This window comes from Accipiter gentilis, chromosome 4 (genome assembly GCF_929443795.1).
Source record: "Accipiter gentilis chromosome 4, bAccGen1.1, whole genome shotgun sequence".
Classification (NCBI taxonomy): Eukaryota; Metazoa; Chordata; class Aves; order Accipitriformes; family Accipitridae; genus Astur; species Astur gentilis.
In genome coordinates, this window is record NC_064883.1 from 36,907,546 (window position 1) to 38,060,978 (window position 1,153,433).

General features: G+C 38.9%; 6 protein-coding genes across 14 annotated transcripts; 3 read left to right on the forward strand and 3 right to left on the reverse strand.

Moving 5' to 3' along the window:
• Positions 1–407: 407 nt before the first annotated feature.
• Positions 408–34,850, reverse strand: DYNC2I1 (dynein 2 intermediate chain 1). 2 transcript variants are annotated; one of them, XM_049798258.1, is made up of 24 exons: positions 34,742–34,850; positions 30,432–30,485; positions 28,394–28,862; positions 27,765–27,817; positions 26,818–27,144; positions 25,071–25,120; positions 23,185–23,242; positions 19,960–20,037; positions 18,581–18,776; positions 16,819–16,921; positions 13,850–13,979; positions 13,210–13,321; positions 12,751–12,845; positions 12,305–12,434; positions 11,242–11,414; positions 10,526–10,688; positions 7,671–7,784; positions 6,746–6,807; positions 5,638–5,689; positions 4,304–4,364; positions 3,915–4,011; positions 3,540–3,671; positions 1,781–2,004; positions 408–661 (listed from the first exon to the last, which is right to left on the reverse strand). In XM_049798258.1, the coding sequence occupies exons 1-24, from the start codon at positions 34,754–34,756 to the stop codon at positions 490–492; spliced, it is 3,120 nt and encodes a 1,039-aa protein (XP_049654215.1). In that variant the 5' UTR covers positions 34,757–34,850; the 3' UTR covers positions 408–489. The 2 variants fall into 2 exon arrangements, with proteins under 2 accessions (XP_049654215.1, XP_049654216.1); XM_049798259.1 differs by lacking the exons at positions 23,185–23,242; positions 25,071–25,120; positions 26,818–27,144; ... (2 more) ...; positions 30,432–30,485; positions 34,742–34,850 and adding an exon at positions 21,624–21,761.
• Positions 34,851–34,972: 122 nt separating this feature from the next.
• Positions 34,973–131,940, forward strand: ESYT2 (extended synaptotagmin 2). Of its 4 annotated transcripts, none has more exons than XM_049798263.1 (24): positions 34,973–35,248; positions 72,593–72,634; positions 73,568–73,702; positions 75,601–75,677; positions 81,456–81,528; positions 82,341–82,430; positions 98,955–99,010; positions 103,888–104,008; positions 104,608–104,784; positions 105,200–105,282; positions 106,651–106,699; positions 107,374–107,463; positions 108,040–108,135; positions 110,855–110,956; positions 115,370–115,432; positions 117,428–117,502; positions 119,365–119,451; positions 120,219–120,368; positions 121,436–121,824; positions 124,645–124,743; positions 125,364–125,495; positions 126,885–126,990; positions 128,542–128,591; positions 128,717–131,940. In XM_049798263.1, the coding sequence occupies exons 3-24, from the start codon at positions 73,580–73,582 to the stop codon at positions 128,760–128,762; spliced, it is 2,334 nt and encodes a 777-aa protein (XP_049654220.1). In that variant the 5' UTR covers positions 34,973–35,248; positions 72,593–72,634; positions 73,568–73,579; the 3' UTR covers positions 128,763–131,940. The 4 variants fall into 4 exon arrangements, with proteins under 4 accessions (XP_049654220.1, XP_049654217.1, XP_049654218.1 ...); XM_049798260.1 differs by lacking the exon at positions 34,973–35,248 and adding an exon at positions 41,610–42,161; XM_049798261.1 differs by lacking the exons at positions 34,973–35,248; positions 110,855–110,956 and adding an exon at positions 41,610–42,161.
• Positions 131,941–141,487: 9,547 nt separating this feature from the next.
• On the forward strand, positions 141,488–191,557 carry NCAPG2 (non-SMC condensin II complex subunit G2). 2 transcript variants are annotated; one of them, XM_049798254.1, is made up of 28 exons: positions 141,488–141,777; positions 142,499–142,593; positions 145,376–145,567; positions 146,587–146,701; positions 147,210–147,367; positions 148,252–148,386; positions 155,488–155,582; positions 156,438–156,507; positions 157,218–157,304; positions 160,463–160,558; positions 165,432–165,557; positions 166,457–166,636; positions 167,677–167,829; positions 170,107–170,329; positions 171,605–171,732; positions 172,216–172,389; positions 174,166–174,236; positions 174,515–174,668; positions 174,849–175,022; positions 175,514–175,630; positions 175,741–175,884; positions 178,514–178,613; positions 179,256–179,440; positions 180,231–180,374; positions 182,278–182,381; positions 185,375–185,472; positions 185,887–185,989; positions 190,961–191,557. In XM_049798254.1, exons 2-28 carry the CDS (start codon positions 142,519–142,521, stop codon positions 191,010–191,012), a joined length of 3,453 nt encoding a protein of 1,150 aa, XP_049654211.1. In that variant the 5' UTR covers positions 141,488–141,777; positions 142,499–142,518; the 3' UTR covers positions 191,013–191,557. The 2 variants fall into 2 exon arrangements, with proteins under 2 accessions (XP_049654211.1, XP_049654212.1); XM_049798255.1 differs by having other exon boundaries at positions 142,503–142,593.
• A 17,852-nt stretch (positions 191,558–209,409) lies between these two features.
• PTPRN2 (protein tyrosine phosphatase receptor type N2) lies at positions 209,410–874,614 on the forward strand. Its single transcript, XM_049798257.1, has 23 exons — positions 209,410–209,680; positions 278,848–278,898; positions 378,302–378,415; positions 442,506–442,623; positions 447,574–447,736; positions 461,558–462,029; positions 469,285–469,539; positions 471,474–471,514; positions 473,353–473,726; positions 494,806–494,892; positions 513,616–513,695; positions 633,959–634,023; positions 766,101–766,313; positions 786,974–787,168; positions 810,701–810,848; positions 818,357–818,430; positions 826,625–826,702; positions 838,766–838,885; positions 840,083–840,249; positions 845,866–845,919; positions 848,011–848,075; positions 864,358–864,431; positions 869,885–874,614. The coding sequence occupies exons 1-23, from the start codon at positions 209,563–209,565 to the stop codon at positions 869,954–869,956; spliced, it is 3,198 nt and encodes a 1,065-aa protein (XP_049654214.1). The 5' UTR covers positions 209,410–209,562; the 3' UTR covers positions 869,957–874,614.
• Positions 874,615–956,517: 81,903 nt separating this feature from the next.
• Positions 956,518–1,038,280, reverse strand: DNAJB6 (DnaJ heat shock protein family (Hsp40) member B6). Of its 4 annotated transcripts, XM_049798265.1 has the most exons (12): positions 1,038,179–1,038,280; positions 1,027,099–1,027,207; positions 1,025,548–1,025,657; positions 1,022,804–1,022,863; positions 1,022,320–1,022,430; positions 1,007,016–1,007,147; positions 1,005,968–1,006,109; positions 1,003,705–1,003,775; positions 981,612–981,638; positions 980,168–980,374; positions 961,174–961,258; positions 956,518–956,824 (listed from the first exon to the last, which is right to left on the reverse strand). In XM_049798265.1, the coding sequence occupies exons 2-12, from the start codon at positions 1,027,161–1,027,163 to the stop codon at positions 956,533–956,535; spliced, it is 1,302 nt and encodes a 433-aa protein (XP_049654222.1). In that variant the 5' UTR covers positions 1,027,164–1,027,207; positions 1,038,179–1,038,280; the 3' UTR covers positions 956,518–956,532. The 4 variants fall into 4 exon arrangements, with proteins under 4 accessions (XP_049654222.1, XP_049654224.1, XP_049654225.1 ...); XM_049798267.1 differs by lacking the exon at positions 981,612–981,638; XM_049798268.1 differs by lacking the exons at positions 956,518–956,824; positions 961,174–961,258 and adding an exon at positions 970,563–972,177.
• Positions 1,038,281–1,045,515: 7,235 nt separating this feature from the next.
• Positions 1,045,516–1,126,840, reverse strand: UBE3C (ubiquitin protein ligase E3C). Its single transcript, XM_049798256.1, has 23 exons — positions 1,126,527–1,126,840; positions 1,116,424–1,116,477; positions 1,113,006–1,113,080; positions 1,112,163–1,112,309; positions 1,111,271–1,111,386; positions 1,109,237–1,109,394; positions 1,106,975–1,107,128; positions 1,105,993–1,106,210; positions 1,105,558–1,105,712; positions 1,103,252–1,103,439; positions 1,095,749–1,095,835; positions 1,094,880–1,095,037; positions 1,094,073–1,094,305; positions 1,088,881–1,088,985; positions 1,087,702–1,087,789; positions 1,084,071–1,084,168; positions 1,080,680–1,080,812; positions 1,077,474–1,077,721; positions 1,064,531–1,064,743; positions 1,056,145–1,056,333; positions 1,055,981–1,056,047; positions 1,054,957–1,055,087; positions 1,045,516–1,049,439 (listed from the first exon to the last, which is right to left on the reverse strand). The coding sequence occupies exons 1-23, from the start codon at positions 1,126,590–1,126,592 to the stop codon at positions 1,049,269–1,049,271; spliced, it is 3,252 nt and encodes a 1,083-aa protein (XP_049654213.1). The 5' UTR covers positions 1,126,593–1,126,840; the 3' UTR covers positions 1,045,516–1,049,268.
• Between the last annotated feature and the right edge of the window lie 26,593 nt (positions 1,126,841–1,153,433).

The following is a 1,153,433-nucleotide window of genomic DNA, read 5'->3' on the forward strand; positions in this document are numbered from 1 at the left end:
ATGTGATGTAAATTTGTATTCTGATAAGTTTGCATCATTTTTTTAGGTAGATATATAAAAGTTTTACCAAGTGTTAGTGTGTAAAAGGCCCAGAGGTAGAAATCTCCATAAATTCGGGTTGCTTATACTGAGGGACAACTTTATGCTTACCAGACAAAGGACTGCTTTCATTTACTTCAGAGCAGAATAATGAGAAACAGCAGTGTAATTTATAGGAATATATTTTCAGTATTTTTTAAAAAATATATACATCCAGAGTACTTTCAATAATGAAATACACTTCATCTTTTTAAGTACAATAATGCTAAATTTGGTTCTGTCATTTTTATGATAAAATATATCATTTCAGCTGAAATATTGAATTGATATTCTTTAAAATATATACAAATTATATACAAATACAAAACCACATTACAAATCTTTTAATTGCAGTAAAAAATAATCTAAATATTTTGCAATAATTTGTACACCCAGACAGGTGTACTGTTTCTAAAAAGACTGCAATAAAATCAAATGCAGTTTTTCAGATTCCTCAGGCTGACGTAATGCCCACTTCTTCTTTACATATTGAATGTCTATCTGTCCAGATTCTTTGGCCAGTGCAATGCCTAACAATCCATTTGTTTTTTCTGGTTCTCCCAGCAGAGCCATAGTTACAACACTGAAATAAAAAGAATAGGGGAGTGTTTTTTAATTTAGGCAAAATTAATAGAAATAGGTGTTTTCAAACATGTTTTTAGCAGGTTACTTATAGTTAACTAAATGATTCCTTTTTGCTGCTCACCAGTGTAATATTCCTCACTATGTCAAGTCCCAGCATGTTCTTTAGCTTTTCACCAGTTGCAATCATTTAATGTAAATATAACAGGCAATTCTTCCCCTGTTCATGGATTCCATCATCAATTTCTAATCATGACTTAAAAATATTTCAAGCTTGTAAAAATGAACTATGTTTTATGGCATTTTTCCAGTAGAGTGTAACAACTTTAAAAATTATATTATTTTCTCCCAAAACTTGCAGTACTTTGCTATAGTTTACACAGCTACAAGGAAAACTTTTAGCTAGAGGGATATTCCAAGACTAACTTAAGCCTAGGAAAGACAGAGTCTCCCAAGTAGGGCCCCCATCAGGGAGGAAAGAGAATCCTCAAGACTATAATTCAGAAAGGCTAAATTAAACTGCTTTTCTGCATCAATCCACAGGATACCCAGGTCTCTACACTGACTAGAGAACAGTATGGTGAGACTACTCTGATGTTAGTCTTGGTGAATATGTGCCAGCCAAAACTATCCTTGTTTACTCTGTGACAATGAACGCAATGTATTTCTTTGTATTGGTAACCATACTATATATAGGGATTTTAAAATGTTGTCCAACATCTTGCCTATTTTAGGGTTGATCCTGATCCAGCAAAACTATCTTTGAACTTAAACAGTCTAGTTATTTTAGTGGGAACAAAATTTTTCTCTTCATATGAACAGCAACTGCTCCATGTACAGACATCTCTTCCAACTGGTAACACTACACCTGATTTTGATTTATACTAACATTATTTCTCCTTTATCAGACTATATAAAATAATAAGTAAATAAGGATAAACTAAACTATAGCTCGCTATAGTCTCTTTCAACACCTCCAACAGCTTAACAAATACAGTCAGAAAAGCAAATTCTAATGAACGTCTTATGTCAAGCCAAAAACCCATCCAAACTCTAATCAAAATGTAGATGATAATAATATTAATATTTTGCTAAAAAGAGATTAATGTAATGTACTTACTTCTCTGATGGAATAGTCTGCTTTGCCACAGGAACCAGATCATTTTCCAGAAGGTCCCAAATGTAAATATTAGAAGATGCATCCAGGACAAAAAACACAGAGGGTCTTGTTAAAGCCCACTGCAGGGCAATAATTGGCTGGCCATTTGTGCTGTCATTCCACTGCATGAGGGGATACTCTGATGTCATTTGGTGTAATCTAATACTTCCATCTGAACAGCCAGCCTGTATCATAGTCAAAAAGAAAATAATTCCTGGGAACAAAACAAACTAAGCAAGATAAAAACTGCAATTCAATTCTTGAGACTATAAAGCATATAAATAAAATCAGTTATCTAACTCAAGTGGCACATCTCTCTCATATGTCACTCTATGGACTATCTGGATTTCAACTTCTAATGTAATTTTGAGTTCAAAAGCAGTAACTCTGTACTGAGCATACTAGAGTAATCTATTCCACTAATCGTGGGTTGTAGTCCTAATTTCGTATTTTAACAAAAGTTCTCAAACTATCAACTTCACTAATACTATGATTCAGTGCAACTTGACAGTAGTCTGAATTGGGGCATGGTCAGATGGCTACTTAATGACACATGTAACCTGTAAAACCGAGAATAACTTTCAGTAGGACAGGCTGTGCTTAACAATATAATGATATTAAACTGACTCATAATGAACAACTAAATCCAAAGACGGGCAGATATCACTGCTTCCAGGTATTTTCTTATAACATTTGTCTTGCCTAGTATTACATTTACAAGTTTGCTCTAATCCAGGTACAAAAGAAAACAGAAAATGAAAACAGAAAATAACTTATTCTTGCTTCACTGGGCCACCTCTACATCAGGAAGACTTCCTAGAATTTTCAAATTATGATGACTTTTTACAGCGACTCTGCAAATTGTGCTTACATTTAAAAGGACTCTGCAGATATAAACTTGTAGAAGTTAGTATCACTCTAAACAAATACATTTGGTAAAAAGGTAAGAACATCCACACTGGTAAAAGAAAATTCTGACTGCGCAGAGGTGACACAAAATATGTACACTGTAGCCAAACAAATTCATTCTACACCTTGGGCAATCCCAATGAAGTCATGTAAATCATGGCAAATTTAGAAAGAAAGCATTTTTAACAGAGGATCAAGTACAAATATATGCAAAGATAAGCAGATGGAAAATCCTACCAAAGTTAGATTCAATTTGCGTTGAATAAACTTTCGCAAGGGAGACAAATAAAACCAGTGGGTGTGACAATATGAACTGCTGAGGGCAGATCTGAACACACCTGACCACAAGGCACACTGCCAGGCACACCCCAAGGGCACACCTGATGTGGAGTGGAAAGGAAAGCAGGGAATGCCCACAGCTGCCTCACAGACCTTAAATTTCACAGCAATACAGATTATTTTCTCTCCAACATGATTATGTCACTTAGAGATGTGTGATAAAAGTGAGAAACAGCTAAGGCTTCATTAACAGCAGAAAATCTGCTTGCAGTGCTGAATTTCAGTAGAAAGAAAGCAGAAGTTATAAGGCTGAAGCGAGATTGCCATTTCTGTCTGTGAGCCAGATGGTCCACCTTTTACATAAGCAAAGTTCAAACAGCAGGACACAAGATTTGTTGTCACCCTTCTTGGCAGATTGGAATTAGTGAGGTAAATCAACTATCACGTCTAGTTAAATACGTCAAATAAGAAATCCTCCCTCAGCAAATAATTAAAAAATTTAAACTTGTATTATGTTAAAATGTTTTCATACCAAAAATAGTGGCTTTCCAAAAGGGAAGAAATCAATTGCATTGATGCTTATTGACCTCAGCCCACTCTCCTGGGGTCTGAATAGCCTTGGAAAAACTTTTAAACCATGTCTTGTACCGTGGCCTACCAGCCCCTATGAACAATATAAAGAAAATTAATTAAACAAACCAAAACAAAATTTGCATTCTCAGTATTACAAGACAAAGTTAAATAATTCACAGAGCTGCTACCTTAAAAGATCCTTAATACCTAACAAATTTTAATAATAGCCTCAAATTATAAATTTTACATATAGTCTACTGGTAAAATTCCAAGTAAATGAGGCAGCTTGCAGAACAAAAAATAACAATGAGATGAATTTCAGCATATTACTCACAATGTTTGTTCCAACAACGAAATGATTAGGATTAGAAGACAGAAATTTAATACTCAGTGTCTGGGGCATTCTCTGGCGCACATCCTTTGGAAAAAGGCTAGGAGAAACATAATGGTAAAAGATGACATAAATAGAGGAAGTTGTCTCCTAAAGCTATGCAAGTACATACAGAAACTCTTGATCTAAAATGTCTATGACTAGCTCTAGGAAGAAGTGTATATTAAAGAAAACCCCAAACTACAAATGATAAAAATATACATTTATATCTATATAGTATAATATATATAAATATGTTAAATATATCTTATATAACAGCAAATTAATAAAGTATAGGAAAAACTAGCTTTGTGAGATACACATACAAATTCTAAATGCCCCTGTTTTCTTACCTGTTATTCAGGTCCATAGTAGAGCTATGTACTAACTTCACTTTCCCTCCAGGAATTAAACCTAAAATTATATAAAATAATTATTTAAACTGATTTAAGCACTTTGCATTAAATAAGTGCTATCATCAAATTAAAACCTAAGCTAATAAGTAAAAGGATATTTCATAATTAAATTGTTCATTGTAGGTATAGCTTTTGATGTGTAAGAATCTTACATCATTTAGGACTATTTACTTCAGAATTCAAATCTGAAAAATTGTAATCTTTGACAGAAATCAAAGAAAGAGGACAGAGGGAAACATGATTATATGTTTGTCTTGGTTTTACAGTATGCATAGAACATCCTGTAATATCACTCTATAAAACCCAATTCTATCAATTGTGAAAATGCACACTTAGGACACTTAGATTTTTGACAATGAATTATAGTAATGAGACTCTAATAATGCTTCCATAAAGTTGGTCTATGTTACTTATTATTAGAGAATAACATAAATAATTCAAATCCTTCAAACAAAAGAACTTTTTGAAGAGAAAAAAAATGAATGCTGGTGGCACTAAAACTGTGTCAACACATAACCGTAGCTTAAGAACATACCTCTCCAGAGACATAATACCCAGCTTTAGCAGCTTAATATAGCCAGACATTGTACATGAGCTTATAAATTAGAAAACTGATCAAAAATTCTAGTTTGGTAGCTTTACTTCATTGTTTTTATATGTATTTTAAAATGTATCAGGATTTTAATCACAGCCTTTTCCAGTTAGGTTAAGTGTGTAAGTCTAAATTTATTCAAAGAACAAAAAATTTAATTTTCTTCATTCACATAACTCAAAAAGGGCTGAATGGACTTTGTTCTTTACTTTTTTCATGGAAACTTTTTTCTCACACTAAATTAAGTATCATACCCAAAAAAGACATTTCAGGACAATTAGCAAAATGGAGATATGGGCAACAACAAAAGCATTTGTAATAGATTTGGTTAAAACTAAAGAAAGAACAGAAGGTCCAAGAAGGACATAAAATCTCATATTCTTTGGGAAAAAAAGCTGTTGCGAACACAGAAATCTGCTTTGAAATTATAAGAAATGTGGTTGTCTGGTGGCAATACAGAATTAGCAGATGAGTTTCAGATAGCAGTGAAAATAACTCTCATGATACCTAACCAATACCCCCAAATATCAGATATTTGTCCTATTCAGAATGAATCTTCTCCTCAGTGATTTTGCTCTCTTCTAAACAATTTTTTGTCATCACTGAGTTTCCTCTCTATTCTAACTTCATAATCTCAAAACTCAAGCACTTTATTCTACCTCTAATGTACAGTACTCACCTAAATCAGTTTGTGAACCAGCTAAATCCACTTTTTGTAATTCAACAACTACCTGAAAAGTCAATATTTAACATTAATAAGCAATAAATATTTACCAGACTAGTTGTAATAATGCATGACATAACTCTAAAGGAACGTTTAGATAAGTAGGTCTAACATTACAATGATTACAGGTAGATTCCCTATCTGCTGTCAATGCCTACAATGCTAAAAATAGCTTCACATGCCTGCTGGATGTTCCCTGCTGGAAAGCAGAACATGGGAAGTTACATTCTACACTTCATCGCTAGTTGGCATCTCGTTGGTTTGGTTGGTTACAAAAAATCCCACCTTAACCCCCCCAAATAAGAAATTGTAACACATTTCCTGTGCTTTTCACTGCTCATGAAATAGAAAGGGTATAGATCATTTGGCCTGAATCTGTTGCTACTATAGTCACTTAGAGCTTTAAGGGACTTAACTAGTGATACAGAAGGGAAATACTTTTATCCCCTTATTATTCACTGAGCCATTCAGTTCCTCAAGCAAGACCAATTCAGATGCAAACAACAGGTTCAGCAGCAGGGCCAAAGCTGCATCAGAAAAAGACTGAAAACATCCAATAGGAAGAAGAGTTGTCAGAACAGTAATTAAAAGCAACAGACCTGGTGCTTACCTGCCTGTCATATTTTAGGCAGGGTAATCTTATCCACAGATTTTCACATTTTGCCTCATGAACATTTGTTCTATATAAATTATGAGTGTCATTTCTCACATTTCTCAGTACAGTCTCTGTCACCACTGTGATTCAAATAAAATAAAGTAGGTGGGTGAAAGAGGACCGACATCTATTATTCAATTAATAGAAATATGTGAACATATTCCTATGAAGCAGAACTACTGATTGCCTGTTTTCATGAATTCATGTACCTGTTAATAGTTTTGCATCATGGCATTAGGGAGTCAGGTCAAAAATATTGAGGAGAATTCCAACAGAATGGCTAGTGTTGCTGTATTTTTCAATGAGGAAATTCTCAACAGAAATCCTGGATTAGGGTTGCTATATTTGAAGAAGCATTTTATTATTCTAACGCATGATACTCTCTGTTTTCATACATATATTACTCACCCACATATTGAGGATTCCATTTTCATCCATTGAAGCTATCTGAAATGGAGGGCCTGACATTTCTATGGAAGGAATAGTAACAATTTATATTCATACACTGATGTTCATCCTGAACAATATCAAAGGATTTGAAACATTTCCAGGTTAATACATTCTCTGAAACTTTTATGATCCTCTCAGCAGCACAAAAAGGGAAAGTGCCCTAATTCTACCAAAGAAGAAAAAAGCATGAAACTAGTATGTTCAGTTTGTTCTACCAGATAGGCAGCTGTTCTCTGTCTGCATCTTTTAAAATGTCTGGATTCTGCATGGACTTTGGAACAGAACACAAAGTACAATAGATGAGATCTTGTAAAACCTGCAATATGCAGCACATTTCTTTGAACTACTATGGATTTCAAAGTGAAAATCTGCAATGACAGTAATAATGTCTCCTCTAGGACACTGTCTGAGAATTTGGGGCATGAGGATTAAAGTTTCTTTGCAAAGGTTGGTCATAAAAAAATTAGGCAACAGGCAGAGGAAGAACCACCAAGTACAGTCACATATTTTAAGTGCTTTCAGATATAAGCAAGTAGCTCCACTTCTTTGATAAAGGTTTTTTGGATATTGTAGGAACACTAAGACTTCTCTAAAGGCAGTTTTTGAGTGATAACTTGTTTTATCATGGAAGAACAAAATATTGCTTTGAAAACAGACATCATAACAAGCATGCACCCACATCTGATGTGAAACTGCACTGAATGAACATTACATAAAAATGAGAGCAGAAAATAAACATGAATGTTGTACGCAATTGATACTGCAGACAACTTAAAAGGCAGAATAGAATAATAAACTGGATTTTGGCTATGACATATTTGTTTCACTAGATACCTAAAGAAAGACTCAGACATACTGATGCCTTGAAGAACAGCTTACATACCCTCCTGATAAGAGAGGCTTGAGAACCCACAATTCTGATCAGCGTAGAGAGAGGTTGAGACAGGTTCCACTCCTAGTATAGGAGACGTGTGGTTTACTGAGTTTAGAATACCGTCTATAATTAAGGATAATGAAAAGTAAACACTATATTATTTTCAACACAAACAACAAAAAAACCCTAATCGCTTTTCAGTTTATGGAAGAATGATGATTAAAAAGAAAGAATGGCAAATAATAACTTCATAAAGAATTACTTTATAAAAGTTTCAAATACAACACTGCAAACTGTTTCCTAAATTAACAAAATACTACTAGATAAATCAATGTTTCACACTGTGTATTTACTTCGCATTTTCCCAATGTCTGCTGCACCATTTATGCCACTATACCAGACATTTCATTAAAATCTGCCGTTTCAGGGTTATCATGAAAAGAATTATGTTAATTTCAAGCTCCATGAATAATAGAGGTAGAAATAAATCACTGCTTACTATAGAAAAGACAAAATTGAAGAAAAATTACTCCTACAGAATATTATTTAATAGACAGTAACTACGCTGGCTGAAACAAACAATTCACCACAAGAAAACATGTATATAACCTTTAATAACATGTTAAAATAAATGTATATTTACAGAAATTTCCATATGCATTCCTTGTCAGATACTCTTGATTTCTGGACTTGCTCTGTGCACTGAACTTAATCTCATTTAAGACTAAAGGCATAAAGCTTCCTAAGTATACAGCATTAAAAAATGCTTATATAAGCAACTACATGAAACTGTATACATACATTTGACTACCAGCGCATTGTGCAACACAAAACCAAGGATCTTTGATCTACTAAACAAAATTAAAGGTCTATCAACAACCAACTAATATTTACTGTAACATGGCTACTGCAATTAGATACATTTGTGAACAAGAAGACTTTGTGCATGTGTGGTGTTTTTTTTAGAAAAATAATAACAACTCAGTGTAAGTTAAACGGTAGCACCTGCCTGCACACAAAAAATAGGAAAAATACATACAGAAGGACTTTGCAATAATAAAATTATTAAAAAATACTGTTACGTGTTATTTTTTACTCTAGGGTACAATAGAATGCCAAGAAAAATGGCACCAATTTATAATTAAGATTGAGACAAATCAAGGGTCAAACTGCTGGTAGGTACACCTCATTCCCAATCTCTCAAAATACAACTATATACATTGAAAACTTCAGTAAGATTAATGACTTGCTCTTCTCTATTTAAATTTGCAATGACAAACATTGGTAATAGGCATAAAGAACCATTTATTTCCATCAGAATCACAAAATTGTAAGGATCCCATACACTAATTCAAATGCAGAGTGAAGTACTTTGGATTGTGTCTTCTAGTATGTCAGTTATATGCCCTAAATAAACTCCTGTAACTTTTGAATTTGTCATCCATGGATTATAAGAAAATTTACAAAAGCCTTTGTTATTCTGATCATATACTAAGGGATCAGAAGTGTAGAAAAAAAGAGAAACGCAATGACAAGAAAATGTTGAAGGATGAAAGGGGGTCATCCACTACCACTGTTGAAAAGTAAACTGTCTTCTGTCTTCCCAATATATATGCAAGACTAATTTAGGCTGTAGCTGTGCTTCTCTGCCATTAAGAACCTGGAAAGAGCATGCTATAGCTCTCCACTGGCCCCAGTGCTAGAGAATTTGCTCATGTGACAAGCTGGATAACAGAAAAATGCATGCCCAGGTTTTGCTCCAACATGCGATTGATACATTTCTAGGGATATCAAACCAGAGAGCTTTTGGGCTCCAAAGTTTAGTCACAGCTTCAGAATCCCTTCAACAAAAGACTAAAAGTAATTTGACTGCTGACTATGGAAGTTAGAATTCAACTTACTCCATTATATAGATCACCTCTGAAATTTAGCATTTACACACTTGTTTCCAATGATGTGATCCCCATATATGCTGAACCAATAGTATCAAAAAAAGACAGTTGTATATGTAATGAAAATATGCAATTCCTAGATCTTACATTGCTACAATAATTAATAATTTGGCAATAAAAACCCACAATCCTGACTCAACTTTTAGTGTAGCTAGATAGAATTCAGAAGTGATAAAGTTACATAAGTGGAATTTTAGAAATGTGTAAGGGTGAGATTCAGACCAAAGATTAAGACACTTAAAATGGTATCTACATATAAGACAGCAGTATAGTATCTGTAAGTGAACTAAATCTAATCAATACAATCAAACCAGCTAACAATATACAGATATCTACATTAGGATGAGATTAATAGCTCTCTAGATGCCCCAGAGTAGCACTGCACTGATTCTAACAGAGGTTATGCATGTATACACTTGGGTATGCATCTTGCATGCAACCTTATAGAAACATCAAGACTTAGGTGACAATTTGTACAGACTGCAACCTTTAAATGACATTTGAAAAACTGTGTTTTACAGTCTTATACTACTTTCATGTTTTTTTTTAAAATACATCTTAATATGTGTGTTTAGATGTAGATAAAAAAAAGAAATGTAGGTTATATTAAGGGAGATAATGATGAAAATTGACTAAGCTAATGATTTCAGATGAAGTAGTAGTTCAGTAGTCCATTTTAATGTTACAATGCCCCTTAGGTTCTACATCTGGTCCACCTCTATTCTCACAGCCTGATGCATATAGAGCTGGCTTACATTTCTTTACAGCTATTACTGATTGGCAGTTTTTACTAGACTAAATATAATCTCTGAACTGGCTAAACTAGGCTATTGAGAAAATGTGTTCTTAGAAAAACTAGTAGAATTGTTTCACCGGCCACAAAATGACTAACCAGAATGCATAGATACTAACCAGTGGAAAATGTTGGGACTCTAAATGTCCAGTCAGTTTCACTGATCACCATATGAGGGTGCATTCTTGAGTCTTCTCGAAGATCCCACACCAGCAATGAACCATCTATTGTTCCAGCAAAAACTAATGTTGTTTTATTGGGACTAAAGCAGCAACATATCACCTGTTAAGCCGTAAAAATACGCATGTTGATATTATGATAAAGGCCAATGATTTAATAAGCCTGAATATGTTTGTTCTTCCTAAGCATGTAAATCCAGAAAAGACAGATTACAAGTGTTTTCAGCAGAAGGACAATTTATTGAAAAGGGAAGTAGGATACAAGACTTTCAGTAGGCTTTCCCTTTTCAAGACAATTGTGTAATCTGCACCTACTGCCACAAAGCTTGAAGGAGGTGATTAAACTGTATGATAGTGATGGGTAGGGAGAAGTCCTGACAACATCTGAACTTGCTGTTTCACATTGTTCACTCTTCAACGATGAAATGGAGTAAAAATTAAAAAAAACAACAAACAACCAAACAAAACCCCAACAAACGAAACCACCATGACTATCACTACATTCTAGTACTGGAGCACAAAATGGAGTGAGAATAGTGTTTTGCTCACTACGCTCAAATGTGTTTCTTGAACAATAACATATCTTGCAGCAAGACAAGAAAACAAAATACACGTAATAAATAAATGGGCAAATATATAATGTTATGAAAACATACCTCTGAGTCACATATTAAAACTTTCTGAGGACTGGAGGGCTGCCAGATATTCCAAACACATATGATGCTCTTTCTGTTCAGTAAACCAACACCTGTCTTTTCAGGTAATCCATGAACAGAAAGTAGTGTCTGCCTCTGAACTTGAGAGATGTATAGGCAGGATATTTTTCGGTCTAAACCATTAAAAAAAAAATCAAGAAAAAAAAGCAATGAATAAAAAAGTAAACTCCCTGCAGATGAAAAAGCATATTTAGCAGCTATAGCAACAACCAAACAAGCTAAGGCGTAATTATGAAGAATATTTCTATTAACAGTGGGTTGCTTTTGATGCTATACAAGAAAAAAGGTGGGACTAGAGAAGGAATGTAAAAAATCAGAAGTAGAAGCAAAAAGGAATAGAACCAGGAAGTTAATAGAATAATTATATTGGGCATAAGCAAGTCAATCTGATCTGACATCAGTATGTATACTGAAAATTAAGCTAAGTCTCAAACAGGAAACAGCACAGGCCAGGCTTTTTCTCATTCATCTCATGTGTTCATATTAGAATATGTATGGTTTTCTGTTATAATAGGTCTTCCAAACACAATTACAGATGCTTTATTTTTCATTTTTCTTTTCATCTGAACATCTACTGTTTATATGGGGAAGATATAACTGCAGTTCAAATATACCAGGCTATATTCTCCCTGTTCAATAACCTTGCTTTATTTACAACTTGGGCCCTACTGTCAGCATAAAGAGCCTAAATGAAATTACACCCGGGATGCTCCTTCAACAACAGAGGCAAGAAATTACATCCAGATCAGCCCTTTATCATGCTACTCGCTGCCTATATTTCTGGTTTAAGAGCAGCTAGGGTCCTCTGATGTTCCCTATGTGAAACCAATCTGCACAGAGTTACAGGAAGATTAGCGTAATTAAAAGAAAATTGGGCTTTACATCATCCATATATCCTGACATGTGCTGTTTGCACTTCAGTCATGTCAAAGAGCATGGTATTTTGCATAAGGAAGAAGAGTTCACACTGTATACTAAAAAGTGTAGAATAAAGTTCCCTTACCATGAAGGAATGGCTGGTTAGTATTTAACTGGAAACAGCTATCACTAATAGACAGACTGGTTTGTCGAGATCTTAGTTTCCACCTGGGTTGTGCTGCAACTTGATCTTCCTCTAGCAAAACAGCAATCACCTTTCAAACATAATTACATTTATAGAAATAAAAGGGTTGTCTTATCTTTCAGCTTTGCTGTTTGTAGCTTTCTAAAGTACGGGGATTAATTTAATAAATCTTTATCAACTCTCTTAATTTTATATCTTTGCAAATACAGCTTTACAGACATGAAAGTTGCAGAGCTGTGGTTCCTTTGCAGAGAGATGAATCTCACTGATAATGAGTATTATTTAAGTAATTTATTTAAATTAGTCAGAACAAGTACTGTAAGTGATCTATCACACTGTATACTTATGCATACAACTCGTAAGGGATAATAAGTACAGAAGTATACCTGGCAAGCAGACCGGAGGAAATTTGCTAATTTTTGTGAATCAATTTTAGGTGTTAGAGCTCCATTCATTGGTACATTCTGACTGTTTATGGGACCTAAGAAAAAAACAAAACCAAACTTGAAGCTTCAAAAGGGAATCAATTAAGAAAAACATAAGAACAATGTAATTTTTAAGCAAGAGAGTGGCAGCAATCAACTTCTCTTCAGCAGAAATAACAGTAGTGAACAACAAGATCTGTTGGGGAATCATACCTGCTGCCAACCGAAACAGCAATCCAGAAGGAAGAAATTATTTTCTGCCACTTAAACTCCACCCCCTCCACAAGGGGATTCAGAGTGCCTACAGCAGTTTGCTATCGATGTAGCCTGCCACATTACAAATTCTGACAATTAATGGGTACAAAAGAGAATGTTTACATGCATACATCCATAAATGAATACGAGTAAAATGTTCTTCACCTCCAGATACAAGGGCACTTTCTCCTGGATGCTGGGTCCATTTCTCCAATGTCTCAACTTCCTCAGTCTGAATGTCTCTCTCCAGATTGTCCTCGTTACACTGAACATATGCCTAAAGTAGAGAGCTAAAGTGATCAATATATGGGTGGCACATCTAAGAATGACAGCACGTAACTGAATAGAACTTACACAGTCATTTTAAATCTGATGCGCCCAACCTCTTCTGTTTGTAAATTCAGATCTAAACATACCGACACAATGTCACTATTTTGTGCATGCACATTTTACTACATTTCACACAAGTGTGCTAGACCTGCTGCAAAAATACAGAAGGTCTTACATGATGCATAAACACTAAACCTGGCATACTTGGGACAGTGAGCCACAGACATAAAGTCCTTTAGAAAACAGGGAAGGAACATGAGAGAGTCCCCTTCTAACACAGAAAGGAAATGGCCTGTCTGGCCAAAAGTTTTGATATCATTGCTTTATAGTAATTAAGGTTTAGAGAGGAAAATTATTAATTTATTACTTTACTGTCCTATTAGCTTTAGTAACTTTCTTCTGTAAAGAAAATTATTTTCCAGAACAAGAATCAGTACTTTCAGGATTTAAGTATGACTACATATTTGTTACCCACCTGCTTAGTGTTCATTTTACCAAAATTCCTGATATACATGTCGTACTCATTTACAGGAGGCAAATCCAATAAAGAAAAACTAACTGAGAAGTCCAGATCAATTAGTGGAAGAAGTTCTGAACTCCGTTTTCTTTGGAATGAATTACAAGAGAGAAACACAAAAATGGTCAAGACCAAGTATTTGGTACTCCAAAAGAAAAACAACCTGATTTTGTACAGTTCCAGAGATCTAACAATCCATTGACCTATGTGAATGAAAGCTGTACCAAAATTAATTGGCAGATAAAAATATATGTCAATAGAAACACATATAATATTGTTATGAGTTCTCATTTAATGTTATGCTGAGACAATTATCACATTTGAAAATGCAATACTGAATATAAATGGCAAACTTATGTGGTTTATTATTAAACCCAAATGTCAAAGCCTAGCATGACCATCTTGCCTAATTATTCAAAAGCTGTTCTGTGAGGTAACAGGTGAATGTCTTTTTCTTCCTATAGTTACGATGGTGGCTAATTCTCCTAAACTCTTTTTATTAACTTACATCACCTATATGTGTACAAGCTTTATAAAGATCACCTATATGTGTACAAGCTTTATAAATATCACCTATAATGTCCTGGTTTTGTTAGACTTATGCAAATGTATTTTGAATCACCTCCATTGGTAAAAGACTGCCTGAATTTGTACCTCTTTACATCACTAGGGAAACAAATAACAACAGCAGCAATCCTAAAATATATTTTAAATATATATATGAAATTTATTTATTGCTGATTCATAACCTGTGGACATGAATACTGATGTCTTACCCCAAAAGTAGGCCTCCAAAACCAATCAGTTACTGGACTATTGGACTTGATCTAAACTGTATGAAAATGAGTACTTGAGATTGAGGTAGACTATGTATTTTTCCACTTGTATTTTTTTGAATAAGATTAGCACATTGTACAGTATTTGAGATACCCGAATCTCTTTGTCCTATGAAATGCCAAACCTTTCTATCTTCCTAAATGCCCTTGCTGGAATGATAAAGAAAACCCTTAACTGCCTTATCCAGCTTCCCTCAATCCTTTTACCTTCTGCCTACCTCAATTCTTACTTTTTTCACCTTTGCTCACAAATAAAACTATATTTTTATTCTTAATTGGAAAACAAGTCTACCTTCATATACTGTACCTTACTCTGACAAGTAAAAAACATTTGTGTGATATTACTTATTATCATCAACTACAAAGAGACTCCTACCACTCCACTTGTATGGATGTGTGGATAATGAAAAGACAGTCAATCTTTGCCACAATTCACATAACTATCTATCTATTTAATGTCATAAAACTGTTAAGATATTTTAAGAGTTAACTGCTTGAATTACATACAGATGTCTGTCTACAGATTAATTCCATGCTCTTGCTATAGTACAGATTCCTTGACAATGAGAAAATTTTTGTAGTCTCCCTTTCTCTCTCTTGCACTTTCAGGGGTTTTTTTTGTATACTTAATATAAATACAACCCAGATACAATTATGGGTCTGTAGCAGATCCATATCTAAACAGTCTTACAGATACATATTCTAGTTGCACTTTCTTCTCAGTAAGATAGTCTTTGAAAAGGGAAAAGCCTAGAGCAACATTAGGTGGAATCTCTCCTCCAATAGTTTAGGCTGGATTTTTCTTTATGCGTAAGGACAATTTTCACATCTCCTTTTTGCTACCTGATGACATCTATTGCATTTTCTTACCCACATTTTATTTTTACTTCTACTTCCACTTCCTAATACATCACCTCTTCACAAACACTGGGCACAGATTGCTGAGATCTAATTCAAACGTATCAAAGTTGCTTCCTAGTTATGAATCTTAATGATACATGCAGACAAATCCTTAAAATAAAATAATAAGCCTTGTATTAATACACAAAAATCCAAAGTGTCACAGCTCATTTATGGGATCCTTTCAGTCTATTTAATGGTAACAATGTATTATCACAGCATGAAATTCCACAAACCCTTTCTCTTTCCATTAAATGCTAATTATCTTCACAGGCTATGTATGTTGCTAGCATGTACACAAAGTTATATGTACATAGTCATAATCAGTCATAGTATATAATCAGTAGAGGCTGACAAACATTTCAGAAGGCAAATCTTCACAAAGATGCCTTCCTGAATTTCCTAATTTGTCTCCACTGTCTACAGAGGAAGCCTAGACAATGAACTCGCGTAAAATTTGGGCATGTAAATTTAGGTGAGTCAGACAGCCTAGACAATAAAATCTCCCTTATGTGAAGATTAGCCACTGATGTTCAGCCACAAAGCAGTGGAATCTAGTGTTATCAAGAAAATTTAATATTCTTGCTTTATGCGTCCAATTGCTGTAAAAGAAAATTGGAGATATATACAGCGCTTCAAGATAAATTTGGAGCTCCTGGCAAGTTCCACAAGAAACAGGCATCAATTTGTTTCTTTAATACAGAGCCGTCTTATATGTCTCAAATCTAGATCAATTTTAGATCAGTAATAACATGTTTTTACACCAACTGCTGTTATCCCTGAAAGCGAACATGCTATTTTGGCAACACTGTGTACCATAGATTCTTGATTATTTCAAGAAATTACAGTTCTGCAGAGCCCTAAGAGCAGCTAAAAGGCTTGCTCTTTAGTACTGCAAGTCAATATCTAATTAAGTGGCTGAAGAATTGTACAATGAAATGACAATCCTGGCAACTCATTCTGTAATAAAATTATACCCATAAACTGATATGTAGATAAATTTCTGTTATAGATGACATGTAGCAAAGCCTGTAAATTATTTACTTAAGAACTAATTACTGTTAGCTTACAAAATAATAGTTGACTCTAAAAGCCTGAAGTTTATAAACTTCACATATTTCAAATATAATGAAAAAAATTACATCTCTCAGTGAGTTGCCATTTTGTGTGGATTATTTAAAATACACTTACTTCTGCTTACTAGCCATACTTCGGCTACTCTGTCGTTGGTTTGCCATTTGAAAATCCATGAATATTCCACAAAAAGAGTTTCTGACAGAAGGGTATTGCCTTTCTGTGATATTATAAAACATTGTTAGTGTTATAATTCACACTTTACAGTGCATTAAAATGTAAAGCAGTAAGTCTAAAAAGCAACAGATTTATTACGACGCAGCTACTAAAAGTTACTAGTTTGCACATTACACAATGTGCTCTAGCACAGTTATCAGTACAATAAGCTTCTTAACTTCAGTAATAGGCCAGCATTTTTCCCTTATCATGGTCCTTTACCAATCAACTTAAAATGACTGACCATTATAATTTTTATTTTAGAAGACTATAATGCAGAAAGTGCCTCTTTCTTTCTCCTGCCATTAGCAGGTCCCTTATTCCCCTGTGTACAGTAAAATGCTCTGTGACTAATTCCAAAAACCATATCAAATTCACGCAGACTATACCATGTGCATGCTACACTTCTAAATAAGAATCCATCACTGCAGCCACTGAGATGGAGAACCTCATCAACACAAGCTTAACTGATGCCCTTAGTTGAATAAGCAAAACATTGAAAACTGTTGCTTTAAAAGCCATAGTTAATGGGGCAACTACAGTATCTGGTGTCATGTCGATTTTACTCCCTTTCCTGGCTAGGTGGTAGCTAATGGACCTTAATATCCAACTTCCCATCAGGACCAGTGGTGTTTCACTTCCACAGAGGAAGACTGCCTTTTTAGATAATACTTGTAAAATGCTTTTAAACTTCTAAAAGTCACTACCAAAATGATCAACAACCATTTTAACCAAACAAGGTCAAAACTTCATCAAAAAGAATGTTTATGTGCAATTTACAATAAAGTGCTACAATTCAGAACTGAAAAATCTAATTCTGTATTAGAATTCCATCCTGTTCATTAGATCTATAGTATTAATGGAATTCTTTTATTGATTCCATATTGTTTATCAGAAAAATAATAATAATTGCATAAATCTTCTGGAAGAAATTCATATTACAGTATACTGGTTCTGACTTGCAATGACTACTTAACAGACTGATACTGTAAAGACTTACAGAAACTCCATGCTCTTCTTCTGTGACTATACTAACTTTATATGAACAAGAATAAAAAGCTGTTTAAGATTCTTTTGCACAATGATTCTATACTGCCGTTCACATGAGTGGAGCGTGCTAAGGGGAACCACAGCCGTAGACAGTTAAATAAGTAGATCTGGCACTCACAGGTATCAGATCAACTGAACACAAGACAACAATTCCATAGTCACATTTCAGAAAAAAACCTGCATTTCAAAAGTGATATAGAACTGTATATTTAAGTAGTATCTGTATTTGTCTCTCTTTCCCATCCAGAGTAGTGGCTTCACCTCTGCTTAAAAGAAAAAGGTGAACTAATGTCACCGGAAGCCCCAAACTGTTCTAGCACTCCTCCAGTTTTCAAAATCCAGACTCTCATATCCTCCTCTTACCCAAAATAAGATATATTAAATGTCAGTCTGTAAATTTTTATACTTCACATTTTAAATGATTAGTAATGCCTCTGAATCATTCTTTAGCAATATGAAAGTTACAGTACTTACCAACAAACCTAGAGTGACTCATCCAGAGGACCAGATTTCTGCCTCTAGGCAGACTTCTAGAGAAAGTGGCCTGTTTACTCAGAAGTTGTATGTGTTATTCATACATTTAATAAAAAAAGACTGGTATCTAGTCACATACCCATGATTGTTTCCTTTTTTTCATTTTCAATTTTCTTTGGCAGTGAAGTACAAATTCTATCATTTTCTGCACTAATTGCTCTTTGAATTTCTTCAATTTCTGATATTCTCGAAAATGGAATCTCTCTTAGGTTTTCTTCTGCATCTCTTTCTTCACCACTTTTGTCTTCATCATTATCAAAATCATCTTCATAATCCTTTAAAAGTAACAGGACTTTCAATAACTAATAAACATGGATTATAGATGTATTTTTCAAGATCTTTTTAAGAAATTACAAAATGCTGTCAAAATAAAAATAAAATTCTCATACAGATGGCTATAAATCCTCTGACTGAAAGGCATTTTAAAATAACAGTTTGATAGAAAAAAAATGGCATGTCTTGATTGTGCAGTAATTTTAATCAAGAGAAGACAATCCCATGGTGTTGTTCTTCAGTGCCCCAAATAGATTAATTTTTTTTTAAATATCCTAAAGTAGGAATTATATTTCTAGGTGAATTATGTATTCTTTAAGGAAATAAAATGACAGCATTCAGTGGTGTAAATGCTTCATAGATGTATAAAGTTGTTTATTTGATAATTTTAATTCAGGCTGCCATTCAATTTACTAGACTACCACACTATCTGTTTGCAAGTCCATTCATAAGGCTCATACTTTCATAATTCTTTTAACTAAGATATTTCGTCTCATGCTAAAATAATCACCTAACACAAATGATATGAACAAGTCTTAAACATGCTCTTTTCTCTCCACTGAATGGTAAAGGGCTACTATAGTGAACAGCTCAACAGTGGACATCACTCCTAACATAAGCGGAGATGAATTCTAGCTTCGCTGAACAAAGATGTAGCTGGTTGTACTAGCAATGAAAGCGCATTCAACACACTCTTCTATCTTAATAACTTTAAAGTAAACAAAAGAGAGCTAAGAGTTCAATTAAACAAACTAGTAAAGGGACTGCTGTGTGTCGATATTTTTTTCAACGATATTTTTGCAATGAAAATCAATGAGGCTTTTTTTTCCCTCCTGAAATTGGTTATTTCCTCTCATTATTTAAAGAAATTTAGCATTTTTTTCACAGAAAACCGTTTAAATAATTGAAATCCAAGAAGACAGAAAGAGGATCTTGTGAAGACTTCAACTCAAAAGCAGAAGTTCATTCCCAACCCCTGATGAAAACTAAGTAAATATACAGCAGAGAGTTTCTACATAACATTTTAGTTACTTGTTACCTACTGTTAGCCAAGTTAAGGTCACTGTCACGAAAAAAAAGTAAGTAAAAACCATGTACTGTAATTTTTATTTCTGTGAATTAAGTTAATCACTATTTTGATACATGAGAATTACTTCAAAAGGACAATTGTATGCTTCTACTTACTTCAAAATCATCTTCATAATTTGCTGAAAAGTTATCAAAACCCATGTCTGAATTATACGTGCGTGTATCTTTCATTTCCTAAATGAGGAAAATAAATGAAATTATTAAATAATCTTACAAAAAAATTAAAAATTTATCTGCCAAATCTTAGCATAAAGATAAAATGAATAGTTGTTCTTCTCAGATATTTCTCCATTTTCAAGCAAACATACAACAAATTCAGTTTAGAAATATAAATAGAAGTATATTAACAAGTGATAATTACTGACTTAAAATAATAATACAGGAAGACAAAACAGAATTCAACCCCATCTTGGAAAGACCAACTGTTTTCCTACCAGTATTTTTACTGGGAAAGATGTAAAAACTGCTGCGTTGCCTATAATTTCAGTAGTATACAGTAGCTGTTATGATGGAGTAACAACAAGACAAGACTGTTCTACTTTTTCAAGGATTAGACAAAATTATCCCTGTACCGAAGTTATACTGGGGGACTCTATTCGTTAATAAAATAGTGCAGATGTTGGAATCAGGAAAACAGAGACATGGATACAACAGGAAAATAAGATATTTTTATACATAAATGATTCTGTTAACATTGAATCCTCTACTATATTTACATGGAATAAGATTTATGGCATCCCTGAAATAAATTCAAAGAAATTGCCTTTCTCTAGTTTACTGAACTTGATTAAAATAATGCCATTTAATTACCGCAACATATACCCCAAACAAACATAGAGCTTAAAATGACACACACTGATCTATCCAATCTTTAGTCAGCCTTTTCCCTCAACAGCCTCTTCAAAGTCAGGCTAAATTATCCACATGTAAGGGATTTCAAAAGATTTCAAAAAAGAAATAAATGTGAGGTTTTATGAAAATTATCTAGCGTAACAGCACACCTATTACCTGCTTCTACAGTTACAACCAAAGGATACCAGCTGTTTGTCAATCACCAAGTTAGGCACGCTTTTGATCCCTTCACAACTCTTCAAGAGCTAGAGTTACCTAGTCTTCACAGAATGTAGTACTTTCAAAAGTATTAAGGACATTATATAGCAGTAAACAGCTTCTATAGATACCTTACTTTTCAGTCATCAGACTTCTAGAACTAGGACTACAGTACTTCAGTCTTTCTGGTTGCTGCTTTTTGTCATTTCTCAGATCAATCTTTGGATCAAGAATAAATGATATTAGTAGGGTTGTCCATCCAGGCAAAACTGGCCGAAGCTGGGCAAAATTTCCGCACTTTGTTCTGCCTGCAAGGTTGCAGGTACCCAGCAGTAACTAATTCATATAGATTTTTTTTTTTATTTATTTCTTATTCCATTTAGTCAAAGACACATGTAGCAATACAGCCATAAAGATGGTTATAGTCTTTATTACCTTACTATAATCATCTCTGAACATGCCTGCAGAGCTGTCATTTTTATTAATAACACATAGATGTTTATAACATTGCATCTGTTACACACGTAGTTTTTACATACTAAAAACTTCCACCTGTCAGTAGTTGTGAAAATCTTACTGTCCTCATAAGAACCTCCTACATTCTCATAGGAAATCAGAATCATCCTTTCACAGCTAGGTTCCTACTTTAAGGAATATATGGAGAATATATTGTCAATACAAAGCAGGATTAGGAAGTCATGGTGGAATACCTGGATGACTGTGGTATTTGGAGTAACAAATATATATGAAGAAATTCAACAGTATAAAGTGCAAACCCATGGAATTTCATTTAATTATCCCTGTTGAATCAGTTCTTCAGTAGGGAACTCACCCTCTTAGGTTGCCTCCTATTGCCAATGAAGACAGAGAAGGTAGTGAAAAAGGAGACCAAATACAAAAGGACTGTACTGCCTATTTCTCTTCACAAACTACAAAGGAAATATAGGGAAATTTAGGTCCTCACCACAAACAATTCACACCTAAAGGTAAGCTGAGTCTGGGCCTTAAAGATTAGCATCAATGCCAGCTGCTACCTGGAACCTCAGCTGTCTCAAACAACAGAGGAAGAAAACAGTTTGAACATATTAGTTGATCCAGGATGACTGTTGGCCACAGCAGTAAGAGCTGTGCAGACTAAATTTAAGAATATGTCAGAAAGCTACTTCTTTCTGGAACAAATAAGTATTTATGTCATGTACAGTATTACAGAAGGCACTGATGAACATTCATATTCAGTACTGTGTTCAACTCTGGTCACCCATATTAAAGAAAAATTAATGCAAACTGAAACAGACAAAGAGACAGCTGCTAGAATGATGAGAGGAATGAAGAATTTGGCTTGCACACGTCACCAAAATTAAGTCAGAGAAGACACAAACATGCTTTCTATAAACTCATTAGGGGAAGAAAACCCTAAAAAAGTATTTGAGCTAAATGCTAGCATTAAAGGAACAATAATGGAAACGTACTGGAAATTAGAAGGAAAGAATAACAGAGGTCTTAGAACTTCCTTGAAAGAGAAGTGCTTGAAAAACAGACGGGTTTTATAGAAGTTAGTATGGTTTTGAAAGATACATGGCTGGAAGATATATGAAAGATACATGGCTGACCATAACATGAGAATATGGAAAAGAATGTCTTCATTAGGTACTACTACTTTTTCCTAGATCAGGACCATAATCCTACAACATTCCAAAACAGAATTTGGATTTTGGGGGATAGTTACAAAAGGTTGAAAAATATGACAAAATATTTTAAAGCTTTTAATGGTAAAGTTAGGCTGTATCTGCAAAGACTGGCCCAAATAAACTCAAGTCACCACAGCTTGCACTTCAGACTTGCTGAAAACTTGGTTCTTTCTGCACTTGTCCATTTAAACATATAAAAATACTTCTTTCTTATGGCAACTGCTTTAAGAGACATATATGAATTATATTGCTAGCTGCATTTCAGTTGGCTTACACTACATATTATTTGCCTATGTAGGTGATTTGTATTACACATCTAAACTCTTCCCACTTACTGAGAATTATTTTTTCAAGCACAGAAGATACTGAAATACAGTTGAATAGATGGCTACCTTCAATGCTTAGCAAATTTACACATAACAAATCAATTTTCTAATGCTGTATCCAGAAAGAGAGGTTAGGAGGTACCTGAAGACCAATATACATAAATCTTATAATGACATTATATTGAAATACATATTGTAATTGTTATTAATTCCAAGAAAAATGCAACATTCTAAGTTTCAAAACCAAATAGTTTTACCTCTTGTTTTGTGTCTCTTTCCTCTTTTTCAATGACTTTTCCTTTACCTTTTACAGTCCTATTGAAAAAGAGAACATCAATTTTATTGGTTAACTCAGAAGAAAGCACTAGATTTGTCTTGGTTCTGTTTTCCGGGGGTGGGGGGTTTGTTTGTTTTATAAAAAACAGGTCTTTTTTCCTGAAAAGTAAAAAATAGTTGAAAATTTCCAGTAAACTGAAATATTTCTACAAATACTTCTATAGATCTCTATTTATGATACAAAATGATAATGAAACAGCCAAGTGATTAATCAGCTAAAAACTGCAAAAACATTGTCCAAATTTAATGACTATAATTGCATCAAAATGGAAGAAAAAGTAAGGAGGAAAAAGCCTGTTAAACCCACATATCTATTAGTTGCATTAATATCTGCAGCAAACTGGAGATCAAGATCAGGTTGATGTAATGTGCTATAAAGCTATAAATCATAGACTGACATTCAAACCTGGTCTTTCATTCAGAGGTTTTACTTATGAGGACAATACAATGAAGGGCAGAGAGCAGGAGAAAATCAACAACCAGCTCTGCTCCTTAACAATCTATTAGATTATTTTACAAGTAGAGTATCAGATTTCAAGAAGAGAATGCTCTGACTTCTTAAGTAAGAAGGTATTCATATACACTGCTGTTGGGACTGACGAACGTAGGAAAAGGCAACAATAAAAATAAAAATTTGGCTGGATCCTCTCATAACAAATCAGAATCATTCAATGTGAAGTGCTCGAGGCTGACCCAGGGTTTTAGGACATCCCAATAAACTATATTGCCTTCCTTGCCATTCAGAAATGGCTAAGTCCTTTTTCCCAGTTATGCACAAGCAATGACTCCCCCACAATACCCCATCACCAACAGCTTCAAAATATAACCTGTATATTCTGCACTGCTTGACACAGTTGAGTGCTGCTGTTAGGAAGCATCCCAACATATGTGTTCTGAAATATTTCATTTTTTTTCCTTTTGTACAGGAATACATTTCCACAATGAGAAATTCACTACGACTGAAGTCATCTGTCCCTTGCTTAAGAAACAGTAATAATACTTAGCCTATATTGGTAGTGATTTCACTATCTCTGTCAGTGTCCCCGGAAGCCAGCATGTCAGTCTTCTATTTAGCTAGGAAGCTAAAGTAGGGTTAAAGAATGAGAACTGTGACTGACAACATACCCAGAGAGTCATACTTCAGAAAGTTGTATAGGAATTTCACACGGCTGAAGCATTAAAGAATGCAAAGAGAAGTAGAATACATAGAGAACTTCTGGAAAATTTTATATTTGCTAGTAATAAAACTTAGAAATATCATCCCAAAATTTTTCTGATCCTACTGAGGATGACCTGGACCTCTCCCTTTCACATGCAACAGTAAACTTGCTATACGTATCTAATGTTTTAGATACCATCCAGAGTAGGAACTAAGTAGAGATATTCAAATTAAAATAAACAATGTAAGAGAGTCCTATGTAGTTCATCATGAACAATACATGTGTCCATGTGACTGCACAGTGAATTTCCAGGTGGTACAATACAGCATATCTGTCTCCCGAACTAAGTGCCCAGATTAATATATATATAGTTTGCAAGGACTGCTAAATATCTCTTGCTATCCTGGGTAGAAAAAAAGAATAATATATAAATGGAATACAATCACATACATTTTTATATGAATCCTCTTAGAGGCAAAACACTGATTTTTTTTTTAAATTGCTATAGTATTGTACAAAGGGCCTATGAAAAAAATTATATTCAACCTAGGTATGTGGGATGAAGAATTCATGCTTATTGTTTTGGTGGTGACTGAATCTTAGTAAATACCATACAGTATATACTTATTTTAAATCTCTGAATTTACCTTACACACTGATGGCTCATTTCTTCTTGAATCCTCTCCTCTTTTTTGTTCTGCAAAAGAAGTTGGAATATTCATGTGTCAGAAATGCTCAGAGGAAATATGTATATGAACCTGTATTAGTAGTAGTGATACTAAACAGTAAGAAAGGTTTTTAATGAATTATTTAAACAACACATACTATTTTTTTATCACTCATTGCTTCTGAGAAGTGCTGTGTATGAACTAACATCAGAATAATCTCCTTACAAATATGGTAAGCAAAGAAAATAAACACCCATAAAAGATATGCTAAACACATAATATGAACTTCTCCTGAAAATATTAAATACTTCGGAGTGAAGTTTGGCTACATCCCCTTCTGCAATGCATTTCAGAAAGGAAACAAGAAGGGATCTTGAGTCTTCTTTGCTTAACAAAACCTTATAACGCTTTACCGGAGTAAATTCCAGCTCTTTTGTAGGATACCTTCACATTAGTATATTAGTAACAATGCTTAAAAAATGCTCTGGGCCCAGTGTATACTGCTTAAATTGTGAGCCCAGAGCACTTTCCTAAACACCCCTAGGTGTGGCTGAAAAACTGATAGGGACTAAAGGCTGACCTCAGTAGGCTGTGGCCAGCCTGTTTCAAAGAATGAGATTTTAACAGCATAGACTGCAACAATTCACACCAGTTGGACCCAGGGCCAGAGAACAGTCTCAGGCACTTTTAATCCCCAGTATAGGGACTTGACTCTTTAATTCTGTATTAGGAAGGTTTGTCTAAGTTTGGAAATGTATTCAATAGGTTGTTGAAGATAAAGGGGCTTTTCTCTATCCATGAACATCAGAAAAAGAAACATAACTCTGAGACAGAAGCATCAGCATCAGTGCATATATTCTGTAACAGCTACTTGAGTACATTTCCAAGGAAGTCAAACTTTGAGCAAGCCCCTGACAGACTTTTGAATTTTGCTGCAGAACGTTAGTCACAGGAATCACTTGTGGTGGGCTCCTACTGTGAAGATGCCTAGTGTTTTCACTAGAAAATACACTTCTGAACTTTTCTTTGAGAAGCTTGTACATCTTTACTCTTTAGGCAGCAGCAGAAACTACCCTAGACCATCTGAACGGTTCCACATTCCATAAAACTTACCTGATTGCAAGAGTTACAAATTACTATATATTCCGTCTCTCATTCCTGTAGAATGCATACTTGTATTATAAAAACCACTAAAAAATGACAAAGTTTTCATTAAGTCTCTAGGATATAGCATCATGCTCCATATTACAAACATAAAAGATATTCTATGGCTTCAGAAGTAGAGGCAAAAACCATAAATATAAGGGATCTATACTCATGTGCCTACTTGTGAGTTAGATAGCCACACTCACTTTATAAGCAACAAAGAAAATAGCTTCTATTAAAATCATATTTTGTTTCTATGAAGGCAGCCAATACATTTTAATGAACCTCCAGCCTAATCTCATCTCCACTTAAAAGTGTTGGTAAAAATTTCAAAAGTCATAGCAATAAAGACTTCTATGAATAAAAGAAGTTTATAACACATAGACAAGTTTCTAGTTTAAATTTCTGGGTTAGGATACTTAAATGCAGATGTAATATTTTAATCTACCACCTTAGCCTGAAATTTCAGAAAATGTTGACTTACAATCCTAGTGTGTTTATTATTCACCTTATCAATGATAATATATCAACAGTTAAACTAAGTTATAAGGTAATGTTTTAAAGTCTTAACAAAACTAACCTTTATATCACACTTCTTTCTTTCATCTTCTCTACTTTTTACTCTCTCATTAGCTTCTGCTGGTTGCCCTTCTCTGTCTCCATAGGAAGATCCCTCTTTAGATCTCTTTGATTTATGTTTTTCTTCCTCTTGCTTTTCATAACTTTTATGACTTCTCTCTTTTGAAAGCCTCTCTTTTCCTGACCTAACAGAACGTTCTTTTTTTTCTCTGTGCCTTCTTTCTCCCTCTTTATCCAACTCTTGATCTTTCTGTAACTTGTGTACACGTTCAGCTTCTTCAGGGTTGTAGGCTAAAAATTTGTCAATGGTCTTTTTGGTATCATTATCCTGGAAAGAGAAAAATAACATTAAAGAGTTAGAAAATTCTCCAAGACTGCTTTATCTTCACAAATCTATCCATTTTTGACCATTAGAATGATGGATTTGTAAGTACCTAATCTCTTTCTACCACATGGATCTTCCAGCCATTTTTTTAAAATCTCCTACAATGGCAAGTTTCAAATTATCATATCACTTAAGATTCTGATATTTCTTCTAGGACATCATGTACTTTGCTACAGAAAATTCTTTGGATTATGCACTCTTCACAGAAAAATTTAATCCTTTGTTTACGAGGTGGTCTACCATAAAATAGGATGTATAGTTACTAATATCCTTGTAATAAAGGCATAAATAGCAGATGGAAAATTTTGATGTAGCTGTACAAAAATAAAGCATTTTGCTATGCAAATTTTATTTTACTTTCACTTTAAAAAAAGAATCAAGTATGTCCTTAAAACAGAATGCCTCAGATATATTTTATTGTGTGTTTTGTAGACTTGTGAGGACCTTACTATCTATGCATCTCTTGGATTTCTTGGGAACTGGAGTCTGACACAGTTTCTTCATTATTCTACAGTTTAGTATTATTCTATTATGAAACACTTCATTCCTTTTCCTTCCTTTACCTTCTTTTCTGTATGTCTTCTTTCTCGCTCTTTACTTCTTGTTCTCTCCTCCTCTAGAAAATATATGTATAAATTAATGAACAAATGTTATTATATTCAAACTCTGTACATAATTAACTCTAGCATGTAGAAAATAGTATTTTAGTGACATGGGTTTTCTAAAACATAAAAGCTTTCTAAAAATAACTTAATATTCTGTTGAAATTCTCCCTCCAAAGTTGGTTACTCCTTTTTCTTTCGTAATGAATCCCTCTGTTCTCAATTGTCTTGTGTAACGGTAGAAGTAATGACACATGCTACTAACTTCAGAAATCACCCTGCAACTTGGGGATTCAAATGGATCACTCAGGAGAGATTGTCTAAGCAGGGAGGTACTTCTTCTCCTCAAGTCAACTGATCAACAAAACCAGTGACATTCACCCTCTCTTCAAAGGGAGGGAAATGAGCATCAAAATTTTTAAAAGCAAAATAACACTGGGTTACCACAAGATTCTGTAAAGATATACATTCTACTAGGTACTCACACATGCCTGTCTTTATTGTCTCTGTACAGATGGGGTATGGTTTCAGAGTATTTCTATCTAAATATCAAATATTTCAAAGTACGACAGCAACCCAAAGCAACTTACCCAAATGATGCCTGCTTTCTCTTCTTCTGTGATGTTCTTTATCCCCTCCTTCAAACGATTTCAGATTGTTTTGTGTATCTATTTGCCTTATCTCATGTCTTCTATGCTTTTTGTCTCGTTCTCTATCGCTCTCTCTGTCTTTATCTTTTGGTACACTGTATCTTTCCTTCTCCAAACTTGACTCTTGAAGTTTAGCTTTGTATCTCTCTCGGTCTGACTCTTGAAGTTTAGCTTTGTATCTCTCTCGGTCTCCTTCCCTCTGGCGCTCTTTTCCCTGTTCTCTCTCTCTCATTTTATCCCTGTCTCTTTCACCAGATTTAAACCTCTCTCTCTCTCTTGTTCTTTCCTTGCTCTTCCCTCTGTCTTTGCGTTCATGTTTATGAGTGTCTGTGTCATAAACAGACTTCTCTTTCTGCAGTTTCTTTTCTCTGTGCTTTTGGTCTTCATTTTGACTATCTGGTTGTGATGCCTGAAATAAATAAAAAATAATAAACAAATCCATTATTATAATTCAGCAAACTATTTTGATATAGTAAATTCATGTGAAAAAAAAAATAGTGGATTGCTAATTGTGAATTTAATTTCCCAAACTGTATTAAAATGCTAGGCTTACTTTGTAAAATCACTAACACTATTTCTGTACTTATTGTAAAAAGAACTAATAAATTAAATAAAAAATAAGCTGCATTTTCAATGTATTTGAAAAGAATTGCGTAAAAAAAAGAAAATTAACTGTGGAGCTGTGCATTCTGTTTAGAGCCAGGTTGAAAAATTAACTAAACATCTTAAAGCAGTTAGCTCACATAGACAGAAACTGTGCCATCTTGTAAAATATGTTACAGATATAAACGGCAATGATAGATAACTGGGCATCCTGCAGCTGACTTTAGAACAGAAGATTAGCTTTTTACTTGAACAGAAAGCAGCATGTAAGAACTATGAAAGAAAGTTTTTGGCCTAGATCCCTTGAGGATGCAATTATTCTTACATTTTTCTAAAGTCATAAGAGATTATATCTTAACCTTCCTGAAGCAAGTAGCGTAACTCCCACTGATTTCACCACATCCACAATTACAGCTATTTACTCAATGCAGAACAAACAGAACTTGCTTTGATTATAGTCAATGAGTAAAGTAAATTAAACTTTATCCATCTGTTTCACAGAAATGAAAGTTCAACCACACCACTTCTGTTGGAACTAAAGCACTTCAACTCAAATTTGTCTGCTTTAGCCTACATGGAAGTCTGAATGTCTAAAAAATACCAAGTACTTATACTGTAGCACTGGCACTGAAATAATGGAGAGCTTTGAAATGTTATTGATAGAAAGCTAGGTAACAGATTAACAAGTAAGATGCTTTCGTTTATCAAAGGACTAATGCAGATCTGGACACACCATAGAAAAGAAGATACATATTAGAAAACAGTTTTTTAAAAAATATAGCACAAAACTAATATGAACATCAGTGGTGTAACTGACTGGAGCCTGAATACCTATCTGACCAGCAGATAAAGTCATTAACCAGTTTAAAAGTGCATGACAAACATGATAAGAGGATGAAAACAAATACAATACATAATATACATGTAGGAAAGTGAATAACTATATATAAAGCAGAGCTGTAACTTGGATTTGGGTGGCCAGCAAATCAGACCCCATTGTGTGCTGGTGATTACCATAACAATGGTATTTTTTCCATTTACCTAATTAAGAAATCTGTAGAGTAATCTTATATGACTTGTGTAGCTAAAAACAGTTGAGTGGGCCAGCCTCTGGACACACTTGGACTAGACACATTCCAGAACAGTCAGTTGTGGCAAGGAAGTTAGCAACCACACATGAAAGATCTGTACTTTTTATATTCAGTGATGCAGATTTAAAGTGTCTGGTGTAGCAAAAAGCCTTAAAGAGCTATTATAGATACCAGATGGCAGAACGTCTAGTAGAACAGTCAACCCTCTATGTTTAGACCATGAATAAATTCCACTGCTGTAAGGTAACTTAACATCAAAACCAGTAGAAATAAAATAAAATCACCCTAAGATGTTTCCTAAGTTCTTCTGATTTCCAAGTATCTTCTTTGGTTCTTCTCTAGAACAGAAAACACAGCAAAGGACTGAGTAATCCATTTGCAGAGAGAAGTAAATCATTTAACAATGAATAGTTTTTCAAAGGAAAGGATCAAGGTATATATGGTAAGTCCACAGAATTTTGTAATGTAAACATTAATTTGATTTAACCCTAATATGTATACTTACAGCATACCCGATCTGACTGGACCTGGAAGAGGCTTGCAGGTCAGAGTTTTGCTGGGTTATCCAGCTCTGTACACACATCGTAACCAATTTTGAGGTCAATGCCTATGGTGGATAACAGTGCAGCCCTTCAAGAAAGACTTAAAATTGGTCTTCCAATTATAGACCAAATCGGTACACACAGTCAGGCCACTTTTGGAAATAAGTCAATTATCAATGTCATTAGGTTCAACCTGCTGCTCTATTAGATTTAACTTCAAAGTCCTGGTCGGGGAATTATTTAGGTGAGGTTTTAACATCTCTGAGGTTGAAGTTTTTCTGGGCAACCTGGTTCTTGGGTTTGACCGCTCTCAATTAAAAATGTTTTCCCTATAGAGAGTCATAATTTCCCTTGCTGACAGTTAGGGCCACTACCTTCTGTCCTCTCACTGTACATCTCAGAGAAGAATTTGGCTCCACCTTTTACACAGATCCTCTTTAGATATTTGAAGAGAGCAGTTAGATCCCCTCTTAGGTTTCTCTAGCCTGAACAGCTCCTTAGCCTCCCTCCCGCACACATCAGGGCTCCAGCTCCATAGCCATCTCAGTGCCTCACTCTAGAATCTTTTTAGTACCAGGGGCCTTAAAACCAGACATAGTACTGCAGACAGGGCCCCAACAAGAGCTGAGTAGAGGAGAATAGTCTTCCCTTCACCTGCTAGCTATGGCCTTCATGACACACATAACCAGGATGCAGTTAACCGTGACCACCTGAAGAGCACCCTGATGACTTACATTCAAGTTTCTGCCCACCACGACCCCCAGATCCTTTTTCTGCAGAATGACTCACAGAACCCATTCACATGGCAAACAGTAAATACAGTATTTTCCCCTTAGACATACAATTTGAGTCACCCCAAACCCAGCCGTAAGAACATTTCAGGGATTAAATAACAAGGGCAAGCAGGGAATCTAAAAATACCTTGACAAATGTAATATTATTTTTTTTTTTTTCATCAAAAGGGATCTGACATAGCCACAGCACATTTTTGTTACACTTTTAAATACTAACAGTTAAAAACAGGTAGATTACTATGCATTTCAAGCGAACCAAGGAAGCCTCTGGTTTAGTAATTACATGCATCTCAAATTTCAATCAACTGTCACTTAGTATTTTAAAATGGTTCAGACTTCATGTGTAAGCTCACTCATATATGAAATATTTGTATGTAGCACTGAAGAAAAAAGATAATGAAAATAATCAGAGTATACATGGAGATTCTTTCACTGGACTTCTCCCTAGTTAAATAGGTTCTATTTCTTCTATCCTCATTTGCAGAGTTACTGCCGTTAACTGCTTGGCTGCTGCTAAATAGATTGAACTAAAAAAATCATACTGTTTGAGATGACTAAAGCAAATGAAGAATTTTAATCTATTGATTATTTTTAACTATGTCACTGAAGAATGATGACTATATTCAAAGTGACATGACCAGGTTACACTTATTCTCAAATTTAGATTTGGTAAAAGTTACTAAAAATTAACAAAATAATCACTGATAAATATTTGAGTGACGACCATAACTGTGGAAGACAATAAACTTATGGTGCCCATTTTTTTTTTGCTAATTCATTATATGGAAGCAGAATTTTAGCAGTATATTTTAATTTTTTAATTATTCTACATGAAAAAATTCTTGTCTTTCCAAATTTAGATTTTACAGAAGATTGTAGTGGACTGGTAAACTTAATCTAAAGTTGATCAGAAGTACCAAGAAGGCAGCCTTTGTACAAAAAGAAAGTGCCCCTTAAGTTTTATTTTCTTCTGATCCTTAAAAAAGGCAAAAAAGTACAAATGTTTACTACTGCAGAAAGTCAGATGACAAAGTAAAACCAAAGATGATAATTTTCTTGAGTGAAGCTTTAACAAAGCCTAAGAAACACAACAGAACTTGTGTGAGGGTAAGCTGGAAGGAAGGATATGGATGGGAAGAGAACAGAATGCTGTATTATAGTTTCAGAAAGTAACCTATTTAAAATCCCTAATATATATGATTATGTTTTGGTTTTAGACAGTATTTAGGTACATATCAGCAAAGAAAGAAAGAATGCTAATGATGTTAATAGCCTAAACCCAGCATAACCAATAGACAATATCAGATAAGGTAGTTTGAGATTTATTTCACAGCTGAGGCAAAAAGCATGCAGCAAACATTTAGAGATGATTCTCTGGTGCCCCAAAAAGTGCATCTGCCAGTTTTCTGGGGTCTCCAGCTTTCATCTCACCACCACCACTACCATCCGTTGCTTTTATGTATGATGATTTTCCACTTAATTCTCTGCTTTTGCAGACTAACAAACAAACAAATAGAAAAATAGAGATCTTTTATAAAGCTTAAAGAAAGTTAATACCTTTGAGACCACTGTCCCTCTGTAAGTAGAGGAATAATTGTACACACAAAAAGAAATGTTTAAAACAAACTTTAAAAGGATTTATTGAAATTTCTCACTTTATATACTAACTTAAATCCAGATTAAGATTAGTTATTTAAACCACACTTGGGTTTAATTTAATTCATCCACCTGAAAGCATGGGGACCTCATCAGCTGACATAATATGCCACAGATTTACTGAACTCAAGAAGTGGTACAAAAGTTTTTAACATTTAAGAATCTGTTCTTTAAACAGTAAGTATGTAGCCTTACGAAGTAAGTGGAACAAGAAACCTTGCTACTTTAGATAAACTCTTTAAGAGAGATCAAGAGGGGTTTCTTCACTCACAACCCAGAAAGATTGGAGGTTTTCTGAACTTAATGTTAAGTTTTCAACTAAGTTTAGTACTCAGTTAACTATGACTCAAAAGAAAAACAGTAAAATGTCTGTAGTTTTTAAGCCAGAGAAAAGTACTTTATTTTTTACCCATAAATATTTGTCTATCTTATTTCCAATATGAGCTGCCTATTTGAGAGCCCTCAAATAGGTCAACAGCACGAGCGATAGGCTTGATTTGATACAATAGAAACAGCAAAAGGAGGCCTTCTCATACAGTGTGGCTGTTAGTATGACTGCCTCTGGGTCTTCAGCAGTCTTATACCAACAGACCTGAAAAATTTTAGATCAAAGTTTAACTTTTCATCACAATTCACTAACTCACCTTCCAGCAAAGATGTTATTGATGTACCACAGCTACTGCAATGATATCTGAATTAAAGTTTTTAGAGCGGTCCTAACATACTACTTCACATACCCTGCCCAGCCACTCTATCTCCTGCTCCATTTTCTATTCAGCATGACCGCAAATTAATTAGCTGTTAAATCCAGATTCACACAACAGTAATAAAAGTGATTTGATACTTCTGCTTTTTCAAGTGAATATGTAACACAGTAATTGATGTTAGCATGTCCATGTGGTTTCGTTTCCTTTATTTTGGAGCTCTCCAAACTATTCAGAATTTAACACCACCATGCAAGAGTTACGTGGGTTCCTAAAGAACTAAACCCCAACAATTAGCAGTTACAGGAGCATCAATAACTAAATATGCTTTGTCTACAATCGGAAACACGAACAGCTTTGGATATGTTCGTAAACGACCCATCCCCTTCTGCAGAAAGGTCCGTGGCTGACACAGCCTCATCCTTCTGCTAGAGGAGCAAGGACTTCCTTACTACCGCTACTTGGGTGAGAGTTTCACCGTCTCGCTCACAAACCAAGGAGACCCGAACTGTCCAAGGAATGCCACGGGGGTTCTCAGGGCCATCAGGACGAACGCCAGGGCCGTTTCTTGCCTTTGCCCCCCCCGATGCCCTGGCTTATTCGGCACCCCGGGACACGAGCGACGGCAGCGAGACGCGGCCGGGCGAAGAAGGCACGGCTTTGCCAAGGCATAACGGCCCAGGAGCAGGGGGAGGCCGGGCAAAAGAACAAGCCGGGCCAGGCGGCGGCCGTGCCCCGCTGCCACCGGCGCCTCCTCAGGGCCCTCCCGGAGCCGGGGGGGGGGGGGGGGGAAGGGGCGAGGCGGGGCGGCCCCTCGCGCGGTGTCCGCAGGAGCCGGGCCTGGACGGCGCCCCGCAGGCTCGCCCGGCTCCCCGGCCGGTCCGCAGCGGCCCCTCACCTTGTCACCCTCCATGGCGAGGGGTGGGGGGCGGGCGGGGCGCCGCGTCCCGCCGCCACCGGCCGCCTCCGAGCGGGCAGGAAACGGCGGCAGCTGCGTCCGGGCCTGCCTAGCAACAGGCGGCGAGGGGGACGCAGCCGATCGGCCGAGCGATGGATGAGCGCCGGGGCCCGCCTGCGAGAAGGGGGCGGCGGCTGCTGCCGCCGCAGAGGATTGTGGGAAAGGGAGAGGGCGGCCGGCGGTGGGCTGAGGGGGCGTTCGGTGCGAGGCGGGATGGCGCCTGCCCTTCTCCAGCCCCGTCCGAGCGAGAAGCGGCAGTTCGGGACACCTGCGCGGCTGCAGGTGGCTTTTCCTCCTGGAGCTGGTGCCCAGCTGGGTTTCCTCAGGTGGAGGGGCCCTGGGGAGGGCTGGGACCCGCCGAGCACCATCCTGTGAGGCGGGGACGGGGCGCTCCCCCCGGGCGGCCTTCAAAGCACCGTTGTTCTGTTCGCTGCCGACCTTTCCTAGGTTAAGTATGCCGTTAAACCGTTCCTAATTGTAGCCGATTCACTTTTCGTAAAGTCGCGCACGATTACCGTGGGAAAAAAAAAACCCAACACGTTCGGGTGACATGCTTTGCTTAATCTGCCATTTACCCAGATGTTAGGTAGAGGCAGGTACGAAGAATACCTGTAGAAATAAAAATGTTAACAGTATTCCTACAGTCATAAATACCGGAGCTGATCTCGGCAACAAAGAGTAAGTGGCAACTTACCAAACACACGTGGAACAGACTTGACGTAAACGATGATTGCCTGCAGGAAAGGTGTGTGTTATTCTCACAGCGGATATTTACAACCTATTAACGTGTGATTTAAAAGACGCGGTGAGAATTCCTCTAGGCACTTTTAACTTTGTTGTCTATTTTTTTCTTTTTAAGAGTAAAAAAAAAAATAAATAGGTAGCTGTTACTGCTGATACTAATTATTGTTTGTAGAAAACCGATTACTGGGGGGAAAAAAAGAAGAGGCATTTTGCTTTTGAGAAGCATTCTTGCCATAGTGCAACAGTTTTGTCACACTGACTTTAGAGATAAAATTTAACCCCTTATACTTGGCCTTAATAGTCAGTTGACAAATACATACAAAGCCTTGATGCAGTTGCCTCCTCTTCATGTTTCCAGAATAAATTAAAAATGCTGTAAAAGTTGCCTCACTGTCCGGACTATGAAATATTTTCCTTTATCATGTAACAGACAAGCAAAGGCAAATTAAGCAAGCAACTAGGAGGAAAAAAAACCCCACCAGCAACCAACCAATGCTTGATATTTTATTAAAAAAACCTAAAGCAACAAACTACCGTTAACTGTAAGTATGACCTTTAAGGGCTAAATTACATTCACTAAATACAAGCATCTATGGATACTAAGCTATTCATAAACATTCTTATGAATTATTTAGCTGCCTTTGGCAGAGCAATAATAATCTATAAGCATTTTGTGTCTTCTTCCTTGAACAAATAAAAATGCACTTACAAGCCATCTTGGATTAACGCGGAGAGCTTTTTAGCCAAAGTGGTGACAGTGTTACAAAACACATGGAACTAGGCATCTGCTTAGTAAAGGATACTCTACAGAAATGCTGTCCTACTTCCAGAGGCTGAAGGACAAAAACTATCTTCAAGTACTCTAATGGAATTTTGTTTTTAACAACAATATAACAAATACATATAACTAAAACTAGCAAATGTGACAGTGATACCAAAGACTGGACAGAAGAAAGCTTTTTTTCAAGTTCTGGTCCTACCATCTACTCTTTAGAATATACGTATGTATTTGTTACCAAAAAAAAAAAAAAAAAAAAAATCAGTTTTGGCTGCCAACAGCTTTTTCTTACTCACATTAGAGTATACTAGTCAGGCAGCTGTATGGCAAGCGAAAAGTTACAGATGTGGGAAGGCAGCACTAGAGGGTTTGGAAAGAGCTTTTGAAGCCTTAAAGCCAGGGATCAAACTGAAGTTTAACTGCTGCATGAGAACACAAGCTAGAATAACACCTTTGGAATAACTGAACTAAAATTTGTGCATGTTTAAGTGTTTCCACCATGTATTAAAATTAACTAGTTTCTCACCAATGCAGTGGAAAAAATGGAACATATCAGTAGTTTTACTGTTTTTATAAAAATGGGTGCTGGAATCATGTGAATACAGGCAATAAAATGGCACATACCTGCTGTATTACTAGAAAGCATAAAATGACGCCCTAGCTTTTCCTGGAAAGAAGTGTTGTAAACAAGGTTTTTGGTAGGGAATTTTAATACAATTTTAGCTTCTACATGCTTTTCTCTTATCGGGCTTGGTACACATATCTTCTTCTTCACCTGCACTGTTATCTGAAAACCAGGAATATAAAATAACTTAGCTTTTTACATTCTGTAGTAATCTATTTTGTCTTTGGATGTTCCTCTAATCCTGTGGAGCAATATTGCATTTTTCTTCACCTCTGTATGGAATGACGCACCACAGCATTACACCAAAAAATTACTGGAAATATCAACCCTCATAGGGACAACATGGCAACCCTCCACCATGCTTAAAAATGATGATTCTTTTATTATTAAAAAAAAAAGAAAATAATTCTTTTTTTGTATGAAGGAAGAGACTTGTTAGGATCTAGGCTTTATAGCTATATTTTTTTCCCTTTTTTAACCAATGTCTGCTGAGGCCTTATGTAGAAGAGAAGTGCATAAATAACCTCTTGCAAAGTGTTCAAAATGCTAACGTTGGTCAGTCCTCCAGGTTCATAATTAGAAACAGCGAAAATGTGGATCTCTGAAGTAAACTTTGTGCCTTTAGTTTTGAAATGTAACTTGTAAGAATCCCATTAGGGGAAAAAAAAGGAGACAATGATTATTGTGAAAACTTATAAGAAACACATTTTAGTGGAAAGTATGTCTGTCTTCAGGAACAACAAATATTTGAGGATCTTACAATGAGACTACAATTTATGCATTCAGTGAAACTGAAGCCAGATTGGGTGATACCAGGGATCAGACATCTATGGTTTTGTTCCAAACAACAGAAGCTCTGTATCCTGAACAGGTATGGTAGCGTCTTCTTTGTGGTATATATTAGATAATTTGAAGCAGGCAGAAAATATTTGTGTTATATTCTAGATAATCTGAAGCGGGTTGAGACAGCTGGATGAAATAAAACACAGAAGTAGTGAGTATTCCATCACGAGAATTTACCAAGATGAAACTTCATGTAAACTGTGTTTCCATTAATAATTCCAAAGTGCTTAGGAAAAAACTCCTGAGTGAACATTCTCAGATTTCTATTCAGTACAGATTTCTATTGAATAGTTAAACACCTGTAGAGAGAAGCATCATACTGAAGTAGTGCTGTTGGGTAAAATAAGGTATAGTATCAAATACTGTTCTTCAGGAGGATTAACTGTACTGAACATGGTCAAGAAGCAACAATTAAAATTGCTTTCAAAACATGTTTTTTTGTGTGAAATCCAAAGAAGTCAGGGAAACTTAGATTTTCCTTTTCACCATATAAACTGAATTTTGCCAATTTTTCTCATCCTCAAAACCCCAGATGTATAAATAAGATCTTTCAGGAAGTTGTTCTGAAGAATAGTGCCGGTACTTAATGGAAAAAAAGCATCGTGGCAAACTGATGTGATGCAAGGTAAAGATAAACATAGGATGACACTACTTTGACTCCAATGGAAGCTATTGAGTTTGATAAAGCAAAAAAGGAATCCAGTAAAAAGGAGGAACAAACACATACGGCTAAGAATGCTTATAAAGGAATACTGCAAACAAAAAATTAAAATTCTAAGAAGGCAACAGAACTACAAAGCAGGATATGAAAAGAATAAATATTATCTCAATGAGATAAATATAATCAGCTCTGTAGATGATACAATTCACTATTGGATACTTAAGCAAAAGCCAGAGTAATCTCTGTGCCATAAGTGAGTATCTGCAAGAGTTCCTGATGCATTGAAGACTGCTATCATAAGTATTAAAACTAGGAAATACGTGAATTGACAATTTGAAGATTCTCGAGCAAATTTATCAGCACCAAAAATATTAGAATAAACAAATAACTTGTGTTTATCCAGAACATTTTATGAAAAAACTTTATAATAGACTAACTGACCCTAATTTATCCCTTACCAGCAGAGTTTATATCTTGATTTTAATTTAACAGCTCTTTTGTCCCTATTATAATAATGGGTATGCTACTTTCATACAACGCAGTTTCTTCATCAAAATACTGTGTGGGGCCAAGTCAGTTATCTGCAGAAGTTCAGTAGAAGTCAGCAGTAGCCTCTGTAACAGAACTTTCTATTGATGTTACAGGTAAATGCTATCAAATTAATGCTATAAGATCTTGCTTCTGTTTTCCTGTTTGATTGGCACAGTATCACCCACCTTTAGTTCTGATTAATCAAACTTCCGTATCAACTATTGAATTACCTGCCCAGGATCAATGCTGGGCTGTCAGGCCTACAGTTATGTGTTTGTCATCCTAAATGCTGCTACAAGATAAATTTTTTTTCTGATGTGCTTCTCCAGTGTATTAATACTGACTGTACAGGGTACTCCTCTACAAATTCTGTATCCAGCTCATTTGCAGAACACACACCGAGACATAAAGGAGAGCAGAATAAGATGCAGCATATGGTAAAGTGTCGTTGGCAAACATCAAGTTAATTCTGTCACTTTTTTTTTTTTCTCATTTTGAATTTTCATTTTGGTTTGTTGTATTCTGCTTCAGATACTGTGAAGCCAGATAGGGAAGTAAAATGGAGCAATGGAGTCTGAGACTGAGAAAAAAGGGCTTGAAAAAATGAGAAAATATTAATAGCAATAGAGGAGCCAACATACAATATGGCCATTTGTACTAGGTGTTGCTGAAACTTGGGAGTGTGGAGTTCACAAGAAAGTCTATGTAAGCAAACTAATTAGAAGAGGAATACAATAAATGCAAAGAATCACCCCCACTTACGGGTGTTTGATACTACTGGTATCCAAAGGGGTCACAGAGTCATACTTGATACCCCCAGTTTAAGGTAACAAGTTTTTATAGGGTCTTACGCTGCCCTTCAGTCTCCTCACTGTTACAGCCTGTAGGTGTTTTGAGTTCTCTAAAGACCCAAAGTAAGTAAACTGTCATTTCAAAGCTTGGGTTACCATATAGTTGTAAATAGTTGATTTTGTTACTCCTTTTTGTATCATTTGGTAGTTCTGAATTTTCATCCGGACTAACGGGTGGAGAACACACAGTGTCAATGGTAAGGAGGGAGTAAAGAAGAGCAACATGAGTCTACGGCCAGAAATTGTTTTTGCTTACAGTGGCACATTGTGTCTGATTGCAGGCATGGAGGGAATTTGGAAAGACGATACAACAGAACACCACATTCAGTTGTCAAGATATGGATTCTTTTTCCAATTCCGCCCTGCAGCACTGAGCAAGCAACTTTTCTTTTTGTACTGTTGCCTTTCTGACTTTACATTTCTGTGGATAATTGAGGTAAGGTTGCTTTCCCTTTGTAAGGAAATGAAGCTTATGCATCTTTCCTTTTGTCCATTTGTATGTGTTTTCATAATTTTTCAGCCTATTGGCTAAATTCATTCTCCCCTCTTCCCTGCCAGCAAATACTAGCCTCATAAAGTCCTACAAATTTAGTGAAAACTGGCAGCTGAAGAAAAAGGACCCTCGTTCCCCCCCCCCCCCCCCCCCAAGTGAAAGGTTAGCTATTGAAAGCCAAAAGAAAAAAAAAAAAACCAAACAAAACCAAACTCCTGGTAAATGCTGAGTTTAATCAGCGAGTGCGTACCAGCAAACTGATTAGCATGCAGCTAAGGACAAGCAATAGCCACCCGTTATGAAACCGGTGGTTACATTAAAATTATTGAAAAGATGAAGGAATGGGAAGAGGAATGATGAGGGAACCAGGTGCTACTGTGATAAAGGGATACAGGACACAAGCCTGTAGAAAATCAGCTTTTCTCGCTGCGTGGGTTAGGGCTTGTGTAATCCCAAGATCGCGGGTGCCACCTGAGGTACTCCTGTGTTGACCATCTGACAGCGGAGCCCGCTTTATCCGAGGATGTGCGAGCAAAGCTTCATGAAACACCTGTTGTGACCACGGAGTGGAGCGACGGGCCTCTGGTTCCTCTGAGCCATTGATCAGTCGGCCCTTTAATAATGTCCCTCAGCTGAGAAAAATAGGAAGGTTGTTACTGGCGGGTGTAACAGGTAGAAGCCATCCGACCGCACGCACGACTGCAGAGAACGGGGAGACGGTGCGGTTTGCCCCCGAGGGAGCACGCCTTCGCGCTCCCTAGCGCCTTGGCAAGCGGGTTCCGCTTCGTGCCACGCACCGAGCGCCCGTTTCCTTCTTACGGCCCCCTGTTGCCCCCCTCGTTCCTGCGGGGCCAAGCAGCGGTGGCCGTTACGGGCGGGCCGTTGGGCTGGCTGCCCACAAGCGAACCGGGGGTGGGGGGGGGTGGGCGAGGAGAGCTCGGCGAGAGGCGGCGATGATCTCCTCCCGGCCCGGATCCTCACCGTGCTGGGCGAAGCCGCGCTTCCTGGGGCAGGCCTGGAAGGGAAGGAAGGGAAGGGTGAGAGAGGAGGAACGCCTGCTCGGGCCCGGCGGCGGGGAGGAGGGCCGCGGCACGGCCGGCTGCCCGCCCGGGCCGGCGGGAGGGCGTTGGTGCGCGGCGCCGGGCGCCAGCAGCGGCGGCTGGGGCCGAGGCGCCTCCTCGCGGTGGCAGAACCCGCCCCCTCACCCCCCGTCCCCTCCCCTCCGCCCACCGCCGGCGCTGCAGCACCCTCCCCGCGGCGGCCGTTTGGGCCGGGCCGCCCCGAACCCGGAAGCGGGCGGCGGTTGCTGTCGGTGCGCGGTGAGCGGGGCCGGGCGCGGGATGCGAGGCGCCGCCGCCGCCCTGCCCCCCTGCCCGCTCGCAGCCAGCGCCCGAGGAGGAGGAGCAGCAGCAGCAGCAGCAGCAGCGGGAGGAGCGGCAGCAGTAGTAGGAACCGCCGCTGCGATAGCATGAGCGGGGCCGCGGCTAAGCAGTCCCCCGGCGCGGGGTCTGCCACGGATCCCGCCGCCGCGGAGAGGGTGGCGGCGGCGGCTGGGGACTCGGTGCCGGAGCCGCCGCCGCCGCCGCTGCTGAGCGTGGACGTGACGGGTTTGGTGTCGCAGTTTGCGAGGAGCTTCGTACTGATCTTCCCCGTGTATGTGCTGGGCTACCTGGGGCTGAGCTTCAGCTGGGTCCTCATCGCCCTGTGCGGGCTCTTCTGGATCCGCAGGCACCGCGGCGGCAAGACCTCCCGCCTGGGCCGGGCGCTCGCCTTCCTGGAGGACGAGGAGGAGGCGGTGCGGCTCAGCGTCTCCTCCGCGGATCTGCCTGCGTGGGTGAGTGGCCAACACCCTTGGGCGCTTCCGAGGGAGCACCCGCGCCCGGCGGGCAGCGCAGCCGCCGGGCGCGCCGGGGCCTGTCACCTCGCCGGGAGCTGCGTGACGCCCACCCCCGCGGCGGCCCTCTCCTCCCGGGGCTCCGCGGGGGAAGAGCCTCGCTGCAGGCCGGAGCCCCTGAGCCGGCCTGGCGCGGGGCAGCGGGTGAGGAGGCGGCATCTCCCGCGCCCCTAGGCTGCCGGTCCCGGCTCGCCAGCCCCCTTCGAGACGCGGCGTCGCCGGACGCGGGCAGGCGGAGGGAACGTCCCTGTCCCCGCGGCCCGCCCGCCCCGGCGCGGCCAGCTGGTCCGTTAGCACTCGCGGCGGCCGTGAGGTGACAGCCCCGCGGCGCTGAACCTGTCGTGGCCGGGGTGTCCCTCGCAGAAATAAAGTTTGCCTCAGGGCTTGGGTTATTTTTTTTTTTTTTCCCCTCAGACGCCTGTGGCGCCCACGACTTGGATGTAGCCAGGTCTCTGCGGCGCACGGCTGGAACCTTCTCTTAAAAAGTTGAGATCGGAGGCAGGCAAAGTCGGGATCCTAACGGTTTTACAGTTTTCAGTAAAGCGTTACTTAATAGGGAGTGACATAAAAACGCGGCGGTGTATCCGGCTGCTCTCAGGGTCGTGACGCGAGGACTAAGGTGAAGAAGGGGCTGTGGTGGCCTTACTTGTGCATGGCTGTGAGTGGTTTTAAAAGGCTTTCTTCGAAAGTGGAGTCTTCCTTTTTAAGTTTCAGGCTTTCTAAGAAGTCTTCATCATTATTAATTTTTTTAGCTGAAACTCAGCTTCAAAGTTGAATACTTTTCCTTTGCAATTTTTTACTTTGGAGGACTAACGTTTTTTTACATGTGGCTGGCAGCCAGCCACCCGACAGTGTCGGTGCTCACCCAGGCCTCCGTATGTCCTGGTCTGCCCTGGTGATATGCTGTGCAGAGCTTGCTGCTTTCTTAAGTCTCCATACCTGAAGTTTGGAGGGTTTCTGCTAAATCTTTCTGTGTGATTTCTTTGTTGACTGCTCTCTGCTCAGTAATAGCCATCCACATCTCTGCTAGGTACTCTTTGCAGTGACTGTGCATCGAGCAGTGTTGCAATGATAAGTATCCAAATAGCTGTTTTCATGCGATGAAATTGCTGTACCTGATGTGACCAGTCCTAGCTCTGCTAAGGAAGTTATAGGAGTTCCAGACATCTGCAGAGAATATAGTGTGTAGGTGTTAGATGGGTCTTTTTTACTCCTGTTTCTAAATGTCTTTTACCCAGGTTCTAGTGGAAGATCATAGTAAAAGCAAGGACAGTGTTAAAGGGAGATGAAGTGGTTTTACTGCTTGAAGCTGAGGCATGAGTCTTAAATAATGTGGTTAGTAGCTCTTATGTTAGGTCTATGTTGTTTGGTTTTGGTTGGGCTTTTTTTTTCCTGTAATCATGCAGCATATAATGAAAGTGTTCTTATTTGATGCATTTACAGTTAATTAATTGAAGCTAGATTTGTTGTGGAGGATTGTATATAGTAACTGTCTGCTGGTAACTAAGCAGTAGATAGTCAAGCTTAGTGCTGTGTGTAAATTTTACTTTTAAGTCACAATTTGTTACCTTTGATGAAATGGCAATTAATTCCTGTGTGGAGTTGTCCAAATAACTAAAGATGGGGCCTCTTGACTGAAGTCAGAGGCAAAAAATCACAGAGAGGAATGAGTGCTGGCTGCAAACGCCTGCATATCCTATGGTATTACGAGAAAGCAACTGATCAATATGCAGGGTTTCCCCCAAAAGTGTGACCTTCGGATAACACCAGTTGGCAGCCGTATTGTAAACCACTGTTGGTTTTTTATGGGTTTTGTTTGTTTGTTTGTTTTTCCCACTTTAATAATGTTCTTAAATTTTAAAGGTCTTGATTCTTTTCTTTCTGCTGACACGTATGCTATATTCTGGAAGTATCATGCTTCCAAATAAATGTAGCTTCCGGATGAAAGGCAGTCTGGAAAACAGAAGTCTTTGGAGAACTGAAGGTGCACTTAAATCAAAAGTGGTCTTCAATGTCTGCTGTCGTAGTCATTAAGCTTTATAAGAGTCTTTTTGCTGCCTCCATAATGTGTCTTGGAAAACTGCTGTTCTCCTTACTTCTGCTTTATGTGTGTTGTCTTGGAGATTCATGGATTTCAGTCATATTTCAAATAAGAGCTACTGGATGGTATATGGAGCCTGGCATCTCTTTAATAGGTATCGAGTTTATCCTTCTCAATATGAATTCCAAACTAGAGTATGTTCCCTTGGTTTCTGCTCTGGGAAATAAACTTTAAATTACTTGAGTAAGATAGTGCTAATTTATTTAATAGTAAATTTATTTATTAGGAATAGGAAATTAATTTATTTAATAGGAAATTTAATAGAAAATTGTTTACTCTTCTGGCACTGAAACTGAGATGTAATAAGCCATTTTTCAACTAAAATTTTGTAACATCCCAAACATTTATCTGATGTGGTATCTTTCTGGGCTCTCGATTGGAAAAGACCTTCAGGTGAGCAGCAGTGTATGCATGGTTCCTCCCCCGACCCCCACCTGCCTTGGGATTGATTGCTGCTTTAGTGATTCATGTTAAGTATTCAGTAATACTGCATTGAGTTATTAATTTTTAAGAAAGTGGTTATTGCAGGAGTAATGAATTAAGATTTTTCTGCTGGCAGTATGCTCAGCTACTATTTGAAAGTGTTACTGTTGTGCTATCACACTAGAGTTCATAATGTTAATTATTAGTTTCCTAAATTAGATTTACTTCTTTTATAAGCAGGTGGTTATACAATAGGAATATTCTGCACTGTGCATGTAAGATGAATTAATTCAACATGAATACAAGTTATGTTATTTAAAATGTCAACACTGAATTATTTAAAATAAATATGTATATGCTAAAAAATATTTCGTTTACTGTCTTAAAAGAATAAGATCTGTACTCATAGACTTGCTAACATGTAGTTATAGCTCTGCTGTGTGTTTGGAAGATGTCACTGATTATATGGGGTGGGAGGGAGCAGAGGTGGGTGCTTTTCCAAGTCATTTAAAACTAGACAGTAGAATTTACAATGAGAGGATTTAAGATCAAAATGGTCTTCATTTAAAGTCGGCATTTCCCCTTTCTTAGCAACATTTTTATACACTAGATGTATTTTATACTGGAATAAACATCATTAAGATGCAAACATATATAAAGAAAGTGGCAATTTAAGTATCACTACTTAGAAGATAGAAGGTAGGAAACCAGGACTCTCAGTTTTTAAAGGCCAGGTATCATGTTGCCTTTTATGTTTAAAACAGTAATGGAATTTCATAATGTAAGTGGTATAACAAATTTACTTTGTTCTTTCTCAGAACAACCAAGAAAGTTCACCTAATTTTGCCATTGTAGGGGCTTTTGGTTGCTTAATGTGACACGTATAACGTGCCAACATATCATGTTTGACATATTTTTGGATAAGTGAAACTTTGACTCGTGTTTTCTTCAACATACAGATAAAAAGCCATGCTGATTTTTTTTTTTCCCCAGATTAATTGTAAATTTGGCCTGGTACCAGGAGCTGTATCTGTGTGCAGTCTGTCAGCAATCAGCAGGAGACCAAAATAGGAACAAATTTTAGCATTTTTAAATAATTGATTCTGAAAACAGATTTGGACAATTTTCTTTGTATCCCTAACCGTGTATTATACAGAAACTGAAATACTGTACATCACTGCAGTGAAAATAATGCCTTATTAAAACATTATTTACAAGTCTGCAGTAGCATTTTGGGTCCTACAGACTCGATTGAGTTCCTACTTTAGTTTGGAGTGACTTAGAGTTTTGTTTTTGTTGTTTTGTTTTCTCATCTACTTAAGGTAAAAGGAAAAATCTGCTTGAACCTAAATAGGTGTCTAGTCACCTTTTTAACTAAACTGTTTTACAAGTCCTGTTGTAAAGAAAAGTGGCAGATCCTTTCCCTTGAGAAGCTGTATGAAATTCTTGCAGACTGTGAGTATTCTGAATTGCCATTCAACTGCTATACCACTGCTGCACCTACAGGGAGGAGATAATGTCAGCATGTACCCTTTTTACTAGATGCTGATGTATAGCTACAATAATCAGTAAAATGATTATCAACCCATGTTTTGTTGAGTGTTTTTGCAATGGTGGTGTTCAGTAAAGCATAACTTCAGTGGTAGTTGCATATTTCTTAGTTGAATGTTGTGTGAATGTTGAACAAACTGCTAATGTTTAAGGGATGAAAAACCATTCTGAGTAAAAGCAGACTTCAGAACACATGTCTGAAAAAGGAAATTGTGATTTATAACTGTGAAATTATTTGTATTTAGCCTCATGTGTTATAGTAAAAGATGCATACGTACTTTTTTTTCCCCTAAGCCCTTGCATGACCTTCTTGACAAGTATTCCATTTATATGGTTAGAGCAACAAAGACTTTGGTTTTTACTGATATTGGGAAGGCAGACCCAGTGTTTGTAGAAGAAAAATGTTTGGGTAGCTCTTAACTGCAGGATCATGTCCTGTACTGTGTGATGTCTGCGGAGAAGGTTGAGGTGGTTGCTCTCTTATGTGTATTTGATATGAAGTTTTCTTAATGATGTAGAATCAAACTTGCTAAGTGGATCTTTGATAGTTCAGGACAGGAATCTCCAAAGAATCTCTGCTGAAGGGTGTTAAGTATGTACTCAGTAAACCTGATAAACAAGCAGACTTCTGCAAGACTGTGTGTTTTTAATTGCCATAGAACAAAAAGATCTTCCTCTTAACTTCTAATTATACCTTTGGTTAATGCTGTTATTACTGTAGCTGTAGGTGGGGTTTTATACAACATACTAAAATATGAAAAGGAAGACTGTGAGGTATTGTGACACATTCTTCTGATCCTTTCTCCAAATGTTAGTTGAGCATGTTAGATTGAATTTACTGAGGAGTGATTTATAAGAAAAATTACTTCCGTGTACAGCTACTTAATGCTAAGCTGGATCTAATCAGTTTATATGGTTAGTGCTGCAGATGGCTATATACTCTAGGCTGCCAGCCTGCATCTGGAAAGTATGAAAGAGTGTGAGTAAGAATAGAGTAATAACTTGTGAGTACTTAAAAACTGAAGTCCACGTACTACTTCTGCCTGATTATTTTCTTTCAAAACTGCCTTATGTTCTAGGTGCCTCATAGTGTATGTATACATACATACGTGTATTGTGGGTTGTGTGATTTTATTTTTTTTTTTGTGGTTAGGGTTTTTGTTTGTTTGTTTTTTAAAGAAGTTTAATTTGATTCAGTATTACTTGTAGTCAAGAAGGTAAGCTGGGTGACTTTCTAAGAGTACCCCATAGTTAAGGGATGCGAATGATGGTTTTAGGAATGGAGAACCAGAGGAAAAGAAAAGGTATTTGTGTTGGACAATTGATCATATCTTCCTGTCTCTCAAATAAAGTTTTCAAATTTATTGTGTTAAAACTATGCTGAGATGATGTCTGTCACATAACACATTCTCTCACGTAGTGATGTGGTAAGCATCACTATTGATTCATATGTAAAGATCCTTTTCCAGAATATTTATGGTAGAAAGCCACGTGATGAACTGACATTTATGAACATGGTATGAAACTACTGAAGAAAAATATTATCGTGAAAGTATTAGTATGCTTCTTGAACTGTTTTTAGGTCTTCTAAGTATGTATGTATAATACATTCTTTTTTCGTATAGCAAATGGATATTACATAACAGTTATTACTGACTTTCAGGACTACTGCTAATGTGTTCTTTAAATGTGCTGTTTTTCTGAATAGCTAAGGAAGATGTGTACAAGTCTCTTTAGTTTTGGTTTTCTTCTAATTTGCATTTTAGTCTGCTAGTGTTGTTTCCATGCCTAAATAGTTTTGCATATAAGGGCTGGCCCAGCTTTAGCCAGATTTGAAAACATGGGAGTCATAAAGATCTTGTCAGTAAAGACTGAGGTTTTAGGGAAGAAAAAAAAAGTCTAGAGTAGCAGTCGACCTTTTCTGCCTCTTCTACAAGATTGTTCTCATTTTAAATTACTCCTGCTTTTTGAGATTGTTGGCACATCACATCACAGACTGTGGTTGGATATGCATTCTAAGATTTCCCCCCCCGCCGATACACGAGAGCCTGCTGGGAAATAGGAAGATGAATCAGGGTTATTGTCAAAACATTTTGATTTTATCTTTTAGTAATAAAAACCTGTTCTAGAAATTTTAAGTATTCTAAACAGTTCTTTGGTGTCCTGTTCTTTTATTTTGTTTCTGGTAAGATAAAAATCTTTGACTTAAATAATTTGATTTATATTGCAGTTTGTCTCCTATTCTTCAAATCATCAAAGGTTCTCTAATTGGTGAAATTGCCTTTAGCATAACTTCTTTTGAGCTTGCAACAGTTTGGTGCTGACCATATGCCTTGTACTGAATCTGAGGTGTGGGTTTGTGGAAGTTGTTTTTAAAACTTATTTTAAAATATGAAGTTTAAAAACAATGCCATTTTTTAAATATCCTCTGTAGTGTCTGAAACCAGTTTGTCAGAGCCTTACAGTAGTATATCAGCTTCTGAAAGCAGCAGTTAATGATTATAAATTAACCTATGCTATTGATTTGATATGCTTCAACATGTAGGTACAAGGGAATCAATAAAAGTTTATGATCCTTCTGGAAGGATTACAGGAATAAGATATTTTTTATGAGACACTGGCAGTTGTGATACAAGAGTTTTTTGATCTTTGAAGTCTCATCTTTCTCTTTGTTTTTCCTTATTGTTGGATAATATAAATTAAATCTGATACTACCCTTTCCTAAGGAAGTTTAGAATGGACACTCCACCAGCAGCTTTGGAGCTTTTCTGTGGCCTAGCAGGGGCCAGCTTCTGAGTTAAATGTACCAAGCTTGACAGGCCAGCAGAATTTCAAATGTCATATATGTGGAGCTGCTTTTGTGTTTTCAGGGGAAATACTCCACCACTTCAAAGAATTAAATCCTTATCTTTGGCTGGTGTTTGTGAACACTTAATGAAAATAAAGGATATACAGAGATGGAGTAGTCAACACAGAATCAAATGTGAATAAGAACAGTGGAGAAACAGTATTTTTGAAAAGAAAAGTGGAGAGTGTTTTTATTTTAAACAGCTGTTTGAATTAAGTAAATTATGAAACGGAACTATTTAGGGAGGTCTGGCATTTTATCATTTGTATAACTTTTGGATCATATGGCACTTTGATATTTCTGGGTAAGATTTGTTTCAGTTGAATGAGGAGAGAGTTCTGCAAAGTTTAGAAAGAAAATGTTGGATGGGGAATAAGAGGGAAGAACCAATCAAGAATTTGCTAAAAGTGACTGCATGTGAAACAGTGGAAGGCAGTTGCCAGCTTGATATGTTTGACAGTTTGTAGTCGTCCAAGATGGCATGAACTGACCCAGGACCCTTCTTCAGTCCCATTTGCCATGCACAAAATGCTTTTCTCATTTTGCAGCAAAAGAAAGAGAGGATCTGGACAGCACTTGCATTTCTTAGACAGTCTTAGTACCTTTTTTGAGGAAGCCTTGGCTGCTTAGTGGATGAGACTAGTTCTGTTGGGGCAAGTAGGGAAAGATGATAGTGTAGTTAAAGATGTGTGTGTATTTTTTGAAAATAAAGAGCCAACTTAAATTTATTTTCTTTCTGGCACTTGCCACCTTCTCTTTGTTTTGGTTTCACAGATGTTGTTCCTCTTATTATGTTTTTAATGTAAATGTTGTGACTTTTCTTAGCTGGCAATCAAAGAATATCTCATAAAATGGATCATCGTCAGGCCTGGAAAGTGAGGTTATACAAGCTTGCCACATCAGCTAATGGAGTAACTGATAGCAATAGTAGGTTTCTTCTCCATTGGCTAGAATTAGTCCAGATTAAACTTGTTTTATAAGGAAGTTTCATTACAAAAGTGAGGTTCAAGAATCCTGAATCCTTTCCTGACTTTGGGGGCGTGTATTCAAAAAGTATGCTGGCCTTGCTAAATGCATTGCATTTACCTCAGCTTCTCAAGATACTTTGTTCTGATCCCTTGTTCTTTAACATAGCCCTGTATTTCCTTTGAGTCTCTGTCCTTATGGCAGGGTTCAGGTGAGGAGCAGTTTCCCATGTCCTCTTGAATCCCATTGATGTGGTGCCTGGGAGGAAGAGAGGCGCTCCTCAGCCTTCTTGCAGAGGCATTTGATCCCCATCCCCAAACTACTTCTAGTTTTTATGCCCAATAGCTTCTACCAAGCTTCGTGTACCAGTCTTTGTGAGACTGGTGGAGTTCTTATTTTCTTTGCCATTTAAACGGTGCAGACTTTTGTTTTGTTCTGTTTTGTTCTATGTGCTTCCTGTGATACTGTTAAAAGTTAGAGGAGCAGTGAGAATTTTAAAGCTTCTTCCTACTAACAGTTCCTTATTCATGAGAATATGTATAAACAGCATCCCTAAATTTTATTTGTAGGCTTTGTAGGCTTTTCTCTGCATTCACATATGCTTGTTGCAGTGTTTAATAGTTAAAGAGAACTATTCTGCAGTTTCAAAACAAAGTAAATATGTGCTCCTGACAAAAAGGGTTTTCTGCATACAGTTGCATTTTCCCACTGCCTTCTTGTGCCAGCATTAGAATTTACTTGGCCACCTAATTGTAAGTTTTTTGCCAGGTTTAGTGTTCAGCTGGATCAGTTCCTTGAGTTGGTTTACTGTGCAACCACGCAAGTGCTACAGCCTACAAAAAGAAGGTTATGGAAGCCCATGGTCAGGTTTAAAGTGAAACAGAACAATAGCCTGCATGAAGAGGACCTTAGGAAGAAGTGGCCAGTATCACTGCTGAGGTGTCTTTGTGGGGAAGCAAAGTTTGAACTTGAGCAGTTGATAAGATCAAGTTGTACATCCAAGTTCTTTTATAACATTTCAACAGACCTATTAACATACTTAATCATCAAACATACACACTCTCAGTACTTTGATCCAACTTAAATTTGGCCTTGTTTTTTGTGCATGGTTGGATCAGATGAGCTCCAGAGGTCCCTTCTTCCAACTGAATTATGCTGTGATTTTTGGTTTTGTTTTAAGCTGTAATTTAAATTAGCTTTCAGTCTCCAGTTGTGGCTTACAAATGGTAAGAAACCTTTTCTGCATAAAATACCAGTATTTGCTTAACTATTAAGTGTGCTAGCAGGAAGAAAAAAAAAAAAAAAAAAGATGGCTATACTGAGAGAGGTGTTTTGTGGGAGGTAGTGAGACTTTTTAAGTCATTCGGATGCCTGTCAACTAAATAGCTAGTATTAAAATTCTGTGCAGCAAATTGCTAAAACATACGATTTTTCAAATGGAACTCCTGTTATATAAATAACCTTTAGAAGACGGGTGTTCCTGTATGATGAGTCATTGCACAAAGTTTTGTCTGCTACAGCCTGATAGGACTACAAAATTCTTCTTAGGAGTTGAAAATTTGAGACAGGGCTAATGGTTTTCAGCTAAAGCAGTCTAGAATTATGTACCATGAAGTTGTTACTAGAAATAGGAAACTAGTTTTACTTGGCTGAAAATAACTGTCATATGACAGACAAGCATTACATTGTCATTTGGCTGTCCTTATCATATAGCAGCATGGGTCAAGTTTACATTAGTTCAGTTGCAAGCACTTTCACTTGAAATATTTATATTTGTTATGTAAATGGCATACCTTTTTGCATCTGTTTTAATGAAGACTTTAATTGAGAGGGTCTAGTACAGACTCTGGCACTGTTGTTTTCATAACCTTTGTTTTCATTCCTTTGGTAGATACTGGCTCAAGTGAATAATGCAAACCAACTGAAATAGTTTCCTTCAGGAAGATTTTGAAAGATGTTAACACCGAATGCGAAATTAAATGTATTGACAATCCATTGCCTTGTATCCCATCACTGTCTACCTTAAAAGGAAGGTGGGGAAAAAAGTGGGTGAATCTCTAAATATGCAGTATCTTCCTGTTTCATTTTTAAAAGTAATCACAAGATATGTTGAAGCATGAAGGTAGCTATAAAACCTTAATTGTTCTGATTTGAATTAATTGTGCAGTATTATGATCTGCACTTCTGCTCTTAAAGTTTGTGAGTGTTCATTTTTAAAATAGCTTACTGGAGAAAATGGATTGTTGAGAGGAAAACATTGTGGGGCGGGACTCAAATAGAATGTACCAGCTCAGGAAGCTCATAATTTAGTTTGCTTTATATTTAAGCATTATTACTGGTTCTTTGTAATACATGGTTCTTCATGCCTTACTTCAGATCTGCATAGCTTTATATAAAAAAACTGTATCTGTGCTTTCTCAGATGCCCTTCTTCACATAGCATATTCTGTAGACTGTTAACTTGATCAGCTTTGAAAAACAATAGTGAATAAGTTTACAACTTTATATCCAAAAACTCTTGTGACATTCTTCTGCAGGGAGGACTATTACAAGACATGCTCTGAGCTTTTGTGCAGGCTTATAGGGCAAACTTTCAGGACTTGTTGGTAGAAAATTTGATCTGTCTGCATGTTTCAAGCAGACTGTTAATGTAATGAACGTATGATACTTCAAATGAGGAAATGTCTTTTCTTAATCTGTTAATATTTCCTAGTACAGTAAGCTTGCTGGTCCAGAATTTTGAAAATTTGTAATTTCTGTTGAGGCAAGTCTCTTCCCTCCTCCCCCAGTCTATTGATTCATCTCGTTAATTGTTGAAACTAGAATGCTAAATTCTCTTGTATGTGTGGCTAGGAAGTTGTCTTAGTCTAGTAATCAATTTTATGATGTAGACTATATTTTCAAATGCTCTGTTCCTCACCCAAAGACTTTCTCCTAAAATACTTGAACTAGAAAAAGAACACTTTTCCACCCACCCACCCTCTGCCAGTTAAATGTCAAATAGCAGCCAGGAAATGATAAGAGTGTGTTTCATGGGGGAACAAAAAAAACCAGTGTTAAGTCATCTGACTTGTATGTGTTATAAGAATATTCAATAGCGATTAATACATTAGTTTGGGCCTTTGCAAGTGGTGGTTTTTTGTGTTGTTTTTTTTCTTTTTCTTTTTAGGGTGTGTTAGATACGAGTACTGTGTTGATGTGAGTGTGCCTAAACTGCCCATGTTCCTTTGTCCATGTTTTCTTACTTCTGTCTTGTTCATGTAAGTCTTTAAAATGAGAATTTTCTACTAAGTTTGGCTATTTATAAAGCTTTTTAACAAGTTGCATATAATATGTGCTTGTCTTGTTTTCAGGTCTTAGAGTAGATGTATGATAACAGAAAACGTATTTGCCAACAATTGGTGTTTTTTTTTTTTTCAGTTCCTTTGTGTTTTCAAAGTTTTGGAATTATAGTCTGAAGTTTCTTTCCCATATGTGTCCTATCCTTCATGAGTTCTCTAAAGTGAATAACAAAAATGTTACCAATCTGTTCACTTTGTTACTTTGATTTGTGGAAAAAAACCCAGAATGAAGTTAGGGGTTTTTTGGTTTTGGTTTTGGTTTTTTTTTTTTTCCTTTTTAGTTCATTAGAGTAATCCCTTACACACAGAGCTGTAGTGACAACTTGAAAATAGATTTGATTTGTAAATCCTTTTTTTTACAAATCAATTTCTCATATAAGAATACAAACTGTAATTTTACTATGTGAAAGATGAGGAACTACAAAAGTGTTCTTTTAAAACAGTAATTCAGGGCTAAGTGATTTGCTTTCAGCACACACATGTTGTTGTTGGTATATGTACTTCCTTTATACTGAATTTTTTGGTTTTCAGGCACTACTAGGAAGAAAGTCTGTTGTACTAGTAACACCATAACAATACTTCTGACAAAGCTATCAATGGAAGTGAAAGTGTATATGCCTGAAATTGGGTATTTTTCCTCTTTTTTAAAATTATTGGGATTTTTTTGCTAGTGCTTAAACCTCCGCTGGATTTGGGGAGAGGGTCTGCACCATGTTGTTCTGGATATTACAGAGGAGTGGGGGGAATTGTAGTGGGCAGTTCTTGTTTGGGAATAAGTGTACACGGGACCATTAAGGCCCAATGGACAATACTTGAAGATGTTCAAACATTTACCTCGGAAATGGGTAATAGGAAAACTCTAAGAGATACCGGGGACAGTCTGTGTTGTTTCTGGCTGAAGACATCCAAACTTTCACCTTCCCTTCAAGTGAGTTGGGTATTTGGGATGTAGAATATTTGGCAGATATTTTGTAAAACTTCTTTTAGAGTAAGAAGTGGAGGCATTTGTGCTTGAAGTGAAACTCTGCTAACAGGATGGAAGTGATTGTAGCTTTTACTTACAGTTGCTTTAAAGCATTTATCCTTGCTGTAATAACATTGATTCACATCTGTGTCCTCAGGGTACAAGCTGAAAAACTGTAGAATATCATTTAAGCTTCAATTTATTGAAAAGCAACAGAAATGTATCCAATTGCCAGAGTGAGGAGATTAGTTCATCAGTGTTCCTAAAATTAATGGGTTTTAAACTCTGACAAATCACTTTGGAATTTCCTCTGCTACGAAGTTATGATTCTTGATTCCCATGTAACACATAAGCTTCTAGTTTAGATGTAACCTGTAAGAACTTACAAGGTCATTTGCTTTCTTGCTTGAGACTTGCAGTGCTTGGGGAAATGTTTTTTCTTTTTGTCAACCTCAGTCATCTTACGGGTTTTCATTTGTTCTAGTTTCTTGTTCCAACAATCAAAGTGATGAACTCCAGCTCTGCTTTCTGCTGCAGTGATTGTTTGCATTGCCAGGCACATGGAAATAACATTGCTGTCTGTCATACTCTAGCGAAGAATGCAATGTATAAGTAAAGCTGTTACATTGCAATCTCCCATTGAGTAAGTGAAATGGAAAAAAATTCTGATTTGGAGCAGCTGAGATTAGTCAGTGACGTGGAATTTGAGATGTCACTGTTTTAACAGAAAGTAACTATATGAGCTCCTGTATATAAGAGAGAACATTGAGAATGAGACATTGAAATACATATCCTAAAGACTGTTTAAATTTTATCCAACATAGTTTAAAAATTACTTTTAATTGCAGACATTTCCATAGACAATTAGATGTTCAACTATTTACTTAAAACAAAAGTCTTCAATTTATTTAGTTTAAAAAAAAAAAAAAGTGTCATAGATGAATGTTAAGCTTGCTTACTATTTGATATCCTAATAATGTTTCAAATACATTGAGCAGTCAGGCCTGTATCAGATGCAGCAAATCATATATGGCAGCAAGAATGGTGGATTTGATTTCAACATCCCTTTGATACTGAAAAGAAATAAAATCCTTGCTTTTTTCCTCAGAGGCTAGTTGTACATGGAAAAGCCGTTATCAAATTCTTGAAAATACTTTTTTCAGCTGGAATGATATAGTTGGAAATTAACTGCTATTTATGCAGATCTCTGAAAATAACTGTGGCATTTTACTCAGGGGTTTAGTTTCATTTTAACTGTCATCACTGCATTCTTCTAAAGTCAAGTGATAACTTTTGCAAGAAAGCTATTACATGTGATTAAGAGCTGCGTACAGATCTTAGACTGCTGAAAATATCTGTTAGTTGTACTGGGCTGGGATTCAGGCCTAAACCAACACAATCAACTGTAAAAGCCATTAAAAAAAAAATCTATTGCCAATTAGCACACACAATGAAGTTCTCTGTAGCAAACTGAAATGTAGATTCAGCCTACTGAACTTGGGCACCTCATTGCAGAGATCTAAGTCTCTTTCTGCCAGCTGTCTTTAGTCTGTGAGAACGGATGAGCTGAATTTTTTGCAGGAGGTCCCTTTTCTCTGTATAATAAGAACCTAGAGTAATGAGGTCACAACTTCACTGCTACTTTTTACGTGCCTAAATTTAGCAAGGAATAATGTGGGCCACAGCTGTTAGATTTTAATTAATACACATAGTAAATATTCTGTTGTAGAGCTCCTAAAAAATTATTAGCGCTGTGCAGCAGCATCTGTTGCAAAATCTGCTGACAGTTTAGGAGCTAACAGTGACTTGGCTGCATATATTACTCCCTGCATGTGCACAACCATTAACCTCTCCTTCAAGAAAAGTGCAGGCTAAGGAAGGTTCTGCTTGGGAGCAATCAAATAAAGTGGCATAGTTATTCTGGCATTGCTGTGGGCAAGATTTCTTGAAGCTAGATTTTAGGGAACTGATCGACTAGGTGGTTGATTTTGCAGTTCAGGCAGTTGTCTTTAATTGACAGAAATTTCTTTCAACTTGTAGAATTAATATTCAGTTTATTTCTAGGCACAAGATGTTTGGTTTCCACTTAGAGCTAGCATTTGCTGAACCTAAATTTAGACATATAAGTCCAAATTAATTTGAGATTTTCTTTAATACAGGCACCTCCAGAGGACTCTATCTGACCATGGGAGAAAAGTTTCAAGATGTCAGATGAATCTCTCTCCAGAGGCCCTTATTCCTGTCTACTAATAATATAGCAGGTGTAGAGTGACTAGATTATTCTTGGACACGTAACAGATAGAATTTTGAAAATCAGAGAAGAATAATTCAGCAATTGCCTACTGATGACCAATATTTGAATCTTTAAAAAGGAAACCTTTGAAATTGCTGTGAAGCCGTATATAGGTAAAAGGGGTTGCTGAGATGTAAAAAGAGTTTTCCTGTTGTGAACTGCAACCAGGATCTAGTGGGTATGATCTGATAATCTCTGTTACGGCTATACACTGTGCAAATATCCAAAGTGGGGCGGTAGGTGTGGATTAAAATGCAGAAATGGTGAGCTTAAGTATCAGTTGTAAGCAACTTGGTCTTTAAAGACTCTATTGTGTGCTTAATGTTATGATTCAATTGTAGGCTGTATGTTTATAAAGTGACTTACTACTGCTGTCACTAATTAAAGTAGTATTGATTTATGATGGCTATTTTTACTGCTAAATTGGGAAGTGGAAGAACATAGACTGTTTATAATGGTTGAGACAAGAGGTGGCAGCTCTGTGCTGCGCTTATAAAAGGAAAAATGTATCCAACTCTTTTTTAATTTGCTCTTGCTACCTCTCCATCCTGTCAAACACCCAACAATTCCAGCAGTCTAATGCTGGAACGTTCCTCCTCTGCATCCAAGAAAATACCGAATCTTAATCACTCAGCTACTTGCTACCCATCATGTGTTTGAAGGGCAGTAGCTGCCTTTATACAAGGGCTAGTTTCACTTGTAGGCAAACATCTCCATGCAGGCACTTGCTGAGCATAACCAGTGGCTGTGTGTATAGAAAAAAGTTTTTGTTGTTCAGGTCAGCAACTGTGTACGCTTGATTGGGCATGCTACCTGGAAGTAAATTGATGGTATTATTGAAAATCTTTGGTATATACTCAAGGCAGTAGTTCTTCCACAGTTCACAGTGTTCTACGGAAGGGCTGGGTTTGTAACTGCTTGTGTAAAAACTAGAGTATATTCTTTCAGAAAATATAGGAATTACTCTCTAAACATATGCCAGTAAAATAAGTTAATTTGCATTAAAAGCAGAGAAATTTAAAATATAGTATCATTTAAGACATATATGGCCAAACGTTAAACTTCCCAAACAACTGGGGAAAGTACATTCTTTAGTTTCCAGTATTGTTTTAAAAAAGAGCTTAGCTTAGAAAGAGGATTTGTATTAGAGTTTCCCTGGTTTTTTGAGATGGAAAACCTCTTTAATAGAGGCTGGAGAATGTTTTGATGTAGAGCATTGTAAGACAACTATTTTGAAATTTAGTATCAGTGATGGTTTGCAGTCATAACATGAGAGAAAGTGCCTGTGTCTGCAGGAAACTGGAATCTCAGGGGATGTTTCCTGGAACCAGGGCCTGAGGAGTTTTGGTAGGGTGAAGGGGAGCATTGCAAGCTGATGACTGGGCTTTCTATTTCTATTTAGTCATTAGTATTTTTTTATTTACTTTGTATTTTGTGATCTCTTAAAAGATGTCATCTTCTTGAAACTGTCAATAATTAAAAAAAAAAAAGTCAAATGTTGGTTCTAAACTCCAGATTTCCTACTTTGAACAGTATTTTTTTTCCCTTGGCTTTGCTGATTTGTAAAGACTGGCATGGAAGGGTAAGTGACTGAACAAATATTGCTGTGTACTCAAGTCAAAGGATCAACAGGACTGTCAAATATCTAGGCATGTTTTAACTGAAATATTACAACAAGTAGTAGTGCATTGGAGAAAAGGTACTGCATGCCCTTTGGTACCCATTTACTCGTTTGCTTCAATTCTACTTGAAGGGCTTTATCTTCCTTTTTGTAAGCACGGACTTCATTATGTTGCAAACTCAGAGGTGCCTGCCAGGAAGTATTCATCTGTTTGCAGATGATCATAAATCTTGTAGTGCTGTGGGTGGTGTATTTTGGTATAGAATTCACTTTGTGATGAAGATTATTGTACAGCTCTAGACAGACACTGCAAGCATACTTTGTCCTCCTACTTGTTCTGTGTGTAGTCCTGAACAGCAACTTCTGTAAGCATGAAATTCTGTTTATTTCAATTTTTTTACTATTTTTAATGAAAATTGAGTTCATCAGTGTCAATGTTAAGTCTCAATGCTGGGCTGTTAATCTGTTTTTAATGTTGTATTTGTCTTAGGCACTGTATCCACATTCCAGGGCAAAATTGTGTATGTTTTGTCCACTTGCTGAAGAATTCTTCCTCTGAGCCTACTGAATTCATAGGAGTTTGGCAGCTGACTTTACTTGGACCAGCGTTTTACCCGCTTTTCTAATTCCAGAATATAAAAAAAACCAAAACAGCTTTGCATTTATATATGAAAACCTTCTTCTGACCTTCACACAATATTTTTCTGTTGGTGTGTGGCTGACAGAAAGTATTTGTCTTGTGGGAGATTTGCAACTTGCTGGATGTTATACTGTACAGATGCCATATGTGTCAATCCAGTAGCATAAGCATGCATGTTTTCCTCAGAGGATGTGGTTTCAGTAGCATCCTTTCCTTCTGTAGGTTTGATTTAAGTACACTTACTCTGCTTTTTCTAAAATGGCTTCTTGGGTAAGAGGTGCTAAGCTCAGTCATGGGACAGATATTCCAGCTGAAAGATTGGTTATTGAAACAGATCCACGATTTGTATGAATACAGGAATTACAAGCTGTGGGCATAGATTGAAAACATGCTTGTAAAACCTTTTCAGTATATGATGAAAATACCTTTTCTACTTCAAAACCAAGTGATATTGCCGGGTGCGTATTTGCTGGGGATTTTTATTTTGAACATTATCTTCTGTCAGTTGAAGAATTTTTCCCCTAAAGTATCTTTTATTGATAACACATAGAATCAAAATAGTAAGACTGATATTTAAGGATGAGGATAATACTTAATTTAGTTGGGAGGCAGTCTGGGTTTTGATTCCACCTTGTAACTCAAACATACAATGTAGCATACCTATGTTTAGAAACTTGGTTTAGCAGGGAGTGCTTCAGTGTCTTTCCTTAGCAACCCAGCCTACTGAAAACACACTGGAGTTGCCCTTCCTGGTCTGTACTGAGGAGTGGTAGCCAACTCTGGTTTTAAGGTGGAGTTTATAAACAGCAGTATGATAATGATGCCTGCAATTGCAGGGGATTGGAATTCAGTGGTCAGAGTGTTTTCCAGTTATGTATTTCATTGGTCTTGTATTTTCAGCATGATCCTGCGTGAGGATAAGGGCTGCCCTAAAAATCTAGAGCATCAGTTTTGCCTTAAGTAAACTTATCTGATGCAAGGGAATTCATAAAATGGATTTTTTAATTTTATTTTTTTTTTTTTCCCCAAGCATCGGAGCATTTTTGAGGTAGAAGGGGTGAAGGAGGATGACAACAGCTGCTGACAGTTACAGCCAGGCTTCACAGAAGCTGAGAGGATATTCAGGGAAGGATAACTCTGTAGTACTACTTAGTTTCCTCTTTTTCCTTAGACATCACTTCTGGTTACTGTGTTAGCTGGACCTTTGATCTCGCCTAATGCAGAAGTTCCTGTGCTATTGATGCAGAGACTGTTGCCAATGAAATGTGTGAATATATTTTGTGTATCTTTTTCTAACAGATAACACCATACTGTATTCTGTGCTGAAATACAATCCATTGAGGGGGACAAAATTGTTTTAGAGAGAATAGAGAACAAATGTCATAAATCTTAGAAATTTTAGTGTGCACCTGATTATTAGAAATATTGAGATTTGTAGAAGAACCCGGTATAAGAATCTGGTTAAATGCTTGAATTGAAGAACCAGAAAGAGTTACACATGTAAGCTGTTTGTAATCTGATGCCTGATGCTATCCCGTTAACTAGGGCTTTCCTCCCCACCATTTGTTGTCACTATGTTAACTGAGACCCAAATTAAACGTTAGGACTCTTTTTGGTTTCACATTATTAGAATGTTCTGCTTTCTGTTACTTTCTCAGCAGAGTTTTATAGTTTCAGAGAGAGTTTATCACTGAATTTTTACAGGTTCAACAAAACTGCCAGACAGTCTGTCTATACCCTTTATACTTTCTGGATTTTATATAGTAAGTTTCCAGTGTTTCAGCTAGAAATGATACAGGGGGATTTTAAAATGCTTGTTATACCTTGAATGATTTCTGATTATGTTTAAAAAAATGTTTTAATACTAAGAATAAACTCTGGCTGGGTAGTACTGGTGCAGTGCAGTATGTAGAAGTTTTTGATGGTGTTGGGAGTCAGATTCAGTCAAAACATGAGTGCGCATATATTTTCTTTTAGTGTAAGAACTAAATAAGAAGCACATAAGAACTAAATAATAAGTCTACAGACTTGTTTGACTTCTTAGGATGCAGGTTAACCGAGCTTGAATTTGCATGCTCTGATACTGTATTTTAGCTTGAATACCACAAAAAAATCAAGTTCTCTGTTTTGCTGTTTTGTATTTTCAAATACAAATTTGCAGTTTCCTCACCTGCAAACCAGTAAAAAGTGAATGATATTTGTCTTGTCAGAGTTCACACAGATTTGTTTCAAATGCATTGTGAGTTATAGGTTACATTTTAAAAAAAGAAAGAAAAGAAAAAGGTTAACTTATAAAGTTTGGGGTTCAGTATGTGGAGATGTTTCATGCTAAAAGGTGCACATTGAGTCACAGGAGATCATATTGCTCTTCAGTAATTAGCTGCTGGTAAGCCAGTTAAACACTGGAAAGGACACGTAATCTGGCTGAGAAAGAGGACAGGCAGTCTTGCAGAAGGTGGTCAGTACTTCTTGAACACTTATCTTTCCTGAAAGTTGATGTCCATTTTAGTCCTCACAGAACTCCTGCATGGTTCTGTTAGAGAGATTAGCTATGTAATCTAGCAAGTGTTAACAGGAATAAGATCTCCCTGGTGAAGGAACCTTTGTTTTAGTGAATCAGAGCTCCTGAATAGAGGGGTTAGTAAAGCGGGTAGTGGGTGAGTGGAGTAAAAGGAGAAGAAACCTTCAACGTTTCAGTCTAGATAGCAACAACAAGGATGACTGAGAATTTGGTGCAGAGCCCAGCACTTCTTTTCATAGCTGTAGACAATTCAAAGGATAGTTAAGTTGTGCTGTGATACTGGTTGTATAAGCTATTTTGAAAGCTAATATTTAGCAGTCCAGAGAGGAAGATTTTTTTCTTCTGTTGACCATCAAGAGAGCAAGACACTCTGGCATGCAGTTGAATGGGAACATGTCTGGATTTTCAAGGGAACTGAAAAGGAATTTGTTTTACAGGCTTAAAAGTACAAAAGATATCATGTTTTTGAAATGTGACAAGTTGAAAATAAGTTGCTAATGCCTTTATAAAGTTTTTAAAGCCTGAAAGCTCAAATTTCAAGGTATTAAGACTTTATCTGGGAAAGGAGGAGAAGGAATGAAATTACTTTGAGAATAAAAGGGTGAAGTCAATAACGTGTTAAAAAGTAGTGCTGTGTAACGTTTTTCAAGTGGCAAAATTCACTAAGCCCTTACAGCTATGGTTCATGCTATACCTTTCAGCAGTTTAAACATTTAAAATCTGGGTCTCTGCTTTCAGTAATGTTTGCAATGCTTGTGGGAATTTGGAAGTGTGCTGATGTGGGCTGCCATGAAATGTTTTATTTCATAAACATTTGTTGCACTAGGTGTCTATAACCTGGTGTGATGGCAAAACTTTAATCAGTATAAATCTAGTTCTTGATATTTTGCTTGTCTAGGGTGTTATGCTATTCAGTTTTTGACTTTTTAACTCTTGTTTGTCCTGGCCTTTCATTGGACATCAGCATTTAAAATACAATTGTTACCGCTCTGAATGCCCACTGAAGGTGAGATTAGAAAAGGGCATCCTGCTGTCACAGTTGATAGTGAATTCTGGTCTTCTGAATAAGGAAATAGTGTAGGTAAAAGCACTGTTGTAAATGTGGGTAGTACGGGATCAAAATGTTAAACCTAAGTTCTTATGTTGCCTTGCTTTAAGAAGTGCTCAACATCACGTCTGTTACAGCTGACTATTTAGAAGAATGGTAAACTGTTAGATGAAGAATGCCTTGAAATATTTTTGTTAGGAATGTTCCACTCCCTGTAAACTTGAAGATTGCTATCTTTCAGTGAATCTTTAATCTTGATGGGTTCTGAATGATGGATATGGACTTCAGTGGTGTAATTGAAGGATTGGCTTTTGGTAGGTCTGCCAGGCAGCAGACACCAGTCAGGTGTCGGGAAAATGTATATACAGGTGACTTATTAGGTCTTGGTGGACCTGCATGCTAAACATAATGATGGTTTTAGTCCTTGCGTTGCTAGTATATCCAGTGTTTTCATGAGTGCTTTTAAATTCAAATCTCTTTATATGAAATAGGCAGGATTTTTTGTTATTATATTAAGGAGATTTAAAAAAATCACAATAAAAAGCCTAGCCATCAAACTGAGAAGCATAACTTCATTTCTTCAGTCTATGTATTTATCATGATGGTATTTTTTTTTCTTGTAGAGAAAGATTAAGGCAAGATTAATCCTTTTGTTTAACAAATACAAGTCCTAAAGGCTCTATTTCTTGTTTGCAATAACTTGTTTTGAGTCTTAGGAACGCTTCCTGTCAAATTTGACATATTGTGTCACATTGCTGAAGTTAGTTGTTGGAAAACTCCCACCCCGGGAACCAGAGATCTTGTTTTAGACATGGTCCAGAAACCTTCATTAAATTCTAGAGAAAAATACTAGCTAGGTGTGAAAAATATGTCTCTTTCTGTGTCAGGATATCAGTCTTAGGTTGGAGATTCTGCATGTGGATCCTTCAGAAAGTGGAAACCATCAAAAGGTTCCTGTAACTTAATAACCTCATATACCTTCTAATTTTTTTTTATTTTTTTTTTGCTGTCCTGTCCCAGTCCAAACCTATCACTGAAAACTTACAATCCTTTTCCAGGTGGAAAGTAGAAAAGAAGTGTGAATGTGAATGCAATGATTCAGGAAAAAGAAGATCTTAAACTGCAGTGAGAATAAAGCAATTTGGTTAGAGTTGACTTCATCTCTATATTGAAGCCTGAGTTATGATATATACTATAAATGTATTGGTACTTGAAGGTAATTCTGAAATTAAGCTGCACTAGAAGATGAATCTGCAGTGGAGGACTGAAGGCTTAAAGTTTTCTGTTTAGAAAGAGGTAACAGATGAACAAAAGAAGGCTATGTGGTTTCCTCTAGCAGACATAGTATGCTGTGTTTAGGGTAAATTCTGCATCCAGATATGACAGAAACCCATGCCAATGTATTTCCAGATGTTTGGAAGGAAATTGTGTAACCACTAGTGGTAAAGCAAGGGATTTTTGTTTTATGTGGCGTTCTTCAGGTGATTAAGCCAGGATGCTTCTGGAAGTTAATTATGCTTGGGTTTTAATTTCTAGAATGAACAGCTTTCCTCGAGTTGGGGTTGCAAAGGCTGAGTGTCAGGCTAGAAGCAGGATTTCCCAGTTCCCTTACTTAGTAGCAGACTACTGTGCTGTCATTCTTCCAGAGCAGCTGCTTATAATGCCTATCCCGGAGGATTTTGTTATGGCAAGCTGCTGCTAAGTAGGAGGTTTTGGGTAACTTTGTGTTGCGGCATGCTTGCTCCATCTGCAAAAATAGCAGCACTTAGGCAAATTTTATCTAGTTTTTGTACTGGTGAGTCAAATTGCTGAAGAGTAATGCAGTTCTTGACAAGCCTCAGTGCCATTATAAGTGAGGCATATTTGATAGATGTTGAAGTGAAAGATGTGCATGGAGAGAATGAAACTGTTGTGCTTTGTAATCTCTGGGCATCCTTCAGTGCTGAATTGCATGACTTGCTTCTGGGCTGCCATTTTGATTGTATCAGAGCTCTGTAGCCTCTTTTAGGCAGGGCTTTTCTTTTGCAAATACAGCATTATTTTGCATTGCTGGAGACATTGTTTGCCATAGAAGTTAGGGGGAATGTTCAAGTGAGAATATTCTGGTGGTATTGCAGGGCAGCAGAGGGATGGATTCTGAATCCACAGATGCCAAAACTTTAAGATGATCAGATTTTTGCTAGGCTGCTAGCAAAAATTGGAAGATTGTTAATTTTATAAATGTTGTTCCAGTGAATTCTGTGCAGAGAAGGAAAACAGAAGGGCAACTTTCTCAATTAGTCTTATATGTATTTTATGTATAATATAATTAAAAAAAAATCTAAGCAAAGTAGCATCTCTATTATTCAAATGACAAACATAGGTACATTTATGGTCATTGGTAACATTTTAAAAAAGCATTAAATATTTTGAATTGAATTTTATGTTCTAATTCTAGCACAGCAGAAAGGGTGGATGTGAGATCCCTCTGTGTAGTTTGGGCTTCAGTGAAGTTCGACAGTGTGTGTAGGGGAAGCGGTGGCTCTCCTTACAGTGCTGCTACCATTTGCAGCATTTTTTGAAGACCTGTCTTATGCTAGTTTAGCCTGACTTTAGAATAAACAGCCGATGTGCTGCTAGTCATTTTCCTTGTCTCCCAGATATGGTATCTACAAATGTGTATGTTAGGAAATACGTCCTTCAGTGCATACAAGGATGCTGAAGTATCCTGTGTATGTGAGCTACTGTTTATTCCAGGTTTGAACTGGTCAGTATATTAGGCCTTTCTTTAGACCTTTAAGAAGAAGGGGAGAGGAACAGAGGTAACAGAAGGCTGCAATGAAATAAAACTTTCTATACCATATAAAGAATCTCAGTTTTATTACTTGGGGTATATAAATTTTATTATAGTAGCTTTCCTGTGTTAGTATTGAAACCCGGAGGTGTTGAAAAGCCATTTGTTTCAGACTTTTTACAAGTGCTAACTTGTTTTGTGTTTAATTGCCATGTTGTTGAAAGAATTATTTTTCACCTTGATGCTCATGCTGTCTCTGAAGCCGAGAGCTTGTGAGGCAGTGGAGAATATGGTAGAGATCACATTGGAAAACTTGTGGTGAACAGCTGTCTATAATTTGTTGTGGCAGCCCTTAGGACTTGCTGAACTGATAGTGGCAATTCATGTGGGATGACAATGTCTGTGCTCGTAGAGTGTTTTAGGAACATTTGGTGGGATACGAAGTAAGTGTTTCTAACACCACTCTCATCTTATAGGTCCAAATCTTACACAAAGGGCATGTAATTTCCCCACCTCCTTTTTTTTAAAAAAAAAAGGTTTATTTTGTTTTCCAGTGTGTTGTCCAAGCACTTAAATGGCTTACATTTCAGTTTATAAAAAAACACAATCGTTAACCTAGCTTGGCATACAACTGTTTCTTCCATTTAGATAAGTTTCTACTTTTTCCAATATTGCCATTTTACTTTCAGGTTTTATAGTGATCAGAGAGCAGTGACAATGACTCTAGGGCCCTTCCCCGCCTCCTTTATCTCTGTATCCTCCTTACTCTGTGTGTGTGGTATTTTTAATTTTTTTTTTGTTTTTTTTTCCCCTCCCCTTAATTTTCTGATCTTCAATTATTTTTTTAATTTTTTTTTGTTGTTTATGGGCAATTACTATAAAATCTGTACTGTTTATTTTATATAGCTTTTAATTTGAGGTTAGTTGTACTGATTTATCTGTGTCCTTCTAACTGCTGTTTTGTTAAGTACCCTGTGGGCTTTGACAGTGTGTTCAACACAACTGATTTTCTATATCCAGCCTGCTTCCGAATCTTCCAGGTGTTTCTGTTGAAAGACATTACATATACAAAACAACCCTAGTGATTCTCAGTGAAACTGTTTCAAGAGTCCTTGCTTAATCCCCAAACTAAAAACATACAGCATTTGTAATACTGAATATGAATTTTGCTCTGCAAAGGCTAATCATTTTAATATATTTAAGGCTGCAAGTATAAAATCGATGCTAAAGCATGCTAAACAGAAACAGAATCAGATTACCAAAAAATAATGGAAATGGCAGTTGTTTGTTAATTTAGTATCAAGGGCCCATGATTAATTGCAGCATTTTTGAGGAACCCTCATTATTAACAATATAACCACCTCTTTCAGGAATACTGAATCCTGCAGTTCTGCAACAGTAAATATTTAGTGTGTTTTTCCTTGTAATTCAGAAGATATGGGAGCTACAGTATTTCTGGGGTTGACAGAAGTTAGGAGAATTGCTGGGATAACCCTGGGGGTGGATTACTGGAGTAACAGGAGACAGCCTGGCTGCTCTGCTTTCCTTTCAGCCACCCCTTCTTTACCTCCTATTAGAAAGAGCGGTTGTCCACCCATTCTGTGTCTGAGGACAAGCCTCTTCAGGTTGTGTTGAGTAGCAGAAGACTCTGCGTTGATTCCCCTGTGGAAAGGAACAAATACTTCACCTACTGCTGCTCCTTGTTTCTCCAGTGAGAGAGAGGGGATTGGGATCGCTGGCTGGAATACATGGGATTAAGCCATTAGCCCTGCTCAGCATTGTTTTACCTAAAATGTCCTTAGGCCAGCCTGCTTTACCGACTGGAAAACACTGGAGTGAATAGCTGTTAAATTGAGCTTGAATATCACTGTATGACACTCTTTATTCTATTCATGCTGGGATTCTTCTTAATTCTTCTACTAAATTTCTTTGGCCTTTTTGAGTTGCAAGTGCAGTGAGTTTAGCCAAATTAATCTGGCAGTTCACATTCAAAGGATAATTTAGTGTGTTTCTTTTTTGCCACACCACCTAGTTTTAGGCTTAGTAGTTGAATAAGTGCTTATGCTGTGCATTCAGAAGGCAATTTAGAGCACCTAAATTGGACTTCTGTTCTGCATTTCCTTCTGTGGGATGCTCTCCCTCTCCACTGATGATGCATAAAGAGACTATGAAGACTAATTTTGATAACCTTTTATATTTTTACATTTAAGGTAGACAAATGTGCTTTTGATAGAGGGGAGGATTTTTTGGTATAGAATTTCAGATTTCCAAAGTAAGCAGAAAGGATTGGTGTCTAATGTAAGAGAGATTTGTGAAGTAATTGGAAAACTGCTCAAGGACACTTAGTTACATTGTAACTATATCAAGAATTGGTTATACTGCGGGACCTTGTAATTAATCAAAAAATTACTGGTATAGTTTCTTTTAAGATTTTCATCTGGAGCAGCAAGTAATTAAACAGTGGAAATGGAAGGAACTAAGCATAAGCTAAGTAATGTTGACTCGGGTAAGTATCTGTTAAACATAGCTATTATAACACATTATTTTTAACATAGTCTAAAATTGAATTCATATGTTTAATCCTTGGAGGGGAATAGAAGGGAAAAGCCAACATACAGTTGTGTGAGGTTTTTGTTTGGTTTTTTTTGTTTGTTGTTTTTTTTTAATCTAAACTGCTTTTATTGCTTCCTTCTCTTACTGTGCTGTAATACACAATTCATGAGAAAGTGATTGGTTTGGAGCAAAAAAAGTTTTCACTTTATGGAATACTCTGGTCAGTAGCAGTAGCTTTTTACTTTCAATGTAGGTGCCATTTTTGTTGTTTCAGTTTATGTAAATAATACTTAGGACCTATGTATTAATCAGAATCATTAAATAGAAGTTAAATATAACCAGGATTGGCTGATAAATAGCTTTAAGGGTGGAGAAGGCTACAAAGATAATTTTAAAAAGAGAGGTGTTTTACAGTGAGGGGATCAGTGAATAACAACTACTGTGCAATTTATGTTTTTGAAGTAGATTATTAATACCTGTAACTTGTGGTGAGAGCAATTCAGCATTACTTCCAGAAGGGTGTTGAAACTTCATTCTTTCTCCTTTTCTTGTCAATCTTTGCTTTTAGTGACATTTATGTAGATATGTGAAACCTCATTTATGTGGATGAAGAATTATAGTTAAGGCAGCAATATTATTATTTGCCCTTTGAAACTCATTTGATATCATTTGCTGATTGCTATTTGACTTTTCAAAATTTCATACCAATCCTTAGTCTGTGGGGTTTGAGTTTAATGGTAATTATTCTTTGTCTAGCCTTGTTTCCTTTGAAAGCTGCAGATGATCATCTGGGCAGAAAACTGAGTTAATTTAGCCAATATGAAGAGTGTATATAGAGAGTTTGAATAATAAAATAATTGTGGGTAAGAAACGTTTCTGCTGTTATTATGGAAATAGGAGCTTGTTAGTGGTTTTATTCTGTTCCTGTTTTGTTTTATTATCTTCCAGGACAGAACAAGTAAATATATTTTGGTTTATTATCTTCCAGGACAGAATAAGGAACTACATTCCTTGGACTCTTTCTGGTATTCTATTGATCATTACAAAAAAATAATGTGTTATGAATTGAGTTTTTGACAGCACAGGATATGAATGTATTAGAAATAGGAAGTAGACATGAGACTTGTTTAGAGCTGAGCACAAGCAGTTGTGTGAGAAAGCTGCCATGTATTTTTAATGTGCAAAAATGCATCTTTTGAGCACTTCCAAGTATTTTTGCAAATCTGTTAGTATTAGAATGTTCCTGGAACATGTATTAAAATAATGTTTTTGATGCTGAACATGGTCATTAGGGTATTTCTTGCAACTGTTCTCTCTAGTTACACTTCCCTTTGAATAATAACTACACCAAGTGGTTGAAATGAGACAGTAAATATCAAACCTGCATGAGCAATTTAATAACAGAAACCAAGTGGAGAATGCTTTTAGTCTTTTGAGTGTCTTTGCTGAAATCTTGACTTCTGTCTCTTTCTGTCATGCTTGTCTAATAGATTTTATACAGGAATTAACAGATTTTGCGTATCAGTTTGATTCTTGTTTCTGGCCATAAAATGTTTGTGCAGTTGCCTCCATGCTCGTGTCAGTCCTGACTGGTCCAGAGTGCCACCTTCCATCCCTCAGGCTTTCCGCAGTTGTCTTTTGTGTAAGATTGTGTTTGATACCAAAAACTCTTAACGCAAAATACAACATTGCCATTAATATTGCAGTCTCATATAGCAGACTAAAAACATATGGAATTAGTAGATTGATAAATGTTTATGCCTTGTTTTCAGCCTACCTGCTTGTGGAGCAACTAAAGATTAAATACAGCTCAACTTTTGATTCAAGGTTGGCTGGATTAAAAATTTCAGAGTCTTGAAGATGGAAGATTGTATACTCTACTCTGTTTTGGATGTCAAAATAGACGCTGTATACAACTGAGTTATGTTAAAAGTGGAGTGAGTAGGAAAGCAAGGTTGGAAGAGGGATAAGAAGCAGGAATGGAAGATGTAATTAATTGTATTGTTTGTTGCCTATTAATGTGTGCGACTGTAGAAGTAAACTAGGCTTATATAATTGAGGAGTTGACTTAGTACTAACTCAGATAATGGTAGGAGCATGGTAGGTGTGGCACACTAAAGGACAAGTAATTATTAAATCTGTGGAAAAAGTAAGAACTATGTCCTGTTAAGCAAGGTCATAATAAAGACTGTACAGCAGATAAACTTTAAAATTAATAAATTGGCATATATGGCTCAATACTAGTGTATGTGCCCCCTTGTTTTCCAACCTATCTCAAGTGATTCTGCATAATTTGGGACTGAATGAGGAGGGTGCTTGATAGGTGCAAGAGAGAGATGCTACCTGTTTTATTCCAGTCAGGTGAATTGAATGTCACCTGTGTGCATAGCGCAGGGAATGTGGCCTATGCTTTGGGGAGTTTATACCCTAAATCTGGGAAGTTGGGTCACTGTGAAGGAAGATTAATTTCATCCAGGCTGAGGTTATATTTAGGATGGGAAGTATTTCTCAGTCTAGTGTGGCTCTCCCATTGATGTCAACTGGATACCTGTACAAAAGACTAAAAATGAAGTGTGAACATGGTAACTCTGTTATATCTTGCATTACTTGCAGCAGACAGGTTTGCTTTTGGTATTTCTATGAATTTTCTTTTCCTTTCCTCATCTGTGTGTTCAACTTGTTTTTTCTTTTTAATTTATTTTATTGCTGTTCATTACAATGGCTGTAGTTCATGTTCTCTGTGTGGAACAGCTCTTGAGTTCCCACCCTGTGAACCTCATTGATCTCTCTCCTAAGAATATCAGAATGAAATATTCATGATGTTAGATCAATATGCTTAAGAGATAAGTAATTACTGAGAATCGGCACATTTTCTGTCTGCAGATTCAGAAAGCAAATATTTTAGCAGAAAGGTCAACATGGTACTTATTAGCATTATGGTTAACATAGTGTTCATTCTTTTGGTTCCTTTAACTTCTTGAGGACTGGAAGCAACTTGAGAACCCTGCAAGACAAAAATTGAGTGTAAGCCCTGTTCAGCTATAAATTTATGTACATGCAGTAACTGTTTGTGTTGTAAATGCAAAAAAAAAAAGTTAAGTATTTTGTTTTTAAGAAAGGAAAAAACCCCCACCCAGCCCTCTGAATACAGACTTTGACATTCTACCCACCATAATTTTGTAGGAAATTAATTCTAAATAAAAAAAAATAATATGATTCCAAAACTGCTCCATCCATTATTAATAATTCTATTCTTTGAACTCACCAAGTAAAATACATCCTATTCAATGTTTTTGTTACAGTCAAGCAGATCATTGGTCATTTTCGTGCCACTTGTAATGGTTTTGATAGATATGTGATATACTTGAAAAAAGTAATTTGGAAAAGATGCCAAGAGCCTCTCTCTTGACAGTGGAAGACAGCAGTATTTGTAATTCTTCAAGAATCTGTAAAATTGTACGGCTTACCTTAATTATGGGCCTGGGAATATTGAGAAAGAAACAGACCAGAGAAATAACTGACAATATTGATTATGCTGTAGGGGCCAATCCTCCAGCATAGCTAAAACATGGATGCTTAGATGAAATTGAGGACTACTCTGAAGGTAACCTGAGTGCATTCAAGGTTATGTTAGTGCTGACTGTTAATGCAAGAATTTAATAAAAACTAAACAAATCATTAATGGGGCTTGCTTTCAAATCCAACTTGTTGAAAATACAGTTTAAAAAGTATGTATTTAAATGACTGTTTGCATTTGGGGATATATGCATAATAAAAATAACCAGTAGGCACTGCTGTTAAAACCAGTGGTACAATCTGTTATGCTATGAAGAGATTAAGACTTGACAGTTCAGTTAGTAGAGACATAGCTTCATGAAAGTCAGTATATATAGGTCACAGGTTTTTAGTGTGTTCAAAGGCTCTTTGTGTTTCAGAAGTGTGATCTGCATCTTGTAGAAGCTGTTCAGTGCTAACTCTCCTTCTACTGAACTGCTTCAGGTTTTCATCTCTTTTTTTTTTTTTGTGTGTGTGTGTGTGTGTGATCTAAAGCTACTAACCATGCTTTCCTGTGTCTGGAAAAGTGTGTCTGTTCTAGCATTTAATGGGTGTTTTCATGTTGTGATGGGTACTTTCCATCCCATTTATATACTATCATACTTCCATGTCTTACTGTTTTCTGCAGTTAAGAAAAGAAATCACTAAAAATGTCTTTCGAAGGGCTTTCGGTGGAACTTATATCCATATTCCTGAGCTTCAGCTTCACTGATTAAATATTTCTAGGCATAATTTATTGGTATTGCAAAAGATGGGGCATGAATGAAAGGAAGTAGAAGTGCAGTCAGGACTCTGGCAGTTATGCGTGTCATGTTAAAAACCCCTGAAACATAGGAGGTAAATGTGGTTGACGCTAGCTGCGTCAACTGTGCTTTTTTTTTTTTTAGTTCATTTATGGTGTTAAAGCAATACTTTATCCCAGATGCCACTATTAAATATATGCTTGGACTTGTATCTGTGTAGTTCAGAAATGAGTTCATATTTTATCTGCTTGAATTCTAATATTCTTGTCAAGAATGTTAACTGCTTAGTATGTTGTTCACTGTACATACACATTGCTCAGAGGGAGATCCCTAAGCTTACCTGTATTATAAATGACTGGACATGATTAACTAAAAAGTGTTTTGTATTTGTATTAATTTTTTTGTTTGATGGTTTGGTGTTTTTTTTTTAGGTCCATTTTCCAGACACAGAGAGGGCAGAATGGCTCAACAAGGTAAGGGTAGTCATTAGCATTGCTTCCAGATGGGAAGGGGGAGAAGGGAAATCTGAGATTAAAAAAAACAGTGAGGCAAGAATCTGAGAGCAGAGTAGTTTTAACTTTGTGCTCTTTATACACTTGAAGGGTCTGGTCATTGATCCAGTTAGTCATGAGAAAGATTAAATCTATTTTCTTGGTCTTGAAATTGAGTTTTGGAGAATGACTTTTAAGTGGCATTAAAATAATGACAGCTATAATTGTGTGGAAGTCATAGCAGCTGTAAACACAGTCTTTTATGTTCTACTTGTCTGGGATACTTTCCAGTACTGTAGGTTCCTGACCTACAATCTAAAAATAGATCAATTTTCTCATTTGGATTTGTATGTGTGATAATCTAAAATACAGATCTATGTAGCTTGGGGTTTTTTGGTTTTTTTTCTGCACAAATATCTTTCATTCAAAGAGCATAGAAAAACAAGAGTTAATTAGAAAATAAAAAAAAAAACCCAAACAATCTAGACTTTTCAGATATGACAGTAAAATACTGTATTTTTGACATTTATAAACTTTATGCATGTATTTAAGAAATGCACTTGACCCATTTTTTCTTATTCCTCTCTTTACATGCAAAGAAACTTAACCCTTTTCACCCTTCTCCCCAACATTCAGCATCAGTGCTGAATGCATATACATTTGTGGGATAAAAGAAGAAAATTCTTAATATTGTTTTTCTCCTCTTCCAGTGCTTGAGATTTGTACAAACGTATAAAACACACAAATTGAGAGTTCCAGAAAACTTTCTTGTATGTAAAAAGGAACCAGTTCTTATGTCTGTGATGAACTGTATAGAAAACTTGTATGCTGTACAAAATTTCTTACATATGCCTTAAAGAATATTTGTAGTTGTGTGTAAATTTGTGTTCCATGTAGATTTTTTTTTTTCCTTAGACTGTAAAACAGATGTGGCCTTTTATTTGCCAATTTATTGAGAAACTCTTCCGAGAGACCATAGAACCAGCAGTAAGAGGAGCAAACAACCACCTCAGTACCTTCAGTTTTACAAAGATTGATATCGGTCATCAGGTCAGTGACTGGTGAAGTTTTTCTAAGAGGTTCTGTTTTACATACCATTTTCATGTAGCCTCTTTAAATCTACACAAAAATATTTCTTGGTGACACTTGGTGGTAAGCCTGATTCTGATTTCTGTTGTAACATTAAAATAAAAAAGTGTGTGGCTTTTTTAGCAGAGGCTTAATTTTTATTTATCTTTTTTTTTTTTCCCCCTGCCGTCTCTGCCTCAGAAATTTGCATGAGAATTGGGATAAGACTCTAACTCCTATGTGAAGAGCTCATAGCAACATGATTTTAATACTGTTCATCTAATGCTTTACATTAAGTGAGCAGGGACCATTATCTTTTTCTTGCCAGAGGATCCAAGTGCAATTACCTTTCTTAAAACAGATGAACTTTTAATCATGTTATGTACAGAGTTCAGTGACAAGGCTGCTGGCTCAGCTTTCCAAAGGACTGCACATAACAGAGTATCAAGGAGCAGATAGGTGTTTACCTTCTGTATGGTCCCATGAAAGAAGGGGTCATAATATATATCTCTGCAGAAGAGCCTGTTTGACTAGTCCAAGCTAAGAATAAGTTACCTCTGCTTGCAGTAAGTTCAGCACTACTTACTCTTACCTGCATCAACCAGAACTTTCCTTCTGTTGAGATGTGTCTTAATAGCTTTTGTGAAGTTGTCTGTTGTGTTCCTCTTTCTTGTCATAAATAGGATTTTAAGTAAGGATTTAAATATATTCCTCCCCCACCCCCCGCCTCCTCTGAATGTTAGGAAAACTGAAGTTAAGTTTCAGGTGTGATGGAGGGGAATTATTTTTCTCTCTTGGTGACTCTATTTCATGTATATTACAGTTCATCATACTTCACTGCACCATTTGTTTGGTGATTTTTTGTTTTGTTTGTTGTTTGTTTGTTGTTTCTTTTTATGTTGTAAATCCTTTTACACGGGGTCTCTGTCCTGCCATCAAAACACCTGTATTACAGACTGTAGAATAGCATTCTTTTTAAGCCATACTGATTTTAAGTAGGGTTTAAATTGGCTTCCACACCTCTGTATGCTTCTGCAGCTGGACTGAGTTATTTCAGACACAAGGAACAGCTATTCTTACTTTATATTGCAGCCTTAATTAAGTTGCATCCTGTGAGCTGCACAGCTCCAAACACAGTGGGAATCTGACAGCAGTGAGATTTCCATTTGACTTAAATTACTAAAAAGATGCACATAGAAATACAGCAATTTTTTCCAGAAAGGAAAACCTCAAACTGTAACAGGAGGTGGTGCTGAGTAAGGTCATTGGTCATCCTCTCCCACCTAGTATTTGATGGACATTTGAGTCTTGGGAATGTTTGACTGATAGGTTATTGTTTCTGTATGAGAGAAGGAGGGAGAGAGAGCGTGAGCACAGTGGTTTAGAGAGAGAGCACAGAGTGGTTGACACAACTTTTTGTGGTGATTATGGATTACTTTCCATTCATTCTGATTAAATTCTGCTTAAGGCAACTATATTTTTGTGAATTAAATTTAGCTTGTTGGTTTAGTTGCACAGAAAAGAGTGCTGTCTGGGACTGTTATATACTAGTACAGAGAAATGAGATGTTTATTGAGGGGAGAGGGAAAGCTTGATAGTAAATCTTTTGTAAATCTTGAAATCTAGTTGTCTAAACCCAGGGTAATTGCCAGAAGGACTGTGGTTGAGTGAATCGTAGCAAGGTAATTTTTACCCTTGAAGTAACATTTTGAGCTAAATTGATAGCTTTGCTTTGCACCTTTTAATAAGGCTTATAATAAATTCTTAACTTCAGGCATTAATGTGTGTATATTGTATATTAACCTTTATTTCGAAGTTAAGAGTTTAATATGGTATAGTTCAGTAAAAGGATCCAACTTTTACTTGTTTCATTGTTTCAGCCTCTGCGGATAAATGGTGTAAAAGTGTACACTGAAAATGTGGACAAAAGGCAGATAATTTTGGATCTTCAAATCAGGTAAACTTTATTATTGTATTACGATGGTGCCCTTGCTTTATAATATGTACTTTGTTTGATTTGGCAGTTATGTTGACCTGAAAGGAGAAGAATTGCCTCATTTTGCAAATGTAGTTAGTTCTAATTGTGTATGAACGGAGGAAGGAACTGCATCCTGTAAATAGTATTTATCTGAGGGAAATAGTATATCAACTCAGTGTGACTGCATCATTAAAATGTTGGTTAATAAAAAAAATACTTTCCAAAGCTAAAGCACTATCTTTGAATTTTTTTTTCTAAGTACTAAAACTTTGCCATGAAGTTTAGTCTACTCTAAAATTTAGGATATAAGATGTTTGGGGTTTTTTTATTTTTCTCAGTTACTTAGATTTTTTTTTTATAAACACAGTAATAGAAAATGATAGCTACCTAAGTACTTGTGCTCATACCACTAACTGAAGTAAATCTATGTATTATATAATGCCAGAGCGACTGTGCTCCACTGCTTCAGGTTTCTTTGCCCTTTCATCATGACCCCTTTTATATAGGTCTATAAATAGATCTACCCAACATTTGCCAGTCTTTCTCAACACAATCTGCAGTTACAGAGATTTTTGAAAGTTCAGTCAGTGAACCCAGCAATGTTTTTAAATCTGGCCATCACAGATATGTGTTACAGTAACTACTTTTGCCCATTCATAGGTTGTGGAAAGGCCAGATCTGTCAGTCACTGGCAATCCAGCAAAGAGCAGCCTCCTGTGTTTCTTGCTGCTTCCCTGGCAGTAACCAGAACGGTAATCAGGCCTCTCAGCTTCTCTTTTTCAGAGTCACTCCCAAAGTTTGAACTTGGTTATTCTTAATTTTTAATTATTTATCTAAATCTCAGCTGTGTTGAAAACTGTGCTGTTTTGTCAGAGCTGGGCCCCAGAGTAATAAGGGAAGATGCTGCTGCACCCTTTCCGGGGTCTCAGGGGGTGGGGGCTATGTCTGTGAGCAGGGCCCAGTCTTCTTTGAATTGAATCACTTCATTTTCTGTGGGAAGAAGACAGCTATCCAAATCAGGGTTTGGTGCTGCTGGACAAAATAAAAGGAGCTTGTTTCACTGGATGGATGCCGTTAGCCCCAATGGAGAAATTTCCTTCAGTTTCTCTTTGTTGCCACTTTTGATAGCAGCTGTGAGAACACCCTCATCTCTTCAGACTTAAGCCCTCAGGAAAAGAGACTTGTCTGACCACTATGGACACAGTGCAGAGAAATTGTTTTTGAGAAGCTATTTTTGAGACATTTGAGGGGTGAAGTCCCCCAAGACCATTTCTTCCCTTTAAAGCAGAATTATTCCCACAGGAGGAGAGGGTAAATCTAGTGTTTTGGTTTTTTTTTTCCTCCTACTCATCTTCATGAAGTAGGATGGGACAGGTAAACATAAAAAGGACAATAGGTTTGTACAAAAATTTCAGGAATAATGTCCTATTACCTAGACCTGAAGGAAATCTTTACCTGTATGTCTCATTGCATTACATTGCAACCTACTTACAGAAGTGATAAGAGCTGGTGTAGAATCCAGCCTAAAAGGCTGAAATAAATTTGTAGAAGTGGTTTAAATAATAATAGTGATGAGTCAGCTAGATGCCCATTTACCCCAACAGCCTGTCCGTACTGCCAGTGGCATAGGCTTCCAGGAAGAAAATGGAAATGAGAGCTATGGACTGACTATCACAGCTTCTAGCAATTAAGGCTTAGACAAAACCACCATCAAAGGAAGTCGTGTTTCATATTTAAGACTTGTCCTTGACACCTGCTCATTGGGAAAGGGCTCTTTTTCAAAGACTTTTACTTATGCAAGTTTAAGACAGGTGGCACCCTAGCATCAGTTGTTACTCTTTGGTTTATTTTTTGTGTGTGTGTGTGTGTATGTTCTCTAAGGGTCTATCACTCATCACTGGGATTGTTTCAGTAGTAACAGGAAGGAAGAATAAGAGTCTCTGTAATGAATATTCTTAGCATGTTTAGATACAGAGTTATGTACAGATACCAACCCTAACCTATTTCTTAGGGAATCAACTTCAGTTTTGCAAGATTTATAAAGAACAGTCTTACTGCTGGAGAAAAGTCTGTCCTTTGGAGTATTTATCCCTCTGGATTTTAATCTCCAGTTAAATTAGTTTGTTCTAATTTTAATTTATTTTGAAGTTTAAAGTTAGGAGCTTTCTAGAAACCCTTCATTCCCTAAATACAGTTGAGAAGGAAAACAATCTCTCTAAGCATTTGTAAGAATAGCAGTACCAAGCCAAACCCTGTGGGGGTGTGTGGCAGCGGGGAGGGAAGGAAAGATTTGATTTTATTTATATTTTTAATTTTTTAAAATGCGTTCATTCTTCTAATAATATCCTTTTATCCTGCTCTTTCACAATTGTGGCTTCCTTTAGCCCTTCCTACTGTCAGTTGTTTGTGACAGGGCATATGCATTTGCTTTGGACCTTCAATGTAGTACCTTTAAGTAGTTTCAGTGTGTCTCCAAAACACTACTTTAGTATTTTTTGTATCTTCCTTCAGTTTTTTTTGGTTTTACTTTTAAGTTCAATTGCAAAAGGAGTGTGTTTTCAGTTTAGTTTTTATTGTTTCTGCAAGGGTATCAAGTATATTATGATCATTGTTTCAGAGTGTTTTCAGAACCTTTTGAAATGGGTTTTATGCAGTGCTCAGGATCCAATTAAGAACTTTACTCTTGTAAGCAGCTTGACTAGCTAATCCACAAAGCAGTCATTGGAAAATGTATTTAAAGATTCAGTTTCAGGACCATGTTTGCAAAGGCAACACTTTACCTTTCTCTTACTGTGAGCTTTATGTTAAAAAACTGTCGTAACTCGCATTACAATTTAAAAGTCTAGTTTTTGGTGACAAAAATGTGTGAGAGGCAAAATTTTAACTACTTGAGCAAATTAAGATAAAGTCTAAATAAATTGTTAATAAATAGAAATCTTACGTTTGTTAAACTGCATGAATGTAGTAAACACTTGGGGAAAATTAAAGGTTATGGATCAACAGAAAACAAGATCAACTCTGTGAAATTAAATGTGAACTGTAGTAAAGAAAGCCAAAAAAGATAGAGAGATTGATTTTTTTATGTGGCATACTTGAGTGGAGAAACTTGCTACCATTGTACTGGCAGAAGACAGATGTAAAAATGGGATCTAAAGACCTTCTAAAAAGTAATGAAGATAGTCCAAAGTACAGAATCATGGATCATTGTAATCTGGGAAATATGTTTGTCCTATTCTTTCTTTGTTTTTCTTCTGGGTATCTTCTATGGGCTACAGTGATCACATACAGTAAGTATACGGTGCTTCTCATCTGATTCAGTACAGCTGCTGTTATATTCTTACAATACTGTCTTCATTAAACTCTAATCTATCTCAGTGATTTGTACATTACAGGGGTCATGAATATTTCTGGCATATTATGATCTGAATGTATAGAATTTGCTTACTAAATGAGCCTTCAAGTTGTATGTCATGTTACAGTGGAATTCTGTACGGCATCAACAGTTAATGGACCCAGTCAAATATTTTAGGGGATAAAACCGTGTTTAACTTTATTATAAGGTTCAAACTTGTTGACTTATTACCCTCAAATGCAGTTTGTTACTATTTTTACTTCAATTTGTCATCATGTTATTATGGATTTTCAAACGAGCATATTGCTTCCCAGTCTTCATAACACAAATAGTTCTGATGCTACAGAGTGCCAAGATTGAGGTTTCAGTTGCAGGTTTTAATTGACCTTGCTTCTCTGTGTCATGTTGTTATGCATTTATATGTGTGTGTATTTATATATTTACACACACGCGCACACACACACACACTATATCTAGTTAGATGAGTAAAAATAGGAATTACTTAATTTTAAATTGTGTATTAAAAATTAAATACCTATTTTTAAACTGTATGGTCCCAGTACATTCTTTCCAGGGAGAGCAGTGGTCACCTTCCTTTCATTTAGACCCCTGTCATGTTGTTGTCTTCTAGTTCCCCAAACTGCTCATTGTACCAAAATGATTCTGCATACCATTATTTTTCGAATAGGCCAAAATAAATTCCAATGTTGGATGTTTACCAGAATGTCTCGGTATTATTGTTTATTTCTCTTTAAGGGATTGATAAGATTTGCATTTGCTTGAAATCCTGTAGACAGCACCATCGCACACAGAGCATAGGAGGCTACAGATGGTTTGAATAATGGATATACCGAATGTAGCAACTCTCACCTTCCTTTTCTTTTGATAGGACCTTGTGGCCATCAGTTGTCGGGGGGAGGGGGCAGGGATCCTGCTGTTCTCCTCTTACTGTGAGAGTAATTTATTTTATCTTGACTTGATCCTAAAATGGCCCTGTGAGGAGAGTAACTCCATTTTGTTCATAATTCCCAGATGTTTCTGTAATAAGATTCCATCAGACTCCTAAACACAGCTGAACAGTTTTTCTCTGTCCAGACTAGGTCTGAGGAACCTAATGTGAGGAAACCAGGGCTCTACTGCAGAATCTGGAACAGGGTGCCCTGTAAGGGAAACAAATTTTCCCCCTTCCCTGTAGTGTCTGGCTTTAAGATACCTCATCTCCTCCCCACTTATTTCCTTCTTCCATTTTCTTTAACTGGGCATTCTGTTCAGATTTAATTTGTGCTTTTGGTATAACCCATATCTTCCTAGCCAGTCTCCTTGTCCTGCCAGTCTCTCCTTAGCTGTAGCTTGGTATTCAATCTGTTGGGTTTTGTTTGGTTTTTTGTTTGTTTTGTTTTGTTTTTTCTTTTTCTCTCTTTCTGTAAAATTGTTGACCAATTCCTTTGCTCAGTCTCAAGCTTTCTTCTAAATTCCTTATTGGGTCTTGGAATTAGTTTGTTTTCAGACCCAATGTGGCTCAAAGCAGCAGAAGTTCTTGGAAAAGGTCTGCTCAACTCTGCTGGTACATGCTTGACATGCATGGAGCTTCAGGAAAAGCAGCTGCTAAAATATGAGTCCGAGTTGTGTGCAAATAATCTTTTAGCCTGGTAGCATGGGCAAAACAGGTGGGGCTTTTTTTTTAACCATCTTCTACAAATCTATCTCTGAGATACTGGGCAGCATCTGCAAAATTTCAAGCCCTTGACCTTGCATCCCCCAAAAATGGGATGCAAGAACTGTTCAGGAAAAAACTTGCATCGTTTTTAATATATTATTTTCTAATTTGCTTCCTGCCTCCTCTCTCCCTTCAGAAAGGGCTCAACTGTTTTTGCCTTAAACCTTGCTTAGTGGATCATTCAGCTCAGCGTGCCCAGCTTATTGAATTTCTAAATGTGACTGTTCTTGCAAGTCCCTGAATATGTCAGGCAACTTTGATTTTTTTTTTTTAGCAAAATAACCATCTCTGTCTAGTGCTTCTTATGATTATATTAGGTGAGAGTGGATTTGTGTACATGTACTATCAATGAGACTGATGTAGAGCTTTCCTGAATTAGAGTATGAATTCTGTGTCTGTTATTTCCCAAAAGTGAGACTACTTGTGTGTTTTCTCTTACGTATGCTTCTGGAGGTGATAACATACCTATGTATTAATTGAGTGATTTTGATGACAATGGTGATGTTTTGAAGGGGATGTAATTTTTTTAACAATCTTGACTTTGTTATATGTTGTAATGTTTTAACATGCATTTTCTGTGTATAGACTGAGGTACAAAATACACTGTCATGACAGTGCAAAACAGAACTAACAGTGTATTGTAGTTTAGTCCATAAAAATGAAATGTATACTTTCTGTTTTGTTTTAGTTTTGCTGGAAACTGTGAAATTGATTTGGAGATCAAGAGATACTTCTGCAGAGCTGGTGTGAAAAGTATACAGGTGAAATTTGATTTTTTTCTTTTGATTTTGATACCGAGTCATTACTGAATCGTTATTTTCTGATTAAATAGTTTATAAGAAAGAACCAGTAATTGTGTAGTTTTGTTGCTTACTGGTTTTTTTTCTCAGTTGTATAATATTGATACTGCATAATAATTTTGGTAACATGACTTAGCTGAAAGGGTAAATTCCCTTCAGATGTAGAACTGTTTTAAATATAAAACATTTTATACTGGAAAAGATGGAAATAATTTCACATCAAGCCAATGTTCATGTGGTGTGTAGGTTTGTAAAGGGACCATCTATTTAACAATTTAGTGTTAGATGCAATTCTTAGTTTAGGTGCAATTATTATTAATAGCCTTCCCTTCTCATATTGTTTCTCAAATTTTTTTAACTTTCTGATAGCAGATCTGTCTCTCTAACAAGGAAAAATAGTATGCTTTTTGTATATGTGTGTCTTGATGTACCAAAAAGCATTTACTTACTTCTAGTATCTGTGGATGCCATTGTATTGGTTTGTGCCATATTTGTTTACATTGAGCTGTATAATAATCTACTTCATGTTTTTAGCAAAATTACCCCTAACATGACACAGCATTATTTAGATCAATGTAGTGAATTTGTAAGCCCAACTATTTAGTGCCTGTGTTAAATTTTGGGGGTTTAGATGACATGTAAAGCTATATATGAAATTCTTCCATAATCAAGAATTTAATGAATTAGAAGTGTGAGCCTTGCCAGTGAATACATTTTATTTAAAACTTGAACTAAAGTCAATTTCATTGCCTTTTTTTCCTGCCCTTCCACAGATCCATGGCACTATGAGGGTTATCCTGGAACCACTAATTGGAGACATGCCCCTAATTGGAGCACTGTCTCTTTTTTTCCTTAGGAAACCTGTAAGTACTTTTATCTCTGTTTCTACTCTTTTTAAAAGAGTGCTGATGACATTAGTCAGAAAATGATGGAGCAAGAATTGAGCAGGAAAAGGAAAGAATTTGGGAGATCACTACCATTTGGTTGAACTTTCCCAGAAAAATAATTTTTCAAACAAATTTTATGAATACTAGAGGAAACCAAGATGAATAATAATTACCTTGGAATTATGAAGTATGTTTTGTCAAAGCTGTCAAATTTTTCTTACAAGCCTTCTGAATAAGGGAAGGTCAATACATACCGTCTAGGTTGTTTGTAAAAAAGCTTTTGTTGCTGTTTCTCATGACAGTCTGCAGATGAGCATGGTCTAAGTTAAAAGTCCAGAAGATCTGTGCAAGGCTGTTTTGAAAACCATGCTGGTGTTACCACAAATTAAAAATCACAATGGGTTTTTTGAGATTGCCCACTACAATGATTGAAGTTTTTATCCTAGGTAGCAGGTGGGCAGTTTGCATTACATTTACCAATAACCTAAGTATAAGAATGGATGAAGTACAGAGTGAGATGGAATTGGAATTTAAAATGATAATGACAGTAGCAGAAGTTGGAGGGAGAGAGGGTGTCACGTAATTCAATTGGAATATGTGCTAGGCCAAAGTGCACATTTGGGCAGGAATAATAGAGAAGCAAAAGTAAGCCAACAAGGTCTTGCTGGAATGAAAATTCTATAGCTAGACTGAGACTGGCATGTGTAAACAAGAGGATTACCCACAAATGCTTTCAGTTTTAGTCACAGCACTTCCAACAAAGATACTGACCAGTTGGAGAGTGTCTAAAGCAGGGAGATGAGAATAAACTTGACCCTCAAGGACAGACCAGAAGATTGGGAATTGTTTAGTTTAGAGATGACTGAGGAGAACGTGTTCTTCAAAAATGCGAAAGGCTCTTACAGAAAAGAAACATGCAATCTATTCTGCGTATCAGTGGAAGATAGGTTAATAAATAATTGCAGCAAGGAAGATTCAGACTGGGTAAGGGGGATGAGGGGAGGCCTGAATGGTAGTGGTAGTGAAGAGCTGCAGTAGGCTGCCTGGAGACACTGTGAATATCTGTCACTGTTGTCTCTTAAGAACAGATTGGACCTGCATCCATTAGGATAGACATAAGTATAGCTCTTCCAGAACGATTGACACAGACGTGCTCTTGAGGTTGTATCCAACCTAATGAGTCTTGTAGAAGGTGAGTTCCTGGGCATTCTAACAGGCATTACCTAGAAGGGTTGACCATGACTTAATAAGAGTCAAAATACTTCTGAGTAATTAAAAAAGGCTTAAATTTTAAGTAATATAATTATGTACAAACTGAAATTACTTTCAAGGTAAAGTATAGTATTTGTATAGGATTCTGCTGTGTTCTACCATCTTTTTTGTATAATTAACTGATTTCTTTATCCAAATGAAACTGTGATACACTTTAGAAACCTTTCCTAGGTGTTGTGGTTTAATCCCTGCTGGCAACTAAGCACCATGCAGCTGCTTGCTCACTCGCACCCCGCCCCCAGTGGATGGGGGAGAGAATCGAAAAAAAAGTAGAAGTTGTGGGTTGAGATAAAGACAGTTTAGTAGAATAGAGAGGAAGAAACTAATAATAATAATGAAAATAATAATAAAAGAATTGGAATATGCAAAACAAGTGATGCACAATGCAATTGCTCACCACTTGCTGACCGATACCCAGTTAGTTCCTGAGCAGCGATCTGCCCCCCCCGCGGCCAACTATCCCCAGTTTGTACACTGGGCATAACGTCACGTGGTCTGGAATACCCCTTTGGCCAGTTTGGGTCAGGTGCCCTGGCTGTGTCCCCTCCCAACTTCTTGTGCCCCTCCAGCCTTCTTGCTGGCTCGGCATGAGAAGCTGAAAAATCCTTGACTTAGTATAAATACTACGCAGCAACAACTGAAAACGTCAGTGTGTTATCAATGTTCTTCTCATACTGAACACAAAACATAACACTATACCAGCTACTAGAAAGAAAATTAACTCTATCCCAGCTGAAACCAGGACAGTAGGGATCCCTGTTCTTTACTGTCCAAACAATAATGAAAGTGGCTGGGGATTTTTTGGCTCAGCTAATATTAATTTGTATCATGGTGTCTGGCATCAAAATGATGTGCATTCTTGCAGTATTCAATAACATTGTAGTCATTCCAGACATATTTAAATTCTCTTGACTTAAGAGAATTAGAGAATGATTCTTAGCTCACTGAAGAGAAGAAAAGTTCTGCATTTGAGTAATTAAAAGAAAATGAGTTAGGGGAAGTTTTCTGAGGCCACAAACTTTTCTGCATTCTGGCCTATCACAAAATACCTGATAGTTACTTTTCATAGAAGCTGTGTTTTATATGGCTGTCTTGCCTTTTTATGCTGAACTTAAATATGATCTTCTTAAAATAAAATAAGTGTGAAGTTTGACACTAATACAGTTTTTGAAAGCTGGGAACCTGGGTGGTGTAGTCATACAATTTCAGTTCAACACTTCCTTCTACATTAAAAGGAGAGATATATGTCTTTAAATTTTGCGCTATGACAATGCACTACAGGTAGTGGATTGCTGCACCTTGGAGTGATTGATTCACTTCAAAAGCTGTAGTCTGAGTCTCACAGGTGAGATTAGCTGACAAGCACCAGTATGTCTGTTGGTAACTTGGTGTAGCATTGGTAGAAGAACAGAGGATACATAGCAAATGTAATTTTCAGTGTCTGAAAACAAGTAACAAATACTCTACATTTTTTAATTGAATTAAATCTTACAAAATATGACAGTAATTTTAGTCTAGGTTTTACTATTTGCAGGAAATTTCTTTTTTTATCTACAGATGGATCAAGAAATGTTCACAGATGTTGCAAAGTCTATACAACAGTCTTACTTTAGAAAAATAAAAAGGATAGCATAATACACATTGCACACTTGCTGGTGGAAAATTCTTTGATGTTGCGTCTGTGTGTGTAAGGCAGTTTCAGTGATTTGAAGTTTGATACTGCTTTTAATAAGTATCAGTAAGAAAGCTTAATAGAAAATGTGAACATCATGGAAATTCTTATGCTACACAGACTTCTTTAAAGAAATTGTTTCCGTCTCTTACTTGGAAGTGTATCCCATTGGAAGCTTTTGTTTCTTGGATATGTTCTAATTAAACAGTAAAACTTGTGATGTCAAGATTTAACAGTTTCAGACTCTGCTAGGTCATAAATTACAAGAATGTGGGTTTAGGCACTTTGAAACAGTCTCGGATTGATCATCTTGGTTTCCTCCGCAATCTGCAACTCTAAAAAGTTGGTCTAGTTTTCAAGGTTTGGGGGGTGGGAGAGAATTCTTTACTTCAACAGCTTTAGAAGGTATGTTGTTATTTTCTTCAATGAAATCACATTCTTGTAACATAATTCTTTGGAACAAATGTCCTGTGATAAATTTTTGCTAACCTGTTGAAAAGGTAGGCTTCTATTGGTGTTTATGTATGGCCTAGGAAAAGCTTACGGTGTCACTTGTGTCATTTGTGTGGCTTGTTTCATCTGTCTAGAGAAACCATGTGTGCTTGGGTGGAAGGAATGTAGACTTAAATCTTAGTAAAACATGCAAGAATTTGGAAATGTTTTGTGGATAATTTAGTGAGCTTTTTTGTAAAAGTTAAATAGTTCATGCAAAACTGATAAAACTTCATTGCCCTTATTTGGAAAGGGTTGGGGAAGTACATTGGGATGAACTGAGTTTGGATTTCCACACATTTCTTTGAAGCGAGTCTAAACATTAGGAGATGTCTGCTTAAGTTTTGTCTCATTTTTACCCTCTGGCTGAGCAGTATGAGTGTAGGGCATCTGTTAATGTTCATGTTTATACTAACAAACTGAGCAGGGCCATGACAAGGATTGAACACTGCCTGATGGTAGTCTGCACTGTGTAATTGTTAACATACTCTGATATTATTTTGCTATTTAGTGCTATCCTACACAATTTCCAGACTCAGCACAATGCCCAGCTCATTACAGAGACCATCCAATAAACAAGTTAAATGCAAACACTCTATTTTAGAGGAGCAGGGAGAAGAGTTTAGCTGTGTTGGACACAGGCTTTACATTTTTTTTTCTACAGGACTGACTTTCTTCATGTTGTACATGTGTTTTGTGTTGTCTCTCAGTTCTGTTTTGTGTTCACTGAGAAAGAAACCAGTGTACAGTACTTCTGCAGAAGCCGTTCTGACACACTTGGTGGCAGAGCCGTGACCCGATGCAGTACGTCTGTGCTGCTTTCCTGAGGTACCTCCTGCAGCTACTGCTTCTTCGTTGCATTCTAGGGGAGAGGTAGGAAAGCTGGCAGGGGACAGGGAGGGAGAGATCAGCAGCAGACGTGCTTGTAAGCAGTTCCTGATGCTTCCTCTGTTTCCCCAGTATTGCACTCTGGTAGCGTTTGCCTGAAACTTTCATTTCTGGTACTCCCAGATACTTCTCCAGTCAGCTTTTAGCTCTGGTACCTGTGCCTAGTCCTTTCTGTCCCTGATCCACTCCAAGTGCCATGCGTTTGGAAAGTGTTTAACTTGGACAGCTTGCACCTGAGATAATAAACTGAAAATATATCAAATGAAACACCTCTCATTTGTGGTCAGTAGCTTTCTGAACCCTGGGAGAGACTTTGCCCAGAGTAATTTTGTCTTTACTCCTACCCCCATGTGCTTTATTAGAGGTCTGGTTGACTTAGTGGGGCAAAAAAGGATGGGAAGTAGTCTGGAGTACGAAAATTAAAAAGTCAACCCCTCCCCAAAAGTATTCAGTTACAAAAATATTAAAAATGTTTTTCACCTTTCCTTTCATTTAAAAATTAAGGTAGTGGTCAAGGTCCAAGCAAACTTAAGGGTGGATTGTTCAAATAAAGTAGCTTTGAATCAAGTTATTCCATAATTTTGGCAGTTATACATGGATATTTAGTTTTTTCCAAGCAGACTTCTCTCTCCACTGCAGTGTGTCTTCCTGGTGTTTATTTTTCTAACTTCTGTAGAAAAATGTAAAATAATGCTTATTATAGCAATACCCAAATTCTGTCCTCTTATTAGAGAGCAAGTGGCTGCAGCCAAGGAAAGCTTTTCTTCAATATTTTTGTTAGAAGAGAAGAGGAATTAGTTGGCAGCTAGCATTAGATTTTGTTCTCATATTTTCCAGTCTAAAGTAACTGGCAACAGTTCTTCTTGCTCTGTATCATCTGTTTGCTGGCCTTAATGTCTATAAAAGGCAACGCTGCCTAAATCAATAGTTCCGAACATACTTGTTTAATGAGTTTACCAGTCTCTTATTTCTGAGTAATGCATGAAGTTTCTGATGCTGCAAGAGTTCTTACTTTATATGAAACTTTAAAAATACTGTATTTTGCTGTTGTTATTGTGGAGAAGGTACTAAAAGTATCATCAGCTTATAAAATATGTCCAAATATGTAAGAGATTTTGAGAGAGAGAAATAATGTGCCTTCTAATGTTTTTAAGTAGTCTTAAATCTCTGAGCTTCAGTGCTAGAGAGAAGTTAGCACTGTGTAAATAGGCAGAATTTGTAAGTTTTTTCGCATTACTTCTCATTATGTTAACATTATCTATATTTGGCATATATTCTGCTTCTCTAAGTGTGGTTATCTTTTAGAACAAAATATCACATGGCTAATTATTTTGATTTTTGGTTCATTTATGAAAGTATGTATGGCTTATAGCTGTACTGCAGATTGGTAATTTTCAAAAGCTTGTTTAGTGGCATACTTAATACTGAAGACATGTCCTAACCCAACCCTTTTTTCTTTTTAAAAAGAAAATTACAAACAACAAAGTGGACACATGCAAATACCAATACTATTGTTCTCAAAAAATAATGGCTGGAAAACAGGATGCCTTCCCGGAAAAGTGGGCAACTCTTCCAAAGCTCTCATTTTTACATTCACAGTTTTGCCCTCCACTTGCTGACTTGAGTACTGCTCTCCCTCTACTCACTTTACAGATTGGTTCTGTTGTGTAGTTTTGATTTATTTACTATTGGTTTAATTTTGTTTAATATTGGCTGCCTTTGGAAAATTCAGTGCTGGATGTGGCTTTCAAAATTATCAGTATTGAGGAAAATTAGACTCAGAAGGAGTGCTTGCACCAAGAATGACTCCTAGTGAAATGGCTGGAAAAAAAACCAGAAAGTGGTTATGTTGCATGCAGAAGAATGTTACTTTGGTTTGCTTTTAGCTGATCAAAAATCAGAACGTATGACTGTCAGTATCTTTGCTTCAAAACTTCTTAACCTCTTTTAAAGGGGTTTGTGGAACACCTGGATAAATTCCAAAGCGTAGATACTGTTATAATAGTATTTGTTAAGAATTAGTCTTGTTTCTTCAAAGTGAGTGATTTGCACTGTTACTTTGTATACTTATAATTTGCTATAACTTACATTTTTTAAATTTTTAATTTTGATAGCTTATGGGATGTTCTAAACAATCACAGTTGGAGCTTCCACAGTACTGTATTCTCCTCTACCTGTGCCCTCCCTTTCAGTGTTACTGTCTCTTTTACAGAAGTGTTGAAACTTCTGCTCCTGAAGGAAGCTGGTTAAGGGACATAAGCTGGCAGAATATTAAACACAAGAAGTGACTAGTTTCCTGTCCTTCAGGTGTATTTTAGCATCTTGAGCTGGCTCACTAAGGAGTCAGGAGAGTGTCAGTACTAGTGTGAGGGTGTGAACCAAAATGCCGGACTGATAGAGGTGGGTATAAAGAAGAGGGAATTGGCTCGAACTGTAGCTTTGAGTAGTTAACACTATAGAGAATAGCAAGGTGCACTGGATTTTTTTAAGACCAGCTGTGATCCTTCTTCTGGTCACCTTAACTCAAAAACTTGCCCGCTATGTCTCTTACCCCCGCAACTATACATCTTGTTACTGTAGCAATTGTCTCACTGAAATCTTTAGACAGTTAAAACTGAAAAGATGTACTGTTAAACACAGTTCCTGTGCACAAATATGCTGTGTTTCCTATTGCAATGGTGAAAACCAGTGATATGTGCTTTCTATGGTATTTTATGGTCAAGCCTTGTTTGAAAGGCTGAGTTTATTTTATGTTTACCGGGGAAATACACTGGATAATGTTACCTATTTAAATTACTACAATAATGTTAGCACTTTAGTGTTGTAGTGGTAATGGGCTGCATTCTACTAACAGACAAATTGTGCTGTGTTTCTGCATGACCATTCACAAGTAACAGAAGAGGGCATGTTAGTCCCCTTCTTAGAATAAATTTCTGAGAAGAAATATAACTTATCCCATGGAATCATGTCATTCTGCTCTGTAGCAGAACTTAAATTTGTCCTGCAGAAATCTTATACTTCCATAACTTGATTAGTAGGAAGTTGTTCATCAGCATTTTAAAATAATTTGTGGCTTCTCTTCTGAGAATTAGTAGTGCTTATGGCAGCCAAATCAGGCCACAAGGTTGGCAGTGTTTTTTAGAGGCTGCCTTTTGTGCTGCAGTGAACTTTAGTTATGGCCCTGTGTATTCTGCATTCCAGTACATTCTTTTCCCTTTGTAAAGGCGTCTAGCGTATTGAGAACATCAAATATGTAAAAATGCTCATCAGTTTTTAGGCTATCTTTTCTTATAGGCTGCAGGGATATATATGTTTTTTTAAAACTCTTTCAGTGTATGTGTTGCATGAGTTCTCAGTGCAGAGCCTTGATAAGACACAAATTTATTGGTTTTCAGGGCGGACACATAATTTGTTTTCACTGCTCTGAGCAGAGGAAGAATTGAAACAGCTTTGAGTAACATGACGCACCTACTACTTCATCGGAAAGTGTAACTGGGGTCTGAAATCCCTCTCTAGGCCAGTGAGCTGGCTGGTAAGAGTCTCTGCAAGGTGTATCACCTCCCTCAGTTGCAATGTGTTGTGGAAAGACACCACATCATTTCTGGCTCCTGGCAGAGTTTCACTTGGTGACAAGTCCTGAACGCAGTCTTTCCAGTGCCCTGTTAGCTCTGCCACAGAGAACCAGTTGGCATTCCCTGAATTTAGCTAAACTAAGACAATTATGCATTGTTCAAAGCGGTGACAGAGAAGGAAATGATATTGTTAAGCCATTTTTGAGATTTGTAGGCCAAAACTTTTTTTTTTAAGTGGGGAATTTTTTTATATTCAGTGCTTCATAAAATGATTCATCAGCTGGCAGTCTTCTGCTTGCTTCCTTCGTCTCCATAGGGCTCTTCAGTTTGTTAGGGTGGTGACGTTGCTTTAACTTACTGTCAGAACCACAAGTTAGGAGGTCGTCTTTCTCTCCACTGAGTCATGGCATGCCACAATGTAGAATGAAAATCCTTGTTATTTGGCTGGACTATGACTGGAAGGGCTCCCTCTTGTGTATAAAGCAATACTGTAGATTTGACTACTTCTCTGTGGTGAGTTTGTCTGGTGTCAGTGCTATTTCCATGCTACTGTAGGTATAAGCTTTTTTTGCCTGAACTTGGTGTTGCTTTTTGGAAAAATCTTTTCTTACTTTACAAAAGGTGTATCTTATGCTGAAGTCTGATGATGTTTGGAAGCCAGAAGTGCAGACTTGAAACAACCTTATTGAGAGGAATGTGGGGGTAATGGTGGAGGGAGAACACCAAAACCGTTTGTCACTAATATTTGTAGACTAAGATTGCAGAGTGTGTGTTACTGCAGTGATAGCAGTGTGCTTCATACTGCTGCGCTTTGCTGGTAGAACTGGAAAGGAAGCACTGTGGTGGGCGAATGTAGCAAATCTTGTCTGCAAGGAGAACTTACCTTCAAAGCCCAAATAGTGAATGCTTGATTTATGCCAGGAGTTTGAAGGCTCATATTCCTTCCAAAACATTTAATGGCTTAAGATTTATTTGCAAAGCTTTTCTAATAATCCTTTAAAGTGCTTAGCCTTAGTAATGTTTTTTAATTTCTTAGCTCCAACTTTGAATGGAAGAGGATTTGTCTTTAATGTTTCTGCAGTTGACCTCTGTCTTTGTATTTATTCCTGTACAACAGAGTGGATGGATAGAAGTTTCTGATATTATATATACTAATTGCATTTCTTGTCTAAATGGCCACTCTTAGTAGCACTATTTTTTCAGTTTCTTTGTGTAATCATTTTTTACGTGCTTCATGGTCTAAGGACTGATGACAATGCCTTGCTTTTGAAAAGAGGTGTGGAATAAAGTATTGATAGTGAAGTTGTACCATAGGCACTTTATGTGTTTCATATGCTGTGTTGCAACCTTTTAAAATTATTTTTGGTCACATAAATTGAAAATCTTGCAGTTCTCAGTGGCATCTCATAGCTTGTTTTTTGTTTTGTTTTGGGTTGTGGCAGTTAATACAGAAACCACTATGATATGTGTTTCAGTCTAGTGTAGGAAATGTTTCTCAATGCTGAATTTCAACATGCATTATGTTGCTCAATTCATTTAATTTGGTTAAGTCTAGTTAGGAGACAGCACAGGACTTTGCTGTGTTAACTGCTGTATGCAATATACTAAACAAAGGATGAAAAAATCAAAAGGAAATGCAAATATTTTCTATTTTATTCTGAAAACATCAGTATGTAAAACTGTTAAATAGGGGATGCAGATATGAACACTTTAGGATAGGGACCACTTGTTTTCAGGTATTTATGGTGTGTAACTGCCTTCTAACACACCTACAAATAATGAAAAAGGGAATAAATCATGTAATAAACTGGGTTCTTTGTCTTAAAACAGTATAAAATTACTTCTTCCAGAGCCTTGGTAGCCTACATAGGTTTTTAAAGTGTGACATAATGTAGTGTCAAAACTTGTGATTAGAACATGAGAACCAGTCTGAAAACACAAGTTGTGATTAGTGTTATCAGCTACTACCAAGCTACTTGTATCTTATATTACTTCAACATTTGTGGGTTTGTAGGATTGAGGAAGTAGTACAAAACCGAAGTTATTCAGGCGAAGTTGGACTTTTCATCCTGGTTCAATTATTTATTTCTTAATTTTTTTTCAGAGTTAAGGTAAGCATGAGATTTGAGAATATATACTAATAATTTACACCATTAATTTTCAGAGGAGAATACAGTGAAATTACCTTCAGTTTCCTTAAATATAGATATTCTCTGTGTTCTAGCTCGTAGTTTGTTATTGTAGAACTATACAAGTAAAGCATACATACAAATGTAAAATAACCCATTTTACAACAAATTATTTCTAACAGTTTTTCTTTGCATTTGGAAATTAAAAAAACTGATGGCTTTAATATTCATGTAGAAAAGAAATCATAAAACCTTAAAAAAAAAAAAAAAAGACAATGGTGACTGTTCAGGGTACTGTATGAATTTTGGGCAAGATCTCCTCCACTTCTGGAAGGTATTACTGCCACTTAGCCTTGCTGGCATTCCACAGATAGATGTGCCCTAGCAAACTGAACCTCCCACCTACCTGCAGAGGATCTTTTCCAATGCAGTTGTTAACTATGTATTCCCTTGCTGAAATGTGAATTATAACACTGTATTCCTAATGTGTGTTCATCTCTTGCGCTCAACTTCTTGTAAGTGCTTGGCTGACAGCCTGATCTATAATTGATAGAGGCGTTGTATGCTAATGGCAGATAAATTTGAAAGAAGAAAGGCAGAATTTTTGTGTAAACACTGGCTCTTGAGCAAACTGGGAGAGTGGTTTTAACCTTCTTTTTGGATGGTAACCTAAGTCTCTCAAAAGCATTTTCTAAAAATCAGTGTTTTCAGAAGTATAGGAAACTTTCACATGTACTAGTTGAACTTTCAGTATGTTTATTAGAATGTGGATACATGGTCAAAAACGGTGTGGTAAGTGTTGATGTGAATTCCGCAGCCCATCAGTTCCTCCGTATTATGTGTTCAAGTACGTTCTTTTTTCTTGTAAAACATAGGTTGGCCTCTTCTCACTAAAAATAATCCTGCTAGCACTCTAATGGAAAGTGGGCAAAACTAGTTTTAAATGAGATATCTTTGTAAAGACACTGAATACAAAATGGTACTGGAGCCAATGATATCTTCATGATTTCACCTGAAGAAAGATGAAAGTCAGCAGTCTCTGTACCGGGCTCTGTACAGTCTCTCTACAACTACTAATGATAGTGTTTTTCACTTTAGATTGGGACAGTCTGCTTTCAGATACGACAAATGTATGTGAACAAGTAGATGGCTTAGGCTGAGTTTAGTTACTCTCACATGTGCATCGAGTGTGATTCACTGTAGAGAGGGGACATCTGAAACAGGACCTCTGACCTTCTGGAGACACTGCTGGACGGGATTCTCCCATGATGGGGAAAGCTGGAAATTTTCTGGCACAAGGAAGATGATCCCTACCCCACCTGCAGATTTGCAGCTGTGGAACAGATTCAGGGTCAGTGTAGCAGAGCAGGGCCTGGGAGCATCCGATCCAGCAGAACCTGAGCCACGCTGAAGCACCAGGAGGAAATTGCAAGTGATAGTACTGAGCGACTCCCTGCTGCAGGGGACAGAGGCCCCCGTCTGCCGTCCTGACCTGTTGTCTCAGGAGGTTTGCTGCTTGCCGGGGCCTCAGATTCAGGATGTTGTTGACTGTTAAAGCTTGTCGGGCCCTCAGACTACTACTCGCTGCTGCTCTGCCACGTGAGCACCAACACTATTTCCAGGGGAGATCTGGAAAACATCAAGTGTGACTGCATGGCTCTGGGGGCAATTCAAGGGCACAGGGGCCCAAGCGGTGATCTCAATCCTGCTGGTAAGGGAGAAGGGACAAGGAAGTGATTAGTAGTAGTCAGGATGGGTTTATGAATGGGAAATCGTGGTTAACCAAGCCAGTAGCCCTCTACGATAAGACGGGTGGATTGGTGCATGAGGGGAGCGCAACGGATGCTGTTTATCTTGACTTCAGTAAGCTTTTAATGCTATCTTCTGCAACATCCACATAGGCAAACTGATGAAGTACAGACCAGATAAGTGGACAATGGGCTTGATTGAAAAGTGTCTGAACTCTTGAGGCTCAGTGGATTGTGGTCAGTGACGTGAAGTCCAGCTAGAGGCTGGGGGCTGACTGGCTGGAAACCAGCTTTGCAGAAGATGATTTGGGGTGTCCTGGTGGACAGAAAGGTGAACAGAAGTCAGCAATGTGCCCTTACAGCAAAGAAAGCCAACAGCACCCTGGGCTGCATTGGGAAGAGCATTGCCAGCTGGTTGAGGGAGATGATCTTTCCTGTCTACACAGCACTGGTAAGACACACCTGGAGTCCTGAGTCCAGCGCGGGGCTCCCCAGTACAACAGAGACATGGACATGCTGGAGCGAGCCCGGTGAAGGGCCACAAAGATGATTAAGGAACTGGAACATCTTTCTTACGAGGAGAGGCTGCAAGAGCTGGGCTTGTTTAGCCTGGAGAAGAGAAGGCTTAAGGGCATCTTATCAATGTATATAAATACCTCACAGGGGATGTAAAGGTGATGGTAACGGACTTCTCAGTGGTGCCCAGTGATTTGACAAAAGGCAATGGGGACAAATTGAAATGCAAGAAATTCCTTTTAAATATAAGGAATTGTTACTATTTTTTATTTTTTAACCGTAATAGTGATGGAACACTGGAGCAGGTTGCTCGGAGAGGTTGTGGAGTCTCCATCCTTGGAGATAGTCAAAACCCAACTGGACACAGCCCTGAGCAGCCTGCTCTAGGTGACTCTGCTCTGAGCATCTGGACAGGATGATCTCCAGAGATGTTTTCCAACCCCAACTATTCTGTTTTGTATCCTAATGGATCTCGGATGGAACTAGCTGCTTGTGTATGGTCAGTTAAACCACTATGTTTACTCCCAGCATTCATCTCAATTCTGTTGACTTCAGAGCTTCCTAAAAAGTAATAAAAATTTTAAAAAAATAATAATCTTGAAATACCACTGTGTTTTAGAAGAAAAAAATGTGGATTGATATTGTATAACCATTTGCTGAAAGTAACGTGTACTCAGGATATAGGGGACTGTAATGGTTTTATGGGTGGTGAAGAAGAAAACTGCGTGAAATACTTTAGAGCCTCCCTTCAAACTGGCAAGGACAGTTCTTTGCATGTGTCTTCTAACAGAAGGGTCTATATTCCTGTCTCAAAACCAAAATCTTGTATTTCTTGGGCAGAGAATGAAAGTGCTTTGGATTATTGTATGTGATGGAAACCTAAGCCTGTCTGTAAAGTTTTCAATTTCCCAGTTGAGGGAAATCTCTACTTATGCAGAAGACAAGTGTGCTGTACATGGCATGAAGGGAAAAGTAAACTCAATTTGAAAAATTTTCTGAAGATGCTTATATATACAGCGTTGTGTCACATTTTACCATTGCATTCATCATTTAGTTGGTGTTGCATACAACTTATTCAGTTAATTTATTGCACATTCATCCAGTGTTTGTATTGTTTCATAAGTGGAAGACTAAATCCAAGTCTGTCAATATTTATTGCATATTTCAGAATGACTGTTGTTACAAGCAGCAAGAATATGATCTGTTTCATTATTGTGAAATGTACTTAAATTTCTGCCATGTTGTTCACTTAACGCTTTTTTGAGTGTTGTAAAAGCCCTTGTACATTTCAGAAAAAAAATCCCATTCTGAGATGATGATGACACATTCTATGTTTTGAAGTTACTTTATACTGAGAGCATATATCAACTTCACAGATAGATTGCAGAGTAGTCATCTAACATTAATTGTTGATATCATGTAAAAGAGCAAAGAGACCATAACTGTTTACCTTGTGTTTATAAAAGTTAGGGTTTTAGAGGTATTCTGACCTTTGGGTAAGGACACTTTTCATTAAGATTTCTGGAGTCTGAGAATCAATTATTTTATCACAGAACTTATTTTTGGAAAGCTATCTGTTTCCACTTGTTCATGCAGTTTGGTCATTAGAGCTACTATTAATGTTCAGAGAATATCTTCCTCATAATGTTATTTTGTTTACCTCCAGTGTGGTGTCTATCTGGAAACATGAACTTGGAAATTCAGTTTTATATTAAATAGTATCTGATGCTATGTTTTATTTTGTCCTGCAAGATAATTTTAATACACAGGATCAAGTAAATAAACAACTAAGAGGATGTCTTTGGAACATACTAGTTATAAAGACAAAATATCTTAATTGTGAAATGTAGTTACCAGCAGACAAATAAAACTTTATCCAGTGGTGCATTTCACCAATGATGTAAAGGCTAAAACAGAAGTGATGCCAGCAACAAATGCAAGAAGTATTTTACCTTTGTTTCTTTTTGCTCTAAACTGCAGAAATAAATTATTGCTATTTAGTAAAGAGTTCAAAGTTCTGTTATTTTTTTTCCTCCTCCAACATATTATTTTCAGTGTCTGTTTGGGATATTGTGCTGAACAGTAAATCAAAAGGAAAAATTAATTTTCTGATGAAACTTGCAAAATACAGTTTTAGAAGTCTCTTAAAAATCAACCTAAGTTTTTACAGTAGTATCAATCCTGCAGTACCTTATTGGAAAGTTCCTGTTATTTCTAAAGCCACAGAATTAAGGTTGTAAGAAACATCTTACTCATAGTTCAGCAAAGTGTCTAAAGTGTTGTATTTTTCTGTACTGCTTCTACTTTATTGTGGATACTTTGAGGAACTGTTTTTCAGGGGTCACAGCAGAACAATAAAAATGTTGGTTTGTTGTGTGGGTTTTTTTTTTTCTCAGCTATCATAATTTCATCATTATTGTGTCTTTTGAGATATTGAATATAATTCCTGGGCAAAAATCAGTATATGAAGTGGGTGGATAAAGGAAATACTCTGTAATTGGCAAGGGGAAAAGGGTGGACCCAAAGGCCTAATTAAATATAATAAAATACTTACAACTGGCAGAAATTTGTTTACTGCATTTTAACCCACACAGTATAAAATTATGTAAAGTAAGAAAATGAACTAAACCATGAAGTTTAGCTGTCATTCTGAGAGCTCTTCTCTTCTGTCTGATGCTGTAATGACAGAATGAAAGATTGTTTTGACTTCCATTCATTCTTCTAGAGTCTGGGAAACATGTTTATCCTGAAGGGTTTAGCAAATTGGATTTAGAGGAAGCAAACAGATAAACTGTAATGATCTGTATACATTTGTAATTATTTTGTTCTAAGTGGGTTGGCTTCTAAATGCCGAAATATAGCAGATCTCCATGGAACTCCTTTTGGTTAATGGAGGTAGAGAGAAAGCTTCTTTCAGTCATCCACTGGAGTTTAAGTTAGATGCCTATATTAGAGGAGTCTCTCTTTCTGTTTCTCTCCTGCCCATACAGAGACACAGGAGTGTAATATGATAAAAGAAGGAGGCTAAGAAAAATCTTGCAGCAATTTTCTGAATGGTTATCAGCAGGGAAAGTGTTAAATTTTAAGCATTCAGTTGAAGGCTGTATGTTTATTCACCCATCTGAATAGCATAGTTAGGAAGACACTAATCTTATTCCCTGGATGGGACCAAATGTTTGTTTTCTGTTGTAATATGTTTGCAGAATAGTTGAGGTAGGCGGGGACCTCTGGAAGTCATCTAGTCCAACCCCTTTTCTCAAGCAGGGTCACCTAGAGCAGGGTGGCCAGGACCATGTCCAGGTGGCTTTTGACTATTTCCAAAGGTAGAGACTTCACAACCTCTCTGGGCAACCTGTGCCAGTGCTTAGTCACCCTCACAGTAAAAAAGTGTTTTGTAATGGTCAGAGAGAACCTCCTGTGTTTCAGTTTGTGCCCATTGCACCTTGTCCTGTCACTGGACACCACTGAGAACAGCCCATCTCCATCTTCTTTGCACCTTCCCTTCAGGTATTTATGGACATTAATAAGATCCCCCTGAGCCTTCTCTTCTCTGAGCTAAACAGTCCCAGCTCTCTCAGCCTTTCCTCATAGGAGATGCTCCAGTCCCTTCATCATCCTCATGGCCCTTTGTTGGACTGTCTCCAGTATGTCCATGTACTAAGGAGCCCAGAACTAGACACAGCAGTCAGGGTGCTGAGTAGAGGGAAGGATTACCTCCCTCAGCCTGCTAGCAGTGGTTTTCCTAATGCAGCCCAGGACAGCGTTAGCCTTCTTGTGGCAGTGGCATGTTACTGGCTCATGTGGATTCTTGCAGTACATCCCATGATATATCTTGCCTTTTGTTTTGGAATATTCCGTTATTAATTCTTACTACCTTTTCCGTTGAAAGGATAATGATTTTTTTTTTTTCTGCTTAATTGTTTGTTACAGTACACGTGTATATCAGGGTGTGTATTTGTATGTATGTGTGGAAGGGTGGATAAGAGGATGGTGAGTTGTTTTTATAACTCTCTTTTAAAAACCGTGGCTAAAAATTCTTTAGAATGGAAGAGGTTTTGGTTTTCTGCTTAAAAAAATCAAGGAAACTGGTTATTGACCCACTGATCAGAATCTATAGTGATCAGGTTTATTTCTTCAGTGTTGTGAATACTAAGTTGCTTTTCCTCCCCCCCCCCCCCCCCCCCCCCCCATCTTTTCTCTGTAATTCACAGCTTTTGGAAATTAACTGGACTGGACTGACCAATCTTCTGGATGTTCCAGGACTCAAGTGAGTATATGTAAAGCAGTTTAGATATTCCTTCACCCCAGTAAGCCCCAGAAAATCTGAAGACCGTCAGCTAAGTAATTTTAGGTTAAATGACTCTGAGCAGTTATCTCTTAATTTAGAATTCTATGAAATTGCTCAATATGCAGAAGGTAGCGATTTCATTACAAGTGAAAGTACATCAGAAGTGTATCTAGTATGTCTTGGTAAAAACATTTTGAAAAGATAATTTTTCAGTCTGCTTTTTTTGGTGTTCTCAACCTTTCCAGTTTTCCAGAATCTTGTGAATTTCCTATGTGCCCTCTCCTAGAACAGCAGAAAGATAAAGAACCTTATTTTTCACGCCAGTGGGTTCACAACATCTTGGCTCATGGCTTTGTATGCTGATACATCTCTAGTTGCTTGTGTAAAGGTAGTTAGAAGTACCTTAAAAGTTATCAAATTAAACTAATTTTCTAATCTCTTCAAGCACTTACTGTTAAAGCTCTCAGTTTATTATGTCAAGACCAAATGGAGTAGCAAAAATATTGACCATATATAGCTAGAAAAATTGCTTGGCTTACTCAGAGCTTTTCAAAACAGTACATGATAAAACCCCAAAGAAAAAAGTAGAAGTAGAGATGAAAACCAAGCTGCTTTGAATCACTGCAATCCTGGTAAGGTTAAATCCACAAATATATTCACAATTGTCAAGTCATAATACTTACCCAGGGGCTTCTTAATATTGAAACAATGGCTAAGGGGATAATGGCAGATCTGATACACACTCGGATTTTGTGACTAGTCCTTTTATTGGATCCCATGCTCTCAAGAGTTGGCTGACTCCAGAATTATTTTTTATTGTTTAAAAACAAGAGTTTGAATTGAGGTATTAAATTAATCCTTTAGTGCTCAATTGCGTGACTGAAATGGTTTTTGCTTTACTTAGGCATGCGAGGCCATTGTATGGAATCCCAGTTGAACAGTTTGAAATTAGAACTTGCATTAAGTAGGTTAATGGCTGCAAGATTTGCTTGTGTTTCAAGCCTGCTTATGACTGCCTCCAAGGAAAGAGGTTTTCTTGGTGGGTGAGAAAATGGCTTCGAAAATACAGCTCCTGAGTAATAATATGCTCTTTTTATATAACACTAATAAATTTACATTTAGTACTTAAGCTTACTAGGCTCCTGAGTTTCATATCATGCTGCATATTTGCCTGACTGCAAACACAAAACTTTAGATGTAAACAAAGGATTGCCAAGTGTCTCAAGTTTACGGTTTCCAGAGCAACCCAGCTTGGCCACATACACATAAAATGGTGCCATTTACATGTGGTATAGTTTCTATAGTAACTGTAACTGAGGTGAGTCATGCTGTGCCTTGCCAAGAGATTTCTTCAGTGTTGTATTTGTTTTTCTTATCTGTATAGATAGTGTATTTTGGTATGACAGCTTGATGTATTGTAGTTGTTAAAAACAACGATGAACAAGAGATTGCTGCTGCCACAGGTACCTTTTTCATCCTGTGACTGTTGGCTGCACATTAAACTACTTATTCGTACTCTACTAAATGAATTTCTGCATTTGCTGCTGGAAGCTTCCTTGTCAGCTGTTAACAACTTCCATTGCACTTTGTATATGACTCCACAAGGAGAAAGACACAAAAGTAATTCATATTCTATCATTAGGATAGCTTATGGAGGAGTAGAATTAAAACCTCCTATGTGAGGAGGAGCCAGGCTGTGAGAATAGTCAAGTGCTGTCAGGAGAGGATGTCAGTGATGGGAAGGTGAATTATGTCATGGTTGCTTGAGATGTAGTGAAAATACTCTATGCAGTCAGAGATGTGCTGTCTCTGCAGCATGAACAAAGATGACGCAGGAAAAATACATAGCTGCTTATTCTGTCACGAAAAATGAAGTAGAGCTAAATAGCAGTACAAAAGAGTAAGTAACTGTCAATTATATTTTTGCAATGAAATTGAGCTTTTGAAGACACTTACTATAATAAACTATATGAAGCATTTCACAGCCCTCATTTTTGTGAACTGAAAAAATAATTGTACTTAGAATCGATGACTTAAAGTTTTACAATCTTAAGAAGGTGTTTATCGATGATGTATCAACATAAGGGTTTAAATTGATTCATCTTTCTCTGTTGCTTGATCAGTGATTTGTCTCTGTTTTCCACAGATCAGACCTCTTAGTTTAAGTAATAAGATAGTTAAAAAGATTGTCATTTTTGCCTTGTATTCATGAAGAATACTTTCCACATGGGAGTATCCCATTTGGCTAATATTAGGTTAGATAAGTTTTAAACAGCTTGAAAGTGTCATGTTGTTTAGAATTCGTTTAATTCATTACTTAATTATGGTCTCTGGTATTCTTTTTCAGCTCCCTGTTTTTAAAGATGGAATATCTGTTTCCTCCTATGAGTCCAGTTTCTCTGTGTAAAATTCTGTGAAATTCCATTAATGCTAGTTCATTTTTCACATTCATTTCTCAGATGTTTTAGTGAAATTCAAGCATTTATGTTGGGATAAAATTGTGAGGCTCACCTTTGGAATCACAGAGTTGGGGTTTGGTCCGATCATAAAGGTTTGGGAATCGTCCCAGTGACTGGGCTGTGTTGGGCTTCAGGCTGTTTCTCTCTCTTATTCAAGGAGATCTGCTGTAGCTCCATTTGAACATTAGTCAATCTCAACCTTTTGCTAGTGTAGGATAGGGGTTTTTTTATGCCTATAGCTTATTTCATAGTGTATGTGATCTTCACTTAATACTAGAGAAAAGCACAATAACCTTTCTTTCAAGGCAGCTCTGGTACCATTGCCTCTCTTGTGCTGCTTTCTCTGACCTAGGTCAGTTAGTTTTCTTCATTAATCTTCTGTTCTTAAGGCATGCACTTTATTGAGCATAAAGGCAGAGCTTTCTCTTCTTGCCAGGTAGGGACAACAACAAAAGTGGGAACAAAAACTTATGTGATCTACTGGAAACTTGTATTTTGAAAAGCGTTTTTGTTGCTTGTGTAGTTACCATCACCTAAGCTTTTGGTATGGGGTTTTTTTCCCTTTTAATATTAAAACTAGTTGATATATTTATCTTAAATTTTTAAGCCAACTCTAACAAAATAATGGGTTCTCTTTTCTTGGTTCATTTAGAGAAAGTTTAGCATACATAAGTTGAAAACTGGATGTTTTGCAAGACAACTGAAAAAGTTTGAAAAGCAACGGGTTACAATGATGACTAAAGGAAGCTACTTATTTTTAAATAACATCATCTTCTTATAGTAGTTGTCTTTATAGGGTTCAGTGTTCATATAGAATGAAAATCTTTCTAAATATGATTGGATAGCCTCTGCAAGAAAGGAAGAGGAATGAAAACTTCTCTTTAGGACAGATGTGAATTAACTCATGGAAGTGGAGAGGAGACTTCCTCTGAGCAATATCTGAACGTTGTTCACTGTTGCTTCTTTCAGAGAATAAACAGAGGTCTGCATAGACCTGTCCATTGATCTTGATGCAGCCTTGAGTTTCTTCTGTTCCCGTGGTACTGGATGCCATTAAAAAGTCATCCATGTTCTGTCATGTATCATAATTAATTTAGATTCACAGTGGAACTGGGCAGCCAAGGGGATGTAGGCTGTACATGTTGCAAATCCCTGGCACGAAAGATCAGTGTGAATTTGAAATGGGCCAGATTGTACTTAATGGGTTAATTCTGTTACCTGTCTCTACCATAATATGTTTATTGCTCACCACACAATTTTCTGGCCAAATGAAAATGTAATATATATCCTAAATCTTACAGCAGCTTTTGTGTTTTCATAAATATGCTAGCTGCTGAGTCAGAGCTACTCCCAACTGCAGAGTCAGTCTTAGAAAAACTTACAAGGTGATGACACACAAGTGGTTCATCTGAAAAATGTTCTAAGTAATCAAACATTATCTGCATCTTAATTTTGTAAAGACTGTAAAAAGAGAATCATAAATTGTATTTAGGAGGAGAAATCATTCATCCTGAAGCGGCTCCACCAGTTTTAGTGAGAATGTACCTCCAGTTCAGAATATCTCGAGTATTTTTACAATTTTCTCTCTGAACCCTAAAATCTTCCTGGATACTTATCTTCCACGGTGAATTGTACCACTCCAGTTCTGCCTTTTTGCCAGTGTAGGCAATGTGTGTAACCAGTGGTGTTGGTCTGACAACGTACTGATTTGTTGTCAGCTCAGACCCAAACTGGGTGAACTTGTAGCTTAGGCAGTCTTCCTTTCTGTGTTTGTGGAGAAGTATGGGGTTGGGTTTTTTTAACGATTCATTACCAATGGGATTGTACTGCCACTCCCTTTTTGCCAGAACAAAACCTGTTTTGCCTTCCCTAGGCTATATTTTACTCGGCCACAAGCATGTTTTCTTTGTGTTTTTGTTTTAAATGATGGACCTCCCAGCTCAAGAGGACAACTTGTTTCGTAACAATACAGGAATGGTTAGCCAAACTTTCAGGGACAGTTAAGTCATTATTGAAATACAGAAGTAGATTAACAGTTAACATCTGCTTAGTTATAGGCAACGCAGGCAAGAAGACTTATGCAATAGCCTTTTTTACCCTGGGTGGCTCTAAAAGGCGGGGGCGAGGGGGGAACTTGGCAGTGGCAGGGAAATGAGAACTTTATATTAATCGCTGCGGTTTCTGCTATTCACTGTCAGATGCCTCCACCTGGTGGCCATTTTGGCAAGAATCCTTTATTTAAAAAAAAAAGTGTTTAAAACCCAGATGGGCCTTTTACCTCCCGCAAAAGGCAAATATTTTTTCCTTTTCGGTTGTTAAGCAGCAAAAGGAGTATGTTAGTGTGACATAACGTTCTTCAATTCTCATGAAGTAACTAAGATTTATTTTCTCCAACAGTGGCTTATCAGATACAATAATATTGGATATAATATCCAACTACCTGGTCCTTCCAAATAGAATTACAGTCCCCCTTGTCAGTGAAGTGCAGATTGCTCAGTTGCGGTTTCCTATACCAAAGGTAAGCATGTTTGTGTTAATACTAATAATTTGGCATGTAGTTTTTTTCTGTAGTAGTAACTGTTAAAGATAGGCACATCTGTGTGAATTTCTAAATACAGTTACTGCAGTAGTACAAGTTAACGTGAATCCAGTCACTTAAAATAATTGATTTAATTTAGAAATAATTTCTGTGGCGTTAATGTTTCATAATAATGCCAAGAAGGACTTTTTTCTTTTGCTAGAATCTTCAACATATTACTTGCTAAAATATAGTTCAACTGTATAGACTAAAAATTAAGTAGCATATTTTTTATATTATCACTGTAAATTATTGTTAGTGCTCTTCACTTGAAAGTTTCTACTGTTTCTTGCTACTCACTTTCTTGATACAACTGGCATGTTTCTGATTGTTGATGGCAGTTTTTCTTGTCAGGAATCTCTTGATTGCTAGGTGTGCTGTGTATGTGGATCATCATTGATACCTTCCATTTACAGTATGTCCAAACTAAGTTTCATGTTAAGGAAATTGCAGTGGAAATAATAAAACATATATTGCATAAATTGTGATGACGTGGAAGCTTTCAGATTACTACATAAACTCATCTTTTCCTTTTTCAGGGTGTTCTGAGGATACACTTTATTGAAGCTCAGGACCTGGAGGGGAAAGATACTTACCTAAAAGGGATTGTCAAAGGAAAGTCAGATCCTTATGGAATCATCCGTGTGGGCAACCAGATCTTCCAAAGCAAGGTCATCAAAGAAAATCTCAATCCAAAATGGAATGAAGTTTATGAGGTATAATCAATAAAAATACCTTGTTGTCCATTCTGTAAAGTTGTCTTTTAAAGTTTCTTTTGTTAAAGAAGATACTCTGGGGACTTCCTCGAGGAGCTTCTTGATGTCTCCCTCTAAAACCCCAAAGTTCTGTAACAAAACAGAAATTCTCCATTGATGTATATACTTTTTTTGTCTAGACTAAGCATCAGTAATTCTGAAAAGCAGTCTAGTCTCTTAAGCCAACATTAGCAAATTGCATCTGAAAGGCTCTTATACTTGCTCTACTCCTTAAATTGCATCTTTTTTAAAGCATTTGCTTATTGATATGTTTGAACTGCAGCACCTCTGTGTATTAAATGATTTACTGTTACTATGCCATTTATCAAAGCTAGTTAGTTTTACCATTGACAGTGTCATCTTGCTGTACCTCCAGGCCTTAGTATATGAACATCCAGGACAGGAGTTAGAGATTGAGCTCTTTGATGAAGATCCAGATAAAGATGACTTCCTGGGAAGGTAAATGTTATGGAGAATATGTTTGTAGGTATTGAAAAGAGTTTAAATATTTTGATGTAGTTTTTGTGTTTGGGTTTTTTTAATTTTTGCATTTTACTGCAGTCATAGTTCTGCTATATTACTGTATTTATAAATTAATTGTCTTTTCAAAATTATGGTAGGAAGTAGTTCCCTAATTACTTCATATATGTAAATATATGTATATGAAAATGTGCTTGTGTGTGTATATACACACCTATATGTTCACATATTTTTTTTAAAAGTAAGGTAAGTATTGCATGCACCCCAAAAAAAAAAGGGTTTGTTTGGTTTTTTTTTGGTTGTTTTGGTTTTTTTGTTTTGCCTTTTTTTTTTTTTTTTTTTTGAAGGAGTTGTACCCTACCTGCTTGAATGTTTGTAAGCTAACACTAAGTCTTAATTATTTATTCAGGCAAAGTTAATAGCTTTATAACGGTCTATCTTTTTCATTTTCATAGGTTTTTAAATGGCTATTTACAGATTATTTTTCTCTAAGAGCTGATCTTAACTATTTTATTAAAGAAAAAATTGCTGTAATGCTTTCGCAAACATTACGCACTTTTAGATTCCATAGGCCTACCTTTAGTGTTTACCCATAAACATTTCAGGGTTTTAGTCAGCTTCTTTCTCCAGTAATTTGTCACCTTTATTTCTTGCAGAGTTTTGGAGCTTCCCATTGTTGCTTTCCATACAGAGTAGAACTCCCTTATCTTTCCAGCTCCTTCTCTCTTAACAGGAGCAACAGTACCTACTTCTCTTCTCATTAAAATAAAGAAGTAGGTAGTACAAAGGCTTCTTTTCTTTGCACTTCCCTAATCTAACACTGAAGCGGTGGGGGGGGGAAGTGGCATAATGTGTACGTCAGTACAAATAAAATAAAAAGCCACAACAAATGTTCATGCACTGGCATGCAGTTGTCTGCCCCGTTTAATTTTTAGCAGATTCCCTGGTACATTTTTAGTTTGTGTGAACTAGCACTCTCCCAGACAATGCCAAAGCATGAATTCTGTCCTAGCATATGTCCAGGGGCTATTTCCAGTGGGTAGTTTGGATGTGGTCACTGTTTTGAGAGTTTGGTCATATGTATGTGAGCCATACTGTGCCAGTTGCCCTTGTAGCTACAAAATGGGCTCTAGTATAGGCGTATTTTCTGTTATCCTGCATTCATCTTCGTTCAGCCATTTCATTCCCTACTTCTTCCTCTCTTAGGGGCTAAAAGAATAGTATTCTGCTCTTTTGATCTCAGTGGAAGCCTGGATACTCAGCAAGCACAGGGTGGGGATTGAGTTTTATATTAGATTTTTTTGCCTCTTGGCTAAAATTCTGATTATTTTTTTTTCTTTTTTCTAGTTTGATGATAGATTTAATTGAAGTTGAAAAGGAGCGTCTTCTGGATGAGGTAAGCGTTCAGTAAGTTTTGGGTTAAAAAAACCCATATGTTGTATATGTAGTTGTTCTTGTATTATTTTTTTTTTTTTCCCCTGGGCATAGTTCCTGTATGTGCATGAATAACTTTAATGCCACAGAAATAGATTCCCTGATGATCAGTACAGAGGTTTAAGGGATAGCTGAATTTGTAAAATCTGAAGAGTAATGCCATTCTTCTTCTGTCTTGGGGTTTTAAGATTATTAGTACATAAATGCACAAAACAGTAACTTACATATTTGGTGAGAGTTTTTTCTTGCAGGAGAATAGTAAATTGCCTGGTTTATTATTAGACTGAGCAGACTAATTTTTGTCCTATATGTAAGACAGATTTTTTAGTAATGTTATGCAGAGTTTGTATTTCCAGAACATCTTTACAGAACTTAAAGAATTCTCTTGATATTTTATAAATGCTTTTACTGTATAACATAGAGGTTTGTATGGCTGTTTTTGTTATTCTGTGTTGTAATATTTAGTGTGAAATAGGACCTTTTAAACAATGGAACAGGTCTTTTCAGGTTAGGCAGACTTCAGCTCTGCAAGATTCCTAGTAGAGCTTAGCATTTCCTAAATACCCTGAAGAGCCAATTGCAATCATGTGTTTGTTTGGTGTCAGATTATTTCACGTTACTTTGCTTAACTTTTAGTGGTTTACTTTGGATGAAGTGTCCAAAGGAAAATTGCATTTAAAACTGGAATGGCTCACATTGATGCCAACTGCTGAAAATCTAGATAAGGTATTAAAGGAACACACTACTTTTATCCTAATCTTAATTGTTGTGGGTGGTTTTTTTTTTGTTGGGGGTTTGGGGGGTGGGGGGGGAAGATGGGACGGGACAGGGGAGGGGGTGTTAAGTATGTAAGTAATTTAATTCTGTCGCTGTTGTGAATTTGGATAAACCTGTAACTTTATTCCAAGCTGTTTGTCTTTAGAAAGCTCAAACCAGCCATAATTGTCCATGTACTCTTGTGGCATGGGATTTTAAAATGCTTTTGTTGTCCTCTTCTTTTCTCTTAATGTTATGGTTTGAGAATATCAGCTAACATTTCACTAGCATGGGAGATAAAGCTGGATATGATACTATAATCTGTCCAGCCTAAAACAAAATGTTCAGGAAGTGGGGTGGAAATTTCCATAAAAATGGGTTTGAAGTATCTATGTGAGTCTTGAAAGCTTACTTCTTGTTCTTCATAGTGTGCATTTGTGAATGTTTACATTTTGGGAGAGGTTTTTAAAATATTTTTCAGGAATGGGACAGAAATAAAGATATTATTTGATTTTCAGAAAGGCTTACAGTATTTTTTTGGTTTAGGTGCTAACAAGCATTAGAGCTGATAAGGACCAAGCCAATGATGGGCTTTCTTCTGCATTGCTTATTCTCTATTTGGACTCGGCAAGAAACCTGCCCGTAAGTTATATTCTAATGGATACCCTTTTCCTGTGGGTATCTCTTGTGTACTTCCAGCATGTCTTGCTTGGTAGTATGGCACACTGCTTTACTAACACACATTATGCCATGTTTTCTATACTTTGTCTCGTTTTAAAACGTGTAATGTAAGGTCCACATTTCTAGTACATTGCTCTTTAATCTGTGTGATTTTTCTTTAAAGAATGCTCCTTTCCTGGACTTGAAAGGCTGCATGTTTTTATTAGACAGTGTTTTCCGTAAATAGTATGGGATTAGCATGAGGTATTTTAAGGAACTAACTGGGAAAAGGCCCACTTCCTTGAGTTCAGGTAAACTTGCTTGCTTTGGCTTAGGGTATCTGTGGTAGATTTGAAGGTACTGAAGTCCTCATTATGAAACTAATACTGTGTAGTTGATGTTACAGTGGCAGAATACTTGTGTGAGACTTCTGTCAGGTTGTCATTTGGAGTGTTGTTTATTTGCTTGTGCAAAACATAAACCCCAAAAAACTAATAGTTCTGTCATTATATGGATTATACTACAGGACTGTGAAATAGCATGTTTATGACAATCACAGACTGTTTTGTAGTTTATTTCAGGATAGTAAAGTACTGTTCCTTATTGTAAATGATAGAAGTAAAAAAGTAAACCCTACCATAAATAGATATGTGAAGCATAACACTGAGTTTTGCTGGTTTTCAGCATTGCTATTAGATGACAAAATCTGGAAGTGGTGACTGAAGTACTAATCAGAGAACAAAGTTTTCAAGCCTCAGATTTTTTTGTATGCATTTTGCAAATTTGTCCACTGATCTCAAATTTAAGTTAAAATGCTGCATCAAACACAGTGGTAACAAATAAAACCTTAGTAGCCTAAACAGTTTACATCACTGACTAGTGATTTCATGTCTGTTTCAGGGTGTATAGAGGAGTATTTGGAAGTAGTATTTATAGGTTATTTTAAAAGCTAAAAAGTTGTAGCTCATTTGAAAGAGAGTCCTTTGTTATCTTTTTTTTTTTACTTCACTATATTGAATTCAGGGGATCTCTGGATTTTACTCAAATTGTTAAAGTTTAATATATTTGTTAAAATACACTAAAGCCTTTTACTTAAAATGAATAGTTTAAAGTTCTCCCATCCAGAATTTCCAATTTTTTTTCCCATGAAACTGCTTTTCTATATTAGATTAGCTTCTCCAGCAAATACTCGGAGGCTTTGTCCTAAGTGTAGTTTTTTTTTTCCCCCGTCCTGTTTTAAACATTCTGTAACATTGTGTCCCTCCTTCAGAAAGGTTAGGCTGCAAGTTTTGAGTTCTGCCTACTTTTGAGGACAGTATTTAATTTCAGTGTCTTATTCAGTACTTCCAGTCAGTAGATCTCTAAACTCTAGGGCTCAGAAAGGGGAAGTTCCTTGCACAAAGCTGACCAATTAGGAAATCTGGGAACAGGATCTCATATTTCTTATTGCTGTGTCTGCTGTTCTGTCTACAGTGCAAGATTGCCTGGGCGGGTTGGGAATAAGGATGGTCACAGTGTCGGACCCATTTAACCCTCTTTTTTTTTTTTTGTTTCTTGCTCTACCAGCCCAGAAAAGCAGTTGCTACAAATAACTCAGTATTTAACTTTAATTCATTTTCTTTCCAGAAATGTATTACAAAGAATATGATAGAAAGTAACATTGAACAGTTGCAAATTCCATTTACAAGTTTATGACAATAAAATAATACAATGCTGTGTTGAATTTAAGTTGTCCAAAACCAGATACAAAAAGGCTTCACAGTTAGGTGGGGGGAAAAAATATCATGGGAAGACTTCTTCATGTAGGAGAGCTGAAAAGATTCTTAATAGATTCTATAAAGACAACACTTAGATAATGTCATGGAGCTGCTAGCCAAACTGCAGTAAATTATAGTGAATACAGATTTTTTACGTCCATTTGATTCTAATATGGAACAACATTTACAAGACTAAACATGAAAGTCTGTTGGCTTCTCATGTTGTTTTCATATTCACTGGTAGGGGTCGTGTAGTGTAATAGCAAAATTAATTGCTCTTTTGGATTGCTCGTATTTATGGGGAACAAAAAGTTCAGAGAGAATGAAGTAATTTTAATACTTCTCAATAGTTTTGAAGACTTTTGTCCAAAACGTTAGTGTTACAGCTGAAATATTTTCTGGATGAATTAAGTACTTGTTATTACCTTCAGAATGGATTTCTTAAGTTAATGCTTATCACTGGTACATTTTAGATCTTGTCATCAGCCTTGTTTTTTTTGAGTTATAGTGGATAATCCCCACAGGTATTTCTTTTGCACAGATGCATCATAGTTGTGGGTTTCTGAGACACTGGGATGATTTATCTGAAACATGTTTCAAGTGAAACAGAAACAGTCTGGAAGGCTGCTCTCTAAATTTACTTAGTTGGATCTGCCATATAAATCTGAACTACCAAAAGTAAACTTGGAAAGTGGGTTAATATATTTGAATAATTAATAAAATATAAAAATAAAAAAAGTTTCACCTTGCTGCACTACAGAAAGTCACTTAACAAGTGAAACTATTTGTAATGACAAATATTTACTTACTTTTTGTTATCTGCTGTTTTCTCTGGAATCTTTTGACTGTTTTCCTTAACTTTTTTGTGTAGTAAAGCTGCTTATGCATTCATTCTGCCACAATCCCATCACTCTGCTTTCTCCTTCCATTTCCATCTTCCTAAGAGTATCTACGAGGGAAACTTTGGGTGTGGATACTTAAAAGAGAGGAGAGCATCGGGACTAGTCTTTTGTGAAAACACTACCTCACTCTATAGAGCACTATTTGTGAGTTCTCTGGTATTATTTGTATTGTACCTTTTATCTGCCAGAGTGTGGATTAGTGCTACTAAAGCCACTCACTCTAGTGGAATGAGAGCATGCAATTTGTTTTGCTGCATGGTTTCAACAAGTGTGCATTGTTTTTGTGCTATTTTTATTGCATTTTAAAGGCTATTTAAATTTCATTGATCAGCATATCATTGGGTAAGTAATTAACTTTTTATGATAAAAACCCAAAGTAAGTTTGTTGTAAAAGCTCTTACATTTAACTTAAATTGCTGATTCATTGAGAAGTAAAATGCATACTATACTAGCACACTGTGTGCTGGTGAACTGTTGGCTTTTATTGCAAAGAAATGAAACTAAGAGATATTACAACCAACATCCCTGTAGTTTCTTTAAAAGGTGATGTACTCAATGTTTAGAAGAACTTACAACCTCTCCACATTGGTTCAAGTATTGCTTTAAAAATGGTTGTGGTTCTTTGTGCTCCCCAAACTATAAATTCCCTTGTAAATTCTATTTCACTCCATGATGCTCCTTGTTTTGCAAATTCCCAAGCTCCTTTTCTTTTTTTCAAATTTGTCTGTAGTCAGGAAAATCTAGCCTAGGGAAAACCACCAATTAGTATTTTTTGCTTGAATTTAATGTTACAGTATTATTACAAATTAATGATCCTCTGAATATCTTACACTTAAATCTGCAAACACAACCGTGGTATTTTAAAAAAAAATGAGAATCTGCTCAGCATAAGACCTCTTTTGCCAAGGAGAGGTGGGTATGCCATTGTAGATTGTGCAGATAAATTTGTTGCTGGCTACTTGTGGCTCATATCCTAAACCTTGATTTAAAAACACCTTCCCCTCTGCTCCTTCCAAACCCCAACAAAACCCTTTTCTGTGGTTCTTTCAGTTAGTTCCTCTGTAGAAGTTAATTTTAAAGTATCAAAAAAGTTATGTCCATTACTGAATGAGTAAGAAATGCAGTTCATAAGCTGTGGTTCAGTTATCTTGGTTTTAAAACTGATAAGTAGTTTCAGTTTCTTTTAGTTATAAAAATACTAGATAAATCCTAAAAATAATAATAATTTTAAAAAAATATCAAAAAGCTTGATAAAGAGTGTAGCCCTGATGTTTTCATTGATCTTAGGTCTTTGCATTAGGACACATCGTCTACATGTAACAGCATCTATTTAGACATTGGAGAAATCTTTCCAAATCCCCGAAGTGAGTTGTGAGTCAGAGTGGAACACAACCATTTTAAGATAGCTAGGTCTGGATTTCCTTCACCAGCCCTGTTAACTGCCTTGTTCTGCAGTTGCATGCGTGCTAGTCTTGCAGCAAGCAAGAGGATGAGATTTATGGGTGGAGGCCAGGAGAGAGGAGAGGACTGAGTAGCCCAGAGATAACATCAGCTTCAGCAGTCATAAAACTGCATCTTGTTTTCAGGGCATCTTTAAATGCAAGGTATTATGCAAACATTCGCACCTGCAGGTTCAGATATCCAGTTGACATGTAACATGAGTTACTTGGCTGGGAGGGGTGGGGGGCTAAAAAGGGGGCTCACTTTATATAGGGAGAGGAAAAATCTAATGCCCGGAGTGCTTTCTATTCCTTTCTAGACAGTTTTCTTGACTGCTGGAACCTAGCTTCATGACACCTATTTCAGACATTTACCTATTTAAATCTGATTTACCTGAAGTTAAGGAGTGTGAATAGTGTTCTTAGTATGATTTCCGCAAGTGAGTAACACTAGTTTTATGGTATGTTATTATTAGTTCATAACAATTTTTCTTTTAATTTGTTGTTTATATTACATATAAATTATTCATATTTTGAATCAGCTCTTACAGATCAGTGACTGTCTTCTGGTAATCACTTGAGGATGCACTCACAGATTTAGAAACTTCTAAAGCCTCATTTTAACCCCAAGCAAGATTTAGTGAGTCAACAGAAGTAATGAGCTGTACTCCAAAGCATACTGAATTAGGATCTGGCTTAGTAACAAAACAGCTTGTTAGTTGTGGTATAATTTATGGGTTTGTTATTGGGATCTACTGAAATATCACTGGCTGTTACAGAATGCTAGCCTGAAATCTGATTTATTCTACTGGCTCAGTTATCAGTATAGTTCTTGGATACCTGGCCCCTTCTCCTATAACTGCAGAGACACTTAGAACCATAGCAAGACAATTTTGTCACCCAAGGCAAGACCTTTTCTTGGCTTTTTATATTGAATACTCCCTTTTCTTCTCCTAGTCTTCTCCCGCCCAGCCTTTCAGCCACCATCCTCATGGACCTGCAGCTCCTTCCCTTGAAACCTGAAGTCTGGCTTAAACATACTTGCCCCAGCTGATGTCCCTCTTGGCCTATCCTTGCTATGATTCCAGAGGAATTGAGACATGTTCAATATCCAGGAATCATTGGTTGCCTGCCTTTATAATTGATCACATAGGTTTGTTTTTGACTTTTAAAATTCTTTGAAATAATAATATAGGGGGAAAAAATGTGTACTGAATATGCAGGTGCAAATGTGAAGGAAAGATGGCCAGTAAGTTGAGGGGCAGTTAAGGACTCAAAATTATCTTGATGAATTCCAGATACAATCTGAAAAATCAAGGTACATTTCATAGAGGATGCTCATGGGACCCATATAAATATGGGATGGAAATAGTTGTCTGATGGATAGCACTACAGAAATAGATCTGTCATAGTGCTGTATCATATTGTTATGAAAGACAAACACCATACTGTATATAGAAAAGAAGAATGTAGCCTGTAAGATGTATGGACTAATCCTTCTGTTCTACTTAGCCATTACTAAGGCCCTGATTTTGGCCACAGCAGTTTAAGATCTGGAGGACAGCAGTGATGATGATGAGAAAGCCAGTAAAGGTGACTGCCAGCGGAAGAGAGTTTAGCCTTAGGAAGTAAAGATAGGGATGGAAATGCTGGAAGGTTGCTGCAAACGAAGTGTCTTTTTCATGTTTGTCAGAAAACAAGAAACAGTGCTTAAAGTCCAGAAAGGAACATACCTGTTGGGCATTAAAAAAATTTCTAATGGAAAGGATAGTTAAACATTAGGATTGATATGCCTAAGAATATTGTGCAGTATCCATCTTTGAAGGTCTTTAAGTGCAATAGTAAGTCCCTAATGTATCAGATAAATAGCTGTGGAAGATGCCTTATTTTTATTTTAAGAAAAAAAATTATTAAAAAAAATCCCACAAAACCAACCAAACCTTATTTCTGGTTTTCTCCAGTTTCATCGTATTGTGTGTTCATTCTGAAGTAGAAATTTTAAAGCCGAATGCCAGGAATCTTATCATTTATATTGGCCAGCATATCCTGATACGACATTCCAAAAGAAAACGTAAAAAAAGTATTTCTGCATAAAGGTTGAATCTCTCTTCAAATTTTAGTCACTTTTGGATTTGAATTTCAGGAAGGCATTTGTTTTGGCAGAGCATTAATAATGTTGGTTCCTGTTCATACACCAGCATGTTTAAAAAGGCTATGATGCAATTTTTTTGTTGCTACACACTACAGCTTTTAAAGCAGAATTCTCCCTTGAAACAAAAATTTGTGCTTAAAGAAAAAAAAAAGCCATAAGTACACTAATTTAAAGTCTGTTTTATTTCAAAATCATATTTCCTGAAATTATTTCTCAGGATTTGAATGCAAATTTTCTGTAACACTTTTCTACTTCACACGTCACTTGAAGAATAGTATATTATTCTTAAAATAAAATCTAAAGATTTGCTTAATTAGTGGAAAGTAGTCAGAGGTTTTGTCCTCCTAAATCAGTTCAAATTCCTATTAATGTATTTGAATGTCTTCATTCAACTGAGTAAAGTAGTAGACCTTCATTCTAGTTAGCATGCAGTGCTTGTATCGTTTATCTGCTGAGGAGGCTTAAACAACTTCCATTTTTATAATGATCTAAGTCTTATCAATACTTTTAGCATTGTAATTTCTCCCATAAAAGGACTCCTTCACATAATTACTCGACTTATCGACAGAGAAGCTTCTATGTTGTGAAAATATACTTAAGCAAGTTTAAAAAAGTTCATTCAGAAGGCAGTCCATAGACATCAGGCATTCAATAAAACCTATTTTTGAAGTTTCTTTATTATGGTAAAAAAAACTGGTGAGGGAAATATAAGTAGACTGAAAGTGAGTATACTAGTTTTAGAGCAGAATGCAAACATTAAGAGAGGACAAGAGGAAAAAAGGTTTTGTCAGATGTTGTGGTTCCTTCATTGTTTTGTTTGAAAGATTTTGGGTTTTTTTCTAGGTTGTTTTTTTTTTTTCCCCACTTTGTCCTATGTTGTCATGTCATAATTAATTAACCTAGTGAAATTGCTTCATTGCATGACTTATTAACCCTTCCTATGTTCATTCTCTCCTAACTTAAAAGCATAATCCATTAGAATTTAATCCTGATGGCTTGAAGAAGGCTGCTGTTCAGAAAGCCCTAAAGGTAAAACTAATGTAGTTGTCCATTTAAGGTCACAAAATTAATTGGAAACGCACAAACGCACTACACTTCCAACCTTGGGTGGATTTCTGTTGCCAGATATATATTTAGTGCAATTCCATTTTACTTAAATTTGGTTTCAACAATCAATCAAGCCATTGGTAAAATACTATGGTCTGTGGTACTTGGAATTTTAGATCAGCTGAGTGGAGTATAGACTGCTTTAGAAGACTAGGGGAAAAAAAAATAGTCCTGAGAACTAATTTGAAAGAGTAACTAAAGACCAAACCTGACATGAAAGCTAAGACATCTGTTACATACTGAGTGATACTTTATTGGTCAACTCTGAATGACTAACCAATAAAATCAATCTCTGACGTTTTGAAATAATCTTGTTTCTGCTAGATCTTTTTAGAAGTCTTTACATTTTTTATATAAATTCTAAATAAATTTAGCCCAGCTTTTTGATATGGAAGACATGGAGTTGAGAGGCAAACTTGGAAGGCATAAGCCAAGTTCTTAGCTGGTCGAACTTGGAGAAGAGGCAGTCTCTAATAGACTGTCAACAGCAAATCCGTCAGTAGCAGGTGTCAGAGGTGTGTTATATGTGTGTGTACATATTGCTACCTATTTAGCATGAATTAAAATTATTTATATTTACATATCAGCATAAGCAACAGGGTCTTTCTGTCACCTTCTGTAGTTTCATCATTTTATGAAGAAAAGAGAGTTTCAGGCACCTTTTCATGGACAAAGCAAAACCGAAACATATCACCTACCGTTTTTAAACACCATCAGTTGGAGTATAATCTGACTTTCTGTTCCTTAAACCTTTGTATTCTGTTGTCTTTGGTGAGAGCTAAATATTTTTGATTAGAAATCATGAAAAAAAGAAATGCTGCATTCATCCAAGAAAGGAGTGCTTACTTAACAGCTTTTTTCTAAAGAAAACTATGGTTATTAGCAGTGTGTCACATTAAAGTCAAGTAAGATTAGTGGAAATATGATGTCCAAAATGTAAGTTCAGATGCAAAAATATCTAAAATATGCACATTATTAATTTAAAACTATAAAATATTTGAATCACTTGGTTGTAATTGTGACCTTACATGCATTAAGTAGATTTTAACTAATTCTCTGTTTACATACCTGATCTGTACAATTTCCTACATGGTAGAATTCAAAGTCTGTTATTAACCATGTATACTATATTTTCTGGGCCTTTTAAACTGCATTAACAGCTGCTTGAGATGATTAACTTTCATGTCTAACTTCTTTCTGACTTAAATTTTTATTAGGTTAATTTAAAGTTTGTGAAAGAAACATGTAGTTGGGAATGTTCCTTTGTGTATATAATTTGTTTCTAAACTGATGTTTATTTTTGCAGTTTGATGTAGTGCTATACAGCTGGTAAGCAAGGCTCAGATATGGCAGATGGTTGATCTCTAATAAAGAGTATTTGGTAAACTGTAGAAATATACATCAGGTACTTTATAGTGCATCTTCTTTTTCCCCAGACTGAAAAGTGGGGAATATCAATGTTCTGGTATTACATCCAATTTAGTAATACTACTGCAATATGAATAAAGTAAGCTTCCTGAGTTTGTGCTTTCTCCATATTTCCCATCTGCATGCAATATTCATTTTGCAGTTTTAACTATGCTTCATGAGCTTTGGGGGTTGTAATGCTCATTAAAGGATAAAAATTTGCACCTTACCAATTTCATTCAAAGAAAACGGAAAGGAGTCTAAAACTCCAGCTTATTTGTAGCGTTTTGCTTCAGCGCATTTAGGGTAGTTGGATGCCTTCATGTTAGTGTGTTCACCAGTTACTAGGCAGTCTGCCATTCAACCCTGTTGAATAAAATACTGAGAATAAGAGATAAGCGTATAGTAGAATGCATATGGTGTGTACTTTTAAGATGCAAATGTTTAAGTTTCAGAGGAGAGAGGTTTTGCGTTGTTCTGAAGGCGAAGTTTTTGCTTTTTCTTTACCAGTCAGGAAAGAAAATAAACAGCAATCCCAACCCACTTGTTTTGCTGTCAGTTGGACACAAGGCACAGGAAAGTAAGGTAAGTTCCTACTTTTTATACTTGGCTCTGTCTACAAAAATTTGGTGGCTCTGTGGCTTGGCATCGGCTATCATGCCATTGGGTATATATACTGCACTAAAAGTTACCACCAGAACTGAAATTGCCAACAAGAAGCCAAGGAGTGAACATGTGCTTACTCAGTTTAAACTGTCTGTGAGACCAGATATTTAAGTATCTGTGGGTGTCCTTCCACAGTAGGTTCTGATCTGCAACTGGGATTCATACAGTAGTGATTATATAAAAAACAGCGTTGGCAAGCAGCAGGCTTTGAAATACTGATCAAGATTTGAAAATTTACAGAATTGCAGAGTTAGAGAAATGTCCAGGTCAAAAAGGACACTGAAGATCATCTGCTTGAACCTTCTGCTTAGAGTAGGGCCTTAGATTAGCCAACGTGTTGTAGCTCTCAGGAGTTCGTAGTTTAGCCAGGCTACTGTGTTATGTCTGCTGCTTTTTCTGCTTTGAGGTATGGACCACTTCTGTGCTTTGAGGGCTGTCCTCTAGCACTCGTGAGCTCCTTTGCCCTCCAAGATAGACACTCCTGGAATCCCTTCTAACAGTTTGGAATACCTTCTAACAGTTCCTAGAGCAAGTTGAAATCTGCTTTTATTCTGCTATTTGTTTTCCTCATGCCCCTTAAACTCTGTGATCTTAAGGTCTCTCTAGCCAAGGCTGCTGTTGACAGTTGCATCTGCAAAACAGTATTCCTCATTTGTAAGGGGTAGACTCAGAAGACCACTACTCCTAGTCAATACATTCAATGATTGAGAACAACCGTAAGACAACAGTATGTGTTTTCATAGCACAAACCCTTAAACTGGTTGTGTACAACTGTGCTACTTTCCCAGAAAACATTAGAATAGTTGAAGCTCTCAGTGAGAACCTGGTTCTGCAGATCTGAGACAGACTTGAATTGTCTGAAGAAGGTGTCATCCATCTCTTTTTCCTAATTGGGTGGTCTGTAACAGATGTCTGTCATGAGATCGATCTTGATGATGATCCCTCTGATTCTGACCCAAGGTATTCAACATACTTGTCACCCATAACTAACCTCCGTGTATTCAAATGGGTCTTTAAAATAAAATACCAACAGTGAAGTGATACCTAGATAGGTAGATACATGCAATATCAGTGTGGAGTTTGGGGGGTGGTGTGGTTGGTTTTTTGTTGGGGTTTTTTTTTTGTGGGTTTTTTTTTTTTTTTTAAGTAAAAATGTCAGTGAGCGAAAAGGAGAGGACATCTAATTTGGCTTCTTCGTACCCTGTCAAAAATTGTCACAAAGCATAAACTAGATCTTGTATACAATCTTAATTTTGATACCTATTAGAGAATGCAGGTAGAAATTCAAGTCCTTTGTTCCTGGAGATAGCTTTTTTTAATGAATGCTTTCTTCTCTCTCTGCATACACCCTCCCCATTAATGAGTTGCTGAAAGCAGTGAGATTTGGCATTGAAATCTTCCACATGGCTACTTGGGAGATTAGAAGGAAAAGTATTAGTTTCTAGGAGTTTCACTGAGTTAGGCCCTATAGAGAAGTATGAGAAGAGAGAGAATGTGCCAGTCTGAAGACCTTGCATTCGTTCGTAGACTGGTGTGAAAGTGTTTTACTTTACATACAGCAACTTCAATGCAAAATGTATTCTACTACATGTCCTGTGTATAATTTTATATGTGATACTATATATGCCTTGAGTAGATCCCACTTGGCCTTTGTTTAAATATGTGAGGTTTCAGACATAAATTTTGCAAAGCCAAAATGAAAAATGTAGTCAACTCTTGACACCAGCTTTATTAGACAAAAATGTTTTATAATTCATATGCTTTGTGTTGTCTAACTTTAGATTCGATACAAGACCAATGAACCAGTATGGGAGGAAAACTTTACTTTCTTTGTACACAATCCCAAAAGACAAGAACTTGAAGTTGAGGTATGTTGTCTCACTCTCTTTAGATACCTTTCTTTTCTAATACATTGCAGTAGTAACATTCAGATGTTACAGGCTGTTATGAAATGAGACTGAATATATTATAAACACCATTAAAACTATAGTTAAAGTGTTTTTTAAGACCAGTCTCTGAAATGTTTAATTGCATTTACTACTAAAAGGAAGAAAGACTATAACCAATCTCTCACCAGAAGAACATGGTGGTTGTCTTAGTTAAAAAAAAGTGAAAAAAGTAAATTTTTATACCTGTTTTGAACCTTAACAGTCTTAACTGCTAGCAGAAATTGCTGACTTGTTTCCTTTCTCATCCCAAGTCTTTGCTTTATCCAAATACCATATCCCTTTACACTGCTGACATGTCATTTCCGTAGTTCAAAGAGACTGAAGTGTAAATGAGGACTGTCCTAGTTACTATTCCTCAAACAGTTGTGGGAAGTAATTTTCACACAGACCATTTGGAAACTATGTAGTTATTTTGATCAAGAGTCAGGTAGATGTAGATGAGCTGGTTAGTCTTCTGTCTTGCTTTTGCTGTAGAAGATTGGGATGAAGAAACTAGGCATTGAGTATATTTGGCGTTTCCTTATTCAATGTAAAGTTATCTTATGATCAGGGAAATTTGGTTTAAGAACAAACTACATTTGATATTTGGATATTTTTTTTTTTAATAAAACTGTCATTTCCTTTTCCTTCTCTGAATTCTTACAAAGCAGATGCTACAAAATGACTTAGCTTCTGTGTTCCTTCAGGTGAGGGATGAACAACACCAGTGTTCTTTGGGGAACTTCAAACTGCCTCTAAGCCAGTTGCTAGAGAGTGAAGATTTAACTATGCATCAGCGGTTCCACCTGAGCAACTCCGGTCCAAACAGCACTATAAACATGAAGATTGCACTCAGGGTACTCTAAAACTTTTCCCATTGTAAATATCTGAAAGCATATTTAAGACTTGTGATTTCTGATCTTCTAGCTTTATGGAGAATATAGTACATTTCCTTGGGTGTCACAATGCCATGTGTCCTTAGTTGTGGTAGTGCTATTAAATACTATCACACAAAGATAACCTCTAATTGAAATACATTTGATTTCAAAACCAGAAAATTCTCTGAACAAAACGGTTATCAGCTGCATTAATTAAGACTGAGGTTCCTCATGGTTTTATGTTCCGAAATCATGTTTGGAATCTGAATTTCTTCAAGTCTTTTATGACTCAGTAGGCTACAGATCAGTGAAATCACCTTTGTCTTACAGAAATGGAACTGAGGTCGTGATGGTTTAAAAAGAATAAAGTTTATAGGGAATTAATTTTCATAGTATTAGAAAAATTCAGACCAACTTTCAAGTGCATTGGAGTTTTGAAGACAAAACTTGGATACCTGAAAGTTGGTTTTGTCTTTTTCGCCAGCTAAATTATTTGGTTTAGTAAGGTAATATACCTCTTTGCAAACACTGTCAAACTGCTGTTAATTTCTGTTATTTGTTCTTTTCTAAAACACTTTCTTGCTTACTTGTCATTAGTAAATGAAGGTAACCTATAACAGAGAAAGTAAAGACAATGAGTGAGAAGAACTTGTGATGTAGGATTAAATTTCAAAAGATTAGAAGAAAAAAAAATTATAGAATACCTTTCCAGGTGGTTAGAGCTGCAAAGTAAATAGCACTTGCACCAGAAGTGTGTAGAGTATGGAAAGGGAATAATGAGGAGAATAGTTCTAAATGAATGGAGAATTTCACATTGTTTTATAGTTACTGCAGTTGCCACAAAGAAGATGGAGCTCTGTTTTGCTGTGCAAAAGGTTTCCAGTGGTAGAGTGAATAAGTATAAGTGTGAATATTTTTAGTCCTGCTTTCATATCTGAACTTAACAACTTGTCACCAATCAGTACTCTTGTAGAAAGAAAAAAAAAATTGTTCCTGTTTTTTATACTGGAAAATAGTAATATTATATGTATTTCTACTGTATCTAGGTCCTTTCTCTTGAAAAGCAAGCAAGATCTCCAGATCATCAACATTCAGCCCAAGTAAAAAGGCCATCTCTTTCCAAAGATGCAAGAAAATCATCTTTTAAGCCTCAGGTTCCTGTCTCGCCACCACCTGATTCAAACAAACCTGTTCCAGCTTCCCCAGTGACTGATAGTGATAAAAAGACTGATACAGCTGAAAAAAGTCAGCCTTCTAATGCCAGCCCTCAGTGGCCAACAGATCTCAGCCGAAGTTCTTCCAGTCTTCATGCCTCTAACTTCTCTTATTCTCCCAGCCACCTCTCGGTCAAAGAACCCACTCCTAGCATAGCCTCAGACATATCTCTGCCTATTGCCACGCAGGAATTACGGCAAAGACTGCGACAGCTTGAAAAGTACGGTGTTAATTACTTGTTTTTGCAATACATCTAAGTTGATTTATAGAAAATGTCACAGTGCAGACAAAGAAACAGTGCTTAGATTGCATCTCAGTAATATTTTTTCCTGTTGCAGTTTGAGTCTGGCACCTGAAAATCAGTCATTATGATTTTCTGCTTTCTCCTGGTACCTCAGTTAGATTCTGCTATTAGAAGTTACCTTACCATTGCAATGATCTGCAAGATAAAGTCCACCTTGTTCTCATAGCTACACTGTGTAGTGCTAAAAAGAGTGGGATGGCAATAGGGAAGGATACTTTTTGATACAACTTTAATCACTTTCATGGCAGTAGTTGCCTGTTTCACCACTGAATCCTATTAGCATTAATATTAAGCTAATTAAGTGGAATATAGTTGGTCTTTTTAAATTACTCAGAGGGATAGTTGACTAGAAAGAATGCTAAATGAATAGTCAGTTACTATTCAATTAATGAGGATTACTGCAGCCATGCTTTCTTAAATTCTCTAATATTTTTTTACTTGCCTCAATGGGCAGCTATACTTACCAGTAAAGATAGCTGAGCAGCCATTGTGCTCTGAATAGGAGAATGGAAACCATTAATTCCCTATTCATGTAGCTTCTCTGTGAATCTAAGTAGAAAGATTCATCTTTTTCTCTATCAGAGTTCATAGGATCAATAAAGTAATATAGGTTAGAAGGAACCTCTGGATATCAGTCAGCCTTCTGCTCAAAGCACATCCCACTTCAAGTTAGATCAAGTTTCTTTGGCCTTGTCCAAACAAGTTTTGAATGTCCCCAAGGATGGAGATTCTATAAACTTTCTCAGCAACTCCAGTGCTTAACCACTCCACTGTGAAAATGTTTTTTTTCCGTACTTCCAATTGGAATTTACCTTGCTGCAACTTGACTGTGGCCTCTTGTTCTTTTACTGTGCACAGCCACGAGGAGTCTGACTCAGTCTTCTCTATAATGTCTGTTTTAAGTAGTGAAAGACTGCAGTTGAATCTGATCTTGGCTGTCTCTTCAATTTGTACAAACTAATTTCCTTCACCATCTGCTTATGTGCTCTAGTCCCCCATTTATCTGTATGGTCCTTTGCTGTCTTATCTTCAGTTTGTCAGTCTCTCTTCTGGCCCCAAACTGGGTTAGACTTTGTTAATTATGATAAATGTTGAAATACTACTTCTTATTTAATACACAGATTTCATACTTTCTTATTTGATGATAGTGGTAAAGATAAGGAGGTCCTTTATTGCATGCCCCATGTTTTTAGGTGCTCTGATTTTTTATTAATTTTATTTTGACTAAGAAAATTCTGAACCAAAATGCTTCATTCTAGTTTTTAAAGTGAAAGACTTGGGAATTTTAATGGAGCAATCACTTTGTAGTAGCTATTCACAAAAGAGGTATGCTTCTCCCTTGAAGTTAAGATACACTTCAGGTGGTTGAGAAATGCCAAGCAGGCCATATACTATCCTGTGTGAAATGGAAAATACAGTCAGTTCACAGAAACTAAAATAAGTATTTCATAGAGATAAGGGAACTCTGCGAATGTTTGCCAGTCTTTAAAACAGAAATTCTTAAACATGGTTGTTGTGGTTTAACCCCAGCCAGCAACTAAGTACCACGCAGCGGCTCACTCACTTCCTGCCCCCCCGCAGTGGGATGGGGAAGAAAATCGGGAAAACAAGTAAACTCATGGGTTGAGATAAGAACGATTTAACAGAATACAAAAAGAAAAAAAGAAACTAATGAAGGTAATGATAACACTAATAAAATGATAATAATCAGTAATAATAAACGGATTGGAATATACAAGTGATGCACAGTGCAATTGCTCACCACCTGCCAATCGATCGACACCCAGTTAGTCCCTGAGCCATGATCCCCCCGCCCCCACTCCCCCCAGTTCCTGTACTAGGTGGGACATCCCATGGTATGGAATACCCTGTTGGCCAGTTTGGGTCAGGTGCCCTGGTTGTGTCCTGTGCCAACTTCTTGTGCCCCTCCAGCTTTCTCGCTGGCTGGGCATGAGAAGCTGAAAAATCCTTGACTTTCGTCTAAACACTACTGAGCAACAACTGAAAACATCAGTGTGTTATCAACATTCTTCTCATACCTAGCTCAGAAACGTAGCACTGTACCAGCTACTAGGAAGACAATTAACTCTATCCCAGCTGAAACCAGGACAGTGGTGATTGCTCTTTATGTAAGCATGACCTGTATTTATAAGTGTAAATTAATTCTAAACTTTTTTCAGTGTGGCATGAGCTACAGAAAAGTGAAATGGCTGTGTTTATACTGTGATTTGAGCTTTTAAGATAATAAGTGGTTTTAAGTATCACTATTTTAATCCCAAGAATATATTTCTACATTAGAGAATTTAGAAAAGAATGAGCTGTTACTCTAATTTGTTCCTGACCATAGGTTAGAGTGGCCTATCACTGAGGTTTTCATTGCAGTTTGCACCATTATTCTATCCAATTTCCTAGATGCTGCTTTAATGTTTATTTTAGGGTAAGCAAGTTCTTTACTGATAATGGTTTTCAAAGTTCTGAAGAGCACCTGACCTCTAAAGTGACAAGAATATTTAGCTTATTTTGGACAGTAGAGCAACATGTTGCACAAGGAACTGAAGTACAAGAAACTAATGGAAGACATGCTAACGTGTGCTCTGTTCTTTCACATTGGTCTAGTGAAAAGTTAAATGCATAATACATGATTCCTGAGAACACTGCTCAGCATGTATTTCAGTTGGGTCTTACTTTAAATATGCATTTTAAAAACTAAGCGTAATGTTCTACTTTTTCCTGCAGTGGAACGACTCTGGGGCAGTCTCCGTTAGGACAGATTCAGCTAACAATTCGTCATAGTTCACAAAGAAACAAACTGATTGTGGTAGTGCATTCCTGCAGGTGAGCATAAAATACCAAATTTCATTTCTGTGCGTATTTCTTTGTAAACTTTGTCACATCTTGACTTATCCTCTTAAATTGATTGTCTGGATGATCTTTCTTATTTTTAAAATAACATACCGATTGTAATTATGTGTAAATACAAAAACATACAGAGTTATACTCAGAATCAGTAAAAACTTTGTTGAAGTTTTTGCTGTGATTTTGTATTTGTCTCTTGTGCCTCTGCCAGATTTTAAATGAAAATGGCATGTAGATTTTTGTCAGCAGTGTCTGAAAGCTATCTCTGAGAGAGTGAATTTTTCATGGAATGACAAAACCACATGACTGTTGGAAGCCATATCTAAACTTTGAATTGGAATTTGAGAAATACTGTATTCCCACCTCTGCTGTCTGCTCACCATTTATCTGATCTTGTACAAGTCACTACTCAGCATTTTTGTTAGTTTTTCTTTTGCACTGCTGTTATTGATGTGCTGTATCCTGTGCATCGTACTTTGTGCAGGATACCCCACAACTGATTCATGTACTAAATTAAGTGATAGCAGTGTAGACACTTATATTCAGCAATGTCTGATTTATTTTCTAAGTGTTTTTCCTTGTTTTTTCACTGGTCACAGGAATCTAATAGCGTTTTCAGAAGAAGGATCCGATCCATATGTGCGAATGTATTTATTGCCTGACAAGAGACGATCAGGAAGAAGAAAAACACATGTATCAAAGAAGACATTAAACCCAGTGTTTGATCAAATGTATGTTCTACACTATGTGTAGTAGTTTTATATCATGTAATTACAAAGCTGTCAAATCAAGGTTTCTCAGCTTACCTGAATGGATGAACCACTGAAGCTCCTAGTTGTCACCACCAGACTTGATCATACCTTTCTCTTCTGCTACGATAGCTCTTCCCATCTTTCTATTCCCTGTTATCACTATAGCCCTTCTTACTCTGGTACCAGCCACTTTTCTTTTCTGCCTTCTCCTGTGTCAGTTACATCCCCTTTGTGCTGGTAGCTAAGAAGCAGCGTGCACTCTTCTGGAGGGTTCAGAACATGAGTGCCTTTTAGCTGGCCAATGCTGTTGGTATCTCTTCTTGCCAGGAAGCGTGTTGACTCTGACTGGCCGATTGCCTGGCTGATTGATGCTGCCTCTGCATGGGACTGGCCAGCCAGTGTCTACGCATGATCAAATTGTTCAGTCAGTCAACTTGGTGGCACTTCTCAGCAGCCAGGGAGTCAGGAAATTTCCTTGTAGGTTTTATCCTGGGCCATAGGTTGGAAGTGTGCAAGCTTGTGCAATGTTATATTGTACAAAAATGCTTATCTTTGCACTCAGCTTTTTGATGGTAGTTTCCCTCACACGTGTACTCCTTACTCCCCCACCCATCACTTTTCAATAAAGACGACCTTTCTCTACAGACTGAAAGTTAATTTGGGGAAAACAACGCTTCATTCTGTCCAAGGGAAATCTGTAAATCATTAGTTAGAGGCCCTGGTACGTTTTCCTGGTCAAGCAGCTCTCTCCTGTTTATTCCAGGTAATAGATTAGTTTTACTGTGCCTTTCCAAGTAAAATGTATTGCAAAGCAGTAAAGCTGTTTAAGAACTGTAGTGACAAATAGATGTAGATTGTGGTACAAACTTGCCCTCACCTTCTGTAGGTTTCAGATCTAGCAAACAAAATGCGTTCTTCCTTAAAAGTTGGTAGGTTTCCTTGGTGTGCCAGGAAAGAAAAGGAGCTCTGGTTATCAAGGGTGGAGGATCAGTAAGACTGACCAGTCTTTCCCTTTGGGGAATAGTGATACTGGGCTGTCGGTACAGTCTGATTCCTCATTCTCTTCTCTGGAGAGTCGGTGGTTGACCTTTTCCTTCTTTGGTTTGGTTTGGGTTTTTGTTTTGTTTTACCAGTGGCTTTTAGAGACCAAAGGTAACAGAAGTCTCAAACATTTGATGTTGATATTGATCATAGTATTGAAGAAGAATTTTAGGGAAAACATTAGGAATTTTTTCTTTGTTTATCTCAGACCTTATTTTTTGTTTGGGGAGGTGGATGGTTTGGTTACGACTTGAATTGTTTAGCTGTAGGGAATCAACTTGCACTTCAGGTACAAAATTCTCACTAAAGCATCACTTTGCCCATCAGATTTGATTTCAGTGTTTCCCTGCCGGAAGTACAGAGAAGAACACTAGACGTGGCAGTGAAGAACAGCGGTGGTTTCTTGTCCAAAGATAAAGGGCTGCTTGGCAAAGTAAGTTGACAAGAAGCAAATTCTGTTAATACAGCATGTTGTTATACAAGACTAAGGTGGTCTTGTGATATGAGCTTGTTAGTGTTGATTGAAGCACCTGATTGAGGTACAAAGCTTTTAAAAATTATAGATGGCTTAGTTGTCAAGCTTCAGTAAGGGGTGGAACAAACTGCAGAACAGACATCAAATAATGTGTCAGTAATCTCTTCTAGAGGATGGTAAGTTCTGAGGATCGCAGTAACAAAAGAAACCTGCATGTCAGATTTACTAATCTGTTCTGGTTTAACCCCAGCCAGCAGCTAAGGACCACGCAGCCGCTCACTCACTCCCCACCACCCAGTGGGATGGGGGAGGAAATTGGGGGAAAAAAAGAAGTAAAACTCCTGGATTGAGATAAGAACGGTTTAATAGAACAGAAAAGAAGAAACTAATAATGATAATGATAACACTAATAAAATGACAACAGTAGTAATAAAAGGATTGGAATGTACAAATGATGCACAGGGCAATAGCTCACCACCCGCCGACCGACACCCCGCCAGTCCCCGAGCGGCGATTCCCTGCCCCCCCACTTCCCAGTTCCTAAACTAGATGGGACGTCCCATGGTATGGAATACACCGTTGGCCAGTTTGGGTCAGGTGCCCTGGCTGTGTCCTGTGCCAACTTCTTGTGCCCTGGCTGGGCATGAGAAGCTGAAAAATCCTTGACTTTAGTCTAAACACTACTGAGCAACAACTGAAAACATCAGTGTGTTATCAACATTCTTCGCATGCTGAACTCAAAACACAGCACTGTACCAGCTACTGGGAAGACAGATAACTCTATCCCAGCTGAAACCAGGACATAATCATAGAGTCAGAGAAAGAAAACAACCAGTAGAAAACAGATGATATCTCAGAAAATGTTCAGACAAAACTGGAAAGACAAGCAAGAGTACTTCAGGAAACACACAGAACAAATGTTTGTTTAGTAATTAAAATTCCAGATTGTAAATTCTCTGAGAAAGAACTGCTACTGGAGACGTTCCCAATGCCACAACCAGCTATTGTGTTTACAACTTCACTGTTCTATAGGCACTCATTAAATCACACTATTTCTTACATATGTGATTTGGAGCACGCAAAAAGGAATAGTAAATTACTACACCCTTACAAATTGCCATATTTGAGCTCTGTAAAGAGGATGAGAGATATCAGAATCGTGGTCAGTTCATGGTGAATGGTGTTCTTAATTTTCCTGTTTACCAGGAGGAGTGTTAGTGTAAACACATCGGCTGATTGCCATTGCCAAGATACGTCATGTTCAGAATTCAAGCCTTTGAGGTGCTCTGAGACCATATCACTAAATGGTATAGATTTTTTAGGTCAAAACCAGCAACTTGAAACTTTACTACAAGTTGAGCAGGTAGCTGTGATGACAAGGATGTAAAATATATTGTTTATGAATGGCATTACTTACACTGTAGTTTACAGGATTGTCAGATTTGATCTTTAAAAGACATAGAATGAAAGGCACACATAATGCATTGATTGCTAATTTAACTTCCACAGTTATTAATACCTCTGGCGTCGGAAGAACTTGCTAAAGGCTGGACCCAGTGGTAAGCATAATATTTCCTTTATTAATAATAATACTACATACTAATAATTACTGTGTTAATAATAGTTTTAATAATGGATGCTAAATGTAAAAAAAAAAAAAATCCTTTGTTTTTTTCATCTTCAGGTATGATTTAACAGAAGATGGTACAAGGCCGCATGGTGCAAGTTAGGCCCATGGATACTGGGAATTCCCCACGCATAATTTTGCCAACCTTTATATATTTTTAAAGCGTTGTTCTCACAGATGTACCAATATTATTTTTATAGCTTTACTGATTTAGTTCTTAGACACATACCCAGTAATTTTATAACACTTGGTCATTTTATGTAGACATAGCCTTTCTCATTGTTAAACTTTGTATTTTAATTTGCTAAACAATTTTAAGTGTTACTGTAATGTGCAATAGTACAGTAAGGTAACCTTTTGTGTTTAAATTGACCTTTATGATGGCTGTACCTATTAGAAAGTGAAAAGATTATGTTCTGCTGTTTTCCTGCCTTGTTTTATATCTCACGAAGGTATACTGTACCATGTAAATATATACTATTTTTTTATAATTCTTTCATGCTGGTTTGAATTCAGAAGAAAATTAGATAAAGGTTATAGATATTTTCCTCTAAATGCATGTTAATTTCTTCAGATGAATCTCTCTTGTCTTTGCAGCACAATGGTCTTACTCATTTTGTGATATTCTTCAAAAACAAACTGCAGAAAAACATTTTTACTTTGTTGTTTCTGGCCCAGTGTGGCTAGCTTAAAATGTACAAAACATTAACATTTTAATATTTATATAAAAATGTATTATTGGAAAATCAGCTATAGAATATTATAAATAAAAATGAGAGTTCTATAAATACTGTATAAATAGAGGATGAGGTCCATGAATCACAGTTTCTAAATCTGAGTTTTCATTTAATGGAGTAAACATAACAAACAGTACAGTTTTATTATACAGGTTCACTTGGATTTTGTTATTTATTCCTGTAATCTATAGTACTAGACATGTGACCTTTTGAAGGTATGAGGACATGGATTTTTCTGTATTATAAACAAAATCTCTAACCACTTAGAGCTGTCCTTACTGCCATGTTCCACTGATTTATAAGGTATACAAATCAGCTTGCAATGTAAGTTCATATAGTAGGCATACGTACGAGACATATGTTATTTTTATTATGCAATACTGTGCTAAATAGTATATTGTGCTATACCTTCTGTAATACTAAAATGGAACACCAGTAGGTAAGAAAGTGTGAAATTGACTTGAAACTGACTTGTCTTTACAGTTTCTTCATTGCTACTTAGTGTGTTCGGTGCATGAAAAAAATGCACTTCAGTGGTCCACACAGGTTTCTGGAGAAATAATGGCATTCTACTGAAGCATTGCCATAGTCTGCTGCAAGACTACAGCAGTGATACAATTAGCACAAACTGATAGAAGTAGACAGTTGAGAGTTGAAGGGAGAGTATCAGCCTGAATAGCTGAGCTCATAACTCTGATTTTATGAATTATGAGGAAACTTTTTTGTATTCAGAACTGATTTTTGTTTTTCTGGTAAGTTTTCTCAGACTGTTATAAAAATGTGCATTAAGAATCCAAGAGAACAGTTCAGCTCTTTCAGAGCCAACGCCCTCATTCTTGGATAAGTATGCAATTAGACAGACAAAGTATATTACTTAGCTAAGATTCTAGAATGATCTCTCAGCCAAGAAAGAATTTTAAAGCAGAATATAAACTCCTGAAATTAGCTTTATTGTAAGATTACTGACAGAACCTTAATTCTGGATGTAGAATATGCCTACACTACTAGATGTACCAAAGTGCCTACCATAGATGTAGCTTTTTGTCTTTTTCAAGTTTAAGAATTGACTCATTTCAGTTTGTCTAAATTCAGTTTAACATGAACTTTTGTCACGGATGTGTGTGACACACATGCATACACCTCTATACAGTGATGGCCTTCTTATTGCCGCATTTTATACAAGACAATTTTAGCAAACAAGCTTACACTGTAAATATTGCTGCTGTTACTTTCTGATGGACTGGGCAATAGAGAGAGGTTCTTTGGTATGAAAACATTTCCATTTGAAGGCTTCACTCTATATTGGAATGTATGAGTATCTCATATATACACTCATCTATTCATATAAAATGTAATATATTATGAAGTACGTATTTTCTTTGCTAGGTCTCCATTAAAATGTTAAGAATGGAAAGACAGAGAATTATTGTTAATGCAATGAAAATGCAGAAAGTGAAATCTGATCTAAATAAAGGAGGTCTAAGAGCCGTAGTTCAGCATGATTGTCTTCTGACTTGGTTCAGCCTGAGGTGGAAAGACTTTAGCTGTACATCTTGGCCAGTGACTCCCCAGAGTTTGATCCATAGCCAACAAATGGGCTGTTAAACTGATTTGGTGCTTCAGGTCTTAAGTGAAGTCTGGGGACAGATGTTAGAAGACTCTGCACCTAAATAAAAAAAAGTGCACATTCTGTCTTCTAAAGTCTCGAGGGGGAAAATAATGCTGTGTTTGGGTAAATGTGAGATGATAGCACAAAGTGAGTAACTGAATGAAGCATATAGGACAGCTTTGCAAAATGGCTCACAACCTAAAATTAGGGATAGGTTCTTAAAAGAGCCCAGTTCCCATTTAGGAATCTAAAATGAAGAGATTGAATTGTCATTGTAATTCAGCAGCAGTAATTCCCATTGACTGTAATCAGTCCTGGATGTCAACATTTAGAAATGTTCTCCTGAGTGAATCTGGATCAGAATATGACTGCCTAGATGAGATTGATTCTTTCGATGGTTGAAACAAACCTCTCTATCATAGTTACCAAATTCTGATTGTTCCGTTTATGTGGAAGGAGGAAGGACAAACGTTATTTTTCCTCTGGGCAAAAATTGCACCTCATTATCAAGTCAATGTATTCAGTATCAACTGATAGCTTTTCATGTAGTTCTTGTTTATCCTGTGCCTTAAAATATGAACATATGAAGATGTTTAAGAAACGGCTAAAAATAAGCTTTGTTACCTGTATGTACCAACAACACATGTTCTCTACTATTGAAACTGTTTTTAGAATTATTCTGCTTCACTGACAAGAAAACCAGCTTTCTTAATTATAGCAGTGGTATAACCCGAACTCAAATCAGCATGCATATCGCTTGGATTTGGATTAAAAGAGTTCTAATTTTCTGTCTTGAATCCTTTATCAGAGCTGCAGCAAATGATGAGAGTTGAAATGAGAACAAAGGGTAATCAATTTTGTACAGATTGCCTTTTTTGCTCATGTAATTCTACATTATGATGCATGTATTTATTCAATAAATGGTTCGTATGGAAGTCAGTGTGTTGCTTCCCTCTACACACACACACACTCCCTTTTCCTCCCTTTTGCATATCCCTGTCCTAATTGGTAATATGATGAGGTGAATTTTTAAAATAGTCATGTATGCTGACTACTCTAACCTAGGTAGCCGTGCTGTAAGATGTGTAGGCAGATTCTTGGGTTTCACGTGAGAGAAAGTGGAGCGAGAAGTACGGGATACTTAGCTGGGGAATTCCATGCTTGTTGGTCTGGAACAGATTCACATGTAAGAATTAGTAGGTCCTTTGTTCAACTTCAGTGTCTAAAATTTTTTCTCTTAAAATGATCAGTTGAACAAATTGTCATGATTCTAGTACTTAGTAATCAATTGTTATTACTTATGTTTTCAAAAGGACCTAGAACTGTGTATAATTGCCTTAGATTTAGAAACAGCAGATTTCTACATGTGGCATTCTTTCCTGTCCTTCCACCTGCTTGGTAAGGTAGATATTGATAGAGAATGCAGCTACATACTGCATAAATAAGAAGAGAGGCATTGGATCCTCTATCTATTAGGGAAAAACAACCATAGAAATTATGCTATTTGCATTAAACATTAGCTTATAATTAATTATAATACCATAATTAATTATGATACCTCTTCCCTTAAACAGCTACAACTTGTCTGAGTTCCTAGTAGTCAGTTTTCATCAGCCATAAATAAAAGCTGCGGAAGTTCATCACCCAGTCACTACTGCGTTTAGAAGGGACCCGACTGGATAATCTTTATCAATACTAACTACAAAAGTTTTGGGTTTCTTTTTCCTAGGGGAGGTATCTTCCTTTTTTAGCAGAATAAAGGGCTTCTGCTAATGAATGGGAAGGCAGCTAAAGCCAAGTAAAAGCATGCCCATCTTCCTAACTCCCTCACGGCAAGGTGTTTCTGGATGGCACGCTTCCTGGCAGTGCCAGTACCGATCAGGTGTCTGCATTTTCCAGACTTGGATCAAAATCAAACCGTCCATTCAGTCCCGCAGGACGGGCAGTAACTGGATCAGTGCCTGCAAAAGAATGCTGCCTATGTATCCACAAGACCTTGTTAAAAGAGCAGAAATAATTGTGCAAGACACTCTTGCAGATGGATTTGTTATTACTTTGATGGGCTCAGCCAAGCCTAGATTTTGTCTTCACGTTTGCTGTGCTGTTTAAACTGTTTTGGACCATCATTCAGTTCATCCTGTCTCCATCTAAGAGCAGTGTTTGCCAATACAGTTACCGATGTGGTTATTTTAGATATTTTCTCAGCGAAGAGTTGAATACAAAATTGGTTTCCTATGAGGCTTCTGTTTTAATCAGTTTAATTATTTATATTCTCCCCAAAAAACCTTTGAATGTTGGATGGTACCTTTGATATTTGGTAGAAAGAACCAAAACTTGAGACAGTCCCAGACCTATCTGTGGCTGTAGCTGGTTGCTGAAGGAGTCAGGCTATTTAATCACAAATGGTGTTTGAATACATCTTAACAAAGTGTCTAACTTTATTATTGTTATGTTCTCCTACTGATTTGTAAGGCTGTCAGGCTCTGAGCAATATTCTCAGCCACCTTCTGAAATACATTATTTGAAAAATGCAAAGCAGCTAAAGTAAAAAATCTGCTTGTGTTCCTTTCAGAGTTACGCAGTGAATTTATCTGCCGGATTAGATGGCAGCTCTGGGAGGAAAGTGCTCTAATCTGTATTCATGTGATAGAGGTGATGCAGGGAATATTGCTGGCCAGTCACCTACGGTGGAATGCAATTTGAGCAGACTACCGCATGTCTGTTTCCTCAGGTGCTACCAAAGTGATGCCAACCTCTCTTTCCCTTTCTTTGCGTCCTCAGTAGCTGTGAACTTTATTGGAAAGGAATTAAGGGCTAATAGTGATCATTCTTGCCTTTAAGATCTGTATAGAAACAGGTTCAGGGATAGACAAAGCTAGGCAAGATTCCAACCTTTCACACCCAGGTCGTGGTAGGGATGGTTCTTGGCTTGGGGTCAGCGGGGTCCATTCCTGCCAGGACTTGATAATCCAACTGCACTCGGCGCTGGGCATGTAGCACCTCAGCCTCAGTGCAAAAAACAACGTACAGAAGAAAGCTGTGACGTCCCAGCACCCCGTCTGTCCTGTGATTTCATTCATCAGGTGCGTGGCAAGAATCTGTTGTGTAACTGATGATCAATTTTATTTATTTATTAGCTAAGCAAAGTAGTTCTTTTCAGCAGAAGGTTGAACTGGCTGACCTGCTGAAGTCCTTTCCAACCTGAATTATGACTCTCAAGTATATTTTTTTAAATGTTAAAGATCAGTAAATGTACTGGAGCTCCCGAGCACTGTTGGGTCTGTGCAGTAGGTTCTTCCTGGGCGTTTTGCTGTCTGACCCCAAGCTCTCCAAGGCTGGCAGGCAGCAAGTCCAGCTGGGCAAAAAAAGGAGGCATGTAGCAGGAAATTGCAAGCTATAAGCCAGGATGTAAAAATTGTGTAGTAATTAGAAATACATTAATCTATGCATAGAACTTGAGTTGCAATGTAGATAATGCTAGCAAAGTGATAACTGCCTGTAGGTACTGAGTGAAGGTCATTAATTGTACTGGATAACCGGGATAAGATTCCCAAGACAAAAAATGTTGCACACATTTAATGGTGGTTGTTTCCAGCGTGGAATTTCAAATAAGGTTTTTTATTCCAGTTGGATTCGCAAGCTAATGTGTTATTCTACAAACTCTCAGTGACTGTCAAATGGAGCTTACCAAGCATTTCACAAAGATTAATAAAGAATATCCTGCAAGACAGTTCTATGCAGACTTCAACATGGGGGAAATATTTCAACTGATAGGCTGAAATCCCTAATATTTTGCATGTTTTTTCGGTGCTTTCTGGAAGTTTAGTTGAAGTTACTGTGTTGCAATGTTTTCAACCTAGGATTTATAGGAACCTTTACCTGGTTTTTCATGAATCGTGAAATGTTCTCTGAGCTAAAGTGAACATACATGATAACCACTGAAAGGGTGCTCTGTTGAAACTTTCAGCTCGAAGCCCAGCTGGATAAATTTGACAAACTGTGACAACAGCAGCCAAACGAGGAATTTGGATTGTCTCTAGGCTTGTCATTCATACAAGTGATGGAAATGGAATGAAAGGTAATGAAAATGGAAAGTTAATGGAAATGGCTGTTTGTTACTTGTAGAATGGTATTTGTAGTAATGCAGGTTCTTCGTGGTTTATTTGGTAAATCGTTAATCTGCATGTAAAATAAGTTGGAATTGAAGGTTTAAAATACTAAGGTGAGCTTTCTGAAAAGAGGTGTAAATCTTAGAGTTTTAGGCAACTTTTTCTAGGTAATTTTTTTATATGCTTTTTCAAGTTCAGATTATTGGAAATGTAAAAAAGAATTTAAAAAAAATTATAAAGCATTTTAGTTTTGCCTATCTTTTCTTTCACAACGAGACTTCAAAGTTTTTGGATTTATACTCATATTGCACAATTCTTGTTTTCTGAAGACACCATTATGTTCCACTAGATGGTAGTGCAGACTCTATTCTGAAAAGCGTTTTTGGTGCCTGTGCACTTCGGTTCTTGTACAATAACGAAGTGGTCTGATTCTAGGCATCTTTGGGGGTGTCATCCTAGCTTAAAAGCAGTGAAAACAGGCCTGGTCCCCACTGCACTCTGTTCTCCCCCTTTGCTCCGAGACACAGGTGATACTAAAAGAATTAAGTTTCATAAGGGGGGTTGTTAATATCTGGATTCAATTTGCCAAAATGTTTTTGTAAAAGCATTTAGTCGTGAGGCACTGGGAAATAAAACAACCGGTCCGTGATTTCAGGGAACATGTAACTTCTCCTGGAGGATTAAGGTTCTAAGTTGACCATAAATTTAGTATGCCTCTGTCAGCAATTTGGCATAGGTGTTTCATGCCTTAGATACCTGGCCTAGACAATTAGATTTGATTATAGAACTCCCTCAAGTTGCTGACACAACTTTAATAAGATTAAGTGCAAAAACTTGACGTTAATCAGAGGCAGACAGAAATTAAATTACAGTTTAAGACACGGAAAAGGGCCTTGACCACGAGATTTGAAACATCATCATACTTTTAAGTATTTATTTCTACTGTTCATTCAAGTATGAGGCTAGAAACGCAAGAAATCTTAACAAAAACAAAATCCATCATGGAGCAGTACAATAAACATGGGGGGGGGGGGGTGAGGGAAGGGCAAAGATCAAATTCTACTAAAACCAAAATCTCACAAAACAATTTTCCTTTGTTTAAGGACATGACCAGAAAATATTTGCCAAAACACATCGTCACAAGGTCTTGTGATACTAAAATTGTTGGATGCACGGAACAGGAATAATTGACAGGTATGTCTGAACTAGTGAAGGTGTGAGCACTTTCAAGTGCCTGACTCAGAATTATCTCCCCAGCCTGATATTGCACGGAGCAAGTACTGCGCTTGCTTGGTTCCCATTTGTTAGCGTTGCATGAGGGAAGCTGGACGTGCAGCCTGTAAGGAAAGCACGAAGGGCTTTGGTTAGGTTCCTGGTCTGGATCAGGAACGTGCAGAACACCCAGCTGCACGTGTCTCAGCTGTGACAAAGCTACCGTTGCTGGTATATTCTCCAAGCAACGTGAAGTAGTTTGTCATGTGTTTGTGTATGCGTGTACATACATATATATATATATTTAAAAAAACTAATATGGATGAACAAATCAGGTCTATTCTGATATTTATACAGTATTTTCATGTTTCATACCAAACAGATGGCAGAGATGGTGTCACTTCTAGATGATGCATGTCTATCACAATGAAACCTCTAAGAGCACTTGTAAGATTAATAATAGTATTTTTGTACTTCAGAAACAATTCTTCTCTTCAGCCACAAAGACTACAATAGAATGAGAGCTGAAAGGAGACAGAACACTTACAAGAGCTGTAAATCTCTAATAATTTAGAATGTTAAATTTAATAGGGTTGAAGTAATCTAGACATGGCAGATGTAAAACACTCCAGTTACATCTCAAACAAATTAACTGACAAACTAGTATTTTAAATTCACTCATTGATACATGATATTCTGAAAGATGTCAGTGACTTTATACTGGAAAATGTTTGCTGTAGTTATCACAAAAAGTGATACTCCTTTTGTTTACAGTGGGATGGATTTAGCTATGCAAATGTTGTTCTTGTAATTTCTTTTTTGTGAGCATTTTATAGCATATCAGAAATCTTTCCATTTTCAGGGTACTAATAGTGAGCACAGCAAAACTACAGTGATTTATAACACAGCCTATAAGGAAAGAAGGGTAACAGTGCGATCATAATAATAAAGCAAATAATAATAAATATTTTTAATTAAGCATAATAATAAAGCAAAATAAATAAAGCTGCACTGTTTTCACGCCTTAAGTTCACCTTGGTGTGAAGAACCTGCGAGACACCCAGCAGTACCGGTGAACTCCCACGGGGCGGCAGTTCAGTACTTTTATAGCACACCCACAGCTGCGCAAGGGAGTGGCTCTTCAGAAAAGCTTTTGCATTCCCTCTGCGTATTTTATTTCCTTATTTTTGTTCCCGTTAACAAGGATCATTTTTTTTCTCTTGTAGTGAAGGGGTTTTTTCCTACTTAATCTCTTAAACTCTAAAATGGTTTTGTGTTAATATTAATAATTTAAGGGAAATAAGCAGTTTCACGGTCTAATCACACCACCATTGAAAACTGACAGTTGCGTCTGAATAAAGGATGGCGTGATTGGCAGTATTACCTTCAGGCAAGGGGAGATCTGGAGAAGTGGAATAGTGTGAAACTTCATCTCTCTCCCATGCTGTTCGGATTATTTATCAAAGTATGTGAAGATCAAAAAAAAAAAAAATCAAGGGAAATGAATGCATGTAAATTATTAACAGCCTGCCTCAGAGGATGAGCAGATTTCGTGGATACCATATTAACTATAGAAAATTTTATTATACATACAGATGAAAAGAAATAGGAGTAACAATTCTAACCTGTTAGCAGATACTGTGTATAATAATCTCATCAGAAACTATTGTCTAGAAAATAACATTGTAAATATGAAAAAAAATGTGCTAAGAAAGCATCTGATATTCAGGGAACTACTTATTTTTTTACAAAGCATCTGACATTCAGGGAATTACTTGTTGGGTTTTTTTTACAAGTATTTATAATGTTCAGTCATATAGGTTAAAACAGAATACTTGCTATAGTCCAAACGATGATGTTCTTGTGAGAGACACTCGTAATTGAGATCTCTTATACAGGCCACCAACAAGAATAAAGACTAAAGAAGCGGTAGCACAAAAGCAAATCTTTTATTTGCTGTTGCTCAGCAACCATGTGTGGAAGGCCCATTTTTCATTTTTGCCTTAACTTGACTTGACAGGAAAATGATAATAAATATAAGATTATTATCACAGGGTATAGATTATTTTGAACAGATGAACAGATATGTCAAAAAGAGGCATATAATTTGGTACTCTTGAAAGGGAGAACATTAGAGAAACTGAAAATAGAGTTGTAGCTTTGTTATTAGCTTGCATTCCGTGCACAATTCTTGAGAAAAAAAAAAAAAAACCTAGAAAAAGCTATTCTGCCTCTCTGATTTCTCTATGTGGTCCTTTAAAATGAATCACTTGGTGTTACTCAGTCTGTTGTTATCTGTGTCAACTTCTAGTTTCAATACTATGAAAAAATCATTCTGTGGTTGCTATGCAACACAAATGATAAGCTAAAATATGTTTTAGTTCATTTGCTAAATGAATATGTGCCCAACTAAATAAACAGTAACCAGGTGACTAATGTAGCATCTAATTAAAAGACTCATCAAGGTATTAATGACACATTCAGTCCACACAAGACATGATAAATAAACCCATCCGTTTGGATCTAAAATGGCAAAGATTTTTAACATAGGCAGAAAGGATAGACATTAGCATAATGTATAAATGTCAGTTTTCATACTTTTTTATTTGCTTTTACTATTCTACAGGTATGATGCTTCATCATACAACTGCTTTCAAGCAAACTGTTTCACAGGCTTCTTGCGCTTAGCTCAATACGTAACTTGAGAAATACGTCAAGTCAAGTCCATAGGATCTGAAACAACCCTAATTCTTGGTCCTTCTTTACTATAGAGCAGAAAAATGTTCCATTCTTTTGGTAGTCTGCTTCTGGAAGTCAATGCCTGCCAGCTGTCACATTGCAGGGATTAGGGTTGGAGGACAGATGCCATTTCAGGTGATTGCCCAGGGATCTGTCTCTCCCAGGACCTTTCTCTGTGGTTGCTGGTAGGTAGATGTTCGTAATTTGCTGGATTGCCTTTCTCACATTTAACAGGAGACAGGCCTTTGTCTAGATGGAAATATGATGTGAGAAGGTACGTGTGTGTTTGGTTCTGGTGGAGACAAGGAGTGGCACTGAACTGCCAGTGCACAGTTAGTTAGTTTGCTACCAGTTATGGCTGCTAACTCCTTCTGCTGTATTGTCCCTGCCTTGGGTACGTGACCATCTCAATTACAGCTTGTAAGTAATGTAACCCATTCTCCTACAGGGCCTACAGCACTTTGTGTGGCACGTATTTGTTTTAAAATCCAGTTACTTCAGGAGTTTTATGTGGACTCAGTTGATGATTCAGGAATTGGAGCAGTTTTTCTCTTTTAGTAACAGCAGTCATCTGTTACGTACATTTTTTAAAGCAATACAGAATAGCATTATTTATATGGGGTAAGCTTATAATAAACTATTTTTAATCCTGTAGTCTTCAAACTGTATAAAAACCAGGTAAATAGTTTACTCAAAACTTTAAAAAATAAACCAGGAAAAGTCTGTAAGTCAGTCAAGTATATATGGCAGAAAACGTGGCAAGTCTTAATCCTGGACATAAACTGATACTCTAAGAGGTGGGATGGTTAAAGAAGATTCTATTTTAAAAATTAAAATATTAGCAGAAGACATAAATACTACTTTTAAAAGTAGTGAATTTTTACATATAATATTAAATAAAATCTGAATTACATCATCCTTTTAAAAATTACAATCCAGGAAAGTCCAGTCAGATGTGAGAACTTTTATGGAAATTACTGTTGCATTTCTGTTTGTTTCCACAGTAAATCAGCATATGGTGTACTGCTGTCACAGACTGAAAGTAAATTATTTCAGTCAAGCACCTACCTCTTCTGAACAGCCAACGACACTGAGAACTATTATGGTACTGCAAATGCAAAATTGAAAGATATAAATTAAGCCCTTAACAAGACATACTGACTGTTCATTTGCAAAGAGCCCAAACAAACGGAACGGGGAGTATTACAGAATTTGAAAGCTGATTATGCTTAATTCAAGGAACTGAGTCCACCTATTTCTGAACACTGCAAATTAAGTTTGAGAAGAAACAGAAAGCAGCATTTCCCGATACATTAAAAAAACCCTTAGTTATCAAGGTCTGAATATCATCTGGCCTACGTAAGTCTCCTATAAATTCTCGTGAGTAGCCTGCTTAGCTCTTCATCACTTTGGATGAAGACTGTGTAATACATGTACTGTTTGCCATGACTAAGATTAAATGCGTAGCTGTCAACAGTAGCAACAAAAACGTTCTTGGAGAAAGAAGTGTAATCAAATACAGGATGCGGGCTTTGTGAGCTAGCAGAAATGTTTTTGTAAGAGTAGTACCTCCACGTTACCGCAGATCCATGGAAGAAGGCGTACCGCATCTTAGGCCTCGACACGAATTTAACTAAACATTATCTTATCCCCGTTTAAAGGCATTGAGACTTAAGAGACAGCTACTTTTAGGAAAGTAACGGTAAGCTGGTATGTAGATTGACTCCCTGTCAGCCACCTCTGGGTAACTGATCCTCCGAGGAAAGATGCGTAAGCGAGCCAGCCTTTATTATGAAGTGAAAGCAGCAGAGCAGCATTTCAGCGTAGCCAAATTTAAGACGGAAAAGCACGGCCTGCGCTGAGCTCCTTACTGCTGCCTGGGCTGCAGCTGTCCAGGCGTGCCCCTTCCTGGGCCTGCCCTCCCCAGGGACGTACTACCTAGCGTGTCTCCTCTATCCCAGCCCCTCTGGGCCTGCTGCAGTCCCGGCAGCAGCAGCAGCGAGTTCTTCAGCCCCCTCCTTCGTAAAAGCGGGCCCGGGGCCTGGGGCCAGCGCTGGCCTCGGCTGGAGGCAGCCGCGAGGAACCAGACATCACCCCGCCCTACCGGCGGCATCTGACTGAAAACCTCTCTCCCCTTCCGATCGCCATACCGCCCCACCCCGGCAAGCGCCAAAACGACAAAGAAAAAAGGCGAAAAGGCGGATTTTGAACGCGGTCCCGTGCCGGGGCTGGAGGACGCGACGCCGCGTTCCCGCCTGCCAGGCCCCGCCTTCCAACGGCCGCGGCCACGCGCGGGATGGGGCGGGGCCCCGCCCTCAGCGGTGGGGGGAAGGAGCCCAGCTCTCGCGAGACGGGAGCTCCGCGGCGCCCGCCCGCGCCCGCCCGCTCAACGGCCGCCGCGGGAGAATTCGAAAGCGGCGGCGGGGCCGGGCCCGGGCCTGGCCTCCGCGGGGCGGGAGTGAGCCAGCGCGGGGAGCCAGGGGCGTCCCGTCGCGTTTCTGAGGGGCACCGGGGGCTGGTGCCTCTTCCGGCAGTGGGGCGTTCGTATGGACGGGCTCCTTCCCTGGGCAGCGCTGCCGAGAGGCGCAGGCGCTTCTCCTGCGTCTCAGTCCGTGCGATCGCCGTCTCCGTTTCCTTCCCGTGCAGGCAGCTCCGCGTTACTGGAACCGTAACCCGTCGATCTGTGAGGATTTCTTTCCGAGGCAGTGCTAGGTAAGCGGCCCGTCTGTCTTGCCGCTTCCTCTTCTAACGGCGGCGTAGGGCGGCCTGTGGGGCCGTGCCGTGGAGCGGGCGGTAGCCCGGCAGGCGACCGGCCCCTGGCTGATCCGGGTCAGTGCCCTGCGGTCGGCACCGGGCCCGTTCTGTCTGCCATACGGCTTCACACACCGCAAAAAGGCTGCGTAAGGCGGTCTCCCGGCTGGTAGGGGTGGGAAAAACACGTCAGGAATTACCTGGGGTGGAAGGAATGCCTAGGTGCGTAAATGGCGCTCTTGGTGCCAAAAAGCGGCCTTGGACGTTTGCCACGGTCTTCGCTTGACAAGAGAGGAAAGGAGAGAATATTTTGCTGCCTGCCCATCAGTACTTTTCTCACAAGTAAATGCTGTCGTCGGGAATGACAGGTAACTAAATAGGAGGCATGTGCTGGATACACTGTTCTTTCTAAAAATCGCAGCATCCATTAAAAAGCTCTTCTGTTTTAAGACTTATTTAGTAAAAAAAGAACTAAAAGGAGAGCGTGCAAATACTGCAGCCCAGTGCTGTTACGAATCTAAATACCGATTCAGGTATCTGTCGAGTACTTTGGAGAGGAAAACATCTTCTATTTATAACTCCATAAACGAAGAATCTAAGTTCATACATTCTTCGCTGAGACCAAAAATGGTCTTATTTGGAGATACAGTACTTGCTCTAACATTTTGTTTTGTTTTTAAAGCAAGAAAAACCAAGACCACAATGAGACACGAAGCATTTTTACGAGTTGTGTCTAAAGAGTCAGTTGAAGACTTCTTGCATTATACTCAGAATTCTGTAAGTAAGCCATGATAACACGTGCATGACTAATAAAATCTTAAGTCTGTTATTAGTGCAGAAATTTTGTGACAGAAGCTATTTCTCTGGTACCTGCATATGTGCTAGAATAATTGCTGTAAGGGAACATAGCTGAAAAATTTTGCTATTTATGATGGAAATAACTTGTTAATATTTGGCTGTTGCATTTACAGTTTACATTTTTAAAAGACAAATTATTAGGACCATGGTGATACTTTTAAAAAAAAAGTACTCATTTGACCTTAATGAACTATTGGTTTTTTTATCAGCCTATGAGAGAGTTCATTGCTGTGTGATGAATATGACCTAGTATACAAACATATCAAAGGCATGTTTCACTAGTATTTATTCGTTCATTTGGTAGTTTAGGCTGTCCACTTATTCTTTAGTCAGTGTGTAATTGTACTTGATAGTTCTTTTTGTCGCTGAATGTTTTTAGAGATGGGATAGATTGCTCTCTCTAAATGCAGTGTGGAGAGAAGCAGGACCAACAAAACAAATCCACTGAAATCTACTAGTTAAAAGTTCATTCTCACATTTTGTATATGATACTGCATAGTAATCAGAAATAATGATTTGCATTGTGGTGTTTTCCACTAAGCTTCAATCTGTCTGGTATTAAGATATACACGATTTCTCCTAAACATCTTTTGCTAGCCTTAATAAATGGTATTGTCAGGTTAATTTCTTAAGCTTTCTAATCAGTACTTTCCTAATATTAACCGGATCAGGATAAAGTAAGTGGATCAGTTGACCTCTATGTCCACAGAGGCACAAACTAATTTACTAATGTAGCAAATGTATTAAGCTTATGATTTCTATGATAGGCATCATGTTCTGTGTAATAAGATTAGAAATCTTTGTCTCCCAAACATAATTAAATCTCTTTTTTCCAAGAAATTTGCTAGTTTTTTCATTTGCAGTCCTGTGTGTAATTATAGATGACAACTTTATTACTAGATTGCCTTTGCTTGTAGCCTCCTTCCCATTTTTCCCCAAATCTAAACACATTAACAAGGTATTATTCTGTTTAAGATAATGTATGGTACTTGCAGTATTTCCTTTTCAATTAATTTGGTCATGTTGTTTCTGCCATCTTCGTCCAGTAATCTATGTTAATCTTGGTCTATTTGGATTAAAAATTGTTTTTTCATCCTTTTATTTTTCATCACGGATTCATAAGGGTTGTCTTACAACAGTTTTCAGCTGTTGCCAATATCTCTGGAAACTGTCACCAGCTATAATGAATATATTGATTAAAACTGTTTTCATGCCTTCACAGCATAAGGGAACATGAATATCCAGATTACTTTTTGATTGTCTAAAAGACCCGAGTTATTTTATTCATTTCCTTTTGAAACCTTCACTTTATCAGGTGCTGTTAAATTTTTCCACTAAATCCTGTTCCAATTCAAGAAAATACATTATTTCTTAGACAGGAAAACAGGAATCACAGATATGACTATCATTCAATGACAACCTTTTCCCTCATAGGTTTTGGAATAATTGTATCTCGTATCATCCCAAAGAAAGATCAGAAAGCTCTAGTCTTATTATGAATTCATTCTTTTTGTTCAAAACAGTACAATCTTAATATCCTGTCTTTTGGATTTGTTTGAAGTAGATGGCTGCAGAGCTCCCTGTGTGGCCTTTGTTTTATTGTATTTGTTTCCAGCTGTAGAATAGGATAGAAATTCTGTTATAAATATGTAACAGGATCTTTCTTCTCATACCCTTCTGGGAACCTTCTAATACTTACTGCTGCTTCTTTCATTATTTTCTTTTTTCCGTTTTCCCTTCAACTTTTTTTTTTATCTTTTTGATTCCTGTTTTTTAGTGTATCTGCAAAACAAAAATATTTTTATTTCAAGATCATGGATGTTCTCCCTCTTTCCTCTGAAGTGTTGCTGAACTGGTAAACCTTCACTTCAGTATTACAAATTACATCCCCCAAATTATCTGTACTTCTTCTTGGCTGTGTCTTGTTTTTTCTTCTCATCTTTTCTCTGCATATTCCCTTTCCTAGCAGGTTGCCCACCCTTCTTTGATGCTAACAGGCTCTTTGTGTCTCTGAGGTAAATTCTAGCAAGGCTCTTCTGAGGACTAGTTCAGATCAGTCTCATAGTGAAGTCTCTTATAAAGACTAACAGTGGCTTCCCATTCAGTAGAACTTAAGAGGGAAGTATGGGGTTAAAGTGCACGAGAGCTAGGTTTGATGTGGGGGGCATTTAACATAGTGAGGTATACAGAGCACTGTTATATACACGTTGTACTCCAAAATCTGTAGTGCTGTCCCTACAACTGTAACGTTTCTAGTCCTTGTATAAGGATTTTCTTTCAACAGCCATCATCTATCTATATTTAAGATAGCAAAGATATGATCAGGGACTTCAATTTCTGTGCAGTTGTGGGCTTCTTAACTAAGGGTATGGAATTGTCTCCATTGGGAATGAAGTATTTGGAACACGAGAGACAAGTTGATGTTACGGGTATGTGATTTACGTTCAGTAGTGTTGCTACCAAGGGCTAAAGACTTTAGTCTTAAAAGAACTCTTGTTTCATGATAAAGAGTTAAGCAGCAGGACTTTTCATACTTTTTTTAAAGAAATATAACTTCTAGAAGGTATTTTATCTCTACAACTGCAGAGGAATGGAAATGAATCCTTAATGTAAAAAAAGTGTTAATTTTAGGAAATATGATGATGAAATATAAGCCACACCACTGATGTGGAATTGTGTGATCTCTTCTGACCATTCACAGAAAAATATATTTGATCCTTTCAACTTGAATGAACTACTTCAAGAATTGCCAAAAAAGCAAAAAGAAGTACTATGGGAGAGACTGACACAGCTAATGACAGAGAGTTTGATGGAGAACCCTGTGGAAACATGGCAGAAGGTTGAAGATAATGAAAATAATGATCACATGGAAGTTGAGATAGTTCCAGAAATGGTAAAAATCTTGTAAAATAAGAATATGATGAGTATTTCATATTTTCTGGGAAATAAAATGGAGTATTTCCGTAGCACCTGAAAGCATGCGAGGGTTATCAAGCAAGGTCAGTTCCAAACATCACATCCCTGCCCCATTCTTAACTGACTTCTTAACTGTCGTGCTTGGGTTAAGCTGAACTTATGAGTGGCCTATACTATAAAAGATTAGATCTGCTGATAATTATAATTATGAAAGATATGGGACTTAGGTTTTTCATTAGAGTTGAGTGGGCTTTTTGTATATCTTATTTCAGTAAATAAATGTTGGTATCTCAGATGTTCCTTAAGTATCTGGCATATACTATAAGAAATTCACTAGCTGTTTTATTATGTCATTTTATTGAATGAAGGTCATGAAACCTAGATTTGAATGCCCCACCCACAAATTTAGCTTATACAGAATTTCTCTGACTCAGACCGTCATATACTGCCTTCTGCACTGTATTCCACATAGTCTTGAGAATATTGGGGGAAAGGTTATTTTGTTTCAGAAGGAAAAAAAAGAAATGCAGTGGGGAAATCATTAGGGCGACCTAGAGTCTTGTAGAAAATGCATCATATGTACAGACGCCTATAGAATCACATACCTGGATCTAAAGTCACCAGATCTACACATTTTTGAGTTGCACAAGACCCTGCTGGTTAGGGTCTTTTTAGCTCTGAAATGGATGTGTGTTTGAGTGGTTTTGTTGCAGTTGAAGGAGGAATGGGTACACATGTACAGTCACTGATTATCTATTAGCTGGAGCTGAAAGCCCTTTTCAAATTTTTTGAAATGGATATATGTTTCAAAAATCTAGGATTTTTTGCCTCTTCTTATTTGATAGGTTTTGGGTGCCAGTATACTTTTTCTTCAAAATGGAAGCATAATAACAATTCAGCTTTGGTCTCTATTGCTAAGGTTTATTTCTTGTTGTAATTATCTTCTGAGTATAAAATAAACTGCAGAATTGTTTCCTTAACGTTCCTTTCTTTCAGAAACAAACTGTAGCTGTGATCCAAGGAGTGACAGCTGTAGTTACTGCTTCCATACCTGCAGTGGATGAAACTGTAAACTACAAAGCTCTTCTAGAATGTGTTTTTATATTAAATGGTGCGTACTTACCTGTTATAGTATACAACATTATACCATTATACTGTTTTTTTAGCAGATGAGTATACTAGGTTTTTTTGTTTGACCTGACTAGCCTATGGAACAGAATTTACAGGAGAAAAGTTGGTACAGATTTGAACTCTTACTTATGAGACAAAACCAAGGGAGCATTTAAAAATCAGTTACACAATCTAGAAGTTGGAACTTAAATAGTTTTCTTTCTCCCAATCACTGTTCACCCAATGATAGGTAACTTCCCTTATTCTGTGGCTTATATTACGTTTAAGGCAAAACTTAAGATTCCATTCCACTGATCCAAAAACTTGGCCAAAACCTTAAGAGTTAACAAAGCTGCCTAAATGCCCACATTGAGAATAAGGCATCAAGCGGTGTAAATGTGTCAAGAGCTGGTTGACATTGTGAGCTTTAGTTAGTGTACTAACAGACTAGTGTTTTACAGGAATAACTTGATTTATTGCAGTAAATAATTGTTTTATTACTGTTGTAGGTGTTCTTCCTGCATTACCTGAATCTGAAAAAGTCCTAAAGGGCGCTATCCAACGTGTATGTGAAATGTGGTGGGAGAAAGGACTGGAAGGGAAGGAGCAGCTAGGGAAGACTTTATTTATCATTCTGCTAAAAAGAAGCCTGAATAAAGCTGCTACGGTATGCTGAAGCTATATTGACTTAGATTATTACTGAATATTCCAAGGAAGATTTTCCCTGTAAAATATCTTTTATTTCAAGTTAACTTGTTTTCCATGTCCTAGTGCTTCTCAATTAATAAAACCTAAGATACATGTTGGTTACAAAGAGTCTTTTTGGTGTTGATTGCATAAGCAGCATATGAGAATGTTGCCTTCTCTAGAACAAACTTTAAAGATTTTTGGCATCAGTTTCACATGAGAACTGGGTTGTTTACTGTTTTTATTATTATTATTTCTTCACTTATTTCTAAAGTTCAATGACCAAGATTTCAGTAGCAATAACTCTTTTAGTTAATTTTTTTAGAGTTTTAGGGGTTTAAGTACTATGTTCAGCTACTTATAGAGACTTCTTATGTGGGAAGCTTCATTTTCTGTTATTCTATCTCTCTGAAAATAATTTATCTTTTTGTTTATTAACAGGCTGAAATTCTTTTTTTAAATGTGAGCTACTTAGAATATTGCAGCATACGACTTTTGCCCTAACCCAATAAACATCTCCTTACTTATTTCGGGTTTTTTTCCCCCTGTTAATTGCATTCATTGTATAAAGTTTCAGAAGTGCCATGATACAGTTTTCATCTATTTTACATGAAACAGCAGCTTTCTTTCTGTACTTGAGCATGTCTTCAGTTGTTGGAAGTCAGTATTTCTGCAGTTACACATATTTTTGTAATTTTTCCCAGTGAAGTGGTGAAAGTCAATTAATTAGTGGTCATAATTTTACAATCTGAAAATCTTCTGTCTGTAACAATGCATTTCAAACTCATGTAAAATCCTTTGAACGCTTCTTCACATTAAAGCTATACCTACTTCACTATAATGTTGCCTTTTTTTTCCTGTCAGGGTGCAGATGTAGTTCGTATATGGAATCAACATCAGATATTACTTTGTTTTGATTATGACTCAGAGGAGAGTGATGAAGTCAAGGACTTGTTGCTTCAGTGTTTTATAAGTGTAAAACACATTAAAAAAGAAGAGGTAGGCAAACTTTTATCTTACTGTGATTTTATGTGACTGGGCTTTGGTTACTTTTAACATTTTGCATTAAGCTTTTTTTACAGTACAGTAAGTAGCAATACAAGACAAATCAGCTCTGACTCCAAGCTATAAATGGCTGATACTCTGTTTCATTTGGAAAACCCGTTATTCTATTCCAGACTAAAGTGTAAAAGTATATGTCTAAATCATCACTCAAGTCCTTGTATCCTGAGGTAATAAGAACCAACTGTTTTGCTTCCAGTGCATGTCCCTCAATACTTAAAACCATTCCCTGGTATAATTCTCTTCTTCAATAGCAGTTTTTCTTTTATTGGAGACAGATAACTGTAGCAAAATAATTTCCCTTCTTAGTGATTCCATTTAGAAGATTGCATTGCCATAGTCTGTTTTAAAAGTAGCAAAAGAACCCAACTTTACAGCAAAATGAGAATTATTTTATTTGACTACCTACATTTCTCTCAGTGAAGAATTGCTGTGTTGTAGTTTTTAGTTTATGCCTGTGCACCAAGATAGTAGTATCCAAGCTTTTTTTTTCTGTTTAGGTGACAAGACAACCTGACATTGGTTCTGAAGTTCTAACTCCTCCTTGCTTGTTTAAAATATATATATGCCCTTTCATGGGATATATGAACTTCTGTAATAAAATGAGCTCTGAGATTGCTGCATGATTGTGGCAGTATGGGGATATGGCATTTTAAAAATGGTGGTAGCAAATGAGTTAGGTTAAATGTTTGATAGACTAGGTTTTGGATACCTGACACTAAGGTGATTTTCTTTGTTACTTACACATTGTATTTTTGTTTTGACTAAAATTGGGATGTACTGAGGCAATGTGAGAGTTGGGAAAGGAAGGAGAGAAAGCAAGGGTAGAAAGAGGGAAGACAGGTAAGACTTTATTGACTGATTTTGCATTTAGTTTTATGTTGTTAGTGTATTTCATTTTAGGTCACTTTTTGTCCTGTTGAAAAAGTGTGTACCTGTATGTGTTCTTTGTCACAGTACTTAAAATGCCTTAGCTATATTTGATTCTGTATTAATTACTTTCTTCTGTTTTACTTGAATCCACTGCATCGCATTAATATTTTATAATCATATAGACACAGTAAATAATTGGGAATTATATATGTAAAATGAAGCTGCTATCTAGGTTTCAGAAGCAATGTCTTGTAGTTATGTTTTTTTTCCATATCTTGTGAGATTTTTATTATAATACATGTTAATTATTACAGAGATTTTCTAAAGAAAGTTGTACCTTGAATCTTGGGTGAAACACAGCCTTCAGTATAAAAGTTTGGGTTTGATTTTTTTTTTTTTTTTTATTTGGGGAAAAAAGCAGTGATAATCAGACTTGGTACTGAATCTTTTTTCTGGCATATCAAAACACATCCCCTTTGCTCCACAAGAATATGCAGATTTGGTCACACTTCACACATTTACTTCTCTGCCCAAGCTTTTGCTCTTCCCTCCTCCCAGTGATTTCTGGTCTCTTGACATTTTGTCATGTTTTCTTCTTCATATTCCTATCTCTTTCTAGATAGATATAGAGAGTGCCTTACTGCACTCTTTGCTCTGGCATATGTTTGTTAGTGGTTTAAATCCTTAATCCTGAATCTTTAGCTTTATGGCTAGAAGGATGGACTGAAAGTAGCAGCTCCCAGCTGGGAGTTGAATTTGCATTCTGTTAGACCATCCATTTCTTTCTGATAAAGGTGAAGGATCTAAACCACTGTTCACAAATATAGACTCTTATTGATTATGTCTAATCTTCTCATCAGTTCTTGCCCTTGAATTACTGGTATTGCCTGCCAGGCATCAATTCAGAGTGCTGAAAACTTTGGGTGGGCTTGGGGAGCTTTCTTAATTTCAGAGAATACCTTTTTAATATTATTCACATCTGTTTGTTAGCCTAAACCTCTTTACAAAAATCTACAAGGGCTGTCAGCACAGCTGACAGGTTCATAGTCATTGTTGCCAGATCCAGTTCTGGACCTGACCTGCTTATTAGATTATGATAGTGGGTAGAACTTGATAGGGTATCTCCCTTTTTAGGGCTTTCAGGCCTTGAAAAAGCTTCAGGCTCTTCATTTCCAAGCCTGATAAGTTCTGAAATATATTCAAGGATGCTTTGGCCATTCTCATACTTTTTACTGATTTTAATCTATACCTATTTAGGAATGTTCTGGGTTTGGTTTTGTTTTTTGAGGTGTTGGGTTCCGCCCCCCCAAAAAAAAGAGTTTAACATGGGAGGGAGGGGAAATAATAGTTGCTCCTCCTAATTCTTCTTCTGGTTATTCCTAAGTAAGTAATGTTGCTGAGCACTGATGTTAGAATTACAGAGTTTGAGGTTGGAAGGGATGTCTTGAGATCATCTAGTCCAACACTCTTGCTCAAAGCAGTCAGCTAGAGCAGGTTGCTCAGGGCTGTGGCTGGTTGGGTTTTGAATATCTCCAAGGATGGAGATTCCACAGCCTCTCTGGGCAAACTGCTCCAGTGTTCAGTCACCCTTTCAGTAAAAATATTTTTTTAAAAAAATAAAATAAAATATTCCTTATGTTTAAGGGGAATTTCTTGTATTTCAGTTTGTGCCCATTGCCTTTTGTCAAATCACTGGGCACCACTGAGAAGTCCGTTACCATCATCTTTACATCCCCTGTGAGATATTTATATACATTGATAAAGATGCCCTTGAGCCTTCTCTTCTCCAGGCTAAACAAGGCCAGCTCTTGCAGCCTCTCCTCATAAGAAAGACATTCCAGTCCCTTAATCATCTTTGTGGCCCTTCACTGGGCTCGCTCCAGCATGTCCATGTCTCTGTTGTACTGGGGACCCCCTCACTGGACTTAGGACTCCAGATTTGCCTCACCAGTGCTGAACAGAGGGGAAGGATCACCTCCCTCGACCTGCTGGTTAATGCTTTTCCTAGTGCAGCCCAGAATGCAGTTGACCTTCTTTGCTATAAGAGCACACTACTGATTTCTGTTCAAGTTGTCAAACCCAAGACCTTTTCTACAAAGCTGCCTTCCAGCTGGTTGGTCCCCAGCCTGTCCTGGAGCATGGAGTTATTCTTTTCCAGGTGCAGGACTTTGTATTTCCCTTTGTTGAACTGCATGAGATTCCTGTTGGCACATTTCTCCAGCTTGTCAAGGTGCCTCTGACCAGCACCCAGTCTTGTGTATCAACCACTCCTCCTGATGTGGCTGCAAAATTGCATGTACTCTTGTCTCATCATCTTGGTCATTAATGAAGATGTTAAGCAGTGTTGGCTCCAGTATTTATCTCTGGGGTATACCACTAGTGACCTGTTGCCAGCTGGGCTTCATGTTCTGACCTAAAGCTCAAATGTGCTAAATACATTTGTTAACTTCTGAAAATGCTTCTGTAAGTCATAGAGTTTTTTCTGTCGTCTTCTTCCATTTGGAAAATGCCTTGCTAACCTTAGTGCTATATTTGAGTATTGCTACAGTCGAGGAAGCTTTTTGTATCATCCAACAAGGCTTTTTCAGTCAGTGCATCATTCTGCTATCACTTAGTTTACCCTTACAATTTCTTCAGTGATCTGTTAATGGGAGTCTATTTTGGTAGGAAGTGAACTCTCTTATGCCTCTGTTTACCTGGCAAGTTGTGGTTGTTTGATTTTGGCTAACCACCAGGTGCCCACCAAGCTGTTCTATCACTCCCCCTCCTCAACTGGACAGGGGAGAGAAAATACGACAGAAGGCTTGTGGGTTGAGATAAGGACAGGGAGATCACAGAACATCTCAAGTTGGAAGGGACCCATAAGGATCATCAAGTCCAACTCCCTGCTCCTCAGAGGACTACCCCAAGATAGGGTCCAGTTAAATTATGTGTCTGAAACCAATTTAGTCGTCTACACAGGAACCTAATCAGGACAGGTCCTGAGAAGGATTTAATTGCTTAAGTAAAAGTGAATGACCTGTGCTACATTAAATGACCTAAGTTGCCTCAGACATCCACATGGGGCTGGCACATAAAACACTAGAACTGTCATAGATCTCTGCCTTCTGGAAAACCATCTGAGTGTTTAAAATTGCTCTGTTTAGGTAGTGGCACATTGCTCCGACTCAACAGAGTCAACAGAACAATTCAGCTTCATAAAACATTTACTAAATAGCTGGTCACTTGAATTACTCTCCAGGCAATTAACATTCTAGGGACTTAAAAATCCAAATTTAGATGTCTCGATTTGCAAGCTGAAATCCAACTTCAATATGTGAACTGCCAGTACAGATCCAGAATGGTAATTGTCTGGGATTTTTCTAGCTCTGCAGACAGGAGATTAAGTGTCTTGAAATTTAAAGTATTCAAACCATTTTCCAGTTGCTATAAAACTATTGTACTTCTGTTGCAAGTCCTTCTGTTGGGGATTTTGCATCCTGAAGGAGTTTAGTTTTAGTGACAACCCACCTCATGTGTGTTCTCTCATTTCTCTGCCTGGCTCATTTCACCAATGGTAGATTTCTTGTAGCAACATGTCAAACACGCCCAACATGCCCGCAGTATCTCTGCTAGACCTTTTTCTTACATTCTGTGTTTATTTCTAAAATGCTAATAGTCATACCAAATATCAACACGATTTATGAACTGCCTTGAGATGAAACTGAACTTCTGTATATCAGTGCTAATACTCCCTTTAGTGCCTGCAGGCTTGTTCTACAGTTCCTAAGGGAAGGATAACTAATTCTTTTTACTGTATGCATCCCAGAGTGTAGCTCCGTAGCAGCTTAAGCTAATATAACTCCATGTTGCAATGATCCTGTGTTGCCATGGGCTAGCATTCCTATTTTCCTCTCCACAATATGAATGCTCAAAGGTAGCTGATCAGTTTTATTTTCCAAGTAAGATTATTTTTCAGCCAGATTAACTGCCTGGACTGGTTCATCATATGCAAGGATGAAGGGAAGGGGAGGGTCAGAAATGCAGTATCCTGGTTCTAGATCAGATTAAACTGATGCAGAATTGCACATTTACACCTCATTGCAAGATCAGGGAATTCATTTTTGCTGTCTTCCCAGATAGTGCTATTCAACACAGAGTAATATTTCTCAGACACTTATTTGCAGGCTGTATTACTGGAGCAATTCTCTGAATTTATATCTGTGTTATTTATGAAAACATTCTTGTTCAGGTGGGGTTTCCAATCAAACAGCTGGAGAGGCCTGCAGAGCATATATTATTGTGTTTTAGAGGTAGGCCTTTCCTACTTTCTTCTTCCTTGTTAACCTTTAGTGTGTGTATACAACTGACAAAGTCACATGTACTGTGTCCACAAGCACAGCAGTACCAGATGCCCAACACTCTGTTAATGCATTAACCCCAAAGATGATAAGTTCACAATCTTATTCACCTATCACAAGTTTACCTGTCAGGATACTGAGATTGTTGACAACAGTAATCATTTCAGATCCATTGATCACAAGCAGCAGATTAAATTAGAGGCACTTACTATCATTTTCAGGATCAGGGTCAATCTGTTGAAATCTAAGGCAAAAAAGAATTGGTTGAAAGCTACTTTGTGACTTTTCTTCAACTGTCTTGCTGCTGGGATTGTAGAAGATGAGATGTGTTTGAGTTTGTCTTCATCTTTGTCTTGTTGAGGCAGGAGCTGTAGGTCAAGACTCCCTTGACCTTTTGGTTTGCCAGGGATGTTGATGGAAGAGTGTACTTTTGGGACTCCAGTATGTGTATTATATCACCAAGGCTGGAGATAAGTGGCTTTTTTTCATTCAATTTTTTTTCTTTCTTGGTAGAAGAAGCTCTCATTGACAACAGGAGGAATTCCATCAGACCTGTAGACAAGGATCTTGACATTGTATTTAGCCTTTAGATTTTTATTTTTATGATCTTCTGAATTACTTCTTGACCTGAAGGCATTTAAGCTATCAGTTCCAATAAAGGGCGGTTTCTACCTATATGCTTCCTTCCCTCTACCCCTACTCTATGATATTCCAGCTCAAAGTGTGTCTGGCATTCTCAGCCTTATTTTCCCTATTTGGTCCAGCTCTCAATGGAAGTGCCTTTGAACCTCTGCTAATTGTTCAGTGCACCTTTTGAACTTCTGCCAATGTGCTCTTTACTATTGCACTTCCTTATTAATTTTCCTGATTTATTTTTGGCTAGAAAAAACACAGGTACAAAGGACCTTTAGAGATGGCTGACTCACCCTTATGTATGATCAAACTTTTCAAAGTCTCAGAAGCTGTATGCCTTCACTTGATCTGTAAGATGAGCCCGAGTGAGGTTGGCTGTACAGATACTGTGTAAGGCTCTAATTCCATGGGCAGATCTTGCTGATTCCGGAAGAGCAAGGTCTTATTTCCTCCATCCACAACCTTCCACTGCCTTTTCATGCAAAAATTCTATTGCTCATCAGATTTGTCATCACCATTTCTGACTTGCTAAAATGGAGGAAAACTAATTCAGGAAAAAAAATGAATAGGTTTTCTGTTTTCATGAATTAAAGCAGCTCCAGGAGGTTTGCAATCTTACCTTTCATAAGGCAACAGGAAAGGAATTGTAACTGTCCTTGCTAATCAGAACATTTATTTTCCTTAGTGGTCCAGCTGTTGTCTGTGGCTTTGTTCAAAAATGTTTTTGTATCCAACGCTAGCAGAGTTGTCATGCTATTTTATTTGTACCTTCGCCATCATTACAGTGTCATCCTGGAATGATACTGCACTTGACAGAGCTCTGATGATGTGGCTTTGATGAGGGTCCTGAATTGCACAGTCCCTTATCATTATGGAATACTACTTGAAGTCACACCAAAACAGAATGGGCATTGAAAAAAATGCAGGCAGATATGTAATCCACATGTTCATTTATTTTGCATTTTCTCTATGGTATAAATGACAGTAATGCTTGAATTCTGTTTAAAGATTAAGAATCTTAATATTTTTTTTTCTGTAACAATCTCGTCTATGCTTTTTAAAATTAAAGGTGTCATTTCTATTCATCTTCAAGCTCTGTATTTACTGATTTTTGAGGTGGCTCTTAAATTGGGTATTCCTGTGGGGTTTGACTTCCCTTTTTTTTTTTTTTCTTCTTTTCCCCTGCCAACAGGGAAGAAGATTCTTGAGCTTTTTGTTCAGCTGGAATGTAAACTTCATTAAAATGATACATGGAACTGTTAAAAACCAATTACAATTCTTTCCAAGGTATGCATCACAGTTACAGTTCTTAATGATTGTTAAGAACTTGGCTAAAATCTTGTCTCACACTCTAAAATACCTAGTATATTGATAAAATATATCAGAATCCAGAGACCTTCAAATCTACTGAATATAACTACCATATTGTTTCAGCAACTTGATTGAATAGCTGCTCTGCACATGCCTATGTGTACAGTTATAGGTGTAGCAAAATGCTTATTTAGCATTAGCTAAAGCAAATGACTTCCGTTTAACTATGCTGCATTACTTGCAGTGTTTGTATGAGAATTGCAGGTCTGTTTCTCCTTCTGTAAGGTGTTTTTATTTTTTCTTATGTGCGACCTCTAATTTAATTTGGCAAGATTCCATATAGAGACGTTCTAGTAAGAAGTGACTTGCAAGATCATAGCCTGAGAACTGGACTGATGAATGAAAAATGCGGATTTTTTTTTCCTTTGATTATTCAGTGAAATATTACAGAAGTAATTCCTTAAAATCGGAGGCTTTCTAGTGCTTTCAGTTAGAATAATGTATACCTGTACATCTTTATAAATAATTTGAGGCATTCATTGTGAGATAATGATAAAACATCTGTGCTAATGTTTTCACTTTCCAACCATAAGACATATTTTCTGTGTTTTTTAATAGTGCTTGGGTTCTTTAATTAACAGGAAACTTTGTTTTTCCATAATTATCAGTGTAGACTTTCAAGATAATTTTTTTCTTCTAAAAATAACATTGATGCACAGAATTAAGAATATTATTGCTTCTTATCAAACGCTTCATGTTGTTACCTTTATGAATTGTACATAGATATGGTTGGGATGCTTGCTTGAGAGTGTTTCCCATATGTTAATACAGATCCTTGATGGAATACATTTCAGAAGTTTACTTCAGGGCCTGGAAGAAGGTGTCAGGAGAATTCATAGAGGTAATTAATACTAGGCTTGAAATTTCATTTGGATAGTTTTGAATTTCAAAGTGGAGAAGATACATGACTTTTCAACCTCAGAAAGGTTCCTAAGCAAGCCATAAGGCATTATTTCCCTAAGGAAAAAGCCTCTTCAGCATTGTCAAGGAATAACAGCATGTCATGCTTTGAATGTTTGCCCACTGTGATCAGCTTGGCTGCATTTAAACAGCTTTAATTCCTCTGCTGAAATACTGGTTCACACAACTATGCATATATACAATGTTGTTCATAAACATGCTAGTTTTCTCAGTTACTGAAGCTTTTATTCAGTATGTGCAAGTCTATATATTTGGTAGTTTAAATATTTATCTAGTTTTTGTGGATTGCCATGGAGATTATTAAAAGCATAATTATAGCATCACAACAATGCTACAGCCAAATTTCAGATACCAAATAATTCTTATTTACCATGTGGAGGTGCATTTGAATTCCAAACTTGGTTCTGAGAAGCAGATTAATTGTATATTCTGAAATTCTGAAGATCAGTTTAAGTGGACAGAGGCCCCTAGTGTGGAAAAATTTGGGCCAAGCAGAAGCCAAGTAAGACATAATATCAAAGACTATATTCTGTTGTTTGTTTTAGAGAAAAATATAAGTTGCTGCATAACCTACAATATTTATTGTTGTTTTCTTGTGTTAACAGTAGCATGTATGTGTTTTTACTGTAGATAGTTGAACATAACTGCATTCAGGATTTCATGCATCATGGAATTCATCTTCCCAGAAGTTCTTCTGTTCATTCTAAAGTTAGAGAGGTAAGTTCCTGTAGAGCATGACATGAATTAGTAGCATCAAAATCAGATCAGTAACAATAAAGTGGAAAATTTCCATTTCATACTAAAATACTACACTAGGTGTGGCTGGAATGGAGTTAGTTTTCTTCGTAGCAGCCTGTATGGTGCCATGTTTTGAATTTGTTGACTAAAACAGTGTTGATAACAAACCAGTGTTTTGGCTGTTGCTGAGCAGTGCTTGCATGGTGTGTTAAGGCTTTCTCTTCCCCACTCTGTTTCCCTAGGAAGTAGGCTGGGGATGAGCAAGAAGTTGGGAGGGTCACAGCTGAGACAGCTGACCCAAACTGACCAAAGGGATATTACATGCCATATAACATCATGTTCAGCAATACAAACTGAGGGAAAATGGATTTGGGGGAGGTAGCCATTGCTTGGAGACTGGCTGGCCATTGGTCTACTTGTGGGAGGTGGTGAGTGATTGCATTTGTGTCACTTGTTTTGGGGTTTTTTTTGTCCTCTTTCCTTCATTTATTAAACTGTCTTTACCTCAACCTGTGAGTTTTGTTGCTTCTCCCATTCTCCCCGCTACCCCACCGTGTGGGGAGTGAGTGAGTGAGTGGCTGTGTGGTGTTTGGCTGGTGACTAGGGCCAACCCACCACAAACACTTGCTTAAAAAATAGCATATTCTGAGAAACAATATTAGAACAAATTTTAGGAGGAACCTACTTATAATTTTGAACCAGATTTGGTTTTGGTGCTCAAAAGTAGAAATATATGGGGATTTTCCAGTGTGCCAGAAACAATTTTTGTTGTCTGTTTTATAAGCTTTTCCTTACCTAGATAATTGACCTTTCCATAGCCAAGGGACGAAGTCATAAGCTCCTTGAGGCAAATTTAGTAGTTGAGTCTGGAGCTAAAATTGTTTTTTCTTTTTGTTATATACAGGAGTTTTGTGTATATGTTTATAGGGACAAGCCTTGATTCAGTTACAAATTCTAGTTGTCTATCTGTGGCTTTTATTCACAAGCAAAACATATGTGTTGTGGTTTAACCCCAGCCAGCAACTAAGCACCATGCAGCCGCTCACTCACTCCCCCCCATCCAGTGGGATGGGGGAGGAAATCGGGAAAAAAAAGTAAAACTCCTGGGTTGACATAAGAACGGTTTAATAGAACAGAAAAGAAGAAACTAATAATGATAATGATAACACTAATAAAATGACAATAGTAGTAATAAAAGGATTGGAAAGTACAAATGATGCGCAGGGCAATTGCTCACCACCTGCTGACCAACACCCAGCTAGTCCCCGAGCGGCGATTTCCTGGCCCCCCACTTCCCAGTTCCTAAACTAGATGGGATGTCCCATGGTATGGAATACACCATTGGCCAGTTTGGGTCAGGTGCCCTGGTTGTGTCCTGTGCCAACTTCTTGTGCCCTGGCTGGGCATGAGAAGCTGAAAAATCCTTGACTTTAGTCTAAACACTACTGAGCAACAACTGAAAACATCAGTGTGTTATCAACATTCTTCGCATGCTGAACTCAAAACACAGCACTGTACCAGCTACTAGGAAGACAGTTAACTCTATCCCAGCTGAAACGAGGACAATGTGAAAAAATAAGAAGTGCACAAAGCTTTTTAAGACAAGGCATTTGTATTTTATCTATGCCCCTTCACTTCCCATGCTTTCCCCCAAATATATAGATGCTGGAGTGTATAGTATGTGCAATATATAGCTTGATACACCATTATACAATCCTATATTGTTTTTTTGTTTGTTTTGGTTTCTTTTTGGGGGTTTTGGTTTGGTTTGGTTTTAATCTAATGTAAATAGATTCTCCTATCTATAGTTTCACAAGTTTTCAATGGTCCTGTGATTCCTGATGGATGGAGTAGCCTTTTGACAGGGCATTTCATGTTTTTCAGATTCAGAAGCTTATGATCTTGAAAGAGGACAGTGATGTACATAAATCTGTCTTTGAGTTGTGAGGGAAGTGGATCTCAGAATAAATTTGAACGATGTGTTCTTTTTCAGTACGCAAGAATTTAATTTAAAATGGTCCTTTAGAACCCAGAAGTTCCTGTAGCAATTAAGAGAGTAACCAACCACAGTCATTCACTTGAGCAAAGTTTGGGCTATTTTACTGAAAGAGTGGGGAGGGAGGGGAAAGCAACACGTACAACTCTCCTTCTGAACTCAAAGTTCTTATTACAAAACCTATGTCCATTTTGCAAATATCTGATCCTCACTGTTTGAATGAAATCTATTACAATACAGTACTGATTTGCCATTAATCCTGGGTTAGATCCATCATTCTCATGTAGAAGTAAGAGCTACATAGTCTCTTATAGATTTTATCATGTCTTTATTTCAGTCTATTTCAAAACTAGAGAAAGGGGATTCTTCTACTGTAGCATTGTTTCTGTAGATGCTATTCACAGGCTTCCCTGTCTAGCTGTAGCTATGAATACCTGAAGTATTGACCACTAGAGGGTCAACTTTTCAAACTGACCAGTGTTTCAGGTGGAGGAATTACTTCATATCGAGTTACATGATGTCCTTTCTCATATTCTGCTCTGGTCTTCTACTTTCTTTTTTGTCTGCATTATTCAGATGCAAAAATAAAAGGGGCTTTAGCTAACTAAGCATAGTTCTGAGTCACAAGGAGTGCTGATACTTACTTTTCATCAATGCATACAAAATGTCTTAACATTTGTAGATTTTTTTATTTGGATAACTACAGTTACCAAGTAATATTCCTTTGTTCTTAACAGAGAAATGGCTTATTTATCTGTAGTTGATGATGATTACTAGGTTTCAAAGTATTTCTGCCAGTTACTTTAAAAATAGTTTTTTACTGTAACAAAAAAGGAGTGGTTGCTGTGAAACTGACTCTCTAGTCATGATTTTATTTCTCAGTTGTAGATCTTTATATAGACTTATTGAATCTATAAAGTTATAAAACATGGTATTTATTAGATCTGTTTCTTTTTTTATGATTTTTAAGACTTCTTAATAAATATGTTGTCAATTAATATGTCTAGTTTTGTCATTTTCCATAGTATGGAAAACTCTTTGCTCATACAAACGATGAAATGAGACAACTTTTGCACACTTCTTGAATGTAGAAAGTACTATTAAAAATGTTTTGGGGGATTGGTTTGTTTGTTTTTCTCAGATGCTGAGTTATTTTCATAAACAAAGTAAAGTTCGTCAAGGAGTTGAAGAAATGCTCTATAGATTGTATCAGCCTATCCTTTGGAGAGCACTGAAGGTAATTATCCTTTTCAGAAAATAGGACTGTCTTTCTCCAACTACTAAATTTTGGGTCCCTCCCCCATGGTCTGGTTTTAATAATTGCTTTTAAAATAAAATGGCTATGAAAGAAAAAAAAAAATCAGTGTGTTTAGCATCTCAGCTGTAGCAGAGTTACTTTGCAAGTTGTAATTAGACATATTTTCCACAACAATATTCTAATTTGTTATATAATAATATATAATATAATTTACTTCTATAATTCAGTTTTGCTTACAGGTACACAGAGTGCTTTCCAGGATTACAGTAGATAGTGGAACTAACATTAAGTTTGGGATTCTCATCTTCTTCTCAATTCGGGAATTTTGTGTAACTTTGTATTCTGTTTTCCAAGATCTTTAGGGAGTGATCAGTGCTTTAGTGATCAAAGCCACAAATGTTCAGAGGATTGTTTATTTTCACCTTCTGATTAATTACCAGCCTCAGAATACAGCTCAATTAATTTATTAGAGTATTATTCCAGAAAACCTTTTATTCTAGTTTGATTGTATGTACAGATATTCAGGCTATGGATGTGCTTTTAATCAAGCATTCAGAATGAAATTTCTGACTTCTAGTACTTTCAAGGTAAGTATGTATTCCTGTGAATTGCATGCACAGACTAAAGGGTACCAACTGCAGCTTACCTACTCAGATACACTCTATGGTTAAGGTGAGCCAAGCTTCCTTCTTTGTGAACAGCTTTTATTTTGTCTGAGTTTATGAAATTCCTTCAGTGAGAGCATATACATACTACTTGTTAGAGCCAAATTAAGTGCTGTTAAACATTTACTGAAGTTTCATTTACTGATTGGTCATATAGCATCTTCTCTAGCCATGACAGAAGTATTTAAAAACTCTTAAAGTATTTAAAAACGACTTTAAAAGTTGTTTAAAATGGATTTATGAGTTACAGGAAGGAGTTCGGAGATGTTTGGTTTCAGTAGAACCCTATGGTAGAAGTGGGAAGATGGACAGACTTGTCGCTAGACCAGTATCTTGTTTGGTCTTACATTAAGGGTTGGATCCCATCTCTTTAGAATTAATATAAACAAAGATCCTTCTGTATAACACATTTATGTTCTCAGTGCAGGAGAATAATAGCTACAAAGCATGGCTTTCTTTAATTTCTACATTTCTGTCTCTAAAAAGAATATTTTTTATAGCATAGCAAAATTCCCGACTAGTGTCTCAGAAACAATTTCACAGTGGTTAGCAAAACATGGTATTCCATTCTTAAGGGGATTGCCATCCGTAAATGGAGGCTAGTATTTCACTTTCTAAAGCCCAGGACTCAACTCTAAGTTTAGAGTACTTCAGAGGAACATTCTGTCAAACCTTATTAAATCTGCATAGATATGTTTGGAGAAATGTAACAGAAAGATTTGGCTTGAGGAAAAAAGGTTAATTATTGATTTGCAACAAAACAGTGGGAGAAATTCCTGATTCCAGAAGCGGTTCAGATTTTTAACAGCTGCTATTCATAATTTTCACATCACTAATGGTTCCATTGCTAGAACAATTTTAGGAATTTTGTGGGGTGTTTTTTTGTTTAGTTGGTTGGGGGTTTTTTTGTTGGTTTTTGGTTTTGGGTTTATTTTGTTTCATTTTTATCTTGACAACTTCCATATATGTAGTTAAGCACTTTAAGCTTAGACGTTAACAGATGTATCAAATAGGTCATGAAGAATTTGTTTTAATGCAGCAAAATGGTCCAACTGTTGTGAACATAGATTTCAGAATGATAAAGTGAGGATTGTAAAAAAATTAAATGCAGCAATTATATGAATCAGGTAATGATTCAGTGCAAGGAAAGATTCTGAATTTCAAATAATTCAGTACCATATTTGTAATTGGTGAAAGGAAATATGTGACTGAAGGTCAAAATTTAGCAATTTATTTTTGGATAGGCCACTGTCTTGCTGTGTGACTTCTGTGTAGTTAATTTTTCTTCTTCATACAGAACTGCTGAAGTATTTGGCATTTTTAAGATAACTGTTGCTGTGACTTAGAATCACCAGTAGTTTAAGATACAGAACTAAGAAGGGAAGCTTATAATTGTCCTTACTGGCATGGATTATGCTCCAAAGCTTGAAATGTCAGTTTAATTTTAGATAACCAGTTTGATGCTCCTATCTTAGCCAGGGTACAAATCACTAATTTAATACAGTGAAGAACAAATCTTGTTCTAGAATGCTGATTACAAAACAGAAAGGGAACTCATAGAAGGACCTCTTTACCCCTCCTTCTTGCAGAAAGGAAAAATACTTCAGTTGTAAGAATACAAAGGATTCCAGAACTATTCATGTTAGAATTACTTGATTTTATTTCTGAAATCTTAAAACTGAGAATGCATATTTGTAATGCCTAGTTCTCTGTTTCTTCTTAAATTGCTTGTTTTGCAAATACTTAGATCCCACAAGCTTCCTTTGTGGCTTTTACCTACACATATTTTATAAGCCTTTATGCAACTTTAAGTTTTTATAATATAAGCCTGTATGTAACTTCTTCATCTTTTTTCATGTCTTTATTATGAAAAGTAAGTCTCAAGCAAACATAGCAGAGATAGTTGTGCAGTGATTGGTTATTAGTATAAGAAGCTATATAAATATAAAAATATGGATATTTATTGTGAGATAAGTAGTGATTAAGCTATTTCTTATCAAGCTCAAAAAGTCAAGAACCACTCCTCCAGGAATTCAAGCTGTTGAAGGAAGTGATTCCTTTAAAGTGGTGTGTTTGGTTGGGCTTTTTTTAACACCCCACACTTTTAAAATAACTTTTCCTGGGGAAAAACAGTGTTTAAATTATTGGAACAGAATTTCAGGACCTGTAAGACCAGTTGAAACATAAAAGAAAGTGCTGAAAGTGAACTGAACAAAAACATTAAAATATTATTTTAAAAGGTTCTGAAAGTTCCTCAGAATAGTACAAGCATAAAGGTAAAGAAACATTAGTCATTTAAATAACTGCAGGTTCCTCTTGCATGGAAAAGTCAGTGTGGAATAAAATAGGATATGAATTTAAAGTCCTAGGTTCTACCTCTGTGAAGACATTTACTCTATTATGAGCTTGAATATGCAAATACATTCGGGATAAATTCCAATTAATTAAAGCCAGGAATTTAAACTGTGGGTACTCAGTTTAGAATTAAAGTGAGCTTAATGGAATTCAGTGTGCACTTAGAAAGTTTATGAAATTCAACTTTCTGGAATGGCCATGGCAGACAAGGTCTAGGTTATTGCACAAAACCATACTTGAATTAATTTTCACATGAAATATTAGTGCAGAAGAACTATTTCACCCTGAATTCACATATTAGCTTGTTATGCATTAATTCTTCAATATAGACAAGCTCAAAGTTAAAGGATTTTCTACAGCTTTATAGAATTGTATTAAGAATTATCATCTTTTCACTTTTAGTATGTTTGTATTATCTGTGTTAAATAAAGTAAAACAGAAGCTCCTAACTAGAGAGTGTATATATGGGCTTTATTTGCCTTCGTAGTATTAAATTTAGAATTGCTATTAATTTTGTTGGCTCAAAGTAGTTGGAATTTTTTTGTTCTTCACAGAGATGTGACCCACCATATGAGGATGAGTCTAGAAGGGAAATACGAAATAAATTGTAAATTAAGTAATTGTTGCTCATTTCTTTTGTGTTTTTTCTGTTTTTATTTGCCATTAGCTTATTTAGTTCTAAATATTGCATGGTTATCCGCATTTTTCTTTTCCCTGCCTTTGATCTGAATGTCTCTTATGACAAGGAAAGGAGAAAATTGGATGATTAGAATAGACAGGAGGTACCCTGAACTGTCTCTTATCTTGCTGTTAAAATTAAGCCAACTTTGCTTGTTTTATTACACTGTATATATATAGTCTCATGTATATATATACACATTTGTTTGTTCTAACTTGGAATGAAAATATAAGCAAAATTCTTCCTTCCCCCTTCCTTCCAAGAGAAGTCAGCACAGGCTCTTATCATTGCACTGCTGTCTTTGATAAATAAAATGTAGTCTGATGGTTAGATTTCAGTTTTCTACCTCAGATGCCTTGAGTTTCACCTTCATTTCATTGCCTGCTCTCTTTTTCTATCCTTTAAAAGTCCACAGGGCCAATTATTTTTCACTGACTGAGTCTCTAAATATACACTTTTTTCATTTTTCTTTATATTAGGGGCTCTACAACTAGCAAAATGTGTAGTGTAACACACTGAAAACTATTATAAATGTTAAAACGTCTGAGGGTTATGAGGCTTGCCTTAGATTTTTGATGAGCTGCCTGGAGCTCAGAACATGGTCCTATTACTTATGTGCATGGATGCAGAACTGAATATGTTTCTGTTGGATAAGATACTCTCCAGGCTTGCTTGGTAGTTAGTTTCTAGATACTGTTTTCTTGAAGAAATAGGCTTGAGCTTTTTAATTAAATCACCTGTCTCTTGACAGGTAATTTAATTAATTCAGTCTGCTTGAATTCAAGATTCTTGTATTATGAAGAGAAGCTTTAAGGTGACCAAGTGAAATCCCAACTGCTTTTAATTTATTCAGCATTACAGAAAGCAGAAGGGCTCTGACTGTGACTCTTCAGGGTCACTGAAGTTGATATGCTTTGAAAGCTGATTGTACTAATAACTCAGGTTTTACTGAATGGGCAGAAATGTAAGGTAAAAAAAAAATCATATGTTACTGTAAGTTCTTTCATACATTTAAAAATTCATCTCTTCCAACTACTTAATTAAAAACACTAACTTGCTAAAAGTGTTTGGAGAGCAGTATTTGACAGGATATGCCTTTTGATATTAACAGTCTATACTTATTGAAAAAATATTTTTTCCTTTATTGTAACAGGCCAGAAACTCAGAAGTTCGATCAAATGCAGCATTTTTGTTTGTTGATGCTTTTCCTGTTCGTGATCCCAGTTTTAACACTGAAGAGATGGACAATGAAATTCAGAAACAGTTTGACGAACTTTTTGTGAGTTATAATGAAACTAAAATGTTAAAAATGAAACTTTAATCAAAGCTAACTCAAAAATAAGCTGTTGATGCATGGAAACTTATGAAATTTCTGGATAGTGTTCATAGGTAAATACAGGCCTGTGATGCAGAAAATACAAAAATAAACTAATATTTTAAATTTCTGTAATATGTTGACAACAGATGAAATGCACCATTTTCAACTCTGAAAATGAAATATTTGGGATTGTTATTTATTAATCTGTGAATGAAGGATGCTTTTGAAAGGCTAGATGCATGAGTAATGGATCTTGATCCTTACATAACCTAGGATTGGTAAAGAAAGCTTTAATATGTATGCATTCAATGGAAGTTTAGTACTATATTATTAAATACTTCTGAAATGAATTATAATGGGGATAGCAACCTAAAAAGATCTTTACCAATCTAGATGGGTGAGAATAGACATAGTATTTTCATTAAGAAAATGCTTGGGAAATCCTGAGTATGGTCTTTAAAAATGTAAACATCAGATAATTGAATAAATTTCAAAGTTTTTATATTGTTGCATAGAAACAGTGGCCAGTGTAAACTCATATGTAAATAGAAGTCTAAATATTCTTAAGTCACAGATGCAAGACTTAATATGAGCTATTTTTAAAAAAACTATTTCACAAGTCCAATTAAAAAAAAAATTGGCCAATATTTGTCTTCATATTGCTTCAGATTTAAATTTCCTAGTTTGCTTCATAATAAAATGTTTTGAGGGAATATTATTGTTACAGTTCTTTTATAGTATGACAATTTGCATAATGATTAAAAGATAATGGAATGCTATTTGTTTATGATAGGTTAATGTCAAAGAGCAGTAAAGTCACAATAATACATATACTCACATTATTCTTCTGTTTGGTTTAGAGTCTCTTAGAAGACCCTCATCCAGTTGTCCGCTCTACAGGGATACTCGGAGTTACTCAGATAACTTCCAAATACTGGGAGATGATTCCTCCAACACTTCTTGCTGATTTTTTAAAAAAACTAATTGGAGAGCTGACATGTGATATAACATCTGCTGATGTTCGATGCTCTGTTTTTAAAGTAAATCTTTTTTTCTAAATTTTAAATCATGATTGCCATTTTTACATTTTACTTGATGCACAGGTTTCTAGTATAGGCCACTTTAAGTGAAGGAAATTACTTATTCTGCAAATGACTTAGGCAATAAAGTTCCTAACACATGCAAGTTTTGTACACGTTGTATAAAAGCCGTGCACTAGTGACTGTTTGGCTTTGTGACTCTCAACCACTTTGCATTTCCAGTCTTATATACATTGTTTGGACCTGATAATTTAGTTATTTTAACTGTTAGAAATTATGCTTAGACTTGAAAAGGTATGCAGGCAGGTTCCAGTATGTTTCTGTGTTACTGGTTTTACACCATCCCAAGACATGCACAATTATGTTATGATTTTGTACCCCATCTTGTGTTTCTGAGGTTTGGATGAATATAATTACATACTGTTTCTCTGGGAATGACAGCTTCCTGTGCATTTTTCAGTATGTTAGGATTAGTTCATCTGCATCTTTCTGGCATCTGGTAGATAACTGATAGTTTGGACAAAAATGAACTCCCTAAGATGTATTTTCACTTAAAAATTTTATGTATGTGTCAACTCAGCCTTAAGTTGGAGCTATCTTCATGTTGATACTCACTTGCTCCACTACAGCTCCATGTGGGTCTATACTGGATAAGCTAAAAGTGCTGATTTAAAAATAACTGATTTTAAAAAAGACTTATTTTTAATCTGAAATCAGCAGTTTAGGGAGCTAGTATTGCTACCACAAAGAAGTACTTGATGCTGTTCCCTCAGGTAGAAGGCAAGACTGTGGCCTCAGTGTAGATCTGAGGCTGCTTCAGCTGAAATGAGTTCACTGAACACAGTTCACTGGACATTTGAAATAACTGTAGCAATTTCCACTAAAGAGTATTACAAGAAAAATATGCATGCACAGTCTCTGTTCCTACGTAATTTCACCTTAGAAGTGTCATGGTCCTGTTCATCAATGTTTAGCTACATCTTTTTTCACATCTACTCTTTAATTATTTTTTTTTAGCATAAACTTTTTTTTTCTTGCAGTGTCTACCAATAATTTTGGATAACAAACTAAGTCATCCATTACTGGAACAGCTCCTGCCTGCAGTCAAACACAGTCTTCATGACAATTCAGAGAAAGTGCGAGTGGCTTTTGTTGATATGCTGCTGAAAATTAAGGCTACCAAGGCTGCTAAGGTAGGATAAGTGACATGATAAGTAGCAAGAAGGAGATAAAATCAAGGCATTTATTAAAAAAAAAAAAAAGTACATTTTGAAACTACTGCACTATTCCTAAAAGGAAAAAAATACATGCTTAATGTGGTAATACTCTTAATTTCAGGTTTTCCCTTCTTCATATACTTAAGCATATAAGTGAGTTTATTCTAAGACTTGTGGATTCTGTTGCTGTCAGTCACTTCTGTCCATTTTAAAGGTAGTAGTATAGAAGTACTTCTTTCCAGTGATTTTGTGAACTCTACTGAAATCATGGTGTCCATGAACAATCTTTAAAAATAGATAAAGAAAGAAATTGCGACTAGTCCTGGTGAGCTTTCAGCCTTTCCATAGCTGTTCTTCATGGAAAAATTAACCATAGGAGATAGCAAGTACTGTGTCTGGAGATTTTATAGGCATGCTGGAAAGTTTGCTTTTTAGTTGAGCCAAGTACAGTCTTCTCCTTTTCCCCCACATTTTTTACTAGTTTGGGATGATTAGTAGGTCTGGTGGCTGCTCTGTGCTCGCCAGCTTTTTCTCAGTGGCTGCTGGTATCACAAGCACTCAGCAGATATTTTTCTCAGCATGTTTCTGTCTTCCCTGCCCTCTCGTGGCCATGCTAGGGCAGAGCAGTAGGTAGAGCCACACTTCCTTCCAGCTGGCTAGCTCAAATCAGGACTCTCTTGCCTTCTAAATGCTTAATGCCTTTACCAAATTGCTTTTTTACTTTTATTCACCTATTTTTACAATTTCTATTTGTCTTTTGTGGGCACGTCCTTGGGATTTTGGTATTTTTTAATAGTGATTTTGAATGAACTTTGTGTTCTGCTGTGTACCCTTATTTAGGGTGATACTGTGCAGCCTTAGGCATTATAGCATCCTTGAGCTCTTTCTCCACTCTGTGCTGTTAATGGTTTACTAATTTCAACTTTATATTTTATTTTAATCATGTTTTTGTCTCTTGCTAAGCCTAATTATTAGGACATGCTTATCTTGTACTAGGCATGTACACTATGTGGAGTCAGAGGTATGTATCTCTGCTGTTCAGCAGAGAATTAAGTAAATACTTGGTTTGTCAGATTGTTAAGGCTTCAGTGCTCAAGGAACACATCTATCCCTAACATAAGAATTACCAACTTCCCAAATGTGTGCATTCCAGCTTTGATGACAGGACCTCAAAGACATATATTGATATTACACTGCCTAAGTACCTTCCAAATTCCCCAAAATATGCTCAGAAGACAAGCTAAATGGGAGGCATAATGATACCTTCACTCCACTCTGTGCTTTGATTTTATGTAGTAAAAGATTTTGATCTTCTAAAGGAACGATCAGGTTACATAAAAGAAAAAACATAATCTTAGTAAATGTTAGATGTTTTTGTCAGTAACTTCCTATTTATTTAAAAACTGTAATATGTATCTCTGGTAAATCCTCGGATTACTTTAATGCTTACTCCAAGGACCCTCTTTTTATGATAATTCTAGTAGGGATGCCCATAGTTTGAAATTACGGGGTAATTAGCTGCTGCAAATATTTCTACTCAAGAATAGAATAACATTTTTCAATGCCAAGAAACCCTATTTTTGGGGTTTTGGTTTGTTTTTTTTTTTAATCTGAAAGTGCATGGCATAATTAATTCAAGATCTTCTCACAAAAATTACTAATGTGAGTAGAATTACTGCTGGCATAACAAGCTGTTTGTTCTTTCTGAATAAAATAGCCTTCAATTACTGTGTTCAAATAAGCTAGAGCTCTGCTAATGATGGAATGCATTTATGGTTTGGGATGGTTTTGAAAGGATCTTGTTCTATACAAGTTTTTAGGATGTATACCATACTTGTAGGTAGCTTGGTCTTACTTTGTCCTATGATGAGAATATGAAACATAGCACAAAATGACAAATAATTGTTTTGTGGTGATAATCCTTGTAGAATAAATAATTCTTCCCTATATCTATGGAATTGCATTAGCATTGCAGGTATATTGAGCTGGAATTGCTTGAACTAGAATTTTAGCAATCTGTCAGAGATACTGGGAGATTTAGAGGTGTGTCAGAACAGTAAAGTAGCATTGTTGCAGCAATATGCATGCTCAAGTAAATGCTGGTATTTTGGTAAAAATTAAAAATGCTCATGCTTTGCTAGTAAATGCTATTTACATTTCTTGAGACTTTTGATATGGACAACAGTTAATAAAGATGATTGGTTTTCCCTCTTTTTCTTAACTCCTTTATTACCTTTTTCTTGCTTTAAAAAGTTCTGGAAAATCTGTCCCATGGAGCATCTTCTGAGTCGGCTTGAAGTTGATTCACGGCCTGTGTCACGACGCATAGTGAATCTCCTATTCAACTCTTTCATTCCCATTGACCAACCTGAGGATGTGTGGTGCGAGCGCTGTGTTACTCTAATCCAGATGAATTCAGCAGCAGCTAGAAAGTTCTATCAATATGCTTATGAATATACTGCCCCCACCAATATAGGTAAGGTACAAAACCTTATGAATCTTTGGAAATACTGATATCACACCATGTAACTGCTCTTTAAATTTTTTCTCTCACAGTGGTACTTTGTTGCTAGATCTTTTGTTTTTAGTATAACATTAGCTTGTAGTTTTTGAAATTCTTGACACCAGCAATGAACCCTGCTGACAAGAGTCATAAGCTTTTTCAGCAATGAAGAGACCAAAGCTTTTCATTTCTGCTTTTCAATGCTGTACTATACTTTCTAGCCAGTGTTGTTATCTGGTCTCTCTTTTCCGCTTTCTCCTCACATGTACCTTAAAACTATCTGAGTTGATATTTATTTATCATGCAGAAATAGTGAAATAAAATACCCTGGTACCTCAAGTGATTTGAGATCTTTATGTGGAAGATTCTATAGAAGGTGAAAAACATTTATGTCTGATAATCTGATTATCTGGGATTTGTGGATCAGTAGTATTTTCAAGTTGCTCAAAGAAAATCTAAAAAGCCTTCCTTCCTATTAAAAGCTTCAGAAACTTTCAGTGAAAAGGGTATGTGCTGCACAGAGTATAGCTGCTTTTTATAAATGTGCTACTGAACCAAGCTAAATCAGGAAAATTCTGTTTCAGGGGTGTTCTGATACTGTAAAAATGAAGTAGTTAGCATGGAGTGACTTGGGTAAAATGTCCAGGGTGTTGCCCTGTGACTGATTACCTTGGTAAGGTAGTTTTGAAATAACATGTGCTAGTGTATTTCATGCTTCCTGACTGTGCATTTCATACATACTGACTGTAGTCATACTTTCACCAGAGTGGACATAATCCTTTCACTTTTATCTAGAGATGAGCTCCTCATTAAGGAGTGCAATGGTTAGGCTACTACATCTTTTATAAATAATTGGAATTGACATTGTAGGGGATGTATTATTGAACATAGGTCATTAAATTAATAGCTATGCCAGATGAATGCAGGCATTGTGGGATCTTCCTCTGATCCTGATTTGATAAGGTGGTGGTTGTGGTTTGGTTTTTTTAGTAGACTTTTTTAACAATAGAATTATAGAGCCTGATGATAACGTTGCAGTTTCTTCTTCATACTTGAGAATATAAAACATTTTCACATTTTTTCCATTTCCTTTTACCAGGAAATTTTTTATTTTTTTCCTAGTTATTTCTGGTTCTGTTGCCTGCTTTCTCAGACTGGCTTTCCAGCATTACACTTAGAAGTATTTACTAGCAACATTCTTAAAAAATTAGTAAATGTCTAATTTATTCTTATTATATTTAAATGTAGCTAAATTGATGCTTACTATTCGGCGCTGCTTGAATGCCTGCATCCAGAAGGCAATGAAAGAGAGTCTTCATGATAGTGACGGTGATCATGATGACGATGATGATGAAAGTGAAAAGGAGAATACAAGTGTAAGAAAGTCCACTTTATGATAAGCTCTGCTAACTTTTTTTCTGTGGTGCTTAATTGGAGACATAGGCAGTTAATGATACGACAGAAATCTAAAGGAAAGCATTTGGGCATCTGTGGAATTAGAAGGGGAGAACTGCCATTACGGTGTTTTCATGCCCTGCAATAGCAGAAATTTAGTGAAGTAGCTAGAATAAGATAGAAGGAATATGAAACATATTTTAAATGAATACTTCCATAATTCTAGTACTAATTATAAATTGGTTTGGTTTTGCAATTAAATTATTCAAAAAATTAATGTCACAAGATGACTCAAGTTATATATGTAGAGTAAGACTGAATCATAGAATTCATGTCCTACAACAAACATTATGCCTTTGTGAAAAGAATAGAAGGATTTTTCTGGGGTTTTTTAAACCTTATTTTAACCTAAATTTATATTTGAGGATATAATAGGTAATATCATCTAAGTGTTTGTATTTCAGGTGTTGAATAATGTGTTGTCAATAAATGATGTAGCCAGCATGGCAAGTTTATTGGAGATTACTGTAATTCTCTGGAGAAGTATCCACAAAGCACTAGATCACAATGAAGATGCCAAAGATTATGCTATCAGAAAATTTGCTTCTGTACTTCCTGAATATTTTAAAGTATTTAAGGTAAAGAAAGCCTAGATTTTCCTGTAAGTGCCTAGTATTTCTTCAGATGCTTTCATGTGTTACGTCTTTTATCTATTTTCATGGCATTAAGTACTCCTTTTCATTGTTGCTATAAACCATGAACAATAGCAAGTTTCTTGGAATGCCACAAATGGGTAGAAGCTATTCTCCAACTGCAATATCTGACTGATGAACCGTTATCTAAATAGTCAACATAGAAATACTTATACAATAAATTGCTCTCCTAATGTTTTTGTGGGATTCTGTTCTTTTGCATGTTTTTGGAACTTCTGGAAATCAGTAACTGAAAATGTACCATTGCAGCATAAATACTCAGTGTATGTGACAGTCCACATGTTTTTCTACCTGCTCTCCCCAAACTCTACCACCACCACCACTTCTTATTGTCATCCAGCTGCTGGAACAGTCAGCTGAAGCAGCTGAAGCTCCTTTTTCACTTGTGATTGATTTCTGCTAGGTTGATTCTACTCTAACAATCTTTTGATACACTTATTTATTGTTTGGGTTTGATACAAACAATTAATTAAAATCAGTCATTTTCATGTTTTCAGTCTCCTTGATCTTTTTAATTGTTCTAGTGTTATTCTACAGGTTGTTATCTTTTGATAGTGGCTAATAGTATCTGCTGCACCCTGCAGTGCATTTGGAAAGATTATCTACTGGACGTCTTTTTGTTTATGGTTTTTATGCTGAGGTATACTGAGTTATGCTGGCTGTTATACTTAAGAACATTCAAGTTGCTTTAGATAATCAGGGAGTGGAAAGCAATTCATTGTTACATAATATTCTGCAGCACAGATAGACCAAATGGTCTTTCTACCCTGATAGCATTTGGAAGTTGTCAAAGACATTCCAAATCTTTTTTAGTAGAGGATGTAACATCCCTCCTGAAAGGTTCTGGTGAGCAAGCAAGGTATCCAGCTTTGACAGGTCTTTTTAGATCCAAGCTGCTTACTCACTGTAGGAATATCAGTGAGTAAGCAGCAGCTTGGATCTAAAAAGACCTGTCATCAGAGGCTTAGTTTCTAAAAGACTACAGATTGAAGCAGCATGTTTCTTTCCTGAAAAGCTACAAATATATTTTGAAATGTTCTTTTTAAAATCATCTTTAAAAGGTTTTAGATCTTCAAATGTCTTGGGTAATAATTTCATTTGATTGCATTCATGAAGCTTGGACATACAGATATACTATTTTTGAAGAGTCTTTCACATAGATTGGTTTCTGTATAACCCGAGTGAGACTATGTCATGGTCTAGACCTTGTATTATGATGTGTTGTAACGACTTCCAGTGCATTTTACATCACCATTGTTATATAAGCATCCTTTCCTTCAGAGTCTTTTTTATAAATTTATAATGTGAATGCACTAGTTACTTGAGAGGAGTTAGATGGTGTCATGATTATGCAATTAAATATTAGCCATTACTAGAAAAAAAAAAGTAAGCTAGAGCTGTATTTCTTTTGCAATGGTTATTAATCTAATGGAGCCATAATTATTCAAGATAGTTGTTCTGACAGTTTGTCAGAAAGCTGAATGATAAGATAATTGATAATTGACCTCTGAGAATAGAAATCAGGAGTTTCAGATTGCAAGCCACATGTTTTTATGAGCTTCTTCCATTCCATTTCTAGTGAAAAAAGGGAAATCCTTAATTGAGATAATTTAATCATACTTTTTCAGTACTCTCTTTAGTTTTGTGTGCATGTGTGTGCCTATACATGTACATCATATAGTGTACTGTTTTTTATCCTAGGATGAGCGTTGCATGACTCCATTGGTTATTCTGGCATCCTTTATGCCCCCTGCTGCTATTCCTACATTCAGGTACTATTTTTAAATCCAACATATGAATGACAAGAAATCTCTTGTTGACTGTATTTGTTAATTTTTCACAACTTGATGTATTAAATGCCCATTTGGATAAATTAATCCACTAAACAAATTCGATAAGTTAGTAAAATTTGTGAGGTGCAAATATGTCTTTGAGCCATTGGTGAATCTTTTTTTATATTATACTGGTTGCTTTTCTTTGAATTATTTCTGCACTTACGAATGTAAAGCTCATGCATCATTTTTTGTTTGTTTGTCTGTTTTCTTTTAAGCTGTGGTGTGATCTCCAGACTCAGAAATATTGACAATGGAGCTGACCAAAGCAAATATTCTCCCCTGATAGACTGCATGTGTCGCTGGGGTCAAGTAGGACATGTTTTGGAATTAGCCTGTGATTGGTTGTCTGACACGCTAACTGCAAGAAAGGTGTGCATATGCATATATGTCAAAGAATTAAGAAATTGCTAGGTTACATAAAGGCATCATGCTTTTTTTCTTTTTTTTTTACTAGAAGCAGCCTCTTTAATGCTATATTATTCTGCTTTGGAATTAGTTGTGAAGTAAGATACTAACAGTATTGTGCTGGTTTTGTGCTTTCTTATTTAGAGTATTAAAACATCTAAACGACGAGTACGTATCCATGTAACACATGAATCGAAGCCAGAATTAGCAATTGATTACATTGAATATTTATTGACTCATCCTGTTAATCGTAGTTGCCTACTCTCTGTTCCTGAAAAGAAACTGAAGAAGCTTTTGAAAATTCTCAGTGCTGCAAAGGTAATATTCTCCTTACCATAAACACTGTTTATAAAAGAGTGCTTAACATCATACATTGCCTGAGTCTAATTAAAGGCCTGCAAGAATAAATAAATAAGATTTATGATCCCCTCTTCCCCTCTATAAAAAGGTCTTCCTTTTGATTTGTACTTCAAACAAATATTCTAAACTAGAATTGTATTAGTTTAGAATTGTTTATAGATGGCAGATTTTAACCAGCTTGTCATTTTTAGGTATGTCAAAATTTTTGTGATCTAGTGTTGAGCATTTTTAAGGCACCTGACTCTTGGAATGTACATATAAGGGATAGTCTGAAAATCAGTTATGGCATTGCAAAATGAAAGTAAATGAAAGTGCGCCCGTTGTTTTTTGGGGGGTTGGGATTTTTTGTGTGTGTTTGGGTTTTCTTAAACTTTTGTTTAAAGCTGTTAAGAAAAGAAACATTTCAAAGGATTTTCTGGAAAATATAACTGTAAACCTTGATATTTTAGGAGGTTCTTGGCTCAATTCTGAAAGCAACTGATGCAGGTTCTGGTAGCTGCAATCAAGCAACTGGCCTAAGAGCCTTCAGCCTCTATTGCCGGTTGAGTATTCATTTTCAGAACAAGGTATGTTTATACCTTTTCGGTATAAGCTGGAGTTACAGTTGACAGTATAAGGAAATTCCAAAAGAACTGGAAGACAATTGGTAAACTTCTATTTTTTTTTTTTTCCCCAGTTTTCTGAAGAAGGAAAAGATTACCTCTCACTTCTGAAGGAGACAGGTGCTTGGATAGAAAGTCAAGTTGTACCTTTTATACTAGCAAGTGATCAAGAGGATGGCATTTCAAAACACAATATTGTTTCTGAATTAATTATCCAGGTTAGAGGTCTCTTATAACATAAATCAAACTGCTGCTAATCTTAAAAGCCATACATGTAGTAATCGTATACTGACAAACAGTGCACTGGTGTTTTTGGAGCCCAACAAGTGAATGAGCTAATGAAACACAGTCCTGATTGTTCTGAGGTTACAGTTTTGTTCTTTTGCTCTTCCTTTGATTGCTTAAAATCACACACTTTTTTTTTTTTAATTGCTTTGAGTTTAGTTATCACCTTTATATTATATAAATAAAAAATATATAAATATAATTGCACATACCCTAGCAATTAAATTAAATAGCTGGAGTCAACAATACCTTGTTCTTATCTAGACTTTTTTCACTTAACAGACCATATCATATATTCTCATCATATCTGTTGAAGTGAGGATGGAACATGTTTCATGTTTCACACTTGTGAAAATACCCACTCAAGAAATTTCTAGCACAGCAGGCAATGAAACCTGGGTGTCCCAAACTTTAGGTTTCTAACAAGTAATTCTTGTTCTCGGTCCCTCATCCCCTATATTAAGTAAAGGTAATGTTTATGCTGTTTTATGAAAAGTGCATTAACATAGAGTTAAGATTGTCACTGAATCTCAGTTCTGAAAAGGAGAAGAAAATTAGTTGCTGAAAACAAGGGTGTAGTTGCATGGTATGCTAGCACTTAATAGCCTGTTCTTCTGTAGCGTAGAAGGTCCTGGAAATGACAAAATCACTGCAGCTGCATATATTATTTTGAATAGCACAATAGAGGATGACTTAGAGGACCAGGAAGGTGGTGTGATTATGAGAGAGGATTTAGATCTAATCACGTTTGCTTGCTTCCTTCCTTCCTTCCTTTCTTTCTTTCATTCCTCCTTTCCCAAAAGAAAAAAAATTACGTTCTGAGGAATTCAGTATGCTTCATTCTAGCGCTAGGTCCCACCGAACGTATCTTTGGAAGTCAGCAGAGAGGTATGGTGTGAGTTACCTGGAAATTATTTTAATAAAGAGGAGATCAGTCTTGTATTAGATCCCACTGCTGCAGCCAAATGGCTTTTTGAAATATATAAAGGGATAGTAAACTCAAACAAGTGTTGTAGTTGTTCCTGGTACAGGTTTCTTGTGTGTTTTATATGCTACTGTCTCTTGTCTCCGAATGAAAAATTTAGTATCCATATCGTAACTCTTTTGTGGCTATTTTTCAAAAGTTTGGAGGCACAGAACTGAACCTTATAGAAAGACAAGACACAAAATAGGGAATCTTTACCAGCATTACCAGAATGTTTATGATCAATTTCCTAGGTTTGAATACAAAATGAAATTGAAACTTTACTGATAAGCAATGAGATAGGCAGTTGTCACTGTAAACCCATCTGACATATTACTTGAACTAGCCAATAATGAAACACAATGATTTTTACTAGTAGATCTTGAAGTCCATTTGCATCATTATTTCCAGAGAAGAAACTGAGGTGTAAAGACTGATGTGACTTGTCTGGAAGTCAAGAAGAGAACCCAGGCCTCTTGCATCTCCTGTAATAAGCCACATGCTTGTTAAGCAGCTCCTATCTGCTTCTCATCATGTATACTGTTTTTGATTGGAATGAGGTATTGATTGTGCTTTTTAATTGTTTGGAGTCTATATTTGGTAACAATGCTGGCATAAAAAGCAGACCTAGTTTGTCTCAAAATATCCATATAATATACAATAATTACAGCTGCTTCTTTAATACTGTTGTATATGAGAGGGGGCTGGGGTGTCTCTTCTTTTTCCACTTACATTTCTCTATCACTTTCACCATGACATATTGCATTCTTTCCCAATTCACCCTTCCTTCTCTGCTTGCTCTGTTACTCAATTTTCACTTACTGTTATGGACAGGGATTCACTGAGGGGCCGTTCTCTTTAGGCCACTGATTTGTTGAGTGGGGCTGATAGGCCCTCTGACACAAACCCTAGTGTCATCACTGACAGTGTCTGTAACCCCTTATCTTTATTTGCCCTTCACAGAAAGCATTTGATTACATAATGTGTGCAGTTCTTAGCTAGTTTTGAATTGTTTTCTGTTACATTCCCCTGACATATCACTTAAGCCAAGGTGGATTTTAGCACTGAGCTATGGGTCCTTTCAGATTTTGGTCAAGGGAAAGATTTGGACTAACTTTAGTCACAGTTGGTGTCCTTGAACAACCCAGCTCATTTATACATAGACTGGTTAAAAATTCTCAACACTACTCTGTCTATACATTAGTATTATAATCTGTTTAGTATGTAATGTGTGTGTCTCTGTAGGGAAAAGCTCTTTTTCTATGCTGCTTTTAATTTTGCTATTCAAGATAGGTAGAGATGTCATATTCTGCCTCTGTAAATGTCAAGTATCAATGCCTCTGCTCTAAGCCTGAGTAAAAAAGATAGAGGATTTACTGCCTTTTGAGCAACTGTGTTGACTGGAGGCAAGGGCAATGGAAGCATCTGGAGAACTGTATGGAACTCCTGCTTTTCAAAGATTGCAAACTGAGTAACTCCAAGTAGATGCTTTCAGAGCAACTTTGCTAAGATTGCATGGGTTTATTATTTTTAGGTTTTACAGAACAGTTACTTTATATAAATTTTGTTTCTCATATACTTTTTCATCTCTTTTCTAGGCCTACCTGACAGTATGTAAGGATGTCATAATGGTTAGCCTTGGAAATCTCACATTTCAAGCACACCTTTTAGATATTGCTCTTTCAGTTATACAAACAGGTATGATATTTTGTACTAACAACATCTCCATATATACTTAGCTGAATTTTCTTATATTAGCAGAACTGTTGCTTTTAGCATTTTGGAGTCTGTTTCTCAAAAAAAATATTGTTTACAGCTTATACTAGCTAGTACAAATAATATGGTCAAAAGTCATGGCAGCTCTTCAGAAAACTGAAAACAAGAAGAGAACCAACCCCGAACTGTGTCAGCGTTGATAACTAATGTTTCTTCCTTGCTCTTAGATTCCAGTTATTGCTATATAATTCAGGGGTTTATATATATATAGTGGGTTTAATATATCTGTAAAGTGATATATGTGTATTGATATATTTATATGTATCAGTATGGCTTAGGAGACAACATTGTAGCACTATTTAAATTTGGCTCACATTTGGAAAATATACAGTACAGACAGAACTAGAGCTCAATTCCTGAAGAAATCTGCAACAGGAACACTGGACTTAAAATATTGATTGAACTGTATGAAAATTTCAGCTAAGGATGTTCAGAAACTAAATATTTTGTCTACACTTGTAAACTATAGCTACTTAAGGTATATAACTGAGTTTCATTCTAAGCTTGTACCTGAAGAAAATCTCATTACAATTTTTATATTATGGTATTTATCTCTTTCTCTAGAGCGAGGCGGCTTTTGTGCTCCACTGTTACTGTATGCTCTAAAAGAAATTATTGAAGCTTCTTTATCTCAGAATACTGAGACAGATGAAGTGGCAAATCTTTTCCATGGCGTACAGACAGCCTTCCAGAAAGTTTTAGAATGTGTGGCACGTAGACTGAAGAAAGAGCAGGAAGAAGGGATTCAGGTATCATATTACACTTGAAATTACTACCTAATGTGTAGATGAATCTGTACTTTTTACGCAAACGTGTTCTACTTAGACACTTTGAGGTTGTTATTTGAGTCGACATCTGATTAAATTTTCAGTTGAATTTTCTAAGTTTCCTCGTTACCTTTTTTTTTTTACACATTGTTGGTCTTGTTTTTTTTTATTACATCGTTGGTCTCGTCATGACAGAAAAACTAGTAAATTGGAGAACAATACATTCTGTTACCAGTGATCCTGAACTACGCTAGTACTCATAGGTTATTAACCTTATCCACAATTAAATGAACTTTCTCAATCCAGAGCAAGGAATTCTATTTTATATATATATATATTATGACCTTGAGAGGGAGGAGGAATTGTCGTTATTTTACTTCTTTCTGCCTGAATTATATCAGTTTCAAAATATGTATGATGTGCTGAAGTTCTTCGAAACCTCCTGTCTTCACGGAAAAGTTCGCTTCTTGTATAGCAGAGACTAGACAGTAGTGAGATGGGTGGATCACTCTGGAAAATTTGATGGTCTGCTTTTCAGGACTTCTGAAAAACATTCAATTCTTTTTTGTTACAACTGTCATTTTGTTTGTTTCTTTCAAATTTATGAGACTTCCAAAACATGTTGCTGATTGCCCCTCTGATCCCAGGTGACTAGAATACCTCAATAGCTTTCAAGATGTGATCTGCACTTCTACACAGAGAAGCTTGCTGAAATATTTCAATTATACTCAAGCAATCTGAAAAAACTGATCTGTTTTTTCTTTGGTTTTAGTTGATTCACTCTATTCAAATGCCTCTTGAAGAATTCATACATGCAGTCCAGTGCTGGCGTTCATCTTGCCCAGTAGTTCACCAGGGTGTACTCTCTACTCTCCTTGGTGCAATAGTAGCAGAGATAATTTGTGTGCTACAGAAGGTAAAGTTAATGCTGACAACTTTTTTTTTTTTTTACACTTACTGCTTTTTAAACGTTATGTTGGAACAACAGAGCTATGTTCAGAAAGTGTGATCTTTGTACTGCGGGTGAAGATTTTCTGTCTGTTGGCATGGAACAAACAGGCAATTTTATTTGCCCTAATTTCATATTATGGTGCATCTCTCAGATTTATGCATACAGCCATGTAAGAAACAAGTTGTCCTGATAATTAGTTCACTATCTGCCTCTGACAGAAGAATTTAGAAATTAGTGTTGGAGATGAACATGGGTTTTGAGATATTCTCTCTATGTGTTTTTGTACTGGCTCTGGCTGGGAAGGAGTTAACTTTCTTCACAGCAGTCCCTATGGTGCTGTGGTTTGCATTTGTGGCTAAAACAGGGTTGAGGACACACCAGTTAGTTTTGGCTGTTGCTGAACAGTGCTTGCAGAGTGTCAAGGCTTTCTCTCTTCCCTTCACCCCCTGCCCTAAAAAAAAATAAGCAGGCTGCAGGTGGGCAAGAGGTTGAGAGGGAACAACACAGCTGAGGCAGTTGACCCAAACAGACCGAAGGCATGTTCCATACCATATGATGCTGTGCTCAGCAATAAAAGCTCAGGGAAAGGAGGAGGAAAATGTTGTTCTAAACCTACTTCACTTCATCTCACACAATATTAGGGAACTTAAGAAGTGAACCTCTGATCACTGAAAGATTCCAGTTCCCTGTTCTTGGAACTGTCCCTTAAGGTTCTGTAATCCTGTTCCAAAGCAGTTTGATGTCTTGCTTGGCACTGATCACTTATTCTTTCTCTGCTTCAATACAGATCCAGTTCTCATACTGCATCTTTATTTTTTGGTTCCTCTGTTTTTTGTCTAGAGGATTTCCAAATATCAGATCTGAGTTTCTTTGGAAAATAAAGAACGAAACTCTAATAATGAAGAGAATATATAGACAGGGGTTTTTATGTGCTAAAAGTCCAAGGAACCATTACTGTCCTTGAAGGAGAAGGGTAACATTCCCAATGCATGTTCCAAATGCATGTAGCGTTAGAAGCTAGTATGGCTAGTAAGATTGGAAGCTTTGAGAACTAATGAGGATGAGCAGAGGTTCTTTAACAGAGGCTGTACTCTTACTGTGGTTGCTGAATATGTTAGAAACAGAGCAATAAACAGTTGCCAGAAAGTACTGAGTACAGCAGAGCTGCTTCTAAGATTCTGTGTTACAGAAGGAACTGAAACAATACCAGAGATTCACCTGCAAATACTAATGTATCAGCTGAGGGGCTGTGGGATGAGAGCATTCTCTTTACAGATGCTGCAGAGTAAAAGTTTATAGACTTGAATGATACTGCAGATTCATGCTCATAGATTATGAATGTTCATTGCAGTAAGTCATCTGAGCTAGGGTTTTCCCTGCCCCCAGGTTATTGTACTAGTAAATCAAAATTCAGTTCTAACTAAATACTTGCCGTGCTATTCAGAACTTGATACCAAAAAGAACTGATACAGGAAATCAACTAATAACCTAAGTTATTTTTAGAAATTATGTATGCACACTTAAACTTGGAGACACAAAGGTTATTCATTTGTGTTTAGTAGGCTGTCCCTTTATAAATAATGACCAACAATGTAGTTAAATGAAACTACTATTCAGAACAATTGTGGAGAATATTTGCCTTGTTACAAATACTGTTTATTTGTTTTAGTTTTAGCCTTTCTAATTTAAATTTGGTTTGTTTATTGGACAATTGGATTAAGGCGGTTCAAAGAACACATGTGAATGTTTCTTGTAATTATTTAACGATAGGTCTTAGTGTAATTATTGAAATACAGGTTTGCTTTCATGTTTTCTGTATACGTATATTTCATGATTTACAACAGTTGTTGACCTTTTTCTGTTTTAGGCTTCCAGTGAAAAAGACTTAACTATACCAAAGACTATTTCAGACCTTCCTCCTCTTTCAAGCAGTTTAATGGCCACAATTATGAAGTCAGTTAATGTTGTCAGGTAAATGTTTCTACATTAATTTGTCCAAGGTTGTTGCTAAGATAGAACAGCTTATACATTGTCAATAAATTTTGAATTTCTAAATTTTGAGGAACTAAATGCTTACTAAATTTACCTGCACTACTTCATAATCCCTTTCTCTTGATATATTGCTTGTAGGTATTGATTGGCGGGGGTTGGTTCCATTTTTTTAACTGCTTCTAAGAGTGCTTCTTATTTACAAGGCTGTTCATCTAAATGAGTTCTTTAATCATACATCTTGGCTTACTTCTTTCAGAAGATACTTAAAAACATTGGTCCCCTCAATATAGAGGTATTTGGATGAGGTAAAATGTTTACCAGAAATAGCTTTAATCCTTTAATTTAAACGTCTGCAGTGAGGTGACATGTACTATAGCTGCATTAAAATTATAAAATTCAAAATAGTTTTAAAGTATCTGAGTCCTAAAAAGCCCCCAAAAGTAGGGTTAGGTCCTTTTTTTTAAGACTTAAACAGCTTTTTTTTTTTTATTTGCTATATTTAGTGGGTACCCTGAATATCTTCTAAAATTGTCACCAGCAAATTTCATTATCTTCCTTTGCTTAGTTTGTTCATATTCAATTTTTATTTACATGACTATCCACATCACAGTTATTTTGAATGATCGAGGGGCTAATGTGTATTCCTTAGAAGTCCTGTCATTCTCCATGACTTATCACAACTCTTAACTTCCTCATTTGACAAGCATTGAATATCCCTGTCTGTGCTGTCATGAGATTTTTTTCTTCTCAATCCTTCTCTAGTTCTAGTTGAACTTGCAAAACAAAGGACTCCAGAGCCTCCAGCAATAGGTTTCCTAATCCAAATCTTGTTCTCTTTACACACCTGTATTGAAAAGAGACACAGACACACCTCTTTTCAAAAGAGACACAGAAATTCTATTAATTCCTCTGAAACTTTTTCTTGTAGTGGTCAAGGAGAATCTTTTCCATTCTTGACAGAGAAAACTGCTAGTTTAAACCAGATTGTTTCTAAGAGTACTTTGACAAATGTCTATCTATCTTCTACTATTTATCTTTTTGGTGCAAAGAAGATCTAAGTCAGGAGATAATTTACATCTGGTTCTACTATTGCCCCAGGACTGAGACTACTTTTAAGGCTGTTTTCTGTTATTAATCTGTATTGGTAGGCCATAATCAGAGTCCAGTAGTAAATCATTCAATCTCAGAAATTATCATCTTTCCACGTCAATGTGAAAGCCTTTGACATTATAGAATCTGATGTGAGCTTCTGTTCTGTGAACACACGATCATCTTGCACCAGGTTCTGCAGGGTCTGTTATGTTTTCAGTTATTAATTAGTCAATCTCTGGCACTAAATTTCAGTCCCCATACCAGTGGCAATACTGAGTGGCCTGGCAATATCTGACCAATTGTGTGAGTATCATTTTCTTTAATAGGGAACTACCTGTGTAGGAACCAATTACTTATCTCTTTTACTTATATGTTTGTACATAGCTTATTGTTCTGTTCTATTTTATCTTTGCCTGCAGGCTCATGTGACCCTTGTTGAGAGGGAAGTGGGGAAAGGCAGCTGCATTGAGTCTGCAGAGAGTCTTATTACAGGTTAATAAAATTACAGTGTTCCTTCATGGAACTAAACAGTGTTCCTAAACACTCTTGACCTAAACTGTGATAACAATAAAGTCAAAACTCTGATCAGAATACTATCAGTTAGCAATTTAAGAGTAATATGAAATGGAATCAATACTTGGTCAGATTAGTCCACAATGATATAATAAAACTAATGCAATGCACGAGCAACTTCATAATACTTAAGAGCTTTCATCTTTCTCAGCTCCTTGAGGCAATATTTGAGCTTCTACAAAGCTTATTTACTGAATCACTAGTGGAGGTTGGTTCTTTTCTTAACTGCATATTTCATTTTGATATCTTAGCACAATAAAAGCCTGAAGAACAATTGAAGTTGGAACTGGGTATTTATGGTGTTCAGTTTTGGTAACAAATAATAATTATTACCAAAGGTATTTTGAAATATTTTAGGAAAAGGTATTGTACCATCTACTGTTCTCAGTTTCCCCTTTAATTCTTCACAGAGTATTTAGTTTTATGTTCTGAGGAGTATGAGGGTTACACTGTAATGACCAATTAGTGGTTTCATTCTGTAGTTGTGCCTTATTCCATATTGCAGAATAGTTTGGTGGCTAGACCTCCTCCATGACTCCCTTGTTTCATTTTTCTTAACTTGATATCACGTCCCAAAACATCTCCTAAGTTTGCTGGTAATACTATCATCTGTTGCTAAAAGTGTGTCTCTTAAGATACTTATTGAGTTAGTATTTATCTCAGACTTTACAATGAACAGTTGTTTTGGTTCTGTTGTCTGTCCATGTTTTCAATATTTAAATGTAGTTTGGAAGTGTTTTGGGGCTATATTTAGTTACAAACGTTCTTCACTGTTTTGTAATTGGAAGCCCATCTATTTTAATTTTTATGAGATAGCCATTTTAGACCAAAGTGTTAATTAAACTCCAGTTTCTAATCAGGCTACTAGTAGTAATAGTTTTAAGGGCATGAGTAGTTACTGCCAAACCGTTGGAGTCATATAATATGTTTTCTTTAAACTTCAGTAGAAATTGAAGTTGGAAATTTCAATACAAATTACGCAAGCTAAATTCCAGTAGAACCAGGAGTTTTTACATGGATTGACTTTCCTAAGTAGTCCACAAGCTCTTCATTTCTCTTAACAGCTGCTTGTTCTGTGTACAAACATTTTATTTTCTTTCCAAGAAATTTACCATTCTGCTAACTCAGATATTCTCAGTTCCAGAAGCAGCATGTAGTCTTCAATTACCCAGTAACCACTGCTTTGTCCTGCATGGTATCTTCGAAGCTACAGTGGCAGGGTAGCATAATCACAAACTTGTTCTGTTCAGTTCTGTTTTGAAAGAAACATGATTTAGAATGTATTTTTGCTTTCCTTTTTTCCTTAGGTCATTTTTAAATGAATTAATGGAATGCATTCTCTCTGAAGAAATTGAAGGAGTTTTTAGTCTAACAGCTACTGTTTGCATTGTGATTGTAATTAAAGGTCAGTCAATACATTTTTGCCCATCTTTTTTCTTTCTTTTTTTGTGATACATTTTGAAGCTGAGTTCTTATACAATTCGACAGGCACTTTTCCTCATCCTGTTAAGTTACCATTTTTCTACAAGATTTAAGGTTATATCACTTGTAAATTGTGTTGTTAAGCTTTGGACTTTCAATCTTTGTGTCATGAGTTTAAAAATACTACTGTCTGCTAACTTGCAGAGTTCATCTCTATGTTCTGATTTGATGAAATACACAGTAATTAATCCATGACAGTGCAACTCTAATCTACTATCTATTCTTTCATTAAACAATCTATCTTTTATGTTAAAAAATATTCTATGAAAATATGCAGGGGAGGGGTTGATAAATCATTATTTTTGTGAACTTTTCAACAGAATTTTATTTCAAACAGGTAAGCACAAAACTTCACTTCCAAAGGATATTGCACCTGCCATTCAAAGGAAACTGTTAACATGCAAGGATGCTGCCACAGAAGAATCTAGCAGTACTGAAAGGTAAATGTGGTGTGGGAAATGAACACTAACCTCTCCTATACCATCTCTGCAATAATTGGCTGTGGTTTGTACTTACATCATACAGGTAGAGCGTTCTGAATAATTGCAAGGTTTAAAATAGTGGGTAAAAAAATTGTGAGGTATTGAGCCCAGCTCAGTATTAAACTGCCGATACATTTGCTCTGAGTGAAGTCTTTACATATTTAGTTTGGTTTTTTGCGTTTAATTTGAATGTGTTATGACTTGATCCTGTATATTGCAGGATTCAGTTCTGAAATTCAGTTCTGTTAACAGCAGGTGTAGAATAAAGTAAGTAGTCTATTTGCTATTTCTTTTTACTAGAAGATTTTTCTCCCACATTTTGGTTATTAGGTGTATGAATCCATACCTATGTAGATGGTAAACATTCAACTGAACATAACAATGACTTTAAGACCTTTTCACAGGTGATTTTATTTTGCCATTTGTTGGGATTTCGGTGTCATATCTGGTTGACTTCTAGAGCTTTTGGAATAAGTTTCTTGAAAGTGATTGGCTACATTGTATTTGCAATCATTTATTTCAGACCTGCTTAAGATAGACAATCATGATGAATGCTTTAGCCCTAAGTGTCTCAAACTTGATTAAGTCTAAAAATTTATTAACATTTGATTTCTGCTTAGTTATTGAACTGTGCATGGAATTTGAAAACATGCAAAGTAGACATTAAAAAGCAAGCACTAACATAGAATATGAAGAAAACAGACTATGGTTATAGACATGCATCCAAAAATACTGAGAAAGTTAGTAATGCACCACAGTGGCCTGAACATGCAGAGGCTCTTTCAATCTTTAATTCTTCAAATTGATGATCCCTACTATTCAGTCAAACAATGGATGTAAAGTAGACAAATTAAAAAACAAAACAAATCAAACCCACTTCATTTTACTCAACAGTGTCTTGCGTGGCCCTTCAGACCTAAGCATACTTCCACAGCATGCTCTTCTAGTGGATCACTAGCCTGAGACATGTTGTTGTTCCCTGGCCTTGTAGTGACTAGACATAGACCTTTGGCGGCTGTGCTATAACTGAATTGGTGTCACTGATTTAAAGCCAACACTAAATTATGAGACGCTACTGTATGAAAAATAAGATAGTTTATCAATGAGGCCACATGGGCTATATCGCTTTCCGATTATACTTCAGATCCTTAGAGTTGGCACTTGAGTTGTATCAAGAAGCTCAACAGCTACACTAAGTGTTCTGGCAGTGGTAGAACTTTTAGCGGACTGCACAGTAAATATCCGTTTGGAATTGGTTCAGAAGTGCAAAAAGTAAATTGGATTTTTCCAGGAAAAAAACCCGCACCTGATATTCAGGACAATACAGTAGAGTAGCTGTGTTGCTGCTAACAAAATATGCATAGATTCATTTAAATCTGCTATTATATCAGACCCCAAAAGGTATTATGTAACTGTCTTTAAAGAAAGAGATATATAATCTTAAGAACTAGACCAGAAAGTTTTATGATATTATACGAGCCACATCAGTTATGTACTATCAAAAATGAAATTTATTTTTATAAAAAAAAGAAGGGGGGGAAAAAATCAAAACCAGGGCACTCTTCACTTCCATTTCCTTTCTGGCATAAGTAACTAGAAAACAGAAGTTTTGCTGTCAAGACTTTGAGTGGTTTCCACAGAGGACACTGTTCTCATGTAACATAAAATTGATAAAGAACCAAAAAATATCTTGTTTTTTAAAAAAAAGTCCCTACATAATTGAACTTCTAAAACTCAGAGTGACTCTGGTTTCTGAGTAAATCGTTTTAATTAGTTGCTCAGCTGTGAACAAATTTCTTTTGGTTGGGACCTAGCTTAAAACAAAATCAAACAAAACCCAGGTTTTTTCCATTAAATCATTTAACATTGTGTTGCCAAGTGTTCTACTAGAACATTTAAAAAAATAATAATAATGACCTGGAAAAGAAAGGTGAGCAGCAGAGTATCATGATTCCGTTGGCACTTCTTTTAATCAAGACAGTAGGAAAGGCTGAGAAATTAAAGCAAATCTTAACATGATTAAATAAATAGGCACATTAAAATGAATAATTGCTGCCACTTGAGTGCACTACTGACTATAAATTTCAGTATGAACACAGGTAATTGCTTTATGAATCTATATGATGATCTCTGCCCAGTGATCAGGGAAGAATCAACCTAGAAGTGGGAGCAGATGAAGAGCGTGAGATGATACATAGTGTTTTAATTTTGTGATATATGAATGGCTACCTTTGTATAATACAAAACTAAGAGATAGTTGCAGATAAAATTAAAAGATTAAGAATATGAACATGATGATGGGAAGTATTTTTAACAAGAATCAGAATTGCAATACGATAACAAAATTCAGAAGCTATCACACAGCTTTGCAGAATTTGGAACAATTCATATTTGTACAGGTATGTTGGGGTTTTTTTCTCTCTCCCCTGAAGGTTGAAAGAATTCATGCTGAAAAAAGGTTAGGAAGAAGTTCTTCAACAACTAGGTTTTTTGCCTGACTAATTTACAGCGTGTTTGCACTTTGTCTCAGACAGACAGAATGTTGGACCAGGCTGGGCCTCTAGTGTCTTCCGACATGCCATTTGTCATGCTCTGGTACTAGTGTGCTAATGTATAACTAAACTGTGATTATATACAATCTGAAATGTGCCGTTTTTTGTAAACCATTGTAAACCATCATCCTACTCTGCTTACCAAACCCCAAAATTTTAGTTATGGTATGCTGCAAGCTAGATCTCTGATCATTACTTTAAGCACAATCTTACAACAAACAGTGCTGCACTGATGCATGCTAAAATATATGACTGTGGTTTTTAACTCATACTTAATAGTATTATTACTTTTTGCTTCTGAATGCATTACCTCATAATAACTCCTTGAGGAGTTATTTTATTTAATGCCCAGGTATACCAGGAAATAGTGACATTCTTTAATTTCCCTAGAGACTTGGCATTCTGTGCCAGCATCTTAAATTTAGACTTAGAAGTAATCTATTACATATTAGCAAAGAAAGAAAAAAGTAAAAATGCTGTCTGGTGCAGTAATTAAAGTGCTGCCCTTAAACAAGGAATTGTTGCACTAATTTAGAAGCAAAACTTTTCACTGTAATTTAGTCTTCCCTCTTCAGCTGAGTTAGCAGTTTAAGATGGCCCTATGGGTCTATTATTTTAAAAATGCTGTTCAGTGCACTTAAAAATTCTGGACAACATATTGTACATTGAGAGAATTTCCTCAAGAGTAATGGCACACACATTAGTTTGGTTTATAAAATGCAATTATTTATGCCTAGCAAAACAATGTGAATAAAGCTGTCAATGCAGTGGGTTGGAGGCTAGAGAAGAATGTTCCATGCTCTATAAAAACAAATGTGCTATAGAATAATACCTTTTACTTAATATTTTGTATTTACTTTAATTAGCATTTTGATATATGGGTATTAGAGTTAAATGTAGCTAATGGCTGTGCTGAAAGAAATTCTTTAGTGTTATCATTTAGCTACCTGCCCAAACTCTTTATTCTACTCTCATTGTATCTGTAAGTAATGATTCTTGAATTGTTTTGTAAAGTAACTTTGTGTATGATTTGTCTGCCACCTATCTAGAAGTTCACTAGAAAGGTATCTGGTAAAACTGATTTAAATTTGTCTGTTTGGGAAGGCATGCAGTTACTGTGAGTGACAGCTCGTTGTCCAATATGGGGCAGGTAATATGGTCCCACATTACAGAACTATTGTTTTATTAGCCTTAAATTGTAACAAAATAAAATTTATACAAAGTAGCATTGTGTCTAAACCCACAGTACTTAACTAATTACATTAATTTCATAGTCCATTATAATACTAGCTTATTTTGAATGTTGAGTTCCATCATGTCTTAAATGATACAGCACTATAAAGAGGAGCATGTAACACACCCATGGCGGTGTGAATTCGAGGAGCCCTAACGTCCAATACAATGAAAATGCAGAGTTGCCTCTTGTATTTCAGGTCTTAGTGTCTCATGATGAATGCCCTAACTCATCATGATTAATGTCGGACTAACCTTGCTTATCTGGGGCATCGGTCTAGGACTATAATAATAAAAATATGGGGAAAAAAATGCTTGAGAAATACAGGTGACAGACTCTTTTACAAAAGTAATGTGAAGGATAAAGTTTATAGTGCTTAACAGTGAAATAAAGTTTTGACAGAAGACCAAAGTGCCCACTTTGGTCTTTTGAGAATATTTTACAGCAGTGTTAGAAGAAGTTGTGCAAGAATTCAACTACGAAGGCTAGGTGAGTGACTGTGTCAGGGAATGCAAAAAAATAAAAAGGACCTGCCAAATGGAAATTTCAGAGCTGACCTTTGAGATTGTTTAGGGAGTAATGTGAGGCAAAAGAGAGTCAGAAAGGTATTAAGATGGGTGGATATGTAGCTGAAGGAGGCAGCTGCTAATAAGGATAAGATAGAAAGCTGAGGCTTGGAAAAAATTTGCTGCAGGTAAGGAGAAAAATTATGAAGACTGAAGAATGGGGGAGAAAGGAAGAAAGTAAAAGAATGAAAAGTAGCCTTGCTATGAATTATCGGTACAGGATTTGACTATTTATGTTTGAAAAAAAGAGTAAGAATGCTGTGGAGAAAACAAGTGGGTTCTTTAAATAGATGATGAAATATTAGCAAATGTGCTTGAATTGACATAGTAATTTAAACTGGCTTGCTGTAGATTACACTATAGCTAGAGACGGTAAGCAGAAAAATGGAAAAGTTGAAAGAAAAAGCCCCAGCTATTTCAAAAGTAATTTATAAAGGCATATTTAATACTTAAACTAATATGGAATAACTGGTCAAAGAAATCATACGGTAGCTGTACTCTGAGAATCAAATAGTTGAGGATTGATTTAGCATTTAGCATATCTAATCCTATTATGCATTGGTTTATGCCATTTCAGAATCCTGTATGAATCATGTCGGAAAATTTTGGATGAATTTTTGAATCCTTGACCACGCAGAAGCTTTTGTCATGAAAATTAAAGGAAGGAAGATGTACTGTTTTTTAAAAAATATTCTCTCGTAAACTTTTTAATAGTTAAAGTTTGTTTTCAGTTATTCTGTGCTTTTAAAGCAGGGAAAATGTGTAAAAGTGTGTATAGAAATCATGTAATAGTAAAGATTTTTTAAACATCTGTAAAAAGGTTATTCTGTATTAAAATGTCATATTTAGGGGGGGATGTAAAATCAGTATCTTTGTTTTTCTAAAACAATAATTGTGTCTTATGTACTTTGAGAATGAGGTAGCACATAACCTCAGTCCCTGGGAATACTATAGAGCATAGTCCTAGAAGTTATGGAAGTTAATTTAATTTCAAGGCACGTGAAGGACAAAATGGTGATTGAGAATAGCCATCATGAATTCACCAGGGGCAAACTCTGCCTAACCAACCTGATTTCCCTCCTGTTTGTGGAAAAAGAGAGAGCAGAGAATTCCATCTTTCCTTTCCTTCGCAAAGACTTTTACACAGGCTTATATAAGTACCCTTACAGCCAAATTGGAGAGAGATGGACTGGGTGGGGGGGGACTTAGAAGGTGGGTGGGCAACTGGCTGGACTATCAGACTTGAAGGATAATGATGCTACACAGTCAGACTGAAAGCCGGTTACAAGTGGCATTCCTCAGGGCAGATAACTGTTGCCAATACTATTTAACATTTTTATTAAAAGCTTGAGTGATGGGATGAAATGCAACCTCAGTCTGTTGGCAGGTGACACCAACTTGGGAGCAATGATTGATACACCGAGGGTTAGGGTTGTCCCATTCAATGGGATCCTGACAAGGTGGACTTCAGGATCAACAAATCTCATGATGTTCAACAAAGACACATGCTCTTCTACCAGTAATGGTCTAATCCTGTACATCAGCATAGGCAAGTGCAGAAGGGCAATCTTGCTGCTGTCTTCACCTACCTGGACGAGGATTAAGAAAAGACTCCTCAGAGGTACGCTTGAAGAGAATATGAGGCAACAGAAATAACTTGCAGCAAGAGAAATTCTTGTTGTAGGTAAGAAAAAAAATTTTCATTATGAGAGTGAATTGAATCTGGAAATGGAACAGGGACAGGTTGCTCCGAAAGGCTGTGGAACATCCGTCCTTGGAGATGTGCAGAACTTGACTGACGAGGCCCTGACGATTGTGTCATAATTTTGAAGTTAGCCCTGCTTGAGCTGGGGGTTGGACCAGATGATCTCCTGAGCTTCCTCCCAACTTGAATATTCGTGTGATTCAGTGACAAGTGCACTGGAGGGGAAATGCCCTAGCTATTAAACATATACTTGATTAATAGGTAAGTTTAACTGTTTTATATTTAGCTGGTTTTTTAAATTAATACTAATGATGCAGGTAATGCAGACATGTAAGCCACTTATTTAATTTTCTTAATGCAACCAGATGCTTTCCTAAGACTAGTAATAGAATGCCGATTGCAGAATGTTATTTTGCCTTAACTGAGATATCTGTAAATTAGATGTCTAAGCTCATGGCATGGTTTAACCCCAGCCAGCAACTACGCACCTCACAGCTACTCACTCGCTCCCCTGCCCTTGGTGGGATGGGGAAAGAATTGTGAGGTTAAAAGCAAGAAAGAAACTCGTTGGTTGAAATAAAAGCAGTTTAATAATTAAAAAGAAATAGTAATATAAGGAAAAGAGAGAAAAAATAACAGAGAGAGGAAAATAAAACCCAAGAAAGACAAGTGATGCGTATGAAAACAATTGCTCAGCACCCACGGACCGATGCCCAGCCAGTCCCTGAGCAGCGGCCCCCACCAGCCTCCTCTCCAGTTTTATTGCTGAGCATGACGCCGTATGGTCTGGGGTATCCCTTTGGTCAGTGGGGGTCAGCTGTCCCGGCTGTGTCCCCTCCCAACTCCTTGTGCCCCCCCAGCCTCCTCGCTGGTGGGGTGGGGGGAGAAGCAGAAAAGGCCTTGGCTCTGGGTAAACGCTGCTCAGCAATAATGAAAACATCCCTGTATAATCAACACTGTTTTGGTCACAGATCCAAACCATAGCACCCTACCAGCTGTTATGAAGAAATGTAACTCTCTCCCAGTCAAACCCAGTACAGCTCATAATGCTACATTTTTGTCTGTTTTAGAAGGAGAACTAACAGGAATCCCCAGAAAATGATTCAGCCACAGACTAACAGTAGCATACAGCAACCAGCTTAGACTTGGGTATCTAACTCTTAGTTATCTACAATTAAGTGAAGTGATTCTCACTATGTGTCTGTGCACATGGCTTATTGCGGTCTCCAGTATTACTGAGTGGCACTGAAACAGAAATAAACCAGAAATTTAGCCAAATTAAGACAGGCTCTTAAGATTTGTGCACAGTCCTCTACCCCCATCTATCTTAACAGGCACCTACTGTGCTGTTTGTCTTTCTGTGGCAAGAGTTGGAAAGATTTTTTTCTAGTATCTGCTCTGTCAAGTGCAATGAACTACCTTCATCCTGCTTTACATCAAATTCATATTTGACCTTAGTGTAAAAAACTTCCCTACTGGATAAAAGCTTATTTAGCTGGAATGTTGATATTTAATAGCAGTCAAATTCTTAATAAACAACTGTTAGGCTTTGCAACAGGAAAGTCAGTACGTGTATGGATTCCTGAATTCCTGAAGATTTACCTTATCCACAACAGCAGCCTGACCAAAAAGACTAATGCTGCTGCAGCAGGTATCTGTAGATCTGCCAACTGTTTATCTATCAACATCTTTATAAAAACTGTGTTCTTTGGCCTTCATTCTTCTACATCTGTTAACAGGCAGGTGTTCCAGTAATGACCTTTTAAGTCTTCTGATTTTACAAATTACTTAATGAATATGTAAACCACGGTTTCTTTTTTCTGCTTCTCAGTCTTTCAGTATTTGCTCATATTATTAGATTGGAAGAGAATCCAAATTTACATCCTTGTTTTTCCTCAGTGTATAATACTCCTTTTTCAGTTTTCACTTTTCATGGAATACTTGTTACAGATGTAATATACCTGAGCCCGGAAGAAATGAAGGTAATACCAACATCAGAAATGGGTAGATTTCTTCTGAAGAACTCTGAGGTGATATTGCTAGGAAGGGTAAGAAAATGTAAAGATAAACCTTTGTCCTCCTGGTGGCTGCTACTCCAGTGGTTCTCAAGAGTGTTGAGATCGTTTTGGGTTACTCGTGCAGCTGGTGTATAGATTTCAGCTCAATTTCTAGTCCAGCTCAACTGCCCTGGCAGATGAAAAAAACATTAGCTTTCTGCAACACAAATAATGCTGTTCTTGGGGTTCCTTTAGCCAAGGTCTGTCAGTGTTTTCTCCTTGGGTCTTTGTGGCAAAAATCTCATGAGAGTTCTAGGTTTTACTTGCTGCTCTGATTGCAGACTAAGTCTTGCAAAAGACGTTAAATCCTTACATTTTCCTTCTGTTTTGAAGATATAAATAGTATGTTCCTTAAGCTGAGTTATCTTTTAGAAATCTGTAAACCAGATTTGTTTCATCTTACTAATTGAACGTGCTGTTGAAGTGCTATTGAGGGAGAAGGGTTGGTCTTTGGTTTTTGTTATGGAATAATCTTGGTATTCAGCCAGCTGCACTATCCTAACTGTGTGTCTGAGAACTTCCCATCATTTGAAGACAGAACCTTTGAGATCTGTTCAGCTTTTTCAAAAAGTTGAGCTTGACTTTGATTAATAAATTTGCTTGCAATATGAACAAGATAACAACATTCTAACATACTCCTTTAAGCAACTTTCATTGGCAGTCACTGTTAATGTACAACTGCCTGTAGCTGTAAGTGGCATGCCTATAGCTCTCCCCTTCACGCATATATATATTCACTATAAATATTACTGAAGAAAGCAATAGCTTAAAACTATGTGCAGTAATCTTCTATGTTTTCACTTTATTTCTAGGAACTTGGTCCCTTTTTTGATGACAATGTTCCTTTGCTCTGTTGTCTGACTGGGAAACAAAGTCTAGCAGTCTTCCATCTATTACAGCTTCAAATTATGAGCTAAAGAAAAACTAGGAGAAGCTCTCAAGCTTCTTCCTTAGCAAATAAATGTCTTCAGGTATGGATCCAAGCACACAGACTTTCAGACTTGCCAAGGAAAGAAAAAATCTGCCTTGCACATGCTGTTTACTCCCATGATAGCTGCAACTCACTTTGCATTTAAACTCACATGTGCTGCTGCTGTCAAGTGCTTTGAGGTCTTCTGACTTACAGAAGGAAATCAGAGAGACTAATTTTGATAAAAATCTTTCACCTCATTTGATAAATGCTTAGCGAAGAATACTTACGATAACAACTGCAGTGTGAAATCACGAGACACTCCCACTACCTTGTAGTTATTATTTGCTGATCTGCTCCAGTGTCTTGTGAACCAAGAGCATTGTCCAGTGTGCTGCCATGTCTGTGCTAGGAGTACCTATAGTGGTAGCTGCCCATTTCAGACAGAAGAGCATGGCTTAGTACTTACATCTTGACAATTAGCTGGTCAAGGGCAGCTTTCAGAAACAGCTGCAAAACTTTCTGCAGGCAGCCAGCAGTTCTTCAGTTTCATTAAGCCATTGCAAATAGGCACAGATCTTGCCTAATCTACTTCAGATAAGACTTCTTTGTCCTGGGCTCTGTGTAGCTGTATTGCTGCTTGTCTGAGCATGACCCTAGGCACAGCCCTTGGCTTCAAAAACCTATGTAATTTTAGCTTTAATTTACTCCGCAATCATTGGGATTTTTTTCAGTGGGTTAGGTTGTTTGGCATAGATGTATCCTTAGTCGTCTCTAATAACAGTGGGTCATTTGTCCAGTTCAACATCGTGGTTCTAGAAAAGCTGCAGAAATTACATGCATTAGTACTGAGGAAACTTTAGCAGTGGAAATTCACTTTCTGTTGTATCTGTTAGCATTTTTTTGAAAAGAGTATTGCAGTAGGGAGTTCTGTTACTATTATTTTCTTACTGCTTATGACTCTAGGAAATAGAAGCTGTTACCAACCTTTTCCTCCTGTGTCATTTTTTTTTTTTAACCTGAGGACCACCTTGTTTTCAGCAAAATACCTTGGTTCTGAAACACATGACTTCATATTTATTTATTTCATGGTGTGCTTCAGACTTCACTTTACTAAATTCTTCCTGTGTAAAATGCTAGTCCTTTGTTTCATATTGCTGTCAACTTTGTCCCAGTTTCAAACATGTTCAAATTTCATTAGTTTATGCTTATTTTCTGTACTGTCAGTAATGAAAATATTAAATAAGGTGCCGTTCCAAAACATCATTAGTAATTCCTTTTCAGCCTAATCTATTTCCCTCTTCCGTTCAATTAGTTCCTTACCTATCTTACAATTCCTATAATAAGCCTTGTCTTGGGTTAATAATTTTTTTATATGCTGCAGTAACAGATACTTTGCTGTAAAGCCTTACATTTTAAGTAGGTGCATTTTAGCAGTTCTTGCTGGAAAGGTATGTGAATCCTGTAGAGCTATATGCCTACATCAAAGAACATATAGGATAGAGCCAGCCCAGCCTCCTTTTGGGTTCTTTGCAATGCATAATGACACATGCTTCCTGCCTTTTGGGGTAATTATTAAATGCTTACCTAAACTGTGCTAGCTCAACTTTCATGCGAATAAAGAATATTAATTTGGCACGTTTTTTTCTTTTGTTTCTTAATGTAACATTCCTTACTTACCAATTTCCTAAAATGGTACCTGAGTACCAGCTTAATAGCAAGAAATGTAGGCTTTGTGCACTGACCTTTCTGAAATCTTGCCATGATTATTAAAAAAGGCAAGTATTAGCAACTTTATTTTCTCAGAATAGCATCTAAAGGAAAAATACAGCATCTGTAAGAGGCTACGAACCCAATTAGACCAATCTAAGAGGGTACTTTAAAAAACCCAAAACAAAACAAAAGGTGAACTTAGTTCCTGCTCTAGGCTATTTAATGACGGCGTGACTGGAGTTCTCCCACTGCTCCATTGAAAGAAAAGCTCCTTTTACTGAGGGAGCTCATTGTACTGATCATAATGGCAAAAGCTGTGTCCTTTCTTACAGTGTTCTCTAAGATTGAACACTACTAATACACAGTATAAAGAAAAAGATTTTATTCTCAGTATTTTCTCAGTTCCGCACAGGGTTCTAAGGCTTGTCCTTTATTGAAAAGTGGTCCTTTATTAAAAGTGACCATCCTTCATGACAAAAATAGAGTTACCTTTCTCTCATCCTCTGTCCCCAGATTCCCTCTCATGGACCGCTGCTTTTGATCTGCAGGATGGCTGTTTTCATGTGGTTGTCCACCCACTAAGTGTAAAACACTTGTTTTGCAGTGAAAGCTGTTTCTATCAAGTGCCTTAGCCAGTCAATGGGCTTAAGCAGATGAATTTGCCCGTGTACAGGAGCTGCCAGGGGAATGCACAGTTTGATGACCACAACAGACTGTCTTCTTCAGATGTTTCAATCCATACTGGATTCCTGCAACAACAATCAAACTCGAGGACAGTAGCAAAAATGTCTGAGACTTAAACTGCATGGTGTACTATCCAACTATGACCCAAGAATCTTATTTTTAAATGAAAAAATTAAAGGTGGTGTTACTAACTTCCAGTGTTTATCAGATTTATTATTTTTTTACTTTTTCAGATGTCTGCTATTGTCAGAATTTAACAAGCTAAGATTATGTTAAGACTGAAAAAGAAGAAACCTAAAACTAGTCCATCTGCAATGAAATTGAGAACTGTTTGATGCAAGAAAATGAGAGAACTTACCAAGGGATCTGATTACAGCCCCCCGATTCCCTGATTTGATCTACACTGGAATCGACAGCAATATTTTGACTCCTGAGCCATCCATCACAGGTCAGCCAGCCTCTAGGGAATGTTTATCTTTCCAGTTAAGATATAGAGCCTTAAATTGGCTGAGCAGCACATAGAGATCAGGGAATCTAGCTTGCAGTTTTTAATTTATCAGTGTATCATGATCCATTGATTGAATGCTTAAAAGCAGACTTGTTTCAATGTGATCTAATATTAGAAAGCGCTCTGTGCTATCTGATGAAAGACTCCTGTGCAATTAGCACATCCGAACAGGTGTGATGCTTTTGGCTCTGGAAATACATTGACTATGGAAAAAATTTATATATGGAAACAGGTTTGGGCTTTTTTTGAAGTTATGGTAAGGGGGAAGAGGAGGATTTTTTTTCACAAACCTACTGTGAAGACCATCTTCGTCCCTTTAGCTCTCAACCTTCCTGTTGCAGTTCCAGTTTAGGACAGCTCTTTCACCTCTACTTTCATTCAACTGCTAATGAAAGAAAATGCCAGTTATAAGTTTATTTTTTTCTTAGTATTCTTTCTAACTGTGTTAAATGTAATTCTTGCCAGCAGAATTTTGTGCCTTTGCCAATTTTTCACCATGATATTCCTTTTTTCATTTGTAATATAGGAGATTTAATGATAGAATACTAAATATCCATCATAAACCTCAAAGCAGGAACCTTGTTCATCTGTCCTACAAATCATCTGGAGAAGTTCCCCATTCACAGAGTGGAACTTCCACTCCTGCCAGTGGATTTCTTTTGAGCACAGCGGGGCCCAGGCCAGGCCCAAGCTCTAGACAGTTCCTAGTGATGCACGCAGGCGGCCTGTCAGGGAATGAACTCACCTTGACAATCCCAGGTCTGACTGCCCTCCCTAGTCCTCACCAGGCTACTGCTGTGTGGCTGCTGTTGCTCAGGCACCCTCATCCCTTCATTCAAAGGGTGGGACCCCGCCATAGTATCTTTGCTTTCCCTCGTTGCGTTTTTTTTAAATTTTAAATTGTAGCCTAGGGGCTGCCAACCTCATCATAATTTTCTCCCACTAAAGAGGCTAACTGTAGGTTAGGATGGCATAAGGAGATATGAATTTTTAAGTAGTAAGGTTTTTGCAATAGTAGCCTGCTCTTTCAAAGTTGGTAGTCACTCCTTGGCTTTACAAAGAGCAGTGCATCCACGTTTATTAACACTATTCCATAAGAAAATAATTCTGTATCACTCAAGTCACTTAGTCATATCCAGTAGAAGCTCTATTATAGAGAGCAGAAAAGTTCATGGAAAATGCTCAGCCTAGAAGGAAGATTCCCCTGAGAAGTCAAGTAAGTGTTTTTGTTTGGTCTTTGATGCCCTATTGCAACACTCTGAACTACAACAGAGAGCAAAGGGAAAGCTTTTAGAAGTAGTGATTCAGAACAGAAAAAGAGCATCTTGTCTCGTCCATTATTCAACTTTTAATAGTTTCACCAGAACCTATGACTATTCTTAACATAATCTTGTACTTACAAAGACACATAATGTAATTTCAGTGTAGTTCTGTGGTGGGCTGACCCTGGCTGGATGCCAGGTGCCCACCAAAGCCGTTCTATCACTCCCCCTGTTCAGCTGGACAGGGCAGAGAAAATATAACAAAGAGCTTGTGGGTCGAGATAAGGGCAGGAGACATCATTCACCAATTACTGTCATGGGCAAACCAGACTCAACTTAGGGAAAACTAACTCCATTTATTACCAGTCAACCAGAGTAGGGTAATGAGAAATAAAACCAAATCTCAGAACACCTTGCCTCCACCCCTCCCTCCTTCCCAGGCTCAACTTCACTCCTGGATTCTCTACCTATCCCCCCAGCAGCGCAGGGGGACGGGGAATGGGGTTTGGGGTCAGTTCATCACACATTGTCTCTGCTGCTTCATCCTTTTCAGGGCGAGGACTCATCACACTCTTCCCCTGCTCCAGCATGGGGTCCCTCCCATGGGACACAGTCCTCCACAAACTTCTCCAACCTGGGTCCTTCCCACAGGCTGCAGTTCTTCATGAACTGCTCCAGCATGGGTCCTTTCCATGGGGTGCAGTCTTTCAGGAGCACGGTGCTCCCGCGTGTGTCCCCCATGGGATCACAAGTCCTGCCAGAAAACCTGCTCCAGCGCAGGCTTCCCACAGGGTCACAGCCTCCTTTGGGCACCCACCTGCTCCGGCGTGGGGTCCTCTCTCTCCAGGCTGCAGGTGGAGACCTGCTCCCCCGTGGACCTCCCTGGGCTGCAGGGGGACAGCCTGCCTCACCGTGGTCTTCCCCACGGGCTGCAGGGGAATCTCTGCTCCGGCGCCTGGAGCATCTCCTCCCCCTCCTTCTGCACTGACCTGGGGGTCTGCAGGGCTGGTTCTCTCACGTTTTCTCACTCCTTTCTCCAGCTGCTGTTTCTGTCCCAACTTTTTTTTTCCTTCTTAAAAATGTTATCACAGAGGCATTACCACTATCGCTGATTGGCTCAGCCTTGGCCGGCGGTGGGTCCATCTTAGAGCCGGCTGGTATTGGCTGTCGGACATAGGGGAAGCTTCCAGCAGCTTCTTACAGAAGCCACCCCTGTAACCCCCCCGCTACCAAAACCTTGCCACACAAAGCCAATACAAGTCCAGACAATGTTCCTTTCCCCAGCTATCATTACCATGAACTTTCCCTCATTATTTTTTTTTTCTGGTCACAGCATACCCTCAGTAACCTTCCTTTAAAAGAAACACATCATAGGCAATGGTCCAAGGAGTCTTCTCCTCCAAGATATCAGAATGCCTTGAACAAGATTTTCTAATTTTTTTACACTAGAAACTATGTACTTAGTTTCTTTTTTTATTTTTTGCTATTCAAAATAACCCATGTCAATAAGCATTAAGCTATAAAACTGAAGATGGTCTGAGCTCAGTTGTTCTTGCTCCATTCTGAGTTGCTATCAAACATGTTGTTTAACTCTAGATTTCATCCCAGTATATTTCTTAACAATACTTCAATTTTATAGTCATACAACAGCTATAGCAAATATTCTAGCCTCTAGGTCACCACCAGGTTTGCTTCCATCTGTTACACTAAGCAGGACAATATTTCCCGGAGACAACATAGCGAGAGGATGAGCTTAACCCAAAAGCATATTATGTCTTCAACAATAAGCAGCTGAGGCAAGAAAGACATGCTGGAGGAAAAAAAATGGAGAGGAGCACAAGTGGCTTCTTGACTGTTTGCTGACCCACGTTTCTTGCCACCACCACAGCAATGGGCAGGAAAATGCAAGCATCCACACTTTGTGCCTTGTGAAACCAGATCCTTCCTTGTATGTAACACATGAAAGCATGGTTTAAGAACACTACTAGAGCTGAAAAGTCAGGCACTCGAAAGTCAGAAGGTATCAAAACGAAGATGTGCACAGCTTTAGCCTCACCTTTGGTTATGTGTTGAAAGACATGATATCTTTAATTACATTAAGACAAGTTACTTAGTCCACACAAACTGTTCCCTACTCAGTGCTCAGTCCATGTCTGCTCTATGGATGATTCAAAACCCTTGCTGTTGACAACACAGCAAATATTCAGTGCTTTTTGTCCACTCATTGTTCAACATATAGCTCTACACTTAATCTGCTGCACGCTATTCATACCCAGCTCTGAGGACAAAACCGTTAACTTCTGCTATGGCGTTACTATGGTACTATTCATTCCAGCCCCAGAATTTCACAATGATTCACGTATCTTTCCAACTCCCTGTAGGTTTACTTATTGCCGTTTTACAAATGTACAGTGAGACTAAGTTAAAAAATTTCTATGAATTTGGGGAACTCAGGGTGAGATGTCTCATTGTATAGCACTTGTCACCTCAGAGCACCTGTCTCCAGCTGCTGTTGTGGGCACTTAGCACTTGAATCAGACTTCAGGTTCCCAAGACAGACACAGAAAGTGAGTGCCACATAACCAGAGCTCTCCAGCAGCTTTAATCAACTACAGGCCTATTCTTTCAGAATGACAAAGTGCAGTAATCTCATTCATCCTTTAATTTAGCACAAGAGGAGTGGATACCTCAGGGGATTAGTTATCGGTTGTAAAATCCATTCACCAAGTATCAAATCTTACAGATTAGCAAAGATGGATAAAAATAGAAGGTTTTAACTGTTTCTGAACTCCCTCCCATTAAAAGCGCCTAATTAATTTAAAAATTTGGCTCCCTATTGACATTTCGAATCAACTTTGATCAATGGCAACCAAATCTAATTATTCATTGCACACCTAAGGGTTTTGACCTGCTTTTCAGAGAACAAGAACCCATTCGCAAAAAAACATGTACTAATGTCTATATAATTTAATCTGGATATACCACCTTGGTATGCTCAGACGGTAAGTTTTTCAGCTGTGGTGAGAATGCTAAACACCCATGAAAATCAGTAGGCATTCATGTGGGTTTGATTTTGAAATGTGTCTGCAGTGACTTCAAGATAGGCAAGTCACAGTTTAGCCTCTATGTTGATCTGAGATGATGGTGGGCATTAGCAAGAAAACAAGCCTTTCTCAGTTAAAAGCGGCCAGCTCTAGTGCATATCAGCAACCAGTGCTTGTTCTCATAGAGGCCATCCCTCTCCCAGTGAAGCCCAAATTACCTTTCATAGCCTCACGCTAGATATAAAGATGTCAGAAGTGGCCTCAGAGTTTGGATTCATCCATTATTGTATTGCTGTCTTGAGACACTAGAGATCTGTTCTTCATAGGTTCTGAACATCTATACGTTGTTACTTGCAGGTTGCTTCATGCCACCTTTTCCTTCTCTTCAACCAGGTTTATACCAAACACAGCTTCAGCACCCTGTTTGAAGTAGGTATGACCATAAGTGGTATTTGAACAAGTCAGCTAGAATTTTAAATGAACCTCAAATAAATTTGGGTTCAATCTAGCCCTGCAAATGTCTACCTTTACAGAAGCTGCTCTCTCTAGCATCCCTAGCAAAACAGCAGAAGAGATTATGGAAGTTTTCCTCACAAGCCCAAACTACCATGCACACTGAAGTGGCTGATCTGGTACCAAGGGTTTCTACAGCCTCAGAAGTCAGCTCAAAACACGCTACTCTGCGCACTCATATACACAGATGTTTAGGTCTTCAGTTAATGTAAGTCAAATTTATAGTTTTCAGTTAATGTAAGTCACATCTCCTGCTATTCTCACAGGCAATTTTCTCTAGCTGCATTTCATCTCTTAGGGCCTGAACACTCCATTTTAGGCTCCTTTCCAACTGTTCTTTCCAGCGACACATAAAAACCATTATCATTCAGTTACAGCACAGGGAATAAAAGACCAGCTCACAGCTTACCAGTCATAACTAAAATCAACCTACTTTTTTCTGCTTTCCTTTTTTAAACTCTATCAAACAGTCATACAGTTGCACAGTTCTCAAGGATTTTTCCTTTTGGGTCTGTGTTGAACTCCTGTTCCTCAGTGATGCAGAAATCATCTAGAGTAAAACTTTTAGCATGCTCCAGAGTAAAGACGTTTTCTAATACAATTTTGGAAACAAGAAGAAAAGCTTTAAAATAGCTGAAATCAACAGTACATTAAAACATTATTCCTAGATACAACTTAATTGCTGTCATATTCATAAAATTAATCCTACCACACTCTTCCATCAAGCAATCTGACATCTTCTAGACCCTGCAAATATTTATTTTCATGCTAAACTGAATTCAGTATGAATTCATTTTAAAATCTCAGAGGCTCTGCTAGTTTTATAGATATGAAATAACTAATATTGAAATTCAGTAATTTATGGATTGGATGGTAAAATCCTTTCAAGTACTTTTAGTTATACTAGGAAACATTCAATAATTGAGAAAGAAAGACCACAACCACTGCTGATATGACCTGGAGCTACATCTTTTTACACCAGTTAAAGATTTTTCCCTTTAGGAACTCTCTATTCCTTTAATAAACTTAGTCCCTGAATGTAAAATTCAGCCACTAAATTGAAATTTAAGTGAGTATTTGTACTGCTCTGGAGAGAGTTATATGACTTTAGCTCTCAGTAATCCAGGCTTCTGTATAGCCTCTCATATTCTAAACACTCTTAGTGTCTCAGGCACTGGATGGCTTTTTAGATATATTGCTTATCACTATTGCAGGATAAAGTCCTTCATTCTTAACTGCTTTAAAATATTAACTATTTTAATTCTATATTTTTAAAAATGTGTACATGGAATAAGTGATGTGTTTTCTCTTAATGAAAGAGTTGAATATACAGAGCTATATAACCATGCATGTAGTTTTTCAACATACATAAATAAAAGAAACTACTTCTAAGTTCATAGTGCAAAATTTCTGGGTTTTTTTTTTTTTTGATAGGTTTTAATCCCAAGAACTATTACAGCCTCTATAATACAGTTGAAATAGCCCCCCCACCCACCCACCCACTTAAAAAGAAATCTTGTCACTTTAAACTTTCCATCAACAACAGTGAATAAATATAGTCAGAATATTCCAGGATATGAATGTGTGAACAGTTCTGCAGTCACTGTTCAAACAGTGTCTTTGCCAGATCATCCAGTGCTCGTCAGCCTCCTAAACCAGAGTTTATGACTGCTCACACCACTATGCAAAGCAGCAATAACAGTACTGTTCCTTTTGTAACCATGGTACTCCAAGATGTGGCTCTAGAGATGTTTTTTCTAGCCTTATTTTTCCCAGTCTTCTGAAAGAAGTCCTCAAACCACAAGCAAGGTGCAGGAGGATTACTGCTGCTCAACCGGCTCCTTCTGCCCTCAAAAAAGAAGTGTGGTGAAGGTTTACACATGCAGCACTGAGCCTCCAGAAGAGTCCCTTTGTGTCTGTATATACATCTACAGGCTTTGAATATTTTACCTATGTCCTCTAGAGCCAGAAAATGTAAATAACAAATGTCTAAATTCTGCCTTGTCTGGGCATGGATATAGCACAAACCTCTCTATCTCTTTCTCTCCTCTTTCACCCCTACCGCCCCCCCAATAGATCTTAAAGCTCTGCCAAGATATCTAGGTTACTGAATCTTAGATAAACTGCCTGATAGATATTGTTCCCTGCGGATTTTGGACCCATTAACAGGACAAATGATCTGCAATTAACGTGCTCAGAAGCCTTGATTTGGGGAGGGGTGGGACAGGAAGACGAGAGAAAGAAAGAAAATGAAGAAGGTAATTCCAATGTCTTTTTTTTTTTTTTTTTTTCCTAAAGGCGTGTTTGCCTATGCAGGTCGACTGTACTCAGCATAGATGGACCTGACCTTTTGTTCAGACTCTTCTTTATACTTGGATAAACTGACAAATAGGTCTGTGATCCTTAGATGAAACATGCAGTTCTATGCTGTTCAAATATACCTATATAATTTCTACAATCCTGCAGGTGTACCTATGCTTGTATATATAATTCCCTTTTTTGTAATTAAAATCCAGACCTGCAATATGACAAGCCTAGGTACAAACATGACTTCAGTGGCTAAGTACACAGTAAATCTCAGATGCAACTTTTGTGTTTTATACTCCTTATACTTAGCCTTTAGCTATCATTTAACTATTATTTTAACCCTGTTTACAATATTTTACTCATATCACTTAATTAATTATAAGTATATAACTATTTATTAAGAGTATTTTCCCTTTGTGTATTTTTATGCCTAAATTATTCTCTGGCAGTGTTCTACTATAGCTGAATCCTGTGTTTATCTTCTTTTTTACCCCCACCCAATTTTTGGTTCATGTAGTTTTCGCATCTTTTTTTCTTACATCTCCAAAAATTCTATCATTAACTCAACCTCCCAGCTTATTAATTCCTTGCTTCTACTATTTCATTCTGAGCAGTATTAAATTTACAAAATTAACCTATACTCATCTTCTCTCCTCTTCCACTTCTGCCTTCATGTCTTTTCTAGCAGGGCTATTTGCTTGTAATATAATTTTGAATGGCCCGGTGAAATTGAGAGAGAGAGACTGACCTTATGTCCAATGTCCATGTTAGATCATGTCTTTGAATCAACCAGAGCAAAAATTTGAACCTATAAAATATCAGCCCAGACAGATGTCCTGGCTACCAGGCAATTAGCCATTCTGGGATAATTTCTGGCCCTTTCTGGATCTTATTCTGGCCCTTACTAACGGATTTTTGATTAAAACATGTATGTTTCTTATGAAAAAACTTAGTCAGACAACACAGGATTTTCAAACAGAAAAGTGTTTCCTTGAAAAACTCCTGTTCAGCTGTGGTTACCATGGATAAGAATGTAAATCTTTCAAACATAAAAAATCATATAGATTATCCAGCTCTTCTTTCACTTTGCCTAGCATGTTTTTCACACCCATATGGGTATCATATAGAGACTCAGCTCCAGCAATTAAGGACTTGCTAAACTTCAATATGTTATTCACTCTCCTAAAATTTTCCAATCTATAATTTCTGGTGTCATTCTCCATATAGCCTCACATTCACCTCCAGATACATTAGCAATGTAGAGCTGATATTCTACCCTCTCAGCCACCATTCAGTATCTTTATTAGTTTAGAATCCATTACCAAAAATATTTAAATATGCCCCTACATAAATAACCTACTGATACCATCTTCTATTCCTTTTCAAAACTATCAAGTCCTACAGTTTTCTTGGAGCCCCACAACTTCCCTGACTGCAAGAATGGAGTTTCATTTTTCTAGTCTTTCTAGTAGCTTTCACAAATGACTTATACCCTTTAGAATTTCTTTTTCCACAGTTCAGAAACTTACTGAAAACATGATAATAAAAACCACAATTGAAACAACCTCACAAGGTTGATAGACCTAAACATGGATGCTGAATTTATTATACAAACTATTAAAAACCTTGGCTCTGAGAAATGTCTTGAGAAAACGACTGTGAACCAGCAAGTAACCTGCATGTGTCATAACATGTTATTTACACTGTGATTCTGTTATTCACCTAATTTACACACAGACTCAAGTCTTGCAGTTTTTACACATCATTAACAAAATTCATTACACTTAATACCACTGGCTTCAATCTGTCTGTTCCTGGGGCTTTAAGATAGATCTGTGTATCTTTGCTAGGTGCAGGCTACTATAAAACTGTAAAATACAACCAGGTAGGGCATGCTTTACACTTTCCAGTCCTGAGAATTGCTACTTGAGTTACTTCCAAATGCCCAATTCACCTACCAATTGACTCTTTACTCTTTCCTTGACACCTTAGTCCTGTCTTTACTAACCTTGTGTACGCAAGGATTTCTTCCTGTCTTCGATGAATGCCCTTTCTCTCTTGATTTTTCACATTGCTTCACACGCATTTGAACAAATGTCATTATTTTGCTAATCCTCTGCACAGAGTGGCTATGAGAATTTTAATTTCCTTTTAAAATCTGCATAGTATTTGATCATAAATTCACAGGAGCTATGCAAATCATTCGTTGCAGAGCTGCAATGACTTCCAGTAATACCGCTGCTAGTTTGTATTTTGATGAACAACTCGTTCTCTCGCTATGCCTGCCATTTGCTCTTTCTTACCTTCAGTTGTTTTGCAGTTCTCTGCTAATTCAGATGACCTTTTTCCTTGTTCCTACTACTAGCTTTTAAAGCCAGATGGTTTGCATAACCCATGAGAATATACTAATTTATGTTTCAGCACTTTCATTTCTCATCTTGTCCTTGCCATGGAATGCTTTTCCCTCCTTTTTTGTTTCTCCCCTTTCAGTGCTCAGATTTCTTTCAGAGTCGTCAAAACTGATTTTCCTGAGGTAAAGGGACCTTCTGGGTTAGTGAAACCACTCTCTGCAAGATGTAAGCAACCATGTAACAGAGCTCAAGGACAGAAATGCTTGAGAAGGACCATCCAACCCTTTTGCAAACCCTGGGCCAGCAAACACCATCCAGTATCAATATATTTTTTGAAATTTCTGTTTTCTGAATCAAATATTGCCCTTTTTTGCATCTGAGTCCCAACCTGAACTACAAAGGACAGACAGTGACTACACCAGCACTAGAAGCCATGACTCCTTTTCCCCAGCACAGAGGCTCACTCATTTCCCATAGAGCAAAACGGAAAGAATGAGAGAAGTCCACAACTGTCTGTCAGGGAACCAGGAGCCCTAAGTGCCTTGCGTGGTCCCCTGAGCCACCCCTCAGGCCCCCTGCCCCGAGCCTGGGGCAAAGTTCCGACCTGGGCCCCCAGGCTTGGCTGACCACCCCACGGCAGGTCCCATCTGGTCCCTGTGTGGTGGCTGAGCTCCTTTGTGTCCACCCTGGTCTAGACGTGTTGGCGTTTTCTCTGCCACCTTCGAGGTGAGCAAGGAGGAACAGCCATGCTCTTCCAGGGTTAGTTTGTTCTGTGAGCTTTTGTTACTTTGTTTTCTGGTCTATGGCAAAGCCACTTCATGTATTACCATTTTTACTCCTCTTAAATACCCGGAGTGTGAGTCTGTTATGACTGTATGTGGTTAAGGCCAGGGATGAAGCATGTCGGGGAGTACAGTTAGAGCTGTTTCCCTCAAGTATGAAGAAGATCAGGATAATCTGAAACATCAGGGAGGAATAAAGCAGATGTCAGGGTGACAGAGGGGGCTGGGACCAGCTATCACTTGCCATGGATGGCATGGAGCTGGCTGTCCTGGTCAAAAATGCATCCCCTGCCAGGAGGCATGGCAGCTGCACTGTTTCACCCCGGTGACTGTGACTGCTGCGTTAAAAGGCTGAACATTATTACACCGAGTTTGTGAGAAAAATGAGAGCCTGTGAAGAAGGAGGGAGTCAATGGGTTCCTGCCTGGAGACTCCTGCTCCCTCCTGGAAGCCCAGACCGAGTGGTCCCACTCACATGGAGTGAATCGGGGACAGGAGGTGGAGGATAAACATGTCACCTGTGGGGACATCTCCCAGGAAAACATGCAAACCTCACCTGCGGGAGGTATTTACCTGAGGGCTTATAAAATCCTTCAGGATGGCAAGTCATTTTCTGTGGAAAAAACGGCGCTAAGTAAACCGCTACCGAGGAGGCCGCAGGGAGAATCCACCCAGGTAGCGCGTTTTTCAGGACAAAACTTTGACGGGGCCGAATTGTTTTTCTACATACAGGTGTGTGGAACAAGCACATTTAATGACTCCCTTCCCATTCTCAGCCATCTTTACGGGGGATTCAAGCGAAGAGCCGTTCTGGCAGGAAGGATCCCCCCCTGCCCCTCGCCCGCCGGCGCAAGGCTCGGGCAGTGCCCGGAGGCTCGCGGCCCGCCTCAGGCGGAGCCTCCCTCAGGGCCGGCGGCGGTCTGGGGGCCGGGGGACATCCCCCGCCCTCACCTTGCCGGAGGCGGGGGGCCGCTACCCGCCATCCCGGCAGGGAGGGCAGGGCCCTCCCCCGCCGCCGGCCGGGCGGGCAGCGGGGAGAAGCGGGGAGCGGGGAGAAGAAGCGGGGAGCGGGAAGGCGGCGCCGCCGAGCGGGAGCGAGCTGCCCCCCCCCAGCCGCGCCTGCCGGGCGGGCGGGCCGGGCCGGGCCGGGCCGGGGCGGGGCGGGGCCGGCTCGGGGGCGGGCAGGCGGCGCTGGTCGCTGTCCTGGGTGTTGAATCTGCTGCTGCTGCCGCTCGCCGGAGCCGGGGAGCGGCTGCGGGAGGCAAAGGGCGGGCGGGCGGCATGGAGTGAGGGCTGGCGGCGGCGGGCAGGGGAGCGGGACGGCCGACTGCGATGGGCCAGGCATGATGGGGGCGCTCGGCTCCGTCCTCCCGCTGCTGCTGCCGCCGCTGCTGCAGGTCCTCGCCGCCGCCCCGCGCAGCCAACCGCCCTCCGCCGGAGCCGCCGCCGAGGCGCGGATCGGTGAGTGGGGCGAGGGGCGGGAGGCGTGGGGCTGACGGGGAGCCGGGCCGCGCCGTCCCCTCGCTCCCTCCGCTGCTGCCCGAGGGCTTCCTCAGAGGCAGCTCGACAGGCCCCCGGCGGCCGCGCCCGCACGGCTGCCGGCGAGGAGCCCATCCTCCGGTCCCTCACGACCGGCTCCCGCTGAGGGGCCCCCGCCCTCCGGTCCCTCACGACCGGCTCCCGTGAGGGGCCCCGTCCTCTAGTCCCTCACGACCGGCTCCCGCTGAGGGGCCCCGTCCTCTAGTCCCTCACGACCGGCTCCCGCTCCTTACGGCGCGGCTGCCTGCTGAGGGTCCCTGTCCTCCGGCACCTCAAACCTCCGGGGTCCCGCCTCTCCCCGCCGGTCCCTGGTCACCCCGAGGCCGGCCCAGGGCGCCGGCTGCCCCTGCAGGGTGTCCCGGCGGGATCTCTGAGGAGCCGGTCTCACCGAGTGTCCCCACACGCTAAAAACTTCCGCCGAGACAATCACGAGGCCCCTAAAGTCGAGATGCACCAGTGGCGAGTCACCAAAAATGCATCCAGCCTCCGCGTATTTAACCCTCCTCCCAGTTTGGTGGATTCAGCCCATTAAACTGCCCTCATATTTGGATACCCCAGCAAATCCCCAGGCCACAGACCCCCAGGTGCAGCCCAGCCTTCGCCGGTGTCCACCCCTGACTCGTTCTGCTGGAGGTGGAAGCCACCACTGGCTCCTGGTTAAGGCTGGTTTAGAGGTGTCTAAAAATACCCAGCGCTGCCCAGGGAAAAACATTAAACAGCCTCTTTCTGTTGAGACATTCTCTGACCAACCCCTTCCTCTTTTAGAAAATACCATCTGCACTAAACATCCCCACATGCGAAAATGACCCACAATAACACGAAGGGATCCTGAAAACAAACTCTGTGTGTTTAAGATCAATGCTATTCTCCTCTGCCACTCTCCCTGGCAGTCCTCTCCTTGCACTTAGACACTCATGACTGTGGGCTCACCAGAATTATCTCCAATGATATCTACTAATTCAGTCCATCTCATTTCACTTACAGTGCCTTTCCAAAAGTCACTTTAAGTCAAGAAGGTCATAACTTGGAGAATTTTGCATTTTTTTTTTTCACAGTTTAATACCTACCTAGAGTGGTTATAGAGATTAGAGAGTGAAAGCTAAACTGGCTGTCCCTAAGAAATTTTTTCTTCTAAGACAAAAAATGAAATTACTGTAAGAAACAAAGGAAGCCTCTCAGAGGAGTATCAGTGCAGTCTTCCTCATGTACATTCTGTTTATTAAGAAGGACTTAAAATCAGCTGACCATGTTTTTAATGAGGCTTCAGACAAGTGGCAATAAAAATGAGCTATTAAATGCTTGCTATAGTGAAGATAGTGATGCAAGGTTTTAAGGAGAAACGGTTGCTATAGATATAGACTGTTTCTCCTAATCTGCTAAGGAGAAAGCTTGCATAAAAATATTGAAAGTAATAGCTGTAATTTTTACCTTTAATAATGCAATAGGCTATACATTGTGCTTTCAAACTAGTCAGATTTTGATTCTCTCTCCCTAAACATAAACTGCAAATCAGTCTGGGTGACAAAATATTTTTCAGCGTGTTGTAGCTACAAAGCAACGTTTGTGTGTTTGTCACTTTCCTGTAGCTTCTCTGTGCTTCTGCCTCAGCAAGGATGCCTGCCTGACATCAGGCTGTCCCTGCATGGAAGGGAATGGGGGAAGAGAAGGCTTGATTTTACATAGTGAATCCAGTAGTCTGAGCGGTATAATTCAGAGATATTTCAATAGCAGTAAACCAAGTTGAGCATTTCTACTTCTTGCTGGAATAGGAAACTAACTGATATCTCATGGATCTCTGTGAATGATGGGAAAGGATTTATTGTGTTTGACAAGATGCAGGAAAATGTTTGCACTGCTGGAAGTGAAACAGTTTTAGCTGTCTCTTCCCTTAGAGTTCCTTTATTTCTTTTATTGACCAGTGTTTCAGATCTCATTAATCTTGAGTTCAAACTATTAATTAGAATAGATTCTGTTCAATTTTAGACTACAATTTTTAGACACAGTCAGGAGTTGCAACTGTAATTTTACAAGGTATCTGAGTTTTGTGGTTATAGGTGGAAGATACTAATTTGGTTTCTTCTTGTGCACAGTCCCATCTTCTTTAATTGAAAATTGAACACAGATGCATTATGAAACCTCTATAATATGTGCTGGAAACTGCCTTAAAAGCCATGTAATTATAGAAACAGTTTTTTATTAATTTGTTCCTATTAAGTGTTTCAGAACTCTTCCTAAAAGCTGGTCCAGAAGTAGAAGTTCCTGACCTTCACCGTTTCATAGGATGTTTTAATCCAATTTCATTCTTTTCCTCTTTTTTTTTTGGTCAACTTTTGTCTATGCTTTCCAATATAGTAATCATCTCCAAATGGTGACCTATTTATTTTGTAACATACTTACAAACTTGTTTAAGAAATTGGAAGTTTTAAAGTACAGTTAAATAAGGTAAAAGATTTGGTTTGTGCTTCTTCTGCCTATGTAATTCATGACGCTTTGTAGATTTTTCCTGTGGGAAGGTGTTTTTATAAGATGCTATTATCAACAAAAGCACATATTCTTCCATTTCTTGACATTCACAGTATCATTTTAAATGTGAACAAATGAGGAGAAGTGTAGCCCTTCCCCTCTCAGTCTCTTGACCAGGTTTAGCCTAGGGGAGAGATTATTATCTTTTTTGAAGAAAAAAAAATCAGCTGACTACATTGTAGTGCTCATTAGTCTTTGATGACACACTGGGGCTGGGAGATTAATATTCTAAATAAATCTTTATTTGTTTATAAATGGACACAGTCCATTTAAGATTATGGAACTTCTTTTAAAGTGTTTTACAAAGTGAAAAATCTGTGAACAATATATCCTGATCATGTTTGCTAAATTCCACAGATTTGGGTTATTCTGCTCCTGTAGCGATGGTTGTATGGATTTTTTTCAATAAGACATTTTCTTATTAGCAAATAATTATGCTGAGGAAGCTGTTAAACTTCAAATGCCTTCCAATAAACACTAAGCAGTTACTTCAGTGAAAATTGAAGCTCCAACAATTAAAGTGTTTTCATGCAGTTGTACAGCTTTTTAAGTAGACTAATCTATTCAGAAAGTTGCAGTGTTATTTTATTTTCATATCAGATAGTCTGGGTGAGGTAGAAAACTTGGGAACAAAGTAAACTGTGAATATTCTTAATCACATTATTTCATTAGTCCTAAAATACCAATACTTTACAGCGGAAGTCATCCTTCTATGTTTTAGAAAAGAGAGTAAGTGTGTGCTTGCTGCAGTGCCTTCACATTGACCTCTAATGTGTAAAATGATGCCTATAACCTGCAGTGAATATGAGTATAATTTTGCAATATGATTTGATCTTTTGTGCTGCGTGCAATCCTATTTTTTGGTCTGCATTTTCTTCTTAAATGAGTACATTTATATGCTGTGGAAATTTCCAGAAACAGTTGTTCCATACGCCATGTGGAAGTTCCTTCAAAGCTGTATTCAAATCATCATATGCAACATTTTTGTGAGTCAAATGCCTGTGAATTTAGTTTTTAACTAACTAACAAAAAGACAAATCGGTCACATTTCAGCTTATAAACATGAAATATTCTTCTAAACCTGTAGCTGTGAGTTCCTAATGTGCAGTGAGCAAAGACAGTATCTTACATTTCACTAGGGTTCAAATGTAGTTGATAGAAACTTTACTCAAAGACTTGTAAAAAATGTTGCATGTTAATTGTAGGACTTTCACAAAGTATGATCTGCATGTTTAGCAGCTGAAAAAAAATATTTTGGACACGGGCTAGGAGTTTCAAGTGATTAAAGTTGATCAGAATTAAGAAATTACACATTTACCATTGGTGGAAGGCATTTCTCCATCGTTGATTCTTAAAATTACAAGAGAATGAAATAAAGAGTAGGACAGATGAAAAAATATGTATTTTTTGGCTTTTCAGTCAGTGCTTCAAATACAATCCAAAGGAATTAGTGACAGAGATCTTTTGTCTAGGGGTGTTCATGGGGAATAGCAAAAAAGTTTATCTTGGTTTAGTTCTTGTGGAATAGATGTTACCATAGCAAAATTAACATAACCATTGTTGTTCTCAGCCATCATTGCCAACTGTCTTGGAGATCCGTGAGGACTGAAATTTTGCTTCTTGCACCAAGTCTGAACTGAGCTGAAACTCACCGAAGTCAATGTCAACCTTCGCATTGACTTCAGTAGCATTTGGATCAAAATGCTGCTTAAGGCTTGCAGCAGATTGGCTGAGAAAGTAGGGGAATTACAGTGTTACCATCTGTTCAGTGGATAAAATTGCCTGACTTTCTAGTCACATTAATTTGGAACTTCTCATAGGCACTCAGGTATTTCGATATCATGTTGACTTGATGTAATTGTTGGTGATGGAGTGTAATTTATCATATAATGCCAGCAAATAAAAATATCAAAAAAATAATTTAATTAAGACAATGCAATGTGCTCAGAACATGAAGCTCTGTGCTTCCCTTCATCAAAAGTATTTTTGTATATCCTAGAAACGTTTCTTAAGTAATCAGTTATGTTAGAAAACAATTTGAAAGTAGCTTGATACCAAGGCATGTCTGTCTGTTAGTTCCATTGAATTAAAGGTAAGAATATGCATTAATGTTTTTGGCATCATGCCATAAATGTTCTACAATATCTTTTTACTATCTAATTTGTATTCATTGAAAGTTTTGGATGGACAGGAAGTGAATTATTTCTCTATCAGTAAAAGGAAGTCATTGCAGGGTGCTCTAAAGGTTGTTTGTAGGATGGGATTTCTAGGGAGAGTTTTCTTCTTTTTGTTTGGTTTACTGGTTGAGAGAAAACAGACAAGGTTTTGGAAATATAAGCTCATTTCTGCTTCCCACCTGAGTATACCCCAACATTTCTCTGAATTTGGTGAAAGAAAAGAGAATATTTCTACTTGTCTTCCTTTTTTTTTTGCTAATGATGACTAATACCAGTCCCCAAAATTTCATCATACCACATCGTCATCATACCATGCTGTCAGTCAGCCTACTGAAAGAAATCAGGTTACTCCTAGTTGTTAAATGCTGGAATATTTGGGCAGTTCTGCTAAAACAGCAAAGGGTGGTTAATGTTGACACGCTAATGATAAATAGGCAGTTGCCAGCGTACTTAGTTACAGTGAACAGCAATGCTTATAAACATCAGCGTGGAGAGACTGTCATTAGTGACAAAGGACAACCGCAGCCCCTGAAGGCAGTGGAGCCCACTGGTAAGCAGGGAGTTGAGGTCTTCCACGTCAATCAGGTTTCCGTTGGCTGGAAAGAGAGCATACAAACACGAGCTCAGAGGTAGGTGATTACCATCGGTCATATGTATCCAAATCCATAAGAAGACCTGTGGAAGCCAAAAGGCAGTGTATATTCCAACTTGCGGAAAATGATATATATTTTGGCCTCATCCCACTTACACCGTGGACTAAAATTTAGATAAAACTCTGTGAAGTTATTCTTACAAATCAGTAGATATAATGTCTTGCTAAAATCTGTGTCGGTGTTTACAGGCAAATTTAGGAGGGCATTCAGTAAAGATTGGAGGAAAGATTCAGTTGGTTTTGGTGATAAAATTGGCAAAGGAGGGAAAGTATCCAAGAGGGAAACCTCACTGCTAGTCTCTGTCAAAGACAGGATGCTAAGCTGGATATATATTTGGTTAGGCTCAGGATGGTCATGATTAATAAGTCTAGGAAGGCAATAAGTGATATTGTTGCTGGTCAAACAGTTTTATGTTTACAAATGAAGAATAAGCAGTTGAAGATGCAGATGAAGAAGAGCATGTTTGCAGGGAAACAGAAGACATGCCAAGGAATAGAGGCATGTTGGGAATGTGGATGATTAAAGGAGGGGATGAGGGATGAAATGTTTAGTAGAACTAAAATTATTGGCATTGTGTGTAGGCTATGAGAAACTGCTCTGGGAATAGAAAGGATTTATTTCTCTTAATGTAAGGGGTGGGAGTCATCTAATGAAATGTAATTATTTGAGCTAATCAATCTAGTTTCCTTTTAACCTATATCTAGTTTATAAATTTCAATTAATTTTACCCAACTGTACATATCTAGCACAGGTCAGATAAGTGTCTCCCTGAATGCAGCTATTACTTTCCACTTAGTACTGTCTTCATATGTTTCCCAGGCTAGCGTGAGTATCTGGCTGTAAATATATACGTGGTAGGTACTGCACCTTAGCTATTAAAAAATCAGATGCTCAGGTTAAACTTGGGGAGAGGTAAGCACATTTGAAGAGTGATTCACCTGTCTCTCCCCACTGAGGTGAGACTAATGAAGCAGCTTAAACTAAAGTGAGGTTGGTTGAGGATCACCTACTACATTACTTCAAAACCACAGGCATAACTTTGAGATATATGAGGACTTACAAGTAAGCTGTTTAGGAAGGTCCTGTGAGTAGTCAGGCAGGTTAGTCACATAAGGGACTGAAACAAGTGAGGTGGCTGAAGGATATTAGTAGTCCTGGAAAAAAATTTCTCAGAGAAAATCACTCTGGTAATTGCAAAAAAAAATGAAGGTGACTCTGAATGAGACAGAGAAGAAACGGGCACAATGGAATGACCAAGTGAAGGGAAAAAAGCAGGTAAACAAACAGGAGATCTGCAGGTAAGATAGACAAATGGTAGGGGAGTGTGGTATTGGAGAGCTGAAGGAAAGGGACACTGAAGACTTACTAGTCAAGAGAAAGCATGAAGGGCATGGAGGTTAATGTGTACATAGGATTACTGAGTTTTGTTATGTGAGTTTTAGGGGCTTTACTTGTGAGGGGGGTGGAAGGGCTCTATTTTTATCTCAACCATTTCATAGCATCAATATACTATAGCGTTCCCAATAACAGTATGCCATTCAGAACAGCTGTGCTCATCAAAAAATTAGGGAACTTTTTTCTGAAAAGATTAGAGGGGCTTAACTTTATAGAATTAATTCCTTTTGAGAAGGAATTTTTTGAGAAGTAGAGTAGCTTAGTAAATTAGAGCATCTGACTGCATTTTTTCCTATAGTTTCTTTCAGTGAAACATACTTAAATACTAACCATAGTTTGTTGATGCACAGTCTGTCTGAACGGAGAGCACTTAACATTGCATACCTATTTTGCTTCAAACTAATACGTTGATAAAACAAGCTATTTTAAGGCGTAAAAATCAGTAACTAGAAGTTTTATGGGAAGTACAGCTGGTTGTAGTGGGTGTAAGGTCTTTTCTTTCAGTCATAGTTTAACAGCATGCAATGATGGTTACATAAGCTTGAAATCATAGCCAAGAAGTACAAGGTAATGCACAGAGATATATGTGCCTCCCAAAATGTAATATACTTCCAGACGTCCTCATAGACAACAATGCAGCTGAGACCAAACACTCACTACATATTATAATACAAAGTTCAACAGAAGTCAGGAAATATCCAGATACATGTAAAAACCCCATTTTTACCCCCTCCCCCCAATTAATCTTTGATTTCTCAAGTCTGAACCTCAATAATTTCTACAAAAAACCCTACGCAAATCAATCTTGGATGCTGAAAAACTGATAGATTTTTTGGATTTCTGGCACACAGAAATATTCTGCTCTCATTATTCTGCAAGAGATAATTACCTGTCTGTCTGTTGCAGTCCTAAAAGGGCTAAAGATATTATAACCTATTCTCTTATTAATATTCTGCTCTGCACCAGGAGGGCTATCTTTTCTCTACAACATCTTTAGTTCATTAATACAATTCATTAAACTCAGGGCAGTTGTTTCAGACAACTGCTTTACTTCACCTAGAAGGTCATGTCTCATCTTTAGGCCTGAGGAAGAGTTTGTGTATTAAGAAATTGTCTGTGTTTTTTCAACTATTATCAGGCTGCAGCTTTGCAGTACAGAATGTTTGGCTATAACAAAAGGTTTTGGTATTCCTGCCAGTGACAGCTTGATCTGACCTTTGTAAAGGGTATTGGTTTGGGTGAAACAAACAAATAAAATGGATCTAAATCACAGCCATGTTCACAAACAGTGAAAACAGTGCTGGTATTAGTGCTGGTATCCATGAAATGGCAACAGGGAGGTAGGTTTGGGGATACAATTAATTTACGCCACTGGTGCCCCTGAGCTCTCCATGGCATGAAACATTGACTTGTGTTCTTATAAAAGATCGTCTCCTATTAACCTGACCTCTTTTACAGAATCGATTTGTAAGTTAGACTTTAAATTCTGTTTACTCTTCAGTGCTGAATTAAAAATGTGGTATCAAAGATTATAACCCTTGATTAATGCAGATAAATCACCACCAAAGGGTGTGAATGTTTCTTCTATTTTTTAGAGAATGTATACATTATGGTGCATTTCTCTTGGCAAAATGATTTGTTATAACTTTAGATTGTGGAATACTTTATATACTTGCTGTTTATATTTCAGCTCTATTTGATATTTGATATAATAGATGTTAGCTATCAAAATCTTCAGTGAGCTATTACTCATAAAATCTTCCTTCCTTTTCTAGATTTTCACAGAGCTCAGTACTCTTTCTCAGTATGTAGTCACTGCAATGCCTTACTTACACTAGCAAAATATTATACCAGACTTCTTCTGTGACCTGGCCTCACCTCATCCCAGCTTCTCAGCTAAACACTGTTTCTTACTTCCGTGGTGTCACCCTGTGGATTATAGCAACTCCTTCTCTTTGTTGGAGAAGGCTGTAGTCACTGGTGGCTATCCCACTTCTTACGTACAACCTAAAGGAAGAAAAAAAGGAGGGGAAAAGGGAAATTTGGGAATTATACATCTGTCATGACTTTCTGGAAATAGCTGGATGTTACTGAAGACAAAATACCAAGATAAATATCATCAAGCATTTAGGTAGGTGAACACATCTTGGAGTTAGTTACACAGCTGACAGAGGTACTGCCCCCCCCCCCCCCCCCCCCCCCAATTCTTCAGCACAGTGTATTCCTTTTAATTTTTTTATTTTTGTTTGATCTGCATTTCAGAAATGTTGGGGGGGGGCACCCTTGAAATCTGGGGTCAGATTCTGCAATTTTCCCTTTCCTCCTTTATGAAGTGAAATTTCAAAGTTGTTAAAATATTCTTGTTAGTACTACCTATCTGGAGGTTTATTTGCTTAACTAGGTCAGCTCATAATTACCATTTACTAACATATATTACAAGCAGGGGATGATTTCCAAGGACAAAGGGCAGCTATAAAATTTGCATAATCAAAATAAATGCAACAATAATGAAAACAGAAAATTTGAGGGAAAACCCAAAGTTAACTGATGCTATCTGGTGAATTTCCATCATAAGAGCTGCAGAAAAATAAAACAATCATGTTCTTTGGGAGCAATCACTCATACTTTTAGATGGTGTAAAATTTATAATGCTATAATCAAATAGCATTTAAAAAAGCAGAATGGGAAGGTTGGTTTAATATTATGTGTGTTTGGTTTTATGCTGCCCAACAAGACAAAGATCTACAATTGAGGGCTTTTTTTTTCCTGTCCATTTGCTTTTGTTTCTCTGAGTAACACCTGCTCTAACGAGTTTATAATCTGAAAGTAAATAACTGAGAAGGGAGGAGGAAATGGACACAGCACACAGGCTTGAGAATAAACAGCTGTCAAATGGCTGACATTTTAGAAAGTAGAACAAACACACAGCTTTTATGAAGGATCCGATTCAGCTTGAATGATGGAGCCGATCACACCTGCTTGTCAAACTTTCCTAATTAAAGGATTTCTTGAGAGAATTTTAGAACAATAATTTATCATCCTCACGTTATGGAACTATTTCATAGTTTAGCAGATAGGGAAGAACTCTGACACGATCAGCTGCCCAGTGGTGGGGTGGCTACACAGGTTGTTAAAAGGAGCATGGTTGTGCTTCTTTCTCTTGCAGTTTAGGGAGGTTCATGCCAGAAAGACTAAATAGTGGTGCATGTAAGGGGGGGATGAGCCTCACCTAAGCCTCTGCATGAAGCTGCCAGAATCTGAGTTTAGGTGTACAGCTGTCTGGCCACCTGATGCTCCTTTAACAGGGTGGGCTTCTTGTCATTCCTTATCTTTCTTTTTGTCCATCCAGTATTAGAATAATACTAACTTGCTTTCAGATGAAAGTTCATCCCTGCACAAGGAGCCTCTGTTATCAACAGAAGTATGTAAAATGCAGCATTTTATGAATAGCTTCACCAGTTTGCCTGAAGTTATTTTTATGTTTGGTGTAAATAAGAACAGTTGCAGGTTCAGTTCCTTCTGATGTCCCTGATATTAGTCCAGGGTTCCTGGTTTTAAGGTGATTCAAGGCATCAAATATTTGAATAAGGCTTGCCTAGAGCTGGTTTTATAGAATATGTTTAGCTCTATTTAAGTCAGAGTATTAGCAAATAAATATTTGAGCATTTTCTTTCTAGTCACTTTTCTGTTGTCTCTGTTGCAGTCTGGAAGACAGCCTTGGCTTGGGAGCACCCGTGTTTTCATGCTATTGACAAAGATACTCTGCTTAACTCTTCTCAGTTGAGAGAATTCTTCTTGCCGAAGGATGGGCTTTGGTGGTTTGGTGGTGTATCATCTCGCAAGCCTCATCCTGCAGAATGGGGTGTGAGCGTTCCTTTATTTGGGATTGTCACTCCCTGGAAAACAGAGGGTGTAGTGTTCTGTAGTTTGCCAGCCACACCTGAGTCACTTCTCAGCATTAGACAATGTTCATGTGAAAGACAATGTTCAAATGAAAAGAAAGCAAGTTATTCTATGTTATGCAAAGTTCAGTAAAACAACTATTATATAAAATAGGTGCAGAAAAAAATCACATAACATTCTTATACCTGTAATCCTGGTTTGGCTTCACCAGACTGTCAGATTAACCTGATTATCAGAATGCTTAATGAAATTTCCCAGAGACAGGTTATTCTTGGTCAGCTTTCATCCTCCAAAATGGGTAATGACTTAGGTGAAGAATCTACCTTTCTGCTGTGGTTTCTGTTGAGTGAAGACTTATTCATACCTGGGATTTTTTTTTTCCACCTTCCTGTCCCTTCAGCTCTTGTCATCCTTGCTAACATAATTCTGTTTGACCTGCTTCACCACTGCCATGTGACTTCTGGAAAGTCCTTCCCTGTTGTGCAGATGTCAACTAAATACCAGTTTGTAAAAAAAACAACCGAAACCATTACAGACTGCAGATATAACACTTCCTGAATACACAGTAGAAAAAAATACATAACTTTCTTATGTGTATAAATGAAAGCAATGAATGCTGGTAGAGACCAGATATGATGACAAACACAAAACCAGAAAAAAATGGGGAGAGAGAGTGTTAGGAATAAATAGCCTTTAAATGTGGCAAGCTGGAAGCTAGTGTACTATAATAATTTCTGTTATGGTGGAGTCAGCATACAACACCTCTTTTTCCTAGTCTTTGAAAGTAAAAAAATCAGTGAACTGGCAGTTTTGTTGGAAATAGGTTAATTTCATTATGTAGTTTAATAACACTAGCTCATTCCACAGTATTTTACATTATATTTATTCATAATCTATATTTAGTCACATTTCATTTGTGAATAACGTAGGTCAGGTACTAAGATGATAGTGTTTTCACGTCATAAATCACAGGAGAGCTGTTTCTATAATAGTTTATTACCTGAAAGCTATGATTAAGTCTGTTTAATATTGGTTCTGATTACCTATGCAAATACTTAGGCATGTGCCTAACTAGAGTTAAGTGCTATTGTGACTTAGTAAACGGGGACTCTTTACCCCTTTTGCTTTCAGAGGGGGGAAAATAGGTCAGAGCAGTTTTGGTTATACCTTGAATTTTTGTAAAATCAGGATTTTTTATTTCACTCATTTCTTTGGTATTTGATCACTTTAATGTCATCAAAATTTCACACACTAGGAAAGTCTGTAATAACAAGCTTCATAGTACAGTCACCTGTGTACATTTAGGGTTACTTGTGGCATTCCAAATAAGATAATTAGAACAGTTTTTTTAAAAATGAAGATAGATGGGAATTCCTCAAATTACTTTCAATCTGCTACTACTGTTTGGTGCCTTTTGCAATAATAATACTTCACGTGTTTCATTTACTTTTTAAAAATTGATATGGCACACCACTTTAGGATGAGTTAGAAGCTTTGGTTTTCATTTTCCTCTGATGAGTAGGTATCTGGTGACATCTGGGAAGGACTGTAAAAGCCTACATTTGAGAAGATGCAAATTAACTGAAAATTTCTCTGAAACCGGATTGGTGCCAAAAATCCACTAAATGATGCTTTACAACTGCATGAAAACTGAAAGAGGTTGTTCCTCCTTTTCCAAAGATGATCCCCAGTATGCATACTGTCAACTCTCCCCTAGAAGAATGACTTAAAATCTGGACCTTAAAGATCAGTGAGAAAACACCAGATATCATCTAGTTACAAAGCAAATAAATACAAATTCCTGTTATAATCCCCAGGTGCCTCATGAATGATTTTCGTATTCGCTCTGCAATTTCTCAGTTCATATATTATCTATGTGTAGTTATTCTCCATATGTGAGAAACTGGAAATAGCTTTTTATTCTTGGTCTTATCTCAGGAGGTGCAAACTTACATCTGCAAATATATCTTTTTGCAAATCTAAGCTTTTTTTTTTTTTTTTTTAATGAAGATGATATGTTGCTATAGGATAAAAAATTATTAGGAATTTTCCCTTAGAGGCAGTTGAGAATTGTCTCCTCGGAAGAGAGACTACTGTATGGCTAAGGAGAAAGAAAGTAGGACAGACCACAGCAAGTGAGAAGTCATTATGGAAATAGCTAAAACTTTAGTTCACCTTTTCTGTTGCCTTCTTACCCATGCTGAATATAAACTTTATTTCTCTGAAGAGCTTGTCTGTGCTTTTTAACTTGACCTAGAACTCTCTTAAGACAGTGTTTAAATTTAAAGGGCTTATTAGGGAGATGTTGCTGTAGCAACAGTAAAGTAATATTTTTCAGATTTGATAAAAAGCTTTAGTGTCCTTTTTGACTGAATCTTTTCCAGATTTCACAGTAAGAAATTTTTTTCAATGTCATATACGGTATTTGTGGAATGAATTATCAAAAAATAGTCAAGTGATGTAAGGAGGAAAAGGATGATTTCAGATAGTGACTTTCATTTTTAAGAATCTTACCTACCATAATATTTTGCCATTCATTTATATGACACTTTAAAGTATTAATAGAGTGATGATTCCCTTTTGCTGTCTATCTGCTGAGGGACACATCTCTGTCGGTGGATTGGGCTCTCCAGGCTGGTATGAGGCCTGATCTGAGGGTTGTCTGACACTGGCGGATGGTTGGCAAATGGGAAGGTCATACCAAGACCAAGTTGAGTGTCATGGTATATTTCCCCGTTCTTACCCTCTTTTCCTCAGCAACTGCTGGTGATCACTGTGGGAGACAGATTTTGGTCTAATCTGATATGGCACTTTGTATGGTTTGTTCCTATGAAACTTTTGACTAGAGCAAACTGAGTAAGCACAAATAGCATCCCCCTGAATAATGCTTGTATTCCCCTATAGACTGATGGGGACAAGAGACTCGCAGTCCTGAGGGTATTCTGACTAACGATAGAAAAATTCAGAAGCAGACAAATATTCTAGATGCAAATATACACAAACTTTCCTTAAAAGAAAAAACCTGTATAGCCGCAGTAATTGTGAATCAAAAATTATGCTAGTATTTGCTCATTAGGCCCTGAAACACTAGTATTTTGTAAGAAACGAAGTGGATTTTTGCTAGTAAACTGCTAATACAGTGTTAAGTATTTCTTGCCAGTGTGGGCAGAAAATACACTAGGTTAGATGGTTTTTTCTAAGAACTCCAGCCAGAAGTCTGTAGTCCATATTAAAGTGCTCCTACTGGGTTCCCATAGCCATGGAAAGTATATAACTAACTTTGGTGGCAGAAAAAACCCATCTCTTTGCATTATACTTTGGATTTCAGTACAGATGAGAAAGTGTGAATGGAAAGATACTACATCATGATAGAAAGCACATTTCAAGTATTATGGGCTGTTGAGCTGGATCATTCTACCCACCTAAGCAATACCATCACTTCAGCCTTCTGCCTGTTGCAGAAGGCAGCAATTTAAGACTGCCTGGCAGTTCTGTCTGGTAGCTTGTGAAAGCTATTGAAATCAAGTTACATGGACTTTTGAGTAAGTGAATGTAAGTGGGATTTAGGTATGGCCTTCAGCTAATTTCTTTGCTCTTGACATTAGGAAGGAACAGGACGAGGATTTGTTTTAATTCTTGTTTGAAAGACTTGTTTTTCAATAATCGGTTACCCTTCTGTCTCATTTTGGAACAATGGTCCAGTACTGCTCTAGACGGATGTGTGCCATTCGTAGAATTATGGTTTCTGCAACACTTGTGTAATGTGGAGGTTTTACATGAGTGCTGGTGAGATCCATTGCTATTCATTTTATGAGAATTTGTGAACTACTAATCTGGGGTACTGTATTTTGCACATAGAGAAAGATATATGTAGTTAACAGAAGAAAGTGGATTTTTTTCTTCCTCGGGTGTGAAATAATAACAGTGCACCATTGTGCATGACATCTGCATGAGAGGGAAGATTAAATTGCAAGCAAGATGAATTTAAAGAGAAAATCGGTCTGTAGTGCACTCAGAAAATATGTACTTGAATGAAGTAGAAAGAGGTACAGTAGGTGTATATTTTACTGATTTGTCATGATCTTATACCAGATTGGTGGATATTGTAACCTCAGCTGAACCCATTTTTTCATTGCCTTGGTTTACTTTCACAAATGAACAAAGTCTTAAAAAAATAGTCAAGTGTGGAGACAAGCAAACAGAAGATTATAATACTGATGAGAAAGGCAATACAGCTTCAGGAAGATCCATTAATATTTTGTAACCTTGAAGTCACACAGTTTAAAGAACTGTATCTTTTGAAGGCTTCTTTAAAGGAAGAAGGTGAGAGATTTTAATTAAAATGAAGCATCTTTGTTCCTTTTAATAATACTTCTAGTTATCTGAATCTGCAGTTTAAAACAGAACAGGTCCTTGAATCTTCTAGCTATCAGAACAGGTTTGTTCTTCTAAAATAAGCCTATGAATATATATTTATTACTTTTAAAAAAATAAAGATAATGCAGGAGAATAAATACATTTAACTCCACCAAAAATTACTAGTGACAGACAGTGGCTGTTGTTTTTCTCGTCTTTGGCTGTTCTATATAGGTTATTTGAGCAATGATTATGAGTTTTTGCTTGAAGAGCAAGAGGTCTCAAATTACTCCCAAGTGTAATATGGCTATTAGATACCATATAGCTGCTATTTTTAACTTCTTGAGCCATTAGTTTTGTGTGATCATTGGGTTAAAACTAAGTGCAGTACAGATACTAAAGTTATGTTTTATAGGAGCCTATAGAACAAGGAAATAAATGATATTTTGGGATGATTCTGCCTCTAGACCTTTAGGTTTTTTGCTTTCACTTCTTAATTGCAGCAGAGAGTGTTCCTTGAAGAGGTTTTAATTTTATCTGTTCAGCATTTGGAATTTTTTTCTTATGGGAGCTTCCTATATTTCAACATTTGTTTTTACTCCCTAACAGGACAAAAATGAAAAATGAGGATGTTTTAATGGAATAAAATATTTTTTAAAAGATTATTTTTGGAGAAGGCAAAATACTGAAACATTAAAAAAAAAATTTTAAGGTAACACTGAACTTTGTCAGCCTGGACTGCCAGGTTTGTCAGTCTGAGGACAGAGAGAAGGTTTTGCTACTCCTGATGCTAGAAGTTGTATCTTTAGATCCTCGTATGCCCATGATGAGCAGGAGGGAAATTGCTGAGCTACTGCTGTGCAACAGAGGCCCCAGTCTTGTCACTGGATCAGGCTTCCTTGTTCAATGCATCCATGAGGCATTGCCACACTTTAGAAGGGGGATTTGAAACACCTGAAATCAAAGGCCCACCATTCTTATCTGGCTCAGATGCATTGCAGTGTTAAATGGACCCCAAATTAAATATTTTGATTCAATTAACTGGAAGACTTTTTTATAGTTTATCCAGTGAAGTGTTTCATCAGAAGTATCCTGTAGGACCTTGATTTTCTGAAAACTACATTTTTAATTGAAAGACCTGTTGACAGTCTCCAAGCAAGTTTAGTTTATATAAAGATTAGAATGTTCAGAGAAATTAGTTGGTTTTGTTTTAAAAAAAAAAAAAAAAAAAAAAAAAAAGCCAATCTTTTATTTTTGCTTATGTAAGAGCAGAATGTAAATGGAATTGTCCTGGAAGTGATATTTCTAAGCTTTTACTTCTCCTTCTTGAGGTATCAGCTGCCTGGTTTGTTTTTTTTATAGCAGGAAAAAAAGCCTGTTTTCCAACTGTCTTCAAAGAATATGCTGGTTTCAGTAAAACTGGTGTGGTTTTATGTACTTTCAAAAGCTCCAGCTTTTTCAAAAGATCACAAAATGTATAGATATCTGTCCTCTAGAGGGAATCACAGCAAAAATGGGTTCTGCTCAATTTTTCAATTATTTCCTAATCCCAGACAGACTGGACATTATACCTATGGACAAACACTAAGAGAAATAATAACACGCAACAAATTCCTTTCAGCTCTAGAAATGTAGTACTTTCTCAGAAATAAGACTGTATTGGACTAGATATTTAAAATTCTGTCTTTATTTTCTTTTGTTTAAATATCCTTTTGATAAGAAACATTTCAACATTATTTTATTAAGAAAACTTATGCAGGATAGTTAGTTGTGGGGTGTGGGATTCATCTCACTTCAGATGTCTGTAGCTGAGTCAGTCACTCTGTGTCCCATTCATAGTCATTGAAGAGAAAGAGGTACTTATGGGACATAATTGATCTGACCTATTTTACGTGACTGCTTCAGGATGAGATGAATGACACTCCAGGAACATTTGGCTAAACTGACTAGATTTCCATCAACTGCAGAAGCAGCATTGTGTGAACAGAGGCTGCGTTGTAGACAGAGAAGTGTAGAGGAGTATAAACTTCCATCTAAACTTTCTAATGTATCTCCATGAAGTCTTTAAACTTGAGATCTGCATCTTACCTTCAAGTGGGAGAGTTTCCAAATCCTCTCTCCTAAGAGTACTTTTTAATGCTAAAGTATATCATCTTTAGCTGTGCCTTTGTTGTACCTAAAAACCTTATCACATAAGAGGCAAACATATCCTCTTGCAAAGTTTTTAAAACTTAGACAACCATAATAATAGGAACTCTGGAGAATGATAGCATGATCTTCCTTCTCTTGAAGTACATTTTAGCTTTACAGCAATGGAGTATATTATAGTTTGGGATTAAATGATATTTTTGAAAAAGAAATTCTTTTGAATTTTTAAAGTAATCTTCTTGATTTCTTTATAGATTAATTCTTTGTTTGAAAGAAGCAATTAAAATATAAGAACTTCCCAAGTAAATTCTAAGTAATCCTTAACTCTAAACTGAAAAGATGCAGTTAAATTCCAGTTTGTTTCTAATCTCAAAAAATTGTTGGCCATGAAATATAATCATGCAAATGTACCAGCACAGACACACTTGACTGAAAATACATTCCTTCCTTCTTGTTCTACAGTATAACAGACTTCATGATTTTTGATGATTATTTGCTTCATGATGCTTTGCTCATATTCAGCAGTCTTTTATTTCCTCAGAGTACTAACTTGTCTTGATAATGTGAAAAGTGCAGAGACACTTTTTAGGGATTTTTCTTTCACCTGTGTTCATTAGAAAACAAACCTTGTATTTACATCTGATGTAGAGTACTTTATATATAGAAAAACTGCTGGTTTTTTTCAAATTTCTATAATTAACTATATAGTGCTTATTTATTTTATGTTGCCACCAAGTGTGCTGGGAATTTTAAAGACCTTTGAAAAGATGCACTCCAGCCTGAAGGGGCTGATGAATTAGGTAGACAATATAATAAATGCAAGGATTTAGAACTTGCATAAATGAATAGTAATATAAAGATCGTTAACAACATGCTGTTTACATTAACTTATTTTGACAGTGAATGCTTTTCTGTAGTAAGAAGAAAAATCTTTTAGCTCATCAGAGTAAGAGCAATATGTAGTTATTGTGTGCTGGCAACCCAGTTGCACTAGGCTAGAGGAGCTGAAAAGTTGTCTGTAGATACGGGTAAAGACCAAGAATTGATTACATGCAGGGACATCTGGGATGATCCACGACAGTCAGGAAGGACTGTGTTTTAAGCTGAGCATTAATAAGTAAAGGAGAAGCTGTACCTTGGTTCAGAAAGGGAACTCCAAATGTATTAGCGGCATGAAAGGAAACAGGGAACCAGAATAGAAGAAGTTAGAGGACTCGAGTGTTGAAAGAGGGGGGGGTGACAGGGGAGGAGAGGAATATTAGGAAGCAGATTATGAAGGGCTTTGAATGTCAAGTGGTCATAGAACAGGATTTGATTTCTGTTTCCTGCTATGTGACATTAGGCAAATCATGACATTCCTCTATTTTTTATGAGCAGAAAATGTGGATAATGCTTGCATACCAAGTAGAGAACTGTGGTGACAGCTCTGGTCTTGGTGCAATGTAAATGAGATAGTTATACTAATTTTAAAAATTCTTGAATGAACATGCTGATGTAAAATCATTAGATTTACAGCTTCCTTGACCTCACACTTTATTTTTTAGTAGCACCCATTAACATATTTTGCTGCAATCAAGATTTCTGCAGAGCTTGATTTCTGTTTACAAAGCTTTTTATTTATGGAAAGCAAGTTTCTGCAAGGTGATTTTCTTTCTGATCTGTAGCCATATTGAATAGTTAATGAGGAAGAGTACTTCTTTTTTGGACTTCATCATCCCAAGCTTCTTCTTAAAATGCAAAGATAGGAGATTATACTGTATCACTAACTTAATTTTAGTGTCCCTATTCATTACATAAGAGAAACATGTGAAATAATATTGTCAACGGGAGCAATCCTTCCATCAACTGATGTGTTGATTTTATTTTCCAGATAAGATCTTGCCACATAAGATATGCTCATAGTGGTACATTTTGTAAAAGCAAAAAACAGTACAGCAGAGAAACTGCATTGTTCTGGAGGTAACACTTGGTTTTACGTAGACCATTTTTGTGTCAAATGAGGAATTTGTAATGATTCAGGTTTGCCAAAGGCAGGAGAAAATCAATGGCTTTCTTGATAAATTGCATAAAAACAATAGTTTACATATGGTTGGTCAACCTCCAGAATACAGTGTTGAAAGAGGAAAATATTTAAACAATTTAGGAAAACAATGAGTTCTACCAATGCCCTTCTTATCTCTTTCTCATGTGCCAGTTTGCAGTGCTCTTCGGTACACTTTTTGAATTTATATGGAAGATACGCTCACAGTTACATGAAATTCTAAATTGTACCACATATAGAGCCCATTAATAGAAGGTGCATTTAGGAGTTTTAGCAAGAGATTGTGGTTCCTTTTGTTGAAGGTGAAAAATAGCAAAGAATTAAATCCGTTTGAAGTTCAAGAGTAGTTGTGAGGTCCCTGATGATTTCACGCAGTATTATCTCTAAGGATTCCTGTTTACCATGTCCAGCTTGCTAAAGTACTATGTCTCATGCTGATTGATGGTGACCAGACCTGGATTTTACACACTTTCGCTGCCTCTGGTCTGGATTTCAGTGGTGTAATACACTGTGGTTTAAAGTTATTGTTTCTTAATAAAGAGTGGGTAATACAGAACATAGCCCTGTATGTGTTCAGCAACACAGTCAGAGGCAAGTGCATTTGAATTGTTTTGACACTGGTCTCCTACAGATCAAGCTCAAAGCCTATACCCTTGTTTAGAAGACACTCACTAGCCAAATTCCTGATTCTCTAATAGTCCAAGATATCCAGTGGTTCCACAACAGATGTAGGATGAGGACTGCTGATAAAACCTCTGCTTCTCAAAGACAAATCTTGTCTGCACAGTGGAGAGGGGCTTTTGAGTAGTTTGAGACTTACACAAAAAAACTGAAGCAAGACTGAGAACTGAGAGCTGGTGTTACATATACTCATTATGTATGAACTCTTTTCTATTCTGTCCCTTAATACAGATACACAGTACATATGCTTATAGTTTGTAAAAGACAAATAAGCAACTGTCCTCCAAAACAAATTCCACTGGAATTGAACAAGCAAGACTGGGAGAAAGTCACAAAGAAAGAGAGAAATAGAGAGAAAGGTATTTCCAAAAGTTACATATTAGTCGTGTTACTTGACATGCACTAGAAAACAGTTGGACATGACAGCAGTCCAAAACCATAATGATATGAAGTTCTTCACAAAAATAGGATGGAGTTCACGTTTGAAGATGGTGATAACTTTACTGACATTTGAAAATAATTTATCTTTTCTGAATATAACTTTTTATGCAGAATAAGTGAGAGATCTGGGGAAAACCTGTATCTGCATGAGTCAGTTTGTGGGTGTGTTGGTGGCTTAGGTAAATTAAAATGCAAATAATTTTTCTTTCTATTCATATTTTGTTTTTTCTCTCATCTGTAGTAAAATACTTGCTGTTAATATTCCTGGTATTTTTATTAAAATTTTACTTACTATTAATTATGACCCCAAACCTATTTATAAGATCCAATGCAATAAATGTCCTCTTTATACTTGTGCAAAAAGTAGATTTTGAAACATGGAGGTTTGGCCTGTGGAGAATTTGGAGACTTTCCTTGAGGGCAGCTTCAGATTTCCGGTAAAAGAAGGAAGTTGTTAAATTTGTCAAGAAAAAAGCCATAGTGAGTGCTGGAAAATGAAACCTGAAGCTGAATAAATGCATGCTAAAAGATGAGTATATTTTAATCACTGGCATAATAGGCCATTGAACTGATTCAAATGGGGCATATGATGCAACACTTTTACTCAAAAAGAAATTGTGGACTGATTGCAGTGACCACCTGATGATACTTGATGATATTCTCTGATGTTTTTAGTGCAGAATGCACTCACCATGGTCTTTTCTGACCTTGAAATCTATCTATCACACTTCTGTTTATGTCATACGTTAGAGTGCATTACATTACTGTGAAATGTATTCTGTATAGATTTTTCCTTCTTCAGTGTTCCTGTACTGTTCATGCAGTGTGAATGGTTGTACCCATTAATTCCAGAGTAAAATGATTTTATGGCAGTTTTATGATTAAAACAAAGCCATTTTTACTTACTCTAAATAATGGGGTCTAAGAAAATCTGGCCAATCTTACCAGCATACGAATACAAAAACGCTTATCACCTTCAGTTAAAATCTTACTTGATTGCAAAATGTCTTAATGTATTTTGTAATGGATTGACCTGTAGGAAGTTGGTACGGATGACTGTTTTGTATGCATAATTTTTACATTGACTGCATGTAGTCATATAAGTAAGTATATCTAAATGTTACATACTATTTCTGTACAAATTGCAGAAGAAAAGGATGGAGGTCCTTATTCTATAATAATGACTGGCTAAACAGAAAATATTTTTTCTTCCCCCCCCCCCCTTTATACTATTTTTAAATTGATGTTTGAGGACTTGCTCCTGAAGCACTCAAATCAATAGGAATAAGATCACATCCTGAAGTAGTAAAGCAGAGAAATAGTTTCTTAAATAAACTATCATTGGTCTTCTTCCTAGTTCTTGCTTTTCACCTGGACAAGTTGTGGAGAAGAGTGGATTCTTCCAAGGACAGTTTTTCCCTTGAGGACAGTGGTTTTCATCTCCACCAGAACTTTACAAACTTTGCTAAAATCTTCCGTTGTTCTGTCTTAGAAACGTAGGAGCATTTCAAGCTCAGTTTCAACATAACAAAGACTGTATGAGTTATTTACTATCAAGATAGTACTAAGATGAAAGCATGTAGTTGTTTTATGTTGAAAACCAGAAAGAATGAGCATTATTACCTTGTAGCACTCTCTTACCTGTCACTCATATCGCTCAGTCTAAATTGCTACATTTTGGGATAGACAGTGAAATCCTCAACATGTAACAATTTTCCACGTATGTGTGTGTACATATATATATACACGTATATGTTATTAATATTGAAATCAAGTCCAGGGTTCTCATGCATTCATGTACTAGTTCAGTAGCACTCACTACTACTCAGTGTTTTCTTAAATACTGTTACAGACACATGCACACTGAAGTCTTCAGAGTTTTCTGTTGCGATTCACCACCAGTATTAGAAAGCATTACAGCCGCCACTGGATTCTTCTGCACTTGTCTGTTTAGTTCCCTCTGCAGTGTTTGCAGTCAGATAAAACAAATATGGCTGGCTGATTTTATGATAACTGGGAATGAAGTTACACGTAGAAAAATCCGACTAATCTGAATTTAAAATATAGCAATAATATCTTTTGACCCCAAAGCACTAATGAATGTTTATTCTTTTGATGGAAAAGGGATCGTTATTCTTTTTGGCCTGGTGTTTTGCTGCAGTGCAGCTTTCTATGCCTTCTTCTGCAGCTTTTTCTGGTGTATTTCTCACTGAAGAAATAGAGTGAGCCCAGTGAATTCAGGTCAGTACAGAATCATGGCCCAGTGGGCACTATATCACTGGCTCATATAGACTCTTTAGTCTTCTTATTTATTGCCAAACTCTACATCAAAGAAAAGGAAGCCAACAGGTATTTCACATATAGCATGGAGAGAAATGTATTTGAGCTTCTGTTTTTTAGCATTCCACAACTGCTGCAGAGATTTTTAGGGAAGCAGAGACAGAAATATGGTCATCTCTAAAAAATGAACAGAAAGTTTATTCAGACAGTACTTTGTCCATTACCCCTCTACTATTTTTTATGATTAGACAATAGAATTTTCTTATTTTTAGAAATGGCTCCTAATGGCTCACCCCTCTGCTGTTGTGTTTAAGTATCATACAAATGACAAGAAAAATAAGTGGCAGACAATACGGTAATAGTAAAAAAAAAAAGCCATGGCCATAGAAACATGAAAGGATCCCACCTGCCCTTATTTTGTTTGAATTAGAATCTTATATGTAACAACAAAAGTATGCCTAGAAAAAAATTTGTGTTTTTTAAGAAATTTGCTTTGAAAAGATCTGTCCTGTCAAGACAAATGGCATATGAGTCATTAGGAGGCGTGGTCTAATTTACATGCAGCTAATGTCATGTTTTGCAAGAATAGATTAAATGATTTTCAGTAGCACTAAACTTTTCTTGTTGATAGCGGGAGCAGTTGTGGTTTACATAATAAAACAGGCAATATAAAATAATTTCATCGTATTTTGTGTCCATTTTACAATGTAGGAATTTGTGTAAATGAAAATGTTGATAAGGAGAAAAATTACTGGCTTTCACGGTGAAAAAGTAACAGTATGATTTTCTCATGGCAAAAGATACAGCAGATATCTATGAAAAAGTAAGACAAGAACAGGTGTTACTGAAGCAGCAGAGGTTTCTTCCATATTCTTGCACATATTTTTTCTAGCTATTGAAATGTTGCAGATTTTTTTTCCTAGCTGTTGAAGTAATGAAGCTACTGATATATTTCTGTCCTTTCAAAATTGTTAAGAGATAGCTGTGATAGGGGGTACTTCAAAATAGTGTGTTGTTCTAGCACTTTGTTCTAAAGAAAGGCATGTCCTTATAGACTGAGAGTCTTAACGTATGGCCAGCTTCAGCTTGTTTGGGATAATGGTGCAAAAGTGTCACAGCTGTTTTGCTAAATGACAAGAAACATTGAAAGTGAGCTGAAAAATGTTTAGACAGTGAAAGCAGCAAAGAAAGAATATGTTCAATGATCACTAAAGAAGGCTGTTAGCTGATATTTGTAAGTACATGACTGAAGCTACAGATAATGCTATTATATGTCTGGTGACATAGTATAGCTATAGGTGATGACCCACTTTGTAACTGTCATCCAAATAGTGACCTACCTCTGTTACTCTTGGTCAGACAACTTGCTTGTTGTTTTCTGGGAAGGATTTTTTATTTCAGCTAGTAAGACTGATTCTTTCTTTTCTTTTTAAATATTTCTTTCATTAATTTTTACCAGCAACATAAGAAATGACAATATTTAGAAATGATTGCATGCCTTTTAGAAGGTCTTATGTTTTAGAAACCTGATGGACACACTCAGTGTGTCACACACCTCAGAGTACTTTGTGCAATACAGACTTAATAAGGAGAGCTTCACTTGCAACTGTGTGTTGATTGTGGATCTGAGAATTACAGAAATAGTGAGGGAATTGTCTTGCTAGGAGTGAGGTGATTCAAGAGTTGGGAGATTTCCCCTCAGAATCATGGGGTAGTTTTACTGAAATTTTATCTGACATCGCATACTGTCACAGCTCAGCAAATGAAGGCTGGAAACATGATATAGGGCAGATTAGTGAAGGAAAAAAGAGAAAACAAGAACGTTTTTAAAATCTGAATTATGGAAAACCTAAATTATGGAGCATATGTGTATGGTTCTATTTATATAATAATGGACATTTGAAAGCTTTCCTTACCTAGCAGTTCTAGTCAACACTAGTGAATTAAATCCAAATTCTTACAAGATGTGCTTACCTAGATCCAGAACAGAACTACCCTGGTGATGCATCTACCCATGATAGAAAGCCCACATTCTTGATGACGGTGCCACTTATTTCTAGAGGAGAGGTTTCTGGTTCTGGTAGTCAAGAATTTGAGTAACTTAACATCATTCAAGGTTGTATCACCTTATGTAGAACACAAGGTTACTGAAGGTGCAAAAATAAGATTTAAAGGTGGGACATTGTTAGACTAGAATCCTCTACATAAATTTGAGATAAAGAGCTGCTCTAACTGAGGTATAGTAAAAGGTAGTGTGGCCAGAAAAACATAAATTTTTGGTGACCGAATTGTGACAAATTTATGTTGATCTGAAATTAAATTCTTTGATTTTTAAAGATGCTTTGTTAGATTAATTTTTAGGAACAAAGGCAAACATCTCATAAGTAAGAATAAAAGAAAGGTGGAAATGAAGAGCAGGACTACCACGGGGCTTTAGGTGTAATTTCCAAGATGGTAGAGGTGGTGCTTTCTGCCTCTCTCACCAGGCTACTCAGCTGGTCCATTGTATTCTGAGTTCTAAAGATACTCAAGGGCGAGTTGGTGCTGCTGTAAGTGTCCCATTCCGTATAAAACTAATTAGGTATTAAGCAGGCCATAGGAACAGTTGGTGGTTTGGGTAGTCCATGGAAACCAGGGTGCAGGTCTTTTGTCTCTATGAGGCTGCAAGGGCACTTTTGCTCAAATTCCTCACATTGTCTTTAATGAGGTGCAGCATAGCAGAAAACACCAACCACATTGTGCTTTCTCCATCAGGACTATTATAAAAATTCAGATCAAATTACTGAACTAGAGTTGTATTTACAGACAGTATTTCTGCCGTGCAGCACTAGGATGAGATTCTAGGATTATGGCCTAGAAGTACTACTCAGATAAGACAGTAACAGTTCATTTTGTCCAGGAGGGAGAATTACAAGCAGCTATCATTACTAGAAGCAGATATTTCCATTTGTCACAGTAGGAGTAACTATTTTTAATTGCTGACAGTTAACAATTCCCTGGAAAATGGAAACACCTATAGCCAGTAATTACAGCCTCTTCTTACCCTTCAGCCCTGGGGGATTCTAGCCCCTGCTAACAATTACGAAATCTGGGACTCCTGGACCATGCTGCATGTGAGGTTAAACCTAAGTAGCTGTCAGGAAGGGGAGATATCATGCCCAAGACAGGCAACCAAAGTACCGTTACATTTCCCAAAAGTTTGAGAATTGCTGCTTTATGCTGTCCTAGAGGCATAGATTGGAATGAGCTGTCAAATACAATTTTTCACAGACTATTGTTGAGTTTATATAATGAGGTGGAACCTACCTGCAGAACAGGATGAAGAAAGAGAAGATTAAAAGAGACATTGAGGTCCATTGGCTGAACTCTAGGAAAGCAAGAAAAAAGGTAAATGAGATTTTTATAAACTTAGCTGAAAACTTGTTTTGGGGTTGTGCAATGGGGTTTTGGTAGCAGGGGAGGGGGCTACAGAGGCGGCTTCTGTGAGAAGCTGCTAGAAGCTTCCCTGGCTCCAAGTTCGTCCCACCTCTGGCCAAGGCCGAGCGCATCAGTGACAGTGGTAGCGCGTCTGGGATAACGTATTTAAGAAGGGGAACCTGCAGCAGAGGAGGGGATTGGAATGTGAGAGGAACACCTATGCAGACACCGAGGTCAGTGCAGAAGGAGGGGGAGGAGGAGCAGGAGGAGGACGGGATGCCCCTGCAGCCCGTGGTGAGGCGGCAGGCTGTGCCCCCCAGCCCACGGAGGTGAGCAGGGGAGCAGATGCCCACTGCAGCCTGGGGAGGAGCCCACACCTGAGCAGGGGGATGGATGCCCCCCAAGATGGCCGGGACACCATAGGCAAGCCTGCGCTGGAGCAGTCTGTGCCTGAAGGACTGCAGCCTGTGCAAAGGACCCACGCTGGAGCAGTTCGTGAAGAACTGCAGCCCGTGGGAAGGACCCACGTTGGAGAAGTTCGTGGAGGACTGTATCCCGTGGGAGGGACCCCACGCTGGAGCAGGGGACGAGTGAGGAGTCCTGCCCCTGAGGAGGAAGGAGCGGCAAAGACAAGGTGTGAGGAACTGACCCCAAACCCCATTCCCTGTCCCCCTGCACCGCTGCGGGTGAGGAGGGAGAGAATTCAGGAATGGAGTTGAGCCTGGGAAGGAGGGAAGGAGAGGGGAAAAGGTGTTCTAAGGTTTGGGTTTACTTCCCATTATGCCTGTTTTGATTTGACTGGTAGTAAATTAAACTGATATTGTTTTTTCCCCAAGTTGAGTATGTTTTTTGCCTGTGACCATAAGTGGTGAGTGATCCCTCCCTGTCCTTGTCTCGACCCACAAGCTTTTCTTTATATTTTCTCCTCATCATCCCACTGGGGTGGGGGAGTGAGCGAGGGGCCTTGTGGTGATTTGTTGCTGGCTGAGCTTAAACCATAACAACTCCGTATCTAGTTATTTTAAAGGCAGGAATAGTAAATATCTGAGGTTTTGGGTTGGGTTTGGCTTTTTTTTTCTTTTTGCAAAGCTTTATATGATAAAGGCAGAAACTCAGTAATGGATTATTTGAGGTGGCCTTACAGAACAAATTCTGTCTTCTGCAGATACACACAGTTCTTTGATGAACTGATAGCATGGACATATCAATTTGAGTGTGATATCCAAGCTTGATGTTTAAGTAGATTTGCTTTTTAATATAAAGCAAGAATTAATTAGAATTTAATATAGAGCAAGAATTTAATTGTATGAAAGTAGTATATGCAATTTTTTCCTGTAAGAATGGCTCTTTTAGCTTCTGAGCAAGATTTTGCTACTCTTACAGATCTACACTTGTGCTTAGTTGCAATGCTAATAGTGATTTACCATCCCTGGAAAACAGATGTCAGTTTTCCAAGTGTAAACAGCGCAGAAAGAAATACAAATGAAGAAGACAAATAGATGTACACTGCCTGGCTAGAGGAGTTATATCAGGTTGACTGATTCATGAACATATACTGAAAGAATTTAATATGTGGCAGTCTGAATCAATGATTTGTAAGAGATGACAGATGTAGCCAGAAACACCTTACTAGCTGAGGACTGAACACAGTGTTTCTGACCATCTGAAAGTGTTATAAATGTCAACTACAGGCTATGTTTTCCCTCTGCTGCATATCTTTGTTCAGACAGTATGTACTTGTCAGTTATTCTGATTTGGATAAAATTGCAAGTATCCATGTGCAATGTGGTTTCCTCTGCCCTCCTCTTTCTACAGGAAACATGCTCTTAATTCAAATATTTCTTGTCTTCTTGGAATGAGGGACAGTGATAAGGTGTAGAAAGCCAGAATTAGCAATTTGGGCTTATCCATTCTCTTTTGCTCGAGGAAAGAATTTATTAGATGGATGTTGATATAGCTTTCACTTGATTTTTTGGTGTGCTTTTTTGGTTTTGGGTTTTTTTAAGAATAGAAAAAAATGCAAAATACAGTCTGTTGAGGTGTGAGACCTAATACAAAAGCAATGAGAGACAGACTGTTTTGCATAGATTTTAGATTCTTACTTGACTGGCTAAAATCCCAAAAAAGTCTCCTGTGATTTAGTTTTAACTAGTTGGCAGATGTTGAATGATCTCAGCAAGTGTCTTTGTTGCTGTACCATAGTAAATATGTAGCAGACTGACTGTTTATAATCTCTCTAACAGGGGATTTGTCAGTCTCTCTTTATTACCTGTAAAATGGATTAGGAGAATAGTAAGATTGCACTGGTTCTTTTAGGAACCTAAGAGAGTTAAATGCCCATCCTTATTGGGGATTTTAATGAAAAATATGTCTTCAGTGATTATATTAAAAATATCAAGGCTACTGGCTCTCTTCAGCCTTCTATATTTCTCCTCATCCAACTGGATCACAGTACTCTCACAGTTTCCACCCTTTCTAAAATTACTGGGAAATTACATTCATCTTTGGGCAGAAAGTGCTGAGCATCTTACTAGAGCCAATTTATGATATAAAGTCTGTTCTCGGTGATGCAGTAGTAATGAAGATGCAGATCTGGCTGGGCAGATAGAAAAGGTTTATTTTTCCACAGATGCATGTTTTTCCATCTCTTATCTTTATGTGTTTTTTTCTTTTCAGGCTTTATTAGAAATGAGTTGAAAAGATCAACTTTGACACACATGATGTGTCTGTGATTCCAAACTGGAAACTATTTCTAGCTTCCTTGCTGTGGAAGCACATTACTGTTCAGCTGAAAAAAATGTTCAAATAAGTCCAGTCAAATATAAAGCAGTTGCATGAGAAAATGTACATTTTAATGAATTGATTTTAAAACATCACATGGCAACTGGAAAAACCCACACAATTTAAAGTAAAAAAAGAAAACTTAACCCACAAAGAGCCAGTAGGCATATCTGATCAGTTGAAGTGTACACATGTTGTGTTGGACCTAAAGTGTATACATGTAAAAAAAGTGTATACAGTAAAAATAAAGAACCTGATAGACCAGTCTGGATAAGTCACATAGTTAGCGGTCAAAGAGACACTCAAGAATCAGGTTTTTATTTCATCAATGTGAATGAATCATCCTGTGGTTCTCTTTTGGAATCTAAACCAGTTTGTCTTTCTTATCCACTGCTGCTAATAGGAAAATCTTGTGTGTGTAAGTTCATTTATATGGTATAGCAAGAGAACATAAGACAGTCAAAATGATTTATTAGAATGAATGTAGTCTGTTTTGCTCAGGAAACAGGTAGTTCACAGTGAAACATCAGAGTAAAAACAGTGCTGTCACATGAGTAAGGACACCCTGATTAACTGTTTGTCTGAAGAAAGATTCACAGTTTCAGCTCTTCCAAAGTAACAGCTAAATATTATTGCGGATACATTGGTTCAGTGTTTTCTGGGAACATAGAAGATGGCTGACAGCCAATATGAAGTAGAAAGTAAAACTGTTTTATTTACTGAGGTATTAAGCAAACCTCAGCAATCATTGTTAATGCTTTGGATGATATCCAAGGCAGAAGACAGGAGTCCTGTTGGCTCAGGAGTATAAGGAAGCTTACTGGAAAATAAGGAGGTTAATGAAAAGACTACTTATCTTACATACCAGGACTTGAGCAAAAGGGTAGAGCATCAGAGAGAAGTTCAATGGTGATTTTTCAGAGAGGTTTGTTTTTTCTGAGAGGTTCTGACTTCTTTTGGAATAAGACAGCTTAGGATCAGGCCCATACCTATATATTTATACTTTAAAAATAGATGAGAACTTTTAAGGTTGTATAAAAATCAGTTCGAACTATACCTAAAAGGCAAATATATCACAGACATATCCCCAACTTGGTCAACTTTTTTATTATAGTTCAAGGTAAATAAGACTTGAGGAAAGGCAAGTAAAAGTTGTATCTGTAATAAAATGCGAGTGGCTAGAGGGTTTTGTCAGTAATTTTCCACTTAAAACCAAAACCTGAAAAAGTATTCAAGTTAGTGACCAAAACTCATGTGACAATCTTGGCAATCCCATACCTTTTCCAGGCAGCCTGGAATGCTTAGAGACTTTGAGGGAAAAGATAGGTTTTATAGCTTTTATATGCCCTAAAGTTGCACAGGTAACGTAAATGATTTGTGCAAAACAGTTATGTGTGAATGCTGGGTGGAATTTGTCTTGATGAATACTTCTCTGAAGTGCTTCTGTACCACAGGGAGGTCATATACCACTAATTTAACTTACAGATAATTCATGGTGGATGAAATGAGCCCCATCCCTCCAGTAAAACTGAACTGGTTTATAGTTTCATTTGGTTTTACCCAGCTGCCACAGAAATCTCTGGAATATATTTATATTCTATATAAATTAGTTGCCATCCATTACAGTAAACAGAGCTCTGCAAAATTCCTTTAGCTTACAGAGGTTCAAACCCAATAAATGTTACATGGTAAATTCTAAGATCTTTACAAAATAAATGTGTGTGAGGATTATGCTAGTACGAACACAGTAATACCTAAACTACAAATCCCCAAAGGAACATTCATCATACTCCTTTATTATTTTTAAGAACATTTTTGCTTGCTTTCCAGATGCTGTCATTCTGTTGCTTCTATTATATTACATTTGTTTTTCTGTTCAGGATTTTGGCAATGCTATCAGGTACAGATTTAGTTGAAGGCATGAAGGAGTCTATACCCTCTACTAAATCCAGCACTTAGATGTGATACCCATGTGCTGATATGCAGCTTCCTCATTCAGATGGGCTGCATTTATTCCTGAAGCTGAAAGGAATATTGTTCTCATATGTTGCTCTATTTCCTTTACAAGTTTAATTTATGATAAAAGAAAAAAAAGAAGTTTTTACCTGCAGTTTTTAATGTGGATATTAGCTGTGATTTAAAGTAATCTCCACATTTAGAGGTATTAGGTTAACTGGCAACTTTCTGCTAAGTTGCATGATATAGTTGCATACTATTGGCAGTTGGACTAGATGATCTGTGTTGGTCCCTTCCCACTAAAATAATATTCTATTCTATTCTATTCTATTCTATTCCATTCCATTCCATTCCATTCCATTCTACTATTATCGACTGCTGAGTGTCAATTTCCAGAATACTATAATCAACTTTAAGCAGTGCAAGTTTTGGAAGGACTGGTCAGAAAATGATGAGACAGGGCAAGCTCAGAACAGCAACAGTACAGTGAGGGGTGTGAAGGTAGAGGGAGAATAGGATTGAAAAGACTCTAGTAAAAAAAAAAAAAAAGATTATAACAATATTGGAAAACAAATAGAAAAATCTACAAGAATTTAAGAACAGAAATGTTGACTTATATTACCATATCTCATTAAAATTGATAAGGAATATTTTTGCCTGTGTGTTACCTCCTGAAAAGATTTTTCCTTTTTTAACAGTAGTAGTATTACTAGCACATTTCCTTCAGCTACATGAGATACCATTTATGCTTAGCTGAAGGGCATGGTCAATTCTTTGAGCATACTGCTCTATAGGCAAGCTATCTCCTGAGCAAAATAGACTATTCTTAATCCACTAAAAATTAGCAAGGTATTTAATATTAAAACAGTTGTGGAAGTGAAATAGGTGTCAAAAGAAGTGCCTTTCTATGACTGCAGTGAGAACAGAGGAGCAATATGGCAGAAAATGAGGGTTAGTGGTAATTATCTGCTAATGATGAAATCCTGTGCAAAACCTGCAAGGGAATGGAGTTACAGAATCATCAATACACATGAAAGGTCTTGTGTAGCTCATTAAATAAAAAACTAAAAATAAACTGAGAAACTGGTTCTCAAATATGCAGCAAAACATAGTGATTACAGTCTGCACTAATAAACCAAATGTCTGACCCATTGTCTGACCCACAGTGACAGACTATAGACAATTAAAACAGAATTTATTAACTTCTGCATTTCACACAAACTGCTGTTCTTGTTTTTGAAAGTAGCACAGATTGATCACTGCATTGTGGAACAAATCCAATACAAAATCAAACTGTGAATAATTTATGACAGTGCTTGTAAGCCTATATTAAAAAACTCCTCAAATATATAAGTCCTCCAAAGGCCAGAGAAAAGTAATGAGTTTATATTTTTCTTATTTCTGCAGTGTAGACAGGTTCTTCACTGTATAGTGAGAGACTATTCATGACTTGAAATCACAGAAGTGACTTTTTTAAAAACAAAATTGCTGAGCACCTATCTTTTTTGCAGCATTCTTGTGAATTTTTTTCCTGATTTTATCATAATGCTTGACTAAGACCAATGGTATTTCAGGTGGCTTCCTATTGTTACTGGCATATGTAGATTGAAAAATACTGTTTAAATGAAAACTTTACCACACCCTCAAAAAAAGCCCAATATAAGCAGAGGTACTTCCTCCTCCCACTAAATCTAGGGTATCTAGATCTCATTCTAGAATGGGGAGTCTAGCTATATGATAATTTTATAGTTATCTTACTGCCCAAATACAGCATAATGAAAAAAGGACATAATACTAATTGTACTGGTCAGATCAGCACTACAGTTCTGATTCAGAATCTGTTTCACCAGTCATGTTGTGCAGAAATGCACATCTGCCATTATGCTAATGAAATAAAACTATTTGAAGATGGCAGTATGAGCCATGAATCTCTTCATAATTGTCACCATATAGTTTGCAGGTGAGATGCATGGCTATTTATTTAAGACTCACCGAAAATATGACCGTTTTACCAATAGGTTTTATATTTTGCTTTGCCCTTGGGAAAAAATTACTCATTGTTCTGTCTTCTGTTCTCTCCCCCATCCCCCACCCAGAGACAGTACAATTCTCCCATATTAAAAAGTTCGAGAGGCTAATTTGTTGTAGTGATAAGGACACTAATTCTCATGATGAACACGGCTCTGCTCTTTGCTGTGAATTATTGACAAAATTAGGGGAATTTAGGAATGCTGCCTGGTTCTGCTCTGCTGAATTCTGAAGAACACAAAAAGCAATATGAATATTAACAGTAACCCTGTTCCACTCCCCCAGGCCTGCTCCTGCTAATGAGACCCTCAAAATTTTGGTGCTGGTCTATCAGAATTTCTCCCAGTTCCTTCTCCCCTTATTGTGTTCAGAAAACAATATATAATTTCTGCTTGGAGCTGAGAAAGATGAGGAAACCCTTTTGGTGGGGATATTAAGGTTTGCCCTCCCTCACTTTCCTTTGGCCTGTACTTAATATGGAGAACCCGGTAGAAAGTTGAAATATCAGAAGAAGGAGGGAGAAGGGTACAAGATGAAAAGAAGATACTTGCATCTTCTGTTACTTTTGGTCCCCAAGAAAACCTCTAGTTTATAACCAGGTTTATTCATTGCTTTGAGAAGCAGATGAAGGCTTTCAATTAACATTACCTTTGAATGTAATAATAACAATTCTGGTGTTAAGGATTAGAGTGCTGTGATCATAAGACTAACTTTTTCTAAACTGGATCCCAACTGATTTTGGGAACTTAAGAAAAACTTACATTTCTCATGTCATGTGTCACCCTATTGTTGAGTTCTGGAAGTTTGCTGCACTGCGCACATATATTTAAAGTCTATTTTATGGTAATACATCTTATAAGCCAAAATGTAATATAGGCTTCATAAATCCATTATTCAAAACTTACATTTATGTCACTGCAGTAGATTTGTGGTGAGTAATTCCAGTATTTTGGAAAGTAGCCATCTGCTGAATGACTCAGAGCAAAGGGTTTTACACAAATGCAGATCGTAATAGTATAAATTCTTTCATAAAAAGGTAGAATCATTGACAGTAAATGTTGTCAATAAAGACATATTTCACGGGCCCAATTAACAGGATCTTTTTTTTATGCAACTTTTGTGTTGTGAAAGAGAGAACTTGTATTACAAAAGAAAATTACATGTACTTTCTAGTTTAATCTCATTTTTGCCTAAGTATTCTGCGTTCTCCATAATAAACTTATGGGGAAGAATAATGTGTTACTGTACATGAAAGGTCAGGATGGGCTTTAGAGAAGCATTGAAGCTTTCAGGTGGAGTAAACAATTAGATGCTTGCATCTAATGTTTTCATTTTTAATTGTAATGTCTTTGATAAAAAATTAGATAAGAACAACAGAAGGATGTGACAGTGAAATAGCTTTTGCAACAAAACAAGTTGGTGCCTGTTCAGTCTTTTGAAGGGATGTTAAAAAGAGATGTTGAAATAGAACTGAAATGGTGAAAATACGGAAAAATGTAGAAAATAAGAGACAAAACAGTATTTCTAAAAGTATTAAAAGACCGAACAGTTCATACCAAGTCCAGACCTCATAGTACATCTTTACATTTGAAATATAAGAGGAGTGCAGGTGGATAAAGAGTAACTTTTATGTAGTAGTAAATAAAGGTGACAACCGAAGACGACTAGGATTTTCCTAGTTTATAGTTATGTTCGATTATTTGTCTCCATGGTGTCAATAGAACTAAACCAGGAAGAAGTAGTAAAGATACTGGAGAAAAACTAGAAAGGCGTGTTTTCAATTTAAGAATAGAAGCTGTAGCTTTGAAGAAGAAAAGTCTCTTTAGAAAAGGCATGTGAAAGAAGGAAAGCACTAGAAAGTGCTAAAAAGGAAATTGCTAGACTCTTGAGAGGTGCTTATTAATAAAGGAAAGCGATTATAATCTCCATATTTCCTGAAAGGTTGCTAAGAGAGAAAAGAGAGAAAAAAATATTTGATTATATGATTACAAAATCCAAACCTGCTTCTATCATAAAAGGTAAGATTGATACACACTATCTAAATAGTTATGAACAATAGTGAAAGAAGCAAGAGCTTTTTGAATGCATTTGTCTCTCAGATGGTAAAAGCCAAGTGCTATTTCAGCAGAAGTAAAAGTCTGAATGAAAAATGGCTCAGAAAGGATCTGCCAGGGAACAGCAAAGGCAGTCTGCTCCCTAAAAGAAAGTGAGCCAGAAGCTGAGGTTGGTAACAAGGCTGGCAGAGGCAGTTACCTCACTGACAAGGACCCAGTCCACTGCACCTGAACAAGGCAAGCAGGGCAGATCTGGTGACCTTAGCCAGGTTTAGCTGAGAGTCCAGGCCACTGAGCAAGCCCATAGTGATGAGACAGCCCTGAGATCAGGCTGGGATATTACATCTGAAGGTCTGGGTCAGGGTCTGGATCAATAGGGTGCATGCCCAGGCATCGATGTGGTGGTGACACAGCTGCAGCACAGTTCAGGCTAGCGCCCAGGGTCTCAGCTTAACAGCGGCTCCCAAGAGACGGAGTGGGGAGCCCCTACTTCCCGCATTTCTTTCATAACAGCCCCTATCAGTGAGCTGGCCTTCAACTGCCTTGCTTCTAGGAGCAGAGGAGGGAACTCAGAGCCCTGAGGGCATCACAGTAAACTGGTGGTTTGCATAAGGAAGAACTCACATATAAAATACATGATTTGGGTATCTAGAAGAGGATTGGGTGAAGGAAAAAAATCAGAATATAATAAGGCAACAGGTAATTTTTTTAATGTGTGGCAGAAGGGACAAATAACAGACCTAAGACAAGGAAGACCTTTCCACCAGAAAAGCTAACGAAAGAAAAGAGGTGAAAGGGAGGACATGAGATAAAGCAGCATGTTGTTTAAGGAACAACTGATGTTTTCAAAATGAGAGAACCAAAACCAGAGAAATATGAAGGGACGGAGAATGAGAATAGCGTAGGAAAAAGTGGAAATGATATCTGAATTAGGCAAGAGAAGGCAGCAAAAATGTTGACGACCAGATCCAAAGAAGAACTTGGTCAGTGTTAGGACAACCTGTACTAGCAAAGCATAGAAATTGTTTGGCTAAGCAATTTTGGTTTAGGCAACAGAGTTTTCCGATCAAGGAACAGGAAGAGCTAGGCACCTGAAAGAAATGGGGCTCTTAAGAGCATGCAGGGCTCCAAGGCTGGAAATACACAGCAGTAATTTGGAGTGAAGAAGAAGCAACAGTCTAAACTCTCTCTTGTCTGGATTTGGGCACCTGTCTCAAAGTTGTAGTTAAACTTCCACGTAGTTGAGACGGTAGGTCTTCACCTTTTTACTTTGACACTTATACTGTGAAGGTGAATTAAATAGACACCTCTCAAAATATTTTTGTTAAGGAGTTTGTTAAGACTGTCTTCTGAAATTCACACTGCCAACCCTCGGCAGAGAGAGACCGCCACACTGAAGAGATGACTAAGTGATTTTTGAGTGATTTCTCCATTTTCAGAGTATGTCATTACATCTTCAGGCTAAGAAAGGACAGGGAAAACTACATCCCCAGGGAAGAATATAATTGCTTTAGGAAAAAAAATCTTCAGTGAAATATACCCAGCAAGAGGTCTACTTCTCCTTACAGTTCCAGACTAAAAAAATTCAACTGTCACCCAAATTGCATCATACTCTAGGAGCATGAGTTTATGTCTTTGTTAATAAACTAATCATGCACAGAATTTGGGCCTGAGCACAGATATATGATCATCCATACTGCTGAATTGCTAGCATGGTCATGTCCATGGTGGAGTTTGGAGTGTTAAATAAGCACTTTTCCAGACAATACTCAGGCAAGGCCTGGGGATATATTATGGGCCAAAGACCACTTCAAAGAGGCAGGTAGGATGCAGCTGTTCTGTTTTGGAGGGCAAGGAGATAGGAGTAGAACAAGAGAAGTCAGCCAAATGGATGTGAGCCATGCTGTGCTAATCAATATCAGGGTCAGAGAACTGTTGCTGGCCCATTTAATTTATTTTTAGAAGCAGCCTGAAAGAACAAGTACCAGCATCCCAGAGTTATCTTGACATTTGAAGTTATGTGTTAAGGAATTATAAGACTGGCTAGCAAGCTTGTAATGGTACAGGCATCAGCTTTGGTTGTGGTCAGGTAAGTAGCTCCTCATTTTAAAAACAGTCCTTTAAACCATGCTTCGTGTCAGTGATTACCTGCTGTCTCTATTGAGTCAGAGTTGCAGAATGTGAACGGTTATAGGAGTAAGATAAGGAGTTTCAGAGAGTTAAAAGCCCAGTTCCCAGTGACTGCTAATGAGAGCTGAGAATTCTAATCCTTTACGTCTCTTTGAAAATCCTATCTGAATATAAAAATTGGATGAAGTGTGGGATTTATTGGTTCTGACTAAAAAAATGAATAGTAGCAGCAAGTTCTCAGACAAGCTGCAGACTGAAATAACAGAAGTGGTACGCATTTTCCAACAAGACTTGCAAGTTTTCCTGTCCTTATTAAGAAGAACAGAACATCTGCAAATGGGGAAGACATGGTCTTGAAAATAAGTCCTGAATCAATCAATTCAGCAAAGAACAATATGTACACATGATTTTGATTTTGGCAAATCATCAAACTATTAACTGGAAAGCTAGATGGGAGCAAAGCCTGGCTGAAAGATAATAAAATCATAAAAGCATTATAATAGACATTATTTAAATATGAGTACTTAAGGCACATTTGGATTATATGTGGCAGGATTCAGCTACAGATTAAGACACCTATGTTTAGATGTCTCCATGTAGGTGTCTATACATGAATTAGTTATCTAAGCTCCCATTATAGTCAACATAATCTGTCAAGCCCAGAGAGGTTTTCAGCTGATCAAATGTGGGTAGTTAAGTTCGAGTGAATGAATAGCTATTGGCTTTTGTGTCTACTGGTTACCTATCACAGCTACTTCATTCTTTGTGAAGAATATGCCTTTAGTCAAATCTGCCACAGGAAACTTCTGCAATGTTTGCTTTATAAACAAAGAATTTAGGTTTATTTCCAAAATGCCTTGGTCACCCTATTGACTGTTTCGTCAAATTGAAATATATATCCCTTCACTGCAATATCTGTATCCAGCTGAACATCCATACCCATATGCTACAGAGAAATAATACCTGGAACTGAATATCATGTGGAACTTCTGTATCTATTTCTGGTTTCTGTTTACTTTTGTGTAACCTTGGTCCTATTTTTAACTGTGGAACATCGCTACCTGCCAGTGAACCTGATAAGAGCTGTTACAGGCCACACTCAGGTTCCATACAGCCCCGTACACTCTGCCCATTGCCTATAGCATTTACCTAAAAGGGTACAAAAGAATAGGGCAAGCATAGAGTCACCCTTCTCTGATATACTTTGCCAGCCTTCAGAGATTTTCAGCTCAGGGAGTCCTAAATCAAAGATTATCACATTCTTGGGCACTATTTTCTAGAGTTTTATGAGTCTTTTTAAAAAAATTGTGCTTGCTGTGGTTGAAGGGATGGTCAACTTAGTTCTTCCTATTTACTTTTTCCATGCTACTTATGAATTTTTAAGCCTTCTGTCTTACCCCCTCCCTCAGCTGGGGAACATGCGGAATCCTTTCACTGTTTTTTCTGGATTTATTTATTTGATCATAACTAAGGACAGAGACAATGTTTTCATGGAACCTTGTATCATAAGTCTAAGATCTTGTTCCCTAGTCATAACAGTTAGTTAGATGGAGAAATGAGTTCCTATTCATCTAACCTCTATGTTGGCAAACACCATTTACATCCTAAGTGTTAATCTAATCTTCATTTGCACTAATGTCAAATAAACTTCATATGGAACAGGTTAATAAAAGCAATTTTTCACAATAATTGTAGTTCTACATTTTGGACTCTGCTTGCCCCTTTTCAAGGGGCAAGAAAATTAAGGATAACAAAGGTTTTCTAAATCAATAGGAAACAGATGTGGTTCCCTAGAAAACTCTTCCATTCAAGCTTCTTTACTATTTTGTTCAGAATGTTAATCAGCTCTAAAATAAATAGTACTGTGGGGCAGAGGATATCGATGAACTACCCGAGTTTGGAGGGCAGTTCTACCCAAGTACGATTTTACAGGCATCAAGAGGAGCGGAAAATTTCAACTTGTTTCAACAGTAGCAAGAAACCTGTGGTTTATTTGTCCTATAGCAATATATACTCCATTATATATTTTCCTTTTTAAGACTATTTATGCAAATTGAGAATGTTACTCTATGGTCTAGTTTTGGGTTTTGCTTAATTTCTATATTATAGTAATATAAAAGAGAAGTTGTTCATGGGATTACACATAGATAGTAATCCTAACTAAAAAGTGATGAATGGGATATACTTTGAAAAATTATATTAAAAATTAATGAAATTATAAGATGCTGTTGCCTGAACTAGTGTCATTCTAAATCTCCAAATTAAGCTGATAATTGGAAAAATTAGGAACCAGAAAGTGTGTGCTATTTGAGTAGAATTATATTAATTGCAGTAGCTGGAAGAAGCCTGACACAGACAGAATGGTTGAGGTAAAAAAGCTCATATAACTTGTGAGGCTTTTGGATGGAAGTGAATGGGAATATAGCTCTGGCAAAATTTTGATTGTAAATAAGCTAGCTTTTTAAGTGTAAAGAAACGATATCAGCATGAATGTTATATTTTGCTTTGGAGATGCTAATTTTCCATGTTTCATTATGCTTATGATTATAGTTATTAATGTGAACAATAAATCATCAATAATCTTAATTGAAATTTGGTTATAATTTTACATTTATTTTTAAAAAAGTGACAAAATCTAGAGAAGTTTTAGATTAAAAATGTCGATCCTTTCCTTTTTTGATTGATTTGCTAGAATTTTTTACTTCTCTTTCCACTGTATGTTAGGCTTAATTCATCTTATTTTTTTCTTCTTTTTGCCTAAGTAGCTAATTTTGCACGTAGCCTGGAGAATGGCTGGAAGCTTTGAAAATAAAGGTTTTAACTATGATGATATATATACCAGTTGCTTCTGAAGTGAGGTCATCTGGGATTTTTTTACCTATCATTTTGAGCTCCGGATGAAGTTCAATCACCCCAGAGAGCATCGCTATGGCAGGATACCAGATGCTCTCTGTCCTCCTTACCTTTCCCATCCCAAAGGATTCAGCTTTCTGCCTCCACACTGTTGCCTTTCATCATCACAGGGACTGAGTGACTACTTTGATTTTCATTCTGCATAAAGTATGTTGTGATAGAATTTGGCCAATAATATTTGTTTCTACTGCACTACAATAGTAACTCTGCATTAGAGCTTAAAGAAAAAACTGCATTAATTACGAAGTAGTATATATTTTTATTTAGAGACTTTTTTCAAAGTGGAGATACATCACAGTGACAAGTAAGAGCAGCTGAGGTGTAGTAGTGTGGAATAACTGATTACTTATTGGCAGACAGAGCGGTGATTTACTGGTGAGAAAAATTCTTCCTCTGTTCCTCTGACAATCACCAATAAATTACTGTGTCTTTTCCCAAACTTTAAATATTTACAAGCAGCCCAGGAGAAAAACGTATTCTTCATTCTCTGTACATATTTCTGTGTCTTGTATTATCCCTTACTAGAGGTATTACGACACAGTGCTATTTAGTATCTCTCAGAATCCACAGCTTTAACACATCTCTGTCTTCTGTTCAGCTATATCACAAATAAGGTGACATGTTTCTGTTTCCTTTTAAATATGTCCTGTGGATGTGTTAAATTTAGTTGTTGAATTTAATGGAAACCCAGAGATGAGTTACACCACTGACCTCCTGCAGCAAGCAGTTATCATTCATCTTGCAGTTTTGTGAATGTCACATTTGGTTACTGAACTGCTTTTAAAGCAAACTGCTTCAGACTCTTCACTGGTGTGAATCAGAGTGGACAAAAAATAATTTCTTCTATCTACACCTAGGAATTTTAGAGGTTTATAAACGTGCTAATACTGCCACTATAACTTGATTACTCACGTTTCTTTATTTGGAATAATGTTTAATTTTGGCAGAAACTATGTGACCATTTTAAAAATCAGTCTAGCACTTTTATTCATATTTTATGTATATAGGTATGCCCAGAAACTGAAAGAAGGCATAGATCACATTTCTACAACTTAAGAAAAGAAAATTAGAGAGAAAGCTTTTAATATTTTGGAACAGTTGTCTGGTTTATATCAAATTTGTGCATTCGCACAGGAGGGCTACAAGCTAGTCTAACTTAGAAGATCTTTATCTCTCAAAAAGCTTTCAGTTGTGAAACTTTTGACAAGTTACTATTTAGCCAGGGAGAGTGCAGGGAGTGCTAGGCAATCTTTTTAAGAAACTGGAAGCCAGATTTGTCCTCAGTTATTTGAAAGAGAAAAATTAATATTACTTTACAGAGTATATATATGTTTGCTTTAACGTGAACACCTATGTTCTTTATACACAGTAGCAAACTTGACAAAACTACACAGAGTAATGAAAATGTTTGGGATTAGGATTGTTTCATCATCCTTTTGGACTGTCACTGTCTTGAGGCAGCTAAACCTATTCTGGCCAAATATATCTGCTGCAAAGAATGACCTTGATTTGGAAATGATACTCATTCGGCATTGCTTGCTAGCAACAATTAAGCACAGGAACTGGTCTGGAATACGGGATCTTTCCATGGGAACTAAGATCAGTCTGTGGCAAGAAGCAGGAAGGCACAGGGCTTTCAGCAGAGATATGGGGATTTGGTAGGAGCTGAGCTGGGCTTCGGTTTAGGTTTGGCCACAATCTCCAGTCAAGGACTTGGAATAGTACATCTGAATACTCTTCCTGCAGAATTCCAAGATTTTTATAGGAAGTGGACTACAGAACAAAATAGTACTTTTCAGTTCTGGCAACAATATAGTAAGTCTTAACAGCGTAGTTCCATGCACATTTTACGCTAGCACAAAGTTACCCTGCTGCCAAACAAGCTGTCCTGCTCATCTGCCTTCTACTGAGCTGGCAATCGTTTCGTGCTCCCACTATGCTGCCCTCGTACTGCTCTTTTCCTCTGCAGGTTGGGAGAACTAATCCCAGCTAGAACTAGCCGGAGGTGAAAGAGGCAGGAATAAATAGTCAGGGCTGTGATCATGCCACTCTATGCCAGTGTTAAGTGCTCATGGAATTGTTATTTTCCAGAGTTTCTTTCCTTCTCTCTATCTCTGCGGATACTTAGGTCCTCTTCTTCCTGAGACAGAGCCACAGTAAAATCTCCTCAAGGCTACTCAACATCAAGGAGCTACTATATTCTAGTGTCACAGAAAGATTTGCTCCAGGACAAGTATTTTTTCTTAGAAAATGAAAGTAGCTGGAGCTGGTAATGGGTTGCAAATGACTCAATTAACTTGTCAGGTGTCAGAAGTTCAGGATGGTTGTCAGATCTAGTCACAATGAAATTTCTACCAGCTATGAGGATTTTCTGCCAGCAGTGTATTTTTAAAGTCCTTAATTACATATTCTTATTGTCTAAAACTGTCAGAATTATTTTTATTTTGCTCTCTGTCCTTTTATCTCTTTTTACTGCTCTATCCTCGTTAGGTTGCTGTGGTTTCTCACATCTACAAGACTGCCTTCAGTTATTTGTCAGATCAACAAATTGTCAGGTTTTGTTAAAATTAACTCATAAAATTCATAAAACTAATTCAAATACTCTTTTTGACTACAAGAAGGCAGAACGAAGAAAACAATATAGCATGCAGCACTACGATTTTAGCAGAGGCTTATTTTACTTTAGCCCAGTGCCTATACCTAAGGGGCTTTGACAAAATGGTACTTGACTTCAGAAGCAGGGATGCAGGGAAAATGGCAACACTACTCTGGCATGAGAAAACTAGGAAAACCAGTGTTGAAACAGCCTCCTAGTGAGAAACATTGAGTCAGTGAACTTGGATATCTCCTAAAAGCATTTTTGTGTTGAAAGTGGAGCCATATACTCCTGATGAATCGTGCTGCATCTGTAGTATATTCACGTCCCAATGTGTCACATCAATAGGGGATTCAAAGAGAATGACAAGTAAAAGCAAGGAGTAACAGTGTGATGGAATGTAAGTAACATTAGAGCGTCTCTTTTTTTCCAACATGCTATTTAAGAGGTCTGTGCTTTGATGTATAATACAAAAGGGCACTAGTGGAGTGAAATGTGAAGGATAGGTAGGCGTTAGTGATGTGCAAAATAGCAAGCTTGCTTTTAAATGGTTTGGCAAAGACCTAGCTGTGAAAAATAAGGCACTGTTGACAACTTGGAATCCCCCTAAGTGTGATGTCCCTTCTCCTTGAGTAGTCTTAAAATTGAAATAGTGATATGCTTTTAGTTTTGTGCATTTGCCTTCTCATTATTGAAAATAAGTTAGGAAAATTTTTATTAACTTATATAAGGAGAAGCAGAAGGAATGCTTTCAGCTTGAAATTTATGTTTCCATTTTTAAATAATGAAGGTATTTTACTTACATGTATACCCATTTTAAAGAAAAGACGATCACAAATAAGGTGTATTTACTGTGATTTTGTTTTATTCTTGTGACAAACCAGGTTAATGTCTTTGCTGATGATCTTGTGCACTTCCTGGCACATGCCTTCCATGTTGCTTTAGCTTAAATTATTTTATGTAGCTTATAACTTCAGGTAGAAAATGTTTTTAAGAAATATATACTATCATGTGCTACTTGTTATTTTTAAAATGAAAGTACTGAACTGCTTTGCTACCCCAATTTGTGGAATAAATATTCTGATGTAGTTAGAAGGCTGATTAAGCTTTTAGATAGAAGGAAATGTTTTGTTATGTTTTGATCTGAAAGTGTTCTTTGCGCTTTTATCTCCAAAATGGAATGACACAATGAACCACCCGAGTGTAACTGCACACCACCTTTGCAGAAATAAGTCCTTGCAGAAGGAAAGCCTGACATCTGTTGAAGTAGTATGAGGGGAAAGAATGGACTCCTGGAAATTAATTCCCAGCTCAAGGTCAGCTTGATGCAGTGCCAGCCTCGCAATCTTCTACTGCTTTTAGCAAAGGGTATACGCCTATAGGTTAAGTGCTAAAGGCCTATTCTACAGAGCAGACAGCTGCTGATGCACAGGTTTTGCTACAGTTGCAGATATTTCTGTTTCATTTAAGTTTATTGTGTTGTTTTTTTTTTTACTTTAAAACAAAAGAGTAAAGAAAACGCATTCCCAAATTATGAAAATATCGCTTCTTAGAGTTATTCTGCATGTGCCCACATAAAGAAGGTAACCTGAATTATTAAAAGTGTGAATTTAAAGGGGATTTGTTGTGCCACATTTGTTACACACCCACTCTGTGTGGGCACTCAGAAGTAAAGTGATTTTCTTTTAATTCAGCTTAACTGGTGAGTTAGCTTTTTCCACAGAATCACAGAATGGTTGAGGTTGACAAGGACATGTGGAGGTCATAATGTCTAACCCACCTGATCAAGCAGGGCCACCTGGAGCCCAGGACTGTGTCCAGACAGCTTTTGAGTACCTCTAAGAGAGGGAGACGCCATCACTTCTCTGCGCAACCTGTGGCAGCGCTGTCGTCCTCACAGTAAAAAAGCATTTCCTGATGTTCAGAGGGAACCTCCTGTGTTTCAGTTTGTGCCCATTGCCTCTGGTCCTGTCACTGGGCACCACTGAGAAGAGCCTGGCTCAATCTTCTTCGCACTCTTTCTTCAGATATTCACGCGTATTAACGAGCTTTTCCCCAAGCCTTCTCCAGGCTATACAGCCGCAGCTCTCTCAGCTTTCCTCATAGCAGAGAAGCTCCAGTCCTTTAATCATCTTTGTGACCCTTTGTTGGACTCTGTCCTGTCTGTCCATGTGCTGAGGAGCCCAGCACTGGACCCAGTACTGCCGATGTGGCCTCACCAGTGCTCAGTAGAGGGGAAGGAACACGCCTTCAACCTACTGGCAACACTCCTCGAATGTAGCTCAGTATACCATTAGCCTTTTTTTGTGGCAAGGTTATATTATATGTGGCCAAGTCTTTGGCTGTAGAATTTGGCACTTCAAGCTGGAAAACACCTGTTTTAAATTGCTCCCTTTGCACACCATACACTGTGATAGTTTTTTAATTATGTACTCAGATACCATTTTCCCACAGATCCCTCTCTCAGTCTCTATTCAGTGAATAAATCTTTATGTAAGGTTACATGGTCACATGTACTACTCTTTAGCTGGATTTAATAAATGCCTGGAACTTAAATTCCCAGAAATGCTGACGTATAATTAAGGTGTATATTCTGTGAAGCATGCTTGGAAGGGGGTCACTGTTACTGGGTTCTTCTCTGTATTGGAACTCCTATATGTTACTTTAATGGAAGTAATGACATGTTCTTCAAAAGGCTTCCTCATTCTTTTCTGGCTTTGGGATTAGCCATCTGGTCTTCAGTCAAGTGCTGACTTCAGCCAGGCTGTGAGAACAGTAGGAGAACCTGCCATCCATACCTGAACTGCAACGATAGCGTTTACCTGCATTGCTGATAGTTTGGTGCAATTTAGCTCTCTGGCTTTCCCAGATTGGTGTTCAGTAATAAAATGCTGAGGGCTGAGACCTATGGACTCTGTAGGGCCTATGATGATGTTTTGGGTTCATTCTGAGAGGAAGCACCATTTCAGGTACTTCTATTTATCCCTGTAACCACGAACATCTGAGGAGACTACCCTTTCCTGTATTGCAGATTAGCCCAACGGGATGAGCCTGGCTGCATTTTTCTTGTCAGTGGAGCAGAGGAGGTTATTTGTCAGAGCAAGGGATGCTGTCTCAAAACTGCCCTGGCCTGAAGCCTGGTGGTTACACAATTGTGGCAGCTGACTAGGAGATAGTGCTTTTTTTATTAATGTCTTAATTACTCTTCTTTTGTAAGAGAGTCACTAAGAAGAAAATTGTCCTTACTGCTGACTTGTACATATTTCTACAAATGTAGCTGGTTTCTTTCCTCAAAGAGGAATGGACACTCCTTGCAGAAGACATTGCTATACAGTCTACCATCATGTTATTGTCCGAGAAATGCAAGTGTAGGAGTTGCAGTTGATTGTTCTTGTTATTTTAAATGGTGCCATGACAACTCTGGGGCTTGCTGGTAGACAAAATTTCCTCCCTAAGGCAAGAGACTGTCTATAATGTATTCAGTCCATACCTACTCCATTTGCCTTGTGCTCCATCTTTTGGGGAGTTAATTTTCTGTGTTAATTTAAATATTTTGATTATCGTTCTCTACTCTTTGCAGTAAGCAGAGTGGGAACAGGAAATTCAGTTGAAGCGCATGGCAGCGGCGGACTCAGAAGGCCTCTCAAACTCTTGGATGTCCTGCTACCTCTTTCAGATGACATGTTGACCCTCCTCTTTATGGATAAAGAGTGCTATAATCAAATGCAGATATCATTGACCAGCTTGCCATTTGGGAGCAGTACACCTACATGCTAACAAAGTGCCCTGGCTGGGGTAATTTATTGGGTTTCCAGTACACAACCTAGCACCAAAGAACCCGTAAAGACATTCTTAGCAATTAAGATAGTGGTGTTAAATGGCATATGGCAAACATGCCCTCTACATCCTTTTTTCTAGAGGAAAAGGTGTGTGCAGCCAGATGCATTGCCACCTGGCAATTTAAGAACTTACTAGGGTGACTGGTGAAAGTTTATTTAGGGTGTAAATATTTTAAATACCTTTGGATTCATTAAGCATTTCTTTCTCTAGCAGAGCAGAGAACTTATCTCTTTATTTATTTATATATTAATTTTTGCTCTTGGTCTGCAAAAGTAATTGAATCTATGCTATCTAGCTTCTTGCACACTAGAAATCTATACAGATCAATTAATCAAGGTGAGCTTTAAACATTTCATTTACAAAAAAGTCAACATCAGGATATTTTTTTTTTTTCCAAAGTCTCCTTTTATGGCAAGATGACTAGAAAATGAATAGTGCAAATTCAGTTTAAACATAGAAGCCTATGATAAGACACTTTCTGACTTGTGCTCAAAGTATGTGTATCATTTATCATCCTCAATATTTTGTTTCTGCTAGTCTTAGCATGTGGCTTTGTTTCATTTAAGTACTATATTGTCTGGGAGGACTGTTTAGAAACAAACTGTACAAGGTAATGAAAATCTCTTTCAATTTTTATTTTAGAAATCAACCTTTCCATGAGAAAAATTATGAAGTGCAAGGAATGCCCAATACAAAATTCCTTGCATTTTGGTAATGCATTTATGAAGAAAAGAATTACTATAAATAAGAGTTTAGGTAAAATCTTCCATTTTTCTATTGTGTGTTTGCCTCTGTTAGCATAGGTGTTGTGTGCCATGAAATGCAACCAGTGTGCAGGAAATTCTGAAGGTAATATAGGTGTAGGATGGAGACAAGACCTTCAACAGAGTTTTTTAACTGATAGTAAACTGAGTTTTGTCTATTTTTTTTTTTCCTTCACTAAGAAGCAAAAGCAAATTCATTTTGTAAGCATTTCTTAAAAATCATAAAATAATCTCTGTAGCACTTGGGCTTCTTACACATTGACAGTTTGATTCTTGGTTTCAAATTTCTGGGTGCTTATGCTTTCTTCCAAAGCACTGAATAATACACTTGCTTTAATTTAGCACTCCTCCAGACTCCTTTTTTGATTTGCTAATTTTTACTTTAGTACAATCTTTTCTACTTTGGCTTCTGATCACTTGTACACAGTTATTACAGGGAAGTTAAACATCAAAAGTTTGTGTTCTGCTCTTTTTGTAAAGGAAGGTTCTCTCAGTCTGTTTTGTTTTCTGTATTATGGCTGTCACCTTTAGTTTGCTCACGCTGTGTTTTCTGTTCCATTTCTTGTTTGTCGAGTGTCAGGAACTTGGTCTTGTTATCCTAGTGGGGATCTGTGCTGCTGATTAATAGCACAAGGGGCTAAAAATAGGTGGAGTTCAAGTAGGCTGCATTTGCTGATAATAAAGTTTTATGCTTTTTATCCAGTGTTCTCAAACATAATTCTAATCAGGTGACAAAATGACCACTAATACTCACAAAATGAATGAAACGTTATATCATTTTGTTAAAGTAATCCTCTGCAGAATGAAAATTTCTTGTGTGTGTAATGGGGAAGGCACAAATGTGTTATTCAGTTTAAATGTTATCTACTGTTATTTTTCTGCCACTGGCAAAAGGCTTCTGCTGAGGGAGGCTGTTGTGAGTGTTGTGAAGAGCACCAGTTGCAAATGTCTTTCATTCCTTTCCAAAGTGGGAGACTTGCTTGCTTGTCTAATAAAATATAATGAGTTTTGGTTTCATTTGCAATTCTGAATTCTATTGAGCAAATGTATGTGTAATGAAGACACCAGTCATTATTTTATTGCTTAGCTGGAAATACATGTTCTGATACTTATTTATGTTTTTTCTAAATCCATATATAAGTTGTAATTATTCTTGCAATGAAGTTTACAGTTATGGTTGTCATTAACTTTCATGTGGAAAGCCAAATACAAGCAACTGCAGGGAACTATCATACCCTTCGGCATTTTTCTTCAGTACTGCTACAGTTAGGTGCACTGTGCTGTTTTGTAGGATAAATTGTCCTTCCAAAAAGTGATAGACCTCTAGTGCACAATTATAAATATTACAAGTTATGCTTTAGACGTAAACTGGCAGTATTAATTAATCCTCAGATGTATTGAAAAGATTATACTCACCTAAAACTTGTGAAGCAATGCATAAGAAAACTGAGCACTTTTATAGAAGAGCTGGTGGCACAGGTTATGCAGCAAGTATAAAAAGTTTCTGGTCTTGCCCCCTTTTATCACATGCTAATACATTTCCAAAAGTTCCATCTCTATTGCTTAGACTTTGCAAGTTTTGTTCTTCCCAGAAGATTTGTGTGCTTGGGAAAACTGTGGCAAGTCCTTTCAAATGTCTTAATTAGATGTATATGTTCATGTATTTGCCCACTGGAAAGGAAAAGTCAGAAATTTTAAAGTAGCTCAAAGAGCAGTAAAACTCTAATATATGAACCATAGATTTTGTGTTTTCCTTTCGATATACTTTACTGCTTGGATAAATGAAATAATGATTTTTATTTTTATTTTTTTTTTTAAATGCTCAAGTTGAAAATATTGTTTGGCGCATAAAGAAAGAAAATTTCATTAGCATGAAAAATGCTGTTAGTTGGATATAATCTGTGCATGTTTGCATAACTTTCCTCATATGAACACAAAATACTCTACCCTACCTAAATCTCCTTGGCATTTAGATCCCAGAAGTCTATCTCTGAATTTATTGAAAGTAAAAATTGCCGTTCAAAGGCAGAAAGATTAAATACACTGAAACCTGATTTCCAGCCTAGCCTAAATTCTAGTATTTGAATCTTTTATACCTTAGAACTTATTTTATGACTGAAGAATAGGAAAATAATATTATCTTCACTTTACTGATGGTCTAATTGGACTGTAATGAAGATGGTAATGCCTTCTGGCCTGTAAAGTAGTTTATCTTCTGCTGATGGCTTAAAAATGGTTTAACTATTGTATGTGGGAAAGGTGATATACTGAGAAAGTAAGAGAAAAACAGGGAAGCATTTTGGTCTAATAGTGTTGTATCAGATATTAGGAACCAGAAGGCCTAATGCATTAAAATAGAAGAAGAAAAAACCAGTCACCCACTCCCTATATTGAAAAATAATAATAATAATAACGTTACCAAGTGTCAGGCTAGACACTTTTTCTGTTCTGCTGCAGTATTTTATGCCATCTGTCTAGACTGTAAGATCTTTAAGGCAAAAAGAGATACACAAGTGGCACATAGACCACTGCTAGGACTGTTAATTGCCTACTTTTCAGAACATCTGGCACACATTATATAACACATTTTCTTCTGCCTGTTAAAAGTAGATAATATTTATTTACCTGCCCGTCACTAGGGCTTTGAAGAGTCTCATGGAAGCCAAAACAATAAATGAGCTCCGAAGGGGAATTGCTATTTCTCAGATATCACATTCCAGATACAGCCTCTAACTCTAGGTTTTTAAACAGTGCATTGCCTCTCACTGGAAAGTTTTTCTGATGCTCTCTCCCCAAACATCTGTTGATGGCCACTTTCAGAGCCAGAATCCAGGTCTGGACAGAGCTCCCCTGGTGCAAATGGCCAGCCTGATGTTCTTAAAATTTGCATGCTATTGTGGGACGCATTAAATTTCATGCTGGTGATTTTATAGTGCTATCGGTGCCACCTCAGTTGACCAAATGGCAGCTGTCATAAAAGGGGAAGAAAAACATTCCATCTTCTGTTGCCTGTGTTTCCTTCTGCTGAGCTGAGGAGACATAAAAGAGCCCTTGGAGTATGGAAATTGAAAAGGTCTCGGCTGGAAATGCTTGACAATGTTGCCTTCTACAGAGCAGAAGAACAGGAAACAAAATGGGAGGAAAAAGTTCGCTGCGCAGGAATAGCATATAAAGAGTTAAGTTTGAACTGGGTCACATAACAGGAATTTATTCTTTTTTCCTTTCTCATTATTTCTCCTGGCTTTGAATCATTTCCATTAAAAATGAAACTTCTTCAGTTAGTCATCATAAATTAGTCATCCACCAGTGTTTGAGGTATTGGCCCCAAGTGAACTAGCTTACTACAGTAAAGTACGATTCAGATCCTGTGGAGCCTTTCTCTGTGAACTGGGCAAATGAGCATGGATGCCGTCTCTGTTTCTTTGTGCTTGGATTCCAGCTGCTCTAACTAGTTATGGAGGGCTTATACATTGCTGTTCTCTATAAGGACCTTACTGTGGAAAGTAACCTGCTGGTGCTGTTTCTTACATCTTTCTGACTGCATGAAACATCCAGATCCTATCTAGCCATATTTATCTGCATGAAGCTGCAGAAGCTATAAAGTCATCCCACGGTGTTTTAGCATATGTTGAAAAATGATATACTGTCAAACTCCTACTTGAAATAGACTGGAAATAACCTTACATTTTTGCTCCTTCACACTTTTTCTGTAGAGATCATTCAGGGATTCAGATGCAGTGGGGCACAGAAATAGAGAATGAATCTCTCACTTGTCGAACTAAAAATTAACCTTCTGAACTAAGATAGTTTTAGATAACTAGAATCTAGTTTCATGCCTGCTTTCTGTGTTACACAGTATTAGCGCTTCTTATTGTTCTGTGCAGAATGCATAATTCAGTAAGTGATACCCAAGTTTATGTTTTGAACAGAGAAATGTCCAGAAATTTTGTATGAATGAGATCTCATCATTTTTTAAGCTTGATTACTACCAGCATAGACAATAGTCTAAACATGTGCTATTTGTTTTTCTATCAGACCAATTCAGTGTATCCAGCAATGAAATTTTATGTTCTGATCAGTAGTATAAATCTGCAAAATAACATTCTCAGAGCCTGTTGCAACAAGTGGGAGTTTGCCATTAATTTTAAGGTGGCAAAATTTCACTGCTATGTGTACAGTTAAAACAACTTCAGAGATGGGAGAAATACTGAATATCAATGCCTCATCATAAACAATTGTGAAGCCATCCATCCCAGTTTGAGGATGGTTGGTGCTGTGCTGCTTGAATTTTGTAGTTTAATTATTTTATCTTTGGTGTGTATATATACGTGTGTGTGCGTGTTTGATGGCAGTCTTCTTGACAGACTGGTTTCTTACCCCATGATTTTACAGTGATTAAATAGTAATGCAAGGAAGATTAAAGTGTTAATTTCCATTATCCTACTGTTCTTTAAGCAGCCAGCATAAAGTAGGGTAAACCCCGTTAAAACAATTTCAGCTCTAATATTGACTGCAGAAGTACAGAACGAGATTTTACTTTCCCATTGAGTTGAAAGGAGAAAAAAACCAAGCTAAAGTTTCTAAATCATTGCCTTACTTCCACAGATGAACATTTTTAAGTTGGCAGATGAATGTTTCTATAATCAAAAATCTTAATGCTTCCAGAGGCACTGTTTTGTTAGTTTTCTAAACTGCTTTTTAAATACTGTTTAGGTATACATAACACACACAACAAAAAATATAATCCCAAATACATCGGTTAGAGGCAGACCTGTGAAGAACGTTCTGGATTTTTTCACGTATGCAGTGATTATTTGAATCCACTCCTGGCTATGTTCAGTGGATGATTTTTGGGCTGCAGCTGTCTTGCTGAATATTCATTATGAAATGCTTGTATTTAAAAATAAACCCATTAGATTTGTTTTCATCACACAAACTTGTCTTTCACTATGCGCCAGTGACCTGGCATGGTGACTGCATCTCTGAGCCTTAGGTCTCCACGGAAAATCTTCATGTTTTAGACTTCTTTTTCTAAGAATATTCAGCAATATTTAGACAATTTCAAGTATTTTTGTGAATGGTTCCTAATAAATATAATGCAAAGTTATTTAGCTGTATTTTACCTTCTCCTTTAAAAGCCAAGGTGGGCCTACTTTCTTTTGTGCTAGGCCTCCATCTCTACCATAATACTTGCAGGCAAAATTGTGTGGTTTTCAGTGTGGAGTTATTTCTGATTCATAGAGTTGCTTACAAGTAGCAGAAGGCATTCTGTGCGACTAAAGCAAAATATAGGGAAGGGAAAGCATATTTCTCCTTTTTCAAGTAGAAAGAAAGGGTAATTCACTTTTCTGTTGCTAGTTAGTTGAGGAACAGTATCTCTTCTGTAATGAAGCAAGAGCACTTCTCCAGTCTGCTTTAAGTCCTGTTCCTACCCTGAACATTTAGGATCCAGACTTGTTATTTCAAAAATCAGTGAAGGCTTGTCAGTGCCTATACCAGGAACAAGATATTCCCTTGGCGAATGTTGCACTCTATATTGTGGAAATACAACCACCTGCAATACTGGAAAACGAGGCACATCATAGGAGCAGGCAAGCCAAGGTTACAAAGCCAACAGAACTAGTATCGGGTAGAGACATTCAGCAAACCTTAAAACCTCATGAAGAAGTTAAATACAACATACCGCACCTCCTTTTTAGTTCTTCCTTCCTCTTGAGTCCTTGTGTCCTCTGAATCTATATTTTTCAAAGGTATTCAGATGATTAAGTCTCGACATTTTTTGACATCTCAAAGACATTAGAGGGGTCTCATCTCAGGTAATTAGTAGTACTTAGACAGTTGACATTTACCTCTAAGATCACTAGAGGGAAACCTGCAAGACTAATTGACAGAAATAGGACTTCTATGTCATGGCTCACCTAAATTATTTTAGAAAACAAGGCTGGATTCAGTTACCTAAAGAAGGGCACCTTGTGTTTCAGGTGCTGTGGGTATTCTGCCTAACCTTCCTGACACTCCAGAAAGGACTGAATCTCCTACAAGTCCTGTACCGTAGGCCTCAGTGCTCTGTGGTTATCTTAGTCTGTGGTATCTCAGATGGCACTAGATGCTAATATTTTGACAACAAATCTCATCCTTATTTTAGCATGAGAATAATAATAATTAAAAAAATCCTACGTATAGAATACAGATATAATATATACATGTTTAATATATGTATATTCATACATGCGTAATACAGATATATACCTGTAGTTTTCAAAGACAAACATTGATTCTGTTTTGCAAAGTGGATGGCACTGACTGAAAGTGGGAGAGCTAACACGTACCAGTTAGTAAGATTAGCAGTCATCTTTGATCTGTAATTGCAACTGTTTGGTTAGTGCTTTTATCTGCCATGCCTCCTGCTGATATAGGTGGTATGCATTCAGGAGCTACTCAAGTAAAAACATAATGTACATTATTATTCTTATAAAAAGGGAAGCTAGAAACTAAGCAGAAAATAACAAGAAACAAAAGCAAAGTACTTTTAGCTTCCCTTCATCATAAAGGAAAAGACACACAGGAGGAAAATAGCTTCCATATTTTTAGGCATTTGTGAGTCACCTTAAATCTCTTAGGATATTTTAGTAAAAACTATATTAAAAATGCTTCTATGAAGTAATGAATTAGTAAGTTTTTCCTTCTGAGATATTTAACTTTTGTGTTTTCTTTTTTTAAAAAACTTCTTCAGGGTATAGAATCAGTTACCCACCTGGGAATGCAAATGTTGTGCAGTGAGCTATGTGGATTGTAAAAAGAAAGAAGACTGGGTAATGTTTTCTGAGGCTGGCTGTTAGAATTCTGCAGTTATGCACTAGACCAGTAGTAGCAATAAAGGTGTTCACACATCTGGAAAGGTAGTGGCTGGGGGGGGGGATAATCCATCGCCTAAATGCACTGTCCTGCCCATAAGGTCCTTATTGGTAAACTGTTAGGGTCCATGAGATTAGGCAGGAGATGGAGGTGTGGTGGAGATCTCAGAAGAGACCAGAGTAGAGCAAAGTAATAGTGTTGGCAAAGAACAACGACAAAGGAATCACATCCTGAGAGAAGGTTTTATCAACAGTGCATGTAAAGGCTTGGGAGCTCTGGAGTGATAAAAGGCTCTCGTACCCAGTCGTTGTTTTGAAAGTGTGCAGACACTTTCATATCTCCTTGTAAATAAAGCATTACAATGAAAAGCAAGAGTAAATGTGTAGTAATTATATTTTATATGTGTGTTCTACCTTTAACCCAGAATTACATAAATTGCATGCTATAATATCATTAGATGTCAATGGACAGAGCTGCTGAGTATAAGGAAAGTAAGGATTTTCTGGGAGGTAGGGAACATGCAGGTATGTTCACATACTGTCAGACATGAGCAGCCCTCTCCCATTCCATCACAGTTGTACCCTGTCCTCATGCTCTGTTTAAATTGGGAAGATGAAGAGCTGGGTTACTCTGATGTAATATTCCAGCAGACTTGGGCCACTCTGAGAACTATTTTTTCATTGAACCTACACATGTTAACTTCAAGTTTTTAGCTATCTAAAATTGTTAGAACTCTTTGTGGTGATTACACAGAAAGTGGTGCAAAGTATTTTTTGTTTTGGTTGTTCTGACATTACATTAATAGCTAAAGGGAAGTTCAGTTGACAGACAAAACCTTCTAGCTGTAAAAATCCCAAGGCTATCCTAACCAAGTTCCAGCCAAGAGTCTGCCAGTGCACGTTTTTCAACAGCAGAATAACAATACAGCTCATATTCTGTGAACTCCGATTTTTTTTTCCATGTGCCCCTCAGTGAAAACATTCCCAGAAATTATACAAAAGGAAGAGAACTGTAGATAAAGTGATTGTTGTTCTGGTCCTTGACCTGATACTCTTCAACTGTCTGCAGGAAACTGAAGCCACCTTCTCTAAAAGGCTAGTACTTGATGTGAATTTGATAGTAAGCTTTATTCTCCTCAAAGCTAAATGAAGAGAACTAGCTGTGTATTGTCTCCTTGTACAGACTAGTGTGTAATAACACATCACTCTTCTATGTTTTGCATTTTTTGACATACCATTAATGAAACAATTTCAGAGCTTTCAGACATTCTTGTAATCTCACGTTGGTTTGAAAGAACACTTCAAATGAGGTTGCATTGCAAAAAAAAATATCATTCATTTACACATTTGGGCATAGTTTTAATATTCTTGTTCCTGTACTTCTGCTGCATGATGTATAGTTTGTAGAACAGAGGATAAAGGTCACAAAGCTTTGTTTTGTTTGGGTGATTTATTGTTGTTTTTTGTGGGTTTTTTTAAGACTCTTATAATTGGGATTTTTTGTAAACACTGTATTGATGTACAAAACATTGCATACACATTGTTCTTTGCTGTCTGAAGAGTATTAAATTCAGAAACAACACAAATTTGTAAGATATTCATCAAATAGGAAGCCTCCAAGAATACTTTTAAAGATTATGGTTTAGTGTTTTGGCCGAAGTTCAAATCCTGAAGAAAAAAAATATTTTTTTGAATAATACTGGTTCATTAAAATAATTTAAGAATTCTTAAGAAGGCTCCCATATGAGGTGCCAGACTGATTCTAAACCTCATTGAATATTATGTCTCACAGAATTATGCAAATGCCAGTCAACTTACAATCAACTGTAGACTGAAGACTCATGTCTGGAACTTCATGAAATATTATCACCAAGCATTTTTAGAGGAAAAAAAATAAAATCCAGTCTTGAATTAATGAAACTCTGGAATAGGCTTGCAAACTATCAATGGGATTATTGTAAAACAACTTCTGTTCTCAGGGTGCCTGTAAGAAATGAGGCAGCACTCCTGTAAAGTCAGTGTAACATGCTATCATGAAAACTCAGGTCTGTTCTTATCTCTGCCACTGGCTTATCTCTGTACTTTGGACTTTTTATCACTTTTAACTTATCATGCATTACAGACATTTCTGTGAAGGTTATTCTCCACTTCCTTTCTCAGACTCTTATTTTCTCCTGTTTCCTCTTTTCTTGTACATTTTTTTCCTTCACTTATTGCATAGTGAAATGTTTACTATTTCCTCTGTAAAACCGTGGATCTCTCAGTGTTTTCTTTTAAATTTCTACCTCTTTCTAAGTTTCCTCATCCATCTTCATTCTCAAAAAAAAAAAAAAAAAAAAAAAAAGCCTCAGAAGTAAATTTTGGTAATCCCTTTATGAAGTTAACATGCCCCATTCTTTTTTCATTGCATAGGCTCTGGGCTAATTACCATTACTAGTGAGAGGCTGGATTCGGCAGGCACAGCCAGCTCTGGAGTTCAGGGCAGCTTTGTGGCAGTGGAGGAAGCTGGCAGGTAGTTTCCCATTGCTGAATAATGATGGAAAAATCCCCATTCCCTTCTCTTTTCTAGTATGTCCCTTCTACCTGGTAACTCTCAGGAGCAAAGAACATCCATGACGGGATAGGGAGTGAGCACAGAGGAGGCTGTAATGATGGGAATAAAGATTGCTGCATAAATGCAAGCGGTAAAAGTTATCTGGCTTTTTATAAGACATGCTGTTATGTCGAGATGTGTGGAAATTCAATGAAGTACCTGCATATTTTTGTGGGATATGTTGCCTTCTGTATGGAATTTATTTTCAGCAAACATGATTTGGAGACTTTGAGTGATGCTAAAGAAATGCAGACGTCCTTGACTTCCGTTTTCGACTTAAGTTTAGATGGAAGTATGAAAAACATGCAACACTAGCATTCATTTGTTCTCAGAAGTGGATTGTTATCCTCAGGTGGATCATGACAGTCTACAACTCCAGTATGCTACACATAACATGCATAGTACAGGCTTTATGAATTGTAACTGCAGTGTAATCATGCTGACTGCAGTTCCTGCTCATCCAAAAGGAATATGATAAGAGGATGGACACAAGATTCATACATACTTTTCCCTTCCTTTATATATGCCTTATTTTCCCTTTCATTAAAATCAAATTGTTCAATAAGTCAACCTCACAGTAGAAAGAAACAATCTGAGCTGAGACTTGAAGAACAATCTATCGCTTCATTACAAGTATCTGTATAACAAGCCAAGAAAGAATGACAGATACTGCTCCTGAAGTCATACAGAAATTTGTACAGCTTGTCACCTGAGGCTTGGAGGTCTCCTTGCCTGTCTCATACTTGGTGACTTCAGGGCCCTAGCTAGAAATCTTGTCCTCTGCCACACTTTTCAGTCCCCTGCCACCACCCCACCCCATCCCTCCCCACTTCGCAGGGAATATAAACTCTAAAGCTCATGCACTGTAGAGTTCAGTGGCAGGCGAGGAGCTGTTTCACATTCTCTGTTGAAATCCCTGCACTTTTTGAGAAGAGGTAGAGGGCATTGGCTTTACTTAAATCACCGTTAAAAAACATAGTCCTCAGGAAATGCTTGTCTGCTGTGTACTGGATGCTTCCTAGTATCTTTATGCAGCTACTTCTTTTTCTTTAAGGTTCTAAACATTTCTGTGAGATGTGGAGAAGTTAAATAAAGACATAAAAATGTTATTATTTGTATTACAATGATCATTAGCACTCCACACTTGACCAGATCTCTGTTTTGCCAACCACTTATAAACGCATGATAGCAATCATAAATTTTAGCATTTAACTAGACAAGACACACAAAATACAGAGGGGAAGCTGTGGTGTAGTGATTTGTCCAGGCGAGCAGCAAAAATCAGGACCAAGACTAGAATTCCACTCTGCTGGATTGTAGTCTGGTAACCTTGCCAGTAGGTTTGGCTTACAAGTAGCTTGGTATCTCCTCTTTATGATATTCAGATATTCAGGGGACCTGCAACATCAACTGTTTGTTAACATCTTTTTTCTTATCTGTTCAATAGAGTTTCTAAAATTTTTCCTCCTACTGCACAAGTTTCCCACCGACACTTTGGAGGTTATTATTTACAGAGGAAATATAACAAAGGTAATAAACATAAAAAAAAAAGTAGATATTTGGGCCCTAATTCACAAAGCTGCTCAGACACTTCAATTCCATCAAAATCAGTAGGTGTTAGAGGCTAAGTTAATGAGAGCTGGCGACTATATGGCTATAATATAGTAATGGCTTTTAGCTACTCTTAATAGTGAAAGGCACCTCAATAAACTCCTGAAGGCATCCAGGCTTCAGATTATTTTTCCTAAATAAATGAAATTTCTCATTTTCTCAAGGACAGTTTTTTCTTGTTGTTTAAACAGTTAGATGAACTTCTAGAATTTGGGAGGTTTAGTCGTCTAATGATCTTTTTTTTTCTAGAGAGAAAAACTGTCTTTTGTATACTTTTTAGGAAGGAACCAGAATATGAATTGTGGTGCTACTCCACATGCATCATATTTGTAATGTTTCAGAATTATCTCTAATTTTCTTGTCTTCCTCCCCGAATTGCTTTAATTATTAGTCTTTTTCTTAACTACTTCTCTGATATGTGTCATTATGGTGGCTGCCTCTCAACAGCTAGCCTGGGAAAAAACCATCTCACTGGTGTCACAGGGTAGGCAGAGCTACTTCACGGAGACAATGGCATAATGTATTCTGAGACAGCTGGCTCTAATGCCAGCCTCAGATAGATCAGGGTGAGTCAGAAGTAGTTAGGGCCCAATTACTGGTCAAAATCAGGACCATTCACTCGCAGTTCCAGATTTTCTTTGAAATTGGTGTAATTTCACAAAAGGAAGTAGAAGAGGATCATTTTACTCTATAATGAACTTAAACTACCACCTGGAATGAGTTTTGAATCAATACAGGATAGATTTAATCCTTTATCAGCATAAAAAAGTATTGTCCTAAGTCTGCCCCTTGTCATCGTGATGCCCATGTGCATGGTTACATATGCCACAAGTCCAACAGGACTTGAACAAAGGCACAAGGTGCTGCACATTGATTATATGTCAAGAGATAATTTGTATTGATTGGAACAGCTGAGTTCTTAGTAGCTTTAACAGAATTTCTGGTACATACACATTTATAAAATTCTTTCATTTTTCTGTGGAAAGGGAAAAGTTTTAGGCATCTTCACGAAGTACTGTTAACTTTGATGTGCTCTCAGTATCCTTGTATGACCTATTTCTCATAACTCTGTCCCATACTACAGAATGCTGGAGCTTCATTCACAATTCACACTCCCAGGGTGAATTATATAGATAAATCATGGTGCCACAGTCCATTGAATTTTACCTAATATTATTCTTTTTCCTTCAAGAACTTTAAGAGACTATGACTTTCTGCACTGACTTTCATTATTTTTCTCCAACGCATGAATAATTAATGTGGATTACTCTAGACTGTTTAAACTCTTTATTAAAGAAATTGCCAAGTGTATATAATAGTGTTGCTTTCATGAGATGAACTCAGATGATTTTGGTACTCTAAATAAACATTATAATGTGATTCAAAATTGCACAATAAAGGTATGAAGCTGTTTTTTTCCAAACACACTCCCAATAATAGCAATAATAGCAATTTAAAGTGTTTTCAATATCTGGCAGGCTTCAATATGGATACACAGAAATAGACAGTTTTCGAGTACTGTTTGGGTCCTGTCTCCCTGTTTGGAGCTCATCTGTTAAGTGTAGCTCCCAAACCCATGTGTGCTGTTGTCCAGATTAGAATTACTTCCCTGCAATAAATGACTGTAGACTATCTCCTTGCACTTCAGACTCCCCTGAGTTGTATGATTCTTTTTTTCCTTCCCAAGTTGTTTTTACCAAGTCCACATGATAGTTTACCCAGCTCAAAATAACTGTGAAATTGAGATGGAACAAAAAGGAGGGTGATTTTCTAAGAAGAATGAGGAAGGGAAAAGATGGGATCATATGTGACAGGTACTGGTCATACTGCAGCTGTTGGCACAGGCATCATCAGTTAAAAGATGCTGTACTGTTTTCTAAATAAAATGAAACAGAAAAGCCAATCATTCCAAAGAGGTCCTCTGCAAAACATTGTTTCTGCCTTTGAAGTCTGCTTGACAGTGTTGGGAGAGGCACGTTATCCCTAAATATTGGGTAATTACTTACTTTTAGAGGCAATATAACTAGATGAGAATTGCCGTGAATTCCGGTTATGTTTTTTAAGCACCAAGGAGATACACATTAAGAATCTCTGACAAATAATGAAAAGAAAATTTTGGTGCTTGTTAGAGGAAAATGATAAACATAGCTCTTTTCCTTCCTTTGATTATGTGAATAATGGGAGTTTTCCCAAAACATGAGCCACAACTTTAAAGAACTGTTTTAAAAAAATCCCTGTCACTGAATGTGGCTCTTGGAGACTGGTTAGCTTCAGATAATGGGACATAAGCTTCTTTACCGTAAGTGTTTTGGAAAATTTTATCTGAAAGAACTATCTTCCAAAGCACATAACCACCAGACACAGTACCTATTTCCTCTAGCTAGTAGTTCATTACTTCTTTGACCCAGTTTGTCTTAACCCTGACTGGAAGAAGGCTAGAATTATGTTATAATTAGGACTTGGAATTCACTCCCATTCTGCATTTTTGTAAAAGAAGTATACAGGAATAGACTGACAGTTGATGAGTAAAATGAGGTTGACAGATATAATGATGACAGTAGTTCTTTCACAGAAGAAATATGACTGAAGCCGCTGAACTGCAATGCTTGCTGGCCTATGTGTAATAATATTGAGGAAAGCTTTGCTGGTAACATCATACACTGCTGTATATAAGCCTCAGTGTTACCTTTTTAGTATCTTACAGCTACGAATAATAATAGAAGGCTTTGTGGGGAAGGATATTGTACAGGCAATAGCAGGCTGTTCGTTGATGTATTTAAACAGCAAAGTGGAATTATTCATTTAGAGTCAATGGTGTTCAGCCCTCAAATTCTCTGCTAAGTGCAAAAAAATTTTGCTTAGTCATAGTTGTGATTTCAGTGGGTGTTGGGTGATTTCAGTTTACTGCCCAGTAAGAAAATTAATTTTAGCAACTGGTGACCAGAAGAAGGTATTGAATCGCAGTTATTAAAGGCCTGGTCTGGGTCTTTATGGCATTTTGTATAGAGCTTATGAGCACTTCAATTAACATTTTCTAATTTTGAAGGAACAGAACATACATTTTATATTGTAGAGATGATAATTTTGTCTCAGTAAGGGCTACCGACACGGCAAAGGTCTTTTGTTTGGGGCTGCGTTACTTAAACAAAATCAGATTTGCCCCCTCCTGCCACTGTCAATGTGTGTGGGTAAAATATTTCAGTCTTGATCCCAAGAAATAATAATTTTAATGTTACTTTTTAAATGATGTTCTATTTGTTCTCCAATAATGGGTTTATCTGCAAATCTTTTATTTTTATTTTATCTCTGCTCCCCGTTTGCCGTGTGAGCTAGTGGTGATCTCTGCTAAAGAAACGGAGACGGAAAATGTAGCATTGAGAGAATTGTAATTTTTCAGGGGACACAATGCAAGCGCTTTTAATATTTACTGTGAAAAAATTACAAAAAGGCACAGCAAAACACATTGCCTGTATCAGCCATGTTCTTTCTGAGCCCTGGGCAGATGCAAATTCTGTTCTGGAGCTTTCCCAGTGATGGCCTTTCCCTGTCTCTTTGCCTCATGAACTATTATTATTGCTCACATCTTCAATTATTCTTAGCAGTGACCTTTCCTCAGTGCTCCCCAGAAGAAAAGCCTTACATCATTGCAATCATGGCATTAGTAATCAGATAAGTTAATAGTATTTTCACCACAAAGCAATTCCTTTCTTTAGTGGTGGACAGGCTCAGGACTAATTACATGCAAAAGAAAAGATGAAACCTTTTTTTTTTCTAAATGCAGAAAGGACAAAGTACAGCCCTTACGTAGTGAGAAATAGTATCATACATCACAGCATTTTTGTACTATTTTGCCTATTTAGTGCGTCAATCCATACAAGTTGAAGGGCAAGTCATATAAAGAAGGTAACTGAGGCACTAATATGTGCTGACATTGAGGCTTCAGGGGCAAATCTTGGCTATAAGTTTAGTACTGACATTTTCCCTTTTTGAATGAAAACTGTATTCTGTGGTGAATTGTTCTGACTAGGGTCATATTTCAATACACAAAATCAGTGCGTATGAAAAATGATTGAAAGAAGGAGTAATTCTGAGATGAGGAAGTGTTAACACCATATGGTAACACTTATGGGAAATCTTTCCTTACTTTAGTGAGGAAACTTTTCATGTAAGAAATTGCACAGTCCTCCAGTTAACCACTGCAGGGATTTCTTTTGTCATCTTTATGACTGTTAATTTGGATTACAATAAGGCCTGGATTCCTCACCAGGGATCAGTGCTTCATTGTATTAGGCTTTGTAAATGCACACAATTAAAAAAAAAAATAAAAAATATCTGCTCTCAAAAGTTTACAGTATTACAAAAACATCAGGCACCTATTACATTCAAAAAACATAAAAGGTGGAGTAAAGGAAGAAGATCAAAGCTGAGTGCTTATTATACTATCATGTATTTTTCTCAGCTTCTGTCTTGGGAGGAAGAGCCCCTTTAGTATTATGTGCTCCTTTAATATTATTTTTGACCATATTGATTTACTTTTCTTTCATAGTTAAACTACTATTCCAAGCGGTTGTTGATAAACCATCACAGGTTCTGATCTCCTGATAAAATGCCTTTCTCAATGAAGATTATTCTGGATATCCTGAGAACCCAAGGAGAAAGCGAGAACGTGGCTGAACCTACTCCACTCCTGAAAAGCTCTGAATAGAGGGAGCAAGCTGGAGCAAATTCTGCCCATCTCTTTCCTCCTGTCTCTTTACCTCTCTCCTAGTCAACACACCAGAAGGGAGGTAGATGAGGAATGGGTTGAGTGTGCTAGAAGAAGGGAAGTGGAGGGCACCTATGGGAAAGGGTGAGATTGGAGATCCAGAAATTGCCAGCAATCAATAATGACAAAAAGGTGACAGACATGCTGTTCACCTGCATGAGTAAAAGGGAGAGGGCGCGGGTAGGAAGGGCAGTGCCTGAGTATGGCACGCACATGCTTGGGAGGGACAGGAAGGGGCGACTGTATTCTGGTGGTGGAACAATGCTTTCTTGGAGAGTAGAAGAGAATGGGTAGGAGTTAGAAAAAATGCTTCTCAGAAAGAGAATGGAGGAGTTTGGAACAGAAAAAAAAGCAAAGAAAAAAGGGGATAAAAGTGAAAATTGAAAAATGGGGTCAGGGAATATCCAAATTTATTACCAAAGTGAATGCAAAAATAAAACTAAAGAAACAGTAGTTGATTTTTCACATGCAATTGATAGATTTTGAGTAATGCTTACATTACATGTCTATGTACACCTATGGCACCTATGCAACCACAGAGTTCGGGAAACTGAGTGGAACTCTGCTTAAAACTGTGATCAGCTTAAAGTACATTTTTCCCAGCCATTCTTGCATTTTTATGTAACTCTAGACTCGTTAGGAATACATGTACGGCAGACAGATGAGGATGTTTTGGAGAGATCACAGCTTTAGCAGACTGAGCAAAATTTTCTCTCACCTCTATTAATGAGAGGAATATGCCTCAATCAGATGACTTCTCCATTCAGTTTTCTGCTTGAAGACCATGTTTGACTCTTCCTACTGGTCAGTTCATGTTATCATTTCTTATTGTTGTTATATACTACCTTGATTTTTTTTTTAGTTAGAACTATCCCAGCAGCGTGAGCTGAGCACTTTAAAAATGTAATTCTTAAACCATATTTCTTAATCCTACTATTGGAAAACAAACATGTGTTCTTTATTTAGAGTCATTCACAGCTGGTGTTAAAGACCCAAGGAGGCCAATCAGGGATACCCAATGTTGGCATACCCAGGTGTTTCCTTTTTAGTTTCTCTCATTAGCAGTATTTAGTGGTACTTACCCTTCAAGGTCTCCTTACTAGATAGGAACTAGATCTGAAAGAAGCAGGTAAGTGTGGAGTGACCTTTCACTCTAGACTGTTAAAAATACTGATATTTAATCATTGACATATTTTGATTAAAGAAACACATACTGGCTAAAACCTTGTGATGAGGTGAGGTTGTTATTGTCTGCAAATGTGAAGAGACGTTAGGTGCTCACACTACTGTGTTGGGTGAAGAGTATGAAAGGAAGAGGTAGAGAACCCTCAACAACAGAAGGGATTTTGGGAGGTTTGTATTTTCCTAGTTTCTGACTGATAAGTATAGAGAAACCTAGCTGTTCCTGCCTATTGTTTGTTTTCTTGTTTCCATGATTATAAGACAATTTTTGACAAAGAGGGGCTATGGCCTAATTTTTATCTTGGTTAATAAAAATGCTTACAGATTTTGGGTATTCTTGAAAGAGATGTGTAATGTTAAAATCATCATGAGTTGGTTAACTGGGGGAAAGGATAGAGAAATTAACATAATCTATTTGATAAGTGGATTTTAAAAAAATATTTTCCTGATAAGTGGATTACTACAGCTTTTCTAGGTGAAGTTCAAGTGACTTCAGCTGGTGCCTTGACGGTGGTCACCTTCAGAGGCACTTCTTATAAATCCAAACAAGCAGTATATTCCAGTGTGATTTAAACTTTCCTATTTTGTCTTTAGGAAAGCAGAACTGCTGTATATCTGATGAAAGGAGGAAGGGAATAGTTTTATTAGTGTCTCATGAAAAGAATATCTCAAGAAAGAGATTTAAACTCGTATGTCCTGTACTTGCAACAGTATTTTGTGATTATGTTGTGCTGACTGTCTGAGAAACAGTAGTGAAGGTATAGGGTAGAGGGAGAGGAAAGGGAGATAGATAGAAGATCTCGCGAGGCCCTATGGAATCTCTTTTTCTGGCTAGTTAACAAAGAATGCACTATGAAAATGTACTGTAATATATAGCATGGATACCTACCCTTGTTTTAAGCAGTCATAAAGTTAAAGAACATTGAGAAAATGTGTGTATACATGAGTGGGTTGAATAGGAATGGTCCTCGTACCTGACGCAACTTAGTAGAATTGAAGACTACCAAAGTCTGTGTTTGGAAGCAAGGATAAAGTTAGGTATGTATTTATTTATTCTTCTTGTCTCCGAGCGACCTACTTACCTTCGCGTATGGATGTTCACTGTATTGGTTTATATTACGCAGTCAGCCTGGGCTTTTCTGACCTGTAGCAAGCTTTAGTCAGGTAAACTCTTAAGGAATTCACTGTGGTAAATTAGCAAAAAGAGAGTTTATAAGTGCATGATTTATGTCAGTAGAAGTTAATGGACATATACCACACCTTTGCAAACCCTTCTATTTAAGAATGTGAAAAAACATATAGTTATCCAAGTATATGGGATAATCCTTACTGCTGTGTTAAATGGATTTTAAATAGCTCCAAGATGTGTCAGAGAACTACTCTCCCTATATGACAAGATGTGCAGCGTAGGCTTGTGTGCAGTGGTTACATGGGGAGGGGATGATCAGCTGAACTTCTTGTGGGCGCTGGTGCACCTGTGTGCAAGTCATTGCTCCATTTGTCACTACTGGGATGTAAGGATCATACAAATGTTAGTGAAGAGGTGACTCTCTAATGTGAATTAAGTAAGAAACCTGTATTTAAATTCTAGATTAAGCAAACCAATATGTGTGTACCTGGTCAGTTTTCTTCTCCATCAGCTGGTTGAATAGTGATATGGAGAATTTATTACTTCAGGGCTGCTGTATGGAGTAAGATTGGGGGTTTGGTATTGGGTGGCTTGGGGTTTTTTGTGGGGTTTGAAGGTATTGCATCAACAGTTTATGTGTTTTAGGAGATGATCTTTGGTAGGAGGGTTGTTTGATAGAAAATTAAATGTAATTTTGATCCCATTAAGCATGAACCGAATTAAGTGCTTTTTGGAGACAATACCACTTCTCTCTGCAGTGGTGACTTATTATCAGCATTGCTATTAGTAGGTAGAGGATATTTAAAATGAAATATGATGTCTCTTAATGTCATAGCAACAAAAGATAAATTAGTAGTTAAATTAGCATATTGACTGGTTGGGTGACAAATGTATAACAATCAACTCTAGCAATAAGCAACTTCAAACAAAATATTTTTTCAAGGGGTTTTGGAGGTCCTTGTCTATTTTAGAGTAAACATAGTTTGCCATGCATTGCCTTTTATTAATTTGCTCTCCAAGACATAAATTTCCAAGGCTAATTGCATCAGATGCCTTGCTGTGGTGAGCATCAAATAACCAACTATTATTAAAAGAGAAACTAAAACATGATAAAATCAGTTTTCTTTTGTGCTTTTCAAGGAAAATATATGAGGTGATAAAGAAAAGCATATCAAGCAAAATCAGAGTGCATTTCAATCGGAGTTCTGTATGGAGGTAGCCTGGTTGTTTATTTCTGTGTACCTGAGCATATTCATTTTGTTCATCTTGTACCTGGATTTTTCTGCTTCTAAGAATACCAGTACATCTAGTGGGTGGCCATGGGCAGCATGTGGCTGTGATCCCAGCTCCCAGGTGCTTCAATCAGTAGGGTCTGGGTGAACCAGTCACTGTTGTAATGTGCCACTCCACTAGAAACATTCCTGGTTGTAACTTCTCATCTGACACCTTTTGGATCTACAGCACAGCTTCTGCAGGATGGGGAATCAACTACAAACCTGCCTGACTTTCCTCCATCATAGGACATCTTCTGCAGGCCTTCACTGGACATGGACATTTCAGGCTTCTGGTTTTAACTCTTTTGTGATCTCTCAGGAAAACAAGGCAGAGAGATTTAATGAGGGATTTTCTCCTAACCATAAAAACTTTTCTTTTAGAAGAGAACTTTAGATTTCTGAAAACAGGAATATTGAAGTATACCTTTCATTTGTCTAGTTTATATTAGCATTTGAAGTCTATTACCTTCTGGGTTTTTTTTCTGCAAGCATTTCTTTTTTTAAGTGGTTGTTACTATGCTTTTAATTAGAGCTCTTCTGCTGTATACTCTGTGCTGATGTGTTTTGGTCGCTGCCTGTCATCATTCTTGTCTTATGTTCTTTAGGAGTCAATATATAGTTAAGGCATCCTTCTGCTTTGCTGGGTCACTACCAAGGCTGCAAGCAGATATCTTCAGTGAGTTTTCCAACATCATTTCAGGTCAAACGGCTGTTACAGTAGACTTGTGTGGAGCACAATTATACACATCTCAAAAATGTCAGGAACTTGTTTGTGGATTGTGTAGATGCACGCTGTTCTGCCATACTCTGCTTGCAGAAGTTTTCATGGTCTGAAGCTTTTACCTTTCAAAAGCTACCAAATGTATATCCACAGTTTATTTGTGCACAGGTAAAAGGGTGAGAGAACACTTTTATTGGTGTGCATATTGTAGGCTTTCATTATCTTATTAAGGTTATGTATATGTGGTCTTTGCAGGCAGGTGTGGGAGAGATGTAAGGGACTCTGCTGGTGCTCCAATATGTCTCAAATTCATGTAAATGTGCTTACCTAGCTCAGACCTAGCACTGTTCTAATAAATCCTGCTGAGAGACACAGTATATTAGTTCAGGCTTAATGATGTGCTAATACAGTTACCTGCTGAAAAGCTATGCAGGCATGCATAAGTCACTCTATCCCCTTGAACTTTTCTTTTAGCAGGATTAGGACTCAGGTAATTCATAGGCAGAGAGTCTTGAGCCTTTTGGTTTTTTTTTTTAATAAGAACAGCCTACTTAATCCATTTGACTCTCTGATGAATAAAGATGCTTGTACTCTGTGCTTCTGTGGAGATAGGCACAGCTGGGGAGAGAGGATTTGCTCCTGTGTTTAGATGTGGTGAAGTTCCTGGCTGTTTTTTGATGCAGTGTGAAACTGTTCAAGATCGCTTAATTTCTATAACTCCCTGTGTCCATTTATAAAACTTAAAGGTACTTCCCAGAGAAGTTGAAAGGTTTAATTGTGAAAATGTGTTCTTTAGGGCAGTTTCTGTGTTCAAAATACAGCCTCATTCCTTGGATTTTATCCAGTCCTAGCTCTTTATCTTTGTCAGAAAACAAAGTAAAGAAACTACCTGTTCGTTTAACACAGTGCCTGCCCTTAACAGCAGCATGACATTTCACGCTGCTTCTGTACTTGGTCCTTGTGCCCGTCCCCCAGTGCGGAGCGACCAGAGCAGAGGTGCGTCTTGCCCACTGGTCTGCTGTCCTCACAAATATCAGCAGGAGTTCATTCTATTTGAAGATAAAGGGAATAGTAACTAGTGTCTCATTACCTGGCTAGGTGATGCTAGCAACAGGGGAAAAAAATACTTCATCTGTGACGATGTGTATAAGTGGATGAGCTGGGGTTGCCAACCTGGATGCAGTTTCTAGGGTGAGGTATGGGGCTGGCGTAGCAGGGCCCCATAAAGCAGCATGTTTTGCAGCAAATTTCCTACTGTAAATGGAAAAAAACCCCTGGGATATTTTTCCTAGACCTCTACCCATTTGTCAGCTGTCTGTGGAGGTATCATGGTGTTGGTATGGATGGCTTAATTTTTAAGCCTTTCTCCAAAGAGTTAGCTCTCTTGAGGATCTAGGTGTGGTCTATGGTTGCAGCTACTAAATCCAAGCCTGTTTTGAGCAATTTATACCTGATTCCTAGGCTTGTCTCATTGAAGTGGAAGTCTCTTTAGGGAACTCCTGATTTCTTGGTGTATACTTTTGTAGTGTATTGCCGCATTACTGTGCTCTGGTATAATAACATATTCAAAATTGAGAGAATGTACAGTTCTTCAAACTACTAAATGAGAGACATGCATGGAGAAAACTGAACCCTCACTAGAGGAATGAGGAAGAAGAAAAACATCGGAGGTTATTCTGGACATAACCACTTAGTAAGATGTACTGGCTAACCAGACCTCTTTGCATGTTCTTGACCTTCTGTACTGCCCAAGTTAGACTCCAAAGGCCAACCAAATATCTGACTCTTGCTGAGCATTTAATAGCCTGAGAGGTCTTCAGTCTGCACTAATTATCCACAGTTTGAAACCTGTATTAATTTTTGCATTTCTACTGTGTTTTTAGGCTGCCTGTTTGAAGATGACCTTTGCAAATCTTTTGAGATCTGTGTAAATGGTAAGTCTTCAATGTTTTGTTTGACTACTGTGTCCTCTGCTGTGTAATTGCTGTGTAGTTGATTCAATAAGCCAAATCTATATACGAATGAGAAGGAGAGCAAAAAGGGGGGAAAAAACCCAAACCAAAACAAACAAAAGAAAAACCCAAACCAAACTACCAGGTATGACTATTCTGGTCAGCAGTTAGGGGAAATCTAACAGATTTAAAAAATATATAAATATTCTCAACCTTGAACAACATAATCTCCTTTTATGAGAAATAGATTGTAATTAAATTAAACACTGAAATATGTTAACATTGAATTTGTCTTAATACAGGGTGCAAATAACTTTTGTTATCTTCAGGTTGTTCATCTTATTTCAGAGGAGGATGTTAAGTAATTATCAGTCTCCTTTTCTTCAAAAGGTTGTTATTTATTATAGTAAGAAAGGTCTCAAAGGAAGACTACCATTGCTCTTGATTATGCTGCTTCCTTTTTCTGTGATTTTACTTGAACTATGCAGAAGCAGCTTTCTTTGGCTCTCCTTCACAATTTCTTTTCAGTAAGTCAAAAAAGCCAACGCAAATGTATGAATGAGTCTAATGGAATAGTAGGAAAGACTTTTTCTGACAATAGTCAAAGATTGTTAATGTGCTAGATGAAATCATTTAAGTTCTGATGAAGGAAGGACCATGTTTAGAGATCGATCTTTTGAAGCAATTACTGTTGTAAAATACATAGATCAATAATTTGGCTTTTTTAAAATTAAGTATGAAATTAATATGAAATTTCTCTTCGTGAATGTATGGCATAAACTAGTTTTGTTTTCCATCAAACACAATATGGAGCCAATAATATGGGTCTATTAATTGATAAACTTTATTAATATCCTAATTAAGCATCTAAGATGAAATGAGATTAATTTTCCAGTATTGCTGAACATCAGACAAATGCACACAGGAGAGGAAATAAGACAGAACTATGGTTGAGGAGTTGGGAAGAATTAAAATAGGTAGACAGTTAGAAACAGTGCATTTGTTAACATCTCCAAAGGTAATTCTTGTGTGAAACTGTCATTTGAAGTTGTTCCAATAATTGCAAAAACTCTGCTTGACTTGACTTCCTTGACTGACACCAGGAATGTTAGTGGCACTTTTCTACAGTGGTACATTTTGCTGACTACCAATGATATTCAGTGCCTAGCTGTAGTCTTCCCCAATGCAAGTATATTTGATGGGGTTTTATAATAGGCCACTATTATATCTGGCAGACAGCATATAAAATGGGGAATTTATGCAACAGATGATAGTAAAGAAATGTATGTACTTTAAATGATAGCAAAAAGTCTTCAAGAGAGATGAAGTAACCTTTATAGGAACATAGCTTCTTGATTTACCTGTTTTCTTAATTGACGATGTGCTTTCTAAAAACTCAACATGACTTTCTTTAACATCAAAATTAAACTGTGGAAACTGTATCTTTGAATTCAGAATGGACCTTTTCTGTAGATCTACTCTTATTTCGGCATAACTAACTTGAAGGTCAATAATAAGCTAGTCAATCAGTGATATTGCCTAATGGATGATCTTAATTAAAAAAAAAAATACATGCAGGGAATCTGTTAATGTGTTTAAGGTCACCACAAAGTATTTCTTTTTTTGTCCATAACTGGACAAATGTTGTCTAGAGTGGGTTTTAAATGCTGGCCTTGAGGCAAGTAAAAATACATCATTCTTGAGAAAATTCACAGGATCTTTGGAAGATCATACTTTGAAGTACTAAAATACCATCAGAAGTTACTTTTTATATGTACCAGAAAAGTAGAGGGCCACTTCCTGTCCAAACTGCTTCTGGTTCAACTGTATCTCTGAAGTTCTTCAGAAATCCTGATATATTAAAATACGAGTGCTTTGCTGGACTGAAAGCTCAGGAACTTAAGTCTGTGTAGGTCGCCATGCTCAGGAGCAGAGCTTTCGTTGTGTGTTGCCAGGTCACGGAAAGGTTTGCCTCCCTTCTTGTCACACAAGTGCATATTTCTGAAGTACATTGTGAATGTGGGTAAGAAACAGCAGCTACTTTTGGGTAGCATCTTTGAAGCATCTGTGATCTGCAGATCTGAGTCTGACTCCTGCAGGAAGGCTGATAATTTTGATCTTTCTCTTGGCCTCCAGCAAAGGTAACTGAACTGACTGTTTTCAAAAATGAAACTGGGTTTGCCTATTGAAGACATAAGTCACAGTATTTGCTATCTCATGTTACGTCATCAACTGGAGACTTCAGGTACCTGTCATGCATCAGGCTTGTGAAAGGATAACCAAAACACCAATTACTGAGCTGTTTCACAACTTTCAAAGAAATACTGTTCTTATTTATTTTGAAGAAGAGATTAAGTGAGTGAAAGACTTTGATAAATGTTCATTTGTGTAAATAAAAGAGGAATGTTAAAAGAAATTTCTTTTATTGTTAAAAGCAATATAATTCATTTGTAAGATCTGATATAAACAGCATAACTGTATCAGTTACATTGCTTACATCTGTTTAGGTCATGTGCCATTTTCACAGGGCAAAGAACCTGCTGTAATAATGATTGTTGACTTTTCTGCCACTTTCCTTCATCATATAAATGTCTCTTGGCTTCAGTGATGGGTTCTCACTTATGTTTGTTTAATAGCTCCAGCAGCATTCATGCAATATTAATTTATTTCCATAAACCTTTTATCAGTTTCCTGAGCTGCACTGACTCATCAAGTGGTTAAAAAGGGACATATTTTGTCATGTTGTCATGTTTATTTTAATGGCATAAGGATAAGCCAGGCAAAAAGACTGAGTTTGTTTTCCTGGACTCTTCCTTAGCAAAGCTAGAACTTTGCAGGGTAAAGTGGCTTAAGGGTCATTTATTTCACTTCTGGTAGATCATTACTCCTATTCTACAGTTGGAGGAACTGATATTTTCACCCATCTAAAATGCTTGAAGCTTGCATCTAAAAAACTTGATATGAAAGGTGGATATGCTCATGAGCTGCAGACCCTAATAGAAAATAATCTGTCATGCTATAAGCTTGGAAATGCTTGCTCCTCAAGAAGTGCTGATAAACTGCTACAGATGCCAAAGGAAGCGAACATAATCTTAATTAAACAAGATATATAGAAGGAAAAAGAACAATATAAGAGAGGATTTGAAATGAGGGTATGGGTAGTGGCTCAGCTGTGGGTAAAGAAGGATATGGCATTCACATGTTCACATAAGTTTTGCTGTCTGGGTTAAAGCTTAAGAAAATGAAAATACACACACGTGCAAACTCATTTTCTTCACCATTATGCCTAGAATGTGTTTGTATGAAAAGGAAAGAAAAAGAAGTGTCAAGAAGGAATTTTTAGACAATCTCTGAGATGGAGGTCCTTCACTTATCCTTGAACACTCCTTGTATTTATATATGAAACCTAGTACAGTTAGATAAGTGGGTATATGTCATGTTCTGTTTTGCATTTTAAGTTATAAATAAAACGGTTCATGTAAAACATCAGCTCCTGTAGCTTCCTCATTGGAAGGCTTAAACAAACTGTCTCCTGAAAGCAGCAAAGCTAGTTCTTATCCTCTCTTACGAAACCATGCTATTGAATTCTGGTAGTGTCAGTGGGAAAGACACCATGTGGTAGAGATAAAAGCATTCATTTCAAAATAACCACCCTTTATTGTCCTCATTCCTCCCTTTATTAAACTGTTTGAACTGCTTGAACTGCTCATTTAGAAGGATGGCATTCTTTCCTTTAGGTTTAATCTCCAGATATTTTGCTTCAGAAAGAAGCTTTGTGCCGTGCTTTATCCATGAGTGGATACCATGATATCTTTGCTCCTTATCAACAGAGCCTTTATAAATCAGGGCAGTTTTATTTATGAAGGATGCTGTGGCTGCAAGCCTCCTTCCTGCCTGAAATCATAACAGGGTTCATGCGGACAAGATCAGATTGTAGAAAACAGCTCTGTGAGGCCGACCAAAAAAGTTAATTAAATACAGTCATCGGTGCAGTGTGCATCATTAAGTCAAGCCTCTGACAACCACTAAACTTCTAGGAAGACACGGTCTAATGTCTGCAGTAGTGTTTGAAGATGCTGTGCTCCTGAAAGGCTGTATAAACAGCTATGCACAGCTGAATCAATATTGCTTTATGTATGCAAGCTGCACTTGTTAGGAGGGACTTAGGTTAGCATGGTGTGTCAAACGTGTCCAAGCATTGCAGTACAAAGTCATAAGACTTTCCAAGTTTGGATGTCTCCAGATAGTTCAGAATATTAATGTACTTTCTTCCTCAGCTACAGAGCCCCTTGAACATTTGGAATATAAGTGATTGCATGTGCTGGTGATGAGCCATAAATGGTAAACGTGCTACAGATGATAAGGGAGAGGAGTCAGGATTCCTGAAATGGTTTCTTGAACTTAATGTGTTACACTTTGAGGTTTTCCAGATCATTGCCTAGTAGGATGGAATTACAGAGGGAGATGCACCTCAGCATTGTTTAGCTAACAGATGTCTGCAGCTACATCTGCATTTGCAACGCACTGCTCTTACAAAGGCTGTTGAATTTTTGTCACATGACACTATAAATCTGTGCCTGAGCTTTCTGAAGCTTTTCAGTAAGCATCAGCGCTTGTTATAACTAAATTCAGACTTCTGAGGAGTAATGCTAAGTGGTACCTCTACATACTGTTGCTTTATTGTGTGTACAGAGAATTTCTGTGCTTTCCAAGGATGTGGGAATTCTTCACAAATAACTGAAGTCCTAATACCACCCTAGGAGGTAAACCTGATCTTGTAATTTTGATTCACTTCCCTTTGTCTTATGAAGGTCTAAAGACACCTGTATTGGTAACAGTGTCAGAGCTCCTCGGGCTTAATGAGCGGAAGAGATGTTACAACAACTTCTATTACCAATGGTGATAACACAATGAAAGGGAGCAAGTCATTGCGACTGGAAGAATTTGAGGATCTCAGCTCTACTCTGCCCTGCCGTGCTGCTGCTTTGCAAATAAATTGTACCAGCTCAGCAGCTACACTGTGTTCACTAACACTAACACTGTCAACATTGGTAGTGAGTGTTTCTGAGTTGTATGAAGTAAAAACACTGTGAAAAAATAACATTTGAGTTTTACCATGAGGTTAAAAATACCAGTGCAGTGATGACTTCATCTGCTTTACCTTGCAATAGTGCGGTGATTTTTTTCTCCTTTCTGAAGAAAAGGCCTATCTGTGTCTTGTGTTTGTCTCAATGTGGTGCTAAACCAGCTACCTGTGTGATGGTAGGGTAGCACAAATGGCATTAAAACTGAAGTAGTGATGAAAGGTGAAGTTACAATCTCATTAGAAGAAGATGCTTAGCTTGATAATGCAAATATGGTTATCCACCATCCCAGCGGTCACTTATTGCGGGGTTTCTTGTGGAGAATCTCAAGTTGTAGCACTTGCAGGGAACAAAACCATCACTCGGCCTTCACTGATAGCCTGCTGTTCAGCACCAAGTGAGAGGCAAGTATGTACAACCATAAATCTACCACCAGCCATGGGTAATCCTTTATATTTCTGTGTTCTGTGCTAGGAAATAAGTCTTGGATTTGCTGAGTGTTGCACAATCTTATTTCCTGTGGACAGACCTCCTTTTTCTTACAGCTCAGGTGAGAATACTGCTGTGCTGTCACATGGAAACTTTCATTTCTGTCTTAGTGTTGTGACTTGTGGTAGTGTATATTCTTGTTCCAAATATCAGTATTGGGTTTCACAGAACCAGAGCAAGCACTGCAAGTAAAACTGCTTAACCAGTGTATGTGTGAGTGATTTTTTGGGGGGATTTCAGTGTTTGATTCAAGAAGTTTGGTTAAAAGACTCCACCTCCCCCTGTAGGCTGGGGGGGGGCGGGGAGTGGAGAGGCCTAGATCACCGGAGAGTAAACTTAATTATCTAGTATCTCTCTTTTACCCAAACTATGTATTTGCAGTGATAAGGTGGATGAGTCTCCAAAATTTAATGTAATGATCTGATACTAGGTAGGATTGAAGTTCTGGAATTTTTTTTGCCTGCCTTTTTTTTCTCTTCTTTTTAAATAGTATTTTTCCATTGAATATTTGAGTTGATATGAAGCCATCACTCTTACAAGACCTGTGTGTGCGTTTATTAGAAAAAAACAACGAAATCCTATTTGCTGCTTTTTGGAACTTGTACTAGGCAGGATACATACAATTTAGGGTAACTTTGAAAATTTATGTTACACAAGAATATCAAATGTTTCATTAAAATATATTCAGGTATTTGAGAGATTGTCTGTATTGTGTATCTTATTAGTGTGTGGTGGACCCTTTTGTTAACTCTTTCTGGGTAAGCTATGTAGCAGCTGTTGGTAGATTTGTTGGACATGTTCAGAGTTGTTCCCTATTTCAATATTTTATTGCACTCAAAAAATTAAAAAAACCCAACAACCTCAACCTGTAACATTTGGGAGGCCATGGAAAAGTACAGCCCATTTGAAAAAAGGCATTAGGGAGTCTCAGTAAAATTTGTGCCTGATGAATCATGAAACACAAGAGCCTGAAAAGGACAGCGTGGTCTGTGGAGAAGAAGAGAACACCAAGGGATCATGTTCTGGCAATGAGGTGGAAAGCAAATGAATCCTGGTTTGGAGTGACACTGCAGCAGTGTGTGTCTGCTGAAAATCCATCATGCTTTCTCCTCTTTTTGTGTCAAGGGGTGTTCAGAAGTGTTGTAGTTTACTTCATGTGTTTGTGTTGTGGCACTGGAAAAAAATAATATCCACATTTTTTCTTTAAATTGTTCACCTCTACTAAAAAAAACCCCAAACACACCACAACAAAAAACCTCCATAAACATATTTGTGAAAAAAGAATAGTAATAAAAATAGTAAAAACAAAGGAGATGTGAAATCGGTGAGTTGGCAGTGACAGCTACACAGCCATATTGTGATTATTGAGCAACTCCAGATTTGAATGAGATACATCGGGGGGGTGGGGGGGGAAATAATTTAAAAGAGTATCTTCTGCTTAGCATGTTGATTACTTACGAAGGTGTAATTCCAAAAATGAAGTGCATAAGTTGGATCTGCTTGCTTATTTTGGGCTTCACCTAATCTTTGTTAGATGTGAAACTGTGATATTTGCCTTTGTCTCTCTGAATATCAATAAGTGAATATTGTCTCAGTGCAGCAGTGGTTAACTGGGTCAATCAGATTAATTATTATCATTAATTATCAGGGTACTTTGGTAGTTAACAGAGGCATTAACAGGAGTGTCTAAAAGAGGATAGACTAGAAAACTTTGAACATGTTTCCCTGCCTGAGAAAAACTGTATGCTTTTTTAATAATCTTGCTGCTTGTATCTTTCTTTTTGAAAACTTCTGTCTAATAGTACATATGCTTAAAATATGGGATCATGAATCAGACTGTATATTTTCAAAATGTACCAATCTTTCAAGACCATTAATGAATGATGCTTGACTATTCACCCTGCATTTTCTTGTGTGTGTGGGAGGCAAAGCGGTAGATTTCTTAAACGTCTTCTGAATAACATCCTTTTGGATGTTTCTTTACACTTACAAGTTTCTCTGTGCTTACGATGCCATACCTCCCCATCCCTTTTTTTTTTCCTTCAAAAGTTCTGTCAAAAATCCTTCTCCCTGTTTGCTAGCCAGACTGTGCATCGGTTGACTGCTGTTGCATTGCAATAATCATTTAATGAACACCTTTTTCTTGCTGACTTTATAGCATTTAACAAGCACTAATAGGTTTTTGACTCTCAAATCTGCTTTTAGACAGTAAGCATAATGTGGGGAAAAAATTAGTTATGGCTTGCAGGAGGGAAATGCTGTGGTCCTGGCTAAGTAACTTCTCAAAGAATACGAGAGTGGTAAAACCTTATGACTTGGATCACCTGAAAGCATATCTGCCTCAGCAGAGCAAAACTCTGATTGCAGTTTCTGCAAGGCACAGTGACTTTTTTATTTGAAGATAACTTGTATGTGAAAACATATTCAATAATAATGAACATTCATGATGTCATGTAAGAAGCTAAGGAGGAGGGAATTACTTTATAATATTCTAAATGAGATGCAAATTAATATGCACAAGAAAAATGTAAATATATAATATATATGAAAATAACTTTCCATGACTATGACTGTTCTGAACAGATGAACTAAACAGATACAACATTTTCTTTTCTTTTATTTTTATTTTTAAATTAAGACTATCGAAGCCTTATCCCAAGCTGTGTACCTTAATTTGGACTGGATTGGTTCCAAAGTAGAACATTCATCTAAAGAGAGCTGGAAAATATATACCTCCTCTCTATTCTAATGCTTAGAATAAGTGCTCTGTAATAAAGAACAGTGAGAGGCTTTTTTGTTCTATGGCCTTACTTAATAAGTAAGAACAATCTGAATGTGAACTAATCATAGTACTGTTGATTAACAGGTAAAGAACTGTTAATGAGAAGTCATTCTCTATTATAAGCCATTCCAAGCCTTTAATTTAACAGTTTTTTCCATACCCTACAACTTCCATGGCAACAGCAAAAAAAGTTGCTCTAGAGGTAGACAGAACAATATATTTTTTTGTTCCCAAACTATTTATTGTAATTTGTCCTTTACTTAAATAGCTTTGGCTTCTGCTCTGCGTAAGTTGAGAAATATTTGGTTGCTTTTGCTGCTGTGTCAGAATGTTCCTCTGTTGGCCCCAAGGTAGGATTGGCATGATTTAAGAAGTTTGGCAACAGCGGTGGATGTAAGGGAGAGTAAGGGAATACAACATTTAATGTTTGGACTCTAAACTCTTCAAGGAAAGGAGTATGTTAAAAGGAAAATATTTGGGGTTTTAATGTAATGGAGCAGACGTTGTTAATATTGAATTCACAATATTATAAGGTTGAAAACATGTGACTAACTTACTCTATTTAATCTTAGTCCTTTTAGGATTGTATTTAGTCTTTCAGCTGCATTTTCTCACTGGCTCTTTTGGAGATTAGACTATACCATCATCATTTTTTCCTGGAAGTAACAGGGCAGGTATGACTGTGGATAGTTCCACACTATGCAATTTTTCAATGGCAAGAATGTCTTTTGTTAGCTTTCTCTACCTGGTATTGGGCTGTAATTGATTCTTTCTCTATAATGGATGAGAGAGAGATATTATCCAACCAGAAACTGTATAATGTGCTCATGGGGGGGGGGGGGGGGGGGGAAATGAGGGTAGAGTTGAAAACTAATGAGACCTTCCTTCAGATTTTTTCATTGTCCTGTCCTGACTTTTTTTCATTGTCTTCTCTCTTGACTCTGCATCATGCTGCTGTATCTCTATTCCTGTGAAATTCAGATAAAAGGGTATTATGGGTAGATTGACAGATGGATGGACATTTTGATGGTATGATTGCAATAGTTTCATAGTTTATTGGACAGTTGTAGAAGACAACTTGCAATACCCAATTACAGTGGAAGCAGTTAGATGGATTGTGTATTTCCAAAATTAAATCATTTCCTTTGGAGGTGGAGTGGTTTCTCGGGATGGTGGTGGTGTTTGTTTTGTTTTTAAATTTTAACTCATTTTCTACCTTTAAGTAATGAACTTGACTGCTTCTTGTGTTTATTTTGATGTAAAAAAACAAACCAAACCAAAACCAACCAAACACCCCCCCCCCCCCCCCCCCCCAACCAAACAACATAAACAAATCAACAACAAAAACAAACCCCCAAACCTTTCCAAGTTATGGTAGTCTCCTGTTAGTCTTCTGATCTCACCTCTTTCTAGGATGTTGTTTCATTTCCCTTCAATGTTTAACTTCCAAGTTTGAGATGTAAAGATTTACTAGACATCTACAATAATTAAGAGTTCCTACTTTACTGACAGCCTGCCTTCATTTTAATGCAATTTTGCTGATGGCTTATGCTCGGTAATTTAACAGAACAAACTGTCCTTTCACTGACAGTAGCTGTTAGAAAAGGTTCCTCTTGAATTTGTACCTATAATTTTGATCTCTTAAATGTGTTTGAATGATTGTGTTCTAAATATTTGATTCTTAAATGAGGTAATCTCTTTTTTGAAGTCTTCCATTTTATTTTTTTTTTACTTAGCTCAAAAATTTCTGTGAATAATGGTTGGATAAAAATGGATCAATATGTTCAACAAAACATACGATAATGTAATGCTGATACACAGTTGTATTCTATGTCTCAAAGTCTTTTTATTTGCTTCAATTTTGTTATGGTAAATTTAACTTTAGATGTCAAAGATCCACTCAATATTTTTGTTAAAAATATTTGAAATTGAGTCTAATACAAACATTTCCTTTTCTTTTAGTAGATCAGTCACTGTTTTAAATAGGGTCACTGCCTTTTCCTTGAAAGCCCAAGGGGTAGTCTTTCTGCTTCTTCAGTTAGAGCTCACCCATGCAAACATTTGAGTCAGAAATTATTATAACTGAAGAAATGGAAACATCTGAGAGGATTTTGGGTAGAAAAGAATCCCTTTTTTTAGCACTATTTCACTGGAGGGTGGAGTACTCAGTGGCAGAGGGTTGATGGACATGTTTAACATTGCAGTACAAATTATAAATCCATGTTCACTAAAAAGGTAATCATTCAGTTAGTGCCCATTTCATGTTTCTAGATCTAATGCATTGCTGATAAGAAGTCATGACTTCTTGCTGGGTTTTATTTCAAATTATCAAAAAACAGATTTATACTAGCCTCAAAAAGTCGTCGTCGTCCCCCCCAGCCCCAAGGAATTAGGTCATTGGGGGGTAAAATGATTTTGTTATTTCATGAAATATCACCTTCCACAAGTGATGCCAAAAAAAGTTTTTTGCAGCTTTCAATGTGTTTTGTTGGCATGGTAATGGAAAATAAGTTATGACTGGAATAGAGGTTAATAGCATATTTTAGAATGGAAGGCAGCTGCAGCTTCAAACAGGTTACTCCACCTCAAAAATCTGTAGAAAAAAATCAGTCTACCACAAAGAATTCTTTTTCTATACCCAAGCATCTCTTGGCCAACACACATTAACTAAAACTCTCAGTTCTGGAGATGCCATACTGTGCTGATTTTGGCTGGAGTAGAGTTAATTTTCTCCACAGTAGCTAGTGTGGGGCTAAGCTTTGGATACATTTGTGCTGACAGCACTGTTGATACCACAGGGATGTTTTCATCACTGCTCAGCGGTGCTTACCCAGAGCCAAGGCCTTTTCTGCTTCTCACCCCACCCTACCAGCGAGGAGGCTGGGGGGGCACAAGGAGTTGGGAGGGGACACGGCCGGGACAGCTGACCCTGCTGACCCAAGGGATACCCCAGAGCATATGGCGTCATGATCAGCAACAAACTAGGGGGAAAGTTGGCAGGGCGGCTGCTGCTTGGGGACTGGCTGGGTATCAATTGGCTGGTGGTGAGCAATTGTTTTCATTTGCATCAGTTGTCTGTCTTGGGTTTTATTTATCGTACTTTGGTTTTTTTTTTTAATTAGAATTCATTATTATTTTATTTCAATTATTAAACTGTTCTTAACCCATGAGTTTTCTCACTTTTCCCTTCCAATTCTCTTCCCCTCATCCTGCTGGCGGGGGAGGAGTGAGTGAGTAGCTGTGTAGTTCTTGGTTGCTGGCTGGGGTTAGACCATGATACATACTTTCCCAGGGCTGCAGCGGCTTGTGAAGTTAATGCAATGGTTCCTTCCCGCTTTGCTTAAACAAGTATCCATCCCACAAATGCAGATCAGCTTGCTCAAATAATACGTTATGATTTCTCTCCAGTTATGGGGGGAATGACTACATCACTTCATCACAGACCAAAGGAAATGATAGTTCAGAATTCTAGGGCTAGGGTTTTTTCATCATACGTTTCATTTGCATACAGTAGTACGTGAGTAAATATTTCCCTCTTTTAATCTGAATGTCTCTACATTAGATATAAACGGGAAACGGGTGTTTTTAATTAAGCTGCAGTAAGTGCAAATTTTGGTGCCATTACAAGCTGCCTTTTTAGAAACCATGACAATGACATTAAGCATTTGCTAAACAAAATCTGTTCCTGTATGTCATGCAGTTTGCATCCTGTTTACTATTAAGAAGTTGTTGGCACAGGCAGAAGACTTTTTGTTAAAAACAATAAATAAACAGAATTTTCTTGGTCTGAAATCAGCTGTTTTCAGAAGTATAGGTTTAGATGGGAAAGAGGAGGCATAAATAGTTTCCTTACTACCTTTTTGTGTCTTTTTTTTTTATGAGCCAGTGCTTGTACACCAGGTGTTATAATTTTTATGGAGCTGCAGCTCTCATTATTTGAACCTGCATCTTCAAGCAGAGAAATACTGCTTAACCACATGAAAATATAAATCTGTTCCATTCTCACAAGGAAGTCTTGCAAGGAGCTATTTATAGATGTCTCTTACAGGACATTGGGGACCATGGTTTTGGGTCCCTGTCTGCCTCACAGAGGTGGAAATGTTAGTTCTTGCTCCCAGAACAGTGACCTGGGATAATATCTGCCCTCCCCATGGCAGCTGCTCATCTTGCAGTAACATGGACAGAAATCATGCAGCCAGGAGGAGAGCAGGAGGGGATTTAATCCCATTGCATGGAGTTTGGGATACTCGCTTAGGTGTCAGTACATATGCTACAGAGAAAGCTTTTGGATTAAAAAAAAAATAATTAAAATCCAGAGATAATGCCAAATCCCCTGAGGTTGAAAATTGTACATAAGTAATTGGCTATGAACTGCCTCTTGTTTTCAAAGTGCTGCAAAGCTTAGTCCCATCCTCAGTTCATATCCCCTAGACTGTATGTTGTTTCAACTAGGCAGGAGCTGCTCTGCAGTCTGTGAACCCCAAGCTGACTCTTCTGCTGGAAACAATTGCATGTTACGGCTATATAATCAATGACACAGTCTAAAACCACTCCATTAAAGGAGGAAAAAACCTGCAAACAATGTGAGAACTCATCTATCTCTTGTATAGAAAGATGATTATGATGATATGTAAGGTTTTCTTGGTGGAAAATACAAATTAATGCAGGTCATTGATTTTTAAAAAGCATTATCCTTTGCCAGATAAGGAGGTTTTGTAGGCAGTCTAACATACTTGCAGAGGAGCAGAGCCATATGTCACTGCAGCAGAGTTGTCCTTTGGCTTGAATAAAATGAGAATGTGAAAGATTTTATTGCTTTGGGTGTTAATACTGGTTGTAATCAAGATGAAACAGAATTATCTACAATATCAGTGTGGGAGATACTGCAGTTCAAGTGGCAACAATTTTATGGGGGAACAGATTGATTGATTTCTACTTGTTTACTGTCTGTGCCCGTGAGCCGTGCTGTCTGCACGGCTGGATCCACGCTCTGCAGAGGTCTGTGAGCACCGTGCGCCGAGTGGCAAACTCTCCCTGTGAGCAGCATCTCAGAAACGTCTTGCACAATTGCACTTGCAGAAACTGCGAAGAGTATTGATCGGTGGCCATTTTTACGAAAGGTGGAAGAGAATCTGAGTGGGGCTTTAACAACTCATAATTTCGTCTTTTGCTGTTAACAATATCTGAATCAACTTCAGACTCAACTGAAGAATGCAGCTCTTTCTGGCAAGGCTGAGAAGATGATGATGATGATGAGATATTCTGACTTGAGCTGCTCCGTATGGCAGCTTTGTTGTGGGGGACAGGGTGAGCAAAAGTAGTGGTTTTCTCTTCTTTCAGCTGGGCCAGAGTAAGCTTTGTTCTCTGGAGCTCTTCAGCTCAGTGTTGTTTTTCTGCATCCAGCCACGCTGACATCACCGTATTGGAGCGGAGTCTGACTGTGACCTGACACCTTTTCTGCTTGCCATAGCCTGGGATGCTCTGTGTGAGCAGCAGTTGCTGCTCGAGGGAAGGGAAGCTGAAATTTTTTTTTTTTTTTTTTTTTTTGGCAAACTGAGTGTGGGGATACAGAAAGGATGCTGAATGGGGGAAGAGAGATGCTTCGGGATTGTGGAGGGAGCCTGGAGGCATGTAAGAGAGGAAGAAGTAAGAGAATCCCAAAGGTGGTAAAAGGCTGGGGACACCTTGGTTCTCCGCAGCCCTCCTTCCCTTACACACCCTCTCACCCTTCCTTCCCAGGGTGTCACCAGAAGTGAAATTCAGTTTTGCTTCCATGGGTGAGAGATCTCCTAGGCAATCAAAGGAGCCTCAGAGTTGGGTGAGGAGAAGACATGACTCTGGGTACTTTTCTGAAAAGGACAGCTATGGAGAAAGCATGATGGCGGAGAGATGTGGAGCCAGTGCAAATAACTTTTATTTTTGCTTCATCAAGTGTCCTGGTTTCAGCTGGGATAGAGCTAACTGTCTTCCTAGTAGCTGGTACAGTGCTGTGTTTTGAGTTCAGCATGCGAAGAATGTTGATAACACACTGATGTTCTGATGTTTTCAGTTGTTGCTCAGTAGTGTTTAGACTATAGTCAAGGATTTTTCAGCTTCTCATGCCCAGCCAGGGCACAAGAAGTTGGCACAGGACACAGCCAGGGCACCTGACCCAAACTGGCCAACGGTGTATTCCATACCATGGGACATCCCATCTAGTTTAGGAACTGGGAAGTGGGGGGGCAGGGAATCGCCGCTCGGGGACTGGCGGGGTGTCGGTTGGCGGGTGGTGAGCTATTGCCCTGCGCATCATTTGTACTTTCCAATCCTTTTATTACTACTGTTGTCATTTTATTAGTGTTATCATTATCATTATAGTTTCTTCTTTTCTGCTCTATTAAACCGTTCTTATCTCAACCCAGAAGTTTTACCTTTTTTCCCAATTTCCTCCCCCATCCCACTGGATGGGGGAAGTGAGTGAGCGGCTGCGTGGTACTTAGTTGCTGGCTGGAGTTAAACCACGACATCAAGACTGGGATAAAGAAGCTGTTTCTGTTGGGCCAGGTACTCAGATTGACTTGCATATTGTCTTCTGCAGCAGCCAGACCCAGTTAGGTCAAAAGCACAGAAATCGTTTAGCTTACCAGACCCCTACAGAGAAACCTTGGACCTTGTTTCCATTGTCACTCCCTTACACCTCCGCTTCCATCCCCAAATCTGTTACTAATTAGTATTAATCTCAAATATTTGTTCTTCAGATTCGAATGAGCCCTCCCCACATATTTCTGTGGTAGGTCTTGAATTCCGAGTCAAGTGGCGGGGTATATTAGTAGCTTAGGGGGTTTTTAGAAGCTTATATGAACCTGAGAGAGATGTAATGTTTTGGTAAAGCTGCACCTCACCAGCAATTTCAAAGAGAAAACAGTAAAAAAACTACTTAATAAGGGTTCTTGTATATATTCAGAAATAACATGTGAATACTATTTGCTGTAGGCATGCTTTGACTTTTATTTTATATTTGAATCAATCCATAATTTAGAATAGTTTAAAAATATAGCAAATATTTAATTTTGATTTTTGGAAAAGAATATTTACTTTTAAAATGGCAAACTTGCCTTTTTTGTGGGGAAAAAGTACAACACTCTTGGGAAAAATAATATATAGAGTTGTTCCCTAATTTTATTCCATGAGTCACTGTTTGCTCATTTGCATCAAGAGTGCTTGTGTGAGGAAAGGGCTAAAAGTCTTGGTTTACTTGAGGAGTGAGTTAGCTTCAGTGCCAGAGGTCTGGAACATCATATCCGAGATGGAGACATATAATAAGAAGAAACTTTCTTTTCCTGATTCTTCCATATCCTTTTGAGGCCTTATTCTTGGAGAATATGAACCATGAAAATATAGTAAATTAAATTTTCTGTCTAAAGTGAGAGCTTATGAAAGAACATGTCAGAAAAGGCCATAAGAGACAGCACTTGCACGGACATCCCTCTTGTTCTGTAGGTTTTGTGAGAGTTCAGTTGTTTGGTTGGTTGTTTCTTTTTCCCGTCAGTCAAAAAAGCAAAACTTTTGTGATGGGCTGATGTGATTGTATTTTAATAACTCTCACCTGATGCTTCTGAGCAGTCAACAGTCTATTTGTCACCAGTGCTGAATAAAGCCAGTAGGCAGGCATAGCAGGTTAAGATGTCTGGCTATCTCTATTAATCACTATGCCTGTTTAAATAGGTTTAGTCTGTTATCGTTGTCTTGCCCTAACGAGCAGCGGTTCAACAGCAGCTGGATGAATTGACTAATCTCTAAATCCCATTTCTATTTGTTTTGCCTAATGCATTTTCTAGGTTGCTACATTAGGATGAAAGGTGCTAGCACTTGAGAGCTGTCAGCTGGACAGCCTCGACTGACAGCCCCACAATGTCAGGGTCGTGACTGAAACTGCTGTAAAGAGAAGCATAACTGGAGCAATGTAATCTGTGATTCTGCATAAAATACCGTTACTTAAGGAGTAATGTGATCTGTCAGGGGCTGGTGCCAATGTGGTATGTGCAGTTGTGGGTAGGTGCCATAAAGGCAGCTCCATCAATATTACAGGAAATTCTGAATTAATGGATTAAGCCAGATGCCAAGTTCTATTCCAGAATTACCTAATAGCTGCCTTTGTGTGTCCGTTGTTATTTCAGTGGCAGACAATGTGAAACTGGTAAGCAAAAACATTACAGAGGTGAATTCACTACTCTAACAAGTTTTAGTCTCTTAAAAATACTTGCTTACACTGAGGTGAGCTTGAGTAACAATAACATGGCTTAGAAAGTACATTTTAGTACTGTTTTTGAAACGCTTGATATATGTTCTCTTTTTGTTCCTTTGAGATAATTGATTTATCAGATGAAGTGGCATTATGCATGCTAGAAAGGAAATCTAAAGACGTCGTCTTTCCTGAGACTAGTCTGAGACAGCTAGAAATACTAGTTAATCTGCCATATATTCAGCCGTGTACCTTTTCCTGCTAAAATTAGTTGTCACAGAATGGAAGAAAATCAGTGAATTTGGTGTGCAATAATAAGGAGCAATAACATAATGCGGTGTGGAAAGCTGATGGATTCAGGACTATTTTTGGTAATAGGCAGTAGAAGTAGCAAAGAATTTCATAGCTGCAGAAGATTCAGACAATTTGATAGAGCTGGCAGATACCAAAGAGAAGAAAGAACAAAAATATCAAGACTTCGAAAAGTAATGTAAGATGGCAAAGTTTTGCAGTATTTATGTGAACACTTGCAACTTTGGAAACCTTTGCTGTTTAGAATGATGCAGCATCAGCCACAAGTGGCAGCAGTGACTGATACTTTATTGTTTGTGTAAAGCTATTTGGGCTCCTTTAGTAAGGCCACTGTTATGTCAGCCAAAAGTTTGTTTTCTAATGTCTTAGAAGTAACTTGCTGAAATGCAATTATTTTTTCTTTGTGACATGTCACCTCTCTGTCTTACAACGTTTATGTGTACCTTTAAGCACCATAAATATGGTCAAATATGACGTGCAAAAAGTCTTAAACTGGTATTGAGATGTTCTCCTACTATGCAAAAGAAAAGATAAAATTATGTTTGTGTTATCCATACCTGTGATATAGTTTTTACAGGTTTTGATAACTCACATGCTTAAAAGAAGCTGTTACCTGAATAATAATATTATGGTCTTGTGCATGGCCTCAGCAGCTACGACTCTCTCAAGTCTGCCTTGTTTGTGCTGTTGTGGCCAGGATGCTCCTTCCAAATCCTAAGCCTTATTTGAGACTTTTGGTCACTCTCTCCAGCTTCCAGACACTCCTTCCCCATCCTCCCTGGGGTCTTCATGAGCAAAAGCAGGCAGCCTGGCTGTTCTCAGGAGTCTCTGCCTTTTTCTTTGCCTCTTCTGGTCAGAAATATTGCTAATGTGAAAACTGCACTTGCTGTTTTCTATTCCCTGACTGTTGCAGCTGGATTGTCTGGCTCAGGGTGTCTGTGGCTGATGCTCGCAAGGATGATGTGGGTTCCCCTTTCTATTCTGTACCCCACAAGGGTCGTGTCCTGTGTGGGCTGTGCAGTCCAGTGGGTATTAGGATGGAGAGGGTTGCCTGTTGGGCTGGATTTGGGCTAGGCACACCTTATGAAAACCTGTCTGGCCCTTGGTGTGGTGCCTCTTGCTTTCATCCCAGGAATATCCTGGGTCCAGCTGAAGTACTTTTCTTGGTGCATTTGGGAAGACCTGGGTATACGCTAGAAACGGTGTCCCCTCTGCCACTCTAAACAGGTGGCAGGAGGGAGCAAGATGTTTCCCCCAGGTTTTCAGCCTTTGGTTTGCATGGAGAGAAGGTGAAATAAGATTGTTAAGCTGGGTTGTGTCTTCTGCATGGCCAGAGGCATGTTAATGTTGGCCAGACGTAGGTTGCACGGGACCTTTGTGCAAATAGAAACTGGTCTGCCAGAGGCCATGTTGTAATGTCCTATATGCTAAACTCAAAAATCTGTGAGCACAGAGCTAAGGTGACACTGGGATTTAAACTCAGCTTGAGGAGTTTATCCTGTCCTTCACGCAGCTCCATACCTCACTAAGGATCTCTTCCTAGATGATCAAAAAATCCATAAGCAGAAGCACAATCCCCATTTTTGCTCCAGGGAAAGTCCTTCTCTCCTCCTGACCCAGTAGAGGCCCAGACTTGGAGGCTGTCGCTGGATGTGGTAGTCTGATTGCCGGGTGGGCCAGAATTTGTGTTGGGGCTCTTGTGGCTGGAGGCATGAATTTGGCTAGTGAAGTTCCTCCGGGTTGTGCCTGAGGCTGTGCTGCTGGTGGGAGGCATCTCACAGTGATCCCTGCCAGGCTGGCCGTGTGGCTTTGTGGCTGGAGAAGTGCCCACAGCACGAGGCCACTGTAGCCACGTGGGTATTTCCCTGGGCCCTTTCAGTTAAGAACAGCGCAGAAGTGGTATTTTTCATACTTTTTTTTTTTTTTTTAAACCCCAAACTGAGAGCCTCCAAAAACTTTTGCTGAATGTGCTTTGGGAGCGTAATTTGGACCATAACTCTAACTACTGATAGTCAGTCAATCATTATGTCCCTTTTGGGGGATAGTTCTCATCCTTCTTCCCTTCTCCCATATGCACACAGGTTTATTTTGCTGTAATCATCACAGATGCATAATAAGGAAGGTTCCATTTTCAGACAGTCCAGGGGTATGCAGTGCTCATGTTCAAGGGTATGGCTTTAACAAACTAATTTATTTCTAGAGGAGAAATTATAGCAGTACTCGCTGTCTGGAAAATGCACAGCTAAAATGACTTATTTGATAATAACCATATCCATTGTGTAATGGTTATCTTGTATGTGATGAGAGCATTGTCTGGGGAGTAGTTGCCGCAGCAGAGCTCCCCTGTTTGCTTTGCAGTTCTCTGACCTGCTTATTAGATGACATTCTTATTAAACAGATGAATTTATATGAGATGTGTTTAGGGGGACTGTTAAGGGTCTGTCAGCACTTTTTGTTTTAAATGTTTTATGAATAAATGCAAACTCTGTTTTAAGCAGCTGCTCATCCTTGGTCAGTATTAGGCAGAATACAGCCTGTTATGTTCAAAATACTGTTTTATTTGCAATTTTATATGAGAAATAGCTGCAAATAGAAGCAGGGAAAACCTGAAAATGCTAAAATACATCAATCTTTTATCCATAATTAAAAGATTGTAGTTTTCAATTGTGCACTGTTTTACAGTTTATAATATTTTTCTGGGTCATGGTAGGGGGGAAATGAAATGTTTCAGCAAAGTGTAATGTTTTGCATTATGTCATAATTATTTAGTGGGGTTTTGTTTCATATTTTTTATTATAAGAGTACTGCTTTTGCTGAGAGGGAATTGGTGTACCCGTACTGTTGTACTGCGGAAAAAAAAATTAATTTTGAAATTTCCTAGCTTCCCATGAAATATAAAATTGTGAACAGTCTGTTCTCCCCCAGAATGAATTGCTCACTCCTCCTGTTCCCTTTCATTAGTCCCTCCTTGAGTTCTGACCTTTTATTTTCCTGCATTAATGCAGCGCTCTCTCTTGACTGTTCATCAACCTCTCCCTCTTGTACCCTGCTGAGGCAGGCATCCCTCCGAAGCAAGTGCAAGAGTGGATCATACAGGAGCCACAGCTAAGGATCCAAATATGCCCTGTCAATGTCATTGAAGGGTGATGACAGGTAGGGCTGATCAGAAAGCAGAATTCATAGGCTGAGCTGTTGTGGTAAATCCTGAAATTTCACAAGAAAAGGGAATTTTGAAACTCAAGTTTTAAAAACACAAGAAACCAGCCCCCTCTCCCCACAACTGATACAGCACTTTGGTTCAGTTATTCAAGAGAACATTGACAACTTCTCAATTTTGGGTGGTGGTTTGGTGGGTGTTTTTGGGGGGGTGGGGTTTTGTTGGTTTGGTTGGGTTTTTTGTTTTGTTTTGTTTTTTTAATAGAAAAGCAACCTGTTAGAAGACTGTAGAACTGAGTTCTTAAAACTAGGACTGCTATAGCATAATGATAGTGTAACTAGCCTTAAGTGTTATGCTTCAGTGGTAGCTGGAGCAAATGGTAGCTGGTAAATCCTTTTATTATATGATGTGGTTGGCAGTTACACACGCAGTATAGCTAGGGAAGCCTTTCAGTAATGCTTGTACAACTCGGAAAGTCTGTAGATAGTTTCATCTTAGTACTGATGTGTTATTTATTGGTAAGTCAGCACGAATAGGTGTAAATTACTTTGATGTAACATTGTGCTGACCCTGCTTATATCATAGATGAGCAGATGGTATGGAAAACACTTTGTACTTATGCCAGGGAAAGGCTACGAGTCTGAAAAGTAAACCTGAGGCTGAAAGTCTTGGTTATGCTGAGTTCACTGTGAACATCTCTCGATGAGCTGGCTGGAGGGCAGCCCGGCCATCGCGACTGTGAAGGCACCTTTCTTCAGGATCAGCAAATCCTGCAGAAGGCGCCGGCTTACAGGCAAGGAACTGCCTTGCCAAAAGAGCTGGAAAAACCAACAGTGAGCTGTGACTGGTATGTAATAGTGTGAGGAGGCTGTTAATTATCTCCCCATCAGTTAGTAACAAGTGCAAAAGGAGGAGTGGATACGGGAGGGTTACAGGTCATTTTGGGCTTGCCCTTTTTAACCACTATTTTCCTTTTGTCTGCATATAGTTGGATTTGGGAAAGCCAGGGAATGTGCTGCTGAGTGGGGAAGGTTTGCATCTTGATGCCCTGATGTGGTAGTTGGGTTTCCGGATTTCAAGGTGAGGATTCAAGTTGGTCCTTTTTCTTAGCAGTGTGCAGTGCTAGAGATCAAAATGCAGTTCTCTGACTAGGAGCCAGTTGCTAGGAGAGCACAAATATAATACAGAAATGAATAATTTAATTCATACTAGCGCAAGTGTGTAATGGGACAGGTTTCTGGAGTGTCTGTATATTTTATCAAAAAATTGTTCATGTGTATGTCAGCACAAAGCTATAGTAAGTATATGTCAGATAAATCAGGAGAAATACAGAGCACGTGTCAATTGTTAGAGACCCAACTCAGATCACATATAGAACTGCAGGAGAATACTTCTAAGGCTATGGGAATTGTGACCCTGGTTATACATGCTCATATATGGCTGTATATTGCTCTTTATCTTAGATGCTGTAGTGGAAATCCATAAGGAAATCATGCTTTTGAATTCACAAAGTTTTTATGGAGCAAGAAATCAGTTCACACCCTCTACATCCACAGATCAAGATGCCTAGTTATGAGCCTTCAACTATGAATGTGGAAAGGGTTCTATAGGGATAAAATACTCTGTGTCATAACATATAGGTACAAAGAACTGGCTTAAGGGGTGTAACCTGTATGAGCTTTATTCTTTTTTAGGTGCTTGACCTTGCACATAGAATTTTTAGGTGCAATGTTTTGTTTCTGAGATGCTTTGAAAAGCAACAGCAGTCATGTTACCATCTATATAGTAAACACTTTAATCTGCAATGGTTGCTTTTTTAGCAGAATAACACTTTTGAACTAAATGTAAATGCCTCACAGGTGTTGTTTCCATCTTCCAAGTTCCTGACTTGCTTCATAAATGTCCGTACCTCTGAGGATTATAAATCAGTTAATTACCAAAGTATGTGGTTTCTGTTTACTGGAGAGGATGGGAAAGGGCATATTAATAAATGAAAACAGAGCTGTGCAGATCTCAAAATTCCTTAGACTGCTGCTGAAAACACCTGTTGGAGAGGCAATTGTCACAGCTGCATGATGTGTCTAAAATTGGAGATGTTTTAAGTATGGGTTTGATTTGTAGCTGTTACTGGTTCACAGTAAAGTGATACAATAGCTGTGGAAATATGTCTTTCATATGTATTATGTTGTCGATTTGTACTATCTAATGCCATTATGTAGTCTGAAAGATATCTATGCAAATATCTTCCAGGTGATCTCTCATAACGAAATAAAGTGGATCCGTATGCATGAAAATACAACGTGATCTGTTGGATGTGGATGAACGTAGATTTATATGCATTAAATGCTTTGCTTTTATTTGGACTTCCTCATATTCAGCTAGTGATGCAATTTCCTTTCTGAAACCTGAATTTCCTTGATGGTATAATGGCTGTTCTGATTTGGAACAAATCTGCAGTAGTAATTGTAAAAATTAGTCCTCTTCTGCAGTGATTTGGAAATGTTTTTCTTCTCATTGTTCTCCTACCATTTAGACCTTAATGAGAAGTATGGTACTAATGATTACTGAATGCTTCTCTGAATGTTCAGAGAGGCTTATAGTGTGACGCAAAAACAACTTCAAAAGCATGTCCTGTTGTAAATTTTTGATGAAAAATAGTGCACAGTGTTGGAAGTTGATGTAGCATGGGTTTATTGTATTGCATATGAAGAAGAAAACTGTAGAGCAGAAGTGAGAAGGCGGGTTGCGTTTTTTGCATGAATAATATACCTTTATGAAGTCTGGTAAATACCTTAACTGAAATAAATATCTTGGATCAATCCATCTGGATCCATTCATCTTAATTTATAATGAAGAAATGAATTGTGCTAAGGAGACAGCTACTTTTATGACAAATTTAGATGTTCATTATATTTTTTTCTTAAGGGGAAGGAAAGTTAGAGTAATGATTTCTATAGAAGCATGCAAATGATTAATTCCCTCTCCATTTTATTTTATAAGTGGCACAAAAATTGACCTGAGGAAATAATACACAGTGCAAGTGTAGGGGGGAAGGTCTTTTATGAAAGAAATCTCAGCAAAGACTCAGATTAAGCACTTTGCCAGAATTCTGGGAACACTGCACTACATCCACTAATTTCAGACTTTCCTTTAAATTTACTATTTACCTTTGGAAAGTAAACACGCCAAGTTATGTCTGCAACACACAAAATACTTTATTTAAATTTGTTGCATAGCAGAATGAAGCTGACCATACAGGTCTTGAAACTGGAACCTGTGCAGCTGTGTAGTGTCACAGTGTTGTACTTGACCTAAGTAGGTCTTCTCAGAGGTGAATTTTAGGGTGCAGTTTGCTATGGTTAAGTCAACCGGATGACCATTGGGGTGATTCCTGCGTCTTCTACCTCCCCAGCCACACGCACCCACTGCTTTCCTTGTGCCAGATCTGGGGCTTTCTCTGGTTTCAGAGCCCTTGTTTCAGATCTGCTTGGGTTTTGGTAAATCTTCCTGATGGATAAGTAACTTGCCTGCATAATTATGTGAGGGAGGGAGACAGGCATCCGTAGCAGGCTGTTTGGGGGAGAGGGAACTACCGTGTTTACTGTCAGCAATTTTGCCTTACCTATGATGCAAAGCAGCTTCCTTATTAGCTCAGTTCCAGAACTAGAATTATTTTTTTCATGCTTTGTGGGCACTTCAGTTTGTCTGGCCCTCACTGCAGGGATCTCTGTGACATCGCCTCGCTTCCTACGATTCTGCAACCTAACTTGAAATAATGGAGTTTAATGAATTTACTTGTCATCTGCATTGTGGTTCACGTGTTGCTAGGGGAAGTGTGGTTTTTTAAATGGTCTATTTTTTTGATTAAGAAACTAAAGTGTATAAAAGAATAGAGGGTCAAAATCAAATTAATTCTGGGTTTTTTTCAGAGGTTGTAATTAAGAAAGACTTGAGCAATAAATCAAGTCTTTACAATCTTTTATTAAATGGGTTTGAGTCAGCAACATGAAACACAGTTTTAGTTGGGATCAGGTGGAAGAGCTCACCCTTATCTGTAATAATGATGTATTTTAACCAGATTGCGTTCTTCACAGAGTAAGCTTGTCCTTTTAATGATAGCATTAGGGAATGAGTACTTGTACTATTAAAAAAAATAAATCTAGCTATTTCCAATAAAAGGTGCATTTTTCTAAAATTGATTTTATAAATTGAAACAGAAAGCATGCATAAAAATAAGCTCTAACTGTTATGCAAGAGTTGAGCTTTTTTGTTTACAAACCAGGTATTGGGTTAAACTTTCATTATTTTGAGAGAATGTGGATATTTTAATATTTGCTAGAAATAGATTTTTTTAAAATTATTTTTTTAAAGATTTGGAGTTAGGTATGCAAAATGGAAAATACCTGAAATTCTTTTGAAATTCTTCATCTCTGTCATCTTAGTACTAGAAGGCAAAACAATGTGTGCTATCTTTGTAAGGAGCGTTGGACTGGTGGCACTGCTTTGAAGGCTTTATGGGGCTTCCAATTTCTAAAAGCGCATCCTGATTTTAAAGAGATTATCCAAAGATGTAATTAAATTACGTAACCATTTTGGCGTTGTTGACTCACTGTAAGGTGTGCTGTGTAGGAGGTATGCAGCTACTTGGCTGAATACTTTTATCTTGCAATGAATAGGCTTGTAAAGGTGCAAGTTCTAGTTCAGAATTGGAACTTGCCTTGTCCAGAGTTTGGGCAACAAGATGGCCCTGAAGCTTTGGCCAAACTTCAAGTGAAACTTCAGTAGTCTTGGAATAGGTAAATATATATTTTTAAACTGGATTATATGTCTTCATTTGAATTCATAAGAAAGTTTCCTGGACAGCTTACCAGAAAGGGTTCAGGCTACTTTGTGGAGGTGGGTTCAGCTGAGTGCCTCATACTGGGAATGAAAAGATAAACCAGTCTCTGTCCAGGCGTTTGCTGATCTCGCTGCTACCCACGACTCTGTTCCAGTTGGGATTTTTACATGCCATGTGTGGGCGTGATTGTTTCTGTCCCCTAAAGGTTGGACAGGGGTCATCTCAGATCATTTTGCCATAAAACAGAAGTCTTAATGTTACAGGTCTTAAAGCTCCAATACAATGATAAGATGAAAAACTCAAAGTCCAGGTGTCCCAGTGTGGGAAGTGCCTAGCTGTGCAACGTCTTAAACTCTTGGTGCCTTCAGCAGACTCTGAATCACTTCGTAATAGTGTAAGATACAACTGCCAAAAAAAGAGAAAATGTTAAATCTTGACAAGTATTTACAGACTGGTAGGTTTTAGGCTTCTTTGGAATTACTTCTGCATTTCTGAAATTAACCCTGTAATAAATAAATAAAAAACTTGTTGGTAATGCAGGGGGCAGCAATGCCAAGGCACAACTGTTCTGGAGTTACAAGGGTCAGCATTTTCTCTCCTTGATTTTTTTTTTGGGGGGGGGAGGGGAGGTGGGTGGTGGTGGTGTTGTGCCTTCTGGCAATAGAAAGAAGTGCAGGTGTACAATATCATAACTATGTATAGCAAGCTTTGCATATTGAATGACCGGGTGTGGGAAACAAACTCATACACACCTGCCAAAGCCCCCAACAAATATATGTATAAACACATACATATGTATATATAAAAAAAAGAAGAAATTTTCATTAAGGTACAGAAGCTCAAATTAAAAAATTGCTGCTTAACTTAATTTGTCCTTCCATTTTCGATGAATTAAGCTCCCATGTTGTAGCTTTTTTTCCCCACCCCAAACATACAGCAAAAAGCTCAGGTTCATGCATAACTCAAGAGGGCAGCGATGACACTGAGCCAGGGCTTAGTTCTGCTTTATTGACAATAGAGCTGACAGTTGCGAACAAATCTACAGGATGTAATCGCAAATCCTTTAACCAAGCAGCATGCTGAACATCTGCAATGGAATTGGCACCTAAATTAAAGTTAAGCATTAGTTTAAGTTCTCAGAAAGCAAATTAGGAAGCTAACTAGATCTGTAATTGCAGCAGAGATTGTAATGAACACAAAGCTGGACTTGGGAATTCATTTGGTTTTTTTAATGCAACAGTAAGCAATTGTAAACATCTTGTTTGCAGGTATGGTATGCGTTTATGTAAGTGAATAATCAATGTATTTTGCATGTCTTGCCCACTTGCATGTTTTCACTGTTTACATAGCTACAGTAGCAGTGAGCTCCAGTCATGTGGTAGATGCATTACAAGCAGAAGAGAAATGGGCTTCCCTGCCCGCTTCCAACAGACATAAAAACCAAAAGGAGACAGACAGGGACTGTGAGGATGTGGAAAGTATAAATGAAACTAAACAATAATAATCTTAAATCCAGGATACCTAATATACTGATGAGAGTATGCAATTCTTAAAACCAGCATGCGTGTCTGTACAGCTTTTGTTGATTTTTCTTAATTTCTGCTTCTTTAATATATTTAAATTAAATATGTTAATTAAATTAGCTTACATTAAAATACTAATTACATTATTTAAATATATTAATGAAGTTAAATATTTTTTCCAGTTATGCAGAATGTAATTATCCTCTCATGCTCTGTGCTCTCTCTTGCCCTCCAAGATCTCTTGTGAAGGAAAAACCCCCCCATCTGTAATGTCACTGTTATTAAGGGAATAATAATTCCTTAAGAGACTTAAGGGCATAAAGCTGGTATAAGTATAGAAAAAAAATCTAGCCATGGTATAAGTTCATTTAACAGATATGTACATCAATTTTTAAATAATGTTATAAAGCTAAAAGATTTTGAAGTAGAGCTAGCAAAGAAAGTAAGAATATGGCTTGGCTGATTTGGCCTTGTTCTCAGCCAGAGTTGACTGATGTCAAACTAGTCATGAACTGGATTTTAAAGTAGGGTTCAGCTTTATTCAGTTTTACAAATCATTAGAAAAAAATAGATAATTTCTTTCCTACAAATAAGTAATTGCGAATGACACAAGGAGTGGGCGGAATGGTTTCTGATGAGGTATGTCTGCTTTTGTGCTTTCAAGCATAAATAGTTTTGTTACACCCAAATGTAAAGATGTGCTTCGAGAAGGGGGGGAATGCATGCTGTACAAAACAGGGGAGGACAGTCTCCCAAGCAGTTCCTCAGTAATGGATATAGGTGGAAAACAACTTGATATAGGTTTTTTTTACTCTGGTATGATAGCAAAAAAAAGTTAATATAATTCAGGATGTGAGAACAAAGAGTAACTTGGGGACATGGGGGGTTGGCTTTGATTTAACTTCCAAGTCTAATGGTAAGGCCATTATGAGAAAGTTGCATAAAACTGTCGTGCTAGTGTTTAAAATTATTGTCAAAAATTGGAATGGAGACGGAAGAGAGTAGCTGAAATTATTTTAGGTTTGAGAAACTGTTAAGGCACATGAGACTTAATTTGTTCAGTTTCTCAAAGAATATTGTGAGATTGCATGACTGCAGTGTGATAGTATTTTAATGCTCAGCAAATACCATGCACTAGGACCTCTTCAAGAAGATAGTCTTGATATGAACTGGTAGGCAATACCTGAAAGTAGGTAAATAGATTATTTGTCACTTGTCTTCAAATAAGCCTGATTGTCTTTTTTTAAAATATATTTTTAGTTGAATGTGTTTTTCTGCAGCATTGGGTAGTTGATATGAACAGAGACATGAAGCTGACGGCTGAGAGGCAGGAACAGTTTGGTTAAATGGCCAAATGATCTCTTCTGGCCTGAATGCTGGCTGTTCAATTTTTATAAAGCAATGGAGCAGTTTGGGTCACTTGCTGTATCAGTGCATAGGAGCACACAGACTGCAATTCAGGAATAAAACTTTCTGTGAATGGACTAAAGGACATTTGGAGTATAATTTGGGAACCAGACAAATCATGCTCTGCACGGTTTCTGGCCTGTGTGCTACTGTGGGGACACAGCTTGTCGTGACGGAGCTTGAGCCATCACTAACATTTTTAACATGGCCTTAATCTGACCACCTCAGATCTAAATAACTGAATTCCTAGGGCAGGAACTGTTGTATTAATCATAGCCTGGCCATTACTAGCAGAGCTGCACTTTATAATAACAGGCATGGGGGAGGATTTTCATTAAAATGTCCTGAGCAGAGAAGGTTTGAGAAAGACTGAGAGAATTTGATCCTGGGTCACTTTCTAAATTAATTCTTAGTTCACTGCTTGCTTTGTAGGGAACATTTCTTTCACGGCCAACAGTCTAGTGCCTCACTTTTGGAGGCATTCTAGTCGGGTTTCTTAATTAATCTTTTCTGCTTTAATTTTGTCTCAGAATAATTTATGGGTTTATTTCAGCTTTCTTAGACCTTTTACTGTGTATGTTATCTATGATAGCCATTCCTAGCCTAGTCCATCCAATTACACTTCTTTTTGAAAAGAAATTGGCCCTGAAGAGAATGTTCTTCCAGGACATCAATGGTATCAGCAAGGTGCAATCTGACATTTGAATTTGAAAAACATCTTCTCTAACAGTTAACAAAGTAGGTGTCTGTGTGTTTAATTTCCTTTGCAAAACCAGTGATTGGCTTTTGAAATTTTTCATCGGATCTAATGGGTGAAATGCAGTCTCTTTTTTTTTTCCTCCTTTAGGTACTACATATGGATTTAAATTTATGGTTGTACTGCAAATTTGTGATAAGTACTTGGTCTGTTCTGATGATGAGAGTTACTTCAATTTACTATTTAAAATAGTGAGAGTTGAGTAGGGAGTGAGATGCAGAATGAGAACCTCTAAGTTTATAAGGTTTGATCTGATGCTTATTGAAGTTGAAACCTACCCAAAGCACTATGAAATAACCCAGTGTATTTCGGGGTTTGGCTCATCTTCTCCTTTGGCCCAAAGCAGGATTGTGGTTAGTATGTTCATGTCAGCATATGGGAGGCCGAAGGACGAAGTCGGAGAAAGCTCTGCTTCAGAGGCATGTGGAGGGGCATTCATCAGGCTTAACCTTAGATATTTGCAGTTTGGATGCCAGTCTCTGAGCCGGGTACCCAAAGGTTCCCATATCCTTGAGAGCAAAGTAGGCATTTTGATGTGACAGCTGATCTAACGTGCTTTAGATCTTTTCTGTAAGAGGAGATAAATTGTCCCCTTGGCTACAGCTCTGCAAAAGAAGTGGATAGGATGGCTAGGTGTGCTCTGTGCATGAGACCTACTTTTAACAACGCGAATCCCATCCATGCTGTCTCGGCTAACGGCCAGGCTTTGGTACTGCCGGGCAAAACAAAAGAACTGGCAGGTACAAAGTACCTAATGCAGTCAGCACTCCCCAGGATAACCGCTGTCCCCTTCCTTTGACTGTCTGAAGGGAAATCGAAAACCTACCCCCTGTGAAGGAAACTTGCTCTAATTGGGTAAAGCAAGTACCGGTCATGTCGGGCAGGTGAACAACAAAACATGGCATAGCCTTGGCCAAGAAATCTGATACCACAAGAAGTCGGGGAGGATAGAACCTTTGCTGGCACTAGTAGCTGCCACCTCGTACCCTTCCCTTCTTCTCAAACCACGGTTGATTAGACATGCCAGCAGCTTAAAAGGTGTCAGCAGGAACACCCAAAAGTACAGTCTAAGATCTTATTAACTCCTAGGGCCAGCACAATAATTGCTAAGCTACAGACCGCGTGGAGCGAAGGCAGACTTTCCCTTTTGCGAAAGCTATTGTATAGAAAAGATGACAAGATTTGCAGAGCTGGAAAAGGACAAGAGGGAACAGGATTGTACCCTCGTGGTTACGCTGTGATTGAGTCCTGTTCTCAAGATTATGTCAAATTTTCACTGAATAGCTACTTAACGTACAATGCATTAACAATCTTGGGAGCAGAAGCTGGAAATGATAATTGCACTCTCTCCAGCTGAATATCCTATTAGGGTGCAGAGTCATGCTTTTCCCTTTGCTCTCTTTCTGGCTCCATGCAGCTTTTCTATTTATTGGCATGGATTCAGCAAAAAAGAAGAGTTGTCTCGGCCCCTCTTAAAGCCTAATAGCTAGGGACTATCCTGTGATATGGCAGATAAGGGAGTGAACCCTCTTCAGACTAAGTTACTTCGATTTCTCATTTCCTGAGCAGAAGTGCTAGTCAGTAGGCTATATATATGGGGGGTGGGGTGAGGGGGGTGGGGGTATATATATATACGTAAACGTAATTCCCTTACAGTTCCTACTAGCCAAGAGCTGCTGTTTAGAAAGAGTATACCCTCACTTTGAGTATTTGGATCCAGTTGTTCTCAACAAACTGAGTACACTGAGCTGCTGGCTTGTTCAGAGGCAGTTCCAGTTTGTTACTGGCAACGATGCAGGCATCATGGTTTTTTAAAGCAGAAAACCACAGGGCTTTACTGGTATTTTTGGGGCATTGGCTGGACTTTCAGTTGCAATCTGGCTCCTGGTGCCTTAGTATTGAGGATTTATGCTAGCATACAGGAGCAGAACTGTAGGCACTTGTAGAGTCTTCAGGTCAATGAGGGCCATACTTGTGCTGCATCTATGTAAGGATGTATGTTGTGGGTTTGATTATCTGGTTATTCCTGTTGGGGTATGCTGTGATTCCCTCCCTGCCAAGATACGGAAATGAAATTTTATGCCTTTTTCTGAGCGTGCCCTTGGAACGTGACTGTTTGGTTTGAGCATTGTTGTACACTGCAAGTCACTACCGTATTTTGGGAACTTAAGCATTCTGCAGCCTTTTGAAAGGTTTGGGTTTGTATCCCAGATTTGAACTCCAGTGCATGATTTCAGTTCTATAGTGAGAATATTGTAAATAGAGTGATACTCTGATGTGTAATACTGATTTTTGTACCGAATGCAGGTTAAGAACAATTTAACAATTAAAATAGTCCCCCTAAGAAGGAACAGCTTACTGTGTGATGCTAGGCTTTATTTATCTTGAGGTATCAATACCTTTTGTAATGCATTTTACATTTTAACATTAATACAACTAGACACTTTTTTCGCTGCTCTGTCCTGCCTCACATACAATGCATCAGGTGATAATCTTTAAATGAACTATGTAGAGCTAGAAAAGGAAATATATTTTCCTTTTAGGGACAACACAGTGCTTCTATGATGAAGTTTTAATTTGTTCCCAGGTGAGTGTTACTGAGCTAAAGTAAGTAAGTCTTGGAACATTTGGTGATGGAGCAAGGAGCTGTATTCCACATACTGTGCTAAAATTTATTCCTGAGCATACCAGTGCCTTGTTTTGGGATTGCTCAGCAGATCAATTTGGATATTGGTGAATGTATTTAGCTGATTCAAAAGTCTTCTTTTAGTTTTAGTTAAAGGCAGCAATTAAGACACCTAGTAGCACATTTGTTTATGAATCATTCATTGGGCTTTATCACCACTAAATACACTGGCATCAGTATTGTGGGAATTGCAGCTACTTGTAAGTGGGTTTGTTGAAAATTTGTTGCGCAAATACTGAAGTATTTTGTGGAAAGCTGTTTGATATTTCTGGCTGGCTTAAATAATTTCATATTTTGAAAATGGCTGGATTTAACCTTAAGTACTGCAACAATAATCTGTAGAACTTGCTGTCATAACTCTCCATAGGTGTTTACCACAGCATTAACCAAAGCTTCTGTTTATTTTTGATATTTTCCTTCCCTCAGCTACCATCTCCCACCCTTTTTCAAAGGCTATAAAGTACTATTTCTAGTACTGTTGCTGCAGTTCGTAAAATGCTACTTTATAAAACATTTCCCTTTGCCTTGCCAGCAGTAATTAATAGAATTTCAGACTCCATTAAGTTCTGGGTTTATTGATTTGAATGAATGAGGTCTACTTTGTATTTTAAGGTGTGACTTTAGTTTCAGTTTGATTTTTTTCACAATGCTTTGTACGTTAGTAGTGCTTTTCTGTCAGTGGTCTGAAAACACCTACGAAACTGTATTACGTGAAGGTCCAAATCATTGCTAGCCACTCCCCTAGAAGTTCAGCAAGCTTTGTGGGTTAAGTCCAAGCAGGAGAAAACTGAGCTCTGCCACTTGTCTTCTACCAAGAACCTGCTTCTCTGCCACATAAATACAAGAATTTTCTTGCCTATGAAATAAAGAAGTAAAGCAAAAATAGCCCTCACAATGAGAAAAAACTAAACTCTGTTGCTGGAACAGTTCCATTAAAACATGGTTGGCACTGTACTGGAATCTGTTCAGAAACCTCTGCCAGATCATGTTTTAAAAAAACCCCAACACTTCCAGTGAATCTTTAAGCATTGCATTTCCTCCTTCATTTGCTGTAGTTGATAACACTTTGGCTTGTAAACTACTTGAGGATGTGGCTGCTTTGAAGCCGCTGAACACAAACCCACAATCTTGGACTTGGTACTTGAGTACAAAGCCAGGTGAGGCCACAAAAGCTGGAATCGTAGCAGGCTAAGATAGGGCCAGCTCTTGGATCTTGAGGATTGCAGGTGACCATATCCCCACACCCTTTAGGAAGGCAAGTGTAAGTAGTCATGGGTTGTATTAATCCCCTAATGGAAGATAAATGGAAATTTAGCCACCGGCAGTTTGGTGACAGTTGTCATCTTAGCCGACACTAGAACTGGGAGCTGGTTGTGTGACACCCTGCAGCTGGGATTGATGAGCCAGTATGTGTGGTTGGCTGTAATAAATTTGCATCCTTTTGGAGATATTTTACACAAGAATTGGGGGAAATCTTTTAGTTTACAAAATTATAGTAAGGAACTGGAGTATGTGCTCAATAGCAGGTAACACACACGGCTCTGTTTCTACATACTGTGGGAATGTCTCTCGGATCTTGAGATATAGTTATGTATTAATTCAATTTCTTGCTCTTTAAATTTTACATGAGCTTAATGTACTTACAAGTTAACTGAAAATGTCTTGCCAAGTTATATTGTTACACTGGGGGCAGTTAAATTACAAGTTGAGTTCCTCTTGTTAAAGGTGATCAAAACATCTTTTCTGGCACCCCCTGCCCCTTATATTTATTTTCGACTTTATTAGTCATATTACAAAGAACCTGTTTTCTACAGGAGGGTGCTCCATTACAAAAACAACTACCTAGGTTGTCAGACAACAGAGTAGGATTCAGTTACAAAAAAAGAAAAAAAAAAAGCTAGAAGTAGCTGCTGCTGTTGATTGATATGCTTGTATTTGAAATATGATGCATGGGAATATAATAGTTCTGATGAAAAAAGTATAGTTAGAAAGTGGTTCAGTATGGCCCGTTTACATTTATGAGAACTTTTATCCAGCTAGCTGAAAAAAAATGTAGATCCAGAAGAAAGAATGAAAAACTTCCAGGCCAACTGATGTATCTATCTTATATGTGGGGCATTTATAGAAAACACTTCATTTAGCATCATTTGAATTTAGCATCTCACAGTCAGACTTTGCTTAATCTGGTTGTCATCAGAACAGTAATGGACCACTGCAATTTGGATGCTTCCTGGCTGCAACAGTAGGAGCTTTGTTAAGAGCATTTTTTTTGCTATCATTCTTGTTGGCAAGCTGGGCTTTTCTGTTGGGATAACATTTCTCATGCTCAGCACAGCCAGCGTTTCACATGCGGTAGTCCTTTTCATCAGGAATGGATGTCATGGGCACTACTATTAAGGTACCAAATAGCAATAATTTGAACATAGGTTTGTGTGTATGTCAGATATCTTTAAGATTCTGTTGGAGAAAAATACTTGTATATTGATGAATATTATGTATATCTTCTGTTCCATATTCCATCTTGAGAATGAATGGTCTTAAACGTAGTTATGCAAATGTTGCTGACCAAGTTACTTCCCTGAGAAAAGGGCTGGTTGCACAGCAGAATATGTGAAGTATACTTTACCCAAAGAGCTTTTATAAACTTTGAGTCCTTATGTGTAATTAGCTGAAAAACCTGCTATCAACCTAAACTGGAAATATTAAACTTTTTTTCAGATATTGAATTTTTGCACAAGGATTATTTTTTTCTCCTGTTCTGCTGTATGTTTTACTTTATCTTCTATATCAAGCTTTCATTTTATATATTTTAATTCTTCTTAAAACTTTCATTTTTACTTTTTTCACTCAATTTTTTTTTGCTTAGCTGGAATATCAATAAATGTACAAATGAGTTATTACGTGGTATTATCCTTAATATCCCAGAAAGCAGGCATATATCTTTTGTGATATCATCAACTTGTCAAATGTGCAAAGACTGCCTGATATGATTACTGTTATTAATAAAGACCATTATATGAAATTGCATGGACAAACATACACAGTTTCTAAAAGGAAACCATTTAAACTGACGTTCAACATCCAGTACTGCAGTTAAATGACATATTTGCTGATAGCTAGCTTTTACATATTGACATGCATTTTTATTTAGCTTTACCTGGAAATGTCAGGAGGAGAGTTCAGGGAAAACAGAAGAGAGATTTTAATTAATATTGCTCACGGTGGGATGCAAGCATTGTTTCAGTTTCAAATTAGAGCAGTGTTCACTCAGGCATGCACTGCTAATATGTTATAATTAAGGACTTGTAGAGCAAGGAAAAATTAATGGACAGCATCTCTAATAATGATGCTATACTTCACTCCTGAGTTGCATTACAGCAGAGGGAATCAATATGGCCTCATGGTTTGTCTATCATTTGCCTTTGCTTCAGATTGCTCGGGGGGGGTGTATGTGTGTAATGTGTATGTATGTGTGTGTATGATTAAAAGTCACCAAAGGCCAGAAGTTATAAAAGGTATAGAGATTTCCTGTATATGTATGGTCATCAAATAATCAAAAGGTGCTTTTAAAAGTCTAGGTGCATGCTTGCATGTGATATTTTGCTGTAATAGGAAATTTAGCACATTTATAAAGCTTTTGTCATCTTATATCCCCAGGTTTAATAACAGACTAATATATTCCCTGCAAAAGCGTTACTCTCTTAAAGAATCCTGTGCATTATAATTTTATAGGTAGACACCTGGAAGGAATATTTGTTGTGGAAACTACTGATATGAGGAGGACTAGTTTTATCACTTTTGCCTCTCCCCTTGGTCTATCATAAGTCAAAATCAAACTGTTACTTCACAGGTATATACATAAAATTGTAATCATTAGCTACTTTACAGAAATAATAAAAATTTACTGTAGGGAAAATAATTCAGGTAAGGGAAATTTCATGGAAATCATAGAAATGTATTTATAAGCATGATAATAGTAACAGTAAGAGGGTTCCACTTTGACTTGCTTGTCATATGGAAGATTATTTAAATCTTTGGTCTCTTGGGTTTTATTCAAATTTTTAAAATAATAGCTAACTGACTAGAAGCATTTCTTCTTATTTAAAAAGCTTCCTGCGAGAAGTATGCTCATGTTATGTATTATGGATTTGAGGATGGCATGGCTGCTATGAAGGTGGGAAACTAAGTTTTGTATTTGGTTTGGGTTATCAACTGAGTATCTGAAATTGCTGCGTCCAGATGGCTAGTAGCTCCTTCTCTATATACTTGTGAAAAGAGATTGTCAGACCTTGTTTTGGTGATGATTCATCCCTGACTGATAGTTTTACATAATTATATGATTCTCTGCCTAACATGAACCTGGTATTTTTGTGTTGTGGAACAAACACATCTTTCATGAAAAAAAATAGTTATTATAAACTTGCAGTTTAATTTCCATCCAAGGATTTCCAAACATTTTACAAACTTCAATACACTAGGATTCATAACAATATCTCTTTTAAGGAAAAAATAATAGACCTAAGACAAGACATCTAAGGCTGGTAAGAGTCTGAATCAACCATACAGGCTGAATTTTGAAAATTTTTTGATTCCTGATATGTACTTGTACAGCAAATCACGTAAAATATAGCATTAAAAAAACACAAATGAAAAAACCCAGAAGACTAATGCACAAAATAAACTGGCTATGAAATGAATTTTTGGAACTTTCCCTTCTAATGATCAGTTTTATGTATACAAAAAAAAGAGGGTTAAAAAGTTGTTTGCCTGCCATTAGAGAGGCATAGATTGCTTGTCACACCAATATAGTCTTAATCCTGTAAGTGTACCTATCTGAGTTCCAATGACTAGATTCAACTAGTATGTCAGGCCTAAAAGCTGTCGTTTGATAGCTCTTGAAATAATCTGAGAGATCCCCGTTTAAGCAATGTCAAAGCAGAATGAGATCCTTGCTGTTGAGTGTTCCTTAGCCATGTTGTATGGTGGTGATTTGCAATAAAATTTGGGTTGTTCTTTTTTTTTTTTTTTTTTTTTTTTTTTTTGGGGGAGGGGGGTGGGTGGAGAGGAGAACACAGACATGACAACTTTTCTGGAAATAACTTCATGCACAACATATATTATTTTCATTGCAAGGTATGAAGTTCTCCGTTACTCTGAGAGCTGTCATAGTGCAAACACAATCCAAGTATCTGTTGACATTTACTGTTTCTCTTCCACCCCACCCTCCACAAAAGACACCCCATGATAAAGCTGCCTCTTAAGAATGTGTATTATACAAAACCAGTATTTTGGCAGTACCTACCAAATGTTAAATGTAGCACAGCAGTTAATCTAGAGTGAAATCCTCAATTTCCTCAAATTGAAACAAACAGAGCTTGTGCTAAGTATCGTACAATTCGCATCCCTGTTGTGGGAACTCAATAGTCTCCTGCAGTTTGAGGCTTCACTTGAAGTGTTCAAGCCTGCCTTGTAGTTGGAACAAACTTTTAATCCTATCAACTTTAGCTTTCATATTTACCTCCTTTATTTGTTTGTTACATTGCCTGCATAAATGTGATGACATAGGGCTCATAGGAGACTTCTCTTCTAAGGATCTTGAGGTAAGTGCAGTGCAGCAGCATTTCCTTATGCAACTTCTGTGATTCTCCAAATATAGACTATAGACTAATTTTTTTTTAATGACCATTTTGTGGTTAGAGAATTCAAAGCTGTTTGTATGACACTAGTATTATAATGTCTATTATCTTTCCACTAAAGACAAAGTCTTATTTTTGATGCAAAACTTACTGAAGTCACCCAAGGTTGTAGACAGTTATCTGTAAATGTATTCTAAAGGCTACTAAGTTATTTAAATCCCTTACCTTACTCTTAATGTATTTTTCCACATCATAATTTCATTTGGAGTTGAAGTCCTCTTCACTTATTTGACCTGTGCCAGTGGTGTGGCTAGCTTCAAGCCAGTTAGTAAAAATATAGTTGTTCCCTCTGCTGAAAAGGATTCTCAGATGAGAAGAGATGCCCTTCTGAGCCCTCCATTATTCCCTAAAAGAATATCTCCTATGTACCATAAGTCTTTGAGAGCTGTCTCCTAGTCTAATAACATGTGACTAAGGTGCTTCAGGATTTTGATCCTAGGATAAGCGCAGCAGAAAACACACCCAGATTCCACTCCATCTACAGACTTCTGTTGAACTGGAATGTAAGCTTGTATTTTCATTCTATGGAGCCTTAGTAAAATAATGTACACAGATTCTAAAACTCATGCTTTGTAAGGGTGTGATAATGTTTTTTGATGTAGGTAACCCATTAAAATTCCAAAATTTCTTATCAGGAAGTGTTATCCAACTATTCTGTATCTTGTACAGCGGATTATTTCTACCTAGGTGTAGTATCTCACATTTCTCCCTACTGAATCTTGTCCTTTTTTACGCTATTTTTCCAATTTGTCAAGATTATGTTGATTCTAATCTTGTTCTCTAGGGGCTTGAAAGAAGCTGCAGGCCCTGTATTGTGTGCAGACAAGTGTCGCATTTAATAAACATTCACTGGATTCCATCATCTAAACGATTAATAAAATTACTGAATAAATACTATGAGACTCAGGACAGACCCCTTGCAGAATCCTACTTGATACATCCTTTTCTGACATTGTTTTGACAGTTCTCCATTGATAGGTCTGAATATGGTTTTCAAAACAGTTTTACTCATTTTAAAGAGGGTTCACCTAGACTTGCTAATGAAAACGACATGTGAGACGGTACCAAAAGTCCTGCTAAGGTGAACGTAAGACATCTACTGACTTTTCCCTTCATATAGGGGCTTTTATCCTGTTGTGGAGAAAATCAACTTGATTCAGCAGTCTGTTCTTTAAAAATCCATGTTGACAATACTTATGTAATCTGTTTTATCTTCTAGGTGCTTTTTATTTGTTCCAGTGTTTTTCTGGGACTTCAGTTTAAACCAAGTAATCCACATTTCCTAAACCTTTCAATTTTCTCTCATGCTGAAGATAGGTATTTTTGGTTTACTTTTTCCAACCTTCTTGAGCCACACTTCGTTCCCATGAGTCCTCTTAAGTACTAAGTGCTCTAAATTTCCTCTAGTGTGCTTTCTAAGAATGAATTTCATCAGGTCTGTGATTTGAAAATGTAGGTTTTGGTTAAATGCTCACTTCAGTTATTTTAGCTTCTGTTTTATTCTTTTTTCCTAGAGTGTTGTGATTAATTGCCTGATCAGAGTTCTCTTACTAATGAAAAATGAAGCTAAAGTAATTTGAATGTTTTCTCATGGTCATATATTGAGAACACTCCTGAGTAACATGCAATTCTTACTTTCAGTATACATATTGTTGTGGGGAAAAAAACAACCCTGGAGAAATCCATGCATTGCCTAATCATTAAAAAAAAAAAAAAAAAAGGTTTTTTTCATATGTGTAACTATGATGACTTTTATTTGTGAACCAACTGCAGGATTTTATTACCTTTTCTCTTACTCCATTTTTTCCTGCTAAATCCTGCAGAAAATTGTACACATATTTTCAAAGTCTATGTGGCTCTTTTTTGTCATAAAATCATAAAGACCTTTAAAGGTCATCTAGTCCAACCCCCCTGCAATGAGCAGGGACACCTTCCGCTAGATCAGGTTGCTCAGAGCCCCGTCCCGCCTGACCTTGAAAGTTTCCAGGGATGAGGCATCCACAGCCTCTCTGGGCAACCTGTTCCAGTGTTTCACTACACTCACTGTAAAAAATGTCTTCCTTACATCTAGTCTAAATCTACCTCTTTTAGTTTAAAACCATTACCCCTTGTCACTCTTCTCTACTATTATAGATGAACTGTCTTCTGAGGGACCACAGGTGATGTACTAACTGTAGACAAAAAAACTGGGGAGGATTGAACTGTCTGTTTTCTGACTGTTTTCCTACTATTTCTGTGTCGTTATAGCATGTCCTTTTTACCTGTTCCTTTATGTTATATGCTATACTTTGATCTTTCTGACTTTTACCCCACTGTGATCTTGCTATTTTTATATTCCTACTTACTAACTTGACTTCCAAAGTCCAAAGAGCTTGCAATTTATCTGCCTACCAGATCTCTAGGCACAGTGAAATTGGTCTTTCCAGAATCCAGTCTTCACTTCACCCTTTTTCTCTTATGAAGAATTCATGACCTTTGCCATTTTACCATCTTTTGCACCCCTAGCTCCTTTGACAGGTTTTGAAAAGCCCTTCTTTTCTGCCAGAACAAGCTGCTGAGGCTATTCCGCTATTGCTTTCACATGCTTTTATATAAATAAATAGCCCAGAGGGTCCTGCTGCATTCTGCTTCCAGCGAGCATTTGATAGCTCACTTCTCCTTTGTACTTAGTGTTCTTTTTTTTATGATAAAACATATTAAAGACCTATGAAACTCTGTTCAGCAGTGTACATAAACATACAAGCATATGCATACAGAAATGTCTATGTACAAAGTGCAAACAAACTGCAATGAGAATGCTGATGTAGTTTTGTTTTGCGCTCAGAATTAGCAAAGGTTAGTACCTGCTTCGCAACACTAATTGTGTTACTTGAAGACTGTATTTTCATGATACCTAGCCAAGTTTTATCATTTACAATGAACTTAAAGAGTTAAACAATAAACCAGTATTTTTTAAAAAATTTTTTGGTAGAAAAGGTTGTATGCTGACACTTTGCCTTCCTCTGAGTTTTTTGGTTTGTATTTTCAATACAATTTCTATACAGCTGAGTGAGATATATATTCAGTGTTTTATAGTAAAAACAGAGATTCTCATCGTGAAATGTACAGGATTTCAGGTTTTGACAGCAGCAAAATATTTTGGGATTTCTGGTAAAAATTAGTTTTCAAACAACTTCCTAATTTGGGCAAACTAACAAAAATAGTATTTTTTAAGTAAAAGCAGTAACTTGTCCAGGTTACATTATACAGACAAATTTTACCTTTATCTCCAGAATCACCCTGTGCTTCTTCCTTGTTTCTGCCCCGACCAGGTATAGTAGAAACACTCTATTTCTGCTATTTTGACATCATCTGTTATTGGCTTTTGTGGCAAGAATAACAATTTCAGTTGTCATCTAGAGCAGATAAGAACTGAAAACAAAACTTAAAGCCATTTGCATTTAAAAAATCATTAATATAGGGAAATTGGACAGTTACAGCATTCTCGCAGCTGTCATGAAGCCTCTAAGAACTGGTGGATTGAATATCAGACAAAAATGATACTATTGTAAAGAAGATCCCTAGTTGCTCTTTTTCGAGATCTATGCTTCCAGATGTATGGTAAGTGTTTGAAATAATAAAATATGTCTAAACATAATGATCTTTAGGAAAGTGTTGTTTTTCCAGTGGTTGCATGACCTTCCACATGTATACTTTTTATTTTTATTTTGTTCTGCCCTAAAGTGTGTACCCCAGCAAGGCTATCAGCAGTGGGCAAATCAGTTGTGTGAACACAGACTTTTTGTTAACATTGAGAGGAACTAACATTTACCATGTAGAAGTGGTGGAAAGCTCGTCCTTAAGTAATTTGCTCTTTTAGACAGAAGATCTTATGGCTTTGTGGCAAACACAGCTCAGTGCTTTTCTCCTATGCATCTTTCAAGTGGCAAAAAAAGAGGGATTAAGAGAAGTTTAGAAGTTTCCTGGAAGCTGTAAAAGGCCTTCTCCAATTTGATTTCTTCCTGCGATGTCATCCCCACCTTTCTCTACAGATAAACCCATTTATCTGTACCTGTCTTAAGGCTTTTCTTCAAAGTAGATGACTCTCTCTCTTCAGTACTGCAGTTGTGTAGTGTGCTAATGAGAAATTCCACCTCTTATCTATATGTTTCTCCCAGGACGTCTAGCAAATGTTGTTGAGGATGCTGAAGCTGTTAAACCTCACTGTGTTTCTTGTTTTTAATTCTCTAGGTGAAGGGAAGTGCCTTAAGTATTCGGTTTTCTTCCTGCTGTTTTAGTGACATACGGATGAGAAAATTAGAAGAAAAATCATTTAAATGTCAGGGACAGAGACATTATTCTGTTTTCCATAGATACTGTTTACCTATGGTATTCCTATTCATATAATCCCTGTGTATTAGTGTTTGGATTTATGTGTATATCCTCTGCATTGGCTGCCATTGCCCTGTTTGTAGAGAATAAATGCATTTTTGCTGCAGCCAAGCCTCTTTTGGCTCCCTTATTTTATTTTCTTGCTATTTCAAAGTTGAACACATTTCTGAGGTACCAGATGGCCAGGTATTAAATGCATAAAGTGCATTATTTCCTCCTTCCCTCGCCTGCAGCAGTCTGTTTCCATTTAGCTATGCAAATAGGAGTGGTTGAGATTAAAAGCAGGAGTTGCAGCTGATATAAACCCCGATAAATTCAGGTGGCATTGAATATGTCTGAAAAGTAAGCAACTTTTAGCATTCTTAAGCTGCTTAGAATAGTGTTTAATAACATTGTTGGCTGAAGAGTATTCATTGTGTGTTTCATGCTGACGGCAGGGAGAGGGGATTTTGGAAGAGCAGCTCCTTAGTTGGTAATAACATCCATTACAAACAAGCTGGGGTTGTTCAAAGTCAATGTGATAGATTGTATGATAGAAGTCACTCTCAACCTAATGACTTGAGGTGAATTTTAGCATGACAGTGAAGAATGTGTAGGGAGTTCAAATAGTTAACCATGCTGTTGTGGACTTGACATGGTAAGGCTACACTAAGAAACTGTTATTCCCTTATGCTGATTTAAAAACCTCATAAAATGTAGATATAACTACTAACTCCTCACTCATCTTGTCTAATAAGCACAGCTAAGTCTTGCATAAACAGGGCATGTCTGAATGGCAGGTAGGTATAGCTAACATATGGGTTTCTTGTGTTCTATAACATGGTTCTCAAATAAAAAGTAGTAGAGTGTTTTTGCAGACACACTTTAATTAAGGTTGTCTCAGTAGGCAAAGTTGCATAACGTTCCAGCTTTGCTGGGTAGTCTGTGTCCTCAGAGCGTTTTGCTTCATTGGGTTAAGTTTGTAGATTGCCTTTTAGCTCTTAAGATTTTGCAAGTAAGACAATGTACTATAGAGACAAAAATGAGTATAATAACTTTAAGATTTTTAAGGTATCTTGATCTTTTGTATGAAAGTATGAGGTATAATTTTTTTATGACTGTATATATCTGAATATCTGAGTTCAATTTCACAGCTTTATGTATATTATTACTGTTTCCAAAGTATTTTAGTTCATCACAGGGAAGTGTTCCTGTAAAATACGGGGCTGGCTTTATACAGCCATGGAGGCTGTAGTATACAGGACTACCAAAATTACTTGTGACCTTGCCTGTCATTTGTTAGTGAATGCAGCAGCAACATTAATCAAAATGTACTTGGAGAATTTTCATCTATAGTATCCTGCTCCCATAACTCTTCCTGTGTTTTTCCTAGTGTCAGCAAGATCTGACATTTTTAGAGCAGATGTGTAATTTCTGCAAATATTTGTAATTCACTTTACAGGGCAGATATATCACATAAGATGCTATGATATTCAGGCTTTAACATGTACAACATTTTATGGTTCTTGTGGTCTTGACCTCAATTTATTTGCAAAATATTTTTTCGAATACTAGCACAGAAGCTTTATAGTAACAAAAGTATTTAAGTCTCCCAAACTAAGTTGGGTTGGTGATCTGTCATAAAATAGCAAACAATATATTTTAGTCCATGAGAATTAGTCTGTGGAAATGCTAGGGCACAGCACCTTGAATCAAATTGATGCATAAATCATACTGATTTCAACAAAGTCAAAATATCACTTGCTGTCTGTCTCCCCTAGTGTCTGTTATGCTTGGCTGTGAGACCTCAAGCATCATTGTCTTTTTGAATCCTGGTTCTGATGATAATCTGACCAGGCTGCTGGCTTATCGGTTCTCATCCTATGTGTTTGCTCCAGCACCTCTTCTCTGTACCAAAGTATGTGACAAAATTTCATTCTTGTTTTCTGACAAAAGTAGATCAAGAGTAGGTACATCCCTGTTGTCAGTTCAGACTGATGGAAGGAAATCTCAGCATCTCTCTAATACCTTGTTATTCTCGCTTTCACCTCTTGCTCTCTGTTTCTTTGCAAAGAAGAAAGTCTTAAATTTCTAATATAGGGCTGTGTTTAGCAGCAATGTTAAAATTTGTTTCTTTGGGAGTTTATTCAGGAAAACAGGTGCATTTGTTAGTCTACAATAAATCCTTGTAAGGATAGCCTTGTGGTAAGAACAGTAGGAAATGTGAATGGAAAGCCATCTGGTCTGTGCCACTACCCCTGAGGATACGTCTGTGCAGACTGGAGTGACTGTTGTGGAAACTGTGTGTTCGTAACAGGCGTGCTGGGGTGTTCCTCCACGTATCCTACCCATTCCTTGACCATAAGCCTGGGGCCCTGGTGTGAAACAGTGCTGGGCACATTGCATCTTAGTGGTCGTGCTGCCGGTCAGGTCCTTTGAAATGTGAACAAGCAAAAGACTACTGTAACGCTGAGTTAATTGTTCTCTGCGGTCATGTATGTATGTATTGCATATGCCTTGAATCATACATCGTGAAAAGGGGTGTTAGGTTCAAATATTATCTTGCACTCTCATGTATAATCTCAGTCCTTCTCCCACAAGAGGGAGACATAAAATATGACTGAATCAAAGGAGGAAAGCATCTGGTATGAGGAGACCCTAATTAGCAAGCAACTTTACCATTCCTGAGGGAACGAAACTCACAGAACGAGTAAATATCAATAGTGTGGGAACATTTGGTATGACAGAATGTTTTCTTGTAAAGGAGAGAGAAAGAGACTGTGTAAATGTGATTATAGATTTTGAAGGAAGGCAAAATGTTTCTCAGCTAGATTCTGGCTGTGTTTATGTTCGCACATAATGTGGTGCAATTGGAGCAGACCTACCAAGCAAAACACTTGATTTGCAAACCTGACATCCAGGCTTGCACAGATTTCAGGAGGTGCTTTCCCTTGGAAGACCTTTAGTCCAATCCCAGGACTTGAATGCTGCTAGTGCTCATTTCCATCAAAAAGGTGAATGCGTGTGCTCCACTAAAGAAACCAAAGTGTGTTCACGGAGGGTGAAGCAGAGATTTGCTGCAAAAACATATGACTCCTGAAATAAAACACTGCTGTAAATACACCTTCCTCCTGCCATTTTTGTAAGTCTTCATGCCAAAGATTGCGTTTGATGTGAAATTTCATATGGAAACCCTGTCCAAACTCAGGTATTGTCTGAAATGTGTTTCCTTATTATGAAAGCAAGGGATTTTCCTACAGAGAAAAGCAATGAAGCTGAAAGTGCTATACTAACACCATCTTCCATTACATGAAATGCTTACCAAACTCTGAAATATATGAACCAATATAAGACCATTTTGTAGAAAAGGACACCAGAAGAGATAAAGTCTAGTTTGTTTGTTTGGGTATTTTTTTTAATGATGCTTACATAGGGAGCAATGCTGACAACCTCTCCTAAACAGAGCCATCCTATCTATCCGTTCATCTGCAGAGGTGCTCTCAGAACCAAGTTATTATTGATGGTCATGGCTACATTCCTCAGTTCCTGGATATTTTTTTTGTTGTTACTGATATATTTTCCAGCAGTGTTCCTCCCTCTCAGGATTATTGATTGGTTCCTGTGATCAGAGCTGCACTGCTTTCTGCAACAGTGTCTTCAGCTTCTGATTCTGCCTGCATTTTTTCTGCAGGTTTGTACATGAACAGCCTGATTTCGCTTTAACCTTTATCTTCTTTTGTGAACAGCCTGTGCAGGCACTGCAGTAGCAGGGACCTAAGATTCTGGTAGATCAGCCAGAGCTTTTTTTTTAATTTTTTTTTTTCCAACTTGTTTAAGGGCACCCTTTCTCATTAGGAATAAAAGCAAAACTAAACAAACAAATAAAACCTTCCAATGCAATAAAATTGTGAATGCTCTGAGAAAAATGAGATTAAATGAGAATATTTATTTCCTCTTCTTACTCCATCCATTGCTGCATGGACTAATGACAAAGTTGTTATGCTCCCCAGTGGAAAGATAACAATGGAAGATTACTGGGAAGACGGAAGTGTTTTGTGTTTTGTCCTCCCTCCTTCAATACTACGTCTGCAAAAAAGATTAGCTCTGCATAGTTGACACAAGCAGCAGAGGAGTAACAATGCTGCTGGAACAGGAAAGAGGCAAAAGTCAGAAACCGCAAGTGAGATGATTGGAGATTGCCTCACCCTCTTTCCAGGTGTTTTGCAGTGAAATTATTCAATCCAGTCTTAGAGCAGCAATCTTAGTTGTCATAGAGAGAATCTGGTGTTCTGGGAAAAATAAAGGGTAACATAGAGCTAACTCAAAAAAGGAGGATGCAAGACAGGTAGAGGATGCATTCTCAGTTTAACTTAAATTCCTGGGACAAGGCTGAAGTATGTATACTTCACCTGCCTGTTTATAAGCCCCTACATGATTTTGGAAAAAAAAAAAAGTGGTAAGTAACAGACAGACAACACGGCTTTGTCCAAAAATAAACCCCAAAAGGATTTCATATGACCTAATTTCATCCTTTGACAGGGTAACAAGCCACAGGGCTAAGCATACACAGTAAACATAATTAAATCATGACCTTAAGGAGGCTTTTGACCCTTACATTCTCACAAGCAAGTTGTACAGATACTGTCCGTATGAAAGTCCCTAAACTGGTGCGTGCATTGCTAATGGAGCAAAACCCACTCCAGGTTGGGATCTGGTACTGTGGAGACCCTGTGGGCAGCAGGATGACCTGGTTTGGCCTGTGCTGAGTCCTTTCACCCTGTAGCTCCAGTCAATGTCTCCATGGGGGCAGTTACTGACCAGCTGCATCTACTTGTTGGGAGATGCTTATCTGATGCTTTTCAATGTTTTCATAATGATTTACATGAGACAGCTGAGAGTGTGCTTATGGAATCTGCTGGTGACATGCAAGCCAGGAGGGCCTGTTAATGTGTTCAAGGACATGCTTGAAATCCATAATGACTCAGAAAAATTTGGAGAAATGGTCTGAAATAAATGCAGTGCAATCTAGTAAAGTATGGCACTTATTTGTAGTGTATGACATGTGGAAGGGGCAAGGCTAGCTAAGAAGCAGAAAATGCTCTGGGATACAAAGTGCATTGCAAGCTGTGCTTGAGTCAGTCCCATCATTATATTGCACAAATATAATTGCACAAGCGTCCTACTGATATGTTTAAGAGGGAATGTTACGTTGAATGTATGGGAGAGAATCCTTCTACTCTGGTCAGCACTTTTGTGAACCTTATTTTGGAGAAATGCCCGGTTTTGGTGCTGGGAGGGGTCCATTTGGAGCAACGTAGGAATGATGTGAAGAAAGACAGATGAAAGAATCGGTGTTCTGAAAAAGAAAAGGCTGAGAGGTAAGAAAAAAGCTCTCCCTGTATTGAGAACAAAACCTTGTAGTTCAAGCTACATCATGGGATATCAAGAGAAAGCATGAGGAAAAGTGTCCAACCCCTACAGACAATGAGTAGATTCCTGGTGAGGATAGATTCCTATAACAGATTCCTAGCCTATAGGAATCGGTGAGAGATTTTGCTTGTGCCTGCAGGTGGGTGATGGGCTGTCTGATCTCACAAGGTCTGAACGTACATCCCATTTTTCCTGAGATGCCAGCTTGCCTGGGTGGAGACCTCAGAGAATTGAGAGCCAGAGGAACTGTGTGCAAGAGACAAAAAATGGAAGCAAAATATGTTCAGCTTCCCAGGACTTTAATCTTTGAGTAGAGAAAGACACAGGTGCAACCAAATGATAGGCAGTAACTGAAATGTGCCAGAATACAAGGATATGCTGCGCTCTACCATCTGTTACATTAGTTACGATTCTCATTGCAGCATCCTTCAGGCCTTGCTCTTGCAAAGGATTTTGCCTGCCTACACACTCATCTTGTATGCCAGCCTCAAGCTTTAAATTGTCTTTAAACTTTGAGACATGAAAGTTTTTTGTCACTTTGGTCTTTTATATTGCAAATCATTTGAGGTATCATATGGCTTGTGGGGAAGTATTTGGATGGTATAGAAACCTTCCAGATAAAATGGTTCTCGCAGGATGCCTGTTGTTGTTGCAGTTTTCCTTGTCCATTCTAAACTGACGTTTCAGGTAAGTACTGTAAATCTAATTTTCTAGTTGCTGATGTTTTTATTCACTGTTGTCACCGCAGGTCCTATTCAGTTGGATGCTTCAGCTTTGAACATGGGATTAATTTTGCCTAAGTTTAGCAAATTAGGGGTTTAGGCATTTAGCCTAAACAACTCTGGGCTTCTCCTCCAGGCAGTGGATGGCAGTAGGTGCCTTCAGACAAGGATTTAGTAGTTAACGTTGAAGGAAAGGACTTTACATCTGGAAAGAAAGGGGAATAGAAGCTTTGATTACAAAAGAATGGGAAAGCATGACTTATCTTTGGTGTGGAAAGTGTCTATTTTTTATTAACTAGCCGTTAGGGTAATAAGTTTTGTGGTCCATTGGTTTGTTAGTTTTGGAATATGTTTTACTTAAAAAGATGAAAAACAACTAAGGACCTTTTATAATAATTTTTTTGTTGTTTTTACTTAGTCATACATATATTTCAAAGATACTATGACTTATTAAGACATAATTAAGTCATTATTATTATTGTGATACGAATGCAAATGGAACTGGATTGAATAGTTACTTGTATTTTGTTGTGGCATTATGTATGCAACCTATGATTGAGTCATTACTGTGTAAATAAGCTGGATGGAGGTTAAAACAATGTCAAAAAATGGCTTTTTGGGTTCTCCTTCCCCCAAGTTTCCTTATGACATCTGTAGTTTAATCTTTTTCTCTGCTACATGAGTCTGGAAGAGCTTGTCTGACTTTTGTAGGTGGAAGCTACAGAAAATTAAGCCCATCCATGGAGTTATGTTTCTATTTGCATGCACACATTTTGCATATTTTTTAAGGAGGAAAGTAAATTGTGCCAGGCCTTTACTTTGCACAGTGTATAGCGTACTTACCATAGTCTCAGGTAATCAGCAATGTCAATGAAGCTTACTGGGGATTAGTATGATCCAGCTTTGTAACTGAAATCTGGCTGTTAGCTGCTCCCTGGTAATCGCAGTGTAGCCATAAATGTATAAAATTTGGCCATTTATGGGAAGAAGTATTTATTAAATTAATTTTTACGTTGTAAAGATGTGAATAGTTCTTGGATGATCTTCACGTGTGTATTAGTAAGTTTTACTTGTAAGTTTTGATTGTGGAATAGTAATGTGTATTTTTGCCTTTGGAAGTAAAGCCTTTTGAGAAGTCACATAGATGGAAATATGCAAAATATTTCCCATAAGCTACTTCTAATATGCTTTTTTTTTTTTGGTAATGAAATACATCTTGGCTTCATATTTACTTTTTGGCTTTTATTCATGATTTCTGTGATTAATCCATGTGAAAAGGATGGTAAAGTTTGGATTCTTGCAGTCCAAGACCTAATGTCACTATGATAAAGTCCATAACTGTTGGAAGTGATTTAGGACAACTGCCTATTCCCTTTTGGAGGCTGCCATCTTGTGTTCTGAAATCAAAACTTCCAATACCATTATCTCGCTAGCCAGTGTCCTTATGAAAACGGCTTTTAAATTGTGAACACAGTGCGGATAAATGCTGCAGTATTTACCTTACTCCGTAGATAGTCAGATATACTCATATAAAGTCATTCTTTTGTCTTGAAGCAATGTGTTCCTAATAATCTTTGAAAGATGTTTACTCTGAAAACCATTGCTGGTCATTGAGAAGACAACTGATATGAAGAGCTTTGCAGCAGGCTTAGATTTTATAATGAAAGATCCTTTTCTCATAAATTTTACATGAGATTGCTAGCAATGTTTTTCCTGTAAAGTTCTTACTTGGTGATAAGCTAAGAGTGAGTTATGCAGGATTTGATATTAAAGAACATGTTTTTGGGCTACCTCTTCCAACTTGCTCTATGAAATTGTCGTAAAAAATTTTAAAATTAAAAGTAAATTTCAAATGAAGATTCAAATTTCACTAAGGGTCTTTTATTCTGTTTTATTTTTAGACTTGCTTCTAGTTTTAGGCTAATTTTGTCTTCTGCAGTATTTTTTTGTATGAAAAGTTGAACGTGCAAACGCAAAGGCTATCTCATCTTTACTAGCAGGTAATCAAATTGGGATCTTCCAGAGCTTTGGTGGTCAGGGGGACCCCTAATGAGGCCCCAAATGTAAGAATGCAGGGGATTTGTATCTTCTGCTATTTAGTGGTAAAGGTGATGACCGATCTTCTTTAATTTATAGCATTAAGTGAGCTACTTTTAGAACAATTTTAACATCAGGGAAAATGTTTAGGGAAGTTTTCATTGTCTCATATACATAGAAATGAAAGCTGGGGCTGGACTTTTGAAAGTTGATGTGAACAGGAAAGTTTTGGGGGTTTGCAGACATCAGAACTGATTTCCCTTGTGCTTCTTTATAATAGTAGTATATTTTCCTAGTCTCTTTACAGAGTGAGTTAAGCAGAGCTTTGCTGTAATATCTACCACCTATCTTTTTGAAATGAAATTCAAAGTGGTATTTGGAAATTCACTTCCAAGTGATATTTTCCTCACCCATCAAGATATAAGGGTTCTGAATTATTTTTGATTTGCGTATGAGGAAAAAAGAAATTATACGTGATACACTTAGTGAAGAGGTGTTGCAATTGTTCTTGATTCATCCATGCTCACGATACAGTTATAATTTTAACATAGCTGCTCCAGTGTATGATGTACTTTTACGAAGCTTTGCTTATTATGTAAAGCCTTTCATGTTTATTTTTAGCACAATTTATGTTGGGCTGAACATGAAAACATAATTAATATTATGGGCTGTATTCTCAATCATTGAATAAATTAAACCTCCTTGAAGCAATCAACAGCGGGTAACAGAAAAGCAAGGCATTTTGATTGTGAAAGCATTAGGAAGCATGTGAGATGGCTCAAATGCAAATTTAAACCGATGAGTGAATTATGAATAAAACATAAGTAAAAAGCAGTTAGAAAAGATACTGTTTCTAGAGCTAGTATACAAACTCTACAGTTGCTTTTAGGGTAATCTGTGTAATTGCTAAGGTTCACTGAAGGAAAGGAGGACAGAATAGTTCACACTGCCAATTTGTGTACATCCCTAATCCAGCGAAGCAAAATAGACTTTTTTGAGAAAGTCAAGTAAAATGCACTATCATTTATTAACATCCCCCCCCCCCCCAAAAAAAAAAAAAAACCAACCAAAAAAAACCCAGAAAACACCGAACAACAAACCCACAACCACCCAAACCCCAGGGAAATCATTGTCCCACATGGCTTGTGTCCTAGAAAGGACTCTACCATTGAAGGTCTGCACGGTACTGTGTAGCTGCAGATCTCAAAGGGCCAGCTGAAATCAAGGATGCGTTTGTTTATCCAAACGTAGCAAATTTCAAGCCTAGTTAGATAAGAAAACTAGGACTTGCAACACTGAAAAAATCAGTAGCTTGTCGGTGGTGGTGCATAAAATGAAGACACAATTGTAGACACAAACACAGAACAGGTCAAAATCAGGTACTTTGCTACCACACCGTCAACTATTGCTGTATGCGTTAACAGTGCAAATCTGTTATCATCAGAAGTACCAGCAAAACCAAAAAGTCCCCAGGCTAGCTGTCATGCTGGCAGTCCTAGCAGATGGAAGAAAATTGCGATCGTGTATCACTCTTAAAGACAATGCTAAAGGAGAAGTTGCCACAAGGTGTCATCTTCAGATGTCAGGGGAAGGGATGGATGACATTGTAATTAATTTAAGACTACTGTTGGGCTGCTTCAAATTGGTTAAGCCAGTGCCTTATTAAAGCAGATAGCAGTGTGTGGTGCTTTCCAAGGAAGAAACAAGAGGAGACAAGTAGTAGTCTGGAAGAATAAAAGCTGCTCTAGAGGCTATTGGATTCCATTCATTCCATTTGGATAAATCCAGAAGTGGATTTTCTGCTGGGAAAAAGATTCTTACTACTAGCCGACCATATCTAGCAAGTCTGTCACTAAATGACTCAAATAGTTACATTACAAATACTGCAGAAAGGACTGGACCAGGGGTACGGTTAACATTTTTCTTGAGTTCAGTAGTAGAAAGAGCGCTGTCATTTCTTTGGATTAGCTAAAATACAAGAATTGTCCAACTGACTGAACTCGCCAAATCCTTATCCTTGTCCAAAACCTAGAATAAAGCTATTCTTTGTTCTTATTATTCTGAAACTATTATAAGGTCTTTCTTTCAGTGAGTAGCAGTTTTTTTCTCAGTCAAGGCAAAGAGGTCTTGTCTGCAGTATCAGTTACTACTTCATCTTTTTTCTTTCAGCAGGAAAGAGATATAGCAATTTTATTGTGAAAAGTCTTCAATTTTGTAGGTAGAGAACAAGGGAAAAAGGTAGAAATTAAACCAAATTCAGGCTATTATTTGATGCAGCAAGAAAGAGGGATGTCTCAACTGTTGTTTCAACAGACGTGCTAAAATTCCCTGCCCCAATAAAAAAAAGTAGACTTCATTATTTCAGTGAAGATCAAAAGCATTGAGATGAAATCTTGTAATATTCCTTTCCTAGGGGAAAAAATGTGTCTAAAATCTCCCATAAGATCTGTGATCAAGACTTTCTTTCCTTGGCTTGCTACACCAAAAAGATTTAAATACGATCCAGTAATCTTTGCTTAAAGAAACAAAGTTGTGGTTACTTTTTCTGAACTTTAGAAGTTCAGAAATTTCCCATGGACTTCCTTCCCAAATTTCACCCCTGTGGAACATCAGGTTGCTGTAGCAGGAGCAAAAGGAGAGGGATGGAGAGACAAGCTGTGGCATCCTGGAGTCTTCCCATCACAGTGCTCCAAGTAAGCCGAAATGTGCTATAAGTAAAGAGCTGGGTGAACTGGTGAGCAGCCATTTCTGCTCATTCCCAGGCTGTTGCTAATCCTGTGACTGCAGGAATAACATACACACACAAGGATATGAGACCAAAGACGGTAAATGTCCCATGTAAGCAGCTCTTCTTTTAGGGTGCATGTTGCCTTAATTCCAAGTGACTGTCTCCAAGTTACTCTGCATCTCTTGAATACCTGTTAGTGGTAGAAAACAGCTTGAAAAGAAAAGGAAAAATAAAATACCTCCTGACGTGACGTTCTGCCTGAGGGCAAGAGCGCTCTGATGCAAGTGTGCTGCTGGTTCGTTCTCCGCAGCATCGTGCTTTCCCTTTGCATTGTGTACAGACAACCTGTTCCTTTAACAGGAGGCCTGAAGATTTGTCTGACAGAGCTTTCCATCTGTGGGATTGCATGCTCGGAGGGGCATCACACTGTAATTTTGCTGTGAGACTGGCACAAGGGGACGTCCCACCTGCCACGAACTGACTGATGATACGGTTTAAAAATTCATCTGATTCTTCTTTTCCAACAAGGTATAAACTGCAACTATTTTTTGTCGCTCTTAAGAGATCATAATGTGGAAATGAGTAGCACTAAAACTACTTATAATTTTTATAGCGTTTAAGGCTTTTCACAACGTTGTGTAAGCTTCTGCCAGTGAGACTGTGTGTACTTGGCACTTGTTTGCAAATGCAACAGGACGCGGGCAGCAGAGGATTCAGCTGGTTATAGGCTTTCACCAGCATCTTGGGAATTTGCAAAGCCAGTGCAATTATCAGGTGTTCTTTCTGCCATCCTGTGGCAGTATTGATATACTGCAAAGGGCCGGTCTTGTCAAGTTTTGCTTAAACATGGACTACAGTGTGATGCTGGGGCTGTAATGAATCATGCCCTGATCCTGGTTTTGAATTGACGAGTTGTTATTCCTGGTGTATATCCATATGACACGTGTACTTACAGGTGTGGTATGAACAATATGGATTTATTTTTCCCCCACCTGTGTATGCAATTTGGCATACGCTGCAGCTAGCTGCAATTGTTACTTGAGCAAACAATGACGTTTATTGTGCTTCCTAAGAGAAAAATGCAAAGGGAATTTCTTCTGAATACTGCTCTTTGGGTAATTCTATATTCTTGACATATTTCTGAAGAAAAAAGGAATTGTATCAACTATTAACGTTAAAATAATAATAATAAAAAAAAACGCAACCGGTTACTACTTAATACACTTGGAAATAACTCGTCTTTAGCTTTTACTTTAAAAAATAATAATTTTGATGGAACTTCTGGGAAGAAATTCTCTTCAGTTTTGTATTCTCAGATAAGCCAGCATTATTGTTATTAGTGTTTTTAGCTTTCTGCCCTGGAATGGCTAATTTCTGTAAATTACCTTTATGACAGCTAGATAGATTTTTAAGGACATTTAATGCGTAATGACAATATGCCTTAAATTAGACCTTGGAACTTAAATTTCTTAACACCTCTGTGGAATAAGCCCCAAACATAGATAATGAAAACATGAGATGCAGGTGATTTTGTTCCTCAATTACTGGTTTCTTAAACACATATCTATAAGTTGAAATTGTATGAGTGGAAGAGCCTGGAGCACAGAGAAAGTGTTTGTGTCAGGCATTACTAATATAAATTGAAGTAGATTAGTGAACTACCTAAATGCACGAAAAAAACTAATCTTCACCCTTAAAAACTAATTTTAACTTTTTTAAAAGCTGAAAATTATACCTCTGTTCATGGATAATGATGTTTTATTCTGTGTCTATACATGTACTTTAGTGCTCTCCTAGAAGTGTTGAGCTTTCTGGAGGAGAGGCAGAGGTTGTGTACACTAAATATTAGAAAATATTTGTGATATAGTCTTGGAAAGGTCATTCCATGTTGTCTGGCATAGAGACTCTGCAACACATATGGCATGTGGATGGCACATGGAAGCCACTCCAGGAGTTCACGTACTGCAGGTTGGTCTGGTTTTAGTGGCGTGGGCAGGTCGTCATTCTGGTGTACTTGGCACGACTGCTTCAGATTGTTCTGGATGTTGTCTTCCTCAATGCCTTTGGTTTTCCAAGTCTTTTTATGTAACTTGGATTACATAATTTCTAAATGGAAAATTTATCTCGAAATTTTTTTCCAGCCTGTAAGAAATATTAAGCTTTCCAGTCTTGTTAATCACCTTAGTATTTACTATAGAGGCATGATGAAGCTATAGAGACAGAGCAGTTTTGAATCGAGGGAAATTCTGGGTGTATAACAGAAGCAGTACAATACAAACAAAAGAAAACTGTGGCTGAATTCGTACCTTCATTCTGTATTCCTTGCATTTAGATATTTGTGTTTTGACTATCTATATCTTAACTGGGCATTTGACCCTTTATTTTCTAACATACACTACGAAACTAAATCATTTAGGAATGTTATAGCCTTTGCGGCCTAGGCACCTATATATGTTTATATCCTAGTATATTCATCCTGTTTGTTTGACCTAAGTCACAAGTAACTCTCTATTTGGTGGATACAAATGATATTTCTGCGTTCAGCAAGGCTGTTCTGGAAGAGTGAATTGTGTTTCTGGTTTATGAAACCTGTTTATACCCATGACCCATTCATAGTTTAAATATGTATATATGTGCATTGGGCTTTATGTAACAGTGTGTATTGTACAGCAGAGGGAGTATTTTGTCAGGAATCGAGAACGCTATTTGCCACTGCGTCACTGAGTACTTGTGGCACATCACCGGCTTTAGCAAGATATAGTATATCTTTTTATCAGAAACAATCAGGCAGTAGCATGTTAAACAGTATGCAAGTGCAGAGGTTGGCTGGGATAAGCTTTGAGTTACTAAAAACTTTCATTTTGTCAGCTTGTACAGAATAGATATCAATATTTCTGAAAATGGAGTGGAAAATGGATATGCATGTTAAAGATTAAATGTTCAGTTGCTATCAGTATTTATCTTTTCTCTAGACTGGGATTTTAAAATAGTCTTTATGAATTAATTTGTTTTGAAAAAAAGTTCTCCTCTTTCTGTTCCCTAAATCAGTATTTCCTAATGTCTAAGGTTTTATGCTCTTTATGACTTTTCTGCCTCTGCATGTAAATTTGCAATAGTCCAATACCTAGTGGACTTTATGGCATTTTGTCACTCTTATGCTGGAGTTAAAATGCTGTATTTTGGCATTGGTAGGGGATCCAAACTGTGCAATGAGAGATGTGGGTGATGCTCTGAATGTTCTTCCATTCGTGGTTAAAAACAAAAAAAATTTAAAAATATTTACAATGGACAGGTTGAGCAGCTGGAAAGAGTGGGATCAAATTAATCCTGATATTCTTGTGACTTATTTTATTACCATGTTGCCTATGATTTCAAATTTTGGACCAGTATCTTTTGTACAAGGCAGGTATTTATTAAAGCCTCAAAAGATCTCTTTGCTCACACTATTACAGAAAAGGTGTTCATTTGCAGCCTAGTAACCACAAAGGCAAATTGACTTTAAATTGATGATGTCTTTCTGCCTTATCCCTGTGCTCCCCTCATCAAAAGTGATTGTTTAATCCTATTGGAATGCTATTTAATTCTATTGGAATTCTAGGGAACAAGTTGTCATCACAGCTCTGTTTCTTCTGTTTCATTTTTTGGGTGGGTTTTTTTTTTTTTTTTTTTTTTTTTTCCTTTCATTAGAAGCTATTATATGTACTTGCAAATCTTTATACTGGTAAAAACTGCCAGTCAGAAAAGAAAGTGGATACAGTATGCTAATGGCTTAAAATGTTAGCTCACATTTCTGTTATTTCACATTTCCTATTAGAGTTTCTTTTGAAAAGTAGATTTATTGTTACCTGGCATCACACGAACCGGACAAAACCACTGTCCTTATCGGAAGGCTCTTGGCAATTCACTCATCACAGAAGTGTGTGTCAGCAATGCAGGGCTCAAATCCTAGTGGAGTTTAATTAGTCTTCATTCTTGTCCATTAGGCTGCTTGTTAGAGATGTGTTGAAACAAGATGCATTCAGTTCTGTGGTGATGCGAGAGACCTCACCTTGCCTTTTTATTTCAAAGATTTATTTTTTTTTTCGTAAGAAGATATCTGAATTAAAGGTACAAAGACAACTTCCCCACTGAATAAATAGGAAGCTTCCTGGCCACCTCATGCACAAAAAATTTTGACTCCTCTACGTATATGTTATGTAAAAACACTAGTTTTGCTTTTATACTGAATGTCAAACAGTTCCTTCTTCACTGTCCGATGCAGATCACTCTGTTGCCTGGTAGAATCCACCTGGTGCAGAAGTCTCATCTGCAAATGCACCCAGACCTGGGACCTAGCATCCTTCCAGGGCAGCTGGCCCCAGTCCTGGCTCGCTTGCCATTTCTAGTTTGGGCTCTGTAAGGCCTCTCATTGACACAGATTTGTTATCAGCTTTTGCATCTGACACAACTAAGGCAAACCCTCCTAAGCCTTGAAACTTGTGATGCCTTGCCAACAAAATAAGAAACCTTTTGTATTGCACTAGCTTTTACTCAAAGCTGGTCTTTAAGGGAAACAGCAGAAGTCTGGACCTTTTCTCTAGCTTTTACTTACCTTTTTTTGTTTCTTAGGGCTACTGAGTATGACACGTGCCTAGTGAGATGATTGTAGCCACCCTGGGCTCCAGTCCTGTGACATTGTTCCCCTCAGTCCAACTTTTCTCTGTAGCACAACTGTTGGTCTAGCGGTGGAATTTCCCATTTAAACGAAGATCTCGGTGCCTAGACATGTTAATCCTTCATTTTGATGTTCTTGATAGATGAAGCAAGACAGTGCAGTGCGTCATGCCGCTATCTCAGAATAATACATCCATTTCTCATGATTTTGTTTACAATTCTGAATACAGCGTGGGGCAGAGATCCCTGAGCTACTGCTGAATAATCTAGCTCCAGAACCCAGAAGCAGCAGAGTGATATCAGTATGGTGCTGTACTGGGAATAATTAGCCTTGCTTGAGAGGCAGGCCTAATTAACCCATGCACAATGTTGCTCTAACGAGGTTATATTCTCTCTGAGACCTCAGCTAATATCCCTGCATGGTGCTGTATAAATGTGCTAGTTTGGCTAGCTCTGACATGGTGTTGCATCGCATTGGGTAAATATGCATTTGAAAGGGTAAATGGGTGTCCAGAAAGAACTTTTTCTTTTTTTTTTTGTTTTGTTTGTCCTTTGCAAGGGTGTATTATGTATCTCTGTGGGGTACTGTTCTGTCATCCTTGCTCACTAGGAGCGTTCTACTGAAATCAGTAGAGCCACTTGCTTATAATTCACTCAGAAGAGAGCTGTGTCATTCAAGATCTTAGAGTTTTAGACTTATGAAAATGTGACTTCTCACAGAAATATTTATTAAGATGACTGACTTATAATCACGCAAGTTATCAGATCTCTATTAACATGCCTCAGTGGCAGCAACAGACTTTACTTCTCTTTGTTAATTCTGTCAAAATGTTAGACAGATGTGGTTTAGCCAATTAAGAAACTCCCATTAATTTTTCTTGTGCCAAGTTGAAAAGTATTCCCGATGACCTAGTCTCAGTGCAGCCTGTCTTTCATCGTTGTTTTCAGTTTTTAGTCCTGTGGAGTCCTCCTGTTCTTCATAACTTTCTGGCACAGACTTGTAGAAAATATGTCTGCTTAAGTGCCTGTTGATTATGGGAGTAATTTGTGCTTCTTTTTCAGCATTGTCAAGGCCGATTTGGTTTCAACTTTGATTTTGTAATTTTTTTTTCCCTCTGTTGCTAAACATATGTCTAAAATATTTAAAACTTGCCCCAAAGCACGTGAAATGAAGTGCCCTGAAAGGTGGGATGACCCAAGTAATGGCCAGATATTTACCTTGTGAATTTCTAACGCTTTAATTGGGCAAAGTGAGACATTTGGTACTGGAACGCTGCTATGCCCTAAGGCTGAGAGCTTCCCGCGCGGCGAACAGCACAGGCACGGCACCACCCTGAGCGCTGGGCACCGTCCAGGTTGTGGGTGCTTAGCTTCCCACCCAGATGTCTAGCGATTGCCACTCAGATAATTGACCTGGAGAATAACGCCAGCAAAATTATTTCAGAAGGGTGGGGAGGAAGGTAATACTTTTCTGTACCTTTGCCAAGCTCTGAATCCACTTCATGGCCAGTATCGTAAAACTTGTGACTTCCACTGAAGTGCTGATTGCACCGGACCAGTCTAGTCGCCTTCTCTCACCAGTGTGGAAATGACACTGCTGCTGGCCCCAGCGCTGGGACAACCGGGGGTCTTTTTTGACCCCTGTAAAAAATATCGCCTTTCACTTCTACACAGAGTAGTTGCATCCCTACAAAAGTTGGTCTTGTATAAAGAATGAACTTGGAATTTATGTGAGGAGGGCAGCTAAGGCCATTAAGAAAAGAGTTTGACAATGCTTTAACATGGCAGCATCTGAGATGTGGGAGCTGATTTTTTTGTTATGTCAGGCACTACAAGTAGAATTACACAGTGTTTACAATGAAGAATTGATGAACGATGGGAAAGTAAAGCACAAAATGAAGTGATCGTGAAATAAGCCTCGTCCTGACTTTGTGGCTCAGCTTAGGAACTCTAAGCTTATTGACTAAGAATGCAGTAGTTTCGCAAATGGAATATTTTTTTCCCTGAATAATTTTTTTTTGGTAAGGCCATCTGAGAAGAATTTTATAAACTAAAGTTTTAGGCAGTAAAATGGAAGCTCACCATGACTGCATATTCCACAACTGAGATACAGATACTTACGGCAGACATACGCTGTGAGAATGGTTTTTAAAGAACGTAGTACTCCAATGTACAGTGCTACTTATGCTGAATGGTACAATCTCTTCGGTGGTTTATGAAAATGTTTACCTACTATTAAACTACTAGAAAGAAAAATTGATTCCATGTTCTCCACTGTAATTCTTGCTTTAATGTTGAAGGAATTTTATAAAATACCAGTATAAAATATTGTAATCCTTTATGTCTAGATACAATAGGAAGGTATGAAATACCTCATCATAGAGTGAGCATGGTTTCAATCTTTGGGTTTCTCCCATTACATTTATTGCATATTTTGATGTTGCTCTTCCAGTGCATATTTGTATAAATCCTTACTGGTTTCACTGGCGATCACTGAAAGGAAGAAATGTGGACTCTGAAGCACAAAAATGTTGTTCCTGTTCAGTATTTCTCTCTATTCTTATTCAATTGTGATGCCCCCCCCCCCCCCCCCCCCCCCCCGCCCTGAGTTGTTTTGTATGTCTTTTATCTCAAATACTTAAACCCTTCTGAGATTTTCTTTCATTCTTTTCTTGGTCTATTTGATTATGTTTCATGTCTGTTTTCAAGGATAATTTTCATCTAAAAAAAAGCCATGGTGTCTTAGTATGAAACATGATTATTTTATTTTGGATAATATAATTTGTGAATTCAGTCACACATTGACTGCACCTTGCCAGAATATTAATTTTCTACAAACAGGAGAGCAAAAAGTGAGATGTACTGTACATTTTGATCATGAGGTTAAGCGAATTCAGCTTAGGGCAGAATGGAATACTGCTCCACAATTGTTATTTTGTTTCTTCCTGTTGATTACCATATTTAGATCTAGAAGGAAGCTTTTTACAGGAAGAAAAGCTGGAGAAAGTATTGGAGAGAAATTTCAGGGTTGGGGGAAAGAGGAGAATTGCACAGTAATTTTCTTATGTAGGAACTAAGCATGTTAAATATTTCAATATTCTCTTTTAAAGCAAATTAGATCAAACAAATCACTCTACTTTTGATCTGTTTCAAAGGCTTCAGACAGTTTTGTCATAGTGTTTTGATTTTTTCTGGTGTTGTTGATGCCTTGACTTTTAACAGAAACAAAACAACCCCCTAAACGTTTCTATTTCTAAGCAGAATACATAACTGAAGACTATGGCTGTACTGACACCTATCCTATGGAACAAACACTTTTTAAATAAAGCGACCTAATTGATCCACAGTATCACTGCAATTGCATTGCGTGGCTAATGTGGACTTTTATTCAACGAGTGCCCTAACATATTCATTGTCCAGGTAGTAAAACCTCTATATGGAATTTGAAGGTTTTTAAAACTTAAAGCTTAGTTGGGGGGATGCAGGCTAGCGTTCACGTGGCAGGTAAATGGATTAGGTTGCAGTGTACAATATGTAGTGAGTCTGCACATAACTGCGTTCCTGCTAAATCTCCCAGCACCTGAACATAAATGTTGTATTGCAAAAAAAACTTCAGAAAGCTAGAAAAAAACCCTACTAGCCACATCTTTTGAGTCTTGCCCAGTGGTTACCCTTCGGTTTTTGAACTGAGTTAATGATTTTTCCAATGTACGTCTCCTTTTTACACAGGAAATTTTTGCAAATAAGTAGTACACACAGAAGAGTAATCATATGGAGAAAGCCTGTTCTTCATGTCAGTGTGTGTTGCAATTTATTTAATAATGACGTTCTAAATGGGAATCTAAGTCAATCTTTCAGATCTTCAGTAGTTTTGGTATCTAGTCTTAAATGTCAGCTAAAGAAATTGAAGAAAACTAGCATAGGTTCTGTCAGGAACACTTTTAGCATTGTATAGTCTTATTTTGATTTGATCTACTATACTTTTATAAATAATATATGTATTACATAGATATAAAAATAGATAATTTTATAAAGCATATAGCCAGAAGGGTAGTCTCATGGTGGGATGAAAGAATGTCTCATAATTCAGCTCAAATTTGTGACCTGTCTCATTACTTAATATCTTAAAAATTTTAAAAGTTCCACATACTGGTGTTCTCCATTTTTCAACTAGAGAATTAATTGAACTGACAAGGTATGAGGAAAGCATTATAAATCTTTTTCTAATGAGCCTATATGTCTGAAGCTTAGACTAAAAGCTATAGGCAGTTTTAATACAAGTTAGGTTTGACTTCATCTTGGCAATGAATTCACTAGTATCCTGCTGCAGCCACTTCTTTTAAAGTTGATATTTTGCAAATAGTATCTTATATACATTTAGATCACAAGGATAACTATGCCATGCCAATATTTGTGCTCTGTACAGGAGTACATAAAAAATGCAAGGCAGTAGAGCAAATCTTTGGCAGAATGGTTAGCTAGTAGAATTCCAACAAGAATTAGTTTCCTTTCTTCTGCTAATGGTATTTTGTGTACACTCACAACAAATACTCAATCTTGGTTTTGGTGTTCCCCCCCTGCCCTGAAAGTGCTGGTTCTAGCATTTTTAACTGTAAAGTTTAGACATGTTTTGAAATAAAGCATCCCAGGCAGACACGATCAGTGGGTTTTTCTCTTCTGTGAATAGCAGATGCCATAAATTATTGGCCATACTTGAGTCAGTTGTCGTCAGTTTGACTAACGCTATGTAGTTATATGAAAATGTTTACAGCTACTGAAACCAGTTTATTTTCTTACCATAAGGATTTCGAGGAAAAAAGAGAAAGATAACTGTATCACTAGTGAGCTGTTGGCTTTGTATGGAATTAATTACTGCTTTTTAAATATAAAATATGGCACTTTTATGCCAAAGTCCTTTTAATGCCAACAGTCAAAAAATTCCATTTATGATTCAAAACCTATGTTGTTTCGCTGCTAATGCCTTCAAATATACTGGAAGCTATATCCCCACTTGAATTCAAGCAGTGAAATGGCAAATTTAATCTGTGCAAGAAAGAAAGTAGACACATTAGATTTACAATTGTCCTCAATTTTTTTTTAATAGCATTATGTGAAATGAATAAAATTATGCTGAATATAGTATTTTACTTGGGATAGAAGAGGATGAAAAAAAGTGATGGAAATCTATTAAATATTCAGCAACTATTTAAGTGTATGGTAAATTCTTGGTGGATTCTTGACAGTAGAAGTCCATATCTGTACAGCTGTATTTGGTTTCAAAAAGCTAGGGTTTTTCCTGAACATTTTGCTAAGTATCTATAGAGGAATGAGTTATAGTATCCTGATTTTCATCCTGAATCATAATACAGATTTAGAGTTTTGGGAGCGTATCCTGCTCAATCCTGACCACACTCCCTTTATCTTCTCTCTGTGGAAATACTCTGCAAGTAAAAAACTGCATAGGATTTTCTTCACCATGTTGTCTGCTCTGAGTGGCTGAAGAAGTGCAGATGTGTTTTCCTATATCCTTCATGAAAATATTAACAGCTAAGAAACTCCAGACCTGAATACACTTTCCAAATAGCAATTTAAGGAATAGTCAGAGGGGAGCAGGAGGATTAAATCAGGTGAATATTCATATCTAGGATTGCAGAAAATACAGGTTTATTTTTGGGGCGGGGGATGTCAGTAGTACCACACCAGTTTACTATCAGTAAAGAAAAGTCAGAAGCAAGATGTAACTTCATGGGCGAGAAAAGTCAATGGCAGAAAAGACAAGTCAAGGGCAAAATATAATACTTAGGCTCTGATCGTTTCTCTTACCACCTTCATTTTCTTTCTTACCTTAGAAAAGTTTTCAGATCACAGAAGCTATTTCTTCTGTATTTTCCATGATTCCTCAGCTGTTTTTTCTCAAGATAGTTAGGCTGGTGTGATGAGAATTGCTGCTTCTGGTTGGAACTATTTCATTTCTTTTGTGCATATTAATCTTTGAGTGTCTGTGCATACCATTCCTTACTCTTTTTTGTTCTGTTTGTTTTCCCATTCCTTTTTCTCACCGTCATTGCTCATTGGGGAAAACCAGCAATTACAAACCCCTGTGCACTTGTTTATTTTCTAGCTTATGTCATTATTAATTTCCAATTATTAAATAGTTGCCCAACATTGCCTATTGGAAAGTGAAGCAATTCATTCACTGACAATGTAGTATACCCTTCCTGAGCGAGATGAAGAATATACAGGAGAAGAAGAGTTTCAGTAGTGCTTGGATTCATTTCTGTTGGGTTACAATACTGACATTTTCCTCCTAGCTACCATGTCTTTCACTAAGAGTGGTGTAAATTTAGGAAAAGTATTTTGATCGTCAGAGAGGTCTTCTAATTACCAGATAATTAAGGTCAAACTCATTAACAAAACAAAACAAAATACTGGAAAAAAAAGAAAAAATGGAACTGAACACTCCACTGCTTAAACTCTCAAATTTAGAATGTCCAAAATTCTTCTATTTCATACCCATATACAATGTCATGAAAGTTGATCACACTTCCTGTGTGTTTTTTCCACGCTGATATAGTTTGGGGTGAACAGAACAACTTCTTCATTAAACTAAGTAAAAAGCCGGTCTGTATCAAAGTGATTTTTTTGTATGCTGTGCTCCTGTGACTGTTCAGCGTCAAGACAGTGCTGAGTACTGTTAGACTCTCATTCGGATCCCACAGTCACATTGAATGTGAACACTACTCGTTTGTGAGTTTGGTTTGAGGGCTGGTACTATAACTTCTAGTTGTCAAGGACTAAAATTCTCAGGAGAGGAAATTGCAGTAAACAATGTAAAGTCAAATAGATGCCCTGGGTGCTTTGCTGTAATGAATATAGAAGAAACATAGTTAAACAGTTCCCAAATCGACTTTATGCACTGGTGACCTGTTTTTTTCTTTGGAGATGTTTACTTACTAGGCATACACCATGGTCCAAATCCATTTCCCTGCCAACATAAATAAAACTGCAAAGTCTATTTAAATTAAATAAGTAAGAATAATGATATTTCTTTGTTTCAAAACCACAGAGAGGTTTAGAAATTGAATTTTTATATTGCTGGCTTCCGAACCAGAGCTATAATCTTAAATTTAAAACCTACTTTTTTTGTTGGGTTGGTTTTGCTTTCAAGTATTGGTATATTGTTGATGAAACCAAGGCATTTGCCCTTTTGAAAAACGATCAGGTGTGTAAATCTAGTTACCCAACACAAATGTTAGCAGATGTGTATGTTGATAGTGGTTGGGCTGCAAGAAAATATCTTTCAGAGAGACAATTTTTCTGTTAATATGAGTTCTGGTTTTCACATGAAGACATTTAACATATTCCCATAGGTCATATTTGTCCTCCATGTCTATTCACATAAATATAAATCGCTTCTTACCCTTTAGGATGATGTCACAAGTGATATTTATTATCTAACATTCAGAAGTGGCTTATTTTGGGCCTGAGTGGGAGAGAGAATTGCAGTTTTTTGCCCTGTGGCTTCATACCTGAAAGAGGTTGAGAATCAATGGACCAGATCCCCAAAAGCACTTCTGTGACCAGACCTGTCCTTACGCAAGTCCACCTTTAAACAGCTATTTGAACATAAGCATCTGAGGGTGTCTCTTTGTGCTCAATGAATACTACCTTTTCCTTATTTATTTTTATTTTCATCAGTCTGTGTATACTGCACACCATATCCACACCCGATGCTGAATACATAGTTACTAATTTACTCTTGAGTGTTTCAATGTCAATCACTACTGTACTATTTGCATTTTTTCAGGAGGATTAATGAGTTTACTCAATGGGGAAAAGTGATATTTCACCTATTGGGAAATTGGAGACCAGGGACAAAAAGGCTGAAACTGTCAACACTGAGCACGTACAAACAAATTTTTTTCAGTCCCTGAGGCTTATAGGTGTACACTACGTGAGAGTGGGTTTCCACAAAAACAGCTCTTGGAGTTGAGAATGATCATCTGCCTTCTTCTAATCTCTCCCCAAAGTGTAGAATTATTGTATTTGTTTTACTTACATTTTTTAAAGTATTTACGTATGAGGATGCACAGGGACCTGAACTGCTAAATCGGCTGCTTGCATGACCGTTTCCCTGTAAGCAACTGCAAATGGCCCCAGTAGTACTGCCAAAGCTGCTACTGGCCTGCACAGCGATGACAGCGATGTGCCCCAGGGCGCGTTCCCCATCACGCGCTGGACCAGCCACGCTGTCGCATCGGAAGGGAGTCCCAGATGGAGGATGCGGCCATCCAGGTCTCAGGTTGTATAGGCAGCCTGGTGCCTCTGCCGGGGCTGGGGCTGGCAATGACGTTGGCCTTCCCGGTGAGGGGTGTGCTCTAGTTGAGACACTGAGACACGTAGCCATCACGCCACGGAGCTGTAGGAGATGGTGTGCAGACGATGGAGACGAGCTGGGTTTTTGCAGAGACCGTGCAGGGCAAAAGCCCAAACCCTGCATTTCGGGGAAGGAGGGATGTCTAGAGGGGTGGCTGCACCTGAATGAGTGGAGGCTGGAGACTCGTACAGTGGGGGAGGTTGGAAACTTGTGATTTCCAGGAGGAGGAAGGCTCTTTATCTACTTGCAGAGGTACCCTTACAGAACAGGTATAGGGCCATGGTAACAGGTGAAGGGGAACCAGTTCCCTCTGGGGAGACATCAGCTGAGCCTGAACCACTTAAAAACACCAACGGGAAACGAATCCCTTCTTGTCACCTCCAGGATCCTCAAAGGGTGGTTCAGCGAGTGTGGTGCTCTGACACGCAGACAGGCTGCGCACAGAGTCTGTAGGGGGCTGACTGTGTGTCTTCACTTGGGTTTGAAACCTTGCCTGCTTGTTCCTGCCTTGACAGTGAGGACCGTGTTGTTAGAGGAGAAACACGGCTTTAGCAAACAGAAAAGCTGTGGTCGAGAATCATCCTCAGGTCACTTGACAGATCTGTTTCATTCAGTGTCTCTGGTCACTCCCTCTCTGTATATAACTTGAATGTCTATGTTATATGAGATTTTTGAAAACAAATTCCACATTTCTTCCTTAACAGTAAACTTTTCAGTTTGAACTGTACACGCTTATGACACAAAATATATGACAGAAAATTTGAAATGCATGTAACTAATCTCGTGACTGAGCTTTGTAATTGTGTTGAGGTCCTTTCTTTGCCCTGTTGATTGCTTTTTGAGCTATCTTTGAAGAATCGAGAGTACATTATCCATTTGCACTGATGTGCATCATCGTTTTCATCTTATTATTGATACTTATCTGAGATGTTTTCAGGCAAAATAACAGATGCAATGTCCTTTATCCTGAAGAATAGGCAATATTTTCTCCAAAGGTTGCATTTATTTATAAAGTATACTAGCACTGCAGGACCAAAGGGCATCCTCTTAGAAAGTCATCTGTGGCAAACGGCTCTTTTGTTTTTATTACACATGCATGCTGTCTCAATTTCTTGAAGTTTTGATAATTGCTAGATCCTGAAAACACTATTTTTCCTTCTGTGTTGTCTTATATGTCTGTGTTTTGCCAGTTCTTCTGACATCAGTGTTACTGCAAGCATTCTTTCTCATTTTTTATTGTTGAATAAAATGTCACCGGGTGGTGAATCCGTGCTTAATTCAGACTGGTTATAACTTAACAGCATGATAATGAACTAGCGTCCAGCTCTAAAAGCTTTCTCATTGTGATATTAATTCTTACTAATTTGTTTTTGAGGGCTAACGGTTATATGTCTAGCCATAAACATTGCTGCAATCTGGTTGAACTCAACCATCAAACTTCATCTCGTTTATCACATCTCCTGTTCTATGTCCAGCAAAAATAGTTTCATTATATATAATCACCTATTGGTAACACTTAAGGGAAGTCACCATGGCTCCTCCTCTTATTAACATGGCATGGATAACCACAGAGAGGAATGCAAGAGTAAACAGTGTGTGTAAATGGAATACCCAAAACTGCCTCAGAGGATGTTTGCCCAAAACCTGGTGGTGGTAAAGCAGAAATCAAGAAGAGCAAAGTTTGCTTAACGGGACTATCAGCTGGTTTCAGTGGTAACCAGGGAGTTACCTAGAGACTTCTGGGAGCTTAAAAAAAAAAAGGCAAAAAAAAAAAAAAAAAAAGCGGTAGCTTGAAAAGAAGTGTAAAAGAAGCATGAAAACTTGCTACAGTGGGGGGAGAGAAATGGGAACAGAGCAGCATCAAAATGGGGTTTGCCAGTTGCTGGTTGTGCTGCCCCACAACCACCGCAGCCGACGTCCAGGACGGTGCCTCCTCCCTGCTGGAAGCTGTGGTTATCCAGCGCTGCTGGGACCCACCTTGGGTATTCATACCTGGCTCTGGGAGATGTTGTTCACTGCCTGCAAATTATTCAACTGAAGAAAGCAGGAGAGGTATGCACAGAGCTGGAGCCCTCACATCTCCCGAAGGAGGTCCTTGTAAATAGGAGCCTGCACCCCAGAAGAGGGAGATCCTCATATGCTGCCTGTGACTCGGTTGTGTGCGTGCAGGCGACGGTGTGAATGTGGCTGTGGGGATTAGGAATGTGGGGGGCTAGCGGTAGCAGGGTGTTTAGAAAATTGTAAGCATTTGCCATCATTTTGTAAGTGCCCGGTATTGTGGTTTATCTGTTCTTTTGCTGATATTGATCCTGAATGTATAGCTCACTGATTGCCAGTTAATTATGTACCATTAATAAATCAATAAACCACTTCAATCCCAATTTCATTTAAACCATGTGACTTAGCCAATTTTTTCCAGTGACAACACTGTATGTAAAACCGAGGTAAAGGAAGATAATATCTCCAGAAAATATATAATGAATGCCTACTTTATTGAGCACATCAGTTTAGATTATGTGGGGTTTTAGCATGGTGGCTCAGGCTAGCATGTTGTGAGAGCAATGTGGGTTTTGTTCCTCAGCTGATCCTGTTTTGGTATGTGTGGCTGGCTCCAATAACTCCCTCAGTGTGGCTATTTTCATACAACTAATATCAAATAGCCATAATCTTTCTTTCCATTTAGAAGTTTTGATCTTTAATCAAAAATACCATTTTTCACAGTATTTTAACATTTGTTGTTTTCTGCTTCAACCAAATTTCCATTAAAACTTCAAGTGCCTCTTTGAATTGTACAGCACACCTGGGAACATGGTATTCTGATCGCTCTGTGTTGATAGTCATAATCACTTTCTGCAACATCTTAGTCTAAGCCATAGCTCTGGCAATCACTGTCTGTGTTGTCTGAACGTGGGGGAATTAAAAAAAATAAAAAAATTCTATCGGTATTTATAGTACCAGATGATAGACTTTGTGTTTTTACCAGATGAATTAACGGTGCTCCACACCTATCATGTCTCTCTGTATCTAGTTTGCATATCATATATTAATAAAATTGAAATGTTTTATCAGTCAAGGTTGTATTAAAGGCCAAAGAACCAGGAAGGCTTTCAAAAAGTATTTACTCTCTGAGTATATATGCTGTTTCAAATACCCAGGCTTAGAATTACAGAATTAATGGCTATTTTGAACTTTTACTGCTGTTAGTGGCATTGTGCTTTATGTTTCAGCTATGTAACTGTAATTTGCATTGTGAACTTTTTCTCTGGTGGGGTGGTGTTCAAGATCCCTCTGAGACAGCATTGCATAGAGAACCGCTTCATTAAATTTGTCAATTCTGGCTCTAAATGAATGCCTTAAAAATGAATTCCACTCTAGAATAAGAAAATGCTTTTAGGGATGTAGTTCATAAGGACTGTTTCTTCAGGTGATCGAAGCTAAAGGCATTGACACGTGTATGTTTTTCTCTAGCTAATGACTTGTAAAGGATGAGAATAAGGAAATTCTAACATTCATTGCTCGTGATAAATTATGTCCATTAAATGATTTCAATAAAGTGTTTCAACTTCTGTAAAACCTCTCTCAGAAAATACCAGAATAATTTTTGGTTGATAAAAGGCTCATGTCACTCATCTGCAGGCTGTGACTTCAAATGAAACTCATAAATTAGAGGGGCAAGATCTAGAAGGAGAAGCAGGATTCAATGCTTGTTAGAAGTATATATGAAAAAAAAAAAAAAGATATGCAGGCCTTGGGATGGTTGTTGAAACAGTTTTATAGAACAAAACATTTAGAGTTAAAATATTATTCAGAACAAAACATTTAGAGTTAAAATGTTATTCAGTAAGCTGGAATTGTACCAACATAGATGCTGTTATTTTGCTTAAAGTTTGCATTTTAGCTATTGGAAGCTATCTTCCTAGAAAAGTTGCAGGTTATTTTGAAAACTGAGAACAATACGTGCGGGTGAAATTTTTGTCAGCAGGGTGCTTTTGCTACTGCAAACCTTCAGACTTGATTTAATAGCAGTCTGGCCAGAAAATCAGCTTCAGTCTGGACAGTGTAACATTGGCATGTACCAAGAAAGAGTCTGCCATGTCTAATTTTAGGACCTCAGTAGGCTATTGTTTGTGCATCAGCAGATTAATCTGTAATCAGGACCATGTAGAAGTTCTTTCCATTATTGGGTGTTTTGTGACCACTGCGGTGACTGCTCTGTTCTTACACCCCACATCACAAATTCAGCACAACCTTTTATACTAATTGGCAAAAGGATCCAGAGCTTCGCAGGTTATGGAAGCAGAACTGCCCTTCAGTGACACCAGGAATAAATTCAGGCTCGAGGCAGGCTGGTGGATAGTTGTACAAAGAGGGCTTTCTTCAGCTCAGTAGAAAGCTGGAAGTTGGTAGTCAGGTCTGCCCAGTAATTTCTGAAACACTTCACAAAGTTGCAGCTTGTGCACGCTGCCATGCGGACTTGGAAAACGGTTTCTGGGGAGTGCACAGAGAAGTCTGTGTGTTGATAGATGTTACATTCATCTTGGCAGGTGCTATTCAAACTTAGTTATTTGTATAAACTATGAACATTTTCTATCAAGCTAATAAATGGTTGTTATGGCTCAATGCAGATGGCATCAGTACCTGGTTTGGGGCTTATGAAATGCATATATGTGTTTCCATAGATAACATTTCTCAGAGTTTAACAAACTATTAGAAAGAGCATTATGGAAGATTTGTATGCTATGTACATATTTTTGAGACCTGAATTCTGCCCTTGGGGAATTGACACTGCTACTGCTCAAAGGAGAAGCTATCAGGGGAAAAAATATTGAAAATCCAAACATGAGCAAATAAGAGATGTTTTATTTCCCCTTCCCCTTTTTCCATTTGCAAAAGATTGGAAAATAACTGATATTGGAACCGTAGTGGCAGAAGCCACTGAGAAGAAAAAGGATCTGAGAAAAAGCAAATAATATTAGTGCTTTGCTTTCTATTATATCTTCATCCTAACCTGCTGGAATTACAGTTGTATCATGGCTCTGACAATGGCAGGGTTGTTTTTTTCCTAGATTAATGTTATTTTTCTTTCAGTAGTTGTTACAGGCTATGAATTGCGTATCTCTGCAAATTTTCTATAAGGTACTGCCAGAGCAACTGGAAATATATTTTTATATTGCATGTAATTGCTGTTATTTTGGATTTCCTTGCCCTATAATCTGAGTAGATTCTAGATCCCATATATGACTATTTCTTATGTTTAGAGATTCATTCTTTCCGTGTCCCTAGACGATAAAGAACATGCAAGAGAAGAATAATTTACTCCATACTCAATTAGGTGAGAACTTTGAATTTTCGTGAGAATATTTCTCCCCATTTCAAACATTATATCAAAAGGCCTCGGTCCTGTGTATTTGTCATTTGGTCAATACAGATTATTTCTCATTCTGAATCTTTGTGTGTTGAGAACTCATACATTTGTGTAATAAAATGCACAGGTTGTTTTGATCTTAATTACTTGGTGGTTTGCAATATTAGAGCAATACAGTCAAATATATATTTTCCTGAGGTACAGCTATTGCTGCAAGAGGTGTACAATAAATGGATTTTGTGGCAGGGCCTTGGCATTTCTTGCCGTACGAAGCAATATTCTTTATTGTCAGCCCTTAGTTATGGTTTGCTGCTCACCAATTTGGAATTAGCGCCTCATCGAAAGCCTTGATTCAGCAATTGCAAGTGGGAATCTGTATGATGTTTTGTTGGTTTTAAAGGGCCTTTGCACAAATGCAGCAGTTTATCAGCACAATCTGATTAGAAGATTTATGGCGTAAGAGGAAAAATCAGATGTCTGATATAGAAAGGAAACACCCAAGAAAAGGAACTATGATTGGGGTAATTTTAAGCACACTTCTTACTGGTTTAGTTACTGAAAAGAAAACTTTTATTTTTTTGCTGGCAGCCTTGTCAGCTTCCACATTAAATAACCCTCCAGTACTCTGTTCCTATTGCACCCTGTAGATTGAAAGCCAGTGTGAATAAATAAATGGCAAGTCAGATGGTATCTGTTTTAATCCAGGGCGCTAGAAATAGAGACATGACTTTTAATGCAGGCGCAGGCACAGCCCCTGGCCATAAAGGCTATATCAACTCCTGCTGCTTTCTTTCTCCCCCTGCCCCTCTTTCCCATGAATAAAGTAATGATGGAAACTGTGCCACAGCTACTCCTTCACTTGGGGTGATTTGTCCTCTTTTGGCTGCTACTGAGTAATTCTGAGAAGCAGACAGAAAGTTCATCCCAAATGAATGTTGCTAACCTACGTGTAACACCACAAGCTCAGAAAATGTGTGTTGCAAAATGTTACTAAAGATTTCACTGTCACTGGGGGCCTTAAAGTTATTAGAAATCTAATGATAAGTATTTAATTACGATATACCTTACAAGCATGGGCTCAGAATGGTTAAAATCTTCAAAAGCACCTCAAATCTATGTTTAAAAACATACAATGTGAAGATCTGACATCTGTCACCTGTGTAGGTCAGTATCTCTTGGATGGTGGATATCTGCAGTGTCCAGCTTAGGAGGCCCACCAGGAAGCTGATTTAAAAGCTTTTCAATTTTACATGTAGATAGTAGTTGCTGATGCTGAACTGATATTTCCAAAACTGCTGTCATTTGAATGTTAGCCTGCATTATGGTAAAGGTACATAGTGTTTGTAGCTATGCTGTTCTGCATATAAGCAATACACAATGTATGTTTGTGTAGACAATATCATATCTCATTAATACGTACATAAAATATTGTATGCGAACATTACTGTGGCAGATGTGGTGGAAAGGTTAAGCCTGCTTATAAGGCTTGCATGTAAATATTTTGATTCTGAATATATCCATGTTATAGGGAGAGCATACAGGGATCCAATGAGTGTGCGGAGCATGGCGGTATCCTTGCTAAAGTATAAAATGGCTTCTCTGTGGAGATGTGTGGAACCGAAATAACCAGTCAGTGTTTCTGAATGCCAAGCAACTACACAAGAAACATCCAGAAGGCCAGGCATTAGAAAATCCCTTTTATTCAAGAAAGCAACCTTCGCTTCCTAGAAGTCTTAGCTCACTGATGTTACTGCTAGTGGAAGAAGAGATGGAGCTGGACAGCTCTTGAAAAACAGATTTAAAGGACTCTAAAAGGAAGAAAATACAATGCTTATCTTCGGGGGGGGGTGGGGGGTAGGGGGTGGTAGTTTTTTCTTTTTCTATAGCCCCTTTCCATTTTGTTTGTAGGTGTGGAAATTGTTTGGGAATAGATAGCTGAGGTGAGTGCATGAGTTGCTGTGCAAGGCACCATATCCTTTGCTTAACTGTACTTGTGATCTGGCCTTGAGTCGCAGCTGGTTTTCCAAAGGTAACAGAGTCTGAATTCACTACAGTGCTGCTGTTTCGCTTTTGCTGGCCCCTCAGCAGCAATGCTGTGCACATAACGAGTTTAGGGTCAAATTGCAAACTCCTTGTTAAACTAGACTACACTGGTTGCATTACACTGTGAGAGTAGTTAGCTGGAGAAAAAAGTTTTTATGAGCTCTTGCTTTAATATTTTCCTTTCTTGGTATGAAGTCCCAATCCTCCCCCCAACTGCCAGTTTTCATGTCCCAGTCTTTTTCTGCATTTTGGGATCTAAATCTGAGGAGCGCACAGAGAAGCGCATACAGTATATTCACATATCTGATGAAAATAGATTTTTAAGTTAATTAGCAGATGGCTTTTCAATTCCTCTGGAGTGCCTGATTTAGCAACTTTGCATTCATGTGAGTGATCCCATTGACTTCAGTGGGAGTCTGTATGAAAGGCTGTACGCTCAGGAGCCTTTTGCCAGCAGCTGGCAGAACTTAGAAGGGTATTTCCTCTAGTCTTTTCTGCAGATATGAGAATAAAAAGGTATCTGTATCCAAGAGGCAACGCGCTAGAAATCTCTACAACTTCCTAAGCTGCTCGGTGTCTCTGTCAGCCTATTGTCTGCTATTAAGAATGAGGCTGCTGACATTAGAGAAGCACAAAAAAGCAGTGTAACACTTGTGGGCTCTACCAGCGGTAGACCTGTGAATTAGGGCAGAATGTTGACTCTGGTATCTTTTTCTTTCTCCCTCTTTAGAAGCCGAAGGCCCCCTTTGGGATAGCTGTCTACATGCTATTAAGCAGTAAAAGCATATGTTAATAGCATCTTACTTTTTGATCCTCGGAGAGATTGACAAGTTCCTTCTGGTACATGCAGAAGTGCTATAGTGTGGGAGAAATTGGGAATAGAAAGGCAGGGGAAAGGGAATGACTTCTTTAGGACTCTTGCATCCCAAGACCTGCCAAAGTGGCCGTCTTGTTCTTCGTGGGCTTCAGCCAGAAAAGTGTCTGCCCAAACTTACAGAATCGCTCCTCTCTTTCAACATCACAAGCACAATGCTGCCTATGTCAGAGCCGGAGGCAAACTTAAATAGCTATAGATATATAAAGGAACAAAGTGAAGAAGTCTTTTGAAGCCCAGAAACCACTTTGAATAATTTAGGGATCTTCCTTATCATCCTACTGTTTTCGTTGGCAGTTTAGATGTACAGATTCAGTGGCTTAGTTTGTCAGAAAGAAGGCAGAGGTTGGGTGAATGAAACAGCTCAGGTTTGGTTTTGTCTGTAGCTCATTATGCGCAGCCTCTTTCTCCCCCTGTTGGAAATTACCAGCTTTTTTTGAAGATTTTGGGTATTTATGAATTATGAAGGACACTTAACATAAGGGGGCTTTTTTTTCCTGAATGCGTTTATTGTAATGGTGCTGAGCTCTCGGAAAGTAAGTTAATGACTATAGATTTGCGTTTTGAAATACAAATGTCTTATTTCTTGCAAAATACTTACAGGGTGTATTTTGTACTTAAAATTAATAATCTGGCTTTTACCGAACAAAGTGAGAATGCTTTTTTGGAAAAAAGGTGCACAAAGGTTTGAAATATTCATGAAGGTCTAAAAATGACTACTGACTTTTGTTTACTATAGATTGCATTGGCTTTCACAGAGATGAGAATTGGCTTTTAAAAGAGAAACCTAAATCCCTCTGAATGCTTCGTTTTGGGAAGGAGGGGGAGAACCGACACTGTCTGATGATTTGTTTTCATGAGATGTCTGCATTAGCTCTCAAATTACAGAGCTGATTCGATGGAAAATTGCAAGAGGCTGCTCATTTGTGACTGACCCTGCCATCTAACAAGAAGATAGACCTTAGGCATAATTGGGTTGATGCTGATTTGATCGCACTCAAAAAAAAAAAAGGCTTAAAATAAGTCTTAGATCTGCAGAAGCAAGGCAATGCTCCGTCCTTAAATTGCCCCTTTTGTTGGTTGTTACAGGATTTTGCTACACTGGATGACTGCTTATTGGAAATCATATGCCTTGTTCAGTGGATTGAGCATAAAGTTATTTTTATTGGTGCTTTATGCAACTATGTTTTGTGTATATGTTTGGAGAAAGAAGTATTTGCCCAACATCCTATCCCAAGAAATGCCATGCACCTTACACTGTGTAACTTGAGAGGAAGGAATAAATCCAGTGAGATTAGACTCCCTGAAAACTTCTCACCCATGCGTTTTAAGTAGCCTTGCATTAAGAACAGGTAAAATATCAGATTTGGCTAATGAAGGTAACGCAAATCTTGAACAGTTTATGGGGAAGTGATTTTATGGATTTGTTTCCCTTTGCACTGGAAATCCAAGAATGCATGAGATCATGAAGAGGGCGTTTGTCTGGGAAGGGTACGCAGTCCTTATTTCACTGTGTATCTGTACACATCTTGGAAGATAGACCTGGATATTCTATGCTACCCCACATATATGAAGGCAGCCAGCATAATTTAGGGTGTCTGGAAGACTTGTGGGGGCAGGGCTGGTTTTATAAAGCAGAGAATGAGTGAGGACTGGGAAATCTGTGAGATGTGTTAATTTGGCACCTCTCCAAGCTAGTCTTCACTGCTCCTGTGGAGCACGGCCAGCCAATTAAACTGCCTCCACTCAGCCACCAGTTCTTGCTCGGACGCCCATGTAGATGCAGAGGATTGTAATTTGCAACAGCCTATACAGGTGAAAATTTTGTCCAAACACCCTGCTGCTTGAGGACATAGTTTTCATGCTTCCAAAAAGATTCTTAATTATTTGGGAATCTCACGACTTGTACTAATAATGGGCTTGCAGAAAGACATTTTGCATGAGGTTGAGAGTATTTTGCTCAGAGATCTGGTTAGAGATGTAGGCAAACAAAACACTCTAAACGTAACCTGATATTTTGAACAGCTATTATTCTGAGGCCTTGTATATTGCAATGGAAAATATTTTTTAGGCTCATTCTCACAACATCCCCAAAGATGCTGCAAATAAGTTTCAACTATATTTTAGCATAGTTGCAGCAAGCATAGCTGTGTTTGTGATAGACTTCTCCCTTTGATAGGGGAGTAAATTTGCATGGCTGAGTTAAGCCCTCTGAAAATAAGGGCTTACAATGAATAAAACACCAATGTACTGTACCCCTTTAATTACCATAGTTCTAAGACAGCATAGTTATAACATGTAATTAAATTTCATTGTATAAATGGAACATGGGCTGTGGTAGGCACATCTTTCATCTTTTGATGTATAATGACATTCAAAATATTCTCTAGTACTCAGTTGATAAACAACTTGAAGAGTCAGGGTCTACAGAGTAGCTCGTTTGATTTTAAATTTGTAAGATTGGCACGTGGTCTCTTTTGACGATACTGCATTCTGATGTGATCCATTTATCTAATGTCATTAACAGTACATGCTGAATGTACAATTAAGCTTGAAACTGTCAATGTCAGTGGCTGTTAAAAAAGGGTTGATAAAAATGAGAAGAGGAACCGCTGTTTTGTAATAAGCATCTGTGTTGCTTTTAAGTCAAGAAAAAAAAATCAATGAATTTCAATATATTGCTGTCTTCATTGCCAATGTAATTCAATAAATATGTTAATTCACTTTTCTGAACACTGAAGAGAGTTGAGAGCTTTTTGTGTCATTTATTTTTGTCAGTTCTGGTTTTCATGGGGTTTTTTTGTTTTAGTTAGACTTCCAGCTTAAGTCTAGTAATAAAAATGCTATTAAATTGAAGTAGAGAGGAAATATTCTATATCTCAGATTTTTAACTAACTGTGGGATTTTTTCTTTATTTGCTATCTTTGAAATAGCAAGCCAGTAAAGAATGAATGTATGCTTTTATCATTAACAGTTCTGTTCCTGCTAGAGCAGAAAAGGAGCACTTTGAGGTTCAACAAACAATACAATTGTCAGTCCACATGCAAATTTCAGTGCAGAAATTTCTTCCTGACCACATTGCTGGTCTTTGCCATGAAACATGATAGATAGACTTCATGTATTTTAATCCTATTTAGGAATTTGCATGTTCTGTACTTGCAGGAATCAAATCTGAAGCATTTTTATAAGAACTCTTTGACATAATGCCATTATTTGGTAGCAAATTATATAAACTGATGTGAGAAATACCTGTATTTCTATCTCTCTACAAATGTTCCCTTGTTTTGTAATAGTTACATCTGTTTTCTAAAGAAAGTAATAAAATATTGCTAAGTGCAACCATATAGGGAAGGCAGAGAAATCATGCTAATTACTGTAACAACCTTTGCTATTGTGGTTTCCAGAAAAACTAGTAGGTGTGCAAATACTGGAAAGGAGATGCCTACTTGTGAGTGTGCAGAGCTGCAAGCTCCTGGGTGTCTTGCCACCAGCTCAACTGGTGTATTTTGGAAATGACTGAGAGGTGATTGCTGAGTGAGTAGGAAAGAGAGCCTGTGTTAGAAGCACAGAATGCTCGTAGGGGTATCTACATATCAGTCTTTTCTTTTAGCATGTGAAATCTGTCGAGAGACTCCATTGTTATTGCGTCAGACCTCTTTTGATTCACTCCTCTTAATGCTTTTCTGCTAATCTTCTAAATAAGAGCCAAGAAACTTAATATAATTGTCAGAATATATATATATTTATATTTTTTTTTTCTTTTGCCTAGTTAAGGGCTGTGGCTGCTCGGACCACATGTTACTAAAAATCCATCTGGAAGTAGTTATTAAATATGTGGCCTTCTAAATGGACAGGAGATACACAAACAAAGCTTCAGTTCATAAAATTACCCCTCACCAGTTAATATTCCAGGTAATAAAGTAGCAACAGGTTTGCCAGCCAAACTACTTTCATGCCGATGAAGGTTTTCAAAGGAGAGAATCCTATGGCTCTGTTAATACTTTGCCTTGGTTTTTATAAGATTGATGTTAACCAAGATGAGTAATCATGAGCTAAACCAGAAATTATGATAAGTAAAACCCATTTCAGAAACTTGATGCTGAATAATCTTCATCCCAGATTCCTGAAAGAACTGACACACCAAACGGTGGGTCTGGCAGCTAGTACTGTAAACACAGCAACAGAGTGGGGAAGATAATATTGCTTATATGTAAAAGGCAGAGAGTGTGAGTCAGGCAAATGCAAGCCTGTAAATCTGATTGGAGTTAAATGGGAAGAAGACAGTATAGATCTACCCAAGATGCATCGTGCCAGTGGCCTGAGAAGGTTTGCTTTGTTTTGTTCTGCTGTATTTTTGAAGGAGAACTGACTTTCTAGACAGGAAATGGAGGCAATGGCATCAACTGGACTTCAGCAAAGTACTTGGTCTGTATAAGAATCTTTTATTTAAATTTCAGAGTACAGAGACTATGAAAGGAATTGTAGAGTGAATACAATAACTTAACAGAGTATGCCAATGGATAGTATTGATGAGAGAATTACTTGGACTGAGCTTTGTAAAAGAATTTCTGCAGAATTTTGTAAAAGATCTCACTTTATATTTTTATTAGTGACTTTAGGACAAATATTAAGATAGTGCTGACAGAAAACTGAGCTACTTTCTTGGTAAAAAGAGAAGAGGAATATCGCACTGAAAAGAACGTGTAGCTCTGAGAAGTGGAATGTTAGAGTCGTACGAACAGTACAAAGTGAAAGTTCATACAGTCAAGGACTAAAAGCTCGACTGTTAGAACATTCACAGTTGGAAATGGCAGAGGAAGAAAAGGGCCCAAATGGATTTTTCAACTGTGGGATGATTGCGCATCCTGACTATGATGTTACTGTGAAAGACCATGGACAATTTTAGTATGCATCTACCTAAGCACATGGAGGCAGAGATACACAGGTAGCAGTGGATATAACCTTACCAAAAGATGGCCTGGAATACTCATATGGACGTTTTCTTTCCAAAGCATTGAGGAAGATTTAGCTGAAACTGGAGAGAGTGCAGAAAAAAGGCTGGTGATAAGATTAGAGAATGAAGTCTCTCACAGTAAGGGAGCTCGAGGAGGACATCCTATTTAACCTTGCAGATTAAGCCAGAGAGATGATACCTGATATGCTGGTGATACCTGATGATGCAGTTGGTATCTGTAATTATGTTATTGATAAAATTCCGGGGGGCGGGGGGGAAGAGGTATTTAAGCTAAAGACCAGTATTAACATGAGAATAGACAGGTACTAATGAGTCATGGGTAGGTTCAGAATCGGACTTAGAGGATTCTTCAAAGACTTTGGGCTCTGGAGCCCGCCTTTCAGGTAGGACCTTTGAAGGAAAAAATGAGAAATATCTTGAAGATTCAGTTGGTATATTTTTATTACAACATATATTACAGGAAGTTCCTTTCTTTCTTCCTGTCCTATACTTGGCTTTAAACTCAGTTGCTACACTGTCCGTTACACAAAGCTGCTCTTCTGTTAATGGTCTCAGATGCTTGTGATATGCATAGGTGTTTCAAGAAAAAAAAAAATCTTAAGAGAATCAATATCCACTGCTGTTTATGCTGTGTGCTTAAAAATATGTGGCTATATGGGCTATAAAAATGACCAGGGCTCACTGTCTGGCCCTGCATCTGTGCGGCATAGAGTGGTCCATCTCTGGTCAAGAGGTGGACAGGTACGCACTGCCTCCTGTAAGTGTGTCTTGAAATGCCATAGCTCATGAGCTATCCACGTGGTTAGCGTGGAAGAGTATTAGTTGGGACAAAACCATGCCAAAGACCTTTCTAACATGTTACTGATGCAGACCAAATGCCAGTGCCCAGAAGGGTTCTGTAGCACGATTTTGTTTACCAGTGCATACGGAGCTCTTGGGCGCTCTCTTAGACTGGGACTGTGGCTTGAGGAGCACATGAAATAGAAATTGTATTGCTTTATCTTATCTCTGATATAAAGCAATAGGTCAAATATTAATCTAGTGTAGAGTGAAACAAGATTTTTTTAAAAAAAAACCTTAGTAAACTGCTACCAAATACTATTTTCTTAGAAATCATGGATTTCTGGAAGTTTTTCGCTGTTTGTGCTTGATTCCACTTAAGTAGACAAAAGAAAACCAATAATATACTGAAGAGTAAGATTTTTGTAAGAGGTTGTTAATTTGAAAAATATGGGGGGTTAATTTGAAATTTGCTAAAATACATAGCAAATTTAGAATCTCTCTGTTTAGACATGTGATTTGAGAATTTTTCTCACCTTGAATACAGGCTCAGAATGTATTAGGCCTATTTCTTATAAATAATACATGTTTTAATTCCTTTTTCTGTTTTACCAGTTACCCCAGGCTTTATCTTCTTTGTATTCATTTCAATAAGCACCTTTGACCTTCTCCCTTATATCCCCCATGTTTGACAGAAGATTGTGTAACCACTCATAAGCAAACTTAAAGCTGTCCTTCAGATTCCATCTTGAAATTCTCCTCTGTGAAGCATACAAAGTTCAGGGAACTGGGCTGTGTTTAGTATTGCTTGTCATTCTGGCTGGTATTGCCAAGCTCTTACTTGTGTATCCATTTCCAAATGCCATAAATACTCATTTATGAATGTAATCTCCTTGGAGGAGAGTTTTTAAAATTACTATTTTATTTTATACGTCTATACGATACTAAAATATCTAGATGCACATATAAAATATAGTTATTGTAAATATATATATATGGATGGATTTTTTGTTGTATGTTTGCATTTCTAATATATTCCCTGAACAATTCTTGAGCATGCTAGGTACTACTATGATATCAATAATTAAAACTAGTGGTGTAAAAGACTTGCTGAAAGACTTGTGGATCTTATAGCACGTTCCTTTCCTTTGGTTCTTGGTGCTATTTAATATATGCCTGGTACTTTCAAGGACAGTACTGCATGCAAATTTTTTACTTTGCATATAGTATGATCCATCTGTGACTTCTGCTTTGTTTTGATTTATTTTAGTTCTGGCTTTAACCACCATATTATGACATTTACCCATTCCCCGAAACAGATGCACTGATGGCCATTATTAAATAAGTATCATGTTAAACAAAACTATGAAGCTCATATTTTTAGCTGTTATTTTTTTCTACAACAGATGATAGTTTTTTTACCATTATTTGAAAGCGATACGACTCTTTGAAGGAATGTTCTCATGTTCTGTATTTCACGTTCACTTATAATATCAAATGCTCAGACCAATGTATCCTGTTAAATCAAGAATAAACACTTGATACATAAGTATAGTACATCCAACTGATTCAGCTGTAGCAGGTACTTCTCTCTGAAGTGATTTAAAAATTAACTGTTAGAAATTGACTATGATACAAATTACAGAAAACTAGTTCTGTTTTTCTACGAATAAAAATAAGACTTGGAAATGTATTTGAATACACTTAAATAACTATATTTAAGAACACCCCACTTAATGCTAGGAAATTAACAGTCGTTTTATTCATTTGGAATAGAAATGCCTTCAACCTTTCAGGGAAAGCAAGAGCAAATTACAGCCAAATTTTCATTTCACAAGTCATCTTCATCCAGGATAAGCCAGGGCCCCAAGGTCAATTCTTCAATTTGGTATCCTATTTCCATAATGTTATTCTGCAGTGTACTTCCATTATTACTGGAGCAGTGCTCGCTTTCCTATTAGTTTTATAAATGGCTATGTTAATGCCTTTTCGCAGACAAAACCACCTTTTGTTAATATCCCAGTGGATTTCTTAAGGATTAAAATATATTTTTAAGCAGCTATTGGTTCTATTTATATTTTTTCATTGATGATTAGCCCTTGTCACCTACCCAAAAGTGGCATTGTTCAAACAGAGTTCGAAGTAGTTTTTAAGATGTGTTGACTGATTGGCTTGACTGACAGAAAAGAAACAATTAAAAGCTGAAAATTCTAAGAATCTTTGTAAAATTTAGTAATAGCTAAAGCAGTGCAACAGTGCGGGGGCGGAGGGGGGGGGGGGGTGATGGGGGAAAAATGTATTCTGGCCAGGGAATAGCCTTTTGTTAAGGCATGGAGTTCTACAGATAAAACTGTTTTCTTTGTCTTTTCTGTGCTGTTAGTAGTGATAAGGTACCAGTTCAGCTCAGCTTAGCTGGGCTACAGCTGTTACCCCTAAAAACTTGCCATTTTTGCCTTAGATAATTAGAAATTTACTTCTATGATTATAATAATTTGTGTATATATTACATTATATGTAATATCTTATCCAAGATAAAAATGGATGGAAGGTGTCTGCAGTGTTCAATATTGTACATCCTTACTAGGAGGATTTGTGTTTACTGTGCAGCCAAGTATTGAGTAAGAAGTTCTTCTTAGACCTTAGATAAAGTGGAAAATACCAGTTCTTGGGAGGAACACTGATGAAATTTTTTTCCTGGGGTGTTTTTTGATAGGAGGATAAGTGATTTATATACATAAAATATAAATTTATTCAAGAAAGTATGGTGAAAGAAGCTATTGATTGCTTACCTTGATTTTCCTTAGTCTACATATCTTGTAAACACTCTACATACATTTTAGTAAATATACGACAAAATCCTGTTCATAATAGCATAGTATTCTGTTTTGCTTTGAAGCTGAACCTTAGAATGGAATATTTCAGTTGGAAGGGACCAACAGTGATCATCTAGCCCAACTGCCTGACCAGTTCAGCGCTGACCAAAACTTAAAGCGGATTATTAAGGGCACCGTCCAAATGCCTCAAACACTGACAGGCTCGGGGCATCAAGCACCTCTCTAAGAAGCCTGTTCCAGTGTTTGGCCACCCTCTCAGTAAAGAAATGCTTCCTAATGTCCAGTCTGAACCTCCCCTGGTACAGCTTTGAACCACTCCCACGTGTCCTATCACTGGATCCCAGGGAGAAGAGTTCAGCACCTCCCTCTCCGCTTCCCCTCCTTAGGAAACTGTAGAGCACAATGAGGTCACTCCTCAGCCTCCTTTTCTCCAAACTAGACAAACCCAAATCCTTAGCTGCTCCTCATAGGACACTCCTTCCAGCCCTTTCACCAGCTTTGCTGCCCTCCTCTGAACGTTTTCAAGGACCTTCACATCCTTCTTAAACTGTGGGGCCAGAACTGCACACAGTCCTCGAGGTGACACTGCACCGATGCTGAACACAGCCCGGTAATCACCTCTTTGGACCGGCTGGTTGTGCTGCGTTAGGTCCAAGTTAATACATTTATTAAGTGGATTTCTGTAACAGAAGATATGTCTTAACTGGAACTTTATCTTCCTGAGAACAGCTATCCAAATGCCTATGTTTAATTTCTGAAATCAGACTGATAAATATTTGATACCTGACCCTGACCTGCTGCAGCTGGAACAAAACAAGCGGGCTTAGTACCATCAAGACAGAATGGTCCTTTAGCTTTGGTCAGCACAGCTCCCTCTTGTGTTTTCATCAGGTCTTTTAAAAAGAGAAGCCTTTCTCCATGACTTTTTTGTACATCCTCACATATTTGTGTGTCTTGGAGATGTATGGTCTAGCAATTTGTCATGGAGCGCAAGCACTTCTGACATATTGTCTCTGATGAAGTTATTTAGGTTGTAATGTTCAAACTTAGATGCTTAAATATGAGTATATATGACAACTTAATAGCAATCTGCTGAGTATGGTTTGCTGTTGTGTCACTGGCAATTTGGGATAAGCAGACACTTTAAAAAAAAAAAAAAGAGGAGCATTTTTATTTTAGTACCTAATACTAATTCAGGTTTTCAAGGTATGCTATACTCTGATTTGGAGCAAAGTTCAGAGGTCCTTGAAGTGATAGACTTAACCTAGCATCCCACACTGTACAGATGGAACCAGTTTAGATCCTAAACATATTTGCATACTCTCAGAAAGGCTTACTGACACCTGTGAAGGAGAACACCATTGTAGTTAAATTGCTTCTAGACCCCCTCTGCGTGCATCTAGCTAACTCCGGTGCACCTGCTTTTTGGGCTTTCCCCAAGTGTCCTGTTTCTAATTAGGTGCTGGTGTGAGCACCTGCTGTTGGAGACAGGCTCTGGCTTTACCTGATCAGCTCAGGCACTCTGCTGAGTGTGAGTTAAGAACTGACAGTCTCTCCAGAGTCGGTGCAGAGAGGCACTTTTGCAGAATGCAATTCATCCTACCTAAAATTTGAAATATCTTCTGAATGTACTCCCTTCTCTTTTGCTCTCTTGGAGACTTTCCCCTTTCCCTGTAGTGTTCTTCATTTCTTCTAAAAATCGCCATAGGTCTTGTGGCTTCCAGTGTATACATGCTCTCTATTAGTTAAGATACTTTATATTAAAAACTGTCAAAGAAAGGAAAGCAATTTCATACAGTTCCCAAATTAATGACAGTCTGCTTGCACATTGGTTGCTTTCTGTTGGCATCTGGGTCCTAGTACAGACTGCCATTCTTAATCATATTTTAATTTTCAAATAAATTGCTTTCATTATCCTTTCATTTACAATACCATGTGTGCATTACTGCTCATTAATGTTTGTCATCTACTTTGCTGAGACTGGGTTTTTAAATAGCCATGGTTGCAATACAGTAATTAAAGATGATCCATGTTGGTTTTGTAGAAATTATTCTGAAGCCTTCTTACAAAAAAAAAAAAAACAAAAAAAAAACCAAACTGAGAGTGCTGTTGAAATCAATTCCTTAAATGTATGGAAGCAGCTTAGCATAAGGCTTTGCCTGTAGGTAAAAAGAGGGCACTTCTAATGGTTTTACTAGAATGATGCCTAATGATGGATCTGTATGAAAACTATATTTCTCTGTAATTACTGACAGGCCTGTTGGTTTTGAGTGTAAGATTTTATACTCAATATATAAAGTAAGATTTTCTCGTACTGCTTTCCAAAATTTTAATTCCAATGTCTGTTTAGCATTGTTAGTTTCTATTCAGCCAATTCCTTCCCCCTTTTTTCCACTCCAGATACCAAAAACGTGAAGGGACTGAAACAACATGACAGGGATTTTAAAATTACAGTTTTGGAACAGAATCCCCATGGGACAGAAGTCAAAACAGTAGCAGTAACCTCTGTCCTGATTTTGGCATAGCCATCTTCCATAGGATGTACATCATAATACAGAAATTCTTCCTGTATCTGCACTTGCAATTAGTATTTGCTTGCCTATGACACAGCCTGTATGACTGATTTTATGCACACACAAAACTGTGGATCTCAATACCTGTGCCTATCTGGTATTTTTATTCCTTTGCTCCTTAAGTGTATGTGCTCAGCTTTGAAAATCTGGCCCTTAGGGATCCTGATGTCAACGTTCAAAAGTAATGTCACTAGTAATATGGCACAGGAGTAAAGGAACAATTATACATTATTCAAAGAAAAATTTAAATGGATTTTTGAGGTATGATACTCTTTATGAACTGCCAGAGAATTAGTTGTTTTTCTTGTACTAATATTTTAAGAAGCAACTTCAGGTGATGGATATATCCTAACATAACAGTGCTTGGCCCCAAGAGTTGGTGCACTCTTCTTGATGGGACTTGAGTCCTGCAATCACCTACAGCACTTCTGTGTCGCACTATGTGGTCATGGCTGAAGAGGTGTCTCATTTATACCAGGCTGCATTTGCTTCTGAGATGAGAAGATGAAATACATTCTGCTTCTTTCAGTCTATGCCATTATTTGCTCCTAAAGAACCTTGCCACCTCTCCATGACTAAGATCTTAACACTCTCTCCCTGGCTCAGAGCAAAAAGCAGAAGTCTTAAGAACCAAAATTACTGATGTTCCCAGTATTTTTCTACAGTTTGTATATCTTCATGGAAGCGTAATGAAGGGAAAATATTTGGAAATGTGAAAGTATAGTAGAAGCGAATATATTTGGAGATACAATTTTTTTTTTTAGTGTTGTCGCACTCTGGTTAAAACAACGCTCCATAAATTATTCAAATAGTATAGTAATAATTTGAAATAAATAGATTCAATTAATGATAAATCAATAGATTCAAATTACTAATAAATTTATAAATTTGCTCATTTGACCGATAGAAGAAAACTCGACGCCTTGCTTTTTGAACCTTCTCTTACTTTATTATTGTACTCAATCAAGTTGAAATAGGTGTAATGCCCCCTCTTAGTGTTTATTAGCTGAAAAGTCAAGCTGGGTGAAAACTGAGAGTAGCACCTCAGCTGAGATTGAATCCACAGATTTTTTTAGAGTTTGTTCTTTTGTTATGGCTAATCCATTCATCAAAGCTTTGTGGCTTTATTCGTAGCAAGGTATGTATCTGTTCAGTTTAATGATTTAGATGTTAGTTTTGCCAGATCACCTTCAGCATGTGCCCCTCTCTCTTTGGTAGCTCTGGAGGACACCTGTCGCAACTACACTACTAATTTACCTGTCCAATCTCATTTGCAAGGTTCGGTGAGCTGAATCAGATTTAAAAACACTTTTTCCTAAAACTCAGGCCATTTAAGTATGAAAAGAAACGTTGCCTTTGTTCATTGTTAGAAATAATACTTTTTCTTATTTGAAATTTCTGTATTCTCATTAATGGTGAAAAATGGAAGATGAGAAGGTGGAAAAGTTGATAACCCTGCTCTAGGTCATCTAAATACATTGTGTAGGTAAAACTGCAGGTTTACTAGGGAGAGTGTGGTGAGCTTTGGGAGTATATCTCAGAAGTTATTTTTCACTGAAAGAAGGCCAACAATTATGCCTTTGTGAAATGAATTCATCAATCCCATTCTAAATGTAAGAGAGCCCATAGCCATATCACACTGTATCATGATCACATAAGACATTTCAAGCTAAGTGCAGTCAGTACTTTGAAATCACATCTGCATAGGAAACTTCAGTGCCAAAGAAAGGTGTGTTTCTGCTTCAGTAAATGGTCTTCATCTCATGGGCTCCGTGTTACAGCAAAGCTTTAAAATTTCCTGAAGGGTATGATATGATACATGCAGAATTCTGCAACTGCTTTTAATTTTCAGGTTTTTCTAAAATTGTGGAAAAGCAAGACAGCCATGGAACACTGAGGCTGCAGTAGAGACAATTGCTTAAGCAAATAGTTATTTTTAAGCATGGAAATATTCCCAGTAGCATCTGGGAGACTTGCAATGAATGTAAATTTAGGCATGTGCTTAACAGTAACTGAATGCATTGGAGTTTGTACGGAAAGAGACGGTAACACGACATCCTTCAGAAGTACTTGAGACCTCAAATGCTTATAAATATTTGCCTTAAATCCAAACCTGAACTTTGTGTGAAAGGCAGAGAATTCCACGAGTGTAAAGTTTGTTGCAGGATATTCCTTCCATTTTCTGGGCATGCATAAATATATCAAAGACAAAACTTTGAGGGGTCATAGCTCTCTGGATATGGTGACTTGCGGATGGTTAGTCATTCTTTTGGGTGGGATAAAGGTAAACAAATTATTTTCTAATTTTGGCAGTATATCATTACATTCTCTGATAAAGTGAGTGTCTCTAAGTATATGCTCTTCCTATTTACAACTTTGCCTGTGGTGGGTAATGATGTAATTCTGTATATGCTGATTATAACATGCAAATACAGTGACAGTTACAATTCATCATAATTCTCGATAGCCCCAGATTTAGATTTCAGTAACCAGATAATCAGAAAAGGTGATTATACTAAAAATCATAATCACAATGGGTGCAATAAGGCTTTGCTACTCCTGTTCCAGTACATGAAGGGTATTAATATTCGAACAGAAAATCAGAATCTGTGCAGAGATGAAGACAGGAAAGAGTAGTAGTAATGCGGTTGAAGAAATGTTGTTGTCAGTTTTGCATAGATTGTCTTATTATGGTCATGTTTATCAAGGTTTGAGGAATATCCCACCTACTGTGAGAAGACTTCCCTTAATGCATTGAAGCTGCTGCAATAGCTTTAGAGTAAGCAGTGAACGCTTGCTTTTCAGTAATGTAATAGGGATCTACGCAACCCTTGTCTCTCTGTATAAGAGGTATCAGTAATGTCAGTGAATTGCTGAGGACCTGCCAACAATGTTTTTTAAAAAAATCTTGTTTATGTAGATATATTTTTCTGTTTGTTTTGTGGTATTAAAATAAGCAGAGCAGAAAATGATAGATGTTTTGGGTGGTGGGGTTTTTTTGTTTTTTTTTTTTTTTTTTTTTCTTTTTTTGAGTAACAGTCACTGTCCAGATAAGGTGAGGGCTAAAAGATTTCTCTTCTTCATACCACATAATATGCCATTTTCATTTTGTGCTGCTTATAACCCTGAGTGTCACAGCTTTCTATTCTAGTCTGAATAGTCAATGAAACATTATGAAGCCGATAAGAAAAGCTGGTCCCCGTTACTTGGCAACGGCTGTTAAGCAGAGCTGAGTGCTGTTGATTGAGAAGATTAGCTGCCATAGATAAACCTCCTCTTTTTGCTGCCCTGCTGCTTATCTTTCGACCCATAACAAGTTGCACCAAATATGACAGCAGTCAGTGGTTTAGGCAGAATATGAACTTTGTGGCAAACGAAGTTTGTGCAGAAGACTTGGGGTGCTGCCTTTAAAATCTTGAATTTATTAAGATTTGCAGGTTGTTTTCTGGACTGTCCTTTCTTGACTTTGGGGTGAACATTTTTATTTGAAAGGCTGATGCTCCAGGTGTGAGAGAAAGGGGATGTTCAGCTCCTACATTGTCCATTCATAAATACTGAAAATAGCAGCAAATTTTTTTATCAGTTGTTTCTGGCTCCTGTTCTTAGCAACTTTGAAGAAATAAATGAAATACACTGTAAAATTACTGCAGTTACTAGATATGTAGAAGTTGGATTAAAAGATAAAAATTGACTATTTTGTTTGATGCCTTTGGGAGAAAATGCTATTGTAGATTAAACAAAAATGTCTGGCTGCATCAAAAATTGTTTATATATGTACATGGTTTGGAGATTTTTCTATTTTAGGTATATACAAATTACGTTTCATCAGAGAAGGATTTTGTTGACAGGCAAATTAGAGCTGAAATAGGGCTAGGGTAGAAAGTGGTGGGTTTTTCAGGATGTCTTTTCTTTCTCCTCTCACATTTTTAAAATGTTGCTTTATCCTTTTGCTTTCATTAGTGATTGTACAGTTCTGTTTACTTTTTTGCCTTTGGAGAGGTCTTTGCAAACCTTTCTGCTGGCCAGAACAAGAGTGTAGGCTTGAGTGGTTGAATAACTGGGGAATGGCAAAGCGCTGGCAGAAGAGTGAAACTCTGAGGTGACATCCTTAAGAAAAGTAGTCTTTGTGCAAGGATCTGGGTAAATAGTTACTCATCTAGTACGTGTTGTAAGTTCAGAAATATTATTTAAATGCGTGTTGTTGTTTTCGGTAATCCAGCAGAAGCTTCAGAATCATAGATTTTGGGTCAAAGCATTTTTCTTCACTTAAGATTGCAATAGTTTTTGTTAGCTCTATCAAAACATGCTAAAAAAAAGTGATGGTTTCTGCCTGGAAGAGCATTCATCTGGAGTATAAGAAGAGACAACAAACAGATATACTGTTTTCTGTGTAGTTCTGTTATCCCAAGCAAGAACCTGGCACTTCATAAGCAATATAGTATGAGGAAGAAATTTAGAAAGATACATTATGGCGCTCATTATTAAAATATTATTTCAGTGGGGTTTTTTTGCTGATCCTGTAGTCCTCGTGGCTTTCAAGTTGTTTTTTTTTTTTTTTATTTTGCATCTTTGATGAACTGTTATTTCCTCCTTTTGTAAGATGAATACTTTGTTCAAAATTATTCTTATTTATTCTATCTTCTTTGAAGAAGTACGTGTGCTGACTATACAACTTCTGTACTTAACCACTCAAATTGCAGGAGACTCTTAAGCTGTGAACAGCTTAAATTCTGCCCCCAACCTCCAGTTAAACAGTGGCTTTTGTGTACAGTATATTAAAAAGCATATTACAACTTACAAGTATGCTCAAATGTTAAATATTTCCTGTGAGCTGTATGTATTCTGTCAATAAGACAGGAAGAAACTTGGAGTTGCACATTTCACAAACATCGAGGAGTCTCTGCTCTGCACCCATTGCAAAAGAAAAAAAAATCTTGCTTTTCAGATTCATTCTTACCATAATTTTAGACACTGCAAATCTTAAAAGTTGTTATGAACTGTAACGCACAAAACTGAGAATTAAATACTTCTGAAACTGCTCCCAGTCCTGTTCCAGATCTCTGTTCCCATATCATTTCATCTGTCTGCAGGCTTACTTATAGAGACAAAAGATCATCCTCTCTTCTGAAGACTTCTGTGCTGGAAAAGGCATTTCACCATAGGGCTTTTTCCAGCCTGGAGATAATCTCTTTTGCTTCGCTCAATGTCCTTTCCAAAATTTATCACTCATGTTAAAATTTGGACACCAGAACTCTGTATTCCCCCAGTGACCTCATCCATGCTGCATACTGAATGACGTCACCTCCTCATTCCAATTTATTGCCCTCATGTTCAAATATCCGCAAACCTTATTAACGCTTTTGCCCTGGTATTGCCTCAGACTGAATGCTGGGGTCTGAACCAAGCAAGGGGGACTGTAATGTCTCACGCCCTTCGCCAAGTGCCATTAGCAAAGCTACGGGCAGTGCTCAGGCTGTGCCCCACAGCGAGGGGACAGCTGTGTCCGGACCTCGAATTCATTTTGATAGAAATAACCTTTCCAAATACAGCTTCTGATAGGTGGTCCTAGGTATGTAACATCATATTTAGCTATTTTAAAGCACAGTTTGCTTGAAAACTGTGAGATTTTTCACGCTCTCCAGACTGTTCAGCAGAAACAGTTGGCATCCCTCTGTCAAAGTTTGCAGTGAGGTTCTCGGCTGTTCCAGTGCCCGTGATGTGCTGTGGCTTCTGCAGGCGTGCTGATATTTCATACTTGAGCAAGGTGCAGAGATCTCCGAGGTAGCTTCAGACAGTTTTAATCGGTCCACAGCGTGCAACACTCTGTGAAGTTATCCTAGTTTGTAAGGGTTTTCCCTCCCCTTCATAAAGGAATGCATTTAAAATTTTTGCTGATGTGTTCAGGTTGGCATAACATAATTTTCTGTAATTTTTGTAATACTCTCCAGCTAGGGAACAAGATGGAGATCTTTATTACTATAATTTCATGCATGTCTGAAGTCAATTCCATTTAGAAATAAATGCAGTAGCTCAGATTACAAAAGTAATCTGCGGTCTCAATGAATATTGTCCTGCAAAGATCTAGAAAGCTTCAAGTTTGGCAAAGGTCAGAAATAAACCAAGTTTGCTCTAACTATTAAATACTGCATCTGATGAATATGAATGGAACGGTCATTAGTCATGTTTTCACAAGAACACTGTCTCCTGCAAACCCGTAATAACTAACTCTTAAAATACAAGTTCTTGGCACTTAGACAGCACAAGTTAAAACTTTCACTACTTTGTTTTTAATACAAAATGAAAATTAATGCAGAAATCCATTTTCCTGAACATGTTTCCTTGCGGAGTTATTTTTGCCTTGGGAATACAGATGCAAGAGCAGCTACAGTCAGATCACACAGTGAAGACGTTGCCAGCACCAAAGTGGTTCTTGGCACCAACCGAAAATGTAATGGGGATCCTTCAAGTGACTGAAGTACATCTCAGTGATACTTGGAAAATTAGTGTGCATAAATAAGCATTAGTATATTTGCATCTCATTGCTTCCATAAATAAATTCTTAGTCCCTCCAGTAACCTCTGTTCCTAAATGCATACTGAGTTAAAAAAAAAAGAATTGTTAATGTTCCATCATTCCTCATTGCTCTGGCTTAATTTTAAACAGTGCAAGCAATAGGAGCTCCATTACTCTTGCAGGAGGGAGTTTAACAGCTTCAGAATAGTTTCTCTCTGCTTGAAACTTGTTCTGATTCAGAGTGTTCAGTTTTGTCTTTTCACTGCATTTCTCCCAATAATGTCATAAATAATTGATCAACCGTGTTGCATAAATTTTTAGTCTTTTCCCATAAAGAATCAGATAGTTCAATGCTTAAGGATCTATGTGGCTACCTCCTTTCTCTCCTTTTTCTCTGAACTTCTCTAGTTTAGCTTTCTGGTAATGATATGGTCAGAGTTTGGTGCAGTATTCCATCTTTCTTCTGGAAAATTATTAGCTTTTTCTAGATGAGGGGTGCTACGTGGCTCAGATTTCTCACTAATGAGATAGCAATGTAAAGTATAAACGTACATGTTATTCTCGCAGTCCAATGACTAAATATGCTAAAGAAAAAGAGATAGCTTTATTGTAAGGCTACTAATACTTGACTTATACTTCAATTTAAAGTATTTTTCCTTTTGGAGAAGGATTTATATATTTATGTCTTTTCTCCCTTTTCTCTTTAGTACAAGTATTGACAAAAAAAAGGAGTTGCTGTTCAACTGATTTTGATTGCAAGCTCTTTTTTTCTTTGAGACATCATAGCTAATATTGAGTATGTAGTTTTGCTTAGAAAAGTCGTCTTAATGTATTACAATTAGAGCTTCTTGGTTTTCTCAAGTCTGGATTGGTCTCTGTGATCAAAATTAGAGGCAGATGGTTTCTGTGGCTTACAGACTGTAGTGGTCATCTGGATGTGGAAGATACTGCTTCAGTCACAGCTTTGTTATCCTTTGTTGTCCTCATCGTGCAGCCAAACCCAGCTTCCATTCCACATAGTTACCTAGGCTGCAGAAAGTTCAAGTTTGATTCTCTAAGAAGTACCAAGCTATTCAAGCATCACTCAACTTGAACAGTAACTCTAGCAGCAAAAATTTAAGACTTGCTTTCTTTTCATCTCTCCTTTTTCCTCTCCTTAAACTCCCTCCTGCCCTTTCCTCCCAAGGCATGGCCATTATTTCTGTGCTTGGGAGGCCTGTGTGCGACCTGTTGAGACTGGGCTTCATTTCTGTACTCCGGATGGCAGAAAGTAGGCATTGAAATTTGGACCTCTCATTCTCTTAGCTGAATAACTTAACTCAGGGGCTTTTTGGAAGCGGGAAGCACTTCCTTTCATGGCAAGCCTGCTCTGCTCTTGCTTTGTTAAACTGTAGCTAGCTTTTTCATGGTCCTTTCCTTCCCTCCTTTTGCTGTACACAAGAGAGCAGGATTTTTTAAGTTACTTTCTCTACAATTTACATATTTCTATTGTAACTTAAAAAAACCCCTCTCAAGTGAAAGTGTGCATAATATTCCGGGACCGTACAATCCACCACTTAAATTAGCAGGTTAGCACAGAAATAGTTCCTGAAATTATATTTCCCCTCTGTTGAAGGTTATATCTTTTTTTGATGAAGGAATAACGGAGTCCTCCAGAACTTGCTCTCAGAATTACTCCTTGAGACAAGGGGACTGTAAACCCCAGAGGAGCGATTTGCTCTCAGATGTGCCTCGGGATGATTTGGAGCTTTGCAAATCCCAGCCCTATCACACTGTTTGCACAACAGCTAACTAATGCTGCTGTTAATGTGAACTTTTATCTTTGAACATGACTACTTTCGTAATCACTAATATGCCATCAAGTTCTTTCAATCAGCAGAAATATTCTGGGGTTTTAGGTTTGAGATTTTTTTGGTTGAAAGCCGAATGTCCATCCACTTTTTTCTTTAAATATCTGTGTCCAAAGAGGTGAGGAAAGGCATTAAATCTTGTTAGAGTCCTTTTATAGGGCTGTCAGGTGGTCTGGCTTTCAGCAGAATTTACAAAGTTACCTTTGCCTTCCAGGCAGCAGTTTATTTAGTAGCTGAGAAAGAGTGTATTTACTAGACTGTTCTTAAGAATATCCACTGCATGGTACATTCTGGTTGGATAAAAGAAAAAAATCAAGTTTAGAACATTGTTGTTTTCTGCTTCTTATGGTGTTTCTATTAAATATGCAACATAAATCTACAAAAAAATATGCTTTGTGTTTTATTTACAGTTGAGGATTTACTTTTATTGCATAATGTTTTGTGGCTTACACGCTAGCAAAAGCAGAATACCACCACATACTCTTTTTAAAACAATCTGTATGCACTTTGCTTACTTCTCTTAATAATACATTACTTCCAGAAATAACTCAGCCTTTTTTTAAAAATTGTATTTCTTAATTTTAAATAACTGCCTTAAAAACTTTCACATGCCTATCGGCCGTGTGGATAAGCAAGACTTGAGGGTGGCTGTAACTGCATAGCACTGTATTCCAGATGAAGTCAAATGGATCTGAAAGCAATAAATTTAGAAGGTGAAGAGCTTGAGCTCCAGGACTGATCCCTGAGCACGGAACTGTCCACTAGATGCCACTATGGCTGCTCCGAAACGGAAATCACCCAGGACTACTGAGGCTGCACAGAGATAAGCAAAATAAAATGGTAAAAAGGTTTTAAAAGTTTAACAGGGGGAGATTGCCTCCTAGGAAAGCTGCATTCTCGTGGAGCGCTGCAGGTTTGCAATGCAGTTAACTGTGATTGCAAGCAGCAGCTTTTGTGACGACCTGCTGCAGTGAGACTTGTAAGCATTTGCTGTTTGAAAGCATTGGAGTAGTATTTTCAAAACATTGCATGAGAAATGACACTGTAGAAGCCACTGTTGCTCTATCCATATGATCTCTACCTTGCTTGTAAAGAGAATTTTAAAGTAGAGGTATAAATTATGAACAAATCTTTTTAATAAATGGAATATTAAAAATATGCAGTTTGCTGAAGAGCTTACTTGTAAATGTTGAATGTGAGTTTGTGGACTGTGTCTTCCAAAATAAGCCTCCCTCCTGGTATGCAACTTAATGTCCTCTTCAAGGAACGGTAACGTTTAAGTTTTAATTTTTTTTTAATTTTTGGAAAAGGGTTTTGAAAACAAACACCTTACTGGAGAGAAGCAGCAGGGAGAGAAGAGTAAAATACTCTAACAATCTCCTTCATACTTTCTCAAACATTTAACATCTGTGACCTTGAAGTCCAGTATCATGAGACTTTTGAGATGCAAATATTATGCTTCCCGTTGGAAAATGACTTAAATATTTCTGGTAGGCAACTCGGACTCTAACCTTGACATCCAGCACTGGCCTTTTCGTTAGTCCTGGTCTGCTCTTGGATCTTACAGCACCTTAAACCAATAGCTGGGGGAAGGAGTGTGAAATAAGGTCCATGTTCAGCGAGAAGAAAGAACCCTTTTCTTACAGAAGGTTAAGTGGCCGAAGAATGATGTCCACTGAACGCTCCGCAGAAACACTAGAGGAAGTTCTCTGCAAGAGCACAGATGATACAGTCCAAGGTGGCAGCAGATGCCCTTAGACACACCGCTGGGCTGTGGATTTTCTTGCTACAGTACGACACGGGAACAAAGCGCAATGCCTGCAATATGGGGCAAAACTTCTGTTTTACACAAAGCTCTATGTTATAATCCTGTAATGATTGTCAGGTGATTAGGGTGAGGAAGCTGAAGCGTTGGTCGACCCAGGTATGAGAACACGGTCACTGCCTGGAAAGCTGATTCTTTTCCGGCTGCTGCAGGAGGTTTGAAGAGCAGAAGAACCGGGTTCAAAGCGTCTGCTCGAAGGCTCCTTTGCAAAGGTCGCTTGTCACTGCCATGTGAAAATTTCACTGCATGTGGATCTAAATAATTAATTTCTGCAGAACGCAATCTTTTAATTTACATCTATCAAGCTTTCATCAGCCTGCAGACGAGCTCTAGTGTCTCTACCAGTCCTCACAGCTTTGTTCAGTAGCAAAATACACTCAACAAGAACTCATTCTTTTTTTTGCTGGGGTTATTCAAAACTGTGCCAAGTCTTGTATACATCTTAGTTTCAATTATCAGATTAGCCATACTTAGTGGTTCTAGGATGGAATACGTTTCTCTAGCCAAGGACAGCTTATTATATGCTGGGATATTTTTTGTAGGAAACGCTACTTAGAATTTCATGAATCAGCTGCCCACAAGTAGTCTTGCCTTCAGGGTGAAGGTGGTCACTCGGAGCAAGTTTCCAAAGACTTTTTAGTACCTGTTAAGCGTGTGATGCCTGTCTACTGTACCAAGTGAACATGCTGGTGCAATCAACTCTTCAAAACTGTTTCAAAGTAGAGATTTTTGTGCTCTCCTTTTACATAATTCAGTATCTAGATGTCAGTCATGAACGTAACGTGGTGCTTCCTTCCTCAGTAGGTAATACAGGTCATAAATATCCACCAATTCTTGGCAAATGGGCAATAATAATGAATTAAGATGGGAGTTTTCCGTTTGCTTCTAAACCTCTCTCAAAAATCACCTTTCCAGAACTTGTGTTTCGACTTGTTCAAGGTTTAATCTATCGGTTGTAATTTTTTCACTGGAAGTTGATAAATATTCCGTGTAAATACGTGTGCCATGCTTCAGGGCGTTGTCTCTAACAAAGGAGGTTCATCTGCCACTATTTGAGATTTATTGGGCACCTGGGTTACGTTAAATTTGTGTCTTTTGATCTTAGCACCTAACTTTGTAATATATAGTTGTCAAAATTCAAGATTTTAAAGAGCAGCTTGTAAAAATTTAGGCTTGCATTTTTTCTCAAATGTTAAACCTATTAGCAAAATAGCCAAATACATAAAGAAGCATCTCACTGTCTCCTTGGGTATATCATTCTTCGGTTTTAGTCTCTTCTTTGGAAACAAACGTAGAAGCCGTCTAAAAGTCAACATTACCATGCTGTTAACGCAGATGTTTCCAGGTCTAAGTATAACTTGTAAGATATTACTATGGAAATTTCAGATACTACTTTTTGCTAACGGTTAGCAAATGAGAGCACTTTAATAGCAACCATATGTGTATATTGATCAGTTGTCTCAGCCTTCCCTCATTCCGGGCATGTGTAAAGAGCAGATGTCTTTTGCATATTACGTTCCTTCTCAGAATACAATTTTAATCAAAGTTCAGTATGAACACACTCTGAACAGCTACAGGCATGCAGTGGATGGTGGTTATTAAAGCATCACTCATGCTTTGAACTTCTTCTGCTGTATGACATTTACTGTAAAATCTGGGAGCTTTTCCATTTTTCTTTTTGCTTCGTGACAACTTTGGGGAGCTCGCTTGTCAGAGGCTGTTAGAGGTCAAATGGGTGCGTGACAGGGTGCTCAGACACCAACACGCTGCAACAGCCCCACATCGCCCTGCGCCAGAGGTGGGTGCAGATGGTCTGGAAAGATGCACTATGTATTTACCCACTGTAAAGATCACAGCGGGTTTGGATAGTTCATGGCAGACTAAGCTGGACAGTTTTTAAACATTAGCTGTAATTTAAGTGAAAATGAGGTTTGTGCTGGACCAAAGTCATTTCTGAATTTGGGTCACATCTGCCAAATAGATTTCTTGGGAAGAAAAAGAGGGGGAACTCTTACAATTTTTTTTTTTATTTTTTTTTTTTTTTTTGTAAAATGGCTCTCCCTTGCCTTCCCCCCCCCCCCCCAATCTATGTAATTTTAAGAAGGTTTGATTAAAAGGTACCCTGAAAATTGAATGCTCAACCTCCGTTTAATTTTTTAGGTTTTAAATCTTGCCACAGAAACCTCACAATCAAATAAAAAACCTCAAACAAACCAACCCCAAACAAATAGAAAAACTTAAGAAAATTCCTACTTTTTTTTTAAAAAGCTACTGAACTGAACTGTGAAATCTACTATTTGCACAACTCCAGTCCAACAGTAATCCCCACTATAAAGACCCTCTGTAGTTTAGAGATGGTATTTGCCAACCACTCCTTGGGGCATACTACTCCTTCTCCACTCTCCTAGTACTGCATTTAGCAGAGCAGAGCACTATTTGTGATGTGCAGCCTCTTCAAAGCTTATTATGCCCATATTTCAAGTACAAAAGCCAAAGTAACTTGCAGTTTCTCCCTAAGCAGCCCCAGTGTTTTGGGATAGATTGTATAATGCAGCTCAGACTCATGTGCTAACTGTTAATTTTAGAATTTAAATAGGTTTTGTTCTATTCAAAGGCAGTAGGCTAAAGGTTTCTGAAAACTCTGGTTTTAGGAAGAAAAGTTAGGTCTCTCTTAGAGTTTGTGTGTGAATTAGCTTTTGCATCCATGGAGATATCTTTAAATGATATTTAATACAAAAAACTTTAATTCGTGCTGAATGTGTATGCTCTTCTGGACCCTAAAATAAAGTTATATTTATCTTTAAGGTATGTTATCTTCAAAAAATCACGGAATATTAGCTGTTTATATAAACATAGATTTTGTCCTAATTATTTGTGGCCAGTAATGGTGCTATTCCGAAATAGAGCTGGCTATTTCAAGTTATGTTTCATTTTGAACAATCTTGTTCTCCAACACGGAAATGTTCTTCTATCCCTTTCTGAATCAAGACCTTATTTATTCCTGTTATCCATCCATTTACAAGTGACTGATATTTATATACTTTGCTTATTTCCAATGCAACAGGTTTTTAAGTGGAGATGAATATTTTAATCTGCTGTTAGGCTGCTTTATACATTATATGGCAGAAAACCAAAGCAGATCTGTGTGTGCGGTTTCTAAATTAAACCTAGTTTCCAATAACAAAATTAGAGTCAGAGGTAAGTTTTTAATTTGGATTAACTTAATTTGGCAGTTGTAAGTGACAGGAGGATTGGAAAGGCAAAGAAAGAAAAAATTGGCTAATTTCAATGAGGTATTTGTGTTTAACAGTGAAGGCTAATAATGCCCTTTTTCTGCATCCTGGATTGGTTTATTTTCTTTTATGCCATTATTTGTGTTTAGTGAACAGCTGGGCCAGTAGTTCCCATTTGTAGTCTTTTAGCTCTGTGAAGTAGCAGAGAAAGTAATGGACGTTTGCAAATTATTACTTACCGTTATTTTCTGCTAATCTGATGTAGCTATCCTTTTTGAGCATAGATGTAATATCAGAGCAGAAGTAATTACTCTGTTAAAACTAGTACTGGAGTAGAAAATTTTGCTAATTAAACTTGTTGCATTTAAATTGCTTCCTTTGGATCACTATAGAGAAGAGAACTGTTTTGAACAATAAATGAAACCACTTTCTTTCTCGGAGGCCTAGAATTGCAGATGGTCAGATTGTGTGTGAAGCACCTAGGCTCTGAATTAGTCTTTTGTATGAAAGAGAGAAAGGTAATTTGAATGTTTGAACTCCCTGTTCCTCCCACACATACACAGGAAGCTTGTCTCAAAATGAACAATTCTCTAAATAAAGACTAATAAGAAGCTAAATTAATTAGAAGGTGTGATTTGAAAAGACATTGATGAGAAGAGTCTGTCATTTTAGACAAATGGAATGGAGCTAAATAAATTAGGCCACATTAATATCTCATTGTTCTGTGAGCAGCTTTCTTTTATTGCATTCATTAGAGGGTACTTCTTGAAATGAGCCTTTACTAGCCATTACGGATTCAGTTCTCATTTACCAATGCCTAACACGCAGCTTCTGCATTAAAAATGTTTCAGCAAATCCTCATAGTTTTTGCAAATTAATATTTATATTTCTGGATGCTGCACTTTTCATCTGCAACATAGTAGGCGCTGAACGTTAAGGGTTTTTTCCCACTGAATTGTCAGTAAAGAAGTCTTACATCAAAAGATTTGGGAGGCAGAAGTCTGAATTTACTTCATAAAATAAACTGTATGCATAACTTGTACAGTAGAATCTTCCTCCAACTAATATTCTTTCCAGTATTTATTTATTTTGATAGAAAATACCCTGCCTCATGACTTCAGTAGTCCTTTGATAGCTTTTTAATGTGTCTTTTAAAAGGTTCCTTCAATATATAATTAGGATACATTAGAAATGCGCATCTCATCACGCATTTCTTCCTCTCAGAAAACGGAATGTATATTTTTCCTTTTCTTTTTTTCTCTCCTGCAGATGGAATATTTGGGAGATGTCAGCGAGTGCCAGTAATAGACATCTATAAATATGACATTTCACCCCCTGTTCTTCAGCGCCTAAGGATCATCCTGGAGAAGCTCTCACACAGAGGTATAGTAAAAATTCTGGAGTAGGGTTAGTTGCACTGGGGGTTACAATTATTTTGTGCTCCCTCGGAGGTGATGTCTTCAGAAGTTTTCGAACGCAGTGTCTTTCAGGCCTGGTAGTACAGACTTTATAAAAGTAAAAAGCCTTCTGACTCACTGAATCTGCAACAAGGAGTTGGTGAAGCATTTTCAGGAGAGGTGCTTCCTCCCTACATAGTGCATGTCTGTGACTGACGCTCTATACAATAACATTTTAGCATCTGTGATTGCTGGTGTCATATGAATAAATCAGTGGGAAAGAAAAATAATTTGCCATGTATACTTTTGCACCACAGCATATTTCAGAGTGCACCGGCAGAAAACAAACCTTCCAATTAGCTAGAAAGAGTTCTTAACTTTCTAATGAATTCAGAAAAGTAGAACTGCTCTGACTTCATTACAAGCTGCATCTACTCGGTTCCTTTTAATTTTTATTCAGCATTCTGAAGTCAGTCTCTGTGCTCTTTCCAAAGCCAGAAAGGATGTTCTAGCTTTTGAATGGCATAACTTGAACTAATGGATCAAAACTTGGATAAAATGAAAGCCAGTATGGTGAACAAACTTTTTAGGTACTAATACATGAAATAAACCTCTGCTGTAGACAGCCACAGGACCAAGAAGTCTTTGTAATCTAAATTGTTCCAAGAACATTGTTGGAACAGTTAATTTTGCAATTACATCATCTGTGTGTGTGTTTGTTCCTAAATATTTTCTAGTTACAATCTCAATTACAAACTAGTAATCCCGTATTAGCATAATACTAGTTTAATTGTGAGAAAAAATGGATTTCTTGGAAGTTCATGACTATGCTTAGAGGCTGGACTGCTAGTTTGGAAACCACTGATTTAGAGGTTTCAAAAAATGTCCAGGGATTTATTTACTGTCCAGCAGCTCGTCCAAATGAAGCAAACTCAGCAAAACTTGATTGTAATAACTCCTGGCCGATTAAGTTATGTGTGAATAGTACTTGTGGCTCTTTCACTTGTCATTTTCTAAAGGCTAAGTTATGCAAGCAAACTTAGAAAAATACTATTTAATCAGGGCAACATTGTATGAGCGGAAAAGCTAGTATCTGCTTTCTGTTTGAATATAATGAAGAAGGGGAGGGCATATTCCTTGCACTACGACCCCTAAATTGATATCTAAATTGATCATGCTTGCATGGACAGCCAGCACTCATTCACATTGCCTGAGTATCAGTGATGAGTCCTGTGTAAAGCTTCCTTCACGGGAATGTTGGAGGTAAAAGGTCTGCAGGAGCTCCATGCCCTTCTGGAGGGGCACATATAGAGGCTGATGGGATACCCTGGGTCACCTCAGAAGATGCTTACCTGTCTCCATCTCCCTGACTACCATAAGGTTTTGGTTAGTTCGACGGAATTGATGTGACCTCCCCCTACTAAGTGCTTCTCTGATCAATAAACCAGCCCTTCCTAGGATCTCTGTTACCAGCAACCCAGCTCCCTGGATGTATCTGTTGCAGTAAACTGCAGTATGCTTCTTTTAAGGAAACTTGGGCATTGAAATTTGGACTTGTCTCATACTTTTTCTTAGCAAGAGAATGACAAGGAACACACAGCTTGAAACCGTGGTGAAGAGTGAAAGCACTTTTGCTTTTATCTTTTCTTACGCATGACATTTAGAGGTGCATACACAGATGTGTATATGCTTTGAACTGATATAAAAGTTTTGCAGGCAGTTTTTGTGGCCTGTAGGTATCCCAGTGAAAAGAATCTTAACTATATCTGTAAAAGATAATAGAATGCTAGAACACTTTTGTTCAAATGATTGATGTGATAAAACCACCTTCTTTTTTTTTTTTACTTTTTTTTTTTTTTTTTTTTTTTTTTTACTCTCAGTATCCTTAGCGAATTCTGAAGTGTTTGGTGAGGACAGAAATATGTAAGGACTAGAATCAATACGGGCTATCAGCTTAGTGTCTTACTGACAGCAGATTGCTCAGAGAAGACTCTGCTGTTTGCTAGTGCTATCAAATGTAGGACATCCAGCCCTTAGGTTGTGTTTTCTGGCTGTGGTGGTCACTTGCACAGTTAGTACAGGTCTCCTGCAAAGTGTGTGCAAAACATCATGACCATTTCTGCAGTATAGGTGAGCAAGACATTGTCAAGACCACACAGATGTTCAATGATCCAGGTAACTTTGAGAAAGGGCTTCATTTTTTCAGAGGTCTTACTTCCTTTTTATCTATATGATAACCTGTTCTTGTCTTCTCCAAAAAGTACTGGCCAGCTCTACTTGGCGATGCCCACTTTCCCTGGAAAGGATAGGGGACAGCATCTGCTCTCTCCTTTTTGTAAACAGCAGGACAATTTTCTCTTGGAAGACTATATAGTAGGTCCCATGATAAGCAAAACTTTTAGTAATGTCTGTATTGAACACTTTCTACTTTTATTGGATGTAGATACAGTTAAGGACCAGATATTTTGGAGGTCATTAACTCGAGTGGTTTTCTAGGTTCTTATTTATTTTTCTGATGTGACTTGGTTTTTCTTTTTGTTTCCTTCCTGGTGTCTTCTTGCAGTATTAGTAATCTCTTCTTTTTTTTTCTAGCAATACTCTGTTGACATCTATTTCCATAGATTTAAAAAAAGAAAAAAAAAAAAAAATCCATAGAAAGCCTCGTAAAATTTAAGTCCTCTTTCTTTCCTGTTTGCTGATCACTTCTAAGTGATGCCTATATTTCAATCATGGTCCAAATGGAAGACTGTATGGTCAGGTGCTATGAAACAAAGGACAATGTGATATGAATAGCAAATATCATTTGTGATTCTGCCAGCTCGAAATGTTTACTACAATAGGGAAGCATAGGACAGAGGCTTAGATGAGTGGCACACCTGATGATAATCTGTTTAATGAAGGACTTTGACTAAAATTGAATTCAGATTTCATAATGATGCAGTTTTTATGTCTTCTTTACACATTGAGTCTATCTTTGTCTACACTGTCTACTAGTAGATTGATGATAGAAATGAATGCCTTGGAATATTAGATAGTTTCCCACAAAGAAATGATCTGTTAGCATTCAAATACCTTTGTTCATGGCATTTTCACTCACGCTGCCTTTGAGTCAGTCAAATCTTTCAAAATACCCTTCATGAAGAAGATTTTTCTGAAGATTCAGTTTTTATAAATGTGACTATCTATATGGGAAAAGCCCTTTCTCACAGTTGCTGAAATGTGATGAATCACTTTCTGAAGTTGGTAGTACTATGATTTATAATTTATGAGGAGTTGAAACATTTCTCATTGTCTGATAAACAGGGCAATCAAAAGGATGCTGTTTAGATAGGACTAAATCATTGGTAAAAGGAAATGAAGGAAGCGTCAACAAAGCAGGGTGAATGAGTAGTGCCTGAAGGAAATGGAAATACTTATCCCTGTGGTTGGGCTTCTGTGTCCTCTTGTCCAACCTGGGAGAAGATACTTCTTGGGCTATACCAAGAATGGTAAATTATTTATGCACTTCCCTGTTTGAGCTAAAATGCACAAAATACTTTTTTTTTTTTTTTTTTTTTACTTTAATGAATTAAATAAATCATAAAATGTTTTGTTTTCTTCTTGTTCCAGCAATATTACTGGAAAGGCAAAGTGATTGCATCACTGAGATTGTGGAAAGTTTCACACTGATGGTTGACCTATAAGACTAGGAGCATGGAAAATGAGATAGGAGGACTAATCATGGTACATTATAACTCAAGCATGAATGCATAAATGGTACTTGAAATATCAGCATAAGCAATAATAAAAGAGAACAGTAGTATTTCTTGACTTGCTTACTCCAGGAGGGATTTCAATTTATTTCATAGAATAGTTTCTAACCAGTGATTCAGACTAGCTGATAACATAACATGGTACTAACTCTGTGAAAGCACAGCTGCCATAGCGATGACCATTACTTGACTAAAGAGGTCAGAGATGGAGCCTGGAGGACACACTTCCTTAAAGACATCAGAACAAGGGTATTTGCTCAGCGTCACAACAAGTGCCCACCTCACTTATGATTCTGCCTCTGCGAGTGGCCACTGTGCCTGTTTATTGAAAAAAAGTAAGGAAAGTTCAAGCATTTTGCAGCGTTTATACCTTTTCAGCATTATGTGCTTGGTGGCATAGGGTTCTCCTGAGCTAGAAGTTCTATTTTTGTGTTTGCTGTATGCCCTGTGGACACTGTTTCTAGCACAGTTCGACAGGACACTGTGTTGTAGAAACAAAGCATGGTAAACTAATAATCAGTAGTTTAGCCTCTGTCTTCTGTTTTACTTAAGTTTGAACTAAATTACGGCTGTTAGCACTTTACTGCAGGAACCGTGCAGCACGGCTATTTAAAAAACAAATCTGATAAACGTTTTTTGGTTTGTTTATGTAAGTTGGAGTCATTAATAATGATTCCTGAGTACGCTTGTTGCTACTTAATCTTTGCTATAACCCCTTCTTGTTCAAAACTTTACTTTCAAGGAAAGCGATTTCTTTCACACTGTTATGCAGGAAGTCCTGCTTAAGCTATTCAAATATCAACAGTGTTATTAAGAGAACCAAAAAGAGTAGGATACGCTTTTAAATTCATTTAGCAACTCAGCAAGATATTCTGGAGAGGCTCGTGGGCTGTGGAAAAAGGCAACAGACTTACAGACTATTTGAAAAAAATAGCACTTTTTTCCTCTTGTTGATTTTCTTTGCAACCCAGGAAGCTCTTGAGCAGGAGAAAAAAAATATTTGTGCTGAATTAATTCTAACTAGTTAAGTGTAAGGTGATTAATACAACTTTGCTAGAAATAATATTATATTCTTACAGCAAATTTGTTTTAAAAACTAAAATGATTTACAATCAGTTAACTTGAAAATTGAAATGAATGTGACTTGTCACATGCAGCTTGTGAATTACAAAAGGGTTGCTAAATGTTTCAGTCAGGACTATTTTTCAAGGCAAAGTATCATTTGTTACTGCAAGGAAGGTAACGGACTTGAAAGTGAACCTTTATAGGCTCAGTTTTGAAATAAACTTAAAAGGAATAATGCAGTTGTTGCACACATTTGCAAGGTGATTATCCCATCATTATGGAGGTATATAGAAAGATGAAACCAGGAGGGGTAGAAGAAAGCAGGTTTTTCTTTAAATTTAAATATTGATATAAAAGAAGGCAAACTGTTCCTGTGGCCTTCAGGAGAAAAAAAAAAAAAAAAGTAAGTTTTACTTGAAAAGAGCAGTACATTTACATCAAGTTTCCTGGGCATCAGGTTGCTTCAGACATCTGTGTATGGAGCAAATTCTTCTCCTAGATGGCTCCTGAAGCCAGGAATTGAAGCATAAACCCCATGACATGCTACACTGGAGGAACTCAGCTGGGACTGGACATATTTACCTTCTCCCGGTATCACTGTCACGCTGCCTTAAGTCTTTGGCTCAATGGACAATAATGCACTGAAAAAGTTGCAAAAAATTCCTGCCCTTGTTAAGTGCTAAAGCACCACTGATATTTTTTGGTCTTCAAAGACCTAAACAGAACTTCAGAAAACTAAGAATGAGTTTCAAAAAAACAAAAAAATTATTTATAAAGCAGCAAAAAGAATACACTTTGAAATCCTTTTTGGCACACCTGTATGTTGCATAGCACAGAATTTAAAAATACAGATTTTTTTTTTTTATTTTTTTTTTTTTTTCTATTCGGTTCCATGTGTGGCTGCTCTGCTTACCAGACATAGTCTGATATGACATTGACTTGCTTTTTGCCATATAAGACTTTTGTGGAAAATGTTGTTTTCAGGAAATTGGTATTTAAGAAGAAAGTATTGTCATTCCAAAAATTTATTATAGGAGCAAAGCAGATTCTGTGTATTGTGGGAAAGATATTAGAAAGTAAAGAAGAAACCTTTTTTATATATATTTATTTTTATCTGCATCCATAGTACTGTTGTGTAAAGCTTTTCAATTTCACATCATTTGAATATTGCTTTTATGTCATCCCAATAGCAACATATTCCTTTTGTTTAAAAAGAATGATCAATCAGAGCTTTTACTTGTGTTTTTGATAAAATAACACATTAACTAATAAGTTTGATAGAAAGGAGAAAAGGTCTGCATGTCTCCTTTGTGTCATGTTTCTGTCAACTAGCAGCGACAGTTGCTGACTGGGATCAGGACGTATCAAATTCTTTGTGGCCCAGATAACTTTACAGCTCTTCTTCCAAAGCAAACATAGAAATTAGTGATAATATAATGCAAATATCAAAGGCTGTCAATCAGTTCTTGCCTTGCCTCCTTTGTTTTTAAGATCTCTGTGGCACCGCATGGATTTTAACCTCTGCTTTAATGCTCAGCATTTTCTGTTAAGCTCTGTATGCTGTCTCTTCCGCAGTTTGTTCTCTTTCTGATCTTTGAAACTTGGAGACAGACTCGTTTCCTCCTTCTGTGGAAGAAGCTAAAGAAGTTTCTTCTTGTTCCTGTTGGACTTCACTGAGCAAGCTCGCCAGGCTTCCTCTGGATGGCCTTGTTCTCAGCATTAGACTGAGCAACAGCTCAGCAGCAGAAAGTCTTCGTATTTGGGTTATTCATTAATATGCTGCCCTGTGAATGATGTCACATGTGGCTCTGAACTTCATTCTTATTTTCTTAGATTATTCTTTAAAAAATTAACACCTTCCACAGGACCACTGGACTGGGCATATACTGGGCTTGAAGTGATATGGGTACATAAAATGTTTTTGCAGTTGTTCAAATCAAATTGCAGTTCATTATCAGTTGTTCCCACACTTGGAATGTCAGCAAATATCAATTCAAGCATGAGATTACCTCTTTAGCTGCTGTATTCTCTAATAATGCTACTTTTGGAAACTGTGAATAACAATACAGCATAACCAAACTAATTATACCATTTTGTACAATTAATCTATAATTATAACGCATTCACGTATTCAACAGAAGACTTTTTTATCACTGCACTGCCAGTGTTTTCTTCCTTATTTGTTTATTACTAGAGAATTTGTTTTCCTTTTCTATTTCTATATTAATTGCATTTCCTTATCTACAGCTTTTATCTCTATCTATGTGGCCTCACATTCTTTTAAGTTATCTCTTAAGGACACCTAGTGTTTGACATTTTTAGCTTTATAATAGGTACTCTAAATTCTGAAACATTTAGGCTTACTTTTTCAAAATCATTATTTTAATCTTATTCACACAAAACCTCAATAGGTCCCTCACAATACACCATAGTATGACTCAAATTTTACTTTGTTTTAGTAATCAGTATGATTTCCCACAAAAGTTCTTTTTTCCCTTTGCTATACAGAATATCTATATATACTTTTTTTTTCGTGTAAGATGTTTTCATTCTTTATCTTATGGCTTTGGCAGAATACTTCTTAAATATCTTTTTTAATTCCACTTGTGGGGTTTTTTTTTCATATTGATTCTTAGCATATACTCACTGTATTTCGCAAGTTGCTCCTTCTGTTTTGTTTTGCCTGTACATATGTGTATGGTCACAGATAGACAGTGCAGTTCATGATAATGAAATCGTACTTTCCCTCCAACACTTGTCCATTGCTCAGTTTTTCTTTTGCAGCTTCTCAGAGTCTTAAAATTGCAAAAAGGACTTTTCCCCCATTTTTAGTCTTTTATTCCTATTGCTATCTGGTTTCTAATTAAGCACTGCACAGACCTGCTCTGCATATTTAACTAAAGTATCTCCAGTCTTTTAGGAAAACTTTGAATAGTCTTCCTCTCTTTGACTTAGCATATGTCGAACATATAGCTATTAAACTAATTTTTTTATTCTTTACCCCATTTTGGGGGTTGTGGGAAGTTTTTTTGAATGCAGTATTTTCACATTTCTTAGCATAGTCAGATAAGTGATTTTCTTTTCCTTATTTTACCTCCAAGCTACCCTACAATGCAAAACCTCTGACTCGGAAAGAAAGTGTAAGGCTGCTGAGCCTGCAATAATTTAGCAGCTTACCTTTTTGTTCCTTTTAGTTTTTTGTAGCTCCGCTTGCTTCTGTGAAGAGGCAAATTTCCTGCCTGAGCATCCTCTAGTTGTTTGATACATTCCTAGGAAGCTGTGCTGAGTCTTTAAATGCCCCTTCATATTTGCTATTTTATACTTTTTTCTTTGTCTGATAAAAAAGTGCTGTTAGACATGGAAGCACTCCCTGGGTCCCCCTATCGCTCTCCCTTCTAGTAGTTTTTCATCTGTCCCCACTTTAAATATTATTTGACCAGACTTGAGCTTTGCATGTTGTAATAAATATCATGAAATGCTTTTCTGGCAAACCACGAGCTACGCAGGGGGCATTAGTGTCACTGCTGGCCTAAAATCAGCTGTTACCCATTTGTTTAGAAGCAGCTGACTCTTGCATACGTATGTTACAGCCAATGCATTATTTCTGGGTTTTGGAGCTGTTCATACCCAGCCTGTGTTTTACCCAGCTGACAGGCCAAAAAGACTATCTGAGACACATGGAGAGGAGTCACAGATACTGCAGAAAAGTGCAGGGGGGGTGAGATCAGGCAGAGGGAGAGCACGTGGTATAGGGGAATAGCATAGGTGATATTCTGAGCTGAGAGAACTGTACCAGATGCATGGGCTCAGGGTGCTGACAAACCTTTTTTACAACAAAAGGAATTGACTAAAAAGGCAATGGGTGGAGGGAGAGGGACTGTAGGGGATTTTTTCTCCATCAGGCTCTAGCCAGCTGACAAGCAGCAACTGATTTGCATCCGAGTGTCCCAGATCTGGCCCTTGAGAGGGCTGCTTACCCTTGTAGATACTATCACACTGATTGACTTAATTGATGGCACAACTGAAATGTTAAAAGTATAAAACAATCTAAAAATAATAAAAGGTAGTTAGCCTTAGCCAAGAATTTAATTCCATAATCACTGGATTTTATTTAATCATGTTTTGTGTTTTTTGTTTTTTTTTTTTTGTTTTTTTTTTTGTTTTTTTCTCACAGTAAGTGCCTGGTTGGTAACACATTGGAATATCTTTGCTGTACTTGAATGTTAAGAAACAACCATGGTGAACAGAAATCTGTGTTAGTTGTGGAGGTAAAGGAATGGAAGGAAGGTCACACGTAGTCACAGATGAGACCTGTACTTCTTTCTATGCAAGACCAGCCACACAACTTGACACTGACTGCAGCTTGTATGATGTCTTGGCTACTCAACTTTCGGAGTTTCCAGGCAGTTTGTATTTGCTGAGATATTCCAACCAATATGTATTTTCCAAAAGATCTTTTTTCCTCTCTCTTCAAGGAGCTATTATGTTGCCATTTATTGCTATATTTGCAAGGTGAGATCTTTTGGCAGGGTATTTTTCACAAACTTTAAATTCCACATTGGTCCTCATTGAGAGCAGCTAGTTTATGACCTTCATGGTAAATGACCAATATGCAATATTACATATCTGTCCATAGTGAAAAAGACTTTCTGAGAAATTACTAGGTTATGTTACTGTATAATTTCCTGCAGTGTTGTCCTTATGTGAAAGGTTTAACTACAGGTCAAATAATTAATGTTAAATAAATGGAAGTGTTTAGAGGAATCACAGAAGCGCTGGTTAGATGGACTTCTGGAGGTTATCTAGTTCAGTCTCTGGCTAAAAGCAGGGCAACTGGAAAGTATATCAGATTGCTTACTTGAGTCTTGGAAACTTCCAAAGAATGGGATTTTAAAGCACTTTGTGTTTTACCCCAAGTTTGACCTGTTTGGCTAGCTCCTGAGAGAAGAGTTTCTTGCCATGTCCAAACTAATAGTCCCAAACTACAACTTGCAGCTTTTGTCCCTTGTTTTATTATCAGCCAAAAGTAGGAGGAATTTGTCTCTGTTGTCTTTTCAAATACCCTCTATGCTGCTGTAGGCTGCATTGGTGGTGGCTAAGGTCCACCCAATAGCCACTTCTTCACAATACAAAAGCAGCTCCTGTGATATCTCTTCTTACTGGTCATATGACTCAATCAGCTTGGTTAACCCTCTTTTGGACTTCCTCCAGCGTCTCAATTTCTTTACTGAACCCCCGTTCAAGAAATTGGGTCAAAAAATGGACACAGTAATCTAGATGTGGCCATCCTGCTGCTGAGTAGAGGGGTGTAATACCCTCCTTTGAACTGCTGCTTATTCTGCTACTGTAGCCCAATATGGGCTAATAGAATCACTTCTATTTTATTATTTTTTAGTATGCCAGGAAATCAAGCCAAGAGGCACTCCTTGGGCCACATTACCTCTTTCGTAAGCTATTCTTTGAATTTAAGTAAGTGCTAAGTTGGGGAGCATTATATTTCTCCATTGTTCTGAGAGTTGCTTATGCATTTGGTACAGATGCTTTCTTCCCCTCCTCTATCTCTTCCTTAGTAGCGGAAGAGTAAGCACACGAAAAGACTTTAGCACTCCAGCTCAGCTTTTTCAAATAGTTTGATGAGTTTCACGTCTTTCCACATAGACTCTAACCTATGTTACCTATAACTCTAAACTATGTTAATTTCTGATACTGTTATAGTTATTGACATTCAAAATAGCATCAGACATTGAGCTTTATATTCTGTTCATTGTTATTAAGTTTTAGAAGGCATCCAGCTAATAGTCACATTTAAGATGTTAGAGGGATTTAATACTAGCCAATACTGCAAAACAATGTAAAAAAATCCCCCATAAATCAAAACTCTGCGTGACCAAAAGGTCGGTTATTTTGTTCAGTCACATACCTTTTCTCTTTGCAACTCTTCATGAGATAGGTCTGTTCTCTGTAAAATTCCCGCTTTCCCATTTGAGCAGCAGTATAAATATACAAGCAAGAGGTAGTTCCAAAACAAAAAGACACCTTCTTTCATCTCCTACTTTTTCTGCCCCCCAAATGTTAACTGGAAGCACAGCGCTTCCCTGCCTCCGTGGGGCCTCCCTGCCGTTACTCACTTGCCCTCGTCCCTGCACGGAAGCATCACGCTGGCAGTTTGTTCCTGTGCACACACCGGAGCTGGTCACTCAGCCTATGGAACCATCCTGAATTTTTGCATCTTTTTTCTCTGGGGTAGTTGCTGGACAGCATCTCCACTGTCGGACTCCTAAGCCATCCATCTCCTCCAGGTTGCTTGCTGCTCCCACAAGCTCTTTTTCCATACAGCACGTTCGTGGAGTACCAGCAACCTCTTCTTATCTAGGAGGAGGGTTGGTGCAATATGGTTGTGCTAAGTGACCTTCTGGGCCTCTTCCCCTCAATCTCCTCCTGGTAGCTGCTGTAGTTTTTCTTCTGAAAAAGGAAAAAAATTAAAGGTTTGGCCTTTTCCTCTTCGAAGAATAATACTTCGATTCTTCAAACAATACTTGGTAATCCTAAATTTCTAACCTGATAGGCTTCTTATGTTTATCCTCATTTCAGAAAAAAACTCTACATATACTAACTTTAATGAGTATCACCATGCACTGAAAGTATTTGCTAAGGTCAGTTCTATGTGACTTGGGCCAGTAACTCCCAGTGGAAAAAGAAACAGAGATTAAAAAATTCATTGAGTTTAAAATTGTTCACCTAAACACTTCATAAAATATTTATGAATAATGAATACTTTCACAGAACTCAGAAATGAATTGGAAACAATTTATAAATAGAAGAAGGGTTAAACTCACCCCTAATGAAATCATAATGAATAAGTCAATCAGCCCTACATAGGAAGGAAAAGGCATTGTCTTATGTTTTGAGTTATAGCTCCGACATTACCACCAATCTTTACTGGAAACTCTGCAGAATTGGGCATTAGCATGTGTTTGCATATATGTGGGAGAGACAATGATAAAATATTCTTCCCTGTCTTTCCACTGAACTGAACTTTGTTGGGACACTGCCTGCAGGGTTGAGCAGAGGGCAGTGAATGCTCAGAAAGCAATACACTATATTTAAATTTAAAACTAAATGTTCATCGACACTGAAAACTTCTTACTACCATCTTATTAACCTGTGAGGTAATTTCACCAGTCAATAAATAAAAATGACACGTGGCCCTCAGTGTGAGTTGCTTAAAATGGGAGAATTTTCTTTAAGCTGAGAATAACATTAGAAAGACTGGAGACCAAATTCAATTCAGAAATGAGAAAAATATGCTTGAACCCACCTCAGTGGAACTCGGCTTTTTCTCCCTTGTGGCCAGTGCAAAACCTGTCTGCTTTTAAATTTTAATTAAAACTTAGATTAGTTATGATCATCTAATCTTTCCTTTGCACTGCAGTGTCTGATCACTATGTATAAGTATCCAAAGTTTAATCTACTTCTGGTCCTCCTAGATTTGACAGTCTAATTAAGTGCTCAACTTTAGCACTTAGTATATAAGAAATCCCACTTCATGTTTTGGTAAGATTTTAGATAAATTGGTCACTTACGTGTTCTGCTGAAATCTTTCTGAATAATTTTATTGTTTCATCTTTACTACTGCATTCATCTGCTTTAGGAACCAACAGATTTCCTTCCTGAACTGTGCTAAAAAAATTATTTGAAGGCTCAGTCAAGCATTGATAGTAAAGCATTACTGACGTCATACTGGGTTGTCTTAAAGACATACCTCAGTATCAAAATTAGTATATGAAAATATGTGGACACACAAACATTGGTTCTAAAACTAGTGGCTCATTGGTTATAAAATCTACTCTGTTCTTCTCCCGACGGAGCGGTGCCCTAACAACATGTGCAAATATCTCTTTGTTATTTCTTGCACATGACCTTGTCCTTCTCTCTGTTGGTCTGTTCTTCACTTTTCTTCTGTCTGGGAAGCTGCCCTTCACCTCATCCTAAGTTCCTTGTGACTAATTTTTCCCTTTGAACTTTGGGAAGAGATGACATTCATCTCTTCTTAGGCCAGCAGCTAATCGTCACAGAAAGCTCTAGCACAAGTCTACTGTCTCCTCTTAAGAAAGTTGATCTTTTCCCTTATATGCCAGTTTGCTCAATGTGCAGGCAGGTGATCCACATTCTGGTAACGCCGGCACGTCGTATATGGGTGGAGATGTTATTTCGATTGCTCCTAGCAACTTTGTTGATAGCAGGCTTACATTTGCTCTATGGGGGGCCATGTTGACTCAAGGAAATATTTAAGGGGTTGCAAATTTGCAAAACTGTTAATCCTCCCCACCCTCGCTTTCCGCCCACCCTGTCCCATCCCGTTCTTAATGACAGCGAGTGCCAAGACGGTCCTTCCAGCGCTTTGCCACCTGGGGTTGACTCTGCCGTTGCTGAACTGAAAATGCGTGCTCCGATTGCGCGGACGGCGTCTGTCTGGCACAGCTGCGGCTCTACAGCCTCCGTCTACTGGGGCTCTCTTTACGAACAGCAGAGAAACAGGCGCTTTTAGGGTGCGATTCATCTGTGTAATTTCAGGCAACTGTAGGATGAAGCAAATCATATCCTAGATTTCACTGACCGTATTGCTTAGCTCTCCACTGACTAGGGAGTCCACGGCTGATTACATCTGCTCTTTCATTTAGTCACGTGAATTTTGTCCTTTGTGTCTCACTGAACGCAATATTTAAATTCAGCCATGTTCCAGGCCCTGTGGAGAGGTGTTTAGAGGAATTAAGTTGTACTTTAAGGATAAGTAGCTTCTGGTACAGCTTTAATAGTCTTATACAGACTGAACAGAACCTGAGAAACAATTCCAAATTCCCAGTGCCAGGGTCACTGAAAAAAAAAATCAACTTTGCTGCAGTTTGCCCTGGCCCATACTCTTGAAACATTTTAATTATTTTTCTGAAATCCTCTGGGTACTCATCAGTTATCCGTGTAGCCACATAAACTAATCAGTGCTCAAATTCTGACCTTTGCTGAATAGCAGGCACTCAGGTAATTTCTAATCCTGCTGTGTTATTTCGGCATAAACTTTTCTGTGCAACTCATGCTAATATAGATCCTGGGTTTATCTTGAGCTTTAGTTTGACAGGTCATGGTATGGGCCCTGGCCTACAACTGATGGTATGAACTTACCTTCATTGGAAGGTGGTTCACCTTTTAGCCTTGAGAATATTCTTGTGATCTTAAAATTTCTGTTATTTTATACTTCACCACTTGTCTTTAAACTAGGGGCAAGATAAACCTGTTTACATGTCTTTTATTTTCTAGTGACTCCATGTCACATAGTATTATTTTCCATTTTCCTTAAAACAATGCTTTGAAACTATGCAGTAGATTGACTTGGATCTTTCAGAATATTTGTCTTCTGTGGAGAAAAAAAAAAAGCTATTGTATCTTTATAAATTTCACAAATGCTGCGGTAACGTATCTGTTGGAATAGTCAAACTACAATATTTTTCCTCTTACAAAGAAAGTACATCTGGAATGTCCTTATTTGATACTATTTCATTAATTTCAAAATACAGCACCCATCTGTTTCTATGTTAGTCACTCTTTGCTAAGGCTACTGAAAGTATCCATTTTTATAGTAAACCCTGCCATTTTAGAGGCTTTCACCTGCCTGCTGTTTTACCAAGCAAGTTGCAGCTCAGAGTGGGTGATACTGAGAAGGAAATGGGATTGATTTTCTACATTTTGTTACGCGGGAGTATTTTGAGATGTTTCTCTTTATTTTAAGTTTTCTTTTTCAAGGATTCAAAAAAATAGAAGAAAACTACTTAGAAGTACAAGTCTAGGACTGTGAAAGCAAAGCATGCCTGAAAAAGCCACAAATGTGCTTATTTTCTTGAGGGTTTGTGCTAACACATTGAAAGGCTTGGGTGAACTGGCTTTTCCAGACCGAGTTTTATAATGGTACAACCATCTAGGGCTTGAGAGATCAAAGGGTAAGAATTAAGAGTCTCTTAGTTTCCCCATGGATGACTGAGCAATAGGTCAACAAGCTCTTCCTTTAAAATGAAACTTCTTGCAGAAGTATAACAATATTAATTCTGGGAAGCAGCGTATTATGAAATCAATATGACTTTTTGTTATTATGCTACCAATGACTAATGGTATAGACAGTGTTTGCATTAAGAACAAGGTATAAGTGTAATAGCTTTTCGTTATTTTATCTATTTTTTTAAGATTTTTTTTCACCTGATTTCTCTTTTAAGTTTTTCACCTGCATAAATAATTTCAGAAATGTATCTACTTAAGGACCTGATTAGCTGACTGTATGTCTTCTGAAAATGTACTTGGGTAAGTTGGTGAGTTGCTTTTACAGGTAATTCTAGGTATGAAAATCAGGCATGATGTCAGAAATCAAGTGAAACCTTTTCTAAGAGTCAGAGCATTTATAACTCTTTATAAGAATTTCCAAAACATCCAACATCACCCTGCATTGATGCTGCAACTTTAGCAGTGCAATAAAGAGTGAGCAGCAGGTGGAGCATGCATATTGATTTTTGCACTGCAGGACATTGAATCCCCAAAAGCAGAATTTAAACAGAATACAGGAACCCTGAAAGTAGTGTCACCAGTCCTGAGATGGGAGAAAATGTCCTGAAGCTATTATCAGTGTTATAAGTGGTAATGGGGACTTAGAATTTTCTTACTGGTGGTGCTTGCTGTATTACTCAATACTCTGAATAATGAATCTTACATTTTCCATGTGTTCTTTCAATTTTTGGAGGATTCATCAGGTATCTGTGTCTACTTTTGAAAGAAAAATTATCGATTTGGGGTTGAATCACAGATATATGGAGAATAATCAACAGTCTCCTCACCTGCTTTGCTAGGACACCAATTAAAGGATTTAAGTTCAGTATTTTTAGGTTTAGTTCTCATATTAAGCACAATCCGTTGTTGCTCAAGTGATGCTTACGTTCTTTAAGATTTGTGAAATGCAGTAAGAGATTTAAGGAACTTTAGATCAAATTAAAGTGTATCCATCATCTCCAGGCTGCAGAATTGCTCAGCTTTCTTTTGCTGAGTTAGGCAATAAAAAGTCAATCATTGCAGAGTATGTTTATAGGCTGTGGTGTTGGAAAGAAGCTGATTTTTATCAGTGGGTTTGCTGTAGTTGGACCACGGATGGCAAGTGAGCTGTATATATTCATTCCGTCAGGACTGGTCTTATACAACACCAGTTAAGGTTACGTGGCTCTTTGTGCCAGTAATTATTTTGTAACTCATACCTTTAGAATTGTGAAAATTACATTCTCAATCTCAGTAATCATTTTCATTAACCTCTGTATCTATTTGCTTTGTTTACAAATTAAAGATGAAAGGTCGTTGGGACTTTGGCTATTTGCTTCAATTGTCCACCATTACATCCAGGGTTTCTAAAATTGAGTGAGGATTGTGACCTTGACCTGCCGTAGGACTATTCAAAGAGAGTCTTTGAGCTGCTTGAATGACTCACTTCTGTTTTGCTTCCCTACTTCACATGGGCTGCAGAATAGAATCCAACTTGTTTTGATGTATTGGCAACGGGGGGTGAAAACTTTGTCAGAAGATACCTGGAAGATGCAGAAAGCACAGTCCCATCATGTAGCTGGCTTTTTTGGTTACAGCTGAGCTTTATTTGAAATAAGCTTTTATTGTAATTACCCCATGGCAGCAAAACACCATTTTGAATTTTTACATTTGTTCCTGCCCTCCCCTTTAAGCCATTAGGCCTGCTAACATGTTTCTGCAGATTGAAAGAAAAAAAATCTAGAAGTGATTGTCTGTTTTAACCAGCTAGAAAGTCTGGATAGGTGTAAAACCCCATTGCTCTGGGCTGGTAAATGGTGAAGAAGTGCAGTATTAGCTCACTCTGATGATTCATCTAGCTTAACATCATCCTCTGACAGTCATCGGTAGCAGATATTTAGGGATACAGGGAAGGAGTGTAAGATACTGAGCAAGTATAGAATAAGCTTTTCCCATGTATGACTTCTGACACTGAGTGGTTTAGAGACTTCACAATTCTTGTGTATTACTAAGGAAAAACTATGTGTAGTACGTTGAAGCAACTGAAATACTAATGTTAAAGCAAAGAAGCCATGACCTATGATGAAATAGGAGGAAAGATGAGCAATAATTGCAGCTAGTCAGCATAGACAGCATTCCCATAAAAGTCCTTTGTAGATCAGTGAGATTCAGTCTCTTTCTGAAATTCAGTCTATGAATATTAGAAACATTTTTTTGGAATATTGCCTTTCCTCAAGCAAAAAAATCCTTATTATTCATAATGACTCTTGAGTTCTCTCAAGAAAATGATATAGCACATTTCTGGGATGGCTGTCCTGTTTTTCACTGAAATAACTTCTGCAATAGTTAATAGTTCCTTCTTTCGACCAACGCTTCCAAAGCTTGTTGTGAACACTGCTTGGCATCCCTCAGAGGAGCCTGAATTATTCTGCAGTAGAGCCACAGTTGCAAAAAGTTCTGCATTTCCAAGGACAAACATTGTGCTGGTTCCAGAGCCCAGGGACAGCACACTACTCCCCTGCCCGCTCTGCCAGAGGACACTTTCTCCTTAATTCTAATTAGTGCAGTATGGTGTAAATGAAACCTGGATCTAGTATTTTTATCCTAACGTTTTTTGGCCACGACAAGGAGTAAAGGTTGGGTTTCTTAATAAATGAAGTTAACTGGTTTCTTGAAGTCAGATTTGTAAGTGATAATAGGCACGCTAGGGACACGTTTCATAGGAGGCTTGCTTTAGCTTTTCACAGTAACAGCCCATTGGGCTACTGTCCTGTCCTCGCTTTTCAGGATATTCTGTTTTCTTACTTTGGCTGTATCACCACTGATTCTCATTATGAATTTTTCTTACATCACGTGTTAGTGCTTTTAATGGAAAAGGAAAACATCAGCACCTTCTGGTTTGGGTAGGGAAACAGATGAACTAGTTTTGCTGAAATGGTGGCGTTGTGGAAAAGTACAGGAAAGTTTAAGAGCAAAACTGAATCTGCCATGGATCCATCTCAAATCCTGTTTTGGCACCCCGAGATTAACTGTGATCCAGCTGTGGATGGGACCCAATTATTTGCCCCTTAATCTATTGCAAACTGAGTTCCTGGAAGCTGCGTTCCATCTGCCTTGAAATCTGTGTGTTGGCTTATTTTTCACGAAGAAATGCTGCAGCCTCTAAAGATGGACAGCTTTGGGATTCAGAGTGACTATGCCATATGATACATCATTTGACTGTTAGACAAGCTGTTTCTTTATGGACAGTATATTTAGTAGATAATCTAATAGGTCCATTTACCCTTTAATTTCTTACATTGCTGTTAATTAGTATCAAATTCTGGCTGCATTGAAACACTGCTGTTGGCCCCATCTCCCATTGCTATCTCTGGGATCAAGTTTCATTTTTAATGTTCTATAGTGAATTTTCATTACTATAGAAAAAGAAAGGATTTTTAACTGTTAAAAAAAAGGATTTTTTTTTCTTTCTGTATAGAAGCAGTATCAAGGCTGGTGCTTTGGGAGAATTTTGTTGGAAGTCTAATATTAGAAGAAAAGCAGTGTGCCAGAAAAAGTGTGCCAGTATCCTCTAGACGCTGCCCCAAAACAGTTTAACAGGATCTGGTCTTGCTGTGTCTTGCCTATATTCTGTTTGCAATCATTGCTATGAGGTGTTATTTTGGACAAGATGCCTTTTTAAGACACTTCTGGGTTATCCACTAACTCTCTTGAAAGCTGGCTACCTGTAGTAGTAAGCATAAATTGTAACAGGTGCTCTTCTGAAAGTATTTTAATCAGATTTTTGCCCTATGAATTTTTGAAGAAGCTGAGCTCACTGAAGAACAGGACTTGCTGCTGGCATACTCTGCTTCAACTCTGCTAAGAGAAATGATAGAGAAGGTGGCATCAATTCACAGCAGAGCATACACATCATGATGGAAGACGCCTGGGTATCTCTTTGGGCTGAGAAGGAGCGTTAAAGGTCTCTCTCCCATAACTCAGAGACCTCAGAAATGTTCCAGGATCACCTAAAAACATGTTGCCAGGCAAATAAGGTGAAACTGAATTAGTTTGGCGGTTTTGCTTCTGTGTTCCCGTTGAAGAAGCAGGTTCAACTAGATGAGGCAGCAAAAACATGGAACAGAGTGGCTGGGCTTAATGTTACAATTTATGAAAAAAAATCATGACTGTCAAAGACTTAAAAGGTTCAGCACCTGCTGTATCGTATACTGCCTGCATCTGTGGGGTGATTCAGGAGAGCGTATTCCAGAAAAGCAGCAATAAGAGAAAGGTACTATTGAGTTTAGAATCATTCCTTTGTATCTGAGAAAGTTTACACTTAAGACTAACTCATCACTGAGTCCAGCTATGTTTTCTCCTCCTCCTCTGATTTTAAGGCTTTCTCCCTTTTAAAATGTTTTTTTGTTTGTTTGTTTGTTTTTCCATTACAGTGAAATCTGAGCACCTTTTAATTTTCAGTATTTGTGTTCTCTATCTCTGGTAGATAAAGAATTAATGTTATCCTCATTTTACAGATGGGACATGGAAGGACTAAAGGGTCAGGTTCACAGAGATATGGAAATGTTTATATTTCCATTGATACCAGTGGCAAGTCTCCTACCTATATAAGATGCTTAAATGTGTTTTTGGTCACGGACCTTAGTGATTAGCTGAGATTTTACAGGAAATCAGTAGTGACACAGGGATCTGAACCCTTTAGTGTTCTTTGAGTTCATCTTTTTTGTTGTGTGCTTGCTGGGATTATGTGAAGTCTAAGCCTTCCATTCTCACCAATCTGGTTTTAGCATAATGGGACAGAGGTAGAGAAAGCTGCTTTGATAGCTGTTTGCCTTGGGCATTATAAAACAGAATTGACTTTAAAAAGGCATTTATAAGTGATCTAGTGCTTGCTGGGAGATGGCCGCTGCTGTTGGATCAAAAGCTAGAGGAGATACAGCTTCAGGACAGAAGTAAAATCTCTTTGTGCTGTTAAAAGAATCAGTATCAGAAGAATTGGAGCAGGGGTGAGGGGAAAGCACAGAGCAGGTAAAAGTGAAAATTTCTGAATATTTATAACCTCTTTTGTGCTATTGCACAATTGAAAACAAAGGAGGTGGAGCCTGTATTCATAATTAAACTCTAATTCTCCAGGTCAGAGGGTAAGGCGACCTGTGTGCGCTATCTGCTTTTCAGGACAACATATGGTGTGATTGTTATTGGCTCTAAAGAGTGGTCCTCATACAGCTGTAATGATGGGGATGCGAATATGATATCAGTTCTCTAGGGAAAAGTATAAATTTAACATTGGGGGATAAAGTGAATACAGTATCAATAAAAAGATATTGCTGCTATTTTTGTCACTTGTGCGCTGACACTTGCAATATTGCCAATAACGTGCAGGTCAAAACACCTTCCAAAATGTGATGAAGAACTGTTACTGTGTTCTTCAGTTTCACTGACTGGGAGCACAGATCGGATTTTTAAATAAATAAATAATTAAGGTCCCTTGTTTCTACTTTGGGAACACAGATCGGATTTTTAAATAAATAAGGTCTCTTGTTTCTACTTTGATGTAAGGGCTGCTGATACGGTAGCAAAGGTTACTTGAATTAATTCTGGAGAGGACTGTAAATACCAAAATGTAGGATAACAAGATAATTATATTGATTGCTACAGTAAGGGTATTTTCTTCCCTTGCATGAAAAAAAAGTCTTTTTTGTTTTAAATATAAAATGAAAGAATAAAGGAAGGGCAATAAACACAATATAGAAAAAACAATGGAAAAAAATATATAAAAAGCTGCCTGCCATCAAATATATACTCTCTGAGTTCAAGAAGGTAATACATGATGCAGCACTGCTGATTTAGATTGAGGTTGGCTTGCTCCTAAGAACACCATTGTTTTAGTCCTTTTTATCTTGAAGATAAAGATAATTACTTATTCAATATCTATACAGTAATTCCATTTCTGTAGTGAACACAATTATGAAAAGTGAAACAGACTTTTCCTGTGTACGTGCAGATTAGGCAGATTCTTTTTTTTTTAAGCTGTGAGCGCAAAATTAAATAAATAAATTCCAAAGCATAGAATTGTGATTCTTTTAACTAAACTCTGCAGTATTATCATAGTGCTTAGAAGCTCTTCTTGCGGACTTTGGTTTTCTTACTACAGTTTAGAATCAGTACAGACAGGTTCTGGAGAACCTACAAGTTAAGAGACAACAGATGGACCCTTAAAGAGCATCAGCGCAGCATGCAGAAACTGTGAAACAATATGGGTCAGTGTGTAGACAGTAATTTTGATATGGCAGGAGCCCTACGGAGATGAGGAAGAGGTGATATGTCTTTGCAGGAACAATTCACTATGTCAAGACTTGAACATACAGCTTTAGGCAAGAATATTGGATACCTCAAGTCTGATACATACAAAGGCATTTTTCCCAGTTCAGTCACTTTTGTACTTTCCAAATGATTGGTGAATGGAGATCAGTAGGCTATAGCTGGACTTTCTGGCTGATTTTTCCTTCCATTGAAAGCCCAAGGAGAAAACCGAGAACTTACCTGGGGATTTTAATGGTGAAAATTCGATACTGCAGCCCCGTTACTGTTCTGTTATGGATTCCCTTCATCCAATATCTTGATATTAGCACTTATAGCAGTAAAATTGTTTCAGTTTATTAAACTAAGTGTTTAATAATGTTTAGTTGCAGAAAATCAAAAGTGCATGCTAATGTCACTGTATTGACAACCCTTCATCCTCGCTGCTGAACTGCCTGTATTTATGTTACCGTTCAACGGGACGTTCTCTAAATGTTTGAGGCTGAAGTGGTAGTGAAGACATTTCTGTCAGGTTGCTGCTGCTTAATTAGACAATGTTGCTTTCAACAATTCTGCCCAAGAGTTGTACTCTTTAAATAACAGGCTTTACCCGTGACTTGTGTACATTATGACTTGTGGAACATGGTCTCCAGTCTAAGTACTTCTAAAAATTCAGTATATAGATATTCAGAATGACTTTAAAAGTCTCCTCTTCACTTAGAAAACTGGCAGTATAAAGAGTTTTGGTTTGCCTAATTTTGTAACGTATTTGCACATATTTTTTAGAAATAAAATTTCTGTGTTCCTAACTAATTGGCTGAGGCTTGATTGACAGACCAAAATATTTTTAACTGCAAATTCTAAATCTAATTTAAATCTCATTTCATCTGTTCTAAAGAAGCTTGACTGATTAAAGGCATTTCATTTCATTGCCACCCAACAGATATGATCTTAGTGCAACCTTTTTTTAGCTGGCTTTTCAAGGCCAGCAGTGGAAGTGAAGCCTGTAGTCCTGAAGGGAGACAGAGAGTTATATAGTCTTCTGAGTACAAAACTCTAGTGTCTCATCCACAAATAGCAATGACAAAAGTTGAAGAATAAGACAGCTTAGTGGTCGTCTCCTTTAAAAATACACCTTGAAACTAACTAAATAAAAGTTATCATCATCGTAAGGGTGAGTGTCAAGTTATCTATCAGAACAAATGTTTTAGAGTGCTGATGGTAAGAATGCAAGTCTTTCATGTCTGGACTAACCAGCTTAGATTTACTGCAGGTGATCTGAAGTTGACATACTGTTTGGGCAGTATGAAAGGAGTTAAGTTAATATCAGTTCGAGTGATGTATACTTTGGAGGAAGAGGTAATATGATTTTTGTAAAAGCTGATATACTTGGGGAAAAAAAAAAAGGACAACTTTCTGATGTGTCAGCTTTTCTTCTAAAGTATAAACGGCAGGGGTTGAACAGGCATAGGAGCTGAACTGATGTGCCCCTAGGTGGAGGCATATTGTCAAGGTATTTAAGGAATTATGCTTTGCTATTTCCCATGCACTAATTATTTTGTGGGTGAAGTTTTAGCCTCTAATATTGACAGTCTGGTAGAAGTCAAATGAGTCTTTCTGGGGGGAGGAGGAATGGCTCTGTGTAAGTGTTATGAAAAAAGGTGTCTGTATGTGGAATAATAATGCAGATTGCAAATGGACCAGAGAAATTGTCCGGGAAGGTGGGAAAATTCCTATTCCTTATTGGCTCATCTAAGTCTGTATCTTATTTCTGGCAGTACCACGACAAGATATGCGAAAGAGACATTGGTGGTTCTGTAGATTCTGTAATTTGGATGTTATGCCCCTCCTATGTTAACTAGCAGTGGAACAGTGCTGCAGGGTACCTCTCTTCTACGTTACAAAGGAAGTCTGTTGCTCCTGTCTGATAGAATTTTGGATATTAAATACAAACACAAATGCCTAATGGTGGTCTTCTACTGGGATCCCTGTGAAGTCAGGTATCAGTGAGTCCCTCTCAATTATTTAACTGATGTGATTTTATTGGGTTTTTTTAACATAACATTGTAAAGATGGGAACTGCCTGCCCATTGTATTAGTTCAGCTCAGTCCTTCAATAATTTTTGAATTTATTAGCCAAATTGACAGAAAGGCAAGGTCCCAAATATGTTCAGTATCCATGAGCTTTGTGGAAATTGGTGGGTGGGTCAAGGAGAGACTCCCAAGTGAATAGCCCTGCAAAGGGAGAGACCACTCCACGGTTGGGGTGATGTGTTTGGCTGGGTGATAGGCAGATACTTTGAAACCAGCCACAAGGTGCAGGGAGGCACCTGCAAGAGAATTAACATTTTAGAAGAATGAGAAGAGTAAATAAAGGTGAGAAATAGATACTGGTGTTAGGACCTATGGTGACATAAGGAGAACAGGAGAGAATAGCAGGAGAAAGCCACAGAGAATACTTGAAGGGAGTTGGTATTTTTGTGAAGGTGGGACGTGTACCTGAAGAGATAAAGGGTTTAGGTATAAAGGAATAAATGCTGTCAGTATAAAGGAATAAATAAGAAGAGCCATTCCAGTCTGTCTTCGTAAACATGTTTTCTGTTTCTTTAATCATTCTCCTTGTCTGGTGTTGAGCCTGTTCTTCCTTTGTTTTTTGATAAGCAGGGTGAAACTGCTCAGAGTATTTTAGTGAGGGCATTCAGACATTTTAACATTTTAGGACTAGTAACAGCCTTCCTGTGCTCCTCAGCGTGTTTTTTTTATCGTCCGTAGTTGTGCATAGAGAAGGTTTCTATCTATTCCCACCACCCACCCCTCCAAAAGAAGAGAATTAAATTGGCTCCCAACAAAGTATGGGCATAGATTATTTTGTCCAAGGTATACAAATTTGCATTTTTCAGCAGTTAACTTTCTGTTTTCTCAGATTCCCACATGTTGTCAAGAACCTGATTCTTCACAATGTTCTCAGATTTTCCTTAATCTGAGGAGATATATATTAGCCTGTGAATATGTCCATACCACCTGTCACACCTCTTTTATAGGCCATTATTAAATAATCCAAAGATCCTAAGGGACCTTAGAGGTAAGCAAGACCACTGAAATAGAATCATTATTTATATCATTGTAATTGCAGGAGGAAAAGGGAATTCTGCTTACTGCTATTTTGAAGTTAAATATCAACATTTTACATAACACAAGTCTTTAGTGGTAGCAAGTGAAAAATTTATTGATGGAAATGTTCAAGATAAACAGCAGGGAGGAAATGCTTGCATGTGACTAAATGTGATTAGAATATTTTTGGTCAATCATTTCTTGAATTTACTCTCTGAAACTCAGTGTTGTCAGCACCTGCAGTCCAAGGAAAAAGATAAGCGGCAAGTGTGTGGCAGTCGTAACCGAGTGGTTGTAAGAGGTCGTGAACACTCCTCCCTCTCCCCAAGCTGCCCAGTTCACCTTTTATTGTCTTTGCTAAAATTCTGCTGCACGTGGAAACCTTCTGGAAATGGATATTGGTAGGAATCTCCCGACCACTACGACTGCAGCAGAGATCCACTCTGCCAGCGGGAGAGGAGAATTTAACCCCTATTCATATAGCTCCTTTCTTACTAAATGAAGATGTGCTTTGAGAAATAGAATACGTTTGACACTGTATTTACCATTCATGTCTACTACGAACAGAATTATTTTATAGACAGACACATTGTTCTCTCACATATTAATTTTTTTAAATGCATTTCACTTCTGCTGACAAGCCATTAAAATTCAACATTTAAATGTCACACTTTGGCATGTAATTTGCTGTCATGAAAACAACTATGGATTTATTTTCTGGTGAGATTCTCATTAAGTATTGAGCAATATGTCAAAACCAAAAAATGTCGGATTTCTTAAAGGGGGAAAAGGAGAAATCCCCAAATGGTATGGAATATTAAAAATTTTCTGTGCTGATAGGAAGAGATTTAACAGCATCGGTTATTTTTTTTTTTTTTTCAATTTGGAAAAGGCAACGTAGTTGTTCTGGTGGGCTGCAGTTTTGGTATAATTCTGAATAGGTTAGACCAATAAAAATGTAAGAGTTAATTATTGAAGCTGAGCGCAGTCAATTCTTGAATGGGAGACCACCAGTGATGAACTGGAGGTACTATACAAAGCAGTTGTTTTGTTGCTGCTCCTTTTTATCTTTTTCCTTCTTTCTGAGTCTATTTAACATCAAACCAATAATCCAGCATGGCTGTAAAGAGCAGTGTGCTGTTTTAGGCACAGATGCCACTGTGGAGTATAATGCCTTGATCCCCTCTGGATTTTAAAGATGATAGACACCTTTTGCAAGAAGAAGAATATAAATTTCAGTGAGTAACACAAACTTAATTTGGACAATTTTCTTTCCTAAATTCCTTTCACATGTATAAAATCCATTATACTTATTTAATTGTTATCCTTATCAGCTGTCCAGTTTTGCTTTGTACTGTCAGACAGGCACTGTACTGCAGCCCACATAGGGCAACATATTAATCTTAGCTGAAAAAAAAAAAGCTAAAATTTTCCAGTGCTTTCATGCTAAAAGTTGTTGGTAACAGTAATAAAAATTATTTTATGCTTAATACTTTTTGATTTAGCAATATTTTGAAAGTCCGGCTAACAGCTTATTTTTCATTCCCACATTATCCATAGAAATTGCTTTATTCCTTTCATTTTCTTAACACTAAAATATATATGAAGTGAAACCAAAGAGCATATTTGTTATTTCAAAATATTTTCACTGTAAACTATTTTCCATGATGTACAATAACATTTAATAACACAGAATGTGACTACTTTCTTAGATAAATGCTATATTATCTTCCAGGCTTCTGTAAACTCCTCCGCCTCCCCCCCCTCCTCCCCCCAAGTGATTTCTCTGGTTTTTCTCTTCTATTTTTCATTTTTACTAGAAGCTGTAACAGTGCGCATAGATTCGGTGTGGCTATGCAACAAATTTTCACATGAAAAGTACTTTGAAAGATTTTTAGTAACATTTTCTTTCTGTCAGGTTACCCTTTCTTTCAAACGGCCCTTTTAGAAATTCTGTTAAAATGTGTGTGTCTAGTGTCAAGAGCATCAGATACAGGCAGGGATGAGCAAGCGTTCAAAATGACCTGTCATTGTGAGAGAGAAGTGGTAAAGAACGTTACGCTGCTTTGAAAGAAACCTATCTGTGCTAAAGCCTATGAGAGCTCCTGTATGGAAAAATGGGGGAAAAAAATTCATGTCTATAAAATTTTAGAATGTAATTGTGAATTTTATTTTTAATATAGAATAATTTTTAGAAATAAAATTAATACTGTGGCAATGGTTATTACAGAAAACTCCCAACCTGGATTTGGCTTTTAAAAGTCCTTCCCCACTCTGTTACAGAAATCAAATATTAAACAGAGAACAAAACCCATCTTGTGTAAGGAAAGCTGCCTGCACTGTACAGGTACGCCAGCTGTGGTTGAGATGGGGCCCAGGGATTCGGCACCGAGGGCGTTAACCTCGTTACTGCAGGCAAAGAGGTAATCATGTAGCTGTACAAAGAACTTATAATTGTTATTGGACTTAATGAACAAAGCTTCTTCCCAAGGCCTCATTGGCATCCCGGTTGCTTTTACAACAAAATCGCGTTGCGGTTCCAGCAAACCTCATGTTCTTTGAGCGCCGAGACTGGTCCTGGCTGAATGGAGAAGAGATGCATGAAGGGGAGAAAGTGTCACACTCTGCTTTTAGCAAGGGAACGGAAATATAATAAGCTGGAAAGGACCTGATCCCCTTCTCAATTAAACCTCGGGTGGAGGCAGGCTCACCTGGACAGGACAGGAGGCTCTGCCTGGAGCAGTGGCAGGGAAGGGCCAGGGGAGGAGCAGCGGGCAGCGGTATGAAATCTCACCATGATCGTGACAGGCAATTGGGCTGCAAGGTTTATGGAATGAATTCTGCTGTTGCACTTACTTCTGGTTATCTTGCTCAAAACAGATTAGGGTGCTTGCTTAAACCTGGGGGACTTTGTGGAAAAACTGACCTGTATGATGGCATTCATTTAGAGCCTGTGAGAGATCAAACCATGCTATGGCAAGTAGAAACAGCATAGTAAGAAATTACCTAATAGCATAAATAGCAAATAAAACAGCACAATAAAGTAAATAGCTGTCATTAAGAGTATTCCAATTTATCTTCCCTTTTTCATTGTTCCTAATGAAGAAAGGCTCAGCTGGGAGTTTTAATCTATTTCTCTTCCCTTCTGCTGGAATAGGTGAGATTAGTGCAGGAAAGAGAAAATCCAGTACCTGCTTGTGCTTGCTATAAACTGTAAATACCATTTAAGCAAAACAGTGCTCAGAACACTAAATAAAGTCTCTATTTTCCTGCTACATCTTGTCCCTGATTTTCCTTTCTCTTATTGTCACAGAGATGAATACACAAATATTTTTATTAACAGATCACCAGGTTCAGCTTTCAGCGTGCTCAGCCACTTTAAGTGAGTGAATGCAGGTAGAAATTGCAATGTTAAAATAGTTAGTTAAAATTTCCAAGATGTTTTTGTCTTTGTTAGGGAAGTAGAGTATGCTTTTATGTCTTTGCGTGCTCATTAGCAGTGAACAAGATAGCTTGGATAGCAGTCAATATAACTGTGTCGGGATAGTGCTTTTCCTGGGTTAATTAGCCCTACTAAGCTCTACAATGCTTTGTTTTGTACATGTTATAGCTTTGCTAGTCCCAGCTTAGGTATCACTTCACTTCAGTCCGTTTGCTGTGTAGATATACCATTTATGGTCACTTTAAGAATCTCTCTTTTTTGGCCCTTTTTTGGTGTTAAAAACGCTAAACCCTTACCTTAAACTTCTATCAAATTTTTCAGGTATCAGTTTTGTGCTTACCCTGTTTATTACATTTACTTAAGTTTTGCTTCATTTTAGTGATTTCATCATATTCATCATCAGAAGTAGAGTGGGTTGTGTATTAATGCTTAAGTAGATTTCTGAACAAGTCCTATGCATATGGACTTCCTGCTATGAGCTAGCTTACAGCATGAAAGGCTTATCAAGTTTGCTGGTTTTCTTCTCTTTTCAGAAAGGAAAAATTTTGAGTTTATTGATAATTTACCATGGGAATCTGACCACTTAGGGTAAAATTTAGTCGGTATGCAAGGAACCCTTACAAGGCCAGTAGAACCCTTACAAGGCCAGTATCTTCAAATTCACCATATGCATCAGTTGTCTGGTATTTCTCCCCAAGGATACTTTTCGTTTGGCCTGATAGTGAGTTTACATGCAAGAGCTTTATTTGCCTTTTATTTACTAGCAGTTTTGTAGGCTTTAAGATCTGTGATCCAGTTCTATATAGAATGTCCAGTTTACAAAAACCTGCCTACCAAAATCTCTGCCTTGGCAGCTGGTTTCACTAGAGAAGCCAGTGGATGAACAGGCCCAAGACTAAATGATGAACAGTTGAATTCAGTGTTTTCCAAATTAGCGAATCTAGGCTTTTGTATTTTGGCTGAAGTACATAATCTTCCTCCTCCATCTCTGGTGAGTAGGTAATTCAAATTTTAGATGCCCTTTAAAACACCTCTTTTTGCCACTCCCAGCTATAAGTGAATGGGCTAGCATTGGGTGCTTCCCTGTGAATGCCCTTTAAATGGGAAATGAGAGGCATATAAGCCTTACAACAAGGAGGAATTTTACCTGGTAGATCTGGGACAAATTAAACTGAGAGGAAAAGATAAAGTTTTTTTGATTTTTTTTTTTGAAGAGTGATGAAAAAGAAGTTTTGCCACTGATGAGTGTTCTTCTGTCCGTATCTCCGAGGATTATAATGTTATTACCAGATAATTGATCCAAGCCTTTGCACTGCCCATAGTGGATCTGAAGTGCTCACCAGGGAGATGCTCCGATTAGAGGCATAGCCCTTTTACTTTTCACAGAACATTCTGCATCCCAAAACACAACCTCTTTCCTCCCATTTACATGGCATAGACTGATAGTTAGCGCTGTCTAAATGCTGCAAATGAGCTTCTTGCTACACTAACAGTTTCTAGGAGTCATAGATTATATTCCCAGGCCTAAAGCTGTTTACTGCATCTATCATCAATACCATTAAATGGTAGTTCATCTAATCTGCCTTAAGGGACACAAGTGAATTTTGTCGAGGTACTCTCAGACAAATGATTGTACAATATACATTATTTCTCCAGAGCTATTTATAAATACATTTTAAGAGAAAAAAAGTACTGTGGGAAAACCGATTGGCTTCACCAGAAGTAACAAATGAACATCACATTAGCTGCAAAACATCACGTTCATTCAACAGCTGTGCAAGCAATCAGGCACTGCCAACATGGATGTCACGTTCAAATTTTACTTCTACGCCCATGTGTGTCTAAATGCATGATAATGTCTCTAACTGCACGAATACATATACAATTTTACCCTTTTACAGCCTTAATTCAGAAATAGACATTTATTTCCCCAGCTGAGAAGTTATGGCCAATTCAGATGACTGGGACTGAGCAAGACCTTGTTTCTGAAAGGCACAGGGTAACTCCAGTCAGAGCGAAGAACACCAGCTCCCTTCAGAAGCAGCTTGTCATTTTGCAGGAGGGAGCCTCGATGCCTTACACTGAATTACAGAAATCTGTGTCAGGAAAAAAAGGCTCTCTTCTCCCATGGGCATGGCAATAAAGTAAATATATCTAAACAAGTTCTTTGAAACATTCCACAGGCTTTTCTGCAAGATCATACATTGTTAGATGAAAGAACTGCTCAATGCCAGTTTTTTTCCAAAGATTTACTAGTAAGATCAAATCCAAAACCAAATTGCTTGCAGTACAAGGCAGCGTGATGGATCATTTTCTGGCTTATTTTCTATTTTCAGACCTCAATTTTTCAGCTTTAGTACTGTTCCAAAGAGCAGAGCATGCATATAAAAGGAAAGGTGGGATTTTGACTTTCTCTTGAAATGCCAATTAGGGTGCTGAAATTGTTTTTAAGAAAGAAAAGGAGAATAATCTTGGAACCCCAAGCCTAGGAAACATTATTCCAAAAGGAATTGGTATCCTGTGAAATGGGGATAGGGTAAAAGCCCAGAATAGAAATTATTATGTAAGAGAAATGAGTGTACGTGGTTCTGTTTCCTACTGACTTTTTTTAACTGAGGCAGATTTTTCTTAAATTTTGAGTAATATGGGAAAATGTGCCACTTCTTTATCTTAACTTGGAATAAATGAATTAAGGAATGTCATAACAGTAGTATTGAGCCAATGGGAATTGCAGGACAACGGATTTAGAGTAAAACTAATGAAACATCAGGATTTCTCACCTGTGAGAAGTACTAACATTTGAAAGACATTGTCTTGGAGGCTATGGGTTGATGTATAGAGGGAAATTGTGATCATTCCTAAATAAACTGTATATAACTCATTATTTTAGAACTCCCAGAGGCTTGAGAAGCACCATCTATTTGAAGTCCTCAGAATTTCAGCTCCTGTGGATTGAAGAATTGCCAGGATTGCCTGGCTCTCTGCTGGCAGGCTGGAACTCCCAGGGCTTCTAGAATAGCTTTTCTTCCTAGGCGAATAGGTAGGAAAGAAGGTTGCTGTGAAATATTTTCCAGAATGTTTTCTAAACAGAGCCCCTGTCTCTGAAAAGTTCTAAGCAAATACAAGATTCAAATCATGCCTCCTTTTGAGTAGTCACTGTTGTCTACTCAAAGCTAACAGTAGTACAATAAAGCTATGGGCTTTACTTTTCCAACCTTTTTTTTTTTTTTTTTTCTCAGTATGTGGAATTGTCTCATTAGGCATCTTACAGACCTAAAGCTGAAATATTCTCCAGTAGTGCTGAGGAATTACTCCAGGTATGTTATACCTCTCTGATAGAAAATCACTGCTTCAAATGAGATGGAAAGAAGAGGTTGTTGATGGAGTGGGGAGAGAAAGCATTTCGGCCAGGGAGCATTGAACTCTAAATTGCGTTAATATTGGTTAAACTATTTTGTCTGGAAATTGCACAAAACAGATAACATCCTGTATGGCTTGGGGATGTCATTAGGAAGAACGATCATATTCTGGTATGGCCAGTGATCATCTGGTGATTGCCCTTGTGATTTTCTGGTAAATTTGATGCAGTGCAATTAGCTTTTCAGTGACCTGGGTGTGGGTCATGTCTCTGTGTTGATTTGCATAGTCAGAGTTACTCTTACATGGCAGTATTTGACAACAGTTAAAAGTAGTGCTGTGAAACACTGTGATTACTCTCTGCTTTTGATTAGCAGGAGGGATGTCTTCTTGTGACAATATTCAGATATCTACCTGAAATTTAGCATCTTCTGGTGATATTTTACACCAGTAAAAAAATTTCATAATCCCTATTGAAATAATACTGATTCCAAAGTTTTGTTTCAGAATCCAAGACACTTAAAATGAAAAAATTAAAAATTAGCAGTCATTATTCATTATGTAAAGTTGTCATGCAGGTATATCAATGGAAAACGTGATCGTGAATTTATTATTTTTTTGAAAGTCAAGAGAACGATAATGCTAAATAAGATTAAAACCCTCCATTAATTTACAGCGATTCTTACCTGTCTTATCTATTTTCCTATTGAGATGGATAGGATAGTGTTCGTAACTTTGCAAAGAATAAGATAAAATAAGCTTGCTAGATGGTGAAGGAAACGGTAGCTTCTTTTCCATCTGTGGTTTAGCTGCTACTGTAAATAGTGTTAATTTTTGCATGAAGATGGGACACCCTTGTGTTAAAGATGGTACAAACACATAATGGGAGATTTTTCCTCCCCCATTGACTGAATCTAAGAAAACTATATAATAAATAATGGTAGAAGCCATAACAGTGATGTTCCAAAAGCCCACAGATGCTCAGTGGTGCCATCAGACACACTACCCAGGTCACTAATACCTGTTCAGTGAACAGCGGTGTCCCTCCTGCTAGTCCCTATTTGAGTTCTCAATCAGATGTTTCATAAAAAAAAAGCCTGATGACAATCCTGGTTATGTACTTTCTGCAAGGTTATGTTCCCCGATAATAACAGGATGTTCTTTTCAATCCCCAAAGGATAATTGTCATGGAGTTCAAGTTGTCAAAACATATTATTAGGATTGTTGGAGGAAGAATATAAAGCTTTGAATAATCATTAGGTGAAGCTGGCAAAGATATGTACATGGAGACACCTGTTTTAGTGCAGAAGGTGAAAGATGATGAAGGAGAACGGTAAGACAGAATGCTTGAGTAAGGCTGTTTGCCCCTTCCTAAGGATGCTGTGAATCATCTTAGCATATAATGACCTCTGATCGTGTAACTCCTCTCAGCTGCTGCTGTTGTGTGCTGTTGGTGACTTCAATGCAGCGGAGAGCCAGGCTGGATTACTGTGAGTGACTGAGTTACAGAGGCAGCTACTTGGTTTGGGTGAAGAATAATGAAAACATAGGAAGACAAAGCTTACCACCAAATGGGACTTGGAGAGAAATGCTGCTTTTGAGTTGTTCAGTAGAAAGAATTAGGATTACGGTGGGTTGAATCGCTGTGATTTTATCATTTATGTGACTAAGGTGGCTTGCTTTGTACTGTCAGTGTGCAGAAGATGCTGCTGAACCTGCGGCTGGCTAGGTGTTGTTGGACAGTTTACCTTTTTGCAGTCACTCTGGAATCAGTGGACTCTTCAAGTATCGTTACATACTTGAGTTTCAGTCAAACGTTGGTAATTATTACAGCTCCTCTTCTGATTATCAGTAGTTTTTTTTCTGTTGTCTGTTTCCTTTTTGAATTAACTTCTTTGTAGCCATTGTACCAATCAATACTGCGGAGACTTAAAAAAACCAAAGAGGAACTGAACATAATGCCAGTAATCAGAAGCGTTGTTGTATACAAAGGGGATGAAAAATAGGTCTTTCTCCATGATCCATGTGATAGAATCCTCCTTTGTGTTCTTCTGCTTTGATCTTACTATGAACTGGAGAGTTGGAGGTGAGAAGTTAGTGACAAGCATGCTGAGCTACCACACACTGTCCATTACATCAGTGAAGGAAAAGAAAGCCAAAAAGGCTTTGACCCCAAACTGTAAGATACATTTCCAGACCTACCAGGCTTTTCTGTTCTGTATTGTTAGGATCATTTCCTACTGAGGCAGAGAGAGCCAGAGAAAAGAACAAATGTTTTCAAATATGTTACGCTGCCTTTATTGCTGCTTCTGTGCACTGAGGTGACTGCTTGGAGGAGATTGTTGATAAGTTGAGAAACTTTCTTGCTGGGACACAGAAGGTTCAGTTCCCCTGATCTCTCTAGTTCAAGGCAGTCTGGAAAATAATGCAAAAATATAGGGCTATTCAAAGGCACAGAGGGGTGACAACTTCAGAAAAGTAACTGAAGTGAACAAGACTATAGTCTAGATTTCATAGTGATAAGTCCTTATAGTATACACAGTTTAGTGTGTGCATACTAGACAGTTACATAAAGGCCATAAGATTTACTCTGCAGGGTAAGCACTCTCTGTCAAGGGAAAATCTGAGCTACTTTGCACAGAAAAGTTCTTGAGAATCAGGGAAATGGAGAAACCAAACAGGATCTAAAAGTTGTAACACTACGATTTGGAGCAGGATGGCTCTTTTGAGCAGAGTCACGCCATGAGCGGAGAAGCAAACAGGGTCTGAGGACAGCACTCTCTTGCACATCTGTGGGATGGAACCTGCAAGATGGGGTGAGGACAACACAATAAAATTTCCTTTGACATGGGAACTGTGATGGGCATTTCAGGCTGAAGGTGTTGGGGAAGGGAGAGGACAGAAGGTTATTTTTTGGGAAAAGCTCATTTAACTGGGAGTTAAATGAGAGGCTTATACAGAACTGACATCCCAACCAACCAAATGAAAGGCAATCTGTATGTTAAAGAAGTCAAGAATATAAACAGGGGGGAGCGAGAGATAAGATATTTCAAACACTTTAACAATTACGCTGAAACTAGATTAGAGTGGAATCCAAAGAGAGATCTTTTATCCTCTGTAGAGCAGTATGAGTAATTCTTGTTTTCATTAAAAGTTTTCATTTTTTTAATGACGTTACATTTGCTTTTTTTCTCCCCCTAAAAGATAAGAGTTGATTAGCTGTGCAGTGAGTTTTACTTCTGTCTTCTTACCAAAGTTTATTCTGGAAGTTTTATGGACTTGCCTCTTCAGCCATGTTTGGCTTGTTCGAAGGCCAGGTGCTGTGTTCAGACTAACAGGGAGAAGGATAAAGTGCTGAAGGTAATTCTGTGGGTTTTTGTTTGTGCTGGCTAAGTATTTACATCTTCCTTTGTGGTGTAGCTTAGAGTAGCCTCAGAGCTGCTCCTATTTGTGTTCAGGAGATGACATTTCCCAAGGGACTTGGGTGTCAGCTGAGTGCTGTAAGGGCATTCTCTACTGCCTTTGTATCTTTTTTCCTTAATGCGTGCTATCTGAGAAATTTCTGCCAATTGAAAGGAGTCATAACACAGAAGAGGATTTGTCAGAGAGTCTTGGGCAGTTTTGCATCAGCTTGGATGAACCATCCACTTTGTGCTTCTATTATCTTGTTAACCCACCATTAATTTACTATCTAAGCTGGGAAATAAGAAGGAACCAAATAGTGTTGATCTCCACCTTGCTTCCTTTCAACATTTTTTACCCACTAGAAACCATTTGGAGATTGAGAACAGACTGGATAACCTTGCTTGCAGCATTAGCAAATACATCAGCAAGTTGTTGCGACATTATGTACTTTACTGTCCCTTCAGAAATTAAGTTCAAGTGAAACAAATGTTGGAAAAAGACATATGGCTTATGGGGACAGGTTTACTCTCTAGTGAAAAGTAAAGTTATTAAATGAGCAGTGCCTGCCAATTGCAGAAAATTTGGCAGGGATATATTGGCACTGTATTTTTTTATTTATTATTTAAAAGGCCTTGTGCAGGACTTCTGAATACGGCCTTAAAATGCTAGGCAGTGTATGAACATACAGAGTCAGTGCAAAAATTATGTGTTGTTTTATGAGCAGGAAGAATATGATACTACAAAAAACGTCTCAGAAAAATTAGTAGATATAGCAATGAAAAGATCTCACCTTAATAGATAAGAAAACCCTTTAAAGGTTAAGACTGTGTACAAGGAAAGAACTACTTGTCTAACTTTTTCTGAGGTCAAAGCAGAGAGCATTCCTTATTTTTCATGGTAGTTACTATATAAAGTTGGTTGATTAACAGGGGAAAAAACCAAACAGGCAATTGAAATTTTTTATTTTCTTAGGAAGAGTTGTCCTAAAAACTCAGAACAATTAAGTTAATTTTGGAACGGTTTTAAGAATCTTAGATTGATGAAGAACTTTATCACATTTCCAAAGTATGATCTAGGTAGAGCAAAGGAATCCTGACATACGTGACAGCAGGTACTTCAGTTAAGAATCCGGCTTATTGTTAACAAGAGTGGGATGTATGCATTTATCCCAGGGACCTCTTATTTTATCAAGATCCAAAACGCTTTCAGACTAATACACTTAAGTAATACTTGATTCTTCTGAATCTCTGGATAAAGCCAACAGAACAAACCCAAATACTCTCTCCAAAAATTAAATAGTTCTGTAGAGATATATTCTCTACAATATTAATGGTATAATATGTGCAACATTTTCAAAGAGTGTGAGGGCCATATTCAGGTCACTGTACTTTATCGCCTCAGCTCGCGTGGCCTGATGCCAACAGAGCATGTAGGTGACTACGGGCCTAGGCTTTGATCGTTCAGTGGTACTGAACATACACTCTAGTCTTGCAGATCCAAACCCATGAAAGTTTCTGCATGGGATACCAGTTGCAACTTTGTTATGCGAAGTTCTCTCCACATGCTTTTACTTATGGTTATTGCCTGCTTGAAAATTGCTTTCCAGGAAGACATGGTAGTTCCAGTGAACTATTATGTTAAAATATTAAACATATTATACCATTAATATTGTAGAGAATATATCTCTACAGAACTATTTAATTTTTGGTCTTTTTTTTTTCTTTTCAATTTGTTGCAAATACTCAACCCTGTATTTTTTTTTCCTCATATTCATTTGACTTTATTTTAACCTAATATAAGCTATTCCCTGGCATTTTTGTACCTTTTGAAATATTTTATTTATCATATTTTTATACTAAAAGTTTTCCAGGAAAAAAAAAAATAATTCTAGTGCTGAGCTTCTGTGTAAAAATAACACGATCATATGGTTTGTAGTTTACTTTTAAACGTGTTGGAAAGGGTTGCCTTTGTACAGGGGAAGCTTCAGATCTTTTGCAAAGCCAGAGCCTTCACTTTCAGTGGAACGAAATGTATCAACATTGGAAGAAACCAAGTCCTATTTAAAGCTGAAAGCCTACTAGATGGGACAAAACCCCTGCATTTTTAAAGGGGGAAAGAATGGGGAGAAAGCCATTCATGAGAAGTATAAAATGTAATTTTGTTTTAAAGCTCACTAAAAGCTATATAGGTCATGAAGACAATCAGTCTTTTATTCTTTGAAATAATTCACATTACAGCCCTATGTATTACCACCCTTATCACAGAAAAGCCTTTAGATTTGTGTTGGCAGATAATTACAAATTGATTTCTGGACCCTCATTTTGACGATGGTTTTGAAAACCTCCCCCCCGCCCGCCCCTGCCTTTTAAAAGCCTCTTATGATTTCTCCTGCATCATACTGAAGAAGTACTGTCATGATGAGCTGGCCAGGTGTAACTAACCATTTATACAAAAGAGCCATAGAATACAAGACCCAAAATATTCTGGAAATGAACTGTGAAATGCTGCAGGTAACTGCAGTATATTTAATTTACTTTTGTTTTTGTCTTTCATATCATTCAAACTTGAAATAATTTTACAAATAGGTGGTAATTTAACAAATGGGTAACCTAAAATTTTACAACCTGCAGCTTGCTCCTTTCACTAACATACCAAATCCTGGTTTCCTTATGTTTTTTTCAGCATTTAACACTTCCAAAAAGTCTTCAGGAACCAAAAGGCTTAACCCTTTATTGCTCATATTTACCCTTATGGGGTCAGGTCTGTCTCCAAAGATTACCAAAGTCTTAGGCTGAAGATTTAGTTTACAGTTTAAGACCTGTTCTACAGGTAGTAACCAAGTTTAGAGTGATAATCCGTGCCTTTAGGATTCTACAGTTTAAAACTCAGCATGTTACAGCTGAAAAACACCTTCAGGTAAAGTTGATGAGTAGGAAGGAAGAAGATGAGTAACAAAAATAACTAGATATCTTGGTGTAGATTTGCTGTGTGCACAATCTGCAGTCAATCAGTGACAGCAAGCGCAGTAATAGCTACTCACCACCTGCTTAGCTGTGCTATTTTTAAAGTATAACTGAATGGCAGCAGTAGTGGGTTTTTTTAATTGTTTGTTATTCCAGAGAATTAAATAGCGTTGTCTCAGCATTTGGGATACATCTAAAGGATTCACAGCGCTAAGAATATCCATGCAGGTACGTGAAGTAGCCTGTACGACATGCAGTAAACACTGACATAGAGTAACTGGAGGCTAAATTGAAATTTTTTAGTGTTACAGACTTTATTGATTTGGTTTTGAGTTGTTTTCCTTTCTAACTCAGACTTTATGTATTATTAAAATGTTTGCAGAACATCAAGTATGATACCGTTTTTCTTAGGTTTATTTTTCTTTCAGGTGAAAAAAAGTAAATCTTTCAGATATGTGGGAATGGTGGCCATTAGCTTTAGCTAATAATGCACGTGCATGCCTTTAAAGTACAATTTTTATTTTCTACACCTCCCAGAAAGAAGTGATTTGTAAACAGTATTAAGAATAGCATATGAGGTGCCACTGTCTTCAGTATTCTGTAACTCTCAAGGGAGGATACATTTTGATCGTGCTTCTTGTTGAGCTTGAACCTGAATCTGAATACTACAAAAATTACTTTTCTTTTCCTGTTCTTTATTTTTTCCTATGTATTTATAAGTTATTTCTTCCATTAACCATTTCACCTTCCTTTTACATTTCAACATTCTGTTTCTCTAGTCTCCTTTAGAGAAAGAAAATGTTCCATTTTAAAAGAAAATAGAAAAAAATTGATTCTTTACAATGACCAGTGGAAGACATAAAATTATATGAAATAAAAATAATGCATGCCCTAACTTTTTGTGTAATTAAAATAATTCAGGAAAGCAGGATGTGAGCAGGTTGAGGGGCACTTTTCATTTCTCGGGGGCTGATCCTTAGCTGAAATTATCAAAGTTCCATTTATTTCAATGGGCATTTAACAATCCACACAGCTTGGAATCTGTCCTCCCATTTTCTCCCTTTTTTAAGAGTATCTGTCACTTTTGTCTGTCCTCCATTCTTTCCTGTGCCAGAACGTGTGCTTTTCTGTGTATGTTTATGTATGTATGAATGATACTTGGTATAAGCAGTCTATTTCTTCTAGACAAGACAGTTTAGGATTCTTCTGGAGTATCGCTAATTTGTCTCCATGAGGATGTTGCTGTCCTGTTGCTGACATGAACTGCTGCTATAGACATGCCAGCAAAAGGCAGGAATTTATGCCTGCATTTAAAGTATTTAAAATCAGGGGAAAAAAATATGAGCCAACTATCGAGGAAGGAGAAAAATGGCAATTAGGAATATATTCTTCCCTTATCCTTCAAACAAGATCAGAAGAGAGATGTCGTAAGTGACATGGCTTTTTTTAAATTAAAGAATACCATTTGAAGTGAACAGGATTCACGTTTTCTGAATTCAGTTGCGTGTGTTCTGCTGTGGACATGTATCAATAGAGGAGGGATTGTATATACTGCCTAATTCCGCCCAAGTCTCTCCGTCTCTCAGTCGGAGGGAAGAGAGCGGTATAGCTTGGGCTGTGCAGAGAGAGATTCTTTTGGGCCAGTTTCTACACTCTGGTAATGCAAATGCGAGGACTCATTTCTTCCCTGTAAAGCCAATGCTCAGACAATATTGCAGAACAAACCTTTCCTTACACAAAGGTTATTTTCTCTCTGGAGCATTCCCTTTTTTACTGAAAGGCATTGTAGACTAGAAATTCTCTGAGAGTTCATGACACCCTGAGAGCCTTCCTTTCAGAGACAAGCTGTATAATAATAACGCGGTGACAGAAAAATCGCGGAGAGGTGGCTTTCTCTGATAGAGAATTTGCCTTTAATTCTACCCTGAAGAGATTGCAATGGAGCACCAACCTTTGTTCTTACTGTAGTGCCTCACTGCTATACCAACCATTTGTTAAATGGGAAGTAATTGAGGTTGAAAAAAATTGAATGAATAAAGCTTTTGGCAGGGAAGGGGAGGAGGCAAAGTATGGGTTAAAGGTTATTCTTTGCAGAAATTTCATAAAATGAGAGGTAATGTGACTTTTGAGCTAGAATTGTTTGTGCCTCTGGAGGGGGTTTGTGGAAGAGAGGGAGGAGAGCAGGTTGGGGGGAGGGAGACGGAACCTGCAGAAGCACAATAAGAATAATAAGCTAGCTCCAAATATTCAGCTTTGTGGCATCTTATTGATTATATTGCAAATTTCATCCTGAGATGTGCAGCCTTGACCATCTCTCTTGGTGAGCGGAGAGCAAAGGAGGAGGAACTGAGGAGGAGTCAGGAGTAGTAATGCAGACGCCCCTTAGAAGCTTTCCTATCCAAGAAGAATTTCAGCTTTGCTGTAAGTTACCTTTGCTGCTTCCAGAGGAATGGATAGGCTTCATGTTTCAGTGCTTTCCTGAACTCTGCATTTCTGGTAATTTGAAAAATAATGAAGATTTTTTTTTTTTCTGTTATGAACTTGTATCTGCTTTCAGACTTCCTTCTTCACACTGACAAAACATTTTCCCCCCTGCCTTCCTCCCCTCCCCAAAGAAAAAACAGTCTGTCGTGAAAGTTAATCTTATGTTTTGGGCCTGGGGACTCTGGGAAACAGACAGGAAGGATTTATACCCTTGACAGAGCCCGTGTTGAATAAAATATCACCATTATGGAAGCATTAATGTACTTCCATCTAGTGTGCTTTCCATACTGTATTGCAGTTATTTGAAATTTTTAAATTCTTGTCTTTGTGGACCAAATGTATATAAACATATACATTCTTTATTTTATACAGTATTATTTTGTGTTCTTTTAATGCACATTGAATTGTGCAAAACACGAGGTCTAAGGATTTTTGCTCAAAATAAATTGATTTTTAAGGACCGCTGTTTTTTGATACGTGCATGTTGTTTTCATACATGGCCTTTACATTTCTGTATAATGAATCTCATCTTTTGCTATGCCTTGAAAAGTCTGGCTTTGCGTGTTTTTTAATATATGAATAGTGCTCCTTATTTGGATAGAAGGATGCTTCCCACTTCCAAAATAATAATGAGACTTAAGTAAGATTATTTTTAATGAAATTCTTCAGGGATAGATGCTGGCTCAATTCTCATCCACAACTTTTTTGGTAAGTTGGAGATAGACATATACTAGCTGCTAGTAAAAAACCTTCCAGATGACTTATAGACTATTGGAATTGTGAATAGTAATCAGAGAATTTAGGATTGCCAACATGGCCCATTCAGAAAACCATATGAGGACAATGCAAGCTGGAGGTTGCAATGACAATATCTGTTCTGTTGAGGGCTTGTACTTGAAAAAGTTGTTAGGGTCATACCAGACAAGCAGCTCATCGGGGCTATGAGAGCTAATGTGGATTGTGGATATAGATTAGAATAGTGACTTAGGGAGAGGGAAGTAATTTTCTCTCTATGTATTGCATTAGTCAGGCAGCTACTGGAATATCTTGTTTGGTTTTGTGTCTACGTTTGTTTAAATTATGTTGGCAAATTGAAGAAGGTAAACGAATAGGCCTGAAAAATAATTTTGAGAGAATGCCTTACAGTGAGAAACTTAGAACTCCATCTGTTCTGCTTTTCTCAAAGAAAGAGAGACGATTTGTTTACAGTGCAGAAGGACCTCAATGTGTTGAAAATATTAGTTACCTCTATAATCTAGCAGAGAAAGACAAGACTTGGCTGAAGTAGGCTGGAAGCTGAATCCAGATGAATTCAAATGGGAAAGTAGAAACAAATAAACAAACAACAAAAGAAGTAACCTTAATCATGGAGTAATACTTCATGAAAAATGAAAGTCAAGATACTAATTTTTTCCAGCTTGAATAAGGCAGCCCTCCGCACGGTATCACTATTGCCAACTTTGATAAATAAATGGGGAGGACAAACAGTGCAAAGGATTATTCTATGTTGACAGAATATCATCATCAGTAAATTTTGAGAAGATCTAGACTCAAGTTTTGAATCTTGCAGTAACCAGTCATATTAGCAGACTAGCAGCCGGTAACACTGATAAATCTAATACTTCACTGTTTTGTACAAGCAGTATTATAACAACCAGAGTGATCAGCTTACTCCATACTATTGGAGCTTTGCTGTTCCCTTAAGCAGGAGATGGCCTTTGGATTTAACCAGTTGGGACTGTTTGGGAAGGCTTATGTCGTCCAGGAAATGTGTCTGTGTTCTTACGAATGGGCTAGTGCTCCAGCTTGTGTCCAACACTACAGCTTCATCCAGGTAAACAGGAAAGTAACGGTTCCTGCAATATCGGCAAGATACCGAACCAACGTAAGTTGGACTGCCAATTTAATACAAACGTTTTCTTAACGTGTAGTGTTCAGGAGTCACTACATCACGTCAGGGTCAGCAGGTCCGAACGGGAACCTTTTCATGAGTCCAGAGAGCCGGTTATGGGCCAGCTTGAAAATGCTCCGTGCACAGGCGGGAGCAGCCAAAGCCCGTCATCGCTTCCTGCTGCTTCTAGGAAGGCTGAATTCAGAGGAACTATTGTTAAAAAAAAGTCACGAATCATTCGCAGCTGAAATAACTTTTAAAATTGGGGTTAGCAGATAGATATAAAAAGTGCTAATTCTGTAAGTAATGTGTTACAATTAGAAATCATCATTAATTAAACACACTCATTTACAGAATGAGGTATTTTCTTTGTGGCATGTCTGGGTGTTCTCTTTACTTATATCTTTATTACTTGCAATTACAATTTATTACTTTCCATAAAAATGATAATTTTCAGGCATCCTAAGTTAAATGAATGATTCAATAATTTAAAACGGAGTATTTGTTATCTTTGAGGACTGCGAAAATGAATTGCATATTGTTGAATTTAAAATGCCAGTCTTGTGGATAAATCAGTCCCTGGGGAAGCTGTGAGCAGCACTGCCACAAAGAGAGAATGGGAGAGGTTGCAGCGTACAGATATTTACTTCTCTTATATTTATGGCCTGATAGTCAGAGAGGCTGAGCGTTTGAAGATTCAGCTGCAGTGAATCTAGTTGAAGGTGCTTCCCAAAAATCAAATCTTCATATATATGTTCGCAGTTGACTGGAGGGAAAGAAAAGTTAAAGCAGAGAAATAAGGCAGGGAAAAGATTCAGGCATGAGAAGAGTCTGAGTTGTGTGAAGTTAAACGTGGGCCGCTCTTTTGTATCTCGAGAGATCAGAGAGATTCCCTTTTTGTCTGAGTGGAAAATTTCATGCAGGTTTTGGAGAGAAACGATCTGCTGCCCTGGACCAAAGTCAGTGCCGGGGACACTGACAGGTTGGACTTCACCCTGTTTGTATGACTTTTACACCTTGTACAGGATGTGTAGATAATTTAGCATCCTTGGGGGTGGCAGGCACTGTATAAATGGAGGGTACTGTGTTATTAGCAGCAGTATCACTTCAGTTACTCATTTGCAGGGATTGCCCTGCTATTCCCGACCACTTTGCTGATGATTTTAGGAGGTGGGTTAAATGGAGCGCAAATAGCACATGGAACAGTTTCGCTGAATTCAGTGGAAACAGAATCAGTTCCTGTGTAATTTCTGCAAATTCATTTTGTTGTCATTGCTTTTTTCTCAAACCCTTGAAGTAACCCAAAACATTACAAATCAGATTTTTTGCTGTTATGCTTCATGTAAAAATCAACAATCGTGTATCACAGGCAATCATGAAGATGTTTTAGCATGGTGAAACACAAGCTATTAATTTCCGGCGATCTGAACGCGTGTGCACACATATGTATTTAAACTCTGCGTTTTTTCTCAGTTCAGGATCACATATTCAGGATGTTTACTTTGATCTTTAAGAAAAAAGGAAAGCTGAGGCTTTTTGGCAGGGGCTGGGAAGGTAGCAAAACTAATAATTGAGGGGCTTGAATATGAAAACTAGCCTTGTGTCTCCCCCTTTGTCTAGAAGAGGAAGTGAGAAGATTTTTATCATGCATGGATACTGTCATCTCCTTTGTTGAAAACAGAAGAAATATCCTGCCTAAATTCTTAAAAAAAAAAAAAGAAAATTACTGCAGCTTTATCTGAAGAATGTACCTTATTCCCTTTTCAAATTAGTCATTTCTGCTACACTTGGCATCTCCTGCCATTCAGTACCTTAATTGAAACTGTAATAATTGATGCCACCTTTACATATTTATTTCCTGGAGAAATAGTTTACACAGAGTCACAGATTCAGTAGATAAAAATAGCATTCTGGTCATGGGCTTTTCCCCTCGACTTGCTGCAATGATAAAAGTGATTTCCTGTTAAACAGGCAGCCTGGGACTGCAGTCGCACGTGCATGAAGCTTCTGATTTACAGGGGTGCTTAGCACCCTGAACTCCAGTTTAATTCAGTGAGAGCTTTAGCACCAATAAATTAAAGTCAAGTATGTGTTTGAACATATTTTATATACTGTGTGACAGGTTCTGATTACTTTCATTGTTGGATAAACTCAAGACTGCGGTTTTTTTCCCCTTACTAAGTACTTTGTGGTGTTTCTCATGCTTATATAAACTATTAAGAAAAAACACAAAAGCAATTCCCCTTCCCCCAAAGCTCCTGCCCCTCTTATTCTGTGTTTTAGCCTTTGCTTTAATGCGAACAATAGCATAACTGTATATTGTCGAAACCGATTCAGCAGTGTTTATCAATGATGCATCTGACTTAGCAAAGTGGCACAGGTTTACTGTATTGTGACCAAGCTCAGAAATTGCTGAGAGAGTTATGCCTGTTTTCAATAGCGCAGATCTTTGAGTCACAGAAAATTCTTGAGACATCAGTGTTTATGATAATTTGGTTAAACAGTGTGTGTGAGGCAATCAAGTGCTCATATGCATGAGTGAGCTGATATACAGAAGATATAATATCATTAACCACTGGAATATCCATGTCCAAGTAAGAAAAATACCAGGACAATTAACAAGCAGGAGCTGCACACAAGAGGTCTCATTATTACCCAGTACTGTATCATATTCTCTGCGTGTGTTATACACAATAGTTATGATTAATAAAAATAATAATAAAAAACCCCTTCTGAGGACTGCAAATCAAATGTTCAGAAGGCATTTCCTGCCTTAATTCAGTGTCTTTGTGCTTGTGTGTTACAGTGCAGTGTCTGATTATATGATCACATGCTATTTTTTTCCACATAATCCCTGCATCGTTTAGTGCACAAGGAGAACCTATTCTTTGGATCACCTGGGATCTGAAATAGCTCCATTTGCAAGCTGATAGTTTAAACTCCTAGCAACCCAGACATGCCTACATAACCACCAAGCTTATCTAAGGTCTTCTGTCTCAGGAAATAAATTAACCCATTCATTCCCAATAGCTAACCATGAAAAAGAAGAGAAATCAAGTCACGCGTGATTTTTATTTAAAAGCATTGCAGTTATTTACTGTTTTTCTACAGTTTGAAGTCTCATTAATCATTAAATATTTATTGTCAGTAGGGTGTGAGCATGAACAAGTGAGATGTCATAAATGGATTGCTGTCTGTGTTTCCTTTGAAAACTGTAGTTCTTGTTTATCATTATGAAAAAGAAATAATCCCATGTCAGACTTGGACTGCTGCATGGAATACAGGAGCACAACTGCCTTTCTAGGAACGTGTTAAATCAAAGCAAGGTTTATTCCTGAATCACGATTTTTAATAGGAAATTTAAGTGGTTTTGAAACCCCAGTTACTGTGAATGCTGGAGGGAAGGAATGTGTTACTGTATCTACTTCTGAGCTGTATTTTGAGAGAGAGTCTGCATGAGTCGTCAAAGGTGCCTGTGTGAGATGTGACCTTTTCAGTTCATATTTATTATGTCTTCCCAAATACACACCGTAGCTGTACAGTGCCTGTCAACATTACATTTGGTGAAACCGGTTCTCTGGAAGGGAAGAGTTCTTTTTTAATCCTTAAATACTCCCCTTCTGAAGCTGGTCCTGAAAAAGAGAAAAACACCGTGAAGAAAATTGTAAGAAGGAGAGAAGAAATATGTTTAAACCTTCTTTCCTCCCTTTCTTTTCCAAAATCCTTCCTCCTGCTATCTCATACTTCTCCTTGTGATCTATTCGTTGTTATTTCACTTTGTTCTTCTGAGGGCTTTTTTAATAAATGAAGTGCAAGTATCCCAACTCCAATAAAACACAGTGCATTTATGCTATGTTTTATATACACTGCGGAGTGTACCTCCCTTCCCAAAAGCGTCTCAGCTATAGCACCTGGTTTTTGCTGTCCGTGGCGATCATGGAAGAAGGTATCAAAACATTTTCAGCCTTTCTAACACTTTTGGTGTCTCCTCCTGACTTGCAAGTCTCTAATTATAGCTCTTAAGCTCTCGCTGGAGTTGGGTGTCTACAGCAGGGTGGGTATAGAGGGATCAGAGCCATGGACAAGAAATAATGAAATGTACATTAAACCCATTGAAAACATGAAAAATATTCTGTAGTATAACCCTAGCTACCTGATCAGTATGCTGCCCTATTTCAACGTTATGGATGAAAACCCTTGTGACATATACTGGTTTGGCGAAGCCTTGCCTCAAAGCTGAGTTCAATAGCTTTGTCCCTCCTGAATTAAATGGGGCACTCCCCACTCTATCGGCATTTAAGAAAAGTAACCGTTAAGTGTAAACAGAGGGTATGACGTTCTTTGAAGTGAGTAGTTAGGATTGGATTGGTTTCAATCCTGAACAGGAACTTTTTGGAAACTAGTTTTTAACAAATGCTGGTCAGTAGTGTGAAAACTTCTTACATTTATCTGAATGCCTGAAAAGGAATCATATCAGACAGTCTGATTTGTGTCATTGCAGCTTCTCAAATCTTTCAGTTACGTCAGGCTATCAATATCTTCAACAACTGTGCAGTTGGTCTTTATAGTACTATGCCCTTCCTAAATCCCCACTGTGAAAACAGTTGTTTTCGGGTGGGCTGGATCTCATCTTGTCTAGAGGAACCTCATCTATCTTACTGCTTTGCACTGCTGCAGACAGGGTGGAACCACTCTGAACGCAACTGGACTCTGAAAAAGGCCTTTGGGCAATCCCATAATGTTGCCAATAAATCAAAATAAACTGGCCAGCTGCTCTTTCATGTCCTCTCATTGTGCTGTATGTGTTGTTTGAAATAGGAGAAGGTCTTTTATGGACTGAGTATTTTGGCAGGGAAACAAAAATAGCCTCCAGACCCTCAGGTAAGCAAGTCTGGGTGATGGGAAAGCAGCTGGCAGGGATAAGCTTGTGGATGGCTGGGAGAGCTACACGAGTGCTGGGAGAAGAAGGAACCGTAGAGGAACACAAGTTCTTGATTTTGTGATTGCAGAGCGCGTCCTCTACAGTCTGGTGCCAAGAGGAGGGCCAGAGCTACTTTTTGTTTTAAGGAACCTTTTTTGCTCTCCGCAAACATCACCAGAGAATGAGGCGAACAATGTACTGGCTAAGATTTACAACCCGTATGACTTTGGTCTTTTTATTTACCTTTTATTCATCCATGAAAGAGTGACAATCGACCATCTGAAACATCCTTCACAGTCCTCATGGGCGTACTTCAAATGGGATGTTGGTGCAGATAAGTAAGCGGCAGCATCTGTACATTAAATGCTCTGTGGGCTTCATCGTTCTTTGCTTTGCATGGGCTTCACACCGTTGTGGCTCTGTGGGGTGGAAATTAGAGTGCTCATGTTTTCTCATGTATGAATCAGCAGATAGTCCTAATTTTTGTCTCTCATTGAGGAACTGGAAAAAATAAATAAGGTCAAAAGTAAACATTCCCAAACTTCTTTTTTGTGTACTGACTTTCTGCAAAAATTTCTGCAGGTCTAACAGCTGTATAATGTATAAATCATTATAAACAAGGCTTGAAAGGAGCTTCACTGTTTATACTATAGCTTCCCTGCCCTTTAGCAGTGATGAAAACTGAAAATACCAGTGCATCTTGAATTCAAAGGAGAAAAATATAGATGAGAGATCATAAAGGGGTAACGTGGTTCAGCTAGACTCAGCGTTTGGAATATTAAGCAGATTTGACCCATGCTGAGAAGTGTCTGAAGAGCAAATTCTTCTCAGCACCATCTCTTATGTCAGGACCCTGATTAACAAAGACATTTAAATAATGTCACTGCACTTCATACAATTTGAGCCTATTTTCTCTTTTGTATAGCTTGTGAATGTAATTTTTTTTTTTACTTGCCATATTTGACCTCTGTCTCCTAATAGTGGCAGGCAATGATACTTTGAATTATTATGCTGAATATAAATGTAAGCTTCAAAACTAACAAAGCTTTTGTTCCTTTCCTGATGAAAGCACAATTTTGCAGTTGCTTTAAATATTATAGCTCTAAGTCTGCCGTTGCTGCTTCTACTAAGGATTTCTCAGGGAATTCATTAGAAGTGTCTGTTTTCATAGCCTGGCTTGTGCAAATAAGAAGCAAGGATTTGAAAGTTCAGGGTATATCTTGCTGTGCTTAAGCTGCAGCAGTGTTACATATGCTGAACCTGTTTTTATGTTACTAGTGAGGAATAATGCAAGCTGAACTCTGAATTCCCTCATTAGAGGTTTAAGTCTCTAAGGCAAAACGAAGGCTAAGTTTTGATATTTGTTAACAGAATCCTGTGTGAATTAATATTTTCTGGGGGGCACACAGAGTTTTGAAAGAACAATTCTAGAAAGATAAAGGTAAGGAAAAGCCACATGTGTTTTCCAGGCATGTGAAAATAATTTCAAGGGTCAGTGGCTTCACAGTTGGAATTAACAACATGGTAACAGAAAAAGGAAGAGAAGAAGGCGACTGCAGTCCCATTTTTTTTGTGTAATGCAAAGAACAGTCATGTTCAGAGAATGTCCATGATGAAATAATGACGTTTCTAGAGATGCTGGCTGCTTCTCTTCATTACATGGATTTTTTAATTTTTTTTTATTATTATTATTTTTTAAATCTTAATTAGATCTGTTTCTAGATGGAGAAGGGCTAGAGGAGAAATGAATGGACTAAACCTGTCGGGTGTCTTTCAAGCTATATCTAGAGATTCAGGGTACAACAAACTTCCCATGATGATAATTTCAGCTTTCAAGTGGTTTTGTACCTTTCTGTTTTTGGAAGAATGGAGATGAAACTACCGTTTGTTTGATTGATATATCTCAAAATGGAAGGGATTTTAGTGAGAACCTGTTTTTCCCTTGCTGAATATCTAAATCAGAGTTTGCCCAAAGCCCCTGTGCTACGTTTCGAGGTAGTCTGAACTGTAGAGAATGACTACCAACTGTCTAGATGGAAACTGAAAATCAGGCAGCAGGTGAATGCGGGATTGCCTCTGCAAAAAATAACATTTTTCAATTGTTTTGCACATTAGGAACCTGTCATACTTCATCTCTGTCATACCACCCTAAACATTTTGTACGGAGACACAGGGAGCAGAGTGAAGGATATGAGATGGCTGAATACATTCTTATGTAACAGGAAATTGTATCTTATTTAGATTTCATTCTAATCCATACCACGAACACTTTGCGTTTCTTCCCTCACGCCTTATTCTAACCCCTTAATTCATTGCACTTAGACAACATTAAAATTTTCCCCAAATTATTCCAAGTCAAGGCTGTCAGTTATTGCTGTATGGAATCAGAGCCACAAAAACTGAGAAGCTACTTACAGAGAATCATTTCTTTCTTCCAACAGGTTCTCAGTTCACTGTCACATAGCCAAAGAGAGTTGGTGAAAGGGCAGCTTTCCAGCATCTTGACACCTAGCTTTCAGTAATTTTCAACAGGAGGGCTGGAATCTTTCCTTTCAGCCATTAAGATATCTTCAGGGTTGGTGTATGAGATGAAAGATCCTTTGCATTACACGTTTGGAAACTTTGCACAGTGTCTGATGCTTTTGCCAATATTTAGTGGCCACCATGTAATCCACCTCTCCTGCAAAGATCCAAAATATCCTGCTATTGTTGCATTAAGATAACTATTTAACAAAGCATACAGGAATTAGAGAAAAAGAAGTGGTATGTGCTTAAGCATTTTTTAAAAGCTTTACAAATCACTGCATGCAGACATCAAAACCAAATCCAAAATGTAAGAGCAGTGGGTTTATCTTTTATTTAGAATAAAACAATGCAGTAATGTAATAATCACATTTTCTAAAGTCTTGTGGAGCACAACAAACCTCTTCATGCCAACTACAACATACTGTCCCCAGGGATGTCAATAAATAGAGTAAAATTGCTGACTTAGGTTATTCATCCTACCAGTCTCTATCAAATATTACTATAAATGGGAAAGGATTAGAACTACGTTTTTGGGTTGGTTTTGGTTTTGTTTTTTTTGTGAATGTGTTTTGCTTAACCCCGAAATAAAACGTAACAAAGTACCTCATAATCTTTTTATCCTCCATTTTCCTGGGTGTGTGCTTCAGAAGTCATTTTTTTTGCTCATCATCACCATCTAGGCTGTGGGGGTTAGTTTGCTTTTGTACTATTCCCATTTCAAATCCAGTTTTCCATTTTAAGGCAATTAGCAGCCTGGCAGCCATCAATAGATGGACACTAAATTTTTTATTTTTTTTTTTAAACTGTGATCACTTCTTCCAGCAATAAGCAGAAGGTCTTGATTTGAATCAATGGTTTTTGCCATTTCACTTTGTATTTTATCAATTAATATTTCCCCAAGATTTCATCTACCATTAAAATGTCATTTCTATGACAAGCTCTGCCAACTATTTTCTGTTTAATTAACATGTTAAGCACCATTTGGGAGTGAAAGAAGTGTAGGTTTTGCTAAAAAGAAAAGAAATGCTGGTTCTGGTTAGTGAGGGAGGTGCACCGAAGGTGTGGGTCAAGTCAGGAGAACCACACGTCCAGTTTCTCCCCTGAAGAAAAGATCCTTATAAAAGGAGCGAGCGAGGGGAGCGCTGCTGTGTCCCTGACTCTCTGGCTGGGAGGGTGCAAGGTGCTGTGGGGATTATAACTCTGAAGGAAGGAGACTCTCTGTTGCTGGATCTCCATGGATTCTCTTTATCTGGTCTCTTTCCTTGCACTGTGCTGACAGCATTTCTCCTCAGGGAAATTCCCCAAACGCTGAGAAATCCACCATGGGCAAAAAGATGATATAGCTGCAGCTCTGCCATAGAAACATGTCATTATACTAAGCCAGTTGACATGCTCTTGAAGAATACTATTTGCTGTATAATTCAGAGCCCTGAACAGACTACCCCACACTCTTTGAAACCATGGCTGTTACAAAAACAGCTGGAAAATGAGGACGTTGCAATGCTTTCCTTGGAAAAGCATTTGGGTTGCGCCATGTCAGGCATGGCAGCAAATCTGGACTGTGCTGCTTAGCAGAGTAGCTCTGCTCTTTGGAGTGGGCATCCCACTGACACCCAGCAGACTGGTCCACAATTGACAGGTGACTTTCAAGAAATTGGAGGAGATATAACATTTTTTACTGTACTGTTCAGTTTTTCTATTTCATTTCTCTTTGAACCTGAAGATATAATTTAAAAAATCAGAATTATCATTCAGAAAATGAAAGATGCATACTTAGGAAACACAAATAAATACACAGCGCATAGCATTGCCTGCTCTTATGCCAGAATAGTTTCTAAATTTTGCTAGAATTAGGTATTGTAGCTCTATATTTTGATTTTTTAATTTATTTTGTATTGATATTTATTTCAGAAGGTGCTTATCGTGATACTAAAAACATGTCAAAATCAACTGATTGCTTTTGGGTAGCATATGGAAGACCACTGCAAAATATTCCAATGCAGAATGGAAGTAAATTAATGGGCTTTGTAGTAGCATATTTCATACAGCTTACAATGAAAGTCTAAATAAACAATAGACGAGCTTTCCTGTTTGTACTTAGCTTTTGCATTTAGAGTAACTTTTCCTTTCTTTCCTCGGTGCTTCTGGTACATTGCGTGTGTGTTTACACTGCGTGTGTTTCTGAACAGGTTTTTAGAATTTGGACTCGGATCCAAACACGTGAATTCTTCAAGGGCAAAGGCAGCATCACTTGTCATTGATTCTGCCAAGCATTTAAGAAGAAGTGACATTTACCAAGGCTTGTTTTGAAGATTTATAAATGCAGTATAGATTTGGCAGGAATAGCTGCTTCAATAAATGTTGTGCTGTAGCATGTAAGCATGGGCTTTACCACCAGCAGATTCACTAGCACTTTGTCATCCAAGTAAAAATAAATATTCAATAAACAATTTATTAGGGATGTGAGTTCACTTCTGCTTCATTCCACTTGGAGGGACTTGACATCTGTTGCCTACATAGTGTTATTAAGGACACAATGAAATGAAGACAAATTAATTGTGGAATTGTCAAAACTATGTCAGGGAAAATTTCCCTGGCTAACAAAAATAATGCAAAGAATAATAGGAGAAGGGATGTATCCTGGCTGTGTACGTGAGGGCGTTTTCTATAATAGCTAGGGATAACTGAAACATAGTGTCTGACTAGAAGCTATTCTTTCATGGGCCCAACTTTTGTTTTCACAAAAGCGCTTTGCATTGCTCAGGTGGCATTTGAACAACTTACACTACAAGTAAATAGGATTTAAACTCATTAGGATCCTCATTTGGAGTACCAGATTTGTGTGATGTTGCATTAATGCGAATGATAACAGGATTAATAAAAAAATACGTACTGCCTCTAGCAATGCAAGGTCAGGTAGTGTGGGGTGAGTGGGAAAGGGTCTATTTTATCTTTGTCGGTACAATAGTTACGTGAGTTCCCATTCAGGAGTGTTTTCTTGCACCGGTTCATCCAACCACATCCTGCAAAGCCCCAAGCCATCAAAGGCTACACAAAGAATTGGGGCAAAACCTGTTCTGGGCATCTGTTTAGCTAAACTTCACCAGTACTGATGGAGAGAAAGATTTATTGTAGAGTGTTCATCCACATAGAATAACCCGACAAAATAACCTGCTCAGTCTCTAGGAAAGCCACGGAAAATAAGTGGCCCTGCTTCTGTGCCAGGTACCGCTGGGGGAATCCTGGGCGGCACCTGAATGTGCAGGGCCGGCGGCTCGGCAGCAGGGACGCCTGGTGACGGCATCACCCCTGGCAGCGCTGGTGCTCGGGCGGCTGAGATCTGGTGTGTCGAGACAATCTTATTTAGCCTCGGCTGATCACAGATTAATACAAAACGTCATACACACACAGAGTATATAAACATCACAGTCAACAAGACAGATTTTTTTTCTAATTACAGAATGGGTGGGGAAAGAGAGACTTAATTGTTTCTGATGACATATCAACGTGGCATAGGAGTATCTTTGCTGTAACCTTGGAAATCTTGACCAATTCTAATGTACTTTCAAGCAAACAGGATGGTCAAAAATTATCTTTCTGAGAAACACTGAACACGTTTCGCTTTTAAAAGTGTAAAAGATTCAAGGGCATACCTTGGTACTGCATATAGCGAAATGAATCGAATCTGACTAACTGCTAAATATAATGTAAAGTACAAAAGCGACAGTCTTATTTGTCTGTCAGGACAGGCTTCTTCAGTTTATACGTTTGAACCTTTGGCATTTAGTTAGGAAGTAATTGATAGAAGGAAATATTTTCTTTCGTATGTCATATAATCTGAGTAAAGTAAAATCTATATTTATAAATATAGTTTAGCTTATATATAGACATAGAAGTAAACGGTGTGTAGGAGTAGCAATTTACCAATAAATTGTTGAATTTGCAATGCCCCATGTTTCTGTTTTATTTGTTGTAGTAAATAAAACAAGCTAATCCTAGGTTCTAGTTTACTCCTTGCAACAAATAGTCCTAAAGTGTAAAATAAAATGATTGTTTCGCTAGAAAAAAGAGAGTATTTTTTTCTGTTCGAAAGTGGTAACACTGTGTGAGGTACTGTGAATAGGGAGTACCAGACGAAGGCCAGATTTGTAGCATGTAAATGGGTAAGCAGGACATTTTCAATAGTTCATTCACTCGTTCTTTCCTTTCCAAGATTTGTGCATTTGGGGCCACGATAGCAGACATTTTCTAGGAAGATTGCCTTGCTGAGCTACAGATTTGGGGAGCTGAAGCACGAGCATTCTAGCGCGAGAAAAGGGCAATTCTTTGTGTTTTCATTCTGGTATTAGGAACAGCTGGGGAGGAACGTGTGGAGCTCTTGGACACCTTGGCTCTCAGATACATTTACAGGGACGTTTGCTCATAATTTCATTCCTAAGGAGCAGAAATCTGGTCAATGAAACAGAGATCTTACGTTAAATAGCAATATACTTGTAAAATACATGCGGTAGTCTGGCTTTTTAACTTTGTGTCTTTTGTTGTGAATTAGCAGCTTAAACTGCTATCAGAGCAATGAGATTGATTGCTGCAGGTTTCATCTATCAGGACTGTTATAAACAGAGGGCTAACACTGCTGATAATTAAGGCTGCATTACTTCTTCCAGTATTATTTATATGTCTATTGGAGTAGTTTATAAATGAATAGAATAATCGATGTTCCCTTCTTATTACATTTATGCCTCTCTTAAAAAGAATTAATATGCAGGTTTTGTTTTCTTAACATGGGAGAAAAATGCATGTGACATTTAACCAGGATACCCTGAGGAAGTGGAAAATAACGCACGTGAATGTTCCACCGCATGAAAAGTATGGTAATAGGTAGCAGTCGATTATCTGGAAATATATCACTATTTCTTAAAGCTGACAGCCACTGATCAGAAGACTTGTCTTCAGTAACAATACTAAGCGAAAGAGTGAAATATGAACTACACCACCAATGTTTTTGAAATGGTTTAACATTATTGCTGGTTCACTTTAGTGTTTGCTCTAAAGGAGGTTTGCTGCTTTGTATGCCATTCAAAACTGCTGATGAACAAATTTCTGGAATAAATGGTATTTTTGAAAATATATTCACTTCCTTGATATTAATTGCTAGTCCTTAAACAGTACAAATGTACTGAAGTTAAGACAGAAAAGCACCTCCGTGCCGCTTAGTTAGTGGCACGCTGTAGTCGTTCCTGGTGGATTCTGTCACTGTTTCTAGTTTATGCCAGCCCAGTTCTGAAATATTTGAATGCCTCACAAAATGCAGTACAGCTTTAACCCCTGAAATTGTGTTTTATTATAACTGTCTTGCAGATAGAGAAGTGAATCCCAGGGTTTTTGTCGCATTACAAGTTGAAGGGCAGATTCGAAAGAAGGCGGACGTGCTTTCGGTCCCCCCCTCCCGGTGCTAAGTCCCCTGTGGCTCAGCCTGCAGGTCCAGGCTACATCTCAAACCACGGTCTTTGCCCAGAGGAAGTTCTCCCTGGTTCATATTGGGCGCAGTGGGTGCAGCAGGTCTGCGCAGTTTATATTGGACCTTGGTGGCATGAAGCTAGGGGAGCTATTTCAGAATATTAAGATTTTAGCTGAGCGTAGGACGTGTAAAGGTAAAATTGCTCCCAAGAAGGATAGGAATTTTATATTCCCCACTGTATGTTTTGTTTCAGTGTTATGTCATCATGACATGTTTTGAGGCATTTTGTTAATGTCAGAGTTTTCAGTAAATTACATTTAAACCCAACATCTCTTGGTGATTATGAGCAAAAAAATGAAGGAACTTTTTGAATGAAGAGATGAATGGACATCAGCTGGAACTGTGTTCACAAAGACTCAAATTTTAGGGACTTTCAGTTCATATCTGATTATTCCAGTTCTTCCACTGTAAACATTTTAATTCGTCGACAGTCTTGCTCAAAACTCATTCAGAGATTAAAAAAAAAAAAATAATCTTGGGTTTAGTAGTATTGTGATACACTGTGGTAAAATTGAATCGCAGCTCATAGCATGGCATATTTTAAATATTCAGAGAGATCAACCTCAGAAGGCAGTAAAGAAGCTAGAAAGAACTAGAAATCTTAGTGCATGCAGCTGACAAAGCATCAATCTGAAACTGTGAATCAGCATTACGTGAATTGTCCAAAAATGTCATTAAAGCTCACTGAGGTATTAACTCTGTGAAAGAAGGGAGGGAAAATGAACATCAGGTAGGAAATCATGTCAGTCAGAGCTTCTCTCACTAAATCCTTTACATTGTTGGCTAAAATAAGTCAAATAACCTCATTTTTACCCATGGTCACCAGCTAAATACATGGGCAGACACCATACCTTAGCTGACATGTGGTACAGTAATTTGTTAATTGTAATTTGTTTGTAAATCAGAGCCCTGAGGTGCAAAGACTAAAAATGCTTAAATGAAAAAATATCTGTCGTGCAATGTACAGGAAAGTGCATTGCATTATTGTTGCAGTTGTTGGAAGTTCAAGACCCAAAAAGTTTAGGTGCACAAGAAAATAGAAAAAAATATAATTCAAATACTCCTCCAGCTGAAAATGCTACGCTGCCTTTCAGTGTTGAACAGATTCACGGTGTGTATTTTCTGTACACGGGGTGAATTCCAAATGAAACCTGAGGAGCACTAATCAGCTTTTTGGGGGAGCAACATGACCTGCAGATTGTTCGTCTTTTCTTCAGGCGAACTGACTTGGCTAATGTACTTCCCTGGAAAACTCCTGGCTTTCAGCCACCAAGATCTTTACAAGGTTCCTAAGGGAACCCTAGCTTCTGCAACTGCTGTGTTTTTATTAATAATAACAGCAACAATAACAATTATTGTTTTTATTGCTGTAGAAAGAGACTGTACAAATGCATGCAATAAATGGCCTCTTCCTGGAGGAATTTACAGCCCAAGAGAAGTGGCTTAAAAGTGGAAAAAGGAGGATATGGTTCCACACAAACTATATATAGACTTTCTGCCTCTCATTTAAAATTAAAAAAAAAACAACAAACCTTTTTTCTGCTTAAATTTGCATTGGTCTTGATGCAGGATAGGGCACGGTGAGCAGGAGACCAATGGCCCTTGCTAGAGAAAATGTTTCAAGTGTGTCGGATTTCCCCGTGTGATACCCTGTGAATATTCTGCAGGAGCCTTTGGTCTGACTCATACGTTCCCTCCACACTGCCGATACAGTGGTCTGTACGTTGGTCTTAAAGACTTAGGTTCAGAACACAAAGTGGAGGTGCATTCGCATCTGCAACCTTTGCCGTGCTGCCCGTTTTGGCACTCCTGTATATTGACTTTGCATGTGCAATTGAAAGCACTCCTCTGGCAGCCGAAAATTGATTTCTCACAAACATCAATGAGACTTCAGAAGTTACATAAAACGGGGGTGAGAACCACTATGCAAAGCGGAAAGAACAGTTCTGCTTGTAGGCATTTAAAAATACATGAAGAACTGTAGATCTGAGAAGAATTTTCTAGAATATGTGTAACCTGTATATCCACTTAGTTTTCTATACTTATTTAAGCACCAGGACATTTCCGACCAATTCTACCTTTTTACAGGTAATGTTTTAATTCCCAGACTGAAGACACTTCAAAAGTCCTTTCCCAGGAACTATATTTTTCGTGACAATAAGGCTGTCATCCTACTGTTAGCATCAAATGAAATGGATAAAATAAAATGAGAAGGAAGACCTGCTGATTTTATATGCATTGTTAACTACTATTTGGACAATATGTCCATTCTTAGCATTGTACAGTCTAGCATTACAGCCAATTTCTGCATACTAAAGAGATTCTGAATTATGAGATGAATGAGTGAAAGCTTAGAGTAGTGTAAGACACCTCGGAAACAAATAATGAGATAGAAAAGGAAGGAGAAGGGAACAGAAAAATTGAAAGATATTTTGACAGAAAATGGAAGACCGCCACTACTTATTCTAAAAAGAGATTGCAGAACATTAATGTAGTAAAGAGAGCTGTTTTGCAGTGCAGAACTAACGTCAGGCTTTTGGGGTTAAATCTGGAATTGTCGCATGCACTTTGATGTGATTGTCAGCTAACACAGGTGGGTTCAAAGCTCGGTGAAACAAGCAAAACAGTCTCATCTTTATTTTAGTATCGCTATTTTGGGTGCATGTGAATATTTCCTCATGTTCATGAAAACTCCTTGGGCTGACAGCACCGAGGAAATGTCTGTGCATAGTTCAAGGTCAGAAGGAAATGGAGGAATAGAAGATGCACCTTTATTCGCTGTGTATTAGATTTGATTGTTTTTTTTATAAATATGTCACAGCCTACACATCACGGAGAGCCAGTCAAGTTAAAGACGTAAGGGACCATGAATTAAATTAAGGTTGAACATTAATATAAAGTTGAAACCACGCAAGAAGCCCACTTTTGCATATCTTCCTTCCTAAAAAGCGTTGCTGTGAACAGAACCATCTGCTTTCAGGTTGAGGGTCACCAATTTGTGAAAAGGATTATATGACATAGTGAATAGCATGGGGTTTATGTCAAGCATTTGGGAAGTATTTTTTGTGTATCCATTCTGTTCTAGTCTTTGGAAAGTAGCCTATTCTAGTTGCAAGTTAGATGATATATTTTGCAGTATCGTATTATTCTTTCATTACTCTCAGTTCCAGTGGCAGAAAAGTCTTATGTAACGCATAGAAACTTTCTTTTGTGTAAACCAATTATTTGTAGCTGTCTACAAGAGCTGAAACAGAGGTAAGGAAACATTGCACACTGATTCCTGTGAGAGCATTTTATAATCTCCTTGGCAAACGAAGCACTCATTTGGCTTTTTCAAATAACAGAAATTCCAAAAAACTGAAGAGAAAAGCCTTCCCTCCACCTTCTGGGATAGTTACTTAGAGTAAATTAAAATCAGGGCTGTAAGAAGATCATGCTGGTAATTTAATTCTATGGAGATTATCACTTTTATGTATAATAAAACAATATATGAAAATTTGAAACCATAATCCTTAGACAGCCCTTTCATCTGTTCATTCAAATGGAAGCTCTTTGCATGTGAGTGTGAATGAATCGCTGCTGAATGCAGCGACTGAAATTCTTGCGTATTATAAAGATCCCACTAGAAGCTCCAAAAGAGGGCAACAGATTTGCTGATGCAGATCTGGTACTTGACGCTGCTGCCAGGGAATGCGGTGGAAAAGGGGAGAAAACAACAAAAGCTCCTGAAGACTTCCAGGAGAGGATGACCACGGTGCCTGCTGATACGGGTTGAACAAGAGTGGTGATGACTGCTTATAACTCCCAGCCATTTCTTCAAAGACAGTCTGTACCAGATTTTCTTTTTATCTCGAAGACAATGCAATGTTTGACCAGAGCAAACCAATCTAACTGGAGTAAGCTTTCATGGAAGTGTAGTGCAAAACCATCTTGGCAGATTTTCTTCCAATTTTGTAGAAACCATCTTTAGTCAAAATTTTCAGAACAAAGGAATATTCCAAGCCAAAGATACAGGGGAATTAAAAGGTTGTGGTTCAAGGGGTGGGTTTAACTTATCTATTACTGCTTTTACCATTATCTGCCGTTGTGAGTTTTACTGCAAAATTGCTTTCTGAACAAGTTCTAGTTTTCTTTTATCGTAAGAGGAAACATCAGGATTTTATAATTTGGCTGCATTCTCAGGTAGAAAATATAGCAATTGAAGGAATTTTGTTATACACATGGCAACCTCAGCATTAAAGCTGCAATTTTGACTTAGCCAATACTGAAATTTGTGAACTTTATTGAATATGTCCTTGAGCTCTGAAAATGGAGGTCTGAGACGAGAACAAGTGCAGCTCCTCTGGAGAATGTGGAAAGGCAGCCTGCAGAAAGGCATGTCTATATGTTGACCTATCTGTTGTGAAAATAGGGAAGAAAGCCAATCATTCCCAATTCTGCAGACGTTCTGACAGCTAAAGTAGGCATTAACAATTTGCAACACATGGCATGGGGGATGAAAGTCTCTGAGCTCTGCAACTGAGAGTTTCCTGGCTGAAATGAAGTAGCAGTTGAAAGTAGCTCAGAGAAAAACCTATTTTATTATTCACCATGTAGGGACAAAATGGATAACATTACCAAAAACCGGGAACAAAATAATGTCACAACTCAAAAATAGTAATGTGTTCTGCTGAGGTTTTTTGGCCTTTATACGGGGATTTTCCTGACAGAGAAGAATCAAGTTTTAGTACACAGGTTTCTGCCAATATATAATAATCTCAAGTCCGCTTTGAATGGACTTGGTACGTAAAAATAATTTTGTTGCTAATATATTGATGCAGAACTAATCATTATGGATTTCGATTGGCCCAAAAGCTGGAAGAGTCTCACAGTGTTATCCTGTCAGGCACAGGTTTTGCTGAACTTGCCTCCAGAGCCCTCTGCAGCCTCCGCCAGGCCAGTCGGGAAAAGGGTCGGCAGTACAAGCAGGAAGGTTTCCCCGGCCAAATCTTGGGGTGGCGAGAGCTGTTTCTTTAAAGGACTTAAATTGGGCTCTACTGATTTACACCAGAACTCCTCTGCAAGGTTAAAAAGCTGTTGTGTTTCCTGCTTAGGCCTTCAGAGGGAGTGAAGGGTATTTGTATGAACTAGAATAAGCTGAGACGGAGAAGTAGCAGATGAATGTTTTCAACAGTTGCTAATATAATTTACATGCATTGAAGATGTGGTCAGGTATATTTGGAGAGGCACCAAGTTTCTCTAAGGTGAAAAACAGAATCAAAACTACAGGAAAGATTGCCATTACTTAGAAAAATTGAACAGCCAAGAGAAGGAAATACATATTTGAATTTTGATTATTTTTCAATAATTCTGGGTAATTGGTATAGCAGCAAGCAAATTAAGCAGGTTAAAAGTGAAATTGTATGATAAATGTGAAAACAGTTTTGACTTCAAATTTGGAGACAAGTTAGTATTATCTTCACCAGCGTGAATCTGTGAAAAATGTTTTCTTCACTATTTACACTGCTTGCTTTTGATTTTATTTCACTTAATAAAATAATTCTTAGACATATACGCTCTGTTGACATTAGTCATGGCCAAGTGTTGAACATAATGGGGACCTAGACAGTAATAATTTCATTATTCTTTTTGTAGTTGTGGGTAATAATAATAATAATAATAATTAATTGTGCTGTGGAAAGAAGAGATCCAGGGAGATGCCTGATGATAATAAGGAAAGACTGTGCTGTATCTGGAGCACCTCCATTGGTTTTGATGTGCAGTTTGGGTTTACTGAAGGTATTAATATCTTGTCTTCACTCTTTACACTAGCATTCCCTTTTTGCGTACATTTAAGTTATGGAGTTTCAATTAAAATATAAAAAAAAGAATTAAACCTGGGGCTCTGACACCAGTGAAAAGTGCTACTTTTTGTGGGGAAAATTTGTACCAGTGCCTATTTTTCATGGGGTCTTACTACTGCCAATGCTCTTCAACTGAGAGCAATTTTATATCTGCTGCTGCTGCTGTTGTCATAGTATTTGCGTCACTCCAGTGTCTGCTGGACTCCTCCTCTCTTCCAGTGGCATTGTCCGTCTGTGGGAATTCACGGTTGGGAGACGCAGGTCCCAGGCAGACCTGCAGCAGGGGGGATGGTTAATCAGGGCTTGGGCGTCCTCCCGTCCCGTTCCCCGTTAGTGACATGGAAGTAATATGTGTACAAGAGCACCGCTGTGATCCTGCTCAGCCAGTGGAGATAAATCGTAATAATTGGGTGGTGAGGCAGGAGCTGGCGCGAGGTGTGACGGCAGAGACAAAGGGAACAGGAAATCGCCATACGGCGTCATATGCTCCTTCTCAACCTTAATTTTGATTGCAGCTGTCAGCGTGGCATTATGGTTCTTGAATGTGCTGTTTTATTGAGCTCAGTGTGTGGGAGAGCTTTTTTTGAAACTGAAACAATGCTGGAAAATGATTGGCATAAGGTTAGCTCTAGACACGTCGCAGTTCCCGAGGTAGTTGCATAAGCAATATGAACTTATTGATGAGGGGACTTGTGAATTAGTTAAGATTTGCATTTTTCATCCATGTCTTGTTCTAGGTCTTACGTGAGTTAGAAGTGCTAGGAGATACAGTTGAGAAGGCATATTCCCTTAACTCTAGTTTCTTAAGCTCTATAACAAGTATTCTGTTTTTCTTTCATCTATTTGCTCTCCTTTAATGCCACACTTGTATTCTCTTGCAGTATTAAGGTTGTTATACCTGTACTGGCTTGAAATGCATTAGCAAGAAAATGTTAAAATAGTGCTGCAGGAGAAAGGAAATATACTGAACTTAACAAAAGATACACCGTTATTGTGACCAGAGAGAACTGGGATTGCAATGGTTTCTCATGCTCTTTTACCAAAAACATTGTTTTGTGGAGGCATAAAAACACAACTGACTACTGACCCCTCTGTCTGCAGCCATATATAATGCTCAGGATTGAGAGAGATGAATTTCCTGTCTGTATGGAGGTACTGCAGATAAACTCTTCTTGCTTTAATTTGAACAAAACTCTTCAGAGTAATTCTGTGTATTTTTCTTCAAAGTTTATGTTATTTATTTTGCATTCTTTAGCCTTTAATAGGGCTAGTATCGGCTTAGAGTTACAAAGTGAAACTATAGTGACTTTGGACACATAGTTCATAAAGTAGCAGTTTTATGGCTATGCTAGTGATTTTAATATATATGTATTTTAGCTGAACTTTTTTTTGTTGCACATTCTTCTAAACTGAATGTTATCTCAGTTTTTCTCCTGCATGAATTTATAAAACAAACAGAAATGTGTAGTGCTAGGCAACAGAGAAGTAAACTCAAACATACATATGCATACATAAAAACTTTCATGTAAAAATAATTTTAATAACACTACACCAAAATAATCATAGGTGCCTGGTGACTCATCTTTTTGGCATTCACATAAAAACATACTCTGAGCAGCCTTAGATTGAGATTTGTGAAATTAGTTGAATCCATCTACTTACACCACACATTTGAAAAGGTGAGATTTGCATTTGAAAAGGATGAATCAGAACTAAAAATAGATTAGATAGAGATTCTTCCCCCTCCCAAGGGCCTGGAGTCATTTACTGTAGCCATTAACATCTAACATGATTTCAAGTGAAGTGTTTCCTCAATAAATTTGAGTAACATTTTTATTTAAGAAAAGGAGCAAGAAGGAGCAAAAGCAGAATGTCAGAGAAGTGTCAGAGAGCTTTTTTTGTTTCTTAAAGCCTTCATGCATACTTACATTGGTTCTAGACTGTTTGTTATTATTATTATCATCATCATCAACAACAACAACAAAGTTTGGGATGTAGTCCACCTAAATCTTGCCCAAATGGGGACTTTATTTCCTAAAACTTGTCTAAATCCCAGATAACAGCACAGTTTGAATACTTCCTAGGACTGTCTAATCTTACAGCCAACTTCTTTAAGTATCTCCTCCTGAGGCTGAAAATTTGATAAAGTAATTTTTACTTCTGCATGCTCAGAACTGTCTGCTTTGGCAGAATGGGCAGGTCTCCTATTTAGACTTATTTTCTAATTCTGGGCTTAAGTAAACAGACCATGAAATCCACATCAATACAGTGGAAAAATCTGAAGAATGCATCCCTTTTTTTTAATAGTCCACTGGATTAAGCCCTCATCCAAGGAGTGAGGTGGTGAAGTTTTGGGTTCTGCTGAGACTGATGATGTTTTAGCTGCATCATCAGAGACTGCCTATACCAACAAATCTGATGCTGACTACAAATGGTGATGAAGTTTGTAACGTGTGTATGAAATAGGGGCTGAAGCGGACACCCCCCTCCCGAGGCTGATTCTAACAACTAGATACATCCCCTTCCATCTGGTGCTAGAGAGGATTTTTCTTTACGTGGTTTCTTGCAGGAATATATTAACGGGATAACCATATCTGGAACTTTTATCAATATTAATTTGAGGGTTTTGTGGTGTTTTACTGCACATGGCGTAAAAGAAGAAATTCTCTTTAATTATGTAATATTTAGTTATTAGATAATTACATGGGCAAGTTCTATGAACTAAAGTGTTACCATAACATCTAAAATCTAGAAATTGGGTAACAGTTATGTTTGGAGTTATATCATTATTTCAAGTATAATTACCATCAGATTGGCAGTGCATGTAATTAATGAGCAATCACTGGAATTTGCCTTCAGAGTTGCACTTCCCTCTTGTTGTAAAGTTCTTTGTCACAACATTTAAGTATGAAGATAACATAAATTGACCTCCACATGTGTTATACTGAAACTCAAAATACTTCCACTGCAGTACTAGCTCCTTAATGTTCTCAAAGTGTAGTTTCATGGAGAAAACAGAGAAAGGACAGTGTGCTGTGAATGGGGAAGAAGTGGAGCAACATTTCAATAGTTACCAGCTGGTGAGGTAACTCTTTTCCATAGCTGTCCAAAGTAACCCTTTTTTCTTCATTAATGCTAATTTGTAACTACCTGAAATTCTGCTAAGAGTAAAGTATTTCAAAATCTCCTCACATCATCTACTGTCTTCCTGCCATTGTAAGGGAAGTTTGATTAACAAAATTTCATACAGAAGAGAAGAATCTGTAGTTCACTCTATGGTTCCAATTAAACAGAGCTTCTTTTTTCTTTCTTAAAAATATTGCTTATCTAGGACACACTTTTGCCAAACTTTGAAATTATTAAATAGTGGCTTTTCTTCTTTTCTTTTTTTTTTTTTTTTGGTTTGGTTGTGGATTTTTTTTCCATTATTTATTAGGTTTTACCTGGCGAGATGATTATACACAGCATGTTATTGGTCAGGAACTCTCGACCATTCACAAAATCTACAACAGAAGCCCTGATATATTTGCATCTGAAGGATCTGATACAGGAAGGTAAGTCTTCAATGCTTTTTTTGCCTAGTAGGTTTTTGGGAGGGTTTGCAAATGATGAGAAATAGATTGGCACTGAAGCTGAATTAAACACATCGCCAAACCCACTATCTATATGGTAAAGGGAAACCAGTCGTACGACAACACTGAAAACACCGGTAGAAAAACAGCAGACAGAATGAATGAAAACACTCAACCCTGTTCTGATTGTCATCAAGTTCAGAAAATATGCCTTCTTTTGTTAATTTAGGTGTCAGAATTCAAAACATCAGGTCTTTTATTCAGTTTATGCAGTGTCAAGTGTCAGTTTGGCCACATCTACTTATGACTGGCTCAAAAAAAGCAGAGTTCTATAGTAGCTCATCCACAGGAGATATTTTATTCTGGAATAAGCCAGCAAAAAGAAACAAAAAGAAGTACTGAATGACATTCTGAGCATCTAATTATATTTTCAAATTCATATTCCTCCAAAACAAAGCTGTAATTGATTCCAAGTCCATAGATTCTCGGCTTTAGTTGCAAAATTTGTCCAGGAAGGAGAGATTCGTGGAAGTTCCCATGACAGAAACCAATGGTGGTATATTTCTACCTATTCTTTGCATTATAGAAGACATTTTCCTCATGGCTTGAAAGATATTGAGGGGTCACTTAGCAGTTATTGGTGGCAAGAGACACAACTTCTATAATTCTGTAGAGTCATATGGATGTAGGACCTGCAATTATATCATCTTCATATACAGATACACATATAAATGTACTCTTTTACCTGGTCTATTCTGTCCTACAGGCTTTTAAGTGCAACCCAACCACAGAAACCCCAGAAGGAAAGTTTAAAATGCATAAAATTTTAGGAATGTTATAAATGGTAAATTTTGCTTTCTCCTACATAATTTTAAGAAATGCAATCTCAAAATTAGTGAAATTGAAAGAAAGTGCTTTTTGTTAGAAAACTTTCTTCATAGTGGGACAAAGCTTGAGCTTTTAGACTTGATGGGCAAGATGTTGACTGTTGGACTTTAGATCTTCATGTACTGCAGTATGTAGTTTGCGTATACTGCAGAACCATTTTTTTTCTAGATTGCTCATTTATGGAAATAAAAATGCTGTGTAATTGATACTGCCCAGTGGCTTCAGCTTTATTTGCCTCAGTATATTTTGATTTAGTTCATAGAATTTGACCCTGTATTTAACATATTTGCTGATTCAAAAGCATTCCTTAAAATCACAGCACCATACATTTCAGGAGTGCAGTAAGGTAGAAACTTAACTTCTAAAGAAGATACTGATCTGTAGATTATCATAAAGGTGATAACAACATGTGGTTGAATCCATAAACATGTTTTCACTGCTTAGATACACAAAATGCCATTACTGTATGGATTACTCTCTGTACATGGTATCAGAAATGATTTTGAATATCTTCTGGAGGCTTTTTTTTTTTTTTTTAGAATGAATGTGTCTAAAACTTTTATTCATGAGAGTATGATAAAATAGGCCAGATTTCCATGAGATCAAGACTGTATTCTGCAGTCTTCCAGATTCACAGTTATAAAAAAATAAAATGTCTAAGAAGATATAAGAAATAATTTAATTTTTAGACTGAGAACAGATGATCACTTTTAGGAGTTCCTGTTGTGATCAGGTTTGAGCTGTTTTGCATTTTTATCCAGAACTGTACATTAAAAAAAATAACCCATTTTGTGTATTGACACTTTAGGAACATCAGAATTTCAAATGTGTTCCACTTATAGCGGTTCCTATTGTGGATAGATTTTCTGAAGTTACCAAGCTGTGCTTCTGAAAGCATTATCTTATGTGCCAACAGTTTAAAGCCTTAATTGATTTTTCTGGTTGTCCATTTACAATATATTCTGTAGGTCAGAGAACAGTAGGAACTTTTTCTCCGGTGTCTTGCAGATTCTGATCAAGTTTGCTATATGCTCAGTGCGCTCAATGCACTTGCTAAAATCTTATCAGATAATAATTAAATAATTTAAAAAAGCAACTTAGTGTAGGTATCTAATTATCAAAGAAACATTATGGCAGGAAGACCTTTTGTTAAGGGTAAAGTGTGTAATAAGACAATATGAAGTCATACTAATGAGTCATTAATCCCCACAGAGCTAGTGAGAGCAAGAAAATAGACTCAGACACTTGAAAGGTAAATTGACTTAGGCTAAATTAGTGCGTATGAAATCTGATGAAACAGAAGACATGGATTTCATCTTGAAAAAAATGCTGAAACTGGGAGCTTTATTTCAAGATGAAAGTTCTTTCTTTGGTGGCTAACTGGACTGTACGTGGTATTTCCTGGGCCCTTATTAAATTTCAAAAAAAACCACTCTTGAAAGAGGATCCAAGATAAAGGAAAAAAGTCCATTCTGCACACAGGGAATAAATGTCAGTTGCGTTCATTGGTGCAATTAGGCAAAACCACAAATGTTTCCAGCAAACTTCAATATATGAAATGGGGTATAGCATTATTTCTATAATAAAACCATCATTAAGTCAGTAATAAGATTCTCACAGCATTTAAAAGGAAGAAACTTCATTCTAAAAAGTGTGGTACCTATTAATTGAGAACATTCTAGAAGTATCTGAGGTGCAGTGACTGAGATTTCCACACAAAAGCTTCTAAAATGCTGTTTTTTGTAGGAAATACATGATTATTTCTATGGATAAATAATTATATATGTTATTGTCTTTATACCCTAAAGTTCATTGTATGCAAAGTCCTTTTTCAGAACAAATTAAAACTGAAAATACTTCCAAATAAACGCACAACAAGAACTCAGCTGACAGTCATTTCTCCTACTCACCAGGTGCTTTTATATATTTGTCTTTCATCCATTTTCCCATATCACTTTGTCAAATTTGAAAGAAATATTTTAATTCAGTTGCAATAATAGCTCATTTAATGTACTTTACTTTCTGTGTTAACAGGGTGAACAACAGTGATACACTGGTGAACTACAGAAATTTTAAAAAATCTTTCAGTGTATGCATAGGATTTATTGAAGTTGTAATGCTTTGTCAGACTTCTACAATTTAATGGTTTCAAAGTTTGTAGCATAAAATACTACATCTAATGTGAAATTTACACACAATTTGAGCGCAATTACTGTCTCCATAAGAAAAACAGGAAATCTTAGACCCCAGATTTTGCTTCTATCACCAGTATGAGGGATTATATACTGTAAATAATGGCTTGAAAAGCTAACCTAAATACTGTCTTTTATCTGTGCATTCAGTTCCCATTAGCTCCAGCAGAAATCCTTGGGGCAGAATTTGGTCTGGTACTTGCATTTTCCCTTTCTTTTCAAAGTTAGCGAAGAAAGGAGAAGATAGGTATTGGAATTAATTGATGAATGAAAGATGAGTGTTTGAAACTGGGATACCTTCTGTGATGAGAGCCTCTTTGGATTAGTTCATCTCTATTGAAGCAGAAAGCCTACTGCCCAGCTCTTTCTAAAACTGCAGAACCGTTTTTAGTCTGGCTTAAGGTGGAAAAGGAGGTGGATAATATTACCTGGATGTCCACCCTCCATCATAAGGCAGATTTTACAGCTCTGGAATAAGAGAAAAATACGAACAGCATGAGGAGGAAGCAAGACTCGTGGTGAATCGCATGAAGATCGCTATAGTGCTCTGGGCAGTAAACCTTTGTTTTCCTAGAGTTTGTGTGCCTGACGGAGAGCTGGTTGTTTTACACTGGGGAGAGGTGGAGGATTTTTCTGGTACTTCAAAGTGAGCAACGCTGTGAGCGCTATTGATTGCAATGCCACCACAGTAAATTAGATTATTAATTACATTTATTGGTATTAAATTAGTCGGGACATGCATTTGATACAACTGTGAGCATGGAAGGACGTCTGTTACTTTGTGCATAAAGTAATTAAACCCAAGATTCAGGAAATTCCATAATGGTAGCCTCCCGAGCTGTGCTCCTACATAAGCACCGTGACGTGGGCTAGTAGAATAAAATCTTGCTTACAGGGGCACAGAGATGTTGAAAGCCGAATGATGATCTCCCTGAGCTGGAAAGCTCTTCCACCTGGAATTGTTCTTCACCGAACAAGTGTGTGGGCCTGTGGGTAGGAAATGGTGACACCAAAAAGGTGATTTCCCTCAAAAGAATGTGTCACTGATAGGGAAGGAAGCAGACCGGGAACCCTGTCTCTGCTTTCTTGCACAAGGAATGAAATAGCTACTGGTGTTGACATTTAAATTATCATCATCATTGACACGTTGCCGAGATAGATGAGGAGAGCCAGTAATAATTCAGATTCATTGCTCACAGCGCTCCGAGTCCCCTATAAACACCCCTACATTGCTGTTGTTTAATCGCATTTTTAGCTTTTCTTTGCAAACGTCACCAAGATCTGTCTAAACCAGTCAGGAAACACTGCTATTCTGTGAATCCCAGGCACATGAGAAGATCAGAAGAGATACTTGTTCCATCTCATTATTCCCTTTTCAAGTCTTTTGCTGAGGCTGACTTGCTCAGTTAGTTCTGCACATCCAGTAGTCTCACTGCATTCTGTAAATTGGTGCAGGGCCAAATTGATGTTGAAACTCATCACCATCCAGCAATTTTTTTAAATCTTAGAACTATCTCATATTTCTTTTGGGTGCGATTTAATCATGCATATTTTCTTTTTACAAGCATTTTCTTTTCTTTCGAATATGGCTTTGCCTTGATGTAGGCATTTTATTTGATTTACTGTTGGATCATTAACTTTGATTCATGCAATAAATTGTTAATAGTGCGAGATTTTTTGACTGCTTTTGCTGAAACATTGAATTTTTCTATACTTTTGTGGTTGCTAAGCTTTCGAGTGACTTTTTTGTTATGTATGGAACTAACTTCAGTGGTTTGCAGTGCCTTTTTAGTTGGGCGCTTTGTATGTTGTAGAGGCTGGTAACTTGCTTTTCCTTGCTTTTTCTGTGCAGGACTTTGGGACAGAATGCAGATAATGAAAGAAATTACGATCTGGAAAATGATGTGAACTTGGCCAAGTCTCTTCAGCAATATCTTAAATATCTCCGTATTCTCTCCCAGTCTGCAGCTACAAATTTGTATCCAAGGAAGACGAATGACAAAGCTTCTGTCAAGGTAGTATTTTTAACGTGGTTCCTACATTCTGTGATTTTTGGCTTCCTTCTTCTCTGAATTCTCCTTATTTTTCAATTTTCCCTTCTGTCTCAAGACCAGACATTGTTTCTTACTGCCTCCTCCAATTGATTATCATAACTGCACCAACCAAGTTCTCTCCAAATGAGCTGAGCGAACTTCAGTGTTGTAAAGGATAGAGCTCTTCTACTCTGGAGCATTTTACCTTAATTAGGGATCCATTGTATGTGAGGAAGGAGGAAGAGTGGGATAGAGGCGATATCTTCACTGGCTGATCTGAAACCCTTCGTACAGCATCTGAACTGCTCCTCTTCAAAAAGCTGGCTGAACTACCCTGTGAATTCTTGCTGGTGTTTATGGTGCTTAAAGTACAATTAATATAGTCTTTGAGCAAATTTGAATAATGGATATGACAAATTGTGCCTCAACATTTCCTACTTCAAAGGAAGCCTATTGTGACCAATTAAGGTTCATATGTATACATTATAAATATACAGGTAGCTAGGAAGATACATCACAGCCATTACATCCTGAGTATTGGCTATGTTAAAAAACTACACAAATGCCTATTTGAGGACTAAACCAATTTTTTTCTTTCCTAGAGAAAATCTCTCTCACTCTAAGATTGAGCTTGATAAATTTGTAAAAATGATTGGATGAAAGGGTTGCGTATGAAAGGCCCTTATAGCTGTATATCTTTTGCTCAAAAAATGTGTTAATCCAAAGCACTCTATTATTTTAAAGAAATAGGCTGTTATTATAGTGATCCTTTAAAAAAAATGGGTACGCGCTATTTGCATGAATACAGAGTAAGTGCAACAACCTTAGCTAAAAAATATACTCAGGTTTTAGTATAAAAAATCAGTATAAAGTATAAAAAAATATATTTTTAGTACAAAACAAGTCAGGTAAAGAAAATATAGGGTCAAAGCCAAACTGCTAGTTTTTTCCCAGAACTAACAGATACACAGAACTACTGCAGTGCATCTGCAACAGCAACTCCCAACAGTATCAGTTGTATCAGCTATTTAGTCATGGTATAACTGAAATGTTATTATTCTTGTCAGAAGCCGCAAGTTTCCAATTTCACTGATTGGTATATATAACACTTATGATTTATGGCGTATGTCATTAGGTGTTCATTTGGGGTAAGAGAAACTTGCAGGCAGCAGCAAGGCAGCTCTGGGGATGGATGAGTGACCACCTTCGTGGTACTTTTCCTCCACACTCTACTACAGTGAGGATGCCCTGCTTTGAATCACTGGCTTTCAGAGACAAGAAAAGTTGCTCAAGGAATATTTCAGTGGGTCTGGTGCTGTCATGCAAGTTCATAAATAATCCATATGGCTGAGACCTTCTGTGGGGAAGCCTGCTGTGATAACACCACCCACCAACCTTATCGAGTGTTGTCATGGAGATGGGTATTCTGAAGCCTGGGGGAGTGGGATAAAGAGGAGAAAATCTGGAAATGAAGCACGTACAGGAGCAAACTGTACACTTCTGTTTACTAAGGAGCATTTTAAAACAACAGACATTGAGTCAGATGTGTTACCTATAATTTAAAATTTTAAAAAAAAAAGGAAAATTATCTTTAAAATTAATAATCAATCATGAATTTTAAATTATCCTGGAGACGCGGCTCTATCCTCTGCAAATCAAATGGAAATTCTAGTCTTTAAAAAGAAAGAAGAGGGACGCACTGTATTTGTACCCTGATTCATTGGGTTAGTAATGGAATAACATTCAAATAAAAGAGAAACCAGGATTTTTGCTACTCTAGAAAGCAGAAAAAACCATAAAATTTAATGATTTGAAAAGAGTAGGAAGGAAAGTAACTGCAAGAGCTGATTTTGATATGGTCATACCACTTGAAATTGAAAATGGCTCTCATGCACTTTAATTGCATGCTTCAACAAAATCTTGGTACCTTATTTTTGTATTTCATATATTGATAAATTATGAACCTACATTAAGTAATTGCACCAAGATCTTATCTTTTAAATTTGCTTGCACTTTTCTGATTAAAAATAAGGATAAGACAGAGGTACTTTACCCTACTTAAACTTAGATTTGCAGCTTTGGGGCCTTTGCCCTTCTTAAAAATAATTCTCCTTCAAGTATATATTTACCTCTGTCACTTCATTCTTGCTGTCGGGGAGTAAGAGATGTAACACTGCTCTGGTTGCTTTGATAACTTACCTGCTATGAAGTATAGCTGAATCTTACAGAAATTTAGTGCTTCTAGGCAGACTTCCTGAGCGGATTCTGATTTGTTCCAAAACTTTCATCAGAGGACTCTGGCCAAGAGTAAAAAAAAGGAAGAAAAAAAAGACAAAAGAGGCTTTAAAATATTTGTTACACTCCAAGAGTGTTATTTAGTAAGTTAACATAAATATTTTTAATCAAACTGTTTTAGGAACTTTTGGTCTTTAGTTTTGCCACTATCTTCCGCATGTATTATCAGAATAAAACACAGAGCTTCAACATTACCAAGTAGACAGCACACATACACTTATGCATAAAGTTGTAAAATAAGATACAGCAAAACGTAAGCCAGATAACTCTTTTCCCTTGTTAAACAACTGCCAGGTTGGCGCTTGACACAACAGTGACCGAAATAAGGCTATTAAACTTAAATCATGTGATGGACCAGAATTCCTATAATGTCTACCATTTATTGCAATAGCTTCTTTGAGTAATTTTTTGAAGCACTTGAAGTTCATCACTAACTTAGAATTTTTTTCAGTATTTAGGCAGCATCTGCTGCAGGCTGTAATTTAGCCAGCTGATAATGACTCTGCCAGTGGATAAATAGCGGTAAATCAGAAGATTTGGTGGGTGTGTTTCCTGAGGATTACAGTTGTAAAGAACATTTCACTTCAGCTGAAAAGAGTTGCTAAGAAAATGGGCACTTGGTGGCATTTGTTACTCAAGCATTAGCTAGTGGGTTTTTGCGTCTGTTTTTTATTCCCCTGTGTGGGCTTAATGAAGGTTTTACCATTCACAAAATGCTGCATTAACAGTCTTTGTGATTCCCTTCTAGCAAACCTGGACTTAGTATGCAAAATAACATATAGCCAGGCACATACACATGTTGAGAAAGCTTGGTTTATCTTATTTACTGAGGCAAGAAATACAGAGGTTTCACATCACGTGAGAATTCCCCTGCTCTTCTCCCCTCCAGCTAGCACAAACCCCTCTCACAGAAAAAAAACCAAAGCCAAAACCCAGAAAAAACCACTACACTGTTGACATTCCCCCAGAAACTGAGAAAGAGAGTTTTGCTGCGTTCGAAGGGATGGCACCTGGCTGATAACGACTAAAGCTAGTCGGCTGTAAAAGGAGAGCTTGCTTGCTTTGCTCCTGGTGGCAGCCCTGCTGGTGAGCTCTGTGTGAGCGTTTGCATAGCAGGGGCATGGGGGAAGCCTCGAGGAAATCTTTAAATAAAGGAGGTGGAAAAAGAAAAAAATAGCTACGTCCACAGCGGCTGTGACAACAAAGCAAAAAAGAGAGGCAGCAAAAATGATCGGTGTAGAAACAAATACTCCTGTTGTCTACTTTTCACCAGCCGGTAGCCAGGGCAGTGAGGGATGATCTTGCATGATAGTTTTTTAAAGTCCAAATGCCTGCAGTTGAATAGTTACAGAAGATTTCAATTATACTGCTTTTGTCTGACCGAGAACAATTTTTTAGTCATCACAGAAAGAGGAAAGGTTTGAAATGTGATCCAAATGTACTTAAAAACCTCCAAATCAGAAGGAAATAAAAATAACTCACCCAGAACTGCTTGTTTTTTCCTTGAACTAGCTATCATTTTTTTTAGCTGGAATTGCTCGCTTTTTTCTTGAACTAGCGATCATTGTCGACATATCCTCTTGCCTTCCGGTAGCCCGACTTGTGAATTTGTTAATGCCTCAGGCTGCCCAAAGCGCACTGCTTTGGTAACACAGCGCTGCACTGGGCTCATTTCAGACACAGCAGCTGTAGCACACAGCGGTCACGTCCAGCACACCCCATGGCCGGGCATCTCTTCCTCACTCTTCTCATCTCCCACCTCCACTCCGGGGCTGGGTGCTCCGTCAGGAGACCCTCTGGCAGGCTGTAGGAATAAGGCAGTTCCCCCGCTCCCTTGTGCTGGTGCTGCGCTCCTTGTTGCAGGGGTCTCTGTTGTAGGGTTTGGGGGTTATGGCTAGAAGATTCGGGTAATTGCTCATATTCCTTCCCCTGACTTGGCCTCTGAGGTCTTCAGACACGGCTCCTGCCTGCTGCTACGGTCTTCCTCAGGCTGGTGTGCCATTCAGCCCCTAGTAGGTAGTATAGGGAAAAAGAGAAAATTGTCTCAGTGTCCTCAGGGTGTTTCATCCGTTTTCTGCTGTTTCTGTTTCTTTGGGTTTACTTACTTACATGCATTTTCAAGGCAGAGTTTATGTATAAATATTGTCATTGCAGAAATCTTCAAATCTTAGGTATTCTCATAAATTTTAAAGCAAAGGAACCAGAATCTTTACATCAAAGAAGTCACTAATAAAGTTAAAGGTGTCTGCAGAATCGTGAAGGGAAAAAGAAACAGATAAAGAGATGGGTTAGTGGCAGAGAGGTATGGCTGGTTGTTAGACCAGCAGTACAGGGGTGCTGAAAGGGGAGAAGTGCAAATAGAAACTGTTGTGGTGGAGTCAGTTTGCTGGAATCTAGAAGGGTAAGAAGGTTAGACAAGGCATTTGGTAAAGCTTAGATTTTAGTCCTCGGTACAAGAGGCAACCTTCCACCTATTTTTCCCTTTCACATTCAGGGAAGAGTACTCATATATTTGCTGGATTGAAAATCAGTTGTTTGATGCTTTGTAATCGATCTCCTGAAAGAACTAGGATGTGTGATAATTATTAAAAAGGATTATTATTTATTTTAGAAAATCTGAGTGCACGAGTACTCAAAGATGTACTCTGAACTTATCTGCAAATAATAATTACTAGTGATTAACTAGTAAGAAATTACACAGTCATTGCTCATTTTAATCTGGAGCTTTAATTCAAAATAGTGGGACCCTTATTTATCTAACACTGATTAAAATACAGTACTGAATGAAGATCATCAGAAATTGATTTGATGGCTGACTGCTGAGAAGCCAAAAACCTTTCTGCAATGTATACATTTAAACTCTGCTTATATAAATATAAATTTAGTGTTTCATATATGTGGGATTATGTATAAGTAAGAAAAATGTAATTCACTCTGTGCATAAACACTTTCATAAAAATATAGGGAATAATTGATAAAGGAGTCTCTCCCTGAAGCTACAGAACTGCCCGTCTATTGGTATATCTATACAACAACCTTTAGAGTAATATCTGAACGTGCCACAAGCATTGATGTATTTATTTACCTGGTGCCATTACAAAGTAGGGAGGACCTAATACCCCTACGTCACAGACAGATTAGATAGCTTTTCTGAGGTCATGCAATAATTTTTCGGTAGAGTGTAGACTAAAAGTTAAGCCTCAAATCCCAGGAAGGTATTTCATCTTTTGGATCATTCTCCCCTCCATGGCTCTTTTCAGTAAAATAGAAATATTAAAGTCCTCTTAAAAACTTCACAAAACCAAACCAAAACAACCCCAAATCTCAACAAACAAGCAAAACTCCATAAGCACTAGAGTAGAATTAATTGGACCAAATATAGGTGTTTGTATTGGTTCAAGTCAACCTAAACTCATTTCATGATCAGTGGAAGGAAAAAAGGAATTTTCAAGTTGTGATCCATCCGTTCTAATTTAAGTACATAAAATAAGACATGGTGAATTCTGTCCTGTTGGTCATGCTGCATGAATCTGGTGTAGACAACAATTTTTTTCTGGGTGGACTGGTACCCATACATTTGAAGATCTAACAGAATTATGGCTACAAAGCCTATTAAAACTACAATCAGGTTGTTTGTGGCATAAATATGCAGTCTGGTGATCTAATATGACCTGTGATTTAATTTTTTAATTAGTAATTTGGCAAGTGAAGATTCTAGTGCCAGTATCGTACTCTTCAAGTCTTAGACCTAACACCTACCTTTACCTACAACCTCTCATTTTATGTATGATGTAGTGACAGAATTTCCACATCTAGCATAGAAATCATAATTTCTCTTATCACAGAGCTATCTTGTAAAGATTAATTATTTTACAGCGATTTGAAGATACAAGTGTTATAGAAATGAAATTATAAAGGATGTGTGTCAAGTCTGGAGGCTTATTTAAAAGGGCAGTTAATTTCTAGTAATTCATAGATGAAACATAGATTGATAGTTTTAAAATCTCAAATGCTGACTGGACAATAAGATTTGCTTCTTTTGCAGATCCCTCTCCACCCCTTCAAAATCTACTCTTTTTTTTTTTTGCCAAATGCCATGTGTTTGGAGCTTTTGTTTCTGTCCTTTCTCCTGCAAGCTTGCTGGTTGTCTTGCAAGTATTTACTCATGGCACTTCAGTACACTGGGCTCAGTAAGCAGAAGATGATGAGCTGGTACAAATTTTAAAGTGTATTCAGTATTTATTTTTAGATCATGCTCATCAAATGAGAGGGTAGAGCTCGTGAAAATATAAACTTATTGTATCTAACCTCTGTGTGAGTGTGCTGGTGTACACATTTCAGGATGGTGCAACAACAAATTTTGTTTGGGGAGGGCGGGGGGGGGAGGAACCTCACCTTACCTCCAGCAGCTGTCCAGCAAATAGTTGGTTGCTTTCAATGGGGTTGCAAAGCAATGCTGGAGACATGGATCCTGTAGATCTCTCTTCATTTGCATTTCTTTGGGTATAAAGTATTCTTTGGATTCATATGTTAGAGTTACAAACATCTTGAATTGGTGCTAATGTGCTCAACTTTTGGCAGATGAAGATCTTCATGTTTCTATGTAAATCATCTTTAGATAATGAGTTAGCTCAATATACCAGCATATGCCTACAGAAAATGTGTTTAAACATCATTCACTGAAACCTTAAGTAACAGACTTATTGACATATGAGCAAACTGTTCCCAGACAAGGGAAGCTGATATACCCTGGTAGATCTATCGGCCCTGATCGCCATGCTGCACAATTTCTACCATCCGCTGGGGGCTGACTGTCACTTTTTGGTTCCTACTTGTAATGTTAGGGACCTTCTCAACGCAGCAGCCTGACAGAAGCAAAGCTGCCTCAGGTCTGTGTCCCCACGTCTAACCAGGAGCCAGGTGGAGCAGGTGCTGCCATTAGGCACCACAGGACCCACGGTCCGACTCCGGTTGTTGGCACTCAGACCACCATACACACACCCGCACACGGAGTAGAGCTTCTCACCGGGAAGACTAGTTAGAAATGGAGTTTACTGAGAAGACAGGACAGACTGCGGTGAGCAAACACAAGGCATGGTCGGACAAGTACAGTGGGCAGCCTGCTTGTGTGCCGCTGTTCTCTTTTACTCTGTTTTCCTGCTGTTTTACCAGAGCTGCTCCCCAATCCACCTGGCTCCTCCCTCTCTGGTCCTTTCTCTAAACATCCCGTAACATGCCTAGTACAATCCCAAGGTGGTCTTCCCGGCATCCCGTAAGGAGTCCCACACCCCTGCAGGCAGTAACCCCTTAAATCTGCAGGGTGATCCACAGAGCTTCTCCCATTGCCCCTTCTGGTGGGTGGCGCTCCTGGACATCATGGCTGATGGCTCGCTGTGATGGCCTGGGGAGGAGCTGGGGCAGGGGTCCCTTGGCACAGATCAGGTTATTGGGGTTCATCCACCCGTCATTTTTCTCTCCGCATATCTTATCCTTTATGTGTGGAGGTAAGCTAGGTTACCATGTAACCCAATGTGTAAAACTAACATTTTTTGTTTATGATGAGCTAATGGTGAATGCCAAGGAAAAATCATCCAGCACTCCTCCTACAGCAAAGGAAACTTTGTTTTAACCCCTAGGATGGAGATTTGCCAGAAACAGAGAGAACAACCAGCAGTCAGTTATGAAGCCTAAGGCTAGCGAGTTCCTCAGCAGTACAAGAAATGACAACTAACGATAAAAATTATTCATGCAGCAGAGCCTGTTGGAGAAGGTTGAAAGGTAGGCATGCAGCTAAGGTCATCCCAAAGGAGATCAAGAACAGCTGAGAACATCTGAGACTTAAAAGTTAATTTCTTAAATAGTAACTTATACATGAAAGAAGCCAATGTATTTATCCTCTCTCTTTTTTCTTTTGTTTTGGAGGGTTGTTTTGTTTAAGAGTCATAGAATATGCTGCTCACAATCAAATCTCTGTCAACTGAAATTACAGCGGTGTGGATTATTGAATGGTACACAGTCAGACCCCAGACGATCCTGTTACAGTGCAGTTTCACAACCAGAATTAGGAAGCAAAGTCATCACTAGTTTTGATCAAAGGAAACTCAGAGGACCCCTTTTGCTTGATCAAGCTTTTGACACTGCAAACTACTGTTAATTAACAATCTTTGCCATCTTTACTTCTCTGATGTAGTTCTTAAATGGTTTCAAAGCCATTGTAGTTCTCAGAAAGAAAATAGGAGATAGTTACAGAAAATTATTAGTGAAATAATAGATCAGATGAGATTACTGTAATAATGTCTGTTGCCTTAAGCCTGTGAATCTGTCAAAAGACCATGGCCTGATGCTTTTCCATCATGCAGGAGGCACTGGTCTGGCCTCTTAAACCAGTTTCTGGATGCTGAGTTAGTCTTCCAAGTTCTTGGTTCTCATGCAGTGATTTCTTGCATGGTATAATATCATTATCTATAGAAAGTGAAAAGGTCATTCTCAGCTGGTAGAAAGGCTTTTGCTCCACTATTGCTCAGAAAATTGAACTCTTTCATTGGCTTTACCTATTATTTTCAGACAAACCTAACACTGAATTTGGTGCAGAGTGCGTAACATCGTATCTGTAGCACACAGAGGCTTGCAAAGCAAAGTTCCCCCTTTCAGCTTGCTTGAACCTAGCTGGAAGGCTGCTAAGATACCCTCCTGACAGCGCAGCACTGTATGGGAACAGCAGCTCATCAGCTGAAAGAATTAAGGCTTTGTTAGCATGGGACTGGCTACTTTAGCTGTGATGCTCTAAGGACACAGCTGTACTGCTTACCTCCACCCCGGGGACTTTTGCACCGTAGTCCATGACATCCATTTGGCTCTCAGGTTTCACTGTTGGCTGGATTTCTCTCAAAGTAAAGGTAGATTGATGTGTACAGATTCACAGCCCACACTGTGATCTAGCGAGCAGGTGGTGGCACTTGTGCTCCTGTTTAGTTAGGGGTTCACATGAGTCCACGTCTTTCCCATGTAGTGAGTTTACATGAGGCAAGTGTGTGTGGGTCGCAGAGTATCTACACTGCTTCTGGTAGAAAAAGCTAAGCTTCTTTCGCTCCACACAAGTTAAAGTATGAGATCGTTTCATTTTTTGGTAGCCTTTGGAAACTTTTATTTTATCCCACGATTGATGAGGGAGAGCCTGGATCCAGCGTTTGTTGGGGTTTTATTTTCTCATTTCAGAGAACATACTGCCGCTATCTCAAATAGGCACAGTAAATTATGTATTGTAGGTGGAATCTTGGTCCAACCAAATTTAGGTGGTAGCAAATGTGAATTAACATCTGAAAATGCATCAACAGAAAAAGCTAAATGAAATTGAGGGAGGAAGATTTGTTCTTTAGGCATTCCTAAGAGATTTTTTGTTAGCTCTACATGCCTTCAAGATTTAGTGAATATATCCTCAAGAAAGGAAGTATTTTGTCATAAATTTAATTCCATTCTTTCTGCATTTCAGTGAAACATTCAAATCAATCTACCCCTTAGTGGATAAATTGAACAGCATTTGTCTGTGCCTTGGGTTGTATGTATGTAATGTTGCCCTGTTTTCTAATTCTTTTTTTTTTTTCTTTTTCAAGAAAACATGTAGTCCATAGATGATTGCACAGTGCATCTGCACAGTGTAATTTAATGTGCCCTTCTGTGAACTTTCATGCAGAAAATGTCAGTTACTTACATACCTAAACCATACGAGACATTGCCCTAACAATTCCATCTTCAGAAAGGTTAGTGGGGGGGGGGGGGGGGGGTTTGATAATGTGTGAATTATTGAGATAGCTTATTTGAAAGGTGGTGAAAGAGAGGGAAATCCTGTGCAGATGGAGAAATAAGTTTTTTTTCAACTGAGTTTTTTAGCAATTCAGAGTACTTTTTAAAGATGTAGCAGTGACATGAGAAAATTGAACAATAACTTACCTATTAAAACATTTTTTTCCTTGATAGTAACAGGGACTTGTATTCTAACCCTATTCAGTATAGACCATCTATATGTTAACTAGGCCATTCTTTCTTAGTTCCATACATTTCATTTAATGTTTGTCTTTTTTTTTTTTCTCTTACCAGCAGTACTTCATGTAAATCCAGTTTAAGCTATGCAGAAACTCATTTTCTGTTTAAAATTTTCCTGCTCCTTGTTTTCCTCTGTTTCTCCATAATGCTAGCAGCTTCTCCAAAGACACCAGCAAGGGAATTTACAGATTCTTCTTTTCACTGACTATGGATGATGCCAGTTAACCTTGAAGTAAGTCAAACTAGCAATGTCCATGTTCAGGAGGTTAGATTGCAAAAACACTTCAAGTAAGATTATCACAGTGCTCTGCAATTGTTATTAATAACTTGAGATGTAAATTGTCACTGGATTCTAAACTACATATAACATATTTTTGTCCTACCTTTTTCTGTAAAAAATAGATATTTTTTTTCCCCCATGCTACTTAGACAAACCAATAGTCTAGGGTTGTATTTATCTGTGCTGCAATTTTACTTGGATTTCACCTTGCATATTTCAGTTGGCGCTTATGCTTTTTGTGCTGTGTTTTGTTTGAGAGGGGGGTGGCAAGGAAGGGGATTTTTTTTCTCCTCCAAGTTGAGGTTTGCCATACAGCTGTGAGATCCCTTTAATTAAGTCAGACTAAGCTACATCAGATAGGCTGGTATCTGAGTGCCCTGTGAAGACAGCTGAGCTGTCGGTGATGTACTTTAATTAAAACTTTTAATATTTCATCCCTTACTACCCAAAGTGTGACCTGTCAAGCTGCTGAGAGACAGCTCCTTCTTGATAGAGGTGCAGCTCTGAGGCCAGGACTGGCACTTACTTATATCCAATTTGTGTACAATCACTTGGTGGTTTTGTTGTGTTTTCTTTCTTGATGTGCTTGTTGTCTGCAAGAGCAGGAAATCATGGATCTCTTAATGTTAAACGATATTTGGACTTGTTAAATAGCTCATCAAAAGCCAGCCCACATCTCCTCACCCTAATCTTTCACAAGTGGTTTGAGAGTGTCTAGCAGTTTTGCTCCCCCTAAGACTTGATTTATTAGTAAAGCTTTAGAGGCAAAAGAGGCAGCTGGATGTAGGACAGAGATCCAAATTAGGGTATAGTTCACAAGCTGCATTGAGCTGATTTAGTGTTTTTCCATGGCTGAATGGGGAATGTCCTTTTTCCCCCCATCATGTTTCTCCCTTTCCCAGCTCCCTGTGCTTCCTTCCCTTGTACCCAGAAGGTCTTCAAATGGTGGCAAGGTAGGGACTACAGGGGTGGAAAAGGCAAATGGCAGTTTATATGAATTCTCTGTAAACGGCTTGGTGTGTCTGGGACCGCTTTGTGTCATCCTCTGCAGTTCCTTCGAGGGAGTAAGTATCATTAGAGAGTTAATTACCCCATGCAAAGACCCGTTGAAATTGAGAGATAAATACACTCGACTAGTAGTTTTTCACATCTAGGATTTGCTATTAAGTATGTAAACAGTGTTCAACTTGTATTTTGACAACTGGCTCCCCTCTTGGTGTTGATCAGAGCAGTGCATACCCTGCAGCTGGTGCACTGAACCAGAGCTACATTGCTGTTGTTTGATACAGTTCCCAGGGGACATTAAAATTTTTCATACGCAAAGCTGCTTGATCTCTAGCTCTATATTCTTTGACACTGTCTTACTCTAGCCCAATTTCTTGGCATTAACAAAACACGTTTCTATGTTAAAGACCACCTGCAGAAGTCAAAAGCCTTGCATTGATGGATCACAAGCCAAAAAATCCAAAGTGCCTTTTTTTCTGTAATAAAGTTGCATAAGCCATAAATCTACAAATCATGATATGGAATCATGGAATGAACCTCTTCAGTCATTTCTCAGGGGGAGGATAACCCTCTTGGAGAACAAGATTTATGAATATATATTATAAAATCAGCTGACTGTTATCAGAAGAAGTAAAATTGTTCAGATGGAGAGCAAAATTATTGTCCATAAATAAAGAACTAGATAAAATCTAAAAGTTTTTATTCATCTCTGGAATAGCTCATCAGCCTTACTTATTTTGCCTTTACAAAGTCCATTAGGAAATACATAAATAATGATTTTTCTGGCCAAATTCTACTAATTGTTATCCTCTGAGGTGTATAGTCTCTGCACTCTATAGGTATTTTGCAGCTCTTTCTGTCCCAAACCATTATGCTATCAGTGCACAGGGACACCAGTGATCCACTATCATTTATAGCAGTGAGAGCTGAAATAATCCCTGTCCTAAGTTTCCCACATGGTAATGTAGTTTGTATGACAGTTTAATCAAGCAACCACAGCTGAAAGGCAGGACTCATTCTTCAACACGCATATGGTATGGGATGCAACTTCAGCAATGTCCTGAAGGAATTATAAACAAAGAATCTAACTGGAATAATTCTGAATATAAGTAAAACTGTTCAAATTTGTATTTAGCAGGGAGTGAAGAAAAAATATTTTTTAAATTATTTAGGAGGGTGGAACCAGTTTGTCAAAACCAAAAAGTCCTGCGTTCAGGTTGTGATCATAAGAAAAATATCTCTAGGATTAAATTATGGTAAATGTAATACTAATTAATGAGTTTATTGTTTCATGTGCTGGATAGAGGCTTAACGTCCTTAAGGGAAATTTAGAATTTGTCCTCAAAACTAAATTTCATCAACAACAACAACAACAAAAAGATCAATGAAAAAAAATAAATGTTGTCTTGCAATGCTAGATTCCCAGGTGGTGCATCCTTGAAAATCTGGAACTGAAAATAGAAAACTCTAATGCCAGCCCTCCTTTCCACGTTTTTCCCAGCACTTTTTCAACAAAAATGTGGTTTTAGTTTGATTGAAACATTTTTTACATTCTTGTTTAATTTGCTGAGTTGTTTTACCTGAAAATAATAAACTAATTAAAAACCAATTTAAATGCTGGTTTTACATTTCTTTATACTGTCAGAGGACATATTGATTAGGGATTTAATTTAGTGAAAAAAAATAAAAGATTTCATTTCAAATAGAACAAGGTTTTTCATATATACAAAAGATTTGGGTTTTTTTCTTGGTGTTCTTTAAAAAATGACATTTTTTATTTGACTTGTTAGTTTTTGGTAAGTAACTTAAAAAAAAGTTATTCTCACAAGTCTCGTAAAAACCAAAGGGAAAGTGGCTTTACTAAATTTTCTTTCTCCGACTGAATAAAAATAGTGTGTACATAGTTAACATCAAGTTTGAATTGTATCATTCTTTCTCTAATCTCTTTCTCTTGCTTTTTAAGAATTTAATAGACTGTTTTACAAAATTTACTGAAGTCATAGTGCCTCTTTAAAGCAAACTTACTAGTTTGAGGTTTGCAATCTACATATGCATTACAGATTCTAATTACTGTTTTCCTGGGTGGTAAAACACTAAGGGTTATGCCTGTGATTCCTGCATAACAATAAGCATCACAAAGCAATAATGACCTGGTCCTTTTTTCCACCTTCTACTCTCTCTAGAGCTACGTCTATAATGATCCCATCAGGTACTACATGATGCAAAAACCCAAAGAGCGAGCACGTCCTTTGGCTCATGCATCAACATCCCATCAACAGCACACGGAAAATCTCCTTGGAAGGACCTTCAACCAGCCTCAGCCAGACAAGTTCTCGCCAGAGTCAGAAATGGGGCTTGACCAAAAAACTCTGATGGCAGCACTGCATACGTACATCACTCGGAACTTGTCAGCGCAAAGCAATGATAAAAGCTCTCAGAGCAGGACTAAAGGGTCTCACATTTATGCCGATAGATTCTACCCTTCGCAAGTCAGTCCTTTTGATGGAAATTTTGCCAAAGGAAAAGCAGATTTTAAAATGAAGAAGCTGTTCCAGCCAAGACCTGCATCTGGAGTGCTGGGGCCAACCCCTGAGATGCTGAATCATAAGTCTGCTTCCCAGGATGATCCAAAGGACCCTCTGAGTGTAGTGGATGGTAAAGTCGATTTTTACTTATTTTAACTTCTCTGAAGTTTCCCTTATGTTCACTGAGCATTTTTGAGAAAAAAAATTAAAAAAAGTAGACATTCTGATATATCTCCTACTATTGGCATATTTGTATCTACCATAATACTCTCAGTAATAATGTTCACCATTCTAACTACTCTTTCCCTGCAAACATCTACCCACATTCTTCAACCCACCTTCCATATGCATGCAGAAATATATGGCACTCAGTAAGATGTAGCATTTATGTAACTTGTTGTATTTTCAAAGTATTTTACAAACAACACGTAATTATGGGTACATCTTTGCTCTCAAATCTGGTTTTATGCATGCATCCCACACTATATATAGGTAATATAGAAATGCCTGGTTTTGTTCCATTTTTCTGTATTTAACTAGAAATGCAAGGACCATGGGTAAAATTCAAAGTTAGACACAGAAATTAACACTAAGATAAATTCTGGTGCAGAACACAGGGAGGGGAGGAGTCTGTCAATTATGTGGATAGGTGGACACCGAATGTTGCAGGAAAGTGGGATTGCATCTAGTTTTGGCTGGACATTCTATAACGAACAACCCATTTGCTGGATTTTAACCTTTTTTTGCTAATGCTGTTTAACAATGACCCAATCCTGATTTCTTTTGTATGTGATAGTTTGACAAATAGTTAAATGGAGATGGAGTGTAACATCTCACGGGACCCTGTGATACCCTTTAAGTGCTGCTTTGTAAGACGAGATGCGTCTTCATGGCATGGCTGGGGATCAGGTAGAGTTTAGAAAATAACTGGCATTCATTTTATTGTTTCTTTAAACTAATCTAACTATTGATGTTATTCCAGTGGTTCAGAATGCCTGAAAAATGAAAGAATTGAACCTCAGCCATTGCCAAGCAGTTACATCTGTTACACTGTAGTCACCACTATCCCAATGGATTTAGGTGATATGTAAGAGGGTTCCTTTGAATCCCTTCTGTACTTATTATCATCCATAGACTTTAATGTTCTTTGATTTGTTTTGGTGTGGGTTTTTTTCGTAAAACCGAACACACAGAAATGTCAAAGTTGCAGCAGAGGAAGGATAATGCTTGCAATCTAAAGGATGCTCAGAAGTGAAAGCATTCTTGGTATGGTGCCCAGAGATAATAGGTTTCAAGGAACGAACTATAATGTAAAATCAAATCCAGGTGGCACAGTAAGTCTCTTGCACAGGTTAGACAATTTTGTTGCTAGACTCAAAACAAACTAGGCACATGCTGGTTTCATTATCCTCCAGCTGTTCCACTTCACCTTTCCTGGTAGGAGCCAACCGGGAAAAAAATGCTTAACACTTAGAGGGAATAACATGTTTCACAATTCATTGGGTTGTGCTACTTTGACTTCACATACATAATGTGCCCTGTAGGAACTTCTTCCATTGCATTAGCTTTTAAATGTTGCATAGACATAAAATTGTGAATCGTTTGAGTAGGAAATAATACAGTTTCCTTTGTATTTTTGAGCCACTTAACAGTCTCATAAGGAAGTGGGGAGGACAGACCCCAGCGTATTCATTGTTTAAAATGCTGTCCATTGGAATGATGGTGGTTTGGATTCAGATTTGCCAGGCTGACCACACCATCTCTTTCTGCTTTTAACCTTTCTTCAACCTCTCTGGTGCTTCAGGATTTTTGTATGCTTGTGGGTTATTATGCTCTTGCGCTCTCTAAACCACAGAACTGTTCAGGAACTGGAAAGCATGGGGTACAGTCACATGAGCTCAGTTCTCTGCTGCATCTGATATGGGATTAGACAGAGGAATTTGACCGCGAGAACAATCCAGAAGGTACTGAGCAGATTAACACTGAGAATTGCTGCAAAACAGTGGCAGGTAAATTAGCTAACTGCACCCTGAAGGAGAAATACAAGAGAAGGAAATGTGGAGCTATTTTTCTATCAGATTTGGAAACTGTTACCTCTAGGAGTAGCATGATGTGCGTGGGTACTGCCTTTGTAGTCACTGTGCTATAGTGGAATGGTTAATCTGCCTTCTGCACCAGCCGTATTTAGGATTTGGCTCAGTTTTAAGTGATTTGTTCTAGTCTGTTTATTTTTGGTGTATTAAATATTACAGAATACATCTCTCTGTTGCTTTGGAAAGGTCACAAAATTAGTAATTCAGATGCCTTTTTTTCAAAAAATAACAAACTTCCACGTTTGTAAAGCAAAAATATTTTTGTACGTTTTCTGTCTTGGAAAGCTGTGGTCACCAGTCCATGTGGCGCCCAGCTGCTGAGGGTAGCTAATGTGTGGCCAGGGGGGTGATGGGGTAGAAGAAGACAGACCACCCTGTGGGACTGCTAGCAAAGTTCCTGCTGCCGTACCATTGGGCCGTCAGGCAAGCTCCTCTTGTTACCGACTAGGGGAATTCTACTCCTGAAGCTGATATTAAAAATTGCATCATCTAAGATGCGTGTGCCTTTACTGTCATCGTGGTTCTAAGGCGACTATGAAAGGCAACTTGCCTTCTTCAGTTCAGAAGCCGGAGCTAAGGGAGAAGTCTGGTTTGCAGTACAAGCCCTGTGAATCATGGGCAAGCATTGCCGATTCTGTTTAGAAGGGGTCAGTGGGAGACTATAACGGCTGTGCGCAGGTACATGCACGTTCGAGTACACGTGCTGCTTAAGTGATGTGCCATTGCTGTACCCATCTGCTTTTTGGTCTTTCTCCAACAATATTTTCTGATTTTAATAAATTAATCATAATTTCCTTTAATTACCCAAAGGTATTTGTAAATAGATGCACTGATATTTATTTGTGTATCAGCCTTGTCCAATAATATGCAAATGATATACAAACATGGACAGGTGCCATAACAAGAAGTGGAAGCATCCGTATTTAAAATGGGCATGTATTAACATCATATCAGTAACCTCAGGAAATTAGCACATCTCTTTGTGTAGACTTCCATTTCACCAAGCTGTTACAGACATTTTGGTGACTGTTCCTCCTAGTGTACACTGAAAACATGATGTTCTTCATCCTTACTAGCTTTGGTAATCGTCTTTGGTCCCTGACATTTTAGGTCACACTTGCAGTTGTTCGGTAAAGGTAACATATAACGCCTAAGTTTTCCTCATGTTGACACAAGTATTTAGGAGTTTGTTTGATGAACTGTGCCCAGGTGGCATTGACCAGGGCAGGAACAGCAGCATCACAGGAGCAGGAGGCTCCTCTGAAACACGTTTATTTAATGAATTAGGAGGACCTGCAGTGAGCCTCTTAGTATTATCTGGAGTAGGGCCTGTGGCCATATGTTTTCTCATGTGATTCCCTGCCCCGTTCCCCCATTTCCATTTTGTTTGAGATTGAGACTAATTTGTTATTGACTATGAACCTGTGGAAGTGGACTGAAGAGGTAAGACTTGGCTAAGATAATAGGTACAGAGAAAAGTTAGTTTGGAAAGAATGAAATGGAATGGAAATGACAAGGTAATATTGACAGTGTGTTGTTGAGTAGCTCATTAGTTCGTCTTGACAGGTGGCTGGGAAACAACAGAAATAAACAAAAACCTAGTAGTGCTACATTAATATAGCTCTTTTAATCATATATGTCCTGAAATATAATTCCCTTTTAAGATTTGTCTTCAAATATTGATGTAATGGCCCGTGACTAGCTTGAATAAAATGTAACAGGCAAACGCAGAAGCAAATTATTTTTCTGAGGTTCAAAATTTGCTTTCAGCTTAGAAACCTCAGGTTGCTGATTTTTCAAATCAGAATTTTGAGCTACTTTTGACTTGAATCTGCTGCTGAATTTGTGTAATTTGAACTAGCTTTTTTATCATAAATGAATGAACATTGTACAACTTTTAGTCAATGACGCAATTGCTTTTATGCTGTTCTGTTTGCTGGAATTTGCTTGAAACACCTCCCTGTGCATTTTGCTAAAAACTTCATAGTGTTACTAACCACTCTTTTGAAGCATTTTAAGAATCTTGGTCCCCTTCTCAGAAAACAGATAAACTGTCAGGACTTTAAGTAACATTAACGCTGAGTAAACTTGAGAATCTGAGAGTCCAAATTTTGAAAAAATGGTGCTACTAGGCATGTAAGTGTTTTTGAATTTTTTTCATAAATCCGATTTCTTGGTAAGATGTTTCCTAATAGCTTGAAAATCACAGTAACTGAATGACATTCTCCTCAATGTGTTATGGCTAGAAAGCAAGGGTTCTAAGTCAAGGGAAAAGAAATGTGGTTTCTGTTCTGAAGTTGATCAAATCAAAAATGCTTCAAAAATATTGTAGGAAAGTGAGCAAGTGATCCTAAAGCAGTCAGTACCATTTAATAGGAAATGTAACCTGGATTGTGGGAAACTCAACTTCAAGGTTCTAATCAGCTGGCTGTTTTGGGCATGTTCTCTCTTCTTTTGCCTAAAATTAAATATTAATGAATGATGTTAGTGAGACTTAGAAGCCTTTCATTCTTGACAGAGATGTTTTCTAAGACCATTCCACATTTACAAGGGGTTTAGAAACACAGAAGTGGATTCTTCGTCTCCACTGAAAATAATTATGAACATTTGTAAATATTATTCCAGACGGTTGCAAAACCCTTCAAAATCCCATTCATAGATTGTTAGCTGCTACACATCATGGGTTATTCACATCAGTGGATAAATGGCAAACACTCTTGAAAAAAAAAGTAACAGAAGTCATCACAGTTTTCATTTTTTTGTAGGCACACTGATGTCAGGTAATCAAACAGTGTTCCGAGAACACTTTTTCCTACTGTGGTGTGCCTTGCAGTGCGTCTTTATGCATTTTGTTGAAAAGTTTTAGTTTTGATTTGGAACTGACATATATTCTGCCTTTTCTTTGCTGACTTTATTAGCTCTGCTTCAATAATTCAGGTTTTTCTGTCAGGTTATTGCCCAATGGATCTACAAAACATAAGAACAGAAATTATACCTATGCAGACACAAGGCTTTTCCAGTAATCTGGCAGTGCTGGTATTCCTACAGCTTAATTTCCTGCATTGCTGTGATGTGTAACATCTTCTCCAAATGGCCACCTTCCTGGTAGCTGTTGTGTTTCTTGAAAAAGTGTCTTGAACTCAGTTTGTTCAAGTCTAGTGAAAACTTTATTGCAATTTGGATCAATTTGCTCCTGTAGATTACCTTCCTAAACAAAAGCATTTGGTCATTATATTTTTACTATATTATTAAATTCATGACAGGGGATGGATACAATACAATGAAATGCAGAAAGGAAAGTATTCAAAGATTTCTGTGAAGTGTTACTCAGCTTCCATCAAACTTCGGTCGTAATTTTGCTGCCTCCAAATATCTCGGTCAGAGAGTTTGGCATAGATCATGAGATTAAGTCTTAGACTCTCATTACTGAACACTTTCTTTCCTGTAGAAAGCACTCTGCTATTTCAGTATGGTACCATAATCTTTGTTGGCTGCCATAGTTTGAAGCAGCATCATAGATTTAACTTATCTTTTTTAGTGATAGTAGCACTTAAGTGTGTTTAAAACTATGTTTAAGAAAATTTCAGAAGTTCACAGCATACAACCTCAGCTGAATATTATAATGAAATCAATAGAATTTTGTAACATCATCATGGGACATTATTGGAAAGATGTATCCTTTTAACCTGGAAAAGCAAGTACATCAAAGTACCACCTTCCCCATTTGCCGAACACCTCTGACTCACAGTAAACCTACTATTTAAGCTGCTTAAGTTATCTTGGTTTAGGGAAAACAGCGTTAGTTTAGCTGGTGAATTATGGGCCAGGTCAGAGGAAATTAATCTCTGCCTTGAAATGGCATTGAGAAGCTGATGGTCAGCTGCAGGTTCTAACTTCTTCAGCTAACACTGTGGGGGCCAAAGAATGACAGACGTGCCCAAGGTCTTGGCCTCTTTTTCCCAGTGACAAATAATCCTTGATTCTTGTCTCCCCGCAAAATCACAAGTGTTCTGCTGCATCTTCCCTGGAGCAGAAGAGTCTCTAACTATATCTTCTTCTTCTTTCCTAGTCTCTTAACTACTTCTTCCTCCTTTGCTGTGAAAAGCAAAACCTTCTCTTTAGCCCTTTTTCCGGTACTGTTTTCCCCTTTGTGCACCTACTTCTTAATTCACTTTCATGCAAGCCTGAAAGCTCACAGCGTGGTCCCAAAGTCTTGTTTACAGATGATAATGAACATGTCCAGCCACAGGGCTTAACAGGGAGAACGTTGCCATAAGAAAAAAGATTGGATGTTGCCTTCAAACTGCTTATATATAAATCCATACATTCAGCAGAGATTTGAAAGCAGTCCAAATCTTCCTCTTACACAATACTACCTATGTAAAAGAGTTTTCTTGCTTGCATGCATATGCATATGTATGCTAAATTCCTGATCAGCATGAATAAGCAGAACAGAGGCGTGATTGAAAATGGTTTTGGTATGCTAGACTGAGCCCTACATTTAGCATCTCATCCTCCAAGAGACGTTAGGAGTTACACAGAATGGTACTGAAGGATACACGCAGTCAGAAAAGTACCTTCCCTGAAGAGCTGTTATGCTACATTATCTAGCTCACCTTTAATATCCATTGTCCTTGAATTTCCTCATCTTCAAAACTTTTTTCACATCAAGGTTGTATTGTTGTTTTGGTTTTGGCTTTTTTTGTGGTGGTTTTGTTTTGTTTTGTTTTGTTTTGTTTTCCCTAAAAGTAAGTCCATTTGCTTTTCCTGGCCCGGAACGTCATCTTAACATTTCTTTCCTCAATGTGACTGGTAAAACATTCACAGCTGACAAACCGAACCAGTAAAGTTCACTTTTGACAAAATACATATTTTCCAAGAGAAATCAATACAATTTAGAAGATTTGTTCATTACATATCCATGTATGTAATGGACATATATCCATATCCACTTCTGATTGAAGAGGAGCCTTTTGAAAGACAAAATATCTGACTTTTTTTTCCAGAGCTCTGTATAGCTATTCACCTTGCAAAAAAACAAATCACCAAAGAAACCTGATCTCTAATAAACAGTAGCGTTGTTTGCGTTGTCTTGTTATAAATTCTAACATCCATTTATATTACGGTGTTTTCTGTAAAGATGGCAGCATGACTGTGTATGCACTCTTTTGGGAAACACTCTCCATGACGGAAAAGATATCTTTTAGGAAAAATGAAAGATACTTACTGATACAAGCACATATGCTTCATGTACGCAGCTAAATCTTGTGCTTCTGTTGTTTTGTGATCCAGAGGTACTTATTAAAGATGTATTGAAGGACCTAGAGAAACACCAAGTGAATGTGGAGAATCTCAGCTCAACAGAACTGGATGAGATTGCTGATACTATCGCCAATGCAATTCAAACCGTTGGCATTCAGGAAGAAACAGAAAAGAGTGCTGGAAAAACTAAAGAAGACAAAACAGAAGCACAAATAAAGAAAGGAGATGCTCAAGGAAGGGAAGAGGTTCAGAATGAATTAATGGAAAACAGTGTTAATATACCAGGTATTAATTCTAATAGTTAAGTACATCAAATGATAGCTACCCTAATTTTCCTTTATTGTTTCACAGCAGTGCTAGACTTTTCAAAATCAGTTTTAAAGAAGACAAGAGGAAAATTTCTGTATTTTTCCCTGAAGGCTGCAGAATTTTAGCTTTGTTGGTTTCTTTTTACAAGAGGTACTTTATTTACCAAAAATGCATCTGTTTGTGAACCCTTGGCCTTCCAGCTTCACAAACAACATAAACCTACATACCCAATTATATTAAAATACAAATTGCTTTATGTGTGGTCTAATTTCCCTTTCTTGAAAGAAAATGAGATGTTTAAGCAAAATCATAAAGAAAAATTATTATATTCCAAGAATGTTTTTCAAGATATATGGGGATAAAAATTATGTTTTACAGATAATCATTCTTCAATGTACCACAATTACTTGCAGAAGAAAGTCTTAGGTACAGGTAGAAAACTTTCCCTTTCCTGCTTAGGGAAATAAAAAGAGTTATTATGGTTATTTGCTTCTGTCTGGACACATGTTTTCCTGGTGGTGCAGATTCAGGAGCTGCAGTAATTGCCATTAAGGAGTTGATACCACAGTAAGACATAAGTTACCACTCACCTGTTCTCTATTTTAGGAATGTTATGATATCTAGGACACTAAAAACATATGTGTTGTGGTTTAACCCCAGCTGGCAGCTCAGCCCCACACAGTTGCTCGCTCACTCCCCCCCTGGTGAGATGGGGGAGAGAATTGGAAGGGTAAAAGTGAGAAAACTCATGGGTTGAAATAAAGACAGTTTAATAACTCAAGCAAAAGCCATGCACACAAGCAAAGCAAAACAAGGAATTCAGTCACTGTTTCCCACGGGCAGGCAGGTGTTCAGCCATCTCCAGGACAGCAGGGCTCCAGCACGCCTGACGGGGACTTGGGAAGATAAACACCATCACTCCCAATGTCCCCCCTCCCTTCTTCTTCCCCCAGCTTTATATACTGATCATGACATCCTATGGTCTGGAGTATCCCTTGGGTCAGTGGGGGTCAGCTGTCCCAGCTGTGTCCCCTCCCAACTCCTTGTGCCCCCCCAGCCTCCTCGCTGGTGGGGTGGGGGGAGAAGCAGAAGAGGCCTTGGCTCTGGGTAAGCAGAGCTCAGCAATAACGAAAACATCCCTGTGTTATCAGCACAAATCCAAAACACAGTCCCATACTAGCTACTATAAAGAAAATTAACTCTACCCCAGCCAAAACCAGCACAATATGCTATAAGTCATAAACAGTGATTTTAACTTAGTCTTTTTTTCATGGTGATATACTGAAATCCTTACTAGATAGGGATACTCTGGTTATTTTAATTGCCAATTCTTTTTGTAGATTAAAATGAGCAGACTTGAGGGTTTGTCTTGAACCATGCTGGGAGAAATGAATAAGACTCAGTTCATAAACCAAAAAGCCAGCATTATTTGACTGAGGTTAATGATGTGACTGCATATTATCACTGTAGTTAAACTGTAACATGGTTTTGGTAGACAATATCAATTGAAATAAGTCATCTTCCACCAAAATGCACATGAGGCGTGTATATGTCTCCCTTTTCTTTAATGTAAATGTCCATTCAGCTAGCTAGAGCCATTTTATTGCTTTTTTTTTTATATATTGATAAACTGATATGAAGATTGGACACTTAATTAGCAAAATAACACTATTACATTGGCTCTTGAAGTACTCTACCTATTGATCTTGCATTAATTTGCTATCGAAGTGGGCTTAGAATAACAATACTGAATTATACAGTGCTCTTTACTCTGCCCTTTCAGTTTTGATGTCTTAATGTTTAAATTGCATGAAAAGGCCACCACTACAAAGCAGCCTATAAGCAGTGTTTATTTCATATATGATGTTTTCCCTTCATAACTACGTATTTGTGCTTTTCATATCCTACAGACAATGGAGTGCGTGAAGCCAGTGCCAGAATTGATAAAGAGGTAGAGTACCAGTATTTTAAAAAAACAAGTATTCCATCTTAGAATATCAGGTTTATATGCAGTGAAGGTCAAAAACACACTTCTGAAATGTAAGACTTGTTTTGCGTTTTCTGTGGATATAATTCAATATCACAGCAGAGGCATATTGTTATTGATGCGTTGAAATATTAAATGAACATTTATTTAAACCTTAACCAAAATGAGTTTTGGAGTTCAAAAAAACAAAATCAAGTCCTGTTTTGCCTTTCTATCATTCATGAATAGACAGAATTCGTAACAGATCCCAAAGTTCAGACAAATTCAGGCTTTTCCTCAGGTTAGTAAATTTTTGAGTATTGAGGTGTTCTTGAAAACACCCTTCTTCTTTGACCTGTCCTTTGTCTTTTAGTTCTGGGGAACGTAAGCATCCTTGCTCAGAAAATCTTTCTGTTTTTCAGAAAAAGATAAGTAAACATATTCACTCTGAGGGCATGTGTTTGTGGAGGGTTCGAAATTTCCTCTCCTTTCATGGGATCTGTCATTCTTCACTTTTTCACTTTACCTTTAATTCTTCCAAATCATTGAATATCAGAGGTAATTCAAAAGCACTAGGCATTACATCTCATAGCCTAGGTGGTTAAAATTTGGGATTTTAATCCAGATTGTACTTTTACAATATTCCTCATTTGCTTTGAATCATATCCTATAGACTTATGTCCACTATTCAGCCATTTGGGGTGTATATTCATCTTTCTTTTTCTGGGTTGCATGGAACAGAAAAATCTCAAAGAAATATTCTTAAAAACAGCCGTGAAACTTCTCCTACTATATACTCCATCAAAAGCTAACAGCTAAGATTCATAAATGGCAAAGCCTCTTGTGTTCACAGTAAAATCTTAGTAGCTGCCCTTCTACCAAGCAAGGAAAACACACAAGTGGACAATGTGGCAGAAGCTTTAACCACACACATGAAATTCTTCAAGGAACGAAGCGCTACCTTCACAGTAGACTTAGAGAGGACTCCATGTATAGGTTCCTTAGTGACAGTTTGAATAGGGGATGTGATAGAAAAAAATATATTGTGACACAGAGCACAAAGTGCCCATTAGCCATCATTTCCTCCCAAATGCTTGGCTGCAATAAACTTATGTAATGAAAGTAACTAATGAATTGTTCCAGGCGTGTGTTTTGACTTTTTCTCACTTGCTTATTGTTTTGGTTTATTAGACAGATTTTTTTCTGTGATCATATGTTTAGCTTAGTGGCTCACTCACAAACAGTTTGTCACAGTTTTTAGAGATGAATAAGTGAAATATAATTTGTCACATAATATCTGTTCCCTTTCCTGTGTTATGACTCACGAGAACCAAGAGGTATGCATGTTTCCAGTCCTAACACTTAGGCATATTGATGGATATTTCTATTATTTCTCCTTTTCATTAACTTACTTGATAACAAACTTTTATTCTCATCAATACTTAAACACACAGACACATGAAAATGAACACTATGAAAATACCACCAGCATTTCTTTTCCTACCCATTCAAGACAGAGAAAAGGCTATCTGGATTCTGTGATATTTGAAGAAGAATGTAACTGTTAACTATAGAATTTCTTTGCTCTTATTAAAATTGTTGAAAAACACAGTGGCATAATTTAATGCTTTTTTATTATTACTGAATAAACATTATGTTCTTACCTAGTCTGGCAGCATATAGAAATTAAGAAAATTACCATGCAACTTTTGTATGAATAGACTCTACCATATCAATATGAGTTTGAAAGATTATGTCCAAGTTTGGTTCAGTATAACATTCCTGTGTTTAATTTTAAAAATAGTAATATTCTTTTAATACAGGAGAACACTGCAAAACTAGTTAACTTCTTGAATGAGAATGCGTTACCTGAAAATATGCCTAAAGACCTTATACCTGAAGAATCTACTAAGACAGAAACCAAGAAATCGGAAGACTCTGACTCTTCTTCCTCAGAAGAAATAAATGCTGGTGTGGAAAATGTAAAAAGTGAGACTTTCTCAAGGGAACTGACAGCTGCAAAGAATAGTGAATCTGACTCCAAAGACCCGAGTGAGATCCACTACTGGATTAAGAACGCTTTAATGCAGGATGGAAACTCCTACAAAGAGCCTCAGAAGAGTATGGGACAAGGCTTGCAACTTGAAGTGAAGTCTTCGGAGGAGAAAGAATACGGCTACATTGTGACAGTGAAAGAGTAAGTATAGCAGCCAATTTGAATGGCATTTTTAGCTGAGGAAAAGATAAAGTCATTGCACCTAATGAAATATGAATGTACAAGAGGAAAATGCCACAGGCCTGTTTTTTAATACATCTGAAACTGTTTGGAACCTGCTCGGTACTTTGATGAAAATACAAGAAAACAGTTCCATTTTCTTACAGTTGCCTTTCCTCCAATGCGGAAGATATTTAGTTTGTAGGTCTTTTGCTTAGACCTCTCTCCATCTTCTCATGTTCCAGTGACCTTCCAATATGTCAGTAAGTGTGCTTATGGTTAGGATGTGGGCTTTAAATATTTGACTTGAAAGTAGCCTAAATATCAATGCCTGAATCATTCTTTCGAAAAATGACACACAATAATAAAGCACAATATTTTCTCTGTGCTTTCATTTTGATCTGAAAATAACACATATAGGAATCCAACCATCACATATGCAGCTAGTTTAGAAAGGAAGACCTAATGATTTCAGTTCATGTCACTAATGAATTTGACATTTAATACAATACTTTCAAAAGACAGCTTTTTTTCTCCTAGTGGTACACAGTTTATTACAGGAACATTTGGGACTTTAGAACGATGTGGGCAATTTTACATCCTTTCCCCCCCTGTGAGAACGATATTATATTTTGTTAGCGATCCCAACTCATCTTCTGTGAGAAATTAGGAATTTGTAGGATGGGCTTACAAACCTCTGCCCAGCATTATAAAGAAACTGAGACACAAACTTCTGTAGCATGGATTGATTCTTTTGACTGTCTCAAATTTATTAATGGGATTGAAGGCAATAGGATTGTGGAGGATTCTTGGTTTTACCACCCTGTTGCGTTGAAATGCATGTGGCTGGGTATCAGAGACAGCTTCTTGTTCGCCTTCTCCCAGGGGCTACACTTGAGAAAGATGGGAGCATGAAGAAAGGATGTCATGTGGGGGGAAGAGATTTTATACGGTGCGTGGAGGGACAGTCAGAAGAGAGGAGAGTGAAAACTGAGGCTCAGCAGCCTGCAAACATCAGAGACAGAGACTTCTCAAAAAGTAGGGAACAAACACGCACTCGTCAGAGATAATGGAAGGAATATATTTCATAAGGACTGAGATTACCCTGCAGAAAATAAAAGTTGCTTAGTTACTGGAATGAGAGGTGCTGAAGGAAAGGGCTCACCTTGTGAGGACATGGTGGGGATGAGAGTTATGTTGACAGATCCTTGCATTGCTATCATGTCCCATCCTGAGTTTTATTTTTACCATTTTAGTGTTAAATTTTATTCACTTTCTAAAGATACTCAGCTCTAGAGTTTAGAAAAGACCTTTGGGGAGATTTGGAATACTTGCTTTAAGGACAGTCCCAAATGATTTGAGGTCCTCATACTTCTGTTAACTTGTCCATGTGTCAATAACCACTGTTAATCATTATTTAATGACCAAGTGCCTTGGATTTAATTATCCAGTTTTAAACTGCTTTTGCCATTACCCTTTTCAGTTCTCCTGTAATGTTCATTTTTGTTGAGTGGTTCCTGTAGCAGGCTCGCTATTCTCAAGAACCTGCTCTAGGAGAAAGCCAGTTATTAGAGTATTCTTACAGTTTTTTGTCTAGGTCATGCCTTAGTCCTTCAGGTAGGTTGCTTTCCTATTTGATTTTGCCAAGGGGGCACTCAGGAGTCTCCTTCTGTGTTTTTGAAACCAGTCTACCAGAAATTGATGGCATACCCTAGTTTAACCACTCCTCTTGGTTCCTGCCTATGAATGCTGTGTGAAGCAATAGAAGCTAGTTTTTCCGCAGCTAAGCGCTACTTCCCCCAGGCATTTTAACTCACATGAGTCTGGAAGGCACCCTTACATCCAACAGTGTCTTAATGACATCATCTCCCTTGACCATCCAGACTTATTTGGCTCAAATTCTCTAAGAGCTTAGAGCTTTCACAGGTCTAGTAGTGGGAGATGTTCTGACTTTCAGTCTTCACAGCATGTAGATTCTTCACTGTGTCATCTTACCTGGTTTTCTTCCTAGCTAGTCCCCACTGATGGGGTTTTCCCCAAATTATGTCTATTATTCTTCAATGAAACTTGCTGAAGAAGGTCATTTGTCCAAAGGTTCTTGGTCCTAGAGGACTCCATATACGCAAATATAATTTAGCATAGATTTGTTCAGCTTTACCATTTCTGATACCAGAAGGACAAAAGGTACTTTTCATATATACTAGATTATTACAATTTTAGTAACTTTTGGGCAAGATGCTTTTACCTAAACTTTGGGATGCTGTTAGAAATGCTCAGAAACGATGAGAAAAAATTCACAATGAGTTAGATGAAACTACTTCAAATGGTTTGAATTAAAAAATATAAGTTTATCAAACTAATTTTAGGTTTTAATGGTAACCAGCTCATTACACAAAGCATGTACTATCTGTATTCTGAAAACTTAACTGGTAACTCCTCACTACATTCTTAGCAGTTTGAGTACAACTAGATGTCATTTTCTCCAAGTCATAGAGAAAAAGAGAATAAGCTTTCATGCTTTTTTTTTCCTGTTCCTAATCTAGAATGAGTTGATTATTAAAGAGAATTAGCTGATTGAGTTGAACTAAAGAAAAATTCTGTTTGTACCAGGATTACGTTGCATTCAATCTGCAGCAAATGGATTTTGGTTCAGTGATTTTGCCCTCCTCAGCATTTCAACTCCAAAATATACTGGTTTCATTTTTGTTGTTATTGTTGTTGTTAGACCTATTCAAACCAAACAAGTTTATCTGAAATGTAAGAGCAAAATGAAAAGCCTGTATTTTGCAAAACAATATTTATATGTTCTGGAGTTTTATAAGACTAACAAAACCTGTTCAGGAAATTCCGCATGCTAAAAATGGACTTGTCCACTCTGCAGGAACAGTGAAAAGCTTTCCACAGCAGTTGAGGGATCTGTTACATACTAGTATTTCCCACAACCATTATTTAGTACATAAAGTGGCCTTAGAGAGCAATTGGATCAGTATAGCCGAGAGTTTCAGTAAGGAGCTGTTTTCATGAATGTTGCTGTAATTGTATTTTTTCTTGGGGGAGAGAGGATAGAGAAAGGGATGTTTGTTAACTATCACTGCACAGAAGAGAAATTTTAATGTCCTTTTAAGGAACATTTCTTTAGTAAGCGTCCTGTTACTGGTACAAAGCGTCCTTTGTACCGAAAATCTTACTGGCTGTTTGAATTAAATAAATAGTATTAAAAAATGGGTTAGGTGTATGCTACACATTTATACATAACTGTACACGCATTTATATTCATACAACGAAGTAAAGGGTCTGGAACTATTCCTAGTCAGATCTTTATGTCAGTCTAAAATCACTCCTGTTTGAGAGGTGATTGCAGTCTGTAAGTACTCAGGAAATTGTTTTCACAACCGATCTTTGATATTTTACGGTTGGACTCGATGATCTTGAAGATCTTTTCCAACCTAAGTGATTCTATGACTTATTGTTTAGATCTTTATGCTTTTTTAAAGTTCTTTATTTTAAATAGAGAGGAAGTTGGAGCTAAAGGTAGGCATGAAATATATCTTTCTGAGAGGCTGAGTGTTAGACAAATTCATTTGTGAAGTATCCTTCTTGCAGCAATTATCACATTTAAGAATATAAACCTAAAATTAGGATTTAGGTGGAGTTTTTTAATCCACTCTTAACTTGTGCACACAAAATGAAATGCCAAAATATAACACAAAAGTTATTTATTTTTTGATACTACATCTTTGTATGGTTTTCTTCTTCCTCCATAAAGTAAAAGGTTATAGTTTCAACCCATCCCTTTTTATTGGCCATGATTTTTTGGAGCAGTGAAGCTTCATTTTTCAGCTGAAACGGTGGTCTTTTGGTGAGAAAGGGAAGTAGTCCAACATATTTGTACACTGGGGATAATAGCTTGGGTTCTTTTCACCTTCTGATCTGAAAATGGAACTGAAAAGATTATACTCAGTGGTATAGTTGACAGATGTCAGGGGTGATCTATTCACTATTAGATTCTCAGGCTTCCATGGCTTTGCAAGTGTGATCCAAAGGAGATATTAAGACTGCTTCAGTGAACTCCTAAGATGCCAGCTTTTAATTGTGCCACAAAGCAAAGATAAACATTTCGATGTAATACTTGAAGAAAAGATTTGTGATAGTTTAAAGACTTGTCAAAACGGCAGTCTGATTGTCAATGGCAAGAACAATAGGTCACTCCTGCTGTGTTTGTCGAGTGACCTTTCAGATGGTTGGAGCAGTGCAATCCATACCAATCCATAATATCCATCAGTGCTAAGCTGTGGAATGAATTGACAGTTTCAGTGTAGAAAATTGTCCAGCAAATCCTCCACTGTGCTGCTTCAGCACTTTATTATGCTGAGAAACCAATCAAATTGGGTGATTTACTTTGTTTACTTTTTTCTTCTTCAAAAAATTGGTATTCTACCACTGTAGGATTTGTGTGAAAGAGTTTTGTTTCTTTCTTAGGGTAACTGCTTTCAACTGTTTCTACTAATTTTAGCTCTGAAATTCTAAAGTAATCTTATGAAACAAAGTTACCTACAGGATGTTATTTTCATTTGTATGCTACTTTGGCTATAGTTATAAAATACTTCTCCGTTATAGTGGGGATACATCAGTGTGAGCTCTCAAATCAGAGAAATCTTTGCCTTTGGACAGAAGAACTTTTCCTATTTTCTGAAATTCTAGTTTTTCAAATATGGAAAACTTCTTTTTGGGTTGGAAAAAATACCAACACTCCCATTTTTCTGGCAGGATATGCTCTGAGGGCCAACATCCCACAGTCAAAATATTTAAACAATGTTTAGCCTCTTGAGTCTCTCATGAGGAAACCCAAAGCCTGACTTTCCAGAACATGTAGTTCTTCCCACCTCCAGTAAAACTGAATGCAAGCTGCTGCATGCTCAGCAGTTTAAATAGTCAAGCTGGTGTGCAATTTCTTAAATGTGAGATTGAGTAGTTAGACTTAAATGCACTAAGAAAAATCCTAATCTGAGAGCAGAAAGTTCATCTCTTTTCGCTGCTTATCCCAGTCTTTTGGGCTTCAAAGTCAAGTTGTGCTTTTCTGAAGCCATGCTTCGACACCCAATGCAGAGGAACCTGTCCTGTTTGGCGATTTATCAGAAAGCGTGTGCTTGAAGTTCTTCGTATAAATACAGGATTGCAGTCAGCTCACGACAGCTCTGTTAGCTTGTGAGCCAACTTCTGGCATTGTTGTATTAGTCAATTCCTGGATATTTTCTTCTTTGTCATATGTTAACTCTCAATTCCAGACTGTCTATGTAAAATCATATAGGCTGTAAATCTGTTCACAACATGTTAACTTAATTGGATCATACATGCATTTCTATGCATCTAATTTGAAGTAGCTGGTATTCTGCTCAGATGCTGTGAAAAAGCTGAAAACAGATCTTGTGTTCATAGTATAAAATTGCTATGGAATATCGTTAGTCTGACCATTTAACGTGCTGAAGGGTTAGGTTAATTCCAAATGCTTGATATTATATCTCCACCTTTACAAAGGTGATAAATGATACTGCTTTGCATATAATGATTACTTTCCGCAGGATGGTGTTCAGATTAGGAGGACCCTGAAGCTGGGTTGTACAGAACCCTTGGTTTATTCCCCAAGTTTTCTGCTCTTGGAGGCAAGTCATTAAAGAATTATATTTTTACAATCTTCATTATTTGTTTCCCCTACCAGGTTAAAATATTTAGCGCATTTTAATTGCATTTAAAAATGAAATTTAAAATAAATAGGAGAAAATGAATCACAATATCTACAGCAATGAAACAGGGCTGATAGGTTTTATTGTTCTTTGTTGTCTTGATGTTTCTTGGAAGCTGAGCTTTTGTATTGCATGAGGCTTTTCAGCTGTTCTTTAGAAAACAATAACAAAATGTTCTTGTGCTTTAATACATATATACAAACAGAAACACTGATTTGACCTTCTCTGCATATCTCAATGTCCTCTTTGAAATTGTTATTCTACCTGCAAGTGCACTTTATCAAGGGAAAAAGATTTGTGCATATTCTTCACTTCTACAACTGGCTTTAAAAACTAAAAATTATAAACATACATAAAACAGAAAATCTCTTGCTACTAAAGTCTGTTAAAATCAACAAGGGACAGCATTGCTCACATTAAAAAAAAAAAAAAGTTAAATGTAAAATTTTTATCCCCCACTTTGTCACTTTCCCTAGCAGTCTCTAGCCTTGTATAAATAAATTCCATAAATGTCCATCATTGATTTCAAAGCCAAAAGTTTTGCTTCTGATTACATAGCTTGACCCCCCACCTAAATAATACAGGTGGAAAATATTTGCCCATGAATTTATCCAGTGGAGACAATTCTGTCACTCTGTCTTAGCACCATTACTGGTGGAGATGTAAATCTAGAATCTTCCTTGGCTAACTCTTCACGTGTAATTATTCACACTGCCTAGAGTTTTCTAGACATAAAAACCATTTTCCCCCTCTCTAATCCTCCAGTTTCCTTGTGATACTTAGAAAGTGAGAGAGACCATATCCCTCACACTGCTGCTCCACTGCCTTAATTCTGACATTATATATTCCCATAGGAAAGTGATACTTCATGCTTCTTATTCACGCACAAGAAAATAACAGAAAAACAGCAGTTAGTGTAGTTTTACCATAGAGAGCAATAAAAACCGGTGTGGGTTTTTTCAATATGAGAGTTCAGCTTTGAATATTTTGAATTTCTTATCTGTTGTATGTGCAGAGATACGATGATAGTCTGTTCTACTTCCGTTGCCCTTAGCTTTTGTGCTTCCAAAATCGGTTGAAATATTTTATCCCTGAACATGACTTTCACCTGCTGATGTAGATCACTTTACAAGAGAAAAGTCCTTCCAGGGGTCCATCTTTCCCTCCTCTTAGGGCTTCACTTCCCCAAATGTTTTCCTCTGCTTTCCATCAGGACCAGATGTGTATTTTTACCTCTAGAGGAACATCCAGAGAAAAATTTTGAATTGATGTAGCTGGTGACCAGTTGATCTGTCTCACTAGCAACATTAATGGCAAGGAATCACTCTGGTCCCTTGAGCTGATGAAGGGCAATGGGTAGTTGTAGGAGTGCGCTTGGAGTCCCCAGCAGCGCCACAAGGACCGGCTCCCATTTGTACCTCTCCGCTTAGCTGGCACATATATGGCTGTTGGCCCCTCGTTTCCCAGAAGAGACATTCCCAGGCACTCCCCTTTCTCTCTTTCCACACCTTCTGTGCCACGTTAGCAGCCCTTGTTCCGGTATCAGGCGCCGGCTTTTTTGGGGAGAGTGGCTGGTGCAGGTCCTCCACAACCTCTGTGTGAGCAGGTTGGCGTTACTGTCTCCAGGCGATAGACCTTTAGCCGCGGAGGCTGCGCGTTACGTATCTGCAAACCAGGCATGGGGCTGTGAGCTGTGCTCTGTTTTATAAACAGCGGTAGTCATTAAAAGCCTGAGATGCTGCAATATCTCACAATACCATATGGTCAATACTTTTAGTGTATCGCAGTGTTTTTTCGGGTAATCGCCGTGTAGTTCGTTATAAAGGAGTGGTGAATTTGAAGCTTTTGAAATGAGTGAGAAGGAGAAAGCCAAAGATCAGGATTCCCGGGAACGCAGCAAACTGAACCATAATGCGGTCTATTATCTACCAGTACTTTTTCATCAGTGCTGTTCTGCCCAATCCTGGGAAGCTCAGCTATAAAAATGCCATCATTTAATTTTCACACCTAAAATTTTTTTGGAATTTCCTAACTCGGATAACGTGTACACAATGTAAATGCCTGACCACTTAAAATTAGAATGAAGTAATATTAATCTCACTCTAAGTCATTTTTATTTCACGCAATTGAAATTTATTAAGGAGAAAATCAGTGAGGACCAATTCAGAACACAAAGAATAAATTGGGACAGAGAAAATATTTTCATTTTTCTTTCAAGTAGATATTCTGGTTTTCCACTGGCACTTGTTTGAAGAAGGTATGCCACAATCTAAAGACTAGGTATATCTGCTATAGAAATAAATTTAATTTCTTAGTAGTGTGCAGAATGATTTTTATAAAAAGTCAGGTTTAAAATCCTTAAAGTTTGGATCTCTTACAGAGATTTTTGTGCTTCTTTAACAGTAGGTTGTTGGATATTCTTTGTCATTTTTAATTTAAACCATCTGCATTATAAATTGGTCTGGGCTTTAAGCTGCCTTGAAGGAAGAGGGAAGATATGAAGGAAGGGAAAGAATGAAAAGTCAGAAGTGCACTAAAATGTGTCTGATCAGTTGTCCTCAATCTCATTTATTAATTATTTTTATGAAGGAGTAATTTGATATGAAAGAACAATTTTGCATCTTCAAGTATTTTTTGCATCAGAGATGCAGGGTTCATGACAAGGGGACTCCAGCACTGTTTCTACCATTCAGCTTAAAAAGCATTAGGGATTATTTTGGCAGGGTCTGTTTCAGCCTCAGAAAGGAGGACATCACAATTATGGCACAAATTATTGCCATTATTTCCATGCTTATGCTAGCGACAAAGCATCTGTATGAATTTGTTGCTATTAACACAGTTGGAGGTGGTGTGTGTTTGAAGTAATGCAAGTACAGGCTGGCACAGTGTCATACTTCCATTATAACTCTAGAGACTTGATCCTTCTCGACTTCTCTATCACTCTTGTGTTTCCATGATGCCGTTATCTCCTCTGACCTTCATAGCCTGACCACTGCCATTGATTTTTAGAAAGTGTCATTTGTGTTACAAATTGGTCTGGACTTGAACCTGTCTGTATTAAGAGGTTTAAATTCACACTTACTGGTGGTGGGAAAAAAGGGAAAAAATTACGGAAAGTGGGAATTTGCTGAGCTGTCAAAACAGAAGTAAGCTTAAAAAGGTTTTATGGCTAATAAAGCCTTTTGAGGAAACAAGCATAGAAAAATGAAACTGCAGCCCAATGCAATAAAATTGCAGTGTCTTTAGAATGATTACAATAACAGTGCTGCGAAGTCAGGCAGCTCTCAAACAATCCGGTGAGTAGCTCTGTGCTCAGAAGTTATTTGGTTGCTTTCATGAATCCTGAATAAATGTCAACCATTTACAAAATTAATCATTATTTAACTAAATTTAAGGCACGGACTGCGTGCAAACCAAATTAAATCCACTTAGCGCTGAAATACATTCCGTCTCTAAGTTTTTACCAGGGAAGTGTGCTTCAAGATATATGAGACTACGCTGAAACACGGACAAAAGACTCAAATTCAGACAGACAAGGCAGGCTGTTGTAATGCCATGGACTTGAAGCATCAGTGCCCAGGACTTTCATTATAGATTATTGGTTGAGTTACTCTCAGGGGCACTTCCAGACAAGAGAAATAAATACAATTTTGGTGTCTAAATGTGTTTTTTTAGGCTTGGTAGGCTCAAAGAATTTAACGGCAACACTATAAATTACTTTGATGTTACAACGTTCCCAGTAGTCCTTGCTATGCCACTTACCTCCTCTGTGACCTGGAGGAAACCACTCTAACGTCTGTTTCTTCTCCACTGTATGGATGATGAGTGAGACTTCCTTTGTGTCTAGAAAAAGAGAAGTAGGAGTTGAAGAAGGCTGGATTCAATAGCTTTATACTGGTGGTTGCCAACCTGATGAGAATGGGAGAGTCATGTCACTGTGTTGCCATGTCTTCTCTGACATGCCCCGTGGTACCTAAGGTGGCAGGAGCCCTCACTCCTTCCATGGGACATGTGTAGATGACACCATTTACCATTTATTCCCTCCTCAGGCAAACGTGATATCTTTCCTCTGGATTGCAGGGCATGTGGCTCAGGTATTGGTAGCTAGTAGCTAAATCAGCCAGGTTTGGTAAGTGACCTTTCAGGTCAGAGAATAGTGGTGGTGGTGTGCTAGAAAGTGCTGTGAAGCCAATTCCCAGGAGATAGGAGTCAGTGGGAAGAGGGGAGTGAAAATCTCTTGAGAAACCTTGGTAAAGCTACGTCTGTTTATTGTGATAGCATCAGAAGCCCTTCCATAGTTCAGTTACTACTGAAATTTACAGACAAAGAGGTTCACGTCCTTCGATTTCATACTTCAGTAGCTGAGTTTTCCATTATGTTGCTTGTTAAAATATTTACTAATCTTAGCAGAAAAAAAAAGAAGAAAAAAAAAATAGAAAAGAGAAAAAAAAAAAATTAAACGGTGTCCTTAAAATAAAAGGTTTCCTAGTATTGTTTTCAGCTGCTCTGAGGTGGAGTAGTGCTGTGATCACCGGCTCTCGGACCACATCAACGATAAGCTACTATTCACTTTTTAAGCCTTGCCTATTTATATCCGAAGGCCACTGGGCCTCGGCCTCCAGAAGGCAGTGCCAGGGACCCTCTCTTCTCCTTCGTGGCAGCTCTGCACCTGGAAGACCCTCAGGAACAAAGCGCCTTCTGATGAGATACGCCAGGCTCTCCCGGGAGAAAAGCTGCTGTATCAGCAAAACTGCAAGTTGTACCTACCCTTCAAATCAACAGGAGATAAATGGGATGCTCTTCATAGGGACTTTAAGGAGAGTGAGTCACAGAGCAAGGGCCAGGGTGTCACTGCGGATTAAGAACTGGTTATGAGATAGGAGAGGAAGATTCGTCATGAACTGCTGCTTCTCAGCGTGTAGAGAGATTAGTGGTACCCCATGGGCAAATTGTCTCTTTTAGGAAGAACTATGGAGGATTTAGAAAAATTCCAGATGGATTTAAATACATTGAGGGATTAAGGAGCACAACGGTAGATGAAATTCAGCTGGAAGAAGTGTGACAGAATAATCGACGTTAACAAAAATAGTTCTTTTTGGAAAAAAAAAAAGAAAAAGAAAAGGTATTCTTAAAACTCCTCATAGTCTGGTCTTTGAGGCTGTGGAAAATTTTGAAGAAAAGATTTACTCTGTTTAGATACATGAATCCTGCCCTTGGTATGGTGGCGCATATTTTCAGACTTGAAAATTTAAACGAAGGCAAGCAAATCCTGAAGTCAGTGGCCCATCTCCTTGCTGTGTATTTCTAAAACAGAAACTAGTCTAATACATCTCACTGAGGTCGAGAGTTCAGCAGGAGATTTTTTAAAAAGAGAGAGATTTTTATAAGTAATGAGCATACACATGATCACATTAACTAATTGTTTGTAGAATTATACCATAGTCTTATTTCTTTATTTTCAGCAGGAATACTGTTTCTGCAGGCAAGAGGGACTGATTTCTGACCTCTGTTCTTTGCCTAGGCTGCAGTGCAGTGGGTGCACTTTGAAACAGAGTGCATGGCTGAGATTATCATCCCAATCTGGAAAGACGAGGTTCATGTGTTTCATGAGGTTCATGTAAGGATAAAATGGCACCATTTTTGTATCTGACCGCTGGAGTCAGAAACTGAGTCAGTTGGAATCTGGTCTTTTCATAGATAATATTCTCATTTATTTGGTCAGGTGTCCCTAGTACTCCTGGGATAGAATATGGGTGTTTTGCTACTTTTAAACTGGGTTTTGGGCAACTGCCTGAATACTGGCAATTTCATAGCAACCCTCACATCTTTTAAATTTTTCCTCAGGGAGCTGAGGCCAATGTTGAATACTGTTACTGGACAATATTTTTAACATCTATTTTTCTTGATTTTTAGCAGTGTGAACACAACAGTGCCCAAGACCAAAAAAAAAAAAAAAAAAAAAAAAAAGAACTGATGGTTTCTGTCTGTCACAGCATTGTTTCTCCTCGGTAGTCCTTACAGAGATGTATCTCAGCTGACCACTTCTCTTGCCCTCCTTCAGAACTTTTCCAGAATTATCTTTGACTTTATTTTATTTCTTAGGTCTTCTTTTTGGACCCTCCTGTATTTACTGCTGGCTTAGGAAAATCAGGCAGTAGCACGTCCGAGGTGGTTTAAAATAACCTGCGGTCCTGTGCTGGTGGCTGCTGCTGAGAACTGACTCAAGGTCTGGGGTTAGTATGTACCGCTGGGGATGTGCTCCCTTCAGCAACTGCTCTTCTCGCTCCTCCTTGATCCCAGCAGCAGGACCTGGAAATTGCTTCCCCCTGCTTTACCTTTTTCTCTTGACTGCTTTTAGCAGGCAGAGCAGTCATAGCTGGTATGCACCAGCCTCTTGCCCGTGGAGAGGCAGTGCTCAAGTCCTGGCATTCCGGCTCCTCTGCTGCTCCTTGCGAAGCAACGCGCTGAGAGTGGAGATACGGTGTGAAAGGAATCGGGTACTGGCCTGCGAAGGTGGTGGTTAAAAGTGCTGCAGCTACTCTCACCTGTTCAAATAGACTCCCGCTACTAGATTTAATCTTTTGTATTTGTTAGAGCAAATAATAAGCAAACAGACAGTTCCTAGCGTATCTGGAAGTCATTTTAAAGAAGCTCTGACATGCCTCCATACACCTCAGAGTCTCATCGCTCAGCCTGAGCCCTGTGACAAATATACCGGCTCTTTTCCAGGCATGGAGGGAGGATGGCAGCTTGTACTGGAGCTGGCTAGGCTGTTCCTCCCAGCTCCCCATCAGCAGGGAGCTTACCTGCAGCCTCGTCAATGCCCATGCTGCTGCCAAATGGTTTTAGCAGCCAGAGTAAGCCAGTCCTCAACATTATTCATCCTAAAGGTGGCAACTTTATTTGCCTCTCTAAAGCATTCCATATGGTATTCCAGACCCATATTTCTGAACTTTGAGTTTTTATTTATTTTTTTTAGGTTTAGCTTTTTATCTGCAGTACTAAGGAGACTGTGCTGCATATTAAGAAAGTGATACTGTTAGAGACTGTTGCCCTATCAATGAGAGGAAGCCAATTTGATGTTAATGCACAGAGTCATTATTGAGAAATGGCCAGGTGAAACTTTCTTAAATAATTATTTTAAACTGCAGAGAGCACCCTTCTTAAAATTCAGTATTTAAAAAGAGTAGAGGAAAAAAAATGTATCCAAGATCAGTACTAAAAAAAGAAAATCTTCAACATGAAGGAAGCTCTTGTGTGTACATACTAAGTGAACAAGTGTTAAAAAATCCTAGTTATAAACACTCAAAATAAATACAGAGGTAAGCAGGACCAACAAAATTATGTTTGTCAGCTCAAGCCTCAGATTAGCTTCTACAGTAAGGTACCACCACTAGAAGGCAGTGATTTTTGGTGAACCCATCCAGGTGGTTGTCAGATTAGGTCTTCTGGTAGATTAGTTTTGCTGACATGTGAATCTGTGGGGTAAAGGCCCAACTGAGAAAGAAACCTACAGTCCTAACCCAATGCTTTCACCTGCAGGGCATAATCTACATGTACCTCTCATTGTTTAATAAAAGTTGATTACTGAAATTAAATTCTTCAACAGATTTAGTCCATTCAGCTTCTGTTTTCAAAAGCGTTGGGCATCGGTCTTGTTATCCATGTGGTTAATACCTTTTCCTTTTAAGGCACATTTCTAGGTTTAAAGCTGAAATGCAGTTATTTCAGAATTTAGGGTGAAAGCCAGACTGTCTCACTTAAATGCTAAACTTAGAGCTGCTGGATGCTGCACACCTTCCCCAAGGATGGGGATGTCATCCACTTCATTTGACATCGTTGAGGTCCCCGAGAGACAAATGAAGACATACCCACGCAGAGAAGTTGGGCACCTCCTTTCCTCCACTGATTAGAAGGGACTTCTGGAGACTCCAGAAGACAGCCCAGACTGCAAGGTATCTCCCTGTTTCACTGAGACACGCCAAACAAGCAGGCTGTTCTGCGATCCAGTGTGTCCAGTGCTCCTCTGCTAAAAGGCACCGTGTGTAGTGTCTTCAGCCTGTCTTCTGCTTATTACTGCAGGGGATAGAAAGTGAAGCAGGAGATGGAAGAGATGTTACTGAAGTTAATCTGAACAGGTTTAACTCCCACATCCTGGGAGAGCGCTCTATGTACCAGCCCTGAGTGATAGCACTGTCCATCATCCTTTTGATGGCCCAGTGGTTCATCTTCAGGCAAAAATAGCAACAGAGGAAGATAGACAACATGCAAGAGAGAACATGACTTGCAGCACTTGTGAGGAAGGAAGACTGCTGGTCCAAACTTAGTTTTCAAGCATGTGTGTATTTTACATTAGTAGATATTGAAAGTGTTTGTAAAGTAAACATTAAATAAAAAATGTCTCCTCCCCAAAAGTCTTAGGTGCTGGGTTCAGGTTCTACCTTGCTCTGGTTGAGATGTGGATTCAACACTATTCAAGCTGAACACCGGTGTAGCCAAACTTTTGAACCTTCTTCAGGAGAAATGGGTGGAGTGGAGATGCCACTGTGCTCAAGTTTGGATAGCAAAACTGAGGCTGGGTGTGAGAGTGGCATTTACCTCCCTAGAAAATGCACTTTCTGATACTGCCAGAAGGACTGCAGTTAAGCAGCACTTAGGCAACTTTCAGGCTGTAGAGAAATGTGTTGCAATTTTAGTGCAGTGCTCTGCACTCTTAAAAATGGGCAAGCTGGCCTTCATTGCCCGTGTCCCGATTTAAGCGAATTTTAGGTGGATTGAACCCTACCTTACTTAAGATTTCACTGGGGATTAGACTGACATTTAGGTTTAAGGAGTGCAATTCCCAATGTCAGGCCTATTTCTGTACTGTAGATTATTCTTCATTTTTGCAGAAAATGATTCAATTGAACTAATCTGACAGGCCTGACTGGATGTCCATTACAGTGCTGCATTACAATTGCTAAACAGAGTATTGGAAGGGCACTAGGTACAGTCTGGTAAAGACAATACATAATTTGAATGACGGCACTAAGGGACCATTTCAGAGTTCAGTAAGTGGGTTTCCGAAGACACTTGGCAATTGGGAGGAGGAAAAGCAAATGAGAGCAACTGCTTGCGAGACTGACATAACCTCAGCATAACATTGAGCTACATGTTGCTCTCCTTGGGCTGGGAGCAGGCTTGGCAAACGCTAGCAATCAAGCCATCTGTATAACTGGATCAGATTTTTCACTACCAAAATGGATCAATTTATGGGATTGTTTTGACAAGCGTGTTGGGAAATACAGAACATATAGTTTTCATCATTGTTTACTTCTGTTTTTCCTCGTGTTCCCTTTGACATTGCCCACTGGCTTTTATTAGAGTTTGAGCTCCATTTAGCTCAGCATGCAGAGCTGGCCATGCTGCCGGTGTTGCTCCCTGCAGAACTCCTCCTGTTCCTTCATTTACATGTTTCCTTCTTGTTCTTTAACCAGAAGGGGAAGCTTTGAGCCTTGAATGCATAAATCATTAGGTCCAGGTCAAAAATAGGCAACCCATTATTCACAGTAGTTGTTCTCACTCATCACATCTGTAGTTTTTCTTGGGAACTTCTTGGAAACGTGGCATCCATTTGTAGCATTGTTCAGATAATTGCAGCATGAAGCTCAACTGGTCTTGAGATCAGCATCCAATATTCAGCACTACTCTCTTGTTGAAGTGCTCTAATTGGCCATTCGTGAGGCACATCTGGTCCATAACTCTTGCTTTCTACTCCATTTGCCCATAGCAGGCATTTAGCCAAGCTACTAACTCACCAGTGAGGGAGTAGTTATCTTTACCTGGATCCGGGTGCTCTAAATATGCTCTAAAATCAGCCAGGTGTGCTCTAAAACCAGTCAGATCCCCTGTGCTGAAAAAATTTGGAACAAAATTGTTGGTAGGGAATGAGAGAAATTTTTATTGTAACTAAAAGTTAATTTTTGGGTTACGTGGTGTTCAGTACTACAACAACATCTCCATATGTGGTAGGGAGAAATATATATAGCCTTTAGGGACAGCCAGTAGTGCTGCTCTTTCTATTCTTAGATCCAGAAGGGATGCAACTCAAATAATAACAGTCTTTTATATAACAATACTAGGCATCTGACAAAGAAAGTTGGTATCATTGCCTTCATTTTATGGGTAGTGAAATTGAGGGTCAGGAAGATGTCTTGACCAGGGTAACTTGATAGGCCTCTTCCACATGAAGGCATATTCTTGTCATCATTCATAATTCATCCAGCAACAGATCTTCTCCCACTTTTGTATAAAACCACTGAAGACAGTGGGATTGTATAGACAAATTTTTAAAAAAATGGCTAGCAAATTCTATACATTTTGTAGCAGTAACTGAGAAGAAAATCATTTAATGGGATTGTTCTAAGTTGTGCCAACTTTCTGGGACCAGATTTTAGAAATGACTCCTCATCACTGTATTTTTCTTGTAAATTGTGCAAATGAAAAGTGAAATCTTTAATAGACAATAGCAGAGGGAGACTATAATCCAATGTTCTATTATTTAAATTACCTCTGTAAGTGGACTGTTAAAATATTTCTGTTTTCAGCTCCCTCACTGGGAGGGATTTAGATATTGGAAGATACAGAATGTTATTTTCACCAGGCAATCTAATTTTCCTGTATTCAACATCCAGTAAGCTTTGTGGAAACATTTTAACAAACAATTACATAAAGTTGGGCTCCCAAATCCACTCCTGAGCATTTAAATGGATTATGCTAATTTTCAGAAGTGCTTAGCCGCTCACAATGAAGTTAAGAGATATTTATTCCTGTACTTTTATTTCAGATTCATTTCTAAATAATACAGCTTTGTAACCTAGATCTGCTTTTTTTTTTTGTTGCTAGACAAAACTCTTTATGAAGTTATAGGGAGCTGATTGGCTCATGATTATTTTAGCTCAGACAAGTAGGTATGGATTAGATTATTTATTTTTCACATGGTTAAAATGGGTAGGGAAGTTTTCATGGTTATGTCATGATGTTAAATCATGACATCAGATTCTTGCACTGAGCTGGGGAGTCCTTTCATCTAAGGGGATAATGTAATACTACCATATAACATTGGCTATTTTTAGCAGAGATATAAGCCATATGCTCCAGCAGGTATAACGAGTTTAGTGCAAGAGCTGTGCCCTGAAAAGTGAGATTAAACAAAAGCATCCGTGAAATATTTTGCAGATGACATTGACAGACTTTAAAACTATATATATCTACATAAACCCCAAAGGAAATATTTATATTTCATTCCCCATTTATTTCTTCATTGTCATTAACCTGTCAAACAAACTATATTCTACAAAAAATATGAGATAGAGATTGGCATCTGAGAGAGACAGAGTTCTGCTACTGGTTCAGTAGGGTCTGAATCTGTCAACTGAAAAATAATATTTAGGCTAGCACTCACAGAGATGGCATTAGAAGATAAAGCAATGGAAGTTAGTTAGTTATACATGACTTTTCCATATTTTCTTTCTCTCTCTTCATCTTCCAAGCTGTAGAGAACTGGAGATAGAAACCTAAAAAGGACCTCGAAAGGATTGTTTTAAATTGTAAGATATATCACGTTTTGTTTTGGCTATTATCGTATCTTAGCACAGTTAACTTGAGAGAAGATGCAAAAGAGAAATCTACAGCAAGTGAAATGAGAGCAAAGATAGGAAACCCAAAGTAACCATTCTCTCAAGAACTCAGCGGGCAACACCTATGTCATCTGCAAAAAGGTGCTATGCCATCCAACAGTTTATTCTTTCCAAGGCCAAAATTTAGATCAAAGGTGATCAGAAACCTTCAAGGCAATCAAGAAAAGCAGTGGTAAAATCAAGAAGGGCTGTTAAAGACACTGCAAGAGCCATTAATTTTCTTTGACATAGAAAGGGTTAGCCAGCCTCAAGAGAACTTGCAAAGCGTAAATAGCACCCATGGGTAGGCCTTTTGCTTCTTTTGGGTTTTTTTCCAGTATATGCTTTGTATCTCTGCGGCCTATGTAAGTTGTGATTTCTCTTTTAAGGGTTTACCATTGCTGGTGTACTGCAATGGTGTACTGAAATATGTTATCACAGGCTCCCAAAAGAAGATGCGTATGAGTTGGACCTGTGTCGTAGCATGTCTGGAAACTGAGGGGCCATAGCCCCAGAGACTCACTGTGCCGTGCTGCTCCGAGTGTCCCCAAGGCCTGTCACTAAAAAGAGGTTTCCCTCTCTCCTCCGCCACTATAGGGAACTGAAATGACCATCTTAACAGTTCAGACAAAGTAGTATGAATGCTCTCCCCACCCTTAGCTTTTCTCCAAGTCTTTGGCCTTGATAAAATAGTTTCATTGTCAGGGTTGTCTAAAGAGTCTTTTTTCTAATATTACAGTTTCTGTCTGGAGTATCTCACTATTTGTTCCTTACCTGAACCACCTGATTTTTTGTCTTTTTTTCTTGGTTTATGTAGCACTTTCCCTTGAATTAATTCCATAGTTGTTGAACCCTCACAATCAATAGATGAATCATATTCATAAGAAAAACCCCACTCTATAATACAGAAACTTCTTCCCCTGTAGGACTGAATCAAGCAAGCTGAAAACCAAGTATAGTATAGTATGTGAAAGATCTCAAATAGAGGCTGTTCCACAAGTACTGTGTGCTTGCACTGGGGATGCGTGGGAGGACCACGGGCGGGAGGATAGGTGATGTTTGCAAGTTGTCTTCTAGTAACAGTCCTTGTATAAACCTGAAATCAGATGGGTGATGTCAGTGTACCGTGCTGTTGCAAGGCAGGCTAGTTTGCTTAATGCTGTGCTGGTGGGAATGGTGTATTCTCTCTGTGTAAACAAAGCTAAAAGCAATCACTGTACAAACCATGCAACGTTGAGCAAAATGCAACACTAAACAAAAGCAAAGCAGAAATAGGGTGTGGAGAATAACGTTCTGGCATTTTTAGAGGAAGGTTTTGAATATTCAACTCTCCTACAATACAACTGTAACAGAACTGTAATAGACAGTACTAGTATGTATCAATTGTTAAGATATCAGAAAAATTGCACTGGAAAATATTGTGATATAAATTAATCATTCTTAATGTGAATCCTCAAATGTGGTAGTGTGATCAATAATAGTACTGACACCAAAGAGTACTGGTTCTGCAGCTTTCCTGTGCCGTTATGAATGACAATTTCTTAGCCTAACAAACTCCATGTGATTTTGTGAACCTATGTATGTGTTTTAGTCTGGTATAGGATGAGAGTTACTAAGACTGCTCTTGGATGCTCAGGCTTGGAAAAGAATGGTCTTCCAGCACCATTTTCTCTCCAGCATTCTTGCTGGGTTGTAGGATTCAAATGCCGTGATCGTATCTCCCATTACTGTTGCTACATTGGCTTGTAGCAGCATACCTTGTTTTTGAAGGTGGGGAATGCCTTTTCAGGGGAGGAGGAGTAAGCAGGGAGTAGGAGGTTGAGCTTTTACAAATGAGAGTCCCCTGGTGAAAAAAAAGACACCAATGTACACAGCAGACTTTGCCTGCACTGCTGTGTAGACTTGCTATTACAGTAAAAGCCCACTTGCAGACACCAATCATTTCCATAAAATTTAAGCCAACATCTTTGGGAGAAAAGATTTAATTAACACATAAGCCCCTGAGTCACTATGACAATCTGCTTTCATAGTGATGGGGAATAATCACATTTCTACCCACTGTCGGTCCTTGAAATATAAGGGTTTTATGAATAATCTATAGTACATTTTTTCCCTTACAGAAACAATCAGGTTCTTTTGTTACTTTCACACAAGAACATTTCTGTCTTAGACATCTAGAAAAACTAAATTTATCTGGTGCCTTGAGGGGCTACCTCTGCTTGTGTGACAGGAGGTCTCTTGAGCATTTTGGGCTAGTAGCATGAAAGGAGGCTGAGCAATTCCGTCCTAACCGAGATCCACATGAGACATCCCATTATTTAAATAGAGGTGCCCTTAGGGCAGTGTATGCAGAACCCAGTGCAATAAATAAATAAATAAATAAATAAACAGTGTTCATTGCAGACAATAAATAAAATTGTGGCAATGATTACCATGATATAAAATTAGATTCAAAAACTTTCACTGTGAAGCAGAAATAATAACCTAGGTGCAGAGCTTTGAAAAAACCTTTTTTCCCCCTTAGTCCAGTTGAAAAGATCATGTCTAATTGTACATTTTTTGACACCTCCTTCTCCTACTTGTTATAAATCCTTGAAGGAAAAAATACAGAACCTTTTTTCCCCTGGATTAGTCTCATCAAAGTTGTTTCTGATGTACTGTGGCATAAGTTAGATAAGTATCAAGCTTGTAAGGTTTAATTTTATGATCTTTGGGGCTTTAACAATGTTGAGAATAATTCTATAATGACAATTTAGACAGGGAACATTGTATCTGTTGTTCTTACTGGACATTGTTATATCTTTTCCTTATCTTTTACTTTCTTAATACTCTCATACTTGGTTCCGCAGTACTGAACAACAACTAAACAAGGTACGGTCTGTATTTTAGGAACAGAATGTTCTTAATGCATCTTTAGAGTTGTAACAACTCCAATAACCTGAAATTTTTGCAAATATAAATTTTGCGTCTAGATAAGTGCTTTTTTAAATGATAGCAGTCGTCCTGTGTTAGGCTTGATTGTAACCTGTTTTCTAAATTAAAAAATGTAAATGTGGCATTGACAAAGGTTAAAAAGATTTAAAGTGGGTTCTGTCAGCAGTGCATGCACACACCAGACTAAATCCTATGTATCTAATCAGTGTCCTCTGGACTGTGTGCCTTGCTCCATTGTTTACTTTCAAATCCATAATAATTTTGTATCCTTTCACTGGGCGAAGATTCATTTTAAAAACTAATGAATTTAAAAATATGCTTTTCCCTTGTCCATTTGATACCGAGCCTGCAATTTGACTTTCATTGTTTGTTTCCCTCCTTGTCTCGTCAATCCTTTTCTCTCTTTCTGTCCTTTTACTTTATTACATTTTTTATTGAGGACTGAGATGAACTGGTTGCTGCATCATGGGCCCATTACACTTCCTAACAATTCCATTTACACCTTATTGTTTGTCTTATTGCTGGAAAATTCAGGTGATTCATCATGCCTGAAGAAGCACCTGATCCCAATTCCCTTGATATCACGATCACTATGTGACAGGAATACAGTTAGTGGTGGCTTTCAGACTCTAAGAGGCCAAGGTGATAACTCTTTTGGGACTTTTAGCCTCTCAAGTATTGATGAGTTCCATTTTCGTAACGCTCTGTTTTCTTGCTCCCTTTCAACAGCCCCCTGAGTGTGGAAAAGGGCTTGGAGTTAATAAAGGAAGTGGCAGATCTCCTGAAGCTGCAGATGAGTGCCTTCGATGATGTCAAGTACGTACATGGAATTCACCCCTTTTTATTTTTTTGGATTTCTCATTATTTTTGAATAGTTTGTCTTACAAGGAAATATCTACTCTTTAATGCCAAAATTAATGAGAGTGTGCAAGAGACAAAAAAGAATATCATGATGATCTTTCTAACATCCCCTACACACAGGAACAAATGATGTTGAAAAAATGATAAAGACTGAACTTTTCCTATGCTTCCATAGGGAAAAATAGTCTGTTCAAAGCGCTGTAAAAATATTGCCAACCTTATTTAACAGTTTCTAGATGAAGAAAGTCTTGTGAAGAGTCATTATACCCAGCATTGCTGAGGGGGAAAATGACATCAGAGATGGATAGGAACTTGGGTCCCTGGCTTTGAGTCTGGCACATGGCACACCAGGTCGTGCCGCTTTGTCAGCTACTCATTTAGCAAGTCACAGGGAGTTCAGCTATGATGAGCTGCTTTTTTTCTTCGGATGATTCATACTGATGAATGCTCTGCATGTTAATCTCTTGAACTAGGAGGTTATGATTTGCCATGTCCGGTACAAGTTTTTAGATTGGGGATTTTCTGAAATCATTTTTTGTAGGAACATTTACTTCACAAAACTTAAGTCTTCCTTTGTAAAACAGAAAATAAAGAAAGTTTGATAGAAAAGTAATGGAAAAGAAGGGTCAGCAGTGGGAGGGGTTTGACAGCTTGCTGGAAAGAAGTCACAGCCTGGCGCACAGAAAATGACTGATGTCTGGGTATCATCTAGTTCCTGCCTATGTTTCGGAGGGTTTGGGGCTGCTTGTTTTCGGCCCATGAGTCAGGCTGCTGAACTGCATCGTCTTTCTCAGCCTTACTTGTGCTGCCACCAGGTTTTTGTTTATCCTTCAGTTCCAGGGAAGGTAATTCATCATTTAATACTGCGTTTTATGCCATATCTGAAGATGTTTCATCTTTAGTGGAAGTGTTTATTATTATTTAGAAAAAAATTTCTACCCTTTCTATTACCGTATTTGTAGGGAGAAATAGACTACTGGTGAGAAAATACCAGGCATATTTGCTGTAGTTGTTTAGAAGGAAAAGTCTTTGTATTGCTGCATGTCTTTTTGCTTGTGTTTTATTAAAAGCATTTTTTGAAAACTGAGTATTGAAATTACAAAAAATGACGATATTATATGGTCTTCCTTGTAAAGAGAATTTGCACCCTTGACTTTGAATACTAGCAGATAAAGTCTGCTGCACATTTAAAGGGGTAATCCCATGGAACAATTTCTCTGCTGGAATCAACGAGTTCTGCTTCATTAGCTTCATTCATCTACACTACGAGAGCACTTTCACCTACCTTTCTAATTGTTAACATAAAGCCTTTTGGTTATTTTTTATCATTTGATAAATCACAACAACATTGCAATTGGCAGGCTGTAGATTCATTCTCTAATGAAAAATATCTCTCTAGTGATATAGCTGGCTATGAACAACCTTTTTTTTAATGTGCGACATCGGGGAAGCTGGTCATTTTGTGTCTATTAATATGCAGTCATATGACTGTACCAAAAGTACTTCTATGGTCAGTACTTTAAAAGCATGTTATGAATTATAGTAACTCCAAACAGGACTGAGCATTCTGTCTATCAACACAACATTTTTATCAGTCTTTGCCTTTTTAAAAGATCTATAAATCTGTGAAAGGTTATCCCAAATCTCAAGTTAGGGAAGAATTCATCCATAATAAATTTTCTTTGTTCAAGAAAATGAGATGCTTTGACTCAGGTTAAACCCCTTCAATGCTCAAGAAATGTGGAGCTGGCCAGTAGGTACAGCAGTAGTAGAAGCTTTAGAAAGAGGCCTGGCCAAGCAAAGAATTAAAGCTTTCTGGATTTGTTCTTTTGTCATCATTGCAAACCATCAGTGGAAAACTGTATGAATTTGAAGGCTCTGGTTAGCTTCTGAGTGGCCTCATGGAGAGGGGTTTCAGGAAAAACTTGATGTCATGGTTATTCCTAACCCACCATTGACATATCAAAGTGTGAGAATGAGGCCTCTCAGGAAATATCCTTTTTACTGGGCCTAAGGCATCATGGGTGATTTAGCTTACTTTTTTCACTGACAACCAGAAGTGCTCTTTTTCTTAAGGATTCAATTTTTTTTAAAATGGCAAAATTATGTAGAAAAAAACCCTACCAAGAAGCCTGACACCAAGGATTTATAAAAGGGGTGGGAAAATGACGTACCAGTCTACTTTGAACTCTGACCTGCGTGTTAGCTTGGTGTAAAATTCTCAATTCTCTCTTTCCCCTCCAAGAATTCTGAATGGTAAGAAAGTAACAGTGTAGGCCTGAACTTTTTAGGCTATTGCAAAGATTTCAGAGTAAAGACATGTTAATGAGAGTCACAGGGTTAATTTGAGAGTACACACAAAGCCATCGCATTAAATAGGAATAGTGTAAGAAGAACTGAGGAGAGAGAGCGAGTGGTGAGTTCTTCTAAAGTTCTTTAAATTCTCAGTGAAGAGTTTCTTGTCCTTTTCTCTGAAAAAATGAATTTAAAAGGACTGCTTCACAAATACATTACTACCTTTAGTTAGTTTTGTCTGGAAATATCTTTCGGTCTTCCCTATATTTTTGTCTTTTTCCTGCGCTTTGGAGTTTGGTAACCGAACAATTCCTTTTGCCATGGATTCCTACGGATTCCTGTGTTAGTTCTTGATTAGTTGATGCATGGTAGTAATCAGCTTAGCTTATCTTCTCTCTTTCACAACCCTGCCAACTTTAACCGATGGCCTGCAATTCACAGTATAGCCTCGGGCTTGGCTCCCAGAGCGTTCAGTCCACTTCTACAGTTGGTTTGTTGTCAAGTTTGCATTGACATAAACTTTGCTCGCCCTGTGAAGCAGATGAGTGGGAATAGATTTGGGGAATTCATAATTAGAAATATTTCAGCACTGAAGAAAAGATCCAACATGTTAGCTGTCACTTTTGGATACAGCCTGAATCTTTATGGAAGTAATAGTTATGCTTAATATGTTTTGTTAATGGTTATGTAGCTGTCAAATAAATTCCATTATTTCTTATTACATCATTAGAGACCATTAAAAGGATATTAGCATGCTGATGTAATTATGCAAGCAGACGTAAAATGACTATAGTTATGATTTTATAATCTAATTATGGGTGTCCAATGCCCCTGGTGATTGATTGTTGGAGTGGTACCATGGATTGAAGTCAGATGGGTAGTAGGGTTAGGAGGGTTTGTATTTATTTAAAAAAAATAATTTTACCACTCTGCAATCTGCAGCGTTGGCCTTCTTCATGTAATTACAGTTCTTCACACATTATATAGTAAACTTACAAACACAATATAAAAAAAATACTAAAATCTGTAAGCTCAGCTGTGAGGGTAGTGGAAAGGACACAGAATCCATAGTCAAAGCCATTGATTAGAACAGAGATGATTTACTTGGTTTCTGATGAGAATACAAATTATTTCTGAATTTTTATTTAATTATCTCATACTTGGGGTATTTACTGAGAATATTGCTAAGGGGACTTTTCATCTAGAAGCTTAGCTGAATACCTTCGTATGGAAAGAAAACAGATTATTCTGATTTCATAGTATTTCAGACTGCATATCCTACCATTCTCAGCCTCCAGTTAAGAGTGAGATTTTCAGCTGAATATTACTTTCTCTGATGGATGCTGCAGTAGCACTGATTTTTTTCTTTTCTTTCTTACTTCTCTCTTTAGCCTTGTATGATTTTCCCTATTGCCATTGAAGATCTCTTGCTCTAGGTGTCTCTTTTTTCCCCATTTTGTTCTACTGCTTTGTCTTCCTCCACCCGTTCATCTTAATGCGTATCTTTGTAATTTTCACCTTCTAATATACCTAAACTCAGTACTCAAAGAACTGTCCTTTCAGGAGACGTGATAACTTGACCAAAAAGCGTGCCCATTTCCGTATCTGATTTTTCAATGGAAACCCTGTAGCAGAGCACTCTGTATTAATTTCAGAAAATGACATTAATCTCTATCTGCTGCTGTTGTTTTGAAGTGTAAGAATAATTGCCTATATAAGCATATAATCTCTCTATATATAATGTTGGGGGTGAACAGGATACTTATGCTAAATTTCAGATGCTAATATAAATAGATTTTTCAAGTTGAAAAAGCTGATTCTTATCTAATATAACATCGTGGATTGCAGAGCCATAAAATTTAACCAGTATTCCCCTATCATGTACGATTGGTTGCATCTGTATTGTACATCCAAAGCTAAGTTAAAAGACCAAATCACTGATATTTCAGAGTCTAAAGCTCAAACTCCCAGGCCTCAGGTTGTTGTTCAGCTTTCACCCAACCTCTCTGCCTATCCACACTGAGAATAGAGGTGATTTCAGTGTTTTACTTGAATAGTTTATTACATGAAAAATGAAAATTCAGGTTAACTGAAGGTATGTATGGAGGCTTCAGCTGAAAAATACCTTTCAAAATTTGTAGCAGCCACAGCAGTGCAGTTTGACATCTTGAAAATAAAATACTACAATTTTTAAATTCAATGTAACAGCTAGTTTCAAAATTCAACTAAGTGGCTTGAAAGGAAAATGCTTTTATTTTGGTGATAAAAATAAACAAAAAATTGATTTTGAACTGAACTCAAGCCTTTATTTTCCTTTTGTTTTTTTGTTCAGCTGACCAAAAATATCAATCTTTTGATAAAGACTATGATATAGTCTTGAAATATTTGATCATATCTATGTATTATTCTAACGCCCTCTGTCTTATTCCATATGCAGGAAATAAAATGCTCAGTTAATGAGCTCTTCAATGTTTCATTTTATTCTCATTATTCAATGTGTGGCTTCAGGAGTTATTTATTGCACATTATTCAAATCCTGCTTTGAGGTCAGGAAACCCATTTCCTCTTGTTTTGTTTTGTTTGGTTGTTTTCCTATGGTGCTCTTCACTACACTATCAAAATGCCTGACAAACATGAATCGGTATGCTTAACTCACATGAGATATGGGGTATTATTAGGACCATACAGAGCTGGAGTTATGCATGAAGAGATTAACGTCAAAGCATTTGCTAATATGAGGTGTCCAGTCTGACGTCTCAGAGTATAGCTTATTCAGCCTGTTCTGTAAAGAACTTCACTTACCGAGACAGAAATCCCATTGGCTTCAGTTACCATTCTGAGTGTCCAGCAGAAGTCAGCTCTCAGTTTAAACAGTGCTACTTGGTTTGTAAAAAAAATTGCCTGCAATTACTTGGCTTCAAATGAACTGAGTCTGAATCTGAATCTGAGGCAGGACTGGACGGTACAAGCAGAATTCAAAGTAACGGTAGGACCTTTAGCTCCTTGTAGTTCCATACCTTATTTGCAACACACTCCCTGAAGTCTGATAAACATGAAGTTGAGGCCCCTAAAAATATTGGTCTTCTCTACTACCTGACCACCATTCATCCTTGGATGGCAGGGATCCTACTGAAGAAACACTTTGAAAAGAAAGACTACATATCTAGATATGAAGTAAGTCAAGACTGATTTTTCCTGTTACACTGTAGTATGTCCTTAGTGTCAACTACATTTTTTTCATACTTTTGTGTAAACAGTGATCTGACAAAAGCTTGAATTTGGAAGGGTTATCATGAGGACAGCTACAAGCACATTCTTGCCATACCTCAAATCTCTGTTTTCAAGTAGTGGGGTTAGAGACACTTTCTACCTCTTTTTCAAAGGCCTTACACAACCAAGCAATACCTGTCGTTATCCTTGTTCTTAGGAAGGGCTGAAACGGTTGGGCTGGAATAAATACAATTTGAAAAGCCAGCCAACCATCCCAGTGAAAAGAACTTGAACTAAGGAAGATATCTGAAAATCAAACCAACTGGTGAAAGTTTGGAGAACCTTTAAATGAGTTCAAATCGGAAGTGTTGGGCAGACAGACTGATGAGCGGAGCTCCCAGCCTCACTTATTATGAACATGTGCATTGGCTGTAGTGTCCTAATCGTGCTATATAGGTATTGTTCATTGTTCGTCATGTTATTTTTCTAACACCTGAAAAACTCAATCAGCCAGTTAATCATATTCAGTCATCCAGAACCTAAACACTGGAACAGTACTTGCTATTTTCACTTCATCATGTTGATGGATTATGACATGTGGTATATGTATGCTCTAAATGTGAACATCTCAGGAAATTATTAGTAGCTTGAGAGGCAGGATAGTGTGAGGGAGGGTTATTTAACCATTGAGCAGTAGTGGGACAGGTAGCAGAGTTTCTTATTAGGTTTGTATCTGCAAACTTCCCTCTGCTGTACAGATTCTCCATGATTCCTGTCTCCTTGATTCAGTGTGATTAATCTTTTCTTGTGTTGTATGTTGAACACCTGTGGATTAATATTCTTGCAAAGTTTTTTCTAGATTGGTAGATTCTGGATTCTACTATCTATGCCATTTAGATTTACTGAGAGGAATGTTCTAATATTGTGCTTGTGAAAAAAACATAGTCTATCCTGCTCTCGTTAAGGTGCTGTAGTATAAACTAGCAACAGATTGAATTTTTATTTCCATTCCATTTATTGTCCAGAAATTACACAACATTTTTATTTAACTTGAACTGTGCTATGGTTGGTCTCAATAAAAAAGATACACCTTTCAAAAAAGTTGAGCTATATTTGTCATCTGTTCTTTGATTTTAAACAGCAAACCAACAGACTAAGGCTATTTGGCATAATCTTGTTTAAAATGTTATAAAAGCATAACTCAGAAATAATGGAACCACTTTTATTCAAACTTGACTTCTTCCACAGATTTAATGAGTCTGGAAAACAAATTGTCTGAAAAATGTACTGCTGTAACTCATTGCATGCAGGCTTTTATAAGAAATTACATTGCGTTTTCTGGTACATATTGTCTTATTTGACAACTAATTTATAATATAAAGATACATCAGTTTTTAAAGGAATGAGGATATGGAAACAAAAACGAGGTAGAAGTTTCAACTATGCATTCCTTTACTTAAAAATGAGTGATTTCTCAACCTTAGCATTACATTAGTCTTGTGGCTTTTTCCCCTGAGGTACAATATATTTTGTGTGCTTTTCTTTAATAAATGTGCATATAACCAAGATCATTTTGCCTCCTCCACTGTAACTTTCCTGCTAGAAAAATATAAAAATACATTAAAATAACAAGAAGGATTTTGGCCTGCAGCATTTTATGAATTCTAGGTGACAAAACAGAAAGACCATAAAAATCTAGGGAGACTCTTATAAATAAAAATGTACGAAGTTTGGCTTTCCAGTACAACATTTCATCTCATTAAATCAGAGGATTTGCACTTTTGTAATCAAAAGCAGAATGAAATCCAGTATTATAGATACATTTCCATTTACTCATAGGTTCCTACTCAAGAGAAGGTTTTTACAGATAAGTGAGCCTCTGAAGTTTATCTGTCTTTTTTTAACATCATATTTCTCTACTACTCATCCTTCTGTGGGACTGAGAATGCCATCATGTTCCTTTCTAATAAAATTAAAGTTCGTAACATTATAGGGTAGGCAGGATATACTCCTTTGTTTCAAGCAAGTCACTGAATATGTGCCACTGCATTTAATTTATATAACATTTCACATATTATTAACAGGTAATCATTTCCATTCTACAGATGGGTAAATTGAAACTCAAGACAATTTGCTTGATTTTCCCTAAGATGGTACAGAACTTGGTGACAGATATGAGAATAGAAACAGAGAACTGTGATTCTCACTCTTGAACTAAAGCTTGGTCCACAAATAGAATAACTAACATTAGAATTGGGAAAAGATTATCATGCAGAGATTTGTTTAAAAGAATAGTCCCTTATAAGAAATTAATCTTATGTCTGTCTGTCGTGATCCTCCTGCCCTTGACTACCTGGTTCTCCTACGTAGACAAACACAAACTTTTTATCTCTCTGTCACCTGGATGCATGTATGGATGGATGGGTGGATGGATTGCATTAATATTACAGGCCTGCTGACCCAGCTGAAAACAATAAATAATTCTTCTGCACAATTTTTTGTACACCCTCTCCAGCAAATATTGCATATCCGGGCCTATGAACTGCACCACGACCTGCCTGTGGAAGTGTTTGTATTCCTTAGGAGCCATAAAGGCAGTCAGAGCAAATATACATCTGTAGGTGTGACTGAAAGAGCCCAATAAATTCCACTTGCAGTGCTTCCTTTGCAAAGCAAATGCCTCTACCTCACAGCTGGCGGGGGAAGCTCGAGAACAAATCTTCTAGTTGGTCTCCTCAGAGCTAAAGGAGAAGCCAGCGGGTTCTTAAGAGGGCAAGCAGGAGGGCTCTGGTTGTGGCACTCAGTTTCATAGCTTTTTGAATAGAGGCTGTAGCAAAGTTCCGGGTTTTTGGTCTTTGGTTGTGCTGCCTAATCCTCATCAAAGAAATTCATATCCTATCTGGCTCCTATCGAAGCTATGAGCATGCTGAACCTTTACCTCTGCAAAAGTCCTAACACATGAGTCATGCTCTTCATTAGCTAATAAAAGTCACTTGTGCCAGCTGAGCATAAGGTGACTATCATCCCAGTAGACATATTTTACATGTGATTTCAACAGACTCTATTAACACAGGTGTGCAGAGGGTAAGTAGACCTGAAGTCAGTAAAATGCATTGAATACTTACAGGCTAAAAATTAAAACTGTCTGTTATCATTTAGCTTAAGCTTTGGGGAGTGAAAGAAAAATCACTGTATGTTTAAGTAGCATTTTGAGACCATTTTCCCACTCTCTCAGGGTCCAAACACTCTTTTACTGTAAAAAATTATAGCACATGTATGGTTTGTTCTTTTAAATACTGTAATTAAGAACCTTATTTGCATGGCAGGCAAAGCTGGCAACTTTCATGTACTCAGCGTGGTGAAAATGTCAAGTCTTATGGCTTGTGACAGATTAATAGAAAAATTATTTAAAAACTCTGCAAATTATTCATAGATATTGAGTAATCATCAGAAGTTGCATTTTGTGAAGAATAAAAATAGGACAAGCTGAGTGTAGCATCAATCTCTAAATTGAGCGTTGTCTCTTTTTTAAATCATTTAAATTGTAGGCTTAGCAAAATAATCTTCACCTGAGATGAAGCAAGTTGTAAAATCTTTAAAATACTCTTTCATCATCTTTTGCACTGTAAATCAGTATCAGTGTACTTAGCGCAATTTTGATGCATATAGATTAAAGGATTAATATAAAATTAATGATTAATGTAAAATAATTCAAAGTCTATCTGTTAGTATTGGTTGGTTCAGAGACCCACCAAACATGGACTGCTGTTGTGGAGAGCATCCCTTTCTGGACCAGTCATCCCTTTTCTGTGACTTTTGAAATTATTCTAATGGCAGTAGTATGTCAGTCAGAATACATTCCATTATTCGAACACCTTGTAGTGCCCTATTCTTACCCCCTGAAATGATGCTCCATGAAGTCACTCTGCACCACTGATCATTTCAGGGGGAGAGAAGAGAGCAGTACAAGGTTTCCAAATAATTACCTGATTTATGAAGGCTGTAGATGTAGCTTGCAGAGGTAAGTCTGAGCTGGAACCAACAAATCCAGACCTAAGTTTTGTTTCCATGTATTTACATTTGCAAGATATGACTGCTCCAAAACTGTCAATTTATCTAATCTTTGTGGTCTATCTTTTACACCTTACCCAGCTGCATGGTGTAAACCACTCTAATGAAATACAAGTGGTGATAGAAAATCAACCACTAACTGTTGAGCAGTGCAATTAATGTCTTTCCCTTAGCAGGGATTTTGCTTTTTCGTCTGTAGTACTTGGTCACCGTCAGACATAAGGCGTGATGTTAGTACAACAAGTCTTTAACTTACTCTCTCCATGCTAGCTATATGTTTAATATAGAATGGAAGGATACAGGCTCTTTAGGAAGGACAGGCAGGGGAGATGAGGACGGGGTGTTGCCCTCGTACATCAATGACCAGCTGGAGTGCATGGAGCTTTGCTCTGGGGATGGATGAGGAGTCAACTGAGAGCTTATGGATCAGGATTAAAGGGAAGGCAGGGACAGGTGACATTATAGTGGGGGTCTGCTACAGGCCACCCGACCGGGAAGACTGAGCGGATGAGGGCCTCTGTAGACAGATAGGAGCAGCATCATGTTCACAAGCCCTGGTCCTCATGGGGGACTTCAACCACCCTGGTATCTGTTGGAGGGACAGCACAACAGGGCATAAGCAATCCAGGAGGTTCTTGGAATGCATTGATGATAACTTCCTTCTCCAAGTGATAGAGGAGTCAAGAAGGAGAGGTGCTACGCTGTTTCTTCTCACAGACAAGGAGGTGCTGGTTCGGAATGTGAAGTTTAAGGGCAGCCTTGGCTGAAGTGACCATGAAATGGTGGAGCTCAAGATCGTTAGGGCAGTGAGGAGGGTGCACAGCAAGCTCATTACTCTGGACTTCAGGAGAGCAGACTTTGGCCTCTTCAGGGAGCTGCTTGGTAGAGTACCATGGGATAAAGCCCAGGAGGGAAGAGGGGCCCAAGAAAGATGGTTAATATTCAAGGATCACCTCCTCCAAGCTCAGGTGCGATGCATCCCAACAAAGTGGAAGTCAGGCAAAAACACCAGGAGGCCTGCATGGATCAACAAGGAGCTCCTGGACAAACTCAAAGCCAAAAGAGAAGCCTACAAAGGGTGGAAGCAAGGACAGGTAGCCTGGGAGGAATACAGAGAAATTGTCCGAGCAGCCAGGGATCAGGTTAGGAAAGCTAAGGCCCTGATAGTATTAAATGTGGCCAGGGACGTCAAGGACAAAAAAAGCTTCTATAGGTACATTGGTGATAAAAGGAAGACTAGGGAAAATGTGGGCCCTCTCTGGAAGGAAACAGGAGACCTGGTTACCTGGGACATGGAGAAGGCTGAGGTACTCGGTGACTTTTTCGCCTCAATCTTCACTGGCAAGTGCTCCAGCCACACCGCCCAAGTCACAGAAGGCAAAGGCTGGGACTGGGAGAATGAAGAACTGCCCACTGTAGGAGAAGATCAGGTGTGAGAACATCTGAGGAACCTGAAGGTGCACAAGTCCATGGGACCTGATGAGGTGTATCCCCGGGTCCTGAGGGACCTGGCTGATGAAGTGGCTAAGCTGCTACCCATCGTATTTGAGAAGTCGTGGCAGTTGGGTGAAGTTCCCACTGGCTGGAAAAGGGGAAACATAACCCCCATTTTTAAAGAGGGAAAAAAGGAAGACCTGGGCAACTACAGGCCAGTCAGTCTCACTTCTGTGCCAGGCAACACCATGGAGCGGATTGTCCTGGAGACCATGCTAAGGCACATGGAAAATGAGGAGGTGATTGGTGACAGCCAACATGGCTTCACTAAGGGCAAATCATGCCTGACAAATTTAGTGGCCTTCTACGTTGGGTTTAGAGCATTGGTGGATAAGGGAAGAGCAACTGATGTCATCTACCTGGACTTGTGCAAAGCATTTGACACTGTCCTGCATGAAATCCTTGTCTCTAAATTGGAGAGACATGGATTTGATGGACAGACCACTCAGTGGATAAGGAATTTGCTGGATGGTCGCACTCAAAGAGTTGTGGTCAATGGCTTGATGTCCAAGTGGAGACAAGTGATGAGTGGCATTCCTCAGGGGTTGGTATTGGCACTGGTGCTGCTTAACATCTTTGTCAGTGACATGGAGAGTGGGATTGAGTGCACCCTCAGCAAGTTTGCCAACGGCACTGAGCTGTGTGGTGCAGTTGACACACTGGAGGGAAGGGATGCCATCCAGAGGGACCTGGACAGGCTTGAGAGGTGGGCCAGTGCGAACCTCATGAAGTTCAACAGGGCCAAGTGCAAGGTCCTGCACATGGGTCAGGGCAATCCCAAGCACAAATACAGGTTGGGTGATGAGTGGATTGAGAGCAGCCCTGCCGAGAAGGACTTGGGAGTGTTGGTTGACAAGCAGCTCAACATGAGATAGGGCAAGAGGAAATGGCCTCAAGTTGAGGCAAGGGAGATTTAGTTTAGATATTAGAAAAAAATTTTTTACTGAGAGGGTTGTCAAACATTGGAATGGGCTGCCCAGGGAAGTGGTTGAGTCACCATCCCTGGAGATATTAAAAAAGCGAGTGGACAGGGTACTTCAAGACATAGTTTAGTGGGCATGGTTAATGGTTGGACTTGATGATCTTGAAGGTATTTTCCAACCTAAATGATTCTATGATTCTATGACCCAGCAATGTGCAGTTGCAGCCCAGAAAGCCAACCGTATCCTGGGCTGCATCAAGAGAAGGATGACTGGCAGGACAAGGGAGGTGATTCTGTGATTCTGCCCCTCTAATCCGCTCTTGTGAGACCCCATGTGGAGTACTGCATTCAGCTCTGGGGTCCCCAACATAAGAAGGACATGGACCCGTTGGAGCGAGTCCAGAGGAGGGCTGTGAAGATGGCCGGAGGACTGGAGCACCTCTCCTATCTTCATAGGAGAGAGAGTTGAGGTTGTTCAGCCTGGAGAAGAGAAGGCTTTGGGATGACCTTATGGCAGCCTTCCAGGACCTAAAGGGGGCCTACAGGAAAGCCAGAGAGGGACTTTTTCCAAGGGCACATAGTGATAGGACTAGGGGTAATGGCTTTAAACTGAAAGAGGGTAGATTTAGATTAGATGTAAGGAAGAAGTTCTTCCCTGTGAGGCTGGTGAGGCACTGGAAGAGGTTGCCCAGAGAGGTTGTGGATGCCCCATCCCTGGCGGTGTTCAAGGCCAGGCTGGATGGGGCTTTGAGCAACCTGGTCTAGTGGAAGGTGTCCCTGCCCATGGCAGGGGGGTTGGAACTAGATGATCTTTATGTCCCTTCCAACCCAAACCATTCTGTGATTCTATGGTTCTGCAAGTACAGGACCACATTTCTGTAGATAATGTTGCAATCAAGCAGTTCATGCTTAGTGTATATAAAGGATATAAATTTGAATAGGTAATATATTTTCAGCTGTGTTGCAGCATGTTGTGGAACACTGTGTATCATTCTGCAGTTTAAGGAGCACATTAAGGGTTTCTGGAGAAGGGCTCAAGAAGCTCCATTTGCTAAAATGGAAAAAGATTTTTTTAATTGATCACTGGTTGTAAGTACATATATGTCAATAGAAATGTGAGAATACATGCAGCCGTACATTGACATTTGTTCAGTTCAGGTGCAAAATGAAGCAGATCTTTGAACAGTAAAGATATTAAAGAGTGAAAGATGTGTGGCTTTTTGGTATTAAGTCTGGGTGATGATCAATATTCTCTACTTAACAGTTCAGGTAAGTTATTTTGTAATAGGTCAGCACAATACATCCTTCACAGATTTCCTGAATCTTTGAAGTTTAGTCAGGTACTTGCTTATGTAATATAAATAGAGTATGACACAATGTTTCACAAAATAAATTTTGGTCAAAATTTCTGGTCAAAAATGTTGGTGAAACCTGAACCAAGTGGTCAATGGATTTACAGGTGGTCTGAGTAATAGAAAGAGAACAAAATAGCCAGTATACACTTCTTAATCCATTTATGAATTATATGACAATGACTAGCTGCAATTTTCTGCCTTTGCTTTGTTCTGTAAATCATGTCGTATAAACATACTGTATTACAAAAATGCCTCTTTTAATCACGTGCTTTTTTCCCATTAATTTGATTTGACATAATTATACTTATATACCCATGTATATAACACATTTACAACAGTATGAGCATTTTATTTTTTCCAAAATTGAGAAGGTGAAAAGAAGGCTTCAGTGCAATGTAAACAATGGACATAAGCTTGAAATTCCTAAACACAGTAAGCCCAGAAATGTGTACACATTGCAAGTCATTAGTTCAAGCCCACCAAACATTTCCTGAGACAATTACCTTCTCTGCTATAAAATTTACTTTGCACAATCCTCTGGAGCGTTACTAATTGCTTTTCTTAACCTCCAGAGATTAAAGGATTTTGAAATGAACATATAGACAAGTAGTGACTCTAATTTCAAATCTAAGCTTTATTAAGGCAAGCTCTGTTTTACAAAATAGGGTCATTAAGAGAATGTTTAATGTTGGAAATACCCAATCCTAATCTCCTCATCTTCCTCCAATCTTGAGAAATTGCACTTTGCCTGTATTTTTTAAAAAATGCAGTGCAACCTCAACTCATTTCCATCTGGCATCAGCTCTATACCTCGTCTTCAAGAATACACATAACCATGTTGGCACTTGTTTCTCAAATCCTTTTCCACTAGGGGGTATGATAGACTGTGACTGTATTTCACAGTAAACCTTTGTATGGTATTGTAATACTAAAGTATACACACATGAGGGAGAAGAACAGGCATGCAAAGCTTGGTACATAATTTATGGAAATTTTAATCCTGTCATTCATAAATATAATTATAACCTACGGCTGGAAAGTGATATGGACCTTGCCATATTGATCATGGTATAGCTCTGTTTATTCGGATCATTCATTTGTTGACAGGCAAAATATAATAAGAATGTTGTTAGTCAGTAAAACAATTAATGAAAGGAAATACTTCTATTTTACACAAAGAATATTGTTTGTTTCTGTGCATGTTTTGCACCCTCCCACCTTCAGAGGGGAAATATAAACCCAAGGGGAGGGGATATTATTAAATCAGCAATCAACCTTCAAGTCATTTTGGTATAAACACTGTAATTATTTCATCTCTAGTAAACAGAATATAAGACAACAGCACATAAGGGTGACAATTTGCAATATGCTTTGAATGTCTTTGTTAAAAAAAAAAAAACTATTATGGCTGAAGGCAACATTATTGAAATGAAAAAAAAAGCAGAAGTTGTGACAGCCAACAGAGGGGGTAATTAGTCAGTAAATTTCAAGTAGTAAATTTAGCAGGTCATTGCAACAGACATTACATTTTGCATGGGGAGAAGTCACCGTTTATTAACCTTAAAGCCAGACCTGCTTACCTTTATTATAAAAAAAAAAAATCATAAGAAAATATTAGAAAAAAAATGATAAGTGCGACTATAATGGTGTAGTCTGGGTGCCTTCTAAAACTCACAACCTTCTCTTATTTAGGTGGGTGTATGTTCACTTATGTCAGAAGAGTCAACTACAAATGTACAGAGGTTAATTGTAGTAGCACACAGCTTGGGAGGAAAAAAGACAAAAAATATTGTCTTTCTAGATAAAGAGTGCTCCTACCTAGCATTTTTAATCTTGGGTGCAGCAGATGCATGTCTTTCTTAGATGTAGGTGGTGTTTCAGCCTGGACATTGTGGTTTACATTTCTGATTGCTTTCGCCTACACAGCTGGCTGAGTGCTGGTGCGATGTAACCTGCGAGCCAGGAGGGATGCCTCTGCTAACCGGCAGCACCCTCCCTCATCTCTGGGAATGGTTTGTTTGCAATTCATCAGGTCATAAACAATAGTGTGCACTTTAGTGAGCCTCCATAGTTAGAGTGATGTAAAGACAATTGCCATTAATATTAGCTAGGCTTCAGAGGGTTTGACAGCCGCACGAAAAAGCAGTCTCTTCTATCTAATTTAAAGTTCCCGGTTAGTGAGTATCAGGGGTGCATTTTATACATCTTAGAACCTTTTCTCAGGCTGGTTGCCCTCTTGCTAAAAAGTCTTAAAAATATTTTGCACTCAAATAATTGCTGGTTTTGTTTAAATGTTCTCGTCCAACACATAATGAACAGCGAGAAATTCCCCAAAGGGCATCTATTGTTATTGAAATGTTTATTTATTGAGTGCTTTTGCCAGAAGCCCCCCATGAGAAAAATCTCATTTTATGAGCTCCTGAAGCAGTCAGTTCCCAAAACGTTGAGCAGAAATGCAATTTTGACCAAGTAATCGCAAGGTCTTTTGTTTGCTTTTAAATAAACAACAGAATGCCAATGTGCAAAAAGTTGTGACGAGAGCTGCTTTATTTTCTGTATTTTGTAAATATCCGTACTGAAGCTGTGCTTACATGGTTCTTGGGTGATGCCTTACGTTCAAGCATTCAGTTGCTACAGTAGAGAAAAACAATATCCCACATAGCGATATGTGAGTGGCTATTGTAAATGATTCTGAGATTTCTTCTTTCCTGCAAAAGAATGGAGTTAACCCAATATCATCCCACTTGCACAAGAAATTTTCTTCCCACCCTGTTTTCTTGCTCTTTATTTCTCTACATATTCTCATCAGCGGTGAGGAGAAGTGACAGTGTTTGTGGCAACGCGTACATGGGCATGACTCGGATCCTGTCGTGTTCCTGGATTATCCAGGTGGAGTCACTAGAGAATAGTGTGATGGTTCCTGCCAGCTTTCACTCCCCTGAAATCTCTGCCTCTCAATGCCTGGGCTCGATCACTGAAATGATCCAGTTTCTATCTATGTGATTTTAATGATTCCATCAAGTGCATAGCTGCAGTGAGTAGGGTAGGGGGACAACTGAAGGGGGAGTGAGCTCTGGGCCGGAGACAGAAGCAAAAAAAACTCAGGCAAGGGAAGGACGGGAGGAAGCTTTCTGTCTTTGCTGATAAAGCTGAAGTGTAACTACTCTGCGCTTGAAAGTTTGCCTTGGTTCCAGGTTCTTGGCTATAACGGAATATACAATGTAGATTTGGGGCGAATATTTAAAGTTGTTTTTTCCCCCATCCTGGTCATGGGACAGCTGTGTACTGGGTTGGTGCCTGCTTTTATTTAAAGCAGATTGCTAATTACACTGTAAATGTCTGAGCAGCAAGAAAGGAATCATCGTTTCTCTTAGACTGGCAATGCAGGAAGAAGGACAGTGCAAGATTAGTTATATTCAGTGTATGGTATTATGAAACTCCCAGGTGCCTTTTATGGTTGATTATCTCAGTGTTAGTGACAGAATTGGGGAATGGCCTGAATTTTTGTAAAACAGTTATCTCAAATAAAATATACTTTGGAATTGTTGAGTATTATAACCTAAAATAATGTTTAAATTATGCTGATAAATGCTTCATAATTACCTAACATTATTAAAATATATTTCTTGTATGTTAATGAGTTGGCATCTGGAGTGTCCTTTAGCAGAAAAAAAATCTCACTTTTCTCTCCCCCCCCCCCCCCCCCCGAGTATTTAGAGAAAAATGATTGATTAATGACAGTTCCTGTTGACTCCAAAATAAAATGTGCACATGCCTGCTTTGCTAGTAAAAGATTGAAAGGAAGCTTCTTAGTCTTACTCTGATTCGCTTCTTAGTCTCACTCTGATTCCCTTTATGACCTCGAAGCAAAGTCTTGGCATTAGTAATATTTTTTTTTTCTTCCTGAAATGGAAAAAGTTTAAAGGTATTTCTGTCTAGGATATATGTGATGCAATTAAGCACACTTCATTAAGTGCTCTCCGTTGTATGAATGTGAAATATTAACATGTTAGTAGAAGAATAATTTAATACTTCATTTCAAGCCCTGCAACAAAAATATTTTTCAAGTTATTTCTTTTATGCAGCAATTTTTCAGACTTCATTCTCTCATAAGCCATAGCTGTAGGAGGTCAAAGCACGTTACACGTACAGTTCCAACCAATGTACATCCCCTTTTAAGCAGGGTTGTTATTCATAGTTTAAATATAATTCTTTTCACTGACTATATGAATAATAAAAGCTTAGGAAGTCACACAATACATAGTACGTAAGTAAACTTTTATAATAGTGCCAGTTTTTGTCTTTGTTGAGCCCGTGTGCTCTTCTCCCCTGTAAATTATTACGATATAGTTTCTACAGTCTCTTGTTACCTGGAAATTTTCTTCAAAAATACACTTACTATATTTGTATGTGTGTGCATTTTTCTTATGTTTTTCATATATATATGTACCTTAGTATAGTTTTAAGGATATCAGAACTGAAATTTCTTTATTCCTTTCATCACATGTGGATGTTATTCGTGGATGTTAATTGGATATTATTGGGGTGGGTGGACAATGAATGCAACATTACATATATGGATTTATTTTTCTTTAAAAATGCACAATGAAAATTTTTTATGAAACCCTGAATACTTTACTCTGCCATTCTTCATCTGGCTAATCAGTACCTTCTTCTGTAAATGTCTTATAGATTTCAATGCCATAAAGGACCATCGGGCTACACCCCAAAAGGTCACCAGAGAGTTAAATCATTTCCCCTCATAAGTTATTCAAAGAGGTGATTGCCTCTGCTGTTAAAAGATAAATACTTTGTGGTATCGTTCTGGTCAAAATCAGACATTGGATCAGATACGTCCAAAATCTTTTTGCCACACATGTTCTTGCAGAACATGATCAAGATTCTGAGTTTCTTTATTGTCCCTCTGACTTGCAGTCATGATAACAGGACTAAGCTTGTATTGATGTTAGGCATATAAAACTTTAAACTATATGTAATCTTCCTTGGATGCTGAATTCCAGTGATGATCTATGCTGTACTTGGGTGAATAACAATTTCAGTGCCTCCATTTTGCCATCTTCATAATAAGAATAGTATTTACAGGAGTGTTCTGAAGTTTAGTTAATGTCATTGAAATTCTTTCAGACAGGCACAAGATACACACAAGAAACCACAAGAGGTATAAAAATGTATGCAAATGTAGCTAATGAAGCAAAAGGAAGAAGGCTAAATGGTGTCTTAATAGGTTCTCTTTAAAAACCTATTTTGATAAGGAATATTACGCCATGTCTCTTGATTATGAATCTTACATTTTTTAATAATCTCTTCCAGCGTGCTGGGACCAGCTGTGACCTTCAGAGTGCACTCAAACCTCCAAAATATTTCAACTGCAGATGTTGCCAAAGCAGCAGGTAAGTCCTTGTCCTCCATTCCCAAACTGTGACCTCCCACGCGTCCGTTTAGCAGGCTGTAGCCCTACAAACAGCACAGAGACATCCCATTCTCCCAGAAGATAGACATTTAAAGAGGGAGACAGTCGAGAGGTGAGTGGCACATATGGGAAACTGAAGTGTAACATGTCTGAGTTTTAACATCAATTGAAACTGCCTGAGACTTCCTTGTTTGTCAAGGAAATGGATTAAATGGAGACTTGTAGTCAAGGCCTAGCATGGCGAAAAACTCTTCAGTGTTCTCATGATCTCATAAAACCAGATTGGTTATTTGTAAATAAGGATGCAACACCTTTGCTTTTCCAATACTTTTTTTCAGGTAACAAAAATGTTGTTACATCTTAGCCTTAATTTCTTTCTCAGAAGATGATAGAAGTATACTTTTGTTGGTGTGCTGTTTACACGCTTCCAATGACAAGTTAATCTTGGGACTAAATGTTGTATTTCTGGAGATAAGCTGCTTCTGAATAAGTACCATTGTTCTAAGGACTCCTGTTGGCTTCTTGTCAACTTGGTTACTAGCTGTATTATGGAGTTGTTGACTGCAAGAAATAACTTCTGCAAAGTAACTGAATTGATAACTGATTTGCTTCCGAATTACTCAACTGATAGGTTTTAAAAATTCTGAGTAAACAACTTACAAGGTTGCTTGAAAATAGAAACAAAAAATGTTCATTTAAATAAACACTGGGAGCCCCAAACTGTCCATTAACTTCTCCTTTTGCTTCACCGTGGATGACTTCAGTCACAGAAAGAACTGGGTTAGTTCTCCTGCCAGAATTTTCCTTTGCAGGACCCACTGGAGAAGGGTCTTGTTGACTGGTGATTAGAGAGTAGCAAATGGGATACCATTTTTCTTAAAAGGGTTTAACATGCTGTAGATGTGTACTTTCAAAACTAGGAAATTACAATAAAGTAATTACTGAATTATGGGACACCTGAATGTGTATGATTTACCTGGGAAAATGAGTATGTCTTCTTTATAGGAATGGCCTGCCATGTAAACTTGTTGAATCTCTGAAGGGATCAACAAATATGATGCAGCTGGTAGAGCCTGCCTGGATTGCCAAAGACTTTTGACAAGGTCTTTCACTAGAAGTTTCTAAGGAAACTAATCGTATCTTAGAACATGGACTATGGAACACGAAAATGGTGGATCAGTAATTGGTTAAGAGGCAAGAAACAGAGATTTGGAATAAATAATTAGTTTCTAAAAGGCTGGAGAGAGCAGAATAGTGGAAGGATCTCTGCTGCGACTGTGGCATTCGACGTACTTATAAATGAGTTGGAAAAGATGGTGAGCAGTGTGATGAGAAATCCTACTAATACTACTAAATTGTTCACAGTGTTAAAGATGAAAGTTGATCTTAGAAATGTATAAAAACCTCACAAGACTGACTGACTGGACTCAAAATGGCAGATGAAATTATTTTTAAATTAGTGTAAAAAAATGCATATGGAGAATAAAATAGCTTTACATATGAAATTGTAGGTCTAAATAGATTATTACTGCTCTGGAGTAAGAACTTAGTGCGGTAATAGCTAATTTAATGAAAATAACAGTAAAATGACAATTCAGTCTCCATTATCAGTTGAACAAGGAAAGTGTTTTTAAGAGTTATTTGGAAAGGAATGAAAACAGCACAATATCATTTGTTCTTGCATAAAGCTATCCCTTGCCTATATTTAAATGCAACATACAGTTCTGCTCCTCATACCTCAGAGAGGTTGGAAACGGATTGAAATGGAAAGATTCAGAGAAAGGAAGAAGGCATGACTGTAAGGATGGAATAACTTCCATATAACAAATGGTGAAATAAGGCAGGAATCTTTATTTTGGAGATTTGGTATGAGAAAGGTCTGTCAAGTGCAGAGTGGCACAGTGAATGTGGACAGGGTTGTGCAGTGGCTCTTACGATGCAAGAACAGATGAAACTGGCAGAAGGCAAGTTCAAAATAAATCAGAATGCAGTTTGTAGCTTTGCCTGTTGTGGATAATGAAGCTTACATGTGTTCAAAAATTTACATGTAAACAAGCTCATGGACTAGACATCCATGGAAATTTAGCAAGTCCATAGAAACCTGGTCAAGTTCAGGATGTTGCTGATGTGCCCTGGCCTGTTCCTACCAAGCTGCTCTGAAACGTATAAATGTTGTGACTAGTTTATTTCAGCAAAACTCCAGAAGTAACATTAGTTTTTTTCATACCACTGGGACCAAAGTGTTGTTTTCAACTTCCTTAAATTAAATATTGCTGACAAAGTAGGGAGGTTCTGGGGACAAAAAAATGTCACCCCGGGGGAAGTTGTAGAGATTCACCAACTTAAATTAATCTTTCATAGTGTAATTTTATCGACTCTATATATTCATATTCCAGGCATTTCCTAAGTTTCTGTTTGTTTAGTACATTAAAATTTTCAGGGTTTGATGGCTGCAGAAAGAGATTTGTAGGAGTCTTACATCAGCTTCTCTCAGTATGTCAGCATGGCCGTAGTATTGTTATAACTAAACCTTGTGTTTGCCCTTTACAAAGAAATGGCTCACAATTCTATTCAGATGTCAAACATTTTAAACTAAAAATCTTTCTCATTTTTCTTTTCTAATCCATAAATAAGGTGGCAGTAGCTTGTCAGTGTACTGGCTAAGCAGTTAATTTATTTTAAGCAAAGTTCTTACTTGCAGATCTGTAAAGCTAAAAATAAATTCAGTTAAAAGATCAACAGCAGTATATACTTGCGTAAGAAGTTTTTTCAGGCTTTAGTTGTAATTAGAAATTTTAAAAGTCAACAGTCTTGAACAAAAGCATTCCAAAATCTTAATTTACCAAAGGAAACCAAAGCAGAATAAATCAATGCATACTTCCAGGGTAGGCACAGGTAAATGCATTACTCCATGCTCTACTGCTATTAGGTAATTTGACATCCATCCAGGAACTCTGAAAGCAGATCTTGTTTACAGAAAATGAATAGACCAAACTGACAGAAGAATTTCACTGTCCATTGCATCCTTAGAAATGAAAAGAATTTAGAAATTCAGGTAATCAGATGCCACAGTAATTATGGGAATGTAAATTATCCAGATTTGCAAAAAGGAACCTATTTGTGCAGATGTTATGTACATGCGTGTCTCACTGATATCCACAGGAACAGTTTCTGCGCAGCAGTTTGATCTTATTATTCATGTATTATATATTTTTGTAACCAAAATGAATGAACTGCATATTTTCTTTGCATTATTTAGGTTTAAATATAGGGAACTATATTTAAAGTTTTCCATCCTACCCTGTGGAGTTTGACAAATGTGCAGGTTTGAGAAGGCATGGGATTCTTCAGCGACTATGCAAACAGATGAATGATTTAGAATACCTACCAAAAAAATAGAGATACAGTGGTATGATAATAAAAATGGTTTCCTATCTTTCTTGAGTTTGAGATCCGTTCTTCTTGGTGTACACGAGACCTGGCTTGAGGAGAGATAAAGCTCTCTCAAATCCTTCAGCCACATTCTTGCTGATAAAACTTTTTCCAGTAATCCACAGCTGCAATTCCGTGTAAATGTTTTGATTACTTTTTTTGCAGTTTCTAGGGCTACATAATTATATGGGAAAGCTGACAACAGAGTAATTTAAAATTGTGAATAGCTTGCTTTCTCATATTAACAATACCTTTATTTGCTCTTTGACTACAGAGCAGAAGGACAGCCAATGTTTTGCCAGTGTCGCGTACTTTGACGTTCATAATATAGAACATATCTTGCATCAACTAGCTGTCCTCTGGACTGTTTCTGTTTAGTAAGTCAGGCTCAACAGTGCAGTGTAATTTCATCTCAATATTTTGAAGAAATAAACTTTTTCTAGACAGAGATGACCTGCTCTAGAAGTAATTACACTTGGCACATGACATCATTTAGACAAATGAATGTGGATTTCTTTTCTCTTCAGTTTAAAGGTTAGGAGAAATCTAACAGAGAACAATCATCAGTAAGATAACTCTATTTATATAAAATTGCAATATAATCGGTATAGTAATGAGCAATGAGTTTGCTTTATAGGTACTCCAGAATCCCACCTTTCATGCAAAGACATGTATACTAACAGTGACAGTTAGAAAAGAGGAATCTCCTGAAGTTTCCAGGCATAGAATTTTACCATCAGATGTAACCATCATATATATAATGCACACATGAAAAAAAGATGTAGGAGAGAAGTTTTGTGCATAGACACTCCGCATTGCTGAAATGAAATAAAAGCATTTGCTTATGTGTAGCTGCGGCCTTTTACTAGTTAGAATCATGCCTGCAATTTTGGGGGTATTGTATTAAAATGCAGCATTTTAGGTGTTATAAAAAATGGAGACTGAAGAGCAAAGGCATGTGCATAGTGTAGGCATATTAGTGATAGGGGACAAATAGCACAGCAAAAGGCAATGCATAATCAGATATTGGAGAATTATATAGGTCTTGTGTGCAGGTTCTGTGTGTAAGGTATATTGTGATATAGAACATTATGGAAAGTCAATCTTGATTTAATTTTTAAAAATATATATTAGAATATCAATAACATTTTTTAATTTATTTTTTTTTTAATTCCCCTAACTTTTAACTAAGCTATTGATTTGGGTTTGGTTTGGGTTTGGGGGTTTTGTTTGTTGTTTTTTTTTTTACTTTTCTGTTGCCCTGCTGGTGAAACCAACATTTTCACAACATGCATGGTTGGATAGGGACAATTAATTGTGACTTCAAGAGTAGGGTATTGAATCATATAACTTTCTTGTCTAAAAATTATTTCTCTGCCAGCTTTCTAAGGCTTCAAAAAATGCATTACAAAATTAATTCCACTGAAAAAAACCCCACAAATGCAAAAATACTGTATTATCATTAAAATTTAACTGTATAACATGTTAATTTGAATAAAGATACTGCCTCAAACACATTGGAATGGATAAAAAAAATACATATAGAATTGCTTAGCAGTTTTAAACAACTGCAAATGATTAAACTTTTAAACTTGCAGATTTTGAGATTTGACACCTACAAATCTTGGTCATGTCCCAGCTGTGGTGAAATATCCATGGCAACAAATATTGCAATAGAACTTTTTGACATTGAAGCTGAATATTTTTGCTAAAATTGGCGGTTCTGAGCAGGCAACATGATCCTTAGCTCTTAGCATTAAACAATCCTTTTGAGATGAAAAGGGTACTTCAAAACCCTTAGAGTTATCTTACCCTGTCTAGTCGTTTAAGCTGATGGTGCAATTGGTTTGGAGTGGTCCAAGATGTCATAGTTTTAATTAGGATGACTAAATGGTTGGTCATATTAGTGACCCTGGATTCAGTTGGTGAAGAAGGTATTTATGCTTTATTCTCCCTTCGATGTGTTTCTTTTTCTTGGCAGGTGTGAACTCTATTTATAGGCATCAAAACTTACCCTTCTAGATATGAGATATGTAGGCCTAAGGATCTAAATCAGTGGTCTAGTTTCAAAGGCTTTTAGTCCCCATCACACCCTACAAACCTTCAATGACCTTGGATAGTTAGCAGGATTGAAACACAGAACTTTCTGATGATCAAGAAATTTAAAATTCAAAGCCATGTCAGACAGTGAAACAACGCACCTGCATTAAAAATTATTCCAGGTTCTTCAACTTGAAAATACTGGTGAGGAACCTGCCCTACACAGTCACTGCAGAAATCTGTTTAATGCTCCCATTTCTTAGGCACATTCAGCAAAATCGCAGTTTTGTCACGCATCCAATCTGGGCCCTGTTAAAAAGGGCTGAGACTCTGACATGAACATACTTTGATTTCCTTATAAATTCAGTGCTACAAACATCCATTATAAATATAGTTTAAAAGACTTAACTATGAAAGTACAAATAATCAGTTAAAGCTATAATGCTTAGACACACTTTTTAGCTGTTTGCTGCAATTGTTTGTATTAGCCTTCTGTATAATTGAAATACACACTTCAACTTTTAGCAAATCAGATGTAAGTCTAAAATATTAGAAATTATTTATATGACTGTTCTCTTGTATTCATTCTAGTCATGAAATGTAGTCCTCTTTTTATTGGCCAAAGGGGGTTATCTTTCCAGTTTGCTGCATAATAGAAAAAAGTATAATAAAAAGTACATTTATGGAATACCTCTGTAAAGCTTGCACACCTCTTAAATTCATGGTCTGAAATTTGACAAAACAAGGCACAGAGGGAAGATAATTTATTCAACGTTAGAGAGTCAATAGATGAGGATCTGGGACGCAACTTAAATTGAATGTTCATTTCTAGGAACACTGCAGAGGCTCACTCTGCTCTCTAGCCAGTAAGTATTGACCATACCAGCACTGTTGACGGAAACATAACAACTCTGTATCATTATCCATTATTAGCAAGAAAAGTTTTCTAGGAGGTTCTCAGGAGAACAAAAGAGAGAGAACTGTCTTCAGATTTCTCTTCTTATAATATAGGTCTGGATCTTCACATTATAAAGCTACATGTAATATGTATATGTAAAGAATGTATAAATGTAGGGAAGGGAGACTAGGAGAAGGAATAGTAGAACAATGAGGAATCAACACCAACTGCAAGAGTAAGATTATGCAAAGGTTTTTTTAGCTATCCATTTAGTTAAAAGCATAGCTAGAATAGATATTACTGACCTGTCTTAAAAACCTCATGGTCTGACAGAGGATTTTGAACATAACCTGGGAAAGGTCATTTAATGGAATGAGTTTGGAATGTTGTGATTTTTCTCTCTCTGGTTATTTCAGCTTGTGATTAAACACTGTCTGGCCTTTGATGCTTTTTAGACCATTGTTGGTTAATTGTTAGAAGTTCTTTGCATAATATATTTAACTTAACTCAGTGTAATCCAGGAAATCATTATTGTTTGTACTCCTGTTTCTGACATAATGAAACTTGGCAATGTCCGTTGTGTTGTTTTGGTAAATGGAAACATACATCTTCTTTTTCGTGGTGATCGTCAGTGCAGGAGATATGAATTCTATATCATCAAAAGCAGGAAACTTCAATTTCTGGATAAAATCTTCCTCTTCTCTAAGAAGTCCTTGTTCTTTCTAAATGGCTATAACCAGCCTTGGTTGTCTTGTTGATTTTTGGCACAAGCTTTGCAGGTCTCAGAAAGATGAACTGTTTCTTCAGTCACAAACACATCCATGCTGGCGTACTGTCTTGGTTTCATTTTTTCTACCCCACAACCGCAAGCAATAATGGTTGTTTTAAAAGTATTTATTGGCCAGTCATTGTCAAATTCATAAATCAGCTGTGATGAAGTGAACAGCCCAAGGTGAAAATGTACGGCTGAATTCCTTCCCTCTATCTAGACTTTTGTGCACCATGCAATTAGATGTCTTGCTCTCTGAGACAGTAACAAAGAGTGTATCTATGAATAATTTGAAGTTCATCTTTGAAGTGAACTGACAGCTTTTGTGTCAGAAACTTCGAACAACATAACCAGGAGACTGTGAGGTCCATCTGATTTCCCTTGCCTTTGCCCTGGTTTAAGAAGGATTACAATTCTTTGGTCTATAATGTGAAACATAAATGTTTGAGGGTCTTTTTCCATTGCTAGCTCTCTTATGTCTTTTGGTGCAAATCCTGATTTCTTCTACTCGAGCCTCCTTAGTTCACATTGTCCTTTTTCACCTCTTGACCCCTCTGTAGTGGATCGATTCCCTTTCACCTACTGTATCATATCTGAAAAATCTATCTCAAGTATTTTCCTCAAATCCTTCCATTGCTGAATAAAGGATGTCGTTACGTTGTTGAAGTACTATTCAGAATCTGAACTGCATCCTGCACTACCAAATGTCTGATAAAATGATTAATGAGTTTTTGAGGTAGTATTTCCTTCCCACCTTGTTCTTTTGTTGAAAAACGGAATGAGTTTTAGCAGTTGGTATGGGTGCTACCATTCGGTAAATGTGCCTCAATCCTGAATAATAGCAAGTTATGCCTTGGTTATGACTCTTCTCCAGTGACGTCCTTCTAATTATGATGTTCATTGCTGTGATTAGTAAGGACAGATTTTCTTTAATATACACGTCGCCTCTAAGAATAACTGTGAGGTATCTAATTTTAGAAAGAAGTCTTTTTGCTTTAAAACCACTTTCTATTGTAACAGAAAACTTCAGAACTTCCTTCTGTTCACCTTATAAAATGATATAATCTATTCCAGCATAAACCCCTACATTAAGCCTCTTAACTGTTGGGAACTCTAAAGCTAGTTAATCATTTTATAGAACTGGGGAGAAAAACAAGAGCTAAATAGCATTATGTAGGCCAGTGTTCTTTAATTAAAGAAATGATTGTTCATGTAATTACATTCTGATGCCTCTTATTAAACACCCATTCATAGAAAACCATCAGACTGGTATTAAAGTAAAATAAAGAGAAACACACAATTGGTGTAGTATATGTATTAATATTTTAGAATACAATAGTTGATACCTGAACCAGCCAGTTCTATCAAAGGTTCAATGGAAAGACCAGAATTGAAGCTTAGGTTGATTTGCAGCTACTTGTGTGTTTCTGTTAGTTTCTTTTTCTGAAATCTATAAGCACGCCTATGAAGACAGGTAAAAAGTCCTCTATGAAAGAAATTTATGTCATGGTTTAAAGGTTAATAGTGATTTTAAAGTTGACTTTTTTAAAGAGCCCTCTGGTAATATAATTAAATGCATTTTAGTAGTGAGGGTAGAATTCATCTAACCTGTTGGCAGCTGTCTCAATGTTAGGCATTGTCTAGATTGCTTCTACATTCAAAGAAAAAAGATAGATTGTATGAACTGGCACTTATCATATGTGGCTAAAGGTAGGTGAGAGAAAGCCATCACTAACACACACAGAAATGTAGAGATATTGTTGATGATATGACTGCCATACATAAATACTGCCAATAAAGCCAGGGAGATTGGTTGAAGTCAGGATTGTAGAATTTGGTACAATGGAAAGCTTTCCGGACCTTCCTGTAGTCCCTGCTTGGTAACATATTGATTTTTTTTAATTTTTTTTTTTTTTCCTAGATCTCTTAAAATCTTCTGGTGCAAATCCCGATTTCTTCTACTTAAGCCTCTTTCACTCACATTGTCCTTTGGTAACATATTCAAAGCTCTTTAAGAATTCAAAATTAATTTTAGATTGAGTTTCAAGTCTGATAAACACTACCATTTGTAATCTTGTTAAACAACCAAATTCCTGCAGTCAGCTTGTTCATACCTACAGCTGGTAATGCAAGATGAAACTGCCATGTAGTTGAAGTGCAGAGTGGTTTTCTTTCAAGTCCAAGAAATCTCCCAGTACATTTTTGACTATGGAAGTGAAAAGACTTTCCATATTAAACTTGCTATGTATTTCCTTACATAGATGTTTCAAACTGACCTGTACATTTTCAAAGGACTGTTTTCAGCTGCACTGAAGTCCGTAATGCTGAGACTGTGTGACTGAAACGAAACGGTATTATTTTTTGTATAGCAGCAGTACTATGGGGTCCCACTGTGAACACAGTATCAGAAAGTCCCTATCCTAAAATATTTGAGAACTAAATTTCATTCTAATTTAAAGCAAAGCAAGGAGATATCCCCAAACCCAAGACAACCTGCCTAATGTCAGATTTCAACATATTATTTAGCAAAATTGCTTCTATTTAGCATGTTTATGATAAGCAACACATTTTCCAGGAAGATGGAAATATATATGCAATATGGCATATACAACAATAATACTTACAATTCCAGACATCTTTAAATGTTATAGTCCTTAAACAAAGTTTTATATATTTTTGTGCAGTACGCTTAAGAGACTATCTCTGTTTACAGCACATCCTAAGCATATTAAAACAAATCATTTAGGAATACTACAATTAGAAGTCGTCTGGTAAGGCAGGCCGATAAAAGCCAGCTTTTATGTAAGGATTAGGCAGGCTGATCCAATATTTTTTGGTGACTATGTAACTTTTTAGGTAAGCATTAAGTAAGGGAATTAAAGAAACCCTAATTTAGGTCAGAGACTATTGTAACCTAACCATTACCTGGAAAAAGGCAGTCAGTACTTTTTTTTTCCCACCCATTAGACAGATTGATTACAACTTTTCAAAATGTGGAACAAGATAAACCTAACAATTTTAAACTATGCATGCAAATAAACACTAGGTGCTGTGTGGAACAGGCGATAATGTTCTATTTTAGTTGATGCAAACAGAAGAATGTTCCTTATCTGATGTAACTAAATATCCTATTTTTAATATATGAAATTGGATGATTAGCAATCTTGTGATTGTAACTGATAGCTTTCATATCAGCCAAATAATAAAAAATTGTGAGGGAGAGCGGTGCTACTTCAGGGCTCTATGAAAAACAGCTGTTATTTAAAGCATAAGAAACAACACGAAATCAATTACACACAGAATCATCTTAGAATCGGGCTGTCATCCCTTTTTGCTGGAGAAAAGTAGTAACATGAAACGGCCCCTCTCCAGAAACATGGCATTTTGGTAACAGTGTGTAGGGGCAGCTGACCCGAATCTGGTAGCAATCTGTTCTCTCGGTAGAACACGATTTATGGGATGACATCTTGGGAAGGAGGCATATGACAAGGAGGCAATATGACCTGGGATGAAAGGGCAGGTGGAGGGTTTCTGGCTGAAAAAAGGCTTAGTTAGGAGGTCCGGAGGATTCGTGTATCATCTGTCTTGAAAATAGACACTTGCATGACCTTCTACTGCTGATAGCTCATGGAGGAAGGTATCTGAGAGGGGAAATAATGAGCTCTTGACAGTGGGACAAGGAATTATTTGAGAGCTTTGGGAGGGTTTTTGAAGATAAGAGAAGTTTGTTGGCAGTACTCATAAGGGCACGCTTGTCAGCAGTTTTCAGTCCTGTATTTTAACATGGCCTTCATTTTGAGCAGTCTTTCTGGTATGGATTGAAGGCTACCTCAGCAGCTGCTGCTGCTGCTACCTGGTAGCCTACACAATTGTTAGGGAATGTCGTGACTACAAGGCAAGTGATTTGATTTTCATAAATTGTTTTCTGGGCTACGTATGGTCAAAATAGGGTGGTGGTTTTTTTCCTTGAGCTTTCCTAAACTCCAGATATCCGTTCTGATATGTAAGATAAGATGGAGTCAGATTTAAAGACCTTTGATCTTGTTCCTATTTTGAGATAATGTTTTCCATTGTCTAACAAAAATTGTATGTGGGATTTAAAGCTTAATGACCATTGTAATAATCTGCAAATACTTAATCTTTCTAGTATTATCTAGTCTTCAGGAAAACATGTTAAATCCCTTTGTTCTCTTTAGAAAATATTTTCTATAAATTTGAACGTTCTGGATTAAGAGAAATTGTATGGCTTTATTTTGGCGGAACTCAAAAGACGTGCTAGATTTAATCTAGCCATAGATTTTCAAGAAGCACTTGTAAATTCTCTGTGCCTCTATTTTCTTAATTGTAAATCTGAAATATGAATGGAAAAAAGCCTTTTTATGGAAGGAAAAAACCCACCCTAAATACAATGATTTTTTAAGATAATTCAGAAGATAGTATGGTATTCTATGGTATAATTATGATAATTTGTTCCTATGCTGCTTCTGCTGCTTTTTTTGTATTTTTTTTCTTGCTTGCATCAGTGCAACAAAATCAAGATGACAGCAATCATAAAATCATTTTGGTTGAAAGATCTGTCTAGTGGGTTATTTAGCCTGTCCCCCAGAATTGTGACGGGATTGGCTGGCAGGAGATCATAGAGCTAATATTTTATAGTGTGTTAAAAAAAAAAAAAAAAAAAAAAAAAAGACAGACAGATAAGAAACAAATGTGTATGCCAAAATCCAGAGGGTGCCTCTTGGCAAAGTTTTATAGACATTTTAGATCAGTAACAAGAAAAGGTAGGTAGCTACACCCCATTACTCCTTCCTAAACAGCCAGGTAATTACTTCTGGCATTTTGACAAGTGTTTGCTGGAGTGAAGGTCAAAGCTGTCAGCAGAGAAGATCTATGCTAATCTGCTCAGCTGGAGAAGACTCAGGTAGCTAATGTTTTGTAATTAGAAGTTGTGGAAACCGGTTTTCGCTGTAGTTTTGTACTGAGGATAAGTGAACTAATAATATTGAGTAATTTCATTTATCATAGTTTACAAAATTGGCTAAATGGATGCTTAGGAGTAAGCATGCAATGTGAAATTCGAGGAATATGGGAAAACTGATGTTGTGGTACAACTGAAATATATATTTTTATGCACATATATGTGGGTTTGATATTGTGTATACATAATGTGTGTATATTATATGTGTGTGTGTTTGGCTATACATATACACAGAGATGCATAATGCTAATACTTTTAAGTTACGTTGAAAAAATATTAGGCACAAAAAAGAAAATAAAAGAAAAAGAAATAGAAAACACGTACTTATTTTAGTTGATAAGGCTGCAAAATTTTCCTGCAAATTTCACACGCAAAAATTCAATACATGCAAAAACCTTCCATTTTTGTTGTGGGAGTTATCAATATCACTTCATCCACCAATACTTTATGAATGGATTCCTATAATAGATTTTAAACTGGTAAAGTACTTTAGCAAAACATAAGAAAATAAGCAAAAAAACCCAAAACCCAAATAAATATATTAAAACAATTATGAAAACAATGAAGATTTTTATTAAAAGTGTCATTTGTTTTATAATGTTGACTGCCTTTTCATGGTGTATTCCTGTTTTTATCAGGCTAAACTAAAAATTACTTTTCTCCCTTACTATGCTATTCTTTGTGCTACAGGAAGTGTGTGCATGTGCATATGCATAAGACAGAAATAGATAAATAAGGAATTTTTCAGAGGAGCTCAAGGTGTTCAGCTATGCTTCTATACCTCAGCTAGGACCTCAAGTCTGCAGTGATTTCACACACATTTAACTGTTTGTTCCCTCTGATGTTTCTTCTTGAACTGAAATACCTCATACAGGTATATGGTGACCATGACATACTTATCGTGCATGGAGAAAGAATGCAAACCTTCAAAAAGTAATCAGTTTGGGCAGACTGGTATGTACCATGGAAATGCAGATTAGAATTTAATGGCCTAATCCCAGACCTAAATCTAATAAAATGAAGTTGCAGTATTTCAGTGGTTGGAGCTGGACTGGAACCTCATAGTAGTAGCAGTTAAAAAGGACCATTTTTCTTCTGATTCAGTTTTAACCTTGATCACCTCTGCCAGACAAACTGTTGAACTGTCACCAACAGAGAGTCACAGGGATGCAGCACTGATGAAAATATTCCTCTAGTTCTTTTTTACTTTACATGGAATTCAGAGCATGTAGATAAATAAAATGGGGGGTGGGGGGTGGGGGTGGGAAGAGATAGAGCTTTAAATCTAGGTCTAAAGAGCAGTAGGTCCATCTCAAACATAGACTGTAATTGAGAAAGAGATTTTTTTTCCCCTGGATTTCATGATTGGGCTTTATAGGAGACTGTTAAGTCTTTTTCAATTGTTAAATCACTGCAGGGAACCCAGAACACAACTGATTTTGGAAAGAGACCAGAAAGTGCTTCCTTCCCCCCTGCCCCACCATCCTTCCTTCTCTGAGTGGATTTTGTGTATTATATTATTCTTTCTGACATTTCTTTCCTTGGCATTTTTCCTCTTCAGGGGAATCACCACATATTCATTCTCTTCTTTCGTTGCCATTTAACAACTTGAGGGTATATTCTCTACCCCTGTGCAGCGATATAGCTGTGAAACTCACATTAACATTAATGGGAAATGTGCAGCTAAAATCAACCACACTTGGTGTAGTTACTACCCTTGGCTGTAAAACGGATTGGCATGTTCAGACAGGATTTATTATCACTTAAGAACTGAGAAGTCAACCAGGTTATTACATTACTTTGTGTCAAATTAAAAGTATTTTAACATTAATTTTTTTTTTAATGCATTTCAAATTGAGAAATCCACCTGCTGTGGAACCTGTTATTTTATGTTACAACATAATGTTTTCAAAGTTAGGTGACATTTTAAGCAAGTAAGCTATCTTTCACTTGGCAGCTCCCAGTACTCTGCTTTCTATAAGCCTCTAGGAAAATATGTTAACAATTATTATTTGATGGTAAGTTAATATTTTGTTAACTGTGAAGAATCAGATGCCCCTCTCGGGTTTTCTGATTTAAACATGGATGAAGTTGAAGGTTTGCAATGGTTTTCTCAGTCCTCCTGTGATTCTGGTTTTCTGTTCTGGTCCCTTTTCCTCTCACATTTTATCCATAGCTCTTTTTCCTACTGGCAGCACAGCTTACATAGGATAACTAAACATCTGAAACCAGCAGAAAGGACAAAAAAGAGCTGAAACCTGGGAGAGGTGGGCAACCTATAATATTAGAAGTACAGGTAGCTGTTTCCAGAAGTGACAGTATGGAGAAGGAAACTGATCCTCTTCTGTTATTATTAAATTGGTGATGAGGCGGAGTTTCCATATGTATCACATTTTTTTCTACATATTGCTTCAGTTTCTCTCGTACTCTTTGCCAGTGTGAGTAAGTGCATCCATCTTTCACATTATATTGGTTTCTTGGTGTGTTGCTTGTAGGTGAAGAGTATCAGAGAGTTTAAGAACGCTAATTTGGTGTCTTCTGTTATACTGTTATACTGATATCTGTTATATACTGATATCTGTTATACTGCAAGCAATCGTAAATGTTAGAATTGGCATACATTTATGTGTAGAGGCGTATGTATCAAAATGAATTATAACTTGCCCTTAAGAGTTTTAAACAAACTTAGTGGAATATTGCCACGCAGTTAAATAAATCTTCGCTTTAGACAGAAGGCATTAAGTATCTAAGAGTCCTCATTCCAAAAGATGTTTACATCTCAGATTTCCTCACTAAGAAAAAGAAAAATTGTAAATGGAAGCTATCAAGACAGAATGGTTAGTTACACAGCAGACAGTCCACAGCATGTTTTTACTATCACATGTATACTTTCAAGTTCAAATTCTGGTACCCCTAGGAATAAGTTCAATTTGGTTCTCAGTGTGTATGTAGTAATGGCCATCAGCTTTTCACAGAATGTGCTGTTATTGCTGGTGAGCATCCTTCATCCCCCTAGTTCCTCTTCTGTACAAACACAACAATTCACACATGTTCATTAAACCACTGTTAGTGGTTGGTATCACAAGAGGGAACACTGAGTTTGGGGTAGATTCCTGCAGAGATGTGAAAGCTATTGCTGGTCAAGCCCTACCCTCATCAGGCAATTACATGGGAGAGGCGGCCTGTGTTGATACTTACACATGCTAAAGTTAGATAGTACATTTATACCTCTTACATTCAAAGGTACTCTGCACTCTTTTGACACCTTTATCTTATTAAAGACCTAATACCTAGAAGGCAATGTACAGATTTAAAAAAAAAAAAAGTGAAACCAGTTCTATCTGATTTCCATGGTCTTTTCCTTTTGAACGCTGCTGTAGCTGCAATACATGGCTAAAGGAACCAAATATGGCCATTCATATAGAAACCAACTCCAGGAAAACATCACTTTTTACAGATTTTAAATGTACTATGTCTTTCTCTGTATAGATCTCAAATTCTTTTTTTCATCTCTGAACTTCAGTCATAAGAAAATACAAGGAATTCCATTAGATTTCCATTCTTCACTATTTTATTCAGGAACAGTTGTACCTGATAGAAATGCAATAGGGTCACATTGAAATGGTATGATCTTCAATGTTCTTATATTTCTATCAACTTTGCGCATGCTGCACTTTTAATGCGCCTTCTATTCATGAATATTAGAGGGTTCTTGAACGTGTTCCAAAGTGCACAGACAGGTTCTGCCCTTGCGTTAAGGGAGGTGGGAGTCATAGGTCTCCACCAGTGTGCCATTGAGCTTCAGCTACTGCAGTGACTCTTTCTGCATCACTTTTTAGAGGCTGGTATTTATCACAATAAATCAAAATGTCTGTGATTTATGGTGAAATAGTTATTTTTAATCTTGAAAGTTGTCCAAATAGCCTAAAATATTGGCATACAGAACCTCTAGCAGTAAATGTGGGAGCATGCAGAGGTAGATCATGCCTGTGTAAAATATCTTCCATGTTTTATTTCCAAGTATGTTTAAACTTTCAAAATGTCATACATCTATGGAGCTGACAGTTATCTTTTCTCCAGGAAGATTTCTGAGAAGATTATATGAACAAAAATTCACTTTAATATTTTAGATTTCTGATGAATCCTGAGTGAGGATTACCAAATTTAGATATGACATTTATTTTGATTGTTAGCTTAATTCCTATGACAGGATTTTTGTGTATAGAAATTAAAGAGTTTCTCTACATTTGACATGTCATAAACCAATCAAACTTTTCATAAGTATGCTTGGCTAGTTCATCTCTTATCCTAACCCTGGAATATCTCTTTTGAAAACACTGGAAATAAAAACATGACATTCTAATTTCCTTTTTTATTAATACTATTATTTTAGTTTATGAACATTCTTTGCTGCTTTCCAGCATCTGCTCCATTTTTAATTTTTTAGGGCATAATTTCCCACATTTTAATAGAAGATATTTCTTTTTATCTGTAATTAAATCCGTAACTTGTTATTCTCAGAAGGTTATTATGGATTGTAACTTGACTGTTACAAAAAATTAATGACTTAAAGAGGCTCCTAATATCAATTTAGTGTAAGGATTTAATTTATTATTCATTAATTTTGTATTCATTGTAATAGCAGTAATCATTATGAACTCATTGGGTAGGTATGAGAATGTCAGGCACACTGTATTTCCATAGGAATTCAGTTCGTTAGTCATCTTTAGAAAAGCATAAAATGCCATTCACGCATTAATGCTGTCACTTGTTTCTCTTTATAATTCTATGCCTGTTATTTTACGTAAATATCTTCATATGTATAAGCTGTACTGGAATTTAAAAGTTTCAATAATGTATAAACTCCCTTGTCTGTCCTTATGGCAACAGAAATTTTGCTGGTTTAAATGAAGATAATTTCACTCAACGTATGACAGTTTACAGGCTAATTTCACATTTTATTTTAAAGAAAATAGTTTCAAATATTGTCAGTTTACATTGGCAAAATGTCTCAATTTTTTAATTCATACAGTCTTGCTTTAAAAAAAAGGAATTCAGTTTAGCAGTGCAGAATTCTAATTTTTATTTCAACACTAATTCATGTGTTCATCAGAACGTATGTAATTTCCCATTTTAAAATGGGAATTAATATTTTATATTAATTAATATTGTATATTTTAAAGTGTCCAGAATAGAATTGCAATGGTTTTATTCCCATAAATCCCTCAGGTGCATCATTCTTAACTGCCCCATATTTCTGAGACTGCATCCTTTGACTGGTATACGATTCTGCTCATGTTAAAAATGAGTTGACTGAATGCCTTAGAAAAAAAAAAAATGTATTTAGCATCGTGCCAACTAATTACAGTAGCTGCCTTGCAGCTCAGTCTTGAATTGGAGTTGTCCTTCTGTGCACGGACCCAATCAGTCATGGTCAGTATTGTGTCAGCTAACTCAATTCTTTGTAATCAAATTTAAACGTAAGAGTGGATTTCATCTCCCCTAACTCAGGTGTCTGTCTTGTAGGTATTTTAAGTGTAAGCTAGTCAACCTCAGCTCCCTTTACAATCAGTTGAATGTAATAAGTGCTTCCAGAGGGTAATTCATTTCATCCCATGAGAGGTGGCTGTCTCATCTGTATCTCCTATATCTCATCTATCTCATACATGTCTATCACACTTATGATTGGTGTCTAAGATAGGTCGAGTATATATCATTCCCTTGAGGGTCCCGTTATTCTCCATTAACTCCAACACTAGCCTTGCTTAAATTTAGGGCCAACCAAGACCTCCTGATGAAAGCAAACCCCTTAGATCTCGCTCAAGCACCTTTAGAGCGCACGTCAGAATTAATATGGGCTTAGAAATCTGTGGCTGAGGAGTAGGCAGCATTTTTTGGAACAAGGTATTTCTGCCTTCCCTTGTGCAAAGAAGACGGGATGTAGCTCATTAACAGCGCGGTCTGGTGACAGTTTGGGCGCTGAGCAATACCTTGTGTGGCTGCCAAATGCTGCTTCCGAAAAGTGCTGGTTTCTCATGGCCCTGAGTCATCTCTGCCCTCCCCATGCTGGTATCTTAGGTGCTTGGGTCACCTCAAAGGGCATGTGCTGCTGTATTTAGTCAAAAGAATAAATAAGTGGAAGAAAAGGGGAAAGGGTAACATTTTGTTGGCCATGGCTTTTTAAAATTATACCTGCTCAACCTGTACTTCAGTCTATGCTCATGTCATAACATCAGGGATGACTGTGAGGGAGTGAAAATGTTCTTCAAGAGCTGTGTAACCCTATTTATGACACCAGATTTCTTAACATATGGAAGGGCTTGATCTTGGATTGCTTGAATCTTAGGATACTTCCAGCCCTATGTAGTTGAGCTGTGACTCTCTCCTGTCAACCAGGGTGTTATTGAATTGTTAACGAAGGTCGTAATTGCAAATTTCCTGGAAGACATTGACCTGCTGAGCACCACAACTATGACATATGTTTTGAATTTTAAACATAGTTTTTCTTTATGGAAGCCCATACTCTTTATTAAGGAAATGTGGGGTTCTTCCAGTCCTTTAAAAATTAAGGAAAACACTCTGAGGGTAGAAATAACAGGCTTTAGTACATACTTGGAGATGTACTTGGTGGCGGTTAGGTAGGTCACAGTATTCACCCGCATATGTCTGCTTTGATGTTACATCATTACAGTATTCCTTAGTTTCAACGGCTTTTTAATTCTGAGCACCCTGGATGTTCAATAGGAGATGCAAGTCATTTTGTAATGGTTTATTCTACTTCAGTGCACATCTAGCTTCTTCTAAGAGCAAACTCCATTCACTTAAAAATAAGTAGTACACTTAATAACATTATTCCTTTCAAATTCTAAAAAAAACCAAACAAAAGCTGAGCTATCCTCACAGAAATGACTGTCGCAGTTTCAGCGCTTCTGTAGCAGTCTCTGGCTTTGCCTCTACTCCAAGGAGGCTGCCATTTTTTGGTAAGAAGTGACAGTGTGTGATGGAAGTAAAGTCACCAGGTCGCACATCAATGCGTGAGAACAGCAGGCCTTTTTGAAAGATGTTTTCTGGTAGGTTGCAGTTGATACTGAAATTAATTTCTTTTAAAGGCTAGCTTGTTTCTAATATAAACCGTCACTTCTTTTTACGGTTCTCCCCCACCCTGTCTTCCTCTCCACCTCTGCAGAAGCTCTTTGCATTATTGCGGCCTGGAGCATCTCTGAGTGTTCTTTCAGAAGCCACTGGGTTTATAAAATTGTCTAATATAGATAAAAAGTGCTGTTTCCTACACACACTGCGCATGTACGACTAAATCTCTGTCTAACTTGCTGAACAAGAACACCAAAACACAACAGTGAAGCTTGAAACCAGAAACACATACATTCCTAAAATTCCCCTCTCAGCCTGCTCCTTATTGCTGGTAAAGGCTCTTGTGGTTTTCGAACAGAAACAATCCTTATTTTGTCCTTTCCTGACAACATTTATAGCAATAAAGCAAGGAGATCTTTTCAGGGACTAACTAGACTGTAATTTAAGTTTCTGCTTGTCATCACACCGTAGCCTTCCTATCAAGTTTGTTTGTCCTTTTAGGAGAAACTTTGACTTGCCTATGCCCTTTCCTGGATATTGAAGAAAATTTGGGCACAAGGCATGCTGCCAAAGAAAATTGTTCTTACTTCATTACCAACCTGCTGGAGGAGAACGTCTAGGCCAGCCTGTGTTAGGGAGACCTTCTGGAGGTCTCAGGTAGGCACATGATGGCTAAAAACCCCTTGGAGGTAGAATTGCTTGAATATTTCCTGCACACAGCCCAGTCCATTTCACCTTGTATTATTAGATATATGGTCAAATGTATTTTGGCACAAGATGAGGGGAACCATTTGCTTAGGCAATGGGGAAAGTTCCAACACATCCATTAACAGATTTCTAGTCTTGTTATTGCAAGTTACATTCAGGATGTGTAGCAGTGGAGCTGCTTGAAACAATCATCATTATTCCCTTGTGATTAATTAATTAATTTCTTCCTTGGGAAGTATATATCTCTCTTAAGTTCATCCCTGCGAGAGGATTACCAACATGTTTTAGCCTTGCCTTGCCTTTTGTTGAAACCATAACCTTACTGCAGTTTGTACTTGGTAAAAAAACCCAAAAAACAAAAAACAAACAACAACATTTAATTTGGGGAGGGAGGTAAAGTGATGTTCTACTTGGAAGAGGATATTTCAGCATACGTAATTGTATCAGCCATTAAACTTAGACTATTAGCCTCCTCAAGCATGCAGTTAATGTCTTCTCCTTTTTATTTGTGCTACTTCCTAATCAAATAATCTACTATGTTATTAAACAGTCTTTCTTGTTATTTTAAGAGTAATTTAGATTTTAGTTGTGTTATGAATAAAAACTTCAAGAAGTCCCATTTTGGACATGTCTTAGTTCGCAGCTTTAAATGTCATTGCCTTTAAAAAATAAAGAAAAAGCCATATGCTCCTAAATCACAGATGTGTTTTTTTTCACTTTTACTTGATTTGATTTTCAATTTTTCAGTATTTTCCTGTGATTTTTCTCAGCTTTAATAGAGGGAATATTACATGCATTGTTGAATTGTAACTGAGTCATTTCCCTATTACCGACAAACAGAGTCTGAAAGTCACCAGCTGAAAAATTTATACATTCTCGGAAAAATACACAGTATGACTTTTATGGCACTGATTGTTAAAGGAAACAAATTATACAGCTTTATTAACAAGTGAAAGATGTTTTCCTCTAATGAAGTGGGGGGGTTTTTTTGGACATTCTCTTTTACATACAGTAAGCTAAATCTTGATTGTTGATAAACTGAAATTATATATTTTTAAGCCACAGGATAGGGAATTTCACGCTGCTTTGAAAAAAAAAACTCCTTTAGAAAAATGTCTATGTATGCTTCCTTCTCACAGCATGTATGTATACTCTTTTAGTCTGTAGAATAGTGGATTTTTTCCTCTCAATAAATCAAAATCAAATCATTTTTCATGAAGTATAATTACTGATATATTCCATTATTTTTACAATACCTGATGATACAATCTAAGAGAAGATCAAATACCAACTTTCACTCACACAACTTGCATGGGACAAGTTACTTTATTTTCTCAGAATTTTCCATGCAGCCACATCTTGTCTAGTTTATAATGTACGTGAATGGTATCTGGAGCACTGTTTGGCTATCTTTAGATGAAGGAAGTGTTTAGATGTAACAGATTTTTTTGTTGTATGATGTAATCTGAATAACTAGTTGTACTCAAAGGAGCTGTCAACCAAAATGCTAGTGATTTGAGAATGTTCTTCTGTCTTTAGACTTCTGTCTCTTCTTTCCACAGGCGTGATCCTGAGGTATCTTATGGGAGGAGAGGAGGGGGCATTTCATGCAGGACTTGGCTCAGAAAGATACATAGATGTGGATGTATACATATAAGTGCCTACATTTGACCTATGCGTGTAAGCACTCATTATAGTGATGGTGGGATTCATTTGCCTGATGGAGATGTCTGAGGCCACTGGAAGTGCTGTAGCTGTCTTAAGATACTTGCCTGGGCCTTCACTTAGGGGGGTCTACGTCCTTTCTGGACACCAGGTGGGGTAACCAACAGCACTTAGAAGGGCACTAGACATTTAGGTATCTAAGTCTTGCTCCAGGTTTCTCGTCAATCTGCAGTCAGTAGAGGCGAGACAGCAATTCAGCTGAACAAGAGTAGGTGGCTGATTCGGGGAGATCTGAATAGCCCTCCTAACTGTATTATCCTCGGCCTTTATTAACTACATTGGGAGCTTAGGCAACCAACTGATATGTAGCAGGTCTGTGCAGGCACTTAGGCTTAGATGTCTTAATTTGAGAGCTGAATTCTGCCCATAGCTTCCACTGAATTTAATGGCCTGGCACTCTTAATACTTCTCAGTTCTAAGCACCAAAAGAGCTGGCAATGTTTATTAAGTGTAGGTCTTGCTTGACTTTTCTGCAGAAACTGTGTAAGATGCCCTTCAGATTGCAAGTTAGTATCAAACAAAACTCGGGGAAAGAAGGTAAAATTTTTTTCTTTTTAAATAAGAACTTGTCTATAGCTTTCTATTAATAATTAAAACATCAGTAGCTGCTTGGTGTTACTAGTGATAAATTTTCATAAAGGGATATGTTTCATTTTTAGGAAGTATAAAAGAAGTAAAAAGTTTCCTACAGGTGATTTTTTTCTTTGATTGTCCAGTAACAATTTTTTGTACTTTTATTAAGCATCTATACCTGGCTTCCAGCAAAGATTAAAAAAAAAAAAAAAAAAAAAGGTAGGCAGACGATTTGAATTCACAGTTTTCTCGTTGCTGTAGCATTTGAAAACTTTGCATCACTTATCACTGTCAGTATTATAACACCATCCCTTTGACAGCAATTAGAGCTATAACAATAAATTTCTGTTTTCAATTTCTTTTAGAACATTCACAATTTAGATTGCTATTAATATAGACTGCAGATTGTGACGTAGATTCAAACTTGTTAAAAACATTTCTTCACTTTTAGGATAAAAATTAAACTGCATTTAATTCTGCCAATATTAAATCTGGCAAAGAAACATTCTAAATTGCTGATTTTAGATACTAGAAAATGCAGAAATCTGTTCTAAATTTTTTATATATTAAATGAAGTAGCAGAACCAGTATATGGATTTAATGACAACCACAGATAGATTTATTTTAGATTAAATGAGACCTGTGCTTTTTGTAATGTCAATAAACAAGATGTCATTTCATTGTCCTGATATTTCTATTATTTCACTATTTCAAAACTCTAGATTTATTTTGAAATGCTCCTCAATCGCATTTCTTATTTCAGACTCTTACTTGAGTTATGTAGTTCATCTTTCCATACTAGAACATACAGGAGATTGAGACACTGCAGTGGTAATAAGCATATGCAATTTGATAGATTATCTCACCCTTAGGAGACACTCCATTACTGTGCAGAAAATATCTCCATGCTGTGTATTGTTCCTCCCATTGCTCTTCTGCTTTGTGTGAAAACAGAAGCAGATGATATGGGTCAAATTAACCACGTGTTTACTTACATGTGGGACATCATTAAAGCCAAGGCTGAGGTGGCTTCTTGTTTTCCTGCCATGCTCAGTGGTAGCCTAATAGAATTTTCCATTGAAGTCATTGAAAAGACTTGGTTTCACCTGGAATTGTTTGCAACTGTCAAATGTATCTAGTCATAGATACATAGGTTTTTGTCTAGTCATAGTTACGTGACTTTTTGTCTTTTGCTGTACAACTACTCGCTACTTTCCCGACGTGTTGATTTCCTCTGGCCTGTACTACAAACCACAATGCAAATCTGTATAATCAGTCTTCATGATTAATTTCTATAGAAGAAATCTCAGTCTCCTCTCAGAAATGCACTTGGTCAGGGTGAAGATATGAATTCATTGTTTTCTCTGCCTCAGGGAGTTTGAACCCATCTCCTTAATCATGATGCTGGTAAGGTATTGGGAGGAGATTCTCAGCATTTCCTCCAGAAGCTGTTACACTTTGCATGGAATAATTGAACCTTCGCTGACCTAGCGTACACGAGAGCAAAGCGAACACTGCGCTGTAGCCTACTATGTGGGCGCTCCTCAGGAGTTTGATGACTCAGCTCTGAGTCCCTCCTTCATTGTGTATTTAATGGAAATTAGCGAACTATTCATTGGAGAAAGAATTGAAACTTGGGGTCTTCCCTTTGGTGGTTAAGAACAGTAGCTACAACATTCCCTTTGGGAGTCCAGTCCTTTATGATTGACTTCAATACTTTTTCCACTTTGGGGAGATTAATTTGATCTATCTGACAACAGTGTAATTTCTTTTACTGTTTCATAACGTGTGCTAGCATGAATGCGTCTTTAGAGGGTTTGGTTGGAACCATATCGTCCATGCTTCATAGGGGGTGCACTTTGCTTGTTTGTTTTTCCGTTGCAAGGAAGGTCAAAAAGTAATGAATAAATGTCAAGAAAGATCACTTATGAGAAGTGGATGGTGTGCATAATAAACATTAGCACATGTTTAACAAAAAATTTCCTCCAGTAGAAGTCATTCCCATTTTAATTTAATCCTGCTGTCTAAGATAATACAATCTCTTTGAAACAGTCTCGATTCTTAGTGCATAGGGACCTTTTCTGGATCAGAGGCCAAATTTCCATTACCTGATGAGCTAATCTGACGTGACAGCCTCATATGCAGATGGGGAATCTCTTGTCAATAGTTTTCTTCAGAGACAAAGAGAGACAAATGTCTATATTCATTCTCTCACTTCATGCATGAGTAACATTACCTTTCTGTCTCCCTTTCGCTCTATTCAGGTAGTCATTGAGAATTTAAATACAAGCTTTTGTGTTTCTGAGTTAGCTTATGCATGCAAAGCTGTTTACAGAAGACTGGCATCCTTGTCTGTTTGTTTAAGTACAGTATGTATTTTGACATGTAAATTTACGTGAGGCATATTTAATCAGTCACAATGATATGCTAATTGGATTCCTGTATGAACTGCATAAAAACAGCATCTGAAAAAAAAATTATGAAGGGAACTTATTACCAGCTGAGACACTTTCTAATCAGTATTATGCGTCATCAAAATGCACAAAGATAAAAGTGATAGATTTTCAGGACCTTTTTTACCAACAGAGAACATAGGAACTAAAAAAAAATTAAATGTCTTTCTCCAAAGGAGCAGCCTGAAAGTTAGAAAACAGCAACTGAAATCCATAAATTAGAATGCCAAAAATCTCTGAAATGCCTCTGCAGGTTTTGGATGTTGTTCGCTGACATAATTTGTGTTCTGATAAGGTTATAGGTTGATCTTGTCTCCAAAAGAGCAGTGACATTTAGACTTCAGCTCTGTCTGCCCTGGGGATTTGCTCAAGTGTTTTGAATATAGGTTTGTTTAATATATATTTTTATAAGCAAATCTCTAACTTGGTCAGGTGCAAGTGGTTCACTCTCAAGCAAAAGCAAACCGTGCCAGTGTAAACCAGCTGCTATATATGCACATGTATAAACGTACAACACTCTCCCATTCCTGTTCTGGTCATGTACCACTGATCCCTGGATTTCCCCGGTAATGAAACTTTTACAGCTGATAGTCTTTTCCATTTTTTTTTTTTTTTTAGTGTACTCTATGATCTGTTATTTGGTGATCACGTTGGACTACTTCTCATTCTAATTTCTCTTCTGTGGATGGCTATACTTATGTATTTTCTAGCATACCACAACGTATGAATAAGTTTAGCACGCTTAGGTTCCTTGACTAGTCGACTACTCATTTTAAGGCTATACTGAAAATAATCTTATTTTCTAATATTTTACTTAGATTTTGACTGCACAAGAAACAGACAATTACAAACATCCGTGAGGCCATAGGATCTCCAAATTAAGGGATTTACCTTTGAAGGGAAAAGTAAGCCTTTTCCGCACATTTAGTCAAAGCAGGGAGTGGGGAAGCAGTGAAAATGATGCAAAACATTTGAATCATGAGCTGGAAGCCACCTATAGCTAGCCAATGGGGAAAAACGGACAAATAGAGTAGCTCAGTTTTCTTGCCTCAGTAGAGTTTAGCTACCTGGATAGAGCTGAAAATTTGGTTTACTGAAGATCCTGGGAATAGAGCTGTTTCTGAGGATAAACAGAAGGGCAGAAGGAAGAAAACATAATGATTCTCCTCCAAGAAGTGGTTACTCAAGAGTCCACACGTATCATACCTTGGTGAGACTGGAAACCACAATTTTCCCAGCCTTGAAGCTTACTCTGAAGAGGAGGCTACTGGGCATTTGCAGGTGAAAAGAAGGGGTGAGGAAAAGGTCTTTTCCTATCCCTGCTGTAGAAACCCGCTCCACATGTGTCTGAGAGCTGAGCAGCTCTGGCTCCAGCAGTGACCGGCCTGACGGCAGCCAGGCACTGGCCTGGTGGATGGGGCTCTGAGGGTAGAATAGGAAAGACTTCAGAAATTTGATTATTCTTTTGCACGATTTTTGCACCTTTCAGTGATGGTAGAGCGTAACAATATAGAGACACTCTGGGAGGAAGGGATCTTTTTTCTCCACTCTTGGGTTGCCCTAACTACTAAACTGGGAGGGAACATGAGATTTGAATGTACTGGTGGTTCCTCCCACATCCAGTCTTATATTCATACTGCAAGTAATTTATGTACATGAATGTTGGATCAGACTTTAATATACATTTCAGTTCAGCTGAATGTACATGCGGCCTTTGTAGTAATGACCCAGTTATAATTAGAGGGACATTAGGATGAGCTTTTCCATATATACTTCTAAAAGAGAAGAAGGAAGAGAGTTGGCACCTCTCTGCTTTTGTTTTGTTCAGGGAACCACACTTAGTTCTTTCTGGCAATAGCTGATACAAGAATAAATATTTATGTGTATGTTGTAATTGCTCACCATAAAATTTTTATTTTCTTCTTGTTGCCTTTATTTTCTCTTTATTCATACATGTGTGAGGAAAATAAAAGCCTGTTTGAAATATAAAATGGGGAAGTAATCGGTTTAATTGGTTAAGATAAAGTATTTTAAAAGTTACCTGCTTAAGCTGATGTGAATTTCACTGTAGACACTATTATTTTGTTTACAGTAGCTCACTAGTTTGCTTTTTCTTGGCTGAGGCCAGACGAAAGGAGAAGACGATAAGTGTATGGTGGTCTCCTCACAATCTTCCACATATTAAACTCAATCAGTTTGACACACACCTTCAATTTAACCAGTGCCATTTGTGTGACCCTAGTGAAGCCCCTTAGATCTTCCTTTAAGTGGGAAAAATAACAGAAGGCCTAACACAGAGAGAAAGTTTTCTGAGCTTTGATAAAGTTTGCAAAGAGCCTTGCGGTCCCAGAGAAGAGTTCTGAAACTGCATAACACGTAGGGTGATGAAAAACAAATCTCCGCTTGCACAGCTGCTTACTATCCATTGTTATTTCATATTTGTATTTCATATTCCTCACTGTCTGTGAGCAATGTTAGTAAATAGTTACATTTCTTTACTTGCAGTAGTCTGTATGGTGCTCCTGCCCCTGTGTATCAGCCTTCTTAGGAGCAGGAAAGTACGCATTTCTTCTGCATGCCACAGAGTGTGGGGAAGGTGTACTGCACAATTGAATATTTTGTGGTGAAGATTCTGGATCTCCTTCAGCATAGGCGAAGGCAAAATATGTGTGCATTTTTCCCCTTGAAATGTGAGGATGCATAAGGTATGGAAAATTGCACATCATGTGTGCATGTATAATGTATGAAAAATATATTTTACTATTTGGATCTTACTGAGATTTCCACACCGTGGTAATAGCACAAGATTGCTCAGGCTTCTACGTATTCAACATCCCTGCTTTGGCTTCTGCATATTTGTTGCCTGCAACCTTATTAAAATCTCTGTGTATCGTGCTATAGTTTTCTGAACTGTAAATAGTACTTTAAATGTTTCAATCGGTAGATTGTGTCTAGATAAATGGCACTGATATGTAACAATCTTTTAATGAAGTTTGATGTTCTTATTATTCTGTAAATCAATTGTTATATTATCCATAAATGTTTCTCTGTAGAGTCTGCAGTGTCCTTTTACCAAAGGTAATGATTCCCACTAGCTACACCTCCATGCTAGGTCACAGAGTGCACATAGAATGCTTTGAATTGCAGGTTGTTCCAAAAATGCATCACCAGTTCCCTTCCCTGTGCCTCCAGGAGGTCTATAGCTGGCTTGCGTTCAGACTCCTTGCAATTCGTGTTTGCCCAGATGAGAAGCTGGCCTTAGCAGGAAGGCTCTCGGTCACCTAGTCTGGGCTGTCTGCAAGAGCAATGGGGATAGATGGAGTCCCACGACTCATCTTCAGTTTAAGTACAAGCCAGAGTACCTAACTATTGACATAAGGAATATATTGCAAATTGGGAAGGAAAGCTGTATCAGGATACAAAATGTGTGAAGGACAGTGTGAGTCCCTTGGGGAATTTTTGTGGAGTTTTAGTTTCAAGTTTTTATATGTTAAAGAAAGCTGACAGTCAAATCAGATTAGCACATCATGCAAAGCCATGTTGGTGAGTTATGATTGAAATTACAATTCTACATAGGACAAGGAATACAGAACGCAGAATAAAAACAAAAAAAAAATTATATAAACGAGTAATAAAATATGCAATACAGTAAGGGAAATATGATAGACTTACAATGGATACAGGGACATGCTGAGTGAGATTAGAAAGGCTGTGTCCTGTCTGGATGACTTGCCACATCTGGGTTTTTTGACCCCATTGGCGACTGTTTGATGGAACCAGGCAGTCAGGTAACCTGCGAGAAGTAGCAGCTTGGTCCTGAGCACTGGTGAAAGACTTGATTGAAAATGTTTCTCTCAATAAACTGCGCTGTAACAGAAACAACATTTTACTTAGATTCAACATGCCAGCACATGCATAAAAATCCACTATTCCTGTGCTTAATTGCAAAAACAGAAAATCCAGTAAGTAGGAAGAAATATAGCTAAAAATATGCTAATACGGCTGTGAAAAATGTTATATATGTTCAAGTTCTATGGAGATTATTTAAAGACAACATATTAGGAACTCCAGCCAAATTCATGCCATGTCATAAAAAAACTTAAGGAAGACTAAAATCATGCGAACATGGTAAAACAGGATGAAAATGGAAGTTACTAGAAGATATGTCAAGAAATCTGAGGTATGTTCAAGAGAGGAAAGTAGAAAAGATGATAATGGTAAGTGAAGTATAAAAATGTAGTCAAGTAGGCAAAAAAATCAGACAAACAACTTGCAAAATCCTTAAAAACTAATAATAAATAATTTTCAAATTAACTGGGGGCAGGAAGCCTTTTGTAGAGTCCATACGATCAAAGGTGGTGAAAAACAGCTTCAAGAAAAGGACACCATAGTGAAAAAAAAAAGTTAGTTCTATAATACTACAATCACTGTCCAAGTATTTAGCAAGGTTTCTATGAAAGAACCCTTCCTTATGGGAAACACATCAGATGATGTCTGAAATTGAATCTGTGGGACAAATAGATGAAATGAAGAGGAATAAGTCACCATGGCCAGATGATACCTGCTCAAAATCATTCAAACAGCTCTCCAGAATGAAATAGCTGAGGCAGTAGGTGTAATGGGAAAGCCTCATCCTAACAGAATGGAAGATGGTAAATGTAATATCAGTTTGTAGAAAAAGTCACAGAAAAGTTTGACAGAAATGACAAATCACTAAACCATTGTCTATATTGGATAAATTGGTATAAATTATTCTAAGTACTAAATTAGTGGGCACATGGGTGTGTATGGCATATTAGGAACGGCTCAACTTTTGAAAAGGAAAATCCTGCCTCCCAACTTCAGGCCCTTGAATTCAGTAATAAGCGTGCGTAGGAGGGAGATACCATTGATATTGTTCCCATGGAATTCCAAAAGACTTTCAACAATATCTCTTAACAAAGCAGCTAAGTTGCTCTTGGATAATAGGGAGGTCTTCACATGGATAAATAGTCAGTAAAAAGAGAGGCAGCAGACAGTAAGAATAAATGTTCCATTTTCACAATGCAGAGATGTCACCAGCTGAATTCCACAGAGGTTTGTGCTCTTCAACAGATTCATAAATGATCTGTAAAAAGGACAGAATAGCCTGCTGATGATTTTGAGATATTCAAGATATTCAAGACAAGGGCTGACTGTGTAACATTGAAGAAGGACGTATGAGTGACTGGGCAATAAATTAGCAGATAAAATTCACTTTTTATAAACGTTATGTGATACTTAGGGGTGAAAATCCCTCAGTCCTAACGTTACATATACAGTGATGGACACTGAGCTAACTGTAAGTACTCAGGAATGACATTTGAGGTTATAATATATAGTTCTATGAAAATGCCAGTTCAGTGCTCAATAGCAGCAATGAAAGCAAATCAGGTGTTGGGGAAACGAAGAGAGAAAAAACCCAGAAAATATCATTATGTCATTGTTACAAAACCATGTTGTACCCATGTCCCTAAACACATGAAGCTCTGCCCCCCATCCTCTCCAAAAGGTATATTATTATCGGCAAAGTTATAGAGAGGTGCGACAAGGAAGATCAAAGGTATGGAACATCTGGTGTGCAGGGAAAGATTAAATAGAATAGGAGTCTGTTTAAAGTGGTATGACTGATGGAAAGATATGATAGAGGTCTGTAAAATCATGACTGGCATGGAGAAGTTGTGTAGGATTTGAATAGTTCTCTCTTCCGAACAGGAACTAGGGGCCGTCAGTTTTGTTATGTTTTATATAACAAACAGCCCTTCTAACATTGTATATACTATGTCCTCGTTGCTAACTACTGGGAAACAAGCTGGCAATAAGCAGGAAGAAGTGACTTTGCAAACAATGCAGAATCAAGCTGACAAAGTCCTTGCCAAAGTTTGTTGTGAAGACTACAGTTTATGTCAATGAAAAATATCTGATGCACAAATTAGTGTAAGAAAAAAACATTAATTGCTAAAACACAAAACACCACCTCTGGCTCAGAAATGCCCTGGCTTATTTTGCAGCACTGTTCTGGAAGATATTCCTACCAGTCTCCCTTTCTGCTAGGCTTCCCTAGGTATTTAGGATTAGTCATTGTTGGAGAGAGGGTTTTAAGCAAATTATTTGTGCCATCAATTGTGTCATCAGGTGGCAGATTTACTGTATTCTGCCTTGCCTCTTTTTTTTCTTTTTTTCTTTTTTTTTTTTTTTTTTTAGCTTTTAACCACTTTATTATTGCATCTGGGGCTCTGTTTTTAAGGGATGTTTGCATTTGCAGCTTGATATCATAATAACAATTTAGACTAATTAGTAAGTTCTTAAGTGCTCCTAACAGAATAATTCTATCTTGAATACTATTGGTCCAGATTTATTTCTACTTGATTTTATCTGAAATCAATGAAGTAACAATGGTAATAAAGTCTGCTTTAGGACATTTTTTTTCCTCCATTGGTTTCAAAGACTAAGATGTTACAGAGATGTGAATGTCAAAGCTACATCAAACAAAGTAGCCACAAGGCAGTTATATATTTCCAAATCATCTGACAAGCACATGTGGCAGAGAAAGAGAATGTGAGGAGAACACATTGGAGGATAAACACCAGCGAGAAATGGAGAGGAAGGAATTTTGGAGCCTTTCAGTTTGTGCTGGCAGATGGGCCAGAACATTTGTCTTAGGAGACTTAATACAAAAATAGACATTAAAATTATGCTGCTTTTCCTACTTAAGACAAATCATATGCTACCTTTTTTCCAGGGAAAGTATCATATGTTGAAGCAAAAGTAGAATAAATTAGTATTTGGATACACGGTTTTATATGTGGGTTTCCTGGGTGTGAAAATTTCATTTACTCTTCTTTAAAAGGATGATAAAGCTTCCTGAGTGCACCAGACCTAGTCTCCATAAATCAAAACTTCAGTTTGGTTTGGTTTAATTGGACCATCAGGCAAGGTATTCAGAGAGAAGAGACATGACAACTGAAAGCAATTGGATACTAGTCAAAGGGAGTAATAAAAAGCCCAAGGGTGTAGCTAGGGTTCTTTGACTCCAAAACGACGAATATTAATTGCTGCAATTTTATTTTAAAATAATATTTAGACTTATAATAGATTTATAAATTTTTGAGCTATAGATTACAGTTTTGTTAAGGATAACACTTGATCTAGTTGTTGTAAAAATGTCAAATTTCTTGTTTGATGCTTATAGCTACTACAAATGAGAGAGTATGGGTGAAAAGCATTTTTTCAAAGATCTTTCCTAATTTAAAAAAAGTATAGAAAGACCACCGAAGGTCCCTTTACACTGGAAACAAAAGGTTTGTCCTGAAATCCTTGTTGGAATACTTGCTTCTGGACTACGCTCTGTTGTCTGAGTGGTGGACAAAGAGATCACGTCTCTCCTCGACACTAAAAATTACAACTTACAAAACAATTCTGTTCTTTGGCACTGAGATAAGGGTGCAGAACACAGTTGCCACAGGCAGCAGAAAGGTTACCTTAAAGCTACTGAAGAAAAGCCACAGAGGCTTCAAGGTAATGTGAAGTTACATGCTGTATTAACTTACTGAAAGAAGTCACAAACACACAGAAAATCTTCCATAAAATCAGGAGTGCCAGAGCTCATGTCTTGGGACTTCCCATAATGAAAACTGACTACCTCTTTAGACTCTAGAGATGTGTGATTTGTGTTTGCATGAATCAGTGTACTAGCCATAATTATTAATGGATATTTAGTATTCAGGTTTGAAGTGGAGTATACGTGGATGTAAGAGAGAGTTTAATTAAGTATGATAAATATTAATTTGGGGGACAGCAGATAACAGTGAGCATTCTTGTACAGTAAATACTTTAAATCTTAGTTCGATTTCTGTTTTTTTATGTAGAACATTTGGGTTTTATTAACTTTCAGCTGGCTGATTTTATTTTTTCTTACCTTGGGTGAAATACAAACAAAATACCTACTTTAGGTGTTTGAGGGATACACCTGTAGAAAACATTGCTCTGGGAGAGACAGCAGGAACAAGGCATCATCCCTCCACAGTCACGTCCATACAAGAAGCAACAGCTCCTCGGTGCTAACTGATGCAGAGGGCCATGCCCAGGCTCCCTTATTCTGAGAAGGGGCAAGCCAGGTCTTTCATGTTTCATTCTTGAGAATTACCACAAGCAGAATTGTTCTATCTAACCTGGCCTTCATGTTTAATTCCTCTGTTGGTTCATTTTGTGTGTTGGTTCCTGTCCAGACGTGGATTAGTGGGCTCTTGGGAAGGTGTTCAAGACCCCAGAATTCAGGCCACCTCCTTCATATGGCTAAATTAGGACAATCTCCTTATGGAGATCTCAGGCTGAGGGAAGATTCCCCAGAGGACAATTCGGAGCATTTAAGTTAAGGTGCAGCTCTGAATCACCCTGTGTGGGAGGTTCTTTCTTCCCATTCTCTTACAGGGGACTTTGGAAGATTAGCCTCTTCATACAGGCATCGCAAGTTAGATGCCTAAAATTAATGGGTTGTCCAGTGGTGAAATGGAAGTTGGTGAGATATGAGACAGCAGTTACTTTCTTCTTTTGAACCTGTTTTTTGCTAATAGACACTCAAAACTGTTAGCATCTGTTGCGTAATTTTATACAACAAAATTTGAGGTCTTCATATTATTTCCAGCAGATGTGCCCACAGGGTTGGAAATGGTTGGAAAACCATTAATACAATGCTGGCACTGCCAGAAAGTTAGAGCAGTTAACCTGAGTGTGCTGTTTCTAGCCCATATGTAAGGGTTACAGGAGCAGCTCAGCAGGGCAGCACAGAATTTTGTGCTGCCCCTGCTTGGACTGCACCTCTTCTATTGTATTTCATTCCTAAGTCTTTGTAAAAGCAATCGATGAATAGACTTGTAAAACTTTTTTTTTTTTGCCTTCCTTTTTAAGGTGAAGCTTCTCTGACCACATTACTGCAGTACTTCCTGAGTGCTAAAACTGGAAGGCTGCACACTCCCAGTGGTATTGTGTTGTGGCTGGGAACCTGACGTTCCTTCCTTTCATTTAGTTTTAAATTAGAGGCAATGTGAGCCAGTTTATGTAAAAATGTTTTAATTAACAGAACACAGATGCAGCATCAGAAGTTCTAGTGGAATTAAAAAATATATAGCTAGGATTTAGTCCTCTAAATAGTAGGTGGTTTAGAGCTACCTGAATTTGTCTACTGTAATGCAGGCTAGTCCTGTAGTTGCTGCCTTATTTTTTATTTTTTTTAAAATTTTTTTTTTTTACAGTAAGTTATGCTGGGCCATGATAAAAGGATGCCATCATTTCAATTTGAAACCATGGCAACTAGAAGTGGTGATTTGCATGTTTGCATGACAATGTGATCTTGTTATCTCTGGAGATAATGCACATAATATACATAGTGGAACTGCTCTACCTAAATCTACAAAGACGGGTAGAGGAAGGGGAAGGGGATCGCCTCTGCTGCTGCAGGAATCATGTGTAAGAAATGAAGTTATTTTTTCCCCTTTGGTGAATTGGAAGGTCAAGAAAGCTATAAAAGTGCATGAGCTCACCTTTTGATTCAATATATTCAAATACTGAACTCAACAACAGCTTCCAGGGACATCATCAGGAAGAAAAAAAACTCCTCAAACTCTTCCTTTTCTCTGGATCCTCTGTCCTCACACGTGAAGAATGTCCCACTAGAAAACGTTTCCTACTGTTGATTGAACTTTCTGCTAAAATGATTGCCAGAGGATACTTGGGGAGAAAATCAAGTAATCGAATATGAAACTGAAATTTTTAGTTTCAGTTTTAAGAGCAGGTTTGAAACCAGCCCTGGCTCTTGGATTCCTGCCTTTGCCTCTATAGCATAACAGAAGCTGTACTAGGTGACTGATTTGATTAATTTATGCTAAAGTCTGGCATATATTTGGCACAACTGACTGCAGAGTAACCTTCAATAGATTAAATCAGCCTTCCCAAATAGGAACCAGAAACTCTCACAGCAGCAATGAATCTCTCTGCCATGAATTCTAAAGACGAATAGCAAAAGCAGGGTATGATTTTTTTTTTTTCTCATTAATGGTGGAACAAACAGAAAAAGGTCCCTTGAAAGTTAAAGCTTAGCTACTGCAGAGTGTCCTCATGTATTATGAGTGAGAAACAAAGGAAACTGAGAAACTTCAAAGCTTCCTGTGGCATTCAGAGCTTTCCATCTTCAAAGCACCTCTCTCTTTTGTAGTTCTGCTCTGGGTTTAATTAATACATTTTAAATATTGTTACTGTAAACAGCGTCATCTTTGTTTTCTACTCAGTTCTTTTTCAGAGTAATTTAAATTATTTTATGAAGCTATCTGTCATCTTTATTTAGTGCCTCTTAACCTCTTTTCTTTTACAAATGAGTAGTCACCTCCAGTTGAGATTAAAACAACACTGGAAAGGGGTGTATGTGCATGTGAAGCAGTCCAGAAAAAAAAAATTGCTTTGCCTGCCTTTTATCTACATTCTCTAAAGTAAAAATAGACATAACCCTCTCAGTTCATGTATTATCAATATTTTAATATTTTAAGATGGGAAAGAGAGAGTTAGAAGATATAATGTATCTTTTTTTCCTTTAGAAAGCTAATTCTAGACAACTGCATGAGAAAAAAAAGTGTGAAAATTACACATCTGCATACTTGGAGTCTTACTTTTTTGTTCATGCTGTCATGAAATTTTTTCGCATGTATTTTGGCGATTTGGAGATGGGGGAGAAAGAGAAGAGAGGTAGAATGTAATATTGAGGAAATGTCATTTTGCCAGTTAGTCAAAATACCATCTTGTAGTTAACATTACTTGGTTGTATGAGTCTAAATGGAGTGATTGTTTTATAGAAATATCACAATACTAGGCATTTTAATATTTTTTCTCTGTTTAGTTCACTAACAATAGAAAGAAGAGGGAAAAATAGCTGGCGAGGTAACTTGAGGAAAACATAAAAATATTTTTCAGCTCTGGTAAGTGATGTGAATGCAATTTTGCTCTTATGGCCGGGAGTCGCAGTTTCCAGTCTTATTCCTGCCCCTCGTCACACGACTGAGATCATGCCACACTTGAGGCAGAGAAGAGGCATTTTTAATGCCTGTGTAGCATGATTTCAATCTCTCAGCTTTCCAAAACATAATCCTTCCTGCCCTCCAGAATGTAAAAGAACTCGAGTCAGAGGCCACTGAAGCTAATGAAAGCTTTCCTTTTGACATCCCTGGCCCTCAGTTCAGGCTTAAAACGCGCAATGATTGCTGCTACCTTTAATTCCTTTTTAAGTCCTCTTTTCAAATCATGACTCATCTCTTCCCTCTCCTATCTGAATATCCACCATTATGGCATTATGGCCCCAATGCATGTAACTGGGAGGTTCTCCAGTGCCTGGAAAGGAGCAGGATCGGATTTTAAAGGCAGTTTAAGGGTCAGTAGTAGTCCAATTGCTGATACAGGCCCACTGTTGTCTTCCCATGGCAATAATTTATATAATACTAATATTTGTAAAGTTGGGGGGGGGGGGGCAGTCATGCAAAAAAGCAGACTTTTGCATCTTGACTGTCTGTGTTTGTACGTGCATGTAGACAGTGAATTTCAACTTCATGTCAACATTACTGCAAAGAATGGAAGAAACCCATACCAAGAATGTAATGTATAAATATACAAAAATCAATCATTGTTTACCAGACTTGTGTCAGGCAAGCTGTTATTAGTCCTACCTGCTCCTGCAATGTTTTAGGGAAGATATAAATGGATGCTACAAACCCAACACATGTTTCTATTACTAATGGAAAATAAAATAACACACGTATTCTAAACTGGGCTTGCTTTGTGAATGTCATTTATTCACAATTTGATTATTCTGTCTTTCTAGTTACACAGCATCTGTTTTGTATTCATCTCTTGCATCTTACTGCAAGTTTCATGCAGACCTTATTCAGCCCTTCCATTTTAATTCTTTTTCTAAGTTAAGGTTCTTTTTCTCTCTTTCTTTTTTTTTTTTTTTTTGTTTTGTTTTGTTTTAATATATTCTGCACTTGTGATGGATGCTTTATTTTCCTTCTTCCTTTCTCTTATCTTAAAATCTTCTTTCCTGGAAATCTTTTTCCCCTCATTTCTATTTTTGTCTAATTTTCTGGTTCCCCAACTCCCTATTTTTGCTTTTATTTTCTGATCCTTCCTTTTTCGTAGTTCATTTTTTCCTTATCTTTCTTTCTACTTCCCTGTCTCTTTACGACCCCTATCCTCACTCTTTCCTCTCCTTGGATCTTGTTCTTGTTGTTTTTGCTGGCTGGCTGTCATTCAAAATACTGCAGTAACATAACAAGAAGATCCCCTGAGACTCCATGAAAAATTCTGTGAAAGCAGCTGTTCTTGTGATGTTTTCAGCAGGAAAAGTGCACAGAAAAGACTGGCTGGACCTGGGCCCCAAATCATGATGCTCGTGGACTGTCCCTTGTAGTTGTTTCTCCAAGGTCTAAGAATGGGAAGGGATGTTCTTCCAGTCCTGACTTGCCCATATCCCTAACTATTATTTAGCGTACTATGTTCAGGACTTTGGCTTGCTATCAGAATTATTATCCCAGTAAATTTTTGCAAGGATCTGGTCTGGGGTTATTTGTGTGTGGCAGAGAGGAGGTTTGTTTGGTGTCTTTTTAGACAAAATGTGATTTAAATCATATTTAAATAATAAAATATAGCTTCTTTCAAATGTTAAATGCCATTTTGAAGTTTTGCGTGATATCAATTCATTAATTTAGCTAAGGCCTTCAAGGGATTTCTAAATTAAAAAATGGATAATAGAAAAGAAGCCTCTGTAGCAACACTTTTTGCATGCAATTCCACAGCAAAATGTATGCTTTCTGTCTATTCGTGCACTTCTATGTTAGGTTATAAATAAAAACATCTCTAATAAAGAGAGGATCCTAACTTTAAAGATACAAATTTAAATGTGCCCAGAAGGATATCATGTTTCTAAGGTATCATCAGCATTATAAAATGCAATGGCTAGTATTAATTACAGCTGGAAGCTTTTCTTTTTGATTAAATTATGTTTATCCTTGTGCCATATGTACTTGGGGTACTGCATCCAGTAGAAAATAATAATAATTCCTATTGTTATTATGTTTACAAATAACTAATTGTCAGTGAAAAAACCACCTGCCATTACATACATTTTTGCTGGAATTAGTATGGGGTGCTTTTTTTTAACATTCTACTAAATGTATATAATCTTTACATTTTTATATGAATATATGTTATACAGTTGGTGATGATGTTTGTGACAGGTATCCTTGGGTTATTTTTCTTTAAAAGAGCTTACTTGTCAGGTGAACCATAACCTAATTTGTAAAGTCTACTAAATCCTTCTCTAATGTTTTGGTAGGAAGATACACCGGGAAGCATTTCATTTGTTTATTTGAAAACAGCTCATCATTGTTAGAAGGTTTCAGCTCGCATAGGCTAGTGTGTAAGAATCATCTGCTTGTGTGTGTTTGACTGGAAGTCGATGTTTCTGCACTACTAAGTCAAATAAGTAAGTGTTTCCATGTGAATACATTTATTTGCCAGCTTGTTATCAGAGATTGTGCGGTGTTTCAGCTTGGTCTGCAAGCTCTTATTCACACAATAATCCTGTTGATACTAATACTGTTAATTAACAATGTTTCTGTACAAATGGCTGGTAGATCAGAATCAGAATGAACAGATGAATTATAAGGATAGTGGCTATCTCCCTAAACTTTAGCATTTGTCAGTCATTTCCTCGCGGCCCTGTAATAGTACACAAGTTTGGTAAGAACTGCAAAATACTGTATGCTAAACAGTATTCAAAATATTTCTAAGTGGTAGCTGAGGGTCTCAGCTTTTTCTCATGTTCATTTCTGCACACGTAAAGTCACTCATAAAATATTGCATAAATTATTGTGATTTCGCTTTCAAGTACAATATCTGGCCCCAAAAGAACATTATCTTTATGGTTTGTGGTAGTTTTCTAAGGAAGTAGGGCTATACAGAAAAAATACATTCATTTCAGTTGTTAAGTTTTCAGTCTAGGAAATATTCTTTGTCTGTCTCAGTTAAAAACATATTAGGAAAGTGTCAAAATAAAAATAAAACATTGGGACTTTAATCCAAGCTACTAATGTAAATGTTATGATCTCTTGTCCCCTTTCCATTCTTCCCTACCTTTGTTAGTTGAATACATCTTCCTTGCATTCTTTTGCCTCTGCCTCCGTAAGTCTGTGAATTTTAGTATGTTTCAATATTAGAGAAATTCCCAATTAGTTGTCTCAAATCAGTCATTTGACATTCCTAGGTATTAGAATCAGTGGAATTTATGTGATAGGTTTCTCTAGTGTACCTGTTTGGGAACCAAGCAGGTAAGGCTCTATTTTTCTTTGTTTTCCACAACATAGTACTTTTTCCAGGTATATTTCTCAAGTTGAAAAAAAAAATAGATCATCACTAAAAGCCATTTTCGTGGTAGCTACAAGAACAAACAAGTCATATCGTCTATATCTCTTTGGTTCAGAAGTAATTTGATGTACCTATATTGAACGCAGTGATACCGATTCTATAATTTTATCTAAATAGGTACTAACTTCAGGTGAAACTATGAAAGCTAAATAATGCATACGCATCAGAAAGCACACTATGCCCTTTCTATCTTCCCCAGCCCTCTGGTTTCTATCTAAATCAATATCTGTGTACTGCTGTGATGGCTCACAGCACGATGTGCATTTGGCATACTGAAACTGTTACATGCTTTAAAGCAACATAGCATCTTTTGGAAAGGCACTTTTTCCCTGAAAATGCTACTGCCAATGAAGCCCCGTAGAAATGGTCAATAACAACCAATTGCCTCCGTTACAGAAGTCACTGAAATGGAAAAGTAACCCATACAACAGGAAATAAACTGAAAGGAAATTTTTATTTTGGATCCATAGAAGATTTTCTGTTTCACTAATCCAGAAAGCTTAACTTTGGTAATATATGCTTCTCTCTTTCTTTGCATTTCTTTCTGGTCTTTATCTCTGCTATCATATGAATTTTTTTTCACAACATACTGCATGCCTTCTAGAAATAAATGCATTTGGTCTGCTGAATTATTTTAGTCCTTGACTTTTCTTTTGGTTTTGGGTTTTTTTTCTTTGGTTGGGTTTTTATTTTCCTTTATTGATAATGTATTGCAGAAATATCCATACCCACAGCAGCAATTTAATTTTGAGCCATCATGAAAGGTATAGTTACAGATCCATTCCTTTACCCATCAGCACTTCTGGAGATATAAAAAAAAATGTGAAAATTTGAATTATTATAATCAGTAGTAGAAAAGTAAACAGGGAAATAAAATGTAATGACCAGTGACATGTCTTACAAGATGCTGCAACAGAAATATTAGCCAGTGTCTGAAATTCAGGGATTGATGAAAGCTTTCTAATTGATATGTGGTTATGTTTATTTCAGCCAGGGCTGAAAATATATGAGAGACTGAACAAGCCTGAAAATGGCTCCTCTGGCAAAATATGATAGTTATATCATGTAACCGGGAGATGAAATGCTTCCCGGGTAGCAGCTTTGTAAAAGGTGAAATAGGTTTGTTTCCTCCTTTTTAAGTCTTCCTGGGGTGGATTAACAGATAGCCATTATACCTCAGAGTATTTCTCAAACAATGACTCAACTGTTATGATATTTCTCTCCTTTTACAGGACATGTTTTTTGTATATAACTTCAGGTTCCAGGTACAAACTCGTGAATTAGAACAACTTGTTTTCTATGATCCAGACTGTGAATAACCTGTCCTGGCTATTCAAAAAGTATCCCATTCGGACTATGTCTCAAAGAGAACAAGTTTCATCTTTCAACCTTGGCCACAGCTGATGTGCAGCTCCAGTGCTCTGGGAACATACAATTTTCTACTGCTCTAATTTCCCTGGGGAGGGCTGCGATCCCAACTTCTACCCAGGCTGGGATATAGTGGAACATGTGGGAGGTGATAACACTTTTGTCAGTATGCATTTCTTCCCAAATTCTGGGAAGCCCTAGGAAACATCAAACTTCAGCCAATTGTGCTTACACTAGGGTAGTGGAACTGTAGGTTAGTCTTTATTATAGTCTTGAGAAGAAAATTGAGGTCTGTGAGTCCAAAGGTAGAAATGTTGCCTTAAACTTTCTTCTTGTAATTTGTACTCACAAAGTGAAGGTATTTTTTTGTCGTATACAAAGGTCAATCAATACACCAAATGTACCACACATCTCTTTTGTTTCTACTTTCAAAATCTCAGGACCATTGTTAGAAAATACATCTGCAACTCTTGAGCAACCACTCTAGCAATCATGACTGTACACTGTGCTGTTACTTGAGAAGGTATCTTTAAAAAGAATGAGAAAAAGGAAAGAAAATGGTGAAAGGGAATTTTTTGTGCTTTTGACTTTCTTTTAGTTTCTACATCTGTTTGTAGTATGCAATTTACACATTATGCATTTCTATTCTTTCATTCCAGTGACATTACTAATCTTTCATTGATAGCTTTGGGGAGACTAGAAATGAAAAAATATTGTTTGTTTGTATAATTAAGATTACAGATTGCTAACTAGAGTAGTTCTGAACCTACACTAAGAATTCCCAGGTTATACGTCATACATTTTGCTCTTCTAAGTCCAAAGGTGTTACCTGATGTTACAGAAGATATGTGCAGATTCAATAGCCACAATTATATTTAAGCAATGTATTTTAACTGAATCTATTATAAATTAGATTAAAATATCTAAAGATACCTTCTAAAATTAGGTCAAAGCTTTTCAGTGCAAATGTAAACCTTCAATACTAACACCTGAACAAATACATTTTCAACTTCATTATGATCTATGGTCCCTGTTGCAAAGCCTGGTTTATTTTGCCTTTGTTATCTTACCTGAGTGTTTCAGCCCAGTGAATTCATAGGTTCACAGTGAATCCACACAACCAAATCACCAGGCTTGTCACATGTGCTGGCAGACCCCGTAGTGACCCTCAGGTTGGGCTTGGTGTGTCCTGCCCAGCTCAAAGCAGGTTTGCTCCTAAATCTTCATGTTTACAGGATGTCTGAGCTCCCCTCAATCATCCCATAACTGCAGGTCAGCGCTGTATCACTTTGTATACAATTTTATATACCTAGGATGGGAAATTAATGTCACACTCCAAAATGTTTCTGCCTTTCAGTCTCTTGATAAATGACATGGTCTTCATGTATCATGTGCACATCAGATTACTTTTGACTTGATAACCATACCATATGGAGTAATGAGAGGCATAATAGTAATACAGGTCTAGGAACACAGATTGAGGGATGTTCTTGCATCCCCTCTTTTTGTTTACTTTTAATCCACAAGTGAAAATCTTCTTTTTCTCTCATTACTCAGAGAAGGAAAGCTTTTCTATCCAGTGGGTGAATCTTACAAACTCTGCTTGTGGAAGCCTTGCAGGAATAAACCAGGGTTTTATTTTCCTGTATTACCTTACGTCGGTAGAGATTATTTTGGAAATCTAAGGAATGCTTTACTGCTTTGTATTGTAAATTATACTATTCAGACTCACCCTGGACTTTGATTTCACTCTCCATGAAGGTCTCAATGTCCTGTAGAGAAAGAACTGTTCCTTTTCATGCTAGGATTATGAGGACTTTTGAGAGATACAAGTAGTACCCTCATATATGCAATAACATGGCTCAGATTAAAAATCAGAAGACTTCCTGATTCAAAAAAAATATTTCTCAAGATATACATTCTTCAGCTCTTTACAATTTGATGTCCAGTAGTTTTTTGAAGGAGTTACATAACTTATAAAATTAATTACTCTGACATGTATCGGGCATGATCTTGTAATTCAGAAAATGCAAATTTTACTCCATGTAAATCAGAATTTGGGAGAATTAAAGGCAGCATGGCAATGGGATTCATCTTGGCCCAGCAGAATGTCTAGGTATTTTACTTACCAGGTTTATCGTGATTATATTGTGCTATATTTTGTAACCTTAAGAGATTACAACCCCTAGAGCTACCATAGCATCTGGACTTTGAGTCAAGAGCAGTTATGCCAACCGTGTGTAGAAGTCTGTTGAAACTGTCTTGGTTAGTAGAAGGACAGGTAGGATATTACTGACTCATGCTGATGTGGCTGCAGCGCTGTGATACTTGCATTTCAAATGCTTGTTGGCAAAATGACAATGAGTTCTCTCTCCATATCATTTCCATCCAAATTTCAGTGATTTTATTGGCTGTGGCTTGCAGAATGCCACGTTCATATCTTCATTCATCTCTCTATAGACAGTGCTTATTTTTAGTGCTGCAGTCGCCATGGTGCCTGGGAGAGAGAAAACATTTCTGTATAATAATAACTTGGAGAAGTTCCCTGTTAACATAGTAAAGATTGTCATCTGTGATATCACATCTTAAAAGTAGCAACACTGAGTAGAAAATAATAAAAAATCAACAATCCAGATTTCCAGCACACTCAGAATGCATTTCTACTAGCAGTTGTGTATAAACCTACTTTATTATGATGGGATTGCAAACTCTGGAGCAAAATGAAGAAGCATCAGAGTTCCAGCGATAGAAAATAACAGTGTTATTTGATTTATCCATGTCCTAGATACTATTGTAGCCACATCTTTCTCAGACTTCTCTAGGAGGATGGTATATCTCTTCCAAAGTTGGGTCACGAAGGTGAATTATTTTCTGGTTTTGAATCCTTTCTGACACCTGTAAAAGCCCAGCTAACTCATATCAAGAACTAGAAGCAGTATATCCCCAGCCAGGTGGAAAAGGCAGGGGTGTTCAAGGACAATCAACAGTGTCATGAAACCTTGCCCAGTTATAATTTTAGTGATTTTCGTGCTTTCATTCTCACCCTCTTCCTTGTTTCTTGTCTTTTTAATGTCAAACAGTCTTCAAGGAAGAGATCATCTTCTTCCGTGTGTTTGTTGGGCACAAGTATATTGTGAGTGTGGTGGTAACTGTTTACTTCTACATTACAATTTTAAATGTTTGGATTTCTGTGGGTCTTGTGTGATGTGCAAAAGAGCATTTTCATATTTGCAAAAAAACCCAAAAGCAAAAAGCAACAAAAAAACATGTCTGAAAAAGGATCTGTTTGAAAGATTCCAGTTTTAATTTCAGTGATCTTCTGGCCTAAATTGTTTCCTTGAGTTTATTACCCTGAGCATATCAATTCTTCCCAGCTGGTCAATTAAGCTTTGGGAAATGTCCTGCATCTCACTTATTATAACTGTAAGCTGATAATTTGTAATACTTGCTTTATGTTCTAATCTTCATATTTGCCTTCTGTTGCCAAGTAGTCTTATTCAGAAGTGGTGAGTTTCCTTATACCATGATACTGGACTGCTGTTCATGAAATAATTTTAAAGTGATGTTTCTTTCTTAAGAACCAGAAGATTTGTTGCTCATCTATCTACAACTTCAGGGATAGAAGGCAGATCATAATTTTGTCATTCATTGCAAAGCTATCTTTTTTCCTAATAGCTTCCACACTTCCAACAATTTCCAGCAATCTGATAGCTTGTTTGCAGAGATAATCAGTCAGATTTTTCAGTGCTTTATAATCTTCAGTAACAATTGTGTTTTGTTATCCTTTGATCATTATCTCGATTACTTTAATTTTTCTCTTTCTCTTTAAGCCCAAGATCCAAGGTCTTCAAATTCATACATTGCAACAATTGAAACCCAAATAATTTCTGGCCACTTCTGAATAGCTGCTAAGTTCTTGCAGAACAAATATTACAAATCCGTATCTTTTAACATTATGGACAATGGAAGTGAACAGACCTGCAGTAAATTCCTGATTGGAAGAAAACTCGGAAGAGAATTCAAATCTTTAGCTATCACAGGTGTATATGCCAGTGGTATTGGATGTCTTTATCACCCTGTGAATCAATCCAAGAATATGAAAAGCTCAAGTAAATAAATACACAAAAGAGCAGAGAGAAGCATGTCGTTTAGACGTAGTTCATTTCTGACATGACCCATCTGTCTTCCAAAGTGCATAAAAACTCGTCCCTTCTAATAACCATTTTATCAAGTCTGACAGAGTTTCTCTTGCTGTCTTAATGCTGTACCGATCTGGGCTAAGCACATTTTGGCAGCAATTGCGATTCAAATTTGTATTTTGTCTTTTGCTGGAAAATAGATGATTGATTGCCAGTGCAGTTCAGAAACACATGGGCCATTCATTCCTGGCTAGTTTTCTTCATGCACTTTCTACAATTGTCACTGTTCCCCTCAGTTCTTATTATAGAGCAAATCATTCCCTTGCCCCTCATCCTGCTGTGCATTCAAGGTTCCCAGCTGTCCTCATTTTCTCTATTCTTTTAGGAAAATCTCTTCAAGAATCTGCTCTTCAATGCCTTTTCCTAATTTTCTGTGGTTTTAGGATCTCTTGTAGTGCAAACCCACATGGGATATGGTCATTTGCATTATTCAACCCTATTATCTTGTTACTTTAAGCCATGCCACTTTCAATTGAACTTGTCTAGTGTACTACTCTAGTTGTGGTTATTCTTTGCAGCATTTACTTTGATCGTCTTCTCTAAATGCAACATTTGAAAACCCTTTCTGCCTTATGCTTTTCTTCTTTTTCTAAGTGTCATGTACATGTGATTGCTGACCACAAAATACATTAGTTTAGCAAATATTTGTGCTCTCCAAACGTTTGTCGTGCTGCATGCTTTGTCTTCTAAAAGACAAAGGTAAAGGCATAGACATAATTTTATGACAAACTAAATGATGACAGGAGATTTCATATCTGTTTCTAATTCTACATGACTGACACAATTAAGAGAGGCACAGAAATTATCTACAGAATGGGAAATATGCTTCTTTTCCTCATAAAGATTCAACAAAGAATTGATTAAAGTTTCTAGAGCACTTTGGGACTTTGGGTCCCAAAAAGTGCTGTGGTCTTTATCACACCTGAAGGCAACTGAACCAAATGTTTGTAGGACCTTGTTTTATTTGTCATCACTGTTTAATTTAATTTGTCACAGGAAACAATTAGCTAAGTATACTCAAGGTACTTTGTACTTCTAAGTGGATGGGTTGATGGTAGTGTTAGTGGCGGTGTCTGTGGTTTAGTGGTAGAGTTAGTGGCAATGTTTTTAGGTGTTCTTTCTGACTAATTATTCACCAGGTGCATATCAGAAAAGTAATCTCATATTTTCTCTAATGAGTAAACTTCAGTGTCTCATTTACAGGAGAAAAAAGTAGAAAATTCATTTATTTTGTCTTTTTCCATACCGAGAAATCTTTGAGGAAAAAATAAAATTCAAATAAAATTTCACCGTTTCTAGGTACTGCCATACCATCAAAAACTTTACTGAAGGATTTCATTTAACTGCTTTTTCTAGGTATTTCTCATTAAGGGCTTCCCTAACTGAGGTGAATTTTACCCTTGGAGAAATAACGCTTAACTTATGGGGAGGTCTAGATACAAAATTCATTTGTGTGCCCTTTCCTATACTGAATTTAATATTTGAAAATAAATAATATTTTAATTCTTTTCAAAAAAAGATACTACACACTTGGACCAGTTAGACTTAAGGTCCTCTTCATAAGCCTCTCTTCAGGCTAAAGCATTCCCAAATCCTGTCAAATTTGGACTCTCCTGCTGTTTGTAAAGTTTCTAGTAACCTGTCCATAAATATATATTATTCAGTTTTCTTTAGGACTTTTGATCCAAGCATTTTCTATCCTCATCCCCAATTTTCCTTTGGACTGCTTCATTCAGAAAACTTCCTACTCATTGACATCTTTACCAGTCTCTTTTACCAGGAGGATTTTCATTTGAGTTGAATAGATTATACTTGTCTTTGTTTTGTAGCAAACATATATTTTCTTTAAAAAAAAAAAAAAAAAAAAAAAGGTCACTGTTTGGTATTTATTAACAGTAATTTGATTGCTTTCCTTGTTACCTACATCTAATTTCCCTAATTCCTTATGTCCCCCAAAATTCAGAAGACTATACTAAGGTCTGCATTTTCTTTCGCTGTAAAAATTTATGGGCTATTTTAATACAGATTAGTGAAAGTGCAATACCAAAGCACTGTAGGTGGTAAAACCCAGTTATCATTTGTATGATTAGTTTCACCTTGTAGCCATGTCTCTGAAAAATGCAATTAACAGTTTCATATTCAGCATAGCTGGCTTTTATTCCTGCTGCATGGTGTGCAACATTTGCATCATAAAAAAAACCCTAATTGGTAAACACAGCCTTGCCAGATTCTCTGCAATTCACCCAATTCTCGTAACGTTAATTGGCTCAGCTTCAACACACATTGGATGGGTTTTCAAAGGCAGCCGCAGATTAGAGAGCTTGCAAGCACTTGTGTTTCACAGTACTGACTCCAAGGAGACTGAGGGAGGAAAAAAAAATATTTTAAATTAATGCTGAATGCAGGCAAGCTCTCTTGTCCAATGGTTGCCATGGAAACTGTTTTGTCTGCTAATCTGATAGCAGAGTGTATGTTTATTGGTACACATCTCTAATGACCTTCAGAGACTAAACTCAGCTGGAAAGTAGTATTCTACCACTGTGGTCAGAGACAGCAGCTAAGTGATTACATCCTAAACTCTATTATTGTAGCTTATACTGTTGTGGGTTTTTTTTCCCTTTGTTATTGTTGTTCCCTGCTACGTATTGCCCCAAAAACGACAATTTGCAGTGCTTAGATGCATGTCTTTGGTAACAGATACAGTGTGTCAGGTACAGTATGTAAAGTTGTTATGGTGAGGTCTTCAAACTGCAAATTCTTGTATTGCTGAGCTGAGGGAATTTGTCACTTTTCTGCCTCTAATAATGGGTTAATTCAGAATAGCTGTGGTTCTGAAAAAAAAGAAAAAATAAAGAGAAATTTAATGTGATGTATTAACCTGGAAAAATAGGGGGAAAACCGATATTCTTCTTCTTGATGAACAAATCCATTTAGACTCAATCTTTTAAAACTGAGCAATGTTGTTTCTCATACCATTAGAAAAGGTAATTCTCAAAATTCAGGTGTTATGCCTTTAAGTCAGAAACATTAATTATAGCTGCTTTGCTGACGGTTTTTAATTTCGTAATAATAGTACACAAACTTATTATTGGAACAATTTCTAGAAGCACACAGAAACAAATTGTATCCTAATTAACCAAGCAATCTTTCTTTAAATCTGGGGGTGTATGAATGTTGACTCTGCCTTAATTACCAGCACTGCATGCATGGATGCCGTACGATAGCCAATTAATACAGGAACTGTCAGACTCGTACAGAGAAGGATTGTGGGTTTGGTTTCGAAACCCTACAGACCAAATGGCACCTCAGCCTTGCGCAAGATCGTTCACGTCAACCTCCACCAGGTATAATTTCGGCCTTTAGGAGTTAAGCATAAGCGTGCAGCGTACGGGAGAGCGCGAGGTGCAGGAGAGGGGCTGGCTGCAGCCTCGGGCTGTTGCCAGACCTTGGGGTTTGCTGCTTTTTTGCCTAGAGGAGAAGTGGGAAAGCTGCTGCCGCCCTTGTCCTCCTGCCCCGCGAGCGGTCCGCGGGCGGGAGCTCCTCAGAGCGGCTCCTCGCCCGCTCCTGGGCTTCCCGTGGGGAGAGATGGAGGGTCCGAAGGTACAGAGACCCAACAGAGAAACACCTGAAGAGTGAAGACACAATAAAGAGTGAGAGTTAAGGGACGGAAGAGAAGATGAAAACAGGCAAGGAAAAGAAGCTGAGCTAGGAAACAAAAAATTACTCTGCGGTAATTTAGAAGTGATTTAGCTACCTACGTCCACCTTCACCGTTCAAGTGAGTGCAAATGGTGAAGGCCACCAGAAAGAATGAAGGATAGATCTTGAAACAGAGGAAAAAGTATAGGAGAGACGACAAGGGAACTGCTATTAAACAAGGCAACAATCTGAATTACTATGCCTACCAGGATGTTCAAAGTTTGATTTCCTCACGTTAAAATCTTTGATTTCAAAGTTTTAATCCTTGTCGTTAATAAGGAAATAAGATAATTAGCATACTGGGGGCTATGTCCCTGTTATCGTGACCCCCCTCTGTTCTTTTATTATTATTTTCAGAGCTTAGGACACATCGGAAACATCACAGTTCTGCAAACCTTCCTAGTCATTAAGTCTTGAAGTTTTCAAATCTTACCAAGCAGCACCGGCCTAAACCGTACGGTCCTTCAGGGACTTGTCTCCCGCTGCACCTCTCCCACGGGGCTGCAACGCCGGCTTCCTGGGGAAAAGGGATGAAACCTGTCTCCGTACTAAGGGATCAGGTGTTTCCTTAGCAGACATGTTTATGTCAGATCTCCAAACTGAGTTAGTGCAGAGAATTTATTTTTAAACCTTTCCAGGAGTGAGCTTTCAATCCCTCCTTGTCATTCCCCTCCTATTCTCCCTTGCCAAAATTTGGTCATTCAGTATGGTATCAAATCACCTTGTCCTCAGAATGCTTCGTTTCTAGGCTTGACTGTCTTCCTGTTCCGACCTTCGGTCTTTAAAACGAAACACACTGGAGATTAATATAAACCCTTCTTTTATTTTCATCTATATTAGCTGTTATTTTCTTTTGAAAATATCAGTCCCTGCATTTTATGAATTTGATTAAAACCATTGGCTGCAGGTGCTTCAGCCTCAGAGAGCGGTGTGCTAACTTAGCAGTGGATGCAATTCAAAGCTGTTTATTTGTGCAAGGGCTTCAGGCAGAGGCCCTGCTATGTGTTACTGGAACAAAACAGGCATCTTCATGAAGGAGTTTGATTCCTCTCTCAATGAGATAGAAAAGTGCATAAAGTAAAGGCTAGGATGATAATTTTTTTTATCCTTTTGAAGTTCTGCTGACCTTCTTTACAAGAGTTGACTTATGTTCACAAAAACAAAAATCTTCCAATCACTGTCAGGTACTTCTCTTTCACCAATTAAGGTATTTATCTTCATATATATTTCAAAAAATAATGACAATGCTTTCTCTTCTCCTCTGTAAAGAGTACCTGAGACTCTTGGTTTACCCAGAAATTGATTTTCTTTTTTTTAATGGGAAGAAAGGCAGTTGCGATTTTATTCTTTCATTTCTTTCCTTATTCCTTGAATGCAGTCCTCCAGTCTGGTTCTGAAAGGTGCTTGAGAACCCTGATTCTTTCCCCTAAATTACCAGGTTATTAATGATCAGCTTTGTACCTAAGTAAGGAATGCAGATAGGCCTTCTTACCTAGCAGGCTGTTCAAAGCTAATTTCTACATCTCCTTTAGGGCCCCAATCCCAATGCAAATAAAGTCAATTGAAAATCTTCAGTGAGGAAGGACAAGTTCTAAATTGCCCATTTCTCTTAGTTATGGTTTGCTCTGAAAAGGTTTCTTTTTTAAAAAACAATCCATTGGCTGCATTCTGCCTGAAAAACATGGTTATAGGAAATGTATTATTTGCACTTTAAAAGAGATAAGGGAGCAGAAATGGAAAGCTGAGTCTTGTCCCCTGAACTAGAAAAGGATCTATGTGTGTATTAGTGCTTTTTACAGTTTGCATAAGTGTATATGGTGTCTCAGTAACAAAATCTTTCCTTAGTATCTGAGTCTAAAATATGTATGTACCATGTCTGTATTGCTGTACATATTTATGCTAATGTTAATTGCACAGATCACATTTGAACCATTTTTTAAATATAAGTATGCTTGCATCAAAATGCACGGAAAACATATTGAAGTTCCAGCCTTATACTTTTATAGAAGATAAATAAAGTAGATCAGAATGAAAGCATAGTTAACTCTTTCATTTCAGGCTGATTAGGAAAAAAAAAGCCATATTTCAAGTTATTTCACTTTTCTCCTCCTGCAGCACTGCGATGCTCAGTACCTTCTCCATTACTCTCTAACGCTTTGTGTCAGACTGTGTCGTGTTCTCCACATTGAGCTGATTCCTCTTTGCGATACAAAAGCATAGTTAAGGCTATATCAGTGTAGGATACATCTTCCAACAATTAAACTGTATTTTCAGGACTTGAATTGACTGCTGTAGAGAATTTCAAAAGCAACTCATTGCCGAAACATGCCACCTACATTTTCCTTGTTTTACAAAAACTCTTAAGATAAAAAGAAAATCTTTGTGTTTTCTTGACCTTTATCTAAACAACGCAAAGTATTTGACATATATACTGAAAGAAAAATACAGACGAAACCTGCAATTCTTTTCTTCTCCCTGCACTCCATCTGGACATAACATCATGTGTGGTTTTAACATAAAATTTTCTTGAGAAGCAAATTCAGACTCAAACCTTTGCTTATATATACATACATACACACACAAAAGAATAAGCTTAGCACGAGAAAATGGTCCTGCTCTTTAAAAATTCTATTTAACTTTCCTTTTCTTAAAAATGTTATTCTCTGTAATAGAAAATGGATAAATCGATGGTGCTTATTTCCAGTGCAACATGGGTAATTATGTCCCTTAATTCTGTAATCTCTATTTTTAAAAATAGGAACAAATGATCCCACAAGTCCAGCAGCACCAGCCATTACATAGAAAACTTCCATTGCTTTATGACTTAAAAATTTCTAAAATCGATTAACCTATCCCATAAGAGTGAAGGGTCTGTTTCATGAAAATACTTACATGTTCTCCTTCATTCAAAACTTACTCTACCAAACAGCTCAATTCAACGACATCGCTGTTTGCACAGTTATCTTCAAAGCTGATCCTCCACTCAAACAAGAAGCCTATTTTGAATTTAAAGTATAAAATATTCCCATTAAAATTAATGGAATTTAGCTTATCTATATTGTTCTGAACATTTGGCATTTTAAATAGTATGGTAACCTCTACAAAAGGCAAGATAGATGAAGACTAATGCCAAAATGTCAAGATTATGCTGCTGCTTCTACTCTGTCATCACACTACACAAATACAGTAGAGAAGTTACTGCAAAGCTAAAGGGCCACACAACATGAGAAAACCACAGCAATATAAATATATGCAATAATTCAGAATCTATGACATACATATTCTGTTGACATATTGTCCTGGTTTCAGCTGGGATAGAGTTAACTGTCTTCCCAGTAGCTGGTACAGTGCTGTGTTTTGAGTTCAGCATGCGAAGAATGTTGATAACACACTGATGTTTTCAGTTGTTGCTCAGTAGTGTTTAGACTAAAGTCAAGGATTTTTCAGCTTCTCATGCCCAGCCAGGGCACAAGAAGTTGGCACAGGACACAGCCAGGGCACCTGACCCAAACTGGCCAGCGGTGTATTCCATACCATGGGACGTCCCATCTAGTTTAGGAACTGGGAAGTGGGGGGGCAGGGAATCGCCGCTCGGGGACTGGCGGGGTGTCGGTCGGCGGGTGGTGAGCTATTGCCCTGTGCATCATTTGTACATTCCAATCCTTTTATTACTACTGTTGTCATTTTATTAGTGTTATCGTTATCATTATAATTTCTTCTTTTCTGCTCTGTTAAACCGTTCTTATCTCAACCCAGAAGTTTTACCTTTTTTTCCGAGTTCCTCCCCCATCCCACTGGATGGGGGAAGTGAGTGAGCGGCTGCGTGGTACTTAGTTGCTGGCTGGAGTTAAACCACGACACATATATGTGGAAGTACCCATATAGAAACACAGTTAGCTTCTTACTATTTTTTCTCAGTAAAATTTTATCTTTTATTCATGCTGTTTCAGATAGACCCTGAAGTGCACCTCAGAGAGCATTTCTGGTTCTCTATCCCCAGCTCTGTCTATTGAGATCGAAATAAAAGTTTATCCTTCTCTCAGATCGTCTCCTGACCCTACAGCTCCTAGATACCAGCAGGGGTTTCTACAGTAGATCCGACTTATTTGCAAACCCTCCACTTGGAGACACTGGCAGCAACCAAATAATGACTTGGAAGCCATTTGTAATTTGTTTAGGACAAAAGTATGTCAGTGGAGAAAGACACAGTTTTAAACTTAGACTGCATCGAAGTTTTCCCCAACCTGGACCCAAAAATGAGCAGTGCCTTTGGACACACTTTGCAGAGTCCTATTCCCTTTGTCCCTTTGCCAACCTGCCAATCCAGATTGCCTTCAACGGGGCTTCTCCTCTCATCTCAAAGTTCCTCTAATTCAAACATTTTGCTATCCAAGCTTGACAATGCAGGTTTGTATCCTCCTTGGATATCTCTCAGTTGGTAATTTAGTACATCACGCTAGAATCTCTTCTTGCCATTGCACTGTCACCCTACTTGCTTTTTCAATCACTTCCAGGATAGGCTTGGTCTACAAAACTCAATATACAGAAACTTCCTTCACTGACCTGGACAAGTACAGTTTTCATAAAATTGTTGCATCTAGCATTCATTACAGTACTAGATGTCAGCTCCACTGTCACAGATGTGTTCCTCAATGACGTGTTATGGTGCTCCAGTCTTGTACTTTAAAAAGCTTTATTCGGTTTGTAAATATTTATTTAGTGATCAAAGTCTGAAAGTAGCTCTCCTTTCTGATTTGGGGGTTATTTTTTCTCTGTCTAAAGAAGGTTTCACAGTGAAATGCCAATTCTAATCTGATTTTCTGTGTCTAGAGTATATTTTATTAACCCTTTTTTATTTTCTTCAGTGATAGATTAGTAAATTCCAGAGTAGCTTAGAAACATTGCTTAGTGACCTTTTTGTTCTTTGCATTTTTTGAGGAGAAATCAACAAAAGACAACAATAGTAACCTTTCCATATTCATTACCATAAGCTGCACTGACCTTAAGAAGCAGTCTTATGATTCCACACTTGTATACAGGGTATGGCTGCTGTGCTGATTTCAAGAACTTGACAATTTTTCTCTTCTTAGGGCTGAGAGGGACAAAGAAATTAGGTATATTATAATATCTGTGCATTTGCACAAGATGGAATGAGAGATGAATCTCCCAAACATTATATTGTAAGAGTAACCTTTTATGAATATTTCCTCAAAAATGAACTTCCAGGTGATATTAAGTATAAAAGTTTAAAGGTGTCTTAGAAATCTGATACAAATAGGATCATTTTCATTATCGGTTTTGATTTATTTAAAAATAGGCTTATTTTTATTTGTATTTAATTTTTGTGAGAATGAAAATTAATTTTAAAAAAAACATTATTTTCTTTCCCTTCCCTGGAGAGGAGGTTAGGCCAAATGAGGAGCACTGGTATTTAAAGGGCAAACAGAAAATATAAAGTATGTGTAAGTTCAGCATTGATGAACCTACATTATTGGATTAAGCTCGATTTCTGGAGTTTCTTGAGATTTGATCTTGATAGCTTAACTAGTGTTGCTGCTAAACTCTACATTGTTTTCTGGGAGATTTTCTGAAAGAAAAAAGAGAACAGAAAATAAAAAAAGTGTGTAACTTGTGGGCTTATCTGGTAAAATCAAAATAATATCTAGTTCATAAAGAATTAAATGATGATAAAACTAATGTATTCTATATTAAGCAGCCCTGTGGTTTTAAGAATATATTAGTTGGTCATAACTTTAGACAAAATTGTCAAAAAAAGACAAACCTATGTTCTGGCAAAACTCTGAACTCACTATCCTCTCTGTCCTGAATAACCTGAAAAATTACTATGTGCCTGGTTTGCTGCCTACCTACACACCATCCCTTTCTAGATTATTAATGAATCCATTAAATAGGCAGTGACCTAGAAAGTAACCACAAGATGCCCTGTCATTAAACTTTCACCATGATAAAAATGCACCGTTTAATCATATTCTTTGTTTTTTCTTTTCTGGCCATTTGTTGGTCTGGGGAAATGTTTTTCTTTTTACTTTTATAAGTCTTTACCTATACTCATCTCTTATAAGGGAACTTGAAAAATCATTTTGGCAATCTGAATAAAGTATGTCACGAGGTTCTTCCTTATTCACTATTTTATCAGCATATCACAAGGCTTCTAAGATTGTAGCTCTAACACATGTTTTCTTCAGCACTAAACCAAACTTAAAGATCTCGCTTTTTTCCTTTATGCCACTCTCACTGCCTCCTCCATAGTAAGCACTATGGGAGCTGTGTATACAATCTGATTTTTAAATATATTACATAATATAATTTTAAAGGAAATTTATTTTACTTGTAATCTAATGTACAGAATAATTCTCAAACAGTTATAGTGGAACAATTGTTGTAAGGGCATTGCAAAATACATGAGGGGAGTGGAAACCGGGGGTGGAGGGCATTGAAGATGGCTTTTCTAGAAAATAACACATAGAGTTGTCTCTTAAGAGACAAGACATGGTGATTCTTCACAGAAACAGCACTGATTATCCCCTTTATTACCATCATCTTCCAAGTGTTTTGTTTTTCTGATTTGAACTGTCATTTACATCCACTGGTCAGTAATTCCCTGGAGTGATTCTATAGCTCTGGATTGATTTTAAATATAGCTGCAGTGTGCTGCACGCATCAGAATCAGCAGAGAGAGTGTATTTTATAAACGTTTCAGATAACTTGTAGATGAGCTTTTTCAGAAGCTTTGGACACTTGCTATTTGTTCCAGAATGCCTGGCACCTTCGTTTTGATAGTATTTCATCTTAATTAGTGGAAAGGAGCAAGGGTGTCCTGTTTCACTGAGCCAAAGTATCGTTTGGCTTCTCAGATGGACTTTTCCTTAACTGCTTCATTAACCTTTGATGGTCTTGAGCAAATTTTTCTCATTCTCCTCGTTCTGATGTCCTCGAAGTATCTCTTACTTGGTTTTCACTTCAAAATAGTTTTAGACTCTCAGATTTTCCTCTTTCAGAGTGTTGGCTGTGGCTTATACTTCCATTGGGGCTCTACCGAACACTTTAGTTCCAAATTTTAATTAATTTCTGTCTAACTTAACTGGTCTCTTGGATCTTGCCATTAAGAATTTGTATACTCGTCTTCCTACTTTCTTCATCATGCATTTTGAGACCCTCTTAGTTTTTCTCTGAGTAGTACCATTCCTTCCTGGGGATTTTATTTTATTTCATTTCTGTTTTTTAAATTCTTATTAGCCTTTGGGCTATCATTCATCCACAATTTCTCCTTTGATAGTTCAATAACACTTCTGGCGCTCTTTTGCTAAGAATACCCTACAGACTGTATCTGGAATGGGGTTGTCTGTTGTAGAACCATAGGAGCAGCAAAACACTATGATTAGCAATGCTACATCTTCAATTTCTCAGATTTCATGAAATAAACTCTCCTTTGCTTTTTATGTTTTTTGATGGGAGAAAAGAAAACAATATGTCAGAGAAGTAATTCCAGTTTTAGAAGATTATTTTCTATTAACAAGCAAAAGTGCAGAACAATAATGCTAAGCCTTGGCTTCTGTTTGATGGAGGAAATCCTGTCCCCTACACCAGTTCCACTAAAATGCGATCTCTTCTGTGTACTGGAGCAATATAAATAGCCCCTCATCACCAGAGGGTGTAATAATAGTGTCACCCCTTGAGGTATGGTTCATCTGAGTGAACTGTAGTCAGAAAGTAGTGGGCCCTCTGTAGTCAAAGCAATGGAAGTTCCTCCAAAGAACAATTCATAAATTGTGTTTTACAAATTCATATATTCTCCTGTAGACATTTGTTTTAAACACCACTTCTGGAGCTGCCTGCCTGCCTCCAGCTACTATAAAGAGACCCTAAGTAGGTGGCAAAGTTAGGTGTAATCAGTCGCACCGCTACTGTCATTTTGGGATTCAGTAAAAACTGCAACTCCTGGTACCACCCCTGGCACTGTGGGCAGCTCCTGCTGTGTCCATGGCTTCTGTGGCAGAAGGGAAGAGGGGCAGGATTTGCCCCTTTGATGTTTTATGCTATGTATCTACAAAGGTCATGCTGTTATATCTGTTTCTTAAATGTTTTTTTGCAAGATATCTATAAAGGTCATATTTCAGCACAGCCTGAGGTGTCTGTCCTAACCAGGGAACTGTGTTAGCCTGTTTCTATTCCCAAACTGTCATAAAATACATGCTAAAGCATAAGTTATGTGCTTAGTTATATTACTGTAAACTCCATTGCTCTGAAAACTTTAATGCATCCAATTGTTTCCAAAATGTTGATATTCCACATACCACACATGTGGTATTCCACAGTCATAAAGTACAGCTAGAGGCTTTCTCTGTTTTGGGTTTTCTTTCTTGAAGTCTTGTGACTATGTGATAATTTCAGGGTTTTTTTCAGGAAAAACGTCTCCAGTTACTGAGGCTTCTTGCAGATAAACACTTGCAGCATTTTGCATGGCATAGATTTTAGATGCTGGGCCATCAGCTATGCCGGGGTTTTTTTCAAGGTTCTGGGTTTAGAAAGGATAAAACTAAAATCTCTAGCTGGGGACTGGGTCACTTTTTCCGCCCTTCATAAAAACATTTAATGAGTCCATGTTTATGACACTTTTGGAAAGGCATCTGTAAGGCCTCATGCCTGCTCACGTTCTGGTTCTCGAGAAGTCGCCTCATGATACATCCACCCGAGATGTGAAAACTGCTATTTTCTTGTTATCATTGCTGTCATGGAGGATGTTAGCTTTTGCTACATCAGATTTCAAACTTTCCTTTTGTTTGGGTTTGTATGCGTGGTGGGAATGGGAATGTAACTTCTTAGTTATACCACCTAGCTTCAACCTGAGAGGAAAAAAAATCAATGCAATTACTCCCTAGTAATAATATTATCATATTTTGTGGCATTGAGATATTCCTATAAAGTCCGATGAACTCTCACTGTAAAAGGCCAGTGCTGTAGTTCCACTAGCTGAATTTTATCAAATGCAAGGAGGAGCAGCAGCAAGCTCTGAGAGAGTAATTGCAAACAGTAGATCTTTCCCTTGATTTGATAGTATGGATTGGGTAATTTTCCAAATCACTAATTCCTCAGTACAGCGTACGGCACAGGTGGCTGCTGATAACTCAAGCCTGCAAAGAGTCACAAAGCTGACTTGTTCGCGGCATTGCTGCTGCTGCATATGTTGGTATAAAATACACAACAATGCTCCTAAGGAGGAGAAGGAATGAGAAATGATAACATTAAATCAATAATCTTTATTTGACTCCTTTTATCTTTGTTCAGCTCAGTAGCACAAGAAAATGAAAGCAATGGTTTTTGTGAGAAATTTGGATAGCAGAGAGCGCTCAGCCACCATGAAAGTAATTTCATATCTGGAGATGAGCTGTGAAAGCAGCTTTTCTGTTTATTTGAGGGATAGAGCAGAGAGGCCCAATATGACCAGGAGCGGTTTGAAAACAGCAGAAAGGAGTAGCTGCATGTTTCTAAGTGTCTTAAATCTCTTTCCGATTAGGAAAGTGATCTCATGAGGAGGCATTAAATATGGCACACTTCTTCAACCTGCTAAATGGTGGTAGCACTGCCATCATTAGCTACGAGTTTATTTTGGTAGCATGCAGAGATCAGATTGTATAATTACTGCACTAGCTCTTGCAATATGTTATTGGCTCAAACCTTGGCAGACACACAGTAGCTGAGCAGACTGATCAGGTTCAGCCCCAAATAGTCTGATTTTTCAGGATATGCAAGCCATGTGACACACAAACCCCATGGGTTTTAAAACTCTTTACAAATATCTGATACAAAAGGGAAGATCTTTTTTTTCCTCTGTCCCCTGCCACAGCACCCTTCTCTCATTTTTTATTGTAGACCCAATACCTGAGTATTACCACCCCCGGAACAAGCATTTGTCTTAATAGGATTTGGAGCTCACAGTCCAGTCACTTTATTATCGTTAACTCTGTGGTCATCATTAAATGGATGACAGCAGTTTATGGGCTGGATAGGGAAATATTTGCATGTGGATATGGAATGCCTGTTGTACTTTTTGACCACTACTTAAAATCTTCCTGTCGCAATATGGTCATGTATTAGTCTAAAGGGAAGTGGAAAAGGCCAAAGCAAAAACTCCTACCAGCTGAGACTATTTAGCCTACCATCTGTTTCTGAACTGCTGACTAGCCTCTAGTTACGGACAAAGCTGTCAGCCAGTTAACCTTACCGAGCAGCGTATTTCTGGACTTCGGCTAATGGAGGCAGAATAGGAAGAAATGCATAGATTTTAACTTTTGCGCTTCTTTTCATAGAGAGCTTGTGGTCAGGAGTGCCCTTGTGAAAGTAAAATTGCAGCAGCAGTACTTCTGAGATTTTCTCGCGGTGCTGTGTATTGCAGATTCTGTGCAAGTATTAAATGTGCTGTATTATGATGTCAAGCATGTGAGAAGACTGCGCGTCCAAAGCAGGCTTGTTCTGAGCTGGTAAGATTATTTCTTATATCTGTAGTATTAGCAAAATTTTCAAACATCTCTTTTGTTTAGCAGCTTTGCTATTACATTACTTCGCTTTCCAGTTAATTTGTTGGCTCTGAGAGCACTGCAGCTTGGATTTGATCTCACCAGACAGTGCTAACTAAACATCATCATAGATGGTCTGCAAATGGAAAGGGGACCTAATGTGTTGAAGCAAATATTCCTAGCAATTCTGTAGGTGGCACTCTTTGCTCTGCATCAGTCTTCAGTCCAGGCCTTTATACAGTGCTAGTTGTTTTCTATACAAGATACCAGGACCGGTATCTTTGTTTACATCCAATTTCAGTAGGCAGACTGTATGCAAATGATACTTTCAGAGTCAGCCATATAATCTCTACTTGCTGTCCTAGACTATCACACTGTATTGCTGTGTGTTCCTAAACCCTTAATGGGTTCTGGTGGTGGTGATACCCACTACTGCAGTCTTTCTTTTGTGATAATGGCTACAGGCACGGTTTTACTGAACATAGGAATTGGTGGGTTAATTACTACTGTTGTTATGATTATTAACAGGAGCTCTGGGTTGAGTTCTGGTATGTTGGCTCACACTGAGTGGTACCTGTAGCTGAAATAATCCCATTGACATCAGTGAGGCGATTCAGAAAGGACGGCTCAGCCTGGTGGGGAGTGAGACTGGCTGACTCCGCTCCAGTGGTAGGAGGCTGTCAGCTCTTGAGAAGTTAAATCTCGGACTATTTTCACAGACTTGAGAAGTTTCCCAGGCTGAACAAGGAGTGGGATGTCGTTCCTCACAACTGAGCATTGTCAGACCATACATGACAGAGCAACAGCTGCATCGTGCTTGGTGTTTCCAAGAAAGAATAATCTTTAAAAGAAGTCTTATCCTTTCATCAACACCTTGCTCAGATTATGGGTAGAAAGAACCTGGAGATGGCATTCCCTTTCTAAAAAAAAATTAAAAAATAAATAGGTGAGCTGGGAATGAGACAATTTCTCCCCCTGCTAACAGTTCAGTCCTCCTTGCAACACAAAACCCCTTGTTTGTGATGTTCCTGGGGAGTGAATTCTGACATTTCAGCCCACTTACCACATCTGAGATATAAGACTTTAACTATCTAGCCTTAGTTGAAGGGAATGCCTGAAAGGAGAAACCATGGGTGCGTGCCTTCTTGAACTAGTAACAATTTTATCAACTCACTGACATCAAGAGATGTGAGACACTGATGCCACCTCAAAGGCTTCCAGCTTGTTAGCCTTTCACACTCCTATTAGGATGCTCTTAGTCTAGCTCATTGGGTAAATTCAGTAATTGTCTTTAAGAGATGTATAGAAATCTGAAAGGTGGCTGTCAGCAGAGCATTAGAAGCTGCAGGCTGGTTAGTAAAAGGAGTAGAGGGAAGCTGAACAAAGTGAAATGGTTACCTGCAACCAGAAACCTTTTGAAACTCCTTTCCTGTTTTGGGCAGCCTTTAAAGCATTTACCGTAATAATTATGTATGCATACTAATGTAGAAGAACTTTCAGAATAGCTATTTCAATCATAGATGCAACAGAGATCTCTAGGCAAGTATGACAACTAAAATTAGATTGTATATTTCTAAAAAGATAGATGGGAAAACATGCAAGGGCACAATACACTGGCCCAAATTATGCGTTCATGGAACTGCATTGTGGAGTGAAATAGGCTTATGAAGGGCCTCACTGCTGAGGTGAATCAGATTAATAAGAAAGTAGAGAAAAAAAATCTTTTTTTTTTTTTCTTTAATTAAGCATCCAAATTATTAGCAAATATGGAAATTCAGAAGGGAGATGTAGAAGATACTTGTACATATCTAACTGGGGAAAATCTGCTTTTTTGGAAGATTTTGGAAGGTAGGAATTTTTTCTTTATCTTGACTGAGTAGAGTTTTCCTTCTTGTGTTTTCTGCAAAGAAGAAAATTAATGTATTGAAGAGTTTAATTTATGTTACATCTTCTCGTTTGCTGGTTTAAAGCTCTTCTGTAATTTGTAGTCTTTTATTATATTTCAAATATAATAAAAGCAGATAGCTCAGATGAAATTTACCTAATTGATTTTCTCTTTCTTAAATAAACATAATAACAATACGCATAAAGTTCTAAAATAAAACACCTGTCATTTTGTTCTAAAATAAAACACCTATTAGGAGGCCTAATAGTACCTACTGGCCTGATTCAGACAGTTTCTTCCACTCCTGTTGACATTATGTAGTATCTTGCTGCTTAAGAAATGATAGTGGAATAGCTTCTATTTCTAGAACTATTCCTTGAGAGGCAGGTTTTGGCCCCCGCTATTAAGTTTCAGTTAACCGAGGCCGCAGACATGGGTTATTGGCTATATAACATCATTTATTTGAGTGCTGATCATAGGTCCACTTCTGTAAGGCAAATTCAACTTCTTAAATGAGCCTGAATGAGAGCTACTGAATGCAGGCTCCAGAATACACGCACCGAGATCATCGACCGTCCTGCTCCTCATAAATGTGTGTCCACTTTTTGCGTGGCGTAGTCTTGCCTTTAACGTAACACGAGATAGCTGGTTGTACTCATCGTGCTGAGAAAACAATACATGAGTATAATGCTCACTGCCTCCACTGAGCATAGAGATAATTTTAGAAAAGTCCTCCTAAGGGCCTGGAGAGCCTAGCCTATCTTTTAATCACAGGATAAAAGAACAAGAAGATTCTAGTTAGACCAAATATGAACTAACGCTAAAGGTTTGGCTTGATACTGCTGGGTGATCTCCTCACCCTCTATTCCCTCTGGACCCCTGCAGGAAGGGTTTCCAAGCGGAATGTGGGTGACCTTGTCCTCACCTGTCCCCAGTCTCCTTTGAGCTGGGCTTTGGAGGGGAGGTGGTCAGGAGGTATTGCTTCCAGGGGACGACAGCTCCACGTAGCCCCTGGGGACTTACTGCCAGCCTTCGCGGCCGTAGGAACCACTGGCAACTTGTTTTCTCCCAGTGGCTCTCCTTTTGCCTCTCAAGTGCTCGGGAGCTCCGCTGTATGCCAGCCAAGACCCACCTGCGTGGGGTTTTGGCTCCACTGTTGGCAACTCGGCTTGGCTAAAGTTAAAACTCACGGCAAAAATTCATGCATTCCTCTTCATGCTGACTTCATACGGTGGCCAGGCGTAAAAACCGTTCCCTTGAGTCTGTCAGCTGATTCTGGATATTGCATCAGCACCGGTCTTTCTGTCTCCTCAATAAATCACAATGCAATTACTGAAAGTCCTTTGGCGTGAGGCGAGAGGCAGAAGTCCGCTGGGCTGTTTTACCCTGGCCAAATAAGGAAATGGTGCAACACATGCAATTTGTTTTCGAGAGGATTTTAAGAAACACTTCTGAACCAAAAGAAAGACCTATTAAAGCTTGGCTGACAACACTCATGTCCTTACGGTATTCAAATCAGTTTGTTCATCTGGAGAAAGACATCTGTTAGGACTTGTACACTGAGAAAATCTGAGCTTATCAGGCATGAAAAATAACATACAATTGGAAGGAGAACCAGACTTGTGAAGTTGATAGGTTTTGTTTACCAAACTACCATGTTATGTACAAAGAATTTTTTTTAACTTGGTTCTGCGTGCTGTGTAATATAACGTGACATTTCTGTATATGACAGCAGAAGATTCAGCACTCAAACTTCTCACAGCATGACTCAACACCTCCTGACAACTCAGCAAATAACAACAAAAAAAAATATCTTTAATCAATTCCTTTACCCGGTAATCTCAGTTACGATCATATAGAATTACCCATTAGTCTCAATTGGGATCATACAAAATCACTCCAAGTCTTTCATAACTTCATTTTCAGCTTTTTCCACCAGAAAAAAAATATATGCAGCTAATGAAAAGGTAAACTCCCTGTGTACTCATTGACATAAATGTCAAATTTTAATGATTGCCCTCTTTGAACTTCGGACAACTCATACATACTGTGGGATCCTGCATAGGAAACAGTAAATGTCATCAAGGCAGTGCATGGGATGTAATATATTATAATAAAAGGCCAAATGACTTAAAAGTCAGGTTTTCTTGCATTTTTTATGAAAGAAAAATAGACCTATTTTTGTGAAAGATGTCACTAAGTCATAGTATAATTTTTGTTGCAAAATTGAAGTCAGTGACCGAGACTTGTGTTCCTAGAGACAGCTAGACACTTTTGGAAATGCTTCTCCTAATTAAAAGATACTGGCTGATTCAACCAAAAATGCTTTCATCTTTCATCCTGTAGAAATTGGTACATGGCCATGAAAACTGATTTTTTTTCCCCTCTTTCTCTCTGAGCTTTTGCAGACTTCAGCTGCAGTATGGAAACAGACTATATTTTTGGCTGAGCAGAGACCCTTCTGTTGAAAATAGCTTTGATGTCTAGGAAAGGATAGTGGATGCGTCTCTGCATTTGACATTTTTCTTGAAATTAAATCAAAGAAAATCTTTATTTCACTGCCTCCATTTTTTTATATATATATATAGGTATGTATGTATTTGGCAAAGAATGAGGAACTAAAAGACAAAGAGATTCCTTTGCATTTTAACTTTTTCCTACCTTTAATGATTATTGTTAATGCTCCCTTGCAGAGCATCTCACTCTAAGAAAATACATGGTAGTACTTAGTGTAAGCCAAGAAGCTAATCTAACATGCCTTTTATTTTACATTACCAAAAAGATTGAAAAGTAAAAATGGGAATGAAACATAAATAAATATACATTCTGCCTTAGGTCAATCCCTGGACATGACTAAATACATCAATAGGTGTTCCTGTTGTAGTAGTATCAGTTATCCTCCTAAAATTGTGTTGTTTTTTTTCTTGAAGTCAGCATTTTTATCAAGTCAAGGTTAATTTAATTTGTGTAAAAATGCATAAGGAGTAAGATTTTGGAATTTGAAGACACCCATCCCCCTTGGTTTCACATACTGGGAGTACACAAGCATCAGTGGGTACTAGTGAAAAAAGAGGAGGGATCAAATGCAATATTAATACTTTCTGAATTCCTTGTCATGAAATTCACAGCAGAATGCAGCAAATTGGCCATGAACATTGGAAAATTGTGTGCAGGATGCTCATTTTTGGAGTTTGCCCTCTGCTTTAGAAAGTAATATATATGAAATTGCTGTGGAAGGAGAAGAAGAAAGAATGTGACACAGACCAGCAGGGAGCCTGTTTAAAAACACAGTTCAAGCCTCCCACGGTGGTACAGTTTAGTTGTGCAGGGAGAGGAATCGGTCCTGTAGCTTTTCCTCGTGAATCCAAGCAACAAAAAGGGCATGACAGAACCGCAGGCTTGATTTCAGTGCCAAGGGCTCAGCAGAAGCAGATCTCTTAGCTTGGCACCCTTCTCCTTGACAGGAGCAAATCGAGTTATCCTGACTTCCCTGCGGGGGAGACAAGCTCCAGAAGTGTACGGGCTGGTCTTGCAGCAGCAGCTGAGCACTTGGAGCAAATTAGGATGTCGAGTCGTACCAGTGACTTCCCATCGTGCCGCCCGCCCTGGGGAGGAGAGTGCCCAAAGGCAGGGTGCTGGGAGAGGGGAGGTGGGGATGGAGCTTCTGAGGACCAAGCGGGCGTGAAAGCGAAGTAGGGAAGCCAAGACCTCCTCCAGGATGTCTTGATGTGTTACGCTTTTCTTCAGTCTCTTGCCCCATTCCTTAAACGTAATTATTCTTCATCTGCTGCTCTTTGTTATTTGCCGCTATCGGTAGCATACGTGGAACGAGCAGCATATGTGGGACTGGACATGCAGGCGCGCCAGAGATAGCTGTGCAGCATGTACAATTCTCATAGGCATATAGTGATACCCTGTATCATAGGCTCTGCTGATGTGCAAGCCAAACTTCACAGTAAATAATGGTAAATGATTTTGACAGGAATGGGAAAACAGATGCTGGTTTCAGAACCAGCCCCTATGACTCGTTTCTTTATCATTTCATATTGCTGAAAACTTTGCCACAGAACAAACTCCTCTGGAAAGTAATGCTTGCAAAATTAAGATAATTCTTCTCCATTTTTGTTCATTAAAGTTTTCCGGTAATAATTGCCTGTCCGTATTATCTGGAAGTAAATTAGCTATTATCAGGCTTGACAAACTGCTGTGGATTATCTGTAGGTTCATTCTGTTCATGTTCCTGTTCAGGGTCAGTTCAGTTCAGATGGTCTATACAGATGGTACCGTTTACTTTTTAAGAAACAGCCAACACAAAAGGAGAATGTTAAACAAATTCCAGAATTGAAAATCCTTGCACACATATTGTCGTATGAGCCTACTCTGTCCGTATTCAGTCTGATAGTCTCACAGTTCTTTTACTGAAACGAAAAGCTTACATTTTGAATAGCTTTTGTTTCAAAAGAACCCTTCGTCCCCAAAATATAGGAAATACAGTTAACCAAACACAGAAGTATAAGCAGAGTTTCAAAGATTCCTGCAGTGGAGGGTAATAGGTATTTAGGAAGATACAGTTAGCACTCCAGAATAGTTTAGCAGTTTAGGGGAGGAATTAGGTGCGTAGAATGCAATTAAACCAATTTGCTTCCACGGAAATTCGGCGGCCAAGGTCTCCGGTATTAGCAAAAAACTACCCAGGGTCACTCATGACTACACAGTGATCAGGAGCTTTCATACTTTGTATGAAAGATGGCACTTCCACTGATATACTCTTCATTAGCATCTTCCTGAGGCATTGACTTCAGGGACATTTGTCTGTTATTTTTAGCAACATTTTATGTTTTTCTTTAAATTATACCACTCAAGTCCCACTTCAGTGCCTCCTTATCTGAAGAAATCTATTTTCAGTTTCTTTTTGTAGGGAAGGAAACTGCTCACCTTGGTGTTAATTTCATAGTTCTAAAAGTTATTGGACATTTAAGATAAATTGCAAATTAAATCGTTCTGTGGTTATATTAAAGTTCCATAGTAGGAATTGCTATTTTTTCCCAATATTTTACCACTTTAATTGCAGGTAAATGGCTTGGTCTAATGCATCTCAGTAAAGTATAGCCCTGTTTTCAAACAGTTTGGTTAAATATTAATGGTGAAAAGTACACAAAAGCTATTACAAAACAGTAAATAAAAAATTCTTCCTTCAACTCCACTTTGTAACACTGAGCTGTTAAAAATATTTCAATACATTCACACCATCCTCCACATTAAGAACTGCTGCTTAATCTTCCTATGTAAACTTCACGTAAAAAAGGAAATCTGCTGTCATTTTGCACCGAGTATCAGCTTTAGTATTAAAAGATGTGAAGAGCTGAACTTTCCGATTGTCATGAAGGCTTAATTCAGGCACAAAACGACTGTGCTTGCTCGTATTGTAGGACTATATGCATATTGAGGTCCTCCTAATGCTATCTACACCTGCACCTTGATAGACAACGCTGCTTTTTGTACTCCAGTGGACCAAGGCTGCAGCCATGATGGAGCCAAGAGGTGCAGATATATGGGATGATGGTAGTCCTTGAATTCAGGAGCTTTTGTGTCTAACTAGAAAAGAGAATCAAGAAGTGGGCAAACAAACAACAAAAAAAAAGTCCTCACTGTGCGGCTGGAAAGCAGAGTTATGCAGAGGCTGTGTCTAGACTTCAAAGTAGTGCAGGCTGCTCCTGTCCCCCAGTTTTTCAGATTCGAGTTGTAGCCTGAATAGGTGATAGCTCTGTTCTGCATCAGTTTTGTGGGTTTCCTTCCCTTGGAAACCAGGGCATCCTTGTGGGCTGATAAATACCCATGGCTCCTTTTATCAAATGAAGTCAAATCTCCCCAGTGCAGTGTTTTCTCTTCACACGTATCTAAAATAATGTGACGGCTTGTGTTAAGAAGCTTGGGCACTTGAGCATCAGGACTTCCTATATGTCACTCCAGACATTTATCAGATTGTAGCACTATTCTGGGAAGCATATCTTAAGAAGTTGCTTTAGTGAAAACAAAAATTAATTGCTTTACTAAGATAGGTTGATGATTTGCTGGGTCTGCAAGTACCTCTGCTGATTTTACAAGTCAAGAAGTTGCCTAAAGGAATGGTTCACCGTATGTCTTTCTTAAGACTGATGTCCATACGCTGGCATTTTATATTTGCTCATTGCAAATACTACCTCGTTCCTTGATGACTGGGGTAGAAGTTTCCCAAATCTTCTTTGTCCTGCTGGTGGTAAGACTGAAGTCAGACGTAGGCAGGTGTGAGGGTCTCCAGCCTGCTCACTTAGGCAGAAACCACAATTTCCCCTCCTCACTCCACAAGAATAAGAAGCTCCTGTTGAAAGCAGCGGTGAAAGGAGCAGCAAGAGCAAAGGCTCGGGAGCTCTGGCTCTGCCACTGTCAGCTGTTTGGGTTGCGATAGTGCACAGGTGTCAGGGCTCTGCTGGGCTGTGCAATGCATAAACGTGACACAGCAATGGCTCTCTTCAGTTGCGTGGAAATGCTCTCTCTTTTTTCAAACAAATTCAGTGTTGGGGTGTGGGTCTCTCCTGCATTAAATGCTGCTCTTGGTCCCCAGAGCATGTGGTGGTAGAAGCCAATGTTTTTTCATGCTCTTTTTACCTGCTATGTCTGTGATGGGCAAAACTACCAAAGTACAACACTACTCATCTGCATTAAAACAGCTCTTGCTGAGCGTTTACTGGCATCAGTGATTGTATAGTTTTCTCAGATTACTCTCTGCTTTTTTCCTTTTCTCCCTTGCATTTTCTTAAAATCTTCTTGTTGTGCCATGTGTTTTCTAAGGCGTTTGCCAAATCACCATCATCATCACCATCATCATCGTCATCATCGTCATTCCTCTTCTACTTTATCAGGTGCATCAGGAAGAATCCTGACAGTATTGTGCAATGAAATCTTGAGTTTTTCTATATTCCTGCAATGATTACCAAAATGTAATCGTAATGCTCATTGGGGACTGTAGTCTTATTTACTTATTTACCTAAATAAGTAAAGTGAGTCTTTTTGCCCTAGTGAAAGCAAAAAAATATAAGTATTAGAATTTTATATCTAAATGTATTTATACTCTGTCCAGGAGTTTAAAATTGTTTTGTTCTATCCCCAGACAAAAATTTTTGGATGAAAGAAGCTTCCTGGTGCTTATATCACGAATCAAAGTCTATTTATCTGGATCCGACTCTGTCAGTTAAATAGCTAGTTTGAATCCTGGAAGGAATTATACCTCTTGTTCATGGATCATTCATTGCTTGCAAGATGAACAGCCAAATTAACTAAAATAGTCCGTGTACTTCTGATTTCCTGACACTCAAATGGAATTGAGTGAGGAGGCTCTTTTAAATGTTTATTTGTAATCAAAATATTATTAACTGTGTTGTTGCTTTAGGAATTAACATGTTGAATATTTAAAAATAGTTATTTCCAAAATATCTTACTAGGGCTCTAAGATAGGAGGTGCCTAGTCATTCTTCAGTTCCCTTACCATGTTTTGCTCTGCTCAAAACTGTGCATGTATGTGCATGTACATGAGGAAGGAGAGAAAGACCATCTGCTTTTAAAGTGGGAATTGTATTTTCTTTCTAATATTAATAAGATGCCAGGTGAGATTCATACATCATATGTTGAGAAACGTACTTGGCTGAAGGATTTCAGTTGACTGTTACACTGTTCACCTTAGTTTGTTGTCATACAACCTCAGTATTAAAATGCTGTTTTATTTGAGGCATGAACATCAAAGGGCTTCTTTGGTTTCGGTACAGGTAGCAGAATACAGACCCATTAAACTCTTTTTTTTTTTTTTTTTCCCTCAATATTGAATTGCTTTATGTAATGTTTTCCTGATAATCTGTAAGTATCATGTCTACATCCTCTCACCACTTATTTAACGTATAGCTTTTTGGTTTGTTGTGATCCAAAATAAGCAAAGTTATAAACTACTCTACGGAGGCAAGTAATGTGGGGCTGAATCTTCACATAGTATAAACTACCACAACTCAAATGACTTCAATGAGTCCATGACAATTTATGCCATCTGGAGTTTGGAATGGGCAATTTGCACCCCTGCTTGGTCCTAAGGTCAAAGTTACAATTTTTATTCTGCTCTGATCAAGAAAGCTTAGAATGAAGATGTGAAAGATTAGGAATGTTTAATTTATTCAGCACATAGATTTAGGCTTGGTAATTTTTATGAATAAAGTCTTAAAATATTTTTTCTTCTTCTGGCTAATCTTCTCTAGGCCAAACACTGGAATTCATCAAGAGAGGATACTTTTAATCTGTTGTTTGCTTTTCTTTTCTTCTCATGCTCTAAGTAAAAGTTACTTTTATTTCCCTTAGTGATTGAAATCATTTTCTTTGCTGTACTAAATTGGTTTTGTATTTCATAATTTGCATGCAAATCTAGTGAAAATACTTTGACAAATTATAAACCTCATGAATGAAACTGCTTTAAGCTTTAGAAAGCAGGCATGTTGTCCTGAAATTTTGAAGTTACATATTTGCTTTCTCGCAGGCAATCAAATTTAAAATGTACCTTAAAGCCTATCTTCTCTCCCAGTGTAACACCTGAACTTAATGCTGAAATGGATGGCTCGGTTCATTATAGGAAACCTGCATTTTAGCTTGATTCCATTATTTGCTGATATATGATCTTCTGTGTGGCCTGTAATATATTTTGGCAAAGCGAGTGTCAGCTATAGCAGGTATCAGTAAACAGAAGGCTGCAAACGAGGGTGAACAGTAAAACAAGGCATTCTGTAGTAATCTTTCCCACAACTTAATATGCACGTTTTATAAGCAAAGTCATGACCCCGTCACAATATTCATTTCTTTCATGGCTTTCATAGAATAGAGAAGTTAGTAACGAGATAGGACTTCCCTGCGCTGTGATTTTCTTATCATAACTCCAAGCATTAGTGAATTGCCAAAGTAGCACCCGTTACTTTCTTCCTCCAGATGAACCTGTTTGTATTAATAGGAACGAGCAATTCACCTCCTGTTTTTCAGTCCGTGTGAGTAGAGGTGGGCAGCCTTGGTGCAGGTACAACAGTCGGCCCGGTCATACCTCAGGTTCACCCGGTTACATGTCCTGTCCCAGATTTGGCAGACACAGTGGTGGAGTTGCCCAGCTCAGATAAGCCGTGATGTGAAAGCCAAGCTCCAGGGCAGACCTCAGCCCGCCCAGCCCATCTCATGGACCTGCTAAGGTTTATTGCCCTCTGAGCTCATGAACAGCGAAGTGGATGTCCACCGGTGGCCTCGGGCATTGGCTGCTCAGCCATGGTCTTCCTGAATAAATGACTGAGACAAGGGGGTCCTGTCCACATACCAAGCAGGTATTTTCTCCCCGCAGGAACATCGAGTTTTTGTAGAGCTAGGTGAGGCTGGCCTGTTTCTGAGGACGGGCTTGGATGCAGCCTTTCCAGACAGTGGAGCCACATCCATCTGGATGCTCATTCCAAGACACATCAGTCTGGACATCTATTCCCAAATCCAAGGCGTTAACCTTTATCAGATTCCACCTCTTCTACATCTTTATGAAACACACATGTTTAGATTCAAACTCCGTTTTGTCTGTGGCCTAGGTTAGAAATGGGAGAGGTGGTAGGTGCCTGGAGTCTTCTCTTCTTCACATAAAACCTACAATATACATTTGAATGCTTCTTAGAAGCAGACAACACAACTCCAAGTCGAGGTGAAAAGAACAAAATCAAGCCCACACAGAAACTACGTAATGCCAGGACTAAGGTTGCTTCTGCAAAACTTAATTTGGCCCCTCTGAGTGCAGGCACTCTGACATTCTTTTAAAAATGAATTCTGTTTTTTCCGCATGACCCTGCTTCATCGTCAGTTAGCCTATGTTTCTTTCCATCCTCTTCATGTAGCATGTGGCCCCAGGGCTTTCCTTACCACATACCACTCAAAACCTGCACTGAATACAAAATTATTGGTTGCTTCATTGTTCTCACAGCTATCATACCTGAATGCTTCACACACAGTAATGAAATTACCTGCATAATACCCTGCCCATTCATGGGTTTGTTATCCCTACTTCACAGGTGATGGACAGAGGCACAGAGAGAGGACGAACAAAATAGTTGACAATGTATCAGCTAATTTCTAAATAATATTTTTTTCATAGTCTTTATAATTTTAATCAATCTTTATGTGTGTATAAATACAGCTTTAATCTACAATTGCAGCTATAAATGTTCAATAGCTCAGCTCAATTGTCTTGTATAGAGGCCAGAAAATGAGGAACATCAAATTAATGGTCATCTCTGGGAAATGTGAAGTGATTTGTCCAACATCACATAGGAACTCTGTGGCAGATCCAGAAATGGAATTCAGTTCTTCAGTGGCAGCTGCCTTAACCATTAAATCTTATTTTCTCGTTCTGTAGTCCCTTGCTGGTTCATTATATACCTTCCAGTTCCTGAAACAAATGAGGCAGAGAGAAATGAAAGCCTCATTCACTACATAAACCTGATTCATTCCCAGAATACCATTTCTCAGAATACCATCCACAGTGCACACAAAAAGAGCTGCAGCTATGCCATGGAAAAATAGTCTGTGATCACATAATTGAAGATGGTTTCGTAGCAGATATGTTCAAGAGGTCCAAATTGAGTTGCATAAGAAATTTTAATCTGGCATTTCCTACCTTTTGAATACTTGAATTTGAATGGGATCCTTAGTAATTATTTCCGATACTTTGAAAAGAAACAGTAAAACAGAATTTCTGCTCTCTTGAACAATACTGACCTTGAGCTTAGATGATCAGAATTTATATCTACATCTTTATAGTAGAGACAACTAGCCCCTGAGCTCTTAAACGTTATTCATAGGTGGGTACTTAACATTTATGAGAATCAATTGGTAGAGTGAAAACAAAGTGCACCTTCTTTTCACAAAAAACCCATAAAGTACTAAGTCTCTACCTTCACATAGACGTCTAGAGGGGACTTTGGTGTATACTGGGAAGACCTTTTAATTTCTCCAAGTCTAGGCTCTCTTTCTCTCTTTGTGTACCTGTTTGTTCCTTCACCCTGCATGTCCTGCCCCTTCTCCACTTACTTTTTTTCCATCACACACTTCAGAACAAAATTTGTCTCTATGGCTAGGTGTATTTATTGGTTAGCAGGTTGAAAGAACTGATAAAAGGAGAGATGGTAAACGGAGTGCCCTTATCTAGACACTGCAAGTGATAACCATGTTTGGAGAATAGGAAGAGCACTGAATTGAGCTGAAGTGCTTTTAGGTTGTTGAGGACCTTCAGAAGGCTGGGATACAGAGGAGAGTAGATGGAATTGGACAATCAGGTGGAGGTTCCCGCTATTCTTCTTGCCAAAGGGATCCAGGGTCTCTATTTCTTGACCAGAAAATCAGAGATACTCACTGGGCAAATGTCCCAGGCTGCCTCAGTGTATTTTGAAGTTCAACTCAAGGCAGTAGTTCCAGGTGAAATTACGCAGCAGCCAGCTGCAAGCCTGTACTCCCCGTGGCACAGTGCTGCATTCCATGCTTTGGGTCCTGGCTTTCTGGGGTCAGATGACATATACATTGACAATTTTTTTACCAGTGGGACAAGAGTATACTGGTGGGTCAAATTTCTCTACGAATTTGTGACAAAGCATACCCTTTTAGACCCAGATTTCTCTGCCGTTTTCCACAGTGCTCTATGAGAGGTTCTAATGCTGCAGTGCGGAGACTAAAAGTCAATGAGGACTCAGGCTTGGGCATGGATAAATCTATTCCTTTCCTAAAGAATTTTGGTTTAGCTTTCTCACTTCACTTGTTAGTACATTTTTCAGTTTCTGGTGTCTTGGTCAGGAGCCAAAATTTCCCCTCCTGTTACATGCTGCCATAGGGAAAGGGTAATCCCTGTGGCTTTGGCAGGTGCCGATAACTTCTGAAGGGAAGTAGCTTTTGTGAAGGTGTATGGTGGCAGGGAGCGTTGCTCTATAATTCATTCCTATCCCATTTGCCTATCATAATTCAGCTGTGCAGGACCAGCTCATTTGAAAGAGCCTCCCGTTTGTTAGCTATTAGTGCATGTCAGATTGCAAAAGAAGCTATGGCTTGTTTGCATGTTGTATATTTTCCCTCAAACTTACCCAGATTTCTCAGTTTTACCATTGCAGCTGTAGCTCACATGCAAAGAGGATTTCTTTTACATTTTCTGGTAACTCTTAATAACTTTATTGCTTTTTTTAAACAGAGTTTCTCCTGATCCATGCTCAAGGATTAAAAGCACATTGGTCTTGATTTCTGCTCTGCTTTTGACACCTGTTTCTTTGGTTGTAATCCACCCACATAAATTTTTAGAATGCAAAATAAAATTAGAAAAAAATTATTTTAAACTTCAGTTTAAGAAAAATCACAGCTTCAAGCCTTTTTTAGGGCTTGGTTCTGGTCTAATTAGAAGGGGTTTTTAGTTTCACTTTAGGATATGTACTATAAATTGTTTATAAATCATGAGGAAAATGAATGGTTTCCATAGAAATTAATTCTGTCCCCAGGGAAGAGGTAACACGGATATGAGAATAAGCCCCTGGCACAGCCCCCAACACTTGTGTCCACTCAAGTCCTATTTCGAAGATGCTGTGAAAAGAGGTAGATGATGTTCTGGCTGATTTTTCAGGAATAAAATCAATCTTATCTAGCAGTAGGGTTTATCAATCTGAGGTCCACAGATTGCAAAAAAGAAGGAAAAGAAAGCACACTTTTTCTCACATGTAAGTAAATAAAATATTAGAATAGCCACATATTCAAAGTTTTGCCTATTTTTTATTTGTTTTTTAAATGAAAACCGTTGTGATAATTCTGTACAGCGTGAAACAAGATATTTTCTAGAGAAATCGTTGGAATCATTTCTAAAGGTATTTAATTGTATTTTAATTTCAAAAGATTATGAAATACAAGACTAGGGACAGCAGTTGGCCAGACAGGTCATGCAGGCATGTTATCATTAGATCTACATGAGCCCATGCAGTCGCCGACAGAAGCCGTACAGACAGCCTACTCCCTCGAGATCAGAATCTGGCCCTGAAAGGTCAACAACAGAAACCGCATTCATCAGCTCCAAAATAATGAGTCTTCCCCTGTTTTTATTATTCTACCTTTGTCTGGCTGGTATCCATGGCAAAACCTTTCCACCTTTACAGTAATGGACACCTCAGAGCCTGGTTCTTCCATAAACCTTGTGCTAGTTTACCGTGCTATTAGTTATAAAGCCTGTAATCCTTCCCATTGGATTATTGCAGGTTCTAGTCATTGGTTCTCTGGAGGTTTGGTTAGTTTAGTCTGTCAGCATGTTCAAAACCGTGGGGAGCACGCTGTCGTGCAGAAGGTATATTGCTCAAGGCCAAATGCAAATGTTCTGGTTTGCATACACTCCCAAAGGTTTTAATTGCTGGAGCAAGGCCTCGCACTTAATAAACAAGTATTGGTGAAGCTCACATCTGGAATAGCTAGTTATGTTACTCTTTGTGGGGGAAAGAAAAAAAAAGGTCTTCTCGGTTTTATTTTCAAATTTTGGAAGAATTCCTTTGGCTGTTGGAGCTATATTCCTATTCATTCAGTCCCAAAAGTAATCATAGCTGTTCTTTGTTCTATGCCACACATTTTGAATGATTTTATGTTTTATATGTCATTAAAAAACTGTAGGAAACATTTCTTATGGCCTAAGGTTTTGAAATAATTCAATATTCATAATGAGGATGACAGCAAGAAATGGTTTAGTAAAATTAGTAGTATGCTGGGCTGTCCAAGGCTCTATGCAAATCCAGGCTTGATGCCACCACCACTTTTCTTGAGTTTGTGGTGTGAAGAGACTAAGCATGGGAATGATTATTATTCAACATTGCAGGTAGAGATCCTGAGCTGTTAGCTCAAGGTTATGTGGTTCAATCTGGGGCAGAGCAGGGAATGAGACTCCTGAGAGCTTCTGAATCCAGGTCCACATTTTAACCACCACAGCTCCTTGACATGATACCATGATTGTCTTATACATTTTGTCCTGCAATCAAAATGAAGGAATAATTACTCATTTAGAGACTGTTTCCTACAATGACAAACTGAATGAAATCAAAGAGGAGACATGCAAAAATCCTTAATCCAAGTCTTGGGTTTGAGGAACTCTTTATTCAAGCCACGATGAGTTATAAAAATTAATCAGAAAGCTAATGATAATTATTATTTTTATTTGAGATGAAAAGCCAGAAGTGAATTTTGAATGTTGCTTAGATGTGGTGGTCTGTTTATAGCCCTGGAAATTTCTTACCAATTAAAAGCGAGCCCAGAAGTGCACAGAGAAGCAAGACCTTCATTCTCAGCGTTCCATTAGGTTGTTAATTAGCCATAATGTTTATGACTTTCTAAAGCAAGTTGCTGGAATGGGCTTAGGGTAACATTGACGTTCTTTTGTGTCCTGGCAGTTTATAAATTGCAGCTTACTGTAAGGTATATCAAAGTGTAATACTTCACAGAAGAATGTAATGAATATAATTTGTTAAGGAGAAGTTCTGATTATAAAGCATGTATTTCTTCTGTTAAATATACATGTGCCAAATAATTTTTTCTGCTTGCAATTGAGTGGGAAAGGACAGATTTCTGGTCAAATCTATGCAGGGAGAGCTTCAGCTTATTGCTGGTATTTATGAAATGGTTTTATTTTTTGTCTCAGCTAGCTCTGCATGTTGGGGTGTATTTTTTTTTAATTTCTCTTGTGACCTCTCCATATTTCTTAAATTATCCCTTCTTCTAGTTAAAGAAATACATGTAGGGAGGAGGGGGAGTGTGTGACATTTTTGATGAAGAGCAAAGCAGTTCTTAGTTCTGATGTGATATATTTTAAATTTTTGAAAGTAAATTATTTTTTTTTAGAATATTGAAGTGGAATTGATTTTTTTATTTGCACAGATTGCTCAAAAATTCTAACTTTTAAACATTGTTAAAAATATCTGGTTTAGTTTTTTGCAATGTAAGACTTGGAAAAAACCTTATAGCACAGATTTTATTTAATAAATAAAGCAAGAGCTCCTAGAACAGCTATGTAGCTATTTTTGGTGATGTTTAGTGAAAGGGTGACAGCACTGACCTTTAGAGTGTTTGTCGAGTACGAGCGAAGTGCTTGAACCATTCACTGTAGTGATGTAAAGCTGCCAAGAATATAACCTGTGAGAATAGGTGCAAGTACAGTAATAATTCTTTATAGACCTAAGGTTTTGTTCTAGCATTTTTAATACTCTGTGTGTTTATCCTTTCTTTTCCTATCACATGTCTACCGATGGTAGAGTTCATGTGTGAGCTGCATTGTAGTATGCCAAAATAAAAGCCTAACTGCATGGCAGTACACTAATCTACAGCATGGAGTTGGGCTCATGTAATTTAAATTATGGCCAGAGGTAATAAAAATTCCTATTACTAGTTTATAAGAGAACAACGTGAACCCTAACAGCTGTAGAACAGTTCACAAGAGACAATTTACCCACAGATGTGCTGAGGCTGGTTTATAATGTATGATGAGCTGTCACAGGCTGGACTTCTCATTTTTAGATTGTCCTATTTTTTTTATTGGTAAAGTTAATAGCAGAATAGGACTGCCAGTGTTCCAGATAGGACTAAAAAATGTAGTAGGTGCCAATCTGAAAATATATGGATAAAAAGTATATGTCTTGAGAAAAAATTAACCTATCGACGTCACAGTTGAATGGAATATACATATTGTCACACTCTGCAGTACAGTTAGCACTGACAGGAATTTTAGTGAAAGGGGAAATTTCTAAAATATGACAAGCTTAAGAGAGATTGTACTTAGATTTAACTGAAAATCAAATAGTGGTCCTTCTGAAAGCAGTGATCAAAAGTGTTGTCTTAGACTTCAGAGAGAAGGGGTTAACCGCAGATACCTTTGTTTCAAGAAAACGTGCAACTGGGACAGATGTCTGAATGGCAAAAAGAACTAAAATACTTCCAGCAGAGAATGAAGAAGCAAGTATTTTAATCACTGTAAGGAGACAGGTAACTCAGACTCACACAGTCCTGCTTCACCAGAGTTGGCAAAGTGCAAAGTGCATTGGAAAGAAATTAAGAATTCAACAGGACATAAATGGGCAGCATAATAGAAAATAATTAAATATAGATTTGGGGCATGAAAGATCAAGCTTTTAAAAGTGAGCTTTATAGTTGAGTAATTGAGATGAAATTTTTTTTTTTTTTTTTTTGTTTCCTGGTTGGTCTCATCTATGCTCTAACCATTTTACGAAATTCTTTTAAGATCCCCTCTTCCTCCTCCCTCATCTAGGTCAGTGTAAAAATGCATCATTTTCAGCAGCAAAACAGCTGCAAAAGTCTGTAAAGAATAAAGGAACAGTAACTTCTTGCTTTCATGTAACACCTTTCATTCTGTAGGCTCCCCAAATCTTTTTATGTTAAGATAAACTATTCTGTGATTCTATGATTCTAAGATGTCCTTTGACTCACCAGCTCTCAGGTGCAAAGCTACAGGGTTGAAGAGCATAGTAACAACTGTCCAAAAGTCCAGGCCAGAAGCAGAAAGCAAATCCCCTTCCTTTTGCTTAGCAGTGAGAATTTTGGTAAGCAGAATGCAATTAGTCAAACTGGAATTTGGCCATACCATTTGGGATGATGCCCAATAATTTTGCCCTTATTCTGGGACACTTGCAAAAAGCATCTTGAGATCTTTGATAATGATAAATGGTGAGCACTTGGCTTTAAGGACCTTTTTCTTCAATCAAGGTAAATCAGCTAAGTCTGAGCATCTGGCACTAAATCTCATTCAAATTATTGTGCCTCAGGAGGCTGAAACTACTGAGGGACGTTGACTCTGTGGGGACACACAGCAGGAGAATATTTCTCAAGGGTGGAAGTGCATCCTTTGGGCAGGAAGTCCCAAAGGCCAGATTGACCCAGATCTTTGGTTACCAAGGTGAGAAATGCTGGGAATGGGAACTGACAGTTGGCTGGACAGTTTAATTCCTCTCACTAGGGTCTTTGCCAACCATGCTTTGCTGCTGGCTAGGAGGATGCCATCTTCTGCATTGCTGGTATCATTCCTTGCAGCTTATGGACTTAAGATCAAGCCAAGACTTGGCCAAAAAGCAAGTGTCCAAGTTGGCCTGCTGCAACTGCAGCAAATACCTTTACACAACATGAGAGCATCACTCCCAAAAATTCAGCAATATTTTATGCAAGGTAGCTGGCCGTTGAGCATTGGCCTCTGAAATATTCTTCAAGAAAAGGTGTTGTCCCTTGTGAGGGAAAATTAACAAGTAGAAAAAGAATAAAGCCATAAAGGCAGTAGTGACAGATCGGGGGGGTGAATGAATCTTAAACACTATACATATTTCTTTTCCACCAAGGGATTCTTATGGCGTAACAGTATTTTTCATCTCTAATCACTGGTGCTGCGTGTCAGTATCTCTTATTCCTTTCCCGATTTGAGTGACACAGTGTGATATGTCTAATGACAACTAGAACAAATTTCAGTAATGAGGTCACCTTGGGCCTGTATTACTGTCTGACTGCTGTTTTCCATAGAAATTATTTGTGAAAGCAGACCACATGCTCTGCATAACTTTCTCTGCTTTACTGAGAGTGACGAAAGGGAGATATGTTAAAACTTGCAAGGTGCAGATGGTTTGCATTGATCTATTCCTGATTTTGAGCTGTAAATTGATATGTAATGAGAAAGCTGCCACTTTGGTCCCTAGAAAAAAAGTTTATGGTTTTGGTTGAATTGCTTAACTTTTCTTTATAAATGTAAAATCATGCAGATTCTAACTGATGATGGGCAAACATATGCCAGCAAGGAAAATAATAAGTGTTTGAAAGATGAGCCCAAATGAAAATCTGAAGTCAAAAACCTAACTTTGCCTCCAGCTCAAGTTGAATTGAGATTTTGGAAAATAGCGCAGGAAAGTAATGATGCTGAGAGACTGGGAAATAGCAAAAGTCAGGTTAGAACTTCTCTAATTATAGTAAAATTCCACTGTTTGCTATAAACACAGTATAAAGCCTGTTAAAAAAAGGGAAGTATTTCTGCTTCTAGTGTGTCACAGAAAAGTAGTTGTTAGAAATTTTTCTCAGTGTCCCCAACAGAGAGGAAAGAACTGCTGTCAAATCTGCAGAGACTATGGTGGTCTCAGGACATCATTCTGTTGTCCACCATGCAGAAGTAAATCAGGAATACTTGGACAGCAATATCATCTAATTTAGATTGGATTAATTCCAAAGACTACAAGGGATTTGAATTACAGTGATGTAAGAGAGGTCAAAATACTTCTACTGGGTATGCAGTAGTTGTCATCCTATAAAGGTCAGCTGAGTAACTTTATTCACCCCAGGAATAGGATTTCTGTGGGACTACTCATAAAGACACTCTCCTTTGCGCAAGATCAGGCTTCAACTAAGCTTTTAAACTAGATTCACAGGAATGCAAGGAATCATGAGTGGATAGGAATATGGATTCAGGGCTTCAAAATAGCACTGTATTGAGAAAAGGCCCAATGAAGAGAGAATATGTATTTGAAAATAATTTTTTGTGTTAATAGAATATTTTGGTGTGTACTTAGAGTCCAGTACGGAAGAACAACTTCAGCTGTCCTTTTGGTTTTGACAGGAATCCCCTGCAACCATATTTTCTTCCAGAGGTAGTGACAAATAGCAAACTCCTGTCCTTTACAATGCCACTGTTCTGTCATTAGTAAATAAGATGGTGCTGAAGCAACAGACTACATAACGTTTGTGCAAGAATCCCCACCAGAAAACTAGCCATTTATCTTAAAAATCTGCACCATTTCTCATGAATTAACTGATCATTGTTTTATTAGTTAGTGGGTTTCATTACATGTTCGTGTGCATTTGAAATTCACAATACACTTACAGAGCTACATACAGATGATCGCCAGGCCAGGAATCAAATTATAACTAAATCAATACATTGATCAGAAAGAACATTTCTAAATTAGCTCAATTAAGGTGTTTTTTCTAGTACATGGGCTTATAAAAATCCATGCAAAGCCTACACTGGCTGCTTAGTGCCTTCCACAGAGACATATAAAATATTCTCTAGATTGAAAGCTTTTTCCTGACAACTAAACCTGGGAGTTGTGCTGGATCCTTGCAACACTCATGCTCATTGAGGCTAATTGGTCCTGAGTCTGTTCTCTGATTTATAGTTAGTCAGAAGGTTAAATTAATTGAAATCAATGGAGCTATGCCAGTGCAAGACGTTCTGATCTCATATTAAATGCTATGAAGGTAAAACCAAGTCCAGTGTTTTCTCATCTGTAATTTCATTAATTCAGAAAATCAGTGTTCTTTGAAATTTGTTACTGTTTTTACTAGTACTAAGACATTGAAGGGAAAGGAGCTGCTTTTTTTTTACATGTCATACATTGTCACTGTACTCTTTCATTGTCTATTTTCTGATTCTTGTGTTTTAATGTCAATCACTGCTTTGGTTTGGAAAGATCTGTCAGATGTATTAACTCAGAGCCTTGCCTGGCGTAAACAGACAGTGTCCTGCTGACAGCTGGTATGGTCTTAGATTTCACTTGAACTATTTTATACACTTTTTCCAAGCGATGACCCCTCAGTGTTTGCTGGAAAACTTGTGACTCAATCATCATATTTAATTTATGCAAACTGTATCCCAAGAGTTGAGGTAAAAATTGAACAGCAACACTAAAAATGCGTTGAACCTCGCCTTCTCTGGAATGTTGGCCTGTAACTTCTAGAGAGTAGGCATATGTAGCTAAGGCATACAGCTGATGCCAACAACATCTTCCCCATCAACTTCGGTGTCATTTTCAGTTCTTTTCCCTTGTTCTTTTTTCATCTATGGGCTGTGCATCAGTTTTGCTGACTCTCCAATGTTTTCTCTTTGCATCTGCTCTCAGTCCTGGCCAACTCAAACATAACTCCGACATGTACCAAGTGTAGCGGTTAGGTTTATTACTGTAGCTTGTGATCTGACCATTTCACTCCTCTCTTTAAGTATCCCTACAGGCTTCCTTTGTTCCATTACAGATTTATAATTCTTGATCTTGTCTTCCCTATTTACCTGATTGTATTCTTTTTTTCTCTCATGTAGTAATGTTATGTGGTACTCCTTACAACCTTCTTATCTGGCTTGCTCTGGACTATATGCAGTCATGCTTCTTACTTCTTTACTTTAGTAATCTTCCAGGTAAGATTTCTAGTCTTCTTACTGTAAAACTAAATGTCTAAAATTAAGCTTGCAAATCCATGTTTAGGTCCACAACTACAAAAAATCTTTTTCTTCTGAAGAGATGTGTACTTATAGTGCCCAAGGAAATCAAGACTACAAAAGACAGGTGAACAATTTTGTCTTGCTTCTTGCTAATTAGAAATAAAATATTTCATTGCGGTAAAATTTACTTTCCTGAGAGTTAATTTTTGCATCATAGTGCTAGATTAAGAATTCTTGGCAATATGACTTGTAAACAGTGATTTGACTGCTGCGTTCTCAGTATCCCAAGCTTTATATGCCGTATAATCTACATTATGATGGTGTATCGTTCTTTCCAGGGCCTAGTTTGTGTGAGAGAGAATTAGTGCCAACTAAGAAATTTCAGCTAAAGCTCCTACAGTTTTGAAATCATCATCAGAGTATCTTTAACTTCAGTGGCATTAGACTGGATTTCAGACTGCATCCTTTAGTTCAGATATTTTCAGTTCTCTAATGATATATTCAGCGTATCTTTTGGAGGATCCTCCACCCCTTGCAGAAAGATATGTGGAAAGGAGGTAACATAAGTAGTTTATGTAGGTTATGTAGGCTCCTTACTTTGGGACTCATGCCATCCCACTCCTATCAAATATTAAACATCTGATTTAAATGCTCATTGTGTTCCCACTATTGCAGGAAGGACTCAGCTGCCCTCTGAGGGTGTCTTCCTCACTGACAGACTCCAGACGGCTCAGTCTTAATTCTTCTGCCCACCCCTAGGTGTCTGATGCCTTTTGAAGTGGTACTTGATACTTGCACATGAATTGTCAGGTACGACAAAGGACATACAGAAGATCTGTGCCTTTCTGCAGTGACTGCAGGAGGCCAGACAAAGTACCCAAGGGCATCTCAGATAGCACTAGCTATCAATGAGTAAGCAGTCTAAACATGCCTACATGTGAGAGTGTTATTTGCATTCCTGCTACAGTCAATACAGTGACTTGTATTAGCTGAACTTAGTGTAGGCATCTACCTTATGTAAATTCAATAGCTCTTTTGACTGCCTTTGCCTTGTTGACTGGATCAATGTGTAGGTCACAGATAGACCTATTTTTGGTTGTCTTAATCTGAGACTTGACTCCTATGCTGGAAGTAAACTTTTAAACTCCATCTTTGATATTTAGTTACCTGAAGAATTAAGTATTTCATTATGAGTGTACTTGTCCTATAGAGTATGTAATTTTCTAACTGCCTCTACCACACAGGAAACAAATATGCTTGTCTGTACTGCCAGGTACACATTTTTTATACTGCTAAATAAGACATGGACAGAGAACAGTCTTGACGAGTGGATCGCTGACTGTTGGGGTCACTGTACTGCGTATCTACTAACATGATCCAGAGCATAGGCCCATCCCAACTAGGATTTTTCCCCAATCCCTGAGTATGGCTCAAGGAACAGTGCACTCCAAGGTCCATTACCTTGTAGGTAGGTAACCAGACTGCAACAGATTTTGCTTGCTTTATAACCCTCCAGTGCTTTCCCTGAAGGCTTTATGGCATCAAATGCTCTGTATATGCCCTCATAGCATACTCCAGGGAAATCAGCATACACAGTCTTCATGCGACGGAACTATTTCTCTGGTGAGCTACACCACGGCCCTTATTTCAGATGTCTTGAACCCCTCTCTGGAAAGATTAAATAATTATGCCTTATGGTCACAGAGTAGTGCAAGGGCCCAGAGGAGGCCCATGGCCAAGCGTGAGGTAGAGTAGAAGGGGCCTCAAGACTAGAGCTTTGTCACTGGCCATGTTTTATTTAGCACTATTGGAGTAGCCATAGTTACAAGAACTGAAGGATTAGGATTGTTAGGATTTGTAAGAGTACTTTTGTTTGAAAAGAGATTTAATGGACAAGAAGTGGTAAATAGTAAGTTCGAGTTATAAATAGAGCATAGATGTTAAAATGCTAGATGATACTGGGTGGGGAGTTGGTAAAGTGAGCCACAATGTAAAAATTTGATGAAGTGTAAACTGCAGGACAAAATAAAAAACAGGCAAGGGAGATACTGTTGACTGTAGCAGATTGGGATAGAAAGCTTTACTTTGTGAAGAGAAAGGTGGGAAGTTATCAACTGTTTTCCTGGTACAGTGAGGGAAGTCAGAACAGTGGTAAATGTTGGCTGGTTTTGCATTACAGGCTTGATGGGATTGGAAGAGTTGGGGTCCCAGGAGGTCCACGTTAGTGCTGAATAGTTCCGGTAAAAATCAGAAGAGTAAAGAACATTGCTGATTCACTAAATCCCTGAAGCTGACTTCCCTTAGTAATTTATTATTTTCCCCTGATCAGTGAATACAACCAAGGAACATGTGTGGCAATTATCTCTGATTTTTGTTCTAAGGCAGTAAAAAAGAAAGCTTTTTGTCCTATATGTTAGGAAAGCAAGCAGGCAAGCATAGATCCCTCTATTGGAACATAGTTTTTATTTTGAAAAACTCATGAAAATTCAGCATCATTAGGCTATTCCTAGACTATCAAAGAAAATTATGATACATTTGTTGAGAAATTTGCTCATAGATACCAAAGCTATGAATGATTAAAACCAAATCTGAACTAGAGGGAACAAACAAAAAAATCTCATTTTATCCCTCAGTGAGAAATAACATTATGGACAGTTTGAATGGCCACGAATGTTAAGAAATTATTTGAATATCAAGGGGAATTACAAACACTAACATGTAATACTATATTGTATTCTGAATGATCTTAAAACATACTTGCTGTTCTTAAGCTCAATAGAAACAGGAGTTTTGCTTGCTGCTGTGTTCACAGGGGCTTATATTGTTATTAAATGATTGAACAATCTTTGCTTGAAATTCAGGATTGGTTTGAACTCTTTTTATTTTTTCAGTGTGATTCAAAACATTTCTTGATTTTCTGACTGTTCCTGCATGCAGGGAATAACCGAGGCCACAATATCTGAACTAGCAGCACCCATAGTATATTTTGTTGGTTGTTTTACAATTCACTAATCAACAGTGAAAGTCTAAGCTCCTTAGCACACTGATCAGGAGCAGGGGCTGCATGATATGTCCACGTCTCATATCCTTCAAACCTAAAAAGGAATGGTCAGGGAGATCTAATTATAAATGTGTCATTCTGTATTTACTTTAAAAGAAAAGCTCATTGAAGGACTCTTAATGTAGATGACAAGTGAACAAACTGAAACGTACCCCAAGCTGATTGCTACCAGAGAGATTACAGGATTAAAGGAGCTGTGTTGCTTTTCTCATTGTCTCCTAAGAAAAAAATTCTTTAAAAAAATCCACCACATAATATATTTCTTGTAGCCTTTCACATTGTATGTCTAATGATAGAAAGGTATTTAATATTTAGGGGAAGCATTACAGTTTGGGTTAATGAACACAGATAACGCAAATCTTCCTCCTTTCCTTTATTATTTTGCTATTGTTATATTGTTAGCATTATTCATTTTGAGGGAAGCATAGCTAGACACGAACTGCAGGATACATGTCCCCATACGTAGCGCATCTCCTCTGAATAGTTCAGTCTGCTGTGAGGAAGTCATTTTCGTCCAGTTACTCTGCAATGCAGCTCTCTTTATTTTCTTAACGTAGGTCTTGGCTTTCTCCCAGGAGGAGAATTCTGAATTTTTTTCCATCCTTGTTAAAGGTCTAAAAAACCACTCCTCATTTCCCCCTCTGATTTAACTCTTGCACAAAAAATTGATAAGGTTTAATCAAAGACACCATCTTCTTTCCAGCTTCAGGCACTGGCTTGGATTCTCTCTGGAGCCAGGATATACCATTTCGGAACTGGCTGAAAGAAGCACTGCGGAGGAGCGTGTGGCAATTGCCCCCTGCTCCAGGGCTTTGCTGCTGTTTGCGCATCACACCCCTTCTGGAGGGTTAAACGCCCTGTAAGGGCCTGAGTTCCTTTGCCAGGGTTTCCTTCTTTCCATACTGCCCCTCAGCTGCACACTGTCCCTGTGGGAATACTCAAGCCCTGTTTATTTGCATTTTCATGTCCTTGAATACCGGTCAGCAATGCAGTGTATCGCACATTGATTCTGGCTTTCATCTTTTCAAGTGTGGGTATTATTTGTTATATTTCAGGTGCCAGTATGAGTGATTGTCATCCACAGACAGATGTGCTTTTGAGGTAGCAAAAAAAAAAAGATTGACATGACTTTTGACATGATTTTTGTCAAGACTTTAGCATGCCATTTGCTGGAATACCTAGTCTAATGAATACCTTTTACTCCTCCGAGATGTGCAATCTAATGTTATGCTATCTTTTTTCCTCTTTGATATCTAAATGTCAATCATCAGTGGGAAAATTATGTTAGTGAATAGGTAGCATGCAATTTATCCCATAGAAATTAAATATCTATCTGGGTTAGTGAAAAGAGTCTTTTCCGTACCCAAATGTAATTTCTGCATATAATTTTGTGCTTGCCAAAATCTCATTTGCACATATGGAACATTGTTTTTATAAGTCATCTTGGAGTGAGTGTTTAATACATGTGGTGCTATTTTAAAAATAATTTTGTACATGTGCTGCTAACAAAGGGAAAGTTACTGCCAGCAGTAGAATTAAGGCTTCTTGTTTCCCCATGGACTGCTCTGACCATTGAGTTAAACTAGTAGCTATTGTAGCCTGAGGCAAGAAAAGCTTTACTGTTTCACCATAGACTTTCTTACAACAATGCAACACTTTTTTGTTTAAATTCATCTGGGAGTTGTGTCTTAATGCAGATGTGAAATGTATTCATCTCTCAGCTGATGCTAAAAATTCTGTTACTTTACAGTCACTTAATGCTGAATTATGGTGGAAATACTATGGAGTTACTCATAAGGAACTCCTTGTTTACCATAAATAATTTCATCATGACTAATGCTATCATAAGAAATTCCAGAGATCTAATAATGATTTTCATAATTTCAAACCACTATTAAAAAAATAAAATGTTATTCCTTTCAATATATACTTAAAAATGTCAACAAATGTTTGTTCTATATTCTGCAGTGTTTTGTCTTTTGTGCAAAAAAAACCAGTGAAGCTTTTCAAATTAAGTTTGGAGAGTGTGAATGGTCACCAACTTTATCTGAGAAGTGTCAGAAAGATAAACGTTTCAAATTCATGTCTAGAGACATGTTGGGGCTGACCAATTCTTCCTTTTTTTTTTTTTTCTTTTTTTTTTTTTTAATTTTTAATTTAATTTCTAAGGATCAGCAACATGAATTTTGGCTGAATAAAGGTAGAAGAAAAATTGCCCCTCTGAAGGTTGGGAGGGTTTGGCTTTATATGTGTGGAGTTGTATGTTTCAAAGACAAAGAGAAGGAGGTGACGAGCTTTCTCTGTTTATGTTGCACCAACTGAGCCAGAAGACTAGGCCACAGCATGGTCAGTGGGTGTCTGAATCTTGGCAAAAGCACATGTGAAATGTGTAGCTTTCTCCAAACATTAGCACTGTTTTCTACCTAAGATAAAACAGGAGTCTGCTGAAGGATTTAGTATTTGCAGGCGAACGGTGAGGTCTCATCCATTCATCATCTTGCCAACTCAACAACTTTTCACCTCTCCTGACCAGGGAATCAATCATGTTATAATTAGGCTATTTGACACTGTTATTGCAATATAAGCAGTGCCTAAGACTACCATAAAATTGCATATTAATGCAGAAATCACAAGAGACAAACTACCTTTGTGATTCAGTACATGCAGCTGCTTTGGCTATAGCAGATCAATAATACTGGAAGAAATTTGTCTTTGGCTTCTAAAATATCACTTAGAGAATCAAACCGGGAGGCTTTCTACAAGAGATTTACCTAAAGTTTTCATAAGTCATCACAGTTCACAACTCATTACATGAGGTATAAAGCTGGGAGGGAAAAATTTACTCTGGTAAGTAAATGTATAGTGCTTGGGATGGGTGTGAATACATATACAGAGATGTACACACAAATGCAAATATATGTTTTATAGCTTTAAATAATTTACTACAACCAGATACAAATAGTTTAGTTTAAAATTCCTTCTTTAAGCAAGAAAACCAGTAATATGTGTAGACTGCAGGTAATTCATATCTGAACATGTGTTTGTGGAAGTTTTACATGAGTTGTATGCATTCCAGAAGACATTGAACTACCTGTACCAAAAGGGAGAGAAAAAAAAAACCCAACCACTATGTACAAAGCTGTCTACGTGAACTTGTCTACTTACATAGTTATTAGACATTTGATCAAAAAATAAATTTCTTCTTCAGGGAAATACAAATATTTTCACTTCCTTTCAATCTGCATTGAATTAAAAAATTGCAACTTAAAGAAGAAATTCCAATAAAAATTTTGAAGTAAAAGTATTTCTAAACATCTAGACCACTGTTCCCAAAAATTTCATTTCAGCAATGTCAAAAGAGTTCAGCCTGACAATCTCAGCACATTAGAATATAATATTGAATTACAGGAAACAATATTGCATTGTTTAGAAATTAAGTTTTAAAAGAAGTGCAAATAGAAATAGAACAAGATTGTACCATCAGGACAAAATCAAGTAAGAAAGCCCACTGTTCCATTTTTATTTGAGGCATTTAAATTTTTCTGTCAAATACTATAAAAATCAACATGTTCACTTGGAACTTTCAATTTCAATGAAACACTATTTCCTGATGGAAGATGGTTCTTTGGAAAAATGTTACCAGCTCTATCAGATAAATGCCTGGAGATAGGCACTCTTCTCTGAAAAGGACCATTAATTTTGAAGGTGACAATTTCTGCAGTAAAGGAATAAGGTAGACAAGGATTGACGTTACTTCGTCAAGAGGGAATCCAGATAACTTCTTCCCTTTAAAAGAGAAAGTGACCATACATTTGTTTGCTTCAGTAAGTTGGCTGCAGCTTGATTTTGGGCTGAAGAGAAGAGAAAATTGGATCGAGCGAATGCACGTGAGAGGCAGTGTGTGTGTATATGTATCTGTGTGTGTGTCCCTCAGTGGTCATAATATTGTTAGGGCAAAAGGGGGATTGTGTGTTTTTCCACTATCATGCTATTGTCTTAATATTGTAGCAAAACAGGGAAGAAGGTTTTGAATGACTCGTTCTTGGAGACACAGCTGCCTGGCAAACCCAGAAACTTAGTGACTGTGAACTGCGTCCCTCTCTGATTGAGGCTGATCTCTTGCATATAAATTTTCCAAATTCTATCCCATCCTGATGATGTAATTTCTGTAACTTTTCCCTGAACCTGTAAAAGAAAAATGCTCAACATCCTTACCACTTACCTCAGTTACAAAAGGCAAAACCCCCACTGTTCCTCCATTCATAAAAACCTGTACCCCTGTAGGTGGACAGATCTTTTCATTCATGTGCACGTGGAAGAGGGGAAAGTACTTTGAAGAGAAAAACTAATATGCATAAAAGTGGTCTCCAGAGTATATTTTCGAAGAAGTGCTCAAATTCACACACAACTTTGGTTAATGGAATTTCTGCACCTATCCCCCCCTGGAGGGCTTTCGAAATGTACTCTGTTTATGAGCAGCTAATTAAATGTGCTTTCTGGTATACAGGTAATTAGTTGTTTTTAACAATTATTCAGGTGCTGTAAGTAAAAAAGTAATGATAAATTTTAATTTTAAAATGTTGATTCTTTTCCCACACTGAAATGCATTTGCTATATGCTAAAGGGCAGATGCCACCACCTTTCCAATTTGGCAGTCAAATAACCAAAAAAATGAAAATGCATTTCTTTTTTTTTTTTTTGGAAGTGTCAGCCTTAAGGATTTAATCAATAATCCATTGGATTTAGCAGACCTGGGTTTAGATACGAACTTGACTTGTCATAATTGTAGACACTTAATTTAAAAAACATGCATATATGCGTATATGTGTGCGCGCACGCACACACACATGCACTCTCTCAGCTTGAACTTAATCAAGAAAAATGTTCATTGGTTTATGAGGTCAGATTAGATGATCATAGTGGTCCCATCTGGCTTTACAATCCATGAGGTTAATTTATTGATACAACTGAAAAATAATGTATAACTGTGCAAAATTAAATTTGATATATGAAGACTGATAGCTGCTAAATAGAAAAGGTAAATGAAATTTCATTAATAGTGACAGGAAGTCAGAGTTATTTGTTCTTTTAAATTTTATTTTCCTTATCACCAGAAAGAGTGTATTCTCATGGTGATGGTTTGAGGCTTTTTTTTTACCTTCTATTTACTCCATTTTCATAATGTTGTAGCTCTTGTTACTTCAGCAAAGCAACTCTTTGCATTTTTCAGTCTTTACAAGGTCAGCATGTGCTCCAATAATTGTGAGGAATTTTGACAAATATAGAAAAAAAATTGTTTTGCCTAATTTGTGTTGTCATCTCAAGTATCTCTAAAAAAGAATGAATACCATCTATGCTGCCTAAATTAACATTTATGTAAAATAAACATTTGTGTTTCTGTCAGGGCTGCTGCACCATATTGTTCTGTGGGAGGCAAAGGCAAACTCAGTTTACCTTGTGGCTTAAATGGCAGCAATGGATGCTTTGCTTCACCCTCACAGTGCAAAGTAATCAGCATTTCTTGGTGATTGCGTCCTATTACTCCAATTAGTGATTTTTGTCCCGTAATTGCTCGCTCTTTAAAATAATATTATATAAGCTGATCTGTGGCTGAATGCTTTTCTAATTCTCAAAAAGCAGCATAGTATCTTCACATTCCGTTTCAGACCTAGGAAATCAAAATAGCCAGCCCTAGAGGTGGCTAACACAAATGGCTCATATATATCACTAATACCTTGTCTGGGATGAAGTGACAATTCTTGACGGCTGTAAACGGTTTAAAAATATGTTTCATGAAATCCAAAATTGCATTTTGGAGAGTGATGAGGTAACACCCAAAGTTTTGCACAGCCCGGGGAAATGGAGGGTCTGCCTTCAATGAAGGGTAGAGCTGAACATATCCCTGGCTCTTCAGAGGGAATCAGCTCTCTATCCATAAGCTGAGTTTTTGTTATTGATTTCTGTTGGCATTCTGGTATTATTATGGTGATAGTGAAGAACAAAATTTGCAATTGACAGCAACACCACCAGCTAGTTATTCACTGTATATCTTTCCTATGGTGGGAGCAGAAGAGACAAAAGTATGGCTTCCTATAGGTGACGACTTTTGGTGAAGGAAAAGGCATCCTGGGGAGCTCTTTCAGTTCTGGTGGAAAGGAACAACTGAAACCACTGCAGTTTGGGGCCATTAACAGTTATGTGGTACAGTATCTCGCATCTAACCTCATCTGTTCGGAGCACTGGAATCCTGCTTTGCACTGTTTAACTTGACATATTATCAGAGTTCCTCAATACTAGTGCTCATGAAAGGAAAAATAGAAATAGGATTTTGTGTTTCAGTATGACATGTATTTTTGTGCAGTAGCATCATACTGCTGACTTGTATTCAAGTTTTTGATGTGGCTTTTGCTACGCTGGTGCCATGAATTAGGGTTCCTTGCTACAGTGTCTCACAGATACATCATGACCAACAATTTGAAGATTCCCTGGTGTTCCTAAGCTCGTTCTCTTTCTGGTGATACTGCACTTAAAAGGGAGAAACCCATCTTTGCACATCCACAAATCCATTTATTTTATCATAGAAGGCAGTGAGGTTGGTCAGGCATGTTTTTCCTTTGGCGAATTCCTCCTGGCTGTTCCCAGTTACCTTCTTCTCCTTCATATGCCTAAAAATGTGTTCTAAGAGGACTACTAAAGTTACAGTGTAATACTTCTCATACTGGAAGACTAACTCCCCTTTAGTCAACAGAAATATTTGGAGTATTTTTAACTTTGAAAGACTGTATAAACATTTTTACATTGTACTTACCTGTTAGAAATAATGTCATAAACTGTAGAACATCTCACTGCAACACTGCTGAGTCCAAACCTTTCTTTCCCATTCTCTACATCTTACCCAACCTCATTCTGTTAGATCACAAATATAAGTTTTAATTGATCTGATTGCATAAAATGAAAAAAAAAACACCAAAAAACAAAACACCTGCTTCCCCAATTCAGGTTTCCATATTTGTCTATTGTCTTCTCCTTTTTCATTCCTGGCTGTTGCTATAATGTTTGTTAATTCTGGTTTTGTGGCATACTTTGCAGAGTGACTGAGTCTTCTGATGATCAAATATTTTATAGAGCCACTTGCAAACAGCCAGAAGTTGCTATTCACTGTTTGGTTAACTAAACCCAAGATTTATGAGGAGGAGAGCATCCCTGGGAAGGTTTTGCAAGTTACTGTAGAAATGACATATCATATTTAATCTGTGAGGTCAGCTGAGCCTTGATGCCTTACACATTTTCAAATCGATCCTAAGCACCTGTAAGTAGATCTGTAAACCTATTCCTTTGAAGTATACTGCCATGAGAAAGAGCTATATTACTGTGACTTTGGGAGCGCCTTTACTCCCACTGCAGTGCAAAGGATATCCACATGAATACTTAAGTGGGAGGTTGAAATTGGAATTGTATGGTTCACAGCATTTCACTTTAGAGGGACTAAAAAGCGTCCTTCTCTCTGTACAGTTTTTTTAATTTTCTTCTGCTGAATATCACTTGGCCTTTAGTTAACCGAAGGCTTTTTAGGCTGCTGGAAATAAAATATCAAATTAGGTTCAAATAGCTGCCTTTTTATCCTGGCGGCTGCAGTTGGCTTCCTCTCACCTGCAACCTCTTTTAACTTGACACTAGGGGGAAAAATCTCTTCCCCCAAACTTCATAGAATAACTTTTTCCACATTTATCTGCTTTTGTGTTCTGTGGGGGCTGTCAGCCCTAGGATGTGAGGTCAGGGGATGAAGCATGAAAATGTATAACCCGCTGGAGAGCTCAGAAAGTGCTGCTTCTCAGCACCACTCAGTGCAAGCCACTGAAAAAGAGGTAGACGGCAGCCGGGTGTTGGCGATGGGGGTGTCCCATGGGCCACCAGCAGCCGGCAGGGCACGGCCACCACTGCTGTTTGTGGTCCCTGGAAGCGATTCCCACGCCATCACTGATCACTGCTCGTCCAGGTTGCTGACTGTGCTCCCTGTCCAGGAAATGCTGAAGAGCCTTTTTGTTGTCCTCTCCATTTTCCACAAACAGCTTTCTGTTCTCAAACAGATGAATTTATCCTCTATCTTTTCTTTGGTTTTCACTGGGAGCCAAAAAAGCCCACAACACAGTATCTTCCATTTAAAGCATTTGTTTTTGTGCTCCTGTTTTCCTTACATATTAGATTTCTCACCAAGGTCCCAACTGTTTTCTCTTATCCTTTCTCTATAGTTTTACAATAAAGAAGCTGATGATGAAGCACGATCCTATCAGACATGTGGCAATCAGTGCACAAGAACTGAAGTGCTGGTTCTCCAGTGTGCTTTACTAGCAAGGCCATTTCTTTCACTTTAATCAGTATTTTTATTGGCTTTTTCATCTGCACTGAAGCTTATTGGACTCTGTAGTTCTAACAAATGCAGGTTGTTACAAGGGCATGCAGAAGTGCATTTTTTTACGTGTCCCATAGGAAGAAATACAGAAGGGATTGCTCAGTTGATTGAAGAGATAGGGAAGTGGTGCATGACTATTCGGAGTGAATGTTATGATTTGTCTGGTTAACTCTGATGCCAGCTGAGATTGCCATTATGACTAGAGGTGCAACTCCCAGAAGGTCAACCTTCACTTCAGCCGTTCCTGTAATGGACTTACAATATATTTTTGTGTTAAGACTTGGCTCGGTTTGAACTCTGCACTGATTGAATTACTTGATGAGGACCAGCAAAGGCAATGATTCCTCTTAGGAGTTTGTGTTTGATAGCACCCCGATCTCTAATTTATTGTGTGCATGTGCTAGAATGCAAATCGTTCTCACAGGATTGTATAATCAGTGTTTATCCTGACCTGCTATTTGAATAAGTACATTATGTAATGACTCTGATTTTATAATTTTCTATTTTTTATGAAAATAATAGCTCTTTTCCTTAGCTAAATTGAGAGTTGGGGCTCCTAGGAATGACCTGATAGCCAGTATTTTCTTCTTCAAATGTCTTTTTAAAACCTATCTTTGCATCACACATCTTCTCTGCATGGTAATATTCTTATAGTTCTGATCCTTAAGGATGTGAGAGAAGGAAGGACTCTAATGATGTAAATACTTTTTCTGGACCCACTGTTACAGCTGGAAAAAGCAAGTAAACTGTATAATCCATTGAATAAAAGCTGTTGCCTTCTTTTACAAATCTTGTCTCATAATATGTGTCAACATAAATCACTTACCAGTGGGCAGGTTGGGGACAGATGAATATAGATGGTGTTTACAATTCTTCTTTTATAATAATAAAAAATAATGATGCGTATATTTGATTGTACTGTGCTCCATCCTTCTAAGTCACTTTTTTCTTTCACAGTATGGAGCACATTTATCTGCTGTAATCTAAACATCAAAAGTTAGACATGTAAGTCTGAGTTAGTCACTTTATATTCTCTTGTAGTCAGTACAGAGAGGTAGATACCTCTGCCTTATTTTCAGATAGGTATCCAGGATATGTCAGAGCTTTTCCTTCTAGATCTACATATGTCTTTACACAGATGATAAAGTGTGGGCTTGAACATCTAGCTTTTGAATAGTGATTTATCATGAATCCACGATGCAGCTTTTCTAGGTAGGGATAGTTTTTTCTCTTTGCATCACTTAGCACATCAGGGCATTGGATCTGAATGCAACAGAAATAGATGGCAGTGGCAATACCTTTTCTCTAAGAAAGAAATTAAATAGTCAGTAGAACATATCCAAGTTTAAAATGTCAGCCAGGTAATTATTAGTTAGGTCCAGTCTTCACATGTGGTCTCTTTATGTCCTGCTTCTTGGCACGAAACTTGCAATCTTCACATGAATGTGCTTGCCTTGATCACCGCTAGCTTTCTCCTTCTGCCGCTCCACACATCCTCTGTTCAGTGCCAGCGCAGTGCCCAACATACTTATAACTCATGCAAAAGCTTGGATCAGAGGTGATCCATGGAAAGCAAAGAGACAGAGCCCTAAGCTCTGGTGATTCAAAGTTTTCTTTGCATCTTCTCCTGAGTTTGGAAAGGACAGTACTTTGGTATTGGTAAATGTGCATGCATGCTAACACTAATAAGTGAAAGCATGCAACCTTATCGTTCAAGGTGTAAAGCTTGCTCTTTGGGGAAGCATTTAGAAATCCATAACATTTATATTTTGATACTAGAATATTATTTGAAGTGGGGAATTAAATACTGTGACAGATACAGATTAAATACTGCTCCAAGCAACATTGCACTTTGAGTTGAAGTAGTAGCAGTAAAATTACAAAAGCATTTAGGAAGCGTTAGATGGTCTGTGCAAGATATGTTTCATCCACATAACTGAAAAACGTGGACAAGTAAGCAGACGAGTGGGATTTCTAAAATAATGAACAGATACCAAAACAACCGAGAAGAAATAAGGTAAAATTTTGTTATGCAGCGAGTCACCTTGTTCTGACAAAGTGCTTAGCAACCCATTGGTTTGAGTTGATGATTTTCTGTGACAGTGAAAGTAGTTAACATTAATTTAAATAATAGAATCATACAAGCTCCAACACTTTTTTAAAGGAATAAATAGTGATTATGGCAAATGCAGAAGGAAAGCAAAGAATTCCTGGGCTAATTTAACATAAGACCAGAAGCGGACAACTTAACCATTCACAGCTATCTCCAATACCTTGTCTTTCTCTCCCAGCAGCATCAGATGGGATGCTTAAATTTTAGATGGCTAAGATTATGTCCTAGAAACACACTTTTAGTGCCTTTTCCTTTCTTCCATGTTTTTAGAACTAGAGATAGTATTTACTTGATTAACTGTATTTTTTAAGTTTGAAGTGGAATTATTCAGAGCTAGTGATATGTTTTCTCTTATGTGTGTTCAGCATGTACCTCACTGTGAGTTCAAATCATTTATGTCCAGCCTATTCTCTTATAATACAATTCAATCACATTGCTAAAATCTGTATTAGCTAAAAGAGATTTGAGATTTTTATTCCATTTCTAAAATATTTTTCTCCATTTGTGGCCAGCCTTCTGTGTAAATTTGAAAAATGCAGCATCGTAAGCCAAGAAAAACTAGCAAAGGTGCTAAGGCCAGAGTCATGTACCTGAAAATATATGACCAACAGATATTTTTAAAATAGATCTAGTGATTTTCTGGGATAAATAATTTACATGGCCATGAAATGTATTCATAGAACTTCTTGCACTACTTTGCCTTCATATAACCTTAGGATTTGAAAATAGGTTTGTCCTGTCAAAAGGTTCGTCCTCATTATCTGTTCAAACAAAATGATATTTTTGAGAGACTAAACACAATAGAAAATTAGTGTTTTACTTCTTTCTGTGTATTCCCATTACCTCGCTTCCTTTGCCCCCTGGTCTGTGTGCTGATTACTTGGGATACATCTCTAAGTAATATCTCACAATTGCAGCACCCTGAACAGATACCTAAGACAGCACTTAGTGAGCCAGCTCAGGTACAAGAAGCAGGTTTGTTATGTTACGGTGTTTTGAACTGATTTACGCATCTTCTCTGCAGGGCTAATTAGCCCAGGCAAAGTGCCAGGTTAAATGCTTCTGCTACCCAATGTAGCCTGTTAAAAGATACCTCACGTATTTCTGCTTGCTGCCAAATTTGCTATGAGAAATCATATGGGCTACCAGCTACCAAAACAGTGCTGCTGGGGCCTTTGAGCAGCCGTGGAGAGCCAGGCTTGTGGAGCGAGCTGAGCTACGCTGAGATACTTGGCTACAGCACACGTATGGTTGACCAAAAGCTTCTCAGCTGCCCGGGGTTGCATACTGGGTAATATTACATTCCTTGTTCAAACAGATCTGTGCTTTAAAACACCTGCTGATTTTCAGCCCAGTTTTATATGAAGTATCCTTTTGTATATGCATATAGACCTTTTTTCCCTTAAAAATTATGCTACTAAAGTGTAGCCATTCGTATGCAACAATGATAAATATCTGTGTTTGTATATGTGTATATTTTTGTTGAATAAAAATTGTGTGTATGGGATATCCTTGTGGGTAGTAACGGATATGAAATGTTTGAAATACTAGGGTAGCAAAACGGCCATATCAGGGCAAGACATGCCAGTCAGTTTCCTACAGCAAATGTGTAATTTCTGTTGTCATTAGTGGCAGTTACATATCTGCCATAAGAGAATAGTTTCTTGAGAAATATATTCCCTGCAATGTAACATTGCATATTCTGCACCAAATTACACCTCAGCACTTCAGGTGTTCTTCCATTCAGGAAAAATAAAACATTCAAATTGCTGAAGACAATTTCATTCTGATCTTTACTCTCTGAAGGAAGGAAAAAAACCTCCAAACCTCTATAACATTATAAACACTACACATTTTCCAATTCTTCTCTTTGCCATCTGTAAAAAAAAAAAAAAAAAAAAAAAAAAGCAATAAAACTGTTCCCACTGGTAAGCAAAACAATAACAAGAAACATAGGATGGGTGATACAGCGAGTATTATCTTTTGCTTTTGTAAACGTAGACTGTTTGACGCGCATGTATAGCAGCAATTTTTTTTTTAGTGGAAGAGGTTGCTGTTGACAGTGTAAATGTACTTCCATGTGAAGCATTTGAATGATATAACCCAAACCATTCTGCTGTCACTACTTCCAGCAGGAGACTGTTCTGCAATCTAATAGATCTCCCCTTTAGGAATTATTTTTTTCTTGAACTTATCTTGATGCTTCTTATTTGAATTCCACCCCAGTACTGTGTAGAAATCTTGATGGACTTCCTGAGATAATTCCTCTTCTTAGTTATTTATATCCTTCAAACCACTAGCAAAGGTTCTCCTTTCCCAAACCTACCTCATGTTACCTTCATTTGCTGCTTGAGATAGGACCTTTTGCTTCTTCCCCCTCTGGCTCATCCATTGAGACACAGATTCAGCAGTCAGGAGGACTATGGAGTGGAGGCAAGGTCTGAAGGGGACTGGTGTATACAAAGTAAAGAAAAAGCAGAAGATCAGCATGGAACAAATTCCTGCTTGGTCCGTGAGGAGGGCTTCATATAGTTTCCTCTAGAACCAGCAATGCTTTGCATTCTGGAGATATATAGAATTTCCAACTGTTTATTTTACAGTCTTTTTTTAAAAAAAGAAAAAAAAAGAAAAAAAAGGAAAAAAAAAAGAATCTATCTTGTCTTACAGGTCATTTACCTGTCCTTTTTGAGCCGCTGCTTATACAACAGTTCTCAAAGTGTTTAGTCCTGAATGTCTAATGAAAAGGCTATGGGAACCACTAGAATATGAAGGGTCACATGGTGATAACTTTAATGATACATTCATTTCTCAGAAATGCTTTAATGACCTCTTGGCAAACTTCAAGTAAAGAAAGACCAAAGGAGTAATACTTTTGCAGTTACTTGATGTCCTCAGGAGAAAAAATTAGTAGTTGTAATAAATAAATAAGCAGATAGAGTTATTAGAAATGAGAAAAAGTCGTCTCAGATTCTGACCTGGCATGTTCTAGTAATAAGGTCTATCAGCAGAGAAGGAGTTACCAAATCTAAAGCCTTTAAGATTAAGGAAAGACTTAAAGAGTTGAGATCAAAAAGCCTAGAGCTTTGGTTCCTGAAGACTGAAAGAATTTTTAGATGGACTGAATACTTGTTTGAAGACTTTGAAATGCTATGAGTTGAGATAATGCTGTAAGACCACAAGAGCTCTGAGGCCTCAGACATCGTTGCCTTTGCTTTTTGGGGTCATTTTCCTGGATTAATTTAGAGTATGCTGCACTTAAAAACATCTTAAAATCCTCCCAGGAAATATCTTTAAGTTAGGAAGAGTAAAGTCCACGATGCCCAAAATATGATGAACTACAAAAAATTTATGTAAAGCTCTTCAGGAGGGCAAGATGGAAAAATGCTGTGAAGTGAAATTTAGGGTGCAGTTGTGGGTGGACTCAGCCTCACCAGGATGAAACAGATTTTCCGAAATTTAGACACCACCAGTCATGATAGCATTGTGTTTCATTGATTTGATTCCCTCCTGCCTCACATCTAATTTATAGCTGTGCAGCTGGTATGATTTAGAAGCAAATACCTTGCAGAAACTGTAAATGACACCATATGGTGCCAAGGTATGGACTATTGCAATTTATGAGCCAGAACATTGAACCAAAGTGGGACTGCAGTCAGAATGAAGGAATATGTTCATAAGGAGGGTGTTTTTAAGGCAAAAGGAGACTATCCCAGGCCAGTACCCTTGTACAAAATTACATAGGAAACCTGCCGCTACAGCCTGATGGCTCTTCCCAGGCACAGGATTCTCTGAATGCAGCCCAAATTCACTTATTTTGAATCTAGAATGAAAAGTGGAAATGCAGAATGAGTCAAATCATGTTTCTGTACTCATATCAGCATATATTATATTATTGTACTAAACATATCCTAATTAGTGACAATGAAATAATGGAGTTCAAGATTTTGAGGGGAATGAGGAAGACATGTACCAGGCCCTGGACTTCAGGAGGTCAGATTTTGACTTTTCAGAAAAAAGGTTGGCAAGATCCTGTGAGAAGCAACTCAAAAGAAAAAAACAGCTCAGGAGACCTGGCAGGTCTCTAGGGACAGAAAGCGCGGGAACACTCTTTCCTGGTACTCAGGAAAATGAGATGTACCAGGAAACTGGCTTGGTAAGTCAGGACTGAGCTCCAGTCAGGTATATACAGGAAGGACAGGCTCAGGCTACAAAGGAAGAAGAAAATATATAGAACTAGGGATGGTGCTAGGAAAGCCAGTCTGCACTAGAGTTCAAACTGGCAAGGGACATCAAAGGCAACAAGAAGAGCTTCTACCACTGCATTAGAAGAAAGAAGAAAAAAAAAAAGGAAAACATGGGCCCGCTTCTGAATGGGCCAGGTGATTTAGTGACAGCAAATGCAGATAGGCGGAATTGCTCAATATTGTCTTTGTGACCTGCAGCAAAAAGCTCTCCTAAGCCTATATATGCAGAGATAGCTTTCAAGGAGAGAAACTACAATCTATGATAGTAGAAGACAATTGAGTCAAAGATCTCTTAAGAAATCTTGACACAGGAAAGTCCCTGGGTCAAGATGGATGCATACGAGGATGCTCAGAAAGGTAGCTGATATCACAGAAAGGCCACTCTATCTTCTTGTAAAGTCATGAAGGTTGGGTGTTAAGGCTGGAAAAAAGCCACTGTTGCACCCATCTTCAGAAAGAGCAAGAAGGAATGCTCCAGGAAACAAGAGGCTGGTTTGATCCCTGAGAAAATTATGGAGTGTGTTCTCTTGGAAGCTATTACTGGGCACATGAAGGACAAGATGATGACTGTGACTAGCCAGCATGGATTAATCAAGGGCTAATCATGCCTGACCAACCTTATTGCCTTCTACAATGAAATGACAAGCTCTGTGGATAAGCGGAGAACAGTGGTTGTTATCTACTTTGACCTAAACAAGACTTTTGACATGATCTCCTGTAGCATCCATGAATTCAAGTTCAGACATTTCAGTCTCAACGAGTGGATTAGTACAAGGGTGAAAAACTGCCTGAATCGTTGGAATCAAAGGGAACTAATTAATGGTTTGTACTCTGCCTGGAGGCCTGTTATGAGTGGAATAACATTGTGCAACTGGCAATATTTGCTAGAAAAGCAGAAAATATGACAGCCAGGAGACAGCGTTGGAATTCATGACCAAGATGTACCCCTCTGTCAGCGCATTGCTTGGCTGTCTAGATGCTTGCTCATATTTGAGATAACAAATCTGTTTCCTTTAAGAAAGAAATAGGAAATGAAGGCGGGAGACTTACTGCAATGTTGAATTCTTTGCAGCTTGCAGAAAGAGAAGTAAAGGGGCCTTAAATATGCAGGTGTACCTAGAGAATCTTGGCATACTGACTCTGACAGAAGATTTCATGCCTGTCCTGCGAGGATTCCTTAGGGTGAGGATGATGAGGGCGACATGTCAGGGGTAGGAGTAAAGTGTGAGGTGATGTGGGGACTCCAGGTAGTGTTCCAACACAGACCTATCCTGGAGGGCGCTCTGAGGCATAGGAAAGTCCTCAGACTATGGCAGTTTCCTAATATTTCATGGTTCCTAGAAGAGTTTAAAAGGAAAAGACACAAAACCACTGCAGCAGCATCCTATCTTTTTTTCCTGTTGGCAATGTACTAAGGCCCATTTTAGGATGAATCTTTTAAATATGTATCAATTTCCTCTCAGAAAACTAAAAATTTTCTCTCCCACCACTCAACTCCATCAAAATGACCTGGGGTATTTAGGCTTTTATATATTATAGCATTATCAACTTGTCTTGCTCAACAGAGCATGATGTGGACTTTGTTGTAACAGGGCCTGTTTCAGATGATGAATACTCCACAGCATTCATCCAAAAACTGTCACTACTTACAGAAAAGATGTTTCTGAATACACTGTTCCCTACTGTCCAAGGGCCAGGAGTCATGGTTGTAAGTCACATTCTCAGTCCTCAGCATGTCTTCCTCAAATGTAAAAAAAAAATCCCAAACCACAGTTAAATTTTGATCAGAGTGAAGTCCGTGGCAAACTTTCTGCTCTACATAGGGATGGCAGGATTTTCCCTTCAGGTCTAGAAATAAAAGATCCTGAGGATGTCGATGTTTCAAAGGTTTTAAACTACTGGGGGTGCTGCTAGCAGTTTAGCTGGGGCACCTTGGACCAGTGCCTCACGTTGGCCTTCGCGCTGCTGTGGTGACCCAGCAGAGCTGCCAAACTCCACGGTTTAGCGGTGTTTGCACTGCACTCCCATTTTTTACACTGTCTCTGAAGTAACCATACCAATAAAAGAATATAAATATTGCATACTTAATAAAGTTTTGCTTTTTCAAAAGCGTAATAATGACAATCTGTAAAGAAAATAAACAGAAATAAGAAAATGGCCAGAAAAGAGACAGATGAAGAATGAGTATGAAGCTATTTCCCTTGCTACACGAGTCTTCCTTCTGCCTTGTGTTACAGCAGGGCAAGTTGAGAACCTGTAATTGTGCTTGCTGACAGGTTGTCTCGAGAAACAAGCATTTGATTGTGATCATCCTTGACAAAGATATAGGGCACAAGCACCCATGGACGCCTAATTTATGGATTTTTATCTTGTTTTATAAACTGTCTGTAGGGTTAAATTGCTGAATAGGAAATGCAAAGTGAGTTGGAGACAAGGTATTTGAAAAGCAGAACTCAAGGAAGACTAATAATAACGATAGACCGAGAAGATCAGAGAGTTAAAAGACTACTTCAGCTAAATAAACAAGGAAGCCTCTGACCTCTCTGAAATCCAGTAAGCTGGTTATCAGTCTAAGAAATAATGTTGCTTTATCAGCTTATTTTTAAATGGGCCCAAAGTACCAGGTACAGTGAATTGTTAGATGTATTTATAATAAAGAACCCTTTGGTTAATCTATGATTTTATCATTGTGCACTGATTGCTGCTGTTTTCTCAAAGGTGGCTTCTCCTTTTCCCAGAAGAATTTCCTTTACCTTTCTTCAGAAAAAGGCAGTTACCTGAGGATAAAAAAAAAAGGGGGGGGGGGGGGTGGTGGTGTATTTATTCCAGCTGATTTACTTAGCTCTGTAATTTTATTTTACTTTTACTTATTTCTTTTTATCCTCAACCCCGCCATGGTACTATTTGATTACAAATTCCAGGCTATCAGTATTTCTAGAAATACTATATTTTTCATTGCTGAACCATGGGATGAGATGTAGTGTCACTGAGTTTGGCTTCAGGACAGTGAGGAATTTCCATTTCTGGCTGCTGGGTGACTCGTAGCAAATCACTTTTATCTCACTGTTTCACAACTTTCCCATCTCATATGGAAGACAAATACTTTTACTGACACAGGTATTACAGTATAAAGGGGATATGTCTACATTATGCGATCTCTTTCCAATCACAAAACAGAAGCAGCTCAGTGTGACTTTTATGTCTAACAGAAACTGATGCACAGCAGTTATATTTTCAGTGAATTGAACTGAATACCTATGAAAATGTGACCCTGGAAAATCAAGAGGGTAAGGTTCCCATTTGACAGTGCCCGTATGGAGCGAAACAAAACAGTTATGACCTCACACCAAGATTCAGCCCTGAATTAAATTCTGAATTATCACCTAAGGATTATGCACAGAAAACTATTCTTCAAATTAGGTCTAACAAAGCTTTAACACCAAGATGTTTGGAGAGAACTTACAAGCACATAAAAGAATTTTGTATAAATTCATGTTTATCTTTGTATACTACTATTATAACTGCAGATTGTTCAGACACCTTTGCTCTCATCAGCCAGGTAACCAACACTGTGCCTAGTTAGCAAGTGCTCAAACAAAACTGCAAAACAGGAAAAAATGCAGGCTCAGTAGGGAAAATATCCTTTTTTTCAGAGTTGAATTCTTAATAAAGTGAGATTAATTGGGCTGTATTTAGATGCAGGGATGCACGGGGATGGCTTCAGCTATGGGACTCAGGCAGACATGCTCTGATAGCTTTAGCTGCAAAATGTGAAATGCTATGTGTGGCTCCTACTCATTTATTCTGCCAAGGGCTATCATTGCCATGGCAGATCAACAGCTTAGGGCATGTGTCCAGCCGTCCCCTGGTACTGCCAGGCCCAGGGAGGGCAGAGCGTGCCAAGATGCAGCGTTTCACCTTGGCAGCTCAGACACAGGCACATATTCTGCTCTATAGTAGTAATTTCTGTGAAAGGAGTACCAGCTGCAACTTTTATTAGCAACATCTTAGGTTCCCCCAAGTATGTGCTCTAGACTTTGCCAGGGAGCTTGCCTGTCTGTACGTCAGATGCTAACTATATGAACAGTGGAAAGAATTGTATTAATTAGAAAAAAGTATTTTAAAATACATTTGAAACAAAAGCTAATAATGGAAGAAAAAGATAGTTGTCTTCTTATTTTGTTCTCATTTTTCATGAAACCACTTTCTTTGGTTCTCCAAAAAAATTTTTTTGAACATGTGTGCAATGTTCCCTCCCATACTCGTGCATCTTCCATTCATGCAGATTTTTTTACAGTGTCCCAATTCCAGATAAAGACTGCTCCAAACAGATTCAGTGAAATCACCAAATCAAATTCTATTTCCTCTATTATAATCCCAAACATGCTTTGGATATTTGGAAAGAGTAGTATGGAGAATTTTTGAGGGGGGGTATTGCGTTTGGGTGTTTTTTTTTTAATAACCAAACCAAAACAAACTTTAATTTGATTTGGGTAAATACCTAAAGAACAATTGTTTTTATTCTCCTACATCTCCTTGCATGATTTCTATTTAAACTAAGTATTTGGTTTCAGTTGTGCTTTAAGCTCTGTTCTGGCCTTTTCAGCAATTAGTTCTAGAAAAATTCAAAACAAATAATAATCAAAGTAAAAATGTAAGATGTTTTTCATGTCAAACAATGCATTTTGGTTTGGGTTTTTGGGGTGTGTTTTTTCATTACGTTTAACCAAAATTGCTAGCTGGACTTAATTTGGAAAACTTAACCCAGCTCTAACCTGGAACAAGAGGGTTCAGTGACATAACTAATATTGGGATTGTGTAGCAATGTAGGTCACTGCAGGATAGTAGTTTAGTGACTGTCCCAGTTGATCCGCTCTCCTCCTTCTTTGAATCAGTTATGGAGGGTGTTCATCACTAAAAAAATAAGAAATAGTTAATGGGAAAAGTTTTTAAACTATTTATGTTGCCAGATGTGTCTAACCCCACTGCATTTCCCCAGGCTTCATGGTTTTCGGTTTCTTGGCTCCTGCTTGGTTTTGTCTTAACTAGATATAATGTTTGAAATATACATTTATATAGAAAGTACTGTCCTAATGGCCACACATCCAGACGTCATTTGGAGAAAGAAATACAAATACCTCAATACCACACAGATAATATTCTTGGTTTTCCTTTTCATGATCTTCACGTATGTTATTATCTAGCACCTAGGTTTAAAATGGGATCAGCATCTTGAATATGACAAGAAACTCTTGATTTTATTACAGGTAAAATAATGAACTTGGTCCCTTTGAAAGTCAGTATTAATTAACAGTTAAAACAAAACGTGAATAAAATTAAAAGCTGCAAGGGTGAAAAAAGGCCTAATGCCAAAGTTAAATCCAATGGTCAGTTTAATTGCTTTGTGGCTTCTCTAAGGCTGAAAACATATTGTATAATATTAACAGTAAAAAAAATAAGTTATTTAAGTATTTTAACTTAAATGATGTTAAAAAAGCAACCTCTGCCCACTCTATAAAAGATATTTCAAAGTAGTTTCTTTTTCATAGTCTACTGAGGATTGTAAGTACAAGTAATATTTGTAGTTTTTATAATCTCTCTGGTCCAAAAGCCCAATGTGTCATATATCTGTCTCTGAATTACTACCCTGTTTGCTGATAACAAGCATAATGATAGAAAAACTTGTATGTCCTTCTCAAATATTACATTTTAGTTAAAGCAGGATTTAAACTCTTTGGGGTCAGTTCAAACTTTCATTGGATCTGCTAAATATTCAAGGTAAAGGAAGCCTTTCAAAATATGAAATCAATACACACATTTTGTGGCATCAGATGGTTGGTCCTCCTTTGATGCTGGCTCTGCTCCTCTATCCCAAGTACTTCATGTTCCACACCAAAGGCGACACTTCACTTTGAACGACTGGAGTTCAAACTGTGCATAGAAAACATATTTAGATACTCTGAGCGCTTTTACCTTCAGATGTGTTAGGCTTTATAAAAACGCTATTTTCCTTTAACTCTAACACTACCGCTGCTGAAATAATAATTGTAAAATGTGGCATAGTGTATTTGAAGTACATAGTAAAATTGCACAAGTAATAATATGGTAGTTTAAAAGAATGAGGTAGATGCAGTACTATGATTGATATGATAATGCAATTGTATTTATATATTGTAATTACAAATAAATGGTATATTTTGATTCCTTTTAATGAATTGTCAACAGCGCCTGAAGTTTGATTTAGATAGGCTTATGTCCTTAAAGTGCTAATATGATTTCCACAAAGTTATACAGTGCTATATTTAAAACTTAATTTGATATAAATTATTATTTAAGTATTAATATCTGTGGATTTAATTTAAAGTTTGTAATTGAATGCAAGGTTATAATGCATTAATAATGTCTATTATTTAATGTTATTTATAATATCAAACATCTTGTTAATATTTTTATTAAGAAAATAGATGGGTAGATCATTATATAGTGTGAAATTAGGAAAATGAGAGACGCATCTTCTTCCTGTTATCTCTGTTTCTATTCCTCCCTTTATTGCATTTTCTTTCACAAGATATTGAAGATCTAATGAATATTCAAACATATGCAAATCCTGTTCCAGCATCATACATCATACACACAAAACACATACACTTTACATATAATTACATCCTACATATATCTCTATTTTACAAGACCTTGGTGCTTTTATCCATTATAGATGAGTTTTTGTAGGAACTGCATTCCTAACTTGACCCAAGGAATTGTCCAGATACAAAATTACAGAACAGCTAATTAAGTTGCCTATCAAAAACATGAGATGCAGCAACCTGTTAATTATCTTGCATTCAGCTCCGCACTCATCCTACACGTGAAAAACAAGCCTCCTTTCTCCTTCACAGCTTCACTGGCAAGACAGCAGGACATTCAGATTCTCATTCAACCTTTGGTGAAAGTAATTGCTCGAAATTGCGCATTTTTTATATGTGGCACAATGTTACCTGAAGGAGCATCAACTCTTCCTGCTATGTGACAATGTAATATAGAGAGCTGTGCTCTTTTGCTGGTGCCTGCATTTATATGAATTCCCACAACAACCGAATCCTTTCAGGATAACCCTGGAGGCACTTGTTCCTCCTGATAATTTGTCAACTTTGTCTCTTCAGCAAACTTTTTAGGGGAGGAAGGTTTTTGTAAATTTTATCAGAAAGTAATCAAAATTGATTCTTATCATGTACAAAATTCTGCTTTTTTTTTTTTAAATGAAATTATAGAAACTGTAACATTCCATTACTTTGAAAACAGGCTGCTGAGTACTGAATGAAACAATTCATATATTCAAGTATTTAATATAACATAATTGCAGCACACAAAAGCAATTTAATGATTTGGAAAAAAAAAAAAAAAGTTGCTATAGCCTGTACCTAGTAAAAACTGTCATGATGTTTTAAAATTAATGAAATATTTTACAACTATCATTTTAACTCTTGTATTCTCTTGCTAGATTAAGTCAATCTTATCACTCTATGTCAGTATGACTCACTACTACATTATATCCTAAATTATATAAAATAATACAAATATGTGGATGGAGAAAAAATACTGAATTTTTTTTTAGGAAAAAAACCCAAAATTAATTTTGAGTTTGAAACTACAGTCTCAGAATTATCGGAAAACACCACTGTAGAATTTTACCCTTCATGTTACAGTCTGGGTGACTAAGACTGTGGTTAGCAGAGACACCCCCTTCTTTCCATCTTGATTTTTTACCCATTAATGTGATAGCCCCCTTCCTTGTGAGATCACCTCCCTATTTCTGTATCACACAAATCAGTTCCTTGAATATTTGCTGCAAACCCCAAACTGCTTTTGGCGTATCGGATCGAATGGATAGTGACATTTGATTTACATGTGAATGACGTCCTTCTGAGAGAGGAATTGCTCTCTGGAAGTGCCTCTCTATCTCTCTGTCAGCTATAGGGAAAGTAGGCAAGAAGCTTTTACTAAATGCCTAATTTTCAGATGTAAAAGACAGGGAGTAGCCAAACCTGATCTGAAGTCCTGGGTAGTTTTTCTTTTGCCCTCATCCCTCTTTGTTTCCATGGGTCTATCTCTCTTCCTCCTCCACCTCTGTGTCTATCTGCCTTGTGCTTTGGCAGCAGTAAAACTCAGTTGTGTCCTTTAATCACCTCCCATTTATGCAGTGACATTACGCTGCTTCAGGAAGATACCTTTCTTCATACTTGAACAACATTGCATATTATTCCTTTTCTTCTGTTTATTTTTTTTTGCCTCTTCTAATATTATCGTTTTCTCTAAAAACACTTTCCTTTTATTTTTTTCATTATTCACATAATGTTCCATTTTTTAGTCTTTTCAATCTCTCCAGTTTTGCTGTCGTAACCTAGTTCAGCTCTGTTGTGATGACCATGCAGATTTGTGTGGCACAAAAACTAAGCAATAAAGCCCAAATGTTAGTTTCTTTTGAATTTTCCCGAATTTCTGTTTCTCTTCTTCACTCCACTCCAGTGCTTTTGGGCCATGATTCATCAGCTGAACATGTCTTAAAGTGCTTTGCTGTATAAGAACAAACTGAACCAGAAATAAAAATGCTTTGCTGAACCCATGTCTTAGAGATGATGGTACTCTTGAGGACAGCAGCCTTTCCTCATAAAAACATGCAGTACCTATTTCAGGGAAGGGTTTATCAGTATTTCAGAAACATCAGGATGGAATTATACAGTCTCTTGTGAAGAATCGCTTTCTTTAAAGACGCTATATATATGTATTTATAGTCATAGAAAAATTTAAGTTGGAAGGGACTGCTAGAGGTCATTGGGACCAACAGTCAGTGTAAAGCAGTGACAAATCTGAAATTTGGCTTCTTGAGGCCCTGCTCCACCTGAATTATGGAAATCTCAATGAATAAAGATTCTACAGCCTCTCAAGAAAGCCTGTCCCGATGCTCAACCATCACTTACTTACTAAGAAAGGAGTTTTTTCCTTCTCCCCAACCAGAATTTCCTCTGTAGCAATTTGCCTCGAGTCCTTTTGGTATGAGTCTCTACAAAAGTCTGGCTCCATCTTTTTTACCATCCGGCCCAAGTAGCAGTCAGCAGCAGTTAAATCACCATTTAGACTCCTCTTCCCAGGCTGAACAAACCCATCGGTCTCAGCCTCTGCCTGAATTCATGCTCCAGTCCCTTTGGTGGCCCTTCTCTGGTCTCTCTCTGCTTTGCCGATGTCTTTGTTGTGCTGGAGACCCAGAACTGGACGTAAGGACCCTGAAATTATTACAGGAGTCAGTCACCAGATAAAAAATCCGTAGCTGCAAAACACCGCATCTGGCTAAATAAAGCAAAATGCTGGTAAAGTTCTGCAAAGACGAGGAAGAACAAGACAGAAATGCCCTCCATCCCCACAGTGTACAGCAAAGCAACAGAAGGGCACCAGGGAAATTCAAATTATGAAACATTCTTGATGAAATATTAATAAAACCATACTATGGTCTTAATTGCTATAATTTAACACCCTGTATGGTATAAATATTTTAGAAACATGGTAAAATGGAACATTAAGAAGGGGTCAAGGGATAATAATATACATTAATCTTGATTGGCGGAGATGTATACCTCATGCTTAATTTATGTCTATACTACTTTTCTGTGTTCATTTTTGAAGAGTACTGGATGGAATAATCTATGTATATGTATCTTATATTGAGACATGCATGTTATGCGTGTATGTGTAGATTATTGTAGGTATTTATAAAGTAAAGGGCTCTGGTGTAAGATAGATATATATATATATATATATAAAGGAATTTTAAACTGCTTTCACAAGAGCATCTTCTCCTTTAGAAATCAGTCACGGATCCAGCAGTCTACAAAAGCAAGGGGGTCAGGAAATATGCAAAACACCTTCTCACAAAATTCTTTCCTGAGGAAGTCATTATCTGTACTGCCCTTGTAATAGCCACCTTTCTTTTTCAGTAGCAAATATTTCCTTTAAGGCTGGTTTCCATACATTTGCATCAAGGGGAAGCTCTGGAAACAAGCCTGCGCTCTGGCCACGCCGTCAGGGAGAGGAGAGTGCTGCAAGGGTGGCTTCGTGCACAGCCTGAGGTGGACTTTACAGCCCGTCGTGGCAGGAGAAAGTCTGCCTGCCAAATGGAGCAGTGAGAGAGAAGTCAGAAAACGTTTCACTGAGCTTTTAACTCTCCTATAGATTTTCACCCCATAAGGAAGCTATTGTGCTAATTTTTGCAGAAAATAGCATGCAGAAATTGCTTGAAATTGCTGGCACTCTAATAGTGACCTATGCCCATGTATGCATAAAGCGGATAGGCATTTCATTTACATTTATCGTAAATTGTATGCAGTAATGATTTCTATGTGTTAAATTGCATAATCCATACAAGTCTGGCAGCCTCATAAAGGCTGTGGGCCGATGTCCTCTTTTGAATGCATCAGTGCCAATGAAAGAGGTTACCGTACCCTTCACAGAGGTTAGCGCTGCCTTGTATCTGCTGGCGGAGCTGCTCCTGTGATCACTCTCTAAACCATGTCAGTCAAAATTTACCACGTAAACTCAGAGTCTAGATAGCAGATTCTTTGCTAATGAGGCACATTTTGCCAAAAAGAGGATAAGGGGCTACTCACAGGAGCGCATAGCTGGCGTTTTGATGGACAGTAAACTCCTTACCAGCAGGGCTAGCTCCTGATACACAGTTTTAGTCCACAGCCTCACATTCTGTCAATTCATCTATCCTCTTTAGTCCTCATATTTCTGCAGTTGCTTATGATTTCTTTAAAAAACCCCAGCACGACAGAAACGCTTTTCTTTCTGAATGTAGGATTCTCCCACGAAGTGCACAGAGATCTGAGATACGGAGCGGCGTTTTGCCCAATGTGAGCTTTATAATCTGATTTGTAATCCGCTCGGATTGAACCGGCACCACCGGGAGTGGAACAGTGCAGGTATCCTTTTTTACACTTGCAGGGATATCCTAACAAATGTTTCCATAGCATTGTTAGAGGAGAGATGGTGCCAGCAGAAGCTCATGCCAATAAGTACTGGGTTAAGCCTACTGCAGAAGAGAGACCTCTCCACCGCACCGATTACAGAAAAGGAAAGCTTTGCCTTTGCTTCCAGCACTTTTGGGAGAGCTGATCGGAGTGCCCTTTCCTGCCATTTCTCCTTATTTTAAACCCTGCCAGTAAGTCTCTTCTGCTCCTCTAAACAGTGAAATGGTGAAAGTGCTGCAGCTTTTACAGGATTTATAAGGCTTAGCCCATCACATCACTTCCTGTGCCAAAAAATAAGAGAAAGAATGTTGTGTGGATGGATGCTGCTTTGGTATTCTGCTGTCGTGTCGCCTGATGTCAATTCCTCATTGTCTGTACCCCTCTCTGTAGCCATCGACTGTCTCCAGTTGTTCAGTAGATACAAGCTCGTTTACACAGGAACCACATTTTAGTTGCGTGTTTGCACAGTGCCTTTCCCATGACAATCCTGACCATGAGGAAAATTTGTCGGTGATGTGGTAATAATCATAATATTTTTAGTATCCCCAGGATCTGCAAAACAGCCATTCTTCACACGCTTAGTTTTTTCCTATTAAATCCTTCTCCTCATTCCCATCAAATGTGCGTACCTGCACACGCACACATGCACATGCAAATTTCTGTAAATGCAGTTAGGACCCAGGCAGCTCTGTAGACAAGCATTTATCTTCCTTATTTTGCACTTCACCCATCCAAGGATAAACATAATGCTTTTTTATTATATGATTAAAGTTTATATTCTTTGAAAAATATTGGGTCTTTATTTCTGAACTATAAGCAGGCTCCGCCGATTCTTCCACTTTTTGCTGATTTTAAAGAAATTCCTTTGAAGGTAGCAAAGTAGCCTTCAAAGTTTTCATTAAGGCAGAATTATGAAAAATTATTGTGAGAAACGATGGGCAAGTTAACATCGTCCCTATTCACTCTCACCTGAAAGCTTTATTGTGACTCCTGTTACTAGTGGCATCCTTGGTAATAAATATTTTCATTTTATTCTGAGGCACAGCAAATAGATTTTGTTAGTGAATGACCTTGTGCATTAGCTGTGTTATTCATGATTTAGTGAGCCAGTCAGCTGAAATATTGCTAATGTTTTTCCAACTCAGTCTTGTTACATTTGTGCCACGAGGATGACATTAAGTGTAGTTGTAGATGAATAACAAATAACATGGCTTGAAGTTGTGTTTTGGATCATTAAAGAAATGAACCTACAGGGTACTGTTTTATTAACTGAGGAAATGACTGAAAAAAAAAAGAAAAAAAAAAGACAGTTCTTGAATGTGTATTTATTAAAAATAACAACAGTTTGGCATGCTGAGAATTAGTGGTAGTGCCCCTTAAATTTTTCATATACCAGTGCAAACATACTACGATGTCCATCCAAAGATTTTGACAGATTTTAGATAAGAATAATTCATACATTTCAGGCTGTTTATTTAAGAAAACTCAAAGTGATGCAAGCAGGAGAATGCTAAAAAAGTACAGCATAACAAAGATGAGGATTAATAATTAGAGGCCAATATGTGTATTTTTAAATATTATATTTTATAATACCAAAGAGGGTCAGTGTACTTTCCAGGGACACCCTCAAGAAGGACTGGATCACTTCTTTAAAAGCCCAATGAATGCTCTTGGTTTTCTTTTCCTGAGCCCTTTGGTTTGTTTTATGTTAAAAAATAATAGAAACTATAGAAAAAATAGCCGGTAGGCTTCTGGAGAGATGGTTTAGTCCTTTCCCTTACCCCGATAACACATCATCTACTCTAAAGAAACCATACAAGGTCAGTTAAATTCCAGGTAACTGGGTTTCCTGAATTTTACAAACCTACAACCATAAGTAGCAAGTTCTGGATCACTTCAATGGTTCGTTCTGTGCATAAACCACCCCAGTTAATATTGCTAGAAAAGCAAGAACAGGGGAGAAAATTGTATTTTAGATACTACTATTCTGGAACACTAGATTGATAAATATTTTTTTTTCCTATTAGATGGAGATGGCCATAGAAGCTTATAATTTTTCTACTTTTTCTAAAGCATTACAAGGTCAAGGAATGGATTTTACATAAACGTTTATGGTTTTTAAGAGGACAGATGGTTCTTATTTAAAATTTAAATCTTATTTAAAGTTTAAAAAATTTAAAGAATTTAAAAAATTCTTATTTAAAAATTAAAAACACCAAAAGGAGATGCAGTGGATATGCTGAGGGATCAAGATAAAGTATATGGAAGGAGGCAATATTCAAATAGAAGCAAAAAGCAGTTACACAAGTAGAATATGTAGCTGCTCTGGAAAAGCTGAGTAACTGCTATTATCTGTTTGATTTTTTGGTAGTATTTTCATCACAAGAAAATTACAGCAATCTGTTGAATTCTTGACTATAAATAAAAGAAGGCAGCAAAACGGTTCTTTTGTCAAGTTATTCCTCAAACCTGTCTATTTAAAAGGAAAGAAAAGAAGCTGTGGCCTTAAGCTCATTTTATGGTGTGTTACTTTCCACAGCGTTGGGAAGGTGAGGAGGCAAAGACTTCCCTGCGCTGGAAGGGCTGAGAGAGGTCCAGGTGGTTCTTCTCACCTGCCCATCCCCAGGGACCATGAATCTTGCCTTCTAATTTGTAAATGTTAAGATTGAAGATGCGATGGTGAACTTTAATGTTAAGCTAACTGGGACTTTAAAAAGTGCAATTAGAAGTTGCTCTAGACATTAGCAATCACCCAGAAAGGAGCTTGCTGAGAAAAATTGTCTGCACTGGCACCCGTAGTCATGCCACTTTGGTCTACTTGAATGTATTCTGCTCTAGCTTCAGCTCAACATACTGCAGGTTGTTTAATCTGAATTTTCTGTACAGAGCTGAAACTTGTCAAAGAATATTTATGTGAACAAATTTTGATGTGAGAGGTGGAATGACACTTCTTTTTTTCATTTTCTGCTAACACTGGCTGAATTGGTACACCTTTAGCCATAAATAATGGATAAGTGTTTTAAGTATGCAAGCGAATCGTTACACATTCATGTGCTGCACTCCATCAAGTAATGCGCAGCATTGAATTGTCACTGTTAAAATGGTCAATAGTATTAAAAATTGTCACTGTTAAGAATTCATTGAAATACATTTTGTATTTGTAAAACATACATTGCCAAAGCATGGTTTATTTTTGTTGTTAGTACTCAAAACTCTTCTATTGATGGACATCAACTTCCTTATATTATTTAGGACAATATTGTGGATAATGGGTTTCTGAAGCCCTGCAAGGAACTATTTAGAATAGATAAAGTTTTTTCATTTCTACAGTTCTAATTCATATAAACTGGTTTTGTTCATACTTCAAGAACAGAACCATCACACTGACACCACACCTTGAAAATTCCTCTCTCTAGCCATGGCATTTTCTATAGGACTGTTATACTGCTGAAGTATTTTGGAGCTTGTACACCTATGTTTCTTACAAGGGTATGCCTATGGAAAAAAAAAATAAATAAATCGGATTGGTTGACCTAACAGGCCTTTCCAGGCCTGTATTTATATATGATGGATAAATGATACCTATCTCAGGAAGAATAAGTCAACCTCTGGTGATACCTATTTACTACTCTTGCCTAGTGAGGGAAGCTTGACTGATTTCTTACTTGAGATAGCAAAGTAAGTAGAGGTGGATCCCACCATTAACAAAAAAGCTCCAGAAAATACAAAAATGTTATTGCCTATATCCCAAACTCCTTTACTACGATTTAAATATCACGTTTTAGAATAACAGTGTGCTCATTTTAAAGGACAGTTAAGGGAAAACACACAATTAAGAAGCTATTTATTAAATAAATAAAATCAATGCAAGCGGTCAGGCAGAAAGAATGTGTTTAAAATACATACCTAATCTATGCAAACAGACAGCTACATGAGGTCCTGATGTATCAGATCTTTCCTGCTCTTTCCTTGAATATTATCTGACCGTAGGACATTAGGGGCGTGGGAGGTAGATGGTTTAGGGCAGGGAAAGTGATGTTGTTTTAGTGAATGAGTTTAAAAAAATACACAGCTCTTGCCAGCTACTCAAGTATGGGCCAATTTTTCTCTTATGGCAACATGCAGTGTTGCTATTTGCCTGACAAATGGATTTTGTGTGTATTCTTTGAACAGAATTAAAGACAAACAGAGATGGAAAATTCCTTGATTGCGTGCATGGAGATTTGGCTGTCTTGTAACAAAAACTGTGAGAATGCTAAGGTGCACTGGGAGTGGTGAGCATGGCCTGAATTTCCATCTGCTCGTTTTATTGGCTAGAGCATGTTGTAAAGGATGTGTGCCCTCAAAATTGCTGGAGATGCAAACAATATTTTAAATTACTCCAGGCAGCAAGGTGCTGCATCTGAACAGATTGAAAGCTGAAATGTTGCTATCAGAAATTAAATTAATGCACGTGAGATTGGAACAATATCTAATTAAAATAATTTGAAAAATGACTTGAAAATTGAATACGACATAATATTTAGCAGGCAGTCGCTAGTACAGCTATGCGGCTCTGACTTTTCTGCAACCATTTTCATTCCAGGCCTGGCTGCCAGTTAACTAGAAATTACACATGAAGCAACTACCTCATGCCATCACCTAGTACAGATTGGAAGAAAAAATACCTTTTGCCTGCATTCCGTGTACTTGGTCCTCACTAATTGAACTGTAAAATTTAGTAAGGGGACCCTTCTTCTCCTTGTATCTGGCCACCTGAGTTAGTCATTTTTGTTTCAAGCTGGAGCATTTTGAATGCTCACGTTGTGTTTTTGACTTTTTTACTTACAGCCTGATGCTACTCCTGCCCAGGGAGAAAAGTTACAGATTCACAGGCTGTAGCCCCTGGAAGAAATGCCCAGGGCTGGAAACACCACCCTGTAGACATATGCCAAAGTCAGAGACATTTTATCTTGTATTCCAGAAAGTCTGTTCTTCTGAACATGGTCGTACCTAAGTATCTAATTCAACGTTCATTAAAGTCCTTTTTAATTACTTGCAACAAAGGAAAGTGAATGAGGTGAGGGGAAGTGAGGGGAAAACCTATGTAACGTTGGATTGCTCTGTAGGGAAAAGACTTAGGGAGCACTGAACCAGCTGTGGTTTTCCTCTGTCCCATTCTCATTTAGTGGTGTGAATGTCTCAGCAGTTTCAGGAGGTGCATTGACTGTGCAAAGGCAGGTTTATTCTGGGATTGTGTTCTTCTCAGCAGGGAGAGCGCCCAAATACAATGGGAATCCATTTTCCTTGAATTGCAAGGGACAAAGGTTTTAGTATCTGCTATGTATATGCACAGCACAGTGTGTGGGTCTGCCAAACATAAAGGCGGTCTTTCTGGTCCACCCTACGAAGAAGCTTTCCATGTAATCACGGGGTTCTTTGTAGGGGAGGAGAAAACAAAGACTAACTTGATGTAAATAAATGCAACGTCTGCTTGTCTTAGATTTGGGAAACTTGTTAAAAAGTTAAAAGCTGTAATAAACCCTTACTATCTCTCTGAATTTCCCTTCCGCCTTTTCCCTTTCCTTTTGTCAAAGAGGGGAAAAGAAATTAAATTCTTCTGAATGTGGCTCTATGAAAGGAGCTTCGCAACAAGCTGATGGGAAGAAGACAGTTGTAGAATTCATCTGACAGCCTACAGTAAATCTGAATTAATTGCCCTCCATCACTTTATTGACTAGAGCTCCAGTCAATATAGTTAGTGAGTCTAGGACAGGAATTGGCTCATTCTAAAATGGGTATGTAATAGAGGTCAGGGGAATCGTGTCTGTAAGTACTTTTTTTCCCCTTCATTTAGTTAATTACAGCACACCCTCAAAGTCAGATTCACAGCAGAAAAATAAGGTTTCCTTGTGAGTCACACCATCTTCCCACAAATACTATTCCTATCTGAGGATGGTTCCTTCTCTGGAGCAGGTAAATCCTGCAGCAGCACAGAAGACAGACCGAGGAAGCCTCCTGCAAAAAACCCTTCCCTCGTCTCGCTTGTGCCGGTGTGCGCTCCCACGAGTAAACCGGAGGGTGCGGTTGTACTTGGAAACCTGCTTTATAGCAAACCTTTGTAAACGACTCATGTCTCAGGGCTTCCTTCTTCCAGAAGTGCTATAATGAGAGTGGAGGTCTGCTCGAAGCCCTCTATAACTTGCTTCTCCCAATAACCGATGGACTCTAAGGTTAAACCTGCCAACTACAAAACTAGACACTCAAATTCCTGACAGATAACTTTGCTAAAGGAAATAAATGTTAGCCCTCAGAAAACATATCAGACCTCCCTCAGGTTAGTGAAGATTACGAACAGTGACAATCCCTACCCTTAAACACTCAGTAACACCCTCATCGTGCTCTCTAATAGAGCAAAGCCATTAAGTTGTCCCCATTGTAATTTAGATCACAGAAGAGACTTCCACAGATTCTTTCAGGTTAAAATAACTGGTATACAGAGAGTAGGCAAAATTATTCCACTGTAGCTACGTGCTTAATTATATGGAATACTGCATAAATTGTCAAGTGCAAAGAATTATTCTGATAAATTAAAATCCTAATTAAATAGGCTATTGCAGAATTTTGAGAACATTATAGGCCTCCGCTTCTTCAGGTAATTTGCATATCCTTCATCTAGTGAATTTAATTTAAAGGCCTCCTTTTTTGTGTGTTTGGAAGCCCTTTTTGTTTCAGTGGAAGATTAAAAAAGGGATTTATATGTTGCTAACTGGGTTGGTTTCCTTTTTTTTTTTTGCTTTTTTTTGAATAGCTGTTTTTATTATGCCTCTGCTGATGAGTTTGTCAGTTCTCCATTAGTATTTCAGGATTTAAAACTGTGGCCATAAAAAAATCAACTTTGATGGAATGTGCAATACAACATGTTACCCAGAATTATCATTTCCAGTTCATAAAATTTGCAAGAGAAACATCATCTGCTGTATATTTGTACTGGAATAAAAGTTAGCAGGTAGTACACTAAAATACTTTAACAAAACTTAGGGCAATTTTCAGAAGATTAGTAGCTTGTTCATAATAGAATCATAGAATCATTTAGGTTGGAAAAGGCCTTCAAGATCATCGAGTCCAACCATCATCCATGCCCACTAAACCATGTTCTGGAGTACCTTGTCTACGCGCTTTTTGAACACCTCCAGGGATGGTGACTCAACCACTTCCCTGGGCAGCCTGTTCCAATGTCTGACAACCCTTTCAGTGAAGAAATTTTTCCTAATATCCAATCTAAACCTCCCCTGCCGCAACTTGAGGCCATTTCCTCTCGTCCTATCTCCTCCCACCTGACAGAAGAGACCAGCACCCACCTCACTACCACCTCCTTTCAGGTAGCTGTAGAGAGCGATGAGGTCTCCCCTCAGCCTCCTCTTCTCCAGGCTGAACAGCTCCCTCAGCCGCTCCTCATAAGACTTAATATCTGAATTTATTTTCCCACCATTTCTTCCTCATCTATCTATAGGCTGTTGACTATGTTTTATGGTCTTAAGTTCTCAGTTATAGTTATGCATAGAAAAGTTAAGTAGTCATATTCACTGTTCAGTAGCTTGAAGCAGCTGCTTGATATGTAGCTGATGCTTCAGCTTCAGCACCACCGTTTTTGACAGAATTTCTTGACCTTCCTGAACTGCTTGTGGAGTTCAAGGTTAGCTAAAATATGCTCCTGAACATGCCAGGGACTGTCTGCTGTGTCTCTCCCTGCAATCTGATGGTGCCTTAGCTTGACCATTTTCAGGTTATGATTTAATCAGTAACACGTCATGCCTTCATGCCTCCTGATTTTGGCAGGGTTTATGTTAGCGTGGCTGTCACAGCTGTCCTTTGTGTTTTAGCCAATATCAAGGGGGAAGAGGGGTGTTAAGTAAACTTTTTTGTTGCTTTTTAATATCAAAGCTTCAATAATTAAAGTCTGCAGGAAACCTATAAAAAGGAGGTCAAATATGTAATAGTAATTATAAAATTCAGTGATTCAGCAGACCCAATATTTTCTATTAACTGTTCATGTGGTAGGAAACTGCACACTGGGATGTTAGCCTTGTTGTTTACTTATACTCATTAATTTTGCAGCCACTCTGCTGTGCATTTTTCTTTATCCTAAGCTACCAAAGAATCATTTGTTGGACCATTCAATTTCTTTGAAGGAGGCTGTGGAGCTTTCTGTGTTTATAAATCTTCTAAAGTTTTGTATTTGGTAGAAAACTGCCTTTAACGTGTATGCTGGGTGTGAGGCAGCCGGCGTGGTAGCATGGCACACCTTTGCAACAAAATGGCTCATCCGAAAGGGAGAATGTTGTTACCTGATGTGGCAGGTCATCAGCCATCAGTGAAGCAACATAGTCCAGAGTCTATCTCAAGGCTGAAAATCAAGCTTGTTAGCAAAGATTTACTTATTTTGGGGGAATTCATACCGCACAACCTATACAACACAGTGAAAATGTAGCCTTGAATCACGTGGTCCAGGCAAATCTCCTTCTTGTGTGGTCCCTGTGACTCCGGGTGGAATAAATAAGTTTGTGAATGTGTAAAGCACGGCATAAGTATTAAGTATGTGAGCATTGTATGCAGTTTTTAGGCTGCCATCCAGAAAAACCTTTAAGCTTTCTTAGCTTGGGACTCCATGTTCCTATCTGCTTAATCAGTAGCATATTAAAAAGAAGCAAAAATAAAGCTGTGTGGGTCTAAAAGGCGGACAGAGCTTTCCTCTCCATTTAAATCGCAGGCAATATTCATCCCTTGCTGAAGGCAGTCAGAAAAGTTTGTCTGTATTAGAATTCCTTGAGGTTTCACTTCTTGAGTCTTTGCACGTACAAACTCTTACCAAAAGCTTTCCACATTTTGGATATATGAGATGAGATTGAGCCCTAATGATAAGACTTGCCTCTGAAATAAATGCGAGTCATTTGTGTTGCACTTTGGACAAACTAAATAAAGTATCAGTTCACAATAATATTGCTTCTGAGAATTGTCTGCTGCGATCTGAACTGTTTTGAGTATGTTTCGAACGCCAACAATTGAGGAGTATTTTTCACAAATGAAAGAAAAATATATTAATTCCTTTCAGTATTTTTCTGTAAATTTGCAGTGTACAGAATGTTCTAGCATACTTCTTGTCCTTTCTGGTAGGCATGTTTCCTTTAGGCAACTTAAATTGAGAAGCCGAGTCTATCCAAACTGAGTCTGTAATCAAAGGAAAGAGATAGGTGCCTGCAGATGTGTGTAAGTTATGTGGCATGACTCATCCCATTAAATGTCCGTCCCTTTCCGTTGACTGCAGAGAGAACGTAGATGACTCACTTGGATTACATAGTCAATGACTAGACAGCTAAAGGGAGGAGAGTTTAACAAGGCTGCGAGGCTTCATTTCTACTCATAAATAAATCAAGCCAGGTGCCTGGGTTTTGGCCATGAGCCCAACTGACACAGTTTGCATCCAGAAGGTTAAAGTCTTCCCATGCAAAATGGGACCTTACCCATACCCCCCGCTGGGAATAATCTCATCTTTGTGCTGTCCCCAGAACGGTGGCTGGGCATTGTTTTGTGAGAACACTAGCGGGCAAAGGTCAAAGTCTCGTGAAGACCATAGTAATGGTTTAGAAATATGGGTATTGGTAAGGCAGTGCTCAAGTTCATGCCCTGGGCTTGTTTGGGTTGCAAGTATAGATGTAGTCTTAGTGATTGCTAGCTCTATTTTGCATTTAGCTGTTTTATGCTGCATTACTTTGTTTTTGTTTTGAATGCTTTTACTGATACGGAAGATGATAAATAGGAGAAAACTAAATTTCAAAAAAAGAAAACATTGTGCATTGCATCCCTATGTTGCGAAATAAACGATTTATCTTACCTGCTAGGTAAGTGTCTGTATTTGTTGTGAAATGTCCTACACAGTGACAGTGCTGTTGTAATGGTGAGGTGCTGCTCTGCTCTTCACTGCAAGGAAGACAGTGGAAAATTTCCACTGAAGAGAACTTTCCAAACACGTTGTGTATATGTGTTAAATGTTTGTGATAGTTTGTATACAAGGGGACTAGTTTGGCTTTCTTTTTCACATAATAATGAACAATTAATGACATACCTATGCATTCAAAAACCTGACCAGCAGAGTTGCTGTCAGGGTAAGATATTCCATAGATGGCATAGGTAGGAACTGTCATGAATTTATTGATGGACGAAAGAAGGTTGCTTATGTTGTACACGCTGCAAATTCATGCATATTCCAGCTTTCCCGTAACTCTTTCAATCTTAATTTTCCTTACAGCTATAAACAAAGAGAAGCTTGAAAAAACAACTGGACTGAAAATTCTGCAGACTGGTGTGGGGGAGGTAAGTGGCTTGAGGGCATTTTACACTCTCAAAAAGATTTTAATTTGGGGTTTTTTTTAAGAAATCCTGGAGCTCATGAACGTTTGTGAGCTACCAGTCTGATAGTGCTAAGGGCCTTTTTATGATACAGTTGCATCTGTCAAAATACAATCTGCTGCACAAATAGCACTGTATCCCACAGAGAAAAAAATACCATCCTTATGAGAAAAGTGCAGCCGGCTTTAAGAAATGCAGTTTTTTGCTTTGTTGTATCACAGGAACAAAATCCCCAAAGATGAGTACAGCAACTGAAGTCGTCGTATTATTCCCCTTGGTTTTGATGGAGTGCTATCTCATCTAGATCAATGAAAGTTTAAATTTGGGGTAAAGAGTCTTCAGATGTTAGAGAGAATCTAACAGTGAATGACTTGCTTATTTTGGATGTAACTTGAAACATAAATAAAACGTGTCTGTTATACTGGTGATATCACTAAGCAAAAACTCCACTAAGCAGTTCATCATTTATTAATAAAGATGATGCTATCTGCTAAGAACCTTGTATGAACTACAGTTGATTGCTAATTCTCGTGCTAATTTTGTGTACACAGTTATCTTTTTTTTTCCTTTTTCATTTAAGTAATTTTGCTAGTGGTGAATGCTCACAGGGCTAGACAAATGCCTTTTTCTTGTGATTACATTATTCTCAGTATTAAGAATAATGAATTACTAACTTGTAATATACTGAAAGAATTTACTTTTTTTTTTTTTTTACTGATTATCATTTTTTGATATTTCTAATTTTTATCAGTTTACACCTAAGAACTTAACTTGCTGGGATTTCTGAGGTTCTTTGTATAACTTTATTCACATTAGTAAAAGACGTGGTTCTGAAGAGGTACCAACACTCAGACCTGCTGAGCTGCTCATTGTCAAAGCTGTAAGAATTAGAACTTGGAAACAAACATAGGTGAAATCATCAGAAAATGAAAGCCAGCATCTCTCCTTAACTGGAGCTGATTTAACTAGTTGAGGTTCTCAAGGGTGCATAACCTCAAGAGCTGGGAAGTGTATCCTGGAGCATGGCTGTGCACCTCAGGCTGTGTCCTGGCTTCCAGCCAGAGTGAAGCTTGTGTTTGAGTTATCCGCAAGCCCTGTTTTCTGCTAAATAACAGGAGAACCAGGACTGTGGCACAGACTATGGAAGCCACATTCAGTAGAATTTTAGACAACAGGAGTCCTTATGCTAATGAAATACTTCCATGTATTTTGTCCAATTCCAGTCATTGAATGGATTCCAGTTGACTTCAAAGTCAGCTGGAAAACGAAAGCCCACTTCACTTCAGATACTTACTGTTAAATGAATTGTTATCTTATATGTCATCAATGGAGAAAGAAAGCACTTTCAGATATTTGAAATGCAAGAAGTTGTCACCTGTTAAACGCATCATTAATCCACATTGGAGTAATAGGGTTGTTGTAACCATGGTAGTCTAAGGATGTCCTGGAGATACAGCCTTGAGGGTATCCTAGCTTTTTTTAAGACCAGCTGGTCTTAAAATTTCCAGTTCTAAAAATAGAACTGGAAAAATGGACAAGTTCTTAGGCTAGAAATCGCCGCAGTTTGGTTCTTGTGCTTGGTTTAGTAAAAGTCACTGCAGAGCTCGCTTCCCATATATTTAGTCTATCATAGCTTTTAAAAAAACTGGTGATACTACTTGGATTAATAAAGACTTTGACAGAAGGTTGTGCTTTACACTCTGCCAAATATGTATTTTTAAAAGGCAAAAAGTGAAAATGAATTAACTGAAGGGAAGCAGACATTTCAGCCTAAATAAATTCCAGGTTACATCTGAGATATGGTGATCAGCAGCGAAAAAACCAAGTGGTTTGTAACATTAAGGTGATGGAAGAACATTTATTCAGCTGCTTATATATTTTGTTGGATGTGAATTCTCCCAGCTGTGTACATTCCCCTTTCTAAGTCTTATCAGATATGATAGTGTACATAATGAATACATTTCTGCAGTCTCACCTACATGAAAAATAATGGAGTGCTGTAACCAAGCTGTTTCTTTGTTGAGAGGGTATCAGATTCAGGCTATTTCAGGTTAAATCTAACTATGTTAATCCAGTTTTGCTGTTTGTTTTTGTTTCACCCTGGTGTTTAACAGTGTTAAAATAATAGAAAGTATGTATTTTAACATAGCGAAGGAGCCTTTTGTTGAATAAGGATTTCTTTTTCTTCACACTGAAGGAATGGAATTATATGTAATGCTAACTGTAAACCAAAGTTAAGATGCTCAAATCAAAAGTACTTAGAAAAAACTCTTTAGTTTCAGAATGAGAAATGACATTTTTGTTTGGACAGTAGGTCAGACTCATGACAAAGTTAATGAATATATAATCTTCACTTGCAGGACTGTAAAATAAAAAGGATTGATTTTGCATGGCAAGTTTCATATCTGAGATAGCTCAAGAGAAATATAGCTGAGATACTAGTGGCAAATGGAGCAGCTGTATAAACAAATGCAGGAACTGTTCTAAGCTCAGCAATAATTCATGTGTTGCTCTGGACAGTGGAATCTCTTTTAGGCATTGATCTATGATAACAGGATTTGTGCCTCAGAAAGAAACATGCAGACACCAGTGACTACCCAGGCCTTGGGTGCGGTAGAAGGAAACCGTCTCTGTCTCTGTGGAGAGGAGAAATGCTTTTCAGAGCTCCCCAATCTCTCACTTTCTCTCTCTATCTCAATAAAAGCATTTCGAAAGCAACAACAGATTATAAAATTCACACCAAGCTTACTGAGCTCTTCAGTCAAGTCTGGGGAGGGCTGATAAATTGCTTTAATGTCACTGCATAAACATGTGCTATGTAGTCATTAACAACATGGGTCTGGAGTCTACCACAGCTACAATACACTTCATCATCTTTATGTCATGTGAAAGATTTCCACAGCTTCAGTGACTTTTTGGATAGAGCTGAGGTTAGCTGCATTGTGTCAATGTGGTATAGGCTTTGCTTTAGCAGGATTAAAAATGAGTTCCTAAGCTGCAATGTCAGAAGCTGCTCACGTGTCACGATGTTGATTTAAAAGTTCTATACGTTTCATGGGATGGTTTAGATAATATAGTGCAAAGCATTGTCTGGACTGGGGGTAAGCAGAGCTTCTTTCAGGTCATTGTGGAACAACAGACCCTTACTGGTACTCCCAAAGCGTATCTACCTCAACATCTAACATTTGCCAGCAGAATGTTCAACAGTGCAGGGATCCAGAGAGCTGGATTGAGTTTGATGTGCTGTGTATCACTCTTAAAGTGCTAATTATTTTGGCACCTATCTTGTTTGTGAGAAGGCTGTTGTACTAGAAAACCAGGAATAACTGCTGTAGAGAAAACCGGTGCCGACATTGAAATCCTGAGGATGTATGCGTTGCTGTAGCACTGACTACCTCTGGAATTATATTCCTAACATGTTTATTTTCTGTTTGGAGTTTTCCAGCACCTATAACAGCTCTAAAGCTCCTATACAGTAGCCCTCCCAGATTTATTTGGCTCATTGTCATGCATGATATTTGCCCCACACAAATTCATCATGAGCTTTTCACACCTTCTTGGTTATTCAGATACAACGAAGCTGCTGTTGTCTTTGAGGTATTTTCTTTTGATCTCCCACACATGAAATAAATCTCTGAAGTCCTAAGGTCATCTTCAGAAGTTCAAGAACCTCCTATAGTTGAGTGTAGTTGAGGGTACGAATGTAACCGCTGTGTTATCTATGTGTATATTTGCATAATACCATAAGAGGCATAGTACTGGTAAAAAAACTGAAGACCTGAACAGCATTTAAGCAGGACCTGCAACGCCATTCTCCTATCTCCCAACTCGATGTGAGCAATTGCATTTTGCAGAAATAAGAGTTGAATTTGTTGCTCTGCTTGGCTGAGCACCCCTGCGAGACCTGGGGGACAGCATTTGGTCTCACATGGAGGGAGACCCTCCTTAGCAGCAGCACAGCTCCACCTGACTCCTGCCAAGTTCAGGATTCAGCGTGGTCGGGAGCCCCAGTCCCACGCAAAAGTTAGTCCAACTGGACTTCTACCCAGGAGCTGGTCTCCAGCCCAAGGTTGCTCAGCAGGCACCATGAACCGCAGCCTGCATGGAGGTCACTGAGTAACCTGGAATTCCTTCCACATCCTTTAGGAACTTAACCGCTTCTTTCTCTGCACATAAGCACTTTTGAATTATTATAAATGCGCAGTATTTTTCAGTTCAATTCCATGCTGAGCTTAGCTGTGACCGGAGTTGGTCTGGTTCAAGTCTAGCCCTAGTTTAAGAAAATTTCAAATAATGGTTCAAATGCAGTTACTATGGCATGGAAAAATAACTGTTTATCCAGCTTTTGGTTCAAATTTGTTTTCAACAACAATTTCAGAATAACAGGTCAGGCTCTCGGTAACTCAGGAAAGTGTTATGATTCAGATCAGGTTTTGGAGGCTAAGAGTCTGTGATCTGAATAATAAGTTATCTGAATCGAGGCCTGAAACAAACTGAGGGAATGGCACTGTTTCTGTCTTGAACTGGTAAAACAGCACCCACTGTGGAATACAATATTTTAAATTAACTCTTTCACTTTCCCAGTAGGGCTGCACAAAATATACTCATCACTGGAACTGGAACTTTGTAGGATCTGAATCGTGATTCTCACAGGGCAGCCACAGGAATTAGAATAGTTTTCTAAACCAAATGGAAATAACCCAAAATATATGCAAAATGAACACTTTGCCATACCTCTAGATGTTCTAAAATAGCACAGTGATATTTTGACATGTTTCAGGATATTCTCATTTATAGATATTTTGATAGGTGTAGAATTATGTTGATGTTGCATAAAGTGATGTTACTACAATAAAGAAATCTGCATTTGAAAATTCTAGTGAAGCTAGAGGACATGATAAGACAGACTTTCCAGTGATGTGCAAGCCTCTTTGAGGCAGGAGTCAGATTTCTAACTTGTTATCTTCCTTAATGTTGCCAAATTTTGTCATTAATGTCTGTGTATCCAGATTTTACCCAGAATGATATTGGAAATCCATAAAAATCTTGAGTGAGTGTAGAACTTGACAAATCATTTGCAATTGTTGAAGAATAAGGTGTTAGCTTTCTTCCGATCCTCTCCGACTACTAGGTAGAATGCTGAGGGTTGGCTTTTGGCTTCTAAAAACCAAATTAGCCTGGGATTTCTCTACTCCAGCTGCCTTTCTTACAGTGACATCTTGACAATCAGCAAATGCTCCCGATCTGGAGCAGGTATTGCGCCCAGAAGTACACTGGGATAGAAAGGGATGCTATGCCCAGGATCACTTAGCCAGGGTAGCTCTGATACTGACCACAGTGTAGGAACAGCAGCTGTGCATGCATAAATACTCAAGTTTTAGCCCAAGTTACGGGTAAGTTTTTCAACTTCCATTGAAACCCACCCTCCGCTTACCAGAACTAATTAGGCTGAAGCCAAGCACAGGTGCATATGAGGGAATACGCCTCTGCATTACAGTGTAGACCAGGGGACACCAGGGAGGGCTTTTTCCATGAGCCTGCTTTCAGCATCGTTTCCTACAAAACCCAAAGCTTAGAGATCAACAAATTCATTTTTTCCTGTTACATGAGATCTGGGATTGGAGTTCCTGCAGACGTCTCTTACTGTTGGCTTTTGCTGATCACTGTGGCTGTGTTGATTAGCAGTTGAACAGAGATTTCCAGGAGGACATAATTTTGGAGCAACATACATTGCTATGGGCAAGGCATGTGTCGGGTCACAGATGGGCTCTTTGCTTTAAGGCATGTAACTTTAAGAAAAGTAATCATTAAATGAAAAGCTTTAAGGAGTGCAATCCTAGAAATATTCTTGATGAAGGCACAATGAGGAAGATTTACTTTATCCCACACACACAAATTCAAGATTCTAAAGCTGTGTAACCCTTAAAAATTCATAGATTATATTTTACATAGCATGGTACTAGTAATATACTACTATTATGGAGTTTTGCTGGCGGTGAATAATATCTCACTATTACAGTTTTGTGAGTATACATGTATAGTAAAGTGATGCTAATCAAAAGTTAGTCATACAGTAGTGTTTAGAAGTAATGCTTCAAGAGCTTTAAGGAATAAAGCTAAACAGAACATTAAATTTCTCCAAAGAGAATGATGGAGCTCTATGGCTCATTTATTTAAGACCTTGTATGTTTTTGCAAAATGCGTTTTAGCTAATATTTAGAGATAATGTTAATGCTATTTATTAACTATTCATTATGGTACATAGCCCACTAGAGGGCTGCTTTTCAAATAAATTGCATCCAGAGTGTTAATAAATGGCAAAATAAAAACAAAAAATGTGCAGCATGAATATGTATATCATTTTACCACATTATTTTGTCGTATACCTTCTGTGACTACATGTTATATACAGAACATACTAAACAATATAAATCATGGCCCCAACTCTGCAAACGTTTAGAATATGCTTAGCTCTAAGTATGTAGTTAGGCTTTACTTTTAAGCTACTGATAAGTTTAGAGTTAAAGAGATGCCTGGATGCTACCGAGACTGTCTTCTGTCACATATCACACCATCTCTGGTTGTGGAGGGGCAAAGTTCCAATGTTTATCTCCTCTATTTGATTTGAATATTGCATAGCAGAGGTATTTTGACATCTGAATGACAGGTCACAGCTTCAGTTTGGAAATCAGGTGTCAGTAGTAATTTCTTTTCTTGTGCTCTGATTGTGACAACGCCCTCCACCTTCTTTACAAATTTTTAAAGAACACGACAAGAAAATGAGGAGATTATAATGTTAAGAAAAATACAACAAACCTGATTTTCAGAGACAACTATCAGTGTATATTGATTTATGTTTTCCTCCTGAAACAGTATAAAAAGCACAAGTATTCAAGTGTCATGTTGGTTCATGAATTCCTTTACAGTAGCACTGTGTGATTTAAAGGAGCAGAAGTGCCAAGTGATGTGGCAGTTGCCATGGCAACTACAGCAATTCAATTTTTATTCAGTATCATGTAAAATGAAACAAGATACGGTTTGCCTTGTGGCTTCAGGAACTTATGCATCCTACCAGTGTTGTTCCTCTTTTGTCTTTTTTAACATTGTTCCGTTAAAAAAGTAGCATATGTTTGTTTTAAGGATTAGTCTTGGTTTTAGGCCATGTCATGCCATTGTTTTCAAAGCAGAGTTTCCCTTGCAAACCGTTATAGATCTGTAGAGAAAAGAGATTTAGATACTAGCACTGACTACATAAAGCAAACTGCAGGGTAATTCTGTTTAAAAATCAATGCTATTATCTACCCTATGATTTGGCAGCCTGCATTTGATATATTCATAAAGAAGATATGTAGGGTCTTCACATAGGAGAATGTGATTGTTTGTACTAGATATCTTACTGATTCATGAAATTCAGCATCCTCCCTCTACCAGCAGCCAGTTCATTATGACTCAAAGGAAAACAAATTCTTCAGTGGCGTAATGGGTTGGCTGGGGAAACTGTAGATTAAGAATAAATTCTGTTTAACTGTCTGAAGTGATAGAGCTGGTCAGAAATTGTGAGAAGGGAGATTCTTCCACCTCCAGAGGCAAGAGCTTGATCCTGGCAGGAACACATGGATTTCAAGCAATCTCAAACACAGATTTAACTATTTGAGGAGAAGAAATGGTAGCAGATCCCAGTCTCTCAGCCCTCTCTCTAGCAGTCCCTGGGCAGCAAATGTTCCCCTCCAGGTCGACATGGAAAGCCACTCACCAGGATAATCTGCTCTCGTTCTGCAAGCATAGGACAGTAAGTGTCTTGGGCTAAGATTCAAGCTGTGAGACATCCAACCTTTCTATATGAATCCCTGGCATCAGGGGCCTTACAGCTACCTCAGCGTTAGTAAAATAAGCAAGAATAGGGCACAGAACCTGTCACGGTCCCACACTCATCTGTACTGTTAAATTGTTGGCATGGTCACTCACGTTGTGTCCTGTGCCAACTAGTACTCTTCTAGGCTGTGTTGCTTCCAAGTCTAAGCAAGATCCAGGCAGGGACCATTCATAACAGGCAGCTTCGGTGGGGTCTGCTTTGGAGCACAGGCGTTAAGGCACATCTTTTCCTTAGAATTAAAGCTTCAGCTGCAGGTAGTGATTTTTTTTTCTTTCTGCTTACAAGAATTGCTGTGCCATTTATTGTAGGTTTTGTAGTACTAGGCTGTAAAACTTAGGATCTGACCTGCTTTCTGGGAAGGCTGAAGGTTTGGTGGCACTTTCTCATTCATCCTGCCCAGAACAGTTTTGCACCTGTACGTCACTAAGTTTCCACCCTTCGAGGCAAGATTATTGTCGTACTGCTGCATGTCCATCACTTCAGCATCCTTCAGAATGCAAGGCTTTATGTGCTATACATATAAAATCATATTTTGGTCTGAATATTTTTAACCAGGTTCTAAATTTAAGCATGAGGATTCCTATTAAATTTCTTTTGTTGAAGCTCAGGTTTGTCTCTTTTTTTTCCATGAATCAGCAAGATTTTTCCTGACGAGATAGTTTTGAGGTTTAGTTAGGCAGATGTTTGAGTTGCTTTGATTAAGCATAGTTTTAGTTTTGCTTGCACTTTGACTGGTATCAAAGGGAAATATTGGGATATTTTTAATAGAATTGCAAACCTACTTAACTGAATTTGTAACTCAAAGCTTCTGTAGAAACAGCAATGTAACGGCTCATGAACTGCAGAATGTCACTGATAGGTCTCTATTTTCACTTTGGTACATTGCTGGGCATTAGGTACAAGCATTGAGGATATAACTGATCCTTTATAGCTATATACTGCAGCTCCAGCAAAACACCCGTTTCAGTGAAGATTTATATGTGTCTGTGGACTGCACACCAAGACCTGGATAGGGCATGAGCACAGCATTTTGGCACGCGTGAAAACAGCTCCTGGGTCAATATGACTGCTTTTAGCACTGCAGATAGATCTATCGTAGAGCGATTTTTCAGTGTGATCTGAGCATATCAAGTGTTTGAGTATCAGAACCCATGACAAGGAAAAGGGACATGATTCTGTGCCATGGAAAAATGACCTAGTCCATTAACGCCCAAGGACCATTGCAGCTGACAACAGTTCACTGTGCACTTTGCTTTTGCAAAGGGATGTCATTTTGCAAATTATTTATCTCTCTGGCTATTTACCTTTAGCAGGTAGAGAAATTACATCATTTTACAAACGTCAATGCTGGTTTTATGATACAGATTTCACTTGATTGTTAAACTGTTAATTTACAGATCTCTACTAAGTGAATGCAAACAAATTCTGGTCCTCAAAGCTCTGCTAATGCACAATGTTCGAATTTTAATTTCCAGTCCATCTTAGATTACGGTGATGAAAAACAATATTTAATCCCTCGTTAACACATGAATAAGCGGAAACTGTCATTTCCCACCAAACAATAACGGGATTATCTCAAGAACTGTCAGTTTATGTGAAAACATTATGTTGCCCAAATTTTCATAAAAATTAGCAGTGGGTAATATTCAAGATCAGAGCAATGGAAAGAGAGGAATCTGCATTCATGGTAATAAATATTCATATTTGTCTGCTCAGGAGATGAAAATCTAATCAAGGGGCTATTGATGCGCTGGCTTTTTTTTTTTTTTTTTTTTAAAACCAAGATGTTTCATCTAAATTGGGTTTGATATGGAAATTAGTCTCACTCCAAGTCCTCCAGGCCATGAGCATGCTGGGATAACACTGGAGGTGTCCAGTACATCAGATGCTGCTGCTGGCATCTGCCTCTACAGACAACAAACACAATAAAATAAAATAAAAAATTGACAACATCTCAAGGGTCAAGCTCCCAGTGGCTTAGGGTGTTGTGGGGATTTTTTTTTCCCCCCTAAACATTTTAATTTTATCCCAGTTAAATCCTCAGTACTGCAGGGTTAAAATTGTCGGCATTTTTTGCTTTTGTTGACAATTACCATAAATCAGAAGACACTCTGCATGAAGCTTAATGAAATATGTATGATCTAAAAATGGGAAGAAGATAAGTGCAGTACGTTGCTTTAGGGTTTTGTGTGTGTATCTACGTATCTGTGCGTGCATATGCACAACCTGAAGAGCTAACTTCTATTTTGTGTGCTGCGCAATGAATGGAAGAGTCAGGCAGTTACCAACTGGAGAACATATAAAAAACATATCACGTGAACAAAATGTATCACCATTTATCCAAAAGTGAGAGTAGTGTGCTTTCTATATCAGTTAATAAGTTCAATTAGTATACTTGTCTGTTAAAATATCCACTTAAAAATATTTCTTGATTTTTTTCGTCTACATTAGTATGAAAATCTGGTCCACCCTAAAAGAAATGTTTTCCTTGACATACTTTTTTTATTATTATTGAACTCAGTAGTTGTACATAGTATCTTGTCCTTCCTTGTACTTCTTGGGGGGTTTATGACCTTTTTTAAAAATTAAATATATTTTTAAGCACATCCTTTCATGGAAGGGTATTGTTTTTTCTGAAATCTACCTAGCAGAGTTGTGAGGGCTACTGGACACTAGACAGTTTCATCTAGCTACCGTGCACACACAAGCAATGTGTGACTCAGTCCTTTTAAAACTCAAAATACCATTAGTGAGTTTGTTTAACTCCTGGGGAAATTGTCGTAGAAAAGGTAACTTTTTTAGATTTGGAACAGGGCAAAAGTCCTATCAGCAGCATTCAGCTATATTGCCTGTAGCAGGAGAGAGCAGAAAGGAAAGATAAGTAGAGACTGCTCTGAAAGAAAGGATATTCTTACTGACCAAGAAAAAAGAATAGCTAGAATGCAAATATTGCTTGTTGAGGAGGTTGCATCCTTTCATTGTCAAATCTATACCAAATAAAAATATGGAGATATGGCTTGTACTTTTTCAGAATTCCAGTAATTTGTGCAATAAATCATTGAGAGGCAAGTATAAGCAGCCTGCAGAGTGTGGTGCGCATGTATTGGCAGACCTGATATCTTTTACTGTACAATCTGTGCTGGCATCTTTGTCCAAAATGTTTTTCAGAGATTTTATCTTCCTAATCAACTGCTTTGCCAAGCTTAACAAAAAAAAAAAGAAAAGAAATGCATGTAGCATATATAGCAGATGGGTGTTCAGCAGCGTACAGGTGTCTGGCACGCAGGTGCCAGATAACGTAAAGTACTTAGATATTTTCTGGGAAATCCCATTATTTGTTCCTAAAAGAAAGAGTTGCCCATTTTTCTAGTGCTACCTGCACTAGCAAGATGTAGACCTGAGAGTATTAATGGCCCCTCTTAACTGTCGCCCATTTGACCAGAGTGGTGCTTAGACCAGAGCTGCCTTTTTTCTCTTTGCCTTTTCCCAAGACACTAAATTGACTCTGTGAAGTTCATCGTGTTCTGTAGCAGAACAACAGCAGCCTGTGCTCAGGTTAGGCAGCACTACCTGATCCAAGTTCTTCTTTATTCACTGCACCTTCTTACATGTGTTGCTATTAATTTTAGCGTAAATAATAACTGTTTCATCATGGAGAGAATTGGGAATTCTTCATATATAACAAGGAACTTTGGCTACATTAGAGGAATATTTAGGAAAAAAGAGATCAAATCAGTTATAGTAGCTTCTACTGAATGCTGATTTGAGTTTGTCTTAAGTAGAGAGATTATGATGATGATCTATTGATTAGAGAAGCATTAAGCCATAATACATCTCAGGTAGTATCTGGAGATAAGCAATGCAGTGCTACTTGTAAGCAATACATCCAGTACAGTGTGAGTACTCGCACCACTAATCTCTGCAACCTATTTTAGCCGTTTAAGGCACTTTGTATTAAATAATGTCCTTGGGTCCTTGCCAGAGGTAAGGAAGAGGCTTCAGGTGCTTCATGGCCCTCAGCTGTGGTCCTGGGTCCCATTTCCAGTCACCTTCTTGCCGGGAGCTGCTACTTGACCCTACTGAAGTATCACAGGCAGCTTCAGGATGTGTGCTCTGATTTTCCTCCCAAAAGTACCATGTATACACCTAGCAGTGCTCAGCAGGATATGGTTCCGTGTGCTGCAGAGCTTTTTGATATTGTGGAGCATTGCTGGTTTCCCATTTGGATGAAATCGAGTCTTTTCCTAGTTTTTAATGATAGAAACACAACAATAGAGACCCAGAATAGAGTGGAGGTGTAGGTCCTCGTGCAGGAGGGAGACCCTGGTTTTCTGCACTGCTTTTCTATGTGGGCTAAATCTCATCATCTACACTGGGTAGTAGCATCCTGGAATTGTTTCATTTTATGTAGATATTTTAATATTCCAGACAGTTTATGAGAACCTGGGACAGGTAGGTGTTCAACATAGCTCCTGGTTCATACCAAGATCTTTGTTCTGAGTCAAGCAGGTGACAGCTTGAACTTTAGTTTCCCATAGGAGTGCTCTGACACTAAACTGTAGGTAGTGGTAAAGGTTTCTGTCACCTGAACTGTAACCAAAAATCACATCTTTGACATGAAAAAAATTCCCTTTTCAAAGTTTCCCTAAAACTTGTGTGGATCTATGAAAAAAAATCATTCTGTAGCAAATTGATATTTCTTTGCATAAATCATTTAATTGAAAAAAGGCTGAGTAGTTTTGATTAACAGGGGCATTACAGTAATGCTTTCTAGACAGGATTGGGATCTCACTGGGTGCCTGCTCACACATAGAGTGATAGAAAAACTGTGCCTTTGAGTGATTACAGATAATCACTCAAAAAGACAAGATTAGAAAAGAAAGGGAATAAAAATTATCATTTTTCTTGTTTCACAAATAAGGATCTGAGTTATAAAGATATTAAATGAAATTGTCCAAATTTGAAAACAAGCCTGTGAGAAATTTGGGACCGGACCCAAAGCCCAATCCAGTCCCTGAAACAAACGCTCACCTTTCCTGCCCATTAGCATGCAATTCCAGGAGCATCAGGATGAAAGCTTATCTTCAGACTTGACTTAACAAAATGTTTTAATAATCCTAGCTATGAAATGCTAGGAGCTGATCTTGGATTTTACAATAAGAGACAAAGTGGTTGTGATACTTCATGGTATGTAAATGATATGCAAAGTATATTGGCATGCAAATTTGAATGCTAAAAGGAAAATCATTCTTTTCTAAACCAGAGAAGAGTTTTTCACCCATAGAAGCCAGAATCTGCCAATAAATTTTTTTAAACAAATTGACAGGATTTCATTACATTTTAAAACATATTTGTCTTGTCATGCAAAATAGTCTTGTCTCTTTTCTAAACAAGCTCAGTTCCTTTACTTTGCTGATACCAAGCAGGCAAAAATGCTAAGAATCTGTCAGATAACTAAGAACTTACAAGGATACCATAATATTAAAAAATTCATTATTAATCTGTGAAATTTTTAATTGTCATTTTAGGACTTTGGTCTTTCGGTTTCAACAGTTGAAGCTTGGAGCAGATCCAGGTGTTGTCTGTGACCTTGTTGGTCAGTAACACCCACAGTGGCTAATACCATGTTGTTATTGCTGGTTTGTATCCATTAGACAACGGAATGTTCTTCTATCTATTGCCATGGTGAACTTTGGAAACACTAATGGGCAGATATAAAATATTTCAAGAATAGGTAATATTCATAGGGCATGACAAGATACACCTAGCTGTCTCTTTGGCTTACCAGTAAGACAATGGTGCTATTAAGCATATTTTGTTAGCTGTGACAAGAGAAAGCAGAGCAATAGTAGCTGTGTCTGCTGTCTTTTCTGTTTTATCTTTTTCATTTTGAGCTTGAGTTTTGTGCCAGACTAATAGCCGATGGCAATGGGCTGGGGAAATGAAACTTTCTCTAAGATTAGGGAATGTGCAGAAAACAATGTGTGAAATCCTGATTTGACAAGGATGAACAGGCTGGTGAGGGCACAGAGACATTTTGTGAAGTGAAACCATATTTGTACCCAACGTGTCTAGAAAAAACCTGTAACAACTGAGGTGGTAAAAGATCCCACCCAGGAGACAATAAAATGACATCCTCATTATACCAGTCAGAAAATAAAGGAGGTATGGAGTTTATTCTGCCCTTTTCAATTACTGGCAGCTTATATTAATTTATGGTAGTGCAGCGATGTGTGTGTTGTTGTGCTCCTGGGTGATTATCCTTGTGAGACTGTAAGTTCAACAGTTGTCACGCAATTTGGAGTTGCAGACTGGCAATTTTTGTAATTGAATCTCAGCAAATAAACAAAATATGGCAACTTGATACATTTCAAGCAATTAAATTTCTGCTGAAATTTCTGCTTCATCCTGGGGACTCCCAAATTTGCTCAGCCAAATTCTGTCTCTGATTAGGAATGCAAATAAACTCCAAGAGACAGAAGAAAGCAACCACCTTTATTATATACAGTGGCACAACAATATATTATATTGACACCTGCCTTAAATTAAAGCATGGTCTTAGAAACCTGCCATCAAACCACAAGTCAGGAGAGCAGACTTTGAAAAATTGTGTCAGCTGTGGCTTTTCTGGCTCAGGAGAGGTGGAAACGCAGAATTCCTCTGTTGTGAAATGACTTATTTGCAGGGTATGAATTCAGTATTCCTACCCAGCCCATTCAGGCTGTAAAGTTTTCAGAGCAAGGTCTCTTCCTTGCTGCGTGCCCAATGCCTAATACCTTTATTATTAATTACCGTGATGGAGCAGGTACAGGGGACCCCCAGGCTGGATTCCCCCATGCTAAATACCTGACACGTTAGAAAATACTCAGAGGTTTGCTGCGTCATTTTCCCGAGAAGATGAATGACATATGCAAGTTATTTCTTTGGTGCAATCCTGTTCATTTACAGAAATCGTACACCAGCTCTGTTTCACGGGACACTGGAGGAACAAGCAATGGCAGGCACACAGTTTGCAGCCTCCCAGTTCATAAGACTGGCTCTGGCTTTTTCCAGAGCTTTGAAAGACTGGCACACAGTTTCCAAGACTTCCCTGCCCCCTTACCTGCTCCAGTGAGATGTGAGCCCACTGATTAGAAAAGTCTATTAGCAGCTAACATTATCCACCCCTGACTCAGTTGTATTGATACTTAACTGAATCATCTGTGATAGGAGTGTAGTCAACTGAGCTCTGTAATCAGCAGAGTCCAGCTATGATTGGAGTTGCCTTTTATTTCCCACCACTGATTACAGGGAAAGCCAAAGGTGAGGGCTGCGTAGTTAAAGGGGATTCAGTTTAAAAGCTAAGACTGAATCGGTGGGATCTCCACTAGATCTGAGGCGTCAGGATGATTCTGTCATATAAATAACCAGGTAAATTTGGGATATCACCATCTGTAGTGTTGGCTGAAGACTTAAATGGTACAAATAATGTTCACTGAACTCCATGTTGGTCTGATAAGCCTGTCCTAGGGATTCCCAAGCGTGATCTTCAACCATTTGTGGCCATCCTTGACTGTCTGAGCACTGAGGCTGTGTTCATGGAGTGCGTGAGCACACTGAGCTTGAGCAGTCAGATAATCAAAGTCCAGCAGGTCTCCCAGCCCTTGTACACTTCTTGGGCCATGGTCCCCAAGACTAGGCTGAGGTGATTTCCTGAAATCAGGCTGCAAGGTCTCCTGTTGTTGTAAGGATTTCCCTGGAAAAAGACTTAGCCTGAGGGGAAGTGAAAGCTCATATCGGGCTGGACCATGTTATTCTGGGCCAGACTGGATCTTAATGGCCCAGTGGTTAACTTACCTCCCAGGGCAACCCTTTGAGACCTGCTGGCCTATGCAGTGAATAGGCTATAGTCTAGATTAGTTTCATAACTGATCCCACCAGAGAAAGGGTCTCTTCTAGCAGCTTGAAGCCCTCTCTTCACAGGCAATGAACTCCCTAATATTAACTTCTGAACACAAAGACAACAAAGATTTCATTCTTTTTCTGCTGGTGTTGAAAAGTGGCATGAGATCGGCCATGCTGACAGGGCACTACTTTGCAAGGAAAGAGGAGGTATCTGCTGTAACTGGAGGATGTTTCCTTCTTTTCTTTTCCTTTTTACTTTGTGTTAAAGATGTATGACTTCCCAGTCAGCGCAGCTTGCAGTGTGCCTTTGTTTTCCAAATTAGAAAAACAAAACAAGCTGTTTCTCAATATAGTTGTCGGGCAGTTTGTTGCATCAAGCTGTGAGCAATGTATGCCACGGAAAGAGCCCTGGCTGATGCCAGCAGAGGAGATGTATGATTGGGATACAAAAATAGTCGTGCCACTTGGAGTGTATGCAAACAACTGTGTTTGTCTTCTGGTAGTGTAGAAACCCCTGGTGCGTCCCCTAACCTCACAGCTAACTCAGAAGAAAAATATAATAATGTTTTCATCTCTTTTGTTCGTTCTTTCATTGCTTACTCACCCCTTCCTAGGGGATGAGAGGTAGTCTCATGGTAGAGGACAGAGCGCTTACTACGAAGAAAATGTCCAGTTGCAAACCTGTAGCTGTAGGTAGATGGTGCAGTCTCCATATAAACTCACGCACATGAGAGAAGCTGACTGGGCTGTGCCCAAACCAAACCTGGAGCCTCATGTGTTTGAACAGTTGTATGTCCCTTGGGTCGTCTGGATCAGCCAGAAGAGGGAGACAACTCACATACACTGCAAAAATCATGTTTAGAAGGGTGCAATAGCTTTGAATTCATCTTGATTCCTTTTAACTAGTTTGCTTGAAAGTGCCTGATTTTCCAGAGCAAGGAATAATGTTAAGACTCATTGTTAGAGATATAGCAAGTCTTTTTGCCAAAATAGTTTGCAGAGTACATATACTATACTGAATGCTAGACAGTTGGGTAAAAAAAATCAAACCTATTATTTTCTGCCAGCAGTTTCCATGTAGCTCTTCATATTGGGGATGTCTTTTTCTTCTCTGTTTTGTTTTTAGTCTGGCTTTTGTTTTTATGTTATTCAGAACAAATAAGCCAGTATAATATTTCCTCAAAAACTGTTTACTGAATTGGCTTAGCATTCATTTTAATTTAATATTAACTTCGTGAACCAAAATAAAGAAAAAAAAAATGCTCAAATAGAATTGAATATCAGATTTCTATCAAACACATAACTGTGATATTGTGAAAAAGAGTAAAAAATATTAAAAAAAAGGTAAAAGGGCAACACTGCTCATAAATACCAGTAGGTATCTGTTCCTCATTGATTTTCAGAGTCAGCTTCCAGTCATCTGACTCTTCACATCTTATGAAATATAATGCAGTATATAAAAATAAATCAGTCGGAGAACTCAGGATTCCAGCACACAGCGTTATGATGTCAAGGGTAAATGAACCCATTGAAAAAAGCAACAAGTGCACTTCAGTGATTGCATTTTTTTAGATTTTATCAACTAGCGTGCAGATTTCATCTGTCTAAACACAATGTAGTCAGCATTTATCTCCTATAAAATCAGTCAAAACAGAAACTCCTGTGTAATCAGTTTGACTCAGAGATGGTTTTGGTGGTGGTGGTGGCGGCAGAGGGAATCATTTTAGTAATTCTCAGGCAGCCAATGCACACACCTTATCAGGGGTTACCTAGTAACTGTATGCTGCCATTAGTTGAAGTATAGTGATTAGTTAATAGCCCATGACTTCACAGTTTACTTTTTTTACACTGATATACAAGTATTTAGCATTTGTTTTCTTCTGAAAATCCCTTCTCATACAGAAATTTATATCAGGTCAGATCATGACTGGTGCTTCTCTCTCCAGTACATAGTTAGCAGTAAGTGCTTCCTTTCCTTCACCTTCCCCATCATATTTTATGTCTTCCAGGCGATTGCCACAACTTAAACAGGTTACCAAGAGAAAATTATGAAGTGCCAAAAAGAGATCAGTGCAATTTTCTGGAACCCTGTTTATATTTTAAATTGTACCTGGCAATTGCATGAAGAACTGACTATTCACATCTCCCATGTCATACTAGGACTGGGCAAGGAGAAAGACCTTTCAGATGCAGCACTGTCATAGGGGCACATTTATGACCTACTATTTCAGGGTTTACAACGTGGTATAAATGGGAGGTGACTGCCACATGCTTAGCTCAAGTATTCAGCAGCACTTGAGTGTTCTGATGCAACCCTTCACACAGTATTTTCCCTCGGGCTATTTTTTACCTTTTCTTTTACCTTATAACTTTGTACTACAAACATGCACTTTTTTTTTTTTTTTTTTTTTTTTTTACTATAAGTGCTCTTGTTTGCAAAGCTCTGTTAGCTTTGAGTATAAGGTTTTCACCTAATACCTAGAAATCCTCCCTCTCTTCTGTATGATGGCTTTATGAAATTTGGAAGGGTGCATTCCCTAGCTTAGCAGGGAAAGCAGTTGTTTGTACTGCCCAGGTGACATCCATCAGATGTGCAGCATTTGGTTCTGTATGAAGACCACAGCCCAAAACAGGGACAGGAGTGAACAGTCAGCTATGTCTTATTCTTCCTGTGGCCCAAATAACCATGACTATAATGCCCATCCCTGGTGACCTGCATGGGTGTTTCCAAGAAATGTGGTCAAGTTTCCTCATACTGCTGTCATATTTCAACAAAGCCTGTTGACTCCTGGAAGCATCTGGAGAATCAACCACAAAATCATGAAAACAGTGACTGAAGGGACCCTGGAATCACCTTGTCCCATCTCCTGCTCAAAGCAAAGTGGTTGCCAACACTGTATCAGGCAGATTTCCTTTCTGTACTGGCAGTTCCAGCTCCAGTGTTAGAAAATAAGGACTAATTTTTGAAGGCAGGAGGAAAACGGTGGAACTAATACATTACCTATAAGAAAAATTCACCCTTTAGATGTTCCCAGTACTAACTTGCCTGTGCAATATGGCCTCATGCCTTTTCCAAGGACTTGTTTTCTATACTCTTAGTCTTTTGCTGACTGCTGGTGATCTTGGTGTGTCCCTAGGACAACCATCCTGATCCTGATGGGATTGCTACCATCTGGCACATGATAAATAGTAATAAATTCTCTTTGTCTTTCTTCACCTGCTCAAAGTCCATGCTCAAAGCCATACATCAAAGGCTCTGCATGTAATAAATGTATCTGCCACAGATGTCTTTGGGGTGACAATCAGCAACGATCATAGAGCATCCTTTCTATTCCTACCAGGCCAGGGGGGTGGTGACCTTGTACCGCTGTGCAGGGTGAGGAATGCCATCCTTTTCATGGCTTTCTGATACCTTGTAGACTGGCTAGGGTGAGCTAGCTTGACAAACACATTTAAAGTTCCCTGCAGCTATTTTCCCTCCGTGAATCACCAGAGGCTTTGGATGAGTGTGCTGCAGTCTTTTTTGGCCCAAGAAAAACTTTTTGAATTGACTGGAATTGTTCTGGACACAGTCGCTACCAGAGCTTATTCCCCTGTGCTTGCTTCCAGCTCTGAAGAAGCTCAGGACCATGTGCCTACAACAGTTCTGGTTCAAAATGCAGTGAAATCAATGGAAGAATTGCTTTGGTTTAGGCCTCACACAAATGCTTTAGGATCACTAAGATGCAAGATAAAGCATAGGTAGTAGAAAGTCTACTACACCCACGTGTCCCTGCATACGAAGGAAAGACAGGGAAAACGAGGAGCTTTTCCATAGTCCCCTAATCCCTTGGGCTCACTTTCCTGGCCTAATTCCAAGCCAAAAACACCTCTGTGCAAATTTCCCAGAAGGAAAAGCACAACCTGGCTTGCCACCACACTCCTCAGCAGAGCTGGCCCCTTTGGAAGGCAGCAGTGTAGCTGCCCGTTGCATTACCATAGTCTCTCCAGGGATCCCCCTGGGATTCTTCTAGCATGGACTCACTGAATACAACCTTAGTCTGACTTTTACATACCCACCACATAGCCTTTGCTCCTCTTAAAAGCATGGATTATGTTTCGTGTAACTTGCTTCAGATTCAGGAATTTCTGAAAGCTAGAACAAATTGTAGTTAGTATCTTAACGGCCCTTTGTGAGCTATTCTTACAGGCTCAGGAAAGAGAAGGCAGAGCTTTGTTCTGTTCGTATTTTTTAGTGGGACTTGCTCTGCTACTAATGGTGATGAGGACAATGTAGATTCATGAAGAGATAAATGTGCAAAATAATTTATTTCCACTGCGAACTCAGGATAAAAATACACTACAAGTTTTATATAAACTTTATGCTCCTACTGTAATTCCTATTCTGTGCACTACATATACCTATGCATCACATAAGCCCAATTCATATAAGTTAGTTAAAGTACAATCCATTTATAGTTTAGTAAAATTTGAAGTGCTTTATGGGTGCAGAGGTTGAATTTTGGTTCTTGTAACAGAACAATAATTATCATTGACTAGTATCTAGTAATTTTAAGCTTTGATCTCATTTATAGGGTCAGATTTTGTTACTGTTGGGAAGGGCACTTTAAAAGACAGCTGCTGTGATTTCTGAATAGAGATCATAGAGGTTGGATTAGAATGTCACAATGATTTATGTGACTTACGAGATATTTTATTGTACAGTATTAAATATAAACTGCAGGCACAACAGATGGATTTTGCCATGCAATCCATTTACGCTTCATTCTGTAAAGTGTGGTTATCACTGTACGTATACAAGATGTTTTGTCTTGCAGAAGAAGTTTTTCTAAAAGATTGCAGCAGGATTTGTGCTGTCATTTATTAAACAGCAACCCCAGACCACAGAGAGGTGCTACACCGTGGCAGCTGCTGTTCTTCACAAAACCAGCATTTTTCATGTGGCTGACTTTCTCTCAGTCATCTCCACAGCAACTTTAAATCATTCATCTCTCTCTTTGTGTTTTGAGGGGGAAATGTAGCTGGAGATTGACTTAAGCACCATTTTAGCATGCTTGGGTCTCTCTTAAAGAAGTACCATGTTCATTTTTAAAGTGGTTGATCGGTCCAGTGAAAGGAGCTGTTGCTACATCCCTGCCTCATTAGCTTTTTAACGGATTGTATTGGATGTGAGCCCTGCTTGAAAGTATAGGGAGGTGGTTTGCTTCTGGTATCATCAAGGAGCTTTCAAGCAGCAGCATGAAGATACGGGAAGTTATTTGTTACATCGAGCTGATAAGAATGAGACCGAAACTGGGACCAAAGACGCCTGTCCCTCATCCCCATGTTCAGTTATCCTTTTTTATTCTTTCTTAATAAATGGTTTTCAAATCCTAGCAGGCAGATTTGGGGTTACTAGTGACATTTTGAATGGAGCCTCCCTGTCATCCTCAGGAGAGCGCACACAACCCTGGGCCATGTCCTGGAGGAGCACTGCCTTGTGATTTAAGTGACAGCGTCACATGCATGTTCTTTTGGCACTGGTCATATTATTTTTCAATTTGATGTGAGTATGTTATTTAACACTGACTGCATTAAGGTTTTTTTTAACTCCCTGAAGAGTATTTTACTGCATGTTTGATTCTCTTTTATTGCCACATTTCACAGTCAACAAAAGCTTTGAACTGAGAGCCTCTGCGTCCATTGGCATTGGGGAACAAGAGGTTTCACGCTCTTAGTTTCGACACCAGTTTTACCAACCTGAGCGCCTAAGTGGATAATTTTGGGAACAGAGCCTATATATCGAAATCCTTCCAAAACCCAAACCATCCTAGATACAAATGACAGATAAATAGTGAGTGGCTTATCTGAAGTTCATATCATGCACTCTGACACAAATGCTTGTCTAACAGTTATGGGCAGCATCTGCCCCTGACATCTACGTCTCACATTCCCTAGTAAGCTCTCAGTTGTCTCCCTTTTGAAAATTGTATTCCCTGTGAAAGGGCTTATCTCAAGTTAAATTATCTGTGAGATCACTAATTCTGTCTCCATCCTAGTGTTAAATTCCTAACAATTTCTGTCAACCCTCAGTATCAGCCATAATGTTTAATGAAAATCTTATAGTATTAAAACTACATTGTCTTGGCATGGGTGATGATGAGTCAGAAGACAACCCTGGACCATACTGTTAACTTATTAAATAAAGAATTCCTACTAGAGACATCCCCAAATGCAGAGTTTTTTTTACTTTTGCTTTCTCTTTATTTTTAATCCAAAGGACTAAACTTTGAGATTTGTCCGAAGTGGTATTCCTGTTGAAATAAAAGATGAGTGAGTTTACATACATGTTTGGAGTTTATTTCTTACAGGGTTCTTGCAGGTCTTACAATAAGGCATTTTAAATTAGGTTTACGTAAATAAATAATCTTATTTCGCAGGTTGCAGTAGAAAGATTTTTCCTCCTGTGGCATTTATTCTCCCTGATAATTTCATTCTGTTGTTGCGTAACTAAATCCATCGTTTACATATGCCCAACATGAAAAAGAGAGCTGGATGCAAACACTACCAGTATTTTAACAGAGGTTTTGTTTGACTAGAGGGAAAATGAATGAATACCCAAAAGTTCAAAATATACAACAGGTAATCAGGAAACTTCTATGAGTAAATGGCCATTGTGATAAATTGACTTTCGTAATTTATGAAGACATGAGAGTGGATTCTATGTACCATCTTTTAGGCATCTGCTTTCAGCCTTGCTCTACAGTATGTATTTAAATACTACATTTTCACCATGAAAGTGCAAAAAAACAGTGCAAAATTGGCACATAGCCCAGCAAAAGACAGTGTCTCTATTCTAGCTCCATGAATGTAACAGAGTGGAAGCGACTGGCTCAACAACAGTTACTCTGCAGGAATTTAAGATTGAATTCTAGTCTGTGGAGCGGGTAGGAGACAAACTTCTCAGTGTTTCTGCCTGGAAGGGGTGCTGAGCAGCTGGCTAACTATGCACAAGAGCTTTATGGTGCAGGTCTGTGAGCTCAAACGATCAAAATAAAAATTTTAAATGACCATTGCAAAACAGAGTTAAACAAAGCTGCCTGCAGTCTCAGCAGTGATGCTTCCCGAACTTCTAATGACGGGGCACTTCAATGTGCACTGACTCCAGGTCAGCCTCCGCTTTCACCCAACCTGCTAATGGAAAGGGTCTGTTTGATTACTGACTCAGGGAGCAGATATTTGCCCTGCTTCCTGCAGTTTGGTAGTTAATGTTTAAAAACGCGCTATTTTAATAATAAAATTTTTAAAAAGAGTATCCACTGGGAATAAACATTATCCCTTAATTTCTAAAAATAATTATAATATGTATCTTAAAATTCAGAATAGTGTGGCTCATGAATAGGAATGTAATTTCATGATTTAAATGCTGATGGTACAGCTAGAAAGCAACTGAAGTACATTATACACCAACCTAAGATTCTCATATTTTCTGTAATATCAATTCAGCATTAGCAACGCTAAGCCACCTGCTCTTTTCTTAATAGAGCATGCGTTATTAAGACCAATGTTTTAAATTATGTTTATGCTCTAATAGAAAGGATCTGGTTTCTTAATTTAAGAGGTTATTTAGTTTATCTGCTTTACTTGGCATATTAATTATTAAGTCACTGTCTGAGTGTCATTTAAGATTAAATCACGCTGAATTGCTTTGAAAAATACAAACAACCAGGAAAGGTGGGTTGAAGGAACAACTCAGATGAAATAAATTAGCATACAATAAAGGAGATCATGAGTTAGGGGGGTAAGAGTAGTCTTGTGGCCATGATTGAGCATTTAGAGTTAGGGGACTCAGAAATTCTTTTGCGCTGTGCTAAAAATGTTATTTTCATCTTTTATCAAGACTCTTACAACTAGAGTTTCAAAAGTACTTTTTAGTTTTGAATTGTTTAGATTTGGGGCTCAGCATTTAGCATGTGTCACTGTGATTTGATTTTCAAAGCTGGTGAACACTCAAAGCTGCAATTTGAATCAGGTGAGACCTGGAATTTCAAGCATTTTTGAAAATGAGGCTTTTCTTTGGAACTTTACAGCATAAATTACTTATACAGCAAACTGTGGGTTTAGGGTAGAAATTTCAGTAATTTATTTTTCCGTCTCATACATTACCTAGTCATATTAATCAAAACATTTATTTCCATGTTTACCATTTAAGAATGAATTCACCTAAATTGATTTGAGCTTTGTTCTTAAAAAGTTACATCAAGAAGAAATGGTGACTTTTCTGATTATAAAATATCGAAGTGGAAATTTTGAGAATTTAATAAATTTTCTGAAAAGGAAAATCAATCAATCTGACTATTTCTGAGTGTTGTCAATGGCTCTGATGCCTAGAAAATACTTGTGCTGAGAAATTTCCTTTTAATTCCAGAAGTAGAATTTTCTTGATGTTGCATGTTTGGCAAGGCAAATTCATCAAGATAAGCGAGTTCATTTTTGTTGAATTTATGGATGGTCAGAGCAAAGCATAACTCTATCAAATTTCTTGAATACTTTTGTGTCATGGTGCAGGATGTGGATAAGGAGACAGACAACAACTGCACAACTGCAGGAGTAATTTCTTTCTTTGTTCAGCCTTTCCTTACACTACTTTCTCATCTCAAGGGAAAGCACAATTATTATGCTTGGGAGTTAAATATTGAATTCAAGCTCCCCTTGATAAAGCATAGCAACCAAATCTCCACACGTACCATCATTTAAAAATTCAGATCTTCCTGGCCCTTTTACTAGGCAAGATCAAGGCTAATGCATTATAACTTTCTTTAAGTCTTAACATCTTTATCTTGGAAACAGTTAAGGTAGTTCTGACTAGACTAGAGATTCCCAGCTTCAGTATATGAAGGCAATTTAAATGGGGTGCCTCTACAGTGTGAGGTGCAGTAATATGCATGCCCCCTCCTCTCAGAGGCATGAACAGATGCATTCACATCATGGGATGCCAAAGCATGTTTCAGATCAGGTGGCGTCCACAGAAAAGGTCAAGACCCTTCAGCCTCCAACCTAAATCCTGGAACGTTACAGAATGGAGACTGAGAGAGAATCATCACATGGCCAATGTGAGCGCAAGTTCGGCGACTTGCTTCTCCAGCTATTCTTATACTCTTCTCCACGTACCCACTAATGGGTGCTGCCACAAGCAGAGTGTTGAACTACATGCATTTTTGGTCTGACTCAGTACGGTCTGACTCAGTATGGTCACTCCTATGATTTTAAAGACTGAGAAATCCACATCTCAAGTTTTCTTTGTTAATTAAGAAAAGAAGGGTTTCCACTGCTGATCAGATCCCATTATTGTAGATAGGTGTTTATATCACGGGTGCAAATGTAGGAAAAGGCAACACTTACCTTGCAGAATGTAAAACACTGCTGGAGATTTAAATTATTTAAACTGTGTCTTTCTTGTCTCCAAGTATCACCTCTGTCAGTGTCCAGCAGAGAGAGCAACATTAAATCTTACTTATGTGACCCAAACTGTGATTTCAAAGGACTGCAGAAGTCCAGCTCTATGCAAAATCAGACAAGGCATACGTTTGCTCTCAGTGGTGAAGTTTAGTGAAGACGTTACTATGTCAAATCAAAATACAATCCTGTCCAGCCCTCCCAGCAGCCTTGTGGCGCTGACTTCAGTGGGATGACAGGGCAGTCGCTGTCTCACACAGTGCGTCACAGACCTCCAGCAACAGCAAAATAGAAAATGAGTGATCTAGAAATACCGAGATTACGTTAAGACTCTCTAGCTTCCACCAAAACCAGCCCCAGACTCACAGAAGGAAGAAAATGCACTACCAAAAATCACAGTTCTTCCTCTTGTGAAAAAATTTTGGATCCTCTCTAAGGCAAGTGGCAGCCTCGGGGCCTCAACCCCTGGGTGTGTTGGTCCCATTCACTCTGGAGCCGCCCCGTCAATAAATGAGAATGAGGCTGCAGAAACCAGTGGTTGAATCAGGCTGGATTTAGGGACTTCAGACCTTATCAGATGTAAAGTGGCTATTTGATATGAAGTGGCTGTTGTTACCCAGCCTCGCTCCAGTTCTTAACATACAGCTATCTGGAAACACTATTTTCACGTGTGATACTAATTCTGCCCATCTTATAGCCACCATCACTGCCACGGTGTGAGTGCTCCCAGCCATTAATGAAGGGATGCTGGGAACCCCTCTGAGGTGCAGCCAAGTATTATAATCACTCTTACAGCTGGGAGCTGGAGCGTAGAAATGAACTGCGAGCGTCTATAAGCCCACATCGAAAGTCAGCAACAGACTTGAGAATTGGCTTCGTTTCTTCTCAGTCTCATTTCCGTACCTTCTTTTCTTTGTTCTGTCTTGTTCTTCTTCCTTACTTTGCTCCTTTCCCCAGTCGAGAGCATTATGTGGGGGCTAAGGGAGGAGGAATTGTGCTGAGAGCTGAACCACCCACGGGCAGCTCAAGTCCCAGAGCACCATGGCTCATAGACCTTGTGGGAGCCCAGCCTCTGCCAAACTTCTCATAGAAAGGGCTTACATTTCTAACGGTGGCACGTTTTACAAGGACTCATTCATTTTTTAGTTTAAAAATCTCTAATTTGCTAGCCGTGCAATTTTTAAAGCTTTTACCTGTGCTGCTCACCTATCTGCTCTTACTATAGCGTCCAGCTACCTGGCAGTCTTGAAGGCATTTGCTTTTCTGGGAGTCCATCAAGGTCGGGAAGTAATGTGTATCCTTCAATTACAAACGGAGAATCGAGTCACGGAGAGGCTGTGTTAGCCCTGAGGATGTATTTTGTAGCCCAGGTCTCCCCCGTCCTAAGCCAGCTCCCTCACCGCTGGGCCATCCTCTCAGCCCTTCCTTGAGGGTTGGTGAATTATGGGACTCTGCCGTCATAAAAAAACCCAATCCTTTCATCCATCCTTCCATCCGTCGTGCATTGCTATCGCATCTAGCAGCAGATGCACACATTTGAACCGTACGAGAAAAAAAAAAAAAGGAACAAAGACCGATGTTTACCATAGGATGGTTTGAAATCTTTGTAGTTGGCAACTAAATCAAAGGAATGCTTATGTTTTGATGTACAGCAGTCTTAAATCATTTGTAATTTTCTATCACCTCCTTTTATCAACAAATTAGCATCTTGATATATAAGATCATCAGTAAATTAGCAATCAGCACCAGAACACAAATTTATTTCTTAATGTGTGTGCAAAACAAAGGACAATTGATAATATGTGGTGTAGCACTTTACATTCTAAAGAGAAAATAAAAATATTTATATATGTTAACATATTTGTTAATTTATTCCGGCACCTGCAATTCGTGAATTTCTCTAGGCTTTGTGTCATTTTGATGTATGTGCTGTCCAAACTCTCCCTTGCAAAGAGTCTTCTATTTTCATGAACAAGAGGAGAGGATGGGGAGCTGTATGAAGGAAAAGGAAACGCATCTGCATCTCTCTCAAGGAAAATGTTTTAAATGTAGTATTAAAACCCCACTAATTTCAAAGATAAATTCTATGTGTAAGGTGAGGGCATTTCCTGTAAACAAAGCAAAGCAGTAGTTTAGCATGGATTTAAAGCTAACATGTAAAATTGCAGATCAAATCCTCCTCCCCCCAACAATCATTAATTCATTAATCCTTGAAACCATCACTGCATTGTTTTCTGGTAATTATACACACCTCATATGCTGGCTTTTTAAGACATTAATTGCATGATTAGTTTTATGATTTCTTCTGATTACCAATTAAGTTACCTTTTTCTCTCTTTTTTGTATTTCATACATACCATTAGACTTTATAGTGCTTCTTTTTTAATTTCTCACCTAGCAGGGGTTCTCACACATTCGAAGACTGCATTATCCACTCAATAAACAGAGAGAGAGTTTAATTTTCTGTGTAAAGTATTGCTGTGGACTTGGAAGGATGATGTTTCAGATATTATGCTATCAAGAGTGACATTTAATTTTACAGGGAAAAAAATCTTGTTTTTCCCTGTCATAACAATGTTCACAGAGCATGATTTTAAAGATGTGCAGAGACCAAATCAAGTGATTCTGTCTGTTGGCTTAGCTAAAGTTGTCACATCTTCCTTTTTTGCCCAATGTGTATTGCCAGCTGGTCTTTGATTCTATTAGTTTAATTTCTTGTTTAGAGTTCTCTAGGTCTGTGTATATATATAAAAGTAGCATCCCATATATCATAAATCAGATATACATGCACAATGCTCTCAAATACTCAAGGAAAAGAAAAATTATCAGTGGGACTACAAGTTTGAATAGAACTGAATTTCCAGATCCTCAGTATAGCTGCATCCCAATTATCTTGTAGCCTGCATCTTTCAGATGCTGAAAAATCTCAACTTTTTTAATACACATTTGACTTTCAGCAAATGAGACTCCTATCAATCGCAATTGCAATATGCTAATGCCTATACACATTAGGTGAAGCTCATGTGGGTGTTTTTAGAGACTTACAGATGAAAATATTGCACAAAGCACAGAAATACAAAACTAGATGCAAAAAATGTTTTTTACTTTCCATATTGCACATACGTGGACAATGGCCGTGTATCTGGGTACATCGTTTTTTTCGTGAACGTATTTGTGTGCTTGGTATATCAAATATTTGCGTCCTTGGTATATAAAATATTTGCGTGGGATTCATATATACATTCTGCATCATCTTTGTAGCGTAAGAGCAATTACATTTAATAATCACCAGACAAGATGCCTAAACGGAAATTAATTGAGAAAGACCTTTATGTAAAGGAAACATGGAACTGACTCATAGACCTTCTTGAAGAGAAATAATAGTGTCTATAGCATACTCTGTGTGTGGTTTTGAGACACTATGGTATCGACTTAAATGAGTATGCACTACCAATTTCCTGACAGCTATGTCAGGTCAAAGAACAGAAAGACTCTGGGATTTGCAGGGTAACTCTAATTGGACCACCATAGAAAATAAACTCCCAAGTTTTCTGTTGATCCTTAAAATGCTTGCTTGCCAAAGCTCTACTATGGTTCCCTAGTAGGAAAAAAATGTCCACGGTGTACCATAAGCTGTTCTACAAGCACCCTGCAGACAGCAAGTCAGCATGGAGAAATGTGCAAAATTGAAGGTGTTCCTGTAATAACAAGTAAGGGCACCTCCAGCTCTATGAAAGCTGCAATTTTTTTTATAAATTATAGGAAAAAAATATCGGGTTCTCCGATTAACCTTTATTTTTCTGTCATGGTTTTCCTTTTTAAGAGATCTTTTAAATCTATTTCATTTGGTCCTGCTTTGTATTGAATAATACATGAGGCAGCAGCAAAGTCTGTCAGTCCAGAAAACAGAAGACTCCAGGAGGACGGGCGCTGGTTGTCACCGGCCTGACAAGGCCAGGAATGGATTTGGAGCGCCCAGAGCTTGCCATCGCCTTTAGTTAAAACTGATAGTAACTTAAATATATCACTAACCAGGGGCATTTATCTTTAATGTCTTTAGAAGTATTTTTTAGGCATAATCTGCATATTTCACTCATCTTTTATACTGAATAACCAATATGAATTGTTCAAAATACTTTTCCAGCCCCCCAAAAGGTGAATGTGTATTTTTGCTACTTCTGTGTGCTTTCTAGGCTCTGTCAAAATCAATACTCTAATCAAACTCAATACTCTAATCAGAGCAGAAATATTTACTTCTAATAGCTGCATTTTTTTAATTGCACTCTTTCTCTTTCAAACATTCATTAAAAGTTATACATATAGGAGGTAATACCAAATGTTGTAGCTAACTTGAAAAAAAAAAAAAAAAGAAGAAAAGAAGTACCATAGGTTTTCCTGTTTCTTTCTCTTTGGCAAAAATTACTTGGCTGCTGGTTTTGAAGAAACAAAAATTGTGAGAGATTTAGAAGAAAAGCAGGGGGATGGGGGGGTGGGGGAAGCCATAATTGTGCCTTGTTCTTGCATAAATCTTCTATTGACAACAAGGCAAACAAGATTCTCTTGAAGATACATTCAACATTTTACCCAAAAGATATTTAACACTTTTTAAAATTCTGTTTCTTCTTTCCAAAAGTCTCCAAATTATCATTTGTCCTTCCAAAGGCTGAGGCCATGACAAATACATGCTTTCACTGTATGGAGACAGTGCCTACAGGCTATCACTCCTTCGCTTCTCACACTCTGAGAAAAACTTATGCCTTCATTCCTAAATTAATGTGTTAGAAGTCAATCGATCTACTTTATTTATAGCATCTCATGGTTTGAATCAAATATTATAGGATCAAATGGTGATCCCTCTTACAACTGTACAGCACTGTGGGCAGTCATGTTCCTAGGCATAAAAGACCATCTCCAAATAAAAAAACCCACAACACCAAAACCCAATAAATAGATCAATACAATTAATAAAATAAATCAATAGCCAGTTTGGTTAATGTAGAAAAAAGATATATTATACATCCTTTCCTGTGACGGGCGTTAACCCCAGTGGTTTTAAAATCAGAGCGACAGCGTATTTCAGAAAGAATCATTATAAAAAAAGGAAATTATTCTGCATGGGACTGATGTCAGCTGGGTGATGACGGGCATGAGGGACTGCCCAAAGGCCTGAAACCTGTGAAGCATCTCTCTCTGCATCCACATAGTTCCCGTTCTTATCATGTGAGAAACAAAGTTGTTTGCGGCTCGGATTTAACACAGAAGTGCTGCCCCACGGCGCGGCTGGGATGCTGCGACAACACAGGGGTCTGCATTGCGGTGCCGCTGCTCAGAGCCACTACAACCCCGTCAGCCTCCGCTTTCTCCCTCGCTCACTCCGTTGCCTGCTTTACTTGTGCGAACAAGCCTCCTGAGCAAATTTCTCAGTCTTTACCGCTGACCTGCTGAGTGCCCTTGGATAGGTTGCCCAGTACCTCCTCTCCAGTAAACCAGCTGTATGTGTGGACAGTATCAGGAGGATGATATAGGCGAAGCAATAATTATAGTACTGCGCTGAAAGTGTTTAGTGTTGAGAAAATGAGTTACTGCCCTCAGAGAATGCTATGAGTTTTAGAAGTTTTATTGGTATATCAGACAAGGTGCTTTCAGAGCAATATAGCACATCCTTGAAACTAGAAAGTACAGGCAAACAGCACGGAAATACTGTCAACACGCTCTCTGATAGCCTCCAGCCTTATTTAATAGAAGTATGAATAAATGAGCCAGTAACAATTCCAGGTATTCCTTCATCTTGCAGACTGACGTAACCTGAAACTTTAGCAGAAGTTTAATAATATTCAAACAGCCATTTGAACAATGTGTTTTCCCCCTCTTGCACTTCCTGCATCTGTGGGTTTAGTTTTCACTGGATACACGAAGTGCTGAAAGTGTCGCGAGAGGCTTTTCTCTTCCTAAGATCGTTTGCAGTTGCACGTTGCATAAGCCCAGGAGGTTTGGATAAGCAAATGTGCGGGTCCTTTTCAAACCGAACTGCACCTCCAGAATTTCGGTTTGCCCATCACTAATGTTCACTCAAATCCATGTTTAAATTGGGAACAAAACTATCTCCAGTTTACAGAAATGTAGCCATCCATAGCAGCCCAAATGGATTAGGATTGCTGCATCAGAGAAGTCCATTAGTGTAGTGTGACGTACGGCTACAGTATAAGCCATTTCAAAAAGTACAGCTGCCTCTGATCAACCTAAAAAAAAAAAAAAAATCCTTTTACTTCTGAAAACACAACGTAAAAATGCACAGCAGGCTACAGGCCAGATATGTCAAGTACATCTTTTTTAAAAGTGGAGTTTAACCCATTGGAGTCATCATTCACTATTAAAATTCTGTTATTCTGCTCTTCTTGATACCAGCCCAATTTAAACGGGTGCTGAAGGCCACAATGGGCATCTCTCCCGTGAAGCATCCAAGGAACTTGATGCATTTTTACTGGCCTCATGCATCAGGCACTGACCTCCGTCAGTGAGCTGCATACAAGCATGCCACGCGGCAGGCCACGTCCAGGCATCAACTGACAGGAACCAAAGAGCAGGCGATCCTGGAGTCTATTATACAGTTGTTTTAATGAGGGATGTCAGAATTAGAATTCCAGTATTAAATTTCTCACTTCCTTGATCATGAGAGGAGGCAAACTAGCCCGCCTGCTTTACTCTTGCAACATACTGCTGCCAGTTCCTCGCTGCAGGGTTCTGTTGTGGCGAGGGATGGACCACTGAGGAAGTCACCCCAGCCTGAGTCGCGTAGGTTTGCTAAGAAAGGCTGATTTTCCTCAATCCGTTTTTCCCACTCCTCAGAGGACGAGATCCTAACTAGCGCTGAGGAGCTGGGGGGGTTGATGGGCAGGATCTAAGGCAGATATACAGTAACACTCGGTTTCCATCTGCATTAACACCCAAACCTAAAGCCCCTGGTCCATGCCTGATTGTTCAAGCACAAATACGGTTTTTGTTGCTGGTATCAGTCAGAACGGAAGGAGGTAATTGCACGGCATAAACCACCGTATCCTACACCCTCTGTGGAAGGTGAACCCGAGAAGTACCGTTCCCATCGTGTACTCTTGGAGTGGGAAGAGAAGTGGTTCAGTTTTGGAAAACATAGGGGCAGCTTTCAAAGTGGCAGGACTGAAATGCCACACTAAGCTGCTCTAGTCGGGCATCTCATTTGAGATCCTTTGTCTCCTACCTCCGTTTTCAATAAAGTAATCTTGAAACCTTGTTTCTGAAGACAGGCTTCCTATTTATAAGGAAAGTTGCTGCTTTTTTTACATTTTGCAGGAGCAATCTTTCATATCAAAATTTGTTTGATATGGAAATATTGTATACTTGCTGCTTTTAAGCCCACCTACATGAACACCAAGTTTCTGAAATTACCGGTAAAAATCTATAGGCTTTTGTGCACAAACAAACTCAGCTTTTTAGTATGCACCTGCTTAAGCAGTTTCTTTGAAAAGAGCATACTTGGATTTTGGGGGTTTTGCCTATAAATAGCCTTTCTTTGTAGAATGCAGTTTATTACACGTTCTTTTAAATACATTTCTAAGGGGAAATATGTAGTTGTCCTTATTAAAAATGAATTATATACATCAAAATTAAAGTTGTTTGCAATATCACAACGTTCTTCTGCATCTTGTGCTAACATCAGCATAATCAGTGGAGAACATAGAAGGAGATATCCCATACACATTTAAAATTACAATTACAGTGTCGGGGGAGGGGGTCTTTTAAGTCAGAGGGGTTTTTTCTGAGAACAAGGCTGGTTTTCTTAAGGACTTGTGTTTCCCACAGACCCCTGGCTCCAGCACACACCTCCAAGTCAGCTTTGGAGCAGAAGGCTGCAGGGGGAGGAAGTCCTGCCTCACACATTGGTAGATGCCATGAGACTGCCTAAAATTACAAGATATACTACAAATTTAAATTTAAAAAACTGTTAAATAATAATTATATCGTTATCTTTCCATCACTTCTGAGATACAAAATACTTTTTCCTACTGGCATTAGCTTTTTTAGCTTTCTTTAAAGTGTTTTGCAAATAAAACTGACTCCTCAGGCTATTAAAATAACTCTTTGTGTGCATAGTTCATGTTTTGCTGCAGTCAATCAGGAATACATATTCCAGAGACTTCAATACATCCATGCTACTTTTTTTTAATTTCTCATGAAAACGATTTAAAGTTATAGATGGTTGCTTGGATGAGATCTGAAGAAGTGATGTGATAATTAGGTTGTATCTTCATAATCGAGTAATTCTCTAGTAACCTACCAATCTTGTAGCAATGAACCAGAAATTTGGACTATTAGTCATTCAATTCACATCGTTTTCATGATACAAATGGTAGTCAATAGCTGACAGACTACTTAGCAACACTGATGCTTAAGGTTCATCTCTGTCTTTGAATGGGTGTTTGAGGTGTACATGGGTGGCTTTTATGTAATGTTATCTTATTGGGACCTTAGTATTTTTTTTCCTTTAATGTTTTTCTCATTTCTAGACTGTCATTAAAATATTTCAGCTTCCCAGCAGTACTGGATAAGTAAGCTTATGATCTAGTGTTGATAGACACATCAAAGTTAATCACAGCCTTAATTTAAAAGAGATAACCCAGAAAGGCATAACCAATAAATAGAAAGCAAGGTTTGCACCCATTTTGAACCAAAAATCATAAATCCATTATCATATTTATCCTAAAGACCGGGCTGATATCAGGGCCCCACAAAACTCATGAAGTTTCCTTTTTTTATTTTGGGACTGACATAAGTACAGGTTGATGCTTACACATGCTCTAGTCTTCCTTTAAGCTAGCTGTCTCTGCCAGTCCTGAGAGCTTAACGGAAAATTACTACAACTACATTTCTTAAACGAATTTACTTGAATATGAAACAATGAAGCACGGGAGCTCAAAACTGTAGCCTGTGCACTTATCTTGAGTATTTGCTCATTTTTTTTAAGTTGTTTTTTAAGGCTTTCTGCTTTTGGAAGCAGAACAGAGGATACATTTGTATGCTGTGTGTTTTCCCTTTGGAAGATAAAAGGCACTTTTGATGGAGGTACAGACTGTCTTCATTCATGGTGACTTTCAAGGTATGGTGAAAAGAAGTCCCATATAAGCATACTGAAATTTCTTTCTTAGGTATTTTGTTTATAGCTTATACCGAGAGGCAGGTTGGACAGCATTACCAACCATTAAAGTTTCTTGGCACTTCCTGTTAGAAATTTCAGCTGCAAACTTTAATCATTTGAAAATTTCTAGCATCTACTCTCTGCCTCTGGCTGTATTTTCTTAGGAAAATTACAACAGAAACAACTCAGTCATTTCTGAAACTGCACTGTAGAAAATTAACCTTAAACCAGTGTTAAAACGTTATGGTGGTTTTTTCTTTCAGCTGCCCCAATGATCCATCCCTGTTACCTTTGCTCGGTGCTGATGGGTAGTGGGAGCCATGTGACAAGGATTTATCTTTTGCTCTTTTTTATGGAAATCCAGGAAATCTTTTCCAAAGTAGTTGTAAATCTGTGTATATGTGTGGTTTGCACATGCCCTGAAGAAACTTGCGGCATTTTAGCATCTGAATTCACCAGGGAATCCATCCCCATGGATGGACAGAGGGGTTGTATAGGATGGACAAAAAGCTTGTTGAGAGCTTGTGAACCATGATTGAAAGAGTTTGTTACAAACCGCATGATCAGGGTGAGAAGTGGAAGAGATCTTTTCTAAACAAATTAAGGAAGTGTCTGTAACACAGACCTGGTTAACAGAGGGGACTTTAACCTCCCTGATACTTGCTGCTTCAGCAATGCCGCAGGAGACAGCAGTCAAGAAGGTTTTGGGAGCGTGTCAGGGATGACTTCTTGGTACAGGCACTGGCTCCAGGGCCAACCAGGGGTGATACACACCTGGGTCTGCAGAAGAAGGGGCTGGGGAAGCTACAGCCAAGACAACTATGGAGAGAAACTTCCATAGTGGGACCTGGTAGGCAAAGAACAAGGGGCTGGGAAAAAGATGGGTTCAAATTTGGAAGACAGTAGTCACAAAAGCTTTGCGAGAAGTACCCTCCTTCACAGTGTGGTCCGAAGTCACTGGGTTTTGTCCGTGAGTCCCCCTGCATCAGCACAGAGATGTGGAACCGAAGGTCACACTTCCACTGTCTTTCACTACTCATACGTTATTCCAGTAACCCAGATGGTAGAGGTCTGGGTGATGAATATTAAGTTACGTGATGAGCTCTATTGGTGTCAGCATGAAGACACATATTCAAATTACAGAGGGGAGGGTATTTTTTTTTAAATCAAAATCTCGTAGATGTCACTTTTATTTTGAAAAAATATTTTCTTTGCAGAAAATCAGGATAGTCTCTTGGTTAAACCAGCAAATTTCTTTTGTTTTTACCAGTGGGTCTTTATGTGTAGTTAGGTAATTTTCTTACGCCAGTTTTGTCAGAGATTGCCATTTCTTTCTCATTTTCTAGATATACAAGACCTTCTGTGTAAGGCTTGACCCGTAGGTTTGGTGAGCACTTACACAACAAATATATGAACTGGAGAGTGCGTGTGAATATATGAAATACTACAAAATACAGACACAGCTCAAACTGGGTACCCCAAATTAATGAGTACTTTTTGACATAAATCTCTCTCTGCCTCAAATCTGCTTTTTACAGAGGCAACAATACCCACTCATGTCCTAGGCAGGATATGAAATTCATTAAAATTTTGGAGTGTTTGTATACTGGAATAATGAGTACCAAAGAAGGAAATTAAAATATTGAAAATTATTAATCTATCCTTACAGCTGATGTCTGTCATCGCTTTGCGTGGGCTTTGTGTAATGTGAGGTAAATAAGGCCAATGGCCAAATGCGAATATAGACACAAAACCCACCGGCCACTCTGTGCCCTGAGTGAAGAGGAGTCTTCTAGAAAAACACCAATTCAAAATACATGTATGGGGCAAGACTGAGTTGAGTAGGCGACCTTAATCCTGGCTTTTCCTGACATCTACAGTGCTTGATTTTCCAGCCTCAGTCCAGTAATTAAAAAAAGCTTCCCAGGAACAATTTGCTCCAACTGAGAACAGCAGGTAAGTCCCATGAGACACTAAAAAAACTCTTCCCTTGAGGCATACAAGTTGACTTAACCTGCACCCCAGACACAGGACGCAAAGTCAAGTTCCTCCTCCCCATTGCAGCACTTGACCCACACGCTTGGTCCCTCCGGGTCCTGTGCTGAACTGAATGCTGTCATGTCTTTGTTCCTGTAAATTCTTCATAGAAAATACTTCAACATTCATCAGAGCAGGGATGGGAATCTCTCCCTGGGGACTGCCACAACTACTAAGCTCCAGCGTGATGTTGACTCCTCTCTGGCGCAATGAATATTTAATTGGGCCACGCAAAGAGGAAGAGTTTCGACAGAACGGACTGAAAGGGGCCTCAGTGGGAAAGCCCAGTTCTGGCGGCTTCAGCTGTCCGGCAGGAGGGATGAGCCCTGGTCCCTTAGGTGGAGGAGCTGTTTGATCAAGGTAGGGGCCCACATCCTATAGACAGCTGCTCTAATTACTGAGCTACTAGATGAAAAGGGGCACTATCATCTTGCCCTTGTCCTTTGAAAAGACCAGACCTCCTTTGCTTATCTAAAGAAAGGGTTTAGCTACGTGAACCCGAAATGCAAATGGGCACCTCTGTGGAAGTGGGTCCCTGAATGAGGCAGGGCTGAAGTCATATCCAGGTATTTGACATCTTCTACTGGCTGGGCTGGGCAGATCCAGTGAGGTGGTTGCTGTGAACCCTTCAGTCCAGCCTTTTTCTTACCCCAAAATGCCAAATTCAGAGTTGGGAAATCTCCCAGCAGCACGGTGCCTGAGAGGTAGTTGTTGCGGTGACACTACCAAACTCCCTTGGATTACTCTAGTCCAAGGAGAAAAAAAAAAAAAAAAGAAAAAAAAAAAAAAAAAACCAAAAAGGGATATTTAGGGATGGCAAGATGTAGTCCACATGTTGTTAGGTAGCATCTGCAGGGAAATCTGCATAATCTCAGAGGAAAGCTTTTCATTAATGTAAAATACAAGGTTGCTCCCGAGAAACCTTTTCTGAAGTGTGTTTAAACTCCGCACTTCAAAGCATGCTAGTGCTTCTGTGAGGCCTGGCTTCACAAGAAACTTTCCCACACACACAAAGGAGGAGAAAATCTCCAAAGTAATATATGGAAATAAGAGGAAAAGCTGTTTGCTCCTTTTGCATGAATGCACCTGACTTTGACACAAGAAAGGAAACGGTAGACAGAAGAAGCTCAAAGCTCCCAGTTGCAGCCCTTTTATAGTAATAATAAAATATGGGGTTTAGCCAAAACTAAACTTTCCCCATCGATTCAGTCTGCTGTTTTCTTGCTCATGACCTGCCCAGCTTGCAGCCCAGAGCATCATACGTGTCAGTGCTTTAAAATGCTGTAGATGTACCCTTCTCAAGATAACTGAGTGCTAACAGTAGGTGGAGATACAATCCAATTGTTCTGTAGTGTTTCCAAACAATCTGAAGCCAGCCTGACTTGCTATTAATTTTAATTAAGCCTTGCAATAAAAACCAACAGAACAGTCAAAAGTATGAGCAAAAATAAATGTATAGGTCATGCCTTTAGTTCCCTTTATGCAGTAATCTGATAGCTTGTTTTGGCATCGCAGGTGGAATACACAGACCTAAATTTAATCTCTGTTGTTTGTTTTTCTCTCAAAAATCATGCTTTCTGCTTTTCGTTTGCCTCAGCGAAAGGAAATTGTAATAAAAGGAAGATGGTTCTGAGACCAGTGCAAGCATCAGAATACAAGCTGATTTAAAAAATGTATCAGCTTTTTCAAGGTTCCTAGTTTGTGGATCCTATTTTTTAAAGGAAAGACAATAGGAAATGCTGACATTCTTTTAATTAACTTTTACCATAGCTGGATGTCTCTGATCTACACTTCCTCAAAGTTGAAACAAACAGTGACTGGTCCATCTTTGTGGGTCTAAATTTTGGAGAATGAATGGCACAACCAGTTCTTTGCTTGTGCAGCTGCACCCACTTTTCTCCCCAGGCAGTGGGCAGTGAGTGTTGAAGGGCACTACCAAGAACTTTTAATCATGTTTTTAAAGTGCTCCCAGACCTGTAAATCTGTAGAAAGAGCAAAATACCACCCCTGGGAATGGTACCCCTGAAGATATTATGTCTGACCATTTTGATTGTACATGCTGCCCAGGTTTTCAGATCCTTGCAAGCTTAATGTTTTAAAATTCACCTTCAATTTACATCCTTTTCACTCAGAATCAGTCTAATCGAGCTGGATATCAGGGAACAATAGTTTTCTTCTTTTAAAATCAGGATTATATTCTACTTGTGGTATGGCACTGCCTCTGCTTCTGGAAGCCTCCAGAAATACAAGACCAGGAAATCCAGCCAGAGGGGTGGCAGAAAGATTAATGTGGATTAAGGTGCAGGGAAGGGATTTTCTAGGAATAATTCTGTTTTCTGAAGGTAGCTGCCATTTTGCTTTGTGCTTTTATGCAATTTGTTTTGAAATATCTGATGATAAATACAGCTCCCTGGATCTCCAGCACTGTTACAAAGAAGCTCTAACTAGAGGTAAAGAAAGATGTAAGGGAAATAAAGAGATGAAGTTACTAGGCATGTAGTGGACCAGAGAATATCTTATGGAAGTACCTGTAGGTCCTGGAAATTATTTGCTCCTCTCAGTAGCCTCTCCCAGTTCATGATTCCTTATTCCCATGGCAAAATGGCCAGATATGTCACAAAAGGTTATACTAAGATGACAAAAATGATAGTTAATGGAAAGCTATTTAAAAAAGGCTCTGTCTTTCATATCATTACTTTGATGAACTCGATTTTCAGAAGAAAACACCAGAACACCAGAAATTCACAGTGAACTTCAGGGAAGATGCAATTACCTCTCATGTGAAAAGTAAGTCACATATGTTTCACTGGTGTTTCTTCAATCTCATATCAGATAATTGCTACCACTGGAAAATATCTGTCTTTCAGTGCTGCATATCATATTCATCCTACTTATGGGACTTCTTTCATTAATAATTGCATTAAAATATCACCCCACTCATGTTCTAAAGCAGCACTCAAAACTTAGTAATTACTGAATTTTTAATTACATGATTTTCTTATTTTTTCACTGTCTTTAAGTTCTTTGCTTACGCCCATGAAAACTAGGAGGAAAAAAAAATTAAGCATTGAAGGAAAGAGCACATGGAGTTTGTGTGTAGGTATTGCTATGTGTCTGCCTTTCATATAGCAAATTGAATTCTAAATGAACAAAAAGAAAATGTGAAGAGACAGCCACATCTAGCCAACACCAGGCTTCTAGAAATTTATGGTATGGTCTGCCATAAACCAAAATCCTCATAATGTGATACATTACTTCCAGCAACAGTGTATTATGTATTGCATCATTTGGTAGCACATTTTGATAGTAGAACCCCACACTTAGGCAACCTGCCAGAGGTCCTCAGAGGCCCCGCAAAGCAGAAAGGAACCTGGTTTCAAGTTAATTCAATTGATCCTTGCTGTCTTACATGATTACCCATTTTCTGCCATTGTGCATGTTACTGCAATGTAGCAAATAGTGATAATTCATAGTACTTCTCTCACATCAGTACAAACTCAGCTTTCCTTAGGCTTTATCTCCATAAGAAAGTAGTTTTATGGTCACATCGATATTTTATATCTATATGTTTGAAACAGCATGAGCCATTTCAGGATCCTTGAGTTCAGTTTTACAGGGTCTCAAGATTGTTTCAACTTGCATGCAGGAAAATTCAGCTAAACCAAAAAACATTTAGAAGAGTGTAAGGGTGTTCAACATGCAGATTTCATTAGCTTGATTACCTCAGTCCAGATCTATGCAATAGGCCACAGAGGTTCAACTTAAATTTCTAGGTGATGTCTTACAAAGCAGAGACTGTGACTCTGCTGGGTGTCTGATCGCACAGTCCCATAAGATGCGGTGCAGAGACAAACCTGTGTTTGTCGCTCAGGTGAGGGGTTTTTCCCTCCTTCATTTATTTTGCTGATAGCCATCAATAATAGTTTCAGTGTATGCTGTCACTGTGTATCTACCTGTGCCCTGGGCTGTGGATGTGTTTAGAAATTGAAAGATTTCTGACATGATAGACTGTATTTTGACAATAATTAGAGCATATGGTGACGTCGACTCTTAATAGAAACAACTCTATTGCAAAGATTTCAGGCTGCCAGTAATGGAAATCTGACATTTATGTGGGCTTTGTGTTGTTTGAAGCTACTGGCCATTATAGCTGAATTGCTATGCGGCTCCGCTCAACCATTCTGTTTCCCAGAGGTGTCTCAAGAGCATGAAGCCATTTCTTCTCCTCTTTTTGTTTGTTTGTTTGTAAAGGGCCTAGTGAGTTATGCAGCTTTCCCTGGGAAATAAAAAGACTTGCAAACATAACGCTTATTCCTCCCTGACATTTCAAATCTATGTGTTGGTGGTTAAACATTTAGTTACATGGCTATTTTTCTAATGAACTACCTTACTTAAAAATGAACTCTAAAATGCCAGTCTGCCTTAACAGCGAAGTTATGGACAAATTCCCTGGTGAAGTATGTGTAACTTGCTGGCTTCAGTGGGAGCAACATACATTTGAGAGCAAATTTGTCTCATGGATTGATTGATTGTCAAATGTTTGGTACTATGTGCCAGATATTCAAAGGCGCTTAGCTCCCAGCAACTCTTGTAATGAGACCTCCGGCTGAATTTTCACAGTCTTTTTGTGAATCTCACATACAATCTGTAAATAAAAATGGGCCTGAGTCCTTATGTTCAATGGGAAGTAATTTATTCTCAGGTGCAGTCCCAATGCGTATCTAGATCCTATTGAGATGATTAAGTACTTATTAACATGAGTAAGAGTTACAGATTACAGCATTCTGTTGACTATTTAAAAAATTATGAGGCACGATTACAGTCAATGGGCAGAGATAGGAGGAGCAGGAAGCGTTCATTAGAGACATGGACTGCGCTGGCGTCCCTGGGAGCCTGTGTTTGTCGAGCTTGAGGTGTGATTTTTAAATTGCATCTTTGGTTTTGTGGGTGCCACTTTAGACTTGCAACTAATTGTCCCCCCCCACTTTCTGTGTGAAAGTATCCCACTTTCTGTCAGGTTTTTCTTGTGGTAAATCTCACTCGCAGAATTAAAATGCAATTTGAGGGTATATTTAAGAGAGAATATTGTTTTCCAAGCAGATTCTATTGTCAAAACTGATTTTGTCTCCAGACTACCCCACTATCAGCAAGATACCTACATTTTCCTTCCTCAGGTTTACAGTTTGGGGAATGCACCCGAGGGCACTTGGTCCTGGTTTCCAGCTGCCTTTCGGGGTCACAGTTTCTACCGCTTTTCATGAGGGGTCTGAGGAGCGGGAGAACCCATGATTGGAAAGCAAGGTTGAAACACACACACACACCCCCCGCAAGTGCTGGTGATGTTCTACAAAACTGAGCCCCAAGCCTGAGCTGTCTGCTTCAGATTTAGCCTGAGAACAGTGCTCAGGCTCCGAGGTGTAAGCTGTGTTTTGAAAATGTTTCCACACACATAGAACATGTTTTACAGTTGTTTAGAGTAGACCTTATAAATTATGGGCATCCATCTATCAGACCTACCACGCAAATGGAATAGCAGGGCATTTTTGACAATTTGGGATGGTAAGTTAACTTGCTTGCTTCCTTGTTGGTGAACATTTATTATGTTTTTGTTGACAGAAAACCAGCACACGTTGATCATTAGTTTTATTTTGAGTCTAGCCATCATCCATTTATAAAATGAAGTGTTGCTTGTATGTTGGTTCATGGAGTCATGCAGATTTGTGAGCCAAACAGTCTTATATTGGAAGCAGCTTACACAAGAGAGAGGTTTTTTCCACAGTAGAAGTCATTCACACACTCTTACGAACAATCTCATTGATAATCTAAGAAAAAACATATGGTTCCTTATCTCGAGCTAGCAATAATGTAATCAAAGCTGTTGAACATGAGATCTTGGAGCTCAAAAAGCTTGGATTTATCTGAAGAATGTGTGTGTTTATGCACACATAATTATAGAAGGGTGCATTATACCCCATGACTTCAAGCTAGATACCCTGAATTGAGAAGGCATCTGACATTTGTGTATCTTTTTATTGTGTTATATGTGTATATATATATGTTGTAAAGAAATTCAGAGACCTACAAATCTCATGTGACACAACCACAGGCCATATTATATCAGTCCCTTGTGAATATGGCTCAGTTTATACCGGACATAAAGGCTAGGGCTTTTGAAAATCAAAAGAGTATCATGTGGTTGTTAGAAGACTTAAATTAGTCCATTCTACACAGACGGTCAGGGAGAAAGATGCATAGATCTGGGCAACAGCTGAGCATATTATTTCAGAGTTTAAGCATAACAAGAGGCCATCATGAAACCTTAGAGACCTAACTTCAAAACAAAATTATTAATAGCCAAGAGGGTAAAATCTTTAGTGAAATTTGGAATCCAGTTCTAAATAGGATCTCCACTTCAAGAATGAATAATAGATGGAGTCCAACTGTTCTGTGGTTGAGCACAAATTAGTGATTCATTGATTGTAATCAAAAGCAGCTGCTTGTAATCAAAGCATAGGTTTTGATAGGTCATTATCAAATGATATGCTAATTTCCTATGTATATAAAGAGCAGAGATGGAGCTTGTCAAGAAAGGTCTTGATGATGCAAAATACAGATTTTTGTGAGAAGTTTACCTCAGTGCTTGCTTTCTTATCTCTCTTTTTTTCCCAGACAGTATTTTCTGTCTCCATAATTAGAGTTTTGTGGCAGCTTATTGGAAATGTCACCAACATTTGGGTTGGTACAGCACAATAATGCACTTATAGGAATAAAGCAGGTCTTAGCCCTTCCTCTTATTGTTATTAACTCACAATGAACACTCCTTTCCATTGACAGAAATTTGTGAGTCTGAATTTTGCTAAGTTCTTAGGCAAGTATTTTCAAATTCACCTGTTTCAAGTTAAAAGACCTAAGTAAATGACAATAATTAGCCAGCAATTGTTAGTGAATGAGAATTACAGCTGTCCAGACACTAAAAATGAGATCACTATTTAATTGCTTAAATTTGTACACACATTTGGAAGTACCTTGCCCTTAGGTCTCATAGTCTTGAAGTTACCTGGGACAAAGCTCCATGCAAAATTAGTTCCTCTATTCAAAGTTGGTATCAAAGAACCCATATTTAATCACAAAACATCTTTAAAGTCCAAAGTCTCCATGACATACTTCCATCCTTTGGGAAAAGAGATATTATTTTGCCTGTTCGTTGCTAGGAAGGGATTGCTAGTGTCAGGTAGGTATCTGGCTATCTCCTTGCTTGCTCTGAAGCAGACTTACGAGCCAGAAAGTCATTCTCTGGGTTTGAGCTTAGGCTGTGGAACTGAAACAGAGAAGGTGGGAAGGCCAAAAAGGACACTTACAATCCCCTAGTCTGACTTTACAACTCAGCAGCCAACTCAGTGGAAATTAGGCCAAGCTCAGTGTATTTCAAAAGGAGACTGTAACTATCCCTTTTTACCATACTTTTCATTTGCCATTGATCCTGGCATTTGCAATCTGTAGTTATTGTTCACTCGCTAGCTGCTTTTAGGTGCTTGAGATGAGTTTTCCATATCAATACAACAAGGATTTTTCCATTTCAATATAGGCAGGGAAGTAACTTTTTTTAGCCTCAAACCTCGCTTCTGTAAACCATTCCCTATGTCATTGCCAGACAGTCTTGCTGTGGTTGCTATTTAAATTGATTTGGACTCTAAAACTGCTACACCTCCGTAACAAAACTGTCAAGCTCAGCTAGTGACCACTGGATAAGTATTAGAATAATATGAATATGTAAGCAAACAGACAGCTCTCAGACATGCTGTGGCCTCTCAGCCTGGCTCATAAAGTGTGTTGTTTATAGAAGCACTGGCAATTTGGCACATTAAGTTGGGCTTCTACTTCTGTATCATGATTTTTTCTAACTAGTGTGATTTTTACTTTGGGGATACTTTCATTTAAGTGTTTCTGATATCAAGACATGGCTGCAATGTGATGGCTGCTGTAAAGAGGAAATCCCAGCACGCTTGCGCTGACACCTAGCTACATGGCGCGCATGTCAGACCTCTGAGACGAGATTTGCAAACGGTTGAAAGGCTTAAGAGGGAAGCTCTGTCCTTCCAATTGTAGGATTTTGCATCCAGGGTGATGAAGGACCTGTCCCATAGTCACAAAGCAACTCGGGCATTGGTACTGTCCTGTGAGGATCATACCAGCATCCCCCATTACCTACAGTAATCCACTGCCCCTTTCCAGCCCCTCTGTGGCTGAATATGCTCACAGCTGGTCTTCAGCATCTTCCTAGTGAGTAAACACCTCTCTAGTTCTGTAACTAGTCCCAGCAGTGTAATGAGCATTTCTAGCTTATCCTCAGCTTTTCCCCTGAAAATGTCCCAGGACTTGGAACCATTCTCACCCATCAATATGTGCTTATAAAGCAAACACGGTTCAGATTATGCCATGGTTTCTGAATGGAAGAGCACAGGAAAACAGAGGATTCTTTTCTCATTAATCATAGGTATGTAAGTAAGAAAAAAAATGCAGACAAAACCAGTGAAAACTATTGCTATAGGCTAGGTGAGTTGTTGGGGTTTTTTCATTTCTCCTTTCAGAGAACAGGGAATAGTTTTCTTCAGTGAGGCAGTTTAAAGCGACTCTTGTTGCTAAATTGTGAATGGATTAAAATAATCCCTTCACTTATATCATGTTTGAATTTGGCCCACAATATTTATAAATGTGGATGGACAGACACCAGCAATGTCACAAAAATAAGTGAAATCTCAAAGAGCTAATTGTCTTTGCTTTTTACTGAGCATACTTTCTGTCTTCATCAGAAATATGGCATGATCTAATGGACAGCTAATTGTTTACATTGTTTCTATGAGCTCAGAGATATCAGTATACGGTTAACATCATTGTATTTTTAGAATGGCTGTTTGGTGAGTTTTTCAGTATTGGACAGTATGACTGGGGACAGTCTTGGGTTAATTCAATATTTTGTTCCCAAAATGAATCAGTAAACACACAAAAATATTTTTTCATTATATTTTTTCCAAGTAGAAAAAAAAAAGTTTAATGTAGTTATTCTATCTTCTCACACTCATCTCGTCACTATTTCTCACTTTTTACTCTCTTATGGCAAGGTTGGGGTCTGATTGTCAAATGCTGAAAATTAGATAGTCTAGTTGCTTCCATTCTGTGCTTCAAAGGTTAACATGCAGAAAACAGAACCATCATTTGCTCAAAACTTTAAATCTTTTAAGTCAAAAATTAATTTTTGCTATTCCAGAATCCAGGTGACAGGCAAGGCATAGCAGCAGGGTGGAGAAAGGGGATGAAGCCCTTGCTGCTGAGATGTGAGAAACAGATATGGACACAGTGGCAATGGTATACTCCAACCTTCACTGCAGCAGGAGTCACATCCTAAATTTTTCCCTTTTGGACAGCCGTAGTGGCAGCCAGCCTGGATGGTCAGTGCTTTGCCACGGTCAAAGTGGGCAGAAGAACCAAAGGACTTTTATTACCTCTAGCACTGGTTGATTTTGCTGGCTTTGCCGATATGCAAGACAAAAATGTGTACTCCCATAAAGAATAAAAAAGAAACATAACTTCGACTTAAAAATAATTTACCTTTCTTTCTTACAAAGGTTTTCTTTGAAAAAAAGAGAAGATAAATGATACCATCTCTCTTATTTTTCCAGTCTCAGCCTCAAGCCATTATAATTGCTCGAGCGAAGGTGAACAGCAAGCCAAACAAAGCCGTGCATTTTGGCTTCCTGTTCTGCTGACTGATGTATTGGTATTTGAAGTGTTGCATCCCTCATTATGTGCAGTTAATAAAGTAGTACTGTGGGCATATCTGCAGTGCCCTCAGATCTATGGAGCAGGTTAAAAAGTGGACCAGCACTTAAAGGTTGTGAAGCAGAGAAACCATCTGCAAAATTCCCAGTGAATAACAATGGGTGCCTTCCATCACTCTGTGTTGCCGCCCTGTTTTCTGCTCTTAACCACAGCCAAAACACCCCATTCTCATTTTTTCTCTGTACATATACTCCTTGGTGCATTTCTTCATCTATTCGTGGGATTGCATTCAAATATTCACACTGGGACCGCAAGGCTAAAATGTCATTTTCATTTTCTAGGTGAAAATGTCTTTTTAATAAATGGGAAGTTAAAATTTGCACCTAACTTCATAAAAAAGGTAAAACATTTCTTATCAAACTGGAATTTGATAAAAAGTATGCTACAGAACGCAACATTTCTTTAATTAGAGTGTCTGTGGATGGAAAAAGAAATCAAAATTTTAACAATTTTCACACAAGACTTCAAATAAAGGGATTTCATGTAAAGTTTGCAACACAAAATTCAGAGCTTTCCACATCTTAAAGAGAAGTGTTTTAGGATCCCATGTCTACTGCTTTTGTGGACAGGCCAATTATCAGAAGACTAATAGCATGGTCGGGTGTCCTGGAAGATGTTGATTTTGCCTCCTTTGCCACTTCAGTTATAAACTTCCCTCTCTGTATGTAATATGCTTTTACACCTTCTGCATGCATGAAGGTGCAGAAGGGGACGAGGACACTGCAGCAGATCTCGGAAACACTCAGATGCTCACAACCTCTCTGTCCCCATGCACCGCATTGACCCTCGCTGTAGGCTTTGACATCCTCTGCCAGTGGAAAGCCTGTGCTCTCGCCAGTGCTAATTAGTGTAGCAGACGAGTTGGAGCTTTTTCTCCATTTTTACTGCAGTCCCTTTGAGGAGCACGTTTGCCCCTCCTACACATACCGGCACACTCACCAAGTAGTAAGCTCCAGCAAGTCCAGACGTTTTCAGACTTCGGACCACAAAAACCCGTCTAAAAGGAGCAAGTTCGTCCATGCTATGAGCAACCCAAGTCTCTGAAACTTCGAACACCAAAAATGTTTTAGGGATCTGGGTTGAAAAGTTTGAAGCCACCAGTTGGATGCAGAAATTTAAAATGGGCAGAAGGGGTATTGGAAGAAAAGAGGAGGATTTGTGAAACAATTGTGTAAAAAAGCTCTCAGCCATTCCTTTATTTATGGGAATAGGAGCCTTCGCTAAAGATTTTACTTCTTGTTTGTCCTACAGGCCTCCTTTATGGAGCAAAAACTGGGTAAGGCGTAGGCAATCAGTTAAACAGAACTAAATTAAAGTTGTTGACAAAAAATCATAATGTGCATTTGATTATTCAGCTTCGGTGAAACAAATATTTCAGGCAGCATTCAAGATTTCATTGTTTTTATGACCAGTATGTTTGCTGCCATGAACTCAATCACGGCACAATAGGAGGTGAGACTAAATGGTTTGACACATAACAAGTAATCATGATAAAAGAATTGACACTCTACACAGTGCAGAGGCTGTTATATTTTTAAATGCAAAATTAATTTCAAGATTGATTGAAGTCTTCTCTCTTTCTTCTAGCAATGGAATTAACGTATTATTGTGGGCCTTCCGCAGCTCTTTGTCTAGTGTATGGCATCTGCAGTGAGTTCAGCAGTGTTTAAAAATGCATTTAGATTTGAGCTTTAGAATAACCTTTGCAAGCACTTTTCCCCCTTGAAACTTCACAATGAATTTGATACGGGAGATGGAGGAGGAAAAGGAGGAGGAGTTGGCATTAGAGCTTCAGAGGATACTGAAGGACTTTGTTTATCCAGAGCCCAGGTAAATTGCTGGAGATTTAGCACACAGCTCATGCCATTTGTCTGAACATGACCTTGAGAGGACACCTTTCTGGTTTGAGGGGGGTAATTTTGTCTCATGCACTTGTCAATCTTGTGGTTGTTTCTCCAAAAGCAAGCAAGCGTGCTGAAGGAAATGTGTGACAGTGCTGAGAGGTGGCCCGCAAAAGTGTAAGGATTGATTATTAATTAAGCCGAGACTGCATCCAAAGCTGCAGTGCTACAGTGCAAAATTATTTCTGTTGGTTTGGGGCGGGGGGGGGGAGTGGAGGGTATGTTTGCTGGGCTAGCACAGTTCAGATCTTACACGCAGGGTTATTCGCAAACAAAACCGGTCACGTATATATTGTAGTCCACACTTTTTTTGCAAGCCTTCTTGCTAAAGGCGCTGATGAATCCACATTGCCGGAGGGCTGTGTTGGAACAGATCTGCGTTAATCAAGATGATTTTTTGGCTCTTGGGTATTCCTATGGTCTTAACTAAATCAGACTTGTAGGGCGCTCCTAATTGCTTCACTAGTTTCAATATGTAGCCACAAATGAAAATGGCCTGCCCTCATTCCTATGTTGATTATCAACAAGTTGTGAAGTGTCTGTGTGTGAGAGTAAACTGGCATTAACTGGATGGTCAGTGCTGGCAGGAGATTAGCTTGAGGCTGCAGGGGCACAGGGACAAGGGAGGTTTCCCCATCATTGTCTTTGGTACGCTAATGCTCTTGTTCATGACATGAACTTTAGCATTGCAATTAAAAAGAAGAAGAAAAAGAGTGGCAGTAAATAGTGCAATGTTTGAAATACTGAGTTATAATGCATCCTAAATCTACTAACCCTTATCAGCGAAAACGCAGATTAGCCAAAATCTGCCAACACTTACTCACGCTGGGAGAACAATTCCTCTGGATTTCCATAATTTTCCCAAACCGGATATATTTCTTTGTGCTTCGGTTGTACTGTAACAGGGCTACACAGAGAACGAAGCTCTTACCACTTCAATGATATGGCCAACAGAAGTTATTCTTTAAGGCCTGTTCAGCTTAATTTTGCCACGAGTCACGAGGAACGAGCACTGGGAAGTTGAGAACTGAGCACTGGGAAGGCATGCTCTGGGCAGTTTAGGGAAGCCCCAGGTCCCCGTTCCCTCCTTCTGTCACGGGGAACGACCCACAGAGAGGAACTGGCAGGAGGAGGTGTGCGCCCGGGTCTCCCCAGCGCGCAGCCGGAGGGTTAATGGGAACCCCTGCTCCTCAGCGTTAAAGCTTTGGATTTAGCACCGAAGCAGCTGAGGTGCAGACACGTTTCTTTCTGCCACTTCTGTCACAGACGGGTAAGCTCAGCAGGAGGACAGAAGAGAGCCCTGGCAAGAGTTAAACCTTCACCCCTTTGACCAAATTTCCCTCGCTTTTCCTATCGTCCAGTTCAGGAGTGAAAAAACGACTGTCAGGAGCTATACCCTTATTGCAAGGAGTACTTCTACAGGTAATTAAGATTCTCGTAGAGGTGATGCACAGTCACATGTGGCTTCTTCAGATGACTTCCCATTTGCCAAGAGGCAGGACGTGGATGCAGAGATACCTACTGCAGAATGAGGGCATGGCAGCTTGGCGTGTTGGGAAGTGAGCTGAGGTCCCAGCCACGCACTTCAGGATGTTTTACCCAAGATAAATAATAACGAAAATAAAATAATAAAATAAAATAAAATAAGATAAAATAAAATAAAATAAAATAAATGACGTTATTAAACAGTCAGAAATTTACTTTCCAAATAAAAACCCTAGAAATAATACTTAGGTTTAAGCACCACAGGTGGTACACTTTATGGGACTAGTCAAAAATTTTCCGTTTAAATTGTTTTAAAAAGTGTTCTTAAGAGACTTATAATGGTAGATAGTCAGTTTTAAAGAATTACTTGAATTCAAGTTTTTAAAAAATATCAGCTTTGAAATGTTGAGATGCACGCTTGGACATGTTTTCCTAACTGCATTGCCTTTTTTTTCTGAAATTTTAAAAGAAGTCTATTTTAGAACTTAAAAATTGCCAAAACAGCAATAAATCATTTTAAATTATTTAAATAAAGTGTTTACAATGATTCAAGTAATTTATTAAAATTTGCTATAGGGCAAAATTCAGATTGTTGTGTTTGATCCAATGAATATAAGTCGATTTTTGAAATCCCGTAACTTTTCACAAGGCGAGAAAGACTGTTTCCAGCTCAGCTCTGCTGTTTTGTGTGTGACATAGCAAAGAATCAAGTACTGAAAAGAGTTAAAGCAATTTAGGGCTCTATCTTGTTTCCTAGTAATGGCATCATCACTGCAAATCAAGCCTGAACTCCATGCAAGTCCCCCTACTCCTAAATTTTCTTTAGACATTCAGTAATGCTGAATTGAAATCTGTACCTTTCTAACCACTTTAACGGGAGCAGTATTTTACCCTAACTAACCGGGCCAGTGAGGCATTGGCATAATCAGTAGCTTATGCTTAGTTCAGCAATAATAATTTCAATTATATATGGATAAATCTTTTGTGTTCATAAAGACAGCTCTAAGCCTCCAAAATCAGGCAATCTGTATTTACTAGTTTGAAGCTATTTCAATTTTATCTTTTACTTTTGAATTATTTTTATACAATTATCTCTCCCCATGAAAATTCTTTTCTGTGTTCATTGAATATTGAAGAGCAATATGTTTCCATTTGAAAAGTCTTAGCATTCCAGATTAAAATAGATCTATTAATTACTATTTTTCCCCAAATTAATTTCATCTGCCTCTATATAGGTCTCTGCCTATATTGTACCACTTGGATTTAATTGTAAGGAATAAATAAAAACAAAAGATTCAAGGCATTTAATGCATGGGGGGAATGGCAGCACCATCTACCGTTATGGCTGCCTAAAACTCCCAGAATAAGATCACCTTTGCATTTTTCTGTACATAAACAGTCCTTAACTCCTTCAACCTGAAGTCTTCCCTACAAAGAATTTTTCAGGCTGAATTTCATCAACAATTAGTGAATCTATTTGGGTGATCATAGAATCATAGAGCAGCCCAGGTTGGAAGGGACCTTGAAAGATCATCTTGTCCAACTTTTCATGGGAAAGAGAGCCTAGATGAGATTATCCGGCACCCTATCCAATCGCATATTGAAAACGCCCGGCGATGGGGAGCCCACAATGTCCCTGGGGAGGTCGTTGCAGTGAATGATTGTTCTTAATGTAAAAATTTTCTTGCTTATATCAAGATGAGACCTCTCCTGCTGCAACTTGTACCCATTGCCGCTTGTCTTCTCCATGTGGCCCCTTGTAAAGAGAGAGCCTCCATCCTCTTTGTACCTGCCCTTTAAGTACTAGAATATGGTGATGAGGTGCCCCCTGATCCTTCTTCTCTTCTCCAGGGAGAACAGACCTGTCTCCTTCAGTCTTTCCTCACAGGGCAGGTTCTCCAGCTCTTTGATCATCTTTGTGGCCCTCCTTCGGACCCTCTCCAGTTTGTCCATGTCTTTCTTGAATTGTGGGGACCAGACCTGGACGTGGTACTCCAGGTGCAGCCTGTCAAGCGCTGAGCAGAGTGGGATGATCGCATCTCTACCTCTGCTAGTCGTGCCCCTGCAGATACTGTCGAGGATCTGATTTACCTTTGTTGCTGCAGAGATGCCCCACTGACTCCTGTTCAGCTTGTTGTCCACCAGGTCCTCCAGGTCCCCTTCAGCAAGGCTGCTCCTCAGACACACAGCCCCTAGCCTGCGCTGGGCTCTTTGGTTATTTCGCCCCAAGTGCAGGACTTTGCGCTTGACTTTGTTAGACTTCGTATTGTTCTTGCTTCCCACTCTTCAGCCTGCCCAGGTCTCTCTGTAAAACATCTCACCCTTCCGACGTGCTCGTCTCACCACCTGGTTTGGTGTCATCGGGAAACTTGGTGAGGGTGTTTTCAATCCCATCATCCGGATCATTTCTGAAGATGTTGAACAGCATGGGGCCCAGTATTAATCCCTAAGGGACCCCGCTTGTGACAGGCTGATACTTTCCAAGAATGCAATTGACTGGGTAGGTTACAGAAAAGTTAACACAACTGAGCAAACCGAAAGCATGTTCAGCTCCTTCACAGCAGTCATTCCCATAGGTACTTTGACTTCATGGATAATGCCTTCTCTTGCTCTGTCCCCAAGGCTTAGGGCAAAAAATAAATAGTGAAGGTAAAATATTCAGCAGTTGCTCATTCAGGGAGCACCAGCTGAGAACTTTGTGAAAAAGTGGTTTGTGATCATGTAATTAATGACAGTAGCAAAATACATATTCATGAACTAGATGGATTCTGGTACTTCCTAATTTTTGAGCGCTTATAATCTTAATATTTAAAACCTTCCTTCTGAGTGTGTAGCGTGTCAGTCAGGGTGGGCGACAGAAGGCACAACTGACTCCCAAACCTGCTGCTTGTAAGAGGCTTCCCTGGCTTCTGGGCACCAAGTAACAGCCAAAAGAGCCTTTTTGTCTCTCCAACAGGGAAGTCAGTCCATGGGGCCTATCCTTCCTGATGAAAGGCAAAGGGAAGAGGTTTGTGGGGTTTTTACCCCGTGATCCAATTCACAGAAAACATTGGGTCTCTTTCCACTTGCATGCAAGTTATCTTACAGATATAGGTGATGTTAAGAATTCAGAAATTAGAATTGAAAAGGACTATCTAAAGCATTTCAAAACTAGATGTAGGATGGCTGTCACCAGATTTATTTTAATTAATAAGCTGAATGGCTTTAAATATCCAGTAAAGGTCTTCTCAGATCTTAATCACTCCAACTCCCTTTATTTGGGCTTGCATATTCTCTCCACAGTGGTTAGTTCAGCTGTAGTAAAGGCAAAGTACTAGAAACAGAAAACATGCAAATAAAATTCCTGCACGTCCTTCAGAAACTGTCTGTGCAGCCTGTAATTTCTAGGGCAAAGGTTTGATGTCTGATGCTTCAAGTGAAGTTTGAAACTGAAACAAACCCTGGCTCCTGTGGAGAAGAAAATGTGTTGAGGAAGTTTGTCCTTTTTAATCAGAGCACCTAGGAAAAAGTGTTAGATCTAAAATATATAGGTTTTGTCAGAACAGACTGCTATAAAAATCGAAGCCAGAGAAATGTTTCTGTGGCTTTTTAATAAGATTTAAATTGGAAAATAAGTCTTTAGAGGACTCTTTCTCAATGCTACCAACCTAGACAGAGCAGTAAAGGAACCAGGAAGCCAAGATGGCTTAGATTTGACTACATAAAAAATATGATAGATTAACTTTTTAGCTGAAGATAAGAGAAATGCAGAAACACAATACGTACCTAAATAATTCTTTTTAAAGTAGTCTTATAAAAATATTTTTTTATTATTACACAGTTCTGTTACATTTTACTTAGAAACAGGGCCTGCCCTAGTTTCTGTGATTGTTTGTTACAGCACTTTCAACATCTCCATCCCTCTGTAAGACCATAGAAAAGAGGTTCAGGAAAAATTTTCAATAATTCCTAGAGGCAGGTCTCCAAGCAGAGCACCCACCATCAAGTTCCTATTATATCATTGGTTTGTTATGTTGAAATAAATATTGCAAGAGCTTTCTTGGGGGATTAAAAGTTTTTAAGCAGGGATTACTTTAAGGTAATGTCTCATGATGTATATTAGGGCTTTCCCATACACATGTGCTTGCGAGTGCACATGCGTGTGTGTAAATACATATATAAAGTCTTCTGGAGAGACAGCATCTCATTAATGCTCTTAAATCCTAGAGACATGAGCACATGCCAGTGTTACAAATTTATCTGAGAGAATTTATAGTATTGTACCAACCTCTACCAAAAAAAAAGGATTAAGATAAGGGGCGGTAGCCATGGAAGTAAAGGTGAACTTTTCCATCAGATTCACTAAATGTCAGCTATGGCTGTCCCTAAGACAATATTATGCATTGATTGTGTCATTTGTAAAAGTTTGGAACACGTATGACATCATATAGAAACATGAAAAAAACCCCAACCTAAAGAAGAATTCTTACCTGTGTATGAATATTTGGTCTAAGTCTCTGAGCTTCCTTGAACTCATGGCTGTTGAGAGTTAGTAATTTTGTCAGCAGTTTCATTATTTGATGCCTAAAGGTAGGCAATCACATTTTGTATTTGAGTTTCAAATATCCTCTGAAAATCAAGTGATTTATTTAAGTGCTTCGCTGTGAACTTAGCCCAATTTCTGTTACTCATGCTGGAATATATTGGCCAGCATTCTTCAAAAGTTTGTCTCAGAATTAATAGGCGTATGCAAACATATATTTTGATCTGCTCAGTTTTTGTGCTCCTGCTTCTTTTAATAGGTACTCAAACATCACATATAACCTTTTGTCCATCTCCTTCTCCACAGGGCTATATTTATAAATGGTTTCACCTTTAATATGGCCCTGCTTTCCTATTTTAGAGAACAGAAATGACTTATCAGCCTGGTAGCAGATCCTTATTTTGTCTGCCTCCCACAATCCATCAGGAGAGGGTTAAGAAAAGGACCAGTTATCTCATAGCAGTCAAATTCTTTGTACATCATTGAGTTTTACATTGAACATCTCTGTGTGCTGTCAGCTGCAGAGAAAGAAGATTACACTGTGTGTCTGCTACATGAATACCCTGTAAATACTGCTTCGGTGCAAAAGGCAGATTTCTAATCAGCTATGAAATAAACAGAAACTGCTAGTTATTTTAGCATTCAAATAGTCGAATTTGGTTGCTTTAATGCACAACAGCAATTTACTTAATGTATTAACAGACATCTAATAGCACAACAGTCAAAGTATCCAAAGGAGTGAAACGAACCCCACAAATGAGAGAGGTTATGAAAATATTTAACAAGAGCAGTCCTACGTACTGGGCTGCTCACGGGCATTTACAGTGCAAACAATTCTTTTTGAATCTATAAATGATTTTGTATCACTGATCCCCAAATTGGTGGGGAATAAGGATAGTAGAGATGAGGACATGAAAGATTGTTTGGGGTTTTTTGTTTGGTTTTTTCCAAGACAGTCTTAAACACCATCTTTCCAGGCACCACTGAATACAGTTGAAACAAAAGCTCTTATCTAATTTGATAGGAAACAACTGCATAAGGGGAACAGTGAAGATCTAGGTTAGATTTGATATTTTTAAAACATCAGGCTGTGCCTTTGTAAGCATACACACGTTGCAGGTCAGCTGTTTATGGAAATGGCAATGGGGGGTGCAATCAGTAACAGTCTTGACTGTATCTTGTCACCTAAAGCATGTCTGTATACAGGAATACATAAGGCTCTAGTACATTCTAGAGGAGAAAAACTCTGAATTAGAGCAGTGAAGGTTTCTTGTAGGATGATCTTGTATCTTTTGAGAAATGACAGGGATCTTTACAAAGTGATGCAACACTTGCAAAATCACAGCAAATGTGCGGATTGCTCATTCTGCTGCTGGTGGGGATCGTAATAGTATAGCCTGCAGGGGCTTTGTTTTCACAGTCAGACACAGAAACAAATCCAAACTTCATAATTAGGGCATAACCCAAATCCCAGGCTTTTAGAAACTTCTATTTCAGTCTGCTGTTCATTATGTTCCCCTAAGGACTCAATACTGACCGATGGCTGAAATTTGAATGCTGGCCATAGGGGGCTTTTACAAATAATAGCCCTTGTAAAGTCCATAGTGCAACGAACAACCTCGCTACTGCAGATTTACTGCTTCAGAGATTCCTACATTTAGAAGCCACTTTCTTGTGACACTGGTAAATATTATTGTTTCAAAATTAGCGTAGACCCTTAAAAAGGTGCTATAAAGAGACTTTTAAACTTCACAGAAAAAACATCAGCTTCTGTATAAAATGATCAGGTTTTGCAAGTGATATGATATAGCAGAGAGACAGCCATCATGATGGTTTTATGTCATCTCAGTTTAATACAAACAAAATTCTGCATGTCAGTAGCTATTCTTTCACCTTTTTTTTTTTTTTTTTTTTTTTGCTATTTCTTCCATTTTCATTTCAATACAGGGGGAGTCTTCAAACTTTTTAGATATTTTGGTTGCCTCTATTTCTTATGCAACGCTGGAAGCATTAAAAGGGTCTGCTTCCAAGCGGGAAAGCCTAATGAATGTGATGCTCTGCTGGGGCACAGGGATTTTCATCCACTTCCCAGCTCTGTTACTGGCCTGCTTCTGACCACAGGTTAGCTGCGCGGTGGCTGCGTACTTGCTGCAAACAATAGGTCTAGGTTAGTGTCTGTAAATTAAATGGGTGCAAAATGTAGCTTAGTTATTTTGGTTTAATTTGTGATCCACATTCTTTTAAAAAAATCAAACTTGGAAAAGCCAGGGGCTCTGAAAAAAAAAGATATTTTTCTTAGGTATCCAGTTTCTCCTACTGTTACCAATTTGAATTCTACATGTACTTTAAAAATTGTACTTCTTAAAATCTTGGACATGGCATTTTATTCCAGCCTAGCCTATAAGGAAAAAAAGGGCTTTGAACTCTAACCAGGACATTTTAAGAAGGAAAGAAGGAAAAAATTCTTTCATTCTTGAAGACTGGCATCCTTTATTTTTTGTCTGAGCTTTGAATTACTGTTGTTGGGGTTTTTTTATTTCTCTTTTAATGAAAGTGTTGTGGGGGAAAAAAAAAGAGAGTCCTTTCTAGTATGTGACATAAAAGAAATAATAAGCGAAACTGAAAATAGCTGGAAGAAATAAAAACTCTTTTGGTCTTAGCTTTCTCTTGCTTCAGTTTTCCATCAGCGTAACTCTCTAGCCTAGCCTGGGCAATGGCAGTCACATTAGAATTAGCTTTTCCTAAATGCATTTGTGAAAACATTTGTTTCTTCAAGTAGTATAGAATGAACTACACTATTTTCTTCTACACCTATTCATTTGTTTTCTTCTAGACTTATTTGTTAGAGACTGAGGTCCTAGATTTGCTAATCAAACCTTCTTTCAGACTCAGATATACACTGACTGGATCTAATAAAGGTCAAGGTTTTCATGTGGAAATAACTTACAATTTAGACACATTTACAATTATTTTTTTATTTTCAGAGTAATAAAACCCATATATTTTAAATAATACGTAGCCTTTGATCATGCAACTGACTTTGCAATGTATGCTGGCTCCAGGCTTGGAGTCAGTTGCAGATCTGGAGCCTTGTTTTGTATTTTCAAAAGAGTAAGCATCCCATTTCGCACAGTAGCATATAGGAACACTGGCTCCTTGGCTTTGGTCTGTTCAACCACAGATAAGCAAGTCATTCCAACTTTAAACTAATAAGAGCTTGAATTGTTGCCAAAAGATGTGTTAAAAGTACAATAGCAAGTCTAAAAATCAAAATACATCATTCATTCCCTCTGGAATGGATTCCTGATGCTCAAAGGCTTCATTTCAATCCCAAAGTAAATATGAGCAACTTTGAATAGCTGTGTACCATCTTTTGAAGTTATTTTTATAAAAAAAAAAAAAAAGAAAACTTTTCTTACTATGCTGTATCCTCAAATCTTATTAATCAATAAAGCCTTAAAGTGGCAAGTCAGTCACATCCTCCCGCTAGAGTAAATGATGGTTTAAACCCTTTCTAAAAATTGCTTCCTTTTTTCCTCTCTTCTCCATCATAACATTTGTTTTGTTACAGGCTGCAAATGTGCTTTTCTGACTGCACTTTGTCACCCACAGATTCCACTGCACAGTGGGTGGAGAGCTGGGGATTTGTGTTCTGTTTTCATGCAGAGCTGTGCATTAAAAAATGTGCTGCTGCTGTTGTATTGTGAGTGGAACATCTTACCAAAACAGATTAATGATAGTCTTTCCAATCTAAATAAAACTAAATAAACCAACTTTATTACTTTCTATTCAGAAAATAGGAATACAAAGAGAAAAGAAAAAAAGAAAAAAGCTTAAATCTGTGATGATTGCTATGCATGTATATTTGGATGTGGTTCCGTTTATAATAAACTAAAGTCTCGTCCTTTAATGAGGAGACAAGAGGCATCAATGGTGCCCCTTGTTATTAGTTCAACTTTTCATTATGAGTAATTCTGACCTGTTTAATGAAATCAGATTATGTGTGAAAAATGAAGCAATGCTATACTGAAATGCAGTGTGAAGGTCAAATGTGGATTTTGTAGCTGTGGGAGAGTAAGAGACAACTCATTTTTTAATAGACCAGGCAAAATATTTCTGATTCTGAAATACAATTCAAGAAGGAGATTGAGGGAACAAGAAAAGAGAGGTGTGGTTTGAATACCCAAAAAGAAATCAAGGAACTGGAAATATATTGTTTCCTGAGACAACATCTGACACAGAGCTTGATTCCAGTCACTAACTCTCCTTCTTCTGTTTTGTTTTGTGTACACGGGGAATTATAATACTCATCAAGGGTCTGGGTCAGGCCCCTGGTGTTGTGAATGAAAACATATTCACTGCTGTAGTAGTAGCTCACCACTCAGTGCTTCCAGAAATTCATGCTCATTTATAAGCAGATTGCTCCTGGATTAATTTTTATTATTTAGAGGTGAAAAATGTCATACTGATGCTCAGGATGTGAAATTATATGACAATATTGGCCCTGCATTTAAATGTTTAAATTCTGTGCGGTGCACTTTAAGTGAGGCATTCTAAGAATGATTATGGTATTAATCAAATACCGTCAATGCGATGGGTATGGATTTAATACATTTAAAACACAGTTTTGTAAGTTTCCTTTTCCTTTCTTTTCCAAAACTTCAATTTTGCAAAAGCGCAAGAAACACTGAAAAACCTCTGATTTTAATATTGTTGGGTGTAGCCGAAAATAACAAAGCTGATAAAGAACAAAACATATTTCTAAATGATTGTTTCAGGATGGAAATGTTTAAAATATGCAAGCGTTACCACGAATTATCTAGCTTGCTGTAGCAAATACTCACCCTGTGTGAAATTGATGCTTCTACTCAAAGAAAACCCCAGTGTAAATGCACTCACAGTAAAGACTGCAGGTCTGTTTAAATTTAGAGAAAAGAATTATGTAGTTCAGAAGTAATTCCAAAAGGATGGAACAAGCAAGATAGGAACTGGACACTCTGGGTCTGGGAACCTGCAGCCTACAGACCGTGAGGAACAAGGTTTCAGATACAAATCTGTGTCCTGGACTGTCCTTTGTTCGTAAACCCCAGGAAAGGTCAATCCCTATGTTGATCTTTGAAAGAGAAAAATAAACCATATCCCTCTGCCAGCCCAGGCTTTACTTTGATTCACCCTTTCTGGCCACAGCTGTCTTCGCTTTGGGAAGGTCCATAGGGCTCCCACTCTTCGTCCAAGTGCTGCTCGTTACAGGCACGTGTTGGGGTATCCCAGTCTCAGTGGAAGAATACAGTCTCCATGTACTTCCCACAAAAGGCTGAAGTTTCATCTATTTTCCATCTAAGTCAGAAGAATATGACTGTTACAAGGCAATGTAAATTCTGGTAAGGCATCAATGACTGGATTATTTTATTTTTGCTGGTATTGATGTCTCAATTTATTTCATATTTTTCAACAGACTGTCTTAAAGGCTTGCCTGGTCCTCTAACAAGCTGATCATTTTCTATTTATTAGTGGTTGCCTTTTGTAGAAGAAGGTATGAGAGAACAAGGTGATTTCATATTTGGTGTTGTGTGTTGTTAAACCAACACTGACTTTCAGTGAGGAATTAGTGTTTGTCTTTCTAGTTCGCATATTAGTTTAAGTTTGTGAGGGACTTTGATGACAGGAAATATATAAAAGTGAGTTTTATTATGCAGATAAGCAGAATAGATCCTAAAATGCTTTCACACAATCCCACACAATTTCATGTGTTAATATGAAGAACTTGTAAATTGTCAGCACTAACAAAATAATTTGCTGAGCTGCCTGTTTAGGACAGCTATGTACTACTGAGATATTCGTTTTTGCTCTATAAATACAATTCTATGTAAAGAAACATCTATGTCACTAGATATCACTGCGGAAGTGACATTTCTCTATTGAAATTCTGAGTTTAAAAATGTGTTCCAGTTTTTAATCTTAAATAGATCAAAATAAAAAAATGCAATAGAGAAATGACTACTCCTGTTGATCAAGTTTCAGTCCCCAAAGTGAATCAAAACCCAGTTTACCAGGGAAAGATGAATATCATGGATTTGAGGGTATTGGGAGCTTTGCCAATTTTTTAATTAAAGTATGGGGAGTCGCATGTAAAGCTTCAGGAAACAATGGGAGAACAGGGACGTAGGCCGCTCTGTTTCATGCAGCTTACGCACCTCAGTGGGGAAACACTGATTTCCAGCGAAGACATCGTTTATGCAAAAGCTTGCCTTGCCTTGACCTGAGCTTGTCAGTTTGGTCTGGAATGGAAGACTCTTTATCAGAATGTCTGATTAATTGTGTATCGTAATGTCTGATTTAGCTGTTGACTTCAGTTAGCTGTCACTTATCCAAGTTTATCCAAAACGGAATAACAGCTTCTCGGGCAACTAATCCTTTATTATATTAGCTCAAAATGAAACACTGCTGAAGAAAGGATCTGAAGTTTGTCTCACTCTGTCAAAGGTATAATTAGCTAGTTTATTTGTTTGCAGGCTACATGTGTTGTGTTGCAATTCAGCCCTTTTTAGTAAAGCATACAAGTCCGGAGGGCTTCCTCCCGGCTCTAATCCCTCCAAGGAAGAAGGTTATTTCCCCTTCCCCTGGCAGAACTGAGGACACCAAACCTCAGAAAGCCTTTGGGTGAAGGATACAGGGGTCAGGGACTGCAAATAGGAGCCTACGCTGGGAAGAGCAGGAGGCCTGCCTGCTGCGGGGCCCGGCGGTCTATAGAGACTCTCCCATGTGTCCAGAGGTGAGCGTCAGGGTTGGTTTGACCCAGTGAGGCACTGAAAGTCACCCTTTCCAAAAATCGTGGTCTCACTATTGCTGGGTTTTCACTACGTAATGAGTAGTTATGGCGTTCAGGTTTAGTATTTTGTGCTGTCATAGAAATTGGTCTTGAAAACTGAGGACCTTTTGGTATCTCTGCTTGTCTCGGTGAAAAGGTGGTCCCTTTCCTCACAGGGCTCTGGCTGCCCAGGTGTCCCATTGCGTTTACCTTCAGGGTGAAGCTGTAAGTCAAAGCCACCTAGCTCAGAGGTGCAAAAGTCTTCCTTCTGCAGCGAAAGGGGACGAGCTGGCTCTGGCCACCCTCATTCACACACTGTCTTGTCAACCTTACATCTGGTTCCATGTCGCAGGTTGGGCTGAGCGTGTGAATGATTGTGCAAGGGCGGCTCTAGCCTAGAAGGGCACAGGGATATCACAGGGCTTTGAAGTCCTGGACTCTAGTTCAGGAACTGCAGATACAGAAAGTTAGAGGTCGATGCCTTGACTTTGAGAACCGGGTCGTCCACACTGGAGCTGACTCTGAACTTAACATTACGCTAGGCTTTCTCGAGTGTGATGGAAAGTATACATATGTAGTACTGGGATTATTTCTTTTACAATAACAGACTGAGAACCCCATGAAGATGCGTCCTGTTTGCCCAGAAAGTAGCCCAGACTTCTCCATTTTATTGATTCATACTCTACAGCACAAAGCCTACCCTTAGAGTCTTGGCAGCGTTTGAAAAGGCTGACCCATATTGTCATCTCCATAGCATTGGCTATCCTAATTGGTAAGGTTTATGTGGTTCACCTAATCCTGCATTTTTGAAGATTACTTAACTTCAGGATCATAGCTCTATGAAAGCTTCTGGGGCTGAAAATTGCTACTCTTGTGTGACATGCTAGAGTATAATAGTTCTTTGTGAAGTCCTAATCCAGTACTTCTTGTATGATGATCGTAATGGAGCAGTGCTGGAGAAGGAAGGGGGCTCTAGAGTGAAGACTCTGTTTTACTGAATGCAGAATCCTTATCTCTCAGAATTCATCTGTTTCCCAAAGTCGGAAACCAGCAAAATGTTTCTCCGAGGTTTTTATCAGGCATCAGCTGGTGTTTAAACGATTATAAGCATGTTATGAAAATTGATCTGTGCTCAACTTGCTTTATAGTTGGAACTAAATCATTATTGATTTTATATTTTTGTATTAAATTATATATCATGGCTTTAAAGTGCCAAATGCATGAATAAATAGAACCCATTTTTAAAACAGGTTGTTACGCGTATTCTCCCAGAAGGTGGCAGCTGGGGAGCTCATACTACTACGTAGTACACTCAGACTACTACAGCGTGAAACACTTTGTGTAGGGCAAATAATATTATGACAGAGCGGAAAGGGGGAACTACACCTCCACACAACACCATTTTCATGATTAGGCTTGAACTGGGAATTGCATCAGAATGTTGTCCTGAACACTTTTAACGGTATGAACATCTTTTTCCACAGAAAAAAAAAAAAGATAAAATCAGAAATTTTAAGATATCTATTTTTATTTATTTTATATATACACACACACGTATAAAATAAATATATATGAAGGAAGCAAAAAGTCTCTGCAGAGGGAAGAGATGGGAAGCCAAGGCGAAGTAGAGCGGGGAGGGTCTAGGTGGCCAAAATCCAAAGAGGACACCGATGTGGCTATTAGGTCTGGGTCAAGAGGCTCCAGTGTAAGGTCATAGAACTTGTGTCAGAGGGCAGAAAGATGCCCGGTGATCCAAAATGATCAGGAAAAAATGGGAAATAAACACGGGGAGAGCAGGAGTCTGTGATGTTGGTATGTGCAAATTCCTGCAGAATTTGTAGAATGAGAGGGTTTTTTGGACTGACTCTTGAAACTAAAAGGAAGTTTGTCTGAAGTGATGACACAGTACGTGTGAGGAGGTGGGCGGCAGATCCCAAAAGCTGAAAAGCTGGGGCTCACTGGAGTCGGAAAGAAGAATTTTGCAGCTGTTGAGACTGCAGGCAGCTTGGTGATTGTATAGTGGGGTAGTCTGGCTTTTCCTTCTTCTATGCATATTTTGAGTCAGCCATGAAACACTTGCAGCTTTACAGGGATGGCTGTTCTTCCCTGGAGTAACACCTGATCACATTTTCTTAAAAATGCCTTTTAATGAATTGAAAATGCAATATTTCATTTTTTGCAGGGGAAAACATTCTTGTAGCAGAATTGGGGGGGGGGGGGGGGCGAGGGTTTAATTAAAAACAAAAAGGTTGTTATTTCTAAAGGAGTGAGCTATGTATTTAGTAATTTACGTTAAACTTTCTCTATGTTACATCAGTTTCTTGAACAATTAAAACTGTAAGCAATCAAAAGTGTACCTGTTTCAGAAATAATTATGAAAGTTCCAGCAGAACAGTCTGTGCTTTGCATCAAAATGAGAAAAATATGTTTCAATGGCCATTTCCAGCCCCTTAGTGCATGTGTTAGCTGGAAATATAAAATACCAAGTTTTGACAGAAATTTTGTAGTTAAATAAAAATGTCATGCATTTTTGTGCACCGAAAATCAAAAAATAATCTTCCTTGTGATGAGTAGTTTTGGTATTGCTGGAATATCAGAGTGAGTTTTGAGAACAGTTTTTATAAACAAAGCTTTATTAAAAGACCTGCTAAATCAGCAGCAATAGTTTCAAATTCTGGTTTCATTTGTGCTCTGTCTTTATTAAGAACAATTATAATTAACAGTTTCTGTGGGAGACTCTCAATTTTAGCTTTAAACCTTCACAGGAATCTCCAGAAGAGCACAACTGTTCTCTGTTCTATGAAATTTAATTGGCTTTAACACGGTTCCTGCTAATAAAATAGAAAAGTAATATATCAGTAGGTGTCCTCCCTTGTTGCTTTCTCCTATTACAGAAATCCCACATTGGACTGCGAGTGCAATTTGATTCACAAGTAAATCAGGAACAGTTTCTCAAAGGGCGATTTGTGAGGTGCACCACTGCTGCAGAAAGTAGCTTTGATTAGTGAGTGGTTGACATCCTTCCCTGGAAAACCTCATGTTACAGGGAGCATTTTGCAGTAGTTCAGGTGGAGAAATTAAAAGGCTATTGATCTCTTGTTCATTAACTATCTTATTACACTTTTGCTAGACTGACTGCCTAATGCCCTGTCAAAATTCACACTTGGCTGCCTGTCATCCATCTGCATACTTTCCAGCATCAGCCATGTAGGATAATATGACATTTTTTACTTCTGTCTCAAACTGTTGTGCAATCTTGTCTTGTGATATTTACACTTATCCAGAAGCAGTTGCATATCAGCACTTAGTGAGAGACTCCCTAGACACACTTGAGTTGTACAAATGTTAAGGCCCCACACTTACGATAAATATTCTAACACTCATACAGTATTAATAATACAAATTCATAATATTTATAATACATCCCAGGGGAGAGGAAGGGAGGTTTGCTTGAGTATATTACACATCATTTCAAAAAGATTTGGAAACAGCTGCTTTCTTTCCCAGCTTGTGGCAGCTGATGGATGCTGCTGCTGTTGGAGACGGTGCTGTCTGACGTCAGGTAATATATGTGCTGCTGAGGAGCTAGAGCATCCCTCGGGATCCAGGGAGCCTCGTGGCACGGTCGTTCAGTGTGATCCAATACAAGCGCAAGTCATTAGCACTGTAACAATAGCAGTTGTAGGAAAGCCAGTACACCCATTGCCGAATCCAATTATAATTTAGCTTCTAAAAGTTTGTGGGAAGAAAACAGTTAGTGAGTCACACCTGTTGGAAAATGCTGTGGTGTTGTTATTTCCCCAAGGAAGATAAATTGCACTTCGATCAATGACAAATCAGAAACATCAGTCACTTTTGAGAGCAAAATCTTTGCGACCAGATGCCATATTTTTATTCTGAGTTCTATTAGATGAACCCAAACCTCAGCTCTGCAGCCTTTATATTTTAAAAAAAAGTAAAGATAGAGTAACCCGTGAAATGTCCTATCAAGCAATTAGGATTAGGGTTTATGGAAAAGATCCTAAATGGAGTTAGGGCTTCAATCCTTTGAAAATCCTATGCTAAGTCCACATAAGGTTTCAGCTTCCAAAGGGTGATATGATCATAAGCATTCAGAGCATCTGCTAGGTGATGCAGGAGAAGACAGTGGTCTGTATCAGCACAAGGACAGAACAAATTCATGTGTTTACTATTCCAAAATACCTACCCCTTTCAGTTTATGGGAAGGGTTTGCGCTCAGGTTAGCAATATTCATTCTGGCTTTCTCTAAATTTTGACCAAACAATCTAATTAAAATTGCTTTATTAGGTTCAAAAAGTATTTTAAAATAAAAGGTGTTTTGCTAACTAGACTCAAATTGGCTGCATGCAAGTTCTTGTCCTTAGGGCAGGCCATAACTCAAGGATGTCTTATTAAGTCCACCTGCGGGTAGTTTTAGACCGTCTAGCTTTTTTATGTTGAGCACATCATGTTCCTCCTAATCCCCCCCATTATGCATTGCTGTGTGCTTTCTAAGTAGGAAGAATTGATGCTGCATTATTTTTAGCTAAACTAACAGGGTCCAGGTTAGGATTTTATTTGATAATCGCTACGATGCAGCAGCTGAGCGACTTTGTCAAAGAGGTATTTTAAAATCCACCAAAATGCAGTCCTTGATATTTAATTACTCGAAAAAAATTCTGAACTATAGGACACCCAGCAAAAGTATCTGTAGCTCCTGGGATATCAGTGAAATTGTAACCCGGTTAAGATATTGTGTATAAGCATCACAAGTAAGAACTAAACCAATGCCTTCATAATACCTGGTGCCTATGCTCACATGAGTTGCTCACATGAGATGCCTCACAGAGTTGCAATGGCTCAGTCTTCTGTATTCAAATTTTAGTTGCATTTTGGTAGGGATTTAATGTGTATAAATTATATTTCTGTATGACTCAATTACGTGTAACTATTTGTCAGTAACCAGCAGCTCACTCTGAAGCAGAGTAGATCAATTTAGCTGTTGCTATTGGCGGGGAGCTAGATTTCTTTGGGAGCCACAATATGCAATGATTTTCCCAAAATATCAGTGAATGTGCAGCCTACCAACTGAATTGACTGAAGTTGAGCAGAGGTTAAGTTGTTTGAATTTGGTGCAAAGGTTCTGCAAAGTTCTGTTTGCCTTCTCTCCTGAAAGAGTATAAATGTGTATAAATGTTTATAAAGTGTATATAAATCTTTCTAAAAGAGGATAAAGCATATAAATGTGGTCTTTTTCCATTTTGTGAAGGGGCAAGGGCAGATTCACTTATCCAGTTCAGTTTTTTAGAGAGATTTGGACAGAGGGAAGGAAAGGGGGAAAATAGTTTCCACTGATGAAGAGGATGTTGATGCTGCTTTTGCTGGTTTTACTGTATTGCAGAGTGGGAATTACTTGCATAGCTGGAAATAATCAAGACACCAAGATAACACTCCTCCTGCAAAAGACATTAAAAAGCTCCATTTCTGCTGTGTTTGAAGGACAGGTTTCAGAGAAAAGGTCTGAGCATTCTTTTTACCCAGACCATCATGACATAGTGGTCCACCGCTGTGGAGACTGGGAAGCTCCCATACAAACCCACTGCACGAATCCCAGAAGCAGGAGTGCAGCAGGTGCTACTCCTGCAAGCAGCAACTTGGCTGTTCCTTTTTTTTTTCTGTGCTGGTGGGGGGATGAGAAGATAAAGGTGATGAGATCATTTAAAAAAAAAAAAATAATAATCCAAACTGAACAAGTGTAGAAAAGTGATATTATTTGTCGCACCTACCGTATGCATGTGTGTGTATGAGTGCCATCACAGGTCACCAAAAAGATTATTTAATCAGACAGTTGAAAAGGGAAAACCTGTACCTGGCTTTCGTCATAGTGATGGTCCTGGAAATGCCTTTATACCTCACAGATTTATCACCAGGAAAGTCCCCTTGCTCTCATTTTGTGCTAGTCTTGGGGCTCAGTTCTTAATGCAGCCCTATAAAAAACACAAACCTGTAATACATGCCTGATTTCAGCTGTAAAAGGCTTTTGTTCCTACAGTGGCCTCCCTTTGCTGAAAATCCGCTCTGCGTGAGCTTTCTCAGTATGTAATTACTTGAGGATCTATAGGTAAGACTTTTCAGTACTTAAATAACTAGTATATGAAAACTCCATGGTGAGGTCTTTCATAAATCAGAGGAGGCTTTGGTGCAATTGATTTGATGATGCAGTTCACTCTAGGGACTGTGGATGGTGGAGTCTAATGAAGAATATCAAAAAGGTTACAGAACTTTCTCTTGGTTTATGTGCTTTTTGTCTTGAGGCTGATGCCTGAATGGTAGGAAACAGTCAAACTATTAAAACCCACATCTTTCAGTTCTATTTAAAATACAAATCTCTTTAATTTTGTTTCAAAACACACATTTGTCTGCGTTTTTTCTTTTGGCAGCGCAAAAATTTTTATTTCTGGCTAACCATTTCTGTTTATCGGACTAACTAACGCTTTCTCTCATGCACTTTCTGCAAAAATATGCAAAAATCCAATTTAGACCTGTGCTGTACTAAAGGTGTTCATAAAACAACATACTCCTCGGAAAGACTTTGGCTGCTGGTACTTATTCATAATGTTTTTCTTCAATCTTCCTTCCCTTTCAAGGAGTTGTTATGGCTTCCCCGAGTTCTGCATCACCTTGTAAAGGCAACATCTAAGCCCTGTCAAGGATGCATTGCAGCAAAATGGCTAACAATAAACAATTTTCAATATGGCATTTTAGCATGAAATTCTCTGAAGGCCTCTGTTATAAGAGAGCAAGCACAGTGTTACTCAGGGTCGGGCCAGTGTTTCCCCAAAATGTCAGTGAAGCCCTTTCTGTGGAGGACAGGGCACGTAACTCGGCAAGTCTGCAAGCAGCAAAGTTTTCCTCTAGTGCATGTGTTTCTGGTTTTTTTCTGTGTGTCAGTCTTTCTGGAATTATAGGTGTGGAATTAAGTAAAATATATAGTAACGTTTACTTAGGTTTCCTGATTTGGCCAAAAAGACTCATATTTCTTTCAATCATTCCTTTGTTGTTTTGGGGTTTGGTGTTTGGTTGGTTGGGGTTTTTTTTTCAAGATAGCAGAAAAGACTAAGGCTGTCTTGTTCCGATTCGGTTAAAGAAATCTTTAGATAGCAGTGTTAAGCTTACGGCACAAAGGCAAATGCCATTGCACTCTTACTGCTTTTATATAGCAATCACATTGTACCAGAAATAATAATCTCTTGGTAAGCTAATTTCAAAATGATGATAATGACATTGATCTCCTTTCTAAAGTGCCTTGAGATTTACTGATGAATGTCTCAATGCAAGAAATAGATATAAATTATCATCAAAAGCATTCATGTACAGAAATTCCAAAGAAAATGATCAGAAAATTTAGGTTCCAAAGTTTAGTACTGCTGTGGAAATTCTCTGTTCTGCCATTACCATCAGCAAAGAGTGAAAATGAACACGAAAGTCTGCAAGGCCAACAAAGTAACCCTATGTGTGAGCCCCCCCTGCTGCCTGTGACCGCCATTACCTAGCAAGCCTCTTCCCCAGATCACTACAGAGCTGATTTATGAGGTTCAAGGAGAAGCAAAGTTGTGGGAGACGTAGTGGTTGGGATGAGGGTTAAATTCGCTCAAGAGAGATGCCAAACTGAGAAGGGATACTTGTTTGGGGGGGGGGGGGGGGGGGGGGGGGGAGGGGGGGGGTTAGCCAAAACTCTACAATATGTTTCTAAGAAAGGAAACATTTGACAAACTTCATTAAAGCTAAAAATATTGTTTGCTTTCAAAGGTGTAACTGTTATTTTCAGAATTTCATCAGACATAAAATAATGTTCAAAATGTATAAATCCCTTTGCATTTAGGCAACCTTAACAGAAAATTTTAATTTCACTGTCTTTAAAAATAATCTCTTCTCCGCTAAGCTTTTAAGTGCTATGTTTCTGATAGAAAAGATTTGGTAATGAAAGTGCAGGTGTAAGGATTTACACTCTGCAGCCTTGCAGCTTCTTTGCTCATTTTCACCTGCTCAGCAGGAGAGGAGAGTGGGAGTGAGTGCTACAACAAGAACTATAGCACATTATACCTTTTGTGCAAAAGTATCGATGTCTAGGCAAGGCAGTGAAGGATCAGGTCCCTTGGGAGGTGTCCAGGAAAACAGACTGCACCAAAAGTTGTGCTTCTTCAGCTGAAGTGGGAGGTGGGTTGCTCGTGAAAATTATCCTTCAGACTAGATTTAAAATTTAACGTCTATGGCTAGAAATGAGACCATGACATATTTTGCAGTTCTTGGATGTGCTGTTTTATAACTGATGCCAATATGAGCCACAGTACGAGTGTAAATTCTATGTTTCGGTAATTCTGCAGAATTACTATTTGTTTATATTTTTGCTTTCCCGGTTTAATTCCCAATATATGCTGAAGAAAAAATAATTTGTCATTTTGATCAAGACAGGAAGCAGATTGGAAGGAATCCCATATAAAAGTACATCTGCATGTCCATCTACTCTGGTATGTAACATCTGTCCTCTGATTTGGTATGAATGAACTGCTGTAGAAGAGCTACAAATGAATGGATGATGTTAGACGGGCAAAGAAATGATAAACCGCTTACTTGATTTGAACAACGGAAAGCCAGTGGAAGGAGGAAAATACAGAGCTGGGTTGCCCACTACTGCAACTAATGAGCTGCAATGTTAACGATGTAGGGATAGTGATGGCAGATTTGGGGTAGGAAGATAAAACTGGGAAGACCATAGGAACTGGAGCAAACAGTGTTGCTGCATGCCAGCAGACTGAAGGTGCTGCCTTTCCTGGGAAGCCTGTCTTGAATGGCTGTGTCATTCCCTGAAGGCTAGAGACCTTACCTGGAGTTTAGAGACTTTGGGATTCACTGAGAGACCTGTGGGAAGACAAGGTAAAGCTTGTTCAGGGATTAGCTTTAAAATAATAATAAAAAAAATATAGGTCACATAAGGTTACGTTCTCAGAGGGACTATGCAGAGATTCAAGGCAAAACATATGCTGCTAAACTGTGAAAGTGATTACATCGTACCTACCTAAGATAACCCTGGAATGCTGTTTTAAAGCAGACTTCACATTTTCTTCCGAAGAATTGTGTAGGTTTGCTCTAAATTGTTAAATAGTTGCTGCGTATCAGTTTGAAAGCTGCTGAACTTCAACAGTGTATGAATGTGTGGAATGCTTACATAGCCTTCAGGATGAAAAGGACATTATGGGTTTTATCTGAAAGTCAATGGGAATATTTGTCAAGACTTTTGTGACCTTTGGCTTAGACTAAGCTGTAGTTTATAAGTAGTCAAAATAAGGAAATGAGTGCCATTTCTTGGCAAAATTTAGCACTCCTGGATGACTTGGGAACTCCATGGCTTAACTAACATAGGTACCAAAACTGAGGTCAGGGTTCTATCATCTCCTTCAGATGTATCTGTTGTTAGCTGAAAGCCTTGAAATTTTTATGCTGTGAAACTTGTGGCAATAAAGTGTCAAGCTGTCTTACGTAAAACTTTCAGCAAATTGGGAATCCATCGCAACTGCTTAAGAAAACTCTTTGAAGGCCACTGTTGACCTTGGATTTATAACTGTCATGTTTTTGACATTCCCTTTCTTATTTAAGGTGTATATTCACTTTGCACTGTCTTCATCACAAATATGAGCTGAGATTGATGAGACCCATCCATTAATTCCAGCTTTTTTCAGGACATGTCTTGCACATTTCCTGTCCCATCTCCAGCCTGTGCTTTTCATGTTAAGTAATAGTTTGAACTTGCATAAAAGCGGTTGACTTAGAGATACAAGGGGAACTTGGTCTTTCTAGATAATACAGCTTAACCTCTTGATTTTTAAATGTGATTCCTTTCAGGGACGCAAAGTGGTGATATTTCTATTTACACACTGAAAGTCATTGCAATTTATGCTAAATTTAAGGCAGTGCCTAACCCCTTTGAAGGGCTGAGCTCAGGGTCCTCATTGCCTCACCTCCAGTAATCTGTGACTTGATTCCCATCCTGATTTGCACCTAGATAATAGTATTGAGTTCAGCATTGTTATTCCTGTTCTAAACTTGTCTCGTGCATCTATCCTGAAGGCTCAGTAATCAGATGAGATAACTGAGCTGAAACAAGAGTCCTTCTTTTGTTGTACTTGCTGCAAGATGCACTGTAGTGTGTGCCCATAAGGAAGGTCTGATTACTCCTGAATCTCGAAACAAACAAGGGACACAATGCAAAGACCATAAAGAAAATAATATAGCAGTCAAAAAGGCAATGAATCTTCCTTATTTTAGCCAAATCTTGAAATAAAAAACATCATTTACTGACATCCTCATCTTAATCACACTGCAGAATCTGAAGGACACTTCTGGAATAGGTTTAGTAAAGGATTACAGTTACAGTTGCTCTAGTACATTCAACCTGCCATTTTTGCTTTCTGACCTGTCAATACTTTTTTGCAAAAGCTGATGGGAAGCAACCACTGTGCTGTTAGTGAGCTAGACATGCTAATAGTGGCACAACCTGCTAGGCTGCTGGGCAAATAAAATGCTGGTTTTAGGAATGCGTTCTTTGCCTTTCTCTTAGGTGAAATAAGGAAATCCTGGCTGACCAGAGCACAAAGAAGTTGAGCGTAGGGAAATTGCTTTTATGTCACCTCAATTCGCCTATTTGCTATTTTTCTGGAAAGAGTTAAACAAGGCCTTTAGAGGAGGGAAAGGGGAAATGGAACAAGGGAAATCAAGCACAGCATGGAAGGGGTCACTGGTGATAACAACAGGGTTGCTATTAATTGGGGAAGCCCTCTAGCCTGGCTCTATCTAGCCTGGCAAATTGTAATCTTTGCAGTTGGAACCTATAATCGCATAAAATACTAAACCACATAAATGAGACTGGGGGAGCTGCCAGAAGTGGCCAGTCCTTAGTGAAAGAGACCCTGAGAGCGTGTTGCAGTTTTGCATCTCACAGACAGAAAATAGTATGGAGGGTTAGATAAGGAGAAACGTGCATATACACCTTTATTGTATTTACTCCTTTGACATGCTGTGCACCGTTGGTGAGTAAATACTGCTCTGTTCTCATAAATGTTTTGGGGTTTTTTTATTGGTTTTTTTTTTACTCGTTAAGGAGGTTATAAAAATGCTAGATAGAATGGTAATCCATACTAATGTAACATGGGGAGCTGGTAGCTGCTGCTCTGACACCCAGACTAGCCACTGACTATGGAAACCAGACTGGTAAGTGAGGACGCTTAAGTTCCTATGGACACTTAAGTTATATTTAGTTTTAGGGAATTTCACAAGAATTTTTTAATTTTTTAGAGGAAAAATGGATATTGTCCTCCCTCTGCCTCAGTTGCTACCTAAACAAAGTAAAAAATGTTTTATTCTGCAAATAAGTGACTTTATAGATGCAATTAATTTTTTTTCTTAAAGTGCGTTTTCCACAGGTGTTGGGCATCCTTAGGTAGTTTAAAAGGAAGGAAAGGAGGTGGGTGGTGGTACAGGGAGAATTAAGAGGAAAGTGTATATTCATTAAGGACATAATAACATAGCGCTAATCCTGTCATTGGATATTTGTGCAGGACCCAGGGTCTGTGCCTGTTCAGAACCACAGGATAACAGTCAAAAAGTACTGTGGTTTGTTGTGTTTGTAGACTGCACCTGAGATTTTTTTTTATTTTTTTTTTTCCCCTCCCCCTAATTTGGACTCTTTATCTCAGGGCTGTTGGCTTTGGTGAGCCAGCCAAGCTCTGCCTGGGCTGAATGCTGGCTGTTGCATGTGTGCATAAGCACGCAGCAAAAGCTTAGTTATTGTCTATATTATCTCTGTGCACTGGGCTGTGATTTTTCATTTCGTAGCTCTGTCACAAATTGGTGTGCTTGAACTGGTGACACAAAGGAAAGGATTTGGACACGTATTGGCATGGGTTTCATTAGCCACTGCACTGCCCTGGTCTGAGCTGCTTTTACAGATAAATCCTGTATTCTTACCCCAGAAGTAAGCAACAGAATAATTCTTTAGGGGTGTATTTTGTGTAATCTCCATATAGGAACAGTCACATCTTATTTCATTTTACAACAGGCACTTTGTTCTGCTAAATACTTTCCTTTCCAGGGAGGCGGGAAGGGGGAAAATAGCTTTTCTTTGGTTTTTAGCCTGTGCTACATGTCTATGTCAAGATACAGAGTCACTAAATAGATTTGCAACCTGCAAACCCTGCTTTGGTTTAGCTGCAACTTCACTGGCCATGGTTTTGATGCCCTTCAGCTTCCATAACTTCCGTGAAGAGAAGGGCTCCTCACATCTTGTAGGATTTGGGGGGATGGGTCAAGCAAAAGGTCGATGTTGAAAAAGAAGGTTTTCCAGCGGGGGGCAGGCCAGGGAAGCCGAACATCCTGATAGAGGGAGAAGAACATAGAAAAGGCATCATGAAATTATTGAGCTGCCTGCCCAGAATCTGAAGAGCTTTGGATGTTCATCACATCTCAACCCCTAGCTATTTTTATTCTCTCTGGTCATTTTTATTTTTTTTTTTATCACAAAGGCCATATTTACTGTGTTTGTGCGGATATTATCACACTTCCAGAGACAGCACAAACTGGGAGCTCTGAGGCTGCGTTTCTGCGGACGTCGCTCTTGGCATCAAAGGCAGCGTGAGCCATTCCCACTCTTCTCCTCTTCAACTCCATCTGTTTATTCCATTTATCTCCAACTGTTCACTCCAGGGGTGGCTCCTCAGTTGTGCCATTACCACTTTTTGCAGGGCTACAGATGAACTGGTTGACCTCAGCTGAATTAAAAATATGCTCAGTCCTTTTTTTTAATTCTTTAACAGGATTAGTTGTGAGTTGAGTTTCTGAATCTAGTTCACCATAAGGCCGTACAGGCAAACAGAATAGCAGGACTGAGGGACGAAGGCAGAAGGAAAGAACCACATTGGCCTGTTTTGCCTCCCAGAAATATGTCCCGAAACTGTTACCTGAAGCACAGTCAAGTGTCAGAACCAAGGCAGTCATTACGAGCCTTGTGCCCGAGACCTTCGCTTCCCTTATCAGGATGATTAGGATAAGTAGGGGACCAAACTGTGCTTTCCGATGCGTTCCTAACTCCTTCTCAGAACTGCAGAGAAGGTGAATGGGTGTTTAAGGATGGACCTTGGCTTATTGTTAGGTTTGGCTTTTAAACTGCCTTCTACCCTTCTGTGCAGTATGTTCTAATTCCTCTTTGTTTATATCCAGTACTTTGCGAGGTTGCCTTTATCATCTGATTGTTATCCCTTTCCCAGCCATGCAGGAACAAATTTTGGCTTTCTTTGCTGGCTCACCTTTTAACTTCTCTTGTTCCTGTGCTGTTTGTCTTTTTCACACTGAATGCTGATGAGGTACTATTTGGTCTGTCTTCAGCAGTCATTTTCTGGGTAATTTCTTTAAGCAGCAAACACTAATTCCTCCCACTCTTTAAAGTGCCATATGGGATCAGATTACCAGATTAAACATGAATCCATTTTTGGATGGCATTTCTGTCCCATGCTAATTCTATTAAAATTATTGACTATCTGGCCAAAAATACTGCCTTCTAAAGACTGACACACAGCTATTTTCAGGCCAGAACAAGAAGGGCAAAGGGCCATTTTCAAATGTTGCTTCTAACATCTCTATCTCAAAGTTTGCGCTTCTGCAAAGATACTGCCAACTGGATTCCATTTGTTCATGTTAACAGGCACGGCTACAAATGCAAAAATATGTTTTTAGCAGTTATCCTCCTAAGAAGCATTTCCAATCCCAGCTGACACATGCAATAATTTTGAAAGATCTTGTGGGGGGCCTCAGCAAGAGAATGTGGCCCTAGAGATTATTATCATCATTCGGACAGTAAAGTTGCACACATTTTAGGAGCAGCTGATGGTTCACAGGCTGATATTTGTAGCCTTAACAGAGCTAAATGTTTGTTAAAAGAACTGGTATAAGGAACATATTTAAAGGAATAACACTGTTCTCCTGGATTAGTATTTCTGATGCATCAATACATAGTGGGTAGACCAATAGTCAGGGAGGAGCAGCCTGGCAGTAACTGGGTACTTCGTGTTATTCTCTCTTGCTGGTTTTATGTTTATTTGGTGAGGCTGAGTAATGCATGGCTCAATGGCATGGTTCCTGCTCTGGAAAGGAAGAAGAATGTACTATATTTAGTCTGTGGCCGAAAGGTAGCTGCCTGATTTCCATACCCAACCCAGTGGATCTCCTCTACCCTTCCCAATAGGTGTTATGCTGCAGTGTATGGGAAGTCCTTCACCTCGGAGGCTTCTGGGGATGAGGGACTACTGCATCAGCCAAAAATGGAATAAACGAGATTTAAAATCATTAGCATGGTTTCTGCCATTATAGTCTCAGCAGATATTGTAAACTTGCAGGATTTGATTCATCATTTGCATTGGTGCAAAATTGGCCGTGACTGCCAAAAAACAATTGACTGTTCCTTCACAGCTGTTTTCTAATTACATTAGAATACTGTGGCGTCTAATGCAGCCACTCAGCCATGGTGTGGACCTGCCTTCTCCCAGAGGGACCTTTCCAGAACAGCAACACTTGCTTTGAGATGAAATCTATAGCAGGGGTGGCTTGTACACAGGTAGCGGTGACTCTTCAGTCATGGCCAATTCGTTTCTTTCCTGGGAAACCATCCCACAGGACAGCCGACTGCAGAGAAGTTGGGCTTTAGAAAAATAACACTGAAAACGTCAAGTCATCTCACATCATGCTGGCACACAGCCCAGAAGCTTGTAAAAACGCAACTTCATCAGACAAAAACGAGTTACGGGAAAAGGAATGGAACAGAAAAGAAAATGCCTTCCTGGCTCTAACTTGTGATGTTCCAGTGTTTCGTACGCTATGTGCAGCTCTTGTTACTCTGTCTCCAACGGGATGCGATGGAACTGGAAGAGCTGCAGACAAGGTGACAGCCTGCACAGAGGAATTGAACAGTTTTGTACAAGCAGAAACTGAATGCACCAAATCTCTTCACCCTGGGGAAAAACGAGTCTCGCAGTGCACATAATACTGTGAAAAACAAAGATGTAAAAAGGTATAAAAAATTATAAATGATCCAGAGGATGCAGAGAGGAGATGGTCATCCCCTGCTACCACAGAACAAGAAGTAGGGGCACCCTGAAATTGCTAGGCAGCAGGAAAGCACTTTTTCTTCATAATGCAAAATAAATTGAGGATTTCAATGCTACAAGATGTTTCGGATACCACATGTTTAAAGAGGTTTAAGAAATTATTAGACAACTTCAAGACAGAAAGATGCATCAAGGGTTATTAAATGCAATGGTCTGGATACAACTTCCAGTTCAGGAAAATGCAAAGTCTTCGACTGACAGGAACTAGGTTACATTAGGGAAATATCATCTTACAGTATTGGGCTACATGAAGATAGACTAGTAAAAGGATCATTTTTCAGCTTTCTTCAGTTCTCTGGATATTTTACGTGCTTTCTTTCCTGAGAATGGACCACTGAGACTCAAGCTTGGAGATTCCCTCCACCCAAACCCTGCTTCGGTGGGTGTTCTGCCTGGTGAATGTCAAGAAACACAAACTTGTTTTCCCTTTCCCCATCTTTCTGGCTTCCCAGACAGCTGGTTTAGTTTTTCTTTCTATCATGCTCCCTTGGACTCTTTCTGTTAGGCTGAGGCTTCTTGGAAGATGACTTTTGGCAGGAATAGGCATATCCTCAGGCAAGAGCTAAAAATCAGTTAAACCAGCTCAGATAGCAAATACCAAGGGGTACAACTCTAGAGTTGGTCGTCTGTGAGTGAAAATTTACTTGTTCAGTAGTCCTGGTGCTTTTGCCCTATAGGGCAAAGGAAAAATGCCCTTACAGTGTGGTCTGGCTTTTTTTTTTTTTTTTTTTTTTTTTTTCTTTCCCCCCAGGCAAAGGCAGACTAAAAACATCTTAACTTATAGAGTCTTTTGTCTGCAGGGAGTGTTTGGTTATGTCCTCAGTTTCTATTTAAGTAACAAAGAAGTTAGCATCTTTTTATGGTTGAAAAGATAATGAGGAGGCAAATTAAGTGTAAACCAACAAGATGAGACTGAGTCAGAACATGGTCTAAAACAAGACAGAGGCAAACTGCCTTCATTGCAGTGATGGGTTACTCAATGTCCAGTTAGGATATTGCCTCTTTTAGTGCTAAGGAAGACTTTAAATGAGAGAGGTAGATAATATTAATATAGACTATTTTATACATATAGTATAATATAATGTATATAACAACTGCCTGCTACCATCCACTGCTGTTGTTTTAGCATAGCTGGGAAAGAGTAAAACACAAAGATCCATACACAAATCATTCTCTGGCATTGCTAAAGCTATTTTAAAACATATATGTGTTGCAGCTCTTGCTATTTACCAAATCATGTGAAAAGTACTAAACAGGGAGCCTAAAGATGGCTTGTGCATATTTCTTCTTTTTCTTGTCTGTAAATAACATAGATAAAAATCAGATCTCTTCTTAATTGAGGAACATGGTTAAGAAGCTTAACAACATTTTTTGCCAAAAACCCTGCATTTGACAGAGTACGATTTAAAGAATTCTAAACATGCTTAATGATGTGATGGAGAGAGCAACCAGAGTTAGTTTTTCTAAAGGCTTTCAATATCCTCTGGGTTATGTTGACAAAGATGATTCATATACCTTACTAAAAATAATTTGAAATGGAAGGTGGGTGTTTGTTTTTCTTCCTGTCCTACAGAGATTATTGTAGAAGATGGCACAGTAACTGTCATGTGAGAGAACTAAAAACTAGGGGCTTGTAAAATGGCTTGACTTAGTGCATCATTTCAACAGAAGTGATTAAACTGTTTAGAATTTGTGAATTTTTTTCACCTTCCCATTACATACATATATATATATATATATACACCCTAGAGCCCTTACTTAGAATAGTGCTTCAGTGCTTTCTTAATGGTTCCTGCCTTTGTCATTCCCACAGTTCACTGATGAACATGGCTGTCTGCTGAATTTGGGGGCTGCAGGCTGGCAGACTCACCAGTGCTTATAAGAAGTAGAAGTCTTATGCAAACCTGATTTTTGGGACCACAAAAAAAAGGGAAGGCTGCAGCTACTAACACCCTCAAAAGTGCCTTAGTGTGAATACTGAATATTGCCATAGGATGGCAGGAAGACTGCTGGCGTCATTTTAAAGAGTTGCTGTTTGGTACAGAAGGGTTAAAAGGGAAAAGTACTGTGCACAAGGGCTTTAGATAATCCAAACCAGTTTGCATCTGGGCTTCTCAGTGCTGCATGTCCAACTCTGCACAGTTTCTGTTCATACATTGAGCTGTTATTGTGGCTAATGATGAAGATGACCCCATTTCTGTCTGGCCATGGAAGGTCCTTTGATGTTTTTCCTTCTCATTGCCAGAAAAGCAAAGTGAGGTCCTGACTCTGGAATTTTACCTAGTGAGGTAGAAGTGGGTAACAGACACTTAGGCCAGCTTTGACAGGATCCCAAGAGGACACACAATCCCGTGTGGTATAAATATCTAAACTAATTGCTAAAAACAGTGTCACTTAGGCATATGGGCTAGTAAAATGAGCTAGCTCTTTGAAGAAATAAAATTATAATTTCCATAGACAGAAGATAGGACAGATTGGCAATCTGCCATTTTTATGCCACTTCTAAATTTTTATATGTTTTTCAGACCAATGCTTTTTTATCCACTGTACATATGAATTACATCTAAATTTTCCAGCCCAGACATTTCACCTTCTTGAAATAAGACCTGAATCTGACTCGTAAATTCATACTGCAATTCTTGTTTATTTTTCAGTGCGAGAGAGCTGTGAATGCGAGTAGGGTCATCCTACCTTCTAAAGAAGTTATTCACTGGAAACAGCAGGTGTACACCTAACATTTTTCTAAAAGTAGTTAAACTATCAAACAAAAAAAAAACCCTAATTCATATATGGTGGTGGTGGTGGTGTATTAGAGAGAAAGAGTAGATTTGTTTCACTTGTAATTTCATCAAGATAAGGCAAAAGTTACAAGCAGTCTTTGTTCTTGAATTATTATTATTACAGTGTGTTGTTATTTTTAGGGTTTCAAAGATACATCAGGTCTCTTGTAAGATAGGGGAAAAGCTGACCTCGTGACCAGGTAGCTGCATTTAGTACAACGCAGAAACTGCGACTCAGACAACATTGAGGGAGAGACACATGAGAAGGATATATCCAGATGACCGTGGCATTCTTAAACATCTTTGCTTTCTATTGTTTCTTGCAGATGAGATAGTGTCATCCTTTGGAGAAAATTGCTATAATAAGGGAAGTGTCTGGGAGTAGAAGTAGAATGTTGTGCAGATACTGTGGAAGGACCCTGTGAGAAAATGCAGCGAGGGCAAAGAGGCTGCTCTTGGCGTCAAAGCAGTCACAAAGTGGTCAAAGGTCCACAACAGGAACAAGCACTGCTGAAATTTGTTTTGCTGTATTGTGATTCAGTCATCTCTTTCAGCAGTAAAATTCTGGACGGTAGGAGGAGGGAGGAGGTTCTCTGAATCTGAAGATTATTCACTGAAAATCTCCTGTGTTGATGAATTCTCCCCATTATCCTGCACACACTTGATAATTTTACAGACAGCCTAAGACATAGTAACAGCATAACCCCTAAGGTCTACTGAATAGCAACAAATAAAAGTTGAGACATTAAACCTCATACGCTACTGTAAGAAAACCAAAGCAGGAGATCAGAAAATCATTGCTTTTAAGTAGTGGTGATATTACCCTAAAAATGGAAACACGTTACCAAAAAAAAATAAAATATAATGGTCTTTGTAATTTTTAAATCCTGGATTCAAAATGTATGTGTTAAATCTGAGAAGCAGTTATTTGCAGAATTCATGGTTTGATGAGTTTTAAGTGAATAATAAATGTTTTGTCCCTATATATGTTCTTGTGCATTTAAATAACGGCTAGAATTCCCACTGACACCCAGACCTCTTATAGGGATACCTTTCATGCCTCTTTATTGTGTTTGGGTGGTATTACCCATTAAGCTGTTTTTCAGTAGCAGTGAATATGCTTATCTTCCAGGGCTGTTTCAACAGATATTTAGATTCCTGTTCAGTACTAGGGATATTCAAATGTGCAAATCAATCGATCACATATCACCATTTAAAGAGACGTTTGGAGTACATCTGGCTTTGCACCTTCAAATGGCATGCCATCAAGGGCACTTGTTTTTAGAAGGTGCACAATAAAAGGGGAGAACCAATATATGAAAATTAGTACCTTTTGTAGTATCTTTTCTTTTTTTGTTGTTTTTGAGCACACAGAAGTAATTGTTCTGAAGAACAATTCTGAAGACTAGGCTGAAAGATTATTCTTTGAATATTAAGGCAATTAAAACTCAAGAATATGCTTGCTTTTGTTTGCTGTAGTAAGTTTTCAGCTTACCAGTGGAACTGTATGAATACAGAATGTTTCCATTTATGCTTATGACTGCTAAAAGAATATAAGGCTCTACAGAACAATGTTTGGTATCAATATTGTATGCCTTTTCACTTTCTGTTAGAGAATGGATAATTTAGGTATAACTTGAAAGAGCACTTGGCTCCAATGATTCTGATAATTGAAATGTATGAGAATTCTGTTTAAATACAAATCTAATCAGGATATTGCTGGTTGCCCAAGTGGAATTCAGAGCACTCTAATACTTTGATCTATGAAGGTCTTTTCTAACAGGAAGGGGAATTAGTCTTGGTTGCTAAACAAACCAAGTTTGCTTTCTTTTATTTTCCCTTGCCTCTGACGTTTGTTTTTGTTTGAAGCTCTCTCCACTTTTATTCATTTGGTTTTCTCTCTCTGTTCACTTCAAATGCCTTCTTTTTCAGTTCTTCTGTGTGATTCCTCAGATCCCTTCTTTCCATAGCAGTGACCTGCTACTGCTGTCTCACTCCTGTCTTGCAAAAAACTCAGCAGCAATATTATTTTAGAATAATGGAAGGCAATTGCTTTATTATAACTTAAAAACTGAGCCAGTTCAAACTGTGTAAGAAGTGCAGTCTCAGCAGTACTGGGTCTGGCCACTTGGTAGATTATTATCTGAGAAATTCCTTTTTTAGGGGAGAGTACCATGCAGGATGCCAGATCCACAGCTAACCAAAACTCCAAATTCACAACATCCAGAAGGAAATCGACTCAGATTTCTTGACAGTCTGTTCTTTGATTTGCATTGCCTCCATGTGAATAATGTGTCCCTGCATTATATTTTAGAAGTCTTTGCTCATCATGTGTTTCTTTTGTCACAGCGTCCATCACACCACACTTTACTAAAATACCCTACATTTGTTAATGACATCTTTTACTTGATGCCTGTATCACTTCAATGACAAAAAGGCTTTACACTTGTGCTAGCAATTCCGGTTTATGGGAAGAGAAGGATAATTCAATGGCTGTGATACTTTCCATTATTCAGAATGACATAAAATTAGTTCCCTGCTCTATTGCAGCTTTTCATTGCAGCTTGCTCTTTTTGACCCAAATTTACAAGGCCTCAATTTTGCCAAAGTCCCCAGGTCGGCTACTTATTCTTGACTGACAACTTATCAACCTAGACTTTCTGATGGATATTCAATAAAAGGGGAGAACCAAGTCAGAACTACAAATGAGAGTGGGTATTTCCTTGCCTTCTATGTTGGGGTGCATCTATATGGACAACCCACTGCTACATTAGACATAATCAGTTTAGCTCAGAATGAGATAATATAGGGGTTTAAGTGGAATTCGGATCATTTGATTCTCATCTTATAGTTGTATATACATTCTTTTTTATTATTATTATTATTATTATTATTATTGTAACCATGTAAATAAGGACTGTGCCACCTTCCTTCCTTCTCTTCCGCCTGCTGTACTGATAGAGTTTGTGGAATTTTCCAGTGAACCAAATCAGAGAATTTAGCCTTATGTGGAAATGCCAGTTTTGTTTACAGGGCTTCAGATCTTCCACGTAGCTATACCGTATTGGTTTGGTGGCACCAGATTACATTCTTGCCTTCTAACATTCTAAGTTAGAAGATAAGGGAACTGTAACTCTTTCATACATGCAGTTCCTTGCTCCACACATGGTTGTTTTTTTTCACTTTACACCAAGATTTCCCAGTTCCTTAGCCAGCTAAAGCAGATAAATATCAAGGAGGTGTACTACTGGAGACAAGCGAGATCTTAAACCTTGGGTTTTTTCTTCTTCTTTTCCTTGTTATTATTTGTGCTTGATAGTTATGCCATACTTCTGTCGTTACTGACAGACTTCTGGTTCAGTTTACCTGAGACTGTTGTGGACAGGGATTTTTTGTGTAAGGTTTATGGCATAGTTTGACTAGTGCCATTTTAATGTCTGTGTCAATAGGGTCTTAATCACTTTGAAATCTCTGGATCTCTTAGATTTACCAGGAGTTCTCCAAGGAAATCAGAATTGCAAAGGCTGGAGAAAGCCCCAGAGGCTTTCCAACTTAATTAGGAGTGAACTCCTTCCCTGTAAATGAAGTGGTTCTTTAAAATGACTTGGAGTCTCCCTTGGCATCTTCTGACAGTGCTATGATGAAGTACAAAATATTATTAGAATGATGTTCCCCTCTTGTGACACTCTTTCTCTCTCACACATATCTTATGGAAATAGTCATAGTTTGTGAGTACCCATAGCATTATTTTTCTCGTACTGAGATAGAGTAAAAAAAAAGTAGGTAAAATAGGTTTAAAAACACTGCAAAATAACCGATCTCTATAGCATTGCAGTCTGGACTTCTCTATTTTTAAATACAACATTGTGAATGTGAAACAATCACTGATAGAACAGCTTTTTAATGAATGGATGAGATAATATGATTTATAATAGACTTAATCCTATAAAGTGTCACTGTCTTGCTATACTACACATTTAAATGACACTGCTGTAAAAAGCAAATGGTACATTCTAAGATTTACTGGTTTATTAAACACCTTTATCTGCAAAGAAGATGTGATTTTCCACTCTGGTCAGGTATTTCTAGGTGCCCACAAAATTCTTAAAAAGCTATTTTCCTTCAGGTTAACTGAGCAACACCAAATTTGAAGTAATGACAGATAAACTTGAGACAAGCACAAGACAAGCAGTTCACATGCTTCAAAATTTGCTCTAAAACCTCTTATTTATGGCTGATTTCTCTATCATTCTTCCTCCCATGTCATTTAACAAGCAAAATGTTGCCTAACCTTCTATTTATATATCATAAATCACACACAGTAACACTGAAACACAATTTTTTTCTGCTTAATTTGAAATGGGCCAGATTCTGCTTATGGCTTACTGGAGTAAACATGAAATAGCTGTATGAAGATTGCTGAAATATCTAGGATTTACACTGATGGGGCTTTTGCTTCTAATAAGTTACTTTCTTTTTGGACACTTATTAGAGTGTAAAAGATTCTGTACGTTAATCAAATCATCACAGTAAATATTTTAAATAGAGGCTCTGCTCTGGGGAAGAAAAAGGCCAACAAAAATTTATCTGAAGGAACTCTAATTCAGTGTACACTCGTAATGGGTGTACAGAAAGGCAGATAAGGGGCCCAATTCTTTTTCTTTTCCTGGAGTTATTCCTGGTGTTTGGGCTGGTGTGACTGAGAGAAATTGGTGCTGAAGAATTTTTTCTATGCTTTTCTTCATCTATTTTAACAATAGGAGAGAAGCTCAAGAAAAAGGAGGATGTGCAAGTCACAGCTGTTGGGTGATGTTCACTAAGGGCACTGGTGATTTTGCAGGGTAGATTGCTATCCAGTTTTATAATTAATTCCTTTTACAATAAAACCCTTTCTGAATAGTCTACGTTCTCTTTTGCAGTGCTGTCATAGATATTTTCATTTGCTGCCTAATTCGGTGATGTCCAGCTGCAAAAGTCAAGGAGGCCTCCATCCCAAATTTGGCCCCGGTGTGCCACCGTGGATGTTCTGCAGTGATCTGCTAATGAGTCTTCTCCAATTATTGATTCTTTTCTTGAATCAAAGCTGTTTGGAAACTAACATTAAACAGGGGTGTAAGTGCAAAATACAAAGGCATCTTACAGTCTGCTTCTGAAATAACACCAACTTGTACATGAGGCTCGTCTGTTCTCTCAATGCAGTTGTGCAGAGAAGGAGAAATTACTTGCTTATTTCAGGGCAGGGGTGTTTTAATAAAAAGAGAAGAATGAAACAGGGCGAGTTTAGCCATTATTGCTTTGATTGCTGCTGGCTCATTAGCATTGGCCACGCTCCTTCAGATTAGCAGTAATTAAACTGTGAAATCAGACCGATTGCCTTAAGCTGAGACACCATACCAGGCTGTCAAGAGAAATCACAGGGGATAAATCAAGGGCCCTGTGCATCTTGGATCACCCTTGGCATGGGTGAGAGTGTAAGAAGCGGAATAATGAGGACATTCAGTTTTTTGTATCTGGTGAACTCTCGGCAGACAAGCTTTGGAAGCGTTGTCATGACAATGACAACAGCAAGGATAAACTCTTACTCCCACTAGCTGTGGTTAATGAAGATGATAATGAAAAATTATGCCAACATTACTGCAATTTTTTTATTCTGACTGGCACTTGTAACCTTACGCCTAATGACACAACACAATAGTGACAGTAATTGTGCATTGATAAATGGGGTAAAGATGCTGAAAAAATGTCTGACTCAAAGATATACAAGTTTAGTTAGCTGAGTAATTTCTTCCAATAAGCATTTGCTTTGTTCTTTGAACTCTCACTAGGTGGTTTTGGACTGTGCATGCCAAAAAACATCTCTAATCACTTTTCATTGTTTACTAAAGAATAGGCCCAGTAATTAAAGCAAAGAGCGCCTGTGTTTTATTTCTTTTAAGCAGAACAAACGCGATCAAGATAAATAACAGTAATAAAACAACAATACTTTTACAAATTCTGAATGGGTTTACAAATTCAGTGTTTGTTTAAGTGCTGGTTTCTGGGACATCCAGTTTGTCCCACTCAAAATGTAAAGCTTTGGTGGATAAATCTCCAATTACATTATGTAATGGCTCTCTCACACACACACCCCCCCCCCCATTGCCCCTGCCTAAATGCCACCATTTATTCAGATTGCATTAGCGCTTACGTAAGTGTCTTTTTCAACCGCAGCTCCTAAAGCATTGTACATGGGGAAGGATTGATAGAGAGATAGAGAGACATGGATAAACTGAGGGTGTGGTTTAACAATATAGTTAAACCACTGTAAAAACTTTTTTCTGTCCTACCCCAGCCATGTCCTTCCATTTTCTTTCTTGCACTAAGCCCGCGATCAGTCATGGTGAACCAGTTCACGGTGCTAAATGGGCAAAAATCTGTTCACTTCATATTTTTTATAGTCTTTTACCAGTTCAGCTCCCTGATCCAGATGAGGGCTGATGATGGGGCAAGAGAAGCAGCAAGAGCATTTAGGCAGAAGTGGCAGCGAAAGCCAGCCTAACCAAAAACCCAAGTCCCACCCTGAAGTACGAAGCGCGCACATGACTTTGGGGAGGGATCTGCGCTTGAAACTCTCACTGCCTCCCAGTTAAGCACTACGGGACCATAATCCTGAAGAGGCTTATGGAAGCTGTTCAAAATTGCTCACAGCGAGAACAGTGGCAGCCACCCATGCTTTTGCAAACACATCTCACAGTGATTCCCAAAGGGCCACACGGCATGTCAGGAATCCCTCCTGCTCCCCAGGCCGCCCGCTTCCCACTGCTGAAAGGTTGATGTTGTTTCAACAAGAGAGCGTGATACGGACAATACAGAATAGCAAACTCTTTCAATTTACGTAGTTGATTCCAACTCTGCCTGAAATCCAGCATCCACGCTCCCACTTTAGAAGCCACAGCACTTGGCTTTATAGAATAGCCCGATTGAATGTGTGAGTATGCTGCAGCACAATAACCTCTCTGGGATTAGACAAATAAATGCAAATGAATCATTTAATGCAAACAAATCACTTAAAGGAGTAAGTGTTGTTTTATTTACTCCAAAACTACCTAAAAGAATAGCTCTTTTGATAGCTTTAGTAAAGTGTTTGGGGTTTTTTCTATGTAAAGTTCTACTGTTGCTCACCAATGGCCTCATTCCATCAAAGCTTTAGAAATCTAGATTGTCGGATGTGGGAATTTTTTTGTTCAACTAGTATTTGTTTTGTTTTGTTTGTTTTTAAGAAAAAAGATTAATCACAGAGCATTTGGAGGTGTATCAGATATATGAGGGCTTCTCCTTGACTAAGTGGTATTTGTCTCTTCACTTCTTGAAAGGCAGTATTAAGACAGCACTGTAGTGTTTGTGATTCATGGTTGCAATTCTCTTTTTATTGCTGAACACCAGCAGTGAATAGGAGCTGCAGAAGGACACATTTCCAATTACTCTACCTCAGAGTTCTCCATTGCTTCTTAACTTCTCTGTCTCTGAAAGTGAGTGTAATCCAAAAGTTTATTAAAAAAGAAAAAAATATATCTATACACACACACCCCACACATGCATACACCAGAGGAGGTTTTCTTTGCTCTTTCGGCTACATTCTGTCTTAGAGTTGACTCAGCCCCTGCCGCCTGGTTGCCACTCTTTTCCCTAGATTAATAAAGACAATTTAACCATTAGAGAAAGGTATATACATGAAGCAGTGTCCAAAGAAGATTGAATGTTGTTTGGGAAGAGATGACACAACTCCTGAATCCTAAGTGGTGGTCTCCTTGTACAGCATGAAGAAATGGCTTATTAAAGCAAGATCATAATTCCCTCAGCACGCAATATGAGGGACAGGGGAGTTCCAAGCAGGAAATGGAGAGATGGATTCCTGCTTCCTGAAGAAGAACTTTTTCCTGGACTACAGTCTTTAGTCCTTGGTGAGTTTGGGCCCTTATTCTGTAGTAGGATAGACCAAAGTCTGTTACCTGTGCAGGCGCAGAGCTTGATGTAACTCAAATGGAATTTCTGGCTCATCAACAGTTACTTGACTATTTTTTCACATAATCATGGGGAGTGGAGAGGAAGAACAAAAGCCTCAATTACATTATCCTTGAGCGTCTTTAACCTTTATCAGCACCAATTTTAAGAGAGATATTTTTAAAAAATGAGACAGGAAAAACATCAAAATACGCTGTCTAAACATTAACACAGGGCACAGCTCCCAAATTGACAGAGAAATCAGTGCTGGGGAGAAGTCTGGAATAAAGGATCAAAAGCAGACACACTCTCTGAAGAAAGGAGGATAACAGTACAGAGCACCATGCACGGAGCGATTTTGATTTAAAGCATTTTAAAAGAAAACTCCGTTTACTTTAGAGACTGACAAAAGTTTATACATTCATGAATGAGTTCTTTATGTATTTAAGAGGGTTGACAACAGACAAAGGGAATATTTGATGAATGTTCAGGCAAGATTCTGAAAGTCAGAGATCATTGAGAGAGGACAGAAGCTTTCGGCTTTTTCTTACAAATAGCTGCATCTGTTTGGCACTTTGTGTTTCCATTCTGTGTGCTGGAATTGTGATAGAACCAGAAAAGGCATTTGGGAGCTGACTGAGGAACTTAGAAAATATAAAAGGTTTAGGAAAGCTATGGCTCACATCCTTTCATAACTTCCTTTTCATCTTGCCCTGTAATGGAGAACCCTGGCTAAAATTAGCAGCTAACAGAGACAGGACAGCTGTAGAGAAACAAGGATGTGACTTGAATTCATCGAGAGAACAAGTGGGAGAGAAAACTGAGGTAGTTTTGATACATTTTTGTTTTCCCATCTTTTGTTTTTAAGGCTTTTGATGGAGATGTTTCTTTCAACTCTGCCCTGTATCAGGGTCAACAAAAAAAGACTGGACACCTGTGCTTCAAGGGCATCACTTTGCAGACTGATATCTCAGCAGTTTGAAGGGGCTCTGTGAGATACGGACCCACATTTTAGTTTGCCCTTCTGTCCAGGGGCAGTAACTTTGGCAGAAGAATGGGAAAAATAACTGAGAGCAGTAACATCTAAACCACCTCAGCAAAATTTGCCAGAGTTCATCTGTTACAACCCATCTTTTCTGCTAAATCAGCAAATCTTGAGGTTTCAGAGAAAGTTCTTAATTATTTTTGATGGAGTTTAGCTTGCAGAAGAATAGGAGACCATACAACAAACACTGCGGGTGAATTTGTAATATGATGGTCAGTATTATAAGGTATTCAGACCCTCTCTTGGAGGGCAAAGTGATTATTTCTTATTTTAAAACATTCCTTATGACTTCAAATATACTGAAGGCAGAGCTGCTGGTGAATGGATTACGTTAATGAAGCATCATGGCACTGATGGGAGCAGGTTACCAAACTTTAGGTAGCAGATGTAGAGACCTCTAGGTCTCTACAGGAGCCTAAGAACCAAAGGCTGTAGCTGGACAGTAGCAAGAGGGCTCTTGGTGCTTTGCTGAAAAAGGAGCAACCGGGTGACACAAATCGGTGACTTCTCTGCACCACACTGCACCAGTTCAGAATCGCTAACAAGTAAATAGGTAATATTCCCGACTGAACCGATGTCAGCAGACTTTATGCCAGATTAAGTAACATTTGCCCACGCCAGAGTTTTACTGCGTCTGCTGCTGTTTCCACACGGGCCTTTTCTTCTAACCCACTTTCTGTTCTCACAATGCAATCACTGGAGTCGCTGTACAAGGATGTTCTCACCCCTCGTTCAATGCAAGTCACTCCACATAGTGCTACAGCAACCCCTGGATGTTACACTATCTTTTTCAGCAATCTGAATAGGTGTTTTTTTCTACCCAGTGCAGCAAAGCACCAGTCTTTCTTTGGCTTTTTCTGTCTTGGGCTGGCAAGAGTAGTTGCACATCAACGCATGGGATACCTCTGAAATGAGGAAGATATGGTTATCACGGCCTTCTGCTTTCTGTGGTGTGGACCCGTGCCTATTGACAGGGCAGATGATAGTCCTTGTGCGCCTTAGTGAGCCAGGACAGCAGAGGCGAGGCAGAAGTCACAGTGCAGGAAAGGCACTGAGGTTGTAAAAGGCTTCGCAAGCTACGTGTGGAGGAGGAGCCACATCAGCGAGCTCCTACCAGTAGCCCAACTGGAAGCCAGGAATACACCAACATTCCGTACCTTAGGCCTCAGCTGAGAGCATGAAATAACCCTAAGCCCCTCTGTGCTTGGCCATGGTATGCCAAGGGGAGGGATGGTAGCAGAGGAGGTGCGTCCTGTGCACACTGTGCTAGGGCTTGAAAAACACTCTGATCCTCACTATCTTTATCAGTCAGAGATCACTGGGGTGAGGAACCTCCCCCATGGTCACCTCCCCAGCCACAAAGAGTGACTGTTGCTTTGGCAAACGAAGACCCGTGCTCCCGCTGCCGCAAACGAGGTAGTTCAGGGCTGCTCCGACGGTGCCGCGATGCCGTTGCCAACACGGCAGCACCTCTTCTGAGACACAGCAGGCAGAAGGAGCTGGGAGCCACTCAAAACAGCTCATGGCTGGCACCCGACGATCCGCAGGGAGGGCAAGTGGTGGCCAAGCTGGCAGGCAGTCTAGGATGTCAGCACTGTGCCCAAGGCTCGTGCCGCGGTGTAAAACCCTCCTGCAGATTTGCACAGTTGGCAATGGCCGTGCAGAGTGTGGCTGCGTTACCAGAGCCACGAGCCGTCTCTGGCCACGTCCCGTATCAGGCTGCTTGCCCGCTCTCAGCGCTGACTTTGGACATAGAACAACAAAACAGTAACTTTCAATGAGACTTAAGCCTTGCTTACCTTTCAATGTTTTTCATCTTAAAGTAAAAAAGCAGCTCCGTAGGGCTCAGATGCATCTGTTTGGGTAGAAAGGTTTGGATAGGAATTGCTTGCTCCTTCCGTTGTGATTCCAGGCTCTTTACCCTCCGTTTCTTTCATCCATATCACTCACTCCATATTATAGCTAGCATTTAGAAATCTAACTCAATGCTTTTCTGATTATGTAGTAATTCTTACTGTTGAAGGTACATTTCAATGTTCAGATTAGTCTATTAATTTAACTTTCTAACGCTTTTCATCATGTGACTTACATGACCCTTGTGAACTTTTATATCAAAACTTCTGTATCAGTGGATATGCCCAAACGAACATGGCAAGTTCCTGTGACCCCACAGAAATTGGATAACTGTATTATGCTTCTGAAATGTAACATTGAAAACAAACAAGAAATCATGATGAAATTTATGGTTTATTGGTTTTATATTCATCAACCCCAATGATAATGCCTTTACAAAACTGATTTCTTGTTTTCTCTTATCTCAAATCTTTTCCTTCTTCTAGCAGAAGTAGTTGTATAGAGACATTACAGTGACATATTGTTATTTCATATTCTGGAAACCACCTTAGATTTTTAGTTGTTGTAAATGCTGAAGGATTGAAGTTGCGAATCAATTTAAGTCAGTGATAGCTTTGCCGTTAACTTCACACATATCAGGATTTTGTCTCGCTGTTCCTAATGAATTTGAGTCAGATTTTCTGTATTATTTATGCTGTTACACATTTAGGAATACCACCACCAAAAAAAAAAAAAGAAAGAAAATTAAGTCATAACTGAACCTGGAGAAGGAGGTATACCAATATAAAAAGCACGTGGTGTCCTCTCTGTTTTGTTTTCCCCTATTGAAACTGGCCCTTCCTTCAAGTAGAACTCAGCTGGTTTAGCAGAGATTTCCAGCCAGTCCATTGTACTACAGCATACAGACCTTTGCCCGCTGGTAGCCAACAACTTATTTAAAAAGTCATCTAGATCTGCCCTATGGGACTATTTGTATGGCTAGAACTAAGCAGGTGTACAAATGCACGGAAGGTTAGGTCCATTGGGATGGTTTTGCTCAATTTTAGCTGGTTTGATTGTTGTAATGTCTTTCCAGAGTTCAGCCCCAGAGCTAAAAATCTCAGACTTGGAATTTCTTTTGGCAAGGATTTCACTACTTTCTGAAGTGGGCAGCATGTTGCATAAAATAGCCACTTGCAAACGCTAATTGTAGTTACCTATCAGGTGTCAGTGAAAAAAAAAATATATAATTGCGGCATTGTTCAGTTGATCCTGTTGGCAGAAAATGATCAAAACTACACATTGCCTTGTAGCTTTCTGCCTCTGAATTAATCACTCCTGGCTTCCTTTACACTCAGTGGAGAGAAATAGGCACTTTTCAGCTGTGATTCTTCTGGACTATTTTAGATATCTAGTTTAGGACAAGATGAACTGCAGCCTAGAAGTGTCTATTTCTCTTTGCTGATTATAAAAGGAGTCTAGACATCTCCCAGAGAAGTAGGCAGCCAGATTGCAGATGTTTTTATTTGGCATTGTGTGTCTTCATGTGGCATGGGTGACTAAAAAGGCTTCTAAGCTCTATTTTGTTAGAATTATTCCAGTACAGTAAATTTAAGCCTTACTACTGAAAATGAGAGATCTTTTTATAGGTTATTATTTTGTAGATAGCAATTAACCACTCAGAAGAGCTGCTAGTTTTGACACGCACACGCTCAGCCACTTCATGCTTTAATGTTAAATTATATTTGACATTTAATTTAAACTCATATTGCCTTCATTCAAAAATAAACTCTACTGCATTAGTAGTGAGAAGGTGGAAGGATAATTTTTCTCCCCAAATTCACACTCAGTGAAATCTAAACTGATTCTTCATGCTTAGTTTTTCAAGTATATTATGTGCATTCTTCTGAATATAAGTCTGTGCAATTGCTTCTCAGATGTGAGGGAAAGAAATCAATTCATCTATCTTAGTAAGCAATTACAACATAAAAATGTATTTTTAATAGGTGCTTTGAAGGCTGAGTATACTGTGAGGTTTGTTGCCCCCTTGAACCGATTGTAACCAGAAGTGACATAGACCATTATTTGTTGGGCAAAGCAGTACTGATTTTGTGGTTTTACCAGTCTGTAATGTGATCTCTTTAGCTCTTATAAATTAAGCAGGATGAAGACTTAGCTGACTAACACACATGTAATAGCAGGGTGCAGGAGGAGGTTCTGCCTGGTGTCCTGCCAGTGATGTTTACCCTACCAGAGTGAGAAGACAGATGTGTCCCGTCAGATCTCTGCTGCAAGGCTGGACCTGAAAGGGGGCTGTAAGGAGATTGGGCTGTAAGGAGATTGCTTCTTCCTCGGTATGGTCTGCCTAGTGTGAGCCATAACTTAGCTCTTTACTTTGCAGGCTCTGTTTCAGTCCTTGGGTGCATCCCTCTTGCTCTTAAAAGAGCCAGGCCACGCTTTATACCTACCTACCTTTTACTTCATAGCTATGCACACCGCAAAAAATGTTGCCATTCCAGGCAAAGAAGCAAAATCTCTCCCCTCTGGAACACTGCAGCACCACTGAGTGAAGTTCGAAGTTGGTATCCTGAGTGCTGGTTTTTGTGAAAGACCACATGGGACACTGAAGGAGCACAGTTTATTGAGCCAAATTAGAACTAGGCCATCTACATTCTCTTCATCGTTTAGCCCTTCAGCCCACCTTGGCCGCTTCAGGCTTTCTGTGCACACCATGACCAAGACCTGCTGGGAAAACTGAAGTCTTCGGCCATAGTGGAACTATTATCAGTGAGGTTTGCAGTCATGAGAAGTGGATGGTGATTATTCGAGGGAGCTGGTCATCCCTGGGTATGGCTTTACTCAAATGTTTTCAATGACCATGAGTCTCTAGGTCTTCTAGACAGAAACAACATAAAACAAAAAAACCACCAAAATTAGAACCTCCCATCATCAAATAAGCCAGTGCAGCTACAGCTCCTCTGCACATTCATCTTTGCTGTTAAATTGAGCGATTTATCCACCTTGCAAAAGACATTAGCATTAAGGGACATAGTCTTTCTCAGATGTAATTCATTATTAATCTTAATGGGATTATGCTTCAAAGACCACTAAATGCACATCTTCAAAGTACTTAAATTACTCCCTATTATTACTTCTGACAATAAAATAAATAAAGCTTAGTTAAATTCTACATGCTAAACCCAAATTACTTTTTTCTTTTCACTGTGGCAACCAAAGCAAAACAGACCATTCAAAAAAAAAGAACCTGAAACCCTCCACTCAAAACCTTAAGGTTTTAATGGATTGTGATTAACAAATAATCATAAAACCAGGTTGAAGACATTTGAAAATGCATTTTTTTTCTTTCTAAATGTATGCAGCATCAAAAGTATGATTACAGTGAGAGAAGAATAAATATTTAACATCAAACAAATTTATTTATTAATATAATTACATGGTGCAAAATGCATTTCCTAATATTGCTTTAAAATAAATTTTAAAAATTCATATTGCGAAGCTAGCTTTATCAACAACAGAATCTAGATAATAGGTAAATAGCTCTTAGGGTGACATTTGCTTTGAAAACAGCAGTGAAAGCCAAAATTTCCATTTATCTCTGTTTTCTAATGCAAATTCTTCATAAGCTTTGCACAGAATAAATGCGTTCAAGCTGTGCCCTGGCTATATGGAGTTGTGTGATGGGGAGACATTTTCTGATGTTAGCGCTAATTGTATTGGAGCTGGACTCTTCCTACGGGTCCACTAGGTCACTGCATGGAGTCATGCGGAGGGAGAAAAGAGAGTATCTTGGACAAATGGTGTAGAACATTGCTGCAGATAGACTTGCCAGATGTTCGGGTTATCCCCAGACAGCTCTAGGCTGGGATACGTGTCAGTTGCCCGTGCCACGGTGCCTCCTCACCTGCAGCCAGCACCTCGTGCCCACGTGTCTGGGTCCCCCGGCACGCTCCCTTCCTCGGTACTTGGGGCCCGAACTGAGGAGCGAGCACATTTAGAGCGTGAAAGAAACACATCTGCTTTCAGAAACAACAGGATTAGGGCTCAGGGTTTGTGCTACCCCAGCTCAAATCCTGTCTGATCTTGTCCTTCTTTGCTACATGCTGAAACAGCCTCCACCGCTACATCAGTGCACAGTCCAGCTCTGTATTTCACAGGCTGTTCAGAAATGGAGCAATCTTCTTTAGCCTTTTAGCAAGTCTCCACAACACATTATTTAATTCTGCACCCCCCGTTAGGGGGGCTTCAAGGAGTGACATCTCTGTTCATCTCTGTTGGGGCATCTGTCATCCAAGCTCATGGCCCAACTCAGGGACTGTTCTTTCAGGACTCTTCTGCTTATGGAGGCCTTAAAACTGCAGCTTTCCCTCCATGCCTGGGGCACTGCTTGCCCTGTGGTGTCTCTAACCCATACAAGAGACAACTATGCTGTTGGCTGCGGGGGGGGGGGGGAGGGGGGGGAGTGTTTCACTCTGGCTGTCCCCTTTTCTCCCCCCTTCAGTTACCTCAGCGGGCTCTGCGGGTTCCCTATTGTCTTCCCTCTCACAGAGGGCTTGGGCTTACGTCCCTCTTCCCACCGCCATCATCTTCCCTCTGACTAGAAGGCAGGTCATCTGGAAAGGCACTACCTTAAACTTTATGGGGAGACACTCATACAGGAATATTGCTGTTCTGGAAGATGTCCATTGGTGCCATCAGTCAGTTCTTTGGCATGCAGGCAATTACAGAGGTACTTGAAGCAGTGGCTCTACTAAGCAGATGGTAGGAGTCCCATCTTCAGGTTTCCACATCCCCCACCCCCCCCACCCCCCCCAATACAGTTGATTATAAATGTTCATGATGATTTTCCCCTGGCTACCTGAGAATATAAAAACATCTTTCTTGGACTGTGTAAGTCTGCGTCCAACTGCAGGCAACAGCAGGATGGAGTAGGGCCAGAGTGTAGTGATACTTTGCTGATGTATTTCCCAAGCTTTCAGTGATTTGCAGTCCAGGGACTTCCTGAACCACAGATGGTATCTTTGTGTTTAATAGCCTTTGATACATTTTTCTTCCTTCAGCTTGCCTCCAACATTCCCCTTGAAATTGTGGAGGAGAGCAGATGTGCCATTCCCAAAATTCATCATGTTACATTCAATAAATAACATGACACCGAGCAATGTAGAGCCTCCCAGACTCAACAAGTTTCTTTTATTATACGTTTACAGTAGTCAGGGCTCTCAAACTTGGTGGAAGCAGATGCAGCAAGCTACAGTCTGATTCAGTTTGTTACCACTGGGACATGGCTAGTCCTGCCTGTTGGCTAAACTCAGTTAATCAGAGTGAAAGAAGAAGTCAAGACAAATCTTGACAAACAAAACCAAGAACTGGAGAAGTCATGAAAGAGTCAAACCAAGGGGCAAGGCAGGAGCCTGGTAGGAGTTGCCAGCAAGATAGTATGAGGCCGGGAAACAAATGCAGGCAGTGCAGGAACAACATGAGGATGACGGCACAGATGACAGGACAAGATGTAAAAAACAAGGACAGATGAATGGGGCTACCTGCAAGAGGAAATATTAGGGCCTGAAGCTAGCAGTCAAGGCCTCACCAGGTTTCAAAGCAGAACACAAGTTGCTAGGGTGATCTTCACACAGGTACTTGTTTCCTGTTTGTCTGCTAGTTTAAAGTTGTGTTGGGGTGACATCCACTCTACCTACCTTGGTAGAGAGTGACTGGCCACCTGGAAAGATATGTCAGCCCCACCTGGGCAATAGGTTGTTGCTCACCATCCTTACACACAGCCTTTATGCTTAAGTAAATCCCCATTGACGTGGAGTGCAGTTTTGTCTTTGGGGCTGTGGCCTGTGCCAGGCCTGGTCAATGGGGTTTCCAGCTGCAAGCCCACATTTGTAACTGTGGCAATCAAGTTAGGCAGCAAGGGTTGTATTTAAGTGTTAAAATAGGTATAATTCTCCAAGTGCTCATTACGCCATGCCTCAAGTTAGGATGAGTTGCATGTGCCCACCATCTCTTTCTTTAAATCAGGATAGTCGGACATGTTTGTCTGAGTTTTGGTGCTGAGACCAGGCTGCTGAGATTGAACAATTTAAGTATGGCACATGAGGCTTGTCTCTGTTTACACAGATTTTATCTGAACCAAGTGACTTAAAATGTTTTAGTAAATGTACTAAACCATCCAAGTGCATCTATTAGGCACTTCTGTGCCAAGGCTGAACAGAAATATTTAAAATTTTCATGGGTGCTGTGCAGACTTAGGAAGACAGTTGCAGTGGCTGAAGCCAATGTAAAACAGAATACATCAAAGTGTGTCCAGTATAGAGGACATTTGGGTTTTTTAAAAGACACCTTACATTTGTACTTTGTCAAATTTAAGAAAATGCTTTTTTATTGTATATTTATTTTTTATTTTGCAACATTTTAGCTGCAGTATTAAAAAAAAAATGTGTTTTGGTCTGCTGTACCAGCGTTGGCTATATACTCTGATTCCTGGGAGGGAAGCAGGTCCCGATACAAACATTGAAACTAGACTATTTTGTGTCAGGTCATCTAAGAATTTTCATTTTACAACATAGAGACAGTATAACAGAAGTGTCAGAATCACAGAGAGAAAAATTGTTGTTAAAGAACTTCAGTGAAAGTTTCGCATTTATTTTAGGCAAATGGAAATGTGCACAATGACTGCACAGAGCTGAATAGCTCTTGGACACCGGATTGTTAACAAGTTTGAAAAAAGCCGCATCATTAGGAAGACAAGAAGTAGGAAAGCAGGATCCAGCTTTCTTATTTCTGGATATTTACGGCTTGTATAAATGTCAGAGGCCAGATAACTGACTTTTATTGGTAATAGCCTGAACTGTATTACAATGTGTATACGTAGTTGTTACGGCAATATATCAGCAAGCTGCCACACTAGGTCAGACCTGGTTATATGGATTATAATGGGGTAATATGCAGGCTCAGGAGTTCTCTTCGGATAGGACCCTTTGTGTACTTTTCTTATAAAACATTTAGATATATATAGTGAACTGCTATAATGAGGAACCATAAAACATCTAATCCAGCAAGACACTTAGCATCTTCAGTGCCAATGCAATCACTATTCAACAAACAGAAATTGAAAAAGAGACTTTTCTTCTACAAAATTTTTGGGTTTTTTATACATGCCTCATCCAGAGCACGTAATGGTGAGCCAACAGTGCAAGAATTTTATGCAGCTTAGTTAAAATCATGACATATTGTGGTCTATGCTGTAGTTTTGCTGTTATTTCAAGGGTCAGGGCGATTAAGATTGCTCGCATCTGTGTTTAAAGATTGCTTCTCTCCACTGTTAAAGAGCTTACTCCAGTAAAGCCATCCATATGCTGAGGTTTTTCTATACTGATTCTTTCCACATTAATATTTTCAGTACACATTAAAATGTTTCTGATGAGAAGGTGCACAATACTTCTTCGCGCTTCAAAACCTATGGTTCTGGTGCAGTTATTAGTATTTTAGCACTGCATAACTTCTTTGATTTGTTACTTCTAAGATCTTGCACTGTGTAATGCCAGGGAGCCTTACCCACTGGAACTTGCGGCCTTTTCTTCAAAATCCTTTAAGGAACACAGACTTTCTCTTTGTACCTTAGTGCTTCATACTTTTGCAGTATAGGAGCTGCATACTTCCATTTTAAAAATGCCTAGGTCTAAATGGGCAAGCTTTCAGGTAAAAATAAGTATAGAAAGCTACATGATCAGAATCACAGTTTCTACGGTATTTAGTGAAGCAAAAGAAATTCCACAGATGTATGGGAAGAGCAGGACTGTCAGTGCATTGGACCTATGGGTACAGTCACGTGTGGTTGATGTAACCTTTGGGCTTAGAGTTCAATATCACAATCCTATGCAAAAGGAAAGGCTGAGAGAAAAGACTAGAGGCTATTAAAGGAGCAGAATTCCTCCATTTCTGTTTGTCTCGATATCTCTAGAATTGAGGTTAGATCCAGCAGACCCAGTTGATGGATGATTGTACCTGAAAGAATTTGAGAAGCAAGCCATTTTATTATAAAGAAATATTTTGTCTCCAATGGTAAACCACACTCAATGCAACTGTCAGTCTTAAGGAAAATTTTACAGCTCCTCATCTGGAGCAATCTAGACTTCTCATTTCTAATTATATATGTTCTAAGTACACTATATCTATACAGTTTAAAATTAAGATAGATTTTAAATCTAAAAATAAAGATGAGGTTTTGAATAGTCTCAGAAAAGAACAAGTTATTTCCAGAGCTCATTCAACTTTTATGATCACTTCCATGTAATAAATGAAAGTTCTCCTAAAAATACTGATGTACCATTACCTAATTAAACTATTCCATGCAGTACAACCTCAGAAGCCTGGATGCTTCTAGATTTAATCTCTAGTAAATGTACCTTCCCACAGATAGAGCAGGGAGTTAGGAAAATACCTGATTTTAAAAAAAGCTGCAACTGAAACGGTACTGTTTCTCATGCTAATACAGATCAGTCAGTATGGATGAAAATAGAAAAGGTCAACTCAAAAAAGAGGGATTTTTTTTCTTCTTGCCACAGGCCTTCATTTGCATTCCAGTTGAACCTATTTTGAAGATTTTTTTTGCGGATCTAACGAACTCTTGTATGGGCCTGTGTGACTTTCAGAAATGTCCGGAGAGGTCAGTGGAAAGAGAACATCTTTCGTGGGGACAGGATTCAACCTTTCTCAAGGACTAGACAGAGGAGACTCAGTATCTGGTTACGTGGCACAAATCCCCATCTCTAACTTGCGCTTTGAATCAGGTTCCCGCTGTGATCCTATGGGCTGCTCACAGAAAGGATGTGTATGGGGAAAAAATTCTCCCAGAAAGAAATGAGCTGTACCTTGATGTAAGGGTTACCCTGCCAGTTTCTGCTAAACTTTGCCCTCTTTTAGCCACAGATTCTCGAAAGGAGGTGTGAAGCCATGCCGTGTGCTCCCTCTGCCTCTCACGCACTAATCAGGGAGAGCAGGTCAGGCCCTTGGCACCTGCACACCTGAAAGAGAGGGTGTGGGTCCTAATCACAACCTGCAAGGATAGTGCTACGGTTCTTTTAATTTTAATTTATATTGTGTTTATAAGTGGTCAATGGCAGGCAAGGATTAACGCTCAAAACAGCATATGCTGGTTGATTGTTAGGAGTAATGCTATTAAAAAGTGATAGTGCTCGAGCTATAAATGGATGCAATTTAATGGATAGTATTAGTAGCAGAGCTGTTCAGCTGAAGCCATGGCTAAAGGGACTCTGGTTTAATAACTTTCTAATTACATCTGTATAAGCTGGGTCACTTAGCAGTAAACTGACAGGTTTACATTTCCTTATATACTAGGTATTGCTCTGTGTATTAGCCCTACACTAGAATTGCAAATAGAAAATAATTGGGTTGCTTTTTAGTCTCCCCAAATGGTTTGAATTAATGGCAGTGCAGATCAACACAATGCCTTCATGTGCGTGATTTTAACCTTCACTGATTTTCTCAGTTCCAGGGCAGCATGACATTGGCTAGAAAGCCATGCTGATGTGACAGCTGTAAAGCCAAGCGGTGAAAGGAGGTTTACGCAATATTTGATTAGTTCCTGGTGTTCAAGAGCACACCTTATAGAAAACTGAAGGCTCTGTTCTCCAAATTATAAGTGTTTGGTATTGTTCCTTAGGGCAGAGAAATTTAGTATCATTCAGTTTATGAACGGCTGGCAGTGGCTTTACACAAAGGTTTGAAATCTCTGAAGAAAGTCTGATGCCCGGCTGAGATGCATCAGGTGAGTTTTTGGATAGGATAAGCAGGAAGGCAGGAGTGGCTTTTAACAAAAACGCTTGTGGAGGTTTCTACCTAACATCTTCCACATATAGAACACTTTAAATTTTATTAATTGCAGTCGTGCCTGTTACCATGACAGCTAGGTGCTTCAACTACCTCACACCTCAGGGAATTCCATGCTTAGTACAGTATTCAGAGTCTACTTCCTTATATTTAGTTTTTATTTTGCAACTTTTTTGCACTTTGGGGAAGTATTGTAGGAAGCAGAGATGTGCCATGAAAGAACAATGCGGCTTTATAGTCCCGAGGCACCACAAGCCCTATTTAGCCATGGCCTGAGGAAACAGTAAAATGTAATGATCTCTGTGGGAATCAAATGCAGTGACTGTGGCTGGTTTTTTCCTTTACAACTGCCCAGGATGGCCAGGACTCACTGAGAAGAGCTCCTCAGTGAGAGGAACATGCTGCACTGTAAAATGACTTTGACAACAAGCTTTACCAGGTGAAACCCACGACACCCTCACCCAGAGGGATTAACCCGAGATCTAGCCGTGAGCTTCTCCGTAACCTAGGCACTCCACGTTTGGGGAAAGGCCACAGCAAAAAAACTGTATTTAGGAAGAATGTCCTTTTCTATTGGGATGCCTTTGAATGGGAGAGCTGGTTGCCATAACCAGGTGTACCGGGCACGGTGGGTATCAGATTAGGGCAGGGACGACAGTGCTGCGAATCTTGAGACAGAAGTGAAGGAGAAAGAAGGAGGCTCACACACAGTGCTTGAGAAAGTACATCTGTTAATCCCTTCTTTAAGGTGTTAAGTAGGCTCAGCTGTCTGCTACAGCATACCTTTTCTAGAAGTAGCTGATTTGAAGCTCGCTTAAGGTATGCTATTACTTTGAAGAGTATTGTAAACAAAGAGATATAGGCTAGGCAACATCTGCTGGGCAAATTTGAACCCTTTGGACTGAAGCTGTGAACTCAGACGTTTACACCCAACCAGTAATAGCTCACGGATCAAGTTTCCCACCTGAGGTAGCAACAGTGCCATTTTATTCCAGTCTGTCAGCATTTTCACATCATAAACCTCAGTGTTGCAGTATATCTCAGCTGTTTCTAATCCCTGAGAGATGAGACTCGGCATATAAATTGCTAACCCATATATTAATTTGAATAGAAGAGGATAAAGCTATGTCTAAGTTATGCAACAAATTCTATTGATTTGTATTTCAGTTACAGATGCGCTCTTTGCTAAACTCTTGTAAAATATTTTTTCGCTACAAGGAATTGCATGTTCATTATGTTTTACATTAATTAGTATCTTTTATATTGTTTCGAAATGCTTTTGAAATAGCTACTCTGTTTACACCAAATTAGCTAATATTCCTTTTTGTACATCATTACTCCCTAATATTAGAATGGCTTCTGTGAATCAAATGCAGGCCCTTTGGCTTTGGTCTTGTTCTTAATGTATGTAAAGGTTTGCTAGAACTTCATTTTGAAACTTAAAGCCATGTATTACAGTATTTGCTGACAAAAATGCACATCTCGGTGAGAGGCAGAAAGATTATTACTGTCCAAATGTCACAGCATTCAAATGTTGGAGAGATTTCTAACAGCATTAATAAGAATAAGTTTATTTTAATCTTGGGTATTTACAGAAGAATGTTGGTTATGTTTTTGACCTTAATCCCACTGCTGGTACAAATTTATTTACCTGTGTGCTGGGAGGGGACTTGATTGATTCTTTCTTGGAAAGGGGGAAAAAAAATAATCCCTGGCAGATAGAAAATAGCCTCCAGCAAACAGAAATTATGTACCTAGGATATGCAAAACATAAGTGCAGTCCATTTTCTGTGTAATACTGTGCTCACGTGATAGCTTGACAAAATCAAATTTACTTCACCTGCCTTCTAATGAATTTTGAGCATTCTAAAGAGATAGTGCTATTGTAGCTGGAATGAATAACGTTTGGCATATTAGTATATACCAATCCAGAAGTCAATGAGTTTTCTCATGACTAGGGAGTTTTCACTGAGATGTTAATTGAAACTTCAGAATTGTGAGACAAGTCAGATTCTCCACTGATTTAAATCAACTCAGTGCTTTCTCTTCTCCCCTCAACCCCTACTGCCCAAATAGACTATCAAGAAATAGTGATGTTCAGCCAATAAAACACAACTCAAAGTCTTTGGAGATGAGCTGTAGAGTAATTAGTGATCCTGAGCTCAGGGTGCTGTTACTTAGCAACTTCTGAGAATAGATTAACCTTCTGTGGGCATCCCTTGCACTGCATGTGTAACAAGACTGCTTCTTATGCTCATTCTTATGGTCAGATACATCTCCTACAGATCACTCAGAGATTTCCCTGAAAGATATATATCTGTTGTATTGCATCGCATGTGCAGTGAGCTGGGTGCATTTGGGATTAACTGAGCAGCAGTATCAATACAGTATAGTTGGTCTGCCCATGTGCAGTAATGCAGATGTGCATCAAACACCTTTTTCATGGATACATCAACTATATAATGCATAATCCATGGTTTCACTATTATAATAATTCATAGTTTAGTGGTTTTTAATATATGTGTTATATTTTATATATATATTAAATATATTTGTTATAGCACGTAAAACCGAATAGGCTAGCGGACTCATGCAGTGACTTTTTCTCTGAGATATCCAGGCAATGCTTTGGTCATTCTCACAGCTCTTCAAAAGTCCTCAACAGCAAGCCAAATTCCCCTTTCTTCTCCTGCACAAAAAAGAGTGAACTTTGGAACGACTAAATACTTGGGAAACTTTGTTAGACAATAGAGTGCAGTGTGGAGACTGCTTTTGAAAAGAGACTCACCTGTAGGTGAGTGTTGTCTATTATTTTGTTCTGTTCTTCTCATGTAAATATAAATACCCATGAATATTAATGGTAGGTTCCTGTGAATTGTCTAACCAGGAAAGAACAGACACTCTAAAAAACGATTCATTTGACATGACTGGTAAAAGACCTTATGCTATAGTAAATTGTCAGAACCATTCTTTATCCCTCTGAACAAAATTACTGCTTTCACAATTGCTATACTTTTTATTATCTTTTGTGTAAATCGTTATATGCACCATGTTAACGTTCATACTTAGCACTGTATGGGATTACAGAAACGGTGTTTGGAAGGGACATGAGCAGGTAGGTCTAGGCCAACCTTCAGCTCAAACTGCACCTTTCGCCAACACACTCTCAGGTCAGTCATGGTATGGTCCTCCTGAGTCTTGAAAACCACCAGGGGTGGAGATTCCACAGCCTCTTTGGACTATCCTCATCTCCCAGGCCACAGCTGATGACCGTTGTCCTTGGTATGCCATTTAACACTGCTGCAAAGAGTTTGTCTCTGCTACCTTTGTAAGTAATCCTTAGGTAGCTGTAGACTGCTATAGATTGCCCTTTCAACTCCTCTTTACCAGTTGTACAATTAACTTAGAGTATGAACATTTGCCCAATACACTTTTTGTTCACGTGTTATATCTGTCCAATCACTGTGTATGCTCTACTCAAACCACTAAGGGATAATTTTCTTTTAGTGCAGCTTGTTCCCACAGTATTCTGTACTACATCTTTTCTGGTGCATGTGGAGAGCAAAAGGCTAAAAGCATCTGTACTATGAAAAGGTTCCTCCACCCTCTGATGACTGATTTCAGTAGGTGGAGATAAAGATTTCAATGATGGTAAGGGGCAAGACTGGGCCCAGGTTGTAAATTATCTGTAAATTAAGAAGACAACCACAGTAATATTTTGCTCATCTGTTTTGGCACAGAAACAGTCAAGAAAGATTAGGCTCAAAGGCTTCGTGCATTTATTTTTTTCCCCCACTTTCATTAACCTGGGATGGCCAGCAGGTGATAGCAATTTATGCAAATCCTTCTCTCTATAAGACATTTTACCTTTTGACAATAGGCAACCAAGCAGATGACACAGCTACAGACAAGAGGGTTTTGAAGACCCAATTTAAAATCTGAGCTACCATATTTATTTCAAAAGCTTTTCTAAGGATAAGATAAGAGTGTAATCCCTTAGTTTGGTGCAAATGTTTTAAGACTTTGTCTTTCTAAAATCCAATTTGAATTAGCCTTGAACTTTAAAGCTGTTTATGTCTACTGAACCAAAAGATACCATGTGATGCATATAATAGAAAGTATTGTATAGTCTCTCTTTTTCCCCTCCCCTTCTGACACTGGTCTATAGTATTTGGCAAGAAAATCATCCACAGGCAAAATGTCATAACTTTAGGAAAGGAAAATGCTAGTCCCTTTGCAGCAAAGGACTTACAAAGCCTCCTTTTCCTTAGGCATTTCTAGCCTTATAATTTATTAGGAAGTCTTGCCACCAAACATGCTTAGGATGAACTTGACATTGTGTGTGAAATTATTTCCTATAGCATGTTGTATAAAATGTTTCCTGATACTCATAACAGCTTGGACAAGTCTGCTGCATCTTTGGGAATCAGCGCTTTGGGAATCTGCATGCTGATGTGACTTGTGAGAGGAGAGTACATCAGATAATGAGATGTTGACTTGCTCTCATTTCAAATCATGCATTATTTAAGAAATGAGAGGAAGAGGTTGGGCAAACTGTCATGAATTCCTTTGCTCCCAACATCAGCCTGCCTATACTTTTACCCAAAATAGTCATCTTTATCTGTGGTTACATACTTTCAGAATTTATCATCAATTCTTTTCAAAAGTCCTCATACTTTGGGCCTTGGAGTAGGTTACATTTTTGTGACTTAGATTACTCCTTAAGATACAACATGGATTTAATGAGGTGCATCCTGTTTAGCCTTAACTCACCAATGTGGTTAGAATAATGAGGACATGATTCATAAGGACTGTTTCTGAAAGTAACTTTCTTCTGCTCTGCTAGTTAAAAAACTCACGTTATACCAGGTAGTTTATTACCCAAGCCTATATGTGTTGGTAGGGAGTTTGCAAAGGACAAGGATGAATAGTCCTTTGGTTATGACAGTAGCACACTAGTCACAAGGCTGAGATTCAAATGTTGCTCTAACTCGGGGAAGTCAGTTAAGGCTAACCCTATAAAATGACATAAACCTCCCATTCTGACAGGTTTAGCACCTGTGCTTCTGGGTGTATTGTTTGGGTGTCCACTGCCTCAGAGAAATTCACGGTGCAGGTTACCCATTCAGTGAGTAGGAGGGCTTGCGTATATCATAGATCCTCTGTAAAACTAGCATGCTGAGCAGGGAACTGCCTAAAGGGGCCAAAGAGGATTAAGCCACATTTCTCTCAGGAAATACAGAAAATCAGGAGATCTGGATGGGAATTAAAACCTTGAACCTTCTTCTGCTAGAAGCTTTTTTACCTGCCAGCCAGTTTTCAAGGGGGAAAAAAACCCAAAACCCAGCAGCATTTGGAGACCATGAAAACGGCCAATGCCTTATCTTCTGTCCTGTAGATCACCAAGGATATCAGACAACCAGATTCAATTTCCATGCTTTGGGAATTATACTGACATGCCCAATCTCCTGGTAGATGATGTAACTCACCAGAGCATTCTCAGATGTGTTCTTTCAAGCTGTCCTATTAAAGCTGTTGCATCATACATGGAATAATTAAATATGTATCATAAAAGCACAGAATTATGGGTGTGGGTTGTTAAGATCATATAATTCCACACACCCCCTGCCACGGGCCGGGACATCTTTCACTAGATCAGGCTGCTCAGAGCTCCATCCAACCTGACTTTGAACACTTCCAGGGGTGGGGCATCCACAACTTCTCCAGGCAACCTGTTTCATTGCCTCACCACCCTCATCATAAAGAATTTATTCCTTATATCGAACTGAAATCTGTCCTCTTTTAGTTTAAAACCATTACCCCTTGTCCTATTACTACAGGGCTAAATCTTTCTCCGTCTTTCTTAAATGCTCCCTTTAAGTACTGAAAGGCCACAATAAAGTCTTCCTGAAGCTTTCTGTTCTCCAGGCCAAACAACCCCAACTCTCCCAGCCTTTCTTCATAGGAGAGGTGTCCCAGCCCCCTGATCTGCATGTGTCCATCGCTAAACAAGCGTACAAATAACTAGACCAGTATAAGGTATAAGAGAACTGACAGCAGTGCCTCTGGCAGCCTCGATAATAGGCTCTTCCTGAGTATTTAGCTTGTTTCAATGCAAATTTAATTTATTTTAGCATTAATGACAAAGTAGACCCTATCCTAGGTTGCGCCAAATCCCTTTTAAAAGGTGCGAAGATCCTCACGGCAGAGTACAATGAACACACCTGCCATCTGCTTCCTACGTCTGTAGGTGATGCTTGTATTCAAGGGCTAGTTCCTGTTAGAGCTGTTTTGGATTAAACTGCAAAGATGACCTAAAAAAATGGTGGCTTAACAAAAGAGAGACTTAGAGCAAATGGATAATCGACAAAGCATTATTTACAGGGTATCAGGCCATTATATTAAATATCTGGCTTTTTGTCTCATTCATCTATGCCTGAGTGGGAAAAAATCCATAATAAGTGTAGCTTCCTAATGAAAATAAGATGAACAAGAAAAATCTTCTTAGCTTTAAAAGTAAATGTCACGATCTATGTAAAAGTTAGTCTTTTGATACTGTTTGTGAGACCAACATCTTATTGAATTACCTTTGTGCTACTTTTCCCCTCTCTAAACCCCACTCTTCAAAGCTTTATGGCTGCACATTGCTGCGTGAATAGGCTTATGGATGCTATGAACTCTTAACAAAAAATCCATTATAATGATACTTTGCTGTTTCAGGGATATTCACTGTATAAAAACCCTAATGGTTCTGGTGAAGTAATAGGTGTGGAAATGGTGGGTAGAAGGCAGCTTCTCCCTACTTGAGTTGCTGTATGGAAGGTTCTGGCTTTAGTTATCGACGATCTAACCACCTGCAGCACTTAAACTTGCTTTTTATTTTTGTCCCCAGCAGTAGTCCCATTGCATTCAGTAGGACTGCATACATGATTAATCTGATCAAGGTCCAATTAGTGAAAGAAATGCAGCCATCGGTGCTGTAGACAGAAGGCTATGCCTCGAGCCTGTCTTCCAGTCCCATTTTTAACCCCTGTACCCTTACCCCTGTGCCCACACAGGCATGAGCTTGGATGTGTCTGCATGCAGAACGTTATTCTGAACAAGCATTTAAATCCAGATGTAAATTAGTTTCATATTTTGAGTCCTCTGGAGAACTAGACTAAAGCTATCCATTTTGATTCTAGACTATTTCAGAGGCTTAATCAGGAACATTTGGTGAAAGCAGAGATCCCTTTCAAGGGGAAAAGCAGCAAGTGAATATTTATTTGTCCTGCTTTTAAAACAACAGGAACATCTTCAGTCAGCAGTTAAGGGCTTGATTTCTCCACGAAGTGATTAAAGACCAAAGCTGCTCTGGCCCTGTGTGTAGTCACCAGAGAAAGAGAGAGATGTGTTTCCTCAAAATATTTCAGCCCACAGCCAGAATTGCCCTGTAGAGCACACTCGTTACTTTCTGTAGCCCAAATAGCATGCAGAAACTAATTACCCAATTTAACCAGCCAAGGAAGGTGCCTCAGGTTGGATAATCTCAATCTTTCAGGTATTTTACTGCTAAGCTCCATTACAAATGCACACTGATGGTAATGATTATTTGCAATATTTAGCAATATATGTTTTGCGGAATAAAAAGCAGTGATTGAGCTTTGGGGTCTTTTTTTGTTGAGACAGCCACAGTCTGATGTGTCAAAGATGCCTTTGTCACATTTTCTAATGTGACAGGCTTATAAAAGGCATTTAAGTTCTTGGGGAATTATTGAATGAATACTTTAAAGGTATATTTTTCTGTAAATACTGGTACTGTTTAAAAACTGTTCCCACCCAAATTTTGATCATCAAACTCCAAATCATCAATTAGTTGAAGTAAGCACTGGGTGTAAACAGAACTGGCTAATGGAACAACTGGGAAGGAGGCAAGTTGGCAGATGAAGTCAAACAGTATGAATGTACGTAACATGAATAAACACACTGAGATAGACTCCACAAATCATGCTGGTCATGAAAATGCTGGTGAGTCCTCAAAGCACTGTGAATTTTTGTGGACACTGAAAAGTCATACTAAGTGAATATTCATGATTCAGTGTTGATAGTGACTTTCCTTCCAACATTTGAAAAATTTCACTCAGTCAGGATAAAGAAAATAATACTGTGTTAATTAAATGCCAAACTAAGTGACACAAATAGCGAATATGTAATAATTAAAAGGAAAAAGTTCCCATAATAGTTCAGATAAAATTTTTCAGGTTCTGAATATTTGGCAAATATTTATGAATTATAAATGAACAGCTAGAAAATTAATTATTGACTTGTGAATTATTTACTAACCAGAACAGATGTTAAAGTTCTGCATTATTTATTATGATGCATTTATTTCAGTGCTGAATATAATCTATGAAGATAATAGCGATATTATAACTGTATTATTTAAACAGGTTGATCAGTTGTAATTATTATCCCTATTTAACAGGGAAGTCAACTAAAAAACACAGGAAGAGAGATTTTCAAAGGACCCAAGGGGTGGAGTTGCACAAGTCTAATGAAAATTAATGAGACTTGCATTTCTGAATCCCTCTGGTGCTTATGAAAAATCTTTCACAGGGAGGTTAAATTGCATGCCCAAGAGAAGTCAAGAGCTAGCAATAGAGCCTGGGAGTTCTAGTCCCTACTTAAATTTGCTAGTGATTGTATGCTGTCTCCTCTGGTTTGGGGCTGGGGTTTTTTTCATGTTACTGGAATGTAAGAGTATTGTTAGATACCAGGCTTTCCTAGCTAGAGCAAGCAGTTCATCCCTCTGACCAGCCTGCCGGTAACAAATTTATCTTCCAGATATTCATATATTTGGGGTTTGCCTACCAATTCACATGTCCCTATTTTTTCCTCTTTCTCCCCAAGACTACACTGAAACAAGAGGTTGTTCTTATTGTTGTTGTTTAATGAAACAAACTATGCCTTAGCAGCCACCTCATTAAACTCTAGATTTGTCATGTCTTATGGGTGGAGCTGAGATAGATTGTCTGACTTTGCATATCCATGTTATATTATAAGATCCTAGGAAGATCATGAAATTGCAGTGTTGGCCCTACAATAATATAAGTGAATTTTGAGCCATTCTGAAGACCAGTTAGAATTTCCCCCCCCCCCCCCCCCCAAAAAAAATGGATTATTTTTAGTCCCTTCTTGTTCTGGCTTTGGCATTTTTCACAAAGCCACCTTTGTTTACTCCTGTTTTATGGCACTTGTTACAGGAATCTGTCTGAACATCTGTCTGTCAGCTGTGATATTTAAATTAACTGCATTGTGCCCCTCTTGCTTATTTTTAAGCCAGAGTAAAAATACTTGGATGTCTTGTTTAATTTAATTTTATTTTTTCAGTGCTTAGTCTGATTTTCAACTTCTTGTTAGCAGTATTGTATCACCTGCAGCAAGCTTGGAGATCTAATCCTGATCAGTGAGTTAATGCTACTTCTGTTAGCTAGAAATCCACACAGTCTGGAGGCAGGTCTCTTCTGGTGGTCCCAAAGGGGAGTCACACCTTATTCAAAAAGGATGTGCCACTTGTGAATACCTACTTAGAACTTTTCAGCTTGGACAATAAAGGAGAAGAGAGAAAATGGCTACGGTAGCACAAGGAAACCTGTATATGTGATTTTTTTTTTATTTCTGGTTTGTATTCAGCTGTGTAGGGAAACAGATGTTACAAGCTTTGCAATTCATACAGCAACTTTCAGCTAAAAACTTGAATGCATCTTATAAATTTTAATGAATTGGACCCTACAACAGCCTTGTGAGGGACTGAAGTTCTGCTATGTCCATTTTACAAATAAGAAAACTCAGGAACTGATAATTGTAATGGCGTCATGGACAGACATGGGAAGAAAACTAGAAACTCTATGCCCACTTATTACTTCACCTTCCCAAGGGCCAAAAATGTATGAAAATCAGTAGAGCAAAATGCTTTGCTGTCATTGTTAGCTCTGGAGGGCTTTGCATGCTGCTCTGATGAGATCTGGCATGAGTCTGAAGATGGAGATCACCCAGTCCTCTTCCCACTCATCCTCTTATATCTGTCTGCCCCATTGTATGCCAAAAAAAAAAAAAAAAAAAAAAAAAAAATTTAATTTGAAAAGGAGAGTATTATGTAATGAAAAGAAACCATTTAATTTGGGGATGAGCACCTTGGAGGATTCAGAGAGGGCTGATAAACCGTGTAGTTAAGGAAGTTCTCAGAAGTTTTGTCCCCCTCACCTGGAGTAGGTCCACTGATAGCAACCCCAAATGTGGATTTATTGGTCCAGCTTGTGAGATGGTTTTATGCTGATGTGATTTTCCTTGTGTGGCCAGGCCATGAGAAGATGAACAGGGCTTTCCATGAAGGTGTCTTGACCTGTCCCCAGGCAGGCATCTTGATTTCTCCTAGTGGCCCAATCAGCCCATAAAATCCACAATTCCCCTCCCGTCTGCCCAAATCCTCCCAGCTAGCAGCTCTGGCCTATAGCTACCATTAAAAGCCTGTGATACCAACTGTGTTAAAAATCCCCTAGCCTTTAAAATAAACCTGTTGTTGTTGTGCTGGCAATCTTATTAGGCAAATGTAAGGAAATAAATAAAATGTTTGCATCTTTTATTTTTTCAGAGGTCTCTGTAATCCTCTTTTAATTCAGTTCTTTAAAAAAAAAAATATCCCATCTTTCTTTTAAAATAAAAGTGAGGCCTATTCTTATTGAAATGAGATGCATAAATCATTCTGCCAGGACAAGTTGTTCAGATCTGATCATCACAAATAATAATAATAATAATCTGGTATATAGAAATTAGTGTGAGCACACATATTCCACTCTGAGGGGCAAGAAGTGATCTATAACAAGAAAAAATGCTCTGCTGGGATCCTTTTTAATAAAGAAAAGCAGCAAGCCACTGGAGAGGTGTTAAAGTCAAAGCACATCTTAGTCACAGAGTTTATAGCTGAATTCCAACAAAAGAGATGTTAAGGTATGGTTTGGTGTTCCTGTAAGTAAAATCTGCTGCACTGCACATATTTCATAACCATTTAGAGTTTTGCTGACAAATAGATTCCTATTAATATTTTAAATTAATGTATAAGTAAGAGTGCTTGATTTTCTTCAACGATAAATAATCCAGCAGTTCTGTAGGTGATGAATGTCCCTGCTCTTAGAAGCTGGAGAGCTGACACTCTGAGGAAAAATGCATAATGCAGCTGCTGCCCCTGAAATCTGGGGCTCAATTCAGTGCAGGATTTCGGAGCCTGCAGCGAGAAGTGCCTACATTCAAAATCGCAATCCAGCTGCCCTCACTTCTCTCTCCTTCAGTTACTGCCTGTCGTTACACACACGTCTGTGTGAGTCTGAAGGTCTTGTAGCGCTTGGGTTTGGTTTCTTCGGTGGCCAGGTGCAGATCTAGCCTGGTGGGTGCCCAGCTCCAGTCAGTGCCCGGGGACCCGGGCATTGCCCCAGGCCACACGGTGTTTTGGGAAAGCTTGTCCGCAGCAGCCGAGAGCACAGCACCCGCTCTGAATCTGTGCATTTATTAGAAAGTAGCGACATTTAGAACTCCACCAGCTACTATTATTTGTGTCACCCACATCGGGTCTCTCTGCAAGTAAGCCTGGCTGGCCTGCTCGCCCTGCGTTGGTCACGCAATGTTTCTGCAAGGAGGGGGTGACAGGCTCCGGTGCTCAGGCACGGCCACTTTTTCGTGTGAGAGCTCGGAGACGTGTTAAGGCACAGGCTGGGCCCAAGCTCTCCCCGCTCCACCCTTACACGGTTCTCCAATGAGATGGAGAACCGAGGCATGAGCCTCAGCAGGTGACAAAAAGTCAGTTCTAGATCTGGGCTGAGAGCTTCTCTCAGAGGCGTGAAGGATGGCCCCAAGGTGAGCCTTTGGTTCTCTGCTCCAAGTGCCTCCGTGTGCGGGGAGAAGGCCCCTGCCTTCAGCCCTGCTGCCTCCCACGTTCGGCGCCCTGTAAACCTCAGGGGTGGGAGTTCCTGGAAGTCGTGACCCCCCTCCCCTTGAGCAGCATCCCGTCTGCCTCCAGCAACCTCCTCTCTCTTCTGCAAAAGGGCACGGCTCAAATGTCTAAGGAGCTCTCGGCCGGCCGGACACCGTAAGGGAGCGGGAAGGAAGGAGGGACCCCCAGCTCTGAGCTCGCAGAACGGGAGACGCAGCATCGCTCCTCAGCCCTGCAATTAGCAGTGACCTGCTGATGCAGGGGAGCGACGGCAGCTGAGGTAGCGATGCTGTCAGTCCAGGCACGTTTCCTTAGCGTGCAGCTGAGGGATGCGGTCGCTCAGCCTGTTTTCTCCATTCAGGGAGTTCACCCTTAAAAAATTATGATTTGTAATTGTAGCCCTAAACCATACACTGTAACTGTGAAATAGTACAGTTGCCTGATTTCTTCTCCCATAAAAAGGACTTTGGATTTATTCCCTTCCTCAGTCACTGAAAAGCAATTTATAGCGTTCTTGTTCTCTAGCTCTTGATTACAATGAGGTCCGGCTCTCTGGCCAAATGTAGAGTTTATTTTGTTTAACATCCATTTTGGTAAATGTGTTAACACAATTGCAATTAAAACTGTATTTTGTTAATACACTCTTAAGAAATTCTCTTCCCCTCCTTATCACATGCCATCACTGACACTTACACAACCAGGACTAAAGCCAAACTTTTGGATCTCATCATTTGGTGTTGTAATAGGGTGTAAAGCAACAGAGCCTTCTTAGTCTCAGATCCATGGTCTTCTCCTTAAACTCTGTTCTACACAGCAACAGAGAGCAAAAGTCAGGACTGTGGGAAACCTACAGAAAGGAAGCAGCTTAAAAATAAATAATGATCTTGACGATCTGTTTGTTTGGTTTTCTTCTCATTATCCTTCAGGCAGATGAATTGCCTTTTAAAATCCAAAGTGGTATGGAGAAGTCGTTTCAAAGATAATGTAAGTGGTGAGACAGAATGGAGACTGGAAAGAGAAATTAGAAGCTGGTCTGATATTAGGGCAAAGAGGCACAGCTTGTTCCTAAGCACGTCCCCTCTACTGCTCCATCAGCTGAGGGAACCTGGGATACAGAGTGAACACTTTGGCAGAACCAAAGTGCTATCAAGGCAATTGGATAATCTGCTGCATTTTAGCCCAGCTGTACATTTATTGCAGGCAACCAAGTGCAACAGGGAAAGCTCTTGTAAAACAGCCCAATTTCAACCAAAAGTCCTGTTGACAAAAGTGCCAGATCAAATGGCTGGAATGAGAAGTAATTTGCAGCCTTATTCCATCTCTCATTTCCATGCAGATGAATGCTTAAACTTGGGAAGAGTGTGCAGGATTCATAGATTGTCCCACGTGGATAAGACGGGAGAGCTTTGGCCATCTTCCCAAGACATTTCCCCTTTTGAGGGACCACTCACCCAGCATCACCCTAATTAAAAGTGAAAGGGGGCTCTCTAAAAAGAAGCTTGATGTTCTTGTTTTAATGCACTCATGTTGTATTCCTGTGCTGAAGGAGTGGCCTTTCTATAGAGGCTGGGAGGAATCAATACAGAGCCACTCTTCTGCCTCTTTGATGCAGGAGAGTGCTCGGGGACCTGCCTACCCCAACCCTGCAGTTGCTTGAAAACTGCAGAGTGTCACGAAGCAACTGGAGCGGGCCAAGATCCAACTCTCATCCATGTATGAGATAAACTGATGTAGAAAGAGATCATTTTTCTTTGTCATACGTATGATAGTCATGTTTCCAAACCCTGCAATTTCAAAATTGTTTAATTTTCATATAATGGTAATCATAGTTATTACACTACTCTATGTTATGTCTAGGGGGAAAAATGAGTGGGAAATTTGTTCTGCATGAAACTACCAGATTGAGGTATATAGCAGACGCATGAGCTTGTGTCTACATTAATTTACCCACTGACTGCATCTTAAATTTCATATCTGTTCTATCATACTCTTAATTAAGCCCTAAGTAATTTAAAGCTTTGAGGTGGACTACTATTTTATTTCTAGCTGTGGTGCATGGAAGTGTGATTCATATGTGTGAATAAAAATAGATGAGGACAGACCTTCCCCAGTGTAAACTGTTACAGCTCCAGCGACTTGTCTTTCGCAGAGAAGACCGGAGAAGTGGCACACAGAGATTTTTGTCATGATTTTAGGGCGAGCTGTGTAACTCATACATGGCAAAGCTAGAGGACAGTGCAGAAGGGGCTGCAGGGCTGAACCTCAGGCCTTTGTGTTGGTCCCATTTCATATTTGCTTCTATCTAAAGGCAGATGAATGATGAGGTGAACATGGAGAAATTCTCATGTGTAAGAGAAAGTAAATAGATCCTGCTGAAGAAACAAGGTGAGGAGGTCTGCTGAAGAAACTAGCACCTCCCTTTAGCAAATCTCACACTTCACATAAAAAAAGCCCTTGCTCAGATGTGTGGTCAGCAGGGAGCTCTCTGCCAGGGCAGCTTCAGCACATTAATCACCTGCCTTTAATATCCAGATGCAAAGTCCATCTCTCATGGGCACCCTGTAATGTTACGGCACTGAGTCCATAAACCAATAAATGTGTTTTGCTGATCCAGACAACGCTGAACAGCTCTGATTTGAAACAAACAGATCTATTTCTATGTGAAACTCCTTCTGTGGCACTGAATATAAACATAATTACCAAAGATTTAAAATCAACTTCCAGCTGAAAACTTGCCACGATATGCCTGTGTTTCATATCTAAACCTTGCCCTGCACTCCTTGCTGGCAATGGTATGCGTCTGCCTCTTGCTAGATGCCTGTTGAGTAAAGCCTGTTATCAGTGTGGCTGGGGCACAATTTGGGCTAAATGTGGGAATATGACTCTTCAAGAGATCAGTGCCGGTGAAAAATGATATCTAAATATTTCCAAAACCTGCTCTTTCTTTTTAGAAATAGTAAGAAATTAGATCAGAAGCAAGATATCGAAGATACCTCAGTTTCAGCTGTACTATGCGCTGCCCTTGCTGGTTTTAGGAGGAAAAGTACTACAAGTGTTTATCTTTCTGATTGCCAGGAAATTTATAATCAAAATCTCTAAGTTAATTTAAAATGTGGTGTCACTTCCAGAATATGTTTTTCTGTTGGTGTCTTCTACATACATCAGTCCTGATACCACACCTCTCCTCACCTTCACGTAATCTCTGTTTCATTCCTTGGGTTTATTCTTCTTTTTCCATGTCATTCAGTTGAAGTGGGAACAGAAAACACAATTCTGACAGCAAGAAGCTAAAAGTATATTTTGACTATCAGACTATGATGATTATATAAATTAATAAGTGGCTAAAAAAATTTGACAAAATACTGTATTTGAAATTTCTCTTTAATATGGGAAATGTTTGCAGCATTTTTGACAAATTTAAATACACAGCAGAAACTGAGTATTGGAAGAAAGAAAAATAATTTTGTTTGGCTTTTTTTTTAACTGGATTGATTGTTTTTCTTATATCTGTCCGTCAATATTTATCTCTCTCTGCGTAAGTGACAAACAGGAGGGTAAAACAGAGGAGAAGGATAAAAAAGGAGGAAATAGGACTAAGCAGGAATGGGAGGACTTCTGCCACTAAAAATTCAGAAGTTAATTTCTAAGACTCCCTGCATTAAGAAAATGAAAGAAATAAAACATTTCTATAAGAGCCTGCAGAACAAAAATTAGTTCAATTTTGTTGGTTTTCCTCATTTTCAGGTTGGCTCTACTACAAAGAAAATGAGAAAACTGTCTTTATTATCATTAATCTGGTTCCATTCAGCCATGGTATTTATCTACAGCAGAGCCAGTAATGCAAAGGGAAGGCACAATGCCTTTATGTTATTATCTCCTCTAAATATTCAAGAGTTTATGAATAAACTATTTATCAGCTTTATTTGTGACTAGTTCTGAATTTTCTTTAGATTTGCATTATTATTAGTTGTGGAGCACCTTCCACTTTGACTCCAGCATATTTGCTTCAGCTTCCGGATGATCAAAGTGTCTTATGCAGATGGACCTTCTTCTGCTCTGCCAAAATCTGTCAGAGTTTGCCAGCTATCCCACGGAAGAAGGATAGAGTAGAAAAGTATGAGAGATTGATGTTATACTACAGATTGGCACAAAGAAGTAGAAATCAACTGATATAGCACAGTACCACAGCCTTGATTAGTTTAAATTAGGAAATTTTTCAATTTAAAATTTTCTTACTTTAAGATAGATACAACATTAAAATTCTCTCTCTGTGTGGAGAATGTCTGCCCTGTGTCTCATTTCAGACATTTTTCTTTCCATTCATCTTGTCTACTACCATGTAAATATGTATTCAAAGTTATTCTTCCTCTCTGACTAGCTTTTCCTGGTGTTTCTCACATTCTGCATGTTTTGTCACTCTTGATTTTTGTTCTCTCCTTTCTCAATCAGGTGTTTGAACAAGAAATGATAGTGTTCAAGTTTTCTCTGGGGATGTAAAAGAGAACAAGATAAAATCAAAAGTTGGGTCATGTCGTGATACGTATTTACTGAGACAAAACCATCTCTATTTTTGAAAGAGTGTATGTTTATGGATATATTTTTAAACTAATGACTCACTGGATATGTTGCAGTTTTTAATGGTGCATGAGTAATGCCTGGCAGTCCATATTTAAATGTGAGGGAAATCTTGACATTTTTGAAGGGAATTCTCTGGTGTTGTTTCTATGGTAACTTTTCTAAAGAGGTGCTATTTGTTTCACTTAATTTTTAATTGTGATCAACAGTAATTAATATATTGAACATAAAAGAAAAGAAATTATGTTATGAGCCCTGTCAGACCAGCAGGAGACCAAGGGACTGTTGCACCTCACTTAAGCCCTTCACTAGGGGCCTAAAGTACTTTTTGTGGTTCATGGACTTGACTTGGGTTTTTGGAAGCAAGAAAGCAGGGTGAAAGGCACAAGCCTGTATCAGGGAACACAGATAGTGGGGTTACGGCAAAGGAGTCCTCAGTAGTGCCAGGTCAAATGTTTGGCTTGGTGAAACAGAAGACAGCATAATCAGTCCCAAGGCTTAACTTAGCTACAGGAACAAAACTACTGAAGACAGTGAGTTAGAGAAAATGACGTAGGAAAACAAAGACCGTTAAGAATGCCTTTGCACCTCCCTTTCTCAACAGCGTCTTCTCCATTTTCTCGAAGAGCTGAACAGCAGGATATTTCTATTAATCATAGTTGGGACTCTCCAAACTTTCAGTACCTTTATGTTTTAAACGTTGAAATACTTTAAGGCATAGTTTCCTTTTTCCTGTGAAGTCAGGCCTTAGTGTGCTTTTGTCCTACAAGCAAGGCTAGGTGGTAGGAAAAGGTGTAAGCTTTGATCGTGGCACTCATTTCCTGGCCTCTGAGGTGCTCCAGGGAGGGTTGCGCTTTCATGCACAAAGCGATTGATCCAAGCGCCAAACCTGCAGCTCTTCCCTGGGTGTGCTTAAAGTCCGTCCTGAGATCTCCACGGTGCCTTCAGGAGCTCTGAGGACAGGATCAGAGGGAGGCTGGAAGGACTTCCAGAGGAAGTTTTTCCCTAAGTACTGCCTCTCATTGATTTCCTTGAATTCACAAGGAAGCATAACAGATAAAACTTAGGAGCAGCTGTGTTGGAGAGTATCTAATTCATTGTGGAAAACCAAATTCTATACGTAGGTGGGGATGGTGAACCCTAAATTTTCGTAAGCTCTGCGTTTAAAGGGCTGCATCGTTAATATTACTGACAATTTAAAATTTGGTATTGAATTAAGAGAAATCTGAGATTTATTGGAAAACTTTTTGAACAAAGTTATCATACACAGAGTGAGTGATTAAGAGGAGAGAAGAGGCAAGAAGGTCTCTTCTTTCAACAGCCTGAGCAAATCGCAAGAAAAATGATAAACAGAAGATCTTTTCAGAAGCTCTGACTTTCCCTCTGCAATTAGCTTTGCATGAGAGGCTTGTCAGTGCGCGTCTTATCAAGCTCTGGCATGACCCTTCATTCTTTGCCCTTCCAAAACTCTGATGATGTTATGGGAATCCAGTGATAGGCATGTGGATGTAGCTCTCAGTGCCACTTGCAAGACCACTCTTTAAGGGTGAAAGCTTCTGTTCGTATAAATCAGCACCGTTGCTCTTCTTCTTGTTCCATTTAAAAAAATGAGACTTCAGTGATAATTGCTTCAAACACCAAGTGTCTGAGTACAGGTAAAATCTTACAGACCATACCTACGTTTAGTGTAAATTGACATACCTGTGTCAGCAAAGCAGTGACTTTAAAGTCTTACTGATTTAAATGGAATCTTAAATCTATAGAACTTTGGTTGGAAATTAATTGAAAAAATCTAATGAGTGTCTATACGCATGCTTCATTACCTGCAAAATGCAAAACATAGGATAAGTACTTTTTCCCCATCTTTCTGAGTTCATGTGTAATCTGAAGGCATAAATTTAAAGCACGTATTTTTAAAATGACTGTGTGATACGTTCATTTTAGCATGCTGTCACACATGATTATTTATCTAGGTTTTATAGCTTGTGGTTGCATAAACGGATGTAGTCACCTTCCTGTTTCCAAAGCCAGAAAAGGCAATTTTTTCAATGTTCTTCGATGCTTGTGTGACTCAGAGAAGAAAAGGGACTTCCTGAAAGTTATCTAGTCTCTATCCTCCTTCCTACATGTGCCAGGGGCTTCTTTCTCTTTTTTGGTAAGTGTTCATACTTTCAGGAATCTAGTTATATTAAAAATGCCACACACATAGTGCCTACTTGCTTTACTGACCAAGGGCCTGCTTCCAATCAAGGGGCGTTTTGTCATTTCTTCAGTAGGAGGAGAAAAAGAAGAGGAAAACACTGGCAAATTACTTTCTAAAATAAGGGACTAGGGTGGGAGTGGGGGTGGTGTCTTTATTAGATGTAGTGAAAGTATAAGAAGGATTTTAATGGGTGTCTGCCATCTTTGCCAAATTATCCATTAAAGCTCAGCTCCAGGACCAATATTACTGGTGATATTGCTAATACTGTCCAGACTTCCACCATTTCTGTGTGTCATAACGCAAAAGCAAGACCCTTATCAGGGACCCTAAAGCAACGCTAGCACCAACCAGAAATCTTAAATAGGGGTACTACCAGTGCGTGAACTTTAGTTGGTCAGGCAGTGCTCTGTAATTCTGACAGTTGTTAAAACTTTGTATACCAATTTAAATGCTGTCTTAATACGTTTTCAGAAGGGGCATTGCTGTGTTTTCCACAAAAATGGTCTTTCTCTGCAGTCAGAAATGGGAGGTCGGTGCGAAAAGAAACTCAACGGGACTGTGCAAAGCACATAAGAACTTGGTAAACCATGTGCTTTAGAACTTTAAACTCTTTAGAAAAGCATTTTGTGATTTTAAATTTATAATGCAAACAATTTAAAACTAATAAAAATGTTCTAACATTAGATTCAGGTAGGTTGGAAGTGAATTTCGATCAATATAATGAAGGACAATTTTCTAACGTAATCTATGTTTGTCCTGAGGCTACCAGTATTAGAAGATAAGATAGAAAGAGCAATATTTGTGTCAAAGGCAGAAAAAACACATCTTGATTTAAGATCTCATAAGGATTTGCAGCACTGACTACTATTCTGAAAATACTTGTTCACATGTAAACCGTACTAGTTTGTTTTCATCTCAGGAAAGGAGAAATAAATATCCTTTTCACAACAATATTAAAATAACACTTTAAAAAAACTAATCTGCCGATGTTACAGTAGAGAAAACTGATACCTAACAGTTCTCTGAATTCTTGGCACGCACAATACTGATGCGTAAAATAAGTTCAGCATTTCAATGATAGCCACATTTTGTTATAACCAGATCACAGTGTAAAATCATGTATTTCTCATAATGCTTTACCATTAAACAGGTTTTGAGTTGGCATTTTTATAGGAGCTTCTTAATCAGGCTTTCATAATAACAGTATTTAGTCCCGTGTTAAAACTTACATTAATATTTTTATCTATATTCTGTGAATATAAACCTAATCACAATGCAGTTAAGATTTCAATATTGCAAGTATTTTTTGTGAAACATTGATTTACCTAAAGCCTGACCCTGAAAACCTTTGCTATCGTGTTCCGGTTGCTCTTCTGCTTAGTTCTGTTGATCTATAATGAATTTCTCAGATTGAGGTGGGCAGGATTGGGCCCTAAATTACAAAGAGAATCAAATGTTCTGAAATGTAGAAAATGTTTCAAAACACCTGCTGTGACTCCCGAGGTATTCTGAAACTTTTTCTTCACTATTTAGTTTTCCTTCAGCTGATGCAGCTGCTCAAATATTTGAAGGCTAGAATTATTACTGAATTAGGTAGAATGACACTTTTTTTGATGTAACTACTAACAAGACTGCCTCTGTCTTGTCCCATGGTTCATCTCAAGAAAGAGGTTCATCTGCAAATATAGAACATGTCAGCTTTGATTAAAATGAATATTAAAACCACAACTCATCCAGTTGTCTTGTAATATTTTGTCTGTGGATCAGTAAACATCACAGGCAAGTGGATCAGAGAGATCTAATAATTTTTTTGAATTTACCTGGAAAAATGTGAGAAAAGAAAATCTTCATTTGTTTAAAAATGTCTATAAAGGCATCCAGTTTTATATCGCTGATTACCTTTATAAGCAATATGTTATCAGTATGCTGTTTTTACAGGGCTTATCCGCCTCTTAGAAGGCTGAGCTGACCTTTTTCAGACAGTTGGACCTCATTTCACTAATGGGAACCCCCAAACATTTCTGCATCTCTTTCCTATTTAAAAAAATAAACAGTCAAAAGGGCCAATGTGAACAGAGAACTAATCAATAGAAAAATTTGCATTCAAGTTTGTTTGATTTGATGAAGCATAGAACTATTTTATTTATTGAAACTGTATTAATGTAATTAAAATAAATGGAAAATGCACTCTTTACTTAATTAATATTTTAAGCTGTCTCTGAAGAATAGTATGCAGCTTGAATTTAGTTATCATTTTTAAACTGCAAGACAGATTAATTAGATTCAAATCTTAGCCAGAATGAAATCACTTTCTTAATAAAGCTAAGAGCTCTAGAATTTACTTGGAAGTAGAAAGTGTCTGGTGTTGATCTTCACAGATGAGCATGAGAAGATAAGACATAAAACTCAGTGAAGTCTGGTGGTTAAAATACTGCTAATTCCATTTTCAAATTATGGTCCTAGGTGTTGGGTTTATTTGTAACAAAGGCATGGTGGTTTCAAGAGATGGGGGCTCTGTCTCCTTCTTAATACATGTATTCCTGAAGTTATGGTAATTTGAAAAAATGTGTATAGGAAGTTAATATTTGGAAAAGATTTTTTGTTCATAGGAGCGAAGGAAATTCAAATTTCATTTTAAGATCCTTACAGATAGCAAATCTGTGGAAAATCCGCTGCAGCATACTTGGATTTGTATTTAAGGAGCAAGGCTCCAAAGGATGTTAGAGAAAACTTTTAAACAAAACAACAAACGAGATTAAATGGTGGTTTAGCTTTATCATACATCCTTTAAAAGAATGAAAATCTATTTCATGCTATATATTGTGCATGCATTTGCAGAAAGAAGTGACTAAACTTAAAATTGCAGACAGATCTGTTGTCAGAAATCAAGGCAAAAAGGTCAGTGGGGTTTTCAGCACCCAGTTATGAAGAACAGATTTTTAGGGAGTCCTGACAAATATTGCTGGTTCTCAGACAAGAATTTTGTTCTGCGCAAGCTAGAAATATGTTTCAGCATCATTCTCATTGAAATTGCAAGATTCAGAATATTTTGAGTTTAGGCGCAGTTCAAAGACAGCTCTTGAATTTGGATGAATGTTAATGCGAATCTTCAAAGAAACTGCCTCAAAGTCATTTTTACTTTCAATTCTAAATGTTTTCCAAGAAAAAGACATGAAACTTCCTAGAAATTCTGTAATGAAATGCTGCTGATGTCAGGGTTTTTTTGTTTTCCCATGTACAAATGCATTAAATCATATGAGAAAATGTATTTAGATCACCTAAATGCAAGTTATTCGATTGAAAATGAGGTTTTATTCACAAATAAGGGCTGTGAGTAACAGTACTATGAAAACATTAGAAACAGTTTTTAAGTTTTCAATTAGTAAACTATTGAAAATTATTTCTTCTATCTTGCAACACTTCCTACATTTTTAGTGAATAGCACATTAAATAACCTATGTTTAAATAATTTCTTCCCTGTGACATAACCCTCTCAGATATTTGCCATCCCTTCAAAGGTTGTATTTAGCACATGATAGATGTAATGAAAATTACACAAAAATGAAAAGTATTTTAAACTTCACTACAAATTTCTCAAGTTTCTCACTTTCTCCCTGTTAAAAAATGATGTATTTTAAATAGTATTTTGCTGTCTCTTGACACTTGGCCAGTCAATTTCATGTGCAACCCATTCAGCACCTGACAGTTCTGAAAAGATGCAATATTTGCCTAGGAAATGATAATTAATATATTTGTAAATAAGAAATACAAACTACAAAGCTAATGGAAGTATTTATCAGTTTCAGACAGTTCATTAGAAGGATCAATATGCAAACACACGTGTCCTTTTAATGAAATCTCTTGGCGGGTTCATTTATCTTTCAACTTAAGTAATACAGGTTAGTGAGCAAATTATGTATGCTATGGCTCTTACCGGGGCAGGATAATATTAGACGAAGAAGAGTGCTATCAGGCTGACAGTCTGACAAAGTAATAAGTTGATACCGTGCACTAAAAATGTAGCTGATTAAATGTTTGGAGAAGCCAGGGTGGTGTTAATCTGTGGGAACGTGAAGGATTTTCCAGGAGGAGAAGCCAGGTAGGAGCGAGAGGAGTACCTCTTCTCCCCTGAAACCTTATTGTCAAACCCGGTGTTGGTGTAAACAGCATCTTCCTCAATCCGAAACGGGAAGGGTCGGTGTGGGTGGGTGGTTATGGGGGGTCGGGGGGGTGTGAGCCTCTGGCGCAGCTCCCCTGCGCTTTCTGGATATGGCAGAAGGACCCTGTACAGTGGATGGTGATGGCACTTTTGGTGCTGTCCTACAGGTTTAAGTGAAGTGTCGCTCTGGGCGGGGGTGGGGGGGGGGAGGAGGTGTGTGTGGGGGAGTGCTTTGGGGACACAAACTGCCCTTGCCCTTCCTTGGCTTCCCGGCCAGGCCCGTGTGCTTACCGAGATGCTGGGAGGATGAATACTGTCGGGGGAGGGGGGAAGGGGGGGGGGGAGAGAAAGGAAAAACTACATGGGGCTGCTGCAGTGTCCCCGGGACAGCCGCGGGGAGCCCCTTCCATCCCATCCCATCCCATCCCATCCCATCCCATCCCATCCCACCCCCGCAGGCCGTCCCCTCCGCACTGTCCCGGGCAGGGGGGGGGGGGGTGTCCTTTCGCGGGGGGGGGGGGGGGGCAGCTCCCCATCCCCGATTTGCGGCTTTCTCCGCTCAGGAGGGTTTTGCCCGGGTGTGTGTGTGTGTGTGTGTGTGTGCGCAGGGGCTGGGGTCTGCGGAGGGGAAGGGGAAAGAGCAAGTGAAGGGGGGTGCGTGTCGTGTCCCCCCCCCCCCCCGGCTCTGCCCTGCCTGCCATCCCCTGCCGTAGCGGTAACGGGAAACAATGGGGAGAGGCAAGCGGGAGGGGGCTTCATCGCCCTGGGGGGTGTGTGTGTGGGGGGGGGGCGTCCGAAGGGGTCTCCCAAGGACCTGTCACTTGTCACGCTCGCTCTGGTCCCACTCCCGCAGCCGGGGCGCTCCGGCGGCAGATGCTTCGGGGGGTGCCCCCGCAGCGTGTTTGTCGGCGGCACGCTGTCATTTGGGGGAGAGGAGGAGGACTGCGGACTCCGTGCCGTTATAGGAGTCGGTGCTGCCGACTCCGTTCCGTTATAGGAGTCGGTGCTGCCCCGGGCACCCGCGCGGGAAAGCGGCTTTAAGTGGGGAGTTGGGGGTGCGCAGCGCCGGGCACGGCCCGGCCCCGCGGCCGCTCTCAGCAGTCCCTGCCGTGATTTATTGAAGCGGGCTCCGCCACCGTCCCATGGCTGGTCGCAGCACACTGCTTCTTCCTAATTTCGCGTGTTATTTGGAGAACGAGGATGGGAGGGCGGGAAGTTTGGACCTCCTTTGCTTGGCACTGTGTGGTGGGTTTTGGTTTTGTTTTGGTTGGTTTTTTTTAACGGAGGAAAGGCTTTTCGGGAAGAAACGTTGCGGGCTTCTTTGCTGTATTGTCATGCAAATGATCTTTAGGTTTTCCTCGCTGTCCTTGTTTGATTTTATTTTTGGCTTTCCGTCATTGTTCTACCCTCCGCTTCCATCTTGCAAGAGTGGCACTAGAAAAAAAAAAAAAAAAAAGGCAAAAAAAAAAAAAAAAAAGGCAAAAAAAAAAGCCGGGGAGGGGGGGGACGCGGACGCTAAAAAAAAAAAAAAAATCAGCCAAAAAAACCCCCGACACCCCACCAAAACCCAACCCAACCACCCTCCCCCCCCACCCCTCCACAACAGAAACCCCAAACAGCTTTTCCAAAATGAGTGACACAGCCCGTGTCCATTCACCGCCTCACTCCGGCGAAGGGTTTCTGAACAGCCCAGACCTCCTCAGCCAATTGCTGCCAGCAACATGTGGAGGGGAGGCATCGCTATAGCAACCGGTGGATGGGCCATGTGCGGCAGCCGGCAGGGGCTGCCACCCGCCCGATATAAGGAGGGCAGCGCCGGGGCGCGCCGGCATCCTCCACCCGCGCCCGCGCCCCGCGGGGACCGCCGGGGGGACGCCGGTTCTAACCCCCCCCTGCCCCGCCGAGCCGAGCCGAGCCGAGCCGGGAGGCGGCTGCGGGCTGCGAGGAGCGCTTGTGCCTGCCGCCGCCTTTGTCTCCGCTGAGGAGGGGAGTGAAGGGGGGGGGGGGGGGGGGATCCGGGGGCCGAGAGGCGGCGGGGGGGGGGGGGGGGGGAGTTTTGGCACCGGAGGAGGATTGCTAGAACCCGCCGAGGTGCGCTGAGCCCTCCCAGGGAGGAGCCCGTCCCGGCACGCCGGCTGCGGCGCCATGGCAGCAGGTAAATGCGATGGAGGACGGGGCGGGGTGGGGGGGGGTGGGGGGGGTGGGGGGAGGTATGCGTGTGGGGGGGAGAGCGGCGTGTTTCGTGGCGGCCCGGCCAGGGCTCGCGTGGGAGCCGTGTGCGCGGCGTGGGGCGGAGGAGCGGGGTCTGGGGGAGGGCGGGATGGGGGGCAGCAGCCGCCCGCCCCGTCGGTCGAGGCCGGGCCGGGTCTCCGCGAAGAAGCGCCGGAGGGAAGGGAGGGCCGCTTCGCCTCCCCCCGGGCCCGCGGCCCCGGCTCCGAAAGCCCCCGGGCGGCCCCGGCTCAGCGATGGCCCCGGGCTTGCCCCTGGACTCGGGGCCGTCAAACAGGAGAGGGGCGGGAGGGGGCGGCGGGCCCGGCGGGGCGAGGACGGGCCCTTCCCTTCCCGCTGCCCTCGGCCGGGGTCCCCCCCCCCGCGGAGGGTGCGCGGAGGCGGCCGCCGGAGCCCCGTCCCCGGGCGGGGGCGGTCCGGCAGCCGCGGGGCCCCGGCCCGGCTCCCTGCGAGACGGGGCGGCCGCTCCGCCGACGGGGCCTCCGGCTCCGCCGGCGTGTTACCGAGCGACGGCTCGCTTGCTGGCACTCGGGTTTAAGGGCGCTTTATCTAATCCCTAAATTATGTGCCTTCAGCATCCGCATTAGATCAGCGCTGGCAGTACGGCTTGTGTTTGTCTTGCTTGCTGAAGAGACTCGATTAAGCTGGGCTATCGCTGGCCGTCCTCTTGGCTCGGGCTCTGGCGCTTTGGGACTTCGACCCGCTGGGTCCCTCTGTTTATCTGTTTCACTCTGGCTTACAAAGCCCGGGCTGAGGAGGAAACCTGCTTCGCGGTGCTCCCATTCTGCTGCTTTCCCCTCATTGCTCCCGAGTTCTTAGAGATGGGAATGGAAGTTTCTTCACCGTGGTGTCTCCACGCCCTCCTCTCCTTGCTGGCATCCCGGAGGCGCGCTGCGCCGCTTCGGGCAGGACGGGCCGCGCTCCTCCATCCCCGGCTCACCTACCTCCTCCACAGGCATGGATGTGGCTGTCCGGTTTCCCGAGGCGTGCGTTATCCCTGCGGCGTCTCGGTGACGCTGTAGGCTTTTGCGCCGTATGCTTTAACTAAAAGCTGACTTAAAAAAATATCCGGATCCTCAGGAAAATCTTGAAGCTCTTTACATTTCCTCTTTCGCAACCTTATTCCTTCCACGCCACAAACCGCTTTGGGGTTCTTGGACATTTTGGCATTTCAGCGTCACCTTGTAGTGGGATTCAGGATAATAGCTGTAATTTCTTGTAACTCTAACCAGAAACTTCACTTCTGTTTGCCTTTAGGAAGCCAGAAGAAAGTATCTACTGTTGATCAAGGGATCTTTGAACTCACTGAATTCTTGATTGTATTCAGTCATTGTTCGCGGTATTAATCCTACTAAAAGGTATAGAGACGCTCCAGAGTGCTTTGTGGTGTTGAAGGTTGCGGAAAGATCATTGTACCCCCACAGATGAATAGATCTGTGGCTCTTGCAGTGACCTTTCTCAGTGATTTGAATAAGCTGCAGTTCCCAGAAATCCATCTGCCTTTTGTGTTTGTCGATTTGTCTAATCTTTCCGACCCCTAAAAGAAGCAAAAAGTACCTTCCCATCCGATTTCATCCTCCCGAGTAAAAGCGTTAAATTGACCTCATTTCAGGTGATGAACTGACATTTGCTGAAAGTGATCCTGGCATCAGGCGAGCTTTCCCGGGCCGGGGGGGGCCGGGGGTGGTGGTGTAAAGAGGGAGGCAGAGGATAGCTGCCCCAGAAATCTCTTACTAACTCTAAAAGTAGTACCTTAAAACCCTGACAAGTAGCCCGGACCATACAGCCCGGGAGCGCGGTGCTGAACACGAGGAACATTATGTGCACTGAAGGTGAACATCCCCAGGCCCTGCTGCCCCAGTCCAACCTGACTGGGAGCGCAAAGCGGGGGGGGGGGGAAGCAGGAACCAAAACCGAGGGAGACGCTGCTTTCCCTTCTGTTTTGCTTTCTTATTTTGCTAAAGGAAAAAAATCTTCTCTGTAGGTTTCTTGGGAACAGATGAGGGTAACCAGGCTCCTCCTGATGTGAAGTGTTTCCCTGGTTTTCTAGTAACCTATGAAAACTTAACCAGCATAATGTATCTCAACCTACGTCTCAGATAACCTTACAGAGGGAAATTACTACAAGTGAATTTAAGTTTAGATTTATTTAGGTGAGCAGACATACACAGACACAATATGAATACATATTATCTCTCTCTCTCTCTCCATACACACCCACACACATCCCTTTCTTCATGCTTTCTATATTAAGGAAATAATACACGTATCCTTTATGGTTTGTTTTAATGTCAGTAGCTGCGACTATCAGCAAAGGATCCTGTTAAAAAAAAAAAAGCCCGATGAACTAAAACTTATTTTAGTGAAGTTTGTGTTTAAGAATAATGATTTTCTTGTAGAATTCTTTTCTTCTGCCTAGGCACTTTTTTCCCTCCTTGAATGGCAGATTTGCAAGTACAATTTCATCTGCACAGAGGAACAATAGCTTTCAGTTGCACAAAGGATTTCTCCCACCCTGAATCCAAACCACAATGCCTCTTGCTCTGATAATAGCTTCTGAAAAGATTTTGTAATGCACAGAATTAATACATGATTATTTCCGCCTCACTTCTCTCATTTATTAGATTCTATAGTGAATTCCAAATTAAAAATAGCACCTCTTGAGTTTTTTAATGTTCTAATATTTTGAAACAAATCATATTCTGAAGTTCCTCTTTTTGCCCCTGTTTACTAAGAAATCTGCATTTTTTAATTATTGCTCCAAAACGAAACTGTGTAATATAAATGTAAAAATCAAGGCATGCAAAAATGGCAAAAAATTATAAGGTCACTTTGTTTTAAAATGAATTGTAGTGCTTTTTCCTTTGCAAACTGGAAGAGAGGTTGGGTGCAGTAACCGGCAAACTGGGTTTTAAATCAGGAGGATCTTTTTAAAGCAAAACAAAACCTCAACTTCAGTTAGAGTTTTGCTTTAGCAAGGACCAGAATCGGGCCCTGTGTCCTAAAGGAAATAATGAAGTGTAATTCTGCTGAGACATCTGGAAGGTGAGCTTTCACATCACTGCATGGGGAGCTCCTCTCTACTCTTACAAAGACTTTCTCCCACACTTCCAACATAGGTGTGAGAACTTATTTACATGAAAGCGTACATTAAATATTTACTGACATTTGCCTGGAATTCGTTTGAAATGTCGGCTGTTCTGCTGCATCATGGGATGACACCGCGGAACGGGACGCTGCTCTTTGATTAGAACAGTGATTTGTGACTCCAGCGTTGTGGCTGCTCTAGTTACTGACTCACTTTTGGGTGTATATAAAACGCGTTCTGTCGAGGGACTGGGAAAGCCTACATGAGATCAGATCCTAGGCATTTTTTCTTCCCTCTTAAAAAGAAAAAAACAAAGAAACAACCACAAGCCCTCACAGAAGTGGTGTACTTCAAGCAAACACTGTTGAGTCTAAGTGGTAGGTGTAATGCTGTTCTGAGAGACAGGGTAACTCTTTGCCTTCTAGCATTAAGCTCAGGCCGGGCCGTTTCAAAGCAAGTAAAGACTGGCTGAGCATCTCCAAAGCCTCCGTATTTAGAGTCGCTTCCTAAGCCATCCATTTGGGCATTAGTTGGTTTTCCTTCACTGGGACTCTGTGATACTATACAATTTTCCAAGGAGAAAATCATTCAGAGGAATGTCAATATATTCTGTTATATAAAGTTTAAAAAGTGCATAGTTACATGTAGCTGAATTTAATATTTAATTACGTGTAATTTATGTGGTCTATTTATTTGTTAAGCCGGGGGGGGGGGGGGGGAGGGGGGAGCAGGTGATTTGTTTTTCTTGTTATGCAACAGCTATTTTTCCCCTTCCACCCCAGGCACACGCACCATGGCAGCCCCAACCAGCACAGGGAGAGGTGTTCTGCTTTAAAAGACATCCGACTGTAAATGTCAAATTCATAAATATTTAAACATTTTCCTTTCAATTTCAAGTCAAGTCTGACAGGACGCCTCTAATTAACCCTGGGCTCCGTTTCAGGCTGGGGCCTTATTGCAGGGAAGAATCAGGGGTGTAGGTGAGGTGGGGAAATCTGTGCTCCTGACTGGGGGGGGGGAGCTGGTAACGAGCGTGTCGGATTAATTTTTACCCGTTTCATAATTCGATGTTTGGTCAGATATCGAGCAGGATGAAAGGGCAGCGGGTTTCTACGGCTGACTTAGTGGGGGCCGTTTCCTGAAGGTCTCCTGACGGGACGCGCCCGGGGCGGGGGGGGGACACACACCGGGTCCCGCTGCCCTCTGCGACCCCGGCTGTCCCCAGCTCGGGGCTCGGCAGCGGCGCCGGTGCCGGACCGGGAGCTACAGCCGGAGCCGGGCGGCGGGGCTTCGCTGCCGCCTTTACGCGGGGCTTTTCGCGATCACCGATGCCGGGGTGCTGCCCGGGGCAGGCGTGGGGGCTGGCCGAGGTGGTCCTAAGCACCAAGCCCCCCCCCCCCCCCCCCCCCCCCCCCACGGGAGGCAGGGAGAGGAGAGGGGAACCCTCCGGGCCCCGACGGCAGCGGCTCCGGAGGGGCTCCCCGTGAGGCAGGGGGGGTGGAAGGAGCGGTCTCCCTTCCCCATCAGCCGCTCCGATGTGGCGGGCACCGTCGGGCGGCCGTGCCCCTTCGCCCCTTCTTCCCTCCCGCTGCGGGGCCGCCATCCCCTTCCCGGGCACGGAGGGTCGGGGCAGGCGTCGGTTCCCCCCCCAGACGTGTAGGATTATTTGCGAACCCTCGCCTGTCTGAAGCCCATCGCTAGGCACACGCTGGCTCCCCACGGAAGATGCTTCCCGAGGTGTAAAGAACGCGAAACACCCCCCACCCCACCCCACCCCCCCCCCCCGGAAGGTTTCTAACTCTTCCCCGTGTCTCACGTCCCCGGGCGCTGGGGACACGCGGGGCGTCTCGGCGAGTGGGTCTTTTGTTAAGGGCAGCCCCGGCTCTGCGGGGAAAACTGCCGGGCAAAGTTGGAAGCAACATCTCACATCGCCGAAACTGCGGGGGGGAGGGGGGGGGGGGGCAAGGCCAGCACGTTCTTTCTCTCCCCCGTGTTTACTCGGGGCATTCGACAGCACTTCGCTGCCATCACTTTCATTGTTTCTCTGGCACAGCCCCCTTTCCCCGGGTGCTTGTGCGGCTCTTCCACACGGCAAACCGGCGAAGGAAAACCCTTTAAAACCCTGGTGGCGAAAGCAGAGCACCGGGAGATTCAGGAGCGGTGCCCCACGCCGCCCGCCCGGCCTCTTCCATTCCCGGCGGCGCAGCCGGGCTCCGGGGCGGAGGGAGGCGGCCGGGGGAGCGGGGGGGGGGAGGGTCCCGACCGGGGGCGGCTCAGTCCCTGCCTCGCCGATGGGGAGGCCGAACACCGCGGCGAAGCGGCTTAAGCGTCCCGGGGCGCAGCGCTCGGGGAGGGGGCGCCGGCACTTTGGCGGGAGCTGCCTATTTAGATGCAGATTGCGACCTCTGGCCCCGAGGGGACGGCGGCCTTTCACGGAGATGCTAATGGCAGAGCGCAGCAGCCCTTCACACCCCCCCCCCCCCCCCAAGACACACAGACGTCCCCCCCACCCCCGCCCCCGGGGCCCCCGGGGCCCCCAGGGCCGAGGCGGCGGGAGCTGCGAGCAGGCGGCGGCTGCCGTCGGTGCTGCTCCTCCCGGGTCTGCCCTGCAAGCCCCCCCCCCCTCTCCAACCCGGTGCGAACGGGGCAGGTGCCCGGCTGGGGCCGCGGGGAAGCGGCGAGGGGGGGGGGTGGGTGTCGGGGGCGGGCGCGGGGAGGCGGCCCCGGAGCTCCCCCCCGGGGCTGGGGCAGGGGGCGGGCGGTGGGTTGGGGGGGGGGGGGGTGGGGGGGCGAGGCAGCCCCGTCCTCCTGGTGGCTGTTGGGATTTGGGGGAGGGGCCGGCTGCGGGGGAGGGGAGGGGAGGCGGCGGGCGCGGCGGTGGCTGCGCGGGCGCGGAGGCGGCGGCGGCGGGCGGCCCCGGCGTGGCCTCGGCGACACCCCTGCCCCCGCCCCCCCCCCCCCTCCCTCCCTCCCTCCCGGTGCCCGGGGTTTACAAACCCGGCAAATCGTCCTCCGCTCGGCGCATCCAGGCAAGAAAATCCGGGAGTCTTACTGAACCTGCATTTCCATTAACTCAGCCTCAGCCCCGGCTAATCCGCAGCACTGAAGGCAAGGAGGCTAATTAATGACAAGCTTTTACAGTCAAGACCAGCGATAATTGCTTTGGTGGCCTTTATGATTACAAGATAAAAATGGACCGGGCCTGACATAAGAGCCACTGTGTACACTGCGAGACAGGAGGAAATTAAGAGCTGGCTAGCTGAATACGGAGCAGAAAATTACTAATAGAGGAGAGATAATGAATAGGCCGGCTAGGCATTCATGGGGAAAAATCCATTTTGTTACCACGCGAAATTAGGTGGTGGAAAGGAGTTTGCTAATTGTTCTCATCTTGTAGCAACCAGGACTGAGGCAGGGGCGTGCTTTTCAATTCATTTCCCTGGTAATTGTGAAAGGGGGAATGCAGGCCAAATGAGTCTTGCTGCAATTTGCGCGCCTGGTCTTTTCATTTTCATGTTGCGTTTTTAATTGTTGCTAATATAGCTTATAATGAAGCTAATGAGGGGAAATTATTGTACAACTTTTTAGCACATGGAGACAAGTGAAATGCACTAGAAGGATTCTCTCCTATTGCTGCAAAAATAATAGTAATCTGGAGGAGTTTGGAACTATCGGGCTTTTTTAATCCTTTTCCTTCTACAAGAGACAAAAGGAAGGACCGCCACCTACTTTTTTTTTTTTTTTTTTTTCCTTCCTGTCGTTCCGTGTTTTATTTTTCACTCCAAGAAAAAAAAAAAAAAAACCACCAAAAATCAACGGATTTTCCCTTGCTGCCCCCCTCGCAGCCGCTGGCCCTGGGTGCGGGGGGGTGGGCGCGGAGCCGCGGTGCTTGCGCGCAGGCAGCGCGCCCGCCTCCGCCTTTCGGTAGTTAAATACGAGCCGCCGGGAGGGGAGGGGACGGACGGACGGGGGGGGGTATGTCTGCAGCGCTGTCCCTGCCCGCCCGTTCGCCTCCATCCTTGTCCGAAAGTTAGCGCTGCCGGCTGGCCCCCCCCCCCCCCCCCCCCCCCCCCCCCCCCCTCCCCGCCCCGACGGGGTCCCCTTGCTCCGCGCCCGCGCAACTCAAGGCGCTGCCTCTCTCTCCTCCCCTGCAGAAAAGCGACGTCCCGCCGCTCCCGCAGCGCGGGGAAGAGGCAGAATCCGCCAAATTCCTCCTCCTCACCCTCCTCTCCCTCGCCTGCATCGCCGGGGTCCTGGCGGCGTCGGGGGTCGCCTACTGCCTCCGCCACCGCGCCCACCACCGCCTGAAGGAGAAGCTCTCGGCCCTGGGGGCCGACGCCGGCTCCGACGCCCCCGCTGCTTATCAGGTAAGTTCCGAGCTTTCCTCCTCCTCCTCCTCCTCCTCCGGCCCTGCTCCCCCGGGCTCTGCCGGGCACCCCGGGGGGACCCTCCGCGGGCTGGGAGCCGAGGGGGGTGGGTTTGGCTGCGACGCTGTCGTGTGTCCCGTCCCCCGTCTCCCCCCGCTCCGTTCGTATTCCCGCGGATTCACCGTGGCGGCTTTTTACTGCTGGGTATTAATCTTGGCTATTCTAGGAGTTGCTGTAAATTCGTGCCTAATTAGAAACATTAAAAAAAAAAAAAAAAAGGAAAAAAAGAAGCCCTCGCCATTGAAATTCTCTGAAAAATAACATTAATATCCATAATCTGTCACCCCTGCCACTATTAATAACGAAAAATCTTTAACATTTATGAGGAATGGATTGCACGGTTATCTGAAGATGTCTCTCTTTTTGAGTAATCGACTTCTTCGGGGTCTGATATGAAAAGAGCCTTTGACCCGATCTGTTGCCACCTTCTGCCATTATTCAGATAAAATGAAATCTAATGCTGATAGATGGGGAGGTAAACCGGGACTGGTTCTGGGAGAACAATGGTAGCAGATGTGTACCCAGTAATACGGGGAGGACTGCACTCAGATTTCCTGAAATAAATCAGAAACCTCAGGCTTTCTCTTTCAGTTTCAAAAGTATTGGGTGGAGAGACACTCTGCACCTTCCTGAAGTTTGTTTTAGATCGTGGCACTTATTTCTTGGTGTGTTGGTGGTGTGGTAATGCATGCGTTCTGGTTGTGTACCCCACAGCCCTGGTCTGCTGTCCCAAAATATTTGGAGTGGGACCAGGAAAAAGAATTCGAGACTGTGTAAACGTTGTTGCTGTAGTATCTGTGTCTGCTGTGCACCCATAGGCTCTCGCTAATGGCGCTCTTCTGTCAAGTTTTATTTTACCTTCTTGTTTTGCTTAGGATCAGGCATTATGGCCTTTCTGTATTCTGGAGCTGAGATAGATTCAAATTGGCAGCTGGGAGTCACGCGGGAATAAACTCATATTTCCTCGCAAAGTTGCGATCTGCCTGTACCTCTTACATGTTAAAGATGTAATGTATTAAGTACGTCTCCACAGGCAGGGTCCAAGGGCATGTTAGTGCAGAATGATAATATGAATGTTTCTGTAACAATTAGTGGCTTCAGGAATGGTTTCGGTCTTCAGTTTAAATGGAATGTTTACTTAAAAAACCCAAATCTTTAAATTTACTTTACATCTTTAAATTTAACGACTTCCAAACCAAGAGAGAGCGAGAGCAAGAGCATTTCGAGTGGAAAAAAGGAGTGTCCTCCGGGATAAAGTGTGAACAAACCAGCAGTTTCTCTGATCAGTTTTGTTGGCCAAAGAGACTGTGGCCATAAATATTTTTGTTTGGTTTTAAAAGGGAACTTGCTGTTGGCTTATTTAAACCACAGAAGCGATAGGTAGTCTTTTTCTTCCGTTAAACGTGAATACAAGAATTCTTAATTTTAAAAAAAAGCCCCCCAGGTTCCAAAAATCACACTTGAAACTGAATTTGTGATAATTAACAGGACAATCTTCCTACTGACAGCTCTAATTAATAGTATCTGTAATTAAAATCGTGCCCTTCCAGCAGGAAAATTGTTTGAATTTCTTGGAGTGACCTTTTTTGCCATTTCTCCTGGGAGGATAGTGGTTAAGTTGATATTGATTTTATAATGAGCTCTGGTTTGTTTAATAAGAATCTGTAATCCAGACACTAAATGAAATGTGTGCTTCATTTCTTCTTCCCAGATTTATATATATTTTAAAATCTTCCTAGTTAGATCTGAGAGTGACATTTTCTGTTGAAAAACAACGACGCTTTGAGGATGCTGCTCAGTTTTTCAATAGCAGGACTGTATTAATATTCTTTGTTCCTGACCTTTGGGCCCAGTCCTAACCACCTGACTTCTTCAACATTTCCATTGGTTTTTCAGGGGAACTGTAGTCATGAGTGGGAGGAAAAATGTTTTTCCTTAAATACAAAGGTTTCTAAGGGCTTGGCTCTCCTCCTGTGGAAGTAAATGGGAATTTTACCATTTGTTTCAATGGCAGCAGTAGGAGGCCCCAGTATAGGCAGACAAAATACTCGGGCAGTTTTGATGCTGCTAAGTAGCGTTTTATCAAAATGAATCACTGAGCCTGGCTCTGTATATAATAAACTATTCATGTGGATTTGAAGAGAAATAGGATTGAGCCCTATTCGCATCGTCAAAATCGCCTTATGTTGAGCTGTGTTAAATGTAATGGGTATCTGGTGTGATGCATGTTTTGGATAACATCAATTAGGTCTCAGAAAAGCATCAATTATCTTTTTCCTCATCTTCTCTGATACTCATAGGGGAATAATGTAACCCGTATTAATACGGGGGAAGAAAAAAGCAGAGATAGCTTTCAAAATTGTACCTACTTTGTTCTCTTCTGTTAAATGTTTCCCAAGTATCTACTCGGTTATCTCGGTGTATTTTAAAAATACGGAATATTTCAGCAGCTGCTGCCACTAGACTTTAAAGCACGACACTCCAATATGTTGCTGCTTACAGCTTAAGTGACGATTCAGATTTATTGTCTTTAATTTGAAGGGGGAGAAGTTGGTCAGTGTAAAAGGGCCTGGTGGCCCAATGTGATTGAAAGAGAACGCTGAAATACCACTTCGATTCACGTGCTTCTCAAAATGTCAGCGGTTTATATCTTCACATAAACAAGACTGACCTAAATTTTCAACATTTAGCAGAAGCATTTTTCATCCTAACCCAGTTCAGCCAGGAGAGTTCATTCAGGGTTTTACTCCTTCCCTACTCACCCTGTGAACTTCGAAGAGTTTTTTCCCACAGCTGCTTTCCCTCCCCCCCCCCCCCCCCCCCCCTTTCTCGTTTGTGCGGTGAAATATCAGCTTGAGAAGGGGAAAACAGACAAACCGTATTGTCAGGGAAATAGCAGGTTGGCTGCTGAGCCTCCCCCCGCACCGGAGGCGTAGCGCCTGCCATGTAACGTCACTCACCTGCTAGCACCAGCACTTCTTCTGTAAGCACGCTCGCCTACTAACACGAGTATTTCTTGTGTAAGCGCGTGCAGAAGTGACCGGTCTTGGGCAGGACAACCAATACTGTTTAGAAGTTGAAGCAGGCAAATAAAATCTCCGCGGTGCCCGGGATGTGCTGCCAGACGGCCCCGTACCGCTTGAAGAGGTAACTGGTTCTCCAGGTGTTGGGTAAGGCGAGCAGCTGGCCTTCAAAGTCTTCCTAGAAGCAAGGTCTGGGAGGCTAAACCCTATTGAAAGACTAAGTAACAGGAGGAAGGGTAGATACAGAATTGCAACTTCATTTATCTTTGAATGGCTACGGGACAAAACGACAGGCTGGTTTGATCAGAGGGTGGCCAAGGAGCTTCTCAAAATGAATGGAAATGGTGTATCTCGTGAAGTGGTGCGTGTGCGTAAACCGCATTTTATACAAAGGCGGACAATTTTTGTGTACCTTTTAAACACGTCTCCTGTCCTTTCAAATCGCACGTGTAATGATTAGATAAGTCAGCGTTAGCATTCGGGGATGACTAAAAAGGGGCTGTTCCTGCCTCCGCGGTGCCCCTGCGCATGCGCACACCTGCACCCGTGTTTTTAATTGTTGCTCGTGTTGCTTTGATCTTCTTTGAAAAGCAAGTTTAGCATTCTGCAAGCCCGCTCTCTGGTCCAGGAGATTAGGGCAGAAGCGTTTTAGGAATTTTCAGCAGACACTCTTTGATTTATTTCACAACGCTGAGCAGATTTTCTTCGTGCACTTTGAAGCCTTTAGAACATAACCCAGAGAAAAACGGGCATTCAGGCGTCGGGGGCGGGCTGCAAACAGGGCCACTAAGTGCACATCTTACTTGTCACCGCTCCCATTAGCGAGCAATTTATTAATGTAATGAGTGTATGTTAGTGACTGCTACTATTTAGGGATGCTCTGTTTGATTCAGGGTGATGTATTTGTGAGTCCAGCTGAACTCTGGCTTTTGACCCCCGTGTGGGGAACGCTGGGTTGTGCGAGATGTTAAATCATCAGCATATTTTATACTTTGCGCTGCAGAACTTTCCTATGAGCATGGTCTTCTGCATCGCTGATAACGCTCTGCAAAACGTTGCCCATAATGGACTTTAAAGCCAAAAGTTAAAATGCACTGAAGCTGGCTTCAGAAAGCCTGCCTTTTAATATTTTATGTCAATAACGTTCTTTTTAATTTTCCTTCATCTCAGCCAAAAGAACTTCCTTTAAAAAGCAAGGGGGCAAAGACCAAACAGTTTGCAGTGAAGCTCCTTCTTAAACTGCCTGAAGTATTCAAGGTTACGTTAGCCGTGCGCTGTCAGCGCAGCTGGATTACATCATCAGCTCTTTTAAAAACTTGTTCAAATAACTTGATTTGGCAGGCATGTAATTGTAAATTATATGTTAAATTCTACATTATTACATGTATTATATTATATATAAATTATATATTCCTTTGTCAAATACAGTCTGATTAATTACATGATCCTTCTGGATTCAAAGCCACTAAGAACTTCTCTGTGCTTTTATGAATTTCATCCTGCTGGTATTTTTTATTAGAGATGTTAAGAACACAGTATTCACGACACTTAGAATAAATATTTTGCTGCAAATATTTTAAAAGCCTCCAACTGAAAGAATCCGCTGGATACATACTCTCTACTTAACCATCATGCCTGGTTTGTGTGTTTAAATACAGATAATTCATTACCTCTAATACAGCTTCATATTTTACACTCTAGACTGACTTTCATAAGCAAACTTGTTGTTATAGTATTAGACCTTAACGTTATAGTAATACTCTATATCAACTCCTTAGAAAATGGAATTTTGTGAGCTAAGTGAGATGGAACGAAAAAAAAAAAGGGAAATTTTGCAGTTCTTATTTATCAAGTTCTTGGTAATATTCCAATTAACATCAGGATTGGGACCAAAGAAAGCTGGTAAACTGGGGATAATCAGTACCATAAAGTATTACCTCCTATCTATGTAAAACTTCATTTTCAAGGACCCTCATTACACTTAAGCAAAAAAGATATCACTGAGGACAAAGTGTGTTCAGTACATGAGTATTTAGTAAACATTTCAGTCAGGAATACATTTAGTAAGGATTTCGGATAGATGAAAATTTTGCCTTGAGGCTGAATGCTATGAAGGGCTTGCTTGTGTTTTCTTCTGGGAAAACAAAGGACTTAACGCATTTTTAATCTTTTCTTTTACTGTGTCCTTATTAAAAGAGGAAAAAAAAGATCATCTCACGTGATTATGTAAAGCAACAGGACAAACTGTAATTGTTTGTAATAACACATATGCAGGGAGGCACATGCATTAGAAGAGTTGTTCTTGTCCATTTCGGTCTACTTATTGTGTCTTATGTGAACAACTTGCTCTAATTAGAATTTTGTCTGAAAAGAAATTCTCAGGAACCTGCAAATACATCGTATGTAATGTTGTTACATAAACCACTGTACTTTAAGGTGAGACAGTTTTCACATTGTACAAAACACATATTCTACACAATGGTCATGCATCGCAATAATGGGAGAGGAAAAAGAAGTGGGGAGTGTTTTAAGGGGATTGGAAGAGAGTTTACCTTATGTTTAAGCACTTGGTTGAAGTCAGACAGTGGATGGCCAAAGCAGAATGAGGCAAAACAGGAGGTGTACAAATACGGATTTAACTTTTAATCTGTTTCTTATCTGATTAGTGTTCAGAACAATCCACAATTCCTGTGGTGCAGTGGACTATGTAATTCCCTAACCTTGCTTCCTGTGGTAGCCATAAAATTGAGTTAAATGGTGGTGATGTTCAAAACAGCATTTCAAAATACTGTATGAATTTATAAATCAGCAGTAATTTATCAAACGTGCCTGTTTGATAAATCGGGGTATAAATAAATAAATAGGTTTCAAAATCAACTTCAAAATACCGCTTAATGAGAAATGCCCACCGTAAGTGCTGAACCTCGGTGGCACAGGTTTCAGAGGGCACTTCAGGAAATCTGTGTTTGAGCTCGTGTCCGTCTGCGATGAGCAGTGCTCTCCCATCCATCGCCTCCTCCCCTCCCCTGCCCACTGCTCCAGCACGCACGGCCCCGGCAGCGGGGCAGCCCCGGGGGAGCCACGCTGGCTGTGTGAGAGAGGTCTGTTGGGCTTGTTACGAATGGCTCTCCTCCACGCTTTCCCTATTTAAGAAAATAACTTTTGTCATTTACTCAGTGTTGGAGAAATGGACTTGCCCTGACCAGAGCAGGTTTTGCCTTCGCAGCTCGGGTCCTGGGCTGCTGCAGCAGTGGCAGTGCAGCAGCACTTTGGAGTAAAACACTCTTTACATTAGAGCGGGCAGGTGGAGAGAGAGGGTTTTTTGCAGGTATGGAAGGAAAATGGGTGTATATGCAACTCCTGGAGTGCTTGGATGAGAAGGTGCCATGTGGGTTTAAGTTTGAGTAATATAAACCATCTTTTTCAAGTAGGTGGCTGTTTATCTGCATAGGACTGGTGCAAAGTGGCAGAGAGAAGGTGATGTCAACCCTCTTCTCTTACCCGACTTTGTTTATTTTTCCCTGTCTAAAGAATACGGTATTTGAGCTTCGCGTTAAGGACAAACGTGCTCCAAGCATCTTGCAGTATAATTTCCGTGTATGTAGAATGTAAGAAAACGCTAAGAAAAAAATAGTAGGAGAGGAAATTAAGTTAGTGACTCATTTTTAATTACTGGGAAATCCAGAATCCTTACCCAAACAGGCATTTCTTAGAAAATGTGCTGGAGGTGCTCTGGACTTGCAGGCTGCATCTCGCCTGGTAAATTAAACTGGTAAATTGTTCAAATGGTCCTGGCACCATTTCAGGCCAAGCCACCCAACTTTCTCCCAAACAATTTCTCAGCACAGTTAGCACAGGCCAAGAAAAAGACGTTCACTGGGCAGTTTTCTTAATAATTTGGCTATTTAGAGGGTGAGAATTACTGTTGCTTTATCTGCCCTAACTTCCCATCCTGGACCGCTAAGGTCCGGGCTCCCGCTCCCGAGCAACCCACTCCCAGTCATCCCGCTCCGGCTTCAGAGCCCCTTCCACCCATCCCTGCCGCGCCACGGGCTGTTTGCCAGCTGAGTGCGGGCTGGTTCTGGATAAGTACAATGGATTGTCTCCCTCTGGTAAATTGATTATGTCCCAGCGCCTGTATGTTATAAAGAAGCCAAAGATAACCACAGCCTTGCCTAATGGGCTGGAGAGTATTTGATCTGCAGTCCCAGGCAGTACATCATCTCAAGTGTCCCGATTTCTTTCTGGAATAACTATACTGTCTTCAGTGGCATTTTTTTTCTGATGTAATGTGGAGGATAATCAGGCCTGTCTTTGCTACACACTTCTGCCCTTTTTTCTGTTTTAGGATTTTCCTTTTTCTTTTGGAGCAGCTCTGTTACCGTGTTTCAGATTTGACACAATCTTCTATTGTATATTCGCTGAACGCTCGGCAGCTAACGCTGCGATCTGGCTTGCTGAGCCTTTCATATTCCTTCAGAGAGCTGCACTAGAAGGAAAAAAAAAAATTTTTTTTAAAGTTTTTAACTGAAAAGTTTTTTTATTTGCGGAACGGATCTTGTACCAGGGTCGCGTTCCCTGGAAGAGAGTGGAAGTTAATTGTGTGTACACAAAAAACTGTTGTCAATGATGTTTGTCAGTTCTTGCAGGACCGTGTTGCCTGTGAGCAGGAACGGGTTGTAGTTTATTCTCTGAAGGCTGTAAGGTACATAAAGAGCATTCTTCCTACTGCTTTCTTCTGGGTACATCCGTTCATCCTGCACAGCGGTCCCACACGGTGGGCAGTGAAAGGGGAGAGGAGTGGGGGATGCAGCGTCCCTTCTTTTCTCCTCCTGCGTGCGGGCAGGGACGACGTGCTGTGCTCAGCAGCGTGCTGGCAGTGCAGCTCCGCGTCCTGCCGAAAGCCAGCGAGATCTCGGCTTCGGGGATCTTTGTCCTTCCTGCACTGCGTGTTCGTGCTTAGCCTTAGCGAAGGGTTTGAGGCTGACGGCAGCCACCTAAGCTTTTACCTTGGTAAAGGCCATACGGACTTGGCTGTTTCGTGAGACAGATGATGAACAAAAGTAGGTGTCAAATCCCAGCTCTTGCGGCGATGTTGCGAAGTTGAGTATTCTGAGCGGACTGTGATGTTTTCGCTCGTTTTATGGTGGTATAAACCGTAAGAGAAGTCTGGGTAGAGCAGACTGGAGCTCTCCTGGCATCGTGCTGCTCAACTGCTCCAATCTTCCCAAAGGCGCAAGTGAGAGGTGCTGTCTCGAGCAGCCTCGGGAGCGTGCGTGACACATGAGGGCAGGGGGACCCATGGATGGCCTGTGTGCAGACCTACAGAGAATTGGACGTTGAGGATGTGATTTGTGTTGGCTGGACAAGAGGCCTCATTTAGTTCCTCTCAACAGGGACAAAGCTACAGCTCCAGGGATGAGGACCTCCTATCCAAGATATTTGCCTTCTCATGTATTTACATGCACAACAGAGATCTAAATACTTTCTAGCAGTTTAGAGAACTGTAAAAGAAAATTTGAGTGATTTGCCGCACACCAGCAAAGTACGGTAAAGGACTGAGACAACTCCCCTGACTTCTTTGTACTGTGATTTTTGCTATTACAGGTTCTAAGCTCTCACAGTACCAGTGTATGTCATTGCGGTGTAAGTCAGTCAGCTGGGGCATTCCTGCAGCTCTTCGTATTCCAGTTCAGGTTCTCAGCTTTCAGCATGAAGATCCAGTTTTTGTCACTTGTATTCTTACTAAATAACCAAACCAAGACTGAAGAAGGGAGACTGTAAAAGGATGCTCCTAGAAGTTAAATCCTTGAAAGAACCAAAATTAACTTGGAGAGGGGTGGGAGACAATAGCATTTGAATTGGAGAAAATCAAATTTAGTGTAGGGGGCTTATCCAGAGGAGAAAATGTATGAGGTTTTCTCTAAGCTTTGCTGACCAGTTTCTAGACTTTTTACCAAAGACAAATGAGCAACGTTCTATTGATGTTCGCTTGGGGTGACCGCATTCTGAACAAGTGCAGATTTTGATCAGGAAGATAGTTTGTTAAATTTTTAATATTTCAGACTGATAAAATCCTATTCATTTTTGGTGGAGTTTTTGTTTTTCTGTTTTCCTGTCTAGCTAACAATTGCAGGCTTCTTGACGTTTCCTGCTTTTTCCTTCTACATAGGACTGCTGCTGCTTTGCAGAACCATGTTCTGGCAGCATCTCAGAGATCTCAGAAGTGCCCTCCAAAGTGGGAACAGCTCATCATTATGGTGATAAAACTCACTTTTGTTGTTGGGTTTACATGCATACCTTGGCTGATTAAAATCATTCCCTTTCCCCTCATCAAACGTTACCTAACTTGGGAGATGTAGGCATTGCATGCGGGGAGGAAGGCTTTTCCTTGGTCGTGCAGTCTGACAACAGCAGAGGTGTATGGTTTGAAGTGGGCTGCAGCAGAGCCATAACTACCAACCCTTCGCATTTTCTAGTACTGCTGGTCTGAACATCGCCCTAATCTTCAAAGATGTATCGGGGAGGATATTCACGTGTCGGAGAAATATTGATCTTTCCTACTAACTATTAATACAGAAGAACAAGGGAAAGATGAAAAGGAAAAATTCAGTATGCTGCTGCTTTTCTGATGGTGTGGGGAGAAGAAACTTGGGTTTTACCTTCTTCCAACTTCTCAACTGGAGTTCATCCTGGCTTCCTGGGAAAGAAAAATGCCTCACGTGGAATGAAACGGTGTGATTTGCTGGAAGAGCTGTCGCTGCAGTGGATGACAGCAAAAGGTGCCAGTGGCTCGCAATCCATGTAAGATGAAAAATGTGATGGAGCTGAGTGTAGTTTGGGGAGCAAGAACAATCTACATATGTAAATTCATGTTGCATAGTGAAATTATGCCATACAGCTTCTCTTTTTCTACTCTGGGGAAATAATACGTACAGTAAAACGGAAATGTGAGCATGTGAATTCCATATATACTGTCACCCACAAGAGTGAAATAAAGAGCTGCACTTCCTAATTAACCTCACTGGAAAGCTCTTGGGTGTGAAGTTAAAACATACAGAAGGGTTGCCTAGCAAGCTGTTCCAAATTTCAGCTTCTTTTTGAAGGTCTGGGTCAACCCAATGGCTCTCCAGGCATTGTTGACTAATAATTTTGTTTGCTTGTTTGAGGGCTTGAGAAGTTAATTAAGTATAAATCAATGCTTGAGGCTTTTGTGAGTGCTGGTCACTCCATCGCCGAAGGAACGCTGCAGAAATGGAGGGAGTGAGGAAAAGGTGACAAGAATGATTAAGGGCATGGAAAACTTGTATGAAGAGATTTCGAAAAGACAGATTATTTCTTCTAAAACAGTAACAAGTGGCAGCGTGGAAAAGAAAAAGTATATAAAATGGGCAACTGAAGAAAGAGTGAAACTCTTATTCTGTCTTCTGCCTAGCACCAGGGCAAAGACGTTCAGTTATATTAAATACATAAGACAAAAGACCAATAGAGGAAAAGCTATCTGCATAATACAAATGTGACATGCAACACTATTTCTGCAGAATGTTGTTGATGCACAAGTTTTTAGCAGGAATCTCAAAAACCGAAGAAGCACGTGAGAAAAAATACTCTGGGTAATAAAATAGCTGATGGTGGTGTAGAAGATGTCTATGACTTCATGCCCCAGGTCTTAAAATAATCCAAAATTAAGATGTGACTGTTTTAGGAATGCGCCTACCTTGTATGTTCACTCCTGCGCTGTTCCGGTCGTGCTTCTTGCAGACAAACTGGTGCCTGGTGGAGAGGTCCAAGTGGAGTAATGTCCCCTGTGCTTGTGTGAGTTGGCAAAGGGAAACCCGGGACCTTCAGTAATGGCCGGGGAAGTTCTTTTCTTTGAAAGCAAACACACACATTAAGTCCTTGCTGCTGCTGCAGGGTGCTTCTTGGAAGTGGTGCGATGGGGCAGGTCAGGGATGGTGAGGAGGTCTGCAGCTCTCCTCCGGGTGGGCAGTGCCAGGGCACAGCGGTGATGCGGTTGAGAGCGTGGTTGGACGGAGAGGCAGGGGAGAGCCCAAGGGAAATGTGTGGGTTTGCTGTTGTTGCTGTTTTATCCAAAATATGAAGTCTTTCTGTATCTCTGACCATCAGTACTGAGTACAAAACCCCTCCTAGTTTTCCCAGTATCTCTTGTAACACTAATCTAGTGAATGTGTAGAAATATTGACCGACATTTTTAATCCTTAAAGACTGTTGTGGTATGTGATAGAAAGCACGTCTACTCTCAGAGACACGATGGAACTCATACACACTATTTTTTCCCATTGTTCAGTAGAGTTTCTCTGTATTAGCAAAGATTTGGCTCATAATAACCTGCTTTGACTTGCTAGCAACTTTGTGCTTTATAGATCCTTTTTTTACACTGTTTCCTTGTTCACAAAATTTGCATTTGTTCTTCCTAGCAGAGCTGAAGAGTGATTTCATTTTCATGTTCAGTGGGGAATGGGTGGAAAGCAACGACTTTAGTTTCCAAATCAGGAGAGGGTAATGACTGGCAATTTCAACTGTCATGATAGATGATGGTATGAAAAAAAATTTGTCGCTGATGGCCATCCTTGATAAATAACTTCCTTATCTCAGCATTACCTCTTATGTGTAGAGCTACCTTCTATGAAAAAACATGTATTTGAGGTTTTAGAAGTTTTTCGGACTTGCATTTCTCTGACTGTTTTTAGTACCTCTGTTACCATGAATGCAGTTACACAGACTTAAGGAGAAGTAATAATAATCTTTGCAATGGGGTGAAATAACATTTTTAGACATAAACTTGTGGCTATATGTTTGTTTCTTTCCAGGCTGGAAGTGCATGCCGAGTCCTGCTGGCAGCTGGGAATTCTTATTTCTAGCAGAAATGATCTCCCATTTTTAGTCCTGCAGGGCAATAAAATAGTGGACTACACAGCCTTAATGTATAGCTTTCCTGAGAAACTACAGCTGGCTTGGGACTGCATTTTTTGCCTGCCTTGGGCCCCAGGCAACTATAAACGCTGGGAGTGGAAAAGGAAACATTTGTGGCAGTTATCTTTTAGAGCACTGGCATCTGCTGGAAGCTCGTCAGGCTTTGGGTGGGTTAGACAAAGTCAAAATACATGATGAATTTGCACGTGGTTCTGCATGGCCTTTCAGGTTAATTCAGTTGTTACTACGGTTTATTTGTAACCCATACTGTGCTGTATGGCTCTCGCTGTGCTAGCGGTGAATTTACTGTGCAAATTCATATTAAGAAGCAGCTGTGCCCTCATGAGCAGGTATTTGAGTTAGTTAAGATGAACAAAATATGGAAAAGGTGAAGTTTGGTTTGCACATTATTTCTCTCTGTCTAGTTACTCCTTAAGAAATCTTTCCTCTCCAGCTTCATGCTTACCAAATACTTGTAAAACGCTACATGCAAGCACAGCTGAAATGTGGGAAATGCAATTTAGAAACCAGCATTTGTTGAAACTACCACAAAAATATGTTTTCTCTTTTTTTTTTAATTTTTCTTTTTTTTTTTTTTTTTTTTTTTTAATTGTGTGGCAGGTAGGTCAGTCTCATATCCTGCTGCTTCCAGAATTACAGTTGTCCGAATTGCAAGACCAATAATGCTCAGACACGGTCAGGGTCACTCTGAGAAAAACCTGGGTGCTTTTACACTGGTAGATCTCAGGTGATTTCAGGTCTATGGTTTGCAGATCTTTCTCATTAGAAATAGTCCCTGGTTTCTTTGGAGGCATCCAGGTAGTCTCTTTAAATCCTGAGAGAAACGACCATGATGTCATTATGACCATGATGGCATTATGCAGGGAAAATACCAGTTCAAATAAGTTTAAAGAAAAATGAACTTTCTTTGTATATCTTCTGTCTGTGAAGTCCAGTGTACTGCAGTCATGTTAAGTCAGGCATCTGTTTCATAAAACTCTTCCCTCTTTTAGAAATAAAGGAGATAAACTGTCATACTCACACAGTCCCAGTTAGACTGGTCTCTTGTTTTTTTGTATAGGAAAAAAATCCACAGTAGACTAACCTAAACATGGTCTTCAAATTTCACTGACCCTCTGGAAAGCAGTGTTATACCCAGAGATGCCTGTGCTTTCCCGGCATGGATAGCAGGGAAAACACACTACCGTTATTTCAGGAAAATATTAGACCTATGCTGTCATGTCTTCCTTGGTGACATGAGCCATGTAAAAGACCTCTCCCTCCTTCAGGAGTTTCTGGGCTACTTAGATGTCTACCTCATTGATGAGAGGTTACTGAAAGAATTAAAGTAAAAATATTTCCTTAAGCTGTATTGCATAGTCAGTGCCCTCGGTTCTGTGCAAGCCAGAAATTTTCATGTCTGCTGAACTTCTGGAGATGTCTACAAGACCATGATGGCTTTTTGTTTGTTTGATTTGGTAGGATAAGACTGTGCAAATGCTTAAATTTAAAGAGAGGGAATAAAACAAATAAATGCAAATAACAGAGAAGTCATTCTCCATATAAAGCTAGCCATGTTATCTTTGCCTTTCCCCTCCTGCATGGCCTCTGCTTTCTTCGTGTACATGAAGAAAGGGGAATCGTAATTACATGAGTCACCACCAGGAAACACTCACAATGCTAAAATAATTGAAATTTTTAATTTCACAGACCATAATCAAAATTGGGGTTTTGTTAGGAAAATGAATCTCAAGCCTGTGTTTGACTGCAATGCTCTTAAAGAGAAACAGCAGCCATGCCTTTTAGGTCATTTAAAAATCAAACAAAGCAAAACCCCTACACGGAGACTCGGAGTTGTATCCAGATAGAGAGAGGGTGGTGCGGTACGAGAGGGCAGATAGTAAGTAAACTGAACTGGGCAGACTGAGGCTATATTGACAATCAAATAAATACATTTTACTTTCTTCTTTTTTTTTACTCCCAAGATCTAGCACATACAAGGCTAGATAAATACGAATTGTACAGAGTGTGGATATGTAATGATACATTTGATGCTGTGTCTCTCAAAATATTACTCTTGGACGTTTTTCCAATATCTCCCTTTGTTCCTTTTCTGAAGGCACACTGATCTCAGTAGTTGCCTTTTCAGGCAAGGATAGAAAATGTATGTACAAATATTCCACATATGTAAACAGCTCTTTTACTTCTGGACAAAAAGTATGTTAAAATGAAACTAAAGCTTGAAAGTGTATTTCAATAACTCAAAAATAAATGGTAATAAAGCTGTAATTACCCCCAAAGCTACAAACACAGTAAATAAGTTAAAGTTAAATTTATAACACCTGCAAGCATATTAAGTATGCAAAAGCAAAACAAAGGCAGCTAAATGACTTTAGCTTCACCCTGTAGTAACACTAAGCAAATTTAGTTAGAGAATAATGATGTTTGTAGTCCTAGATTCATTTGTTTAAAAAAATGAGCTTACCTTATTTTTCATTTTTTTAAATCTCCCTGTGTTTTGACTGCATCCATAGCAGAACAGTTAAATCCATGCTGTACCTGCAGACCTCATCTCATCCTGTGAATAATGCCTCCTTAATCTAAAGGAAAGTGAGGCTATTATTTAATTAAATGTATTAAAGCTAAGAAGAAAAGCATTTTTAAAGATCTTATTCTTCCATACCTAGCATATAAAAGGTTACATATATTCTTAGTTTTCATTATATATTTTGTTATAAAGTATAGCCTTGAATCCTTTAGAATTAATAGTCAGCATTTTTAATTTAAAATTTCTACAAACCAATTTTGGTTTGCATGTCAAATGAACACAGTGCTATTGTGATCGTGCCTGCTTAAGCAGATTTGTTTCTGATAGAATATTAGTCAGGTCAGGTTGAAAGGCCTTGCTGTACACTCAGTTATCACTTTTAATAAACAGCAATTTCTTTGTGTAATGTCGCTGCATTTTCTTAATAATTACACCATGGAAGGATTTTTTTCTCTCTCGTATTTTGTTAATTCTGAAAATAATTGTGCCACACTGTTTTCTGGACTGGCTCAGGTGATTTCCATTTAATTTGTGAAGCAAAAGATTTTTAAAGGCGTGGAAATGTTAGGTCTATTTCCTGGATTTTATTTTTGGAATTATGTAAATTTGGGGATCAGTTACAAAAAGAGATTCTTTTCATTGATATATAGTAATGAAATTTTATTTCTTTTTCTAAATAAACTGGAAAGTTGGGATTTCCCTCAGATCCCAGGCTGCTATTAAGCAGATCTGAGGTGAATGTGACTGAGGAAGGAGAGCAGTATTTTAGATATGAAGCTATTTTCATTTACTTTGGACTGAATAACTTCATTTATTCTCATCTCGCCCGGTACCAGCTAGATGAGAACGGTTCACATGCCGTGGCCAGCGACTGGACTCAGACCACCTGAAGATGTTGTGTAGTGTATTTGCGTTAAGCAGGTATAATTTAATGAACAGCAACATCCTCACTGGAGGCAGCTTTGAGTTGGAGTGGCTCATCTTTAAGAGCAACGAGTGGAAAGCCAAAGTGCGTGTTGGCCATCCCGTAACCGGGATGCTCAGGTCAGTTCTCCTGCTTGTAACGTGCCACCCTGGGATTTTCAAATTCCACTTTTGCAAATAAAACAAGGGAAAAGATTCAATATTGACCATTCAAGCCTCAGTTCCAGCTGGTTTTAGTTCTGTGCTTGCCTATACTCTTAGCCCTTACCAGGGTGTATACGTAGATTTCTCTCCAAACCCAAACGTTTTAGTAAACTATGTGGTCTTAATGGATTTTCCAGATACCTACTGTATTAGCTGAACCTGATGCAAGATAAAAATTTGTCTAAATTATCATTTGCTGCCATGCCCTTCTGTGACACGGATGGCTGCCGCGCATCGCGAAGCCACGTGGCAGCAAATGCTGCTCCTGTCCCTGGCTGGGGATGTCCAGGAGAGGTGGCCCAACACTTCTGGTGGTAAGCAGGTTGCATCTCTAAACCAGACGAGAGGAGAGTTTCTTCCTCATCTCTTCAAATTCAGAGACCCATCTAAAACATAGTGGTGAGGCTGGCTCTCCGTCCGTGTGGGTTGGTGTCTGTTAGGCGCAACAAGTCTCTCAATGCCCTTCCTTAAATGTGGATAAACTACATTTATGCCACGGTGTGGTACATTCACAAGTGGACTGTATGGATTTGAAAATCCATTTGTTGTACCTGAGGAAACTAATTGTTGCTTCGTGGTTCTCCCTGTCTCTGTGAGGAACAACCAAGTATTAGGAACAGTTTAAAACCTCAATGGAAGGGGTCCAGGGGTTTTCTGAGAATACCGTTTATGGTTTGTTTAAGGTTATCAATTATGTTTCAAATAAAAAGCTCTCTACAGATGATCATTGTGCTGTACTTTGAACTCATTTAACTGGACATTATTTACAGAATATTTATCTTGGTTATGGCAGTTTTTGTCAAGCAGCGGTATTACTTTTCCATTATATACTGCATGTGACCACCACATAAGTTTGATAATAAATGTTGGGAAATAAAAAACAGAGTAAGTGCCTCAGTATGATAGCAATTCCCATGTGATGGGAAATAATGTCATAAACTTCAAATTACCTTTTAAATAAATGTTTACGTCCAATCCATCCATTAGATCATAGCCCGAAGGGTCAGGAGGATCATTTCTTCATATTTCACTGTATGCATTACGATTGCTTTTTTAGGTGTAAATGATGTTTTTAAATGAAGAATGGCACTCGAACTATACACAAACAACGGCTAGACATTACTGAGTCGCAGTACGGCAGAAATAGCCTCAGCCACTCGGCTAAATATAGAAGTGCAGCAGTAAATTGAATTCATTCTTAGAAAATATTTTTAATGGTGTACGTGCTGAGACGATACAGAAATACAGCTCATATCATTCTCACAGTTTGCAGCTTTGAGTCAAGTTTAAATTCTAATTGTGGTTTGGGTAGATGGCTGATTGGCTAAATGCTTATGAGAGTAAAGATTTTGGAGAGCAGGGAAGAGCATACCTGAGCGTGCAGAGAAGCGTGCAGGTAATAGATATCATATGAATGAGGGTCTTAACCTTGTAAAGTGATGCCACCTGTGTAAGTGCCCAGGGATGGTGTTTCCCTGAGAGCACCCAGTGTGAAACACCCCGCGCGCTGAGACCCTGCTATTCCCAATGCCTTTCGTAGGAAGGGGACGTTGCTGACCACCTCAAGGATGAAGCAAACCCGAATCCCACGTTTAGACCTTTCCCAGCTCTGAGCTGGACCTCCCTAGCCCGTATGTCCTGGAGGAGCCCATTTGGCTCCCCAAAACACCCCATGCATCAAAGCTTTTATATGTGGTGGTGTTAACGGTGTGATCCCTCTGGGGCTAGGCTAAAAACCCAACCGGGAGTGGAAATGGTTGGGCTAACAGGGAGGTGGCTTTGAAGAAGTAGAAGCTTTAGGTGCCCTCAGACTGCTGACATGCACGCGGGGATGGGGCAGGTTCCTCAGCCTGGGCTGGGCTGCCTGGGAGTAGGGGAAGGAAGAGCTGTCAAGGGCCGTTAGATCAACCTGGAAATAAATTCAACCAAAACCCGTCTGTTTACAGGCAGGGGAAAACCCATTGTCCTGGAGATTTAAAACACCAGTCAAGAAATTCAGTGGTGTTTTTGCTGCAACTATGATTTGACCTTCCTGTTTACATTAAACATTTTTTACGGTGGTGTGCACTGACATGGTTGCTTTGTTTAAGGTATTTGACAGTTACAGCAGTTCTGGGAATAATTGTTTTGGTTCTATATATGTCAGGAAATAAATATGTTAATATTTGAGAGCAGTTTACTTTTTTAAAAAACTTACTTAGATTTGTTGTGTTTCTCAACTTTGCCTTCTTTCATGAGGACTGTGGACATGTTAAACAGTTTTAAAACAACATTGCTTAGTAACCTATTAAATACTTTATGTCCAAAACATTCTTTTTAGTTGGAGGTTAATCTATTCCAGAACCAGTTGGCTATAATGTTGCTTCTTTTGTCATTATCGTTTGCATAAAAATGGTATATTAATTTCTTAGAGTTCACTTGATCCTGATTCTTTTTTGTTAGCAGAGGTCTATAATCCTTTCCACAGCAACCACTTGTAAAAGCAGAGGATTATGACTTGAGGCAGGATATGAGCAGCAGGAACAGATCAACTTAAAAACAAAGATCCTGTTTGAGTACAAATGCTATTGTTAGCACAGAGTTGGGGTGAGTCAAGTGGCAGGATGTCTATTAGAATATAATAAATTTGTATCTATGCCACATGGCATGCTAGCCAGAAGACACATCCTTTTAGCTGTTATGTGATAGACTACGTATTTTTATACCTTTACTTATAATACTTTTGCCTAGACCAATAAACCATTCCCTCTGAGAATGGCTGATATCTAAACATCTGAACAGCTTTTTTCTGTAGATTTATTTTTCTGTCTAAAAAGTTTCCACACTGTTGTAGTTTTCCCAAAATCTGCTAAAAGCAAGGACTTGAAATTACACTACTGCAAGGTCGTTCCGAGGTTAGCAATAGCCATTTTGGACTATTGCTATCTTATGATGTATGTGATCCTTCAGAGAAAAGGAGGAGAGATTTTTTTCTTTGTCCCTATATTTAAAAAAAAGAGATACAATAACATTTTTTCCTTTATTAAAAAGTCTTGGTTTTAATACTGATAGTTTAACTGACCTATCTAATGCTAATGTATGTGGCTCAATTTAAAGTATTTTTGAAGTTTAATGGTTTTTCCTAATACTTTTCCTGTTAACATCAGTAGGAAGTAATGAAGGTAAAAAGTTACAGAAAACATTCTAGTCAAGTGTGGAACAAAACCTACTTTTTGTAAAAATTTGAAAAATTCTTACATGGCATGGACAAAATTAATAAATATACAAAATGCAGTGATGGAGTCACGTAGCAGTTTCACTTGGCACAGTCTGTACAGTTATTCCAGTAACTGACACCACATACAAGGAGTAATCTGTGCTTCCCAAACTTCTGCTGACTGTATTTTTATGATGGACAACAAAATATATCCTGTTTATATATGATACGAATTTTGTCTCAGTGTATCTTAATTTGTACATGTGTGTATATATACATTTATAAAAAAAAAAAAGTATTACACACCTTAAAATAGTGTAATTCCACATAAGCATCTGTAATGGCAAGTCAGCCAAAAGCTTTGGTAGAAGAAAATGTTTGGAGGGTTCTTTAATCATTGCCATGTGTTAGTAAGAGGAGACTCAATATAACGGTTTCAGGTCTGAATGCTTGCTACTGGATGGATTAGGATCCCTCTTCATTGTCCTAAAGTTTGCAAGGTTAAAAGAAAAAACATAGTCTGAAAGTTAGATTTCTAACTCCTATCTGAAAAGCAGATTTTATTGCACTTGATATTTGGAGGTTTTCAGATCATCCTGCTGATGGCACTTGGGCTGCAACTATATTATCAATGAATAAAAAACCAGAAGCCGTGGCATTTCAACAGTATGAATTCTTCAGACTGTATTATTTTGTTAGCCTGAGGCAAGAGACTGTGCTCTTAGTACTACTCATCTGTGCAGAATGAGTAATCTGAGACAAATGTGTAACCACACCGTGTGTGCAATATGTCCAGATACTATGGACTAGCTGGTCTTGCTGTGCACCACAGGCAGCCAAGTATCTCTCATGGACAATAGACATATGTTGAAAAATGATAATTTTATTATACTGTCTGGGATTTCACCACACATATCTGATTCTAAAAGCATTATAACAATGGCGGTGTAACTGTGGGTCTGTTTATCCCATTAGAGTCAGAATTTTATACTGTAAGGAGTTGGTTTTACTAGCAGGATTTTCCGTTACCTAACCAGAATTCTGTATTTTTGCATGATTTCTATGCACGGGAGCAACTGAAAATACGTATTCCCAGGGCGATCTATTTCAGTGTTTTAACATGGCTTGCGTTAGCGTGTGTGATAGTTTGAATTTTCTTTCTTCGCCAAAGCTGCTTAAACAATACAGTGACAGATTTCTGCTTTTATTCTTCATTAATGTCATTCTTCATCCTCTCTGCCCCACATCAGGGAGGAAGTGTTGTGAGTTTGCTATTTTAATGAAGAGAAATGAGGCATCTATCAACTAGGATTTATACTGGAGAGCACATCAATTCAGTTGCCTTGAGCTTGCTGAGTTTGCATATCCAGGGCCAAGCAGCGCTCTCAATTACTCCCGTGCAACCCCATTAACTTCAGGAGGTTGCGCAGTTCAAAAGTGGCTTCGCAGAATGCGGGGCGGTATTAGGGAGAAAAAAGGCTATCTGTTAGAGAAGTCAAGCTTCAAAATACTATTTTTTGGTTATCTAAAAGGAGATGTGCGTGCAGCCCTAATTACGCTTCTGAAAGGTTAGGGTAGTCATCATATAGTAATTTCATTGAGTGTTTCTTTGTAGATGTGCCTAACAGAACAGACCGCCTCCCAAAAATCACTGCAGTGAGGGGGAAAACACTTCCAGCCTGGAAACATATTGTAAATCATATGTCTTTAGTAGACTGTATCCTGTAATTACTCCTAACCGTAGGTTGTTTCTTCCTCTTTCTCTCTCCAGGAGCTATGCCGTCAGCGCATGGCAGTGAAAACATCTGATCGCCCGGAGCCCGTGCATGCTTCTCGAATAAATAGCGTTTCTTCACAATTTAGCGATGGGCCCATTCCCAGCCCCTCGGCCCGGAGCAGCACATCGTCCTGGTGCGAGGAGCCAGTTCAGTCCAACATGGACATCTCCACCGGTCACATGATCTTGGTAAGGCATTTTTGTCTCCGTGGCATGAGAAATTCCGTCAGAATTTAAGGTACCTGCTCGGCTTTTGGAAAGAGATGACTTTTAAAGAAAGGGAAGCTGTCTTTTCACAGGTAGAAAATATTCCTCAGCTTTGTTGGTAATCTTAGCTTTGTATAATTAAAACTAAAGGGGGTTTTATTTCCATTTCTTTTTTATTATATCGGGTTTTTTCCTCTCTGGGGAACATTCTTTTGGCTTGGAGATGCGCATCATTTGTGTGCTTGCTTTAAAAAAGATAAGCCCTGTGTTGTCCTTTTGTCCTATTAATTTATGTTTACCGCAGCTTGGACAACTGAAGCAAACTGCTAGATTTCTGATTGGCTTGCTGCTTTTTCTCATGTATCTTCAGTGTGTGGAGGTATCTGAGCTGAGAAGGCAACAGAATATTAGTGATGTGGAGCAATTTGTTTTCCGTTACCCTTAGAAAAGAAAAGGGATCTGAATTTTGAGCCTTGCCTGAATTTTGTTGTCCTTGGCTGAATTTTTTCCAAGCTGGATGTCTTCTGTGTTTGAAATGATCCAAATATATTTTATTGATGGAGTCTGCGTTGCAAAACTTGGCTTACTTCCAAACATGACTTGCGAGCAGTATCAGTGTAGAAGATGGACACATGAAGATCTGTGTGTATGGAAGAGTCAGGGTCCAGTGGTTGGGACTGGCTGCAGCTTGTTTGTCTCTCTCTGTTAGCGTCCTGCTGGGAGAGCTGCAGAGTGATCCCCCATTTTTTGTGCCTTATCTTCCTCCTTCTTCAAATATTTGCCGTCTTTGTAGAGTGCATTGAAATTAGCTATGAAGAAGTTAGGTGATGTTGAAGATGATGAGCCGGGCGTTATTTTGCTTTCTGTATTTGATTTCTGCTCTTTATTGGTATGGTTGATCTAAAGTAAGCACCCTTTCCAGTTGGTAGTGTTGCCGTGCTTTTGGAAACTTCCCTGTTGATCTATTTTACTCACCGCTGAGAAGACTCACCAGTGAGGTCTGTCAGAAGAAAACCTCTCCACCATGCCATACTTTTGGGTCATAATTTTTCAACTTCTTTGTTTCTTTTTCTGGACTTACATTTGAAAGTACTGTCTTTTCAGGTATTTTTCAAGTTCTTATAAGCCACCTCACATAATGGAGAAAGGAATGAAGGCAGGCAAAAAACAAAGAGCTAATTTGACCTCAGCCAAGTTACTGACCTCCTTCAGCCTTGATCAGGTCAGCTATAAAACTGAGCAAAAGCAGGGCAGGATTGTAAACCAAATGCTTCATTGGAGTATGTCATCCTGAGTAAATACTTCTTCCCCTGTCCCTGCCTATTCCCCCCCAAAAAGTATTAAGTATTATTAAGTTAATTAAGTATTATGTTAAAATCCGGTATACAAGTGCAGTTTGGAAGGGTTGCTCCCATGACAGAAGATCATTTGTTGTAGTTTTTACTGTCCCACTTGTGCCTAACCAGAATTAAAATTCACTTGATTTCCTCTCATAGTTAACTAAAATGCTTGGTGAAAAAAGATTGTTTTCAATCGCCAAACCTCAAAATAAGTACAAATTCCTGTCTTAAGGTTCTAAGGCAATTTATTTGTATGGAAATAAGAGCAAAATTTCCCATGTAGATGGAAATATGAGTTTAACATTTGCAAACAATTTCAACTACTTTAAATTGAGCAAAAATTGTTTTTGGTTATATTATTGGGGAAAAATAAAAAATCACAAAATCAAGCTTAAAGGAGAGAAAGCTGCATATGGGAACCACTTATTCTGGCTCTTGGAATTTCTGCAAAATTACAAGAAAGAATTGTCTTCATATGGTGATAAAAAAAACTTTAAAAAATAGTCAGATTGGTCAGGATCACTGTTATGGTCTTCAGTGTCCATAATTCACTCAATCCTCTTTAACCCTGATGATGAATGCATACATATGTTAGCTATCTATCAGCATATGTTATATCTTAGATGGTGAGGGTTCAAAGAAGGGTAAAAGCAATGTTGTAGTGTCTTGAGAGTACAAGCCACACAGAGAGTAAAAATAGTTAATTTGTTTAGTCTAAACTGAATAAACAAAAATCAGTGATTCAGGGGAGTTTGCCTATGTGCTTTGAAATGCAGGATGGGGAAAAGTTGTTCTTAATGGACATAGATGATACAATTAGGAAGAAAATACGGGTTAGAATCGAAAGGACGCATTTAGCCTGGGTATCAGGGCAAGTGTAATAGGAGGGTCAGGCAGGCAGTGGGATGTTTACTTCAGGGAAGTAGTTAAACCGTAAATTCAAGATATGCTGAAGGTTAGGTTTACATGGGAAGATCAGCATCGCTCAGCTACAGCACTGAAGCAGATGATTGGACTTGATCAGAAATGCTTGTATTTTGTGTCACCGTGGGTCACGCTGAAACCAGAGAGCTGACCCAGTTTATGTTTTGCTCAAAAATAAATGCACATATCTGTAATACCTTCTTTGCCTGAATTTCTCTCCCTCTGGAGATGCTGTGGCTTGTTGGAGTTCAGCCATAGAAGAGCCTCACCAGAGGTGAGATTTTCCCCCCTTGCCCTGCAGCTACAAGTGGAGGAGAGTGAGGGACCACTTCACAATTTTTATATCATTCAGTATAAGAAGTTTTCCAGTTCTTCCCTTTTCCTGCTGCCACAATCCTCTTATCTTTTAAATTTTGTAGATATTTTCCATGAAAAATATCTCAGAGCCTAAAAAAGCAATGAGAAATGTTAGCAAGGGGCCTGGTAAGAATGGCAAATACCATCTGCTTTGTAGGGTAGATGCACTTCCAGGTCTGTAAACATATTTTTCAGCTCCACAGTGTGCAGCAAAGTAGCAGTTAGCTGAGGTAGGGCTCCTCAGTCTTTATTGTTCGTAGGTGCCAGAACCTCCCCAGAGAAAATTAAACAATGGATTACTGTATGAAGTGGCAGCAGGAAATATTTTATTTTGATTTATAAGCAGAATAAATCTTTAATGAAAGTAGCTTAGCAGAAATGTGTCTGCGGCTGCTGATTGACTCCATGTAATCTTGCTCAGAGGTAGCATTGGTCAGAAGCATTTCTGTAAAGCTGTTTAATTTGCTGGAAAATGCTAGCAAGTCATACCTGAAGTGATATCCCAGCCACCTCAGGTTTGGGTTTACTGGAGCTTGTGGTTGGCCACAGGTACTGTTTTCCTGGAGGACTTGCTACTCGTGGTTAGCCCATCATTTATAGGAGTCGAGGTCTGGAGAAAGCAGGAATCTTCCAAACTCATGTGTCTGTGGGACGGTCTCCTCGCTTAGACTGCAGCCAGTCTTTCAAAGAGAAAAATGCTGCATTTCTGCCACTTTTCTCTACAGCGAAGACAATATCTCCGCACCGCTGACAGTAGCATGAGGTAGTTTGTACTGTTGGCAGGAGGAAGCCAGGAGGACTCAGGAGGCCCAGAAGGACAGCGATAACAACATTCAGAGCTTTTTTTTTTCCTTTTCACTTTCTTTTTCCTCACATTTATAGCAGGAGGATGGCCCATATGGCACTTTTTGATTCTGTCTTTCTAAAAGATCCAAGCACTTTGGAAAGTGTAATTAGAGAGGCATGTTTTATGCAGTCGCGTTTGTGGCACTGACTGGCTGGTTTCAGCATGAGCAACAACAAAGTGCCCTCATTTCGGTAACCGTTGGTTTTACAGGAAAACAATTGGGTTTTGGAAGGTCACAGCAAGGAAGAGAGTAGGAACTCAGAAATAGATTTTCATCCACTTTGTTCACATATGTGCATCTGTATTTCAAGTGCCGAGAAGTCCTAATAAAGTGCAATGCTTCCCTTTGCAGTCCAGCAAGAGAACTGGGGGTGTTTGAAGGTGTCCAGGAGAGATTTAGTCTCCCTGACTTGGGCTTACACCTTCATTTTAGGCACTTAATGAAGTCCTGTCATTGACATGAGTCCATAAACTTCCCTTCTAGTTGGTGAAGTGAGTGGGTGGCTGGGAAGGTCTCCAGAGGATCAGGCAGAGAGATGGTATCTCTTGGGAGGCCTCCCGTTGTGCCTGCACTGTCCCATTGACGTCTGCAGCTTAGACGAAGGAGTCTCTTTTGTTCATGCTGAAATACAAGTTTAGCACGTAAGTTAGGTAGATTGGACCCCACATCTGCTTGGTATCTTGCCACGCTTGTTTGGTTAAAATAATTATAATCTTTTATGAGTTTTTAAATGAAGAACAGTACTGCAAGAAGGGAGCGTATGCTTTTGATGATAACATTTTGGGGTTATCTGAATGCCGTATATGAGAGGGAATTTGCAGAAGCAGAAGTGATTTTCTGTGTTTTGGGGTGTTTTTTTCCTTGTAAAGACAGACGTGCAAAATTTGGAGCAGTATACGTAAATTAGAATTTCAGAAAGTGTGAATCTCCAAAATATCCTCTTCAGTACTTGTTTAAGCTGGAAGTCTGAAGATTCTTTTCCCTGAGGGTATGAAGCTGGTGTATTGGGAAATAATAATAGCCTGTGATAGTTTGCACATACCACACTTTTCAGAAGGAAGTTTCATAACTGGGCTGAATGAGGCAGTGGGAGCAAATGAACTAGAGACTGAATTCTAAGGCTTCACATGTAGGAGGTGTAAGTCCACATGATCCCCTTTTTTTTGGCAATTTGCCTGCAAAGCCGAAAGGACTTTCCTCATAGAGAAGAGAAGGATAGCCTCATATGAAAACTTCAGGTTAAAAGAAGGTTCTGGGACAGTTTGTGTCCCAGAGGGTGAGCACCTGTGAGCATCTCCTGGGACACTACCTGAACTAGGGGCACATGGGTCAGAGACCTGCTGCTGGGAAATCGTCAAACCCAAGATGTTGAATTTTGCATCCAGTTAAGTTCTGATGCTGAATTAGTGGCAGGGTTGCTGTGGGGACTGAGAAGGGTAACAAGCAGGGAATAGTTTCCAAGGTTGAACCTGTTTTTTTTTGATAACATTGGTATCCTGTAGTCTCTGCATAGTAACTTTTTGATGGTTTCTAAGCAATTTTCCCTCACTCTCATTTCTTAAAATAAATTCTGTTTGAAGTGAACTCTATGGGGTAGCTAGCTGCTATAGATTTTCTTTTAATTGAATGTGGAAGAGTGGGGGATTGTGTGATAGAAGACACTTTCCAACAAGCAAAAATATTTGTTAAATCCTGCACCACATTTTGCTGAAATATCTTGATTTTATTCCTAAAAGCTGCAATAAAAGCATGAGCAAAAGGCATCTAAAGACACTTTTCTAAAGAGAGAAACTCCAACATGTGAGGACCAATAGCACTGTGCTAGATGCAGGTGTACTTTCCACCTTGAGCTTAATCTATATACACACAAAACATTTCCTGAGCGAAGGAGCGTGATGCACAGTATGAGTGCAGCGCACTGCCCAGGGACACACGCAGCAGAGTTGATTAATGCTAGCAGGGACAAAGGTGAGGACTGCAGGTATAGAAAACAAGGTCTTTGTCACAATTATAGTGTGTTTGATTATTTAGTGGGTTTAAATTTTTTTTTCTTTTTCCACCATTTCCTTCTACCACCATTAATTTCTCTTTAGCTCTTTATGACTTTCAAGAATAGAAATACTCTAAAAAAAAAGTTTACAGCTAAGAAAATGAAGAAAAAAAATCCTCCCTCACGTGGGAAGGGAAACAAATCAGTGGCAAAGTTTAGCTAAAAGCATAAACTCCTTAAACATGTGCTAAGTGGATCTAAATCCCAACTTACCTTTCAACTGTGCCAGTTTAAATAGTTGGAGGAGTCTCATGAAATGTAAGTCCCAAGAAGGCTTTGGCCCTAAAGGCTATTTCATCATGAACAGTCAGACAAGAGGAGTTACAAGGGAAAAGGCTGTTGTGTATTGCATTACTCAGTGACAAGATGGCCAATATTCCAAAAAGACATAAATACTATGAATGGGAAAATCTTTACCCCTCTTTCCCTGAGTTGTGATGCTTTTAGGGATGAATGGAACTGGTTGCCACCTGAAAGATCTTCTGCTGATGAAATAGTGTTTATCCCTTCTTTTTAGTTTTTTTCCCCTTCCTCAATGTTTAAGTTATTTTTAAAACATTTGCCTCTGTCTGTTTAAAGCCAGGACTTGAGATACAGCAACAAAGAAAAGCTTTGCATATAAAAACAGCTCTACTAATAGAGCCATAAATCTAATAAATGGATGTATGTACTACATAGATTTCATCAATAAAACTCAGAAAAAATATTCATGAACAGGTTACCCTTTGATTCTTCCATTTTTATTTGTTTCATGTTCAGTTGCCTCCCTTTTTCTATATTAATCTTGTTGAATGGGCCTTAGGAAATAACGACAATTACAGAGTCGGTATTAAATCAAGAAAAACAGTCCTCTTGAACATGGTATGAAATTAATTTCAAAATCTTTCTTTTTTTCCCTAAATTCTTCCCTGTCAGTTGTTTTCCCCAAATGTATTCATGATTAGAAGTAACTTGCCAAATTTCTGTGACTACACCTTGGTGTGTCGTTTGAATGTGAGGTGTTTATTCCAGCTTTGTTTAAGCTGCTTTGGTTGAACACTTTTAGCCATCTTATATCATTCCCTAAGGCTTTTAGTAGAAGGATGAAGAAAACATTTCAATTAATATTCTAGAATACTAATTTTAAAGTGTTACATTGGGAGAAATACTTGACACAGACTTGGTGGCTATCTGAACTTATTTTCCATTTCTAGAGAACATCCAGGTAATGTCAAGGCAAGATAAGTACCAGTTGTAGCAAGTAGCAAGAGATGCTAGGAGGTCATTTAATGAAAAAGATCCGGGTTTTGATACTTCAGATTGAAGACAAGGGATGTTACTGGGTCCTCAGCTGCTTCTGAGAGTCTCATTAGTGGCAGAAACCAGAGATGAACTCTTGTCTAGGAGGCTACCAGTCTGGTCTTTTGGCTCCAAATGCATCCTAAGTAATGAAGTGCTCTTCTCTGTGTTTGTCCTGTTGTGTGTGCTCACATTGTACATTACGGTGTTGATAATTCATTGTAGCAGATGTAGCAGTTAATCATATTTTGGATCTAACAGGTGGAAGTGCCTATTTAGAAGAAGAGCACTAGAAAGAGGGTGGTTCAGAAGGAGAAGAGCACTAGAAAGAGGGTGGTTCAGAAGGACTTCTCAGGCAAGAGGCCAAGATAATACACGTTATAACATCTCTGAGCTGGTGGCAAAGTTCAGGCATGGGAAGGAGGTGAGCTTTGACTCACTGTGGGATAAAGAAATGGCTCATGCACGTTGCGAGATGTGATGCACCGCTAAGATCAAATGATGTGTAGTAAATGGGACTACAGCTTCAGAGCAGAAAATACGTAACAGTCCAGGATGAAACTGCGGCTCACTTCATGGTGCTTACAAAGAAGGGACATCATACTGGGCACTGTGTTTTTTCACTGCTATACCAGTTGCAGTTTAAGGTGCCCAGGAGAACTCCAGTGGTGTTTTGGAGAGCTCCTTCTCTTCATGTGGGCTACGCCAGCAGAAGTTATTGGAAGTGCTCTGGTTAAGATGCTACTGGCAATGAAGGGAGCTTAATCCCTCCATTGATGGACCAAAGTTCCTTTATTCTCATCTTCAGGGCAAGGTAAAAAAATTCATACTTTGCTTTCTGCAACTCTTTCCAGGATTAGGCCTTAACTTGGCAGTGTTTTGTGAGTACGGTATCAGAATTTGGGTGGTGTTTGGAAAATTTAATGTGTAGGACACAGAAAAAATGGTCAAATTTTACATATGTACCCACAATGCAGCTGTGGAAACATTTTTAAATAAGGAGATAAACATTAAAATAATCTGTGAATTTCACTTGTGAATGACATAGTATTTGCTGTTCCATAAAGGAGGACTATGTTACTTTTTGGTCAAAACCAGGTCAAGTTAAAGTCTACTGCCCTCAAATATTCCAACTCCCCCTCCCCCCAGCATGTCTTTATAAAATACATACTTTTGCTATGAATTTCCGCCTTTTATATAAAACTTCCTTTGTTTCAGATTAGGGTAATATCTTGCTTTTTCTAGGTGCTAGCTCTCGTTCAGTGCTGTCGTGTCTCCCTCATCCTCTTGTCCTAAACGCGTGTGCTAACGCTGCTTTAGGTTGCCCAGCTGGCCAAGAAAACCCTATTCATAGCTAGGGAGAATTACAAGTTGCCTCTTGTTTCTGGCTGCTTGCTGTACCATCGAATTGAACCAAGAATAGAAGGGAGGGGTGACAAACTGCTCACAAGCATCACCTCCTTCAAGCATGACCTATTATTGCTCTGGGAATTATTCTCTACCCTTTTCTTTTTGGAATGACTATGAGGGCTGGCGTCCACGTCCTAAAATGTTTCTGTCCTCAGTCTGGTTAGTAGTAAATCCAGTAATGTCTGTTGAAGATGGTTGGTTTCTGGATATGATGTGTCTTTATAAAATATTTCTCTGACTATGTATCAGAACTGCATTATTTTTAAAATGAATTATGTGAAGGTTTGCTTCCTTCTGACCGGGCTGTTTGTACTATCTAAAATATTCCAGTGAACATCCAGTAACCCTAGTGCTCTAAGCTCTAGTAGCTGTCAGTGTAGTGAATTGAAGCATGTTTCTGTATTTCTTTTATTAAATACGTGCACACACAACACGTTTCTTTAAAGAAAATAAACAAAAAATGACAGTGTCTCCTTATTGGATGCATTGTATTTATACTCTGAGCATAGAAGAGAGTCTGGTAATTATAAAGTTGTTTAAGCATTTTTGTTTTAAAATTAAAAAGGTACTAAACTTGAGAAAACAAAGACAGTCAGTTATTTAATAGTGACTAGTTCTTACATTCTTTTCATATTTAATGTAAGTGGACTTTAGCTGGTTGCAAATAAAAATACTAAAGGACTAGCAATGCACACCATGATTTGTGTTCTTGCTGTCATCCAAATTCACAGAAAGAAGGAAACATATTAAAGAAATTTGATAAGACCAGGTGGTCTGCGTGAATAATTTCCCTTTCATTAACATATTCCCCTTATTAACTCTGTAATTAATTGTACATAGCTAAGGAAAGCTATGGAAATTGCATTTTGAGATGTATCAAAGCTGACTTTATGCTTCAGACTTCCATGCAATTTACTATTAATGAAGCAAGAGATGGAGGCCCCAAATCTATAATTATTACTTACTATTTGAATGACAAGCAAAGAATTTTATCAGCACAGTTTCAAATGAAAGGGGATTAACAGCTAATGTTGAAATTGTTAATCTTTCTTATTAAAATAATTTTGACGAGAGTGTTTAGCCTGAAAGAGGTTTCTGGAACATCATTTACCATTAAAACAGCTATTTTCTGAAGCTCAGTATGAATTTGTCTAAGTTTGACAGCAGGGTGCAAATATTTTTTAAATGAATGAATATTTTATGGGAGCTAAGGCTGTTCATGTGTGAGCTGATGCCGAGCTGCTTGCTGTGTGCATATCTCCTGGAATGTGCAGCAGGATGGTAGTTCAATATCCATCTTACCAAAGCGAAGATGTCTACTGAGATAACAACGGAAAAAAGATACAGCAGAAAAATCTGAGAACTGAAATTGCACCCAAGGCTGTATCTGCACATGACTGATTAACAGGTGGGAGCCGGATCAGATTCGGGCCCTAGATCTTGGTGATATTTTTATGACACAGAAAAAGCCTATAATTACCTTCGGTAATAATGTTACTTCATGTTTAGCTAGGCCTTCTGACTCCCTTAAATGGTGGCATATTTTTAGGTTTCATATATTTTTATTAGTGTCATGTGCCTTGAGATGAGTATTCGGTGGTGGGTGCTTTATACCTACATGTATGCTTGTGTACAAATACCATGTACAGCAACAGTATCCTCATGAAAGTATAAATAAATGTTTGCGAGCAGAGGTATAATATACATGTCTTTTAACTGTTAATGAAAAACTACTTGGCATTTTAAATTTTAAAACTTTTCCTTGCAAAATTTGCAATTTTCATCTCTTACAGAAGTGTACAAATGAAGTTGACAAGGCTGTTTTCACTCCTCAGGATGAGGAAATTGCAAATATATAGTGACATAAATGGTGAAAAGCAAAGTAGTGATAATTTACAAAATTAATTTGCAGTGGTCTCAGCCACATAAGTACTGGAGGAGATGTATGTAATAAGAACACTATTAATTTGCCTGTGTCCCATTATAGAAAAAAGCTAATGTAAGAGATGTCACATGTCTTTGCCAGTGACAAATCTTACCAGCAGAATAGATAGAGATAATTTAAATGCTTTAATTAAGACATTATTTGCTTGAGTAGATGGACTTTATATAAAGATACCATCAACACAACAAACCCCCATGTACCTGCTCTACCATGAGATTATTCCAAGCATTACCTGCGTGTGGACCACGTTGGAACTTTACTGGGTTCACTCAGAAAATTACAGGTTACAGAACTAACCTTGTATCTGTGGTCCTACAAATGTTCTTTGCAACGCTCTTGCAGACAGTGTGGTATTGTAGCAGAAAGTGCCATAGGCTGTGTTCGCTTCATTCATCGGAATCAAAGGTTTTTTAGCTTAAACGTAGCAGTTGTTAAATAGCACGCAGTAATAATACCTGAAGAAGCACTTTCATTATAAAATCATGTTTTGTATGTATTATAGAATCACAGAATGGTTTGGGTTGGAAAGGACCTTAAAGATCACCTAGTTCCAACCCCCCTCCCATGGGCAGGGGCACCTTCCACTAGACCAGGTGGCTCAAAGCCCCATCCAACCTGGCCTTGAAGACTTCCAGGGATGGGGCATCCACAACCTCTCTGGGCAACCTCTTCCAGTGCCTCACCAGCCTCACAGGGAAGAACTTCTTCCTTACATCTAATCTAAATCTACCCTCTTTCAGTTTAAAGCCATTACCCCTAGTCCTATCACTACATGCCCTTGGAAAAAGTCCCACTCCAGCTTTCCTGTAGGCGCCCTTTAGGTCCTGGAAGGCTGCCATAAGGTCATCCCAAAGCCTTCTCTTCTCCAGGCTGAACGACCCCAACTCTCTCAGCCTGTCTTTATAGGAGAGGTGCTCCAGCCTTCTGATCATCTTCGTGGCCTTCCTCTGGACTCGGTCCAACAGGTCCATGTCCTTCTTCTGTTGGGGGCCCCAGGGCTGAATGCAGTATAATTATGTGTTAGGTCAAAGACATCAAGGGTTCTTAATCTGTAAGAATCATAACAAACCATGTAGACCACAACAGTAAGAGACAGTCACCATGCCAGCGTGGTTGGCTGGTGTCGTTAAGAGGAGCAATTTGTCAAGGATGAAGCTAAGGCAGAATCCAACCCCAGAGCTTTTCTAAATGGAGATATCTACTGCTTTAGTAGGAAGGCACCCAGAAGAGTTGGTTTGATTAACCACAGCAACCACACAGAAGCAGCAACATAAAATCCCCAGGACAGTGCTGGCTTACGGCGAGAGGGATGTCCTGCTACTGCTCGGGTGAGCATGTGTGATACCTGCCTGAGAAAAGTGCTTTCTTCTTTCCTCATTGCCTCCTTTCACCTATTGGTGTCTTTGCGTTAGACCAGTTTGACTGAAAGTATTAGAATAGTGTCTAATTACTATTGATGTATGAATGTACTAATGGTGCCTAATATGCTGTTCTTCTGGAAGTCCAGAAATTACTTCTGTGTCACTTAAAAGTTCTGCTGGAGTCAAGAAAACTCTGCAGTATCTGAGGGTGTGCACCAGCCTTCGACTTACCATACATGTATCCTCACAACTGAATTTTGAGAAACTTTGTCCTTCAGGTAGGATTCTGGGGCCTGATAGAAGAAATTTTGATTAAAGTCACCGGGAACCTTTCAACTCACTTCAGTAACCAAAATAATAATAAGCCAACTCTTACACAGCACTTTTGATCAGTGGGTTCAAAGCTCTTTTTAAAGGTCAATATCATTATCCTGCCTTTTTAGTCCAGGAAGCTCAGGCAAAGACAAGGAACTGTCTTGACCAAGACTAACCTTAAGGTCAGAAGCAGAGCCAGGAGTAGACCTCCATTCTCTGGTGTCCTAGTGCTCTGCTCTCAGAACTAATCATATTGGCTTTAATAGAAAACGGATCGTATGGAAGGGTAATATTTTTGCCCTTTTTTGTCCCTCATTAGTCTTTTTTAAGACATGAAAGTGTAAAGGAGTTCTGCACCTGGGTTTGTCAGATTTGATTCTGCGAGTTTAGTTTTGGCCTCATTATCTAAGAGCAAACTATTCCATATTTGGAGAGCTGGCTGAAAGATACTAAATACAAATCGGAAAAGCTTGTGAAAACCAAACTGAGGATGTGCTGTCTATGGTCAGTTACCTCTATGGTGGAAAAGGATGCCATCTACTCATTTTTTCAATCTCTTCTGAACTGATCACAGTTTTCTTCAAGAATATATTCCCAATCTGCCAGATCCTTAGCCATCACACACATGCACTGTATTTTAGGTTCTTTATTTTGCTTTTTCATTCTGTTTAGCAGTAAGCTGTACATGTACTGTCTACTCAAAACTGCTACTGTCACTCTCTCAATGTTTTCTCCTTGGTTCAGCATGTGAGAGGAGGTGTTCCAAGGAAAAGAAACAGCACAGGAGGAAATGTTGACATTTATCAGTTATGACCAAAATTCACTTCTTCCCATAGCATTTTCTTCATTTGCTGTGTTCTGGTTTTTGTTCTTCTGATTTTCTTTCTTTGCAGTACGGCGTCTTCTTTCATCATTTCACTTCTTTGTTGACCTCTGCAGTCTGCTCTTGGCTTCTTTTTCTGTCCTCTTTAACATTGTCTTTCCCTTGTTCTTATTTTGCCCTCTGTCACTTCAAATATCCTCATCTGTGGATGAGACCAGTGTTCCTCAAACTTCTTTAAAGCGTTATCCCTTACTGGCTTCCATGGAAACCCAAGAGTCCCAGGAGTAGGTAGGATGTCTTCAGCTTATGCACTTCTAAAGCTTTTCTACTATCACTTCACAATCCCTTTTGAATGCTTTCATAAGAAGAATATTTGAGAATTTGAGAATCACTGAGCTAGGCCAACCTCAGCTGAAAATCCCATGGAGCATAGACAAAAGGTTCCCTAAAAAATGGGACACTTCCTCTAGGTTTGGGAGCTGGGTAAATGCCAGCTGCATCTTTCTCATGGCCAGCACTACTCGGTCTCCTGCTGGATGTTGGTTTGACATGGCTGTGAGTGTGACATGGAAGGGGCAGGGCAGAAGTCAGGCACGTCTTTTCCCACAGTCATCTCCATTAAGTCCTGAAAGTACTTCTGTGGAAAAGAGTTTCTTCACTGCTTACTGTCCTCACTGGCGGTTACTCTAATTGCGTTGCTTCTCTGCCATTTGCAGTGTGCAAACATGGAACTTCCTAGGTCAGGGATCCACTTCCAAAATGATCTTGAATGTGAGGATTTGACCATTGAAGATGTCTGTGGAGTTTGAAGTTTCCTGTCTCTGACAGTTATGGGAGTTTTCTAAGGAAAAGGCTGATTATCCAGTCTGTTCTTTCCCTGCTTTTTCCCACAGGTGACCATATGTTCACTTGTGTTTATGCATATTTTGCCGCTAGGCTGTGGGTATAGCATGGATTGCAAGACTTCTTGGGTTTCATATTGCGTATTCTCAATTTTCACACAAACCTGTATGTGTGTTTGTGTACAAACTCCCACTATCAATTTTGATAGCCTTTCCCCCCCCCCCCCCAAAAAAAAAAAAAAAACACTGAAAAGCAGAGGAGATTTCCTTTATGAGTCATAATTTGCTCCCGGAGAAGCACCTTTTCACTTTTATTCACATATTTAAGAAGAGTAGTAAGAGTATTACTGCTTACCCTTTTGCTCTAGCAGGGACGTTATGTCTGTAGAAATAATATTTTCCTTTCTAACCTCAAGATGGCCACTGTCTAGCAGAGGCATAATTTGCCAGACTATCTATAAATCACATCATGTGCTGTATCGCTTTGATGTACTTGGTCATGGTTGCCTGGGTTTTCCTGGTCTCATTATCTCTGAAGAACTTGACCATGCTTGAAGAGATTATTTTTAAACATGACGTTTTCAGAATTCTATATTTATCTCTTGGCAATTTTTATATATAGTAAATGAAGATGACTGTACAAGTGCTCTGAAAAGAAACACAGACTTTAATTCATTAAAATCTAAATTTGCAAACACAGTACCCAACCGGGAACCCAAATTTAGATGCTTAATTGAGTTAGCAGGGCTTGCAGAGGAAGAAGGCAGGGAATTTGGTTTTGTGTTTTCAGCTAGGTAATTAGTGTGTAGTAATATATTTTTAAAGTTTTCATTTCAGACATGCAACATCATTAGCAGGCGTATAAATGAATCACAAATATGTCTTGGATTGTGGTATGACGTTCAAACCATTAGTAAAAAAATGAAGTGAGAAGAAGGGATCATCTGAAAAATAGGTTTAATGTGTAAGAAGAAAATAGCAATTTCCTGTGAGAATGGAATTGGGTGTCAATATTTATCACAAAGAGTCAAAGGACTTGATGTGTATATTTTTTTGCAGTTTTCCTGCTACTTTTTTATTCAGCTGTGTAGCTTGCGCTTGTACTTTCTAACAAAGCCACCAGAAGCGCTTCCCAAAATGTCTCAGTTGATGAATTCAACTGACACTATCCTTGGCGTCAGTTCCTGTACTGCAGAGTTGTCTTTAATGGGGAGGTTGGGGTCTTTTTGTTTTGGATTTATTTTTAAGAAATGTCACAACATATCTCATGCTATGAAATAGCAGTATTTGGCTAAGAGGTTTAGCCCTCCATTTTTTGAAATAACATTCTTCCTTTATTTAAAGGCTATTTATAATTGCAGATTTTTATTGTGAAATCTACTAAGAGAAGTACAGAAAGCCTGGAAACTGATTTTGGCTAATTCATCTTTTAAATCTTTATTATTTAGTTTGGCATGTCTTTGTATAAACAGAATCTAATGTGCATAAATTAAATTCCTCTACTCATCAACCACTTAAACCCTGTACTTCTTAACAAAACCCCAAAACCGAAACCTATTCTAATTCCATTAGAGTCAGGACATTTGGTATGCTCTAATTACAAAAATTTTATCAGATATGGATTCATGAAGGTTGCATGACCTTTAGCCCTGTCTACAAACATGATCATGGGAAAAGGAAAAAACAGCGGTCAAGAAAACTGAGTTCTGAATTTCCCTGTAAAATAAGTGGTTTAGGAGCATATTCTGTGACCCTGGGAAATTCACTTCAGTGTTTCTGCCCTTTCATTTCCCATCTGTGAAATGGCAATGATACTTGCCTCCCCTGCAGAAGTAATGTGAGTACTTTCAGACAGTTGGACAGAAGGAGCTATAGAAATACAGAGATTGTAAGGGAGCAAATTATTTTCCTTTTATGGTAATCATCATCTCCTTTTTGTTGAGGTTTATTTAAAGCAAAGTAATTGCAGGGGTGAAACTTCATAGGCATAATTTAGATTTCAAGAGAGGGGGTAAGGAGGAGGAGATGGGGGTGGTTGTATTTTAAGACTGGGAAGACACCATTAAGTAGCTGATAATCCTTGAGAAGGGATTCTTTGTAGACTGAATTTCTTTATCTTCTGCTATATTTAGAGAGCCAGGTAGAGTAAATATTTCATGATTAAGCATTGTAATTTTTTTTAATGTTTAATTTCTTAGCTCCGTTTCCTTCCAAAAGTATACCTGCTTCCATCATTCCTATTCAAGCAATGTTTAGCATCACATGTATTTTCCCATATTTCCTCCAGAGCTGAAAACCTGCGTCAGTCCACACCAGGTTGTATCCAGCCATTTCATTGGGATTTCACTGAGCACCTTTGGCAGCTGGGAGCTGTAAGAAAAGGGATTAGCGAGTGTTTGTCTGACACACACTGATCCCAGCACCTGCTGATTGGATTGAAGTAATCCTTTTACAAGTTACAAAACTCTATTATCAGAGCATTAAGAGAGGGGGAGGCAGTGATATACACTACATCAAGGGTATATTAATTTAGGTAAACAGAACATAGGTTGCCATTTAATGTACTTGTGAATTACAGTCATTCTTGCAAAAGTTGCACAATAGTCTAGTCTGGCAGATAATGCCATACACTGCTCGTGCAAAGATGATACTTCTCTAGAAACCCAAGAACAATCATTTAGAATTATTTTAGATGGCATGCTTAAAGCACAACTGCTCCCTGTGTACATGCTTAGTTGTTTACAATAATCCTTACATCTACAAATATAAAATTGAAACTATGGAATGTCATCGTTTATTGTTGGCTGACATTACCACAGAAGTTAATTTCTTTCTGAATAATACAACCTATTTGAAACAATCTAGGACTATTATTCTCAACCAGGCTGAATAGTTGCTTTGTCAGAGAATTGCCTTCCTCTGTTTTTTTTTTTTTTTAGTTTTCCTTCATCACCTACCATATTATGTATGAAATTAGTAGTGTTTTGTGCCAAATGACTAGTAAATCTTCATAGTAGTTTTCAATACTTAATTGAAAAGGCTTCAGAACTACTCCTTTCACTGGTGTAATCAGGTACTAAGAAATACAAGAAAAATTAGATCAAAACACATTATAGTAGTAATATGGGTGCAAAGACCGAGGAGGAAAAATAATTTCTCAGTATTTTAAAAGACAAAATAGAAATTCCCGGGGTTTTATTTCCTAGATTTTTTTCATTTGTGGTTACCTTAGGCAGTTCTTGCTGTTAAGATCAGGAGATCCGGGATGGCACAGGACAAGTTAGAAAAGAGAAAAGAGCCTTTAGCCTGAAACGACTGACTAATCAGATGATGAAATCCTGGCTCCAGTAAAGTCAGGAGTGTTGCCATTGACAGTAGTGGATGCAGAATGCTCCACGGGATTGAAAGTATGTGAGACTTTATAGCCAGATGTTAATTTACTGAGATTTACTAAGTTCTGTGAGATACTGACAATGAGTTGCCACAACAGAATTTTCATTTTTGTATGTGTATGTATAAGCTCAACGTAACTAGCCCAATGAAGTCATATTTCTCTACAGTTAATGCTGAAAACTTGATTTGCCACGTTAGGACTAAAGCTAGTGCTTTTAACAACAGTTATGGAGTGACATTTCAAAGATGGAGCTGGTCTTGGCAACAGCTATAGGCTCTGCGTTACTGCAGGTTGGTGGTTGGATCAGAGCATCAGAAACATCTATGGTGCTTCAATAGAAATATAACTATTGGAGAAAACTGATTTTCTTAACATGTTAGTTGATCAAAAGAGTTAAATTGGTTGAGATGATAGTGCATCCTCTCTTTATTTAAGGTCTGCTTTTTTAAGGAAGAAAGGTGGAAAAGGTATGGGCATAGTTTGGCTCTGCTCCCATGTTGTCTTCTACCTGGGACACCACTGAGAGCATTCCTCATGGAAACACGTGTGATGAGCTCCCAGCCTTTGGTCTCTGCAACACCATGGCAGCTCAGAGGGAGACCGACCTTCTGTAAACAAGGAAGAGCCCAAAGTAACTTCAGTATTACTATGAAATGGTGTTAGGAGATGTGAGAAATCCTTAGAAAGTGTGAAGAAACATTGTGGTGCTCTGCGTGGTCTGAATATGCTTCAGGATTCTAACAGTGACACTTTGGGAGCTTTATTCGAGCAGATCTGGACAAGTATGGGTGCACCAAAATAGAAGAATAAAGTAATCGTAATTTTGTACAAGAGGAGGGGGGAGGAGGAAAGAGGAGAAATGAACTTTTCTATTACTGTTCCCTGAGTCCAGACTCCAACCCTAGAAAATAATGGAGCACATATTAAAAAAGAAATTGCTGATTATCTAGCGAGAGATTTTTCAAGGGCATAAAAGGGAGATAAGTGTGAGGGTCTCATTTAAGAGGATGGGGAAGGCTGGAGTCTTTCCTTTGTGTGTTTGCTAATCTCCTCCATCCTTTCTATTGGATAGCTGCACAATGAGTAAGAATGTGCATAATTTTATAAAGAATAAATCTTGCCTGGACAAACTTGATTGCTTTTTATTTAACTAAAACTACAAAACCAGTAGATGAAGTGAAAACAACAGATGTAATATATCCAGATTTTAATAAAGCCTTGAAACTGTCTCATGAATAGTTAATTGAAAAATTAATGTCGATATTTTAGAAGACAATTATGTGGATTGAAATGTGGCTAAAGGGTGATGTACAAAAAGTACTGATCAAAAGCTATGTATGGGAGTGTCTGGCAGAGTACAGGAATTGCTGTTAGATCCAGTTACATTTAATATTTTAAATAATGATCTGGAAGTGGATGGAACTGACAGTGACTTTTACAAGTGGTATCATAGTGTAAAGTTCTGCACAGAAGTGATGACAGAGGAGTAATTCAAAAGTTTGAAAACCTTAGACCTGAAAACACATACAAAAAATAAACTATCTTTGAAGAAAAGAGTCACAAGAAGAGATGTCTATAGTTTGCATAGATCCATTAATTAATGATCTGTGAAGACATTGAAATATATACAAGCAGAAATTACACAGAACAGCAATATTCTGTGTAAGCAGACTAGGGTTGCAATAAGTGGATTGGTGACAACGGGTAGCAAATTAAGTTTGCAATAGAAAAGCAATACTATTGGCATCCCTACGAAAAAGCCATCTCAAATGAGGACTACTATTCCTTATGGAAAATATTTGAGTACTTCCAGGAATACAGTGTATAGTTCAGACCAGTTTGTGTCCCAAATAGTAATGAGCAGTGTTTTAGGCTTCTACTTTAGATACAGGCCACCTAAATGTTAGAAAGTTTCTTAGTGAAGTGCAAGAAACGACACTATTTGAAGGCCTGGAAATGGGTAATCAGGTAGACTTCCTCTATCTCTAAATTCTATAGCACTGCAAGCAATATGAGTGGGAACAGAGAAATTTACTGTGAAGCCACTAATGATAAGGTATTCAGCCAGGAAAAGGAAGGAGAAAATCATGTGCTGTGTTGAAAGTAATTTGGATTTATGCAGAAAAGTATTCCTCTTACATATAGTCAATACAATATGTGTTGAAAAAGATGAGAAGTTTAAGCAGAATAGCAAAAACGCTGGGGTGTCCTGTGCCAGAACAATGTAGCCTACAAGTTAGCAGGGAACAAAGGCAAAAAAAAGCTTTTACTTAAGTCAGTTGGAGAGAATAACAAAACAAATTGTTTCAAGTATGGTCATTTAGTGCACAATTTGCTATATAATAGCTAAGGCCAATTCTCTTCTCTCCAGATTCCTTCTGAAGAACCCAGTGAAGCACCACGGCACTGCCTGGCCCTCTGCACCTCTGGAAAAAGAGGCAGCAGTTTGAAAGCAGTGGCTCTCACACTGTTAGGTGAAAGGTGTGGATTTGAGTGGTCACTGTTCACAAGGATTAAGATAATGTCCCATCCAGTTCTTCAGCTGACATTTGAGATTCGATTAGACCTGTCGAGGTCTGTCAGTTTAACAGTTGCCCATCTTTTCATTAAAAGAGACATCCTCAGTCGTGAAAAGAGCGTCTAATCAAGTACCATATTGGAAGTATGTTGTAAAAAATAATTGCTTTTTGTAATAGCTGAACATCATCTAATAAAATAGGTGTTTTTAAAACAAATATCTTGACAGATGCAAACCATACTATCTCTGAAGAAGGTATCTGGAGATTGACCGGACAACTAGAATTTAATTGTTGTATTTGTTAACCTTAATTTAGTCACAGAGCACGTACTGGATGCCACTCCTTGATTAAAAAAAAAAAAGGAAGGAAAAACAAAGTAGTTTGACACCATATTACAACATCAACTGAGCGCTCAGGAAGTTTTACTAAAGCCAAGGCAGGCTGTTGTGCTCCGTCTTTGTGTCTGTGTTCAGGCACGCTGAATCTGTCTTAATATTTGCCACTGGCACTGGTTCTCTTGGCCAGAGATTCATTGTCCCTGGGACAGTTTTTCATCCTCTGGCTGAAAGCTCATCTTTTGCCTTACGACTGGCATGTCTCACACAATAATAATAGATTTTACAACACACACCCCCCCTCCACATAATGTCGATGCATCCTTCTTATCCCCATAACATGTCTGGTAGCAAGAGCATCTCATCTGTGTATACAAGAGAAAGTATGAACTGGGCTACCAATTGTCCTTGCAGGTGAGGCTCTGGGGAAGGAAAATTAAGACTTAATGAAACTTGAAGTACCTCAGGAGATCTGTCCAAGCAGACAGTGTTTGTTTAAATAATAGCATATACTTGGGATTACAGGACTTGTCTTGATGTGGACCTATTGGTGAGACCAGACCTCTACCTTTTTCAGCAGGCTTTGAGGAGCATTACAGTAACAGTGGTGACAACCTCTATTTATTTTACCTGCTGCTCTGGGACAAGGAAAATCATGTGCGTTTGACATGTTGGTAATGAATTTCTTTTGTACCAGGCAAATGCTGTAGAATGTCTCATGAAAACATCCTAATTAACGAGTGGATTTGAGTAGACATACAATCTCTAAAATATCAAAAGTTCCACTCAATTTAATGTACATCCAGCAGCTCCCAAGAGAGTGTTTCAGAATCACTCAGCTTCTGTTTAGCAAAATGGGGATGAGCATAGGGGCTCTGAAGGACTGTAAATGAAAGATTACTTAACTCTGAGGGAATTGTCTGAATCCTGAATGTTTTAAAGCAAGCTTCTTTCTCGGTAGCTTTTTTAAACGTGTGTAAAGCAGATGTTCATATTGTGCAGAGCCTTCCACAAGCCTGTTGAAATAGTCAAACACCTTTTCAAGACCTGTCAGGAAGTGCCCTGTGAATCTGATCCATGCGATGGAGGTGTTGAAACTACATGAAAAGTGGTTGTCTGGTTAAAGTAAAGATTTCAGTGTGTTTTCATTTGAACATTCGTTTCTCTTTACACTCAGGATTCCCTGAAAAAGGAAGGTAAAAGTAACAGTATTCCTTTTTAAAGAGACATGAGTTATTTAAAAATTCATGTGCACTAAAAGCAATCAGATTACCTTAACTGTGTCACATTTGATGATTTAAAAAGAAAACAAATTTCTTTTTTAAAACGCAGTCCTTGAAATCATCGAATAGGCAAGCTGGAGCCAACGGGAAGCTCCTTGCTATGTACAGCCCTGCCTTAGGAATGAAATGTTCATGGCCCTTTTCATACAGCTTCGTGAATCTTACAGTACTTTGGAGAGATTCAGTGTTGGCGGGTCTGTACATCTGCATAAAGTGTCCCTGAAGTCTATGGGACATTGGTGATGGGCATGTCAAAATGAATCAGATTATAAAACTGTGGTTTAAAATGGGAAGATGCTACGGGCTGGTCCTTGATTGCCTGATCTCTGCCTGCTGCATGCTAAACAGCTTCTCTGAAGCCAGGAGTCTTGGCTCAGTGGTATTGTGATTTTGCTATTTTTTTCCCTTTGCCTCATAAAAATTCTCATATACCAACTAGTCTCTGCTCAGGAGGGATTATCTTTTTATTATGTTCAGTATACATATCAAGGCACAGATTTACTAGGAGAAAAGAACGGGATCTTTAGCCTCCCTCCTTTCCCCAGTAGCAACAGCCTTTTGGCAAGGACAAGCAAACTGTCAGAGGATGGTTTCCTCCCGCTAACTTGCGGGTGAAGGCTGGGAACACGTTAGCTGACCAGCTCCCCTAACACACGACGGGGCCGCGCAACTCTCCCAGCTCCCCGTCTGTCAGGTCACAGCTCTGTCCACTGCAGTGCTTTTTCCTTCATTATAGAAAAGAAGCAATCACCCAGTAGGTGTTTTGATTGTATCTAGGCCACCACTATTTTTTACCTCCTTTAGAAACCTTTCTTCTAATGCAGTATTTTTCTGTGTCCCTGAAGATGCCCTTTCTGGAAGCGTCACTTCTTGAATTGCTTTTCAGTAACAGGTTTGATTTACAAATCTCGCGTAAAGACGCACACACCCGACAAACCCTGCGCAAAACAAAGCTGTGTGTCAGGGGCTCTTTCGTAACTGCAAAACCCGTTCAAGCTGCAAGAGAGAGCGGTATCCTGCTTCGCCGGTGGGGTGGGAAGCGCGGCGGAGCGACAGCTTTAGCAGAGCTCCCATTTGGCGGAAGACAAGCTGCAAGCTTTTTGCACCTTCTGTTAAACCTGCTGAGAGGGCACGAGAGCCTTTCTTCCTTAAAGCATGTTTGGGAAGAACTATTTGAGATATAATAACAGAGATTGTTTATGGAAAAGGGTTTTCTAAGCAATTAAGCTGCTTTTTATACTTTTCAGTGAATCCTTTCCAGGAGCTTTTTCCAGCCAAGTGTTGCTACAGATTAGGCTGTGTTAGGGAGTGCTCCAGCAAGAACCGCTTTGACTGGTGTTTGGGCCAGAGGCACCCACAGCTCTGCTCCCGACCCCCGGCCAGACGCCGAGCCTGTCCCCTAAACAGCCTGTCCCTTTTTTCATCTGTTTAGGGATGTTAACTTCAGCCTACCTTGTAAAGGTAGTATGGAGTTTGAACTGGGTGTAATGTGAGATTATTCTGTTGCTTAGCATGGGAGAAGATGACAGACTCTGAAAGGTAATTTGCCTGTATAAGTAGGCTTACAGTACCTGGTGATCACTTTCTTAATTTTTGTGCTAAAGGGAAGGGAAGATTTCTGATTTTCCCCACCCCTCCTCCTTTCTGTTCTCTTCCCCTCACCTGCTTGGACAATTTTCAGGTCCATGGGGTGAAGGAATAGGGTTTTAGTTCACTTTTGGCAAATCTTTGGAACTGAATTCTCGATCCACTGCTGTACTGAATCTCTAGCCTTGGGAGATCTGCAAAAACTTAAGACCTGCACCAATATACTCTGATCATACCTGCCACAGCCAGTTAATTTTTCTTTCATGATGCTTCTCCTAACACTGTTGACTTTTCCTGAATGCCAGGTACGATCTTTTACAACATATATTAATATTAATTAACAGCACCTTCTCAGTTCAAGACCCTCTCTGTGCCAGTCCATGTGCAGGACGAGTTCCTAATGACCTGGTACTTGAGCCATGACACTTCAGCCTGACAAGTTTTTAATTCTCCTCAACAGCTGTATCATTGTTGTGACTTGCATATGTGCTTGAACTCTGGTTTTAAAAGCCTTCGGTTTGACGTGAGCTGTTGTTGTAGTAAGTAATTTTTATCAATGGGCTTTTGTTTCTTTTTTGGGATTTTTTTGTTTCTTTTGCCTGATGAAAGAGACATGTGAGACATTTGGGCTTACATTTTCTAGGTACTGAAGAAGAAATAGTTTTTTTCCCGAAGCTCAGTAGCTGGGGGTTTCAAGCATTTCTTCTCTGTTAGCACTGGTATATGTTAGCATTCTCATTTCGTACAGCACAAATAAGCTTAAAGTTAACTCTCTTAAGTGAATGAGTGTGTTTTGTCCCCAAAGCTCAGGATTCCCCTGCTTTCCTTCCTGAGATACATCCTTTTAGCTTAGCTTTGAGCTTAGCTAAGTCAATGCTTAATACAGTATTCTTTTAATTCCAGTCCTACATGGAAGATCATCTGAAAAACAAGAATCGTCTGGAGAAGGAGTGGGAAGCTCTGTGTGCTTATCAGGCTGAACCCAATGCCACCACCGTTGCACAGCAGGAGGAAAATACCCAGAAGAACCGCTCACGGACTGTAGTACCATGTATGTACACTTTAATTTGGTTGATTGCCTTTTAAGTTCTTGATGCTTTTTTCAATATCCTTTGCACAGTGATTTGAAAGCTACAGATGACGGGCAAACAGAATATGGAGTAGCTTATATGTGTACTAGAAAACTAGCTACAGCTATGGGCTGGGTGCATGTCCTGTTGTCATATCAGACACTGTTTGTCTCCTTATAAGTTGCATATATGTTACAAAAACGCATAACTATGTCACACAGCACTGCTGCTGCAGCTGTGCTGTCTCATGAAATTCAATAGCCAGAGTGCTTTTCAGTGCTGGAATATACTTTCTGTACAAGAGTGGCATCTGTAGCCATTCAACAGAAAGAAGTTTGGCTTGTGTTTAGACAAGTTGGTAGCATGTCCATCCAACAGTAATACCAGCAGTCTATAATCAGAGCTAGATGATCTGTTTATCAGATACTCAGCTGTACTGAATGAGCCCCTTTAGGCTTTAGTGGATAAGCTTGCAAACTGGCTTCTCTCTCTGCTAGGCTTAGGATAAAAAGAGAAAAAGAAAAAAAAAAAGCAGCCAGTGTTTATATTCCTAGAATCTGCTCTTTCCTGTAAGCAGCCACCTTTCTGAGCTTGAAATAAAAGCAGCATATATTTCCTATGCAAATATATGTATCTCATAGATTACATTGGTAATCTATGGCCACACATTTTATTAAGCAACCAATGAAACAAAACTGAAACTGAGAATATATGCACAGTCCACAGCAACAAAAATGCTCGCAGTCAGTGTGCCCACAACCCAGCTGGGTAGCTTGGCAAACGTATATAGCTATTTTAATTTTTAAAGTGCCCTGAAAACATTAATTTTCCCTATGAGAGCCTTGAGTAAGTACTATTCCTCCTTTGGAAATGAGGAATGACAGGTAACACGTTAAGTAAATGTCAGAGCCAGATTTAGAGTGAAGATTCTTTGGAAGTACATGATAATTTAACTGAGCCCATCAGTCCTTGCCTATTTGCTTCAGCAGTATTTGGCTCTCTTGTTTATGTAGTGGCTTTTTTGCAATACTTTGCTGCTTAGGAGAGGAGTACGATAGTTAGGTGATACGAATTCTCCTGGCTAAATGTGGCGCTGGTGGAAAGCCTTTTGGGGCAACAGCAACAGTTTGCTGACTTCCATGTGTTTTGGGATCAGATCTGTTAAAAAGTTCTAAAGAAGTCACCATGAAAGTTAAAGGAGTGCAAGATTTCCGTGCTCTTTTCCATCCTGAAAAAATAGCATTTAACCATTTTGACAGGAAGTGAAAATTGCTTTGTGATAATGTGTATTGATCCAAGTTAATCTTCCTGCTTAAAGTGTTCTTTTCAATGTGGACTTACAGTCAGACCATCTTAAGCTATTCCAAGTCCCTGCTCATAAATTAAGCCAGATTGTTTCTGGTTGCTGCCTTGGAGACAGCATGGGAGCTACAGGTGTTGCCAGATATTGCTGCTGGTTATTCAGCTGATGTAGGAAACATGTCTGCATGATACAACGAGCAGTAAGATAGGGACCCTCAGACTAGACCGTTCTAGCTCTGAATCCAGAAGTAACATAGCTGCGGCAGTCCTAAAGAGCAGAGATTTTTAGCTTGTGTGTCATACCACACTAGAGAGCTGAACTATTTTCAGAGCTAAGATAGTCTGTCTCTTTTTATCATATGGTACCATGTGGATGAATCAGCCTACACTAATAAGCCTTCAGCTGACGAGTCGCTACCATTGCTTCTTCCATGGCACATTGTTACGCCTGTTCTTCTGTTCTATCGCCAAGTCTAGACTGAATCGGTACTACCTGGGAAGGTATTTGGACGTGGACAAGGTGGCTGCAATTTATCTGAAGCTTTAATTAGAAGTATTTTATCACATTTAAAATCCCTTAGTACTTTTACAAGAGCAAAATGCTACTTTTTGGCTTTGTGACAATGTGGAAACTTCTATTATGGCTATTAGTGCACTGGGAGCTTTCCTTTTTGACTGAATTGCACAAAATTACCTGCCCTCACTTTCTGAAGTTGCTGCGCACTGTTAAACAGCCATGTTATATCCTTAAAACTACTTTGATGATGGGTGGAAAGTGCGGCATAGAGTTTAAACAATATCAGATTTTGATAAGGTGATGGTTATTGTAGACTCTCAGATTAGACTGAGATGAGAAAGAGCCCAGTTTGCCCACTTCTTTTTGGCTATGTTTGACACTAAATCTATAACAAAAAGTCACAGATTTGCTTCATAATGAATTAAGAAGCAATGCTCATACGGTTTTAATATGCTACAAAGTTGTTATGCCACATTCAAGTATTCTCACAGAGTAATGCCTTGTTAGCATTTCCTTACCCCTTTCATATTCATAATCACCTTGACAGGGTAGAACAAGATTGCCAATTCATGTAAAAGATTTCACCTTAGGAAGGCTTAAAAGAAGCTTTAATATCATGTTGCATTTACTTTGCATTTTCCTTTCTTAAGCAGTCTTAAAACAATACAACTTTATTTTTTGCTGATTATATAACTAATTTCTAGATTAACGTTATCTTTAATCTCACAATTTTATCATAGATTTACTTTTATACCTATCTTCTCTATTTACAAACAGCTTTTAAAATACTTGGTAGCAGAACACCTTGACACTGCAATTAATGAATTACTAGTTAAAAAAATTCTGACTGTGGAAGTAACTTGGACCTTCTCGATTAACAAAACTGCATCCTTTTATCCAACCAACAAGCAGATTGCTATAATTTAGTGCAATGGGATGCCTTTTTTCCGTATGAACACATGAGCAGCTCTATTTGTTGACGTCCAAAAAAAGACTTTCCAGACTTTATTTTCTCTTTCTGCATCTTTGCAAAATAAAACCATCTCAATGGGGTCAATACTGTATGTTTTTATTTATGTATACCATAGATACATCTAGGTATTTTGAAAATCTAGCAAACAACTTTTTGCAGTGGTCATCTGTCAAAAGCTGTCTACTATAGCTGGGTCCGTGAGTCATGGCATATATTAGAGCAACCCTCTTACCTCTGTGCTTTGGTTTTCCTCCAAAGGAAAGCAAAGCATTTAGGGGCAGAGTGTGCCCCCAGCTCTGAGGTTTGTGTGCAGGCAGAGCACAGCCAGGGGTTGTGCACTGACGACGGGACAGCCTGAGCAGAGTGTGCTTGCTCTGGGTGTGTGCATGATCTGTATCAGTAATGCATGTACAAATAGTGCTCTGGCATAAATGAACTTGACTTCAGTTCAGATCTAAGAAGAGCTCTGTTCTGTGCAGATAACCTATGGGCAAAATAATCAACACATTATGATTCTTTGCAGTCATCAGACTGCTCCACGTTTGGTCCTCAGTACTTCTTCACTTTCTTACTTCAGTGTAGTTCTGTAGAGTGCTTTGTATGGAAAAAAAAGTATCAGTCTAAATCTAGGAGGAAGAGAATGAAGATCTGGGCAGAATGTGCCAGGCTGATAGTTGTGAGGTTCACTCTGCTGTGTGATGCCTGGATTCGGACAACCCAAAGTCGCCCATATTCCTTGTTTGCCTTTGTTTGTTGGTTCTGTTCCTTCAGAAGTATCTGACTAAAAGGAAACAGAAGACACAGAGAATTAGGTAAGATGTGAGTCTTACTTTTCCAAGCTTTCAATCCCCATCTGAAAAACAACAAAAGTAATAGATCTTAATTAAGTCGTAGGGCTACTGTGAGATAAACAGAAGACCGTGAGATGGAATAATACTGTAGTATTGGTCACTGTTTAAATAATCCAGATAGATATGATGTTTTGCACTCAACTCAGTCATTTAAACACAGGAATCCAGTGCCATTTGAGATGCCTGAAGTATTCAAGGTACCCACGCAGAGCTAGTAGGTGTAACACAAGCTCTATGGGAGACCTGTGCCCTCCCAGCTGCTAGCCTGAGTGTCCTTAGGGCACCTCAGATGTCACTAGAAGCCTACACTGAGGCATTGAATCAAGTTCTCTGGGCATGATTCTCTGAAATCGTAGATTAAGATGCCTAAATTTAAGTGTCTCCATGTAGCTGCCTCCATATGAGCCAGGTGTCGAAGCACCCATTACAGCCAGTGAAGAGCTAGTCAGTGCAGTGGCATCAAGAGAGCTCTGCAATGGCCAAAAGTTGCTCTTTGGTTTACAGTGAAATTAATAGCTCTAGGATGCCCTCATATATCCTGTGCGAGCTTCAGCTGCTCGTCCAGTAGCGTCCAAGTCTTTACGTCTTGTGTCATATGTGTTCTCCTTCTGCAATGTCTCATCTACTCTACCATTTCTCAAACAGTACATGTTCATGTTTAGCCAACTAAATCAAGCTCCATTAACTGTAACCTAACCCACATGAAGACATCTGTATGTAGACACCAAAACTTAGGTTTCTCAGTCTATAAATTGAGTTTTTATATACTGCAAACTCATGTGTGTTTGCTTTATATTTTGTCCTTTATCCTCTATCCTTTATACTTCATAATTTATACTTCATAATTTATACTTTATATTGTATACTGTATATTTTTTATGTATATAAAATACAACTGTGCTATGTTTCTCCTCAGCTATAGGTTAGTACTAGCCTTCTTGTTGAGGAAGCGTCTCTCTGCCATCCATATACATCTATACATTTTGCTTTTCTTTCAGCTGTGGCTTGGCTGGAGCAATAGCAAATGCAAACTAGTTCAGCATTCAGCAGCAGCTATTGTAGATATTTGAAATGATGACTAGCTGTAGCTTGGCCAGATTGCGGTAGCTAGTAACAGCATTTGTCTTTTCTCTCACTTCCTTATTACTGTCCCTCTCCTCTCCTCTTTCTTCATTCATCTTTCTTTCTCGCTTTTTAGATTGATCTTATATATCTTCGTTTTCTGTCATCCCCTTCCTTCCTTTTATTTCCTGCTTCTCCTGCTTCTCTTTTCTTGCTTCTAGCATAATCAATATGCAGTTCACCAAAAAAAAAATCTTGTACATTGGGCATTTCCCCCGTAGTTGCTTATTGTTAACATAACAAACGGGTGTCCATGGTATCCTTTTTTTTTTTTCTTCTTCTTCTGCCTGTTTCTGAAGAGCTGTTATGCTAGTTCCTAGAAGCTTTGAGGTGATAACAGGCATAGACAAGCACAATCTGTTCATTGTCAATATGAACGCTTGATGCTGCAACTGAAGCACACATGGGTGCAAACTCTTGATATATGCAGAAAACACATGTACAACCTTTTTTGCGCACTTTTTTTTTTTTTCTGAGTGCAAATACAAAGTCTCACCACCTTCTCACTACCAAAGCCTTAACATGTCTCACCCTCTGATAAACCTTCCAAGACAGCAGGATAATGATATGGCACACTAAATCAGAGGGTCTGGATAAAACATTATGTTTTAAAAAAAAAAGGTCCTGAAATTAGTGATCTGACACTTGACTTTTACTGGAGAATCACACTGACAGCTCTTTCCTAAATACTGATGAATCACTGTCTGCTCTCTTTCCCTCATCCATTTGAAAACATTTCGCACATTTTCTTCAGTGATTAGTTCAAACACTTTTGCTCTCTAATGAATGGGGCTTATCCTGAGTGCTTACTTAGCTTCAGATAGGTGAGAGACCGTATTTAGCGCAGGTAACCTGCATATCTCTTGCATAGCCAAAAGGTTTCAGAGCTGTAGTTCCTCAAGCACTCTGTGACAATGTTCATTGTAAATCTTCCTATAAAAAAATCTTGGGTAGCCCCAAGATCTCAGATGTCACAAGCTCTTTTGGGTTTTTTTGTGCAGTGGTGCCAAAGTAAAGTGGAAGTGGTTAGGTGCATGAACGTGTTCCCTTTCTCATTTTGTTCATCCTCCCATTGTGTTGAAACCTTACTACAAGAAATAATTTTATGTGAATATTGAAGAATGGCTCTTCATTCATTTGACATGACTTGTTCACCTCTCATCTCATTCCAGGAGAAGGTTGCTCACTTTGGTGGGTTAAATATTGCTGATGAGATTGAGTGACTATAAACAACACTCCTACAAGCACACCTTTGTCTTGCTCGCATATTGAACTGCCATGATATTACTGGTGAATAAACCAAAGCAGAGCCCAAACCCTCTGTCTCTACTTTCCTGTGTGGTACTTACAATGGTTGGTAACTAACTCATTTATTGTTCTTCTAATGGTTTAAAAAGCCAACTTGGAATTCTGCTCTTAATAAAGGTGTCATAGCCCACTAGACAAGATACAAAGGGGGACAGGGTGTATTCCTGTACTCTTATTTTGTCTATTTGAATAATTCATGGAAAGATCCTCTCAAAACATCAGTATCCATGTTCAACTGTAGAGAGTTACAGAATGGGCAGCTCTGCGGCCTCTCACCACAATACGCTGTGCAGGGTAGGTTTGCTGAGAAGTATAAGTTGTGCTGGTTATGTATCAGGTACAAGTTGTTAGAGATTCGTATGTAGACTTAGACATCTCTCGCATAAATTATCTGTGTGTGGTCTGGTCTTTCTTTAGTCAATGGAAAGAAACAGGCACTTCTCAAGTGCAGCTTGGCCTGTTTGAGACAGCTAAATTGGGATGAGATGATTCATGACATAGAAATATTTATTTTCTCTTAGCAGAAAGTGGATCTAGGTAGCTGGAAGAGAAGCAGACATCTGCATTGTCACTGTCTAAATACAGACAAATAAAACCCATCCTTTACATATGTCCTGAAATAAAAAAAAAAAGGACAAGAGTTTGGGGTGGACCAGCTCTAAACACAATTAAGCTAGCACCAGTAAAAATACACATTAAAAAGTGATAAAAGAATCTTGACAATGGGCAAACAACATGAGTAAGTCTCCGATGTCTAGAGTTGCTGCTTTCTTTACTGGTGGTGTCTGAACTAGCTACATTACCAGCAGTGCAAGGTATCTATATATGCTCCAGACATACTTTTAGGTGCAGTTATTACCGGCATTTTCTCTCTCCCACAATCATCTCCAAGTCATATTGTCTCCCCACCTCACTAGCACAGCACCACACAGCACTGGTTTTGATCAGGACAGATTACCTTACTGTCCAGCTCTCAACTGTACTTCCATGTTCATTTTGTAGACAAAGTCCATCAGTTTACTTCTTCCATGACCCTGCCAATGCAGGAGTGTTTTCTATAATATGTTTTTTACTACTGATTTGCCTAGTTTAAATCTTGAACTCTCTGAGCGGTAGAGATTCCCCTTTTTCCTCCGAGAGGTTGTCGCACATTATGGTACATCTCATGAAGACATGCTTTCTGATACTCAGCCTCTGATGCTCAGCATCTTGGTGCTTCATTCCTGAGTCAGGCTGTGCTGTGACACTGTGGCTGTATCAAGGCTATGCTAGGTTGGGAGTCAGAAGGAAAAATCCTTTCTCATATTTACCATTTGCCTGCCTTGAAATGCACATTAATCTGACTTTGCCTTGTTTAACCTAAAATGGGTAGAATACTTGTATAGAAACTTTCTTCTCTTATTTTCTCCTTTGCAGATGATCATTCCAGGATATGTCTGAAAGGTGAAAATAGCCACGACAATTCAGACTACATCAATGCTAGCCCAATTGTAAGTACGGTAACCTATGAGAAATAACCCAAATAGTCATTCTCTGTCTATCCTTGTTGTTAAACTATGCTAAATTGAGGCACCTCACTGCTCAGGTTGTGCAACCTCAGACTGTGAGCACCTCACAACTCTGATGGCTCAGGCTGTCCTTTCAAACTGAAGAGAAATAAATCTTCTACATGTGCATGCAATACCCTTGAAGTTTATGTACTAAGAAAAGAAAGTCACTAGATAGTCATCGTTCTACCCTGTAATACTGCCAGGTTTTCTGTACTTAATGTTATTAACTTATGGATTATAAAATTCAACAATATACCCTTAGTGGAACTTTTCCTTCCCTGAGGAGGTAAAACTTGCTTGTTCTTTTTTTGCTTTGTCCTACTAGCTACAGTCATAGGAGGAATAGTTTCTGTAGGCATAGGGAGCTGAGCTCCACAGGCTTCTGAACTTCTTCTGCATCAGGAAGTGTCATTTCCTCTTACCTTTCTTCCTCTGTTGCCCTGTCGATGCACAGCTCGGTGTTTCTGTAGCTCTCCTGGTTCTTCTCTGAGCTTGCTGTTTTGAAAGCAAGAACAAGATCCCTTACCACCTGTGTATTCATTCGAACTGCAAAATAGGTCAACCCAATTTTTGCCTCTGAATACTCCGGTGTGGCCCAGCTGCCCTTTCTCACTCTACGTAAGCTGAATATGAATCCTTTCTTGTCTGTGAAAGGTGATTGGGAGAAAAGGTCTCTATTTTTAGACACGAAACAGGTATGATAGAGCCAGTAGCATTGCCCTGTCATAGCGTCTCAATGGAAGTGCCATGATATCCATTTGAAGGGGGAAGAAGGTACTGTGCTCTTGACCCCCATGAGACTGCTACTATTGGAGTCACTTTTGCTCATGGTTCTTACTCATATTAATTAGGTACTAAAAAGTTATTGTAGGGAAACTATGAGAAAGAACTTAGGATGGAGAATTAGCTCTCACTGCAGTGGGCTGTGTATGCCATTACTGGCTCATTTTCCTGGGGAGTATCACTCCCCCAGTTAAATCACTTTGTGTGGGCAAGGCAGCTGACAATTTGCAACAGCATGAAATTACAGGCTGCTTCACTCCAATGCTGTTGACAATACTTTTTTTCTTAAAAAAACCCACAACTACATAGAAACTGTTCCCTGAGCTTTGTTTGTATTACTTTCAGCAGAGTGCAAAAGCTTTATTTCCTTGAACATATAAAAATGTTTTATTCAAAGAGTTAAAAAATACATAGAACCCAACAAACATCTTGGGGATGCTTTTGGCTTTGGCTTAGGGTAGAGGGGAAACCAAAGCACCTGCACACTTCAGGAATTGCCAGCTGCCACTTTAGAGGACAGGAGCAGATGCACACAGATTAAAGCAGGTTTTGGACTACTTTTAACTATGTCTCTGACTAGACCAAGCTCTAGCTGGCCCAGTATCAGGAGATCAGAGTAACTTGGTGCTTCAAGGAATATGTGTCCTGCTTGTAAAGTCATGCACAGAGGTCCAGCTCCAGGGCTTCAGTGCTCTGTTTGCCCGTCTTCACGGCACATTCGGTGAGTTATGTTTGGTCAAACCTTAATTTGATAGTAGAAGCTGAGAGGTTTTGTGGCAAGCACAGGAGTGGGAGGTGTTAACTGGAAGTGAGATATTGTATTCTTGTAAGAGCTTGGTTGTAATTCGCGTGACTACAACATGGTGCAGAAATGGATTTACAGCATCTGTAGACAGTGCTAAGCCAGGTTCAGCGTTGGCAGCAGTACAGATGCTGTGTTTTTACTGAATAACGAAGATGGGCTTCTGCAACCTGCCCAAAAGTCTGTGTAGGCACAGCTTAACTGTTTTCAGTATTCAAAATTGGTTGGGGAAGGGGTAAATTCTTGGATGTGTGTATATGCCTGTTGCAATTGTAGTTCTGGATTATGATGTATCTATTCCCTTAATTACACTGAAAAATATTATAAAGTAGTGTTGGGGGTGGAGAGACAGGACCAAGATATCCCATTGACATAACTGGGAGGAGATTTGCTTTGTCAGGATGCCCGAATCTAATGCAGGCAGAGGATCTCTGCTTCCACAGCTTTAACTCTCTTGGATTTACAGGAGGTTGTAATCTTGCCTTTCCATCCAGCACTTAATAAGGGTATTTTCCTCTGCAAGGTTAGAAAGTATATATTTTTTGTATATTTCCCAGACTCAAGAGTTTTGTTCAATAAAACAAGTCACACTGATGAAGCAAAAATTCTTATGGTTGTCTCTATACCTCTTACAGAAATATTTCTGTGCCCAGAGATAAGGGGGTGCACAAGTGTTTCATTGGATTGGGACAAGCACCCAGTATCTTGCATAGCCATGAAAAACTGCCAAGAAAAGCTCTTGAGTTCCGCTTCTTCATGGTAGGATAGGGACCCTACTGTGTGGGAAGGAGTGCCACAACCCACATTTGTGTAGACGACCTGTTATTCCAAGGAAAGAGATGCTCCAGATGGTTTTGTGGGTTCATTTCACTAAGTCAATAGTCATTTTGCTATTTTGAAAGCAATAGATAAAATGTGTGTTTCCTGAAGGTGATGCAGTGGGAGGTTGGTAGGAGGAAATCACTACTTTGCAAGCCCATAGTTTGGAAAGATTCCTTGCAAACTGTTTCATTTCAAAACAAATTAAATATCTTCAGGTTAGCGTAAATGTATTTGTTAATCTGGTGTAGGTTTTGTATAATGAAGTGGAGTATAGGAGTGGCAGAGACATTCAGTGTCTGTTCTCCCCACCTCCGAAGCCTACTGGACTATTATATTGGGCACTTGATTCTGCAGTATTTACTGTGGCTGTACAGCTATTGCAGCCTGAGCTGGCCATACATGCTGTTACTAGTGCTGTTTGTTTGAGATCTTTTCTGTTAGCAGACACACGTTTAATCAACGTCTGTGTAAGTGTACAGTGGATGTGGACTATCAGTAAGTCTCCCTTTATTCGCTCTTGCAAAAATCCTACCATTTCTTTCCTTCAGACTGCTGCCTTTCAACTTAAATAACCCCAGTAATTATCATGTCAATACAGAGATGTTCCTGGTGTATTCGCTCCTTGCAGCACTTGGGTTAGGAGTGAGCACTGTAGTGAGCTGCAAAATGGGCTTTAATAGCACAGGATCAGTATGGTCTGAACTGACCAGAAGAGGCTTTTCCCTCCCTGCGCGTGTGAGCTGTCTGGTGGGGGAAGAGTGTAAAATAAAGTAATTATATTTGAGCTTCGTCAAGGGAGGCTTCCAGTCGTGTACATGTCGCTGGGTATCTCCAGCTTCTGGGTCAGTGGTCCAGTCTCCAGCTGGGGCTCACTCAACCTTAACTTAAGTCTAAATGAGTGCAGCAGTACACCGTAAAAAAATCCCTGTGCTAGACAATGAGCTGGCCACCTGCCCACATGTTTCTTCCTTTTAAAAAATGCTACCCCCCTCAAGACCTCCTTTCCCTCCCTTATGTTGTGAAAACTGGGGTTAGATTGATGGCCTCACCATGGCTGGGAGTGGGTGAGGAGAATCAGCAAAGATTTAGTCCAAGTTCTTCCCGTAGGTCTTTAATTTCACTGTAGCATGAGGCCAGGCAAAATGAGTCCTTAGGATAAATTTGCAGGGTAAAAGTGAGGTAGAAATCTGTTTCCCTCCTCTCTGAAATAACATAAAGTACTATGATAATAACTCTGCTATCGGCAGCTGAATGAAAGGCTTGCAATTACAGCACAAGAAGACCCTGACTGTGCAGAATAAAACTGTGATAATTACATCTGTCATATTTGTACTTAGTCCTCATTAAATTTCGAGAAAATCATCCAGTAGTAAATAATGTGCAATTTTTGCTTTTAAATCAGAGGTCATGAAAGTAAATGGGAATTCTGTTTTTCCTCATAGGGTGTCTGAGAGAGAAAAAATCCCATCAACTACATTTAAAACTCAGTTTGCTTATTATTGAAGACACCAGACTGAGGAATGTCATTAGCATGACAGTTTGTTCAAACACAGCATACAGATTTCATCACCAAGAATAGACTCTGAAATTCATAATGGCATTCACAACCAGATTTACTTCTTTCATTCCATTAGGGTTTTAAAGGAAGGATTTAAAAATTGTTTTAAATTTTAACTCAAACATGAGGATGAGGACAAGTCTACCTTTTTGATTTTAATGCCGAGATGAATGTGATTACAAAGTTCATCTACATTTGCTGGATATGCTTTCTTTTACAACAACAAATACACTTTTTTACTTTTAGAGACTGTCTGTACTCTGTGTAATAAATGCATGCATGAAATAGATTATATGGTATTATAAACACATTAAATCTGGAAGCTACACAGTAGCTGGAATCCATACGAATTTTGAGTTCAACTTTCTTTCCGTTATATTTGGTCTACATTGGATCTCATTCTGATCTCATACAATTTAGGAATATTTCAGCTGAACTCAAAGGATTTAGATCAAGGTAAATGCGGTGTGAGTAAGACCCAGCATCTTTCCGTGTGGAAAGTAAGGATCTGATAAGCTGAGAGGAAAGGTAAAGGGCAGGAATGAATCGGTGTGTCATGTACGTGAGATTTCAAAATGGTCATTGATGCCTATTGACAATTTTACTTCGGTTTACAGTTTTAGAAGACTACTTAACAAGAATCCATATGGACCACTCTTAAGTCCAAATAAATAAATTTGAGGATTTACGCCCGGAATGTATTGATTTTGCTGTATTTCATCAGCATTATCAGTGACATCAAACAGCAGCATGGTCTCTATCTAGATAAAAACTCAACAATGTTCAGAGTTCTTCAGGGAATCCTTGCGAAGAGCTAGGATAAGGAAACTGGATAGTAGAACTCTGGAAGAACTAAAGGAGTAGCTTTTATTCTCTAGAAAACCAAGGGTGGAATTGTGGTCTGATACTAATTTAACAAAGGTGCAACTAATTGTGATACTGTGTTCTTTATATACGGTCCTACTTTAAGATACTGTAAGTCAACTTACATTACAAAGCCCTGTAGAAAAACATCTGAATGCTCCTCCTTTTTGTTTCCATTTGATTTTGATATTGGTAGTGATGGAAATCACCACAGTCAATTGCATGGTCAGTTATAGTAATCCTTGATCCCTTTCTTTCCCTAATACAAAATCACAGAAAAATAGATTGAAACATTATCAGCAGGCTGGCCTTTGTTGTACTGCAGCAGAAAATGAGAATTCCGCCATAGCAGAACAGTTGTAATAATTGCAGCTTTTTCTTTCCAAAAAATGGCTGTTCGATCCAGTTCTGATGTAAGCCTTGTGAACTTTGTGCTTTGATGGGGACATAGAGGGAAAAATCTTGGTGTTTTTGAAGAATTACTATTAGGGTGATTTCTGAAAGTTGTTCTGATGTAAAATGTTAGCAAGCAGTCGATTTTTGTTTTAATACTTGATAGTATGGAGTCTGCTGCTCTCTATTGTTCTCTGGAGAATACATTTTCTGTTTTATTTTCGTGAAGTGAGAAATCTAAGGGATCCTTGAAAGAAGATAATGACTACTGACATAAAAAAAAAGCCTTTTACTTGATCCTTGATTAGTTAGTTTAAAACCCATTACTGACTTTATTTCTTTATTCAAACTTTTGTTAACTTTGATAGATTAAGATGCCCTTGGTGTTCTTGGTGACCTTGAGAGAATAAAAAAGAACATAACAAAAACATTCAAGAACCATCCCTTGCAGTCACCTACTCACATTAAATTGAATGTGACCAGAGTAGTGATTTTTCACACTTTTCTTGAAATATGTGGCCTTTAAAACAGTACATATAATAGAAAATTGATGAAACCAGGAACTTTTTTTTTAATTAGTTTAATCTTTGCTCTTATTTTTGTTCAGTTAAAGATCATTTAATAGTGTGATAGGGCTTTCTGCCATCTTCTATTTGCTCTAAGCAAGAAGAGTTTCTGCTCATAATTGTTTTCTGTGCAACACAATGTGCTTGGAATGTAATAATTGTAATTGTCTTTTGAATTATTGTTAAACTGCTGATACACTTCACTACTCTGTGCTTATTGTAATGTTTGCCACGTCCCAACGGCACCTTTGTGACAGAGGTTGATTAATGCTGAAATGCCAAGATTGGCCTATTCCTGATTTATCAGCTGAATGTTGAGAAGCATTTCCTCCATGACAGTGCTATTTGCATCATCCTTGATTTTTTTCTGCCTTTGTTTTCTGGCATGTCTACATACGAAAGAATTTAGTTTAAGAAGAAATTCAGAGTAAGTTATTATTTTTCTAAAGTTTGGTGTATTCATTGTCAGTTACATTTCCAAGTCAGGCTCTTGCCTGTTAGACAAGTGATATCATTTTCAGGTGGATGCAGCCTACAACAGTTTCCACTGGGAGTAGCAAGTCCTCCTCAGTGCAGGTTGATTTTTCTAAGCTAAGATTTTTAGTTCCAGCATAGGAAAACATTGAAACATATGATTAAATCCTATAGATCTCTGTGGAATTGAAAACAAAACAACAGAAATTATTTCAATCATAATGGAGGAAAAAAAAACACCAAACCTTTAAGGCTGCCTTTGCTTAATCACATTTGCTGTTGTTTTCAGCTGTGTTTAGCTCAGTGTCTCAGTTCTTACAGAAACAAAAGTTGCCCATTTTGAAATGGTTCCTAAGGGTTTTTTTTATAATCCTTCTTTCTGAAGAAAGCTAGTTTTTCCCTGATCTCAAAATACTCACAGTAGTAAATGTCCTGCTATCAGACTTGCTTTTGTCAAAAGGCAAAGAAAGCTACATTGAAATTTGTTGTGAGCAATTGCTTGTTGTGAAGAGTTATTTGCTGATAAGAGAAGCATCTCAATGAAGCTCAGAATAAAATGATGGTATTGTAGACATCCTGGTCAAGGTTTTTTTATAACTGTGAGTGGTGAATCAGAAGTAGGCTTTTATTCTAAATGGATTCAGTGACTTCATTTTACCTGTGTTGTGTTGTCATGGAGAGTTTTAATATTAAGTCCAGCTTAATTATACATCAGAAAATTAGAAACATAAAAGTGTTCTCCTCCTTTTTGCAACATTCATCATATTGTTGTTCTGTTAGAATAACTTACATCTGTTCTTTTATGGTTCTTCCCTCTTTTATGTTGCACATAATTATGAGGTGCCTTCTTTTACGCTGACATGTACCATCACTGAAAATTTTGCTAGGCTATGAATAAATTCAGTAGATGCTTGTTAATGCAAATGTGACTCACATTCATTCTTATTCAGATCTTTACTTATAGAACAGAGTCGTGTATTGGGACAATTTCTGCCTTCAGCTACATGGGTACAAGTTAACTCTCGCCGACTTCAGTGTCACCGAGTCACACCCACACATCTGAGAGCTGAACTGGGTCTCTTTTCTTTATGTTCAAAGTTTTGTCTTGCCAAGTTCAGGGTTAGAATGAGTTTGTTTGTTTTTTAATCCTATCAGCAGATCTTCTTTTTCAGCAGAATGGGTCCTAAGATTTAGAACCAAGAAAACCACCCATCAGTTCGAAAACATTCATTGTAACACACTAATCCTATTTACTCTTGATGGCTTTGTTTCTTAGATTCTTTATTTTTTCTGCTCAGTGAATTTTCTGCTCCTTGAATTAAATGTAATAATTAAGGTCTTTAAGCAGAACTTCCTCTGTTGAGGCCAAATCCATGCATTTAGATAAATCAGCTAACCAGAAAAAGCCAGAAACTGAATTTGTTCCCCATTTTTGCTGTTTTTTAGTTACATGTGCCCTTGACTGGCACGGTGGAAATGGAGAACATATTTAGATGTGTGGAGCATTCTTAACACTCAGTGTAGAAAAATGTTTCAAATGGCTCCTAGGTTGCTATGAAACCACGAGTTACTGATCTCAAATAAATGCCTTTGTCAACCACCATAAATGATCTTACGCTGCATATTGAGGACATAGGACATTGCTCATCATGTGTGCTGATGTTTGTCTGGTAGCATCAGTCTTTTGTGGAAAAAGCTCTCCTCTGAGCTTAAAAATAGAAATAAAATTCTTTGCTTGCCAATAAAGGATGGAGGGACATGACAGTTCTTTAGGAAGTCCCTTGTTTCTGCCCTCACATACTTTCTGTCTCTAACACAGCAAGGGATTTTCTTTTAAATAAACCCAGTCTGTGTTCTTTTTCCTTATTCCAGATGGACCATGACCCCCGAAACCCTGCATATATTGCCACCCAGGGCCCTCTCCCTGCTACTGTCGCTGACTTCTGGCAGGTAGGTTAAACATCTGTTTGAAAACTGAATTTACGTTACAAGTCAAATGTTTTCCTGTGCTTCTAGAAATGTAAGGTGTATAAAAGTATGTTGCGATTGAGTCACAATAGGTGGAAAAACCTTGGTTCAAATGTCTTTTTTAAAATCTAGTACATGGATATTCAAACGATTTATGTATATGACAAGCCCTCCTAAGGAAGAGTTGATCTGGAAATTATGTTGAAAACCTCAGGCCAACGTATGCATATTTTAGTGCCAGGTCTCTGTAATTAAACTACTGCCAAGGACTGGATGATTTTCAGAGGGCCTGACCTTCTTAAGAGTGTAGCCAGAATTCATTGTCACTCTCCAGATCAAAAAGGACCTAACACTATGTGCCATGAATTTTTCCACTGAAACCTACTTCTCATATGTCCCAGTTCCCCAAAATGCTTAAATTCTTATGTATTTTCCCTACCACAGGTAGCTGAGTTAAAGGCTGAGTTAAGACCCTGCTGCATAAAGTTAAGTAGGTGCATAATTTTTTGCAGGATTAGGGCTAAAGGCAGTAGTTACTGATGCACAAATATGAGCTTACTTTGCATGCAGTATTTTCTATATGCTAGTGCAGCTCTCAGATTTGGACATAGACACACCGCCAGGCTAGGTGTGTGCGATTGTGTGAGAGATATGCTGCTTTAGATATTCCTTTGTAAGTGTAAAAGTGTGCCTGAAAGCTTACTGAAGCTGTTTGGGGAGGAGGCCGACTGCGGCTTATTATCAACACGAGCACGTTTTTATTTTTGGTTTTGCATTATGAATTTAGAAACATTTGTTCTGAAGATAAAGAATATCTATGTAAAAATTTCAGAAGTGCCATTGTGTTTTAGGACCTTGCATCAGTTGAAATCATCGTTTCTCTTCATCTGCATCACTTGGTCTATGATTAGAAAGTGTTAACTGATCCTTGTTGAAGACGCTTTTCATGTCACCATTTCCTACTGTTTCTGATGAGGAATCGGGACATTTTCAAAACATTTGTTTGATTTTGGTTGCCTGGATATTTAAATGCTCAGTCTGAGGTATTTTAGGGCTGGTTTTTAGAAGTGCAGAGCAAATGCTTTCTGCTTGAAGTCAGCTGAGCTGTTGGTCTGGCTTAAATTTTCAAGTAACTTGTGATTTTTGTCTTCACTATTTGTTAATTAGACACAATTGAGACTACTGATTTTTTTTCCTCGGCAGGTGGATTCCTTATAACAGGCATGATACCTGAAAATGTGTTCCTAAAGTTAAACATGCAAAACCATGTTAGCTATTCTGTAATGATATTTTATGATTCCTAAGGCCCAGGTTTTTTAATTGTATATTTTTGCATATTCGTATATTTATATTTTGTATATTTTCACCTGTAACTGCACCTTCACATGCTGAAAAAATGTAGGTTCTCATTTTTAAAGGAGGCATTTAAAGAACACACTTTTTATAAGTATTGCTGCTGACACAGAAATCAGAATTAATCATACAAACATAGTAGGGGTATATTTTGTTCTTCTTCCATTCTGATTTGAGCAATTAGGCAACCTGTTTGCAGAGACACAGAGACTAGAACAGAAACATCATTTCTTTGTTCTGTCATCCAGTCTTCTTCATTCCAGCTTCATACACAAAAGGTCTGTCTTGACTTTCTTCATGCTTTTTGTGAGTGGAGAGTCTTCACTTTCCTTCTGCTCTTTTTAGCTATTTCTCCTCCCAGTTAACCATCGGTGAAAGTTCACTCCATCTCCCCACCAGATTTGCTGTAAACATCTCTACAGAAACCATTTGGCAACTGTGGTTCAGCTTCTGCTCAAGTGTGGCTATGTGTCCATTTTTGATGTGATATTCTTTTCTTGTTTCTTCTGTTGGGTTCCATAGAAAAGTTTGTTTCTTACATTTATTTTGATGATGTCTGTCACTTCAACATAACAAAGTACCTATGTCAGATTGGTCCATCACCCACTTTTCTTAAACTTGAGCTTCCTACAGATGACGTGTCAATGTGCCAGTTCTGTCACAAGCTTTTTACATGGCCCAGGGTATCAACCAGGTGTAATGAACAGGCCAAGAGAGATAACTCCTTACAGAACGCTGCATCCATAACCGCTGAAATGTAGTAGGTCTGTTGTACAAGTCAAAAGCCACGGCTTGACGTTGTTGTGGTTTATGCCCAGATGCAGGAGCAAAGTTTATATCCATTTTTCACCTAATAGTACCTATTTTAAGGTAGAGCATGGGAAACCTGAACTTGCTATGGAAAATAGAGTATTAAGTCCTGTCAGGGCAGAATCCTTTGATGTTTACTGGAATGCAATTTTCTGTAGTTTATACAGACCATAGTGCTGCCACCAGGGATTGTTTAAAGATTCAATTATTCATTCCTGATACATCTTCTCGGTGATTCTCCTCCCTCTCCCTCCTCCACTTAATACCAGCTGTTGCTGAGCTGTGTTGCTTTTTTCCCCTTTTGTGTGCTCAGTGAAGCAGTTTTTTGACTGATAGTGAGAAGAGTGACTGAGTCTGGAGAGACCTGGGACTATTCTGCTGCTCCTTGTCTAAATGCACAATGTCATGCTTTAGCAAGTCCAACAGAAATTCTTGGAGCTTGGCGTCACCTTCTATGGCAATATTTACTAGATGTATTGCTTCCTATTTTTGCAGAGACTTAGCTGGTAAGACTCCCAAGAGCCTAGCTGCATGGTGGGCATCAGCCACTCCATTTTATCTTGGCTGAAAGGCTACGCCAGCAAGAAACAGTTATAATTGTTTCCGCTCCTATAGGCATTTCAAGCTGATTTCTAGAAAACACTTGTCTACAAAGCCTTTGTTTTTCTTGAAAGTGTAAGACAACTTTCTTGGCATTTGCATCACAGCAGATACCCATAGTGAAATCCAAACTGCTCCTGATTTGTCCTGACTGTCTAGTTTTCATGCTCAAATTCCAGAGACACAGTTTCTAAACCTAGTTTCCCTTAAACTTGCATTAGATTCTTCCACCCATCAGTGACTATGTCTACATTAGGAAGCAGTATGGCCCACTAGGAAGGGATTTGTAGAGTGTCACACTACTTACTTTGTAGGTTTTACTTCAGGCTAACTGTTCTCCAACGGACCAAATGCCTGTTGGTGGGGGAGAAGACTACAGATGCGTCTGGAGGAAGCTCGTTCCAAAAGGAACTCGGCTCCTGAGCTCTTAACGCTGCTCTGCCGTGCATGTCTGTCATCTACATGACCACATGGTCACATCCATTATCTCTCTTTAAGACCAAACAGATGATTTGGTCTGGAATAATCTTTTTTCCTAGTTTTATTGGCAGACCCCTCTAAAACCTGTTATGTTGATCCAGTGCCCAGTATTTTTGTGCAAGTGCTATTAAGACGCTTAGCAATCAAATTCCCATTTACTGGTTTCAGGTTGCCCAGATCTGAACAAAGATCATGGTCAGCTCAGTGTCTTCTCTTTCCCAAACTGGGCAGAGCTTTTTCGTAAAAGATTGATGATGCTTTGTCCCGGCTCAGCTTGTTTAGAAGATCCATGCCTAGTACCACTATGGGACTGGAGGGGGACCAGTTTCAATCATCTCTCTAGTGACCACTTCTTGGAAGATGATATCCTTTTTGGTAGGGTGAGGAAGAAGAACAGCTATTGTTCTTCAGTACCATCTAACATGAGCCACTAGAGCTGGTTATTAGACTCAGCATTTTCTGTACACCTTTCTATTCCTTTGGGTTTTCATTTTGGCCTCAGAGAGATCAGCTTGGTGGAAGCTTTTCTTTCAAAGATGCGGTCTTTGAGCTGGAGATAGTCCAAACTCCTGTATATTGGTCATTTTCAAATGGTGTTCAAATTTGTATATGTTGTAAAAATAATAATGATAAAAAAGGCAAGAATCTTACTCTGGCTTCTCTAATGGTGTAAGACACTTCCAGGCATCAGACTTCCACAGTTGTCTGTGTCCCTCCAGTTTACTTCCCCAGCTCCTTACATTCTTGACATAGCTCCTCTAAGTCAGCAAGTGCCAAGTTAGTTCCAACTTTCCTGGCTTACCTATTTCTTTGAAAACTTTCTAGCCTGCAGGAGTTGTGTTGTCAGTCATCTCATTGATCTGTTTTGCCACAGGGCTTCCTAATCTGTCTGGATACTCTGTGTTTGTGGCTCAAGCAGAGATTTCATCTCTGCCTGCATGTCATCTCTTAGACCACTCTGGAAATTTTCCAGCTACTACTTTAATTAATTTTGAAAAGCCTCCAGCTGATTTAAGTCTTCTTTTAATTTCATCTCGTCTTGTTTTCGTCTCTTTTTACCAATTACTTTTTCTGAGAGATACCTCCTTCATTGATTCTATTTCGGTTCAGTGGGAATTCCACCTCACGATTCCCTTTCTTGAAAACCGGATGCCTCTCCTCACATGGTATTAATCCATTTTTACCTGAGTGGTTAAACAATTTGCCAGGTCTGTGGGTTGTTTTCTTCTCAGCTGGAAAGAGAATTCATCCTCAGGATAGGGTTTTGCTTTGATATAGTTCCATTTTATTTACAAAGAAAGTACAGAGTTTTATTTCCTTGAACAAAGGCAGAATCAAATAACAGGCAATAACTTCTTTTTTTCCGAACCTCATTTCCAAACCAGTGTTTTACCCCCAACCTCTCTTTCAGCTTTTCTTCTACCAGGATCACAATGCTAGTTTGTCGAGCTGTGCTGGTGGTTTCTTTATTCCTTTTACACATTTTTGCTGCTTATCTGGATTAATCATCTTGCCTTGATTAATGCCTCTCTTTCTGCATTAAGCATATCAGTTTCTAGAGGAACTCATGGGTCCATATGCCTCACGTTTCTCTTGTTTTTGATGATAACTTCTGTAATTTCAGTTATCAGGCTCTATAAAAGAGTTTGCTTGTTTCTTACATTTATCTTGAATGAAAGGTGATGATTTTGTCCAGCAGCTTCAGTGAGATTTCACTCAGCTCTTTCACATAATGCTATTAAAATTCAACATCACTTTGAACATAATTCAAAAGAAAGAGGATATAGAACATTTCTGATCTATAACAAGTTTTCGCAGCAGGAGTTCCATGTTGTGAATAATTCTGGAGGCATAAAATTTTATTATTTTCTGTATGTGCTGGGTTATAATTCCATGAAGTATTTGACATGAACTACATGTCTTAACTTGCAAAGTATTCTTAAAAGCGAGGGATGATAATATGCAAGAAACTATTCCTAGGAGTTAGGATATTTAGAACTAACTGTCCTTGCATGGAAAAACTGTTCTTAATTATGCTAGTTTTATAAATTGCATGTCTGCTAAGGTTCATTGTCTCCAAATGGACATTTCTGTAGGAGGCCATAATTTTTCCCTCAGGAAAATACCCCCGCATTATGCCTTGCTTTCATAAATCTACCCACATTTGCCCTTCCTTCCCCTCCCCCTTTTTGGAGGGAAGTGCCTTTTCATGTTTTTTTTATTTTACCGTATTAAGTGTAATAGAGGGAGGGATCAGGCAGTCCCTGCCAAGTGACGTAAGAGGATGTGCTTTAGTTGCCTTAGAGAATGAAACCACATATGTTATATATTTTTGTATTTGTTGTGTTACTGTGATGTCATCCCTCCATGACCGACATAATTAATAAGTATACGAACATTATGTAACTGAAGGGCTCCAGTCTGGCAGGGATGACAGAGCAGATACTACTCATGAACAGCACTGAGTCGGACAAGGACCACGAAGGCAGACTCCAGGTGCTGCCCCTTTGTGGTTAGGATGCTCCTCCAGGAAGCAAGAGCGAGCTTCATCCTACACGTTCTGAATCAAACCCATGCTTTTCGTTTCCCTATCTTTCCTCCACTATTTGCCAGTACATGAAATACTCTTGAAATTGGGAATGCTCTTCACCCTTCTTGTTAAAGCTGGGCATCTATTGCCAACAAACAAAAAGAAAGCTCACTGGAGTGGAGGTTTACACTAATGTGATTACAGGGAGTGGGGAGACCTCATCTCTGCTCCTTTAATTATTTCCTATTTTTATTGGAAGAGTATTAAATGTAAAGTGCGGAAAGAGTCCCAAGAGTAAAGACCAGAGCCTAATCTAAGCCAAGGAGTTCGGTTGCCGTTTGCTTTTCATTGCCCTCAATCCTGCATTTCTTCATCTAAAACTATTTTAAAAATATTTTTTCTCTATCCATATTCAGGAGTATATTGTCAGACTCAGTTCAAAAACTGACTGTTGTTTTCCTCCCAGGATCACACCAGCATGTTATGAACCCAGTTCCTGAGTCGCAGTCTTCAGGACATGATAAATCTTTGCACGTCTGTTTGGCAGCACTTGCTTTTCTCTTCCAGTTTTTGAATTCAACAAAAGAAATACAAAATACTGTCAGTTGATTGTTTCCTGTGTAAAAAGGATTAGTCATCAGTGATCTCCAAGGGCAAATCCCAGTGGGCAGAAGACCATGTCCCTGTAGCTGAATGAGTCTCCCTGCAAAATCAGTGTTCCAAGCCCATGGGCTGAGTAAGAACAACTTTACCAAACCCTCCCCTGCTCTAATTGCTGGTTTCTGTGCTCCCAGTTCAGTATGTTTTGGGAGTGCTGAAATTAATTTACAGATTAAATTATTTTTCTGCATTTTGTTCTTCTGTGCAGAACACAGCGCTTTCAAGCAGTCTTGATTCCCAAGTTTTATTTTCCTTGCCTGGAATGGGGCTTCCTGCATGTCTAATCAGTTCTCACCTTCAGAAAGAAGAACAGATGAAAAGCGACACAAAGCAATTCAATGTGTAAAATATGCATATTTTAATTTAATAAAAGAAAAACAGCAAGGGAGAGAAAGGCACAGAACAGCAGCCCCTAGAGCTCTAGAAACTTGTCAAGCCATGTGAAATAAATATAGCATTAGGAATTCCATAGTCGTTCAGTAAAGGAGTGTGCGTTTACCATGCTCACTTCTAATTATGGCTGCAGTTGGAGAAGGTACTTAGAAGTGGTCCTTTTAAAATTTCTATCCCTTTATTGTTTAGTTTCCACATTTCCAATACTAAAGTGAAAAGCTATTTACCGGTGATTTTGGTGGTCTTCCCCTCCTTAATGTGGTTTTGTCAGCACTGCAATACTACATAGCACTCATATTTAAATTATTTAATAATAAGCCTTAAGTTAGGAGTCTACTGAGAAGAATAAGAGCAGTTTATGTGTCTCTGAGAAAGCAGAAGTTATTGCAACACATACAGTCATCTTGAGTTTCCCTTTCCCGTTGACTTCCAAACAAGCGTTGCTGCAACAGCAGGGACATAACACATGGAGCCAGACTAATGACCACGTATTTATATATGGTCCTCTCTGAAGCTGTTTTTTCAGCTGCAAGAGTCAGATTTTTTTTTAATAGATTGTCGATCATTAAGTTTTCAACCTAATGCTTAGCTGTCTGGCACAGCTGTGACTTTGCAAATGGCAATTCTGACTTTGCCAGATTTGACCCATTTCATATCAAAACAATAAGTCATTTTCAACCAAAATGTTTCACAAAAAAGGTTGCTCTTTGGCATACATTGTGAAGTTCTAGTTGACAACAAAAATCTAAATTCCCCTCCAATTCCCACCCCTCCCCAGCCTTTTCTTAACCCATTAAAACATTGGGGTTTGGTTTTAAAATCTTCCAGAAAAAAACATTTTCTGACTGTCTCCACTCAATACAGTGTTTCCTATTTCCAATGGGGAACTCGAAAGAAGTCTCAGTTGAGCTAATTACTTTCAAGATATGTAATGGGATGAATATTATCTGATCCAGCAAGGGTTTGTACCTTGATTTGTTGGTGGTGTAGGAGTAGTGTTTATTCATGTTGAGTTTTGATTATCATTAGAAATTATTTGGGTTTCATTTGCTTGTTTGTCTGCTTTTCCAAACAGTTGCATTTACCAACTATTAGGGAAGCCTAAAAGACTGAAAAGGTGAATTTTTTAGTTTGCTGGAGATCTCTCACAGAAAGCAGCTGGTGTGATAAGCCTGTTATTTTTAGTGAACAGGCTGGATTTAACTGATTATCCCATCTATTTTCTACTTTTAAATCATCACATTTTAGAAACTTCTCCACCAGTCCCCTTCAAAAGAAGAGTGTCTGGTTGCAGCACATATCTTGTCATTTCCCCATCACTAAAATAAAGAAGAAAATTATTGAAAAAGGAGTTTGGGGAGGATCATTCATTATAAAAAGAAGCTTCAAAATGATGAAGTGTCTGAAAAAAATAAAAGTATTCATATTAGCCATTTTATTTACAAGCTAGTAAACAAGGATATTTCAAAATATAAGCTTTCAAAAACTGGTATTTTATCAGATTTGTGGCAGCGTTGTAACACTGATGCTCCTCTTTATTTTTCTCCTTACTTGAAAAGAAATTCTGTGCTCCTTTGCGAGTAGTTTGTACTAAATATAATTCATCCCAATGTGGAAGTCCTTTGTATGGGACTGGCATGCTGGATAACCACAGCATGAGGTCTCTACACGTGGCGGATTTCATCAACAGGGAATCCTGAGGATGTCAAATGCAGTGTTCATCTTTGGGTTGCAGGATTCAGCCTTTAATTTGCAATAAATGGAATGGGATGGTGTTATTCTTGTCTAAGAAATGTTTTGAGAGTGATGCGTACAGAAGAACCTCATTAAAGATCATTAACATCTTACTCTCTAGGCACATAGGCTGAAGGTAGACATGTCACGCAAAATTATACACTGTCTTCCTTTTTCAGCAAAGCATGCATTGCAGAGCTCTGTAGTGAGCTCCTATATGCAACTGAGACTCTATTACCTCCATTCAGAAGACTCCATTCAACTTTTCTTCTTCTCCTGGAAGTATTACCATAAATTACAAACATGAAACTGCCTGTACTAAGTGATCTAAATAAGTTTAGTATTATATAATATATATTATATATTATGTATATAAATGGTTTTATATATTTAGTTTTTATAGACACTTAGAGTCCAAGGCTTACTTTTGCTGGGCTCTACCTAAAAAGAACAACTTCTGCCCCGAGGACCTTATATTCTCTTTATTCCTGTATCACATGCATAGACTTAATTTCTATTGTGCAAGCATACAAAGTTCAGAACTACATGAATTACTGTGAATTTGCAGCTGAACATCCTCCAGAGGTGCTTCTCCGAAGGCTGTACTGGGGTTGTGCAGACCAGATCTCTGCTACCTGTTCCTTCATTAATTACAAAGACACACTCCTTGGGGCCACTTTCTAGCACGTGGCCATGTCTAGACGCTCTGAGCACAGCAAAGTGTTAGGTGTTGGGAGATGGGGCTTCTGAAAAACCCATCACCAAATTAAAGATGGGGTGGTGAATAGGCAACAGTAGAAAACTCTGTGAACTTCCTTGGACTCATCCAGCTTCTGCATTATTTGGAAAGAAAACCAGATAACAACCTGATGGTGTAATATTTAGGTTATCAAGGAAACAAAGAAAATGCTGTAGTCCTCCAGTCACAGGCTGTGAGTCTTAGTGAAAATCCCTTCTCAATGGTAAGCACAGGAGATGCAATGACAATTGCTTGTGACAGGGATGACGGCACTAGATTGTATTGCCTTCTTGATTTAGTAGATTTGACTTTTACATTTTCACACAATGACCTAAAAGAAATATTATACCCCAGAGTAACTTTGAAATTGTTTGTTTAAATTAACTTTCATTTGGATTTATGCTTAATGAAATCTTCAGAGATGCAGACAGCCCCTCTCTAATGAAATGCTGTATCTTTGAACCAATGAACAGGGTTGCCAAACTGTAAGGATTCCTCTCTAAACGAGTGGGCTTTTATAATGTTACACTTGGGTGGCACAAGCAGAGTGCTAGATGATTAGTTTATGGTCTAGATCATTGTATTTTTATTACACTCATAAAAACTGTGTTTCTCCTCATTTTCGTAATGGCTTCAATGAGCTTCTATACCTTCTAGAGACACATTAAATCGTTATGTGATGAAAGTACTGATTTAGTGGGGCTAGTTTTAAAGTAAGATACATGTTTTGAATCCTTATGTTAGTCTGATTGCTGTCTAAAAAAGGTGAAACTACATTAGAATGAATGAAATCTGTATCATCTTCCTTAAACACAAAGAAGGTTCCCAGCTGTGGCCTAAAACAAATGCAATACAAGAAAGATACAAATGATAAGTCTACGTCTGTCTATAAAATAAATTCTCTATCAACTTAAAGTAGTTTTGCTGGTTCTGTCGCATTGTGAGTTTTTAACAGGAGGATGAGTGGTTTACAAATATTTTCAGTTAAAAACTCTTTTTAAGGGGAGAAAAAGAAGATAAGAAAGACTACATTTATTCATTACATTCACTGTAATTTTTTCTCCACTTCTGTTCAAAATTATAAATTATCCTATTCTGTGCAAACCCTAGATTCATTTCTCTAAATAATTCTAAGCTGGTTTTAAAAGTTGTTTTAATTATGTTGCAAAATAAAAAAAAAAAAGGAGGAAAAATCTTATTTGTTTCTCTATATGCAAGCTATTCTTAAAAGAGAAGACAACATCATTATCCATGAATGGAAACCTTTTTATTTGATATGTAATTAAAAAAAAATAATCCTTGAATTGAATGTATCATCTCATCTTTGCACAGTTTAGACAAAGGCCTTTTTTGTTTACAAAATTTACATGTCAATACAGTTGCTTATAAATATTTCTGTGAAATAAACATAACCCTTCACAAAAAGAGCAGTTTACTCTTCATTCAGTAATTTTATATGCTAGCAAAAAGACAATGAAAGTTGTATGCAAATATAACATCAATGTACAGCATAATAATAACAGGTTTTAGTGATTATGCTGCTCGGTATTAATTCATAGGAGCCTTTTTTGTTCAGCTATGAGCTGTGTTTGGAACAGAGATATGCCAGACCAGAGCATCCTTGCTTGTTCTGCTGTTTGTGGGAGACATCCACAAATCCTTTACTTGAGGATGCACTGGATTCCTGTAGCCTACTCTGTAGCTGGTCTAAATTATTAAGCGATCATGCTGGTAGTGAAGGTACACTGTTTTCCTCTGTTCCTGCTGTACCTGTGCTTTGTGAGTGCACAGTCTGCAGCAGGGGTTGGACTTTCCTTCTACCTCCAGAAAAAGAAAAAAGGAAAGTAAAAGGGGAAAGAGAGAAAGAAAAGAGGAAGGGAGGGGAGTAGGCAGAGAGAAAGAATGAAAAAGTTAAGGAAAGAAAAATAAAAGAAAAAAAAGGAAAAGAAAAGAATATAAAAGATAAGAAAAGAAGAGAGAAGAAAAGAGAAAAGAAAGAAAAGAAGAAAAAGATAAAAGAAGAAAAAAAGGAAAAGAAAAGATAAAAAGAAAAGAAAAATAAAAAGAAAGGAATAAAGGAACATTGAAAGAAAAAGGGAAGAAAGGAAGGGAGAGAGAGTAATGCACATTTGCAACAAATCTTTTATAAATGTGCTTTTGGAGGGACGATTTCTCCATCTGAAATGTTTCTGGAAGAACAGATTTGGTTTGGATTTTTCCTGCCTTATCCTCATTACCGTTGTTCAGATGCAACTTTTATGATTGTTTCAGCAATGCAGCACTTTAATACCTTTTGCTACGTGGCAAACTGTAAAAAGACACAGGGTTGAGTACACAAACAGGTTTCAGTACCTGCGACTTTAGTAGGTCCATGCTGCTTTAGTATTAAACATCAAATCCCAAATAGCTGTGTGTTCTGCAAGCATCGTTCAGTGTTCCCTTTGTGGATCTAAAAGTTTGACAGAAAAACAGCTGAACACGGTACCAGGAATGAGGAGAGATTTTGTGGAAGACCCGAATTGAGATCGCTGGAAATTCTTTAATATTTCATGGACGCCTGCAAAATATGGTGCCAGTTTATTCAGGGATTTGAAAGCAGCTGCAGAGTAAAAGTGTCTAATGAAAATGAAATAAATTTCCTGTGAATGGAATAAATTTTGATTGTGTGTCTGAGTGCAGTAATTATACATGCCACGCAGTAATTAGGCAGTCACAATGTGGCCACGGTGTCTTTCTTTGTCTGCAGATGGTCTGGGAGAACGGCTGTGTCGTTATTGTCATGCTGACACCCCTCGCGGAAAACGGAGTCAAACAGTGCTACCACTATTGGCCAGACGAAGGGTCAAACCTCTACCACATCTATGAGGTACCTAAACAAAATATCTGGCTGTAAATGTGACAGTAAGTGTATGGCTTGATTTCATACCGGGCAAAATGGTGTTTAAGCCGATGTAACCTGGAGGCTGAGCTCAGGGCTCTTAAATACTTTTCATGTGCCTTCGAGTAGTTTTAGATTTGCAAAAAATTCAAGTGCAGTTTTAATAGCAAGGTGGTTTCTGCTGAATAAAATCTAGTAAATAACGAGCCAAGTATTACAATGAAAATAAGGACAATAATTTGGTTTTTCAAACGGTTTTGCAAGTGGTTGAAATATGGAAGAATGTATTTATATTTTATAGGAGAATAGTATTTTTAGAACTAGTGAATTTTGCCTAAGGAAAGCCATATGTATATCTTTATAGAAAAGCCTCTATATAGCTTTAGTAATTAATGCTATCTATTTTTGCCTCTCGCCTCAGTCACAACGACAAATACATATTTTCATTTTCTGCTTTACATTTCTAGCCCAAAATATCAATATCACCAGTTTTGTTGCAATGTAACATTGACAAGGGCTGTCAGATTTTGCCAGTTGTCCAGCCGAGTAGAGGAAGAAAATAATACCACAATGCCAGATACGAAGAACAGGAAAATGTGAAGAAATATTGTTATTTAAACTAAAATGTGAACAAACTCATTTTCTGAAAAGATGAACTCTGCAAAGAAGCTGCATTTTTGATGCTTATTTTTCTAGATAGAAAGAAGTTAGTCAGAAGATATAGTCAGAAGACTTTTCTAGATAGTCAGAAGAAACTGACTTTTCACTTCTCATGTGAATTCAACTCAGATTTTTAAGACATCTGCAAATGGCCTGGGCAATGCATTGTGGGCATTTCCAAGTAGAAAGCAACTGGCAGTCTAACATATTTTCAGGCAGCAGTGTCTTTTGTATTCACATAACGATATAAAGTTTCAGTTTAGTGATTTTTTTCTTTCGCATTAAAATTGTCAAGAGTATTTTTTATGTTTTCAGTAAAATAGCAGTGGCAGCTAACCCCTTCCTGACAACCACACTGATTGCCAAATTAAAAAAAAAAAAAAATCCCAGCAATGGCCAGTTTGCTAATAAAAATAAAACTTTCACGCGATTCCTTCGTCCCAGACATCTTACACCTCCAATCCCGAAGATACGGCTTGCAACCAAAATTGCTGATCTCCATTTGTTCCTCCCTGTGGGGTGTAGGTAAACCTTGTCTCAGAGCACATCTGGTGTGAGGATTTCCTTGTGAGGAGCTTCTACCTGAAGAACCTGCAGACGAACGAGACCCGCACAGTGACACAGTTCCACTTCCTCAGCTGGAACGATCAGAGGGTTCCCGCTTCCACAAGATCGCTTCTGGATTTCCGCAGGTAAAGCACAAAGTATGACAGTTCGTTTAAGACTATGCGGATCTGAGGAACTAAACTAGTCCTTTTAATTGTCCTTTAAATATTTCTGGTTTGAAAGGGGGTTCCTCAGCCTGTGATGCCACAGTGCTAAGCTAACACAAAAATCTGCAGTAGGTTGATGTGTAGTGTTGTCTCACCCGTAGATGTTGCCTGGTTTTGAGACTTACTCATTTCCCATTTAGAGATTGATACCTTTGCTCCCTTTGTACAGCTCTTCAGTGCTTCTGTATTTTTTTGTTTTCCAAGTATTTATCAATTCTGCAACTTCCAGGCTTTTCGTGTGGCCCCCCCCTATGATCCTTATTGCAGGAATCTCACAAATAAATTATGTAGTATGAGCACGCTTGGAAAAAAAAAATCATGATGGAGTCATATGGCAGTAACAGCATTCCCGTGGGAGCGTTTGCTCGTAAGGATCAAACAGTGAGGTCTCTAGACCTTCTTTGGCTGCAGGAAGCTGGAAATTTGAGAAAACAGATGAAAATGTTGACAAAGCATACCCTCTGGACTTTTAAAGAAAGTCAACGCGGCTTTAAAATACAAATATACAAAGGCAAAACCTTTGAAAGTCCTTGCCACCTTCTCTAATGTTTGCTGTGTCTATCTAAATTTTAATTTGAAAATTAAAGCCATGCATGATAAATACTGGAGCGAAATAATCTTCATTTGATTGCAAACCGTGCCCAGTGCATCGTGTGTAGGTGTTAGCATGTATCAGCTAATCCACAGCGATGCGCTTCTGATTAATGAAAAGAATCTCCCGGAGGTTTGGGGAGTTGGTTCTCAATCCACAAGCGGCTTGTGGGATCGCATGTTTTCCTCTCTGTACTACAATATTATCTACAACCCCCCAAAGTGATTATAAGGGGCTCAGTGCTCAAAAGGTCCAAACTTGTTTCTTTCAATAAGCTCTGACTGATGCCAGTTGGAGTTACGCATCGGCACCTGAGGGGAGAAGCTGGCGTATATCCAGCGGGAGCTGGTTGCACAGTTGCCTGTTGGCAAGACTTTACCCTTAAAAATTTAGGACTTAATGCCACCCTTCGTCCGTCAGTACTCTTGTACGCTATTGCAAGGCTTTTCAAAGCAGAGGGTCATCTCACACGGTGCAGGTCAAGTAACGGGAGTACAGCTGTACTGAGGCACTAGGCGCTATGGCTAGTTAAGAATATATAAGGATATGCTACAGAGTCGCAATGCAAAAGCAGTTACTGGAGGAAGGAAGCACGGCCATAGGAAGGAGTTGAAATTGTAATCAAATTTTCAAGGTTTTCTTCCCTGGGTTCAAACTTTTGATGTGATTTTTATAGGTTGATTTCCCTTTGCTTGCGGTACTGAGGAAGTTGCCTGTAGTGAATTTCTGTAGTGAAAATTCTGAATCGGTTCCATTAAGCCGTGTGAGGCTGCAGCACGGAGCTAACACAGTGTCTGATTTTGCTCTTTTTGAAGTTGGTGGGAAATCTGCTAGCAATTCTAACTAGACTATAAATGAGCCTGTACAGCCAGGACATCTGAAGTTCGGAGCACCTCGACTCCGACTTGCTTCAGTAAGAATTGAGGTCCCTGCATGAACTGCAGGATGAGATCTACAGTAAGTCACAGTTCACATCGCCAAGAAAGCACTTCTTAGAGTGACATTGTGTAAGGGTCATCTTGAAGAAGTGTTGTGCAATACTTTGAAAAAGAAAAATTATAACTAGATGAGAAAAGTAGTGGAGGTCCCATTCTTTGCATTTAAAGCCAGTATGGGAATGAACCTGTTAAGTTTTAATTGAATTCTGAGTGTTCATTTCATATGTATTCACAGTCCAGTGTAGGGTACTGTAATCATTTGCTACGTGCAGATTTTGTACAATGAACTCATAATACTGAATGCATAGTAAAATTCCGCCTGAAAAGGAATTTTGGCATGCACAATAGCAGGTCGATGAATCTCAGTTTTCTTGGTCATCTGATGTTGCTGGTTTTTTAATGACAAAAAAACTAATGCACTATAGCTAAAAATAATGTATTTGGAATTAATTTATACAATACGTGTTTTGCACCTAAAGCTACCTATTTAAAGTACAAACTCTGCTGGATTACGACAGCTGAGTCATAAAGCCCCCAAAATAAATGTCTGACAGCGCTACCATACTTGTAGTAGGGTAGTGCTAGGAAGGGGCTGCTCTCATTTCTTTTAATCTTATCTATGTTTTTATGTGCATTCAGTGTGTTTGTATATATATATATATGGATATGTGTGTATATTTATATATTCACATACATATATGAAATTAAGCATATACATAACCAACCCTCTATTTTTTATAATTCATCACCAAGAAAAATTGGATTCCCAAAATTACCTTGCCCAGAGTCTGTGGAAATATGGACCTTAAAATTTTTATTGAAGTAAAATTTTGCAAGTCTCTTTGAAAACTGGAAGCTTACATTTCTCTTACTGTGTATCAGACAGTGTTTTAGATGATTTTGCATCTAGCAGATACATTAAACCTTGCAGAATAATCTATCATACTTTCATAATGTAGGTATAAATTGCCAAAAAGAAATTATTCTATATATTTTAAAAATCTGTACAAAAGACAGTCCCTGAGAGGTGAGGCTACTACAGAATCCACTGGTCAGTTTTAAATGCTTCTGGAGTCCTAATTTCATTTTGAACAATAGACCAATCATTATTGCTCTGGACTAGCTTGTTAGTCATGCACTGATATGTGTAATTAAATATTTCTTGAGCCCAGAGGGAGCACATTTACACTTTAAAGAGGGACTGCTAAGCTAAAAGATAATTAGCATCACATGTGAGGGCTTTGCTTAAAATATATATCTATTATGCTATCACTTCTCGCTGTGTGCAATGGCATTTACTAACACTGCTCACTTTAAAAATGGACAAATTCTTATTTTGCCAGCTAATTAGCGGTTGCCAGTGTCATTTTTGTGATGTTGCAGCTAGTAATATGAGCCCAGTTGCATAGTCACAAAAGTGATCATTGGAAACTGTGACTCTGCTGCAGGGACAATGTGGGAAACCCCTTTTCTGAGCCTCTAACGACCTCTGACCTTTGCTTGCTGATGGTTTGCATGATGATTTCTTTTTCACTCAATGAGCCAAGGGTTGGTTTGTATTACTAATCATTCTTTCTAAGTTAATTCTTCCTGTATATGTGTATATATATAAAAAATATATATTTTCTTCAACATTCAAGAACTTTGCTTACTGATGAATTTTCAGCTCACTCTCATTAGCCAGAACTAAGAATGAAATGAGATGTTGCTGCACTTCTAAATATTTTCATAAACTATATATAGGCAAAGCTATGAACCAGCTGGATTGAAATCCTTTGTTTTAATGTGTTTTCTGAAATGTGTGATAATGAAAATGTTTGAAACGCCTTCAATAAAACTGACAAACATAAGGTGTCTTTCGCTAACATGTGTCTCTGGCTGTCTGATTTACTGGGAGGTTGATTTACTGATAGGTTTAGATCGAGTTTGTCACTGAAATTATATTAGGACTTTGGTAGATGGCCAGTCTCAACTTGCAAATATCATATTAGTGGTGCCATACAAGGAACAAAGGAACCACACAAGCAGAAAAAGAAATGGTAAATACCCCTCTGTAGTTATTAGCTTTTATTTAATACTTTAAATGCAGAAACGACTCTTTACTAATGCACATGATGGGGGTTGGGGGGAGGATGACCAGCTGCACATAGGAGAACGCAGACTGACTATATCAGATGTTGTTACAGACATTTCAAATCTAATTTACTGTACAATACAAAACATAAATATCAGGCTTTATATTGTATAGCAGGAGATGATCCTCAGATATGACCATCAAGAATTGAATGGTTCATTCATATGAAAACTCTACTGCAGCTTAAGTCATTGAAGTTTTGCTTGGTAGTGCCTGCGTATGTATGCATTTATGGACGTATAAATGGGCCATTTAACTTCTAAAGTCAGGTGCTTCTCAATGACTTACCACTTATTTCATAGAACATTGTACTACTGCGTTAATTACATACATCCAAGGAATATAAATAAAGACAGAATGGCTCTGCAAGTATGATTTATATCAGTAAGCGAAAGAGTAAGAATTGTGAAAAATGCCTGAGTTCTAATGTTTAAAGGGAGTCATTACAAGAACTTAATATTGTTACCAAGCTTGGTTAGAACCTTAAATAATAAAAAGGAGGATGTGAAAACACAGTTTCATGAGACATCACCAACATTTCTGTAGCCTGTTTGGGTTGAGTTCCAGGTATCTCGACTCCCTGTCAGATTTAGAAGTTTAGGCATCTTCAGGCTATACTGTAAGCAATGTTTAAAGATATATGCATGTTTTCACAGCACAGATGTTAGTGAATAGATGAACAGCCAAGAACTAAATGATTCAGTAGGTTAGTTATGCTTTAAAATTCATAATAACATCATACCACAGTTGCCAAATTCCAGCAGCTCACTTCAGTTTAGCAGTCAGGATCCTGTGTAACACTTGTGCTGAGCTGGGGACTATTAGAGGGTCTGGGCACCCCTTGGAACCCTATGAAATGGTTTTATAGGAGACCATCTAGCTCCAGTAAACTCAAAATATCTCATCAAGTAAATTGAATGAAAGGTTTTGATTTCATGAAGCAATGCTTTCCCATGTTAGCCTTTATTCAGCTTGCCTTGTTAACATATGTGTGCATATTTTATGGTGTTTTGGGCCTGTAACATACTCGACATGCAAAATATATCCTAGGGCAGAAGAGAGGGGTTGGGATTTTGGGTTTTGTAAGGCAATTTTAAATAGATTTAAACCAACTTTGTGGGCTCTATTCTTAGACTGAGTATCTTAGTTTGCTTCAGCACTAGTTAATTCCTTCATTGAGTTTACATATCAGCAGACCTGTTCTATAGCTGTACTTTTATTGATTGACTTCACATATATTCTCTTTCCACTGAGAATGTTTAACCGGGAAGCTGTAGCAGACAATAATGTGTAAATATTAAATATATAAGACTTCTGCACTAGAACCAAAGCAGTAAAGCTTACTGATGGTTTTAGTTATTTTTACCACAATAGATTACATTTAAGAATTTTGTGAGAAGCTTTTCAGGAGATTTGGTATTTGCCTTTCTGGGGAGCACTGGTTTTACAAATCAGCACACATTGTACAAAGCATACCAGAATAGCCATTTTTAATTCTGGATTCAGTTTGATGCCCCTCGATATTTCTTTGAGCAAGCTTATGAACTCAAAGCTGGATTTAAAATTAAAGCATCTTAAAATAATCTTAGTTTTGGAGCTAAGATATGAGACATTTGAGAAAAGAGATCATTTATTTTGCCTAGCCAACAGCGATAATGGGATGTTTTCTGGGATTTCTACTGCAGCAAAGCAGAAGCAAACTTTAAAAAAGACTATGTATGTAACAACTGCTTGTTATATTAGGAAACTATCAACCTGACTTTCTTTAAAGATTGCAATAATTGCTTTTTCTTACTGCTTATTTTTGACAGTTGGCTAAGGAAACAGTATGTAATATGCTTAATTAATTTTTTGTGTCTGTTTTATTTCAGAAAAGTAAACAAGTGCTACAGGGGTCGCTCTTGTCCAGTAGTTGTTCATTGCAGGCAAGTACCATTTCTGAAATAGCTTTAGAGAGCTTTGTATGTGTAAGAATTTAATATAGATATAAACAAAATGGGCAAATTAAAGCTTTAGATGAATCACTAAACAGACAGTGAGGTAGGGTGACAGTATTAAATATAATTCAATTGCTTTTTAATGCTAATTAATACTTAGGTTCTGTTTTCATAATCAAATTGTCCTTTCCTATGATTTCGTAGATGTTGTGCCATGACTTAACGATGTATGGCCACCCTTTCCAATATAAGTAGCACTTCGATTTCATAAATCTCCTTCAAAATGATAGTGGTTCCTTGCATTCATTCCTTGCATAGTCTTCTTTATTTTATTAACACTCAGTTATGTTTTATTTCTTCTTTGCTTACTTTTAGTGATCATGGTAAGAAGAGGGCAATGTCAGGGAGTGGAAACCTACCCAGAGATTGAGTAATCCTTTAAGCACAGATTATCTTTAGGCCTGGCAGTCTGGTAGATGCACATGAAAACTATCGGGCAGGTCAATGGAAAACTATACCATAATAACGTTAATGTTTGGGTTTGCCATTGGAGGTTCTCAGTTATAAGGAGAATGTTGCATTTTTTTATCGAAGATATTCATGTAGATAAGGAAGATAGAAAACCAGCCCTGCTAAGAGGCAGGTTGTTTGACATGTAGGACTCCACTTGGCGTGGGAGTGAGGAGGAAGGGAGCTGTTTCTCCCGTGTGGCTCAGCAGAGTCACCTTCCACTGGATGCAAGGAGGCCCTCTGCAGAGGTGAATGCTCTGGAGGAGGCTTGTTTGCCTTGCCTTCAGGAGGCCTGAGAAAAGAAACATTTGATGCAGAATGAAGAGCCTTCAAGTTTCTTGCTTTCCTTACTGTGATGGATGGAAATGTCTACTGTTGGCTCAGTAGTTTTTGTTTTTATTGGGCCTGATTGCTGCCTTGTCTCTCATTATTCAGCTTAACTAATAAGATTGTGTCTTTGTTCCCTTCATAGACACAGAAAAAAAAAATTATTACCATTACCTCCTTTTCTCTAAGCAGTGATCTAGTAACTGAAAGAAAAAAAACTGTCTACAGAGACTTAACAAAAATTAAGTTTCATAGCCTGCCTGTAAACAGAATGTAATAACGTGCTTCACGCTGTTCTATTATTTTTCCTTTCATTAATTCTTGTACACAAATTGAGCTATCAATAAAAATAATGGCTTAATTAATAAAACTACATACCAGTCTAATTGGTCACACATGCACCTTTGTAAAAATTTTGGGGAGGGAAAGAAAAAAAGCTTTTACTTAAAGTCTTAATTATGTTTGCTAACAGCAGCTCTAAAAGAGCATCACGCTGGCAATTACACATTGCTCTCTGAAAAGGACACAAGCTGCATTCAGATTAGGGAGCTTTTCCCCTCCAAAGGCTTGGTCTTACATCTCTGAGGAAGGGCTGATGATACTCAAAAGTTAAAGCTGTTTCTTAGGAACTCCATGATAATATTTTTTCTGGTCATTGCAACTAAGGAAGAATTAAAGGGAAAGGTAAAAAGAAAAAGCATACCACTCGTGATGTATAGTGAAGAAAGATTGCTGTCCCTCAGTAATCAAATATTTTGGTTCTCGAACAGGTCTCTACGCATTCCCTCTGACCACTGTGTTCAAATGCAATCTGTGACATTTTGGGACCATTCTGGATAATGTTCTGGTCTAGCTTATTCTGTGGTTCTTGATCTTATATACAAGTGACTATAAGTTCATTATATGTATACTTCATACTTTTTGATCAGAAACAGTATCCTGTTTTAGAGTTAGTGACTTTTCCACTGTTGTTTAAAATGCTTTTTTTGCATAAACACGACTTGGCTTAAAAAAATCAAAACAAAGCCCTGTTATCCATGCAGGCTAATAGTTAATCTTCCATGAACAGCTTGTGCTAGTTCAGTGCAAGCTTTCTCTCCTCCCTCAGTGCCCTACTTTAGCTCCTGATTCTCTCCTCTTCCCCCATGTGTAACAGTATAACATTAAGGGCAGGTACCTTCACGTTGAGTCTAGATGCACATTGATAGGCTTTGTTTTTTCTTTTTTCCTTTCTGTTGGCAGCGATGGTGCAGGAAGAAGTGGAACCTACATTCTAATTGACATGGTTCTCAATAAAATGGCCAAAGGTGAGAATCGAAAGGCTTGTTACTTCCTTGGTACTGAAAGATGTGCTTATGTTGCCATGACAACGCGGGGAGCAATATTCACAGAAAATCAGAGAATAAATTAGAGGCAAATTGTACTCTTTCCTGAACGTTCTTAAGTTTTATTTTCATAGCAATATTTCAAACAACAAACCCAAATGCAAATGCTTTGTGAATGAGCAGGTGTTTTTGTGCTATTGAGAAGTATTTGAATTTTTAAATATATCATTTAAAATAGTTATTACAGTTTTTAGAAGATACCTTGGGGCTGTACAATCCTTATTTAGTGGTTAAGTGAGTTAGGTCCTGGGCTGCTTCATGGCTGTTGCCTAGTCCTCTGTCAACTACCCAGCCACGGTGGTCAAACGCGATTACTTTTTGTAGCTGCCCATTGCCACCAAAGCACCAAGAAGAGTTGGTACCAGACCGGGCCTCGTGTGCTGCACAAATTTGTCTCTTAGAAGGAAAAAGGCTGTAGTGAACAGGACAGAGGGCTGAAAATAAATCAGCTAATGCTCTGTTCCCAGTTCTGCCACTATCTGGTCAATATTGAACAACTTATTTAACTTCTGTGTTCCTTAGTTTCCTTATCTATGAGAAGTAATTTTATTAAATGGGAAATCATCTGTCAACATAAATATGTACCGTTGTTTGTTTAAAATGAAGTCTATAGATTCTCTAGAGATTGGGACCATTCCTTTACTTTTTATTGATCGGTAAATGGTTCATGGTGGGAAATACTTGAGATACCCTGAAATAACCTTTGTATGTTAGAACTAAGCCGAATTTTTAATACTGATACTGTCTTCAAAAGGAAGGAGGGTAAAAGTGGGCATGTAAACCTGACCATATGTTAAAAAGACATAATAGTCAACTTTATTTATATACTGTACCTCTTCCTCATGCCTTTGGCCATGTTTCTATTACAGTGTCATAGAACTGCATTTTAAGAGGAAGAGAACCCTTGTGAGGTTGAAAATAAACAAAAAATAGTCATTTGCCTTTCTCAATTCTGAACCTGAGTTAAGCCACCTTGATCTGTCATTATGCACATATGTGTATTTAAAGAAAAAATATTAATTGTAAAAATGTATATTAATTTATATAGAGAAACAATATTTAGTTCTTTGAGTTCTAATCACTTTACCGTTGTTGTTTAAAATCTTCTAACATAGACATATTTTTAACCGTAGTCTAAAAATACACTCCATGCTTTGCAGTCATCTGCTATCGCATCCTGCATATCCCAGTCCTGTGGGACATAGTGGCATCCTATCCCTTTAGAAAGAAGGGTTTAGCTTTTTTTTTTCTCTCCAGATTCTGTTAACATGTCTCGTCAAACGTGGACTGAATTTTCTGCCCGTGAGCATCATGTGGAACTTGCTGCTGATGTTAGAAGTTGTGTGTTTGCCTTCTCCTTAGCACTGTACTGCAAATAAATTTTTCAGTGGGATGGGATTAGTTTTTCATGCTCGTTGGAAAATAGGTTTTCACTCTGTGAAGAAATATGGAGATATCTGCAATGCTTGTTACGTGCCACGTGACAGCCTAGTCTTTAAAAATCGGAGCGATGGTATGTCGTAAAATTAACGTAGACCTTTGTTAGGTATTTGTTCGGCTCATTTCAGCCATCAGCAATGAGAAGCCGTAATGAAAACTAGATTTAAAGTATATGCAATTTACTTGCATAAAGAAGTAAATGAGAAGTATTTTCTAGCTTGGGGCTTTCAGCCACTTAAGGGAGGGTGACTTTGTTGTAAAAGCACTGAAGAATGCCATTTATTGACTCCATTGTACCATGTAATGTCAAATTCCATTTTAAGTGTGGGCTTAGCGCTTCACAATACCAGACAAGTCATGTGAAACTGGCCAGAGAAAGGCGTCACAGGGCTTTTTGGAGATCGGTCACCCCCATTTTGTTCTTGACCTGCTCCCCTCTGCCCGTGGGGGTGTGCGACGCGAAATCCCCTGACCTGGTGCTTTGGCTGGGGTTTAAATGAAAGATCAAAGGGCAGAGCGGGCATCTCAGCCCTGCTGAGGTGGGCCTTTCCCAGGCTGTCACACTGTGCGGCCGCCAAAGGTTTTGTTCGGGCGGGAACCGAGGCCCAGCCTGTGCGGCCGGGGCCCTCTTTGTCTGGCCTGAGAAGCTGGAGGCCCAGGTTGAGGATCCAATGTTCATCAAATGATCAAAGGCCTGAAGCCCTGGACATGAAATCTTTCTTTCCATTTCCTTTTCTTAGAGAATGAATTGCACGAGTGGCAAAGAATGCCCTTTCCAAAGCTTTTATGTGGAGTGCGAGGGCTAACTTCAGAGTCCTTCAGCACTAAACATAAAAATGTAAGTGCACTTTCAATCTGGGCCCAGCTGCAAGGCCAGCATCTAGTAACATTTCTTTCAAAAAGGCTTTTAAGGATTAAGGCCTTCAGTCTTTCAAAAAAAAAAAAAAAAAAAAAAAAAGAAAACGGACTTTTAAGAATAAACTTAGAATAATTTGAGTTTCTTGTTCCACTGTCTGGTTTATTAGAAAGTAGACAATAATGCATTTTTAAATCAAAGTAAATAGAGGAGTACTTAGTTTCGGCAGTGGGAAAGTAGAAAGCAATCAATAAATGCCTTGGCTCTTTAGTGGGGTTTTTAATAGGGTAAGTTGAGAAAAGGAGCTCCTTTTTCATGTAATGATTTACTTCCCTGCATTCTCTTAGACAGTTAACTGTAAGTGCCTGTGTCATTTACAATTTCTTCTCCTACTGCTCATTGAATTAGTGCTAATACTTAGTCTATTAAACACGTTATAAATTCATATCTTCTACTGTCTTGCCTGTTGCCATCCCTCATATTATTTTAGATGCTGAAAACCACCAGCAAGGGACCTGTTCCTAAAGCCTAAAGCGGGGGAAAAGAAACCAAGCTGGGGAGCATTTTGTGCTTGACACCCGCCCCATCAGTCTGACAGCCCCGACCGCTTCGAGAAAGCAGGCGTGAAATTTAAAAAAAGGCAAAGCACGCTGTTTTAGCGCACCTGCAGGACGGTAAAAGTTAGTCCCGAGGGTGGAAGCGTGTCCTGGAGGGGTGGTTTGGGCTGGCGGGAGGGCACGCCGAGCTCGCCCGGAGCGGACGGGAGCCCCCGCGCAGCAAACACCTTCCTGGCCCCCGGCTGCCCCCGAGAGCCGGGCAGCGCTGGCCCGCGGGACTCCCGCCGGCTCTGCACAGCATCAGGAAGGATTTCCTGTTGGGTCGGGTTTTTAATGAATTTCACTGTCCTCTGAGCAGCAAATGGAATGACTGCATCTGTGCATTCACTCCAAACAGCCACATTAAATAATCTTATTAGATACTGGAACAGTCAGAGAACAACGGTGCCTATTCAGTGCTATCATTCCTGTGTCGTGTCAGCGGAAAGTTTTAAATGCAAGTGGATCCTTTTGTTTAGTTGCTCCAGTAACTTAGTGCTGCTCTTTGTCATGTAGTTTATTACTATAATTATTTTTCTTGCTAGATTCACATGCAGAGTAGTTACAAGACTCTGTTCCTATACCCATCAAAGTAATAACAAAAATGAAAGAGTGTTGAATCTGGTCTTACAGTAACACGTTTAAATACTATTTAACGTGATTTAACTATGATAACTATTTAACTGTGATACTGTTTTTACATGGGTGTTACAATTTTAAGACAGTTACCAAGTCACCTCTCATTTCATTGACAGTTTAGGACAAGCTTTAGTGAGAAGTTGCGAAGTGATTCATTTCGACTCCATGCGTGCTTCCATGATTTAAATAAATACAGAAAATGATAATGGATTGTTTTTGCAGGTAACAATGCTTGCTGGATTTTTGACAGAGACTGTTTTTCTGAGGCTGATTTCTGCTGAGAATTTCACTGTTCTTGATGTATTTATGAGTTTTATCCTTTGTTACTAGGGAAGATAAACTGATTTAGATTTAGTCTACTTGATATTCCTTCCTCACCCCAAACTGACAGTAACTCCGAGCTGATCAGGTTTTTTCTTTTTGTGTGATCTAGAGAAAAGTTGAGAATTTTCTCATTTCTTGTCTTTCCTGCAGGCTTATTGTAGTGACTAAAAGTCTGATATATTGCAAGACATTTTTATTGAGTGTTTCTGGCACGAAAAAGAAAAAAAAAAAAGAGATTATGAGTCTTCCCACTTTCATTTTTCTGAACTGAGAGGCTTGGATAGTGTAGATAATAGTTTGATTTTTAGATATTAATCCAGCCAGCAACTGCTTAGGGTTTGCTGACCATCCATTTTCTTGTGTTTGAGTGAGCTGGAACAAGATGAGTCAAAGGGAAGGCAAATATGAATTTTAAAATCCTTTTAAAGTATTGATTTCTGAATTCTAAAACCCAGCAAAAAGATTCGATTTAGCAAAGCCGAACCAACGGTTTATTCTCTCACATTCAAAAGCTTGGATTATAATTGATGAGCACACACGCTCTGGCCTGGGCTGGCTGCGGAGGTTATCTCCCCAAGTCCTTTCCTTGCCCCCGCTACCCTATTGTCTGAGGGTCTTGTGAGTCAGCTCCTGAGCAGATGCAGTTTATACCGTGACATTTTAAGGCAAAACAAAAGATTCCTTAATTCGCCTTCTGACTCATCGTGATCAAATGATTTTGGCTAATCTGAACCCTTGCTGAGGTTTTGCTTATCTGCTGTGTGGATTTAACAATCATAATGAAGTTGTGGGGTTAGCTCCTCTCTGAAAGGATTTTATGAAAGAAAATGCTTGCCCATATTCATGTTAAAATGGATTCAATCTGCTTATTTTTGCTTATGCAAAGTCTGAGAAAATTCTATTGTTCGGTCGTGCTGATACAAGTCTAGAGCAGACTTATTTCTGACATGCTTTTGGTGAACGAGATAATATTTCTTCAGCCCAGGATCCAGCTTCTCCCATGAAAATAAAACTTAACATACTACATGTCATACAGTAGTTGAAAGAATATATAGTGTATAGTGTAGAAGAGAGGGGGTTTTTAAATGGTATTTAATGGTAAGAGCGCAAGAAGTGGGAATAAAAATAGGTGATATATTGGAGAAAAATTTACAGCAGAAAAATTCAGGACTTAAAAATTTAATTGTTTTCATGCTCTAAGTTTGAATCGATTACATTGCCGGTCTTTGAGATTTGGGTGAGATAGATTATTATCTCTAGGAAAAAGGAAAAAAATTCAGGCCAATAAAGCCAAAAAATTATGTTTTGCTTTGTGAGCTATTGTGCTATCCACAAGACTGCTTCAGTTCTCAGCAGCAATAATGCTAACCATGTAAATCTGAAATGTTGCTATTTCAATTTCTGAAGGAAGTTCGTAGTGTCCATGTAAACATATCATATGTTATCAGGCTGTTTTTTCAAATGAGCTACATTTATGTATTGTAACTTTTATGTAATGAGTTACCCTGGAAACACAATTAGGCAAATAGTGCTCATTCTTGCAGCCTTTCCCAGCAGATAATTAATCACAATGAGAGCTGGGCCCCCAGCTACATGCAAAAGTGTATAGGGAATGTATAGGACAGTTTTTTACGGTCCAGCCTGTGATGCTTAGCGAACTCTCGCTATTTAAAATAGTGCTTATTTCCTTTGCAAAACACATTTTGATGTTTGAAGCTTGAAAGCTTTTGACACATTATTGACACTATAGAGTCCTTGATCAACAGTTCATAAAATGAAGATAAAAATGTAGCATGTTCTACAAGCTTCTGTTGTGAAATGAATTAGTGACCACAGGGAAGGTGGTGTTGGTTGATGTTTCCTAGTGTATGTTGTATGGACTGCATTTTTAATGGTTTCCTTTATGGCATGTAGAGATTTCACACAAAAAGCAAACAAGTTATTGATGTAATTTCTTTGGCTTTTTTCTTTTTTATATAGTTTAGTGCTCAGGTGTTACTCTAAAAGAGCCATATTTCTTGAGTTATTTGCTGTTCTGAGGATTTTATTGGAAAAGAATCGGGACTAGGAAAGTGTGGTAGAAAGCAATCCTAATTATTCAGGGTTTGGGGCAAATGAGTTGTGAAGAAAGACTGATCAGACATGGGCTATTCCTTGGGAAAGGGAGCACGAGGGGGGGTCCCCATAGAGCGTTAGAAGACCCTGAAAGGAATGTATTGATGTCAGTAAGCAGCTTGAGATAGTGACTAATTTGAAAACAAGAGGTCATTGACTGAAACTAAGGAGGAGACAAGCAGATAAGGAATTTGGGCAGCATTTTTTCACACAATAGGTAGGTTAGAATATGGAAAAGTGAAAAAGCTGGTCATAGAAGTACTGTGGTATCAGTTTGAGAAGCAGCTGGGCAAATGTTTGGAAAAAGAGGTTTATATACAGAGTGAAGAACTACTTTTTTTGTAGCTAATCTCATGCAGCAGTCCATAGAACAACTTGAAGAGAAATGTTTAATTGACGAGATGGTAGTCTTCTGGCTGTAAAGGGTATATACAATGTATATTGCCTATCTAAAATGTAATTATTCCACAACTTCTATAGCTGGATCAGTTTAGTCACTTTTAAGGATAAACTTCATTGAAGAACGAATCCATAATAGTTGCATCTTTTATCCAGGTCACTCCATGTACTGTCTTGTGAAAGCATTGCCACCTACGTGCAACGTAAAATGAAAGTAATGTCAAATGTAGTTATTACAATTTAATAGATTTCATGTGGGCGAGCTACTTCTGTGTCCCCTGTGAAGAAAATTCACATTTTCTGAAGGGAACTCCCAAGATTTTTTACAGCCAGCTGAGGTATGTTTTCAGAAATGTCATTTTTGCAATCAGCACCTTACCTTTGTTTGTGTTTGATTCAGCATGTGGAGATGAACTGCCTCTCAGGTAATTCGAGAGTAGTTTCTGGAAGAGGTACTAAAAGAAGCAAATTGTGTAGAACTGTATGGAGGCTGATACTGGGCAACACCCTGAAGCAGGCAGTAACAGCACACCCACAATTCTTGCTGTATATACACTTTGTATATGTGCATGTGTGTGTGTGTGCGCGCGCGCACGCGTGTCTGTGCAAGTTGAATTTAGATGTGTGCACTGGTATTTTCTAGAGTGACCATAGGTGATTATGGGATATCTTACCCCATATGGAATATAACTCATTAACTTCTATTTCTTGCATATAGTAATTTAGGCATATTCCTTTTACTTGTAACTTCTGGAGAGGCTGGAGGAAATCTAGATGTGAAAGAGAAACAATTCCTGTATGGTATAGAATGTGATGTGACATATTCTCATACACAGTGGAAGTGAGGAAGGATTGGTCCTCAAATTAGCATCCATTTGCATTCAGTTACAGTGAGTAGTTTCTGCATGTTTTTTCTCATTGACAAAGGATATTAGCTTAAAAGCTGACATGTCAGTAGTGGATTTCTATCTCTGCAAGACTGTTAAAATTAGTGTAAGCTTAGAAGCATTATTTTCCTGTAGCAGTTATAAAATATTAGGCTGTTCCTGGGTGTTCCATCTTCAGTATCACCTTCCTTTGGATTGTGTACTGACAAAGCCATATCACTTACATTTATGCATTTATAACATGCTGGTTTCAAGTATTAATATAAAATGTGTAAACAATAACATATTATGTAATGTATACTCTGTGTGTATATGGCTGTCACGATAATTTTCATTACATCACTTCTATTACTTTAAGTACTCTCTTCTCCAGTTGTATGCTTTCTTTGCCTGTTAGGTTCTTTTGTTGTGGTTGGTTTGGTTTGATTTTTTTTAATAAAGGAAGTGAAACTTTAATTTGGGCCATTGTTAGGTGTATAGAAGCACTTGCGTATTTTGTCTGAAATTACAGACAGTTTACTGATTCAGGTGTACGTTGGGTCCATCCCTAACTACATACACTCATGCACACAGATTTTGTTCATCTCACAGAGAGAATAAGCTTTTAATGAAAATGCCAGCCTGAATACACTTATCTTTTTTGTTAGCTTTAAAAGTGTGTCCCTCACTAGGTTTTTGCTGATGCTTTCTCTTTCGATGAAAAGCATCAAATGGTCCTCCTGGCCAATAGCAGAATTCCAGCAGCTACAGCAGCAGACATCTGGATAACTACAAATGAAAATTGCTTTTATTTTTGTAGTTTGTAGCTGTTGTTCAGCTCCCTTTTTAAACTCTAACATTTACAATTGTTTTTATTTAGTGGGCACTCAGACAATGCAAGTTGAAGGAAGAAAATGCTCTTGTTTCTTTGCAGCAGAGTACTATACAAGCAGCAGTTACTCTTACAACACGCTTTTCACTTCCATGGCCTTCCCTACGCCATACTGCAACCAGTTTATCTTTTCATTGTGGTTCATGTGGCTTTTCACTTTGTCATTTCCATCAAAATTGCCAAACTGGGGAGGTGAGGGCAGAGAGGAAGGCAACAGACACAAAACACGGATCTCAAACACTGTTAGATTTGGCAGATTCTAGCATTTGTGAGCCTGAAACTGCAGAGCAAAAACTCAACTCTTTTCAATCCAGGTTCATTCCAGCTAACTTTAGCCATATAAAGCATCTAGCGTTAAGCATCTTGCCTAACCTAGTTGTCTAGGTCTCCTCAGTCATCAATGGAGAATGGTACACACCTCTGGAGGATAATTCTCAGGCAAATGAATTGCCCATCAGAGCTTCCCCTCTCTCTCTTAGCTGTTGGGAGAGGAGATGACTAACTCCGATTCGCACTTCAAGGATGGCTGGAGTAGAGGAGATGAGGCTGGGCCTTTGAGACTAAGCTAGTTAGTAAATATTACCGGTATGCCATTAAAACTAATGGTCAGTGAAGAAGTGGTGTTACACTCCCCCTAGTTATGACCCTTTCTTCTTTAATCAGATTGAGTTTGCCCCTCATATGGTGTGATTAAATGTTTCGCTGCAACATTAAGTACTCAATGGGGCAAACGCTCGCCGGAGCAGCTACACGAGCTGTCCTTTAGAAGCTGTCAGTAGGAAGCTGGAGGCATCTAGAACTTTGGGGGCATTGCAAATCTATAGCGTATCTGTGCTACGTCCAACTAGCTTGGGTATTGGAAACGGTATAGCTGTGACAGTGTAATAGTCCTTGGGGACTGATATACCCCTCTAACTCCCCAGAGACCCCACTTTTGTTCCTATATTGGCTATCACAGCCAATACTATAGGTGGGCCCTTTTTGTGTATTAGGCTCCTGGCAGACCTGGATCTAGTTACTGTCTGTCCTTCTTTAGGAGGTTTCTGTCTTTAGGTCTCCACAGTTCACTTTCTACCTCCTTGCTAAGGCAAAGTTGAACACAGAAAAGGGCCAGAAAATGTTGTACCAAACCCAAGAAAGCTTATTTGTCAGAATCCTCACACGGGGAGGGAAGAAAGGCAGCATAAAGCTGCTGTGCACAAGTTTACTTTGACCATGAAGCATCACTTCTAGGCATGAGTCATGCAGTCATCACCCAAACATGAAAAACACTTGTATTCTTCCTAAACACAGACACGCTGTGATGAGACAGCTCGTTTTCCTTGCTGACACTGTATTTTTGCCTTTATTTTCTTTCTCACATATATTTTTGCTATTTCGTAATATTACAAGTGTTCTTCCACGGCACTCCCAACTGCCTGCAAATACTGCATCGTGCTTGACTCTGAGGCTAAAAGGCTGCCGATCTGCAGCATCTTGCAAATATTAATTGGATCTTTTTCAGCTTCTAGCAACAGTGGAAAGAATTGCATTAGGGACTCTTCGTTGAAGATTTTAACAAGCCAGTTTTTAATCTGACCTCACAAATCCCTTTGCCCTTCAAGGCCTATTTCAAAACCTATACAATATAATAAATATAAAAAGATGCATTAAGCAGGTAATATCTGACTAGAATGAAACTGAATACTTACTGCTGCAAAAAGAAAGGCACTTGACAGGTCATTTCTGTAGTCCCCTTAGTACCCTGGGGTTTTTTCTGTTGGGATAAATGCTTATTCCCATACAGATCATCATCATCTTCTTAAGAAGAAGTGGTAACAATGCTAATAATCCCACATTTACAACTGCTCAGCATGACTCCTACATCATATATTCAGCTTTGTGATCACTTTATGATCAAGGGGAACAGAAAGAGGGCTGAGAAAGATGCAAAGGGTGTTGGAAAAAAAAACGAGTATCTATCTAGGTCCTCACCTCTCTAGTGTCCAAGTACCTTGTAATCATTAATGGGTTTGCCTTCATAACAACTTATTAAGTAGGAAAAAGATGGTTCATTTTATAAATGATGGTGGGAAACATAGGGTGAATTTAATGACTTAACCAAAGTGGTGCAGGAAGTCAAGAGTCACAGTCTGGAAGAAAATTCAGATATATCTAAACATAGCAAACTAATGACCAAGCCATCCTTTAGGACTCAGTAACAAATTTATAGCCATTCTGCAGAGTTATAATCGTATCTTTTTGAGGGTATGTGCTGGTAGATCTGAAAGCTGTTCCACACTAGAAAAATCCTTTTTAATTTAATATTTATGAGTGGTATGTATTTGTGAAACATTCACAAAGAAAACTCTTCAGTTTGGGTTATTTAAGAAGAACCCCCCCCCCCCCCCAAATAACTGCTTTGATGAAGTATTTAAGGATTATTTTATTTTTATAAATATACAGAAAATTCAGAGCATCTAGACTCTAAAATATTCCTTTTAATATAGTGCTTTAATATAAAATTCTATCAGTCTCACAATCTACGCAGCAGTTTTCATTAGTAATGAATAAAATAGGACTTTTGACTTCACTTTCAATGCATGTTCAAGCCTATTAGAGAAAAATACTCAAAGCTTACCTTAATTAAGCCAAAATTTCCATACATTTATGTAACAAATGCTGATTGTTCTTATAACTGGAAAAAAACCCCAAAACAAAACCCCAGCACATTTTCAGGTGCACAAGCTCTGTGGTTTGCTGAACCTGAAAGCCACTTTTTAATGATATGCCTTCATTTTTTCTTCCCAGCTAATAGATTAAAAGATGTTACCCCTCTCGACAAACTTTGTCATATTCCTGTACCATCACGGTGACAGCAACGCTGCTACAATGTGGAAGGGATTATCCTCCACAGAGTGTTTCTCATGTTTCTTCTGCTTATCAAAATGGGTCCCCTGCCATGTTTAGGGGGAAGAGAAGAGGGGGAAGACTTCATTATTATAGTCATAAAACTAACATTAGGTAATTCATGGTGTTTTTAAATATTGCGAGCTGCTGCTGGTCACCTCATGGAGCCTATTGCAGCAGAATTTGGCTAGCTTGTTATTTATTGCAGGAGGAAAAGGGAATTCAACTTTTACCCATGTTTTTATGACATGCTGGATACTCCACTTATGTGACTGTCTAAGGGCAAACACTTTAACCCCTTGAGATCTGCTAATCAGGAGCACCAGCTGTTAAGTGCCAGCATGCATCCTGCATTGGTGCCTGCAGGGAGAGAAAGGGTTGCAAAGGATATGACCCTAAACTTCAGAAACCACTTCTCTCCTTGGGGGCAAAATATCATGCAGCTTGCATCTTCTCTTGTTTTCTTTTAGTTTATCCAGTTAATGTTCCTGATGTGGGTTGTTGTGCACTCACTGTGAATGCTTTAAGCCTTTAGGAAGACGATAGTTAATTACTGAAGTTAAAATCTGGCTTGCACTGGTGTGGAAGTGCTTTTGGAGGTATTTACTCAGCTAGCTCACTGAGCTGCTGAGGGCAGGGGGAAAGCTAGTAGTATCTGGCTCAGTGAATTACTGCAACTGCATGTTCTGTTTAAAAAAAAAACCACATTGCACATTGCACAGTCATTTTTCACAATGCTGCTGGTACAACATTAGCTCAGTCCCACACTAAGTTCCATTCGTATGTTCATTTAAAACAAGCAGTGAAATCCATTGTGAAAAAGGAACCTGTCACAAACACAAACCAAATTTATTCCCTGCAGAGTAAAATACAGTCAAAAGGTGAAAAGGCAGTTCTTTATTCTTTAAAGGCTTCCTCTTTTATCCCCCTCTTTATTTTCTGAAACCAGTAGCACTGTTAAGCAGACAGATATGTATTGGTGGGGAGAAAAGATAGAAAATATTGCCTTTTTGACACATTTTGTGTTCCCTTTTCCAATTGGCAGTGCTCTCCAGCCTAGTATTTTTAAGCCTTCCTTTAGATTATTTGTTGTATGACAATGAATTGACATCTCCATCTATTACTGCACTTCATAGTTTAGTAGCCTGAGCAAAACACTTCCCATAATGAGATATGCTTGGAATCAGTGGATCAGGTTCTTCCAGCTTTTACTCTAAACCACTGCATCAAATTTAGTTTGCGGGCTTTCCGGATAAGCAATGTTTAAAATACCTTAGCAGTGTGTGGATATTTTGCAGCCATCTCATTAAGAGCATGATTTGACCCTAATGTCCTTAGGTGCAATATCCCTCTCTCCCAATGTCAAGTAGCATATGCTGTATTTTTTGTCACCTGAAATGGCTCAAAAGCATAAATAAAAGTGTTACTGGGTACTATAGAATGTTATGCCATACTGTTGTACTCTCAGATTAAAGAGGAAGCCTCAGCATGGTGAAGAAGATGTTGAATTTGTGTCAGATTTCAACGAAATAATTCCAAAGAGAGTTGAAAGCTCCCACTGCAGTGAAACACTGAGCTCCTCTCACCTGTGAATGCAGGTTGGGTTCAGACCTCCCTTTGTGCCTTGAAAATCTCTTTCTTTGTCCATCTCTGTCACTGGAGAACTTTCTACAGACTACCATCGCACACATCAGTGGAAGTGAGCTGAATTTACATAATATAACAGCAATCTAGCGTAAGTTTGAATAGGAAAAAAGCCCTTATCACAAAATGAGATTTAACAGTGGACTAGAAATATATATTTAAACTCCTTTGGTTTAGGCACAATAAGGGAATAGATGCAGAACATGTAGTGGTGGATGCGGGGGAGGAAGAGGCGTTTGCTCATGTAGAGAGAAAACAAGTAATGCTGGCTTTATCCTATGCCATTAATTTCATCCTTTTTCCTGTGAATTTTCTTGTTCCAAGAGATTTTTCTTCCAAAACAGCTGCCCATCTTTGCAGCACTAAGTTTTGTTGATCAGCCTCTCTAGGTACTGAGGTAGTTCCCATCACCATAGTATCAGAGGCATTCAGAAATGGAAAAAAGGGGATAGCAAACCTATCTCTGCCTCTGCTTCGCCTTGCCTCTACCCCCCGGCCTCTCAACAAGACAGGTGATTTGGGCAAAATCATACTTTGCTCTCCTTTTCCTTTTAATTACCTATGGCTGAGGACATCAGAAGTGCTTGTGGGTGACATGCTGATCACAGCCCATAGACTGGGGGACACTAATCAGTAAAAACTGACTGTAAAATCGGGGACTTCTACTGACAAAACACTTCAAAACAAGCTTCCCGTCAAGCACAGTGGCCCACTAGGACTATTCTTATGTTCCAGTGCAAGCATATGCTTTGGTGTTTTGCTAAATCAGGATTTTATAATCGGGCGTTGTTCATACTATTAGGCATGTCATTCCATTAATGATGATAAAAAAGCAAGCATTAGTTCGCTAGTGAATGCCTGCAACCTGCATCACAGAAATGGAGGAATTAACTCTTTCAAAGGTAAGCTCAGAAGCCCATCTGGCCATTAAAGATTGTTATTAAGGTCTTGTCATGAACCTTTCCGCATTTTGTCCTGAGGCTAGAGTATTTTCAAATAAAGACCATCCCTCACTGAAGGGGGGGACGTACATGTTTGCAGCCATGGGGAAGCCCACGTGGCACTCGAGCCTGCCAGCTCCACTGGGAGGATCTCCGGGTTCATCCTTGCAGCACACCTCGGAGGCCAGCTCAGGACTGGGGTTAACCTCATCCATGGCTGTTGGTGTCTGAATTTTTTCTCATAGCTTAATTTCTGAAAGAGAGAATTCCTCTTATGTTGAACCAGGATGCTACTGGGACATATTAATTCCTGGTTATCTAATGAGGCCACAAGTAAGGCTGTAAAGCATGTGCAGTACTCATACAACTCTGCTCCTATGCACATCTGTGGTGGAATAGGAAAATCCCTCCTAACTGCATGCGCGTGTGAGACTAAATGCTAAAATGAGCTACCGTGTTACACCAGTGCTAGGGTTTACAAAGAGTGTACCTTTGCTGATGCTTTCCAGATGAACTGCCACTGCAAAACCTGCAACAGACTTAAGGTATAATTACTGTCACTGTTATCAGACTTTACAATGTATGTGAGCATGTATTGCTTTGCTCCATTGTAAGAAGGTTTGGGGTTTTTTATTTTAAAATAAAACTTTCTGTTTTTTCCAAAGCTCATCCATGTAAATTCCTGTACAGTGTGGGGGGTTGTGGAGGAAGCAAAAGCCATACAATGCACAACCCATGGTAATTAGCAAAAATATCTTTCAGATACCTTTTCTAAGTTGTGACTGAATGAATTCATTCCATTTCTGATACAGCTGAAGAACATGTAGTCAATGATATGAAGAATATATTGCAAATCAATTATTCTTATAGAGCTGATGTTATTTTTAAATATCTTCTCCTATCTTTTATCAAAGGAAACCAAATGAAATCATTCACTATTAGTTGCTTTTCTGAATTTCTTTTAAAAGATGGTGCTGAGTTATAAAGTTGAGTTGGGTAAATGAGGAGGTGCATGATGTTTACATTGACATGAACCTGATTACAGTTAGAATTAAGCCCTTAAATTACAAGAGTTGTAGGAGGAGTGTTAAGAATTGGGCCCAATCCTCCAGATCCAGTCCTGGGAACTAAACAAGTATATGTTCTAGATGTGTACAAGTTAGCTATTGCAGCAGCAATGCTTAAGGTGCGTAGCCCACAAGTTAGTCGCCAAGACCCCTGTGAATAGTTGGGCAGATTTAAATCCCTCCAGAAAGAAGTCCCAGATTGGCACAGGCTGGGCCAGGAGATTCCTAGGGCCAGGCAATAGGAAATGGTTGTCAAACTGCACAGCGAAAGGCCACGGTCTTCTTCAGAGCACACCATTGAGTATCCTTTAAAATAGAGCAGATTTCAGAATTGTAGCTGATCCCCGTTCTTGATAAACCGTCTAATGACAAAACTGTATGTACAAAAGAAGAGAGACCTGAGGTCAGCGTCTGTCTAAGCTTCAGAAGCTGTGGACCCACATGTGCCCTAGGAGAATGCACGGACAACCAGGGCAGTAGGGGACAGGGGAGCAGAGGTGGGGCAGTTACACTTTGGCTGGGGTGACCCTCTGCCCATCTGCCTGATGCTTTGGCAGGCACTGTGTGAAGATGCAGAAGGGGACGGATGCAAAAGAGCCAAACTCCGTAGGTGAACTTCTCAGCTCAAAGGATTTCCAGCCCGGCGTCTACTCTTGGAGTTCATACAGGAGGGACCAAAATCCTGATTTCCTCTCAATCCCTTCAAAAGACGTGTCAGGTTAGCCACTTGAGGAAAATGAGGAAGGTGGCCTTAAAACATCTTAAACTGGAGGCGATTGAGGAGGAAATCAGCATCTCCCTGTCCCCTTTGGCTCTCCAGGCTCTGGGTTATTATAAGAAAGGTGAGAAGCACAAGGACTTGCTTTGCTCTCCACAGATCACGTCTTAAAAGAAAGGACCTCCATTTGCACCGAGGAAGGGAGCCAGTCCCTGCAGCAGTTAGGCTGCAGGTGCCTGTTTTCTGCACCTTGGTGCTGCTGAGCACTGCACAGCAGCGGTATCCCGACATCCGAAGTATAACCTAAAGAAAATGCTGTAGGTTTGCCGGCTGAAAGAGTGATCGCTGGGCAAGATGGTCTGGCAGGTCTTGAACTGAGAAGCCACGGACAGGTTTTCTGGATCTCGGCTGCAGGTGACAAAAGGTCGCCTGAATCTTGTTTCAACAGCATAAATCTTTGTGTGGTTTGGGCCCTAATTCAGTGCATACTCTTAGAAGTGACAAAGGGGCACTCGGTGGCATTGCCACAACAGACCCTTAGGTTCTGCAAAATATATTCTGCTCTAGGTGCAGATGCATTTTTAAGAATTTGTTTTTCTCTGGCTTTTCTTGAATTAATGTTAATAAAAGCTGCCCCAACCTCTTATTTTTCTATATGAACACAAAAATTGCAGCTGCCTGCCAAGTCTGCTGAGAGATGGATGTAATAATTTTCAATTGGACTGTTAGCCCAAAGGGAACCCGATAGCAAGAGATTGACAGATGCAGCATGGATTATCTTGTGCTCTGAACTCAGCCCAATTTGTGGTTTGTTGCAGGTGCTAAAGAGATTGATATTGCTGCTACCCTGGAGCACTTGAGGGACCAGAGACCAGGCATGGTCCAGACAAAGGTACTGTCAATAAATCCACTGGGATTTTAAATACATTAAAGGTCTTTCACAGTAGTTGTTTTCATGACAGAAGAGAGAGAGTATGACCTAATTTAACGCAGGTCGCTTGCTGATTACTCTGTTTGGCTCCCTACCAACTGAGGTTTATTTATGCTGAAGATTTATCTAGGCTACTTTCTTTGGTGTTTACTGCTCTTTCTTGTAACATCTCCAACATCTATCTTGATTACCATATATGAAGGGCAGTCAAGACAACAATCTATAGCCTACTAAAGAAAATGTGCATTTGAAAGAATGTTCTTGCTTTCATCCTGAAATATGGATTATTTTCTTAGAGTATCTGTGCATGTAATATTTTTTCAAAAGCTTCAACTCATTAAAGAGAATGTAACTGCTGCATTTGATTTTTTTTTCCTGAAAAAAAAAAAAAAAAGTTAAATTAAAGGAAATATAGTTTTGTAGGAAATCAAGTCATTTTTAGTATTTTTGAATGGAAGAGCTTACATTGTGCCTAAAGCTGTGTCCTTTATGGATGTAGCATATATTTGTACATATATTTGTACATATATTTGTACCCTTTGGTGAGGTGAACATTTTGCTCTATAATTCCTGTCAGTTGTAATAGTTTTGACATTTTTCCACAATGTAAAACTTTTAAAGATAGCTGATGGTGTGATTATAATCCCTTAAATTAGAAATGAAACTTTCTTTTATTAACAATTTCAGTCATGTATGGAATGATAGTTTGTGGTATTTGCTGCAAGTTAAGAGCTACAAATATGACAATAAAGAAACTCGTTCATGGCATGGGGACCAAATAAATCAGTGTATGACATTGTAAAATATCAAATGAGAGTTATAGCCCCAAACAGAGTAACAAGAGCAATGTGACAGCACTCCGTCTTGGCCAGGCTGGAACTGATAGGAAAGTCTGCAGCATTTAGGGAGTTGAAATTGCTGAGGGACAAAGGTGAAATAAATGTGTGTTGCAAGAATCATTGGTTCATAACTTTTCTTGAATCTCTTCCTAATCTTTTTATCTTCCCACTAATACTAGGAGAAGTGGTGCTGGAGAACAGTTGGGGGGGACATTAGTTATTATTTACCAATTAAGTAAGTGCATGAAAAATAAAGATGAGCCAGTCAAAGCTGACTAATCTTTATCTGCAAGTAAGACATAAAATTGCACAAATCTTTCTTCTGCTCTGATTATTCAGACTGGCAAAAAAATGCATATAGCACACCGTATCCAACGTCACATATATTTACTCTGAGGGAAGATGCAAGTTTTTAACTACTCTGTAAAGGCATCCAAAATATACGGCAGCTCTGTAGAAATATAGAGCTCAGATTCCAGTTTCCCTCTCAGAGCAGAGAAATTACAGCTTGTTGCCTTCAACAAAAGAAAAAGCATAGCTCCAGAACCAAAGGATGAGGTTATATGAACAACTTCTCTTACTTAGCTCAGAAGTAGTTACCCGAGTCCCATGAAAATCTCACTCGAGACGGGTTTTTCCCCTCCAAACATTCATCTGGAAAAGCTCCAGAAAAGAAACGCATCCTGTGTTTTCATCCAGGATGAAAAATTTTCTCAGGATATTGCTTATCTCTCCTCTTGCTCCTTCTTCCATCATTGTCATTTTCTCAAAACCACCCAAATCACTTATTCAAGCTAATGTCTTGCAAATTATAAATATCTGGTTACATGCTAGCAATGCATGATCCCTAGAGAATTTTTCTGATGGATTTAAACAAACCCCTGTGCTTTCCCAACTGAATACAAATGAGGAATATTAGACTCTTGGAGTAATTTAAAACGATGGATTAAAAGTCAGGTTAGAAATGCCAATTACAGAATATCCCTAGGCAAAATAAACACCAACTTACTTCAGCAATGTTATTGTGTTTCCAGCAGGCAGCGCTCCACATTTTCAATAAGCATGTGAAAGATTTGTTTGCAACATTTTGTCTTCTGGAAGGGATCTTTAATTCAAAAGCACTGTATATAATAAATGGTAATGAAATTATCATAATGACATTCTGCATTTCTGAGAAGCATAATAGAGGGTTTGTGAGTTTTTTGGGGGTTTTTTTGCAGGGGAATCATAAAATAGAATTGATATGGCACATGTGAGAGGAAAAAGTAATGAAGGAGGAAGTGTATTCTCTGTGATGGGAAAAATATATATTTCCTTTTTTTCTCTCTCCTGTATCTTTCCTCTTGCAATCTGTAATACTTAGCTAAGGTTCTTTGTTGTGTCATATATGCTACCTGTTCTCAATTTGTTTTCCTGGGAATTTTTATTTGTAGACTTAATGAAACATAGCTTATTATTTTTTACTAAATATATTCTTGTCACCTCTGCGTTATAGGTGGACTGATGCCACAAAATGTCTGTCGGGCTCTGTTTTCTAGGAAAAGCTAGATGTTAAAATTCATCTCCAGTCAATCTTGTACATACGAATAGCATATGTGAATGATAGCGTAGCTGTACAAAGCAACAAACTGAGCTCCTTTAAAAATTACTGAAATTAATTTGCTGTAACTGTGGTTGTTCTCGTGGAAAGGTGCAGAAGGTGTGTAAAGGCTTTTCTTTGGAGGGTGTGATACGCATCAATGGAAGCTGCAGTATCTGCATTTCACCTGTGCATATTACACAAAAGGAAGGAGGGGGAAGAGCTCAGCTGTGCCATCCTAGAGAGACCACGTCCTCACACATCTCATGTGTCTGCCCTACTGTCCCTTTTACTGCAGTGTTTCACAGTCAGTTTTGACCTCTGGCTGTAAAGATGATGCTTTGTAAGTTGTTTTGCCTCAGTAATTTAAGGTCACACCTAATGTTAGCCAGTGGTCTCCACTGAACTTGTCTCCAAAATCCGTACTGAACTTGGGAGTTCATGTTGATCAATCCACAGTCCTTGGGCGAGACAGGCACTTTTCCTCAGGTGGTGCAATGATGCCCTGTGCTCCCATGAGGGGTGCGCCTCCGTGAGGAGTAAAGGCGCTCGCATGTCAGATGATCTCCAGCCTGACAGGTCTTTACAATAAGGTGAACACATCTGGGACCAACAAGGTTAAAGGGCAGATTTGCTCAGTGAATAACTTTAGAGTAATACAAGTTATTTTCAGGAATGGGACTGATTTTAAAGTATCATAGCCCCTGATCTTACAAGCTTTTCCTGACTGTAAAATACTCAGATGAAGAGCACATTAGGTAGCCTCATTGCCATGGGCAGCTTCCCTTCTTCCGAACGGACGCCCACATCTTGGAAGAGGCATCCGCGCATCTCTGAAACTTGGCTGCATCACCACGTCAACCCCATCGTGCTCAGATCAGCCTCTTCTGTTGTTGTGCTCCCCGAAGGACTGGCAGCGACGGGGACCAGCTGTCCCGCTCACATCTGAGTGCCGGCATCCCGGGAGCACCTACTTCGCCCCCCTCCTGCCAGCCCCAGCACAAAGGTCTCCCACCCTGCGCAGGCTGCTCCACTGGTCTCTCGCCTCGCAGGTCTGCACCGATGGGGTCCGGCGGCTGCCGGCTGCTCCTGCCAAGGCTCTTTCTCCCAGAGGCGAGCACTTCTCATGCATCAGCCCAAATTTCCCGAAGCTTTCTGAGCTGGTACAAGGCACCCGGTTTGGTTCGGGCACGGCATGTCCAGATGAATGCCCTCTCTGCCTCCGCTGCCCTCCAGCTCCTCTCACGCATTCGGTGTACTCCAGTTAAAATAGAACTGATGCTCCTGGGTGGCCACCAGCACTTCCAGTCTTCTCTTTAATTGCAGAGACCTTGGGGAGTGCGGGGAGGCATAGGCAGGCATATACACCATTTTCTATGCCTAATGAGGGTGAGTCCTACTCTTTAGGGTGAACTGATACCTGATTAAAAACTATTGGCTGCAGTCCAGCAAATGTACAAGGATGCCACTTCGACAGCACCAAGCAGACAGCAAAATTCTTGAATGTCAGTGTCTCTGAGAAATTATTCTGAGTTTTGTTCTTCTTTTCCTGCTCAGCAACTGTGCCCATCATTGCTTCTCTCGGAGGCATCTCCACATGGGAGACGACTCTGCAGCGGGGTAAGACAAGGCAGAGAAGATTGGCACTGAATTGCAGGAATTAGAAGTCAGCTGCCTTTCTGAACTACGAGTTGCACATCTGTAGTTTGTTCTTTCATCCTTCCAGCAGATTTCCACAGTAAAGTGAAACGCTGTGGAAAATGAATGCTGTTAGCCCAGTAACCGCCTCTGGGGGCTGGCTGTGTTCTGTAGCCGTCCACCACTGCTGCGTACATACCTGCAGCCATCCCGCACAGCCCCTGGCAGGGGAAACTGAGGGGCTGGAGGTACCTACCGGACCACCAGTTTTCTAATTGGAGACACGGAGAGTATCCCAGCAGTGATCTCAGGATGCTTTGCGGGGTGCATCTCAGACCTCCGTTCTTAAAGTCGGTTCTTCAGCAGCTCTTGACCCTGGCTGGCTTAAACCACTGGAGTACTTCTAGAAAATCCAGAAACTTCTCCACAGTCCTTGTCAGGTGTCCTTGATTTGCCTATATTCTGAGTAAACTGCCCCCTTTTCTTTTTTCATCTGAAAAGCTGCAAATGCCAAATCATCCTGTCAGACACTTCAGTAAGGTAAATTTCTGAGAAAAATTACTTGCTAAGAAAATATAACACCTCTTAACCTTGAGGAAGTAAAACTCCTTTGTCCTTCTGTAGAACTACACAGTTCAGGAGTGTGTTAGGGTTGCACTTAGAGGAGGTGGCCATTCATGGCTGTGTCCTTCACACCTCTGCCAACCCAGCCCGGAAGCCCGTTAGTAATTTTGGGTTTATGCTTACAGTAAATTAATAGCAGAGAAAAGCCTTCCCAAGTATTTCTTAAATAGGAGTGGTCTAAACGTCATTAGGTAATTTGTGGGTGCAGAAATGCCATTAAAAAGGGAGGCTGAAAAAGAAGAATAACAAGTAAACCAAAAAGCAGACACTGTTCTGTGTAATAGATATACAGTGAGGAGGTATTTATTCCAGCTGATTTCACCTAGAAACAGTCTTGAGAAAAGCCAAAGGCTCTGCTTTGCAGCATCTCACCTATTTCATATCTCAATTATGTTAACAAGTTTCCATCTCTGTGTCAGAAGGAAATGGCTGGTGATCAACTACTCCCAAACCCTTCTGACCATGCAATTGCAATACATCATTGTGTCCCAATAGCTTGGTTTCTGCTACCAACATTTTTCTCCATTAAAATGACTCCAACTTCAAGATGCTGTCAAACATGTTATATGGCATCAATAATCCCAGAACATTTTGTTCCTTTCCGTTGCAGTGTACAGTTCCTCCTGCATATTCATATTTTTAACAATGTCTTGAGGATGCTCGGCTGCAGAATGGTGCACCAGGCTTTTGGAAAGTGTTTTATTATTCAGAGTATGCGTTTCTTCTCTCCACAGGAGCAGTTTGAGTTTGCTTTGACGGCGGTTGCAGAGGAAGTGAATGCAATACTCAAGGCACTTCCTCAGTGAGCGGCTCGGCCTCCCAAAGGTTCCTGCAGGATCCATCCCTCGTTTTCCTCATCCTCAGTCCCTGTGAATGTTCTTGGAAACCGTGACCTGACCTTAACTGTGTATCTTCTGTTGTAACCACATAGTGATAGGGTCCTTACAAACTCCTTTAGCTGGTAAAAGTTCAACAGTTAAAATGTGTATTCTGTTTTTGGGGGGTTTAAACAAGTTTTTAAAAGTACATTGAAGCCTCGGATTAAGTGACAGAACAATCCATCTAATTTCTTTCAACATCCTCGAAGCCCTGAATGTCACACTTTGAAAGCACACATTTATGTTCTTAATAGCAAATATACAGTATTGTGGGTAATTAGTGCAGTCAATATAGTCTCAGAAAACAGTGTTCTCTTATATTCTGTAACTTCTCAAAGGCTGAATAAGGGGGGGGGCCTGAAGAGGATGGTGATTGTTCCTATACAATGCCGAGCTAGAGCATGAAACAGTGCTGAGGGTGGGAGTAAACACAGGTCCAGGCTCTGGCAAAGAGAGCTCGCACCTTCTCATGCTGGGCTTTGGCAAGCAAATGTTTTCTTAACTGTTGTTTACTTTTCAGCTTTGTGCCATGAATGGAAGAAAATCTGAACTGTAAGTAAGTAGGCCTGCACAGTTGTTGCAACTGGGGAGAACGAGTTGGTCACATTAATGGGAAGCCGGGGGGATAACGAGCACAACAACTCTGACCGTGTACCTGCCACTGACAGCGTGGAAAAGGAGAGTGTAGACTCACCTCAGGTGATGGGGAAAGGCCCTGTCAGCAGTCAGGTAAATGTCCGGAGCTGTTGTGGAAACAGATGGTGGGTTTTATGGGATTACTGAGGAAGAAAACGGGACTCTCCTCTTTATATTTTTGCATTTCCCTCTGTAAAACTGTGCTGTGCCATCCTTTTTAGCCGGGAAAAATATATTTCTGTAAAAGCCTGGCTGAGGGGGAAATCTCCAATCTGCATTTTATGATTCTCATCGAGTCTGTCTGATCCAGACATTCGTTGCACCTTCCTGCTTGCTCCTTGTTCTGAATGATACCTATTTTAACTAACCATTAAGGGATAAAGAAGCACACGGGTTGAATTTCAGAGATTCTTATGTTCTCAAAATCCTAATGCCTACTGTTGCAAAGTAATGCTAAAATGTGTCTGTGAATGGTTTGGTTATGCAATCTTGCTTATGTGAATTCATAGCTTTAGTTGTGGTACTCTTCTGAAGGAATTTAAATTATTGATAGAAAGTACTCTGATATGTTTGAATGAAGGGCCTGAGTAGAATCATCAAAGGTACCTGTGTGATCTAGGCTCTTGATTTCATTTTCAAAAGTGAATACTTCGATGCTTTTTCATACGTTATCCTCCATCTCCATGGTTTAAGAATCTGGGGTGCTTTTTTTTCCAAAATCTTAACAGTGTTGTGTGCTTGAAACCATATTAAGCTAATCGTTTAACTTCAGCACTGGAAAATACATCACTGAATTTAATTTGGGAAGGGGAAGCTTTTATAAACTTCTAATCAGTGAAATGTTAAAGATGACAATATCACAGAGTTTTGCTGGCACAGAGGTAACAGGCATCTGTCGAAATCAACCATGTTGCAATTTTGTGTTGTGGGTGTGGATATTGGTGATTTCTTCTTTTTAGCAATTAAAGAGTTATTTAAAAAAAAAAAAAAAAAAAAAAGGCAGAAGGCTTGTTACTTTTTGCCATACATTTTTGTATGCTTTGCTTGGTATGTGCTGTTGCTTAATTTGTGCGTTCCATTACTATAGCAGTACAGAGCAGTTACTGCAGATGCCATCATCCTCTTAAGTACACATACTGTACATTAAGCCACATGTTTATTTTATGGCCTAAGCATTTTAGAGCTTTCCTAGCAATAACTAAAAAAACTAATGGAGTATGAATGAGAAAATTGCCTTTTTCATTTGATAATTTAGGTTTAACAGGATTCTTTTATTACTTTAGCTAACACAAAATTGCAGATCAGGGCAGATGAGATCAGTTTGAGCAGTATCAGCAAGTGTTTGAAGTAGATTTACTATGAGCCATGTACTGCAGCTTTCTGAAAATACAGGTAGTTATATCCAAACAAACTGTCCAAAGAATCAAAATCAGGGCATCCTAACCCAAGCCCTCCAATTATTGGGTAGAATTATTTCCCAGAGCAAGATGCTGTGCCATTACCTACTGCCAATGGGCTAATGTGTTTTTAGCGCAGATTTCTGCCATGGGATTCATTAGCGTTCGCCTTCTGACTGTCCCTGTGCATACCGCAAACATGGCTGACAAGCTTTTCGTTTGCACTTCAGGAATATTTTTTAATTGTTCTTTTGCAAATATTTGCATTTCATAATAGCAATTTCAGGGTGATCCCTATTAATTCACAAGCAGCTGAGTGTAGGACTTAAATATTGCTCTTCATGCTTTGGAGTTTATTTAGCATAGATTAGAGGGCATTAATCTTCCCCAAGGCTAATGGGGCAGGGGTCTATTGTTTTATTCATACTTGTAGACCAGTTTACACAACAGAAAGATGCAGTCTTACTCAGAGGGTTAGAGTCTGTCCCACTGAATGTCATTGACAATCCTGTTATTTCAGCCATGTTTTGTACAGTTCTTCCACAAAGAGGTGTTAGGCTTATTCTGTTGACTGTAAACTATCACACAGAGTATTTTGTCTGCAGGTAGCGTACTGTTCACACCTCTCGATAAAAATGCCCTGCTTCTGGGGGTGATAACCTGCCGCGGGGTCTATGAGTGAAACGCAGGTTTCAGTTGCACCAGGGCAATCCGGAGGGGTTTGACAATCCATTTCCCCGGAAGATGCCAAAGCCATGGATGAAGCCACAGAGATGGGTTTCTCATGCAGGGCAGGTATTTCTTTGCTGTTCTCACTGCAGTTAACTTAGTCCTTGTGATCTGGCAAAGGATGTTGTTCAGGCCACACCGCTGGCCACTTGCACTGGACGTGGGTCCTGCTCCATGTTCACTGGCAGCTTGAGTTGAGCTTCTTCCTGGAAGCCAGCATCACCTGAGAGCTCAGAGTCAGATGAGAGCCACCGTCCTTCCCCGTTCAATATTCTGCTTTATCTCGAGTAAACTTATTGCGATTGAAGCTTGGGCTGGTGCCCGACGCGTAGCCATAAACAGCATGTGTCTAATATTGACCATCCTCGTGTTCTTGATAAAGACAAATTGAATCTACAGGTGCTGTGTCTGTGGATGCATCTTTAAATGACATTTAAGCGGGAGAGCTGCAGGAGGGCAATTCAACCCCAGTGCTCACAGTTTCCTCCCTCGCTGGTCAAAGCCTGTGGCAGAGGGAGAAAACCCTGTTTTCCCACAGGCACAGCAGCAAGCACAGCTGCTGGCACCGAGCAGGGCTGTGACCTGCCCAGACCCCACGCTCATGTAGTCACAGTGTGTGCAGATGTGAGGGATGGGGAGGTGGTTGTCACCAGCGTTGATAGTTTGTAGGAGTAACAGCACCGTTGCTTTCTCCAGCCTTCGCCCTTCCCATGACAAGGGCTGAGATTTAGAGGGATGGAGGGGCAGGACAGCACCATTCCCCAAAGACCAGATCCTTGAGGTTCAGCCCTAGCCACAGGGAAAACGGTGTGGGGTTTGCTGTTGGCTTCACGTGTTTCAGGTGTGAGCTCTACCCAGTGCTCCTGACCGTTGTCTGTGGGACCTGGTGCAGCCCAGGTAACATCCAGTGGAAGTCCTTGGCAATTGAGAGGGCCAAGAATGAATTTCAGCAGAAAATCCCATATCCAAATCTCAATCCAGTAGTAAAACAAGCAAGATTATTTTTGTAGATGCTACTAAACATTTAAAACATTTTAAAATATTTTTTAAATCTACACCAATGACTAAACCTTGTTCCTGTCTCTAGCATGCATGCAGAACCAATCTCCATCTATCCCCAGGGGAATGACAGCTATAGTACCTGTAAGGAGTTCATGCTTTATTAGTCAAGTGGAACATTAATAAAACCCAGCCCACCTCATAATTTCCAGAATAGTCATTAATTAAAAAAACCTGTTTATTGGAATAGAAAACAAGTATTTGATTAGGTTTGTTACAGAACAATAGCTCTCCTAATTTTTATTCTGCATATTTTATTCTTTGTTTAGAAAATTCTCTTAAGAAGCAGTTGAGATAATTCGCTTTTTAAAACTGTACAGTTTCTATGGTTTTGCTTTTTAAATGAGACTACACTTTGTAGATTTGATTATTATATTTTTCTGTTAAGATTACATTGGGCATTACAAAAGCATTCCCCACCACAGTGAAAAGAAAGCTATCCTGTTGGTTTATTGTAAAAGAAAAAAAAAAAAAAATTAAAATTGCAGAGCTGTGGCATACTCGATCCAATCAGAGCATGACTCTTTACTACTCTTCGTTTACCACATTAGAAATAAAGTTACACCAGCAAGGTTTCATTTGAAGCTGTTCTTGCATGCTGTTTGTACTGTATTTGATGGCATAATATTGTTTTGTTTACACCTTTTCTTTCTTGTCATTCTATTATATTCTTTATATGTATATAGTTTAAAAAAAATTATACAAAGTATTTTGTTCTACCTCTGTAAAAATCATATTTGTGAATAAAGTCACATTGTCTGTGGAGTATGGTATTGTGAATACAGCATTCACAGCTGGTGCTTTGCTTTTATTTGAGGGGTGGGAGCGGTACCTCCACGCATTGCTGGAGAGCTGGAATCTGAATATCCGAGGTGGGCACACGGGGCTGAAAGAGTGGCACAAACGTCCTGCTGACGGCTTAGAAGTGCACGTTTAAGCTGCTCTGCGCAGAAGAGATTGCAGCCACCTCTGGCTTGGGAGTGTGGCCTGTGGTATTGGAGCTTCCAACGTTTTGATCAAGGCAGACTCCTGTGTTCAGACCAGAAAGTAAAGCAGGAAAAAAATGACCAAATTACAGCGACCCTCCTTGTACAACCGGGAAGTGAAAATATTTAGCCTATAGTGTGTGTCACAGAGTGTACAAGTTGACAAATGGAATAAATGATACCTTCTTTCAGGAAAATTAAAGGCAGGAAAATGTTTTGGGGGAGGGAAGGCTGGTGGATCAGAGCATCACATACTGCGTGGTACAGGCTGCCCAAGGATTTATAGTTTTAAAACAGTAGCAGGATTCACAGAAGGATTTGAAAGGGTAATGGAAAATACTCACTGTTAAATTAAACAAGGTTAAGAGGCATAAAGTGTAAGGTTCCCACGTGAGCACAGCATAAAATAACCAGTCTTCTCCTCAGGGGATAGGAAGTAATTTTCCCATAAGCACCATCCATTATATGAAGGTTTGTATCTTCCCATGAGATATCTATTGTTGGCTGTTATCAGAGGCAGTCTTTAGGATTAGACAGCCCTGGTATGGCAGTTTTCATGGTCCTATATTGTGTGTTAAAATTTGACTTGTGTTTTGAAGAAGACTTAAAATACTTTGCCGCTTACCTGGAAATAACTAGAAAAATGTAAATAGAAAGGTAGAAACTGTGCTGGTCCAGCTCACTCCCTTCCCATCAGAAGAATCACATTTTACATTCTTTAACCTTGTTTATGTAGTTGCGTGTTTTAATATTTATGCCTTTCTCAGTGTAAGAAGGTGACTTTCATCTTGGAAGCGAAATACATGCACCATTATAGCTATTTTCTTGGTGGTGTAATTTAGGAGGTCTTTCATCTCCAAGATAGCTTTCTGAAGCCTCTGGTAACATCAGATGGAGGACAAAAAGAGAAATACATTTAACTGTATAACTACTGGAGCATTATGTATCTTCTAGGCAAACACAAAAGCTATCGGTTGCACATACGTTGATGCGTGCAGCCGGCACTTGCTTTTGCTTCGTGCTACCCAGACGCACGCAGCCTCTCCCTCTCTGGTGCTCTGACTATAGGATAGCGTCTGCGCTGCCGCCAAGGGGCATTACGTTGTTGCTGTTACTTTTGGGGTTGTATTTATGGCTCTAGCCGATTCTCAGACTGGGGTATTGGCTTCCAGTAGCGCTCAGGAAAGAGCTGGGTTTGAGCTGATGCCTGGAGCATCCCAAGCGCACCTGAATACTCTTGTCGCGCAGCCCAGGCTGTGATAACACACCTCTGAGGCCGAGCTGTTCACGCTTTTGGGGAAGCAGGAGGACACAGCACTCAGGGAACTGGGGGGAGGAGGAAAGAGCTGCCCGTCTGCTGCCCTGCTTGGTGCCAGTTTGAAAGGGAGGGACTTGCTTCTGCTCCTAGATAAACTACTGCAGCCCCTCATACACTGTAAAAACCAGGAACTTTTCAAGTTGCCCAGAGTTCCTCGGGGTTTTATTTTTAGAACTTGTTGTAAAACTTCAGTGCTGATCGGATTTTTATTTCTGGTTTACATGCTGAACAAACACAAAGAACCACGCACCCACAGGGAGGGGTAACTGGTAGGCTGGGTTTATTCTTGGTTTAGTGATAGGACCAGCACACTGTGTGCTTGAAACAACTGAATCCTTGGTGAAATTCTTCTTAGTGCAGTGGAGGTAAGCCAAAAATTAACTTCTCCCCTTGAGAACGCACCAGTTAGCCGCACACGCAGGTAAATCAGCAATCCAGAAAAAAGACTCTACATGGATGACTATCCTGGGAGATACAAACTCAAACTAAGTTTTGGGCTATATGACTGGTGTATTGCCCTGCAACAGATTTTTCCGTGCAGGAGCTTTGTCCACAGTTCTCAAAGATAGAGGAATGTGTTACTCCATCATTTCCAGCAGATGTTAGAGGTGGGCTCCATCTTAACCTACCTCCGAGTAGCTTTTGCATGGTCTTCTACAGACAAGCAACTCATCATAAGCTTCCTGTGTAGTCAGTGAAGGAAAATAAGCACTTTTAGGGTGTGATTTATCTGATCTAGTTTGGATGTCTACTTTACCATAAGGTGATTCATCCTATTCACCCTATACCCTGAAACAGGGAGTTTCAAAATTTAACTATGTGTAAGACAGAAAAGCATTTTCTTTTGATATTGTAAACCTATTGCCTCATAACTGCATTGGATCACTTGTGAGAAAAAGGGAAGTAAGTTCTGATTTTCTAGACCATGAATTTATAGACATCCTTATCCTATTCCTCCTCAGTTTTTCTGTTCTACACTGAAGACTCATTTCTCCTCTTACAGAAGTTGTCCCGTGCCTTTGATCACTTTTGTTACACCTCACTTTTCCTTGTCCATTTCTGTTTCTACCATGCTTGCTCTGAGGTGCACAGGGCCCAGGCTGCAGTCCACTGTCGCATAGTGATGTTTTTATATTTTTTCCTTTTCTTTGAAATTTCTAACACTCCATTACCCTTCTCCACTGCTGAGCTCTCACAGGCCACCTTTATTCACAGCAACAACAGATCCTTTTCTTCAGGGCAATAGCTCGCCCAAAGGTGATCATTATGTCTTTATTGTTACGGATGTGCATTACTTTATCATCAGCAATTTCATGTGCCATCTTCACAGTCCTGCATTATCACATGGTTTCTCCATGACACTTCACATTTACTTTTGGTTTTATGATGTTAGATAGTATGTGTCATTCACACTTTGCCACCTCCTTCTTTTTCACATTCTTTATATTGGGGAATCACCACCACTGCAAAAACTGCCCCTTTCTTCACAACCTGTTTCTTATCTTTTAATTACTCATTAACCCACAAAAAACTTCCTCCTAATCCAATGTCAGCTCAGTTTTTGTAAGAACCTTTCATGAGACAGCCTTTGCCAAATGCTTTTAGGAAAGCCAAATACACAATATCAAGTAAATCGCCCACATCAACGTGCTCACTGATTCTTTCAAAGTTCTTAGGAGGCTTTTGAGACACGACTTCCCCCATGCAAAAGCCATGTTGCTTCTCACTCCCCTGTATGCCATCAGTTATGTAGGATCTAGACATGAAGGCGTGGCTGCAGCTTATAGAATAAGACATACTAAAATAGCTTCGGTATCCTTTGGGAGTCGGTGGAGAGCTAGTGAATGGACTTTAAAACGGAGCTCCGCAGCTCAACTAGTGCCCACTCAATGCATCGCTTGGAACACATCACTCAGGGTCGTTTCCAGACAAGTTTTGAGTATCTCCAGAGATGCAGATCCCTCTGGGTCCTCTTTGTGAAAAAAATCCTTTCAAGACCTAATTGAAATTTCCCTTGATGCAGATTGATTGCAAATCAGCTCCCCAAAAGGAGACACCTACACTTGGACAGACAAATCCCTCTCTAGGCTCCACCAACAAGGTTGTCATTTACTGTAGTGGACACTCAGGCATGTAGCACACACGGAAGCATTTATATTTAAGAGTCTTAATCCATGAGCTGAATCCCACCCTCTGGGCAGGATTCAGTGCTTGTTTGTAAGTGTTCGATGTCACTGCAGATGCTGTGGGTATCCTGCCTAGCCTCCAGCGCTCGTGCCAAATGGCTGAGAGTCTGAAGTCTTGTGTTTTGTTTGCCAGCCCTGTGCTGGTGGCTTAAATCTGCTGAGGTGCCTCAAATGACGTTGGACGCCTACATTCAGGAAACTCAATCCCACATCACGTGTCTACCAGTTGGATTCTGTAGCTTCTACCAAAATTCAGGGTATGGGAAGGAATTTCACAGGGCAGTAGTTTCCCAGATATAACTCGCTACTCCCAAACTGGCAGCACCTTTTGAAAACCCTCATTATGCTGGCTTGAACATCCATCAGTACTGGATTTAAGGTAGGGCTATGACTTCAGCAGCAGACAGCATTGCTTGAGCGTATGCCAAGACCGGTCACGAGGTGCTTGTGTTGACCACAGCAAGGCACAACTGGAGAGCAGCCTTTATGCTGGGTAGTGTTTAATGGCTTTGTGTACCTCACAGCCAGTGACAGCGTCGTGTGGGAGCACAGGCACTGTTGCTTTCCAGCACAAGAGGCGAAAAAAAGGAAAAGTGGCCAAAAACATGGTATTTAGACTTCTGAGTTCATGTAAAAAAAACCTAGTGAACAGCAGTGTTCTCGCAGCACTTGTTTCTAAATGTGGCATCCATTTCCTTCACGCAGGAAATCTGCTCCATTTTCCAGCAGATTTCGTTTGTGTTGTCCAAGTTAGAAATGTTTGTTCCTGCATACGGATATTATGACAGAGAGCGAGCATGAGCAAGACCAGTTCTTGCAGTGTTACTGATGTTACACCTAATCTGTTGGGCAGAAGCCAAAGTAGACCCACAGCTTTGCGATCCTGATAAAAGCATTGCCAAGGCTGAAAGGAAGCCAGTGCTCTTGTAAGTGGCTGAAGGGGGAAAAAAACCCCTCACCATTTATTCCAGAATTACCTTTTGATTATTTATAGATTAGTTTCCATGAGCAGGAACACACATCTCTTTTTGAAAAGGGACATTAATTTATGATCTGGTGTGTCTAGTCATGCATGGTTGAAGGAGTTAGGTAAGTGACCCGACTCAGCAAGACATTCCTTACAGAACAGAAGGTCTTTAGCATTGACCTTTTTATCTGTTCTACTGTTCATTCTAAGTAGAGACCACAGGTTTTTGTTTGTTGGTTTTGTTTGCTTTTTGTTTTTTTTTTTAAATGAGGTATTAGAGAAGCTGAAATAACAATCAGATCAAGGGATCTATTAGGACTTGTCTGAAATGAGTTATAGTTCTGCCGATCCCATGTACCTCCATTGCAAAGACCCACAAGACAGGCAACCAAGCCAAACTGTGTTCCTAAGCAGTTAGGTAGGACTTGGCCTTCCTTATAGTTTTAACACTAAATGCTGAGCCTTTTGGAGAAACCCTTAGGTTATGTCTGTTATGTTAAATGACCTTCTTTATCTTTCTCTGAGGTTGAGGAATTAAAGACACTATAACAACATGATGAGATAATGCGATGTCTTGGGAAAGAAAACATTCTTGATGCACTGCTGGCTTGTACACTTTGAGGTATTTTGTTCTGAAAGATTTTGTTATAGCTGTGTTTGCTGAACCAGACTCTAGACCATGTCTTGCTTGGAATCTCAATTGTGCCAGATTCCTGCCCTGCTTGACTTCCACTTTCCTTATCCCCCGTGACCAAGATGCCAAATGGAGATGGACATGGTTTGTAGGCTGGTGTCCCTCTGACATGAAAGTGTAAGGCATAAGAATAGAAATCTTGAAGGTAAGACTGCTGTTAACATGCTCTCTGTAGGAAAAATGTGGGTCCTTGCCCTATGGCAGAGAGGTTACAGAAGTAACCTCATACCATGACATTCACCAAGGAATGGGACGGATGGACACATTTGTAGTGATCTGCCAGTGTTATCATCTCACTGCGTGGGTATGTTCCAGTCTCTAACAATGTTGTTCTTCACAGTAAGAAAAAGAACACAGTTTTTGTCAGTGCTGTCGGTATTTACCCTGGGAGACCTTCACAGCTCTTCCCATTCTGCATCCACCCAAACTTGCTTTTCTGTAAGTTGCTAACACAACATCTAACATGCACAAAACCACGTAAATGTCCACAAAGCTCCTTTTTAGCAGAATGCGGGCTTGTAACAGCTTTTGTAATTTTCCTTGATGAATGCCAGTCCTGTAAAAGCAGGACTTATGTAAATGGCAGGCAAAACCAGCCCTGCCATACATAACCGCTATATATGCAAGTCTAGCTGGGTCTGACCAGCATGAGTCACTGAGACCATCACATTTTACAGGTTTGTTCTGAATAGATGGCTGATGCTGCATGTGTTTGTTACACTATTTCTAATGTATGTCAATTAATTAACAATTCAATGCTGGCTGAAAATGCCGTTATAGCTTTTACTTTTGGCATCTGTGAAAGCTCATTTAATATTATTAAGTTTTTTAAGTCAAGGAAAAGTAATTTAATTAGTTGTCTGAGTTTCCTTTTAATGTACAGTGAGATATGGAGGGTTGGCCAAGAGGGGAAGGAAGCACCAGGATCTTGATAAACTCCTCCTGCTTGTACCCAGGACTGGGGGAATGCCTAGTACCTCTGTGCAGGTTAGAGCATGCAGGAGATGACAGATAACAGCACAGCACTGTACCACTAACAGACATTTTTATAAATCCTCCAGTAAATATTCACTTACACACACACACACACACTTTCCTCTCCCCATCCCATCTGATCCCCAAACCCTTCAGTCTGTAATGTAGGCATAGAGGGTGGGACTTGCTTCCCCTAATCCAACAAACTAAAAATTAAGTGGTAGTCTCCACTAATCCTTTCTGCTTCCTCCCAAACTAGCAGAGAGAGATAAGAAGTGGTGAGTTATTTAGCCAAGAATCATTTAGGGCCTGAAAGTGGAAAAATACTGTTCCCAGTGGAAAATACAAGCTGGGCATTAGGTAGGCCAGACATTAGTGAAACAGCCTCTCTCGCAGAAGGAAAACACCACAAAATGTGGAAGGACTCCCACCTGGCTATGGGCTTTAGGTGTCCCCTGAAAGTTGCCACTCCCCAGCGTGACCAGGGCTCTCATCAGGGAAACTGCATCTCTTACGGGAACGTTGCACTGCCAACAGGGAACTGCTAGACCCAGCTCCCGCAAACCCTCCCTGATGTGCCAGGAGGACCGCAGCGCACAGCTGAGAGCGAGGATTGCCCATGTATAGGCTAAGTTTGTGTGAGGATTATGAATAATAGACATTTCGAAGTTGCATAGAAAAAAAACGATGACTTTTGGCTTTCTTTTTTAGCCAGAGAAAAACAATACCGGACAGTGTTCCAGCTCTTAGAGCTGTCCCACGTGCTGTGACACAGGTTTGCTCTTCTGCCATCTTCAAACTTAAGTTTGCCACATATCCATGATGGGAGTGCAGGTGGTGGGCAGTACCTCTGGTGTCCTGAACCAGAGCTGAGAAGCTGCCCTGGCATGGTGTGAAATGGCTCAGAAATAGATGGGGATGGAAGGCATCCTGTCTTTAACAAAGTTTGAAGCCACCTGAGTGATGTTGCAGCCATATGGGTTAGTACCCTGTCCACATCAGAGGTGCAGAATCACCTCCTTGGCCCAACTGCAACCAAAGTCCATCCTTCTTTTGACCGTATTTCAGCCAGAAATTCACCCTTGTTCAACATTTAGGTGAAGGATGGGGAAGCCCATTCCACTTAGTTTGCGCCCAAGTTGAATCAATGAAGGAGCTTTTTGCACTGTAACAGGGAAAGCAGCCCTGATCTGAGAAAGGACAAAAGTGTGGGGTTTTTTCATAGTACACTGTGGTCCCTCCTGACCTCAAAGGCTCTGAAACAGGAGAGCAGCCCTTGAGCAGAGTAGCGTCAGAGCTAAGCGATGACCTGCCCTCTTACAGCACCAAGCACAGGAGAAAGGAGAGACCAGCACCAAGGAAGCTGAGCAGGGATTTCTTTCCCTGCCTCGCCTTGGCATGAGATTTGCTGACAATGGCATCATTTTGTGAATGACAAGATCTTCTGCCCCTAGAGAGAGGGGCATAAATTCATTAGCCAAATGAAGGGCTCAGAGGTGAATCATGACAGGCCTGGTAATCTGATAAAAAGAAATGTTTCCTTATTAAAATACAAATGGAAAGCTTTATTATTGTTATTTAAAAACCCTGTCTTCCCCACTGAAAGGCCAGCAGATAAAGGATGTGATACAGATCACTTTTGTTGGCTCTGGGAAAAAGTGAGCTATGGAAAGGAGGGGACAAGACAGGTTTGCACTTTTCACCTGGCTGGTCTGGAGACTTTATTGCTCCTATTCCTTATGTCTTTTCTCCTTCCTGTCCGCCAGGCTACTATAATCTGGTCTGCTTTCCTTCCGTATTTGACTTAACATCAATATTTCCACCGTCTCTAAACACCTTCTGGCACTTGAAGGGCAACAAAATGAGTTTGTAGTGCCTTGTTAACTTTCTTCCTGATTTTTTTTTTTTTTAAGCTTTGCTTCTTTTTGAAAATGCATTTTGTCGGACAGTTGCAACTAATAGGACTGTGCCTGTGACTTTTGACTGCAAATTTATGTTAACTTGTCTGCTAATACAGTGGGTTTTTTCCCACTGCGGACCATACCTTGCCTACAGATGTTTATCTGTGCAACTCTCTCTGGAGCTGTCATATATATATATCTCACAGATCTATGTATATATAAACAACAACAACAGAAAAATAAGAAAAAAATAAGAGCACAGCTATGTGGATAGCCAACAGATGGAGAAGTGTACCTCCAGACATTTGTCCTGGATAAAAGAGCACCACAGCACTCCTACCAGGCACATGTTCACTTACTCATGGTTGGGCATCTATAGCTTTTTGGTGTAGGAGATGGCCACCCCTTCACTACCATCTTGGCTCTGGGAGTCATTTTGCCTGTACTGGTGTCCCTGCACCTGGTTGGCAGCAGTGTCTTTCACACCAGTTCCCTCCACTGACTCCACCAATACAAGGTGGTTCTAACCGGTAGGAAACTGCAAAGCTGATAGCCTCCCAGTAAGCTCTCTCTCGTTGTAGCTGTGATTTTTGATGTGTTTAATGAAAAGGAGGTGGTGAGGGACAAAGTTCTGAAGAGGAAGTCAGTAAATTTGGTTTCCTAATGGAACTTCGAGGATAAACAAATAGTTTTATTGTGCCACATATAAAATAGGGATAGTGATGTTCATTTTTGTTGAGTACTGGGATGTGCATGTAGATAGTGGCACAGTCTGCGGTTAATTCTTCTCTCTCCCTTGTGTGGCTATACAGAGTGGGTCAGGGTGCAACATGCAAAGTCAAGATAACTGAGTTTCTGTAAGGATTCCTGGAGCTAGTTTAAGATACTGGAAAGTTTTAAATTGGATTTTTTTGAAAAAAAAAATTAAGATGTCCACTTTCCAACTAGCAGGAGAGTCAGCTGCAAAACTGATAGATTTCTATTGAAAAAAACCCAATATTTGTGAAAAAAATGATGGAAAAAAAATTCATTGAACCTTTGTTCTTCAGGACCCTCTCGTTCAAAGGACCTTTTCCTGAGGCTTGGCTACCCCAGACTTAGAATTTAGCCCAGTCCCCACAGCTTCTGGTTGAGTAAGAAACTCTCCATTTTTGTTTTTCATTGCATAAAAATTCAGGCTGGATTCCGTGCATTTGCTACCTGCTGGGTTCTCAGGGAAGAAAATTACCACTTACCATGTCCAGAAATGTTTAATAACAAAATTTCCTCAGACTTTGAGAAGCTTCACACCTGCAGAGATAGTCACAAATACTTTGCCTATTATTAGCCTTAAAGACAAAAACTAGAAGGTAATTCAGAACCCGAGTAGGTGTTCAAAAGGTTGTGATAGATGTCATTGTAAGCGTCCTTATCCCTGGGGCTTTAGTCCTAATGGTTCCGTGCCTGAGGCTTGACATATGTTCCTGTCCCACAGCTGCGAATCTTGTGTCGCCTCCCAAATCCCAACAGGACAGGCCAGCAGTGGCCATGAAACACACCAACGCGTTGCTCGCACCCGTAGCTGGCTGCCGGGAGGACCATACCCCAGGCAGGGCCTGCGCGAGTTTTTCTCATTGCATCCTCCCCAGAAAGGTCCCGGGGTTGTCGGCCCTGCCAACAGACACAACAGAGGAGGCCAGGGCTGCGTCTGTCCCTCCAGACAATCCCTCTCCGAAGGGGCTTGTGCAGCCCAGCGCTGCCGGTGCGCGAATGCTTCGCCCTCAACACAACAGGCAGCGGGGGATACTCTTTACGCCATCCTCCATTTAACACATTGCCAATCATCAGGTGCGTTTACTGTTTGTTTCCTTCTTTTTCTGAACGGTTAAGCGAAGGTCTAGGTTTCACTAGAGTACTCGCCGCCTTCGGAGCCGGCAGGATGAAGAGCTTTATTACTCCAGATCCAATCCTGGCCCGACCTCGTCCCACAGAAGGGGCGCGAAGTGTTCCGCTCCTACCCAGCCGTACTGCACGAGAGGGCTGGCCTCTGCCCTGGCGCAGGTTTGGGATATTGGACTCTTTTGTCTCGTGAGCCTCTGCCTGACCCAGCCGTACTGCCGAAAGAAAGCCCGTGTGCTCAAACCCTGGCTGTGTTATGTAGGCTAATCCTTCCCTGCGCTCATCAGGACAGCGTGTGCTTGCACATGTTAATTCCTTTGCGGTCACCGCTTGGAAAGTCGCCCCTGTCAGCTCCAGGGACTGAAGTCCTTCATCTGCAGCGCAGGGACAGGAGCACTTTTAATAAGGCTAAAAGGACACTGCCCTGCCTCTGAAGGCAATCCACTCTCCTTCAGCCCTCACCCGGCCATTGCTGATGGTTAATACTGCAGGGACCGTGGGAGGTATTCGCACCAGCTTCTTCATGTGTCTAAATTACGGGCCTAAATTAGCAGCCTGGAGTTATTAGCTCATCAGTGGTTGGAGGTAAATGCCGGACCCTGTGGCTAAGCAAACCTGCTCTCGTTGACGCAGAGGGAGCCGAGATTTCACCTGCGGCATTTAACCGAGGCACCGAATTTCGTGCGAACGCTGCTCCTCTCCCAGAGGGAGATGAGCCTTGGCACGTCCCCTCGCCAGGTCACGTTGGCATCGCCAGCCTCAGTCCATCCCTGGGGAGCGGAGGGGCAAGGCAAGCTGCACCGCTGGGTTATTAGAGTGGGAGAATGAATAATTTTCACAAATTCAGTTAGGAGCTTTCAGACAAATTGCTAAGACATATCAAATGTACGTGACGGAAGACTAAAAGGTGAAATTCTGAAAACATAAAATTATTCTTGCTCTCAGCTCCCCTGGGCCTTATCCAGCAAATGCTTGACTTGGCTTTTCCATATAGCGCTACCGGTTTCAGGAATGATGTTCACAGTGTGTTGTATAGAATTGGGTCCTTATTTTCTCCATCTGCATTTCTCCTCTAATTTATTGACTTCTCCAGTTCTGATGATTAGGTCAGGTGGTGTCACATGCTTCAAGTACTGAGGCCAATTAACACTCTTTCTGGGTGACCAGGATTGCTGATCGATTAAGCTGCTCTGTCCCACTGAGATTCCTTGCTGTTGCAAAGGCAGATGCGCGGTCATATAAAATACATTGAAATAGAATTAATGAAAAGGCAGGCCTGAATGACATCCGAAATGTTTTTTTATTCCTGGAAGGAACCCAAGGAGAGGTTTATTGGACTCCTCTTCCCAGCACTTGGAAAGAAATAATAGCTGTTATTAAAAAGAAAGCCTTTTGGGGAGGAGGGAAACATTCAGTTCAGCAAAATGGATAGAACCAGCTAAAATAACCTCTGAACCAAATACCCCTCTTCCTTCCAGAAAATGTTGAAAGTGGGAAATCCGAGCAATTACAAAACTGAGGCTTCTTCTAAAAGATACCCACATTTTGCATACTCCCACCTCTCCAGGAAAGATGTATTTTTAAACAATATTCCAAAGCTGTACAGCTCATGCTTCTCAATTTTTCAACACCCAAATTAAAATGAAATTAACTGGGTGTAAGGATGTACATGACCCTGAATACCTGCGCTGACAATATTTCTTTCTGGAAATCCAACCCATACTCCAGCTTGCATGATGTCTGCTGGGTACCTTTGTAGTGGGTAAAATAGGGGCAGTGGAGAAATGGAGGGGGGGTTTGCCTGTTGGAGAAGGTGACTCTCGACCCACATGGTACTGTCTCCTTCTGAGAGTGGATCAGACCAGCCCAACCTAGCACCAGAGACATCCCTCGGGCATTGATCCAATTTTTCTCACTCCCAGCCAGAATAGCTAAAAAGCAATTCACGTCATTGCATAAAAAGCAAACTCTCATCATTTTCCTGGCTAAATAAATCCTCAGAAGAGCACTGGGCAGTTGAAAAGCCAACACTTCAACACTTGTGAAACTTGGGTGAATAGCCCCACTAACTTCTAGTCTGCATCAGAATCCGAGGATCATAGAATGGTTTGGGTTGGAAGGGACCTTTAAAGGTCATCTAGTCTAACCAACCCTGCCATGGGCAGGGACATCTTCAACAAGATCAGGTTGCTCAAAGCCCCGTCCAACCTGACCTTGAATGTTTCAAAGGATGAGGCATCTACCACCTCTCTGGGGAACCTGTTCCAGTGTTTCATCAACCTCTTCATACAATATTTCTTCCTTTTATCTAATCTGAATCTAAGCTCTTTTAGTTTAAAACCATTACCCCTTCTCCTATTGCTACAGGCCCTACTAAAAGTCCGTCCCCATCTTTCTTATAAGCGCCCTTTAAGTACTGGCAGGCTGCTATAAAGTCTCCCTGCAGCCTTCTCTTCTCCAGGCTGAACAACCCCAACTGTCTCAGCCTTTCCTCATAGGAGAGGCGTTCCAGCCCTCTGATCACTTTTGTGGCCCTCCTCTGGACCCACTCCAATAGGTCTGTGTCTTTCCTGTGCTGAGGACTGCAGAGCTGGACGCAGTACTGCAGGTGGGGTCTCACCAGAGCAGAGAGGCAGAATCACCTCCCTCAACCTGCTGGCCACGCTGCTTTTGATGCAGCTCAGGATGTGGTTGGCCTTCTGGGCTGTGAGTGCACGTTGCTGGCTCATGTCCAGCTTTTCATCCATTAGTACCCCCAAGTCCTTCTCCACAGGGCTGCTCCAAGTCCCTTCATCCTCCAGACTATATTAATACCAGGGATTGCCCTGACCCATGTGCAGGACCTTGCACTTGGCCTTGTTGAACCTCATGAAGTTCACATGGGCCCAGTTCTTGACCTTGTCCAGGTCCCTCTGGATGGCATCCCGTCCCTCAGGCATGTCAACCGCACCACTCGGCTTGGTGTTGTCTGCAAACTTGCTGAGGGTGCACTTGATCTCACTGTCTCTGTCACTGATGAAGATATTAAACAGCGATGGTCCCGACAGACCTCTGAGGGACACCACTTGTCACTGATCTCCACCTGAACATTGAGCCTTTGACCACTACCCTCTGGATGCAACCACCCAACCAATTCCTCATCCACCGAACAGTCCACCCCCCAAACCCGTATGTCTCCAATTTAGAGACAAGGGTGTTGTGGGGTACCATGTCAAAGACCATACAGATGGCCAGATAGACAACATCTGTAGCTCTTCCCTTGTCCACTGATGTAGTCACCCCGTCACAGAAGGCCACTAGGTTGGTTGGGCAGGACTTGCCCTTGGTGAAGCCATGCTGGATGTCTTGAATCACCTTCCTGTCCTCCATGTGCCTTAGCCTAGCTTCTAGGAGGATCTGTTCCACGATCTTCCCAGGCACAGAGGTGAGGCTGATAGGTCAGTAGTTGCCAGGGTCTTCCTTGCTACCGTTTTTAATGTTTCCCTTTTTCCAGTCACGGGGGACTTCACCTGTCTGCCATGACTTTTCAGACATCATGGAGAGTGGCTTGGCAACTACATCAGCCAATTCCCTCAGGACTCTGGGATGCATGTTGTCAGGTCCCATAGACTTACGGATATTCAGGTTCCTCAGGTGGTCACAAACCTGATATTGTCTTACAGCGGGAGGGACTTTGCGCCCCCAGTCCCTGCCTTGCAGTCCACCCTCTAGAGAGGTGTAGGAAGAGAGGTTGCCAGTGAAGACTGAGGCAAAAAACCCGAGTTCATGTGTGTTGTGAGTTGCCCACACAGAGCAGGGCCGGAGCCATGGTAGAGAGGGGACCTGAAACACTGGATGACGGCAGCTTTTATCAGCTTTCTCAGGTAGCTGGAGCCTCAAGCCTCTCAGAGAATCTCAGCATAGGTACTCTACCATATTTCACATTACATAATGCTTGACTTTCCATTTTCTCTTTTGTAAACTGCCATGCAACACTTCTCTGACACTAATGCAAGCTGAGCTGACACTGAGCTTTACAGCCTCTGGAAAAAAAAAAAAATCGGTGAGAGTGCAGTCAGAAATGGGGCTTGGGAAAGGCAGAGCAAAGTGGGAGTGAAAGGCAGGCAGAGGGTCCTTCCTTCAGAGCAGGAGTCTGGGAGCACCAAGGTGGGAGAACACAACACACGAGACATTTGCATTTTCCTTCCAGTCGAAAACTGTTATTTACCCAAAAGCAGCCATAATGTCCCCAGCTCAGATTAGCATCCTCTGTACCAGGCGCAAACCCACCACAGGGGGCTGCTGCAAAGGGTGAAGCCTAACTGCACAAGGCAGATGAAAGTTAAGGATGGAAGGAGATGAATGATTGATTTAGATGAAGTTAAAGTAGAAAACCTGAAGAGGTTCCCAGTCTGATAGGCTGGCCTTGCTTGGCAGAACATCTTTCTGTGCACAAGGTCCTGCTCTTAGTCTTGACTCCTCATCCTGGGATTTGCACACACAGCAAATCCAGTCTCAGCCTGGCTGAAGATCTGACAGGGCTCTGTCTATGCAAAGTATCCTGTTAGCACCGCTAAAGATTTGGATACAACAGCCCCACACAAGACATTGTGAGAACAGGACTGTGTAGTCTGCAAGCCTTCTCTTGGGTATGTGGATGATTTCCCTTGTGATCTACACCTTCTGGCTCCTTGGCTTGGATGGTCCCTAATGCCAGTCAATTCATCAGCTTTCTGCAAAAAGAGAGTAATTTTGGAAAGCTGAAACATGGTCTTAATTAACATGCTATTGTGGTTAATCTGTTTTACCAATCCCTTAATACAGAGAATCAATAGTTACAGACATCAAAGTTGATGAGTTCCCTCATAGGAAAAGAAAAATCTATAAAACATAGATGGTTACACTTCTCAAAGCTGCAAATTAAAAACAACGAGTTCCACTAAACCTTACCCCAAGGTGAAAATTGCTGGTGTTTTAACCCAGCGTACAGCTGGTTCCTGGGCCAAAGTTCTTAGCCCTTTGAGCAGCAGGAGGATTGTGACAACTGCCTTCATAACTGTCCTAGCCTGAATGGCACTGCAGTGCATAACTTGGTGGATTTGCAGAAGTAATAGTATTTTTTCTTAGTACAGACCATCCAATTGTAGGTGGCTGTGGCAGTTATCTAAATACAATAGTAGAAACATTTAGCTTTGCAGACTTGTTGAGGAAATTTACCAGGCACAGTATTAACGGGCCTTATCTGACTTTTACTATGATTGATGTGCAAGTCAAATGTGAATCATAAGGTACGTACCTGTCAAAAAATTATCTGCTATAAAGTATAATATTTTTCATTTTCAAAGTATGCAGGAAAGATTTATCCCTGCAATAATTTAGTGACTTCTTTAGAATTCTACAGACTGAAAAAACCTGAGACCTGGTCAAGGTCTGCCTGCCTACCCAGCCACTGGGGGTAAGAGCTTCATCCATCTTTGCGGTTGGTTGTTATGGTCTAAGTTAAGTAGCTCTTGAGCTGGTTGTCTGTATAGGGGTTGCTCCTTTGCCTCTGATAGACATATGAGAGAAAATGGCCACATCACTCAGTAATATGTTCTTAAATGTTTTCTTGTAGCAGATTATATGCATGGCTATTCCTGATGTTGCTAGTGAGTAGGATAACTTCAGGAGAGCTACCTCACATGCCATACTGATAGGATCCATAGAAATACTAGATACAATGGAATGGCCAATACATTAGTGGAGGTCTATTCAGATATGGAGCCTAAAACAAATCTCAAGTGATACCTCCTTAGATGTTGGTGCCAGAGCTATACATTAGCCTCAAAACAGCATTCAGACAAAACCCATGTTTTATCATAGCAACCAGCTGACTTTGCATCAGAGAAGTGACTACCTTGTTCTTGTGTGGAGGGTACTATAATGTGACACAGACACGGAGACAAGCTGAGCTGCCAAAACTCGTGCGCTCAAGCGGCGAGTCCTTCAGCTCCCCCAGGGAGTAGCTGTACATGTGTCAGTGAGGCACACAGCTGGACACAGCCAACAGGACAGCTTTAGGGTGTAAGGGAGGAAAAGGACGTCTCCCAGCCTGCAGGGAATATGCAGGAATTGAGGCTTACTGCCTGTCTAATCACATTTAATTTTACACTTACAATGTATTTTATGATTCTTTTCTCTACGGGTCTGCTACAAAAGGCTAACAAAATACTCCTCAGACAATCTGAATGTTGGAGCATTTATGTGGGGGACAGTTGTAGCTCTGGCTCTGGGAAGACAAACAGCCATTGACCAGCAACTTGCCATTTCAGTGCCAAAGTCTTACTTCTTTCCTCGTAGCCTCCCTGTGCTAAAAGCTATTTCCATTAGGTACTTACAGGTCCCAGAAAAGAGAACTTAATTAGGCAAGTTCATTAATGGGCCACGCAATGGGACACAAGGAGTCTGGTGGTACCTTTCCTTGCACATTGGCATTGGCATGATCTCTTTGGGTGTGAAATGACCAGATGAGAGCACATTTAAGGTTTTTATATTTTCCTTGGAAAATAAATTTTACACAGGTGCCCAAAAGCCAACCAAGAATAGAGTAAGGAATATTGGGTCAGTGTAGTAGTCAATCCCTGCTCAGAAGAGCTTTTACAATCTCAAATACCATTGTTTAAGCCTTTATTTATAGCTATAGCTGTCTGAACACGGCTTTCAGTCAGGAAGCTGAGCAAACAGGTACCTCCTCTGTAAAGGAAAATCAGTCTTTGGGGTCTCAGGGCCTCTGAGCAAATACCTGAGTTCATGGTTGGGCTTCTTGCAGCTGCACATGGGGCATTCAAGTAACGTAGCTTCTGCTGTGCGTCTGCCTGCCTGCCTCAGGGGGACGTGTGAGGTGGGTAAGGTGCACCACCGTGAATCCAGTTATCAAAGCAGACCCTTCGCTGTACATCTGTTATCACAACTTCTGTTTGAGAAACATTCTCTTCCAATTTTCTGATAAATCCTGACTGCTGTCGGCCTGAGTTACTGATGTGACTTTTCACCTTTTGAGTAGGTCCTTCCCAAAGTCATCTGTTTTACTGGACTTGTAGAAAGATTCTGGTTTTAGCAAAACTTCAGTACAGTGTTCCTTGATCCACAGTGTTACTTCCTGTGCTCCTACAAAGACTGATGTCATCGTGACAGCATCTGAACAGGGAGTCCCAAATGCTCCAGCTCATGGGACTGTGTTGTCACTGGGGGAATCATAGAGGTCCGAAGTGAAAAAAAAGAAAAGAAAAAAAAAGAAAAAAAGATTGAAGTACCGTTCCTTCTGGCACTAAGCAACAAAATTCTCAAAGGATTTTTGTAGAGCATCCCCCATAATATCTGTTTCTCCATCTGATTAAAATCTCTTCTTTGTTTAAAAATAAGTCTCCCATTCTTTCAGCTTTCTAAAAATATTCACACTTCTATCTGAGATGCTGCTAATTGGTGACATCTTTGTATTCTGAGTCTTACTCTTTCCTTATCAAATATAACAGTCAGGCTTCGCTGATTCTTTGTGTTGGTGTTAAAACCTTTACGCACTGGACGTACCTTCCCTGTCTTATGAAAAGCAGACCTTGGGGTTTTTTTCCCTTAATGTGCATGAGATTTTGAAGGTCATTTCCTGCTAGGGCTCCTGACCTGCCTTATTACTGTTTTCACGTGTTTCTGTTTTCTTTCTGTGGCATCCTCTTTATAACAACTGAGAGAAGAAGCTGCGTATTTTAAAAGTCTGCTGGTGAAACAAAGTCTCATCCATGAGTAATTGGGCCCGAAGCCAGTGCTGTAATCACATAGATGGGCAGCGTGCAGATCCATTAAGTCCATTAGGAGTCCATGTGTAGGACAGTCCTGTGAATAAAGCCAGGGAACTCAATGACTTCTGGTGAGTTAAATTCACTGATAAGAACAGGACTTGCATATGGGATGGGAGTGGCAGCACATATAGGATGAAATCCTGGCCCTGTCCATGTCAGGGATGGGAGTTTTGAGTCAGTAGTTTAGATTCCACTCATGGTTTGGGTTTATTCCTCCCTCCAAGTTTCAAAGACATACAATTATTTGCACAAGTAGAACAGGACTGGCAAATTCAATAAGGCAAGTTTTTGATAAAGGTCTTTTGCTAATTTAGTACCAGACTTGGAAAAAAAAATACATAGCCTTAGGTTGTTGAGATTAATGAAGTGCATTTTGGAGGTGTCCTGAACTGGATGCATTAGCAAATGTATCTAGGCCAAGAAAGCACCAGCAGACAACACCAGCAAACAGATCAAGCAAGATGCTTGACTCAGGGACTCCAGCAACTGAAGAGCACACTGAGGACCCAGAAATAAATAAAGCCACAGTGCAACAGGGATGCAGTGGGCTGCTAATTGTTGTGGGTTGAGCACATACAGAGCACCCTAGATGGGAAGAGAAAGAAAATAGGAAAACTCTCTAGAAGATGCCAGGCTGACATTGCCTTTGTACAGTAGAGCATGGATGAGCAAGCCACCTCTCATTATCACTTCCATCTCTCATGCTGGGTTTTGTAGTGTGATAAAGAATTAGATTTAGCAAATTAGGTAAGGGAAAGGGAATTTGGAAATGACACCCCCGATGATTGATGATACTAATAAGTATTGTGCCAAGAAGATCCCCTTCCCCCATCAAACAGGGCACATGCACGCACAACCTTGCACACTGTCTGAACATAAACATCACCGTATACAACATATATTGAGGTATTTAGAAAGGGGAAATAAAAAATGTACACAACAACCTTTATTCATGCAATATCTGTACAATGCTGCAAAATATACACACACTATTCATCTAAGTAGAAGCATGCAAAGAAGTACACAATTTATATGCACAGAAATATGTATATTTTAAAAATCCCCCTGCACACATATCTCCCTTTACAAAAAGATAATGGAACCAAACCATGACAGATGATTGTTAATCTTGTGCTGCAGGAAACTCTAGCTCAGTTCCCTGGTTTTGCTTCATTTGAGGCAAAATTCCAGCCTTTGCCCTGGGGCCAAGGTGTTCTGCAGACGAAATCTTCAGCCTGTTCATTCAAACAAGGAGAACTGGAATTAGGGCAACGGTAGGATGCGGGAGGTATACTTCTCTGTTTCAAATGATTCAGAGTAAAATTTGAACCTGTCTGTCACACATCAGTGCTTTAACCACCAAGCTGTATGGGGCTGCCAGGATGGCACGACCAGCAGGTACAGAAATGAATATATGGCCATACTTGGCTGTCCACTGTGTGAGCCACAGCTCATTTAACCATCTTCCCAGGGTGTTTACAAGGCACTGAAGAGTCAAGTGGGGAAATTCTCATTTTGAGGATCTGTCTTCAAGTCCTGTTTTGGCTTGAGCCCTTAGCAGCTTCTCAGCTATGGGCAGCATCTGTATTCAGGTACGTTGGACACACAGAGGAAGTGTGTGGAAGCTTAATAATACTTTTGTGACTGCAGTAGCACCCAGATGGTAGATTTGGGTGCTGAAGGATACCTAAATACCCTTTGAAGAGCTGGACCTCTGTTGCTATGGTGATGAGAACTGTATAAAAAGCTGCATGGAATGGAATAAAATATTGTATTTAAATAGATCCGTGCAGATCTACAAGTTTATTTCTTTTTTAGGTTTCATATCCACGCACACTGATGTGTGCCTGCCATAGCTTCAATCTGATGCTTCGGTTTGACACACGGGGTTAGGTGAAATGGCAGTGCACTATTTGTTCTCCAGGCAGCAGCCAGCCCATACGGTCAAAGACTCGCCGTACAGCGAAAACTGGAAATGCTACTTTTGCCCACTCATAGGGAGTGTGTTAATCACATAGGAAGTAACTGGTGAGTGGTGCTAGAAGGTATTTGAAAGATGATGTAGATGTGTGCGCATGTTGACAGCAGACTTCTTTGTTGCAGACTAAATTGGGGCCTATTGCTACATGGGTGACTGCAAGCCTGAGACTTCGGTATTACTCACTCCCAAACCCAGTAACAGTAAAATTAATGCTGACTTCTTTCCTCAGGGTATTTCTTTCTCTCTTCCTAACATTTTAATCCAGAGAGCTACCACTGTCAAGAGCTGGATGGGGCTCCCCACACTCAATTGCTCCTCAGTCTCTGTAAGAATAATTTTAGAGTATAAAAAGACTTCGTTCTGCTGTCAGCTGAGAGGCAGCTTTTCACTACTTCAGCATGCAGAGCCTCCTTCCAGCAGGCTCCTTCTGAAGTTATCTCCAGCTCTTTGTATCATGACAGGAGACTCACAGTCAGTCCATTCAATGTAATGGCAAACACCCAGCTCTTTGTCTTATACCAGCATATGGATAAAATTATTCCAGTTTTCTGATGCATTGGTTTTTAGAGCAAAACTTTTGCTCTCAGATTTTTTTGTTCTAGTCTTCTGGTCTGACTCAGTCTCATTTCAGAAGCCTGGAACTGCATTTGTGCTACAGATAACAGCTACAAAAATGCCCAGAATTGTCTAAATCACAGAATCACAGAAATGTTGGTTGGAATGGACATCGGGAGGTCTCTAGTCTCCATCTTCCTATTCTGCTAGACTATCACCCACATGGGACCAGGTCTGTGGCTTTGTGTACCTGATCCTTCCAAACCTTGAAAGACGGATGTTGCACAACACGTCTGGTGAGCATTTCCACTGCTGTGCCCTCCTGCTGAAACACATTTTCTTAATGTCCAAACTGAAATCCCAAATCGCATTTTGTGATCTTTGTCCTTCTTATACTGCCTGGCACTACCAAGAAGGATTTTGGTCTTCCATCTTTGTAGCTGCCCATCAAGCCGTTTTATTTACAAATTTGTCCCTTGGCCTTCTCTTCACAAAGGCAGAACAGGTCCAACTCCTTCAGCCTCTCCTTGTGAGCCATGAGCTCCCAGCCTCGTGCCATTTTGGTAGCCCTCCATTAGACCTGCTGCAGTTTCTTCCTATCCCTCTTCAGCTGGGTGCCCAAACCAGACACAATATCACAGATGGGATCTCACCAGAGCCCAGTACGCTGCTCATTGCTGGCCACCAGTGGGACATCAAGCCATTGATTACTCTCCTTTGAGAAGCGTCAATAAAACTGTTTTCCTTAACTGCAGTAATGATCTTGTGAAACTCTGCCACTGCCATAGTTAACTCCTCCTATTCCAGCTGGGAAGAGCTTCAGGACAGAAAGCACCAACATCATGGTCAGCTTTATCGTAGAACCATATTCTGGGCTGCATCAAAAGCAGCGTGGCCAGCAGGTTGAGGGAGGTGATTCTGCCTCTCTGCTCTGCTCTTGTGAGACCCCACCTGCAGTACTGCGTCCAGCTCTGCGGTCCTCAGCACAGGAAAGACACAGACCTATTGGAGTGGGTCCAGAGGAGGGCCACAAAAGTGATCAGAGGGCTGGAACGCCTCTCCTATGAGGAAAGGCTGAGAGAGTTGGGGTTGTTCAGCCTGGAGAAGAGAAGGCTGCAGGGAGACCTTATAGCAGCCTGCCAGTACTTAAAGGGCGCTTATAAGAAAGATGGGGACGGACTTTTAGTAGGGCCTGTAGCAATAGGAGAAGGGGTAATGGTTTTAAACTAAAAGAGGTTAGATTCAGATTAGATATAAGGAAGAGATGTTGTATGACGAGGTTGGTGAAACACTGGAACAGGTTGCCCAGAGAGGTGGTAGATGCCCCATCCCTTGAAACATTCAAGGTCAGGTTGGATGGGGCTTTGAGCAACCTGATCTAGTCAAAGATGTCCCTGCCCATGGCAGGGGGGGTTGGACTAGATGACCTTTAAAGGTCCCTTCCAACCCAAACCATTCTATGATTCTATGATAGAAGAACATGAGGGTGGGATTAGGAAAGGTTTTGTGTATTATCACTGGGCAAACAATGAGTATATAGGCTGCTGTGGCCACTTTGGAATCACTTACTTCTGTGCCAGCCAAAGAGTAATGCATTTATGCTTTCTGTCACTGAAAGGGGGTAAAGGGCTTTGCCTCTGTACGGCACTGGTGCAGCCTTGCACCCCAGCACCCTGCCACACAAAGGAATGGCCACCCCCAAGTCAGACATCTCGGCTGCCCATACAACACCCAGGAGCAGCAGGAGTCTGAAGTCTGAATGCCATATCCCTGTGACCCACCACCCACCCCGACCAGGGAGCCAGCAAAACTGCGGAGCTGGCAAGGCAGAGGTGATTCCCTGCGAGTTGCACAGAAATATCAAGGACTTATGCCCCCACACCACAACTAAATCTTTTTAAGGCTTAACACCCAAAAAGGTGGTACCCCCAAAACCATTCCTTCAGGAAACCTGGTGGCACCTAAAAATCTGTGGGTATCATCGCAGCCTTGAGCAGCAGTGTTCCTAAGGCAACTAATGTATTTTCAGATGTGCCCAGAAGTTTCTCAGTTTTAACAGGTCTGAGCACTTCAACATCTATTTTGGACATGACTCCTGTTGGTATCCACAAATTAGGCATCTGTCTTGCATGCGGGGGAGCCTAAGCTAGTAATTCAGGGGCAAAAGACCAGATGATACACAGAGAGGAAGACAGCAAATAACCAGCAAAGTCTACTGTGACAACTCACTGCCAGACCCCTGTCAGTGTCCCTGCAGATCTTCTCTTTTTCAGGATATTGGCTGCCTGTGACATTTTTTTCTTCATCCAACATTCAAATTAGAGTGATCAGAGGCTGACCCGCAGAGTCTAGTTCATCATGAATTTTTTTCCTGCTGATTACATAAATAATCACAGGAAGGGAAAGTGCCTTTTACATTAATACACAATTGCACAAGCTTTTGTAAGAACGTAGGAGAAGTGTCTTGACTGGTAAAGCCATGCTTGAATCGTCTTATTCGTTCTTGTGAGTCTAAAGGCCTGTCATCTGCAAAGCGACAAAGCTGTCTGTTTAACCTAAACTCATCTCCATTTTGTAACCTATTAATGCATTTGGAGTGCATGGGTAAACAACAGTATTTAGCACCAGTGTTCCTCATGATACTCGTTTCTCTGGGTTCTAGGAAAGTCTGTACATTTTGTACCTTTTTTTCTTGAGGGATTGATGGCAGAATCATGGGCAAATTCAAAGGATTAGGATGGGATTCTTTGTCAAACAAAGGAAATGTGGAAAAGCAAAGGAACAGGCAACCTGCCACACAAATCAAAACTATGGGGTCAAGTAGTAGAAAATACATCTGGAACTGCCTAGAGGAATATGATGAAAAGAGGCCCAGACCTGTGAAAACATGACAAGGGTAAGTTCATCAGCTCCCTGCATTTAAGAAAATATGGAGGCTGTACTGTAAGGTCAGAATGACGGAAAAATCTGCCTTTTGGGTGACCCTCCTCATCTTTGGTCTTCAAGGAAAGATGGGCAAATGCAGCATAGAAGTTTCTTCATCTCAGTGAAATTTCTGAAATAAACTCTCCCAATTTCTTCCTAATGACTTGATTTTCCAACAGATGATTGAAGGTCACAGGAAAAAAGATTGGAACCTCTGTGTTTGGTTGTGCAGTTGGGGTAGCAAATGAGTCACAAGCTCTAATATTAAACATAGATGTCTACATTTCCCAGAAATTAGCCTCTATACCTAGGCACTGCAGCCACTCAGCCAGCTGGCACAAGAGCCCGAGACACCTTTTGAGCAGTCTTTCATGTCACCGTGGCAGAAGTTTCCTCTGTTCCTTTCTCTTCTGGCACAGTTACGGAGCCTGCTTGTGGCTGGCCAGAGTCTCTTCAAGCTTCAGATCTGTGTTCAGCATCACAGCTGGGTCCTGCTGCTACCAGAGCTAATTAGAGTCCTGCAGGTCACTGCCTTCATGAAGATGTTTTTGTTGTTCTGGTACTGAGTACCCTGTTCTTTTGCTACTGGCACTTATCCTGCTTTCAGCACAGAGCCCTAAAGCTCCAAGACACCAGTGAAGACAGACTCTCAGTACAATAATTAGGCTCAAACACAGAAGGAAAATGGTCCATTTTCTCCTGCCACAGCTAGCATCACTTCTTAGGTCCTCCCTCTCCCCCATCCCAAATTCCTTTGTGGTATGTGCAATGGTAGCATGATCTAATTAAGGCATTCAGGTCTAGTTTGTTGCACCCACGTTAGATAGGGAGCTCTGCTGGAAGGGGTGAATCACACAGCGGATTGACATCCATTCACCTCCAACGGTGAAGTTTCCCAGGCAGATGGGGCAAGCTCACAGCTCACTACTCTGGGGGGCAGCCCCCACCCCTGCGCATCCCCCCCGCTGCTGGCAGTGCTGCCCCATCAAGTCCCTCGCATTGGCTTAGCTAAGAATACAGTGAGACAGATCAGCTCACTAATCTAAACTTTCATTTCTTCTTTTCTTTCCCCACGTTAACGTTTTTTTTCTGTAATGATACGGACTGGTTGCTAAGAGGTCCAAGGAGCTGAGTGAATGCAAGGGAAACAGACCGCAGGATCTGTAGTGAGGACATTACTTTTTTGCAGACTATGAGCCGTAAGGCTGAGCTGTTTCACGAAACCTTATCCTAAGAAGTACCTGGGCTGTCACTCACTGGGGGCTCACAAAGGAAAATGGACTCTGGTCTTAATCTCTTCTTGAGAACATTTAACATTAAAAACCTGCATGCACTAAGCAAAGATCCAGCCCAAAAGGGAGATGTTGTACCCTTCCATACAGTATTTGTGGTATTCTGTTAGGGATGTTACACTTATCTGCTGTATCTACGTCAAGAAAATGAACACTGACTAGTGCAACCCGAGCACGGGTAAAATCAGCCAAAGACTAGCAAGGAAAGACAAGCTCTCTATTTTCTGTGTAAATTGTGGAGCCTTTAGATATGTGGTGAATGTCCAAAAAGGAAATGTTACAGCAACGGTAGAACAAGAGATATTACTTTCTTCTGCAGGCATACGGATTAGTCTGATGACAACACTATTATCTGGTTAGGTAAGGAACAAATCCCATTCTCGAAGAGGCAAATGTGAAATGCTGTTTTGCTGATCAGCTTCAGTGATACTTATCAAGAGTTATATCAGTGCAGCATCTAAAATTAGGCCCTTTGTGCTTCATTTTCAGGGAAGGTAAAAACCTTTCTGTATAATCAAAATACATGAATACGGATTGCATATTGTGCTGGAGCCTCTGGAACCAGATTCACTGGGGGGTTGAGGTGTCTGACTGCTGCTCTATGTGCTAACTTCCAAAACAGCCATCCTCCAGACCTCCTCGGTACCTAAATTACATAGATACCAGGGCTCTCCCCTCCTCTGCAGAAATCCCCACGGCACCTGAATTTCAGCTACTGCTGCTCCCTATCTCAGGCTCACAAATCAAACATTCCCCTGCTCGCTGTGCTCCTGGGACCTGAGCTATTCCATGCTGCAATAAAGACATAAATATTCATTAAGTCACAGGGAACAAGAAGCCGTAGAGTTGATTCTGCAGCCTTGGGGGTTGGATCCTTACCTGCACTGGTGGAGAGGCAGGGATGGGTCTCTTCCTTAGTCTGTGAATACTGAATTGCAAATGCAAAGGGAATTGGAAATAACTGTTACAGGATCGGCCAAGAAAACTACGTCCTATCTCACTCACTACCCCACTGGGTAGAAAGTCTCCAGAAAGAGGGGAGATCTGGCTGTGAGTTTCTGTCCCAAAACAGGCAAAGCAGGGATTTCATCTCAAGGATTATCAGAAAAAAAAAACAAACCAGTGTGTAGCGGGGAGGAGTGTTTGGCTGCATTTTGTGAGAAGAAGCGAGGAGGTGGGGGGGAAGCAGGGTCCCCTCCTCTGGGAAAGAGCAACAATTTCTCAGTGAAACAGATGTCTAGCAACTCTGTCATCAAATTGCAGGTGAAGGTCTGTCTGTGCAAGCCTAGTGACACGGCACCTGGCAAACTTTACCAGTGGAAACTTTGGTGTTTAGGGAATTAAATGTTTCCTGTGAGGGGAGAGGAGAGAGTTAGAAAATTAACATTTGGGCTTAGAACATAAAATGGCTGTTAGTATCCTGAGCTGGCCTTGTAAATCCAGCCCCAAGGCTGTTGCTCATTTTTTATTCTAAGTTTGTGTTTTTAACCACTTGCTCCTTCTCTCCAGGATTTTCTAAAAATAGTAATAATAATAATATGAGGGAAGAAAACACAAGATCCAAAGACCCTACGGGGCAGAGCCAGCAGCACACAAATGGTCACTCTCTCCCCTGACTGTACAGCAGGCAGTTATCAATGTCAGTCTAATTGTCCGTCTCTGCTCTTGGGATACAGCTAAACAAAAGGGGCCAAACAGATCCCTGGTGCCATGCCAAGGAAGTTGCCTGAGCTACCTCAGGCATGGGTTTGCCCAGCACATGTACCAGTGCAGTATGTGCTAATGCGCGGGCATCTCCTCGGGCGGATCTGCACCTGCTCTGTGGTCTAGACCAAGTGTCTGTCTGTCACCGCATTTCTCTACTTGTCTTCTGGATTCCTATGAAATATATTCTTGCCTCTTTTGTTTAACCTTTGTCTTCCAGTTTTTGTCTGCCTTGTGAATTCTGCCTAATTAGGAACCTTTCGAATTCCCTTGTGGCCTCGAGTTTTCTCATGCAGAATTTGGAATTAGTGCATTTTTGTGGCTAGTTTTCAGGGCCAGATTCACGCTTTTAAAGTGCTAGAACAACAATTAACAATACTTTGCACTTCCATACTTTTTTTCCTCCCCCTCTGGGGATCTCAAAGCACTTTATAAGTTGCAATTAATTAAGATTCAACATCGTGAGGGGAGAAATGTATAGGGACACGTTTCTTTTCCACTGTAGGAATGCAGCCATCTCTGGGGTAGACAGTAATAACTGGTTTAAGAGAGTTACTACAACATACTGAATACCAGACGGCAGTTTTTAGGCTGGAAAGTAAAAAAGACACAATACCCAGTTGAATGTGCAAAAGGAGATTTATAGAATCAGAACGAAATTACACAAGTGAATTTTAACTAGGGTGCCAAGGTCAGTCCTCCTCCCACCCGGGGCCAGAAACGCAGCTTCACATCTTGTTCTGAAACAACCAGCCCCGATAACGGGCTTACTTACAAGAGGGCACTTCGGCCTTACGGCTCCCCACACATCGTGGCGGGACTCGGCTTTGGTCCTAAATCCAGAGGAAATGGTGCCACCTACTGAACCATCAGCCCCACCAACGACCAGTGCTCAGGGGTGATTTCCCAGCCAGCCGCAGCAGTGATACCCACGGCCAGCATGTAAAATCCAGCATGTTTTCTAAGTAAGTGATGTACATGCAACACATATCCAGAGGAAGAGACAGACGAGAGAAGGGGCACTATGCCAGAAAAGATGCAAACTTGGGCTTGTGTAATTATACCACTTTTTATTACCGTGATGAGAAAAGACCTGAGTGTGGACCGAAGCACCAGGTGGAAGCTATGTATTTCGAGGCCCCACGGTAGCTAGCAGTCATGTCTTGCCTTTGCTCTCATAGTCTTCAGAATATTAATGAAGGAAAAATTGTTTGTTATTTTCAGCACTCCTTCTCCCTACAAGGATAGTATTAATGATGTAAGGAAGTAAACAATTCACTGAGCCACAGAGCTCTAACAGTTATTAATTTCCGAGGAACTATCCTCACACCAATCTAGGAACCAGAACACTGGAGAATGGCATGAATAAATATGAACACAGACACACTCTGGTTTACAAATATCAGACATTGGTCCAGTTTGTCAAAACTGCTCCTTTTCAACAATCATGGACGTTGACAGGTAAAACCACGCAGGTTCAGCCTGAATCTTGCCCAGGCTCTTTGCTGCAGTTGCTGCTGCAGTTGGCATGGTTGGGGCTACCGATCCTGAAGCAACCCACGTGTAGGCAAACAGGCACCTACACCCTGCCTCAGTTTCCAGATGAGTCAGGACTTCTTCTGATACCACCAAGGTGGTGCAGTCATTTCCCCATTGCTGTTATGGCTGCAGCATGCTGGGGTTTCTCTGCTCTTATAGTCCAGCATCACTGGATGAAAAACAGGAGAAAGCCATGGCAAAACCCAACACTGCTCTTGCGTGCCTGGCTGCTGCCTGGTTCCCTCCTGCTTGCTGTCTCTTCCATGTGACTCTTGACAGCCTGGCCGTTCCATGGCTTGGCTTGAAAAGAGCTGGCAACTGCTCTCGGCCAGGAGACAGGGTGGTTTGCTAATCAGGGTACCCTGGAGATCTGGGAAATGGGAGAACATTTCCACCTCCATCAGAGGGAAGCTGAGAGCTAGATATTCCCCACCTTAAGTCAGTGCTCTAACTACTGCCACATACTTCAAAACCTAAGAAACGTCACCATCCACTTCTAGATTCCCACCTTTAGGAAAGGATGATGAAGCAGATTTCAAAGGCGTGAAGACAACTAACATTTCCAGTGGTTCCCCTCTAGTTTTCTTACACCTCACAAGTAAGGGAGACATGAGCAATCTCTGCAAGTCTTTATAGTTGCTTATGCCTTTACATTGACTAGCAAAGAGATTTAGGTAGCTGTATCCTTCTCTTTCTCCTTCTTCCCAGGCCCCTAAAATTTCAGCCATGCATGGAAATTAGACCAATCGGGTTCAGGCTGCTGGCAGTAGTCCTCATTACCCCTTTGTGGGAACCCATCGTGTCTTTTTGTGCAGTGCCAGGAGGACCAGACCTCAGAGAGCTCTGCAAAATCCAGGCAGAAAGGCGCATTTCAGGATCAGCTCTCAGCAGAGCTTACGAGTGCAACGCCAGCTCAAGGCTGATCCTTACTACAGGTAAAATTCAGTTCTGCAAAAGCAAGGAGAAGATTTAGAGGAAGGGTGTAGGAAAAGCTGGGAGATACCAGTTTGGGGGACAATTGCTTTTCTAAGTTTTCTCTGGGCTCCTGGACCATCTGCCTGAATGCTTCATGAGTGGGGAACAGGAGATGCTGGATCAGGTGAGAGAGGGAGGGGACATGCCTGGGAAGGAGCACTGGACTTCCTTCTCTAGTTGTTGCTGAGGAGGAGGAAAGGGGGGACCTGCCCCCCAGAATGGTAATTGTTGCCTCCTACAGTCTCTGCCAGCAGCTGTGCAGACAAGAGACTGGCCAGACTGGGGACCGGGGCAGCGCTATGCCATGTACCTTGTCCACGCGAAGCAGTCTGCCAGCCCTTGCTACTGCAGGGAACCACCAACTGTGCCTGTCTGTCACGGCGGCCCTGGAGGAATGAAGACAGAGGGGTAAGTTTCTACATTGGAGCACGTTTTTACCAAAAGCTCTGTGTTGGTGCAGAGATTCATCTTGCTGGAGTTTTATGGAGGTATGGGACCTTCCTAAGGAAGCTCCATTGTGCACCATGGCAGCTGTCCTTTTCAACCACCACTGTCTGAGCTCACGTTATCGACCTGTTGGGAAGGGAATTCAATTTTTCTGACAGGGAATGGCTGGCTTCATTTTCTTATATATGAATCCACATTCGATTGCAATCTGTTTGTACATGGTACTGAGCACAGAGGACCTAATCCTTACCAAAGCCCCTGGGTGTGCCTTCACTACAGGAACAAACAAAAACAGTGATTGCATTAGGTATCCATTCATCAAATCCAGGTGCTGCCCAAGGATGCTGCTTCTTACTGTCCCTCTGTAGTGCATTATCTTCCAAAACAAAAATAATTTCAAATCATAAATTAAATTTCAGGTTGCTCAAAATCAGATAGTTGTAAGGGCAGGCTGTCAATTTTCTAGCACCAATTAATGTATTGATAAAGCTTCTGGAGTAGTGACATTAACAGCATCTTCTTAAAAAGATACCTGCAGGTAATATCAACCCAATTACTATTGAATCTGAAGTGGGGGAACTGGTGAGCCTGCCTTAACAGAATTACCAAGATACATTGAATTATTTCTACCAATATGGAAACTTATATAAGAGCGAAGCAGTGAGTGAGACGTATTTGTCTTTGTTGAGCAAAGCTGAAGCACAGATGTTCCCCAGGCCATTCTGGCCCATGTTGGTGATGTATTCAGAGCTCTGGATGTTTCAAGTAAACACATCCTTAGCTGCACTCCCTCTGCTGTCCCTACTGATTTTGATTAAAGGAACAGACCCTTGAAGCAAAAAGATACCCACCAACAGAAAGTTGACTTATATCTGACACACCACAGCCAGGCAGGATGCTTAGCACCAAGGTGGGACATCAAAAGAACATGCTTTTACCAAGGTATGGACTGGCACAAGCCATTCATCCACTTTCACTCCTGTAGCAAAACTCAGTGGCCAAACCAGTGTTTAACGTCCTTTGGACTTACTCCAGTCAATTCAGAGATGTTAGCTTCAGGGTGAGGAGAGTGGGGAATGCGATCAGACAGGAACAGTCACAGGGCATTTCAGTGTAAACAAAAGGAAAGGATGCTGGATGAGAAAAATTTGGGACGTGGCCATCTTAGCCCTATCTGGCAAATGCTTCTACTCTCTCAAAATTGGAGTGTCCCCTTTAAACAGAGATTTTAAAAGCATAATGTGCCTCAACCATGCTTTTTTCACTTAATCCCTATACACACACACACATATATGTATGCATGTATATACATATATAAATATATATCATTTTTATTATTAAGTGATTCATTAAAGAAATAAAGGAGCAAACAACACACAGGATGAACAATCCTACACAGAGACATTGCTTTCACTGTTTCACTTGCTTTGGTAGATTGTTGTATTGCGCAGTGATATCTTCTCACTGTTTTCTCTTAATTATCCTTAATTCTATTAAACAGACAAACATCAGCTGCAAATAATGCATGCTTAATTATGCAGTGTTGGTGGTTGATACTGTATTAGTATCAGCTTTTCTTTTAATATTTTGGCAGCACACAAATGAAACTGCTACAGTATGTTTATATAGCCTCTATCAGAGTAATGGTCATGAGTCCATTGCATGCACAGCAGCCTCACCTCTGCCCAGAGAAAGCAAGGATGGTGAACGGGAGAGCTCCCATCCCAAATGAGCTTCCAGATGCCCTTGCTTGATATGGATCTGATGGCAGGAGGCTTGGAAATGGTTGCGAGGTGACCCCAGAGATGGGCAGGAAGTGCCCTCATGCAACACAAAGCAATCATTTACAAAATAAAGCAAAAATTCTCTGGGTTTTTTCATCATTATTACTTGTAATCACTTCTGAGGATGGAGAAGGCTTGTCAGACCAGATGGGACCAGCATATGTAATGAATGACACAGTACATTGCCCAGGAACCAGAAGTAGCTGAGAGCAATAGGGCCCCAGGACTGTCACTATTGCATTAGTGACAAACAGATCCACAGGGAAGTATGTAAAAGATGCAGCCATTTTCACAAAGACATTGCAAAGATGCCATACGGCGGACAGCATTTTTCACCTGCAAGCACAAAAATCTGGCATAATCTGGTACAGCAGCCACCAGAGCCATTCTTCACTGGTGCCATGGTAGCTTGGTCCGGTCCTCCAAGGGTCTAGGGTCTTCTTGAGTTTGGCTTTGTGTGGCATATTTGCCACAGAATCCGCAATTAAAACCAGAATCATTTGGTTTATGTTGAACATTTCCAGGAACGGATCTAGGTATAAAAAACTTTGGAGTTTATTTTGCTAGGTGCTTTGCTTTGCTTTATAGTCTTTATTCTTTTCCATCTACACGCTCCCTGTGCAGAAGCGGTAGATATTCCTGCCGTTACACAACAACTAGAACAGATCCATGAGCCCTGTCCTCATTTCAGAGGCCGCAAAACACCTCAGGAAGGCTCTGTGCTTCAGCCCTGCCCTTGGCAACCTCCCATCGTTTATCAGCATCCAGGCAATAAGAAGCACTGAACCGATTCCTAGGCTGGGTGGCAGTGGGCCCAGAGGATGGTTGGGAAGTAACTAGATAGGACAAGCCTTTTACAGTGAATTGGTCAAACTGTTTCAAGCCAATTTGTCCTCGTGCTAATTTACAGGAATAAATACTGCTTGAAGACATTGCATTTGCTCGGAATGAGACTATGAAGAGGGCCTGGCCTTTAACCCGTGAGTATATACCGGACCAAATGTAACGTGCCAGATGCAGTTCTCCTTCCAGACCCATCCAAAATACTTTAAATGGGTTGGGCAAAATGGGTCTGAAGCCAATGCTGGCCCTGCTTGGAGTGGGGGTTTGGACTAGGTAGTCTCCCAAGGCCCTTTTCAGTGCAAATGATGCTGGGACAGTGTGGCGATGAGGAAGAAACCTGGGCACCGTGAAGCCCGTTCAGAGGTCTTGAAGCATCCTAGAGATCATATTGCCAAAAGTGCCAGGAGTAGAGACAGCTTTCTTCACCCTCTGCATACAGTGGCCAGTAACCAAATCGGTTAAGAGCTTAAAACAGCTTCGTGGTGCAGAAGCAGTTTCCTGCATTAACATGGCTGAGTCACACAGGCCAGAGACAGCCTTCCGCTAACGCGGGGCTGGCACAAAAGCTGAATAATGAAGAGAAGCTTACGCTGCTGCTGCTGCCTTTACTCCGGGACTCGTTTTGTTCTCGCAGGCTCTCAGGCAGTCACCATTCATGCACAGGTGCAACCATAAAGGGGCCAAATGTGGAAGGCAGGGTGTGACTAAGCCCAAAAATGAGCGACACAAATGCATTATTCATGCCGAAAGCTTACAATGCTCCGCCATTCCTTTCTTCAGAGCAGATCACTCCGCTATCAGCATCAGCTACGCGATTCTTTATTTCTGACACCTGCCTTTGTTTCTTTTCTACCTCGGAAGCGAGGTGACCTGGGTATTCACATGAAACGTTTGCTCGGGCCAAATTTCCCAGCAATGCTGGGTAACTCCCTGGGACTTTAAGGCAGTAGCAGTGACACAAGCGGCGATGGGGTCCAGCTGTCTTATGCCGTCTGCCCCTCTGAGCGCAGCAGTCAGTGTTGTGTTAGGAGCTTTGCTAGAGAAATGTATTAGAGGAAAAGAAGGGTAGAAAAGGGAGAGGGAAGAGGAGAACGAAGAAAGCAAAAATGGAAGGTGAGGACAGGAAGAGAGAGGAACTTCCAATCAACATTAAAAAAGCTGGAAGCTTGACTTCGCTGTTGAAAATAATAGGGTTTTTAACACTTAAAAGGTTTTAAAAGGTCATTATGCATTTAGCAGCAAAAGAGCAATATGAATTTCTAAGCAGCAACATCTGGAAGATCAAAAGAAATCATACTTCAATCAACATGAAAATCTCTGCTCATTACACGCAATCATATTTAGTTATTAATAGACACCGGCTAGACACTGACATTTTACACATTTCATCCTATGATGCGCCAGGGACACTTCTGGCATTTAGTTTATCATTTTCATCAGTGTCATGGAAAGAGTGACCGATATGACCCCAAAAAATCTCACACTGTCAGTCATCGTAAGTGAATTTATCAACACATACGAAATCGGAATCCACATGAGAGTTTTAACTGTTTGCATACTAAATTACTTCATTCTTCATGCTTCAAAAAAAATTCAGTTTTGCATAATAAATAATGATAGGGGCCAGCGGACAATTATATAGGTGGAAACAGTATGCAAAATACTTAGAATTCAAATTTGTTGCGTGAATATATCCCGAAGTTGCTTAAGTAATCAGCTCGGCGGCTGTATTACCCATTGTTAGAGCTTACTACAAAAGCTCTTCAGCTTATATTAAAAGCAGCCCAACTTAAACTGCAGTTGGCACATGTCCTATTAGTATTTTCCTTTTGTTAGACAGCTTCCAACTGATTCAGATGTGCAATTAGGTCAATAGTAAAATTAAATGGTCTGGTTTTTTAATTCAGAAAATGAAGAGATCTTTGGGAGGAAGGAGTCAGTCCAAAACTAATGTTGACTCCAACATGAGCACAAAAGGAGAGTGTTGTAAGCCAGCGGCCCGAGCCTAAACCTCCACGTTAGAGTGTGAGAGGGAAGGCTCTGAGCTGAGAATGGTTTGCTAAACTGGCATATTCGATTTCATGACTGATTTTTGTGTGTAATAATTGCATTAAAAAAATAATGAGAGTGGGTTTCTTTCTAGTTTTACCAATCACGATGGCAAACATGCTGAGATGCTTCAGACAGAAATGTGATTTTACTTCTAATGACAATTATTTTTGGACTGAATTGTAATTTAGTTCGTTAATTAGATCTGTCACTGCATTTTCTAACTCGGTTATTGCATCCTTTGATGATTTTACCAGAATTATACTTCTATTTCTGCCACTTTGCATTCTATGCTTTAATAATTCTTCAGACAAATATGCTAGGCAGTTGATTACATTTTGTGGCAGCAGTAATGTAAACCCTCTCCTGTGTTACATTGATTCAAAAATCACGCTGATCACTGAACCAACAAGCTAAGCCAATACCACTCTGAACAAGTGAACTATTCAGAGGAATTCAGCCAGGGACAGATTGTGGACATGCTTTTTTAGTTATTAAATGGATATAAACAGTTACAAGCAATCATAAATGAAAACAAGATTTTAAAAAAAAAACACTTTGTATGTTCTAAAATTCATTTAGTTATCAGCAAAATGAGATCTTATCTACTAAATTATTTGAAGGCAAGCTGGCATGGGATTATAACATATTAATGAGCTGACAGATTTTTAAAGATCTTACTATTTTGGCAACTTTAAAAATTAGATTGTTTTTATGTGAGTTCTGACTTCTTGCTGACCCAGAACTGTGGGTGTAGTTAGAAATTCACTTTTGGAAAACAGACAATATGATCAAAATAGTCATGTCCAAAAAATCTCCGGCGCTTCCAAGCTACCAATTCCTCCAAGCCTCGCTGTGTATCCAGACATCTGCCAGTCAGGTGCTGTGTGACGTGGATTACAACACAAAATCCCGATTCTGAAAATACCCACCGCTAAACATAGCTGTTATGGCAGTGAGCAAGCCCACTAGGCTATGCTAGGTTGCAATTTCACTGTCTGCCCTGAACAGGCAATGGCTTGTAGCTGCCTTGCAGCAGGGGCAGGACAGGGAATGGTCACAGTTTCTCTCCTCTCTTTGCTTGCTCATGGGAGAAACATTTGCTGTGCTTCTTTTCCTGGAATTAAACTGCTTCTTTCCCCTCTCTCCTATAAGAGAGGGATCACGGAGCCAGGACTGCACAAATTACCTAATGTTGCCTGCCATCCTCTTATCCATTTCAGCCCCATCCCAAAGAAAATGTATTTGATATAAGATTTTTATTAACCATAGTCAGTGAGGTTTTTAATGCCACTTCAGGAGGATTCTCATATTTACTGCAGTGCTGGATTTTTTTCAAAATAACTGTGCAGTGTCCGAGGAAGATATCCTGTGATCCAGCATTCGGCCATTTGACCTTGGGAATGCTATGAATTTCCTAGTAGTGCGCTACAGAAGATCCAGGACACAAGGACCAGCCAATCACTTCCCAGTAGTCTTCCTCCTGCATTTCATTTAATTCATCCAAGTGGGCTCAATTTTCAATCCACTAACCAACAGCACAGGGTAAAAATATTTTTAATTATAATAGTTCTGCTCAGATTTGTAATTATTTATTAACCTCCACAGATTTCCTTTCTGTAAGTGGATGCTTTCTGGAAATGTTGGGCTGCAAAACAGAAGTGGATATTGCTTTAAAAGTCTCTAAAAGACGTGGAAAATGGAGCAATGCTCATGTACCAGACTAGTGCTTGGAAGGGCCTTGCTGAGGTAGGAAGGAAACACTGAATGAACACAGCCCTGTGAGGAGGTTGTGTATTATTCTATAATCCAGGCACTGAAACTGAGCACTAATTCTCTTTGTTTAAATCCTCTCCCATATGCTTTTCAATCATAAAAGAGCACTTCCAAATAACTAGACTTTATAATAATAGATTTGAATCCAACTTGTTAAAAATTCCAAGGATCTGACCAAAAATAGCCAAGAATTCCCTGTAATGGTGCTTCCCAGACTGAGGCATGCACCCCAAGCAGGGAATGCTGGTGGGGATGAGCTCATGGGCTTGGAAGTGGAGTTGCAAGAGATGTCTGGGAATTTCTGCCTTATCATCTCCACGGATTTTTCTAATGTTGTCACAATTTAATTTTGGCAATTTACCTCCTCTGCTATAAATGTAGTTAAAAACACTAAGACAGTGTTCACTCATGGCTTTTTGAACCTGGTAAACATGCCGTGCGACATACTGATACTTTAATGTCTACTGTGCTCTGTGGAGAGGGGAGAGAGGGTAAAAGGAGAAGAATGGTTAAATGGACAAGACAGAGAGAGATAAAGCACATGTACATGTGGAAAGGGTGGGACATTTGGCCAATTATTGCAAAATTAGACACTTTGAACAAAACAAAGCTGTTAAAAGTATAAAGCTGTAGGAGCATCATATGAGCAGGGCAGGACGGGGGTGGGTTTGAAGGGAAACAGCAAAAAAAAGAATCACTGATCTTACAACAACCACTATTTATACGTACTTAAAACTTTGCAAAATCAGGTGCAGAACTTTAAGTAGAGGGAGCAGTACGAGAGCACTTTTGTATTGCAGTAATGCCACCTGTGTTCCTTGGATGTAGTAGGGTGCTGGCCCTTGTCCCCACTAGTTCTTTCCTCCCACATGCTCTGCCCCAGAGACTGGTAGGTCATGGCAAAGCACTGACTAATTCAGTGAGGACTGGACAGGGTCTTCTCCTGGGAATGAAAAAAGCCCTGAGAAATCCAGGGGCATGGCATCCCCACTGGGTCAGTAATTGAGTGGAAGAGGAGAGGAGGGGGAAAGGAGCAAGAGGGGTGTCAGGCAAGCAGAAAAGCAAAGGAGTGAAAGCGGTTGCCTCTCAGCATGAAAACTGCCCTGTGACATCTGGTCAGGATGCTTGTAGAGCAGTAGGGTTCATGCAGGTAAAAAACCCCAGACTGATGGAGGCCTGAAGCAAGTCAAGGTGGGCTAGCGGTGGGAGGACTGTCAGAAGGGATGTAGTCACTCTGAAATAGAGATGCCTCCGCACAAAACTTGTACCAGAGCAACTCATTCCAAAACAGAGTCATGCTGCTTCCAAAGTGGTTTAATTAAAGCAGAATCAAAATGTCAGCTTAAAAAAGAAAAAGAAAAAGAAAAGAAAAGAACTTTTGTATGAGGACACAAGGCAGCTGATGCCAAAAAACAGAAGTTACAGGGGAGGGGAAAAAAAAAATACCAACATTTCCATGTTGCCAAAGACCTTTCTCACTGGAGGGAATTTCAGTTGAATAGTTGCCACTGCTGGCAGCTGGAGTTGCAAACTGAGCAGGGGAGCAGCAGGGTTCTCATTCTCTCGCCTTGCTGACCGAGGGCTCTGACAATCCAGCTCATTATTTTCAAAGGCGCAGCTCAAAGCAGTAGGCCCAGCTCTTGCTGGGCCCACATTAGTCCGTTTACAGCATTTGTACCAGCCAGTGACCAGGATTCTGGCAGGGACCGAGATAAAAACCATCTCAGAAAGGAGGTTTGGCGAACAGCAGCGCTGAAAAGCACTTCTGTTTTCACCATGCGGGGGGAATTTGACAAGAAATCCAGCACAAGACTGCACCCAGCTGCGATTATGGGGGGGCAATTCTACCCCAAGAGGAGAAGCCATAGGTGCTCTTCTTCCACTGAACGTTAGCGGCAGGTTCGTGTACATCCACATGCACTTTGGAAGGGGGATTGCAGAAACCGAACTTGTGATTGCTGCTTTTGCCCCAGACTGGCTTGGGCATCTAAGCAGTTCCTTAGCTGCAAAGCAGCACCCACCTTTACTCACCCTCATACACACTGCACACAAAAGTCCAGGTAGCAGCTCAGGAACTGGTTTTGGCACCTCAGTGACAGACTGGGCCAAGTCAGCTCATGACAAGAAGAAACTCAGAAAACCTGCAATGAAGGCAGTTATTTTTGTTAGACATTGTTACAGATTTTCTAGTTTAAAAACAACAGTAAACAAAATCCAGCAAAATTTCCTCTAACTGAGATATTTCACCATGGAGCAAATTTTCATGCCTGAGTTATAAACCCGATGAATTAACAATGCTACAATGGAAATGATAGTAAAATGAATACTACAATAGTGCTATTGGGAATGTCTAACTCTGGTAGACGTTCTTCCCTTTGTCTTGTTATGGTTCCTTTCTTCCCAAGCTCGAAATGAATATATAAGTTAAATGGAATAAAAATGCCCACCTAATTGTGCAGATGCATAGTTAATTAATCACTTAATTTAACCCACTTAGCTTCAATACAAAAGAAATGTAATCTGACAGTCAAGGCAGCAATATTTTTCCATTCACTCTAGTGTTTGAAAACATCTACATTTTTTAAATAGCACTTGCATTCAATGGTTTGATGCTAATGTTTTTGCTTAATTTGGTTTTAGAAAGGTTGTATAACATTTAATAGGTAAAGCATGCACCCTGGGTAAAAATAACAGTGCCATTATGTGTCTGGTAAATATTAACAAATTTTATTAAAACCAAATATATATATTTGTGGATAGATAGATTAGAGAGCTACTTAGCTGAGAAAATTTGCTTTGGGCTGAAACTTGATCAAAAAAATTATGTGCTTATGACTCCAGAGTACGCACTGCTACAAAACATTGAATTGTGTCGTTCGTTATATTTTAAATCTAAGATTCCCATGTTAATGGCTCTCCGGTATGCATTAACATAATGCAGCATTAAACAAGCTATGCTACACTGCCTCCACAATGTGTTTCTGTCCATCAGTGGGGAGCTGGGCACTGGGGACCTGATCTATAGCTCTGTGCAGCCAGAGGCTGATCTGCTTGTTTCCACTTGCTTTTCAGTCACCTACAGAACGAGGTGGCACCTGCGCCCCGATGGAGCGCTCGTGTTAAGCACCGCCGAGCAGGTTGTGCTGGTCTTGCTGCACCTCTTACTCAACACACACTATCCATATATAAAGGCAAAGGTGGCTCAATCTGACGTAGGGCGCAGGCAAAACTGAGCTTTGGCCTTGAGGATGAAGGATCAGGGCCAGGTTGCCGGATCCATGCCCACCATAGAAGGCTTGGAGCTGAATTTACCAATCCTGATGTTGCCAGGGATGGCAGCAAGCGCACCTTCTCCGAGAGCTGTGTCTTTCTTACCCCAAATAGCAGCTACTGCCTCAACACCTTATATGCTGTTGGCAGCAGTGCCAGATCTGCTCTCCAAGGCATCTGGACCGTGACTCTTATACAGCATGCTACAGCCCTGCTTATTATGTCTGCTCTTAGAAGTGGCCCTCTTTGAGGGAACCAAAGAAAAGCTGGGATCCAAATGCTTAGCACACAGAGCACACAAGCCTAAATTGCATACGTACATATCACGTCATAGTGGTTTCCAAAACAGAAGAAAATGAGGGATATTGGGGACTATTAAAAGAGTTAGTAACAAAATCCCACACCGTATATTCATGGAAGACTTTTGGGAAAGACTTAGGGAAAACTTTCAAGAAAAATTTAGTGCAATTACTGATATACTCAAACATAAGTATGTGCTTAAATCTTGGACTGGGTCCAAAGCCATAAAGAAATAATATCTGTAATAACGCAGACTGCATGCCTCTATAAGCTATATTGAGCTTCTATATTTGAGGGCAAAACTGCTATGGCATAATGTACTTGTTGTTTACGGATACACACTCACACATTCATATATGTGTATATATAAACACACAGGCGTACACATATATATGAGATAGATATGTATATATATAAGTGCACAGCATCTACCACCTAAAGATCATAAGATGCTTTCAACATAACATTCATGACTTAGACTGTCTACTCTGAGCTTTATAGACACTGGTACCTCTGGAAAAATGTCATTGAAATAACTGTGTCTCATTCCAGACTGGTTTGTTAGTTATCAGCAAACAGACAAATATTTTTAAAATCCTTGTATCATGTAAAACAAAATCCTTCATGTACCAAAATAATTTATTTTCCTTTTGATGTTAAGAATTTAAAATTTTTTGAAATAAATTTTCACGTCATCTCTAGCTGAAATGTACTTTCCAATAAAAAAATAGAATAAACCACCCTGACATTATTGAAAAGAAGCATACTTCCTATAAAATTAGAAAAGAGATACAATTTGTTTTGAAATAAATATTTAGTATCGTGGAATCTTCCTGGTTCACCGGAAATTTTACATAAAATAGTTCATCCAGTTCTGTCTTTTGGGCCCTGCATCTGGTTCCTGTTGCAATTCTGAAGTTGCAGACAGATTGGAAGAAGTTTAAGATCTATCCCTACTCCCCCAGTCTCATGCAATTATATATTTTGTGCTGTTGGGGTAGGACACAATAGGGGAGGGAATACACATGTAATAAATGGAACTTGGGCTGCATTAGTACTGGAAAATGAAATATTTATTTTGGCAATGAATGCATTAACAACAGGAAAAAAGTGAAAGGAGAGTTGTTACTTGTCCACAGCGTAGCGAACTATTTTGCTGAACCTGCTTCTGACATGCATCACAGCCAACAAGTCCCTGCATGTTTTCTCCATTTTGCTTTGCCTTCATCCAAAAGACAACTCAGCAAATCCAGTGGGTGAGCACATCCCCCTGCCTCCATCCAGGGCCCTGGCAAAGAGGCTGTTACCTGCACCCTGCCACACCAGTGCAGGGCAGGGAGGGATAGCCAGATGTGGCCCAGCTCTCACTGGGATGCTGCCCCTGCATCTGGGTCTTCTCCTCCCACCTTCACTGAGCAGCGAGGGAAAAGGGAAGGGCAGAAAAGGAAGAAGCTCAAAACCAAGATCCACTGCTGTAGCTACCATGACCTACAAAAAGCTGCTTATCTCCTGCCTCACACATACTGATGTCATGTTTGTCAGAGGCATCCTTCTCCTAGGACAAAAATTGGGGTCCATGATTAGTCCTGGCACTGCTGGGATCTCCAGCTGCCTGCAGGCAATGGAGTCTGACAGTCCCGTGTTCAGGGAGCTGAGTAGGAAACCAGCCTTCAGGAGCTGGAGACAGGTGGAGGAAATCAAAGAAAGCCTAAAAATTGTTATTGCCTAAATGCATAGCAATAGAATTTAATGAATATCCAGCTGAAAAGATAAGCATGAGCATGTGGAATAAACCCTGAGCAGTAAATAACAAGAATAGAAAGGCCAGGCTATGCTATGATTTGTTTAATCAAAAATATAATGGGTGACGGTGAAGGAAAAGGTCTTCCCAGTAACACAGTATAGCTGGATCCTTAGTGAGGCATAAGCTTTACTCTCAGAAAGTCTTTCTTGAAAAATAAATTCATATTGGCTTGAATACGAGCATTGTCACACAGAGTGACAACTGGCTGAGTGGCTGTAAACAAAAGGTAATGATAAATGACACTGCATCAGGTCGGTGTGTCTGCATGGAAGTGACGGCCAACGAGATACCATCGAGAAGAGGCTGGAGCTGTCAGAGAGCTAGCCCGGTTTTATTTAACATCTTTGCTAATGATCTGGAAAAGGAAGGAGAAATGCACAGTATTTACTTCATTTGATTTTCACGAAAAGAGGCAAGACTCTCACCTGCTCCTGGGAGACCCCTAATATCAAAGCACTGTTATCCTACTGTCTGCAGAGAGATGGATTGCTCTGAGGCTGCGCAGGCGATTGTTTGAGAAAGCGCCCGATGGTGGAGGTGGTGGCAGCAATACAAAAGAATATGTAGCAATTATCTGCCTGGCGAGGGGGCTGTACAGGAGCAATCCAGCTCCTGACGTAAGCAAAATGCAGTAAAGCAGATAAATAAATCTGTGTGCGTCGAGGCTGGGGCGGGGGGGGAGTGTCAATAAACCTGCAGGGATTTTTCCTCCAAACTATTTTAAGTATCTGTGATATTTCCGTGGGGGGATTTCTTATCTCCTCCTTCTGTTGTCAGTGGGTTCATTCACCTCACAGAAATATGAGGAAAGAGAAAGAGGTGGGATGGCATTCATTACCTGGACACTGAGGTTTTACATGACAAGGGGCTGGGAAAGAGTAGCAAGTGGAACATTTGAGCGGGCAGACCAAAGGAGGAGCAGAGGCAGAGAAAGACAATGGTGCAGGTCAGGCAGAGATCCCACAAAATATGCTAAAGCCAAAGGGAAAAGGACTGTTTTCTTTCTGTCTTTTAGATGAAGGCAGGCCTGGCTCTGCTGTGTCCTGCACACCTTGCTGCCAAAACCAGCAACACTGTTCTGATGAGAGAAGGAAAAACCTGAAGACAGGGGAAATAGAGTAAACGGCAGACAAAAAGAAGTCACAAATAACCTTTCATGCTGGCAGAAGGGATAATCCCTCCACTCCACAACAGGCCCAGGGGATTGAGATTGCTTCGCTCCACTCCTGTGGCTAGAGGGAAGAGAGGGAGAAAAGCAAGCAAGCTCTGCTGGATTTCTCCTACACTGCATCTGACTTCTCTCATTCATACAGAAGATGGCTCTTAGCAGCTGCTCAAGAAGCAGATCATCTAATCACTCCCCTTACTTCTTGATCATTTCTGCTGTATTGTGTAGGTGCTATTGTCAGATGCTGACAGCCATCGGGATTTGAGGAAGAAAGAGAGCAAGGCAAGGAAAACAAAAACAAATTTTTAGTTATTTCTTCAGGAATTCAGCAACTTACTCTAGAAAACACTGCAAGTCTGCACTTCTGTCCAGGTTTTGGCAAACTGAGTGTACTGTTGCGTTTTCTTTATTTTTGTCTTATTTTCCTAAAGGTATTTTTAAAAGTGCTTTTTCCTTTAATGCTGTTCTATAAGCCAGGGAATAATATCCCCATACACAGGGGAGTCCTGCCATTTCATTGTAATGTGTAGGGGGAGGTATATCATTGCCGAAGATCGGTATGCTTGCAATACCTTGAATATTGAAGCTGAGAGGTGGGGGATGTTCCCTACAGCCTGCACAAGGTTGTCCCAACAGGTTGCACAAGAAGAGCAACAGCGGTGGTGAACTGGCACTGTTTCATAGAAGTCAGTCTTGTTCCCACACCTTCCCTGAAAGCTGGAAATGATGGACTTTCAAGTAATGTCACTCTGTACAGTTGGACAAGATACACGAATTCATAGGTGCTGTTGGAGTAAAAATAATTAATAAAGATGACCAAGAGTGTGTCTAGTAACTGCTTCAGCCAAGGAACATCAAGCATCAGTATGCAACAGCTTTTTAAACAAATCTTTTCACATTGCCATCATAAAATAAAATTGGCCCTTGACTCTTTAAAAGGTTATTTCCTTCAGCTCTGATTCATATAAATACAATATGATTTCATGACTTTAGACATGTGGTACTGTCCAGAGCAGGCTGTTCTGTATCACCAAGATGCCGAAATATGGCTAGCAGAAGTGGAAACACAGCAGGTAACAACTTAGCAGAGGCAAGCTGATGAAACTATTTTATTCTGTTCCGCGCTGTGACCCATGTTACAACAGAAAAATGTATCAGATTGTTGTTCTTTCCTTGTGAGCCAAAAAGAAGGGAGCGTTGCAGTGCCTCCCTGAGACACAGTCATGACCCCAGGTCAAGAATTACTGACACGATGGTCTAATAAAACTCTTCTCTGACTACGGCAATCAGATCATGCTGGGAAACTTCCACCTCTCTTGTCATAAGAGTTTCAATAGTCAGAATCCAATCCTATTCCTATTCAAGGGCAAAGATGCCACTGGCATCAATAGGAGCAGCACTGGTATGAAAGTTCAAATGTCAAGTGTTTATTTGCAGAAACTGATTCCGCTGAAGACTATGCAGATATAATTATGCTGCTCTCTTCCCTATTGCTCTCCTTTTATATTATCTAAGGCAAAGTGCCCACAGAGGACACAGATGCACTCTATTAGATGTAGAGTGAGTATTGTTAAAAATATCCTCTCTAATACCAACTACATATTTACTCCTTTGTAACCTCATCAACTGTGACACTATGTAATTACAGATTGTTCAAGAGTCTTGTCTGCCCACTCAGTGCCAGAATGAAAAACAACTAAAGAAAACATAAAAAGCAAAACAGACAACTGAGCATGAGCCCTCCACCATGTTCCCAAGAGGCTCAGTAACTGAATATAGACTCCACATCTCAGGGGAGATAATGCCCGTCTACCGCATTCTCCTCCTCAGCAAGACACTTTTACTACACTAAAGTTGCTAACAGAAGAAAACAGCAACATGTGGGAAAGTAAAGGTTAGACAGTATCGACACAGATGAGTCACTTTTAATTTCTTACTTCTGTTGCACAAGCTCTCAAAAAAGTCTGTTTTTTTCGGGGTAATGATCTCTTCTCTCATGTTGTGTTGGTGCACCCAGTGCTATTCCAGGACTCCACCTAAATGCTCTGAGGAGTGCTGTCCCTGTTGCACAAACCTCAGTCCTTCTGTAATCAACCCTGCATGGACAGAGCATCAGTACATGCAAAGCTCTGCTGAGTTTTGGGATCTCTGCATGGCTGAGACAATCCTCCCACGCAGATAAAAGATTGAGAGTGGGGCTTAAGAGAGAAAATAACAAACAAAAGGATAAAACCCACTGTGAAATACTGGGTAATTTTTTTAAAATGTAATTTAGCAGGTGTTTAGTTATTACCCTGAATATAAGGCACGAACATTTTCATGACTCATATTTGTGCTTTAGTTAAATTCTCTCTTCCATGCTATAGCTGTAATTTAAAACATTTGTTTCATCCTGAGAGAAAAAAAAAAAAAAAAAAAGAAGACATTTGAAATAAATCACTGCTGCAGAACTTACCCCTGTAGGGTACAGACAGAAATTACACCATCAAATGTTGAATTCTGATCATGGTTCCTCTTTTGGGAAAAGTTGTACTCACCTTCTTATTTTGGATCTCTCATTCCTTCTACACTAAATGCTTTGATCTGGTCAGCTATAAATAGCTTATGTTACAGTCCCACAAGCTTGCTGGGATGGGGACAACACTACATTTTCCATCCTAATCTAGTGATGTCCTAGACTGGCAGGTCTATCTTGATGTTTTCATAATGTAAAAGTTAAGTGCTAATTAAATATACGAATAACTGGATGAGTAGGGTGAGAAACTAGACTTCTCGACAGAAGATTGGTAGTGAAATTTCTACTGTTTCTTTATGTTTAATATGGACTTGCTAAGTTTAGTGGTTGGGGTTTTCTATGATTTCACTGTGACTCCGCTCCCCACCTATCCTGGTTTCAGCTGGGATAGAGTTAATTGTCTTCCTCGTAGCTGGTACAGTGCTGTGTTTTGAGTTCAGTATGTGAAGAATGTTGATAACACACTGATGTTTTCAGTTGTTGCTAAGTAGTATTTAGACTAAAGTCAAGGATTTTTCAGCTTCTCATGCCCAGCCAGCGAGAAAGCTGGAGGGGCACAAGAAGTTGGCACAGGACACAGCCAGGGCACCTGACCCAAACTGGCCAACAGGGTATTCCAAACCATGGGACATCACATCTAGTATACGAACTGGGAAGTGGGGCAGGGAATTGCCGCTTGGGCTAGGTGGGTGTTGGTCGGCAGGTGGTGAGCAATTTCCCTGCGCATCATTTGTACATTCCAATCCTTTTAATACTACTGTTGTCTTTTATTAGTGTTATCATTATCATCATTAGTTTCTTCTTTTCTGTTCTTCTAAACCGTTCTTATCTCAACCCACAAGTTTTACTTCTTTTCCTGATTTTCTCCCCCATCCAGTGGGATGGGGGGGAGTGACTGAGAAGCTGCGTGGTGCTTAGCTGCCGGCTGGGCTTAAACCACAACACCACCCAAGGTTTGGAGGGCCCTATATTTTTACTGAAGGTAGGAGAATTAAGGATACAGAGCACCATACAGGATGCCAGAGGTTATCACTGCTTTAGCAGAGTGTTCCTTAACATCCATTTGCCTCTTTGGAAAGCACTTTCTACATCCTCAAATGATATAAAGAGCGACAGCTCCACTGGCAGGAACTGACCTCACTGGAGGTTGGCTGATTTATGTCAGGTGTGGTCCAGGACAGAGGATTGCTCTGCAAACATTTAGTATCAGTACTGCAGAAATGAGCTGACAGCCTGTTTGGGGGTAGACTGGGAATGTTTAGCAGAGATTTGCTTTTCAAGAGAAAATGCCTCTTCCAAATAGATGAACAGTGATCAATCATCAAGCAAGTCCTTTTGAATCTCTCCTATTTCTTTCTTAGATAATTTCTTCCTATTTCCTCACCACTTGCATGCAGCTTATAGAAGAAAGGAAGCTCTGTCAGGGAGATGTGGGGGAAGCAAGAGTTGGGAAGTGCTGTTTACAAGCAGAACTTTGGGTAAGTTATAGAATGACTCTATCAGTTTATATAGTATTTCCTGGTGGAAAAGATACCTAATGAAGGGCTTTCAATCTTGTTGACAAAAGCTTGAACAAGATTGAATGGCTGAAAGTTGAAGTTAGACAAATTCAACCTTGAAGCAAGATGTAATTTTCTTGCAGACAAGATAATTAAACACTAAAAGATTATCAGTGAAGGTGAGGGTCTCACTATTGGCTGGAGGCTTCAAGGCAATACCACATACCTTCCTAAAAGATGTGGTTTAATACAGCCTCATAACAAGGCAAGGCAGGAAGGATTCCCTCTCCCTCTCACGTGCAACTGCCCAGACAGAGATGACTGGGAGTTTGGAGATGGGATTTTTTGTTTATTTTCCTTTTGAGTGGTTTGGGGATTGGATTGTTGGGGTTTTTTTTCAAAATTACAGACTTGCCATAACTGACAAGAAGGCACCAAACAAACTATGTGTTCTGAACAGAGACAAATGTTCCTAGATACTACATTTGTATTTCTGGCTTACGTGCACAGAATCATATTGATTGGCAGATTTAAGATTGGAAAGAATTTCTCAGGTCAAATTGGAAAGAAATTAGTTAAAAGATGGGAGAAGGTATTTTTTTCACTAATTGTGGTAAATTAGGCATGTCCCGTTTAATAAACTCTCCATCATAGCTGGGCCGTCACATACTTGGCACTATAGCTTGTTCTTTCTGTTCTATGCCTGTGGCATGTAACTGTTACCCCTGAAGAGATAAATTCTTTAATCTAACTAAAATAATCATGCTGAAAATATACATGAATCATGTGAAACTGAATAGAGTGTGTTATACAGGAGATTAAACTAGACGATCTTATGGCGCTTTCTCACCTTAGAGGAAATTACTGTTAAGAAATCAAGGCTCAAATGTTATTTCCACTGGTCACAATATGAGTTTTGATACCAATACAACAAAATTCCTATAAATTCAAAGCTAACATAGGCAGATTCAAACATGCCAACTTTGCTAATATCTGTAAGTTCAAAACCTTCTTGAAAAGCTCAAACAATACACAATGCAGCAGCCCACTGCATTACACAGGGTTTGCTAAAGGGGAATTGGAGCTTTTGCTTGCAAATAAACTGAGTAATGTTAACTATTACACACTAATAATCTATGCTACCTTTATTCGCACAACCAGCTACTGTATCAAAGTTTCTGCAGCATGGGCACTTACTCCTTATGAAATATCCATAATTCTGGTATCATGGTCCTTTCTCCAGAAAGATCCTGCCATCATGGTATGTTTTCTTCCCAAGCCGTACATAATAGAAGCTATTTGTAATCCAGTAGAATTATGCCATATGGATCCACATCCAAAGTCCCATTATTCCTCTTATGTCATTGTTTTATCTCAGTTTTGGATAAATGTTAACTTTTTGACCATTTCCATTTGACCACAGAACATGGGCAAAACAGTGTGTTGTGTCACTATGGTAATCACTGCAAATACAGTGGTTTCTGGAGATGCATTAGAGATCTCACTGCCGGCTGGCTTCAGCTTCCCAAGTCAGCTGCCAGCTGACTTGGGAAGCTGAACCAAGCTGCTTTTAAAGCAACTTCTGTGGCTACACATGCAGTGATCCTACCAAAGGCTGCTGCATGAGGAGTGGGAAGGGAAGGCCAGTAACCAGTTGCTTTGGAGTAACTGTTCTCGGCTCATTCAGAAAAAGGCTCTTTCCAGGCTCAGAAATTGTGTGGAAGAGGATTGTGTGGCTGATGCAAAGACCAGCATGGCTGAAACATTTCATAGAATCATAGAATCCTTTAGGTTGGAAAGGACCTTTAAGATCATCGAGTCCAACCTGTCGTGGTTTAACCCCAGCCAGCAACTAAGCACCACGCAGCCGCTCACTCACTCCCCCCCATCCAATGGGATGGGGAGAAAATTGGGGAAAAAAAAGTAAAACTCCTGGGTTGAGATAAGAACGGTTTAATAGAACAGAAGAGAAGAAACTAATAATGATAATGATAACACTAATAAAATGACAACAGTAGTAATAAAAGGATTGGAATGTACAAATGATGCACAGGGCAATAGCTCACCACCCGCCGACCGACACCCCGCCAGTCCCCGAGCGGTGATTCCCTGCCCCCCCACTTCCCAGTTCCTAAACTAGATGGGACGTCCCATGGTATGGAATACACCGTTGGCCAGTTTGGGTCAGGTGCCCTGGTTGTGTCCTGTGCCAACTTCTTGTGCCCTGGCTGGGCATGAGAAGCTGAAAAATCCTTGACTTTAGTCTAAACACTACTGAGCAACAACTGAAAACATCAGTGTGTTATCAACATTCTTCGCATGCTGAACTCAAAACACAGCACTGTACCAGCTACTAGGAAGACAGTTAACTCTATCCCAGCTGAAACCAGGACACAACCACTAACCTAACACTGCCAAGTCCACCACTCAAGGATGTCCTTAAGCGCCACACCTACACGTCCTTTAAATACTTCCAGGGATCGTGACTCCACCACTTCCCCAGGCAGCCTGTTCTAATGCTTGACAACCCTTCCAGTGAAGAAATTTTTCCTAATATCTAATCTAAACCTCCCCTGTTGCAACTTAAGGGCATTTCCTCTCGTTCTAGCACTAGTTACTTGATAGAAGAGACCAATACCCACCTCACTACAACCTCCTTTCAGGTAGCTGTAGAGAGTGATAAGGTCTCCCCTGAGCCTCCTTTTCCAGGCTAAAGAACCCCAGTTCCCTCAGCCACTCCTCATAACAATTGTGCTCTAGCCCCTTCAACAGCTTCGTTGCTCCAGCACCTCAGTGTCTTTCCTGTAGGGAGGGGCCCAAAACTGAACACAGTACTCCAGGTGCAGCCTCACCAGTGCCGAGTACAGGGGGACGATCACCTCCCTGCTCCTGCTGGCCACACTATTTCTGATACAGGCCAGGACACTGTTGGCCTTCTTGGCCACCTGGGCACACTGCTGGCTCATATCCAGCCGGCTGTCAACCAGCACCCCCAGGTCTTTCTCTGCTGGGCAGCTTTCCAGCCGCTCTTCCCCAAGCCTGTAGCACTGCATGGGGTTGTTGTGACCCAAGTGCAGGACCCGGCACTTGGCCTTGTTGTACCTCATATAGCCTCAGCCCATCGATCCAGCCTGTCCAGATCCCTCTGTAGAGCCTTCCTACCCTCAAGCAGATCAACACTCCTGCCCAACTTGGTGTCATCTGCAAACTTACTGAGGGTGCACTCGATCCCCTTGTCCAGATCATTGATAAAGATATTAAACAGAACTGGCCCCAACACTGAGCCCTAGGGAACACCACTTGTGACCAGCCACCAACTGGATTTAACTCCGTTCACCACAACTCTTTGGGCCTGGCCATCTAGCCAGTTTTTTACCCAGTGAAGTGTATGCCCGTTCAAGCCATGAGCAGCCAGTTTCTCCAGGGGAACGCTGTGGAAAATGGTGTCAAAGGCTTTACTAAAGTCTAGGTAGACAACATTCACAGCCTTTCCCTCATCCACTAAGCAGGTCACCTTGTCACAGAAGAAGATCAGGTTAGTCAAACAGGACCTGCCTTTCATAAACCCAGGCTGACTGCACCTGATTGTCTGGTTGTCCTGTAGAGAACTCTTTTGAAGGAGATATAAAGTGAGTTTCCTGAAGAGCCAGGGTCACCACAACCCGCTGTGACAGCATATTGTTTTGGGCCTTGTGATCCCAACACACATACTTCCAGGACATGGCTTTGTCTCAACCTGAGGAAGACAGAACTAAATAGATCAACTGAATTATATGCAAAGGGGCCTGTTTATCTCCAATGCCTGGGCCTACTTGATCTGCTATAGATGTCTCTTCCGTAAAGCTCTAACATATTGTCGTGGTTTAACCCCAGCCGGCAACTAAGCACCACGCAGCTGCTCACTCACTCCCCCCCAACCCAGCAGGATGAGGGAGAGGATCGGGAAAAAAAAAGTAAAACTTGTGGGTTGAGATAAGAACAGTTTAACAGAAGAGAAAAGAGGAAACTAATAATGATAATAATAACAATACTAAAATGACAATAATAAAAGGATTGGTATATACAAGTGATGCACAATGCAATTGCTCACCACCTGCTGACCAATGCCCAGTTAGTTCCCGAGCGGCAATTCCTCCCAGCCCCACTCCCCCAGTTTATATACTGAGCATGACGTCACATGGTGTGGAATACCCCTTTGGCCAGTTTGGGTCAGCTGTCCTGGCTGTGTCCCGTCCCAACTTCTTGTGCCCCTCCAGCCTTCTTGCTGGCTGGGCATGAGAAGCTGAAAAATCCTTGACTTAGTCTAAACACTACTTAGCAACAACTGAAAACATCAGTGTGTGACCAACGTTATTCTCATATTGAACCCAAAACATAGCACTATAGCAGCTACTAGGAAGACAATTAACTCTATCCCAGCTGAAACCAGGACACATATGATGAGATAAATCCCATCACTGTGAAGAGGAAGGTTTGGATCCATAATAGATGGCATCATATTGGCTGTTCTTTCTTCATTCTGCTGCCAACACACAGGACAATTACTTTGCAAACAGGACCAAATCAGAAACACTGCCTTGCTCTAATAACCAAAAATCTCTGTGGCACCAGCAGGGTCTGTGTCATTCAGGTCTCTCTTCCCAATCTATATCTCCCAATATCCATTATTCAAACAATATAAATATAACAACATACTTGTATATTATGACAACTTTTAAATGAGTAGGCCTCATCAGTTTGACCAATGCCCTGGCTGACCTTACAGATTTTGTACTAAGGAAGTTTGTTTCCTGTATCTTAAAAATGTATAAGCCATATCCCACAGCATGTTAACAGCATGCATGTTAGGAAGTACGTTGTGCAGTGTTATATTAGGATTTTTCCTCTGGTACAAAACATAGCATTCAAGGACTAAATATGCATTTAGGGGATCCCTGAAAATTCAAAGAGAAGGTAGAAACATCAGCAAGGAAAGAGTAAAACCATGCTGTTAACCTGCAAATTTCTGAATAATCACTGCAAAATTCCTTATATTTCACAGCAGACTTGGTGCACATCTACATTCAGGTACAGAAAATGCCTATTATGGCTCTGAAGTTACAGGGCCAAGCTGCTTTGCTGTTCATTCCAGAGAGGATGTCAACACTCTTCTAATTTTGCAGCACCTTGCTGGGGACATTTTGTCAAGCAATATCAGCATGTATCATGATAGTTCCCCTAAAGGAGATCCTCTGCTTCCTAGTCCCATGAAATAGTGCCCCATCCTCCGTGAAAGGGCTACCTATAGAAAGGTTCATCAAGCTATTAACCTGCCCACACTCTGGTCCTATTTCTTCAGAAGTTTCACCTGCTTATTTAATACTGTACCAAGAGGTACAACTCCCTCAACTGGTGATAAACAAGGTACACTCACGACCCACCATCTAACTGCTCCAGAATAGCACACCAAAGTGCTTGAAGGCAAAGGTGTGCAAGATGGAAATGGGCTTGACACAGATACTATTAAATGCTGTGGTAAAAAAACAAGAGGTGAAGAAAGATACTTGCTGTCACGGAAAGTTAAAAAAAAGAGCAGTTGCCCATTATTGTCTGCACTTTCAAGGCCTGGCACTGAGCCCACATGTCTCCTAAGAGCAGGATTTTCACTGAAATCCTGGCCTTTAGCGAACCTGATGGGGAACATTAGAAAGGCCAAAGACAGTATGTTTTCAAAAACCCCCAGCAATCTCACAGAGGTAAGCCCAAATGGGACGGATTCATGTCTGGGAAGCTAGAAGGCAGCCCAGGGACAGATTAAAAAGGACTCACCATATCCTTGTTCATACTAATAACATGAGCTGCCTGTCTTAGGGTTTGCTAACAGTGTTCCCAGTGCCCTTGACCTGAAACTCACTTTACTTTTGACATTTCCTGAGCAGCTGGCATTAAACAGTGGGTTTCTTTATCTGGGCTGCCATACTCTACTTTATCCTTTGTTGATTCTCATCAGCTTCATCATACTATACAATGTTTGTGGATTAACATAAACTCTATGAAGATTACTGATAGCATAAACTGGTTGAAATTACTTCAGCAGAAAATATTTTAAATTATAGAAGGATCTTTGTGAAGAATATGTTTGTGCTAAAGCACTATTTTAAAACTATTATTGTTAAAAATGCAAAGCTTTTTTTTTATACAATCCTTAATACAAAAGAAGCCTTAGAAAGTTTTCATTCTTTATAAGTAAATTGAAAGAAGCCCTTTAGTTTCTAGAAGAAAGAAACTTCTATTGAAACAATAACATTGAAAATTTGGAGGGAAAAAAAAATAACTTTCATATTTTCCGTGGAAATAGATTTGATTTTTTTTCAATCAGATGCTACAGATACAAAGAAAAAAAAAATACCATTTACTTCCTTTCCTTCCTTTCTCATAACCACTCCTACTTTCTGAAGATTGCTCCTGCTCCACCCTGGCCACACACCAACCTCCCACTCATCTTGCACCAAAAAGTTCCCTTTCCTCATTCAGCTCTTTCCTTAAGAACTACTTCTTTTGTGAAAGCTTCCTGCATCATTTTTCTCCCTGTTGATGACTCCAGACCTTCTCACACTTGAACTATTGTCCACTATGTATTGTATCCATTTGAGTCAGGTTGTTAGGTCCATACTATAAAGGCCTCCAGCCCCTCCTTCGCCCCTCAGCACACAAACACAGCAAAGGGAATTATAAAATCTTAATCAGGAAAACCCAGCAAGGTTCCTCCGGAGGAGCTGCCTACAAAATGTTCTGGGGGAGACGCAAGGCTCACTGGAGTCGAGGTCTCTCTGCCCTGCAGGTTCAAGCACTCTTTTAGTGAAGTTAGGACCAATGCATGAAGGCAAAAGCTATGCCGCAGACATTGTTACGATGCCCAGCTCTACTAAGACTTTTCCACAAGCTGACAGCATAGCTACAGAAAGAGCTTGGCTGCTGTTGGTTGAATTTCTTGTGTCTCCTCAATAGAAGCATGAAGAGATACTAAGGCCATTTATAGCACTGGAAATATGTATTTGTTTAAATTGCATATGTGCTGAAGAAGTCATTTTCTGGCTCTTTGCTGACTATTTAAGCTATTCCAAATCTCATGGTGCATGCTGTATTTATATAGGTGTGGGCATAATCGTCTTCCAATGGGTTAGGCATAGAGTATTATATACAAAAATAAAGATCACTAAATGAAAAGTTTAAAACACAATTATTTGGTTCAAAAAACATGACCTACATTTCCTGTAAGTACAAACTGTTAACATATTTTTCATTTTAATGTATGTTGCACAGAACCACTGTCACAAAACCAACAAATTTAACACATCCATATACACAAATGTTAATACTGTGTTTTCAGTAAACTGCATCCCAGACATTTCTGAGCTTTAAGCATCATTGGGTCGCTAATGATACATCTATAGCCTGGATATTTTTTTTAATGGAGTTTGATGAATGCTCTGTCAGGAATGGGTGGGATAGGCAATACAGTTTCGCCTTGACCATTTTCTTCAATAGAAAACATTTTAATAATAGAAAATAATAAAACATAAGGGCCATTGCAGCTGAAGGTCTTAGAGACTGCCTGATGGCCAGAGTTAAGCGTGTTTTCTACTCCCGGATGCAGTGTTTCACAGACTTTCTGATTATTTTTTTTATTATTATTTTTTTTTCACAGTGCTCATTGGTTTTTACACAACAGAAAATTTTGGTTAATAATCCTAGAAATAAAGTATCATTCTACTCTGAATCACAGGAGGGTCGGCTATATTTCATCTTCATCTCAGAGCTCTTGCTTAAGTCATTTACTTCTCCCTGAGGAAGAGCCATGAACCAGTCAGGATTTGAGGTGTAAAAAGCATAAATTACACAATACAAAATCTGTAGAAATTCATCTAATTGCTCAGTCATTTCCTTGCTGAGTAAATCGCTTAGTGTGCAGTGCCTTAAAAAAAAGGGCTTTGAGGAGGACTGGGGCTGCCTCTTCCCTCACATCAGTCATGGACCTTCAAGCTACCAAGAGACCTCCACCGAGGTCAATATTTGGACAGCTGAGGATGCCCACATTTGACTGAGTCTTGCCAAATTACACAATCTGACTCAAAATAAGGATCGGGCTCATTATTTTCTCAAAAATTAATAATTTTTCAATTCACATCTTTCCAAAGAGGCTTGACACAGAAAGGAGTGAAATAATTTTTCACCAGCATGAAAAAAAACCACAAAACTGAACTCTGCATGAGCACAAGAGATGTGTCTCTTCTGACATCAGTATTCATTAGGTATAAGAAAATATTATAATTTCTGTAGCATAACATCCACCGTACTTCTTAATAGATGAAGATTAGGGAAATTAAATGAATTGCAGCAGCCTGTTTATTCAGGTATGAAGCATCAGAGGCTTTGTTCATGTGGGGAGTTATCTGTAGGTAACAACATCCAGTTTTGCACTTGGGTGAAGCCGGCATATTATAGATGTGGCACTCACAGGGAACCTCTCTTCAGCCAAAGGCTATGGAAACCATTAACGAAGGCCCGAGCTGCACGAACTACGCCAACAGAAGGTCTTAGGTCATGTTTGGGCAAAGACAGCTTTTACGAGGTGAGAAAAGCCAGTGGTCTGGCCAGCCTAGCTGCTGGATTCCTCCCGCTCCATCATGCTCCAAGGGGACAATTTCCCCTCCAACTGTTAGAAAATACCACCTCTGGTGCTTGTATCCTATTTTGCCTCTGAACCAAACAGGGGGGGGGAAATAATACCCCAACAGGTCACAGAGTTCAGTGAAAATCCTACAAGCTTTTCCTGAACAAATAACAGATAGTGACCTCTGGCCCTGTCTTTGCATAAGAATTAACATCAGTATTCAGGAGTCACTGCTGTGACTGGGGACGACGCAAATGCCAGATTCTGATTTAAACCTCAGGTTTTTTTCTTTTTTTATTTTTTTAATATTTTTTTTTTTAAGAACCCAGAAGAAAAGGGGGGCCTTGCATCTCATCTGCATTACAGATCAGGCCTCTTTGAGAAAATCAACCATCCATAATTCATTACATGTTTCCTGCAGGGCCTGGAGACGACCGAGGCCCTAGCAACAGAGTCATGGCAACAGCAGCCGGCCCCAGCCAATCGGCAGCCGCCTTTCTGACGCCGCTTAGCCAATCCGGCGGGGCGGTAGAGACCGAGGCGCCGGCAGCGTTGCCCGGCGCGCAGCCGGCCGGGAGCCTGCGCGAGGAGGCGCCGTTAACGGCTGGTCCGGCGGCGGGAGAGCGGGCGGGCGGCGGGATTTGTTTTGTGGGGATTAGGTTAATTTTGAAAGCCTGTCCAGCCAAACCTTAGCAGTGTGTGTTGACGCTAAAAGAGGCGGGAGGGGGAGTTGATCAGTAGGAAGTGGAAAAATGATTGATTTCTTTGTGGCAGACAAGCGTCAAAACACTTGTACCTTGAGGGGGACTTTTCTGAGAAAAAAATGCCTTGTACCTGCCTAGCACAAAACCTAAGTAAATCTTTTTTTTTTTTTTTTTTTCAAATAAAGACTCTCAACTGCAAGTAGCTGCGTGATTAGAAAAAAACATGATTTTGTATTCTGTTAGTCTTTACGAAGCAGAAGTACTCAGCTACAACTCGCTGCAATACTCTATAACTGAGAGATTACTTTTGAAAGAATTGGCTTAAAAATCTGGTGGTTTTTTTCCTCGGTTGCATCCTACAACAATAAATCCTGTTTTGTGACTTTGCCCTTCCATGCCAATAGCTTGTCTTGCCTCATATGACACGGTCATTGTTCTCAAATGACATATGGGAGAACAAAGCAAAAATGCAGGAAGTGTGGAAACAGAATAGTTGTGAAAACAACCAAAAAATCTGTAGTAGTAGCTGTACTTGGAGACGAGTGCAGAAAGTGTTGAGCTTTCCCACATGTAATTCTTTTGTGAAGTTTTGTTAAGTCTTGTAAAGTCGTAGTACTGCTACAAGCACAAAAATGTGTAATTTCCGTTCTTTGAGGGGGAGGAAAGGTTTGAGCTTTGTTCAGATTAAATAAGAATGGTGAAGCCAGAAAAGCTGGTTGATCACTAAAGGCACATGATGGTGGCTTACTGCAACCATCATGTACTGTAAAACAGTACAGTTTTTCTCAGAATGGCATAAGGAAATAGTGACTTTTGCAATATTTGTATTTAATGTACATTTTAAAAGACATACTTGATGTCCATGTATGTGTGGGTACAGAGGTCTATAAATCCTAGTATAAAACTATCTTTTATCATTTATCTTTGGGGAAAATGAAAAAGCAATCATTTATCCGAACCTGAACATTACACTTGAAGCAAAGATACTGTAGGTTATCTAAGTAAGCATTTCACCCCTCAACCTAAAAGCCGATCCCGAATTCCACTCTAATGCATATGTTACTCAGATAGTGAAAGCGAAGATTAGAAGATTTGCTATGGATGCTTCAAAGTACATTTTGGGACCCAGTGCCCCATATTGAACTTTAACAGATGATGCATAAATTGACTAAAGCTGTGAAGGCTGCCAGCAGAAGATTGAAAAATACATTCCAATCTCCCCTCATATATTTTATAAAATGTTGCAAACATCCTGCTTTGTCAAGGCCATGCCTTCTGAGATTCCACAGATGAAAAAATACCATATCACTAACTTTCTTGATCTGACAAATGGCTGAGAACTATGCTTTATCATTCATTTCTTTCAACAAATTAGTAGGACTAATTACTATGTTTTCTGTTTAGAAAGGGCAGTTTTTCCCTTGTCTGAAGAGAAGCCATGTTAAGATTTTTACAGCAGTATTCTGCAGCAGTTAAACCTGAAAACAAAGTGTTTATTTTACCTTTAAAAAATCCCAAACAACAACAATTATTCAAAAAGAATCTGAAAACATAATTACTCACCATAAATTAAAAATTGTAAATTTTTTTTCTTGGCAAGAAAGATCAATTTAGCAATTTCATATTTTGCTTGCAGTTAGACACAAATGAAGATTTGAACATCAGGCCTATGACTGTTCATTAAAATCATTTAATGAACCCTGTGGTGTGCATAGTTAAAAATAAGAAATTGTCTTCCGAGATGGTTAAGTTGTTCCATACCTTTATCCTTAACTTTGACAGATTCCACGTAGGGCTGGAGGCATGCTCACTCTGAAAGGCACAGCGCTCTCTAATGAGCTGTTACAATCACAAAACTTAAGCTAATGAATTTCTTATCCTCTTATGTGGATAAAAGTTTCTGTTACAAGTCAAAAGATCTCCACTTTTTAAGTGGATTTGTAGTTTGCATTTGGGGAGGGAGGGGAGGAAAGGAGACTATAATGACTGAAATTCATTGTGTCCTTAACAAGCAGCACTGTGTGGCAATAACAAAATCATCACAATTAACAAAGAATCCTCGCATGCTCAGTTTGAAGTGTGGAACACTCCAAGGCAGAGCCACAGATCCACGGGCACAGGTGGAAGTAGGAGCTCACCCTTGAATGAGTCAAGAGAGTCTGTGCAGGAGAGCAGACCCTGTTGCCCCTCACATCCTTGAACGGCTCGGGGCTTGGGCAGAAAGGCTCAGTGCTGTCCAGAGGACCAGCATCCCGCCTATGTGCAACCCAGTATGTAGAATAGTATGTCTCTTCTATTTGCAAAGGCTAAATCCTTCATTTGTAAGGGGGGGGGGGGGGGAGGGTGTCATCTGAAGCACTGATGAACGGCATCAGTCCTAAACTCCACAGTGGTGAGGTGCTGTAGAATAACAATATTAGACACTTACGTGGGGATCTCAAAGCCTTTTGTAGCCACATACCACCCAAGCCTCACAGCATCATAGAGATATATTTCACCTAGGGCATAAAAACTTATGTTGTTCCCCGTTTAAGTGCTATAGCTTCTGTAGAAACAATGCATTATCTCAAGAGCTGGATGGGAAAGTCCTGAATCATATCAGTGCGCTGGAATGTGCAGACTGTAATCACAGTACCAGGGGTCAACATCTGCTTTAAGAGAAGTCATTCTGACTTTGCAGAGGAAGTGGGGAGGAGGAGAAAAGAAAGAAGTCTTGACTACAATGTGTTCTCCTGTAAGTGGTCTTGGAGTGTGTCAAAAGGAGCTTTGAATCTTGTTAAGGAGTTCATTTGGAAGTTCTGGGTACACGTTAATTTATGCTGCCACATTAGTTTCTCTACTCAGCCAGTCTTATGAGTACGTAGAAAGTCTGCGTATCTTTTCTGAGCAGCTTGCTGTGCCTGTCATTTAAAATAGTGAAAGCTGAAATTGTAGGATACCTTAACAATGTAAAAGTGTATTTTCTACTTTAATCTTAGGGCCAAATTCTTTTTCCAAGGTCAGCAGCTACACAATGCTTATTTCCCTTGGCTCTGCTTTGGAGGTGGCAAAGACTAGCTCATTTACTTCAATGGGAACTGCAACCCCCTCTCTCTGAACAAAATTTGTCCCCAAGACTTGAAAGAATCAGAAGCCCATCTGTGAAAAGGTAGCTCTTGACAAGAACTCTTAATTCCACATTAGCTCCTTAAAGGTCTTCCCGGAGGCTAATGTAGAGATGGAAGCACATGAAATTCAGCCAGAACACTTGCGTTATTTCAGAGGATTCAGATCAGGCCCGAAAGCAGTTACCTGCAACAGTTCAAACACCAACAACAGGCAGGGTAGGTGCTTTTATTTATTGCTTCCTGTCTGGTAACATAGAACCTGAATTTTCCAGCGTGTTTCACATGATCTTGCTTTCTTACAGTGCTTCACAGGAGCTTAGTGTTTTCCCCAAATTTACGACTGGTGTGTACCCAGAGGTCAGTAGAAATTTTGCCATGGATTTGCAGCTGTGCTGGGCAGTGTCACCAAAACCTCCAAGTGGCTCAAAACCTAGACTTCAGCATTTCACTTTTATTTGGATTTTAAGGCTTTGCTCAGCTAATTCTGCTATGCCGCAGGAGCCTGAAAAATCCTCAGAAAAAAACCCCTAGGAACTGCCCTTTTGTTATTGTCTCTGTCGGAAAGGGGCCCAGGTAGTGACTTGTGAGTTCCCTCTATACAAAGCAGAGAGAGGAAAAAAGAACTAATCTCCCCTACCCCCCACATGCGAGAGAAAGCGAGCGCGCGGGAGAGTGTGTGCGTCCGCAGCGAGAGCAGGGCTGGGGCAGGGGATGACCTCCGGCTGCCTATCCACCACAAAGGGACCGTGGCATTGACACAGCCGAACTGCTCTCCTTTGGAGGGGACAGATTGAGAGGAAGTGACCCTTGGTGCCCCCCTTCTGCGGGGGACCTTGTGAAATAACTGTTGCTCTTCTCTTCCTTCCTTCCTCGGACAGGTCAATGAAATTAACGATGAGAAATCTCTGTCTTTTACTTCGTCATTTGGAGAGCAAGAAAAAAAGAGACTTTTTCCTTGAAAGGGATGAGGAGGAAATGTAGAGGTGCTAACCTTGACTATTTACTTCTCTCTTGGGAAATGCAGAGTGGTTCCAAAACCAGTCCACAGGGTTCATGGATGACAGGGCAGCAGACAGCAGCAGCAGCAGGAGCTCTGGGTGAGGCTATGTGAGTCTATCTGGGTTTGTTTTCTAAGGGGACTCATAAAATGATCCCTGCAGCTCCGTTCCCAAGAACCAGGAACATCAGGAGGTTCAGAGCTGTTCGACACCACTCCCTAATGGCATCTGGTTAATTCCTAGTGAAACAGAGATCTAGGAGGAGAAGGAGGATCCTGGGGACTGTGGGAAGAAGGCAGCTGATTTGGGGGAATAGAAAAGGAAGCAGAAACAGTTAGGCCCAGTTAGCTGTGTGAGAAATCTCTGCCCATCCCTGCTGAAGTTCACAAACCTTGAACCCGAGGCCAGGCCTGAGCAGGTTTGAGCGTCAAGGTAAACATTTCATGCACAGCCCTGGTTCACATCTCTTGGCTGTTGAGGGGCAGTAGGTAAAGCACATGGACTCGGTCTCTCCCCTCCCTCTTCAAAGGAGTTTTAAATGTCTCTCAGATGCACTTGGGGTGAGTTGGGGAGGGAGGGAATGACCTTTGGATTCTCCCTCCAGAGGGAACCTGAGAAAATGACCTTTTGGCCCTTAGCTCTGCAGGGGCTCGGGAGAGGTCGGGAGGAATGACTCTTGGTCCAATCTTGCTCTCCACAGGGGCTGGGGGCTGGGGGGGGGGGGGGGGCGGGAGGGTGGAGAGAAAGAACTCCAGGAATATGTGATCACGGGAATTTTTGTCTTCTGAAAAAGGGGCATATTTACTTCACAGTCCCTGTAAGAAAAATAACCTGCCACTGAGAAACAAGCAAGTCCATTTAAAGCAAGAAAGAGCCTCAACTCGGTGACCTAGAAATCAAGGCAGAAAGTAAAAGCTAATAAATAAATAAATAAGTAAATAAAATAATCAGGGATGTCGCACAAAATCAAGGGGTGCCCTCTGAAGAGGTGTAATCAAGGCTCTGAGCCATCAGTTATAATGGTTTTGATTAAAGAAAGCTGTGCAGAAGTAATCTATTTTATTTTTAAATGGCCTGATTTTCCCTCGCTGTTCTCTTGGAGGCTGAACCTAGAACAACTTGAAGGAGGACATGAAATGTTCAGTGAAAAAAAGGCAATTGAAAAGGCATGCATTTAATAAAAAAGAAAATCCACATCTATTTAAGTTACTTTGGGGTTTTGATGGCACACATTAAAATTGGCTGAAAATAACAATGCTTTAGTTAAATGAAAACATGAAAGACCTTCCAAATCCTGGCTGATCAAGCCACACAGTTCTGCACTTCATCCACGAAACCTGCAATATAATTATAGGAGCAGTTGTCACACTGAGCTGGGAATGGGGCTCATCGTATGCTGTGTATCTAGAAGCACGAGGGCTTTTATTTATTCTGTGTATTCTTCACAGTGTAAAAATCTTATAAAAACTTCCTTCCTACAAACTTCATATTTATTCACAATTTTGAACTTCTTCACTTGTTTCTATTACAGCTGAAAGCTTCTTTAAGTCTGAAAGTCTTCTGTTCTTATATAGGGTCAAACATACCATCTTTGCTTGATAAATAAAGACAAATAGTAGAAAAGAAGCTCTAAAGAATCACAGCTGGGGTGGGAGGGGAGGGAGGTTTACACTTTATTCCTCAAGAAGGTCAGATGTTTATTCAAGCCTATCCAAGCCTTTTGAACAGAGCATGGGCTGTGCTGGAAATCTCATGAGAACAGTTTCCTGGAGAATGGAAGGGATAGCTGTCTTCAGAACAACTGGCCACAGAGTGCTCTGCTGGTTTTAGAGTCTGAAAATGCTGAAGGTGCACGGAAATACAAGGTGCATAAATGTAGCGTATTTCCAAAATGGTTATTTGAATAAAGCAAGCTGAGTTCTAATAACCAGCATTGGGTAGCAAGAATAAAGTGTGCATTATTTCCTACCACTTACGCTCTGCCCAGCACTGAGAGTTCCTCCCAGATAACTTACATGGTGGAAATGGGGGAGGCTGTGGCCTTACCTAGGGTTTTATGGGACTACATTTTTAGTCACAGTGGTTTTAGGAGAACTTTGAAACATTATTATCAATGCACAGCTCTTTCCCCCCCCTCTTTTTTTTTTTTTTTTTTTTTTGATTATTTAAAATAAGCTGCGTAAAATATTAGAGCCTAGAAAAGCAAAGGGAAGCCAAACCTTCTACTAAGTGTGCAACTTTGGTTTGGTAAGTGTGCTGGTTTTGGCTGGGATAGAGCTAATTTTCTTCACAGTAGCTAGTATGGGGCTATGCTTTGGATAGATTTGTGCTGAAAACAGTGTTGGTACCACAGGGATGTTTTCATCACTGCTGAGCAGTGCTTACCCAGAGCCAAGGCCTTCTCTGCTTCTCACCCCACCCCACCAGTGAGCAGGCTGGGGTGGCACAAGGAGTTGGGAGGGGACACAGCCGGGACAGCTGACCCCCACTGACCAAAGGGATATCCCAGACCATATGATGTCATGCCCAGTGTATAAACCTGGGGGAAGAAGAAGGAAGGGCAGACGTTGGGAGTGATGGCGTTTGTCTTCCCAAGTCCCCGTCAGGCGTGATGGAGCCCTGCTGTCCTGGAGATGGCTGAACACCTGCCTGCCCGTGGGAAGTGGGGAATGAACTCCTTGTTTTGATTTGCTTGTGTGCGCAGCTTTTGCTTCATCTGTTAAACTGCCTTTATTTCAGCCCACGAGTTTTCTCTTTTACCCTTCTGATTCTCCCCCCCATCCCACTGTGAGGGTGGTGAGTGAGCAGCTGCATGGTGCTTGGTTGCCGGCTGGGGTTAAATCATGACATTAAGTTACATGTTTCAGTGGATCCAGTCACTGCTGAAAACCAGGCCTCAACTTCACTTTCCTCTTGCCAGATTTTGGGGAGGATAAGGCAACTGTTTGCGGTTGGTTTTATTTTGACAGCTCCTGATGCTTCAGGCTCATGACTGCGTTATTTTCACATTGCAAGCTTGATGTACAGACTCAGACGTATACAGAAAGAGGTATGTTTTATGAAGAAAAAAACCCAAACCATTGTGTAATTTGGCCTATAAAAGCATCAACAGCACATTTACAACATGGCAGAGCTGTTTAAATCTGAACACCTTAACACTGATTCATGGAGGATGTCTGTAAACATGAGCACAGGCAACATGCTGATGTCCTCTTTGCAAAAGTAGGCAACAGCATTAGACAATGCCTACAGCCACAGGTTCCTCTGCAAGGACTAGGAGCTGGAAATACTGCTCTCCTGATAAAATACAAGAATACAAACAGACCTGCAAAGTACAATTTTTGTAGGAGCCTGGAAATTATCTTTGGCCACAGTGAATGGGCAAAAGCTTATTGTGTCCTCCAATCCCGACTCATAATTAACTTTTGATTTCTAAAAGCGTGGCAATCTTGTATGTTCTTTTCAGTAACAGCATGTGTTCTCTATTCATAGGAAATCAAAGTTGTATGATGTTTACATTTCAGCAGCGTGCTTCAGAGAACAAATTTAGCCATTCAAAGCAGAGCTACTTTTAAATAATATTAAGATAACAAGAAAGTCATGGAACAGAGGACCAGGCGAAGTTAGATTCCTCACCTGCTAAAATTACTTTAATATGCCATCTGTCACCTTAGCTTCTAAGGTCTGGAGGTAAAATAAGCAATGGTCTAAAATAAAGCTGCTTCACCCATTTGTGAGGAAAAATGTAATGGCACTCGTGGTCTTGCCTGTATCTGGACCATCCCTTTCCCAAAGTGAGACTTGCCCTCCCCAGCTATCTGGGAGCATCCTACCCAGCAGACATGTGGCACTTTTTCTGCTGGAAGAAAATGTTCGATCCTTTCAAAAAACTTTTTACAAGATACTTACGCATTGTTACGCTGCCTGTTCTGAGTGACAGTTACGGGAAAGCACCCAAGGTGTCATTTATAAGGCCGGTGGTACCTTGGTTATCTCTGCATAATGCTGAATCATGCTGTGTAGGTACACCCTTGTGTTGCTCTTCAGGAGAAAATCTACTCCTTTAACCATGAGGAGAAGCTAGACACAATTTGATTTATCCAGAAATAATGTCTTTTTTTGTCCTCTTCAGGTAGCAGTTGTTTAGGTAGTAGCCAGACACCTCTTTTGCAAGGTGTACAAAGAAAGAAAAAAATAGTCAGCTCTAAGATACACAGTCACTTTAAATAAACTGGAATTCACCACCTAATTTCTCACATCACCACGGTGTACAAATGCAGTGGACAAATGCCCATGTTTATTAAGGATGGTGAGGTTACTTGGCGTGTCAGCTACTAAGCTAGGAACTGGCTTCAGCTGATTGTTCTCCTCTTGGTTTGTGTCCCTGCCTTGGTCAGTTCATGTGAACTCTTTACAAGTTATGCAGGGATCCCTGGAGCTCACATTCCATGTAGATGAAATGTAAATCCACTGAGGTTTTGCCATTGACGGTTGAAAAATGTGTTTAGTACCTTATTATTAAGTGAGAAAAGGCAATGCGTGACCAAAATCCATGCCTTTGAAATCAGTGAAGTTCTTTCTGTTAATATTGGTGAGCTGTGGTTGTAAGCATATGTGCATTTGTGTGAACAAGATGGAAAATAATCAGAAAGATGACTGGAATCACAGTAGTGTAGGGATACAAATACAACCACCACTATTGTACAAGGATTGGTTGCCATGCCCTTGGCATGTGTTTTTTGTCAAAATACCACTGAGCAATACATGTTTGCTGGGTATATATTATAGCACATACTAACACAAAAAGGGGAGGAGGCATTCAGTGACACATTTTGATTAATTGGTTAACAGGAGCTTCCTCATACTCATTACAGCTATTCAGCCATATCACTTTCTAAATCTGAAGACACAATTTTATCTGAGAGTCCATATGGCTTATCAGGAAACTGTGCATATAGAAAACTACCACAGTCCTGAACTGAGATAATATTTATCTAATAGACCATAACAGCTCAGAAAGAGTCAATATGGTCTCTCATTTGAGCATGCATTTTGATATGCATTCTACCTATCCAAACACAAGTCATTTACATTGCAAGCTATCTGCCTGGTAAATCCGTGTTTAGGTAATTCTTAGAATGGTGGATTTTTTTTTACAAGAAAGATTATAAAGATCACTTGAATGTATTGTAGTCCATGGACTAATTTGGAAATTACTGAGTATTTGCCTGATAGATTGTAATGGACTCTGATGGAGCTGTTGGCTTTTATCAGCTAAACCCATATTTTGATATGTAAGCAAATTTGAAAAAGCAAAATATTTGCAGAATAATCATCCAGGCTGCTCTGTCAGACTTGCAGCATCCTGCCTGCTTTGAGTCACCAGGTCAATGAAAGGAGCGGACTATCTGCTACCAGGGTCCTGATCCAGCAGAAAAGAGCCATTACCATAAATTCTCTCTTATCCCTTCAACTCAGAGAAGCCCAGGAGTATGAAGAGCAGATTGCTGGGGGTTAATGGCTGAGTAGAAATTGAAGAGGTAACGCTGCTCACCTAATCCCATACAACTTTGCAGAGAATATCCTATGGTGAAGCCATACTTGCCCTAAGAGTCCTGATTGGGTCCCTGGCTGTGTGTATAAGGAGTCTTTAACAGTATAGTTAAATAGACTTAATGTTCCTCGCTGTCTGTATTTTCTGTTCTGTTTTCCCTCTGTTGGAAAAGCAAAAGAAAAGAAAGAGAAAAATGGAGAGAAAGCAGGGAGCATTGGAATATGGAAAAAGAAAATTAGCAACAGGATATTGTTTAGGTTTTATTTCAGTGCTTGGATACCATTCAAAGTGAAGGGTAGGAAAATTTTCAAAGAGCAGTTTTTTGTGAAAAAGACACTTAAAGAGAATCTTCTTGTCAGTATTTATTTTTTTTTTAAGGCATCATTTTTGGCAAACCAGAGCCAAGGAAAAGTAAGTCTTCCTGACGAGGGACTGTCCAAAATCACAGTGGCCCCTCAGCATAAACTCTTGAGAGCCCACAATAAGAAGGATGAAGGTGTCTCTCCTCTTCACTGAATGTAGAGGGACCCCACGTGGCTGGTGTAGACTATGTGCCTGCTTCCTAAATGGCTTAAGTTAGGGGAGACAAAACCTACTCCAATTCTGCTTTTTCACCAAATCCTCTCATTGAAGAAAAATGGAAAAGCAGCCAGGCAGTACTGGCCTTTCCAACAATATTCTGTAAGTTATCAAAGCAAATCTCCCCATATATCAAGGTTTGCAATCCTTTTAAGTAAATTGATTTCAACAATGTGTTTATACCATCTCCAAGTCATTTGGTGGCATTTCCAGAAGAGGCAGGAGGTGCTGACACTGAGTGGAATAGAAAGAGAGTTAATTCTGTGGTGGAACAACACAGAGAGCAAGTGACCTTGTGTGCTAGAGTTTGGTAGGTCTTAATGCAACCATGCACAGAGTTGCAGTTACTATCATTATGAGACATTTATGAAGTCAGCCACAGAATACTAAAATTAAAATTCTGATAAATAATGTAAACTGAAGCACAAATTTTTATCAGATCTCACTTTTCTGAAGGAGTATCAGTAAAATGGCAGTTGACATAGTGCCAATAAGATAGTATAATGAAAGGTAGTATTTAATTTCCTTGAAAATGCATTTAGATTTGATTATTGAGGGTCTGCCATCAGCTGTTAAGCCACAAGAACAGGCATCAAGACCTAATAGAATGACTACATTACCCAAACCCTTCGTACTAGTTAAATAAATAAATCTAATCCATATTCCATTGAAGCTATTGAAGAACCAAGTTGCTGTGTGGCAGAAATGAAAGTGGCACGAAGAAATGAAGATTCTGACCATAGAGCCTGCACTAATTACTGCAGCTTTGCCTTAGGTTTTAAGAAGAGGATTAGAAAGGAATATACTGAAAAGAAATGGGCCACTTTCTGCCCCACCATGTCTTGCCCATCTTGCAAAGTGAAAGAGGAGAGAAAATGAACCTTTGCCCAGTATCCCCAGCTTACCTCAATGTAGTATAAGGGTATCTGGGAATTCACCACCTAATTTCTCACATCACCATGGTGTACAAACAACCCAAGCTTGTTACTGCATATTCTGCATAGTAAGTGTGCTACACTTCATTTCCATTGAAACAGCAACACATATTCAACAGTGCATCTCTCTGAGGCTTCCCACATACCTTTGTATCTTGTCCATCACCTACTAGCCTCAGTTCTTGCTCTTCCTCACTTCCTATTGCCATCAAACCAGTGATAGTTGTGCCTGATATTCTCAACAGTACTCCTATCCCAAGCCCGTCTCTGACCACCTCCTGTTGTGGTCTTCAGCCATATGTGTAGCTTTTGTCTCAGCAAAGTAAACGTATGCATATTTCTAACCTTATAAGAATTCTAAGTGTAGCCATCCCATTATCCCCGTTTTAAGGAGGAGGGATTTGAGACAAACAGTTACTAAGTTCAGGAAAGCAGCATTGCCATCAGTGAGAATGGTCTGTGTTTGAAGCAGATATTTAAGTGCTTTGCAGAATCAGAGCCCCAATCACCTGTGTGCCTCAGTTTCCCCATTATCACTGGGAGACATGCCATTTACTCATATTACTGTTGTGCGGTGAGCTCCCACTGATTGTACGCTCATGATGTGCTTGGAAAAATGCCATTAGCTTTTCCAAAGGTCTGAATTGCCTCTCTTTAATTTTAACTGGTTTCGGTCATAACCTCCAATGTTCTTTCCCTGTAGATTGCGTCTGTGCGTGATTTCTTTATCGGTAAAATTAAAATGCATCAGGAAAGTTCCTGAACAACAAAATGCGGCACTCCAGCCTCCTGGAGTTTAATTATATTTGTATGCCCACTCCTGCTTCAGTGACTCTTTCAGAGGTTCCCACTCACAGCTGCAGCTAAGTGGGCACGTCTTAAGGTGACAGATTGAGAATATATGTTCAAGTACATATATAAGTGTGTATATATAGATTTCCATTCCTCCTTTGTTTCCCTCTCCTGCTCGCTGATGTTAAAATCACACACTTGCAATTTAAACCCCAACATACATTGTTACTTTGAAAAAAATAAAAGTATTGCTCACCTTCATCCCTCCCCTTTCACAGAATTTCACACATTATTTCCCTGCTTGCTCACCCTCATTCCTGGTTTGACAAGGGACTCTCATAAAACTAGTGATCCTCTTCTTTGGCCATCTCCTTGTCATCCCAGCAGAAGTATTTCCCGCACCACAGTGTTGCCATCTAGGTCTAAGCTGACAGTTGACTAGGAAAGCTTCAGATCCAAATCAGACTTTGTGACATAACTGATACGTTCCTCATAAGACTCTGTGGAGTCTCATGGCTTGTATCACATTATATTTACCTGAAAAATTCAGTGTCTGGTCAATACTGTAAAGCTTTCAAAGTTTAAGGCGCTCACGCTGGCAGGGTGGGGGGAAGCCATGATTCTGGGCTTACGTTTTTACATCTGTTTGCTTCAACCATGCTTGTGCCGCTTTTGTGTTCACTTTCTTTGAATATTCATGTGATTGAATTCTGTGTCCATTAACATTCACAGAAAGTGAACCTCAGAGCTGCACACATATATTTCCAGAAGCAGTGGTTTACATTTGCACGCTTAGGAATTCATAACTAAAAGCACTCACTCAAGGAACAAAATCACTACCATTTAGCCAGCCAGTCCCATGCAAAACTGTTTATTACCCACAAAGAACTGATTTTTGATCCTGCTATAGACATTTTTTTGCCTGCTCATAGGAAAAAAATGTGTATTTAAATAATCCAAGGAAATCACTACTTTCCATAGATTTGTGCAAGCAGAAGAAAGCTGAGACAGATTATGTATTATAAAGTATTTGTTCAGAATTTGGATCCTCCTGCCACAAAAGTGTGACCTCTTGTAGATGTTAGTGGTATAGAAACTATGACACACAGCTGAGCAGATACAGGCTTTTCAGCAGAGATGTTACACATCCACCTGACACAGTTAATTAAAATGTCACTTCTATAGGAGTAAAGGGAGATGAATGTGAGCCAAACAGCTGAGCAGAGAATTTTGTTTTGCCTTTGAGCAATTCACTGTAATTTTGTTTAAACACAGGGTGGGTTTTTTCCCATTGTATTGATCAGTAGAAAGCTACATAATATACCCTAAAAAACCACTGGCATATTCAAACCATTTGCTTCACAACTTACACCTACTGATCTTAAACTTTTCAGCCTATTTGGTGTGGTGGCCTGGCACACTAACATCAGTGCAAAGACCCCTTTTGATTTCAGTGGGAGTTACAACAATCTTGCCAGGAGGGTGTTAAGCATCAAATGCTGTACTAAGTGACGACATGGGGTTAAGTCATCCTCTGTCAGGGTATGTGAAGTGGCATGTGGTTTGTTGAAAATGTAGCCTAAATGCAAATGCTAAATTGGCACAAACGTCGGGAGCATGTTGATGATGTGTGTGGATGGCACAAAGCTGGGAGGTGTTCCCAAACAGAAGAACTGGTGTGTTGTACAGAAGGAATTCCATGGCACTTTGGACTAAAATAATGCAAACAGCATGAAATTCATTCAAGGTGCAAAATATTAACTGATACATGTGGAACTAACACCCAAAACACCTCCTGTAAGATGTGAGCTCATCACTGGGAAATGACTGCAAGGTCACGAGTTGATCTTAGGGCAGCTGTGAGCCACCAGCCTGGGGCACTTGCGATCATATATATATATATATATATATATAAAACTCCAGTTATACCAGGAGTAATATTTCTAGGAGAGCTAAGGATGTATTAAGCTGAGTACCATGATCTGGTGGGCTGATCTAATGGCTCACTACTGCCTTAAAAATGGCGACATGAGTCTTTTGCCTTTTCTGTACACTCAGCCACATGCTCCCACTGTCTCCTGTGCACCATCTCTAGTTTCCTCAGACCCTTTTCATGGTCTTCTGCTGCCTGTCAGTCCAGTCTCCTGTAATTTTTGGTAACCAAATTAAAAAAAATGGGTCTTGCGGTGTTAATGAGCTGCATCCATTTGCAGAGGGATCCAGAGAGACCAAAAGTGCCACATGGTAAATGACAAGAGTGTGTAGCAGAGAGCAGAGATAGGGGAAAGAGTAAGGAGTAGGTCCTTTTTCTACTGGGAAATGGCTGTTAGGTCCATGCATCCCATTTTGGGAAAACTGCTGCCATAGTGTCTTCAAGTAAGGCTTTGTCTGAAGCATTGCGTACAATGTGATGGTCACAGTGGGGATGCATCCATCCAGGGGATGGATCTTTTGGTGGTGTCTTTTCAGAGTAGCCAGAGAAAGGTTGTTCCGACTGCCTCGCTGCCCTCCAGAGATGCTCCTGGGGAAGTTGGTTGGGCTCGATGATCTTGAAGGTCTTTTCCAACCTAAATGATTCTATGATTCTAAGTTAGGGGTTGGGACTTGCTTGCCTGTTGAAAAATGTGTACTGCCAGGTGGCAGCCTCGGTGAGAGACTTAGTCCTAGATCTCTAGTCTGTGATAGCAACTCGTCAACAAGAAGCAGACAGTGCCCTACCTCAAGGGAACTCTCAGACTCCGGCATGCCAGCACACAAGTGCTGCAAACACCATTATATGGCCCTTTTTGTAAACCTGTTAGGGTTGGGGTTTTTTTCCCCCTCTATTGAAAAACTGGTCCAGAACCTGATTCCTCTACTCAGTAAAAATCTACTGATTTTCAGCTAGGTGTATTTAAGACCAGTGTACACAGGGGATCAAGGAAACTCAATGGCAAAACAAGAGAGGAGGCAATTAGCAAGATATAAGGCCAGGCTCCTAGTTACCACATTGAAAACAAATGGTCACAAGGAAACAAATAGAAAAGTCTGCCTGGGCATGACAACCAACCACCAGCACCTAGACTCCCCAAAAGCCTTTTCAGTTGCCAGACCTGGGAATCAAGAGCTCCCGGAGACACCCTGCCTTCCAAATGACTCCTGTTTCCATTTCTGCTCATACTGCGGGTGTTGTGTCAGCTTCAGGAACTGGTGACCTGGTTTTCATCCAGTAATCCCTTCCTGGGCACCCCTTCAGCATCAAGATCTTTCACCATACAGCTGCTTACCCATCTTTGTCAGAGGGCCTTTGGCAGATGTTACGCAAATGTAAACAATCTTGATGACTCTCTCAGGACCCAAATCTGGAGTAGTGAGAGGGATCCTTTCATCCTTTCCCATGTAATCACTTTGCAGTAACCATGCCATGCAGTGCTCTCTCCCCCTCCAGATACTCCTTTACTGGTGTGCCCAAGTCTGCAGGTCTCAGCATCCTTTAAGTGATACCTGAAAGGATACAGCAGTGATGAGGAGTGCCAGGGCCAAGGTCCGACCAGTGCAGTGCTCAGGAGAGCAGGAGCATGAGGAGGCTGGGCAAAACACGAAGGATGAGGTGTTTTCTGTCTTTCAGAAAGAGAATGGGGAAATAGGTCTGGAAAATAGAGCCAAGAGATTGAGAGGAGAGGTGTGAGAACCGGATGATTTATGTGTACGTACACATGAGAGAATGAGAAGCAAATTTCAAATTGGCAATTGGTTTGGATTTTTTATTGATTATAAATTGAAACTCCAAGCTATAATTAATAACCTGAGTCTGGACCATACCTGTTATACAGAGTTGCTAACACATCTCTATAAAATGTCTTGCAAGGCAGTAGCTAGACATAAATTCTGTGAAGCTTATGATTTCCAGCCTGTTACCAACTTTCTATAAAGATGGTCCATTGTTATAAAACATGACACCTGACATGGCCATGAAATGCTGCTTGGAAACATCTTTTCCAGCAACCGTTTTCACTTTTTGTGTAATCTTTTTTAGATTTCTGTGGCCCATTTCCCCCACCTTCCCCTTTGTTCTTAAGTAAAATAAATGCAATAGTCATATGTGAAAGTATGTTCAAAGACTACTAATGCTATTTTAATGTCTGTGTTTGTGTCATAATTCACACTTTTTGCTTTGGAGACAGTGATTTATACTCACAGCTGAAAATTCAGATTTGGGCTTGGGGCTGTGTGATTTGGTCTGAGTTGGCATTGCCATGTTTTGACTTTGTGGATGGGGGTTTTTTTATACAAAATTCGTTTGACTTGACAGGCCTAAAAAGGGGGCAAAACCACCCAAATGCTTTTATCTCTTCTCTTACACAACTTCAACAATAATATAATAATTTTCATTTTAAAGTGCACTAATGCCATTTTAATCATTTATTGAGCAACTAACGTAATACAAAGGAAAGTATGAAATGGAATATTTGTGGCTGCAGAGACAGATATCATTATTCAAGGGTAGAAGCATGTGAAAGGGTAAAGGGGGGTTTAAAGAGATACTCTTTTGTTGTACTTAACACTGATAAATGACATACAAGTCAGGATAACAGGGCAGAGCTCCTGTCAGGGAGACAATGATAAATGTGGAAGCTGGGACAGAAAGGTCCGCTAAACAGAAATCTGTATATGACACGTTGTACATTTGATAGACTTGTCTGCATGGTCTGACTAAGCCACAAAGCATTCCTCTTGGCTCAAATTATGGCCCCCGAGCACATTTTATACAATCACTGAGCTCATGTTTGTTTTCCCATTTTTGTATGGCAGCAAAGATCAGTGCCCCTTAATCAGTGCAACACACAGGGCTAAAAACAGTGAGGAAAAATGTCCTTATACAAATATAATTGATACCTCTTTCAGGCTAATCATCGTATAATATAAAACAAAAAGCAGGCAGACCTTTTTATTATTACTGCTGTCTCAAAAAAAATACTCCTTTTGAAAAAATGCCCAGCATCAGCCTGTTAATCAAAAGTTTCATTTAAGAGAAAACAAAATCCCCAATTATTTCTTCTTCATGAATAAAACAGAACGTCTGTGATTCATGCATTAAGCTTCCTACATTTCCATGTTCCCATGCAACATGACCTGTACTTCTCAAATGTCCTCAGCATCAAAGACGAAGACGGAGGAGTGGAGACAGCCAGAAAAGGCATTCATGTCCTCAAGAAGCAATTTTAACAGTTCACAAAGGAAAAAAAAAATCCGAGAATACACTCATGTAACATTCACTGTACCCTCTTAACAGGTGACTAAGGCTTGCGCTTTCAATAGGAGGAATGTGCATGAAGGGATAAAAGTGTGATACCAGGTAAGAACACAAAGATTCAATGAAAGTAATTCAGCAAGATTGGTGGAAGATTAAAGGGTGATGGTCAGTCCCTTTTGGATTCCTTTAAGCACACAGACATTTTTACTGGCATATACTGCCAGTCTCACTGAGCGCTGTGAGTCTAATGGTGTAGTGGAGAATTGCCAAGTTCTAGGTGGAAACACTTTCTCTGTTACAGCAGGTTATGAACATAGCGAGTGTCATCTCATGCCTTAGGTGAAGTACCGTACATATGCTTGTGGGTACCAATATGTGCTGACACAGTCTAACAAAGATGAGTCACAAGGACAGCGTTGAAACCTGAATTTCAAAGCTATCCAGCTTCATATCTACAAGTGCTGAGCATCAGTTCAGAGCCACCTGCAGTACACTGGCAGCTTTTGTCCTTTCCCATCTCCGTTACAGTCCCAGGGAGTGACGAACCAAGTGTAGAGGCACATCTGCACTACAAGCCACGCTAGCCTCTCACTTAGTGAATTTAGGACTGGGAAAGCAGATGGGACAGAGCCTAGTCCCCCTCTCCAGCACTGCAAAGGAGACAGAGACAGCCGCACAGGAATCTATGTTCACTTTTCTGCTGAAAACTCCCTTCTTCCAAAGTCTACTGGGACTGTGGGAGGGACCAGCGATGGCGCTCTCAAAAATGTTTTATAGGGAAAAAATATTGGAGGCCTTCCACATAGGTGGCTTTGCTTTCCAAGCACTTGCTGAGTCCAGGAACGGGTTCTGCAACATGTTCTGCAGAGGAGAGAGGGCAGAGACCATCTCTGTGACCCTACAGCTGAGGAGAGATCCCAGGGAAGTGTCCCTGTGAGGGTGGCCAACCCCAAGCCCCTCTTATCAGTTATTGGTGCGGGAAGTGTAAGAGCCACAGATTTTAAGGCCAGGCAGCTGGGTGCCCACAGAAAAGCTGCAGATTTGGGGGGAATCTTAAGAAGAAACAAGTCCCTTAAATAAATTCTGATGTGTTTGGGACCACTGCTTTGTAGAAATTATGTTTAATGTAATACAACCTCAACACTGTGCTGACATACTAACTACCTCTGCTACTATGCACTCATAGCCTTTGCCTCTGGATCTCATACGTCCTCTGTACACTAGACACAGTGGGAGGAAAGAGTGTACTTGGTTTTAATGCAACTTTCCTCCTCACTGCAGCTCAGTAATGCTAGCTCTTGCAGAGAGAAGGGCTTGTTTACCCGCCTGTGTTTGCACACGTACACTGGCATGTTTTGCATCGTGTCAGTACTGCAAAGTCAGTAAGCAACAAGGGTTCGTATGTGTCTCAAATGGCCTACAAAATACCCCGGCAAATGCGTGGGAGCCCCTTCAAAGCATCCCTTTTCATAAAGTGTTGCTTTGATGCCACAGCTAAAACTGGTTCAGTCTAAACAGATTGATCTGGGGAGGAAAGAGGGAGAAGGGAGGAAAATAACATGCTATCCCCCACACGCTGCTTTCTGTCTTAATTTGTTACCTCTTGTAATGCGGGTAAGAGTTAGCTTACAGAAATCTCTTGCGAGTCCCTGGAATGAAATAGTGCATTAAAATAACAGATCTCACATTCATGATTTTAAATCTATATTACAAGAGTTTCTCCAACTAAAATGCATTTCTACTACTGAGTCTAAATATTGATTTCAGGATAGCAAAGATGGCATTTTAGGATGGAAAGAGAAATATGCTGCACTTTCCCCTTTTTCACTATTACACTACCTTTTTGGTATTAAAATAGTAAAAGGGGAAGAATTTATTAAATGTTAGCTGTTTGTTTTGTATATCTTGTTTTTTCCATTTTGTTCTTGTAAATTTTTTACAAGAACTGAAATAAACTCTAGGGGGACTTTTTGAAGAAGAAAAGTCTATTCAATAGTAACGTAAAATGCAAATTAAATATTTGTTCAGTGTTTAGTCATTCCTCAGAGACTAAAAGAAATTCTTCATCATGACCTCTATGCTGACCTTCACATCAAATTAGAAAGTTTTAGTGTTTATGTGGAACCATATACATTGTCCCTATAAGTAATTGTAAAGAAGAAATGAATATTTTACAGCAATTGCAATTTGTTTCAAGGATCATTTTGTGAGATATCTGCTCGCTGAAGACTACAGTTTACCTTTTTACAATTTCATTTAATGATCTGACATTTAAGACACTTCCTAATTAATTCTGTATCTGCCTAAGCCAGCTGTGATAAATTTAACCTGTGCATACAGGATTACATTGTCGCTTTTAGAAAATACATCCAATAAGAAAGGGTGAAGCTTCCATGATAGGACATTTATGTCAACCATATTGTAAACAGTGAAACTCTTATTGTTAATCTGGAGTAGCTACTGTACTAAATAGCTAGTGTGAAAGGCTGTACCAAGTAAGGGTGGGAGCATAGGCTGCTTAATACTTCACAGAACATTTTTAATGGTAAAAGTTGTGGTTTAGCACATGAAAACAGTTATTTCAGAGTTTGGCATTTGTAGGATGCTTGTTTATAAAAAGTTTGCTAACCAAAATAGTTGGAGCACGTGTATGGAGCACATCCGCACGGCAGCAGTCAATGCGAAGCAATCCGGCAGGAATGTGGCATGTGTAATCCTCTTCGTAAACCAGAGGGAACCATCCCAGGCAAGGACAGAGTATGGGCTGCAGCTCGTCGCTGGATCAACCAGGGATGCTCTGGTTAAAGAAGTGACACTACAAAAATCATCTCCCACAAATCAGTGGTGGGTTCATTTTTAAAATGGCTTTATAAGCAATAGCTGTGACAACTGTTGACACCATTTAGAGACACCAATGGACCACCAGGCAGAGTAGACTCTTCGTTAACTGTGTACAGTTAGCCATGCAGCTTGCTTATTAATCAGTGAATAAAAAAGCATTTTTAAATCTGACAAATACTCCTGGATACCGCCCTAAAATTATGCACTGCAAGTTCAAACTTTTTCCTTGCATCTTACTTCCAGGTAAATATTCCAGGTTTTTTTCTCTTTTTGTTCAGCAAATTAAAGCAGGAATGTGAAGGGGCAGTTTTACATGCCACAAAAGTTGGGGTTTTTTCCATGAAAAAGCAAAAATCTCTGGAATAAGATTATAACAGATCTTGAGCCGTTCATTATTTGCTATAGAACAGATCATGCTGTGGAGGAAATAGTAATTGTAACAACTGGAATAAGTCTAATACTTCTAAATTTCTGTTTCTATGGTGACTTTAATAAATACTCTTTTCAAGATAAATTTAGATACTCAGGAACATTAATGTTCCCTGCCTTCTGTTTCAGACAAAAATAGAACTGTATTTGCAGAGATATGTTTTAGCCATATTTGGCATGTCTTCCTCAGATTGCCACTTTATCGGTAACTATTATTTTTTGTGGAAAAGTAGTGGATAGCCATAAATATTAGTTTATTTAGCTTCGAAAAAATTGTGGTTTGGAAAGAGTCAGCTTGCAATAACAGGAGTAGACTTGATGTGGAAAAGGGAAATTCTGCAGCTCCCGGGGTCCCAGCATGAGACGATTTCAGCTTTGCTATGGCCATCACTCCCGAAAACCCGCAGCAGCAAGAGGAACAGCCTGGCCATCAGAGATACTTGGTTGCTTAAATGTGTCCGGTGGCTGCGGGCTTGTGCTACAGCTGTTCCTGGCCCGGTCTTGCAGCCTTTGCTTGTGTGAGCCGGCCCCACTTCAGCACAGGGCACTCTGCAAGTTGGGCTTCGCAGGAGCAGGTCTTCCATGTCCTCCCCATGAAGTTTTTGAGTTTTAATGCTGGTCCGAAGTGCCATAAGCATTTTTTTTCCTTTCTTTCTTTTCCTCCTATGCCTATAGAACTAATAACTTTAGGTCATATTAGGTCTTTGATTTGAAACCAGAAATAATTTGTAAACAGCAAAATAATGCCCATGTTTGAAGTCTTCCACCCAAGAGGGAGCAGGAGCGGATGAGGCTGGAACCGCTGGAGCAGGTTGCGGCTGGTTTTAGTTTTGTAGTGGAGGTGTCCCTCCAGTGGCTTCTCCAAAAAATGCAGGATTGAAGAAGAAGCTGGTATTTTATACTGCTGACTGAAATGAGGTGCTCTCACGTCTCCCAAAGCTAACAACATGCCTTATTACCTTGGAAAAAAATGGCAATGAATTAGGCAAACTGATGTCAACACTCATGGCTCCTAATGGAGCTCACAACATCCAACTGACAGGAAATTTAGGCATGTCCTTCTCTTGAATGAAAAAGAGTTATTACCCTCCTTTATTTATCCTTGTGATGTATTTATGTCTTCTCTAATAACAAACACCTGAATGTGATTCTTACCCCAAAGAGCTTATAATCAAAGTGTAAGAGAAAATGTACAGGAAATATGGGAAATCATGAACAAATATATTATTTAGTATAATATACTCTGTGTAATATATATAAAATACAGTCTGCGTAATATCAAAGGTGGTTTTTTTTCTTAAGCCTTATGGCAAAGGAGAATTTAAATAAGAGCTTTGAAGGCAGGTAATGATGTACCTTTGCGGCTTTTTGCAAGATGTCTCTCCCCAGCCCGAGGGCCTCATGGAAGAAAGTATACAGGTTCTTGTTGGAAAATTTAATAAGGGGATGATGGCACCCTGGCAGGGAGTAACCACCTCGACAGGCAATGAAAGCTGATGCAGAAGGAGCTGGCCAAGCTGCGCCCAGAGAGCCAAGGCAAGAAGCTCATGTTCAGTGTGGAAAAAGAAAGGTGAGAGGCAATCCAGTCTAGAGAATGACCTTTGATAGCCCGTGGGTAGGAGCAGGGTAGCATTTAATTTCTCAAGTGCAATGGAAAGGAACCTGCAAGTATCTAGGTATGAAACACTGGGTGTCTGGAGGAGACATTTACCTGTGTGCATTGCTGGGAGAGATTGGCTGTTAGACTAAGTCAGAAATCACAAACCACTGAGATTTCAGTAATCGCAGCTCTGCTAAATCCCAGTTAATATGATGACCAGGTTGGGAGCCTGAGTGACAGGCAGAACGGTGTTACCACTTGCCAAGATTAGGAAAGGATATTGAAAGGAGGAAACATCAGGAAGAAACATTAAAAACTGAACCAAATCCAACTGGGCACTCACAAAGACATGCCAGGATTTTAATCTGGACAGCAAAGGTAGGATTCAGCTCCTGCTTAGGACGTGGAAGTCAAGGTGTCTGCCACAGTGGCTGGTGTGTAGGGCCCTGTTACAGTCAATGTCAGTCTGACCGCTGGAGCCCAGAGGGCAGGTCAGCTGGCCAAAGGTAGGTCAGTACTTTAGGATGAGCTCAGCTACCCCTGAGAGTCAACGGATGGCATTGGCTAGAGCTCCACTGTCCGCAGTAAGTAGGTGCTTAGACAGAAGGCTCCATGGAGACAGCTCTGTACGGGTGCTTGCCACCCAAGGAATCCAGTAATTCAGAGAGCTGTCAGCACTGAGAAAATACTGGACCCAGGGATCAAGGCCAACAATGCCCCAGAGAGGGATGGAAAGAGAGCTGGGAAAGGAGCAAGTGGACATATAAGAGGAGAATCAGTGGAGGACAATGTCTTGCATGGAGCAGGACCAATTTCATATTTAAATATTTAGTTCTAGGTCAGCAGAGCTTTGGCTATCAGAGGTATTGAATATTTGTTTACTTTCATAATTTTATGTAGCCTGAGTGAGGATTTTTGGAGTCCTAGGTGGAATTCTTTGAAAGGTAGCTTTTTTCTTTGTTTATCTATGTATTAGATTTAAAACAGGCAGAGACGCTATATTCTCATCATAGCATGACTCATCATGGGCCAGATAAGAGAAATTTCATCCACAGTTTAGCAAAGCATGTTGCATGTAACTTAAACATTAGTCCCTCCTAAAGCCAGGAAACAATTCACACACTTAAATGCATCTAAACACGACTTATTTTTAACCAGAATCATGGAAAATTACTCATTTAAATACTACCAGGGATTCTAAGTCTCTTCCCCAGCCTCACTAACTTTCACGGCACTTGAATTTTTAGCATTTAACATTAAAATATAAGCGTTATGATCTTTATTTTTGGATGTGGTTTTACTTTGCTATAGAGCTGCTTAATTCTCTGCCATATCTGGAATGACATTTGCCATGGATGCCAGCCAATAAGTTTGTGAAAGTTTTTCTGGTTCCCTGGAAACCTTCCCTAACATCCCACCCTGCCCAAAGTTTAGACAATGACACATCTCAGCGTTAAATACTTCCCATGCCTCAGTTCTGAAAGGATTTTTCCCCTTTGCATATGAAGAAGAGCTGACATAGCCTAGATCGGCTTTTGAGACATTCTTGGAATAGTCAAGATGCTCTGTGTTTAAGAGAAATATTTATTTTACAGTTCACAGCCAAGGGCAGCTGGCCTGGCTCAGAACCCATTGACTCCATCAGGAATTGGCTCAGACTGATAGGAGCTGCTCTCAGCCAGCCAACACATACATGACCGACCGAAAGTGTAAACCTGAGAACTGGAGGAATTGTGCTACCAGCTAATAAAAAAAAAAAAAAATAAGCTTATATAGATAACACAAAGCAAACAATGTTTGGCCTGCAATTTTAAGAGGATTTACCTTCGCCCAATCCTTAAATGGCTTAGAGAGCCACCGAAATGCAGATCTGGGCCCCAGTCCAGTGCTCCCTGGGAACAGAAGAGACGCGTATCAGTATCATCGAGTACCAGACTCCAACCTAAGAGACCCAAGCAGCGGATAAGCAGCCCCTGTGGCAACACTTCCAGAGGGGGAGCAGTCAAAATGAAAGGAAATAAAATCAGAATACAAGTTGTTTTACTGTAAAAAAAAAACCAACCCACAGTTTAATAACTACTCCGTAATAATATTCTTCAAGCTCTTTCTCCATATAGACAAGTCCTCCAGCACTTCCTCAGGCTATCATAGAGATTTCCAGCAGATTTCCTGATTTCTAGGTTTTTTGCACTGTCTCCTGTTTGTGGAGCATTTGTTTCTTCCAAAATAAGCAGGACTTACTCCCGCTGGCGTTATCCCTTTTACACATAAAATAACATGGGTAGAACAATAACAAACAGATGTGATATATGATATATCATAAACTATAACAGCAACATCTCTCTCCAGCCCAGGAGGGTTATTTAATTCATCAGGTTTAACGAGTGTTCAAGCAGTTTATGGCACGTACTGATTCATGCAATCTAAATGCAGCTCTGTCATTAATATCAGATAAATCTTTCTAAGCAAGAATCTATGCTTTCACACAAAAAATAGTATCTGTGCTACATCCAGGGCTTGTGTTTTGGCAAATAAATTCAACTGGGATTTAGGCTAGTGGTTTTAAATAAAATTATTCTACGCTGAGTTTAGCACTTTCTAATACTAGTTCTGCTCCTGTGCTGGGTCAGTAGGAAGGTGCTGAGATCATGCAAAGAGTAACTAGCTCCCATGAGAAACCTTGCAGACAGATTGGTATTTGGGGGTGTCTTGCTAACAATGTGATTTTATTTCCAGTTTGTGAAATCTGTAACCCGTACTTAGTAATAAAGCCTACACAGAACAGTATTACAAGTAAAGATGAGACAACATGAGACTTGAATTAATAATATAGTGGTTTCCAGCCAGGAGTCAAGGTCAAAGAGCATTTTGATAGCAAAATCAGCAGCCGTTATTTTCATGTGCCTATGTCTTGTCCACAGCCATACGTTATGCTGAAAGAGCCATGTATACATCACGAGCAGACTGATGAGAGCTTCTGGCAACACTCCAAAAGTAGGCTATAAGGAGAAAATGACAGTTGGGAACTGGCAAATTTGTGGTTTTCTTCTAAGTTTTTAAAGTATGAATAGATTTTCCGGTGGGGAGAGGGAGGTACCAGTAAAATATTTCCCTGGCATCAGAATTATTCATCTGAAATAATTCAAGGAAGGCAGTACTGGTCTACAAAATCCTGGTTAGAAGAATTTTTAAAACAGGAAAACTAGGCAGAGTAGGGATTATGGTCACTTTGCTAACAATACAGAACAATACTCTTATGTTTATTTTGAAAGCTTATCATTAGCACCAGTCAGAATAAAATGCCTGAAGCTAAATGTATAAATTTGTAAAGATATGGAATCCATTTTAACCACATACTGAGCAATGAATTCTTTACTACAGCTAGCCTTGATACAGCCATATGTAGATCAACAGCATCCTTGAATACTATTTGACAACATAATATTCATATACTGAGGTAATTGTATTTACAAGCCTTGAGGTTAAAAAGGGGAAGATGTAGATTCAAACTGGATTGATATCTTAGCTTCAGAATAAATTATCCATTTTAACTTGGGTGAGTTACTTAGAAATAGATTTATAAGAAAATTTGGGCACTCTAATACCTAAATACTGTGATACCTGGTGCAAGCCAGACACCTTAGGGAATGGCATTAAGATAAGGTAAACTGACCTCACAAAGTGTTGTAGGGGAAGGGGCTAAGAAAACCCACTTCCATATGAAGCTCTCCTGTGGAGAGTAGTCTACAGATGGTAGACATTAAGGTCAAGTCTACCTTTTTTTACAAAATGTGACATCTCAGAGGCAAGGTTACTGCTGCAGACCTATAGAGCCCATTACATGGTGCTCACAGGCTGTACGACTCTTGCTTACCATGTCTGGCATTGGGTATAATCTTGAGCTGAAGCTTTCCCATGCTGCATGAAATTCTTGAATAGCAGTTTTAAAGATGCCCAGTCACTCTCCTCCATCCACGAGAAGAGCCTTGTGAGCAGAAGATAATGCTGTGAAACCTTCGGGCAGCTGAGGGTTGTGAACCTGCAACTGCTCCATCCCAGCAGCAGGTCTCATCTGCAGAGCGTAAATTGAGACCATCTTTAGGCACGTGGCCCTTTTCAGGGTAGGCTCTGAAAGTGAAAATGGGCACAGAGCATCTCGTTGGTGACTGCCAGCAGGAACGCAGGTTGCTGCATGGACTTGGTGGTTGTGTGTCTCTGAATGCAGAACATACGGGGATGTTTAGGGAGATCTCCAAGGAGAACCTGAGGAGGCTGCAGGCTTAGGACACCATCCGGTTTAGCCAAGGAAGGGTGGTGGCTGAAGGCTGGGCAGGTAGACTTGGAGCTTTGGCACTGGAATTGCTTTTTTATCTCTCCATACGAAGGAGATATAACAGTTTTTCCCCAGCTGGTGATAGAGTGGCAAGGAAAATTAAAAAAAAAAAAAAAAAAGAAAGAAAAAAAAAAGAAGACGGTTATACAGTGGCAAAGGCTTTATAACTAAAAGCTAGACAGACAGAGACACATTACCTCAACAGCACCAGAGTCTGAGGCTGAAAAAGAGAGAGAAAATTGTGTCTGTACTGGAATTAATAACTTTTAGAAGAGTGAGTTGAAAGCCCAGAAGTAGACTTCAAATTAAAACCATATCTGTTCTCTCTTTAGCAGAAAAGTGGTTAAAGGCACAAAGCCCATGGTGGGAGCAGGGCTGAATTACAGTGTGACAGTGAAGGACCAGTCATGGAACACACAGTGCACCAGCAGGTCTGAAGGTGGGCAAGTGAAGATGCCCAGTTATGCTGCCCTGGCATAGTTTACTATAAAATGACTGCAGGAGCCATACAATAAGAAAGGCAAGGGATGCACCAAATGGAGGTGAGCTGTCTTTGCCCCCTGAAAGCTGCCACCAGCCCAACCTGAGAAGCTGCAGGAATGAAGAAGAGAGGGCTGGAGCTGGACGGAGCCTAGAGGAGATGGTACCTGGAAGGGTCTCATAAAGAAGAAGAGGACAAGGGCAACGAGGTGACTTGTGCCAGAACTGACGACTATACAGTAGTAATGTAATCAATTCCCTCCCCTCAATGCTTAGAGTCAACTACACACTTGAGCAAAGGCACGGTATGAAAAGCTGAAGGCTCAGGGAAAAAAATTTGAGTTTTAATAAGGAATCATTTATTCACATGCCAGTAATAATTTACCCGATTTCTGCTACTTGTAAATACAGTCACATTGTTTTGTGGCGGCAGGGAGGCTGCGCGGTGGGCGAGCGCAGCGCTCCTAGCATGGAGCAAACAAGCTTGTACCACATTCTCATGGCAGAGGCTGTGCTAATGTGAGTATGCTCGGGGCATGTCTGGTATTTTTGGAAGCCTGAGCAGATTCAAAATAGCTGAGTGCTGATGTGTCTGGGATCAGGAGCCCAGGTCAGAGGGGATTAGGAGGCAGGATCTGTGGTAGCATAACTGCTTCCAGCTCTCCTGCATCAGGCAGCATCCAGGACCCTCCATCACCAACTATGTCCTTTCCTTCTCACAGCCAGGCCAGCTCACTCTCACGTTCAGTACCGTGGAACATGGGTCTTCGCAGATTTAACCAAAGGTATAAATGTTTCACACTGCCTTTGGGGTCACCGTGCAAAGCGGAGCAGTTTTATAATTGTTAAAGTTGATGGACCTAGAAGGACAACATAGGCACTGGTCCCACTGGAAAGACATTACCTTAGGGACTGTATTATGTATATTTTTTTTTCTTCCAATCTTTGCCACAGCTGGAAATGGAAAAAAAAAACCAAACCACAAACCCCATCACTTTCTGTTTAAGTTGCTGTAAAAATCCAGTCCATGCGTGCTTTGATAGGAGATAGCCTAATCCTCTTCTTGCTTGAGTGGTCTCTCCAATTTCTGCCGTAGAGCTGACAAGTCCCTTTGGGTTTATGGTGAGGGATTTTTTTTAGACTTTTTTTTTTTTCTTTTGCTCTACTGATTTTACCTCAGGGGAAGTCACTGAGATTTTTTTCCACAAGAAATAGCTTCTTATTTATTTAGCTAAGCTATCTAATTCCATTAAAGGTAGCTGGTTTGGGGGCCTTTTTAAACACTCCTCCTTTTGCTCTGGATTCTTGAGATCTTACGGCATCTTTTTACCACACTAGTTGGCTTGGATAGTTAGGGTTACATTAGGTTTGTCTAACAAGTAGAAAAATACATTTAAAGTCCTCACAGAGGACAGTTACAGGGTCTGTTCCACACCAGTGGGACTCATGTTCAGCGTGCTGGGGGCAGAACTGAAGGAACGCCAGAAGAGAACCAGTTACATTGCTTCTGCACTAACCCACACCCCAAAAATGTAAGTACCTGCAAAAGGGCAGGTTACAAATGCAGAAGATAAATAACTGAAGGAGTTTAATAAGTTTTCCTGTGATGGATGTGCTGAAATTTACCTCTAAATCAACAAGGTGTCTTCCGATAGCCCTGCTCTGTGTCGCATCCCAGAGTGGTGGGCAGCACAGCACAGGAACAGCTGGATAAAGAGTTACAGGCTGAATTATGCCAAAGGGCAGGAATGGGTTGTTCCTCCAAATACAATTTAAGCTGTTCAGTTTTGTTTTCTCTTGACAAACATGGGATAAACTAATTACATTATTTTGCAGATAGCTGTGGATGGAAGTGAAATAAAACCCCTTATCTCTGGGAAAGCCCTTGGATATGGCTGTGGTTGTACAAATACTTGCACTGCAAATACAGTTAGGCAGAGTGAGTGAGTGGGGATGCAATGAAAGCCACTAGCAGAAGGGTGGAGTGGGGCATTTAGCAGACCTCACCCAACTCCATCTCTGGTGTGTCTAGATTTCAGGGAGAAGGAGAAATGTGTTGTCTCAGTATTGATAGTAAGGGGGAGTACCCTGTAGGGTTGAATGTCATTTTTATAGGCTACAAGACTTTTTAATCTGTATTGCTCCACGTTATTTCTCTGTATGCTTGCCTTGTGAAACAGCATGATTGAGTTCCTGGTCTGAAGAATTAATGAGCTAAATGGATTGAATGAAGTGCAAGAGAAAGGGATTAAATTACCTTATTTTATATGTGGGGAACAGAGAGATAGGCTGACTGGTAACCACTTTAAGATTGACTCAAGAAGGCAGGAACAGAGTCAAGAACTGCATGCAGATCCTCTAAGTCCCAGGCTACTCTCTTAACCACAAAAGCCACCTTCTCAAGTACAGAGTTATATTTGTAGTGTGGCTATGCATCATACATCAAACCACTTTCTGCCTCCAGCCCACCCTCACTCCAGCAGATTTCCAACTTTGAACTTCATATCTGTAAGGGCTGATTCCACCAGCAAAAACTGGGCTTCCAGATTAACACGCTTTGCAGCCCCAAATGCTCAGGAATTGCAGAAAACCAGAAGGACTCTAAAGAAGAAATTGCAACAGATTTTTTTTACAAAAGTGATAAATTAGGCTAATATGCTAGGAAATTCAGCTGTATCAAAAATGAGGATGAGGTAGCTTACAAAGTAGAAAGCTCTTGGATGATGCTGAAAAGCTGTTTTAGTAATGGTTTCAATTTGACAAGAGAGTCAGGAACACACCAACCTCTTCCTAAGGGGAAAGCAGAGCACTGCTTTATAAATAAAGTCAGGAACCAGATGGGAGTACATTAAGCTTTGTGGAGCAAAGTTCCTTCTAGGCTCATAAATGATAGCAGGATTTGGGGGTTTCCTATGTAACTATTGGAGTTAACTCATCACAGTGAAGTGCTCCACGTTTGGAGCAATACAAATTCGTTGGCGAAGGCTGCTTTAAGGTAACGTGGATTGATGGGATTTCTTCACCACTGCACTTGGAAGGATGCATCATGATTTAATTCACTGAATATCAGTATATATTAGTGCAAATAGCACAGCAACTGCCAGGGCTAAATTAAGGAATGGTTAGTTCTAGTCAGAAAAACATTGTGCACTTCACAAGGTTTAATTTAAATAGGGAGAACTTTTATAGAGGACACATCCTGGTAATGTCATCAAATTCTGACCAGCTCCTGAGGTAGCAACATCCTGAGGTACTTCTGTTACTTAGCTAGTCTGTTTCCTGATCAAAATAAAATACCCTTTAAGAGTGAGATTCAGTGTAATGATACACATAGCAATAGCTTATTTATGTTACCTATGTGAAGCCTTAAATAAGTCCAGAATTTTACCTCAGACTATCTGTGTCAGTATAATTAATGTACAACACCTCTTCAAGTTCATGTGTCATTATCCCAGTAAAGGTACTTATCGCTAGAAATAGAGTGCTAAAACACACCGTGCTGAATCCTGCACTAATAGCCAGGTGAACACAACACAAGTACGTCCTCTCCAAAGTGGGACAGCAGGAAAAGCTGCACCTGTAATGAGTACATCCATGTGCCAAAAATCCCAGACAGAAGGAAAGAGTCTGATATAAAAAGTATGGTTTTTTTTTTTTAAATTAATCTTCAAAGTACAAGAATGCAGCTGTGTCCTGGGGCTCTAATTTCAGATAAGGAAACAAAACTGTGGGCTTCCTTTGACAGCTCTCTATCAACTCTTGCAAGTTGAAGAAATAAACTACACCAAAGTCCCATTAAGAACAGTGTAATTATATTTGTCAAAGTCTGTATAATTATAGCTACACTGGCAGCTGTTTTTATGCTATTTTACCCACTGAAACCCATTCCTTGTAGCTAACTCAGCACAAACCCTGTGTTTAGTCCTGGCCAGAGACAGTCCTACCTGGGTAAAGACATTGCAGTCAGACAGGCAGTTGCTTGGAAGAAGGAACTGAGTAAACTGAAGCACCTTCTATAAGGGATGATGCCTAAAAGAGATAATAATTCCAGTTGTGGCTGGGTGTTTATGAGATACACTCTGGGTTTGCCATGAGATCATAACTTCAATGAAAGCGTCATTAAGTGAAATTATATGGTCCCATGTAATGCAGCAGATCACATTTTCATAATATTCTCCTCTTGACCATAAATCAAAGGAGTTCCACTGAGGAGACCCAAATCAGGCTTAGATCATTCCAGTGTTTGGCACTACCTGAACATAAACTCAGAGGCCTGAAAAATAAACGTTATGCACAAAGATACTCAGAAAACTGCTGATTTCACTGTTTTAAACTGCTAAAGGCAATTCCAGTTTGCTTCAGCTTCCTACAGCTAATACAGTATCCATACTCTTGGCCTAAGAAAAGTAGTTGAAAATATCCAGAAGGGTGCTTAAGGTACATATAGATACGCACATGTATGCATGCATATTTATTTCTATGGAGAAAGAAACAACTTTCAGGTGTTCACTGCAGCTTGACCAGAAATCAGCCCCAAAGCACAGCAAGAAGGCTAGCAGGAAGGGATAATAAAACATCTCTGAAATAAAACTTTACCTGACAGAAAATTGACTTTTTAAAATTAATGATCAACTTCTTCCCATCTGATGTACCTTCTTCCTAAGGGAACATTCATCTTTGTCAAAATACCTGAACGAAAATCTCTTGGTTAACTATTTTTCTGAGCACCTCAGTTCTATACCGAGAAATAATTTGCACCCTGTGTCTTTGGCCCTTTGTGCAGCAGCAATAGGTGTGTATTCAGTGTTTGTCCTTTCCTGTGCAAACGTGCAGATGTACCTTTTTGGAAATAGGGCTTCTTTCAACAGTAATTTTGCAAAAATCATGGCCCCGTGTGCAGTGTAGGACAGAATCATCTGCTGAAGTTAAATTTGATTCCTAGGAGGTGAAAAATTCCACCCTGGGCTGGAATCACTTGGGTGGCTCTCCAACATCAGGGGGTTTGGGGTATCGCAGCTCTCCCAGAGTATCCATCCTTGGAGGTGTGGGGGCCCAGCACCCAGCTGAGGTGACCCACAACTCTGCTGCACCCTTCCTTGGCATGGGAGATGCAATTACAAGGAAGAGCTCAGGGTTTGGCTTCAACTGTAATTTCTTGCAGAGATGCTTATTGATGCACTCAGCCAGACAATGTCCTCTCTCTATGTAAATACACCAGAACTGTAGTTTAAATCACTGTGAAGCCTAGAATAAGCCAGAGGGTTGAGGAGACTTGGAGACCATGTCTATTTTAAATTAAAAAAAAAAAAAAAAAAAAAAAATCCAAAGTAATGAGGAGCTCCTTTAGTTCCTTTGCCCTAAGAGAGGCACAAAAAGTGTCCCCAAATAGGTAAGCTCTTTATTTACTAGTTCTTCAAGAAACACAAGACATTTTCAGCACAGGCACCGGGGAAGAGGGCCCACGATTGTGCTGTCTAGGAGCAGAGTTGGCCCACAATAGCTAAGGCCAACTAGTAGGCAGCAGAGAGGTTGCTGCAAAAGAGCAAGAATAAACAGAAAAAACAGGAACAGCCTCGTAGGCCTCCCCAGACATCTCTAGGTAATGCCTTGCACAGCTATCAGGTGAAGTGGTTCTGCTTCCCTGCAGTTAAATTGGTCCATTTTTTGCTATCAGAATTGTGGGATTTTAATAATAAATCTTCAGTGCTGACCATCATCTCTCCACTGAGTGAAGGGAAGTGATAGCAGGTGCCTGATGGTCAGCTTTCCCCTTCCTCCTCCCTCCATCATCTCCAGCATCCACAATGTGTCCTTCCCTGCCAGCGTGCTTAATTTCACACCAATGCAGCTGCTTTCCACATAGGCATCAAACCCTTAAAAAGACAACAGATGTTTTCTTTATCATCATCTTTTAAAAAAATTCTTAATAAAAGCTGAGATTAAAATATATATATATTATAAATTGCTCCTCAGCACTAGACAAACAGCCTTCACATGCCAAAGGTAAAAGCCTTATTTCAAGAAGGCAAACACTCTGATGGAAGACGCAGACCACTATTGATTGCCGGTCCATAAATCACATTTATTTTCCAAATAATAGGAAGATTCATTGTTTTCTGCCAAGTAGTGTCACCTGGTAATAGGAACCAGTCAAAGCAACAGTAATTTTCACACCATAAAAACAGTATCAAGCCTGTTCAGTGAGTAGGATGAATGCTATTGATCAGGGGAAAAAAAAACTATAAAAACAGGAGACAAAAGCAAAGAAATTAAGTAATGATGTATTGAGTGTGTAATGAAAGGTCTGTTAACATTTCCATTATTCAGCTTCCCTCCCCAGATGCCTCCTCTGAAGCATTTACAACCCTGCTAGGAAACCTTCTCTTCAAACCAGGGCTGCAAGGGGTTAATGGTGTGAGACCGACACTTAGAGAAGGGGAGTTCAAACCATAGTATAAAAATGAAGGGAAAGGTCCTACCCCGATCTCTGTTCACTGACACAGCAAAAGCCCCGGAGCATTTCACTGAATTGACTTTTTCTGCTGCAAAGAGACGTAGGGCTAAAGGGACGGGGACTGTCGAAGAGTCGCAATCAGGAGAAGCCAGAGCTGTGGGAGAGGAGACACGTACACCTGCCCCGAATCTGTCCGCTGTCTGAGGGGCTAGAAACTACAGCCCCCCAGCTGAGTCCACTCATAGTCAAAATAAATAGCACAACAAGAGAAGTTGAACAAATAAATCCTTATTCTCAAAATTTACCAAACTTTTTTTTAAAAAAAAAACTCATCCACCGTCACCATAGCAGGTCATGTACACCAGATACTCCCAGACTGCCCAGCTGAGTGGCTGTTTGCTTGTGCGGCCTTGGGAAATCCATGGGCATTTCAGCAGGAGGCAAAGCAGTTGGCTGAAGGTCTCACCAGATCAGTGGTGGAGAGGGACTGAGACCCATTGGTCTCCACTGATTCCATCACCCGCATCCCATAGACACAACTTCATACCCAGGGCTGCCGCGATGTCCTGAAGGGTCCTGTGTGCTTCTTCTTAATGACCACCAGCAATGCAGCCAGCAGTAATGGAAATTAAAAGCCTACCTTGAAAACCCTTTGAGTTTTTCTGCCTGCGTCTAGGCATCTGTCATTCTCTGGATTAAATTGAGAAGTATATGGCCAGCCTGTAACCTCCTGACTTTCGAAATCATGCCTTCATATTCTCAGTTCTACAGCAGCGACGGATGATGGCATTATCACCCTCTTCTAGTCAATGCCAGCAGAAAGAGGAGCCCTAAAACAAAGGCAATCTCACAGACTTTCCCCTTGCCAAGAGAGACAATCTCATCCTGATGACTGGAGTTTTTGAGCAAGGTTAACCCTTGCTAACAAGAGACTGATGACTTCTCTGGGTGGAAAATAGATTCTGAGGCAACTCATTGTTAGCAACTTAAACAAAACATTGCTAAACCACAGACCTAAATCTATCTGCTAACTAGCCTAGGAAAAACTTAATAATCTCTGCATGAACCAGCGGTTGTTTCATAATTGGGCTGGTAGAAACACCTATAGCTCTCTAGCTTTCTCAGCTGACACATCACAATAAAACATGATATGAGGTGACTCATTACCATCATGTTCTATCACATCCCATCTCCTAATGCAACCTGAGACTTGTATTACACGTGAACTGAATAATATTTTCCTAAGTATTCATGATAGAAAAATCTGTGGTTCCAAGGGAAGTCATTTTGTTGATTAAAACCCCGCCACTAAACCTGAATCCTGCTGAGAAAGAAGAGGCCATGGGCTCAGGTACACCCCAAAAAACCTTCCTGCAAACCACAGCAGGGGTGTCTGCTGGAGCAGAGGCACAGCGAGCAGAGGTTACCTGCCACTCGAGCCTGTGTCTGCACTCAGATCGAAAACCTGTTGGGCAAAGTCATATTTAAAGTGGAGCTGGATCTGAACCAGAGCCGCAGAGCCCAGCACACTCTGAGCTTTGACAGATGCTGACACAACCTTTTGGGGCATTGGATCAACGGGCCAGTTTTGACCTTGCACTTTAAGAATGAGTGTTTGACTTCCTGCACCCTCCCATCTCTCTGGATTCTCCCTACCATCACCGGTGTTTCCTCATAACTAACTCTCCAGACATTTAAGATTTCCCAAATGACGTCGGTGACCCTAAAACCCAGTAAGTGAACACTTGCGTAGAGCTGTCCCTGCACGAAAGATGCTGAGGGCGATAGGGAGAGTCACAGCCCAGCTTGCTACAGATGGGAAATATCACTTGCGTATTGGACAAGGAGGGGTTGGAAGTGGAAAACTGTTGCACCGCCGTGGGCAGCACTGCAGAAATCAGGGACACATGGAGTCGCAGTGCCCACGTCTCCAGGCGCTGCCTGCAGGGACGCGTCACACCAGGAGCAAGGTGTCTTCCCAAGGTCACTGGACCCGTCTCCCTGGTTGGCAGGGATCGTACAGCCAACGCCAGTTTTCCGTGGGAGCAGGCAAACTGGCAGTGGCACCACCAGGCGCTTCTTACAATAAAGCACTTACTCCACACCTGCAGTCCGAGCAACGACGAGCAGCGGCAGGAGCCGATGCCTGAGTCAGGAGGTGCGCGTCCCGTCAGCCACCAAGGAATGCCTCGTGATGCCATTCCGTCTGAGGGGGTGGGAAGGAGGGTGAAGGTGTGTGGGACCACGCTCTGGAGATACCATCACTGCCATGAGCTCACGCGTTCTCATTCCAGAGCCCGTGAGAGCCCGGTGAGACTGAGGGCATCAAAGCTGGGTCTCAACCATTCGTCTGCTCTTCCTGCGTCCTGGGCTTTGCGTGGCCTTTTTCTCTTTTTGTCAGACTGATAACGGGGTATTAGCAAGTTGTAAAATGCTAGTCATGCTTGTCTGAGTGGTCATCACAATTTATGGAGCTGAGCGACAGCTGCTGTTTAACGAGCTTTCCTAACCTAACCGAGAGGGTGATCAAAGGTAGGAAACGGCTTTTCTGTGAGGAATGGTTCAATATGCTGGACCTCTTGAGCCATAAAAGAGTTGGCCAAAGGCTGGCATGAGCGAAATGTGTAAAATCATGAGTGGCATGGAAAAGGTGAGAGGATGTGGTGTTCATTGTCTCTTCCGATGTCGGGATGGAGGAGGGGGGATATCAAAGGGACCTGGAGGAGAGGTTTAAAACACAGAGGCTACTTCTTTAGCCAACAAAGTCAGATGAGGAATCCCTTGCCATAAGACAGTGGGTATTGAGCAGTTTTCTAGGTTAAGAGGCAATTGAACAAGTCAATGGAAAAAAATACTGGGCAACAGAAAGACCATTCCTGGATCCAGGAGCCTCTGCCCCACGGAGTGCCGCAGCTGGGAAAACATTTGGTGAGGTATAATTACATGCTTAGCCTGTTCCTGTGCTCTCCCCTAGGCATCCACCATTAGTCACTATCAAAGACAGGACAGCAGGCCAGGTAGCTGACAAATCATTTTTATGGGTATAGAGCATGACTCATAGCACTAGGAAAGCTCTAGTGCTGGTTACCTCCTCGCCTTGAATCCCGAAGTGGTAAAACCCATGTTGTCACAACACTACCGGTACGGCAGGTTATGGCTTGCATCTGCTGCCAGCATCAAGTCATGCACCTTTGGTGAGTGTCCCTTCCAGATGCCGTGGGAAGTGTTTGCTTAGTGCTCCTTAATGTCTCCTGAGAGCTCCCTCCCTTCCTCAGCTCTGAGCATGCAGTCTATTAAAGAAGCTTCAAACTATCTCTTGGCCTCATGTAGCAATGTGCAACCAGCGCTGCTCAGCTTAACGTATTAAACCGTCCAAAGATGTTCCACACTGGGACTCCAAAAATCAGGCAGAAACGTATATTTCGTAAGTTTTAACCTAATACATTTAAGAGGTGTATTTGCATAATGGCTTTGGTGTGATCTACCATTTTGCACTGCTAGTTTTCATCTTAAAAAACGTGGAAGTAAATTTTGCATTTTAAGTTACAAGAAATCTTTCCAACTGAAACTTTGTAATATTGAGATAATGTAAAAATAACACCTACCATAAGACTTGCAACCAGCGGCAGCCTACAGAACAATCAAGGTGCTCTGCATTGACCAAAAGATGAGCACTTCCCAAACAAGGGATGGAAAAAATTATGTATGCTCTTTAAGTAGAAAGGTGCATATGCATGCTAATGGAAACAGATATCGAAGAGATGCAATTAAACATCCAGCCAGCACAGTGAGGTCCCATTCCCTCCTTGGAAACATTGTAGAAAATCTGTGATCACTTCCAGGCAGACATGGAGACATTTTCCTGAAATCAAAGCATTCAGACTCACTGTGAGAGCATGTGTTTTGATCTTCCTCTCACAGTCATTTCTTGCTTTTTGGGTTGGTTTTGCAGTGACAACATGAAGCCTTCTGGAAGAGGCAGAAGGAGAGTCTGGGATATTTGACACTGGTTCAAGATGTGCCAAATGACACGAGCAGTTTCTGCTTATTGTGATGAGAGCAGCAACATAACCTACCCCACGCTTGGAAATGTCATCTCGGGTCAGCTCAGCCACTTTGGAAGTTCTTCTCCCACTGTCAGTAGTTAACAGCTGGTGGCTCAGAGGGCACCAACAAGGTACCTAACAAACCTGACGCTTCCCAACACCCCACCTAATCCTTTTTGGCTAGAAAAACTTGTGAGAAGTCAAAGTGTGCTGACACAGGGCAGCTGAATTGATCATAGATTCAAATATGAACATTTATTAAAATTGAGATCTGCATGTGGCTTTAAGTGCCCTGTTTTAATTCTTATCAGTGGAGAGGAAAATTGCCTTGCCTTGCCTAGAGTTTTCACTGCTACAGGTAGCAAAGTTTTGCAAATAGTGATAACAAGTCTCTCAAGACCGGATTCCAACTTGCTTATTGGGAAGAAGAGAATTAAATATATTTAATTATGGGCAATTGTAGCACACACACCCCTGCCATCAATATGTGAGTTACAGGGGAGTAAGGTGCTCTCCAGGCAAGGTAACGTGAGAGAGCACTAAAATGTGAGCTAAGTTCGGGCATAAAGGAGCAGGAGTGCACATGAAAGTAACTGAGATTTGAAATGCAGGAAGGGCTAACCTGTACATCCCAGGAATAAACAGTCCTGTGCCACTGGCACACAAAACAAAGGAAGCAAATGGAAACGAGTACATTTCTGTATAGGCAGAATAAAACAATGACATTCAATGTAGTAACAAGCTAATCCCACCACTTGATAGGCACCGGTTTGGTGGCACATATCGAGGAACATTCCTGAAGAACAAGTGGGTACGAGTCACACATTTCAGATGTGGCTAGGAAAACAAGCAGTTTAGTGCTTCCCTAATGATTATTGCACATTTTCTGGGTATCTGACTCTCTTCTTTTCAAAAGAAGCATCTTTTCAGTGTGTTACTTCAACAAATACATACAAAGGCTCATGAGATGGTTTTACAATTTGGGGGAAAAGCGAGTCTCTGTAAAGGCAGCCAAGCTGACAGAGAAAAAAACCCAGAGTTTTGTGTTACCTCTAGAAGTAGGATTTACAGGTCTGCAAGCTGCCCACAGAGGTAGGCAGCAGCATGGAGCAGAGACTGAACAAAAACTTGAAAAAATACATTTTTATCATTTTCACACCTACACGCTATGAGATCATTTATTTAAGATCAAAGTCTTGCCAAACCTTAGTTCAAAGAGCAGACTGCACACATCTCTAAAAGGTGTGGAGAAAACAACTGAATTTAAACCATTTTCATAGTGGCAGCTTCCAAGTGAGGAGCAGGAACCCCTATCTGCTGGTATTTTGTTTGTGATTGCGTCCCTCTACCTTAAAATTGTTTTGTTTTCAGTGTATCGTTTTAATTATGCTGTTACTCAACTGTTCTCTATCCTAATAATTTGATTTTCTCATGGGATACATTTTAGGCCTCTGAGCCCAGGTATCTGCTCTGTAAAGAATCATTTTGCAATACAGTTTATAAATCACGTCAGGTCTGTATTTAAACTAGCTCTGCTTCTGTCCTCAGCTCTTCCATGGAAAAGTTGTAGGATGGTCAGGAATCTTTTCCCAAGTTTCACAATACATTTATTCACAGCCACTCTTGGGCCAGCATCATCTGTTATCAGTTGTGGTGTCTCACACCCACCTGCATTTTTCCTGCCCCAACACGTACTTTAAGTAACCGTATCATCATGCAGCCTTCACCTTTGGCAGATGGATGCACTGGGATACAGGACCTCACATACATACGTGCCCACTCATACATACGTGGCAGCGTGTCCAGGCTGTCCTGCGAGCAGCATAGCCACGTGAGCACGGCGCTACACCCGCGCCGACAACCCTGCTTCGTGATGCTCAGTTAAGCAGTTACCCTCCAGTTAAAATCCACTAATCATCAGGCTGAGAAGGAAGGAATCGGGCTCAATGGCCACAAGCCCACATTTCTTAATTTCTGGACAAGCTTGGGCAGATTCTAGGTAGCTATAGGGAAGATTATGCCCATGGTTCCCTCCTCCGGGGACTCTGTTTCCCAGGAGTTTTTCCCCGCGGGAGGTGCAGGGTGTAGGAGCCCAGCTGCAAGCATGCCAGCACCTTTCCGGTGGGATAAGGATGCCCTTGGCGAGGCAGGCTTCCTAACTAATTTACAGCCTACCTTCAGGTCTCCTAATTAAAGCTCTACCCTCCTCCTTCAAGCCTAACGGAGGGATCAGAGTCAAGAAGGTATTTGTGTACCAAATCCCGGTCTGCTCTAACTCTCCAAGGCACATTCCCGATCCGGAGCCACTCTGTCCCGTGACGTGAGGCTGCTCAAAGCACTGGGACAGCCCGGGGGAGACCAGCCCTACGCTGGTGTCACCTCCCGCTTCCTCCACCTCTCCTGCTTTTCCAAAGTATGCACCATTTTCCCAACAAATAAGGAGCACTAATAGCTTAAAATTGGCATATGTACTGGGGGGGACTTCTCCCAAAGTACGGAAGGCATACTAAACGGGATGCAATTCAAAGTGTTGTGTATTATCCAGGATGAATGTTCCTTGCACAGCTCACGTGCAAGCTCTGTTTGAGGTATACGCTCCTTATAGTGATGTTTCCAGCGAGAACAAACCCTCATTTTTCCAGTATCAGCCATTTGACACAGGGACTGTATTGACTTGCTCATGGATTTAGCAAAAGGAGTAACTTGGTATGCTTGTGGGCGTCTGTGAATGTGGACTCTCCCCCTTGTGCTCATAGCCTAAGCTTTAATTGAAATTAAACACGAACAACTGATGCCAGCTGTAGTCTATGGTACAGCGCAAGAGGACAAAGTATAAAGGAGAATTTTCTTTATTTTTAAATATTAGTAACACTGCACAAAACAAAAAAAAGTGGTACTTAAGTGACAGAAAACCAGTACTCAGTCTTATTTCATAGTAACCATAATTTCAATCCCCTAACAGAGTTCATGTATGGTTATATGTTTGCATAGGTTTACATTGGGTAATGTAAGCATTTGAAGCTAAACCGTTCAGATACTAGAGACACCAGAATTTGTTATATCAAACCACACTAGAATGCAGGCTTGATTTTTCTGTTTAGCTTCTTCCTTACACCATTATGTGCATTCCTACATCTTTTAAATGTTAGGACGAGTCAGTTTCTCCAGGAACTGTGGACCTTCAATATTGCCAGGTTTAAGGCTGTTACATCAACAACGTATTGGTGAGAGGAAGACAAAGAAACAAAACAAAACCATAAGCTGCTAACTCCTACCTGGAGGTTAAAAAAAGGAGGCAACATACTGACAAGAAACATGCAGGTAAATGCTTAAGGCAATGGAAGGGCTCTGTACAAACTAAAAGGTTAAGAGAAGCAATGTGTCATGCACATGAGACAAGTATGGGAAGCAAGGAAGTAATCTTGCCAGAAAATATATATTTCTTTTAAATTGAAGACATCTTTGCAAGCTAAAAAAATTAGTCCTGCAATAAAACCAATGCAAAATGCTTTCATACATAAAGGTGTAAGTTCTTTGCGGAAACAATTTGATAAAATCTTATACGGATGCTGAAAAAAATGTTTGTTATCTAAAACCTACTCAGCAGAAACAAAGAGCAGTTTTAAAGTAGCACTTAGATCATTTGTCTCTAGGTTCTGAAAATAAACTTTTAAAATAAGGAATGATTTCACTAAATGATTCATTGGGAGTCAACTATGCTTAAGGAAATCAGTAGGAGTGCTTACAGGAGACCATCATTACACTAAGTTTCTTAAAATCAGAGGATATAACTTCATGATACAATTTAAAATGAAGGAGCATTTTAATAGTAATGACCAACCTTTGCTGCCCAGCTTGGGAAAAAAACCCCAACCATAAAAATCACTTATCAAGCTTGCATAAATTACCCTATAAGAGCTCATGTCTCAATCCCCCATTCCCAATGACATGAGTGAACAGGACTCTTCTTTCAACAGGCCTGATGTTGATGCCAGAGTGACCAAACAAACAGCCATTTGCACAACCCTTTATATCCTACAAGACAAATAAACAAACACTAGACTAGAGTCATTTTAGTCCCAGGGAAGAAAGAGGTAAGAAATTCTGTAACGCTTTCCAATCTTCAAACATAACACACTTCTAACCAAGATCAGCCTCGTTCAGATTCCCTAACCTGACTGGCAAGAAAGCCACTCTGTGAAACTAAAAAGAATAACATAGTGCAATTTTAGTACAGTTTTAAACATGAGTCACTTCCTTGCTAGCAGTGTGAACAATCAAAAAATATACACAAAAGAGGTGTGCTCAAATGTAACATTAAGTTGTCATTATTATAAAGGTATTGGCATAGCAGAGAAGTCCATTTTAGTAACTCCCTTTGGTTGACTTCTTCTTCTTCTGTTCCTCTCTCTGCTTCTGCTTCCTCCTCTTGCTGCCTTCTTTGTGTCCTGAGGAAACATGGCTTGTAAAACACTATTCACAGCATTCATGGACTTTTCCCTCTAGCAAAAGCACATGTTCTCTGAATGGTTTAAGGAATCTTAAAGAAAAGGTCTGGCTTTCTAATGTGGCTTTTTAAACGTTCATTTCTACTATATCCCCAGTTCTACTGTATCCCTTACATAGGATAGAAGGGAAACCCTATCAATCTTTGAAGTTTGAAAAGATCAGGAGAACTTTCAAAAGACTTCAAAGCCATTCAGGAAAAGCTTCAAAGTTAGAGCACATGCAAAACCAGAATAATTTTCAAAATGGAATCAATAAATAAGACTTATACAGCAGGAGCTATTTAAGTACTGGTGTTTCCTGCTCACAGTAGTCAAAGTTACCACGATATTTGCACTTCCATTTTAAGACTAGGGAATGCCGAGAATCCTGAGTAAATAAGAAGGTGCTCAGTGTTTACCAACCTGCATTTTATATGCACGTCGTCAGCCTGCTCATGCTTAACTATGCACCACAGGTTACATTCTACTGCAGCTCCAATGGTGCATGGAAGCATTAAGTTCAAGCAACAATTATTTGCTATGAGTTCAGTAGGCACAAGTTTCCATCCCTGTGATCACCATCCTAATGGGGTTTTTCCCCCCCACAAAAGATGCGTGAAAAACAGTTCTTGCTCTGCATCAGGCCCTTTCCTCCAAACCTGCAGTAAAACGCAACTTGCCAGCAGACTTGCACGGACAGTGAACTGCGCAGAACCAACACCACATCTACCCAAGCGCACTTGTAAATCTAAACTCAAAGCTAGCAAACATTTCCCTCAGATAATCGTTCTGTGAGGCTTTGAGATAGCTGGAGGGATTTGTTAGCTCAGCAGTGCTCTGCCACTGGGAATCGGCACAATCCAGTGAAGGGGGCCAGCACGGAGCGGAGGAGCCCCTGCAAGCCAGCTGAGAGGCAGGGCTGGGACTCGGAGGAATGGCCCAGGAAAGGAGCAGCTCTGCCTGTCTGGAAATCTCTTTCTTTCCCCCATTCGGTCTGCAGGCAGGCAGAGACGACCCTGAGGAAGCCGCGTCACCATTGCACCTGGTTCTCCACCAGTTTAGCACCAGTCCCAAAATGAAGATGGGAGAAGGAAGTGGTGGGAGGTCAGAGGAGTATGAAGCCACACTGTGGCTGAAGTTTGCTCCTCATCAGGGCTCCTCCCAAGCGCAATGAGGGTTGTGCCCATGACAGAACTGCAGTTCTTCGGTGTGAGACTTGGGGAGAACCACGAGATAGTCCGTGGGCTAAAACCACTTGAGACGGCTTGTGCGAGAGGAAACGCACTCCCTTGTAGCAAAGGGAAACTGTTCCTAGATTATCATTCTAGCTCCTACGCTGTATCAACAGCATGACTTCATCTTTTGCAATCGTCTGAGTCAAGAAGCAGGGTATTTATTTAGAAATTCTGCCATGAGTGATTAGCCTGCGCAAAGTTAAGAGTGGAAACCAGTTTTATTGTTTAAGGAAGAGAAAAACTGGCAGTGCTTTGCAGAATTGCAGATGACGCCGTGTTTTCCCTGCACCCTGCCACCCTCCTGAGCTACAGTCCTTCCCCGGGGACACCATGAATGTCTCCTAACTAAGAACTCCATCCGTGACGTTTACTTCAATGTCAGCCCCTTGGTCACCTATACATCGTCAAAAATAGGATCCCTTGGCATCTAATTGCCTGCTGTAAGGCACACATGCCAGAAGGGCTCAAGCATCTCTTTGCTTTCCCACAGAGGCCAATGGAGGCGGAAGAGACATGCTGACTCTTGAGAATCAGTCATTTGAGGGGTGTTATTCAAAGGATTCTTCCCTTTACTGGAGGGAAAAACAGCATCATATCAGATGATCAGAACTAGTTGATGTAGTAACTATGAAACATTAACACAGATATTTGGGAAAGGATCATTAAACACTAACAGGTTATTCGCTTCATAATTTTCTCATTTTTCACTCTTAAAACACTGTCAGTATTTCTAAAAGGCTTCCACATCCAGGCATGATTGCATTTGATACTGTTATTTTATACCTTTTTTTTTTTTTTTTTTTTTTTGCAACAGTCCATTTTCTTCAAATGTTTGAGATTTTGAAAGCAATTCTAGCAACTCCTCCTTAAAAATACTGTGAGTCAATGTAAATTATGACTTGAAATGAATGCCACATAATTCATTGTCTTACAAATGAAACAACTCAAATGTTAAAATAATGTGGTATGGAGATATTTAGGCATTTGACAACACAGTCTCCTACCAGCCTCTGGAATGATAAGGGTGAAAAGTGGAAATCTTTCAAGTGTTATCACTGACACACAGAAACAGATTGGCCAAAGTAGGAGATAACACACAAATACAGCGTATTTCTCAAGAGAAAACTGCCAGGTCTCTTCTGGTTTGAGCCTGCTGTGATAAATAATTTCACTCGTGACCGTTTCCTTTTCTACCCCCACCAAAGAAGAAAGGATGGGTCAAACTTAGCCAGTCTGTTAGCTCCAGTGATGCTATGTTGGGTGATAACAGCCAAAAACCTGACCCAAACAAGTGAAGCAGCTCCTAGCAAAAATAAAAATCACTCACTAAATATGTAACCCTTTGGTGGTTATTTCAAATACTTAAATCAGCACTAATTAAAAGCCTTGGTTACAAGACTAGGCCCAAAGTCACGAGAGAATAAAATCCGAATTAGAAAGCAGCAGTCCCATTACTGTTTGATTAATTTGCAGTGAACCTGCGTCCTGGTGAGTTGCCAGCATCACGAAGCGGTCATAGAAACTTCCCGTGGCCAGTGCCTGGCTGAACTGGCTTCAGCCAAACAGTTCCGGCCTTGGGGATGGGCTTTTCAAATTTCTACCCTTAGAAGTAACTGTTAGCCATCTAAACTCTAGATATGCATTACATGAAGATAGAGAGTCTTAGGGAAGGGTGGAGGGAGATAGGTCGCTGAGAGCTTCCCCAAGCTTTGACATTTGGAAAACAGAGTCACTCAAATGCAGATAGGTATCAGCCTAACTTGGTATGTTCTTGCTTTTGCCAGCTGCCAGGAGCAGAGATGCATGAAGCAAGAATCTACACCATTTGGAATTACACCTGGTTTACAACCTGGGTGATTCTTGTTTAAAACAAACAGCACCTGCTGGCCTGCTCTTCCCATTTCATCCCTTCTCTTCTACTTCCAGAGCAACCGCGAACAGCACAGAAGCTATTCCAGCTTTCACAAAGCTGCTAAAGGCTGAAAGCAACTTCCAACAATGCTTAGTAGCAACTCCCTCAACCACTCAGCAGGACCAAAACAGATTGGGAAGCCTCTCTGCTGCGTCTCAGACTGACTTTCCTTCTGGCTTTCTACTTCTGTGCCATCCGCACCTCCCAAAGACACAGGTTTGTTCAGTCCCTGACTACGAAACTCATCGCATTCTTGGGCGGCAACTGCAAGGGAGGTAGGCACATTGAACGATCGATCCAAAGGGACAAGCGTCCTGGGGAAAACACTCCTACCCAACCCGTTTGTGGTATCCTTCTTCCTCCTGCCCTGCCTGACACCCGCCTGCTCTACCAGGATGCAGAGAGCAGCCACGGGCCTGCTCCACCTTCCTTCTGCCAGCACAGGAGAACGTAGGAGTCAGCAGAGAGAAACAAGGTGTTCGGTCACGACCGACCATTCACACATAGCATTGCTGCTTCTCGACACACATCAGTCGGTAGTAAAGGCCATGGCCTGATTTTTATAGAAGATCTCCTGCAAAGGTGAAGACTTGGGAGGAGCCTCCTTCCACCTTCAGGTTCTGAAGCTCTGAGGTTGGGTGTGGGAGGGATTCATGCTTTCTGCTTAAGTCCCAGAGAAAATGGTTTTCAAGATCTACTAACTTTTCGCTGAGGTTGCGGCCGTTCTTTTGCCCTCCTTAAAACCATGAAAGCAGTCACGGCTCCGACAGGCACACAGAGTTTTAACAGGGCAGCAGGTCGCATGCACCTTGGGTTCAGTTGTGCGCTTTCTAATTTTCTGCTCTTAGAAATATCTCTCTAGTCAAAACAATAAATTGCCATTTCAAAGGTAGCTAGCTTACTTGGGAGTTGCAGCCACCATCTGTTATTTTAGACTGACCACACTTGCATATGCCATTACAAAAATTCACCCCAGATCACAGCTTCAGTGTAATTTCAGGCGTGTGACTCAATTTACAATTACAGCTTTACACTACACTTTCACATTCTCTCTCCTTTCAGCCCGAGCCACTGCCCAACGCACACCACAGTTTGACCTGCTAATTCTCTCATCGCATCCACGGCACCTGCCCATGCCACAGAGCATCGCGGAGAGAGAACCTGCCTTTACGTAAAGACCTGAGGTGACAAAACATCCCACCCTGTCTAGGTATGCCACTCCACTATTTAATTACCTGTACTGTTAAATCCAAGGGGCGAGTTCTCCAGTTTCACTGGCCAGCCCAGTGATGTAATTCCAACTTTGATGTTTTAGGGGACTGAAAAGCTTTAGCAACTTACTGGGGCCTTCCTTCATGCTTGCTCACCGTACCATTTTCATCACCAATTCTGCCTAGAATTGCTACAAGAACATACCAAGCCAGATACAACCCGCTTGCCTGCTATTCATTAAGGTATTACTATTACCGAATAGAGTCCAAGTTTTTACTCCCACATGGCCAGCAAAAGCTTGCAAGGCTCTGCAGCCTTGGAAGCCCTTCCACGTGCAACCCAGCCACCTTCTATGGGAAGCAAACGGGCAACGGGATGGGCAACGGGATGCTCTTGTACTAGCAGCCAAAAAAACCATGCGTGAAGGCAGCTCTGGCTAAGCCAGGGAGCAACCAGCCCACTTCCAAATCCACCAGCCAGTCTTCCCACCCTCTGTCTGCAGAAGACTATGGCTCTTACCCCGTCCCACTCGCACGCAGTTACAGCCAGGAATGTGGAGCAAAGGGAGAGTGAACTCCCTCCCACCTCCGCACCTCCAGCATTCCTCGCATATTAGATTTCCACAGAAAACAGCGGCTTTGCTTTCCTTTCTCTTTCCATTACATGCCCAAATACAAGTATGTGAGGGAATTATAAAATAATTAGTTTGGATAACCAAGCATATTGATTTTACTAGTTAGTAAAGTGTAATTCAGGAAACCGTACGTCAGTGAAAAGAACGGAGACTGCATTAAAGACGAAATAAAGTACAAATAAGCTCAACTTTCCAGCAGAGGAATCCATGCCAGGAAAGGATCAAGATTAGTTAAGCTACTTTGTTTAAAGTGGCTTCCTCTTCAGGGATGCCAGCAGATGAACATGCAGCAAAAATGAATTATTAGTGTTGTAAATTTTAGGTTAATGCAAGCTATTTCATTCAAAAGGAAGAGCAAACCTTGCAATATTATCTTCCAAATAATGATCTTTCATATCATGTATTTTTCATTATTTTAACAATTAAACATTTCAACCATTCTTGCTAGATAAAGGTCAAAACTCTCAAATCCAGAGAAGTAGGGTTTTAGGGGTAGTTACCACTACCCCTACCATTAATGGCTGCAACCCCTAGGTCTCTGCTAGCATTAAGACCGCTTTGACACAGCTTGGATACCACCAGTCAGCCATACATCATACAATCAGGGAGCACATTACTTACAGTATCTGAATTCTTATTAAAAAATTACTTGTCTGGAGCTAGAGGACTGTTTGAGATATGCAACGACTTCAGAGCACAAGAGGTGAAGTTTTATTCTAAAAGGCTATTATGAAACCAGGAACAGTATGAAACCCAGAGCAATTTCTACTAAAACGCAAAGTGCCAATGTTAGATGGCGAATCAAATTAAACTCTAATTTTTTTATTAAATACCCGCTGTAGTGACTGGAAATCCTGACTAAGGAGAGGATTCATCTCACCTCTGGGTATCGGTTGCCAGTCTGAGCAAGTTGGCCAGCCTTTCTCCTTGGGTGCCAGAGAGCGAGATGGCCACTTCCAGAGGGATTCCCCACCACGTAGTCAAGGTGAAACCTATCCCCTTTTTCCTTCATTTAAATTTGCTACAGACTTACAAATTAAAACTCAAACATTCCCACCCTTAGAGCTGGGAAAAGAAAACCATTTCACCGCAAGTGAATCATTAACGACTGAGGATTTGCTTGAGGTGCTCGAACTGGGACAACATCTAAAACAGCCTCGCTGCCAAGGGCCGCGCGCCAGCGGTGGCAAAACCATCTGATTCGAGGTGGAACAGTGCCTGGCTGGAGGCCGTTGAACTTAACTATTTTCCACTGAATCGAGCGGGCTTTGGACCAAGGCAGAAAAAGAGGCTATTCTTTCCCAACGCTGGCCCGAGTAAGCACGGCAGCTGTTGCAGTGATCGAGGAGAAGCCAAGCGGGAGCAAGTAAGTGGTCTGTATAATTACAGAGCTGCGCCGGTGAAGCCTGCTTGCTGGGCAAGGCGGTCGGCAGAGGTGAACACCCATGAACGGCAATACTGGCCAGGGCTCGTGCACAAACTTCCCAGGGAGGGATTAAGACACTCACGTAGGTTTTTACGACTGACTCGACCAGTCCTTCAGCAGCCCTGTCCATCAGAGGAACAGGAGGCAAAATATTTAAAGCGACAGCAAAATCTTAGTCTTACTGCAATCAAGCTTTTACCCTGAATCTTTTATGGCAACTCTCAATCTACTGGTAGAAGAGAGGATTTTGTGACTGCACAAATACTTCTGGAAATTCATTTTAATTGCAAGCTTGTGCATCTTGGAGCGTAAATCGACTCATGGCAAAAAGTCCTAAGCAATCTTAAAAATTGCTCCAAAAATTGCAAGGTGCACATCAAACTCAGATGCTCTTTGGAAACCATTACACAGTATTGTTATGGTTGCAGAGAACCTCAAGTCTCCAAATGCGGAGCCAAGGTTTTGTTTTGCCAGCTACAGGAGACAAAACCTGTAACCCTTGTGTGGGAGATTTCAGGACATCAGCCCAGAGGTTACATTCAGGCTTTTGTAGAGAAATTTTCTTTAAAAAAAGTTTAAAAGATTCAACTTAGCCATCCCTAAAGAAACAAAACTTCCAGCAACTGATCAGGAAGACATTTATCTAAATATTTCTATTTTTTCAAGCTGTCATCCCACGTGTTATTGTTAGGTCTTCCATACAGAAGACAGCATTAGACTTGAAGGCTCATAAATGCAGCAGTTGATACAGCACCGAGAGTACGTGAGCACATGTTTTGGGCTACAGTGCGTGCTTTTCATGCTCTGTGTTAACTCTGAGGAGCCTCATACGCTCACACTGCCTAGCACTTCAACTAATTCAGCACTACTGAGAAGGGCCCTTGGTTTGGGCATCTTCATGTTTCAGAAGAACCTGTCCTGGCAGTCCTGGATGATCTTTGACCACAGGTTCAAATTAAATCAAGTAGTTACGAGGGCTTTGTTGTCCAGGATAGCCTCTGGACTATATTGCTGAAACATTACAGACAGGAAATATATCAAAGGACTAATTACTTCCAAAAATAACCAGGACAATTGCCACGCTTCCGCGTTCGCCTGAATGGTCTCAACCTTCTGTATTAGGATTTAGGTGCCTAAAATTGCAGCTTCCAGAAATAATATCAAGTTGCTGAACTTCTCCTTCGACAAGGAAGCCACGCACAATTTAAGTAAATGAATGTGCAAAGTATTGTGATTAGTTAACGTCTAAAAGGCCTGCACTTTTAAGAGCAAAGAGCATAGGCGCTTCAGCAGCAGCATAACAATATTTGCCCTGGATCCTTGAATATCCCAGAGCGTTTGTGAACCTAGACTAAATTGAAGAGCAGAGCTAATGCAGGATGAAGGCACACAAGCTGCCGATCATTATCTACTGGGGAGCTAACATTAAGTCAACACACAGCAACAACCTCTTGCTCGGCTTTTTGGTTTTGGCTTTTGACTAGCTGATGGATCCTTTTCTGCGCATTTCTCATCAACATGCTTGTGCGCACCTGATAAATAAAAAGGGGTCTCCAAGCTGCTTGTAACCCGGCTTCTATCTTGTTCTTCCACCTCATCACTATTGTAATGATAGGCATATTTGGGGGAACTGGCAGGTTTGTGAGACTTCAGCAGGCGAGGGTTGGTCGGCTGGCAAGGCAGGGCGTGTTGTCCTCTCCGTCTGCACTCCTCGGCAAAGGCTTCTTCATCTGCCTCACCTGAAAAAGCAAAGAGTGCAAGAAAAGTGAGCTGCACCCAGAATGCTTAAGTTTAGCCTGAAGAAAAAAAAAAAAAAGAAAAAAAAAAAATCTCAAAACTGGGCTGGAAATTGGGTGTCACACAACTACTGCCTTGGCTGTGGTTAGCTCACAGATAGTCCTGCCTATCTGCCAGATCAGGGAGTGTCTGGAGCAGAAAGCTCCTTCAATGGCCTCTCACCACACTGAAGCCACCCGAAAAAAGTCAGCTAGATATGACAGCTCTGGGGCCACTGTTTCCTTTTTCCCAAAAGGCAGGGCTGAGCACATGGCCCTGGACGATGCTTCTGTCCTGTGCAGAGCACGTCGTCTCATCCCACCTCACCCGGACTGTCTGCCTAGGAAGGGTCGGCCCTGCTCAAGGGAAAACTATAGGGAAAGGAGGGAGAAACACCCACACGGGCTACAGGGACGGTGGGAGAAAAACAAAGCTAACGTGGGTTCAGAGGGTCGGGACATTGGACATCCACAGCTGGTAGGATGGTAAAGAAGTGTGAAGGATCACATGAAGATGGGAAATTGGGTTGAAGATGTAAAAGGTAAGCACAGTGCAGGGGGCAAGGCAGGCACGCGCAGCAAAGGCGAATGAACGCAATGGAAATAAAAACCCAATGTTTGCAAAAATTAGTATGAAAGATGAGGTACTCCAGTCACACTCATGCTGTTTTGCAGATGACACTTTCCTTTGCTGCAGAAACTGTAACAGTACCAATGCTGTAAAGTTGCGAAAACTACCGTAACACAAAAAAAACAAAAAAAACCAGCAAAACCACACATCGAAAAGGAAACAGTAAGATAAATAAAAAAGCCAAAGACATTCAACAGAGAAAATAATAAGGAAAAAAAAAAAGAGTGAGAAGAAAGGTGTGTACCACCTCTCAAAGGCTTTTTAAAGTTTCATTAATTCAATTACTTAAGTACTTTTAATAGATCTGATGAAATATGGCGTCATTTTATTTGCATCAAAAGTGGTGTGTCACATTCTGGAAGTTTTTCCTGGGATGTGCCCGGCATCAGCTGCTTAGGGAGGAGTGTGCGCTCTCAGCTAATGCGTGTGCTCTTACTTCATAGCTGGAAAATGCTTTGAAGATGGAAAAAGCACCACGTATGCAGTAAGGAACAAGAGCAGTAATACCCACTTCGTTGTGTGCACCAAACCACAGACACTTTCAAACAAAACAGGTTGCATTGTCTTTACCTTGTAATCGTACATAGGGAGATGCTTCTGAGGGCATGAGAAAAAGGAGGCAAGGTATGTTTAAAAAGTCATTTCACAGTGCAATGCGGCACCCGAGGCCTCACAGGAGAAGAGGACTCCAAGACGTGCCTCACATCACCCCGCCACACGTTTAAGCACCTGATGTGCATGAATATTTTGCAGAGGACCCTCTTCCCTGGGTGATTAAATGCTCATTCCCCACCCCCCCTCCCAGCACTCGTGCTTTTTTACCCTGGAGTCTCCTGCACTTCCAAAGGCACAAGCAAACAAGACAAAAACACGAGTGATGATAACACCAAGGATTTCCGCATTTAGACGCTGCCTGTCTGCATCCCACCAACATAAAACTCTGCGTGTGTGGTTCTCCTTGCAGTAGGAGAGGGCTGGCGGGATGGCTTTTTTCCCCTCTCATGGGGCACAGTGCTTCAGCTACGAGAGGCGGGTGGGCAAGGAAAAGCTCAGAAAACACCAGATGCAGAATTGCCAGCATTTCCCATAAGAGGCCATGGGATTTTACACACTATACAAACAGCACTGAAGCATGTATCCATCTGATGATACCAGGTCTATGAAGATGAAGCCTATAAAATTCCAGGAGTTAAAAAAAAGAGCATAGGAAACCCATGTACACCAGTTGCACATACACAAACCAGTCAAGAGTGTTCACTTCCTAACAAATTATAGTGCACCAGAAATAGATCTCTCCCCTCCCATGGAAACACAAACTGCATGGCTTTCTTTTTGATGTGCAAAGTCTTGCTTTGATGCATGTTTAAAATTCATATTGCTAAGCAGATGCAGGAACGAGAAATGTGATGAGGCTGTTCTCGAAGCTCTGTGTGCGTGTGTGCATCGCAGAGACACCCCGATCAGACACACTAACACTTAACGCAGTTAAATATTAAACCAGATGCTTTACACGCACCCCATCAACTAACTCCAACCTACACTAGAGATCAATCTCGCCACCTTTACTCCCATTCCGCTGGTGTGAAAGGCACGGTTTAACACTGGAAGAATTCAAAATAACCTTGCCCCTCCCTGGTGCCGTACCCGCGGCACCGTTGCGTGCTGGCCCTCTTGCACCCTGACGCGTCCTAGTTCTGCCGTTTGCTGGGAACGCTCCTGCAGAGCTCCCTCGCTCTGGGAGCTGAGCTGTGCCACCGGCCCCACAACACTGAGCACCTAACAAAGTCGCAGAAAGATCTTCCTGCAAGCACTCGCTGCTCGAGTCCAACTTAAAACATAAAAATGCAAAGGACATTCCGTACTCCAGACTTTTCCATTAAATCAACTGCAATCTAGAGACGAGGCAGGAGAGCTTGTCCTGCTTTATCAAATCCCGTGAGAGCTGCTCTCCAGAGCAGGTTTTAGCCTTCAAGTCCTGACAGTATGAGCACAGACTCTGGAAAACAATGGTACCTGCCTGTACGCACCTCCTGTGTGTTTTGGGACAAGTCCTTATAACTATGCCACTTTTCATCTACGAAAAGTCACAATACGCCTTCTCCAAGGCTTTGCCTGCGGTGTTCTCCACCTGCAGCTCTTCTGCAAATGGCCCAGAGCAAGGACTGTCCCCTCCTCCAGCAGGGTTCACAGTTCAATTGCTCCATGAAAGATGATACACCAAGAAAAAAAAAACACACCACCACAAACAGATAATTCCTGTAACGCAGATTTCTCTTTCCTTCAAAAACAATCCAAAACTAACCCCCAAAGCTGGACCTTGCACCGCACCATCGCATCGGCTGAGGGTGCTGCACCAGCCCAGCGAACAGAGAAGAGCCCTGGCTGTGCTGGGTGCTCTCCCAGCACCAGTCTGAGATGCAGGACCGGGCTTCTCCTGCTTGGGTTTTAGCTGTGCAACACAGCTACAGCTGAAGCACAAGGAAAGGGCACGTGGCTGAGGGTGGGAATCGGAATGAAACACTTAGGGACCATCCACTGAGATAGAAATGGTGAAGGGGCTGTTTGCAAATTTGTTCAAACACACCGCTTGGCCCCAAAGAGGTGGCAAGCTATGCTAAAACCTAGAGCACAACTCCTCAGTATTGGACTCGGGGAACCAACATCCCTTTGGAAGTTTGTCTTCAGCCTTTCCTCATAAGCTCCCTAAATTGCTGTCATCAAGGATTTGTAATTAGCATTTTTTGCTAAGCTGAGCTAACCTGTGTTATACTGCAAGAAAACTCCCTCTTCAGCTGCCATCAGCATTACTTTTCTATTTGGGGTGAAAGCATCAGCACACCAGAGGGGCTGCATCTGCATGCCACAAAACATAATACAGTGGCAACTGAAGTCAAATACTGTATTTACTTTGATTAGACTACAAAATTACCCAGTTTTCCTCCAGAATAATTTGTGTTTCCTATCTCTGGGCTGCCAGCGCCTGTCCCCATCTGTCCTTCGCCCTATGGCAAAGCCCTGGGGGGATGCAGAGCTGCTCCCCACCACTACACAGCAGCACATTTTGCAGCTAAATCATAGAAACATAGAATGGTTTGGGTTGGAAAGGACCTTAAAGATCATCTAGTTCCAACCCCCCCCCTGCAATGAGCAGGGACACCTTCCACTAGATCAGTTTGCTCGGAGCCCCATCCAGCCTGACCATGAATGTTTCCAGGGACGGGGCATCTACCACCTCTCTGGGGAACCTGTTCCAGTGTTTCACCAACCTCTGCATAAAAAGTTTCTTCCTTGTATCTAGTCTGAATCTACCTTCTTTTAGTTTAAAACCACTACCCCTTCTCCTATCATTACAGGACCTACTAAAAGTCTGTCTCCACCTTCCTTATATGTCCCCTTTAAGTACTGAAAAGATTAAATCCATCTCAATCACCCAGAGTAATTCAGTTTTCCATCTCCCCCTGAAATAAAGACAAGTTTTACTTCAACAAAAAGACCCCCCCAAAATGGTCCAAAATTTTTCCCCTTTCTGAGGTGCACGAAAGCAGGATGACACCACAGATTAGTTAAATGCTGTAAAATCACATCAGCCGTGATTCAAATATTGAATTATCTACGGCACTGTGCACGGTATGAGCCTCCAAATCTTTGATTACCTATCTTTAATACAACTTGCAAAGCAAAACTGAAGTGTCATTTGCATCAACTATTTTCTCTTGTTCTACATTTTTAAGCGTATTTGAAACATTTGAGCCAGACTCTGAATAAAGCTAGCTGTACCAATTGCAAATATGAGACTTGAAAAGAATTTACTCTGGGAAAGGTCAGCCACACAGGGCATCACCACCAAAAAGCATTTCAACAGGGCTGGAGCTTTGTCAGCGGTGATGTTTGTCCTGGAAAAGGCTTTTAGGAACACTAGTTGTACGGAGAGGGAGTCCATAGCTGAGTTCAGAGCTGGAATATCCACTTGAGAAGCAACTTTCAGGGGTGCTCCGGCTTTAAACAGCCCTTGGTTCCCCCCACGGCTCCTCCGTGCCACCTCCCCTGCCTCCAAGCCAGCACACCCACACAAGAGCCTGGGCAGCCGCGCCGTGAACCCAAGCAGGGGACTGACCCGGGTTAAAAATAACACTCTTTTTGCAAGCTTATTTTTAACCCAGCTCAGTGCCAGGATCCAGCTCATGATGCAGCTGCCCCAGCTGGGGCAGGGAAGGGAGCAATTATTGGGGGCTGCTGGAAGCAGCATCCCAATTAGTGTTAAGCAAAAGGTCTTATTCTACTAATGCAAATAATAATTAAAAACCTTGCAGTTATTTCACTTGCAAAACCAGTCTGGAGAAGTTACATTTCCAGGGGTTAATTCTGAAAATGAGGGATTCAGCATTACTACTAACATTTAGAAACAATAATTAAATCTTGGTTTTCTGGTGCACCAGGTTCTCCCAAATGAAAAGCAGCTTCTGGGGAAAAAGAAATCAAACACGAGCTGTAGCATCCTAAAAAGTTGCATTAGGACCAAAACCTGCGTTCTGCTCCAAGCGAGAAGGGCTGAAAAATTCTCTCTCATAGCAAAGTGCTGCTGTATGAAAGGGGAAAATATGGATCTTTTAACCTGTAATTAACCAGTAGAGGGCAATATTGCCTATCGTGAGGGGCAACGTTATCGGGAAAGTCACTGCCAACTTGTATTTATTCGGTAATACATCGATTTTATATGTCTAAGGCAAACGGCGAGTACAATTCTTGGACTAGGTGGGCACTTCGGGGAAGCTGCCAGCTACCCCAAGGGGTCCATGGAAAATGGAGATAACACACAGGAATAAAACCACTAAGGCCGGGGATATTCCAGGTGAGGTGGGACAGGTTAAGTCATGGAGCATTTCACAGAACAGCAGCCCTGCAGGGGCTAGGATTATTATTTTGCATTACATTTAAGCATACGTCCTGGAGTTGAACTGAAATCCTACCAGGAGCCAGCAGTAATTAATGGCAAGGTAGTAATTAACAGAAACATGCCAAACAAACCAGGGTAAACATCCTGAGGATATCGAACCACTGATTTACATTTACCATGTCACCTCCCGCGCAAGAGGAAGCGGAGCGTTTGTGTCTCCCACATGACAGCCCTACTGCTTGCATGCTATTTTCTTACACACCTAACCAAGAAAAAAAAAAACTATAATCAGGATTTCCCCCTGTATTAAGAGACAAAAAGTAGGCACACCGGTTTGCTTAGTCCAAAGGAAGACTTCCCTGAGGCCGCGAACACCTCACGGCCCTTCCTGTAACCGGCATCAGAAGATGCAGCTGGTGAGGGATACCTGGCGTTACCTAAGGACACAAGCTGGCTCCGAGCTAAAGCTCCAGCGAGCTGGTTGTGCAAGGATGGCTTGCAGGAAGCTTACTTCGTTCAAATCTTCCTTGAATGATGGCCAGCAAAATGTCTTTCTAATACTTTAAGAGACGGTGTATTTTCTGAAGCTCAGAGCAGGACAGCGTAACGCTGCTTCTAGAGAAGACTCAACTGGAAGTCTGATGTTAGTCTGAGCTGCTACCGATGCTGACTGACAACAAAACAAGTGTGCAAAAGAAAAAAAGTTTTGCTTGACTTTTTCCCCCTCCTATTACAAGGGCTTGGAATTTACCCTGCGCCTACGGAGGGCACTGGGGTTTCTGATGATTCAACTACATCCGCTGCTGCCAGAGAGAGCTGAGCTGTGACTGAAGGCGCAACCCAAAGAAGAAGAAAAAAAAAAAAACAAAACCCCCCCAAAACCCCCAAACATTTAAATACACTTATTTGAAGTCGATAGCACTACAATCTTTGTAATCTGTTGGTAAGTGTTTTGTACTGATAAACTTCTCTGCTGTTAAAGCAGCTCTGGTATTAATATTTTCCTTAGCAGAAGATACCAGGGTTCTTCTGAGACTCAAGTCCAACATTTGCTGGGAAGTCTCACACTTTAGAGGAGCCCGTTGGAGCTGAGAACTTACTTAATGGAAATGACCTGTCTACAGGCCTGGATTACCCTGGGCTGAAAAATTCCTGGAGATTAACTGGTTCTTTTGTTTCTTCTCTTGAAAGCTCCATATCTAATGTATTATAGTACAGAGAAACATCAGGAGACCGAGTAACTCTACTAAAACCTAGAGGTGGTATAATTTGGGGGACCAAACTTGAAAGTTGTTTTCAGAAAGTTGCCAAATCATCATAGTTTCCTTTAATTTCTGTTGGGAGTGACGGATGCTCATTGTAAAACACCAAGCCCAGGGTATTTTCCAAAATTGCATGTGCGCGCACACACACACACCCTCCCCTCCTGAAACTGTAGGCAACACACTCAGCCAAGAAAATACTCCCTCACCATTACTAGAGGCTATGATGAGCAAATTCTTCTGATGAATTGTTCTTAAACTTGTTTCTAAATGCCAGGAAACACTAATACAGCAACTCTTAACAGCAGGAGTTATAAAAACCACTTTCAGCCTGTGCTCTCTCGGGTTTGTCAGACTCGACAGAAACTAAAATTTGCATCAAGTCCTCTTTGGAAAATGTCACTGTCTGACAGTGACGGCCTCTAAAAAACTCTCTCTTGCTATTTGATGTGACGCTTATGAGAAAAAAGCAGCCATTTTAAAATCTACTGATAAAAAAAAATGCAAGTAGTCTTGAAAGCCAAAAGAGCCTGAAATCACTCAGAAACTATCTCGGGAATGCCGGAGCAGCTGCCCCATCTGCACCGTTGCTTCCACAGGCAGAGCTTTTGTAAACCATAAAGGGAGTTTATGTCAACACTGAAGTTTATCAGCTGCAGCACAGGATGAAGGACGACATTTTGAGTCATCTAACACACATCAGTGGCTTTCACCAATTATTGGCAATCATTTTTCTTCCAGAGCGACTGCACATTCCTCAGTGCTAGCGAGAGCACGAGGACATTCAGGGCGTCCTCTGGTGCAGCAAACTGGCGTCTGAGACATCCCTCCTGCAAAATGCTAGGAAATATTTAGTCGAAGTGGTGCCCGGAGTGCTGAGCGACAGAAACTAAAGACGTCACCGGCTCTCGGTCTGCACCCTCCGCAGAAACCTGCTGCAACGTCCCACCTCATCCTGCCCCGTCTCACCCTGCGCTGGCTCCGACCGCACAGCTCGCCCGTCGCCAACATCACCGCGCTCAGACACACATTATGTCTCCCTGCTCCAACTCAAAACCTTGGATTAAGTTCGTAACTTGGGGGATTTGGGCCGGGCTTTCCCAGGCCAGGACTAGCACTGTTTTTTCCTCTGCCGTGGGAGCCGGGCATTTCCTGCAACGAGGGGGAAAAAAACCCACAAGTGGCAGGAGACAGCAGGGAGGTGGTGGCGAAGTCCTGGGAAGTGATGGAAAAACAACAGGGGTGGGATTTGGGAAAAAGGACAGAGACTGGCGGAGTGACTCTCGCAGTGCTATTTCTGTCCTGGGGGAGCCATGGCTGCAGCACGTCCAGTATCCAGTAAAGGGCAGGGCTCAGTACTTTTTGCTCAACGCATATAGCAATCCTCTGCCCATCTGGCTTCAAAAGCTGGCAATGGACTTGCTCTTTTTATTTTTGCCCTCGTATCCAGCTGCTCCGGTGCCAGCTCACACTGTTCCTACCCAGCCCGTACCCCTGCGGCGCAGGGCAGGGGCAGGGAAAGCCCCACGCCGGCTCTGCTCACCCTCCCCGCCCCGCAGCAGCTCCCTTCGAAAGCTCAGCCTTTTGATTTTCTTCTTTTATTTTTAGCCACCTGGATTTTACCTACCACCCCCGTACACGCCCAAGAACCCCATTCTATCCTGTGTTTAGCCCAGCATGTACCAACACAAATCCTGCATTCCCAGAACACCGAGCTACTCAAGACAACGATGTTTCGCCACCAAGATACCCCAATCCGCAACAAATAGGGAAAATCAAATGAATACACACCATACGCTAACTGCAGCGGCGCTGCCAAGGGGTGCTTTGGAAGGAAGTGTCATCACGCTGTTCCCGAGTGGCTAACGGGGATCGATGGCTAAAGCCACTCCTGTTTGACCATATCGGCTGGCACCAAGCTCTGCTGCCTGACTATAGGTAGGGCAGTTGCTGAGAGCGCCTGGATTTACCTCCTCGCTGTCAAAACTTACTCACTGAAAGATCTTTTAAAGCCCAATGAATGGCCCTACATTAAATTTGAGGCCAGAGAGAAGTGCAGGCTGAGCACTTCCAGGCTTTTGCAGTTATTTTGCTTCTGTCGAAGCACGCCAGGGCATCCATATAGATTATGCCAACTGCTCTCATCTTAAAAATCTGGGATGTAGGAAATGCAAATAGCAGGAGGTAACACAAATCCCCATGTTTCCAGCAAGCAGAGAGATGACCCCATTTGCATGCTGCTCAAAGTGAATTTTATTAATTTTAAAAGACTTTATCACACAGCGGTCTTTTATTCATTTCTGCATGAATTCTGAAAGGAAGCAAAGAATGAGGAATGAGCTTCACAGCTTGACATATATAAATACAAATTAGCAAGATTTCAAGCTCAGAGTTTGAACAAATGGACCCGACTTTTAAACAGCAATTGAGATTACTTAAAAGATGATGCTTTCTACGCTTTTCAGGGTCATGTCACATCTCTATCATGGTTTCCTGCAAGTCACGTTGCACGCCACTACGTTGCAGTGCTGCCTACCAGACCCCTTTAAAAAGTTGCACCAGGGGCTCCTGCTTTTGGGGCTTCTTCCCCCAACACACTCCCTACGCAACAGGTAGGTGAGATGGGGCTCAGATCACTGTAGCTGCCTCCCTCTTACATGGCCTCTCTTCCTCCAGAATTGGTATCACCAACATCAAAATACTTGACTGGGTTCAATATTCAGAGCTTTTTTTCACCTCGCCTATATTTCAACCTCAGGGAAAAATCCCTGCAGGTTTCACCTCTACCATGAGGAAGCCTCGCAGCTCGCGTTTCACTTTGAAATTCAATTTGAAGTGCAAACCAAAATCCTACTGAGGAAAAAAAAAAAAAAAAAAAAAGCACAATGCAACTGAATACTCACTACTAGAGGAAAACAAACAAATAAACAAAAAATCCACTGCGCAACTACATGCGGCCCGACCAGGTCCTCCACTGCATACCCGGACACGAGTGCCTTCCACCAGCGTCTCCTCTCTCCTTGTGCCCGAGCAGAGCCCCGCGGACCTTTGCACCTCTCGCACTTGTGCTCCAGAACCTCCCAGCGCCAGACAAAACAGCCCCTTCGCTGCCCCAAAGACAAAACTTTGCTTCTTGCCTTCAACCCTCCTAGGAGTTACCACCACCAAGTCAAGCAAAATTGGCTTCTAATTAGAAAACTCCTCAGGTAGCAAGCAGAGGAAAAGTGCTCTTCCATTTTCGCAATGAACAGATCTTTGTAACTCTCAAAACCCAACAAGTTGAAGTATCAAGATGTCATCTTACATTTCCATTAGTGGCCCTCACTAAAAGGAGCAGCCCAGAGCAGTTCTGAGCAAGCCCTAATTTGCAAATTACAGTTTTGTTACATATTTTTTCCATTGATTATCAGCTTTAAATGAGTCTTCAAAACCTTAATGTACAGCAAATCCAGATTACCGTAAGAGAAAAAGATTACATATAAAGCAAAAAGCCATGCAGTTAAATTTAAAAAGAAAAGAATCTTATGAGTGACTGCACAAAAATGTGATGAATGACTTCCCCAGCTGTTTTGTCAACACTTCCATAGTAATTTGGCAAAAGCACAAAATCACCAAGTTTGTATTTTCATCAAATGGCTATTAGCGCTGTTGAAATCTCACAGACACAAGACAGTAAGAGCAAGCTCCACATTTTATACCGCACTGTCTGTGCTCAGTTTGTAAGCTCTCATCTTTTCAGGTTTATCGTTTGAAAAATATTCTCCCTTCTACCCTGAGCCTTAAATACGACACTGAGGGTTTCACATACTAATTACAAAAAAAAGAAGAGATACCCACCCTCTCCAATTATACCCCCGCAACGTGTCATTCATTCTTCATCTGTCCCTGCATTACTAGGACTAGGGCCAGCAAATCCCAGCTCCCAGTGCCTGCACACATCCCTGATTTACAGAGCTCCAAAGACCATCATCTTTTAATTGACCCTGAAAATGACATGAGCTCACAGTAACAGCACATCTCTTCTGACAGCTCAATAGGTTTCAAAATGTTTTATGAACCTTCACCACAAAACCTAATCCTATTTTTGACATCTTCCTGACAAGAGCACTAAGCCATTAGTTGGCATCCAGTTCGATAATATTGACTACACTAATGAGAAGTCTGAATTTAAAAAAATAGTGTTACAAGTTGACGTTCAATACTAATTTTGACTAAATACTGTATTTAATTAGGAACCTATACATTGGCCTTAGAGGGGCCATAACTCCAAGCTGCACCACTTTTTGCTGTTGGCATCTCTGATCCATCAGGGAACTGTCAAAGTTTCCAAACAATCTTTCTTTCCCACCCATAGTCAAGCTCTTCAGCCTGTGCCATAAAACCCACTATAGGTTAGGAATAAAAGTAATTTTTAAAATCCAAGACCTATCAATAACTAAATGTTTATACATGCAAACATACACACACACACATACATACATATATTTACACACACAAAAAGAAATTGTTCCATGTATAACTGCTCTAACTGAAGTTCTGACCACAATAACCAATAAATGGAAAGCACAGAAATTAAAATTTTCTCTGTTAAAAAAACCACCAAACCAGAAACATGACTGCCATCCAACAACAACAATACTTACAATTACCTTTTGTGCCTGGGAACAGTATTGTCAGTCAGTTTATAGGCCCCCTCTGCGGAGATCCAGTAGGAACAGGGAACGTTTTACCAAGAGAGCTTTGCGAGTTTTGGAAACAGAAGGAGAGTTCAGTGACGTTAGTACCTGCTTGGTGTACCCGATATGGCCACGCATCTCCTGGGAAGGTCACCCCAGAGCTGCCCATGCCCAGAGCGATGGCTGTTCCCATCCTATTGTGTTGCCGCAGCGGCACCATCCCACCTTCTCCTCTTTTAACACACCTCCGAGATCGATGGGACGAAGCACCGAAGACAGCAACAGCCAGATCCAACCACAATCTCTGGGGCCAAAGCAAAAGAGGGGGACACCAGAATTTAAGAGCTACCACAAAGGCACAGAAATTGGAGAGTGCCACATTCCAGAACGGAACAAAAGAGCACCTGAACGCCCACCGGCTCTCGTTGGAGAGGTGGATGTGTCCGTGGAAGGGATGCACCCACCGAAACTGCACGCCAGGACAACTCAACACCTGAAGTTACCATCACGAGCTTCTGCTCAAAATCACCTGGCGTATGCACATACCTGCATCTCCTGTAATTCTGTACTGCCAGTGAAAGCTCTTCCAAATATTTAAGTGAGTATTTGTCAGTGGACTCTTTAGACCATGGTATAAATATTTGAAAAACTTTAAAAACAAATCATCAAAACTGCAGAAGTTAGAACTGTTTAACTACAAAGACAATTTTGTACTACCAGCAGCCCAAAGTGCAGGATCCAGCAAAGCTACTCCACCTCCCCCTCGAACACCAGCAATCTCAAAATCTTCTCAGAAACACTGCCAAGAGTTTTACTAAGTTTGAAGACGTCAAACTTCATTTACGCTACAGCATTTCTCCTCGGCCTTGTAAGATCATTATTGCTCCCTTTGCAGGGTTGAAGATGTCCTGCAGTCAGCAAAGTGATATCGAAAGGAAACCTAGAACAGACGCACAACAGATAAGACTGACATTCACCTACATTTGTTATCATGCAAGTCAGCGACTGACGCAAAAAATCTCAGACTTTGCACTTTTGAGAACACTTCATCACTTTCCAATTAAAATTCTGACTTTGCCTGAACTGCCGGTATTGGATACTGCCTGGTATCTCTGCAGAAACAATCTCCTTTTACAGTAATTTTAAAAAATACTGAATAAAAGAATTAACAACTGTTTTTCTAAAGAAGTTGCTTACTCAAGACTGAATATTGGACTGGACACAAAATTACAGCTTCACCTTCCAGGAGGTAGAATCTGTTTGCAAAAGCCTTCAAAGCACTGTATTTCTATTGAGAAGATAAACTGATAAATAAAACCATGCTGTTGTAGCACTAATATACTGGACATTGATGACAGTTCAGCCAGGACCTCAGAGTGTCCATCTCTATCACAATTTCAACTGAAAATTTGGAGGGCCTGCATTTTAAGGGAAGATTAGCCAGAACTGTCACAAAATAGAGAACTGGAGAGGCACTGACCTCTCTTAGCAATATACTTTCTAACCTACATTAATGCTGCACTTTCAAGTTGCTAGCTTAGCTCTGGGCCGCTTACAGGTCCATAGTCAACACCAGAGACACCGAAAATTTGGGGAACTTTGCCACCACACCCAGAAAACACAATAGCGAGCCCAATCTGGAGCCTGGTGTGAACGAAGCGTCGGCTTTTTGTTTCAGGAGAAGCTGGGAGGTGTAAGGAAAACCACCACCCCCACCACCCCCAAACAGCTCTCAAAAAAAAAAAGCTTTCCTCTATTGGAAACTATTCTGCAAGAAGCACCTCCCCTGCAACAGAGCACACGGCACGGCCATGCACTCGGCTTCGTGATTTATTCTACGAGAAGAGCTACCAGGGATGTAGTCATCTCCTCCTATAAACATTTTGGAAGCAAAGCACACATGTGATCTCAGAGCAAGTGCTAGAGGAGAGGGAAGAGTGGAAACCACATAAGAGTAATCAATTACTCTTATGTTCTTGTTTTTGTTCATCAAGAAGAACAGGGAGGCTCAAACACCTGCGTCTTCTTGGAAAAATGTTTTATTTCCCTGAGCTGAGCTTCTTGTTTTAAGGAGCGATTTCAAGAAGCATCTTCTCCATTATTCACTGCATTAAAAAGCACTTAAAATTCACCTTCTGTTCTATGACACTTTTCAAGTCAGAGTTATAGATGTTAATAAAGAAATTATTAATGGCTACAAAACTGCTATAGGAAGGATTCAGGACAAATTACTCAACTTTCTTTTAACCTTTCAAACAGGACTATCTTCCAATTCTTTTGGGCTAATGCTTTCAAGATGGATGAAAAGTCAGTCCAGTGTTTCAGAAATACTTTGGAAATTATTTATGCAGCCCCCCTTGCAACAGATATTGCAAGTTATATACCATATAGTAGTAGCTGGCATTGATATAACACCTCAAAAACATGAATATGCACAGAAAAGTATGCATAAATTGTCTTTTTACTTAACAGTGGTAAAAATAATCATCTACTTGGTCATTTTCTACCCGATTCTCTAGAGAAATTGTTGTGTTTCGCCTAAGAACACCTGGTGATATCTCTTCCAGCAATGGTAACAGGGGACTTCAGCTGTACAGCAAAGAGAATTGCATTTCTGAACTCTGAAATAGGTTCCACGTGGGATGCGACTCAAAAACTTTGAAGCTCCTTGGATAAAATGGATACAATTATTTTGCTTTGAAAAGTTACAGCTCTAATACATTTAAAAATAACTAGCTTTGAAGTGGCTTACTGTTAATGAACAGTCAACACATACAAGGTTTACACTGGGTGTAGACTTTGCCAACTACAGAAAGATTTCTGTCCGAGGCTTCTTTCAAGCCAGAAAAGGGCAGAGCAGTACAGCACATACGCTTGTTTGCTTTTCTATTAACAAGTTTCCTTGTCACTACAGCTGTCTGTGTCCACACCAGTGAAGCTGTATTCCCTGACTCTGCTGTGAGGCGAAAGCCTCACAGTTTTTATTATTTGTACAGAAAGGAGACTGCACAAAAGCTATCTTAAGGGCTGAATATTTAGTTCTCAAAATATGGTTAATTTGACCACAGAAGAACTAAGACTTAGTTCTGGAGTTCCAACACTCTCCAAGCAGGATACCTTGCCCAGAAAATTAGGAAGGACTTTAGAGATACCAAGACTTTGCCACACAAGAGTTTACGTTTGGTTGTTGTATGACCCAAATGCTGCTGAGTTATAATTCCAGGAATTTGCCTTTCCTCAAGCTTCTCTTAGAAATAAACTTGCTTAACAAATGCAGCTCTGCATATACACAAAACCCAAATCAGCATCTACAGAGATTTTTTTCACACACATAGTTGTGTAGGAGACTCTGCTCCGGCTGTTCCCTGTAGAAATATTTTTTTCTGATGTATTCCAGTCTTAGGCATTTAGAGCACTACCACGGACAATCGAATTAACAAAAAGCCAGCTTTTTTCATCAGTCACTCAAAATTCAAAACACGCATACTGCTGTCCATATAAGATTTAACACACACTAAAAATAAAACCTTTACATCATTAAAACGTTGCCCACGCTTAAGAAAATTAATAGTTCATTCTGCCAAATAAAAGTTTGTCATAACATTACGTTCATTAACAAGAGCCCTTCTAATCTTCATCTCAAGAGCCGGAATTAAGGCTGTCTCAAGCTCTGCAGCCTGTTGTTGGTGAGAAGACAGGAGAGGCACAAGGGCTGACTGTAATGCAAATTCCAAACCCAGTTCTGTGGGACAGTCATCACAGCCCTCGCCCTGGTTCCTCCTCCTCACTAACCACCCCATTTGTCCACTACAATAAAGCAACTACTTACCTTAACAGATCCAGAACGTCTTCTGCCACTCGAAGTCCACTCTCGTGCACTACACATGCCAAACTGGATGCTTTAGGGCAATAGTCGTCAAGCAATAATATCTGCGCCCTAGATACACGCCTTGTCTCCTCTCTTCCAGCTACCCTGCTTCCCCGGCACCTCCCGACAGGCAGGGCAGCCTCCACACGGCCCCAACCATCCCTCAAATTCCTTCATCACAAAAGCATCCCCCAGTCTCAAAACCACAGTAAGAAAACATGTCACGTGCATTAATGTTAACACATCAGGAGAGGGAGAGAAGAAGCTAAGAAAGGCCTGAAGGAACACTGCGCCCTGTGTTGCATCTCGATCTGTGCCCCAGGTTCCTGAGTTTCTGTTACTTCTCTGTAAAGCCCAAACACTCACTTCTCACTAAACCCTATTTTTCAGAAAGCTGGTTTTTTAGGGCACTGAAAGCTGGACAAACTACTTCTCTTGGCAGGTTCTTCCAACAGTTAATCACCCATGCGTGCATGTTTATCTCCTTGTTTGAATTTGTCTAGCCTTATTCAAATGTTTATACCCTTCTTCCAAACAAGGCAACCTTTAATATGCACAGTTTTATCTTACTGGTGTACGCATTTTTTTTAGAATCAAACTGGAATTTGGCACACCATCCTCAGGCTGCAGAAGCACCTCCCTTGCCTGCGCTGGCAGGAACACAAGCCTTCACAGCAGCACAGAGCTTGGGCCGGCAGAGAACGGGCAAACACCCACCGCTTCTGCATTCACTGTGATAACTCGTGATCGTGTTTTCCTGATGAGAAACGCAAAGGCCAAATGAGGAAAAAAGTCCTTGAAATTTATGTCAACAGCACAAAACAGGCTGCGTTGGTCTCCTGCCTCTCCCTCACTGGTTTCATGCCCTGCAAGTTACACTGAGAAGCAACTTCGCACCTATCAAGGATGTTAAGATTTGCCTTTCTTCTTGGGGCTAAAACATCCAGTCACAGAAAAGACGAAGTAGCACTAGAGGTATTTAATGAAAGAAACATTTTGGTGGTTGTCCTAACTCAAAAGCTGAACCTCCCCAAGAGAAAAATCTTCCACCTCTTTGCATTCATTCAGGAGCTCAAAGACTGAGGGCAGGAGGTTTATGAACATTACTCATGCTTGCAGGCCGTACCAGATGCAGCCAAAGAGGTTTAAGTGAATTTCTAGCTCTCTAATGCTCTCCTGAACATCCAGCTCCCAGTTTGTATAGAAGAGGTGAATAACGCCCGTTCGTTATTGAAGTGCGGTACTTTTGGCGATAAGGACCCGACTGTATTTCCCCTAAGCACCCACTAGTAATAAATGTATACGTCGAGATTAGAAGACTAATTCTGGGAGGTGTCCGGGTGGCTACTTAACTGGGCATGTCCAAATAAAGTACCAGAGTGCTTTCTGATGAGAGGCAGTATTACTACAGAAAGCCTGGCCAAAGTCCTCTGAAGACGAAAGGCTTAGTCCTCCAACTCTGGCTAAGAGAGACTGGAGGAAAGACTGAGCCTCGGCCACGTGAGTTTTCTCCATCCTCCTCCAGAAATACTTTCATAGAGAAGTCCGAAGCAATTTTAAAACATCCATGGTCTAGCTCCCTTTGGAAGAAGAATGACAGAGACTGATACTCAGAATATGCCCTTTCACAAAAGCAAGACACAGTACTCTGTTGCCGAGTAAGACAAAATCGCAACAGGATGACAAATTTGCATTTCATTTCTGTGAAGAGTAAAACGCAGCCTCCAACTACATGCCTAGGAAAAAACTCTGCCAGAGGTGGCTATGGCGACCGTTATGCAAATGTGTGATAAATAAGTGAGTTAATCTTACTCCATATATCAGTTACAAAGATTAACACAGACACAGCACGTATTTCTGGAGAGAAACTGAGAGACTGCTGCATCTGCCCAGCTTCTCTACCAGATGTGTCAAAGCCTCTGCAGGCTTATGATTTTTTTTTCCAGGTAAACTCCCCTCCTGGACCACAATTCCTTCAAGCTTGTGACTGCAACTGAGAGAAGAATTCTGTTCCAGAGCTGCTCCTTTGCATCTTCAGCTGTGTTTAGTAACAACTTCAAGCAACTCCGTTACAGACGCAGCCAAAATAATTCTCTCTTCTGGCCATCAGGAATGTGTGTTTCACCATTTGAATTCTACGACCACTCACCCAGGCCGGATTCCTCTCCCATACTAGTAACTCATTCAAATAAATTTACAAATAAGAAACAATGCAGAAGATGTCACATTTTTTAACAGTCAATAAAAGGAGGAACTGAAGCCTTCTCAATGTACTATGTCATTTGTTGCATCACGTAAGAGACTAACATCCCTACTGTAGTCTTTACAAACTAGGTGTTAATATTGAATCTCTCTCAGAATTAAAATTCAGGTGTATGAACAATTCAGCTTTATTTTGACCGCTGGTAAACTAGCAGCTACAGGGGTTTTCTTCTACTTTTATGAAGTTCATTTGAAGCTGGCTGCATTGAAAAGAATAGCTGAAAGAGCTCTCATTTGTGATTCAGTATAAAGGATAAGTTATAGGGCAAAGCAAAGTTTTAAAGAGTTATTACTGTAAGCCTCTAAAAATCTATTTTCTTGATTGTCAATTTTAAGTCAAGCTCAAAAAGGATCTATTTTTAGTTATTTTAAAATGAACCCACTATCCTGCAAAAGCTAGCATTATTTAAAAAGCCAGAGAACTAAAGAGACAGTTCTACTTAATAGCATCCTTTTAATAAACTTTTTACTTATCTTCTGAATTAAATATACTTTAATCCCCACCATTACATTTCAAAGCTGACACCTTCTCAGGCAGAAGTCCTCAGCTTCCTTTATTTGGCAGATAATTAGCACTCAGGCCACCAGCACAATCTGCCTCACACCAGGACTTCATAGCTTTCAGATTTCGGTACTATCACATCCAAACTACTGCATGTATTTTAGACATGGTAAGCATGACAAGGGATATAGTATTCACGTGGGTTTTCAATTAACTTTCTACCAGCTGTTGTAAGTAAGATAACACCTAACCCAGCGCTAAGTCTGCCAGAACATAGTTTTCAGAGAAGTTTCAATGAGTTTGAATCAGCAGTCAGCTTGCATAGGTTCAGCGTTACTGCTCAGATGGTCACAGCATTTTAATTATTTTTTTTTTAATCTGACAGCAACATCTCAAAAGCGAGGCTTACTCTTTTGTGAACGCATGACCTATGTAGCAGAGTATAAACCAACCATCTTCTGCTCTAACTTTTCAGTACTGCATTTCACTCAACAACCAACTCTAGTCGAGTGGGGTTTTTTTTCCAAAACCAAAGCAGAACAAGCAGTAAACCCACTTAAATTATAAATTCAAAAGGTATAGTTTGTAACATTAACAAAGTGCATATGATTCATTCCAACACTATTGCAACATAAGGACCATTTCAGGTGGAAGATAAAAAACTTTTTACTTAAGAGAACCACTTGAAAACAAGCAATAACAAGAAGAAAACCCAAACTATCTATGTTGAGTACTACGCAAAGCAAGTCTATGGTCACAACTCAGTCCCAAAATAAACAAGACCAGAGAGAACAGACAGAGCAAACAAGCTTCCTTGTATGTTAAAAAAAGTAAAATTTCAAAGTTTGGATTACTGCTGATTGGCAGACCACTGGGGTCTGTATTGCAACTACCCCTGTGAGAACATCATGACTTCAAAATAAGCCTAAATACCAAGACATCCAAAAATCACAACCAAAGACGCAGGTTTTTTCCAAAAATACTATGAAATGATGCCACAAAAAGGTTAACAAGTATTCTAATACTAAGTTAAAGCTTGCACTAACATTGACCACTTTTGAAAAGTTCTCTGACTGTAAGCACTGTACAGCTGTAGCATTCATTTTGCAATGCAACCATCTTTAGAAGTAAGCACTATCCTCTTACAATCACAGATTCAATTAAGGCGTAGAAGGAAACAAGCTTACTTTGTAAACAGAACAAAAACAGATTCAGGAACAGAACTCACATTTCCAAAAACAAAAAGTAAAATCTAACTGTCTTAATCAGTGGACCATCCCAGAGATGGTCTGAAACACAGAAGCACAACTAAATACAAAAGACAGACCTCCACTTACACCTAACACCAATATACTGAAGGAGACAAGCAAACAGGACAGCTGAACACAAACGCTGACAGGGATAAGAAACCCTTGGGCTTAGAGATGATGGGTTTAAGTCTTTTACAATCTTGTTTTCAGCATTCTAAGACTCAGTCCATCAATTAATCACACGCTGATACAGTATACACCTTACAAATGCTATGTACCCTTACTCTGCAGAGCAGCTTTGTCACTTATACCACAAAACAGTGCCTGTCATTCTCAACAGAGAAGGTGATGCAAGAAACAAGAATTACAATAGCTGCAGCAATTTTAAAATGTGAAGCATTCTAAGGCAAAATCCCAAACTTCTACAGTAAAGCCAAGTGAAAGGGGTAGGTGCCATGCAATCAAAAGAGAAACTTGCGTTACAGTGTATTGCACTGAAATTACTGCCATGCACAAGAGACCAAAAAGAGGCTGCACCAAGAAAAAGCATTACAAAGTTATTGTGTTCTACCAATGAACTTTGAAGCGGAGCGATAAAGAGTAAGTGACTTAGCAGGTTCAAAAACTCCATCTCAGTTTTTCCAAACCACTGGAGGAAGCTTAATTTAAACAGGATGCTGTCCCTACACATTCAAAATTAATCCCTCCTGTATGAAGAAATGGTACTTTTAATCAAACAGCACCTCTTTTTGAAAGCCACCTCATCCCACTGCACATCTGATGCCTAGCATTTGCTAGAATTAAGAACCTTTTCCGTTATTAAGTATTTTGTGCTATTTTGGCCAAAATTGAAGTTTAAGGAAATTTGCTGCCCTTGATGATCCATTACTTCCAGTGAGTAGGTTTTGTACATCCATGCAAATCACATATTAGTATGAACAACAAAATTTTTCACAGGAACCTAATATGTGGGTTTTCAAGAGAAAAGAAACTCATTTCAGCAGCACAAATAAGAAGAAATTCTGAATATATAATACATAATAGAAAGAATTTATATTGGATCCACAGTAAACATAGAGTAAGGATTCATTTTGTGTACTAAAAGTGAAGTTGGATGCAAGAAGTTGCATTAAAAAAGTTGGATGTGGTGTTATTTTAAAAAAAAGCAAAACCCTGTGTTCTGCATAATGAAACAGGTGGAGACTATTAGGCTTAGGTCAAGTGTAAGGAGGTGACAATTTTTTACATCTGGAACTGGAACTACCAGTCCAATTATATACTTGGACCAAAACCATGTAACCATCCAGTTCAACAATCAGGCTGTTCAAACGCTGGTGTACGGGTATCTGCTTACTAGTGTAGAAATCTTTACTAATTAATTCTGCCTTCTGCTGACTCATTTCTTCTTGTCTTTGTGTTTTGCCAGTCTCTCCTTCTACCAAGAAAGTGCAGTGCTGCCATTTAATGCTGCATTTTGTCCAGCTCTGACAATATCCAGCTTCAGTGATCTGAAGGCAGAAGAGAGACTATCCAAAACACTGGTTCTTCAGCAAATTTACAGTGTTAAAAGATTTCATTATAAAACCCTGGAGTGAACTGTTTGTACATAATGCTGTGAAACGGACCATACTTTTCTGGGTTAAGAAGATCCAAGGCAAGCATGTGGGTACAAATTGGCCACTAGCAGCTCTGCTATCAAAATTGTGTTCTTAACTTGAGCAAGGTAATTTAAATGTTAAAGAAGATTACCTGGGACTAAAATTGGAGGTGAAGTTTGGCAGCTTAGTGTAAAACCTATGGGTATCCACAGGAAGGAATTCAAACTCAACTCCAGATTGTCCTAATTTTATTTGACTCTGTTAACCAATTTTGAAGCACTTTTTACAGTTTACATAAAACTTAAAGGAGCACACTGTGTCCTATAAATATAAACTAACATTTTTAATAACTTGAGACATCACAACAAAGCCAGATTTTGAAATAAATTGTCTGTTTAGTTACCTGGATCAAGAAGGAACATACATGGGGAAGGAAAAAACAGCATTAACAAGAAAACACTGTTTAGTTTTAAACTGAGTTTGTGCTTCTACACCAAAAACAAAACACTGAAGTAACAAGAACTCTGCAAAGAACTTGAAAAGGTACATAACTTCTGTAGGCCTAAAAGCAAAGTACATATTTATTTCTTCCTCTACCTGTTATTTTGCTGGGTTCTATGAAATTAGCATTAATGGTAGAGGGACAAATATAAGAAATATTAACTTTGCTACAAATATTAATTCTGGTTTTGCAGTTTGTTAGATTGTTGGTTTGGGTTAACTTGAATTGGTTTTCCTGCACAATAAACAAGACCAAGTCTTTTTGATGTATTTAATAATCAACGCATTTGTTAGTACAAAGCAGATGGTGTTCAGCAAGAAGGCATTAAGGGATCATTTGAAAACACCGTGCTTTTTTTAAAAAAAAAAACAAAACAAAAAAAAACCCAACACTAAGCCACCTTAAATAATTTTGTAAAGGCCAGATGTTCAAAGCTGGTGCACAGATAAAAACTGCACATCCATGATTTATGCATGAAATTACCCAGAGCCTGGCAGGTGTTAACACATGCCAATAGTTATTTGCATGCTTTCTCTATGACATACAGAAATCAAGTCATCTTCCACTAAACTTTGAAAATCCAGTCTTAGCTACAAATTAACACTTTGCTTCACTCCATTAATTTAACAAAGTTTTTGGTTGATGACTAAAAGTAAGAGTGAGATATTTTAATGCTAATACTTTTGTACAATTCTTCTTCAAAGCAATTACATTTGTTCTCAAAACAAGCAAAAAAATCTTATCATTCAGAAAGCCTTTTTTTAATTATTAAATATTTTCCTGTATATTTAGGTTCACTACAGATTATTTTTTGAAGCAATCTCAGAACTTAGAACTTTAGAAAACTTCTTTTAAACAGAAATAGTTACTTTAGGCCTAGACCAAAAAAATAATGTACTAGGGCAAAAGATGGAGTTAGAGAGTCAGCCTCTGAATGCTTCTTAAAAGTAGGTGCTTCAAATACAGGTTTAGAAAAGAAATTAAATACCATGTTTTCAGACACACTGAAGAAAACCAAAGAAAAAAGGCCCTCATCCTTAAGACTGAAAAAAAAGGTGGAAGGGGGGGAGGGGGGGGGGTCGGGAAGCACTGTTTTCCCAAGTTGCCCAAATTACACACAGACACAAGAAGGTTACAAATGCCATTCATGAAAGAATGCACCACAAACATCAGCATTTATTCATTTTGAATTTTTTTTCTTTTTTTTTAGCAAATGACAAAAGACTCAGCTCACTGGCTTCACTTTTGTTTACCTTTTGCTTACATTACACATTTAAACATTTGTCAAAACTTACTAAATTGTCTGCATTCATGCACAACTAGAAAACAACCTTAATTTATTTAAACCAGAAATGCATTACCAGAAATGTATTAACATTGTTCACTACTAAACATTTAAAAAAAAGCTGAAATTATTAAAAAGGTTATCCTGGAAATGTTAACTTCACAGCAGACTTAAACTACTACTTGGCTCACATTTCAAATTGTAAAAAGCAAGATTCATGCTAGTGTTAGTGTACATCTCGCCCTAGCACTACTGAAGGATCATGGTTCACCTTGATCATATATAATAAAAAGAAAAGTGCATACAGAAATTTACAACAATTTTAAGGACAAAAAATGGTCCAATTGATGTGGTCCCAACAATTAACTCAAAAGTCTATGACAAATACGAGCTTCAGTGAGCTATTTATACTACTTAAGTACGGATATACAGAAAGTTGAGTTCGTTTGAAATCTTCAAAAAATGTTCCTGTCAATCCTCAAATGGTGGCTGTTATAGCTTAAAATTTCTGTTAAATGCGTGCGTTGAATTACTTGTTATCCAAGCGTAGCAGCTGCTCCTTACCATTTATTGTTAGCGACCTTAACTGGCCATCTTCTTCAACTTCTACTCTCTCTTGTCCATTCTCAACAATTCTGTAGGACAAAAACACAGCTATTTTAAAGCACTGTAAGCAATTTGAAAATACACACCAGACCTAGGATTTTAGATAATGAACTATAATGGAGCACTGCCTGCTTAATGCAACTGTAGTTGGCAAGCTTTTGTATTTAACAGCACAGAAGCTGTAACTAGTAACCATCTGCATTCCCCCACTGAGACTGCTTATTTACAGAAGGAAAATTGCTTTCTGAAAGTTTGAATCCTCCAGCTTGTAGAGTTCATAGTTACAGCTGTCACCTCATACATTGTCACAGTTGTACTGACACTACAGACTATTATCTAGAACTGTCTTTTGACATATCAACTGTACAATCTTGATGATGCATTTAGTACCTACCCATTCATTAAATGCATAATATTCTAGACCCAATGACAGTTTTGCATGATGTAAGGCACACAAGATAGTCTTTAATCCACTTCTAATTTGATCAGAGCAATTAATTTGGAGACCTACTGTATACCAAGTTTATGACCAGCAAGATACGTTGCAAAATTTAAGTATCCCTGACTGGAAGGAGAGATTATTAAAGACCTCTGTGGGTTTGGGCTTTTTTTGTTGTTTTAGAAATGGGAAGATAAGGAATGTTTAAATTATTTTCAGAACATTAAATTTATGCCTAAATTTTAACTATCTGGGAATTCTCTCCTCATGATTCAAATGAGGAAACCACATGGATGATTACAAATTTTTCTGGAGATCAGACTTACTGAAGAGAATACACCCATATTAAAAACAGAGTAAATGGCTTCTTGCCTGAAGCAAAGTATTACTCAGAGAAGATTTTCACTACGTATACTGGGATATGAATCTTCTTTAGACTTAGCCACCTTGTCAGCAGACATTCTACAAAGTAACAGGACTTCTCAGAGACAGTAAACATGTCTTCCTAGATGTGGCTAACCACATTTCTTGCTTCTCCTCCCAGTTTCTAAATACACTAACGTAAGATATGACAGCAGCATACCTGATTTAGTCTATTTTTTTAATATTAAAACAAACATGGTGCCTTATCTTCTTTTGCGTAAATACTTTCTTTGGTGTCTCTCACCTGGTACAATTCCCTCAAAAGTGGGCAGTTTTCAAATTTTTCTGGAATACACTCACAGAAAAACATCATGACCACAACAGCATGTGATGACAAAGGCTGCATTTAAGTGGTCAAGATGACAGGATCTCTCCAGTATAATAGGACACAGAAGAACCTTGCATTTCAAAGTACGGGCCACAAGTTACCAAACAAAAAAAACTGGCTTTCCCTTGCTTTTCTGTAAATTTTTTTTATAAAGTACTGAAATTACATTTAACTACTTGTTCAGTACTCCTATAACTTACTGATCATAATGTTCCATGTAGGTTACTCTATAGCTAATATTTGGGTTTCCCAAATGCAGTGACTTCCCTATCACAAGCATGAAATCGTGAGAAGGTACACTGTGTGCAGTACTTGAAAATTCACTTTCCAAACAGAAAACGAATTCTCCAAAGCAAGTTTCAGTTGCTTATTTGACTTAACAGATATAGGAAAATTACTTTACACAAAAACTTCACTCAAACACTGCCTAGAAAAACAAACTAGAGCAGATGTTAGGGAAAACTGTTTCAAGTTTCATAGTGTCTGCAAAATTAAAAGTCTTCCCAATCCCCAGTTGAAAGCTTCACAATCAACAGAAACCAAGCGCACTTTTCCCTTCCAGAAGCTCAAGCTGACTTGGCAGGCAGTAGTCAAGGACCATAATAAGAGATGTATCACTACACTGGAGGTTCTGAAGGCCTGCAAGAGCTCCATTGCCAGGTCCCTTTCAAAGAGCAAACAAGTTGCAACCTTCATTTTTTGTCAGAACAGTTCCAAAAGCAGGTCTTACACATCTGAACCCTCCTCAACTATCAGGAGTTTACCATCTTCCCCATTTTCACATGCTACAGCTTTAAGTAATTCAGCAATGCCAAGAAGAGTCAGAGAATCCAACAAAACTTTTCAAATTTTTTTAAGCATTCAGAGAAATCCAAGTAATGTGATGACCACAACAGCAACAGTAAATATACATATACATACATGTATCACTATATTTATGTGTGTGTATATATAGTATATTTAAATACATGTATTTAGAGCTATGCATGTCTCTACATGTAGTTTCATACATATGTATTTTTATCACTTACCTCTTTGTAGTAATTTTTCTGCCATTAACTATTTTTGTTGAGGTTGATACTGATTTGAAGTTACCCATCCCACTGCCACCAAATGACGTAGAGGAGAACGAAGTAAGGCCTCCGTGTCCCAGTGAACCAAACGAAGTAAAACCTATTGGGAAAGAATATTTGACTAAAAATGTATTTTTGCATGATCATGGGATCCAAGTTTATCATTCACTCAGACTACATCCTAGCTTCAGGATGCCCTAAGGTGGTTGCATCAACACAGTATCAGTGACTAAATGGCATTAAACACCAGGGCGAGAATAAAAACATGGCTCCAGCCCCATCAACTTCTGCCATATGGACCCATAGTTCAAATTCCAAATGCACAGCATGGTCCAAAAACCATTCGTCATCTCCTTCTCTGAAGAAAAGGCATTCAGGCCTGTCTACTGAACTTAAACCATTATATCATTCTTTCCACTCAAGGTAAAGCTAGTAACTTTAATGGATCTGATTTTTTGCTTTAATGTAGATGTTGGGATGCCCTGAGTTAGCAGACACAAGTAGTTCTGTATCACTAACATCCAACCAATACCCAGAATCTTAACACTTGAAAGGATACTGACTGTCAGCAACCTCTGAGATACAGACATCAGCATTCAAACTGACTATCCCAAAACTGATACTAAGTAGTACCATGGGTTTTAGGCACACATTTTTCCAGTTTATTTTCAGGACCTTAAATAAAAGCCATCATACCCTCAATACCAAAAGCAAACAGAAAAAAACAATTTTAAAGCTATAAAAAAAAAAAAACCTGTAGCACCAAAACAAAAAGTTCTACCTCCTAGAGGTCTGTTTACTTTTCATGAACTTTCAAGTAGACCAAATACCATAACTATAGCTTTACTTACATTCAGACTTTACAGAGAACAGCCTAATTTAAAAAAAGCAGCCTCAGAATTCCCTGAATGAAGGGGGCAACTTTTAAAAAGTATTTATCAGCTTATTATATTGAGATCCTTTGTAAACCAAAACTGCATTCCTTGTTAAATGTTGTGATATTTACCTGTGTCAAATGAAGAAAAACCACTGCCAAAAGCAGGGAATCCACCAAAGGCAGAGAAAAATGATCCACCACCTCTGCTTCTGCTTCCCCTTGGACCCCGCCTGCCCCCGAAGAAGTCCTCAAAAGGGTCTTCTACAAAAGAGAAGACAACATTTAAGAGGTCAATATTACTGAGTAATTCTGTATTTAATCATTAGGATTGTTCATTAAAAAAAAAAAAAATCCCTTTTACAGATAAGATTCTACCTTTGAAATACTCGATGCTACTGAACTCAACAATCCACCAAAAAGGCAATTCCTATGCTCCTTCTGGACTAAGTTCCGTCTCAGTTTTGGACAGTTAAAAATAATTACAAAAAGTGTCCTTATTTTAGCTGTTTAGTATTAAAAACCAGTACACCTAATGTAAATGCTCTTACATTTTTCAGTATAATAAAATTGACAAGAGCTACAGAAACAGTATTATTTCCACCACATGCTCATATAGCATAATACACTGGAGGTATGATAAAAAATGAAATCAGTATTTATTTGAAGCTAACTATGTCCAGTCAGTTAGCATTTGACAGATTTACCACTCTTCAGATGCACAATCATGATCTCTACACACCAAGTCACCATAAGGCAAATCCTTCAGCTGTTCTACAGAACTTACTGTTGCCAGGCTAAGGCCAGGCTCTTAGAATTCGAATTTAACAAATCTTAAAATATTGCACACAGGTACATGAACTTCCTAGCTTATTTTTATTCAAGATTTATTGTAGATCACCATGATGAGGTCTCTGAAAAGTAACTCCCAGATAGGTTATATCAATTATTGAAATATAAAAACAGCAGCCAGGGACTCATGACTCAAAGTGTTCAAAGTGTTTATTTCAGCACTTGCCACATCAGGTACTTCAAACACGTATTCTGATGCACATTTAGGCAGCAAAGTATGGAAGTTTACACACAGTGTCTCAAAGAGGCATTTGGTCCCTACCAAGCAGGAGAAAGAGGGGAGAAATAGAGAAAGGGAGTCACGGTTAAAATGCTATTTCAAATTCAAGTACAACTGTTATGTCATTCAGAACAGCTAGCTATTGTTCCATCCACATCAGGAAAACAATAGTCTCTTTCAAAAAAAAAAAAAAAAAAAAAGGGGGGGGGGGGGTGGGCACGGACACAACCAGACACCTGTGCAAGCAATCCTTATTTACTTTAACACACTTTCATAAAAAAAAGTCATTGCTACAATTATCTGAAAACTGCTTTTCACTAGTGCCCTTAAAACAAAGAATGACATATAAAATTGCAATCATGTAACAGACACTCAATAACCATAATACTTGCATTAAAATCAGAAATGTTTGGGAACTCCAACTATTCTCTCCATCAATCACAACTCTCCCAAAATCAGTGTTGTACAGTACCAACTATTTCACCTTGTTTTACAAATGGGGACTCAATATTGAAAGAGAACAGTCTGAAACACTGCTCAGGATAAGCTCTTGCTGAAAAATGCAGAAACTGGTGATAGCAGCAATAGAAGTATGAAAGCAAGGAAGGAGTCTTATAACTGCATGACTGCTTCAGAACTACAAATTGACAAAGCAAGGGTCAGAAACACAGTATTTATTCCACCTTTGGTACCCCCACAAAAATCCAAGCTGATTTATGATACATCACAAAGTTAATGCAATAGTGACAATACTAAAGCAATCAAGATGATAATAAAAAGGTATTAGTAACCATCTGGTTTATGTGCAATTACTTAACAAAAGTGAAATGTCACAATGTATTTATGCTGAACAAAGGCAGCTGCTGAAGTTCAGACACATACTCCCCATTAGCAGAGACATAAAATGCCAAGAACAACAAAAAAAATAACCCCATCCTTCCCCTAGCTTCCACAGTTATTGATAAAACAAGGCAGGACCAAACTTTTACCTTACATACACTAGACAAGCAAGTGGTAAGATTTTTTTCTACTTCAGGTGTTTTTTTGTTTAGTGCTTTTTTTTTCCATGTAGAACAAGTTTTCTTCAATATAAAGATGACTTATTACCTTTTAAACAACAGAAATTAAACCAATGCTAGTGCATGGAAATATGGGAACCTACCACCAAAATTACCGTTTCCAAAACAAGCACTATGCCCATTTAAAAGAGGCAATTTTTTGTCAGACTACTGTATCAGGTAACACTGCAATTGTTTTGTCCAATTTGTGGAGTGACCAATTTTGCTAGTGACTCATAAGTTGGTTATGAAGGTCATTCACTCATGTGTACAAATGATCTATATTATATTACTCCCACTGTTAAGCTTTCTATTTATAGTCCAATTTTTCTTGTTACCTGGAGTTTAAATAAAAACAAAACAACCTACCATGTAAGCTTTGAGTTTTTAATCACCCACAGTATATCAACCTATTCTGCAAGTGAACCTCTCCTCGGCACAACAGCAGGAGAAACACAAAGGTTTTTACGGGAGGATCACAATCTCCCAGAGATCCCTGCTATCAACCCAGCTTCTAAATGGCTTATTGCCCACTCCTAACCACACTAAAACCTACCCAAGACTTGGACATGCCTTATTAGCCTTTGGCAACTCTACGCACCAAAGAAATAGGTCAGCACTCTGTATTAGCAAATGTTCTAGCCTCAGGTGATTTCTGTTAGCAGCCTTGCTAATAATCCTCCAGTGCTCTTCCAGTAATTCTCTGCAGTAAGAAAGATACTCAAACCACTCTTCCGCAATGGACTGCGGAATGCTCAGCAAGATGGATTATGCAGAGACAGGACAACGGGTAGAACTTCCCTGAGGGAATATTTCTTACTATCCTGACAGCCATGCAGGTACAGCATGCAGGAAAAAAAAAAAATATGGCAAAAACATTGAGGAGAGAAGGCAGCAGGAGGCTTCTGCATTATCTTTTGTTGTATCCACCACCAAATACACATTAATATAGCAACCTCACAACTACTCAGACCCTGTTTATGCTTTTAGTCCCTAAATTAGGATGATTAATAGTACCACTCAGCAAAATAATAACATTTCAGCCTGGTAGGTCTATTTTTGTGATTTAGCAGAGCCTTTCCAAGCACGATAACCTTTTCACATAGATGGCTTTTTCCAAACAGTTCAAATGACAATATCAGGGTGTTGGGTTTTTTAATGACTGCTCTTATGATAGTCATTTTGGTGCTTACAATCCATGTAATTTTCTTATTGAATGTTAGAAGCACATCAGATCAAAATTACCCAACCTGTAAAAAAACCCAACCCGTAAGTGAAGGCCTTTCTAAAAAGGGAAAATACTATATAAATACTATACAACTTAAAAGCTTCAAAAAACTGAAATGCTAGACTAGTGTCACCTCAGAGTATTACTAAATACTGTTTGAGGATAAATTCACAGTTTATTCTAATGTGGGTATTACCAGAAGCGTATGGGAAGACAGAGTATCAGATTCAGTTTCAACCAAAGTGTTGGAATACACTTCTGACAGAAGTTGTGGTGTCAAAACAGCAAAGATCAAGAGAGAACAAAAGGTGAGAAATTTCAAGGAAGCCAGTGAGACAGACTTCTAATATATCAACAACAGCAGATGACATGAAGCTTTTGGGGGAAAAAGCAAAAGCTGAAGCAAAGAACTCACGGTAGCCTGTTACCAAAAAAAAAGACAAAATGAAGGACTTTAGTACTCTTGCTGTTACTAGATAGGAAGACTGCAGTCTGCAGTTTCAGAAGCCAAAAAGTTAATGCAAAGGTTGGAACACAAAACCCCCAGCAACACAAAAGATTGTCCACTAACAAACCCACCTGACAATACTTACATTAGAGGTAATGTTTCCAAAAGAATTTACTTTGAATTTGCTAATTCAAATGCAGCAACTGTCTTGTTCCCCTGGGTAAAACATTAAACCTGCTTACTGCAAACCACAGAATCCTACCTTGCTTTTCTGTACTCACAGGAAAAGAATTTCACCTCTAAACAAGTAAAAGAACAACAACTATAACAAATCTCTCACTGCAGTTCAAAATAAGGTAGGTCATGAACCCCCCCACTCTGAGGAATCCTCAGCTGCAACACAGAAACAGGATCTTCTCGCTTTCAGCAGTATAAGCCAATTGCAGAATACTACTTAAAAGATGTGATTGCTCTCCTTTCCTGCCTTGTAATCATGGAACCAAATGACAAGTTGCATTAATTCATTGATCCAAAAGAAAACACTGAGTGTTTGCATTGTTAGCTTTCTGTTGCATCCACAAGCTAATCTGACTCTGTATTGGCAAGACTGGCGTATCTGAAAGAAAATGGGCAGGAAAGCACCATGCAAAGGAGGAAAGAAGGCAAACCCCAGAATATCTACATTTGAAGCAGTCCACAATTCAGATAAACTTCATGAAATTCATTATATCAATTTAAGGCATTAGCTGAAACCACAATACACTATAAACTAAAAGTGCCACATCTCCTATGGCAGTCACTTCTACAATGATACTTGTACCCTGGCAGCTGCTTGGGGAACCAGATCAGGAACTGATCAGCTGAAAAGAGCATCTCCAGATGAAAAGAAGTTCAGCCACATCAATTATTCGCTACAGTTCACAGCATGACTGTAAAAGCAACTGCTGGTTCCAAGGAAGACAGCAGGAAGAACAGCTCAAGGGTCAAAAGCAGCACAGGATGCTTTCAGACATAGAACAATGCTATCCCTGATGAAAGTGTTGAGCACATTCCAGTGCAGTGCCATCATTCACATCCAGAAAATCAGAAGTGTTGAGATAAATTGTGCACCGTCAACAAATGTTCTCATACGCACACACTGCTGCAGCCAGAGATGTTGATAATCTTATATGAACAGTACGCAAAGAAACATTACCCTGTAAAAACAGGAGCACTGCTCAGTCACCACTCACTGGACTACTCTTGCAACCAATGAACTTTGTTTCCTTTATTCTTTGCAATCAGAGCTACACTATCACCTCTGCCAAAACATGACACACGAGCCGAATGCCCTTACTGCAGATGCAGGAGGATGACACTGTAGCTGTGTATTGGGTTTGCATGGCAAGGTTTTGGTAGCTGGGGACTACAGGGATGGCTTCTGTGAGAAGCTGCTAGAAGCTTCCCCTACGTCCACTAGAGCCAATGCCAGCTAGCTCCAAGACCGACCCGCTGCTGGCCAAGGCTGAGCCCATCAGCAACAGCAGTAGCACCTCTGTGATAATATATTTATGAAGGGGGGGAAAAAAAGTTGCTGCAGAACAGAAATTACAACCACAGAGAGGAGCGAGAACATGTGAGAGAAACAACCCTGCAGACACCAAGGTCAGTGCAGAAGGAGGGGGAGGAGGTGCTCCAGGCGCCGGAGCAGAGATTCCCCTGCAGCCCGTGGGGAAGACCACGGTGAGGCAGGCTGTCCCCCTGCAGCCCAGGGAGGTCCACGGGGGAGCAGATCTCCACCTGCAGCCCGGGGAGAGAGGACCCCATGCTGGAGCAGGGGGATGCACCCAAACGTGGGAAGCCCACACTGAAGCAGGCTCCTGGCATGACCTGTGGCCCCATGGAGAGAGAAGCCCACGCTGAAGCAGGTTTTCTGGCAGGACTTGTGACCCCGCGGGGGACCCACACTGGAACAGTCTGTGCCTAAAGGACTGCACACCATGGAAGGGACCCACGCTGGAGCAGTTCATGAAGAACTGCAGCCCATGGGAAGGACTCACGTTGGAGAACTTCGTGGAGAACTGTCTCCCATGGGAGGGACCCAAAACCGGAGCAGGGGAAGAGTGAGGAGTCCTCCCCCTGGGGAGGAAGGAGCAGCAGAGACAACCTCTGTGTGATGAACTGACCACAACCCCCATTCCCCGTCCCCCTGTCTGTGCCACTGGGGGGTAGGTAGAGAATCCAGGAGTGAAGTGTGCCCGGGAAGAAGGAAGGGGTGGAGTGGAAGGTGGTTTATGATTTGGTTTTATTTCGCATTGCCCTACTCTGGTTTGACTGATAATAAGTTAATTTTCCCCGAATAGTGTCTTTTTTGCCCATCACAGTAATTGGTGAGTGATCTCTCCTGTCCTTATCTCGACCTGTGAGCCTTTCGTTATATTTTCTCTCCCCTGTCCAGCTGAGGGGGGGAGTGATAGAGCAGCTTTGGTGGGCACACCCTAGATAAAGAGGCAGTCAAACTCAACGACATTGAGTATTACAGTCTGCAGTGTTTCAGTAAGCAAAGGCAGTATAGGTTGCCTGTCTGCCATCATTGCCTTATTTCAAAAGCATATGGTAAGTGACTTTATAGATCATGCCAGGAAAGAGTCTGAAATGCAGGTCTGAATAATGTGTTTATGCAAAGAGATTGTATTGGGTCTGGCTGAGATGGAGTTAGTACTCCCTATAGCAGCCCTCATAGCACTGTGCTCTGCAGCTCTGTAGCTAGAAAGGTGTTGATAACACACCAGTGTTTTGGCTACTGCTGAGCAGTGCTGGCACAGCATCAAGGCTGTCTCTCCAACATTTTTGCCCTCCCCTCAATGGCAGGCTGGGGCAGGGCAAGATCTTGGGACGGGACATAACCAGGAGAGCTGACCTAAACTAACCAAACAGATATTCCATACCATATGACGTCAGCTCAGATATAAAAGCTAAGTGAAGGGAGACGGAGGGGGGGGCATTTTTGTCTTCCGGAGCAAGCACTACGCGTACTGGAGCCCTGCTTCCCAGGAAGTGGCCAGACATCGCCTGCTGATGGGAAGTAGAGAGTAACATCATTTGTTTTTTCTTTGCTTTCGCGCGCGACCTTTGCTATCATTTTATTAAACTGCCCTTATCTTGACCCACGAGCCTTTCGTTATATTTTTCTCTCCCCCGTTCCAGCTGAGGAGGGGGAGTGATAGAGCGGCTTTGGTGGGCACCTGGCATCCAGCCAGGGTCAACCCACCACAGTCCTTTTTGGCGACCCAGATGGGACTCGAACCCACAATCCCCAGCGGAAGCATGCTGGGCCCGTAACCCAGAGGTCGATGGATCGAAATCATCCTCTGCTACCATGGACCTCCCTGGACTGCAGGGGGACAGCCTGCCTCACCAGGGTCTTCACCACAGGCTGCAGGGGAATCTTCGCTCCGGCGCCTGGAGCATCTCCTCCCCCTCCTTCTGCACTGACCTTGGTGTCCGCAGGCTTGTTTCTCTTACATGTTCTCACTCCTCACTCCGGCGGCAGTTTCTCCCCGTCCCAACTTTTTTCCTTCTTAAAATGTTATCACAGAGGCGTTACCACTATCACTGATTGGCTCGGCCTTGGCCAGCGGCGGGTCCGTCTTAGAGCCGGCTAGTATGGGCTCGCTCTCTCTCGAATACAGGGGAAGCTTCCAGCAGCTTCTTACAGAAGCCACCCCTGTAACACAACACCCCCCCCCCCCCGCTACCAAAACCTTGCCAAACAAAACCAATACAGGGCTACAGATACATGATACATACAATAAAACAGAATTCTTGGAGTAGGTATTTCTATCTTGTCTTCTATTTGAAGAGAGTTTCAAAGATGCAGATTTGCAGTAAATACACACAGAACCTCATTCTACAGTTCTGGAGTGTACCCAGGTGCAAAAAACCCACATTATCATAACTAGGCAGGCCACAGAAACTTGTAAGCACTTTTGCATGGATATATTCTCTTCGTTATCTACAAAATAAGCACACTGTTGATGCCACTTACTTGGAAGAGACACTAACATGCTGTTGCAAGCACTGTTGATTCACCTGCCTGGAGTGTTTCAGCATGGTCTTTTATAATTGCTCCCTTCCACAAATTAGGTGTCAAACATGTTTGTCCCACTTACTTAAGAAAGTTTACCGGCAGAAGCATTTTAAAGTCTTTCTAATGGTATATAGCAAAGATCCTGGAATTAGTAATTTTCTAGAAAAAGGAGACTTACAACATTACCTCTGAATGCCATCTATACCATAATTACAAAGATGCTAGAATACAGGAAGTCCAACTCTAATCAGCACTTCATGTTTACGAAATTAATGCCCAAATGTTCAAGCATACCTTAAAAATGAAGGAATCTTCCACTACCATTGTAGGACCTGCTCTTCTTGTGCTATGTTCAGTATTTGTCCTCTGACCAATTTAACCAGCTAGCCATCCAAGGAAACCAAACCAAACCATTTTCTTGGGACTAACAACCTGAACTGGCTTGGGATGACCGAGACAAACTTCATCTTTGGCCAGCATGCTATCAGACAGCTTCTCAATTATCTAGTGGGACATTAGTCAAAGATTAAAGACAGACATGAGAATCTGGAGCAAGGCCTCCTGCGTTTCAGCAGCAGAAGCTATATATTAGCCACCCATGGGGCCACAGCATTACTTATTCCTGTTTGATAATGCTGTCTGAGTGAGACAATTCCTGTGTTTCAAAAACCTTCTTCGAACCTATCAAGTTATTTCTGAAAAATTCATAGTAATGAGATTTGGACCATTCAGTGGATAATTATGATCTAAGACTGGTGCTTATGAAATACAACTGTGCACATTCATACCAAAGCAAAGAATGCACATGCAAATCTCTGAGCACTTCATAAATTGCACCAGAGGCTGCAAATTTATGTCAACAAAAGATTAATTACAAAGAGGACAATGTTGTGCAAGATAGATTTAATTGAAAGGCATCTCCATTTTCAGTTTTAAGAACCCATCTGACTAACAAATATATTCTGCATTCGAACATCTAAATGTCATAATTATCAGAAATTTATTACATGTGGATTAAAACTATGATCTGACTCTTATGCAAAGCTTTTGCCCCAGCAAGACAATTTTATGTCCTTGAGACAAAAACGTTGAAGCTATCCCATTCCTAAACAACATCCTAGAACACACACCATGTAGAACAGAGTTTGCAATGATCATTGCACATAAGATTTTCCTCTTTCTTGTCAGGTGAAGACTGTTTAGCCTGGATAAAGTAACTCAGTATATTTTTCCAGAACACTCATGCTTCATTTTATGTAATCGATATTACAGCAGTCAATCTGCAGTAATTCTCGTTTGATGGAACCAAACAACATACCATATAACTACCTAATGTTCTCTGTGACAAATATTTATATCTAGCTAGCCATATAAAGGTGTTTAGTTTTCCCTTTGGTTTCCAAGAGTATAGATTTTTTAAATACCACATAAACCAGGTAACCAGAATTCTCAAGGGAAAACTCCACAGAATGTGTATGTTTTATATGCATCATCTGGTATTAAATTTAGATTAAAATACATCATAAATTCTACTTCACAAACTAAGAAAAACACTTAAGATTTATAAAATACCATCTCAGAAGGTACACTGAGAATACTGAAGTGTTTAGGAACTGTAGCAAAACCGTCAAGATTATAATGTATGTTGAAAGAGACTCCACAAACAGACTTCTCTCTGACATCAAAGTCTAGAGAGGGCGTCCATCTGGAGCAATTTATCATGTCACATTATTAACACATTCTACCACAGAGAAAAGCATGGTTCCTGGTAGGATTCATTTAACTAGACATACAGGCATCTAAAGCTGTTCCAAATGCCCTGAAACGTTGTGTCAAACTTCTAGATACTGCTGCTGGAGGATACTGGTCTACTATAGGTCCCAAGTTGTATTTTCTAGCCCATGAAGAAATTACTTGGGCATCTCGGACACCCTAAACCATGTCAAATGTCACAATGTGAGTGCAACTGTACATAAAGATGACTTAACTACTTAAGGAGTTGTTTGAACTACTACCGAATTGCCTGTTGGGTAATGTTACACTCTTGTGATACCTACTCCACCTTTCAGTATGATTTCCTCACTGATAATCCCTTCCAACGTATAACCCATTCTTGAAGTGAGAATCTGAAAAGCCTCTAAACCAAAACTAAGTCAAGCATTTTTGCCTACACCACAATACATCACTTTCTGTTCCTCACAATGCTTGAAGCAGCAGTCTTTAAATTAATCAATACACCTCCATTACCAGTGGTAACATTGGGATCCTTCCCTCACTATGAACTGTTAAAAAGTAGAACAATGTCCTTGAGAAGTTTACAAGTAAATACAAACAAAGCACTACATGGAACACAAACCAAATCAACACAAGCACCATAAATTGAGTAGGATATAATTTAAGTCTAAAACAAACTTACTGAAATGAGAAATCAATTCCTATATTAAGAGTAAACAGTCAGTTCTAAAGTCAAAGGACAGTCAAAGAATAGTAGTAGTATATGGTACAGAGTGCTGAATACCAGTTAACCACGTTGATATTCCAAGGCAGTACTTTGCAATACAAAGAGTAGTACTGCATAGGAAGCATCACCTTTTCTTCCTGTTACAAGAATTATCATCCACCTATAAGTCAAAGAGACTGAAAACTATCACTGGAAGAGCTCACTAGGAAAATGCAGATTCTGCTGTAATCAGGTGTCACAGAAAGCAAGACCACATGTCTGAAAAGTTAAGAGAGTTAACTGCTTGTCATATTAACAGATCAAGTTTTAAAAAGTAGTAGCTTTCATGCACCCTTATTTTTACAAAGAATTTGCCTGAAAATCAGTGGAGAGAAATTGTGACTGGATGAGTTAATTCCAGGGCAACACGGAGCACATAACATTAACTTTGCTCCATTTGCAAGTGTTCAAAGCTGTCTTCAATTGTATTATGAATTTTCATTTGAAAAGTCTGAAGGGACTTAGCATGCTGTTAAAAATCACCACAGAAGTCTTCATACATTCTCTTCATTTCTACAGATGAATAAAGATGCCTCCGTTTATAAAGAAAATTTTCTGTAACTGCAGTAGCAGTGCAACATAGCTCAGTGGACTTTAACAGACTCAATTCATAGCACAATTTTAGAAATTCTTCACATCCATAAATTTACATGGATTATGCATCTGAATGCTGCTCTTTACATATTCAATGGCAATCAGGATATAGAGTCCCACCTGCATTGTGGGCTTCACTACATGCTGCTTCAAACTATATAAAAGGTGCAAACATTTCAAAGTATTTATGCAATTTCACCTTTGATTCCACCAGTGTACATTTTTAGAAAGCATGACCTCAGTCCTTTTTCAGTTCCTTGTAAAACCAATTATAACTTGAGTAGCTCCTTTAAAAGTCACTAGTTCCACAGAAAATTCATCAACAAGTTGAAAACTCCTCATTTTTAGAAGATAAATTCCCTTATTCTTCAGGACAGAAGGTGTCCCACCAGTGTTTCAACACAGCAGAATCTACAAGAGCTCTAGTTTACCAATACAAATATTCACATAATACACACAATTCTACTGCTTGTTTTGCCATCAGTAAATGCACTACACTCAGCTGAAAGCACCTGTATGTTCATGTTGTAGTACGTTAAACATTCATGTAAATGCACAGATCTCTGCAAACACTTTTTATGGAAAGCTGTGGAAAAATTGTTTTTGAGTTACACTTGCCCATATTAGAGAATCTCTTAAGCATCTTAAAGCCAAAAAATTTTCAAAAAAATAAGAGGTGCTCATTTTAAAGCCTTCTGATGAGAAAAATTACATGAGCTTTTTTACTCAGAATCCAAAGCTCAACACTGGTTTTAGGACTCTGGTCAATGACACTGCAATTATCCACATAAAGTGGAGGCAGCTTTGAAACAATTAGTTTTCATCAACTGGAGTATACATAACAGTGCTGACAGTGCCAGAACCTTACTCTGCAAGAAGCAGAGCTGTGCTGCATTACTCAAAGCTGCCAATGACAGTTATCAATACATGAAGCAGATAACCTGCTTTTGAATAAATAAATAAATCAATCTGGGCATTAAGCAGGGGGAGAATGTTTCTGGAAGCATGCCTTGATAAGAACATACCTCCACACTGGTGACATGTCCACTGTTTCCACAGGGTAAGATTATCATTGCTTCTCTACAGGAGAGGCTAAAGTAGCTGCAATATCCCAGGAAAATTTTGGCAGTAGTGGTACCTCCATTTGATAAGCTAGATAGCTCTATGCACTATGTTGTACAGCCTTCCTTCTAAGGAATCTGAAAGCTAAGTCCTCAGGTTCTTCTTAAGCCCATGACTATTTAACATGCAGAACTTCGCTTCTCTCACAGTTCTAAGGTTAGTCATGAACACCGACATTTTTAGAGACAGCAAGTTAAACCTTTTGCTAGTGCCGATGAAGCAAATACAATCAAAATCAAACAGAGCCTATGTCAGCCTCCCAATAGCTAGAACATGCCTTACCTATACAATTTACTATAAAGATACGTGATTGAGAACTATTTTATTTAAAGTATCTTAGATTAAAAAATAAACGAGAGCTACACGGTGTCTCCCAGCTCCTCCTCACTAGCTTCCTACTAAACATCTTGCTCAGGTTTTTCTAGGTTTTCTACTACTCAGTCACAGAAAGGTTGAGGTTGGCAGGGACCTCTGGTCCAATCCCCTGCTCAAGCAGAGCCACCTCAAGCGGGTTGCCCAGGACCATGTCCAGACAGCTTCTAATTATCTCCAAACATGGAGACTCCACAACCTCTCTGGGCAACGTGCTCCAATGCTCAGTCACTCTCACAGAAGCATTACCTGAAGTCAGGCAGAACCTCCTGTGCTTCCATTTGCACCCATCGCCTCTTGTCCTGTCACTGGGCACCACTGACAACAGCCTAGCTCTACCTTCTTTACACCTTCCCTTCACATGTACGTTGATGAGAGCCTCACCCTGAACTTTCTCTATACTAAACAATTCCAGCAATTCTCTCAGCTTTTTCCTCATGTGAGAGGAGCTGCAGTCCCTTAATTGTCTTAGTGGCCCTTCACTGGACTCTACCCAGTAACTCTGTTTCTTATACTGGAGAGCCCAGAACTGGACACTATTCCAGATGTGGCCTAACCAGCACTGAGATCTCTCACTCATCTCATCGAAACTGAAATCCTTGTCTAGTATTCCTTAAGATTCTTCTTCTACTATGGGCAGTGAAAAAGTTGCATCTTCCCAGTTCAGTCCATCAGTATTTTGCTAGATGCTTCCTCCAATCTTTCCTTTACTACTTCTGCTGATTTCCCACTGGATCTAATTGCTCAAGTTCTGCTACTTATCCTCTACCATATTCTTCCTTTAGCTACTTATCTAATTCATCAACTAACGTTCTACTGAATTCAACCTCTAACCCTTCAACACCTTTTCTAGCCCTTCATTAGATTCATCCAACAACTGATGATCCCTGAATAGCAAACTAGAGAAAGATATAATTAAAATCTGAGCTGAATTAGCCCCTTAATGCTGCCAGCAGATAAAAACTTACCTTTAAAAATATTAAAACACCTACATACATTATTATAGAGATTCATCAATATCGAGGCACTGAATAGGAAGAGAGCTTTGTTTTTCAAGTACACTTCTTGCAGTTTTCAAGTTTTTCAATACTTTAACTAAATACTGAAAACAGAATGTGTTCTGCTTTCTAGGTCAGCATTTTACGCAGTAGAACATACACAGAGAGACTGAGTAAGAACTCCAGTGCCTCTGAAAAGACCTTCAATATACTAGAGCAAGAAGCAACATCACAAGACAATAGACCATCAGCACTATGGTAAAAAGATTATTTTGACAACTTTATCACATATTGCTTCCTTTAACTAAATGAAGCATCCAGGCTTCAAGAACTATTGAAGTTATCTGAGCCTTTACGGACTCTAACCCCCAAGCAAACATGTGACATGAATTTGGGAGAGTGGCTAGATTATGTATGCAACTGTTCTTATTTTGATACAAGAAAATCATTCCTGCCATGATACAAGTTCACACTGAGAGCTATGCTGTTAACAGTTTGTATTGGTTTTGTTTGGCAAGGTTTTGGTAGCGGGGGGGGGGGTTACAGGGGTGGCTTCTGTAAGAAACTGCTGGAAGCTTCCCCTGTGTTCAAGAGAGAGCGAGCCCATATTAGCCGGCTCTGAGACGGACCCGCCGCCGGCCAAGGCCGAGCCAATCAGTGATAGTGGTAACGCCTCTGTGATAACATTTTTAAGAAGGAAAAAAGTTGGGACGGAGAGAAACTGCCGCCGGAGTGAGGAGTGAGAACATGTAAGAGAAACAAGCCTGCGGACACCAAGGTCAGTGAAGAAGGAGGGGGAGGAGATGCTCCAGGCGCCGGAGCGAAGATTCCCCTGCAGCCCGTGGTGAAGACCCTGGTGAGGCAGGCTGTCCCCCTGCAGTCCAGGGAGGTCCACGGTGGAGCAGATATCCACCTGTAGCCCGTGGAGGACCCCACGCCGGAGCAGGTGGGTTCCCGAAGGAGGCTGTGACCCCGTGGGAACCCCGCGCTGGAGCAGTGTGCTCCTGAAGGACTGCACACCGTGGAATGGACCCATGCTGGAGCAGTTCGTGAAGAACTGCAGCCCGTGGGAATGGCCCACGTTGGAGGAGTTCATGGAGGACTGTCTCCCGTGGGTGGGACCCCACGCTGGAGCAGGGGAAGAGTGTGATCAGCCCTCGTCCTGAGGAGGTGAAGCGGCAGAAAATAACGTGTGATGACCATAAACCCCATCCCTGTCCCCCTGTGCCGCTGGGGGGGCTTGGTGGTGAAATCCGGGAGGGTAGTTGTGCCCGGGAAGAACGGAGGGGTGGTGGGAAGGTGTTCTGAGATTTCATTTTACTTCTCATTACCTTGCTCTGGTTGATTTGTAATAAATTGAGTATGTTTTGCAAATTGAGTCTGTTTTGCCCGTGACGGTAATAGTGAATGATCTCTCCTGTCCTTATCTCGACCCGCGAGCCTTTTGTTATATTTTTCTCTCCCCTATCCAGCTGAGGATGGGGGAGTGATAGAACGGCTTTGGTGGGCACCTGGTGTTCAGCCAGGGTTAACCCATCTCACAGTTACAGTTAACCTGTCCAGTTCAGAAGCTCTCCAAGCTACATTAAATATTTACGGATTAAAAAGAGATCAAATTCAATAGACTAAATTCACCTGGTCAAATTCTCAAGCACAAATTCCAGTGTGTACTTTTTCTGTTGAATGTTAGCTCCCCAATGTATAGAGACATAGTATCCACAATTTTATGTTTTCTTTTAAACCAGGCCTTCCAACAAAACATGAATTGGCAAGCCATATCTGTTTTGTACTATCAAATCAACCAAGAAGAAACAGGTAGGAAACAAACATTTTAAATATAATACAAAATACCAATTGTTTACCTTCAGCTTTCAGAGCTATTTCCAATAAAGGTGCATTAGCTATGTTTGTTTTGTAAGAGTAAAGTTTTAGCCACACTTTAGATAGACATAACTAACACCAGTGGATTACTTACCAAAGAAGTCAAATGAAAAGGGGTCCCTTCCACCAAAAAACTCCCTAAAGACATCTTCTGGGTTACGGAATGTAAATCCAAATTCAAATGGATTATCGTGATGATTTCCACCTGCAAAAAGAAGTTAAATTTCAGTTACCCTCACACATTCCTACTAACAAGAAAGTTCAGGCCTATATGGTATTTGAATAATTTAAAAATATAAACACGTTTCTAAAATTTCTCCTTCCCTTTCAGGTGTCACTGAAATTAAGTACACACAATACTTTTTATAATTAGTTCTCCTTTCTCTGTTTCCAGATATCAGTAATACCTTTCACAACAGCTAGAAAAATTGTAAGAACAAGTATAATTCAAATTTTCAGAAGATTACATTTTAGGCCTTACTATAGGCATTTCCAGATTCCTGTCTTAAAAAGAAAGCTGTAGAAAATGTCTTTCCACCAGAATAGAGAAAGCAAAGAACTGCTAGTTGTCAACATACCTCCACCTCCGTTTATTAAGCCTTCTTTTCCATATCTGTCATAGATGTCACGTTTTTTAGCTACAAGGAGAAGTTATACACCATGTCAGTAAATAGGCATACAGAATTTGGTAAAAAACAAAGACTTAACTGGTATTCTCAGCTAAACATCTTCTCAAAGCTAGTTTATTTAAGAACGTTCTGGCATGTAACTAGTGAATGTTTTTAATGAGGATTGCTAAAGCTGTTTAGGTTTAGAAAGAAGACTACCATTTAGTTGTAGAAGCTCTGGTCCTGTTGTGTCAGAAAATATTCTGTTATAAGGACAGAATTCACAAGAACTTTTGCCTTTAAAAAGAATACTGCAGTCTTCATCTTTACATAGGTACCATGGAAAGCTTTAGGTTGTAAAGGACCTCTGGAATTCTACCTTCTCCTCCAAACAAGTCTAATCTCAAAGTTGGTCAAAACTTGCCTGGAGAAAGCCCTGATCTCATTAATCTCCAAGAAAAGAAGATGCCGCATTCTCTCTGGAAAACAGTCCCAGTGCTCAAGCATTCTCATTGTAAGCATTCTCTTCCTTCTATCCAACTGGAATTGCCCTTGTTGCAAACCTTGACCATTGCCTCTTTTCCTTTCACTACAGAAGACCAAGCCCATTGTGACAGTTATGAGAACCAAAGGACAGTGTTTGTATGAGTGACTGCAAAACCCCTCAAATCAATTATAACCACTTCCAGTTTAATAAAGGGGAATGAAGTGATATTAAAAAAATGGCATGAAAGGATTTGACTCAAACTGCTTGCTCTCTATTATTTTAGAAGGCATGAAATGGCTCTTTCTTAATTTCATTGCAGATCAGCTTTCCAGCATCCATGGGAAGGGAGAGAAAAATTAACTCTATATTACTACATAAGATCAGACTGTGCTGCTGTTACTGGAAGGGAACCTGAAGAGCTTAAAGAGGCAGATAGCTTATTTTGCTTGTACTGGTGTGGAAGCACCAGCTAAAAACCAGTCAGAGCATCTGAATTTAGGCTCTTAATATTAACATGTTATTCCCACTGGAATCTCTTCAGTGAAAGATGTTTTTGAAATTTAAATAGCATCACTGAAAAGAACATGCATTTACCTCAAACAGCTGCTGAAAAGGAAAATACTTCTAACAGGAATTAAAATTTTCTATACTGGTCATCACCTCCAAATAATGTAAGCTTGCAATAGGTTTACACACACACCCCCAGCAACACTTGGTACGTTACCCGTATTGCATTTCTAGAAAGCAATTTTTAAAAGAAAGGAGGTTAACCTACCAATGTAAAAAGACCAAAGCAGTAAGGCAGACAAACTGTCAGAAGGAGCAGGAAACAGTGAGGAAGATCTGAGGGCCCACAAAGCCTGAAGTTCATCTTGAAAAATATAACGTTCTTGAAACCACAAGGGAAGTGTGTTCTATGATCACCCAATTTCAGTATTCTTTGCTTATGTAACCCCCTTACAAAACTATTCTTCTGCCAAAAATCTGTCTTCATTTAAGCCTGTAATGGTGTCAGAAAATTTCATTAAGTCTGCAGAACAGTTGATTGCCTCTCAACCACGGGGCTCAGGATTCAGATATCCCTGCTGCACAAATGATTTTTAAGACACCAGTAACATAGGATTTGGTTTAGATCCAAAAACAGGCAGCATTTTTAGAAGATGTCCTAAAATTCTTGCAGTATACTGTTTCCGAAGAATTTAAAAATCTGTATAACAACCAGACCAGTATCCTATTTTTATCTTGCTCAAAAAATTTGCTTAAGGTTAAATTACTCTAGCAGACAAGTATACAATGAACTGCCCATAAATTAAGTTCTGTTTCTCCCATGTCAATTAAGTATCAAAACCAACCAAAGAAACAGGGTGTACAAGACTGCAGCTTGATAAACCAGGCCAGATTCTGAAAGGTAATCTAGATGCTGCTAGTGCTTTAAATATAGCTTTCCCATGCTCATTGGTCTCAGGTGAAATCAAGGACACTTCAGAAATAGCACAAACAGCTGCAGTCAATTACAGGAGAAAATAATCAAAGTAGCTTAAATCACTTTGTTATGATGCAGACTGCTTTTGCCAGAACACTAGCAAAAGTTAATGATACTTTTCAAGCAAAAAGATACAGGTGAACTATAAGCTGAATTCCTGCACCACATGGGTCAGGCTAAGCATCTGTTTCAGAACAATTCTAAATAAACACTCTCCTCCGTATCATAGTTGACTGAATTTACATAATTCACCCAAACACAATCCAAATTTTCAGCAAGGTTTACACTATGTTTGGTCTTTGTCAAGACTAGTTTACTGTTACAAGAACTAGAAGCAGTGGGCACAGCAGTAGACAGAGTTTGTCTAGCCTGATTTTTATTGGATAAACATAGTAATTCCCCTATACAGACAGTAACATTGGCTTTATCTTCTAAGATAAAATGAATCCTGGTATTCACAAATATATCTTCAGAAATTTCTGAAGAGGGCCTGGCAAACATAGAATTTCTAGAAGGAAACTGCTTTGGTTACTCATCTAGAGACATCCTGATTTGTTTCAAAATTTCTGCTTATTTTGTCTTATCTGCAAGCTTCTTGTTCTCTCCTTCCTTTTGAAAAAGAAGTACTTGAGTTGAATAGCAAACCAAAGTTACAATATCCCTTTAAAGCATCATACATCAGCATTTTCAGTCTGATACCCAGACTAGAAACCTGTAGTTCAAGAGCCCTTTTAAAATACCTACCATCTGACAAAACTTCATAGGCCTCAGCTACTTGTTTAAATTGCCGTTCTGCCTCTTCTTTATTGTCTGGATTTTTATCAGGGTGCCATTTTAATGCCAATTTACGGTACCTAAATGGAACGAAAACAAAGGATATTTTACTCTGAAATGAAGGAATATGCTGTACAGATAAACAAAATGTTTCAAACAAATTATCAGGGATTAAAGCACTTCGAAATTCCCCAGTGCTTTGTATCTTGCATCTAGACCAGTACCAACAGATTCTGCAGGTACACAAAGAACCATCTAGTCAGATTTGGGTTTAAAAAAAAGTGGATTTGGGGTTCTTTAGTTATTTTGAGATTATTCCTGTGCATTTCTGTTGATCAACATCTGGCAGGTCTAAGCAAAACATTCCATAACATTTCTGCTATGGGCTGCTTCTTAGAGCTCCACAATTATTCAATACTACAACCAACCATGGGAAGCATCAAGAGTACTTGTCTAGTACAGACAAAACCGATAAAGCTCCAAGAGTACCATGATACCAAACTGTGGCAGCATCATAACATCAGTGGCGACTTTGCCTGCTACGCCTGCACACAATTCCTAGCCTGAAATGAAATATTTTAGGCAAAGTGTTCATAACTATTTAAAGGGGCAAAGCTAAGCTTGCACTTAGGTTGGAGTGTTTTACAGAGTCATACAAGATCACAGGTCAAACATTTCAGTTGACAAAGCAGTATGTGGAGGAATTTGCAAAAGAACAAGGGAGGAAAAACACATAAATCAAACTTCCACACACTAGTGCAGTTTGACTAATAAAGCTCAGGTGCTTAGGAGAAGGGAAGAGAGAAACACAGTATTTCCAGGTCATTTGAAACTGCAATTTATTAAATGCTTTTGATATACTAGAAATGCATACTACAGAAATGTTTCCTCCCAAATGTTTGTTGAAAAGTAAATGGTATCTTTTGAAAATGTTACCAACACCCATCTTAAAACAGTACATAAACAGTAAATCTAAACAAAGAACTGTATTTAATTCCTTTGAAGACTCCTAATTTAAACAGTGGGTTTATTTAAATAATAACAGATGTTCAATCCATCAAAATCTAGGCACAGAAACAAGACCTCATGTTAAGAAAAAGCTAGTATTCAAAAAAGCAGTATGCCAAATACTCATTAATAGCTTTGAAAAAACACCTCTGCAAACGGAGGGGAAGACTAGTTACTGCAATTCAGCCACAGAAGAAGGGGCTGTCACCGCCTGTACCATATCAAGTTTGGAGGCACACTTGGACAAAAATGTATTTAACAGCAATCAAAAAACAGTGACTGATGGCATTTTCACTTTAGCAGTACTCAGGATTCTTTTCCCAATTTCATAAAAATGAGCAAATTCTTTTACTTAAGAACACTGAATATTTCTCTGTTAGCAAAGGCATCACCTCAGATGACTACTACTCATCTTAGTATTAACAACGAAGTGATAATCCAGAAACCACGTGATTATATTTGTTCCTTAAAATACATACCTTATCTTATATATATATAACCAGTGATACTTACGCTTTTTTAATATCTTCTGCTGAGGCATGCTTTTGCACTCCCAGAACTTCATAGTAATCCACCATGTTTCAGTAGTTGTCTTGTTAACAACAGCTGCACCTTTCAAGTCCTGTAACAACAAGAACTTGTAAATGAAGCTAGTTTAGTAATGCTAATTCATAAAAGTCAGGTAGGAGCCTAGTATCTTCCATTACCAAACCTGATCTGAGCTGCTTGTTTTTAAAAATCTGAATGTTACAAACCCCATGCTTTATTTTAGGTTGACAGATCAAACAATTACTTTGATTCTGATTTCTGTTTATGTTCTTTAATCCCACTGAAACACAGTGCACAGAGACATAGGTAAACAGCAGGTTCCTGAAAAAAATTAGACTGAAAAGCTAGATTTAATCAGTATATTATGAAGAGTATGTACAGTATGTCACCATTTTGATATATACATTAATAACTCTGAATGCAAAAGAAACCACGTATCATGTTCACTTTATATCATCTCTGACACCTATGTCAGGTCTTAAGCACATATGAGCATAAACAAAGGGCCACATCTGTCACATCTCCTGTTCAGAACATTACTTACACTGAGATACTGCTCCCTTCAAAGAAAGCAATATATGTGCAGGTCTTAGAAATCTAAAATTCCACCTATAGTTTCCAATAAGCCTTTCTTGTACTCAAACCTTGACAGAAAATTCACATATTGCCAAAGCTACCGAATTCCATTTACTTCCTTTATGCTTACGAACATAAAGTACGCAGCCAGGTGAGATTGCTCAAACTGCAAGGTTAACCAATCAACTCAAGTACAGAGGCACCTTGTGTTTCTTAGAATAAGAGAATAAAGTTTTCACAAGAGTCCTAAGAAACCTACAAGTTAAAAGAAAAAGCATTTGTCCTACTCAATTTAAATATTGACAGTTTCTTGTCAATATTAGAGAATAGTTACAAGGAACAATTATACTAACTATTACTTCAATTAAATGACCACCAAGATTAAAGAACCTTTCTAAAAATTTCAAGAACATATCATCTCCTTACACAAAGGTGGCTTCTGCCCACCACTGTAAGTCTCCACTCTGGCAATTCAACAAGGCAACACTGACCTTTTTAGTGAGTTATCAACGTGTTGCAGGCAAAGTCACCCAAATATACTTAAAACATAACAATACAGCAATGTATTAGTCACGTTTTCTTACCCTGTGCATCAAGAACAATAATTCATTGAAATCACTTCCCCCCACCCTGTCCCCAAGTCATTCAGTGTTTTTCATTTCAGCCCAGGCAAAGTCTTGTTTTCATGTTCTTTCACATAAATGCTGAAAGAATCAAGCATGATATAGCCCAATGAAATATTCTGAAATTAATTTATTGTACTAGTATTACATGTATCTTTCAAAATCCTGGGATATAAACATTAAAGAGAGACTTTTACAATAAATTGGCACATCTTCACATTACGTTGCTGTTGTAGGTTAAAGCTTAATTAGGGATGTCATTACACATACATTTCCTCAAATGGCAAAACCAGTTTAAGAGATACCCTGCCACACTGTCTCCCCCCCGCCAAACTACTTACAGAAGCAAACGTATTGCAGGAGCTATGTGTTTTTAAAATGTGAGTGGTTTTAGCGATCTAGTTAACCACACAGTGCCACAAACACTTAAAAAATTAAAGCGTAGCAAGCAAACAGACCTCTAATTAACTTTGCCCTTTGAAGAAACCTCCACGCTTAAGAAAATAGTAAGGGTATAGTTAATACTGTGACCAACACCAAGGGAAGTTGGGAGACATGCATTAAAATGAACATTAAGAATGCCAGTACTAATATAGTAATGGCAAGGTTCAATATGTAAACATATAGATTACCAAAAATATCCCACATTATTTGCTATCAACTAGCCTCACTAGTTTTGCCGTTTCCCAAACAATCAGAATAACAACTCTACAAATCCACAAGTGAGAAGCAAGGTTAGCACGTGTTAAGGATGTTATCAAATCCTGTAGCCCATCCTTATGAGTAATAGCATATATTGAACATATATTTTACAGAAAGAAATCAAGGGGGGGAGAATCTAGTATGAGTCAAGCTTAAGGCTAGAGGTCAGAGCCCCTCCTAATAAGAGTTACTACCCTAAAACCAGTGAGCTAAGAGCAGGAAGCCACAACACATAAGAGTACATACCATACTAACTGGTTTTTCCATACTCTCCTTTTTTTCTTAAATACAAGACTTCCATTAGCACTCCTCTCAATTTAGGCAGATATCTTAAACAGAAAATTCAAAACTCAAGCTTCTAGCTAGAATAAGCAGGTAGGAAAAGCAACTTAGGTGCAAAAAATAAATCACATCTCTTCCTAGAGAACTTTGTACACACTGGTAGTCATATTGATTTCAAAATATATTTCTTTAAACACTTTAGCTGTTTCTTTAAAAACAGTGCTGCAGTGTTCTAAGTTCAGACTAAATACATATACCAATATACCCTAAGAAGCCTGAAGTTGGGACCAAAAGTGAGTGCTGAAGCAACATGACCAGCTCTTTACAGACTGCTCAGACCCTAAAAAGCAACTCCTCCAAGAACAGAGGAATTATTTGTTTGAAAGAAATGTCTGGGGCTTGCATATTCTATCTTTTTTGAGTGTGTTATTGTTCAGTTTTTTCTTGCCACTAGTATAAAGTCTGGAATTAAGACAAGCCAGCAGCTCTCTAAAGAAAACAAACTGTTTATATTCTCCTTCTCTTAAACATTTGGGTGACAGTAAGAGTTCATCTCCGATTGATCATTATTTCTATTGCTAGTTACCACAAAGTTACCATAAAACTGCACTGCTAAAATTTAGATATCACAGGAACTTTTCTCCTGTGTGCAAAAAGGTTTTAGCAATATTTACATGAAGAAAATTAATCTGCAGCCTTTTTTTCGTCCAGCTTAAGCAAAACATGCAAAACCATGAAACAGCGTCAGCTAATATTTAGCCCCTTAAAAATACTTGGATTTTTGCTCAACTTCCAGTAAGAAAAAAAAAAAGCAGCAAACCAAAAACAACACCCAAAAACCTAACCCAACAGTCACAAACTAGAAAAGACCTCCATCTCCAATCTTTCCAGGAAAAAAATATCGAAAATACTCACTCCAGAAAGCAACCACCATCAACTTATAAAAAAACAGAAAATGGCTGATTAAAAAAAAAAATCAGTAATTTTAAGGCTAGTAGAAAGCTGCACAGTGAAAATGCCTAAAACCTTCAAAGCAGCAAACCATATACCTTCCTGCAAAACAAAAAGCAAAAATACTCAACTGTCCTACCCAAAATGGCACAACAAAAATCTTCTTCCAACCCCAAATTTAAACAATTTGTCTCCAAATACACAAGCAAGGCTCCTTAACTAGGCATTCAAGAGGGTTTTTTTCCAAAGCCACAAGGAAGCCAGCCCACATTAGCTAATTTCCCACCTCCAACCACAGAAAATCTTCAAAGTCTCAGAAGAAAAAACAAGCAAAAAAACCTCCAGATGAAAGTTGTTTCATGGCCTTCGTGTTTGCTTGCAAAAGTCTACAGTTATTTGTATTCCTAATTGCACTATGTTTACAGGATGCTATCAGCTACTCTAACTCCTTCTTTGGAGCATGAACAAATCAAACATCCAAATGTTTATGCGAACCAAAAGTTTCCATAGCTTACAAAGAAGTCAGCTTTGTTCTGGCTTACCAAGCAGAAGCCCTGAATGTTCATACTAACTCAAGGCAACTGATAGGAGTACACGACCAGGCTTGAGACCTCTCTCTTACAGCAGAGCCCAAAGCTAGATCAGTGTAGTTACCCTGAAACCCGGCTCAAACTCTCCTTATGGCAAAGTCCTCAGCTACATAAAAGGCAGGAGAAGAATTACAGAAGATAGATATGTAGACAGCTATAAACTTTGAGAAGAGAAATCAGATGCATAACCTTCAGGGATGACAAAGCAGCACCCCTAACTAAATACGGAAGGGAGGAAGGTATCTGAACAAGAAATTCTTAAATCAGTCAGGAAAGAATTCAGACAGCAAGGGGCATGCGACCTTTGCAGTCAGCCTAGTCAGAAAAAGTTATCTATTTCTGGCTGTGAAGCAACAGGGCAGCACAGAGAGTCCTGAAAGGTGCCAGAATAGCTCAAGCTTAGTGACTAGTGCAGTCACCTGGGTAGAGGGAGATGGAGTTCCAAATTCCTGATTCATGCAATTCACAGAAGTAGCCAGTCATCAACATCCTGTGCAAGTTGCACATCCATCCCATACCTAGTACCTGCCTGCTTTCTATGAACGTACCTAAAGGATTCCATCCTGCTGGCAACACAGGAAGAACAAATACCCTGTTATGAATCCCAGTTCAGCTAGAGCTTGCGTCTGACCTACTCAATAGCAACTGACCAATAGAGATGTCTCTGGTATGTTAATAGATGATGTGCACACTTGAGGATCTTTGGGAATTGCAACCTATGATTAAAAAAATGTGACTTTTCACATTCCAAGAATTTTATTAGAAAGCAGTATGCCAGCTGGACCTGATGAAATTCTACGCTCCTTCAAAGTAAGAGCAAGGCTACACTAGCATTAATACTGTTGTGGATCTAGGGCCATACAAAGAATACCAAGGAACACACACATTTTCAAAGTTTTCTAGTATTTCTTAATTTGATTATTATATAGCTAAAACACCTTGCTAAGCTTTTAATTATTTACAGTACAGTAAATTTGGAGACATATAAAAATATTTTAGAGTCTTAAAGTAACAAACTTCAGATGAAATTCAGTCACTTCATTTGCTTACAAGCTACAGATTTCAAATTCAATCCATGAATTGTAATAACTTGCCTGTATCTCTCCCAAGTTACCCGTCTGTATTGGGTTTGCATGGCAAGGTTTTGGTAGCTGGGGACTACAGGGATGGCTTCTGTGAGAAGCTGCTAGAAGCTTCCCCTACGTCCACTAGAGCCAATGCCAGCTAGCTCCAAGACCGACCCGCTGCTGGCCAAGGCTGAGCCCATCAGCGACAGCAGTAGCACCTCTGTGATAATATATTTATGAAGGGGGGAAAAAAAAGTTGCTGCAGACCAGAAATTACAACCACAGAGAGGAGTGAGAACATGTGAGAGAAACAACCCTGCAGACACCAAGGTCAGTGCAGAAGGAGGGGGAGGAGGTGCTCCAGGCGCCGGAGCAGAGATTCCCCTGCAGCCCGTGGGGAAGACCACGGTGAGGCAGGCTGTCCCCCTGCAGCCCAGGGAGGTCCACGGGGGAGCAGATCTCCACCTGCAGACCGGGGAGAGAGGACCCCATGCTGGAGCAGGGGGATGCACCCAAACGTGGGAAGCCCACACTGAAGCAGGCTCCTGGCATGACCTGTGGCCCCATGGAGAGAGAAGCCCACGCTGAAGCAGGTTTTCTGGCAGGACTTGTGACCCCGCGGGGGACCCACACTGGAACAGTCTGTGCCTAAAGGACTGCACACCATGGAAGGGACCCACGCTGGAGCAGTTCATGAAGAACTGCAGCCCATGGGAAGGACTCACGTTGGAGAACTTCGTGGAGAACTGTCTCCCATGGGAGGGACCCAAAACCGGAGCAGGGGAAGAGTGAGGAGTCCTCCCCCTGGGGAGGAAGGAGCAGCAGAGACAACCTCTGTGTGATGAACTGACCACAACCCCCATTCCCCGTCCCCCTGTCTGTGCCACTGGGGGGTAGGTAGAGAATCCAGGAGTGAAGTGTGCCTGGGAAAAAGGAAGGGGTGGAGGGAAGGTGGTTTATGATTTGGTTTTATTTCGCATTGCCCTACTCTGGTTTGATAGGTAATAAATTAAGTTAATTTTCCCCGAATAGTGTCTTTTTTGTCCATCACAGTAATTGGTGAATGATCTCTCCCTGTCCTTACCTCTCCCCTGTCCAGCTGAGGGGGGGGGGGGGGGGGGGGGGGGGGGAGGAGTGATAGAGCAGCTTTGGTGGCCACCTGGCATCCACCCAAGGTCAACCCACCACACCATATAAAAGAAGGATAAATAAAGATCAACCAAGAAGCGCCATTTCCCAAGGCTTCCAAGACTCATTTGTACCAGCAGCTCAAGGAGTTTTCACTAGCTTGAAGAGGTCACTGCCTTGAAGATGTCACTGCCTCTAATACATAGATACTGGTTATAGAAACTGCTTTCTGGTGTCATTCTACGCCCTACTTCAAAAAAGACAAATCTCACACCACAACTCTTCAGAGCGGAACACCACTCAGGCAACAAATATATTTTACCTAGTTCAACTCAGCAAAACAGGAAGCTATACAAGTCTCAAAACACTGGCCAAATCCCACATAAAATGAAGATATCTTCATCAGTTCTAGCACCAGTATCTGGGATGTACCATATGTAACTGAGCTGAGACCATGAGCAGTCTCTTGGCTGTACTAGCAAAGGTCCGCTGTGCTAGCGCTGTATACCTGCTAACATAAAAACACCCACACTGTATACCAGAAAATCTTTGTAAGGGTAAGTTTAAGAATGCTAAGGAACTACAAGAAAGTTTAATTCTGATGAGTGCAATAATACAAAGCAAGAAAACCTGTATAAAGCTTGTGATTAATTAATCTGGCAAATACATTTAAACACTGCACCAACATTAAATTTTTCTTTCCACTGATCTATGTACAGTGTGGTACAGAATAAGGTATATTAAAAACCTCAGTACTTTTAACTTCTACTTACCTAAGCTTAGGAAAGCTGTCACAGTTTAACTTCACAGATTCCTGAAATTTATTGTTTCATGGAAAATTATAAATTGACCATATAATTAAAGTTAATAAAATGTACTTAAATAGCAATGTTTATACTTATATCCGTAATACTACCACAGCATCCCCATGAGATGAATCTAATAAAATGAACATTCCAAAAAGCTTAGTTCAATCTCATGTTTACATCAAACATCCTGCTTCCATGTCAGAAAACAGAGTGGATTTGAATACAGTGATTATTATATGAGATGATGCAGTTCATAGAGGGGAAAAGGTAGGTAGGATGACTGCTTTACCTTCCAGTTAAAGTTCTATTTAAAAAACAACAAAAACCCACCACAACCAGAAAAGAGCCACCTGTAGAAGGCTCCATCACCCCTCAATGCAAGAAGTTACAAAGAATCCTGCCCATTACTCTCCTCCCCAAGGAGAGCAAGACACAACTGTGGCAAGAACTACAGGACTTGCTTGTCCATATTACTGCCTGGCACACGGCAAGCCTGTAGAGGTCAACAAGTAAGAAACCATTAAAAAACAATTAACCTACCAAAAATGGAAACACAGGAAACTGAAAATCTTCATCTGTGAAAGAAATGTAAACACTAGCTAACAAAAACTGGAAAAGGAAGTAAGTAGATCAGTGAATAAATAGGCTACCCTCATACCCTTGGCTTATACTCTACTGCTTATCCATCTGATCTATGAGCATGCCTTGAATCAAGGGGTACTTATTCATGATCTCTCCTTAAAGCAAAGGGGCATTTTTCCAAAACACAACCACCCAGGTGTCCAAATTTGGAATTGTGTCATACAAATATCTGGAACACTGGCACCCTCCTAAAACTAACCAAAAAAGGCTATTTTATACGAAGTAAAAAATATTCCTAACTTATTTTAAAAAATGTATGATCTGTGTTTGATTAAGCGATTAAAAATGGTGAAAGCCTCAACTGGCAAAGATTGGGTCCAGAAGGTTTCAGCCAAATAATCACATGCAACCAGATGACCCTTCAGGGAAAAGAAAATAGTTTGAAGTTTCTACACACTTCCCCTGAAGTAGTTTCTGGAGTCATGATAATTTTACTTAAGCCAACCAGCAAAAAAAAAAAAAAAAAGTAACATTAAAGCAAACATCAATTTCTTTTTCAGAACAACGATGACAGGCTGTCATAGATTCAGACTACATTAAGACAGAAAAGAATTTCTTCTAATCAAAAGAATTAACAAAGTTTTAACAAAAACTGGCTGCAACGTAGCTATGTCTGGCTTCAGACTTATTACATGAGCTTTAAGATCCTTACTAAGTAGTGAGTTCTCACTAATATCAGTGGGATTTCACTACTTATTCAGAACAAGTAGAAAACACAAATGAAACATACAATTAGTAACTGTAGGAGGGAAATTCATATGCATGAATTATTTCTTCCCTAGCAGTTAAACAAACAGAAGCAGAATAATGCTTTCATTAGGTTTAAACTTAAGAAAAATCTAACATTCATCCAAGTGTAGTATTTCATTGAAAAGCAAAGAAAATATAATTTAAACCTACTAATATCATAAACTACAGTTTTAATTTAAATCCACCTGGAAATAAACAACGATCATAGATCAGATCCAACAAGTTTTGACAAAGCTAAGTAATTTCTCCCTAATCCTTCCATTTCTTGAATACATCAAGACAAAGAAAAAGCTGTCAACAGAAAATGTTTTCAGGACACAGCTGACAAGGTTCTTTATAAATGCTATTAAAGAAATGGAGCACTTCCTACTTAAGGAGCAAAATACTAGAATATTAAGCCTCACACAACTAAATTGAAAACTGAGGGAATACATTCTCTTCAAAACATCATTATTTATATCGTAAGAAACAGATGGTCTGCTCAAGTCTGGAAGTCCAGCGTATTGACATGACCGAGATGCACTATCCTCTATAGCCAGCAGCACAAGAGCAGAACACAACTAGCACGCGTGGCTGCACTCACTCTGTTCAACCTGGTGTGACATTTCAGTCAATTCCAGGCTAGACCTTCAATGCCTCTGGACTCACAGTAAAACACAAACATCACCCTCATCCCACACAACCTCAGCTCAAAGACCTAACTGTATCAATGTGTTAAGCACAGATGTAGGAGTCCTGAAAGTTTTACAGTTTAAAAAACAAAAAAAAAAAAACCAAAACCCAGTTATTTCTTTCCTCAATTCAGTCCAAATACTTTTAGGAACTCATATATCCTTGTTATTGAGATGATGATTTAACATAAGTTGTTTCCTCTCTCCACGTACATTCCAAAACTTCTGGTGGATGAAAGAAAGAATACAGCAGGTATTTAAGTTTATATATCTATTACAAAAATAAATAGCAAGACACATTATCTCTCCAACTAAAAATTCTGCATTACACAAAAGTGAAGCCTCCCATGCTTTCTCCCAAAGTCCAGCCAAGATAAATTAGCAAAGTGCATCAATCTATGAAAGACAGAAGAAAATACCAGAGAGAAAAGTTGTTTTGGTAAGAATGCGCTGTAGTCAGAAAGCACAAGTACTAAAAAGACAAATCCAATGGAGAACAAGGGGAACTTTGCAGCTTACAGATAGAGAAATTATTATTAACGTTGCAGTTTAAACAGTACTGCCAGTAAAAGTAGCAATTTAAATTTTTCCTCCCATGTCTGAGATTATTTAAGAAAATTTAATCCTAAATTAACTTCCATTTTGAGCAGTCTCTTGTTCTCCCCTGAAAAGACAGCATGAGAACCAAGAAGGGGAAACAAAGTTAGACCAGTACTGTGCACTAGTTAGCCTTTTGGCTGTTCAAAATAAAGAAGAAAAAAAAACAACACAAAAAACATAATCACAGAGACAAGATCTGTAAATACACCTACTCACTAGCGCAAACAAATCTTCTTTTGCAACATAATCCAGCAAACTAAATGGTACTTTAACCACCAGTCTCTTGATCATCAGCTGAACATAAAATCCCCCTAACTAGAGTACAGGGATCTCCAAAGAATAAACAAAAATTAAGGTCAGCAGGAAGCAGTAACTGCAACCTCAGAGGACAAGAGGGGCATAGCCAACTTTCATTCCAGCTGTTCCCTCTGTGTCAACACCTTGTTCTTATCACTTTTTGACACTTTATATCCTAAAAACTCAGGGCTCAATCACCGATTGACTACGCAGTGTCACAAGCTTGACAGTTTGCACATTAGCATTGTTATAAATTTAGCTTCTATGATGTTACTGTGTCCAAATGAGAACCAAACAAGTAGTTTATTATTATCAGATTTCAAAACAAATTCACTCAGTATTTTGAATAGTCTTTTCTAATGCTTTCATTAGAATGGCTCAAGCCTGCAGCACAGGTTTTCAGCAGCTGAGAGCTCTCACAGTAAAACTGTAACACAGCATAAAGCATGGCTACAAACAGAAACACTGGTCATAAATAACTTCACTTCCCAACTCCCTGCTTTCGCATAAGTCCAGCAAATACTGACGACAAACTATGTTCCTTACCTGCCAGTGACGATTTTCAATTCAGCTTGGAACTTGGCAACGGCGAGTTCAAAACACCTGACCCCTACCTACCGCCTTCATGCACAACAAACCTTCCTACTGACCCTACACTGAGTTAATAAACGCAAAACAGATTTTAACTAAACCACTTCTGTCGGGGGGGGGGGGGGGGGGCGGGAAAGCACTTTGAGTTTACAAGCATACCAAAAAAGCACGCTGCGAAGAAAAGGACTTTAAAACGTCTGTTTAACACGTTCATGAGCAAAGGGTGAACTGAGGCTCTCCCTCACCTTTTCGTAACTGAAACCACTACAAGCAGAAAGGGGAACGCGGATTTTTTTTCTCTAGGCCTTCTCTGCTTGCAGCAAATAAGAAACAAATCCGGATGATCTGGGATCGTACGGCCCAGGGATCCCAAACTGCATCTCCTCCGCTCCCAGTTACGGGATAAGCCCAACCAAGGCAGCCACTGCGCCCGGGGGCGGCTCCCTCACCCCCCACCCCCAACTACCGGAGATCTACGCCGCCCGCTCCGCTCCCCCGCGCCAACCCCGCTCCGGCCGCCCCGGGGCCGCCGCCACGCACCTCCACAACGGCTGGGAAGGAAAACCCCGGGTCAGGCGGCAGGCCGGCTCCCGAGCCGCGCCGCGCCGGCAGGCCCCGTTACCGGCAGGCCCCGTTGCTAAGGCCCAGAAACCGCCGCCCCATGCCGCTCCCCCCCCTTTCCCCTCACACGGCCGAACGAGGCGAGGCCCATCACCGGGGCAGACTCGGCCCCCCCCCCCCTCCCTCCCCCTTCCCGGCACTCACCCGGCCCAGTGCCTCCAGAGCGCGGCCGCCACCCTCCCCGCCAGCAGCCCGGGACAACGGCAACGGCGGTAAGCTCACCTCAGCCGCAAACAGGAAACGTCGTCAGCGCGCGGCGTCACTTCCGCCCGGCTGTTTCCGGAAGTTTCTCGAACGGGGGGGGGGGGGGGGGGGGGACGCGCCCGTCGGGAGCAAGCAGAGACCGCCCCCTGCCGGTGGCCGGAGGTGTTGCAGCGGGGGCGGGGCCGAGGGCGGGACTTCGCGCCTGGAGGGCGGGTCGCCTCTCGCGTCACGAAGCCGCCGCCGAGGCGCCGTCAGCGCGTGCCGGACTGTTTCCCCCCCCGCCCCGGCGGGAAGAGCCGCCATCATCGGCCTCGGCTGCCGCGGGCGGGCGAGCGGCCTTCCCCGGAGCTGGTTTCCCCTCACGGCACCGTCGTTATTCCTCCCCCGGGGTTCGTAAGGCCCCCCCCGAGGCGGGCGGTTGGGTGGGAAACCCCTCTGGGCTTCTCTGAGGGCGGGGGGGGGGGGGGGTTGGCAGGGGAAGAAAGTGATGTCCAGGTGTGTTGCTGAGGGAAAAGGAGAACAAAAGTAGTAACAGTTTAAAAAAGCACTCTCTGAATAGGCGAGTTTGGCTGCTAGAAGCGAGAAGACAAAGTTTCTTCCCTCGTGCACGTCTTCCTTTCAGTGTCGGAAATCGTCGTCCTCGTGAGGCCTCCGTTTCTGGTTTGAGGCCTGCGGCTCGTCGTTTTCCAGCTGGCACCTGGACAGATTCCTCATGCTGCTTGAATATATTTAAGCATCCTTCAGGTTATATTTGAGTATGTGGTTTTCCGAGTGTCATGGCTGAGAGAAAAGTACAAGCAGCCAAGTTACTATTCTATTTTAAAAATTTGGACTTTATCCATGATTTAAATTGCTGTAAAATTACATTTCTCGCCCTTTATTTAAAAAGTTGGAGGTGGCATTGATTTATAGGTCACCAAAGTGAAATTAGAGAGTTTCCACACCTAAAATGTCTGCTCCACAAATAAGTCAATTAAAAGGCTACTTGTCGTTTTGGGGGTGTTTATGTTAAGGGAGTAGGATCAGTCCAAAAGGAAAAAAGCAAACTTAGAATAAGACAGAGGAGAATCTAATACAAATCAGCAAGGCAAGTAGTAGTACAACCCTAAGAGAAGTATAGGCTTGGTGCTTTGGGGGAAATGGAAGCTTCAAAAGAAATATTGCCTGTAAGATTTGATGCTAAACTGTGGTCATGGAAACAAGTCTTTAAAATTAGATCAAAGAGACGCCCAGTACCATTGTTAGTTTCTCATCAGCAAGTAGCTGTGAAGTCCAAGTTGTTGATCCACTTGGAATTAAAAAAAAAAAAAAAAAAAAAAAAAAAAGACAACTAGTAGGTTAGACTGTCTCTTTCTAAAAGGTATGGTTGCAAACCTCAGAGGATTCCCAGCCTAGCAAGTGCAAAGGTAAACAGTAGGTCAGTGCTGTGTAGTTTGGGAGGAGACTTTGATTTAATGCTTTAAATATTTCTTGATGTGGAAATAAAGAGTTGTTTTCCTCAACCTTTCGTAACCAATGACAGGTGAGAAAAAAGTATGAAAAGTCTTCAGCCTGTTAAAAATCTCACCTGCAGTAAACAAGCTAGAAGTAGCGCATGAGGCAGTTACTTTGCTTTAATTCTTTACAGAGTAAATTTTATATTAAAGTTATGGTACAATGGATGCCAACCGTAAATTCTTCTGTTTATCCACACAAGCAGAACAGTGGCAAAGAAGCATAATTCCTTATGGAATTACAGTGTTGAAATCACAACACTGTCTACACCAATGCAACTGGGACCACTGCGCTTTAACACAACTGTTTTATGGGTGACAGCCTTACATTAGCTTGCCCATAGGTTTTCTAACACTATTCTGACTCTAGACTGTGTAGCTCTCCAGTAACACTCTTCAGATACAGGAATAATGTTTGGGAAGGCTTAGAGAACAATTTTGCACTTAGAGAAAGTAAAATATGAGAAGGTAAAAGTGCCTTGCTTACAGCTGAGGGCAAGGCTAGCACTATGAGATCCAGTTTGGCATGTTCTACAGCAAAACACAGAGAATGTAAATAAATGTTTCCAAACAAAGTTATAGAAAGAAACCAAAAAAAATATCCAAAATGTATTTTAATTGGTTTATGTTTGTCTTTGTCTTAGAAGTGGGATATGAACACATTTCCCGAGACTTTGCAGAACGGGTAGTTTGCACAGCCACCAATTACAAATATAATTTATTGTGGCTTTTCTTTTTTCTACTTATTATCTTTGATAGCTGAGATTATCTAACACTGAACAGTAACAAGAACTATTTAATTTTTTTTTAAGTTGGTTTATATTGTGCACTTGATATTTAATTTTCTGTTCTCTGGTTTACAGGGAAAGGCAGAAGATTGCAATAAATACAGCACATGGCACAGCCAGCCAGAAGGGGTACTCTCGGGTATACTGAAGAACACTGCAGAGATCCAGGTCAGCGTGCAAAGTCAGTATCCCCAAAACTCCCGTAGTGAAACAATGCCCCAGTTTGTCTTCACCAGACCTGAGCTGGCTTCTGCAGAGCCGCTTACATGATTGCCTCCAGTGCTCCAGTTCTGACAGATTTCACTACCTTATGCTTGTAAGCATACATCTTGGTCGGCTCTGGAGCTGCACCCAGACAAGAACCAATCTTATTGACTCTGCAGGAGACAGCTCAGTCCAGCAAGCTGGCACAGAGTGCTACTGGCCCTCCATGGACTTGGTGACATTCAGAAACAATGGGACAGAGGTAGCAGCTGAGGGATTTCTATTTGTATCTCAAGGTCTTAGGAGCAGGGGAAGTAACTCCAGAGACTCCAGGCTGAGGTTGCCTCTAACACAGCGTCCATCAGACTGCTCAGCTTCTACCAAAGAAAGAAAGTCTCTACATCCCAGCTGTGGTTCAAGCTTCCCGTGTTGGTAAATGACCAAGCATTCCATCCAAAGTCATCTGACAAGGTTTAACCCTACACATTTTTTCATGGACAGAAGTGGGTTACAAGTTAACAGTAATTTGGGGAGCACAAGATTAACAGGATGAATCTATAAAAATGTTAACAGTGACAGATTTGTATCCCTTTTGATCAGCTTCCTGTAAAATTTATCAGAGAAACATAAAGAGTAGTTTCAAAAACATTCATGGTCTTGTTTTCCTGGCTTCTGTTTGTTTTCTGACCAGAAGAATGTTGCTTGCTGGTAAGCAGCGAAGGAAACGCTGCTTTGATGCTGCTCTGCCCAGTGCACTTGTTGCCTTAGCCCAGACAACTAATAAAACAGGACTAATAAAACAGAAAAGCTTTTAGATTCAGAAAACCTTCTTCAAAGGTATTTGCAAAAGTACAAAGTAAAAGCATTCTATGTTTTTATGGCTAGCGGCTTGCAGCAAAAGCCTGGAATATTGTGTTAAAGAGCATTAAATTTGATGTTGCTGGCAGAGGATCAACATTCCAATAGCAAAAGCTGATAAAGTCTGCTGGGTCTGTCGAAGCTGGTACCAAAGATCCAGGCAGACCCGGGCTGGTATCCAAGTACTGAGTCATAAGTCCGAATAAACTCTGTTATGAAAGGATCTTCATTGTTCAAGAATTTTCAACTCTCACCTGGGAACATGAGGGAGAGGTCTGGTTCACTTCAACTAACTTCAGCTGTCTAAAAGTTAAGCATCTAGTTTAAGGCCTCCAACTATGAAGAGAGAGAGAAAGGGGGGGCACCTCCAGGGCACGATCTATTCCACCCACTTTGGAGATGTGTTTTATTAAAGAAAGAACTGCCCTCTGGAGCTCTGTCTCTGGGTTGCCTTTCTTTCATCGGAAGTGCCTCGACAGCCACCTTACAGATGGCTGAAGTTAAGTGAGATGAATTCAGGCCTAACTGGTAGCTATAACCTAATGATGGAAATAATATGGCAGCATTCCAGGAGGTATTAGCAATTCACATAGTTCCCAGATTCTTTTTTTTAATAATTTTTTATGACTTATGGAGGTCAATTATGAAAAGCCCATCAGAACACAAGAAATGCTTAAAAATGCTGCATTAGAGAGATATTAATATTAGTCCGCTTGATGTGGTAATGGCTGCAGCCTTCTCGGCCTGCTGCTCTGGCCTGCTGCTTAATGCATCCAGTTTTTCTATTTACAGATTTACAGATTCTATTTTTGGTATTAGCAAAGAACATGAGCATATGTATCAAAGACTGTTCTCACATCATTTAATTATAGTACTACTGGCAAAGTAATTCTGGAAAGTGCCACTTAATTAAATATAAGCATTAACTTTTTGCTGATAGCTTATCAGAAACAATTAGGTTTGAAATATGGGCAATACACCTAATGTTTAAAACTTTAAGTAGAAGCATTAAAAGCACAAAATAACCAATTTTCATTAGCATTCTCCAGAGGTTTTTCTCGTGAGCACAACCTCAATTTTCATTGGTACAGTGCTTCTTACTGCAAGTTTATCTGGACTCCTCTTTGTAACCAAAAGCTTGAGCCGAGTGGATGCTTCTGAAAGTGATTAAAACATTTCAGGATAGCTGGTGTTTTTGCCAATTCCTCCTGAAGTATCAGGTGTATTCTGCTAATTATTTGAGGTGTGTAGACAACAACCTAAGAACTGTTGTGGGCAGTCAGAAGATCTCACAGCTTAAGGCAAGTGCTTATTCCTTGCAAGGACAGCTTGATCAGCATTTATGTTCATATACCAATGCCAAATATTAGTTAATTCTATGTAATTTTTCATCAATAGCCAGATAGATTGAACACATAATTAGACCTAAAGTATCTCTGCAGAACTTCAAGCTCTGCTGCTGTTTGCCTGAAAGCGCAGAGGGGAAAAACAGTAAGCAGAGCTGTAAGGAAAAGAATTATTCTTAATTAAAGATACAAGGGCTAGACGGAACTAATTTCTTTAGAAGGTGTGTTTGACAACACACAGCAAAACTACACAGCAACTGCTGAGAGATGCTTTTCCTAGATTGAACATTAGGGTAAGCAGAAGTAGCAAGATGATCTGAAACTACACCATCTGGTAAATGCCTGTTTCCTTCTTCAGCAATCAAGAGTTTTGTGTTAACTATAAACAGAGAATAAAATAGAAATAATGCAAAACTACTTTTCAGTCAAATGTTACACAGAATGAACTAACAGCTGCTCTGGGAATGCAAAAAAGAATGATCTTAAATATAGTAGGACATTTGAGCAAGCTGTTCCTATAAATACATTAACAAACACTGCAAACAGAATGTAGGTTTTCTGCAGAGATGTGGACATGCAAACTTAGTCCCAGGCTGGAGAGCAACTATTCTAGCAATGAAACGTAGCAATGATTTAACCATCACACAAGTTCATCCCTTGACAGCATGAAATCAAGCCTGCAGGACATCTGTGCCTGCCTTTATGTATAAGCAGTCCCGCTGGTGCCAGTCAGAATTCCCACGTTTCTCCTGTTTGACTGATGTGCTTTGCTGGATTGCACCTAGCCCTGAGCTACCCAGTCTTTGCAGAAGACAGCCAAATTACAGGAGTTTGTCCAGGAAGTTGCACTTCTACATGTTTGATACTGTTGGTGGCAGAACAAATGAATACACAGATTATTTAACATTTAGCATTAGTCCTATGGTTTCTGCATCAATGTTTAGCATTGTATCCATAAAAAGTTGTGAAAATAATTGAGACCTGAATTTTTACTAAGTCTGTTATTTCACAATTGAGAACAGATTTGCAAAATCCTTGAAAAGACAAAGCAGCACTGGAAGTGGAAAAAGCAAAGCCACAAAACCTTAAATCTAACCTTACCTGGTAAGTGCTTCTATTAACTACAGACATCTACAGGCATCTGACAAGGAAGAGAATTAGAGTAGTCTACTCTGTCCCCAGTCACATCACGTCCACAAAGGTATTTTGAAGAAGCCGCTGTGTTCACTAACAAGCAAGTCAGACAGAAAGATGATTAAGGTTTTGGAGCACATGTCATATGAGGGGAAGCTGAGGGAGCTGGGCTTGGTTTAGCCTGGAGAAGGCTCAGATTCCTCTTAGTACTGCCCAGTGACAGGACAAGAGGCAATGGGCACAAACTGGAATAAAAGAAATTTTGTTTAAACCTGATTAAAAATGGTTTATTGTAAAGGTAGTTAACACTGGAACAGGTTGCCCAGAGAAGTTGTGGAGTCTCCATCCACAGAGACATTCAGAACTCCACAGGGCAACGTCCTGAGCAACCTGCTCCAGCTGACCCTGCTTTGAATAGAGGGGTTGGACTCGGTCATCTTCAGGCATTCCTGCTGACCTCAACCAGGTTCGGTGTTCTTTGAAATACATTCAACTGGTACAACTTCATAATCACTTTTTGCCTTGTATTGTCTCTCTACACACATCAGAAATATGAGCTTCCCAGACTACCAGATACATACTGAAAAAGAGGCAAGATATCTGGGCATTTGTGTTCTATTCATGCTATGAATTATGAACTGCCCTACAAGAGGAATTTTCTGTCATTTTCTGTTTACCACATTTTTAGTGGCAGGTAAGCTGAAGAATATATGGTGCTATTTGTAATCATTCCAAAATAAACATGCACAATACTAACTTTATAAATGCTATCGTGGAACTAAAAATGTATTTAGCAATGAAAATAATAAAAAAGCAAAGGGAAGCAGATAATTATCAAAGGAGATAATCAAATTACACGTTCAGAGGGTCCTACACATGTGCTAAAATTCCAGAAGAAGCTGAAAGAGATGTTTTTGTATGTGTCTGCTGACAGAGTAGCATTCTTCATCATGAATTACAGCTTCTCATATTTTTATCCAAGGAATGAGTTTTCTTTCCAAAGATTCTGAAGAAGTTTTTTCAAAGCACATCAGTGATCTTAGCTACACTGTTTGAAAGATGCACTGAAACAAAGCTAAACCTTACAGCTGCAGTTTGACTGACAAGAGTGGGAACTTCACAGCTCGAAAACTGAAGTTACAAATCATCCTGAAGCAGTAAAATAGAATCATTTTGGTTGGAAAGGACCTTTAAGATTGAGTCCAACCGTTAACCTAACACTGCCAAGTCCACCACTAAGGGCCGCATCTACACGTCTTTTAAATGCCTCCAGGGACGGTGACTCCACCGCTTCCCTGGGCAGCCTGTTTCAACAGTAGTAACCTCAAGACCAATGAACAGTTAATATTAGCTTCTCTTTTAGAACCTATCCAGTATTATCAATCTTTAGCACGAGAATGCCAAATTTACTGGGGAGAGGGGGGGAACCGAAAAAAAAGAGTGTTTCTGCAAAGTTTCAAGAAAACTCAAATTATTTTATTCACAAAAGCAGAAGTCAATAAAAATATAGATATCCTGATCAGTTTTACAGACCATGTTCATTTCTTCTCTCCTTCACTGACAGGCAAAGCATCATGAAAAAAAAATAGTAACAAGCATTTACATCACAAACCATTATTAACACAGATTCATGTATATGAGCAAATGTTTTAAAGTTTTTGCATATAATTATAAATACAAAAAAAATTACAGCTCCAACAAAACATTCCAAGAAAAACAGCTCTCGTGTTTTTTTCCTTTTTTGTTTCTGTGCTGTACTATTTTTCAGTGGTGAAAAGAGTATGTGCTGTCTCACTGGCATTTAACAAACAGGTTTTGCTTTAACCTGAAATTTAGCATGAGCTCACTGCACTCCTTAAAGTGTTTTCTTTGAATTCCAAAGCCCTTCACAGATCAAATTAGGACGTTTGTGCTAGATTACTCAAGTAATGCCAAAAAAACCTGTCCACATTGCTACTAATAGCATCAGGAAGCTCTTTTTTTTTTTTAGTTATGGAGCACCACACACAAAAATAACTGAAGAAATCCTTGTTGTTCAAATCAAACTTCTGTCAGCTCAGTGTTTACACATGAAACTGGAGCCAAATCTTTCCCCTTCTGTAGACATAAATTCTCCCTAGAAATCATGAGTGAGTTTTGTGAAATTTATACAAGTCCAGCTTTCAGGACCATGACAGAAGACAGCTGAGATTAAGGAACAAGGCCAGTCATTTCTGGTTTGGTTTGGTTTGTTGGTGGCTTTTATTTCCAGCTAGTAAGACTAAACCCACATCCAGAAAAATTCTCAGGGTTAAACAGACCAAGTCCTATTTTTATTTTTTTATTCCACTTTTATGCCTTTTAACTTTGGAGAGATGAAGAATTTGCAACCTCTTCCATTATAAAGTTAAACCTTGACAAAAATATTTTTAGAACAGGTTACAAAATTATAAAACAAAAATCATTTGAAAACAAAAACCAAACAGAAAATGCTATCATTTTTCAAAATGCAAGTACTGAAGTAGGACAAAACACTGAAGCACTGAAATTGACTTAAGGAAGGGTTGTCTTGCACAGAAAACAACTCCAAACCCATAATTATTACTGCTATAATTCTGATGATCAAAATCTACAATAATATTTCAGGTTACTTGCATGCAAGTGCTTCCTGCCTCTGCCTACCTAAACTGGCAGCATCACAACTGGGAGAGAGTTCACTCTTCTTTTAAAAAACAGAAAACCCATTTTCATATATAAACAATTCTTGCTACGGCAGAGCTACAAGAGATCATTTAGACCACCTAGCTCCTCAGGACGTGACTAACTATACCTGTATTATTTCTCATACCTTTATCTCCTGCTCCTTAAAATATCCAGCAATAGATCATTGAAAAGTAGGGACTCGTGCTTCATCTTGACTATACAAAAACAGTTGACATTCAGAATTTAAAGCAGTCGTTGCCAAAGGAAAGCCCTACCCTCTTCTTATTGCAGTCTGGATACTGAAAGTGTAAGCTGTTGCAGCATAGATTTTCAACTGACTACCTGCAGACTGAAAACTAGGCTACCATCCCACTGACTTGAGTATGTCAGAATTTCATACTTAATGTACAGAAGATATAAAACAAGATCACAGAGTACTACATACTGAAAAAATAAAAAGTCAGAGTATTTTCAGCAAACTCAAATTCTCTACTGAAGTCTTCTGCAGCGGTGTCAGTCTTGGCATTACATGACCACACCTATCTGCAACTCCCACCTACCCCCAGCCTACCCTCTCTGATGAACTTGCACTCATGGTAACAGACAGGAATAGTGTGCACTGTCTCCTTTTACAAAAGCAGAAAGCGTACATTACCAGTCATGATTACTTGGCATGACTCCAACACAATCTTCAAAATATGAGCATTTAATAGAAAATTTAAATTTAATTTTACAAAATACAGACACAACACTACCCGATGTAGCAAAACAATGGAATTGAAAAATAATTTCAAAATATTTAAAGCATTAGGTTCTAAAATAAATAATGCTATCTAAAAGAAGTGTTCAGGTTTTGTGATTAGGAGACAGTTCCACTATTACTGATCTCTTTTTCAACTTCTTTACAAGTTCCATAATTTATGTAGAAAAATATACAAGAAAAGAATTTTGGGATAAAGAATAGGTTGGGTATGTAACATTTAACATAAATAAAAAGCCTAAAGCAAAACCAAAAAGAAAACCAATCGTTTTATTTCTGTACATCAAGACTACAAATAGTATTTTAACACTTCATTTCTTACCCAAATTAAGAAATTATACATTTTTATATGGTTACTAGTAAACATCTTAAAATCACTCAGTTTCCCCACATGTAAAAGGATATTGCTGGTTACTGCTTATTAAATATGAAATCAAACAGAGGCTTCCAGTAACAGCAAAGTATTTTTCTGCATAAGAGATGAATACAAATTTGATTGTAAATTTTGATGATTTAAAATATAAAACTAAATTTCAGAGGGATGCTCTTATGAATCTTACAGTTTGAACTATAATTCCTTTTTTAAACTGACTGCAGTTTGCATACGAATACCCAACGATGTGCCTACTACCAGGGGAACAGTTCCTTCCATATGAAAGCAAATTTTTTCCCAGATATCAAATTATATTAAGCAGCATATTCCCACCCACTTTTCTTAGCAGAAATACTGCAGGCAGATGGATATAAAAGCTGTTTAATCACAAAAAAATAATGAATTTGACCAGTGTCTGCGGCACAGATATGGTATTTAAGATGGAAAGAAATGGTAGAGAAAAGGAATGTGAACACCACAGGCTTCAAATATAAAAGATAAAGCCTGGTAACTTTGGTTCAAATAATTTTAATAGTTGTTACATGTATATTTTTCCAAAGTGATGACTTTTGTATGTACTGTGTATGCAATAGGAGTCTGATACATTTAAAAAAAAAAATCTGTACAGGCACAAAAGACAGAAACAGAACAGAGAAAACATGGATAGTCACACCCATTCACGACAGTGTTCAAGTGATAATGACGCAGCCGAAGATTGAACTTAAAATAATGCGAATCCAATTTCTCCAAGGTATTTCGGAAAGCACAAAAGGAGTATTAGGAAAGTTTTCTCTCAGTGCCTACCATCTTGAGAGAAGGTAGTATAAAACAAAATCAGTTCTGCAACAACTATGATTTGTAAACAATTCTACAACGTAAGTAAAGATGTTAGGTTATCAGTAACGAGTACTTCCATCCTCTCAGTTCTGGGATATCTGCAAACATCTGCTTCACTTCCATCTAAAAGATTAATTACAGGATGTTAGCCCTGTCTCATCCCAACGCGCTGCATGGTACACAACTTTATTGCCAGTTCGTGAAATTATTTATGTTTGAACAGCACAAAGCCAAAGCTTCATCTTTGGTTAATTTCACTGAGATGTCACTGTTCTTTAAATGTGCTCTTTCCTCACATAAACACAGACAACAGCCACGCTGCACACAGCATTCATTGTTTTGAATCATAAAGCAGTGTCAATGTAGTATTAATTAATGAAAGCTAACTAAGAAACCATGTTTAAAAATGAAACCTATTTCAGGGCATTTGATAAGACACAAGAGCTGCAGAAATCTAGATAGAATTCCCTTAAAACTGCTTGGGTATGGGTGCTGCTTATAGAGTAGGCACTGGTTAGTTCCTCTGCAGATCATCCAAATAAGCATCAGTTTGACTCAGCTTAATTCAAATCCAGCAGCACATTCAATGGCATAAAGAAGCTTGCTTCGCATAAGATTTTCGTCATAAAACTCAGGAAGCTTCAACAAGTTCATGCAGGTACTGGCAGTAGGTAGTCTGTCTAAATCAGATCCTCCATTGTGAATGCAAAATGCAGGATATAACTCCTGAAAAATGCAACAGAAAAAAACATCAAAAAATACACACAAGCCAAAACCTACCCCGTAACAGCTGGCACAGATTTCTAGAAAATAAATCATTACATTAAAACCTGTCACAATGACATACTCAAACGGCATTTTCTTTCATTCCTGGTGGTCCCAAAAGCACTCTTGAGTTGCGTAGTGCCTCCCTCTACCTTGTCCCTACCAAGATCCATTAATTTGCAAAACACAAAGCAATTTATTTGGTTCTAAGGAAAAAAATAATTATTTGTTATTGTTCATACACTCTACTCTGCAAATTTATGATGCTACAAAAACGGTGAAACACAAAATGGAAAAATAATACAGCAGCATGCAAGAATTTTTTTGCTGTGTTTGGGATAAACAACTGAGACTCTCAACTTCAGACTCTCCTCCTTACAAAGCCTCCCAAATGCCCATGGATGCTGTTTATTCTGTAGGAACAGGAAAATGATGGCTTCCTGCTACACTGAAGTTTTCTGACAGTGAAATACATGCCGAACACAGGGAACAACAGACCGCTAGCAGTAATGGAGGTAAATGGAGAAGCATGTTCTATCATGTTTGAATGACATACAGTATTTGTCATTGTATAATGACACAGCTTCTTCCGAGTTGTTTTCTTCCTTCCAAGCAGGGAAGATGTTGTTTCTGTATACACAAAAATCCCAATAAAGGCAATTTTGCTCTAGCTAATGAAGTGATGTGCTATGCCAGTTACAACATTCTTCTGTTACGAGTTCAAAAGTATTCCAGTTTTACGCACAATTCTACACGAGCATTTACTTATCATGTTAAAGTGATGCTCTGAGGAGAGCATGAGTAAGTGACCAGATCTAAGAACAAATTTTATAAAACTACAGTACTACATCAATTTATTTCTGTGACACCAAAAAAAAAATCCCAAACAAATAAAAAACTATGATCAAACATACCCTTTCAGTGTTTTCCTTCTAGAGCTTTAGTTTGTTAGCATACCCCAGATATACAAAATAAGTTCAAGTGGATGAGTATCAAGCCATCATTTTCCTTCTCCTCACCACCATATACGATCGTATATTTCATATATTCTTTGTTAAAATTGTCTGATACAATGTTAAAGGCATTTCTTGCCCTAAAGGGATTTCTGTCTAAATTAATCTTTCAGCAAGCCTACAATTTATGAATTTCAAGACAAACAGTACTAATGACTTCAGTGGATCTGTTCACATGTAAGATTAAGCAAGTATTTACACTACCATGGTCTAGAACTCTGAACCAAGAAGTAATTTATATTCTCCAAATAAAAATCTAATTTTATTTAAAACAATTATACTTTGTATTTCTTCACAGAGTGATTATAAAGTCACTCAGCTGTTACTGGGATGATACTGATGTGCATAGTGAGTCTGTAATGATATAAACTTGTTAAACCCTGATTGTTCCTCTGATGTGATAGCTATTGATCTGAGGAACAGACTTCTAAGATATTTTGTATGTAATATTTAATTGTTTTAATAATATCTGATTTTTTCTTCTTCTGAGAAAGAGTATAGTGAAAAATATATTTATTTTTTACCTCTAAAGCACTGCTTTTGCTGGCAAGAAAGTATTCATTTTATCAAATGCTTGCCTGAGGTAAAGCAGTTCTGATTTTAGAAACTGGAAAAAAATCCCAGCTCCAAAGGCAAAAGGTCAATGAGATTCTAAGTTAAATTATTGTTCAAATGGAGGCCTTAAAAGTATTTCATAGCTAAAATGCTGCATTTTTAGTGTTCCTTTCAAAATGCTAATTGAATTCCCCTACTTTAGCTTTAAAAATGGAAAAATGAAGTTCTAAATTGAAATGTCATGCCAAGGGCACCATTTGTTGCATAATTAAATACTGTACAGCAGGAAACTGCAATAGTTTGGAAGTGAAAAGTATCGTCAATTTATTATGTGACCTGATTGGAACTTAACAATTTTCAACCATGCTTTAATGATTATTTTTTTTTGTCTGTAGCAATCACATTTATTAAACTTATTAAACTTTAATTAGCTTTACTAAATGTTATTCTGAGTCTGAATCTGGCAGTGAAAGTTTAAGATTTTTAAATGATGCAAAGCTAGACTGTGCTATCTATAAGCTATGAATGTGAAGACATATCCTTATCTTAAATTAACAGGCACCAACTTTAAGGAAACGTGAAGGTCCCACAATATAAAGTGTACAGAACATTGCAGAGCGAAAACCAGAAAATGTGCTCCCCTCAGCAAAATACAGTCCACATATTAAAACTGTAAATAGATTTTGAAGATACCTTGTGTGAATGTCCACCATCAACATATTCAGACAGTTATTTGGCCAATAATATTCGGCTCTCCTGCAGCTTCACAAGCTTCAACTTCAAAGCTCTAAACACCACACTGTCACAGGCTACCAAGACATTACTGCCGATGACAATACCAGTTACCTACTTCCTTTTTTGGCAAAACCCTCGTTTGTTGGTAAATCCACGTTAACAAGATCCTACTGCAAGCACCATGCAAGTATTGACTGAACTCCCGCTCAGCGCTGCCCAGCAAAGCAGCAGTAATGCCTTCTCACTCTGCTTTCCGTTGCCAAGACTGTTACATGTGGCTGAGCTCACAAGTCCATTGTACAGTGAATTAATCTTTTAACTTACTGCTATCATGCTGAAAATTTGATGACAATTTAACTTCCATTTTTTCCAAGCCAAGTATTTTAAAGACAGGCTGGGGCCTATCTCCCAAGTACACACACAGACTTCAGCTTTCCACATTTGGCTTCTTTTTAATGTGTCATGGTCAGCCTTAGTGTTTTTAGACTTTTGATTCACTTCCTCCATCTCTTCAAATGTCACACTGGCTACCTCGAAGCTGGGTAGCTACATCTGCATTTCTTCCTCTCCCCTTGTAATTAAAAAGGATGACAACAAATGGAGACTTCTGTTTACTTTGTTTCCATACAATTGTTTCCCAATTCTCCCTTTATTACATGACTGATGTGCACTGTTCTATCTTGGTCTCACCCCACAGTTTTCTAATTGTTCTTCCCACTGTCCTATAAAATCCTGCTTGTTGCTAAGAGTATGGTAGAGTGATACTCACATGGACTTGGAGCGTTTAAGAGAAATGCTTGCAGGCTTTTAAATAATCAATCACACAAATCAATCAATGAATATCCTAGGTAGGATTCCTGTGTTTAAACAGCCATCTCCATTGTCTCCATATCCAAATCTAGTCACCCCAGACACTCTTTTCTGTTGAAGGGGATCTGGTAAGTACGTTTTGTGGAGCCTAAGACATGATTCATTTCATCCTGAAGTAGACATGTGGAGCAGACAAATTACCGACTGAAAGTGCCAATTCCTCTCCTAGGTGCCTATAAAAGGAGTGTAACTGAGCTATATATTATAGATATTGAAGATACGTTGCCTATCCACAAGCTAACAGCACCACACAGCACTTGCTACAGCAGCTGAAGGGATTGTGCAGAGGGTGAGACTGCACAGAGGGTTACAGAACAACTGTACTAAAGGGAGGTTTAAATGATCACACACTGCAATGGCAGTGCTGCATACCCGTATCAGCTTACAAAGAAATAGGAAAATAAACAAAAGGATTGAAGAGGGAAGAGAACGTGAAGTTGCAGTATAACAGGATAGATGGAAGTCAAGGGAAAAGGGCCGTGCTTCCCTGCAGAATGTGGCACTAGAAACAACTCTTCCACTCCAAAATCGCTCTGCAGCCTGGAAAAAAACCACTGTTTACACTACTGGGAGCATTCTTCCATCACCCCTCGCAAGTGATCCACATACTACTGTATCACAACCCATGTATGCTTTTATGTATTTTAAATCATTCAAGTGTCAGAGGTCTGTGTCTGAGACCACTGTGATTTCAATACTGGAGTGTCGTCTTGTTTGTTTTGCAGAGAAAAACTGTATTTTTTAAAAAATTAATCAGAAGTTTGAAAATTCTAAAATTAATTTTGTTTAATTCAATATGAAAAAAACAGTGATAAGTACTACAAAAATCTAAGTTGTGTGCATGAAAGAGGAAGGTGGGGGGTTTTGTTTCATTTTTTACTTCTGACATCTTTAACATGTGTCACCCTCAGGCCACATCACAAGAAAGGGCCCAATTCCTAGAGCTGAGAAGAAATTCTTCTAGCATTTGCCTTTCAAGTATTTTTTTAAATGCTGATAAAAAAAACCAAACACCCCCCCCCCCCAAAAAAAAAACCCACCAGAATGAACTTCCACAGTAATATTCAAGAAAAAATTGTGCAAAATTCCAAGTGTGTTGTTTCCACCTCCAGACTCTATTAAGTGTATCTGAATTCCTTGTTCCTATATAAAATGTTAGTATCTGTCCCTGAAGTATTTTTATAATGAGAAAATGTTCATTCAACACCACTTATTTTACAGAACAGCTAATAAACCTTCAGGACTTACACAATACCTGCATTCATTTCTTATGGGTGCATCTACCTGTTTTACCTAATAAATGTAGGAAATTAGTTACTATCCACTGTTAATTAAATATTGTACCACAGTACCTTATAATGTGAGAATTTATTAAGTACACATACTCAAACTTTGTTTGGCAACAAATCTTATTCTTACTTGTAAGGAACTGGATGATGCAATGCCTCTATTTGTTCCACATAAGCCCACCATTGTATTAATTTTACTAAGTAGTACAACAGTAAATATACTGTTGACCACTGCACTAAAGGTGATGGTGTTGCTATGAAACAATTTATTCTTTTATTTTCCTACAGAAAAGCATTGAAAGTTCCCACATTTTAGAGGCAATTAAGTCCATGGCCAGTTCTTAGCCAGAATTTTGCAGCCCAGCTGAAATTCATGGGTAGAATATCCTCAGAATTTAGTTTCAAAATGTTTTCAATTTGCCTCAGCCTCTCTTTAGTTTTATAAGCAGTGGACAAAAGTTTTCTTCATACTTAAGCTTCACTGTCAATAGCAATCTAAAGACAGCAGCAAAATATTTAGATACAAAGGGTAATGACCTGTGACCCTATAAGCAGGTAAGTGGTAACTAGAAGGAAACACAATGCATCTCCCACTTCAAATGGTTAATTTAAGAGGTTCAAATTTAATAGCTGCTTTTATATCCCAAATCCTCTTTCGCCTGATTTAAAAGACATTATTCTTAACTCAACCTGTTCCTTGAAACTGGTAGCAATACTGCTTGGGTTCAGTAACGTGAAATGGTAGCAAGGATCTTCCATGAGAAAGAGTAAGCGCTCTAACCAATGGGTTTGTAGGCTTATCAAATTTTGCAGTTAAAATAGAAAACAACAGAACAACATTTCATCGAATATTTTAAAACTATAGTCATTATACATACAAATGCAAACATCAAAACTGTTTCTGTAGTCACAGAGGAACATTCTTCTCAAATTGTAAAGTCATACAGACAAGAAAAGCTTGTATCATAGCCTGTAGTATTTACAAAAACTTGCCAGGAAGTCAGGAAGATATATACCTTAAACCCCAGAAGAGGCGGTCGAGAGCAGCTTGTTACAAACTTGAGTAGTTTGCGTTTCTCTTCATCAGTGAAGCTTTCTACAACTCTCCAGAATATTTTAATTACAGGATGGTCTGCTGTGTAGCCACCTATAATGAGATTTAAATGATTTATAGGTAGAATAGTTTTATGTAAGAAATACATTCTTCAGAAAACCTAGTATCAATCTTGAAAAGCTTGGGGAAAATATTATAATCAGCAGGCTTATGATGCTGACTGCCAGTATCTACAGATCTCTTTGATCACTGCATTTTCAGTTTCTCATTCATTGCTTACCTGTGGCTACTATCTCCCTCAGCTTCTTAACTGCAGTTTTCTTCACCTAATCCTATTTATTTTAAATTCATTATATTTAGTTTAGCATTTACCTAGTAACTTTGGATTACTACCTTTACTCCAAGAGTCTGCAAAATCTGCAAGACTCAGGATGTTATTTAATGCATCAACTTACCTTGAGATAAGTTCAGATGTGAACTGATGATATAGTAGCTACTTTTTGATTACATTCATGATAAATGCAGGGAAAAATGAAGCAAGATACCTTACATTTCTCACAAGGAAAAAATACGAGCTCTCTCTTCAGGCTGTCTGAGAAATGGTAAGTATCTGAATGCGGTGGTAGAAACAACTATCCCAAAGTCATTTGCAGACTTATTTTCAGGGCAACCAGACACAAACATTGACTAACACCCATTTTGAAAAGGAATTACATAGTTTTTAATTATCCAGCTATAAACTTGTACTTAAGTGTGTGAATAAAATAAACTGTATACCTATATTTCCCAGCATTTATAAAATTAGGTTGCAATTTCACCCAATCTTCCAAAATTCAGGCCTGTCTAGAGAGTTTGGCCAAAGTTAACAACCAAAGTTAACAAGAATGACCCTACAACTTTGTTCTAAAAGCTAGGATAAAAAGCAAGTTTATTTACTTCTGAGTCAGTCATAACATATTTTTTTTATTTAAGTAAAATATGCTTACCTGAATAGTTTGTGAAAGATTTAAGGTCATCCAAACTAATAGGAACCTGGGCACCAGAAATCAGAACCTAATAGTGAAGGAAATTAGACAGTTACATTACAGGGAGAAATTAGCATTTATTTCTGTTTAAAGCAATTGTTTTCTGCAGTTTTAAGCAGAAATACCTGTATTTCCTGTTGATCAAACATTCGAAGCCATTCAAGATTCACAACATTGGCCAGTCCCTGACGGAAGGCAAGGCAATGCTGTCGAATTTGTTTGTTTAACCTGTAGTCTGCCACCAGATGGATGTATGCAATTCGGTTAGCGCTGGTAACAGGAATATCTTTTCCACCTGGCTTCAGCTCAACCACCTATAAACATAACAATTTTCATCACCTTGGTAAACTTTAATTGTGTGCTGTAACCGTAAAATTGAACTGAAAAACATTCTAGTAAGTGAGGTATATATTTGAAGCTTACTAGAATATAGTGAAGAATATTCACCTCAAAATAAGATAAAAGATTATGACAAGTTATAAAGGTAGGGTTTTTTCTGTTTACTCATAAAAGCACACTCTAGACATTCAGTTTTTAGACCTAGACCTCCAGCTGCTAATGCAGCTGAGTGCATGGCCCTGTGGTTTATTACCAGAAAGCGGATTCAGCAAAGTCAGAGTTCTTTTATAGGAGACAGCATGTAATACTAAATTCACCACTGCAAGTCAGACAGAAACTGAGGCGAAAATCTTACCCTTGGCAAGCTCGCCCCTAGCTTCACTGATGCTATTAAATGCCCTGGAAGAGAGAGTAGCCTGTATAAGCACCAAGCTCACACAGAGCGCTCTCCTTCCAGTTGGATCAGAAAAGCTGTGCTTGATGGGCTAGGCTCTTCTCTAACTGGTGATGGTGAATTCTGCAGGATCAACATTAGGGTAAAAGCAATGTCTGCTGAGTCAAAATTAAGATTCTGATACAAGCCTAATTTACAGAATGATAAGCATTCACAATTCTTACTGTTGAAAATCCAAGTTATACATGCTCAGTACTTTCAACAAAAGTAAAAAAATCCCAGACGAACAAAAAAAAAAATCAAGCCTAAACCTTGTTTTTCTACAGAGAAGCTTAGCTTTTGTCCTTCAAGTACACCAAGATACCTGATCATGGAAGAATTTGTACTTAAAAACCCCAAAACCAAAGATACTGTAATTGCATTAATATATAAACTAGGATCAAAGGTAGTTGTTATTAAAACACTAAAGACCTTTACATTTTCTACTGCATGAGGTTAATTTTGATGAGTAGCAGCCCAATTGGAAGAGATTATTAGAGTACTAAGAAGAGGATTAAAAAACCTGAAAAGCTGAGATACTGTCACCTTCTGAACCATTCCAAAAAAAGTTTGCTTTTCTACAGTCGAGTCAGCAATTTTTTAATTCTTTTTTTTAAAACAACTGTGCATTTCCGTCTGCGGTAACGATCACACCTTTAAAGCACAGAGAATTAAACAAGTGAATAGCTTCTTTTGTAACATGCTACCTAATATGTGAACTGTTCTAGCACTACGCAAAACACAAAATGGTAAGATTAAAAATTCACAGTGCTTTTGAGCATTCCGATTTTTACTTGATTCATAGCTTTTTAAGGCCAAAAGAGAACATTAAGAGCTGTGAATCTGACCTCCCAGATAACACAGGCCAGTGGATTCTGTCTAGAGATTCCTGTATTTAACTCAATAAATCCACAGATGAGTTAGAGCACATTTTTTAGAGAGACAGGCAATCCTGGTGTAAAGACTCCATGTGATGAAGTACTCCTTGATAAGCTACAACAACCTGAATTACAATAGGTGTTAAAAATATGTCTTACGTCCCACTTCAATCCTTCAGCTGCAAGCTTCTTGCTTTTGTTACACCTCCATTAAAAAACCTCATCAATACTCCACCATGTCTGTGTGCCGGTAGTACTAACTGCCAGTAGTACCAGGTAGTACCTGGTGCCACTGACTGGCTCAAGGGTGAGGATATTTTTACTGATAAAGTCCATAAGGAGCATTAATAGAGTATGGGACGTGATCCATACCACAGTGGAAACACCTGACGAGAAGGGGCCCCTGCGCTGCTAAGCTTTCTCCTCCGCTACTGCAGGCAACAATGCGGTCTAGGAATGTACTTTTTTATCCCACTATAGTAGCTTTGCTATTGTTACTGGAAAGTTAGTCAATAATTGGATTCATCTAATGATTAGAAACATTCTAATCTCCACTTCAAGTCTAATGGGCAGAGTTTGTTCATACCTGCTGCTCTTATTTCAATATTGTCCGATAGCTTAACCAGCTCTTTCCTTCCTCCTCAATTATATCCATGATGTATTACTTACGGCCAGCAACCTCATTAATCTTCCCAGAGACTTTTTCACTGAACTAAAATAAGTTCCTTTAATTTCCTCCTATAAAATACCCTTTTACAAAACCTAACAAGATCAGAAAGCTTTCCCTCACTTGTTATTTAAATTCCTGTTCTCTTTGGTGTTACAGGATCAGAGCTACCAATGATGTTCCACATGAACAGATCGCCGCTGAAACCTCAACACTACTAATACTTTGCTATCTGCTCACTTACAAATTTTCTTTGAACTGCATAATTACTTGTTCTTTTGTCACTACTTCACCAAATACAATTCCTCTCTTTGAGGTATGGACACACTGAATTTGGCCATATTAAAGCCTATTTGTATCAACTAACTCATCCAAGCTTCTCTTAAGAATACAGACACCAACAATCAACTAATAGTTATTACTCCATTTGTGTACAATAATTTCTATGAGCTCCGTATTTACACAAAAAGATGCTTGAACTAAGTTCCTAAAATAGCAAAAGGGAACTACTGGCAGGGTGTTCTAGAAAACCGCTGTGTTTTAAGATTCATCCCAGCACTGGGTGAAGTAAAACGTCTAACTTTCCCTGCAGGTCAGCAAACAGAGATCAGGACATAGATTAATTTATGCTTATGTTTGCATTATAATAGTATTGTCTCCACAGTTGTTTAAAGATGTTGGGAAAGCTGTATTGTATAGTAAAAGCTATTCTCTCCCCCTATAATTTTTTTCTGATTTTCAGGAAGAATGTGTTGTACTCTTCTTGACCACTTTTTTTAGAAAATAGGAAAAAATATGTTTTTAAATCCTATTGTTCCTTTTATTTTTATATTTTTAAGTAGCAAACCTTGATTTCTGATCCAGCAACACTTCTGTAGCCTTCCTTCCTCCCCACAACCCTGCATTGCCACAAGTAAGACTACAGCATTCAGTTAACCCAATTTCCTGGGGTTTTCCAGTGCTATAACTATCCATTTTCAGAGTTTATCAATGTGAGATTACCATTTTGTCAAAGTATCATCACAGTCTGAAACAAAATGGCTAATGTAGCCAGAATAATAAATATATTATGCCATAAAGGCTAAGATGGATGTAAAACAGAAGACAGAAAACAGTAACACTTGGTAGCAGTAAAACTATAGTAAATGTCAATGGAGTTCACTTTTTACTCATTCAGTGTTTTCATGGCGTTTTAAAGGAACTATTGTACAACTCCCACTTAATTCTAAATGTCAGGAATAATTGTTGGAAGAGTTCCTTTTCAAAAAGGCCACAACACAACTTATTACATCTTAAAAGATTTATCAGATTGCACTTTTATTTTTATCCATCCAATTTTTGCCACTAGATGGTGCAAGATAACAACACAGGTTACACAGGATGGGCAAGAACAGAAAGTTACCCAGAACGTGCAGACTTGTGTTATCACCTTATTTTCTATTTTGTAGATCTAAGTTTAAACAAACGAAAAAAATCATTTAACTTGGTTCATTATCAAAATCACATATTTTAAAAGAAATCAAATCATACATATTATTTAGGTAAGTATTCAGATCATTCAGACAATACCATAGATAACTGAATTTGATTCCACACTCACAAAATATGTCTTCAAAATGAAATACCAAAATGGGATCAAAAAGTCTCATGTTTTTAAAAATCTGCAAGAAAATGTGCTTTGCATTTTTTAGTACTGTGGACAGAAGTATTGCATTAGGCTTCTGACTGAACGTTAGATACACTCGGAACTACAGTTGCATGCACTTCGGGTCTTCTTGGCTATAAATTCAATTATATGTTTCTGCAGGTACATATTAAAAAAAAATGTGATCAACTTACATTTATATTCTCATCTAAGAAAACCACCACTGCTTGTAAAAATAATAATAAAAAAATTACATCTATTTTACGTATGGTTGCAGTTCAAGTGAACAGTTCAAACAATCATTTTGAGTTGTTATATCTACTATTTTGAACATTAGCATAATAATGAAATAAATACACACCAAAAATCAGGAAAACAGTGAATAACATAGTATTTGTCAAGCAGAATTCAGGAGATTTATCTTCTGGCTTACTGATAATAATCTGTCACACAAAGTCTATCTGTAAAGTGATCACGGCAATGTGAAAACAGCAAGTGCCTGTTGGTAGACAAACTTACTGCTAGCTGCTGCTCACACAGATCTGGCAGTAGCAGCTGCTTCCCAAGTTAATGGAAAAAAAGGTAATATTTAGAGGGTAAAGTGGGAAATACTTTAGGAAAGAACAAGGGACCTGTCATCTAGGTATTCTTTTTTTGTGTATGAAGACGTAAGACATATATTTCCAGTGCAATTTCAAAAAGCACTTTTATAGATAGTCAAGAACTCTTACAAACTGGTTTTAGGACAGATGAAAATATTCTAACTTTTCTCCTGAACTCTGATCACTTCTGTTCACATCACCCCTGAAGTTTTTCCCCATTCTGAAAGTAAGGCGATAAAGGTTTTCTTTCTTTCCCTGTCATCTGCCTTCCAGATGTTCAGGCAGGAGTTCCAGGTACTAGATTGCATTTGAATGCCTAAGAATGCATTTGCTGTAAGTGTTACAAATCTGCCTGAGAATGATCAGCCTCAAATTAAAAATTTTGCTTCTGAAAAACCTCCAAATAATTCACGTAAGCCACTGTGTCCTAGTAAAGAAGTTGCCAAGACAGGAACTTTCAGAACTATTTTTAAGGCTTCAAAATTTTCTCTCAGGGAAATTTCAAGGCAAAGAACTCTCCTTTAGTGAGTCAACATATTTTCAGTAACAACAATGACATTCACATCTGTTTAAAAAGCCAAAGATGATGTACTATACTGATTTCACAGAAACTGCTGCCATATATATCATAGTGCTTTTCTGTGGATTTGTGCTTCTACACTTGATTTATGGAGCCTTCTGATTGTGGAGTCTTCCGATCGTATTCAACTTTTCCAATCCATGTAATCACAAGACTCAATGTTTGAGAATACTCGCCAGAGTACAGAATCTAACATTTTTGAAGGAAGAGGAATACAAATTTCAATCTTCCTCTCTTCCCTTGCACAGCCACACAACTCACCTTCCTCATTGAGAGGGGGCACGGGGAAGGGAGGTCTGAAAAGAGGAGGTATTTTCTGAATTTGTTAACCTTACACTTATTATTAGCATTTTATAACCATTTTATCACCATCTAATCTACAAGATAAAAGGAAAAGTAAAATCAATAGACACAGCTACTTGAAGGCACCTGTAACTATAGGCTGACATTCTTCGGAGACTTTTTATTGGCCACCGTTTTATGCAGCAGATCCAACAGCTGAAATCTAGGCTGGTAGCACTGCATTAGATAATTCTTTATCAAAAGCTAAAGCTATTTGGGGTTGGAAGATAAGGTTGATGGCATAGCTCCCCTAATTAGCAGGTCTAATGTGCAAATTATTAAGTACCTTTTTCAACTTCTGGTGAATGCACTTTGACAATAGTTTAATGGGATCTAAAAGCACATTACAGGATTGGAATCAATACGCTGATAATAGAATTTCTACCTTCTGCTACTGACAGAGGCAATAGAGCCCCTTTTGAATGTGTCTTTCATTGCAGATAATGCTTTTGTGCCACAATTGCTGGATGGACACTGTCATGAGGATAGCTATTTACAATGATAGATTTATGATGCATTTATTGGGCACTAATTTATTAGACACTAAAGTGGTTGTTTAGCTGAAAACTACAGATAATGTACATTCAACATAAGGAGTGCAAATTAAGCACTTTTCCCAAAGTGAATTAGCCTTACCTTGACACAATTAATTAGTATGCAATGGTTACATGAGTCCAATACCAGACAAAATGTATTTATCCGTATGAGGATTATTAAGGTAATGAAATGAAATATAAAAAGTAACTTGTTGCATTAAACCACAGAAAGCAGTGACAAGAACCAGTAAGTTCTGCTGAACTACACTAACATGCAGTCTCATTAAAATATGGTTAATATTTCATAGATAGTGTTCTCTCTCCAAGTATAAACATAGCAAAACAGCATCAGAATATTTAATTTAACTTACATTTCATTTAGTTACTCAGAAACTGACTATTATATTTGATCTTCCTTTTAAAGTTATGCAGAACAATTAAAAATCAAAAGTCTTGATAATACTAGCCATAGCCCTTAGAGAATTTTAACGAACAAATTAGGCTTCTTGGCAAGAATGCGCTTTTCACAAGCTTTTGTTGCAGCATGTAGAGCTGGCAACATCTCCAACTTGGATATCCTTTTATGTTATTTCTAAGCTATTTCTCTATTCTATGTCCTTCCACCTTACTTGTTGAGGTAGGTTCTAACTTGTGTGGCTAATTTTTAAGGACATACACAGTAGATGTATGAAGTATGGAAACCAAAACCTCTCCAGAAAATAGCAGCTCCTCTTCCTTTTTAATTAGAGACTAAACAGGATTTGTATTAGGTGCAATCAACAAAACTATTACTTTAAGTGCATTTAAATGAATGGCTTTGGAATACAAACAACAAACTTTTTTTTCCCCTCTAGAAAATCCTAGGTTGTATTGGAAACGGCCATCTTGTGTGCTTTGTAACCTAGTAACCAAACACATGGATCCTACAGAACTCAATTCAGTATCAGTCACTTACAGCACATGGTACAACAGAGCAGGTGCTCTACTGTACAGTATTGTACAATAGAGTAGGCGCTCTAAGAACATTCTTTTTTGATACATCTGTATCATGTGCCTATATTTAAAGTTTTTGAGTGTTTTTCTGAAGACAGTTTAGGTCAGAAGTTGGAGTGTAACCCAGGGGAAAAAAAAATGATACATGGCATATGTTTAATATGAAACATTACTTATATCAGGCAATTGTTGACTCTCTCTTTCAGTAAGACTCAGGAACCCCAAATCTGAGAATACTATTTTAAAATTGTAATGCAATCCAGGTTTTGGGATCTTCCAGAATGACAGGAAATGGATGACAGAAGAGTAAAGTTAAAGTCCGAGCCTGACACTGTTGAAGTCAAAGTCTTGGACACCAAACTTGCTATGATTTAAGCAGCAGTTGAAAACTCAAAAATTTCAAGGACTAGCTGCTGCATCTCAGTGGTGCTGCTGCCTCTGTGAGATGTAGATGTGTGTAGTCCCAGGCTTCTCTGACCAACAGGCAACCAAGAGAACTGCTTACTCCCTTTTATAGTCTGTTTCTTCCACATGGAACAAGGCTGAATTGAGATGCTGCTGCATGTCACAATGCGGTCAAGTCTACTTTTTTGATGCAATTATTAATTAAATACCATAATCAAGTATAAGTAGACCATAAGTAGTACACAATTTTAAATCCTCAAAAATGAGAGAGGAAGCAATACAAAAGCCTTTAACTAAGGAGGTTAACTGTATCAGCACATAAAGGCAGACTTCTCAAGCTCTTGTGACATTTATTTTCTACTATGAGCATAAGTGATCTTTAGTACCAACAACAGAGCAAATAAAAGCCATAATCAAATTATACAGTACAATTGCATTAAAAACTCATACTTAAGGACCTAGCTAACTGCTTTTTAGAAGCACTGAACACCCATTTCTCCCCTCTGACTCGCCTGGTGTCTCAGCCCCTCAAAAACAAAAACAAAAACAACAACAAAAAACAAACAAACAAACAAACAAAAAAATATTAAGGTCTAACTTCAGGCCCTCTACTTTGAAAATTACAGCTAAAGGAGACAATGTTTATTACACAGTAAAGCATCATTATTATTATTTAAAACCATTCTGATTTCTAACTCTGATTCCAAAACCAGGCAGTACTTCTATATTTTACATATCATCTAACTTCTGCAATTATTTGAAGTGCAATCAAAGAAACAATGTAAAATATTTTATTCAAGAAATTATCTTGGGTAATAGAACTTTTTATGTATGACTGTTAGAAAATAATCACTGTAGTTTACTACTTAAAAGACCAGACCTATAAGTCATCATCAAAAGTTATTTTTTTAAGTACACAATTAGTTATTGTCTACTCCAAATATTAACTCAGAAACCCTACAGATGCCTCACAACACACAGCACCTTTAACAGTTGTTTCCTATCACTTTTAAATTAAAAAATGAGTTAGTAGAGGTAATAATGATTCATCAGTCATACATAAAAGAAAAAAAAGCAGAAACCATTCTTACCTGTGCTTCCCCAAGGTCATTATTTACCACAGTGAAGTTTAGTCCAAGTTCTTCCACATCCCCTTCATAGCTCTTGAGAAAAAGCAAGTTTTTGTACATTTCTGGATCTAATGAAGCTAAATGATGAATGTCAACATCAGCACTTGTCCCCAGTAATTTTGAGAGGAAAAAACTAGCAAATGGCAGCTCCACCAGCATATTTTCATAAAGAGCCTGAAAAACAAAGCAATTAAAAGCACATTAAATTTTATTGTTGTACCTGCAGGAATTCTGAACACTATTGTCTATTTCTCAACTTTTCCGTAATTCCTTCTTAATTTGGTGCTTGAATACGATCTTCTGGTGTGGCAATAGCCCAGCTACTGCATGAATTTAAAAATATTCATCCAAAGTCTGAAATTTGAATATCCTTGTGAAATACCAAGCTCCCAAATTTTACAAATTAATTATGTGGTGATTTAAAATGTAAGGTCACTGCTTATCTGTCATTAATCTTCTTGTCCTAAGTATGATAGCAAACAGGAAGTGTATCAATTGCGTAGATTGGCAAGAAGAGCAAGGTTTGCCAAAGGACAATGCAACTGCATCAAGAACATCTTCCAAAAAAAGTTTGTATCTCTACCTCCATTAGTATTGTCACAAGCAATATTTTTCCATTCATATCAATTGCTACATGTAAAATAGTCTGCCCCTTAAAAATACCTATGTAAACCCAGTACATTTTAAACTAATCCAAAGAAACCGGTTCTCTTGCATGTTATACGGATTCATTGCTCCATATTTTTGGTGAATTCTACAGCTTAATGGCATCATCAAACCATCCTAATTTCCAAGCCAAGAGCTTACCACTTATTACTGGTATGGACACATGTATCATGTCCAATACTTCCTATGCCTGACACTGGTAAACCTGTCAAAAGATTACGGAACCAAAAATGAACCTGACCTGAATATGCAGCACTCCTGAAAAATGTGTATTTACTGTAAACTGAGAGTTTCCTCAAGAATTTCAAAAATGCACAAACTCCAGCAATTCTGCTCTCAGTTGACCTACTGCATGACCACATTTTGATGTAATGCAAAGCAACTTTGTATATTTTTCATATAATAAGTAAGATTGTAAGAAAAAGAGTACTTATGGTAGCTCTCAAAAGGAGAGATGAAGTTTAAGAGCTACAAAGAGAAAACATGACATCATTTAAAGAAAGCCTACATGAATAAAGGAAAAATAAAAGACCATTGCCTTTAGGAAAACATTCCTGAAAGCATGCTGTCTGTGCACAGCCTTTCCTATTATCCAGTTTGTTTGCCCCATCAGCATCTCTAACAATGACAAGCAAATCTTTATAGTATCATTAATATCACTGCCAGGCTGATCAGAAAAGGCATCATCAACATAATATCATTGTTTGTTCTCTTTTTAGTCTTCAAGTGCACTGTTTTGGCATAACTGAATTCCTCCATCATCTGCTGCAAGCTTAGAAAAGGAAGCACAATGAGCAAAAAAAGGAAGAAAGAATAATAAATGTAGCTGTAACCACTCAACGGTATTCCAACAAAGCTGTTAAGAAAAATATACACAATTCCTTAAACTTTTGAAAGAACATTTCTATGAGGTGAGTTAGACCTTGCAGAAAGAATTGAGAATAACGAGTTCAAAGCCAAAGGGTGCATTATATTTAGAGCTATATGATTTATTCAAGGTGTAGAAGTCAAAATCCTCATTTGTATAGTTGACTTTAAAAGCAAACTAGAGGGATAAATCATTAATTTGCAATGTATAAGGTCAGTGTTTGCTGTTCCTGCATTAGTAACAATAAAGCCATTGTAATTCCTTAAATATATCAAAGCTACCCGAATTTAAAATGGAATTCCATCTATGACTCATAAAATGTAAATGTAGAGGTGTAATTTTTTACACCAGGCAGGTTTAAGCCTTTAGAGCATTTAATATACAAGGACTAATAAATGATAGCACTAAAAACTATGATCACATCAGCTAAATGGATTATAAATTAAATTTCCATAATGTATGCAACTGAAATACAAATGTAGACATAAATCAAGGTATTTTCTAAACACAGGTTAATTACACAAATTCAAAACCTGTCTATTTTTTATGCAAAATAATCCACTTAGCATTTTTCAAACTGGTCTTAAGTCTTAGCCACTTGCAACACTTGCTCCTAGAAGCCTATCAATAATTCCTTGTCAGGAAAAAACAGCAATAGGTATATTGAAGAAACTTGTATGTTATTTTTCAAGTGTCTGTCTTTTATGAGTGTTTATTGCTAGAAATTGTGCCAAAATGATTTGAAATAAAAAGGATTAATTATCGTAGAAGCTTTTTAATATAAGTGAGTGCAGCTGCAATGCAATTAATGCAAATTGTGACGCTATCAGGAAAATAAATGTGAACAACATCACTGGCTATTTCTGTTTGCTGCCAAATAACTTCAGTAATTTACTACATTAAGAATCAATAAAAAAATAATGCATTTCAAATGCATCACTATTAATCTTCAGGTAGTTCCAAAGTGAACATTTATAACTTCATCTAAAAACTATATAATGCATTTGTAAATAAACTAAACAGTGCAACTTCAGAATAACTTTAATTACTCCTTCTTCTCTTAGCTAAGTGATTGCAATATTAAAACCAAAGTATTTTTGGAAACAAGACAAACAGTGGCGTTTTAATTAGTTTGAAAGTCAATCTATCCTAATAAAGTGTAAGAAAAAATGCACTAAAACTGTGGGAATAAAATCACGATAAACTTTGGTTTTGTTTCAAAGATGTAAATTACACCATTACAGCTTCATTATTGTACAAAGATGCTGAGAAATGCTGCATACAACTGAACAGGACTAAATAAACTGAAACTTTATTTTTCGGTTTCCACCTAACTTCCCTGTTTCTCAGTCAGCATAAACTGATCAAACTACCTGTTGCTGCTAAAAGCTGTGATTCCACCCATTCCTGCCAGAGCAATGTAACAAATCAGCTTGCTGATTCAACTGGGTTTGGTTGCAAGTAGAGTAGTTGTATAGAAGAGGTTACACAAGCATTACAACATGCTGAATAAGGTTCAAAATTTACAGATTATATGAATTGTGCTTTGTTTGGAGCGTTGCGTTTTGGGGCTAGGGGGTGGTGGTGGGGGGGGGGGGGTGGTGTTGGTGGACATGGCACAGACACTGAAGGTGAGCTTTCATTCAAAGCAGAATCAGATCCAGCTCACAGCTATGGCTGAAACTGGGTAGGAACATACCCAGTTTCAATGGGAGCACAACCTTAGCACTGCCAGTGGCTCATGGAAGCCCACCCTGATGGGTATTTTTCTTACTGCAGCTACTCTAATGGCCAAAAGGGGAGATTCACTCCTTCCCTTTTTTCCCTTAGTGAATTGTCTTGGGGAACTCTAAGTTACCTGATTTTAAGCTTAGTTTTCTGCCCACTGAACTGGCCTTCTGCAACATCAACATAAAGGAGGCAGGAACCCAGCATCAGTGACAGGCAAGGGAACAGTGACCACCTCTTACAGAGCTGTCATATTAATTATCTGCAATATGAAGCTGCACTGTTAGAATATACTTATATATGTACTTTAATACAATATAAGGTTATGGTGTCCCCACAGCAGCAGTCCTCTTTTTTCCTTCCAGCAGCCAATGAGCAACAATGCTGATGGAAGAAACTGGCTTGCTCTTGGAGGGAGGTGACTTCTGTTTGACTAAGTCAGAAGTTACGGTTCATTCACTGCTTCAAGAGATCAAAGCCAGCAAGCTCAACCAACATGTATTTTAAAACTAATCTCTTCTCAAACTTCAAGTATTTGGCAAGTTTCCTTTAACGCTTATGGTCGCCACCTATGGGACCAATGCCATTCTATGATGAATTCTGAGAGTTCATGATCCCAACTTTCCTAACAAGCCACTTACTTGACTTCATTGTCTCTATCCTGCAGTCCCATAAACTCCAACTGACTTACATAAAGCAACAAATCCAGATAGGAAGTCATGAAAAGAGCAACTGGTGGTCAAATATGACATTAGACTTCCAGTTTCTAATGTTTAGATGGGGGCTGGGACAGCAAACACCTTAACAGCCTATATGTATCTCTGCCTCCTCGAAAGGCTGGGAGTATTAGCATTCTACTTTCACAGAAGTGCAATTTGCAGATGCAAGCTTGGGGCAAGAGGCTAGTCTGAAGCAGAGAGAGGAATGTCTACACCAAGGGCAATCACACAAGCACTGTCATGCTCATAGGGTGTGCATTCCCAGTAGCTAAAAGGTTATGTCTGCTGAAAGGGCCAACCTGGACTTCCCAGCACTATTTCAAACTCGTGTAGGCTAGGGATGCTCTCTAGGCAAATTTTTGACATCTCTAGATAACCATTAAAATAACTTAAAAGCTTCTGAAACATCTAAACAAAACAAAGCAAACATCTGTTTATCAGTAATGAATTATTTTTGGTACACACCACCCCCCCCACCCACCCACTCCCAGTGTTTTCCCAGTTATCTCAAGATGCCTTGCTAGCCCCCTTTTTTTTTTCTCCTTAATAAATGGTTAAAAGGAGGGTTTTTTCTGGTGAAAAGGCTGAGAGCAATTATTATGGAAGAAATAGCATTCAGTAAAGGGAACTTCATACACTAACCTCCCCCCTTTGTGTGTGAATTCCTGTAGAACACACCAGAATATTAAAAACGAGCAAAACAACAGAAAGCCTACTGTGGTTAATAGGTTCTGACTTCACACACAAAGCACACAGGCTGAAGTATATTGTTTCTCTGTTAAATAATATTAGCTGGTTGCAATTACAGTACAATTCAACTATAATTGATTGCAAAATGGACTAACTACAAAAGCCTTCAACTCCGTTCAGTGACACAGATCACAACTTCATCACCTAAAGTGAAAAATACTATGTTCAGATACTTACAAATATACAGAATGCATTCATTAAACACCTCTGATGTGAGGGAACAAGGAATGGTTCTTTAAGGCAAGCAACTTTCAGAATATAGGCATGTAATAATTAGTAGCTTTAATATATTATGGAAGAAGGATCTCAGCCGGAAGGACAGATGTATACAGTACACAGTAAGAAAGGAAGAAAAATGACACAGTTCTCGGGGCAAGGACTTTTTTCTTGTTTTCAACATAATGAGAATACTATCCCACTGGGACTATACATGGTAAGTATCACAATATTATTTAAGCACTACATGGTCACACGAGGTACTGTTCAGGTATGACTCCAAGATTTAGGAAACAGCTCTTCAGAAAGAAAGGACTTTGTGCCTTGTTTTAAAACTGGACAAAATTTAAGCTGGTCTAGTAATTTCAGACCAATTACCTATACATAGTAGAGCTTACATGAGCATTACAACATGCTGAATAAGGTTCAAATTATGTAAACAAATTGACACATGAACCAAATAAACCTCCCTGACTGTGAAGCATCTTTAGTGCCTTTACTTACACTTTCAGGTCTACAATTAATTCTCCCATTTATTATTTCAACTAAAATCTTTCTTAAGAAAAATAACTAATCAGTCATTGCTCCTACTTTCCATTAATCCTTTACAACCCAGAACTGTATTCTAAAACCAACACAACGCTAAAGTCATACCCCTAGAAAGACACACAGCTTATGGGCTGAGGAAGTAAATGACTGGGCTTAAATTCAGTTATTTCCCTAATCAGCCCCCAAGACCATTACCCTTTCTATTTCAGTAATTTTAAACAGTTACTATTAAATAATACTTAGCACTTACAGAGTGCAATAGATCTTCAAAGCTGTACAGAACCATTAATAAAAATGATAGAAAAATAGCAAAACCATTATAACTTCCTTCTACCTTATTATTTATATCCTAGAAATATCTCGTCACACTCACAAAGCCTTTGGAACCAGCAAAGCCTTTTCTATCCTAACGAAGAAGATAAAACTAAAAATATAAGTTACCTTAAAATTAACATGTACTCGTATTTTTGAAGCATTTTTAAAACTAGCATTTAGTAATTTTAAGATAAAATAATTTCTTACAGATATATTTAATAAGGTGCTTTAAAGTGAGCAAAACCAAATTGATATTGTTCCTAACACCAATACGATAAAATAAAACTAATTCTATCAGGTGTGTGTCACAATGCAATATGTCTACTATCTGGTAGCTTTAAGTCACTGTTTCTCAGTTCTCCGAGATCTACAATAACAGAGACATCTAGATGCATTCATATCACCACAGGAGTGGAAAATCTGGTACATTATCTTCCCTATATGACTGCAAAAAGTCATAGTGCACTTTTTGTTCAAATACTGGATGCCTTTTCTGTTTCTTAAAAAAGCAGGAGTCCAGAATTCCACAGCTAGCTGCCTGTAATTAGCCTTCTGACAAAGCTTTATTAACAGCCCTTGCAGCAGTGCTAGCATCCTCAGATTTAAAAATATTTTTTTTTTTCAGAAAAAATAAAGCCTTTTGTAAATTAGTTTTACTTCTGATTTCCCACTCACTGGGAGTTTGAAGGTCAGTAAGTACAAGTTCATAGAAGTTCCAGAGATTTGGGACAGCAAGACTCTGATGCGAAGGTCCTGCCTGTCAAATTTGCTGCAGTCAGTGTAAATACCTGAAATGGGTTGCAGGTGTGTGATAAGTACAAAGCAAACTCATGACTGACTTATGAACACATTACCATAAAAATGTAGGGATCCACTTCCAAAGACTCCGTTGGAGAATATCAAGTGTAATCACCTTGAGTTATTTTTTAATTTAAAAATTGAAAGTCATGCTAGTATTTTTATTCTAAGAATTTAGGACATTTAATTTTATTACAAGAATTTTTATTACCAAAATAGAGTCCATCAGAAATGTTGGTACTTGCAGAAAACCACCATTTCATCAGCTTGGCACTTTCTGTTTTAATAGGAACAGTTATCTCTGTAACTTATGCCATGTACTTGGTATAAATTGCTATCAATGTCATTTGTGGGGTTTTGAGGGATGGGAGAGGGAAGTACTAGAGATACCTGTGGATGCACTGGGTAACAGATAGTTATCATTCACTACTGAAGTTCCAGTAAAGGCTTAATAGATTTTTCTTGTCTCAAACATCAACATAATTTAGTAAGAACTGAAGATAAAAGGAAGACATCTCCTTATTTAAGTTCTAATCTTCTGAATAACTGAAACATTTACTACTATATAACTAACCTCTGGATATGCTTCTAAGATAAATCTGTATTTTAACAGCAGTGAACTAGTCATTTTGAAGACAGTTCAAATAGAATAAAGAATTTCTGTAAATATTCCAAACCTAATTGACTGAAATGGACGTAGGTGTTCCCAACTGTGAAAAAACATCAGGATACCATTACCGCACACTCTAACTGTTTATTTATTCCCTGTCTAGGAACCTGATTTAGAGGCAATAAAACGCAATCAGTACACAAACCAGAAGGAGGAATCATCTGCTAATGGAACTTTTAATTGAGGAGCGACCACTGACATGAGGTAATTCTTTCCATGCAGAACTCCTTGCAGAGACCTCTATGCACTTTATCACGGTAAACAATCACTAACATATGCATTAAAGAAAATTTAAATACATTATGACCCAATAAATATCACAATCCATCAATACACACTTTTCCTTCCTAAAGATTTAGAGTTAAAATACCACACTTCAGTAGTCTTTTAGTGCAAGACATATATTTACAAGGTTAGTACTAACGTAGCTATTTGTAATCAAAAGATAATTGGTATGTTAAATGAACCAGTACACAAAGGAATTGTCAAGCTGAATAACCGTGTCAGAAAATAGATTCAGATTAGTTTACATCTACATTCATAAATCATGAAATAACTTCCATAAGGTATCAATTTCGCTCTCTTATGATTGTGTTTCTGCACTGTAAATGCATAATTAAAAGAGCATACCACTTTACATGGTAAATTCCTGTTTTGATTCCATTTCAGATGATTCAGGATCTTCTAAGACAAATGATCATCAGCTAACTTGCTTTTAAGCAAAATGCTGAGTCTACAAAATCATGTGCAGGGTAACTGAAATTAATAAAACAAAAAGTTTATACAAATTACTTCCACTTTGTATCAGTATCACTATTTCCATACCTACCTTTCTAGGTACTAGTAGTATCAATTGTGGCTGCAGCACAGATCAATTAAGAGTGTACCGATTTAAGCCAAAGTGGGTCTTAATTGAATGGACAGTAAGCAAAGGGAAAGGGTAGCCTAAAAATCAGGAAAGGGGGGGGGGAGGCGGACAGACAACACAACACCCTTCAACAGTCAGAGAAAGAGAGGAAGAGTAGCAGCACAATGCCTGATGCACCATCCTATCAAATATTCAAGTATATGAAACCCAGCTCTTCTCATTGTAGAGTTTTATTGCTTTGTTTCCTCTTTACAAGCTTTTGGTGCAAAAAGAGCACACAAATATGTTACTAGAAGCATTTGCTTGAAGGTTTTAACTCCATATGTGCAGCTTATTAATGATTTAAGAGTTTAGGATCTGATCCAGATCTTCCTGTGAAAAGACTCCCACTGATTCAATCCTTTTTAGATAAGGCCCAAGGATGATTAAGAACAACTTTAGTTTTGCTGCAAAATGGATACTATAGATGGTGCTAATCTTAGAATTGTACCTTCCAGCCAGGAATAGCATCTCACACAACAAATGATCTATCACAGCTCTATTCAAAGTTACAAACAGTAACCACAAGGCACACTCTCTAAGATATAGAGAAATAATCTAATCAATAATTAATGGTCCCACATTTACTGCTAAGGTAATAAAATTTGTATTTGATCTACTATTACCCTTCTGATGTCTAATTTTACCAAAAGACATATTTTACAACTTTTTTTCCAAATTATATGTTTAACAACATTTAGATATGTGCACGGAACAGTCCATTATATCTTAAATCAGTATAGTAACCTATAAAAGGTCATATGAAAATAAACAACTTAAACCTTCATCAATATAATATCCACCAGGACACGCAAATTGCTGACCTCCTATATAACATTAAATATTACTGATCAAAGACTAAACCTAGATTGTCTCATCTATCCATCATCAAAATAATGCTAACATTTAAAATAAACATTATTTTTGCTCAGGTCTTGCTGCTTCTTCTATCAAAGCTCTTTATTTGGATCCACAAAAAAAGGACTCAGTTCAAAACAACAGTAATTCAAAACACATTTTGTTCTTTATACTGCCTTCCCAACCATTTAAGACAAAAGCTAAGTCTTGACGAAACAAATCTAAATCTTTTCAGAAAACCCCAGTGTCTTCCAAGGACTGCTTAGAAAAAGACACTTAATATTATATTTCAAAGATAGTGCATATGTTCTTCAGCAACATGAATGTGTGACTCACTAGTGATCTTCAATATGCTGGAATAAGAGAAATGGAGATGGTAGAATTCAGTATAGCCACAGATGCTGAGAAAGAGTCAGAAAGAGTCACTTCGTTAAAGGTGCAAAGACAATCATTGCAAAACATAATACGTGCAAGAACTAGCAGGTTTATGTCAAAAAGGAAGAAGAGGAAACCGTAAAAATTATCATTCTAATCTTTCTATGGACTTCCTGCCACATTCTTAAACTAACGCTGATACTTCATGAAATTTAAGTAAATTATCATAGGAATTGGCTACTTGATGTCAAATAATTCCAAATGCAAAGAATGTCCTTTCCACAACATCTGTCACACTAACATCATTGAATAAATGCAAATGTAAACTGGAAGTGGAGAAAGATAATAGGGTATACAAGACTGAGTTTAGGTCCAAACATGGTGAAGTTCAGATTTTAATTCTTTGTCACTGTTCTACTGATCACTGCTTCTGTTGAAATTTTTAAACAGTCTTTCCCTCTTCTCAGGTTTGCAGAACGAATCAGCATGGATAAAATCCTCATTTAAGACTCTCAGGTGTTGCTTCCAAGCTTCCCTTCTCTGGCTATACTGCTTGAAGTTTTGGCAGCCTATCAAAACAGCAACTTTTGTGTTCTCCCGAGCCAAGTCCGCTACATTGCCAAAACTGCAGCAAGAAAGTCTGCACATGGAAAGATTTTTAGTGCTGCCAGAATAACTACTGCATGTGGAAAGAAAGTTAAAACAAATGAGGTGCCTCCCCACAGCCCAATCTTGCCTCCCAAGAGAGCAAAAGGACTACAACATCGCATCCATACTTCTGGGACACCACATGGGACAAGACTTTACTTTCTAGAGAGGACAACAAAAAGAATTTGGGGCTAGGACACCTCTGTCTGAACATCCCCGACAGCCCAGGACACCCTCAGCTCTGAAGCAAAGCTTGGGACTCAAAGTCACTCCTATGCTTCCAGTGGGCAAAACTAAAAGGTTCAAGTTTCAAACCATGCCAGGGGCAGGAGACTTCTACCAGAGGTGTGCATTGTAAGCTGACCTTTCAAGGAAGAGAAAGGGAAATGCTTAAAAGTCACCAATGTTAAAATAATATTTACATTACAGAGTAAAGTAACTGAAAGTTGAGAAATGTAAACTTTGGAATTGTTTGAGTAGCTGTTGTTTAAGTAAACACATTTCTGGGTTTTTTTAAGAATTATTTCAGACAACAGATGCAATTACATGATGACATGGTATATTTCTACAAGACCTTTTGCTCATTCAGTGATCAGTAACAGTTGCATGAACAGCCATGCAGTTTATGTAGTAAATAGCCTTCAATTTCTTCTCTAACTACAAAAACACACCCCAAATAGTCAAATTATTTTAACCCTAGATAAATTACTAAGTTTTTAGACACAACATTTTTAAAGGTAAGTTTTAAGTTTTCAGATGTTTCTACTTCTGAACTGACCAATTAACACAGAAGATGTCAAGCTGTTAGAAACTTCCTGATGAGAAGAAAAACTGAATTAGGTGTAAATCTATGGTACTGGAAGTTAAATGCATTTGGATATTAGTATGAAATGGTTACCAAGAGACAGAGAATTTCTATAAATTATTATATTTTAATGTATTTGTTTTTTGATAACATTGAAACTTCTTACGTGAGACTTTTTGGTGGCAGCACTCTTTACATATTGGTTTCCACAAATAAGAAATTGCTGTGGATGCCTGATTGCTTCCTTTGCATTATATCTATTTTGTTTACAAAGGGGCTTTTAATAATCCACTATTGCTCTCAAATAACCCTGTGCAAAGCATAAAATGGACACAATTTTGGAAATGGGTGAGTGAGTATTCAATAACTTAACCAAGATCACAATACTGGCAGGTTTTGAATAGCATGGTCGTGCCTTATCTTTCTGTTTAATTCATCAAGTCTCTAAATACACTACTAAAAAGGTGTCTGTGCACCTGGGTAGGTGTAATTATTAAGTAACACTGTCAATTCTTACCTTATGTAAACATACTGCAAATACAAAAACAATTTATGCTTTCAAAATGTTAAATAATAGATCCTCTGATTTTAAAAAGACAAAACCAAAACTATACTTTTAGCACTCTGTGGGAGATAAAACACATTTTGCAACTTCTCTCTTTATAATATTTGAAATCTAATTACAGAAGGCAATGTGTTGTTTTGACAGAGGAAATTAAAGATTCAGAACTACAATCTTTTTTTTTAAATAATGTTTCAAACTTCCCCTTGACGACTGCGGCCTGCCCCATTCCTAGATAAACACTAAACATTTTTGGAGTGAAGTAACTTCCTCACAATACCACAGTATTATCCATCTCCCCACTCCAAAAATCAATAGATGCAGAAAGAAAATGAAGCCTTGGATATGTAACATAGGTCATAATTACAAACTTTTGTATTAGTACTGAATCCATCTCCCATTAAAAGCAGGAACATCCTCCAAAGATTATTTTATTGAAATGGCTGATTTGAAATTTTCATTAACAGGTTTGGATATTTCAATAGCTAGGATGCATTAGCAGAGAATTTGCCTACAAAGTGGCAGTTTAATCTAAATCAGTTGACTGGCAACTCTAAAGAAGAGCACTCTGTTTCAACAACTCAAGTTTGCCAACAACATCCTCTTAAACTGCTTCCAGCTCCACTAAAAGGACATCCAACTATATGTTAAATCTCACTGCAAATCAGCAGGATTTTAGCCTCCAAAATAATTCAGGCAGTTAAACAGGACTTTTAAATACCTTCAGTTTTCGATAGCTGAGTAGCAATCAATACTTTTTTTTCTGAAATGGAATGTATTCCAAACTTTGTTTCAAAATTGTTAGCTTTATCAAATTTCAAGGCCTTAGAAGGAAATAGCCTCAGTACTAAACCTGACCATAAAATAAAATTGAATGTAATGATTGTTTGTAATGGTTTCTCTCTTCTTTTCTTCCCCACTTCGTTTTCATATATCAAGTACTAAAACTCAAGAGATGTAAAATGTATGAAAAAACAAGCAGAGTAAGTGGAAGTTTGCATATGGCTCTTAAGTTCGGTAAATGCTCATGGCAAATTTTAAATGCTAGCAAGAATTGTACACCTCATAACTCCTGGGTTTTTTTGAAAATATTAACTTCATATATTCCAAATGATGAAAATGCAACTGCAGTAAAATTCCAGAAAGCTCCAGGTTAAAAAATCACCATAAGCAGAGCATTTCTGTTGGCTTCAATCAAATTTAAGCAACAGGATAAACACAGAACCCTTTGTTCAACTGACAGTCAGGGTATCAAATTCTCTGTACTTCTCTATATGTAACTTATTAAAATGAACCAGAAATTTGGGTGTTATGTGGAAATAATGTTCAGATCCAACATCTGAAAGTTATTTTCCCTCAACTCTAGAAAAATCATCATTTCTTCCCATCTACCCTTATCTAAAAAGAAAAAAAAACTTTACTGACTAATTTCAGTACTGCTATAGCTTTTTATTATACAACACTTTTTACCTTTCCAAGCATTCTTCCAAGAAAGTAGTAATGTCGAGCGTAAGAGTCTCCAACGAGCATCTGTGCAGCAGGGTTAGGGTAAAGAAGTCCCTCATTGGTGGTCTTAAAAAATCCCTGGTTAGGGTTAAATCCTGATTTAAGTAGTTCATTCAGAAATTCTCTGAAAATTCCACCACCATCAATACCAGCTTCATCAAGACCATGTGCATTAAGTAAGTGAACACGAATGCGCTTTTTTAGGTCAGGTTCTGCAGAGAGAGGAGAGAGACAAACTCAAATACAACTATCTATATACAAATACAACTATGTTCAGATAAAAACACATGTAACTACACATACAAACATATCTACACTAACTTTATACAAAAAACAAACTAATAAATAGTAACAAAAATCTATTACTGTCTTGAATTTTGGAATATTCAGTATGTGAAATTCGCTTTGTAGAAGGGGTATTGCTTTAAGAGTCATCAAAAGATGGAGTGGACAGACACTAGATAGGGGAAGAAAAAAAAATTCTACAAAATATTTTAAAGAGGCCCAAGAATAATTTGAAAATTTTACTTATATAAAACATTGTGAATTCAAGGTTCAGCTTTCTCCTGTCTCAAGGAACTGTCAATCAGTACTGCATTCCCTTAGAGGGGCTGACTGTCAAGTTACACCACTAAATATTATTTGAAATTGAACTTGTTATTTTTGATACTTTCTATGTCATGTAATTCCAGTGAGCAAGGTGTGGTAAAGATGGACATGTTCTGAAGGCAGGTGTTCTGCTTGTTTCATAGAAGGCTGGTACTTGAGACAGGAAGCAGTATTTAGTCCCTGAACTATGTATACATAACAGAGAAGGAGGATCATTGAAGGCTTCCAAAGATCTAACCAAATCCACAGTTTTTATGCAAACCCTTGCATTGACTACACATGCATCCCAGCAAAGCAACCAGTAATAAACCAGTAACAATAAAACTTTCTACTGCTTCCAGGTGCTACAAATGCACACATTATGGATAGATAGCTGATGTGCATAAAAGAATCTGCAGTACCTTGTAGCAACAGAATTTCTCCAGAACCACGGAGTGTCTTATGCTCTCCCATTAGCAAATGGCTCTACATCTACTAGTTAACTTCCCATTTCACACTCAGCTATTTTTAAAAATTACCTACTAGTTCTTCATTTAAGTGAAATGTTCTCCTGCACAAAAATTCTGCTGGCTGGAATAGAGGATGGCCATTTTTAGCCACAGGTACTGTAATAGGTCTACTCATCACCATTCAAAACAAGAAAACAGAACACTGGCAAAAGAGAGTCTCAAGCATACAGACATGCTTTGTCTGGAGACTCCTGAGATATTGAGCATTAATGTTAAAACACTTATATACAGAAAATGTTGGTTTAGTGCTTTTTGGGGACGTGCAAAGAAAATCAGTTATTTGCCTCTTGCTCTGTGTACGGACAACCAGATTTACAACAAGGAGGGAAAAATGTTCCTAAAACAAATTCACATGTCAAAACAGGTGACCAGTAGAGGTGGACCCCAAGTTAGTGCAACCTCTGAAAAGTAAGAGTTCAGTTTTATAACTCATACAGCCGGAACGTAACTAAACTGTTACTGGAGTCCACTGGAAGGCTATTATGGAATATTCTGAAAATTCCAGTCACAGAGGAAAAAAAAAATAAATTGAGAAATGCTTGCACGTTATTAAGCCTATGACAACCAAATGAAAATATAAACCTACAAGAACCAACCTAGTACATTTCTGCTATTCCAAGCTTGTTTTCTTAATGATCTCAGTTAAGGTACTACAGAAACATTGACTTTGAGCAGGTATCTTCTCAGGGCCAGGAGACAAACTGGATGCCTCTTCCAAATCAATGTTCTTCATGCTCTTCTGATCAATTCTAGGACCTCATCTATCACCTGTTCATTCTCCCAGATCAATTTTAATCCATTCAGTCTACAGTCTTGAAATTGTCTCTTGCAATTTTCAGGAATTTCTTTTTTCCTGCAATCCCACATGATTCTTATTAAACAAGTAGGTTGACTTGCTTGTTACTTGACATTGCACTATTCAAAAGCTTAGACTGCAGCTTCTGAATTGTATTTTCATACATTTCGGGGGAAGGGAAGATGAACATAACAGACTCAACTTTTTCTACTTTCCAATTAATTTCATCTTTCTCTTTTTAAGAAACCAGTTAATGAGTCAAACTAAACTTAACATGATGAAACTATTCACAACCACTAGGAAAGAGGCTAAGCAGTCAACTGTACATATAATTTCCAGACAATTATACAATGACATCTCCCTATTAGTCTTTAAAACTTTCCAAAACCAGGAGAACTTAATTTTTACTTAATTAAAAAAAAAAATTACTCTAAACACATCTCTTTTAGGTAGTTGCAGTTTTAAACACAGGTATTGAAATACAAAATCCTATTTATAAATAGAGTAGTATCTTTAATACTACCAGAGTAAAGGAAATTAAGAAAAGGCATGATCTCCAGTGATTTTATACAAACCAAGAATACCAACACCTCTTCTTCCTCCTCTCTAAATTAGGCAGTTCTCCAGGAGGGAACTTAAGTGGCACAGCAAGTGAGATTCACATGGCAAACCTCATGTATTTGGCAAATATTCTTTTTAGATGCAAACCCACCATATAACTAATAAGGACTTTATTTTGGCAGGCTTTATCTACATTGAAATATTGGCTTCTAGAGCAGCCACTCTCACACAAATTCAGGTATGATCTAAATCAATGTGTTAAAACATATACTACTACATACTATCACTACAAAGTGCTCTGCATTATCCTTATGAGCCACACTGTATCTAGCAAATCCTGTGCAGTCTTGATATATTTGTTGACACAGATTACCAAAACAGATAATATCTAACGAACTACATAGATAAATATACAAAGTAGAGTTATTTGGACAAGTAAATGGGAAGAAATGCTCCGTAAAAATAGATTTGAAGTAAGGAAGGGTGTGTTAAGGAGAATGAGACTGCAATAATCAGAAAGAATGTGGATGAGAATTACTTTATGTAAAAACAAGGAAATTTTACTTTAAAAGAATTTTCACACCTCAGACCTGATATACTTTCAACATCCTACTCAAGTAAGCAAATATGTAACTACATGGTAAGAATGGTTAAATGTCATAAACAAGCTGATGATAACTTAATCATAAACCTACCATTTTCAGGAGAAAGTTTATCATAAGCATCTTCATAAATATAATTTCTTCTGATAGTGACATTAATTCCATCCAAAAAGGGCCCATCTCCTTGAACTTCTTGTTTATCAGCATAGATCAGTCTTTGAAAAATCTGTTAAAATGAGTGAAAAGAGAAATCATGTCATTGTGCAGATCTAAATATTGACAGAGAGATGGTTATTCACTACTATTACTGTCCTTTGAGTTGTTTCTGGGCACTCACTTTCAAGTGATTTGTCTTCTCTCTCATTGAGCTGCAGGAACATAATACAGAGCCATGTCCCAGGGGAGGGAAGGGGAGGGGAGAGACATGTAAAAAACTTTTTCATGCTAAGATATCATCCTCAGTTCTTTCTACATAAAGAGGCACATCTACAGACATTGTGCCACTGATTCCAGTTTTCTCTCCCTAACTTTCAGAGTTCTGAAAGGCAAAGTATTCAAAAACAAAGGGAAAAAGTCACATGAGTATTTTGCATGCACAGAGTCTATCCTCAATACTAGTAAATAATCTTTTTGTCATTTTTTGAAATGCTTAGGAACATTCCCAGTAACAAGAAATTAGGTATCAGTTCTCCTCTCAGGAGCAGTGAGCAAATAATTCAAAGCAAAATAGTGGACAGCACTGCCATATTAAACAAAGAACCAGAGCATCATACCAATTCAAAAAAATAACACCAGCTGAAGTACAAACTGAATTCCACATTGTCCCTTTGCAAGTCTTCACAACAGGAAGCAGTTACAGCTCACCTGAAGAGTAACTGTAGCTAACTGTGTTTCTATTCCAAGATGTAGCATGGGAGGGGGTTGCCTAATGTATAATAATGTTCAGTATACCCTCAATCCAGGGAGTGCCTGTTTACTACATCCTCTCTTGCATCTTTTCCATATTCAATAAGTAGTCTATTACCTTTTCCATGTGACGTAATCTCCCAATAATATCACAGATTGCTTAAGTAAGAGTCTCCAGGGATGTTTAAAACAAACAAATTTACCATGAAAGTGGAAAATCTGACAACAGCAGGCAAAGCTAGAGTAAGGTCTCAAATCTACTGTTTCTGTGGACAGCTGTAGCTAGTGGAGAAGATGCTCTCCAACCAGGAATATTATAGTGTAGACAAAGCCAGATTCTTTCCTAAGGTACACAGGAGGAGGACAAGAGAAAGCAGTCCTAAGCTGCAGAAGAAGAAAAGCTGAATGGACATAGAGGAAACAAAACAACTCATAATGAAAGTGATTAAGTATCAGAAGAGGTTACACAGAGAGTCTGAAACCTCCATCTTTGGAGATAGTCAAAACTCATCTGGACAAGTCCTTGTACATCCTGATCCAACTCCAAAGTTATTCCTGTATGAGGAAGGATGTGGACTAGAGTACCTCCTGAGGTCCCTTCTGATCTAAATTTTTCTACAGTTCTACAACATCAAGACACATAGCTACAGACACCTTCTTTTTATGTACACAGCATAAGAATATGTTCACCACCATTCTCTGTCCTGAAGTATGGCTAGATACAGTTTATTAACTATCGTTACACAACACTAGATGGAAAGAATCGCTTGGAGGTATAGCTCATAGCAAAATTCTTCTTGATACAGTCTGGACTCCTACGTAATCCAATGTTCATGCATATGTTAGTCCTGAAAATAAGAACCCTAACACATAACTGAAGAATTTGCAATGACTTCAGACTAACACATGGAAAAAGCAAGCAATGCTTATTGAAATACACACCACAGGAAGTAACATCACCACAGGCAAGCTGACGAAAGTATGGCTTAAGTAAGTTAGAACCAAAGGCACCTGATACAAATTGGATGCATTACCTCCCACAGGTAAACATCAGATTCAAAGGTGCACACCAATGTGCCTTAAGGCTAAAGAGGATAACATCCCCCAGGGTCAAAAGGCTGAAGAGCCTACCATGAAACTGGACTTGATAATTGCTTGTAAGAGTATCTAGTATCTGGTGATTCAAGGTAAAAATCTCATGAACAAGTCAGAAAATACAAGGACACATGGAACAACCCAAACATGGAAACAGCATTGATCTGTATTACCACATTAAATTACAGCATAATAGATGGCAATTGGTCAAGAGTAAAAAAACAAACAAACAAACAAACAAACCAGCAAGACCATGGTAAGGTATCTTCTTGCCTTATTGCAAGTTGTTTTGCAGGGGCAGTGGGAGTCTCCAAAAGAATGTAGACACCCACTATTACACAAAAATGACCACACATGGCCCGAAAAGTAGTATAGGAGGATCTCCTCTTTGAACTATAAAAGTTCAGTCTATAGCTTTATCCTTCTCTCCAAAATCTCATCCAGTTGTTATTTCAGGTTTTGTGATAAAACCAAACAAGGTTTTAGGAATTCCAGAAACTTTACATATATGCATGTCCACATAGCTTTAAGAAGCCCAGAGGTTGCAGATAGTGACTAAATCATGACATAGAGATCCCTGCTTGAGGTCACTTCCAGATGTTTCCCCATAACCCAAGTGCAATATTGCCATACAGTATTCAGATGTTCCATTAGAACAACTGTTTCATAGAAGCCTGGAAAAAACACTCCTTTTCTACCAAAGCTGTCACTGCCTTTGACAAATACTGCTTTACTTTCCCTGTGGGACTATTCTTCATTCCCTTGATGGTGTCTTGCAACTTAGTATTTCCAAGACAATTCAGGGAGCTGTTTTTAAGTAACTGATACTGTTGACAAAAAAAAAAAATTGTAACAGTGATAGCTTTAAAAAAAAAAAAAATATGATGCAAACTGAAATCGGTAATAGAACTAACAATTACATAGTAAAAAACTAGAAAACATTTAAGAGCAAATTCAATAGTACAAGAATCTTGCAAGTTTTAAACTACATATATTAAAGTTCAGCTACTCAGCTATGAATGCTGAAATTTAGTCTCTAGGTGTTATTCTCCCAAAACGGACATCCATCATCTCATTCTGAGTAAATCCACCCACTGCAAAAAAGTATCCACTCTTGACCTTGCCATCTGTTTATTAGATACACAACTAGTTAGTGCTCTGCTTACCACAAGAGGGTGCAATCATGTAGATCAATCATTGAACCAGGACTGCAGTTTATTATAAACATACAACTGGTCTCATATATCCTGGAATATATGTTTCTAATTTTAATGCAATTATTATAAAGGGTAATATAACTAGTAAAAGAAAAATAACTTCAAATGTTCAGTTGCCACATGAGTACTGAAGAAAACCAGTATGGCCTGTCATATCCTTCTCTTAGGAAATGATCCAGTTTCTACTTAGCTAAGTGCTCTTTTTAAACTTATTGAAAACAAAACAAAAAAACCACCAACTGCATATTAAATAAGAAATTAGGTACCTTTACTCTTTCTTCAAAAGGAACTACAAAAGGTAGCTCTGTCAGAATTGCAAGTTGTCGTTCTTCAGATACAGAAAGAGGTGCTGGTTCCAAACCCACTTAAAATAGAAATAATAACTTTAAAAATTTTTGAAAGAACATTTTTTTTAAACAGTTTATTTTATACCAAGTGACTCAATTTACTTTGTATAAAAATACATACATTAAAATAGCTTACTTACTAAACAGTGACGCAAAGCCTTACCTTTCTTTAAACACTAGTTTCTACAGCAAACTGAAATGTAATTAGTGAAAACACACTGCAAATGACGTATGTATAAAAATAAGTACTCCTGTATTTTTTATTTTATTCAGAACAAAAAAGTTATTTTCTTATGATTGAAATTTTAATTTTTCAATTAAGAAAAAATACATGATAGAAGACAATTAAGAAGTTGTAAGTAATTAGAATTTTCATCACAGGAATACACAATATTCCCATCCCAATGAACAAAATAGTTTAAAGGTATTGTCCTTTCAACTATCTACTTTCAATCAAACCATTTGAGGCATAAAAAGTAGGAATTAAACTGAAGCTAATGAAACCAACAGAAAGATAACATTTATTTCAATGGGTTTTCTCTCCCAACAGCAAGGTCACGGTGATCACATAAAATCGTAGTCACTGCAGAAACAGTGAAAAGAACATCAAGAAATTGTATAATGTGCTTAAGAAAAAAAGATTAGAAAAGAATTCAAGAAGCCACAGCAACAGAGAGACCCAATCGCATGCGGTTCCCAAGCTACCATGCAGTTCCTTTGAACCTTCTTATACCCACAGAGGATGTTTTTAGGAAACAGCTCAACTTTGGGTGATGACAATCCTGCTCTAATTTCATGGGAAGAAGCTCAGCTGCTGAGCACATATCTGACTGTAAATTAATTAACTGCAGCAAAAAAAAAAAAAAAAAAAAAAAAAAAAAGGGGTATTGGTCACTGACCAGACAGTTTGGTTAAAGGTCCACCTAGCTTCAGTCTACAGAGGAAACAAAAGCCACAACTCTTTAGTTGTTTCATTTTCATGTTTAATAACCACCTTACCAAAAAAAGACTGCAGACTCTAGACTACTCATAGACCATATTACAAAACTGAAGTAAACACTTCACATTACTACCCAGCCTGGAAATTTATGATGACCGTTTCAAATTTTTGCCTTTGGCTCCTACCTGTGGCAACCAGCATCTTGCTGCCCTTCTGCAACTGGACATCACTTCAATGTTTTGTTTTGTTTTTCTCCACTCTTCAAAGCACTTTCAGTAGGGATATTTTAAGCACCAATTTAACATGATGTTACCCCAGAACACCACTATACTTGATGTATATTCATTTGGAGCAGGTTTCAACATTGCAAGCCTTTGGAATTTCTGATAAAATGCTTATCTGTGATTACCCTTCGTTTACTCAGTAAACATTTTTAATTAAAGTCAATGTATGCAGCCTATTAAGCTAACGGTTAAAAGCATTTTAAATAAAAAGTGCATGTACAGCAAAGGTAAACTACTACATGACTTCGACAGTTCAATTATTCCAGTCAATTAGTCAATTTTATCTGCATTTCTCCATCACAGCTTCTTTCTTTAAAGAGAAATATGGCATGGAGTCATCAATACAGAGGGCATTTAGAACTCACGAGTCTGCCATTTAAGTAAATGAAAAAGCACAAATAAACATGACCATATGTGATTCAGCAGTACTTTCATGCTAATTGGCTTTAACCCATACGGAGTCAAGAGGGATTAAACAACTCATGTGCACATTGTTACCTGCTTGTTTTCACACACTCATGTTGTTGACTGCACCTTTTTTAGCCTGATTTCATATGAAAACGAGGCTTACATAAACACACCGTGTCACCTTTCCTCACCATCTTGCCTCCGACACACTTTTGAGCTCATCATCTGAATTTTAACTTTGACAGAGAATAGGAGATTCAAAAATAAAGTTTTGTGAAAATTTTCAGCTGGACAGAGAAGAGAAATTCCTTTAGTGACCTGATTACAGAAACAGCAAGGAGAGCTCAGTTATCTGCTCTGTTCAGTGTGTCAGCTTGTCTGACAGCCAGCCAGCAAAATGAGGGCAACATAGCTGCTCCGCACCAACCAACAGCACGTGCACTCCTTATCCACCAACTGCCCAGACCAAGGCAACTAATGAAACGGAAGGAAATGATGCTATTACGGGAAGGAAGACAACGGAGAAAGCTCAAGATACTGTTATGTATGAGTGGAAGGAGACTAGTAGACTAGTAGCGTGTGGGAGAATCCTGAAGTAATAAATACAGAACGGGTATGACAGTGAAAAATACCAAGACAGCATAGCTGTCAAGAGCCTTGTAGGTCAATGGAAGAAACAGGGATTACTGTGATGTAGAGTCTGTAAGGTATACAGGACACAGACCTGTTGAAGCCTGGCAATTTTTGCTAAAACACCTGCTTTTAAGATTTTGTATTATTACTTAAAACAGGTGATTTCCAGAGAGAGAAACTAAACTGAAAAAATACTCGATTCAAAATTCTTAGTACTTACACTGGAACAACTAGTTGTTATCTGGCAACTAGACTAATAAAGTAATCAAAGTAAACTTATACCATCGTAGCTGTTCATATAAAAAATATCATTGTAAGAAGTCCTTAGGCTTCAACCTTGGACAAAGCCCTTAATTCTGTACAACTCTATGGCAGCTTTCAAAGGCTATGGCCTTCTCTAAATGATCTACTGTATCTGGCTAAGATGCTCAAGCAGATTACATCATCTTGAAACAGAGTATAGACTCTCGTAGATGAATCATTTTGCTGCTTAAAGGCCCCATTTTTAATTCATTATTAAATCAGCACAAGTATTAGTGATTTAATGATTATTTCACCTGAGTACAGCAAGGTAAAATTCTAGAATAGTGAACCTACAAAGGTATGAAAAGCTGAAAGAAACAGACTGTCTACATGAGAAAGCATATTGGCATAACTAAACTAGTGTAAATTTACCCTGATCGCTAAGTTGGTCCAGTTCTCTCATCTTTCTTTGCAAGTTCCATAAAGTCCAGATATTCTGAGTAATTCAAGGGGTTAAGTTTCTGCCTTTTCTAACTAGAAACAATATTTATAGACAGTAACTAATACTTACCATGGTACCTAACGCTTGTTTTCTACAATCTAATATATAATAAAGAATTTTCTTTAGAGTATACAGTAAAAGCAAAACCTCAATGCTTTACACCTTCTGCAACATTATTAATTTTCTATCTTATGCAACTGCCTTTTACACATATCATTTAACACATTATCACTTTTAACACATATCATTTATCCACCTCATCATTTCCCTTTATCAATGCCAGCAGAAGCTTGGGGAAAGCTGTTATACGTTAAATATTCTAAAGACATACACACACATGTATACATAAACACTTTTTTTAAAATATCTGAAACAAAATTATGAAAGATTGCCTTGCTTTTGGTTATCATTAAGACTTTTATACAAAATACTCAACTGAGTATAATATATATATACACCTATAAAAGGTAGATTTTCTTTGTGTAAGGCAAACTGTTATTTTGACTCAGTAAAGCAAAAATTGCAAAGACAGTATCTTACCATCCAAAGTAGATTGCAGTGGTCCTATTCTTCCCATTCTTCTGACTCTCCAGACATGTCTAGCAGATGGCACATACAGCTGTGTAACCTGATAAATTAACAGTATTTTACAGTTAAACATTATCTAATTACATACTGCAATTTACTATTACATAGTAAATATATAATATTGTCTGAATGCCTAAGTATCTTAATTTCTAATCACTCTTCCTTATACATGTGCCTTAAAGCTCAGCTGCAAAATTAACAGCAATGTAACACAAAGTCCATGTATCATTTAAAAATACCATGCAATGTTACATTAAATTCTGGTATTTAAAGTACTAGAGAAGTTGAGTTTGAATTTTGAGATGTCAAATAAATTCTGTTTACTTTGTATTGAGAATCAGGTCAGCATCATGGTTTAAGACTACTACTACTTTCTCTAAGGTATGTAGGCACTATTTCCTAAGAATTATAAAGAACTGTCACACAGACAAATTAAAATCTTGAACACAAGGCAAGCAAATGTACAACCATCAAAAATAAACAGAAGAGTTCACTGTTAACTATCCCGTGCAAAACTTCCTAGTTAAGACATCTAATTGTGCAAGGCAGTCTGAGCTGTAACTAACTTCTTAAGATCCACATTTCCAATGATTCAAAGGATGTACTTGCACATTCATGTTAGCATTCTCTTTTGCACACTCATACACACTTTCTAAGCTCAATGTCATTTTTTTCAAAAGCTCTTAAAAAAAAGTAATTTCTTGGTGACGTAAGTACAGAAAATGCTACTTAATTTCTTTTATTTTAGAAGTGAATTTCGAGGGATTTTTCCCCACTTTAGAGCAATTCTTTATTTAGAATTTTTATTATGAAAAGTACTTCAAGTAACTAGAAAATGAAATGCAACAACATGCTACCAGATTTTCATTTCTCCTCTGCTATAAATGCAGATGACTTACACTGTCACACCATAGAGCAAGTTCTACTTTATGGACTGGAAATGTGATTTAGCATAGAAGTTTATTAACAGACACAAGACTTTTACATTACAGAAAAGCAGCATTACTCCAGGTTTTAAACCACACTAAATCTGCGCAACATCAACATCGCTGATACTGTCAGGAATCAAACACTTTATCATTGAAACTTTGGCACCTGTAAGGCTATGTGGAAAAAGGATATTACTCTTACCTTATCCGCTTTAATGTTTTCTTGTTCTGAGAGCCAGTGATTTGGTGGGCAGAAATTTCTCCTTGTATCTCTCGATTTCAACATTTTCACTAAGTTTGTGATGACCTAGGTGTCAGAAACACAGACACTGAATATACATTTAGCACTGTGAATGAAATTGTATAATCCACAAGCAAAAGCTTAGGAAAAATCTTTCAGTAATGTATGAAATTATTACGTATTTTTAACTTACAAAAACTTGCTCTTTTAAATACCTTAGAATGTGAGTAAGTAATTGTGGTTCACTTGTAAGTCATCAAAAAAATTGGCTTATGAAAGTCGCATTCCAAAACCTAAGAACCAGGACTACCCAGGACTTAAGTAATCCTAGGACTACCCTGGACGCCTAAGAAGTTGTACGCCAGTTCAGGGAAGCCTAAACAAATCATTACCAGCATTAAATTATTTCTTTGAAGAAAGTAACACCTAAGTAGGTAATTTATACAATGACCTTTTACAGAGAATTTTTTTTCTTTTTTTGTTTATATAGGTTTTCAGAAATGAAATGTGTGAATAGATGTATGTTTTAGAAGAGGGAGCTATATAGCTATTCTTTACTACCTCTCATTCCAAACCTGAGATTCTGAACAATTTGGCTGATTAGGAGGTTTTCTTTGTCCACAAAGAGGAAGATTCTTAAACTTCTGTGCATGGTTTTTTAAGAAAAATGCTCCATGGAAGAATGGAACTTTTGCTTGCTGTCTCAAGACAAAGGTCACATATATCACTCCACACTAGGCAAATCTGAAGGACCAACTAATAAACAGTGGGTATTTCTGCCTACAGTCAATAAACTTAACTAACTAGCCAGCAGAAGATCATGTGATATGCTTCTCAATGGCCAAACTGTACAAAAGCCTACATCAACTTCAGAAAGTAGAGAAGGAGAGGGCAGAAGCATTAAATTGGCAGCAAAACATAACAGCAGAAGTTACATCTCTAAAGTACACATAGATTGACTGCTTCTGGTTGCTGTATTAACAAACTAAAGCATTTCCAGCTAACAGTGGCTCAGAGGAATCTTCAATGATATCACCTCACCAGACACCGAGGTAATTATGCATGTGAAAAAACAAATGCTGATATTTTTAAGGGTAAAGGTCTACATCTGAAAAGACATTACAGGTTCCTTTTCTTGTCAATATCTTATTAGTGTTTTCAAAGCTGGCTACAGAAAAAATTATCATCTCATTCAGAAGTAGCTAAAAATTTATCAAATTAACTGTACCCTCCAAGTTCTCATCTCTATTAAAACAGATCCTAGTGTGACTAGCTCAGTTGTTTATACCGTACAGTAAACCGTAAGATTGTTAAAGGCTTCAACATACCAGATTCAGAAAGTAAAACCACTCCTGAGAAGAGCCTAGCCCAAACATGCCTGAAAGCAGATTAGAAGACGACCATTTCCAGAAGAAGGATGGTCACCAAATATTCTTCTGCTGATCACCATAAGAAGCACAAAAAGCACCCACAGTCCTAAAAATACATGCGTGTGGTGGCTGGTTCTAATTTTCATTTAATATGCACATATATATACTATATTATCATAATGCTATTTACAAACTAATATGTGCTAGGTAAAAGCCCTTTAGTGTGTTAAGTTAGTAAGCCCTTTTCCAACAGAAGGTATAAACATTTACCTGAAAACCACCTAGTCACAGTGGTTTAACAAATTTTTGCTTGTCAGCTGAACCATAGTGGGTGATGATGCGTACACCCATACTTCACCCAACCACAAGCACGTTAGTTAAAACCACTACGTTTAATTAATTTTTATTCACAAGGAATTCACATGGTAATTCTGTCATCATTATAACCATACAGTCAGCATCTTCACAACAAAATTAGCAGGCTGAGAAAAATGGTTATCATGGTCACTACAGTGTCTTTGCAATTTTAGTATTTTTCTTGGCAGTTTCCTCCAGTCCGGCGGGGGGGGCGGGTGGGGAGGAGTAGAGATATCAAGCTAACAACTACTCCATCTCAAGCACAATTGTCATACCTGGTTGCATGCCTTCTCTCCAAAGCAGAACCAACTTAGCCCAACACTACATAAAACATAATTAAGTGGAATCAATAGAACATTAAATTACTAGCCTAAAAAGACGTTATAACTGCTACAATGAACAGCCATCTGTTTTGCAACTTAGAACTACAGCACTTGAAAAATGAACGGGAAAAAAACATGCACAAAGCTCTTCTGAAGTCATCTTGCTAAAAGACAGTCTTAATGGGCAGGTGTCAAAAGTAACAAAGAGTTTAATGAGCCTTCTAAAGGATTCTGTGTCTAGATACTACACAAAAGACCTTTTAAGATCCAGTTTGTAAAGTAACATCTTGAATAAAGACAAAGAATGCTATTAAGGGAACTGTCTGATTACACTGGAATTTTCATCACCTTGCCCTTACAGAATTCAGGGCAGGTTAGAGGAGTCACTGAAGCTCTGTGGTCCCATTACCACTATACATAAGATTAAAAAAAAAAAAAAAAAACAAAAACAAAAAACAGAAAAAATTATCCACGTGAAGACCATGCTAATAAAATACTTTACAGACAGTTGAAGAATCCTTAAAGGAAGCTGAATCAAATTAGGTGAGACTGGAGTTTCTTCTACATAATGAATGAGGACTGAGAACACTAGCAATCTAAAATCAGGACTCCTTTGTAAAATTTCGTATGTTTTTTATTGAAAGAGAAGACCCACTTCAATAAATAATATTAAAATGGGAATTCGTTTCCAATAAAGCACCAAATGCAAGTAACATTCAAAACTAAAATTCAGCAAAATTAGCAACTTAATGTCATAGGATTAACGTATGATAGTGAAATAATTATTTTACTTGACAAAATCCATTTTCATGTACTCATAACTTAAGTGCTTCTATGGAATCTCTAACAGTTGACTACACTATTCAATATTGTACCAAGCCAAAAAAAGGGGAATCCTGCTGAATAAAGACATTTTCACATGTAAATCTTACCAAAGACCTCCAAACTGTCAGCAAATTAGTACATCGTCAGCAGTCTCACTGTTTTCAGATCTACCATTACGTTGTAGAAGTAAAGCCTATATTTGTGTGTGTGTATATATATATAGGAATGTATTTCATTAGACACCAGTGGTACGGAAAATATGCAAAACAAGTGTGAGAAATTAAAATAAAAAAAGAACAAAGAGAAAACCATAGATGATAGGGAAGGAACATGCCTTCTCTGCAGGCAGCTTGCAAAAGCTTTAGCAAAGATAAATCTCTCATTTATTTGACACAGTGTAAAAGAAATAAAAGTATTTTCTACTTAAATTTATGAGTAACTAATTTAGCTTTGTTTTAACGATTTGGAAGAGGATATTGCTGCCTGCTTACTGGCAAGAAGCTATTTTGAAGCTGCCCTCAGGAAAGACTCAATGCTGTGTACAGTAGTCTTCTTGATGAGATGAACTTTAGCCGTGTTGACTTTTTCTCTGTAACAACTTATTTCTGAAGGAGTAAACAAGGGAAGCTTTGTTATCACCTACTTTTTTGGGTAGAATCAGAGCCTTTGAGATACCCTCAAGATTTACATTTGTAATTCAGATAATGGAAGACAACCCTGCTTCCTGAAAATAGTAACAACACACGAAGTTTAGACAGTTCCACTATGAGCTTAATTCCTGACTGCCAAAGTGGGACAGACTAAGTTGGGATTTTACAACTCTGAATGACAGCAAAATGTGAACAAATTCACCTGAAATGTAAGCAACTTATAAAAAAATGATTAAATATGACAAACTAAAGAGAAGAAATAGAAGATAGCATGATATAAACTGCATACGTAAAAATACTCCTAGCACGACCTCCTTCTTAGAAAAATAGACATATTGGGGTTTTCACTCATGACCTTTAAATCGAAAGTTTATTTGACAATTTAAAGACAAGTAATTAAATTAAATTGTGCAAACATATATTAGATCAATCCATGCAAATTACAAATTCAGTGGTGCATTAGGACTGTATTCAATGCAATCAAAACATTATCAGTTACTCTCACAGCTATTAATGCTTATGCTCATAAGTGAAATGTGTTGTAAAATCAGGCAGAATAGGCTGGAGAGAGGCTATCTTAGACTTGTAGAATGAATAAGCATTCCTTAATTAGCCCATCAGGTTAAGTGCAAGCCTTAATGGGCCTTTCCTAAAGTCTAGCATGACATCTTTCTCCAAACATGGCCAAGAAGAAAGTTCCATTAGCAATATTAATACAAGCTTAGTTGATCATTTTCATTCAATTAACTTCTTTCAATTAAATAGATAGCTTGACAAAAGCAGTGATAAAAAGACCTGAAGGGACAGCTGATGACTCGAACTGAACATTAGTGTGCGAGAGGTCGCCAGTATTAAACAGACTGTAAATCTAGCATTCAATTTGGAAAATGCATTTCTTCTGCTCCCACTTCTTTAATGAGCAATTTTAGCTGACTAGATGTGTTTGCTGCAGAATTTTCATGACAAGTCAAGCACTCCTTTTTTTCGGCAACAGTTATATTAGGTTTTTTCCTGCCAACGTTTTCAGCTTCTCTTAACTCATGTCTTAGAGGTAGATACCATGGATAAAACTAACAGAAATACATTGGTAGATATCCAGAAAGAATATATATTAAGTTTACATTTGCCAAGCCGGATTCACCATCCTGTTAGTATTCCAGCAAACCCAAAAGGAGTAGTACCAACAAATTTTAGCAGAAAACCAACAATACAGCATGGTACCAATTAAGTGAAGCCTCTAACACAGTACTCAAGTAATCATGTGATTCAGTCAGAATTTCAAACCTACGTAAAGTTAGGATGACATGCTTAAGAGTCCAAGTTAAAACCTATATTGTACACAGTCACTTTTTATAAACAGGGTAAGCAAGAAAATAAATTAAGAGTTGCCAGAAGCAAAAAAAAAAAAAAAAAAAAAATGTTACTGTTATCAAAATTTAATTACAGAATTTAATTAAGTTTATCATATATGCCAAAAAGCAACCTTCCAAAATCCGTATTCCTTGTAATAATTGTGTTAAAAGTATAATCAGAGGGAAAAAAAACCAAACACAACAAACCCCTAATCTCACATCTTCAGCAGAAGCCTTTAATTTTAAAAAAATATTATGAAAATTGACACAATTTACCTTGAATAACTGAATCCACCTTTTTTGTTCTGTCTGTATACATTGCTGCATTTCCGTATTTTTTGTTACTCCAACACTTCTAAATGCTGCAATATATTCCTCACGAACCTCTGGTTTTGTTTCTGGGTAAGCCAACTTTATGATTCCTAAACATGCATCTCGAAGGCAGCGTGATAATATTACAAGCTCTTCTAGTGTAAAAGGCATCATTGATGATTGTCTTTGACCTACGACTACATAAAACACAAGTTCCCTTAAACGACTTTTTCTTAATACTTTGTTATTAAAAAAAAAAAAACACTTATTTCATTAGAACTTTAATATTCACACACAAAAGCTAAAGGTACAGAAAAGAAACATCACCCAAAAAGAGAATTAGTATACATTTATAAAGGTGATCAGGTCTTGTAATTGTTCACAGTCACAATGATTTTAATTACAATATTCTCTTACTCTATTTCGTGATTCTTGCTGTGTTAAATTTTTCCATTAGACTACGGGTTCAGTCCAGAAGAACTTCACTCTCTTCACTAACTCATTAAAAAATATCACGATTAAGAACTTCCATATCAGACCCTGTAAAGCTAGGGTTCCCAAGGTGCAGACTATAATTTTTTTTCCTCTTTTTTCTAAATGCAATCACCATGAAAGAGCTAGCTGACAGCTGAGTGCTCAGGGGACTATCAGCAAGTCAGCCTAGAAGAGCCTTCCCCATAGATGTCAGCAAATCATTACCCAGGGAACTCTGCAGCCTTACACAAAAAACATTTTGCAAAGCCACTGCTATTTAGTATGCCTGAAACTCACCTTCTATTGGATCACCAAAGAATTCATTATCATGAATAGAAATAAGTGAATGACTAAACAAAGAACTGAAAAGGTAGAAGAGAGGGATAATTCGACTGGAGTCTTCTAAAGACATTGGAGAGCCTCTTGAAATCACTTGAAGGAGTGGCACCATAGACCTTAAAATATAAAATGCAAAATTAAAGAGATGGTTAATTAAATACTCTAAAAAAGTACAAACTTCAGCTTTCTAGTAAAAATATTTAGTAGTAGTTCCTACAGCAAAATAAGGACGGTGCTCTCAGTTAAGTAACTACCATTTCCCATTCTTGCAAAGTAAGTTTACTCTTTGTAAATTCTTGTCACTATAGTATCTCAGCATCTTGATGATATATAAACTCTGGCATTAACTATTACAGAATGCAGATACATTCTAGTTTAGAACAGAGAGATGAAGCAAAGAGTGATTAATCTGCACATCAGCACAGAACAAATCTGTGGGTCCAATGCCTCAGCTCCTGGGAACGTGTTTCTGCCACCATCAATCTCTAGACTAGTCAAAGTATAGGAGATAAAACTCACATACTTCGGATTAAGTACTTGGGTCTTCGGTGTTTGTTATATTGATGCTAGTAAGCACTCCGAAAACTACAAAACATCCACCTTATTTTAAATAATGATTTCATTTATTTACCTGTAATTATTCACAACTATCCAATTGTCAAGATTTTGCTGAGTTTTTTTAAATCATAAGAGCTAAGTAACTATTACAGTTTTGTTTTTAATCATCCTCCACGAGCACTGTTATACCACTAATTGTCTCATTCTCTTTTCACTAGATATGCTCTACTTTAACAAAGACTGAGTTTCAGAAACGGTATGATACATACCCTGTAATCATTCGTGTAGTCATTGAAGATATCAAATACCAAAGATGTCTCAGGAATCTGGCATTAAAGGCTAAACTATAAAGAAGCCTGCAAGAGGAAGTTCAAATAAATTGTCTTCCAAAATACTGTATTCACAGAACACAATGCTTCTATAAGAACTTTTCTGTCAAGCTTTCTCAAACATTAACAATTTAACTTTATTCTTTCAAGATGGAGGTTCTTATTCTAATCAAATCTGGTGAAAGCCCCACAAGCTGAAAAACAAGCCTATAAATCCCTATACCTAAAATACACAGTTCAATAACTCAGCAAAACTACACAATATAAATCCAAGTTTGCAGTATTGCACAGAACTAAACACACATTAATAAAAATAACATAGATGGTGAGTTATTTATCTGGGATTTTTTTAAATTCTAATATAGAAAATCACATCAACTAGTTAACAGGTCACTTCTGCGGTTCTTCTGACTTTAACAATCATAGCAATTTTTGCAAAAAGTAGATTAAAATACCTTAAAGTTAATTTATGCTAGAAGCAACTATTGATTTAAATTTATGCAACAATCTTACTGGTATATTCTGCATGACAGATATAAATATACAACATCAATGGAACAATGTCTATCAGGACAGGTACCCATACACATACACTAATTTATCTGCAGACAGAGAATGGTTTATATACCTGCAATATTAAATGTATATGTTCACAAGTTAGTTGTATACAGGACTGACTTTAACCATATTATTTCAGACATGATTACAGCATGATGAACTTTTTATAGAAACGAGAAATAAAAAGCTTCCTGGAATTAAAAAGTCTTCCCCAGCCTATTTTTAACCCTGCAGGAAGCAACATATGTGACAAATATAATTTGAAACAATTACCGTCTTCTAGGAAACCAAACAGGATTTGACTGACTGAACTGTCATTTTTCAGATATTGAAGAACTATGTTAAGTTAGTTATCCTAAATGCTACCTTCCTAGGTCTCCTAATTACTATGAGAATAAATAAGGTTAAACAGATGCTCAGGTCCACATCCCCTCTCAGAGGTCAATAACCTCATTAATATCAAAAATTCCCTGTGACCATGCGTACAAAAGGTAGGAGGCTGGGAAATGGGAGCAGGGAGGGTAGACTAGCTGCTGCTTGAAAAAACAATATTTACTATGGACCACATGGATAAATTAAAATTTGCCAGATGGCAAAAGGAAAGAAAGGAAGCACACACACATTTCATTAAGGAAAAAGTAAAATATCGGTAAACACTTAAAAACATATGAGAACAGTTTAAGTGGCAATTCATTTAAAGACATTAAAACACAAGCAAACCTACACGCCTACTCACAAACAAATACTGCTTAGTGCCATATGCCTCTGGGTCCTTGCTTACTGGCTGCTGAAGACCCGAGTGCTCTTTTTGCTGCCTTTGCAGAAGTACAGCCTCTCTCATGCATCCACACAGCTAGTCCCTTCTTCGGGCTCTCAATTCACACATGCATTCACCAAAAGCCAGTCGCACAGACAAGGAACTGTGCAAGGATGAAGCAGCACGAGGAAGGGCAGAACTCTTCACTAATGAGAAAGGACAGAGTTTCACAGGTACAGGGAGTGTCAGAAATAGAATGGGGGCACGCAGAAGAAGGGAAAATGAAATACAAGCAACCTCTGGTTTGCGGTGCTTCTTTGCTGAAATATCACCCCTCTTGTTTCAAAAACTCTGAATTTTAAATACATAGATCAGTACCTTTAAAAAGAGCTGGGAACTTCACATATTCCAGAGAAGTTGCATTTTGGTGATGATTACTAAGTCTGAGTCAAATTTGAAGCAACTGCAGCTAATGCCAGTTTAATATAAGTTTTACTGTAAAATTAAGTTCTACTTTAAATATGTGTAATTTTTGAAAAAAATTCAACCTGAATTTGATATATGGGAATTTCACTTCCTTCTAAAATCACATTATTTTGACATTTGGGTGGAATTATGCAATATCATGTAAGGAAGGGCTTATTATATCTAGCTAATTTAGAATAAGGATTCGTGTTTTAATGTTTAAATATCTGAATGATAGTTCAGATGTCTTGGTTTCTGAAATGAGAAATTTCCTCGGTGACCTTCAGTTTTCAGCCTCATATTTGAAATGAAAAGTAATTTGGCACAGTGCCGTTGGGTCCCATAGGGCTTCCAAGTAAAAATTTGTTAATTTTACAATCATCCCTGGAAATTATGTAATAGTTTTAGCAGAAATGAACAAACATTATGGACACTGAACCTATCATAATGTAATCCATTTTTTCATTCTAGCAATATTCAGCAATAATGAAGGGAAAAAAAGGACAAACCTTAAGAGCTTATAATAATAACCTTTGCCTAATAACCTTTTATTCCATATCCGTGATTCAGGCAGTCAATTGTACCAACTGCTATGTTTCATGGCCCAATTCCAGAAATGCTCAATGTATTCACATTTCCCTTCCCTGAAAATCTGGTTAAATACAAAAATGCAAATTTGGTAGAAGATGTTATCGTACAGCCTGTTTTGTCAATATGAAATACCTATGAAATATGAAGCAGATGAGTCCACCATTTCTAACATTTCTGTACTGTCACCAGAAAATAAACATGAAACTGCAAACTAAACATAGAAGGGTGAATTAGGACTTGTGTTACAAAAATTTCACACCACTAGATTCACCTGAAATGTAATCCATTGCAAAAGGAATGACAGCAGAAACAGCCTACCACCCCTCCCATCCCAAGTATAGAAATTGGCTTTCAAAGTAGAAGATAAAAATTGTAACCTAAAAAATCCACAAAGCAAGGATGGCCTTGAAAAGTCACATCTCCACAAAAGTTCACGAAATCAGCTGTACTAAAGAGTTTCAAAATGTTTGGCTTCCCACTGAAAAAAAAAAAAACAAAAACAAAACCCAAAAAAACCCCCAACAACATAAAAAAAGCCTAAAAACTTTTCAAATAAAAAATTAAAAACAAAAAATAAAAACATTGAGAATTAAAATTGGTCAAAATCTACCTCATTTGGGCTTTTTTCTTTGGCAGAGAAAAGACATGCATCTGCTAAAAACCAGCATTTCCAGATAGAACTACATTAAAATGATGCAGCACAAGATAATAATTCCTGATAAACCACAGAACATTACATGGATAGCTTATATACCCTGAAGACAAAGCCTTATCAATCCACAAAGTTTAGAGATCAGTTAGTGTAAAGCCTGAGTGTCCATACAGTCTTGGAGTACCTTTTTCCTTTAAAGAAAAAAACACACACTCAAACAATAGAAAACAAAAAGATTAGACATTATTTCTTTTCATGTAAATTTTTATAATCTAACTCAGGGGTTTCATTTCCAGTATTTGTACTTCTAAAAACAAATCAAGCAACTGAAGTTTAAACATTGGGGTTTTACCCCTTTCCATCTGGTGGTTCTGCATTTTCTTGAAAATCTCACTGCATACTACCAACTTCTTTATTATGAGATCATTATACATGGGTTTATATAATGGATTCATTAATAGATTTTCTGTAAAGTTCAATATTCAGATTTACCACTGTAATTTGGAAGAACCATTTTTCTACTACCAGAAAGGGTAAGCTCCTTTTAAGTGGAAAAATGCACACTGTCTCAGCCACAGGCTATGACAGAGTTAAATTCACTCCAGTGATTACTGTTAAGTATCTATTTTAATCATACCAGATTATATTATCTGCTCCCAAAAGTAAGTACATAACGATCATTTATTTAGAACCTTGTTTCTCTCTGTAGGTATCTAATTGTCCACAAAGGCCACATGATTTATGTGTACTTGTCAAAACAGTATTTTGGGCACCCCTGGTTTAAAAAAAAGTGTCAAATTCCTCCCGCGCAATGGGACAGATTAAATGACCCATTAAGCTTAATTTAGCTGAGGCACCACTACAAGTTAATTAGTTAAAGGCAAGATTTTCAGTCTAGGTCATAAATTGGGCCCAGTTTCCCACTGAGACCATTTAAGTTAATGAAGAGAATACACTAGAATGAGAGGAGCTCATACAGTCTGCGAAAGGTCACTGCTGCCAGGGCAGTGGATTTTGACACTTCAGAACTGCAAGGTGTCACAGGTATGAGACAGCGTGCAAAGCCATCGTTAAATGAACTATGCTGCACTTTAGGCTGCTTTATGCTTCTGCCTCTTTGTATTGGGCCGAGAATGTAAGGCGAAGCTTAAAAAAAAAAAAAGTAAAAACTTCATATACAATGATTCTGGTTTTAAGAAAAACACAACAGCGTAAGAACATTTCCTAAAGAACTACTAAAATAGCCTCATGTAAAGCCTTAGTATCTTCAGCACACGTATAAAGACAGGCTGCTCATATTACACCAGAACATCAGTTTTCCAAACAATTTTCAACCAGAGGCTAAGATCAGCAATGTTATGTTAATTAAACAGTAGTAATGTACGGTCACTATGAAACTCTTAAACCAAGCTTAGCAATCACTCTGGGGCACTGAGCAGACAGCTGATAGCAACTGAAGTCCCAGTACAAGCACAGTTTCCATGACTATTTAATATTAAGCCACAGTGATGACCTGAAGTCTATGGTATTAAATTACACCCCTAAATATTGTGCAGAGACAGAATTTACTAGTTAGTTAAAGTATAGTTTTGATAAGCAAAGTCTTACAAATATCTTTATAATGAGAACTATGCTCCAAGACTCAAGTTTTCTTTTTTTTTTTTTAACAACTGTATTCAATAGTATGTATCAACTTCACAGTGAAAAGATGACAGCCCTGGCCCTTTGAAAACAACTACAATTCCCAATGACTTCATTACAATCAGGATTTTATCCTACGCCTCTCATCTGGCTTACTGAACGCTAGCTACAGCTAGGTTTTTCCAGTCTTGCGGCCTTTTTCTTTAACTGGCCTTGACTGCATCTTTCCAGAACTTGTTCAGAATTTATCAAAATTCCCAACGACTAACCCAAAGCAATGTGCTTTTCCAGTAATCCACCTTTGGATCCCACCACTCTCTGTAGAGAATCAGAAAGGAACTTTAGAGGCTTGCTCCTGCAGTTCAAAACTACAATACACTTCTGGGTATCTTGTTCTGTTCTCTCTTGGTCTCTGTTGCAAAACCAAAGAAACTACTGAGCTAATGCACACCACCAAGGCTCCTAATGCCACACAGTATCACCATCAGGCAAATCAAAGATGTACTAAGAAGCCACAAGAAGAAAAAGCATTCAGCTTTAATGAAGTTACATGTCTATACTATGAGTTTCTTATCTTTTTTCAAGAAGGAAAAAAGCCTCAGAAGTATTAAAACAACACAGAGATACTTGTTGTTTCCTCCCTTCCAAAGCTTGTGTTAATTTGAGCCTCATTTTCTCTAGTTATTCAAAAGTTATTTTCAATTACTACTTTCTCTATTTAGCATCCCACTTTGCAGATTTGCAGCCTTTATATTTGTAATTATAATTTTCTATTACAGTTGTAAATGCTCTTAAATAACCAAAGTCTTTGTAACAACCTTTTCAATCTTTTAAACCATTTGACCCAGTCTGTTTCCAAACAGAAAATGAAAGAGCATTTTTGAGCTCTTCGAATATATTAAAAATAATTTTAAATAAATTATTTCTGCTTAACTATTTCTACATGGTTTAATTAAATAGATACACTTTGAATATTAAATCATTCAAAAGTTAGTTTCAAAACAAGTGAAGCATCTTTCAAAAGACTATCATTAAATTTGACAAAATCATTTGAGCAATAAAAAAAAAATCACAGGCAATTAAAAAAAGTGGAAATTAATGACAAAAAAAAATCTTTTTAATTGTCTTTTGAAATGGCACAATGTTTACTACCTTTAAAACAAGCATCAAGTGTCCTTTGAAAAAACACTCAAAAATAAGCTGCTTGGTAACTTGGACCAGGTGTAAAACGCACTGAGAATAGGACAAGAGATTGACACCTCCTGACATGATGACGCCTGGCAAACTCAACACTTATGACTGACTTGGAAGTCAGAACTAATAATTAAATGTCTACATTAATTTACCAAATACCTGTATGAATTAATTCAATTTTGACCATGAAAGTAATGTCATTGGTATTACTGACACAAAACTTAGTATCTTTACTACTTATTTCTAAAATTGGTACATTCAACTATTTTGGAGCTATTCAAAAGTTAAAATTTGTAAATTGCTTTCCATTATAAGATGTTGAGTAGAGCTTTCATAACTACTGAATTTATCCAATGTGTAACTAGCTTGTTATCACAAATAACTGCAAAGACCCAGTATGGCTTCTCAGAGGAAATAGATGCCATACTCACACAATTAAAGTTCTGTGTGACTTCTTTATTCATTAAACACCCTTTTCCACACAGTTCACCAGCAAACCTGAAGTCAAAGCAGTGATGCATTTAAACTCAGTAATTACTATCCAAGGCAATGTAGTACTTGCAACAATAAAGCAGGCATACTAATTCAACTGCTGCTATGATCTTCAGGTCTTACATCCTGCTCTAACGCAATTAGTCTACAAAGAACTAATTACCCTAATCGAGCAATCACAGTTTCACTGACATCTTACTTCCTCTAACAGCTATAAACACCATTGGGCTAAGATAGCACCTAATTAGTTTTCCGTATCACTGTTTACAATGCAGTTTGAATTGATTATGTTTACAACATTCCCTAAATACTTACTTTACTACCAGCAACTACATACTTATTCAAAACTACTTGCACAAAACAGTGTTAATACTTATGGGTCTTAGTCTGATAATAAAAAGGTCAAAAATCTTCTTCCATTGTTACTGATGTTGTTTGCAGTCTCTGTAAAAGAAACCTGTACAAATGAACAAGTCTTTTATCTCCATCTCAGGTGCCAAAGCCCTTCCCAAACAACAGTGATTCTCAATAGTTAGGAATCACTTTAACTTGTAGCAAGAGAGATTTTGCTGTATATTAAAGAGGGTAGAGAACAAGTTGGTTTCAGTGCTCACCTAGCTACAGAGACCATGGAATCCATATCACTGAAAGTTTTAAAAGCAAGCTAGGCAAACCTCTACTAGAATGACACTTAATAATGCTTCTGAGCAAGGGGACAGATAAAACTCCTTTCAAGAATCTCTGCAATCCCTATTTGTGTGTGATTTTCACAAACGCTACCTGTTCTATAGTCCTCAATGTAGCGATAGAATACTAACTTATTTGCAACTCACTAAACAAACCAAGAGCTTACACTTCTGGACTCAGTGATTACTCCAAAGAGAGCACAATGAATAAGAAGAAAAAGAAGAAACAGAAAGAAACCACTCTTTGGTTTGCCTGGAATTATTATTTAACTTCTGAAATTATTACCGATTTCAGCTGATCATAAAAGAAAACAGAAAAAAAACCCACAGGGTATTTAAAACACATCTCTCTACTAAAACCAATTTTAGATGTATCACAGCTCAACATCACTATTATTTATACTTGCCTGACTTTTGGCACCATCATTCGGTGTTGTACCATTAGCGTGTGGCAGATTGATGCCATCAGGGTAAAGACCTCTTCACTAGCTGAATCTCTCCAAACCATATTCAGTAGAGTGTTTGTCTGCTGCTTTGTATCTAATTTCTTTAGACACTCCTCAGTTATGTACTGAACTGATATTCTCCCATCACCCTACAAACATACCAAAGAAAAATTTGCTTTAAGTCTCTTTAATGATCAATTATCCCCTTTTTAAAGAAAATAATACTTCAGAATTTTACTAGAGCATAAATTTTTCTTGTACAGTAATTAAAATGTAAGCATATCTGTGTACCCCAGTAGCATTCTTAAAAATATCAGACCCAAGAGCCAACTTAAATCCCTAGGTAGGCAACTGTTGGGTTGTGGTATTGATCTTTTCACTAAGGCCAGTGGGAAAGACTCCCTTTCGTGTAAGCATGTTCTGCAAAACTTGGATACAATAAGGTAAGATCATTTACTTGCATAAAACATGCAAATAGTCATCTCTTCCCCACTGACATCAGTCAGCACTGAACATGAAATCCAGAAATTGATGCCTACTCTAAGTTCCTTTACAAACAGTATTTTCACATTCATAATCCATTGGTTAAAATACAACAAAAAACTTCCGGGGGGCTAAAACACATTTGGGGTGTACCAGAAGCATACGAAGAGGAATGCTTTCTCTTGATATAGAACTAAGTGGAGTTCAACCTTTTCTGTTCCTTGTTGATTCTCTCTATTTTGCCCCCAACAGAGCAAAGCAGTCTGGCTCATTGAAGGGTCCAAGTTATCCCATTAAGAATTTTTAAGAAAGAGGTGTTCCCCAACAAGCCCCCCGCTGTTTTGAGGGTTTTTTTGTAAGACAGGCATGCATGAAAATACGGAATACATAAACTTACAGGCAAAACATATGAAAAACATAATGCAGTAAACAGTATTATGTATTAAAGCCTACCCACAGCAGATCAAAGCCTACCCAGAGCAGATCTTCTCTAATTTACAAATCACTATAAGTTACCTGTGAACAGGAATTTATGCTTTGTTTTTACCTAATTACCTCTTAATCATCACTGATATCTCTAAGCCACAAGTAGAATCTGCCAATTTTTACATCACATACAGTATGTGCCTATCTGGCAAATTAAGTATTTTATTCACACTATCTTGGTAAAGATTTTGGGTTAACAGCAACATACTGCATCTAAAAATGCAGAAGTAAAAGGCTGCATGTATTCCCCAGCAGTATGGCTCTTTGTAAGAGGTTACTCTCAATATCGATGTTTTAAAAATGCTGCATCTTTCAGAAATGTACATCACCTTACTTGAAATATAAGTAGGCTTTATAGGAACAGTAACTCTTAGAAAAGCTGGTACACTTTTGCTTTCAACACTTAACCAAGAAAATGCCAGGAAGCCTTAGAATACCCGAGACAAAAATTCAGAATTCCCAGCTCAGTGTGGGGAGGCAAAATAATCTATGAGACTTTTTTTTTTAATGAACCCTAAATATGTTGAAATTTCACACATTCCACAAAGAAAGATGGCACACTGTGTAAGTCCTTTGAATGGCAGTGTCTTCTGAGAGATTATATAAAGGCCAGTAAGAAACTGTTGAATTTTTGTCTCTCCAACTTTGGCTGTGCAGAGCCTTGATCCAAGTGTCAGGAGGTTAAAGTTAGCGCAGATTCATTTTACCGGTGGAAGTTTAAACTACAGTGAAAAGTTCTATTTATAATACAGTCTCTATACATTATTATAGAAAACAGTGTGCCCCCTTTGAGGGCTTTCAAGGTGCTGGATATATTTAAATACAGAGCTAATTCTACAGGGTAAAGCCTGTAGTTGAACTTGTAGTATTTCCACAAGAAAAAAAAAAAGAAAATACTAATTTGGAAGATCAGATTCGTATCTTTCATGATACCTTAGCATCATCACGGATTTAAAGATACCTTAGCATCATCACAGACTTAAAGAATACAGAGTGACACAGTCTCTGTAAAATACAAATATCTAAAGAAGTTTAAACTTTTTTTGTTAAATAAAAGCTCTGTCCTTCAGCAGACACACTACCTGTACTTTAAGATTTCTTATTATAGTAAGGGTTTTGTTTTTAATGTAAGCAACCAGTTCCATTTGCTTATAGTGAGCAGCCATCTATTTTTAAGAAGTAAACATGCTCCCTTCTACATGTAGCTAGAAAAATACTGCACTACGGTGATCGTATTTTTGCCTGTATTTGCTGCTGCTGTAATACAAATCCATTCAAAGAAATTCTGTAGTGCTTACTGGTGTAGTTGTCATTTTACTGATCTCTTCATCCTCATCTTCAGAATCACTGTTTGCATCTTGACAATTTGTACCAGCAGTAGACACAGGCAGCTGAGAGAGAAAAGTCTGGAGTACCCTCAAATACACAAGAAGTCCTTCCTCTGAAAGGGACCCTATAGCACATACATCGAAATAAAAGATCGTTAGCCAGATTACACTGTACTATAAAATATATTTTACCAGAAATACCTGACCAAAATACATTATGCCAAATCTTCCCAAATTAAGTGTATTTTTTACTGACAAGTGTAAGAACAGCTAATAAAACAGCTCTCTCCAATACTTTTATCCACAAACTGTCCTTTTTGCTTGGCAATGAACCACATTGTGGAAATACATAGCATATTAACTCAAATATGAAAAAACAATGAATTGGCCATTTAGCTTTCTCACCCAAATATGTCTCTCCAACTGTTAACACAAAGTAAAAAAGCCATGGGGCTTGATCACTTCTTGAACATCCACTTTCTGCTACTAATAGTGCATTCAGAAAGAGTTCATAAGGGAAAATGGTCTGCACATCAGCAAGCGCTGGAATGATGAAATGGAATATCTGATCTGTAAAAGGTGCTGCCAGAAACTCCTCTGTGAAGGCTGCAAAAATCTGCTGCCTGAAATGAAGAAAAATTGACTTTATAGAAAATATAGGCAAAATTTCCCACATGGAATAACAGATCAATTTGCAAGCTTGAACATGTCCACCAAAAAGACCACAAAGCTGTGCTCCATTAATCCTGTGCTAATAAACCAAATTCCTCAGATTTCTCAAAAATGAACTTGTACTACATTATTTTCCTGATGATCTTACGTATTTTATCCTTTAAACTTTTCATAACCTCACAGAAAACTATTCTGAAGTTAATTCATTGTTTATAATCTTGAACTAAAAAGTAAATTAAAAAAGCACAATTAGTCTTTTTTCCCCAAAGTACTACTTTAACACAGAACACTATCACATGATACAACCAGTTTGATTTTTGTTCCATCCCTGACTCTTTCTGCTTGTAAGCTACGACTTATTTCTCTCCACAAACCTCAGCTCCTGTCACAAAGTTCTTTTTAACTCTAAAATTCTTTTCATTTGCCCTTAGCTGCATCTCTGCTCTTATCTTTTTCCACACCTATACTTCTATGTATTGTGATACCTGCTATTCCCTGTGCTGTTTACTGTAGCCTTCAGCATTTTATTGCCTTTTTATTAAACACACCTGAAACTACATTGTTTCATTGATGTATAGCATTACCAAAAAAATCACTACTGTTGCAAATAAAACAACAAACTGCACTGAAAGAATAGCTAGACACTCAACAACAAACTGCACACCTCTGACAATAACAAATCAGTAAACAAATATCTAATATTGTCTTTATTTACCTTGCACCTTCTGGACAGGAGCTATATGTAAAGTGCAATGGCTTCAGAACATTCTCCAGAAGTATTTTTGCAATAGGGACTCGAGAAACGTCAGAATACTCAATACTCGAGGGAAGCTTATTGTTAATTAACAAATAAAGCGACTTGTAGTAGCCTGCAAATAAAAAATATCACTTTTTAAATACAGTATTATTTTTCTTCTTTTCCATACAAAACAACTTATATACTTAACAGTAACTTGAAAAATACTTTACAATTCATTCCATGAAGCTTTACTTACAAAGACATTTTACAATAGTCCAAGTCACATTCATATAACTAATAAGATGCACTAGCAATCTCTTTGGAAATATCACTTTATAAAATCATAGGTAGATAATTGCATTCAGAGTCAGCTTGATTTTCAAAGACTGATCACTCCTGCTGATGAAGTGAATAATTTTATTTTTTTTAAATGATGACCTATGAAAAAGATGTTCTCTTCTCCTCTGAGTGACTCTAGTCATGTTTTTGACAGTAGTCCTTCCACCCTTTCAGGAATGGTGAATTTTCCCTTCTACTCCAAAACATGACTGCGTCACACACATAAAAGTCCTGTTGGCAGGATGTCTCCATTCTATAAACACCTTGCCTTAGCAGGCTGAAGAATACAATTACTGTTTCCAAAACAGGGATCTCTCAGTAATAAAATGCATTACCACTCAAGCCATAAAGACATGTCTAGAGGGTAATCTATTTTTGTCTCACTAAAGTACAAATGGAATCACGTGATTTCACTCTTCTTAAACCATCTTCCTCTTTCTCAATAAACTCCTAAACTAAGATGCAAGTTCCACAACTACAGGAAACACTGTAAATGCCAAAATAGCGTTACAAGATTGAGAGGTCCAGTCCAAGACTCTTTGTCAGGGACTACCTAAGTTCACATTCAATGCAACAAGTGGAAGTCACCATAAAGAAATAACTTAGCAATGCTGACAAGATGCACATGGAAGACAAATTATATGCAAAAACATATACTAATAAAAGCTGATTACAGATTTTTTACACATTAACCATCATAAATGATTAGGAGACAGAAAATTTGTAGTTGCACATGACCACTTATTTTTTCCTATTATAAGTGACTAGAAAGCTGAATTCTTTTACTAAAATATATGATCTAACATCTTGATAAGCTTTCATATTCAGCTGTGAGGACTGAATATTACACTAAAAGAACAAATGTAAGTATTTTGGAATATTTATTTATTATATAGTAAGCAATGAGACAAACACAAATACTTCTATAGTTTCAGCTACACCTAGGCAAGTAAAATATATGTGCTACAGCAAGAGTCATTTTTTCTGTCATAGTGACTTTGACATGTAGTAGTTAAATTCAAATCCTTAGTAACAGGATAAGATAGCCCAGTCCACTGAATGCAATTTGAAACTTACATAGAATTATTCCAACAATTAACTAACAAATTGGAAGGTGCTCTTTTTGCTTTTTATACCAATGAAGCTGGATCCAAGATCTTTATTTCATAATGGTTTTGTTTTTTCTCCCCACTCACAAGTCTTGCAAACTCAAGCTATGGTATCAGAAAGCCAAATTAATTTTTTCGTACATTCCCAGAGCAATAAAGTTTCTTCAAGACAAAACACAATTTTGGTGATAACTACACAATTCATTAACTCTCAGTATGTTTGCACAGGTGTAACGGATGGCAGTTTAGCAAACAGTTTTGCTGATGACAGTACAAGTGAAATAAAAGCTAGGTCACCATCTCTTTGCTAAGGTGTCTCTAGTGTTAGCAGGATGAAAAGGTAATGCCAATTTACAATAATAATGAAAGTTAACAGTCATAGAGAACAGTACTGCAACACAATGGCCAACTCTTACACAACTAAAGCTTGTATCTGCCATGGTGTGTGTGTGTGTGGTGCGTGTGTGTGTACACACAACTACTGGAATAAAACTTTTGTTAGGAAATATCCACCTACTCTCAAAATCTGTGGTAAAAGTCTGAATAAGTAACTTGGTAGAATATTCAATTTATAAACAGAATTTCCAAAGAAATTAAACAGTAATTTCTCAAGCAGTGATCTCACTGCAAGCAAAATACCCATCTAATGTATAAGTTAGTGTATGCAGCACTTAATTCATCATGTCTGTGGTAAAGGCAAAAATGTGATTAAACAACATGATCTTCAGGTATTACACATTCTGTTTAATTTTTGAGTATTTCTCAGAACTTCTAGATCCTAGCTACTCACCTTTTTGAATCATGTAGTGCAAAATTTGTTCAATTAATGATGTCACATAGTTGACATCTTGTAAAACAGGCAAATACGTATTCTCAGATGAAAATACCTCAAGCATTCTCATAGGAAGTGCAACATTCAGACTGTCATCATTGCAATTTTGCAATAGCCTATAAATGAAATTAAATCAAAATTATTTAACAAGATATTTCTCTTATTTCACCACAGGCATATGTACACTGGTTTAAAACTACAAAAAACCTTTCACGTTCACCTTAAAATAACTTATTTCTACTTGGTTCCAAGTGCTCTCAGTAGGTTAGCTACATCTTTTTGTTGGCACCTTTATAATAATAATTCCTGATTTTAGGATTTCTACAAATATGGCGCACTCTCTTTAAATCCTACTAAATTCTTGCTTTCAGTGACTTGAAAGTTTGGAAGTCTATTGCACAAACTGGAAGAGAAGCAAAGAATAATACATGTTTTTCCAACATGCATGGGCTGGGAACAAGTGCTGGGGAATGTCATATGTATAACTAAAACAATATGTCTTTGATTACAGACTGGAATATTAAAAATGCAACCATTCCCATCCTTTTAGCAAGTTGCTTATGAAACAACTACCAGTAACCACAGAAATGGTGAAGATTAAGAGCCGGTTTAGAATTAAAAGGATTTGTTAGTATGAGATGTATATAGGCATAGCTGCCCTAACAATGTGCTTTCCTTCCCAGCCATTCTGAAAGATGGGACCTATCAGCAAAAACTGTTTTGACACCATAGCTAAGGCATTTCACTAAACAGAAAAAAAGATACTCTGACAAGACCTTTTTTGCAGATGTAGCTGCAATCAAACTAACATTCTTTGCGACAATATTACACAGTCACCTTTTTTTTCCATAGCATCAAAAGCTACAACTTCTCATTAATCTGAACTTATCCCAGGGAAATACTTTTTTGACTACCTGTCCCACTGCTCACTTTCTGGGCTTCTGCAAAAAATTAAAGTAGCTCAGAAAGCAAGACAGACACCTATCATCATGCTGGCAAGGTAAAGTTAAGAAGAGCTTCTTCCTCCATTGTCCCTATATGTATAGGCAGGGACAGCTCTTCCACTCCTTTTGTTTTCCCACATCACCCAGTCAGGAAGGGAGAGTGGGAATACTAACAGAGCTCCATTTACAAAACCAGAATTTCAACTGTAGTGAAAAGGTACAATTCAATCCAGTGACACCACAGCTGTGTTCTGCTGTACATGGACTCTGAAGCCCACCACTCAAGTCTTCAGTATCTGGTGTCACTGTTTATTATACATACAGTATACATAATTGTAAGAACACAAGGTTCAGTGACTTGAATGAAACAATTTTCTAAAAAAAGTCTCAAAATTAAAAGGAAAAAAACTATTTTAAAGTTCTGGAGAGTATAACTGGTTCCTATTATTGATAAGAACAAATATATTGTTTTCTAACACTAGGCTTTAGCTGCCAGCTATTCAAGTCACCTTGATAGATTTACCTTCCTGTGATCCTCCAAGGACCCTCCCACTACAGATAATAAATGTACTGCTGAAGCCAGTAATGTAATTGCTTAACATGTCTTAAATTCAAAATAAAGTGCAAGGAAAGGCATCTTAAATAATACTAGTTTTAAAACAAAATACATCCAAAGTATATCCTTGGCACATTAGTCTAACTCAGATAATATCGTCTAATCACTATCAGTTCTTCTGGCTTCCACAAATATTGCTAATGATATCACTATATCCAAACAGTTAAGAACATACTTATGCCCATCTCTAGGCAGGGCATCCCTTATGCCCATGTTGAACTTGAAAGTCAATAGAGCTTAAGAACATTCCACTGTTCTTGCATAGGAACAAGTATCCTATACCATGGCCTAAACATGTATTTAACATAAACAGTTCTCTCCATAAAACGAACTTACATTTAATACTTCACCTGTTGCAAAAAGAAACAAACAAGTGCCCAGCATAATTTCTCAACCCACTTTAGACAGTAGCACATCAGAAAAAGAATTTACCTGCAACACAACCCCAACAGTCTTTTTATTTGGAATAAGCAAGTAAGTCTGTCTGGACCATCCAATTGCTTAACAAACTGAGAACTCTGTTTAATTAAATTCTGACACATCCATACCTGGGAAAAGATAAGCACAAGTTTACTGTTTATAACAACAAGTTATAATATTTATTGCAACACAGACAGTAGTATTTCAGTCCTGGTTTGGATACCTTTGGAGGACTTACAGAACACAAAGGAAGACAATCATATTCAGCTGATAAAAAAGAAATTGTTACACAACATAAACTACACAACTGCTTGTACTAAACTTTCAAAGTTAAGACTGAATTACACTTACAAATAACTTTACTCTTGCAACAAATTTATCTGATAATTTTTTGTTTTAAATAGGCATAATTCTTTAATGTCTATTATTAATACCCACTATGAATCATATTTACTTGTACATTTGGGATGTTTGCAGTGACTCGGCAATTGATATGCCAGCATTATTGACCAGTGATGGAAAAAACCAAACAAACAAACAAAAACAAAAAAACAACCAACCCAAACAACTTAGAATTTAATTTTTAAACAATATTTTCCACTTAGCTCTCTGGTCATTCCTAATAGAAGCATATTATTTTTAATAAACTACTGTGAATAATACACACAAGATTTTTCAAGGCTTAATTTCACAAATTTTGTGTGTGCGTGCACATAAAATCTCATTTTAATATATTCTGCCTAAATGAAAAACAGCAGAGTGCAAGCCAGCAAAAGCCAGAATTCTTAAATGAATTTACTGAAGTGGTCAAAGCCTTTTTTGCATCCCTTCAAAATCTTTTAAGAGTACTTTAAAAGTGCATGAAATAAAAGTACTATGGATCAAAGTAGGTAACAGTACTCACCAAACGCTTAGAATCCTCATTCTGTCTATAGAAAAAGAGTAACTGACGAACTAAAAGAGTCAAATTGGCTCCATTAGCAGTGGAAAAGGTTCCTCCAGACTGGGCCAAATCAGCATAGCGATCAAATTCACTTCTTTGGATAGAGTACTTAAAAATAAGACATGCATCAATATATCAATAATGGTTATGATGTAAAATAGAGATGCAAAATTTTAAAAACATCATTTCAGCTGCCCATCCGAAGTGGTTGCAAAGTAGTAAAATGGATACAACACATACTTGTTAAGAGATCAAAACATACACACAATATCATAGTTAAAGCCATAACTGCTTTCTGTAAGTCAGGAAATATACATTGCAACAAATTTGTTGCGTTTCATCTAAAGAATATCACATCAAACATTTTCACCTAGTTTAAAATCACTAATGTTTATTAAGTAAACAGATACAACTCTTTCTTAAAATAATCTACCCAACAGCAGCTTAGAAAGAACATCTTTTTGACTCAAACTACCTTAGCCATAACAAAAAAAAAAGTTCCACTGGTGTGTGAAAGCTGCTAATACCTAACTGTTTTCATTTGCTTTGTCAGCTCAAAAAACCATTGTGTAATCCCACTGAAGTCCACTGGCACAGACACGCTTTGCAGAATAAATGTCCATCTACTAAAATATTGAGGTTCAAATGAAAATGTCAAGAGGGAAAAAGACCTTCCACTTTGTGGGCAAACACAATACTCAAGAAGATGAAGATTTTTCAATGGAATTATTTATTACTAGAAAGTCTTATTTGCAGCAAAACTGTTTTACAGCTTTCTAAATAAATAAATAAATAAGTACATACTTGATGTTTTCTGTCTCTGTACCCTCTTACAAATGACTGGATTATTATTGCATTTTTCAGCCTCCGCCTTTCTTCCTGTAAAGCAAAGAAAATTGAAATCAACGTTGTGGAACTGACTCTAATTTCTACCATTTTAAGAAATATATTTGTATACAAAAGGAATTTTTTTAAATTAAAATTAAGCAGTAATCATCAGTAAAATAAGGTGTTTGAAGGTTTGCATCCAATACACATAAATCACGGAGCAAGCTTTTTATGTTTTTAAATGTAAATTTACCACTAAGATATTGCAAAAGAATTTTTAATACTCAATAAGTATGTAATACTACAGAAATCAAAATAAACACATTCGTATTTTATTAGACAAAGCCCTAATACTAAAATGTTGAAGAATTCATCAAACTCAATGACTCCCTTTCTCTTTCCGCATAGATCAGCTAACACTGAAGACCCGCTTATTTGTTTCCATTCAAATAATATATCAGTATTATGAGGCTGGCGCAGTTTAAGCGTGGGGAAAAGAAAACACAAACCACAAAAAAAAATTTCCGTTATTTGGAGACAATACTGCAGTAAAAGGAAAATGAGCCTTAATGCTTTAAGCCCAGGAGCACAATATGGAAATTAATAAGAAATCTTGCTCTCTCCTTCAAACCAGACATGTAAAGTGAGTCATTTTATGATGTCTTCCTCAGTAGCTAGAAAGAGTAGTTAAAACCATCCTTTACAATGGCTCACTTTCTGAGGAACTGAAAGCCAGCTTGCTTAAGGTACTATGGAAAGAGCACTCAGTGAGTCCCCTGACAACCCACACCCCCAGCATATCCCATCACAATAAATATCCAAGGGAAGTGGCTAGTGTAATTAGGTTTCTAATAATGTCCATATAGTTTCTTACGGGATGAAAGAGGGAAGTAAATAAAATAGTTGCTTATGAACCTACAGCTACAAAGCAGTTGTTGAGGAAAGGAAAGTACGAAGACCAAGAGTAAAAATGAGAGAAGCCTGCTTCGAGAAGAGAAACTTTAACCTAATCAATCCTTGAACTATAACAAATTTTATTTCATTAAAATACATTTGGGAAAGTTCACATAAACTTTCAACTCACAAAACCTTGATTTTTAATTTATTGTCCCATAAAGACACATCCAACTTAAGAACTTAACCTGAACTGACCAGAGAAACACCAGATGAAATTGCTATCCAATGCCTATTTTATTTTTCTTGGAAACCCCGGTTCCTAAAGCAATTTCTCTGAATAAGCATGTACTTAAAGACTCTGATTACCTCTAGAGTGTGGACGAAGCTCAAAATTTGATAGGCCAAAGGATATTTTTCTCTCCAAACTATCTAACAGTAAAAGTGCAAAGTATGGGGGCAAGCTAGAGAGAGTTTCAATTACAGAGAGGCACTGCCTCTTCATAATCATAATGTAATGCTTGACTAAAAAGTAGATATCTTCTCCTTTTCTCTAGGTACATGTTTTATCCTAGAATACATAATTATCAATTAGCGACCCTTAATTGCAAAGGTTTTAAGTCTGAGGTCACTGCTAAGATTCTGCTACAGGCATTTTTTTAAAAGCCATAACTGATTTTCTTCTGAGAGGAATCATTCATTTTGTGAGAATCTGATATATGCCACAGAAAATCGTTGTGTGTATGTGTGTACGTATACAGATATGAGTATATGACTTTGCATCAGCTTTGCAGCAGACAGAATTAAGCAACTGAATGGGTTATTTTGATATATGGCAAAAAGTTTATGAAGCGCTGTAGTGGTTTAACCCCAGCCAGCAACTAAGCACCACGCAGCAGCTCGCTCACTCCCCCCCCACCCAGTGGATGGGGGAGAAAATCGGGAAAAGAAGTAAAACCCATGGGTTGAGATAAGAACGGTTTAATAGAACAGAAAAGAAGAAACTAATAATGATAACACTAATAAATTCCAACAGTAATAATAAAAGGATTGGAATGTACAAATGATGCACAGTGCAATTGCTCACCACCTGCCAATCGATCGATCCCCAGTTAGTCCCTGAGCAGCGATCCCCCCGCTCCCACTCCCCCCCAGTTCCTATACTAGATGTGATGTCCCATGGTATGGAATACCCTGTTGGCCAGTTTGGGTCAGCTGCCCTGGCTGTGTCCTGTGACAACTTCTTGTGCCTCTCCAGCCTTCTTGCTGGCTGGGCATCAGAAGCTGAAAAATCCTTGACATTAGACTAAACATTACTTAGCAACAACTGAAAACATCAGTGTGTTATCAACATTCTTCCCATACTGAACTCAAAACACAGCACTGTACCAGCTACTAGGAAGACAATTAACTCTATCCCAGCTGAAACCAGGACAAGCGCAAAAAAGTCTTTTTGCATATGTTGGTAAGGACTCACTGATCATAAATTTGATTCGTAACACAGCATTGTGAACTAACTGGTGAAATCCTAGTAACTTCCTAGTGAAGTTGGTCTGTAATTATACATCCAGATTGGAAAGAAAAAAAAAGCAGTATCTGTCCCCAGAAACAGAGGAGCCACTGCAGAACTTCTATTTAATCTAGCAAGGGTCAAACACATCTTTAATGGCCAAATAGCTACGCTTTCTTGACTAGCATGAAACCTACATAGTTATACTTTTTACATCATTTTTAAGACCAAAATTTTTTTTCAACTCATATCGGGGAGGGAATGACAACATGAAGACGTTCACTTTGAATCCATACTACCAAATTTTGTTTTCATGATGACACATACATTAATGTTTTAAAACTGGCCTGTTTTCCTTTCATTGCCTATTTCTCCTTTGCGTTATTCCAAACTGAATTATCCATGGCAGTAAACTTCCATCACAAACCAGTATTAAGGCTTCCTAAAGCCTCACACATCAGCTTCTCATTGGTCCTCAATTATCAGGTGATTTCAAAGCACTTTAGGATGCACTCAAGTATCACTGTTCTGATTTTACCTTCACAGAACTGAGGCACACATTGGGGAAGTTAATTACTGCAGGTCATCCAAGAAACCATAGCAGAACCAGGAAGAGAAGACAGTTTGCTGAGACCAAACCATAGTAACAGATTATCGACAAGCCAAAAAATGCAATTTGCTAGCCAAATACCTATCTCTTCTCAACAAAGACTAGATCCAATGAGCACCAAAATAAAAGGAAAAATTCCCTTTGCACCTAGCACATGCTTAATCACCTTCTTTTGAGATGAAAATCACTTCTGGGAAGCACCTTAAAAGCAGTCAAACAGTTTATCAATTCTAGTACACTGGAAGACTATATAGAACTTGCAAACTGAAACAAAACATTCCTGAACTAAGTACAACTGCAGCAGAAGTACTTTGGACTATAAATGTTACTACATCAAACAAAAATCCAGTGTGCATGCAAATGCTTACAGTCTACTTTACCTCTCGTTTTCTCCTTTCTTCCTGAGTACGATGCAGGAGAGAAGCCTTTTCTTCCTGTAAGGCACAAACAAAGATACTATTGCATTTTCATTCAAACACGATTCAAACGTGTTCATGATATTTAATACAGACTTCACTTTGGGGATTGTTCATAATATGTAATACGTAAAACACTGGAGAAAAGTAAGCGTTAATCATTTTCCGCACTTACAAATACATGCAATGCAACCCTGTCAAAAGCACAGTGACGGAGGGAAGCTATGTAAAAAGAAAAGGGACAGGCAAAGAGCAGCAAACTATACTGATCCCTGTCCAGGTTTGTGTTCTCAGCATCCCAGTAATCTATGCCAACACCATCCATTTACAAATGGGGGAGCTGAAACATAATAGGGTCCCAATCCTACCAGGTAGTACCAAATGTTTATCGAGTGTTTTCCTTGCTTGGAGTGTACATAAGTCATTGGCCCAGGTGCGTACAGCAAGTTGTGGCACATTCAAAGCAATTACATACTGTTCCAAAGCCCCATGCTTTTGTCTAACTTGCAAAAAAGCATTAAGCTCTTTTATTTACTTATCCTTTTCCTCAAAACGTGTCCAGAAAGGATGTCAAAACAGACTTATGTAACATAAATGGAAGGAATTTTTTCTTTTAAAATTTGAGCTTTTCACCCAAATTAAGGCTACAAACTGAAACTTTCAGGACAGCTCTCTCTCCAATAAAGAAAAAGAAAAGAATGCTGAAGCATTCACGAGGCTTCTAAAGAACAATATCATTACAATAGAAAACCTGTGCATTAGCTTTTAAACCACAATCTTAAATCAGTACACATAGATTACAAAATATAAACAAAGATTCATTTATTTGCAAGAATCTCTTACTGGATGGTTCTGTGTAGTTTCCAAGGAAATACACAAAATAATTCCTTTTTGATGCAGAGTATTCAGCTCCCACTGCAGACAATAAGAGTTGAAAGTACCCTAGCACCAGTCTAAAACAGACAATAGATTTAAGGACACCATTTTCTTTTTTTGCCTCTAGGACACATGTAACTACTTCCTTTTTCTCCCTATGCCCAAATAATACACACTCAAGCTGAAAATGTATTGTAACTGAATACATAAAAATAAATTTGAAGTTGGCAAACAAATGTTTACAAAATATTTAACCACATCTAAAACAACCATGCTGGAATATTTTCAATGTCTATATGCAGATACAAAAACTGAGGGCAAAACTGTTCTGCATTTCTTTTTTGACAATACAGAGGAAGCAAGGTCATGATTCTCCTAGTTTCTTCAGGATAGAATATACTTTAATGCAGACCACCAAGAGAGAATGAAAAAAGAAAAACATAGATGCAAAAGGGGAATTTAAAATTGGGTTCGTATTTCAGATCATTTACTGGAGCAAGCATAAAGAAAAAAAATCCCACAAGAAGGTTAACCATCTTTTCCTCTAAAGACAGTATTTATGGCCAAAGACACCACTAACTACAGCTATTGCCCTCTAAGGACAGGGTTTTTTCTATGTGTTAAACACAGTATAAACAAATCATACCAAAATCCATACATAAGATGATGTATCTCCACTCAAGCAATAGGAAAGGCTCCAGGTCTGCTTGGTAACATGAGGCAATGTACTAAAGAAATAACCAACAGATGGCTTAAAGTTTCAAGACTGTTTTTAACAATTACTTCTTTTTCAACAGCTGATACCCAATACATTAAAGAAGTTAGTAAAATGTTCCTTGTTAGAAGTGATCAGAGTGACATCTCTTCAATACGCTTGGACAGTTTCATTCTGCAGGCAGCACCACGCAGAGAGCATTTCTGCTTAGAAGCAGTGTTGTGAATTAGTCCTTACACTTCAGAGCAGACTGAAAGAAAAAGCAAAATAACATACAGAAAATGGAAGACAAATTGCTACGTGAGTGGAGAAGAGAATCATACAAAAAAAATACAAACACAGTAAATGCAAGGGATTAGTAGATAAAGGAAAATAAGTGGCCAGAGGGCTTATCAAAAACAAGTAATTTTAAGTATTTGCAGAGGGAGGGAGATATAGCAGGATAGCGTATCCTCACTTAGTGTGTCACCAGCTTTGGAATGAAGTCTCTTTAAATCAATTCACTTCTTAAAAAAAAACAAAACTTTTAAGTTTTTAGTCAATGTCACATACTTGCTTTGAGTATTTGTAAGGAAAAACACCAACTTTCTAAAGTATAAATAAAGTACAATAGAGGAACTGTCTTAAAATAAAGAATAAAATATTCAAGTAAGTACATCCCACCTTTAAAAAATTATTATGGGTCAAATAATACTGTTGTTCACAAGACACACACAGATCAGGAATAGAATCATAACTATGATGAAATGCAAGAAAAATATAACTTCTTCAGAGTTACTCAACCCAACTGGAATACACTGTCTCTTCAGAAATTAAAAAGTAACAGTAAATACGCAATAGAAAATAAACCTGCTGTGGGAAAGAGACAAAAAGAACTATGAAAAAAATCTTCTTCATGTGCAAAGGGCATTCTAACAAAACTACTTCTTAAGGACAGCTAACTGCACAGTCATCTCTGAAATCCTCCCTGCCTTGCCTCTTAATAAACAGCACAATGAAAAAGAGCTAAATTCAGTATAGCTGTTGCTCTGTGGCTGGTTGTGAATGTCAACAGCATTAAGATAAGTGATGTACATTTGACATCTATACGGTCATGTGACTGCTGACAGCTACAGCAGCTGTTCCACCATCTCCTCCTGCCTACCTACAGCCAGAGCTACTCACAGTATGAGATCGTCCGGCAGTAACTTCCAAAGATCACACTTAGCTCATTCCTACTCCCAGTCTTCCTTGCCTCTCTTCTGTGATGATCATGCTATCTTGTTCTTTACCTGCCAGACAGGCAGACGTCAGGTATCAAGTCTACCTATTAAGGTAGGCAGACATTTTAGGAGGAATGAAGCATCAGCTTGTCTTGAAACCTTCAACCCCAACTCAAAAGGAGCGAAAAGACATTTACTGAATCAAATTCTCAACACTTTCTATGATGTAGTCTTCTTTCTTCAGGAGCCTGACCTCCAAAGCACAGAACAAGGAATAATACACTGTGTTTCAGGCAATGTTTACTGTATGACTTGCAGTCCCTTTCCTGTCTGCTCCTTCCCCCAACCGAGGATACTGGTAAAGACAACAAACCTCAGGCTCTAACATGCAAGCTGCAGGACCATGAAAACCCCGATTTCAGAAGTTTTCTTCACCAAATATGCAAGGCATGACACAAAGAAACAAGCAAGCAAAGCAGCAGTATGTGAGAGCAAAACACAATGTGACATTATGGATGATGACTCAAAGAGTAAGACAGAAGGGGGAAAGAGGCAAAAACAAGGAAGCAGATGGAGGAGAGTATACAAAAAGGACAGCTTGTGACTACCATCAAAGAAATGTTAAGTAATATTTGAAATGTTAATTTATACATCAGGATAAAACTCCTGTGTACCCGTATTGTTCATCAGAGCAAAGCTGAAAGTTGCATCACCACTGTAACAGACCAGGTGATGAGAACAGCCACATCCAACAGTGTAATATTGTCAATGTCAGTGCTTCAAAAACTCCAATTAAATACATAATGAAAAAAAATTTGAATTAAAACTACTTTCTTGTCCTTATTTTGCTGAAATACACTCTTAGTTGGAAAAGTATGTTTACACAACTCCTAGCCTTTATGTATCCTAGACAAAGACTGAGCAACATAAACAAATATACTAATTGCAATTCTTTTTGTCCTGCATTTTAACACTCTGCATTGAGAGTGATAATGAACTTTGAGCCTCTTGGCTCAAAATTCAGGTTCAGGAAAAAATATATATATATAATTAAACTTTTTCAAATACTTCTATTATTTGTTGACTTTTAAAATCTGAAATTGAACACTGCTGGACAGTCATGTTAACAAAGCTATCTTAGCTCCATGCAAGTAAATTTAAAACCTAAATATGCTAGATGCAAAGATGAAACTGAGAAATTATTTTCAGGTGCTGTCTAAACACTGAGCACAAAAAAAAAAATACACTGACACAAAAAAATAAATATTATTAATAAATATTTGAGATTTATTTGTAAACCACAGGAGTTTATTTTCTTTCTTTAGTTGAGAATGCTAATCTATTTAACATTACAATAAGACCATACAAAGTACAAGGCATGACTTCTAGGAAATTTTAATGTATAAACAAATAAGCACTTGATCATTTAACTTCTAGGGACAATTATAAGATCTTGTATGGTTTTCATCTACAAAATCCAGGAACTTGCATTTTTTTTCTTTCCTTAAAATGAGGAACGTGACTTTTCAGCTGAATTTAGCTTGAACCACATAAAAATCAGTAACAACTTGCAAAGCAAATGAAGTGAGCCAAGCAATTTATAGAATAAAATTCCTTTCAACCCAAGTATTTAATAAGTCCAACAAATAAAAGGAAGATTTTGTAGCAGTGATTTGTAGAGAACAAAGGTGGACACTGGGAGACGTCCCCCTCCAAAGTGGTTCTCAACAATGTTTCTAGTGCCCAACATTATTTTAGATAGGATAAACTGCACTTCAATTGTTCTTTCTGAATATTAAAAGAAATTAGCATTTTAAAAGACTCACAATGTCTTGAACTGAACCTCTACAATTCAAATGCCATTGGACTCAAAACTCAGCCAGCCTGAGTAAAACACGTTCAGCAGCTTGAGAAATTCTGCTTTAAAACAGTTTGTGACTCTTCACATCTCTGATTATTTACATCATGATTAAGTTTATATGTAGAGAAGACCATCTTCCAGAAGAAGGTATTTCAAAGTACTTGAAGTTTGACGAGGAAGAAGCATTTGGCCAGGGAAAACCTGGCCTCACTGAAACCAGTGTCACAGTGCTTGCTAGAAAACATCAGCATTTTAGCTCAAATTTTACTGCAGTGAGTATCTGGAACCACTTTTATCACAGTAGCTAGAAAGCCACACACAGTGGAACCAGGACCTCACTGGAGGCTCTAGAGGGCAAGTGAAATGCAAACAAGTTGCTTTTAAATTTACTCTCAGTTTGTCTCTATTACATTTTTTAAGATGTATACTGTACACATCATTGTAGTTGAGTGACTTTTCATCTTCTGAGAAACATGCAGGAAAAAAATATATCTGTAAAAGCAGAAATTTTTGTTCTGAATTTGAGAAAATAGCACATAACTGAAAATAACAGTGTAATGACTGCTGTCAGCTAACTACAACTCCATCATTCATAGCTTCCTTTCAAATGAGGAGAATTTTAAATGTCACCGAGAGGGAAAAAATCCACAAGAATCTAGTATGCATTAATTATATAGTTTCCTACTGACAGACAGTCATTATTTTACAACATGATGGTCTCATCATATTTCCACACCACAGATCTGAAATTCAAAGAGTACTTCAAGACTTAGGCTTTGACATTTTAATGTTCTGGACAAAACACAGTTGTGACTCAGAAAGAGGTATGTACTTGCATAAGGATCTACACCATGTGCCTTATGGGACAAAGGTCTTAGGGAGCAAGGCAGTGCAATTCTTTCCCACCATTCAAAAATAAAATGTAAATTTGTAATTGCAGTCTAGAAATCCTGTACTATAACTCCCTAGCATCATTTCATTTCCGTTACCACCTGGTGTGTGTTCAAGTAAGATACAGTAAAACAGTAATTCTTCCTGCCTGAAAATATTAACAACTTTAAACAAAACTGTTTTTTAAATCTGTTCCATTGTTACTTAAATCCTATAGACATCTATCACCATAAGCAATCCCAACCTGTGCAGACTTCTCCATACACTGGCAATCTTGCAGCCTACTGTTTTTAAATCATTAATTTTTATTCCACAAGAAATTACTTCATGCATAGAATACAGACAACAAAGAGCAAACAAGGTGGTTCTGGAGTTCCACCTCTGCACTTCAGCTGTGAGCAGGGGGAAAAAATATACCGGAATATAATGCTTAATGTTGTGCTATTAACTTAAGAAAGCATATCAGTAACTACTAAAATAAAATATAAACAAGCTTTGTAAATTGAAAATCTCTGATTATTGAAAATGCCCATATTAAAAGAAATTAGACAGACTTTTTAAAATACAGATGGAGTCATCACTGTTCATTAGTAATCTTCCATGTCTTCCACAAAAAACAAAACCAAAAACCGAAAAGAAACTCAGTCAAGTGGGTTTCACTTTCGTGACAGTGCTAACTCATCTGTATCACAAATTCCTGAAAAGGAAGATTTTTTTAAAGCCATCTCATACTGCATTGTAATTTTAAAATACCCTGTTTTAAACAGTCTTGGGATTTATAAAAGCATGTTTTAGATCTCTCAAGTGATAATGTAAATTTGACTTCATAATATTCTTTTAACCATTTTTCCTATTAAAGGTTTACAAGTTGTCATTAATACATTTGACAACCTAAACGAATAACGTGGAGCGACAGAGCCCCTTGTACATCTCAGCACAGGCATGGGGATCCCCCTGCATGGATGTACTAAAGGACAGTTACCTTGTATTATTCTTAACGCTGATCAACTTATTATAAAGGAACACTAGGCCCGACTGTACCAAACCAAGCTGATGTGGTTAAACAGATTCTGCACTATGCTACCAGGAGTCCAACTTCATGATAAAATGAGTGAAACCTGCCAGCTGCCACCAGAAGGCATGGTGACACTCCACCTATATGAGACGCAAAGGATCGGGGTGGGAACCACCCAGGTGAAGGACCAGATGTTTCAGTCCACTGCACAGTTAGGTTGGGCTAGTTCAATTTGAACTGCACCCCAAACTAAATCTTCAGACACACCTCTTTTTTCCTGCCTGACACATCACAGAAATTCAGCCACAGCCTTTTAGGCAACAATTACTGTCCTGTACAAAAAGTCCGTGAATAAGTCAAGACATTCCCATATTGAACTCCAATAACAACATTCATTTTTGGAAGCTATTTTACTTCAGAAGTAAAAAAAAAATGTTTTGCCAGTTACAATTAAAACTAAATCTGAAAGTATCGTTTGAATAAAGCAGGGAATCATGTTTTGAGGGTAACAATAAGCAACCCCAAAAATTTTTAAAAAAACCACCCACAAAAATTAACTTGTCACATTGTAAATAAAATACAGTATCTACACCCTCAAACACATATAAAACTAATGCAAATAGTCCAAATTAATCAGCAGATTTTTGAAAGTAGATATTGAGGGAAAAGTCCGAACACTGACAATACCATCTATATTTTTACACTTTATTACATACAATGCAATATTAAAACATTACAATAATATTCTGAAAGGATCAGTCACAGGGAGAATTGAGAACATTAATTTTGCAACCCAGGATCTTAACAAAAATAAGTGATACTTAAATACTACTTTTTTGGCAAAAGGTTTGGTTGAAGTGCCTCTCATGAACGTAAGATGCAACCAGTATAAAAACAAACCTCAAGCTCTCTGCTTTTGTAATTCAAAAATGCCATAAAAGTTAGTGGTGAGAAAGCACACTATATTCAGTACCTTTCTAACTGCCATGAGTCCCCAACTACACTTCCATCATTGTGCCTATACTGATAGGCATTATTGATATCTACCCCTCAGGAGGCCTAAGGAAACACTACAGACATATATGTCGATCAGTATCAGACAAGGTATCGACACATGACCCATGACCAACACAGTTATTGTTTGCAGCTGCAGTTATGTTAGCAAAACCATACTTTTAATAGTCAGTTTTGCTGATCATTTATTTTGCTGTAGTTGTATCTACATCAGAAAGTCTCTGCTGGCAGCTTTAGCACTGACTAGCTCCTCAAACTGGTGTCCCTGCTTTCATACTGGGAGAGTTTTGCTAATGTAGCCATACAGGTGCAACAACACTTGGGAAGCTTCCCCAAATTGGGTAGAGAGTTACTCTTAGCATTAAGCAGCCTGCACGCAGATTCTACCAGTATTTCTCAGTTGTGCTTTATTCCACCAAAGGAATGAAAACAAGCAGTACTAAGCATCCAGCTAACAGAGCATCGCAGAAGTGCAGGGTTGGAAACACACCGTATCTTTCTAAAATTACACACATTTTGGAGGGCAAGGGGGTTTGTCAAAGAACAATTTTTCTTTTCCACGTGCACAAAAAGCTGAAAGGAAACATTTTTCAAATCAGCCTTCTGTAAAACCAAAGCCTATAGGTATGAGAAACATGATCCCAAGGAGCCTGTGACGTGAGATAATGAGAAGCTCGTGAAACCCAATGTAAACACTTGACACACCAATCTGTGCTGTAGTATGCTGACACAGAAGTTCAGCTACACTGCATTTTTAGAACTAACTTAGTACTGTTTACAAAAATTCTTTCATTAGTACTCTACACAGTTTCTGAAAATAAGCAGCTATTTCAAGGGCATTCTACAGTGTCCATATAACCATGACGTTCAAGGCTGCGACTAACTGATTTGCGTTGATGCAGCACAAGCACTTCACTGTACCGATGCAAGATCATGAAATCTGTGGACCAGTCAGCATCAATCTGATCATGAAATACCACCTCTGTATCGGACAGCATGAAGATTATGCATCAATTTTATTTTCCACTTCCTTTACCTTTTAATATTTGCCCTTGGAAATGTATACCTTTATAACATTAACAAATTTGTCCCATATAATTAAAATAGATAGAAATCTGCTGAATTTTCATGACGAAATCAGTAGGTGTAAAAGAAGATATTATGACAGTTGTTTACTTCTGTAGAAGGAAACATGTTGTGCAAGTAACACTATTAGCAAGTCACTGTCAAAAGTTGCAAAGTTCCTAAAGCGTACAGCTGAGGACCAGAGCATGTTCTGCCAATTCCTGCTTCATCTGGGGAATATTTATGGCATTTTTGACTGATGTAATGCCATTGTATGTAGTCTGATGAACAGAAATGTCTTAAGATAAACAGAAGATTATTCAGATGAAAAGCTGCACTATTTAAATACAGTTCTGCTACACGTTCTCTTTAATAAATTATGTAAGACAACACATCAAAACGCAAACTTCACTGTGATTTTAATATCACATGGTACAGTATTTTAGCTCAAGTTTTCTAACTGTATTGCCAAACCTTAAAAGTTTCAGAGAACCAAACTTGCTTACAGTGCACAATAAAAAAAACTTAAGACTTATTTTCACCTCTATTAAGATTCAAAAATACTAATGAAAACTCTCAGTAGCTTCCCACACAGTCATGTCCGATGACAACACGGGGAATCGGTATTTTAGCAATGAATTAAAGTGACCCTTACAAATCAGGCCACTTCTAAAAACACTGTTCCTTTTCCTGTCCTTTGGTCGTTCTACGCCCCTCAGTGCTTGACTAAACCTTTGACTACCCTATCCAATCAGCAAGATCCAAATAAACCATTTCACTTCTTTTCCATCAGTAATACAAGGACATTCAACAGCCAGGTACAGCAGACAATTAACTACTACTCAGCCAGCACACGACAAATTGACTGAAAAGCTGAACCTGTGTCCCGGCAACCCCCCACTCACGTGAATGAAGCCTCCCCCAGCAATTTGCATTGATCTCGAGTTGTGTAAGGCTGTTCCCCCCCACCTCTTCCAGTGAGGTGGGCCCACGCAAGACTTCCCCTTTGGACAGAAATGACAAGAGGTCTCCGAGTCCTTCCCTCCTTCACCCCGGCAGCCGTAGAGACGAGCTGCTCGGGAGGTGCTACCAGCCACAACAAACCGGATTGCTTGCAGGGGGGACGAGCTAAGGAGACATTTCCTCGCTTCCCACAATTCTTACTACACTACAATCCTGGGAGGGTGTGTGTGGCCTGATTTAAAGGAAAGAAAGAAAAAAAAAACAACCACAACACAGAGCCACGGAGATCAGAGATAAACACATCATGGGGAGGGGAGGATTTCTTCGCTCTATTAAACCTTAGTCATAGCTGCTCCCATTTTTGAAGGCCCAACGGTAAAAATAACGATAATACAAGAAGGGAAGGCGGGCGGGGGACGAGGGAAACCGACACAGACGCGGAGACAGACAGGCGCCGTTTCTTACCTTCCTACTCGCTCCTCCGAGAGACACCTTGGGCCTTGTTTTGAAATCCCCTTCAAAGCTAAACATGTTTACAGCTTATCCCATCTAGAGCGGGGTCCACCACCCCCCCCCCCACCCCGAGCTGACCCCGCAAAGGGGGGCGCCGGCCGGCCGGCAGGGGCGAGCGGAGGGGCCGCCGCCGGCCCCGGGGAGGCACAAACCCCCCGGGCTGGCACCCCGCGGCCCGCCCGCCCGCCGCCGGCGAGCCCCCGCCGCCCGCCCCCGAGGGGCTGCTTCCCTCACGGAGGCCCGGCTTCCCCCCCCCCTCCTCCACCTCCTCCTCCTCCTCTTCCTCCTCCCCGCGCCTTCCCCGCCCCGCGGCCTTCGCTTTCCCCGGTCTTTCCCCCTTCTGACCGGCGGCGACGGCTGAGTGTAGTGGGAGGGAAGAGGAGGAGGGAAGGAGGGAGCGGAGGAGGGGGGCTGGCGGGGCTGCTTCACTTGCACTGGGGGAGCAGCCGGCTGTCGAGAGAAGATGGCCGCCGCCCGCAGCCTCCCCGGCGCGCTCCCGACGACCGAGCGCGGCGGCGCGCCGCCCCGCAGCCGCCGGGAGCGCGCCGCCCGCGCTCGCCGCGCCTCGGCCACCCCGCGAGGCCGCGCCTCGGGCCGCGGCGGCCCCAGCGCAGGGGGCGGCGGGAGGCGGGAGGCGGTCGCCGCCTCTCCCCGTTCGTCGCCTCTCCTCAGCCGCCGCATCTCCCCGGCCGCCCTGGCCGGCAGGCCCTGCGACCCACCAGCCGCCCCCCTCAAGCCCTCACCGGGCCTGCCGCCCCTCCCCTACAGGGCCTAACGACCGGGTTGTGCCCCCCGCCCGTTGGAGCCACCTCTCTCACAGCCCTGACCAGTGTCCGGTTTGTCCCAGCTACGGTTGTTTCATCTAAAACTTCTTTCCCATTTCAAATATAAGCTTTGCGGGGGTGTACAGGAGCATTTGGAGCGGGACTTGGAACCCTTGTACCACCTCTGCCCCAGCCGGGCCACACTGAGGAGAGGACCTGAGGTGAGGGGTCGCGCCTGGCCTCAGCACAGGGCTGTCTTCCTCAGCGGCAGTGGGCTGTGGTAACATGCAGTTTATAAATATATATATATATATTGGATTTGAGCGTTTCGTAGGATAAGCATATGATAGACATTACCCCATTGCAAAGACTTCATGACCAGTATGAAGGCAGAACACTGAACACCCAAGTACAGGCTCTTGTGCTTACACAGATGTGAAAATTGACTTGAGAAAGTTCCTGATGCAAGTGGGCTCCACACAGGATCGGGGCCTCAACAGTCGATGAAGGATGGAAGGAGAGAAAGACTAATACCAAAGCAGCAGACCTGAATGGTGACACTACACCCAAGGCCCCTCTAGTTTGCATTTCTTAGCCTGCGCTCCTTTTTTCAGTGCTGTGATTGCATCCTTCCAGGTACAGAGGTGATACGGACAACAGCAATAACAAAAAGCAATTATTCAGCCTGCAGCTATGAGGTGCTAAAGAAATATAGGTGGCCAAATCCAGCTTTCGTTTGCTTCAGTCAAAATTTTATTGAGCCCTAACTCGTGAATTCTCACATCGGCGTATCACAACAAACAAATGGCAAGGATCCATGTCAGGAGACTATGTATGTGCTTCGCAGCTGTTCATACCGACAACGCAATGCCATTTAACTGTCGCCAAGCTGACTGAGAAATGAAATACTTGTTGAGACTCCTTTGGATTTGGATGATTTAGAAGAGTCTAAATTTTAAAATTTCAGACTTTTTGTAAGGGAACAAGTGCTTGGCAAGAGTAAACATTAGCCCTGCATTTCCCAAGTTAACATAGTTTCAGTATAAGCAAGCCTGGCCTCCTATAAATACTGTTTAGGAATGCAGTTGAGGTTTAGGGCATTGTGAAATACCACATCAAATGTTCGTTCATAGTTTCAGCATGTTGCATTGTTGATGTAATATCACACTGCTTTATATGGGAGTGATAGCAAGTTTTTCTCCAAGCATGACAGCATTCTTTTCAAGGGGACTTAAGCCTTGATAAACTTTGTAAGTCTCATACAGAAAAGGACTAGTCTAGGTGTCCTTAGCAGTTAATTCATTGATTTTCATTAGCACAGAAGCGACCTGTTAGGTCACAACTTTGTGCCAAATTTTTATCAGTGGCAAAGCCAACTTAGGGATTTGATCCCTCCTCGTGTAAGAAGCCAAAGAAGAGCGAAACTGTGGAGAGCAGGGTTTCTGTGAAGTAGACTTTGGACTAATACACATTTGACAGGTTCCAGCTCCAGTGTCAGAAGGACACAAGATCCTCTGCTGACCCTGGCTGTTACCTTCTGAATAAGTAGTTGGTAAATGCCATGGGCCCAGCTGATGAATGTTTGTCTGAGAAATCTCAGTCATTTGCATGTGCCCCTAGAGGCCACTCTGGGTGTAATTTTATTAAATGAAAACTTACATAACAGAATAAACTGAGTGTTTGTGTCTTGAATACAGGGAATTTATGGAAGCATAAAAGAAACTGTAAATGTGTTTTATTCTTATATTCATTTTTTTAAGACAAAGCATACATTCATATTACAGTGGAGAAAATATACAAAAGTCAGAAAACTCAATGTCACTTAGTCAAAAAGAGCAGAGGCTGGTTTAATATCCTCAGGGAGCAGCAACAGCAGGGCTGCTCCATGAAGGAAGACGAGTGGACACCGAGCATGACCCCAGCACCAGCCATGCCCTTCCCAGTCAGGACAATCCCACAGGATCCAGACAAAGTGGGCAGAGCCCGGCAATGGTTAACAGGGTCCACCAACAGCCCTAGGCAGGGCGAGGGGATGAGTCTGAAGGGTCCAGCCACGAGCAGAAGACACTGCTATGGACGTAGGTCCAGGGTCCATCCAGGAGGCAGGGCTGGAGACAGGTACGCCTGAGCTTAGATGGACTGATGAGCAGTGGGGTGAGTGAGTGGGGGTCCTGGCTGAAGCTGTTCAGGGAAATTAAGTCCTGTCAGTGCACTCAGAGCCCTGACAAACATATACTCAAGGATCTAGGAATATTGCTCTTGTATGTATGCTGTGTTAGCACCCACCTGCCTCACCTGCTGCAAATGAAGTTAGCTCCATACAGTTTCCCATATTTCTCATCTCCTTCATACTGCACATTCCACAAGATTTTTTGCATTCTTCTAATCATAGTTCTTTGCCATTTGATCATTCCTTTTTTCCCTCTGCAGGCATATGTACACATTGCTTCCAGTTACAGCTGGACTGCAGAAGTCCAATTGTTCATCAGATGCAGTGTCTTAAAAAGATGTCACTACTCAACGTTCTCATCACTCCCTGCAATCAAGTTTTGCAAGGGTGTGCAAATACCTTCTTTTTCTTGTAAATGCATGCCATAGAAATTAAAACAGCAATACAAAGGTAGTCGCGGTTGTTGAAAATAGGGGTAAAGTGTGATTTAATCCACATCACAAACTCATCTATAGATTCTCTCCTGGACCTGCCTCTTGGTACCAAAGGACAGGAAAAGTTTTGTGGTACAAAACATAGTCATTTTGTATATGACTATTGTAAGATCTTCTTTTTCCTTTTTCACTGTGACTCAGAGCAAAGCCATCTTCTACATGTAGCTTGTTGACACCTTGGTACTGAGTAGAAGAAAACCAGGAATGAAGATTTGTTGGGGAGCAATAATAAGAGAAAATAATACCTTCCCAACAGTGATGAAGATCTTCAGTTTATATTGTGCTGAGTGCTAAGGATAACATTACTGAGCCAACTTAAGAACCTTTAAAAATGTGGAGATACTGGTACCTTAATGCAAGTAGCGGCACACTCTGCCTCTCTCAGGGGGGTTTTATAGTTTTTGTAAACACTCTTCCTACATATTAAAACAAATCAATAGCATTTAAATTTTAAAAAGAGAATAAATATTATACATGCTGGTTTTATCCTTTGAATGAGGCACCATTTTATATCTACAACTTTTTTTATTCTCAAACTAATCCCCAAACAATTTAACTTCTGATTCATTGCCCTTCTGGCCCCATTCTGTGCGTATATTCCCGATTTAGACAGGGTAAGCCATCAAGAGCATATTTGGCAATTGCTCAGTTCTTTAGGGTATGATGGCCAAATTGTCACCATCTTACCATTACTTTCCATTCCCTGTGCAATTATAATAAAGTGTCCTAAACTTTTATGCTGACTTGCTGAACTCAGATGAAAATCTAAGATGCACTGACAGCACCTCATTATGTGCTACATTACTTCCCAAGATGCAGAAGCATTTTTTACAAGAGCGCATAATAAATGAATGGTAAATAAGTTAGAAATACTTTAATTTACAGGAGATGAGGCTTGAAGTTAGTCCAAATGCTGTGATAGGCCAATATCTGATTTCTAGTAACATTTTAGTAAGGTTTGCTATCATATGGACTGGGGGTAGGAGGTAATTTATTTTTTTTAAATTTATTTACTCTGAGTAAAACACTGAAAATTAAATCTATTCTATCAGAGAAGATACTGGCAAGACTGTAATGTAAAAAGCACTTCACTTAAGCACTTCCTTTAGTTAAACCTGAGTGCCAACAGACACTGCCAAGGAATGAAGACATTTTATTTAAAATTACACTGGCAAGAGACCATCAAATTATCCTTAACATTTTCATTAAATTGAGATACAGATATAGTTAGGGTAGTAAATCTTTTCAATACAAGGAGTTTATTCCTGAGCCAAGGCCAGATTCAGCAGTAATTGTAGGAACTATTAAGACCTAAAGCCTCACCTACATTACCAAAACAACTGTTCAAGGCTTTAGCCCAGTTTTGAAAAATGGATGGGCTCCATCCTGTACTACAGAGCTAATCAGATCAGCAAACTACAGTGATGCATTTGGATTCCAGTCTGGGGTGATCATTCCATGTTTTGTTGGCTTGGTTCCATGAGATTTTGGGGGTTTCCATTAGAAATCTATGAATATCTGTAGGTTGTCTGCAGTCCATGCTCTCAAGGCTGTAAAACTGTCAAACAAGTGGTACCTTTCTGAATATTGACACCTTATTACTCTATAGGAGTGTCAAGCTGAAGAGACTAAGGAACCTTACATGCACAGTTTCTAAGATGAAAAAGTTATTACCTTATGGTCTCAGCTCCTTTATAAGATCTACATAGCTAGATTTCTCCCCAGAGATTCCTACATTTCTTTCACAGCTTCTGATTGAACAAGATCATTTATTTTAGGCATCCAGTCTTCTGAGGAGTGTGGGGGTAAGGGCTTATTATAGTGTTATAGCTATGGCTGTGAGACATTATTATGTTAGTTGGCAAGTGTTAGTTAACCATAAAACCTAGTTTGTTTTCTGGAGTTAAAAATTATAAACATATTTAATTCCAATACTAGTGCTGCAAAGATGTTCAGCTAAATAATAAAATAAAGATTAGGATGCTCTTTTCCAAGTCTGCCTAAAAACTTAACTATCAAGTTATTTGAATAGGAATGGAGCATTCAGCATCCTTAGATGTTTTTGAAAGCCCAATTGCAAAGAATAATTGCCCTCAAGTGAGCACAAATATAACTTCATATTTACCTTGTTATCTTTGGCTCACCTTTAATATACCTGGAAGCTTTCCCTATACATAAGCATTATAAAAATTGCCATTCCAAGCAAATTCCAACATGCTGATTTTATGCTGACAGAAACATGTGCTATGGGCTGGTACACATCCACTTCATTTCCTATTTAAATTGGTTGGAGTATTTTCACCTTCCCTTGGTGCCCATGTAAACAAGAGCCCTAACAAAGTCAAATCTTTCATGTGGTTTGAGGAAAACCAGACCATATTATTTTTTTGGTTTAGGTCATCTGAACTTCCTTGTGATCCAGAAAAACGCATACACACACAGAGACACTTATATGTGTATGTGTATCTATTGATACATGGTTATATGGAAGTGTTTTCTTGCAGTTCTCAGAAGAATTTAAAGAGGTCCTTCGTAACAAATTACTCACAAATGTTAAAGGTCTTGAATGTCCGAAGAAGATCTCAGTACATCCCAACTATGTTCATTACGTATGAATGCTCAGATGGGTTGTTTGGTGTACAGGGCCTTGGCTCTTGTAACAGTGAAAAAAATTAATGAAAACACATGCCAATACCATGCCCACTCAGAAGATAAGTTTTCACTGACCAGCTCTTATGAAACGAAGTGACCTTCAAAACCTACAGGAAACAGTGGAAATTAAAGGCAGCTGATAAGCTTACATTGTGAAGACTCATTCAAAAATTATTTAAGGGGAACAAATTATGATCTCATGGAAGATCATTAAGAGAAAGCAAGGGGAAAAAAACCACAAATAAATTCAGATAACTAAGAGGAAACAATGGTATTCTGAAATTTAAAACTATTCTGGAAAATCTACTACAGCTATGCCATGGAATCCTAGAAGATTGTTTTGACTTACATCCGTGCGTCATTCAAGCTATTCAGGTTAATTTTCTGCATGGGTGTATTCGCTTAGTCCTAAATGAGCTGTAGAGGTTCTTTTGTAGTATTAGATTTTGCACAGCTCAGATCCATTACCAACAGCAGTTGACACAGAATTCAGTAGGGGTGAAGACAGTTTATGCTGCCTTAGAATAAAGTTCCTGAATTTTACTCCTACCTACTCTTGTATTTCTTTATGAGTGAGATCAGCATAATCTAATTTTAGCTGTCTAAATATTAGGCATCTAGTCTGACCTCCTCATTTAGACATCTCAACACAGAGACTTCCTTCCTTTGTCTTCTAAACTCCTCTTTTATAGCGGGTTCAGCTCACTGGATGTGTTTATTGACTGAGACTTCATTATGAGATTAGGTACTTGCCATGTGCATGGCTGAAGTTAGCTGGGATGAGTTCACCCTCCATGTGACTGAAGACAAGCCACACAATAAAGAAGAAATTTATCCTTCATCCATAAAGAAATAACAATGATGCTTAGACACTAGTAAACAGACTTTAAGACCTAAATGACAAATGAGCAATAAAATTGTTCAGGATTATTATTAGTCCCACAGAAGGATGTTGAGAAAAGTGCCAGAGACTGTTGAATAATTCCCATTTTACTTCAGTACTGATTCTAAAGGCTGTGGTTGGCATCTGCTGTGGAAGTAAACACAGAAATAACATTTGTCTTTTGACCTCTGCCAGTAAATTTGGATTTTCAAAACACCATTAGGAAGAGAGGAAGATGCCACAGCCAGGATTCGGGAGATGTAGTTTAAATGCCCAGTACTTCCACTAACCTGTGTAATTGTGATCAAGTCAACTAGCTGGAAAGCATCTTTGCAGAGAAGAACCTGGGGTCCTCCTAGGCAAGAAGTTGAGCATAAGTCAGCAGTGTACCCTTGCAGCAAAGAAAGCCAACCATGTAGCAGGTTAGCTATATTAACTAGAGCATAGCCAGCAGGTTGATGGAAGTGACCGTTCCCTTTATTTGGCACTTATGAGACTGCTTCTGGAGAGCTGCATGCAATTTGGGGCTTCTCAGGGCAAGAAGGACATTGAAGTACCGGAGCAAATGCATCAGAGAACCAACAAGATGATGAGGGGCTGGACCGTATGATACAAAGAGAAGCTGAAAGAATTGGGTTTGTTCAGCCTTGAGATGAGAAGCTGAAGGAAGGACCTTACTGCAATTTATAACTATCTAACAGGAGTGTATAGAGAAGGTGGAACCAGACTCCTCTTGAGGCAATGGACCCAAGTTGCAACCAAGAGGCAACAGACACAAGTTGCAATGAGGGCAATTAGGGTATTTTCAACTAGATATTAGGAAAAAAAAATTCATCCTGGTGGTGATGGTCAAACACTGGAACAGGACCCAGACAGATACCTTGTGAAACCTCCATCCTTGGGGATATTCAAACCTACACTGCACAGGGTGCTGAGCAATCTGTTGCCTTGCTTTGTGCAGAGGGTTTGGACTGAGTCCACAGGTGCCTTCCAACCTCAGCTGTTCTCTCATTCTGTGATTTGGTTCACCTAACTAATAGCTATAGTGTGGTCATTCACATCTGACCTGGTTGCTCTGGGTTCCCTTTGACATCAGTGTTGTGACTCATCCGACATTGACTTTAAGATGAGATGTACCAGCCCATGATCAGTATTATTGCTCAATTGCTGAGATCTTTCTGGTGATAAAGGGGAGTCCCCTCTAAGCCACAATGACTTGGTCATATCAGTCCCACAGTCTTTAGCTCTCCTTCACGTTTGTAAAGCAGAGCTACTCCTACCTCAGTATTTTTTTGCAGGAACACATTCGTTAATATTTGAGTCTCACTCAGAGACTGTGATGTTGGCTGCTATATATGGAAAGAGAAAAAAAGAAATAAAGTCTTCCAGATGATGACAGCACTGTGGCTCCCTCCTCTCCTAAGCAATGCCAACAATAATTTTAAAAAAGCCTTTTATCTTCAAACGTATTTCAGAGCCACTTCAGAGTGAGAAGAGCTTCTTAACATATGAACTTTCAGATGGCTGGGTTGAAGAAAATATGGAGCTTTCCTTTAAACAATTAGAGCCCATTTTGCTAATCAATTTTTGTCAGGCGCCTAGAAACATTTTTCATTATCAGATTCCAAATTGTCTTGAACAGTATGAACTAATGACCTTTTATCAGTCCAGTTTGGGGCACTCCGATACATCCCTGCTCAAATTAAATAAATCACAAACCTTAATTAACAAAGACTGGCATGACTGCAAAAGCAATGAATTAGTTTGTACGCTATCTGAGAGATCACAAACGTACAGTAGTTACAATTAATGGATTTAATTTTAAATGCTAGGGCTCCTGCATGAAAGTGCCTGAGAAGTCCATCCTGGCATTCTTATTACTCTTTAATTATAATTGATGTACCTGGGAAAGATGTCAGCAGTGTACATTTTAATACAGGTGCTAGTCTCCCTTAGGAGCTCATAGTCCTTGCTTGAAACAGGCAATGATAAGCAATAAGGTTTTGATGAAATTCAAATTTATTAGGGTTATTAAAAGTCATTAATTATTTGGCACTGTAGAGATGTAATCTGGTACTATTTTTTAATAGACAGCTTTATATATTTAAGTTTGAGAATTGAGGTTTATTTTTAGTTTAAAACACTCCTGTCCCTCTTGGCCCCCTCCTGCCATTCCTGTTTCTTGCAGATTTCTCTCTTTTTTTCCCTCCTTAGCCTGAGCTCTTATCTTCCAAGCAGATACTTCCAGCTATTTTCCATGCTTTTTTCCAGCCCCAAGAGAGGTCTTCACTGCTCCACTATCACTGTTCTTGTGTGAAGCACCTCCCAGGAGAGTCAACCAGCAATGAACAGTTAGTCAAGTCTAAAAGATAAAGTCAGCTAACATCAGCAGAAGATAAATCCGCCTTCTGGAAAATGACATCAAGTCCACTGGCATTGTTTGAGGTGTCCAGCTTGATCTGAATGTAAGTGGCCTGATAATTCAATATTTTCCAAGGGTATTCCTCTGCTTCCCTCCGTCCCGCATGCAGCCCAGCAAGCGGGGTTGACACCAGGCACAGATGAAGTCAATAGCTGCCGAGGGCAGGACAGCAGCTCTGCTCTCACTGCGCGCTTGCCTGTGCCATCTGGAGAACAAGACCAGCAGCTCCTGCCTCTCCACTCTACACTTTTCCTGCAGGGTGAGTTTAAAAGAAGTATTTGTTCTCCAGCTGACTCCCATAATTATACCACAGACCTTACGATAACTTGTCCTTCTCTTATTGCCTCAACTTCTGGAGTTATTAGACTATAGGAAAACTCCAGCAGTCAGTTAAAGAGCAAAATTAATTTTCTGGTTACAGAGACTGGAAATGGCAATCAAGTGAGTCCTGAAGGCTCATAAAAAACAAAAGGCAATTAAAATTAATCCCATATGGATTTCATCACTGACTTTACAAAAGGTTTGTCATTGACATTAATGCAGTCAGAATTTTCTTGATTCTTTAAAAAAATGTATTTTTTAAGGATGTATCGTGATTATTGGGGTCTGATTCATAATTCTTGGATATTTAGGGTTGGCAATAAAATATTTTATGGAACTTTGTAACACAAGTATGACCATTTGCTAAATTTTGTGTGTTATGCATCTCTGGAGCACAAACATATAATTTAAAAATTTAATTATGTGAATCAAATAATGGAAATAACATCTAAACTGTGTTTTGTGTTAGTTATATACTAACTTTCATCAGTTCCATTTTCTATGTTTACCAATTAGTCACTACAGCAATTGAAGTCAATAACAGTGATTGATGGTGGAGAATCAAACCAAAATACTTTTAACTGAGAAATGGAAACTTGCCTACAAGCTTTGCTTGCTTTGCACTATCTGGTACCCTAGTCTTAAGCAAATAAATATTTTGGCCAGATAAGAACACCGATTTGGTCTCTTGTGGAATACAGGACATGGAATTTGATCCATTTGCCTCTGCAGTGATCCATACGCTTTGGATGTGGGACTTGAAAAGGCATCCTGCGCCATGCACTCTGGTCCCCTGCTGCCGCAGGCTCCATATGTATAATCCTTTGCACAAATATATGGAGCTCCATCCGAGGAAGACAGGCTGTTTGAAGTAGAAACTGATGGGTTTCCCCTTCAGGAATTAGGCCAATGCCTGTTTGAGTCCATTTATCTTTGTGGCCTCTGTAGCATCCCCTGACAGCAGAATCCTGTTGCTGCATGCCTATAAATGCTCTGTGGGTGAAAAAGTAACACCTTCTGTTTGTTTTAAGTTTTTTACTTGAGTATTTATTGGTTGTCCCTCAGTGTTTATGTCTTTCCCATTTTCCTGACTGATCCCATTAGAAGCTTTTGCAGGATCTAGCTGATACAGGGCCTAAACCCCTTCTTCTGATTTGTAGCCCAGCTCTGTTCATGGCCAGTTTATATCCATTTGTTCTTGCAACAGCATTGGCCTCTGTCTTATCTGGTTAAGTGTTGACAGACAAAACCTTCTTTCTGCCCTGTCAGGTCTTGCTAGGCTGAGCAAGCCTTGCTCTGCTGAGTTCGGTGAGGTTGCCAGAAACAGACTGAGTCAATCTATCAGCCTCTTGCCATTGAAAGGGATGAACCCTGATTTTCTTCTCCTCCTCCTCCTCTCTTTCCTGGCCATGCGTATGTTTCCTGTGCAACCGGTTCTGGCTCTTGTCTGACCTTTCAATTTAGCTGATTAAACCAGCAGAAAAATAACCCAGCAGAAAACATGAAAAGTTTTCTGCTGGTTTAGTGAGCAGGATCGGTTTGGCAGGTGGTCAAAGCCAGGCTGGTTCAGGCCACCTCTAGGAACCGCACCGACTGTGTCTTCTTGTAAGATGGGCTCCCCACTCCCTTCATCATCCTGTTAGCGCTTCTTCACACTTTTTGTCAACACGGCTGACCAGAGCTGGGTCCTCTGTTGCAGAGCAGGTCTCCCCTGTCATAGTGAAACTTTCTTTTCACTCTTTGAAGTACTTCTGTGAATGCGTCGTTTCCATTTAATTCTCCCATCTCTGCATAACGTTGTTGTCTCCTAATAGTCTTGGCATTCACTGGTACATCCTGATCTTCCTTTTCCTCAGGCATTTTCAGCTGATGGGTTCAGTTCATGGCAGAAGTTCCTCTGATGGTTCCCCTAAGGCAGGACACTTCTGAACGATGAAATTTGGTCTCAGCTTTGGCTTCCAGTACTTTTGATTATTTGGTACTTTCTGATGGCTATTGAGCTTCACTTCAGTATTGACAGTGCCTCTCAACTTTTTACTGTTGGCAAATCCCTCATGTGTGTGTCACAGTCACTGACAGAAATATTGTACAAGACAGGCCCAAGGCTGGGCAGGTGCTAGAGAACATCTCTGGTGAACCTTCGGTTTGGACGATTTTTGCTTGACCAAAGTTTTTCTTCACTAAACTGGGATTACAGTAATTTTAAGGAAAATGTAATGTTGCAAAGCAGCCAGATTATGCCAGACGACTTGACCTTGAATTTTTAACTCACTATCCAAAGTACTGTAAAGCCTAAACATGAGTAAAAGTAGAAAAAGAAGTAAAAAAAAAACAAAACAGGTTAAATACCATCAATTACTGTAGTCCTCTTGTTACTTTCATTTGTTCATATGAAGCTTTTTAAATAGGATTTGTTTCTAGGGTAGACTATCTTTGGAAGGCTTCCTGGAAATAGTATATTTTAAAGCAAACTTTAAGTAAATAGAAGGTCGTGAATTTGTTTCAAAAGGAGACTGGCTCATGCATCTGATCTCCTTATAGCTTACAACTACTGTTAATAATTTTCAGGTGACTATGCTAAAGGGTTTTGGGAAGTTTATTGTTATTTATTTTGCAGCTAACAAATTCCCCTGCCTCCACTTAAATTATTTTTAAATTACAGTGATGTTGTATGTTCAACATGGTTGGGAGTCACCAGGTAGTATACCACAGATAATCTTCAGGTATTTATTTACCTGACTATAGAGATAGAACAATGAGATCTTGAATATTAGCTTGTTGTTAGTTGTAATGAAGTTATTTTGAGAAACTGTCAGGATAAAGTTTGATCTTTCTTCCTGACTCTGCACCAAACTGACATATTTCCTAGGTAAAGCTCCTGTCCTCAGGAGCCACACAAGCAAACAAGACACCATGTGATAGAAAAAAATATACAGCCTTTGATCTGTATTTGTTGGCCCTGCACAGTCCAGTGTCTATCTAGTACACAAGATTGAAAAGGGAACCAAATTTTACAGATATGTTTAACTTTTGAACTCAAGAAAAACTGTTTACTTAGTTTCAGACTGTTGCTGCTAGAATGACAGTTTTGCAGAGCAGTCTTATGCTGTACTTAATATGCTAGCAATATGTCACTGCTGATAATTAATTTACTAAATAAAGTAACTCTGGTAACAATTCCCCAAGACATGACATCTTTTGTAGATTGTATTTTGGTTTTAAGAACATTAATCTCAAGAAGTCCAATAACAAGGCCTGAGTGAAAGTAACATTTTCCATAGCACAACCCTGGTATCTAGAAAAAAAAAAAATTATTGCTGAGTGAATACAGAGAAAGTATAATTATATTCAAAGAGCAGTTATTGCTGTGCTTGCATTAACCTTGCAAGTCTCATGCCTAAAATGTCTATATAATGTATTTAACCTTGCATTTGATAATGAAATATGATTAACAGATCACTGTAGCAAAGTGCAGAAGATGATCAGGAAATGCTTACCAACCAGCACTGCTACAGCCCGCGTGATCAAATGCTGCAATATGGAAACAAGAAATATGGCTGTAAAAACACACAGTGTGACAGATAAAGAAAAACAAGGGAAGAAGGAGAAATATCAAGAATTCAAGTTATTGTGATCATGGTTGATCATCTAGAGACTTCCTGAAATTGGAGTTTCATTGTTTTTGAAAAAGTAGTAAAAAATAGCCATTACTTTTGAGAGTTTGAGTCTAATAGACACGAGAGTGAGGGAAGGCTGAAAGTATTTACTACCTTGAAGAGACGAGGCGGAGACTGCATGGGTTGCCCAAGATCAGGTGGGAAAGCACTAGCAGAGATCAGCAAAATTCGGTGTGGATCTCTTTGTGTCCTCTTTCCTGTAGACGGGCTGGGCTGGAAAGGTTTACTTCAGGACAGAGGTTTAACCTATAAAGTAGAAAACATTGTTAGTAGTTTTGCAGTGAGGTCATCTATTGTTCATGTTCAAACATGCCAAAGTTATTGAATCCCACTTTGATTCTATTTGTCAATATTTTACTTTTCATTGTTAATCCTTCAAAAAAGCTCTGATTACTGGTGTTCAGGCAACCAAGGGACAAATACTTTTGGAATTAAAAGAAAATAGATGGATGGCTGGTATTTACAGCAAAGTTAGCTTATGTCATCAGTGAAATGTAATTTCTAGTCACAGTCAAGTCCACATACAGAAACTTTTAATCAGAGTGAGATAATGTGTTGAACTCGAGTTGATTAAGCCACCAGGCTAGAGATGCTGAAGTAGCCTGCTCAACGCTCGGTACTTACACAGCCACTAGGTAGTGTGAACCAGCTCTATTCATCCAGGGCCTTCTCACAAATCCTCTGTGAGCCCAAAAAGAAAAGTTCTTCCATGTTCACTAGGAATGAAGTTGCTGAGCAGGTCAGCTTTTACCAGTGCTGTGAATTATAAAACTCAGCTTTGTCAGACAAATGAATAAATGTGGAACATTTGAACACAATTTGAAAGTTAGTTCACAGTGTACTTCAATTCAAGTGAAGCTAGCTCAAAAAAAAGAAACGTAAAGGAAAATAAATTGTGTTACCTCTGTAGTGATGACACTACTAAGACTAAATTAATTCATAGCAGTTATGGATGTTGACCCCTCCTACTATCAGACCATAGTTGGCAAATGGTGCAGTTTTCCATCATCCAAAAGAACTAGAATGTTCATGTTTAATATTTGAGCATTAAAACTGCATGAGGTCATTTAGCTATTCAAATTTTGCTTCATTTCTTTAGAGTTAGTAGTCATCTTGTGCTGAAAAAACTTCCAAGACTTTTTATGTTACTTATCTTGTGCAATTAGTTTCTATGACAAGATTACAAATACAGTTTTGGAGGCACTGTTTAGTATGAAACCACAAAAATGTCTCTCCATTGAAGATTTCATTGAGATATGCCCTTAAAGCAGGAATTTAGATATTTTTGTACTACAGAAAGTTGTAGTTGACTACAGTAAGTTTTCTGAAAATTTACAAATGCATTTGTCAAACAGCTTCTACAACACAAAAAAGATCAACATAGTTCTTTTGAGGGTTTCATTGTTTCTCTATTTATTCGTAGTAGTAGTAGTAGTAGTATGAGGTTTTGGTCATGTTTACCCTGTACTGAGGCCTTCATGTGTGAAGCAGTGTTAAAGGTAAAGAAATACATTATTTCAGAGATTTACCACTGTGAAATCTGGCTACTAGACTGTAGCAAAACAAAGATAGAAGGTACATTCCAGTTGTATGAATCTGCTAAGGTAGCATCTCTTATTCCTTGGATTTGCTGTTCCTTTTTCTTTTTAATTATGTTCATAGCAATAGCAGAATACTATTTTTAAATTTTGGCAGTTTAAAAATCTTATAAATTTGGGGTAAGATTGAAAGTTGGTTCAGTAATATCTTTTTGTGCCTTGCCTCCGCAATCTGCAGATCATCACGTGGATGTTGTCACTTAATGTTCCACTGATGATTATTTTAGAAGAAACATTGTCTAATGTGACAAATGGATCTGATTACAAATGAACTTAAAATTGGGAGGGTTAATGGATTTGATGACAAATACTTAAAAGGCAGCCCAGCACTTAGGTTTGCAGAGACATTTGCATTTAAAATAGCAATGAAATTATTTTCTAATATATGAATAATCAGATGTCTCTGTCCCAAACTCTTAGTCATAGAAGACCGAAACCATTAGCTGAAGATGTTAGATAAAGCCATTACATTATGTTCTAACCATTTTTAAAGCAGTTCCTTTGGAAAATTTTATTGGCAAATAAAATACGTCTTTGGATCTGTCTTAACAATAGTTTCTGAAGTCTGTAGGTTGAAAAATGACCCATTTGTAGATTATTCTAAAATCTAGGACATGGACTATTTTAAGGTTTACTAATGTGTAAGTGTTGGCTTTAATAGAGTCACCACAGTTTTACATTCCAGAGCTTGCCATATAACACTCTTCCCAAAATGTATCTGTTGTAAATTACTTTCCAAATTAGTTTGTCATAACGTTTTTTTCATGGCAAATATTGCGTCATACAATTGATTTTGTATTACTTACTTCTGATGAAGAATAAGCTATGCACTGTATTTTGCCAGGACAAGTCACACAGAGAACAGCAGAGATAACATATTTTATCAGAGGAGTAAGTTCAGCTTTGCCAGTTGAGTGATTCGGCATTTCACTGAGATATAAAATCATCTCCTGCAGGGTGAGAGCCTCTTGGCCAAAGAAGCCCCTCACTAAGGCCCCATCACAGCAGTCTGAGCCCCAAATTTGCCCTTCTTCCATCTCCCTGATGTTCTGCCAGCTCCTGGAGCAAGTGGTTCTGTGGGAGTCCCAGCTTTCAAAGTTACAGCTCCCACAGCTCTGGAGAAAAACTTGAAATGCAAATCAACCAAGGATGATCGTAAGCTAGCCATCAGCAGCACTCAATTACTCATGGATTTTGTTATCATTTTTAAGCCATGCAAGGTCTTGCAAGAGATCTTTCAGAGTGACCCAGTTTGATGTCTTCCTTCATTCCCCAGGGGGTGGGATTCTCCCACAGCGATTCGAACCCATCGTTGCTGCTTCAATGCATCAACCTGATATAGCAGCTCTGGGACCTTGGTGGAGATGCTCAGCCACAGGTTTGAAGGCCAGAGCACCATGAGAAATGGATCTGAACCCATGTAACTAAAACCAAGAAAATCCACCAGAAATCCTACACCTTCCCATGAACGATCAGTTACTCCATGGTACTGGGAGGCTGGTGCCAGAAGTTCACACAGTCCCATCATGGCTTCTCCCAGTTAAGCCGGTTTAGATGTATATGATCTCAGACTATTGTACAAATCATTCTGTGGATGTAAGCATTACAGTAATGTGCATTAGCATGCACACATAGAGGCAAAAAAAGGAGAAAAGGGGGTGAAACAGCCTGAATATGGGCCAGGAATTACCCCTTTACAGGACACAGATTCCCTGAAATTTTTTCATTTGAACTGGGCTTGTATCCTTTTTTGCTTCTTCGTGACATTCAAGGAAGGCCTGAAATCTGTTGCATTTACACAGTCTGGGCTTCATGAGAAATTTTTTTAGGGTATGCTGTTATTTCTTTTTTTAGACTTCTTCAGCCAGCCCCTGGCTGGATCAGAAATCTGTGGTGCCTCGCAGCTGGTGAGTCAGGACATCACAAGAGACAAGAGACTGACAGCTGTGGAGGTGATCAGTCAGATGGCTTCCACCGGACTTCTGGGTGGTTTGGGGTTTAACAGTTGTTTTGTTTCAGTTGCTGGCATTGGGGATATAAGACATCAGCTCTCTCTTTTGGAGACAGAACACTCCCACCCTGACACCTGTGAACGGAGACATCACAGAACACACCTCCAGGGTTACCCAACCCCACCTAGGAAAAACAGAAATGACCAAGGTACAAGATATCTGCTAATTTTAAGGCAATAATGAAGTAGAAGAAACCTTTTAAGACACAAGACAAACTCTTCAAGTGTTCTTTACAAAAGCCTATAGTGAAAGACATTACCTGTTCTTAAGAGTAATTTTCACGCTGCTTTTAAAGCACAAAATGGCGCAACTGGGTGTTCTGAAAGCAGAGAAAACCCTAAAGAAATTATAGAGGTCAATTTAACAACCAAATCAATTATGATTAATACTCTGTACTTTTATACTTTATAATCTCACAGAGGAAACTTCAAATGACAGAAATGTCTGATGAAAGATGGCCATCAGCTGGAGTTTCCTCCTCCTCACCTACAAGATTTTACATGGAGAAGATTAAATTGGCTGGCTTCACAGCCCTATTTCCTCTTAAGCTCATTGCTCCATTCACTTGGTCACTGCTCACCATTTGCTAACGTTACAGCTAGGAAATTCCCTGCAAAATCAAACAGGAATGACATATGAGAAATTCCATAAAACCCATTCCTAAAAAAAAAAAAAAAAGAAAGAAAGAAACCAAACTAAAATACATTTTAAAAGTGTTAACTGCATTCCTCAGTCATTCAAAAACATAGAAAACCAGCAGTACGGTACCAGTGTTCATACATAGTCCTCTGCCACACTGGTGCTGACCCACAGGAGCAGATTTACACTGCACCAATGCGCTTGTTTTCCAGTCAATATCCACCCCCACAACATGAACAGAATGAAGCAGCAAAATGTGGGGCTTTTTTCAGCATGGGGAGGAGGTGTTCTGTCCTTCGAGCCCCTCAGATGTCCACGAGATGAGAAACCCTCTGTCCTTCAAGGGGCATGTCTGTCCCCATCATCTGTATTCTCACTCCCCAAGATGGCAACACGTGTATTTCAAAACACATATGGCTAATCTGCACCCACAGGCATTTGTATTTACTGAGAGAAACCTGTGCTAAGAGCTGTGGCCTTCCACTCCTTTTTTCCTTCTGCCTTGCCCATACCTCTCTCCAAAATCCTACAGAGCTCGACTGCTCCCAGTGTTATCCTTGGGATCATGGGAAGATAGGAGGAGGCAAAAGCAATGATGTTGCTCGTGCTGGTTTCTGATCCTTCTGATAATTTTCTAGATGTTTTGGATTCCTTTAACCAATTTTGTGCTAAACCACAGGTTTTCAGCTTTGCAGACTCTTAATTTAAGGCAATAGAGCCACTTACAATGGAATACCGTCAAATGCGATAACGCAGGATAAGGTTTACAATATCTAAAATCATGGTTACAGTGTCATGGTGGTCTGGATTTATTTTTTTCTCAGTTTCTTTCAGATCACATCTGGTACAGTTTCAACTTTTTTTTCATCTGCAAACTACATGTGGAATGAGAACGATAATAAAGTTGCAGCTACAAAATTGGGCTGATAATGAATAAACCAGAACAGAATCCAAGGATCTGGGATGGAAAGCATTGTGACTTTGTTAGCTGAGCTTTTATACTGACTTAGTTCCCAAAATTTAGAAGTTGGGCCTCAGCTTAATCCAGCAGGATTTGGGTCTTTTATTATTTTTACTTCTTTTTTTTTAAGGTTTTTACAACATGAAGCTGCCACTCATGTTTCTCAGCAGTTTGGATAACTCGCACAGGAAGGGTGAGCTGTATTTTGTCTGCCAGAAAATATTCCCAATCCCCCAACTTCAAAGAAGGCAGGGCTGGATCCTGATGGTCTGCTTTGCTTCTTTGTCAGAAAACTCTGTTTTTCATAAGGTTAGAGTACAACTTTACAAATCCTGTTTGTATATGACGATAGTACAAGAAGGTTGGGTTCGCTAGTCAGGCTAAGCTGTGTCCAGCCTAGAGAAGACACGAGGACAAAGGAAACCTGGACATGGCCATCCTAATCCTGGGACAACTAGGCTGTTCTTCATTAATCCCAGCTGCCCGTGGCCCCCAGGATTTATGGTTCACCATAATGGTGGGATTTTGGCTATATCCCTTTCCCTAGGAATGCATACATGGGTCAGGGTAAAGCTGACTTCCAGGGTCTTTGCGATGTTGAATTGCTAGAAAATAATTACATAAATTATAAAATAAAATTAAATGTCTCCTCTCCTTACAGCTCCCATTTGCTTTGATGCCTGATGAAAACATGTCAATAATTCTGATGCTCTGGAACTGGTGTCTGTTGTGGTGTTTCATCATTGTCTTGTGCTTTCCTACCTATCCCTATTCTTCAACTCTCAGGCTTAGAACTGTTCTGTCTTGGGTTTGTAAAACACCCAGCACATTGGGACTCAACACAGACAATAAATAGCATTACAACAATAATTAAAATTAGAGGCCAGTGTCCACTACTGCCAAGGAACAATATCAGGTTTTCCCATTCAAGGCATTCCTGAGAGAAAGCAAAAGCAAGATCCCTTTCCTTTCTTGGCACTGAGTCACTGATGTGGCTATCAATTAGACATTTTAGGAGCAACAAAGATTATGATATGAATGCAGTTTAATCAGTCATTTTACAGCAGCAACAGTGGCAATTAGAAGTGTTTTAGCACTTTTAGGTCAAGATTAAAAATGATAGAATTTATTGCTGCTGATTTAGAGATTAACATTGTGCCAATTAATCAATTACTCAGTATAAAGAATTGACAATTCATTGACATTCTTCTTCCAGGCTGGCAAACTACTATTTAACAGTTGAGGATTTTAAAAAAAAAAAAAAAAGTGTGTGTGTGTGTGTATATATATATATATATGGAGCTAGAACAACAGTTATTTCAGAAGAAAGGCAACTGGGAAAGTATAGGCAAAATAAAAATAACATTGATAACTTTAGCAGTTTTCATCAACCTCTGAAGTCACAGGGTTATTTCAGAATGAAAAATCAGATACAGCATTTGATTTTTGTGCAATACATAAAAATACTCTAAAGCAAGCATCCTGCCTTCAGATAACTCATTAAGTACACAGGCAGCCTAAGAATTGCCTCCTCTCAGCCCTAGTTCTGCTACTGCCTTTCTTAATGAGTTATCTGAAGGCATTTGGGGAGAGTGGAATGAATGAATACCATAACAGGAAATTCCCCTTTAGCTTTCTCGTTGGGCTTGACTATACATACATTTCTTGTCTCAAAATAATCCAACCTGCATGTTAAATCTAGGCTGCAAAAATAGCCATTCCCACCTGATGCCCTGGTTCGATGCCAGCAGTCAGAATCGCCCGGAGTGCTATTTCTGATCTGTAGAAAAGCAGAGTCAAGCTTTGAACGGTACCTCCAGACTAGTGTTTGTGCTGGTGCCAGAAGAACTAGCACCAAAGGAGTTACACGGCCATGAGATTTGTGTGAGAGAGAAATCTGTCCCTAACTTCCAGAGCGATTCCCACCTAGCCCACGAGGGATAGAGATTATTGTTTCCAAGGTGCTGAGAGATCATTGTGCTGTGGGCTGGTGGGCTCACCCTAGTTTCTCTACTCAGAAAATGCTGTCTCAGCAGGTAAATCATCTACATCAAAATGATGTGGCTACTATGGCTACATAGTACTGTGCTACTCAACCGTAAGAGTGTACACCAGTATCCATAAGGTATATTTGCATCTGTGCGTATTTGCAGGAAGGAGAAAGAAAAAGGAGAAAGTCAAAGGGTCAAATTCCTTCTGATATGAGTATTCATACACACACAGAAATTGTATAAATGCCACATAGCAGAATTTTTTTGTTATTTGCATCAAATCTACCAGTAGGAAATGGAAGAGTAAATGAGGGGTTTTGCATTTAAATAACTTGTTAATGTCTGGAAACCAAAACAGTCACAGAACAACAATAAAGCAGCTCTTCAATTGTTGCTGGAGGATGTCCATAAAGAGGATATAATGAAAAGGACTGCCCAAAAGTGCAAGGATAATATAGTTAATGTATTACTTCTTTTATTATTTTATCATCTTTCATTAATTGCTGGCATCTTTCCTGCAGGAGCTGGTTCCATGAAAAGGGCTTTTAGTCAAATGTCCTAAATGAAACAGCCACTTAGAACCCAAGAACAAGGTTGAAACAAGGTTCACCTGACTTCCCTAAATCACACTGGAAGGGGGAGGGGGGTGCAAAATACCACATTGGTTTCACTTTGTGGCATCCCTGTGTCAGGATTGAACCAGACTCCACTGAGTGATGTCCCCAGCAGTACAGCTACTTCTGTATTCTGGAGTAGAGACCAGGTCTGAGACCATTAACAGGTATTTCTATCCACCTTGCTGGCTGTCAGTTCACCTGGGCTTGGGCTTTAACCATCTTTACTGAATTCAGAAAGAATCAAGCCTGGGATATATGCTGGCCAGTAGGTAGCATACTACAAGTAGGCTGTAACATTTTTTACTCTTCCTAGCCAAACGGCCAGGCCAACGCTTAGGCACCGAGAAGGCTTGGACTCTCCCCTCCAGGTCTCTTGGGCACATTTTTCAACAAACAAGAATGAGGCTTGGCCAGTGAAAATATTCCCTCTCAGCATTGGCTATTGAAGGTCAAACAGCTTTCCCAGACGCCCTATGAGCATTTCACCAGGACAGGAGAAGCAGCACGGAGGCGATGTCCTTGTGCATAGGCAGCTATAACAACAGGTAAATGGATCTCCAAGGGAAACAACAGTGAGAAAAGGCTGGTACCCACAGTCGGGTGTGTTCATCGAGGCCACTCCTCTGCATCTCCTGCTTGCTCACCTAAGCCAGCAGAAGTCTACCGCGTAGGAATGCCCATAGTGAGCCCAAGGCCTGACTCCAGGGAGTGAAGCGAGAGGGTCAGGTAACATTCGGAAAGGCCTGTTTCAGTTCTGTGCCTTGAATTTCCCATGTATGGACACTTCAGAAATGGAGTCCAAGGAAGGGAACATACTGCCTGCTCTGAGCTCTGGACCAAGTCCAGTGATGTCCACAGAAACGTTTCTACTTCATCTCAGTGGGCTTTGAATCAAGTCCTTCGTGCAGGAGGGTTTGGATAACTTCTCTTCAGAAGCAGCAGTGACCACAAGTACACACCATCCTACCACCCACTTGAGAACATCCCTGCCTCCTCTCCCGTAACTCTTAGGATCCACAGATACACTCCCAAGTCCAATGGTTGCCCCCATCTTCTTTACTAGAGAAAGGTAATGAACTCAGCTGCATCAGGGATATGGGAGTCACCAATCACGTGCAGATGCCACCACTTTTGACTGACTGATTTTTATTAAAACACAGTGAGAGTCAGATATGATATTTCCCAGCATTCAACACGGGTACTTCCTTAATCACAAAGTATCTATTTTATGTTCCCGTTGCAATCGTTTGCCATTCTCCTGTAGCAGAGACTCACACTTGTCCCTTTTCCAGCTACCAAACATTCAGCTCACATTAAAAACATAAAACAGCAAAGGATATGCCGAAATTTATGGCGAAAATGTCTAGAGAGAAACCCATTCGCTGATGCTGGTGTAGGCACCACAGAGACAACCCAGCAAATCAGAAGCAGCCAGAAACAAAGACAGATTTTCTTTGTCAGAGCAAATTTTACAAAAATCCTGTGCCTTTGACCTTTAGACCATAACAACTGATTTTAGTGAAATTGCTCCCAGGTTGCTTGACAATAGTTGGGAGGAGAATGAATCCATATGCCTTCACTTTATAGTAATTTCTAACACTGTAAGTAAGCCTTAAGGGCTGCTTGGCTCTAGACAGTGTGCTCAGAACAAAAGAAAACCCCTGCCTCTTGCACAGGTTATGTTGCTGCTTTCGCTTAATGACTCTAATTAAGCTATACTTAGTTAACTGTATTTAACTATATCTAGTTAAACTGATATAACATATAAGGGAAACGTATGGAAGTCTTGATTATATTGGTTGGGACTGCGCCAGTTTGTAACCTTTGGGTTTGGGTCTGTTTGCATCCCAGCGTGCTTGCTGAGAGTTCGGTGTCAGGATGCACCAGAGCTGAACAGAAACTTTTCAGCAAAATCCTTTCCAATTAACAAAGTGTTTGGCAGAGACACATGGGTTTAGAAGAAACAGTTTCCTCACTCCTGGTTGGAATTTCTGGCCAGAGAGAGGAACAAAAAAAATTGATTTCGGGACTCACCTGCCTCGAGGAGAAAGGGACCACGTCTCTTACACAAGCAAGTGCTGCCAGCTGCCAGGTTTGGTATGTTCACAAGGTCTGCGGGGAAGACTCGGTGCTTTCCACTCAGAGTACTCAGCCTGCTTTCTTCCGTTCATGCCCTTGTGAGGACTTTCTGACAGTGCATTCAACATGGCCGAGCCCTGGCACATCCATTCCCCATCTTGTTTTGGGCAGGCTCTTGTGGCAAGAACGTGTGTCCCAGGGACCCAGACCTGTGGATGTGGGAAACCATCATTGCATGCAGCCTCGGACATGGCTCTTTCCCACTCATCCTTCTGCAGAACACACTGAGGCTCTCTGATGCCTTATATCAAAGGCAACTGCTGCTCATAACTACCTGCTAAGGCAATTGCAGTGTCACCTGAGGTAGCATTTGGACCACCACGCCTGTTACGTTCATGGGATCCCATCCAAACCCATTGAAACATAAGAATGTTTCATTAATCACAGCGGCTTCAAAACATGAAGTTACTGTCGATCCACAGGTAGGGAAAGTGAGACAGAGAGCAGCCGTGAGATTTGCCCGTTACAGACTCGGTCAGGGGTAAAATCCACCGTGCTTACAGAGGGTATTTCTGCACAAGGGAAATAGGACCTTGAAGGCAGTTCCTTGCTGAACAAGTTTAACTCTTCTGTTTTATTCTTTTGCAAGGTCATTCAGAAATGACCTGGGACTTGTAAGCAGTCACTGCATAGTTGGATCAGCAGTTCCGGCACATGTTTACAAATCATGAGGTAATTTTTCATGGAGTATTTGCTCTCTCTGACATCTGCCACATGGCTGATTGATTGACAGAGTGAAAACTTTGAGCATGAGAAATGTGATGATTCACAGTAAAGGCCGTTCTTGGTAAAGAAAGTGAGGTTTCCCATTGGCAAAAACTGCCCGTCGTGCGGTGACTCGGAACAAGGGCAGACAACACACTTGCTCCACAGACACAAACCATACACCGCCCTGGCCCTGAAGAGCGAATGAAAAGAAACAAGGGCACACCTGAATCAAACAGCTTCTGGAAATCTGCACAATGGTTCCCATAGACTGGTGTGTGCAAGCAGCTTCAGGGCTTCTGCGATGGTTTTTAGTTTTGCTTTTTAGCTGGGGACAGTTGTGAAAGGAGTCTCTCTACTTCACTTAAGTCTCAGAAGCCTGCATGAGCTCCCGTGAGATGGCCTGTGCGGACCCAAAGACCAGGCATGTCTACACCACCCTTTGAAGACCACCCAAAGGCAGGCGTCCTGGCCAGATTCTCTCCATATATAGATGAGATCTTCAAGCACCGGTTGAATTGGGGCTTATCAGGGGCATGAGGGATCCTTCATATCCAAGACTTGATCATTTAGCACCTCGCAACAGGAGCTCTCAGCCAGGTCCAGGTAAGTTATCTACAGGCATCTGGCAGGTAGTCTGCATGAGGGCCACATGGGTGGAAAGAAGGACAGAATGGGACATCATGAATGAATTTGCAAGCCACAGTGTGTTGGGTGAATCAATCTATGAGATGAAAAACTCACCCTAAAACCAAAAATAGTTAGTCTGCAGACAAATCAACAGCATGGATTGCAATCAGATGACTGCTAGAGCTGACACACGGCAGGAACCCTTGGCTGAGGATGAGGAGGGACCACTCCTTCAGCAGCAGCATAACCTAATACTGCCTGAAGTCCACCAGGAAACCACAGGTTTTTTCACCAAGCAGATTCAAGGGGGATTTGTAACCATGGTCCCATTATGGCTAGGCATAGGGTTTATGAGAGGCTCTGATCTGGGCCTGGGGTAGGATCGAACAAACCTAAGCTATCCCTAGATGCTGTGTTTCTAACCCTGACTGGTTTTCAGACTTCCATAGCATTGGTTTAACCTACACCCATGCTCCAAAACTACTTTCCATCAAGAAAACCACCAGATTTTTGTTTGTTTGCACGTTGTTTGCTTGTGTGGGGGGATGAGTTAGGGAGGTGGCTATGAAAAGGTCTGTATTCAGGAAGGATTTTCTAAACATATAAAGAATAAGAATTCTCCTTCCAGAAAAAGAAGATTCCTTAGGTTGTTGAGGTCAGGGATCCAGAAAGATGGACTCTGGTTCCCCTTTCTCATCCGCAGCAGCAACTTCCACTGTTAATCAGGCTGAACTGGAGCTTTTCCACTTCATCCTTTAGACTTGGTAAGTAGGGGTGTGCGAACATCCTCCTCCAGGGATTTGATTTCAAAGCTCTTGCAATTTTTTCTTTCGTGCATACTTTCAGTCACTGCCAACTATTTCCTTCTTTTTCTTTCCGCCTTTCCCATTTCAAGGTCTGGTGGGACATCAAACCTTCTTCAGCTTCTGCCTTTTTAAGGGCTTGGCAGGCAGTCACCATCTTGATTCCTGTGGTCCCAGAGTAAGTTCAGTGATTTTCATTCTGCCACAGCTTCTCCTCCTTAGGAGAAGCTCCTTTTCACTGCAACTTTTTGCTGACTGTGTTGCTTGCTTTCTCAAGAGTTTAATAGTTGTAGGGTTTGATGATTTTTTGCCCTGCTTGCCAAAACCCAAAACATTTAAATGCTTGCCTTGCCTCTCACAATGGAAAGAACCTAGCATGCTAAAATGTGGGTTTGGGAGTTCAAAACCCAGGCAAGAGGAGATTGCCAATGTTTTAAAGTCATTCATTTCCAAAACGGAGGGGAAAGCAATTCTGTCACGATCTGTATTTTATTATCCATCTCATGATTTGTATGCCAGGAGGACAGAAGGGACATTTTCTCTCTCTTGGATTGGCCAGAATAACTCATAGCACTTTTTAAAATCAATTATATTACATAGCAGGTTTTCAGCAGTTCAGCCTGGAACTGCTGTCAGATCTTAGAAAATAGGGTTGTCAGAGACCTTGAGAAGCCCTTGATCCAGCCCCAGGGTGTGATCAAAAATATCTACGTAATCTCTGATTGATCTTTTGATAGCCTAATCTACTAAAAATTATTTTGCTGCATTAGACTTCAAGACCCTCCTGCTTCTGTATATATCCCTTCATGCTTTTCGGGCTGCTCATGCAGGGAGACTGAACTCCCTGATACGACCCAATCCATGATCAGATTTTGATTCTGTCCACCACCTTCTTAAATTCCAACTTTGCTGCATACCTGGAGTTCATTCTTAAGACTTTGGTTTCCTTTAGTGAAAGTGAAAATCCCCAAAATATGTATGTTTGATGCTCGGTAGTTGTGTTCCCCTTATGGTTCTGTTTTGGTACTGGAGGGTGCTGGAGGTATAAAGACTAGAGCTACTCTTAAATTGTTTTTAAACATTAATTATTTTTTTTTTTTTTAATCAGAACAGATGGGTTTGTAGCATCTGAAAGAATGCATAGGCAGCAAATTAATAATGTTTTCAAAGACAAGATTTCCGAACTTCTGGGTAAGCCTCCAGGTCACTGGAAAACTGCCAATGGAAAATGGGGCTTGCTTTGCTCCCATTTTGGATGCCTGCGAGCAGATCCATTTCTTAGGGGCCAGCTACAAAACCTCTGACTATGGTCTTAAGAAAAGGGCTGGCCTTAGTAATTCCTACCTTTCTTGACTCCTTTTTTCTTACGGGTGGGATAGAA

What these genes read in the sequence shown, in the direction of transcription:
- DYNC2I1 (XM_049798258.1), bottom strand. An exon ending in TTTTAATATGTGACTCAGAG is followed by an intron (nt 10,689 to 11,241) that starts GTATGTTTTCAT and finishes ACGGCTTAACAG; the next exon opens with GTGATATGTTGCTGCTTTAG. An exon ending in ATGGAATCCTCAATATGTGG is followed by an intron (nt 5,690 to 6,745) that starts GTGAGTAATATA and finishes TTGACTTTTCAG; the next exon opens with GTAGTTGTTGAATTACAAAA.
- ESYT2 (XM_049798260.1), top strand. Translation starts at nt 41,796, where the DNA reads ATGAGCGGGGCCGCGGCTAAGCAGTCCCCCGGCGCGGGGTCTGCCACG. An exon ending in AGATTGATATCGGTCATCAG is followed by an intron (nt 73,703 to 75,600) that starts GTCAGTGACTGG and finishes TCATTGTTTCAG; the next exon opens with CCTCTGCGGATAAATGGTGT. An exon ending in GACAAGAACTTGAAGTTGAG is followed by an intron (nt 119,452 to 120,218) that starts GTATGTTGTCTC and finishes GTGTTCCTTCAG; the next exon opens with GTGAGGGATGAACAACACCA.
- UBE3C (XM_049798256.1), bottom strand. Translation starts at nt 1,126,592, where the DNA reads ATGTTTAGCTTTGAAGGGGATTTCAAAACAAGGCCCAAGGTGTCTCTC. An exon ending in ATGAGGATTCTAAGCGTTTG is followed by an intron (nt 1,111,387 to 1,112,162) that starts GTGAGTACTGTT and finishes ATCTTTTCCCAG; the next exon opens with GTATGGATGTGTCAGAATTT. An exon ending in CTTTTGAAGAAAGAGTAAAG is followed by an intron (nt 1,080,813 to 1,084,070) that starts GTACCTAATTTC and finishes TCATTTTAACAG; the next exon opens with ATTTTTCAAAGACTGATCTA.
- DNAJB6 (XM_049798265.1), bottom strand. Translation starts at nt 1,027,163, where the DNA reads ATGGTGGATTACTATGAAGTTCTGGGAGTGCAAAAGCATGCCTCAGCA. An exon ending in GCAGAAGATATTAAAAAAGC is followed by an intron (nt 1,025,658 to 1,027,098) that starts GTAAGTATCACT and finishes CGTTCCATTTAG; the next exon opens with GTACCGTAAATTGGCATTAA. An exon ending in GACCCCTTTTTATTTATCAG is followed by an intron (nt 961,259 to 980,167) that starts GTGCGCACAAGC and finishes TATCTCTTTTAG; the next exon opens with GCATCATCCCTTATAGAAGG.
- PTPRN2 (XM_049798257.1), top strand. Translation starts at nt 209,563, where the DNA reads ATGATGGGGGCGCTCGGCTCCGTCCTCCCGCTGCTGCTGCCGCCGCTG. An exon ending in CGCCGCCGAGGCGCGGATCG is followed by an intron (nt 209,681 to 278,847) that starts GTGAGTGGGGCG and finishes CTGTGTTTTTAG; the next exon opens with GCTGCCTGTTTGAAGATGAC. An exon ending in TCTCAATAAAATGGCCAAAG is followed by an intron (nt 848,076 to 864,357) that starts GTGAGAATCGAA and finishes GGTTTGTTGCAG; the next exon opens with GTGCTAAAGAGATTGATATT.
- NCAPG2 (XM_049798254.1), top strand. Translation starts at nt 142,519, where the DNA reads ATGAGACACGAAGCATTTTTACGAGTTGTGTCTAAAGAGTCAGTTGAA. An exon ending in ACACGCTAACTGCAAGAAAG is followed by an intron (nt 174,669 to 174,848) that starts GTGTGCATATGC and finishes TTTCTTATTTAG; the next exon opens with AGTATTAAAACATCTAAACG. An exon ending in AGCAGGAAGAAGGGATTCAG is followed by an intron (nt 179,441 to 180,230) that starts GTATCATATTAC and finishes CTTTGGTTTTAG; the next exon opens with TTGATTCACTCTATTCAAAT.